Source organism: Nyctereutes procyonoides, unplaced genomic scaffold (genome assembly GCF_905146905.1).
Source record: "Nyctereutes procyonoides isolate TBG_1078 unplaced genomic scaffold, NYPRO_anot_genome, whole genome shotgun sequence".
NCBI classification, from domain to species: Eukaryota; Metazoa; Chordata; class Mammalia; order Carnivora; family Canidae; genus Nyctereutes; species Nyctereutes procyonoides.
Window position 1 is genome coordinate 12,811,870 of NW_026575155.1, and position 1,098,131 is coordinate 13,910,000.

At 42.6% G+C, this 1,098,131-nt stretch overlaps 4 protein-coding genes across 9 annotated transcripts; 3 read left to right on the forward strand and 1 right to left on the reverse strand.

Moving 5' to 3' along the window:
• Positions 1–30,644: 30,644 nt before the first annotated feature.
• Positions 30,645–32,384, forward strand: B3GALT5 (beta-1,3-galactosyltransferase 5). Its single transcript, XM_055313737.1, has 2 exons — positions 30,645–30,717; positions 31,449–32,384. The coding sequence occupies exons 1-2, from the start codon at positions 30,682–30,684 to the stop codon at positions 32,382–32,384; spliced, it is 972 nt and encodes a 323-aa protein (XP_055169712.1). The 5' UTR covers positions 30,645–30,681.
• Positions 32,385–97,938: 65,554 nt separating this feature from the next.
• On the forward strand, positions 97,939–142,280 carry IGSF5 (immunoglobulin superfamily member 5). 6 transcript variants are annotated; one of them, XM_055313329.1, is made up of 10 exons: positions 97,945–98,221; positions 98,863–98,916; positions 101,434–101,512; positions 107,958–108,275; positions 113,122–113,421; positions 124,163–124,303; positions 127,055–127,079; positions 130,782–130,882; positions 132,321–132,394; positions 141,465–142,280. In XM_055313329.1, the coding sequence occupies exons 3-10, from the start codon at positions 101,455–101,457 to the stop codon at positions 141,558–141,560; spliced, it is 1,113 nt and encodes a 370-aa protein (XP_055169304.1). In that variant the 5' UTR covers positions 97,945–98,221; positions 98,863–98,916; positions 101,434–101,454; the 3' UTR covers positions 141,561–142,280. The 6 variants fall into 6 exon arrangements, with proteins under 6 accessions (XP_055169307.1, XP_055169308.1, XP_055169306.1 ...); XM_055313330.1 differs by lacking the exon at positions 98,863–98,916 and having other exon boundaries at positions 97,945–98,114; XM_055313328.1 differs by lacking the exon at positions 98,863–98,916 and having other exon boundaries at positions 97,946–98,221.
• Positions 142,281–188,082: 45,802 nt separating this feature from the next.
• On the forward strand, positions 188,083–246,079 carry PCP4 (Purkinje cell protein 4). Its single transcript, XM_055313669.1, has 3 exons — positions 188,083–188,204; positions 218,320–218,371; positions 245,674–246,079. Exons 1-3 carry the CDS (start codon positions 188,196–188,198, stop codon positions 245,799–245,801), a joined length of 189 nt encoding a protein of 62 aa, XP_055169644.1. The 5' UTR covers positions 188,083–188,195; the 3' UTR covers positions 245,802–246,079.
• An 83,261-nt stretch (positions 246,080–329,340) lies between these two features.
• Positions 329,341–950,916, reverse strand: DSCAM (DS cell adhesion molecule). Its single transcript, XM_055313369.1, has 32 exons — positions 950,559–950,916; positions 931,839–931,985; positions 636,803–636,949; positions 628,560–628,838; positions 624,520–624,795; positions 616,657–616,953; positions 615,626–615,901; positions 594,058–594,336; positions 570,676–570,795; positions 548,372–548,545; positions 464,015–464,211; positions 462,916–463,012; positions 462,084–462,212; positions 452,839–453,006; positions 444,589–444,659; positions 428,760–429,000; positions 427,025–427,171; positions 419,975–420,130; positions 409,444–409,577; positions 391,548–391,701; positions 388,955–389,072; positions 387,492–387,655; positions 385,755–385,853; positions 382,025–382,213; positions 380,521–380,811; positions 376,918–377,094; positions 364,617–364,647; positions 357,415–357,530; positions 353,559–353,708; positions 345,190–345,387; positions 343,576–343,878; positions 329,341–330,242 (listed from the first exon to the last, which is right to left on the reverse strand). The coding sequence occupies exons 1-32, from the start codon at positions 950,914–950,916 to the stop codon at positions 329,890–329,892; spliced, it is 6,036 nt and encodes a 2,011-aa protein (XP_055169344.1). The 3' UTR covers positions 329,341–329,889.
• Between the last annotated feature and the right edge of the window lie 147,215 nt (positions 950,917–1,098,131).

Here is a 1,098,131-nt window from a genome sequence, read left to right on the forward strand (position 1 = left end):
TCAGCCCAGAGCCTGATCCTGGAGACCTGGGATCGAGTCCCATGTCAGGCTTCATGCAGGGAGCCTGCTTCTCCCTCTGCCTGTGTCTCTGCCTCTCTCTCTCTCTCTGTCTCTCATGAATAAATAAAATAAAAATCTTAAAAAAAAAAGAAACATCTTCCCCTTAAAATCAATAACTCCTTCTGAGGAACAAAGCCCAACTCCTAGCAGTCTGTGCAGGCATTTCCCTGCAGTGGGGTTTATGGAGCGCTGATAGGTGGGAGGTTGCAAAGGGTGTCTGTCTCTTCATGAAGAAGCCGTAGTAGTGGTTTTGGCCTTGTGGAGAGGACTAGAAGGATATCTCTTTAGGTCATTTCTAAGTGGAGAGAGATGCTGTAAGATTTTATAATGAGTCTTTCTCATAATATCTGTGTCAGTCATGTGCAGGCATGTGCACGCATGTGTGTGTGTCATGCAGGCTAAATGTGTGCAGTAAATATTGCATCTGACTTTTTTTTTAATCCTATTGGTTTTACCTTTTTTTTTTTTTTTTTCCTATTTTCCTATTTAGGTGTCTGACTTGGGGATTAATACAGCCTCCAAAAGAAACCCCTTTCCAAGTCTGCAGTAATCGGATGTCGTGAAGTTATTTTTCACCCTTCCTCTATGTTAGCATGACAAACTTACAAAAGTCCCTGTTATGTATTTGCCTGTTGTAAATATTAACATCACTGCAACCGCATCTCCCTCATTTGCTGTTTCTGCCCTTATTTCATGAGGTGCAGGAGGTGAATTAATGAAGATATGCATCTGGGGAGGTGTCATATTCCTGTGAGTGCTGGGGGTGGGGATGGCTGTAGACTATTTTATAGGTGGAAATTCCTAGAGTCACATTTGTGGGTAAATGTGTACTGAATCTGCTCATCTTTGCATGTAATAAAATATTTTAGTGAAGTTATGTAGTCTTGTATGTGCACATCTTTTATGATGCTTCTTAAACAGGTGCATGTAATATGCAAATTATTTCAGAGAAAGTATTTAATATCTTCCTCTTAGTGGAATGAATCAGAAAGAGAAAGACAAGTGCTCTCACTTGTATGTGGAATCTAAAAAAAAACCACCCCTAAACTGAACTCATAGAGGGAAGAGAATGTTCTGGTGGTTGCCAGAGGCAGGGTGAGAGCAGGTGGGGAAAATGGGTACAGGGCATCAAAAGGTACAAACTTCTGGTTATGAGATAAATAAGTCCTGCAGGTGTAATGTGCAGTAGGTAAAAAAAAAAAAAAAAAGGTATCTATCTCTTCTTTTAAGGAATGGCTGGCTGCATATGTTTTAAGACCTGTTTTCTGTCTTGCATTTTTCCCTTTTCTTTCTTTTTAAAATGGTTTTATTTATTTATTCATGAATGACAGAGAGAGAGACAGAGACAGAGACACAGGCAGAGGGAGAAGCAGACTCCTTGTGTGGAGCCTTATGTGGGACTTGATCCCAGGACCCCGGGATCACGACCTGAGCCAAAGGCAGATGCTCAACCACTGACCCACCCAGGCACCCCTTATTTTTCCCCTTTTCAATTCAACTCATCTTTTATAGTTCCTTTGTTAGGTTAATTAAAAAAGCAAACTTTTGTGGTCTCCTGACATTAAGCTTCTGCAAATGCAACTCAGATCATAACGGTATTTCACTAAGTTGTCATCTCAAAACATTGACAAGGACAGTGTTGTCTTCACAAAGTTCCTTCCAGAACATGGGTACCATTTCTTTTGTATTATTTCCAAGTAGGTACTTTGAAGAAACAAGGACTACTATTGATATCTGATTTTATGAGAGTCTCCACACCTGACCAAGCTTCCTCGAGCAGATGATAATCTTCATCCTTTCATCAGGGGACATCAGTGGGCAGCTCTCCTTCCTTGGGCTTGCCAGACAGGCACTCCAGCTGCAGATTGGGTCAGACCAATCCTGGAAGGGTTTCAGGGGCTCCATCGCTGCCTTCCTGAGCTTGGAGTTGGCCTTGGGGCTCTGGGGCCTCAGGGGAACCTTTTGCATCTCCAGGATGCCTTGTCCATTTAACAGGGCTTTGGATCAAGTTTCTACTTGGTTTTCTACCGGGATTAGATCCTGATCCTGAATCCTGGTTCCAGTGGCTGTGAAACCCTGCTTGGTCCTTGTCAGCCTCTCTCTGCAGAAGACCAGGATGCTGATGGGGATGTGAACCCAACACACCTTGAACTACCACATCCCTGTCCACAGGGATAACTGTCCACAGTCAGGAGCTTCCAGGAGCCTTGTTTCTGCTTCTCTCTCTTACTGATGCCCTTGAGGGACCCCAGGCTTGTGACCTCCTGTAATATTCTTCCCACCTTACCTTCTCCCCCCACCCCCGCTCCCGATTGCATGCTTCTGCTTTCCCTCTTTCTGTCCCTAGGAAAGCCCCTCAAAAGGGTGAGGGCTCTTCCCAGCACCCTTAATTCCCGGCTCTTCTCCTTTGCTGCTGGCCTGAGGACAGGGTTCCTTCAAGCTCTGTGACTGGTCTCCAGTGGTCCTCTTCTGATGACTTTTCTCTGCCTGAAGGCAGCGAGAGGTGTCTGAGTCTGTGTCTGAAGAGGCCAGGGGAAAGGATGGCCAAGATGGCTTATGGAGATCTTGGCAACCCACGTGGCCTTCAGCGGAAATCCAGGATCAGGAGATTTGGGTGTCAGGTAATGAGACTCATTTTGAAAAGAAATCAACCAGAATCTTCACCAGAAGTTATTTGGGACCGAGTTGAGAAAATAAAGTAGCTGATCATCCATTTACTCATTCAGTAAATACTCACGTAGAGATGAAGAGCTTGGGCTCCGAAGCCTGATGCCCAGGTTCACGGTCCCAGCTCTGCCAACCACTTGTTGTGTGACCCTGGGCATGTTCCTTAATTTTTCTGTGCCTCAGTTTCCTCCATTGAAATCCGAGCTAATAGTGCTTATTTCATAGTTGGGAGAGGTAGGAGGATTAAATGGCTCTATATGGATAAAGCTTTAGAGCAGTGCCGGGATGTAATTAAGAGCTACACAAGCAGCCATTATATTTTACTGTTATTGTTATTTGCTCATTTTGTGCTGAGCACTTTACCATGATGAATACGATTGTTTTGGGTCAAGAATGAGACATGAAGATAAAGCAACAAAATTAGTTTTCTTTTATTGAATTAAAAAAAAATAAACCTTGGTTTTAAAGAGAATTGCCAAAAAAATGTGCCCGAGCAGCTTTGTGAAACAGCAAAATTGCTGGAATACAATGACCAATGACAGGGGCACAGTATTTAATTTGTTGTCTAAATTTTGGTCCCTGACCCTTTTATTGAACTTCTGACTCTCTGCAATTATCTGAAGCCATTCCTGGGCTTTCTATTGAAGTTGACAGCTGTCTGCCCTGTTTCTTACTATTTTGTCCCTTATTTGTTTGTTTTGTTGTGGAGCTTTGGCTCTCCATATGGTTCCTGAGCTCTGCGGGTTCCTTTTTTACTCTTTTTTCCCATTGTCGTCTCATGCTTTTGTTCTTGTTTTGCTGATTTCATGTTCTTAATGTCTTATAGCCGCAGATCATTTATCGTAAAATTGTAAAAAGTTTTTTTTTTTTTCTTTTTGGTAGCTTAGACTGTGGTCAACGTTTTTAAAGCTTAAAGTGCATGGTATTACGCTGACAGGTTTTTAAAAAAAGATTCTTATTTTTTTAAATTTTTAAAATATTTTATTTATTTATTCACGAGAGAGAGAGAGGCAGAGACACAGGCAGAGGGAGAAGCAGGTTCCATGCAGGGAGCCCGACACAGGACTCCATCCTGGGTCTCCAGGATCACGACCTGGGCTGAAGGCAGCACTAAACCTCTGAGCCACCCGGGCTGCCCAAGATTTTTAAATTAATTTGAGACAGAGGGAGAGCGAAAGAACACAAGCAAGCAGTGGGGAGAGGCATAGGGATGGGGAGAAGCAGACTCCCCACTGAGCAGGGAGCCTGATGTGGGACTTGATCCCAGGACCCTGTGATCATGACCTGGGCCGAAGGCAGATGCCCAACCAGCTGAGCCACCCAGGCAGCCCATGTGCTGACAGCTTTTAAAATCATTGTTGATAGTACTAATCATTCCAGTTTCTAATGAAATATTCCAAATCAACCTCAAGGCCAAACATGTTCCATCTGGAAATGGAGCCAGGGATGGAGACATATCAACCCATCCAGGGATATTTCCCCGGCGTTCACTGAGTATCACCGGGACCCATGTGAGAACTTGTAACTCACTGCTGGGAATATATTTTTCTCTAGACTGGCTTCTTCTTTTGTCTTTCCCACATTTCCTTCCCTTTGCTGTCCTTTCTTTTCTGTGGTGTTATGCCTGTTTGCTGTTTCTCTTTACATCAATTATATTTAAGAAGGGCAGGTTCTGCTCTACCTTCGGATATAATGTGAATGAATTATCCTTGGTTGCTTTTCTCCTTATGTGAGAATTATTTGTTTTCTGCTTGGAGCTTTAATTTGTGTTCTGGATATCATGTTTTATCTGCTTTGCTGTTGCCTGAGGCGGATACAAAGGAGGCGGAGCTGGAATCGTGGCTAATTGTGATTGCTGGGTTTAGATTCTCTTTGTGCATCCTGTAATTGTATGAAGAGTTGCTTTCAGGGTACACTTGGGTTTTAGATTGCCTCCAAATTCAGAATGTAGCTTGAAAGCATTAAATTTTTTTCAAATTATGAAGTATTTCAAACATACAGCTGAGTTAGGATTTAAAATATATTAGGCGTGTAATTCAAGAAGTTAGACAAAAGACAAAATTAACCTTTAAAAGGCTAGAAAAGGAAAAATGAGGATACGAGTAGCAATGAATGAAATAGAGAATAAAGCAGACAGCAGTGTTTGCAGACTCAAAAATATTTGTTAGAAAAACCAGGGACATAAAGCCTAGCAAGATTTAACGAAAAAGAGAAAAGAACATAGATAAATTGTATTAAAAATAAATAAGGTGCACAACCATGGAGAGACAACACTTTTATTTTATTTTTAATTTTAATTCTTTTTTTTTGAGAGAGAGAGAGAGAGCAAGCATGAGCCAAGGAAGAAGGGGCAAAGGGAGAGGGATAGAGGATCTCAGACAGACCCCCTGCTGAGCATGAAGCCTGACATGACCCTGAGATCAGGACCTGAGTCGAAATCAAGAGTCGATGGTCAAATGACTGAGCCAGCCAGGTGCCCCGAGAAATGACAATTTTAAATCGTAATAGAATATTAAAAACAACTTAATGCTGTTACCTTTCAAAACATAGATCATTTTGTAAAAATAGCAAATAACAAAGTTCACTGAAGAAGAACTAGATCCTGAATAAAAAATAACAATGAAACACACTGAATTAATTAATCAATTAATTAATTTATCTATCTATTTATTTATTATTTAAAAAATTATTTTTTTATTCATGAGAGACAGAGAGAGAGAGAGAGAGAGAGAGAGAGAGAGAGGCAGAGACACAGGCAGTGGGAGAAGCAGGCTCCATGCAGGGAGCCGGACGTGGGACTCCATCTCGAGACTCCAGGGCCACGCCCTGGGCCAAAGGCAGGCACCAAACCGCTGAGCCACCCAGGCGTCCGAAACACACTGAATTTATAAACAGAATTATACCTGATCCCATCCTAAGAGACAATAACCCTAGAAAGATTTAGAGATGAACTTCACTAAATTTTAAGGGAACAACAAAAAGCAACCCTTTCATTGTGCAAGCTATTATAGCAAACAGAAAAATTCTCAACTTCAGATGGCTGCACTAAAAGAAAATAAAATTATTAATAGTGTTGCTTCTAGGGCAGCCCGGATGGCTCAGTGGTTTAGCACCACCTTTGGCCCCAGGTGTGATCCTGGAGACCCGGGATTGAGTCCCATCGGGCTCTCTGCATGGAGCCTGCTTCTCCCTCTGCCTGGGTCTCTGCCTCTCTCTCTCTCTCTCTCTCTCTCTTTCTCATGAATAAATAAATAAAATCTTAAAAAAATAGTGTTGCTTCTAAACACAAATGGAAAGTTCCTAAATAACACATTGGGTTTTTATTAATATATGACATCAGTAAATTAAAGGAGGGAAAAATACATGATTACCTCAAACGATGCAGCCCAAAATAAAAGAATCAATAAATTTCAGCACTAGTTCCTGACAAAGCAGGGAGCTTTCTTAATTTGTCAGAGACATTTATCGAAACGCCTACCTTCATATTAATGGTAAGACTTAAAATAATTCTTATTAAAGTCAAGAGCGAAACAAGGGTGTCATTATCAGTGCTTTATATTCAACATGGTACTTGAGCTTCTAGCCTGTGCAATAAGACCAGAAAAGAAACCAAGGTGTTCTTATTTGCAGACAATATTGTGTCAGATCAAATAGCCTAGATTATGCCATAGAAACAACCTGCAAATCTCAGATCTTAATGTTGTAAGTCTGTTTTCACATAGGCAAAGTCTATTGCCAATTCAAGCTACTTTTAGAGGCAGCTGTCCTTCATATACTGATTTATCATTTAACGCTGCTTGGATCGTATGGCATGTTTGTATCAATGTTTACTCACCCAAGCAGTGCAAAGAGAGCTAGAGCACCTGCAGTGAAGTCTCTCAGCCTTTAGCACTTCAGCTCCTATTGCACTGGCCTGAAAAAGTCAGATGGCTGAGTCTAACTTCGAAAGTTTAGGAAGTGAAACCCTCTCATATGCTGGGGAGACACAAATAACCAAAATGTCAAATACAGTTATCTACATGAAACATTAAAGAGAATCTGCTAATTTATTTATTCCCTAGTTCCCTACTTATTGAATAGAGTTTATCAGTTTCTTCATCAGATCATTATTATCATTTGTTTTTGGTTTGCTTGTGTTATTTTTTGAGAGGATGTGTGAAAATACAATTTATCTTTATAATACTGTCAGGTTTCGTTACATGTTTTGAGACTATGCTGCAACAAGTTTACATGTTTTTCAAGGATCTATATCATGAAATCACATGGTGAGCTGCTGTGTTGTATGGATGCTTTTGGCCTGAATTCTCTTCTGCTTCACGTGGCTGCACTAGGGCTTCCTCTGACCTTAATTCTTGCAGGTGTCTTTCCTGCTTGGCTTTGTATCTTTACTTAGGGTATGCCATTTGAATCTGCTCATGGACAGTTTTTTTTTTTTTTGTGGCAATCTGATAAATTCTGTTTTTGAATAAGTGAATTTAATCTATTTATGATTTCTGAAGTACTTGTACTTAATTTTATTATCTCCTGTGTTTTCTCTTTACTAAGTTTATTCTTCAGTTATCTTTATTTATTGTTTCCTGTTGAATAAGTAAACTTTGTTGGGTTCCCAGTCCCAACCCTGTGTTGGTTTTCAAGCTATAGACTGTATTTCCACTCTTTTAGTGGTTATCCTTAATTTTGAGTCATGTGTTTTAACCATAAATAATTTAAAGATTTTCAGTATTTTTATCAACCTCCCTGTCTTGACAAGGGTCTTAGTAAACTTTAATTGTCAAATGGTCTCTCTCCTTTATAAATGTTGCCTAGTGTTTGGTTTTAACTTTTTAAAAATGAAAATTAGTTATTGTTACAGACATAAATTAAATTTAACCACATATTTGGTCAATTTCTCATTGTTGTGTCCTGTATTCCTTGATATAGGCCTGGGTTTGTATAGCTTGCTGAAGTGCATCCATTAATAATTCTTTTAGTGAGGCTATATGGTGATAAAATTCCTATTTGTGTGTTTGAAAATGTTTTAATTATGACTTCACTCTTGCGTGTTATTTTAACTAGGTATAAAATTCGAGATGGGCAATTATTTCCCTCTGGTGTTTTGAAGGTAACACTGCATTATCTTCTGACTTATATTATCAGTCATGGGAGATTTCTGTGTATCTGATTGTCAGGCTTTTGTGGATAGTTTGTCTTTCTCTGGTAGCCTTTGAGACTTTCTACTTGCCTTTGATGTTCTGCAGTTTCACTAGGATGTGTTGAAGTATAGACTGACCTTTATCTATCATGATGGGTATTCAGGCTGCAGTTTTGATTTGAGGCCTCCCATCTTGCATTCTGAAAGATTCTCAGCTGATATTTCTTCTCATATTTCTTCTCAGCTATTCCCATTATTCTTTTCTTCAGGAACTCTTACAGTATTAAGTTGACCCTCTTAACCTGTCTGCTACATCTCCTTTGACTTTTGATAAGTCCTGGCTCTATTGGAGGAAATTATCTTTGGGGGTGGTAATAATTCTCCTTTCTGTTGGGCCTTTCTTCACCCTTTGGAAGTTGGAAAGGTAGCTGTAGAGATTTGACCTTATTTTACTCTAGAGGGCCATTTCCCTCATTTCCTTGAGGTTTCCTATTTATACCTCTGTTCACTTTTCTCTGGCTTGGGAAGGGAGCTGAATAAAAATAAGATGTTTATGAATTTCAGTTCCTTACCTTTCCACTAATTTTACCACCCCAGTTAAATGTACATGCAAATTCTGTGTGTGGTTTTTTTTTTTTTTTTTTTTTTTTTTTTTTTTTTTTACAGAATTAGTGTTTTTCCCCCGGCTACCACTTTCAAGGAATATGCCAAGAGTTGTGCTTTTCATTTGAATGTTGCTTGTCTATTTGTGGCCAGTTTGAACTTACTGTTTTATGTTAGTGTGGACAAAATAGAGAAACAAATGTCTTGATAGCCTATTACACATTTAAGCAATATTAGTTGATAATATTATTCAACCAATGAGCAGTAGGTCAGAGTGGGTGTTCAGTATCCTAGTTCTTATTCTTTTCAAAGATTTTATTTATTTGAGAGAGAGAGAGAGTGAGCAAGAGAGTACAAGCAGGGGGGCTTGCAGATGGTGAGACAGAAACAGGCTCCCTACTGAACAGGGAGCCGGATAAGGGGCTCAGTTCCAGGACTCTGGGATCATGACCTGAGCTGAAGGCAGATGCTTAACTGACTGAGCCACCCAGTGCCCCAGTTTTGTATGAAGCCTGGCACAGTGCCGAGGTGTTTGATAGCTTTGGAGAGAAACATGTGCCTATTATAGTTAGACATGGATTAAGGAACTGAGAAATTTGAAAGAAGCAAATAAATGGTAGAGGGCTAGCCTTACTAAGGTGGATGGAAGGATGGTGGTCAGCATGTCATAGGTACAGCCTGTCACCAGTGCTCCTTAGTGCACTCTCAGAGTTTCCTGGAGAACCCGTAAATAACTGAAATTGAAATTTTTTGATACTTATTTGGCTTTCTCAAGGACACAATGCCGAATTTCCCTCTTTGCTAGTTATTAACTAATCAGGTGACCCGCCAAAATGAGCAAGTAAGATTTATCATCTAGGACTGTAGTTTTTTCTTTCCATCCTGACTCTCTTGTGAATCATGGTTTTGTTTCTAAGAGTCACTTTGCCAGCTGACTCTCCCAAAGGAGAAAATAATTTATATGAAAAATAACTAAACTATATGCAAAGTGAGTAATCGCCTCCATTATTCTTTGACAGACTTATGCTTCCTGTAGCATAAGCTACATTGTAGCACTTATGTCTACAATGTCCATTGACTGATGGGCACTTTCTCCTGACTTCTAACACATGCTATTAACACTTGTCTCATTGAATCTCTTTTTTGGGTCATCTGTAGCACAGTGTGGCATGCCAAAGCAAGGTGGTTTGCACACATGATTCCATCAGGTAAGATGTGGAGGAGCTTTTTCAGGCTAATGAAAACTGATAATGCCAAGCATAATAGGGGAGGTTTAAATGGTTAGAGAAGCTGAATTATGAGGTTGGAATGGCAGTTTTTCAAAAAGATTTTATTTATTTATTCATGAGACACACACACACACACACACAGAGAGAGAGAGAGAGAGAGAGAGAGAGAGAGAGAGAGAGAGGCAGAGACACAGGCAGAGGGAGAAGCAAGCTCCTCACAGGGAGCCTGATGTGGGACTTGATTCCGGATCCCAGGACCATGACCTGAGCCGAAGGCAGGTACCCAACCCCTGAGCCACCCAGGCATCCCGGAAAGGCATTTTTCATGTGGCTGGTTCCTACTTACTCAGATTCATAGAGTCTATGGCTCTCACCTGCTGACCCACCTCTCCTGCTGTTGACCCAGCTATAACCCCACTTGGTCAATCTTTTATTTATCTGTTTGGTTTCTTCATTAGTCTGTGGGATGTGTTCCTCACAAACTGTTCTGAGATCAAAGAAATTTGGGCTACCTGCCTATGAAACTTCTTTTTGAAATTTACTCTGAACGTTAACTTCGTAAAGTTTCCAAAAAGTCCTGCAGTGAAGAAGACTAATTTTGTTTAATCCAGTGGTCCCCCAACTTGAAATCAACTTCTCTCCCACCCCTAAGCATTGCCCCCAAACACACACAGGTTCTCTTGGTGTCTGGTGGACACGGTTTGGGAAAACTTGCCCTACAGTGATAGAAAGGCCTCCATATCCCCTCTAGCTCTGATCTCAGTTTCCCTTCAACTTTGATTCTTTTTTTCCTTTTTCGAGATTTTATGAACAGTTTTTTACCAGAGTTCAATACCAATATAAATTTTACTCACAAAACTTGCAATTCAATGAACCCCTTGTTTTCTTTTTACTATGGTGGTAAAATATACATAAATTATGTTGGCCACATTAGTTACAATTCCATGACATTTAGTACATTTGCAATATTTTCCTACCATCCCTAATGTCTAGTTGCAGAACACCTTTATCATGCCAAAAGGAAACCCACAGTCCCCCTGGCCCTGGCGACCACCATTCTACTTTCTGATTCTATACATCTGACTATGCTAGGGACCTCTTATAAATGGAATCGTACAGTGTCTGTCCTTTTATGATGGGCTTATTTCATTTAGCGATGTGTCTTCAAGGTTCATCCATGTTTGTGGCAAGTATCAGAAAGTACTTCCTTTTAAGGCTGAGAACCATTCCACTGTCTGGATAGACCACATTTTCTTTATCCATTCATCTCCTAATGGACTTTTGGGTTGTTTTCACCTTCAGACTGTTGTGAATGCTGCTGTTCATGAACATGGGTGTACAAATAACTTTTTAAGTCCCTGCTTTCTTTTGTCTTTTTTTTTTTTAAATTTTTTCCCCTGCTTTCTTTTTTAGATGGTACCCAGAAGTGGGGTTACTGTACCTTATAGTAATTCCATGTTTCATTCTTTGAGGAATTGCCATACTGTTTCCCAGAGTCCTGCATCATTTTTACATTCCCACCAGCATTGCACAAGAGTGGGCTCCAGTTTCTCCACAAGCTTGCCAAACTTGTTAATTCTTTAAAATTTATTTTTGTGATAGCCATCCTAGCAGGTATGAAGTGGTATCTCATTGTGGTTTTGATTTGCATTTCCCTGATAATGAGTGATGTCTGAGCATCTTTTCATGCATCTGTTGTCCATCTGAATATCTTTTGTGGGGGACTGCCTATTCAAGTCCATTGCCTGATTTTTGATCAGTTTTTGTTGTTGTTGATGCTAAGTTTTGATAAGTTTTGTAGTTTTGATGATGTTAACAGATAAGACTCTCTTACTGTCCTAAACCTTACTTCTGGGAAAGATGTTGGCAGCATTAATTTCTTTTCTGCCGTGCTCTCTTTGCATTTCTCCATCAACCATCATTTATCACCATCTTGCTTGTCCTGTTTTCTGGTTGGACCAACTGGTTCCATTCCTTCCCATCCATGTTTTGGACCTTCATCTCTTTAGCTCTTGGCTTCTGGTATGGGTAGTTTTGTTTAAGCTCCCTTCCCCCATTGCCTTCCTTTTTTTCCTGAAGGATTGGCATTTGCTGCCTGATTTTAGCCACAGTTACTCCACTGAAGCTGCACTGTGGAAGTTTGGAAGCTTCTGACCCCACAGTCTTCTATAGGATTGACACTGATGATGGCCCTTCCTTCTTTAGATATCTTTGGTCCCTGGGGCACTCTCTCTGTGGCTCTGAGAAGGGGAGTGAGAAGCGATGTAGGACTGAGGACTGTGGGCCCTGGGGCACCTTAGCTTGGCTGTAGATGCTGACTTTGACCATTAACTCACTCCACAACCCAGGCTGGTGACTTCTATGGGTTTCCTCTCAAAAAGAACATTGGAGCCCATCTTGTAAATGTGTGGGGACAACTTGTGAGTAATCATATGAAAAGCACTCAGAACAGTTGCTGGCATGCAGGAGTTGTTCTTGTTAGCCAGTGTTGGGACATTAATGTGGTTTTTCTCCTATGTATCCAGTTGAACCCTTTCTACCTCCATTTCCCCCCTCCTGACTCATGTTTTCTAAATTCTCTTCTTTGCTCTTCATTATTCTGTTCCCAGACATTGTCTCACTCTTGCCATTTTAATCTTTGCTTTATGCAGTCAGATCTAAACAGGTCAGTTCTCTACATTTTAGTAGGAGGCTTCTTGCAGCACACAACTGTGCTGTAGGGACATATGTTTTGGAGGACATTTGACTCTTGTCAGGTCATTGCACATCAGCTGCCCCCTCACCAGCTCATTAACAACCATGTGGATTCGACTTCAAATGGAAGAATTTGTACTTTTACCAATTTCTATGAATTGCATTATTTTGAAGATCGAATTGCAAATGTCATCATGTACAGTGGACTACATCAAATGATTATATTCTGGGAAAAGTTAAGATGAGATTGTAGGGATTTATGAATCAAACAAACTAGCATCATATAAGCCTTAGGAATGATCTAGAGTGTTGCCTGAGTGCTTACTAGTTCTTGGGAACTGTGAAGTATTTACTCGCTTTTCACAAAAACTTTAGGAAGTAGTTAGCACTACTTTCTAATTTTACAAGTTTTGCATTTCTCATATATAGAGAAAATGGAGCCTTAATAAGGTAAATATCCTCAGAGTCTCATAACTAGCAAGTGGTTGACTTAAGATTTGACCAGTTCCCTGGGTTCCAAACATAGGACTCTCAACATCTTGATTATTTTCTCATTTTTCATTGTATTTTATCTGCCACCTTTCCCTTTATTGGATATACAAGGGCTTAGTCCATTTTAAAGAGAGGATATGTGCATATTTCTTAGTAATATTTTGTTTTAATATTTGAATTAATTCAATACTGCTTTTGGTTTTATCATCCCTGCTCTTTTCTGTAATTTTTGTTTTCTAAATTCTTTGAGAGCTTAGTTTTTTTTTTTAAGATTTTATTTATTTTTTCATGACAGAGAGAGAGAGAGAGAGAGAGAGAGGCAGAAACACAGGCAGAGGGAGAAGCAGGTTCCATGCAGGAAGCCTGACATGTGGGACTCGATCCTGAGTCTCCAGGATCACACCCCGGACTGAAGGCGGCGCTAAACCGCTGGGCCACTGGGGCTGCCCGAGAGCTTAGTTTTTAAAAATTTTCTTTTCCTTAATAATGAAAATGCTTAAGGCTATGCGTTTTCCTCTGAAAGTCAAATGTCCCCAAAGCAATGCAACTTTGAAGGAATGATATGTGGTGGTCTCGTTTGTTTCATTTTATAGTAATTTGTTATTACACATTTAATTTCTCCTTTGACCTCTTAGTCAATTTTCTTTATTTCTAAGTATAATCTTGATTAAACTTAATGTTAATTCCTTTATTGCTTTATGGTTAGGATGATAGCCTACTGTTTTCCTCTTAAGTCTGTATGCAGTTGCATTGCTATTCAGAAGTACATGTAGTTGTAATAATGGACATACTGGTTTAAAATGAAAATGAGTAGGATTTGAAAATCCTGTAATTCACTTATTTTATTCAAAGTTTGAGTTCCTGTTTCTCTAACTGATGTGTTTTGTTTCTCTTTATTATTAAAATAGAATATATATTCTCAATAAAACTCTTGGGGGCAGTTTTGGTTTTTTTATAGAAAAGTAGTCCCTACTCATTGTGTAACAACCAGCACCCAGAGCCAGATACCAGTGAAAAAATGAGGAGGTGTTGTTAAGTGGAACAGGACGACTCTCTAACAAACCCACCAATGTTTAACGATTCTAATGAACTTTAAAAAAGTGTCATATTTTCACTGTGAATCATTTCACATTAAAATCTGTGGTTTTCCTGCCAGAATTATCTTTAGGAAAAGCTATGTACTTTCAGCCAGATTTGGAGCACAGGGAATGTGAGCGAACTGGAAGCAGATCCCACAAGAAACTCAGGTGTCACAGGGGGGATTTCCTGAGCATCTGGGTCTTGGTTCTGTTAATATTCCCTGTGACAATCTTAGCCACGCTCCCCGACACACACACATGACAGTGACTCAGTCAGCAATTGAACATGGGTGATTTAGGTCAGTGAAATTTCTCTTTCACACATTTCTGGCCTCTCCTATTGATCCATGGCATCCATGCTGGGTTTTCAAGGAGAAGAATCAAAAGACACGAGGGGGTGAGTGGCATTTGACTAGAGATGATGTTTGCATGTTAGCATTTTCTTTTTCTGTCTCCAGGAACATGGTTTTCATAGATACACTGAAGAGCTGTGATTGCCTAGAGGGGGCCCGAGGAGGAAAGGGGGGGCCCAGGAGGCAGGATGAGGCACAAATACCAAAGGAAGGGCAGGACACAGCTGAATGGACGGAGCCCCCCCACCCCCCGAGCTGTTCTTGAGTCTTTTTTAATGTAATCATTTGTCTTTGATAACTATTCCTCCCTGTTGAATTTTCTCCAAACAGAAACAAAATCTAGTGGGGAAAAATTATGTGGAAAAAACCATTTTCCCTTTCAATGTCTTCACAGAGAGAGGAGGAACTCGCTGACAGGACTCCTTGCTCGTGGGCGGAACTCTGTCTAACACTGCTATTGTGTTTGCTGCTTGGCAAAGCACGCTAAAAGCACACTGCAGATATTCAGGTAATAATGGCTTTGAGTCATTTTATCCATTTATTCCTTAGTAAATGTGTAAGTGTCCTAGGGCTGCCTTAACAAGGTACCACAGGCTACAGGGCTTAAACAAGAGAGGTTTATTGCCTCACACTCTGGAGACCAGAAGTCCGAGGTCAAGTTGTGGAGGGTGGGGTCTGAGGGCCACAAGAGAGAATCTGCTCCAGGCCTCTCCACCAGTTTCTGGTGGTTTGATGTCAGTCCTTGATGTTCCTTGGCTTGGGAAGCATCACCCTGATCTCCGCCTTCATCTTACATGGTGTTCTCTCTCTCTCTCTCTCTCTCTCTCTGTGTGTGTGTGTGTGTGTGTGTGTGTGTGTGTGTGCGTGTGTGTCCATATTTCTTTTCAGAGGGGCACCAGTCATACTAGATTAAGGGCCTATCCTACCCTGGCATGGCTGCATTTTATTACATTTGCAATGACCCTACTTCTAAACAAGGTCATATTCTGAGGTCCTGGAGGTTAGGACTTCAGCATATGAATTTGGCAGAGAGAAACACAGTCCAACTCATGAGTAAATATTTACATGTTCAGTGAATATTTACTGAGAATCTATTATGTCAAAGGTGTGTTATGAGATATTGAGATTTAAATAAATGTGAAAAATTTTTTTCTTGTCTCAAATTGCTTAAAGTTGGAGAGAGCTATTTAAAAAAATAGCTGTGGTTGGCAGAGTTATTGTAAAGGTAGCTACAAGGAACTGTGGTGCTGAGAAGGGAATTGGTCAAGCCTCTTCACTGGGAAGTGATCAAGCTTCCTTCTCTGTAGGGGAAAAATTTGAGCTGGACGTGAAGGGATTCAAAGGACTTTATTAGATAGACTGTGTGAGACAAAATGGTACATTCACGGAACTTCGAGCCATTTTGTGGTAGAGGTGTAGGGTGCGCTGTGATGGATTGCCACTGAAAAGCAATGCTATTGGACTTTTGGTTTGGGGAATGTTCTTCTGATTGATAGCATGGAGTGTTAGAGTGCAGGTGGTTAAGTCTAGAGTCTGTGAGATAAAACTGTAAATGGCGATGGGTCTGGTGCTTGTGTTGCTGAGTGGATTCCAAGGCCCTTCAGTTTCAGAAGAGTGAAACTTGAGATGTCTGTGAGATGTCCAGTTGTAGTTGGATTTGGAGTTAGGCAAAAAGTGTGAAGGACAGTATGGCTTTGGGGATTATTTTGTGTATAGTCATGGGAGTAGATAAGCGGGGTTGTGTCAAACAAAAGAGAGGGTCAGGGGCACACCTGAATTTTAGGGGCAGGATGAAGGAAAGGAGTCAACAAAGGAGAGCCACAGAGAAAAATCAGGGAGGTTGGAGTAGAGATGATGGGTACCCCATAGAAGCCGAAGAGTATGGAAGTTACAAGAAGAAAAGCTTGGACAGAAGCACCTGACATCGCAGTAGGTCATGGAAGATAAAGCCAAAAAAGCCAATGTGCCCTGTGGCTCATTCTTGACATTATACTTTCAAAGTCTTTTCTGATATGTATGTATCACCAGTTTGATATCCAAAAGGCAATTTGAGCCTTTACTGAGATCTTTGAAAGGACACACCAAAGATGATTGTATTCACAATGCGTGGCAAAATTTTCAATTCTTGTTACTCCCACTCTGTATCTGTCACTTTCTGAGTTCCCTTGTTCCCTTCCTCTAAATTTTTGAAATGTTTCTCTGATCTAGCCCCTGCCGCTCCTTCTTTTACACTAGCACCTCTTATCCTCCATGTTGATTCTTTTTTTTTTAATTTTTATTTTTTCCATATTGATTCTTTTCTGTTCCTCTAGTCACTCTCTACTGTTTTGAGCATTTCTCAATTCTTCCCTCATCTTCTGCCCAAACTCTGTGTAAGGAACAGGCTGGTAAAGGCAATATTCTTGGTAGATCAGGGTAGAGAAATAGGTTATAAGTATCCCCAATCTAAGTCTTTCCTGACTCAAACCAGACTGTTGGTCATCTTTGCAGAGTGCTCTCAGATAAGCAGTGGGAGTGGAAGCAGGTTGCAGTGGATTGAAGATTAATTAATTAATTGGTGGATGAAGCAGTACAAGGGGTGAGTATAAACTGTTTATTTCTGAAGCTTGATTTGGAAGGGAAAGAAAACAAGAAGCTGACAGAAGATGTCTGGTGATTGAAATAAGGTTCTTTAAACATTTTTTTGGAGTGAATTTTTGTTTTATAGTCATACCTAGAGCAGAAGCCCACAGAGGCAGTGATTGTCATCTTAAGAGAAAAACCAACACCATTTGCATTGCTTTTTATTATTTATTGTCATTAGAAGTGATGAGGACAAAATTCATAGTTCCCCCAGACCTGAAGCCTGAATCCCAGAACACAGATGGGGATGGAGGTCTAAGTGTGGATACACTTGGAGAGATAGAAATGAGCTGAGCATTGGAGCTTATTGATCTAGTGAAAGAGGAGTCTTTTTGTTTTATGGTCACAGACACTGCCCAGGTAGTCACTTCAGATCATTTATTCACCAAATATTTGTATGCCTCCTACTATTTCTTAACCACTGCGTTAGGCCTTGAGGTACCTGGAGCTCTGGGGGGTGTAGCAGAGCAGCTCCATATTCCATCATTCCTGTTCCAAAGATTCCCAGTAGGATGTGACTATTGGGCTCTTTTATTAGAAGGCTGAGTGATTTAAGTCAGAGAGCAGGGCAGTGGTTGCCATGATTTGCCTTGAGCAGGAAACAGATGTAGACAAATGGCTCTGTGCATCACATGAGGGGCATGAGACTTTGCCTTGGCCAGCTGTCTTGCACCTTGGTCCCTTGGTAATAGGGAATCCTAAAAAGTAGGTGTGACTCAGCGTTACTTGTCACCACTGCAGTAAGGTTTTCTCAAGTTCACTATTTTGAGAAAAGGTCAGTTTTCAACTAGTGAAATAGTTATTTTGTATACTGACATTCACTTTCTCTGCTATGGAGATGTCTTGAATTGGTAAGAGTATTTGTAACCAGATGATATTTATATACAAATGGTAATTGTGAAATTTGTTTCTAGCATGTCAAGGAAAAATTTTGCTTTCTTAAGAAGACTACTAAGATATTTGTCCAATCTCCCTTCCATGTGCTATTTTCTCTCAAATAGCGACTGGTTTACCCTTCATGGCTCATATTTGTAAATGAAAGTCTGGGTTGAACAGTCCTGGAAGGTTGAGTGAAGTCTCTTGGTGACTGTGTAGGTGTCAGTGCTTGAATCATGAAAAGGGGGACTTCATCTTCCTTCATCTATGAGATTCTTTTCCAAGTGCCATGGCCTCAAAATATTGCCAGAGCCTAGGCAGAGGCATCTGCTTCAGGCCAGGCCAAGTAATCTTGAGCCCAGCAAACAAAGTCAGGAAGTTTTATCGTATTTCTATTAGAAAAACAAAATTCATTTCCTCATCGTGGGTTATCAGTGGAATCCTTCCAGAAGATAATCATCAAGTAAGATATGCTGGAGGAAGTTATCTGATCATTGTGTAGGAATAAAACGACAGGCCTAAGAACGTAGTTCATCACCTTGAGGTAGAAATTGCCCACCTGTTACAGAGCATCCACTGTAAAACCAGAATCTTTGGCTCCACCTCCTGCAGTGATATCAAAGGGCCATGGTCCAAAGGGCATCCTAGCAGAAGGCAAATGGTCACAGTGGCATTACCAATAATAGGAGCCTCAAGGGTGGGCCTGCCTGTCCTGACCCAACTGCTGATGCTTGGATTCAGCTTTTTGCTCGTTGATAGATCTTTGTTGTCTTCTTCTTCCCTGTCGTCTGTCAGGGTTGAGAGGTAGCCATGAGTGACAAAATCCATGGAAAGAAAGTTTTCCCATAATCAGAGGAAGTAGCAGGTTGAGGGTGACCTTCGTGTGCCTTGGAGATTGAAGGTGTTTGGGTCAGGAGGGTGTTCGGTGGAGGGTCAGTTGCATTGGAGAGTCCTTACTGCCATGTTGGCAAATTGTGGAATGCTCTTGACTTTTGTGTCTGGAGAGCCATGGTTTATTATTGTGTATATGCGCCGTTTTCTCAATGAAAATTATCTTGCATCCTCCTACGCATCTGACTACCTCCCAGGACCAGGAGGCAAATTAATGTGACAAATGTGCTATTAGTTCCCGTCTTTCTTCTCAGCACAGCTTTTGTTTCCTTCCATGAGAAAGCATGTGAAGTTATGTCTGAACCCCCTAACGACTCTCCACATGCTGCTGCTGGTGACCCCCTCAGCCTCCTCAGTGTGAGCAGTAGGGGGTGAAACTCTCAGTATTTCTTCTTCTGTTGAAGTAAGCCAGGTTCTATTTCTTCTGGGAAATAATTGAAGTCTTACAAAATGTACATAAAACAAAAATACCTAAGGCACTGAAATATTTGGTGAAAAAAATTTCATCCCAACGAGATGCCCTATAAAGTGAAGGTTTGTTTCCAGGTAAGAAAATGTCTCCATGTTGCAAAGAAGCATGATTTGGCTTTCGGAGACATGGGCGTCTTCTCACTGATTCATTCAGAACTTTCCTTTGGGGTCGTATGTGGCAAATATTGTGTGTTGGCAGGCGCTACAATGGTCAAAAATGTGGAAGATGGCTCTTACTCTGTGCTGGGGTTATCAAGCAGTGGGAATGCTAGCCAAAGTTTGCACAAAGAAATAATAAAGTATGACCCATTAATGAAATTGCTTAAATACCATATGGGGGTTCCATGAGTAGTAAATGAAGGAATGGCTTTGCTGAAGAATTGGTCAGGGTCAGGGGTGAGCTAGAGTTAGCTGAGCAGAAATGGCATGGCAGGGGTGGAGGTCGGGGGTCACAGGTGGAGAAAGCCAGAAAGCACAGCGGGAGAGCCATTTGCACAGAAGGGAAGAAACAGGTCTGTTCATGGGGCTGAAGGGAACAGGTGTGGCCTGAGGGTAGAGGCGTGGAGGTCGATTGGAACAGATTGTGCAGGCCATGGGCTGATTGATAAGTAGCTCTTTGAGTCCTCATCTGAAAGATCAGCTAAACATGTTGGTCGAGAAATGAAATTTTAAGCCATGAAGACACATTGCGTGCAGCTCAAGTCCAGCCCGAACACTGCCTGTTGCTTCCACTGCTTCTTGTTTGGGGCACTTCATGTAAACTGAAATCCGGGCAGGCCATATTTCCAGAATGGTCACACTCCCTGGTTTGAATTATTTTTCTTCCTTTTCCTGTTCTATGGATTGAGTGCCGAATTCCTGTCCCTCTAGAATTCTGGAGGAAGGGCCCTCAAGCAGCCTAGAGTCTATGGCTCTACCATTTGGGTCACAGGCGTGAGGAATAATTGGGGAGAAGCTGCTCCTTGAGAGAAGTCTCTTGTATTTGTTTTCAGAGTGTTTTATATGCTGTTAAAAAATGCTATCCTTCCTATATTTCATCAGACCCAGGCAATCAAAGAGCTTTTCCAAAATTTCCGGATTTTTTTGACGTAGTTGATTGCACAGAATAATCAGCAACGCCATTAATAATTCTGCTGTATCCTTTCTGCTATGTTATTAATTTGTTTTGTTTAGAAGAAAAGTCCCAGGTCTTAGCTTACTGAAATAATCCAAAGCTTGCTTATTTATTTGTTTAAAAAGCCCACTGTAGATTGGCCTTCCTAAATCTACGGTCACCATTTTGTTGTTGTTGTTCCTTCTGACACTGTGGATAAAACTGTCCTGTAAGATTGTTGAGTGTTATTTGGGCCATTGAGAAAAGAAAGCTGTGGAGGTTTAAAGAAATCTGGATTTTAAAAACCTTGAGTTGTGCTTACAGTTTTTGAAGGTTTGAGAGCTGCAAGTTAAGCATTTTTTTTCTTCATAGAGAAAGCTTCAGCAGGGGGTAGATTGCAGAGCAAGGGGATTGCAGGAGTGCCTCTGAACGACCCCCCCTTCCCCCAAAGCACATTTATGTCTCTACCTCTCTGTTTCAGAGTCCAAGTCACCAGGCCAGGTGCGGTTATCATGTCTGTGTTAGAAGAGAATGAGTCTAGAGGGTCTAGAAATGGCGCTTCCCACGGGGAAGCACAGCAGAAAGCCTGGGAGGCTAACCCTTGCCTCTGAGTAGTAAGTTCATGTAACTGAAGATGACCCGGGGAGTCGGAGGAGACCCCAGGACTACTCACAGTGACCAGCACCTGCCTTTCACATAGTGTAGGTGCTCAGTAAATGTTTGGAGATTATCCCTGCTATGGACTGAACCATACTTCCCTCCAGATTCAGATGTATGTGGTGGCATTTGGAGGTGAGGCTTTGGGGAGATAATTAAATTTAGATGAGGTCATGAGTGTGGGGCCTGTGTGGTGGGATTAGCGTGTTTGTAAAGAGGAGACCCAAAACACAAGAGAGCCCTTGTGCACATTCCCTCTCTCCTTCCCTCCCTCTTTTCATCCTCTTTCCTCCTCCCTCTGCCATGTGGGGACACAGTGAGAAATTGGCTTTTGTGAGCCAAGAGGGTGGCTCTCACCAGAACCCAACCATGCTGGCAGCCTGATCTCCGACTTCCGCCTCCAGAGCTTTGAGTGAGGAATGTCTGTTGTTCAAGCCACCCGGTCTGTGGTATTTGGTTGCCTAAAATGTCAATCCTGAAAATGCCTCCCTAAGACTCTAAATTCATCAACTCTGGGACCAGTGATCATTGCTATGAACCATGTGCTCTAGCTCCTCAGACTGGAGCAGCTATAATTGAAGTTAGTGGGAAGCTTCTCTGTCGTACTATGAATAGGAGAGGGAGGCTCCATTGGACCCCACACTCCTCAGTGAATAAGGCTAGTGAAGGACTATGGGCTCCGTGGCGTCCTCAGAAAAGGCCAGACCTGGAGCCCCCCCTACCTGGTCTCCAGCTGCCCTCCCAGTGTACATCATCCTGTTTCTGGAACCCACCAGGCCTTTCCAGATTCCCTGCCTCTGTCCAGCATCCCAACTCCTGCATACCTCTGTTCTCTCCTCTGCCCTGTCAGAGAAAAACCAGAGCTGTACAACAGATAAAGCAGCAAACCAGATTTCAGTCTGGAACTGTTGCAGTGGAGGAGAGACCCTGGGATAGAGCTGGCTTCAACTCCCAACAGAGCACAGACAAGTAGGAAGTACAGCTGAGGAGCAGAGCGATGGGGGTGGTGGTGGTGCTGGGGTGGGGGAAGCCCTTGAGAGATTCCTAGGAGGAAACATCAGGGGTCAGGTTCTGGCCAAACCAACCCAGCAGGATTCTAGCTAAAATTGGGCGGATGTCTGAAGGTTGAGATCTCACTGGGAAAGGAATAGGAGGACCCTGACGGGAGCCTGGTCAGGAGAGGGTTCCTCTCACACTGCTAGCTGTTGTTCTGCTCGTGCTGTGGGCCCTAAGGCCTTCCAGGTCTGTCTTCTTCGTGGAGCCTGGACCCCTACCTGCCACAGGGGAGCCTCTCGGGAGGCTGAGGCAGCAAAAGGGCCTGGGGTGGGGACACAGTGCTTACTCCCTTGTGACAGCCATGGGCTATGCCGAGAGTGCTTCCAACAGGATAGGGTCCTGTCTTCATTGATCAGCCTGGAAAGACAGGCACAGGATGCCCCCCGAGGCCATGCTGGCCCGCAGCCACTGCCCAGTGAGAGGCGGATGGTAAATGGGGTTTCTGTTCACAGCTTCTGGCTGGGCTCATGAGATGATGTGAAAGGCAGAGAGATACCGTTCTGCACTGGGGTGGGACACTTGAGTGCCCTTCTCACCAGAGAGGAGCCCTCTCTGAACACCTGCGTGTGCGGGCCTGGGCCACTGGGTCACAGATGCCCCACGGCGGGTGGGCAGCTGGTGGGAGAGTCCACGGCCACCGCCTCCTCCTGGTGGGCCTCTGCTGAGCCACTGCAGGAGCCAGGTAGGTGGTGAAACAGTTTGTAAATGGGAGCAGGGCTGAAATAGAGTTATGGTTCATTTTATTAAATAGGAAACAATTTTAACATTGTGAGCCACTATCACCATTTAGAAAATATAGTTAAAAAGTACACTTTATTCAAAAAAGTGGTGAAAGGGTGCAGCTCGCAGATGTTCCATACTGCTCGACCTCAGCCTGACCTCCTGGCCGTGGGACAGCTGTGGCTGTGCCAGATAGCAAGACCAGAGAGAAACAACCATGGGCATGAGAACCTTCTCAGAGTGACTGGTAATGTGGGGGCCGCCCATCTCCCCCAGTGCTTCCCACTTCCACTGTCCTGGCTTCCCTCCAGGTGCCACACTGCTGTAGTTCTGAGTGTGACTCTCCTCACTCGGGGGTGTGAGCCTGTCTGCCACGGGCTGCGTGGGACCCTGAGGATCAGAGAAGAACTAATTACCTGGGATCCAACATCTACGATGGGAAAAAACCCTACGTTCTTATTTTCACAAACCTCCAACTGAAATGTAGCACTTTCTTCCATCATGAATGTGGGCACCATATTGGTTTCCTGGGGCTGCCGTAACAGTGTACCCCAGGTGGGTGGCTTAAAACAATGGAAATGTATTGTCTCACAGCTCTGGAGGCTGGAAGTCTGAGATCAAGGTGTGGGCAGTGTTGGTTCCTTCTGAGGCTGTGAGGGAGAACCTGCTCCAGGCCCCTCTCCTGGCTTCTGGTGTGTGCCTGCCGTCTTGACTTTCCTAGGCTTGTAGAAGCATCACCCAATCTCTACCTACATCTTCCCATGACATTCTCCCTGTGTGTCTGTGTCTAAATACCCCCCCGCCTTTTTAAAAGAATGTTTTAAAAAATTTATTTATTAATGAGAGATACAGAGAGAGAGAGAGAGAGAGAGAGAGAGAGAGAGAGAGAGAGGCAGAGGGAGAAGCAGGCTCCATGCAGGGAGCCTGACGTGGGACTCGATCCTGGGTCTCCAGGATCAACCCTGGGCTGAAGGCAGGCACTAAACTGCTGAGCCACCGGGGCTGCCCAAAACCCCTTTTTTATAAGGACACCAGTCATAACGGGATTATGGCCCACCCTAATGACCTTATTGTAACTTGGTAAAGACCCTATCTCCAAATGGGGTCATATTCTGAGAGACTAGGGGTTAGGTCTCCAGGACACCAATTTGAGGGGGACACAAATCAGCCCATAACAGACACTGATCCACACACAGTAGAACCTGTGACTTTGTCTCTGAAAGAAATCACCAATATTTTCACATCACATGATAGGAGTTGTAGACATTTCCAAACAGGGGCACAGCTCTTGCTGTCTTCAAAATTAAGATAGTTGTCGGACCCGGAGCCAGAAGTTGTTGTGAGATGCAGTCATAAGGAGGGGCATATATTACTCTGGCACACTTTAAAAATGATTTTTGATAAATGTATTTCAACATCGTTGATGTCTTTGGTAATCCTATATGTTTGGGAGCAGCCAGCCAAGAGTAAGGCTCTTCAGGAACCTTCTAGACCACTCTGTCCACTCTTCTTTGGGTTTGGGTCACCCCGTGGACAGCATATGGGGTGTCTATGACCCACTTGTCTGTGACCAGGAACTGGGCCAAATACCTCTAGCAAGGTGGATCTTGAAGAGAAGAGTCGAATTATGAATCGATACTACCAAAAGGCACACTTTGATTAGAACCAGGACAGAAATAATTATTGCCCTGCATATAGTGCTTTCCAGCCACACTGTGAGGCAGACATTATGATCTCAATTGGAGGCAAAGACACAGGTCTGCTGCGCAGAAGTACCCTGGTGCCAATTTATACCACTATGTTGACGGAGCCAAATGTGAACAAGATCTTTTTCCAAATTCCCCCATCTTTCCATCCCAGCAGGCTACCAGAAGTTAACAAAAAGAGTCTTCTAAAATCTGCTCTGTAGCCTCTTGAGCTGACTTACAGCAGAAAGTGGGGTAGGTACTGATTTGACCATGAATGCAATATTGCAGAATCATCGTAGAAAACTCACACTTAGATCGGTGGTGGGGGCGGACTGTCTTCCTTATCTGGCCAACTGATAATGGTAAAGTAGACGTCAACATTTTAGAGTTTTCAGAAAAGCTAGTCCCAGACTTTGTTTCCCGGAGTCGTATTAATCCTGTTCTTAATTTTCTATATATTATGTTTCTTTTTTTTAAATTTTTTATTTATTTATTTATGATAGTCATACAGAGAGAGAGAGAGAGGCAGAGACACAGGCAGAGGGAGAAGCAGGCTCCATGCACCGGGAGCCTGACGTGGGATTCGATCCCGGGTCTCCAGGATCACGCCCTGGGCCAAAGGCAGGCGCCAAACCGCTGCGCCACCCAGGGATCCCTATATATTATGTTTCGACACCTTTTTTCAGTCTGGGGAGGGACTGCCCCTCCCAGGGTGAGCCCATTCTTAGAAATAAGAAAGGGCCCAGCTAGGACCTGGTGTTTAATATGCAAACGAACCCATCCAGAGCCACACTTCCTCTGGCCCTATTTCCTCAGGAGACGTGATTCCTCTGCCTTAATGGTCCCAGGGCCAGGTACCAGGTACCTAGGGGCCACATGACAGCCAGTTGCCAGAATTACTCAAACTAGCCTGTCCTCATCTGTTCACCTGCCATGTGTCACCTTTTCCATAAAAATACTCAATAAAAGCCATGACCTGGACCTGTCTGTTGCTCTTGTTTCTGTTTCCTGACCAAAACCCGTGACCCTCCTATGGCCCAGCATGACATGCCAGGTCTCTTGTTTCTAAGAGAACTATAAGTAACATTGATGTTTTCTTTCTTTTTTTAAAATTTAATTTATTTATTCATGAGACACACACACAGAGAGGCAGAGACACAGGCAGAGGGAGAGGTAGGCTCCCCATCGGGAGCCCTATGCAGGACTCAATCCCAGGATCCTGGGATCACGACCCGAGCCAAAGACAGACACTCAGCCACTGAGCACCCAGGTGCCCCAACATTGATGTTTTTTTTTCAATAACATTGACTTGTTTGGGTTGTTATTCAGTCATCATTCTAAATTAAGACCCAGACACAAAATGTTTTTGTGATGTGATACACTGGCCCATGAAATGCACTGTGAAAAAAATCAGACTTTGTGGTAAATAAATTCAGCCTATTTTACAGAAGATATCACATTTTCAGAGATTTATTTTTATTGGAAATTATTCAAAACTATTAATGTGGGCGATCCCTGGGTGGCTCAGGGGTTTAGTGCCTGCCTTCGGCCAAGGGTGTGGTCCTGGAGTCCCGGGATCGAGTCCCACGTCGGGCTCCTGGCATGGAGCCTGCTTCTCCCTCTGCCTGTGTCTCTGCGTCTCTCTCTCTCTCTTTCTGTGTCTCATGAATAAATAAATAAAATCTTTAAAAAAGAAACTATTAATGTGAATAACATACAGCAAAGTACACAAATCCTGGTAGTATGGCTCAATGAATTTTTACATATGTAACCACCATCCAGATCAAAAATAAAATATGGCCAACTCTCCAGAAGGGTAGTTGTGCCCTTTCCTGGTTAATAATCCCTCCACCAAAGCTAATTTCTATTCTGACTTCTATTACCATTGATACATTTTGCCAGTTTTGAACTTCTTATCAATGGAATCATGAAGAACATACTCTTTCATGTCTGGCCCCTTTCATTCAACATAACATCTGTCAAATTAATACATAGTGGGTATATCAAAAGTTTGTATTTTTTAATGGCTATGTAACATTTCATTGACCCATTCTACTATTGATGGAAATTTCTTGTTTACATTCATGTCATTTATTAATGTATTGCCTCTTGGCTCCGAAGTCACTCTTTTTTTTTTGACTAATCTTGAAAATGGCTCTGGGCCCATAGTGACTTCTCTCCTGTCACTGGACCAGACTGTGTCCTCGTCACAGAGGTCTGCATTTCTGGCCTGGATTTTGGGACTTTCCTTGAGTTTTCATCTTAAGCACCAGAGGCAGTGCTGCTCCTTATATCTGCTGTTCCTCTGTTCTTAGAGATCTCTTTGTTTATTGATAATTGGTCATCACTCAGATCCCTTGTTAGAGGAATGATTATTTTCTTAAATTTTATTTAAATTCAACTAAATAACATACAATGTATTAATGGTTTCAGAGGTAGAGTTCAGTGATTCATTAGTCTTATATAATACCCAGTGCTCATCCCATCCGGTGCCCTCCTTCATGCCCATCACTCAGTTACTCCAATACCCACTACCTCCCCTCCAGCAAATCTCAGTTTGTTTCCTATGATAAAGAGCCTCTTATGATTTGTCTCCCTCTTTGGTTTCATCTTGTCTCATTTTTCTCTCTTTTTCCCCATGATTCTGTTTTGTTTCTTAAATTCCACATGTGAATGAGATCATACGATAATTATCTTTCTCTGGTTGACTTATTTCACTTAGCATAATATCCTCTGGTTCTATCCACATCATTGCAAATGGCAAAGATTTCATTTTTTGATGGCTGAGTAGTAGTCCATTTTGTGTGTGTGTGTGTGTGTGTGTGTGTGTGTGTGTGTAATACCACATCTTCTTTATCCATTCATCTGTTGATGGGCATCTGGACTCTTTCCATACTTTGGTTACTGTGGAAATTGGTGCTATAAAGATTGGGTTGCAGGTCTCCCTTTGGATCACTAAGTTTATATATTTTGGGTAAATACCTAGTAGTGCAATTGCTGGGTCATAAGGTAGCTCTATTTTTAGGTTTGAGGAACTTCTATGCTGTTTTCCAGAGTGGCTGCACCAGCTTGCATTCCCACCAACAGTGTAAGAGGCTTCCTCTTTCTTTGCATCCTTGCCAACATCTGTCATTTCCTAACATGTTAATTTTAGCTGTTCTGACTTTCTGAAGTGGTATCTCATTGTGGTTTTGATTTGTATGTCCCTGATGCCAAGTGATGTTGAGCATTTTTTATGTGTCTATTGGCCATTTGTATGTCTTCTTTGGAGAATTACAACTCAGTTTTTAAGATTGTGGGTTTTTTTTTTTTGTTTTGTTTTTGTGCTTTCCTTGTTGATCTATAGAAGTTCTCAATGTATTCTGACTGATAGTCCTTTTTCAGATATATGTATGGCACATATGTTCTCCCTTTCTGTGGCTTGCTTTTGAAGTCTCCTGATGGTATTTTATGAGGTTACATTCATCATCCTTTTTTCAGATCCAGGATGTTCTCTCCTGTCCCTGCCACCGCCCCACCCCTTTCCCCCCAGCCTCATTAAACTTAACTTTGCAGACTGACTTTGGCTTTCTAGCCCTTGGGGATGTGGACTTCTAATCCCTTTGACTTTAGGCCCTGTAGCCTTAGGTCAGGAGTCCTACCCACCTGGCCTGGGAAGGGACCCTCTGTTTGATGGAGTTAAGACACTGACTTCCAGGCTCCCCACAGACAGCCCCTAGCTTTGTGCTATTCCACTGTAATTCTGAAGTGCCCAGTGTCTAATCTGTGCACAGCCTCGAGTATTAGGATGGCATGCTTCTGGCCCTCTGGGCACTCTGGCCCAGAAGGGGCACACAGTGACCCCAGCCTAGAACTGAAGTAACACCTGCACAGGATCCTGGGTAGGGCGGGGAAGCAGAGGAGAGATAAGAAGGGGCCTGCCACCTTCTGGCTTGCCTTGATCTATAATTCATGCACAGTACTTATCTACTCCAGTTCTGAGGCTCTGTGTCTGTGTCTATTGCCTGTAGATTGGAAGAGCAAAGCCTGGTATCCAGAATCTGCTAAATAAACTGTTGTTCCATTCCTTATTGAGTGGGTAGGCTACAGGCTGGCCAGGTGTGTTGTGAAGGTGGGGCTTCCATAGCAGAGATAGTTGCCTATTCATGGCTATGTCCATAGAGCTGCTTTATGCTAAGGGTTCCTGCCTCTTAGCCAAACTTTGAGGGACAGAACCTGGGGGATAAACACTTCCTTTTTTTTCTTTCTTTTTTTTTTTTAAAGATTTTATTTATATATTCATGAGAGACAGAGAAAGAGAGAGAGAAGGAGAGAGAGAGAGAGAGAGAGAGAGAGGCAGAGACACAGGCAGAGGGAGAAGCAGACCCCATGCGGGGAGCCTGATGTGGGGCTTGATCCTGGGACTCCAGGGTCACACCCTGGGCCAAAGGCAGGCACTAAACTGCTGAGCCACCCACGGATCCCCAATATTTCCTTTTCTAGAAATGTACTGTTCTACACTCCGTTCCTTATTGATGCTAGGTGCCCTTCCCAAAGCCCCTTCAGGGGGGCCTTGTAGCACAACATAGAGCCTCAATCAGGGGTGTAAATGGGGATATGAGGTATAACTTCTTGGTCACATCACTCAGGTAGGAAGTGTGTTCCAACTGCACATGAAAATAAATGACCCCAGGGAGCTTTGGCCAGTTGGGCCATGCCACTTGCTCTGTCTCATAGGTGCTGTTTGGTGTCTAGTGAGAGACCAATACAGTCAGTGAGCTGAGCATCCATCCCTGGGGATTGAGATCCATGTGAAGGATCCTGAGAAAAGGTGCCCTACGGGAATGAGATTTTAAGGTTTACTGGTGAGGTGATCTACTGAAGAAGAGCAAACTTATCTGAGAAAGGAAGCAAAATAGAGAAATATCATTATATTTCTCTTGACTTGATTTTTATGTTTCATTAAAAAATCTGTTGTGGTGGTAAATGCAATTTGATTCTCCTTACCCCTTCCTCAGCCAGAATAAACCACACATCCTAGCCCTGCAAATAACTATTCCCACAAATAAGAAAGAAGGAAATAGAATTCTCAGCAACCTGCAAGCCGTGGCTCAGACGCATTCTTGCCATCCATTTGCCTCCCACAGCGACTTCTCTGAAATAGGTGGGCTCCAGCTGGACAAGACCTTCTTGGGGCCATGAAGAACAGAGCCAGACTAAGTTGGCCTCCAGAGAGTTAGCTGGTCCTGGAAGTTTCCATCACTGTTCCACAACTTTTGTGGTGAATGTATTTGGAACAGAATTCTAACTGAATGAAATTTCAAGTTCCTATTTTGCCATCAGCTTTCTTTCTTCCACTTAGTTGTTTTTTTTCTCCTGATGGCCCCTCTGAGATCCTCCCAGGATGACATTTTGAAGACCGGGATGCTAAGTTGAGAACTGGTGCATCTCTTCCCTGTGTTAAATTCTGTAAGCGTTAGCCACAGACTGTTATGTAGGAAGGTCAATTATTGGCACAAGACATTTGATTGAGGCTGACCTATGATTCCGCCGGTTCCCCTTCCAGAGCTCTGGGTGCTGTCCTAGCACATCAGGCCTGACAGACTTCTCGAATATTTGCAAGCTGTTATTGTTGTTAACAGGTGCACCATGTGGTGGAATTGTCTTGATTGCACCCATTTTGCAGAAGAGAAAAGTGGGACTAGAGTGGGACCCAAATGCTCCTCAAGGTCACCTGGGTAGGTGGTGACATAGGTCTGCAACATGCTGGCAAAGCCAACGGTGAGGTGCTGCTGGTGAGGCATGGCTGATTTGAATGGCTCTGTTCTTTTTGTTTTTTTCCTTATAGTGACTCTTGAGAAAGGGAATCATCATTTTGGGTAAATGAAGTGAATCCAGAACTGGACAGTGTCCAGCGGCGTTTGCTGACAGCTCTTTGGCAAGTTTCCTCTTGGAATCTACCTTGTGGTTTAGCTTCCAAACTAGAGCCAGGAGAAAGTGAGTTATTTGCTTTCTTAATTTTATAACATTAACATGGTCCTGGATTTGCTGAGAATGACAGAGATGTGTGGGCGCATAATGGAAGAACCAGGAGATTTAAAGAAGCAACCCCTCAAATAAAATAAGCACCGCTAGCAGGGACAGTGTTCCACGGTATGGAATTCCCACCTTATCTGAAGCTTTGTGTTCTAAGGTTTCAGTCACCTGTGGTTAACCGCAGTCCAGAAGCAGATGGTCCCCATTCTGACCTATTGTCAGGTCAGGAGTAGCCTAACGCGACGTCTCACGCCTGCGTCACCCACCTCACTTCATCTCATCACATGGGCATTTTATCATCTGACGTCCTCACAACAAGGGTGAGTATAGTACAATAAGGAATTTTGAGAGAGAGAGAGAGAGAGAGAGAGAGAGAGAGAGAGAGAGACCACATTCGTGTGACTTTTATTACAGTTTATTGTTATAATTTAATTGTTCTATTTTATTATTAGTTATTGTCGTGAATCTCTTACTGGGCCCAACTTAAAAACTAAAAGTTCTCATAGGAATGTATGTATGGGAGAAAACAGTATATATAAGGTATATGCTTGACTTCAGGCATCTGCTGGGGATCTTGTAAGTGATTCCCACAAATAAGGGGGATGAGTGTACAGATCAGAACATTGGTCTTGCTTCTTCCTGGGTGTGATAAAATGGTGCTTGGTTTGATCAGAGAAGAATGCAGATGAACACAGGGCTTCCAGTCTTGCAATATCTCTAGCTTATGGAGTCAGGTTTGGGCAGAGCTGGAGGGACCTAGTGGGAGATCTGGCCCCATATTTCAGAGGAGTAATCTGAGACTCCCAAGGGTGAAGGGCAGGCTGGCCTGGAGCCCTGTGCTCTGATCTCATACTGTGGAGTGAATGACGCTGTCGGGCATCATGCTCACTGTTGAATCACAGCCCTCCACCCCTGTATGCAGTGAGACTGCAGAGTCTCTAGAATGTGGGCCATGAGACGCAGGTGTGTCCCCCCGTCTAGGCCTCCCAGGGCAAAGCTAAACATGCTCTCCCTCTTTTGAGGTCTGACCACTCCACTTTGTTCCTTTCAGATGGCTTACCTGAAGATGCGATTGATGTACATCTCGCTGGTGGTCCTGGGAGCCCTCTGTTTGTATTTTAGCATGTACGCTCTGATTCCCTTTAAAGGCCAGCCATTTGTTTTCAAGAAAGAAAGAGGCAGCTTCCTCCAGCTTCCAGATATCAACTGCAGGCAGGATCCCCCCTTCCTTGTCCTGCTGGTGACCTCATCCCACGAACAGGTGTTCGTTCGCACGGTCATCCGAAACACATGGGGAAAAGAAAAGAATGTGCATGGGAGGCCAATAAAAACCTTCTTCCTTCTGGGAGCCACAGCCAGTAAGGACCTGTCGAAAGTGGTGGCGCAGGAAAGCCAGCGGCATCGCGACATTATCCAGAAGGACTTTGTGGACGCTTACTTCAATTTGACCCTGAAGACCATGATGGGCATAGAGTGGATCCACCGCTTCTGTCCTCAGGCGACGTTTGTGATGAAAACGGACTCGGACATGTTTGTCAACGTCTACTACCTGACCGAGCTGCTTCTCAAGAAAAACAGAACCACTCGGTTTTTCACCGGCTTCTTAAAACTGAACGAGTTTCCCATTAGGGACAAGGCCAACAAGTGGTTTGTCAGTAAATACGAATACCCATGGGATAAGTACCCGCCCTTTTGCTCGGGCACCGGCTACGTGTTTTCCAGTGATGTTGCAAGTCAGGTGTACAATGTCTCTGACAGCGTCCCGTTCATCAAGCTCGAAGACGTCTTTGTGGGACTCTGCCTGGCCAAGCTGAAAATCAGGCTGGAGGAACTTCACTCCGAGCAGACGTTTTTCCCAAACGGGTTACCCTTCTCCACGTGTCGTTTTAAGAAGATTGTGGCCTGCCATTTCGTCAAGCCTCGCAACATGCTGAGCTACTGGCAGGCTCTGGAGAATTCTCTGGGAGAGGAGTGTCCAGCTGTCTGAGGAGAGCCCAGTGCCACATGTGGACACTCTGGAGACAACCCACAGTGATAGTTTTGGAAGATCTTCAGCTGAGGATCGTGGGGGGTGCAGGGAGAGAGCGAGGCGGGAGGAGGGGGAGTCAGTGAGGGTGATACCCTGTAGCGCTGCACGTCTGACCAACCATGTAGGCCTGAATGAAACCACGTGGTGCCCAAGCAATAACAGATGCCATCTCTTGAGTACCTACACTACTGTGCTAAGCGTTTGATGCACGCCTTCATTTTCCCATTTCCAGGATCAGTGTCCACAGGCAGTGGTGGGTGACGCCATCCCCATCTTACACACCAGGCCTCAGCAGCTTACAGAAAGGCAGGGCCTTGTCCCCAGGCCCCCCAGCCAACAAATGATGAGGCAGGGATGAAAATCCAGCGCTGTCAGAACCCAGGCGCAGCCCCTGACTCGGCCTGCCCCTCCATCGCACCTCCCTTGGCGGGGAGTAGAGTCCAGGAGGGTTCAGAGGGAAGCCTGACGGTGGCATCCTTCAATCCCTTTCCAAGAGTCCCTTCCACCTGAGCTCCCAGTCCTTGTACTTTTAGTGGTGTCACTGGGGTGAAGCAACATGCCCCCAGCTCCTTCACTCACTGCATGGATCTAGCAGGGATACTGAGTCCCTATGAGGAGCTCGGCACTCAGCTCATGGCAGAGCAAGCACAGCCCTGGCCAGCCCTGGCCATAGCCCCTAAGAAATGGCCATCTCTAGACAGAAACTCTTGTTTTTATAGATTCAGCTTAGAAATGGCTACAAAGCCTGACCTATTGAGCAGACTTCTTGGCCACACTGCTGACCTCCCTGAGGGCATGCCATCTCTTCTGAACCATCTGTTTACTCAAATACCCCTGCTCTGCAATTCAGGGGTCCAGGGTCACACTGGAGGGCAGCTGGGCACAAGGCTCGGCCTGTGAAAGATTCTGGGAGCTTTTCTGGGAACTCAGGTGGGTTTAAGAGAAGATGCCTTCAAGGAACCCCTCGGACACCGAGCACTGAAATGAGCTCTGGCCAAGGGGGGCTGTCTTCCTGTGCATGCTGCCCATGCCTGACCCAAACTCATCTTTGAATTTCTCAGGCGGCCAAGGAACAAGTGAGTTTGTGGAGTGGAGACTCACTTTCTATTTCCTTCTGCCTGGAGGCTTGTAGAAGCCTGTTCTGTAGGCTGTGGAAGCGAGGTCCTGCTTGGCAGGAGCCTTTACCCATTCGGCCGCTGTGGGATTTCATGCAAAGTTGCCCTGCTCCTGGTTGTGGGAATGGTTGGTTCTTACCTTTTACTTTACCTGACTTGACTTTACCAGCGCTCAGAGTGAAGGCCTCGCATGGCTGGGTAACCCGCCAGTGTTGGACTAAGCTCCTACCTGAGCCCAGGAGGACGTATTTGCCACAAAATGGCCATGGCAACATTAGCTTAAACAACATCCCTCATCATCTGCTGCTTCTCTGCAGATGTGTTACCTTATCCTGGCTGCTCTGAGCATGCTGAGCCATGTTCAGAAAACCCTCCTTCCCAGGGGGCAGAATCAGGGACTGTGCTCACTTTCTGAAATCTAGATTTTGTGGGACCCTTGGTCCTGTGGAAAGGCTGCCCCTGATTTGGAAGACAATGGTGGGTGGGTGTTGAGGATGAGGGAGCTCGTGGGACTGGCAGTGGGGCTGGGTCCACTGAGTGTCCATCCTGTCTGGTGTGTGTGTCCTGTGTGCACTGGGCTTGGTGGGCTCGGTGTGGTGGACTCAGGATCTGGCATTCTCTTCAGCCTGTAGTTCAGTCATAGGGGACCATGAGCATAGGCATGGCTCTGTGACCCCAGTCGGTACTTGGGCCAACGACGATAGAAATGAGGTGGGACCCAAAAGTCAATGGCACCAGCAGGGCTTTATTGGGGTGACAGCTTGAGCTGAAAGAGACCCAGCACCCACAGAGAGCCATTAGCCTTGCTCCCCTGGGCAGAGGGGGTCTTTGGGAACATTTCCACCACTGTTCCCGCTCCTGGCCCTTATGCTCCTAAGGGACATAAAAGTGCCTCGTCCTGATTGGCTGATATCGGCAGGCCACCCAGTAGCTCGTGTTTTTGGAACTGAGGTTTTTCAGGTTTGTGGAGCCTCTGTGTGTTCCCACCTCAACAGGAAATGGCCACGGCTGTTGTCTTAAGTCTGGCTCGTGTGGGGTCAGACCCTGGTTCTGCTCTGTAAGAAAAGCAGTTCAGGAAGTGCTCCCAGTGGTGCATGTGATGTTCATCTGGGGCATCATCTCTTGTCCCCCCTGAGAGATTTCATCCTCCTGATTTCTCAGGGGGAACATGGATGGAGGTCTCCTCTCCTATAGCTACATCATCAAGGGGTACTTGGGCCAGCGACGATAGATAGATGGTACTTGGGCCATCTGCTCATCAAGGGTGTAGACACTGCCTATCATTGGAGGTCATGGCAATGTCTTGCTATCAGATCTAATTCTGATGTGGGAACTCGGTTCCCAGTGGATATGGGTTGAATCCCCGTGTGAACATCAGCTGAATGTGGGGCTGTTGTAGTCCAGAGGACACGAATCCGACAAGTAAATTAAAGAAGCATGGCCCAAATAGAAACAGCAGTAAAACAGCCACTTGGGGCACAACGCAAGGCAAGAACCAGGTGACACTGGCAGGTACTCCTTAATGAAGTCCCAGATGGTTTGGGTGTGGGGTTCTTGAAATTATATAGCCAGGAGGCCTGTTGGAGGATGATGTTAGCCCATTGTTCCACCTCTCCAGAAACATGAACATAGAAACAAGATGGATTTCCAATGGTACCTACTTGTCCTTGCTCAGCCAGTAAATAGTGTAAGGCTAATTGGTGATCTAAAACCATGGAAACCAGAGTCTAATGATTTTATTTTATTTTGTTTATTTTTTAAAAATATTTTATTTATTTATTTGAGAGAGAGCACAGAGGGAGAGGGAGAAGCAGAGTCCACCCCCTGAGCAGGGAGCCCCATGCAAGGCTCAATCCCAGGACCCGGGATCATGACCTGAGCCGAAGGCAGGCACCTACCGACTGAGCCACCCAGGTGCCCCGAATCTGGTGATTTTAGATAAGTTTAAACTCCTGTCCAGTTTCAGCCATCACTGTGGACACAGTAGCTGTGACATTTTGTGTGATAGCATTGTTGTTATTTCCCTGGCTGGTCCCATCAAGGATCCGACCAAGGTGACGATTTTGGCTTTCAGCAGTCCTACAGCTCACCTGGACCTTTGTGGTGATAGCTGAGTGTTATAAGGGTTATTGGAGAATTTTTGAATACTTTCAAGGGGAGGTGCAACATGTCCCACAGCCTACTTGCCTCTAGTCTTATTGGTATCAAGACATTGAACTTGTGTCCCCTTCCCATCTGCCAGTCCTAAGAAGACTGTTCGTTAGCTAGACACAGGCCTTGGGGAGGGAGAGGTGGGAGCTGGGGGAGGTAAGTGGTTGTGGGGCATCTACAGGGAGTGCTTGTCATCATCCGGGTCTCCATCATCAGGAATGGGATCTTCCTATGGCCCTGTGTGATGGTCTGGGTGACTGTGCCACCACGGCCATATCTCCTGGATCTTATGTCATGTTGTGGGTGGTATGAAGGGGGCTTAACTACACATTTTGATGGCATTAAGTATGCAGGCTCTTTTGGCAGTTAGATGACAGGTGCAGGCCCCGGCAAGGATCACAAGAGGTGTCATGTGGGGGCAATCTGGGATCTACCTTGGTATACCAGGTGATGGCTGATGGATTAAAACATTTTGTTGGGTGGATGTGAACTGGGTTTGTGTGAGATTTATTGGCTCTGTAAATGAGTGGGTTTGGACTGCAGACCACTCTGTAGGGCAGCCCCACAAACATCTTTACGTGCCTCTCCATGGACTTGTTTATGACATGCCCAGCAGTCTGAGACAGTGGTTTTTGTAATTTGGAACAAAAGATTTTCCTCCCCATTTCCCACATTTTGCTTACACCATATTAAGAGATATCAGAGAAGACATATATGCACCAGGACTAGAAGGAACATGGTTATTTATTTATTTATTTTAAATAGATTATTTATTTATCTTTAAATTTTAACCTACCAAAGACGAAAGAGGTGTGAAAGGACAAGAGAACAGATCCAGAGCCACCCCAGGAAATGTTTAGACTAAACGGGACCCTTTACACAGCAGGGGCAAACCAGGTGTCTTCCAGGGAGTGGGGCAGCTCGAAGGAGCAAGTGTGTGGGAGACACAGATGCAAGACAGGGAGGTGATGGGGACCACGATCACCACATTCTCCACCTGTCTTTTGAACAGGTATTTCAAAGCTTCAGCTGGTTCACAGGTGTAGGTGTAGTTTGCCAGCAGGTCCTATAGAAATTCAGGGGGACAAACTTAATCCTAGTGAGACCGACCCAGTGGGGTAGTCCTTCCAGCCCTGAGGCGATGGGAATGACCAGGATTCCCCAGTAGGGTCCTTTCCTTTCCATTTGGGTTGGAGTTGGTCTCTTGTGACCCCTCTTTCCATGTTGTAAGCACCGCTTGTTCCTTGGGCCCGACCTTTGGGAGGACAGAGGGATCCGGGTGGGATCTGGCAAGATTTTATTGCCACATCCCTGGAAGGCCTGTGAAGTCTCACTTCTGTTACCCTGGCAGTGAAAGAGGCCCCACTGTCACTCTTGGGACGTGGGCAGTCCCAAATCTTGGGAAGATTTCTTTTAAAAGATATATGTACACCTCTGTAGCCTTTTCTATCCTCGAACAGAAAGCCTCTACTCAATCGGTAAAAATGTCTCTAGACACAAGAAGACATTTATAACGAGCCTTTGGAGGCATCTGAGTAAAATCAGTGCCGGAGCCCCCAGAGCTGGTCTGTTGGGGGATGCGGGTTCCAGCTCCGACTGTGTTCCTGTCGCCACTCGTCTGCTCGCGAGGGTAGGAAGCTCTGTGACGGTGTGAATTGGGAGGCAAAGTGATGCTTTTCCAATGACACTCAGCCTTAGCTTTGCACCAGAACCCCCTGGAGCCAGGCTGGTGGCTTCACTCTTGGGTGTCCAGGGACGAATGACTGATGGTGAACCCCATCTGCCAGGTGCTGTGATGAGTGCACGACATGCATTACATCCTTAAATGCTTGAAGCATCTCTACGGGGAAGGGCGCCAGCGATGGCCCCACTTTACAGATGAGGAAACCCCAGTGGCAAGAGGGCCAGAGCCACTCGCTTGAGGTTGCAGGCACAGCTGAGAGGTTGCACATTTAGGGTGCAACCCCCTCCCAGGCTGTCTGCCGGGCCTCTCTCTGTGTTGAGCGGGGTGCAGGTGCTCATTGCGTCATTGCGTGGGTGGCTCAGGCTGCCACTCCACACGCCCACCCACCAGGGTCTGAGCCCCAGCTCTGGGCCTTGCTCTGGGACTAGGCTCTGTGGCACCAGCCCTTCTGCGTTTGCACCTGATTCCAGCTCTTCCCAGCACCCGCACGGGCCCCCACTCTGCTGGGTCACCCCAGAAGCACACAAGCCTGCTGTCATTTCCACCTGAAAAAAACCCATCAACGACCTTTGCTTGACACCCCCTTTTCTCTGCAGCTACTGCTCCGTTTCCGTTCCCTTTGCAGTTCAGCCCCCCCCAAGGGAGTTCTATGTGTTGTCGTCTTAAATTTCTCCCCCCTGTTCTTTCTGAATGCCCCCCATCAGGTGTTGCTGCCCCCTCCACCAGCCGGTTCTTACCAAGCTCTCTGAGGACCCGCGTTGCTGGTCCGGGCTGGGTTCTTGCCCGACGGATGGCTGGTCTCTCTGGCTTCAGGCCGAGCTCCATCCCCAGCTTCCAGGATGCTTGGCGCTCTTGGTTCCCCTCCCACCTCCTGGCCGCTCCTTTGCCTTCTCCTTTGCTTGGGGCTCTACCCTCAGATTGTCTCCAGAAGCCGACCTCTTCCCACCACCTCACCGCTGCCACCTGCCCAAGCCCCTCACCTTGCACCTGCCTTCCTGTTCCTGTGGCGGCTCTTGGGTGCTGTCTCCAATCCCACCATGGTGCCCCTTGGGTCTCCCCACAAAACAGCATTCTTCAAAAATATGGATCAGAGTATCTCACTTGTCTGCTCAGAGCTCCCCATCTCTGAGTAAAAGCCACGTCTTTAATATCGTTATCTGCTTCTGTTTGTTAACCTTGTCCCTCTGTGCCCCCCCCTTCCTGCCACCCTCGCCTTCTTGCGCAGCACCACCCTTCTAGCTGCACTGGCTTCCTTGCCTTCCTGGAACAACCGAGACACGCTTCACCAACCGCAGGCCTTTGCACTGGTTGTTCCCTCTGCCAGGACTACTCTTTCCTCAGAGAGTCTCATGGCTCCCTCCTTTGGGTCCTTGAAGCTTTTGGTCAGACATCACCTTCTTGGTGAGGCTTACCTTGCCCCTCCCCACATCCCCTTACCTTACCCATTGCACTTACCAATTTCTAACAAAATATATGACACCTATTTATTATAATATATTTCATTTATTGTTTTATTTTGACCCACTAAAATGAGAGCTCTGTGCAGGCATGGATCTTTGTTTCCTTCACTGACACAGTAAATCTTTTTTTTTTTCTTTCTTTTTTTTAATCAAGTAGGCTTCATACCCAGCATGGAGCCGAACACAGGGCTTGAACTCATGACCCGGTGATCAAGAACTGAGCTGAGACCAAGAATCGCACACTTAACTGACCGAGCCATCCAGGCGCCCTAATTGCACCTCAAATCTTTAGCACAGGTCCTGGCACATAGTAGATCCTCAACAAATATTTGTTGAATGGAACTGAAATGGCCTTTATGGGAGGTGGTTTTAGAGGTGAACAGGAGAGCCTAGTCTGGAAAGCGGAGGATTCTTTTTTTTTTTTTTTATAAATTTATTTTTTATTGGTGTTCAATTTGCCAACATATAGAATAACACCCGGTGCTCATCCTGTCAAGTGCCCCCCTCAGTGCCTGTCACCCAGTCACCCCCACCCCCTGCCCACCTCCCCTTCCACCACCCCCAGTTAGCTTCAAAAGGGGAGGATTCTAAAACACAGCTAACACCACGGCTCCCAGCGAATCAGTAAATGAGGAGTGTGCTTTTCCTGCAAACTGTGACCTGAAAACCTAGAAGTGCTTTACAGCAGTGCTTCTTGACCTCACGCTCCCTCCTCTCTTGATAGTGGAAGACCTCAGACACTGGGAAGCAGGGGGGACCCTATATATAATACCCTCCATGTGCCGCCCTCCAGCTTCTACATGCCAACCAGTCTCACTTGACACCCCTTGACACCTCCCTTCCATCTCTTTTGATGCTTATAGAAATCTGCCTGTTTTCCTCAACTTCATCCAACTTTTATTTATTTCTTTTTTTTTAAAGATTTATTTATTTAGTTATGATAGACACAGAGAGAGAGAGAAAGAGAGAGAGAAGCAGAGACACAGGCAGAGGGAGAAGCAGGCCCCATGCCGGGAGCCTGATGCAGGACTGGATCCCGGGACTCCAGGATCGCGTCCTGGGCCAAACCGCTGAGCCACCCAGGGATCCCTATTTCTATTTTTTTAAGATTTTATTTATTTATTTGAGAGACAGAGAGAGAGAGGACGGAGGGGCAGAGGGAGAGGGAGAGAGAATCTCAAGCAGATTCCTCGCTGAGTGTGGAACCTGATGTGGGACTTGATTTCACGACCCTGAGATCCTGACCTGAGCTGAAATCAAGAATTGGACCCTAAACTGACTGAGCCACGCAGGCACCCCAACAGTGTCCAGCTTTTAGTCCCAGGAGAATGAAAACAGTAAGCCAAATTGCAGGAACCACAGAACCTAACGTGACTTTTCAGGCCTACTGTTTTCTGAATATAAATAACTGCATACATGGCATCTTCAAGACATGGCATCCATGCTCTGGATTGGGGGTTATTTTTCAAAACCAGAGCTACAAAGCAATGTCTGCTCTCTTGAGCTGGGTGGATGAATTCCGTCTGTGGGGCCCCCTGCCTGGTGTCCGGGGACCTGGCCAGCCCACGTCTGAGGAATGTGGACGGGCCACGGGCTACTCAGGAAGGGTGACACTGGACTCTTGCACCTCATGGGTCTGTTTTGACTCCACTGAAGGGACTTAGTTGCTGAAAGCCAGCCCTGGCTCAGGAGGCAGTTTCCCTGGTCAACAAACCTGTTGCACAGATTTCAAGGACCGTGTTTAGTAACGGAAGACTGCAGTTTAATTGAGTACGTGCTGGTTGAACTAAGAAGCTACATACGTGCTGTGCTGGGGAACACATCATTCTTTTTTTTTAAGATTTTATTTATTTATTCATAGCCACACACACACACACACACACACACACAGAGAGAGAGAGAGAGAGAGAGAGGCAGAGAGAGAAGCAGGCTCCATGCAGGGAGCCCGACGTGGGACTCCATCCCTGGTCTCCAGGATCACACCCCAGGCTGCAGGCGGCTCTAAACCGCTGCTCCACAGGGGCTGCCCGGAACACATCATTCTAATATGACAGCAACAGCAATTGTAGACCATCCTAATTTTACAAACTGCAATACCTGCCCTTTATTAAATTGCTGAAAATTGTTTCCCCTGCTCTCCTGTCTCAGAGAATCTGAGATGAATCACGTCAGTCTTTTGGGTGGGAATCCTGATGCCACCGACTCTGCAAAGACGGCACTTTTGTCCTCGCTCTCATGAACCTCTGGTCCCTCCTTCCTGTGGAGCATCGAACTCTTTCTTAGACACCTTTACCCACTTTCAACATCGTCCACACATCCCGTCTCATACAGGACGCAGACTCGGGCTGTTCTCACTTCCTGGCGTGCTCAGGGGTGACCATCTCCTCTGACAAGGTCACCTGTGTCTCAGATTCTTACCCTGGAAGCCCTATGATTCTCTAGGTTTTCTTTCCTGTTGTCAGGGCGCACATGGCCTGTGGGTTGAGGTCCTCACTTCTCCAGACAGTGACACCTGGAATAAAAGGTGAGAAAACCGTTTCAAATGCAAGAAGAATCTCTGTGCTTATGGACATAAAGAGGGTTTGGAACTCGGTCCCATTCCCCTCTGTTTATGCATGAAAACCAAGATTTGCAGTTGGTGCTTCAAGTCAGCACTTGGAGGGACCTCCTGATGCTCAGCCTGACACCATACCTACTGTGCCATACTGCTTCTCTCTCTCTCTCTCTCTCTTTTTTTTATAGTAAAAGTACTTATTTCCTACTTTTCTTAAGACACACCATTGGAGCCTCATAGCCCTCTGTGTAAAAAGAGAGGAAAGAAAAATCCAAACCAGCAACACCTGTCAGGCCTTCTCTCCCTGAGCGTTAGTCAGCAGACCCAGTAACATCTCTGGAGAACCGCCAAGGTGCACGCAATGCAGCACAGCTACAACCAGACTCCCAAGCCTGGTCTCCAAGATTGGAACTTCTTGGTCTCAGGAAAGGCTGCCACTACCCATATGTCCATTCAGTTCAGGCCACGGGTCACCCTTGCGACTTTCCTCTTGCTCACTTCACCCTGCATGTCTGATGGTTGCCACTTTCTGTGGACCTGGGCTCTTCTCTCCATGCCCACCACTGGAACCTCATTCCCGGCCACCCTCTTCATTCAAGTGGACTCATGCTGCGTCCTCCCCATTGGCCTCCTGGAGCCAATCATGCTGCCTTCCAACCCACTCTCCACTTCACATCTAGAGTAATTTTTTCAAAAAGCAGATCATAATTAGGGAACTCAGAGACCCAGGGGAGCTGAGTGATTGCGTCTGGGTACCTGCTTTCTTGTCCGTGAGCTGCAGGCCATTGCAGAGGTCAGACTAGTGACCCCCAACCCCAGGATGTCAGGAAGGAAGGTCAAGCCGAGGTTCTTGGCTGTGGGTTTTGCAAACAGCTTTAACTAGTTAGCGTAAATACACATGTCAAGAAGGTGATTGGGGCATCAGTTCTCTTGGCGAGTTAAAGAAGCAGCATTTGTTCAGCACCTTCTTTGTGGACAGATGTTGTGACCCATTTCCACAGAAGCTGTTCTGTCCTAGTGAACGCTCACAACAACGTTTTGGGGTCCCCATTGTTGTCAAGATTAACACCTTGGATGTTAGACAGACATGGCTGAAACCTGATCCCTTGGCTTTCAGTGTGTCACCCTTCTCCAGGGCATGATTGGTGAGTCCTCCTGTGGGGCATCCTAGGTTTTCCACAGTAACCCAGGGCTGGCCCCACCCAAAAGGTCTGCCATCTTGTCCCTCTGCCTGGGGACCACTTCTTTTCTGAGTGTTGACGCACATCTCCATCTGCTCCTTCCCGGTCTTTTTTTTTTTTTTAATAAATTAATTTTTATTGGTGTTCAATTTACCAACATACAGAATAACACCCAGTGCTCATCCCGTCAAGTGTCCCCTTCCCGGTCTTATTTGACCTTCTGGAACTTGGCCCTTTGTCATCTGTGGAATTCCCAAGAATCTCCTGTGTCACTGAGTCCTCTGACCTATTCTGTTCTAGTCCCTTAGGCTTCCCCCAAACAAGTGTCTGGTTCTAGACCACGAACCCTGCAGACCAGTCCAGCCTCCAGTTCACCTCTCTCACTACCTGAAGTCCTGGTGGAACAAGTCATCTATCAACATTCCAGACATGCTGCCTCTCCAATGTGTGTGTGTGTGTGTGTGTGTGTGTGCACACGCCGTGATCTGAGGCTCTAAGTAGAGGCACCACGCTCTGCGGCAGCTGGTTTCCATGTGCCATCTGCCCTCCCCAAGAGTCTGGAAAGGTCAATAAAAGAGCAACCTGATGTTGGCTTAGCTGGGATGTACAACAGCAGGTGTGCCCTGGTGTCCTCAGCATTGGGGCAGCAGCATGGAGCTTGAGAGGTTACTTGTCAACACTGTACAATCGGTCACATGCCTCTTACATACCATGTGCCATGTGCGTGCTGGTGTCTTGGCAACACAGACTGTGGGACGATCCACAGTCACATTGTTTAGAGGTTGTCCTGGACTCGACTTTCAGCAAAATGTTTAAAAAGAGTGAAATAACAGTGAAAGAGATGGAGCAGCCTAGTGACTTATGGATGTGTTTCTTATAAGCCAGAATGGCATGCAGTGCCATCCAGACTCCTCTGCCCTGATACACAAGCTGAAAGGGACAGCCTGGCCTTGTGAGGCTCGTGGGCTGGCCACACTAAGATCCTATGGCTCTGTGATAGGATAAATAATTAACAAGCCCATTTTACTATAACAGATGCTGTGCCTTCTAGTTTTAAAAATAGATGAGAAGATGCTTATCTTTTCTCCATGTCTTCCATTTGGAAATATTTGTTTTCTCATGATTTTTTAAAAAATAGCACATTATTTATTTATTTGAGAGAGAGAGAGAGAGAGAGAGAGAGAGAGAGGTGTCATAAGCAGTGGGGAGGGGCAGAAGGAGAAACTGATTCCCCACTGAGCAGGGAGCCCCATGAGACACTCGATCCCAGGACCCTGACATCATGACCCGAGCTGAAGGCAGATGCGTAACTGACTGAACCACCCAGACATCCTCATGATTTTTTTTAAAGAACTATTTTTTGGTAGTGTTCATATCAGGACTTATGTTTTTAGCTATTTCCCAGAGACTGTAAACTTCTTCAGGCTTATCTTTGCTCTGTCTAGGTCCCTGGCATGGTGCGTGGTAGAGAGGATATACTAATAATTACTTAATGGGTTTTTTAAAAAAGATTTATTTATTTATGATAGACATAGAAAGAGAGAGAGAGAGAGAGAGAGAGAGAGAGAGAGAGGCAGAGACACAGGAGGAGGGAGAAGCAGGGTCTATGCAGGGAGCCCGACGGGGGACTCGATCCCGGGACTCCAGGATCACACCCCGGGCTGAAGACGGCGCTAAACCGCTGAGCCACCCAGGGATCCCCACTTAATGGGTTTTAAGGCAATTTCCCAAAGGATATCCTCAGGCAGAGTGGTGAACTGGAGTAGAGGAATTTTTTTTTTTTTTTTTTTTTTTTGAGTAGAGGAATTAAGTGAATTGTCAGGTCCCTTCCAACACCAATTTTTGAAGTGTTTTTTTTTTTAATAGATTGTTATTGTCATTTATTTTTATTTCTGTTGGTTCTACAAGACTCAAAAATCTGGGGATCCCTGGGTGGCGCAGCGGTTTGGCGCCTGCCTTTGGCCCAGGGCGCGATCCTGGCGACCCGGGATCAAATCCCACATCGGGCTCCCGATGCATGAAGCCTGCTTCTCTCTCTCTCCTCTCTCTCTCTCTCTGTGACTATCATAAATAAATAAATAAAAATAAAAAGATTTAAAAAAAAAAGAAAGGAAAAATAATTTAAAAAAAAAAGACTCAAAAATCTGTATGTGAACACTAGGGAACTTTATCACAGGCTGAGATGCGTTTGAAATAAACTCTCAGTTATGTCTCTGGGATATGAAATGTGATCGTATTCTCTGTTTTGAATATAGCTGGAAAGATTTGTAGCTTGTGGCCTCTGGGAACTCAAAAGCATGAGCTCCTCTCAATTTTCCTTCTTTTCAAGTACTACCAGGAAAGGACCCCTTGCTCTCAGATTGGCCCTGAAACTGAGCAGTGAAGCTGCGCACCCCCAGTGTGGGGCCAAGAGCCATGAAGGGCTTGTGAGCACTTGAGAGGAGGAAGCAGGAATATGTCCTAGCATCTGCCAATTGCAATACTGACAAACAAAAAATCAGATTTTAATTAAAAAAAATTCCTTCTGTGTCAGACTTATCAACTTAAGATATAAGTAGACAAGTCACTTTCACAGCCAAATGTGGTTTTTGGGATCCCATTGTTTTGCATTGTCATTTATTCTACTATCTCCATTCTGTGGTTTAAGAGATGAGTGCCTGACACATGCAGAATGTGGATGGTCAGTGTGGCATCTCCACAGCCTAGCCCAGAGCTCCTGTCACGCACCTGCTCCTGGGTGGTCAATGCCAAGTCCATTGTCTCAGGGGATCTGTCCTTTAGGCCCCAAAGAGATAAAGCAAAGAAGCAGTGAGGCCCTTCATTAAATTCTGCTTTGGAAAATATCAGGTCGGGAGAGAATTTACTTATTTTACATTTGCTCATATGAATCGTCAAGGAAAATGCACCGTGACTGGAAGTTATTGATGTTAACCAAGGAGACTTGGTGGTCAAATTTCGCTTTTCCTAAAAGACAAGAAATAAAAGTGAATTTATATGTTACTGAATGATATTTGAAAATGTCTCTCTGTATTTTAGGGGGATTAGACTCATGTCATTTTTCGGGAGTGGGCATACATATTTATTTATGATTTATTAATATTTATCTTTAATATAAAAGTAAGATATTAAAATGACATATTGTACTTGGTTGTAGATTGATGTGATAAACTCTTTTTCGCATTGGTGTTTTCTATATTTTGTGCTTGGGAAAACAGTTTTAAAATTTGACTTGGATTTTAGAAAAATACTTTGGACAATGTTGACATACTTCTCTTCGTAAGAGTTGTGGATTTCTTCTTTTCCTGTATTTTGGAAGTAAAGAAACAGGGGTCTGACTCTTGGAGAGTTTTTAGGGGACCAGTGCCTGGGTGGGTGGTGAAGGGTGAACTATCCTGGGGGAACCATATGCCCAAGACATGAGGAGGTGGGAATCCTTCTAAATTTTCTTCCTCTCCAGTACATTTACATTTTTTGAAAGCTGTCGTTCAAGTTTAAGAAATCAGGCCTTGCGAATTAAGAGCTTGAGAATCTTCATGGTAACTTATCTCTGAGATATAGGTATAGATTGGATCCTTGATCTTTCAAAGTGTCATTTAATGGAAATAAAATACAATAGATGAGTTTTTCTTTGACTTCAGCATACATTTGCTACAATTCTTGTGGTACTGCACACCTGAAATCACTGTCTACCCCTGCTTCTTGCCGCCTGTCTCATGTACAAAGCAGAAGTTGGAGGGGCCAGGGAGGGGGTGCAAGGCTGTCCGGGAGCCTGGGGTGCTTGGTGGTGGGCAGAGAAGGGAATGTCTTCAAAGGATGCATGACTTGCTCTTCCCAATCTTTCAGCCAGGCTGCCTTCCTACCAGTGACAATGTGAGGTGTCTGTGGTCCCCTCAAAGGTCTGCCCTGCCTCACTTGTTGTTTCTGCTTCCCCTTACAGACCCCACTCACTACTTCATATCCCATCTGCAACTCTAGTTACTCCCTCCCTTCTAGAACATTCCCACAGCACACTAACATTCTCTCACTTCCCACTCAAAGACAACCTTTTAGACCTCCCTCTTTTTCTAGTACTGTTCCCTTTGTCTATTTTTCCTTAATTGGAAAATCTCTCCAAAGTGGAGCCTTCCCACCACCACTCCTCCCCAGCTCCCATTTCCCCTCTACTCTATGCAGCACTGAAAGAGTTCTGGTGGAAGCACCACCTCTCTCCTGGCTAGCCTACACCTGCACTGCTGGGCCCAGCCATCTTCTTCAGGCTCCCTCCTCTGGCTTCCAAGACCACACAGCCTGCAGTGTTTCCTCTCAGCTCACAACCTGGTCCCTCTTTCCTGTCTCCTTCCCTGGGTCAACCTCCTCTTCTCAACCTAGTCAACCAGCATTTGGAGCACTCCAGGGCCAAGACCTCAGACCTTTTCCCATCCTCCCCATTGACACTTGCTCTAAGTCAAATCACCTGTTTCCTGGTGTACTGGTCTGCTAGGGCTGCCATAACAAAAATATCAGACTGGGGGGCTTAACAATAGAAATTCATTTCTCACAGTGCTGGAGGCTGGAAGCCCAAGATCAAGGTGCCAGCAGATTTGGTTCCTGGTGAGGCATGCTTTCTCGTTATGCTTTTGTATGGGGGGGGGGGAGAGAGCGAGAGCTCACTTCTCTGGTGTCTCTTCTTATAAGAACACTGATCCTCTCATGAGGGCTCCTCTTTCATGACCTCGTATAAATTTAATTACACCCCCTCAAAAGGCCTACTTCCTGATACTATCAAAGTGGAGATTAGGGCTTCAGCATAATAATTTGGAGCAGAGCGGGAAGGTGGTAGGGTGATGGGTAAGGATGGACATAAACATTCAGTCCACACCAAAGTCATACAGTCAGAAACTAATCCTGGAGTCCTAACTCCAACCTCACTGCCTAAAGCTTAGAATTCAATCAGAGTTAAAGGTATGCATTTTCAAGGAGTTTTCCTATACTTTACTGAGTGACGATTACTACACATTCATGTATCAAATTTTTGTTGAGTATTTATTGTGTGCCAGAGTTCCTGCCCTCATGGAACTTATTTTCTATTAAAGAAAACGGTTGGTAGACAGGCTTTCACAGTACAGTGTGGTAAGGCTGTGATCAGTTCCATGCTAGATTCAGCGGGTGCACACAGAGAGGGCACTGAGTGTCTCTAGAGGGACCAATAAAGCTTTCCAGAAGGTGAAATCTAACCTGAAGCCTATTAAGATGTAGCCACTTGGGAGGAGCAGAAGGGCCCAGGGAGAAAAACCCAGGAAATGCTGAATGTGAGCAGGAATATTGTGAGCTGGGCACTTATCTGGCACCAGAAGCAGAGTCCAAAGGGGTAGGACCAAGAATAAGACTGTCTCAGTTCTTAGAGGTTTTCAAATATTTTGCCTCATACTTTCTCTTTCAATATTACTTAATCTATAGTTGAGTTTCCTCTTTAAAATTTATAATATGTCTGCTGCTTCATCAGCAGAAAAAAAAATAAACCGAGAAAAGTAAATACAATTAATAACTCATGGTAATGGATGTTCATGAAGCCCTATGTGGACAAAGGGAGGAATAAGTCTCTTGCTCTCTTTCTCTTTCACGGAGAAGGAACATTGATAAATACTGACCTAGTTTAGGCCATGGAATAAATGTTAACAAACACCAAAAGAATGATCATTATATGGACTACATTTTCTGACCATAGTGCAATATAAAAAAGAAATGAATGTAAAAAAAACCTTACCGCCTCAAAAAACCACTCTTCCTTCCTATTATGTATCTGGAAATGGAAAAACATGCCCCTAAAGAATTTGTGTGTCGAAGAGGCCAAAATGGATATCACACTGAATAATGAGACTGAATACAAATTTATTTAATCTATTAAAACTTCTGGATGTGACAAGGGCTAACAGTTTGCAGCTATGTACAAGGGGACCTGGGCAGGAGCTTGGGACACTAAAGCTTTATCATCAAGTGTGCCCCACAGTGCTGAATGGCATCTGCCCAGATGAAGGACAACTTTTCCTCTTCCAAACCAAAGCACCAGTAGCCAGGCTCTGCATCCAGAAAGTTGAGTCCACCCAAAGAAAGCAACTTTTGAAAGTTCTCACAAAGGGGCTAGTAGAGGCCTGGATGAGGTTGAAACAGGACTAAGAAGGAAAATTGCAACCCCAGAAGCATATATTTAAAAAGAGGGACTGAAAATGATCTAAACATTTGGTACAAAAATAACAATAGAATAATTGCAGAAAAGTAGTAATAATAAAATAATTATTAGAGCAGAAAGCAATAAAATTAAAATGATACAGATAAGTACAAAACACTCAGACATTTTGACATTTTGAAAATGCTTTTATAAAGAGGTATATCTTTTTGGTATAATGATTAAGAAAAAGAGAACAAAGCAGCAGACATATTAGAAACCTTAAAAAGGGGCAGCCCTGGTGGCCCAGTGGTTTAGCGCCGCCTTCGGCCTGGGGTGTGATCCTGGAGACCCAGGAACGAGTCCCACATCAGGGTCCCTGCAGGTAGCCTGCTTCTCCCTCTGCCTGTGTCTCTGCCTCTCTCTCTCTCTCTGTATGTCTCACATGAATAAATAAATAAAATCTTTAAAAAAATAAATGAAATCTTAAAGAGGAAATCCAACTATAGATTAAGTAGAAAATGTAATATTGAAAGAGAAAGGGTGAGCCAAAATGTTTGAAAACATTTAAGAAATGAGCCAATTTTCTAGGAAAATAATTACAAAAATTGACCTGGGGAGAAATGGAATTATGTCCATATGTAAACATCTGACTCAATTATAAAAATTATAAAAATCATAGGGCCACCTCATCAAGCACTTATGGGAAATAGTTTATCTTCCAAGAGTCAACAACTTTTCTGGTATAAATTATTCCAGAAAATAGAAAAAGGGGGACCCCATTTTCTAATGAGCATTAAGAAGCTAGTACAACCATGATACTAAAGCTTGACAGGCCCAGTAAAAGAAAGGAACATTATAGACCAATTTCACCTATAAAAATAGGTGTAAAAATAATTAAAAAAACCATTACTGAAATGAATTTGAAGTATATTAAAAATATAGAGTATTTAATGTTACAAAGTATGTTGGTAAAAAAAAAAGTATGTTGGTGTAATTTGCGTTGATGGGATGTAACTTTGACTCTTGGAACAGGAAGATCTAAAATATTAGCAACTTTAACAAGATAGAATTTTATGTCTCACATGGAACTCTAGGCAGATGGTCCAAAGCTGGTATGGTGGCTCATGATTAATAGTCACCCAAGCTCACTGGTTGCCTTGCCCCCTTCAACACATGGCTTCCATCTTGTCATCCAGATGGCTGCTCCAGCTGCTCCCTTCAAGATATATTCCAGCTAGCAGGAAGGGAAGAACGGTCAAGCAAAGAGCATGCCCCCATCCTCCCTCCCCATCCCTTGAAGGGCAAGACATGGAAATCACACACATTTCTTCAAATCACAGCTCATCAGCCAGAATGTAGTCACATGGCCACATCTCGCTGCAAGGGATTTTGAGAAAGTCATGAGTGGCAATGTGTCTCCTGTGATTTTATTGCTATCGAAGAAAAAGAACAGATAGTAGGGAAAAACTAGCTTCCTCTGCCTCAAAGGAAAAAAGAAAGATTCTCTCATTAAATGCAGATAAAGTATTCAATAAAATTAAATACCTTTGTATCAGTCACCATTCTCTAAAGGAACAGCATTCTCTCCAGGGTATATTTCTACTCAAATCTGTATATTGATAGAATACACACATGCACACACATACACAGGCTTATTTCAAGCAATTGGTTTACATGATTGTGCAGGCTGGCAAGTCTGAAATCTGCAGGGCAGGTTGCCAGGATGGAAACTCAGGCAGGAACTGATGTTGCAGTCATGAGGGAGAATTTCTTCTTCACCGGACACCTCGGTGTTTGCTCTTAAGGTCTTCAACTGATTGGGTGAGGCCAACCCACAATCATTGAGAGTAACCTACTTAAAGTCAACTGATTGAAAAAAAAAAGAAAAAAAAAGTCAACTGATTGTACGTGTTAGCTACATCTGAAAAATACCTCCACAGTAATATCTCAGTGCCTTTAAAAAATATTTTATTTACTTATTTTAGAGAGACAGAGAGAATGAGCTGGGGCAGGGGCAGAGGGAGAGGGAGAGGCAGACTGACTGCTGAGCAGGGAGCCCAATGTGGGGCTCAATCCTGGTTCCCCAGGATCGCAACCTGAGCTGAAGGCAGACACTTTAACCAACTGAGATGCTTAGGTGCCCCCAGTTAGTGTTTGATTGGATAACTGGGAGCTCTGGCCTAGTTAGGCTGACATATCAACCCTTGTAAACCTCATGTGAAACAGACAAAAAAAAAAAAAAAAAAGCAAATCAGGATTTGAAAAGTATTTCCTCAACCTGATAAAGGTAATTGTGTGCATATTGGTATCTTTTACTCAGTATTTGTGCACACTTTTAGGCTATCTAGCATCTGCATCCCCTTCCTACATTTAGGGAATCTCCTTTCTGTGAGCCTCAGTGAGAATCTAGTACCATATCCTACTCTAGAAGCTCCAAAGGCCAGATTCTGCCGATATTTCCCACCCTCACCCCAGCCCTGCCACCCTCTCTTAAGCCCAGCTGATTGGATGCACTACAGTGACCCTGATTGCAAATGGGTTTCACAAAGAAGCGGGTCTGGTGTGGGACTCTTTATGGTGGCAGGTGCAGAAGCATCTGGCCAGTACCCTCACTAGGCTGTTCTTGGAACATTCCCTGTGCCCTGGGTTTCCACATAATTTCCCTTGGTTTGCATCCATTCTCCATGTCTGGTTGTTGAGACTTCTCACTGATTATATTAGGAACCTGATGTCTCTTTGTTGTTGTTTCTTCTGTGATAAGTTTAGCTTGAGTCAATTTCTGTTATTTGTAATCATAAACCCCAATTGATACCTATAGAAAGCTTACAGCAAAAATCAAACTTAATGATGAAATGTTAGCAGTACTACCTTTAGGGCATGTTTCTGAACCAGAGGGAATATCGCTTTTCCAGGGACATTTGGCAATGCCTGGGGGTAGTTTTCATTGTCACAACCAGCAGGGGCAGGTGCTATGTGATGGCATCTAGCTTTTAGAGAGTAGAGGCCAAGGATTCTGCTAACCCTCCTATATACTGTCAATAGTTTTGAGATTGAGAAACCCTGCTTTAAAGTAAGAAATTAAAAAAAATTAAGTAAGAAATAGGACAAGGAGGTTTGCTTTTACTGTTTTTTTTTTTTTTTTTCCCCAGCATTATACTGCAGGATCTGGAGAGCACAATAAAACAAGTGAAAAAGAGATAAGGACTGAAATGGCAAAAATAAAATGTTTATTATTTGCAGGTAATATGATTGAATATCTGAAGAAAATATTCAGAAACACTAGTAAAATCATAAATATCTGATCGAGGTTGCTGGATATAGAGTCAATACACATAAGTCAGTAACATACCAACAACAAGCACTTAAAAAGTAATAATAACTCTCTGTGTTATTTTTGCAACTCCTTGTGAGTCTCTAACAATTCCAAAATAAAAAGGTCTTAAAAGATAATGATTTAAGAAAGTCCTTTAGCAACAAAATCCAGGCTAATTGAGTCTAATTTAATCAAAATATGTAAGAACTTTGTGAAGATTATTATACATCTTAATGGGAGAACAAAATAAAAACTAAGAATGGAAAGACATCACATATTCACGTTTAGAAAAACCCAATGTTGTAAGATGTCACTTGTCCTCAAATTTATTCATTACATTCAATGTAATAACCATAAATGTAGTGATCTAAAACAATGTAAATTTATTATGTTATGGGTTCTGTAGGTCAGAAGTCCAACATGGGTCTCCCTGGGCTAAGATCATGGTACCGGGAGGGCGGACTGCATTCCTCTCTGGAGGCTTTAGGAGAGAACCTATTTTCTTGCCTTTTCATCTTGTAGAAAATGCCTATGTTCCTAAGCTGTGGCCCCTTTCCTCCATCTTCAAATCATCAGGGGCAAGTGGAATCCTTCTCCTGCTGTTGTCTTTCTGGGTCTTACAAGCCAAGAAATGTTTTCTACTTTTAAGGACCCTTGTGGTGATAGTGGACCTACTGGCTTAGTCCAGGATGATTTCCCAATCTCAAGGTCAGCTGACTAGCAACCTCAATTCCATCTGCAACCTTAATTCTCCTTTGCTATGTAACCTACCATAGTCAGGGGTACCAGGAAGTAAGATGTAGACATCTTTGGGAGACCATTATTCTGCTTCCCATACAGTATATGTTAGACATTTTCCATAATAAAAAGTAAAGAAACAAAAAACATCTGAGAATAAATACCCCTTGTTGTATCTTTAGACTGTGTGTATAAGTCAGCAGCACAACCAGTTAGGTTGGGGACAAAAACAGAGCTTTCAGTTAAACATGGTCCCTATACGTGAGGATCCTTTTTTACCTAGTTTATTATACCGAGGAGGAAAATATAGATATTGTCATCTCATTATCGTGCGGATTGCATCGAAAGCATTACACAGAAAGAGGAAACATTAATGGTGATGCCACAGGCACAATTTGATTTGCCTAATCTATTGTCTTATTTTTCAAAGCAAAGCTGTAACATGGTGAGTTATATAAAAAGAAGCTAATTGGTAAATAAGCTAATTGGTAAAATAATAAATCAATTAAAAATCAATTAATCAAGAAATCAATCACCATTACAAAACACTTTCATACACAATCTCATTTAATTTCACAACAGCTTTTGGGTTGGGCCGAACAAGTATATTTTTTCCCTTTTGCATTTGAAGAAGTTAACTGAGACTCGGCAGGATCATGACTTGCTTTACTGTATGAAGTCAGTGACATTTCAGTTTATTTTGTTGATTCATCATAACATATCTCATCCTCATTAATTAGCTCTTCTAAGTGTATCAGTAAGAGCCGTGTGCTTGAGTCCATAGAAATCGGTAGCTCTGAAATTGGAATGTTGAGCATCATTTCTACTTTTAAATTTACATATACAGGCAGACTTTAAAAAATCAATTATTTTTTCAAAGTGATACATGTACACAGAGTAAAAAGGTTACTGGTGCTTTTTAAAGCTCTCCCCTCTGCAGACTTGATCCCTGCTGCTATGTCTTTGGGCATTTATGTCTACATTTCTAGATAATATGTTTATACCGCATGTCCTATGTTGCTTAGACGTTTTCTGCCGTCTTCTCATTACTGTGGATGACGATTTAGTCACCTCACACCTCCTACCACTGTTCACCTCCCTCATCCTCTCATTATATCACAATTTCTGATAAATATTTATTCACTACTACTACTTATTATTATTATTCTGTTTTTGGTTTTTAGTTTTATTTAAATTCAAGTTAGTTAACATGTAGTGTATTATTAATTTCAGGGTAGAATTCAGTGATTGATCAGTTGAATATAACACCCAGTGCTTATCCCATCACGCGACCTCATTAATGCCCATCACCCAGGGACCCTATCCCTCTAGGTAAGAGTCTTTTTGGTTTGTCTATGACCATGTAAGTATCATTAACTGCTAGGAAAAGTAGTGGGCCGTGGTTACATCTTTTTTTCTTATGTGAAAGTTCCTCATACCCACTGGAATGAATATTCATCCTTATTTTTTATTTGCTTAGTTTAAATATGTAGCCACCAAAAATTCTTCCTTTCTCATTCAACTGCCTGTCAATTCTATTTTCCGAATGGCCAAAGGTAGTGGATAATTTTCCTGTAACCTGTCCTGGAGCCTTCTCTTCTGGAACTCTTTTGACCTGGTTGGGCCTGGCTGACTGCTCCCCAGGCTTGCTACACAGCTGGCATCCTGGTCTTGTTTCCTGGAGTCAGTTTTCCTTCTGTTTGGTTTACCTTCTTCTGTTGATGGAGCACACCCTTCTGTAGCTTTCACAGGAAGGATGCATGGGAGGTCTATTTTTGCTGTCTTGCTATGTGGTATCATTGCCTTGATATTTTGCTCGGTTTCCTCACGTGGCTGTTGATAGTTTGATTGGATTTGGAAATGGAGCTGAAAACGATTTCCTTTCTAGTCTGTCTCTGGAAGCAGGCCCTGAAAACTGCTAAGAATGGTTGCCCTTCCACAGGAACATTGTGGATTTGGCATATAGAGGGCTGCCTTTTTCACTATATAACATTCTGTACTATTTGATTTTATAAAACCATTTGTAGATACTGCTTTATGAAACTCAAAGAAAAAGACTTTAGAAAACAGAGAACATGGCAAATGTGGAGAATTTAAGCTACCTCCAAATTCACCACGTATTACATTATATTTAATATCATTCAAGCCATGTGAGTGATGTGTTCAGTGAAATTTCAGCATTAAAGGGGGTTACTCTAGATTATGCTATTGTATAATCTCAAAAATAGTGACCATAATTGCATGATATAATGGAATCTCATAACCTTGCTATCACAGAGCTTTTTAAAAAAAAATTAGGGAAAAGTACATTTAAACCAAATCTTGGCCATCAAAGTTTGCACTAAATGTTTTTTTTTAGATTTATTTATTTATTTTAGAGGGTGTGTGTAAGCAGGGGGAGGGGAAGAAAGAGAGAGAGAGAGAGAGAGAATCCTCAGACTCCCCACTGAGCATGGAGCCTGATGCCGGGCTCGAACCCAGGACCCTGAGATCATGACCTGAGCAGAAATCAAGATTTGGATGCTTAACTGACTGAGCCACCCAGGTGCCCCAATAAATTGGTTTTTAAAGTCTTCCTACATCCTGAAGTTCTCACCATTCCCACTCTCAGCACCACCCAAAACCATCTCCACGTTAATCAGTGCGCTTTTACAGGGCTTTTCTTGGATTTTCACAGTTCAACTAAAAACAGCAACTATGTAGAAAACTAGGCCTCTCAATGCACAATGCAAAACCAGAAAGATGACGCTGGTTTGAGGCTTCACTGTAACACCCACAGTATACTACAGGAACCTCAAAGAAAAATGAGAATATGAGGGGGAAATGGTTGGATCTACATGTTTCGTGATAGATTTTTGCTTATAAAAAGTTCTTAGCCTTGACCTTTGGCATGAGAACACTTTTAATTATGCAAATATTAGTTGTTAATCTTTCCTGCTCTCCCCAGCAATTATGGAGAATTGACCAATGAGGAACCTCTACACACACACAAAATAATTTAAAGGATGTTGAAAAAGGTAAATCTTCATGATGACCTTCTTCCAGAGAGGAATCCTCAGCTTAGGCTGAACACTATAATTACCCAGGGAACTTCAGAAATATTGATGCTTGGGTCTCTCCTGAGAGATCCTGAATTAATTGGTCTGGCCACATCCTGGGCATTGGGAGTTTTAAAAGCTCCCCAGGTGATTGTCAGATGCAGTTAGGCCTGAGAACACCACAGCTCCAGGGCTGATGCCGACCTCCAAACACAGAAAGTGTAAGAGGCCCTTGTTTATCTCTGATGGAAAATTGATTTACTTCTTCAGACATTTAATTTTAATTTTTAAAAAGATTTTATTTATTTATTTGAGACAGACAGAGCATGAGTGGGAGGAGAGGCAGAGGGAGAGGGGCAAGCAGATTCCTCACTGGGAAGGGAGCCTGATGTGAGGCTTAATCCCAGGACCCTGAGATCATGACCTGAGTCAAAGTCAGACACTTACCCGACTGAGCCACCCAGGTGGCCCTAGATATTTATTTTATTTTATTATTTTTGTCTTCATATATTTTATTATCTATTCAATAAAGATTTTTCATTATATTTTTAAATTAAATAATGTATATTGGATTTTATTTTATTTTATTGGATTACAAAAGACATACATTCTAATTGTTCCCCAGGCTAAATTATTGTTAAAATTTTGGTGCTTGTGTTTTGTCTTTTATTTACTTTTTCACATTAGGAAAAAGTGAAATAGGCACAAAACGTGAAATGCATATAGAGTTAAATAAATATTTATAAGGTGAAGTCAGGAAATCATACTGGGTCAACTGGCATGCCGGTAGCTTCTGTTGTGCCCTTGCCTTAAGAGATAACTCTTGGGGTGCCTGGGTGGCTGAGTCAGTCAAGGTTCTGACTCTTGATTTTGGCTCAGGTCATGATCCCAGAGTTGTGAGACTGAACCCTGCATTTGGCTTCACGCTGGGCATGGAGCCTAAGATTCTCTCTCTCCCTCTGCCCCTCCCCTCACCACCAGCTGTACTGCCCATGTGCATTTTCTTAAACAATATAGTTGAGTTTATGAATTTATTCATTTTTTAGCTTTATAGCAGTAGTTTGATTATTTACGTTGCTGTAGTATACTCTACTGAGTGGATATACCACACTGACCCTCTACTGTTGATGGAAGTTTGGGATGTTTGCATCTATTGGCTACTAAGAACAAGGTACTCTGAACACCCTGGTTATGTCTCCTGGTGCCCATATATATTAATTTCTCTGAGTATACATGCTTAGTGTGGAGTTGCTGGCTCATCTTGTATACATATTTTCAATTTTAATAGAAAACAAAAAATTGATTTCCAGATTGGTTGTACTAATCTAGCCCTACAAGCAGATTGTGAGAGATCTCATTGCTCTAGATCCTCCATAGAACTGTTTGCCAGTATGGTGAGTAAGTATGTAATGGTATTTCCTTGAAGTTTTAATTTGCATTTCCTCAACTTATAATGAGACGAAGAATGTGTAGCCAGTGCTTCTGTTGAATCATGTTATATTTCCCTGGCTCATCTGCTACTTTCTTTGGGTGTTATCTGCTCTTCCTTTATTTACTGCTTGAGACTGTTTCCTAGCTCATTAGTTTTCAGCCTTTCTTCCTCTCTCGGAGAAGTAGTTATGGCAAGACGTTTCTTCCTAAAAATAGCAGATTATGAACCATATGTTCATTAGGTCATGCTTGTTATTCATGATAATCATTTCTACCAGGTTTTTCTTTGTTTTTGTCTGCTTATTCTATTGATTACTGACAGAGAAATGATAAAATCCTCCCACCATGATTGTGGATTTTGCTACAATATATTTTGAGTCCAAGTTATTGAATATGTAAAGATTAGCAATTGTTTATGGTCTGTGGAGCTTCACGTAATTTTAACTCAGGTAATGCTTTTTTGCTGTAGTGTCTTTAGTTGATCTAATAGCTACACTAGCTTTATCCTGATTGTGTTTCTGAGCGCTGTACTTCTCCAGCTGTTGATGCTCAGCTCCTGTGTATCCTTATATGTTAGGTGGATCTTTTGTGGATATTATAGAACTTGATTCTCTTTCTCCTAATCAGTTTTTTACATTTTAACTGAAACATTTAGTTTGTTTACATTTAATACAGTTACTGATATATTTGGATTTTTATGTTATTTTGAGCTTTTTATTTGTACGATCGTGTTTCCTTTTGTCTTCTATCTCAGTTTCTTTTGGGCTTGATGTTTTTCCTCTAGTGGTGTAAAAATTATGAATTCTGATCCTGTTGTTTTAGTCTTTATCCTAGAAACTGCACACAGAGACTTAATCAAAATCTGGAGTTAATCAGCATTGCTGCTTTTCTCTTGGATAAGACAGAGCCTAAACATGTTAATTATATTTTTTCCTTTCCTGACAGATGTTAATGTTGTCATGTATCTTAATTCTTTAATTTTAACCCTATTAGTTAGTTTATTTCATAGCCAGTGTTTACTGTTACCCATCTGAGACCACTTTCCTTCTGCCTTTAAAGTGTCACTAGAGAGAGGTTATGATGTTAACACGTGTTTTCTCTTAGTACATTGAAGGCTTCATTCCAGCCACCTTTTGGCTTCCACTGTTGTTGCTGAGAAGGCAGCTTTCAGTGTCATTTCTTTGCTTTCAGATTGTTTTCCTTGGCTGGTCTTCTGCACTTTTGCTACAGATATGGATTTATTTTTATCCATCCTCTTTGGGAATTGCTGGGCTTCTTGAGTTTGTGGAACTGTGTATTTCATCAGTTTTCAATCACTGGTAGCTAAGTTTTCATCCCTTCTCTCCTTCTTAAACTGACGTTCTACTATCTCATGCTACCTTCCTTTTACTGTATTTTCCTCTTTTTATCTCTGTGTAAAAAATCTGAATAATTTCTCCTAATATAGCTTCTAGATCACTAATTTTCTGTTCTGGTAGTTTAATAGGCTATCATCCATTTAGTTTCAATTTGGTTACTGTGTTTTCATTTTTTTTTCATAATTTGATGTGGTTCTTCTTATGCAGTGTGTTAATTCTACTGGGCCCCTATTTACAGTTTTCTGTTTGCTGGTGATATTTCTAAGGTGATGTCTTTTGTTATTTAAACTTACAAACATGACGCTTTATAATCTGTATCTGATAATCCCAGTGTCTGCAGTCCATGGTGCTCTGTTGCAGCCATCTGTTATGTTTGTTGTGTTACATTGTTGTGTTCTTATGTGGCTGACTTGCTTTGATTGTGTGCTGCTCATTGCTCTTAAAATTGTGGGATTCTCTGAGGCCTGGGATGAAAATACCTTTCTCCAGCAAGAGTTTAGGACATGGGTGCCCCACCGGTTCGGAGCACTTCTACTTCCTTGGACTGTCTCAAGTGGTAAGTTTGAGCTTCATATCTGCCACCCACCAGCTTGCTTTGGGACAGATTTTGTTCCTTTTCTTTCCTCTTCTTTTGTTTTCTTTTTCTGATCCACCAAGTCCCAAAGGCAACATTCTTCCCAGTCCTTTGTGGATGAGAGAAAAGGAGCAACTTCCCCTAACTCTAAGGATGTAATTAATAATACAATGAACTAAGTTTGCTTGTCATCCTGAGGCCACCCTCAACAAGACATAAGCCCTGTACTTAGTCTTGTCTAGAGAAATATATGTGTGCATGTGTGTTGTTAGTATATTTCCATATTATTCCATGGATAAAAATATTTATCTAGAGAAATAAAAAAATAAGCAAAGCCAGATACATATGGAGGAACTTTCCACCTGGCTGGCTGCCTCCGCTGCAGCTCATGCAGTGCAGGCAGCAGCTGGTGCGTGGAGGAGGATGATGGCATGTTCCACGTGAGAGTGTCCCCTCCTACTGCTTGTCTCACAGGGTCATGTTGCTTCCTGCAGTGAGAAGAAAACACCTAGGGGCTGGGGTTCTTATCTTACATTGTACCATTCGCCAGAACCTAGCTGTGACCTGATAAACCACACCTGCACAGTAAATATTTTCTGGCTAAAGTAATATTGGTAGCATTGTCTCATAATCATATAAAAAAAACAGAAACCGCACAGAATTATTATTTCTTCCAATATTCTAGAGGATAATATGCTTTCCAGTACAGCAGCTGTATTTGGCTGCCAGCACCTATCTCTCTGTTTCTCTGGTTACAAACTTTCACCCCTGCTGGAGGACAGAGAGGTCATGTGATCTAGTAATGACCAGTCAGAGAGCCTTCTCCCCTTCTTCCCTCAAATTGTTCATAGATGGGAATATTATGCATGCTAAGTTCACCAGAGTTCTTCTTTGAGAGTGTTTGTACCAGAACTCTGGAAGGCTCTCTGATGCTTCTGTCAGGGAGCTGAATGGACGAGTGCCAGGCTGCTTTCCCCCGTATTCTTTGCCATTTGGAGAAAGCCTTCCAGTGTAGGCAAGGACTCCAAGCAGAAACAAGAGGCAGGAGAGATGGAAGAGGGTTCCATGGTGGTGCTGACACCCCTTCCCTGTCTCTGGGGTCCCTGGAACCATCCTAATTCCTTAGCATTCCTTTAATTCTTTGAGCTATTGGGGTATCATTTGAATTATCATAAATTATCCTGAATTGGGTTTCTACTACTCACAACTGACACTTTCTATTCTCAATTGCATTTAAAGAGGGGGGTAGACATGGTCAGAGGAAAGACAATACACTCCAGCTTTGAAATAAAGTAGGGCAGTAAACACACTTTTACCCATTTTCTTTGAGTACGGTTCTTTTGCCCATTTGTCTCTTCCATAGTTTTTATGTTTTGGACATTATCCTCAGATTCAAATACCAAATGTACTTCTTATTATCTGAGATGAGCTGTGTGACTAATGGAAGAGAATACCAGCACAGTGAATCTTTAAACGGAACTTCAAGGGAACAAGAAATAATGTCATTCTGTAATGAGAAATCCCAAATTTAGTGTCATGCTGACATCAAAGGAGAGTCAACTTCACGGTGTCAAGCCTTTTTGGGTAACAGGGTGACACCGGGGTTATGCAACTGTCACCCCTCATTTTCTCCCATTCAATCTAACCATAACGTGGCCTTCTGGAGAGGATCTTGGGGTTGCACAGAGAGGAAGTGAGTATGGAAAACCAAGATTTTCATTTTCTTTTTCTTCCTTCAGTTGTTTCCTACCCCCCAGACTTATGCCTCCCCTTAGCCCCTCTGACTGCAAATTAAATGTTGTCTTCTTAATCTAAACATAAATCACATGAGTGGGATTCAGTAATCGACATGTTCATTAAAGACATGCACAAGTAAGTTCATGGCCTCACTATTCACTCTAGCCTCAAATGGGAAACAGTCCAAGAGGTATAATGGATGATTCCCGATGCACATGTATAGTGATTACTGCATGGCAAAGAAAACAACTGAACTAGTTCTACATGTGGATGAATCTCACAAACATGATAAGTAAAACTAGCCAGTGGTTATGGTTTCACTCATATGGAGAATGTAAGAAATAGTGAAAGGGATCATAGGGGAAAGGAGAGAAAATGAATGGGAAAAATCAGAGAGGGAGACAAAACACGAGAGACTCCTAACTCCGGGAAATGGACAAAGTGTTGCAGAATGGGAGGTCGGTGGGGGGTTGGGGTAACTGGGTGACAGGCACTGAGGAGGGCATTTGATGGAATGAGCACTGGGGGTCATACTATATGTTGGCAAATCGAACTTCAATACAAACAAAACCAAACCAAAACCAAACCAAACCAAACCAAAACATAACAAAAAACTAGTCAGCGGTGTTGAAGTGTGGGTAGAGGTGGCCTTTGGGAGGAAGAGGGTGAGAAGTAACTGGGAGGGTCCTGAGAGCAACCCCTGGGATACTTATATATATATATATATATATATATATATATATATATATATATATATATTTTTTTTTTTTTTTACACAGGTTTGATCACTTTGTAAGAATTCATCAATTTGTGTATTTACAGCTTGTGAGCTTTTCTACATGTGACTTACACAGACAAGAAAGCTTAAAATAAAACTCATACTCTTCAGGAAAAAAAAGAACAAGCCCACCAGCTTTGGAAAAGCTCCCCACGAACTGTTTAGATTTTTGCCAAGGTGTGATGAGGAAAACAGCTGTTTGGAGTTGGTGCCCTGGCATTTTACAGCAGGACAGCCCTGCTCACACCCAGAGTCTGGACATGTAGATAAGGGTCTGAGTTTAGGATTCCTGCCCCATGCTCCTGCTTTGCTTTTCCCAGGGCTGCTCCTCCTCCACCTCCTCCTTCTTTTTTTTTTTTTTTTAAACTATTTATTTATTTATTTATTTATTTGAGAGAGAGAGGAGAGTGAGCGCAGGCTCACACAAGCAGGGGGGAGCGGCAAAAGGAGAAGCAGATTCTCCGCTGAGCAGGGATCCCGATGCGGGACTGGATTCCAGGACCCTGGGATCATGACCTGAGCTGAAGGTAGATGCTTAACTCCCTGAGCCACCCAGGAGCCCCTCCTGGGTCACCTTCTGAAATAGAGCTGAGAAGTTAGTGATTTCTACCCCGACCACCTTCTAAGTAAGAGGTGCTTGTTACCCTTTTCTCCTTGTTCTGCTCTGGTGACTTGGCGTAGAGGATGGTCCTTTCCCCTGGCTCATTGTAATGCCGCACTTCCCGCCCCATCTCTGGGATGTGTAATAAGTCTTGTACCTTTACTCCTTTGTGTGGAGTGTTGAAACTGTACCTTCAGTCAAAATGCGCCTGTGGTTTTTATTTCCTCTGAATAGTACATATTTTCAAAATGATTCACATAAGCTAAGGAATTCAGAGCCAGCTGCACACTTAAGGAGCATGCTGACTTAACACTTAAGGAGCATGCTGACTACCCTGTCAGAACAGGGATACAGGAATGGGTTTGCAATTGTTCTGGAACCAAATGCCCTTTTGTAGTTATAACACAAAGTAGTGGTATTTGTTTGGACCTGAGCCACCAAGAAATATTTCAGACTCTTTATTGAGTCTTCCCCTCATTAAAGTGCAAAGTCAACAGATCCTGCAGGGGTGAGGATGGAAGGGACATTTTGTTTTGTTTTCTTTTTTGTTTTTGCCTTCTTTGCTCTGCAGGAGCTCCTTTGCCAAGCTTTGATGGAGACAAGACAACAGGAGGTGAATGTCTTGGCCCAATTTCCAGCATCCATCTCCCATTGAGTGTCCTTCTGGCCCTTTGACCTGCACTGCTTTTCCTCAAGCAGCTGCTTCTCCTCTTCCTCGGGTCCCATCTCAGGGCATCACCTTCTTCATAGTCATGGAATTGACCAGTGATGCATTTTTCAGCTCCTTCATCCTTTTCCCTCTTCCAGTTAGTCACTAAACTCTGGGGCTACCCACTCATCCCATCTCTGGAATAATGGTTCTCAACCTAAGAACACACTGAAATCTCTTGGAGAGCCCTGTGTCCTCACGCTGCCAAGTCCACAGGCCCACTCACCATCCATCACTTCCTGCACATGCCTGGCACCTGTTCAGATTCTCTTCTGTCAATGTCCATTTGGATCTCCGTACCTCTGGGAAACTGTCCTAGATCCTCCTATTATTTAATGAACGTCTTCCTTTTCCCCACAGTATATTGTTTATACCCAGAAAACACTCACAGAATCTGCCCTGTGTTGCACATAACTGTAGAGTTCTATTCCAATGAGACTGAGAGATCCTACAAGACAGAGTCCCCCCATTGTATGTAATGTGTGATATGGTCTCCTGTGCACCTAAAATGGTATGAGCAGTATTCCCTCTGAGGGAGGATAAAAATAGCCACTCAAATCGTTCTCTGTGCACTGCAGTTCAGAAGCCAGCAGAGAGAGACCTTTTTTGAAGCAGATGTTCTGGAAATGCAAACACATGAAATGATACACTCTGAATCTGAATTCCAGAAACAATGGGACCTGAATTGGTGTTGGAACACTCATTCCACACCCCTTTACCCCTTTCTTGCTTCTACTCTCTATTCTGGAGTTTACACAATAAATATATTTAATATCCAGGCTTCTTTGCAGCTAGGGTGGCTCTTTTTTTTTTTTTTAAGATTTTATTTATTTATTCATGAAAGACACACAGAGAGAGGCAGAGACACGGGCAGAAGGAGAAGCAGGCTCCCTGCGGGGAGGCTGATGCAGGACTTGATCCAGGACCCTGGGATCACAACCTGAGCCAAAGGTAGATGCTTAACCACGAGAGCGCCATGGTGCCCCTAGGGTGGCTCTTTATAGAACTCTGGCTTAGGAGATCTAGGCCGAAGCCCCTGGGGGTGGTTTCTCCTATGCTTCTCCTCTTCCATCTGCCTGAGATGCAGCCATAATGACTGGAGCTGCACCAGCCATCTTTTGACCGCTAGAGTTACACGGTTACGATGATGTTGCTTGGGGTTGGTCTCAGCCTATTCACAGGAATGCTATTGGGTAGGAGAGTTCCCACAGAACTTGGAGGAAGCTTTATTACTCACAGGTCTTGGATGGTACATGGAGTGCCCCATGCCTGGGATAAAATGATGCCTCAGCAATCCCAAGGTTGATGTCAGGTGCTTACATTTCAGACATCCTTGAGTGGTTGCATTGGCCTTGGACTGTTTACCACTAACGTTCATATTACATGAGAAAAACAAACCTCTTTACTTGCTTAAGCTATTCTTTGTCAAGTTTTCTGTTTTGGCAAAACAAAATAAATAAAAAAAGAGAGAAAGGGGACTGATATCTCTAATGTAAGGGCAGAAAAAATTGCCCTTCTTCCCTTCTAGGTTATTTGGCTGGCCTCATAATTAAATTAACATAAAAAATTAACAGGAGAAAATTTTAATTTCATATGTACGGGAGCCCCATAAAAATATGAGATCCAAAGGAGTGACCAAAGCAGAAAGCTTTAATACCTTTTAGGTGAAAAAACAATTAATTTGTGAAGAATTGACAAAGAGGTTTGGGCTTGGAGTAGTGAATTGGGGAAGAAGTAACAAGTTTTGTTTATACAGCTTTCCTGACCCTAAATTTCCTGTCTCTGAGGGTGATTAGAATGCCTTCCACCCTCCTGATAACAGAGAGCGATCATACCTTTCACAGGGAAATCTGTATCCTCCTCTCAGGGAGACAAAGGAGAGCAAGAGTGTACTTCTCCCTCTGGCTATTTCTCAAGTACCTCTAATTCAAAATTATCAATATGCCAAAGTGGGGTATTTTGGGGCAGCATACTCTGGTCCCCTTCACTAATCAGCATAAAATCCTCTCTCATACCCCTGGCTAATTAAGGGAGAGAGCTCTTAAACTAGCTGGCTTTAGGTGAATGTAATGTTAACCTTAAAAATAAAACTGTCAGTTCTTTGACCAGCAAAAATGGGTTTATCTGGATAGCAAAGAATTGCAACTCAGGACAAACAAGCAACCCTAGGGAAGTGTGGAGAACAAAGGCCAGGAGGCTCTGGTGGAGAGGAAAGAGGGTGGGCAGGGGCCCTTGCAAACAGAACGCCCATTGGTGTAAACTGGGAGCTGGAAGTAGTGGCTTCTCATTGGCTGGGCTGGTGACATCCTGATTATGCTCATCTAAAGTTAAAGCTTCATTAATTGGGCCTCATTAGCTAGGGATTTGTTATACCTCTAAGTGTCCCGTTCTTGTTTCCTGTTATACTCTGAAGGAACTGTTTGCCAAGCAAATTAACAGTGTAATCAAAATCCCAGAGAGGATGTTTAAGTGATTAAGAAGTCAAGGGTAAATTACAATGGGGTATAATTGAGTATTAAGTAAGTACCAGGGGGTCTTTTCCTAGAAACATCTTTAAGGCAGATAATCTCCTTTATTTTATACACTTAGAAATAATAAAATATGAATTTCTTTTTGCATTATTCTATAATCCAGATTGATGTGACTTCTCTCTGGATTATGGGAATTAGAGCTTCGAGTGTCCTTCCAGGAATCTTTACAGAAACACTTTTATATTCCAAAAGCATTCTATTAGTTTTAAGCTTTTTCTATATATATAATAAAAATAATAAATATATTATAATAAATATAGAATAAACAGTAAATAGAAATAATATATATTATAATTCATATAAAATAAAAATATATTTTTATTTTACTCATTTATTTGAGAGAGAGAGAGCACAAATGGGGGGAGAGGGAGAAGACAAGGGAGAGGGAGAGAGAATATTGAGCGGAATCAGTGCTGAGTGCAGAGCCCAATGCAGGGTTTATGGCTTGATCTCAGGACCCTGAGATCACGATCTGAGCCAAAATCAAGAGTTGGAGCTTAGCCGACTTAGCCATCCAGGTGCCTCTAGTTTTTAGCCTTAAACGAGATGTGTAATCTTTCCATGTGATTCTGACTTAAGGGGGATAGTTTGCTAATCAATTCACTTCTGTTGTTCAGTTTTCTCAAATTAAAAAATAGCATTTATCTGCCCACACAAAGACTTGGATATGACGTTATAGCTGCTTTTATTTAGAGTAGCCCAAACCAGAATACTCAAATGTCCATAAATAGGAAAAGGGATAAATACATTTTGGTATATTCATGCAATGCAACAATACTTAGAAATAAAAAGTGAACAAACTCCTGATACACTTGACATGGACAAATCTCAAAAACATGATCCTTAGCAAAATAGACCAGACATGAGAGTGTTAATAATACTATATGATTTTCTTGATGTGAAATCTGGAAAAGATGAATCTCACCTACCTGGCTGTAGAAAAGAGACCACATCTGGCACAACAGCTGTCTTCAGGCTTCTGTGTGGTTGCCCTGAGTGGCCAAGGGTTCAGGATGTGGACATCTCTGCCCTCAGACCCCCAAAGATTCATGTAAGTCCCCCATGTGCCATGAAGTCACCTTATCCCAAAGTCTCTGTTCTCAAGTCATTATAGCATCAACTCAAGTCCAAAACCCCATCTGTCTCATCAGATCATCTGAATCATTGAAGTCAGGTATGGGTGAGACTCTGGGTAGGTCCATCTAGGGGTAGAATGCTCCTCCATCTGTGGTCCTGTGAAGTTAAAGACTGAGTTGTCTGCTCCCAAAGTACTATAGTGGGCCAAGCATGACAGTTATAGACACTCCTATTCAAAAGGGGAGAAAATGAAAGGAAAAGAGAAACCACTTGTCCCAAGCAATTTAGGATCTACTGGGACAAAGTCCATTAGGTTACAAACTTAAGAGGCAGCCTCGGTGGCTCAAACCCATAGCTCTGCCTTTGGGGAGGGCCATCTTTTCTATCCCTAAGTTGGGATATCCCCTCCTATAAGATAACATAGTGACAGATTCTGGGTATTAAGACATAGACATCTTTGGGGGGGGGCACTGGTCAGCCTATTGCAGGTGGTTACACAAGCATATAAATCTTTCAAAGTGCATTAAAGTGTGCACTCAAAATGGGCGCATGTCATTGCATGTAAATTATACCTTGATAAAGCCAATTTTTTTTTTAAAGAAAGTTGATTCTTCCTTGCTATATTGTCACTAAGGATGTTTGCAGAATTAAGTGGCTTAAATGTCACGAAGATAATTGTCACGGAACATGTGGAACCAGTACTATAATCATTGTTATAATTTACTGTAATTGGAAATGAGATTATCCTTCCTATTTCAAACTGAACTTCATGTAGCTTATTTTTTTTTCATGTAGCTTATTAAAGCTGGTGAGCACCCATTTTTTGCATTCAAATGCAAAATGTAGTAAAGCAAGGAGAATACTCAGCTTCTTGGCACTTAAACAGGTCTGGGGGGCTCTACTTTGAGACTCTGAATTTGGTAGCATAACTAATGGGATCTTCAGCTTTGCTCAGGGTGGTGGTGTCTCTTCTATTATTCATGCACATATGATTCATGTGGCTCTCTATAGGGGAGTGAAGCACTTGCTTACAGAGCTATGTTCTAGAGGCTAAGTAATCAGAGAGCAGGACATGGAGGTCAGTATGGGAGTACTTAGCTCCAGTGAGCCACATGTCATTTTCTGTCAGGACTTCACAAACCAGCCCAGTGCTTCTCTGTGGGTTACCTGCATCAGAATCACCTTGGCTTGCACCACAAGTCCCCAGGACCTGTTGAAATGCACATTCCTTGTCCCTACTAGGATCGACTGCATTGCATTCTCCACATGGTGGACGCCAGGGTCCCACACTTCCTATGCTCTCCAGGTGATTCTGTGTTCACCAAAGTCTGAGAACCACTACACAAAAGAGATTGAGAAAAATTAGCAGAGAGGTGGAGGAACTGAGACGTTGTAGGTGCTGGAAATCAAGGAAGGGCTTTGGGAAGGAGATGGTTTCTTCCCTGCCATGGGATACTGGGAGACAGAACATAATGTTGGTGACCACCAGGTGGTCTCTGATGACTTCGGTAGGTGCTGCTTCAGTAGGGTGGGCAGAGGAGGGGTAGCCTATGACAGGTAGGCGGGACAAACATTTTATCCTGCAATGTCGTCTCTTGATGTCTACTTGATGTCACTTTGCATAGAGAGATATACAGTGAAGTTTCCATGAAGCTTTATTTTTCATGGAAAAAAAACAGGTTTTAAGTGTTCATGAATAGCAGAAGCCTAAACAAACCAGACATATCCATATGACGGAACTTGCTGTAGCATTTGCAAAGAATGAGGCGGACAGCCCTTGGGAGCAAGAAAATAGGTTGTAATAAAGTTTCATCTTTTCACAGGCGCCCAAAAGATTTATGTGAAAGCAAGGAAAATCTGAAGGAAATCAGACCACATGGTAGCAGTAATCCTTAAGAAAGCCCCTGGATTTGGGGAGGTCAATTCTTCTGTTAAGACATGACCTCTGGAACACCCTCACTGGGCTCAAATCCAGGCTTTGCTTTGTACTGGCTGTGTGACTTTGGGTGAGTTATCTACCTTCTCTGGGCCTCAAGTTCCTCATCTCAATATGATATAAATAGCAGTATCTATATGTTTTAAAACCACTGAGTGAAGTAGATGAACTTAGTAGGCGTAATAAGTCGCATAAAGGGCGCTGGCACATAGTAAAGATTCCACGCACATTAGCTATTATTGTGTTGGGGGTGGTGAGCAAAGGCAACTTTGGTGTTATCTGAAATGTCTGAATTTTCAATTGTGAGATTTCGACTGATGTGTTATTAGTATAATTAGTAATTTTATTAATTATAATTAATAATAACAGTTATAAAGAAAAAGTGGCAGAGGAAGTCAGAGAGGTAGAAATGAAGATGAGTTTCGAGAAGTTTTGGGATGAATGGAAGAGCAAGGCAGTTTGGAGAAAGTAAGTAAAAGCACTTCACATTTCTTCCTGAGTATGTGTTGTTTGTTTCAGTTCTGGGCTCACTATACAAATTATAGGCTGATGGAGCAAATCTAACCCTTAAAATGATTTTATTTTAAATTTGCAGATGTTGGAAGAGCAATTTATTGAGGCATAACTAGAAGGCAAATGAAGTCAATATGTTAGTTACCTTCCTAAATATTCTGCTAATGGGGAATGAGAGCACCCTACCAAAAAAGAAGAAGGCATAATTTTGGAGTGACTTTATAGTTTGCAGGTTTGGGCATTAGCACCCTAGACAGCAAGACAGGAGAAAAATTTTGTGGGCACTGAATTCATTACTGGCCAGCCATGGCTCTATGACATCGACAGACGTATCTATGAGAAACAAAGATGTGTTATGTGAGCTTCTGTTGTACTCGAGCCTCCAGCTCACATGCTCTTGGAGTGTCAACAAAGGATGCCATGTGGGAGGTGGGCTTCAGAGCTGACGCTGAAATGTGTGTCACTTTAAGACATAGATTGCCCAAATGGCCCAATATCACTCTTATTGCACATGCAGCATTATGGTGCATTTGCTTCAGTGTTCTAACATGGGAAAGGTCCCTTCCCACCTGGCCCATGGTACCTTCAGATGGAGGTCAAGAGTCTTAGAAAAGCAATGTAAATTTTGAGACCCCCCCCCCATGCATCCACGAAGAAATGTCAGTGGAGGTAAGCTGCATTAACAAAGCATCACTCAATCCAATGAGAGTCTTCAGTCCACGAATGTTGCTGATAATGTGCCTTGGGATGGATGCTCAGGGTGCAGGCCACACATCATGAGCCCCGGTTATTCCACCAGGCTGGCTGACTTCCTTCATTGTCTCTTTCGTCTCCACACCCTGGGAGAAGGAATGCTCTTTACCAATGAGAAATCTAAAACTAGGAGGTTAAAAAGCTTGACTGAAATCTCTCAGTGAACAGTGGAGCTCAAACTTAAATGTAGAACTGGCTTGAAAGCCTCATCTCTTAACCAGTGAAGCTGCCCTTGAGAATTTTATGGTTCAAACCATCAGTGACCAGAGAAAATGAAGACGCTTAAGGGTGATGCTGGCCAAGAACCAGGTAAGGCATCATATGTCTCAGTGGATACCAGCCCTGGTGAATGACACTTGAGCCCCAGGATCTCCCACTTATCCATGATGCTCTCGAAGACCCATGGAAACCAGATTCCACCCTGGGATGAGGGAGGAGGGAATGAAGCCCTGGTTGACTGAGTTTACCCAGACACAGCTGAGTTGACCCTAAATTACCAAGATTGAATATTCTTTTGGAGGGAATAGGGAAGACCTTGAGATAGAAATTAAATTCAGACATAACAAACATAAAAATAAGGAATGTTACATCCATTGTCCATTTGAGCTTTATGGATTGAGACACTGGCAGTTTGAGAATTCTAGCTCTATGCTAGGCAGTGTGCTAAGTAATTTACACCGAATGTACCATCTAATAATTACAACCGAGTGGGTTGTAGACCATTGTCACATCATTGTTTTAGATGAGAAGCTCTGAAAAGTCAAGCAACCTCCTCAAAGTTATAGAACCAGCAAACGGGGGAATCAGGTGTGTTGGGGTTTCTCGGATGCATTTCCCTTCTGAATTTTGAATACCTAAAAAACAAAAAGTTGAGTCAGATAGACATCGAACTATTAGTTCATGGCTGATATGGTTGAGAGAATGAGTCTTGGGGATGAGCCTAAAGTTAAAATTCTGGCTTGTAGACCTTGCAAGGCCAGGATTCCCAGGAGACAGACTTTGAGATGGAGACTTGTGTGCAGGTGGTGACAATAGGCTTTGGAAGGCATCTAAGGAGTACCTTGAATTAACACAAGGGAGCCAGGCCTTTATATCCCAGCATCCATGAGGCGCTAGATGCTGGCTGCCTCTAGAGAGGGGACAAATCTTGGGTAAGGTAGCTCCCTTCGACCAGGAACAAACTTGAAGAGCAAGTCAGCTCTGAGTCATGAGCAGGAAACATTTTCGTGTCCAAAGGCATGAGGGCTTTGAACTGAGGACAGGCGGTGGTCAGCACACCACAGTATCTGCGATAGTCCTGTTGCACCCCTTGGATCAAGTGGCACTAAAATAATAAGCTCTCTCTAGCTGGGAGAAGCTCCTCCAGGATTCTGGTTGGTCCCTCTCCGGAGAAACCTACATCAGGAAGTTTGTTGAGATAAAATTCTGTCCCCATGCCAAGGGGGGACATGATAATATTGGTTACCTCTTTCCCTCTACTATAGTCTTGATCCTCCTTCCTTACCTTCTGCTAGCACCTTTAGGTCTAGGCCAATGCGCTCTAGGATGATGGTGACAGACTCTCCACCCTGGAGGGTTTTAGCCCCTAGACACCACACTCTCCTTAATCCATGGCTGCTGCACCACTCCATTTACTATAAAAATTGGACAAGGGAGTACCAATAGACACCCCAGAGAGTTGTATGAGTGACAAAATGTTCTTCCTATTTTCTGAGTGTAACGGAAGCCTCTTTTTCATGATCAATGTCAGTTACTCCTGCCAGAATGGTGATGCCTTTCTTTGTCTACTGGTCATATGGCACAAAAAGCCTGAATTATCAGGGAGACTCTCGCTGTGTCCCTTAGGGGAAAGAGTCCCCTCTGGGAAGGAGGACCTCTTCCTGCAGAGTCCAGAATTGCAGTGACGGGAAGCACAATACCCTAAGGGAGTCATTGGAAGTGATGGTAAGTAGGGCCAATGCCACTCCTGCCTTTGATTCCCATGCTTATAGGTAATACCCACTGGAGGACACAGTATCGTGCTTTGTTGTTGATTTAAAGGGAATATGGAATCCTGGAGGGCATGCCCGCCCCCGCCCCCATCCCCCCTTGCAGTCTATTATTTCCAAGCTGATAATTGACCTGTGCCTCTAAAGGGTTGTTCCATTGTGCTATGGGGTCAGAAACTTCAGGATGGATTAATATGTGATAGGACCAGTAAATTCATGGTCATTCTCACTGTCAAGCTTGCTTTACTGTAAAGTGGGTTCCTGGGTCCAATGAAATATTTTGTAGGATTCGTATCGATGGATCAAATATCCTTTAAACCCTCAGCTAGTGATGATGCCTAAAGCCCTATGGACCGGAAAGGCCAACCCATATTAGTATATGAGTCAATGCCCATCAAGGTGAGTCATTCCTTTCCAGGATGGCTAATTGGTTTGTGAATGATGGTACCATATTGAGAGTTCAGGATTGGTCTCTGTTGCTTACAGGTTTGACATTCAGCAGTAGCTGTAGCTAGATTAGCCTGTGAGTTGGAGCCCATGCTGGTGCCTCATCTACAGGTTCCACTTCCATAATAAAAATCATTTTTTAAAAAGTTTTATTTATTTATTCATGAGAGACACACAGAGAGAGGCAGAGACACAGGCAGAGGGAGAAGCAGGCTCCCTGGGGGGAGCTGGATGTGGGAGTCGATCCCGGGACCCCAGGGTCATGCCCTGGGCTGAAGGCAGACGCTCAACCGCTGAGCCACCTAGGTGTCTCCAAGAATTATTTTTTAATTGATTGTCTGACCTTTTAAGTTTGTGGGTCCTGAGAGAACCCACGTTGTGGTGGGCAGTTGTGCCCATGGCCATGTCTTCAGTCTCTATTAGGATGTGACAGCAGGACAAAAGCTTTTCCTCACATAGCATATACTCTCTTCTGCAGTTGGCATGATCTCGCTCTAGGATGCTAAGGGTCTACACTGCAATTCTCCCACTGGGGCTCATCCTAAATGGTACATGGTGTGCTTTCTCACTGCAGATACATAGGCTTTACCAGGCATATGGGCACATTTTCACCACAGCTTGGACCTGCTCCTGCACCCTTTTCTTCTCTAGCTTTGCTGAAGGCTGGCACCTTCCCTGTCACATAGTAAATGTGTTGGGCAATATTCCGAAGTTTGGAATATGCTACATCCAGAACCCAGACAGGTCCACCAGGCCTGTGCTCCCTTCTCAGAGGTGGGAAGTATGAGATACAATAACTCATCTTTGAGCAAGCCCCAGACCACTGGACCCTTAAAAATTTACTGATGCCCTAAGGTCCCTCAATCTTCATAGAATTTCCTCCCACATTCTGGAACATGTGTGTCTCACAAAGAACTCCAACACACTTGCCACTTTTGTTCACTCAGTCTATTTAATGTGTCATCTATATAGTGGACCAGTGTGATGCTCTGAGGAATGTACAGATGGTCCAGGTCTTTTGGGATTATATTATGGCACAAGGCAGGAGAATTAATAGAGCCCCAGCGCTGAGCTAAAAATAAATACTACCCCATGTGAATCTATCCCATATGAATATAAACTGCTTCTAATCCTCCTTCCTGATAAAGATGGAAAATGACACATCCATCAAATCAGTGGCTGTGTATCACATCGATGCTAACTAGCTCTAGAAAAGAGACCACATCTGGCACAACAGCTGTCTTCAGGCTTCTAGGCTTCTGGGGGGGGGTGTGGGGAACTTGCGGTAGTTTACTTTTGCCTCCCCAAATCTCTATGATTTGGAAGGGGCCCAAACGGTGAATGAAATAGGCAAGATAGCAGAGTCCATCACCTCCGCAGGGTCTTTAAAGGTCATTTCTCCTGGGAAATACTGTTTTTGATATCTTGGCCTGAAGGCAATTTCATGTTTCCACCTGGCCTTCCCCACTGTAACAGCTCTTCCTCAAGGCCAAGGAATCCACACGTGATGCATCAATGCTTAGGGCTGCTATAACAAAGCACGGTGAGTCTGGTAACTTAAACGATGGCAAGGTGCTTTCTCACAGTTCTGGAGGTGAGAAGTCCACGATCAGGGGTACAGGTGGGGTTGGTTGATCTCGTCTTATCACCCTTGCAGGGTGGCACAGTGCATCTGGAATTAAACTATCCCAGGACGTTGAACTGTTCTAGGGGCTGTTGGCTCCACCTACCACCATGTGCAGGCCATAACACCAGTGGACCGTGGGTGGTCCAACTTCCTACTCCCCTTTTAGTCTGTTCCCTGTGTCCAGCACCGTCCGAACTGTCATCAGCCAAATGCAGAGATGGAGGGCTGTGTGCAGAGCTTCACTAGGTGCTGTCTGGACCTGCACTTGGCAGGGAGTGGGGAAGCGGGACCAGGTCCAGGGGGAAACTGAGAGCAATGTTGTCATAACAGAAGCCTCAGCCAACCTATGGCACCAAGAAGGTGGGATGGTCCTTCAGAGGTGTCCTGAATCAAGATGTAGGGCTGGACCTTTGTTCCCCCCGTACCTGTGGGTCATTAGATAAGGGCTGCCCCTGGAAGGGGAGTGAAGCTTTGGATGAGACAGCTGCCTCGGGCTGAGGGCCATTCCTGGGGACAAAACCAACTGTGACCCCCGCAGCAACACTCCTGGCAGCTGGGGGAGATCTGGGTAGCCCACTCCAGTGTCCACTACAAGCTGCCTTGGGAAAGAGGTGTGCAAGGCGACGTGCACCCAGCTGGTCTCAGTAAGGAGCCTGCTCTGCTTTATGTCCTGCCAGTTGGAAAGTCCAGAACCTACTCCCCAAGAGAGTTTAGAGGCCCCAGACCTGGCCTGAGCTGGATCTAGGTGAGCTCACCGCAGGGAAGACAGGAGTGTGTGGCGTCCGTAGGTGCCTGGGATCAGGCCAGCCTGAAAGTGTGTTCTGATGGAGCAGAGCCAAGCAGGTTGTGTTTCTCCCTCACTCTCTCTTTCCAGATCTCTCACCTTCTTTCAGGGAAGAATGTGTGAGAGGTGGACGTGCCTATGGAACGTTTCCAAGAGGCTGGGTTGTCTACTCTTCAGGTAGGCAGGCCTCTGGGGAGACAGACAGAGTGGTTTCCTCAATTCAGCACAGTGGTGTATTTGTTCATGTTCTGGCCGTCCAGGATCTGTTCGGACTTCTTAACAACACAGAATCCCTTTTGGAAAAATACTTCTCCTCCACGTGTGTGGCCTTGATGAGTTTGTCAGTTGAGGTGTCCTGCCAACTCCAGCGAGGGGGCAGGTACTCGGCCCAAACTTGGCCAAGCGGACTCCTCCTGGGACTTCCCTCTTGATGGGAGTCATTCACGGATGGAAAACAGTGGTGGAGCACATTCACTCCACGGCTGAGACCTGCATTAAGCACCAGGTTCTGGCCCTGCTTCCAAGCCCAGGTCTCAGATCTGTCCATTCTTGGAGCTGGCTGCTGCTCCCCCACATTTTGCTTGTGACCGAGAGTTAGACGCTGTTTGCAGCCAAAGAACCCGAGTTGGCAGGTAGGATGCAGCCCAATGGCCTCGCTCCTGGAGACGTGCTCTTGGCTCTGGGCTCCAGGCATGTGGGATAAGAAATCCTGGTTCCTCTGCAGGTTTGCCACGTGGACCTCTGCTGTGCTGAGCTTTCATTTACTGATTCCAGAGCGTTTGGGGGGAAAACTTATTTCTGAGAGGTGGGAAGATGGGGTGAGGCAAATATTCTTAAAAAGAGACAGATTCAGACAGAGGGAGCTTCATTATAACTAAGCAATCCTTTCTCATGAAGAACTTTCTGTTTTCATGATAAATCTAGATATTCATTTTAGCTGTAAATACTGTGTTTTAGGAATCAATACCAGATAGCACTGGTGTGAACCACGGACACTGAAGGTGATTCTTCTATCTACTTTCAATATCTTGGCCCCCACTGGGAAGTTATTGTGTCTATTCCTGTGATGCTGGTGTGATTCATTATGATCATGAATTTCTTTCCTACTAAAATAATACATATATTTGGTTATCCTGTGAAACTTTCTTTATGTTAAACTTTGAAAGGCAAATAGGGCTCAGTGTTTGGAAACGCTCCTTTTCTTCTTCTGTTTTGTCGATCATTTTGTGTGTGTGTGTGTGCCTTATTTATTAATAGAACCGAAAAATAAATTATTTAATGTTTTTCTTGATGCATTGGCCTGGAAAAAATACTTTTATTTTTGGCCAGTTTGTGGCTTGGTGCATGCTGTCTCCTGAGCACTAGATCTTAAAAATCTGCCTTGGTTGTGCTTTTTCTTCCACTGGAGGGAAAAATAAAACCCTTTATCTTCATATTGAGAATAGACTAAGCAGAAATAGAGCTGTTGAAAATGTGAACTCTTTATTCTAGTTGCCCTTTTTTTCTTCCTAAGAAGAGTATTTGATTTTCTCTTTTCACACACACGGTTGATAATCTCTGGTGCTGCAAAGACCTCTTTCTAAATGTAAATAAATATGTGCTTCTGTTTTAAATTGGGCTACGTCATTCCAACTTCTAGAAAGTTTCAGGCCAAGCTACAGAGGTTAGATTTACTTTCTTAATAATAACACCTGGCATGCATTCATGCATGCATGCATTCATTCATTCTTTGTTGAGAATTTATTCTATTCTGGTAGTGTTCTAGATAATAAAGACTCGTTGTAAACAAATAAGAAAAGAGATCCCTGCTTTTGTAGAGTGCAAAGAATGTTCTGGCTAATTTTAGCCTGAATTATGAAAGTAGAAACACGATCTCATTTTATTCAAGAAAAAAAAATATGGCTGGAGAATAATCATTCATAGATTTTTATAATTAGTATAATTTAGTCTTCTTTTTAAATGTTCCAATTTAAGGGTGAGCATTCATAGAATTACTGAGTCACCCAACCTCTCTGAACAAAATGAGTTGTCTGTGTGTGTGCTCGCGCCAGAGCCTGCGTGGGGAGGGGTGGCGGGGGAACCAACCCAGACCTAATTAAGGTAAAATTTTATGTCCAATTCCTGCTTTTTCGGCTCGTCACCCTGCAGTGCCATCTGGTGGTTGAAATGAAGGAAAAACGTTTCAGCCTACACAGTTGTGTAGACATTTGGTTTCTGTGCACCATCGCTTGACAGGCATTATTTCATAACTTCCACGCAGTAACTCTGAGAAGGGTAAGTTCAACTTTTTTTTTTGAGAGAGAGCGTGAGCAGGAGGACCTTAAACAGGCTCCACACCCCCACCATCAGCCCTCAGCCCGGTGTGGAGCTGTATCTTCCAACTCTGAGATCATGACCTGAGTCGAAATTAAGGGTCAGAGGCTTAACCAACTGCGTCACCCTGGAGCCCTGATAAGTTCAATTATTATCTTCACCTTATTGATGAAAACAGGGGGCTTTCAGGTTTTCCAGATAAAATATAGAACAACCAGTTAATTTCAGATAATCAGCGAATAATTATTTTTGAATAAATATGCCCCACATACTCAGGTAAGCAATGCATATATATATATTTTTTAGTATGAGTGTATCCCATGCAATATTTGAGACATATCTGTACTAAAATGATTTGTTGCTTATCTGGAACTCAAATGTAACTGGATGGTTGGCTGTTGTGGTTGCCTCTCTGGCAACCCGAGCCTGTAGAGGTTTAAGTAACTTACTCGGGGTGATGTAAGTAGCAAGGGCAGAGCTGGTTTTCGAGACCGGCTCTTGCCCAGAACGAAGCTCAGGCCTTCCCTGCCTAAGTACAATCTCCTCCTGACAAGGAAGCACACATGGGGGTGGGGGGAGGCAGAAACCCCACAATGTAATCATGCTGGGACTTCCGCCTCCATAGGCAGGCAGGTGGGGACGGTGTAGCACATGAAGGTTTGGCCCATAATCATTAACAGCAGAGTTTAATTTAGTAAACCTCATGAAATTTTAGTGCAAAAGTGCAGTAGGGCCACAGGAAGAACTAGATCCAGGCACCAGAAGGTGCTGGAAGGCTGGGGAAGATTTTCACATGGCCAACCAGAAAGAAATGCCAGCTTGGAGCTTCGGGCTTGGGGCAGCAGGAGTGAAGGCTGGAAGGGCACACATGGAGCTCAGTGGCATGATCATGGGGGTTGGGGGGACCTGAGATTTCTTTCTTCCTTTTTTATTTTTTTAAAAAAAGATTTTATTTATATATTTGACAGAGAGAGAGAGAGAGAGAGAGAGAGAGAGAGAGAGAGAAAGGGAGGAGCACAAGCAGGGGGAATGGCAGAGGGAGAAGCAGACTCCCCGATGAGTAGGGAGCCCTACTCGGGGCTTAATCCCAAGATCCTGGGATCATGACCTAAGCCCAGTGCAGGTGCTTAATGGACTGAGCCACCCAGATGCCCAAATCTGGGAATTCTTAAGAGACATTTTCATGCTCCTTTCCCAACAGAGGAGGGGCCCACACCAAGGCTCCCAGTGAGGGATGGCTCCTCTTTCCAACATCCATGGGCAGATAGCCCTGCCTGGAGGCAGCAGGTGGTTGTCAGTGCTGGGCTTAAGCCTTAGCCACCAACTTCTAGAATGTGTGTTTTGAGAAATCTCCTGGTTCACAAAGCCCTTTTATGAAACCTACTCTCCAACCCTCAGACGGGGTGCTGTTTTCGTACTTGGTAGCTGTCCCTCTGTCCACCCCAGCAGGTGGCAGTGGGGACAGCAGACCAGGGCCATGATCAGAGCCCATCCTCTGGGAACTTAGAATTGGGACCCAAGACATGAGTTAGTCTCTGGTGGCAAGGAGATAAAAATCTGGGAGCTGGAAGGGTCCAGACAGAAGAGATGGGGCAGGGAGGAAGGGGAGGGAGGATAGGGAGGAGGAGGAGGAGGAGGAGGAGGAGAGGAGGGAGAAGGAAAGAGAACCACAAAGAGAAGCAGGGCTCCTGTGGCCTCAGCTGCACCTGGGAGCCCAGGCCTGGGTTCCTGGTGACCTCCCAGCTCCCAATTCTGGAATCTTCTGTCCAAATGAACCTCCTGTTTCAGTTGTGGAAGCTCTCAAAACCTCCCTGTGCTCCCAGCAGCCCCTCGGCTTTCCTGTGCACACGGCGTGCCACTATCCGGACTGTCATCCTGCATGACGCCCATCACATGGTCCAAGAACCACAGTCCCCATCCACTGGGTCGCCCCTTCTCCACTTCAGTAAGGAGAAACACTGCATTTCACCATTTTACCCAGAAACAGGTTTCTTTGGAGACTCTCTCCCCAGGATGTCTCTCCTGTATCTTGGCCTCATGCTAAGTCAGCCCTCCTGGCTGAGCTGTAGGGCTCCTGCTCTTACCTCAGGCTCTCCCTCTCTTCCCCTTGCATGAACCCTTCCTTCCATCCATGAAGGGTCTGTTACATCCCTGCCTTGGGCACATGCCTGATGCTTCAGTCTTCCAGGTATCCTCTCTGAAGGGCTTAGGGGGTTGGGTGTCCCCAGGACAGTGCGCCTCTGTGCCTGCCCTGCGGGGTCTGTCGCCACCTAGTGGCCAGGTGTGGCCTATGGAGAAATGATGCCCAGAACAGAGGTGGCATTCTCCTGGGCCAGGTGAAGCGGCCCAAGATGGAGTCATTTATGTGAGGCCAACTCATAAAATTGGGGCATAAAACCTATCGTAATTGCAGTTTCAAACTCCCCCTGAAATATAAGTTTCAGCAGGCCGGTCAGGGACTTTCTGCTAAGCATCAGTGAGATCACCTGTCCCATGGGCTCTCTCCATCGGCTGAAGGAAGAGGAGGGAATCCACCTGGGACCCCTGCCCTTCTCCTTAAGGGAAATTGACCTTGCCCGAAACAATCCTTTTTCTTTTACAAATAACTTCCTTGCCCCACTGTCTTTCCTATAAAAACCATTTTGTACAACCCAGAGCCTCCCTCTACTTGCTAGATGGGATGCTACCCAATTTGTGAATCACCTAATAAAGCCAATTAGATCTTCACATTTACTCAGTGGAATTTTGTTTTTTTGTTTTTTTTTTTTTTTTAACACCGCGAACTTCCACCGCTTGCCACGGTTTGGACTATGTACTTGCTGTCGGATTTATTTTTATTGCACACCTTTCTCTTCCACCTGACCGTATGCACCATGAGGACAGAAATCATCTGTTTTACGCACCTGCAGCAGGAAAGCTGATCCTTGACACACGGTAAGTGCTCCACATGCGTTGAGAAAACAGTGGGTATCCCGACTCCCTGAATGCTAAATTACAAAATTCTGGAGGTGAATTCACCTTCTCCAGGCTTCACCTGGGTCAGTTCGGGCACAGAATGAATCCCAGGCCCTCTCTGCCAGTGCATTTGGCTTGGCTGAGGTCCAGGCTGGTCTAGTCTCTTTCAGATCATGGTCAGGATGACAACTGATGAGCATTAATTTATTAGGGGGGAGACCAAAGAAACAGACGGGAAGTATAATTCATGTATTTCCTGTGAATATAAATAGCTGCCAAGTTTGCTTCACACTGCCCTACAGAGTTATTGCCTAATGCCATTTGTCCCTAACATATTTTCCTACAAATATTATATGTAGAATAAATAAAACAATCCATGTGTTTTGGTATTATTGTGTATTTCTGCCCTAGCACGTGTTGGCCAGTGATAAGGGAAGAGCCCCCGAAGGCCTGATACACAAGGGATGCCATTTAAATTCCTTTCTAAGCCAGCACTGACTGTGTGTAAACTTTATTTAGATCAAAAGCTTGATTTATGGTGCCAAGCCTAGGTCATACGTAGCCTAAAGGAAAATCATCTGTCTTTAAGATATCGATCAATGCTCCTCCTGCTGCCTGCATTCCTTGACATTAAAGCTCATGGTTCCCGCCTGTATGTTAATCTATAATCTTTGGAGCTTTCCCAAGATGTGAAAACCATTCATTCTCTGGAGCGCTTTCTTCACTGTGAAGCCCTTGTTTCCCTGGGCAACTGTCTTAACTTGGGCTCAAAGGAAACTCCTTCTTTTAGAGATTCTGAAAGGCTTGTTCATTTTACATCAACACCAGCGAGAGGTAGTGAAGCTGATCTCTTCCATCAGGCACAGGTGACACCCAACATTGAGCATCACACTAACACAAAGCAATCTCTCGCCATTCGACTTGTGCAAATGGTATCGTGATGATTTAGCTTTCAACTTAATGTATTTTTGTCTTAGGCTTTTGAGTTTTCTTCTTATTTTTTAAAAAAGATTTTATTTATTTATTTGAGAGCAAGAATAAGCAGGAGGAGGGACAGAGGGAGAAGGAGAAGCAGCCTCCCCACTGAGCAGGGAGCCTGACATGGGGCTCCCAGGACCTTGGGATCATGACCTTAGCTGAAGGCAGACACTTATCATGACTGAGCCACCCAGGTGCCCCTGTCTTAGGCTTTTTTAAATAAACTTTTTATTTTGGAATGGTTTAGATTTACAGTAAAATTGTGAATATAGTAGAGTGGGTTTCTGTATTCTCCTATAATTAATATCTTACATCTGTATGGTGTCTGAAAAACATGAAACAAATCCCAGTTGAGGGATTATACAAATTATCTACTCAGTCCTCAAAACTGTCATCAAAACCGAGGAAAATCTAAGGAGACAAGGTGACTAAATGTCACACATGTGGTTTCCTGGACAGAATTCAGGAAAGGAAAAAGGACATTAGGGGAAAACAGGAAATCTGAATAAATGATGGACTTTGGTTCATATGAAGGCATCAATATGAGCCATTAATTGTGATAGGTGTATCATACTTGTGTAAGATTAATAATAAAGGAATCTAGAAACCCTGTGTACATCACTGTATTTTTTTCCTTAAATCTAAAAATTCTCTAAAATAAAAAAATTTACTTAACAAGGAATACCCACGTGAAATCTAGAAAATACAAAGGAACCCCCCCCCCCGAGCTCACAGATAAGAGATTGGTGGTTGGCATAGTTGGGATGTAGGTAAAGATGGTCAAAAGGTACCAACTTCCAGTTATAAAATAAGTGAGTCCCAGGGATGTAAGGCACAGCATGGTGACTAGAGTTAACGTACTGTTCTATATATTTGGAAGTTGCTAAGAGAGTAGATCTTCAAAATTCTCACCGCAAGAAACAAAGTTCTGTAACTATGTGATGTGAGGGATGTTAACTAGACTTATTCTGACCATCATTTAGCAATATATACAAATATGTTGTACACTCGAAACTAACAGAATATTTTATGTCAATTATATCTTAATTAAAAAAATCCAGGTACTACAAAATAAAACAAAACAAGGAACAATGACCCCAACAGGATCACAGTATAAAGGCGCTGAGGAGTTGAACTGTAGGTGGCAATAACTTAATCTGTAGGAATGGGCACGTGATATCACATCTTTCATTGTAAGGACGGTTTTCCAAATGGGAGGTTAGGTTAGTGAGGCATCTTATAAATTTATCATGAATAACCTAATGGAAAGACAGTGCAGTAGCATGGGAAGACCATGGGGAGTCCTTGGGGTCAGAAGGAGAGGCAAAGCTGGCTTCTGGATGGCGTGGCTCTTGGCAACATAATGAAATGTGGAGAGCCTCAGTTTTAGTCTCTGTAAAATGGGTATAATAATGCTCACCTCTCAAGACTGTTAAGCTGATGCATGAGACTGCTTTCCACAGGGAAAGCAGGCCCTCCACCTTCCACCAATGCTGAGCCCGCAAATGGGTATGAATCACAGACGTGACTTATTTCAAGGTGTAAATTGCTTGTAGAATGTATTTGATTCAGGAAGTTAGTTTTAATTCAAGTGCATAAACTATCTAAAGTGGGACACCGATTTGAAATTTTATTGCCTGTTGTAGGTAATTGGGATTTGCGTGCCGAAAATTGATTAAATTAAATCCTCTGAAAATTAAACCCCAGGATCTTATTTGCATTGTTCATTTGATTCAGAATAGTTTCAAATAATCAAAAATTTGATATTACCGTAAATTCTAAATTAAAGATGTTTAAATCCATGAGGTTGTAATTTACAGTTAAAATAACCAGGTGCTTAAAAAATGTAGTGTCCTTCCCCATATGGACCACATTCCTCTCTTGACAGCGTCAGATCCTGGATCTAATGAGGCAGCATTAAATATAAATAATGTGCTTCTCCCCCACTGCCAAACCAGATGACATACTCACCAGTGGGGAGCAGGGACATTTACTTTCAGAGCATTGCGGAAAGTGTCCTAAGGACAAACAGGGAATCAGAGTGAGGTAGTAAAACAAACAGACAAGCAGCCGGGCAGCCAGCCACAGTGGTTTAAAAAGAGCTTCCATATGCTGGGTCATAAAGTTTGCACTACTGGGTATTTACCCCAAAGATACAGATGTCAAAATGAAGGGGCACCTGCACCCCAATGTTCATAGCAGCAAGGTCCACAATAGCCAAATTGTGCAAAGAGCCCAGATGTCCTTTGACAGATGAATGGATAAAGAAGATGCAATATATGTATATAAAATACACACACACAATGGAATATTACTCAGCCATCAGAAAGAATGAAAACCTACCATTTTCATCGATGTGAATGGAACTGGAGGGTGTCATGCTGAGTGAAATAAGTCAATCATTCTCTGATCAATTATCATATGGTCTCACTCATATGTGGAATATAAGAAATAGTGCAGACGACCATAAGAGAAGGGGGGGAAATGGAATTGGAAAAAAATCAGAGAGGGAGACAAACCATGAGAGACTCTTAGCTCTGGGAAGCAAACAGAGGATTGCTGGAGGGGAGGTGGGAGGGGGGATGGGGTAACTTGGTGATGGTCCTTAAGGAAGGCACATGATGGGATGAGCACTGGGTGTTATATGCATCTGATGAATCACTGAACTCTACTTCTGAAACTAATAATATCCTACATGTTAATTAGTTAAATTTTAATTTAAAAAGAGCTTCTGATGTTTAGGTTTGGGGTGAGATGATACTTTAGATATTCAGATGTGTGCTGAGGGTGTCTCTAGGGGGCTGAGTGGATCTGCTATGAAGAACAACCTGGAAGGAGCCAGGTAGAGCCATATAAAGCTTCAGAATAATTTCAGAATACAAGGTTTTCAGTCTTGCCTTCTCAGATTGCAAAAGTAGTGTGTTCATTGTAGCAATCTTGGAATATTCAAATAAGGCTCCCCCACCCTAAATCTGAATAATTTGCTAGAGCTATTTGTAGAATTTGGAAAAACGGTTTACTTGCCAGATTATTGGTTTATTACAAGGGCTATTGATGGATATGAACGAGTAGCCATGTGAAGACATACACAGGGAGAGAGCCAGAAGGGTCTTGAGCATAGGAGCTTCTGCCCCTGTGATTTGGGGTGCACCACTCTCTTGGCACAAGGATGTGTTCTAGAAGCTCTCCAACCATCATCCTTTAGGGGTTTTATAGAGGCCTCATTTTGTAGGCACAACTGATTACATCATTGGCCTTTGGAGATTAATTCAACCTCCATCTTTTTTCCTTCTTCCAGATAGAGACAAAACATGGGGCTGAGAATTCCAACCTGCCAGTTCCAGGGTTGGTTACCCTGGCAACCAGCCTCCATCCTTAGGGACTTTCCAAAAGACACTTCAATAACATAAACTCAGGTGTGATTGAAAAGGGATTTTTAATGAATGACAAAAGGCATCTTTATGGAAATTCCAAGGGTTTTAGAAGCTCTGTGCTAGGAACAGGGCTGAAGGCCAAAAAATTATATTTCTATCAATCAATCAATCAATCAATCAATATCTATTCATTTACTTATATCAATGTGAATTCCTCCAGAGAAACAGAACCAGTAGCATATTATTTACATATATTTCTAGCAAAGCAAGGCTGAAATCCATAGGATAAGCCATCAGGAAGGGCAGGCTGGAAATCTTGGCATGAACTCAAGCTACCATCTGAAGGTGAAATTTCTCCTGAGAAACCTCAGTTCTGCTCTAAAAACCTTTAGATTGTTTGGATCAAGCCCACCCAGATTATCGAAAATATTCTCTTTTACTTTGAATCAATTGATTATAGACACGTCACATCTATAAAGTGCCTTCTCAGCAACACCTAGACCAGTGTTTAATTGAATAACCAGAGACTGTAACTTGTCCAATCCAGCTTAACACATGGAACTTACTCATCTGTTTATCTATTATCTATCATCTATCTATTATCTATCTATCTATCTATCTATCTATCTATCTATCTATCTATCTATCTATCTATCATCTTTATCATCTATGTATCCATCCAACTGTCATCTATCTACTGTGAGCACTTTCTTACTGTACATTCTTTTGTATAAACTATGATCACATTCCTTTTTTTTTTTTAGAAAGGGGAGTTACCAAATGAAAGATGACAACTTATTTTAAAGTTCTGAATTATATAGGTCAGAGGTCAGCAGACTTTATCTATAAAGGGCCAGATAGTAAATATTTTTGGCTTTGTGGCCCATACATCTCTGTCACAACGACTCAACTCTGCTGTTGCAAAGCAAAAGCAGCCACAGACAATGTATAAAAGGATGAGCATCGCTGTGTCCCAATAAAACTTTATTTACAAAGATAGGTGTTGGGCTGGACTTTGCCCCAGGATAGACTAATTGCAAAGGGATGTTTTTAGAAACAGTGGAAAAGGAAGCTAGCAAGAGAGGCTGCTGAGGGCAGAAGTGGGTGTGTGTGTGTATGCGGCGGGTGGGGGGAGAGGACAGGGCACTCAGTGCTCAGAGCAAGAGCGGAAGCACCATGGCTACTGTGTGAAAATCGTGACCATGGTTGAGTTCCATGTGAAGCCAGCAGTGCTGCTCTCCAAACGTGGGGTCTCCTTCCTTCCAAGTGCATGGACTTCGCTGCCCACTTGGATGTTAGGTGTTGATTTGGACAGTGAAGTATAAGCAGGAAGGGCATGTTGCTTAGGAAGGACACTTGAAGGGCTAGCATGTGATTTGTCACATTTCTGTCCCAATGCAGCAGTTTTCTGAGGGAGCCTCCCTCACCTGGCCAGCTGAGCGAGCGAGATGCCCCGGCCAACCCACATCGTGTGAGTGAGATGTAGACCTGGACTGTGTGAGGCCACCAAGATTTGAGGTTGTACGTTACTGCGACAGAGCCTAGCGCACCCTGAATGATAGACCTACCATCAACCACAGCCCTTACCTGAAAGAGTACCCCGTTACTACCTGTCTTTCGGACCCTACCTTTTGTCTTCATAACGCATACCACAATCCAGCATACACTTATCTGTTCATTTATGGATTGTCTCCCCCTCAAGCATACGAGCTTCCCCAAAGCGGAGACTTCTGCGGTGCTCATTGCTGTCAAAGTGTCGTATGTATTTATTATGCGAATTAATCAACATCACTGAAAGCCTTGACCATATAAAGAAGCACTTACTAAATACAGGGTATTGCATCCGGAGTGATATGCAGGATCTTAGTTCTCACAGAGCCCTGTGAAGCTGAATATTGTTATGCTTCTTTTTCTGTATAGGTGAATTATTCTCATTTTACTTTTTCTTTAAAAAAATGATTTTATTTATTTATTCATGAGAGACACAGAGAGAGGCAGAGACACAGGCAGAGGGAGAAGCAGGCTCTCTGCAGGGATCCGTATGTGGGACTCAATCCCAGGATCCCGGGGTCATGACCTGAGCCCAAGGCAGACGCTCAGCAGAAAAGGCAACAGTGAGCATCAGCTAGCAAGATGGAAGTTACAATCTTATGTGATTACAGAAGGGACATCCCATCACTTTTGCTCTGGTCCATTGGTTAGAAGCCACTCAGAAGTCTCACTAATGCTCAAAAGGAGGAATTTACACAAAAGCATGAATGCCAGGATGCAAGGGCTGTTGAGACTATCTGGGAGTTCAGACAGATGAAGTCACCTGCCCAGGGCCATGTGGCAGGTGCGCTGGTAAAGGCCTTGCTTCCCAGAACTTACCTCACGGAGATGGTATCAGAACTATAGGCGAGGGGCACCTGGGTGGCTCAGTTAAGTGTCTGACTCTTGATTTTGGCTCAGGTCGTGACCTCAGGGTCATGAGATCAAGCCCTGGGTTGGGCTCTGTGCTGACCATGGAGTCCGCTTGAGATTCTCTCTTTGCTCCCCTACTCCCCACTCCTGTGCACTCTCTCTGTCAAAAAAAAAAAAAAAAAAAGAACTCTAGGTGATTATGGATGAAAAAGTAATTTGTATTTCCTGAAGCATCATACAAATACTTTGTTCTCACTAGGGTCAGAATCTGGGCTCATTTCTTTTTTTTTAAGATTTCATTTATTTATTCATGAGAGACACACAGAGAGAGGCAGAGACACAGGCAGAGGGAGAAGCAGGCTCCGTGCAGGGAGCCCGATGTGGGATTCGATCCCAAGTCTCCAGGATCAGGCCCTGGACTGAAGGTGGTGCTAAACCGCTGAGCCACCCGGGCTGCCCGACTAATACATTTCTAATTTTTCCTTTTTTAAAATGTGAAATAGAAAATTTAGATTTACTTTCAGAAAGAAATCAACTTCTAATGGCCTGAGATGATGAAACAAATTTCTTGAACCTAAAAATACTTTGTGTCTTCTGGTAACCTAATAAGTTTATATCTCTACATTGGTAACAGAAGCCAGTGGAACTATTTCTGTTCACCTCCTCTTTGTCTTTTTATTTGGGCGAACAATGTGTCCAGCTAAAAGAGTACATTTCTCATCCTCTGCAGGAGGCGTGGACATCTGAGTGAAGTCTGGCCACTGTGTGATATGGGGCGCCCAGGCGGAGGCCTGGCAGCCGGGTGGCTCAGCCTGCCTGTACGTCCTCCTCTGCTTTCTTCTTTGCTGCTCCAGCCACCAGCTGGGCAGTGAGAGGATGCTGGGAATGACAGCTTCATGCTGAGGGCAGAGAGAAGAAAGCAGGAGAAAGCAGGACTCTGGGAACTGGTTCAGCCCTGCTTACCTCTGGGCTTCTTCTTCTATTTTTTTTTTTTAAGATTTTATTTATTTACTCATGAGAGACACAGAGAGAGAGGCAGAGACACAGGCAGAGGGAGAAGCAGGCTCCCTGCGGAGAGCCCGATGTGGGACTCGATCCCAGGACCCCAGGATCATGGCCTGAGCCGAAGGCAGATGCTCAACCACTGAGCCACCCTGGTGCTGCTTCTTCTTCTTTCTTCTTCTCCTTCTTCTTCTTTCTCCTTCTTCTTCTTCTTCTTCTTTCTTCTTCTTCTTCTTCTTCTTCTTCTTTTCTTTCTTCTTCTTCTTCTTCTTCCTCCTCCTTCTCCTCCTTCTTCTTCTTCCTTCTTCTTCTTCTTCTTCTTCTTCTTCTTCTTCTTCTTCTTCTTCTTCTTCTTCTTCTTCTTTTTCTTCCTCCTCCTCCTCCTCTTCCTTCCTTCCTTCCTCCTCCTCCTCCTCCTCCTCCTCCTCCTCCTCCTCCTCCTCCTCCTTCTTCTTCTTCTTCTTCTTCTTCTTCTTCTTCTTCTTCTTCTTCTTCTTCTTCTTCTTCTTCAGATTTTATTTATTTAAGAGAGTGAGAGAGAGAGAATGAGTCAGGGAGGAGGGACAGAGGGAGAGGGAGAAGCAGACTCTCCATTGAGCAGGGAGCCTGCCCAGACTTCTGACCTACAGAAATAAATGGGTGCTCCTTGAAGCCACCAAGTTTGTGGTGGTTTGTCACTCAATCACAGAAAACTCACCCAGTGATATTGTGCTGATTTCTTGGTCCAGGCTTTAAAAGACTAGCAGCCTTCAGTTTTTTGTATAATGGAACAACGGCTCTTGGGCTCCAACTGTAAGGAAGCCCAGCAGCTCCTAGGAGAGGCCCTTGTGGAGAACAGAGACTCTTTGTGCGGCCACAACCCTGCGCCCCGAAAATAGCCAGGACCACTCTCCAGCCCGTGACTGAGCCGCCTTGGCAGAGGAGTGGTGATGCACGGAGTGGGGAGGGGGTCCTCTAGCCGCGGTCGATCTGTCCCAGCTGACGCTGTGTGAGGTGGACAGGCTACTTCCGCTGAGCCCTGTCCAGATTGCAAGATAAATGATTGTCCTTGTTTTTAGCCATGGAGTTTTGGGGCGCTGTAAATACAGGGTGAATTTTCTGCTCTTTGCCCTTGAACCAAAATTGCTGATTATTTCACCCATGATGTGAACGATATTAAAAGGAACATAAAGCCATTAAAGACGTTTCTACCTGAGGGGGAGAAAACAGCCCTTGCGGCTGTTAAGGGCACATTATCCCAGCCGACTTCCCTCCTGGGATTTCGTGAATCATGGAGTGCCAGGGACAGAGAGCATCTTGCAAATTCCTAGTCACAAGAGTGGTTTATTAACTTTGCATTCCAGTTAACCACATTCACAAATATGACAGGTTCCCATGCTGCTGAGGGTGTGGTGAAACCAGTCATCTTCGATACTGCCTATGGGATCATAAGTTGGCATCATTCTGGAAACTCTTTTAACTTGATCGATCATTGTAAAGTGACTAATGTTTTTACATGATTGGAATGAAAAGAGCCTAATGTAGATACAGTACCAAATGCAAAATACACCCTAGCCCAACCCTGTCTATACAAACATACATTCATTTCAGTGTTATTTGAAATTGAAGAGATGGAAGCAACATGATGTTTAACCACATGGGTATTCTTATTGTCATTATGATACACACATAATGATGTTATATTACGTATCCTAATAGAGCATATTACCATGAAGCCATTGAGACAGTGTGCGCGAACGGTTTTTAATGATAGGGAACAATGCTTATGATATAGTGTTAAATTAAGAAGGATATAAAATCACATTCTACTATATAATACATGAAAGTTGGTTCTTCAAGTCAAAGATTTCTAGTAGCTAAAATATAGATGCAGCTTCATGTTTAATAATAAAGAATTCTTTATTGTATTTTTTGTTGTTTCTCCGGAATTCAAATTTGTTTGTTTTTATTGGAGTTCAATTTGCCAACATATAGCGTAACACCCAGTGCTCATCCCATCAAGTGCCCCCCTCAGTGACCCGTCACCCAGTCCCCCCCATACCCCTTGCCCACCTCCCCTTCCATCACCCCTTGTTCATTTCCCAGAGTTAGGAGTCTCTCATGTTCTGCCTCCCTTTTTGATATTTCCCACTCATTTTTTCTCCTTTCCCCTTTATTCCCTTTCACTATTTTTTATATTCCCCCAGTGAATAAGACCATATAATAATTGTCCTTCTCCGATTGACTTACTTCACTCAGCATAATACCCTCCAGTTCCATCCACGTCGAAGCAAATGGTGGGTATTTGTCATTTCTAATGGCTGAGGAATATTCCATTGTGTACAGAGACCACATCTTCTTTATCCATTCATCTTTCTTTCTTTTTTTTTTTTTAGGGACCATTCATCTTTCGATGGACACCGAGGCTCCTTCCACAGGGTGGCTATTGTGGACATTGCTGCTAGAAACATCAGGGTGCAGGTGTCCTGGCGTTTCACTGCATCTGTATCTTTGGGGTAAATCCCCAGCAGTGCAATTGCTGGGTCGTAGGGCAGGTCTATTTTTAACACTTTGAGGAACCTCCACACCGTTTTCCAGAGTGGCTGCACCAGTTCCCATTCCCACCAACAGTGCAGGAGGGTTCCCCTTTAAAGAATTCTTTAAATAACTGATGGTCCATCCATAAAACAATACTTTTTAGCCACTTAAAATTGTTTTGTAAGGAAACCTAAATTTATGGAAAGATACTGAGGCCATTTGGTTAAGTGGTTGTATTAGCTCCCTAGGCTACTGATGGAAGTGCCTTAAAATAAGACACATTTATTCTCTCTGTGTTCTAGAGGCTGGAAGTCTGACATCAGGGTGTTGGCAGGGCCTGGCTCCCTCTGAAGGCTTTTGGGGAGACCCCTTCTTTGCATCTTGTAGCTTCTGGGTGTTTCTTGTAGGCACATCAGGCCAATCTCCACCTGTGTTATCACTTGGTACGCTCCTTGTGTGTGTCTTCACGCAAGTGTCCTTCTGTGTATGTCTCTGTGTCCACGTTTCTTTCTTCTTATAAGGACACCAGTCATACTGGATTAGGGCTCTCTATGATCCAGTAGGATCTCACCTAATCTAACTAGCCACATCTGCCAAGACCCTATTTCCAAATAAGGTCATACTCTGAGGTTCTAGGGAGATAGGAATTTTGGGGAGACACTATTTAATTCAGTTTAGTGGGTGAGGTTAAAGAAGTCAGACTTTGTATATAAAATTATATATAATCCTTCACTAAAAAGTTAAAAATTATACTTGACATACACACATACACTCGCAGACATACAGATGCACATATGTACACTTTAAATATTGGAAGGCTTTATAAGAAATATTCCAGAGTGGGGGATCCCTGAGTGACTCAGTGGTTTAGCTCCTGCCTTCGGCCCAGGGCGTGATCCTGGAGTCCTGGGATCGAGTCCCATGTCAGGCTCCCGGCATGGAGCCTGCTTCTCCCTCTGCCTGTGTCTCTGCTTCTCTCTCTCTCTCTCTCTCTGTGTCTCTCATGAATAAATAAATATAATCTTTTGAAAAAAGAAGAAATATTCCAGAGTGGGTCTCTCTGGATCGCAAGGTTTTGGGCTCTGCTTTAATGATGTTATTATTTTTCCTGAGTTTTCCACATTTTCTATATTGACAACACATTTCTTTTATAGTGAAAACAATACTGAATTAATTTTTTTTTGCCAATTTGTCCAAAATTAAAATAGCTGATGGTGTGGATTGCATTGCACATTAGTTGCTACAGGCACTATATACCTTTCCTGGAGGGATTTTGCCAATCCAGGATATTTCAGACTTCTTGCAATGTGCGTGTCTTTAGTTGCAGCAATTGCATTAAAAAATAGACTTACTTTTATTTTTAAACTTTCATTTATTTATTTTTAAATTTAAATTCAATTTTATTAACATATACTGTTATTATTAGTTTTGGAGGTAGAATTTAGTGAGTCATCAGTTGTATACAATACCTAGAACTTATTACTTCAAGTTCCCCCCCTCCCTTAATGCCCATCTAGATTTTTTATTTTTTAGAGCAGTTTTGGGATCACAGCAACAGAGAGTTCCCTCCACACATGGATAGTCCCCCTCCACGGCTGCATCCCCAGGCCAGAGTGGTACATTTGTTGCAAATGATGGATCTACAACTGATAGTTATAGTCACATGAAGTCCACAGTTGACCTTAGAGTTATTAAATCTTGGTATTGGACGTGATATGGGTTTTGCTGAATGTGTAATGACACCTACCCACCTTATAGTACCATGCAGAGTATTTCCACTATCCTAAAAATCCTTTCTTCTCTGCCTATTTATTCCCCTACTTCCCAGCAATCACAGATCTTTTTATGGTCTCTATAATAGCAATCGCAGTCTGCTGAATGGATCCTAAGGAAATCATTAGGCGTAGCCTCCCTGATCCAACTGACACGGTGTTCATCACCTCGTGTGGTATGAAACCTGATAGAGTCAGTTTAGGTAAGTGATGCTACCTTCAGTTGATGGAATTATGCACAGTCACTAAAAATAATTTACAGTATTTACTGACTGGGGGCAGAGGTTTATAATATATTAAGTAAATAAAATCTGACTATTGAACAATAGGTCCCATATGAACATTTTCTTTTTTTTTCTTTTTTCTTTTTTTTAATTTTTATTTATTTATGATAGTAACACACAGAGAGAGAGAGGCAGAGACACAGGCAGAGGGAGAAGCAGGCTCCATGCACTGGGAGCCCGATGTGGGATTCGATCCTGGGTCTCCAGGATCGCGCCCTGGGCCAAAGGCAGGCGCCAAACCGCTGCGCCACCCAGGGATCCCCATATGAACATTTTCAAGCAGATACATGCCATGCTGTTAACAGGGCTTGTCTGCATGGTGTGCTTAGAAGCAATCTGTTTCAAACTTTTCTCCTTTTGGATCACCTGCATTTCCTAACTCTTTTTCATAGTAAATACATATTAATTTTTAAATAAGGAAAATAATAGGAGCCATTCATTAAAAATGGATAATGCTTATCCATGGGTGATGTTGAAATTACAGACGGTTTTTATTTTATTCTTTATTTTAGGTCGAGCCTAATATGAAATTGTTCTTTCTGTAGGAAAAAAAAAATGGTTACGTGTAGGCACTTTTATATTATTCTATTACTTTTAATATTTAAAAAAAAATTCTAGGGGGATCCTGTCACCTGTTCATTTAGGTTCCTCAAAGGGCTCCTGTAGAGGGGATTTAAGACTGTGGCTCTCATACAAATAAATCTAAAAAGGAACACATGTCTGAGATTTTATTTAACTCACTAATTAATGAGGAAACCAACTAGCAAGACATTACAACAGGTTCAATGGAGAATTCAAAGAACACACATGTACACGCTATCACGGATGCTGAAAAATTTCCAAACAGATGCAAAACTGGCCAATATCTGAAGAGCAAACATCAAGCGTATCTTCACCAACATTCACTTGCGTATCTATATATCCATAAACAGGAGTAATTAGCATTACTATCAGTTTCTTAGAGCTTTGTATTAGTCGGGTTCTCTAGAAATAGACCCAGTAGGTGTGTTGTGTGGTACGTGCTGCATGGCTGGTTTGTGCAAGCACACCCTGAACGTCCCTGTTAATCACTATCTTGAGACTATATGGATCTCATCCTCCCACTATATTCCCATCAAGCAAGAAATGTAGAAAAATGTGTTTGAGGTCAGGTGCTCAGGAGACAACCAACCTGGAACATAATGAGGGGTGTCCAGATGGCAGGTCTTCATGTCCTTGGAACGCTGGCCATGCAAGGAGGAAAGGTGACAGGTAGTTGCTAGGCTAGTTGCTACATTATAAAAGAAGCAGGTGGTTTTCCTGCTCATTGGGTTTTCCCAATGAGCTACTTCTGGACTCCCCTAATGTAAGCTCCCCCAATGAATCCCTATGTTGATTGCTGTCTCTGGGTCAATTCCTGAGTCTCGTGGGACGACCGCCCACCCTGGGCTTAGAGTCTGCTGGTGCGCAGCTGCACGATATGCATGTATATATATATGTATGGTGTATTATGAGAAGCTCACTCATGCAATTTGGGAGGGTGAGGAAGTGCAGACCTGGGAGACTTGGTGCTGTGGTTCTCATCAGAGTCTGAAGCCCTCAGTCCAAAGGCCTGAGGACCAGGAGCGCCAATATCCAAGAGCATTGGATATTGGAGAAGGTGGATTATTAATTGCTATTATTAATAAGCAGAGAGAGAAATTTCATTCTTTTTCACCCTTTTGTTCTATTTAGGCCCTCAGTGGATTAGATGAGTCTGCCTGCGTTCATTTGGGAGCCATATCTGCTTTACTCAGTCTCCGGATTCAAATGTTAACATCTTACCAGGATACCTTCACACACACACCCAGCAATCGTGTCTAACTGGCTGTCTGGGCACCTTGTGGCCCAGTCAAGTTGACGTATAAAATGAACCATCATACGCTTAGAGTTTTCAATAATGATCGAAGACGGCTCAGGTCCTCTTGCATCAGGTAACTCCATGTGGAGAGCAAGGTGGAGTCACTCATGTCAAGCAGTGACTCATATCAAACAGTGATGTAAGGAGCCAAAGGCATTGCAGCTAAGACCAGATATTGGCCGGTGACACCAGCACCCACCGATGACACCCCCAGACCCGACAGCCAGCAGAAGCACAGGAGGCCTGTAGGGGCCCCAGATGGGTGACATCCCTCAACAAGGGAGGATTTTTGCAGCAAACCATCAGCCTTGCCAGACACTGACCCCTCCATGTCTGACCACTTCAAAAACACAGCTGCTGCGGAAGGCCCTGCCCGAATGAGGCCCAGGAGCAACAGAGATCCTTCCCTGCTGGGACGTACGAGGCAGTGCGAGCCGGGAGCGGACCCGGACGGGCCAGAGGCCTTTTCTCCACTGCGCACCCACACACTCACTTCGCCTGGGATGGTTCACTTACAACGTCCTGTTCCACCTCATTTGTTGTGTGGCCTGTCTCCTGCCTTGTTTTGTGGGACGTGCAAGAAGCCAAGTTCAACACGCCGTGAAATGTCCCTGAATTTGAAATCCTGGACCTGCTTCATCATCACCTGAGCCTTGCTTGAGGACCGAATAAAGCCGGCCCTGGGGCAGACACACCTTACGTGTGCACCTTCATAGTGTGCTCACGACACCCCACGAACTTCTTTGCTCATTTCAAAGTTTTTCACTGCTTTTCCGGACATTTCTTTTTATATTTGAAGATAAAAACCCAATTCTTGACTGTACCCTTTGGTCTGGACCCTGGCTCTCCTCTGGACCAAAGGAAGACCTTCCTCTCCTCCAACCCTCATCCCTTTGCATTCAGGCCCCACTAGGCCCTCCGACTTCCTCGGGCTTGAGGACCTCCTGCCGCCCACCTGCTTCAGGGACGCCCCCCTTGCCTTGCTTCAAGAGGGGATCCTCCTCAACTTCACCCTCCTACCCAGCGATCTCTTGAGGCTCTCCTCTCAGGTGCCCACCCCCTCCTGAGCTCAAACTTTGTTTCCTCAAGGAAACCCCCTCCCAACCCCTGCACCTTCATCAAAGCTTTTTTTTAGAGACTTTGCCACAACTTGAATTTTAGTGTGGATATGTTCTATGTAAATCTGACTTTGTGATTTTCAAATAGCATAGGCTAAAAATCTTAGTAAACCTGTCTTTCTGCTTAGACTTGGAAATAATGCAAACCTTCTAAAGTACCCTTTCCCTCTTCCCCCTGCCCCCCCTCCCAAAAAAAGTCCCTCAGGACCGCAGAGCTTCAGAGCTGCGTTTCCAATGACCTGTAAACAGGGTTTCCACCCTGGGTGGCTGGTGGACAGAAGTGTCCGCATCCGGGGTCAGCAGCATAGACCTTGCACTTGCTGTGACACTTCTGTGGTGGTTACTGTTGTTCCACACGCAGGTCGTTATGGCACTTGCAGGGGACCAGAAGATGCCGGAATTATGGTAAGCTGAAGATAAGTGAGACACAGCAGACACCAGACGTGCCCTCCCCTCTCCTGCATGGGGACACTCTTATCACAATCTACGGAACAAACCTTCCTGACACAACCCTTTAGCCTCTCCCAAGCATTCACCTTTCCACGGCTCGCCACGCCTACAAGCCTACATTTCATTTCCTTTGTCCTGTCACTTCTCTCCAAATGTATTGTCCCAGGAAGACTCCTTTGGGTTACTCTGCGCTGAGTTTCCCCCACCTGTATGCATGCAGCCTGTATTAATAAACTCTCCTTATTCTCTTGTTTTCTCTTGTGTGTCTTTTGTCAGTTTGATTTTCAGGGCCCAAGCCACAACACCAATGAGCGTACAGGAAAATTTCTTTCCCCCTTCTCCTACACACTCACGGTTACCATAACTTAAAGTGTCTAGAAGCTCCGACAATATTCTCCAGTGGTAGTGCTGAGGATAAGACTCTTCTCTAAAGGCCAGTCCTCACGACTCCTGGTGCTGACACTCTAAACGGTAGGAAAAAAAATTTTTTTAAAAGATTTTATTTATTTATTCATGAGAGACATAGAGAGAGAGGCAGAGACACAGGCAGAGGGAGAGCGGGACTTGATCCTAGAACCTTAGGATCACACCCTGAACCCAAGGCAGACGCTCAACCACTGAGTCACCTGAACTGAGAAAAAATTTTAAGAAGAATACCAGGGGGGGGGGAAAAAAAAAAAGAAGAATACCAGGGAACAAAATCGGCCACACTGGCCTTGGGTGTTCATTTTTGTGGCTCATTTTTCTGGAATTATGAGTTTTGAATTATGCTTCGCTTTTAGGGACATAGCTCATAAATAAAATGCTACAATCTTGTGTGCATTTGGGAGATTATTTGACTCACGTGTTGATTTCTGGAATCTATCTGTTGTGTGCACCATTTTTTCTGACTGGCTCCTAGCACAGGGCCTTGTAGGGGAGGAGGAAAAAAAGTCTTTCCCTTCACCCTCTTAGGTGCTATGCCTGGAACCTGTGAATTAAACTAACAGAACACAGGGTAACAGGGTAAAGGTTTATTCTGCATGCATATGGGAACCCACGGAGGAAGCATCTGGCTCACCAGGTGATTAGAGTTAATGGCTTGTATACCTAATTTAGAAGGGGAAAGTGAAGAGGGAAAGAAAGTCTTCTTATAGGAAAAACAAATAGATTTTTTTTTTTGGAAGGACAAATAGATTTTCAGGAAAACAGACAGGAGATGGGAAAGTTTGTGATAATGTTTATCTACACAGGTATAAGTGGTCTTTAGATTTTATTCGGGGTCACAGACTCCCCCTGGAGAAGGGATCTGGAGTAGGCTTTGTGTTCTCCCTTCTGTGGGTAGATCCACCCCGAAGAGTTTACAGCAGCCTTATTTCCCAGTAGCTGCTGTTTTTAGCCAGAAAAGGGAAACTCTGAGAAGACTTAAAAAAAAAAAATCTGTTAAATGTCAAATATAATTTTCAGCGTAAAAGAATCTTTCTGCCAAACTGGCATCTTTTGGGGTGGTATATTCTGATCCCGTTCAACTGGAGAGAAACGTTTCCCCCTATTTATTTGTTTCGGGGTCTTACACTAAGTACAGGATCCACACCCTCGGTTGGTGTCTGTTCTGTTCTTGACCCCGAGTCCCCTGACAAGCTGAGAACGCAGTGCGGGGAGAGAATCCAGATGCTCGGAGAGAACCCCACGAGAGCACACAGTTCCGCACGGGGCTGCGCAGTCCCATTCTGGGCGGTGGTCTTTTCCAGAAACTGCCACAGCGCTCCGAGAGGCCAAGGTCCTCTGTTCATGGGAGCGGCCGGGTGTGGGCGTGGGAGGCCGAGGAAACCTCTCGGAGGTCATCCTACAAATGCTCCCCCCGGGGAAGTGAGGCTGCATTCCAGAGGGCTTCATCATCAGGGCTTCTTGCCTTTCAGGGAAGCACCTGCGCTTGGGGATGTGCAGGTGCCTGGCCCGGAGAAGGAACCGGCTGGGCCAGGCCCAGGCCTGCGCTGATGCCAGAGGGCGGCGAGGCTGTCCAGGCCTATGTCTGCAGCTGGGAAGGTCCCCCCCGCCCCCCGCCCCCCCCCCCCCCCCCCCCCCCGCTCGGCCAGACGACCACGGGCCAGGCCAGCGAGGCCCAGGCGGGGCTTGGCTCTGCGGGACCAGGCGAGAGGCCCAGAGGAGGAGCCAGGTGGAGGCTGGGGGAAGCGGTGGTGGCCCGGTGGCCCTGCCATTCTCAGCCCCACCGCCCTGCCCCGGCTGCTGTTTGGGCCTGGCTAATGATTAGCAGGAAAAAACCATCACTCCGGGCGCACACACCTTCCGGGAGCCAGGGGCCGGTGCAGGCAGAGGCCACCCCTGTGTTGATGGCCCGGCCTGTGACGTGCCACAGTCATTTCGCGAGGAACTTCCTGTTGACCGGTGACGTGGGTCGGGATTCTTGGGCGGCCACACAGGTTTGTGTCTGCGTCTGCGTGGGGCGAGACGGAGGACGGTGGGCCAGATGCCTCTGGGATCCCAGGACCTTCTCTGAAGCCCCGGGGTGGGGGCTGTCGTGCTGCAGGTGAGCCTGCTCGGGCCGCGGCCGGGCGTCTGTCCAGCGGGCTTGTCCCCAGGCACCTGTCTCGGGCGAGGGGCGGGCCGCCTGGCCGCAGGCCTCGAGCTGCTCTCCCAGGAGAAGCGGCTCGGGATCAGACACATACTCTTTGTTTCCCAACTCCCACAAAGTTAAACATTAAAAAAGGAGGCTGCTCTGGGAGTTGAGGAACTCAAGATGGTTTTTAGAGAGCCCCCTTTCACGGGGCGCTGCGCTCCAGGGTGCGGGGGAAGCCGAGACCCCGCTGGAGTTTGGGAGGTCAGGGTTGCAAGGCTGGAAAATCACCGTGGCCCCGTTGTTCATTCCGTGCACCTGCAAACGCCGTGTGTCCTCCCCTGTGGGAAGGAGAGCTGCTCCGAAGCCTCCGGAAGCCCTCCGAGGGCCCTGAGTCGGGCAGGCAGGGCAGCCCTTCTGGAGGTCGGGGTGCAGGGGCGGGTGTGTCCGAGGGGAGCTGTGCTGGTGCCCATTTATATCTGCGCACAGACGTTTGCAGGCAGCCCCTGGCATGGGTTTGGCTGCAGCTAATTCTCACCCACCCTGACACGCACTCGTCCTTCCTTTTGGGATTCGGCTTCGTGGTGCGGCCTGTAACAACGGGACGTTTGCAGGCGCCTTCGGATCTTAGGATATCACGCTATTTCCAGGAACCCAGAAATGTGCGTGTGAGTAATTAAGGGAGATGATCACATCAGCCATCTCCTTCCTGAGATCCCTCCTCCTGTTTTACCCTTGTAAGGAATTGGTTGGTGGTTAAATCCCATCTATTTAATACAATTTAATGAGGTGTAAGGTTTTAAGACTTTGCGGTTTTTGTACTAGAAGCAGGCACTTCCAGTCTCCAAGAACAAAATGAATGAGAAGTCAGTTCCATCTCAGGGATGGCCTCAGACCACTCTCCAGGGGTACTGACTTGCGAATTACCTGCCACAGGTCCTCATTTGATTAAAACAAAGGGTCTGATTTCAGTGAGAACCTGGAATCGGCTTTCTGACAGCTCTTTCCTGCGTGCACCCTTCACACCCGGCCCGGCACACGTGTGCGTTCGCAGCAATCCTGGCACGGGGCTCCTGTAGCTCTCGGGGTGCTCCTACCCCGTCCGCCCGGTGGGTTCCGCTGGGCTCTTTGGAAACCGAGTCCCTTCTCCTACGGAGAATAAGCCCGACGGCGGCACAACCGAGCCCGTCGTAAATGCGGCACTCTGGCCCCTGTCCCAGGCCTGACTCAGCTCGGTTAGCAGGATTCCCCAGGGGACCTCAAGCTATCCCCGCAGTTTCAATAGCGCTGGCTGCGCAATTGCCATTTATTGCTTTGGGGAGAAGGTGCAAGCTTCGGCTTCTCCTCCAGCCGCGGCCGGGGAGCAGCACGCTGGGCGCCCGGTGCAGGGCCTGGTCGGTCGAGCTGCTGAGTTGCGCTCGTCGAACCTTGAAATCAGTAAATGATTCATTCGGCGCTTCGTGGCTCGGGGTCTGGAACGGGGCTGGGAAGGAAGGCTGGGATTTCAGTTTGGTTCGTGTACGGCTGCTGAGGCCCGTTTGTGGGGGTCTCTGTGCCTGTTTTAGATTCCTGCAGGGCTGACCCCCCACCCTGCTGAAGACCCCCGCGCCGGGCAGGGGGATGCAGCACACATATTGTGAACCTTACCTTATGCACATGAGTGGCTACAGTTTTGCACACATGCTGCGTTTTGCTTTCCTGGCACATCAGAGAAACAAAGGGGTGGGAAGCCCGTGTTCCTCCTCACGAGCTCTGAACACCCAGTATCTCACCTGAATGGGAAACGGGCTACAGGCCCGAGCATTTTCCCGATGCTTCACACCGTCACTCAGTTTTATTCGGCCACCGGGATGCTGTGTGCTCCGCAGACCAGACCGAGGTGTGGCGGTTATTATCGGTGCCCGCTTCACGTCTTGTGTTTCCGCGTGTGTTGCCGTGGGGTCCGCCTCTTTCTGCCTGAACGAGGAGAAAGGAGAATGAAGCCCCGCGCAGGTGCCAGCTCGTTATAAAATCCCAGGGTGGGGGTGGGGGTGGGGGGCGGTCTCTGGTGGAACCGCGGCCCCACATCTTGGAGGGTCCGGGTGGCTCCCTCCCCACAGGCTGATGGGGCTGGGACATCTGTGCGGATGCCAAAGCCACAGAAAACCATCCCCTGGTTAGGGCGTGTGTTCCACACGGCGGTGGTGAAGCACATGTGAAAGAAAAAGAGCCTTTTTCTGAGGCTAAAGGGCTGTCATTTTCGTGGCCAGTTCCTGGCATGGCCAGTGGGTGACTTTCCGTGACGGCATCGCATAGGTCAGGCGCGGGGAGAAGGGGAAAATAAAGACAACATGCGGGGCTGGAAGGTGAGCAAGAGGCTTATCCAAGAACAAGGGATTGGCAGGAAGGGGCAAGACGTGTACAGGACAGGACCCCTGCCAGGGGGCCAGCAAGGCTTTACTGCATCTACCCTGACCTCCCCTAGCTCTGACCCGTGCTGCTCTCCCTCGCCCTGCCCTAGCTGCGGAGCCCTCTCAATCGCATTAGCACGGTCCCACCCCAGGGCCTTTGCACCTGCTGCTCCTCTGCAGATACCTATGCGGCTGCCCACCCCCCTCCTCCACTGTTCACAGAGCACCTTCTTAGGAGCCTCTCTCTGACTTCCCTAGAGGTAGTCATAGCCAGCCCACTCCACACGCACAACCACTTGCACATGCGCTTCTGTTCTACGTTCCTCCGTACATTTGGCAACTTCTAATAAGCTTATGTTCTAGTTCTTCATTTTATCGCCCGTTTTCCCTTTTGATCATGTGAACCTGTTGAGGGCAGGATTTATTTTTTTTCCTCTGATGAAAACACCACGTTTGAAAGGGTGAGCAGTAGGGTGAGGGCTTCCGCGGAAACATGCCATCTGCAGTCCATGATTTACGTATGGGCTTGGGAGTAAGATCATTTAATACAGCGATTCTCGATCTTGAGCACGTGCCAGAAGTGGCTCATTATTTTATTGCTTAGACAGATTTCTGGGCTCGTCCCTGGATTTTCTGATCCAGTGTTTGGGGGAGGGAGCCTGGTGCTGCTGACCCACGCTGAGCGGCTCTGACTAATCCATCCACAGGCACCCACGGGCTGGTAGGGGCCCCGCGTCCTCTGAACGGCGAATGCTCGTCATGATAGGCTGTTACCTGCCTGCTTTATTTTCCCAGGACTGAAGGAAACGTGTGGAGATGGACAGTAGCTGGAAAGGCATCCCGGCCGTGCTGGTCGTCCTGGCTGGGCTGGCAGGTAGGGCTCCCGCGAGCTTGGTGGAACGAGCCTGGGCATCTGCTTGAAGTGGGCAGAAGGGAGCCCAGCAAGGTGGCCTGGACATGTGGCTGCCAGAAGCTTCTTCCTCGGGCCCTTCTCACAGCGGAGTCTCCTCTACGGGGCCCATTTCCTGTTCTGCTGAGTGGTGGGGGTGGCCCTGCCTGTGCCCTTCATGTGCCTGTGGCCCACCATTCCTGTTCCTTGGTTTGTCCCTGTTGTGGGCATTTGCCGCCCCCCCCCATCTTTCCCTATAACTCATGGCTCTTGTTGAAATGTCCCAGCATCTGCCCAGTTTTCTCTTCTTCTGTTTATATCCGGCCTTCAAGGACGGCCCGATCCTGGCATCACTGCCTCCCTGAAGCCCTCCTGACCTGGCAGTTTTCAGGGTCATAATCCCAACTCCCATTTATTGACAGGGACAGGTCCACTGCCTGTGAGGCCTGCCATTCCTCCCATCAGCTTCTCCTTGTCCCTCATCTCCCCCCAGGGTGCCAGTCGGAATGGACTCCAGGGTGTCCAAGGCCAGGGTCTCCGGATCAGACTCTGCTTTGTAGGAGATGGAGCGAGCAGATGGCGGGGTCCTTGGGGCGGCCAGAGTTGGCTTCCCCAGATTACGTCTTGTCTACATTTCTTTGCTTCAGGTGTATTTATCTTGTTTTCCCAACTAGGCTTTATTTTTTTTTAATTTTTTATTTTTTAAAGATTTTATTTATTCACGAGAGACAGACAGAGAGAGAGAGAGAGAGAGAGGCACAAACACAGGCAGAGGGAGAAGCAGGCTCCATGTAGGGAGCCCGATGTGGGACTTGATCCCGGGTCTCCAGGATCACCCCCTGGGCCGAAGGCGGTGCTAAACCGCTGCGCCACCCGGGCTGCCCCCAACTAGGCTTTAAACCCTAGGGGGTACCCGTCCTGTATTCCTCATGCAGCAATTTTTAAGGCACTGCACTGAAGCATAACGAACATATAGAGAAGTGCACAAGTCATAGAGGTAGAGCTTGATGAATTTTCACAGACGGAACACCTTCGTGTATCAACAGTGAGACCAAACACCTTCTGCAAATGCCCCCTTTTGGTCACCCTGATATCCTCTCCCCCAATATTCAATATTTTTCGAGAAACTAAAAAGGCAAAACAAAAAAAAAATAGGATAGGGACTATCAGAGTGTGTTATGGGCTGTAAGGACTGTTCTGTAAGTTTTGGTTGGGGTACACATGGCCACAGTAAGCCCAGGGGCCCAGGCTGTGGTGTGAACATGTATTTTGGGGGCAAAGATATTCGAAAAGCCCGGCTTATGGCACGTGCAGCGAGAGGTGTTTAGCAGGTTGCTGCATAAACGTTTGTGTGCAGAGTGGACAGCGAAACACCGTCCCTGCTCGTGGAGCGTAAGGACTTGTCGTGGGGTTAGCAGGCCACGCTCAGCACACATTTTAGGGGCAAGGCTCCAACGCGGCTATTTCGGCCACAGTGGCAAAAAGTCTCCTATCAGCTCACTGGGAAAGGGATGTGCTGTGGGGCCTACCATTTTCCTGAGATGTTTTTCCTGAAGCTCTGTTTTGAATGAAGGGATGGCTCTGGTTGAGGCCTGGGGATGGCTGTTCCAGGAGGGGAGAGGGTTACGGGCTGCTTCCAATGCCCCCCCGGGAGATGGGGTCCATCACAAAAGCCTGGGCCCCTGAATGTTTCATCTTGGAAAGTCTTGGGGGCAGGGACTCCTTCATTTGTAGTCTTGGCTTTGAATTAGCTGTGAGCAACCTTCATGCGCATCCAAAGGGTCCCTGCCAGCTCTCTCCTCTCCACCTTGTCCCCAGGTAATGGTTTATTTAGAATCCAACACCCTTATTTATTTACTCAGTGAGTATTTCATGTAGGACCTATTATGTGCTATTTAGTTGCAGGCACTGGGATGTGGTGATGGGCAAAGCCAGGCATAGTCCCTACTAACAAAGAGCTTAGAGCCTAGCTGGGGAATCAAGTGTTAATTGAAAAATCAGTATAAAATCACTATTGTGACGATTGCTTCGATGCCTGAAAGCCTGTTATAGGATAATAGGATAATTCAACCTAAAGTGGAAGTCTGGGGAGGCTTCCTCGGGGAGGAGACAATAAGACTGGGAGCTGAGGAGGGAGACTGGCGTGCCAGGCTGATCACTGCCTGTGCAAAGGCCCTGGGGCCAGAAAGAGTTGATGAGTTGGGTAAATTTAGGAATAGCCTGGTAACTGGAGGGTGGAGTTTGGGGCAAAAGGAGGTTGATGCGATACTAAGTAGGGTTCTAAGATGTGATAATGTTAAGGGCTATCTGGTCTTTATCCCAAACGGATGTGTTTAAAATATTTAAACAAAGACTGAGTGTGGGGGTGGGAGGTATCTGCTCACACCGGTTTGCTGAGAAGGTCCCGCTGGCTGGCGGCCGTGTGGATCGCAGTTCCGGGTGGTGGTTGGCACAGGGGTGATGCTGGGGCCTCCTGCCATCATCAGTGGGACCTGCAGGGGCCTCAGGACCCCTCCCTCCCTTCTCAGTTTGCTTCTGATAGTCCCAACCCCTGACGTGTTCCGATTCCCGTTTTCTTCCTCAGAGTGGCCACACCAAACCATTTCTCTGCTGCCAAACCCATTGCACTTCCCTTTCTCCCTTCTGCTTTTCACGGTCTGCCTATTTCTTTCCTGTGCTAAGTGAGAGATGGGGGAAGGTGAGAGTTGCGCAGGTGCAGCGAGAGTGGCCGGAGGAGAGTGTCTAACCCCCTGCCAAGGGGGACAGCCAGCTGCTACTCCAGGGAGCTGAGAAAGAACCTCGGTAGAGGGGTGACAGGGTCTGCCTTTGGGATCAATTTATGGACGGCTCACAGGAGGCCCAGGAGCAGGCAGAGGAGCGACTATCTGAGTGATCCCCATTTTGCAGACGAGAGGGTGCAGCGAGTCGAAGAGATGCTTTTCAGTCCCAGCTGCAGCCAGTGGTTCACGGAGATGCCTGGCGGGCTGGGATCCTAGGCAGGGGAGGAAGCGAGAGGGTGGCGCGGGACCCTGAGTTGGGTGGCCACCACAGCCGGCCGCCGGGGGACACTGGGCGGGGCACGCTGATCTTTCCCGTGGCTCTGCCCCGATTGGCCTGTTTGCTCTGCAGAGTGAAAGGGGCAGCAGAGGGAAAGGGAGGATTTGTGTTTGATGAAAGGTCTTATTTACCATTTTCTCCTATTTGCTCTGTGCAGGGCAGGGTTGCACACACCGCAGCAGATAGGATTGAGGGAGAGGAAGGAGGCCCCGGGACCTCACACTATCAGGATACAGCTTCTGAGTCACGAGGCAGGGCTGAAGGCCAGTTGACTCATGGTGGGAGCCGAGACCGCAGGTGATGCTGTCAGGGGAGCAGAGGGCTCGGGACGGGGTGCCTCCCGTTTGATGCAGGGGTCAGCTTCAAATGCAAAGAGCTCCCACTTGGCCTCCCGCTGCCTCATCTCCCACCTGTAAGGTAGGGTGTGTGCTCTGCATGTCTTCTTGGTCACACGTGCAGTCTGCTGGCTTGGGGCAAACAGGGCCTGCAGCAAGAGGCTCTCCCCACCTTGCACCAGGGTTTTGGGTGGGTTTGCGTGTCCTGCAGGAACTGTCCAGATGGGGCTCCCGGCAGAGAAGCCTGGGTCTCAGCCATCCCGGCACTGGCCACATCCCCGCCGCTGGGCTCCGTCCACGGGACCCCCACCGAGCTGCACCCCGAGTGGAGGCAGAGCGCTCTCGGGACCCTGCCGTGGGGAGAGCCGTCTCTCCTCGGGGTGGAGATTTGGCTATTTCTCTTCTTTTGTCCTTCCTCATAAGATGCAATTTGGGGCTCGTGGAAAGAGCCAAGTTGGCACAGCGGCTGTGGCTTCCCTGGGGAATCATTTCTGACTTCCCTCCTCAGGCCTCTTTTTTTTTCTTTTTCTAAAATCCCAAATCAGAGGGATCCTTGGATCAGAAAGACTTGTCCAGGGATAAGGGAAGATTCCCAGTAGGAGCCTCACTGTCCCTCTTTTCCTGCCATGCCCAGACACAGGAGTAGTCTTAGCTGTTTCTGACTTTTCCCCAGTCCTGCCTCCTTGACCCAGGCCCTGGCTGCCTCTCCCCTGCTTCTGCTGCCTCCGGGGCACTGTCCAGGCAGCAGTTCCTCATTTCCCATCAGCCTGCCTCTGTGGCAGACAGTGCGTTCTGGGTACTCAGGTGGCGTGTTAGTGCGTGACCACGGTGTGGTCTCTCCCCAGAAAACTTTAGGGCTGTAATGAGATTCCTTTGGGACCTGTCTTACAAGTTGACCTCATAAGGTTGGAAGGAGAGGGGGCTGCGGTGATTTGGGGGCATCAGTGCATATGGCAGGCTACCTCCTGGTGACCTGTTGGAGTCATAAGGCTCCAGAAGGTAAGAGGAGCCTGTTGTAGTCTTATCAACACGGGAAGCAGGGCTGAGGAGAAACCATGGGATGTGGTCCACCAGGAGGTCTTTTTGCTATCAACTGAGTGAAATCAGAGGGGAAAGTAGGAAAAAGTGGGAAGGTCTGAGTTTGGGTCCCAGCTCACCACTGTGATCTCAGGTCCTGGGGCTCTTCTGCTTTTCATTTCTTCATCGTTAGACAAGAGGCGGTAAAAAATGAGCATAAGAGATTTTGAAGACCATCCTTTGCTGTGCAAGTTCTATTTTGGATCATTATTACAAATGTGGGAAGGTCTTGAAAACTTCGGCCGGCAATTGGCTCCTCTAAGATGACTAGAACATCAGTCCTACATGGCCAACAGATTCCTTGGGCTCTTCGGGTGTAGAGCATGCTCCACCTCAGGTGATCATGATCATGATCAGGTGAGTTCGCGTGAGCTGGAGAGGCCCTTGAGGTATATCATGTGGAAGACCAGTCAGAAGGTGTCACTCCAGTTAAAACCAGTGTCAGGGTGCATCTGGTGAGTGGAGGGTTGAAAAGTTGTGAGAAGTGTGAAGGAAACAGTTTTACTTAAGTCTGTGGCATTCTTGGCTTGTTTTATAAATCAACGGATCCCATCTTGCAGGTCAACACAATCCCTTCCTTTTTTTTAATGATTTATCAATTTACTGTTTTTATTTTTATTTATATATTTTTATAGAAGTTCAATTTGCCAACATATAGTATAACACCCAGTGCTCATCCCATTCTTCTCAAGTGCACATAGAATTTTCTCCAGAATAGACCACATACTGGGTCACAAGTCAGGTCTCAACCGATACCAAAAGATTGGGATTGTCCCCTGCGTATCTTCAGACAACAATGCTTTGAAACTAGAGCTCAATCACAAGAAGAAATTTGGAAGAAACTCAAAAACACAGTCCCTTCTTGCACATCACATAGTGGGGAATGTTTACTGCGTGCTTGAGGGTCATGTGAAGGGCTCTCTGTGGATTATCATATCTGGTTTTTGAAACAAATCGCGGTGGTACTAGAGTCCCTGTTTTGCAGCTGAGAGGAGTGGGGCATGGAGAAGTTGAGACAATGTGTCTAATGAGCCAGGAGCCTCACCTGAGAGTCCCTGGCCTTAGGCTTGTGAGCCACCTGCGTGTCTGCTGGAGCTTTAAACCCAGCACTAGATGTGGTGAGACTTGCACCAAGCTGCCTTCCAGAAGCATCACTTGATGGTTCTCATGAAGAGAGTCTGCTCTCCTACCTCCTTCTACCTGTTTTCCCCTCTCTTTATATCTCCCACTCATGTCCCTTCTTGTCCTTAAGAGGAGAGGCATGGGCTCAATGACAGTACAGTTCTCATGATACTTGGCAGCTGACTTTCCTATCACTCCATGACCGCGTACTCAGAATACAACTGTTGTCTCTCTCCAGCTGGATTCCTTCTCTCTCAACCTTGTTTATCCACCAGCCCCAGACATTGTCCTAAGTATTCCATTTGGGGGCTCTAACGGTGCAGGGGCGTGCGGTGGGCTGTGATCACTGTATGCTGGTATCCGTCCCCATTCTCTTTGTGAAGAGAAGCTACTTTCCACCTTTGCCTCTGAGCCTTGGGATTTCCGTACAGGTGGGAATCAAAGATCCTTCTCATTTTACTGGGAAAATAACTCTCATGTCATAGTGAGGGTGAAAAATTGCCTTAAATAACACAGCTGGGTTAGGGGAGTGCTCTCAGGGCCAGGCTGGGATCAAGTATTCAAGGTAACATTCTTCTGGAGATAGAAGAACAGCATTTTTTTTTTCTTTTGGCCCCCAATTTTGCCGGGAGTGCTGAGAACTGTGGAAGGAGGGATTGGACATGAGGGATGGGTGGCTTCCTGTCCACTGGGGATGCAAGGTGAGGGATTAAGAAGACATAGAGTCTGATCCCTGGCTATCCAGAGGTCACAGCTGGTGAACACAGAAGAGTTAAACTGTGTGGTTGACTCATGTAGGTCCATTCACTTACTGCCTTGAAAAACTGGTTGCCTTCCAGCTTCTGGATCCAGCTATCAAATCATAGAAGGTCCCAAGAATGCAACGGTGCTGAAGGGCTCGGAGGCTCGCTTCAACTGCACCGTCTCACAGGGCTGGAGGCTCATCATGTGGTCTCTGAATGGCACGGTGGTGCTGAGCATCACTCCCACGGAGCCCATCATCACCAACGACCGCTTTACCTCTGCCAGCTATGAAGAGGGCGGCAACTCCATCTCGGAGATGATAATCCATGACGTTCAGCTCGGTGACGCGGGGATTATTAAGTGCAGCCTCCAGAACAGTGACCGGGATGCCTCTGCTTTCCTTTCTGTCCAAGGTGGGTACACAGGTGCCTCTGAGGGGAGCAAGTGGAGTCCTCTGGGCAAGACCAGAGCAAAGGAAGGACCCTTCAGAGTTCATGTCATGTGTGACGATGGGTCTGCCCTCAACTGGAGCTATTAGAATTATTCCAAACCAACGAATATCTGCTGTTTTGCTATTTGTGACTTCTCACCCCCCTTCCTCATTGGTTCTCTTCCTACTTCCCTTCTTTCTGCTTCTCCTATCTCTCTTCCCCTTTCCCTTTTCTCTTTTTAAAATTTCTTTAAAAAAGATTTTATTTATTTATTTATTTATTTATTTATTTATTTATTTATTTATTTATTTATTAGAGACATACAGAGAGAGAGGCAGAGACACAGGCAGAGGGAGAAGCAGGCTCCATGCAGGGAGCCCGACTTGGGACTCGATCCCCAGTCTCCAGGATCAGGACCTGGACTGAAGGCAGCGCTAAACCTCTGAGCCACCCGGGCTGCCCTCTCACTAAAATTCTTCAAGACAGGTCTTACAACTTTCCCATCTGGTCCATGTCAGTACTGGTAGCTTTTGTGGCATATACTCCACATTCTCCCCTGGCCAGTTGCGGTCACTGCTCTTTGATTTAGGGAGAGTTGCCAATCTTTGCCTTTCCTCTGGTTTTTTTATACACTTGACCCTGTTTCTTTGCCTTACGTCATGTATGCACTTTGAATCATGCTTTACCCTTTACCTCTTTCCAGCTGAACTCCCTCAATCTTTTTTTTTCCTCTTCTGCCCTCAGCTGTTCTTAGAGTCAAAGATATGTGTTCACTAAATATACCACCTATTTTAGAGAAAAGAGTAAATGAAATTTGTCATAATGGGTAACTTATTTTTCATTATTAGAGGTAATTGTGAAGTGCTCCCAAAATGCTATATAGTGAAAAAAAATAAAAGGATGCTTTACAAGAATTCAGAATATCTTTATCAAAGTTTAATCACTTTGCATTCCTTATGTAATTATATGGTATTTATAGATGCATTGGAGCTGATTTCTATGGCAGCATTCCTTACAGCAGACCACGTCATGTTTTTGAAATTTTTCTTTTATCTATTTATTTGCTTGTCTAGGAGAAATTTCCAAACTTTTGATTTGTGTTAATGTTGCATCAAATCTAGCTTGATAACATTTGGTAGACATGCATATCTACTTACTTCTACTTTCTTCTTCTTCTTCTTCTTCTTCTTCTTCTTCTTCTTCTTCTTCTTCTTTTCTTAGCCAAATTGTTGTCATTTTACTCTTACGTGTCTTTAATTTTATGAGGTTTAATGATATTTTCTAAATAGTGATTTTATGAGACTTCCTGGATTATTGGCTTAGTTTGCATGACTAGATTCTTATTTTAATAATTTGTGGTATATGGGAAAGAACACAGGAAAAATAGAGTCAAAGACATGAGTTCTGGTTTTGCTTTCATCGGTTACCAACCTGGTGACACCCAAATTGTCTCAACGTCTTCATCTCTAAAATGGGGATAAGGGTCCCCTGCCCACCTCACGGGTTTTCTGTGAGGATCAGATGAAACAATAACTGAGGACAGTTTGAAGACTCCAAAGTCCTGTCTGTTTCAATTCATCACACATGCAATTGGGAGCCAGAGTGGTCTAGTGGTTCATGATGCAGGCTTGGGAGCCTGAATGCTAGGTTCAGATTCCGGCTTTATCACTTACTGTGTATGTGACCTTGGCCATGTTATTGAATGACCTCATGCCCTAGTTTCCTCTCAGAGGGTTACTGTGGGATCACATGAGTAGGTTCATGTAAAGCCTTTAAAACAGCACCTGGGTCCTAGCAGTCTCCATACAGCCAATTGCTATTATTTATTGCATTCCTAATAGAAGCACACCTTTGTGTCAGGCATCTGAAAGGGGGACTCAATGATGAATAGAATAAGACAGAGTCCTGTCCTCAAGAGCCTTACATGAAGAGTAGATAATGCATGAATGATGTTCATGCCTTAGAGAGACTGGCAAATACCCTGAGATGGAGACAAGCTCAGGTTTGACTTGGGAAGGGAGAAGGGACAATGAGAAAAGCCTTCATGGACAACTCCATGGTGAGATGCCCTTATGTGCTCTCAAGGTCTGGGAATGATAGGCAAAATGGAGAAACAAGAAAGGAAGAGGGACCCCTGGATCAAAGAAACAGATTCAAAGGCATGACTTACTGATATGTCTATAACATTTCAAATTCATAAACCCATGTGGTTTTATAGCAGCTTTTCTCAAAGCTATACATTTATAAAAATGTCTGAATATGCCTAAACATGCTTTTTAATATGTTAATAATTACTATAACTTTTGGTTTTAATATGGATGGAAGAATAAGCATCTAGAGATGTTAAATTCTTTCCCAAGGTCATGCAGAACGAACCCATAGGGCAGGGACTAAACTTGGTCATATTACCAGGTTGCAATGGTCTGAAGGGCACTTTGTTCCTAGAGGAACAAATGTTCTCTAAGCAGCAGGATCTCTTTCAAGGGAAAAGAATTTTGAAAAAAAGAGGAAACATTCATTTTATTTTTAAAGTGAATTATCCAAAGATTTATTTTTTCCTCCTGGTGTATCAGCAAGAAAAATAAAGACAGCTTACATAAGTCCCATAGTGAGTCATCCAAAATCTATGTGAATGTTCTAGTCATCACCCTTGTATAGAGTGTTTGTCGTGCTACTCAACAAGATTTGTGAAAGCCAATGTGAAAAGTTGAAGCATAAATATATATAGAGAAAGGAAATGCTTCAGACTGCTTCACTAGTCCATCCATCATCCAATCTACCAATGAATCACGTACCAAACTCTAGACCTCTTGTGTTTGTGGGCCACTAGACTTGAGTTCAAGATCATCCATTATTAATTGAGGCAATTCCATTACTTCCAGTTTCTATCATCTGAAAGCCCTGCACCAAAATGAAACAATGGATGGAGAAAAAGGAATAAGGACAAAACCCTTTAGCTTTGAGGGACAAATCCATTCCCCTCTCATTGTTGAGTTTACAATAATCCTTGCTTTAGCAAAGGTACTTTATTTATTCCAAGAGACTACTGAGGAAAGGAATAATTGAGAATGTAATATTTCAGAGAAAGAAGAGCTTTCAGAGCTGATCCAGTTCCATCTAGTTTGAGAACTCTTGGGCATCCCCTAGATCCTTTCAGAGTCTGTGAGGTCACAACTGTTCCCATAATAATACTAAGAAGTGAGTTGCCTTTCCTACTCTCATTTCAGTAGTGCACAGAGAGTCTTCTACTGTATATTAGGAAGGTCTGTGTAGCTTAGTGGACCTGCATTTCTTAAATGACCAATGTATGATGATACAAAGTCTTGCAAGAGTGAAAGATCAATCAAAGATAGAGTGATGGATTTTAATGTAAAAGAGAATGAAAATTCCTTTATATACTTTCAGTTTCCACAGTGCAACTAACCTATAAGAAACCACTACTTGCCCAGTTTGGGATATCAAAGAGTATCCTTGATTATCTGAAAAGCCTTCTCATTCTTCCACCTGCATACCCATGCGGGGTCAAATTTTTTTGTATACTCCAAATTGAAGCAATATATTGTAACAGATTGAATGCAGAAGCTGATATGAGAATCCAGCCAGGTATTAAAGAGATTTGCATAATTATAAAGCAATGATGTTTTTCTTGATAATTTATTTTGGTTTAAAAATATAGGTATTTTCTCATAAACATATGTTAACTTGTAGTGGGTTATCATTGTTATTATAAAATAAATATTTAAAAATAGACAAATACTTAATTCTAATTTCAAGTTTGGTAAGTATTGGTAGGTAGAATCCACATAAACAAAAGGTCTTTGGAGTCCTCATGATTTTTAAGATTGTAAAAGGTCTTGAAACCTAAACATTTGAAAACCCCAATTTAGTCAAATTGTTTCATTTGACCAATGAAAAACAGAGAGCCTGAAAATGTCAATGACTTGCTCCAGGTGATGGCAATTTTTGTAGGAAATCCAAGATTGAGAACAGAGTTTTTGATTCTTAGTCCAGTGTTCTTCCCATTATATTATGCAGCAGGGAGGATATTTTAACTTGGATGTTCCAACGTTTATATGTTTCACTAAGGCTATGTCTTTATTGGAGCCAATCCTCAGGTTATTTTATTAATATTAGCAGACACAAGCAGTATTTTCATATGGGTTTTTTACAATGTTCATACTGGCATATGCAGGTGGGTCCTTAATAAAAACTTTAAAATAATTTATCTGAGTATTCTATTCTGATACATGATTTAGGGCAAATATTTTTATAATTAGATTTTATTTTGATTTAATTTATAATTGGAAAAGCATTTTAAGGAAATATCATAGGAAGTTATGTTTAAAAATATGTGACCCACAAAATAAATAAAATGAATTGGACTGACCAAACGCCAGGAAAGACTTGCTTTCCAGAAGACCTTGAGATGTCTTCTTACAATGGAAAGAATGTAAAGGTTTTTCCCTTTTTGCTTTGGCTCCCAGAACAGCCCAGGACAACTTTGCAACTCCACTTCAGTGGTTGTGTAGCCTATTATGGCAGGCGCATTTACCCTCTCCTTCCCATATAATTTATACCTTCCTGGACCCTGATTTTTATTTATTCATTTTTTTTCTGGAACTATAGATTTTCTGGTGAGCAACCTCACCTTCTTTCAGGAAGCTGGCAGATAAAATAAATAATGACACAGATAAAACCTGAGTTAAGACTCGATATAGACATAGCCAGTTAGCACTCATGAAATGTGATTTGAAGGAAAAATTAAAGAAAATTTGGAACCAAGAGATGCATGGTCAGTCCTTCAGAACATTTCTCTTTTCTTCTTTAGTTATGGGGGAGTTGCTCATTCCCAGAGGCAACCTTGTAGTCACTGAAGATGAATCCTGTAATGTGACTTGCCATGCATTGGGCTGGATCCCACTCCCAAATATTTCCTGGGAGATTGGGGTTCTGGTGAGCCAGTCAAGCCATTATTCTGGTCCGGAGCCCAACAACCTGCAAAGTGCAGTGAGTGTCCTGACTCTTACGCCTCAGGGCAATGGGACTTTGACTTGTGTGGCTAACATGAAGGAGTTGCTTGCCCACAAGTCTGTAACTGTCAATCTTACTGTGGTTCAGCCTTCTATGGGTAAGTGAAGACATTTTGCTTTATATATATAAAAAAATATTGTTGCATGCTTATATTTTTTATGCGGTGCTCTTAATCAAGAATGCCTAGGAAAATTGTATGGTGACCTTTACTTTGGATGGGGATGGTAATGGAGACAAATTAGCATCTGTTTAATGACCCTGTGATTCCACTTTCTTTTACATTTCATCTTCAAGTGTCTTTCTTATCTACTTCCTTATGGAAACCATTAAGAACCTTGACAATTATTTATCTCAAAACACCATCAAGATCAGTGATAAATACCTGAAGTCAATGTTTCTCTGTAGCTTTTATCTGTTGTTCCAGTTTGATCCCATACCCTGGGCCAGTATGAGACAAGTTCTTCTAATATTTGAGGAAGGTATACAGGTGCTCTTGGATTTCTTCCAACCTTAGTAGAATTATAGTTTCATTTTTTTAATCTGGCAAATCCACAATGTATTTGAAAGTACCTAACTAAGTGACATAAATAATATGAAGTCGGAGAGGGAGATAAACCATAAGAGACTCTTAACTCTGGGAAACAGTCTGAAAGTTGCTGGAAGGTGGGGGAGGGGTAACTGGGTGATGGGCATTAAGGAGGGCACTTGATATGATGAGTACTGGGTGTTATATGAAACTGATGAATCACTGAACTCTATCTCTGAAACTAATAATACACTGTATGTCAATTAATTGATTTTAAATAAAAAAATAAAGTTTTGATCCCCAAGAGAACCTACTGTAGGGTCCTTGGCATATTCAAACCTCAAACTACACAACCTGCAGGGCTGCAGAGCCTACTTAAGCTCTGAGTCAGCCCAGGCCAATGAGAAAACATGGGGCCCAGAGCTAGAGATTGACTAACTCCTTAATTTTACAAACTAGGACAGAAAAGGAGGCCCAGAGAGGTGCTGTGCTCTATTCCAGGACATGCATCAGGTTGGGGTGGAACTGGGCCCAGAAGTCAAGAAATGATTCTCTCTTGAACAAAAATTTTCCCTTTATTCAAACAGCTTTATTTAAAGTTCAGAACAGGGGCACCTGGGTGGCCCAGCTGGTTAAGCACCTGCCTTCGACTCAGGTCATGATCCCAGGGCCCTGGTATTAAGCTCCAGGTTGGGCTCCCTGCTCAGTGAGGTGTCTGCTTCTCCCTCTTCCTCTGCCTCTCACTCTGCTTGTGCTCTGTCTCTGTCAAATAAATAAAAAGTCTTAAAAATAATAAATTTCAGAACAAAACTGCAGCCAGAGCAAGACTGATGAGGAGGAAGGAAGAGGTGGCAAAGGAGGAAGAGGAGAAAGCTGAAGGAGGAGGAGGGGGGAGGGAGATGGAGTAGAGGAAGAAACAGTGCTTCACAGAATTTGCCAAGTAAAGGGTCTATTTTAAGTGCTTCTCTGATATTAACCAAATTAATGTGCACAACAGGTCCCTGAGTGGATCCTCATCCAACTGGATGTCTGAGATCAAGATGTTGGTAGAGTTGGTTCCTTCAGAAGACTATAGGGGAAAAATCTCTAGGCCTCTCTCTTAGCTTCTGGTATTTGCTGGCAGTCTGGTGTTTCTCGGCTTGTAGAAGCATCAGCCTGAGCTCTGTTTTCATCTTCATATGGTGCTCTCTCTGCATGCTTGCCTGTATCCAAATTTCCCTATTTATTTATTTTAAAGATTTTATTTATTTGACAGAGTGAGAGAGCATGAGCAGGGGGAAGGACAGAAGGAGAGGGAGCAGGGAGCCCCATGTGGAACTCAATCCCAGAACCCTCAGATCATGACTTGAGCCGAAGGCAGACGCTTAACTGACTGAGCCACCCAGGCATCCCCAAATTTCCCTTTTTTTAAAACTAAGGACTCAGGTCATATTGGATTAGAGGGTCCATCCCATCCAGTGTAAACTCATTTTAATAAAATTATGTCTGCAATACTTTATTTCCAAATAAAGTCACATTCATTCTGGGAGTACTGGAGGTTAGTACTTTAATGTATGAATTTTAGGGGGGGGCAAAAGTCAACCCATGATAATGTCTCCACCAGCCTGTAAAAAGCCATTCAGAGTCTACCTTGTGGTCAGTACAATGATTCTGTGCTTTGCACTGTAGTGATTGGTCCTCAGTGCAGTTAGCACAAGCTTGCTCCCCTGTTGTTAGGATTTTGCCTCCTGTCTCTGACTCAGATGCCCCCAGAGAACAGGTGGACAACAGAAATGAAAGCATGAGTGAATACATGTGTCAGGTAGGAGGGGAGTGGAGGGGCCCATTGGGAGCCAGACATAATGCTCCATCCACATGGAACAGCCATACCAGCAACCAGCTGGTTGTTGCCAACAGGAAAGGGGATCCAGGACTGCCAGATCTTTGATGTGGATCTGGTGAATATCAATACTTTTGAGGGCGAAGGACACAGAAATCTGTATTTCTTTGGTTTTAAGTCAAGATCAATTTATTTCAACTAATTAAATTTGGAGGAATTCAGCTTATTCTCTATTAAGACTATATAAGAATAAAAAGCTAGAATTCAAACCCAGCTTACTTTTCTTGCCTCCAGTTTATTATTATTATTATTATTATCATTATTATTTAAAGATTTTATTTGAGAGAGAGAGAGAACACAAGCAGGGGGGAGCGGTGGAGGAGGAAGGAGAAGCAGACTCCCCACTGAGCAGGGAGCCCGATGTGGAGTTTGATCCCAGGACCCCAGGATCATGACCTGACCTGAAGTCAGACACTTAACCAGCTGAACCACAAAGGCACCCCTCCAGTTTATTATTTTTAACAACAAAAACCTTTAGAAAAGTTGCAAGACAAGTGCAATGAATATCCATGTACCTTTGCCTAGATACAACAAATATTAATATTTTGTCATGTTTGCCTCTTTCTCTCTCATTTTTTTTCTGAACCTTTTGAGAGTTTATGACACTTTATCCCTAAATATCTCCGATATGTATCATAAGAATGAAGGCATTCTATTTAACCACACCCAACGTAGTTGGCAGTCAGGAAACGTACTGCTGACACAAGACTGTTATATAATATACACTGCATATTCAAGTTTCACCAAGTATCCTTTATAGCGGTTTTCTTCTCCAAACCAGTATTCAGTCAAAGGCCATGCCTTGCCTTTGGCTGTCAGGCATTGTAGTCTCTTTCCCTTACTCTTGAATGGTTCCCTTACCTTTTCTGTCTTTGCTGATTATAAACATTTTTGAAGGGTCCAGGCCATTTTTGCAAGATGCTCTTCAATTTGGATTTGTCTGAGGTTTTCCAACATCCTTTGATTTGAGGCTGTCTATTCTAGGCAAGTCAAGGGTAATGTCACATGGGCTCATGATGTCAATTTTCTCTATCAATGGTAATAAGTTTGATCATCTGGTTAATGATTTCTCCATTGTAAAGGTCCCTTTCTCCATTATAATTAATATGTAATCAATGAATACTGTATGAATATCTTATTTCCCAGCGGGCTTTCACCTAATAGCTTTTGCGTTCATCAATAAGTCATTGCCTGAATCTGTTGTTTCTATGGCGGTTGTAAAAGAATGATTTTTCTGGCTCCATCATAATTTTATCTTTGTTAGTTGGTAGTCTTCTGTAAAGAAGAGCCTTCTTTCACTTTTTCTTTTTTTTAAAAACAATTCTAATATGAACTCACTTTTATTCAATACTATAATCTGCTCCTGTCATTATTCATTTTGCTGCTCCAGATTGCTCCAGGTTTGGCTAGTGGGAATCCCTTCCAGCTGGCTCTGGTGTCCTTTTGACATGGCCCTATTAATTTTTGAGCACTTGGCCCAATAAAATGTTCTGAACTCGCTTTGCATTTTCCTTATTCTATCCTGGAATCAGCCATTTCTCCAAGGAGCCAATCCAGCTGGCTTTGAAGCTATTTAAGTATGATAAAGGGGGATCCCTGGGTGGCTCAGCAGTTTAGCACCTGCCTTCGGCCCAGGGCGTGATCCTGGAGTCTTGGGATCAATTCCCACATCGGGCTCCCTGCATGGAGCTTGCTTCTCCCTCTGCCTGTGTCTCTGCCTCTCTCTCTGCGTGTCTCTCATGAATGAATAAATAAAATCTTAAAATAAATAAATAAATATGGTAAAGTATGGTCCAAGCTTTGAAATGGAAGATTTTTTTAAGAAGTCCTATTAGCACCAAATAGAATGAAATCGACTATTTAAAGCACACATCTTAACAAGGTAACAGTGCAACAAAGAGCTCTGGTCTGATTGATGATGCCCCATAGAAATGGATTTTAGAGATTCACTTGCCAGCAAAGTTTTTCTTTTGTAGGGTAAGGGCAAGGGGCACATAATTTCCCTTGATCGGGTTTAATTCCGTGGAGTGCTTCCCTCGTCAGCTAGGACTAGGGAAGTTAGCGGCCTTAATTATGGCAGCTGGAGTCCCTGCAGCCTCAAAGGGAAGCACAGTGGGTGCCTTGCAATGAGTCTTACTTTATTGGACTCATTTGGAAAAGGGTAATTTGTTCCTAAATTATTCATCAAGATTCAGAGCAGCTGGTGGCTGGCTGCATGTTGTGTATTTTATGCAAGTTTTAGTAGCTGAAGACCTCATTACAGCCCCGGCTGCTGGTGTCTGGGAGGCTTCTAGGAGCACAGCCAGGGGTGTGGAACACCCAGAATGCACCCTCCTGTGCGTTGTGCAGGCTTTTCCAGGAATCGATAAGCATCATCATGTCCCGCCAACCCATTTCCTCCTAAAAGTGCAAGGTGTCTCTGTTCATTGTGCTCATTTCTGGAGCAGTCCCTGTGAGTCGTTGCAGGAATGACAATGGCAGTTTAGGAAGGCTAATTAGTTCAAGCCAAACAATCATTGGTTCTTGAAAGAAAAGCAGGCTGAAAAGTGTACTGCTCATTTTTTTTTTTTTAAAGTTCAATGTTCTTTTTTTTAATTTTTTTAAAAATTTATTTATTTATGATAGTCACACAGAGAGAGAGAGAGAGAGAGAGGCAGAGACACAGGCAGAGGGAGAAGCAGGCTCCATGCACTGGGAGCCTGATATGGGATTCGATCCCGGGTCTCCAGGATCGCGCCCTGAGCCAAAGGCAGGCGCCAAACCGCTGCGCCACCCAGGGATCCCAAAAAGTTCAATGTTCTTGATTCCAGAAGCAACACAGCCTTCAAGCATTGCAGACAGGTGTTCAACTGGCAGGTGGAAGCACCTCTCACACACGCTTTGAGATAAGCACTGTCCACCCCCTGGGCATCCAGCTGCGTTGGTTTCTCTGTTTTCTCGTTCAAGTGTACAGACTGCGAAGCATTAGAGCAAAGTGACATTTTAGGACAGAAGAGCACCTGCTAGAGTGTAGTGACTCCAGGTTATAGCCTTAGTTTTGTGAGGAGTGGCAACTTTGAGCACAGACCGAGGGGGGGCAGTGACAGTCCTGGGTCACAGTGCTGGCTCTGGCTGTGAGTCTCTGGGCAAGTCACTGACCTCTTGGGCTCAGTTTTCTTGCTTATAAAACGAGAGAGAGAAGAATAGGACAGGATGTCTCTCTCCTGGGTGCCCGTTAGTCTCCAGGAGCTTTAACGCACAGGATGATGCTCAGGCCCCACGCCAGAGGTTCTGATTGAATTGGCCTGGAAATTTGACATTCTTAGGGAAGCTCCCAGATTCCTGGGCAGTCAGACCGGGGCCTACAGAAGAGGGAAATCCCGAAGAAGGCCTTGCCGCCTGACCCAGCCTCATCAGGGGCCACTATCCACACAGATTGCCTCTTCCTTGCTGTGTGGATTTGGGCAAGTTACTTAGCCTCTCTGTGTCTCAGTTTTCTCATCTGTAAAACTAAGATAATGATAATATCTACCTCACAGGCTTGTGGTTGGTGTGAGCAGGAAGCGGGTTACTATCTCTGAAGCACTCAGGACAGTCCCTGCTGCAAAGCCCACCGGGCAGGAGAGGGGGCAGTGGCTGTCACTTGTTTCACTGATTCAGAGGTCTCTTGTGTCCCATCCAGTCAGCACAGGAGCACACTTTGCACATGACGCTGGTGACATTTTGTTTCGAGAAATTCTATGTGGCCTTTTAAAATTCTGAGCATTTCTGCGAGAGCATCTGGGAAGTACTAGCTTCCTTTTCTGCACAGATGGGAGAAGGACAATCTGGAAGTTGTGATGAAAAGTTGTGCAGTAAACTTGGTAATGTGGTCCTGTGTGAGGGAGCGCAGGGAGGAAGGCCAGTGGGGTTGAGCTCGGAAATCCTCTTCCTGGGTCGCCTCATGCACAGACGAATCCCTTCCAGCAACTCTGCTGTTTGCCTTGAACCATTATGGCCACAGCCTTCGCTAGGGCCCAAGTCAGGGACCAAGGCCCAGCGGGACTCCCCATTTCCAGTAAGACCTGGGCTATATCTTCCCAGAAGATATTCCAGGTCGGACACACAACATGAGTTTGAAAGACGAGAGTCTCAGCCCTGGTTTTTTTTTTTTTTTTTTTTCCCTGTTCTGAGTGCCCTCGTCCAGTTCACTGAGCCTCTTTGTCCTGTGTCTTATCCACACAATGAAGTGGTTGGATTGTGGACAAGGTCATTTCAAGATTCTGGGCTTTCTGTCCACTGTCATGCTTTTTATCAGTATATGACCATTATTTACTTTTCTTTCAGTCCACTATAAATGTACTTATTTAAAGATTAGGGATGCCTGCATGGTGTGGTGGCTGAGTTGTCTGCCTTTGGCTCAGGTTGTGATCCCGGGGTCTTGGGACTGAGTCCCACATCGGGCTCCCTGCGGGGAGTCTGCTTCTCCCTCTGCCTGTGTCTCTGCTGCTCTCTCTGTGTCTCTCATGAATAAATAAATAAAAACCAAAAAAAAAAAAAGAAAAATAAACATTAGCATCACATTGAAGTGTTCATGATAAATACGCATGTGTGTTTTCATATATATGTCATGTGATAAATTAAAAATTATTATTAAAATAAGGAAGGTTCTTTTTTTTAAAAAAGATTTTATTTATTTATTCATGAGAGACGTAGAAAGAGGCAGAGACATAGGCGGAGGGAGAAGCAGGCGCCCTGCAGGGAGCCCGATATGGGACTCGATCCCAGGATCCTGGAATCACAACCGGAGCCAAAGGCAGATGCTCAACCACTGAGCCATGCAGGTGCCCCAAGGAAGGTTCTTCTGTGCAGCTCCAGTAGCAAATTACACCTCCTCATGGTGCATACACCATGCTATTTTGGGGAGCTCTACTGAAGTAGAGAGAGAACGTTAAGTCTTCCCCCGGTGTGGAACTCTGGGGAGATTTGACCCCCCAATGGACTGTGATCACAGCATATAGGAAGCAAAAGAAAGAGCCTTGTGGCTTCTGACAGCAGTTGCTGTTTTGATGAGAGTTTGGGGCTTTTAGGTGAGTGCAGGCATCAATTTGTTAAACTTGGTGGTTAAATTAAGAGACAAGAGAGTGAGTGAGGTCACAATGTCACCTGCTCTCTTCCTTGGTTTGGTCACCGAATCCGGTGAGGTAGCTGGTCCCATCCTTTAAAGAGCTCCTCCCTGAGGATAAGCAGTTGTTTCTGTGCTTCATCAGAGGAAAGGTTGTCACGTCAAGATTTGATTGACAGAAGCTTGGCACACTGAACATTTTCTTCAGCAGGGGAAGAAAATGCCCTGATAGAGAATGTTTGAGTCAACAATGTGTGTTGACTTTTTCTAGTACAAACTCCAAGCCCATCTCTTGAATCCTGAGTCAGACCTTAATGTTTAACCCCAGCTGTCTCCCCTATTAAGAAAGCTGCTAATATTTGCAAACTTCAATTTGTAAAAAGTTCATTGGACTGACTTAGGATGACGTCAGCAATCTTGAATGCGTGTGTTGTACCCTACGGTGTTCTCAGCACTTTCACATACATCCCGAGTCTCTGAACAGCTTAGGGGAGGGAACGGGGCAGGAATCCTTGCAGATGAGTGAGCCAGTGGCCAGAGGGAGCACAAGGAAAACAGTGCCCTTGAGCTTTCACTGGATCCATTGACATGAAGCCCAAAGCTTCTTGTCAGTCGCAAAGCTTCCGCATGGTGATCTGAGTTTAAACTCCAGATTGTGATTATCATAAATGTGGTTTTGGACTTAATTTTTTTTTATCACATCCGTAAGAGGAAGGTTATGGGAACATTCTGTAATGTGGCAGTTTGCTTAGGAAGTGTTTCCATTCTGGGCGTTCTCAATGTGTGGATCACCAACCACCTGCGTCAGGATCACCTGGGTGCCATTCCACACCCGCTGACTTGGCACCACTGGGGATGGGCTTGGGATCTGCATGTGTAACAGGCATTCCAGGTGATGCTGGGATTTTGCTCTCTGTGTAGCAGCGGATAACTTGTATTACTCTCTGGATGTGAAGACATTGGCTTGTTTTAAAGCTTGACTTCTGGGATCCCTGGGTGGCGCAGCGGTTTGGCGCCTGCCTTTGGCCCAGGGTGCGATTCTGGAGACCCGGGATCGAGTCCCACGTCGGGCTCCCAGTGCGTGGAGCCTGCCTATGTCCTTCTGCCTATGTCTCTGCTTCTCTCTCTCTCTCTCTCTCTCTCTCTCTCTGTGTGTGTGTGTGTGACTATCGTTAATAAATCAAAATTAAAAAAAAAAAAGCTTGACTTCTGGAGGTGCTAGAGTGGTTCAGTTAGTTAAGCATCCAACTCTTGGTTTTGGCTCAGGTCATGATCTCAGGGTTGTGAGATCCAACCCTACCCCAGACTCTGTGCTCAGCATGGAGTCTCCCCATCCCTCTCCCTCTGCTTCTTCCCCCATGCGTGTGTGCTCTCTTTCTCTTTCTCTCTCTTTCAAATTGATAAATAAATAAATAAAAAGAAAATCTTAAAACTCCAATTCTGGGGCCGAGGAGGGGTGTTATGGGGAGAGTAGAATCCTGTCCCCACCACCTCCACCTTTCCTGGAGAATTCTTTTCCTATTTCTGTCTGTCACAAATTATCTCAGAAAAATGGTGGGTGATGTGAAGCTCCATCCATCCTCCCTCCCTCCCTCCCTCCCTCCCTCCCTCCCTCCCTCCCTCCCTTCCTCCCTCTGTCCCTCCCTCCATTCATCTGATGTACCCAATATGTGCCAGGTGCTTGGAATATAAGAAAAATAAGACACAGTCCTTGACCTTGAGGGGATTAAGTTTAGTTTAGATAGTAGCAGATGTGTAAGAAGAACTGGAAGTGACAGCCACCAATTTCACAAACATTTAAGGTGGCAATGAACAGGAGATGTTTTTTTTTAAAAAAAGGAAATTAAAAAAAAAACATTGCAGGGAATGCAGAGAAGCTTTGCATGAAGAGCAGAAGACAAGTATCTTTTTATATTACGTAATTCTTCAAAGCACAGAGGTCTCTGAATTTTGGCACATGCTTTGAGATCAGTCCATGTATTATTTTTCAGTGTGATCCTTACTTGCCCATGAGTCAGAATCCAGGTGGTTGATGATTGTAGAAACTGGAGCATTAGTGATCATCTCTAACCATTCCTGCAAGGTACTCTGAACATTTAACTTTGACCCAGGATTATCAAATCATGATTTCAAGGTCAATTTTCATGGATGACTTTAAGGAATAACACCCAAGAACTGTTTTCCCACTATAACCTATGATTCCAAAAAGCTGGAAAGGCTGTTGTTTTATAAACTCTATCTTCCTTCATAGAAAGTCTACTGTTTCAGTATTTTCTGATGACTCTCATTTAATAAAATACCATTTGTTCACAATGAGAGTCCAACCAAGCACTCAGGATTGAGTGACAGATTTTATTGAGTAGCAATTCACATTTGAACAGATCAACTTAAATGTGGTTTGACCTCAGCCTTGTTCAGGAGGGGAAGTGCAATGGTGGGTAAGAGCTCCCTTCAAGACCTCCTGGTAGTTCCCACAAACCCTTGGCTGGGCAGTGCTGTCCAACAGGGCAATGCTGTGATGAGGGCAATGCTCTATGCCTGTGGGAATCAAGCACTTGAAACATGATCAGTGCAACTGAGTTGAGTATTTAATGGTATATAATTTTGGTTAATTTAATTTGAATTTAGATAATCGTGTAAAGTGTGCTGGACAGCTCTTCCTAAGACAGGATTGCCCTACATCAGTATAGCTTTCTCTTCTCCCTTTCACTCCCTGCTGGCACTTGCCTATCTGTTCTCTTTCCCAACTCCATGACTACTGGATACAACAAGAGGGCAAAGCGGATCCTAAGGCTGGTGGCTCTTGAAAACCATGGAAAGCAGCAATTATCAGATGAGAAATGAGTTCTGTGGGTGTGGTGTGAGTAGGCGTGACACTTCTTCAGTGTGTCCTCAGTTTTTCTGGACTCTGGACCCTTGATGGGTGGGAACACGGGAGGGAGAACCAAATGCTAGTCTTTGCAGTCTTGACCAGCAGTAGCTGCTCAGTAAGTATTCTTTGGCTCAATAAAGCATGTTAAGAGTGTGGTGATTTCTACTGCAACCAGGGAGCTGTTGCCCCTTGCTGTCTACTCCCCGTCTAGGAATGATAGAGGTGCTAACCAATGAATACTGGGGCTGTGTTGCTCAGTGGTATTTATTGGCAGCAGTAAGTATTGTAATGGAAGATCCTATAGAGTACTGGACATCTGTACATATTGAAGAGAAGTTGGCCTATGACACCCAGCTGTAATGGGTGGAATTGTTATAATATTATCAGAAAATAAAATTTAACTGAATTTTGATTACGTGCCCTACACAGTAGCAAGCACCACTAACTACAATTTTTTTTTCTTCTCTCAACCTTATAGGTAGCATTGATAAACCAGGTACATCATTGCCTACCTGGGTCATAGTTCTGCTTGCAGTATCATTGTCATTGCTTTTGATCCTGATAATTATTCTGATTATAATATTCTGTTGTTGTTGTGTCTCCGGGAAAGAGAAAAAAGGTAATTTTTTTTGTTCATATAGATTCATATATATTTTTGAACTTTTGGCACAAGCACTTGAATTTCATTAGTTCCTCAGCTCTTCCGTAAGGTGCATTGGCCTTCACAGTGTACTTTACCTGAAACTGGACATGTGAGCTTCAGAGAATGAAAGGACTTCCTAAAGAAGGGATACATTCCTTTTGGGGGCATACTGAGATCTTCACACTTTTGGGAAGGTGAAGAGACAGCACCTTTCTCAGCGAAGACACTGACTATTTGAGTTTTGTGCATATTTGTGAGGTTGTAAGGGCATTGTAATCTGCCATTCAGATGCTATGCTTTTTTTTTTAGAATATTGACTACCTGTCTGAGCACATTAAAACATTATTTCCTATTTTGTGTAATTCCAAATTGCCTTTTGTAGGCAAAATGCTGTAGAGGTAGGAAAAAAAGGTCTTCTGTCAGTAAAAATAGAATAGATAAATTAATAAAGATGATAACACATTTCTTCTGAATGATGTCTTTAGAGATACTCAAAAGCAGTGGCCTTGTTTGGGAGCCAGGCTAACATTGGGGTGGGCTTGCTGTAGAATTGAGCCGTTTGTGACTCTAAAAACCAAGGATCTTTGTCATGTAGTTGGCTCAGGACTTTCCAAGTGCTGAATGTGTGTCCAGCCTTACTTTTCTTTGTCTCATAAAACCTCACTTATGCCTATTTGAATATTTTCTACAGTTAAATAATTTTTCTTAAAATCAGACTTCTGATATTAGGCTACATGTCAGTTTAATTGCATTTAAAATTTTGTTAATACTAATTGCCCTTTGATGAGCACTTTTGTGGCTGTGCCAGGCACCGTGTTTATTATCCTACAGGGAATATCTCTCTTGGTGAGATATTCTGTGTAAAGTGCATAGTTAAGCCGTATCTAGGCTAATTGTCTAGCCTTAGCCCCTGCATGGATTTGGTTTGGGATTGGGAATTAATTCCATGATACAACTTTATTCCCTAGGCAACAGCACATGAAAAGTAGTAAGCTTCTGTTGGCCCATATTTGGTGGGAATTTGCTTTTACCTGGGAGTTACCCTATATGCCACAGATGGGTTACTCAAGCAAAATACACTGGATTTTAAATGAAAACTAGTGGATAATTTAAATTTTAATTTAGAAGTGACTAGGATTGTTCAGTGCCTTCAGATTAATTGTTTTCAATATTATCTGTTGTGGTGTCATTGGAGGACATTCTGATTATTTGGATTTCTGCTTCTCTAGCCTGGTAAGAAGGCTTGATGGTTGGTGGTCCATGTAAGATGTACACCAGAGTGACTCTGATTCTTAGCATCCTCATTTACAAGATGAGAATAAGTACCATCCTATAGATTGGTTGTGAGGATAAAATAATATTTTGTATTTAACATTGATATGTGAAACTTCCACCCTAGATTTTATCCTCTATTTAACTTTGAGATGAAAAGCTCATAAAAGAGTAAGCTGTTTTTATTGCCCTGGTTTGTAACAGGCCCAGGTAGGTGCTATGAGCAGGGCCTGTGACACCTCTCTCACAAATGCCACCCCATTAGGTGGAATTCACAATGGACAGTGCACTTCACCTTGACATAAATGTAAAGGATGCAGAGAGGTCCTAGATTTCCCCATGACAATTATTTCCATGCTTAAAAATAATACACATCAAGTTTCTTCAGAAATATTTTCTGGCACTTTGCTTTACTGGTGCCTGGAAAATTCTCAGTGCTCTGACTGGTTAACTGGGCACTGACCCCACTCAGTGTGGCCTGAGGGCCTTGGGATTGCTTGTGCTAATAGAACAGAGAAACCAAGCTCCCATCTCCTGGAGTCCATCTTTTATGGGAACACTAGTGATATACCAGACTTTCAATTCAAGTAAGATTGCTTCTGAGGTTCATTTGGGATGTGAATTGGCAGATGTTACTACAACTGAAAGTAAGTGAGAACATTATCTAAAGATAAGGAAGGTGAAAACCTTTTAGATCTCAGTAGAGTTGGATGAATAGGAGGTCTAGACAGGACAGCAGAGTTGCAAAGAACACTGGCTTTTGAGACAGATGATTGGAGACTGGTTTGTGGCTCTGTTACTATTTCAGGTTCTAAGTTCCCTTTAGTCTAAGAATCCACTGATTAAAAACATTAGTACTTTAATGACAGCTTCTGGGGGTGAATGCAACTCTGTGCATTGATACCATTGCTACATGTTGATTGAAAAGATATCTTAGAATTAAGGAAATGCAGTGCTTAAGTGATGTAATTCCTTATTTGTTAAAGTATAGTAATAAAATATAATAGTGTCTAGTTTGTTAAAAATATGATGACACTAACACCTACCTCTTGGGTGGTTGTAATGATTAAATGAAATAATATTTTGCACTGTGCTGGCACACAGTGAATACTGAGTGAATGGCAGTAGGGATTGGGAATGCAGAATGCCTCCTCCTGGTGAATGGAGTCTTTGTATCTCGCTAGTCAAATTCAATACTCATTAAATACTTATTAGGTACCTGCTATACTTCAGGTTTAGTAATGATATGATAGTTAATAGTGAATTCTACTTTCCTTATGCTTGAGAGTCATTTGGTAATTCAGTATGGGGGAATTTAATAATACTGAATGATCACAAATACTCAGCAATGTATTTAAAATCAGGGGTCTATAAAATTGATTAGATTTTATTTTCAGAATAATTATCCTGATTTTGCTAATGTGATTTTGTTCCCCTTCCCCCCCTTTTTTCCAGAATCTAGTTATCAAAGTCAAATAAGGTAAGTTTGAAATCACGTCAATTTTCTGAAAACAAAACCAAAAAACTGAAAAACAACCAAGCAACACCAACCCTACCACCATTAACACACACAACTGTGGGGTTTCAGAATTGTGTTAATCAAAATTAAGTACTGAAAATGGACAACTCTGAAAAACACGTATGCCAAATACAAAATCATATGGTAAAATCAATTGTTAAATAAAATAGGTGATGGAGCTCCTGTCTACATTTGACTTGCCCTGGCTCACTTAGGAAAGTAGATTTTCTGCTTGGTGTCTGGCATTTGCAACTCTTTCCACAAGAGGACAGTATGCACCGTGACTGTTGTCCCTCCTGTTTTCAGTCCATCTAGGGGACTTGAGGACCATTTTAAGAATAATAAAGAACCAGGCGGAGGTCCTGCTGGAATTTCTGGGGCAGTGGAGAGCAGTGAGGAAGCCAGCTGGATGGCTGCCGGCACATGAAAGCTGACCAGGCAGACAAATTAGGTAGCGTTTACTGCTTGTACCACTAATGGGGGAGGGGACAGAAAAATCCTTGCCATTCCCACAGCTGTCCAGAAGTAGCTGCAAGCAATTTTAAGGTAGCTACTATGTCAAGGACCTACAATAATACAATAACCAGCTGAAACGTCTGCAATATTTACACAAGTATAAATGAACTAAAGGGAGGGATTTTTAGACAGCAGTGATTTTGCTGGAGGTGTTATAACAAAACCATATCTAATTTTCAGTATTTTATTAGACAATTATAGTTTTTGAAATGCTGTGATTTTAAAATACCCTTTGGCTACACGTGGTGAATGAAGATGTGTGTCATCATTGTGTAACAGACACTAGCTATTTTCCCTTTGACCCCAATCGCTCAATGGTGATAATGTGGTGTTAGGAGAGGTGGCTGTGGTCTCTCTGAGGACACCATGAAGCAGCAGTCTGAAACTACAACTCCTTTGGGGCCTGACTTAGGGCAAGAGGAGAGGAAGGCAAATGGACTCCAGTAATTGTTCTGGCATTTCTCTTGATTGCTGTCATCAGAAGGAGGGCAGCTTGGATTCTTCTGTTCACCATTATTGACTTCACAACATCTTTTATTTCTATTTTCTAGGATCTTAGATGATTTCAAAACATAGTATAGTGGTCAACAGCTATTTGGGGTCAAGTAGAGAATAAGAGGAATAATGACAAGAGCAGCAATAATATGACAGTAGCGATGACAATAGCTAGTATCCGCTGGGTGCCGAACATACATTAGGCCTGGGAAGGAAAGACAGGGTGACTCACTGGGACCCCTGTACCCTACCTGCTTTCCCTGCACTGTGCTGGCTGTGCAAACTCCAGCTGCTCCCAGGTTTCTTCTGCAGTAAAATGACATACGTATGTCTTCCTATAGAATCAATGCATGTTTATTATAGAAAAAAAATTAAAAATATACTTTTAGGAAATGATTTTGAGGGACCTCTGGGTGGTAGAGTCAATTGTGTCCAACTCTTGATTTCTGCTCAAGTTGTGATCTTAGGGTCTTGAGTGAGCCCCAGATTGGGCTCTGTGCTCAGTGAGGAGTTTGCTTGATACTCTCTCTCCCTCTATCCCATCTTCCCTAAAAATAAGTGAATAAATCTTTAAGAAAAATAGAAATGATTTTGAAATCTCCCCTAATTCTATTGTTTAGAAGCAGGTATTATTGGGATCCCTGGGTGGCGCAGCGGTTTAGCGCCTGCCTTTGGCCCAGGGCGCGATCCTGGAGACCCGGGATCGAATCCCACATCGGGCTCCCGTTGCATGGAGCCTGCTTCTCCCTCTGCCTGTGTCTCTGCCTCTCTCTCTCTCTGTGACTATCATAAATAAATAAAAATTAAAAAAAAGAAGCAGGTATTATTATAGAAGTATGTGTCTTCTCACACACATATGCATTCACATAGATACACACACATGCATTTTGTGTCACATAGATACGCACACATGGATTTTGTGAAATTTGGATCATAGTAAATGTTATTTCACAGCTTGCTTTCTCATTTGGCACTATTCTGAAGATCATTTCTGTTAACAAATTTCTATAATAAATAAATTTCTGTTAATGAAACAAAATATTTGTTTCATTAGCTTAATAAAAATACCTTATTGAAGTATAATGTAAATCCAGAGAAGTACACAAATCATAGGTGTATAGCTTGGTTACTTTTCACAAAGCATATGGACCTTGAGTGGGGACATGCAGAACTAGAACATTCCTAGCACCCCAATCTCCCCATGCCTCTCAAATCCTGTCTGCCCCTTCCTTAGGGTCATGTCTTTTTAAAGTTTTTTTTTTATTATTGTTACTAAAAAATTTTTTTTAGAGGGAGAGTGAGAGAGAGGGACCAGGGAGGGGCAGAGAAAGAGGGAGAGAGAGACTCTTAAGCAGGCTCCTTGCCCAACACAGAGCCAAACTCAGGATCTCACAACCCTGAGCCCAAATCAGGAGTCGGATGCTTAAGTGACTGATCACCCAGGCATCCCAAAGGTTATATCTTCTGACCTCTGTCTCTCCCCACATCCCCAGAGATTAGATTTTAGATTCATACAAACTTTATATAAATGGAATCATATCATATATACTCATTCATTTTGGTTTTCTTAAGTGTCACACTGTGAGATTGGTCCATATTGTTCAATGAAGATGTAGATGGTTTATCGTATAATACCACACTCTGGGTATATATGCAACTTATTTTTCCCTTAAATGGGCATTTGGGATAGTTTTGGGGGTCATTATGAATTCTCTGGCACTAAGCAATTTGATATGTATCTTTGGTGACAAGTTCATAAGTACTCCTTCCTGTTTGTAGTAGGTTAGGTGTATATCTACCAGTGAGGTCTGCGTAGTAGAGTCAGAGTAGGTAGGGCAGACAGCATTGCCATACAGTTTTCTGAAGTGGGTGTGTTGGTTTATACTTTCACCAGCAGTGCATGAGAGCTCTCACCTGTAATAATTTTTACAGGTGGCATGGAATTTCATTTTGAAGATGTATTGTCATGTATTTCACTAGTCCTCAGTGGTGAGGCACTAGGTCGTTTGCAGTATTTGCTGTTATCAATAGCTCATGAATGAACATTCTTTCAAGTAAATCTTCACACATACCTTTGGTTATTTCCTTATAATAAGTTTTCAGTGGTCATACATGAATATTATTAAATCTTTGTATATCCATTGTCAAGTTTTCTTCTCCTGGGGTATTGCACACATTTTTATTGTATTTCAGAGATTGGCACACATTTTCTATAAAGGGCCAGATAGTAAATATTTTGCTTTTGCAAGCCACGCACTCTCTATCACAATGACTCAGTTCTGTTGATAGCTATAAATAAAATGGAAGTAGACAGGTGTGGCTGTGTTCCAATAAAACTATTTATAAAAATAGGTGGTGTATTTGCCATGTAGGTCTTAGTTTGCCAACCCTGTTTAATTTGGTCACTGGCTTCTGAGGATTGATTATTGACTGGGGAATGGAGTCCATGGGGCTATCATGATGAAGTTCCATCTCTCCCCACCTCAATGGGAGCATGAGAGACAGATCAATCACACAGTCGTGCTGGTGGCTCTGAGTGTCTTTCCTGATGCTGTGGTAAGTTCAGCAGGCACGAATGCTCTGGGTGGAGCAGTGTGAACTGAACGTCCACTGCTGATTAACATTTGGCTTTTTAAAATGGTCTAATTCCAGGAACTCTGCAAGTGTGAAGACAAAAAAAGAAACTTCTGAGATAAACTTAAAAGGCGGGAGTGAAAACAATGCCTATAGCCTAGATGAACCGAGGACAGCAAGTGAGTGGGCATGTGGGGCAGTCAGAAGACCTGGGCATGTGCAAGAGGGGCTGGCTGCACCATGCAGGGGACTCAGCCCTTGTGGGTCATTATTTTTTGAGTAACTTTCAGAAGAAGGAAAAATATCAGGACTATAAGTATTCTAGGAGCAGAGAAACAGTAAAAAACCCACCCATTTGTCCAAAGTTTAAAGTAAAGTGGGATGAAAATTTAAAGGCTTTTAAAATAAATTTTCTGGTTTCTTTTTTTTTTCATGCTTTCTCTTTTGTAAAAGCATTAAAATTAAAAGGCATTTTAATACATTGAGGGTCACTTGCCCCAAATGTCAAATAAAACTGAAACTCAAGGAGAAATCTGTTCCTACTGAGCTCTAGAGGGTGTGGGAGAAGCAAAAAAGGAAACCCAACTTTGAAAAGTCTTTGTAGCACCCGAACATCTTCCCTTTCGAGGACACAGTCCTCGTGAGGGCATCTTGGATGGCTTGGCCACCAGCAAGCGGCAGGGGTAGGATTTGATCTAAGATCCTTCTGGAAGGCAGATGAGAGAGGAAGGGAGTACACGTGGGTAGGAGAGGGAGACCCGGCCCTTACAAGTTGCCTGGCAAAACAAATTCCATGGAAAGGTGTTTCATTAGTTAGTTCTTGCTGAGAGGCTCTCCCTCAAATTGTTCTCACTAAGATTGGGGCTTCCCTCCATGGTCATCTCTCCTCTTTCACCATGGGCACCTTCCATGTCCATTCCAAATGGCTCACTTCATGGGGGATCCCTGGGTGGGGCAGCGGTTTGGCGCCTGCCTTTGGCCCAGGGCGCGATCCTGGAGACCCGGGATCGAGTCCCACTTTGGGCTCCCGGTGCATGGAGCCTGCTTCTCCCTCTGCCTGTGTCTCTGCCTCTCTCTCTCCTTCTCTCTGTGATGACTATCATAAATAAACAAAACAAAACAAAACAAAACAAAACAAAAACAAATGGCTCACTTCAGATTCCACAAAGCATGACCGTGTCCTTTCACATTCTGACCACAGCTTACAAAATATCCTATGGGCAAATGTTTATTTATTAGTGTTTCAAGCAATTAATCAAGTAGCTTGACCAGAATCATGGCCCAAACCAAACCTCTCTGTCTTTTTTATCCTCTTGTGTTCTATGTTTATTTTCCCTTTATTTATTAAAGCTACGGATTCACCTTGTCTCTGGATGAGGCTAATGAGTCAAGGAAGGACTTGACTGTGAGTTTGGCATATTTTTATTTCATTAGAAAGGTAAGATTTGAAAAGTATATGACCTCAAGGGAACGCTAAAAACAAATCTGTCTATGGTTAAGGATTACTTTATGCTAGGGCTACTACCTAAGAGCCAATGTATTTCTTTATAAATCAGAATTGCTTGGATGTTATTTGGGTTTTGTCACTCACACTCTAAAATCATTCTTCTCTTGCAGAGCTTGCTTCTCTCCCGCCAGAGTCCTCCGAATCCAGTGCTCTGGAACAACACAGAAACAGGCAACCACATCAGGTGATTGAGAGTATTTTCCTATTTGGAGATTTTTTTTTTTTTAGCCATTTAAAAATCCTTGTCTGTTGGTAGGTGATTATAAAATAGTACTTGCTTTATGTTCAGGTTGGAAGAATGAGGCCTTTGCTCACTGGTCAACCTGCTAGCATGGAGGACATGTAGTGCCTCTTGCACAGAAGTGTAGGTGAGAGCTTTTAGATCTTGGGGTATCACTTACACGCCCACATAGAGATGTTGAGTGGGCAGTTAGATGTGAAGTCTGGAGTTCCAGCTAAGGAACACTAGTTGTAGATATTTTTGGTTGTTAGGCAAACTCTGGTGGTTTCCATCCTTCCAAAGAACATGAAGAACACAGTCACCCAGGACCTATGAGGACACGGCATGTTACTTTTGTGACACAAAGAAGTGTTGGTTGCCACAGATGAGTGAACTGCAGTGCATACACAGAAAATATGATTCTTTATATCCACCATTGTATTAGGCAAAATATGTATTTTCTGACCTCCACAATGGTACCTTCTAATGAGAAGCACTTTGATATGACTCTGTGATGCTGTCCTGATGTTTATGGATATCTTCCTCTTTAGCTCTTGGAAAAGGCTCACTGGCAGATTGGGTTCCTGACAGGACATGAGATCTGTGGTCTTGGCTGTGTTCTGCCTATGAGTCCCTATTAGTCTGAGGTGCTGCTGTGGGGAGTGTCTTCACAGACCCATCATTCTTTCTTGGGGGTAGATATTGACTTGGGTTGCTGGGCAGCTCCAGGCCATAATATTACTCCCCACAGTTGGGATTGAGCTTAATCCATATATCTTGTCAGTGATGTGTGCCTCCCAGGCCTTTGTTGGGGAGGCGAGCTTTGATTGATGCTCAGCCATGTGTCGGGGGATCTAACTGATGCCATTAGTGGAAAACAAGTGGTAGCCAGATAGTAAGACATATGAGGGGTCTATGGCACAAGAGAACATTGGCATAAGTGACAAATTGTTGGGTTCCTGGTACAAATTCAGGCTATGTCCTTAGGCTGGGTGTCAGGAAAATGGAGAGGTAAATTTCTTTCCATCACGGCTGCTCTCTTTGGCACATAAATCTTCTGATGCATTCAATCTGGCCCAGGGAGAGATAGCTAGGGAGGTGTAACAGGTTCTCTTTCAAGGGGCCATCTCTTGAGTTAGGGGTGACTGGCTAAAGGGAGTAATCACCAGGCTGTGAAGGATGTTTCCTGTCAAACCTCCACAACTGGACCTGAGTGGGAGCTGTGGGCTGATGGAAGAGTTCTTTTCACCCAGAACGAAGCATGGTCACCCAAGAACACATTTCCTCCAGCCCTTATTTCTGCGACTTTTCTATAGTTACCTTTTACTGTCACCTGTCTTTCCACCAGACAAGCCAAAATGCTTATGTCTGGAATTGGGGGCATGAGGTAGGCAGGGAGGGAGTCAGAAAAGATTATGTCAAATGATCCCCCCACTGAAGTAGAAATGAAGACAAAGGGGAACTCTAGATGCATTTGGATACAGGAATGGAGAATGATGTTTTGGAGCTCAGAGTAGATGATTCTTAGGCTTGCAGTGTTTTGAAAATATGCAGGGAGAGAAACTTAAGAAGTTTCTGCTACTTAAATATGTAACCAACTAAATAATCTATTGGTGGAAAAAGAACAGTGGCCTGAAGGTGCTGGGCCCTGGGGGATGGTCACCTGTGTTTCTTGAAGTGTCTGTCAGGCTTCTAGGGGAGGGTGCATCTCAGCCCAGAGCATTAGGGTCCCTATGAAACCAAACAAAATGTAAGGAAGAGGAGCTGCTTTTGCCTGGGCTAGAAACTGGCAGAGGGTGTATTCTTCTACTTAGAATGTGAGAGCTTTAGTGCAAGGACAGTTTTGAAGAGTTCCATCTCCGATCGTTAACCAAAGAGTGCCTCTCAGGTATGGGCCTAGGCCGTGTCTGCAGGTTGCCAGACAATCTGGACTCAAGATGTGGTCTACGCTTTCCATGAGCATGTAGTGAAGGGAGGGAGCAAGACAGATGGCAGAGGGAGTGGTCTGGCCTCAGAGGATACAGGCCTGCATGTGGGCAACTGGCCACTTGAGAGCTGCCAAGTGGCCAAGCCACTTCTTATAGAAGCAGGTCAAGGTGACCTGTGGCACAGAAGTCCCTTTTAGAACTTCTCAATGCCAGCCCTGCAGCCCTGCCTGGTCCATGGGGCCATGTTCTTGATGTACAGGTGGAGGAGGACCTTCCTCAGAGCTTGTTAGGACTTGGGGCAGGAATACTTGAACCTGTGCTTTCTTTTGTCCTAGCCTTTCTCCATCCTGTAGTGAGCTTTGACTGTTAACGGCCCAGGAGAGGCAGCTGGGAGCTTCTCAGACCCTCTTCATCTGTCTTTCATCTGGGCCTCCTCCCCACAGGCCTCAGTATGACTCTAGCCCATGACAGAGCCACCCATGCTGTTATGGGGTGTTTCCATTCACAGGGGCTCCTCTAGGACTTCTGCCCAAAAAGCTGGCTTGTTGGGAGTTTAGGATTGTTAACTCCAGACTACACAATTGTGCAGAAAATCTGCACTAGCCTCGGGTCCTGAAAAATCCTTAGCTCCAGCTGAGAGATTTCCAGCTGGGAGTCAGCCTTCAGCAAAGGCTTTTCCCATTCCCCATCGCCACGGAGCTGGTGGGGGCAGATGCACATCTTATCCATGGAGGCATGGCATACACATCAGCAGCCAAGGCTCCCATTTTGTATTAATAGATCTCACAGTGGGGTGATCTTGGCTTTGCCGACAGCACAGCTACTGTTGAGTACATGCTCTTGTTCTCTCTTCATGCTGGCTTTCTCGTCTGCTCAACCCGCTGGTCTTATTTTCGCTCAGCATTTTCAGATCTTAACTAATGGGTGGCCATGGACCACATGCAGTCCAGCACAGCATTCCCAGGTGCTCATTAAAAGTTATTTGTTGAAGTGCAGAATGTCTTCCATGTCTCACATTCTGGTGTCACAAGCAAGGAGATACAAGGAATGTATGTACAGTAGAGATGGTCCCCACGTGGATAATCACAATCTGGTCATGACAAGCAATATTATTACACTGGTATAAATTAGTATGTTTGTAAAAATATTATGTTTTGAGTCATTGAAGAAAAGTGAATAATTCCATGTCAGATTGCCACTTTAATACTTTGCAGTCTTGGGCACTTTGGTTTTCAAGGGTATCCTGTTCAAACACCATCCAAAGAAGGGGAAGCCTGAAAGGCCAAGGGCTGCATATAGGAATTGTCAATGTGGCCTTTAGGATGACCAGATTTTTTGGTCCTATCTGTGGACCACTTGGCTCAGTGGACTTGGGGAGCAGCCTGAGTGCATCTGAGTTTTAAGACAACACGAGGTGGTTGTCTAGGTGGCCGGGTCTAAGGGCAATTAGCTACCTTATAGCAAGATGGAAATGGGTGGCTGCTGGAAGGGACAGTAGGACATTGCCACCAACCAACTTGCCTATCTGCAAGTTGTATCTGCAAACCACCCATGGTTATGATTTGCTAGTGTCCCAGAGCATTCATAATACTCATGTTAAGTACACTGGGTAGGGGTTGTACTGGACTCTTTTCAGGGGTGGAGGGTGCTGTGCCCTTATTGGAATCATGTGGATCCCCTGCAAGTAGAGGAGGGTCCAGCCCTGAACCTTGAGTGTGCATCTGGCTTAGGGACCAGTGAAGTGCTCTGAGGAGCAGGCATTGTGTCAGGGTCATTCATATCTTCACCTTCAAGATCACAACTTTCAGCCCCACCCAGAGTCCCATGTCTGATCTCCAGGTTGTGGTGAGCCTCCATGCATTGCATCCTCAACATGAAGCACCAGCCATGATTTTAATTACATCCTACACCCAACAGTTACTAAGACAGGAAGCTGGAATTTTAATACTTAGGATGTGCTACAAACCCTATTTATTGCTGTGTCAGCTTCCATAACTCTTGCTCCATCAATATCCTTCTTATTGAGGTCCAGAACACCAGAGACCCACTGGCCTTGGGGAAGATCAGCCTGAGATGTCTTGACAAGCCTCTTTTTCAGATCTCTTGTTATGTCCAGATACTTTCAGTACTGACAGCCCTGAGAAAGCTTTGGAGGGGGGAGGGCTCTGCTCAGGGACAGGCTGACATGAGTCTGGTGTGTTGGTAACTCTGGGCTGTAAACACAGGAAAAAGTACTTGCTGTCTGCCTGGAGCTCTCCCCCTTGCTCATCCCCACCTCTAAGCCCACTCCCCTATTAGGATCTCCCCTGAACATGGGAGTTTTCACTAGAGGCTGAGAGATGGGGGCAGTCCTTGTTCCTACCATCAACTGGCAGAAAGGAAGGATGTGCCCAGTATCCTGGATCCTAAGAAATGCTTGCTGAGGATGGAGGTTCATTTAGCACCTAGAAGTTCCTGCATCTTGGTACCTTGCTGCTCCCTTGGTAAATCTCAGTGGAGCAGTATACCAGAAGCTCTTTGGGTGTTTGTTAAAATGCCAAGTCCTGAGTCTCTTCCAGCCTTTCTTGATCAGAATTTCCAGGAGATAGGGTCAAAGAATGGGTGTTTTAACCATGTTCTTCAGGTGATCTGTTTCGAGGATGATATTTTAATGACTCAACATAAAAATGTAATGGACGTGTATAGTGCTGTTCCTAAGGGCAAGTCATCACGGAGTCCTGGGGTTTTCCTTACAATCATGCACTGGGAATGACTTCAACTTGCCAAAAAGCATGGAGAGGAATTTGGGGTGCTGTGTGATGCTGTGATGAGTGTCAGACGGAAGCGTCTCGATGCTGAGGTTCTTGACAATCGAAGTTCTTCACAATCATGGGGGAACACTTTTTAAACCTCCTGTAGTTTAGGTGGGTCCTAAAGCATACTGCATTCACTCTACATGAAAGAAAAACAAGATTTTAGGTTGTAGAGCCCCCAGAGCATGTATTAAATTGTAGGAAGGATCAGAAAGAAAAACAAGAAAGTGATGTTCAAAACTGACGTATACCAAAATGTGATGCTTCTCTCCACTGATGATCCCTATCCAGACTGGACTTAGAATTGGGATACATCATTCCGACTTTACTTTCTAGAAAGGAGTTTCTGTTGGTGAAGTACAGTAAACTCAGGCATAACTGCCCACAAAACATGTGAAGACAAAACTAATCAATAAAATTAGAAATTTTGACTAACAATTATAGCTAATGGGAAGGGTAAACACCATTTATTTATTTATTTATTTATTTATTATTTATTTATTTATTTATATTTTTTTACAATAAATTTATTTTTTATTGGTGTTCAATTTGCCAACATACCGAATAACACCCAGTGCTCATCCCGTCAAGTGCCCCCCTCAGTGCCCGTCACCCATTCACCCCCACCCCCCGCCCTCCTCCCCTTCCACCACCCCTAGTTCATTTCCCAGAGTTAGGAGTCTATGTTCTGTCTCCCTTTCTGACATTTCCCACACATTTCCTCCCCCTTCCCTTATATTCCCTTTCACTATTATTTATATTCCCCAAATGAATGAGAATATATAATGTCCTTCTCCGATTGACTTACTTCACTCAGCATAATACCCTCCAGTTCCATCCACGTTGAAACAAATGGTGGGTATTTGTCATTTCTAATGGCTGAGTAATATTCCATTGTATACATAGACCACATCTTCTTTATCCATTCATCTTTCGATGGACACCGAGGCTCCTTCCACAGTTTGGCTATTGTGGACATTGCTGCTAGAAACATCGGGGTGTAGGTGTCCCGGCGTTTCATCGCATCTGTATCTTTGGGGTAAATCCCCAGCAGTGCAATTGCTGGGTCGTAGGACAGGTCTATTTTTAACTCTTTGAGGAACATCCACACAGTTTTCCAGAGTGGCTGCACCAGTTCACATTCCCACCAACAGTGTAAGAGGGTTCCCTTTTCTCCACATCCTCTCCAACATTTGTGGTTTCCTGCTTTGTTAATTTTCCCCATTCTCACTGGTGTGAGGTGGGATCTCATTGTGGTTTTGATTTGTATTTCCCTGATGGCAAGTGATGTGGAGCATTTTCTCATGTGCATGTTGGCCATGTCTATGTCTTCCTCTGTGAGATTTCTCTTCATGTCTTTTGCCCATTTCATGATTGGATTGTTTGTTTCTTTGGTGTTGAGTTTAATAAGTTCTTTATAGATCTTGGAAACTAGCCCTTTATCTGATACGTCATTTGCAAATATCTTCTCCCATTCTGTAGGTTGTCTTTGAGTTTTGTTGACTGTATCCTTTGCTGTGCAAAAGCTTCTTATGTCTTGATGAAGTCCCAATAGTTCATTTTTGCTTTTGTTTCTTTTGCCTTCGTGGATGTATCTTGCAAGAAGTTACTAGCCAATAGGATCCAACAGTACATTAAGAAAATTATTCATCATGACCAAGTAGGATTTATCCCCGGGACACAAGGCTGGTTCAACACTCATAAAACAATCAATGTGATTCATCATATCAGCAAGAGAAAAACCAAGAACCATATGATCCTCTCATTAGATGCAGAGAAAGCATTTGACAAAATACAGCATCCATTCCTGATCAAAACTCTTCAGTGCAGGGATAGAGGGAATATTCCTCGGCATCTTTTTTTTTAAATTTTTTTATTTATTTATGATAGTCACACACACACACACACACACAGAGAGAGAGAGAGAGAGAGACATAGGCAGAAGCAGGCTCCATGCACCGGGAGCCCGACATGGGATTCGATCCCGGGTCTCCAGGATCGCACCCTGGGCCAAAGGCAGGTGCTAAACTGCTGCACCACCCAGGGATCCCCATTCCTCGGCATCTTAAAAGCCATCTACAAAAAGCCCACAGCAAATATCATTCTCAGTGGGGAAGCACTGGGAGCCTTTCCCCTAAGATCAGGAACAAGACAGGGATGTCCACTCTCACCACTGCTATTCAACATAGTACTGGAAGTCCTAGCCTCAGCAATCAGACAACAAAAAGACATTAAAGGCATTCAAATTGGGAAAGAAGAAGTCAAACTCTCCCTCTTCGCCGATGACATGATACTCTACATAGAAAACCCAAAGGCCTCCACCCCAAGATTGCTAGAACTCATACAGCAATTTGGCAGCGTGGCAGGATACAAAATCAATGCCCAGAAATCAGTGGCATTTCTATACACTAACAATGAGACTGAAGAAAGAGAAATTAAGGAGTCAATCCCATTTACAATTGCACCCAAAAGCATAAGATACCTAGGAATAAACCTAACCAAAGAGGTAAAGGATCTATATCCTAAAGACTATAGAACACTTCTGAAAGAAATTGAGGAAGACACAAAGAGATGGAAAAATATTCCATGCTCATGGATTGGCAGAATTAATATTGTGAAAATGTCAATGTTACCCAGGGCAATTTACACGTTTAATGCAATCCCTATCAAAATACCATGGACTTTCTTCAGAGAGTTAGAACAAATTATTTTAAGATTTGTGTGGAATCAGAAAAGACCCCAAATAGCCAGGGGAATTTTAAAAAAGAAAACCATAGCTGGGGGGCATCACAATGGCAGATTTCAGGTTGTACTACGAAGCTGTGGTCATCAAGACAGTGTGGTACTGGCACAAAAACAGACACATAGATCAATGGAACAGAATAGAGAACTCAGAAGTGGACCCTGAACTTTATGGTCAACTAATATTCGATAAAGGAGGAAAGATGATCCACTGGAAGAAAGACAGTCTCTTCAATAAATGGTGCTGGGAAAATTGGACATCCACGTGCAGAAGAATGAAACTAGACCACTCTCTTGCACCATACACAAAGATAAACTCAAAATGGATGAAAGATCTAAATGTGAGACAAGATTCCATCAAAATCCTAGAGGAGAACACAGTGCAACACCCTTTTTGAACTCAGCCACAGTAACTTCTTGCACCCTTTGTTTTTATATAAACTCATGGGCTTTGCAAATATTTTGCATCTTGATGAATAGTTAACACAAAGAGCCCTCCTTCTCATCTCCTCTTTCCAGGCCTCAACTCACTGCCAGTCCATTTTTCTGTTTATTTTGGGAAACTCTGTTTCTTTCTCTCTTGAGTCTGTCAGTTTTGAAGGGTGAGTGCATGAACGACTTGAAATGTGGATCAAGTCTTCCCCGCTAATCACCACCCTCCTGAGATAAACAGAAATACACTCTTGGTAAATTTAGAAAACGGCAATGCTTTTGTGCAGCCCAGCCGGGCAAACAAAAGGCAAACAACAACTGCAAAAATGTCAAGCATATTCACAGTGGAAGCCCAGTTCTTAAAGCTTGTTGCTGAGGTGGCTCCACCAGCTTCCTGTTCTCCCTGTAGGACTGGGAGTCACTAAGTTAAGACCATGTACCAGAGTGATTCTATCCTCAAGACTTACTAACATTCCATTGCAACTTAAATAATACATGGTGCCCAGTTACATTATTTAGGGTGTGCAATGCAGCTGCAGTGCCCTGGAATCTGAGCCGACACTCTCAGGATTGGCAGGAAAACATATTGCATGTTTTGCAATATGGCAATACTCTTCAGCAGGCATTGGCCCCTCTGGAGGAGTATATGATTTGCTTGGGATCACATTTCCCAATGAGAATGGCAAAGACTACATTTCTGAGAGGAGGCATGGCTGTCTGAGGGGACAGTGGAGTAACCTGTACAGGGGGTTGTTCAAATTTGTCCCTTGCCTTTAGAAGGAAAGTATGGTTTTAAAGACGGTTAGAAATATTTTATATTTTCATGCAGAAGTTAGAATTTCTATAGGAAGAGTTAAAAAAAAGAAAACAAATTGGAACAATGCATCTTTGTTATTAATTTGCCTTCATACAAACAAATATTGGATTCTTTGACCTGCATTGCTCATTAGGCCCTGAACTCAGAAACTTCTAGAGTGTGTGGTCATTGAAAATAATGAAATAAAGGAAGGACGTGTGTTGACATTTTGGTTCCTCTCTGGGCCCTCACATTTCATCTTATCTGATGAGTGGAGCTCTCTGCTCAAGTGTGCCTTTTACATTCATCTCCATTGATTAAATCCATCTTCTCTTTGTCACCAGGGACGTGACCATCAGTGGCCAGGCCCGGTAGGTCGCCCACAGGTTTCCTTCATCATGACCAGTCCTAGGACTGTCAGGAACGTGACTTTGGTCTAGTGAAGATGTCCCTTCAGTTCCATTTTGCACGAGGCTGATGACCTGCATCACACAAATATAGTCCTTCCTCTCTGCCCCAAGTGTGGGGTCCTGCTCTGCCAGTGGTACGAGGAAACAGTGAAGCTGGAATAATCTGAATGGACACTTCGTAGTGAGAGAAGGAGTCTATTTCCTCATCTTCCAAAGTAGAATTTGGCTTTCAAAAATGTTTCAAGATTTTAGTGAATTCCACCAAGTAAATAAGTAAAAGCTGCAAATTCATCATCTTAATTTACTTATCACTCAACACTCCTTGCTAATCCAATAAATGGCAGATAAGCCTATATCCTACCATGACTTTTTAAATATTTTTTTATTTTAAATCATATAAAGATGATATTTATGTATGTTTAATATATGGGGCATTATTGTATATTATCCATGAAAAAAGAGCATACACATTAGGATCAAACAGAAATCTAGGATTGCCTGGAAAATCAGAATTTATGGGTTAGGAGTAAGATTAAAATCAAAGCCGATATGCATATTGTGAAATATTTCATCATTGGATATTTATATGAAGACATTCACTTTTATCTGCTCCTTATCATTCTTGCTCTCGTGTTGTCCAATGGGTTAGATGTGGATTACACCTTGTGGGGGATGTACCTTACATGTCACAAATGCTGTGAAAAAACTGGAAATGGATAACATGTTCTTTAAGAAATAAAAGAGAAAACACTAAGCGGTATGTATTGCCTTTCTTAATTCCTTACTATTCAGGTAATAGTAAATAAAATAAATAAAATAAAGTAAATAAAATCATATCTTCACGTTAGTCTTTGATTACATTTGCCTCATAAAGTTAATATGAACGTAGTTATGACGGATAAAATTACTGCATTTTCTACATATTTATTTTGTGTGTAGATATTGTCAGTGCATCTCCTGCCCATCTCTTCATGTTTACCCCAGAGGCAGGACTATTATTTACTTGGCTGAGTGCTATGCCAGTTGGTACAGATTTCTATGATGCTTAGTAATTAGAGACCGTAATTAACAACACGCCCAACTATGGTCCTGCTAACGTGGAATGTGACTTTTAAAATGTGTTGAGATTTTAGTGTTGCTTTATTTATTTATTTATTTATTTATTTATTTATTTATTTATTTATTTAATTTTTTTTTTTAGTGCTGCTTTAGAGTTAGTAAGTATTGATGACAAGAGCTAGTATATGCTGGGTGCTGAACAAACATTAGGTCTGGGGAGGAAAGGCAGGGTGGCTCATCAGGACCCACACACCCTACCTGCTTTCCCTGCGCTGTGCTGGCTCTACAAAAACTCCAGCTGCTCCCAGGCTCCTTCTACAGTAAAATAATATACATATTTCCTTCTTTAGAATCAATGTTGTTTATTATAAAAAATTAAAAACACAGTTTTAAAAAATGGTTTTGAAATCACCCCTAATTCTATTGTTCAGAATTAGGTGTTGTTAGGTAAGTATGTGTCTGTTCACACACACGTGTTTGCATAGTTGCATACACATGTGCATTTCGTGAGATTTGGATCATCATAAACCTTATTTCATAGCTTGCTCTTCTCTTTTGACGTGATCCTGAAGATTTAGAATTGCCTATGACATTTTAGCTTTATTTGCTTAATAAAAATGTCTGATTGAAGTAGAAGTCCAGAAAAGCACACAAATTGTAGGTAATATAGCCTGGTTACTTTTCACAAAGTATATGAGCCTTGAGTGGGGACATGCAGAACTAGAGCCCCTTAGCACCCCGGCCTCCCCATGCCCCTCAAATCACTATCTGCCCCTTCCTCAAAGGTCACCTTTTACCTCAAGATGTGTTAAGATTTTAGTGATTCCTTAAATGATGTGAATTCATCAGGGTGATGTTTCTTATCGCTTAACACTCCTGCTTGCTAATCCACTCAATGATTAACAAAACCATGTACCACCATGATTTAGAAAATATTTTTATGATCTTAAACATGCTGCCTCTACCCTGAGCCCCCTCTTGGAATTGGTTATTACTAATTCCAGGGCTAATTGCAGGCGCAAATGGGGCTGTGGCAGGTATCTCTTCTGACCCACTGGTGCTCATACAGTATCTGAGTGGCTATTGTTCATGCTGTACTGGTTGTCAAATATTTTGAGTATCACCACTGCTTGGAGAATCCTGAAAAAAATGTCATCTCTTCTAGGACTATGTCCCTAAAGTGAGGGGATTGGCTGCCTATTTTCTCTGAAGTAGAGCTAAAATACAAAATTTCTAAAACCCGTGATTATTGCTGAGTCACTTTCTTAAGGTAATTTATATGGAAAAAATTGCTAATTCACTTGCTTAAGAATGAGTCTCTTGCTTAATATAGCTTCTTCTTTACTCTTTTGTCTCCCACCAGTATCCTGAATGGGTACAAGTCATGAGGAAAGGCAAGGGTCCTGAGACCCTTTGGACAGAGCTGTTCAATGAGTGAACACCATACTTTTCACTTCATGGTTTGCTCTCCTTAAACCACCCAGAGCCTGGATCCCAAGACAAGGCAAATATCATGTCATCCATGACTTTTGTAACCTTTACAGAAGCTAGCATTCTGTAGGCATTTCGTAAATATTCAGATCAAACAGGTCAATATTGAGAAAGACAGTATATCGAAATGTAACGAATATTCGCCATCTGCCTGCTATAAGAATCATATTTCTGTGGTTATTTTAGGAGTCAGCAGGAGTCGCATGTAGAATATGCTTGAACTTTAAGTTCTGAACTCTGCAGACCGGTGCCAAATGAGTTTCATGGAATTGTCTCCGACTTGGTTTGTGTGTGTTGAATCACTCTCAAAATATTTATCAGACTCTGGGAAGTTTTTCTGTGTTTTTCTACTTTCCTACAGTAGCTTGTTCTGGAAGTAGGGCTTCTCAAAGGAATCCCCAGCCAGTGCTTACTGCACAAGGGGTGGCAAGTTATTTGAACAGAGCTATCTGTAGCTGCGCTGTCCAAAACCTTAGCATGTGTGGTTATTTACATTTAAGTTATTTGAAAGTAAATAAAAGACAAGATCCATTTTCTTGCCACAGGTGAAGTACTCAGTCGCCATGCATGGCCAGTGGCTACTGGGTTGGACAGTGTAGGTAGAAGGTTTCACTGCTGCAGAAAATTCTATAGGACTGTGCTGACCTGGAGCTAGCTACTTAGAAATGACCTTGATGGGCCAAGGGTGGCCTCTTTTACACAAAACACTCAATCGGTGTTTTCTGTTAGTGTTATGTCTGTATACTTGCCAGCTTCTATTTAGGAACCCTGTAAACCCCAAGGCAGCTCTCAACTGAAAATGGTATTTTGCTGATGTGGTAAATTCATCTCTTACTTCTGCACTGCTGAGAGCTGAAGCAAGCTCAGGGGGATGAGGTGAGAGGGGTCAGTCACAGCAAAATGTCACAGCCAAGGGTGTTCCTCAGAAAGGCAGATGGGGTGACTGCTAAGGGGTGGCTATGAGGTGCAGGTTTACTTTAACTAGTATCTCTCACAGGTGTGCGTCATAAATCCTAGCAGTACAAAAACACTGTCCGTCCTTCCAGGCATCTTTGACCTTGGTCCCTCTGTCAGATTCCAAGCCTGCCCCTGAACTCAGGGACCTTCCACAGTTTACTTAAAGTAGGGCCTAAGTGGTAACATCAACACAGCAGAGATGAAAGGGATAGGGGGGACAGGATGGTAGGAAGGGTCAGGGGTCAGTAGAATGGGATAGACAGGGTGTCAAGCAGGACTGGAGACAGAACATGAGAGACTCCTAGCTCTGGGAAACGAACAAGGGGTGGTGGAAAGGGAGGTGGGTGGGGGGTGGAGGTGACTGGGTGATGGGCACTGAGGGGGGCACTTGATGGGATGAGCACTGGGTGTTATGCTGTATGTCGGCAAATTGAACTCCAGTAAAAAAAAAAAAAAAAAAAAAAAAAGGACTGGGGCAGGACCTGAGGAGCTGTTATTATCCACGGGGCTGACAGGACAGGGAGAGGTGGCTAGACTGGTCCAGAGAAGGCCTCTGCCAGTTGCTGGGCCTTAGGTACAGGTTTGCTGCCAAGTAGGAAACCTGGCAGTGGAGAGTGAGGTGACCAAGACTCCTTCTCCTCACTCTCCTGCTCATGCCTCCCATTGACCAAGCACAACCAGAGCCAGAGGTCCATGGGGTCAGCTGATGTCATCCATACAGGATGGAGAAGGGCAGGAAATGAATGTGGATGGCGGGCAGGTAGGAGATACCCTGCCTGGAGCATCTGGCAACATTTATGAAACAGAGATCAAGGAATGGAGAACGTGTTTGTAGAGTCATGGGCAAAGACGCACGGCTGAGCAGCATTCCACTTTTTCCTTTCCGTAACACTGAATCCACTTACCAAGAGAGGACACCACTGGGGGGAAAGAGAGGAATTTGGCTGCACTGAACCTGAGAGGGTCACGGCTTTGATGACGCATCAGTAGAACAAAGGGATTGATGGGCTCCTGAAGTCTCTTCCTGGTGCTTACCTTCAGAGAGGTGCTCACACACGCATGCACACACACGCACATACACACCTGCCCCGTCCTCACCTGACATGGCCCAGCTGTTGGGACCAAAGCTCCTCTCACGTGAGTGTGTGCAGACATCCCCCGTCCCTGCTGCCCGGGGAGAGAGCTGTGCTCATCTGCAGATGGTAAGTATTTAACTCTCACCCAGTTCAGCCTGTAAATCACACCATGGGCCATGGCCTTGGGTGAGGCACACCCTCCAACATTTATGAAGCGGGCGCTCCAGTGTCTCCTCGGACCTGGGCGAAATGCAGAGTGGGAAGCGGCAGGCTGGGTCCTGGGCTGCAAGCCACCTCACATTTGCCTTCCCTCCTTCGTTGGTGGAGGCATGTTATTTCTAGCAACACAATGGGATTTGGAACCCACGGACTGGTGGGAGGATTTGTGAGAATTACTGCCCAGCCAATGGCTTCAGACTGAGAGATTCATGACCGGCGTCTAATCCTACTGGGCTGACAGAGCAGAAAATGAGTGATTCCAGTAAAGCCTGGGGGGAGAAATACAGCGTAGAATGTATTGATTATATTTATGTTCAGGAACCTTAAGAAAGTATGGTATTTTGTAGGGTAACTTAATTTGAGAACAATTGGTAATATTATGCTTCAATTTCACGGCTAATAAAGTCTGAGGTAGTTCAAATAATAGCAAATTATTGTCTAAGTCAAAAACTGATTCTAAACATTATAGTTGGTCTAGTTTTTTCTCCTTGGAAAATGCAAATAGAGTGGGAATAGGTGAAATGTGGTTAGCCTGAAGGCTTGTGTCCTGGCAGTAGCAGGTGTTGGAAGAATGTGCCCATCCCTTCTGCATCTTCACAGTTGTGTGGTACGTGTGTGTGATGTACATGCATGTGTGTGTGCTATGGTTGTGTTTGCATCTCTCTCTCTGTGTGGTATGTGTATGTGGCGTGCATGGGTGGGTATGCAGTGTGGATGTGTGTGTATGCATGTATGTGGTGTGCACGCATGTGTATGCTTTGTGTGTGTTTGCAGCTCTGTGTGTGTGGTATGTGTGTGTGTGTTGTGCATATGCATGTGTGTGTATGCATATATGTGCTGTGTCTGTGTGTTTCCGCAGGTGCCTGTGTCATGGGGGTTAGGAGAGCTGAGAGAAAGGCAGGGGTCCCAGTTTTTCTTCGCAGGTCCAAGTTTGCATCCCTGTGGTCCCAACCCTTCCTGCTGATGGCAATGACTACAGGCCCATCCTGGATGCAGAGGCAGGAGCTTGCCATGGACTCCTCGTGGGCTTCGCTTCATAGTCCCTGGTTAGTGACTCTCCTGATCCTCTCACCTTCCCCTTCTGGGCCTTTACTTCCCCAGCATCTCCTATGATTGGGTGAAGTTGAGTCCCTATAATGAATCCCTTACTCTGTGTTATTCAGAGTGTTGTGCTTCCCTGATGCAACTCTAACAAACCTACTCCCTGTTGGGTTGATGCCTGGACTGTGTTAACACATCACCTTAGATGTCTTCATTGTGCTACCTGGTGACATAATTGTTTGTATAACGATTTGCTGAATGCCTCCTTTCGCATTAGATTCTGTGAGGGTGGGCAGCTCCACGTCTGCCTTGCTCCCTTGTGGCCCGGGCACTACTTCCACCAGGGCAGGCACATTCCATGGGGGTCCATAAATACCTGCCGAATGAATGATTTATTCCAAAAGCAGTGAGGGCACATGAACCTTGATTTTGTTTTTAGGCAATTGTTCACATGTTTTTGAAATCCCTAGGCTGTCAAGGTCCATGAACTGATGCACGTTAGCAGCCACTTTCCACTCATTGTCTCACCTGATGCCACAAATGAAGGAGGCACAAGCATCCACCTACTGCTAGAGACACACACTGTTAAGGTAATCACCATGAGTTTTCTTGGTCAGAGGGTCATTGTTGAGTTGGATTTTCTCTTTTGGAGGCCTGGAGGCTCCTAGCAGCACGATACAGGTGAAACAGCTAGAGAGAAGCAACTGGGCTTGCTGCGCAGGTGACCTTGGGAATGTCACCTGACTCGTGTGAGCTAAATCCCATTGGTAAAAAGTGTGAACGTGGTTGAGTGCTTGAAGTTCTTAATGATTGACAGGGGCCAGTGGCTTCCAGTTGAGGGCAGGTTTCTTTAAAATGATAGTGATAGATCTGTTTATATGAGCTTATGTTTCGCTGTAAATGTGTCACAAGAAGTAAAAGCATAGAATGTGTTTGTTGTGCATCTAAGGAACCACATTTTCCACAAATGCAATGACCTTGGAAAGACTGTGGTTGGCTTTGCGAGGAGCTTCATCCAGGGCGGTTTGCCATTTTGGCAAACTGCATCACCAGCAGCACCACCACCTGCAGTATCTGAGCTGCTGTCATGAGACCCAGCAATCGCTCTAGAGTTATAGCTGCCGCATTCTGGTGATTCGCAGTGTGGAGGCAGGGATTTGACTGTTTCTTGTGTCCTACATGGAGTTCCACTGAGCATTGCATTTTGCTGTCTTATAAACAGCTTCCCTGTTAAACCTCTTTTATACCATATACAGGGCGTTATGTTGGAGTTTTATTTAATCTTGAAATTTAGGTATACAGGTAAGTTATCTATGAATTTAATTTCAGAACGGTAAAACAGGCATTGCAGAATAATTGTTATCAAACTGGTGTTGCATTCGAAAGGGCAAGAGCTTTTCCACTATCTGTCAATGTCCTTCTAGCTTCACGGTATCTCTGCATCTCCCCCATTCCCATAGCATCACATTTGACTTCCGGAGGAGGTTTGGCAAAAGCCAAGAAGAGGAAGCCTCCAAGTTAGCATGTTCAGGTATGGATTTCTTCTCTTTCCAGTTGTGTTCCTTTTACCTGGATGTTTACACATTTCTTGAAAATGTTTTGAGCATTGGAGAATTATCAGTGACATCAGAGCTTCACGGGAGACCTTTATAGCACTGCGCTTGACATTGTCTATTTGCAACTTCTGGTGCTGAATTCAGTATTTACATGCAGCAAACTGGCTGCTTAACATTGGAGAGGGGCTCTACTTTTGCCAGGGGTGTAGACAGCTGGAAAGAATGTCACTCGGACTTCAGTGAGAACATGCTAGAGAAAGTACCAAATTGTAGCTTTCTCTGGAGCCATCAGAAGTCAGAGAGCTAAGATCACAGGGCAACTGAGTAGCCTGAAGCCCAAAGAGACAGAGCCCTTCCCCCCTAGCAAAGGCAGGACATAGCAGTTGGCAGAGTATAGGAGGAAGCCCCCTCTACTAGAGAAGTGTTTCAAAGAAATCAGCTAAAATTTTAAGTAACTACACCTGGCCCCAGGATGGACTCCAGCGTGTCAGCACAGAGACCCTGGGAGCAGCAGATGCAAGAGGATTCACAAGCACTCATAGACTCTGTTCCTTGTACCTCCATCAGGAACTCTCCAGAAAGACCAGGGTGGGAGGCTGGAGAGACCTTGAGTGGCCACTTTCTCCTTGCATCCTCACATGGTTGTGCCTCTGTGCATATGCATTCTTGGTGTCTCTTTCTCTTCTTATAAGGACACCAGTCAGATTGGATTAGAGTACACTCCTTATGACCTCATTTTACCCTCATCATTTCTGTAAAGGTCGGGTCACCAAATACAGTCACATTCTGAAGTGCTGGGGTAGGGCTTCAACACATATAACTCTTGGGGGGAAATAATTCAGTCCATAATGATACCAAGAACTAAAACAACCCAAACCCAGTTCCATCTTAACTAGATTTACTCAAGCCTCCTCACTTAAAAAAAAAAATCACCTCTCATCCTATTATAAGTGTTTCCCCATTGCTGCAGTCACTATGGTTGCCATGGTTAAAGATTACATAATAATTCTTAGAGTGGATTTGTCATTCTTATGTCTTTTCCTGCTGTTGCACATTTTAGGTTAGTTCCCCCATTTTTTTTTTTGCAAGGAAGATTTTTTTATGCATGTATTTTTGATAGTTGAGAACAGGACATTAGGATAGATTCTAAAAAGAGAAATTAGTGCATGGAAGGGGATGACCTTTTTCACGTGCCGAATTGTATTTCCTGCAAATTCATGTATTGAAGCCCTAATTCCCATTACAATGGCATTTGGAGGTGGGGATTTGGGGAGATAATTAGGGTTAAACAGGGCCATGAGGGTGGGCCCTTAACCCTACAGTGTTCTTCTAGGAGGAGAAGAAGGCACCAGGTCCCTCTCCCCACCCTCATCCCCAGCGTGTGCCCACAGAAAGGCCATGTGAGCACACAGCCAGAGCAGACCACTACAACCCCTTTTACACATTACACAGGCATTAATTATCCATAAATGCTCTTGCCCGTAATGAAGTCACCTACATTTTCTTCTGGCCATTTACACAAACTTCTCTGTATGACCCCCTCTGAATGACTTTTCTGTCATCTATAAACAAGATATTCAAATGCACTCCTTCATGTAGATAATTTATGCAGATATATGTCTGGTTTTAGCACTGATATCCTACAATTAAAATTCATGATTTTTGTATCTTTAAGCTTATCAATAACAAAGCAGTAACCGAATTCAGACATTTCCTTCTTTTTTCTTTTAGATCAGCCCTTTCATGTACATATGACCACATGACTAAAACCAAACTGAAACCCAAGAAAGCCCAAAACCCTTCAAACTAAAAAACCCCTGGAGTTATAAGAATTCGTGACTAAACCCTATAAATATTTTAGCAGACATTTTCCCAAAGTATATTTTTCTGTGTCTTTAATACAGAAGGAGTATTCTCTGAATACTTATTGCTTTCACTAGATTTGCATTAGTTTAAAACACAGAGAGAAAAACCTCAATGCAACACTTTTCTGTCATGTGTGTTGGAAAATATGAGGAGTGAAAATTATGTAAAAATTAAAAATGAATAGCCAAGGAGAGATTGGCTATCATTAGATGATCTGACTTTGAAGACGAACCCTTGGTTCCCCCTGCGATATGGCTGCTCTGAGACCACGGGAGTATCACTTGGATGGAGGATCAGATTTTGCTTCAGAGCCTTTGTTGCTGTCTTCAATCGAAGCTACAGTCAGCCAATGAACATTTATTGATTTTCCAAGGTTTCTTAGGATGCAAAGAATAAGGTACTGTCTGCATGGACTTTTTGAATCATTGGTTTTGTCAAAGTGCTGTTCTAAGGCTGACTACTGCTCATGATGGCACCCTAGGGACTTGCCCCTGGGTTCTCACATGAGTCATATCATCTGAAAGAGAAATACATCTTCTCTGCTTCTCAGGTTTGTCAATATTTCCTCAAAGACTGGCTATATTGCAGTCAATGTACAGATCAGGACTTTTAGAGGGAATAGGGAAATTTTCAGATGATCCAAAATTGTCACTTAATGTTAAATTGGCTCATGAATCCAGTTACCTCCTTGCCCAATTTCCTGACATATGCACACAGCAAAATTGATGGGGGGGGGGTTAGTTCACCTCTAAAGAAGGTGATTTCAGGAAGCAGGAGTTAGGGAGTAGGGAAGTGAGGTAGGGAGGGGGAAAGTAGAGGGTATGGATGTTATCCATAATACACACAAGCCAATAGGACTTGCAATTGTGACGTGAGGGCTCAGGCCCAGGCTGCTCCTGCAAGGAGCATGGGTACCCCCAGAAAGATTCACCTGAAGGACAGCAGGTTTATTCATGTGCTCCATTCCCACTGACCGGGGACATTAATGTCTTCCTCCCTTCCTCCCAGCTGCCAAGAAAATGCTGGGGTACAAATAGGGGAGGCTCAGGTGGCTGCCTGAGATGGGGTGCTGCACAGTGCAGGATGAGTTTGAGTGCACTGGGAACTCTTCACTACATCTGTGACACTGCATCAGGGAGACAAGACTTGCAGTACCAGGAGCATTGGCCTCAAGTGACTTTGTCTCCCCCTTCCTTTTCCTACCCGACTCCATAGCCAAACAAGCCAAGATCAGAAGAGAGTAGAGGGAGGACTCAAGCTTCTGATCTCAAGACTCCCATAGTCTAAGTCTTGCTTTTTTTTTTTTTTTTTTTGTAAACTGTTGAGAAAGTGTGCAGTCCTTGCAGCTGCACTTAGATCATGATAATTATAAGGAAACAAATTAATGAAGAAGCCTGGGGGTATTGACGAGCATTCTTCCATTGTCATGGCTATGCAAGCGATTCTCTTAAAGACCTATAGGACTAACTAGACTTAAAAATTAATGAGGGTGACATGTTTTAACTCATATGTCTTTTCAGAGAAAACAAGGGCAGGTGCAACCGCAACCTGAAAAATGCAAAATTTAGATCCATTCTCTGAAAAATGCACAATTCTGAGTTTCAAAGAGCAATGGCCAATTGTGGTGGAGGGCATCTGCATGGCTACTGTTGGTCATGGCTTAGGATAGCACCAACATACCCTTGATTTTTTATTTCATCATCAATATAAAAATAGTAACATCTGTCTGAATGTGATACTACATAATATAAAGCTATGATATGTGGCTTCTTAAAAGCTTACATATAGAAGACACTACTGAGGGGAGAGGTTAAGTAATGTTGAGTCAACCAGGAAAACAGTTAAATGAATGTTTAAAAGAGTGAGCTATTAGTGTCATTACCAAGTGGTAAGGTTGTGAGTGTGGTTATGAATTCATGTTTAGGGGAGGGTGGCTGGGAGATTTTGCTGTTGTTTTCCTGTAATGGTGAATTCCTTGGGAGAAACGGGTTTCAAGTACTGCTTACCTTTAGGAAGAGATGATGATAAGAGAGAGCATCTATGGCTAGAGTGGGACTCCAGAGATGACTTGGACATGGAACCATGGCCAACGCTATGCTGAATATGTTTTCTAGAGAAGAACACACATTTTAGGCAGCTTGAAAGATTTGTTGTTGGAAGGCAGGATTTTAGCCATGTTGGAGGAATGGATAAAGAGACATAGTGTGTGATGTGCATAAGCAGAAGGGAAGGATGGAAGACAACAGCAAAGTGGTGGGTTTGTACTGATTTACTGTGCAAGAGAGGAAGGGCACCATGGGAAAGGAGTCACTGGAAGAGGAAGTAACATTCCCAGGGGTCAGAGGACAGTCCAAGAGAAGTCTAAGCATCAGACAGTGGACCAGTGAGGAGCAGGGTAGAACCCAGAGTGGGGAAGGTGGGAAACATTAGGAAGGACCTACCCTTGGCTGGTCCTTCCATAATTAGTGTGTGATGGTTCCTGAGGATCTTCTGAGGGAGGCTTTCTGAATGGCCAGATCCTCTTTGGAGAACTTTGACCATGAATCATCTTCCATTATGTAATCAAAGTGCTGAGTTTCGTTCGCCTTTCATTCTCCTGGTGGTTAAAAGCAGGTTGCTGGTGACTTGGACTGAGTCTGATGGAAACAGGCCACCTGGTAGGAGCCCCTCAGTCCTGGCCAAGTGCTCAGCCAGCGATTTCTGCAAGTGACACTACATGTCTCTGCCACACATCTCATTGCAGCAATTAAGGGGGAGGGGTGCACAGGGCGTGGCAATCCTAGCAAGACCTCCCCTCCCCCAGCCTCCCTGCTTGAGATGAAATGAGAGCTGGTTTACCAAATTTCTCCTAAAAGACCAACAGAAACAATCTTATCACTCAGTATGCATATCTCTCTTTAGGTCATTCTCCACCAGAGCCCCAAGACTTTTAGTGGCCTTTTCCCATCCTGATTTGTGCCTCACAAGATTCTTTATATCTTTTAAGAGGACTCAGTCTCTCACCCCTTCCCTACCACTCAAAACCCCCTTACTGTGTCCTCTGAAATGTGATCTGGTACCAGCAAAATTTCCTGGATCTTCAAGCTCTCAGAAAGTTTCCTTCTTTCTCAGAATGAGATCTGCTCTCCCCCGGGGACACTGTAGTCCTCTTGAGTGTTGGCTATTTCTTCCCTCATTCTCCGTGAAGCACAGGACTGGGAGGAGGGTGCTCCTGTGTCTCATGGCCTCTTCCCTACCATTTTCTTCCTACTTTCCTCAAAAATTCTGGCCTCATCAGATAGCTTCCATTACCATACGTATTAGGCTGGGTTTTCCAGAGAAAGAGAACCAACCTCCTCTAGTAGAAAATATTATAATGTCATATTAGAAAAAAATATGTGATATATTGTCTACATATTTGCAGTAAGGAACTGGCTCACATGATTATGGAGGAGTCTAAAATCTGTAATGGGCCAGTGAAGACGCAGGAGAGCTAAGGGTGTTCTAGTTCTAGTCTGAGTTCAAAGACTTGAGAACTAGGAGAGCAAATTTGTGTAAAATCCTGTCTGAATCGGAGACTGAAGTCAGGAGAAGACAAACGTCTCAGCTCAAAGACCACGAGGCAGAGAGAAAAGATTCTTTCTTATTCTGTCTTTCGTTCTATCTGAACCCTCAAGGATTGGATGCAGCCTCCTCTAATGGGAGATGGCATTCTGTTTTACTCAGCCTACTGATCCAGATGTTAATCTCATCCAGAAACCCCCTTACAGACATACCTAGAAGAAAGTTTAACCAAATTTTGGGGTGCCCTGTAACATGTACAGCCAGTCATCACACCATACTGTCCTGTCACAGTCCTCCACTCGTCTTCTGGTCACTTCTTTTTCATGGAAAGTTGGACACTCCATCGTTATTATTATCTGGGGAACTGTAGAGAAAATATTTTTATGTTTCTGCACAGTTAGAGCATTCTGAGCAAATTTTATTAAATTTGAGGCCTGGGCTAAAAGAACAAGCCTTGGAAGTTGAAGTGTGATTAGACAAGGAGTCCGGAGAGATTTGCCTCCCTGGAAGTGTATGTTTACAGTTCAAGGTGGGGATGAGACCCAGGGCCATCCATGGGTTCTGAAGCCGGAGACACTAATCTCTTCCTCTTGGAATCATTTATTTACATTCCACAGGGTAAGAACTCAGGATCCTTTCCAAGGAGAATTTATTTACACTAGGGAGTGACAAAGATTCTTTGCTTGACCAAACGTTAGTCAGGCTCCTGAACCTTCTCCTAGACCAGTCTGTATACTTCCTTGTAAAATCTAGTTTTAGCAAGAACCCTGCCAAGTCAGTTTAACCACAGCACCCACCCTGGATGTCTCCAGGTTCCTCATCCTCACCTCCCACCCCAGGTGGGGTCTGATCACCTGGCCTGCTTTCAGCAAGAATCCTGTCAGGTCAGTTTTGCCCGAATCTGCTTTAGCCCTGAAAATTTTTTATCTACTCTGCTTAGACATGTTTTATCCACTGCCTCACAACCTGCTCCTTGACTATAATTTCCACTTGTCTATGCTGTATCAGAGTTAAGCCTGGTGTATAGTAAAGTATTTTTCCCCCATCTTAATAGTTCTGAATAAAATCTGCTTTTACTACTATAACTACTGTCCAACTCTGGTTTTTCTTAGGCAGGAAATAAATTTTATTTTCCTTTTTCAGAACAGGAGGAGGACTGGGACACAAGCCATTCTATGTAGCCACTCAGATTTATATTTTTATTTGTGGACCACAGTGTGTGTGTGGGGACATCTGATGTAGCTCTAATTGCATCTCATTGTATTACTGCAGGGGCAATTGGGGGATGTGAGGAAGGAGGGTGGTTATTAGAAGTAATAATTAGTCTGTCTTTGTTCTGGAAACTCACATCAACTTCAACTGAATGTGAGCAGCCATGGATTCTGAACACAGAACATTGTCTTCAACACTGCTCCAGTTCTTGGTGATTGAACACTCCTGTCAAACCACCACACTCAGGCTTCTTGGGTCCTTCATTTCCTCACTGTGCATACACATTTCTTCTCTACTCTACTCCCTACCCATTGCTTTGATCATTTCTTAGACCTCCAAAATTTAAACTCTGAACATATTCTGCTCAGACTCCCCACTTCTTTCTTTCTCTTTCTCTCTTTTCTTTCTTTTCTTTTCTTTCTTTTCTTTCTTTTCTTTCCTTTTTTTTTTAGAAGGAGGGGCAGAAGGGGAGGGGCAGAGAGAATCTCAAGCAGACTGCCTGCTGAACAGGGAGTCTGACATGGGGCTTGATCTTATGACCCTAAAATCATTACCTGAGCTGAAACCAAGAATTGGATGCTTAACCGACTGAGCCACCCAGGCTCCCCTCTTATCTTCACTTATTGTAGTCCTTCTGCTCCCATGATCCTTAGTCTTCTTTGGGACCACCAATGTACTAGCAGTCCTTCTTCACTCCTCATGACTCCTTTTTTTCACCCAGTTTAGAGTTCATGGACCTTAAATATAACCATTCCCTTACACACACCCTCAGCTCCTTGCCCTTCCTGACATTGCTCGGCAAAACTCCAGCCTTCACTACAGTAGATTTTCTGAGTATTTCACACTCACTTCCATTGGCAGCATGTGGTGCTAATTGTTCCTGTTTTGAATTCATCACACAACCTCACATAGCTCTTCAGCACTGCCCAGCTATCCTGCTACTTTCTCTTGTCATTTTTCCCCTCACCTATACAGAGATAATTATTTCTTACTTTTTCTTCTCTCCTTAAAAATTGCTCATACCCTATGTATTAGTCAGTTTTTGCTCTGTAACAAACAAGTACAAAATCCCAGTGGCTAGGAATTTGTGACCATACTTACAGGTCTGTGGATCAGCCAGGCTGCTTGTTCCATGTGTCCCTCCAGGTGTCCTACCATTATCCTGGTAGTAATTGGTGGCCAGGGGCCACATTCTTCTCATGGCAATAGCAGAAGCAAAGGGGCCAAGACCAGGTGGACTAGGTCATTTTGTTTCTCTGTTCACATCACATTCATTCTCATTCCATTCGCCAAATTAAGTCACAAAGCCAAGCCCCCCCCTCTCTATGATGGGAAAGTCTACTCCTCAGATGGAGATATTGGGGGAAGGGAATGATTATTGTTGAACAATAATTGCCCCCAGGAGATGATATTGTTTTATTTCACTGAGTAATGAAAGGAGGACCACCTTATGTTTTCCCTGCCAAATTGTCAGCCCAACATCAGCCTTGGTCTGACTCATGCACCCTACTTCTCTTGTGGTAAAAAGCCTACTTTCGCTGTGCCCACTGCTCCAGTGTGCCTTGGATCCTGTCTTCTTTGGCCATGCCAGTTGGCTTCCCTGCATGGTTGGCTTTTCCTTCTCTCCTGAATCATTCTCATTAGCTAGCACACTCTATTGCCTGCACTGAAGCATCATCCTTGTTTGTTTGACCCTCTAGTCACTAACCCCATCTGCTATTCTCTATAGCAAAACTCTTCACAAGAGTTGCTCCAAATCACAGTTCCCACTATCCCATTTCCCAATTCCAATCAAGATTTTGTCCTCCACATTGAGATCATGCCAGTCAAGGCCACCATTGACTACCATCTTGTCCAACCCAGTGGACCCTTGGCACTCTCCATCATGCTTGACCCATTGGTGGCATTTGACACGGTTGATTGCTTCCTCCTTGAAATCTCCATGGTTTCCCTGAAGCTCCATTCTCCCCTTCTACCGTATTAACTTCTTCTATGTTTTTTTTTTGTTCGTTCTTTGGGATTCTCCTCTTCTTGTGATGTCTAAATCTTGATTCATTCTGAACTGAGTTTTAGATTCTCAAGGTACAGTCTCTTTCTAGATGGCTTCACATTTCACATTTCATTAATCTCATGACTGATAGTTCCACATTTTATATTTATCCTTGACCTCCCCCTGAATGCCAGACTTGTTATCCAATTTACTATGTGGCATCTCACTGGGATGTTGACCACATCAAATCTGCATATCAATACTAGATTTCTCTCTGACCTCAATGCTCCACATGTCAGAAATGATACAACCTATTGTCTGGGCACATGGCTTTGGTTCTCTTCTTCACATCTTTCATCCAGTGTCTTATTGGAAATATCCTTTAGACACATCTGGAATTCACTTGTCACCACTTCTATGTTAGGCAGAATAGTGACCCCCCCAAAGATGTCAATTATGTAATCTCCAGAACCTATGAATGTCACTTTACATGGGAACAGGGGCTAAGCAGATGGGACTTGATCACAGAGTGTGAGGGGGAGATTATCCTAGATTATCTGGGTCACACAAGTCCTTAAAATGGAAGAGGAAAGCAGAAAGATGGGTCAGAGAGATATGATGTGGGTATGAGTCAAATGTTGCTGTTGGCTTTGAATATGAAGAAAAGGAGGCCATGAGCCTAGGAATGTGGCACCTTCTGGAACTGGGACAGCCCTCACTTCACAGCCTACAAGGACACAGAATCCTTTGCTCTATAGCCACAAGGAACTGAGTTCTGACATCTCAAATGAACAGGAAACAGTTTCTTCCCTGGAGCCTCCAGAGAGGAATGCCACCCTGCCAACACTTTGATTTTAGCATCGTGAAACTCTTCTGGACTACTGACCTACAGAGTTGTAAGCTAATAAAGTAATGTTTCAAAGCACTAAGTTTGAGGTAACTTGTCACAGCAGCAGTGGGAAACTAAAATACACCCTCTGTTACTATCACCTTGTGGAAGGCGCTATCATCACTCATTGGCAATAGTTTCCTATTTATTTCTACTCCACAAGATAACCAAAGTGATATTTTATTTTTTAAAGATTTACTTATTTATTTTAGATGGGGGGGAGGGGAGAGAGCAAGAGTGTGCAAGTAAGAGGAGGGGCAGAGAGAGAGGGAGAGAGAATCCTCAAGCAGACTCCTCACTGACATGGAGTTTGATTCCAGAACCTTGAGATCATGACCTGAGCTGAAATCAAGAGTCGGATGCTCAACAAATTGAGCCACCCAGTCACTGCCTAAAGTGATATTTTAATATATAAATCAGATCATGTCATTCTTCTGTTCCTCTAAAAGCCTCTCAACACATTTTGAAAAAAGTCAATTTTTAAAAAAAATCTGGGTCCTCACATCTCTTCATGCCTAATGCCTGTGTAACTTTATGATCTTGAATTCTTCCAGGCTTGCTCCTTCCTTCTCATTTTGCTCCAACCACACTTTCTAAATTGCTCCATTGCAATTTCTAAAATACACCAAGCTCATCCCTGTATCAGAGCTTTATCCTCGCAGTGCTCTTTTTCTTGAATCCACTTTTCTCCCAGATATTCACCAGGTTATCTCCCTGATTTCGTCAGGTCATGCTAACATGGTATCCCTAGGGGCAGGACCTCTCTGTCAGCCATATTTATAATTGGCCCCTGTCCTACTCCTACCTTTATTCCTTTGCCGCTGTATTATTCTTGGTAGTATTATTACTAGAACTTGAAATGAGTATTATAGACTCATTCCTTTGCTGGTTTGCTGTTTGTCTCTGCCACTGGACAATAAACTTCTTGAGGGCCCCTAAAAGTATATCTTGTATATTACTGTTTTGTGTGTTGCTGGTTAGAATAGATTCTGGTATATACTAAGGTTCAATATATTTTTGTTGAATGAATAAGTGAGGGACAGTATCTGAGTCTTTGATTTGATAAATCCATTTCTTCTATACCTTAAGCACTAGGAGAAGGAGTGGAGAGAGATATTCTCAATTTTCTGTGTAATTAATTCTTTACCAGATGGAGTAACATGTCATCAGGCTCCCTGGGTGAAGGGTCTTTGTAGGGCCATGGAAGGCAATGGCGCTGGATTGGGCTGGCATGTTGCACATCTCCCAACACAGCAGAATCAGAGCCCAAGGGGCAGATCAAACAGGGGAGCATTTGATGGAGCTAGTCAGCTGCTGCCTCAGGGTGCTGGGGCTCAGAGGGGCAAGAGGTCACAGCATTTTGCTTGCTCCTTTGGTTTTCTGCTGAACTTACAGAGTTTTTGAGGATAATGATGGCTGGAAGAGGGTTCTCTCCTCCTCCTGTGTACAAAATGAGCTGGTACCATGCTGTCACGCCTACAGGAAAGGTCACTGAGCATGACCTTCCAATTAAGTAACATATCTAGCATCTTTCATTTCTGATGACATCACTGAAGTGCTGAGACATCAGGGCATGAAATGTTTAAAAAAAATCCCAACTTATTCATGGAACAACTCCTTCACATGGGGAGGAAATTCTGGCAGGCATGTCCTTGGGTCTACGTGACCAGCAGAACTCCTATATGTCACCATCCACTTCCTTCCATCTATGCTTTGGGACCCAGTGGCACAGCAGGGCTCAAGCTTCTGTAGCCTTCTTTGTGTACATCCTGAGTTTTCCTATAGTTTTGGCCATTTTAAAATTACAGTTGCAAAATAGAAATTTACCTGTATTTATCTATTAAAAATAGTTATTTTGTCCTGGTCACGTTACTCTGCTATTTACTCTTTTTCCTGGATGAAGTAGCAATTTGGCATGAGTGTTGATTTTCATATTTCTATCAGTAGCAATCTACAACTTCGGAGTCACATGGGGCTGCACAGGAGACATGCCTTATAATGGATAATGATATGTGATGACATTTAGTAGAGCTTACGATGTGCCAGGCTCTGTAGTAAGAGCTGCACTTTATATGTATAGTCCCTCATGTTCTATTCTTCTCACTTCAATCCAGCTTCTATCCCTAGGACAGCAAGGAATCAGTTCATGTCAAGGTCATCAATGACCGCCATCTTGTTAAGACCCAAGAGAGCCACACCAGTTCTCTCACTGGTGCCTCTTGGCAGCATTTGAACCCACTGACCACTTTCTTCTTCTGAAACATTTTTCTCTTTGTCTTGCATGTTGTTTCATTCTCTTGATTTTCTTTCTCCTTTAATTGCTTTCTTTATTGTTTGTTATTACCAGGTTTCATGTTGGAGAAGCCTGGTCCATGGTCTTTTTTCTTCTGCTGCTTACATTTTCTCTTTAGGTGGTTTATCATGGTTCTGCGCCTTTACGCGCCATCTATATCCTGATGATTTATACATTTATCTTCATCCCTGACTTCTTCCCTGAGCTCTAGTTTCATATACACAACTGTCCCCTTGGCATCTCTGTTTAGATGTCTATTATGCCTCTCAAACCCAAAAGACCCAAATAGAACTTTTAGTGATCCTCGCCATAAAATGAAAAAAAATCTAGAAGCAATTCTTGATGCATCTCTTTGCATTATTGTAACATCTGAATACATTAGCAGGTCCTGCCATCTCTATCTCCATAATATACTTCCCCAACTCGTCCACTTGGCCCATGCTTATGGCTGTCACCATGGCCCAAGCCACTATTACCTCTTGTCTAGCCCTAGCCTCTTACTGGTTTCCTTACATAAATAAGGAAGAAGTGAGCCCAATATCATTTTTGGCAATAGCAGCAGAGCCCAGTAACAGAACAACTAGATGCTGAATAAAATGAAGAGTGAGTCTGTGAAATTTGCTATGCAGGCAAGAATAAGACCTTACATCATTATCCACAGATTACAAGATCAGGACTGCAAAGTTAACCTGTTCTCCCCAGCTAGGAAGGTATTGTGTGTTTCCTAAGGGCATAATATGGACGTGAGAACCTAACACGTACTTGTATATGTGGTTAGCACGTACACTTGATTTAACAACTTAGCAAATACCCTCAACCATTTGTCACAGTGTGATTGTGATTCTCAAGTAATTCCTTTAATTTAACATCACCATTAAAATAATCCCAGTGGGTATTGGCTGAAGTAGAAATACTTGAAACTGGTGAACAACATTGTCACAGGACTGGAACCAGAAAAGACAATGGGACTAATAATAGAAAGAGTGAGTGTATCAGCTCTTCCATTAGGTTGCTTAGATGTTCCTTTTGGGTGATCTCTACCTCAACCTTCTTGGGAGAGAGAAAGACAGAAGATCCTTATGAGGTGGCCCAAGAAAGAGGTTTCTTATATAAATGCACTCAGATATCAGCATAATCTTTTAGAGCATGTACTGAGTTTAATAGCTTCCTCCCTGAACTTATGTCCATCTAGAACCTGTGTATGGGACTTGATTTGGAAGTAGGGTCTTTGCAGATATAACCAAGTTAAGATGAAGTCATTAGGATGGGCCGTAAGTCTGCAATAACTAATGTCTTTACAAAGGTAGGAATTGAACACAGAGATGCAGATGCACAGGGAAAACGGTCAGTGAAGACAAGCAGAGACAAGAGTAATGGAGCTAAAAGCCAAGCTACTCCAAGGACTGCCAGCAACAACCAGAACTGGAAGAGACAAGTAAGGACTTTCTGCTAGTGTCTGCAGAGGAATCATGGCCCTGTTGATGCTTTGACCTCAGACGTCTGGTCTCCAGAACTGTGAGAGAATACATCTCTGTTTTTATAAACCATCTACTTTGTGGGTACTTGTTAATGGTAGCCCCAGGAAATGAATACAGAGCATCTGAATTAGTCACTTTCAGATGCTCAAAATAAGTAAAAATTCCCCATAAAACAGCTTATTTTTATTTTGAAAGTGGTTTCTAAAGATCTACATGGAGAGACAGTATATTCACATGGTGCTCAAATGAAAAATCAATCTGAGAATGTGTGAAAAGCACCCCTTCCTTCCTCTGCTCCCACTTCCCCTCTTCATAGGCAACAATTTTTATTAGTTTCTTGGGTATTTCTCCAGGACAATTTTGTGCATATACAAGCAATTCAAGGACACATTTTCCCCCTATTTAAAAAAACAAATCATAGCATACTATACACTCTGCTTTGCACCTTGCTTTTTTTTCACTCAATTATTTATCTTGGAAAACTTTCCATATGAATATATAAAGAGCATCTTGATCCATTTTTGTAGTTGCAAAATTTTCCATTGTGTGCTTGGAATGATAATTTACTTAGCTGCTCCTCTCATGATTGCCTTCCAATATTTTACCTCCCCTTCTCCAGACTCTGGAAACCACCACTGTATTTCCATCTCTATGAATTTGACCACTCTAAGGGCCTCATATAAGTAGATTCATATAATACTGTATATTTGTGTCTGGTGTATTTCATGAGCATGAACTCTTCAAGGTTTTTCCATTTTGGAGCAGGTGTCAGAATTTTCTTCCTTTTTAAGATTGAAGAATATCTCACATGTATGCACAGACCACATTTTGTTTATCCATACGTCCGTGAATAGATGTTTGGGCTGTTTCCAGCTTTTGGTTCTTGTGGATAAAGCTAGTATGAACATGGGGGTACAAATATGTGTTGAAATCTCTTATTACAGTTCTTTTGGGTAGATAATCAGAAAGGAAATTGGTGGATCATTTGGTAATTCCATGTTTGATTTTTTTTTTGAGAAACCTCTCACAGTGGCTGTGCCATGTTACATGCCCACCTATAGTGCACCAGTGTTCTAATTTCCCTACATTGCCACCAATACTTATTTTCTTATTTTTTGATATCAGTCATCTTAATGGATATGAAGTAGTATCTCATTATGATTTTGATTTATTTTTCTCTAATGGTTAGTGATATTGAGCATAGTTTCATGTGCTTATTGGCCATTTATATACCATCTTTGGAGAAATATCTATTCAAGCTCTTTGCTCATTTTTAAACTGGGTTCTTTTGGTTGCTGTTAAGTTCCCCATAATTGCTTTTTATATATTTAAACACCACCATACTTTGTGCTGTTTTTGATAAAAAATGTATAACAGGCAGTAGTTACAACATAACTACTTTTCTGCTTCACATTGAACAGAATTTATCTTTTCCTTTCCAACTCAGAGATGTCTTGCCTCAGTGACTCCATTGGTTGCAGTACAGGGAAAACTGGAGGTGTCAGCCATGATACAAACTTCCAGATTGTAGAGCCAAAACTTCTGACTTCTTGGTGTAAGATTTTCAATTCACATATTTAACATTTAATAAGGACTTGCTATAGTGAGCACTGTTCTTGCAGTGGACAAAACAAAAACGAACTAGAAATTATCACTGTCTTTGCAGAACTTGCAGATAAATAAACACATGATTGTAAGAGAGGGTGGAAGAGCTGTAAATCTTGGGCATCTAATTAGGAATGTCTTTGGCTCTATCTATCTATGAGTCAGAAGACTAAGAGGACTGTTACTTTATCAGATAATCATAAATTTGAACCAAAGTCTCTTTGCAATGTCTCCATCTGAAACTCATCATATTCCCATAGGCTCTTCAACTACAAAATGGGACAAAGGTAGGGCATAAATTCAGAAAGTGAATGTTATGAGAGTAGAGGCTAGTTGATCTAATTAAATTTTTCTTGAGCACCTACTGGATGCCAATATTGTACAAAGGCAGGGTCAGAAAATACTTCTCTGATCTTCTTCATGTCAGCCCTGTAGTAAGTCCATCTCCTAGGGTGAGACTGACAAAAATATGGCATATGGCCGTTATGGCAGACATCACTAATTGTGGGTTTTTTCTCACTTAGCCCAGTGGTAGCTTCCCAACCCATGCCCACCAGTCAATAGGGTCTCCATTTGAGTCTCCCAAATTTAGGGGTCTGTATTAATGTCTGCTCCTTAGAGGAGAGGAAACTTTGGTGCTTCAGGGAATGAAGCCAGAGAGGCTGCTCCCCTCTGGGCCTAGATCCTGGTGAGTCAAGGTTGCTACCTCTTTTTTCCTCTTTAGTTTATAATTTCTCTTAAAAAATATTGTGTTTAAGAGAAAAAGCTGAAATGTGCTGGTCCCTGAAAAGAAACAGTCATTGTAGGCTTTCATTTGACTGATGTGCTCACACATTTGTTTGCATCCTGTTCGTTTGTGTATCCTTGGCTCCTGCTGTAGCACTTGGGACATGATGGGGCTCAGAGAACATTAGCTGGATGGATGACTGAATTTACAAGAAGCCAAAGTCTTGAACCTACCCAATTGGTCAAATAAGAGTACAGGTAGTCTATAGGACCATACCAAGTTACTGCTTCCCAGGTAAGCAGGAAAGCCCTCAGATAGTAGTCCTATCTGAGGGCTATAGGATTACTATTTGGGAGCCATGTATTCAGGTATTCACTCATGCATTTGTTCACTGTGTATGTGTTCGCCTCGGGTACTTGGGAGAGACCAGGAGCATGATCTCCAACCTCATGGGACACCCAGTCTGGTTGAGGTGACACACTTTAGACAAATAGAGAACTAGAAACTGATAAATACTAGGAGAGAGAATGCAGGAAAGATGTAGTTTAGATGGGGTATAAGAGTCGGCTGGTGAGGAGGGGGGATAGAGCTTGGCACTCAGTCTTTCACCTGGAGGTCTTCTGAGACTTGACATATACCCCCAGTATGAAGGACCAAGAGGCACGGTGATCTGCTGCTCTTGTTGCATCAGGGGCACCCGGTTCTTAGAGCAAACTATTCTCCTCCATAAGTACACAGTCTGTTATCTAACATGCTCTACTGGCGGTGGGATCCGAGTGTGCTTTCCAACATCATTAAAATTTTAGCTTCTCAGACTTTGATTCCAAAGAAGCAATAAACTAAATATTTAAGAGGCCCAGGATTAAAGTAGACAGACAACCCCCCAAAAGTATCCTACTTTGTAATTATAAAAATTAGCATAGTTTCCACTTCATAAAAATGTGCTCTTGCAGAGTTTATTGGTTTTCACTTTATGGTGGCTTAACTAAATCTGAGCCCTCAGAGCTTGGATTTTTATAAATATTCCATTAAAATAGAGACTTTATTCTGTTCTATTTAAAGCTTTAATTTCTTTTCTCTATTTTATGAAACAATTTTAATTTTATGTCAGATTTCAAATCCTGGTAAGACTTTGGAATGCTTATTCTATTTGATGGCTTCATTCCTGCCTCCCTTCTTCCCTCCTCTCTCTCTCTCTCCTCTCTCTCTTCCTATCTTTCTTCTTTCTTCTCTCCTTCCTTCCTCCAATCCTTCCTTCCTTTGTGTTCTCTCTCTATCTTTGAAAAATATAGAATTTGAACTTAAAGCCCCCCCCCTAAAATTAAGCCTTAAAAAAGGTTAAAACCCATCTTCTCTTTATTAATACATTCTACAAAGTTTTCTAGTTATCTCTAGGGTAAGATAAAGGAGAGCATTTTAGAAACCTCTCTACCAATAAGGATATTATAAGAAACAAAATCTTTAAAGATTAATTGTTAATAATGCTCTCTTCATGTGACCGTATTCAGGGATTTTTCCATTTGCTTGTGTATAATCAAGTCTTCCCACTATCTATTTTTCCTCCCTGGTGTCTGATGTTTGGGGCCACTCTCTACTTCCTTGGCTGGCATAGTGCTTCCTGAATGTCCCTGTAGCAGTGATCTTTGTAGCAGAGGGACAAGATGCATGTCCCTGGGGTTTTGGGGATAGCCCAAGATGGCTTGCCAAAGGCACAAGGCTTTTGTGTGATCTCATATTTTGTTTTGTATTTTCCCTACATTTGCATTTTTGTTATATTCCTACTTGTTTTAAAAATGTTTATCTCTCCAAACCTTCAAGTAACTTTGATGCTTTTGGATGCTGTCTCAAGCATATGTGCCCTACAGCTGTGTGTCTGAGGAATAAGGGCTACTTGGCCCGGATGAGCTTCACGGTGTCTGGGTATGGGACTCATCACAAGGTTTGTTGAATGCTCCAGGCAGTGGATGAAGACCGAACCTGGCCTTCTCATGTTGCCCCAGAAACCAGCAACCTGCAGTCCTGACTAGTTCTGCTCCCACATCTCCCCTATGTGGCTTCTGGAGTGTGTCCACATGAGCCAGCAGGAAACTGGAGAGAGCAGGACCATCTACTCCTGGCCTAGACAGGGCACAATTTGCATTTTTAGAGAATATCTCTTTCCTGATAGAAGGCACCAAATGCAGCTTTTTCAATATCCTTCCATGTCTCCAAAGGCCATCTCCTGCCTGAGGCTTCCTTCATTACCCCAGCTAGAGTTGGGATCCTCTCCTTCAAATTCACATAGCAAAAGCAAAGTGGAACAAAACAAAAGGAGGAGAAAGAGTTAAAGGGAAAGTGATGAAATTAGAGAATCATTATTTTGTCATTGTCATTAATTGAGTTAGGTGAAAACCATGGGAAGAAAAGTTGGGGAACAGGGACCTCACACTGCCTCAGAGTAGCACTCTGCAGGCTATTCATTAATCACAAGGGGAAACTTCCCTGTCCAGCCCAGCCACCTGTCAGCATCAGGGTCACAGGAGAAGCTGACATCATGGGCTCTTGCTCTGATGCAGGGAGAAGGGCACGACATCAAATATTTAGCATTCCAGTCCAACACGTCAAACCTGAATCTAATAATGAGGACATACTCAGACAAAATCAGACTGTTAACATTCTACAAAACAACTGGCCTGGACTCTTAAAACATATGTTGCGAATAAGTCATAAAAATAAAAACAGAGGATCTATCTGTTCTAGGTAAAAGGAAACAAAAGAGGCATGAAGATTAAATACATTGGTCCCTGTTAGGGTCTTGGATGACTGGGATATTTGTGTACAGACTGTATATTTGATAATATTATTTATCAATATTAAATTTCTCAGGTGTGACAATGGTATTCAAGTCATGTAGGAAAAATATATATTTTTTTAGAAGAAATGTTTGGGGATGAAACTTGAATTCACTTCCAAATAAATAGATAAAGATAGAGAGGGGGTGGGTGGGCAAGCTAATGTTGGAGGGATATTCATAGTTGGTGAATTGGGGTCAAAGGTATGGGAACATTGTTTGTATTCTTTGGTAGGTTTGAAGTTTTTAAAACTTTTGCAGGGAAAAAAAATCCACGTAGAAGCATACCTACCTACAAGTCTCATTTGGCAAATTTTATTTTATTTATTTTTAAATTTATTTATTTGGGAGAGAGCAAGAACACAAGCAGGAGGAGGAGCAGAGGGAGAAGGAGAGAGAATCTTAAGTGGTCTCCATGCTGAGAATAGAGCCTTGATCCCAGGACACTGAGATCATGACCTGAGCTGAAACCAAGAGTCAGGTGCTTAATGAACTGAGTCACCCAAATGTTCTTCATGTGGCAAATTTTAAATTTTGTGCTCCAGTTGTTTGTGGGTATTCTACCCTCCTGATGAGATGTTGACTCTTCTCTATCCTACATTCCATGGCACTAATGGGGATAATTTATGGCTTTACACACAATACATGTTAAAAAAATACATGTTCAATATGTTCAATAAACATCACTTGCATGAATGCTGTGTATTAATACTTTGAATGAATGAATGAGCTTCTCTCCTCTACTCAGCCTGGGGCAATGAAAGTGCTCAGTCTCTGTTGCAAAAGGTAGAGAATTTTCACCTTTGTGAGTCATGAGGATTTTGTGTGTCCTTCCAGCGTGCAAGTCCCAGGTTCAAGATGCTGGACTTCATGACCTTGAAGGCCTCACCTTCATCTATAGAAGATGATGGGAGATTTTGTGCGTAGTGGCTTGTATGTGGGAGCTATCCAAATAACCTGAAAGTAATGTAATAATAAGGCTTTTATAATAGAGGAGAGATGAGGCACCAAGTTTCAGATGATAAAGTTCTTATGAAGTTATGTTTTAAGGTTAGAAGCATGGATAATAGAAAGAAAAAGCACATTTAAGTCAGAGCAGTCAATTTTTTTCAGAATAATATATTTATTCAAGGTTCAGGAACCTTGTATTTTTTTTCTTATTCTCACGTGCCTAGGGAAGCATTGGTTCATTTTATAAAGGGGTTCAGTGATAGTGAGGAGGGGCTCTCAACCTTCACATCAGATCTCAACAAGTCTTGGGACTTTCATAATATTTTTCTTGAGTACTCCATAGTTTGTCGCTTTTCTGAACCCATCCTGGATGGAGATGGAAGCAAAGAGCTTCTTTACTGAAGAGTCAGGTTGATAGTGGGGGACTACTTCTCTGCTCTTAGGAAGAAGGGGTTTTCTCCAGTGGGGTCCCCATTGAGTCTTGAATTCTGAGCACCTCCAGGTTAGGATCGATACTAATGGGGAGACTCTTACTGCTGCCGAGGCTCCAGGTCAGCATTATTCCTGGGGTGCACAAGAAAGCAGATGCCCATCAATAGTTCAGCCCTATTATCAGTCAGAGGGCCAGCTGACGGCCTTCCTAGCTCACTGGCAACGCTGGCACACCTCGCCAAAGTAAGTGCTATTTCATCTTGGAGACAACACAGTTGGTCTCACCCAACAAGAGGGATGTTGCTCCTATTACATGACCTCGTTGTTGCCTCCTTGCAAAGCAGTAAACCCTGGCATCACTGTGCCCAGGAGTGTTTGGCTTCTTCCCAGGACCAGCTTCCATTACAAGAGCCTCCTTGCTGGCTATGAGTGGATTTGTCTTTGTCTGTAGGGAGGAGGACACTATTCTAATGAGATTGTTTTGCCTCCAAATCTTTCCCAATGATTGAAACAGTGGCAGTGGTTCCCAATTCACAGGCTTGTAAGTTATTGGGGATATAGTAAAATGAGACCATAACTTCACACTAAATCCTATATATCATGCTTTATTTTTATTATTGTTTTTGATTCCATATGAATTTTTTGATTCTAGTCTGGGACATGGAGAGATTCCCCGCTTATCTCCCAGTTTCACGGACCAGTGGAGGAGATGTGCTGGTGGGTGTATTCACAGGGCACACTGTTGTCTCTTTTATCCTGGGTCCCCTTGTGTCCCAATGATTGACCTATTTGAATGTTTGCATTTTACCTCATATTAATTTTTTGAATAGGAAATACATTTGAGGGATGCCTGGGTGGCTCAGCAGTTGAGCGTCTGCCTTTGGCTCAGGGCATGATCCTGGGATCCTGGATCAAGTCCCACATCAGGCTCCTTGCATGGAGCCTGCTTCTCCCTCTGCCTGTGTCTCTGCCTCTCTCTCTGTGTGTGTCTCATGAATAAATAAATAAAATCTTTTTAAAAAGGGAATACATTTGCAAGGCTTGAAGTTCAAAGCAATGTGAAAAGTGCACACAGAGATGTTTCCATCCATCCCATCTCCCACCCACCTGGAGCTGTGATTCTTCACTTGCCCTCAATGTCCCTTCTATGCTCTCTTCTCCCCACTGAACCCAGAAACTGCCCTATGAAGTGCACTGATTAAGCTTCTTGGCCATCAGCCAGGGGGAAACGTTGACAGGGGGTCGTGCAGAGAGCTGGAAGGAGCCTGGGAGGCATATGCATATAAAGTATTAGTCCCCTTCTTAGAAAAAAGGCAGCACACTTTTCACTGGACGGCATATCCTGGAGGTACAGTATATCAGTGCATAAAGAGACTCCTTCATCTGTTCTCCCTCCTTCTTTTTCTTTTCCTTCCCTCCCCCTCTCTCTCCTTTTTCGCTTTCTTTCCTGCTCCAGTCCTGCCTGAATTAATGAAGTTTTTGTTCACACCTGCTGTGTGTGTGTTGGGGTGGGGATTGGGGAAGGTGTGTTGGGGCGGGGGGTAGGGGGTGGGGAAAGGGTGCATATCCCATGGTGTGGTCCCATTGAGTGGGAGAGGGAATCTGTAGTTGGGTTTCAGTGTCACCAAATCCACCTTCAGCACCAGGCTATTTGAGAGCCAGAAAGAAAAAGAAGATTGGGGGGGGGGTGGGGGGAAACGCCTGGGTGGCTCAGTGGTTGAGCATCTGCCTTTGACTCAGGGTGTGATCATAGGGTCCTGGGATCGAGTCCTCCATCAGGCTTCCTGAGGGGAGCCTGCTTCTCCCTCTGCCTATATCTCTGCCTCCCTCTGTGTCTCATGAATAAAGAAATAAAAATCTTAAAAAAACAAAAAAAGAAAAGGAGAAAGATTGAGGGAATTTCAGGGGAGGCTAAAAGTTGGAGGGCAGGAAGGGTAAAGTGTCTTTGACCACAGTGGGTCAGCACTTCTGCTTCACCTTTGCAAATCTTCCTCCTTAGCCCTTTGCTCTATAAGGTGTGAACCCTGGGGAGTCCTCAGTTCTGTGACCTCAATAGGTGCTTGTGGTCCAAAGGAGGAGCTAAAAAGCAACCTGCATTAGGGTCTATCAGATGAAAAAATGTTTTAGCTATATTTGACTCAGGTTTTAATTTATTCATGGGGCTGAAGGCCTCCCAGCATGTTGCCCATCTGGCATCACTATCTGGGAGCACTATTTAATCTGAGGAGCTGAAAGCCTTTGACCTCTTTCTATTTTCCATTCCCAGTGGCTGACTTACTTACTCTTATCAAGTAAGCGTTACCAGTTCAATTTCCCTTCCAAGGAAGGAAGGAAAGAAAATGGCCATCCTGGAAAAAAGTGGGAGGCTATCCTAGAAGAAGGTTTTGGAGAAGAAGTCACAAACAACTCAACAAGAGCAGTGGAAAAGCATTATATTTCACAGGGAAGCTCTTCCAACACAAGAACTGTAAGGTCACGAGAGAGGAGAACCCCCTTGTTTTCCCACCTGGGAATGTTTTTCTTTCAGCCTTTTGAGTGTTCAGAAAATCCATCTTGACTTGGAAACGAGCAGCACAGCCATTCCTCTCTGCTTTTGGAGAGCGAGGCTCTGTCAGGGACAAAGCAGACACCAGCTTTAGGGAAAAACAGTATAGAAGGGGTTCTTGGGCAGGATCCAACTCCCCAAGGTGACCAGCTAGCTTGCTAGCAGCTTCCTTTTCCCCTGGGGTTAGGTGCCTTTCCTCCTGAAGTTATTTGGAATGAAGGCCCCTAAATCTAGAGCCCTGGCAAACAGGTGTTGGGAATGGCTGCCCTTGCACCAAGTGTCTTGAAACCAGAAAAGAAGAGTGGAGGCAGAGGTATACTTTTATCATCATCCTTTCTAAACTGCAAGAAATAATTATCGAGGCCTTTTTTAAACACATTAATTCCCTTGTCTGAATAGAGATTGAAATTTGTTAACTGATAATTAATGTCTTTTTTACCTTTTAATTAAAAGTTAACTGCCAGTGGAAAGTGCCAAGGAAAATTCTTGTGCTGTACCCAGTCAGTTAATGCTTCTGTGCTTTCCTGACCCGTGGCCAGTTGGAGGGCCAGAGGGTGGCATCTGTTTGCAAGTGACAGGTTAGGGACTTGGGGAGCTTGAAATTAAAGTTATTTCTTTTATGCAAAATTATACAAAAGGTAAGGCTGAAATAATTAAAAATGAAAGGCATGTCCAAGTCCATAACCCCTTGAGCTACCAATCCCAGCCTGGCTTCCTGCTTGCTGGAGAGGAGAGGAAAGCTTTGTTTTGTCTTCCTGAGGATGACTGATGAGTCATCGTGGATAATAGCTTTCTCCAGTACCTTCTGTAAGTGGAGGACAGTTGGCCACCATACTCTGAGTCTCCATTGGGATGATAGCTCCTTTTTGCCCTTCCAATTGTCATGAGCTGTCACAGATGGTGTTTAAAATTTCCCCAAAGTGTACTTTCTTTCCACCATTGTTTATACCTTAGTTAATGGCACGTGTTATGTTCTGTCCAAGGTCTGGGGTGGGGGTGGGGGCACAATGTTCTTATCTAGAAGTTATTATTCTTACTGTATTTTGCACGATCCAAGCTTAACTTACATCCTTGTAGGGTTCATATTTACCATTTTTATTGGCTCTTGTTATGTGACCATCACCATGCTAATGTCCTGAAATGTTGGTTCGAACCCTGTGAAATTGCAGATATTGAAGTTTTTGATCTATAAAACTGGGCATTTCCTATATGGTTCCACCAAATACTTGATTTCATCTAATCTTCACAATCAGTCTAAGGGGGAGGTATCATTTAATTCATCTTTTGGATGGTGAAGAACCCCTGCTTGAGGGAGGTTATGGTATTTGCTTCAGGCCATGTGGCTAGTAGGCTGGCAGAGCCAGCTGTCTTATTCTAAATAGCTTGTGCTGTTTTCACCTTGCTCTGGGCCTTGGGACCCACACCTGTGTGTTTCAGAAAGATTGGATGAAGATTCAAGGCTTTTCAGCAAGATGCAGTGCTATTCTCTGAAGAGACATTTAAAGGGGGCTGGTTTTGTGTTGCAATGATTGGAGAGGGGGCCCTTTTGGCATTTACTGGGTAGAACAAGGGTACTAAGTATCCTCCAAAGTGTGGGAGGTCCTGAATAATGATCAGTCATTCTGCTCCAATGCCAATTGCTTTCTTTTTAGAAACATGGCCCAAATGAATGCCAGGTTTCTTCAGAAAATAGAATCTGAGCCTTCAAAGCTGAGAATTTCTGTGCGTAGCTGATAGACTGGCTATCTGACCAGTCCCTTTCTGAGGATGTGCCGGGTCTGCCAGTGTCAGGGCTAGCCCCTGGGGCCATGTTTCTCTCATGTGTCCATTTTTTCCAGGCATAGTCAAGCCATCCAGGGGTGGGCACTCAGCCAAGCAAGGCTAATTTCTGGGAAATATGACCACATGTACACAAAGAAATCCTATGTGGCAGGAACCACACATGTGAACTTTGGCTTGTGGGGGGTCATTTCTAGTCATATGTGACCTTGAGTAGCTGGGAAGGTCACTTTGTGAAGAAAGAGGGTAGAAGCCAATCATCAGAACCTCCTGGATCCCTAGGGGCCTCCAGGTCCTGGGTCCAGCCTTCCTTGTTGATCACCTGCCTTCTTGTCCTTGGGTCCTAGGAAGGAGGCTGCTTCCCTACAATCAGTCATTTTCTTTGGCTTAAGCCAGTTGGAAATGTCTGCTAGTTTTGAAACTAAGATAAGCCTAAGCCAGAGAATGGTATCTGCCCTACCTTTGCACACACATGATTGGATGTGTAAGATGAGCCATGCTGCAGACTCCCTCTTTAGAAAATAAAGTCATACTTCATGCAAATGAGAAGATGCTCATCTTAATTTGACTCTACAGGAGGTTAATATTTTTGTAGTAGAAAAACTTAGCTTTCATTGTTCAAGGTGAATTTTCCATAATGAAAAAGGCAAATTACCTGTGAAACTGGCAGCTGTTATTAATTAAACAATTTCCAAAGGAAAATTTCCTGGTTTCCCTACTTAAAAACATTTTTTCCCTTGAAATCCTTCTTTGAAATTGGTCTCTCTATTTGTCTGGAAATTTATCCAATATTCAGGTATTTATCGTGTAGCTAATTTTCATCAAATGGAAATGCATTATAATAATTGAACTTCATTTCAAAGTGAGAACATGGGTACTTGCCACATCAAATAACTATTGCCTATAAATTTTGTTCTGTGGGGGTTTTGTGGGCAATAAGAACAGCTATATTGCTTGTGTTCAGATCATCACTGCTTAAACATTCCAGCTTAATTATCTTGAAAGTTTTATCTTCATCAAAGTCACTGAGCTACTTGGAAATAATAGTTCCAACATTGGCTAATAGAATTATGTGTGAAAAAATCCCATCTTTAGATGTTGAAAGGAACCATGACAGCAGTAGACATCTATACTGCTCTTTTATGTTTATAATTACAAGTGTTAGATCCCATCATTATGGAAAAATAATATACTTCATTTTATTAAAAAAAAAAAAGGAATGTTCCTGTTATACAATAGAAGTGATTTTCAGCTCCCCAGGCTTGGGGAAATTCTTTATCTGAGAATTTCCTGGATTTCTTTTCTTTCACTGGAGTCCACTGTCCAGGTGACTCATCAGGGTTCTAGCTAATTTCTAATATTTTGGACTATAGTCCAACTCCTGAAAATCCCCTGGATGCACCCCAGGCTTCAGTTTGGATTATTTGTGTTTGAACCCACTTCACTCATGTATCTTTGTTCACGTCTTAGGGGGTGAGAGGGCAACCTGTTGAGTAACGTCAGAATTTCTCATGGCCCAAAGGTTCATGATGGCAGTGTGTGTGTGTGTGTGTGTGTGTGTGTGTGTGTGTGTGTGTGTAAAAGAAAGAGAGAGAAAAAGAGGGACAGAGAGAGAGTTCAACAGAATAATGACTTCTGCAAGTGTGTCTGTGTCTTAATTACTAGGACATGTGAATATGTTACCTTGCATGGCAAAGGGACTTTGCAGATGTAAGTTAAAGATTTTGAGGTGGGAAGATTTTCCTGGATTATCTCCATGGGCCCAACGTGATCACAAGAGTCCTCCAGGATCTCACTAAGACAATTCATGGAGAAGATGGTGACACTCATGGAGAAGACCATGTGGCTCATGGAGAAGATGGTGAGACTCTGGAGATGATGGTATAACTTGTGGAGAAGATGGTGAGGCTCATGGAGATGGTGAGACTCATGGAGAAGATAATGCAGTTCACTGAGAAGACTATGTGGCTTAGGGAGAGGGTGGCGAGGCTCATGGAGAAGATGGTGCAGCGTGACAAAGGTGGTCTCCGTGATCAAACTCTAGTTAGGCCCTCTGAGCCCTCTTTTCAACTAAGCCTCAATATTGACTAAAAAAAACTACAGACTTTCAGCACAGATGATTTCACTTCCCACCCCACACTAAGAGACTTAAACAAACACTAACATAGTATCTAACAGCTCAAGGCTATGTCCCTAGGTTGGATTAAGTGTCCCTCGGATGATGACTGCACTCTCTTCAGTCCTGTCCAGGAAAACTCAAGGCTGCCAAAACCTAGTGATAGGCAAATAGGCCTCTGTACTACTCATAGAGCTGTTACTTTAGAAAGCTTGCCATTATAAATTCTTCCCCTGCCCCTTTGAGATATAAATCTTCTATCACACTGAGCTATCTTCTCAAGGGCCCCAAAACTGTCCTGGAGCAATGTTCAAGGGATAACTCTTTGCTTGCTCTTATTCCCAGTTCCTGTGAGAAGGTAAAGGCCTAACTTTAGTGGATACCATGCCCTAACGTGTACCAAGGCCCTCAGTCCCAAAGACATGTGAAATTTGTTTCTCTGTGAATAAGCACCAATGGAAAAATCCAAATGGCCTAGTCACATGAACCAACCCCACTTACTACTCTTCCTTTTAGCATATCCAGGCCTTTAAAAAGTCTCCTGATTTTTGTCTTGGTGAAGTTAAGTTCAGTTCTTGCTAGACTCTCTTCTCTGTTGCAATAGTTATTACTGAATAAAACCTATCCTTACCACTTCTAGTGTCTAGCTTGTGTACCTCTGACAAGCACATGGCAAAGACAGTGCAGTTCTTTTTACAGCCCTCAGGCCTCTAGACCATCAGAGATCCATTGCACCAGAGGGACAGATTCACACCACTTTTCCATCCAGCTACCATCTTTCCTCAGTCCCTCCTCATTGCATGAAGTATGAAGCCAGAGCCCCTTCACAGATGGATAAGTTGAACAAATTTAGCCACTGTTGAAGGAAGGCAGTGATGAATGCAACCAGGCAAAACCTCTTTGTTGCCCATGCCTCTGGGTCCAGACTTAGAGAAATACTCCTTGTCTTCTCTGGGAACTGTACTCTGGTTTTCCTGACTTCTTGAGGTGAATGACCCCCTGACGTCCTGGTCCAATACAATAAGCACACTGTGCATTCACCAGGAAAGGCACAATGGCCAGTAACAGAAGGTGCATTCCTGGCAGATGTCCCTTGGGTTAGCTCTCAGTCAGCCAGTACTACTACCCACGGATTCCCTCCCAGTTAACCTACCTGTTAGTTCAGCTCAGTTTCCATCTGTAAGAATTCTCCACATGTAACAAGTCAACCAGGGTCTCATAAGATGCAGCTCTTCCATGCCAGCCAATGTCCAGAATTACCTCCCTTCTGTACCTCGAGATGCAGCCTGGCCTCCTGGCTCCATGATGCTGACCCAGCTGGCCCTGAGTACCTCCACTCACTTGAAACGTGATTCACTTATTCATCATCTCAGGCCATTTTGATTCCCTGACTCTGGACCTCTCTGTCTCCTACACTCGGCGATTCTTTGGGAGACCTTCAGGAGAACTTCCACTGGGCCCTCCCTTCCTGTGTCTTGACTCCATTCTCTCCTGTGTCCTCTGGTCTTTGGTCCTCCCATGCCAAACTGCATGTGGTGAGTGTCACTAGCCTGCCACGGAGCCACTATCCCTCCCCACTGTTGGGCCCCTCCCTTCTCCCAGGGGTAAAGCCCCTTGCTGCAGCTATTCACCTATTCCCTGTATCTCTACTCCCCTAGGCTGGTATTCTTACATGTTTCTGGCTGTTCTTCCAATAGTTCAAATGCCTTATGTAGTTCTAGGTATCTTTCTATGGCACCAGAGATCAAAGGATACACAGGACCCTGAAGAATTACTTGTCTCCAAGGATCTTATTAAAGGTATTACTGGGATACTTGGGTGGCTCAGTGGTTGAGTGTCTGCCTTTGGCTCAGGGCATGACCCCGGGGTCCTGGGATCAAGTCCCACATCAGGGTCCCCACAGAGAGCCTGGTTCTCCCACTGCCTGTGTCTCTGCCTTTCTCTGTGTCTCTCATGAGTAAATAAATAAACATTTTTTAAAATGCATTACTATTATAGTTAAGGGGTATGTGTTCATGCAGGGGTGGGCAGTGAGCTTGTCCATACTACAATGTTTTGCGTAAAGATGTTACTGTAGATGACATTCTGGCTCTTAAACTGTTCAGGCGAAAATTGGGCCACTGAATGGGATGTTATCACCCAAAATGTTTTTGACTTGTAGATACATGGTTGCAGAAGCTATATTATTTTATTATTATTATTTTTAGAGAGAGAGAAGTAGGGGAGGGCCAGAGGGAGAGAGAGAATCTCAAGCAGAGTTCCCACTGAGTTGGAGCCTCACACAGGGCTTGATCTCAAGACCCTGAGATCATGACTGGAGCCGAAATCAAGAGTCAGACACTTAACCGACTGAGCCACCCAGGTGCCTCTGTAGAAGCTGTAAAGGCTCTTTCTGGTTAATTTCTCAATATGATGAAAATGGCCTTGTTTTTTGAGATCCTAGTATATGATGGCATTTATGCATTTTTAAACTTCATTCGCCACAATTTTGCTATTGTCAAAATATCTCATTATGAGGCTAGTAAGTCAGGCTGCTCTGGTGCAACATTGTGCTTGCTGCCCCCACCCCTCAGCTGCTTAATTAGGGAATTAAATTTTTCTAAAGACTTTTAGTTCCCTGAATTTAATTGACTGAGATTTTTCCTAATTTTACAATATTGGTAATAAGTTTTTCAGCATGATTTAGCATTTGGAATTATTTAAAGCAAGCACTCATATTAAATGGAATGAACTTATCACTTTCTATGCTAATGTTTCATAGCCTTGAAAGAACCAAAATGACATGAAGGTTTTGCAGATTAATTTTGGACATCATTTTTGCTTTCGTTTGGAAAGATATTAGCACAATTTCCCAGCACGCTATTGACACATGCATTAGGTCCAGATAGCAGTGACATTATATAAATTTTTTCTTTGTGACTCATTTAAATGCTGTACAATTTAGTGCAGCAGAGGGTGCCACTGGGAATATATTGTGGCTGTTTACTTTCTGTCTAGCCCTCTCCCTAGCTTCCACCTGACACACACACACACACACACACACACACACACACACACACTCCGTATCTTGGTCCTATTTGTGCGGCATAACTCCTAGCACAGGGAAGACTAATGAAAAGCAAGAAGAAGAAGAGTGACATCTACTGTGTTAGAACACCCAAAAAGAAACAGTGGGATGAAATTTTATTTTATTTTATTATTTTTAAATTTTTTAAAGATCTTATTTACTTATTCACAAGAGACAGAGAGAGAGGCAGAGACACAAGCAGAGGGAGAAGCAGGCTCCCTGTGGGAGCCCGAGGTGGGACTCGATCCCAGGACCCTGGGATCATGCCCTGAGCCAAAGGCAGATGCTCAACCGCTGAGCCACCCAGGTGCCTCACCAGGATCAAATTTTAAAGTTTGATCACCATACAAACTATTTTTATTAAGGGAAAAGAGTTGGGACTGTCTGAATTCAGGGAACTGGAAGTCATTACTGTGGGTAACAATAGCTACATTACCCATTTCTCTGGTATTTTAATTTCCAGATCACTTGGAGATTCTCACATTGACAGTGAGATGCGAGACTCATTTCCTTCAATAGGACCCACGTAGCCTTTTCTGGGACACTCATGAGATCACGGACTGACACTGATCTTTATCAACGCTACTAGTCCCTCTATAGTCTCTGAATGGACAGTTCCTTTGATATCAGTGAGTCCAAGCATATTATCAGACATGCTGCCATGCAGTCAAGCACACAAATTTTGCAGCCAGACTGCTTCTTTCTAAAAATAAGACTTCACAGTTACTAGCGGTGGGACTTGGGGCAAATTACTAACTTCTCTGAACTGCATGTTCTTTGAAAAAACAAGATTAATAAAATTGCCTATCTTGTTCAATTTTGTGAGAATGAAATGTAATAAGGCACCTACATCAGGGTCTAGGGAGGTAGGGTCATTAGGAGGCAGAAACCACACTGGTTTTTGTCCAGATGAGAGTTCATAGAACAGTTAATAATGAGCTATAAAACTGCTAAATGGCTGACCAAAGGGGCAAAAAGAGGTGTCACAGAAGTGGCAGTTGAAGGCGGCTATCCCCCTCCCCCCCAGGGCCTGGGGAACAAAGGGAAAAATTGGAGATTATTAAAATTCAGAAGCTTAAAGGAAGGACCTCTGGGAGCTGAAGTTCAGACCTCTGGTGTGTCTGTGGGGAGTGTGGTGAGGCTGATCCTGCAAATTTTGGGAAAACCATAAACTAGATCCAGTCTGGACGAAGTGCCCCTCTCGAGGTAAGAAGCACTGCCACCAGTGGGAATAGGGATCAAACAGGAAGGAACAGGGAGAAAACAGGAAGGAACACACTGGTCCTTCCTCCTCCTTCCTCCTCCAGCCTTGCAGAATCCTGACCTACCCTGCTCTCTCTTGGCTGGTCCAGAAGGGAATGGCTGGCCAACGTGAAATATGGTTTGCAGAATCCTGAATACAGAATCATAGACTGGAGATTTATCAAAGAGACACTACCAACTCCATCATCTCTGCATTTAGTTTACATGAAATGAACAGATCGTATTTTCCTGCTTTTTTGGATGCCTGGCAATTTTTGGATGCCCAACATTATGAATGCCATATTGTGGGGCGCTAGATTTCACCGTATTCTTTTAAAGAGTGTTGGACTGTTTTCCTGGCCTGTAATTAAGTAAACGGTGGGTCACTTTGAGTCTTTTGAGGCTTGGTGTTATGCTCTGCTGTGGCGAGCCAAGAGCAGCCTTCATTCTGGGACTAACTGTGCTCTGTTCCTAAGACAAGGCTTCAATCGAACACCTGTATATTTTAAAGGTGGCTCCAGGAATGATCCCGACAGGAATGATCGCCAATTCCGTGGGATCTCCGTGGGAATTGTCCAGGGGCCCTTTCCCCAGCATTGAGAAGTTTCCTCCACTTTGGCTTCAGAGAGTATCTTTTGCACAGATCAGTATTCAAAGGCACAGGGGAACCCTCTGGAGCGCTCTCACTGCAGTAACCTCTCTTCCTGCAGGTCTTGCAAACCTTAGTCTCCCTGGCGCCCCCTGGTTGAAAGCGATGCCCTCCTTGTGCTTTTCTGACTTCCAAGGTCTATCCACTCCAGGCCTTTATCAAACCTTGGCTGGCATGAGATAGGACTCTGTTCAAGGTGATGTTATGCAATATTCTGTGTCAGTGGATCAAGTGCTTTTTAAGCCTCCGGAGAGTGGTGCTGGAACTGGATAGACAGAGGCCCCCGGGCAGCAAAGGAAACTTATACTAGAATATATGTTTATTCCGGTGTAGGTGAATGACTGTCCCTTCCAGGGTAGAAGGGGTCTAAAGATGTCAGCTTGCAACCGAAGAGCTGGCCGATCTCCTTAAAGGGTGATGTCATACCAGAGGCTTGCACCTTCTGATCCTCCTTCATAATAAAGAAGGAAGAGGACACGTTTGCCAGATCAATGACCACATACCATCAACCTGAGGCTACATTAATCTCCTCTGGTAGAGATATCATGTCTGGCACAATAGTTGCAACCTGAGCTCTTAGCTGGTTGGGATTGTGCAACTCTACTGACATCTTCCAGGGTCTGTCTGGCTTCTGTAGTGACCAGACTGGTGAACTAAATAAAGATAAATTGGAAGCCACTAACATGGCGCCCTTTCACTCTTTAAGGGTGGCACTGACCTCTGCTATTCCATCGGAATGTGATATTGTCTTCTATGATCATCTTGGCTGAGGTGGGAATAGCATCAGAGCTTTTACTTGGCTTTCCCCACAAAGGAAGCTCTTGTGCCACAGGCCATGGATCTGTTGTGGCAATTCTGCCCAATATGTCTATTTCTGGTGGACCCACTCTGGGTTGCATCTACGCCAGGATCCATGTACACTCAGCTTCCTTATACTCCCACTCAGGCAGAGAGGCTGGTGCTTTGAGTTCCTAGTTTCCACTTGCACCTGTATTTGATAGTCCTTAAAATTTTGGGAGATTCTCTTTTTCATAGTACAGTCACTCAAGAAAATGGCCATGGACCCTTCTGAAGAATAACTGGGATGACTAGCACTACACCCTATGGCTATGATGTTGGTGGGTCCTTTTCTCGGGAGACCTGGCCACCTTTTCACGTGATTGCTTCTGAGCCTGAAGGCTGGTTCAGATTGAAAACTGGGCAAGGAATCCTGACTTTTTTATTGGGATGTCTGCCCTCAGCCTCATGATTATTCACCTTCAGTTTCTCGTGCAGAATTGTGTAGATCCTCATTTAGATGTGTTTATATAGATTCAGGTTTCTCATCCTCAGCACATTTTCTCCCAGGTGATTCTTTGTTGCAGGAGACTGTTCATAATATTGTAGGAAATTTAGCAACAACTCTGGTCTCTGTATACTAGGTGTTGTAAGACTATCCCTGACCCAATCACAAATATTTCCTCCCAGCTGTGATATCCTGAAATGTCTGCAGACATTGCCAGTGTTCCTTGGGTGTGGGGGGTGCCCTTACCCCCCTTTGAGAACCACTAGTATAGACTGAGCAAGGCCCTCCCTTTTGATGCCCCTCTATGGATATGTGTTCTATTAATATCAACACAGTGCTCTGTGAGTCAAGCCCACTGGCTGCCCTCAGACTTTTCCATTCATTTTGATTATTGCACCCACATGCTTTCAATGATTGAGTGTTGCCACTTGTTATCTATTATTTCTGGATCCCTGTTGCTATCAGGAAGCCTGATTCTGTATTGGCTTTCCCTGCCACCAGTCCTGGCTTGAGAAGGATAGATACCACTGAGCCACTCAGTGATGCTGTCGTCCCTCTCATCAGCACATTCCTTGTTGCTTTGGTGAAGGCAATGTCCTCATTGCGTGTTTGTTCAGAATTACATGGTATATCCACTCTAGCATGGCCTCATCTCTGAGCCTTTTGATCCCCTCTTCCACTTTTTTACCATAGCAATTCTGGCATTTCTACTTCAATCTGTGAACCACCACTTTCTGCAAGGTTCCAAAGCAATCCTAGCAGCTTATTGGAACCATCTCTTGGGGTCTTGCCTGGAAAGTGTTATGGCATAGGTAGGTTTCCCATTATCAACAAACTTTCTCTTGTCCAACTTTATTTTCTGCCCCCCACCTGTGGCTATCGTCCTGGATCCAACACTCGGAACCCAGCCACATGGTTGGGCTGGGTTCTGCCAGTACACGTTGGCCAAGCCCTGTAGCTCCTTTGGGTTCTTCCCTTACCAGGCTTGACGCTTGTGCCAGCTTTTGCAATGATTCAAACGTAGGTATGAATCTGACAATCAGGAGGGGAGGTGGGCAGATCTGGGATAGGCATGCAGTGTCCTGCAAGATGGAAGTCTCCGTATCATCTTCAAGTACCAAGAGCATCCAGCCTTTAGCAGGTAGGAGGAGGTCAGTTCTGTAGGCTTGGAATGATCCGAGGGATCTGGGACTTCAAGATATTCATGTGCATCTACCATGACTTAGGATCTTTTCCCTTCCCAACCAGACCCTGGCTTTGGCATCGATTAGGAGAAATTGCCTTCTCTGGGATTTGGCAACATATGGTCAGTCTTGGGTCTGTTCTTCAGCTTTTTCTGCTGCAGGCATAAGACATGAAAATTTCTGCATGTTGCTCAAGAGGGCCTGGGTTTCACACTTAGTCTTTAGTTCCTGATCACTCTCAGCCTTGCCTTATTTTCCTCCAGCAACAGCTCAAGTAATGGAAGCCAAAGACATTCCATTGTCCTTATAATTGTTTTTTCCTGGGCTGGTTTCCTCTGGGCCTCTCTCCTTGGCTTGTAGATGCTGCTTACTCCCCGTATCCTCACATGGCTTTTTCTCTTGGACGTGTATCCCTAGTGTGTCCTCTTTTTATAAAAGTACCAGCCCTATTGGAGTAGGGTCCCACCCTTAGGGCCTCATTGAACTTCAATAACTTCATTAAAGGCCCCATCCCCCATATGGTCACACTGGGGGTTTAGCACTTTGAGGTGTGAATTTGGAGAGACCCTATCAGCCTGTAATACCAGACCAGTGGTCTGGCTTTGCAGAATCATTGATTTGAAATTTTGGGAGGAGTTGCTGAAGAGTGAATTGGAGTTCACCTGTGTAGGGAGTAAGCATAGGGGAAATAATTAAAATCTCAATAAAGCAAAATTCTGAGAGCTATCATGGCTGCTGAGAGCGGAGAGCCCTTCAGCGATGGGTCTGGAATTGAGGCGTCCGAGACTCTGAATGCAAACACTGCTGACCTTTTCATCAAAAGGGGAGCTGCAGAGGGTGACACGTGGCTCTGGGAGCTCTCTAGGCAGACCTTATCCCCAGGACAGCCGTGGACCTTTAATTGAGCTAAAAGGGACTGCAGATTCTAAGATGACCTTTCCATCCATAAACAGGGAGTAATTTAAACCTGCAGAACAGTAGCAGCTTCTGGTGAGACTGTAGTATTTGACGTTGGAAGATGAGACGAGACAGGAGCCCAGAACCACGGCAGAGAGATTGGACCTGCCTGTGTCCATCTCCCACAGCATTCTCTCTCCTCTTCTAGTGCCTGGTGAGTTTTTAAAGAAAAGGTGACCTCACAGAGTGCCAAGATGGGATGGAGATTGCACGCTGTTTTAGGAGAGTGTGAGACATGGAGGGGGAGGAGAGAGAGCACTCGAGAAAAACGAATTTTCAATACCTCTGAGAAATAATAAAACGTACACATCTGTTATGCAGAGTACCCAGTTAAGGGTGACGGAAGAAACGGGGGAAACACGTGTGTGGGATGGGAATGAAGAGGCGGCCGCAGAACAGCAGCTGTATAATCTTATTTGCTAAAACCCTGGGAGGCCATAGCCTAATATTTCTGTTAATCTATTTTCTCCTTAAAAAAGTCAACAAAACACAGTCATCTAGGTTTAAAATAGGTCTATTTTCCCCAAATTTTTAAAAGTTCTTTTAAAAAGCTGGTTTAAAATCCGACAACCTGGAGATTGTTGAAATATCCTCTTTTCTCATTTTTAAAAGAGAAAATTCTTCTATGTTGGCTTTTTTTTTTTTATAGAAAAAAGACAGAGTTTTCCTTATACAGCAGCCTCCACACTCGGTGGCTGGTAGAAAACTTTCTTGTTTGGAAGTGGTTTTGAGAGCTAACGTGGTGCCCACGTAGGAGATGGGGGAGAGAACAGGATGGGATGGCCTCACCCTCTTTCACGAGCCTTAAAGTCCAAGAGGGGAGAGGCAAGCCTTGTGCAAGCCAGCTCACACCTGAATCAGTCATTGGAATAAACAGATGCTACTGGGAGAGGTCTCTAGAATCATGTCACATTTCTACATCTGTGGAGTGGCTTCCTGGCTCTGGGCCACGTGGCATCCAGAGGTTGTCAGAGAGCTAGAATCTGTAAAGGGGATTAAAATTAATTAATTAAAGGCAGTAGGAAGCAGGGTGGGGGATCAGAGGCAGGAAATTATTGGGTCCACCCTTTAGGGTGAGGAATGCTGAGCCTTTGGGGGTAGGGCTGCCCAGGGACTTCAGGGGTCTTCTGAAGGGCGACACTGAAGGCAGAAGGGAGGCAGGGTCTAGCCACTGATGTTGGGCCATGAAGACTCCATCCTGGGAGAAGGACCACATCCTCCCTTGGGCCAAACCTTCAAAGTTCAGGGATGAGGCCTGAGCTGTGCATGCACATGGCAGCTCATGAAGCATTAGAGAAGCAAAGATGGGAAAATGCAGCAGGAGGTGAATTTTTAAAAAGCCTCCACATCCCCTGAAATTATAGGTAAATGATGCATTTGGTATAAAAGTCTGATGAAAAGCCTCAGGTCATCAATATATAGTGGCCCTATAAATAACCCTAAAGGAGGATTTTGAAAGATTGCTTGGCTCATGTCTGCACCTTTGGGCAGGATCACATTCCCAAGAAGTTGAAAATAATCTATCCACATTACATATATTTTTTTCATAAATTATAGAACCCCATGTCTGTATTTTAATTCAGCAAGGTTGAAGTATTCCCCAGCATCTAATATATGAAGCTATAGATCTAATTCTCCTGAAGTTCTTTCAAAATTTATTTCTCAGCTCAATATATTTGTTGTGTATATTCTTGCTTAGGCTGGCAGATGCAAGATTTTACTATTTCTATATCACCAGCAGAGGAGATGAGATACTGAGGAATGGAAAGGCTTTGCCAAGGTCACATGGAAAACCATAGTTCATATCAAGGACTCAAGTCCTAAGCTTCTGGTTCATGACTCCATCTACCATATAATAGAGTGTTTGAGTACTATGAGTCATATGAGAGGGCCACACGGATTCTAAAAGGAGCTAGAGAAAGGAGAATCAGCAGGAGTCAGGAGGAGTCCTGGAAAGCTTGGAAGGAGTGAGTGAGGTGTGTATGTGTGTGTGCGTTTTATCGCTGTTCAAGCAACGACTCTCAAACTTGACTGCTTATCAGAACCAACTGAGAAGGTTTACCATCTTTGTCCACTTATCATCCTTGTCCCTTGGGATCCCAAGATGAGGGTCAGGGAGTCTTTGCAATCCTTGACCCGATGACTGGTCTTGTGGGGGCACCACTCCCCCAAGATGAGGGATGGGGCTGGGAGCTGTGTACCACAGGCCCACCTTCTGAGAAATGATGGGAGTAACACCCAGTACCCTGGTGTCCATGCAGCTGGCTCCCAAGCAGATATGGAACCAGAACTATGTGGCATGCACCCCCAGATGCATCCCGTGTAACCCAAGGGTACTGAGTTCCCATGGCTGCTCAGTTCTCTCTCTGGCCATGCTCACCTTTGCTTTGTGTTTGAGGCAGATAGCTCCCGGACTCATTAATAGCAGATAATGGTGTTATAAAAAGTATCCTGGGGAAATTAACGGGGTTAGTTGCATGCCACATGGCAGATACTGATCACATTTGCTTTAAGATCTTTCTATGCTTCCCCTAAAAGTCTTCTTTGGCACTTGCTATGGCACCTGTATTAGTTTGCTGGGGTCACCATAATTAAGTGCCTCATGCCAGGTGGTTCAAACAATGGAAATTAATTCTCTCACAGTTCTGGAGGCTGGAAGCTGGAAGATCAAGGTTTGGTTTCTTCCGAGGCCTCTCTCCTTGGCTTGTAGATGGCCATCCTCTCCCTGTGTCTTCACAGGGTCGTCCTTCTGTCATAGGTCTGTGTGCTAATCTATTAATCTGTGCCAGTCCTATTGGATTAGGGTCCACCCATACGATCTCATTTTAGCTTATGTACCTCTTTGAAGACCCCATCTCTAAAAGCAGTTGTGTGCTCAACTGGATGCTCAAAATCCCCAACTAGGCAGGCTTTTGCTGAGAAAGGAGTCGTTTTGCTCTTCACACAGAGAAGTGAACCCTGCTCCCCTTCCTCTGGTCTGAATAATAAATACATACATATATATATATATATATATATATTCAATTCAATATATTCAATATATATATTCAATTTCTGTTTTTCTGTGAAATATTGTAACGAATACATCTATCCTTCCATTGAGAGGGATATTTCTCTAGAGACATTCCCATGTAAAGTGGCTATAAATTAGGAAGATTGGTTCCCACAAGTCTTAGGAGTCTTGTGCTTCTGGCTGCCTCGTGTTGGTGCTTGCTCATGTGTGCAAGCAGAGACCAGGGGCCCCTCCATGGGCAGCCTGTACTCGCTGGTACCAATTTGGGGATGTATGGCTTTCCACTCATGAGGTGGACCCAAGAAGGGAGTTGAAAGGAGAAGCCACCATAGCAGTGGCTGGATAGAAGCCAACGGAAGGAATGAGAGTTGCGTCTGAGCTTAGCGTTGGTTTGTCACACAGCTGTTGACTGAGTCTCCCCACGTGGAGTCATGGGTGAGGCCCCCCAGGGGGGCATCTGAGTAGCAACTACCCACTTTCTCATGTGTTTATCCATGTGAGTTATTTGGTAGCTGTCACTTGGAGACATGTTTATATCTCCGGTAGGTCCTTTGAGGAGTTGTCAGTCATCGTTTGCAGTATCTGCCAGGATGGGGCCTCACTGTTCTCCAGCGGAGGCTCCTGCTTGAACCTGGCACCGAGCTGAAGCTGGTGAGATGTAGAAGGGTGTCCTGACCATCCTTGGGCCAAGCAGATGGGCTGTGACATGTACCTCATTCTCCGCATCGATCACGATCCCGGCTGTGAAAGTCAAGGCTTCACTTGGCTGCTGGGAAAACCCTTCAGGGTCTCCTTAGTCCAGGTGAAAGGACAGGACTTCTTTACAGAGAGACGGCACTGGCCGCAGCAATGAAACCACTGGCAGGTTCCAGGGTCCAGCCCACATCCTCTTCCTGCTGCTGGTGAGGTTGTGACATCACGGATAGGGCTGGGGCCCTTCTGTCTCATTACAGTGGGGCTCTCCAAGCCCATGTCCCAGACCTCCAATGACCTCCTGCCAAGGGAGGAAGTTCCTGGGGTACAAGCAGCCTAGCAGATTTGGGGGCAGGGTGGGGGACAGTGGAAAAATGTTCCCCTGAAAGCCTGAGATTTGTGCCATAAAGAACAGGGGAGGAGGCTGCAGCTCTTGGGAAAACCAGCCGGGAGGAGAGCTCGGGCTGCTGCTCCCAGAACTGGCCTTGCTTCGAAAAAACAAACCTTCTTTCCATTGATATGGAACACGTATTTACCCCGAATCTAAATCCTGTGCCCTTGAACTAATAAACAATGGCCAACCCGTGGGGGATCTCTGTACCTCTGACTTTGACCTTTTAAAAAAAAAATTAAAAAGAAAGATATCTAGCCTTTCAGTCTCTGTCCCTGGTGGAATCTGGAGCAGAGAGCCAGCCAGCTTCCTGCTGCCTTCCGCTAGGTGGCACCTCGTGCTCTCAGATGCCCGCGCGGCGTGCGGACAGGTGAATGAATCTCATTGGCTTACGGGAGGCATGATGCCACCGGGCAGCCCTTTTTAAGAGAAAAGCCAGGACCGGTGGAAGAGCCACCCCTGAGCAGCGGTTTGGGTGCTGAGCACGGTGCCGAGCACAGGGATCCCGGAGCTGCAGTGTCAGAGCAACATGAGTGAGGTGAGTGGCGCTGCTGCTTGCAGACGGACACTTGGGGTGAGAAGGGACCTGGCCACAGTTGGGCTTGGGAAAAAAAAAATGTGAAGGGTTTCCGAGTGGTGATGAAGAGCAGATCAGCCCCGTAACTATTTTCTCTGAGGGCTGACACTCTCGACAGCTTGGCTGGCACAGCAGGTGCAGACACCTGACAGGTTAAGTCTGCAACTTTTAGAAATCTGCCTTAGAAAGAGAAAGGGGATTAACCGTCTGCTTCCGACGTCATTGTGACTTTGGAAAGTGCTCTGGGTTTGAGACCTCTGGAGAGAAACCCATTGTCTTAGTGTCTTGGGAGGTTTGCACTGCTTCCCGCTTGTCCTCACGTGTCTGCTTGGGGGGCCCTGGCAGCATGTTGGCAGGCAGGCCCGCTGGTGACAGTCAGCCCTGGGAGAGAAGCGGGGGCAGGATCTCGCGGCCCAAACTCTACCTGCAGTTCATCAGGGCACTGGCGAAAGGGGCAAATCGTGCGAACCGTGCCAGCCCTGTGTGCGCGGCTCGGCCTGGAAGACGCTTGGACAGGAGAGCAGCGACAATGCTCGGTGGCAAGTCCCTTCTCTGAATATGTTCATACAGAAGATACCTTGCTGGGGCAAACTGGGAGCTCATTTTATTTTAAGACAATCGTGTTCTCTTGCTTTCTTTTAAATGAAGCAGGTTTGGGGTTGGTGTATAAACCACCCCCTAACTCAGCTCAGTAATTGGGACAAATCCATTTTCATGTCTTTTTTGGTCGGCACGTAAATAATGACTTTTAAAGACCTTTTATCTTCTCTGTCTTTTTTTTTTTTTTTGACAGATGGGGGATCCTTTGTTTTTGGAAGTCTAGAGTAAAATTAACTTCAGAAATAAGATGTGCCTTCACTGCGTTTCTCTCTCTCTGATGGGTGACTTTTGACATACACAGGACAGGAAGGAGGGGGCCAAGAATGTAGGGTTTAGGGATGGGGCTTGGGATGGAGCCAGGGGTTCGAGTGAGGGCGAGGGAGTGCGGGAGGAAGATGGGAGGGCTGGAAGCCTCCCCGCCAGCCACCGAGAAGGCTGGGGGCTCCAGTAACACCCCGAGCTTGCCTGTTCTTGGCCCTCAGCTCTGCGGCCCCGCGCTCCACTTGTGTTGTCTCATTTGCCTTCCCAAGTCCTGTGAGGTAGGTGCTAGTGTTATTCCCAGTTGACAGATGGGGAAACTGAGGCACACTGAAGTTCAAGGTGAACTGGTTCCATGTGGGCGGCTGGTGAAGGGCAGGACTCAGGCTGTGGGGCTGGCTTTCTGCTGGAGCCCACGAGACTTCGGGGGCCTCTACCCTGTGGCAGCTCACCCTGTTCACCACGAGAAGCGCAGGCTTTGGGGTTGGAGGTCTGTAAATATACAAATTAAGTCTCATACTGAGTCAGGACACAGTAGAGCCCCCGGGGCCCTTCTTCCACACTTAGCTACCCTGGGGTTTTTCTGGAGTGGTGGGGCTCCTGCTGGCTCCCCTCGGGCTGTCACCCCATCTCCAGCCGGGGCGGTGGCCGGCATCACACACGTGAGCTCTCCAGAATGCCTCACCTCCGCGGTGTTCACCTAACTGTGGGTCCCCAGGGAGAGAGCAAACGTCCCAGAGCTCAGCCCATGATTAGGGTCACAACCTCGTTTCTGCCAAACGTGAAATTAGGGCAGCTGTGCAGCTGCGCCCTGCCCCCATCTCCCCCCCCCCATTCCCTCAGACCCTAGCAGGCCACTGCAAGGGCTTCCTGTGGTGCTGAGAACATCCTGCAGGATGCACATCTGGCTCCTTTGCCGCCCTGTGCTCCCACCACACCGCTTCCAGCTCCCTCCTCCACCTTTGCCCCTCCTGTCCCTCCTGCACCCAGGCCCCCCTCAATCAATCACTTTCAGTGCCACTCTTCTGGCCACCAGCTGGGTGACCAGCTCTCTGGCTGGTCCCCAAGTTTCTGGTTGTGTGTCCCTCAGAGGGTGGGAATTTGTCCTTTCACTAAAACTTAAATCTGCTTAAAACATTTAATAAAGTTGAACAGAAGCTCCTTTCTGGGTAGAGAACTGAACCTCTCCCCACCCCAAAGCCTTTCCTTAGTTGGATAAATTACATGTGGCTTCTTGTTTTAATAGCTCTCAGGCAGGGATGGATTTCAGATGATCGTTTACTTACTCATGTAACTAATGACTGCAGAGGGCCGAAGCAATGGATTTTGTCAGGCTTTCCTCTGACTTCGGGATTTGTTTGAGTCTAGTGGGCAAACAGGGCCTGCTCCAGCTGGCAGGGTTTAGGGCTCGCTGAGCTTACAGCTGCTCCCTTGGGCTGTGCTGGAGCTGGATGAACTCCCAAAGGGCCATGTGCTCCCCAGGTGGGCACAGCTCCTCCAGGTCTTTGAGCCTTAGGGGGAAGGCGGTGAGGGGGTACAGCCCCGGGGACTGAGCTGGCTTTCAACTGGATGACGCCACAGCACAGTATCTTCTCCATCCCCTGTGACAATGCTTTTGGTGGAGGGGGCATAAGGTGATTGAAAAGAGCAGCTCAAGTAAAGCAAGGAAAGTCAAGTCCAATTTTAGGCCACCGAGAGAGTGGAGGTGGTTTGTGGGGGTGTCTCATTTACATTTCAGGATTAGAGTATGTCAGATGGGCCTGGAGATAATTTAATAGGAATCTAAGTGCAGGGTAAGGTGTATTAGCTGCCTTAGAAATCCTAGCCACCAAGGCTGAAGTGTACAAAGTCATTCCCTTCTCTCTTCAACTGGACTCCCACACAGGAGAAGAAAAAGACCTCTTTTGAGCCACCATACAGGAGTCCGATGAACAACAACAGTCAATCCCATTTTCCCCATGCAGGTGTGCATTTTTAAGTTGCTCTTCAAAAGAACTTATTTAGGAGGGCCAGGAGCAAGATTTTAATGCCATTAAGGCAAACATTTGGAGAAGCAATTTAAAAAATGATACACACCATCACCCTATTTGCAGGGGGTGGGGAGAGCTCCCGTTGCATAATGCATCAGTTGACAGTTATTAATTAGACCTGAGACCCCTTTGAGAAGGCATCCTCCCGTCTCCACTCTTTTCTTGCATAAGCTTGGATGGGATGTTGCAACTTGGCACCAGAGCTATGAGCCTTTTTTTCCATCCAGACACTGCCGACAAAAGGATCATGCCTCTCAGAGGCATGGTGGGAGCACACTGAGGACATTTAAGGGCAAATCTTTAGACCCACATGCCTGTCCTTAGCACAGAATCAGAAGCTACTGGCTCTGCAGCAAATCTCTAAAGAAGGAAGAGGACAGTGAAGAACATTGTCTGGAGAGAGATTTGCAAGGGGAGGGTAAGCTCACTTAAATCTTGAGGTGGGTCATAGAAAGGACGGGATTTTTTTTTTTTTTTTTTCAAAAGTAGCTGTTGGTTAAAAAATATCATAGGACACTTGCTTGGGACTTACCTGGTCAGCCATCAGGGTAACCCAGTGCTGAGACAAACAGTAGGAAACAGAACTGGAATGAGATTTATCATAGTCGTGTGCCTCATATGACGTCATGGTGAACTACAGCAAATGCTCACGGACAGATGATCGGGTTTGCAGAGAACTGTGTGGTTTAAACCAGTTAAGCACAGATGCTGGGGGTACTTGCATAAAATGGATTTTAAAACTGGCCCCGGAGGCCTGGCAACAGAAGGCCAAATGGCAATTCAGTTTTTTTCTGTAATGTTAACCTCATTTGAGGGGGGGGGGGGGGGGAAACAGCAGCAGGGACACAGAAAGATCCAGAAAGATCCACATGGTTTTCCTGGATCACAGCAGGATAGGCACTCTTTCTCTCCTCTCACTGGGGATATTAGGTCTAGAAAGACACCAGTTTCAACTTGGGCTCTAAGTTCAAGTTTTCTGGAGTGGGAAGAGGTTACAGTTCAGCCTGGAAATGTGTTTGCTGGACTGATGATTGTAATGGATTGTCATAAAACTCATTCCCCCGATCCCGCATTTCATTAACAAACGACGTGCGATTAAGAAGCCTCACTGTTTTCCTCTTTAGAATTCTAAGAATGACAGAATGCAAGATGTATTTTTTTTTTTCAGAAAGAAAAATTGAAGAAATGACTCACACTCGGTTTTATTAAGGGTTCAGTTGAATAGTGTGATCAAGATGAAAAGGAAATACGATCTTCTGTCAGGGGAAGTGCCTTGAATTTAGATGAATACGTTGTTTGCATTATTATTTTTTTAAATTATAATTTTTACCTCGGTTTTTCGTTAGAGGTGTTGTCACAGGAGGAAGGTGTTCACCATTTGTCTTTGGTCCTCTGTCTTCGGTGTACTGGGTGCATCATGCTACTTGAACACCTGAATAATATCATGAGCTCAAGCCCGGGGCTTTTCACTAATTTAGAATGGCTAGGGGCAGAAAGAAGGACTTTAATTTGCACTGATTTATGTTATATTTGGCTGATGGTTTTCTAAGACACAGCATCAAAGCTCATGCTCTTGTCTTCATCTGTTTGGGCTACTGTAAGAAAGTGCCACAGATTGCGTGCGTGCCTTATAAACCTTGGAAATTTATTGCTCACGGCTCTGAAGGCTGTAAATCTGAGATCAGGGAGCTGGGTTGGTCGGGTGAGAACCTTCCTCCTGGTTCATAGACACCTGTCTCCCGAGTCCTCACATGGTGGAAGAAGGGACAGGGATCTCTGGGGTCTCTTCCCTTGGGGTCTCTTATGCAAGGTCACAAGTCCCATTCATGGAGCACCCCCCCATCATGACCTAATCGCTTCCCAAAGGCTCCACCTCTCAATGCCTTCAGCTTGCGGGTTAGGATCTCAGCACATGAATTTTGAAGAAACACAAATGTCCAGACCCTAACAAGTACTACGGGTTGCATTTTATTTATTGGGATTATCCCACCTGGACCATAAGCTTCCTGAGGATAGGAACAACTTTACACTGTCCCCAGGACCTGGCTCCTGGTCTGGCACTTGGTAATGCCCCCTTACTGGATGAATAAATGGATTTCGGGGTGTGAGTTTATCGGTTAAAGTGACCAACAGACCTGACACCCTCTTTTCTAAATGTTGAGATTTGTGGTCCAGACAGGTTTGGAGAAGTAAAGTTCTATCTTTTGTTTGTTTGTTTGTTTGTTTTTTTACTCTGGGTTTGAAATCTGGGTTTGTCATTTGAATCTTTTAAGTTGGAAAGGATACATTTATATGCTTTCAAGACAGGCAAAGAAATAAGAGAAACTGGAGAGAACCTGGACAGAAAGAACTCTTGACATTTGGAAAAATGTCAAGGAAACCAGGGGAGCAGAAGGAGGGACAGAGAATTCTAATATCCTATAGTTCGGGGGTAGTCTCCACTGGGACTATTTCACTTCAGATAAGCTCTATGAAATTCAAACAAAAGGAGCCGTAGCCAGAGAGGCAGAGCCCGTGAATGCCCTACAAAACGGTTTGCTATATTGAAATAGAAAACCAACTTGACTGTGCTTAGGGGGGGATCAGAGAGAGCCTGAGCAGATCTTTAGTGAGATAACTTCTGGTGCATATTGTTGGAGGCAGAATGGATCTTGCACACAGGAAGCGAAATTGCATATATTCAAATATTTTAATTCATATCGAAAAGTTAGCCATTGATGTTTATAGTAATTAACCAAGTGTTGTAACTTCTAGTTGCATATTTAAATATTTTCAGTTAATTGGTATTTAAAATAGGAATATACGACAATTCATACACAGAAAGATGCATTTGCCTGTGTTCTCCTGGGAAGTCAGACACTGAATTGTGTGACCGTGCCCCCATGCAGCCCAGCAGGCTCTGACTCTATATTCGTAACACCCCCAGGTATCCACTGTTTGCCATTCTTCATCCGATCCTTGGAACAAAATGAGGTCTAAGTAATGAGGAGGAAATATTTTCCATTCTGTTTGGTACAGGTGCCTTTCGAGCATGGATATGAGAATGTTCTACAGATCATTGTTTTGTGCCATTAAGCCAAGCAAGCTTGCCACACCTGCCAGTGGCCCAAACCTATAAATCCTACATCCATTTCTGGGCTGTTTTACATGAACAATTCAGCGTAAGGTACACATTCCAGGCATCAATCTGCTTGAATATTGTTAGTGCCTTGCAAATAGCCCGAAATTTATGCTTCGGAATCTCACTGAATTACTTCTCATTCCATTCCTGAAAGGGAAACGCTTGGCCATATTTATAACGTTGCCGGTGGAAAAATCAATCACCCACTAAATGCCATTATTTTACATTTTACTCTTAAACTGCCACCTTATAAATAAAAGGAAGACAAATTAGAATCATAAAGCAGGAAGGTAATCACCCACAAATTGAAAAAACTCCTCTGCAGAACATCTAAGGGAAAAGAAGCCAAAAAGTGTGAATTGATAAGAAGTATTGAAATGAGGCAATTTTCATATCACAATGGAACTAGAATAGAGAACAGGAGAATCCTTTTCCCTGGAAGGTCTCTGCTCCCAGTCTGAGGAGAGTCATGGGCTTTGCCAAGACGGAAGTATCTCAAGTCCTCCGTATTTTGATCCTTCACCCAATGGTCTAGAGTGTCATTTGAATGTTAGTTTTTAAATATTTGTTTCTGACTATTTGAAAGCTGTTTGATAGCTGAGGTTGTAGCTGGATTGGCTTGAGATTATGCTTTCCCCACTATCACAATCCCAAACTGTGGAGGAGCAGCAGGACGAAGGAAATGGTCATCTGTCCTCATAACCCCACACCTGTGGCTTGGCCGAGGTTCTAACAAAGTGATCGGTTATTTTAATTTTATACAGTGCCTGAAAAGAGGACCCCGGGGGTTGACAATACTCATTAACGTTTGTCTTAACCAAGCAAGACAGTAAAATGGAACAAGGAAATGTCTTTATCCTCAAGATTTTTAATTTTTTTTTTTGCCAGTATACTTTTATGTCCGTCAGGTACTAAGTCCGACTATTTAAAAATTAATTAAGATATTACATCTGTTTTTATCTTATTTTATTATTATTATTTTAATCCTTAAGCAATCTGTCTGCCCGACAGGGAGCTTGAATCACAACCCTGAGATCAGGAATCAGTCACACGCTCCGCCGACTGAGCCCGCCAGGGTCCCCATACCTGTCTTTACATGGAAGATTCTTTTTTTTTTTTTTTTTTCCAATGGAAGATTCTAACATATATAATTTCCTTATTAAGTAACATCCCTCTTTCATCAGGGATTATTAGGGAAGCATCACTTTTCTTTTCCCGAGCTTGGCAAAATGACACAGTGTACCTGTGCTTTTCTTTTTCACATTTCCGGACAGTTGTTTTTGATCTGCAGAGAAATCCCCGATGCCATGAATTGGTCCAGCAGGTTCGGTAGCTGCGCTTCTCCAGCCTAATCCGATGGCCGTGGGTTCGAAGCTCACATGGGTGCTCGTGAAGATACTCTCGCGGTCGCAGGGGTGGTTGGTGCCCTCCGTGCTTCCTTGTTACTTTTGCTGACGGCGTTAGCATTCTTTTCAATCTGTGAAATTGTATGCACAATGTTCAAAAATTGGGGTAAAACACATATCATCAAATTTGCCATCTAACCCATTTTTAAGTATATAACTCAGCAATATTCAGTTCTTTTACCTTATTATGAAATAGCCCTCCAGAACTGTTTCATCTTGTCAAACTGGAATTCTAAAACAAAACAAAACAAAACAAAGACAAAAAACTGGAATTCTATACTTATTAAACAACAAGTGCCCTCCCCCTTCCCCTCGCCTGGTGACCGCTTTTCAACTTGTTGTCCCTATGCATCTGACTACTCCAGGGACCTCGTATATGTGCACTCAGACAGTATTTGTCCTTTTGTGCCTGGCTGAGTATAGTCAGGATATCCTCAAGGTTCCCCCATGTTGTGGCAGGTCACTATGTAAGACAAGCTCACCTAAAGGTAGATCCATAAATCGATAAATGGATTTATGGATCATCGATGATCCATAAATCGCCCTCCCAGAGCTCAAGCAACTGCTGCACAGCACACGGTGATATTCTGAGAGCAAGTCAAGAGTCGTGGGATTCCCATTCTTTCCCACTCACCCAGATGACAATGTCGGTATCAATCCTGTTATTAGCTACTGATAAAACCTTATTCTGTTCCTATTGATCTCAGAAAGACATAAAAAGAAATTGTAATGTTTCCTTCCCTGTGCGTGGTTATGACAGTGAAGCACCTTACATTCCCAGAGATGCCATTCTTTTCCATAGTCTATATCACTGGTGATCCCTAGGGTTGTGCTGTGTGCAACCTGTGCAGCTGAACGTGGTGGCCCTGCCCTTTCCTGGAGTGTAGTCACCCTGCTCAAAGACCGCTGACCTAGAGAAAGACTGTCATTTCCATGGTCCTACTTAGAATTCAGAGAATTGAAGCAGACCACTGTTGTCATTTTGTTCGAAGTAGTCATTTTAAAATAGGGAGCTGAGTGCCCGAAGGCAAATCTTGCTCAGAATCACAGAGCTTCTTGAGGAAAATCCAGTGTTGGTTTCCCTTACACATTTCCTATTCTATTAAATTTCTCATTTTCTGTCATATCCTAGATACAACCCAGTTTCTTTTACACCTGCCCCAATTCCGCTTAGGACTTGAATGTGAAATACGTGAAAAACAATATTGTCCTGGATTTTTTTTTTTTTTATTAGCCTGAGTAAGAAAAAAAAAAAAAAGCAGCAACAGAAATCTTGACAAAGTCATTCCTTCCTCCCCCAGGTCTTCCACTTTGATTCTAGAGGTTCAGGTGTGCACTCTGAGCCTCACCCCCATCCCAATAACACAAGGAGTGATTGGTGAGGTGAGCGTCAGCGCACGGCTGCCGTGAAGTTTCAGTTGGATCACAGTTGACAAAGTCTTTGCCTCACCTGGCGGTTTCCTTGACTTTGACTTTACACCAATCCACCTTCATTTCTTGCCTTACTCCCCAACCCCTGGCTCTGTTTGAGTAAGAAGAGCATTCTGGACTCCTCAAATAAAACTTTTTTTATTTTTTTAAACCTTTGCTCAGGAAATGGCAGCACTTTGAGTGGCCAGATCCACTGCGTGTATAATCAGTAATCACATATTTTGTTGGCCATGTTTCCTTCTGCCTTCTAGATTAGGGAACTTTGAAAGAAGGAGACTGGGTCTTTTAGGTCCTCTACACTGGCACATGCCCTTCAATGCACATTGATGGGGAATCCATTGCATGCTGTACGTTGTACTAGGTGAAGGAATAAGACGTGGTCCCCACCCCTCCAAGAGTTTAGAGGCTAGCTGGGGAGACAGAGTCATGTAAAATAAACCTGACTTAAGGTCTATTCACTATACAAACTGATGGAAGCACTTGACAAATGTCATTGTTGCAGGCCTGGCAAGGAGAAGAAGGGTGTTCTCAGGGAACCTTCCTCATGGAGTCAATGCTTCCAGAAGTAGGGTCTCAGGGGATCTCTGGGTGGCTCAGCGGTTTGGCGCCTGCCTTTGGCCCAGGGCGCGATCCTGGAGTCCCGGGATCGAGTCCCGCATCGGGCTCCCGGCATGGAGCCTGCTTCTCCCTCCTTCTGTGTCTCTGTCTCTCTCTCTAAATATATCTATCTATCTATCTATCTATCTATCTATCTATCATAAATAAATAAATAAATAAATAAATAAATAAATCTTTAAAAAAAAAGAAAAAGAGGTAGTGTCTCAGTACACACTGAGGAATATCGACCATGACTAATGGATATTCAGTCTAAAAAATCATGAATTCCAGAACCACATGACAATTTAGCAATCTTCATGTCCAAGGGACATATACATATCTATGATGATACTACAGTTGATTTCTGCCCCTCGCTTAGTGATAGAGATTGCTTCAAATGTGTCAGACAGCTTCCCATCCTTATCAATGAATATTTGGGTTCTATTAAATTATCATGTCTTCTCTAAAAGTGCCAAGTGAATAAAGTCTCTTTAGTACATTGGAAGCTGATTACATGAGTAGGGTCATAAGACTTTTGGAATTGTGCAGATTGTCTCATTTTGAAAGTTCCACGTTCTACTTGTGAGAAATGCCTAAGTGAACTCAGATATGCCCGTAGCCGTCCTTCCCTGCGAGTATTAGCATTTGTCCAGGATGAGCCATCCCTGCTCATGTTGTGTCCCAGAGCCCCGGGTGGCTTCCTCACCACTGTTGGTAATTTCTTCTCTTTGGAGTTTGTTCAAGGCATGGGCTCATCCCTGTATTTATAACTCTGTTCTCACATATGCATAAATCCTGTCAAAATACAGAGATAACACAGCGCCACATCGCAAATATTATTTCTGGCAATGTTCTATACCTCAGAAATGTGGGCTATTTTACCTATTCTGGAAGATGACTTCTTAAAATAGATGTAGCAATGTGTCAAGTCCCTCCACCAAGTACCTCATGCGAGTTTACTGTTGTCTTTTCATCTAGATTTAATCCATCCCATCTTCAAAGCAGATTCATTCTGGGGGCACTTTTTAGTGAATTTCCATGCCTTTGGTTTTTGGTTTTTGGTTTTTGGGTTTTTTTTTTTTTTGCCTAATTCTTGCTGAGAGCCAGATTTGGCTGAAATTCAGGTGAGAGCTCCCTGATAATTGAACGTTGGATGAAGATTTTGAATTCTCACAAGACGAACGCATAAAGGCAGCGTCGTGTAACTGTAGCGCTACAAGCAGTGCCCTCAGGGGACCCCACTCTTGCTCTTGTGTCCCTTTCCATATTTCAACAAGGAAGCAAGAGGGGGACTGAAGAGACAAGCAGATCTCCATCAGAAATGAGGCGGTTCCAAGACAAGCAGCAGCTCTGTAATTGTTGGCTCCTGCCAGCCTCTGCACGAAATGTCTTTTAAGGTGATGGTTGCTCACATGGAGCTGGAAAGTCCTGGGAAAGCCCATGTTTGGATGGTGGGGCAGGACATGTGTGGGGCCCAGTGAAAAACAGGCATGTGGGGCTCCGTGGAAAACATTATTAAGAATTTCAAGACTGTGATGACAAAGCATTAAACCAAACTTGGGGCTTTTCTGAGCCAGAGGCCCCTGTGTGACTGCGTGGGTCATGTGGCCATGAGGCTGGTCCTGCATGGAGCTGGAAGTGGCCTGATTGCTTTTTAGTAGAGAGAAACAGAGAGAGAGAGAGAGAGAGCGCAACAGTGCCACTGGCTGACCCTGCAGGGCTGCTGTGAGGTTGGGGTGACAAAATTGATTAAAAAGCACTTGGAAAGCATACATTTTTTAAAGGCCATATACATGCTAACTTGTGACCCCAATGTGACAAATTCCCCTCATTCTGATTCAAAACGACCTTACCCAGTGTGGGCTGTTGATTCAGATGAGCATTGCAGGCAGCCTGCTGGCACCGAGGTACCTCCTACACTCTCCTGTTCTTCCCTGGAGGGCACCATACCAAGGGACAGGGAGAGCAGGTGTATGAGGCTTGTTCAATCAGCCTGGGTGGCTCAGTGGTTTAAGCGCCTTCCTTCATCCCAGGGCATGATCCTGGAATCCTGGGATCGAGTCCCACATCGGGCTCCCTACATGGGGCCTGCTTCTCCCTCTGCCTGTGTCTCTGCCTCTCTCTCCCTCTCTCTGTGTCTATCATGAATAAATAAATAAATACAATCTTAAAAAAAAATAAAGAAAGAAACATTTCCTGCTTGGGAAGTACAGGGTTCTCATCAGAGCAGGAACCAGGGTCAGTATGGACAGGTACAAGGCTGGCATGAGTGTCAGCCCTTTGGATCAACCCTGACCCAGGAAGGCGACCTTGACCGACGTTACAGCTGGGTTTGTTTTCCAGCAGATTACATGGGTCTGGATCTTGGAGGGATTTGAAAATAAGATAGAGAACGAATGAATATCCTCCGTGAAGGAGGCAGAGCGTGAGACGGAGCTGGTAGCGGGTGCTGGTGCTGGTGGTGGGCATGCGTGCATTTTGTTTGCAGTGGGGAGACTGCTGGAGTTTACACCTCCCCAGGGTGCAGCTGATCAGATGGCCCGTGCAGCTTCATCTGGTCTTCTAATCTGTCTCAATTCACCCCTTCAGCCGTGACAGCTGATTTATGACAAAGCAGTCAGTCCCCTTGCTTCCAGAAGTATACAACCTCAGACTTCTACGTGTTCCGAAGCTATTTTCGTTTTAGTCGAGTGGGGGAGAAAAGCTGGCTGCTTCCTTATTACCAAAAAAGAAAGTCTCCAGCTTCTGAAGCCTCGGAACACCCCCTTGGGGAGAAGCACTCTGAGCAGCGCGGTGCCAGGTTAACATCTGAGCTTTATCACAAGGAGCCAGCACACGAGCACGGAGCTTCAGCTTCCCTAGGAGGGGCGCACGCAGAAGAGCCCACAAAACTAGTTTAACGTGTGAAAAATAAATCGGGACACTCAGATGGAGGGGATTATCGAGCAAGATCCCCACTCTGGTACCAGATGGGTCGAGGCATAAAATATCTGTGCGGTCGATGGCAGAGGAGTCATTAAAACCATCAAAGACAGGTCTTCTGTCTTCCAAAGCCAATACCTTCCCCTCTAGACAGGCACGATGAGGTGGCGGGTGTGCAGACTTCCAAACCAGTCTGCCGACCTTCAAACGCCAATCCCTTCCACTTAGCAGCTGTGAATCCTTGGGCAAGTCACTCAGTCTCTACCCCAGTGTCTCAAATTTTATATCCATCAAATGAGGGTGATTGTCCTATCCGCTTCACAGGACGGTTGGTTGCTACAGACGTGTTACCCTGTCGCTTTGCAGGGACGGAGCCTGCTGCCTTGGTGCAGGGAAAGGAAGCCCTTGCCAAACTTGGAAGCAAGATCATTCACTCGGCCCTAAATGTGGCTTCTCTTGGGGAACAGTGGATTTGGCTGATGTTCTTTCCTCTCCTGCACACTGTCTTGTTCACTTGATGAGGAAGTTGAGCGCGGCAGTAGATCATGATCGGCTCAACCATTAGAGGAGCCGTGTGGCCGTGGTGAGCGACCATTCAGTGCCCAAGATGGGTGGCTGTGTAAGGCCCAGCAGGGCAAAATTCCCTCAGCTATGGGGGCATTTTCATTCTGTGGTTTTTGGCCACCCTTTGCCTTTCACTTGATGACACCTGGCACTGCATTTTATTAGCCATACTGGGGAAGGGATGGGGGAATGAAATGCCGGTGTTAGTGCGGAAAACAAAGCAAAGAGGTCTTTTCCTGTGGCCTCTGTAATCTGGGGGAACGGGGACCTTCTGGCCTCACATCAGCTTCTCTGGCCTTTGAAATATAAAAGTGCCCTAAAAATAACATGACTATAGGAGGGACGGGCAGGCCTGGTGTTTTCACAGTGATACCAGTATAGGTCTCATTTCGTTCCAGAAAACTGGCCATGCCTGTTGGTTTATCCACCTCATCATCTGTACAAGGTCGATTTGTCCTTTAATGAGTTAGTTTATAGGCTCATCTCAGTGTCTGCCTCTACATTTATCTTTTATGGACGCTTTTCCACTTCCCTTCTTTGTCGTGGCTTTGGGTTGACTGGCTGTAGCTCCCGGGATGGGGAGCAGAGCAAATCTCTGTGGTCCCTTTCTGCTCTGCGTGGCTCTGGCATCTTCTGTTACACTGAGAAATAATACACGTTTGGGTCTCTGAGTCTTTGTCTGAGAGCCTACTGTTGTCTGGTCACGGCAGCTGTCGGAGAAAGCATCTGCTCTTTATGCCGACAACCTTTATTCTGAGGATATTCTAAGGAACCTACAGAACTTTAGGAGGGCAGAGAAGAAAGCGGGGCAGACGGAGAAGCATTTCTTTGGGTGCAGTTCGGATGTGGAGGGTGGATGATGACATCTGCATTCAGGGGTCGTGCTGGCACCTTACAGATCCATGGGGCTTCTAAGGACTGCTCAAGGCAGGCTTGTTCTACTCTTGCTGGGGTCCAGGGAGGGGGGGCGTGTATTGACTCAGGCTTCTTTTTCATCTTCAGCTGTGCAGGGTCTCTGCAGATGGGTCAGCTGGACGCACACTGCCCCAGGGCCACTCCGGTATCCCCTCTTCCTTCCCCACTCTTCCCTTGGTCACCATTCTATCCTCTTCCTCTGTCTTCTCTCTCTGGAAAAAAATACAGGCTGTCATTTGTATCGACACACAAAATAATCCACCTTGGGATGAGAGGCCCAACTGAAATTCGTAGTAACTAACAGGTAGAGACTACCTACTTTGTGAAAAAAATAATCACAAATCCCAATATTCTCTCTTTAGATTCTCATAATAGCCACGTGAGCTATAGGTTTAATTTAATTTAATTTAATAATTTAATTTAATTTAATTTATTTTAATCCTTCATGGAGAAGAAACTGAACAGCAGAAGAAGCCAAACTCTGAGGACTGAAATCACTTATTTGGGGTCATTTTGCTGCATGTCAGAGCTGGGGTTTCTCCTGGTCCCCAAGCTGCTGAGCACAATGTGCTTTCAGTATCTTAACTTGCTGCAAATCGAACGCAATGGAAGCAAGACAGGCAGACCTCTTTTGAAGCCTGGTTTCCCATTACTTTGCCGTCTGGTTCCTTTTAGGGACCAGATCTGTGCACTGAGACTGTTTTCATCATGTGTAATTCTCACAGCCTGATGAAGCAGGTGCCTTGTCCTAGCTTTACAGAAGCAGAAACTGAGTCCCCAGAGAAGCCAAGTGACCTGTGCAGGGTCACACAGCTGCTAAGTGGCAGGGCTGGGAGGGTCTGGACAGTCTGAACCCAGGATTGCAGGAGACTGTCCTTACTTTTCTTTTTTTTTTCTTTCTTTCTTTTTTTCTTTCTTCTTTCTTTCTTGGTCATATTTATAAAGGTATAATTTGCGTATAGTAAAAGTTACCTTGCTTAGTTGTATAGTTGATGAGTTTTGACATGATCAGTCTTATAATTGAGACATAGACTATTCAATCACTGCATAAAATTCTTTGTGTGCCTTTAGTGTCAGCTCTTTCCTCTGCACTTAGCTCCAGAGCCTACATTCTTTGCCATCACATCCTAAATTAAAATAATCCCAATTTATTTTTTTTAAAGATTTATTTATTTATTCATGATAGATGTAGAGAGAGAAAGAGAGAGGCAGAGATGCAGGAGGACGGAGAAGCAGGCTCCACACCAGGAGCCCGATGCGGGACTCGATCCCAGGACTCCAGGATCACGCCCTGGGCCAAAGGCAGGTGCCAAACCGCTGAGCCTCCCAGGGATCCCCCAATAATCCCAATTTATGATGTAAGCTATTCACACTGCCTTGAGAATACCGTGATCACCGAGGCCTGCACAGGTGCTTCGTAACTGACAACTGAAGCATTAGAAATGTAGGAAAACAATCAGGAGAGTGAGGACAGTTCTGGTCCTCGTATAAATCACTCCCAAGTCTCAAACTGCAGAAGGGACGTTCAGTGATGGGGGCTCCTTTGCTTCTTCTTCTTCTTTTTTTTTGGCTTAAACAACAAGCATTTATTCCTCACAGTTCTGAAGGCAAGGAAGACGCAGATTCAGTGTCTGGTGAGAACTCACTCCCGAGTTCATAGATAGCCATTTTCTTGCTGTGTCCTCACATGGTGAAAGGAACCAGAAAGCACTGTGGGGTCTCCTTTATAAAAGCACTAATCCCATTCATGAGAGGTTCACTCTCATTACCTAATCCCCTCCCAAAGGCCCTACTTCCTAATACTATCACATTGGAAGTTAGGATTTCAACATATGAATTTGGGAGTCGGGGGAACACAACTCTTCAGTCCATAACAGAGGCGTACAACATCAAATCATCCCATGATTAATTATTTGATTGTCAGGTTTAGGCGGTGACCTCCAGCTATCATTAAGGTACAGTTATGCTATATGTTGGCAAATTGAACTCCAATAAAAAAATTAATTAATTAATTAATTAAAACGAAAAACAAAACAACCCAAAAGACCATGGGAGACAACTTGAAGAGAACCCTCTGGTCAAATTTGGAAGAACTTGAGCATCAAAACAAGAATGATTATAATTGTTTATAACACATCGATTTCTTAAAAATCCATGAGCCCATTGTGATATCTATATCACATATATATCTCTCATTTATCTAGCTACCTCTCATCATCAGTTGTAATCTATATTTATATAAAGGAATAGCAGAGAAAAGAAAAGCTCTTCTTCATAGTAGAATGTCAAAGAATGATAGAGATATCACTATTTTATAACAGTTGATGTAATAGTTGCTGACTAGGTCAGGCAGCAATCAACGGTGTATTTTAAAAACATCAGATAAAAGGTTGTTAGGAAAAAGGCGTATTCATATGGTGCTGAAGAATCACTCCACAGTTTACTTAGTAATTGCAAAAGGAAAACTGTACCTTTGCTTCTTTTATTTTTTTTTTATTATAAATTAATTTTTATTGGTGTTAAATTTACCAACATACAGAATAACACCCAGTGCTCATCCCGTCAAGTGTCCCCCTCAGTGCCCGTCACCCATTCACCCCCACCCCCCACCCTCCTCCCCCTCCACCACCCCTAGTTCATTTCCCAGAGTTAGAAGTCTTTATGTTCTGTCTCCCTTTCTGATATTTCTCACACATTTCTTCTCCCTTCCCTTATATTCCCTTTCGCTATTATTCATATTCCCCAAATGAATGAGAACATACACTGTTTGTCCTTCTCCGGTTACTGTGGCCAAGTTCAAAAAGGGTGTTGCCTGAGTTCTTCTCTGGGATTTTGATGGAATCTTGTCTCACATTTAGATCTTTCATCCATTTTGAGTTTATCTTTGTGTATGGTGCATGAGAGTGGTCCAGTTTCATTCTTCTGCATGTGGATGTCCAATTTTCCCAGCACCATTTATTGAAGAGACTGTCTTTCTTCTAGTGGATCGTCTTTCCTCCTTTATCGTATATTAGTTGACCTTTGCTTCTTTTAAATGGGTTTCTGTTCTGCTCCCTAAATGGACACCCCACCACCTGCTCACGGGGACTCTTCAAGCCTATCAGGGAGAGAGGGCAGGGAGGCTTGCCACCTAGCAAAGAAGTGAGTGCCTCCGGGCCAACACGGGTCCCTATTGCAGTCCCGTGATCTGCTCTGCATCTCTTCCCCCCACCCCATCCTTGCTGGTGGCTGGGAAACCCATGGCTCTGGGCTGGACACGTGGTTTAAAGAGGACACTTATCTTCCCTCTGGCCCAGGGATAGCATCCTGCCTCTGCACATTGAGGTTCAGGAGGGAATTCAGCCCATACCCATAGAATCAGATGCCCCATGGAGAGCAGCTACCCCAAGTGGTGTGGAAGGAGGACACCCTCCTGTGTGCTCTCAGCAGCAGAGGCTGGGGGTGCCGGCGTTTTGCTCTGAGACCAGAGTTGGGGGGCATCCTGGATGAGGCCAGCGGCAGAGCTTGCTCTGTGTGCATCTAGGTTTCGGCCCAAGTGCAGAAACCTGTGCTTTCACATATTGCTGTTGGCATCACTGGTGTTCCAGAGCTGCCCTAACAAGTCAACATGGTCCAGTTGGCTTAAACAACAGAAATATATTGTTCCACAGTTCTGGAAGCTGCAAGTCCAAGGTCAAGGCATCAGTAGGCTGGTTCCTTCGGAGGCTGTGCATGAGAATCTGCTCCAGGCTCTCTCCTTCACTTACAGATGACCGTCTTCTCCTTAAAATCTTTCCCTCCGTGCATGTCTGCATCCACTTTTCCCCTTTAATAAGGCCTTCAGTCTTATCGAATCAAGGTCCGTCCTAAGGACCTCATTTGAACTTGATTACCTCTGTCCAGACCTAGTGTCCTAATAAGGTCACTTTCTGAAGTACACTCAATTGCAGGAGCACGTGGTTCAACAAGTAACACTGCAAATGTTGTGGTGAATTCCCTCCGATTTGAAGAACCATCCAGAACCTTCCCTGCCACCCATTTTTAAGGAGAACTGACATTAACTCACATCTTATCATGACTCCTTTTTTTTTTTTAAGATTTTATTTATTTATTCATGAGAAATACTCAGAGAGAGGCAGAGACACAGGCAGAGGGAGAAGCAGGCTCCCTGGGGGGAGCCCGACATGGGACACGATCCCAGGACCCCGGGATCACGACCTGAGCCAAAGGCAGATATTCAACCACTGAGCCACCCAGGTGTCCCTCTGACTCCTTTTTGAGCTGAGTTGAATAAACAAAGCAAAGTGATTTTCTTGACATACTTGAGATATGTGGATTTGAAAATTTAGAGGTATTTTCTGTAGATAAATTTAATAGGACATGAACTCGTCCTATTTTGAACTCATAAGATAAAGCAAATCTATAAACTTAGAGGATCCACACAAGAGCCGTTAAAGTGTTCTTACATTTCTAGCATATACCAGTTACGGAATTGTATGTGTGGCATGAGGCGATTTTTGTGAAACAGAGACTATATGCATCTCCACACAGAAAAATGATGTGAAAGAAATATTCTAGACTATTTCATGAAATATTAACAAAGTTTAACCCTGATTAGTTGGAGTATGTGTAGTTTCATGCTTCCCTCCTTGTACATGTATTTTCTGAAATTTTCATAATGACCATATCCTAGTTTTATAAATAAAAAAAAGTGTTATTTTAAAAAATAAATTGGCACAGGCAAGGTTTTTAAGGGTGAAAAATACTAATTAAAAATATGGCTGTAGGGGCGCCTGGGTGGCTCAATCGGTTAAGCATCTGCCTTTGGATTAGGTCGTGATCTCAGGGTCCTGGGATTGAGCCCCATGTCAGGCTCTCTGCTCAGTGGGGAGCCCGCTTCTCTCTTTCCCTCTGCCTCTCCTTCTGCTCATGCTCTTTCTCACTCTCTCTCTCTCCCTCTAATGAATAAATAAAATCTTAAAAAAATATAGGCGTAGGACAAAGCATAACGGGAATTTCGGTAAGACAAAGCACTCATGGATCCCTAAAAATGAGGGTCCTTTTATAAATGGTCTGCCCTAAGCACAGCAATGCTAATTATTTCTATTACCATAAAGGTCAGGATAACAAGGGTAGGGGAAGAACTTAGCCTCTAGGGTGGGATTTGGGCCTTTGGGTCTTTCTGGGGTGAGGGCAAGCACAAGGAGGGGAATGAGGATGAGTTTCAAAGGTTAGTGCCCTTGTCTGTGAAGATCCCACCACTTTTTCATTTAACCAACTTTTTTTTTTTTAAACCCTTCCAGCTGAAGTTCTCTTTGACGTTAGTTTCTACACCTTTAGGGATTAAATTAGCAGCGTTTTTAATGCTCCATTTTCGGAATGGAGAATTATAGGTGATTTAAAGTATCAGTGGCATGAAATTAAATCTATTCTATCCTTATTACACAATGTTGGCATGAAAGTCTCTTCCGCTCTTCAAATTCAGGAACTTTGATTTGGAAGAGGCTTTTAATGATGTACCTTTGATGTTCCCAAGAAGCCACCTGTTCAGTTGATCTTGGTGGCCCCAAGCAATCATCAACTGCCTGCTGGCTCACCCAGCCCCCCAGCCCACTGCACCATGCGGTGGCTGTGGTTTTGCTCCACTGTACATTTTAAGTCTGGTATTTCGGGTCGTCTGGCTGGCTCAGTGGTTGAGCATCTGCCTTCAGCTCAGGTCGTGATCCTGGGGTTCTGGGATCAAGTCCCACAAGGGGTCCCCACAGGGAGCCTGCTTCTCCCTCTCCCTACGTCTCTGCCTCTCTCTCTCTGTGTGTCTCTCATGAATAAATAAATAAATAAAATATTTAAAAAAATGAAGTCTGATATTTCATCCAAGAGACTTGCGAAACTCTGTCAATAAAGTGTTAAATACCATGGAAACACACATTTGTTTCTTTATAAACACGGTAAACAAAAGAAAACACAGAAAAGGTGCTGGGTGGGAAGGTGAGATCTTTGGGGACAACCCTCATCTTGACATCTCTCCTGTGCAAGGCACTGATTCTGGGAGGAATCTGCAATATTCGAAACGTCATGGTCCCTGAGCGCAGCCCACACCACAGACAGGCAGATTCGTGTTTTTCCGCTCATTTAGGACCCATCTGAGAAACTGCTCATCACGATGCTACCATTTCAGGCAAGCTGGAAGCCCTGAAACCATTGGAAATATGAATATCAAGAACACTACAAAAGGAAGATAGCACCAAAGAGAAAAATTGCTTAGGAGCAAGTGTATCACCAGGGGATAGACGGCGTTAAGTAGCACTTGCTAGCAAGAGATTCCAAGCCATTATGGGAATAAGATGGATTTTTCTATCCTTCTTTTGCCAGATCTCTGCAACTACTTGGTAGACAGAATCCAAGAGAGGCTAGATGTTGGAAACAGAGAGCAAAGTGCTTTAAAAAAAAAAAAATGAAAAAACCACAACACCTTGAAACAAGTACTTTCCCTTCTTTTTTTTTTTTTTATAAATTAATTTTTATTGGTGTTCAATTTACCAACATACAGAATAACACCCAGTGCTCATCCCGTCAAGTGTACCCCTCAGTGCCCGTCACCCATTCACCCCCACCCCCCGCCCTCCTCCCCCTCCACCACCCCTAGTTCATTTCCCAGAGTTAGAAGTCTTTATGTTCTGTCTCCCTTTCTGATATTTCTCACACATTTCTTCTCCCTTCCCTTATATTCCCTTTCACTATTATTCATATTCCCCAAATGAATGAGAACATACACTGTTTGTCCTTCTCCGGTTACTGTGGCCAAGTTCAAAAAGGGTGTTGCCTGAGTTCTCCTCTGGGATTTTGATGGAATCTTGTCTCACATTTAGATCTTTCATCTATTTTGAGTTTATCTTTGTGTATGGTGCATGAGAGTGGTCCAGTTTCATTCTTCTGCATGTGGATGTCCAATTTTCCCAGCACCATTTATTGAAGAGACTGTCTTTCTTCTAGTGGATCGTCTTTCCTCCTTTATCGTATATTAGTTGAGCATAAAGTTCAGGGTCCACTTCTGGGTTCTCTGTTCTGTTCCATTGATCTATATGTCTGTTTTTGTGCCAGTACCACACTGTCTTGATGAACACAGCTTTGTAGTACAACCTGAAATCTGGCATTGTGATGCCCCCAGATATGGTTTTCTTTTTTTAAAATTCCCCTGGCTGTTTGGGGTCTTTTCTGATTCCACACAAATCTTAAAATAATTTGTTCTAAGTCTCTGAAGAAAGTCCATGGTATTTTGATAGGGATTGCATTATACGTGTAAATTGCCCTGGGTAACATTGACATTTTCACAATATTAATTCTGCCAATCCATGAGCATGGAATATTTTTCCAACTCTTTGTGTCTTCCTCAATTTCTTTCAGAAGTGTTCTGTAGTTTTTAGGGTATATTTTGAGAACCATTTGAATGGTAAATGGTTCTCCAACCTTTTATTTTCAGGTTGTAGGTGTCCTTCTGTCTAAAATGAGTCTCTTGTAGACAGCAAATAGATGGGTCCTGTTTTTTTATCCAGTCTGAAACTCTGCGCCTTTTGATGGGGTCATTAAGCCCATTCACGTTCAGAGTTACTTGAACTTCTTCTTAAAGGGGAGTTTTAAGAGTCCCCCTTAAAATTTCTTGCAGAGCTGGTTTGGAGGTCACATATTCTTTCAGTTCCTGCCTGTCTTGGAAGCTCTTTATCTCTCCTTCCATTTTGAATGAGAGCCTTGCTGGATAAAGTATTCTTGGTTGCATGTTCTTCTCATTTAGGACCCTGAATATATCCTGCCAGCCCTTTCTGGCCTGCCAGGTCTCTGTGGAGAGGTCTGCTGTTACCCTAATATTCCTCCCCATGAAAGTCAGGGACTTCTTGTCTCTTGCTGCTTTAAGGATCTTCTCTTTATCTTTGGAATTTGCAAGCTTCACTATTAGATGTCGAGGTGTTGAACGGTTTTTATTGATTTTCGGGGGGGATCTCTCTATTTCCTGGATCTGAATGCCTGTTTCCCTTCCCAGATTGGGAAAGTTTTCAGCTAGGATTTGTTCAAATACATATTCTGGCCCTCTGTCCCTTTCGGCGCCCTCGGGAACCCCAATTAAACGTAGGTTTTTCTTCCTTAGAGTGTCATTTATTTGCCTTAATCTGTCTTCATGGTCCCTTAATTGATTGTCTCTTTTTTCCTCAGTTTCCCTCTTTGCCATTAACTTGTCTTCTATGTCACTCACTCGTTCTTCCACCTCGTTAACCTTCGTCGTTAGGACTTCTAGTTTGGATTGCATCTCATTCAATTGATTTTTAATTTCTGCCTGATTGGATCTAAATTCTGCAGTCATGAAGTCTCGTGAGGCCTTAATGCTTTTTTCTAGAGCCACCAGTAGCTGTAGAATAGTGCTTCTGAATTGGCTTTCTGACATTGAAGTGTAATCCAGATTTTGTAACTCTGTGGGAGAGAGGGCTGTTTCTGATTCTTTCTTTTGAAGTGAGGTTTTCCTTCTAGTCATTTTGCTCAGTGCAGAGTGGCCAAAAACAAGTTGTATTGGAACACGGGGGAGTATCACTGGTCCGTCCAGCTGGTCTTCTGGGGGAGGGGCCTGCTGTGCTGATTCTCAGGTGTTAGCACTTGGGGGAGCTGCTCTGCCCCTGCCTGCTGCAGGGCTCAGCGGGGGTTGTTTACCCCGTGGGGCACCAGGAGGAACAGTTGCAGTTGCTATGGCAACTCTGGAAGCCTGGATTCAGCCTCCGCAGGAACTACGGGGCTCGGGGCTCTCGGCTCTCCGTCCGCAGGGCCTGGAGGCTCCGGGGCGGGGCCGCTGATCTGCTCAGCTCGGGGCAGGAGCGTCCTCGCTGTCCTGGGCCCTCCCGGCCTCTGCCTGTCCCGGGGGAGGCCGGATCCTGGGCTGTGTCCCGGCGCCCTGTGCTCCGGGGCCTGCGCTGTGGGATTCGCGCTCCCGCCCCGCAGCCCCCTCCGCGGAGCCGCCGCCCGAGCCCCTCCGAGCTGCTCCGGTGGGTCCCCGCCGTGCGCGCTGCAGCCCTTAGGGAGCTCGGCGCACTCCCCCGGGGCGCAGGTGTCTGTTAGTGTCCCCGGGAGCCCGAGGGCATCCCCGCTCTCCTGGGTCCTGCTCCAACTCCCTGCGAGCCCCTTTCCGCCCGCCCGGGAAGGTTGGTGCAGCTCCTGCTCCTCCGGGACGGGGGTCTCCTGTCCTGGGGACACTCGCCCCGGCCTCAGCCCGGCTCCTCGCGGGGCCCCTCCCCCTCGGAGGCCTTTTGTTTCTTTATTTCTTTTTCCCCGTCTTCCTACCTTGATAGAAGCGCAAACTCTTCTCACTGTAGCGTTCCAGCTGGTCTCTCTTTACATCTCAGGCCGAATTCGTAAATTTTCAGGATGGTTTGAAGGTTATCTAGGTAATTTAGTGGGGACAGGTGATGTGAGGACCCTGCTCTTCCGCCATCTTGCCCCTCCCCCCCTTTCCCTTCTTTTGATATAGAAATGCCAACCACTTGATATCGCCGGGTAGCATGGTCTCTGGACTACATGGTAGTTGTTGGGCAGGAGAAGCACGCTGACCCCCTGCCAGGTCCCAACGTGTGGCCAGCAGGAACCACAGGTTATGATCTTTCCTTCTCAGAGGCGGGAACAGAGACTCCAGGAAGGGCTGTCCCCAGTGACGCAAGGCTGGTGGGGGGCGCTGTGACTTGCACTGATCCGCATGTGGAATAGCCTCCTTGATTCCCAGTCACTCCGGTGTGAGTCCTGGTCCCTAACCTGTGCCCCCGATCTTAGTCATCATCGGGGAAGCTCTTAACCAGCTCGTAGAGATGATCAGGTCGTGAGCCAAATAAAGTCAGAGAATGTGTCCTTCTCCCAGGGACCCTCAGGGCCCAGCCCAGTGCCTGGCTCACTGGAGAAAGTGAACAGTCCAGCAAGGAGTCTCTCCCCGAGGCTGAGTGGTGGCCTCTGACCCTCAAACCATAGCCTTCACTGCAGATGGTCTTGCACATTGGTGAATGTGCCTAATTTTGACAGTCTGTTTTTGTAAAGAATCTTTTATTTCTTAGCCTGGGAGAGATCAACATTCTTTAAGTAGAGTATTTTCCTCCTACAGCAGCAGTGAGAGGCTGATGCCAGGACAGTGAATCTCTTGTTTCCCTTCCTCCTGGATGGTTCGATAACAGGACTGAGAAGCTTATGCCTTTCTGAGCCAGAGGCTTCTGCGGAGCCCCTCTGTCCTTTGTCCCCCATGGACCTAGCTCCATGAGGCTTATTGACTTTTCTCCAGTGTTGCCAAAGCAAATGCATTGGCATGGAAATCTTTCCATTATTTGGTGGCAAAATGGATGATGCTTTTTGGGAGACTGGGGAAGAAGGGGTGGAGAGTGGATAGGACTCTGGGGACTCTGGGGACGGCCTGGGACATTTACTTGAGGAGGCTCTTTGTTCCCCAAGTGGTGACCCTCTAGTCAAATCATATGTCACTAAATTAAGTATCAAGCCAGTACAGATGTAATACAGATTTATACATTTATTTTTATTCATTCATTCATTAACTTCTAGTTTCAGGGGTAGAATTTAGTGATTCATCAGTTGCATATAACACCTCATTACATCAAGTGTCCTCCTTAATGCTCATTGTTGTTACCCCCTCCCTCCATCCTCCTCCCTTCCAGCAACCCTCAGTTTGTTTCCTAGAGTTCAACGTCTCTTAGGGTTTGCTCCCTTCTCAATTTTCATCTTACTCTATCTTTCCTTCCCTTCCCCTGTGTTCATCTATTTTGTTTCTTAAATTCCATATATGAGTGAGATCTTATGATATTTGTCTTTCCTTGACTGACTTGTTTCGCTCAGCATAATACCCTCTAGTTCCATTCACATTGTGGCAAATGGCAAGATTTCCTTCTTTTTGATGGCTGAGTAATATTCCATTTAAATGCTACAGGCGTAGCTTCAGAAAATATTCTCGGACTGTCACTCAGACCTTAAATTCAACCTGCTCAAATTCATTTCACTTTCCATTTTCTTCAAACTTCTGAAGTGAAGAGTAAATATCTTATAATGGGAACCTGTGTCTTATCCTGAAGATGAAACTCTGTGCACTGACTGAACCATTCTCAAAGGAGACATAATCTGTCTGGTGTTCTGAGTTTGCACTGATGAGGAAGGACATTTTGGTAATTCAGTTTTATCTACAACATATGATTAACATAGTCAACTTTATAGGTATTGATGGCAAAGTATGAAAGACAAGCCCCCCCCCCCACTGCAGTACTCTGGAAGTCGCATAATAAGAACTAATAGAATGATAGCCCAAACTCATAACTTATAGTCATGGCCCATGAAAAAGCTGCAAATGGAAGTTGTCAAAGACTTTATTAAAATAATTTTCCAAATCCTTGAAATTACTTAATTTCTTGAATCTTTCACTTACTTTGGAGGAACGCCAGACCGGTGCCTGGTGGAGCCTCATGGAGCCTGAGGCAAAAGGAAATGTCAGTAATACTGGTCGATTTTGTCTTTGTGGACCATGTTGACATCTTGTTTATCATGACTTTTTACAGTAATTTGATTTTCTAAAATATTGCCTTAAAACATTTTTTTAGTTGTATTGAGGTATGATTGACAAAATTGTAACATACTTACAGTGGACAATATGATGGTTTGATATATGTGCACATCGTCAAGGATCCCCATCATTGGGTTAATTTCCACATCCCTCACCTCACATACTTACCTTTGTTTTTTGGTGGGAGCACGTTAGTTCTACTCTCTTAGCAAATTTCAGTTATATAACATAGTGTTACTAATACAGTCATCATGTTGTACATTAGATCCTTGGACTTTATTCATGTCACAGCTGAAAGTCTGTACCTTTTTGCCAACCTCTCCCTAATCCCCCACCCTGCGCCTCGCAGTCACCATTCTACTGTTTCTATGAGTTTGTCTCCGCTTCTCCAGCTTTCCCTCCCTCCCTTCCTTTCTCTCCCTCTCTCCCTTTTGCTTGCTTTCTTTCAGATCCCACATATAAGTGATCCCATGCAGTGCTGGTCTTAATCAATGACTTTTTTGGTGCCCGCTTAAGTTTTGTGTCTGAGGTGAATGCCTCACTCACATTACCCAATGGTGGCTACTTCAAGAACACCAAGATTCTGTAGTAGATCGCATGAGGAAGCCTAGAGGACTGAGGAGTAATGTCGCCGCTCATTCTCAGAGAAAGAGTGAATTTTGCAATGAGCATGCAGTAAGGTGGTTTCTGAGGACTGGGACAGCACCACCTATTCTATTTAGCTGGCACTCTGAGGACATAGGTACTGGTGATATGTGCACCCCCCTAGATGTAGCATACAGATAGCCAGGCATATCTTAATCTCCATGCTGAGCTCAAAGTGTAGGAAGAAATGGATCCAAAGTCACTTATTTACCAGAAAGTAGGTATGACCTATTCTATCGTGGAGTATCTAATATGAACAGGTTGCCCCTGATTGTGCAACTTGGTTGAAAGAGTCACCCAGACAAATTGATGTGCTGAGTCAGATACCTTTTCAGATGTCACTTTAGACTCTCTCAGTGAGGACCCCGTGGGTGGCCAGCTTTGCGTGGGCTCCACAGGCTTCAGGCAGGTATGGATTGACAGCATGCACCTCCTGGCCACACCACGTGTCTCCACCTCTGAATCTCCTGCCCTGACACTTCCTGGTAGATGCCAGCTGTGAGACATTGCCCAGTCTGGAGGCATCAGGAACTGGACTGGTGAGCGACAGCAGCTGGTGGCTTATCGCTGATCTTTTCCCATGGGGGTCCACTGGGTTGCACCCCTCCTGGAGGGGGCGAGGTCAGTGTCACCTGGTAAGCCGACTTGGCGATGAGTCCCTTTTTTCTCTTTCATCCCTCATCCCAGGCGCCCTCTCTAACAAGGTTGTAGCACAAACAGCATTTGCCTCTGTGTTCTGGGAAACCAAATGAAGACATATTCTTTATTTTCCTGTAGCCCTTGGTGCCGTGGGACTGTCAGAAAATTACTTCAAAATTTATACCTTTAAATACGAATCCTGCCTTTTTATGGATACATGGCATGTACTAGATTTTCAGAAAGAACTGTATATACCACTCTTTATTTGGGCTCATTTTATTTGGAAGCTTATTAAATTCTGGAATGCTGCCTTTTTATTACTTAACATCACCGGGGAAGGACGCCTCCCTTCTGAGACCCATGTGAGTTGCTTGGCAAGTGTTCAGGGGTTGAGGACAGTCCTCTCTGGCAGCCGTTCTACCTTGTTCCCTCCTATGTCCTCCCTGCTTGTCTGCAGCCTCCACAGCAGGTGGGCTCACCACCAGCTCATGCTGGAAGAGGCTCCTTCAGGGCTGCAATCAGAACTTCTCGTGTTGCATCCTTGGATGGCTATTTAGCATTTCCTAATGGCAAATGAGGACAATATAGAAAGATGATTTTCAAGAAAATGCATCCATGTTCTAAAAAGCTGAGTAGCTTTTGTATTTGTGATCGTAAAGGTAAATAGAGCAGAATGCGCTTTCCCACACGAGACCGTCTGCCCCCTGAAGAGGTCTTGGGGATGGTGACAGGGATGCTGTCTTGACATGTTGGAAGAGAGAATGCCATTGTGCCCGAGGAGGATGGACACAGAGCTGGCTTGAGCAGCAGGATGCTGTTTTCAGATGGCTGAAGAAGGAAGGGACTGTTATTCCTCCAGACACTTAGGAAAGCTTGGGAGAAGGACTGGGTCTGTAGTGGGATGAGGTGTAGTGGAGGGTCCCAAACAGGAGTGTCATATGAACGTGAAGCTGTTCAGGTGGGGCTGGAGCTGACCAGGAGAGGACCTGACTGGAACATCTGCAAAGGGCCTTGACAAAGGCAGATGGCAAGAATCATGGTGATGAAACAATCAGGTGTGATGACCACTACAGACCCCCAGAACAGGGACACTCTCTCTCCCACTGCACTCAGACTTCCCTTAAAAATGCTGCAAGATCTCAGAGAAGTTTGAAATGGGAGACTCACAGTGAATAGTTCTTTTTTGCCAGGATCATTTTTTCTGATCTGAGACGCCGTCTCCTTGTGACATCTCTCAGTGTTATTTTGCCTCCCTCAAATAAGACCTGACACAAAAACCCTGTCTTAGAAATTCTGAAAAAATGAGCTCCTTTTCCCCTCTGTGCACATTTCATGTTGGATTTCCTCGGGTTTCTAAAATGTGATATTTTACGGAACGAGGTATTCATGACATTTGAAAGGTGTCACTGTTTAAGGTTGTTAAAGACAGTGAAGGTTGAATGCGCTCCTATTTTGCATTTGTATTCCACTTAATTTTGACTTTATTCAACTCTACAACCCTGTCCTTTTAATCTCTGAAATTCGCTTTCTTCCTCTGACCCGTCTGTGGATTATGTGGGGGAAGGATGGAGGGTGTAAACGCTGGAGTGTCTAACAGCTGCCATGCAGCTGGCTGGATCCTCTGTCATGCTGGTCTGATTCTCTTCAGTGCAGCCCACTTAACCAGCCCTACAGTGGAAGAGGGAGACTCAAAACAAGCACGAGAAGAGAAGGGTGTTTCACTTGCAAATCTACTATATTTAAGAAATGTGCAATTTATTTAAATGGAGATGATGTGTATTCCTGGTTGACTGCTTAGGTAATGATGCCATGACACGGGATCTAAATGAAGTTTGTAGAGCAGTTGATGTCTGGCTAAGAACTGCAGATGCTCTCTGTGGGAACACATGGGCAGATCTAGTGCTCCAAAAATTCAGATGTTCCAAATTAGATATGAAGAAAGGGCCCACATTCATACAATCTTTCTAAGTGGCCTCTCCTTCCACTTCCACTAGCCCACAGAGAACTGGGTTATCCTCCCAGAACAGGACAGAGCACCCCTGGATTGGGTGGGCATTTGCACTTCATATTGACTGGGATGGGGTGTGTGGTGGAGTTGGAGAGCACCGGGACACTTGGCTTTGTCACATTTTCTTGAGTTATCATCTGCACAAGGCAACAAGAGTACACGGGGATCATTAACTTGGTTAACATGAGTCTTTATCATTCGCTCTATTTATTCATACTAATCAGAACCTGAATTTCTCATGATAAAACCGAACACTAATGGGAACTGATAATTAACTGATACTGTTTTAGGCTGCAGTCCCGGACACAAATTAAATTTTGAGGACATCTTTAACCCTTCCTGAGAGTCACCTATAGTGATTCCCTCCTTGTTCAGAGCTCTGCCTCTCTTCCCAGGATCCTATTCAAATAGTTAGGTGACCAAGACAATCCCTGCAAGTCACTAACCTCTGGACACAGAAGTCCTGTGAGGACTAGAGGTCTAGTCTTGACTGTGCCACCAACTAGTTCCTGACCCTGGACAAATCAGACTCACTCCCTGGCTGCATTTTCTTCACCTGGAAGTTAGATACTTCATAATCTCTTCAATCTTTTTCAACAGGAAGCATATTTTCAATAACAACCAGAAAGTTGGATTGACAATAATACTTCTATCTCCATGAACTAGAACCTTTCTGAGCATCATATTGTTTTTGTTTTTTGTTTGTTTTTGTTTTGTTTTGAGCATCATGTTATCTTAAAGATAGTAGTTGGATAAGCTTTGAGGAAACATGCTTGTATGTTGACATGTATAATGTGTTTCACATAGCTCCCCAGACCTCACAGCCAGAGAATCTTGCCCAGTGATCCAAGATGAACCATAAAATTCTCATATTTTGGTCAATCTGGTGAAATGAAAATGTACAGCATAGGCTTACACAGTGACAGACAGATGACTCAATAATAGGAGGAACTCTGACTACAACATAATATTTTTTTAGTTGATTAAAATGATTTTAATCTGAACATTGTGAATGGCATGAGAATATAATGGTATAGAGGCCATCATTGTCAAAAGTGACAATTCTCATCTTCCCACTGAAAACTATGACTGTTTTCCTCATATTTCAGATGGGGTTTTGGTCTGTCAACAATAGCTTCCCATCTGGTGTTCCTTGGATGTGGGTGAGGGGGGCAGTCTGTGCAACTTGAATGGATCCTTTCTGGGGTTGACCCTTCTTCCTTGGCCTCATGAGCACCATGCTTTTGCCATCTGAGCTTAAGTAACATGATATAATGAAACATGATATAATGCAACAGATACTTAAAACACTAGAAGAGTTAAAAATAATCCTGAATATATCTGATAACAATTTCTTTCCTTTTTTTTTTTTTATGTGTTTAGCGACAAGGTGCTGGGGCAACCAATGGAAAAGACAAGACATCTGGCGAAAATGGTAAGATGATACGAGCAGTCCAGATATTTACTTGTATCATGTCTACAGCCTCGCACATGTGGCAGGCGTGGGTAACGCCTTCTGTGCAAACCTGCTTACTATACGTGTTTATGCTTCGGGTTAGAGTGGATTTGAGCAATTCACAGTGAGCACCATGGTCTGGTGTTACAAAGAAAACCAAGCTCACTAAATGCAGTGATAAGAACAGTTTCCTTCCCAAAGGAGGACTCCCATTTTGGGCAACACGATAATTACAATGCAAATATAGTTCTGTGCTTTCTTCATTAGGGTTGGTGAGAATCGTCAGAGTTGTTGTGAGGATATAATGAGATCAAATGAGATAAGCGCTTGGAAAGCTGTGAAGTGCTCAACTCCTGATGGGAGGCTCTACAGTCTGCTTCAGCCCTCCCGAGGACAGGACCCAGAGCACAGCACTGGAGGTCTGGATCAGGGAGTGTTGACAGCGTGGTTGCCCGCGAAAATGTGGTAGAGGCCAGAGTGTGGGCATCCTGGGCAGCAGTCTCCACACTGACCTTGAATTGTAGGAGCTTCATCATCATGGTCTTTGTGGATGGGGCCTGAGGCTCAGAGAGGGGCTGCTGGCTGTGACCATGAATGGGAAGAGGGTGGACTTGCGGGGAGGCCCAGCTAGGTGTAAGCCTGGCCCCCCAACTTTAGCAGCACAAAGGGGAGGATGCAGATTAATGAGGAGTAAAATATGCTCCTGGGGAAGTTCAATTCTCAGCCTTCTTACTTTTTTGTTGATTATGAAAGAACTCACTTTTGTGGGAAACGGGTCCTATGTCCTCCTGGGTGGGGTTCCGGCTGTGCCTTCTCCTCCCATCGTGGGTAATTCCACTGCAAAAAAACCCTGTGGAGGCCTTCAGGGTGCTCTGCTGGGTCTGTGCTGGGGCCTGAGCAAGACTCAGGTCCTGGAATGTTCCTCGGTGCCATACTCCTCGGGAGCCTGGTGACTCATCCACCTGTTTTGGGGCATCCTATTGGGCAGAGTCATTGTGCGAATGAGCAGAGTGTGTCCTGATCAGAGCTGGGGGCTCTTCCCATCTTCTCCATGTGAGTCGGGGGTGGGCTGTTAGCAGGGAGATAGGGTGGGGACAGGCAACAGGAAGCTGAGCAAGCACAGTGGAGTGGAGGGCCCCCCAGCAGCTTGCCCATCTCCCTGGTTCGTGGCTTCATAGCCATCTCCTTCCTGGCACCTTCTGCTAGCCTCACAGCCTTAGGATCCCAGGGTTTTACAGTCAAAAGACTTCTCAGCGACCCACCAGCACCCAAGCACAGCCGTTGTGCTTTTGTTCTCACAGCTACTTTCCATTTGTAAAAATTCTCCAAGACCCCAAAGAGCTTTGTTTTTGTTAGTTAGGTCTGTGGTTGGTTCCCATAGAAGAAATTAAAAAAGAGGAATTATTATTATTTTTTTTAATTTTACCTATTTGTTCATGAGAGACAGAGAGAGAGAGGCAGAGACACAGGCAGAGGGAGAAGCAGGATCCCTGCAGGGAGCCCGATGTGGCACTCGATCCCGGGACCCCAGGATCATGACCTGAGCCAAAGGCAGACGCTCAACCACTGAGCCACCCAGGTGTCCCTAACGGGAGGAATTCTTAAAAATGTTTACGTATCAATTCATTAAACTTAAAGCAATAAACCCATGACTGTTCATGTAAGTAACATTTTCAAATGCAAAGTAATTACATTTTCCAAAACAGAAAAAAAATATACTATTTAGCAAAAGAATAGCAATGTCCTACATTTTGGTAAATCTCTTTAATGTCTGGGTTTAATAGAAGGCAGTGAGCTGCCTCTGCATTCCATCCTGTGGCATCACATGTCGTCTCGGCTCAGGGATATTCCACTGCGAGCTCCTGAGGGAACGAGATTTAAAAAAGCAAGTCATAACCTAGTACTACAAAAAATAATTCTGATCTGAGTGCTTTCTCAGAGGAGGGCTGCACCCCCCACCCCGAGTACCTGGTCCACACTCTGAGCACTGCTGCTCCTCTGTGACTCCCCGTGTCATGCGTGAGGAGCCTGGACTCTGAAGATAAGGCGGTCATTGCCCAGACAGGCCCAGGTGCCTCGTGTTCACTGCCCCTGCCCGTTGGCTTTCCCCCGGCCTCCGTCCCATCCATCCTCTGAAGCATGTCTACACCCTCTTTGCACCAAAGAGCTGATGCTGAAGACATAACTTTCTGCCATTCGGAGGCACGAAATTTCTTTCAGCCAAAACCCGATTTCTTCTAGTGAAAACCAAATGTGTCTTTACTGGAGGTATGGAAGTCAATGGAAAGAAAAATTCAAGATGCTATGGATAAAGCTTTCCTTTCCATAATTCTAGATATTAGAGGATAGTCACTTCTGAGTAGAAAAAGGGATGTTTAGAATTAGAGATCATTCAATAATCGTAGAACAAAGGTGCTGTATAAATTTAAATCATTAACATGCTGCACTTTGATTTCAGACAAAACGGCTCACACATGCTACATGTCCATGACATTGTATTATAATTTGAGTTTGTGCTTTGCCTCTAAAAATGAACAAAGACAAAAGTCAGTAACATGCCAACAATGATTGGGGTAAAGACTTGGTCTAAAAGATGTTTTCCTAAAAGTCTAAGCCACTTAATTCCTTGTTCTTAAATTTGTCATACGAGAATATCATCTTGGAATTTGTTTTAACCTATTATTACATCCCATTGAAATTCAAATTATTTTACTCTGTCATCACAGGTGTCTCGAGAGATCTTTTATCTGAATGTGTATTTCCTGTTACCACAAATGAAGCTGCCCACATGTGTTGAAGGAATAGGGACCCATGGGAATGGATGTGTGGGGCAAAGGGCATCAAACTGTTAGGAGCGTTAGATAGTAGTCAATTAATCATGAAATGATCATTCCCAAATTTCATTAGATGTCTACAAGTCGAAGGTGTTCTTATTTCAAATATTATAAATTTACTTTAGGTCTCTAACATTTAAAGCAATGAGGACTGTGGCGGTGAGTTATGAGTCCTTCCAAATTCTAATTCGGATCATAGAAGACACATCTCGGATACATTAAGACTCCAGAGGGATCTAAATCGTTAGCTCTGCTGGAATTTTGTTGCGTTAAAAATTATCTCTAGAGGGCCATTGATAGAGAATCCGGATTCTTGTTATTCCAAGATTATTTTTACTGACAGTGTTGTTGCTGTGGTATTTATGGATATGAAATATGATATTTATCCACTCCACACCCAGAATGCCCCTGAAATCTTCCTCAGTCACTGGGATGCCAACCTCTGGTTATACATCCCAGCAAACCCACATCTGTAGTATGGAGACAGATTTTTTTTTTTTTTTTTTGGAGACAGATTTTTTTCAGAAATTTTAAGGTTATTATTATTTTTTTCATCAAAGAATGAATTCATTGGGATCTTGTTAGTTCAGACATTTTCCTTCTTATAGGAACCAAGTACCTTTGTTGTTTGATTGGTTTAGGCCAAGAACTTCATTTGTTTCCCTCCTTGAGTGAAACAATGGTTCATAGCTCCAGTTACAACTCATCTATTGTGTTAAACTCAGACAGGGTTTTTCGCCTCCAATCACCAGTATGGACACAAACAAAAGGTGTTTTGTTTTTTTTTCAAGATAGTAATTTTCCTCGATGTCTTGATCTGTATCTTGATACTTGTCATCAAGAGAGTCTCCAAGAGTCAAAATTTTTAGTGACATAGAAAGTAGGAAAATACTGGAAGGAGAGTGGCCACTGGGAGGCTTCCAACATGAAGGAAAGATTTACGAATAATAAACCTCTGGCAGAGCTTACTTTCAGAGCCTGGAGGCTTACCCGAGCTAAACTGAATTTCCAAAACTGGAATGGATTTCTCTTGATTTAGTGAGCTGTGATACATTTGTTTCCAGAAAGCTCTGTCTTTGGAGGTGGAGGGCATGGATACACTTGATCTAAGAAGAAGATCCTCTCCCGTCTAGGTTGTGGGTAAATGCCCAGAAGGGAGGTATTATCCTCCACCACCTGTGGAGCTCACTGCAGTTGTAATTTCTGAGCAAGAACTCGGCATCATGCTTGACTATGTGTGCCCTTCTTTGGGAAAGAGTTTGTGGCTTGAGAAACTTCTAGTAGGTGTGGGGATATGCTAGGATCAATAATGTTCAGTTTGCGTTGATACGATTATATGATTGCTAACAATGAATAAGATAAGACATTGTCTTGGGTGTTCTCCTCTCCTTGTTTCAAAGAAAACCTAGACCAGGGCAATTTATCTCTCCTTTGGATTTGAGAACACACACACACACACACACACACACACACACACACACTGAAATTTTGTTTTTTCTGCTATCAAGTAGGTGGAGAGGGAGATTGAGAAGGATTTGTGCTCATAGATAGACTTACAGACTACCATTAATCTGCATGTGATTGTTCAAATAAGACATGAAATTCAAATATTTATCCCCAAAGCAGCCCCCTGTCAGCTCCAGATCACTTAGTAGAGAGCAGCATTTTTCCTTTTGGTGTTCTTGGGATATGATCATCCTTCAGTACCTATAAATAGACATGGGCAGGTGTTGCCTGGGACACATCTAACTTGCCAGCTCTCCTGGTTTGAGGAGATGTGTAGAGTGAGGCCTGGTGTTCGAGGGGGGATGGTGAACCAGGAATAGGATGGGTCCAGGAACAAAGATGACCCAGTACTCAGTAGAGAAAAGGTCAGTTTGGCAGGAGGTGCTGCCCGGCGGGTCCTGCTTTTGTGCAACAGGACTTTTGGACAGAAGGCAAGATGAAGAAATGCAATTTCTAGAAAGGCTGCAGAGACATCGCACCATGCAGCCCCTAAAGCAGGGAAGTGACCTGGTTCTTCTTCAGATGCAGAGTACAATAGAGCAGAGTTCAGGGCCGACAAGGAGAGGGCCCCAGCCCACAGCCTTCGAGATTTGCCGTGTTCCCATAGGGTGGTGTGCGCAAGCATTTGGAAGCCGGGGAATTGTGAAGCTCCGCTCCGCACGGAGATCTAATATGCCAACTCTGCATAAATCTCAATGGGAGTTTAGGTGGGAACTTGCCATCCTCTGCAAAACCTCTTTGAAAAGGGGAAAAAGAGAATTTAGAATGCTGAGCAGCAACATGTATCAGAAATACACTGCTTAAAAATTTTATAGCCCGCACCTGGCTGTGGGAAAAGCACCTCCCCAAAGTTATCAATCTCTAAGGTGTGCAACGATTACCAGGCCAGAAAGCTCTAAATCTGTCTCCGCTAGTGTAATCAAGCCTCGAGCTGCATGAAGCCCAGAATTCGCCTGTGCTGACATACTGCGAGCGCTGCCATGAGCACCACAGACACATGAAGCTTTCAAGGCGAAAAATCAAATGCCTCTGGTCTCCATCTGGGGCCTCTTGGCCCTTTCTCTTTCTTTTTCCATACTCGGAGCAACCAGGGGAGGAAAAAAAATCAAATCACGGGTGATAAAACACTAACACGGGTTTCAAATATTATAGCAGGATATGCCCTTCTTTGCTGTCAGTGTGCAACACTCTGAAGATCTATATTCCAGGAGGAAGGTAATGGGCACACAAGGTTGCTTCTGATATCGATCCAGAAGGAGAAAGAATGAAATTGGAATTGCTGATTAAGCCAGGCCTTTCGACCGCCAGAGTTTTCACACAAACCTGGTCAGTGGGTAATATTGTTCAACAAGTGAGTTGATTCTGTGTGAAGGTTATTTCAGGGATTAATGCTGACGGGAAATTTATTACTGCTAATCTTAGCTATACCCTTGATTTTTATTTATTTATTTATTTATTTTATTTTATTTTTGGCCTTCAGATTGAGCATTACAATGACTTCAGTGTACAGGTCCTACCTTGGATGGATAACGGTGCTTCAAATCCACTATCTTTGGAGTAAACATACTTGAAGGGTCGTCAATGGGAGAGGAGATTTATATCTGTGCCCAGTCTCTTCATCCATATGCATTTGCATCGCTTAAAATGCTCTCATGCATGACCTTCTGTTCAATTCCCTGGCAGCCTTGGGAGGTGGGTGGGGAGGCTGTGTCAGGCGAAGCTCCCTGTGTTGGTGATTTGTCCAAGGTCACATGAATCACAAGAGGAAAGTTTTGGTCCTCTGGCCAGCAGCTCAGACACGTCGGATTGTCTGCATGGACACTCGGTCCTGGGAAGCCTCTGTAGCCGGGATCTTCGTGTAAACTGGCAACGAGGGTTGGGCTGTGGTCTGAGACCATGGAACAGAATGAGGCTGACAGGCTTACGTCTTGGCCAAGCCAGAAACCAGAGTGTGAAGGGTACCACCGCCTCACCGGCTTAGTGAACCAGCCTCTGGAAAATGTGTGTGATGTCAGACTCATTACGTGGACAGCCACATTAATTTTTAAAATTAATACATTGAGGCAATATGCTAATTTACCTCTTCCTTCCTTCTTTCCTTGTGAGATTGAACATTGGATAACTTTAGACCAGCCGAAGATAGAATTCTGTTTCATATCATATGGAGAAGGCCCATATGCCTCAGTGGAAACCTGAGGGTATAAATAAGGTTGAAAGAATTGCCATTTAAGATCTTTTGAAGCCCACGAAGCAGCTCGGACCAGGAAAATTGGCGATCCTTCTTTTCTTGGGAATCCTGCCTTAACCAGGACACAGGAACGCCTCCCGTTCTGCTAATCAATTATTCGTATGGAAATAACATTTCTCAAGTGCTTGAAAACATTTTGCTCTTTTAAGCATGTGAAACACTCCTAATTTTACTTATAGAATTAATTTGCACAGCAAGCAGCTTTTCGGAAGAGAGAACCGACTTGAATCTCAGCCTGGGCTCTCTGATAAGATGGTTTAAATTTGTAGGTTTCGTATTAGTGAGTTTGTCTGTGATTACAGATGCATGTGGCAACGCTAATGTTCCTGCTTGAGAAAGGGTGTTCTTGGTAGATAGTGGGCTGAACTGTCTTCAGAAACTGAACTCCCGCTCAGGCTGGCCCAGCCCTTCCAGCCACAGGAAGAGGAAGCCAGGTGTCCCCTGTACCGGTCTCCCTGCACCGGGCATCCTTACAGCCAACCCAGATCTTGCTTCAGACCCAAGGGCAGACATCGCCCTGGATCTCCCAAGAAAGCCTTCTGCCACGGGTTCTAGAACACAGCTCTGGGGAGAGCCCCTGGGGCCTGTTGTGAGCTCATGTAAATTCTACTCAACACTATTGATGGTTTCTTCCAGCATTCTTCATCAGTAACGAGTGGGAGTTTCTGATCAATACTAATTAATTGCGATGATTTGGTCTAATTTGGGCCATTCAATCAAGAAACAGCACTATTTTGTTCCACGTATGATTTTTATTCGCTCCTTAGTGGGCTTCTCCTTGTTTTCAGAAACTGACCGGTTTTCATGAAGTTAGGCAAGCTGAGAACAGATTTGGCTCTGAATGCTCTTTTTAAGAGTTACTTCAAAATGTGATAATGGTTTTTCTGTTTTGCTTTGTTTTTGGCTTTGTTTTTTTTTTTTTTTTTTTTTGTGGTCCTCCACTAAAATTTAGGATAGCAGACTGGTCAAGCACTAAGGTAGAGGGCAGGTGGCTTTGCCCTTGCTTTTTTGAGCAGTCAGAGCAAATGTGACCAGCTGCTGCACACCAGTTCATCGGCCACCCGGCTCTGGAAGACAAGACCTAGCAATCTCTTTCCTGATTGTTTTATGATTGACACCTCCTTGCCTTTTTCTCATTCTCTGTGAAGGATGGGGCCGCCACTCTCAGGGTCTAGGGAAAAATGAAAACATGGCCTCCTTGTTAAAAAATTATTAAGCAGAACATAAATCACCCTGCTGAGTGTGGGGCCTTACGCATGTTGCCTGGCTGTGAAACCAGCCTCTAAAGGTGCCGGATGCAAACCTTTTTTCTTTAAAAGTATTAAATATATACCATTCACTTTATAACACATTTTCTATCTGACACTTTCTAAACTGCTGTCCTGGCTGAAGCACAGCAGATAGATAATTGGAAACTTTTTAGGGTGTGAAAAATTAATTTGAATTTATAAGGAGCACAAAACATCCCTGCTCTTTATACTTTCCTTACTGTTTAATGGACTTGGCGAATGAATCCTCCTGGATCACTTTGTATGCCGGTTGTAATCTTGTATGAGTTCTGGTTTTGCATCCTATTTTGTAGAGGAGTACAGATAACTCCAAGGTCTTTGGCCCATGGAGAAGGAGTTCTAAGCCCCCTTCTCTAACACCGGGGCAAGTGCGACTTCTCAGACCAGCGACACACAGCAGAGGGGGTGCGTGGGACTTCTGGGCCCAGACCTAAAGGAACCTGCAGCTTCCACTTTTTCTCTCTGGGAACGCTTGCTGTGGGAAAATCCCATTGCCCCAATGAGAAATCTGATACCCTGTACCCATCCTGTTGTGAGGAAGCCCGAGCTAGCGTGTGGAGCAGCGGCCCCACTGCCAGATGTGCGGTGAAGATCCCCTGGGTGACTCCAGCTCCAGGACCATCTGGCTGCCACACAGGGAAGGCTCCATGCAAGAAGTGCCTGACTGAGCTCATCCACCTGTAGGACCAGTAGGCAAAATAACCACTTCCTGCGTTGAGGCTATTACATTTTGGGACAACAGTTACCTGTTACATACCTAAACCTCTCGTCTTTATTAACCTGTCGGTCGGTTCCCTTCTCACTCCATCCCTCCTTCAAGTGCATCCTGGAACATCCTGAACATTCTGTTCTTGCTGGTAGGAATGTAATCTTTAGGTTCTTAAAAACCAGGAAAGGGATGTTACGAAACAGTATCAACTCTAGCATTTTTTGCTCTTTCATTTAAAAAGTATTTGCTCAGCTCCGACTCTGTGCTAGGGATTGTAATCAGAATGGAGAGTGGGGCCGGATGTCCTCAGTGACAAATATGTGGGCCATGGTCCTGGGAGGGATTGGAGGGCACACCCCATCCCTGAATAACTTGAAGAGTTAACTACAATGGGACTGTTCGCAAAGATGTGTATAGGGCTCAGGGAAGCCCACGTAGAACAGCAAGGCACCTCAGACTAGTGATGGCAGGGCCTGATGGGAGGCACCAGAACCCACAGAGGATGCTGTCTGGAGAGATAGCCCGATGGGGGCTGTATTCTTTGTTGATGGACATACCCGAGCTGCAGCAACTGTGCAGACTTGCAGGGTTGTCAGATTTAGGAAATAAAAAATACAGTTCAGTTAAATTTCAGCATCAGATAAGCAATAATAATAATAATAATAATAATTTAAAAGTATAAATATGTCCCATGCAATATTTGGGACATAATTATAGGAACTGTTTTTCTCATTGTTTTTCTGAATTTGAATTTATGGGCAGTTGTATTTTATCTGCAACCCTAGCAGAGAAGGCAAGGGAATCAATACCCGGATCTCTCTCATTCTGTTTTCTGATTGCCTGTGCTACCATCCATTGGAGGAACCAACCAAAGCCACAGAACAATGGTTAGGAGAAGCAGGAAAGACGTGGACAGCAAATCTGAGCAGCAAAGATTGAGAAATTGCATTGTGTCTTGCCCCTGCACTTTCCTCACCGAACCTTGGGGCCAGGTCATCCACTACCCCTCTCAATCTTCCCTGATTAAAAAATGTAGCTTATTGTACTGTAAGCGATTGCAGCTTTACACAGACAAAGCCGGCAGGATTTTTGCATCCAAATTCTGGATTGGTTTCAGAAAAAAGCACAAGAGAAAGAAAGAAAGAAATGCCATTTATGAATATTATCCTGTTCTTTTACCTGTGTAGTGTCTTTGGTTGGCTTCATATTTTTAAAGGAAGGAAACCTGTCAGATCTACTTTTGAAAGAGCAATTAGGCTGTCCGTGAAGGTTTGTGTGTCTCCCAGGCAGTCAGTTTAAGGCCCCCAGACACTCTTGGGTGTCATTCAGGAGCAAAGGGAGGTGGGCGAAGGCTGGGGAGGGGTATTTAATAGGAATGCAGCCAGGCTGGTGTGTGTGTATATGTCTGTGTGCGTGCACGCGTGTACATGCAGAGTGGTGCACATCTCAACCTGGTCTTTAGGGAAACCCTGATGGACATACCCGAGCTGCAGGCTAACTGGGAAATGGGTGTGTGTGTGTCTGTGTGTGTGTGTGTGCAGAGTGGGCACCGTCACCCCCTTCCAAAGTCAGGTTTGTCAGGGCAGGAGGGAGGGCCTGCAGTCTCAGCCTCCAGGGATTTGGGGTTACCAGAGACCAAACAGAGCTGGGGCATGGTGGTCCGGCACCCTCTAGTGATCTGGGTCTGGAAGCCACCAACTGAAGGCTTCCAGAAAAGCTGCCTTCTGGTGGCCCACTGCACTTGTGGACGATGCACCCAGCTGTCCTGAGCCACAGGAAGAGTGAGGAGAATGGGGGCTACCAGTGACCCCATGTGATGCCCTGGAGGGCTGCCAGCCTAGGGCTTAGGGGTCTGTCTGGGAGAGATACAGCACTGGACTCTCCCCGGACAGCATTTCAGACAGGAGATGCTGAAATTTGCCTTCACGGTCCTGGAGAGGGATTAGGTTGTAGATTGGAGTCCTTCGTTTCAGAACCTTGAATTAAACTTCAAACTTGTGACTGCAAGATCAGCTGCTTAAGACATACGAGAAACAACCATCTCTTTCTTTTCATGAAGTGCAAACCAGAACCAAAATCTCCGTCCCTCTCCTTCCCTACACAGCCAGGGGAATTGTTCATGTGGGCATGTTGGGGAAGATAATTTCCCACAGAAATGAGGGAAAGTTCAAGAGGAAAGAAGGATAACCATAACCAATATTAGGGGATCACTGAATTTGCAGCATAATTATTTGTAGACTTAGCTTTTTCCAAAATTAATTTGAAGGTGTATTTATTATTATTTTTTAAAGATTTATTTATTTGATAGAGATAGAGTGCATACAAGCAGGGGGAGCTGCAGGCAGAGGGAGAGGGAGAAATAGGCTCTCCGCTGAGCAGGGAGCTTGACTTGGGACTTGATCCTAGGATCCTGGGTTCATGACCTGAGCTGAAGGCAGACAGTCCACCAGCTGAGCCACCCAGGTGCCCATATTTTTAACAGAAATTGTTGCTTGTCATGATTGAGAAGACTAATTATTTGCATATCACTAGATTTAATTTACTGAGACATTTAAAAACAAATTCGAGAAAAAAAAACAACCAAAAAAAAAAAAAAACCAAATTCAATTTCCCTTGAACGTTCGTTACCTGCCTCTGCCAGAAAACTAACTGGCTGGTAGAAGCTCCAAATCTGGGATTCCTCTGAGTTCTTGACAGAGTCCTCTTGTGCCAGGTGCCACTTTCCTTTTTCCTGTTGGGATCCTGGAATTGAGTAGACCAGTGATTGGCTGAAAGATGTATTGATTTCATAGACCCAGCCGGTGGAGGGGAGGGTGGAGGTGGGAAGTGGGAAGTTAGAGACACGGCCTCCTTCACGTTTATGAGGATACTCCTTCCTGTAATTTACGATTACTCGAAATGGACGCTTGCTGCCATTTTCGTTTTTGGCAAGTGGCCTCTTCAATATTTCTAAAATGCATTCTTCTTCTTTTGCACCGTCCCAGACCCTGAAGATAATTGAAAATTGAACTGTGCTCCAGCATTCATTTAGAAAGCAAAGTGTCCTTGGATGTCAGAGAGAAGCTTTCCTGGCTAGGTGCTGATGTGAGCAAAAGTAATTTCCACTTTAGACTCCTCTTCCCATCATAATTAGCTCCCAGGCCTAAGTGCAACAGGATCGACCTTTGAACATTACCCGCAGCACAGAATTGCTAATTGCGCTGATAACAATGGAAACCCTGCGTCTTCTTGCCTCTGACCTTTCTTAGGTCTGGAGTTGCAATGCAAACGTAAACCTTTTGGCAGTTTGAATTGATATGCACTCACCCAAATTCAATTTCCCACTGGTCCATAAAGCAAGCATTTTTACAGCGTGCATTGCAAATGGGCTGGGTCCTCAGAAACAGCCCAGGAAAACGTGCGTTGTAGATTATAATGCATTTTCTGGCCATAAAAAAGTTCTCCAAATGTTCCTCCCAGGTAGTGGCTCTCCGTAATTATTTCATAGGAGTTTCAGAAGAAATTTTTTTTTTTAAATGTTTAGCATCGAATTTTTGCTGGGTTCATTCACAGCAATAATTTCCCACAGAAATGAGAACTTGAGGCCCTTTAACATAAACCATACTTCGAAAGTTCAAGAGGAAAGAAGGATAACCAATATTATGGGATCATTGAATTTGCAAGGTAATTATTTGTAGATTTAGCTCTTTCCAAAATTAATTTGAAGGTGTATTTATTATTATTTTTAAAGACTTTATTTATTTATTTGATAGAGGAGTGAAATAGCTGCCACCTACATTGCCACCTCTGCAGTTATTTTGACATTTTTAGCTAGTTGTTTTAGGATTTTCTTTGCTTTTCGGCTGTTGCCCTGATTGCAGTACTACTGAACCTGCTCGGCTGGCTGTATGGTCTGGCAAGAAAACCACGTCTGAGTCTCTGTTTGCTCATGAAGAGGCAGGCGAAGAGTAGATCCTGTTTCTCATCCCTGCCCTTAGTGGCTTGGCCATTGGCTGCTCATTCACCTGTGGTCAATCATTTCCTGTCTTTGGGACCCCATTCCTCACCACGGAGCAATGTCCCATCTCGGCTTTTGCTGAATTTTGATGCTTTATGATCCCGTGGCTGTCTCTTTCTGGCACACTATAGGATGTTTGACTTCTTTGGATTCAATCTTCTGCACCTATCGAGGGAATATTGCCTGTGAGTCTGAAGGAGAAATATGATGCTATTTCTTGGTGGAGGGAATGGAGGGGAAAGAAAGTACAACTTGTAGAATCTGAAAAGGATTGTCACCGGCTGTGTTAACAGATATAACCATTTCAACAAATTGGAAAATTTGTTCCTTTAGTTGGATGGACTGCATTTCCCGTAGCTGCCTGCAGAACACCGGCAGGGGCTTACTGCCCTGGGCTTTCCATGGTATGCATTCGGGTGTGTAGCAGGGCTTCCTGACCAGTGACTGGCCTCCTGGTGTGGACAGGTGTCGGCAACAGCAGTCCACTCATCACAGGAACACAAAAGATGTGGGCAGCTTGGTAGGGCTGAAATGTGCACACCTGCGCACATAAAGAGGCTGTTGTCAGCCCTCCTGCTACCCTGAAATTAAGTTGTTACTGCAATTTTGCAGCCAGAAAATATCCCAATTTTCTTTTCTTTTCTTTTTTTTATATCCCAATTTTCTTTTGAAAATTTGTAGCCGTGGGTTTGGGCAATGCTGCCCCTGGGGTGCCATGCTCTCCTGGAATCATGCAAGGGGTTGCCAACAAGGGCCCCTCCAGATCCTGGCAATTGAATCCTGAGTTATAGCTACTTGTTGAAAAATGTCTCGCTTGCATTTTTTTTATAGACCCAGCCCATGGGCACTTTAGATTATGGAAATATGTGGGGGAGTTGAACTATAATTTTGAAATTATGAGCCAGATTAGTTGGTGGAAGGTTCGAACAGGGCCTTAAAAGACTCAGTGAGCTACCTGCAGATAAAATGAGCAGTCTTACTCTGTTCACACATCTCAGAGTCGAACAAAACCGTGACATCCTGCCAATTACATATCTGGGATGGAGGTAGACTGTTAGGTCACCCCGGCCGTCTGCAGCTGGCAAAATATATCCCTGGTGTGCATTTCCTCAGTTGAGCTTAAAATGGTTTTAGTGAAAGGTCGGATGCCACAGCTCCGGGGAACACTTCCATTCTCTAACAGAGCGATGTTAGACATTTTCCCCTAACGTCCTACCTAAATTGGTTTTTCATATCAGTTTCTTAATATCAGCCTCTATTCATGTTCCCTTGAGCTCCTGCAACCAAAAATGGATATTTTATCACTGCTTAAATTTTTGATCTAGACGGAAATGCTTCTATTACGTCTGTTGATCATCATAATGCTTCAAGGGATGCTATTTCAATGCTGGTCCTTTGAAAAATGATTTTTTTTTTTTTAAAAAAAGCTATTTAGAAACAGAATACATTTGGATCATGTTGCCTGACACTGGAAATTTCTCTGTTTTTAGAATTCTTAAGATAAAAATACGCTGCTTTATTTTTGATCTGTAAGGACTTCTGTGTGTGTGTCGGTGGGTGGGGTGGGGGACAGGGCTTTGATGGCTCTCCTGTCAAAGTGTCAGATAAAAAGCCTAGCTTAAACAGTGGGATGGCTCTTCAGACCAAGCACAGTTCACATCTCAGTTTTTCCCAGGCGCTGGCCCACCTAAACCAGTAGGACAGACGTCTGAAGACTCAGAACTTCATCACTACCTGGGAAAGTACTTCTTACTCCATTTCTTCTTGAGATTAGTTGTGGAAATTTATTACTAAGTAGTGATTTAAACTAAAACAGAAGCTCTACCATTGGCTAGTCCTTCTGGGTCTAGGTACTAGATGTGGTTCACCTACCGAGTCCAGAAACCCCATAACCTCATTCCTTCCCGAGCATTTTATTTTAGACCCTTTTTACAAATACGTGAACCCATCTTCCTGGTAAGTAGGATAACTATTCCAAAGCTTAAAATGACTCCCCTTTAGGAAGCTATTTCTAACAAATTGGTGCGTACTTGACCATGAGCTCTTAAGACAGTGTCATTTTAAAAAAGCAAATGGAAGCGATGTGCCAAACATGGGCAGAGAAACGTGGAAGCAGAGGCTTGTGGGGTCAGGACAGCAGCCTGCATGGAATTTAAACCCACGGCTGGCAGTTCCTGGAACCTAATGCATCTCTTTGTTTACACGTTTACAACAGAGGCACACACCTGTGTGCAAAGGTCCTCCCTGTCCTTGGGATATTCCAACATGGAACACATGGTCACGTTCAGGAGGTTTGAAGGGTATTTAAAATACCGGGAAGTCGTGGACACGAGCAGTCTCTCTACTTCTGCTTCTCTTTTTCTTCTTGCTGCGAATGAGAGGTGCAGGTGCAGAGGGTGAACGGAGGCACCTGATGCGTGACCAGGTTTGGTGGCAGCGTCACTTTTGGGATTTTAAGCGGCAGCAGTGCTCATCAGCCCGACTGCAGCTGGACCTGGCACGCACCTGACTCTGGCTTCGCTTCACAGACCCCCTTTCCAGGTGTCACCCAGAGCGTGACCCCCAAAGTCAAATTCTGTATACACAATGGATGCATCTGCCCAATAGCCCTGCGCATCTAAGGAAGCTTGTAATCCCTGAAAATCCACATAGGAAAATGCCTGTCCGCCGGGATTAGAGGCGCGGGGCAGAGAGCCAGGGTGGGAATGTGTCGGTAAGATAGTGCAGCCCACCCCCCCCCCTGCCCCCGCTGGGCCGCAGGGGTCCAGGAGGAACACAGAAACGTCTGCCAGGGCAGATGGCACAGGGCTGGGGGAAGGCGTCCCTCGCCAGGCAGCGCCACAGAGCAGAGGGAAGGAGAAGAGGTCTGCAGCCCAAGGTCTGAACACAGCCTCAGTCCCTTTCTGGTGCACACGTAATGCTTTTTCTATCCACACTGCTGCTTCCCCCCAGCCCGGGGATCCTCTGGTCTGTAGGCCTAGGAGCCTATCCCTTCCTCCCCCATGGAGTGTGGAAGGCAGTGCACTTGCCTCTGCTCCTCCATCCCTCCTAAAGGCAAGTTTTCTGGAATGATGAGTGAGGGGAGCTACGACCCTCCTTGGGCTCAAGTCAAGTTTCTGTATTAATGACTCGAGCTTGTGCTCCTCGGAGGCTCCTTGAAGATGGCCTGTCATTATGATCGCATTTTCTTTCACTTTAAAACTGGAGAACTTTACAAAATTCTCCACGGTGCTGAAGTCTTCCGAGTTTAATCCTTCAGACCTTTGAAGGTTGGCAGCTAGGGGCAAGTAAGTCCGGGAAGATTTCACCCTTCTGAAACGGTAAAACCAGGTAAAGCATAAGAGGAAGGGAAAACCGCTAATATCCCAAAGCTCTGAAAGAAGAGAAAACGAACGAAGGGCAGAATGAAGGGAGGATGCTGAGCCCTGATTAAAGAGAACTCACATTCCTTTCCTGTATTTTCAAGCATTTCAAGCTTCAGACTTTCAAAAGCTCGAAGGGTAAGGCTGTGGGGGCAGAAACCCCAGTAGGGAAGCTGGAGAGAAATGCTTGGCAAAGGTTACCGAATATACAGGAGATATTTCTATCAAAAACCTGAGGTTTTAAAAGTATTAAGTGCTATAAACAAACGGCCATCGATATCAGATGTACATATCAGAAGAAATGTGTGGGAAATATCAGAAAAGGAGACAGAACATGAAGACTCCTAACTCTGGGAAACGAACTAGGGGTGGTGGAAGGGGAGGAGGGCGGGGGGTGGGGGTGAGTGGGTGACGGGCACTGAGGGGGGCACTTGATGGGATGAGGACTGGCTGTTATTCTGTATGTTGGCAAATTGAACACCAATAAAAAATAAATTTATTATATAAAAAAAAGAAAAAAGCCCATGTAGTTAAGGGAGGAAAATATAGCCATGCCCTGTACCATGATAGATGTTTGAATTTATGTTATCAGGCTGATATGAATTCAAATGAATTATATGCTTATTGTAATTTATGTGTAAATAGATGAGGTTCATCTACAAGAAGCTGAAAACTTTAAAAAAAACAAAGCTTAAACAATAAAGTTATTTCTTTCTCATATAAAAAGTAGGTCATTGAGGGCAGTTAGGATAGTGCTAAGGAGCATCTGGCATCCGTATTCCTTTGTGCCCCCCACAGCATAAGACTCTTAACTTAAGGCCCAAACCGGCTGCCTGAGCACGAGCCATTGCATCTGCATTCTGACTAGCAGGAAGCAGATAGGAATAAGGAAAAAAGGACAGAGTGCCAGCTTACTTTTAAGGAGATTTCTTTTAAGGAGATTTCTTTGATCCTACCCACGTCATAGAACCTAGTTGTGTAACCACACCCAACAGCAAGGAGGCTGGAAACCTAATTCTGGGTTTGTAACTAAGGAAAAGAGACCAGGAGCAGATGCGGCCACCATCCATTTCTGCTCATGGAGTTTCTCGAGCGCTTACGTACCTGGCTGGCTTGCGTGGAGAGGGCTGGTCGAAGGTGATGGATGACTCCTTTGTTCTCTGTCCTCCTCACCAGCCTGAAGTCGTTTTTCTTTGTCAGCACGTGAGGGAAGGCAAACTGTGGCTTTTCTGAGGGGTGTGCTGCTAGGGAAGTTAGCTGCTGATTTGGGGTGGGCTTCGAAGAGGGAAAGAAACCTTTGGTGTATTATCCTCACCTCTGAAAGGGTTCTCCTTTGTCTACTTTTATTCACTCTGTTCTCCACTAAGTACGAAAGAATTCTCTATGCACGTAAAGTGAAAGCCTGCTCTCTGATCCCCAGACACACGGGGGGGGGCGGGGGGGATGACCCCCTTTCCTTACATAACAGCCCCGTCCCTCCCCTGCTCCCCTCCCATATAAGCTAGGCGTGCCTGCAGCTGATGGGGGCACAGACAACACAATCCACGCTTGCTGGATTCCGGAAGGGAGTTATTATAGGGTTATCCGCGCCTTACAGAATCTCTGAGAGGCAGAGAGCCCAGCCTGGACCATGCACAGCCGGGATCAACGCATCCAGAATCACCTGACCACGCACAGGTTGTTCTAGCAGAAGCCCCACTGCTGCTGCTGCTGCTGCTGTGTGGCTGTAGCACCAGGCAAGACCAGTCCATGTCCCTACAGCTGCCCCGGAGAAACCCGATGCCTCGGCCCCTGTGCTTTTGCCAGAGACGGAGTCTTCCTGTGTTTGCTGGCCACCCCCAGGGCTCACTTCTGCTTCCTCAGGTCCTGCCACGTTGCACCTGCCTGGCTGGCCCTAAACCTGAGAAGCAGGATCCTCCTTCCAGGACATCTGGGAAAGGGGTTTCCTCCAGCCTGTCAGCAGCGTGATGGAGTGAGCTGGTGGAAGGAGAGGCCATGGGGTGAGCAGGTCTGCGTGCCCCCGTCTCGGGTAGCATGCATTTGTAATCGCTCTGGATGCGCCTCAGAGCCGGCTGGCGCACACTCTCTCCTCGGCCCTCTAAAGTTCTTGAGAGGCAAACGAGTATCGATTCCTTAGCATCCCCCATTTCAAACACAGGGGAGCATTTGAACCTCAGAGAAGCAAATCTGACCACATTCAATCAGTTGGAACTTGAATTTGAGCTTTCCCTAGTGAAGCTTCTTCTTCATGCCTCATAGCCCTGTCTTCATTTTTTTTTTTCCTCTAAAAGGAAAAAAGGCATTTCCTCAAAATGTAGGCATTTTGGCTAGTGCTATGGGCTGAATTGTATCCCTCAACCCAACATTTGTATGTTGAGGCCCCAAAGTACTTCAAAATGGGACCGTATTTGGAGACATAGTCTTCAAAGAAATGATTGAGGTCAAATGAGGTCATTAATGTGGGCCCTAATCCAAGACGGCTGGTGTTCTTACAATATTTAGAGGAGATCAGGACCCAGATGTGTACAGAGGGATGACCGTGGGAGGACACAGGGAGAGGAGGGTGTCTGCATGCCCAGGAGACGGGCCTCAGAGGAACCAACATGCCAGCACCTTGATCTCAGACTTCGGCCTCCAGACTGTGAGCAAATACATTTCTGTCATTTAAGCACCCTGCTGGTGGTACTTTGTTACCAGCCTTTGCTGACTAATATAACTGCGAACAATTTTGCCTTTCCAATAGAAAAATTAGTTTTTTCTTTTTTCTTTCTTTCTTTCTCTCTCTCTCTCTCTCTCTCTGTTTTTAAAGATTTTATTATTTATTCATTAGAGACACAGAGAGAAAGAGGAGCAGAGACACAGGCAGAGGGAGAAACAGGCTCCCCATGGGGAGCCAGATGCAGGACTCGATCCCAGGACCCCAGGATTGCAACCTGAGCCAAAGGCAGGTGCTCAACCCCTGAGCTACCCAGAAGCCCCCCAAAATTGTTTTTTTCAATGATATTTATATCTTCTTGTTAACATGGTCTCTTCCTGTGCTTAATGAATTTGGGGGAAAATATGATCTCAGCAGCATGTATGTGCACCCATTTGATTTCCTAAACGGCCCAGCCCAGTAGTCTTTTTTATATGAGCAGGGTGCATGTAGAGAGGGGCCAGAGCAGCAGCATAATGGAAGCAGAGGACTCAGGAGCTGCAAGTAAGCCGTTGCTTTCGGGAGACCAAATTAGGCCTGGCATTAACAACAGCCCATTTTGAACAATGGAGACTGGGGGTTCAGAACGCCTCTATTTTATGACAACAGAGAATTTCTCTCTCTTTGGAAAAGCTGTAAGAACCAGAAAGGTGCAAACTTGGTGTGTGTGTGTGGAAGTTAGAAGAAGTGGGAAATCTGTGTTTTTCTACTCTGAGGACACAGGAGAGGCAGAAAGGCCCCTCGCCTGTTGCCGCTAATGCCCGGCCTTGCTCATTAATCTCCACCCGCCGCTTAGCCAAGACCTGGAAAATTGCAATTCTCCGCACCAGCAGCCCCCATTCAATAAACCCCGAGCCAGTGGGCAGGAACGAGAAACCGGTTGGAGCTCAGAGCTCGGAGGCCAGCTTGTTGGAATTCCACACTCCTGCCCAACCTCGGGGGAATGCTCTAACTCACCACCAACTGGGCTTTCCCAGGCTTTTTATTTTTATTTTATTTCATTTAAAAAATTTTTTTTATTGGAGTTCAATTTGCCAACATATAGCATAAACCCCAGTGCTCATCCCGTCAAGTGCCCCCCTCAGTGCCTGTCACCCAGTCACCCTGTCCCCAAGCCGACCTCCCCTTCCACTACCCCTTGTTCATTTCCCAGAGTTAGGAGTCTCTTATGTTTTGTCACTCTCACTGATATTTTCACTCATTTTCTTTCCTTTCCCTTTATTCCTTTCACTAATTTTTATACTCCTCAAATGAATGAGACCCCAGCTTTTTAAAGAACGGGCAGTCATTGCTTTTCTAATTAGCATTTCATAAGATAGATGCTTGATGCCAGCATTTTTTTGGAACAAGGCATACAAATTTATCTTCATTATTTCTAGGGTGAGGGGAGCGGCAGGGGAAGGACACGACCTCATCCCTAACACTAGGTGCCTTGTTCTCTGGGTATATTTTGATTCAGTTTGAGGCTTAAGAAATAAAAATTCCAATCTTTGCTTGTTTTTCTTGCTTGTCTCTTTGCTTTCCCTGCCTCAAGGGTCTGGGTTTGGGTCCTTATGAAGAAAGCCACGCGGGCTGGCCTTGACCAATAGGTGGCCCTGGTGCACGAGAGGGCGGAGAGCCAGCAACGAGGCTCCTGGGAGCCCCAGGTTGCCCTGTAGCAATTAGCTTAAGTATATCAAGGGCAACACGATGGACAGATGTTAATTTTTTCCAAGCTAGTATTATACTCTGAAGGCAGGTCGGGCATTCTAAGGACTTCAGTATTATAATACCCCATTTGCAAGGCATACTTAAGTTAAATGATTGCTATTTCTTTATGGTGTGCTAAAATTTAGGTCTTTATGGTAGGCTCTGTGCTGTGCCTCCGAATCAAGGCAAACTCCTACTCAGGACAATTATATCCCAATTTACTGCTTATGCACAAATTTCTGATCTACAGGATTAGGACTTAGGAGGTAATTTTGTTTCTATAAAATAACTCTTTAACGTATGGAGAGTTGTAAGTATGTAAAGGGTGTGTGTGTGTGCATGTGCATGAGTGTGCACATGTGTGTGTGTGTGTGTGTGTGTGTGTGCAAGCCCCTATATTCATGACTTATTGCCAGTACCTCTAGGCCATGACCCTATATCATCATAAAAGCAAATATATCTAAGAGTTCCTTCCATCAGGCATGGGGGTTAATATGATGTATTTTTGAATGATGCTGAGTCTCAAACTTTTTATCAGATCTTGGGCTTCACAGGCTCCAGGAATAGCTCTGTTATGCTCTGGATGACTACATGTCTGTTAATTTCTAAAGGATTTATGCTAATTATTTGAAGTCTGCTACTTAGATTGTGAATGCACGGATGGAGAATAGTTTCTCAAAACGTGTTGTTTCTCAGCAGCGGAAGGCCCCTGTGTCCTTCTCCCCCGGGCAGATGGGTCTTAAGCTGGTTTTGGGGATAGGGCCTCCTCTCCTGACCCTGTCTCCTTCCCAGAGCCCTTACCTGACTTCATAACACACACACACACACACACACACACACACACACACACACACACACACTTTATTTTGGGAACTTATGAAATTCCATTACTTATTTGCATTTGCTTATTTATTTATTTATTTTCCCTGGAGAGAGGGGGGCTTTGGGCTTGTTCTTCGCTCTCTCTCAGCCTCTAGGACAGAGATGGATCCGTACTAGGCATTCTTGACCGTTTGCTGAATGATCGCATTTGGTGGAGGTTCTCCTGGACTGCCCAGTAGACCAGCAGATTTTGCAAGCTGGTCGACTGTCTCATGTGTTTAATTTGGGCCATTTAAGATTTTCTTTTCCCCTAAGCAACATTAATCGGTCCATAGGAAAAACTGTCATTTCGGCCTCTAAGGATCTGGAAACAACCCAACACTGCTGATTAAAATCCAGATTTGGAGCAAAGCTGGGCTTCCGACTCAGCCCGTGGCCAGCGCTCACCAGATGATCTCAAGCAAGGCATATCATGGTGCCTGTGCCTTTGTAAAATGGGAACAGTGGGCATTTCCTGCCGCTCTCGAGAATGCAGAAGCCAGACAAGGGACAGAATACAAAGCTACTTTGAAACCTATAGAGCCCAAAGTTAGTTTAGGTTGAATTGTGTCCCTCCAAATTCATATACTGAGGCCCTGATCCCCAGTGTCTCAGAATGAGGCTATATTTGAAGATAAGGACTTTAATGAGGTGACTGAGTTAAATCGAGGTTTTTTTGCGGTGTCTGACCAGTGTCCTTATAAGAAAAGGAAGAGGCACCAGACCATGTGAGGACACAGTGGGGAGGCGGCTGTCTGCAAGCCAAGGAGAGAGGTCTCAGAACAAAAACCAAACCTGCTGCTCTGTTGGTCTTGAACTTCCAGCTTCCAGAACTGAGGGAGAACAAGTGTCTGTCATCCAAGCTGTCTGGCCGGGGTACTTTGTAATGGCAGCCCTGCAGATCCACACAGGGGCCCAGTAAGAACCTGCTGATGGGCTGTGTAGCCCTGATTTGATGACCACCACTCTGGCTCCAGCTCCGTGTTTGTCAGAATAGATACACGCAGACAGTATTCTAATATGTCAAGCCATTTTCCTATACGATAGATTTTCATGAAAGCATCAGAGACTTGCAATATTCACCTGGGATTAGCCTGAGCTGGTGGTAGTAGCTCCTTCCTTTCATATTTATGATTCTCTATTTTACATTTGCCATCAAATGATCTGTAAAAGAAAATCCACTTAAATCTACGAGGGAGGACCTATTTAATGCTCAGTGAAGGGTGGCTCTTATTACAATGACATCTTTAAGAACGGCTACCTGAACATCTCTCTTATGGCGTAATAAAATCCAAAGCAGCAGGGCTACTTCCCATCTCAGTGTCTGCAAGGCAAGGGCAATATTTCAGGAAAGCAGCACAAGAGATGTCTACAGGAGCTCAGAGTATAAATCTGAATCGCACCGGGTTCCTTCCTGGGGGGCAGGTCACGGCAGCACTGAATCACCAGCCTCCCGAGCCTAGGGGAGCGTCGTGGCTCCCGTGCTGCTGGCCCGCAGCGCAGCTCTGGGTTGTGTCTCGGTTGTCTGATGGAGTTTCTGCCTGGGGAGAAAAGTCTAATTGCTTGGGACTGTTTTGCGGCTGTCCTGCTGGTTCTGAGAGTGAAGTGGGGGAGAGAGGATAGGATTGGGGGGGGGCAAATAGAAGGGCAGCTGGATGATGTAGTAGCTGGTAATGGCTCAGACTGCCCTGTGCCTTCGAGAGCAGGCCTGCTAGGTAAGGGACCCACAAAGCTGGGTGCCATCTGAGGGACTCGTGGGGGCTCCCAGCCGACTCGGGCTCCTTGGACATTGCAGTTATGGGGGTGCCCCTCACACCTCCGGAGCTACACAGTCGGGAAGCCGGGCTCCTTCCCGTTCTCCAGGGGACTTGGCAATCGCTAGTTTTTTATGACTTTTTTATAATTGGTATGAATAACATCTTGACAGTTGTCCTGGTCAGCTGCAGAATTTCTTCACAGAGGGGTGCTCAGAAATGATCAAATTCCTGTGCTCCAGAGAGATGTGAATAATAACAACGGCCGTGCAGCAACGGGCAGGTTATAAAGTGCTCGCTCTGGCTGGTGGAACCAGGTCTCTATGCCCTTTGGCTCCTGGGATCCAGGATACAAATGTCAGGTAGAGAGCCCACCCCGCCCGGCTGCAGGCCCGCACGCACCTTTATGAAGTGACAAGTAGAAGAATCTGGGGAACGGCTAGGCGGGGTCTGGAAGTGAGAACAGCTCATGTTTTCCTTCTGCTCATTTAGTTCTACTGTCCCTCCTGAGACAGAAGCCACCTGGACACAAGGCCCCAGGCGCCTTCAGTGCCTCCTAGCGACCGTGACAGGGGACCACCTGGTTTATTTTCACAGGACCTGTGAGGCCTCGGCCGCACCTGTCTTTGGGTGTAGCCTCTGAGCCTTGTGCTGCTGAGCAAAGATGTGAAGTCACAAGCCCAGCAAATGCCACCTGCCATCCCAAAGGCTGGGGAGGGCCTGACCCCTCAGCGCTGCTGATGGCCGTGTCGCTGGCCCTGCTGGAAAGCAGTCATTTCCTTCCCCTACACAGCAGGCCCCAAGCACCTGAGAGTCCGAGCAGGTGCAGGGCCCGGGGGCTGGGGAGCCATGGGACTGCTCACACCCCCTTCCACCTGCTTTGCCGCTCTGGCGTGTCTTGCTCAACACCACGGGGCCAGTGGTTCCATTTACAGCACGGCCTAGAGCTGCACATCACACTGGTATCTAGGTGGAACCGGCTTTTGAAAATGATTTTGCCTCTCCATTTGTGAGATGAGCACACTGAGACCCAGAGACGCTCCGAACCTTCAGGAGAGTCACAGAGCAGTAGAACACTCCCCCAAATCACTGTACCTGGTCTCACAACCCCTGCTTCTGCCAGCTGCCTCACTGGGACCAGGAAGGAGTCAGCCTTAGCCCCGAGAAGGCTGGAGGATGCTTGCCTGCCGGATGTGAGGCTGCCTTTCCTTTATTCCTGGCCACGTGCTGATGCCAGGCACTGTTCTAGGCACAGAAGGGCTTAAAAGCCCACCCAGAGCTCACCATCAGGAGCTGTGTATCTGAAGGTGCCCACCTTTGGACGCCTGTGAGTCCTTCCTCTCTACCCAGGCCCTGACCATTCCCTGTGGCACGCCCCCCTCCCCATTAAATGATGCTTCCTTATGTCACTCCAACGTGGCCACATTTTGCATTATGTTCACCAAGTTGTCTGTGGACAGTGCCCCTCGGCTGGCCCCACGAGGCTTTGCCATGACCTCCAGCCTCCTCCTGCTGAGTCTGGGGTGCCTCGAGCCCTGCTTTCCTACTCTCAGGACCACACCCCAAGCCATCTGCAGACCCTTGCATCATTTGCGGTGAACCCTGTGCCACCAATTTGTTTGTTTTTTTTTGAAACATATATATATATATTTTTATTGGAGTTCAATTTGCCAACATATAGCTATGCCACCAATTTGAATAGTTGTCTCTTCTCTACCACATTCCGGGTCCCTCTCCTCTGCTTTACAAATCCCAGTGGGAGGAATCACAGGGTCAGATCTTCCCCATGCAATGCTGGACTCTGCCAAGTAAACAGAAGGTAATGATTCCTGAACTATTAGTGCATTCTTTTTTGAACATTGTAATATTTTTTCAACGAGGGAGGAATGTAGAAATCACTTTTGTCTGGAGATATTAGTTCCAAATATGATTGTAAGATTTATTTTTATGACCCATCCTTACAATCTTACATATTTCCCAAATCTACATAATTTTCTAAGCCCTCTTGAATCATTTGTCAAAAAATAATATTGCTGTTTATTTATTATTATTAAGGGGAAAGATGAATCAGGCCATTGAAAGCCTTCAGGTTGCAGCAATATTTTACATCTAAGAGAAGTTTTCTGTGTCTCCTTGAATGACAGATGGCCTCCCCTTTTGCAATCGGACGCAGCTGGGCCTAGCTCAGGCTTGCTAGACACTGTCCCATCCCTGTCTCGTGCAATAATGCTAATGAAACGTGTTTGAGGTCCTGACCCGGGAGTGTCCAGGAGCTCCTGCCCCACCCAGTGGCCTTATTCCTTATTAATTCCCTGCAGTGCCATGTAAAATGTGAATGGCTACCGGTTGCAGTACGAGACAAAACCAATGTGTTCTCCATATCACCTGGGCTCTCAAGGGTTAGGAAAAGATGCCCCCAAATATTCCCCAGACATTGGAACATTTAAACTTCACTATTCTTATGGGCATCCACAGCTCATATCCAGGATAGAGGAAAATAGTTCTACTGATTTAGGTCACAGACGCGTCAGTCTGGCAAGGCTTGCCGAGCCAGTGTCCTCTCCTCCCAGATGGAGGTGTGTTTGGAGGGATCTAGGTGGAACCAGCTTAGTCTCTGGGAAAATTGATAGGAGCCTCCTTAAGGGTCTGCAAAGGGAATGCCATGCCAGCAGATGCACCTGAAGGAAGGGGCAACTCATATATATTTATATTCTTATCTCTGCATCATCTCTCTATGTATCTATCAGCATTTATATGTATCTATTTGCTGATCATCTATCAATCTACTATCATCTATCAATCAATCAATCAATCATCTATCAATCTATCATCTAATATCTGTCTCTATCTATCTATCATCTATCTATCTAAGAAAGAACAGAGAAGGCAGGAGAGAACAAGCCTGCCTCACTTGAAAGTGATCCCATGGTCTCCACCTTCTTTGTGAGGGTTGCTGCTGAACATTATCACCCAAAGTCTCTGAGAGAGGAAGTGAGTGAGTGACGAACTCAGGCTGCTTGGTGACAAAGTCAGGTGTAGAGCCCTGTCCCTGCCTCAAATGTCCCTGACATTCCCATCCTGGGCTCAATGTGCCTTGCACACTTCTGGGCTCCAGGGCACACTGCTGGGCTCCAGGTTCAAGTCTGGGTTGCAGTGAGGCAGTGAGGTCTCAGCCCAAGTGCTCCAGGGTGGGTCCTGTTCCCAGTTGTGCTTTGAGCTAACTCTAGGGTCTTATTTGGTGCTTTATCCATAGACAAAGTAGCTGAGTCTCAACTCTGGCTGCATCTTGGCATCATCTGAAAGCCTTTTATGAAAACAGGGCTGTCTGGTGCTCCCCCCAGGGCTGCTGATTCGTCTGACCTGCTCTTGCTACCAGGAGCCCTTCCCAGGGCAGCCCCAAGCCTGGATTGGGGCCCTGGGCCTGTATGTTTTTTTAAAAAGATGCTTCAGTGATTATGAGGATTAGCGTTCACTGGACTGAAGGAGCTGTAAAGATGCTTCCCTTTTAAGACTAGAGGATTTTACTTATTTATTCATTTTAATATTTGTTTTTTTTTTTCATTTTAATATTTGACTAGAAGTCAGCTGATGCTCAGTGAAGAGGGACACTGAGCACGTGCTTTCACTTTGGCTTGTATTCTATTTTCTATAATCGTTACAGTGTGAATTAGTTAAATCCTTCCAGTTTAGCAAACATATTGCTAAGCCTCCCTCATCGGAACAGACGTGTGGAAGTTCAGCCAAATTGTGAAGGTCAAATGGGGTCATCCATTGGTGACAATGATAAACAGAAGCCCTGATCCAATCAGCAATCTCGCTGGCAATAATACATGGAAACCCAGTGACTTTTCCCCGAGCTCTTGTGAATATCAGTCCCCCATTGGGTCAATATCTGTAGCACTATTTAAATTGTATCTCTATGAGGAAAAAGTCAAAGCACAGCTAGTATTTTTTTTTAAATTGGAGTTCAATTTGCCAACATATAGCATAACACCCAGTGCTCATCCCATCAAGTGCCCCCTCCCAGTGCCTGTCACAGCTAGTATTTTTAATACCACATGATACATGACCGTGAGACATAGAAAATTATGTACGGAAAGTATCTGAGTGGTTGGGGCTATGTCCTTGAGTTTCATGGTCTCTTGCAAGTGTACAGTTTAGGCAGCCAGAGAACAACCCATTCTGGGCTCTCGTGGGGGTCAGGACACGCTCTACTCTGCACACCAGGTCCTGTGCTGGGGGTGGTGAGTGCGCACTGCCTGGAGGACTGGCGGCTGTCTGTGTTTTTGCTCTCAGCTCAGTGACAGCTTCATGGGTGTGTTTTTCTTTTGTTACAGATGGGCAGAAGAAAGTTCAAGAAGAATTCGACATTGACATGGATGCGCCAGAGACAGAACGCGCAGCCGTGGCCATTCAGTCTCAGTTCAGAAAATTCCAGAAGAAAAAGGCTGGGTCCCAGTCCTAGCGGGCGAGCCCCTTCATAGTCTTCCAGGAGACACCGGATTCAACCATCATCTGTCAAGAAATGAAAAGAACAACACCCTAGAGAGAATTCATTTGCACATGATACACACATGCACACCTGTCCTGCAATGCATGTACAGAGACCCATGATATTTATTCCCTGCTAGGAAGGTGTAGACACTGCAACTGTGGGTGGCTTAATCTCTGTTTATCTCTAGTATCATTCCTCCTGCAACTATTTTCCTTGATGTTGTAATAAAATGGAGTTACGATGCGTGATTCAAGCGTCTGCTTTGTCTCTCCCTTTAGATTAACCTGGGAAGTGACCAGTGTCAGAGATGACTGCAGGGCAGGTGTCTTTTTTCTCCTTCCCTTAAGAGTTAGAGCTGAAACATGGTGCTTCTATGAGAAGCCTTTCTGCTACGAATATGAATGAGAGGCTACTCCTTGCCATGCGTGTCTCATTTGAAGAGTATTAACTGCCAACAGGCAATGCATTTTTCTCTTATGATGGGAGTAGAGCCCTGTATCCTGGGATGTCAAAGGACCAGAAGCTTCCCAGGGGAATTATGACTCACTCAGGAGAACAAGAAGAGGGAGGGTGGTGCATGGATGTTTGGCACATGTCACTCAGCTGTGCTCAGCAAGTGCATTTCATGACTCCAGGGGGACGCCCCCACCGCTGAGGCCATTCTCTGCACCTGTATGGCTCTAGTGGGAAGTTAGCTCTATGGTCCTTCCCCTCCCACCTCCCTGAGCTCCTCACACTATGATTTGCTACTTGCTAAGATCATTCACCACAACCTGCAATTTGAAGAAGCTGTTTGGCTTACCTTTCACCTTAAAGGTATGTGGTTTCACAGACTCCGAAGGGGCTCCACAGACTGGGAGGAGAGACTGCCATGTGGAAAGGATGCCTCACTGAGTAAGGGGCAGGGGGATTGGGAGCTTGCCTTGGGACCCCAGGTGGCAGGAGCCCCGAACCACTAAATCTTGCTGGTTTTGAGCTTTGCCACTTGAGAAGCTGATATGGAAGTTACATCTTGTCTTCAACATCCCGAGGTGCTCTGTGACAGCACAATGGTCCACTGAGGGGTACTTGATTTCTTTCCTTAGCTAAATATTGAGGTGGAGCATGAAGAATGGTGGAAGGAGGAGAGACAGGGCTCTCTGTGTGTGTGCTCACACCTGTGCTTGGGAGTGCAGGTATAAAGTAAGGTGGAAGTGGGCCAGCCAGATGGCTGGGGTGGAGCTCACGGTGCTCCTCTGGTGGGGGCCCAATGTGGTGCCATAAGGGTACGGACCAAGAAAGATTGGCATCCTTGGAAAGATTAACTGTTTCAAAAAGTCCATCTTAAAATGTGTCTAATGTGTTTTGTGGGGAAATCCTTCCTACTGAATAATTCTCAGGGGATGGGCTCTGGGGCTCCTCTAAAGGGTTTCTAATCAGAGAAGTACTCAATAGGATCGCTTCAGTACCAGCAAACAGCCAGGGCTTCCTAGGGGTCCTGGCATCCGTGGACCACTACAAACAGGACAGCAGGTTGAGGGGACACTCCAGAGCAGGCTTCCTGAGAGAGTAGAGCAAATGCCACTAAAGTCAGATGGGCTGCTCTGTAGTCTCTTCATGGAGGTAAAGAGAGTTGGGAACATCATTCAGATGAATTCCCTCTACATCTGATCCTTTTGGTGACTCCTTTGTCCCTTCATTCTCTGAATATTGTCACATAGAGGTAGTGGCCTCCTTACCGAATGTGTCTGGCCTTGATGGCCTGTGTGTAGGTCTCCTCCAGCTCCGACTCACCTGAAAGCAAATCTGGTTTTACAGTGAGGATTCTCCCCTTACCAAGGACTCTACATGCAAAGCAGGAGGATCTGGGGAATGTTCTTCCCCAGTGTTCCAAAGGGATGGGAAGCCATCCTCAGGAATAATGCCTATTGATGCAGAAGGAGGAGAGGGGGCTGAGGGCTGTCATGTTTGGAGAGGTCCCTCAACAGTTCTGATATACCTCCCTCATCCTGATCACAAGACAAGGGTATGTCTGGCCTCCTTTGAGCCACAGAAATAAATTTAACTTTTTGTTTCCCAGGTAGAGTCATAAGAATGTCAAACTCTAGGTAACAGCAAGGGAAAGACTCTAAATGTGCCTCCCTTTGGATGGGAATTGGGTATGTTGAATTTATGACCTCATGGAGACAGAGGAATGAGAAGGGGCTTATGACTCCAGGCTTTCTCTTTTTTGTGGCCTGCAGTGTTCATCCCAGAGGGTAGGAGGGAACTCCCCCAAGGTGTGCCCAAGCAGGGATGCATAGAGTGTCAGCAAGCTGGACCATCATTAATTCAATTCCATTTCACACATATTTATTGAACTACTATGTGTATGTACCAGTGCTCTGGCCATCCCTTGTCAACGTGCTGGCAGGCTGGTGGAGAAGAGGCTCAGATAAACAGAAGATAAGATGGAGAGATTTGTGCTGGGGTGCAGTTTATCCAGGTTTGGAGAATCACTCAAATCTCCCTGAGGAACTGCCACCCCAGCAATGATGGGAAAGATGATGGGAGTCACTAGTTATATAAGATGGGTGGTTGGGGTTGGTTGGTTAAGAAGGGTCTGGGTGAGGCACAGGATGCACCTACCCTGTGTTAGCACATCCCAGCCTAGGGCACGTGGTTTGTCACCCACGCTTGGGCAAGCCAGGAGGCAGGACTCAATGCTTGAGACTTGGAATTGGATTTATCTTTGACTGCAGAGAAGTTACCTACTGGAGCAGCAGTTTTTCTTACCATCAAGGTGATGAGAAGGTGTACTTAGGTGGATGGGAAAATGTTAGTAACTTAAAATGAGGTAAAATACTTGAGTGTCTTGCTCAGTGTAGGTATCCAATACATGAGAGGCAAGAATTGCAGACCCGTGTGGCAAAGAAGCTGTCATTACTTCCAGCAGCAACAACCTTTTTTCCTGACTCAACCCAATGCAGAGTTCCATGGGACTCTGCTTCTCTTGGTGACAGCCAGTTGGGCCAGTGGTGGGCACCTGGCCCAAGGGGTGGGCCCAACTAATCAGAATCCTTCTCTCATGAGTCTAGATTAATGGTCATGGCTACTGAGCTAGTTAATGGGAAAGAGATGTTGAGCTGGGATCAAGGCTGGTATTGTGGCAGATAAATCTGCAAAAAAGCTCTTCACAAAAAAAGCAACCCCCCTCCTTTATTTATTTTTTTAAAAAGATTATTTATTTATTCAGGGGAGACACAGAGGCAGACACATAGGTGGAGGGAGAAGCAGATTCCCTGTGGGGAGCCCAATGCAGGACTCAAGCCCAGGACCCTGGGGTTATGACCTGAGCCAAAGGCAGATGCCCAACCACTGAGTCACTCAGGTGCCCCCCACCCCCACCTCCTTTTTTTAAAAAATAAGTAGCAAAAACTCATTTGGAAAGAGCTGTAGGGGGGTGCCAAGAGGATTTGAGAGCCAAGATATATGGGCCCAGAAGAGACAAAGGGTAGCTTAGGTTGAGTTAGTCATTTTGTTGCAATGAGCAGAAATCCATTCACATGAACTAAAAACAGAATTATTCAGGTCTCACAGACATCTAAGAACAGAACATATAAGACATCTGACAAAAGAATAGAATCCCATAGGCAGATAGAATTACATTAAATTTATAAATAAACAGGGGATGTGGTGGAGGAAGAATTGACATCTTCATATTACTAACTTTATAGCATTTTATGACTTTCAGTGAAGTTTTATAGTTTTCTTCATAAACGTCTTCTTGTTCTATTTCTAGGTATTTCCTGGTTATTTTTGTTCTTCTAAATAGAATCTTTCACCAAAGATTTTCTGGTTGGTTTTGCTATTATCTAGGAAAACTGATATCTGTGTATTTAAGCTTGCAACTACTCATCTTACTGAACTAGATAACATCTGATGGTTTTTCAGTGGATTCTTCCGAACTTCCCCGTAGACAGTCCTATCATCTGCAAAGAACAATAATTTTTCTCTTCCCCCCCCCCCATTTTTAGCTCCTTTCTTTTTCCTTGCCTTCCTGATACTTCATCCTTGCACTTTGGGGGAGCTTCGGGGGTTGCATCAGCCTTGGGTTACAGTGACAGACCATCTCTAGAGGTGTTTTCCTCACAGCTCATCTATTTTGGGTTGACAGAATTGAACATCAGAGGGTCATGTATTCTCAAGTCCTGCAGTCTTCTTGTCATACCTCTGAGGGAAGAAATTTTGTACACTCTGAAGATTAGCTTGGATAATTTAGCAGAATTGTAAGGGAAGAGTGAAGAGGAGAAAGAATTTAGGCTTGGAACTTATATAGGGTTTGTGTTTAAGGTGAGGATTCACATGGAAGGCATGTTTAGGAGATTTCACTTGATTCTGATTCAAAGCACATAGATCATTGAGGTGGGGTCCTTTGGTCAGTCTGCAACATCCAGTCTTAGTCCACTCGGGCTTCTGTAACAAAATACCACAGACTGGGTCGGGGTACAACAGACATTTATTTCTCACAGTTCTGGAGTAGGGAAATCCATTATCAAGGTGTTGGCTAATTCCTGGTGAGAGCCCTCTCTCTGGTTTGTAGGTGGTCTCCTTTTTGCTGACTCTTCATATGGTGTAAGAGAAAGAGAGCTGTGATGTCTCTTCTTCTTCTAAGGGCACCAAGCCCACCATAAGGATCTACCCTCATGACCTCACCTAAACCCAATTATCTCTCAAAGGGCCCATCTCCTAATACCATCATATTAGGAGTTAGGACTTCACCATATGAATTCTTTTTTTTTAAAAAAAGATTTTATTTATTTATTCATGAGAGACAAAGAGAGAGAGAGAGAGAGAGCGCCAGAGACATAGGGAAAGGGAGAAGCAGGCTCCCTGTGGGGAGCCCAATGCAGGACTCCATCCCAGGATCTGGGGATCATGCCCTGAGCTGAAGGCAGATGCTCAACCACTGAGCCACCCAGGTGTCCCCACAATATGAATTCTGGGGGGACACAGATATCCAGTCCATGACATCTGCCTTGCAGGAGTAGGAATGGTCGTTGACATGGATGTCATTGACTGTAGTGTGATCAGACTGACTTAAACACTGGACTTTATTCACAGACCTACTGATTTACTGCAGGGCTGGGATTTGTAGCCACTGCCTGATTCTGTGTTGGCTCTCTTTCCCTGATGGCTGTGACAGTGGACTCTGTTCAGTGCCACATTGCCCTTTCGGAAGTAGTTTGTTCTTTTGCTAACAGATGCTTAATTGAATAAGAAGTAAGGCTGAGTGAGATGCTGCTATGTTTTCTGTGACCTCCCCGGGAGGTAGGGGTCCATAGGGCAGGGATAATGATGGATTTGGCAGGGCCCTACCAGGCTTCCTGAATAAAACAATCAGAGGATTGTCAAAAAGCAGAACCACTAAACTTGTTCTCTCTCTGCTCTTTGCCCTGTAAAGCTGATCTGAATATGGAGATTTTGACCGCCTCCCCTTCCTTGAAGCTAATCATTCTCATTATTTCTGCATGCCTCTGCCATGGGGCCTCTGCCACCTGAGTGTTTTAAAAGCTGTCATCACATGAGTCATGATAGTTCACAAAGGATGGAGAAGTGCTTCTCTGTTAGAGGTTCTTGAGCTTTGGTTGTGGGTCTTCTTCCAGCCCCCACAACTCAAGACCCATTTCCTAGCCCACCTGCAAGACATAGAAGACTTTCAATTAGATGATTGTCTTGTCCAAAGCCAGGCCGAGTCCTTGACTAGTGAGATGGATTCCTGCACAGAAACACCCAGCACAGGTGAGACCACCATGCAGTGCTCCATGAGACTAGGAGGGGCCTTAACTTCCCTGCTGGGTTTCTCATGCATGACTGCATGTTTCCCTCTGGTGCAGCCACAGCCACCTGTGTCCCGGGCCTTTAACCAATTACTGTGGTTACAGCTGTCACAGGGCATGCATCTAGCCTGAGAGAGGACAGCTTTGGCTGATTGTTAAGTGGTGACTGGTGGATAGAGCTAATTGTAGGGAGAGCCGGTGTCTTTCCACACCAGGATCATTTCAGCAGTCACTCATCTGATTTCTCTACTCTGTACCCACTTTCTTCTTTCTAGTGCATTCCTCTGTGTTAGTCGATCATTTAAGAATGCAAATTGAATCATGTCATCTTTTCCATGTCTTCCCACCTCCAAACTTAAAAATCCTTTGAGGATTTCACTGTGTCTCAAGAGAAAGCCAACCAATTTCCTTGACATGCATGGCCTGTGATGACCTGCGTGGTTCCCTGTCCCCTCACTTTCTCAACCTTGAGCCTGCTCCTCTGTCTTTGCATCTTCTAGTTCTGAGCTGGTATGCTACTTCCTGGCGCAGCTGAGATAAAACTACCTACCAGGAAAATCTCTAAATTCTGGAGGCTGCACCCCATAAATTTTATTACTCACAGCCCAGCTTGATGCATGTGTTCTCAGTCATGGCCATTCTCCACGTGGAAGATGGCATTAAAGGTTTGTAATGACCTAGACCTAGAGGTGACCTAGGTCAATTACACTGGCCAAAATGCAGGCACACATGAGGTCCTGTTCTTGATGGCACTTATTACAGCTTTAATCTCACATGTGATTATGTGATTCTTTGGTTAAGGCTGGCTTTCTCCACTCAGCTCCATGAGGTCAGTAACAATCATTTTATAGGCAATTTAGTTGCCCAGGAAATACTCAACTTGAGCATTAATGAATACACATGTGTCCAAGTTTTGTTGCATGTGCTTTACAGAAAATGTCTCCCCCAACATATTTGAGGGCAGAGGGACATAGAGAAATCCTGTACTTTCATTTAGTGAACAGCCAAGAAAGATCATGATTTGGTCAGAGTTCAAAGTCAGCTTGTAGTCTTTGGCTTTACATTTTGCTTTTGAAAGAGGGTCTCAGATAGCCAGCCTGTCATGGATTTTCTTGTCACCCCAGTTTATGATGGATAGACACACAATGGAGTCCAGCACAGATGGACACTGAGACATAGGTATGTTTCTATCTTATAGAAAAAAACAAACTATTCCCCAAGCTTGTGATGGCCTCAAGGGCAACAGCGTTCTGAATACTGCAAATCCAGGATCCTATTTATCATGTACATATTTTTCATGTCATTCCTTCCATATGGAACATAGCCCTTCCTTTCCACTTACCCTTCCTAGGAGAGGAGATGTCCTTGGACTATGGTCAGTGGAGCCAGGCTTTGGCCTGGACCCAGTCACTATTGGTGTTATACTGTAAGCACTATAACTTCATCCTGCCTCAGTCTACCCTTCCATAAAGTGAGTATAATAATCCCCCAGTGTTCTAGGGAAGGAATGGAGTCTTTTCCATGTGTCAGCCTGAAGCAAGATACTGAGCACTTTATGTGTATTAATTTATGTAATCTTAGCAATGTTAGAAAGTAGGTACTTTATACCCATTTTACAGACAAAGATATTGAGTCTAGGAGAGGATAAGGAAATGCTCAAGGTTGTGCAGATAGTGAGGGGTGAAATGGAATTTCTTATCCAGGTCTGACTTGAAAGCCTGTGGTCTTTGACACCTACATCACTCAATGTGAGGCACTGAATACCAACGTACCTTGTAACTAATGATATTTCTTATCCACATAGGGCATCATTCAAGTTCTATAGTCCTCAGTGATGCTCATGGTGTCTTCCTCATCCATTATATTCTTAGGGGTCCTCTTGATTCTGAATTCTGACAGTGGTGGCAGCAGGTAGAACAATGGCCCCCAGAGGTACCCACGGTCTAGTCCCTGGGACCTGTGACTACATTACCTTATATATATAGTGAGTTAAGTCAAGGATTTTGAGATGGGGAGGAAGGTTATTCTGCTTGTCTGGGTGGGCCAATGCCATCATGGAGTCCTTATAACAGGAAGACAGGAAGGTTGTATCAGAAAACATAAGGCTACCAAGCTACATTGGAGAGATGGCCTTAGAAGGTGGGAGGAGGGGGTGGGAGCCAAGGAATGTGGTGGCTTCTAGAAGCTAGAAAAAAGTAAGGAAGCAGATCCTCCCTCAGGCCTCCAGAAAGAACTCAGCCCAGCCAAAACTTTGACTTTACTCCATAAAACTCATTATGGACTTCTGACTTCCACAACAGTTACCATAAATTTGTGTTGTGTAAGCTACAAGATTTTGGTAATTTGTTACGGCCACAATAGGAAACTAATATGGTGGTATTTTCTTATACCTTAACACTTGGTATGATCTTGTAAATTTAACCATTATCCATGTGTTAATTATTATCACCCTAGCTGTGAAACTAGGACAGGGGAGACCATCCTCTCTGTAAGGATAGTACAGACACAAAAGAGGGCTTGTGAAAAAATTTGTTGGGTCCCAAACCAAGGCCCAGTGGTGAGGCCATTGAGAAGGTCAGCAGATCACTGTGTCTGGGGTGGAAACTGTACAACTTCATCACCCCATGGTCTCTGTAGGACCCCCTCAGACAGGGATGTGTTGATGGTTGAAGGGAGGCAGCAGTATTATGGGGTCTGCAACTGCCAGGACCAGACCACTGTGGCTGAACTCAACACATGGTGGTGTCCTGCTTTGGAGGTGGACCAGTGTTGGCTGTCACTAACAGTTCAGTTCATGTATAGCTCAGGATCTTCTGTGTGATTTGTTTGCAACCAAGCCAGCAGCCTCTGCAGCACCAGGTCCCCAAGCCAAGCTGATGAACATAGTGGCCACAGAATGGCTTTGCTACTGCAGTGCTTTGAGCAGAGATGGAGCAATGCAGGCTCTGCACCACTTGTAATATTCCTCTGGTGTTCCATCCTCCCACAGCAGTGAAGCTCTGAGCAAAGGAAGATGTATATCTCCACCGTCCTCCTGGTGTAGGTTAACAGCAGAGTGATCAACTTTATTAATTTGATAACCTCCTAGGTGGGCATTCAGTAGTGAGGGACCTCCATGGAGCTGTTCATGAGGGGTTGGGTTTGGCTTTTATGATTGTCTGGGGCTAAATGAACAAAGGCATTCTCCAGCTCTCTAGAGGATCACTGGGCTCTCAATCTACCTCTTACTTATTCACGGCAGCCCCTTATGTGCTTTGTGCTCATAAATCAAAGAGCGCCCAGTGCTGCAAATCACTATAGGGATGTCATCCACCCTGAATTTTATAAACAAATAAAGCAAAGCTCGGATAAATGGAGTGTCTTGTCTATGGCCACATTGCCAGGCCCTGGCCCAGAGTCCTTCAGGGATGGTGTGTCATCTCCTGGAAAGCATAGACCACAAACAGAGCTGATGCAGCCCTTACCACCTTCCCATCAAACACGGAAAGCTGCACTTGTCCATATCCTGGCCATTAGAATCTCCTTGCTGGCCAGGTTACACAATCTTCTGCTAGCATTCCCTGGGAATGGAAGTGGGGGGAAGATCAGAAGCAAGCAAATAGTAGGCTACCCCACAGCTATTTTAGTGCAAACCCTGGAAGAGTGGTGAGGAGGAAGTGTGGCCTGTCAGGATAAGCCCGCTGCTTTCACTAACACCTCAAATAATAATCGCTCCAACAAGAGCGTTGTCTCACCTGAGATAGTCTTCATTAAGCATTCCAAGGCTGTGTAGGCACCTTCTGGTATCAGGAGCAATGTTTCTACCAACTTGCTCTTCCACCATCCTCAGGTCCTACCCTTTCCCCCCTGGTCACTCTGGGTCCACATTCCAGTTCTAGGAAGGAGATATGGAGACGGATACCTGGGAGGATGGATATAGAAGGACAGCACATGGTCTGTGCCACATGGGTCATCTTGTGGCCTAGACTATGGAGATGGATATGTATATGCCCCAAGTTCTTCAGACAGTTGGCATCTGTCCACTTCTCTTGGCAAGTGTGTGACTGGGGATGTGTGACTGATATGGTTGGTGTACCAGATGTTCTTAGTGCCTGCCCAGTGCTCCCCAATTAATGTGACAGCCTCCTTTTCTGAACCTCTGTGACTCCCCTAGGGCTTCTCCCAGCCTGCATGCAGGGCAACTAGGGGAGACAGGGTGTCATTGCCACTCAGTGCAGTCCCCAGCCAATGCCTGATAAGGGCTGGAGGACAACCATTATGGTTCTCTCGCTCCTTGGGCGAGCTCACTCCAGCACTGTTCCCTGCACATAGAGCAACCTGCTTGACGCTGCACTCTTGGTTAGCTTTGCTCCCTCCTATGTCATGTCCTCACTTCCCTCTCCATGCCCCCTCAGATAACCTCCCAGATAAACCACTTGCATTTCAGTCCTTGCCTCAAAGTTTACTTCTGGGGGAAGCCAACCCTAGACATATGGTGAGGGAGATGTGTGGGCATTTTTAGCTAAAACTCCAGGTTTAAGGATTCTGGACCATATGTTTTGTTTACATCCTATTTTTCATAATCTCTTTTTATTAAGAAATCAGCCTCTTTGGATTAAAGTGGGCAAGAATTGGCTTAGTGTTTATACATCAAGAGTTGTTTTGTTCCTTTCCTTGAAGAAAAAAACCTGTCGGGGAGAAGGAAGGTGGAATGGGATGGTGTAACCAATCTGCTTTGTGTTGGGCTCTGGATGAATCCCATAGATACAAAAATGAAGGATACGTGGCCTCTCCATCTCCCACAAGTCTTCCTCCAGTAGAAGATTGAAGATGTAAGAATGTGAGGAAGCAAGTAAGGCAGAGCATACAAACATGTCACGTGGAGCTCATGTTTATGAGAGAGAGAGTGTGTGTCCTCGAGCAATGGAGAGGTCTCCATGGCCAGGTTCAGAGGCAGAAACTTCTCGAACTGGAGAGATAGAAATGGGAGAGAGGATGTCTGTGATAAGACCACATGTTCTTGCATCCACTTCACCTATTTGATCACATGAACTTCAGCCAGGAAAATCTCCCTCTGTTCCTTGGGAATTGCAGATTAACTTACTCTTGGCTTTTCCAGATTAACTGAATATGCATTTCAGGTCATATCAAGGATGCTTCTTTCTTCAATGATTCATTATGACTTGGTGCTTACATCTCTGGGATATGCTGACATCTTGGGTCTGCTTCTGCATCACAGGTTCAAAAAGGGATGATGTTCTCTACTTGTGTACCCCCATCCCTTCCCCTAGTGTTGTTATCCACTGCCCACTCTCTCTGTTCTTCCCAGATGTTCTCTCACTTGTTCTTTGTCAAAGCTCCCTTGACCCCCTTACCCTCTGGACCATTTTCAAGAAGGTCCTTGCTCCCCCAAGAATAACTCCTTGTGTTTGGTCCCATCTTAGTTTCCTCAAGGCTCTCTGCCTGAGGGATAATTGCTTCCCAGGAGGATCCCTGATGCCTCTTGACATCACTTCTCTGATGGACACAAACTCTTAGTGGTCCTGGCTGCAGAGAAGCTTGAGTTGGTAGCCTGCAGAGAGCTGAGCCTCTCTCCTGGTACCAATGCTATTCTAGAACTATGAAAAGCTACTCTAGTTAAAATCAGTTCAGTTTGGGATGAGACTGATTGCACTGTGGTCCCTCAAGATTTTCTGAGTCCTGTCTTTTCACTTTTTTCTGTTATTTCTAAGCACCAGGCTATGGTCTTCCAGTTTTCTTAATGGGAAAACTAACACAATTGTCTTCCAGACAGATTGTATCATCCCTATCTTGCTTTAAACTACATGCCTGACCTGGATTGAATCAGTCCTATATACATCTTTTGGCTTCCCCTGGCCTGGGACCACACTGATTCCCTATGTGAGAGCTCCCTAGGAAATCATGTCAGTGTCTCTATGTGGGGTTTTTGCACTTTAAAACATGGCCTTCTATTAAGTGGTCTGACTTGGTTCTCTGAGTTCAAAGTGACTCTAGTAGGTTTTAGGAATAAGGTGGGACTAGCGTGGAGTTGTGTGCATTTCTATTGTGTCAGTCATTCTATCCTGGGCCCATATACACACGAAAGATCCATAACTCAATATACCATCATGGATGAGGATGTGGACTGCCTCTTTCCTCTTCTTCTCACTGTTCCTGCTATCCAGGTTGCTCTTCTTTGCTGTCTCATCTAGATTTCCACTTTAGATCCCTTAATAATAATAGCTATTACTTAGGATAATTAATGCTAGCTGCTGTAATGAACAACCCCACATCTCAATGATTTATTGCACAAGAGGTGAGTATCTCCCTCCTATGAAGTCTGATGAGCACTGTGTAGCTCTTTGGGGCAGTTCTCCACCCAGGGGGGTGACTCAGGGACTCAGGATCCATCTCTTGGGTGACTGCTGTCTTGGGTCATTTGTTTCTGAGAGAAAGAGCTTAGGGGATTATATGGTATATTGATTTTCTAGGCCTTCCATAGCAAATTGCTGCAAACTGGGGGCAGATAACAATAGAAGTTAATTGTCCACAGTTTTGGAGGCCAGAATCCAAAATCAAGGTATTGACAAGGTTGGTTTCTTCTGGAGATATTGTGGGAGAATCTGTCCTATGCCTCTCTCCTAGTGTCTTGTGCTTCTGGAAACCCTTGAGTTTCCTTGGCTTGTAGACATACAACTTCAATCTCTGCCTTAACTTGTACCTCTTCTGTGTGTATCCCTCTCCCTATCTCTGTCCCCTCTTATAAGGACACCTGTAATTTAATAAGGTCACCTTCACAGGTTCCAGGGGGTAGGATTTGGATGTATCTTTTGGATGACCACTACTCAACCTAGCACACACAGTTTGTTTTATTCTCAGTCATAGAAAGGCAGACAAATCTACCCACATTCCACTGGCCAGAGCTAATCACACAGTACAGCCCTAGTTGTGGGGGAGGCTGGGAAAGATAGTCTTCTAGTGTGTCCAGAGAAAAGAAATGGAGGATGTAGGCACTTGGCCAGTCTCTGACATTGGCTAACACTCAAGGGGCACTTACTCTGTGTCAGATGTCCTGCTAAGGACTTTGCAAGGATAATTGCATTTTATTCATTTTCATCCTCACAAGAAACCTTTGAGGTAAATACTCTCAAGTCAGTAAACAGAGGCAGAGAGTCCTTTGAATGATTTCTCAAGGGTATTTGTAGGTGGTGGAAGCACTGTTTTTGTCTAAGCAGACTGTTTTCAAAGCCTGTCCCTTTGGCTCCTGCATGAGATGGCCCCTAACTACACTGACCCGTGGCTATTTGTCCCTGTGGGACACAATTGTTATCCTTCCTTACATGTCCTCAAGCTTGTTCTCTGACTTTCCTTTACTCATCACTGGGAAACCACCTGGCTGGAGCCAAGTGCTTTTTTTGGGTGCTGCCTTTCCTAGGAAATGCTCATCCCTTCACCCTTAGAAGTCTTTCAGCTTTCTTTCCCTCACAGTGACTTGCTCAAGGACACCTCAATGGACACCAATGAAGCAGCCAAAGTAGTCACCTGCCAGCCCAGTAACCGGATGGAACCTACTGGCAGGAAGGACAATGCAGATGTCCCAGATTGATTGAAGTAAATGCTGACAAGTTCATCTGCCAAAGAAGAGGAACTGGCAATTAGAGCCTGATGAGTGGCCCACAAGCACAATTATTGACTTTTGAGCTAGAGGATACTGCACATTTATTTCTGTTTTGGCCGCCCACAGGACTGCATTTCGGCAGCTCTAGCATAACCTACATCAAGCTACAAAACATCAGTTGGCTGCTTGTTTGAAGTGGATCCAAACTACCTTGTCTGAATAGAGAACACAGCATATTTGTAAGCAAGAAGGCCTTGGATTCATGGCGTGTGAGGAGGAGGAGATCAGGGTTACTTTCCTTCTCCTGCTGCCCCTTCTGTTCTGGAAAATTTTCTGCTGGCTCTCAGAAGTCCAAGAAGAAAAAGATGCTTGTGTAATTTTGGATTTCATTACTGATTTTTGATCCAGATATGGGTGGTACACACAGTAGAAAACAATATTTTTGTGAAGAAATGAAGTCCAGGAGAGGACTGAGGTTGGTGGAGGGGTAAGACAAAGGAAGAAAGGGATCAAGAAAAGGGAGAGGAGCAGGAAGGGGGAAAAAAGGAACAAATAAGCAGGAGGAAAGATTTCCCTCTAGCATGGTTTTGAGGTAAGAGAAAATGTTTCTCACCATGCCCCTGGCAAGTGCATAGTCAGGGTATATACATGCCCGCTAAAAGTTCTGTGAATTCTCTGTCTGCAGATGCAGTAGGCTTCATAATGGGAGCTGGAGACCCGTGTCCAGGCCGTGGATGTGGGGAGCACCTGAGAGCATGATCTGGTACCAGTTTGCACTTTGCACTTGCTGTGTAAAAGGCATTGTATCAATTCCGCAGGGACACAGAGTGAACCACGCAATTAGTTCTCACAGTTTGCTTTGGTTAGGCACAATGTTAAGACATGACCATATGTCTGCAAGGAGCTTGCTTTTTAATGGAGGTGATAGACATACTCACAAATAAGATAAAATGTCAAGCTTTTTGGCAGATAGATAGATGAAGAATGGAAGGGAGTTAGATCAATTTCAACAAGAGAACGGTTCATGGAGAAGTACAAATCTTGAAAAAAGCATAGAGCTTAAACATGTGGGGATAGGGAAAGGGACATTCCTGGAAGGTCAGATACAGAGGCAAGAAAACACTTGTTTGGGAGAATAGTAGCTGTTACAATTTGGGAAAAGCACAGGATCTTGGAGTGGTATGGTGGAACCAAAACTTAGAGAGATAGGTTAAGGCCAGGCCAGATAACAGATGGCCACTGTGGCAGAGATGGCTAGTAGTATACCAGCCTGTCTCCGGCTTGTCTTGGAAACACAGCTATTTTACACTTCTCAGCTTTTTTCACAGTTATATGTGACCATGTGACATGTGAACCCCAACCAATGAAACAGGGACAGAAGCCATTTACCAGAAAAGATGAGTAGACACCATGGGTGGGTGGAGGGTGAATCTGTTCAACTGCACCCCCACTTCTTACCATTCCAGTTGCCACCACCACCACCATAACTATTACTACCACCACCACCACTACCATTACCATCACCACCATTAATACAACCATCAAACCCACCACTAACACCACTACCAATACCACTTCTACTATCATCATTACCGCCACTGCCACCATCACCACTACCACTACCTCCACCACTATCACCACCACTGCCACCGTCAATGCCACCATGACCATCACTATCACCGCCACCACCACTGCCAGATCCACCATTACCACCACTATCATCATAATGCCACTATTGCCATTACTGCTGACAGGAGAATCAAGTACACATGCTTAGGCCAGGTGTTGTTCTAAATATTCCCACATCTTATCTATCTCATTTAACCTTGACATTGACCCTATGAAGGGGTCATTATGATAAACTCCATTTTGAATATATCTTTTAAACCACTGCTTGTGTTCTAAATTTCAAGAATTTGAGCCCATCTATGCTTTTGATTTTTTTTTTTTTGAAATCACTTCTTAAATCATAGTGTTTAGGTCACACATGGTTTAGGCTTTGTTTTCTTAATCATGCTCACTATGAGTCTTATAGTCTTTTAGTTAATTTTGAATAGTAGAACAGGGTTTTTAAATACAAGCACATTCAGTGGCAGATGGAAGAGTTTCCAGCAAAGTACTACAGCATATAAACGTTTAGTGTTATATTACTCCTTAAAAATTGGGTAGCAACAGCCATTGCCTTAATAACTGTCCTTCACTCTTATTACTCTTGCTCTGTTGATGAAATTATATAAGATAAATAAAATTAGGTGTTTAGAAACTTAACCTACAGTGGAACAGAAAAGCTATGAAGATGGGTTTTGAAACAAAATGTCCTGATCTGAATGCTTAATCCCTCTGCTACGTCCATTGATTCCTTCCCCCTCTCTACAGCTGCCATTATTTACTGATTTTGCTCTTTATCCATGTTATCACCCATGCTTCTAATTGCTCTACTTTCCTTCCAGCCACCTCCATCTCACGTTTATTTTCTTTTTAGCCTCCACCTGGATTTCAGCCATTTCTCAGGGTACACGTTCCCTCCTCTCCTGATGTGTTGCCTGTGGTTTTTAGTTAAATTTTACCTTTAAAAACATTGCATAGTCTTACAGTCGTTTTTTTTTAAAGATTTTATTTATTTATTCATGAGAGACACAGAGAGAGGCAGAGACATAGGGAGAGGGAGAAGCAGGCTCCATGCAGAGAGCCTGATGTAGGACTCGATCCCAGACTACAGGAACATGCCCTGGGCAGGTGCTAAACCACTGAGCCACCCAGGCATCCCAGTTCTACAAGTCTTATAACAAAAGCAGCAATGCTCTACTTTACCCTTCCTATCTCCATGTTCTATTTCCCAAAGGAAACTCTTTCAACTTCTTCAGATGTTTCTTTGAGGATTTACCTCTGTATTTCTAAAACATGCTTAACACAACTCCTACTATTTCAGTTTCAGATGTTATATGTGACTTCCTAAATCAAATACAAGGATTTACCACCGTCTCAATCTTCCCCTTCTTTTCTTCCAATAGAATTATGTTTAAATCAGGTTTGGTATTGTCATTATTATGTCTATGCTAATATAATCTTAGCTGAATCATTTAATGTACCCTCCACTGAATTTTCTTTCCCCAGAGTTAATAATTGTCGTTTTTTCTGCTTAGGTTTTAAGTTCTTACTCCTATCTTAATCTCAAGTTTTCCACCCTCAATGTATCTGTCCCCAATACATTCAAATACTTCAAGTAATCTGTAGTTTCCTTCATTCTTGACATATTCCTCCATCCTCTTGCTTCACTAGGACTGCAGCACAGCTTTCATACTGGAGTGTGACACTGGAGTGTCTTTCTGTCTATCCCTCAGGCAGTCACTTAATCTGTCTCCCGAGTTAAAGTTCTGAACTTCTGACTCTCATATGGCCCTGTTTCTTGGCTAACTCCTTCATGTTGATGGAACATATCTTTGGGTTATAAGAAAGAGTATCTGGAAGGTGTTTTTTTGAGATTGTGCATTTTTGAAGATGTGTTTTTCTTAACATTTGCAATTGAGTGACAGTTTGGCTAGGTATAAAAATGTAGGTTGTGAATAATTATTTTCAGATTTCTTATACTGCATTTCCCCCAGCTTTACTGATGCAGAATTTACAGATAAAATTTATTTCTGTAAAGTGTATATTTTTTATAATTTTGGTAATATATATAATTGTGTAGCCACAACCACAATCAAGATTTGGATAGTTCTATCATTCTAAAAAGTTATCCTTCTACAGTCAGTCCTCAGACAACTACTTCCCTGTTTTGTGTCACTATAGTTTTATCTTTCCAAAATTTCATATAAATAGTATCATACAGTTTACAGACTTTTGTGTTTCTCATTTTTCACTTAGCATGATGTTTTTGAGACTATGTTGCATTAATATTTTATTCATTTTTTTATGGCTGAGATGTATCCTACAGTATATATGTACTGCAATTTGTCCCTTCACTATTTGGTTTGTATCAGTTTTAGGAATTTATTTATTTATTTATTTATTTATTTATTTATTTATTCATTCATTCATTCATTTATATTTTTAAAGATTTATTTATTCATGACAGACACACACACAGAGGTGGGGGGGCAGAGACACAGGCAGAGGGAGAAGCAGGATACTTGCAGGGAGCCTGATGTGGGACTTGATCCTGGATCCTGGGATCATGCCCTGAGCCAGAGGCAGATGCTCAACTGCTGAGCCACCCAGGCGTCCTTGGTTTTAGGATTTTATTAATCATCCTACAACAAACATTTGCATGTAAGTCTTTGTGTGTACATATATTTCTATTTCATTTCTTTCTCTCTGATTTGGTGAGATTTCTGGGTCACATGGTAGGTTTGTGTTTTGATTGTTAAGCAATGGCCGAACTGTTTTCCAAAGTGGTTGTGCTACTTTACATTCCCACCAGCAATGTATGGGAGTTAGACTAATCTCATCTTTGTAAATGCCTGGTATTGTTTCCTAAGGTTTTTAAGGGGGATTTTTATTATGTACCATCTCCACTGTGGCTGAAGAGAAATTACATATCATTTGGATGTTCAATCTTTTTTTTTTTTTTGATCAATCTTTTATCTGTGCCTTAATTTTTTGGTAATATATTAAGCTTTTATTCTGATTCCAGTATAGTTAACGTACAGTGTTATATTAGTTTCAGGTGCACCGTATAGTGATTCGACACTTCCATACAACACCTGGTGTGCATCACAACAAATGCCCCCCTGACTCCCCATCACCTATTTCCTCCATCCCTCATCCACATGACCTCTGCTGACCATCAGTTTTTTGTTAAGAGTCTTTTTCTTTCTCTCTTCCCTTTTTTTATTTGTTTTGTTTCTTATATTCCACAAATGAGTTAAATAATATGGAATTTGTCTTTCTCTGACTGACTTATTTTGCTCAGAATAATACTCTCTAGCTTCATCCATGTAATAGGTAAGATTTGCTCTGGAAACGTCAAGGTTCTTCTTGGCATCCCAGTTTTCTAAAAATTTACGGTGATGTGCTTTGAGATAAGTGTCTTTCATTATTCTGTACTGATTATTTGAAGCAGACTTTCCAACTAGAGCCTCATGTCTTTTAGTTCTTGGAAATTTTCCTAAATTTTTTTTTTTTGTAATTTATTCCCTTCTATTTTTCTCTGAACACAGTTTTTAAAATCTCTATTGTTTGGATGTTGGCTTTCAAGATCAAATCCTTCCATTTTATTTACTTTTCTTTCCTACTTTCCATTTCTCTATCATTTTATCTTACTAGCTAGAAGACTTTTTTTCAATTCTGTCTTTCAATACTTCTATTGTGCTTTCCATTTTGATCTCATACTTTAAGTTTCCAAGATTTAATTTTGTTGCTTGAATGTAATTTTTTTAAATCATACTCTAGGGATCCCTGGGTGGCGCAGCGGCTTAGCGCCTGCCTTTGGCCCAGGACGCGATCCTGGAGACCCGGGATCGAATCCCACATCGGGCTCCTGGTGCATGGAGCCTGCTTCTCCCTCTGCCTGTGTCTCTGCCTCTCTCTCTCTCTCTGTGACTATCATAAATAAATAAAAAAATATATTAAAAAAATAAATCATACTCTATTGTTGATTTATTAAAACACTACCTACCCATATCTATCAGGATATTAATTGTAGTTTCTCCCCCTAAAGATAGATTACTATATTTGCTTCATACTTGCTTCCGTTTCTCTATTTGTTTTGGAATTTGTTTTTCTTTTCCTGTTAGATCATGATTCTCGACAGGGCAGGTGTGGGCAGAGGAGAATGTGAAGAGGCAGGAGAGGGAGGTGAAAAAGGAGGAGGATGATTTTACTTTCAGGACATATTTGGCAATATCTGAAGATATTTTTGGTTGTCACAGCTAGGGTGGGGGAACCACCCCTTCTAGTGAGTAGAAGCCAGGGATGTTGCTAAGCATTTTACAGTGCACAGGATGCCCACCTTCTTCTCTGTGACAAACAATTATCCAGCCCCAAATGTCAATGACACAGAGATTGAGATCCCCTGTGCTACTGAATGCTTTTGCCAAATATCTGCTGGTCCTTGGCTGTCAGTCAGTTCATATTTAAAGTGCAATGCAATAAAAAGTATCTATTGGCAGAGCTTGTTGACTGATGGATCCAACATAGAGAAAAGTGGCTGGGCCTTTTCATTGTGTGTAGATCATTGGCAGAGTTGAAGAGAAATCCTTAACTCTCCCAGTATGAATGTGTAGGAGGCAGAGTAAGGAAGGCAGTCCATGTGCTCCCCACTGAGGAGGGAGAGGGGCCCAAGGGTCTCAGCACTATGTGTGTGAACTTATTTAGAATTAAATAATTATCATGTTTCTATTTATTCCTTGACCCCAGCTCTGTACACCCTACCTCTGTCTCAGTCTCTCCAGAGAATAAACCTCAGCCTTCTGCTGGGTCCAGGAGGATCACTTGGGACTCACACAGACTTTTGAACCATGTTTTGCTTTAGGTGACACCTGGAGACTCTCATTGCTTCCCTGAGCTCTACCCTTGGTCCAGCCTCCCTTGGGCTCATTTGCTCTGAAAGCAGAGTTGCCACCTGCTGCTTTTCCATAGCAGCTGCCCTATATCCTGAGAGCTCTGCATAAATGCCCACCCTACTGCCAGCTGTTCCCTGAATTCTTAGTGGATAATCCCACTCCTCACCTGACTTCTCAAACTGAAACTGTTCTGATGTTAACCCTTGATTCCATGCCCCTTATGGACAACATTTCTAAGTTTCACCATGTCTCTTCCTTCTGTTTAGAAGAAATATGTATTTCCTTGAAAAGATCCACCATTGTCCCTGGGTGGAATCATCCCCTTCTGGTCCTTGGGAAAGACGCCCCACACTTCCATTCTTCCTTGAATCCTTAGTTTCTCCCTCATCATAGCCTCCCTTTTCTCTGAGATAATATGGTTAGGAGTATAAAAATGAAATCACCCCATGACCCTGGTATTTCCTAAGACTCCTATCCTTCCCTCCACAACCAAATTTATTTTTACAAGTTGTCTACACTTCTTGAAAACACTTAGTCAACTGGCATGTGTGGACTGGACCTGACTTCCATCCCTCCACATCCCTGGTGATAGTCTTGCCTTGTACCCTCTGAGATAACCCCATGTTTCTCCTTCCTCTTGCCATTGCTCCTTCTTTTTGCTGGATTCTTCTATCCTCTCTACTGGGTCTTCTTCTTGCACTAGCACTAACCAACATGTATGGTAACACTAAGAGTAACCCTAGGGCAATCTTATTTGTACCCATGGCTTCTGTTAGTTGGCTTTCAGATCTCCATCACCAGCTCAGACTCTATATAAAGTACATTCAAGGGACGCCTGGGTGCCTCAGTGGTTGAGCGTCTGCCTTTGGCTCAGGGCGTGATCTCGCAATTCCGGGATCGAGTCTCGCATCGGCCTCCCTGCATGGAGCCTGCTTCTCCCTCTGCCTGTGTCTTTGCCTCTTTGTGTGTGTCTCTCATGAATAAATAAATAAAATCCTTTTTTTTAAAGGGCACATTTGAGAGAAATAACCCTTTTGTTCTACATTATCTTGGGGGAGGAAAGATGGTAGCCAAAATATTGCTGTAATAGCTCTATACATCTGGGCAGAGGACAGCAGGCCATCAACCTGCTGGGCTCACTCCAACATGGGTGGAAGTGGCCTCCCACCTCAGCTAAAAAGTCAGTATTTCTGCTCTTCTTCCACATTAAATCCTTACTTATCCTGCCTTAACTTGGGACCATTTTAACACCTAAACTATTCATACTTCTGTTTTCCAAATTATCCTGAAATGACTTTTTGTAGTACCTTCTGTAGCTAGACCAAAGAACTATGGTCTTTCATTCTTTTTAAGTTCAAAATGAAAGTATAATTTTGTTTATTCTGTGACTTGGATCAGAAAGGAGTAAGGCGAACCACCTCTGAAACCTACACTCACTCACACACTCATTATGCTGACCCTGGATTGAGTCTTGCGGTTTAGGTTCTTGGCCCTGGCTCACACTGTAATCGCCTGGGGAGCTTGTGAAGAATGCCATTGTTCAAGCTCTACCCTAGACCAATTATGGGCCTCAGGCATCAGTACTTTTACAAAGCTTTTCATGTGATTCATATGTGCTGCCAGAGCTGGGAGCCACACTTTTGGTTGTTTTTTTGTTTGTTTGTTTGTTTTGTTTTTTTTTTGCCCAGCTTTTATTCTCTTTTGGCCAACACTCAAATCTTACTTCTGTGGCTCTCAAACTTTAGTGGATGTTAGAATCACCTGGAGTGCTTCATAAGCCAGATTTAAAAAAAATATTTTATTTATTTATTCATGAGAGACACAAAGAGAGGCAGAGAGAGAAGCAGGTTACCTGCAGGGAACCCAGTGAGGGACTCGATCCTGGGACCCTGGGATTATGATCTGAGCCGAAGGCAGACACTCAACCACTGAGCCACCAGATGCCCCTAAGCCAGATTTATGAGGCTTACCCTCAGAGTTTCTGATTCAGTAGGTCTGGCTGGGGCTCAATAATTTGCATTTCTAACAAATTCCCAGGTGATCATAGTGCTGATCTGAGGACCACACTTTGAGAACTACTTCCTTACTCTGCCTAAGAGCATTAGTCTTTTAGAGTCTGTTTCTCAGAGTTAGGGTAACCTGTAGTCTCCATGTTGGCACTAAAAGTCCCACATCATGGGAAGAGCCTCTGTCCCAGTTTTCCAAAAAGATATGTCCCCATCCTAACCCCCAGAACCTGTAAATGTGATCTTATTTTGGGGGGGAAACATGATCTTTTTTAAAAAAGATTTTCAAAATTTATTTATTCAAGAGAGACATGGGGAGAGAGGCAGAGACATAGGCAGAAGGAGAAGCAGGCTCCCTGCAAAGACCCCAATGCAGGACCTATCCCTGGACTCTGCAATCATGACCTGAGCCAGAGGCAGATGCTCAACTACTGTGTCACCCAGGCATCCTGAAAAAGGGTCTTTATAGATGTAATTAAGAAGAATCTTGAGATGAAGAGATAATACTGGAACATCTGGTTGGGCCCCAAAGCCAATAACAAGTTTCTTTAAAATAATGAGATGGAGGAAGATTACAGACTGAAGAGAAGACCATGTGGCCACAGCAACAGAGACTGGAGCAATTGGCCACGAGCTAAGGAATGTCTGGGGCTACTGGAAGCTGGAAGAAACAAGGAATAGATTCTTCCCTAGAACTTTCTCTAGAAGGACTGAGTGTGAACCTGTTAATTCCTTAATTTTGGACTTTTCTGGAACTGTGAGAGAATACATTTCTCTTGTTCTTAAGCTACCAAGTTTGTGGTAAATTATTACAGTATCCACAGGAAATTGATAGAGTGGCCCTAGCCACTGCTCTTCTACTGGGAGGTGTTTCTTGTCACTTGTGCTTATGAAAAGTGAGCTATTCTGAAAAATAGATTGCCTCCACAAAGACTGGCTGATTGACTAATGAGTCTGTAAAAATGCTTCCCAGAAAGAATAGGCTAGAAGCCAGTGGATTGCAGCTAATCTGATATATTAAAAAGTTCTGAAGATTATCTATAGTAGGTCATTAAGCAGCAAATGATGTAAATAGAAAATCTATTAATATTAAATGTGCCACTTTGTTATGCAAGATATGGCAGCCCAACATTGTAGGCGTCCTGTCAGAAATGTTCTGGAGCAATTGTGCCTGGGAACAAAAAAGAGAGCACGTGGAGAGACCTGGAGAGTGCCAGCATGTCCTCAGCCAGTGGGAAAGTACTTCAAGCCCAGTCAGAGACAGAAGGGTTTTCTGTGTTTGGGAAGGTATTGGCACCTTTATATCATTAGGCCACACAGAGACAGAGCCCAGGTGAGAGATCTAGGCCACTCCCAGGTCATATCTTGTCAACTCCAGGTCACTTCTGGGGCTTTGTCCAAAATGCTTGGAAGAGGAAGGCTAAGATATATCTAGAAAGCTCCAGGAATGGCAGGTTTTCTTGCAACCATCTTTGCATCCCATGCCCTGGGCTGGTTCTTCCTGGGAAACCAAGTGTGGATCTGTGTGGGGCCCCCTGGCTGGTCTACTCTGTTTTCTTCATTTCTTCTAGGTGTCCACTGGCTGCTTCTGAGGGGTATTTGGCTCCTACATCCTTGCTAAGGTCTGCGACATGGTTTTCCTGATATTTGACTTCTGGACTATTCTGTGAACCTACCACTCTATGAACTACCTTGTCTGGGTTGCCCATACTAGTGTATGTCAAGCATATACATACTTTTTCTTGATTTTTTAAAGATGTCCATCAGTTGTCTCATGTATACTCTTTTGCACGCTGTGATTACTAATTATTTAAGAACAATCAGGCCATCTGCTTTTACTTACTTTTGAAGCACCCAGATTTGGCACCATCACACAGTGGGATCTTACCTGACATAGATGCATTCATAGTCCCTGCTATTTTAAAATTATTATTACTGAATCTGGCTCAGCTGTGAAATAAATGGGGGCCCCTGGGATGGGCCTCAAATGTGGCTAAATGATCTAAAACACAGGGAGAAAGGATCAACACAGCAGGCGGGGGAGAGGATGATGGAGCTAGGGACACAGCTTAACGCCCAGCATCTTTGCAAACATTCAGTGACTATTTATTGAATGAATGCAGCCTGAGGGAATTAACAGTGTCTAACATATTGTAACAGAATACTTTGTGGGTGTTTTTTCATCAAGAGAGAATCTGTTTGGAAACTGCAATGCCTGTTCTTACGGGACTGACTTATTTTCTAAGACCGCAGAGGAGAAACTCTGTTATATTTAGCGTCATGTTCAGCCCAAGACATAACCAGCCCAAAGGCCCAAAGTCTGTTTGAAAGCTGGTATTCTAGCCTAAAAATTCACAGGAACATCCATTCTAGTCTCCAGTGTTTGCATTGTAAATTGCACACTGAGGAATATAACCCATCTCTAAGGAAGATGTGTCCTGTGTTACTTCATTTCCAGCTCCTTCTGAATCCTGAGGTTTAGGGTCCTCCCGCACCAACCCTCAAATATAACTGGCCCAGGACACAACTGTAAGGAATTGTGCTAAAATAGTGATTTTATTTTTTTAAAGCTTTTATTTATTCATGAGAGACACACAGAGAGAGAGGCAGAGACACAGGCAGAAGGAGAAGCAGGCTCCATGCAGGGAGCCTGATGTGCTACTCAATCCTGGGATTCCAGGATCACGCTCTGGGCCAAAGACAGGTGCTAAACCACTGAGCCACCCAGGGATCCCTAAAATAGTGATTTTAAAGAGGAAGTGATTAACCCAGTTTGTAACATGGAAAGAGGTAAGATCCAATACTTAGCTCTCCCAGCCAACTCTACAGCTAGTTTTGCAGCATGAGCTCACAGAAAACATAAAGTGCTTCTTGCTAAAAATAGAAGCAATTTGTCCAGATACAATAGGCTAGTATGACAGGCTTTGCAACCTTTCTTCCTTTTTTAACAACAACAAAAAATTGTTAGTAAGCTACAAGACTGTGGGTTTTTAATTTGTAGGTTTGCTATTGAAGTTTTTAATTTGGGAAGGCTGACATAAAAAAAATGCTTGGCTTGCAAAGCTTTCAGAAATTTAGGTGATGTTTTCTTTGGGATTTATTTACTGATTTCATTGAAAGTTTGGAGTACAGGGAAGTGAGGGTAACTGGTTTAGAGAGTGGTTGAAGTTATACTACACAAAGGCTCTAAACTGGAGAAATAGAACAAATTATCTCCTGTCAATGGGAAGATAATTATTTCAAATACTAACAATCTTGTATTAGTCGCTTTGGGAAAAAGTTAGAACAATTTTTATGTCAGTTCCTTGTAAGTTTTAACTGGAATTGTTATGGGACTTTACCACTAGATCCCAAATCCAAAGTGAATTTTGTAAAATGAACTTCTTATGCTAAAAAAGAAAAAAAAATGTATCCAAGGGTAGTCAGGCTTCCTGCTGATGAACACTGGCCATGTTCTCTTAGCTATTGTTCTGTACTTCTGAGCTACTTCTATAAGCTTACTAATGTCTTTGAAACTTGGAAGCACAAACCAATGTCATGTAAATGAAATTCACCCCAGGAAAAAGTTTCATTCTGGTCTGAGCACTCTCCATAAACACTGAAAAAATGGATTTTTAAAAATAAGTTCTGACCTTGAGGAGTTATGGTATGTGGTAGGATAAAACCAAACAGAAACAGTATCTAAAAATTATGTGATCCTGCTAACTCTGTTCTGGGTTTCAACACACAGCATGTTTAACCATCAAGTCCAGGTCAAGGGATGCCTTGACACAAGTACCTCTTTTGCATTTTCTAAGTCACCCTTTCTCCAAGTCATCCCCCCAAACTTGCTTCTATCAGTGCTGTTGTTTTACGGATAAGCTGAGCTGTCAAGTTATGTTGGATGTTCTTACTTGCTTCTTTTTTTGAAACATGCTGACCTGATGTTTTCCACCTTGAATTTCAAGAGCCAGGTGGATTTTTTTTGGGGGGGGGGAGTTCAAATTCTGTAAGTGTGTATGTTATCTTTAGCTGGGGCTCAAAAAGAAAATAGGAAAGCATTTATAAAAGGGAGACTTTTCAAAGAGTATTATTTCTATACTTTTATTTTTAACAGTTTGAGTAGACATTTAAAAGGACTGTTTCATGTCAGCAAGGAAGCTTACAGAATAAAACTTTTCTTAAAAATCAGAACTTTGCCAAAAATCCTGGAAAAAAAAAAAAACAACAAACCAAAACCCATTTTCACTTAGGGCAGGAAATGGAGGAGTGGAGATGAAGTATGGGAGAAAGGGATTTGATCCGACTGGGTTCTTTCTTCAGATCTAGAGAAATCAAGTAATTTTTGGCTTTTATTTTCAACCTTTTTGTTGACTGTTTCTTTGGCTGTGCAGAAGCTTTTTATCTTGATGAAGTCCCAATAGTTCATTTTTGCTTTTGTTTCCCTTGCCTTCATAGATGTAATCTTGCAAGAAGCTGCTGTAGCCAAGTTCAAAAAGGGTGTTGCCTGTGTTCTCCTCTAGGATTTTGATGGATTCTTGTCTCACCTTTAGATCTTTCATCCACTTTGAGTTTATCTTTGTGTATAGTGTAAGATAATGGTCTAGTTTCGCTCTTCTGCATGTGGCTGTCCAATTTTCCCAACACCATTAATTGAAGAGACTGTCCTTTTTCCAGTGGATAGTCTTTCCTGCTTTGTTGAATATTAGTTGACCATGGAGTTGAGGGCCCATTTCTGGGTTCTCTATTTTGTTCCATTGATCTATGTGTCTGTTTTTGTGCCAGAACCATACTGTCTTGATGATCACAGCTTTGTAATACAGTTTGAAATCTGGTATTGTGATGTCCCCGGCATTGGTTTTCTTATTCAATATTCCTCTGGCTGTTCAGGATCTTTTCTGATTCCATACAAATCGTAAGATTATTTGTCCCAACTTTCTGAAGAAAGTCCATGGTATTTTGATAGGGATTGCATTGAATGTGTAAAGTGCTCTGGGTGGCATTGACATCTTCACTATATATATTCTTCCAATCCATGAGCATGGAATGTTTTTCCATCTCTTTATGTCTTTCTCAATTTCTTTCAGAAGTGTTTTGTAGTGTTTAGGGTATAGATCCTTTACCTCTTTGGTTAGGTTTATTCCTAGGTATTTTATGGTTTTGGGTGCAATTATAAATGGGGCTGATTCCTTAATTTCTCTTTCTTCAGTCTCATTGTTAGTGTACAGAAATGCCACTGATTTCTGTGCATTGATTTTGTATCTGGCCACATTGTTGAATTGCTGTATGAGTTCTAGCAATCTTGGGGTGGAGTCTTTTGAGTTTTCTATATACATTATCATGTCATCTGCGAAGAGGGAGAGTTTGACTTCTTCTTTGCTAATTTGAATGCCTTTTATTTCTTTTTGTTGTCTGATTGCTGAGGCCAGGACTTCTAGACTATGTTGAATAGCAGTGGTGAGAGTGGACATCCCTGTTGTGTTCCTGATCTTAGGGGAAAGGCTCCCAGTGTTTTCCCATTGAGAATGATATTTGCTGTGGGCTTTTCACAGATGGCTTTTAAGATGCTGAGGAATGTTCCCTCTATCCCTATACTTTGAAGGGTTTTAATCAGGAATGGATGCTGTATTTTGTCAAATGCTTTCTTTGCATCTATTGAGAGGATCATATGGTTCTTGTTTTTTCTCTTATTGATATGATCTATCACGTTGATTGTGATTTTCAACCTTTTTAACATTAGCAATTTTTATTTTCATTTCAGAAACTGTCACTCATGGATCTCCTTCTGGATCTTACAACCTTAAGAGGGCAAATTCGTCACCATGGCTACAACCTTTGGTCTTTCCCACTGCTCCCCTTGGAATGTTCTTTTTCTACCAAACCAGTAGTCCTGTAACTAGCAGACTGCTTTTTCCCCAGCCATCTCTCACCAAGTTCTCCCTGTTGGTCTGGGTTAGATGACCAAACATTCCAACTGTTCTTTCACTAGCATTGTCAGTTTCAGTATCTGCTTGAATTTCCTCATCACTTATGTAATTTTTGCTTAACATTGATCAAATTCTTGCGTGTATGTATGTGTCTCTATGAGCATGTGCAGGTGTGTGTGTGTGCCTGTGAACATGCACGTGTTTTTATAGCCTTGATGTTATAATTTCAGATGCTACTGGAGAAAGATACTCATTATTGTCACTACAAAATTGTTTTATATAACCCCAACTGAAGCCTTCTGGCTACTTGATATTTCTTATCATTTATCTATTTTATTTTTTCAAAGATTTATTTATTTTTAATTTAATTTTTTGAAGCTTATTTATTTATTTGAGAGAGAAAGAGAGGAAGAGAGACTGTGTGTATGTGTGTATGTGTATAAGTGGGGTGGAGGAGAGGCAGAGGGAGAAGCAGATTCCCAGCTGAACAGGGAGCTGGATATGGGCCTGGATTCCAGGACCCCAAGATCATGACCTGAGGTGAAGGCAGATGCTTAAGTGACTGAGTTACCCAGGCACCCCTTGTTTATTTTTTTTAGAGAGATCGAGAGAGATCGAGAGAGAGAGAGAGAGAGAGAGAGAAGAGCACATGTGTGAGTTGGGGGGTGGAGAGAGAGAATCTTAAGCTGATTCTCTGCTGAGAGTGGAGCCCTATATGGGGCTTGGTTTCCCAACCCTGAGATCATGACCTGAGCCAAAACCAAGAGTCGCTTAGCTGACTATGCCACCCAGGCACCCCTTATCATTTTTTTTTGGGTTAATTCCCTAGAGAATTGCTCACAGTGGCTAATCTATCTCTTTTCTATCATATTATTCAAGTCTCAAACTTATTCCTTAAAATTCATTCTCTGATGGTGAATATGTCCTGCCCTTCTAAGAAGGTAAGGTTGTTCAGTCACTCTTGGCTTCTCACACCTGGATATCAGAGTTATTTCACCTTCTACTGCCTTCTCTTCTGCTAATATTCCAGAAGATGAAATAAATCTCCTCTTTTTTCACTACTAGAAAATTCTTAGCCATTGTCACTTTGATAATGACTTCTGCTTACTTCCCCTCTTCCTTCTCCTCTTGGGGACACAAGCACAGGAATGGTGGGATTTCTGAGAGTATCCCATGTGTCATTTAGCTTCCTGACTGTTTTTCCCACAATTTTTTTTCTTTCCAAATTTGGGTGGATTCTACTAGCTCTTTTTCCAATGTGCTGATGCTATGCTCTGTGTGTCCAGGCTGCCATTAAACCTGTCCACCATTATCCCAACCTCAGATATTATACTTTTTTCAATTTTAGATGCTCATCTGTTAATTGATGAACTTAAGGTCGTCTGCAAAATTCTCCACCTCTGGTCTATATTATGATTATTTTCTTCATTTAAAGGAAGATATTAATCAAATTAAATCCTTTTTTCTATCTCTAATATGTAGCTTATCTGTTTCTATTTCTATTGAATACTTTTTCTACTGATTATTGGTCATTCAGTCTCCCCTCTTTGCATATCTAACTTTTAAATTCATACCATATATAAAAACCAGTAGATACTACAGTTGATGCTATCTTCCACCAAAAAGACTTGTTCTTTCTTTTCTTGGGCAGAGAGAATAAGAGACTGATCACCTTTTACAGTCAGGATTGAATGAATTGTTTATTAAGTGGAAATTGTAGCAAGACTCAATTTACATCTGATTTATCACTGTTTCAGGCTTTGATTGAGAGCCTACTTGGTCTTTATCACAGCCTTGAAAGATAAGAAAGTTCAGTTTTGCCCTTCAGAGATTTTTTCAATTTAGCTTTTTAACCTCACATATATATTAGTTATCTCTTTCTGCAAAACACATCACCTCAAACATAGGAGCTTAAAACAACAGACATTGTTATCTGAGTTTCTACGAGTCAAGAATTTGAGAGCAGCTTAGCTAGGCAGTTTGGCTGAGGATTTCTCATGAAGTTGCAGTCAAAATGTTGGCTGGGGCTGCCATTGGGACAAAGACTGAACTGGGGCTGGAAGATTCTCTTGCAAGCTTAGTTACTTGGCTGCTGTGTCCTTTCCTCCTTTCTGGCTGTTGACCAAAAGCTTCATTTCCTTACCGTGTGGCCTCTCTCTGGGGCACTTGTGTGTCATTATGACACTGCAAGTGGTTTCCCCCAGAATGAGTGATTCAACAGAAAGAACAAGTTGGAAGTCACATGTCTTTATGATCTGGGCACAAAAGCCATTCTCCATCACATCTACCTCATTCCATTGCTTAGAAGTGAGTCATAAGTGGATCCCACACTCAAGGAGAGGGAATTAGCTCCTGAAAGGGAGGGTATGAAACCATTTGTGAACATATTTTAAACCACTACACCTCCACATGCATCTTTCAAAATCTGGCACATGTCTTGAGGGAAGATCTGCCTTGTGTTTGAGGTAGACTCTGAAACTCCTTGCTTTTTAAACATCAAGAGAATGCAAGAGAATTCATTTTGTTGTCTAGAGTTTGTGCCCTGCTTCCACAGTCTCCCACAGGGTCCAGAACTCAGATGATGTCCCGAGGCCCCTCTCTGTTCCTGTTTGTCATTACCACAGACTTGTGTGCTGCTAGAAGCTCTGCTGTTTCTCTTTCTCCTGATGGAAGCCCCCTCTGTGGGTCCTGACCCTCAGCGGCCCCCAGGAATGAGGAGTCCCCCGGGGGGAATAATGGACATCACTGTCACATCATCTCAGAGTGGCTCCCCTGTGTTTAGAATCTTAGTTCATTAGTCTATCATATTGCTTCCACGGTTCTCTGATGCTTTCAAAACATAATTTTGTAATTTATTCACTTTTTTTTTGTGGTTGTTGTATTAGAAGCATTGGCCTGCTGTGACTGCTACATCCTACCCTAAGGCAGAAGCTGATCTCTTTCTTTAAAAGAAAATGTCTCCATTTGTTTTCTTGTTTCCTCTGGGGTCCTGCTCCATCAAGTGCATGTTCTTTCCCTGGAATCTTTCTTTGCTCCTGTTGTTTGCCAACAAGCATCTTTATGTCTTTGCTCTCTTGAATAAGTCTAGTGTTTTCAACACTGGTACCTCTTCGAAAACAGCCTCCTGTTCTCCTTCCACTCCAGCGTTGGAGTCACCTTCTTCTGGTCTCCTACTTGGGTCCTTATTCTCTGGTTTCTGAAAATCCCCTGTAAGGTCCTGTAGTGACTGGCCTAGTGACCTTGTGACAAAGCCCAGAGGCTTCTTCTCAGTTGGCCCTGTACCCAAACATGCAGCAGCTTCTGTTTAAACCTCTGTTATTCTTTAGCAATTCCATTGAGGCACCCTGTTTTGGTACATGTGTTGCCACTTGCTGTGCTCTTTTCTCTCATTACTAGATGTTTCCTCTTAATTACACTAAAACCCAGGGCTTTACCTTCCATTTCTATTTGAGTGATCCCCAAATTTTCTTCTGTAATCTCTTACCTTTCCCTTGGGCAACAAGCCAGTTTTCAAGTGCTTATTGAACATCTCCTCATGAATGGACCATTATTACCCTAAAAACAGTATTTTGACTTGAAATTTTGTTTTCATAATCTCTGTTTATTCTCCAAGATTCAGATCACACTGCCCATCTGCCTGCATCTGCCTGTGATCCCATAGGCTGCATGATGGTGTGAGATGGGATGGGTTTCTCTGTGCTCCCCGTGAGTCTCTGGCATGGCATTTACACTGCACCACATCAACTTCTAGCTGTCTCTATTGCCTCCCTAGAGCACTGGTTCTCAACTGGGATGGGGGGCTCATGCTATTCCCCCAACCTCAAAGAAATTTGACAATGTCTGGAGATGTTTCATGTTGTGACTATTCAGACACTGCTACTGGCATCTAATGAGTAAAGGCCAGGGATGCTGCTGAGCATCTTATAATGCTTAGGCCAGCCCCACAGCAAAGAAATCCACTGTCTAGTACTGAGCAGCTGCATGACACTTTCAGCCTTTCAGAAAATAGTGACGGGTTTTCCTCCCTGTGAACCTACAGTGCTCAATGCACTGTGTGTGCTGAATAAATGTCTATTAAATGTCTGAAAGAAAACAAACTCATTTAATACACTCTGCTGCCTTATCTTCTTTTCTATTGGGTATTCTCCTTTTGTTTACTAAAATCTTTTTTTTTCTACTAAAATCTTATACGTGATTCAGCTCAGATACTAGGAGCATTCCACAGGGTCTGCCCCAGCCCCCTTGAGAGCTTCTCTCTCTCTCTCTCTCTCTCTCTCTCTCTCTCTCTCATTCTCTCTCTCTCTCATGTGCACCCACAGCAATGCACCTGCGGCATTCATCCCTCTTCTGGAGAAGTACATTTATTTGCTTTCATTGTCACCTCCCTCAGTGATTCCTAAGTCTCCTGGGAATATGATTGGCTAACTGCTCTTTGTAGAATGCTCCCAGGGTCCAGCACTGTGGTCTGGAGAATGGGGCTGTGTTTCATCGTGAATAAATTGACTCGTGCTGCCAAATGGCCCTCAGACTCTCCCAATCCAGATCCTTCTGGTGTACCAAGTTGCATCCCCTAAAATGATGCAGAAACCAATGGATTATTTGAATCTCCTCTGTTTTCTGTTAATAAATGCCTAATTGGGAACTGATAGGCTGATGATGCCTGATAGTATTTATTAAATAAATTCCAACAAAAGGACTCCCCATAACATCTTAACAATAGCATCATTGGAATTATTCTATAATGATGGACAATTTTCATTTTAGTATATGAATATCAGTATGTTTGCAAAAAAAATAATCAAGCAAATCACTAAACAGTCATACCTGGCTTACAGCACTGAAGGGTAGCAGAATATTGCCACCCCAAAATATGTTACTTTGGTGTAAGAATTATTTTGAACTGAGGACAGAACAGATATAAGAAAAGCTCTCTGACCTTGCCCAGTTGCCTAAAAGCAGGGTATACATTTGTAAAGATGTCTCCTTCTGCACTTGCTACGAGGAAGGACAGAAGTTAATTCCTGAGATAGCTCTGGACCTTTACTGGCCCTGAGACAGCCTCAGAGGAATCTATGTAGCAAGTTTTACAAGCTAGCCCTATTGTCCTTTGGTTTCTCAGTATGTTTACTGTCCCAGAATTTTCCACCTCCAGAAGCTCAAGTCTTTTTCCTGTGTCTTATCACTTCTCTGAGAATGTGCTGTTCTTTTGTTAAGATGCCATATACACCCAAGTTCTAACGATCCCATCAACTTACTCATCACTGGGCACCCCATGTGTATATATGTGGCACATGTTAATAAGCTTCTGTCTCTTTCTCTCCTGTTAATCCGTTTTTTCTTTTTTTTGTCAGTCTAATTTACAGAATTCCAGCCAAGGAACCAGAGGAAAAGGTGCCCCTATGGTACCTCCAAACCTTCATGCACAAGTTTGGAAGTATGGCCATTTATTCAATAAGCTCTATGGGCTGGCACTAGGCACAGAGTAGTGAGCAACATGCTTTTTCAAAGACAGACTCATCCTTCTCACTATTGCCAAATTCTCACTCTTTGATGGTGGGTTTGAATTTCTGAAATTGTCTGAAATCATTCAGAATTGAGAATGAAGAGCAAAGAGGGGTATCCCTGTGCCCTCTCTAACTTGCCTTTCAAGTTAGAAACAGGGCTTAGATAAAACATTGAAACCTGTATTTCTGAAAATCACTTATAAACAAGTTCAGAAAGTTCCAGAGACACCAGGTGGCTACTCAGAGGGGCTCAAACTCATGTCGACATACAAATTCTGTCATGGTCTCATTATCTGTTAATCATATCTTGTTTTGAAACTGTGTTTAAAGACCTCGTGAAGAGACAATGGGTCCTACACTATTAGAAAAGACTAGGATATTCAGAAGGTTGGGGGAAAAATAACATTCAACATCCTTCTTGTGAATGATTCCTTGAAGTACTCTTATAACTTTAAATCATGTTGTCTCTGTTCCGCCGTTGGCTAGGAAACTTCCAGAAATCTTAGATTAGGTTTTCTGTGCTTCCAACAGAAGCATATCATTGGGGAGCTAAATTACATTTAGAAGCTGTGTTTTTATTTTGATGATATATAGTTGATTGACTTTGCACTCAATTTAATAGAGTAATCATCTCGCTCCCGAGTGGCTATGACATGCTCAGTGCCCGAGGCCACAAGCCAGAATTTAGATCTGTTATAAGAAAGTCATCAAACTCTTTAATAGAGAAAAGAAAGAGAATAGATTCTCTGCTCCACACCCTCCAGCCCCACCAGCTGTTTTGAGCTCATTTTCACTGGGATTCCAAAATGTTTTTTGAAAGATTTTATTTATTTATTCATGAGACACACACACACACAGAGAGAGAGAGAGAGAGAGAGAGAGAGAGAGGCAGAGACACAGGCAGAGGGAGAAGCAGGCTCCATGCAGGGAGCCTGATGTGGGACTTAATCCTGGGACTCTAGGATCACGCCCTAGGCCAAAGGCAGGCGCTAAACCATTGAGCCACCCAGGGATCCCCTAGGATTCCAAAATTAATGAATTGTCTTTTCTAAAACAGTAATACCAGTTTGTACAAACTGATGTGTCCTGAGTGGACAAAATAGGTGTGCATTTGTTTTGAAGTGGGCAAGGTAGAGCCTGTAATGTTGCATACTTGGTTTCATCTTCCTTTTCACAATACACATACACATATAAGACAAATTACAATGAAAAATTCTGGAACATCGAATTCCACAGTGCTAGGATTGGATTACAGCGGACATTATGGTTCTGTCTGGACTCATCATTTACAACCCACATCTTGCATTTTATTTAATTTTCAAACCAATCACCAAAGAGGAAGTAACTCACCAGAAATGAGAATGTGGCAGGCTGGGCTTGAGAACCAGTCTTTGAGTCAGGTCTTCCACCTGCTTCATTATGAGACTGTTGCTCAAACTCGAGTATTGGACTGACCCTTGTACATATCATTGTGTAATTGTGAGGACTAGCAAGTCTGAAATCTCTAGGTCAGGCCAATGGACTAGACATTCAGGTGAGTTGATGTTACAGTCCTGAGTTCAAGTCAAATAGGGCAGCAGGCTGAAGTCTCAGGCAGGATGCCTATGCTACAGTCTCAAATTTGATTTCCTTCCTCTCTGGGACGGCCCAACATTTGCTTAGAAAGCATTCAACTGATTATATGAGACCCACCCACATTATATCTACTTTATTCAAAGTCTACTATTTAAATGTTATTCATATCTACAAAATATTTTCACAGCAGCATCTAGGCTAGTGTTTAACCACAGAACTAGGCACCACGGTCCAGTCAAGTTCATACAAAACATTAATTGTCACACCACTCCCTGCATGACTTGGCTCCATAGGGCAGGCCACCCTGAGTCTGGAGTGTCTTTTCAGGACACCTACTGACTTCTAATTATCAGGCATCCTTTCTTGCGTTCCTTTACTCCAGTCTGGGAAGATTTAAAAATTCTCTCATGGGAAAAACTATGACAGGAAAAACTGGCTCTCACTTTATCCTATGTTCTTCCAAATCTATTGTCTATGGTATAAAATGTGTTTCCTTGGGTCCTTCAGGATTTCGGTTTCTGATAGTCAAATGGCTTTTTGTGTCAACTCTAGTTTCTTCAGTGAGTTGCAAAGGTTGTTTTTAGACTCAAAAGCTGAGCTGACGCCCTGGTTCTGCTGTGTCATCACAGCAGGAAGGGGTCGCATAGCAAAGGACTCTGATATCCCAGCTGCCACCTGACCCAGGTAGCAACACAGGACAGGAACAGAGTCTCAGGGGTGGGAATGCTAAAGCCAGACCATCAACACGTCGGCAGCTGCATTTCTACCACATTGCCTGACAGACCATGTATGTTGATGAGATCATGTTTATGTTACGTGCACCCAGACCAGAACCTTCTTGGTGGCCACCTCTGCAGGTCATTCATCCCACACCTACCCTGGAGTTGAATGGAATGGAAAGAAGCTTCCAATTTTTTCTTGTACCCGATGACTATCTGAGACAGGCCAGGGAGCTGAACAAGTTTAGGTTTCTTTAAAAGAGAACTGGGATCTCTTCATCCTCTCTGGCTGGTGCTATTCTTTAAAGTTGTTGAACGTTTCCACAACCACTGAGACCTAGGGCTTCATGAATTTGTGCCTCCTGCGGTTAGATTACAAGGCCAAGCCCATCTGTTTTGTCACTTTGGTCAATTATTATAATTGCGTTTTGGAAAGTAAGACTTTTGAAGAGCAGACATACAAGGAAGATCTAACCACATCATTTATAGCTAGTCCTCTGTGTCCTTGAATGTGTTTCTAGTTTGTCGCAGAAAAAGCTGGCTCTGTGAAATATGGCATATCTTTTAAGTGCTGATTAAGACCTACATAAATCTAAGGCTATATTTCTCTGTTCAAAGGCATACTACCTTATATAACTAGCACAGAGGAGGCTCTCAGTATTATTTGTGGAACAAACAAATACATGTTAGTAATATGGATGTTCATATAGAATGTAAACTAATCATTGAGTCACAGGAGGGACACCTGTCCACGGACTTGAGCTGCCCGACATTGTTGGCCAAGGTATTACCAGGTCCATTTCCCATTTTGAGGGCCATTATGTCAGTGAGTTAATTGTCAAGACCTCTAGGGTGAACCAGGGAGGAATTCACTGGAAGTTTTCAGAACTGAAGGGGGAAAAAAAAAAAACCGAACTGAAGGGAAGCCTGGAGAATCTGGCTCAGAAAAGGGCAGTGTTGGAGTCCAGAGGTCTCCAGTCTGGATGTTAATGATGATGCTGTCACCACTCCTAGATATCTAATGTCAGACCTGACATGGCCCAGGGGCAGAGGCTGTGCTGGACATCTGTCTCTGCGTGGCAGGCACCATGAGCAATTTTTCCTCCATCCCAGCATCTTTGGGTCACCCTCCTCAGGGAGGAGCTTCTTGTTGGTTGAGTGGAAGTCACAAACCCACTTGGTAGAACTCAGGGTGGCATGCCTGGCCCTGCCATCTACCAAGATTAATGCAATGTGGGAATTTCCCCCAAAGAGGATTGTGTTCAAAAGCCTGGTGGGCAAATCCCCCAATGATGTTCATTGCTGTGTTGCAATGACTCTTGAGCAAATGTAGTTTTACAGGAATGAAATCAGCTTAATACCAAGGAAAGCAACATTATGTTTGTATGGAGCCACTTAGCAGAGAGGTGGGCTCATGACAGACATGATTATTAAAAATAGGGATTTGCTTATATTTTTAAAATAGTAGGTAATAACCATCCGTGAAATTGTGTAGCAGGGGAATTTTGTCTCAGATACCCCCAACTCCCTGCATTTTCGACTCTCTCCCATCCATCTCCTTTCCATCCCCACTGTCTTTCTGTGCTGCTTGATTCTCTTTCCCTATGCCACAGTGTCGTCTTCGTTGCTGGTGGTCAACTAATTTTTTTTGAAGATTTATTTATTTATTCTTGAGATACACACAGAAAGATCAGAGACATAGGCAGAGGGAGAAGCAGGCTCTTCGCAGGAGCCCAGTGCAGGATTCAATCCTGGATCCTGGGATCACAACCTGAACCGAAGGCAGCTGCCCAACCGCTGAGCCACCCAGGTGTCCCAACAAATGTTTGTTAAAGTAGTTTACACTGAGAAGGGCTTAAATGCAGGACTATTTATATTTATACCATGAGCTTGTGAAGATCTTAAAGTTTTCAAGGCCCAGTGAATGAATCTTTAATGGTGACACTTACTGCCGTTCAATAAAGTAAGCACACATTACAGGAGTACATGTTGAGCGCAGACCAAAATGCTTTGAATGGACTATCTCCTCTATGCATGTCACAGTCTTTGAGACAGCTATTACTGTTATTATCCTCCTGATTTTCAAGTGGGAAAACCAAGGTTCAGAGTCAACCAACCCACAGCTCATGCTGGGGGCTATGGCTATAACTACTGCACCTTCCATCTAATAGCACATTCTTCCAGTGCTGGTTCTTGAGACTCCTGCCCACTCAATGATAAGGAAAATAACTTAAAGACTGTCGAGGAGTACTGTGTTAATCAAGATTCTCCAGGGAAACAGAACTATTAGGATGTGTATATGATTGGCTTATGTCACTATGGAGGCTGACAAGTCCAAGATCTATAGTCCGCAGGCTGAGCACCCAGGAGAGTTGATGGTATTGTTCTACTCCGAGTTCAAGTGTGAAGACAGAAGACTAGTGTCCCAGGTGCAGTCAGGCAGACAGAGATGTTCTCTCTAATGTAGTCTTTTTGTTCTATGTAGGCCTTTAACTGGCTGGAGCAGACCCACCCACATGGGCAAGGACAATGGGTGATACTCGGTCTACCAATTCAAGTGTTGATCTCATCTAGGGGCATCCTCACAGATACACCCAAAATAATGTTTGACCAAATGTTGGGTACTCGTGCCCCAGTCAAGTTGACCCACAAAATTAACCATCAGAAATCCTAATCTTCTAAAGTGTTTTGAGTTCCATGAGGCCAAGAACTGTTTTTATTTTTTTATTTTTTATTTTATTTTATTTTTTTTACCTGTGACTATTCAGTGCCCAACTAATTAAGCTGAACTGAATAAATCTTTACAAGACCTTAGTTTCAGTGCATGGTGGGAGGGACAATCCGAGGGGTTATAGTAAGGATTGAGTGCCCAGTAAGCACAAGGTGTAGGAGACAGAAGAGCCTGATTTCAAGTCTTGCGTCTGCAAATAAGCAAGTGATTCAAGGTCTACAAGTCTGCAAATGGGAGATCACAACATCTGCTTCCTGGCACTGCTGTGAAGATTGGAGAGAAGGCAGGGGACGTGCCAGGCACATAGTGGGCCCACCATACACAAGTGCCATTGTATTAATAGTGGAAGAAAACAAAATCAATTGTCTTGGCAAGGATCAAAGATGGCAGCTATCTACTGGCTGTGCCCAGTAGATAAGAAGGTTTGGAAGAAAGAAGTTTCAAGTTTCGGGAGATGATCCTCCCCAAGCCAGCATCCATCAACTGGCCATTTAAAGATTTTCTCACAATCTCTCCTGAATTGCTTCATTTAAAAGACACCCAGCATGCCTCCTTTTAAAAGATAAATCACTGAAAATGTGACCTTTGCGTTCTAAAGCAGCTTTTATCTGGTGCAAACAAAATCTCTGAAATGCCGAGAAAGCCTTTTAAGTGAAGACATTTGTTGAAGACTGGCATCATCAGGGTAGATGACCTTTTAATTGATGGTTTAATGAGCCCTCAGAAATCAAGTTCAAAGTTAATTTGTCGAACACTGTTTCTTTAAGGAACTGAGAGCCATGACTTCTTTCTTTCTAATGACACAGCATAGGGGTTTTATTTTTTTAGCAAAGTATTTGCTCCCTTTTTTAACATCTACCCTCTTCCCCCAGCATCTCTGGGGCTTGGACATAGAAGTTAATTCTCAGTGGGTTAGGGCCTCTGTTGAGATAATTCAGAGGAAAGGAGTAGCCTCCAAGACTCCACAAAGACTTAGGAAGAGTTCCCAAAGAACTAGAAGGATAAATGTTGGGTCTGATGTTGCAGGTTATTTTGGAATTATGGTGCTGTTGAGACTGCTGATTCTGCTGAATTCCCTTTTGGTGTCTTCATGGAATGAAACAGTAAGTTATGGCTGTTAGTGGAAATGCTTGCCCCTGGGGGGAGTGGGTCTAGGTACCTTCTTGGACTTGAAATAGCCTTTAACTCTCTTACATTATTTGGTCAAGCCATCCCTTTCAACCTGATATTCTTTCATTTTGCCCTTTCCCCTTTGGACATCCTGGGTGCCATGGCTCCTCTCAGCCATGCCTGTGAGCTGATTCACAAGTATCTCTCCTGATGGGGTAATTTCTATTCCTTTCCATCACCAATATCTTTGCAAAGATTCAAATTTGCTTAGTTATGTAGCCTGTGCTTAAAAAAAAAAATCCAACATTAGTTTGGATGTGTGGATTTCTAGAATGTTCTATGTACTCATGAGTTTGTTATCTACTCCCACTTTCTGGGAGTCCTCATTTGCCTCAAATACATCAAAGTCGTGAGGACAGCTGGCTTGAGGTTTGGCCAGCAACCTCATGTCTGTCCAAAGGGTAAATCCTAAAATGTTTGCCATTCAGGGCTACCTATATAGCCTGGAGCCACACCTTTGATAAACCCCAGACCACATCCATCTCTCTGAGGAGAGGGTCAGCTTCTCTTCAGCCCTGTATCTCCCTCCCTTTGGGCTGACCCACTGAGTCAGGAAACACAAATGCTCTTGCCTTTGTACCTCCCCCGCCTCCCCACTAAATGCTCCTGACCAGAAAGCCATTCCTGAGGGTTCCACCACCATTTGAAAACATGCACAGTCAACCTCAGGCAGAAGGAAACTGCTGCAACCTAGCATACTTTCAGCTCAGGGTAGCTAAGAGCCGTGGAATGCTGATTTATTTTTCATTTTTTGCCAGCAGCATGTAACTGCCTCTTTAAATTATTTCAGCTAACTTCCATTGATGGTCTATGGATAAACAAAAGTGCCAGTTGCACTGAATTTGTGGGGTGGTTGATTTCACATAAAAGAGGCATGTCCTAAGTGGGAGATCTGTGCTCTAGAGCATCTAATTAGGAAAACCCAACAACAGCCTCAGTAAATGTCTCCCAGGGAGCTCGCATCTGGGCTCGGTGCATCAATTGCAAATTAAAGATTCATAGATTTTGTGAATCATTAAAAACTATGTAACAATCATAAGGCACATTCAGTTCTTGGGGAAAATTGAAGGCACCATCATGGATTTAAAAGTCATTTTTCATCTCATGTATGTGTATATGAGTGTGTGTGTGTGACGCAAACATGTCCAGTGGGTGACCTTCGTTTCATATGCCTCCTGTCTTGGCCTCCACCAGGCCCCTGGCCTCCACCCTGTACTCTGTATTTCTCCTACAGGCACTTATATGGGATTTCATGTCTATGAGTTATTATTTTGCTGGCTGTCATGTTGGAAGACTAATATCCACTAAGCTTTTTAGCATCTTAAGCAATTTTTAAAATATGTAGCTTCTGAAAACTGAAAAACTTTCAAAACACACAAGGACTCATGTCAAGTAATGGCATGTAGGTTTCCTGAAGAGTAGACGGAAAGATGGTTGTGGTCAGAGGTGTCTTCTTGTCGCCCCATCTGCTAGTGTCCTGGGGCTGCTGTAACAAAGGATCTCCAGCTGGGTGGTTTACACCTGCAGCACTGTATCCTCTTGGTTCTGGGGAAGAAGTCCAAAGTCAAGGTGTCAGCACAGCCATACTCCCTCTGAGGCTGTAGGGGAGGATCCTTCCATACCTTCTCCGGCTCCCAGTGGCCTCAGTGTTCCTTGGCTTGTGGCCATGTACCACCAGTTTCTGTCTTTATGGCCACATAGAGTCACATTCATTTTATTGGTCCACACATTGGCCGTAAAAGATGGGGCAAATTCTTCATACTGGGCCAGAGGGGAAAGTTCATCATGGTTAACCCATGCTTATGCTCTAACTGCCTCAGAGACCCCTTCCCTTGGTCTTTTTCCCTACCTTCCCTGGACAGGATCTTCCTGGAATAAGGTAGCCAGATGGCATCTGACAAAAGGAATATGACAAGAAATCAGTGGTGATGACATGACAACCCACTTAGGAAATCTGTGTATTTTCTCCAAGGGTTTCTGAGTTTCATGTTTCTTATTCAATCTTTCTATGTTCTGAACTTGCTGACATGCAGTGACTTTCCTTTGAGACCGCCGCAGCATGGAGCTTCTCTGGGCAAAAGTCATCTTTTGGAGCTATAAAAATCTCGGCAGAATCCAAGAAACTCACTGGTGGTCCCAGTGCATCTCTAGGTGATTGCTCTACTGAGTTATAGGAAACAAACAATTTGGTCCAAGCTCCACTGACTGCTATTACGGAGTTGGGATATTATAGAGTTCAGAAGTCTAAAGACCCTGGGAAATCAGGGAGAAAGAGTAAATTCCCAGATCTTCAACATAACAACTCCAGTAAATGGATACAATCCTGCCTCTTATTGTGAGCTCAAAAGACTAACTTCAGAGATCTAGAAGTTTCTGTTGTTGATGCTACTTAAAAGTGGCTGGTTCCAAAATCCTCAAGTGCTCTGTTTGTAGAACAAATGAAGTTTTAATGGCCTGCAGTGCCATTTGAATATTCATGCTAATAGGTATTTTCCATTTAGGAAATAAGTAGAGTAACCAAGAATTAATTTCAACGGCTGGCAGTTGTTAAAGGCAACTAATTTAGGCTGATTCTTGACTAGAGGAAGCAAATTGCCGCATCCATTAAGGACATTAAAGAAGGCTATTCTTTTTTCTTTCACCTGCACCAGCCTGAGGGCACCCTACGTATGCCCAGCATCCAAATGTCTCCCAAATGTGTTTACCACTTTTATTCCAACCTTAAGTGCTCTGTTTTCTATTTACTGCTATTCAGTTAACAACAGAGGAACCCAATATGAAATCCTAGGCTAGATTAGAAGAGTCAATAACTTATAGCACATTAGGTCCTTTAGATAAGAAGCCCTGCAGGTGGCCAGAAAATCTTGTAGGTCATGGTTCTTCGGATCAGAACTGTGGATGCTGCTTCCAGTGAAATATGTAGATTTCAAAATGTATAGAACTGATGGGGTGAAAGCGCTTAGATGTTCTCCTTTGCATAATCAGACCAGCTAAAAAGAAAGTGTTCTCAAGAAAGGACAGGATGGTCTATTTATTTTCCAGTCTTCAGTCAGGACTGTAAGGGTCATTCTTGATCTACCAGCCTTCTCTCAAAATCAACATGATAGATGTCAGAGCCTCTGCTTATATATACAGCTTGTCTGAAAATAGTGATTTTTCTTTCTTTGGAGAAGCATTCCTTGAGTGTTCCCTACTTTCTGTTTTTCTTGTCTTTCTTTCTTTCTTTCTTTCTTTCTTTCTTTCTTTCTTTCTTTCTTTCTTTCAAGATTTTATTTGTTTATTCATGAGACACACACACACACCACAGAGAGAGAGACAGACACAGGCAGAGGGAGAAGCAGTCTCCATGCAGGGAGCCCGATGTGGGACTCGATCCCAGGACTCCAGATCACACCCTGGGCTAAAGGCAGGTGCTAAACCATTGAGCCACCCAGGGATCCCCTGTTTTTCTTTTCAACCAAGACTTAGAGTCTTAACTAAGACATCCTGGACTGAGAATCAGCCTATCTGGCTCTTAGATCTGGTTCTGCCTCTAACTAGTTGGTGAACTGCTGAAAGTCCTCTAATTATGCTGAGCCACAGTGTCCTCATATCTGTGGTACAGACATTAAACCAGATCGTTTTCAGGGTGTGTTTCTAGTTATTTATTTATTTTAAAGTATTTATTTATTTGTTTATTTATTTGAGAGAGTGAGCGAGAAAGCGAGCGAGCGAGAGCACAGATGGAGGTGAGGGGCAGAGGGAGAGGGAGAGAGAATCCCAAGCAGACTCCTCCCTGAGCATAGTGCCTGATGCCAGGCTCAATCCCACAACCCTGAGATCACAATTTGAGCTGAAACCAAGAATTGGATGCCTAGCTGACTGAGCCACTCAGGCGCCCCCGTCTGTTTCTATTTAATACTCATTTAGACCATGGAATTCCCCACTAGTGGAAGCTCATACCACACCAAGCTCAAAAAGACCCTTTGAGTACCCTAATAAAAGAAAACCAAAAAAGAGCAAGGTTCTAGGATCTTAAAGGGGAACTGAAATATCCTAGACATAGAAGTATACTTTACACACTTTAGCACAGAAAATTTCCCCCAGGGGTCTTCCCTATGTAAAGTTCTGTTATATGGAGAGCCACCTCTGCCCACTTTGCCTATAAATGCACAACTTTGGGATAGATGCACATGAATTGCTCCAAAATGTTTGAACTGTTTTTACTCACTGCACTCTGACACCAAATCTGTGGGGGTCTTCCACACCATGCAATTCTTCAGTCTTCTGAGAAAACCAGCCAGGTGTCCTAAATTCAATTCAGTTCTGGCACTAACTATCCAGAGTTAGGGTTAAACCCTAAAGCTAAGAGTTCAGCACCACAAGAATGCCTCTATTTCAGACTTTGGTTCCAAGTCCAGGCCACTGGTACTTCTTACTGACCAGCTGTAAATCAGGGGTTCCTTTGACTCCTGAATTAGATCTGTCATTTGCTAGAAGGGCTCACAGAACTCAGGAAAACATTTCACTTCCATTTACTAGTTTATTATAAAGGATACAGTTCAGGAACAGCCAAATGGAAGCATGCACAGGGCTAGGTATGGGAAGTTTGTGTGAAGCTTCCAAGCCTTCTCCGGTTTTGCCACTCCCTAAGCAGCTCCATGTGGATTGTACTCACCTACTCAGATGCTCATCACCTCATTCATGAGTTCTTACAGAACTTAATGTCCAACGCTTCAATCCCTTTCCCAGAAATCTATGTATGGAACTATAAGTTCCAACCCTCGAATCACTTTCTGGTGACAAGCCCCTCACAGGCTATTGAGGGTGCCCGACATAAGTCACCCCTTTAGCATAAATTCTGCTGTGATCAAAAGGTCAGAATTTTTTTTTATGAATGAAAAAAGATTCTTTTCGCTCAGGAAATTCCAAGTGTTTGGGGACCCCTGTGCCAAGAATAGGGGCAAAGACCAAGTATATTTCTTATTATGCTGTATCTATACTTCTTGGCTACAAAGTTGAGGGTTCCTATAATTCCCTGTCCCTTTCCAGTTCAATGATTTGCTAGAACGAGTCACAGAACTCAGGAAAACACTTTTCTTACAATTAATAATTTATTATAGAGGATACCACTCAGAAATAGTCAAATTAAAGAGATACATAGAGCAAGATATGAGGAGTGGGGTGTGTGAAGCTTCTATGTCCTCTCTGGGCATCTTACCTTTCTAACACCGAGATGTGTTCCTCAACTTGGAAGTTCTCTGAGCCCCATTGTTTAGAGGCTTTTATGAAGGTTTTCTTACATAAGCATGATTGATTATGTCATAGGCTATTGGTGATCGAACTCAACCTCCAGACCCTTTCCCTTCTCTTAATGTAGGAGTGGGATGGGGCTGAAAGTTGCAACCCTCTAATCATGTCTTGGTCTTTCTGCTGCACAGACCTGGAGCTGTTGTGGGTCCTCCAACCACCAGTCATCTCCATAGCACACAAAAGACACTCTTATCACTTGGGAGATTGCAAAGTTTCAGGAGCTGTGTTCCTGGAACTGGGGACAGAGACCAAATATTTATGTTTTATTACATCACAGTGCTCTCATATTATTTATGAGAAGACATCTTCATATTGCATAGATCATGATCAGTGAGATGATTAGTCACGTTTAGGTTCTATTTCATAAATGTATCTTCTCTCTAAAATACATGTGTTTGGTGTATAACCATTGTTCACTGCTATATTGTTACTGCCTGCATGTGGCAGGTAGTGAACAAATATTTATTGAATGTGTAAGTAAATGAATGAATATGGTTTTCCTGTATGCCATGTACTGTTGGGCACAAAATATTTAAGAGTAGTGCCCTAATCTGCCATTCCTGGGGAGGGGGATTAAGATGATTCTGACATTGTGACACAGAAATATGTACATTTTCATCTTACACCATAGAAGTAAGTAACTCTTTCAACTGAAGAGTGTTTACAGAATGACCTCCAGTGCCACCAAGGATAATGATGCCAATTCCAGTGGATGCCTTCAAAGATACCATTCCATTGGAGAGCTTTGTTTTCACACATTGTTCCCATTCCCTAGAAATATAAGCAGGTTGGATTTTGTGCATGAAGAAAAGCATTTCATAAGATTTGGTTGATGAGACTTAGATCATTCTTCCATTTAATAGATCTTTTTAAAAATGTGTCTATGGGGCATCCCCGATGGCTCAGCGGTTTAGTGCCACCTTCAGCCCAGGGCCTGATCCTGGAGACCCGGGATCGAGTCCCACGTCGGGCTCCCTGCATGGAGCCTGCTTCTCCCTCTGCCTGTGTCTCTGCCTCTCTCTCTCTCTCTCTCTCTCTCTCTCTGTGCCTCTCATGAGTAAATTAAAAAAAATCTTATAAAAAATGTGTCTATGTGTCAGGGACTACCACTGTACTCTGGGGGTGAAAACATGATTAAGACAGGTTCCTGTTCTCAAGATGGGAGGAGGCCACCCATTACACACCCTGTTTAGAGTGTCATGACACAACTGTCCAGCTATATTGTGGGAGTTTATCCTCAACTTCAGATTGAGATTTGGGGCCTAAGTCTTCTTTTTTTCTTAGTCATCAATATCTGATTTTTAATACCACATGCTCTGTGCCAGTGGTGATGCAGTAGATCTGCCAAGAGTGATCAGCAACTGTTTCCAGGTTTTCTGCGAGTTTTAATGCTATGCTTACCAGGATGGGTCATGGAAAAATTTCTAACTAACAATGGTACTTCCATCACCAAATGATCCTTAACAAGTTTATTGGATAAAACATCAAAGAGAAAGAAGAGGGCATTACTTTGGAAATTCCCTATTTTCCTCATAGGACCACACAGAAGAACTAGGACAACAAAACCAAAAGCCCATGGACATCAGCTACCATGGAACTTGGTGACAAGATAGTCCTACAAATTCCAGCATCTAAGTAAGTCTGAAGTCCACGTCAACAGGTACAATCACCCCACTCCTTCTGCATCATGTGCTCTTCATGACTTGTCATGATCTTTGTATTCCTTCTCCCCTCCAGCCCTCCCGTCCTTCCTTCCTTCCTTCCGCTTTGTTTCTGAAACTGAAATCAAAAAGAGAGAAGAGAAGCTAATATGTATTGGACTACTACTCTCTGCCCACCAGGGGTACACACTGGAATCTTCCCAAATCTCCCCAAACACACATGTTATTTTCCAGAATCCTTATGTTTTCACATAATTTTGTTCATTTCAATAAAGTCAATTTGCTAAATATACATGACTAAATGCTATTTTTGTATGCTTGTAAAACTTCTCATAAATAAATTCATAAATCATAAAAATTCTTGTTTCTAAATGCGTGCCATGATTTTGCTTTGGGAAATACAATTTTTAGAGATGACACAAAGGGACAAATTTAAATTGAACAGCTGGGGAAACAAGCTAGAAAAAAATTTCAGCCTCTAAGTAAGACAGAAGGATATTATGGTGAAATGCAGTTCAATGAAAGTTGAAATAACTGCATATGAGATTTCATCATGTTGATTTGTGTTCCTGAGACATGATCCAACTATGGTTAAAATTTACTGTGTGCGATGCACACACAATGCTATTGGGTGCTGCTTCTGTGTTTGCTGGCCCCTTCTTTGATGGCCCCACTTGCCTGTGGAATACACACTTTCTTCCAGGTTCCTGCCACAGCCTGCTGTACTTCCTTCTCCCTCCCATTCCTGGGGGATGTCTTTAGTGCTCACAATTTGTGCAATTCTGGGCACTCCCAAGTGCTCTTCTCCAGTCCTGGACTAGCCTCTGGAATTCAGAATAGAATTTTTCAGCCTGGATCCATAGGTATTTATGGATCCATAGGAGTCCAGGGATGATGACAGGATGTCTGTGTGCACTTTTCTGAGAAGAAAGTATGCAGATTTTATCAGATTTTCAAAGTGGTCCCCAGTGCCCCCTTCTGTCATCACAGCTAATGTTTAGTGAGTGCTTACCTTGTGCCTGGCATTGTTGCAAGTACTTTGCTTGAATTATTGCTCATCATTATTGCAGTGGTCTGCTGAGGTGGGATGTGTTAACATCTCCCATTTCTGAGTGCAAGAACTGGAATAGTAGTGAGGTTGGTAAGTAGCCAAGCTTATATCTAACGGATGTCAGAGATGAGGTCCAAATCCTGACACCCCCATCCTCTGCCCACCAAAGGTAAGAATTCTAAGCCTAAAACCATGTTCTCCACTGGACATGGTTTCCTATCACTATCACCTACCTAGTCCTCTAGACTCCCCTCTCTTTCACCTTTTACCAGGCCTGGATTTCGTTGTTGTGTTTTTGTTTTCTTGTAATCTGTCTCCCAGATGTCTCTTATAGCACCTACATGATGCTATGAGATGTATCAGGCCCCAAACATGATGTCTGAGTTAAGGCACTCCCCATCAAAGATGGGATTATCATCCCCTTGACCTTCATCCCTCCCCCTTCCACCCATCCACCACCTGCTGCCCTCATTGTTCTCAGAACTATTGATTGGCTTGATAGGATCACATTCATCTGCTCAGATATGTTTGTGGCCCCCTAAGATACAATCCAGCTTTTTAGCAGGAAGTCATGATACTTCATGATCATGGTCACTCTGACCTTTTCAGTTACAGCCCTGACTGGTTCCTACACAAAGTACTTACACACACACACACACAAACACACACACACACACACCCCATGAAGACATACGCATTACACATACACATCATACACATTACACCACACAGACACACACCCAGACACACACCCTACACTGTGCAGACACAAAACATCACACCACATAGATACACACACCACATAGACACATACATCCCACAGGTAGATGCAGACTTCATATGCCTCATACCACACAGACACATGCCCACTCATACACCCCACACCATGCACACACATGACACCACAAACACATATAGACATCCCATGTGTAGATATGCACATCACACACATCATACCACACAGACACACATACCACACATGCTGCATCTGACCCAGGCCCTTGAATGGCCTTTCCACTTGGAATGTGACCTTTTTTTAGATGGCCAAATCTTTTAAGTGATTTAAAAGATTGGTTGCTGGGGTGGGTGGGAAAGGAGTGCTGAGGAGGATTTGTGCTGATAGAAAGTTTGGGAACTCTGTCTGAGAAAGCAGAAACTCTACTACTCCTGTCAGGTCCACTGAGGGAGGAAAGCATTAGAAAGAGGAGGGAGGGAGCTGGGCAGCCCCATTCATGAACCACCCCATGTGGAATGTGGCACCCTCATCTTCCTTGCCCTCAGAACCAGGCAGTGACTGGCTCCATCCACCCCTTGAATGCTAGCCCAGGAAGCATGTGGTGGTAACCCGACCACCTGTGCTGGGTCTCAGCACATCTGAGACTCTCACAGACAAGCAGGAGAAAATTACCACCTGGTCTTGCTTTTTGGTGACAGTGGGTAATGGAGATGTTGCCTCTCTTGCTCCTCCATGCCCCAGGGAGACCTGGGCACACCTGACTGTGTCCCTTTGCCATCTTGTACTCCACTTTATGTCAATTCCCCCTTCTGTTGTTTACTGCACTGCCGTTTGTTTCTGAGAGGCATTTTCCCTAGATGGGCTCCAGGGAAGCAGGTATGAGGCAGAGGGAATGGTGGACCTATGTGATCTGCAGGGAGCCATAGGGCCTGGGGTAGTACTCAACTTGACAACCTGAGGCAGGGAATCTGGGCCTTAACAACACCCTGCAGTGACCTATCATTGGATGTTAACTGTCCCTGGGGAGGTACAGAACAGCCAATGAGAGGGTACTCATCAGCTAGATGCTTTTGAGATCTTCAGCCACCAACACTCAGCAGCTGGGGGAAAGAAATCCTCTGTCCTGAAGAGGGTTCTGGGCAACCCATAGGTCATCCACCACACCTTTATATTTAAAACCCTTTGATATTCCAAATACAAGAATCTCACAGCATCAGTAAGGAAATGAGAGACTCCCTAGTCCAAATGCCTTACTTCATATGTCAGAAAAAAAGAGGTACAAGGAGAGGTAAAATGTCTACCCAAGTCTGTGGTGACATAGCTCCTCAGTGGCTTAGCTAGGACTGGAACCCACTGAATCTGCTTGTGAGTCCAGTACCCTATCTATGTGTAACAGTGAACTTCCCTGTTCTCCTTCTCCGAATGGACACCTCATTTGCTTCTGGATGATGGGGAGTATGCTCACATTGACCAACCACTGGCAGCCAGCTTGCAAGTTCCTTGCTATGTCTCTGCAAAGGCAACCATAGGAAAGACTACAGAATGTCCCTGCAAGAAATGCCAGGCAGGCCAGAAGTGTTTGTGGGATGAGCAGAAGAATTTTGAGCTACCTCCTAACCTCTGACAGTGCTGCCCAATGGCCTATAAAGTCCTGGAGGACAAGATCCCCTCGCCTCATCATGGGTCCCCCTAACTCAGTACCTAGCACAGACTTGGCACACAGCAGGGAACACCACGGGCTCTCTGAACCAATAAGCCACTTTACAATGGTTCACTTGCTCATCCAACCTGCTGAGATAGTTTTCCTTCTCCAAAACTTCCTCAGAAATTAGCATTATCTTCTCAATTCTTATCTATACCTGGTCTTTTGAAAAAAAATCTCTAAAATGAATGTTATGATCCCATTGTAACCCAATTTGCCAATCTGCTGTCTTCCCACTGGGAATATCATGATTTAGCATCTAAGGAATTCCTTGGCAAGCAGGTCTAATGGAGACTGTGCAGGAGACTCCCTGGGGTGTGTCCTGGGGAGCGGCACCTGCAAGGGAGTGGGGCAGCAGGCTTGGGCAGAGGGAGATGATGAGCTGAAGTGAAGTTGCAAGAGGCCTCAGCCAGACTCACAGGGGGCTCCTGAATGAGGCTGCCTTCAGAGTCCTCCCGAGTGAAGGCTAAAGGACCTTGACTTGGATGCCAGCACGGACCAGTCCTTGGATGCCAGCCGGCGAGAGAAGGGGTGTCATCACAGGCCAGGCAGCTCCTGCCCCAACTACGGCCAATCCTGGAGAGTATCTCAGCTGTGAGCCATGGCTTTAGTTCTCAAGGGGGATCGGTGGCACACAAAGTGTCCTTTGCATTCTATAGTTGGTTAATCTCTCTAGATATGGCAGATAGACTCACCATGGTCCCAGCAGCCATCAGACAAAAGACTGATATTCCCAGCCTGTGTTGGGAGTTGTGGTGCGGCCCGTTCTATGAATGTCCTGTGCTGCCTCTGCTCTCAGCCCACCCTCAATCTTTCCCTCATTCTCTTGGATATTTTCCAAGGTTCTGTTTGAAAGGTCAAGACTCCTGGATCTTTAAAAAAAATCCCTTTCCTGATGTCCATCACTCTGTAGCAAATTTCTCTCCCTCTCATCTCATCCAAATTCCCTTCAGCAGTAACCTGTGTTTCTTGATGCCACTGCAGCACAGACTCTCCCTTTAACCATGAGAAGAGCCATAGGATGAAGAGGACTAGGTGGGAGGGGCCTCTTACCCCAGGTCACAGTAGAAACTCAGAGCCATAACAAGTTGCCAAATCATCTATGGAAATTTTGAAACATGGGTCAGGATCCAATTTCATGTTATTTTCTCCCCAAAAATGACATAGTTTTCATTGAGATAGGAAGTGCACACCTAGCATACCTGCAGTATTGGGGTCACATCATACCTGTGTCTCAGCCCACTGCCATCTGGCTTCTTGGTCTTCCATCAACTGAGTCAGGTTCTCCAGTGGTCCCTGGGGTGCTGTACCCCATGGATAGTCCCTTCCATTTCCTCTCAGTCCATTTGCTGGAATCTTCTTGCTCCTATGGAAGCTCCCCATAGCTATTGGAGGCTAGACTTTGGTTCTCCTCATACCTCATCTACCATTCTGTCGTTTGCCCTCGGATCCCTCTTTTCTGGTTGCCTATGAAAAGATTACTTCAAAAAAAAAAAAAAGAAAAAAAAAAGAAAACATTACTTCTTCCTTCCTCACTTCATGTTTTTCTTCAGGATGGTTCCATGCACCCCTATGGCTTCAAATGCTATCTCCACATTGTTGAGGCTCAAACTCCTTAGCCTGGATTTCTTAGCTCCAAACCCTGGATCTGGAGGCATGTGGGGCCTCAGACAAATATGCCCAAATGCAAACATTCTGTTGATAAAAATCAGCTCCATCCTTTGACCAGTGCTCTAATCTAGGGCATCGACATGTGTAGCTCTTGCATATGGACAAGGGCCCAGCCTGTGAGGAGCTGCACAAACACTCAACTGGGAATTGCCAAGGCTCATGTCACTGTGCTCTGGCACAGGCTGCAGAACTGGCCTCACACTGCTATCCTCACACCCTCACAAGCTTATGCACACTCTCAAGGGCATGCAGTCCTGATGTGGCAAGTGTGGAAGATCAGCGTGTTTGCTGAAGGCTTCTTGGGAGGACAAGAAGGACGCATGTCACACATCACCCAGCACAACTTCCTTCATGTTCTCTTTAAATGCCTCCTTCTCTTCCTCACTGGCTCCTCTCCTGGGACACCCCACATCCCTTTCCTCCTCCTTGTTGGTCTCTCTCGTCCTTGTTCTTCCAGCCTCTTTCAGGTGTTCTCCATTTTTGCCAGGTAGAGACATCTGGTCTTTTCTTGTCTCCTGAATTTCTCCTCTATCACCTCCTTCAGGGACACAGCACGAGTGAGAAAAGCAAAGAACTGCTCCTGTTTAGTAAATGCATTTGCTTCCTGGGGCTGCTGTCACAGAGTCTCACAGAAGTACCATCTCACAGTCCTGGAAGCCAGAGTCTGAAATTGGAATGTCTGCAGGTCAGCTCCCTCTGAGGGCTGTGGAGAAAAATCAGCTCCAGGCCTCTCCCATAGCTTCTGGAGGTTTGCAGGTAGCCTTTGGCACTCCTGGGCTTGTAGAAGCATCACCTGGACCTCTTACTTCATCTTCACATGGTGGTGTCCCTGTGTATCTGTCAATGTCCAAATTCTCCCTTTTATAAGGACACCAGTCATATAGGATTGGGGTCATTTTACTCTGGTGTGACCTCATTTTAACTAATTATATCCTCAATGACCCTATTTCCAAATAAGGTCGCATTGTGAGGTTCTAGGGGGCTAGCCCTTCAACATAGGAACACAACTCAACCCATAGCAAGTAGAGAGGGGAAAAGGGATTGTAAATATTGTCATATTTACAATTTCATATATTTTCTTCCATTTCTTGCTCGAGTAAGTCTTAGAATCCTCACTGGCCCTGTATATAAGTGATGTAAGAGGGTAGAGGTTCTTGGTGGTGGCCTCATGGTCCCTGGGCCAAAACGGGCTTTCCAGCTTCTGTAATGAAATAAGTCCTGGAAACTTCTTTAAAGGGCAGAACTCTGTGAAGCAGACAGAGGTTGGTCCCTTGGTCTCTGGAGGAGTGTCTGCTTTTTCAGTAGAGCATGTGATGGCCTGAAGGTCAAAGGCTGGCGAGGGGCACCTGTAGCTGTGGCAGCTGATACATTTTATCATTCTTTATTATTAGTAATCAGTCATCATAATATCGATTCTAGCATTTATTGCACTTTCCTACGTGCCAGGCGCTAAGCCAAGCATTTAACATGTATTATTTCATTTTTGTTAGTTGAGGAAAGCAAGGCTCAGAGAGGTTAGGACATGTGCCCCAGCGGTGCAGCCAGTAAATGCACTGAGCATCAGTTGAACAGTAGCAAGAGGGGGTTTCCAGAAAGACCAGGCTCGCCATGTGTGTGGAGGGGCTGCCTGCAGAGAAGCAAAAAATGGAATCTGTCTCTATTCTATGCACACTGCCCTTGGGTGTCTTCACAGGTGTCCTTGACCTGCTCCCAAGGGGACACCACTCCCATTTCCTCCCTCTGCCACTACTATCCAAACCAGTGGTTCTCAAGGCGTTATGAACATGGAGTGCATGGGTAAGCAGTTTCCACATCAGCTCTTGTTAGCAATGCAGGGTCTCGGGGCCTACCCTAGATATTCTGAACCAGTTGCTCTGGACTCAGAAATGTGTGTGTGTGTGTGTGTGTGTGTGTGTGTGTGTGTGTGTGTGTGTGTTTAAACCCTCCAGGTGATTCTGATCTACTAAGTCTGAGAATCACTGAACTTGACCATTTTTAAGGGTTTATAAACCCTCTACCAAATGTCAGTTGAGAGGAGTTGGGTTTTTGATGGGAACGGACTTCACCTTGAGCAGAGACCATCTGCTTTGCCCCATGGCCACAGACACTCCTGGGGAGGGGCAGCCCTGACCTGGGGCCCCACACCCCATCCAAACCCTCTCTGCCCTCTTGTCTCACTTCTCCTGTAGTCCTTGCTTCCACAATCTTACAGCCTGCCTGTTCAACAAACAGTTTTACTTTCCATCTGCAACCACATTTTAATTTTAGCAGTGAAATTAATTTTAATGAATGGAAACCCCCGAACGCCTTGCTATATGCGCGCTCATGTTCCCAGATAAGTGTCAAGTAGGAATGCTTATGGTGAGTCAGTTAACATTTCACAGTTAATCCAGGAAGCCCAGATTCTAAACCCCTGACTCCCCAGGGTGCTGAACACATCCCTTTCCGTAATTTATCTAGAGGGAAGGGAAAATAATTTCGACGTGTGTATTTTATTTTGCCACATGAGGAGCACCTCCCCAGCCTGGAGAGTGGCCTCAACCAGCTGCAGCCCACTGGGGAGCCCCAGACCACCCGAGCAGGTAAGAGGTGGCATTCAGGGGTGAGCACTGGCAGGGGGTGCAGCCCGGTTCTGCATCCCAACAGAAGCTGTTTCTAGTTCTCAGCTCACTCTGTAGTTTGTTGAGTAGGAAGGGAGAGAGCCAGGGTGTCAAGCTCCTGCCCTACTGTGACGTTGCCAGCCCACTATGCTGGGGAAAAGGGTCAAAGTTAAGGGCTGCCCAGTGTTGGATACTGGTGGCAATAATTTCATTTTGAAACTAGATGCAGTCAATTTAACTGCACTATTTGATTGGATTAAATGCACTTTTGCTCAGCGCGGGGGGGGGGGGGGGAGGGGGGCTTTTGTTTGAGTGACATGAGGTCTTATATTTCCCCAAACCCTCAAGCTGAATGTCGGAACCTGTGCCGGGCAGGACTAGAGCCATCAGACGGTGGTGTGTCGATTGCCAGAAGGAGGGGAGTTTAGGACAGGCAGGGTCACATATTGGTCAAGGGCATTGACGCTGGCCCCGCTCTTGTGTGTACATGCCGTGTCCTTGTCCCTGGGCGCGCTCCTTCCCCCTTTACGATTTGGTTTCCTCATTCACACACTACAGGTGATGACAGTGATCCTGCCTCACAGAGGAGTCCTGGGGAATGCATGGCTTAATTTTCATAAAGTGTTTAGAACAGTGCCGGGTAGAACAAGCCTTATGGGTAAAAATAAAGAGTGGATCAAGGCTACTGATGTGCTTTCATATACATTTTCCCCCTAAAAACATAAGATGGAAAAATCATTCTGGTTAATAGAAGCATTGGAGGGTTTTGGAGATGACCATTTATATCAGCTTCCTGGGGCCACTGTAGCAAGGTACCACCAACTTTTCTGGTCTCACAATTTGAGGGGGCCAGGAGGCTGTGAGGGGGGATCTGCTCCAGGCTTCACGCCTTGGCTTGCAGATGGCTTTTTGTCACATCCTCTTTCCTCTATGAGTCTCTGTGTCCAAATGTCCCCTTCTGCAAGGACACCATCAGATTGGATTAGGGTTACCATAGTGGCCTCATTTTAACTCAATTTTCTCTCTGCAGACCCAATCTCCTAGTAAGGTTCATCCTGAGGTACTGGGGACTAGGACTCACACATGTCATTTGGGGAGAGCCCACAATTCAACACATAACAACATTTAACTGTTGTTCTGGTTTCTGTGCTCATCTCAGATGATTTGGAATTAGCCCAAAAGGGCCTTCCTTAAGCCAGCTCTTCCTTCTCCAATGTGGGCCATTTACATTCACGTCTGTGCTTGGAACCCCTTTGGCCTCCTGTGATTGGGAATCCTAATTGCAATCAGCTGCTGCTCACTGGTTTTTACAGGACAGCTGTACTTTGAGTTTTGAGGTCATCTCAGAGTGGTTGTGCTTTATTTGCTTTATTTTCGCTTGTCTGGCCAGAGTGCTACAAGTGCTTGGCCTTCTGGATGAGGTTTTGGGATGCTCAGATGTACGCAGCAGGCCAGGATCTGGCCCGTGTGCAGGATGTTACAGGTTTGGAGATCAAGCCTGTCTATTAATAACAATTATCACAGGGTGACTGCTCAGAGTCAATGTCATCTCCAGAATCGTTATTCTCTTCAGCATCTGTTCGCTTGAAATACAGGCGTGGGATTTTAAAAAACCAAATATTCAGAATATGCTTCTCTTCTCCCGGTTCTGAGGAACTCAAGTTATTATTATTTTCTAGATGTAATGTGACTGACTCCTTGCTTCTCATGTGATTTCATGATAATGTGGTAATCTGATGTACTGGGAAATCAGGTGTAGGTATATTGGGGCTCTGGGGGCCTGGATCGGCTGGTTCATGGGCAGATGCTCTGCAGAGCAGTGACGATCCAGAAAGAGGGATGCCAACATTTCTGATTCTTGGCCCTGTGTTCCAAGTTTTAGCCCTACTCTGTCTAGGTTGACCAAATTTGGAGACACCTGTCACTGCAATTTCAGCGTGTGCGTGTTTTCTCTGATGCCTGTCTTGCATGAGGCCTTCAAGGAATTTCACTTGGTGTGCTTTATATTATCCATTGCTGCCCTGAGTGCACACACACTGGGTTTTCAAAACCTTGACATTTTGGGGTGGCCCTGCTGTTGAACAAGTTGATTCCAGGGATGCCTTGTATCCAAGATCTAGATGTGCAGCGGGCATGGTGGGTCTGGAGGCCCTTTCTCATTCCAGATAAGACCCACTGTAGCCTTGAACTAAAGAAGACAAGACATGGAGCTGCTGGGAGAGGCTCATGGGATCGCGGTTTTCCTACTTATGAGCTTCTGCAAGTGAGACACAGATATGACAGTGAGGTCTGCAAACCTCTTAAATATGTGCTTTTTAATGAGCAAAATTTAAAAAAATGAACAGAAAATAACCTAGAACCTACATAATGCTGTGTTAGTTTCCTTGGGCTGCTGACACAATGTACTACAAGCTGGGTGGTTTAAACAACAGATAGTGATTCTGCCCCAGTTCTGGAGGCTGGAAGCTTGAGATCAAGGTCCTAAAGGGGCTCTTCTCCTTCTGAGACTCTCAGGGCAGGGATGGGCCACTCCTTTTGCCTCTTCCTAGCTCCTGATGCTGGTCGTTGCTCTTTGGCATTGCTTGGTTTGTACCTGTGTCACTCCCCGTCTCTGCCTCTGTCATTATATGGTGCTCTCCCCGTGTTTAAATTCTGCTTTCCTTGTAAGGACACCAGTCATTGCCCACCCGCCCCCCCCGCCCCCCCCATCCAGTATGACCTCATGTTGCCTTGATTACATCTGCAGAGACCCTATGTCCAAATGAGGTCACCTTCACAGGTGTGGGGGTTGTGACCTCAATGTCTCTTTTTGGAAGTAGCCATTCAACCCAGGCCATGCTCTCACATGCTCATCTGTCTGCTTGGTTTTCAGAAACTTTATCCGAAGAATGTTAAGTTCTAGGATATATTGAAAATGATCCAACCTTGGGATGCTGAAGTTAGGTTTGTAGTGACCACTTGTCTTCATTGATACGGGGATAAGAAAATAAAATTTGCAACAATCTTTGGTTTTTAGGGATCAAGCTAGCTGCCCAAAAGACACCTTCAAGCTGATTTATCTTACTGTTGCCATCAGATCTGGTAACGCTAACTTCCTTGGTCCAGACCCACTTAGATCCATGGCCATGTTTTATGGCAGTGGTGTAAACAGATTCCCTGTGCTTCTGTGTGTGATGAGAGAGCATGGGCAGGACCAGTACTCAAGTTAAACAGTCAAGCAAAAAGCACTGATGTTTCGTTACCAACATACTTTAGCTTTAATTGGGAGTTGGGAAATTTTATACAGAAAAAACAGAATAACTTGCATGGTGCTTCACATCTACCACTTTCAGGAAGTGACTATCTATTGTCCAGAGTCACAGCCTAAGGCCAGGCTGCAGAGTTTCTCTATGCTCTTTACATTGGAGAAGTAAGGGTGATGGCCCCTCATGACCTCACTGTGTTAAGAAGTCCTCCGTGTGGCTGCTAACCTGGCAAGACCACCAAGAACATATCCATTTCATCCTTTGAAGTACCTGCTTTGTGACCTTGGGCAAAGCAATTGGACTCCCTCTGATTTGCTTCCCTTGTTGTGAAGGGGAGCTCACACATGAGAAGGAAACTCACACAAGAAAGGCTTCGCTGAAACAAAACAAAACAAAACAAAACAAAACAAAAAAAGAAAGGCTTCGCTGTATGTCAAAAATAAACAACAGGACCTTAGAGCAGCTTATTGGGGTCTAATGTGAATGACACTATAGGTACTTCTCACAGTGAACCTTTGAGCATACTCATTAATGTTTTCAGGGTGCCAAGGCATTATGGAGTAAATTGCAACTTAGTCATAAAAAAATGAAATATAACCAAAAAAATTATATAGATCATCACGTTTTTTTTTTTTTGGTGAAATTTTTTTTTCTACAGGTAATTGGGACTTTCTGAATATGTGGGCCATAATGATTCCCCCATTCAAGTAATTCTCCCATGATTAAAGTACCTAAAATGGCAAGTCCTGAAACCTGCCTTGTAGCTAGTGGTTGAGTTTAGAGAATTCTTATTTATATAAATACAGCTTTTTGCACATATATTTAATGTGTTTGTAAGGTTAAAGCCATGTTCACCAAAACGACCATTGTTTGAGAATTTTCTCTCAACTGAAATTGAGGTTGCTGTGAATGAAAGAAAATTACCTTTTTGGGTCATTTTAGACCCGATCAGGCACATTCAGGGTGGTATGGCTGTAGACTTGGGTCATTTTAGAACTTAGAGACACAACAGGGGAAGGGGAAGAAAATAGCATTATGAATTATGTATCTTAGGCTCTTATTATCAAGCCAGTGATTCATTACTTGTTCTGTCTTATTCCATGATAAGACCCACCTGTGATAATATTGACTAAGTTTGAACCATAGGTTTATCTACAAATTCAAAATTCTAACTTTCTGAAATCTGAACACATCCATTTGCTCACATTAGCAGTGGAATTGGCCTCTTGTGAAGTGTCAGTGTGTTGGGATGATGAACAGGAAACCTGTAGTTTTATTTTTCCCATTAGGCACCTTCTGAACTCTCCTTTTCTCCAAGCACAGCTCCCCGAATACAATTTGCACGTTTGTGTCAGCCCCTTTGGTTCTTAGAACAGTCTCAAGGCTCAGTGTTGTTCCTTTGCAGACATCGCTCTCAAGATGTATTTATGCCTCTCTTCTCCCCACAAAGCAGGTCACACCTCCTCCTCACCTTCCTCCCCTTCATCTTCCTCCTCCTCCCTCTTTCACCTCTAGGCACCGAATTCTCTGAGGATGGGCAAGAGGTTGGGAGAAAAAGGCAAATTTCTCCTGGTTAAAGTAGGTGAAAGGGCAGTCTGTTCTGCCGGCTATTGTTGCCTCTCTGGCTGACACTGATGACCTTTTGTGTTCTTCTTCATCTGAGAATCCAAACGCTTGGACTCTCATGGGGTAGACACTCAGGTGGTTCTTTGGAGGACCCTATGGATCTCTCTCTCTCTTCAGCCCCTACTTCAGGAAGTTTCATCCTCAGACTGTCACTGCTCCAGGGACAGATCCTCTCTTGATTAGGTCTCCACAAGTCATTATAATGTTGAGGTGTTTGCTCAACCCTCTGGGAACTCCTGGATTCTTGCAACATCAGATGGTATAGGTTCAGACTGCTCCAAGTGCCCCATCTTGAACAGTCCTCCATGGTCATCATAGAGGAATGGTGATGTTCTGCTTGAGTTGGGAAGAGTGAGAGGAGGTGACACAGTAGCTGTGCTCATGAAAGAGCTCATGGACTCATCTCCTCACCCTGAGGAAAGCCTGTGAGGGAGCAGTGGGTAGAGTTGGGATGGTGAAGCCAGCAGGCTGCTCAAGAAAGAGATGGAGGCTTCCAGGTGAATCTCCTGACTGGTTGCGGATGGTCATTCTCATGTGAACTACATGGTTTTTGTGTCCATCATCAGCCTTGAATAGAAATATGCTGTCTACCTAAAATTGCTTCTCACAGATATCCCAATAAGACTGAGAGGGTTGATGTCCTCAAGGTAAAGATGAGAGAACATCCCACACATTTGTGTATCTTTACACACTTTCTACCTGTCCTCCTACTGAGACAGAAATAACAACCTCTTGAAACTTCCCATGATTAGCCTGACCTTTATGGTCTTTCCTCCTGGATACTTAATTTGGCACCTGGTTTAATCTGTTTTCATCCTATTTTATCTATCAAGTATATTTGTCTTTTTTCCCTCACAAGATGGTGAATTATTTGAAGATGAGAATCACATCTTCTAAGACTTACACTCTCTTTTTAATTGACTAAAAAATGCTAGACGTTTAGTAGGTACCTTAAAAATATTTCTTGATTGACCCAAAAAGGCAGCCTGCACTAGTTTTGGAAGCTTGGATTACTCACATAATTCCTTTAACTCCTTTTTATGGACAACTCTAATGGCCTTGAAGAGACCCATGATGGATGGATCCTCCCATCTCCTTCTTTTCATTCTATTGATAAATGAATGACCTTTGTCAGATTGAACCAAAGTGAGGCCCCATTCAAATGCATAAAAGGAGATTCCCTGACCCATGCATTCTGAGATCCAGAACCTGCAAATCATAGCTGGGTGTTTTGTTCTACAACTCCTTAATCTCCCTGGAAAAGGCTCTCTCAGTGCCTTATAGAGAAATCCAAGGGTATGGTTGAGAGGAACCAACAGCAAATATATGGAAAATGTATACATAATTTAATAAGCAGGAAATGTCAGCTCTGATATGTGTATAAAACCCTATGTATTCATAAGAACAATCCCTTTCTTGTTACTAAGCACAAACGTATTCTCCCCTAAGCATTAGGGGAACGTGAGTGACTTCACCTCCATCCCATTCTTGCTGCTACTTCCCTACATTCAGCTCTGTGGTGACCCTGCTCCTCTTTCTGGCCCTTCACTGAACTACATTGGATGGGCAAATACTTGTAGTCTGGCTGATATAAAAATGGCAGCAAGGCCTTCATCTAGCCAGGAATTATGGCTTAAGATACTGACTTTAAAATATAGAGTTTTCATGAATTAAACGCCCACCACCATTTGTGCTAAGGTAGAGGTCCCTTGAAGAAACTGGAAAAGGCATAATTCCCCCCAAGTTCCTCACAAGGAACTCCTTCCCAGGAATGGCTCTAGTTTTCTCCTCATGATTGAAGTGGCTGAGTTCTATAATCCACTCCGGTTTTGAGACAGACAAAAGCAAAAATTGGGATCAGCTAGACATGGATTTCCCATCTCTATGATTGCTTATGAATGGTGGGTCAAGTCATCTTTGGCCATCTCATCTGATCTCACAATGTCTTCATACAATTTCTGCCATTGATCCCTTTGCATACATGCAGAGGGGATACGGGTGCTGGGGTGCTTACTTATCAAAGGTTCCCCAGCCTGCAGCAGCCCAAGAGTGGGTGAGGGGACAAAGACTGCTGTTGTTTATGTTTTGTGCCCTCTTATGGTGACTCACATTTGCACAACAAATCAAAAAGTTGTGTTGCTCCATCTGATGCACACATCAAAATATTGATGCTGATGATAAGAAAACCTGACTAAACGAACAAACAAACAAACAAACAAAACCCTGGCATTTGTATGCACAATATTTTCCCATGTATCATTACTTGGATTCTTTTTTATTATTGCTGAGTTTTTCTGAGCGTGTTTCAAAATGTTTCCACAAAAGCATTCTTATTGACATTTATGAACTTAAACTTACTCCTCACTTGAGTTTGTAGGGAGACAGGAATGTAGTATCCCCGTGACCTCTCATTGTACTCCAGATGCCATGAGCCCTGCCTTTGTGGTGAATCTGGTGTGGAGACTAATTGCGGTGCCTTGAATGCAGAGCACAGAGAGTGCCCAGTAGTTAGAAAAGGAAACTGAAGGCACGCCAGCTGTTAGAAGAGCTTAATCCATCCAAGACCCAAGGTAAAAAGGGGGGAAAAAAGTAAAACCGTTTAAAAAGAACTCATTAAACCGGAGGCATTTAAACAGAGAAAATCTTAATCTTTCACAAATTGCTCATTTGAGTCTCAACTTAAGTGCATCCTTTGGCTGAAAATATCAACTTGAATAGTTACTTGAAAGTCATGAAACATTAGCAGAGAAACTTTAATTAAAAATAGCCATTGCTTACTGCTTTGAGAGAATTTTCCTCTTAGGGGAGGGTCTTTAAACTGCTTGCAGTGTCAAATTTGCTTTCATTCTAATGATAAGCCTTGACAACTGAGAACAATAGCCACGTGAAATACTTTACTGACATGCAGGGCTGTGCCCACAGAATAATCTCTTCTGCAAAGGGGACCTGTCACCCCAAGAAGCACAGCATCTCTGCAAAGTGAGGAGCGGGGTGGCATCTCTGTAGTGCATCAGCCCCGTTTCTGTGAAATCTTTGATCATATATTCCACCCTCAGTAAAACGGGTATGAATATCCTTTTGATTAACTGTGCACTGCTCTTCCTTGTGCATTAAGTTATTGACCCTCTTCAAGGTTGAAGAGACCCCCATGAGTTCATAAACAGACTTAAGTCTTGCAGGCTAATTTCTATCACTCAAATCCTGAAAATGATCCCTCGGTAAATAACACCCTGCTGTCTTCAAAGAGCCTTTGAGGAGCTTGTTTTAGGTGAGTTAACCCTGACTTTGCAATGGATCTTATTGCCTAGCTCCCCATCTGGAGCAGGTCCTGGCAGCCTGCTCCAGCCCCTGCATGTCAGCTCAGCAACTGGTATCGCGGCCAGAATCCAAGCTGTGCAGTCACACCTCCTGCCCTCTGCCACTTGTCAGCGGTGTTAGAGAAGTTGCAGCAACTTTCCACACCTCTGTTTCAATATCTGTAAATCAACGATTCCTGTCTCATAGGGTTGTCATGAGGATCACAGGAAGTAATGCCTAGGAAGGCTTTCTAGGTGCCTGGCACACAAGAGGGACTCAATCCACAATAACTGTTTTATTGTTATTTTTATTCCACAAATCTTTGCTGAGATCCTACTATGCTTCAGGTGCCGGTCTAGGCCACTTGGGATATCAAGAGGAAATGATGAGTCCCTTGGTCCTAGAAGCTCACAGTCTGAAAGGAGTAGACAAATATGTGTACCATGAGAGTTCAGGGTGATCCCGACCTTGATGGAGGATTCCTGGGATATTTGGGAGCATCTGCCCAGATGTGGGCTCTGACAGAGACACCTGCAGGGAATTCTGAAGGCTGGGTGAGAGGTGGACATAACAAAATGTTTCCCTTGACAGGGAGAGCTTGAGCAGAGACCCTGAGGTTTGGAGGGGCATGGAGGGGTCTGGAGTCACCGACGCTAGGTAGGCAGTGAATGTGCCCAATCAGAGGGACCTCAGAGATGGTGTGGGACAATGGGAAGTCACCAAAAAATGTAAGGAGAGGAACTATTTTGATGATATTTTTGTCTCAGGAGATAGGTTTTCCACAAATATGAGGAAAAGACTGGCTTCCATTGGGAATTTGGGAGGAACATCCCATGGAGAGAGGGAGAACCTCTTGTTTTTGTGAAAAATGGGCTCCCACGGGGAGGTGGGGGCTGGGCACGTAGGAAGAGACCACAGTGATAGGAGGTTGGTGTGGACAGCGCTAGCAGCACTGAAGGTGGGGGTGGAGGTGTCCAGAGGAGAGAAGGGGGAGGACAGGAACATTGGAATTGGTGGGCATGGGCACTCTCATTGTGCAGCATGGAGTGAAGCCCTCCACCTGTAATCCTGGTTAGGAGAAAGAACAACTCTGAGGGGGCGAGGTGTCTGGCTGCCTGAAATCCCACCTTCCACTCTTTATAGTCTCTGATCTTGAGCAAGTGACTATCTGCAAGCCTTGGTTTTCTCACACCGAACTGGGACTAGTAGCACCTTCCCCTGGGCCATGTGGGCATCTAACAAGGGAATGAGTTTGCAGAACAAGGCACCAGGAGCCTGAGGTTTGGTCAGGTGGCCCAGACTCAACCAGTGGCAAGGGTCATCAGAATAGTGTGAGGCCATGTAAATCAGGAGGGGTCCTATTTGAGGTTTTGCCATTTGTAGTTCTGGGTCCTATGAAAAGAGATACTGGGCTTTGCAGCCAGGAAGAGGATTTGAATAGATCCTAAGGGCATTCTGATCCTATCCAAGCTGCAGAACTAGTTGCTATGAAAGTCACCCAGATAAATCTCAGTCCCTTGGCTCAGGGAGCTGGGAACTGGGGAAGGAGCCCAGGGTAGAATCAGAGAAGTCTGGCTACAACACTCACCCTGTTGCTCCTTCCTATGTCACCACCTTAGGCAAGTTTCTCACCTTCCCTGAATTGTGTTTGCTCACCTACAAAATGGGGATGATGATGCTTGCTTTCTGGGGCACTAGAGGAGGTTTAGGGGTGACACATGGCAAGAGATTGCAGGCAGTGGCTTAATTATCATCAGGGGAGGTGCAAAATAATTTCAAATAGTTGTGTAGCACAGAATCAGGAGCACTACTGGGGAAGGATAAGGTGTTAAGAATAAGGTTCCCAGGAGGAAGGGATCATTTTCAGCTGAGATAATTAGGAGAGCCTTCCCCCGTAGGACATGGGACTTGCTCTGGTGCTGGGGGAAAGGCGGGGATTGTATGGTGGCTTCACCACTTTGACATGGCCAAGTGGCAGCTGTTTCCCAGGATCCAGCTCCATGTGTACAGTTGAGTTAAACTGGGCCATGGGGCATTTCCATGAAATTTTGAAGGTAGAGAAGAAGCAACAACCATGTTATTTCAGCCTTTGGGAGGTCAGTAAAGTGTCCAGGCACCACTTGTTTACGTTGTCCTTATCTGCTGGCTTAGCTGAGGTGGCTTCCACTGAATGTCCACTCTGCTTCTCCAGCTCCTAGATGGGGGTGGGCTTGGCTCCATCACAAAAAGTGCCACCTTCTTCTGCAGGATACCCTGCCACCTGTTACAGATAGGGACAGGGCCTCTCACCCCTGGGAAAACACAGGAGGGCCTCCAATGGTGTAACTGCAAACCTGCTTCCCCACTGTGCTCCTGTGGATAAAGTCCCCTAGCTAAACCACTCTCCTTATCACAGGGACCAGGCAGAGAGCTTGCTCATTGCTGGCAGCAGGCTTTAGTTCCCTGCCAGCCTGCAGAATTACTCAAACAAGCCAACCATGTCCTCCTGATCCTACAAAGCCTGCTCACACAGCCCTGGTTGTTCACTCTGTTCTTGAGTGTAACCCTCACGTGGCCCTGCATGGTGTGTCGTGTCATCCTCCCCTGGCTGTGAGGGTGTGTGACCAACAAGCTGCTGCCGGTCTTACCTGTCTAGTGTCAGGTGCTATGTGTTTGATCATCCCATAACCCTGCGGTTGTATTCCTCCCCTCACCAGTGAGGTAAAGAAGCCGTGTTCAAAACAGATCCACACAGGTTCCCATGTTCTCATGGATTCAGGTTCCAGCATGTGGGTTCCACTTGTCCTTGCTCTCTCTCATCTGATACCAATCCTTCCTTCCCCACTCACTGTCTTCTTCCTTGTGGATGTTAAGGACCAGCATCAGACCAAAACCCATAGCTTTTCAGGGATCAGTTTCCAGAACAGTGTGGATCAATGCATGGGTCATATAACTTACTTTTTCTCCCTGGAGGCCCTTTTCTGCAAGTAGCAAAAACATAATCTCCCTAATTCACAGTAAACACAGTGAATATTCAGGTTCCTTTCCTCTCCAGTCAATCAGGAGTGGGGGTTCTGTGAGCTGACCCTGTGCTCTTAGGCTCAGCATTCCATGCAGATGGGCCCCCACGTCTCCTCTACTCTCTGATCCCCATCACATCAGAGGCTACCTTCTCCCCTTGGGTCTAGTTCTGGGGTGGGTTCATGGCTCCTTCTCAGACATCTTGTACACATCTAATTATCTTCCTTTCCCATCTCTTTTCTGGTTTAAAGACTACTTTTCTCTCAGGAAAAGCAAGTATTTTAAAAATCACTTCGTTTTCTCCTGGAGCTATTGCTTAAAAAAAAAAAAATCACTCTCAGATGTTAAGAACTTGACATCTTTCTTATTTCTTTCCGAATGACCTGTGACTTTGTTTTGAAGCAATGGCATCCTCTAGTTCCAACTGCAGACGGCTATGGGGCCAGTGGGGGAGGAGGGCACACATCACATTCTAAAATCCCAGATGGAGGACAAAAGAGATGCAGAACCTAGTGTTATGAACTAAATATCTGTGTGTCCTCAAATCCATATGTCAAATCCCTAAGTTCCAATATGACGATATTTGGAGACGGGGTTTTGGGAAGATAATTAGGTTTAGATGAGATCATGAGGGTGGAAACCCATGGTGGGATTAGCACCCTTATCAGAAGAAGAATGGAAACCAGAGGTCCTCATGCCTGTGTCTACTCACTGAGGAAAGGCCATGTGAGGACACAGCAAGAAGGAAGCCAGGAAAGGAGGCCTCACCAAGTATCCAATCTGTGGGCCCCTTGGTCTGGGACTTTCTGCCTCCAGAACTGTGAGAAACAAGTGTCATTTAAGCCCCTCCATCTGTGGCATTTGCATGGCAGCCCAAACATACCAAGACAACAGGTGAACCATGGGTGAGAGCTGATTCCAAAGGAGAGTCAGGGACAGGTGCTCCTCTCCAGGTGGTCAGGAAGGCTGGGCCTTGGGAAGGCCATTTGATGCCACACTCAGGGATATTTCCTGACCTTCAAGAGAGTGTTTTGGGGAGGATGTAGAAAGAAAACAAGATTGTAAAGGGCTGGGAAGTAAGCAAGGATCGTGAATATGGGAGTGCTGAGTGTCGGCCACCTACGAGATCTTACTAGATAGAAGTGGGGAAGATGACAGAAGCTTTAGGGCCTACAGGGGACATTCAGAATTTAGCAGCAGGAGGGAAAGATATGTTTAGGCCAGGGAAACTTGAGCGTTTTGGAACACAGAGGAGAAAGAGCCAAATAAAGGGAGAGATCTCCACACTCAGAAATGAGAAACCTATTTTGGAATATTGGCTATACTTTTTGGTAACATGGTGATCTTGGACAAGATACCAAATCTCTCTGAGCTTCATTTTCTTCATTGTGTAACTTCTGAGAATGATAAGTGTATCTCGCAGGCTTGCTTTGAAAAGTTTTACTATTATTAATTTAAAAGGGCTTTGCATGATATACAGCTACTTCTGTAAGTAGGGACACATATATGGTACTTACTGTTTGTCAGGTCTTACTCTCCACTTAAATGCATATTAACTTACTGAGGTGCATGTACTAAATGTCTTTCAACTTAATTCTCAAAGCAACACTGTGAGGTAATTAGTTTTATTATTTTCGTTTTACAAATGAGGCACAGAGATGCTAATAACTCACCCAAGAACACAGAGCTAACAGTTGGCTGGGAGACTGGCTCCTAATCACCATGCAACCCTGTCCAATGCCAAGTGAGTTTTCAGGATTAAAATTGATTATGTGGTTGACTGATTAGGTGCACAGAGAAAAAAGAAAGGATAATTACTGGAAGTCAATAGTAAAGAAGGAACGAAAGGATGGGATCAATAGCCCAAGTGGAAAGGCTGACCTTTGAAGGATGAGGGACAAGAGGAGAAAAAGACAAAGTTGCAAGGTGATACTAAGGGTTTGAGAACCTGTACTCAGGCTCTCCTAAAGCTGATCGGATCCATTCTCCAAATCTTGACTTGAGCTAACGAATCTTTTTCTCACTTAAATCAGGATATGTTTGTTGCATGTTCACTTACTTGAATCTGAAGGATGATAACTGAACATTCATGGAATTTGGAGTCTGCTGGTGGAGAAGAGAGGTGGAGCAGGCTGTCACTGTGTGGTAGTGACCAGACCCTGTCTAGTTGTCTCTATTGGTGTCCTCAGGTTGCCCTAATAAGTTGCACCAACTGGGTGGCTTACATCAACAGAAATTTATTCTCTCAAAGTTCTGGAGGCAAGAAGTCTGAAATCAAGGTGTTGGTAGGGCCATGTTCCCTCTGAAGGCTCTGAGGGAGAATCTATTGCTTGCTCTTGATGATGCTGGTAATCCTTGGTGTTCTGTGGCTTGTAGATGCAGCACCCCAATCTTCCTCCAGCATCACATGGTTGTTTCTCTGTGTGTCAGTGTCTAAGGAGAACAATCGTATTACACTAGGGCCCACTCTAGTGGATTATGACTTCAATTAAATTTGAGTCTGTTTTGAAATAAGGTCACATTTAGGTACCAGAGTTAGGACTTCAACATATATATATATATTTTTACTTCAACATATTTTGAGGGGGACATAATCTTCCCACTCTACACTTACACATGGTCATATGTGGCATAATATGATTATCTTGATATTGTCCTCTCCATTCCTCCTGTCTTTCCACAAGTGTTCAGGCAACTTTATGTCTCTCAGATTTCAAGGGAGGAGGTGACGCTGTCTAGCATAAAGGCCAAATTTTTTACTTGGAGTTTCAAAAGTGGTTCTTGAAATTCACTGTAAAGATAATAATCTTTACAAACCAAGGGATTTTTGATATGTAAGAGTTGGGCTTTGTTGAAAAACAAAAGGATTTGTGAGTTTGGGCAGGAAAGCTTGGAGGACCGAGTACAGAGAGAATAAAATAAGCCTGATTTCTGCAGAAGACAACAGAATGTAATGCAAAGGCCACTCCTTGCAAAAGAAAGTAAGCATTCAACAAGCAAGGTGCTTTGGAGGCAACGAGATTAGAACAGAGCTGTTTGTAGCTGTCTGAGAAGACTCCTGTAGGCAATTTTAAACTCTAAAGAGGCAAGAATCATGCACAGAGGTTTGAGGATCCCGATAAGAACAATCTGGAAACACTGCGAACAGATCCTAAATAGATGACCTAAGGTTGATGCAGGTATTTAGCGAGATAGGTCCCAAGACAATCTCAAGGTCCCGCACATTCCAGGGAGGGGCAGGCCCCCAGGGGGGCCAGAGTGCCCACCAAGTCAGGCCAGGGGAACATAGTGGCTGTGGCAGGGACCACGGGCCTTAGCACTCACTGGCTGTCAGCATAGAACACCGAAAGACCATGAGGGTCAGCTTCACCGAGATCTAGGTTGTAGCAGGGCCTGGAAGCCAACCCTCACCCCCCGCTAGCCTGTCCTGAACTTCCTCTCCCAGAACTTAGGTCACCACAAAAACACAAAGAAGGGGCAGGAAGGAGTCCATCATTTGGATAACTACTTACCCCCAACAGGCTGAGTCCTAAATTGGAAGTGGCTAATTTCCTTGGAATGAGTTTTAATGTTTTAAAGATTTTATTTATTTATTTATTTATTTATTTATTTATTTATTTATTTATTTATTTGAGAGGGAGAGAGAGAGAGAAGCAGACTCCCCACCGAGCAGAGAGCACAACATGGGGCTCGATCCCAGGACCCTGGGATCATGACCTGAGCCAAAGGCAGATGCTTAACTGACTGAGCACCCCAGGCACCCCCAGTTTTAATTTTTAATCACCAATTTAAATGGAAGCTGAGCTCAGTTATGGAGGAACAAGATAGTTACATCTGTACATAGCTGAGGCTTCTTAATATGTGTATTAGTTACCTCTCACTGTGTAACTTAAGCGGCTGGGGACAATGCAGAGTCATAGTCTCATGGTTTTTGTTAGTGAGAGTTTGGGGTGGGAGGTAGCTGGGTTCCCAGCTTCAGGGTCTCACCAAACTGCAATGAAGGGACTGACAGGACCTAAGATCTCATACAAATGCTCTTTGGGAGAAGAAAGCATTTCCAAGTTTGCTCAAGTTTTTGGCAGAACACATTTCCTTGTACCTACAAGACTGAGGACCAACTGTTGGCCGGAGGCTGCCCTCAGCTTGCAGGGATCTCCCCACAGTCCCCTGGCAAGTAGTCTTCCCCATGGGTAGTTCACAGCATGGCATCTACCTCCTAAAGGCTGACAGGAAAGTGAAAGCGAGGTGGTGAGGTGGCGAGCAAGGTCAAGTCTTACATGACCTAATCATGGGAGTGACCAATGACCACCTTTGCCACATTCTGTTGGTAGAAAGAACATCACAGGTGCTGGCTACACTCAGAGGAAGGGGATTGCACAAAGGCATAATAAATAGCAGAAGGCAGGGGTCAAGGGGGTGGGGCACCTAAGGGTCTGTCTGTGACTATATGCAAATCTTTAAATTTGCTATACATGCACCATTGGCTGCATACAGCTTTCGTTCTAGTGTATGAGGTCAGTAACCACTGACCAATGACGTCAGTGAAGTCTTGCCAGTTTTGTAAAGTTCTTTTAAAGGTTATAGGAGTTAGAGAAGCTCTCTGTGGAACTTCACATGGAAGCGCCGTAAATCCTACCTCACTGCTGAAAGATGGGAAAGGAAGCAGGACTCTGAGGAGGCTGCAAGAAGGAACGAGTTCCAAGTGGGTGTGCTGTGACCGTTTCATATGCCGCCAGGGTCCAAATGGATGCTTATATGTGTTTAGTCAAGCATTACTCAATATAATTTGGCTATTAAAGGAAAGATATAACATTTGAGAAACAAGAACTTGTTTTTGCTACTTTTATTAAGAGCGATAAATAAGAAAATACAGGAGAACACGTAGCTACATGACATTAATGACTACTTAAAATTTTTAAGCATGCTTCTTTTAGAGTGATAGTGGAACAGTTTCTTTTGAAGTTTAACCCCATAAATGCTGTCATTTATACATTTTTGGTAGACAACCTTTAAGAAGTGGCTTTAATTAGCTTCTCTTTGTATCCCTCTCCAGCCCCTCTCCAGCCTTCTCCCCTCCTCCTTCTTCCTTAATATATGTTGATATAATTAGTTTTATGAACCAAACGGGCTCACATCACCAGAAGACATGATAAAAAATTGAAAAGGCACTGCATAATTAAACATTTAAACATGATTAAGCACACTTACATATATGCTCTTGGGCTAGGAACTGATTTCAGTACCATGGACATTCACCAAATAGAAAGCTCCTGGGAGTGTTTGCCTTATGCTGATACACACACACACACACACACACACACACACACACACACACACAAATATAACAAAATGACCCTTCTCAGTCCAAATGTTGAAACAGTGTTTGGAAGTGAGTGGGATGCTTGTTGGGACATTCTCCATTGACAGATGTTACTCGGCATCCATGGTCTTATATACGTGGGTCAAAGGAATAATTAACCACGACTGTAAACACTTATTAATCACCTATACATACCAAACACTTGTTCTGAGCCTTTTAGATGTGTTAAATCTTTCCATACTCCAACATCCCTGAAAGAAGTTGGTATTATTTTCCATGCTTTACATATAATGAAATTGAAACATGGGAAGCAACTGCCCAAAGGTTACAAGCTTATCCATGGTAGAGTCCAGAATCAAATCCAGTAATATGACTGGCTAATCTCATACCATTAATCACTATGTTTTAAGATTCCAGGAGGTTTAGTGCACATGTGCAAGTCAGTGCAAACTCAGTCTTTGAAATGACCTAAAGAAAAGTAAGACCTCTTTGAGCTATTTCATTAAGTCTCAAGATTAACTGCTTGATGTAAAGACCCTGGTGTGCTGTGTGCTCAAGCTTTAGTGGTTTCCATATGTATAATGGGGCAGGTTCTAATGAAGCCCATTTTCCTATATTTACTATTTTTGGCCCAAAGCCTAGCTCATGATAACATTGTGTGAAGTGGCATCTTTTTTTGGCCCTTTTTAAAAATATTGTGCTCAACTCAAGTCAACAATCTCTTGCCCCATGTGTTAGCAATATTGAGTTTCTCTTAGCAGGGAGCTGGAAGGATGAATCAGCCACAAAGTGGGGTATTACAAAAGAAGCCTTAAAAAAAACCAAAGTCAGATTTCTGGAAATCATGTTAAAGGTTCCACATGTATTGCAAGACCTATAAATATCTCATCTTCTGTATTTGAAAACCTTTACTGTTGGTCCAAATGTTAGTCCTCATTAGGTTATAAACCTGGAAAGGATTTTGTTGTCAAAGATAAAAGACAAACTATAAAACTGGATGCTTCCTAGCTGAGTCCAACCCTGCTGAAGAAACCAATGACTTGTCCTTGACTTTAAAGCCCTGTTCGATTTACCTATTCCTCAAGCCTGTCAATCCAAATGAAAATGTCCTTTGTGGAGTTTCTGCTTTAGCAGTGTCTTGTCAGTTCTTCATCTGTGAGAAGGCCTGGGCCAGGGTGTTGGGGGTGTGGTGAGGGGTGGTGGTGGTGGTGGTGGCAATTTAATGCACAACAAGCTTCCACCTAACTTTCTATTAGAGACAACATCATTGGGCTCTCGCACTGGTTACCATTTGCCTTCCCCAGGCTCTCAGGTCAGCTTCGGAGCAGATTCTCCAAAGCTAACTTCTGTCACCTTAAGAATGCAGAAGGGCATTTTACATTTCAAACAGAGAGTAAATATGGTGGCTATTAGGGAGTGAAGGGGAGGCTTTAAGATTGATGACCTTTGGGCAGCCTGGGTGGCTCAGCGGTTTAGCGCCCTCTTCAGCCCAGAGCCTGTTCCTGAAGACCCAGGATTGAGTCCTACGTCGGGCTCCCTGCATGGAGCTGCTTCTCCCTCTGCCTGTGTCTCTGCCTCTCTCTCTCTGTGTCTCTCATGAATGAATAAATAAAATCATTGAGTATTGAGTATACTTGAGTATACTATACCATTGAGTATTTTTGACTCCCTTGTCAAATATTATTATTATTATTTAAAAGATTTTATTTATTTATTTATTCATGACACACACACACACACACAGAGAGAGAGAGAGAGAGAGGCAGAGACACAGGCAGAGGGAGAAGCAGGCTCTATGCAGGGAGCCCAATGCAGGACTCGATCCCGGGACTCCAGGATTGCTCCCTGGGCCGAAGGCAGGCACTAAACCACTGAGCCACCCAGGGATCCCCCCAAAATATTATTGAACATGTAATACATACTAGGCACTAGGATAGGTACGGGGGTAGAACGAAATATGAGACCCGGCATTAGGTATGCCTTCCTAGCAATAGAACTTGGGATGTAAATTTATATGCAAAAAATTTATTACAATGCTACCAGGAGAAAGCAAAACAGGAGTGGGGGAGGGAAGTTGGAAGAAGAAACAGTGATATCTGGCAAAGTCCCAATTTAGATGGTTTCATAGAGTTTTGGAGCATAAACTGCAGTTTGGATTTTGCTTCATATGGAGGCAAGGGAGCTGGACTTCCATAGTCTTGTGCTTGTTGATCACTGGCTAAATTCTTTCTTGGAAATGTTAATTTGATTGTAGACATGTTGATTCTCTGTGCTTGTAGGAAAGGTAATCCCAGTAGCTCAAGAGCAGTGCACTGATAGAAGTTGTAGGGGCTGTCTCTAGGAGAGCAGCCCACCAAAGCTGATGTGTGGGCACTTGGAAAGATTAAGATATTTGAGGAGTCTAGGTGAAGCTCCAACATGTCCATATAGTCCAGCCCATATTCTGTCTAGATTTACTTCCTTCTCATATTACATTCCCTCCAGCCTATCATGGCTTCTTCAAGATTGGGACTGAGTTCAATTTCTGTGGGAAACCCTTTAAGAAGAGAGTTAGTGGGACAAAATGTAGCCCCTGCTGCTGTAACTGATCCCAAAGCAGTATCTGATGTTTGTTATCTATTCCCTCTGGCATCCATTCTAGATAACCTTTGCCATTGGCTATCACTTCTGCTGGACTGGGTGGTTTGTTTAGCGAAGTCACCAAGACACTCATCCCTGAGGATGGAGCCTCTGGTGACTATTGCTAACTGCCCAAGCACAGTTAAAAATGGGCACGGGAGCTCCAAGAGGTGCCCTAGTGAATCAACTACATGGTGAATACATCCCTTTCTGCACTCGGGACATGAAAACCCTGCCTCCTTATGATGATCAAAGTCAAGTACTGCTGATCTGCTGTTAGAGAGAACCTCAAATGACTAGGTAGCAGCTATGGCTTTAAGTTTAACATGGCTTTTACTATGTCTCCTGTTGGAAAGAGCTCTCCTCTGGTAAGTGGCCTCTAGATCTGTAGAACCTAAAGTTTTGGGGATAAAATCACAAATTCCCTTGTGAGTTGCTGGAGGTGATGGTCAGTAAGGTCATTCCTTCCAAATTTTGGTTTCTGGATCCATGTCTTTTACCACTGGGATCTTAGTACCATATAATGACTGTTGGTTTAAGATATATACTACATCCTGGAGGACCACAGTACCCCCAACTTCATAGGGTGTTGTCTCCATTCTAGCATCTTGGCCACATCTTCAAAATACCATTATCATGCTCTATTATTACTTATACACATTGTAGGACCAGTAGACCCATCATCATGCGCCCAGTGTCACACTTTCTTTGCCATTAGTGGTCCCTTTTTTCTATATGTTTATTTTTTTAAGATTTTATTTATTTATTTATTTATTTATTTATTTATTTATTTAAGAGAGAGAGAGAGAGAGAGAGAGAGAGAGAGAGAGAATGAATGAACATAAGTAGGGGGAGCAGCAGGCAGAGGGAGAAGCAGGCTCCCCTCTGAGCAAGGAGCCCAATGTGAGGCTCAATCCCAGGACCCCAGGACCATGACTTAGGCTGAAGGCAGACGCTTAACAAACTGAGCCACCCCGGCACCTCAGTAGTCCCTTTGTTCTAGACAATATTTTGTTATGTGGAACCCCATGTTGGTACATTTGTTACTCCAGCTCTCTGATGTGTGGACCTCAGCATTGGGGCAGGAAGAGCAAAATGATGTATGTGAATCTTGATCATGATTCACTGCCCTTTCTAAGCTAGAAAAGAATAAGGAAGATGTCAAACACATTATACTTCAAAGTCCTGGGCTCAGACTTTCATCTCAGAGAGAAATGAAGGGTAAGGTATAGCTTAGCAGGGTAGTTGTCCTGCTCATAGGCAAGGCACCTTAGATTCCACACCCTATGCCAGTCAATCACTGGTAAGGTCTCTTCATCCCAGGACATAAACTCCCAGGCACCTCTTGCTCTCTTCACTTGTATGTAAAAAGTGGCTCCAGCAACTAAAGAGAGTTCTTCCAAAATGAGTCACATGTACAGTAATTTGAAGCCAGAAGATGGGCAGAGGACTTGAGTAAAAGAGATGTGAGGAGTTCTAGATGAAGTGTAGACAGTGTTTGCTCATGGCTGAGAAGAGACACAAACCCTAAGCAAACTGTTATAATTCAGAGTGGTAAGTGCCATAACAGAGGCAAAGGCAGGCAATTCCAGGGTCAGTGAGCCTGTCTCTTCCTTGGCCTCAAGAGTGTGAGAAGAAAAAGGAATAATTATGTACCAGGAGGTAACCTCTGAGTTGAGCTGAGCTCATAAAGATGGGCAAGGATTAGAATAGACAAATGGAAAAGGGGATATGATGTTCCAGGTAGACAAACAGGCATGTGTAAAATCATGAGGATGAGAGACTCAGTTCAAGTATTTAAGAAATTGAAAGAAAAGTGTGTGTGTGTGTGTGTGTGTGTGTGTACGCGTAGGTGTAGAGTATGGTGGGAGATAAAGGGGTGTTGATAGAGATGAAAGAGTAGTCTAGTTTAGGCGGACTACAGTAGATGAGAACCAGATGATGAATGGTCTTAAATGCCATACTGAAGAGTTTGGATATTTTATTCAAGGCAATAGAAAATAATTTAAAAATATTAAGCAGGAGATCCCTGGGTGGCGCAATGGTTTGGCGCCTGCCTTTGGCCCAGGGCGTGATGCTGGAGACCCGGGATTGAATCCCACGTCGGGCTCCCGGTGTATGGAGCCGGCTTCTCCTTCTGCCTGTGTCTCTGCCTCTCTCTTACTGTGTGTGTGACTATCATAAATAAATAAAAATAAAAAAAATAAGCAATAAATTTCTCAATGAAAATTGCATGCTAAGAAGGCTAGTATGGCACTGGTATAGAGGATGAGATCTGATAGTGTATAATATTGGAGATACTAAAACCTATTCCAGGAAGTCATCGCGATAATCCATGTGAAGAAGAACAGAGCAGTTGTGGAGAGATTAAGAAGCAAGGGGGAAGTATGAGAGGATAAGAGACATGGTTAGTGGCTGTGGAGGCGAAGGAGAGTCCTGGATTGGATGGTAAAGCTGTAACTGGGATGGGGACTCAGGATGAGTGGAGCCAGGAGGAGTGAGGTCATACATAGTCATCAGCATTGAGCAGACTGATTTTGAGTTTTGCATGGAACGTCTAAATGGAGATGTCCAGGAAGCTGCTGGATGTGCACTGACAACTCAGTGCAGAAGTTCAGGCTGGAGAAATAAATTAGGAATCAGTAGAATGCAGATGATAATTAAAGCTATGATTGCAGATGGGATACTAAAATTGTCAAGGGTAAAAAAATAAAATAAAATAGTCAAGGGTGAGAAATAAATGCACAAGGGTGAGGGTAGACATCTGGGAAAATACACTTTTGAAAGGAGCTTTGGAAAATGAGAACCTCATCAATAAAATTGAGAAGACTTATCCCAAAGAGCAGAAGAACCAGAAATCAGGAAGAAATTTCTCCAGTGCTGTGGAGGAGGTTGACCAAACTGAGGGGCCATGGGACCAGGGCTCAAGGAAGTCTTCTATGTTTTTGAGGAAGTCAACTTCAGGGGATGAAAATAGGTGGTGAGGGTGCGTGACGTTGGTGCACACTTCAAGGTGCTTCATTGACAAGGAGAATGGGGACCGGCAGTGCCTGTAGTGAGTGGAGAATTGAAGGAGAGATTTTTTTTTTCTTGATGTGAAAGAATATTTCATCACATTTGAATATTTTTACATATGAAGATGAGAGGAGATAGGACTGAACAGGGGAGTGTGGGTCTTAAAAAGGTGGGAGAGTTTGAGATCCAGACTACAGATGGATAGATGAGCTGCAGGTAGGCGCGGGACACTTTTCCTACTGCCCTAGGAAGGCAAGAGTAAGGGTGGGTGTAGGCTCAGAAGAGTTTGGCAGTGTGTGTAGGAAAAGGAAGCTTTTTCTTGGTTGCTGTCTGCTAGAAGTGAGGGCAGGAGATGGGATAGGGGTTCGGAGAAGGTCCTGATGGTTTGACCTGACCCAGGTGGAACTGGGGTAGCATCAGAAGTGCTGGCCTTCTAGGAGCCTCAGTTACAGAACACTGGTGTACATTTCCAAGAGTGAGAAATATGATGTCCTGGCAAATATGAGTCACTGGGGCTGTACCCACCAAGGACAGACAGACACCAGCCTTGTTACCAATGGTGGCAACAGCAAAAGTCAATTTTCTGTGACTCTCACAAAAGGGTTATCAGCACAAACTTAGAAATCTGCTAAATGTAAAAATAAACTTATTTAGAAGGACCTGAGGGAAGGTCAATCTCTTCAACATCAGTATGTGAGATTTTATGGAACATGCAGTGAAGTCGCTGTTACCTGAAAACTTCAGAAGTGGAAGTTTTGATGAAACAGTCATATTCTCTTGTCACGTGGCCAGGAAGTCAGAATCAGGTTTCTTTACTTTCCCCTCCCCTCAGGATAAAGAGCACACACACAATAATTAGCTGAATTTAGGAGTTTATTAAAAAGGTTAAAATCTGCCTTATACCCTGGGCTTACGCATATTTAGAGCACCCTTTTTGAATTTTACAGAACATCTGCACATCTACATTCACTTCATAAACATCATTTAAAAACATTTACCGGTTTTGGCTGATGCCTGGGCTGGATGTAGGAGTTAAAAAATAAATAAATAAATAAATAAAAAGAATGTAATGCAGTCCTCACCTCTCACATACAGTTCCAAGGAGCTCAGATATTTACCCAATGAGATTGACACCAAGAAGGATCATCTCCTTGTTGAGCTGGAAGGGCCCTGGAGAGCTGATCCAATCAGGTCTGTTTGCAGATGTCTAAACCAGATGGCCAAGCATGAGATCTCACGGTGAGTTCCCGGACTTGTTGGTGCTACAGCTGAGTCTCTCTGCACAATGTTCTTGCTATTATACCATGTGCCTTGCCAGCCCCAAATCCTCCTATGACGCAATACCATTAGACATACAAAATTTTCATATTCAGCAGAATGGACACATAGGGAGGCAAAGAGACAAAGGCATCTTGAGAACAATTTTTGGCTAGAATGGATGCTGGAGGGTTTCCAGTTAGCTCTATAGCCGCTGGAATGTCCCCTTGCTGCTTGCTCTGATAACCCTTGTTGGAAGCATCTTCATTATGCTTGGTTTGACACAAAAAACTCTTAACTACTCTTAAAGGAAACATCATCTCCTTGATGTTGAAGGTTAGTTCTTGCCACATGATTGGGCTGACTGTCTTCACCAAGGTCCACCATGCTGAAGATTATGAGAAAAGTTAAGTGGAAATTTCAATGGAACAGGAATGTTCTTTTGCCATGTGGCCAAGCAGTTCAGAAAAATAGGTAGTGTTGGCCTAACAGTATGTCTTTACTTAACTTGTGCTTTGCTCTGCATGTGCAGAGTGCATCTGTTTGGACTGTCAGCAGATTCCTTTCCTGGTCAATGGCAGGGCAACTTCCCACCTTGATGGGAACATAGATGTTGGAGTTTGCTGACATGGTGTGTGTGACATGTTTTATCTGTGTGTTATTGGGTGTGGGCACAGTGGTTGCATGGAAGATTGTGCTCTCGCTCAGGTCAAGGGTTGAATGCTAGATCAGCATGCTGGCACCATTATTGCTCCATCTCAGAAGCTGAACTTTATAAGACACTTAAAATTTTGGATCTGGAAATAAGAAGTGTCTTTTTGATAGATTGTTAAATATTTCTTCCTGGTGTGGCAAAAGGAGGTCCCATCTTTTTACTAAGGCATTCAGCCCTTAGGGAAACCTCAGAGAATGACAAATTAAGACAAATACTGAATTAATAATTCTTTGAGAACCTAACTTTGTGCCCACATACAGCATGAATGGAAATGCTGCCTTCCCTCTGATTGTGACCCTCTGAGGCCCAGGTGGTCTTGGTAACCCCTCTGTAGTAGCATAGCCTTGGGCCCTGTCATCTCAAGGACATTTCTGAGCACCTTCCCTTTATTACACACAGGATTGTATAGCTCAGTTGTTTCTCTCTCTGTGGTAGGGTTTTCTTTGAAGCAGAACACAACCCTCTCTGGGGAGGCACAATGCCAGCGACAATAAACATTGCCTTTTCTTCTTACAGTTGGCTTGAAGTTTCTGGAACACAAAGAGCTTTCCAGCTTTGCCAAGCTTGTCTTGGGAGATGAAACAGGCACTCCTTGCCATGTGCTCAAAGTTACTTTACCCTAGCTTTCCCCCTTTCTGAAAGTGAGAGATTGAGAAAAGCAAAACAACAATAACAACAACATTCTCATCAAATTGCAAAAAAAAATTTGTGACTGAGTGGATCACACCCAGAAGCCTAAGCTGCAGGAATTCTGTTAGGGAGTAGAGGAGGCTGGCACTCTCCATGTCTAGTTTGCCATTGTCAGGGAAGTGTAGAGGGTACCATACTCAAAAACTAACAGGTTGGCTTGCCACAGTTCCATGGATGCTGGAAGAGGACATGAGTTTCCTGTCAGAGACCCAATGTAGTATTACAGCACAGTGATTGGCAAGAGTGCCACACTCTCATCAGTTCCCTTGTGCCCTCAAGGCCCACAGGGTAACGCAGAGGTGCTAGGTAGACTCTGTGCACACAGTAAGTTTGTGTCACAGTTGATGAACCATGAAGTTGAGAAAAATTGAGCATCTTTTCCATTTCAACAAATATTTGTAGGGTGCCTAACTGTGGACCAGGTGCTGATCTAGGAATGGAGGACACAATGAGAAAAATGGAGTTCTGTCCTTGTGCAGCTGACTGTTTTTTTTAAGATTTTATTTATTTATTTGAAAAATCTAAGGACTTCTTGGATTTGGATGAGAGATCCAAGGATTTGGATTTGGATCCATTTAGATTTGGAGAGAGAGAGAGAGAGTGAGATAGAGAGAGAGGGAGAGAGAGAGAGAGAGAGAGAGAGAGAGAGAGAGAGAGAATAAGCAGGGAGAGCAGAAGGCAGAGGGAGAGGGAGAAGCAGACGTCCTGCTGAGCAAGGAGCCCTAGGATCATGTCTTGAGCTGAAGGCAGATACTTAACTGACTGAGCCACCCAGGCACCTCTGTAGTTAAACTTCTTGTTGGAAAAGACAGATAGTGAAAAAGAACCATTATAAATAAGTAAATTACATAGTAAATCAGAAGATGAGAAGGGTATGGACTGAGGGCTACAGAAGATGTGGGAGCAGGAATGCTGGGAGGGGACTGGATGCAGTATAAATAGGGTGTTCAGGGAGGGCTTCGCTGAGAAGATGAAATTGGAGTGAAGATGGAAGAACATGAAGGAACCTGCCTGAGGCTATGCAGACGGTCAGGGAAGCTTGAGGATGTGAATGCCTATGTTTAATGCCCAGGAAACTTCAAACTTAAGAAAGAATTTGCTGGCAAACCTGTCAAATTTTGCCTTGGAGGGAGACATTGTTTTTATTATCTCGGTCAGCAAACAGATCTGCCTTTTGCCCAGCAGGGAGATATAGCTCTATCTTCTGAAGCTATCCTTTATGCAGACATCCTTGAAAAGATACTACAGAACAGAATCTATTAATACCTCTACTCAGAAGACATGCACAAATGCAAGAGAATCATGAAAGTTTGTTTCTCAGCAATTATTCTCCACTCTCATGCTTGATGATACTTGAGTGACCCAGCTAACTAACTGAGGTCCCTCCAATCCTCAGTCCCAGTTTGTAGAGGGGAGAGGGGCTCAGTCAGGACCCCGTCCTTAGTTACTATCTAACTCCATCCTAGCCCTGGCTGGCAGGCTCAGAAATTCCTGCTGAGAACTCAAGAGCTCTACTATCACAAATCTTCTCCTCAAATAACATACAAGAGCAAACAGACACAGTTCTACATAAACCTGAAGATGCCTTGACTCATACCCTAGTTAAGATTGCAACAGCCTGATTTCCAAGAGCTGAAGAAGACTTTTGTTTCACTCCAGCTTCATTCCTCTGACTCTGCTGTTTGACAGGTCACTTTGAACCAATGGGTGGAATAGCATCGTGGGGCTCAAGGACCTTGGGATATTAAATTGTTGATAATCTTCCCAAGCAACCTTTGGAGAGCTGATGATACCCTCCAGACCACATTCTTTAGGTAACTGAGAAAGGCTTTTGAACATAAACATACCATCAACATCCATCAAACTTTCCAGGGCAGGTGAGTATAATCAGCTAGTCCTTGGATTTCCAATCCTAGTCCTTGAAGGCTGTCCACCTTTGCTAGAAATAGATTTATAGAGTTCACATTTTTTTTTGGAAGGCTTCAGTCATTTCCTTAAAAATCACATGAAGCTTCTGGCTTATGGAGAATCAAGGTCCCAGATCAGAGAGAGCTTAAGTGAGTGTGATCTCCTGCTTAAGAACAATTGAAGCAACCATATGTTTTTTATGTCTTTAAGTATTATCAAGATTCTCTGTGGTATGTGTACAATGATGATGGGATGAGAGCTTATCCAGTCTGACCTGTGATAAGCTTTGTATCATTTTACTCCTCCATCTTTCCCCACCTCTGTTTCTCCACTTCCTTCTCCTCATGAGTGGTCATGGCAGATGTGGATACAAGAAAGTGAGCTGACATACATGTGAACTGAATGGAAGAACCAGGGTTTCTGTAGATGTATGAGTACTGAGGGCTGTGTGATTTACTGGGAATTTATTACAAAAAGGCCTTGCTTGCTTTAGGAAAGTGGGCGTTTTTCAGACTGTTAGCTGAGGGATGCCTTAGAGGAAACTCAGCCCATTGACCCAATAGTATTGTTCATTGACTCTGTACCTATTCTCCATCAGCCTGCCAGCTATCATGCATTGACCCCATAGCTATTCTCCATTGACCCCAATGGCTATTGTTCATTGACCCTCTAGTTATTGGCAGAGGATAAAGAACTTATCAGAGTTCCAGTGCTCTAAGATACCGCAGTCTGGTTTCAGACTTAGCCTAATAAAATGACCTCTCAGAGACATTTTAAATCAGGTTAGAGACAGGCAAAGGTCCAGAGGAAAATTAATCATTATCACTCAATAATGGTTGTTTTACTACACAGTGCCCCCTTTAATCTATAAATCTGGATCTCTTTGTGGTCATCAATACTGGACCTCTTCCTGAGAGGTAGGGAATTGGACTTTTTGATACAAGGCTTGTGTGTCGAACTCATTTTAATGAACATCACCAAAGCAGAGTTATTGAAAGTAATCCATTACAGAGGCAAGCATTATGTAGAATTTTTATTTTTGCACAGCTTGAGAAAAAAAGAAAATATGGTAAACTTCTAAGTTTGGGAAATATAGGAGTTTTAAACTGATGAAAGATAGTTTTAATTTTTCCCAGAAAGTAGCATTTAATTTCTTTTGCATACAAAAGCAGTCTGTGAGGATCTGTGAGGGTGCAGACAATAAGCTGTCGACATGTTTCAAATTCTGAAACCATGGCAAGAAAACACACACACACACACACACACACACACTTCAGAAGCATAGAGTCATCTAATATTCATGCCAGCAGGTGGTCTTGACAGAGTCCTGGCCCTGTTCTGCAGGTGCTCAGTATCACTGCATCTATGTAGGCAAATATGCCTGCCTGGAAAACAAATGGAAAGAAGCAGTGATAGGAAAGAGGGAGGTAGGAGGGAAGCAGGCAGGGAGAGAGGAGGGGAGAACAGGAAATACGTTTCTGAACATGTTCCCATATGGTAATAACTGGCACCCGTCTATGCTGGTGACTTAAATGGGAGCCTGTAGAGAATATTAAGAGAGAGGAAAGTACTCGGGTAGTCTGTTACCTGGGCCACTGAGCTGCTATGGGCATTTGATCAAATTTTCTGGTGAATTTCAAACTTCTGTGGTGGAGACCTAAGAAAGTCTGCAATGGGGTGCAGGTGCCATGGGAGGATGATGTGGTCTTTCTAAAACACACTGTGTAAAGGTCATGGGGCAGAAGAATGCAGTCCAGGGTACTTAAGAGAACGTTCTCTGTTAGGATAAGCCACATGGTAAATAATTTAAACTTGGAAGAAGAAGAAGAAAAATTTAGATTTCAGAGGAACATCACTTACTGTTGGCTGGTTTCCCTCCTGGTACAGAGAAGTGAACCAGAGGCAACATATACTAAGACGGTCTAGTGCAAATTTAGATACCAGTCATGGCAGTGACAGGACAGGTCTTGGAGGGTAGGAGGCATGGAATTCCCTGGTCCTCTCTTCCTTTCTCCAGAAAGCTGATGTGAGACTCTAGAGTAGGGGTCTGCAAACTTTTTCTGTATCGGGCCAGATGGTAAATATTTTCTGCTTTGCAGGCCATACCATTTCAGTTGTAACTATTCAACTCTGTTGTCATAGCACGGAATAGCCATAGGCAAAATGCAAATGGTGCACATGGCTGTTTTCCAATAAAATATTATTTATAAAAGCAGCGAGTGGGCTGGATTTGGCTCATGGGCCATGGTTTGCTGACCCCTGGTCTAGCTAGAGAGTGAGGTGCTGTGGAGAGGCAAGGAAGGAGCAGAACATCTGGGAGGCTTCGAGTACCTGGCCAGCCCCTGGTTATGGTCACGACCAGCTGCATCATCTGTGCTCTTCCCAGCCATTCCTGAGGAGCTTGGAGTGTTGGTGTCCTCTCTGGTTTATTCAACTGGGCTCTGGGTTCAGCCCTCGTGTTTGCAAACACAAGCATCAAGAGGAAGGAGGACCCAGCAATCAGTGGGAGACGAGAGAGGTAGACATCGAAATAAAGGCAGACCACCTTTTCTTTTTTATTTCGCTTAGACAAAATGCAAAGAGTGTCTCATTAAATTAAAAAATAAACAGAAAAGAAAATCAAATTGATTCCCCCCCCACCCCTTCACTGACGGCACTCATCCTAATTCACAACAGAAGGAGGTCAAATTGAGGACCCAGTTTCTAATGGGAAAGAAAGGTGTGCAAACATGACTAAAGTCTCCCCCCTGCCCCCAAATCAATGTTCCTTTTAAATTCACAAAGAGGGTAATTTTTTCCCCATTTTCGTTCTTAAATCTTGTGTGATAGAACTTCCAGTCAGAAGGTTTAGTTAGTCCCCCATGCACTTTGTAGAAAATCAGTAAAAATGCAATAACCTGTGAAGATCATAAAACTGGACTTCTTTCCCAAAAAATCAGATGCCCAGGCAGATGGAGCTCACACTCAGACAGAAAAAAAGCAGGAGAGTCTTTGCACTGTCTGTGGTTTCAGTATTTTCTCTTTTTTTTTAATATATTTTGGCAATTTTCTTTAATTATAAATATTGGAATTCCGTAAAAAAAAGGTAGCTTTGATTGAATTTTTTAAATTGTATTTACAACTGCTGTCCAGTCATGCTGTTTGTTATACCAGGGTGTAGGATTTTGCGTAGGGATTGTTTCCTTTCAAATGGCCCCGAGAGTCGAGCAGGGATTCTTGGGAGCTGCTCATCTTAGCTGCCTGTCCCAGCTCTGCTCCCTCTCGCTGAGGTAATGTGGCCACAGTCCCTTGCTGCCACTGCTGTCCCTCTCTTGTGGAGGACGTGGAGGAGGAAGCCTCCATGGGGATTGGCTCAAGGACCGTGGGGCGCTTCAGGGTCCGACTTTTCTGAGGTTCCAAGCACGCTTGCCCTAAACTCAGGTCCCTGCTGGTGCCTGCACCGCTTCGGTTTAACAAAAAGTCCATTCTAAGGTATGGAGGCAAATGTATGAGGTCACCTGCAAAGAAACACAGAGCAGTTAGTTGGCTTCCTCACTCTCTCAGCAGGTGCCGAGTGCCCTTTGGGGTTCAGAGCTGGAGATGTCACTGTACCTGGCCGTGTTTTGTGAGACCCCTTGTCAGAGCTCACCACAAAGGCAGGTGGAACCCTCCTCACACCCGTCCCACCAGGCATAAGATGAGCTGGCTTTCCTACGGCACATTAACTTAGGCTTTTAAGGGTCATACTTCAGCCAGAGAAAGAGCGGTAACAAGATCCTTCAAAAACTCACAATGGCAAGAAAAGCATACATCAAAGGCAACAGTGCACCCCCATGTATAAAGGAAGGTGCAAAGGAAGTGCACCCCCGTATGTGATCGGAAGTGCTCAGGGGAGCATAGGGCTCGAGGAGGAAGGCAGAGATGCCAAGGAAGCAAGGGTCAAGCTCATTGGCTAGCTCAGTGCTTCCAGTCTTCTCCACCCCAAGACACATGCAGACAAGGGAGCGTTTGTGTTAGCAGCAAGCTGGGTGAATGCAGGGGGCTCTTCCCAGCCATCTGGGGATTGAGGAACTCACAATTTTGGCTCACTTGTAACTCCTGGGTGGACAGCTCTGGCTAAGAAATGGGCTGCGGGTGTGCCGTCCTCAAGCCAAGAGACCAGGAAGGAGGATGTGCAGGTTGGGGGAGGCATGGTGATGGCCTGAGCTCAGAAGACATCCACAGAATGTCAGAGGGAATGTAATGGTGAGGCCTAAAAAGGGGCCCAAGGATCATGGTTTCTGATTGGAGGATAGTGGGAGGGTGACAGGGAAGGATGTGTGGATTTTTATATATCCAGGTTCCTAAAAGTGATGACCTGACCTTATTCTAAAAACTTAAATAAGCAAATTATATTAATTTGCTCTTTTATTTACTCACATGGCTATTAGTCTTTTATTGTTTTTTTTTCTTTTTCACATACCTGAGAAAACGTGGAATTCATTTACCTCTAAGGTTATTTTAAAATGTAGGTCAAGAGTGCCTCATGCTGTTTCTGAGACCCAACTAAATCTTGAAACTTGACATATTTGTAATGTGTTGTAACAGATTTGGGAATGAGTCTCTATCCCAGCAACTCCCCACTGAATGAGCAGGGCTTATTAAGCCTTCAAAAAACTATAGCCTTTTGGTCCCAGCTGGATTACAGGATGCTCAGGTCCTAGATTAGGAGGAACAAATGTGTTTGAAATCAAAAGACAAAACCCATGATAGCTGCCCTCTGCCTGCAGGGGCTCTCACATTAGATTTAGAGATCAGGAGGGTGAGGGTAGCTGAGAAAGGTGGGTGAAAATGGAAAATCCTTAATAATGGAAACAGTCCGGCGCCCACATCTTCATATAGCAGGGCTACTTGCACTTGCGTATTGCAGGTCTGCCAACTATCTCTGAATATCCAATGTCTCCGGGCGATCAGTTTTTCAGGCAAAGCTGAATTAAGTTGCATGATGCTCTAATTAGCCCTTTTGACAGTGCAAATGCTGCAAATGTGTCCTCTTAATAATTCATGCACTTATGTGGAAGAAAGCACCAGAGTAATCGGTGGTGAACTTGGTTTATTAAAGGCACTTTATGTCCATTAAAATCCCAGCCCATGTGTTGATCCAAGTACTACTTGGGAAACTGGGCTGTCTAAACATCCATGCATTTTCTATGTTCTTCAGATGCCTACATATCCAAGGCAACTTGTGTGCTTATTACTCCAGTGAGAGAAAAGAGGAATGGAAACCGTGGTGACAGTCTGGATATTGGCACACCTGCTTTTCTCAGCCTCCCGCCTTCCATCTGCCTATTCCCACGGAGAACCTAAACAAGGATTCTACTGGTGGGGATTAGGAGTAGAGGTCTGGAAGGCATTGCCTGCATTTAATCTAGGCTCAATCTCCTCACTCATAAAAATGGAAATAATACTAGAATCTACCACATAGAGTTGTGGTGAGGATTTAATTAGGTAATGCATGTGAAAGGTTTACTGTCAGACACCTCCCTTCTCAGAAGGTCCGTTGTTACGAGCTGGACCAGCCAGGGGAATGAGCCGGGAACTCTTCTTTCTACATTGGTTTCTATCTTCGGTGGGTTGATTACAGTCCACCCCTTCCAAAAGATATGTCTGTGTCTCAACCCTCAGGACCTGTGAACATGACCTTAATTGGAGAGATAATTAAGGATCTCGAGACAAAATCATTAGGACTCAAGGTAGCAGGTGTCCTTATAAGAAAAGACAGAAGGAGGCTGGAGACAGAGCAGAGGGGAGAAGCCATGTGAGGATGGAGAGATGCAGCCACAAGCCACAAAATGCATCCACAAGAGGATGGAGCTGGAGGAGGCATGGAAGGGATTGTTTCCTAGAGTTCCTGGAAGGACCACAGCCCTGTTGACACTGGATTTTGGAATTCTTCCCTTAGAACTGTGAGAATAAATTCGTGTTGTTTTGAGCACCCAGTTTGAGGTACTTTGTTATGCCAGCCACAGGACACTCACACAGATGTCCTTTCTTCTTGGCTGGGATGCCCTGGGTACTTCATGTGAAGCCTCTCTGAATACCCCTACTGTCGGGAACAGTGTCTGCTTATACCAATTACAAGAAAGGAGGGAATTTCTCTTTAGAGACCAGTACAGCAGCCGACGTAGTTGTGGTTTGCGGTGTTCCCACCCTGTGCTCTGACACGTCACCCACCTTTCCTCCTTACAGAGACCAAGGCAACACCTCTTCCCCCAGTTCCCCTGCTCTCTGGGGAAGCACACACCTGTCCAGCTGGCCCTCAAAGCCCCCCTCAGGGAGGCTGGCTTTCCTGGGGTCTCCCTCACAAGGGAGCAGAAGCCTCTGTGAAAGCATCTGATTCCACAGGGAGCAGGTCTCTTGGTTCCTCACAGTACAGCCCTCCCCAGCTGACCCACCCCTGGCCATCTAACCCTCTCCATGCTCTGTGGAGCAACATGCCCTGAAGCTAATCCACCAGGACCCCCTGGAGTTATCCCATGTGTGCGAAAGTAGCAGTGATCCACGAGTCGTTCAAGGATCTTTTTCGCTTTGAGCTCTACGGTCACCTCTGTCGGCACACATGGCCTTGGTCTCCTTGTGTGTAAACCCACCATTGCCACAAATATGGGCAGAGCCAAAGCCTGGCCTTAGTGCATTTCCAGTAAAACCAGTTACAGTGGAGTTCACCTCCAATTCCAGCAAGGATTTAATCATTTAGGTTCCCTCTTTTTGCTTTACTCTGCATTACCTCTGCCCTTTCTGTCTTTCTCCTTGTTTTGTTTTACTTCTGCTGACGCTCTCCTCTGTGGAATACAAGGTGGAGGAAAGGGATGAAACAGACAGTGTGGGTTGGAGAGGGGGTAAGGGATGACAGGCAGCAACCAGAGCATGATGTCAAGGAGAGTGGGGTATGTGTGTGTGCGAGTATATTCATATGTCCATGTGTATGTGTATTTGTTCATGTGTGTATGTGTGTCTGTGTGCATGTGTGCACATGTATTTGTGCATATGTGCATGTAAATGTTTACCTATGTGTGTGCACGTATATTTATATTTGTTCATGTGTGTATATGTGTGTGTGTATGTGCACACGTGTTTATGTGTATGTGTGTACATTTATGTGTGTGTGTGTGTGTGTGTGTGTGACACAAAGACAGATGGAAGGAAAACCCACAGGTTGGAGGAGAAGCAGACCCCACAAGGAGAAGACAAGGTGCGCAGGAGAAAGGCACAGGTGGCAGGAGGACCTGGGCTCACATTCGGATGCTGGAAGGGAAAGGATCTGGGGACTCCAACGCCCCCTTCCATGCCTTCCTTTTGCTCTGCTTACCTTATTGCTCACATTTCTAGCACCTTCCTAGTTAGCTAAACCCATTAGCTACTTTCCCAAACCCAGCATGAGTGAAACGTGGTGACAAGGGGCTAAGAGTCCTGACAGGCCCTAGGGGCACACTCCACTTGCTGATTCCTGTGGTGCTTATTCACACAATTGTGTGTCACGAACAGTCACCCACTGTGCTCTGCCCCTGATGCCTTGAGTCAGAAACATGGGGTGAGGGCGAGGGTGGAGGGGCTGAGACACCCACAGGAAGAAGGGGCTCTGAGAAGCTGAGCTTAGGGGCTGAGGTGCTGGACTAAACTGGAGACAGAGGGGCTGAGATGGGTGGTCAGGGAGGGGCGAGTGGGAATGGGGCTGATAAGGGCAGAGAGATGGACAGGGAGACAAGAGAGATTACAGAGACAGAGAGAGACACAGAGAGACAGAGAAAGAGACGACAGAGACAGAGATGGGGACAGATGGAAAGACATAGAGAGATGGAGAGACAGAGAGACAGAGAAAGAGATAAAGACAGAGACTGAAAGAGACAGGTGTGAGACATACACAAAGACAGAAATGGGAGAGACAGAGACAGAGATGAGAGAGATGGAGGGAGACAGAGACAAAGAGATGAGAGAGAGAAACGGAGAGAGAGAAATGAGAGACAGATCTTAGAGACACTGAAAGAGACAGAGATGAGACAGAGAGAGACAGAGTATGATGGAGAGACAGAAACAGAGGGGAGATGAGAGAGATGGAAACACCTACACAGGGAAGCAGAGGGAAGCAACACAAGACATAGGACTGGGGGTGGGGTTGAAAGAGGGAGGAAATCTCCCATGAAAATGGGGAACAAAGAGTCATAAAGAGAGAAAAGCAGATAGGACTCGGCAGAGGAGTGTGGGGAGGACACTGCCACGGGACCCCCAGGATGTGGATCATGAGTGAGGATATGGCCCTGTCCCCTCACCTGGCCACCCCCCCATGGTCTCTGAGTCCTGAGTATTTCTCCCTCTTTCGTCCTCAGCCTGCAGCCCCCAGATCACAGGCTGGCCCTCCCCTGTGACTCCCACCTGGAGGGACCATGAAGGCTCATTATTCAATATTATTGAAGTCACGGCCCATTCCTTATTTTCCTGTCACCACCCCTGGGAATTTGGTGCCCCTGGTATCCCTGAAAGTTCACACTAAACAAGAGTCATCAGTTTCTCCATCTGTCCCTAACCACCTTGCTCACTGGTGCCCTCACAATTCCTCGCCCCCAGACTCTCTGATGGTCATACATCCACCAGCAGGTGGGTGCTCAAAGCTTGCCATCCTCACCAACAGGGACCTGCAAGCCATGGTTGGCCCAACCGTGTCAAAACTGCTCTAGTAAGAGCACCTCCTGCAGGAGATGCACCTTCCTATTAGGAAAGCAAAGTTTCCCGAGCTTTCTCAGTATACTCAGAAGCACACAAAGTTTGAATGCACTTTAGGTTCGAAGAAGGATGGCAAAAATCGATATTAAAGAAGAGCAAGAATGCATCCATTCAGAAAATCTATAATAGATGTGCATCCATGAATCTATTCTCAGACGATGCTTCCTGCCATTTGGTGTGCACACACTTGGGGAGGAAGCATCTAAAGTTTAGCAGTGGTTCTCAGCAAAGAGTGATTCTGCCCCCAGGAGGCATGTGTCAATGTCTAAAGACTATTCAGGTGTTACAGTTGGAGGGTAGCTGCTCAGTAGCCACCAGTAGCCTTTACTGGACACAGGCTAGGGATGCTGCCCAACATCCTATAAAACACAGAACCCCACAGACCCTCCTCCCCTGCCTCCAATCCTTCAATACTCATTGTGCTGCTACTGAGAAACCATAGCTTAAAGGGGCCAACGTTCACTATTCCACGTGGGCCTTTATTCTACTTTAAGGAACAAGAAACTATTGCCCAGCTTCTTCTAGTCCACCAGGAGTTATGACCTCAGATCCTGGGAGAATGTGAAAGATGGATCCCATGGGGCAGTGGTCATAAGGTCTTCTTCCAAGTTGGTCTGATGAGGTGGGAGCTTAGGATGGGGTAAGAGCATGAGTTAGAGACTTCTAGGCTTCCTGAAAAAATTCTGCTTTTACCTCTAAATGGTTCTGTGACCCCTTCAAATTTTGCATCTTATCTTTATCAAGTGAACGGGGCAAGGTTATTTCTAAGGGCATCTTCAAGTCTGAAAGAGTCTTTCTTATGCTCTTTACCATCTCAACTGTGAAAACTGGGGGAGCACAATGTGTTAGGAATTTGAGGATAAGTATGAAACAAACGAATGCATTTTTAGGAGCCTAAAATTCTGAGGCATATTGCAATAGCCTTTTTCCCCTTCTTATGTAATACTTCATTAGCACCTGTGAAACCATGCATATGCTTTCACAACAAAGTCCTGGAGAGAAAGCTAATCAGAGTCCCTGGGGATTAGCTCTCCTCTGGGGCCATATAAAAAGGAACTTTCATCAATTTCTAATAAGGCTTCACATCTATGCTTGGATGGAGCTGGGTATTGATGCAAAGGTAAGAAGCAAAGGATGCTTACCTTGACTTCTAGCAATTTCAATAAGAACCACACAGATCAGACTTGTAATGATGGTTACAGCATCAAAGAGCTAGTTACAAAGTGAGAGTATAGAGTCTGCCCGTTCTGGAGGCAAACGAGATCTAACAATTTTTTAGTTTAATATTAATGCTGAAGCAAGGTAATGAAACCTTGTAAATGAACCTCTTTTGGTAAATGAATCTTCACTCCCAAATGGCCACCAGGAAAACCCCTAAATAAATAATGTGAGATTGATACCAGAGGTCTGTGTATGCGGATTCTATTACCATTCTTGGCTTGTACTTAGGAGGCTTCATGCATTTTTAAGAGCACATCAATATTGTCATCCTCCTACTCACTGGTGAACTTTAGCAACTACACTGAGGTATGAAGTGGGGCTCTGAGTTTGTTGCTGCTCACAATTCTTCTGAAATAAAATAGTTCTGTGTGAGAAACAGGATTGGAAAACCCAGCACTTAGGCCAGGGTGGAATCACTTGGCAAGGCATTTGGAGCACTCAGTGAGGAAAGGTCCATGAGGCTCAAAGAACCTCCAGCTCCCACATAAGACTGACAAGGACACACACACTGGGGACCACCGGGGAGGAAGTGTGGTTGGGTGCCTGTACCTGTTCCATTGTGGGGCTGGCAGACCTTTCTCAACAACCCTGTACATCTTGACTCATCTCATAGAAGGACTTAGTTAATCTGGAAACGAGAGGATTCTAGGCAGAAGGAATATACATTTGTGGACTTTAGGAGCCCAGAGAGCAAGGGTCATGACCAGTAAGGAGACAGGGCTGGCTTATTGAAGCCCTGTGTGTCTCTATCCTGAGCAGTGGGCATCTTCACAAGGGATTTCAACATGAGAGCGTCAACCACATCACTTGAATTTAAAGTTTGTTGGTTCCCAGTTTGGGATATAGGATGCATTAGAAGTTGGTGCCAGCTGTGTCCACACAGGATCCCATTGAAATATGATGGTCTTTGCTGTCTTTTTACCTTTTTGTATATTCCTAGCACCGTCGGGTTGGTCCTGGCTTCATGACATCTTACTGGGGTTTGTGTGTGTGTTGGGGAGGCCTCTGTCTTCCAGAAGCTGGATTTTTTTTTTGCCTTGTTTCCTGGATTTTCTCATTTATCTGTCTTGCGTCTTTAGTGCCATTTATGATACTACATGGTATTCTGATGAATTAAGGGGCCTGTGGGAAGTGTTGGTTTAATATATTAACAGTTTTAAGTCTTAGGATAATACCTGGTATTTTTTTTTTTTACAGAGAAGATATTCAATAACTATGGGTTGAATAAGTGAGTGCAATAGATTTGTGTTTTCACAGGGTCTTTCTGGAGATGCAGTGAACTTTCACTATGATGAGTCTTTTTGCTCATCACCCTTGGCACTGGAATCTAGAAACTTCCTTCTGGCCACTCAAAAGGACACAGGTGGGCTTCCTACCGCTCCCTTACAAGTTATCAGGCACAGACCTCTTCCCTACCTTGTACCACCCATGAGCTCCCCAGCAACTAAAGCTGAAGTCCAATAAGCCAACCAAGGAAAACAGTGAGTTAAGGGGATAGGAGTCAGAGAAAAGGCAGTCAGAGCAAAAGAATGCACTTAGGAATTGGGGGACACACATAACAGCAGCATCTTTGAAAAATCCTTAAGAACACTTAGAAAGGTAAGAAGACTCAGGCACCTGGAATCAATGACAGAAAGTCACTGTCAGACAGTGACAGAAAGGGGAGGAAGTTGGTGCAAAAGTCAAGTGGGCTTTGAGTTCCGAGTCTGGGACTCTTTGTAATAAGTCCTACCATCCACTTCATGTGTCCTAGAGAGATCAGATAAAATAACAAGACAGTCTTTAAGAAGATGAAATCACAAATGTACATCAAAGAGATCAGTTTCCGAGCAGTGAGCCAGGACAAGCATGGTGAAATCTTTAGGTTTACTCAGGGCAGGTGCATAGCAATATGTGGAGGTGCTGTTAATGGCCTCTGGGTCCTTCAAACTTTATTTATTGATTTTTTTTCCGAAGATTTCATTCGTTTATTTGAGAGAGAGAGAGAGAGAGAGCAAGTGTTAAGGAGTGGGCAGGGGTGAGGCAGAGGGAGAGGGAAGAGCAGACTCCTCACTGAGCAGGGAATCTAACACAGGGCTCCATCCCAGGACCCTGGGATCATGACCTGAGCTGAAAGCAGATGCTTAATCCACTGAGCCACCCAGGCGCCTCTCTAACTTTAAATACTATGGGAATATTTGAAAGTTAGTCAGCTCAGAGTGAGCTCTTGCTCCATGTGGTGAATGTGAAGCTGATTCCAATCTCCTGACTTTGCTCTCCCCTCTGCCCACACCACTGTGTCTTTAGGATGTCTACCAGGCTTTCTGCCCCATCCACCACTTAGATCTCAGCCCACATCTCATTGCTTCAAGAGGCTTTCCTTGACCATTCTCCCCAACTCCCAATCTCTGCTAGACTTGATCACCTTCTCCAATTACTTCTCTTCCCAGCACTTACCATAATCTGAAACTGTGTTATTTGCTTATTTTCTCCCACCAGGAATATAAACTCCCTTAAGCTGGGGTCTTTGTGGGTCTCATCTACCATTGTATCTCTAGCTCTGAGATACAATGGGAGTGGGATCTCAAAAAAGACATGCTGATGTTAGAAAGCAAGCTGGGAGTCTGGGGGTCTGGGAGGCTGGGAGGGAAGAATCAGGAGCATCTCTAGAAGGATGGAGGCCAGAGCAACTCAGTGTGTGTGTGTGTGTGTGTGCGTGTGCATGGTGTACACATGTTCTTGTGCATATGGAAGTATCAAAGATACTTGCAATTCAAAGGAGACACTTTCTATAGCTCTTAGAATAACACTCATGATAGAAATTTCAAAATCTAATTGTAATGAGTGCAAAAAAGAGGAGAAGGATGCAAACCTGAGGCATGCGGTCCCCATCACCGACCCAAAGAAGTGAGGGGAGGAAGGACACAGAACTGCTTGAGAGGAACCAAGTGTGGTGCCTTGGGTCAGGAGGAGAGAGTCTATGTCAGGTGACCTACTGGGAACAGAACTCATGTCCTCAGGTGGTGAGGGAGATGCAAGTAGAACACAGCTGTGGAGGGGGATTCTGGACAGTGAAAACCTCCAGAGTCTAATTCTGATTCAAGAGCCAGCATGAAAACCACATGGGCATCAGGGGAAGCAGTATGTTCAGAGTAACAGCTGAGAACAGGAAGAACAGACTTCATTGGAGTGCACCACCAGAGCAGAGGTCAGCCAATCCTTCAGGTAAGTACCTCTCACTTCATGCTCTTCCCTTTGGTTAAATGCGCACATCCAGGAGGGCATGAGGGATGGCATGAATGGATCCGAAAGCCAAAAACTGCTTTATGTAGCTGATTGTTCAGAGAACCAACAAGTTGACAGTAGGCAGTGACCTTTGCCAGCTGGAAAACTTCAAGTGTGTTCACGAGAGGGGCTGATGTGTGTGTATTTAAGGCTGGTGTCCCAGAGTGTGAGTGCAGGAATCTAAAGGGGCTGACCCTTCTACTCTTCATGGGGCCAGGATGCACTAGGCTGCATATGTGAAGTTTTAAGTAGCTTTGTGCAAAAGCATTTCTTGATTGCATAGGATAAACTCATGAATAAAGGAGGAGCAACAATCCGAAAAGATGAAAAATCAGTTCAGAATGCTACCTGAATCCAAGAACATGTATTGTAATCAAAGTATTGGAAATTGCTTTGACCAAGAGGGAAATCTTGTTAAATCTTCCCTCTATTTCTCAGAGGAAGATAGAGTTTTATTTGTTTGGTTTGTCATTTGTTTCTAAAGATGGAAATAACCATCCCTTATTGGAGAAAACAAAACCATAGCACAACTGGCATTTTATTTAAAATCAAAAAGCCCTAAAAATTCATTACATTCAAAAGTCAAGTATTATTAAACATCTAAAGCGAGATTCTGATGTTTGCCTTATGTACGAGCCATTACAGTTCATGAGGAACTCCCCTTTATCTGTGGAAGAGATTGCTTTTTGATTTGTTAAGAGCAAGAATAGAAAATGAATCACTGCTGGAAGATGGGGTAGACTTAAGTGTTCTCTTATGTTTTGCTGACAAATTCTAATAATAGTAATATTTTAACCAATTGGCCAGTCTTATCATTATCACAGCTATGATATGTACATTCATTCAATATATTTATTAAGCACCTACTATATGTGTCAGACACAATGGTAGGAGCATATATTCATTCACTAAGTCATTTAAAATATTTCTTGAGCACTTACTGTGCTGCCAGTTATCTGTTAGATACTAGGAGAGAAGTATGAAGGCAATGAAGACATATTTTCTATCTTCCTGGAGCCAGGATCTGGCCTAGTTGATTTCACTGGATCCTGACTTTATCTATGGAGTGTTTAAAAGATTTGGATCACAAGTGGAGGAAAAGACCATCAAACAAGAAGACCCAATAGTGAGGAGAAATATGTACAGAAACTCGGAAGACTTCATGGAGACACACACTGATTGACCGACGCCGTCTAGAGCTACGCGACACAGGTAAGAATGAGGTTTGAAAGCACAGCCCCAGGAACTGATGATTTTGACACAGCCTCCAGTCAGCAAAATACTAAATTGTCACCTTGGTTTTTGTGCCTGGTCTTGAATTTAGTTTCATTATAAAGGGACAAGAGAAAGGTTTTCCTAAAAGCATATCAAATAATCAATAATAATAATGTGGTCATCCAGGGTGGACAAAACAAGGTTTATATGCATTAGGACTTGTGTTGATTTAAAAAGTTACTCATAACTAAAGTCATAAAATCATTTTAGTCTTTTTTAAAATCATTTTAGTCTTAATAGCGTTTTAAGACTATACTACTTCACTTAGTTGTGATCTTTCAGTTGTTCTGATGGATGCAGGCAATGATGTCATAACAAAAGTTCAAACTTTTTTTTTTTAATATGAGCCTAACAATAGGAACAACAAGACATCAAAAAGAAACTCAAGCCTTTAATTAATTCAAAGCTTGCATAAATAGGACCATTACTTCACCAGGAACTCCTGTATGCAAGTGAAGATGGTTGCCAATGGAAGCATGGCTTACTTAACTAGGTGATATGCAAAGAGGCAGATGCTTCCTGGCGGGGGGGGGGGGGGGTCCATGGCCACTGAAGGGAAATAAAAGAGGGAAGGAGAGGAGCCAGCGTTCATCTGGAGACCACATTGGAGTCACTATGAGAATCCCAACAACAGCGTCAACAAGGCAACAACAGAAGCAACTGCTAATCACTTCAACCAAATTATGCTACACACGTCTTATACCAATGTCATGTCCATTTTAAAGATGGGGCACCTGAAGGCCAGCAAGGTTAAACAACATGCCCAGAGGCACATTTTCTCCTCTCCTATCTTCCTCCCTCTCAGGCTTAACAGCCACAAAGAGCTTATGTTTTGATCCTATGTTTTTCTGCATTCGCTTTGCAAATAAATGCCAACAAGAAATGCTTGAAATAAAAACACCCACAAATAACAGCTCATCTTCTCCCTGAGGAGGTAGACAGAATGAAAATAAATGAAGCCATCATTCTTTATTGTATGCTGGCATGAGTCTTGACTCAGTTTGGAAGATTAGTTGCTGGATAGACAATTCTTATTTTATATATTTTTATGCATTTATAAGGCTCATTTCAGCTGGGCTATACGCCATAAAACCCAAGGGAATTGCAGTAATTTAACAGTGAAGATAAATTTTTGAAATAGGGCTAGTATAGTGGTTTGGAAAATGGGAAAAAAGGAAATAAAACTGGATTCGACAAGAATGGAGGGGCTGGTCCGCAAAGGAAAGTCTACAGGCAGCTATTTAAGGGTGAAGAAGAAGAAGAAGAAGAAGAAGTGATTCTTCACATGAGAAGTACCATTCGTCGCCATGGCTGGATTCAGTATATAGAGTGTTTGTTTGCCCTGTACAATGGTTTGCAAATATCTGACCCAACACTTGAAAACTGTGAGTCTTCATAGAAAACCAAGATTTCTGGCTTCTCTTGAAAGTCGCTCATACTGGCCCCCCATTTCCACTTGGGATTAGTTGGTGGGAACATGCTGGTGTCTCTCCCTTCTAGATAGTCTTTGAACCCTTAAATTGTTCATCCTACATCATCTCCCTGCTCTGCAACCTCTTCACTAATGCACGCCATCTGCCAGGCCCCGAGACCTTAAAACCCAGAGCTGCCATCCACACACCCAGTCCACTCTCACATGCTCAAGGCAAAGCCCAAACCAGTGGATGACCAAACCCAAGCCAGTCATTGTCACTTTGGGTAGCTCAATGAAACCAAGGCCCAAGCACTGGCCCACTGGTAAGACCTCTCTCCTTCGGAAAACCCTCAGTACAGCAGCTTTAAAACAGAAGCCCCCTGTGTTTGAGCCTCCTCTCCTCATGTGTTGGGGTCTCCATCTCCAATCTGAGCTCCTTGGGCTCTTTGACGATTGCACAACAGAATAGAAGCAATGTGTCACTTTCCAGGCCCACTCTTAATAGACCAGATATTTCTGTTTGCCTGTCGGGAAGCTTGCTTAGAACCAAACTGCCATGATATGAAGAAGCCCAAGAACCTGGTGGAGAAACCCACCCCAGGGAAGGACATGGCCAGTGCCAAGCTGCCAGGTGAGGGAGCCATCTGGGAAGGGCTCCTCCAGACCTAAGGGAGCCTCCTCAGCTGACCCAGCTGGAACAGAGAGGAGCTGTCCTCACTAAGCCTTGACTAGATTTCAGATTTGTAAATAAGTTGAGTGATTGTCACTGTTGGAAACCAGTAAGCTCCAGAGTGGTTCATTACACAGCAACCTGTAAACAGAGCACCGAGTCCAAACACCAGGATGGGCTTTCTTAGGGTATGGGTGTGCATCAGGAAGACGAGTCTCCTAAACAGTGGCCCAAGCATTGCTTTCCTCACCTGGCCGGTGTGCCTTTGGAACCGCCATGTTCATCACTCGACCTCCATCCTGAGGTTTGGGGGGAGATGCAGTGAACCTGCAGATCCCCGATTCTGAAGGGGTGCTGGAGGTCAGACTGTCTGTGTACTCGTTTGTCCCTGCCGTCAACTGTTCAGATGATGTGTCTGATATGAAGCACTCTGTGATGGTGAACTTGGCGTGCCTCAGCTGCTCTTCCATCTTGGCGTGCTCGTAGGCCCTGGCCAGTTCTTCGTAAGTGGAGGAGGCACTTTCTGTGGAGACCATGCTGCTTCGCGCTCGATCTGCAGCATGAAAGAGAACAAGATGGATAAATGATTGCCTTGTGCGTGCACCTAGAGAATGGCCATCTCTGGCTTGTGGCTGTCTCTCCCAGATCCTTATGCAACCCGTCAGGGGTCCTGGGTCTTTGACTGAGAACTGCCTTTGTCACTGTGGGGTCCTATTTCTGCACCTCTGTAAGGTGGGCTCAGGGAACTTTGTTTCAGCTGAATTGTTCCCAGCCTGGGACACTTTGGTAAATCAGCAGTGCTGAAGAAGTCAGTGTTTAGTTAAAATGATCGGGAACACAGTGAAAATGGACAGCAGTGTCTACCCCCTGCTCTGACTTGTCAGTCAGTCTGTTCCGTAGAGACTCTAATTGGCACGAATGATTTGAGCTCTGCATTCAGCTCCTCCAGCCCTAGCTTGGCAATGAGGTTGTGACAGCGGCTGGAAATGAAGCTGCAACGTTGCATGAAATTGGCCAGTAGGAAGAATGGCCCCTGGTCCCTCGGACTCATCTTTTTGTGACTGCCATCCTTTATGGGTCCCAGAAAGTGGCCAGGACAAAAGGAGAAGCATCTTGGTCAGAGGAATCTCTATTTTACACACTAAAAAGTTTTGAATCACCTCTGTGGAACTCTGAGACTCTTCTAAGAGAAATAACAGCCATAAAAATAAATGTACAGGGTAACACTCCACCTTTAGAACACTATTTTTAAAGTATATCATCCAGAACAAAAGAAAATGAGTATTAAAATTTCCTACAGCTATTAGATTCAGATATAATTTCTTTTCAAAAGTTAAGGTGGGGGGATGGGGCAACCTGGTGCTATTCATAGGCCCTGTCTTCTCTCAGAAATGAAATCTAAGTGGTTGATGGCACAGACTAGATGACTTACCTTATAATCAACTCCTGTTTAATTGTCAAAAGGATCAGCCTATGCTCCCTATAGAGGGTGCTATGACCTTGTCATGAAATTTCAAGTGTAGCATTTTAAACCCAGGGATGATAGTGGGTCATGTGCCCTCAGAGTATAATCAGGAACTACTGCAATCGTGTGGGTAAAAATTTTGAAGTATCTGTGTTTCTCTCAGTGGGGTAGGAACTAAAACAAGAGAGGAGCATGAGTCTGAGATTCAGGACACCTGCAAAATAGATGCCTTTCAGTTCTGCTTTACAAAAATCACTGGGCCCTGGATATCATCAGTGCTGTTAGATAAATGCCTGAAAATTTGAAAGTGACCTTGAAGGAGGATGAGTAGAAGCCTCTGAGGCCTATCTGTGGGCCGCGCTTGTCCCCAGGGTTGAGGAGGAGGCGTGCAGACCCTACCTGTGTCTTGTGAAGGGCTGACACTGTAGCTGTCACTCTCCTTGTCCATTGATCCTGCAGCCCTGGGCGTTGGCAGCCTCCAGTCTGTGGTGAGGGTGTGTGCTGAAATGGTGGGGTGGGGTCTGTTGAGGGTCCACTGGCTGGCATACCGATTTCTTGCTGTGGGTCCTGCCTTTGCGTTCCTCCTGGTGGTAGGATCTGTGAAGAGCCAAGAATAATGTTTGTCTTAGTCTCTAGGAGTATGGCTAGTTATGATCAAAGTGTTGAGAGTGGTTCTCTCCACCCAGTCCTAAGACTCCCTCCTGCAGGACTCATACTTCCAGGAAGCCTTCCCAGACTGCCCCTATCCATTCATTTCCTTCCTCTTATGGCCTGAGACATTTATGTGATACTTAAGCATTTTAAAAAGTCCCGTGGGAGAAAGAACATTAGATTTGGACTCAGGGATTATGGACTCAAACCTTGCCGTTGGCCCTTAAATATTTCTGTGGATCAACACATATCACTTAAGCTTCCAGAGAATAACCACCATCTTCCATGCTTGGCCAAATACACTCTAACATGGCCTCTTTTTTATAGTTCTTCTATCTTAAGGTGTTATTATGGGTTGAATCAAGTCCCTTCCGAAGATATGTCCACATCCTAACCCCGAGTACCTCAGAATGTGACCTTACTTGGAAATAGGGTCACAGCAAATGTCGTTAGTTATGATAAAGTCAGATGGGAGTAGGGTGGCCTTCAATCTAACGTGACTAGTGTTCTTATAAGAACAGGAGACAGACACACAGAGGGAAGACAGCCCTGGACCAATGGAGGTAGAGATTGAGGTGCTGCAGGTGTAAGCCCAGGAATGTCAAAGATCGTCAGCAGCAACCACCAGAAACTAGGAAGAAGCGAGGAGGGATCCTTCTCTACAGGTTTCAGAAAGAATGTGACCCTGCTCATATCTTGAATTTGGACTTCTGGGTCCCAGAACTGTGAGACAATAAATTTCTGTTCTGTTAGGCCACTGTAGTTTGTGGTATGTTGTTATAGCAGCTGTAGGAAACAATAAGTGTTATGGTGGTTTTGTATTTACTCATTTCCTTGAGTATGACTGTTTTACTCATCAACTAAATTGTATGTTCTTAGACCAGAAGGATGATTTTTTTTTTTGTCTAAAGACTCTCTTAGTCCTTTGCATATAGTAACATATCTTTTCAGTAGGATTGTCTGAACTTTGTCAAAGACACAGGTCATTCAATGTGGAGCATACACAGTTAATGATATCTGGATTTTATATGTCTGCTGTCCTCAAGAATACAGAAATTTACATACATAGAGGCTGGTGCCAGGTGGGTTTCATTTTTTCCTAAATCTGGAACCAAAGGCAGCAGGTCAATGGGGTAGACAGAGTTCTTGGTTTAGCTCTTTGGCTGGACACTGGAGTGAATCACAAAACTGTCTTTTCTGGAATTCTGTGGAATAGGGGAGAGGCTCAGTGACCTGGAGTGATTTTTCTCGGGCTCCAACCTGAAGGCAACACAAGGTCCTAGATGGGCCTCATCCACCATTGAATTCTCTGCTTCTCAAAAAGGAATTTTAGGCAGTTATATTTCAAAGTGGCCTGGCCCTTTCTAAACACTGCAGTCTATATTTATGGCTCAGGACTAATGAAGCGGTATTAAAAGATCAACACTGAGAGGGCCAATCCTTGGCATTGTGACAATGACTTACTTATGTGCTTCTGTAGGCCTGGAAGTCTCTCTAGGGAAAGGGTAAGGGTAAGGGCAAGAGTGTTCATCCTTGGGTCTACAATAATTTCTGGTACACATAGTCCCCTGGATGAATACTCATAGCCCAGGGTCACTTCATGGATGAAGCAATGGAAACCCAGAGAGGAGAAGTGGTAAAAATGGAGCCCAAGACTCCATGGATTTTTTTCAGAGATTGCCCAGCCACTTGACCACCCTGGATATCTAAGTATCTAATACAGTGTCCCCACGACACTGACTCCTTTTTAATGCCACGTTGGATCATTTGAAAGTGGCAAAATGAGTTTCTTTTTAAATGGAGGATTTTCCTCTTTGCAAATTCTAGTTATTGGACTTTGAGCCTAATCCATCATTCTACAATGCTGGAGAGAAGCATTAAGATGGCAACCAAATCGATATGTTTTAAGATTTCCTGGGTCATCAAAATGCTTCATCTTGGTGCATATTCTTTGGGGCATTGATTTTTAAGACACATTTTATTCCTACTTGCAAATTCCACAGCAGGCTTTGTTGGAAGATATATTTTTTTGGCCTTGATTGGAATGTAAATGTGTTATGCTCGAGTGCCAACCCCTCTGGACAGCAAGGTGTGAATGATAATTGTGTTTCTCCACTGAAATGCTAGGAGAGAGGTCCTCAAAGAGATAGAAAACTATTCTCACAGGTAGGAGGCTAAATATCTTCCAGGTATGATAGACTTCCTAAATAGAGCTTCAATAAATGGAGCTTGTTATTATTTTTTTTGGAGCTTGTTATTTAAATGCTAATGAACCTTTCCCTCCAAAAATGACCTTGTCCCTTACATAAGATTTGAGGGTTCTTATTTAAAAAAAATTCTTCAAGGTTCTCATTTTTATTCTTTATGTTTCTTGCAACTACAACTATGGATCAGATTTACTCCTGGCATGGATGCTTGGGCAGGGGTGGAGGGTGGGTATCAGTTTGATCTTCCCACTTCTAGGATCACAATTTCTTCAAATCTCCAACTGCTCCCCTGTGTTTCCTCCCACTGACTTGCCCACCCACAGTGGGGCAAAGCCGTAGCCCCTTTCTCACTGAGATCACCCTATGTGGAAAATTTCATGGTCACGTCGTGCATGTCAGCCTCTATTCAAAGCCAGAACTCTTTTCAAGTTAATTTTGTTCATTATCCTTTTTTTCTAGATGAGGACAGTTTTACCAGTGGCCTGATAATGTTAGAAATATAGGTCATGATATTACTTTCCTTGAACCACATCCTGCAATTCTGTTCTGCTCTAAGCAAGCATCCTAGAGGCGAAATTATCTCGGTAGGTAGAATATTGAGGTGGTTGACACATTTTTTTAATAATCAGGTTTTGGGGGCTGTTTTGTACCTGAGTTGAACTCTTCTGTATGATAGCTCCTAAGATGGCAGCTAAAATAAAAATTTGACTTGGATTCCACTTGGTAGCCTCCTTGGTATCCTTACCAGGCAATCTACTAAGGAAATAAATGTTGAGATTTACTGCCCCTGCATGGAAAGCATTTTATTTGACTCTCCAACATTCTAATATATATATACAACTGAGTGATGAGCCATCACACTTGCTAAACAGCTAACAAATTACAAGGTAAGTGATACAAATAACTCTTTTGGCCTTTCAACACCGGGTCTGAACCTAAATTAAGCTTTTCTGCCCATTGAATCAAATTATTTTAATCATCCTGAACTCAGAATAAGAGAGGATTTTTGTGGCTAATAGGGTTATAAACCATGTCATGTGCACTGTGATCTGGGTATTAATCTATTTTTATTCTCTGGCATTCGATGTCCTATCTTGTAGGTGCTGTGGCCTTAGCTTCATGTGGTGATGATGCTGTGGGGCCTGAACATTCCCATCACATAAGGAGCAAACATTTATCAAGGGCTCATTGTACACAGGACACTCCTTGCCTCCATCAGGTATTTTCCTGCAGTGTGATGTCAAATACAATTCTGGGTGATGGAATGTGAATTTGTTTTCAAAGTCCCAACAAAAAAAAAGTCAGTACATGTTATAAACTTTTCAGTCCATGTTATGAACTTTATATATATATAAAGTCTGCTCCGTCCCTAGATGTCCTCTAAGAAGCATCATCTCCGCTTGACAGCAACATGGAGTGCTTGAGTTACGTTGCCTGCCTTTGACCCAGTTCCACTACTTGCTGGCTGTGAGCTCACCAGACGTGTCCATTTCCCTCATTTCTGAGAGTGGGGTTATCACCTCACCCACCCGTATGGTTGTTGTGACATGTTGGGGGGCTCAATAGATTTCAGGGCCTGGCCTGTAATTCCTGAGTGACAAACACCTGGCAAGAGTTGGAACACATTGTGCTTATTGGAAAGAGGATTGTGGAGATTTAGTAGATTGATCAGGAAGGTTAGAAAGTTAGACAATTTGTCAGAAAAAAAATACCGTAAAACAAATACCATTTGGTATTTTTTAAATACCAAAAAAATACCATTAAATATCATAAAACTGGATCCAGGAGAGTTCCCAGACTGCAGAAAAGAGCTGAAGAATTGAGCTGGTAAGGATAGGTGTGCATCGTATTCATGCCCAGTCTAGCCTGCTGTGCATCAAGGGCTCTTGTAATGCTCTTGGCCCAGGTGGGTGGATGGTGACAAAGGAATGGCCTCCAGGTAAATATAACCCAAGAACCCAGGTCAAGTCTAACATTGTTTGCTTCATGTGTCCTCATACCTTTGTACAAGAAATTTGATTTAAGTTCTCCTGTGACAATCTCATTGGTACGTCTCCAAAAAGTGTCCTGGGGAGAGACTGTGTACATACTTACAAACCTCTAATCAGCTGGCATCCTGACACCCAGCCTATGAGATGTCGCAGGAAATGCAGAACAAGGAGAGGTGCCAAGTGGACTGCCCAAGTCGTGTCCAAAATGCTAAACATTCTTTCTTTTCCACTCCTTTTACTGTGATTTCAGAACTTGACATGGATTGATATTTAAGTGTATTTACTGAGTGCTACTGTGTGTCAGACCCTGTGGCTAGAGCCAGGGGTTAGGGAATACAGACACAGGCACCAACAGAGGCCCCAATTTCAAGTGTACCCTAATCTCAGGAGAGACAGGGAAGCAAACAGAGCTGCAGACACAACCAAGGCATCTGTTTCCTCTGGTTGAAGAGCTAAATAGCCAATTACTAGTATTTCTCCCATCCTCATAATGAATCTTTGCTGCAACTCTGGAAAATTAAACAAAGAAAAATGCCTAGAAACATAGCTTCTGTGATGCAGCCATGATAGTGTGCAAACAACATATCATAGATGCTCTTCTTAAAACTGAAGGGCCCCCACACTGAGGACATAGTCCTAGCATCATTAGGACAGAGTAGCAATGCCATTTGCAGTTGAGGAAACAGACTGTCTCTGCAGATGCACCATGCTACACTGTGGAGAACCCACCACATGGGCCTGAGATGACACAGGTGCCCCATGTGTGCACCAATGATAAACTCTGGGGTGCAGGACCCAAGCAGAGAGTTGGGCTTTGGAAAGTTCCCAGCTTCAGACTTCTGTGGGGGGTCATCTGCTGGGGTAGGGGGCAGATGTTCATTGTTTCTACTTCTAAATGAAAAACAAGATTTCTTAGTCCCTCATAATGTGGTTCTAGAAGGAATATTTAATGAAAAAATTATCCCAAAGATCTTTTACTAATAGAGAATGTTGTGCAGATGATAAATGAATAGCTCTCTCTCTCTCTCTCTCTTTTTTTGAACTAGAGACTGATGCATGTATTTGAGTAGATTTGCCTAATGTTTGTAAACAGCTGTTGGATGAAGTTCATCACAAATGAAAGAAGCTGCGTTCTGGAAGCCGTGGTTGCTTCAGTGTGATGTGATCATCAGGCTGAACCCTGGTGGAGCATCCCAACATTCTCAGGATGAAGTGCAAACTCATGAGGCTGGCCCAGGAGGTTGGCCAGCTCTTTCTCTGGCTCTCCCCCTCCCCCTTTCCCTGTCACCCACTGCATTCCGTGATGCTTCTGTCCCAACAGGCCTTAGGAGGTTTTCCTTCCTCTTTCCTCTGCCTGGCAGGCCAGCTCCTGACCACAACTCAGGTTTTCTCCTCAATTGTGGTCTCCCCAGACTCGCATCTGAAGTGGTCCCTCCCATCATCCCTCTCAGACCCCTGACTCACCATCTCATCACTGTGTCCTATTTTTCCCTAGTTTTTTTAGATAACGAAAAATGCTTGAGTTCTTTGTTTGCTGTATGATTCCTGCACTAAGATGAAATGAAAGTCTTTTTGCATCTTAGGATGTACCCCCATCACTGGGCCATATGTAAAGCAAAATCTTAGTAAATATTTCTGAGTCTGAGCGCACGAATCCTTAAATCTCCCCAGTTATGCTTCCAGTATTCCAGGTGTGAGAGACATGGACCTGCTGCTCCACTTGCCTCTTGCTGGTTCTAGTTTATGCTTGTGACGGACATTCACATCTCTGCTGATATTCTGAATGTCATTGAATCAATGCTTCCATGAGTCGGGGGGTGATCATGCAGTTGGGAGGTTCCCAGGGCTTTGGTCTAACTATTCCCTCTCCCCTATTTAAAGCTGGCCTCTTTGCATTTCTCTGCCAGTTGAACATTGAAAAGGAGGTAGGAATGCTTGCTTGTTTTACTTGGCAGAAAGAAGTTATGTGCTGTGAGTGTGGCAAGGTTGAGAGGTCCTGTCCCACTGCACTAAAGGGCAAGGACATACAAACCTAACAACTGGGGAAGTATTTGTCAGTGAGGGTTCCAGACAATCAGCATCAGAATTCCCCAGAATGTTTGTTTACAGTGCAGGTTCCTGGGGTTCTTCCATAGGCCAAGTGAATCAGAACCTCTGGGGATGGAGCCCTAGATGGGTGTTTTTTTTTTTTTTTAATAAATTAATTTTTATTGGTGTTCAATTTACCAACATACAGAATAACACCCAGTGCTCATCCCATCAAGTGTCCCCCTCAGTGCCCGTCACCCATTCACCCCCACCCCCCGCCCTCCTCCCCCTCCACCACCCCTAGTTCATTTCCCAGAGTTAGGAGTCTTCATGTTCTGTCTCCCTTTCTGATATTTCCCACACATTTCTTCTCCCTTCCCTTATATTTAGATGGGTGTTTTGAACAGACATCCTGAGTGATCCTGATGCACATGAAAGTCTGCGAACCACTACCTGGACATCTGTTCTGTTTCCTCTGCCTCTTTCCTATTTTACTGCTAATGTTTCCATCAGCTTCCATGCTGCCTGGGGATGGGAGAAACTCTGAGGTCAAGGATCCATCCATTTCAGTCCTCCTGGGTCTACAGTCTTTTCCTCACTGAATAGCAATCAGTGGTTTAGAAACCCATCAATACAGTGTCCTGAAGTATCCAGAAGCTCGACCAGGCAGATGATGATGGGGAAACCAGTAGCTGGAGAGAATGTCAAGGACCATGAAGCAGTTTCTAAGAGCAAGGCTCTTGCTCCAACACCCTTGTGCAAAGTTAACTCTCACTCATGGCCCGTTTGTATCTTCAGTGTATGCTAATGTCATCAAGGAAGGAAGGGGTTGAGGTTACACAAAAGCGAGAATAAAAGATTTCTTTAGTATGCTCTTGAGCACATTTTTTTTCAAATGAATTTCAGTAACACTTGAAATTATTTTCCCTCAAATGACAATGTTATTAGGAATCAACTGGTTTGCTTCATGACGCTCGGTGCATTTCACAAATGCCTTTTGAGTCAGAACTTATGAAAAACAGCTCCTAACGTTGTAATATTTTTCTAATTATAACACTCCGAGAATGTAAATTTTTGCAAAGCGATTAGAGATTTAAAAGCTAGACATCAAAGCTTCCAAAAAGATAATAATCAGGACATCAATTTCTCAGTCTTTAAAGAGATTTAGAAACCATTTCAATTATGAAGAAATGAGAATATCTAATTAATAAGCTCTAGATACATATTAGGGGATTTAATTTCATTGCAGTAATTAATTCCCATATATTATGGATGCAGATATTAATAACCAAATCACACATAATCCCCAGATTAGCCAGGACTACAATTTTTCTCAAACAGCGTGTGCAGGAGAAAAGGATAAGCTCCAAGGATGAACAGATCTATGACTAAATCTTGGCTTCACTACACATTGTGTGTGCGACTTTGTGCTGTTTACTTAACTTCTCTGAGAACCCTTTTTTTTTTTTTAAACCTGTAGAGGCTATCATATTTTTTCAAACCTATTATAAGTAGGTATCTGGCAGGGTTGCCTTAGAGATAACATACATGACGTAACCTTTGTATCCTAATCCTGGCACAGAGTAGATACTCACTAAAGTCAATTACCTTCCTCTTTTCCTGAGTCATCCAAATAAAAAAAAAAATACCTTGACCTGAAATTTCTAGCCCTTTCATAGCGAATCAATACCAAGGGCTTCAACTGACACAGTTTTAATACCAGCTTAGATCAAACACTTAAAACTCAATGTCCCAATGAAAGATACTATCATATGAATTTGTTTCTTAGGCACGGGGCCAATGAGCCCCACTTCTGTTTGACGGGGACAGAGCATCAGTGTTTTGTCAGCGTTGATAACAGCCACACAGTTTGTGTTGTTTGACTACTTACTTGTTCCCGGTCGAGCGTCCGAAACATCTACTAGGGGGCCGGTGGCCTGTGACACCGACTGGTAGTGTACCGTGTGTGTCACCGTCAGGGACTTCTGTTTTGCTGCCTCCCCAAAGTCAGCATCCGTTAACAGGACCGTGGAGCGATCATCTGCAGAACAGTAGGAACACAGGCAACCAGACACGTTTACCCCCTTTCAATGGCTCCCTTGCCTTCTCTCCCCTAGGTCCCTGTGTTATTGTTGATTACAACAATTACGACTTCATCTAAAGCAGCAAGAACAACTAGAAAGTCAAGCACTGTGTTAGAACCACTGCAGGATGCTGAAAGTAGATTATCTTTAATGGTTGGCTTTCAGAGCGTGAATGAAAGAGAGTGACCACAGAGAGAGGTCTTCTCAAGAAGCAAATGCTGGGATGCCTGGGTGGCTCAGTGGTTGAGCGTCTGCCTTCGGCTCAGGGCATGATCCTGGGGTCCCTTGCATCGGGCTCCCTGCATGGAGCCTGCTTCTCCCTCTGCCTGTGTCTCTGTCTTTATCCCTGTGTCTTTCATGAATAAATAAATAAAAATTAAAAAACCCCCAAATTCATAAAAAAGAAGCAAATGCTGATTTGGGGAGACTTGTTGCAGCTACCTGTTTATAATAGAGTTTGGGAATTCTGTGTTTGTCAAAAGCTCACCTGAGATGTCACCAGAGACGCCAGCATCACTCAGCGATGGGACTAGAAAAGCACCGCCACAGCTGTCTACACTTGAGTGGCTCTCATGCTGAACTTGGCAAATGTTTGGGGTTGGGGTGAAGGGAGGGGAAGAGGGAGCTGGTCTTCAGAGTTTATTGATTCCTCTATTTTAAAGGTTCTGAGGTACATTCCTTTTCTTCCCACCTCTTCTGAGCTTTAATTACTCTAGAACATCCTTTAATTGATTTTTCAAAATGACTCACTTGTCAGATTTCCAAGCCCAGTTGGCGTTTGAAGATTGGAGAAGCAGGAGCCTGGGTTCAGATGAATTTAGAGCATTTTAGTGCTTGGAAAGGAAGCACTTGGTTGAGCTGTGTGTCATTATTTGGTTGTCTCAAGATTTTCATTACTTTGTTGTGATACTTTTCACACTTCCTTAAGAGCTTTTTTACTCCAAGGGAAACTTCCGTTAGGATATATGGATAGATTCATACATTTACAAGCACCGCAGCCCAGGATGCTGTTCATATGAGTTTATCAGTCAGCCGGGACCACGTTACAGCGTGCCTTGACACGGAACGGTGATGTGAAAGTCATAAACAACACAGCTAGACTTCTGTGCCCAAAAAAGGCTCTGAACAGAATGAACCTTACAAAATCCAATTACTCAGGCTCTGGCAGGAGAGGAAAGCCTCTTGAAGTTAGAATAAAATTTCTTGGCAGAGAAATAGAGGAAAGACTGCCAAGGTGTCTGCTGGCATCCCAGCGTGTGATGCAGTGCGGGTTGCTACCGCAGCAGGAGCTGGGGTTCGGCCTGGGGGTCAGTCGCAGCCTTCGCTGGCCCCCAGGTTGGGCGGCCTTTATGCAGAAACAGATTCTTACAATTGGACCTGGCATCCGAAGCCTGACGCTGACGTGTTGTGCTTTCTAACACGTAGCCCCGCTGAGAGCACTCCAGATTATCTTTGGGGCTATGCTACGATCTGTGGGGCTAGGTTACAAATTTTTAATGGGAAATTTCAGGTGCCCATCAGTTTGTGAGCTTAATCATTCATTCCGGCTAGAAACTAATGGCACTCTCATATTGCATTGTTTTAAAGCATCACATTTCTACTTCCCCCAAATTAGAAAATGCCATCGACCAGCTGTCAGGCATCACCAGGAGGTAAACGATTCCTGGTGATAGATGATCCTGTGTAGAATAAGATGCACCTCTGGCTAAGGGCAGTGACTATGGACAGAGGATGGGCAGACCTTTCTCTGGTGTTAGGTCAACACCGACTACCTATCAATTTTAACCACTGGAGGTACAATGATGAACCAGCCTGATGAGGAATGTTTACTAAATGTTGAAACTATATTATAAGGGCAAAGCAATTATGTTTTTATTTTTGAAGTAGTATTTCAAAGGAAGTTTTGGTTTTAATGCCCAACCTATTGAGTTTAATAAAAGAGATGCCAGCTATACTACTGAAAGATAATGATAATTAAAAATGAAGCATGGTGCTTTTGTCCTGATGTGAGCCAGCTAATAAAATCTTGTGTATTTTAGGAGTGAGCCCTCGGACAACACGGGTAGTATTTAACCGATTTTGGTTGATCGAGAGCCACACTGGGCTTGACCAACCTTCTCCAAGTGCTATTACGCTTGGACCAAACTTGAATCCAGCAAGACCATCCCAGGCCTTAGGACTTTGAAGCCTTTAAGTCAAGATGTCTCTGCTGTTCTATTAGAACATAATCATGCAGGGTGGGGGCAAGGAGCAATGCAGATGTTTTGCCAATTTGGCCATTTACCACTTTTTTTTTTCTGGCAGGAGGTTTCTAGTTGCCAGTGTCATTGCCAGAAGCTGGGTAGTTTTAGCCAAACCACAGGATAGGGTTGCCCTGGGACCAAGTGCCAGCAAACACCTTCCAGAACAAATGCAGAGCAAAGTTTGTAAAGGGCCAAATTGGCAACCTGCCTCAGATTCTGTTTCCATGGATACTGGAAAGCTGAGTGATATTTCTAAGGTGAGGGCTTCTGGGAAGTAGCTTATTGATACGGAAGCAGGTGGTGACAGTTACAGGAAACTAAGCTGGCGGCTGGGTGGGGGCCCTACCTTGGTTCTGCTCTAGTCTATGTGACCTGCAAGCTATGTAACTTCTCAATGCCCCAGTTACAAAGTAGTATCTTTTTCCTATGTTGCTTGGGTGGGTTGAACGAAATGATGCACATAACGTGCTTTAAAAAGTAGGTGACATTAAAGAGCCCTCAGTAAACATTAGCTATTCTTCTGATCATTATCGCAATGGAAATATAAAGTATCTGATTCTGGAATAAATAGACCCGTGTCAGAAGGCATTGTGGAATGGTGGATTTTGAATGGAAAGGGCTGGAAGGAATCGAGACAATGGGATTCTGGATAAGCCAGCCCAAAAAGCTCTCTGGGTAGAACAGGGATCTTGGTGTTTCCCAAAGCACTGCCAAGGAACCCATTCCAGGGTGTCTATAGGATGCTGGGGGATGCAGAAAAGGCAGCCTGTGCAAAGACACTTGTTTGTTAACTACTAGGTAGAGTTTAAATATTTTTTTAAGTTTTTTATTTATTTATGATAGTCACAGAGAGAGAGAGAGAGAGAGAGAGAGAGAGAGAGAGAGAGGCAGAGACACAGGCAGAGGGAGAAGCAGGCTCCATGCACCGGGAGCCCGATGTGGGATTCGATCCCGGGTCTCCAGGATCGCGCCCTGGGCCAAAGGCAGGCGCCAAACCGCTGCACCACCCAGGGATCCCCTAGGTAGAGTTTAAATGTTTGCTTTAATGAAGGCCTTTCTGGAGCTGAAGAAGAAAGCACTGAGTGGATTTCCAAGATGGGGCTTTAGTGTATGGCCCTTCTAGGTTTATTTGATTACAGGCATTTGTTCTTTGGAGAGGCACCAATAATCTCCCCAGAAAAGATCCAGCATGGATCAAAGTTGGGGAACTCCTGTCTCAGGTGACCTTGGAGGTACATATAATTTCATTCTCCCCCCCACCCCACATTTGCTGGTATTCATTATTCTCCTCAATAACAATTATCTACTTTCTACCTTTGCTTGTGTAGCACTCAGGATGTTCCCATGTCCAAAGGGGTTTGGGCTGAGAGGACATGGCTGTAGCAGCCACATTGTGTGAAGCCATAACAGGGTACCTTACCTATGGTCTCCATTGTGTCTCTCTCTTCAATCAAAAGCTGAGCCCTGGGTATGTCAATGTGCATTCTCAAGGTTTGTTGTTGCTTGCTCAAGGTATCCGAAGTCCGAGTATTCTTACTGGGAATAAAATAGAGGGGATGCATGAGCAAATGCAGTTCAGAGTCACATTATGCCAACACGTGCGTGTATATCAACTGGGTTTAGTACCTAATTATTTGAATGCCTTGTGAGCAGGCAAGGAGGAAAAAGCAAGGAAGGAAAAGGGGAAAAGGAGAAGAAAAAATATTTTTCCTTCATTCAAATGATATTTACTAATATTAGGTTTCAGCAGTAAGTTGTGAGGTTCACAGAAAGAAAACTGTAGATAGACATTGGTTCCATATTGATAGAACCTTTGGAATTTCCCCTTTTCTGTGTAAAGCTAAGTAAAACAAAAAAAAAGTGGTTTCTAAACCCAACAACACTTTTGTTTGTCAGATATGAGATATTCCAGTGATGGCAAGGGAGGAAGCATGTGTGCTGGCTGCTAAATGGGTGGGGTTTCTACTAATGGATTTGTATTTATATCTGGTGTCATTTTATTTTTGTTCTGGTAACAAATCATAAACCTTGTTAACTTCCTTGACACTAGTTTATCCTGATATCACATTTTAGAATTAAAAGAAAAACCCAACTACTGTAAGAATTTGTGTACCAGAAAATTACTCTTAGAGCAAGCTGTCTTCTAGAAGTAAATGAAAATAGGTAGTAAAACGGCATGGGATCATCAAATTCAGTTACAGCTGATAGCAAATAAAAAAATCTGCGTGTTTCACAATAACTCAAAAAAAAAGTCAATAAAGGCTTTAATTAGAAATCCACATTGCAGAAGTGATTGTTCAGTCTTTGCACAGCTGTAAGAACTTAGATGATTTCAAAATATGTACAGTTGACCCTTGAACATCAAGGGTTTGAACTGTATGGGTCCACTTACATGTGGATTTTCCTTGATAAATACAGTCTAGTACTGTAATATTTTCCCTTCCATATGATCTTCTTTTGTTTTCCCGTATGATCTTCTTAATAAGGTTTTCTTTTCTCTAGCTTGTTATATTGTAAGAATGCAGCATATAAATCATAGAATATGCAAAGTATGTGTTCATTGATTGTTTATGTTAAGGGTCAGGCTTCTGGGCAGCAGTATACTATTAGCAGTTGAATTTTGGGGAAATCAAAAGTTGCATGTGGATTTTCGACTGTATGTAGAGCTCAATATCCTTAATGATTACATTGTTCAATGTAAGTTCTATTGTTCAAAGGTCAGCTTTATATGAAAATAACTTCTAATGAGCAACAAAGATTCAGAAAATACATCAGTGTGATAAATTATGGCATCCATAAATCCAGCTCAATAATTGACAAAATCTACTTTGAGAAAGATTTCTGGAGCCTACTTCACTCAATGATTTTCCTCTGTGTTTGTTACTTTTAGTAGAGAACAACAAAGAGGGTATCTATTCTGGATCTTAAATATTTTTCTTCCCAACTAAGCATTCACTAGGAGTCCTAGATCCTTTCTTGTTGATGAGGATTCATCTACTCTTGAACCCTGTAGCTGACAGAATGTTAATAATCTGAAGGTCAAGTTCACTCAAGAACCCCTGTAGATATTTGCATGTTGAAGTCTGTGTTAATATTCTGAATATTTTGTAATTGCCCTTCCTTCATTTGAGTATAAACAAAACAACCTACAAAAACAACAGCTTCTGAAAGGTGCACCATTCCTACTTAGGACTTGATCTTGAACCAGATTTCTTGCTCTGCAGATGAGTAACTGGGTTATGTAGCTAGATCATGCTAATTATGCAGAGCCCAAATTCAAACGTTTGGCCTGAATTTTTCACATGAACTACATACTTTTAAAAATTATTTACTTATCTATGTTTTCACTTTATTTGTGTGTGTGTTTTAAAGCAAAAATTCAAATACTTGTATAAAATGAAGAACATTTTGGTGACTTGGGGGCTGCAGTTATGTCATGTTTAGACAGGCTCTATTTCCACAAAAACAGATGGGGAACTACTCCTCTGTGAGTATCCGAAAGGTCTGTTTAGAAACTCCACTAGGGACTTGAGCTTGTCCTTGCACCAAAAATAGAAATGTGAGCTAGTTCCTTCTGCTCATCATGAATAGTTATGAGGCAGTCAGCGGCTGCTCTATTAAACACTATGAACCCAAGTGCAAACTATACTTAACAATAAGGGGTCCACTGTCAAACTGACACAGGAAGCATGCTAAATAGCTACTGTGCACCACTGCCATTGGCACGAGGACTTAGAATATGATGGAACTTCATTAACAAAGACAATGAAAGCTGGAGGTAAAACTTTACTTCCTCCTTGAAGGATTGCATGCTGTCAAGCCCTACAGTGGGAAGGCGAGAATGTGGCCCAACAAACCTTGAGATTCAGGAGCTAATTGTTCCCTTCTCCCTTGGCACTTGCTGTTCTCTTTGCTTGGAAGAAATGTTCCCTAGGCCTATCCCAGTGGCCATGTGACTGACTCCCTCCCTGGCTTCAGGGCTTGATGCAGGTGGAGTCTTTTCAATGGAGCCAGGTTGGCCCAGCTATGGGCACTGCTGATGTTCCCCTCCCCATCCTCTGGTGAATTTTGTTTCCTCAGCACTTAATACTCAAGCATATGTTTAATGGACTTATCTTGTTTGTGATCGGTCTCTTCCACTGGAATAGGAATTATATAAGGAATAGTCCCTTCTGTTTTGTACCCTCTATATATCTGGAATTAGAGCAGTATGTGACTGAAGTAGGAGCTAAATAAATATTTGTTAAAGCTTGTTGAATAAATCGTGTTGTTTTGGGGGTACAGTGGTAGTGAGTGACATGTCCCAGAGGCACTAATACTCTTCTCATTTTAAAAGATTACTAGGTCTTAACTTTCTTAATGAGGCTGCCATATTCTATAATCTATTGTTATAGGAAGGCTGATTCTCTAAAATTATAACAATTGGTCATTAAAGCAGCAGCTAACCTTCAAAAAAAAAAAAACTAGTTGAAGAAACCTCTTTTGTGAAAAGGTTCTGTATATTTTCACCATACAAAATTGCATCTTTTATATGATATGGGAGCATGTTAAATATGTTAGTTATTATTGAAATATAATCTACCGCCATCCATTTGCCATCTGGTTGTCTGATTATAATGACAGGGAGCTGACCCTCATTCACAGAGGATGGTATTTCCCAGCTTAGTCAATAAATTACTTGCAGTTGTTAAAACTCCTTAAAGTCTTAGTATTTCCTTAAGCTTTGTGGGGAGAAAAAACTAATGAAAAAGTGTGTACACTATCTACCTTCTGAAATGTGCTATAAAGCATTCTATAAGTTCAGAATAATTGTAGGGTTATCAGGACCATATTTCATTATAATAGCTGAGTGGGTTTTTTTTTCTATATGTCTAAAGATATGAACATCAAAAAAAGCTAAACTTATCTAAATTCTCAATTTGACCCTTCTTCATCCTTTTCCACTTAAAGCTAGCTCTAAATAATATTGGTCTTTGGATATTAACCATACATTGGCTAGTGCCTTAAAGCAGGCTAGTCTTACTCTTATATAGCTGGTATATTTTTAAAAATTATTTTCACCTAATCATAAAAAAGGAAAATCCTTTCTATCTGGTCATGGTGTGTGAAGTCTCTTTTCTCTCTCTCTCTCTCTCTCTGGGGGGTGATTTGCTTGGGTAAAATAGATGAGTGGGCAGAAGCACGAAGCCCAGCGAAGGGAGATGACACCATGTGGGGGTACCCTGGCACCAGCTTATCTGTGTTTGTCCTACAGTAGCATTTGCCTTTCTGGCCCTAGAACAGCTAATCCCAGTAAAGTATGGAGATATTTTTTTGTGGAATGTGGTTGGAAAATAACGTTACCTTCACCAAGATCACAGAATGATAAAGCTAGGAACAATTTCAAATTATTATTTTTTAAATGAGAAAAGTAGGGGAGTGCTTGGGTGGTTTAGCTGCTTAAGCACCTGACTCTTGATAGCAGCTCCGGTCGTGATCTCAGGATTCTGAGATCAAGCCCCCATCAGTCTCTGTACTTAGCATGGAGTCTGCTTAAGACACTCTCTCCTCCCTTGGCCCCTCATCCCACTCAGGCTCGAGAGCGTGCACTCTCTCTTTCAAAAATAAGTAAATAAATCTAAAAAAAAAAAAATGAGAAAAGTAGGGCATACAGAGGGAAAATGACTTGCCCAAGATCACAAAACCAGCTGGGGGCAACTTGAAGCCTACAACATAGACTTGCAGTTCTCTGTGCTCTTACTGCACCAGGCTTCTAAGTCCTCAACTTCCCTTGCAAGCAGCAGCGAAGGTGAGAGATAGTAGTTCTGTAGCCTTCTCTGTACCAGTGGATATGACTTGCCTAGGTTTTCCAAGCCACATTTGAAATATGGTTGGCTCTTAAATCTCCAGGAAGGTGACGGAGTCTTTGGTTGTTAGGCTCTGTTAACCAAACTCAGATTGAACTGGCCCTTCATGATTAAAAGCATTGCTTTTATTTCTAAATTAATCCATAAAAATCCACCTATTTGAGAAGAAGCTTGGAAATTCTCTTCCTTTTCAATCACTGTATCCTCTGGAGGAAAACCACCTCAACTACCTTAAGTGGGAGTAATTACTAGCTTTAATGTTCCTAATTTCATGTTGGCAACTGTTAGGCTCAAATACCACTATTAATGCCTGCTTTCCTCAACAGGTGGTCCTTCAAGCACAGTGATTGGCCTATTAATGTAGAAGATAGTTTTGATGTCTCGCTTGGGGCTAATGAGAAGGGGGAGGGATGCATTCTAGGACATCAGAGAAGCTAATACGAACTCATCCTAACCGAACAAATGTTGAATATGTCAGAAAACACAGATTCCAGTGTCACGAGCTTTGAGCAGAGGCATAATCTCTGAAGGAAGTAGCCAGAAGATCTCTGAGATGGCTGTGGGACCCAGGCTGGGTACAAACCAGTGAAGCAGACTGGAGTGGGGATGGGGATGGTGACTTTTTATACAGAGCAAAAAAAAACCTACCATTTACTTTGATGTGGATGGAACTGGAGGGTATTATGCTGAGTGAAATAAGTCAGTCAGAGAAAGACAATTATCATATGGTTTCACTCATATGCGGAATATAAGAAAGAGTGTAGAGGACCATAAAGAGGGAGAGGAAACTGAATGGGAAAAAATCAGAGAAGGAGCCAAACCATGAGAGACTCTTAATTCTGGAGTTGCTGAAGGAGCGATGGGTGGGGAGATGGGGTAACTGGGTGATGACATTAAGGAGGGCATGTGATGGGATGAGCACTGGGTGTTCATCACACAACTGTGAATTATTGAAAACTACATCTGAAACTAATGATGTATTATATATCGGTTAAATGAATTTAAATTAAAAAAAATTCACACCCAGTCTAAAGGGAGCACTTCATGTAGCTCCAGACAGCCATAATCTCTAGACTGTGCCCAGTACGGCCAGAGCATTTTCAAGAGAAGAAAGAAAGCCACAATTTTATATGAAATCTCTTGATTTCATGAATCATATGAATTCATATTTTTAAGGCAACATTAGAAAATTCATTTTGTTTCGAAGTTATTATAAATTGAAAGACTCTGGTTTGTTTTTTGTTTTCCAAATATTTGCCAGATTTGCTCTGCACAGGTGCACATGTGTCTGGATACCTTCCATGTGACCACAGAAATGTCCTAATACTTGCTTAGCAAATAAGTACAGATTTGCATTAGAGCATGGATTCAATCTTCTATAAAAATATAGATTTTTATATTCTTCTCATGCAAGTTTGACCTAGAAGGATGTGGCTAAGTTCCTATTATGGAAGATATATTTTACAGGCCATTTGCATTTCTGAGTTCTCTCTTGGCTCTAGATTCCTGCTACCAGCTATTCGACACTTGGAAAGCATCCCAAATTCAACATGACCCATACAAGTCTTTTCATTTCCATCAACATTCCCTTTTCCCTGTCCTCCAAATAAATAAATAAATAAATAAATAAATAAATAAATAAATAAATGTCTGTACCCTGCATCTATCCTCCTAATTCCTAATCCTAGCAAATGACACTTATGTTTACTTAATTGCTCACTCCAAATTTTTTAGAGTAATCTTGAGTTCTCCATATCCATTACCTATAGTACACATAGTTTTAAAACATACTATTGCAACCAAAGATGTCTGTGGAAAATGTAATTCATGGGCCAATGGCAATTGATCTCTGTCTTAGGTCTTCAAAGATACTGGTCATATGGGTTATGGGCTCTTTGTGAATAATAAATGAGCACCAATTTTATATGCAAAGATGGGGAAGGAAGTTAAATCCAACTGTGGTGGGGTGGGGAGTAGGCCCCATACCCATCTTCTTTTTCCCCTACAGTAAATATCCTAAAATGGCAATACTGTCAGGATTCTTGACATTTATCTTAATCTGATTTCCAGACTCTGATTATCCTTTTTCACTTCTCGTTTAATCATTACAATATAAAAGGCTTAAACTGCAAAAACTGAGGTGTCTTCTACAGCCCTGAAAATTCACTTACTTATTCAACTACCACAACTTACTTATTCATCTACTATAGTTCTGGTATTTTTAACATGAGGACAACATATCAGGCTATGACCTCTAAGACCAGACAATGAATAGATAATTGTAGCAGAAATTGGTGAGTGCTCTAGGGGAGGGGTGCTCAGGATGCCATGGCTGCTGAGGACAAGGGGAATCTTTCTTGATCATCCCATCTCTTTGGAAGAGCACAGTGCACAGTGCATTTCCTTTTCTGATTTTCTTTTCACTTGCCTAACTCTGCTAAAGTGGAAGTCTCAACCTCAAAAGTGGTATACTTGGGTGGAAACAAAACCAAAGCTATTTACTTATAATGTGCTTTTGTATTCCCAGCTTTATGGGAAACATTCCACCGGTTGAGTCTGATCGACAAGAAAACAATCTATGGCATGTACAGAAGTATATTATTTGCTATCTATATATCCTATTAGGCATAACATGGATATTTGGTACACAGAATGGAATTTATGTGTCAAAAATAAAATGTGCTATCAATTTCAGACAATCATTTAAAAAACATCAAAGCAAGTTGGAAATTATCCTTTTAAACATGATATATAAGACAGTAGGTTTTGTTCTTACCTCATGAGCATTTCAGCTAAACTCTTTGCATCTGTGGAAAAAAGTTAATATTAGTATATGTTAAACAACTCATTAACATTCACTTAGGCATTTATGACAAATATTCTACAGAGTCAGATGACAATAACCACTTTAAAATGTAATTATCATTCCACATATCACTATTAATAACCAAAAGTTTAGTGGATTCCTTATTTCTTCTACACATATGTATGTGATATTCATTCAATAATGTATATATGCAATCATATGTCATATATATATATATATGGTGTGTGTGTGTGTGTATATATATATTACAAAAAGAGCATAACTCTCTGGGACCATAACATTTATCAGACATCTGTTAAAGTCTTCTTACAGTGTATTTATTTGCCAATTTTTGAAAACCCAATTTTATTTTCAGTAGTCAGAAAATTAACATTTTGAAAGTAGTTTATTTATGTAGTATACATTCTACTTGTTTTGTTATCAAAATATCAAGATTTAAAAACTTATGACACATAGATGACTTTAAGAAAGCATTATTACAGAGCTCTGAGTCCCCTAGGTTGATCAAAGAATTGTATAAATGACATATCATTGTGTCTCGAAACTCAGATGCTTGTTTCAAACCCCAAAGTAAAACTTTTCTTTATATATATATATATTTTGTCTCTGAAAACACTGTTTATCAAGTCTTGGTTACCACTCCTGACAAAAGAAATCCTGCCTAAAAATGATGTAGAAAAGAAGTCTACATTTTTGGTGACATTGCTTTGAAATTCCCATCTCCCTTAAAACATAATTTGTTTTTCTTTTTACACATTTTGTCCTGGCAAAAAAAAAAAAAATGAATGTTTTCTTTCTTAGAATACAGAAGCCTTCTTCTTGCTTCCCCCCCCCCCACTGCTTTCTAAAAAATCTAGATGTTAAATGTAGTATTCAATGAACAGAACTTTCTGGAAATGGATTCAGCTACGTGGCTGGCTCTATAGTGGAGAAAAGAGTATGTTGGAGCATTTTCATCTCATCTTTCATCTTTTAGAGGCTGACATTTAAGTGCAATCATTGTCAAGCCGGGGAGCAGCATGGTATTACTGAGGTGCTTGGGCAGTCACAGGGATAACCACCCATGGGCTGGCATCTCTGTAAGCCGAAGTTCTGTTATTCAAATCAGCCATGCCAGCTCCTACTGGTAACCTCACACATTCTGTGCACAGATGGGTTCAGTCTGGGAAATGAAAACAGCTCCTTTCTACCCCACTCATATGGTGAAGCAAAGAAAGCAAAACAACATTTAACTTCCTAGTTCATGTCTTTCTCTCCAAAGACCAAGCAGATGTGAATTTCTTCTCTTCCTGAATGATTTAACACTTGCAAAGTAAATATATATATAAAGTCAAAAGCGTGGGATTAATTAGCTCTCTGTAACAGCCAAGCAGTGGCTAACTCAACGGTCTAAAAAAGAGGGGGAAATTTAAGGAGTACACACTGTACTTCAGCTCATGATTGGAAGGTAACTCAGTCCCCAGTGTCTTCAGAATGGACCTGGTTTCCTCGTTTTGCTCATTATCATCACACTTTTTCTGTTCCTGAAGTCAGCACAGTTTTCTGTTCTGTGATTTTTTTTTCATATCCATGTGCTAAGGAATTGTGGCATCCAACAAGTGAGAACAGAGCTCCCCTCAAATATCGGCATGCTCTAACAGCAAGTTCTACAATTAGCAGGCATCTTCGCTGTGGTTAAGCTGGTCTACAGCTGTGGGCACCCCGAGCCATTTTGGTCCACACTTCCCTATGCTTATCATCTTACAATAGATCCTTTTTTCTTTCTATCTAGTTACTATGTCCCCCTCCTGATGTCGTCTGAAATTGTGAGAAAAATGATATTAATTGAAATTCACTTCTGTGAATTCTCCTTTGAGAATCGCTGGTGGAGTTTTACAGCACAAGTGGCACCAGGGACTGTGTGTGAATGTCTTCTGGGAGCAGACACGAGGTGGGCTGCAGTCACAATGGAACATGTACTAGGAATCTGGATTGTGCCAGTCTCTACCTGGGAATTATTATGCCTTCTTTCAGAAATCAGGAAATTGGGATTCAGATATGTTCAGTAATTTCTTACGGCTGAGCAGGAATTCATAACCAATGTCTGTTGGTTCAAACTTCTTTTCCATTACTACTTTTAAGGTTCTGTATACATAGAGTGGGATTTGTGTCATATCTTCAGGGACATAGGGGTACAGACACCTGGTACCTGCTGACTGAGGGAGATGATCCCAGGATCACCTGTTTCAGGCCGAGTCAATCTGGAAATATCCAAGAATGCCCTCACCTTAAAAGGAGCATGGGACTTGGGGAGCATAGACTCCAATGGTAAGAGAGCTCCATGACACAAAATTAGTGTGTCCTGTAATTTGAGCTCCTTTAGGAAGTATAGAGTAGGTCAGTTTGACTGGAGAGAGGTTTCCAGGGAAGGTTGTGAATTAGGGTTGGTCAAGGCATACAGAGCTAAGAAAGTGTGACTTTGGTTTATTGGCCATAATACGGACCAAGAGGAGAGGAGGAGGGCAGAGGTAGTGGTGGGTGGGTGTAGGTGCTGTGTACTAGCATCAATCCATCCAGAGTACATGGAATGGGGGCTGGGGACAAGGACTTGGTGGTGAAAGTGAGAGGCTGGGATGGTTGGCTGCAGTGAACAGGGGGACAGAGAGTGTTTGATGCTATAACAGATTGATGGTATCTGCAAGAATCAGGACCCACTGGGTATGGAGGGGACCAGCAGAGGGGCTGCAGGGAGTCCAGAAAAATGGCAAGATTTAGGATATTAAGGGCTGGGTATGGTAACACAAATGACAAACACAGGAGTCTGGAAGGACACGGAAGCAGCAATGTGGGTGGAGCCAAGGTGCTTGGCTTCAAACCTACTGCGGTACTCCACCATATTAATATAGGCTGGGGGACATGAGGTGAGGCTGTTCAAGGCAGATTTGGAATCAAGTTTAAGAGAGATGTCAGGACTGAGATGGGGTCCAGGGTCTTCTTCATATTCATGTAGGGACAGTGAAAAGAGATGACAAAATCTCGGATACACTTTTGTTTAGTGGTGAGAAGAGAATCTGGGGCAAGTGAAGAACATTTTTAAAATCATGAAATCATAGAATCTTAAGAGCATTAAAGACTCTTCAAATCATCCCTGCAGTAAATGTTTGTCTCCATGCTACAGTGTCTTGGGCAGATGTTCAAATGAGCTGGGCTCCTTAGCACTCTGGGGAGGGGGGTCCATGCTGTCGCTACCACATAGCACCTCTCCCTCTCAGGTCTGATTCGATGTCAAGTCTGTTTATACGTCACCTCAACACGTCCCCATGGGACCTTTCCTTTTTTCTTTCTCCTCAGTTCGAATCAAATTACCAGTCAGCAGCCCCCTCCCTGGCCTCCCCACCTCCAATGTGTCAGTCCTGTAAGTGACATCCACCTGCGGGAAGGGTGATGGATCTGAAACACACCCCTCACTGTGTCACAACTGTGCTTTGAAACTCTCGGAGGGACCTCCCTGCCAACAGGACTCAGCACAGAGCAAGAGCCTGCTCATGCTGGTCCCAAGCTGTCTTTCCAGCCCTCCTGCCCCTCATGTCTTGCCTCCAGCCCTCTCTGAGGTTCTTGCTATTGCATTCTCTGTAGACCCCATGATATGGCTCCTTTGTCGCTTCAGCGTACGCAGATGCGACTTGCCCTGTGCACTCTCCCAAGCCCCGCCAGGTGAAGTTGGTGCTTTGGTTCTCTGGACTTCGCACACCTCTGCACAGCATCCAGCATAGCCTTTCCCACTTCCCATGGTGGTTTCCTGTCCCCATGTCCTCTCTCCACTGGCCTGAGCCATCTGCCTCCCCAGCTTCAGCCCAATCTCTGCTCCATATGGAGGTCACACAAGCTTTTCTTGGGGATACATTTAATTGTGGGAAACATCTCTCTGCTCTTGTGCTGAAATCCCTTGCTGTAATTTCTACCTGGACATAACGAGGACACCTGGAGTCATTCATAGGCCATGAGAATATCTCCATGCAGCTGCCTGCCACCTGTTTCTTTTCCAAGTTGAAGTTTCTAATTTTCTCAATCCCTCCTCAGATGGCATAATTTCTAGGTAATTCTCTATCTGGGACTCTTCTATGAAAGACCTGTGATTTCTTATTGTCCTTTATTAAATGAGGCCAACCACAGAAACTGGTCATTTTTTGATATTCTCTTTCTTGCACACCTGTGAGGACACAATGCTCATTATGTGTGTTGCAAATGAATTTTTACAACTTATATAGAAGATCTTACAATTATCCCTATTACATTTTATCTCTTTGGTTCCAGCCTTTCAAAAACTCTTCAAATTTGGATTCTTCCCACTAATACATTAGCTTTCATCCTTGGAGTTGTGCCACTTCCAAAATGGCTCAGCCTGCTCTGACTTCAGCCTCAGCCTGGTATCCCATAATCAGTCAGCCCTGTCCAAAGGGAAGTGCGATTTGTCTGGGCCTTTGCTCATCCCTATAATTTCCCGATTGCTGACAAAGCATCCTTTCTATAACCTAAACTACTTTATCTCAATCTGTAACTTCTAGAATTTATTGTTTTTGAAAATGGGAATGGAGTGTAACTATTTTCCTATACCTTTAATTTGATTGTTCAAAGATTATCCACAAAGATTTTTGGGATTATATCCAGAACATCTTTGTCCAGAATCCTAAGACATCATCATTTGGGGTCTAGGAACCAGTACCATGTGATAGCCTTCCTAATATTTCCTGTGGGGGGAAACAAAATCTTCCCCTTTAGTGTATTATCGTAGCATTTATTGGTGCCCATAGTATGGTGCTTATCGTTTAGAATTTGTGTAATAGTTAGTTGTAAATATGCCTTCCTCCTCACTAGCAAGAGATCAGAACTATTATTTTATGCAACATCCCATCTTTTGCTCCCATAATGACTGGAACATAGTAGGCTTTGAAAGAATAAGTAAATTTAAATGATCAAGGGCTCTGGTTATTTTCTTAAGCTCCTTCCTTCCTTCCTTCCTTCCTTCCTTCCTTCCTTCCTTCCTTCCTTCCTTCCTTCCTTCTATCCTTCCTCCCTCCTTTCCTTCTCTCCCTTTCCCTCCCTCTCTCCCCTCTCCTATCCTCCTTCCTGCTCCCTCTCTGTCCTTTCCTTCCTTTTTTATAATTCTTGTTCCACATTTTATGATTTGTATAGCACTTCTCCTGGTGCACATCAAAGCAAAGCAGACATTGAGTCGTTCTTTCTACCTGCCATCTGTTAATATGAGAACATCATCTCAAGGCTTGTTCTTGCTAAACAGCCTCTTGTGTTGCCTGTCACATTTTTTCCCCACAAATTTCAGCTCAATCTGAGATTTAGACTTTGTGACACCTTTCCTAAAGCCCTTTGCTACTCCTACATATACATCCCTGGCTCTGTGTTTCCCCGTTAATCTTGGGAGTGATAGAGAAATAGTGCCAGGATATTTGGAAGGAAGGGGCTTCAAAAAATAACATTTGCTAACACACTGAATTGCAAAGTGTCCTAGAAAATGGTAGCTGGAAGGAGAATTTGGTGATCAGAAGGTAACTGGTCATCTGCCTTCAGGAGAGCATTTGGTGGGTGGGGGTGGAAGTGAGACTGTGAGGATTCGGGAGCTGGTGAGAACTGATGCAGCTGAGTATGGAAGAGTCTTTCAATAATCCAGTGAGGAGAAGCAGTAGAGAAAAGGGCGGTAGGTAGAAAACATGCAAACAAGAAAGAATCTATATTTTTTAATATTATGGGGAAGGTAGAGATATCAAATATAGAGATAAAAATGAATAAACCAAACATTTTCCATTGGAAAAAATAAAATTATGAAGTAGTTATTGATTCTGTGTTAATATATTCTTCTGACTCCATGCTTCATTGACAACCCTTTCAAAGCCAACAATATTGATGGGATGTCCTGTTTCTTTATATGGGAGTCCCAAGTCTTAGGCAGTTTCATGGAAAGAGAACAGGGTATGGCAGCAGTGATCAGAGCTCTTTCTCTAGCCTTGTCTTGATATGTGATTTTTGGATAAGTTCCCTTCAGTTTTCATGTCAGCAAAGTAGGGGATAATATATATATCAAGTTTATAATCTACCTGTTTGCATGGCCATGGAGAGACTAACATGGCCATGGAGAGCATAAAGTATCATGAAAGAGGAGGGCAGTGCAAAAGTAGAAGATATGAATCCTCTGTTGATTACTGCATGATATAGTGGGCTCTTGGGAAGAGGCACCGCTGTTGGGTAACTAATATTATAGCGTGGTCTCGCCCAGTTCCCATGTTCTTTTTGTGGACCACTCTTCCCATCCTGGAAGAGTCTCATCCACCAGGCAGTGCTATCACGGTGTGTCAGGGGAGCACAAGGCAAATCTCAAGAACAGCTGCTGTGCCAACTGACAATCTGAGCTGCTTCCCATTTTGCGTGCCCAAATGTTTCATTAAAAAAGAGAAATCTCATTCATAGCCACATGACTACACTTTCATTTCTGAAGTTTCTAGTTAGGTAAAGTGGAATATGTTTAGGTTAATACTTTTGTTGGGCAGCTACCTGCACATACCCACAAAAACAAAAGAACGAACAATCAAACAAACAAAAAAACAGTTTGGGAGTAGCAGATTTTGCCTAGCTTTACTATCTATCAAGTGTTCTTTGCAAGCTACCTCACAAAAATCCCTGCTTTTCTGTGGAATTGAAATGGGACTCGTAAAGTAGCTATTTTTGTGAGGGTTATGAGCCTGCATTTATATTTTTACCAGATGACAAATAGGACTTCCAATCATCAGCATGCTATGAAACCTGATCTGAAAACTATGACTAAATAAATAGTCAAAAAAGAAAATCATATATACTTGCAATCTGAGAAAACTGCAAGTACAAATATGGACCAAGTAGAACACCCAGGCAGGGCAAAGCACCAGGGCTGACGCCAACTCTCTCCCTCCGGACTCGCTGTCCTCACTCTTTGTCCTTTGCTCCACTGGCTGCCCTTGGCTTGGCCCTGCCACCATCCTAATGTTCCTTTGCTCTCCACTCTTTGATATGGAGGCTGCTTTTACTCAATTCTTCCATTGCAAATTTGGAATTTTGAAAGAATAGTTTTATTAAGAAATTAAGGTTTGAAAAAGAAAAAAAAAGAAAGGAGGGAAGGAAAGAGGAAGGGAAAGAAGGAAAGAAAGAAGGAAGGAAACAAAGTATAGAAATAAGGAGCCTCGGTGCCCATCGAAAGATGAATGGATAAAGAAGATGTGGTTTATGTATACAATGGAATATTACTCAGCCATTAGAAACGACAAATACCCACCATTTGCTTCAACGTGGATGGAACTGGAGGGTATTATGCTGAGTGAAGTAAGTCAATCGGAGAAGGACAAACAGTGTATGTTCTCACTCATTTGGGGAATATGAATAATAGTGAAGGGGAATATAAGGGAAGGGAGAAGAAATGTGTGGGAGATATCAGAAAGGGACACAGAACATAAAGACTTCTAACTCTGGGAAATGAACTAGGGGTGGTGGAAGGGGAGGAGGGCGGGGGTTGGGGGTGAATGGGTGACGGGCACGGAGGGGGACACTTGACGGGATGAGCACTGGGTGTTATTCTGTATGTTGGTAAATTGAACACCAATAAAAATTAATTTATAAAAAAAAAAAAGAAAGAAGGTTTCAGAGCATATGCTTATGATTTCCAATAAACCACAATTTGGGCATTTATTAGCTTGATTAAGAAGTCTCTACACTATTCTTCCTTTAGATTATTAAAGACCAAGCTAATATTTAGTCCTACAAATAAGGAAAGCTTTTAGCTCATTTGCAGAAGAGATGAATGGGATGTTAGAGCTCAGTAGATGATGATCATCCCTCATAGCCTGCCCCTTCTTCTGTGCCCTTGTAGAACCATGAGGCCACATGCTCTCTGGGAATGGCCTTCTGTAACTGATTTGTTTTTATATATTAACACATTTCAAAGCATGCTTAAAATAACCTTGCTTCTGTTCACGGGAAGAAAGGCATTTTGCCACAGAAGCATGGTCAAATTTTATATCATCCATTGATTTTTATCTTTAGCTTATTTGAAGTGCCAGAAGTAGCTTTTAGGCTTGGCATGCCAGTTGACCCAACTGGCTGGTGCCAACATTGCACCTTCTTGGGTAGACTCACACTAAAGAAGGAAGTTTTTTAGTGATACTGGCATTGATCACTTGACATGGGAATCACATTTTGTGGTTTTTATAAGGTTGGGGCTCCTGAGATCATGGACCCAGCCAGGGATTTGTTCTGTAACCTTGCACTTTAAAGGATTTAGAAGTGGAGAAAAATCAGGGCATGATTACAAGCAAAATGTGACTTCTGGACTCCTGGATAAGGTTATAGATTTTTTTAAAAACATACCACTTGCAGACAATTTAGACTTTAGGAGGTCGCTATGCTCTAAAATTAGTAAAGTTCTCAGGAAGGAAGAAATATAAGTTGCTAAATTGCTTGAGTCTCATATTCTTTCCTTCCTTCTTTTCTTCCTTCCTCCCTCCCTCCTTCCCTCCCTCCTTTTTCCTTCTTTTCTTAATTTTTACATAAAAGAATGTTATGTTATATTCACTTAACTAGATTGCTTGTCTACATGGTAAAACATATCTTGCTTATAAACATTTAGTAGTTTCTAGCAATCAAACAAGGTCAACAATACGAAATTGACCTTAAATAGCAACTCTAACAGTGTCCATTAGAACCCCCACAATGTTTTTCTATAATCCAAATTTTATTTCCAGTTTTGATCCTCATCGGTGGTTGTTAAGCAACATTGACATATTATTAGAAAGGTCCTTATTTGGGGCAATAAAAATATTGTATGAAGCAACTCTTCTTGTTGAATCTGTAAATATATTTGAACTCATTTAATCCAGGCACAGGATCTGTATCTTATGTGGGTCAGGTTGTAACTAGGTGATTCTACTATTGAGTTCTGTTTAATAGGTAGGCACCTACTACATTAAGCTCTGGCTACAGTTTTCCTCTATGAGTGAGTTGTAAACATTTTTTTTGTCATTAATTAACATTTTGGGGGCTCTGCTGGACTACAAGAGAAAGACGTTTTTGGGGCAAGATCTGGCCTTGTGTGGAGGTTCCTCAAAGAGTTAAAACTAGACCTGCCCTACAACCCAGCAACTGCATTGCTGGGGATTTACCCCAAAGGTACAGATGCAGTGAAACAGCAGGACACCTGCACCCCAATGTTTATAGCAGCAAAGTCCACAATAGCCAAACTGTGGAAGGAGCCTCGGTGTCCTTTTACAGATGACAGATGACTGGATAAAGAAGATGTGGTCTATGTATACAGTGGAATATTCCTCAGCCATTAGAAATGACAAATACCCACCATTTGCTTCGACATGGATAGAACTGGAGGGTATTATGCTGAGTGAAGTAAGTCAGTCATAGAAGGACAAACATTATATGGTCTCATTCATTTGGGGAATATAAAAATAGTGAAAGGGATTATAGGGGAAAGGAGAGAAAATGAGTGGGAAATATCATAGAGGGAGACAGAACATGAGAGACTCCTAACTCTGGGAAATGAATGAGGGGTAGTGGAAGGGGAGGTGGGCAGGAGGATGGGGTGACTGAGTGATGGGCACTGAGGGGGCACTTGATGGGATGAGCACTGGGTGTTATGCTATATGTTGGCAAATTGAACTCCAATAAAAAATATATATTAAAAAAACTGTTATACCCAGCACATGACAGGTGATCAACAATGGCTTGTTGAATTAAATTTACTTCTGTGATCCATCCACATTAAAACTTGCTGTTAGAAAGAGAGCGGAATTGGGTTCATGGTCCTTTGCATTCTTGCTGCATTTGTCCAACCTTTACAAAGCACATACAAAATGCAAGACTGCAGACACTACTGTACTCCGGCAAGGTACTTCCCTGGAACTCTTTGCTCCCTGGCATCTTGCATAAATATGCCCCCTTTCTCACGGTACTTGTTTTCTTCCTCTTGAAACCTTTGTGCCAGATCTGTCTTTCCTCATGCACCAAGAAAACAAAACCGTTCCTGGGGAGGGAAAGGTCCTGCTCTCTGATGTGATATATTGCTTTCTTTATCAAGATCCACCCTGAAATACTGGTGACTAGGAGTAGAGATGCCCACAGTGATAATGCCAGTCCCAGGATATTTTCTGGCCAGAGCCCTTGCAAAGCAACCACTGAAACACCCGGCATTGTTAAGAACGACAAGAAAGGGTCCATGGGCCTGCCATTGGTCCAGCGCATTATGTTGGTAAGAACAGCATCTTTAGCATCTTTAGAGGCTGAGGTGCTTAAGTTATAAGTAGAGTAGGGAAAATCAAACAATAGCTGGGAAGGAAGGAGTAAGCAATAGGGCCAGGGTGAGGGGAGGAACTGTGAATTTGGCAGAAGGTAGTAGAATGCTAGGAAGGAGTGCCTTCATGTTTAATGCATTTGCTGCCAAACCTTTGTGATCAAATGGAAATGATTAATAAAAAATTACTGTTGATTTTATACGATGTTTTATGAACAATGGATAGCCTTTGAAATGCAGCTAGTTAGATCTGGCGGTCTAAACGCAATAAGGACAGCCCCTTGCTGGGTCCATCAGTTATTGGCTCCTCAATAATATTGCCCCTTGCCCCTAAAGACCTGGATGTGGGATTTTGTTGTCCCTGAAAGAGTTATAAGGACATCCTTTGGTCCTTATAGTGATGAGCACTTGTGGATGTAATCCAACACAATTCACTTTATGTTGGATTTCTCAACTTATTAAGCAATATGTTGCTTTTTCATAGCTCTTAGATGGCCTCCCTTTCTCTCCCCAGTTTGGATTAATTGCTCCCTCCTTTGTGCTTATGTAGGATTTGTTTGAAGCCCTATTTTAGCATTCATGACATTTTTGTTCTTTTCCTGGTAGATGCTCATGTGTCTGCCTCCTACACTAAACCTAAAGTTCAGAAGGTTCTTTCTCTTCATTTTGATACATCAAGCACTAGGCATAATGCTTAGAATATATAGGATTTACTAAGGTAAGTCTGCAAAACTAAATAAGTGGTTAATGTGATTTAGGAAGGATATTTCAATGAGATCGATGGCTCATCTGAATTATGGGGCTGCAGGAGATTTGAATGGAAGGGCTATTAACATGTACAGATGGAGCATGATGTACTTCAAATATTTTAATTTGTCAGCGAAGTGGAAGCAAATTGATAGGGAAATGTGTTAGGGCCACATAAAGAGAAATGCTTCCCATAAGTGCAGACAGGAGAAAGTATCACCATGTTCTGCTGCTCTAATCAGATTATAGCCAACTGAAGTGTTTGCAGAAGATGCCAATGTTTCAATATCCCCACAATGTCTGGGGTATATCACAGATAAGTACTGGGGACAGGGCTTTCAAACTTGTTCCTAAGATGTAACTCTGAGGAATATGCAGGATGCTGCATGACATTACTCCACACTGGACTGATTAAATGCGAAAATTGTGTTCATGCATTTTATCAAAAATGTGGCTTGGTTAAATATCCTGGCAGTGAAAAGCAAAAGACTTAAAAATACTCTTCCTGCGTTGAGTTTCATGTTGGAAAGAGCTCATTTTCCTCACACTGCAGGGCAAGGGCAAAGGCAAGGAAAGGCTCTAGCCAGAAGCTGGAAATAGCTTTGTCACCAGGACCTCACAGAGCTGGACATTATAATAATGGTGTCTGCTCACAATGGCTCTCGTCTGGCCTAGGCTCTTGTCTTCCATGGTTTTTTTTATGGTTTGAGTGAAACTCTTACACTGGGCTTCAGCTCAAATTTCTAATTTGGGAAAGTGTGTGTTTTCTGTCTCACAATGCTTTACCATAAGCCCTCAATTTCCGCTTCCCGGCAATAAAATAGTTCTCATGGCCACAGCAAATGTGATAGACCTTTTTAAAGGCAGTCGTAATTGATGGCATTGCTGGAATGGTTAGAATTAAAGTGAGGGGGGTTGAAAAACCCATGAGAAAATAATTTTCTTTGCTTACGATTTAGGAGACCTGTGTGAGGTTGACCCTCACTCAATTTCTGATGGTGTTGAGTAGTAGCATCTGTGTGACTCTTCCCCTAAGGCTCTGTGACCCTGATGAAGGCACAGCATGGAGTCAGGCAGCTGGGAGACCTGGCCTGGAGAGTAAAAGCCCTTCTCTTGGGGGTTAGCTCCCACCAGGCTGGCTGTCCAGCAACGGTGGCATGAGAAGTTGACTGTGGGGCCACCACTCACCTCTCAGCCTCTTCAGTCTCTGCTCCCGCCTCCTCCTCCGTACCACGAGCAGGAGCACAAACAGCAGCAAGACCCCCACCAGGATGCAGGAGATGGTCACCAGCATCTTGAGCCCTTCGTTGGTTGTCAGCCCTTCTTCACTTTGGACAACTGACTTAATGAGTGGAGGGATTGTACCTGAAAGCAGGGCCATGGTGTTAGATGACTATTAATGAAGACAGCATGGTGGAGGTTTTAGGGATGACGGTTACAAGAGGCGCATTGTGTGATCCAAGGGTGTCCAGGGTGATGAGAAATGAGAGGAGTTCTTTATCTAGGTCCTTGCTAATTTATTTATTTTCTCACACCCCTCCTCTGCCCAACTTGCAACTTACTTGACAGCACATCAAATCACGATCTGCACAAAGGGTGAAGCCCATTTCTTTGAAAGGGACTCATTTTGCAATGTACTGCTGGGTGCAGGCACTTGAAAGCACAATGTCCAGGCTAGTGCTTAAAAAAGCCACATGCTGGAATTGTCACCTATAGTACAACTTATAGAGGCTACTTGAAAAACCTGCACATCAAAGAAGGAACAGTAGGTCTGGCAAGTGGACAGGAGTCTGCAGGGAGACTGTTCCAGATACACTGGTTTAAAGAAGCCTAACGTCCCTTTCTGTTTGGTTATTCACTTGCTTTTTATCTAATTTAGAAACTCTCATTTTAGGGTGTAAAGACTGAAGATAAATTTTCGAAAAGGAAACATCTAGGTCTCCAAAGCACACTCCTTAACGATCAAGCATGATTATACAGTGTTATGAAATTCAGATTATTTAGAATCATAAGGAAACACCTAAGTAGACTGGACTCTGAGCTATATTTGAAGCTGTCGTCTATGCAGAGGCTGAATATAATGGGCACAGAGATTCAAACATGCATCCACACTTTTATAGGGCACGCATATTGGCACCTTCCATTATGTAAGAAGCTCCATCTCACTATATTTTTCATGTAAAACAAGGGCCAGGAAGTCAGTGGTTTAGGAAAAATAATGCAAAAATAATCCAATTTCCCCCCTGAGCAAAAACGGTCTTTATCCTGCAGTTAGTAAGTAGAGCAGGGATAATAGAATCCCAGTGCCCTATGTTATCTGCCCAGGCCAAGAAAAGTGTTCTTTGAACTGTGCAGTGTTTTCAGCTGGAAACCATGTCTGTGGTTGCTCAGAACCCACATAAGGGGATGCAGGTGAAGCTGGTCTGCAAAACCAAGGCAGCACAAGGATGCATGCAAACATTTTGCCAAGGAAATGGCAGAAGAAAGAGTCAAATGAAGACACAGAAGAATCTGAGACCTGACTGGTATAGGTGTGAGGCTGTCAATGTTTGTTTCTCCCAAAATGAAAGAAAAATCTTGAGTCAGATATGACAAAAGAGATATTAAAGCTATATATCTATGAGATCAGTTCCAAGAAATCCACAATCCTTTTCAATGAAAATGCAAATATGTATTTTTATATCCTAGTATAATAAAATTATTTCAGATTTCAGAAATTTAAATGTAGCTCACAAAACTTTTGCATGATTATAACCTAAGATCCAGGATAAAATGAGAGCATCATTTTTTTTCTTTTCTTTTTTTTTTTTTTAGAAGACAAGCACTTAAATTCTGCAGAGTGCTTTGTAAGTTTGCATTACAGTTTCAAATTTTGCCTGTGCGTGATTTCTCATTAAAAGATTAGCATGACCATATCATCAATATGCACAGTGAAGCCCGGTGCTCTGGCACCTACACAGATTATAGAGAAGCTACATGCCAGCATGTGATTATTGTAAATCAATTAATGTAAGCCAATAAGCTAAAGTAAGAAATATGCTTTCTGCACGAATATGTACCTGCTAGCAGAGGACTTTGGGGGAACTCTTAAATGCAAAGTAAAGTTTGGTAAATCAAAGTCCTTTATTTCATAAGATCAAAGAATTAAACCATGTTGGAGGAGAAAGCCACGGGGAAGGGCTGCTCTGACTATGGCTGGTACTTCAGGATGGGACACCCTTGAATGACATTACTTGCAACTGAGGGCTAGAAAGTTAGAGGTGGCCCATGAAGAGCATCAGCTCTTGAGCAGAAGGGTTACAGTCCAGTTGCTGAGCTAGCCATTCCAGAGCCATGGCACAGAGTACACTGCAGTTGCAGAACCCCAGGCTGGAGTAACCAATACCAGGAAGGCTTCTTCTACCTAAGGCTCTTCATACTTTCAAGTGCCCCAGACCTGAAATGCTGGAGGCCAGATAGGGTGTTGGCTGGGGAAGAATTTGTGGTGACATGGCCCTGGGTAGGAAACTTGGGGGTGGGTTTCCATTGTGCCAGAGCAGAAAGAACTCATTCTGGGTCATCCATGACAATCTAGGAGAAAATGACCAAATGAGGATCCCAGTCAACATCACCTGGTTAGCTTCCTTTGGTTGTTTATGAGAGTTCTTGGGTTCATGGATATTCTTGTTAGGATTGTAAAACCTGTGCTCCAAGGAGGTTCTTGCTGGAGCTTTAATTAAGCAAGATCCCAAATACACACAGGCAGAAGAGGGAAGACCCTTTAGTCTGCCTACTGATGATGAATAAAGTATGGGTGGTGTTTGCTCAGGTACACACTTCCTGGGCTAAGCCATCCAACACTGTGGTCTGACCTGATCAGTGGCATTGGCCAGAAGACTTGGAGGGGTGGGGTGATGCTAAGCCAGGAGCTCCTGATATCCTGATGAACTGTAGCGGGTCTTACCTTGTGTTTGAGCAGATAACTCAATCACTGCTTTTCCCTGAGTCAAAGTCACTGCAAAGCTGTAGAAATCAGCACCAACATGCTGCTATTTGAGACTTTCTAAAGTTCCCTAACTGCATAACCATCAATGACCCACTATCTTTCACCTTCACTGGGCTGGACATTTGTTCAGATATCAATAAATAGCCTTTGATACAAGTTGTAGAAAAAAAAAGGATAAAAATTTGTATCATTTACTTTTGGTTCACTAACCATCACAAGATACCTTGCCTGGTTTTCAGAAAGTCCATGCAAATTGCATGTGCGTGTGTGCGTGGGGTGGGACACATGCTAATATCCTATGATATACCGCTTTCATCAGTGCCTGCATTCCTGCTTAGGGACTGCCATAAGCTCCTTTACCATGAAGACTGTTTTGGCACATGCAGTCTAAGGGCTAAATGAGAGCAAAGGCGGAGTTATGTGGGTTGGGATGGGGTGGGGAATGGGTAGGGAGACAACAAAAGCAGTGTTAGCACATAGTCATTGACAAATGCACAGAAGCACATGTTTGGTAAGTGAAGGTAAAGAATCCTTCAGCCCAAAGAGAAACCACTTCTGCACCAAGATTCCCTAAGGAGATTCCCATTAGCCCTCAGTTCTGTATTTCTGGAACAGAGCCATGGTCTCGGGAATGCAGTGAACTAGGGAGCCCCACAGGGAGCCGACTGAATGGCCCTGAAGCCTAAAGAGATCTGTGGGCACTGGTCACTCTGTGCCAAGGATGAATGTTGCATGGGAAAGGGACAGTAAGCACATGCACATGTCCTGTGACACAAAGAGGAGGGCCATAAAGCCAGCCAGCTTACTGCCATCGTAGTTCAGTGTGGCGAAGTTGGCCTGCTTCTCTGCACAGCCGGCACTGTTGCACACCCTCATCTGTAGCTCATACCACGTGGCTTCTTGCAGGTCGTACAAAATGTACGACTTGGAAAGAGAGGTCCGCTGAGCTGTGGTCCAGACTGTGGTCCCAAAGGGTCTGTACTCCAGTGTGAAGGATGTGATGGGACAGCCGCCATCATTCCAGCCAATGAGGTTCAGCCTCACGCGCGTGGTGTTGATGCTGGCAAAGAGTTCTTGCTCCTTTGAAAATTGGGGCTCTGCAGGAGAATGCACAGTGGAGGTCAGCTCATGGGATATGCAAATGAAGGCCATCTGCATAGTCACACATTTCCCCTTTGGCTGCTTTCCCCACCTGGGTAAGGAGCTCAGTCCAAGTCTTGGTCATAGACAACTCCCAATTTGTCCACTATTTATTGGGACCTATAAACCAATGGGCAATCTCCAACTATCTCCCTACGTAGGTACTAGATGGAAAACTGGGTGGGTAGAGGCTATCTTTGTGTACGTCAGAGCTCTTGAAGAACAGTGCTACTTTCATGTATGCATTTCCTTGAGTGGTTCTGAAGGAACCAGTGCTGTGTGCTGAGCTGACCTGTTTCCACTCTGGGGTGGATGGACCTGACTCAAGAATAGTCTAGTTGGATTTGGGAAGTACCAACGGGTGTCCCTTGCTTTCTAAGCAATTCCTACTGGAACCCAGGGATCTAGTGGACATATTTCTGCATAAATCCCTCATCCTCTGAAGCCTTGCTGCATCTTATCCAAAACTCAGGTGCCAGGTCCAAGTAGCACCTTTGCCTTCCCATCTCTCTCTCTTTTGCTGCTATCTAGTGTGGCTCCAGGCACTCGATAAGAGTCAGATGTGAGGGGAAGTTCCAAAAACCCTCTCTTCACTGCCTCACTCACTCTTCTGTGCCACTGTACTCCTCCCCTTACTGGTGTCCTCAGACTACAATTTCACTGCTGAGCACCGATCCCTCCATCCCCAGGGGTTCATCCCCTCAAAGATTCATGTTTCAGATTAAAAACCAATTCACATTAAAAGCCAACAGTCTAATTCAGTCACTTCTCACCTGAAAAGTGGGGCCTTGGAGGCAAAATGCAAGTTATGGATAGAGGGGGCATCGGGCGATGGAGAGGGGAAAGATCACAGTAGAAGAAGGTAAGGGGTAAATGTCATATTTCATGGTGACCCAGCTGGGGCACTTTATGTTGGCTCTGAAACCCTTGATTTGCAAATGACACTTGTCTTTTTCACGGCAGGTGAGATAATGAAGGAAGGGAATCAGGATATTCTGTGAAGACGGGCCATTCCTCTCATTGCACCGCAACACTTCCAAACCCGTTTTGGGAATAACAAAGTTCAAACTCACAAACAAACATGCAAATATAATGACGTCTTCTGTGGTTCCAGTCCCCAAATTAAATCTGGAAAGTAGAGGAAATGTAGACACCAGGAAGCACACATACCTTTCCCCAATGTTTTCGCTTCTATGATTTCACTTATGCGTCCCGGTCCCACTCCATTTTGGGCAGTAAGAGTGAACTTATACCAAGTACCACACTTCAGATTTTCCAAGCGGTAAGAACGTTCACTTGGGCTGATTGGAAAACTTCCCCACTGTTCACTGTTATCCTCAGAGTACTGCAATATGTATCCTACAGAGCACAAGACATATTCGAAAGAGTCTTATTTCCTTTCTACTAGAAGTTGGTGGACGTTTGTATTTTGCAGGGGATGAGAGTTCTCAGCACTCATGCATCTTTGGAAGAGTACAGTTGAAGTCTCCCTGATGCCAGGAAATTGAACCCAGGCTGGGAGGAGGGCTATGATGATGTTTTGATTAGTATTTAGGACACATCAGACATTACTATGGTGTATTGCTAATTGGTGTGGTGAAAATAAAACCACTTTCTCCCCATTTCCTTTTAAAAGGTGTAGCAAGCAGCAGGGAATGGACACTAGGTCTCTAGATATTGGCCCTCAGGGAACACATGCCTGAATCCTTGGGTATCAGCATGCTCTGAAGCTGACTTATATGTAAGAGAATTAAAGCTCGGGAAAAGGGGTATGTTATCAAGGGGATAGGAATCTCCTCAACAACCCCCCACCCAGGCCATAATCACCAAGGGAACTGGCTCTAAATCCTGTATCCATCCCAACATTTCCATGGTGACCTGGCTTCTCCTTCGTCTGAAAAATCCCTCCAAAAATTCATTTCTGTACATGACCACTACCACCTGTACTTCCACTAGCATGAACATTAACTGTCCATTTCCTGAGTGTTCACCATGTGCCAAGCACCGTCCTCAGCCCACTAGGTTCATTACTTTGCATAACCCTAGAAGATAGTGATTTTTATCCCCACAGCACAGAGCAAGACACTGAGGTCCAGACAGGTTAGGTGACCATTTGAGGGCCCCCTAAAGTAAGTGAGATTCAAACCCCACCTTCAGAAACTGAAGCCAGCACTCTTGGCCCTTGTGATCATTGAGACATTCCTCCTTGTTATGGCCATCATCCCTGTTACCCCAGTCACTTCCTGGGGGGCAAACAGGTCCTGTTTTCTCCGTCCCTGCCTCCTCCACATTCACACCCAGGCAATCAAGGACCAGCCTGCCTGGTACATGGTGTCCTCAACCCGCCCCCCTCCCCCTGCCCCTGAGTGGACTGCTATCCTCCGGGCTCCATTTTTGACATGGGCAAAGCACTGCAGAGACTCCCAAGCCCACACAGGCAGCATCAAGTGTTTTGCGGACCTCTCACATGGAGGTCATCTGTGACCTCCTCTGTGATTCCTCTGTGGTCAGGGTCCACATCTTCCCTACTCTTTACTCCTTCCCTCCCCTCTGAGCCTCTGCTGCCTTGGGGTCCCTCCTCTTTTCCGAGACTCATTTTCTCTTTGAGCATTCCTGATCTGCACCTCTCAAAGCTCCTACAGCACCTGACAGATGGGTGACAGATCTGTGTTCTCCATGCTCCCATGTCATCGCCTGGCTTCAACTCCAGCTCTGCCCAAACCACCTCCCTGCTGCTCTGAATGTCATGGGGAAGAACCCTTTCCTTCTAATTTCCTCCACCCAAATCACATCCGGGAAGCTCCTCTAACCCTTGGCAATAGGAGACCCCATGCCAACAGCTTTGGCTACCATTGTGTTTCAGGGACAATCAGGGGATTGTCTTTGCTTAGAAACCCTTCATTACTAAAATTGCTTCACCTTCATGACCTTCTGCTCTGACACTTCCTGTACCACCTCTCCCAGGCTCTCACACTTACAGAACCAAAACTTTATTTCATTTGAGCCTAGAGTCCCTCTAACTCTCCCCTCAATGCCCCATTTTTTTTTTCCCATAACGATGTTCTCTAACCAGCCTAGAACCTTCTGTAAACCATTTCCACCAGGAGCCTATTTTCACTCACTCCTCTGACTTTGGCCACACTTATTCTTCCAGTCACCGGCTCTGGTAGCCTGCGATTCACTTTTTCTTCCAGGTGTCTGGCACTACTTGAAAAAGTCATTAAACGGTGAAAACTATGACCACAATTTGGGCAATTTATATGCAGCTGGGGCCTCGCTCCCTCTTGGCAATGACTTTGTTGCTCTATTAATGACTCCCTGTGCATTTCACATGGTAGCTGTCACAAATCTTCCCCATATTCCTCAAAACTACAAGCATAATTTCACCTCAAGTCAGCCAATTATTTAAAAAAAATAATCTCGCCTTTTTCTCTCCCCCTTCCCAAAAAAGGAACATCCTCCCATTTACTCAGTGAAGGGTAATAAATATTCAGCAACTGATTGTTAAAAAAAAAAAAAAACATAGAGAGGTGGCTGGGTGGCTTAGTTAGTTGTCTGCCTTCAGGTCAGGTCATGATCTCAGGGTTCTGGGATTGAATCCTCCATTGGGCTCCCTGCTCAGAGGGGAGTCTGCTTCTCCCTTTTCCTCTGCTCCTCCTCCCTGCTTTCTCTCTCTCTCCCTCTTAAATAAATAAATAAATAAACAAACAAACAAATAAATAAATAAACAAACAAATAAATAAATAAATAAAATCTTAAATAAAATAGAGCCCTGACCAGTAGCATTTCTGATTTTTGGTGTGTGTGTGACAATCCACAGCCTGGGTGCAGTCACTGAGTTTAAGGCGGGGAAGAGATAGGACAGTTTGCTCTCATGAACTGGAAGGAGCTGGCTGCAGAACACTGCTGGCTTCACCCTGAAATGGCTCGCTATTTCTGGTTGTCTATCACCCTCCTCACTCAGAAGAAGGAATGTCTTCTCTCTTTGGAATTCCCCGCCCATGCTCTAGGACTAAGCCCCCATCTCCAACTCTTTTTTTAAAAAAAATTATTTTATGTTTTTAAATTGGAGTTCAATTTGCCAACATATAGCATAACACCCAGTGCTCATCCTGCCCAGTGCTCCCCTCAGTGTCCATCACCCAGTCACCCCAACCCCCCGCCCATTCCCCTTCCATTACCCCTTGCTCATTTCCCAGAGTTAGGTGTCTCTCATGCTTTGTCACCCTTGCTGATATTTTCACTCATTTTCTCTCCTTTCCCTTTATTTCCTTTCACTAATTTTTATATTCCCCAAATGAATGAGACCATATAATGTGCATCTTTTGTCTGTTCCTCTGGATTCTCTCCCTTTCCTGTGGCCATAGCTTGCTCCAACTCTATGCAGAATTATCATGCTATCTCATTCCTCAGAACAGACTTCCTTTATTCTTTTCTGCCATGGACTACTTTCAAAAGCTTTGTGCAAATGGATCATTTCTCACCTAAACTCTAGGTTCTCCATCTTTTTGTGCTTTAAAAATAACAGTAACTGTTTAATTACTAATTAAATTAGTAATTATTAATTATTCAAATGAGTGAGTACAGGAGTGAATGAATGATGGAGTGTTGACAACATGGGGAAGAAGAATCTGGGGGGGGGGAGGTTACCAAATTCTTTCTTTCCTGCCTTCATTAATCTTCCTCTCGGATTGGATGCACAATGGTAATTTTGTGAATGGGATGCCTTGGATGAATGATGGGTTTCGGTAAATACCATAAATATAGACGCGTGGCTTGCTGTTTAGCTGGTGGGACCATTAATTATAATTGACACATAACAATTACTTGATGGAGATGTGTCACTTCTCAGCCTGAGGATAGTGACAATCAACTACTGTGGGCACCTATTACTCATTACCTCTGATAGAACTGCCCCCGTTGTCTCCAGGGAGCCACGAGAGCGTGATGGAAGAAGATGTTGTTTTGGACACTGTAAGCCGAGGCTGATCGGGTGGAACTAGATAGGAAACAGTTTTTAGAAAACAAGAATTAGTTTTTCACATCTTTAATCTGCCTTAACAGCCATTTACCAAATCATTTTTAACAGCCATTTATTAAATAAGTGTTTTAGGTTGCCAAAATATGCAATTCACTTCTGTCAAAATGTCTATTTAGTTGAGGTCCTTGGTTAAAGAGACAGAGCAGAGTGAGTCTATTATTTAATGAAAATTCAACTGCATTTCTCCTTGGATTTATGTCTAACTCATTTCCTCACTGATTCCTTGAATTTCTGAGTCGTTCATCACTGATTGAAATCTTCTTTACGCTTACTAAGGATGTGTGCATTGCTCTGAATTTCAGCCATGATCCAAGGGAAAAAGATAAATGGCATCCACTTAGCTGTTCTGTTCCCAGGGATGTGAAGGGGGAGGAGAGAGAGAGAGTCGGGGAGGGAAGACTGGGTGAGGGAAATTTAAGGGAGGGGGAGTGGGGGAGGGCACAGTGGCTAGTGGGAAAAAGAATAGCGAAAATTTTCACTTTTTAAGCTACTCCCCCAAGATGCAACACATACACACACACACCTACACACAGCTCTGAAAATCAAAGGTGTGCCATTGGGTGTCTGCACGTGAACTTGCACACTCATATGAGGTTTTGAAGAATACATACTTCTAACTAATGGGGCTCAATGTTATTTTGGGTCAGCACCGAGGACAGAAACATTGAAGGATTTCAGAATCAGGTTATCCAAATTGTATAGAAACTTCCCATAAAATGCTCATCTCTTTTCCTCTGAGAAAGGCCCGTATATATTAACCCAAAGGTGGGAAAACCTGACCTGTCTATTAGAGTCACAATATCATGCCAATTTTCTGAAGCACAATGGAATTCCCTTGACTCCAATTTACTTGGAATTTCAGAATAATATTGCCTTATTTTTAAAAAAATACGGTTGTTCTCCTCCTCTTCCCTCCCAATACCAATTTTATTTTTACTCTCTGTGATTTATTAATGTGACAACACTTAAGTCCAAAGAAGCATACATAACCTTTGATTTTTCTACTAATATAATATGGCTGTGCACCCAAACATGAACCCGCTCAATGGCCATTTGGGATTTTAGGTACGATTTTAATTTAATTATCTTGAATTTGTCACGTGCTTTTTGTGTTTGATACCAAGAAAAAACCACATATGCTGTATTAAAGATTCAACTAATTGTTATAGCAATATGCTTAGATTTTCATCTGATGACCTCTTAATGTACATTACATATAAAAGTTTAGTTACTCAGCAGATAACAGACTTCAATTCAGACTAATTTTTTTTTTGTGTGTGTGTTTTCTGGGTTCTACTGACACATATGTAGACTAAACCGTGCAATTAGTGGAAATTTTCAAGGACTTAGCGATGCACACATAAAGAAAAATGAGACTAGGCTCTCTATGCACAAAAATATGAATAGTGTTATCTTTGGGATTATGAATGTTTTTTGATTTGCTGCATTACATTTTCTGAAATGAACTTTTTTTTGTAATATGAAAATAGCAATTAGCTCTTTAGAAAGGCTGATTTTGAAATTTGTTCAATTTTACTCTTTGCATATAGGCATGCATGTAAAAATATCATTAAGAAGAGTCCCCAATTATTGTACCTTGTACTTGTAAATTTAAAATAATTTCATCTGATCCCCAGTTGTTATTGGCAATGCAGCTATAATAGCCAGAATCTTCCGCCTTCACTGTACGGATAATGAAGCTCCCGTTGCTGAAGATGCTCCTCCGCCCATCAATCGTTACTAGGCTGGGTGTCCCGTTACTACCTCACAGGAAGAAAAGGGCACAGATGAAAGAAATTACAATCCAAATTAGCTGAGGCTGGGGAAAAGCATAAAGACTCTCTCTGAGGTAAACAACACATTTGGAACTAAATTGTGATTACATGACAAAAACAATAAAATAGCTGAATTTCATTCATTGTAAAACACGCCATGTGGAGGGTAGATTTGTGCCAGGGGCTTGGATTCTGGCTCTCACATATGGCAATGTTCGTCACATGCTGAATGGGCCTCTCCCTCCTCCACCATATAGGTACCAGCCACTCCCTCTTGGGAATTCCTTCTGGACAGAAGTGCCATTTTGACACAATCACATAGGGACAACTAAATGTGGGAGTCTCCTGTAGACTTGCTTAGATCTACAGTTGTTAATGATTTTGACCCCATGAACCATGGTCTCTCAAGAGGGTGATGAGTTGGTTCTAGAATAAAAAGAGTTCCCTCGCCATTGTAACTGCAGCTATGGTGGCGACTGTCCAGCCATCCCCACATTAGGCAGGATGCCTGACCTTGGGAGCTTATTTATTTCTTTGGATAAACTGATTTTAAAAGAGGAGAAAAGTAGTCCCTGGACCAAGACTGTTATTTCAATAGTTTATGTCCTTTAAGGGCTTTTGTTTAAAATAGGCACTCCTCTGAATCCTTTTTATATCAAATCTCCATGCTCATTAGTGAATTGTCAGCCCTTAATTTATATCCTAATTTCTTCCTCTGAACATAGAGAAAGCACTTAGAAAAGTTATAGGACAGAATACATCTCACCCACTTTCTGCCTCCTATCTTGGCTGCGATTATTCTAATAATTACTATTGAGCATGGAAAACCAGATTTTATGTTAGCCAAGTCCTAATGCATTCCATTTCTTGAAGTTATTTCTCAGAGCATTTGAGGTAGGGTTGGTTGAACCGTTATCTTAGAAGGAGAAAGATAGTTGTCAGGTCTCAGGTGACATTGGGCTTGTTTATCTCAGTTATATGGGAAATTCACATGATAAAGTACAGAGATGATTGGATTGGTCAGACTATTTTCCTTGCAAGCGTTCTGTTGAACTTAAAGGCTCTGAATTTATGGAAGATTGACACAAAATGCCAGACCCTTTTAGTGCTAAAGTCAAGATCCTACTCCATGTCCATACCTCCTCTCCCATCTCAGAAGATTTGGTGTTTCCTGGAATTTTCATGAGTGTCAATGGATAGAAAATTAGACCACTAGACCCAACTTGGTATGTCTGATGTAATCTCTAGAGTTTCACTAAAGGCATACATTAGGTTACTGGTTACCTGTCTTTCATCCACTTTACTGCAGGAGAAGGGTCCCCAACAGCTTTACAAGGCAAGGCGATGTCCTTCATCCATGGAGTAGTCACTGTGCCACTGAAGGTCAGGATTCGTGCAGGAGCTGGGGCACCAAACACAGCAGAAGCCCGATTATGCCACAGCCTCATCTATACAAAAGCCAGAATGACCTTCCCCTATATAGTAACTCTCCCAAAAAGGGTGAATGCAGCATAGCCAAATAATGATATATGTAAAAGAGATTTTTTTGTTAAGAACATACAAATAGCTGAAAATTTCTATTGTGGCATTTCCCCCCTCTTTTGACTAAACTTGAGGAGCCCAAATTAAATATTTGGGTTTTCATAAGCCTAGCAGCCCCAAGCTGTGTTTTCTATGAGCCCAATTATTTGTCAGAACACTTTATTAAGCAATTTATCTTAACTCCAAAAATCACACATTAAAATATACTTTTAATATCTGAGAGAATAGACAACACAAAGTATAAAGCCCCAAAAGATGGAGAAGTAAAACTGGAACAGCTTCTATTTATCAATTTTGTGGAACTTTCCTGACTTTATTGAATTAACTTGATCTTCAGCACAAATGTTAAGAAAAAATGAATGTTTTCCGAGCAGCTTCTCCTGAAGCAACTGTTTGCTTGGGATAGTGATTCAGATGCTCCAACAGGAGCATTGGCCTGAGACATGTGACATCAGCACAGTCCCAAAGTAGCAGGAGCAGAGAGGAAAAAGCCCAGGTGGACCTTTGTCAGCAGGGGCCTCCTTGAAGACTGAGAGGCCTGGAACTGACAGGTTCTTAGCGCTACCTTCTTAAGGAAGACATAAAAGCTGACACCAAGACACAAGTCCTCCAGAGGCAAAGGAATGTGCCCCACCTTTGTCATACATTGGGATACTGTCTTCTGGGACACTCCCTCTGGAAGCGTAGCCAGGCCAGATGCAGTCATAGACATCACATTCCAAGATTGCAATTTTACCTCTAAGAGATCTTGATAACATGCTTATTAATGTGATAATTAAGAAAAGGTCAGAATACAATAGTGAGGGGGAAAAAGAGAATGCTGTCACAGTTTTAAACACAATTGCAGATAAAAAGTAAATATGTTGTTGGCAAGGAAAATAAATTCACGGCTCTTTTTTTGTTTATTGGACTCTTTGATTATGATAGCCAGCCACCCCGAACACACACTCTCACATTTAGAAAGCAGTGATTATCAGTGAGCATAAGGATTGTATCATGGGATCAAAGCAAACCAGCAACATGTGCTTCTCCCTCCCCAGAGCAAGCTGATACTCTGCGGAACTACTCATGGACTTGACTCTATTTCCCAGGTGGGTTCCTCCCAGATGGGTATCTGGGTGCTGACCCCTCTCCATATCTGACTCCTGCTGGAGGTCTCTTGAGAAAAATGACTTTCCCAACTGCCTGCCTGACACTGAACACACAGAAGTAGAGACGACGTAAAGCTATTGCCTAACCCTGCATCTCATGTTGCTGGTTTGCTTTGATCCCATGATACAATCCTTATGCTCATTGATAATCACTGCTTTCTAAATGTGAGAGTGTGTGTTCAGGGTGGCTGGATATCATAATCAAAGAGTCCCAATAAACAACAACAACAAAAAAATCCATGAATTTGTTTTCCTTGCCAACAACATATTTACTTTTTATCTGCAATTTTGTTAAAAAAAATGTGACAGCATTCTCTTTTTCCCCCTCACTATTGTATTCTGACCTTTTCTTAATTATCACATTAATAAGCATGTTATCAAGATCTCTTAGAGGTAAAATTGCAATCTTGGAATGTTCTCTTTTCTCTTTTAGGCACCTAGCAGCCTGGTTAGTAACAAATTGCCAATGTGGTGTATTCCAAAATCAGGAGGCATCTCCTGCTGGCCTGGAATTATGATGTTAGTACATTTACTAGTGAAAACTGGTAATTTAGTGGTACCCTAAACACTGGGTGGTAGCAATTAACAGGAGTAGAATAAGAATATTCTGTGCCTATATATGCTTTTTAGGACCAGTATAACATTTCAGTGTGCTGATTCTACATTAATTTTTGGGAACTTTTATTCTTTGGTGACTTTGACTTCCCACTGTTAATTAAGGTCTTTTTTTATAGCATTCCATCAATGGAAGAAGAGCCAAAGATTTTCTTATATTCACAAATTTCCAAATTCCACAGACCCTAAAATAAGCATTTCTCTTTAAGAAGTATGATGCTTGCTTTTGATGAAAGTAGAATTTCCTTGGGAAGTTGGTAGGTAGTGATTTTCACCCACCCAAGGGGTGAGTGGAGGCTCTTTTTCCTCACTTTCCTTAAGACACTTTGAGTTGTAAAGCCACTCACTCTCAGTGCTATGTTCACTTCTAGAAGGATTCTTTTCTGATTTGCATAAAAGCCCAGTGTTAACTAACAGCAACCTTATTTCTTAAGCTGAAATGTGATAACACGTGATGTTCTGATTTTCTAGTGATTTTTAGGGCATTGTAAGCTTTATTTCTGGTAGAATAGGGATTTAAACACAGTCCAATTAGAGTGGGAAATGAGGTCTTTACTACAGTGGCACACCTTTAGCTAACGGCTCCACCATGATGATTTCACTGCTGTTGCCTCTCCCAGCCGAAGTCACAGCTACCACCCAGACGCTGTACTGACGGTTCCGACTCAGGTTGGGAATTCTGTAGGAAAATGAGTCAGGAGAGGCTTCAAACTCGCTGATCACCTGTGAGAGGAGACATAAATGTTCCCACATTCAAGGAGGTAAATGGCACACATGGATTTCCTAAAGGCACAGTTATTAACATATTATCTACCATAAGAAACAAAAGACACAGCTAATCTTTTTCCAAAATGCAGGAATATATCGATATCGATATCGACATCTCATATATAGAGATGTCATATGTAGAGAGTTTATATTTCTCTGTGCAGCAGCTTTGACAGCTACCATGAAGTAGCTTAATCTTTTTAATTATGGGTCATGGTACATCTGTTTTCTGTTGAAATAGAGTCACAAAAACAAATTTACCCTCCTACCCAAAATGACCTAAGAACACACGGAGTATATGAAACCACAGTCTCAAAGGCATTGTACATCAGGTTATGAAGTACGAAGCCCTCTGAAATATGGGAGACAAATGAAATAAGCTTATTATTGCAGGGCTTTTACATTTTTTTGTGAGAGTCTCCAGGCCCTGGCACAGAGAGCCCAGGAGGAGGCCAGCAGCTTCCCTGAGTTGAGGATTCACACCTGAGAGACTGGGAAGAAGCTGGAGCTCATAGGACAGAGTTGAGAATTCACACCCGAGAGACTGGAAAGAAGCTGGAGCTCGTAGGACAGAGCTACACACAGAGAGAATGCTGGGGATCTGAAGAGCATCTCACATGGGTATTTAGCCAAGCAGATCTGTGCACGCATGGTGGGAAGCTAACAGAAACTAGAGAAAGAACTAACTGAATGGATAGGAAGTCACAGTGCCCAACATTTACACAGGGCTGGGGCTACCAACCAGACTGGAAGACCTCAGGATTCATGGAGCATTGGATACAGTACATCAGGGTCTTACCTTGGTGGTGGGGAATAATTAGGCCTAGATTGAACACCACAGTGGTATTGCCTAACAAATATTAAAAGCAAAATTCATATAGATGAAATTTTCACTAAGTAGCTGCACCCCAGAACAGAAGTCAGAATATTTTACAGGAGTAAAAATATCCAGTACTCAATAAGGTAAAGTTCATAATGTTCAACATCCAATAAAAATTTCCCAGGTAATCACAACCCAAATATCCATCAACTGGTGAATGGATAAACAAAATGTGTTGTATCCATACCAGAGAGTATTATTCAACAATAGAAAGAAATGAAATATAATACATTTTTAACTTGGATAAATCTTGGAAGTATTTTACTAAGTGAAAGAAGCCAATCATAAAAGATTACATACTTATTCCCTTTTCATGAAATTTCCAGAATAGGCAAATCCAGAGTCAGAAAGTAGACTAGTGTTTCCAGGGGCAGGGTAGGGTTGGGACAGAATGGATAATGACTGCAATGGGGTATAAGGATTTTTTGGCTGATGATGATGAATGTTCTAAAATTAGATAATGGTGGTGGTTGTGTAACTCTATGAATATACTAAAAGCCATTGAATTGCACACATTAAAAGCATGAATTTTATCGTATGTAAATTAAACGTCAAAAAAACTGTTAGAAAAAAAAATTTCAAGAATGCAAAAAAAAAAAGCCCAGAGAAGTATTTCTTTCATAAAGAAAATATAATTCAATCAATCCTATTTGACCTATAATTGACACAGATATTAAATTTAGCAGAAATGGGCATTGTAATAGTTATTATAATTGTATTATAGCTGTTTATAACTATAGATCTTCAAGAATTTAAATAGATACATGAATGATATAAAAAGACCCAAGTCAAACTTGAGGTGAAATTACAATATGTGAAATGAAATATACACTGGATTAGATTAGTAGTAGACTAGATTTTCAGAAATAAAAGGTCAGTGAAGGCAGCCTGGGTGGCTCAGTGGTTTAGCGCTGCCTTCCAGTCCAGGGCGTGATCCTGGAGGCCTGGGATTGAGTCCCATGTCGGGCTCCCTGCATGGAGCCTGCTTCTCCCTCTGCCTGTGTCTCTGCCTCTCTCTCTGTGTGTGTCTCTCATAAATAAATAAATAAATGAATAAATAAATAAATAAATCTTTAAAAAAATAAATAAAAGATCAGTGAACTTGAAGATATATTAATAAATGAATCACAGGGAGAAAAGAGACTACAAAATTTAACAAAACTTTAGTGAGCTAAAGGACAACATGGAGCAGCCTTGTACACATGTAATTAGAATTGCTAGAAGAGGGAAAGGAGGCACAATAGAAAAAGTTTTGATGAAATAGTGGCTGAAATTTTTCCAAATTTAATGAAAACTATAAACACAGAGAACCAAGAATCTTAATGAATTTGAGCCACAAAAATATGAAGAAAACCATACTAAAGCATATCATAATCAAATTGCTCAAAACCAGTGATAGAAAATCTTAAAAGTAGTCAGAGAAAGGACATGTTATATGTGGAGAAACAAAAGAAAGGATGTTAGCAGACTTCTTGTTAAAAACAATCCAAATGCTAATGAATGTTTCACCATAATTTGTACACTGAAACCTAATCCCCAAGGTGATAGTATTAGGAGGTGGGGCCTTTGGGAGGTGATTAGGTCATGGAATTAGTGTTCTTATAAAAGAGACCCCAGAGAGCTCTCTTGCCCCCTTCCACCATGTGAGGACACAATGAGAAATCTGCAGCCCAGAAGAGGTCTCTCACCATAACCCCACCATTATGGCACCAATGTCTCAGATTTCCAGCATCTAGAACTGTGAGAAATACATCTCTGTTATTTATGAGCTACCGAATCTATGGTACTTTTGTTATTGCAGCCTAAGCTAAGATACCAAGTAAGAAGAGAGTGCAACAGCATATTTAAAGCATTGAAAGAAAAAAAAAGTCAACCTAGATTTCTACACTCAACAAACAAATATTTCAAAACTAAGAAATAAAGACTTTTTCAAAATATAAACAACTGAAAGAATTAATCATCAGCAGAGCCACATGTGCTATAAGAAATGTTAAGAAAAGTCCTTCAGTCAGAAGGGAAATGATACCAGATAGAAATATAAATGTCCATAGAGGGATGTAAAGTACCAGAATTGGTAACTACATAGGTAAATATATGGTTTCTTCTTCTTATCTAAATCCCATCAAATTATCCCATTGATAATCAAAAGATAATGACGTAGTGTGAGATTTGTAACATATAAAAGTATATTACAAAAGTATAAAATGTATGACAATAATTGCACAAATATTGAGAAGGGAAAAAAACAGGCATACTATTATAAGGTCCTTATACTATATGCACAGTAAAAAATATCACTAGAAAAAGTGGAAAGTGGTAAGTTAGATATATATGCTTTTAATCCTAAAGAAATCACTGAAATTATAAAATAAGGAGTAAAATGAATCTAATGGGCCAGCCAAACAAATAAAATGGAATTATTGGAAAAAATGTTCAATTAATCCAAAAGAGGCAAAAAAAAAAAAAATAGAAAGGAAACAAATAGGACAATAAAAAACCAAGTAGCAAGATTACAGATTTAAACCTGTATCAATATATCAGTAACTATAATAAGTGTAAATGACCTAAAATCCTCATTAACAGCATAGATTGTAAGAATGAATATAAAAGCAATACACAGCTATATGCTGCCTATTGTAAATCTTTTTCAAATATAAAAATACAAGTAGGTTAGAAATAAAAGGACAGAAAAGCTATCCCACACTAACATTAATCACAAGGAAGCTCGAGTGGCTATATTCATATCAGACAAAATAGATTTTTGAGGAAAGAATATTGTCAGTGATAAAGAAGGTAATTTCATAATGATAAAAGATCAATTCATTGTGAGGACATAACACTCCTAAACATTTATGAGCTTAGTAACAAAACTCCAAAATACATGAAGCAAGAACTGTGGAACTTCAGGAGATGTAGATTCAGACAGGTCACACCTCTTAAGGAAGCCATATGATATAGATAGGCTGGTATCAGATCCATTTTACAAATGAGGAGTATTATGGGTTGAATATTTGTTCCCCAAAACTTCATATGTTGAAGTACTAACCCCTAGTGTAATGGTATTTGGAAGTGGAGTCTTTAGGGGATTAGATTAGGTCATGAGGGTAGGGTTCTCATGATAGAATTAATGCCATTTCTTATTAAGAAAAAAAAAAAGGAAGAGACACAAGAGCTTTCCCTCTCTACCATGTGAAGACACAGCAAGAAGGTGGCCATCTGTAAGCCAGGAAGACAACAGACACTGGATCTATTGGACCTTGATCTTGTACTTCCGGCCTTCTGATCTATGAGAAATAAGTGTCAATTATTTAAGCCAACCAGTGTGGTATTTCATTACAGCAACCTGAGCAGACAAATACAAAACTTAGTACTGAGAAGTAGGGTGTTGCTGTAACAAGCACCATACATGTGGAAGTGGCTTTGAACTGGGTATAGGTAGGAAGAGTTTTGAAGTTGACCCCCAAAAAGTTGAGATCCCATGAAAGAACTGTTACAGGTGATTCTGATGAGGGCTCAGGAAGTAGGGGAGAGCTGGAGGAAAAGCCTCCCTCTCCTGAAGAAAACATATAAATGACTACTTATAGAATGTCACTAGAAATATAGGTGGTAAGAGCCATTTTAGTGAGGCCTCAGATGGAAATTGGGAACATGGCATTGGATAATGGGAAAAGGCAATCCATGCCAGAAGGTGGCAAAGAGCTTGCTTGAACTGTCTTTATGTTCTAGTGTTTTGTGGAAAGTAGAATATGCAAGCGATGAAATTGAACATTTTAGCTAAGATTTCTAAGTGAAGTATAAGAGTGGCACTGTGGTTCCTCCTGACTGCCTACGGTAAAATGCAAAAAGAGAGAAGTAAATTGAAGAAGGAATCGTTAAACAAAGAGAAACCAGAACTTGAAGATTTGGGAAATTCTCAGCCTGTTCATTGCAAAAACAGGAGAAAGTGTGTTCCGGATGAAAACATTAAGGGTGTGGCCCTGCAGTCATGTGGTAAGGAGATTGGCACAGGTGTGAGCCATGAACTGAATCAGCCACAACAGCAGGAGCATTGCCAGTTTGCACTAAAGGACACTGAGATGGGATAGAGTTGAATGGGGTTCTCCGAGTCCTTAGATTCTATAGGACAGGATGACTGAGCTCTTTGGCCCTGAACTCGTGCTGTTCTTCAAGAAAAGGGAAGAATGGCTCTGAAGGATATTGAGATCATCAGAGTCACCACCACCAGGGTTTCAACAGGTCAGACAGCCTCCACTTCAAGCCCTGAGGGTAGGACCTCCGGAAGCTGAGTCATGGAGACCCCTGCTTGGTAGAGCCCTGGGGATTCTACTCTGTCCTTCACAGTTGCAAAATGGACAAAGCCTCTGTAGAGAGCTGTGGGGTGGGCTGACTCAGTAGTCTGGAATACACTGCAATCCCGAGAGGTCTTGAGGGCAGAGCATTGAACCAAAGAGGATTATTCCTGTGCCTTAAGATCCAGTGGGATTTGTCTTGCTACCTTTTGGATTTACACGGGAGCCATCAATCCTTCCTTCTTTTCTATTTCTTCCCTTTGGAATGGGAATGTCTCTCCTATTTGTGTCCCACCCTTGTATTTTGGAAACATAACTTTTGTGGGTTCACAGCTGGAGAGGATTTTGCCTCTGGATGAATGTACCTGGAGTCTCACCCATACCTAATTCAGCTGGTACATAGATAAGACTTTGGGCTTTGGAGTAGCTGGCACAATGAGTTAACACTTATGGGGCTATTGGGATGGAGTGAATGTATTTTGCACTTCAGAAGAAAATGGATCTTGTGGGGCTAGGGAACAGAATGGACTGAATGTCTGTGCCCCCCCAATGAATGCATATGTTGAAATCCTAACCTCTAATGTGATGACATTAGGAGATAATTGGGTCATGAGGGTGGAGCCCTCATGAATGGGATTTGTGCCCTTATAGGGGGATGAAAAGACCGGAGGTCTCTCTCTCTCTGCCATATGAGGATACAATGAAAATCCAGGAAAAGGGTCCCCACCAGCCACTGGGTCTGAGGATGCCTTGATCTTGGACCCCCTAATTTCCTGAACTATTAGAAATAAAGATCTGTTGTTTAAGCCACCCAGTGTGGTATTTTGTTATACAAGTGGACCCACACAAGGAAACTAAGGTATAGACTATGTGACTCACTGGGGTCAGAGTGGCAGGCAGGTGAGTAGAGGCTCAAGCTCAGTGCCTCTGGTTGGAGTCCAGCACTGCTCCCTCACACTTCATGCTGCCAGTTACAAGCAACCAAATGCACAAAAGGCTTACTTTTACCCTTCCAAGCTGTTAAATAAACCTTGTGTAGGTCAGTAGGCTGCATGGGCTGCAACACCAGCTCTACAATTAATCAGGGGGTGCAAATGTAAACTATATCCCTTTGTTGTCACAGATCCCATACTCCCTAAATAAAAAATAAAATCAGACATCTGATTTTACACTGTGTATACACAGTGTCAGATGATTAAAGGGAGACCATAGGGCCCTTGCACAGATTCCCCAGGTGTGCATATATGCTTTAGAGTTCATGAGCTCTTGTCACCGTACTGCCCCTTTACCACCTCCACCCTCACTCATACCAGTCCTGTCTTGTGTTCAGAAAATCATGGGAAAATCTAATCCTTCTAGAATTTCAGAGGGAATTTGGCTTGCTTCCTAGCAATCTGAGGAGACAATCCCAAGACTGTGTATATTTGTATTCTGTAATGTTCCAAGGCTGTGTTGTTGCCAAATTAATTTTACAAAGCTTAATGATGTGCAAATTATAACAATTGCTCCTATTGAACATTAAGCATCAACAGAGCATTAAAATATATTTACAAACTAAGGATTTTCTGTGAAGAGTACATAGCTTTTTGTTAAAACTTAATAAGCATCCTGTCTATGAGGTACAATTGGTCTTTGACTACCTCCAAAATAAGCATTTTATGTAATTTTTACCTGCCACCCAAGGCATGGCTAAAATCAATGATAAAAATATAATTTCTTCTGCAGCAACATTTGTTTCACTGTTTATATACAAGATCAACCAAAAGCCAAAGGAAAAAGGTTTGTTTATAGAAACTTATTCTTTTTGGAATGACATTTCTCTATAGATTAGGATGAGAAATAATAGTCAAGCTGTCTAGGGGTTCCTGTTGGTTATTTGGGAAATTTAGCTGCCCTGGTGTTATCACCCTCTGATGCCACTCTAGTCCCCTGATGACTGCCATAATTAGGCACCACTTTTTGGCTCTTGGAAGTGTAATCAGAAGGTTGCCAACCAAACAACTTAAACAATAGAAGAGTTTATTTGTTCTCTTCATAATATATGTAACTGGATATTAAATGTGACTTTTTTGTCTTAAAGTTTTGGCAATGGGTTTAATAAGTGAGAATAGTCCCAATGATGCTGGTACCTTCCTTCCTAATAAAAAATGTGAGACCACCTATGCAGGGCTTTCTCATGTTTTGTCCATCATCCATCTCTGGGCCCCATAAGAGGCTAAGTCAGGAATAGGATATTCTTGTTGAGAGCAGTCTGTGTGCATTTCCACATAGGGATGCCAGGGAGTTCTGAGCTCTAAGAAAACCACTGGAAGAGCCTGAAGTCTGGAAGAACATAGTGAGTCATGGAGTTGGTGAGGAAGCCAAAGGCTCTGCAGAGTGGCAAAGGCTAGCCCTCCTCCCAGCAGGAGAGCAGGCTGTGTTGGGGCTGGCTGTCACTTCTAGTGTGGTAGGTCAGGAAAGCTTACACGTAGGTGCTACAGAGGAGGGCATGATTGGATGTCTCCAGAGGTGTGAGATGCCTCCTACAGAGGCGTGTACTGTGAATCCCATAATCACTTATCCATAGATGGTGCCTAATTCAAACATTATTAACAAGTTCAAGAGGTGGAAATGGTAAGAGAAAAAGAGATAAATGGGAAAAAAGATAATCAGAAGTTCATGCGAGGTAGTGAAGCAAATCCATTTCTTTAAAGCCTTCCCCTTAATGCTCAGCCAAAAATGCTTGTTCTCAGAAAGGATGAATATTGTTTCCTTATGAAACATTTTCCTCAATATTTTATATGAGCTACAATAACTGACTATATTTACTTTTCATCAATTGTCAATTGCCTATTTATTGGATACCAGATTCTCCAATACGATGATCTAATCCTGTTTGAGCTGACTTGCTAATTTCTATGTGCACCCTATTATGTGTCACTCCCTCCCAAACCCTGGTCAGGGAGAAGGGATCAATTTTATTTCCAGGTTTATCCTGATACTTCAGCTGCACTGGTGCATCAGAGTCTCAGAAACGTTGAGAATATGTAGAAAAGAACAGGAAAATTCCTCCTTAAAGGGCAGCAAGACAGAAAATGATAGTCTGAGGAAAAACTCACTCCAAATGTGGTTTCCTAGGATGAATGAATCCTAGGGAAAGTGGCGAAAGGAGACATTGGTAGGGAGGAGAGAGAGACACTTTTCTCAATATTTAAATATTTAAATCTCTAAATATTTAATTTTCTGCGGGCAGATCTATAACTCTGTCGTCTCATCTTCAAAGTTAAGACAGGGATATTAGCCACTCAAGAAGATTTGATTATGCCTACGACGTGAATTAATCTTGAATGGATGGCTATAACTAGGCTGATAAGGGATGGCCAGAGGAAGAGGGCATGTGGGGACAGCCATATAATCTCATTGGACTACAGATTTCTCCTTTGGGTCTTGCAAAGAAAATGTATGCAAGGGCTCTTAGCACCATGCCTGTAATGAGAAACAGTCATAAATAGTTGCTGTGTTTGAATTCATAGGCATTTACTGAGTTCCAGTCCAGTGCGTAGACCATAAGGTAAGGTCCTGCCCCCAAGGGAACAAGAAATGATCATAGCTTGGCAGAGGATTAATTAAATGAGGCAGAGTAAAATTCTGACAAGTTCTGCTAAAATCTAGAAATAAAAATCATTTGAATTCCGTTTCTAAAACGACTCCAGTTGTAGTTGAGGACATGATTAATATTTACAAGATGCCTAGGAAAATAAATAAAGACTTCATGTATTTCATTTAAAAAATACTTATAGCAAGTTTCTTTTATAAAACTTCAGACATGTTGGCTTCCTGAAAATTGTACCAAGAGTAGAAAATATAGCTCATGATATAAACCCTGCAATACTCAGACCAGAGAGCTCACATTCACCTCTTCTGCCTTTCTTACTAGTGCTTTAGGTCTGGTGGGTGGCATCACGGATTTCTGAGGAAGTCAACAGTATACTCCTCAAAAGAATGTAGAGGTTGCTGGAAGGTTGGCTTTCTCTTGGTGCTTCAGTGTCACCCCCAAAAAGCCTGAGAACAGGGTCTGCTAGATCTACTTTCACCACACAACTATTTTTCCTTGTGGTTTTGATGCAATCATCTTCCTTTCATGTTTAAGACACTTTGTAAGAGTAAATAAGATAAAATTAATCACAATGAATTACCTTCAATGCTCTTTAATGATTTCTATAAAACTGGATTTTCCCCATTATTTTCTGGATTCGTTTCCAAACCCCTCATCCTATGGGTGACTTGCAAAGCCTTGTAGCCTTCTCTCAGCCCTTCCCCGTTGGGTGCCACATCTGCCCTTGGTTTACAGTCCTGATCTTTATCCCCCTTTGGATTACGGTTTTGCATGTCCTTACCACCTCTCCCATGCTGGATGGAGTTCAGGCTCTCTAAGGGCTTCCCTCTCTGATTCCCCCAGGGATCTTAGGTCCCAGCATTACAGAGTCAGGACCCAATCGCCACTAACCAGAACACCTGTTGCATTAAGTTGACTAATGACCTAGAAATTATTTGAATACAATCGAGAATAACTATGTAGAGAATGACTATGGATTCACAGGCTGCTCAGATCAAATTATTCAGTGTATCTCATGGTTATAAAAAGAATTCCACTTAAAAAATTTCAATTAACTTTTTAATGAAAAACTAATTCTGTTAAAGAGGTATCATGCTTTAAAAAGCTCTAATATCTAATTATTTAAAAAAAAGACTCGAATGTTCTGATTTTATAGATAGCATGTTCACAGCAGTGATTTAAAAAACCTCCCCCAGAGCAGAATAAGCAAAATAGGCAGTTCTTTTAATTATGGGATAACGACACTTTGAGGACATATAAAACCTTTCTGTTTAGTGGCAGAGAAATGACCTGGATTACGTTAAGAATAAGGAGTTAGCTGGATCAATTTAAGATTTGTCTTTGTTCTTTAAATTCTTACTTATAATACATTATGATCTGGTTTTCATTTTATTTCACTGTTTTCACTTCTAAAAGAAGATAATGGGGCAGCCTTGGTGGCGGTTTAGCACCACCTTCGGCCCAGGGCGTGATCCTGGAGTCCCGGGATCGAGTCTCACGTCGGGCTCCCTGCATGGAGCCTGCTTCTCCCTCTGCCTGTGTCTCTGCCTCTCTCTCTCTCTCTCTCTCTCTCTCTCTCTCTCTGTGTGTGTCTCTCATGAATAAATGAGTAAAATCTTTAAAGAAAAATAAAAGAAGATAATGGATGGCGAAGATCACCCTACAGGGATAGACTGGGATGGTCAGCGTCCTGAGTGGGAGGAGCATATTCAATCTACTTGTTTTATCCAAGTCAATTTTGGTGGTTTCCTTTGTACTTTACTGAGATGACTGTAACTGCTGTTGTATTTATGCCTGTTGGCTACTTTTAAAAAAGTCTTCCAAACAAAATATTTTGGCCTTCCAAATATAAAAATTATTATTTTGCAAGCACATTTAAGTTGATATCCAGAAAAGGCACAGAAAAAGCTAGTGTCTCCATATTACTGTTTAGAATCAGCACTGTCCAGTTAGCCAGACTGGCATCACAGGGTCGGTCCTTACTTTTCCCAACCTTTTTTTTTTTTTTAACAAAATTGTCTCTATTCACTACAATTTTGCCTCATTTCTTCTCTGCTTTCATCCATCTGCTGTGCAAATGATCTATCTGTAAAAGTGCTTTATTAATCTGACTGATTGCTATCACTTATTTGATGATGAACAAGTAATTCATTGTACATGTGTAAATGGAACAAGCCCATGCATTCTTAGCCAACTTTTGGCTGCTCCATAATTTCTAGCTTTGCCATCACAGTAAAGAGAGATCCACCATCAGATCTTTTAGATGGAACTATGGGAGGATGATTTCCATGTGAGTGATTTAAAAGCACAGGCATTTTATCTAATTCCTTGTGAGATCAAAAGCATCCCCAAGTATATAAGATACTTTCCTGCCTCATGAACCAGAAATTTCATTATACAGTTTAACCTCTATTGGATGACTCACAGCCACTATCCATAAAATTTAATTTAGACAACATTTGCTTGAACATCCACTATTTCAGCATAATACCAGGCTTTCTAAAGTCTGAACAGTGACTAACTGGGTGGCCAGCACTTAAGCTGACAAGCCACCATGGGGGCCCAACTATGTCCTCATCTGACAATAATGCAAGAGGTTGTAGTTATGCCAAAGCAAGGCTTAAAACCAGTTCTGGGACCTTTGAGATGAGATGGGAGCCAACTTCCCAGGAAAGACTGCAAGATGTCAGGGTGAAAGGCTTGGGCTCTGAGCTCAGACAAATGGGATGCAGCCCCTGCTTTTACCTTGCAAACTGCATGGTCCTTGTCAGACAGCACATGCTGCTCCATTTCAGTACCACTACTGTGAGGTCATAATAACCCCACCTGCATACGGTAATCAAGAGGATTAACTGATAAAAGCCAGTATTTTTAAAGTGGTGCGTCATAGAAGCAATTTTGTGAGTTATGACAATCATTTACAAAATAAAATGGAAGAGAAAAAAACTAACAGAACGGGAAATATCAGAGTGCATCATGTGGAACAAGTGTAAATGTTATGAAGCTTTTATTGTGTGGGTCTTGGATTATGATTATAAGATATATTCCCTATTGTGAGTCATGAAGAAAGAACTTTGGAAACCATAGGCATAAAATGTTTAACAAATGGTGGCTAGAATTTGGCCAATGTTCAAAAATGGTGGAATAAACAATAGAACATTTAAGTTGAACCTTTAGAATGAAGACTTTAAGTGGGAAGAGGATGAGAGAGAAAAGGCAAGGAGGACCCAGACACACGAGACGTGATATGGTTAAAGAGCTGGCTGGGTAGGGTAATAGAACAGGAGATAGGAGACTGGACAGGAGTTGGAGCTGGATGGTGGAGCTGCTTAGGTCATCTTGAGGATTTTGAACTTTGTTTCAGGTTAAAAAGGGAGAAGTCATCCAAGAATTTGCCCAAGTGAGTGATATGGTCAAATCTAGAATGTGAAAGAATGATTATGACAGCAATGCAGACACTGGACTGGCCCTTAAGACTGGCAGTGGGAAGGCTTCTGACCTAGTTTGTTCCCCAGCTGAAGACCTGAACCAATGCAGTGGTGGCGGCTGTGAAAAGAAGGGAGAATGTTAAAAAGATATTGTGGAGATAGAATTCTCATGACACAATGTCACTTCACAGACGCTGTTTCCTCTGGTCATAAAAACCCTCGTGTCCAGTAAAACTTCTCCACCTATAAGGCAGGGCTATGTGTACATCCCAAGAAATGGTCTCTGACCCTCTGTTTGAGTGACACCCCCTTGCCTATGCTCCATGTCATTCTGTACTCTACATGCCCCAGCTGTGTCCCTCGCCCATCACAAGAACAATGACAATCTCTGGTATTTTCTTCCCTCCCTAGAACCAGGAACTTCTCAAAGAAAGGCAGACCCTCTATCCTTTATCACTGCAGTCCTGTGGTGGCCAGGAGAGCTCTTCCCCAAGCTGCTCTGGTTTTCCTGTCTACCAGGTATGTGTTGGAATTCTGCTTTCTGGTTCCCCTGTGGTTGGGGGAGGCCGGGTTATGGCTGTGTCACACCCTCCGGAGAAGCACAGAGGGTATTATTAGATCATTAGCTTGGCTGGGAAACAGGGAGAGAAGAGGAACAGGAATGAATCTGGTTCTGGATACGCGAGATGCAGTGGAGTCTCCATGGACATGGATGGAAGAAGTTGGAAATACGGGTCTGATTGGTCCTCTAAGATGGTTGGGGTTGGAGAAACACATTTGACCTTTGTAGCCTCAGGTATACTTAAATTATAAAAACAGATTCAATGATTCATGGAGATAATAAAGAACAGGAAAAGAGGATGCAGGGAGAGTGTTGAGGAAGGCGTACATTTAAGGGTGGGTGTCGAGCTGGAGGAGACGACAGAAGAGAAAGACTAAAGAGAAGGGGGGTTGAGACAGAAAGAATATTAATGCAGATAGCAGTATGACAGCATGCTACGTGGCAGCAGAACCAGGGAGAGTGCTGCTTCCCTCGGAGGCCATGGCCTTGTACATCCAGGGGGTCCACGGTGGCTTCAGAGACAGGAGCCGAGGCCAGTGAGATGGACAGCATTATAAATATGGATGTTCAGGTTGACCACACTTGATGATTCCATCACAGCACCATTGTTTGACCTGAGACTATACTCAACACTTCTGGATTTCTGAAGCCGCTCTCCCTCGTCCTCAGGCCCGTGATTTATTGAGTACAGGCCCCCGGGTCAGGTGGGTGGATATGGGGCAAACGCACACCTGCTACCTTGGCTTGGAAGTTACCCAGACCTGGCCAAGGTTACTTTCCTTGTTTCTCTGAAGACTTGCTTACTTCTAAATTGTGGGCTACACTGTGGGGAGTCTAGTTGCTGAAAGTCACCTTCCGGAGAAGAAGAGTACTGGAACATTCTCATTTGCTCATTCAGCACCATCGACCGAATACCTGTCACATGCAGGGACTGGATCACAGTATCATCTGAAACTGGGATGTTTGATGTGGGTCATAGCTCATCGATACAATTATTGTAGGCCTTCTGATTTTGCTCCTAATTGCTGAGAAGTCCGTGCTGTCTTAATTTCACATTTCTGAGTCCTGTCTCAATCAGCTTAGCGCTGGAAAAGGGACACACGTTCCTTCTCCATCCTCGTGCTTCCTTAACATATGGCATTTCCCACGGGGCTGGGCTGTGTTCACAAAGGGAGGAGCGCTAGAGAGGAGATCCAGCCTTGCTCCTTTCTCCCTGGGACCTTACAAGTGTGTGAATTGATTGTTCAAATCATCACATGTGAAAATTAATCGCCACGGCCCAAACATTATATGGATGAGCTCCTGAATCAAATGGTTTTTAAGATTTTGCTGTTAGAATCTCTGTCTGGGGAGGTTGACGTCTCAGGGCATCTGCTGGACCCTTACGGGGAGACTCTTGTTTATCCAGCACCACCAGACTTTAGATGAACTTGCAGTTTCTTGTCTGGCCCAACATGTGAAATTTCCAATCCTAATATCTTTGACTAAGCTAACTCAAGAGAACACAATGAAATCAGTACCTATTATTAGAAAATGGGCTTTACCCATTAGAGGGAAGAGCCTGGGGCTTATAACAGGTCCTTTCATGGGGGTCTAAGGGGAAATTTATATCAGCGAGGAAGTCAGCCAAGGGACTCCCATACAGAGCAACAAATTACAGAGTGTATTGTGTCCTCATTTATCCTCCTATGTTCTACATTCAACTATGAAATCATTTCATAGAAAAGAAAAAGTTAGATAGCGGAGCAGGAAAAATATACAGAGCTTGCACTGCCCTCTGGTGTTATTCGGCCGCATAGGCAGAAATGTAAAAGCCTCTCAAAAGGGGACAGTCTCCAGTCTTGGGACTTTACGTCAAATTACAGAAAATCGAGATGGAAACAAAGTTCCTCTTTCCAGTAATTTGTACTCCCTTACTAATTCCATGTGAAAAAAAACCCAAAATAATAGGTGGTATTTTCAAGTGTTTCCCTCCAAAGGGAAATATATTAATTAGTCCTTTCTGATCTTTACCTAAAATGGTAGTATTTTATTTAAAAAAAAAATAGCCCTTGTATGGGAAATCTCTGTACCTCCCACTCCGCTTTCTGTCACCCTAAAACTGCTTTTAAAATAAAGTCTATTAAAAATCTCTTAAGTGATGTTTGAAGTAGATGAGCAGCAAGGTGGCTCTAGAGATGGAACAAGCCTAATTCTGGTTCACTTCACTTTATTGAGGACAGCTCTGAGATTCTGGACCTTCCTTGCAAAACTCCCATGGTGCTGCCCTGTAGACCACTGGCACCTTGTAATGATCATATTTCTGGATCTATATGCTTTTCAATATAGTCAAAGGCAGCACAGAGACACCCAGGTAGTGGCAGTCAGACAGTAAGTAGGTGAAAATTTTGGTTGTTAATTCCCATCTTTTCTGGTTAGTTTGATAACAGGATTGTCATTTTTGGAAGGGTCTTGTTGGGGAGGTACTAGGTGGTCAAACCTCATTGTCCTGTGCATGGAGACGCCGTGGAAATCCCTGGGCAAATCTTCTCCATCCTGCAGATGGTTTGATCACAAGTTCAGGATTGTAACTCCCTCTGTTCTATTGTGTGTAATTCATGGGCTGGGAGGACGGGAACCATCCTGGCCCACAGCATCCACAAGTGGGGCTGCCTTACTCAAGTATGGATCTGTTAGGACCAATTGCAAATAAATAATCCAGGCTGGTGTTTGTGGGGTTTTTTGTTTTGTTTTTGTTTTAGCTTAGAGACAAAGAGCAGATTGAGGGGGAGCTGCTGGCGTTCTGGGTACCCTGCTAGTCTCCTCCTAGGTTGCTGCATTCAGAACAGCAAATGTGAGTCCTCCAGCAGATAGATGGATGAATGAGTGAGTAAAAACAAAGAAACATTTCAAATCCCAGTGGAACACAGATATTTTTTACTTTAGCGGTGATTTTGTCTCTCTTTGGAGGACTGGCTATATGTTGGGGCTAATGAGAGGATCAGGGGCCGCACAGGGGTCCTCCGTGAATCCCCTCTCTGAGTAGCAGAATATGATTGTCTAGAGCATCATCCCGGCACTGTGTAGCATGTCTACACTTCGGCGGTAGGATTTGGCAGGTGAGACTTAACAGCATGGGTGATGGGCACTGAGGGGGGCACTTGACGGGATGAGCACTGGGTGTTATTCTGAATGTTGGCAAATTGAACACAGATAAAAAATAAATTTATTATTATTAAAAAAAAAAGACTTAACAGCATGTTTGAAACCAAAGAAGGAACCCACAAGAAAGTTCTGGAGCTCGACTCTGACCGTTTACACGTAAATCTTCACTTCAGCTCCAGAGGGGCGGCTGTTGACATTCTCCAGCAGGGAGGCAGACCTCCGTGAGCTGAACACGTGCTCTCTCCTGTCTCTCCACCTGCCACCGTTAATCATGCTCACTGCCTGGTGCACTATAAGGCCTGGGGGTTCCCTACAGACTCTAGACTTTGGAAAATGTATCACTTTAGTTAGAGAATTAATTAATAAATAGTTGGAGACATTCTTCAGCCTTAAAAAGGAAGGAAGTCAGGCAGCCCAAGTGGTTCAGTGGTTTAGCGCCGCCTTCAGCCCAAGGTGTGATCCTGGAGTCCTAGTATCGAGTCCCATGTTGGGCTCCCTGCATGGAGCCTGCTTCTCCCTCTGCCTGTGTCTCTGCCTCTCTGTCTCTGTCTCTCATGAATAAATAAATAAAATCTTTAAAAAAAACCAGGAAGGAAATCCTGACACCTGCTACAACATGATGACCCTTGAGGACGTTATGCTCAGTGAAGTAAGCCACATGCAGAACAACAGAATGATGTATGATTCCACTTATAAGAGGTCCCTAGAGCAAGTCAGATCCACAGAGGCAGACGGAAGAATGGTGGCTGACAGTGCTGGAAGGATGGGGAATGGGAAGTTTCAGTTTGGGAAGATGAGAATGTTCTGGAGGTGGCCGGTGGGGATGGTTGCAGGACAGTGTGAATGTACTTAATGCCAGTGATCTGGACACTTAGAAATGATTAAGATGGTAAATTTTATGTGAAGGTATTTTACTACGATAAAAACCAACATTAGTCCATGTACTCATGTCACAGATACTTCCAGAATGACTGTGCATGACTATGCATGTCTAGTTCTATGCCCAGCTGGGGCACAGAAAGAGGCCCACGACACGGTGCCAACCTCAGAAAATGCCTTATATGTTCCTGTGAAGATATCACGAATTTTGCTGTACCACTTTGGCTTTCTTTTCTCTCACATTTCCCTTCTGGATCTGCTTTTGTATCTGGTCTAAGGAACAGTGTAGCTCTATAATTATGACTTGGTAGTAATAATATTAATGAAAATAAATACAGCATTTGGAAGTATTAATTACCCTAACTTTTAATTTTGTCACAATGAACAAGGCGGACCACGTAATTGTCAGGGTCACAGATCCTCAGTAGAAGTCCTCGTGTCTGGCCCCACAGGGGCTTGCCTCCTCTCCCTCAGTGGCGGATGGGCCTGGCAGGAAGAAGTGGTGGGAAGTAGGAGCATAGGAGGGAGGGCGGAGGGAAGGGGGGAGGCAGGGAGGGACTGGGGTGCACACAATGACGCGTCCAACAGCAAAATCAATAGGTGTTGTCCACTGACTATCAATTAAGGCACAATTAAGAGCTCTGGGTTTTGGTTTTGAGAAGGCTGCTGGCAGTTTTGTGGGAAGTCACCCCATAAACAATAATTCTAGACAATTGTGTACCTTACAATGACTTAGATGGGTACTTTCAAATGAGGTATAAATGAGGATGTAGCTTTGTGGCAGAGACAACAGAAGAAAAATAAAGCCACTGGAAAGACCCAAGTAGGTGGGAAACAAAGGAACAAAACTGTCCCAAATGAGCACTCGCAGCTCATTTCTCGAAGGTGCTTGAAAGGCACTTGGTTATTTACCAACTTACTGTGGGGTAGGGGTGGGAGCAGAATACGGTGTACTTTCGGATGATGCCGTTCAGCTTGAGAGGGGGAAGCCAGGAGACGAAGACCATGGAGGCTGAGGCCGCAGCTGCCTTCACTCCTGCAGGAGGACCTGGAACTAGAAGAGCCGTGCATTTAGTCACAGAGACGGGGCTTCCGACCAGGCGTGTAGGCCCACGCTGAGCAACATAACACAGCCCCTCTCCCCCCTGAGCTGGGGCCGGCCACTGTCTTGGGTCCGTTCCTCAAGTATTGGGGCTGACTGGAGATAGGGCTCACCTGAGTCCCCTCAGAATCTGCATGTTGAAGCCCCAACCCCCAGAAGCTCAGATTGTGACCTTGTTTGGAGAAGGGGTCTCTATAGAGATGACCGAGTTAAGCTGTGGTCATTTTTGGCTGGCATCCTTATGAAACAAGGAGCAATGTGGACACAGAGAAGTGCTTAGAGAGAAGACAATGTGTGGACACGGGGAGCAGGTGGCTGTCTATAAGCCAAGAACAGAAGTCTGGAACAGACTCTCCCTCACAGCCCTCAGAGTGAACCAACTTGGCCCACACCTTGATTTTGGACGTCTGGCCACCAAACCATGAGGCGATGCATTTCTGTTCTTGGAGCCCGCCCCCGTCTGTGGTACCCTGTTGCAGTAGCCCTAGGAACTGACAGAGTGACAGAGTCTGTCTTGGACGAGTGACCTGCGAACCCCACCAGCCCTGTCCTCAGGCATGTCCTCTAAGGGCCCAATTTTAGCAAGAATCCTACTAAGTCAGTTCAGCCAGAGTCGCCTCAATAATTAGTCACCCTTCATACATAATCAATGTCTTCATTCTCTACCATACCCCACGTAATATCCGATCATCCTAGTGTGCCTTTAGCAAAAGTCTTGTTCGATTGATTGAGTCAGAGTGCCCCTCATCCCTGATGTCTCCTTTTCAAAATTTTCCACCCAAGGACCCCACTCCGTTCCCTCCACTCCTTGGCTATACATTCCCACTTTCATTTGTTGTATTTGAAGTGGAGCCCAGTCTCTCTCCCTTACCGCAACCCCCCACTGAGGTGGTCCCCACACATACACCTCACAGCAGGCCCCCTGAATAAAGTCTGCTTTGCTGCTCTTTAATGAGTGCCATGAATAACCGTTTCTGCAACAGAACTCATACATTCAGTTCAAGTCCCTGTCTTCCTGGGAGCCTTCCCTACCCATTTCTGTCCCTCGTGATTTCCTGCCTCTGAACAGTTGGAGAATTGAGCTTCTTGTGCTGCTCTAGTAGTGTCTGGCTTTGAACAGGCTGGGGATGTACATCTCGCCTTGGAAGAATGAGAGCAAACTTCCACAGCCTTCAGGGACCACTCTTCCTTGCCTGCAACACTTTGTAATGGCACCCTTTTTGGCTGAGGGGAGGTAGAGACACACTTTTTATGAGAATAGGTTTTTGTGTTAATGATTCACAGCTCGTGTGGACAAAAACACTAGGAAGGCAGGAAATGCTAACAGCATTAAGCCTAATTTGGGAGTGAGACTGCATGTACTCTCTCCCTGTCTTTCTGATTTCCAGGTTGAAGAGGGAGGATGCAGTGAGGTAGAAAGACTACACGGAGAAGGGAAAAGAGCATTAATGTTGCTACTCAATAAGCTTTGAGGATCTTGTTTTGTTTCTCTTTGCTCTGACTGTCCACGTGGAGGATGGTTCCCACCTTGATAGAGGTCTTCAAATTCTAACCAACATTAAATCCCTTGTGAGCCCCCTGGAGGTATCTTTGAGTGTCTTCTGGTTCCAATAACAACAGAACCGCTCAGTAAATATTTTTGGAGTTGAATGTGTGTCTCACAATTGCCATCTGAACTCTTCTAGGTCAAAACGACAGAGCCAGCAGCCACAGCGCGAGCTAACGTGGGTTGGACATCATCAGCACTTGAAAATATGAAATCTTGGGATCAGTTTTTGGCAAGTCCCCCTGACAGCAGAGGGTCTAGAGAAGGGGGCACACGTAAGCGATGACACCTGAATTTCTAAGTCCTTAGGAACAAGGCACTGTTGTCCCAAGCATGGAGGGCATTTGTTTCCCATCGGTGAGGGTTTCAGTCAAGACATTCACTGACCTGCAACCTGGTTCAGACCCGTAAGGGTTCCTCCTGAACACCAAGGGTTGAGTGGACATTTGCTTAACCTTTACATCCTAACGGATGCTCCACATTTGCCAACACTTTCCATTCTTTCTGTAAGGCAACCACCTGGCTGGTGTTCACCACGCCCAATACTCCCTCTGGACAGCTTCCTTCTAGAAGCCCAAGTGCTTGGGCAGCAACTACCCGAGTGGCTGCTTAGCAAAAGTCAGTCATGCTTGTTTCTACTTTGTTTGTGATAATTATACTTGTCATGGTAATACGATTTAATTCATTATGTAAACCATTCAACTATGAGTGCCAAAGAAAGCTGTTTCCATGACAGTTAATGGGACCTCTTTGGCAAAACTTTCTCAAAGGTAAGTTAAAAAAAAAAAAAGTTTGGCTAGGTTCAGGCCAAAACCATAGAGAAAAATGATACACATGGGGAAAAATCAAGACAAATAGATTTTAAAAAATCTAGCAAAGAGATTATCAGCAAATGGCAACAGGCTTTACCCCACTATCAGGAAATGAAAGCTGGAAATGGCAGAGGATCCACAGTTCATGGAACCGATGACATAGAGATCTCTTCATCCAAGACTTAAAGAAATGAGAGTATATTATTTACTTAAAGAATGAATAGAGAATCAATCTCTATTTGTAAATTTTAACTTAAAATGCAATATTTAAGGTACATCTGTTGGTCACTATAAACCTTAGTGACTCCTTGCTTTATTTGGTTATTTCCATTAATTTGTCTTTTTTTTTTTAAGATTTGATTTTTTTTTATTCATGAGAGACATACAGAGAGAGGCAGAGACACAGGCAGAAGGAGAAGCAGGCTCCCTGCAGGAAGGGGAACCTGATGCAGGACTCGATTCCAGGCCCCCGAGGTCATGACCTGAGCCGGAGGCAGACGCTCAACCACTGAGCCACCCAGGGGCCCCTCATTAACTTGACTTGATTATATCAGATCAAAGGGCTTTCACTGCTTTTACTGTGTAAATTCCCATCTGACTCCTCACACACTGATGTATGATCTATCTTGTGCAGTCTTTTCTTCTAAATTGGGATTTTGTACAACAAAGGAGTAAGTACACAGAAATTTTGAGGAACAAAACATTCTGGAAAAGTTCTCAATCACTGAGCCGTACCTTAAGATTAGAATTTAAGGATGAGCACTGGGTGTTATTCTGTATGTTGGTAAATTGAACACCAATAAAAAATAAATTTATTATAAAAGAAAAAGGAAACACAAAATGCAGTGATGGAAACACTGTGAAAATACAGATTTCCTTAACTTGTGTTTAAAAAAAAAATTATAGTGGTTTGGATTATACCCCAGTGGTGGAAGGTGTGAGCCCTGCAGTCCCACTGAGGGCTTTTGTTTAGCTCTACCACTTAGTTCTCTGTCCCGGGCAAATTCATTACCTTCTCCAACAAATCTTAGTCTCCTCATCTATGAAGCTGGAACAATAATTGTACCTGTTGATGGCTTTGTTGCTAGGATTATGAGTGATAATTCATCTAAAGAATATATATGGAGTTTTGCATACAGCAGGCATCAAATAAATTCTAGCTATCATTTTTAAGGACAATCTTCATTTTCTTACATTTCACATCACTCAGGGATCCTAGCCTTTCCTTGGTGACCCAGCGTTGAACTATAAACACCAGATGTTGAGAGTTGGAGAAAACAGATGGCATAGGATGGTCTGTCTAGAACATATTTTCTTAAAACATTCTTAGTCATCAGATTACATTTTGGTAATCTGATTCTGTTTTTTTTTTTTTTTTAATGAAAATACAGGCAAGTTTAGGCTATTTTCATGAATTCCTACCAATGTTGAGTGAATTTCTGACTTCAGATCTGATCGGTTGAAGTAAAGAACACAGCATAGAATCATCTCTTCTACGGTTCCAATTTGCCCACACCTCCTTACTGTATTGCAGAAGCTCTTAGAGATCACATATCCAATTGTCGCTGAGATCTCCACTCAGATTCATGGGTGCCTTAGACCAACCATGTCCCAAACTGGGATCATCATCTTCCCTTCCAAACTTCCCCATCCTCCTGTACCCAAAGGGACAGCTATGGTCTTGGTTGCAAAAGCCAGAACCTAGAATTCTCTCCCTGCAGCTACCACCCCACAGGGGATGTGTAAGGTTAGTGAGCCTTTTAGACCTCCACATAGACACAGTTAGTAGTTGGCCTCTCCCTCTAGCTTAGTGTTGTTCTATAACATCAGACCATTTTTTAGGTCTCTGGAAATGGCATGCTTGTCCCACCCCAGGACCTTGACATAGGATGACCTACGGTCCTTAGGTTCCTTCTGTTTGAATTTTTTCCTACTCTCCTTCTTTTTGTTGGCAACTCTTACTCATCTATCAGGTTCTATTAAATATCACTGAGGGGGGCACTTGACGGGATAAGCACTGGGTGTTATTCTGTATGTTGGCAAATTGAACACCAATAAAAAATAAATTTATTATTTAAAAAATATCACTCCTTGAGAAAATCTTCCCTGACCACTAGCCTAGATTAAGTCAGGGCTCCCATGTTCTCTTTTAAGACCCTTCTCCTTCATGGCAGGATCCACTCAAATATCTGTCTTCTCCATCAGCCTACAAGCCTCACCAGGCCCATCCTGTTCTCTACTGTATCTACAGTGGCTGGAGCAGTATCTGGAACATACTAATCCTCAATGCAGATTTTCTAAGTGCATAGGAAAATGAGTTTATCTGCTATCGTGTAGTAGGAAGAATTCTAAGATGGTGCCCAAGATTCTCATCTTTTGGTATACATACCTGTATAACTCCTTCCCATTGAATACAGGTGGTAACTGTCACTATAGATGGATAGATTATTCCCATGATCAGGTTATGTTATGTGACAAAGGTAAAGGGATTTTGCAGATATAATTAATGTTCTAATCAGTTGACTTTAAGTTAACCATCAGTTAGGGGCAGCCCAGGTGGCTCAGCGGTTTAGCACCGCCTTCAGCCCAGGGTGTGATCCTGGAGACCCGGGATCTCGTCCCACGTCAGGCTCCCTGCATGGAGCCTGCTTCTCCCTCTGCCTGTGTCTGTGCCTCTCTCTGTGTCTCTCATGAATAAATAAATAAAATCTTAAAAAAAAAAGAAGTTAACCAAGAGAGGATTATTCTGGTTGGGCCTGACCTAAACAGAGGAGCCCTTTAACAAGAGGGTCTAGGAGGGTCAGAGAGGCAATAAGTCAGAGAGATTTGAAGCAGTAGAGATGCTCTCCCATTGGTCTTGAAGAAGCAAACCATCTTGCTGCTATAGAGAGGCTATATGGCAGGGAATGGCAGGTGGCCTCTGGGAACTGAGGAGATGGTCACCAGTCCTACACACACAAGGAGCCCAACCCTGCTGACAACCAGTGAGTTTAGGAGAGGACCTCAAATGAGCCCGCTGCCACAGCCAACACCTTGATTTCAGCCTGTGAGACCCCCAGCAGAGGGCCCAATTGACCTAGACCTGGACCTCCAAACCATGGAGATGGTGAGAGAATAAATTTTTGTTAATTTAAGGTGCTAAGTTTGAGGTGATTTGTCATGTAGCATAGAAAATGAGTCCATACAGTTGAGGCCTCTAATGATATAACTTTTTTTTCAATCTAATGATATATCTTAATGTAAAACATCAAAGTCAGTGCTTTGAAAAAACACTGCTTTTGTTTGAATTATAAGCCTGACCAGGCACACACACAGATACTTCATCCAACTACACTATTGTCATGATCATTTCTCTGGTCTTCGGTGATGAGGTATAGGCAGGGGTGTGCATGTGTGTGCATGCGTGTGCGTGCGAGCCTGTGTCTATGTGATCCGCCATGGTAGCCAGACCTACCTGAGCCTAATGCTGCCCCGAGGCCCCCCTAAGACATGTGCAGACCGCATGGTGTTAGAAGGAACCGTCCACAACTGTCATCACGTTCATACAAAGCACACGTCTTCCCCATTTCCACAAGATGCTGATACATCTGGCCTTTGCTCTTACAAGAGAGGTATTTTTTAGACATTCTTTAAAGTAGACAATTCACTATGGCATCATGCCAGTGAGCCAACAGATGAGCACAAGGGGATGTGGAGTGGCTCCTCTTGAAGTCCAGTGGGCAGTGTGGAGCCCCCCACGAGGCACCTCTGGGGCCCTGCCTGAGAATCACTGCAGGGGAGGGAGCCCTGACATCCTCATGGTGGGAGGCCTTCTGGGATACTCCCGTCTGTGTGCCGTTGGTGTACCTGCTACCACACAGAGCCCAGCACCACCATGTGCTCAGTACCTGTTGGGCTGAGGAGGCTGAGGAGGCTAACAACCACTTTTGGTGGTTAGGCAAATAGACATGCACATGGAGTCCATTGCTTTTAAGGCACACTGAGGTGTGGTCACACAACCATCTGAGAACAGGTGATCTGTGCCTTCAAGAGAATGTATGGCTCAAGATTTGGAGGGTCTGAGGGTTCAGAGACAGCCTGATGTCTGTTCACTGTTCCCTTGCTCTTAGCTCTGCTTTGACGCACATCCCCCTCCCCACAAAGACAGTGCTAATCACGGGGCAGGTGGAGCAAAGTTCATACCCTGCACCTCCCACCTGGCCTTCTTCCCATATAAAATGATTTACAGAGTTATGTGCCTTAGTAATGCACTCAGCAAATATTTGAACTTAAACACAACCAACTCTATTTATACATATACAATGTTGACTTTTGCAGAAAAGGGCCAGGGTTGTAACTACGCTAGGCCTGCAGAATATAAATAACAATCGGAAAATTAATAGATTGTGTTTTGTTTGTGTTCTCTTTCCCCCACGGCGGCCTTGCTCAGGTTACAGTCTCAGCAAATAAAATGGCATTAGGATCTCACAAACCTTTTCGAATTCAGAATTAGTTGTCTTGTGTTCAAGAACAGAAAGCCAGATCAGCAAATAATCTTTTGCGTTCTTGCCGAGTAACAAAGGTACACGTTCTGATTGACGGAGCAGTCCTGGGAAGAGAATCTGAAGCCTGAGCAATTCTTGAGGACCCCAAGAATATGTCCACGGACCTGGGACGATGTCTGCGGGTCCAACATTCTGTAGTTTATGGGCCCAAGACTGTCTACGGATTTAAGAATCTTTCTCCTGGCCCAAGATTCTTTACGGAGGCTGAGAAACTGCTGAAAGGTACAGAAAACTTGTTCTCTGAGCAAACATTTCAATTGCAAATTATCCCTGGCAGAAGTAAACTTCTACAAAATATCTTAACTTTTGATTTGATGATGTATTTATCATATTCATTTCTAGTTACTATTTTATTCTATTGTTGTGTGTTTTATTAGCAGCTGATACATTTTCCCTTCTTAAGATGACCAGTGACCTAACAACACTACTTAAACTCTAGGCCTCCTGACACTGGGGGTTTTAGGATCTTGTTTAAGAAATGTACTGGGCGGGGCATTGGGTGGCTCAGTGGGTTAAGTGTCTGCCTTCAGCTCAGGTCATGATCTCAGGGTCCTGGAAATGAGCCCCTGTCTGGCATCCTGCTCAGGGGAGAGTCTCCTTCTCTCTCTGCCCAGTCTCTACTCATGCTTTTTCTCTCTTTCTCTCTCAAATATAAAATCTTAAAAAAAAGTAATATATTGGGCATGAGGACCAGATTGAATGCTTGGTGTCAATGCACTAATTAATATTTCTTTCCCCATGAGAATATCAATAAACTCTGAAACTGCAATCTGTGCCTAGACTAGTGCTTTCCTGAGGAAGAATTTAGTGAATGTTGGCAATTAGTATTTTACTTGAATTTCATCCACAACCTTACATCATTTAATTGACTCTGGCAAGTTAATCCAAACTTGCAAACCATAAGATTTTGCAGCAGAAGTTCAAACAGGATCTATATTCTCAATTTGAGTAAGCACTCGTTCTATGATAATTAGCCTTGCCCTTTCTTCCAATTAGACACAAACTTGCATTCAGTTCTCTAAACTGTTCAAATGCCTATTTGTATTTGGTATTGAGTTTAGAAAGGTGGCTAGCACAATTCTTCACTGTCTCATATTAGTGAATTTTTCATGTGGATCTGGGAGATAAGCTCATTATTATACCAGTTTTTCTCTACTTCCCCCTAATCTCCACTCTGCTTCTTTTTGAAAATGCTGATGATTTATCCCAACTAAATACTGACATTCGGTTCTGCACCGCTCTTTGTGATGCACGCCAGCATAAGTGGGATTCTCCACCTCCTTCCCAGGGGAACTGTTAAGACCTAAGGCAGGGTCATTCACCATCAGTGGCATCTCCATATATCATCAGCATTGGATAGGAAAGCAGAGAATAATTGATTGACAAATTAGACTTTAGGCCTCAGGGTCAAGTTTTGAGGGAGAACCCCAGGATTTCTAAAAGTGGAGGATTAAATAAAAATTGATCCCAAATCACCAGTCAATAAGCTGTGGAGAGCCTTCCCTTCTTAATGGATTTCTGTACATTCATCTGAAAACTGCAGGTGTCAAAATTTATGTTGCTGATCAATTTTCTCTTTAAATAATAATTCCACTGACATTTGTGTTATTGCTTAGCAATGCAAAAGAATGTGCCACCCCCACTCTGAAGGAGTGGAGATCAAATAATCAAATATCTAGTGTCAGGAACCAACCCACTATGTGTCAAGTTAGGTGTTTGCACACATCACTTGACTTTTTATATCTTAACTCTGTGCAGTCTGATTATGATGGCACTTTTGTACGTGAGTTCAGTTCAGAGGTTAGGTAAGGTGCCCAAAGTACCCTGGGCAGCAAGTAATAGAGCCAGCATCTCGACATGGCTCGTTGTCTATGGCATTTTTAGAAACTAAATTATGACCACCTTCACTTAGGACATAAATTTGTAGGTCTCTCCATACTTTTTAATGGCATTTCATTTTGCCTTTAGATTTCCCTAAATAGCCTAATTTCTTTGATCAGAATGGGCCGATACCTGCACATTCCTGGGAAGAATTAATTATCTGTGTGTTCTGGAAAAGCTAAAGCCAATGAGGATGAATTTGTGTGCACCCCCAATGAAGCAAGAAGGGCTCCAGAGACAAGGAGAATAATGTGTAAGAGTCGATGGAAGAGACCGGTTGGGGGAGGAGGGAGAGCTGGGTCTGCAGAGGTGAGGGCAGAGAGTAAGATGGGACATAGTATGCTGTGGGTGTCAGAGAAGCTTTGTCAGGGGTCAGATCTCTGAGCCTGGGTCCCCAGCTTTGCTTCCACAGGATGGATATGGGTGGAACCATAGTGTGTTTGGTACTCTGTGTAGTGAAGGAGGTTGCATAAGCAATGGGAGGTCATAAGAATGGGTAGCACTTCCCCCCACTGTGCTCTGCCCAGCTTCCTGGGAGCAGAATCCTAGAAAGAAGACAGAAGGTGTGGAGCCAAAATCTGCACAGAATTTAGGGGCACTGTTATCTCGTCTCTACCCAATTTTGTATAATTCTGTGCTCTGACTTGGAGAGTCCCACATGGGTATCATTTAATACCAGTTGTTTAAGGTGGAGACGGCTTTTCTCACTTTGCTATATTTATCAGAACTTAAACTACTTTCTAAACAGGTTCAGGGAGGCAGGTGGGGGCATGGGGTGACTGGGTGATGGGCATTGAGGAGCACTGGGTGTGATACTATATGTTGGCAAATTGAACTTCAATAAAAATATATATATATAAAAAGTAAAAAAAAATAACAGACTCAGATATGGCACCTCAGAGTTTCTCTTAGAATAATACAACACCCCCCCCCAACACTTGCCGTATAGTTTTTGTAGGTTTGGGAAATAGTCGTACAACCAAGTCTAAATGATATGGCACAGCAAAAATTAATGGTCTGAACCAAAGTGAGCTGCAATTTAAAATGTTACTATGTTGTTATGAATTCCTCTAAGAAATTTTAAAAAATCAACATGAAGCCGTCAAACTAAGGATTTATTCTAAGGCGATTCTAAAGCTGGCGTAGAATAACACAACTTAGACCTTTAGGTAATTTTACAGTGGAGGATGGAACTACTCTGAGCCTATATACTGACAGCTGGAGTCACTGGGATTATTCTGATGGTAGGACGTGTGTTACACCTCTGCCATAAAAGGCATTTTCATTTAAATAATACTCTGCCAAAAAATTTTTAAAAAGAAGAAAAATTCTGGGAGGGAGGATGGATGATGGATACATCGAGCAAAAGTGACACGGGGTGGATGGTCTCAGTTGTGCTGGAATATTTTGGGAGGGCAGCAGATGGTTTGCCCGGAGCGAAGTCAAGGTCAGGCTGATGAAGGGACATGAGGCCCTAGGACCCGGCCCTCCCAACAATAGCTTCTGCCCCTCGGTGGGGCCCTGCATGTCCCCTGGCATCTGCCCCACACTTGCCCCGTCCCTCACCATCCTCTTTGGTCCGAGTGAAGATCTGCTCACTCCTGACGCCGTCCCCGGCGCGGGTGAAGGCCAGCACCTGGATGCTGTAGTTGGTGTACTTCTCCAGCCCGTCCAGCTCTAGAGAAGGCTGCGTCGTGGTGACATTTTTAATCTCGCCCAGTTCTGGAGGGAGGACAAGAGAACACGATCTGGTGACTGACTGTGAGCACCCTGTGCCCGCTGTGATGTCAGAGAAGCTTTGTCAGGGGTCAGATCTCTGAGCCTGGGTCCCCAGCTTTGCTTCCACAGGATGGATATGGGTGGAACCATAGTGTGTTTGGTACTCTGTGTAGTGAAGGAGGTTGCATAAGCAATGGGAGGTCATAAGAATGGGTAGCATTCCCATCCCTGAGGCTCGCTCTCCAGCCTCCACACCCTGAAGTCCCTCAAAGGGACTCATTCACACTGAATGGCCACAGGACACCGGGCAGAAGGTCGGTCTGAAAAGCAGAGCAATTCACTCCAAGTAGGTGTGAAAACCCAACACCAACTACTGGGACCCAAGTCCCCCAGCCGCCAATCCAGCGTGCCCCCCACCACACACACCGCTGCTGGACCCGGGGAGCTTGGGACTGCAGGGCTCACTCTGCAGTGCATTTCTTTCTTTCTTTCTTTCTTTCTTTCTTTCTTTCTTTCTTTCTTTCTTTCTTTCTTTTTTTTAAAGGTTTTATTTATTTATTCATGAGAGACACACAGAGAGAGGCAGAGACACAGGCAGAGGGAGAAGCAGGGTCCTTGTGGGGAGCCGGATGCAGGACTTGATCCCATGACCCCGGGGTCACACTTTGAGCCAAAGGCAGATGCTCCGCCACTGAGCCAGCCAGGCATCCCTGCAGGTGTATCTCTAATTGCTCATCAAGAAATGACTGGAAGGAGCCGAGATGCCCATCAGCAGATGAATGGATAAAGAGGATGTGGTCTATATATGAAATATTATTACTCAGCCATCAGAAAGGATGAATACCCACCATTTACACCAATGTGGATGGGACTGGAGGGTATTATGCTGAGTGAAATAAGTCAATTGGAGAAAGACAATTATCATATGGTTTCACTCATATGGGGACTATAAGAAATAGTGAAAGGGGTTATAAGGGAAAGGAGGGGAACTGAGTGGGGAAAATTAGAGGGAGACGAAACATGAGAGATGCCTAACTCTAGGAAACAAACAAAGGGTTGCAGAAGGGGAGGTGGGTGGGGGGATGAGGTGACTGGGTGACTGGCACTGAGGGGGGCACTTGATGGGATGAGCACTGGGTGTTATAACCAACTGATGAATAACTGAAGACTACATCTGAAACTAATGATGTAGTATTTGTTGGCTAGTTGAATTTAAATTAAAAAAAATGAAACTTCTGCAAGTTGACTTTTGTTTTTCTGTTAAAAATAACAAACCCTAATGTCCGTGTATTTCTAAAGTACCTAGCCTCTTGGGTATCTGAACTGAGATGAGGTGGCTCAGTAAACTGCTCCTTTTACCTGGAGTGAACCTCCCCCCCCCCCCCCCCCGGCATCCTTGCTGAAGTGACATGCTGATGTGTCAGAAACTTGGCATTAGCTAAAAATGCTTCAATTTCTGGAGTGGGATCAGCTAATAATATTCAAAGACGGAATGTTATGCTCTCCCATCTTAGGCATATGAGGCAGGGCAATTTGAGAAAACTTACAGTGAGGTGTTAAATGCCTCCATGGGTGTTCTGGATTTTGAAATGAGCCACCTACAGAGCAGCTGGAGCAGGAGAGAGAGGCGTGAGGACTGCTCACCCCCGGGCACAACTATCCGCAGAGGGTTGATTGACACTGCCTGCAAGCCTGTGTGCCCAGTTACTAAGGGGACTGACAGGGAGCAGGTCCAGGAGGGATTCCTCATTGGGTGGCTGGCTATAGTGAAGGCCACCTGTGCATACAGTTAGCGAGAGGTAGGGCTGTCTGTCAGCTTCTCTCCCTCTTGCCTTGGTACAGACAGCCACTTGCATGCTCACTTAAGGGTCAGCATCGTTCTGGGCTCAAATGCTAACTTATTTAATCAGCACACCAAGCCTACAGGCTTCGGGCAAGGAAGGTGGTCCCCAGAAGGTGCCTTTGGCCTGGGGTCAAAGGGTGAAGAATTTTTGGGGCCACAATTTGGAAGCCTCAAGAGATGGCTTTCGAAAGTAAAAACACATTTGCTCATGTGTGGGGTTGCTGCACGTTTAGAAGGTGGACAGTCGTCAGGCCTGATGGGTTAGGAAGTCTCCCCTCTGAAGTGGGGGGGGGGTCCCACCACTGACCACCAGGGCTCTTTGCATTATATTATCTGCTTATGACGTTCATTTTCCTGAATAGATGTAATATGGCTCAAGTGGATTAGGATAAAAAACTCAAGTGAAAATAGAAGAAATTTAAGTACAGATCTCAGCAAGATCTTCTCATATTTATGAATTTCTACATTGGGTCAAAGATCACACACACACACACACACACACACACACACACCAGGGAAAACGGTTCCACAGGGCTGTGTGCCAGCAGCTAGTTATGACACTTTGTCTAAATCATTTGACCTCTGGGGACTCTGGGTTTTTGCTTTTGTTTATAAGTATTTATCTTTAAGAAGGGCCCAGGGATCTCTCCCTCCAGGAGAAAGTAGGCGCCAGTCCTTTGCTGCAGGAGGAAATGGTGCTGATTCATCAGGGAAGTTCTTGGATAAGACACAGTGATGAGGAAGAGGGTGGCTACAAGGGACAAAGGGAAGTGGACCATCCCCTCTGTTTAAAGAAAACAACAATCAATGCAGAAGAATTCCATCTACTCATGAAGCCCGATACGGATCAGAATGAACACCTGGATGTTTACTCATCTTGGGGTTCATATTGCTTTGATGTGCTGATTTATTCATGAACCAGGAATACGACTGGAGTCAGAAGCCCCACTCAAGATTACCCCCCAGAGCTTCCTGACGGTCCAGGCAGCTCTTGTGCACTCTGCTCTCACTGACGGAGGGGCATTTTCCTGGCTGGCAGATACTTGATGCTTAGCAGATATGGAAAAAATAGAAAAGAAAATAGAAAAATTATGACAAAAAGCCCAATCAAAACATCATGCTTCATTTGCCATTCTTTAGAGCTTTTTTTTTTTTTTTTTTTGTATGGCTTAAGCAGGATTTCTATCATCTACCTTTAACAGCCTCCATGGGGTTATAAAAAAAAAAAAAACAGGAACTAAAGAATGATGTTCAGTTGAAACCATGAATAAAATAATGTGAAATGAATATAAAAAGTAAATTTAGACATATTACTTCTACTACAAAATTTTTTAACTTTCTGTTTTGAAACAAATTATTTTACGTATTCATACCTTCCCTCATTCTCAAAGGGTCTCAAGGCAAAAAAGAGGGGTGCAAATGACATTTCTAAAGTACTGCCAACTGGCCCACCACCAAAGCAAACATCCGGTTGGCACTAACTGCTGACTCGCTTCAGAGGCACCGCGTCATCTTGGGGAAACACAGAAGAAATGACGAATAGTTCAGATTCAGATGGAGATGTGTCTTCAAAGTAGACAATAGTCTAGCAATCACGGATGAATGACTTTGTCAGGCCTTGAAAAGTATTGACCTTTCAGATTATGATAAAATGCTCAGAAATTTCATCAAGATATAGTATGGTTAGCCTGCCCTATTGGCCACTTTTATAGACCACATTAATAATGACAAAACGCTTTGCTATATATGTATTTGAGGCAATTGCTAATCATAGTGGTAGTAACAATCTGTGTCTCTCAGGCTGTGAGTGTGTGCCTGTGAAAGTGAGTGGATGTGCGTGTAAGGTTGTGTGTGACTCTGTGAGTGTGTGTGCCTATGAGTGTGCATGAGCAGATGTATGTGTGAGTCTGAGCATGTGTGTCTGTGAGAGTGACTGTATGCATGTGTGAGGGTTGTATGTGAATCTGGATGTGTGTGCCTATGAGTGTGTACCTATGAGCATGAGAGGATGCATGTGTGAGGATTGTGTATAAGTCTGTGAGCCTGAGGGGATGTATGTGTCAAGGCTGTGTGTAAGTGTGAGCATGAGGGGATGCATGTGCGAGGGTTGTGTGTAAGTCTGTGAGCAATGTCCACAATAGCCAAACTGTGGAAGGAGCCTCGGTGTCCATCGAAAGATGATGGATACAGAAGATGTGGTCTATGTATACGATGGAATATTCCTCAGCCATTAGAAACGACAAATACCCACCATTTGCTTTGAGGTTGATGGACCTGGAGGGTATTATGCTGAGTGAAATAAGTCAATCGGAGAAGGACAAACATTGTATGTCTCATTCATTTGGGGAATATAAAAAATAGTGAAAGGGAATAAAGGGGAAAGGAGAAAAAATGAGTGGGAAATATCAGAAAGGGAGACAGAACATGAGAGACTCCTAACTCTGGGAAACGAACTAGGGGTGGTGGAAGGGGAGGAGGGCGGGGGGTGGGGGTGAATGGGTGACGGGCACTGAGGGGGACACTTGACGGGATGAGCACTGGGTGTTATTCTGTATGTTGGCAAATTGAACACCAACAAAAAATAAGTTTATTATTAAAAAAAAGTCTGTGAGCATGAGGGAATGCATGTGTGAGGGTTGTGTGTGGGTCTGTGAGCCTGAGGGGATGTATGTGTAAAGGTTGTGTGTAAGTGTGAGCATGAGGGGATGCATATGTGAAGGTTCTGTGTGGGTCTGTGAGCGTGAGGGGATGCATGTGTGAGGGTTGTGTGTGAGTCTGTGTGTGTGTGTGTCCTTGAATGCGTGTCTGAATGTGTGTGTGTGTGTCAGTGTGAGAGTGTGTGTGTGGTATTTTCTCGGGATCAGTGGGTCCAGTCCTTTACACAGTCACATGTTTTCCGTCGGTGGGAACCTCGGGGTGGCAGCCTGTGGAGTCTCCGTGGAAGCTTCCAGTAATCCCATGGAATTACCTGCTAATTCATACCTGCCACTTTTTATAAGTAGCAGGTGAGGCGAGAGCGTTCATGGCAGGCTTATGTCTCCACGGGTTTCTTTCTCACCGTTTGGAGACTGCGTGTAGGACTCCTGCACCAGGCATTAAGCACCTCCCTCGGATCTTCCTACAGTGAGCAGAAGGATCTTTAGGAACTGTATGCGTTTCTGAGCAGCCTTATGTGAAGACTTCCGTGTTTTTGAATATTCAAGTTTTTAAAGCTTTGGAAGCATCAAGTCTGAAGAACTGCATTAACCACGTTACCCTCCGTACAGCTCAGGTGTTAGTAGGCAGCATTAGCAAGTATGAGTGATGTGTGAGGTACGGATGACACAGATGAGGAGCCGCCACTGGATTCGGGAAATATTTCCAACAAGAACAACAGAACAATTTCAGTGTCACGTTGCCTCTAGGTGAGTGAGCTAAGGTGTTTGGTTTCACCTCATTCAAGACGAGGAGGAGAAACCAGAATAAAGCACACACGGTGATAGAGCCTATCTGGTATCGGGTCAATAAGAGGGACACTTTTACCAATTTTCATTGCTGTAGTCTTTACGTCTATGGGGTGTGTACAGGCTTTTTGGGGGCACAAGAGGGTGGAGCTGCCAAAGAATCGTCTAGGTAGGTCTGTCCCTCTCTGGGGCTGGCTGTGCGTTATTGGGTTTGCGGCTCTACATTCACGATTGTCCCTCGCTCACTGGTCTCAAACACCCAAGAGGGCAGACGCTGCATCCTCTGTGTCCAGCATAAGCCCAGCACAGGGTAGGTGCTCAGTTAATGTGTCTGCCTCGGGTCAAGCCAGTGAATCTTTACAGAACGGCTCTAGTTGCTGGGTGCTGGGTGAGGTGCTACACTCAGCATCAAGAGGAACCAGGTCTGGTCCTCAGCCTTGAGAAGCAGGTGGAAGCCTCCAAAAACTGCTCTTTGTTTAGCAGATGAAGCTTATTTAGCTAAGTGTCTTTCTTCCTTTGTTCTGGCCATTATTAGAGCCCTATGTGTTCTGTTTACCTGGGTGGGGACAGCCACCTGCTTGGAGAGCAGACTCAAGTGGCCCGAACAGGGGTGGGACATACCTGGGCCTCTGGCTATGTTTGCCCAAACTCAGAAGTGAGCATGCACCAGGAGGCCACATACAGTTAGAGGGGTTGAAAGAAGGCCCAGGCGGGAGGTGAGGCACGGCCCCCAGAGCAGGGGTGCAGGAGGTACCTGGGGACAGGAAAGGGGGTGTGGGCTACGCAGGTGTTGGGATGCAGGCAGTGACCTGACATTCACAGCTTCCCTGTGCAGGCCGCAGTATGGGGGTGTGCCTCTCCTGCTCACAGAAGGGGGCTCAGTCTGGTTCAGGAGCACCCACCACCTGAAAGGCATCATCACCCTCAGACATACTCTCCCTGAGAAACTTCTGGCCCCAATCTCCCCACGAACTGAGAGGGTGACACTCTCACTCATTCTTGCCCAAACAGAAAGATTTTGTCCTATAACTTGAAACAAACAAACAAACAGAGAAGCAAGAAGAAGGAAGGAAGAGAAACAGAAAGAGAGGACGGAGGAGAACAAGACAGGAGGAGACAAAACAGAGGGTGTGGGATTGAATGGCTCCTCTCGAGGAATAACAATACTCCTGGCGAGGTGCTCCTGAACCCTCTCATGGGTCAACTCCAGGGACTGAGCAAGTTTCCCTGCTGAGTTTTATCAGGAAATCGGAAGAGGTCAACCTTTTAGGATACACATCACATAGAACTTTCTAGATCTTGGTGTGGCCTGCAGAGGCTCTGCATAGATACTTCTCTAGGAAAGCACATCTATGCCTACATATCTCAAATGCCACCCCTCTCTGATGCCTCAAATTGCTTTTTGAGGATACATGATGCTTCAAGCAGCTGAATACACCTGTGAGCACATAACATGACAGGTAAGAAGAGAGCGACGTGGGGAGAGTGGGCAATTGTCCATTGATAAAGATGTGCCCTCCACACCCTGAAACCCACATTAGGAGTGGGGCTCTGCTATCCCACCAGGCATCCTTTGGGGCAAACTCACATGCCTTGTTTTCATCCTCTTACCTCCATCCATCAGGTTGGCCCAGTAAATGACTCTGAACCCCTGGAGAATTCCATTCAAGGCTTCCTTGGAAAGCGTGGACCAGGATATGGATATGCTCTCTGGTGATGTTGCTATGGCTTGAACATTTTCAGGGGGGTAACTCGGCACTGAAATTAAATAATTAGAGTCTGTAATAACTGCGGGTGGTTTAAGTGGCAAAGCGATACCGAATAGGCAATATTAGTTTAACACGTCGATATGCAAGCAAAAGAAAAAAGTCATACTCAATCCACAAAATTAGGGGGAAAAGGTGAGTTCCACTTCCCTATACAAATAGTATGATAACTCTATAAGGTAACGTGAGTTTGCGCATCTGTCCCAGTCTCTCTTTCCAGTTTAACTGGCTCACGTTGAAGAAGGCTGTCCCGGGACTGAGAGGAGAGCACTTCTGATCTCAGGGCAGGCGTAAAAGGCCTTTACCACTCTTGTGACTGTTGGAAGTTACATTTGCTTTATACAGGACTATGCCCTCTGTATTTCGTGCTATCCAGCACACAAATCGGAAGCCTGGCTAGTGAAAGGTGTTGAAAAGCAGACACGAAGTCGTAGCTTACTCACCACCCCCACCCCGGTCAGCCCCTCTTGCAAAACCGTCACCCTCTGCCGGAGGAAAGAGAGCGAGTGGGCACAATGGGGGCTGCTTGTTTTCCACATCGAGTTTATGCAGATCTTGAATGCTGGGACTCGGAGAAGGGACCAAATAACAGCAGAACCACACACACCAATGAAGAATGAGCACTGAGGTGAAAACCAAGGCAGATGCGATCATGATGGCAGAGATCATGATGCTGGATAGAAAACCCAGTCTTCAGGTTTCTGGTTTTCTAAGGCTTCTCTCCCTGTAAAAATGGTCACAGATTATGGAGGCAAGTCACCCTGTGCCCCCTCAAACCTATGATCACCTGGCTAACTGCACACGAGGTCGTTGTGGTGCATACTGGCTGCCTTAAAATCTACACGCAGTGCTGCAATGAAGCAGGTATCTTATATCTGCCCCTAATGTGGGGTCTCTGGACACAGGGCTCTCCTTTGCTTTTCAAGCACAGGATCCTGCAAGTCACGGGAGAAGGTGAATTAATTCCTCGTGGTCACTAGGCGGCGCTCGGTCACTGTGAGATTTGCTCCAGGAAACCTGCTCATTCCTTGCTCTTGTCCAGAGTGCTTGAAAATAGAAAGCATTGGAAAGGAAGGAAGGAAGGAAGGAAGGAAGGAAGGAAGGAAGGAAGGAAGGAAGGAAGGAAGGAAGGAAGGAAGGAAGGAAGGAAGGGAGGGAGGGAGGGAGGGAGGGAGGGAGGGAGGGAGGGAGGGAGGGAGGAAGGAAGGGTTGGTTCTCCTCCTTAACATGATTTGGAGAAATTCTTAGAAAATCGAATTTCCACATTCTGGTTAGGCTTCTGCAGTCCTAGGGAGAGACTTGGATGCACTCGGAGAAAAGCTCAAATCTCGTGCTTGGAATAAATGAGATGCTGCAGCGGGAACGGACTTGGGCTTTGTAATCAAGCTCTGTCAAAGGCGAGGCCCAATCTGTGCAGCCGGCGAGGGAATTAAGACACACTTTCCTGGAACCCCCATCCCCCAGGCCTGGCACTTTTGTCACTGTGCAGCCAGCACGAGCCAGGCTGTGGGGGGCCAGAGGGACAATCAGAGCAAACCTCTGAGGAAGGAGAGGCACGAGCGGCGGCCACCAGAACCTACCATCCTCGAGGGTGGTGGTGATGATTTCCTGAGAAGAAGGTCCCGTCCCGGCCCGGTTGCAGGCCTGCACCACCAGGCCGTACTGGGTGAACTTATTGAGGTTGTCGAGGGTGTAGATCTCACTGTCCCCAGTGGTGTCAATACTGATAATGTTGAATTGGAAGTTGCCCCCAGTGCTGTACTCGCGGTAACCTATTTGGTAGCCACGGATAATCCCATTTTGCAAATGTTTCTTGGGAGCCTAAGGAGGAAAAGAAAAGCAGACAGTAAGGAATTCTCGAGCAACACCAGGACGGGAGGCAGCACCCACTGCCTCTCGGGGAAGCAGAATAAAGTGAGATGGTCATGGAAATAGTAGCAGGAGGTGTCCTAGTGGGCGTAGAGTCAGGGCTGCTAGCCGTGAACCCAGGCACAGCTTGCTGTTGGCCAGGTGCTCTCCCTTGGGAAGACTGAAACACCAGGGGCATTCATGTTGCCTCAGGGACACCGACCATCACCCAGGGACACTGCTCTTCACACCTCACCAGCAGAATCTCCTGAGTTAGAGCTACTCTGCCAGCTTGTTTGAGGTGAGGGGGGAGCAGGAATGATTTTTTACAAAAGGGTCCCTGTCCTTGTGGAGCTTACACTCTAATGGAACGTTCCAGAATAGAGTTGTTTCCAGTTGAAAGCAGCATGTGGAAGGAGTCCGCCACGGACATGAAGGCATAAATCATTTTGGAATCATTTCATGGTGATCTAAATGGGGCAGGGGTGAGGCTATAGTCAGCTGCTCTCTGCTAAGGACAAAGGGTCTTCGCAGTCAAAGACAGAGTACTTTAGCTGGTATCTTGGACTTTTAAAAGAAACTTTTCAAGTAGAACACATCAGCAATGCTCTAAAGTTAATAAATGTTTTATAGACTTTCAGGCAGTCAAGAGGTATGTGTGTGCGCAAGTGTGAATGCATGAGTGTGTTATGGCTGTGTGCGAGTGCATGCGTGTATGTATGTGTGTGAGCAAGTGTGTTGTGTCTGTGCATTTGTGAGTACATGTGCAGATGTGTATGTATGTGTGTGTGTTATGTCTGTGAGTACGTGTGTATGTCTGTGTGTGAGCAAGTGTGTATGTGTGTTCTGTCTCTGTGTGCATGTGTGTGAGTACATATATATGTATGTGTGTAATGTGTTATGTCTGTGTGTGCATTTGTGAGTACATGTGCATATGTATACGAGTGTGTGAGCATGTGTATATGTGTGTCGTATCTGTGTGCATGTGTGTATGTGAGTGTGTGATCATGTGTATGTGTGTTGTGTCTGTGTGTGCATGTGAGTACATCTGTGAGCAAGTGTGTGCATGTGTGAGTACATGCATGTATGAGCACGTGTATATGTGTGTTGCGTCTGTGTGTTTGTGACTGTGAGCAAGTGTGCATGTGTGAGTATGTGTGTGTATGAGCACGTGTATATGTGTGCTGTCTGTGTGTGCATGTGTGTAAGTACGTGAGTGGGTGAGCAAGTGTGCATAGGTCTTATGTCTGTGTGTGGATGTGTGAGTACATGAGTGTACGTATGCAAGTGTGCATGTGTTACGTCTGTGTGTGCATGTGAGTACGTGAGTGAGCAAGTGTGCATGTGTTACATCTGTGTGTGTGCATGTATGTGAGTACATGAGTGTACTATGCAAGTGTGCATGTGTGTTACATCTGTGTGTGCATGTGTGTGAGCATGTGAGTGTACGTATGCAAGTGTGCACGTGTGTTACGTCTGTGTGCATGTGTGCGAGTATGTGAGTGTATGTATGCAAGTGTGCATGTGTGTTACGTCTGTGTGTGCACGTGGGTGAGCACATGTGTGTATGCACGCGTGTGTCTGTGTTTCACCGCAAACTATGGATTTGGATCTCTCAGAGCCATGAAAGGCTTCCTCTGCCCCTCTTCCTCTGCCAGGCGCCCATCTGGAGAGGGGGTTAACCCCTAGGAAACCACAGAGAGTCTCGAGTGTGCAAGTGTCCGGCTCCGGGCAGTGAAGGCGCGGACAGCCAGGCAGCGGCAAACTCAGCGGTTGGAAGAGGCTGCCCCGTGGGCTTGGAAGGGTGGCCAGGGCCGGCGACTGGGAGGTGAGCAGGGCGCGGGGGGCCTGCAGAAGCAGCGGGGAGAGGCAGGGCGGCGGGGGGAGTGGAGGGTGCCCGGCACACAGCCCTGAGGATCGGGAGCGGCTAACAGACAGGGCAGGGCTGCCGGGTGGGCACGATTCGAGCCAGAGGGTCCACACAGGGGGGCAGCAGAAGGAGGCTCCAGGCAGCACTAATGAATTTCAGCCAATATTTATGCATTGCCTAATATGCCCCCCCCCAGGGGGATCAGATGGCGCCCGCTGTGTTTGGGTGTTTGTTGGTCCGAGCTGTACAGGAGCAGGAAACTCACATTCTTAAAAGCAAACTTCCTCATTTCTGGTTTTCTTGGATTGGAACTGCTTTCAACAACCAGTCCGATTTCACGCATGTACACGGTTCCAGTGGGGATCCATGAAACAGTCCCGTAAATCATTACTTTCTGCGTCAAGTTGGCACTGTTACACCCTGACGTGATGGCTTTTCTCTTTTTTACAAGCAAATCTCTATGCAATCTTGTTTTTCCAGTGATGAGCTATGACTTTTCACTTTGTATGAAATCAGATCTGAAGATCTTAGATTTGGGGGGCACCCGAGTAGCTCAGTGGTTGAGCACCTGCCTTGGGCCCAGGGCGTGGTCCTGGAGTCCTGGGATCAAGTTCCACATCGGGCTCCCCGCAGGGAGCCTGCTTCTCCTTCTGCCTGTGTCTCTGCCTCTCTCTGTGTCTCTTATGATTAAATAAATAAAATCTTAAAAAATTAACAAAAAAATTTCAAAAAAAGATCTCAGATTTTGAAAATTTGAATTCCATGGAAATTGTTTTACCACAACCACTGAATTTGTATTTATGCCATATAATTAATAAAATTTATTTCCCCGCAAGACTTATCTATAAGTCAAATTTAAAACAGATATTTTTATGTATTTAGTTTTAAGGATTTTCTTTATTTATTCGTGAGACACAGAGAGAGAGAGGCAGAGACACAAGTAGAGGGAGAAGCAGGCTCCCTGTGGGGAGGGGAACCTGATGCGGGACTCCATCCCAGGACCCTGGGATCACGACCTGAGCCAAGGGCAGATGCTCAACCACTAAGTCACCTGGGTATCCTGACATTTTTCTTATTTCACATAGTTTTTAAATTTTAAATACAGTGACCCAAATATAAATGATATATATTTTTTAAGATTAGTTTATGCTCATTAAATATTCTAGTCTTTCAACTGGCTCCCTGTATAGGTTAAGATCCTAAGTCAGGATCACAGTGTGGTGGTTATGGCATCAGGTCAAGAAGCAAGTGAAGGGGGTAGATGCAAATGCCCATCAGAAAATGTTCACATAAAAAAAAATTAAAAAAAAAAGTTCACATAGAGCAGCAACCAATGTCGTTAAATCTTCCACAAGGAGAGGGACTGCTTGCTGACTCCTAGCATCTTGGGTTTGGGGGATTAATGATTTGATCTGGTTGCACACGTAGGGTGGAGAAGACTTCTTTTTTCCCCTCCCACGGGTGAGAATGCATTCTAACAAGCTTAATTATGATAGACATTTTTAACCAAAGAAACATTTAACAAATCACATGAAGAGAAAGTATTGTTTTCGTGCACAAAAACAAGTCAAAATTCTAACTATGTCAGGCAAAGTTTAAGTTTTATTATTATTTTGTCGGCTGGACAGTCAGATTTCTACTTAGGGATGTGTTTACATTAAAGAAATCCTTGAGAACATACTGAAAACTCAGATCTCTTTTTAAAAGTCCATAAATAGAGGAGTTTTATACATTCAGTATAGGGAATTTTAGGGACTGTGGCACAAATTGCAAAGGGTTTTGAGAGTGACACTGGAGACTGTCTCTGACTTGAATGGACAACAAACCAGCGGTGACAGGGTGTATGGAATAGTCTGGCAATGGGTCTCATGTCATCCCTTGGATATCTTTTACTTAAAACGGCTTTTAGATGATGCTTTAAACATCTGTGCCTTGGAGTATGCACTTACCTGGGATAAAGGTAGGTGTGTGTAAGGGAGAAATCCTAGTGGGGAAGACAGTTTTAGAATACAATTCTCTAGCCGCTAAACAGCATCAAATTGTGACTGACACAGTGGGTCAGAAATAATTATTTGTTTCATGAAACTAAATGAATGAAATTAATAGTGGAGTAGGAAGAAAAGAAAAAGAAGAAATCTGGTAGAGATCTTGAAGATACTTTGAATCTGGGTTGCAGATACCGGAGAAGGCTAATGTCCTAAGAAACCACCTCAATCACGCCCCCTTCTCCCCACATCTCAGCAGTAACCATTGTGAGATTTAAGTCTGGCCGCAGTCTTTCCAGGGAAATGTCCCTTGGATGTTCCCTGGTGACCTAGGATTCTCTCTGGCTGCTTCAATAAGCATGGAAGTCCCAACTTTCTTGTGTTTTCCCATCTCATGAAAGGCCTCATCAGAGACTGCCTTTCTTCCTTCTCTATCAAAGCCCAACTCATTCTTCATAGCCAGCTCAACTTCCAGCTCATCTGCTTCCTTCAACTGTCTGCGTCCAAGGAGTTCTCTATCCTCCAGCCTCCACCTGCACACACTGCTTCACCATCACCAGCTCAGCAAGAACTGACCGCTTCCATCCCTTCAGCACAGTGGGCATTCTCAGAAAATGTTACTGTAGATGCAGAAGAGAATGGTTTTGAGCATATATGGGGCACAAAAATAGTGATGGGTAGAAATGACGTCAGTTGCAGGTTTATAATCTGGGTACAGGGCTAATGAGAACAGTTTGAAGATAGAAGAGATGCCCAGCCTCCAGGCCCATGATGTAGCTGTTGGTCAGAGGCCTGGACTAGCCAATACAGAAGGATCTCTCAGGGGCACTGTGCAACTCAGACCCAAATTGAGAGCTGGCTTCCATGTGGTCCCTCAGTATGGCAGCTCATGCGTCAGGATGAGAGACACAGGCCCGACTTAGAGGGGTCAGGCTTCACTTCTCAGACCCCATCAAGGAAAGAAAAATAGCACCTGGAGAGCCAACTTACTTGGACAATGTCATCCTTTTTCTTTTCCTTTTTCAAACAGTGATTCTAGAGAGTTTGTTCACTTGTTCCGGGCAGCTCATGGGTTACATGTTTTTTAGAATAAGGATCATTTAAGCCAGACTCACAGATTGACAGCAAATCTCACTTGGCAACCAGTCCTCTTAATACATAATAAAGGAAGACTTTGGAGGGTAAGTGAATGGAAAAAAGAAAAAAGAAAAAAAGAAGGAAAGTCTAAAGTTCACTGTGTGTCACTGAATTCAACAATCTGAGGCCCTTTCTTTGCTGGAAGATGGTGTCATTCACAGACCACTCTGATTCACGCGTGTTCTGTTTCTATCTTCTCTCAAGCCTCTTCGAGGGGACTACAGTTCTGAGAAAAACCCTTCTCTATCCACTATTGTGTTTCCCATGTAGGGGTTAATTATTTTTCTGTGTTGAATACTACTCTTCCTTTCATTTACCTTTGGATCCAGTAATGAGCCTGGTTTCTTTCCATTTGTCTCATTGATCTGCCATCTGGGGTGCTCTCTCCCCTGTCTAGCCCTGGCATTTTTTTTTTCCTCCCGTAGTCTCTCTAAACAGCCTTCTTTCATCCCTTCCAAATGTCCTTCCACCAGCCTCTGCCCCCCACCCCCAACTCCCACTCCCTTTAAGAAACTGTCTCTTTTGATCTCCATGACAACAGCAGCACCGCATCAGTGTATGTGCGTGGTGTGCCATTGCCTGCATTGCATGTGTCCATCCAAATGAGCCTTGGAGCTGCCTGTGGCGGATACAGAGGTCTTTAAAAAGTCGGTAAAAACAGGGGTGTGGGAATGCTCACAGCACCATCAAGGATGTGAGTGATTAGAACGGGCCATCTCTTCTTTAGGAAGCCACCGGCCAGGTCCTGTTTCTGGCACACTTCCCCACCCCCACCCCCTGCCCAGCACAGGTGAATGGACTGTGCACAATGTAGGATTCGCCCGCTGACCAACCGGGAGAGCACAAACCTCGACTGCAGGTTCCTGCACTCCAAGAACACCCACCATATTACTCGGTCATGTTGAGTAACTCAGGTGAAAAATGAATTGAACATTTTCCTCTTAGGTTCCTCCAAATTCACTTAAAATGTAACCTGTCCTCATTCCCCTTTTATTACAGGGGGTTGTGGACTGTCTTTCTTATCTCCGTGTACTCCCTCCACCCCTGTCCCTGTTCTCCAACATAAATAGCAGCTATTTGGTAAGCCGGCTCAGGGAACGGGATGCGTTCAAGTGAGCAGTCTGCACAGGTGCCTGTCCTCTGCAAGGGGAGGCCTGCAAGTGAACCTGTGATGAAAGTAGAGCACGGCGCTTGCAGGGCGGAGGGCTGGCACAGGGTAGCATGGAAGGGGAAAGGGGCAGGTGCCTTTTCTGCTTGTGGCAGAAAGATTCCCAGAGAAGGGGCACTTCATCTGAGCCTCTAGGAAGAGCAGCCGTTGCTGCGGAGGGACAGCCTCACAGGCATGCAATCAGCCTGCCCCACGGCACTCGGGAGAGATAACTGGAGATGCCACTAGAAGGAACAGCTCCGAGTGAGCCTTCAGAAGGTTTCAGCGGTGACTGTAGGGCTGTGGGGGTGGGCATGGCAGGAGTGTGCAGGAAGCCAGGGAAACCGTTTTGAATGAAGGGAGGGCAGGAGCCGGTGATCTGTGTTGACAAAGCCCCCCCGCCCTCCCGGGATTCTGGTGCACGCTCATGCTCAAGTCTGAGAACCATGGTTGCTGTCTTGGGGCATCGTTACAAGGCCGAGTATCTGCCTCGCTTAGGATGGATGACGTAGTCCAAAGCAACAATTGCGCATTTCCAATTTTTCAGGTCACTAATAACACGTCTTCCTGGTCTTTTTTGCAGAACAAAAAGAAACAAATGCAACGACTATCAGACCTTCATGGTCCTGTGAGTGGCACAGCAGTGAAGGGGCTGTGCTACGGGGGGGCCTGGTTGGGGGAGGAACAGCTGCCTTGCTGGATGGAGCCCTGGTGGAGCAGCTGCTGCAGCTGCACGGACGGTGGGTTCTGAGGAAGCGGCGCCGGAGTGGAGGGTGCTCCCATCATTGTGCCGGAGCATGTTTGCACTCCCGGATCTGCCCTTCGGGCTGCACTAAATACAAAGGCCACGCCATAGGTCTCCTCCAAGGGGCATGCACGGCGACTGTCCACTGAGCGGGCAGGACAGAGTGAGGGGCCACATGTTATGAAATAGAAAGTGGACACAATGATCTGACCATGAGACGTGCTCAGAACACAGCGGCTACTGAGTCCAGGTCTGAGAAATTAAGGAGGAATGATGGAGCTTTGAAAGATGCACACTAGTGAGAGGCCAAGAAGTTGACTCAAAGCTGGTAGTCACTGTGTTCTAGTCAGATCTGGCAGCTGGGGAGGAGGCGGCGGCCAAGCATGTGCTTGGAAAACACATGTAGAATTATAGAAACAGGCTCTCACAATTTTATGGGATGAAATTGAGGTTAACTATTGCATAACAGGACTTTATTTAATTTCTAAAGTGTGGGGTGGCTCTCACATCATTCATTCATTCATTCATTCATTCATTCATTCTTTCATCCAACCAACCAACCAGCCAACCAACCAACACGTGGAAGAGCTACTCTTGCTAGGCATCCTCTTGTTTCTGAATTTCTCTGTTCTTTGCATCCCACACTGTCTGGTAACCACACACAGCATTTCTCAGCAGCCTTAAAGCCTTATCCAGTGGTTTCTGCCAAAGACCTAATGAATTCATAGCACATACATAGGCCCTACCTGGTGTTATATGTAGCGGCTCTGAGAGCTGGTCTCCTGAATATCTCATATTTAATGTTCAGAGACTCTAGATGTCTCGATGTTTCTGAGAGACAGAGTTGGCCAGAAGGGTGATGGCACATAGTGTTCCAGAGTCTGGGGGTGGAGTACGATGGAGAGAAGTAATGCAGAGAGTGGAGGTGCCCAGGTTCGGGGCAAGGAAAGAGCAGGGAGACAGTGGGAAGGGGCTGCAGGAAGACCTTTCCACAGGCCAACAAGAGGTGTAGGCAGGGCCCAGCCAGGAAAGAATGCACCTGGAGACTGTGAGGTTTTGGGAGACGGTCTCACTTGTATGTCTAGACACTGTGCAGGCAATAGGGATGTGGAGGGAAAGCGGTTTGGGTTAGGATGCCAAGAAGGATGTATACTAGTCTGTGAGCATAAGGCTGGGATCCCAACTGTTTAGTGGTAGCTGAGTGATCTGAAAAGACTTGGTGCCTCCTATGAAGACTGAAGGACACAACCTACAGTAGCTGTTACTACGTGGAAGTCCCTGGGGATGGCAGGGTGGCCACGGAGATCTGGGGGGCACAGCTGGTCCAGATCTGCTAACCAAGCGCAAAAGGCAGTGTTTTCAAAAGTATTAGAGTCTTTGTAAAGGAATGGCCTGCCTCAGTGGTACGAAGAGTTGCTGCTGTCATTGTCTTTGTAATTTCAGAAGGGTAAGGTCTGTCCTGAAGGACCAAAGAAGATCCGAAGTTCAGAAGGAACTGCTGAATGAAAGGAAGGCTTTAACTTCATGCCTGGAAAGAGTCCCTTGGTGCTTTAACTCTCTGTTCAAAGAGCCAAGTAACAGGAAGCTCTTTGTGACGTATTCCAATTGTCCGTGGCCGCTTCCCGGGTGTTGTCGTGTTCAGTAAAGCATGGTTGACAAACTTATGGTCCCAGGGCCAAGTCTATTTGGCCATGTCTTCTATATGGCCCTTAGCTAAGGATGTAGGACACAGTGTTGTAGACTGAATCAACGAGTAGGGTGCAGGGTAGAAATTCGTGGGGCGGGCTGGGGTTGGAGGTGGGGTGGGTGAGAGGTCAGCAAAGGTGGAAGGCGAGGCACCTCCATGAGCGCAGAGTCAGACGGAGGCCAGGGTTTGGGCTGGGTGCTTGATGGCTGTAGTGCGATTCTTGCTGGGATGGCAAAGTTCTAACCCCTGTTCTATCGGAAGAAGACCAGCAAGGCCTGCATCAACGGCAGACTTTTGGTCATGGATTTACTATCTACCACGTACACTTTATGTCATGATTGAAGCCGAGAGTGGCATTGTTTCCATGGAGCTATTTACCTTTGTCTCTTATCTGTGCTTGGGTAATGAAAAGCATTAGCCCCAACTGAAGGATTTCAGGCGTGAACACTCATGAATGGATAATGGAGGAGAAGAGCATTGAGGGAATGTCCAATAAGATAGGTTCTTCTGTCAGAAACATGCTATCCTGGACATGAGATATATATATATATCCCCATAAGATTACATAGCAAAAATTATGCACAGTGTACTTAATAGACAAGTACTTTTCAATATTATTCAATCATGAGCAATTTTTATCCTGATGTCCTAACTTTAGGATGTAATTCACTTGTAAAATGTGATGTTGATGTATCAGACAAAGACAGACCCATGGCTGGTTACCAGTAAATGTCCAGAATGCTCTTTTAGTTATGACCTCACAATTCTTACGCATTGTTCTTATTTGCATTTTGACAATATGTTCTCTGTCAAGGCAAAAATACCATTCATGCCTCCTTGACTCATTGTAACCTAGCAGTTTAGAATCTAACAGCCCTGAAACAGAATCACGGAAGTGCCTGCTCTCTGACGTCTTGCATTGTCAGCTTCATCCAGGCTCAGTGTGAAGCTTTCAGAATAAACCATCTGAAAGGACTTCCAGCTGATGGATAGAGATGGCCTGGGTCCTAGTCCTTAGTCCAAGCCCAATTTGTGTCCTGTCAGGGTCAATTAGCTGGAGCGCTACACTGGGATGTGCCTCCTATGCTGAGTCCAAGCCAACCTCTCCAGCATGCCTGGTGTCAGACCTGGACCCACACTCCTGGCGGCTGAGCAGCCTTTGGAAAGGTGGCCAGCATCCTTTTTCTGTCCTCAGGGGTTGGGAACCAAGAGAATTGCCTGCTTAGGTTGAGAGGTCAGCCAGGACCCTTTGGGCAGGCTGGCTCTGCTCTGGGAGAGATAACTAGGGTCACTGGTGAAAGCCAGTCACATGGCTAAACCAGGAGGGCTAATCCAAGGGATAGATGGAGAGAGGTGAGGAATATATGCCAAAAGAGGCAAATAAGCAATGAATGATTTTATTAAAGGGATTTGTATATTTTATACATGCACAAAAAAGATGGGAATAGAATCCAAGGGTTTCCAAAAGAAAAGGTAGCCCCTCTTGATATGAATATTTTAACATGAATGTAAACAAAATAAATACCTCGTATCTTCATTTAACAAATATTTAAATATACTTCTGGGGATATAGTGACCAAACAAAAACAAAACAAACAAAATAAAAATATGCCCTCTACTCTCATAGAGCTAGAGGAAGAACTCCTCAGGAGTTGAGAGAGAATACTCCTCAGATATGTGGATGACCAAGAGGTTTTGAAATCAGTTTGAATTTTTCTTCTCTTGTTAGAGGGGAAAGAGGCTGCCTTGTTAATATGAGAAGGGCTGACGGTTCCTTAAATATTTGTAAGACATGTTGGTCACTGGGATTTTTTAATAAAGCTGCTGTAAATCCAGCCCTAGAACAAATTGATTAAGAAATGTAAATTTTGTAATTTTTCCTAGCCTGAGGATTAAAGTGAGAGTCAAGGAATGAAATAAAATTAATTTCAAGCCAACCCTTTTGAGTTTCAACGGCTGTTGGAAAAAGGGATGTTGACCTACTACTCCAGCTATGCCAAGGTTAAGTTTACATTTGGAAAGAAAGAGAGAGGAGGGAAAAATTACATTTTTTCCTATTTTCTCTAATATTAAAGTTGAGTAAAATTTATAACATGAAGTTAGAAGGAACAGGACAAGAAACTAATATTGGTTGAACTTACTAAGCACAAGCCACAATCTTGGCACATCATGTACCTTAGCTTATCGGTTGCTTAGAAACCGGTGGGAAAACCTCGGTGAGGGTCCTCAGTCTGACAGTCCGAAGCCCCCAGATTTCAGGCAAATCCCTCCAATGTCAGGAGTTTGTACAAAACCCGGTATACCCAGTGCACAGATCTAATGGCATAATGTATGCAAAGTTGAGTACCATGCCTGGCTGGGGGCAAAAACTCAGAAAGACTGCTTTCCCAGGGATCCCAGCCAGGAAATACTATTCTAGAAGACAGTCCTCTTCCAATGTGGCATGCCATTTCCTGGGTAGAAGGATTTATTTATTTATTTTTATTTATTTATTTTTATTTTTATTTATTTATTTTTTGGGGGTAGAGGGATTTAGATGCAGGAGTCAAGAGGAGCCTGCAGTTTATTAAATCATTATGATGAAGGTCACTGGCAATAACGCAGTTCTGTTTTTAAATGACAAGCTAAGCCACTTTCCCACTGTAAGAGCTCATCTGGGAAACATAACATATTGCAATGATGCCTCAATTAGCTGGAATTACTGGGGATTGCGCAGATGTGGTGTTTTAGTTAAAAGTAGTCTTTGGATTACTTAAATTTAATTAAATTCCTAAATATGCAATGTTCAAATTTTATGGAAATAGGTATCCTTTGGCAACATTGCTCATTTTAAATAAAATCCAGCCAGACGGTTTGATATAGAGCGGCCAGAAAGTGGCAAAATCATTTTCAGGACTTTCTCCGGAGTCATCAGTCGGACAACCATTTTTAGCACTGGAATATTTAAACAGTTGAGAATTTCATAGTTTTGGGATAGTGTATGGCTCTAAAAAAGACTCCTCATCTAAAACGAAAGGAAATATTTACATCAATAGGAAAAAAATCTCTGCCTTAAATTGCATCCTCTTTAGAAATGTTTTGAGATATTTAGTAATATTAAATATTTCGGATACTTAAGGTTTTATGTTATGACCACATGCAAAGAGCGGGCAATCAAACTGTCCTTCATTTGTAATAAAATGGGATACATTGATTCTGAGACTGAGCAGAAGAGAAAGTGGCAGACACTGTTCAAAAGAGGCTTGTTCTATCAATATTTTGACACTTAAGGAAATAGACCATAATTTTCTGAAAAATCAAAGAATTCTCCTTTAGTTTTACAATTTACATGTATGTAAACAGATATATCATCAATAATCAGTAACTTTAAGTATTGTTGCTGATTTTTTAAGATTTTCTTCATTTATTTGAGATGAGAAGCGGGGAGCAGAGGGAAAGGGAGAGCAGACTCTCCACTGAGCGCCAAGCCCAACACGGGGCTCGATCTCACAACCCTGAGATCATGACTTCAGATGAAATCAGGAGTCAGACACTTAACTGACTGAGCCACCCAGGCACCCCCATATTCTTTCTGATTCTGAATAATCTCTACAAAAACGACAAGAAATTGTATTTGCTTATGCAAACCCTTCTATTTTTCAAAGAGGAGGAACAAGAGCTAGAACGTGAATCTTTATTATCATTTACTTCCTTTTTATTTATTTAGAACCACTGATGTTATCTCTCAAGTTCCCGTCAAGGCACTGTTCAGCATTTTTATTTCACTCCAAAGGCATAAAGGTATTAAAAGCCCAATTTAATATGGCACTGGATCTTGGACGTCCTCCTGAAGGCTGACATTTGATGTGACATGCAGAGGGCCATTTCCTCTGACACTTATCACAAATTTTTTGAACCATTACTGTCATTTATTTTTCAATAAATTACAGTAGAAAGCCATATGTAAAGTGGTTCATCTGTGTGCTCGCCTGAGTGGTGATCACAGCTTTGGGCTCCCACCAGAGTAGGCTCCGGGGAACTTCACTGGAGGATGAGGGAATATTACAGCCTGGGGTTCAGAGTTCCTCAAAGCTGGGTACCTTCTCTACAGCCGTGTCTGAAAGACCTAATGCTTCAGAGGCTACTGTGATTTGGAACACTTGTGCTGTGGACCTCATCATTCTCAACTCGCAGATGTCCTCACCCGATCATTTGTTCCCTCGTTCATTCATTCTTTCATTTATACCAACATGCCAGTCATTGGGGGCCAGAGATGAACAAGACTCCCTGATCTTAAGCAGCTCACAGAACAACAGAAGAGGTGCAGGCAAACAGAAGATAGAACCCATGTGATGGGGGCCTCACTGAGCTGTCCCCAAGACTGAGGATCCCACAGAGGCTCAGACAATTACTTACATTTTGGAGATGCAGCACACATCTTCACAGTCTCATGCAGCACAGGACAAGGGGGGAGTGTTACCAATGGTGTTGGCAATGACAGCAAAGAAGGAGGGGGACGCCAGCTGTGGGCACGTGAATGGCCTGTTGTAACAGGGGCAAGGTGGGGGTGACAGCCTGCAGCCAATACTGAATGGCCTCATGAGACCTATAGCTCTTGGTCTACATTCAGTGGGCCACAGGGAACCTTCACCAGACTTGAAACTTTAAAAATTTGAATCTTTTCGATGGTGAAAGGTATGGCTAACATAAAAAGGTAAAGTTGTGTTGTTTATTTTATTCAACAGAAGGGGTATGTCACAGACGTGTTGCTTATACAATAGTTAGACAAACAATATCCAGGTCCAGTAGGTCACCAACATGCCCCAGAACTTTAAGAGTTTGAGAGTCTAAAACGGCTGTCTTGCCACCAAAGCCCCAGCACTGTTCTCCCCACTGTCTCCTCTCCCCACTTAGTGCATATTTTACTTCTGTCAGTTGTCCTGTGACCCTGAATGCGTTTCCAGCTCCGTCCTCCCACAGGTCCCGTATTTCTATCCTGCTGACGGGGTGCGGGGCTCCCTCTCTGGGTTAATGTGATTTCTCTTTCTTTCTTTACTTCCTTCTCTCTTGCCCTTTCTGGTCAGTCTCCTTACACAAAATGTAAATCTGGGACTTTAACACCATAAAATCAAGACATATTTCATGCAACATATTGTCCTTTGCAGATCCTTTGGGTTGTAGATAAAAGCATACAGTTTAGTTGAATCAGTGACGCACTTCCATTACATAATCAGGCCAATGTGAAATGATGAGCCAGCAAACGGCGGTCCTTACCTCATTCAGTCTGTTAAATCACCTGTACACCTGTCTGCACACTGACAGGCCACACAACATCTGCCCGCTGCTCCGAGAAAAACCACTGCTCCATGAACCATGCATTACAATTGGCTCATGATCTAATGGAAGCAAGGCTTTCTTTTAATAGCCCACAACATGTTCATTCTTTTGGCAGTAAGAAGAGATTTAACTGCAATTTACTGACTTTTGCTTTTTTTTTTTCCCCCTCTGGAGACAGAAAGGACGTCATGCCTCTAAAGTCTGGAAAGTTTCCATTTTGAGTTGTAAGGCCTCTGTGAATAGATACCTTTCTCATGCAGAACCCAGAAAGCTTTAGGAGCCACCGGCATAGCTGGCCTTTTTCAGTGGCAACATGTGAGACTGTGCAGAGCCAGTGGATAAAGCTCACAGGGCCTTTAATTTGAGACAGAGTGAGTCAGCATTCCGTCTGTAGAGTGGCCGGGATACGTGCAGGGTTATGGCTTGCTGCGTGCCTTTTATGATACAGTGTGTGATGCTCTCAGCTGGTGGATGTGCTCACAAAGGCGAACGCCACCCCTCCCACACTGCTTGGCCTGCACCGTCTGTGCGGCTAAACAGTCCCGGCCTGCTGTCCGCCGCAGCCGCCGCACCGGCTGGGGTATAGGAGTGCACACGTAGGGGCTAAGGCATTGAAGATGGTAGCCACCCCGACAACGAGGATCCTTTTTTTGTTACAGACGCAGCTCACTTTACAATAGAGCTGGAACCCGAAGAAAAGCACCAGTAACGGGTGCGATGAGTTAGGTCTCTAATGGCTTTACAGGCAGGCCACTTGAGGACCCCACAGAGGTTGTTGACTTCTCCTCTGAGTAAGAATGCAGGGAAAGGGTGAGAAGAGAGGAGAGGGAAACCCAGAACTGGAAGAGCCAGTGCAACGTGCACAAGTTTGGACCCAAGAAGAGCATTCTAGGTAAAAGGGATTGGGCCTCCTATCATCAACTGCAAGAGCACATCCAAGGATGACTAATTCTCAAGACAGTTTCCGCCACCGGGTTAGTGACTTCAAGATCCCTGGGACGATGCACCTAACATGCTGCTTGTGACCAGCTTGCTCCAGCACGTAAACCAACAGTGCTTCCCTCACCAATGGCTTTGCTAGGAAAAACATGGCAGCTGGAAGAAGCTGTGCTGTGTAGTTGCCCTGTAGCTCAAGGGGTCTCTCCCAGTGACTGGCAGCAAGCCCTTGGCTGACCAGCGGCCAGTCCATATTTGTGGCCACATGCGAGCACCACTGCCTGGGACGGTAGCTGGCTCCAAAGGCCACCTCACTGAGAAGGAAATGAAGGGCGTTCTCCAGGACACCGCTGGCTGGTGGCACAGGGAGGGCGACAGTCCTTTCTGGCGGCTCAGTGCACTATCTGCCATACTCAGACTTGCAGTTAGAAAAAGCTTCAAATGTGCCCGGTGCGTCTGTTTCCACTATTTGTACAAAAACCAGCTCTCAGGACTCAATCAAATGCAAAGAATGAAAACAAGACCTAACAACTTCGCTCTCTGTGCATATCGAATTTGCTGTCAACGGATTCACAATGTGGACACATATTCCGGATTTTAAGAAAGGGGCTTTTAATCTAATTTTGCAAAACAAAAGCTTCACCAGGTGTTAGTGCCTTGGCATCATGACTCTTAACCTGAGTGACGTGCTCACCCCACGAGAAAAGCGCCAGGAATACAAGCGTTGGTTTGGTTTACCTTCCAGGTGACTCTGATGCTCTGAGATGAGAGGGGCTCCAGGTGGACTTCCTGAGGTGGGCCGTCAGGAGCTGTGAAGACCAAAACCCACAGGCCGGTTAGCACCGAGTTCCAGAGCAGACTGAAGTCTACACAACACACAGGCCCAGAAGGCAGCCCCCCAGCAGTGCAGAGAAGCGTGTTAGCGGCCTCAGGGAACAGACCATGTTGGCCGCATTGCTGTGGACTGAATTTACCCTGTGCTTACTCCCTCCTGGTAAATATGAACCTTGAGGACCTGTCCTTGTGTTCTTCTTCACCATCCCTTTGACAACGTGATTAACAAAGTTCAAGTCTCAGCAACTTCATAGGTAAAGTGGGAAGGAGGAAGACAACATTTCTTTTGTGAAACCCTGCGATGGTTGTCAAAGACCCTTCCCTTTTCCTTGGAAGTCATGCTTAGTGACCTGGCATTAGGGTCACTCAGGTTGCTCGGGGCTATTGGGGCAAAAAAAAAAATCAGGATTCCTCTGCTTTTGAGTTCCTTTGATGGCTTTGGGTTTTCACACTTTCTGATGTAAAACTCTCATTACCCAGGGGCTATAGCCGCAGAAGGCAGAAGCAAAGAAGAGTCAAAGCATACAACTCACATCACCCTATCTCCAATGCTTGTAGAGATTCCAATTATGTTCCAGTCCCAGTTGCTGGCCCTAGACATGCAGTGTAAAAGTGGGGGGAAAATGTTTCTGCCCACCCAGAGTGCACGCGTTCACCAGAACAGCACAATGCACACGCCGGGAGAAAGACCAGCCTAACCGCGTTGCGGTTACTCAAACATCTTCTGAGAAGTGGAAGCACCTGGGAACTCAGGATTAGAAGGAGAGACCCCTCTGGGTGAAAACATGCTGTGAGATTGACACTTGTGCGACACCCATTTCTGTGGAAGTGGAGATGCCAGCTGCAGAAGGGGGAGGGGCACAAGGCAGATGAGAAAGCAGAAGTGGTGAACGTGAACTGGTTTGAAGGGTCTGGAAGTCAATGGAAAGGTAAATAAAGCTAAAGGTCAGATTAGGGGAAGAGGCAAGGTCAAGGGAAACGTTTTCTCCTCGGTTCAGGAGAAGAAGTTTTGAGCAATACATGTTGATGGTGTGGCTAAGTTGATGGGTGTTTCAGTCTTTCTGCCTGAGTTCAAAATTCTGGCTCTCTCACTTAGCAAGCTGTGTGGTTAACTTCATTTCTCTGGGTCTCAGTTTTTTATATAACAGGACAATAAAATGCATGCCATAGGATTGTAATGAAAATAATATACTTGGTAAACACAAGTAATAACAATTATTATCATTGGGTGTTTGATGTAAGGGGAGGCAAAAGAGGAAATTCATACAATGACAAGAAAAGGTACCCTTGAAATAACGATGTCTGAGCACAGATGCAAGGGCACTAATAGGAACAGAGGTGGTGGAGACCAGGGGCATCCGAGCAACCATCTCTGGGGAGGGAGGAGGGAGGAAATGATGGGGGAGTTTCTGGTGGACTTGCTGGTTGAGGAAAGCAGGCTCAAACCTGTTTGTGTTTTCTTAGCAAAATAATAAGAGGCAAGGTCAGGGGCACCAGGGTGGCTCACTCAGTGAAGTGTCTGCCTTCAGCTCAGGTCATGATCCTGGGGTCCTGGGATGGAGCCCCGTGTCGGGCTCCCCGCTCAGCAGGGTTCTGCTTCTCCCTCTCCCACTGCCCTACTCCTCCTCATGTGTGCTCTCTCTCTTAAATAAATAAAATCTTAAATTAAAAAAATAAGAGGCAAAGTCAGGAAGTCAGAATGGGAGAAGGAAGGAGGGCCATGGCTTTAGGAACACAAGGGCTTGGGGAATGGCAGTGGCCTATGGAAAAGTGTGCCTCGCCCAGCAGAGAGGAGCAGGGAGCCCCGGCTTGGCATGTGAACACAACATGGGGAGAGGCCCGCGTGTGGGCCTTCATGAAGGCACCGACTGGTGTAGGCAGAGTACGCAGGGGGACTGGGGTGAGCATTGGTGCTGGGCAGGAAGAAGCAGGTGCCCAACTTCTACTGGAGGAGGGGCAATGGGATCCCCTGGTTCCCTACATGAGGAAGAAGGCAGGGATGGGGGTGTGGGGCTGACTCCAGAGGCCAGGGCTCGCGGGACCAGGGGAGAATGAGAATGCTAAGAGAGGAAGCCGAATTGCCGGGAAACATGGTTCATTATGTTTTACGAATATGAACTCGAAGGGACTCGATATTGGAGCTGGAAATGTTTACAAGGGCCGGGAGAGCAAGAGGAGAGTCGAGTGTGCAGTCTGCTCCCTTCTCCACGCCTCGTTCCATCCTGCTAACACCGGCCCTGACATCTAGTCTGCAAGTCCCGTGCTTGGCCTGCCGCTGTGCCCACCGAGGCTCTCAGCCTCCCCCGACAGCCTGCTCCAGCCCCGCATCAGTGGCTCATGCAGGTTTTCATTTGGTTCCTAAACACTGATTCTGGTCTCCACTTTACCCCTCTTAAAGGGGACATGGGCCCAGAGCACCTTTCAAACTGCTCACTTATCATACTGACTCCCCCGTGTTCAGTGTTTTGTGTCCCGCCTCCCTCTGTACGCTTCTGTTCTGCATCCCAACCCCCCATGCACCCCCTGCCCCAGCCGCGGCCAACATCTCAGTGGAACCCAAGCACACGTGCCCTGGGCAGATCTGACCTTTTCCCTCCATCGGCATTGCCTACCTCCACCGTCTACCCGTCGGTAGCATGGAGACCGTGGGGACCCCGACAATCACAGTGGTGCTGGGCACTTGCGCAGAGCCACCTTTGCACCGGGCTGTCTTCCTCCAGCTGACCCTGAGCTGCATGGCCTCCCAATCTGGGTCTGGAGCAAGTGCCCACTTTGAAGGGTAAAGCAATGTGCCGACTGAAACGTAGAGCACACCGCTCTCAGCCCGGCAGGTCTGGGGACAGCTGGCTTGCTGTGGGTGCTGCAGCCTCTTGCACCCATCCATGGTTCCCCACGTGAAAAGGCTTGTCAGCACTGAAGCCGTCTCCAGAGCAGGGACCAGGGGAGGGGCTGGCATCCAGCTACCTGCTGTAATGGACTTAGATCTCTGTACCTAATTTCTGCTCACAGGATCGTGCCCTTAATGCGGGGGCCTTTTGATACAAGCTCCAGTGAAAACCCATGTGGCAGACTTCTCTCACTCTGATAATTCTGTGGTCATCAAGAAGTATGTGGTTCATCCATGAAAATCCATCTTGAAAAAATGATTCTGTGGTCTGACGGCTACATTGGTCCTTGATTATTTTAATTGTGATAAATGAAAGATCCTGTGTGTGAGGAACGGGAGGCAATGTGGGGGCAGGACCTCACCCTGCATCCTCTGGGTGTGTCTGGGCTGTGGCCTTTGGTGCTGCCTTCTGGGCAGGGGGGAAGGCAAGCTATAAGTATAGCTTTCGCATCCTTGGTGAGATATAGTCAGGATTGAAAACAAAGATATGAAGATAGTGTTTACACGATGGCCTTGATTCTATCAGAAAACATGAAACCAATGATGTAGTCATGAATTGCGGAGAATTTGTTTTTCCCATCCCGTCTGGTATTTCTTTTTTCTTTCTTTTTTTTTTTTGAATTTTTATTTATTTACGATAGGCACACAGTGAGAGAGAGAGGCAGAGACACAGGCAGAGGGAGAAGCAGGCTCCACGCACCGGGAGCCCGACGTGGGATTCGATCCCAGGTCTCCAGGATCGCGCCCTGGGCCAAAGGCAGGCGCCAAACCGCTGCGCCACCCAGGGGTCCCCCGTCTGGTATTTCTTGAAGGCCGCCAGTCCCTGTCTCCAGGACAGACCTGACCATGTTTACACATATGGCACTTTCTTTTTTTTTTTTTTAAGATTTTATTTATTTATTCATGAGAGACACACAGAGAGAGGCAGAGACACAGGCAGAGGGAGAAGCAGGCTCCCTGGGGGGAGCATTATGTGGGACTCAATCCCAGGACCCTGGGATCACGACCTGAACTGAAGGCAGATGCTCAATGGCTGAGCCACCCAGGTGCCCCAACACGCCACCTTTTTTACTAGGCCTATCAATACTTCAGTAGTTTGCTAGTAATTAATTAATTTATTGGTCTGCATATTCTCTGGAGTGGATTCAGATCTCTCTCTTAAGAATAAAGTGATAGAAACAATGTCAAAGACAAATGCCAAAAGAATATAATCTATGTTCACACGCGAGAGTCATGCCCAATAGAATTAGGAAGTGTTTTTGTTTGGGCACTGAATTTTCCACTCTAAATTTTCTAATGCATTATAGGAAGAACTTTTTAAAACTATGTATCTGAAAAAAAAAGAGTCTGCTTTCACAGCTATCATGCTTCCCATAAAAAGCTCCTGAGCCATAATTATTCCATAGGTCCTCATATCATAGCAAACAGACAATTTCTGTAAAATTTAACCTAAGGCAGACTGAATTCTCAAGAGCTGAAAGTCTTCAAGATCAACCATTAAGTACTCATTTATTTAACTAATTTTGAAAATTGTGTTGACACTTGACATTTAAGAATATATTTACATGCTCTTGAACTAAAGCTATACTACACATAGAAAGCATAGTTTCTTCTTCCATTTTTAAACCAGAATATTTTGCTTTTTCTTTTTTTTTAAATTTTTTTATTTTTATTTATTTATTTATGATAGTTACACACAGAGAGAGAGAGAGAGAGGCAGAGACACAGGCAGAGGGAGAAGCAGGCCCCATGCACCGGGAGCCCGACGTGGGATTTGATCTTGGGTCTCCAGGATCGTGCCCTGGGCCAAAGGCAAACGCTAAACCATTGCGCCACCCAGGGATCCCTATTTTGCTTTTTCTTGCAAGAGGAGAAGGCTAGGAGGTAAGGATTGATAACGAATGTGATTTTCTGAAATAAATAATCTCTGCGTTTCTCCAGAAGCCAAAACTGTTCAATCTGCAAAACAGTAGTAGTTGAAGATGATATTTACAGTTCCTAATATTCTTCCTAATTCTGTTTGGCTCAAGACACAGTGATCCTAACTGCCAAATGTGCAGACCTCTGCTCTTGCTTTTTTCTTCTGGGCACCAGGGCTGGCTCTGCATCCCTACCTCCTAAGCTGGCTCCTCTCCTGCTCCCTGCTTCCCTGACAGTCACTGTCAATGGATGGTCTCTATGGATGGCCCTCTCTCTCACTTCCAATAGATGAACACAAGACTCCAGCCTCAGCACTTCCCTCTGTGCTCGCGAAATATCCTCTCCTCCAGGAAGCCATCTCCTGGCTTTATGCCACAGCATCACCCAGGACACCGGGGTCCATGGAGAAAGGAGGCCATGCCTCAAAGGCAATTGTCTTAGTGCTACTTAGTGCTGGGGTAGAGGCACTAATGTCATCCGTGGAGATAGGAAACTTGGGAGGGTCTTCCAGACACAAGAAGCAGTTGTCTTAGTGCTACTTAGTGCTGGGGTAGAGGCACTAATGTCATCCGTGAAGATAGGAAACTTGGGAGGGTCTTCCAGACACAGGAAGCACACATGCAGCACACATGCAGAGGACTGGGGCCAGGGAAGGGCTGTAGGAAGTCAAGTGTAGCTTCAAGTGGAGAGGGTGGGAGAAGATCCAGACCTAATCATTCCAGAGACACATTTCCAGTTGAGTGCTGAGAGATGTTCCCTGATGCTCGAGATCTGGACACTGTATTATACCCATAAAAGTGAATGGGTCTACACCTTCCAGAAGCTTCCATCTGAGAGAGATGGCCTGCTTGAGAGTTAGTGTCTTTTTTCCTTAGGCTAAGTGGCCAATAAGGATGGAAAAAGGTCACCTTGAGATGATAGCAGTTCTCAAAAGACATGCCTTTGGGTATCCCTGCTGGGAAGCGGCAGTGGCAATCCAAGGCCACTGTAGGCAATTCTAACGAGAGGATCTTTGGTCAGGACAGTCGCTCTTCATTCTACATGAGTCACGTTGTAAGAAAACCTGATTTTTTTCATTGCAGCCACAAAACCTATGCACCAGGGCAAAGACAAATTCTGTTTTGGAGCTTCACTTGTCTTGTTCCCTTCCTTGCATTTTCCCCTAGCTCCTCTGAATAGTAAATCAGAGAGGCGCTGTGGGGCCGCCAGCAGCCAACATGCAGGTAAAATCCAGGGGGCCAGCCCCAGCAGCCCAGAAGGTGGCTTCTGCATCAGACTGTCTGCAGAGATGCCAGGGAGCGGCACTGCAGGCCAGGGACCGGGAGTGGCTGTTCACCTGGCCTCCTGGCTGGGAGAGAGACGCTGCCATGGCAACTGCCAGCTGCAGCAGAGGCCACAGAAAGCCAAAGAAATAGCAACAGCAGCAGGACTCATTGTGACAGTCGGGAAAGCAGCCACCAAATGCACCACCAGAAAATACAGTGGTCCTGAGAAGGATGTGTGGATGGGGCACAGTTAGAGCAAGGGTTAAGAAGGAGGAGAAGTTTGAGTAGCGCGTCAAAGATTATATTTTGGGGGCAGCGTATCCTCCCTGAATATACAACGTAATGAAATTCCAGGAAGTTAGTGGGTTGTTTAAATATTTAAATAAGATTCTATTTCTGCAGGAGCATGTTGACACTCATTTCTCACTTGTTTCTGAGAAATACAAAGTACTTTTAGAGCTTGCATTTTTTCCCCTCAATTATCCAATATGTTTGTGGCAAGGAGGGGAAAGGCATCCTTATGTCCATTTTGCAGATGAGAAATCACGTCATTTCTAAGCAACAGAAATGGCTCATCCTCAGACATTTAAGCATATCCTATCACCTGTCCTTAAAAATAATTTTCAAGAGCCGTTGTGTTCCCGGGTGGAGAATTAAGTGCTCATCCCCAGTGCAGGAAGGATTGTCGGTTTCATCCCATTTCCTTCTGGTCAGTATTGACTATACACATATCAGAAGAGTTAAGTGTTTGTATTTGTTTTGCTCTAGCAATCTTACTGCTTGGAATTTAACCCAAGAGAACAATCCAAAGTGGCAAAAGATAGGCCACAAAGGATACTCATCACCGTGGCATTTATAGTAATAAAAAATGGAAAACCACAGACATGTCTAATAGATTGTGGATTTGTTAAATAGATTGTGGAAGGTATCATTATGAATCACAGACAAGTACTTAGGGGGTATATAAGAGTGATGTGTTTTTGGAATGCCGTTCATGAGGGTCGAAGAGAGGTGGGTGGAGGGAAGGAAGTCAACAACAACTCTAATTCCTTAGCTGAAAGCTGAAACAAACCTCCTGTGGACTCTCACTCATTTGGGGATGATCACCTTTAAGCCTGGTTGAAGAAGGGATCTGAGACTAAGTTCCCAATTTCACCTTTGCAGTAGATAAATGGCTGATTAGCTCTGATTTCTGGCAGGGAAAGAAAAGCTGGGTTTGGAGCAGGACACTCCTCCTCCCAAGAGATGAGCCAGGCTGCTGCCTTCCTTCTCTCCTGCCAGGAGGTGGATTGACAGCCAGCCTTCCCTGGCACTGCCTAGGCTCAGACCTCTACAAACCAGTCAATTCACCCCCAATAACCATGCGTGCATGTGTGTGTGCATGGGTGCATGTGCATGTGCATGCATGTGTGTGTGTGTGTGTGTGTGTGTGTTCCTGCGTGATGAATGATTCAGTAGGTGATATCACTGTGCCCACAGGTAGCTCCAGGTGGTGGGATTATGGAAACAGTTTTGCCTTTTGCCTTCTTCAAAATGCTTATCTCTATCTTCTAAATTTTCGACTGAATGTGAAACTCTTTGTAATAGGAAGGGGAACAATAAAGTTTACTATAGAAATATTGACATTTCTAGTCAATAAAATATCCTTGCCCATTGTCCCCCCAGCTCCTCACACAGAATATTCTTGACATTTCCTAGCATCGCTTGATGCTCAACTGGACTGCTTAGGGCTTGGGCAAGACCTACACTAGTGGTTTTCCTGTCCATGTGGATTCCATGCATCCAAACAAAGGAATTGAAAAAATGGCCCAGCTCCTTCAATATCACCAGATTGGTAGTTTCCTAGGTCTACCTTTTAATTCTTATATATGAGAACCCTAAATGAAGTCCTATTTGAATAACAGTGCCCTAAGTAGGAGGCGGAGTGCTGTCTGCATCCCTAACAGGGCATGGCACCGTGGAAGGTGCTCTTCAAACAGCCTCCACCAGGTGCAGGCAATGGCCTGATTCTACGTTAGCCATCTGAGCCCTGAGGGCCAGCTCCGGGAATCTGGGACGTGGGCCTCGCCCGCTCACACGCACCTGCCTCATCCGCGGTGATGGAGAGCTCGTTGCTGGGCTCGCTCTTGCCAATCCGGTTCTTGGCGTACATGCGGATGCTGTAGGTGGAGGAAGGGTGGATATCAATGATGGTGGCCGAGTTCAGCTGAGGGGAAACATCTTTGGTTCTCTGAGCGGAATCCCAGGAGTCTTTTGGGTTTTGTTTTTCAAAAAAGAAGAGATAGAGACGTGAGTTTTTTTTCTCTGCCTCTGAAAGTTCACAAGTAGGAATTAAACACACACACATACACACACACAGAGGAAGGAAGAGGAAATAAAAGAATAGTTATGACTCAAAGTGAATTCTCAGGGCGGTGCTCCCAGTGTGCCAGTGGGCTGGCTATCAGAGGGGGACATCACACACTCATTACCCATGCTGAGGGGGATGAGGGCTGCATACAGTTGAGGTCCAAGGGGACATCTGAGGCTATGCAATGGGTGCACTGATGGACGTGTCACCGAAGGACATCGTGTCAGTGAGGTGTGAAACAGCCACATCGAGGCACTCATTGTACGAGATAGTTAAAGGAATTTTGCTTTGGACACTCCCCCCACCCCCTACAACCACCTCTGATTCTAAAAGGTACTTGAAGACCAGCTGAACCTCTAGCTATGTCCGATCCTTCCTTCTCCAGGATCATATTGATAAACATACTTACATAAAACCATTTAGTCTCAAATGTTTTATTGTAGGAATTATCTTCAACCACAGCTACTTAACAAGAGCACATGCCTCATATGAAGAGATATCATTGAGTATGTGACAATGTATACCGGCCGAGTTTAGAGCGTCAATCGATGAGGAATAAGTGGTTCTTATTTCAGAAAGAGGGTGGGTGGTGGCTAATCAGGGGTGAGGGGCCAAGAGATGATGTCAGTTGTGGGAGCACAAGAAACTAAGGTGGTGGACAGAGATGATGTTTCTACACTCCCACCATCCCCCATGTCCTCATAGGTGGCATTCACCACGCCTGTAGGAATCTCACTGAGATTCTGTGTTCCTTGCTAGATTCTGAGCTCTATGACAGCAGACAGCATGCTTGCAAGTGCCTCGTGTGTAGCAGACAACACATAAGAAATGCATGTTTAACATATGAATACACAAATGGCAAATACACAGGCCTCTGAGGCCTGGGAAGGGTTCCCTTCCTTTTCCACATTAACCATGAACATGGAAGCTTAGAGGGCTGGTCTGCCTAAAAGTAACTGTAAATATAAAAGGTCTTCAGGACTTGTACAAAAATATCTCTTCAAAGCTGCCTTGGAATGCTGTGACTGATCAGGGAACAGGGCATAATAAAGACTGACAATGAATATTCCATCAAAAAGGAAAAGTATCCCTTGAATCAAGAAGATTAAAGGTTGAAGAACACTGACATAGAAAGAGATGATGCTGGGACGCCGGGTGCCTCAGCGGTTGAGCATCCGCCTTCAGCCCAGGGCGTGATCCTAGAGTTCAGGGATCGAGTCCTATATCGGGTTCCCCACAGGAAGCTTGCTTCTCCCTCTGCCTGTGTCTCTGCCTCTCTCTCTGTGTCTCTCATGAATAAATAAATAAAATCTTAAAAAAAAAAGAAAGAGAAGATGCTGCAAAATCACATGGTGGATGAGGAGAAGAATGGGGTCAAAAGCAGTGGGGATTTAGTACCAATTGACTGACACATAAATATGGACCCTGTCCCACAGGAGAAGGCCAAGCCTTCTGGAGAAGACGTCTAGGACAAGAGAGGAATCCTGCGGCACTGCAAGGTGCAGAGAAAGTGGTTAACCGGTCCCAGGTGGAAGCAGGTACTTGTAGTGGTTGATAGCTCTGCCCAGCGCCATGGGGAGGCTTCTGGAACTGCCAGGTCCATGAAGACGTAGCCATCTTCATTGAGAATGTGTCTGGGAGGCAGTAAAGGGGCCCAAGGAGACATATTAATATCCACTGACCAGCTCTTCCTCCTGCCAATCAACTCAGGACTAGCCCATGGGGGCCTGGCCAAGGCAGGGGTGTGGCCAAGGTGGGGGTGGGGGTGGGGGAGAGGGGTTGGGGGGAACAGTCAGGAAGCACAAGGTACTCCAAGAAGGAGCCGTGTTTTTAGCTTCTTTCCTACAGTTATCACACTTTGATAGAAAAAGATGATGTCAATGATCATGATTATTAGAATAAGGTTCAAAACAACACAGGATGGATTTTGAGCTAAAGGTCAAGAAGATGAGAAAGAATGTTTTATCCCGGAGGATTTGAAAGTAACTGAACGGAGAAGAAAGTCGAGTTAAATCCCCAGACACCCTCTGGCAAATGATAGAGCATCAAAGGAGGAATAAAAACAAGGAGGTGACTACCCAGGAGAGAAGAGTCGGGACAGGAATTGGAAATACTGCTTCTGATCTCAGATGCTGATGTGCGGGCAGACAGGTAGGACATGGATTATTAGCAAAATGTGCTGGAAAATATAACACCGGGCATTATGTGCGAACAATTACAGAGCGATCCTGACACTTGAGAGGATGCAAATGCAGATTGAAACGCAAGTACGCCGAGGAAGGGCATACCACAGACAAAATAAAGAAACTTAGGCCTATGTACCAAACAGAAATGCATGTTTGGGAATCCAAGGGCTGGAGCACACATGGAGAGTGCTGCAAAGGGGGAAGAAATGAAGTTGTTGGGGAATTTATCACAGGTCCCCTTGCCCCATGTTGGAGGGAGAGGGTGCTTTCCAGATGCAGAGAACGAATGAAGTGTCAAGGGGGGTTTGTAAGTCACACCTGGAAGATCCTTCACAAGGGGACTATTTACTGAGGTGTGGGCTGGGTTAGAGGAACTTGCAGGGGATGCTGAGGCTCTGGGCATCTAGCAAGAGTGGGGAGCTGCTCCCTCTGGGGTCAGCAGGGCTGAAGGGAAGGGACAGTGTTGCCAGAGTCCAGACAGGGCTGGGACCTCAGAAGAGGAGCCCCTGACAAGGCCGCACACACAGAACCCAGCCGCTGCCAGGATCCTTGTCTGATTCATTTTGCACGTCTGCTGCTGGGCGAGCCCAAGGGGAGGTCAAACGGGGAAAAAAAGTCTGCGTGTTGCAGGAGATGTCAGAAGCGGAGTTCAGCCTCCCAGAGAAGGGCAGACCATGGATGGGTTTGCGGGGTAGGTCAAGGCAGCAGCCGGAGAAAACCCCGCAGCAGAGGGAACTCACGCTTGTGGAGTGGCATCTGCTCACCCGGCGCCGTGCTAGGCATTTTGCAAGCACGACCCCTGCAGTCCCCAAATGTGTGGGCACATTAGAAACACCCCGGAGCTTTTTGATAACTGCATTTTCGGACCTACGGAATCAGAATCACTGTGTACTGGGGCCCAGAAACCGGCGCTTTTAAAAAGCCTCTCTCTGGGTCATTCTGATGCACAGCTAGAGTTTGGAGCGCTTTATCTGACTGAATTATCACAACATCCTGGCGAGGTAGGGATTTTTATTATCATCGCGAAGGTCAAGAAACTCAGGCATGTTACCTGGCCGGCGTGGAGTGGGGCTGGGGTCTCACCTCACCTGTGTTGTCCTGGAGTTCCAGGTCATTCTCCTGTAGCATGTGACCTCTACATAGTCTCCGCAGGACACCTAATGAGACTGGATTTCCCTTTTCCAGACATCTCACATGTTCAGATGCAGACTTTCAGACAAGTGCTTGACTCGGCTTACCGACCAGGAGTTTAGCCAAGTGCAAGGGAGGGGAACTCTGGCCAAGAATGATTGTAACGCCTATGAGCATGTAGGAACGGAAGTGGGGAGAGCTGTGCATGCTCAGGCTTGGACCCTGGTTTAGAAAGGAGATGTCAGAAGCATTCCCTGAAACAGTTGGCAGGGTTCTCCAACGTGCCCCAGAGCGACAAAGGTGGTGGAAGAGGATGGAAAAGTTCAGACTCTCATTCCTGCCTCTGAAATGACAAATAACCTCGTGGGAAAGGACTGAGGGAGCTGTTGGGGGCCAGGGTGCTTGTAGTGGGAGCCTTGCTTGGGAGTCTGACACCCCAAGTCAAGGGGAGGGCAGATCGCCAAGCACAAACATGAAATTTTGATCTGAATTTGATCTGAAGAAGCAGTTAGATGCCAAAGACCAGGAAGAGCGAGGGTGACCAGACGGGTGTCCTGGAGGCAAAATGACTCTAAAAGTTTAAAAACTAAGAGGCAGCTCAGAGAAGGACCAGTTTTTACGGCACTGGCTACTAGAAGGGAGACAGAAGGGCACAGGGAAAGCCCCTTCTGCTCTGTGTGCTCCATGGAGGAGATGGCGAAGGGAGGCTGGGGAAAGAAGGCTCTGGAAGACAGCACCCACCTGCATAAGAGAGGCTGTGCTTCCTGGCTGGATGGTTACGTTCCGGGACTAGAGGGTGTGCCGAGGCCCTGGAGCCCACTCGGCGATCTGTGGGGTCCTAAGGAGGAGACAGGTGCCCGGGAGGGGGACGTGGGCACGAGGCCGGCTGTCCTCCAGAGAGGGGAAGGAGGCGGATGAAGCAAAGTGCGTGATGGAGCCAGCGGCACAGACAGGGTGGGATGTGGAATAGGATGGCAAAGGGGGTTTTGTGTCCATCTGGAGGAGAAGCAGTGGCCGCCAGGAACAAAGCAACACGGCAGCCAGAGCAGCCCGTGGAGCCATGGGCCACACGAAGGGAAGTCGATGACACTGGCAGGGCCAGGTCGAGAGGGCCAGGGGGTGGGCGTAGGAGATACAAATAAAGGGACTTGGGGTGCCATATATTTCCTGGAAAACAGGGAGCCAGGAGAGTCCTCTGGCTTCAAATCCTGGAAGGAGGGTCATAGGACCAAAGGTCTTGGGGGTGGGGAAGGGGGCCACCGGATTCAGGAAGGTCTGTTTCAGGGCGAGAAACGTTGAGACCTTGTGACAGTCATGGTCGGCCCAGGGCAGAGTTGTGGTTTCCTGGGGCTAGTGAGTTTGCATCGCCGGGATAGTTCAAGCACGGACCGATGACCCCTTGCCGGGACCCCGTCGGTTAAGAACGCCAAGTACAGCAACACCTTACGCTCTGGGCAAACGAACAAAGAGTAGATGGGTGTGTCTTTGGGGCACGATTTTGTGGCTTAACAAGTTCACAGTTGTGCATTACAAGTGTCCTGTGTGTGCTGCTTACTGGGGGATGCAGGGTCATTGCATAGGGCTCCTCAGGCACGGTCCCTGCCCCGAGGGGTCACTAGAGCTTCCCAGTAGGGGAGACAGATATTGACCTTCTTCCCAGTAGAGGATCCGGGTTATTGAATAAGCAGTCACAAGCCCACCGAATGTTCCAGGGAGGGGCAGGATGCCAGACGCATAGAGGAAGGGGCACGCCCTAAAAAGGGTGGTCAGGGAAGGCTTCCTGGAGGAAGTGACATTTAAGCTGTGATTTCAAGGATCGGTCTTCTGTGTGCCCAGCCTATACGCTGCACTAGCTTATATTATAGTTGTCTTTTTACCCACCCAAAACTTATTGAGGAAGCAGCTCAATAACATGAACAGACCGACCCAATTTTTACGGCAGTGAATATGATGACTGCCTGCTAGCATAGCTCCTGCTGCCCAGGCCTCCCAAACCAAAAGCTGTGGAGGGGCTGGAGGGCCCTGCTGGAGACCTGAGGTCATGGACTCAGGCCCGCCTGTCCCATGGGTTCTTCCCCAGTGACTCTCCTGGAACTCATTCTAACTCCAACTGGGTTGGACTTGCGGGTCGTGCAGAGCCCGATCAATTTAGAGTTAGGCAATGCTCTGGAGATGATTCTTAGGTTATTTTTTTTTCTTTTTGATTCTTAGGTTTGGATCGCAGCTACATTCAATCCCACAAGTAGTTAGCAGGGTGCTCCTAATTCGGCAGGCACTGTGCTAGGTGCTGGGATCCAGGGCCACACGACAGCAGAGTTCCTGCCTTTGGGGAGCCCACAGGCAGTGCTGGGGGGTACTGAGGATTCTCCAGTGGGGGATGCAGATGGTTTTCGAAGCATTTTATTTATAAGCACTGTGTGCACACCAGAGTGATCCTCAGAGCTGTCATTTAGTAGATCTTTGCCCCAGACCCTGGGGGAAGCGCTTCAAAGCAACTCTCTTGTTAAAGAGTACCCACCAAGCGCACATTGTGTGCCCACAGTGTGCTGGGTGCTATGCTGGGTGCTATGCTGGGTGCTGGGGGTTGGGGAAAAGTAGACCTGATAACACAGGAACGTTCCACCCAGTGGAGACGACGCGTCAATCAGAAGTGACAAGCGCCGTGGCCCTATTTTCCCCCAAACGGTCACATTCTCTGGAGCCAGGGCTTAGAAACTTCAACGTACCTTCCCGGTGGACACAATTCAACCCACGACAACGTCACAAAGATGCCAGCTCTCCCTAAGTTCATTAACAAATTTGACGCAATCCCAATAATAAAAAAAAAAAACCAAGAGTGTTTTTATGGAGTTAGACCAGTCGCTCCTAAGGATCGCGTGTGGAAAGCTACAGAAATACGGAAAGGAAAAGTGGGAAGGGCAGACGAGCCCTACAGGAAGCTGGAACATGATGAGTGCAGGCTGGTGCTGAGGCGGTCACAGACAAAACGATGGAATAGACTGGAACGTCCAGAAATAGAGGAGCACCTGGGAAGCTGGTCGGTGATAGAGGTGGCATCTGACACCCCTGGGGAAAGGTGGACTTTTTTAATGAGTCACATGAGGGCAGCAGGATTTCCATCTGGGAAAAGATCGGACTGGATCCCTACCTCCCAGCACACACGAGAATCAAGTCCAAATGGATCAGAGATCTAAAGGCAAGAGCGAGATCGAAATACAAGTAGAAAGCAGGGGGATTCCTTTACAGCCTGGCGGCAGGAACAGCTTTCCTAACTTGACTCAAAATCCAGATGCGATAAAAGAAAATGTTGATAGTTTTGGAAAGAAAAAAAAAAAACCCAATCACAAGCACAGAAGTAGCTCTACGATCGCCCGTGACGGTCCAGCCGGGAAGAAAGGGAGGTGATGCTGTAGGAGCACGTGACGGGAGGCCTGGCCTCGGGTGTGGGCCAGGAATATGATGACAGGAGAGGTGACATCTAAGGACCAGGTGGCGGTAAGCACAGGAACCCGGTGGCCCAGGGAAAGGGGGGCTTCTCCAGTCTACGGGCAGATTGTGGCCTTTGAGGGACTCCTGTCACAGGGAGATGCTATGGTACCCCATTTCACAGAGGGGAATGCTGAGGGCGGGGGGCCAGGGAGGGCACACGGCTAGTTAGAGCAGGGCCAGCACAGGGTCGGGACGGGTTGTGCAACCAATGGATCATCACCAGCACCCGGAAACGATCGATGGCCCCTGAAGACAGGGAGGCACTGAACTGCTCCCCTGAGAGGCCCCCCGACCACCCACCCCCGTGGGCACAGAAGCCCACGGTCCTGCAGTCCGTGCTCAGCCAGGGACGGTCAGGGCCACCATCCTGAGGACTCTGGGGACTGTCCCCATGATGCGCGTCTGCATTTCTCTGGGGTTCTCCTGGTCACCATCGGTTCCCGGGCCATTCCCGGCCAGCACGTGCTTGCCTCGCCTAAGAAGCACTTCCTCCACTTCATGTTCTCCGAACTTGGAATTCTTTGGCTCCTTCCCCACCTACGTCTTTAGAACAAAGGCAGGTGTCCTCTCTTCCCTTTGGCCCTGGGGAAGCCCATCTGTCCTAGTTCCCAAAAGAGCCCTGTTTGGGCCCGCACTATCTTCAGCTTGTCACGGTGCACCCCGCCCCCAGGCTGCCCAGCTGTCCCATCCCCTGGTGGCCTTGCCACTGGCAGCCACTGCACTCCTGGTTCCAAGCCCCGGGCCCTGGGCACGCATCCTCGCCTCACTGCTGGGTCTGTCCTGACTCTGGGCGAACCAGCCTCTCTTACGTGCATTCCCAGTGCAGCTGCGTATTACAAGTCTCACATCTTTCTTTCTTTCTTTCTTTCTTTCTTTCTTTCTTTCTTTCTTTCTTTCTTTCTTTCCTTTCTTTCTTTCTTTCTTTTTTTTTAAGATTTTATTTATTTATTCATGAGAGACACAGAGAGAGAAGCATAGACACAGGCAGAGGGAGAAGCAGGCTCCATGCAGGGAGCCTGATGCAGGACTCGATCCCAGGACCCCAGGGTCACAATGCCCTGGGCTGAAAGCAGCTAAACCGCTGAGCCACCTGGGCTGCCCATCACATGCTATTTCTAAAGCCACCATTCTGGGTGTGAAGCATCTTCCTTTTAGAGTTCACGCGATGCTCCTGGGACTCCACCCTCCACAGTCCCGTCCAGCTCCTGCCCCTCTCTTGTCCTGCCCTTTGCACACTTGTCCCGACCCATGCCCTCACTCAGGGCCTGCCTCCAGCTGCCTAGAGCTTCGTTGTCACTACGGCCTCAGCTCAAATATCCTGAATAGGTTACCACTGTGTAACCTGAGTAAAAAAAGTATGGTGCCCAGGAGGTGAAAAATAAGGCTACACTCATGGTCCCTACACATTCTGGTGCTGCTCTGATTCCTCATCTCTTTTATGAGACACAGTCTGAGTCCCGACCAGAGGCCACAGGGGTGGCTTTCTACCCTCTGCCCGACGGATCCTAAAGTTCCAAGCAATGCTGGCGTTGCCACCTTAAGGGGACAAACAGACACACCTGCCGTGATCCTGACTCCTGGGTCTATTTATGGTGCCTCTGCTGACCTGGCCACCTGTGGGCCCCGGGGAAACAGGTGATGCTCTGAGCAGGAGCAATTGCCTCTGGCTCGGCCCTGTGGCACTTCCAGGACTTCGCTAAAGGGTCAGTGCCCGTTTCCACAAGGAGCAGCTCTCCCGTCTCTGCACAAACTCGCCCTACAGACTCTGAACACAGCTGAAGTCCAGGCTTTAGATGGAAGTCCCTGTCTAGAGCAGCCACCTGGCTGGGGAAATGGGACACGAAGGACAGGGTGGGGGGCAGAAAGCATAACACCGCTGGCCAGGTGCTGCCAGGAGCTGCCCACCTGCTGCTTGGTGGCAAGAAGACCAGGGTGGCGGGTGGACAGCAAGCCTGGGGGCTGGAGGAAAAGGAAGGAGGGCTGAGGCAGAGACAGACCCCACCCCACAAAGGACCCGTGCTCTGAGCAAGAAAGGAGAAGCTGGTAGAAAGAGCCCCCTCTGAGTCTCGGGGAGCCCAGGTTTACTCTTACAGGTAGTCATGAATAACAGAGGAAAACAATGAAAGGGCGTTTTGAAGTGAGAATAAAGCTGGGGGAAATAAAAGACTTACCTGATTTATTTTTGCATTCAATATCGTAGCCCGTGATGGGGCTGTTGCCGTCAAACCCCATGGTCCACCTGAGGGTGATTGTGCGTGCTTTCACGTCTTTGATCTCAATTTCGGGAGGGTCTGGGGGCTCTGCACAATCGACAGGAAAACCCGGGCTTAGTTCAAACACGGCTCAAACAGAAAACGCGGGTGGAAATGCTGAGTATGGCTCAGAAGAGCTTTGTCAGCCTTCAATGGTGGCGGACGCGTTTGCCGGGAAGCATTTTTTTAAAAAAATTTATTATTCTTTTTTTTCATTTTTTTTCCTAATGGCATTTCGGGGAGTAGAAATTGCACTTTCCCAAACTGCAGGTGTTTACAGCAGGGGCATATGACAGGATTTTGTTGTGGGGCTGGGCCAAAGAGGGATATGGATTAAATGTCACTCTTCTGGTTTGGAATCCATAACTCCAAAACTATTTTGGCTTCAGAGGTTAAATTTCTCTTCTCATTGGGATGGACCGGCATAAGGATTCCTACCATTCAGCTAAATAAGCAGGTGCACTCCTCCATGTGGTACATTCTCTGGGCCTGTAGGGTCTTCTGACCCTGTTCCCTTCAGGACTCTGTTGCCTGTGTGGTGGGGCTGCCCAGTGACACAATCGTGCACACTGCAAAATGCAGTTTTTTTTTTCGTAAAATACAGTTTTAACACCAACTTTGAACATATTCAAAGTTTTCTGGGCATCGGGAGGTGTTACATAGCAAGCTGAGCGCACACAGAGGTCCGAGCCTGGGCATACACTTACTGTCCTAAAAGCCGTGTTTTCCCCCAGTTTGGTCTCCTTCCTACCTTGCACTGTGAGCTGAATTATTCCACGGTCCTCCCCATAAGAATTGATAGCATGACAGGAGAAGAAGCCAGAATCTTCTCTAACAGTTGGCAAAATCTATGTGCAAAGCAGAAAGAAATCCATCTTATCCAGTAGCATGGAGCAAGAATAACTAAAAGGGCTTTTGTCTGTAAACACATCTCTCCACTCCCACCGTTCCTACACCCCCAGCGCGTGTGCACACACACACCCCTGAGAGCAAATTATTTCAGTGCGATTGTAAGGGTGTGGATGGACAGGTTCGATGTACGTTATCACTGTCAGCTGCCAGGTCATTAAGTTGGATGTGTAATTTATGTAGGATGCCATGGTCAGGTTGATGTATATTCCGCATACACATTTTTTTTTTCTCATGGTGTGCCCTTAGAGCATCCAAAGCAACCCTGCCCAAAGAAGATCTATAAATCCTGCTGTAAACGCTTGGTCCTGCAGGACCCTCATTAGAGCTCTCTCTAGAAGGACCCCAGGATTGGACCTGCATGTGAATCAATATCGGTGTTTCAAACACAGGGACTGTTTTTCCATGTGTGCTGCAGCATCATTTCTCCCCACTAAAAACACCGCTCAGTTAACTACCAATAGTACTAAAAAAATATGGGGCTAAAATAATTTTTTTTCTAGCTTTTGTGATCCTATATGAAGGACAAAAGCTTTTATGTTGGTTGGATTTTTCAAAAAAAAAAAAAAAGCCAGACATTTTTCCTTCTAAAGCCCATCTAATTTTTCTTTCTGCAGGATGTTAAAACAGGTGCATGGCATAGGATGTCATTCCTCCAGGATTAACTGTCATTAAGACATTCGATTCCTCCCATTTTTTTTTCTATTAGAGTTGTGTTCCCTAGCATGTTCATCATCGTTAATAACACTTAAGATCAAGCACTATTTTTGCAGGCTACTCAATAATATTGTTGTAAAGAGCCAGAGAGAAATGGTTGTTCATAAATAAGTTCTGAAACATTATTTGCTGTTTATCACCCACATGCACCCACTTAGGTGAAAGGATAGGGTTATGCTGCCAATGAAGTTAGATTCTGATCTGCTGTGTTCACCGCGTTTTACCTGCAGAGTAGAGATCACCTCCTCTCCCACCTCCTTGGTGGACACGAGGTAACGGGCCATCTCGGGGTTAATGATCCGGTCCTCCTTCTCCCAGCGGACTATGATGGGCTTCTCGCCATGGGCTGCACAGCTCATTTCTTTCTTCTGACCCTGAGTGGCCAGGGTTGTGTTTGGATAGGACGTGATCATCGCAGGAACTGAAAACCCAAGAGGGACACGACTTATTTGGCAAAGCAGCATTCTTGACTTCCCCGCCATAATGCTTAAAGAGGTGTTTCTCTGAAATAAAATGTTTTCAAGGGACCGCTGAGTGGGAATCATGAACAGAGTAGAGGGAAGGTGGCAGAAAAGTGAAACCTGATGCAATGAGCCCTCATCTCACTCACTCAGAAGTTGCTGCAGGATTTCATATCTGGGGTGTGTGTGTGTGTGTGTGTGTGAGTGTGAGTGTTTATGTGTTCCCAGCCCACTGCAGGCACACGTGGGTCATGGAGCATAGCCCATGTCCCCCAGGACACACAGGAAAATGATTTTTCTTCTGGATAGACCGGAGAGGGAGCTCCCATTAAATGACAGTTTCTAACTATCATTTTCAATTGTGGGGCTCTGAAACCTTACTAATCAACTTAGGTTGGGGCTCTGATCTCTGCTGATGACTCTTTGAGGTGACTTCGAGATATGCCCATCTTCCACAGTTGTTACAAACTATCACAGTCAAATGAAGGCCTCAGACCCACCCTTCTCCCATAACGTATGGCAAGGAACCTCAACCCCAATTTACCAAGAAAACAGAAAGCTTTATTTGTGAACTTCTCAAGTTCCTGCTCTTCCACTTCAAAATTAATTCAAAGACTTCCATTCTTGAAACTATGCTGGATGACATAAGGCCCTGCTCCATTCCACACACCACCTAGAAATGCAGGGCACACAAAATGAGCATCTTTTTAAATGCATACTGAGCTTACAAGAAAGTGAGGGAAATCCCAGGAGCCAGAAACAGAAGTGGATGTTCAAAGACCAGAGGTATTAGGATGTTGGTGCCCTGACTACCTGAGAGGCAGGGAGTTAAAAGTGGGTCCTTCAAACCAGGCTCCTCAAAAAGCTCCATCTCCAGAGCAAGTACTTGCAACAATTACAACAAAATCCACACTGGCAAAGGGAGAAGCAAACTGCCTTGACTTGTGTTATGAGTGAAGAAGAAAAGGTCTCCCCGAGAATCCATAGCTGGGCTGACTCTACATAGATTTGGACTTGGTGTCCTGCTAAAGGGTCAAGATGCTGGTGATCCTACTTTGGCCACAGGCCCGAAGATCCTAGCAAAACAAACACAAACACGCTCCGGAGAGAGGCAAACTCCATCCAGGCCCATTGGAATTCTCCAAGATAAACGTCTGCTGAACATGAGCTAACAAACCAAAAGTGTAAAACACATGAGAAGACAACCCGCTGTGACTGGGAATCAGCCCAAGCACTTCAAATGCTAGAATCATCAGACAGAGACCATAAAATAATTATGGGCAAAATGTTTAAAGAGTTTCAAAAAACACGAGAAGAGAATAAGATGCTCTCAAAAAGGACCGAGGGGATTTGAAAAATAACCGGAATCAATCTGTATGGTTTACCTGTTTTATGCCTCATGTCCACCATCATGGGAAGAAAGGCCCTGCCTGATTTCTAAATCGAGCTCACACTTGTGTGCTCTCCACTGCTCCTTGGGCAGGTGATCAGAGAAACACCATGAAATCTTTTAAGACTGGCATGCACTGGATCCTGTCTTCCCCTACAGAGGAGTGGAATGGTTTGAAACATGCCATAATGAGTAAAAACATCTCCTAGCTCTGTAGCCTGGACGCCCACAGGAGAACCCACACTGTCAGCAGGTCTGTGGCAGAGAGGAGGAGGCACAGAGAGAACAAACTGGGGGAAAGCAGAACTGTGAGTCCCGTGTTTGATCTACAGCTGTGGTATGATTCCTCTTCCAGAACAACTGAGAGGCAGCCAGGCTGGCACCAGTGAGACCAGTGAGCCCCAGCCTTTGGTCCTGATGACTCACTTCCTCTAGCTGCTTCGAGAAAAAAGTTTAATTTTGATCAACAGCTTTATTGAGGTCTCGTTTACATACCATAAAATTCACCTGTTTTAAGTACATAGAGCTGAATGGATTTTAATATTGTGTTAGTTTCCTAGGGCGGTCATAACAGACCAGGGTAAGCTGGGTGGCTTTCAACAACAGAAATCTGTTCTCTCACACTCCTGGAGGCCAGTCCAAAATCAAGATGATGGCAGGGCTGTGCTCCCTCTGAAGTTCTAGGGAAGAATCTTTCCTTGCCTCCTCTGGCTTTTGGTGGCTCTGCTGCTGCTCCTTGGCTTGTGGCTGCATCAATCCCATCCCTGCCCCTACTTCATATCATGTTCTTCCATGAGGGTTTTACTGTCTTCATATGGATTTCTTATAAGGATACTAGTCATTGGACTTAGAACCTACCCTCATGCATTATGACTTCATGTTAACTAATTATATCTGCAAATAACTTATTTCTGCATGAAGTCATGTTCTGAGGTTCAGGTGGGCATGAATTGGGGGGGCAACACAAGCATATTTACATTATCCAACACACACGCATGCATACACACACTATTACAACCCAGCCCAAGTGTATAGAGTTGTATGATTACCACCACATCAGGTTTTAGAGCATTTACATTACCCCAAAAGGATTCCCCTGCCCCTTCATAGTCCTTTCCCACTCCTGTCCCAGGCAACCACTGATGGACATTCTCTCCTTTTTGATTGGCATTTTCTAGACATTTTCTATAAATGGGATCCTGCAGTAGGTATTCTTTTGTGTCTAACTGTCTGGCTTTTTCTCACTGAGTGTATTTTCCAGGTTCATCCATACTGCAGTGTGTATCAGCTCATTGTTTTGTTGCTGAGTCATGGGATTTCCACGTTTTGCTTACTCATCCATCAGTTGGTGCACACTGCTATTGTTTCTGTTTTGGGGATATTATGGATAATACTGCTAGCAATATCTGGGTGCAGGTTCTTGCGAGGACCTATGGTTTCACTTTCTCCAGGTAGATCCCTAGGGGAGGAACTGCTGTGTCACATGGAGATTTTATGTTTCACATTTTGAGAAACTACCACACGGTCTTCCCGAGTGGCTTCACCATTTTTACGATCTCTGTGTCAGAAGACTGAGCACAGAAGAGGAAGGGGGAGGAGTGGTTAGGATTCAGAGTTTATGGTGCGGGAGAGGAAAGTTCCCCTTCAACCACATGTAGGGTAAAGCTGTGAGGTGGGCACCAGCTTGATACCCCATGAAGTAGAAACCCCATGGCCACCACAGTGCTGCCCCTGCAGAGGAGCAGAGTGGTGGTGAGGAAGGTTCCAGGAGAGGTTGACACGTGTCATCTTAGAGGATTAAGCAAACACAGGGGCTGATGCCCTTCCTTCTCTGAGATTGAACAGAAGGCTTCTTGTGGCAACTGAGGAGCAGCACAAGAAGGGTCCATTGAGCTGTGAGCCTGGGATGTCAGATGGGGACTTTTGCAATGTATTCTAATCCCCCACCCCACCGGGGGAAGGGACTAAAGCCCAAGGAGTTCAAGAGCCCCATTAGCTGCTCCTGATAGTCACCCAGAGAGAAGGCTGAACAGGCACTCCATTGGGAGGGGCCAAAGGGAGACATGGTGTCCCTCTCCAAGGGCACCCTTTGTAGGAGAGGAGGCTGGGGAGTCTCCGAGGGAGCAGGGAGCAGAGTAGACCACTCCCCCTCATCTGATACCCTCACCTGCAACTTTGCACCATCCACCATCAAAGGGTTCTAAATGCTGCTGAAAACCTTTGAACAGGAGGTGTGGGGTGTGAACATCCCATGTGTGGAAGGGACAGCTGAAAGAGAAAGCTCACACCTTGACCAAAGGGGAAGTGGACAGGAGCACTGAATACTTGTGCCCTGGGGCAGCGGTGGAACATTTGCTTTCTTGCATGGAGCCTTGTGTGTCATCCCACCCTGTCCATTTCACTGTGATGCACACTCATTATGGCCCTGGGAACCACATCCCTGAACACAGTTATGGGGAGAGGCCAGACCAGCCTGTGAGGCTCTTCTGATACATCTCCTTATCACTTTCCCTTTAAACATAAAGTGAAAGTTTTCTTTAGAGTGGCATTTCTTTCCTGAGTAACCTCAACTGCAGGAAATATAATTATGGGAATTTCTCTCTGGGAAAGATGAAGCAATCATAAACTATGTCTAAGAAATCCAAAAGAGCCCTAAAATATCTACTAAATGCAAACATTTTAGCAGTAGGAGAAAGCTTTAGATGCTCTCTCAAAGTCGCTTCCTGTTTATATGCAGGACAGATGAATATGGTTAAATTGCTTTCCCGCCTATAGCAGATTAAAACCTACCCTGGAGAGAGCAGCAGGCTGCCACAGTGGAGCCACCAAGAAAAGCAGAAATGCCAGAGAGCCCAACGTGGGAGAAGATGAGGGAACAAAACACATCTCAAGATCATAGTGGCCAGGACCGCTTGGGGCTGGCAAACACAGAGTCCCTCTTCCCCTCACCCTGCACTCATCATTCTCCACACCCAGAAGACCATCATCATGAGTTTTCAAATGATGATCCTCAACCACTGAGAAAATATTAAACTGTCCTGGTGTGGTTTGTTTAATAAGAGATAGAACTATTTCAAGTACTTGAGAAGATCTCTTTCCAAAATGGCTAACAGAAAAAAAAAAAACATTTTATGTGTCCAAGAGGGTAAGAGAAGTTGGTTGTGTGGACATTTTATTCATGTGAAGGTGTGTGATGAACTCACATCTCTCCGTTGTCTTCTCTTAAAAAATATCCAAGTAAGGAAGGTGGTAGCGCCGCTTTCCCCCAAGAGATTTGGAGAAAGAATCAGGGGCACCTGTTGAATCCTGGCAGGGCTAGCAGTACATGGACTCTTGGCATGATGTCCTCAGTGGTGGGGTACTGGCTACTTAGAATGTATTCAGGTATGCTCAGTGCATGAAGTTCATCGAAAGGCAATTAAAGTCTTTTATGAGAAGGAATTGGCTCTATGGAATTGACGATGCTGAGTATATTTTATTATTATTTGTACATTTTTTTGGAGATCTGGTGGTTAAACATTTCCTAGCATATGGTAGGATGTATCCAGAAAAACCTGCAGACCAGAAATTAAAACAAAACAAAACAAAACAAAAACAAAAAAAACCAGGAACATCATTTAAAAAAAAAGTGAGGTCCTAGCAGTCAAAATGGGCAGGTGATTTTGGTAGGAAATGCCCTCTGCTTCTTATGCTTCCATGTGGGGGAATCTTCTATTAAAGCAACATTCCTGACCCCTCTCTTGAATGGAGGGGCAGTGGCTAGTCTTATTTGGGAGTTAGGGAGATGCTGATAAGTGTGACAAGTCCCTCCCAGTTATCTGTTGGCCAAGGGCACATATTCTGATCTATAAACTTCCTGTAGTGGAAGAGGATACCCCCAAGCAAGAGATGTGTGTGTCTCCAACTCTGGCAGAGACTGGGTGGCTAAGCCTCCTTGAATATAGAGTATAGCATCTGCAAACACACAGTCTCCAGAAAGCTAAGATCAAACCATCCTTCTCCTATGTCTATCTCTTGCTTGATTCTGAATTCATGGTTATTATTTATTGGACTCTCTGAAATGCAGACAGTAGGTATGGATTGTTGTCTGAGCAGAAATTTCCAGTTGCCTCTGGAAGCCCATTTTCCATTTTTCCCCAGTTTTTAAGAAGAGAAATTATTAAAAATATACCTGAATAAAGGAATGTGTTTTCCTAGTTTTTCTTATAGTTGACTATTGACAGCAAGGCAATAATGCATCTAGGTCTCCTGGGAGGCAAGCTCTGCTGGTTGGAATCCCTTTGGGCTTTCTCTAAATTCCTCCTGTGCCAGCCTGACATCAGGATCTAATACCTGAGTGCTAGCTGTCATCTCCGAATATGAGATGACTCTGGAGATGGGAGTCTGAGTCCTTGATGACACCACAAAGCTATCATGTACAAGCTGGCCTGCCTCACTCCAGAAAACATTTATGTGAGAAGGAAGTAAACTATTATGTTTCTTTATTATTATCTTTGCCTTTTCTATACTAGGAGAGTAAGAATTGTTTTGAGCTGACCTAAATCATAGGTCTTGGCTCTTTGGGAGAATATGGCAGATGGTCTATATTGGAAAAAAAAAAAAAGATTTCTACTGGATGGCTTTGCAGAAAAAGATATAATGTACAGCACATATAGTTTCCAGAGTGATCCCCAGTTGCAAAATTGTTGTTGTAGGTTGGGTTATCATCAGCCTATATAACATGCTAGTTGCCTGAGTGTGAATCTTAGACATGCTGCTTGCTCACTATGTGACCCTAGTCACTTAACCACTCTGTGCCTCCATTTTGTTCTTTGTCACAGGGAGATAATGATTGTTGAGAGATTAACGAAGCCAGCCGACAGCACAGAGTCAGTGCCGTTAAGCATATACTGATGGCGTCTCCATATCTCTGATGGCAGGGACTTATCTCTTCATGCCCTGAAGGTAGGTGGCATCTTCAGATGAGGAACAAATGTGGACTTTAGTTTGGGGTCTGTGGTCTGCTCAGGATTTGGGGCACATCTCCTTCATAAAGCTTCTTTACTAAAAACTTTTTCAGTTTGGGCTCAAATCCATTAACCAAGTTTTTTTTTTTTTTCTCACAAGAGCCAAGTACTAAATCATGATAATTAAAGATCCCACAGCCACCAAACGTGACCTTGCAAAACAGAATAAATCTGTTGTGGGTCCAAGAAGAAAAATATACTTACTTCTCATTTGTCCTCAGAGCTTGGGAACATGAGTTAGAAACTGTGAAACTCACATATAATTGAGCTTTGAAACATGACCCCCCTGTTCCCATCAGTTAGGAGCCTGATTCCTGCTGCCTCCTGAGAAGAACACAGAATGGAGGAACTCTGTGGCAGAGATGGGTTCTAGAAACCAGTTCATGCTAGCAAATCATAGTGTCTTGGGGGTATAAGGGCAACAATGGGGAGGGTTTGCACCCAGGCAGGAAAAAGAAGTTGGTAAATTGGCAGAGAATGAAAACAGAGAAGGAAACAGTCGACAAATCTAAAAGGCAACCTACAAAATGGGAGAAGAAATTCGCAAATGACATGTCAGATAAAGGGCTAGTATTCAAGATCTATAAAGAACTTATCAAACTCAACACCCAAAAAACAAATAATCTAGTCAAGAAATGGGCAGAAGACAAGAAGAGACATTTCTCCAAAGAAGACCTATAAATGGCCAATAGATACATGGAAAAGTGCTCTATATCACTTGTCTCCAGGGAAAATCAAATCAAAACCACAATGAGATACCAATTTACACTAGTGAGAATGGTTAAAATTAATGAGTCAGGAAACAACAGATGTTGGTGAGGATGCAGAGAAAGAGGAACCCTCTTGCACTGTGGGTGGGAATGCAAACTGGTGCAGCCACTGTGGAAAACAGTGGAGGTTCCTCAAGAAGTTAAAAATAGACCTGCCCTACAACCCTGTAATTGCACTACTGGGTCTTTACACCAAAGATACAGATGTAGTGAAACGAACGAGCACCTGCACCCGAATGTTTGTACCAGCAATGTCCATAATAGCCAAACTGTGGAAGGAGCTGAGATGTCCTTTGACAGATGAATGGATAAAGAAGATGTGGTCTATATATACAATGGAACATTACTCAGTCATCAGAAAGGATGAATACTCACCATTTGCACTGATGTGGATGGAATTGGAGGGTATTATGCTGAGTGAAATAAGTCAATCAGAGAAAGACAATAATCATATGGTTTCACTCATATATGAAATATAAAGAATAGTGAAAGGGACCATAAGGAAAGGATGGGAAAACTAAATGCGAAAAAATCAGAGAAGGGGACAAACCATGAGAGACTTTTAACTCTTGGAAACAAACTGAGGGTCACTGGAGAGGAGGTAGGTGGGGGGGGTAACTGGGTGACAGGCGTGAAGGAGGGCACGTGATGAGATGGGCACTGGGTGTTATACACAGTGACGAATTATTGAAAACTACATCTGAAACTAATGGTGTACTATATATTGGCTAATTGAACTTAAATAAAAAAAATAAAACAGAGAAATTTCCTATGAGGACTTGGCAAGTCCATGGTATTTTATCATTTCTTCTTCTGAGAGTGAACCCGTTCTGAAATAATGGGTTTTTCCCTACCTTATACTACGTGAGGGAGCAAATCACTATGTACTATGAAGGCTGCTGTTGGCCCAGAGGTAACTTCCTACTGCTTTGAAAACAATCCACTGGAAGAACATGTTATTGCTCCCTAAGAAAAATGCAGTGTTACTCTGAGGACTTTTTTTCTGTTCTTTCCTTTTCCTCATAAGGAAAAGCTTAACTGCATTCCATATGGGAACCATGCCTTGATGAAATAGCCTCTGGCTTGTCCGAGGTTTGCCCATCTTACACTGCAAAAGATGCTTCTCTTCCTACTCACATTTCTCCTTTGGAAGAGTGTCCCACCAAAATAGGTCTGGTGAAAAAATTCAGCATTTGGTCAGAAATGTGCTGACCAGCCCTTGTTCTCCTATCCCACCCAAATCTTTTCAGCCCTGTAAGGAAATGGTCGAAAAGGCTTTTTAAAAATGGATCATTATCATGGCTCCTTGCAATGTTAATGTTTGACGGTATGACCTTTCCACTTGTCATGGTCATGGGTGCTGAGAGATGACATGTCAGCGAGCAGGGCTTTTTGCAAGGATTTTGGAAGTATAACAAATGGATGGGGTAATTTAACAGGGATTGGTACCATGCAGAGGCTGTGGGCAAACCCTGCTGGTGGGGGCAAAGGAAATCTAGACCAAGAGAGCTTTGTTCAGAGACTGTGTGCTGTGTGCTCCCCCTGCAAAATTACCCGCTAAGGAAGTTGCCATTTTATATCACGATAACATTGGTTTGTAAATTTCCTTCATAAACCATGATTATCATTTAACAGTATCTCAATATTCAGGAAATCTGCGTTCTTATGGCTCAAGGGAACATCACCTGACCTACTTTCTGCAAAGTAGAAAGATGCAGGGGTGTAGTGCAGCCACTGCCACAGGCCAGGGAAAGCTATGAACACTGCAGCTCAACACACACTCATGAGATGTGACCTATTTAGCGTGAAATTGGCAACTGTGGAAGGATTTACACCATAGACATTGGCAAACACTGCAAGTCAGGGCTCTCTTCCCTTTCTCCACCCCCAACAGGTTTTGCTGTTTAACACTGATCAGAAGACAGCATAGGGGAGTGTGTCACCATATTGATGCTTTTAAGGGGTGTTCTCATAATACAGGGACACTGAGGAGGTGGTGAGTTCACCTGAGAGCCATAACCTATGCATAACAGTAAACTCTATGAGTGTGAACAGCACATCACTGTGTGTTTCGGTAGGTGATATGGTGAAGAGGGGATGCATATGTTGCTTTCTCAACTCAGGGATATTGGAGGTTGGACATTTATATTAACCACTGATATTCAAGATTAGTTCCAAATATTACTCTTGTCTTTTAATGGCACAAAACCAATTCTAATACATTTTTTTCTTTTTTTAAAAAAATTATTCATGAGAGACACAGAGAGAGGCAGAGACAGAAGCAGAGGGAGAAGCAAGCTCTCTGTGGGGAGCCCATTGCGGGACTTGATCCTGGGACTCAATCCCGGGACTCTGGGATCACTACTTGAGCCAAAGGCAGGAGCTCAACCACCGAGCCACCTAGGGGCCCTTATTTTTTTTATTTCTTTTTTCCCTCCCCAGCTGTGCTGAACTAGCATAGAAAAAGAAGCAAAACAAAATACCAAGCGGCCTGGATAATCTCTAACTAGACAACCTGCCCATCATGATCACCTGGTTCAATTCCTTCATTTTAAGAAGAGAAAACCCAAATAGAGAAGTGGGTGTCAAAGCCCTGGAAAGGAGTCAACCAGGATCTGACTTAGATTTGAATCCTATCCTAAAACCACCATTACCATCATCAATATTGATCCCAATAGAGAATGGCTAACCTTCCCGATGACCTAGGACTTCCCATGTTTGAGCAGGCAAGCCCTGCCTCCTGGGGAAGGGGGAGTCCCTCAGTCTTTCACTCTGTCCAAACAGAGGCAGCAGAAGAGGGTGTGGTCCGAGGATAAAGCAACAAGGTTGCCCCAAGGCCCAAGCTGGAAAACAGAGGCAGGGGCGAAGGGCTTATGGTTAGGAGGGCCAGGGAGGTAGATGTTCTCAGACATGAACACATGTTTCAAACCCACTTTTTCAAATATTTCTTTTTTCTTTTCTTTTTTTTTTTTTGAGAGAGAGATGGGGAAAGGGCAGAGGGAGAGAGAATCTTAAGCTGATTCAGTGCTAGAGGTGGAACTGCCTATTGTGGGGCTCAATCCCCAAACCCTGAGATCATAACCTGAGCCTAAATCAAGAGTTGGATGCTCAACCGACTGAGCCACCCAGGTACTATTTTCAAGTACTTTTTCCTACAACTCGCCCCCTACATTTGACTGGAAAAAAATTCAAGCATATGGAAAATTGAACAGCCATATACCCACTGCCTGGATTCCACAATGAATATTTCATGCACAGATTTGAGTCTAAAATTATTTCAGTGTTTCTCATCAGCCAATCAAAATGTACTGAATGCAGAATTTTCATTATTTTATCTTAAAATAGACTGGCTGAAAACATGAATCAGTGAGCATCCCAAAGATCTCTAAGACACTAAGGCACTAAGATGGCAGCCCTCTTCCTGAATTCCACTGCTTGGGGTGGAGACCCACTGCACGTGCTTTCCTCTGGACTCTGCGGATACAACTTGGGGTCTGGTGCCACTCTCACACATATCATATCAGAGGGCGACATGTGAGGGGGACTCAGAGCAAGGAGCCTGGACCCCAACCTCACACCATCCAGGACATGCTATGAGTGGGAAGAACCGCTGACGGCCCTGGGCCTCTGTTGTCTTTCCTGACTCCCTAGAGGGGGCTGAATGGGACCAGACACTCTCAACCTGGGCTGTATCTCAGGAGTAGGAATCACTTGAGTAGTTTTAAAAATAGACTAGTGCCCAGGTCCTACCCCAGACCAACTGAGTCAGAGTCTCTGGGGGCTGGGGTTCAGGAATTGGTTTATTTGAAGCTGTCCAAGTGATCCTAATATACAGCCTGGGCTGCAACAATTCTGTGGGGTCAGCTCTCGAGCCTTTGAGAGCTCTCATGCTCCTCTGCATTTCCTGTCTCTTTCCTTCCCATTCTGCCCCATTATTCCCCTTCCCACCTTCCTTCCTTAATTTTCTCACCTTCTTTTCTCTCTCTCTTTCTCTAACAACAACAACAACAACAACAACAACAACAACAACAGCTAACTTGTGTGAGTGCTGACCTTGTGCCGGAAACTTTCTCATAAGCACCACGTGTATTTAACCCATGTAACAACCTGATGGGATAGACATTCTGGCCATAGAAATGACCCAAGATCTATTTGTAAGTTTCTTTTTAAGTAGATTCTAAATTTTGCTATAAATATGTGTGAGAGATGTAGAAATAATATTTTTAGCAGGTTCATTGGATTTAGATTTATATTAACAGATGCCCATGCAGATGATCCAAGAGAACCATACACAAATACCTATCTTGAAGTGGGAGAAAATAAAGTGGAAGCAAATGCTAAGATTCATTTAATATCTAGCATCTTCTTCCCTTTATATTTATAAGCAAGGACACAGAGAACCAGAGGGTTTAAGGCTGATTACATTGGAACACATGCCCTTTGCACTCCTTTCCTACCCATAATCCAATGATCTATTTCATCTTGTAGGATTTTTTTTTCTTAGAAAGCATCTTTAAATTTTTTTATTTAAACTCAATTTAGTTAACATACATGCACCCCGATGTTTATAGCAGCAATGTCCACATCTTGTAAGATTTTTAAAACATCAGTTTCACCATGAAAGTAATGCAGCAAAGTTATCTTCTTTAATATCTAGCATAAACAGTTTTCCCCACCCTGCCCTCCCTGGAATTCTTAATTCCATTTACCCATACTAAAAGAGGATTGGGCAAGGGACGTAATAAGCCTAGAGCCATGCAACTAGGAAGTAAATGGGAAATCCAAAAGGGGACCCTAGATCTCCTGAATCCAAGTGCAAGGTCTCTTTGTCCAGCCATAGTGGAGAACCAGAGGCTGGCCCTCTTCAGAACACAAGGTATGAGGCAGCCAGAGCATCCTTGGAAGCCCCTGGATCTGGGAGATCCAGATTGGGGGAGATTCATTTGGGGGAGACTCTCCATGATATCTTTGATGGTTCCAGTTCCTCAGCTGCAAAATAACATCCCTCCGGTAAGCCTACTGTATTTTTGAGACTGCTTGGCAGGACTGGCCACATGATTTCTGGACTCAGAGCAAAATGAAAATGTGGGGCCCTTTGTTCAAAAAGCAGGAAAAAGGTGGCATTCAAGTTCTAAAATATAAAGCTTTTTTTCATTCTTGTGTGGTCTCTCTCTCCCCACATGTCATAATGGTTTACATTTTCTATTTAATGTTGTGTTCCCTTGGGCTTGGGGCTGGCCGAGTCCCGGCCTTCCCAGGCATCTGGATAAAGCCTGGGACTTGGCATACATATGTGTGCACCAGACCAGCTGCCAGGTCCACCTTCCACCAGAATGACCATCATACTTGGATCTTGGAAGCGTGATCCTGACGGTATTCTGAGTCACCTTCTGAAAGCTCCTGGTGTTGCCACCTCCAGGCAGGGAGGGAATGGAGATGCTCTAAGGAGCCTGACCTTGATCTTCCAACACACCCTAAGGTCTCGGGTGAGGAGGACATTGGGGATTGTTGATGGGTGATTGTAGGAAGGGATAGCCTGAGGCTCAGAGAATGGGAGAACCAGGAGATAGGTGGCAGTGGGAGGTGGATGATCCTGGAGCTGAGGTTCTAAGTCCCCAGTTCAAGCTCCAGTGTTCCATCAGACTTCACATACAAACACAAATGTAAAGACAAAGTATTAAGAATCTCAAGAGGGCAGCTGAAGAACATTAAACCCCAAGTATAGGGCCCTTGAGAGCTCAGGGGCTCATGCCACTGAACTTATCACGTACCCAAGATACTGACCCTGCAAGCTGATGTGTACTCAGCCTTTTAGGCAGCCGCTGCTGTTCTCTAGTCACCTGATGGGAGAAAAGAAGCTGAAAGGAGGCAGTCTCTTGGGCAAGATTTGGGCATAACCAGCCACAGTTTGGAAGATGTGCAGCCAGCGGCCTTCTTTTTTCTCTATTGCTATGATGAAGGGCATGCACGCAGGGCAAAGCCTAATGAGAAAAGTGGTTAATCCCTTCTGATACAATACAACCTGACAACATTATCTTTCACTGTAATTTGTGTAATTATGGTTCCTGTCCTGGCATCACCTGGAGCCAACAAGGAGCCCACAGTCACACTTTCCAGCCACAGCAAGCACATGTCCTCCCAGCACACCTAACATCAAAGTTACCATCTCTCTCTCTCTCTCTCTCTTTTTTTTTTTTTTAAAGATTTTATTATTTATTCATGAAAGATACAGAAAGAAAGGCAGAGACACAGGCAGAGGGAGAAGCAGGCTCCCTGTGGGGAGCCCAATGTGGGACTTGATCCCAGAACTCCAGGGTCACGACCTGAGTCAAAGGCAGACGTTCAACCACTGGGCCACCCAGGTCCCCTAAAGTTACCATCTTAACCACTTCTAAGTGTACAGGTCAGTGAGGTTAAGTACACTCACAGTGTTGTGCAACCATCACCAACGCCTGTCTCCAGAACTCTTCCATCTTCCCGAACTAAAAGTGGGTCCCCTTTAAAAACTAACTCCTATTCCCTCCTTTACAGTCCCTGGCACCCACCATTCTCCTTTCCATATCCATGGATCTGACTCCTGAAGGGACCTCACAGAAGTGGAATCCTGCAGTATTTGTCCTTCTGTGACTGACTTATTTCATTTAGCATAATGTGATCATGGTTCATCCATGTCATAGCGTGTGTCAGAATGTCCTTCCTTTTATAGTCTGAGTAACATCCTATTGTGTGTTTATGCCACATTTTGTTTATCCGTTCATCCATCCATGGACCCTTGCACAGCTTTCACCTTTTGGCCATTGCGAATAATGCTTCTATGGTCATTATTCTTGAAAACACCTACAGCACTTTGCAAGAGAAAATGGTTTCCAATTCTGTGCCCGCTTCTTCTCAAGGCTTTCAAAGGCTGAGTGGCTTTTTCTCTGTCTGGGGTCCCTGCCTCTCAGCTTCATCTCCATTTCTTCATCTGTAAGAACAATGAGACCTCCAGCCTCCTGAGGCTGTGATCAGGATTAATGAGATTATGTTAGTGGAACCCACTGAGTGTGTCAGAAGAAAGGCCCCGCAGAAACACAAAGTGCTATTATCACTGCTGCAGAATCAAAAATTCCTCCTGTCCAAATACTTATTGTTCATAAAAGTTTTAGCAAGTAAGGCTACCTACTGGGCAGCTCTAATCCCCATAAAGAAAATGATTTCTCCAGCCAGGAATTAATAAGTTCTTAGCACATACTAAAATATCTTCTTGGCTGGGTTATTACGCTTACATAATGAAGTTACTTTGATTATAACCATTAATCAAATCCGTGTTTCCAAGCTACAGTGGGCTGTATTTGATGTTAAACTTTAACAAGAGTGGCAACAGCTCTACTTCCTGGCAGCTTGGCCAGGGCCTCATGACATGATTAAATGTGTCAGGGCAAAGATAGAAAACATTTAGGATTCATATTATAGTCACTCTGAACTTGTTTCAAGTGACATTATTAGAAGAAAGTTGATTTACTTTGCATGACAAGTGTGAATATTAACCAAAAGATATTAAAAACAGTATTCCTCCCCCCACACACACCAATTCACAGAGAGATAGGCAGGACATTTCTTCCCCTTTTTTCCCTCCCTGTCTGGCCATGTACACAGATGTTACATTCTACCTAACAAAACTTCCTAGTAATTAGGTAGGAAGAAGGACAATAGTAAATCGACTTTGATTTCCTGCTGACAGTGACGGTATAAAGTAAATCTAAAAACGTAAGAAAATAGGTTGTGTTGCCATGCAAAATGGGATGAGGTCTAGAATATTCATGAGAAAAAAAAATCAGTGGTGTTGGGCATCCGCCAAGGTGATTCCCAGGGATCCCCACATTCTTGAATAGTCCTTCCCATATTTTACCAGGGTCCTTGGTCCATGTGAGCAGTGGTATCTGGCAGTAGGACTGGTAAATAACTCAGATTAGATTATAGATGGAAGCTTCCATCTTGGGCACTGGAGCACCTGTGTGTGTGTGTGTGTGTGTGTGTGTGTGTGTGATCACTTGCTCCAGGGAAGCTTGCCGTCACATCACCAGGACACACAGGTGGCTGCAGAGGACCATGAGGAATGGAAGTTTCTGGCCAACAGCCTGCAGAGATCCTAGGCCGGTCAGCAACCTGGGTGGGAGCTGGCAAACAGATTCTCCACCACTCAAGCCTTTCCTCTTCTTACATATTTGGACACAGTTCTTGGAAGGCAAGATGTCTCCATGGAAACAGAACCAGCTGCTTCCGGTGGCTTGGAGATGGATACACAGAATAGTTGGGTCCAAAGCCATGTTCTAACTTTTGAACAAATGTTTTATGTTCAGCTGTTTTTCATGGAGACGGAGAGGCACAGAGAGAGAAGATAAGCCATTATTCCCACCAACACTCTTGGTGGTGGCCTCAGCCACATTCTGCCGCTATCAGCTGCAACAGCATATTGCCTTGTAGCTCCCTGGAGTGCTGGCCAGTGTCTCCTGGCAGTGGAGATCACACCTCCTCCCTCTCGAGGGCACCCCAGGGGCTTCTTTCACCTAAAGATTCTTGTCTGAGACAGGCCAATGCCCAGGACCTCAGTCTTGCCGTTGACCCTGCAATCCCCACCCTGTTTTCAATTTGTGATGTTTTGCCTTTTCCATGAAGCCATTTTCTTTTGTTTTTCTTTTTAAAGATTTTATTTATTTATTCATGAGAGACAGAGAGAGAGAGAGAGAGAGAGAGGCAGAGACACAGGCAGAGGGAGAAGCAGGCTCTGTGAGGAGCCCGATGTAGGGCTTGATCCCAGGACCTGGGGATCATGACCTGAGCCCAAGGCAGATGCTCAACCACTGAACCATCCAAGTGACCCCCTTGAAGCCATTTTGACCACTTGCTCTTCATCCTGTGTCAATATCCATTCCCACAGAGCCCTCTTAATTGGCTCCTAATGTATGTTTTCATTTGCTTGCACAAATAGATATGTGTTTTTGTTAACTTGGTTATCTGGATTTGGTTATAACATTTTTTTTTCCTTTGGTTATACTTTTTTTCCCCTGTGTGTCTTTTTCACTTGTCGTGCTAGTATCAAGGACATAAAATGCCCTTTGAAAAACATCTGGTGTAATAAAGATGATGATAATTATAGCTAACATATATTAAGCCCTATGTTGAGAATTTTATCTGTTTTTCACTTTTACTGCAACCCTAGGAGGTAGGTGCTATTTTTACCCTGATTTTTACATGCGCAGAAACTGAGGCAAAGACAGGCTGAATGACTCATTCAAGGCCACACAGGTAGTAAGCAGTGGAACTAGAATTACAACACAGGCAGCTTAGACTATTCCCACCTGGTTATGTATCCAGGAACAACTGAATTAATCTTGCTTGTTCTTGAATTGTCTATACAATAGGATCACACCATCTGTACTGTTTTGTGTCTCCCTTCTTTTATTCTGTGTTAGTTTATCTGGTATCTACAACATATAGAGAGAGCCTGCAGGTGTTTTCATTACTGTATAATATTTCTTTGTATGAATATTCTATGGTTTATTTATTTCAGAAATTTCAGATTCTACATGACTATGAACATTTCTGTATATGAACCCTGGAAACCTATGCCTGAATTTCTTTAGGGAATGTATACAGAAAGCTAAGGTATGCGTATTTCTCTAGGTTTATGAGACAATACAAAAATAGCTATACAAATTTGCAGTCTCACTATCAATCTTTGTGATTAATTTGTCGACAACGGTGGTTCTTCAAGAGTGACTCCTGAACCGGCTGCAAGAACAGCACCTGGGAACTTTCTAGAAATGCAACCCTAGGGCTGGCAGCCTGAACAACTGTCCATGAGATCTGGCTGCATGCCAGAGTGTGAGAACCATGACTTTAGAGCTGTCCTTGGCATGGCCCCTGAACCTCCATCACCCAGAGCCTTACTGTAAGGTCTTGTGAGAGTGTCGTGCAGAAATAGCACAGGATTTGGAATCAGAAGAGCTGACTGAGTTCTGGCTCCTCCAATTTGTGAACTATAAACTTCCGTGCATGTTTATACTCTGAGCCTGATTCCTCAGTGGGTACCATGGTGATGCCTCCTCCGTACAGAGGAGCTGCAGAGATCAAACACACGGGAAGTCCTTTGTAGATTGTAAGGGCTTATAATGTTAGTTATTTTTTCTCTAGCTAATATTTGCATCCGTGACTCATTTTCCTGCCTAGATTTACATTCCACCAAGGCTGAAGAGCAGTTCATATATACGTATATAGGCAAGGACAAGAAGGAAAAGCAAAGCAAAACAAATCACCATTAGGGTGCTGGGATTATAGAGATTTTAAAGAGCCAGCCATATCAACGTGGTTTTCGTAATGTCTGAGCAATAAATGAAACATGTTTAAAAATAAATTTCACTTGTATAGGTTCTAAATGAAATATTAATGGATTTGGTAAATAATATCATGGCTGTGTCCATCGCATTATCTAGAAATTTGACAGTGTAGGTTAAAAAAAAAAGGAAAAAGAAAATGTTTTCTAAGTGCTAAATTCTGATCCCTTGATAGGAAGAGAATGGGATTGATGGCTTGCTTACTTTCCAAGAAGAAGGTTTTGAGTGTTATTCTCAAAGGGATTACTGCCATAGGTGGCTAGAAGGGTCTATATTTGGGTATATGTGTGCATTCACGTGTACTTGAGTGTGCCTGTGTGATTATGTGCATGTGTGTGCATTCTTCTACAGGTGCACAGTGTGCATACATGTGTACGCACACGCATGTGTATATGCACACCTGTACATGTGTGTGTTGGAGGCACGCAGGGCAATTCCTCAGCCAGCATAGAATTTGAATTACCTTAACATTCTTTCTCCCAAATTTTCTAATTTTTTAAAACTTTTTATTTATTTATGATAGTCACACAAAGAGAGAGAGAGAGAGAGAGAGAGAGAGAGAGATACAGGCAGAGGGAGAAGCAGGCTCCATGCACCGGGAGCCCGACGTGGGATTCGATCCCGGGTCTCCAGGATCGCGCCCTGGGCCAAAGGCAGGCGCCAAACCGCTGTGCCACCCAGGGATCCCTCTCCCAAATTTTCTATGAGAGCCAAACTCACAAGCATTTTTCATAATGTTGATTAGAAAATAAATATGCCATTATATAGTCCTCTCTTAAGAGATGTCTCTTTCAAAAAGAAAAAAAAATAAAGGGCTCAGATGGTCTCTTGCCCTCTTTCTATAGGTTTGCTAAAGCAATGTCTGCTTGGAAAAAAGCAGAATAGCACCAATGACTTTGCAGACAGAAAAAAACACCTTTTCTGAAGGAACCAGCAGCAGCGCTAAACACGGCCTTGCGGGGACCTGCACCCGCCGCCTTTCTTTCTTTCCTTCGCTCAAGGCAAGGAAAATTCTCTCCACGTACTGAACTATAGGGTCGATGATGCTGAAGGGTGGAGGTCACGTCCTAGCTCACGAGCCAATTCCAGGATACGCGAGTGCACACGCACACACACGCACATACACAGCTCACATCAGTGCTTTTCCTTGTTCTCTTGCTGTGGACTTGGGAGTCCGATCCAGGCACAAAATCAGCCAGCCCTCACCTGGCTCGCGGCTCGCGGGGGGGATATTTTCAGTGTCACTGCTGGCAGGCGGCACCTCTTGGTGTCTTCTGTTTATGGCAGTTGATAAATCTTACAAAGGAAGAAACGGAAAGGAGCAAGGGATGCTTGGCAAACAGCACTGTTAATCAGGAGATATTTTATGACCGAGCAGCTCTCAGGGGGTTTTTAGATTTCAGAGGCCTGTGAAGTGAAATGTGTAACCGTCCCTCCCAGGGCCGGCGAGCAGGCTCTAATTGAGGTATTGACGGCTCTAAATGAAGCAGAAACCCGCTAGGAAGGCTCAGCTCCAGCGAAATGAGTGCTGCCAGCGGTGCAGGCCAGGACGTGAGCGGTTTTCACTCACTGCTCGTTCATGCAAGCAAGTGTGCGCTGCGGCCCGCAGACCGGTCTCTAGCAGCCCCCACCCTGGGCTCCAAGGCCTCAAGGTCACCAAGGTGCTAACAAACCTCTCCTTTAGGGTTTCCCCAATGTGCTGTCCTTACAGAAGGATATTTATACGTGCATTTCCCCCAATTCATGTAGAAAACAGGTACAGGAAACATTTCAGCCCGTCACAAGATACCCAGGCATGTTCAAGAGCATTTGATAGCTCCCCATGAAGGAAGAGTGTAGCGGCATTCTCTGCATCCCATCCCGCGGGGAGAGCATTCCCGCGACAGGTGCAGAGGGTTACCTCATTTGACTTCTTATATTTAACACGGGAGCATGATGTCTGCAGACGCTTCTTGGTGTTGGCAGAGGCACCTGCTTCCTTCTCCATCCAGAGAGCCCTGGATGCCCCAGGAGGAGGGATTGTGGGTTTTGGCTCAACATTCAACCTTGTGTCTTTCTGAAATCCGCTCAGAGTAAGTAATGTCAGTGCACGTAGGTAACGAGCGCTTTCAAACATGTGTGTGTTTGTATGTGCATATGTCAATAGCAAATGAGCCACAAGGAAAAGCCCTCATTCAAGTGGATGTGTCCCTAATGTCAGGGATAGAACTGGAAGGTTTTAAACCACTGGGTGCTGCCCGGGAATGCACATGAAGTCCCAGGGCGGCTCTGTCTGCAGCAGCTAGAGCAGCGGTGTTCAGGCTGGAACCTGCTTCTCAGTCAATGGCAGGTGTGTAGAAGCACAGATGACCTGGCCTCGCTGAGTGTCTGATCCTGCAGGTGTAGAGAGGGACCCCAGAGACTGCATGTCCCACACGTTCCCAGTGACCCCATGTGGGGATCCACTGGCCCAGAGGAATGGGTGACTCTAGCACCAAACAAATCCTACGCACTTTGGCATGGCTAACTGGACGTGCTACATCAAAAAGTATAAATACTGTTGTTGTTTTTTAATTCCAAATAATGGTGTAGCAAACATCCTTAACCCCTCCATTCCCCTTGATATTTACTGAGAAGAAATTTAGGTGAATTTTTTGAGAAGAAGAAGAAAAACATGTGGGCATGATATCCAAGCCAGAAACTGTGCCAGTACAGCTTAGTAGATCCCAGGACACAACGATTTACGAATTCTTTCTACTGATAAGCAAGCAAACCACTGAGCAAAACAAAATGAAAGGAAAAACGGCAAATGGGAAGAGATACCGTAGCATATACCAGAGAAAGGATCCTCTCTTGATAAATATCGAGACACAGAACATTGGAAAAAAGTGAAAATCATTTACAAAGAGAAATCACTTACAAGGTAGAAATGAAAATTTCAGTAAGCAGATATCCAGATACTCAACTTCTTTTGTTATGAAATTAAATGATTGCTTTTGCCGACAGATGCAGAGCAGGTTAGAGACTCGAAGTGTCTGGTTGACTAGGAGGTAGGGGCGCTAGTACTTAAACCCTGCAAACGGAGATGCCGGTTGGCGTTGCCTTTTGGGAATCCAGTCTGGCCACGTGTGGTACAATTTCACAAGAACACATCTTTTGACCCTGCAACTCCACTTCTCATATTTTACCCTGTAAAATGATTTGATATATGTATACGTACACGGATGTTTCTTGCGACCTTGCTTATAATAAAAGCCTTCAGGCACAATGTAAATATTCATGATTGTTTAAATAAGAGGTTACATAGCCATAGAACAGAATACGATCCAGCCCTTAAAACAGTGAACAGATGCCTCTAGTAGTTTGTTCGGGCTGCCACGACAGTATACCACAGACTGCGTGACTTAAATCACAAAAATGACTTTCTCACAGTTCTAGAGGCCAGAAGTCCAAGACCAAGGTGCCTGCAGGTTTGGTTGCTCCTTGGCTTGCCAATGGCCACCTTCTTGCTGTGTCTTCACAAGACCTCTGTGCTACATCCCATGGGCCTCTCCCTTTTCTTAAAATAACACCAGCCCTACTGGATTAGAGCCTCACTCTTTATGACATCGTTTAACCTTAGTTACCTTTTATTTTTTTAATTTTTATTTATCTATGATAGAGAGAGAGAGAGAGAGAGAGAGAGAGAGAGAGAGAGGCAGAGACATAGGCAGAGGGAGAAGCAGGCTCCATGCACCGGGAGCCCGACGTGGGACTCAATCCCGGGTCTCCAGGATCGCGCTCTGGGCCAAAGGCAGGCGCCAAACTGCTGCGCCACCCAGGGATCCCTTAGTTACCTTTTTAAAGGTCTTATGCCAAATGCAGTCACATTGCCCGGGGGGTGGGGGTTAGGACTTCAAAATAAGAATTTTTTTTGGAGGGGTGTACAATTCAGTCCATAACAATACATTATCTATTGAATAAAAAAGCCTATAAGCCATAACTACTTTTGTTCTTAAAAATGTATTTAGGGGCACCTGGGTAGCTCAATTGGTTAAGCATCTGATTTTGGCTCAGGTCGTGATCTCAGGGCCATGAGATTGAGCCCCGTGTCAGGCTCCGTGCTCAGAGGGGAGTCTGCTTGAGATTCTTTCTCTCCCCCTTCCCCTGCCCCTCACCCCACTTGCATACTCTCTCTCTCTCTCTCTAAAATAAGTAAATACATAAAATCTTTTAAAACTGTATTTAAGAACCTCTCTCTCTTTCTCACTCTCTCCTCTCCCCTCTTTGTATGCAAACAAATCTATATATAGGAATAAAAAGTTAAAAGTCCTAAAACATTGTAAATATATTAATGGGAGGAATGTTAGGTATATTCCCTATATTTATTTCTTTATTATCTCATTATTAATATATTTCTTTGTCCAAATCTTTTCTAATAAACATATTTACTTTTATGAGCAGAAAACATTTTACTTTTTATATTATGAGCTTAGTTGCTTGAGTTTAAGGTCCCATTAAAATATCCCAGATTCAAATGTGGGCAGCACAGAGATCATCTGGAAAAAAAAAAAGTGCATCAAAATGTCTTTAAGCCCTGGCTGAAGACTCTTCCAGAGGCAGCACTGCTGGGCTGAATCAGGCCACATCCATTGTCACACAAATGGCAGAAAATCTCAAGAGGTCTCTGGGTGGACACACAGACTCTCCCACTGAGCTCGTGCCTTGTGCCTTTTTTCCAAGGAGCTCAAACATGCCCTCATGTTCCTAAAAGGTCAGGGGTTCTCCAGCTGGGAAAAAGGAGCAATGTTTCCTTTCCATCTTGCATGTGAAGGAGCATTTTGAGCATGGTGAGAACATGTAGAAAGTTATCCTGAGATGACCACTCTCTATAGGCAGGTCCAATTTAGCACCAGCTGAAATTCTCTTGGGTCACACAGCCCAGATATAGGGAGGCAGCTGCAGCCTCCCATTTGGAAACTTTCCTATGTGTCCCCATCCTCCTTCCTCTTCTCACCCTCTTATTAAAAACCAAACAGCAACATAAAACGGGCTGCCCTGATCCTCTAGGGAGACCTGAGAAATGTTTGCTAGTGATGGGAAGCATCCCTCCACCTCCAATGAAGGAAAAAGCCCTCAAAACAAACAGCCCCCAAAACAAGGTCTGAGTTATTGTGATTTCTTTCTGGAAGCTCTAAGTGCAAGGGAGCTGGCAGCTAAATGAGGGGGTACGATTCTGAGAACTTGCAATCAGGATTAATTGTGGAGACGAGGTTCTGTGGGTTTAGAGAGGCTGCCTGTAGCCACTTGGACAAAGAGCGATTTTCCCCTCGTGTCTGGCATCAGGGATGCGCAGGGCTGGTTGCTATGGCTGATGAAATGCACCTGACAACAGCCTGTGGCAGGAGCTTGTTAAGGAAGTGGTGGGGGCGAGTGAGCGGGTTATTCAGGGGATGCAGCCAAGCCTGGACCTGTCTAGGATGATGGCAGGCTTTGAACAAAATGACAGAAGAAGAAGTGAAGAAGGGTTTATTTATTTTCTAGACTCTGTAGGGGGATGTCTGCAGTGCAGGGGCTTCCAGCCCTCTCTCCTACGCTGTCCCCTCTCCTGTCCAGGCTCACCCTTGCAGATCCCACCTGCGTGGGCTCTTGCGATGGGTTATTCTGAAGCAGTGACGCACCTGTTTTCAGCTTCCATCTCACAACTCTGAAGTCAGCCAGACATTTGCAAATGGATGGCACGGTACCCCCTCCACACGGACAAAACAAAATGTGGCAACTCTCCCCCCAGATTCCCTCCCTCTCTCTGTTCCTGCATCCCAGGCTCAACCTTGGACTGGCTTTAGGTCCCCACGCTCATCGGTGACCTGATTCTGTGTGGCGAATGTTCACAGCATCTTTCACACCAGATGTGTCCTTGGTGGTCTCCCAACTGCCACCTTGGTCCAAGCCTTAATCTGGAAGGCTGCGCTGGGCTGTGGCAAGTGTCCTAGTCCCTTTGCCTGCCCTTCTCTATCTCACCCCACTCCGATCTACTCCAAACCTCTGCCCGGTTCAGCTCTGCAAATGCCACTTCTAGTATGACAGTGATTTCTCACTATCTGCTGTTTCCACAGCTTCAAGTCTAAGACATTTGGAATCTTGCTGAAGCCTGTGTTTCCACCTACCAGTTAATTCCCCCTTTAACCAAACATCCTGCTTTTGCACTCAAATTCACTTATGCGTTCCTCTACCTCTCTGACCCCATATGGGAACATCCTTTCCCTTCTTCCAGCACAGCTGGCTGGCACTGCTCTGCCTTTCCCCAAGTCACCTCCATGTCTCCATCCTGACTGCCACCCATCCTCCCTCGTTAACTCACATTCCATCTCCCACCCCAAAACCTGCCCTGACCTCACTTCCCCGAGAAGATCCGTCTTCTCTGAACATCGTCACATCTATATCCCATATATTCCACACATTCACCTTCTGTCTTTCTGTATTTGGTATTATGTATTGAGGGGTATTACTTATCAAAAACTACTAATTCTGAGATACAGACTCACAGAGATTTGTAAAAATGGTATTGAGTCTTATGTGCCCTTCACCCAGCTTCCACCAATGTTGAGATTTTACGTACTATCAAACCCAGAAAACTGGCACTGGAACATTTCTGTTCACCAAAATATATACCTTATTTGTTTTTCACCATTGTTAAACCCACGTGAGTGTGTGTGTGTGTTTGTGTGTGTGTATAGGTCTATGTAACTTTATCTAACAAGAGATCCACGTACTTATCACCGCAGTCAGGACAAGATACAGAATGGTTCCCTCACCACAAAAGAAGTCCCTGTTGCTACCTTTTTGTATTTCTATCTGGTCACACCCCAACCTATTTCCCTGTCCCCTAATAAATTATTCTCTATCTCTGTAGTTTCATTCTTTGGGAATGTTATGTAGATAGAATCTTTGAAGACCAACTATTTTCACTAAGCTTAATTAAACTTACCTACTTCTTTTCCCCTACTTATCCTATGGTACAGAAGGACGTCCAGTGGAAGTGCTCTATCAGACTTTAATGTGTCTGAATGCTAGCAGTTGATGTAGCAGGTCAAAGTGACCTCCTGCTATTCTGATTATCAGTGAGGTCAGCTCAGTTCTTGGTATACCAGATGTCCATCTGTAAGCTCGCAGCTTTCCTACAGACCAGGTAGGCTTCCTCCCTCTGACTTGTTATGGTGGGAATGTGAATGATCATATTTTCCAGTAATAGCACAAACACTCAATTTTTTATATTGAATGCTGTTATATGTACTCTTATAATTTATTAGGAAATACTTCATTCCAACAAAGAGAAACAGAGAATAATGAATGAATTTCTGTATGCCTTCATGGATAAACATTGCCATCACGTGGCCCCAGGTCACTGCTCATCTCTACTCTCCTGACCCTCGGTTCCTACTGGGACATCAGGGCCATTCAGTCTGGAGGCTATCCAGTGACAGGCAACCGCAAAATTTATTTATTATTGTAATATTGTCATATGCTAAGTTTTAAAAAGAGATTTTATTTTTTAGAGCGGTTTTAGGTTTACAATATAATTGAGATCAAGGTACAGAGATTTCCCACATACCTCTTGCCCTAAATTGCCTAGTCTCCCCCATTATCAACATTACTCACCAGAATGGTACATTTTTTTTTAGCAAGGGGGAACCTGCATTGGCACATTGTAATCACCCAAAGTCCATAGTTTACCTACGGGTTTACTCTTGGTGTCGATGAGTTTGAACTAATGTGTCATGACATCCATTCATCATTATAACGTCACACAGAACATTTTTTCTGCCCCCCAAATCCTCCGTGTTCTCTCTGTTCATCTCTTGCCCTGCCCACCCCTGGCAACCTCTAAATTTTTTACTGTCTCCAGTAGTTTTGCCTTTTCCAGAATGTCATAGAGTTGGAATCATATAGTATGAAGTCTTCTCATATTGGCTTCATTCACTTTTAAGGTTTTTCCATGTCTCTTCAGAGCTTGATAGCTCATTTCTTTGCAGCACTGAATCATATTCCCTTGTCTGGTTGCACCATAGTGCATCTATCCGTTCACCTACTGAAAGACATCTGGGTTGCCTCCAAGTTTCGGCAATTATGAATAAAGCTTCCCTACACATCCAGGTACAGTTTTGTGTGAACATAAAATTTTCAGCTCCCATGGGTAAATACAAAGGAGAGATATTGCTGGGTGGCATGGTTAAGGATATTTTTAGTTTTGTATGAACATCTCATATAATATATGGATGTTTCTGTTCCTCCACATCCCTGTCAGCATTTGGTATTGTCAGTTTTCTGGATTTTGTCCATTCTAATAGGTGTGTAGTAAGTAGTATCTCATTTTAACCTGATGACACATGATGTAGAACATCTTTCTATGGGTTTTATTACCATGCGTAGATATTCTTTGGTGAAGTATCTGGTAAGATATTTGGCCCATTTTCAAATTGGGTTGTTTGTTTTCTCATTTTTAGGTTTTAAAAATTCTTTGTAGGGGCACCTGGGTAGCTCAGTCAGTTAAGCATCCGACTCTCAGTTTCAGCTCTGGTCATGATCTCACAGTGGTGGGATCAAGTTCCATATCAGGCTCTGAGCTTAGTGTAGAGTCTGTTTCAGATTCTCCCTCTCCCTCCTGCTTACACTCTCTATCAAATAAATAAATAAATAAATAAATAAATAAATAAATAAATAAAATCTTTTACAAATTATTCTTTGTATATTTTGGATAACAGTTCTTTATCAAACGTTACTTTTGCAAATACTTTCTTGTGGCTTGTCTTTTAATCCTATTTATATTGTTTATAACAAGTTTTTAACTTTAATGAAGTCTAGCTTATTAATTAATCACTTCCATGGATCATGTCCTTGCTGTTGTATCGAAAATGTCATCACCATACCCAAGATCATGTAGGTCTTCCTCTATGTTATCTTCTAGAATTTTATAGCTTTGCATTTAACATTTAGTTCTATGACTCATTTTGAGGTAATTTTTGTGAAGGGTATAAGATTTGTGTCTAGATTCATTTTTTATACATGTTATACCTCCAGTTGTTGTAGCACCATTTGTTAAAGAGGCTATCTTTGCTCCCTTGTATTGCCTTTGCTCCTTTGTCAAAGATTAGTTGGCTGTATTCATGTGGATCTATTTCTGTGTTCTCTATTCTGTTCCAGTGATCTATTTGTCTGTTCTTTTGCCAATATTACACTGTCTTGATTACTGTAACTTTATAGTAAGCTTTGAAGCCAGGGAGCATTAGTCCTGCAACTTTCTTCTTCTATAATCTTATGTTAACTATTCTGGGTCTTTTGCCTCTCCATATAAATTTTGGAATCAGTTTGTTAATATCCATAAAATGACTTGTTGAGATTTATATTGGATTGCACTGAATCTGTAAATCAACCTGAGAAGAACTGACATTGCATTTTCCTATCCATGAACATAAAATATCTCTCCATTTATCTAATTATTTGATTTTGCTCATCAGAGTTTTATAATTTTCCTCATTATACATGTTGTATATATTTTGGGATATTTATATCTAAGTATTTCATTTTTTGCATGGTAATGTTAATGGCATGTTTTTAATTATAAATTCTGGTTGTTAATTATTTGTATATGGGAAGGTAATGACTGTTCTATAATGACCTAGTATTTTGAAGCCCTGCTTTAAACACTTATTAGCTTCATTAATCTTTTTGTCCGTTCTTGGAGATTTTCTACAGAGATGAACATGACACCTGCAAACAAGGACAAATTTGTTTTTCTTCCTAATCTATATTCCCTTTATTTCCTTTTCTTACCTTATTGCATTATCAAGGACTTCCAGGACAGTGTTGAAAAGGAGTAGTGAGAAAGGGCATCCTTACCTTGTTCCTGATCTTAGGAGGAAAGCTTCATGTTTCTCACCATTAAGTATGTTGTTAGCTGAAAGCTTGTTTTATAGTCTTTATCAAGTTGAAAACATTCTCCTCTGTTCCTAGTTTACTGATTTACTGAGAATGTTATCATTACTTCATGTTGAATTTTGTCAATTTTTTTCTCTGCATCTGTTCATATGATCATGTGATTTTTCTTTTGTAGCCTGCTGAAATGATGGATTACATTAATTAATCTTCAAATGTTGAACCAGGGATAAATTTCATTTGGTCATGGGGTATAATTATTTTCTTTTAAACTTTTTAAGATTCAATTTGCTAATATTTTGTTGATGACTTTTGTATGTATTTCACGAGACATATTGCTCTCAGTTTTCTTTCCCTGGGATATCTTTATCTGATTTTGATATTAGGGTAATGCTGGCCTCATAGAATGAGTTAAGAATTAGTCTCTCTGCTTCTAGTCTCTGAAAGATATTGTAGAGAACTGGTATAATTTACTCTTTAAACGTTTGATGTAATTCGCCAGTGAATCCCTCTGGGCCTGGTACTTTCTGTTTTGGAAGGTTATTATTGATTCAATGTCTTTAATAGACACAGTCCTATTCAGATCGTCTATTTCTTCTTGAGTGAGTTTTGACAGATTGTGTCTTTTAAGAAAATAGTCCATTCCATCTGGCTTGTCCAGAGAAAGCTAAACTAGAGTGGGCAGGAGCAGAGAGAACTGATCTTACTTTATGGCATATGCTCAAATCTCATGGCCAGTCTACATGATGAACATGTATTGCACACTGATGGTGAGTACAGTTAGGAAGTGTCTATACTTATCCATTTAGAACTCTGTGAAAGGTTCATGTTTCCACAATGTTCTTTCCTAAAATTATACCTAGGTCTTGCACTATCATCTCGAAAAAAGAATTTAAGCTTCCTTTCTTCTATCTCCACACTTAAAAGTAAACTGTACAGAAATAAGTTTATTAAATGTAATTTATTTTAATTTATATATCTAACAATCAAAGGGGAACTACCGTTTATAGTTCTTCAGCTTTGTCTACTTGTAGAGGGAGTATATAGGGCCAAACATAAAAGGTCCCAAGAACCAAGGAGATAAGGCACTTGTACCAGTCTGTGCTGGCCTAGAGCAGAAATACTTATAGTAGGAATTCTTAGTCAGGGTTCCATGGGTCCTTAGGGGATCATAAATGGAACTCCAGTTTGTATATACATATGTGATTTTTCTATGACAAGAAGCCAGAGCTATCTTCTGATGTTTAAAGAGGTCCACGATTCCCAAATTTCCAAATGTTTGCTTTAAAGGCAAAGATTACTACCCAGAGCAGCAAGATTTGGCTATGACCTAACTATACCTATAAGGAAATCTAGAGAAAGAAGATGTCAATATGAGGGTGTTGACAGCTATGGAGGCAAAGAAAAAAGAGCAAATGGAAGCAGGGAAGGGGCTTTCTATGTTCCTTCTAGAACAGAGGAAGGAACAGAGGAAAGCTTGACCCCAAAACGTCAAGCATTAGGGTTGGATTCGCAGAGCACCCACAGTGGAAGGCAATGGAGAGCAGCTCTGCTGGCCAGCAGTATATTTCTGGGATGTCTGGGTGGCTCAGTGGTTGAGCATCTGCCTTCAGGGTGTGATCCCAGGGTCCTGGGATCATGTCTCATGTCAGGTTCCCCACAGGAAGCCTACTTCTCCCTCTTCCTATGTCTTTGACTCTCTCTGTGTGTCTCTCGTGAATAAATAAAATTTGAAAAAAATAAATATATGTTTCTGTTTCTAGTGTCCCCTATTTTGATTCTAGTCATGCCAAGCCCTTTCTGGCAATCCTTTGGCTTCTCATGTGGCTCCATCTACTGGAAGGGGGGACAGCTCCAGTTCTAATTAGTCTCGTGTATTTGGCTGATTTGAGGACAAACCCACTATAAATGTCCAAATGCAGTTCCAAGCTGAGTAGCAAGTACCATGGCAATCTCACCAGGGCATTGGATGATGCCCTGTGGGATTTCTTGTAAGGAGACACTATCTACAGTACTTGGATCACTGTGGAGTGAGCACCTTTTCTAGAAACTTCAGTGACTCTGTAACAGCCATGGGTGCTATATGGTGATGGTAATCTATTACTGTTCATAGACCTGACATTCACAGGGATCTTGTAATACATGACAATGTATTTCTGGAGATCAGAAACAGAGATGCCACCATAAATGCACTGCAAGCCCTTCTGTCATGCTCTCCCAACAGTATCCTAAAGGCAAATCAATCCTGCTCCTTTTTCCAATGAACCTAATGCAGTTAAATTGCTCAGACAGTCATCACGATGCTGGAAGGGAATAGATAGTGAACTAGGAAATAAGGCTTGAAAATATCCCCCTCGTTCCAGCATTCTGAGTTGGGTTTTTAGGATGCCATCCTTGCTGGGAAATGCTTTTAGAATGGCTACTGTTGCTTTTCTTCATAAGCCATGCGAATGTGTATCACTCATGGTAATGAGATAACGCATTACTCTGCACATCCCAAGCTGCTTCTCTGGTTTCCCACCGTTCTCACACACCTGCTTTGTGAGTCCTCCCTTGGATACTGTGACACTGAGGCATTTATACATGCTTGGCAATAAAACAATTCTTCTGGAGGGTCAGTATTTTCCATTTTAATTTTCATCCTTGCAGTGGGTTGAGTTGTGAGCCCCAAAATATATGTCTATATCCTCAACCCTGGATTCCCCGAATATGGTTTTATTTGGTATAAGGGTTTTTGCAAATGTAAATAAGGTATGGCTCTCCAGATGAGAGCATCTGGGATTAAGGTAGGTCCTAAATCCAATGAAGAGTGTCTTCATAAGAGACAGAAGAGGAAAAAGACACAGCGATGCAGGAAAGAAAGCCACACATGGTCAGAGACATACTGAAGTGATGCGTCTATGGGCCAAAGACCACCAAGGATTGCCAGCAGATGCCAGAAGCTAGGAGAGAGGTAAAGATGAATTCTCCTTTGGACACTCCAGAAGAAACCAACTCTGGTGACATCTGGGTTTCAGACTTCTGAATGGGAAGTCTGAATAAATATATTGGAGACTATATACAGAGAATAAATACATCTCTGTTTTTTTAAGCCACCCACTTGTGGGAATTTGTTCTGGCAGCCCTATGGGATGAATGCAATCCCTAAATATAAATAACACATGAAATTTCATGTCATGAAAGCTTTACTTACTTTTTCATGTTTTTTTATTTCATATTATATATATTTATTTTGTGTATCAAGGTTTCTGAGATATAGTTTTCTCAACCTAAGATCATGAGCATAAACAGATGGACTAAATAGTGTACCCTGAGCCAGCAATGAAGTGAAGAGACCTACTGCTTCTTCACGGCGTCTGCTTCCCCGTGTACTTCCCCAGGTTAGAGTCAGGCGTTGCTGTTAGTTGGCTAATGAAGGTGCATGAACAAGGAAGCTTTAGAAACAGCTTTTAAGTTGCCACCAAAATACATCTTAAGATGTTTGTTTCCGCCCTACATTTCTACTCATGTACATATCTATCTACCATCCATTATCTATCTATCTCTATATAGATACATGCTATGTACAGACATATCTAGCTAGCTAGCTAGCTGTATCTTAGCTAGTATCTAGGAGGCATCTTACAAGGCCATTACAAATCATTTCTAGAAGCTAAGAGATACTGATAGGTTGCCAGAGACAGAGGGGAGGAGAAGGTAGGGCAGAACCAGTTAAAGAAGAAATGGAAGGATAGACTCCTTGTCCTGAACATATGCTGAGACAAAGGATGGGCATAAGGAGGCCATCTCCAGGAATGGTGCAGGGTTTCTCCCCTGAAGGGATAACCCCTGGGTCCCTACCTTTCAGCTTCTGTTCTCTAGGGGCACCTCAGGGCCTTCACCTGGTCATTAGGGGTCATTCCAACCTGCAGCTAAGGGAGGGCAGTGTGGAAGACAAAGTCTCCTTAGCAAACTCTGACACTGCAAGCACCCAGCCCCAGCAACTCCAGCCTTCAACAATAGGGCACAATGATCTTTCTTTTCCACTTTCTTTCCAGAACTTTCCTTTAGGCAGAGATAGATGGAGGGGACAGAGGGAAGCACCCCATGCTTCCAATCCTTTCTTCCTGTGACTCACCACACATGAGCCAGGAGGGTTTGGACACTGGGCTTGCTTTTGACTTTAGTCTGAGTTTCTTAGTCCTTTATCTACTTTGCCCCAACAGTCCAGCTACAACGTTCATCCCAATCCTGATGCGGGACTCATCTTCCTCTTACTTTTCTCATAATTAGCACTGATGGGCAGGGTAGTCCCTCCACAAACTTCCTTTGAGACTGGACTTCAGATATGCAGATGTCATATGGGCCAAAAAGATATTCTTGTCTCCATTAAGCCACTATTGATAAACATTGTTTTATTTTAATAGCTACCAAACCTGTGTCCTAGTTTTTGTGCTACTGCCTGTCTTCATCTTGGTTTTGGCCCAGTTTTTCCGGGGTAAGAGCAGAGAAGCTTCTCCTCTGAATACCTTGCCCCTGCCTCTGGGGGCCTCCTGCATGTGTCTTTCCCTTATAATGAGCTCTGACCCTGCTCTTCACACTGCCCCCTGTAGACGTTCTAGTTTTTTGATTTTGGTTTGGGTTCAAATGCTTCTCTGGGCAGCAGCTTGCCCTCCGCCAGCATGCATGTGCTGGTGTGCATGGGCTCACTACTGGTCATGCCCTCCCTCATTTTTAGCTAGTTAACTCAAACACCTAGTTCCTCATTCACTCACTCATTCATTCCTTCAATTTTACAAATATTTATCAAGTGCCCACTGTGTCAGGCACTCTACCAGGTGTTGGCACCAGGGCAGTGATCAAGATCATCAGAGTTGATCTCTCTACAGCTTCCCTCTCTAGACAGATGATATAACAACCAACACACACACAGGGTAAGGTGTAGAGCAGTCAGTGATACCTGGGTTTCGAAAACAAAGCCTCCCTTCCTCTCCTGCTCATAATGCTTTTCAGATAGTTTTCTGCCCAACCCACTTTGGCTGAATAAACACTGCCTTCTCTCTAGCTAGTCACAACCATCAGCCAGCCTGGCCACCTCACAGCCATCTCCCTGCAGGGACTCCTAATTTAAATACTTTTAGCACCGTCTTTTGCTATAGATTTTTATTTTATTTTTTTTAAAGCATTTTATTTTATTTTTTAAATTTTTATTTATTTATGATAGTCACACACACACACAGAGAGAGAGAGAGAGAGAGAGAGGCAGAGACACAGGCAGAGGGAGAAGCAGGATCCATGCACCGGGAGCCCGATGTGGGACTCGATCCCGGGTCTCCAGGATCGCGCCCTGGGCCAAAGGCAGGTGCTAAACCGCTGCGCCACCCAGGGATCCCTGCTATATTTATTTATTTATTTATTTATTTATTTATTTATTTATTTATTTAATTTATTTATTTATTTTATTTATGATAGTTACACACACACACACAGAGAGAGAGAGAAGCAGAGACACAGGCAGAGGGAGAAGCAGGCTCCACGCACCGGGAGCCCGATGTGGGATTCGATCCTGGGTCTCCAGGATTGCGCCCTGAGCCAAAGGCAGGCGCCAAACCGCTGCGCCACCCAGGGATCCCCCTGCTATAGATTTTTAAATAGACCATAAACCACACTTCATATCTTATCTACATATCCACTCTTTTAAGTCTTGTCTTTTGGCAAGACTTTTGGAGCAAGAGCATCCTCAGAACCATGAGTAAACTCATTTAAATAGTTTATCAGAGGATCACAGAATTTTGTGACAGGCAGAGAGGGCTTGGCTTATGGCACATTATGGATGATGCCCAGCAGTGCAGCCAGGGGGCCATTCGTCCAGATGACCAGAACAGCCCCAGCCTGTGGACGAGAAGGCGGCATGATGCCTGATGTCTCACCTGGAGCTGCTGCCCTGCACCTCGGCAGGGCTAAATGACAAATGACTCTTCCTGGCTGAGAATTTAATGTCATTTGCCTTATTCTTTAAAAGTCAGTTTCCGTTAGTGGAAAACAAAGATCACTGGATCTGAAAAATTGAACAGAACTAATGACCCCCCTTTGTGTGGAGAAAGGCCCAGTGGATAGATTTTTCTCATCTGACTATAAAAAGCACGCTGACTTTCTACAAAAGAAAATTTCTTCTCCATTTCTCAAAAATTTTATGACAAAAATTTTTATCATTTTATAATTTCAAGATTATTTCATTTCCAATGATCCAGAGGACAATGCATATTTCATAATATTTTATTACATTTCTTGATTAATTTTCCCTGATGGCCGACTAGAAGCTTGATTTATAAAATCTGGAAAATGCAGAAAAATATAAAGAAGTATGGCCTACTTTGGTTTGCCATAAAAACAATACCATAGGCTGGGTATTTTAAACATCAGAAAATTATCTCTTATAGTTCTGGAGGCTGGAAGTCTGAGATCAGGGGCCAGCAGGGTTGAGTTCTGGTGAGGACTCCTTTGACTTGCAGAGGGCCACCTTCTCATCACAACCCCCCCTGGCAGACAGGGGGAGCTTTGGTCTCTTCCTCATCTTATAGACCCGATATTCTATTGTGGGTATCCCACCCTCCTGACCTCCTCTAAACCTAATTACCTCCCACAGGCCTCACTTCCACATACCATCAGGCAGAGCTTCAACACATGAATTTAGGGTGGCACATTCAGCACAAAAATATATCATCCATAGTTGTGATCCATAGAAATGACCATTTTTTTAAATTTTTTTTTTATTTACGATAGTCATACAGAGAGAGAGAGAGAGGCAGAGACACAGGCAGAGGGAGAAGCAGGCTCCATGCACCGGGAGCCTGAACGTGGGATTCGATCCCGGGTCTCCAGGATCGCGCCCTGGGCCAAAGGCAGGCGCCAAACCGCTGCGCCACCCAGGGATCCCTAGAAATGACCATTTTTAACACTGGCATTTCCTGCTCATCTTTCTCCTGTACTTTTCCTCCCACTGTCAAGATTATACAGTTTATACATTCTAGATCCTGCTTTTTAATAATTTAGCGGTATCATATGACTTTCCCCTACATTAAGGAACCTTTTAGAAGCATCATGTAAAATTATCACATACTATTCAATTAGGTTGAGGCACTATAAAATTCACACATGCATTCACTTAATTGGCTATGCAAAGAGAAGTTTTCTATTATATTATTATAAGGGGCGATGTTGACTCATTTTGCATAAATCTTTGCGCACTTTATTTCTTTGGTATGGATAATTAAAGTTGAAATTAGTGGATCAAGAGAGATGAAAGTTTTTATGGCTTTTGATATATGTTGTCAAATGTCTTAGAGAGTTTGCTACCAAATGGCATATGAGAATGCACATCTTTGTTCATCTCTGCCAGCATTCTGTTTCACCAATTTTTTGTTTCCCTACATGTTTAGTAATAAAGCCAATGCTCAATAAGTTGTGAAGTAAAATTCATTTTAGATAGTACTCAACTTTTTAGATAGTATTCAACTTCATAAACAATTCATCTTTTGAGAATTAATATGTATCAATATGTTTAAATCTGCCATTTGTTTTATTTTGTTATATATACCAAATAATATTATTTTGGATATGCTGGATACAAATCAGACATAAATTTTCTTTCTCTCCATAAAAGATCTGAATAGTTCTGGGGAAATTAGCTTTAAGCATCTATGAAACAAAAATCTCTTATAAAATCACTATAGCATTAATGCATTATGATCTCAGTTATGGGTAGCAATGAGACAGAGCAAATTAGAATCACCTGAATCTAAGGAGTTAATGAACTTTTCTAACATCTATAAACTGTTTACGTTTGGCAGGTTTAGATTCTGTCTTCATCATCATCTTCTTCTTTTTTTTTTAACTCTCGCATGAAAGAGTGAGCACATTAATTTGCCTTTCAGTTTTGCATCATTTCTTCAGTCCCACCCACTGGACTCCTGTGGGCAGGTACTGGAAAATGTGGACATCATGTGTTTAAGCAAGGGTGGACTAGTGTTTCTGTGCAGCCAGCTATCTTCTTTCTCTGTAACTAACCCCGGGTGGCTATTTTCCAAACATAGCCAAGAATCAGAGAAGTTTACAGTGAATTTAATTTAAATTTATCTAATTTTAAAAATGTAAAATAAAGATGCTGAATTGAGTGCAAAATAAAATGTGAACTCAAATCATCATTTTCTCTTCTCTAAAAGCATTGTGTATTTGTAAGCACGGTCTTAGCCTGAGTTTTGAGGTTAAGGTGTTTGGTATTCAAGAGAGAAATTAGGGATCCCTGGGTGGTGCAGCGGTTTAGCGCCTGCCTTTGGCTCAGGGTGCGATCCTGGAGACCCGGGATTGAATCCCATGTCGGGCTCCCAGTGCATGGAACCTGCTTCTCCCTCTGCCTGTGTCTCAGTCTCTCTCTCTCTCTCTCTCTCTCTCTCTCTCTGTGTGACTATCATAAAATAAAAAAAAATTTAAAAAAAGTTTTTTTTTAAAGAGAGAAATTAGCTAGTTCTACCTGTTAATTAAGATTGTTTTTTCCATGATATTTAAATTGAATTATAAAGGAACTTGATGCCTTGCAAGCTCTCCTGTGATAAACTCTAATACTTCAGAATCCTATTTATGAAAAATCTCCATAATCTTGGTGTCATGCAATGGTGAGAAGGTATGACACTATCCCCAAGGAAAGAGGTGAAGCACCCAATTCCTCATTCACACACCAAAGTTGACAGGGGTGTTTGTGCATAGACCGAAAGCTGAAGAAAATGGAGCAGCCCTTACTTATGGGCCTGCCCCATCATCTAACTAAAAAGTGACCATCTGCCTGTGTTCCTTTCTGGGCTCACTGGACCATGGGGCTAGAGAAGACAACTTTTATAATATGTCTTCTGAAGACTCTCCATCAGAGGATTTTCTATCTCATTCATCTTCAAACAGTCCTAGGAGTTAACTATATTATCTCCATTCCACAGATACAGAAACTGAAAGGTCCAGACACATGCTACATACAAATCACACAGCTGGTAAGAAGCCAAATCAGGATTTCAATGCATTTTTGTTTGATTCCAAAGCCTCTATTCATTATTATGCAAAAGGATGCAGTATCATTAGTGTCAAGAATAATAGATAGATCCTTTCAGCACTACACTACCTGCCTATGGCTCCCCCACCCTATACCCTGCAGGGAAACCTGAAATCTAATCTGGTTGGAATACTCAGATTTGAGATCTGTATAAACTGAAAAAATATTTAAAAAATATATATAGGATGCCTGGGTGGCTTAGTAGGTTGGGCATCTGCCTCTGGCTCAGGTTGTGATCCCAGGGTCCTGGGATGGAGCCCCAGGTTGGGCTCTCTACATGGTGGGGAGCCTGCTTCTCCCTCTCCCTCTGCCTCCCACTTCCCTTGCTTGTGCTCTCTCTCTCTGTCAAATAAACAAATAAAATCTTTTAAAAAATTAAAAATTTTGTCTCTATAAACACACACACATAAAGTAATCATAGGATTACTATTACTATCAATTGTTCTCAGATGACTTTGGGTATACTCAGCACATACTGGGCATCCCCAAGAATCTTTCAGGGGACTTGTGAGATTAAAAGCTATTTTCATAATAATACTAGACAGTATTTATTAAAATGGACAGTGGTTTCTTCAACATGGATGGAACTGGAGGGTATTATGTTGAGTGAAATAAGTCAGAGAAGAACAATCATCCTATGGTTTCACTTGTGTGTGGACTATAAGAAATAGTGAAAGGGATTATAAGGAAAAGGAAGAAACATGTGCATACATGTGGGTGATCAAGAGAAAGTACTGTTGTGTGACTCGTTAGCTGCTTTCTTCATGCAACACCATTTTTACTGAAAAAAAAAACTGATAAGTCATTTCTGTTTGGTTATTTGACAAACATTTTCTCGAAATGAATGAAGTGAGCCGTCACTTCAAGGAAAAACAGTGATGTGTTTGTTGCCAATGAGAAAATCTGAGCTCTCACGTCAAAATTTGATTCTGAAAAACTAGTACTCTCTATCATGCACATAATACAACTTCCTGATACTTAAAAGACTTTTGGATGATTTTAGTGGTGATATTAAAAACTGTGCTTTAAAAAATATTGTGTGATGAAATAGATCAATGTCTGGAATACCCACACAACTAAATCAATGTTTTTCAAAAGCTCAGTGCTGGGTGTTGCAAAACCATGCATGTGCAAAAGATCCATTCAACATGAAAAATAGCCAACAGATTTTAATGTAACAATATAAATAAGGCCATTGTTACGGTTTCTGAATCAGTGCAATTAACCGTTAAAAACTGCCTCCTGTCAAATTTTGGTGTAGTATTAGGAGGAGAAGCCACAACCATCTTACGAGGCAATTATTGCCCCTTCCTTTTCCAGCTACATCTTGCTGTGCAGCTGTTTTCTCTTAACATACATAACATAAATCCAATCAAAATAACATGTCACAGCAAATTGGATTCAGAAGCATCTATGCTGCCTAGCTGTAAGCAAGATATTTAAAGAGATTTCCAAAAATGTAAAATAATACCTCCCTTCTCATTAAATTTGTTTCGTTTTGGACAATATAAGATTTTTCTTCTTTAGTGATTTCTTTCTTTTTTTTTTTTAATTTTTTAGAGAGAGTGTGTTCATGAGCAGGGGTGGTGGGGGAGGAGCACAGGAAGAGGGAGAGAGAATCCCAAGCAGGCTCCACATCCAGTGCACAGAGCCCACGCCGGGCTCGATCTCATGATTGTGAGATCAGGACCTGAGATGAAACCAAAAGTCCATTGCTTAACTGACTGAACCACCTAGGTGCTCTTTTAGACAATCTAGTTAGTTTTCATTAAAAAGTGGAATTTATAGTAACATGTCTGTTTATTACTGTCATTTAAGGGTTTTAAAAAATTCCTAGTTGAATTTCTACTACAATAAATATAGATAGATATTTATATATGATAGATAAAACTCACATAAATAAAAGCACTTGGGGTGGGGTCCTCAGCAATTTTTAAAAGTATAAAGCCATCCTGAGACCAAAACATTTGAGAAGTGCCCTTCTATATAATTGAGAAAGTTTAAAAATTCAAAGTCTGTTTTGATGTGCTTCCAGGGCTTAAAGTCTGGTGGATGTTTTTCCAACTCAGCTTTAATCCCTGGGAATGTTCTTTGTTCTCTCCAAGCAGGCCACGTCCCCTCCCCTGTCTCCAGGTCCCCACCCCCTGTAGCTTTGTTAGTCATGTTCTCCATGCTTTGCGTGTTAGCTGCAACCTCTCTGCTAGGGCCTCCAAGTCTTTCTCATGCCTCCCCAGTGTCCCTAACTCTGGCTAAGAGTCCAGGGCCATACAGCTTGTCCCTGTTCCCCAGGTAGCACCTGGGTATTGTCCTTTATCCTGAGGCCCAGAGCCCTGCCCATCATCGAGGCCTGATAACCTCCTGAAGGCTGCCCTTAGCCATACCACGCCCGCTACCACCACCAGTTTCCAGCCAGCTGCTCCTATTGGAACTGCTATTTTCAGCTCTTAGAGACTTTTCCACCTTTCTTGCCTTGTGACATCTTGGTTTCACAGAAACAGGTCAAAAACTCAAATCAGCAAGGACATGTAAGCTCAGACCAGAAGGACATTTTAAAAAAAAAGCTTCAACCAACATCCAAATCACCTATATTATTGTCACATCACACTTGCATGTTATAATCAGAAACGCATTTGCAGATACATCCATACATCTATTAGCATGGATTGTATTCCTATCTTTGACACCCTCAAGAGTGGTTGTCAGCGTGACTTAATAAAGTGCCTAGGCAAAGTCTTTTAACAGGAAATTTTAAAAAGTGACATTAGGAAAAGGTTACTCTCATGTGTGAAGATCAGAAGGGTTTCTGGCTATGAACATGACAATGGGTGAACACAAAGAGAGACCTCTCTGCAACAGGTGAGCCTCAGAAAAGCCACACTTCCCACCTGTTCAGAACAGCTGTGGGAATGAAAGATGGTAAGTTTCAAGATGAACCTCCCGCAACACACACACACACACACACACACACACACACACACGATGCTGGGGATCCCTGTGCATTTCCTAGATTTCAGGTTAAAGAAGAAAGAATGACATCAGGAGGAAGCATTCATGGACCTTTTTATATTATATTATATTATATTATATTATATTATATTATATTATATATCATATCATATCATATTATATTATATTATATATACTGTGGGTCACTTAAATATTTGATCTCAAGCATAGTTGAACATGTACTCTTGATAACATAAATCGGATTGACTCAAAGCTGCAGGGTACATGCTATCATGTGCTGGTATGTGACACACATGTATCATACATACATGACACACTCAGTTGGCTTATTGATAAATGATGAGAACTCCCAGCCCAAGGGGGTCTGGACAGGCCAACTGCATGAAAGACACTGCCCATTCTCTGACTCAGATCTTCCTTCACATGCTGCCCATAAGAAACCTAACTGCCTATGTGTACATATATGTTTTTCTCTTTTATTTACTGTCTTTGGTCCTGTTTGTTTGGTCCCTGACTACCTGGCCTTCATCACCACTCGGTGGACCTTTGGGTTAAGCCAGAGAAGCCTTTGTTGGTTTGGTATCTCATCTCCATTCAAACCTCTTCCCTCCAGTCACCCCTAGGCAAAGTCCCTCAACATCTCGCAGCCACTCCCAGTGTTACTCCCCAACACCTCACAAGTCCTCATTTTCCTACCTTCCACTTTCTCACCCACACACCACCTTCTCATATCTTCAAAATGCCAAAGACCTACCACATGGGAGAGAAGCTGTGGCACCTTCTTTCCTGCCGTTGTTTGTGTGTGAGCTTGAGAGCCACCTCCCACGTCCCTCAATTAAGAGACCACACATCAGCTCTGATAAAGTGCAGAACTTGGGGGCAAAATCTCTGCTGCTCAGGAGGCAAGCTGCTTCTTCCTCCCCCATCCTTATGCTGGTGGGGTCCTCCTCATCTTCACTTGGACAATGGAGAGAGACAGAGATAGTGGACCCTTTCATCGACCTCCAGAGGCTCTACCTGTGCCAACACCTTTTTTTGGAATCAGAGATGAGCTGGTGCCACTCCATCAGCCATGAAACCTCAGCCCCATTTCATCATATTGATGTATTCCAAATTTGAATGATGCTCATCTCAACATGAAAGCACATCCCTTCTTACATGGGTGTGACAATAACCTCTCACATGTCAGTAGAACCTATCTGCTAAGTGCTTCATGTATATTTTCTCTCGCACATCCACCCATCAATCCAATGAGGAAGGTTCTCACTATTCCCGTTGTAGAGTAGAGGGAACTGAGGCAGGAAAAGTTAATACATAATAGACGTGGGATCTGGAACCCAGGCACTTTGGTTCCTAGAATCTGTTCCCTTGGCCATTATCTCAAAATGATGGTTACCTGTGAAATTAGGCATGCAGGTAAGATGTACAGAGAATTGGGGAACAGAATATCAATAAAAATGTGGAATACGTTATTTTGCTTACTATTTGGTAAATAATCCTTTGTAATTTAGTGGGTTGTCCATACTTTCTTGGGCTGAAACAGAAATTTCTGTATTGAATACTGACTTTACAATAGCTCAGTCTACTGTCTCACATTTCTTTAGGGAGCCATATTTCACTGCTGAGAGAGGTAATAAGCAGCAAAAAAGATGTGATATTAAAATGGTACTGATTATTACACTTTGCTATAAAATGAAAGAAAAACAGCTGCATGCTGAGTGTAGGAAGCCTGCAGGCAACAAAATGTTCCAAACCCATGCAGCCATCCACAAAGATCCAACTGTGCCAAGTTGTAACACATGAACCCAAATCATACTCAATTGTTGGGAAGCTTCTGTGAAATGCAGAATATATTTTAAAAGGTGGATTTGGTATTTTTCATGTTTATGTAATCTCTCAGGCTTTTTGGAAGGGAAGAAATCACTTAGGAATCAAGGACTCATGTTTACATGAGTCGGGGGTAATGAGCAGAGGCTCCATCCCTGAAGACTCAGTACTCAAGTGAGTGGGGGCTTCCAAGCTTTCAGAGAAGACTGACAACCACAGTGCACAGTCCCCAATTCCCGCTTTCCTGAAGACAGTGGAAGGCATCTCAGAACGTTTCAACCAGGTCTTTGGCAAAGGGTCATCTTTGTGGCTCCTCAGAAACCTGAAGTTTATAGGAGGGGCTGCTTTATAATACTAGACACATCTAGGGCAAACTTTTCCTAAATGCCCAATATTTGTGCCCAGGTCATTCTGTCATTCTCTCAGAATCTGAAATGCCCCAGCTCTATCCTGAGATCAGAGAGATGTTTTAAAAACAGTAGTTAAAAGCACTTCGGTTCTCCCCACTCCTACCTGCCTCATCCACTTGGGGACAATTCTTCCTCTTTACTGACTTTTTTTTTTTAGGTAGGCTCCATGCCTAGCATAGAACTCAACATGGGGCTTGAACTCATAACTATGAGATCAAGATCTGAGCCAAGATTAAGAGACAGACATTCAACCAACTAAGCCACTAAAGTGCCCCTTTGTGCTGGCTTTTTAAAAAATAAGGGTGTCTGGGTGGCTCAGTGGTTTAGTATCTTCCTAACATAACAGGGAATGATCCTGGGATCCTGGGATCGAGTCCCGCATCGAGCTACCCTCAGGGAGCCTGCTTCTCCCTCTGCCTGGGTCTCTGCCTCTCTCTGTGTGTCTCTCATGAATAATAAAATCTTAAAAAAATAAACTTTACATTTTAGAATGTACTTAGATTTACAGACAAGTCGTGAAGATAATACATGCAATTGCTCATATACATAGCACCCAGCTTTTCCTGTTATGTACATCTTACATTATTTAATGATTAAATGGCTCTTGACACATGGTTAATTAATGTTCATATTTTATTCAGATTTCCTTAATTTTAATTCACCTTTTCTGTTTCAATATCTCATCCATGAGCCACATTATATCTAGTCATCCTGTCTCCTTGTGCTCCTCTTGGTTGTTAACAGTTTCTCAGATTTTCCTTGTTTTTAATCACTAACAATTTTAAAGAGTGCTGGTCAAGTATTTTGTAGAATGTCCCTCAGTTGGGGTTTGTCTAATGTTTTTCTCATTATCAGACTGGGATTCTGAGGTTTCGGAGTAGGAGGCAGCAGAGGCACAGTGCCATTGTCACCACTGCATGTCACGTGTCCATACTATCAATGTAATTCATCACTCTTGGTGTTGACCTTGGTCACCTGGCTGAGGTCATATGGGTTGGGTTTGCCAGCTGTGAAGTTACTGTGCCCACTCCATTTCCCATCTTGTGCACTTTGGAAGAACTCACCATGCACAGAACACACCTAGAGTGAGAATCATGCAATGTCTTTGAGGCGGTGTGTCTACATAAATTATCCGGAATTCTTCTGCCAAAGAAACTTGTTTATTGCCTTATTTATCCATTCAATAATTTATTTACATCAGTGTGGACTCACAGATATTTATTTTACACTTTGGATTATAATCCAACACAACTTTATTTCCTTGCTCAAATTGTTCCAGAGTTAGCCACTGAGCACTCTCTAGGTTGACTCCTATGTCCCTCTAACATACTAACATTATTATCTTCCCTTTGTCCTTTATCTTTTCTCTCCTTCCTTCCTTTGATGGTTTATGATAGCACATGTTTATAGAATTATTGAATTTCCCCTCTTTGTATCTGCAACCTATACACTGGGAGTCAGACAAAGTCATGCACTATGCACTAGACACTGAATTATACTTAAGACACTAAAGACAGAAGGTATATGAAAATAATTCAAATGTAACAATAGAGTCAAAAATGCATTTGTTGAATCAAATCAAGTTAGCAACCTAAGGAGTAGAGACCTAAGGAGTAGAGCCATGGAGTCAGACAATGAGTTACATGACTTTAGGGAGCACGGAGTATGGCAAATCCCATTTGAGAAGCCATGATACAGCAACCATAGAACAAAGTGAGATTTAGTTTCAAAACTAGAACCAGCCACTGTCTTTACAAGGGGCTTCCCTGTTTAAGAAAGTTTAGTCCACAGGGGCACCTAGTTGGCACAGTCGATTGAATATCCAACTCTTGATTTTGGCCCAGGTCATGATCTCGGGGTTGTGAGATTGAGCCTCAGGTCAAAGTCTGCCTGAGATTCTTTCTCTCTCTCCCTCTTTCTCTCCCTTCCCCTTGCTCATGATATCTCTCTTTCTCAAATAAATAAATAAATATTAAAAAAGAGAAAGTTTAGTCCACTGAGATAATATGTGTGAAGATGCTCAAGAAGCTGCCCTCTCAAATTTTTGACATGTTTCCTCAGCAGATAAATATCTCTGGCTCCAGAAAGATTTAGAATACAGTAATGTTTTAGAGAAGAAAATGCAAATATTATTATTTTTACAATATAAGTGCAGTTTAAATGTTTATGAGATGTATTAGTGTTCCATATCAGATTTGTAATTCTGATTATAATGTATAATGGAGTAATTGATTTAGATAGTTAATAGTAGGTGTAACTAACTCCTACTGAGGTTGGATATAATAACATTTAAGCAATTATAAGAATAACTAAATTTACTTGTAAGTTTAATATACTTGATTTATAAAAGTTATTTATTAAATACTTTTGTTAGATAATTGGAGTACTTAAAAGGAAATCAAGTGTATTTAATTTATAAATATAGTTTAGTCCACAAAGATGAAAAACGAACTAAGTTTATACATGGAACACACATAACATTAATCAAAAGTCGCTTAAAAGTACTTGTTCAAATTTGCTAGATATATACACAGCAAGATTTTTCAGTTGAACTAAAAGTTAAAGGAAGATAGAGAGGTTTTGCATTTATAACTTTAATAAATGGCCACATTAATTATTAAAGGCAAAGTAATAATTTAAATGTTTTTTTTTTCTTCATTCAAGCTCCCAGGCGAGACACACCTGTAGTCCATAATCATGTAGTACCTGAAGACTGTCTAACATATGGTTTCACTCATAGGTAGAATTTAAGAAACAAAACAGAGGATCATAGAGGAAGGAAGGGAAAAATAAAAAAATTTAAATCGGAGAGGGAGACAAACTCTAAGAGACTCTGAACTCTAGGAAAACAAATTGAGGGTGGCTGGAGGGATGGGGGCAGGGGATGGGGTACCTGGGTGATGGGAATTAAGAGGGCACTTGATGTGGTGAGCACTGGGTGTTGTATACAACTGATGAATCACTGAAACAGTTGTTTCCTGTGTTATTAATATTAGCTGTTGGTGGGAATGCAGACTGGTACAGCCACTCTTGAAAATAGTCTGGAGGTTCCTCAAAAAGTTAAAACTAGAACTACCGTACAACTCAGCAATTGTACTACTAGGTTATTTACCCAAAGGATAAAAAAATACAGATTCAAAGGGATACATGCACCTGAATGTTTATAGCAGCAATGTCCACAGTAGCCAAACTATGGAAAAAGTCCAAATGTCCATCAACAGATGAATGGATAAAGAAGATGTAGTCTATACACACAATAGAATATTACTCAGTCATCAGAAAGAATAAAATCTTGCCATTTGCAACAACATGAATAGAACTAGAGAGTATTATGCTAAGCCAAACAAATCACTCAGAGAAAGACAAATACCATATTATTTCACTCATATTTGGAATATAAGAAACACAAAAGATAAAGATAGGGGAAAGAAAAAAAGAGGAAAACCAAAAGAGACTCTTTAACCATAGAGAACAAACTGAGGGCTGATGGAGGGAGGTGGGTGTGCTGGGGAGGATGAGCTAAATGGGAGATGGGCATTAAGCAGGGCATCTGTTGTGATGAGCACTGGCTGTCGTATGTACGTGATGAATCACTAAATGTACACCTGAAATTAATATTCTGTTATATGTTAACTAACTGGATTTTAAATAAAAACTAAATAAACTAAACTAAAATTCAGTCACCTTGAAACATTACTGTCAAAGTTTGGGGGATCATACTTTTACAGCCCTCTTTATATATATATATATATATATATATATATATATATATATATATAGGCACACATGTGCACACACACATTTATAGAACTTGTATAACATACAAGTTGTGCCTTGTTTGCTGTTTATCTAATGATGGGCATTTCATTTCTCTCTCTCTCTTCCACAGGGACACTCTCTCACCTCTGCCCTCAGGAGACTCCGTTATGACTTCAAGTGCATCCTTCCATATTTTTCCCTGTATTCGTACAATCCTCCCGCCAAACACATTCACAACACATATGTGCACAGTGCATAGATTTTTGGTCATAGTTCATTTGATAAAAGGGTATCTACTATACATATTTCTCTGCATATTACTTTTCTTACACAGCCATAGCCCCTGGTGATTCCACTTAGCCTGGTACAGTTCTGATTCCCTTTTATTCACTGCTGTGTAATATCTCTTACAGGTTAAGATGCCTCCAAATGGGCCAACAACTGACAGCCTCAGGGAAAGACTGCAGGCTCCTCTCTACCTCACCCTGGATGCTGTATGACCTACTCTTGCCTGTCCACCTCTTCATGCCTCCTGTCTCAGGTCTCAAGCAAAACATACCCAAACTCCATAACCAGAAGGCCCATCCTTAAATATCCAGAAGCACAAAACAGCCCTTGCACAAAGTCAGCCTGCAGAGCTGGGGAGACCTAAATGTGGCTGTCCTCCCATAGCCTCATATTTGTCTCATGATCTCGATTTTTGTTTATTTTTCCATTTTAGGCATAAAGTAAATTTTGTTGTTGTTGTTGACTTAAGTGTTAGGGGTCAGGGAAAATGAGGTTATCCTGCTGATTGGAATCCAGTCAAGTTAAGTTGTCCAGGTGAGTGGTATAGAGGGTAGGCTTTGGTGTCAAATCCAGTCTGCAGCACAGAACAGCTCCATGGCTTTGGTCAGCTTGCTCATCATCTCTGAACCAGTTTCTTCATCCATAAAACGGAGGTCATGGGCACATCCCACCTCAGAGGCTGATGGAAGGATGCACAGGTTAGATGAGCAGAGCAGTTCCCACTGGGCCCAGCTCTTAGTGGACAATTAGTAAATCAAGCTATTATGTGCTTTTCCATTCTTGGTAATTTTGGTGTAACATGTGTTTGGTTTTTGAATTTTTATAAAATAAGGTAGATGAACAATTCTATGGCTATCTTTAACTCCTGTTTGTTGTGGCCTTATTCCTTCTTTTCCTGCTTCCTTTCTTTGTTCCTTGCTATTCCATGATATTTTCCATGATCTGGCTCCCTGCCACACTTTTCTCTCAATTTTCTTTTTTTTTTTTTAAGATTTTATTTATTTATTCATGAGAGACACAGAAAAAGAGGCAGAGACACAGGCAGAGGGAGAAGCAGGCTCTATGCAGGGAGCCTGATGTGGGACTTGATCCCAGGACTCCAGGATCATGCCCTAGACTGAGGGCAGGCTCTAAATCGCTGAGCCACCCAGGGATCCCTTCTCTCAATTTCCTGCAATGTCATGGTCCCTGTCATCTTCCCGGCACTTTTAAAAGCATTCAACTGGCAATTCTTCAAGTACATTTGTGTTTCTATTTTTATGTGACACTACCTCTTATATCCTGAACCACACCCCTGAGTTGTTTTTTCCTAAAATGCAATGAGAATAAGGTGTCTCCATAAAGCCCAGGATTGGAGGCAGGTTGCTAACCCCAAATGCAGGTCTTCTCCTCCTGTCTCAAACAACAGGCTTCAATCTGCTCAACTTCGCAGTCCCCTTCCAGCTCCAAACCTTTATATGGACACCAGGGATATGATGACTTCATTGTCTTAAGTCTACAACAATGGTAAACTTTGTTAATATAATCACCATCACCTGCCCATAGTCATATGAAACTGGCTTTTTCAGAAATGTGGTAGTGTTAGGGGTAATTTACATGCCTGTGTGGCTGGAGAACCTCTGACAGACTACGCACAGCAGGTTGGGTATTTTCATATTGCTCTGTGGCAGGGGTGACCCATTACTATGCAACTGTTCCCCTTCTGCAGGACACATTTGGAAGCCAACAGTGGCCACAGAACCAAGACATACATGAAATCCCATCTGTAAGAGCCACCACAAAGAAATGCATTCACTTATGATGCAGGAAGACACAAGAGAGAAAAGTGGCAGGTTTGAAAAAATATGATGTATTTTCTCTCATATTTAATTTGGACAATGTTACAGAAATGCCAATAATTATGACTGAAAGAGCTACCACTTAAAACTATGTAAGGAACCTTCTGATCTCTTCGTTCAACTTTCCATTTCAGCAAGAGAGCTCAGTCAATGAGATGGGAAATAGAATTCAAACTGGAGGGAGGAAATATTACCACCTCCAAGAGGGTCCACCACTGTCTTCCCTTAAATATCTTTTCTTCCCCTGCTTACAGACCCCCTCATCTGTCATTTCTTCAAATATGTTCATTCACAAGCAAATGTAGTTTCATTCTGGATAACAGTGCAACAAAAAAACTAATGATAATGCATCAGGCTTGCATTTCTTTTCAGGAAAACAAAAATCAGATTTACACCACCCTAGAGGCCATCACTATTATATATAAGAGCTCTATCACTTTAGATAGTCTAAATGAATGTTTGTATCATGAATGGAACTAAAAAAAAAAAGGTCATCATTGCATGGGTAATTTTTCCATTACTCAAAAGGAAGGTTGTTTTGCTCAAATAAAAATTAACAAAGCTCTGGGTAATGAAGTACCATGGGGGCTTTATTACCAAGCACAATACTGGGAATGAAACAGCGCTGTTCCTCTGTACATCTACTCTGATCTGCACACCAAGGTAGAAAATGACTTGTTTCTTCCTACACAACTGCATATGTTACAAGGAGATTCTAAGCCTTGATCTTGGCTGCCATGTTTCCTGCCCACATTCTAGAAACAGCTTCCTCTTCTCTAGGTATTGTATGCATAGAGCCCAGGGGTTGGCTCAAGTGGAGACTCAACCAATATCTGATAAGTGGATAAATCAAAATGTGCTTCCCCAAGTGTCTATTCTGAAGAGCACCAGAGCATCTGGCATCTTTCCATCATGTTATAAGATCACCTTAGCTAATGGCTTTCTGGCCCTTTTCTATTCTGATGATTATCTGTGGGTGTAGGGTAGTTTATCATTCCACACTTTTGCAGAACTCCCAATTATGTAGGGTATTATTCCAGTGGGACAAAGATGGGGAGTAAGAACCTAGATCTCTCAGTCCCTGTGGTTCAAGGAAGGAAATGCCTGAGGCTAGCAGGGACGTAGCAAGTGAGGGTTCAGACTGAGACCCCCGAGAATGTGCTGCTCAGACATGCATCCTGGATCTGCTTCATACAAGCCTAGTGGTCTTAGGTAAGTTCTCTGGGTCTCAGTTTCCTCATTTTTAAAGTGGGAGTTAATTGTAACTACAACATCATGATGGAATAGTGATTCAACAAGTTATATTGTTAAAGGGTTTGAGAGAATGGTACACAGGAGGCATCAAATAAGTGTCCACTGAATTATTCTCAGATCAGTGAGTCACAGATGCTCCATCTTAGCAATGTCTGAAAGGAGACAATGGCCACCAATGCCACTGGGCTAGGCATCTGGGAGACCTGGATGGGAAGCCATGGGGCAGCTTTATTGTAGCAGTGCCATCAAATATCTCACAACAACTGAATGTCCAACCCCCCTCTCAACACCTGGAGCCAGGAACCCCAATCCCTGTCATTCACTCCCAGAGCTTGCATATTGTCTGTTGCATGAAGATATTCATTGGGCTTTGCTAGAAATAGTGTTGCAAAAGTGCTACAGGGTTGTATTAGTTTTTTACTGTTGTTGTGACGTTATCACAAACAGTGACTTTTTTTTTTATAAATTAATTTTTATTGGTGTTCAATTTACCAACATACAGAATAACACCCAGTGCTCATCCCGTCAAGTGTCCCCCTCAGTGCCCGTCACCCATTCACCCCCACCCCCCACCCTCCTCCCCCTCCACCACCCCTAGTTCATTTCCCAGAGTTAGAAGTCTTTATGTTCTGTCTCCCTTTCTGATATTTCTCACACATTTCTTCTCCCTTCCCTTATATTCCCTTTCACTATTATTCATATTCCTCAAATGAATGAGAACATACACTGTTTGTCCTTCTCTGGTTACTGTGGCCAAGTTCAAAAAGGGTGTTGCCTGAGTTCTCCTCTGGGATTTTGATGGAATCTTGTCTCACATTTAGATCTTTCATCTATTTTGAGTTTATCTTTGTGTATGGTGCAAGAGAGTGGTCCAGTTTCATTCTTCTGCATGTGGATGTCCAATTTTCCCAGCACCATTTATTGAAGAGACTGTCTTTCTTCCAGTGGATCGTCTTTCCTCCTTTATCGTATATTAGTTGACCATAAAGTTCAGGGTCCACTTCTGGGTTCTCTGTTCTGTTCCATTGATCTATGTGTCTGTTTTTGTGCCAGTACCACACTGTCTTGATGAACACAGCTTTGAGGTATAACCTGAAATCTGGCATTGTGATGCCCCCAGATATGGTTTTCTTTTTTTAAAATTCCCCTGGCTGTTTGGGGTCTTTTCTGATTCCACACAAATCTTAAAATAATTTGTTCTAAGTCTCTGAAGAAAGTCCATGGTATTTTGATAGGGATTGCATTATACGTGTAAATTGCCCTGGGTAACATTGACATTTTCACAATATTAATTCTGCCAATCCATGAGCATGGAATATTTTTCCATCTCTTTGTGTCTTCCTCAATTTCTTTCAGAAGTGTTCTGTAGTTTTTAGGGTATATTTTGAGAACCATTTGAATGGTAAATGGTTCTCCAACCTTTTATTTTCAGGTTGTAGGTGTCCTTCTGTCTAAAATGAGTCTCTTGTAGACAGCAAATAGATGGGTCCTGTTTTTTTATCCAGTCTGAAACTCTGCGCCTTTTGATGGGGTCATTAAGCCCATTCACGTTCAGAGTTACTATTGACAGATATGAGTTTAGTGTCATCATGATATCTATTTAGTCCTTGTTTTTGTGGATTGTTCCACTGAACTTCTTCTTAAAGGGGAGTTTTAAGAGTCCCCCTTAAAATTTCTTGCAGAGCTGGTTTGGAGGTCACATATTCTTTCAATTCCTGCCTGTCTTGGAAGCTCTTTATCTCTCCTTCCATTTTGAATGAGAGCCTTGCTGGATAAAGTATTCTTGGTTGCATGTTCTTCTCATTTAGGACCCTGAATATATCCTGCCAGCCCTTTCTGGCCTGCCACGTCTCTGTGGAGAGGTCTGCTGTTACCCTAATATTCCTCCCCATGAAAGTCAGGGACTTCTTGTCTCTTGCTGCTTTAAGGATCTTCTCTTTATCTTTGGAATTTGCAAGCTTCACTATTAGATGTCGAGGTGTTGAACGGTTTTTATTGATTTTAGGGGGGGATCTCTCTATTTCCTGGATCTGAATGCCTGTTTCCCTTCCCAGATTGGGAAAGTTTTCAGCTAGGATTTGTTCAAATACATATTCTGGCCCTCTGTCCCTTTCGGCGCCCTCGGGAACCCCAATTAAACGTAGGTTTTTCTTCCTTAGAGTGTCATTTATTTGCCTTAATCTGTCTTCATGGTTTTTTAATTGTTTATCTCTTTTTTCCTCAGTTTCCCTCTTTGCCATTAACTTGTCTTCTATGTCACTCACTCGTTCTTCCACCTCGTTAACCCTCGTCGTTAGGACTTCTAGTTTGGATTGCATCTCATTCAATTGATTTTTAATTTCTGCCTGATTGGATCTAAATTCTGCAGTCATGAAGTCTCGTGAGGCCTTAATGCTTTTTTCTAGAGCCACCAGTAGCTGTAGAATAGTGCTTCTGAATTGGCTTTCTGACATTGAAGTGTAATCCAGATTTTGTAACTCTGTGGGAGAGAGGGCTGTTTCTGATTCTTTCTTTTGAGTTGAGGTTTTCCTTCTAGTCATTTTGCTTAGTGCAGAGTGGCCAAAAACAAGTTGTATTGGAACACGGGGGAGTATCACTGGTCCGTCCAGCTGGTCTTCTGGGGGAGGGGCCTGCTGTGCTGATTCTCAGGTGTTAGCACTTGGGGGAGCTGCTCTGCCCCTGCCTGCTGCAGGGCTCAGCGGGGGTTGTTTACCCCGTGGGGCCCCAGGAGGAACAGCAGCAGTTGCTATGGCAACTCTGGAAGCCTGGATTCAGCCTCCGCAGGAACTACGGGCTCGGGGCTCTCGGTTCTCCGTCTGCAGGGCCTGGAGGCTCCGGGGCGGGGCCGCTGATCTGCTCAGCTCGGGGCAGGAGCGTCCTCGCTGTCCTGGGCCCTCCCGGCCTCTGCCTGTCCCGGGGGAGGCCGGATCCTGGGCTGTGTCCCGGCGCCCTGTGCTCCGGGGCCTGCGCTGGTGGATTCGCGCTCCCGCCCTGCAGCTCCCTCCCTGGAGCCGCTCCCGAGCCCCTCCGAGCTGCTCCGGTCGGTCCCGCCGTGCGCGCTGCAGCCCTTAGGGAGCTCGGAGCACTCTCCCGGGGCGCAGGTGTCTGTTAGTGTCCCCGGGAGCCCGAGGGCATCCCCGCCCTCCTGGGTCCTGCTCCAACTCCCTGCGAGCCCCTTTCCGCCCGCCCGGGAAGGTTGGTGCAGCTCCTGCTCCTCCGGGACGGGGCTCTCCTGTCCTGGGGACACTCGCCCCGGCCTCAGCCCTGGTCCTCGCGGGGCCCCTCCCCCTCGGAGGCCTTTTGTTTCTTTATTTCTCTTTCCCCGTCTTCCTACCTTGATAGAAGCGCGGACTCTTCTCACTGTAGCATTCCAGCTGGTCTCTCTTTACATCTCAGGCCGAATTCGTAAATTTTCAGGATGGTTTGAAGGTTATCTAGGTAATTTGGTGGGGACAGGTGACTTGGGGACCCTGCTCTTCCGCCATCTTGCCCCTCCCCCTCCACAAACAGTGACTTAAATCAAATGTATTCTCTTACAGTTCTGGGGGTACAAAGTCTAAAATCAGGATGTCAGCAGGGCTGTGTTCATTCTGGACATTCTAAGGGAAAATCTGTGTCCTTGTTTCTTCCAGGTTCTAGAGGCACCTGCATTCCTTGGGTCATGACCCCTCCTCCACCTTCAAAATCCCCAACTCCAAATTTGCTTCCATTGTAACATCTCTTTCTTTGACTTTGATCCTTCTACCTCTCTCTTATAAACATCCCTGTGATGGGACGCCTGAGTGGCTCAGCGGTTAAAGCGTCTGCCTTTGTCTCAGGGCATGATCCTGGAGTCCTGGGATCGAGTCCCACATTGGGCTCCCTGCATGGAGCCTACTTCTCCCTCTGCCTGTGTTTCTGCCTCTCTCTCTCTCTCTCTCTCTCTCTCTCTCTGTCTCTCATGAATAAATAAATAAATCTTTAATAAAAAAAGACCCCTGTGACTACATTGGGCCCCCCAGATAATCCTGGGATTTCTCCATATCAAGACCCTTAACTTAATCACAGTCTTGCGAGGTGACATATTCATAGGTTCCATGGATAAGAGCATAGACATCTTTGTGCAGGTCATTACTCTGTCTACAACAGAGGTTTTGGAAGTTTGAGAGAAAAAAATCAATTCAGATGTGGGTCTCTGTGTGAGTAAGCAATGGAAAGACGAGGTTTTGGGACAGAACTAACTCAGAGTTGAGTGGTCATACAGAAAAAGCACCAATTATTGGTGCATCTGCAGGTAAAGTCACATGGGCACAAGACTCCTTGATTAACTCAAAGTCAATATGATGACTGAGAGCCAAGGTCCAGACTTCTTCCCTAGGAACAGAGGAGTTGAAAGATTAGACAAAATGAAGGAACTAGGGTCAAATTAGTAAAAACTGGCAGTGACCTCAAGGGTCAGGTTCAATAAAGAAGCCAAATAATGAGAAGAAAGGAGTGAGAAGGAGCACCCAGGAGACATTCATGACTGTTTGAGCAATATATATCTGTACACCTTTCATTAACCCAATCCAGGTATGTATGGTCAGCAGTCCCTGGAATTTCTCTTATGGTATTAAATAATTTGGTAACTTGCTGTATTTTGTATGTTGTAAATGTGGCAGGCACATCCTAGAAGGGAGGTCACAGCTCCTCACTGTAGCAAACCAGGAGATTAATGGGAAAGAAATGGATCAGGAGCTTGGCACAGCGCAGTATAGTGGGTGGGGAGCCCATATGTCAAACCATACTTTTGTTCAAGCATAATTATTAAGAATTGGGGTCAAGACCTCAAAGGAATACTAAATTGATTCAAATACATAGCTTCTCCTCTAGGAACAAGAGGACCTTGAGCAGTTGATAGGATGATCATCATGGAATCACCGTCAACAAACCTGGCCTGGAAATCTGAGTTTGTTTTTATTTTTATTTATTTATTTATTTTTTGGAAATCTGACTTTGCCTCGTGGACTGAGTGACTGGGAAAATCACATCATCTCTCTGAGACCTGGTTTCAGAAGTAATGCACTCAAGATAAGCCTTATCATATAATTTCTGTGGGTTATTTTAAAATATATATATGAGGATAAAATGCCATCAGTTTATAAAGCCTTATCTTAAAGATCCATTGGGAAGTGACAACTGCTCCTTTCCTGTGTTTTATGTTCATTTGACCTTAGGGATACCTCAGTGGTTTGGAGCTGTAGGCCTCTCACTGCCATCATCTTCTAGAGACTGACCCTCAGGGGATCCTCCTCCTTAAGTGGTACCCCACAGTCCCTGCCTCTGGGGTTTAGAATCAGGTCGGTGGGAGAGCTGGATAGCTTCTGGGGACATTGGGTCTAACACTGAGCAGGCAAGAGGGTAAAGGTGTTTAACCCCCAAACTCCACCTGCAGCTGGGTGAGCCTGGCCTGGTTGGCCCCTAGGAAGAAGAATGAATGAAGTGCTCCAAGTGGGTAAATTTTAGTTGTTTCTCCTCCACTCCATGGGGTGCTTTTGTGGCAGCAGGAAGACAGGAAAATCAACTAATTTTTCTATTGTCTAAATTAACAATGACATGGGTAGCATGTCCTTCCTTTTCCATGCCCTAACTAAATATAACCTGTGGCTTTGCGTGTACTTAATGGAGAGCTATTGTTCTTTTTTATGAGGGCCACCAGAGGTGACAGTACAGTGTCTGGGAAGAAATGGAAGCACTTCCATGATTTTCTAGAACCTTACCCCATTCTTTCTTTTATTTTTCTCTTCTCTTCTCTTCTCTTCTCTTCTCTTCTCTTCTCTTCTCTCTCTTCTCTTCTTTTTCTCTTCTCTCTTTTCTTTCCTTTTCTTTTTTCTTTTCTTTTTGAGCATAGTTGACACACAATGGTACATTGGTTTCAGGTGTCCATCAGCAATATGAAAAGTCTATATATCATGCAACACTCACCACAAGTGCAACTGCTCTCTATCACCATACATGCTATTACAATACCATAGACTATATCCCCAATGCCAGACCTTTCATCCCTGGGACTTAAGCATTCCATAATCGGAAGCCTGTATCTCCATCACTCATCATCAGGGAAATGCAAATCAAAACCACAATGGGCTATCACTTCACACCTGTCAGAATGGCTAAAATAAAGAAAACAAGAAATAACAAGTGTTGATGAAGATGTGGGGTAAAAAGGAACCCTCATGAACTTTTGGTGGGAATGCAAACTGGCGCAGCCACTGTGGAAAACAGTATGGAGGTTCCTCAAAAAATTAAATGTAGAATTATCATATGATATAGTAATTCCACTCCTGGGTATTTACCCAAAGAAATAGAACTATACCACTTTCAAGTGGGGGGAATGACTGTCATTCTCACCTGAGCCTCTGGCAGTGATTTAAGCCCCCATACTAGGTGATTTACCCACTTCCCTTGATGTGAGAGGAGCATCCATACATTTTCCAAAAAAGAGTGAGTTTTAATAGGCTCATTACATGTGCCATTCACTGTCTAACTTATAATCCTTTAAATTTCCCCTAAGCATGACCTCAGATGTGGAGAACAGTTGTGTGTCCAGAGGGCAGTCAAGCAAGTATGATGGGTTTTCACTGATTTCTACATCTCTAGAAGGTCTGTTTCAAACGTCTTATCTGGAGAAGAATTACAACCTTTCAAGAAGTCAAAATCCTAAATGCTAATAAGATAGTTAAGATACTGAAAGATCATTTTGGCTCTAGTAGAGGAGAGAGAAATTAGCCTTTTTCCCAAAGTGAGGAGAAATAACAACAGTATATATTGGAAACAGAATTTTTGACATCACAAATCTCTCAGGAAGAGAGCCATTGGCTTTTGCTTTAGATCAAAAGGTGAAGAAGGGAGCCTGTTTCATATGAGTATTTTTGAGGTACACTTTCTTAAATATGACTTAGTCAACTTTTGTGCAGGATGAAACCAGCAAATAGCAAATCTGAACTAATGGACACCAGCTAAGTTTTTAAAGGAAATAAACTATGGAGAAGAAACAAAATGTAATGCTTTTTTTCAGCCTCAGGTGGATTGTATTGTTTAGATTAGGTAGCTGTCCTCTGCTGGTAAGAAGTTACATAACTGAGCATAAGTGCCTAAATTCTTACAGGAAACTTCCAAAGGCACTTAATTTGGGGCAATATGACTGCTTCCCTTGGAAGGGGCATAGTCAACGAGGGTATTAGGTAATCCAGCTCTGAGAGAGTCCACAAGCATCTAAAAGTTGGTAATTGCAAATGGAGAAGGACTTAGATACTTGAGATATTTTAATAGTGACCTTGAGTGCTCTTATACTGGCCACTTTTTATGTGTTTAGTACTTGCCTAATCTCTGTCAATTTCAGGGGCCCATCTGCAGGGCTCTGGTTGTACTTCCCCAGGTTGATTGTATTAGGGCTCTCTGGAGCTAAGGAAGGTTAAATGCAGTCATAAAGGTGGGCTCCAAATTGATAGCACGGTGGCCCTATATGAAGAGGAAGAGGAAGAGAGATCTCTTTCTCTGCACACATGTACACACAAACATGCACAGAAAGCCATGTGAGGACAAAGTAAGAAGATAGCTATGTGTGAACCCAAAAGAAAGCCCTTACCAGGAATTGAATTGGCCAATGCCTTGATCTTGGACTTCTAGCCTCCAGAACTAAGAGAAATAAATGCCTATAGTTTAAACCCTGTCTACGGTATTTTGTTCTGACGGACTCAGCACACTAACACACCCTAGCTTCCCAGACTTCGATGCACGCACAAATTGCCCAGGGACCTTGAGAGAGCACAAACTCCTGAGCTCCACTCCAGGATAATTTGCAGAGCCCAGTGACACTGATGCTGTGGATCCTCAGGCCACATCAGGATTAAGGCTCAACCTGAAGAGGTAAAAGTTAGCCACCTCCTATCTTGTGGGATGTGCCTATACCACAGGGACCTCTACCTCCCCAAGGTCTGTATCTCCATTAACACCCCTACCTCCAGGGAGACGTTTATCTCCTGTGATGGTTAGTCAACTTGGACCAGATTAAACATCACCCAGATTAAACATTATTTCTGAGTGTACCAAGGAAGTTTTTTTCCAAATGAGATTAGCATTCGAATCAGTGGATTTAAGAAACTAGATTGTTTTCCCCAAAGTAGGGGGCATCATGCAATCCAGTGAGGGCCTAAAGAGAACAAAAAGTTGGAGGAAGAAGGAATCTGCTCCTTTTGCCTCTCAGACTGGAATTGGGTTTCTTGTGTCTCTGGCTTGCAGATGTCAGATAGTGGGACTTCTCAGGCTCCATTATGTGAAACAACTTTGCATTATCTATCATCTATCTATCTATCTATCTATCTATCTATCTATCTATCTATCTATTGATACAGATATCCTATAGCTATTCCATATATCTACATCTACATCTAAATATCCTAGTGATTCTGTTTCTTGGGAACTCAGACTAAACATGCAGGTGATCACCTTCTAATGATTGCTGTGTTTTGTGAAGTTCCACATTACCTGTAACTCCTCCCTCTTTCTTTTTTTTTCTATTTCTTTCCTTCCTCTCTTTTTTTTATTTTTTATTTTTTATTTATGATAGTCACACACACACAGAGAGAGAGAGAGGCAGAGACACAGGCAGAGGGAGAAGCAGGCTCCATGTACCGGGAGCCCGACGTGGGATTCGATCCCGGGTCTCCAGGATCGCGCCCTGGGCCAAAGGCAGGCGCTAAACCGCTGCGCCACCCAGGGATCCCTTCCCTCCCTCTTTCTAAAATTGAATAGGCCAGTTGGTGCTTAGAGTCTGGCCCCAGGCCAGATCTAGAGCTGCCCTCCATGGGTGCTACCTATTTCCCTTCCCCCCTTCTTGACTGATCACTCTCATTCCTGTTGACCTCCCCTCCTGAAAGCTCTTTTTACAGCTAAAATAGCTTGTTTTCTAGCATCTACATTTTTGTTCAAGCTACTCCCAAAGTTAGAAATGCCTTCCCCATCCTCCTTATCTCTGCTTATTGCAACTGCATACATTCTTAATATGCAGCTTTGATGCCACTTCTATGAAGCACCCACTGATGTCACAAAGAAAATATATTGGCTTCCTCCTCTCAACTCCCATAACAAATTGCCTTCATGATAGACATGACATTTGTGACACACGTCATGGCTCTCCTTCTCACAAAGTATGTGTGGCTCCCCCAACAAACGTGAACTCTGGGTACAGAGATTCTGATGATTCCATCAAGGTTTAGCATGACATCCTACACACAGAAAAATACTTTGTTAGAGGGACTCCTGGAGTTGGGGATGGAGGGAATAGGAGGATGGAGGGAGGGATGGAGGGATGGAAAGATGGACAGAGTAATGGATGGAGACATGGTCAAAACAAGCAAGTAAAAAAGTTATACTTTAGGCTTTGCAGGGGTCATGAATGCTGTTCACCACAGGCCTCAGGTTTTCTATCTTCTGAGCACCTAGAAGATATGCTTTTCTTGGTCCCTTGTGGTTGGCAGTGGCAGAAGGAGATTAGTAGGTGACTAGATGTGGCCAATGAGTTGTGAGCAAAAGTAACATGTATGGCTTCCAGGTGGGACTATCTACTTGCTAGGATGAAACCACTGAGAACACATTTGCCCAATGACATTGTGAGAGGCAACTCTGAGACAGTGCCTGCTTCATTGTCTGGGAGCTTGAGAAACCCCCACTACAATAGCAGGCCCCCATATCCTCCCTACTGTGTGTATGAGAAATCAAGAATTCTGTGGTAAGCTGCTGAGAATTGCAGGCTGCTTACTAGGGCATAACCCCTCTATACTCACTGGTATGGGCCCCCAGGCCTCTCATCCACCCTGCTTGTTTCTATCTCTTGGTTAACCCTTCCAGCCATAAGCACGTCCCTTTCTTCCATCTCTTACCTTGTTGATGATCCCTCATCACCATTCTAGCTTTGTAACCTAACAGCACTGTCCCGTGTCTAAAGCTTTACATCTTATTTTCTGTTTACAGCTAATGACCTCTGGGCCCACAGCTCACAGCTGGGTAATCTGTGGGCCCCAACTCTGGGATTACCTCTAATTTGAATGTGCTACATATGGCTAATGTTCTCAAATGTTCATGCCAACTTTGGAACACTGGAGCTCAGGAGGAAAGGTCTTCCTGCAAGAGTCCTTGCTACATTTTATAGTTTAGAAGTAAAGCAAATGAACAAATCATAGAGAAAGAGAAAAAAAGTAATGGAGTGTTTTTTTTTTCAGAAAGGAAAATAAATCTTTGGAGGAAGAGATTTTGAGGGGTGGAGGACACTGGGTTAGTTGGCTCATTTTGTTCTAGTAAAGAAGACCCAAGGCTTCTTCTTTTTTTTTTCTTTTTCTTTTTTAACTAGTGAAAGGTAGTGAAGGAAGAAAGAAATGAATATCTTTAAAAATGCTACTTTCATATCTGTTAGTTATAAATGTGAAATTTACAGGGCTCAATGCAAAATGAAAATGTGGACTCCCTTTTTCAAAAATTACTAAGAATGTCCAAACAGTCTTTTTGATGGCTAAGTAATATTCCATTATATATGTATATATTATATATATAATATATATCCCAATATAAACCAATTGGTGTGTGTGTGTGTATATATATATATATATATATATATATATATATATCCCCCAATATTATATATATAAATATCCCACATCTTTATTCATTCATCTGTCAATGGACATGGACATCTGGGTTCTTTTCATATTTTGGCTATGGTGGACTTGCCATTTGCAACAACATGGATGGGACTAGAGGGTATTATTGCTAAGTGAAATTTAGTCAGAGAAAGACAAATACCATATGATTTTACACAAATGTGAAATTTAAGAAACAAAACAGATAGAATTTAAGAAATAAAACATAGGCAGGAAAAATAAAACAAGATAAAAACAGAGAAGGAGGCAAACCGTGAGGTGCTGAAGTCTAGGAAACAAACTGAGGGTTGCTGGAGGAGAGGGGGGTGGGGGATGGGGTAACTGGGGGACAGGCATGAAGGAGGGTATGTGATATAATGAGCACTGGATGTTATATGCAACTAATGAATCACTAAATTCTACCTCTGAAACCAATAATACATTATATGTTAGCTAAATTGATTTAACTAAAAAAATAAAATAAAACATAAAAAGATAAAAGCCTTAGACCTATTCTGTACAATATAGTAAATACCACTAGCCACTTGAGGCTCCTAAGCAATTTAAATACAGCTACTTCAAATGAAGATGTGCCGTAAGTATAAAATACATGTCAAATTTTAAAGAATTAGGACCTCCAAAATATAAAATATCTCTGAAATAATGTTATTTCCGATTGCATATTTAAAAGACAGTATTTGGAATATATTGAGTTAAATGATATATATTTTTGCCTATTTACTTTTTTTTTTATATCACTACTGGAAGTGTTTAAATTACATACGTGATTCACTTTGTGTTTCTTTTGGATAGCGTTGCCCTAGAACATGAATGATATTATGGAGTCACTGCACGACTCTTACTTGTGAGAAAACATAGATCTTTATTAAGTTGCTGTCAGATTATCAGTTTCTTGCAACCAAAAGCATTCCTGGCATTATACAAGAATCCTGAAAGTGGAGTTTCAGGATGGGTGTATATTTAAGAACTCCGTTTAACTCTGGGGGAGCCAAGAACAGAGATCTCAAAGTCGAGTGTATGCTGAGGGGGTGTAGAAGCTCCTGACAGCCTCATGGAGTAGCAATCATAGAGAAAAGAAAAACATCTACATATGTGACCCTGGATCTCCATGGTCCCCAGATTGCTATTGCTATGCAAGAGTATCCAAAACCTTCCCAGAGCCCAAATGGTGCTCAAACGTAAGCTGAGAGAGGAAAGGAACTTCCTGGGCTATAAGATCATCCTTCAGCCCAGACAAAAAAAATGACTACAATGAAAGATCTGACACGGACCTGCTGTACTCCAGGAGTGTTGAGGATGAGGCCCCATCTCTAAAGAGGGGAAACTAGCTGGAGTCAAGTCAGGGCCTTAAGGCCAGCGTGTAGGCAGGGAGACCTCTGATGTAGAATGTCATGCACAAGATGAAAAAGTGGACATCCCCTTTGCACTGCTGCCAAAGTGGCATTTACACAAGCTTCAGCTAAATTCATTTAAAAAGCAGGTCATTAGACTGATGTGACTTTAAAGCCATGATGTACCTACAGAAGCAAACCAGAATCTGAGCCTGAAAATGTGCCAAGGTTACAAAATCAAAATGCTAAGGGCAATCAAACACAAACAGCCATCCGGACTTTAAGCTGCGGTCAAATGACTTCCTTTCTTTGCTTCTGCACCTTCTCTATATATGGCTTTCCCCTGGTTCCTTGTGCACAGAGCACTCCTAACCACTTCTGGTTTGGCACTGCCCCCATTGGAATCAATTTTTGCTCAAATAAACTCTTAAAATGTTTTTTAAAATTAATTTCATTTAATTAAAAAAAAAAAAGAGGGATCCCTGGGTGGCGCAGTGGTTTGGCACCTGCCTTTGGCCCAGGGCGCGATCCTGGAGACCCGGGATCAAATCCCACATCGGGCTCCCGGTGCATGGAGCCTGCTTCTCCCTCTGCCTGTGTCTCTGCCTCTCTCTCTCTCTCACTGTGTGCCTATCATAAATAAATAAAAATTTAAAAAATATATTTAAAAAAAAAAGAATTTCCAAACAGTGACAGCAAAGCTTTGACTCAAGCACGAGACCTTTCAGGGCTCTGGGCACTTCCCTTGCATTTAAACACCAGCCCTGCCTATAACAGAGAAGCCTTGCAAGACTCTAGAATACCTCTGACTCTCGCACACTTTGTTCCTGTATTATAGTCCATAACCACGGAGAGTGTGGAGTAGACCAGCATCTCTGGAGGAGAAAGGGATGCTGCAAAGAAAATGAGGAATCCTCCAGCCCATCAGCCACCATTCCTTGTCATCCCATTCATGCCTTGCAGTGTCACAGAGAAGGCCTGCAGTGACAGGCGTCCACGCAGGCAGCAGAGGGAGGGACCTCTCAGGGGTCCACCTCGCAGTTCCCATCTGGGACATGCATTGCAACCCTGTCTACCCCAGAACACACAGCTAAAGGAAAGCAGGAAATAAATGTACCTCTGTGCCCAAATGGATTCTCCTTTCCATGCTGAGACAACACGGTGGGGGATTGGGTGGGGAGGCCATTCCTATACGGTACGCAGCCGTAGTGCTCTAATACCCCGCATCTTTTATCACATGGGCAGCAGCCGAATAGCTGTAATAATTCACAACCGTGCTGCCATTGGCTATTCTCTGCTTAATCATTTTCTTAAGACCTTGTGCCTGTTTTGCATCTCATTTTTCATGATGCAGACCCAAGAGGTCTCAGAGATAAATTCCAAAGGGATGGGGGGGGGGCTGCAGGAAAGCTGCTGGAGGTGTGCTCTGTCAAAGCTCGACAAGCAGGAGCCTGGGCTACCAAGGAGCACCTGGAGGTAGGTGCCTTGCTCAGGTGGGGGTGCCCTTAGGTGGGAAAAGCCAGGCAGGGAAGCCCCATAGTCAGCAGACATGTGGTTTGTAACAAGCCTCATTTTCCCCCAGCAGCCGGCAGTGGGGTGGATGAAGGCAGGGTCATAAAAAGCAAGAAAGCTCAGCGCTGTCATAATTTGCATGCAGAAGTGCTTGAAATTCTGTCCTGGCAATTATTTAACAAAACAGTGCTCATTTCTGCTAATTGCTAGCTTGACCTCCCGAGAGTGCAGCCCAGAGGAAGGAAGAGAGAAAGAGGGCTACTTCTTTCCATGGGCTCCCTTGAACCCACTCCCTTCCCGCCGCTGCAAAAGGCACTGTGTTGTCTTGACAATGGCCGAGCTGCATGGAATAGCTGAGAGAAAATCAACAAAGGGTTGCTCCAGCGACTTTCAGCGCGATTTATTGGCGCCGTGTCTTGCGGCTGCTGCCGCCTGTCGGGCTAATGACACATGATGGGTGATTAAAGTGCACGTCCTTGAATCAAAGCTGTGCCGTTGGTCAGAAAAGGCAGCAAACAGCCCTGGGAGTTTGCTCACCCCTCTGAGTGGGGGGACCATTAGGAAAAAAAAAAAAAAAAAGGCCTGCTATCCTAACAAGAGCGAGTCCTGTACCTGGAAACCTTCTCGGGTTTGCAGATTTACCTGAGCTCCTGGCCTGTGCATGAGAGAAAGGGAGGAGAGTCAGCCACAGCTTGCTGGGCATTAGCATGGCTTTGCAGACCCCCTCCTTTGCCTCCCCACCCCCGCAGAGAGGCCCCCAGGGGAGAGGGGACACAGGACAGGAGCAGGTAGGGAAATTTCCTGGGGGCCCGGCCGAAGCAGTGGCTGAAGCAGTGAAAGCAGTGTCCCCTTCTCTGTTTCCCTCCCTTTCAGGTTGGTGCTGCCAGGGAGGGTGGCTTGAACAGGTGGAGCTCATCACATCCCCTTTCCCTTCATTCCAGGGGTCAGTGAGTGAGGAAGTCATCTTCTGTAGGTCCCTCCGAGCCAGGTTAGGGAGCATCTAGTGAGCTGCAGGCTCTAAGCTTTGTGGTATTCTAAAACTGGACCAACCACTGAGGCTTTTTGCTGCCATGCTGGTGTAGCCAGGGGGAGGGACCAGGGCAGCGGGGGAAGGACAGTCTCCAGGTTCCTGATCCTTAAAGTCTCATCAAGAAGCATGTCCAGGGGGCTTGAGTGAGCATGAGCAAGGATCCCTGACCACTTCCCAAATGCCTAGCAAAGACAGGGATGGCCAAAACAGTGGCCCCAGCAGAACAGGACTCTGCAGTGGGTGACATGTCCTACTCAGGATGGAGCGGCAATGGAGTCAGCACAGAGGGAAAGCAGAACAGTGAGCAAGACAGTAAAGAACAGAATTAGAACGGGCCATACATTCATGGTATGTGGCCTGGACGAGCAAAGGTTCACATCTCAGCTCCTGAACTTCCTCTTGTGAGGAATCCCCAGGATGCTAGATTTTTCACACTAAAACTGAGAGTCCCAGGCAAACCAGGACGGTTACCCTAAATGTGACCTTGAGTCCATCTTTAACCTTGATGGACACCAGTTATATATCACCTGAATCATGGCAAATGCAGTGACCCAAAGTGCAGTGTTGTTGTGTATTAGCCTGTAAGTGTATTGTAAGTGTCTGGTGTGTTTCCTAGAGCAACACATGGGTTCAGTAATAGTATTATAAAAATAGTATTCATGATACTTCAATTAGAATAAGATGCCTCTAAAAGTAGTAAGCTCTCTGTCTGTCAATAGACACATACAAGCCAAGGCCAGATGAGACCCTTCCCGTGTTGCTGAAGGGAGTTGAAGCCTCATGTCGGACCAGGGGACCAGCTGAGGTCCCTTCCCTCTGGAGAGTCCAGGACTTCCAGGCAGGAAGTTCTGCAGTACTATGAACAAGGATATGTATGAATATTCCAAAAGGTTCAAGGATGTTGTTGGTGGTGGCAGCTGTTGCTCTGAAGTATGAGATGAGCAAGGTTTCCAGGCACAGGGTTAGATGGAAACACTCTTTGTAGCCTGGATGCTGGGGTTTAAGTTTAGGGAAGCACGGACTTGAGGTGATCATGACCCCTGACATGGGGAAACCAGTGGTTGTGTGAAGCCAGGAAAGAACAGAACCATCTCCTCCACAATGCATGTTGGAGATGGGATGGGGGCAAGCAGCTCCAGGAAATGGGGGGCCTTGAGGTCTATTGTCTGCTGTGGTGAGTGAGCCCCAGGATGGTCTTGGCTGGTGCTCAAGAGATTCCTATACCTCTGGAGGCTGCATCCAGGGACTGTCCTCTGGGAGACAGACTGTGCTGGACCAGGCCACTTGAGTGAGAGGCCCTCATGCCAAACTGGGTCTCAGTTGGGAAGAAAGGTTTTGAATAAATGCCATTGACTTTTAAGCCCAGTACATCATCATCATCATCGCCTTGTGCTGTTTTTGAAGAGGTTCTGCTCACAGTGACCTTGACTTCACAACCTTTGAATTTAAATCCAAGAGTGTTCATGTACTTGGCTGGGTCCTGCAGTTCCAGAGTTCGGGTGGATAGAACCCGTAGAAGCCTGGGGATTCATGGGCCCCGTGGCAAGCTTAATCCATGCAGCACCTTATAATATCTGCAAAATATTCCTGCAAGAGTAAGGAGTTTTACAGAGAAGTCAGGGGCATGGGTCAGGTGAGTGGGGAAAGGGGACAAAGGTGATTACATTGGAAGATGTCAGGGGGAGGGATGGGTAGGAATATGGTGCTGTGTGGTGAGCTGGGTACTGAAATTTTAGGTTAACTTGATGCATCTTCTGTTGTTTGCTTGAAATTATTTTATTTTTTTGTTTTTTTTTTGAAATTGTTTTAATATCCCATGTTCACAGTGGACATACGTGATGCTGTGTACACATGCCTGCTAACATAGTGCAAAATGCAGCTATTTTCCATTTCCTCCAGAAGGCTCAACCCTGAATTCCTGAATCCCCGGACAGCCTCGCTGCAGCCTCCTTTTATCTCCGTGGCTAATCAGTAAAAGGGCAACACTCACGTGAAGACACTGCTGAAGTGCCCTCGCCGGCCTGGTGACGGCCACCGTGCTGCGCTGGGTGCGGCTGACGTGCCCAGCCTCACTGCTAATGAGACTATTTGAAAGATTACTGACATGCCGTGTCCACAGAGGCTGCCAGAAGTTATTAGGTGCTGCTTCAATGAAGGGTTACAAGAGTACATCTAAGACCTAAATGGTGAAAGGGTGAGGGTGGGGCCATGGGCGCTGTTATCTGCCCCAATGTCTCTGAGACCTTCTCCTTCCAGGCACCCTTCCCTGCCCATCATGCCAGTTCCAGGGGCTGCCGGGGCCACTGAGCACCAGCTCGCTCTCCATCTCATGACATCCTGAAAGGCAGTACATTCTGGGCTCCCATGTCCTTGTTCTGGAGTGTGTGATCAGTGGAATATGTGCAGGCTGCCACGTTGTTGAGGCGGCTTGGAAATGGTATGAAGCCAAAACCAAACTGGCTGCCAAACACAGGTCCAAATAGACACAGGGCTAACATGTGATGGAGAGTGGACACGACTATGAACCGCATATCAGAAGAATGCTGAATGGCAGAAAAAAAATGATGGCCTCCAGTGACCCTGCCTCTAGTTAAGTCTGTGCATCACTACATGAGGAATAAGGTGTCCATAAAACAAAGAACTTTTAAATGCCCAAACAGTAACAAATAAATAGCTTTTCTTGCTGAACTTACATAACTTACAGTAATAGACTCCATCCAGTAAAATGCAACTGACTCGGGTTTTTTCGCATGCAAATCCTGCAGGTGGCAATTTTTCAGACTGCTTTGCTATGAAGAGCTATGTTGCCTGCATAAAACCTCAATGGAGAAGGATTTGCATTCAGTGCCTGTCAGCTGATGTTCATATCAAAGAAGTGAGAAACAGGATTTGACAGTGAAGAATGCCCTAAACTGACAACCACTGGCCAGCATTCCTATTGGAAGCATTTCTTTCTCATGATCCCTTTTCAATACCCCCATGGAATCCCTCCCTCTTGAGCATGGGCAGGGCCTGCTACTCTAACCAACAGAGCATGGCAAATGTCATGGGATGTTGCTTCTGTGCGTAGGTTACATGAGACTCTAACTTCCATCTTGTGACTCTCTTGCATGTTCTGGTAAAGCAAGCAGCCATGATGGAGACATCTTCATTGCAAGGAATGGAGGGCAGGCTCTGGCCAATAGCCAAGAAGGAACTGAGGTCCTCAGTCCAATATCTGGGGAGGAATGAATCCTGACACCAACTACATGAAGTTGGAAGTGGGGCCTTCCCTAGGTGAGCCTTCAGATGAGACCTCAGCCATGTCTCACATCTTGATTCCAGCCTTGAGAGACAAGACTCAGGTAAGCTGTGCCTGGACTCCTGACCCATGGACACTGGGAGATGATAAATGTGTATTGTTTCAAGTTGCTAAGTCTGGGATAATTTGTCACAAAGCCATAGAAATGAATATACACTTCTGTGCTGTAAGGTACGCATGGTGGGTCTCTGCTTTGGTGAGGCACAAAAGCTGTCAGGAGTCTACTCTTGCTTAGGACTGCCTGGGTGAGTCTATTGAACTCCTGGCTCAAGTTAGGAAGTTCATTTGCCCCCAGATGTAAACATCCCTGTCTCAAATCAGTTTCATCAGCAATGAATGATATGCTAGTATTTGATTCCTTTTCTTTTTCACATTTTTCAGATCTTAGGCAGGAAAAAGAGAAATACTTCTAAAGGGCCTCCTTTAAAACACTCTATTTGAATGTTGGGATCAGGGAAGATTTTTCTACCTTTTTTCTTATCATGCAAATTTCAAAAGATATGGGAACATATGTAATCATTATAATCAGAATTTTTTTTTTTTTTTACCTAAAGGGCCAGCTAGGTTGCCAAGAAAGAACAAGTGGGTGCTGAGAAGGACTTTTGCTATTACCTCAGATTTCATTTCTACGACTCAAGGTTGAGGATTAAGATGTCCTGTCCTTCAATTTTCAAAAGAATACCAGGACCAGATTCCCACTAAGGATTTACTAAACTTTGCTACTTACAACCATTACGTCAGGCCCCATTCTTTCCTACTGCAGAAAATAAAGTTGGGGGAGAGAGAGAAGAGAAAACTGTCCTAAGTTATGAGAGAGTGCTATGGCTTGTATCACTTGCCCCCCTGCTCCGAATCCAATGGAAGGAACCTACAAGAGAGACTCAGAGGCTGGGAGTGCCAAACCAGTGGGAGAAGGCAATTCATACTCCCCAGGTGCTCCTTTCTTCCCCATTCTGCCATATGTGAGTTTATGCTAATGAGGTGACCCCTGGTGAGCTCTCAGGTAGCTTGAGGTAGAGACTGGCCATGCCAGAAGGACAGAGTGTAATTAGAGGGTTCAAACTCTCACCCCCTGACTCCCAAGGAAGAGAGGGCTGGAGATTGAGTTCCATCATGCTCTGACCAATCATGCCTCAGCAATGGAACTTATTTAAAAATCCTTAACAGCAAGGCTTGGAGAACTTCCTGGTTTTGAACACCTCAATGTACTGGGATGGTGATGTGCCTCAGCTCTACAGGGAGAGAAGCTCCTGCACTTAGGACTCCTCAATCTTGTCTATGTACTCATTCACCTGGCTGTTCATTCCCATCCTTTTCAATAAAACAGTAATTTTTAAGCACAGCGCTTTTGTGAGTTCTGTGAGTCATTCCAGAGAACTCCTGAAATGGAGCAGGTTAGTCATAGGAAACCCCTAATTTGTAGCTGGCCATGCAAAAGTATGTGGCCTGGGGACTACACTTAGTGCTGGTATCTGAAGCTAGGACAGTGAAGGACTGAGTCCTTTAATTTCTGGGATCAGACACTAACTGTGGGTAGTTAGCATTAGAATAGAATTATAGGACACCCAATTGGTGTCAGAGAAAGGTATTGGAATGTAGGCTACAGACTTTGATGGTCACCAGTCTAGATGTGGCTGTGAAGGTATTTCTTAGATGTGACTGACATTGAAATCCATGGTCTTTGAGTGAGTCAGATTTTCCTCCATAATGTGGGTGGGCCTCACCCAGTCAGTTAAAAACCTTCAGAGGGAAAAGATTGGGTTTTCTGCAGGAAGAAAGGATATTGCCCCGGGGAACCTTCAAACTTGAGCTACAACATCGACTCTCCCCTGGACCTCCAACCTGCCCTGCAGATTTTGGACTTGCCAGTCCCCATGATTGAGTGAGCCTGCTCCTAAGGTAAATCTCTCTATCCATGTATCTATTCCATTGGTTCTGTTTCCCTGGAGGCCCCTGACTGATACAGACTTTGAAGCAGGTGGCCTGGATGCTCAGGAAGGATTGTATTTCCACACACATGCCTTGCAGTGCTTACAACCTAAACATCTCCCCCCCACACACACAAAATCATGTATCTTAATGTGCCACGGAAACTCCATATTGTTTACTACGAGTTGGAACTGAGAATGTTCTCTCTATGAATACTCAGGGTCTGCTGCCTTTTAATTTGACAATACCCAGTTTTAAAAATTCAAGTCAGAAATATCTACTGGATACCTACCGTCTTTGTTCTCTCTGGCCACCATAACAAATTACCAAAAACTAGACTGGGGTTGGATCACACAATGGGGCACCACTGCCCAGCCAAGTTGACATGTAACATTAATTATCAAAGTCCACCCCTTGTCAATGGCACTCACACACATTCCTTAAACCATACTTCATCCCCAAATAAAGGTGACAGCAAGGTCATACTTTCATCTAACATGGTGCAACTATCCTGTGTAAGAACAAGAACACTAGTCTCTCCTCTAAAAGATAATGCCAAGACCCTGGAGGATGTTCACTCTTCTCTTTGCTATCCCATAGATGACACACTATGATATCAACTCAATGCATCATATGTCGTATGATGAGGAAGAGAGGGAAGAAAACAAAGGTAATTGCTGTGTGTAGACGAGTAGAAATGTGTATATATGTGCTCTGTGTGTGCATGTGCACATGTACCAAACCCACTGCCTGGCCCCTGCCTCTCCTGGGGAGATGAGCCTGCATGAACCAAAGGAACTCATTAGATAACACTTAACACAGTAACACCCATACCCTGTGAGGTAATTATTACAGCAGTTTTTATAGCTGTAGGCATGTGGGAGAGGCAGGTTCATAGGAAGTGTCAGGAAGTAATCCTGGGAACATTCAGGAAGCATAAATTTTCTTAATGGTCATATATGTCCCCAACATGGCTAAGGCAACATGGCATTGGTGGCATGGTGTGATGATGGTGACAACAAGGGGGTACTTACTAAAGCATTTTAAAGTCAGAGAATGCCTCATTCTCCTCTTTCTCTTCACAGAGGGATGAGTCCACCTCTTAGAGCTGATCAGTAGGCTTTACCTCAAAGTGCCTTCCCTCCCCTCTCCTGCTCAGAATGAAAGGCTACAGACTCAGAATGCAAGTCACTTTCTGGAGACTCTGTTTCCATTTCCCAGCAAGGGCCTTTTCTGTATCATATCTATAAATGAGCCACAGAAGATGAGGCATTTGTGCTGCATGTCTGGGGGAAATACTGTTCTCTAGTAGCACTCAACAGTATGCAAAATGTGCAGAAAACCTGAAAACACATATTCTGAAACTCCCCCCAAGGGTCTTCCAAGCTCTGGCTTCAGCTCCCCTGCTCCCTCTCTCCTGCACCCTTCCTGCTGCAAGGAGTGGTGAGAACCTACCACCTAGGGCCTGGAGTAGGTAATTCTCAAAGGACCTGAACCCATGAAGTTGTTTCCATGCTGAATGTCCGCTAAGAGATAAATTGAGCCACACAGTGAATCAGGACGCACCATTAGAAGGAATAAACAGGAGCTATGTGTAGTTATCTAGAAAGACAACTGGGATATGTTATTGACTTAAAAAATTGAATCAACCAACATATGTTGTATGCTTTAATTTTTTTTCAAAGAGGAAGCTGACACATACAGATGCACCCACTAGAAGAAAGAGCAGAAGAGGCTGTGCCACTAACCCAGACTGCAATGTCATATCCTTGATGCTCTGTTGTAAGGGCTTTGTCCCCTCTCTGCTGAACTCTGTTCTTTCCACCAGCAGCATCACTGAAAGGACACACCAAGTTCTCTCCCACCTCAGGGCCTTTGCACTGGCTGTGCCTTTTTCCCAGAATATACACAACTTCTTCCCTACTCACTAAAGACACCACTCTGAGCAAATACAGAAGCTAAGTAATAAAAAGCAGGAAGCACGATGTGGACTTCTCAGCACAGACCAGATCCCACAGCACTGCCCAGCAATGAGAATCAGGGTGCCTCTGGCTCCTAAGCTAAGGGTTCTCTCTATTTCCTTAAGGATAAGACTCAAATTAGAATTAGATGAATACTATTTACCTTAGAGTTCTCTTTGGAGAGAATAAGAGTACAGAGACAGCTATTCTCAACCAATGCATCTGAGTCTGCACGTGTATAAGTTACTTACGGTCCTTTGGTGTATAACCTACAACACTGATAATTACAGTCATGCTCTGGGGCCCAGAATGAGCTAAAAATCAGGTGACCTTTTCTGATGAGGTGATTCCTTTTGACCTGTGTGTATATGGGCTGTACTCCTCCAAAATGGGCCTTAATGTCAGTAGGCAGATGCACACACGTGGATACCTAACTTGCAGTGTTAGAAACAATCGGCTAGGCATGTGGGAATTTAAATGAATAGGTGGGGGAAATAGTATATTCAAAGACCCACTGCCAACCTGGCTCCATATTGCTGCTGCAGCCCTAGCTGGAACTACAAAGAGCAGATGGCTGGTCACTGCCCTTGTGGTCATGGGCATCCTGCCATGACATACCATTGCATTACAAGCATTCATCAGCAAACTCTTCTCTAGGGCTGTTGTCTTTGGATGCGTCCTAACATGAGTAGTTCAGATTGCCCCTGCAGAGAGTCAAACCTGGAGTCCTCAAGAGAAAAGTGAGCATCACAGCCCAGACACCATACTCCACGTAGAATAAATTATCAGAGGGAAGTCTTCAAGCCTCACCTTTCTGCAAGCTCATTTCCATGCACCTGTTCACAAGGTCCATGGCAGATCAGATGATTCCTGAGCTCGTTGCAGCTGAGCTTGCAAAAAAAAACTGGCCCGTGGCTCTTGAGGACATTTATCTGTAGCTGCTTTCCTTTAGGTGTACTTAAACAAAGCTACCCATTACCTTCTGAGTCCTTTTTGAGATTAATTACATTAAAACCAATGAAGTGATAGCAATGAGGAAGAAAAATGAGGAAGAGAAAAGCAGCCCCTGATGTCCAGGAGCTGGCTAGGAACTCCCAGGTGGGCCTTAGTGTTCTCTTCTTAAGAGTAACAATTTCACAAAATATTGACATCAGACCAAACCACTCTGTGGCTGAGGTGGATCAAGCTAAACCACACCCACTCTATTGTGTCTGAACACAGTCGATAGCATGAATTATGTAGAAATAAACCAAGACATGGCTAAACATCCACTACCCTGATGAATATGAGTGGCTGCTACATCTTTACTAAGCTTTGGCCTGGTTTCATCCCTCCCCCACTTAGAGATAAGATTCATTAAAATATCTAATCATAGAACTACCCCTACTGCCCACAGCAACCAGTCTAGAGCCAAACTCTGCTTCCCTGACCCTTTGCCCAAATCACCTAACAGAGACCCAGACATATGATACATCCTTTCTGGTACTTTCTTTCTTATGGAGACACCCCACTGGTGCCCTCTGCTGTGCATCCTCCCTTATGTCAAGAATAAACCCAACATGTTCCACTACCTGTGGCTGGTTGGCTATGGCTGCAGGGCATTGATAGAAAGGAGGTGGGAGTGCAGAGGTTTGGGAATCTAGATCAGATGCTTGACCGATTCCCTAGCACCTGGCAGGAACTCAGCAAATGTTTGCTAAATGAATGAAAGCAATGACTTTAACTATACAAATAATAGGGGAAGGCTAAATAGTGCTTTAAATAAGCAATAGCTTTAACTCTACAAATAATAGGGGAAGGATATATCTATCATATGGACTTCAAAATTTTGTGGGTAAAAATATTAAAGTATGTCTTGGTCCCAAATGGAAAAAAAATTGTGCACCTCCAGTAAGGGACCTACAACCAGAGAGAAGGAAGGGAAGTTTCATATTTCTTTCTTGGGAGGCCTCAACATTAAACAGATGTGGGTTCCCCACCCCACGGAAGAATGCACATGAGAGCAGAACAAAGACAATTTCAAGTAATGGCAAAGGGAGAGAGCTGCAGGTGGAGGGGTCAGAGAGAAACAGGGCTTGTGCTGTCACACATTTAAAATATTATTAAGATACAATTATGTAACCATACAACGTGGATATGGGCATAAAAAAAAACAGAGCTACAGGTGCCTGGGTAGTGCAGTCAGTTGAGCATTTGACTCTTGGTTTGGCTCAGGTCATGATCTCAGGGTCCTTAGATTGAACCCCCTGTTGGGCTCTGGGCTCAGTGTGGATTCTGCTTGAGATTTTCTCTCCCTCTGACCTTCCCACTCATGAACTCTTTCTTTAAAAAAAATAGATAAATCTTTATTTAAAACAACCACAAAAATCTATGTACACATATCAAACCATACATTTTAAAACATGAATTTCATGTATGTGAATTATACCTCAATAAAGGTATAATTTTAAAAAAAATGCCAGAATATCTAGCAACTTCTAATGGGCTGCTTAACAGTTGTTAAGAGTCTGGGTTTTGAACTTAGGCAAATTAGAAATTCAGCAAAGAAACAGAATATATGAAGAAAGGAGCTAAATAAAATCCTAGAACTGAAGAGTGCAGTAACTAGAATAAGGACTTCAGGGCATGGGCTTAATATGCACTGTAGAGAGCTGGAGAAGGGATCAGTAATGAAAAAAAAAAAAGATTTAAAAATAGGCACTCTGGGGGCACCTGCAGGGCTCAGTCAGTTAAGCACCCAACTCTTAGTTTCTTCTCAGGTTGTGGTCTCAGGGTCATGAAATCAAGCCCCGTGACGGGCTCAGCACAGAGTCTGCTTAAGATTCTCTCTCACCCTCTGTGCCTCCTCATCCTCCCTCACAATAAATAAATAAATCTTTTTTTTTAAATAAGCAATCTGGGGGATCCCTGGGTGGCTCAGCAGTTTGGCACCTGCTTTCAGCCCAGGGCATGATCCTGGAGTCCCGGGATCAAGTCCCACATTGGGCTCCCAGCATGGAGCCTGCTTCTCCCTCTGCCTGTGTCTCTGCCTCTCTCTCTGTATGTCTCTTAGAAATAAATAAATGAAATCTTTTAAAAAATAGGCAATCTGATGACAGAGGGAAAAGAATGAAGAAAAATTGTCTAAGTATCAGAAACCTTAGTGCTGGGGCAATATCAAGTAGACTAACATATGTGTCCTGGAATGGCAGCCAAGAGAGAACAAAACAACAACAAAAAATCACATGAAGAAGTAATAGTTGAAGACTTTTCAAAGATCCAAACAACTTCTCAATTCAAATCAACATAAATACAAAAGAAACAACATATAGGTGCATCACAGTCAAACTCTGAAATCCCAAGAGAAAGAAAAACTTAAAAGCATCCAGAGAAAAGGGACCCATCAAGTGTAGAGATGATAACCCTGGATGGACACTGATTCTTGGAAAACCAAAACACTACCCTGGTTCTCCAGTCAGGGGCTTCTATAAGTCAGGGGACAATGCATATTGGCTCAGGTCACGTTTACAGAGGACCTGGTGAGTCTTCAAATCCATTCTGTGGTTATTCCCGCAGTTCCAGAATGTGGCACTTGGTAACTGGTAAAATGGCCACATGGTTCTCAAGCCGTTGAGTGAGGGCTGTGATGACAGGAAAGGCCAAGTGGAAGCCAGGAGAACTGCCCCCAAAACAAAGCCACATTTCTGGAAGGACTGCAGAGATCAGTGCTTTGGGGAAATGGATGGTGGTGGAGGTGGAGACGGAGCACAGTAGGGAGCTAGTCACTGAGGAGGGTCCCATCAAGGAGCCCTGGGCTTCACCAGTTCAACATGGGGGCTGGAGGGATCCTTTCTAAGAGGCAGCCTTTCTAACCGCAGACCATGAGAAGCAGAATCCAAGTAAATCCTGGAGCCACAGGGGCAGATGCAATCCCCCCAGTCTCCTGGGACTGCCCCAAGACTGCCACCTGCTCTGCTGGCCGGCTCTCCTGCCTCCCTGAGCACCTCCCAATAAGTCAGATGTAATAGAAAGTTTGGAGTGTGTCAGAATTAGACAATACTCTTGTTTACAGCAAATTGCAGCTATCACTGTCCTAACACTTTTCCTCTACTCAAAATCCTCCAATGGTGTCCCATCGTAACTGAAATAAAGTTCAAAGGTTGACCATGGATCTAGCCCCTGCCTAGGTCTCTTGGCTTCATTGCGCACCTTGCGCTTCAAGCACATGGCCTCCTTGGGGCTCCTCAAACGTAATCGGTTTCTACCTGGAGCCTTTGCACTTGCTATTCCGTTTGCCTGGAATTCTCTCTCCAAGCATATGTTCACCTTATTTCCTCCCTTCATTCTGTTCTCTGCTGGGCATTATATTATATACCGATGCGCCTGCCGTTCTCTCTTTGGAAATGCATGATCCATGACAGTTAACCAATTCTGTCTTGTTCAATCAATACATTGTGTCTAGAACTATCCTGGATGCTAGCGGACTTCAGTGGATACTGCTGACTGGTGAGTGGACAGATACCACAATGGTAGCCTGAGGACTAAAGCGGGGGCCTCTAGGCAGTGGCCCCACAGACAGGAACCAGATAGGAATGCAAGCATCTCAGTAAGTGCCAGCGTGGAGGGTGACAGCTAACCAGACTCAGAACACTGATGCCAACACCCACAGAAGGCCGTGGGGGAGGAAGGTTCTTAAATCAACGGAGAAACCCTGAAATAGCTGAGATTACCCCTAAAAAGCAAAAAATAACTTTTCAGCTGCTGGGTAGAAGGGAGCCTTCAAGCAGAAGGAGGAGAAAGAAGAATCAAATAAGCAAAAGAAAAAAATACACTTTCTTTTTCTTGGAGGAGTGCCAACCATCCCAAGAAACATTTAAAAAAATTTTTTTAAATTTAAATTTAATTTGTCAACATATAGGATAATATCCAGTGCTCACCACATCATGGGCCCTCCTTAATGTCCATCATTCAGTTACTCCATATGCTATCTCCTCCCCTTCTGAAACCCTGTATTTGCTCCCCAGAGTCAGAAGTCTCACAGGGTTTTCTTCTCTAATTTTTCCCCACTCAGTTTCCCCCCCTTCTCTTATGGTCATCTGCACTATTTCTTATATTCCACATATGAGTGAAACCATATGATAATTGTCTTTCTTTGAATTATTTTAAAACTCATTCAAAACTTATTTCAAACTCAATAGCCTCCCATTCCATCCATGTCAATGCAAATGGTGGGTATTCACCCTTTCTGATGGCTGAGTAATATCCCATGGTATACATAGACCACATCTTCTTTATCCATTTATCTGTCAAAGGACATCTTCGCTCTTTCCACAGTTTGGCTATTGTGGACATTGCTGCAATGAACATTAGGGTGCAGGTGCCCCTTCCTTTCACTACATCTGTATCTTTGGGGTAAATACTCAGTAGCACAATTGCTGGGTCATAGGGTAGATCTATTTTTAACTTCTTGAAGAACCTCCATACTGTTTTCCAGAGTAGCTGCACCAGCTTGCATTCCCACCAACAGTGCATGAGGGTCCTTCTTTCTCCACATCCTCACCAACATTTGTTGTTTATTGCCTTGTTAATTTTAGCCGTTCTCACTGGTGTAAAGGAACATTTTTAAAAAATGCTGTTTGAATCTGTCATCCTTCCTCCACCAATCACTCCCTGCTCTGGGACACCAGACATTCCCCAGGCCTGCACATTGTCATTGACTCTCAAATGCCCTTCCTCTCACAGACCTGTACTACCCCCAGCCTAAAGCATCATGCTTTATGAATCTCTATAAGGGATGAAGGAGATTCTAATGGCTGAGTAATATTCCATTGTATACATATACCATATCTTCTTTATCCATTCACCATGGATGGAACTGGAGGGTATTATGCTGAGTGAAATAAGTCAATTGGAGAAGGACAAACATTATATGGTCTCATTCATTTGGGGAATATAAAAAATAGTGAAAGGGAATAAAGAGGAAAGGAGAAAAAATGAGTGGGAAATATCAGAAAGGGAGGCAGAACATGAGAGACTCCTAACTTTGGGAAATGAACAAGGGATGGTAGAAAGGGAGGTGGGCGGGAGGTAGGGGCGACTGGGTGATGGGCACTGAGGGGGGCACTTGATGGGATGAGCACTGGGTGTTATGCTATATGTTGGCAAATGGAACTCCAATAAAAAAAAGACTTAAATAAAAAGAAAAAGAGAGAGATGAAGGAGATTGAAACCGGAGTTGGCAACAAATTACAGCTGCTCAATTCATCTTCCCATTTTACAAATTCCTTATTAAACTCAAAGAATCTTCAGCTCATAGAACTTCAGGTTCATTTATTATTTTTTTCAGGTTCATTTAAGAAGTAAAATGCAAATGTTTATGTGGAATACAAGATGCTCTACCTGGAAGGAGCCACCATCCACCATCAGAATTATAGCCATGGAGGGTCTTCCATTGGCTAACAGTTGCCCCCCCACACCATGTTTCCATTTTTACATTCCCATTATTCTTCCCATCCTCTGCTTTTGCACCCAGACATTCCCATGAAAACTGTAGATATGTTTGACAGCTGGACTCCAGAGGTGAAGAGTGGGGGATATAAGTGTGGTCATATGTGTTAGAATAAATTGGAGTGGAGGCTGGTATATGCTAAAGCCATGAAAATGTGTCATCTGGGTGTTTTTGAATCAGGGACACCTCATATTCTATCACAGACACTAATTTGTCTTGTTTGGGGTTAGTCATAGACTGTAACTCAGAAATGATGATGATGATTGTAACAACAGTACTGACATCAACTACAACAGGGGCCACCATTGCTCTACATCAACCGGATGTCAGGAATTTTGCTGAGCACATCAGTGATGGCTCATGTTAGCCTAATAGCAACCTCATGAGTGAGGTATTTTCACTGTCTCTAGTCTACAGAGGCCTGGTGAGAGGATAAGTTGCTTGCTCTGGGTAACACAGCCGGGAAGGGATAGAGCCCAGGCATTGTGAGTCTGGAGCCTGACTGCGACCTGAGTTACATCATTTTCACTCATTTATGTCACATGTGGCATAGGACTGTAGTAAGAGTGCGATCATGAAGGGAAGGTAGTGCAATATCAAAACCTAGTCTTCAACAGAGCCCAGTCTGCTGCCTGATTTATGGTTATTTACCACTCCTTATCCCCTTGTATCCTCTCATTTCGTGCCTGATTTCTTCCAGTCCAGTGCTCTGGTGGGTGGGGCAGGTGGGTTACAAGGAAAACACAACAAGGACATCCAGGGTGTGATTTTCCAGAACAGTAGTTCTTGGCCTTCTTTGCATCATAGATCCCTTTGAGGATATCATGATGGCCAGTATTTTCTCTCAGAGAAAAAATATATTTTTGCACATGATATCAAGAACTCTCATGGGATAGCCACAGCCTACAGGAGCCCATGAGTCAAAGCTTGATCCAGAAGCTCCTGAATTAAAATATCAGGGAAAATAGCATTGGTGTAAGACTCACTCCATTATCTTGGTAGTTTAGGAAATAAAACAATTTCAGTTTAGTAATGCTCATATTCAAACTCTCCTTCCCCCTCTGTGTAAGAGCAAAACAGACAAAACCAACCTTCATCTTGTTCTTAGAGGAAAGGGTATCCTGTAAGAGGGACCATGAGGAGACCAAAAAGCCTCTGTGGGTCTGATTAAGGCCATCAAAGCTTCATGGAGCAGCAGCATGGGTCTGTGCTCCTTCCTTCTAGGTGTCTCACAGAACAGCCACCAGGACTAGAGGAGATTTTTATTGAGATAACTAGGTGTGGAGTAAAGGTTTGTGGGTCTCAGGAGCAGAGTATGAAGGCAGGAAGTCCTGACGGTTGAATTGAATATCTAGGGGTAGATTCTCAAAGGTGGTGGTAGATTGACAGATGCCATCTCCAACATATTCTCCCTGGAAATGGCAAGACTTGAGTGGCCTGAGATTCCATCCCATCACCAACAACTGTCCAGAAATGGCCAAGGTCCTGGGGCCTGACCAAAGCTGACAAGGCCTGTGTGCCTGAATCCTGGCTGCAAAGAGAGGTGGGCCTGGCACCCAGGGACCTGCCCAGGATGAGCCTGACTGAGGGAGGCCCGGAGACCACGGCCCCACTGGATCCTGTGGGTTGGTTCTGGGAGGCAGGGGTGTTCACTGGATTCTGAGAGTACCACCTCTCCAGGGACATTCCTACTCCTGTTTGATAAGGGGTGCTCTTTTCATACTGTATGCAGTGACAGAAGAGGAGCTGCCTATGCACTGGGGCCTCTGATCCATTTGGAATTCAGTGTTCCTGGGAGCACACAGGCCTGGAGGCAGAAGGCTGTGAGGGGAGGGTGTAATTTTGGCACCTGGGAGAAACATTAGGGATGACAGCTCATCGTTTGAGAGACCTAGCGGTTAAGGGCAGCTCTTTTCTTATCACAATGACCAGATGCCCCAGAACCCCCATGGTCTGGGTATGGAGGGAAGAGGCTCTGTAGCCCCTGGTGGCCCTGGGGAGGGGGCTGCAGTGTTGTCCCAGAGGCCAAATAAGATAAAAAATAGAGCTTGGTCTCTGTCTTTTCTGCCAAAGTCTTTAACAACCTCTGAGGTTTTGAGTCTCTATTCCAGGGATGAGTTTTGGTAAAAGCTAAACTACAATTGAGATAATATTCATATATGAGTGAAATCATATGGTAATTGTCTTTCTCTGATTGATTTATTTCACTTAGCATAACACTCTCCAGTTCCATCCATGTCAATGCAAATGGTAGGTATTCATCCTTTCTGATGGCTGAGGAATATTCTATCATATGAAGAATCAGAAGCAGCAAGACCAACAAAATCAAAAGGATTTGCTCTGGTTATTTTCCTATCCCACTGATTGCTGCCCCTGATCACTCATCCCAACTTGATTGCCTCAGTCTGCCCACAGACTCCTCACATCTGATTTTGAAGAGGTGTGTGTGTGTGTGTGTGTGTGTGTGTGTTGGGAGACTTCACTGTCCAATCGCTCTACTATTGCAAGAGGCTCAGCCCACAATAGATGGTTCCCTGCATCTCCAGTGAGCCCCCAACAGCATGCCCAGTTGAGAGAGTTCAGGTCTTTAAAATGTGTATAAAACCCAGCACCAGCCATCCTGGGAATCCAGATCCCTCACCTGAGAACCTGCATTCATTTCCTGACATCACTTAATCAGGCAAAGTTCTCTCCTATTAAATTCAGAAATATTTGCTGCCCACTTTTTTATATGACTTACAGAAATGAGAGAATTATCATATTTTTATTTAAAGCCACGAAATTTCCTTTCTATCAAAATATTTTTCTTTCAGTTTGAAATATCTATCTATCTATCTATCTATCTATCTATCTATCTATCTATCTATCTATCATGGATTTGTAAACAAGTGGAGTTAGGAAAAAGATGCTGGCTGTCTGAGTTTCCGAAGGCGCCACTCCCATGGATCAATATCACATGGACAGTGAAACTACTTCCCCCTGGATCTTGGAAGTCATATTTCCTCTTCTTTCTTCTGACCCTACAAACTTTTTAATTTTCTCCTTCAGAGTGATTTTTTGGAAATACTCCAGCACACACCACCATCAGCACCTTTGATTTCTTTTTCTCTCCAAACAACGGGATCACCTATTATTTGTATGTACTGGAATAGACACATATACAGAGTGCTTTCCGTTTTATGGTGAATCTTCACAGATTTTGTCCCATTTAATTTTCTTCCCCCGAGGAAGGTGTGATTCTTCCTATTTTGCAGGTTCAGAGAAGTAAAGCATTTTGTCCCAGATCGCTAATGAGAAGTGGAAAACCAGAAGAACCAGGCTGCTGTGGGGTGCAACCCCAGGAGTCTTTTCACCAAACCCTGGGCTCCCTGTTGATTATACTGTGCTTCATTCTTTACCCCCATGTCCATCTCACATAGGCTTTGATGAATTTACTATTTTTGACCCAGAACTTAGGGTTCCCTGCTTTTCCCCAATGGGGTTTTCAGTTAGGGGCTACTGCGTGAGGGTAGTCAAAATAGTGATTACCACCTCAAAGTAGACTTGCTACCAGTTTTATGTAATAAATTCCAACAATACTGAGAAATTCTTTAGTGTTTGAAAGATTGTAATCAACTGTTTGGGGAAAAGGGGGGAGGAAACTTTGTCTTTTATTTAGTGATCCCATGCAATGGTTTTCCCGGGGGTTGGCCAGTGGTGTCCCTTGGAATAGATAGTTTTAGTTCATTTGGGATGATTTTTCCATGTTTATAGAGAATTCTGTGTGTGTGTGTGTGTTCATGAGTGTGGGTATATGCCATATTTAGGGCCTTATTAAGAGATTAAAATAAAGGGTGCCTGCGTGGCTCATTGGTTAAGCATCTAACTCTTGATTTTGGCTCAGGTCATGATTTCAGGGTCGTGGGATCCAGCCCCTGCATCAGGCTCCATGCTGGGTGTGGACCCTACTTAAGATTCTCTCTCTCCCTCTCCCTCTCCCTCTGCTGTCACTCATTCTCTCTCTCTCTCAAAAAAAAAAAAAAGGAAGAGAGAGAGAGAAGAGAGATTGATTAAAATACAAGATAATGGGATGATGGTTCTTCCACTTCTTCTACCTGAAAGGCATCTGGGTTTGGTGTGTACACACTGTAAATTGACATGAGCATGTGGATGTGTGTCTGTGTTTTAGTGCGCCCCTTCTCTCATCTATAGACGTAACAATAAAACACTAAAGAAAGTGCCTGATGAAAGTCTGGTTACTGTCAGATGAGAAGAGCCCAGAACCTGCCTTGCTGTGGTACCAGGTATAATCTTGCTCCCATTCAGAGGGGCATTAAATCATCCGGGTATGCTCTATGCTTTAACTTCCTTCCTATTTTCTTAGTAAAATAGCTGTACACCAAGTAGGAGATCTCCCATTACTATTTGTGCTGCCTCCATGCATCCACTTTAACCCATTTAATGGTCTGGTCGAACAAATACAGGCAAAAAAGCAAAGTCATTCCCCTGTTTACTGCTATTGTTTGAATGGTATCATTTGAGAGATAGACCTATTTACCATATATCTCCTGTCTTTGTGCTTCTATATCTCTGTCTCAAATCTTTTTTTTTCCCCAGAATTTAAATATTATGATTTTTTAAAAGGCTAAAAATACCAGGGATTTGACACTGAACTAATTGTAAAAGTACCAAGGGTTATTAAAAATTGGTAAAATTGACTCTTCTATAAATGCCCATCTCTGCTAATAGATGGTATGGTTTGAGGGAATCTAAAATTGGCCAACTCTAAGAACCATTTCCCTTTGATGTGTGCTCACTTTAACCATTTCCCTATCTAACTTCCTCCTCCATGTATGAGGTACAACATTCAGACAAAATTACCAACAGGTAAACAGCCTTGGAAGTTTTATTTTTATGTATGTAGGTACGTAGCTATTTTAAGTAGGGTCCATGCACAGAGTGGAGCCCAATACAGGGCTTGAACTCATGACCCTGAGATCAAGACCTAAGCTGAGAGAGTCAGATGCTTCACTGGTTGCACATCCACGTGCCCTGCCTTTTATTTTGGTTTCTTCTATCTGCTCTCTGTTCCCTCTCCCTCATGCTCCTGTATTTACCCTCAGGGACTGTACCTATTGAAATCCACTGTATCCTCTAGGACTGTGTTTTCACTCTTCAGTCTCTGCTCTTATACACAAACATAAATCACACATTTGTCTGTGCACCTTAGTGTTCTGTACTTTTTTCTAGTGGATTCTACTAGATAGGAGTTGTACACACTCATTCCTGATCATCCCACAAGAAAGGAAGTTCACTAAGGGCAGAGAGACATCTTTGTGGTCCCCCTCCATGCTCTACTAGTAGCACTAAGAGTGTGGGGAGAGGAAATATAGGGAAAGTCAGCTTCTGCACTTTTTTAAATTCCACCCACTTGTAAAGGATTTTTTCCCATGAAGCTTTCCTTAATCCCTTCAAAATGACAGTTCTATCTTCCTCTGAAAGGCACATCTATGGCACATATTATATTATTTTCCATTTTGCATTAATATTAGTAAGCTCTATATTCTTCCTTCTTATCTCCTCTTCCAAAACCTAAGCTCTTTCATTCATGAGGGTAAAGCCCATGGATGATGTTTTTACATCCTTTATAGGGCCTTGAATCTATTAGAGCACACCAAGGTACTTATGGAATGGAAGGATTTTTATAATTTTAAAATATATCAAAGTTACAAAAATATAATCAAATTTATAAATCAAATAAATTGGATTAAATATAATCAAATTAAAAAATAGATTTACTGGGGGAAAGATGGATCAATATTGGTTACCATTGGCTCTCACCTCTTGATTTCCCTTAATATTTCATTAATTTGTTATTCTTTAAATTACTATTTCAACTCTGGACTTAAATAGTATGATAATTTGTCTTTAGATTCTTGCAAATCAGTTCCTCCAGACTATAAAATTTAGAAGTCAAATTTATGAGCTGGATATCTATGAAACATATTTTAAACCAACCCTATTTCAGAACTATGATTTTTTTCATGATGTAAAAGTATAGCAGATAAATAGCTTGATGTTTTCATTGTTATGTTGGAAATAATGGATTAACTAGAATAAATCCTTAGTAAAATAGAATAGATACTAATCTTTGTGCAGCCAGCTTAAATCTCTCTCTCTCTCTCTCTCTCTTTCACACACACACACACACACACACACACACACACCTATACACACTGAGTTTCACTTTTAAATTCAATACCCCTAAAAAGTGAAATGGTAGAGGTCCTTTCCAGCCTATCAATAATACAATTAAAATAAAAAAGAGAAAGGTTGATCAAAGCCTTGTCAGGAAGAAATCACAATTTTTCCAACAAAATTATATACATGGACAAAGACAAGTCATTCACTGTAAACTAGATGCACAGCCATTTGCTAAAAAGCAGTACTCAGTAAAAGTTGGCCCACTCTATGTCCTTTCTTTGGTGGTTCAGTTCCCAACGTATAAAAATAATTTCATTATATGTTGCCCTCTCCTACAAAATGGGTAACATGGACCCTAGGTATAGAGTTACATATTTCTGTTTTATTGTAGTTATGTTTCTTTGGTAATAAGGTTTCCGGTTGCTTGATTTCATAAGGATCTTTAAAAGGAAACCTACGGACAAGCCAGCTTGCAAATAATAAAATGCATGGAAACAGACCTTGGGAAAGAGCACATTTGAGAACACATGTTAGGCTTTTCCACAATAAAAACAGAGCAGGAATACGGGTGCTAAAGGCAGAGGCCCACTCACCTGCTAGGTTGCCCAGAGCCTGTACCTGACCATAGGAACCAAAAGAGGAGGAGCACGTGGCCCCAGATATTGGGACACAAGGTCAGGCTATTGCAACTGGCTGGATTTTTGCCCTCACCTTCAGCTGTGTTCCTGGGAGAGCAAAACCTCAAACCTCAGCTATAGCGAACCAATGTTTTGTTTTGTTTTTAAACAAGTGTGTATGGAGACAATTGCAAGTTTAAGCACAAAAAGACCTATTTAGGTAAAACAAAGCATTCTTCTTCCTTACTTTTCACCGTGAGGTACATGGACTTGCTGACGTCCGCGCCCACATCGTTGCTGACCTTGCACAGGTAGTAGCCGCTGTCTTCCTCCACGACATGCTTGATCAACAAGGACCCGTTGCTCAGGACCTGAATTCGGCCATTGAGGGCAATTGGTTGGAACTGGGGAACCCCAGCACCTGGAGTACAATAGAAAGGAGGGAGAATTATGCAATGTGAGCAAATATGGGGAGACGGTGAGGTCAAGTTCACCAGACTAGTAAAGAGAAAGGAGGGGTATTTAGCAAACAGAGGGTTATCATGAGATCCACCAATTTTTTTTCCAATGTGGAAATTCCTGTTTACAGAGAAATACATTTACTTCAAATGTACTATTTCAAACCTGAGAGAAAGAGTAAGAGACCTTATAGGTAGTTTCTACATAAAAAGCCAAGTGTGATGAGTGTTAAGTAGCTGATAAATTATTCAAAGGCATCGCTGTGGAATGAGCACAGAAGCAGATGTCTCTCCTGAGACTAAATAGAAGCCTTGTGTCCTCAGGGAATTAATATGAATGTAAACAAGGAGTGCTCCAGGGACACAGCATTTGAAGACTTCACTTGCTGCACACACCTGAGTCTACAGGAGAATATAAGTATTGCAGGTTTCTCTTCTAAGCACAGGCATATATTTCAGTCTAGAAACGCATGCATGTTAATATCATTTAGAGTTATTTAAATAAATAAGTCAGGTCAGGCCATTAAGATAGCACAGATTTTAAACATCACTTTCCTCTGAGTATTGCACTCAAGGTGATAATTCTGTGGTCATACATGTGACATGACTCATAGGGGAGATTCTTATGAAACTAAATCTTTTAGAAATAATGAAAAGTAGGACTATGGTCTGGGAAGAGTTCAGGGAAGATGATGGTTTCAATTTACTTATTATGTTGCTTGCCCCTGTGTGAGGGGCATTGGGTGGTACTAGGAGGACATGATCCAAGCCTTGAAGAGCTCACAGAACCTCTCTATTTTGTGACCTGAGTGTGAGGATTTGGGGAGAGGGTGCAGGTCTGGGGACCAATTCTATCTTCCTGGAGAAAACCCATAACATGAGCCAGGCATGTACTCTAGAAATGGCATGCTGGTCTCTATGGCCCCAGATCCTGCATGGAAGCTAAGCACGTGCCTTATCACCATATTCCTCATGCAGGAAACTTAAGACTTCACATCTGGGGACAGAAGAAGGAGACACTTCCTCCTGCTGTCTCTACACCAAACTGACCACTTACCTATTGGTATGTCTCAGTTCACAGTGGCAGAGACTATGGCTGTGACTTCCTTTCCCTCATTTCTACACCAGGAACCCCAGCCCCAACAAAGAGTCAGGGGAATTTATAATGTATCAAGGGGACATTTTTTTTCACTAAATAAGGACAAGTAGAATCCCTATGACAGGTGGTTTCTATTAAAACAGAACTGCTACAGAGGACATATGAAAACTTGAATTAAAAAAAAAAAGAGTTCCACTACTGCTAAGTATAGAGAAAGACACAAAAGAATGTCACGTCCATTCTAACAACAAAGAAGAGAGCCTTTAATCTACAAAATCATTCTTTGAAGAACACAGAAAATTGAAGTCACTGGTGACTAGGTCAACTCAACTCTTGCAAAGAGTTAAAAGCCCTGCAAGGAGATGTGGAGTACATAAAAAATTCCATCTTTGGCATAAAACAGACAAGAAGTAAAGAACTGAAAATAAACATAACCTGCCACAATCTCTACTTTTCTTTCATGCACCAGTGCCAGAATTCAATAAAATATTAAGAGACACACAAAAAAAAAGCAAGAAAGAAGGACCAGAGAAAAAAGTATCAACAGAACTTTGGCATGGAGCTCTCAGGCAGGGACTTTATAATATAATAATTATGATTAACATCCATAAACAGGTGAAGGTTCAGAAAGAATCTTAAAACTATAAAAGAGGCAGAGTGATAAAAACAAACAAACAAAAAAACCCCACAATATTAGATGTGAAGAAATGCTTAAACAAGCTAATTGGGAAAAAATAATGAATTTGAAGCTAGGTGGATGGAAAACATACAAAGTTCAAGAAAAAGTGCAAAAGGGTGAAAAATACAAAATGGATTGTCCTGCAGTTCTGAAAGTATATCAAATGCTCTAACATTGAGAATTATAGTTTCAAAAAGAGAAGAAAGGAGCAAAAGAAAGAAAACTTGAAATACAGAGGACTTGAATACCACTATTAATCGATTTGACTTGACCGACATTTACAGAACTCTGCATCCCACAACAGCGTAATGCATACTGGTTTTGAGGGGACATTTGACACTTATCAAAATAGATGATATTGTTAGTCATAATACAAATCTCAGTAGATGTTATGAGATAAAAATAAAACATGTTATGTTCTACTTTCATAGCAAAACTAAAATTGAAACCAATAACAAATATATATGGAAAAAAAACAAATATTTGAAAATCAAACAACACATTTGTAAATAACTCATGAGTCAAAGAAGAAATTACCAAGTAATTAGAAAAATACATATATTTTGAGTTGAAAAATTATAAAAATACCATAACAAAATTTGTGGTATGTAGCTAAAAGCAATACTTAGATGGAAGATGTAGTATTAAATTATTGTATTAGAAAAGGAAGGAGATCACAAATCAACTATCTAAGCATCCACCTTACGTTATTCTGAGAAGGGCAAGGAAAACCCAAAGTGAGGAGGAAGAAAATAGTAAAGAGGAAAATTGAAATTGGTGAAATACAAAACAGAAAAACAATAGAGAAAATCAATAAAACCAAAAGTCAGTTCTTTGAAAAAAAAATAATAAGTGAGCTTCCAGCTGGACAACTGATGAAGCAAAGACACAAGTTACAAATAACCATAATGAAAGAGGCCATCACTACAGCACCTACTTGAATTAAAAGGATGATAGTAGCATATCAGAAATAACTTTGTGCTGGTGAATTTGATAAATTAAACAGATACATTTCTTGAAAGACACAAACTATCAAAGAGCACTCAATAAAAAGTGGGTAAAGTTAATAGTTCTATATCTACAAATAAATTTAACTTATAGTTAAAAGCCTTCCACAAATAACACCCAAAGTCCTGGCAGCTTTGCTAGTAAATATTACCTAACACTTAGAGAAGAAATACAACCAATTTTACACAAACTCTTACAGAAAATATAAAATCACTTTACAACTGACTTTATGAGGCAAGCATCCTCTTGGTACCAAAGTCAGACAAAAACCTTATGAGAAAAGAGAACTACAGACCAATATTCCTAATGAGCACAGACATAAATATCCTTAGCCAACCATTACCAAATCAGATATATCAACATACACACAATAATGTATCAACCAAATGAGATTTACTACAGGAATGTAAGGTTGGTTTAAATTCAGAAATTAGTAGAAGTTGAGGAAGACACAAAGAGATGGAAAAATATTCCATGCTCATGGATTAGCAGAATTAATATTGTGAAAATGTCAATGTTACCCAGGGCAATTTACACGTTTAATGCAATCCCTATCAAAATACCATGGACTTTCTTCAGAGACTTAGAACAAATTATTTTAAGATTTGTGTGGAATCAGAAAAGACCCCGAATAGCCAGGGGAATTTTTAAAAAGAAAACCAGAGCATTTTTTCATGTGCATGTTGGCCATGTCTATGTCTTCCTCTGTGAGATTTCTCTTCATGTCCTTTGCCCATTTCATGATTGGATTGTTTGTTTCTTTGCTGTTGAGTTTAATAAGTTCTTTATAGATTTTGGAAACTAGCCCTTTATCTGATATGTTATTTGCAAATATCTTCTCCCATTCTGTGAAGAGAAATCTCACAGAGGAAGACATAGACATGGCCAACATGCACATGAGAAAATGCTCTGCATCACTTGCCATCAGGGAAATACAAATCAAAACCACAATGAGATACCACCTCACACCAGTGAGAATGAGGAAAATTAACAAGGCAGGAAACAACAAATGTTGGAGAGGATGCAGAGAAAAGGGAACCCTCTTACACTGTTGGTGGGAATGTGAACTGGTGCAGCCACTCTGGAAAACTGTGTGGAGGTTCCTCAAAGAGTTAAAAATAGACCTGCCCTACGACCCAGCAATTGCACTGTTGGGAATTTACCCCAGAGATTCAGATGCAATGAAATGCCGGGACACCTGCACCCCGATGTTTCTAGCAGCCATGTCCACAATAGCCAAACTGTGGAAGGAGCCTCGGTGTCCATCGAAAGATGAATGGATAAAGAAGATGTGGTCTATGTATACAGTGGAATATTCCTCAGCCATTAGAAACGACAAATACCCACCATTTGCTTCGACGTGGATGGAACTGGAGGGTATTGTGCTGAGTGAAGTAAGTCAATTGGAGAAGGACAAACAGTATATGTTCTCATTCATTTGGGGAATATGAATAATAGTGAAAGGGAATATAAGGGAAGGGAGAAGAAATGTGTGGGAAATATCAGAAAGGGAGACAGAACATGAGGACTCCTAACTCTGGGAAACGAACTAGGGGTGGTGGAGGGGGAGGAGGGCGGGGGGTGGGGGTGAATGGGTAACGGGCACTGAGGGGGACACTTGACGGGATGGGCACTGGGTGTTATTCTGTATGTTGGTAAATTGAACACCAATAAAAATTAATTAAAAAAAAAGAAAACCATATCTGGGGGCATCAAAATGCTAGATTTCAGGTTGTACTACAAAGCTGTGGTCATCAAGACAGTGTGGTACTGGCACAAAAGCAGACACATAGATCAATGTAACAGAATAGAGAACCCAGAAGTGGACCCTCAACTTTATGGTCAACTAATATTCGATAAAGGAGGAAAGACTATCCACTGGAAGAAAGACAGTCTCTTCAATAGATGGTGCTGGGAAAATTGGACATCCACATGCAGAAGAATGAAACTAGACCACTCTCTTGCACCATACACAAAGATAAACTCAAAATGGATGAAAGATCTAAATGTGAGACAAGACTCCATCAAAATCCTAGAGGAGAACACAGGCAACACCCTTTTTGAACTCAGCCACAGTAACTTCTTGCAAGATACATCCACGAAGGCAAGAGAAACAAAAGCAAAAATGAACTATTGGGACTTCATCAAGATAAGAAGCTTTTGCACAGCAAAGGATACGGTCAACAAAACTCAAAGACAACCTACAGAATGGGAGAAGATATTTGCAAATGACCTATCAGATAAAGGGCTAGTTTCCAAGATCTGTAAAGAACTTATTAAACTCAACAGCAAAGAAACAAACAATCCAATCATGAAAAGGGCAAAAGACATGAAGAGAAATCTCACAGAGGAAGACATAGACATGGCCAACATGCACATGAGAAAATGCTCTGCATCACTTGCCATCAGGGAAATACAATTTAAAACCACAGTGAGATACCACCTCACACCAGTGAGAATGGGGAAAATTAACAAGGCAGGAAACCACAAATATTGGAGAGGATGCGGAGAAAGGGGAACACTCCTGCACTGTTGGTGGGAATGTGAACTGGTGGAGCCACTCTGGAAAACTTGTGGAGGTTCCTCAAAGAGTTAAAAATAGACCTGCCCTACGACCCAGCAATTGCACTGTTGGGGATTTACCCCAAAGATTCAGATGCAATGAAACACCAGGACACCTGCACCCCGATGTTTCTAGCAGCAATGTCCACAATAGCCAAACTGTGGAAGGAGCCTCGGTGTCCATCAAAAGATGAATGGATAAAGAAGATGTGGTCTATGTATACAATGGAATATTCCTCAGCCATTAGAAACGACAAATACCCACCATTTGCTTCAACGTGGATGGACCTGGAGGGTATTGCGCTGAGTGAAGTAAGTCAATCAGAGAAGGACAAACAGTGTATGTTCTCATTCATTTGGGGAATATAAATAATAGTGAAAGGGAATATAAGGGAAGGGAGAAAAAATGAGTGGGAAATATCAGAAAGGGAGACAGAACATGAAGACTCCTAACTCTGGGAAACGAACTAGGGGTGATGGAAGGGGAGGAGGGCGGGGGGTGGGGGTGAATGGGTGACGGGCACTGAGGGGGGCACTTGACGGGATGAGCAGTGGGTGTTATTCTGTATGTTGGCAAATTGAACACCAATAAAAAATAAATTTATTATTAAAAAAAGAAATTAATCAATGAAACTCACTATATCAACAGATCAAAAAAGATATACAATGTCACCAATTGAATACATAAAATTGTTTTTTACAGAATTCAACATCATAATAAAATCTCATAGCAAACTAGAAAGAGGATGAATTAACCTGATAAAAAGTTTCTACAGAAAACTTGTAATGAAATCATCCATAATCTAAAAGAACCTACAAATAATTGCTAGAATCATAGTGAGCTTAGCAAAGTCATGGGATATATCAATATACACAATTCAAAATTAATTTTATTTATACTTATATTAGTAACAAGCAGTCGGAAACTGAAATAAAAAATAATACATTTGCATAAAAGATTAAGTGTTTAGAGATTCATTTGAAATGGTATGTATAAGACTGGCCCACTAAGGATTACAAATGTTCTTGCCAACAGTATATTTTTTAAAGATTTTATTTATTCATTTATGAGAGACACACAGAGAGAGGCAGAGACACAGGCAAAGAGAGAAGCAGGCTCCATCAAGGAGCCTGATGTGGGACTGGAATCCTGGGAATCCAGGATCATGCCCTGAGTCATAGGCAGCTCAACAGCTGAGCCATCCAGGCATCCCATTGCCAACAATATTTTTAATTTAAATTCAAATAGACAACATAGAGTACATCATTCATTTCAGATGTAGTGTTCAATAATTTTCTCAGTTGCCTATAATACCCAGTGCTCATCCCATCACATGCCCTCCTTCATGCCCGTCACCCAGTTCCCCATCCCCCCACCCACCTCCCCTCCAGCAACCCTCAGTTTGTTTCCTAGGCTAAGAGTCTCTCATGTTTTTTCTCCCTCTCTGATGACTTCCCATTCAGTTTTCCCTCTCTCCCCTTATGATCCTCTGCACTGTTTCTTATATTCCAAGTATGAGGGAAACCATTTGACAATTGTCTTTCTCTGATTGACTTATTTTGCTCAACATAATACCCTCCAGTTCCATCCACATTGTTGCAAAGGGCAAGATTTCATGCCATTTCAGCCATTTTTTTAATGGCTGAGTAGCATTCCATTGTATAAATATATATATACCACATCTTCTTTATCCATTCTTCTATTGATGGACATCTGGACTCTTTTCATACTTTGTCTTGTGGATATTGCTGTTATAAACATTGGGGTGCAGGTGACCCTTCAGATCAATACATTTGTATCTTTGTACATCTGTACAATTATCCAGCGGTGTAATTGCTGATCATTGGGTAGATCTATTTTTAACTTCTTGAGGAACCTCTCTACTGTTTTCGAGAATGGAAAGTAATGAAGACCCAATCAATGAAGCATGACACCATGCTCATGGATAAAAATTCTCAATATAAACAATAGGAGCAAATCTTTTTCCATAAAGGGCCAAATAGTAAATATTTTAGGCTTTATAGGCCACACTACTACAATTACATACTTCTGCCACTAGAATACAAGAGTAGCTGCAGAAAATATACAAACAAAATAGTGTAATTGGGCTCCAATAACATCTATTTAGAAAGACTGCTTGTGGGCAGGATTTGACTCATACCCCTTATCGAGCTGACATGTGGTTTCAACGTATGTAAGGAACACACAGCTGTAAGATAATTGTAAAGTTGGAAGGTGGAACATATAAAAATAATATATATATGGCTTAGTTTTGTATCACATATCTGATGTATGAAATATCATAACAAACATAACTTAAGTGGAAAAAAATTTAAATTTATATTGCTCTTAAAGAATTCAAAATCAGGGATGAGAAGTTCTAAAGACATAATAGTATTTTTCTTTTATAATTCCAACATGTTGCTTTCCACAGTATCAGCTACTGAATATTTTCTGAAGTGAGACAAAATGAACAAAACCAATCTTAATCCATTCACCCTTTGGGAATGGAGAAGTTGTCAAAATGTAGAAAATGTAAACTTAGAAACATGTATAAGATGTATCCTTTAAAAATAATTCACATAAAAGTCACAGAAGATTTTAACAAATATTTCATGAATTATGAACATGTCAGTAAACCAATGACTGATTTTGAAAAAAAAAATTAATTAAAGCTACCTGCCAGCTTACCTAGTATGGTATAAAACATGAGAATCCCATATTAGGGATCTGAGAATTTTTGGTCAAAAATTCAAACAGTAAAAAGTAAATGTCCTCTTTTACTCCTCATGTCCTCAATCTCATAATTTTTCTTTCCTAGCATTTAGTAAGCCCATATAAAAATATGCTATGTTTTTACATAAATAGGATTTATTGTTCAATTACTGAGCACCTTCTGTGGAGCAGATACTGCGTGTAGCTATTCTCACAAAAGACTGTTTCCTCTATTTCAATCCTTCTTTCTCTCTGAGGTTAGTGGCCTCACTTTGGGGAATGTGAGCTACCCTATGGAGAGAGTCCAATAGGGGTGTCCTCTAACCAACAGTCTTAGAGGACCTGAATCCTGCCACACAGAACAACAACCACATGAGTGGGCTTAGGGGGAGACTCTTCCCAGGTTGAACTTTGACATGACTGCCTCCCTGACCAATTAATTGCAGTGGTGGGAGAGACCTTGAACCAGAGGACTCAGTTAAGTCATACACAGATTCCAGATCCACAGAACATACAGAGAGAATAAATGTGCTTTATTTCAAGCCACTAATTTTGGGGGTAATTCGTTATAGAGCAACAGATCATCAATACACTGAGAAACTAGATAATAAGGTAAACTTTTGGTTGCTCAGTGTTCTCACCCGTAGAAGTGGAGATAATACAGAAACTCCTTCAAGGACCCTTTCTACTTATCAGTCAATCCACCAATAGAATGGTAGGTGATCTCTTGGGTTAAGGCCTGGAGTGGAAACATGCTTGTTTATGGTTGAAATACATGGCTAAGGTACTTACTGAAAGATACATCAGCTTCATTTCCATCAGTGCTGGCTGAAGGTTCATTTTTTCCTCATGCATGTACATGATTGATCTTTTTGATCTTCATCAATAAAGTATATATCTCATTTTAATTTGCACATTTTGACTATCTTTAATATTTTTCTTTGTTTTTGAACACCTTTTCATGAATGTATTGGCAATTTGTACTTTTTTTTTTTTTTGTGAATAGTCCATCCAGAGTCTTGGCCTAGGTATCTACTGGACTTTCTTTTTCTTCTTTATTTGCCAAAGCACTTTGGATCTTAAAAAGTGTTTCTATATTCCTATTTTACATAAATTTATTGTTGTTCTTTTTAAAATCAGAATTGGATGTCAAATATTATCAACTATCTTTTATCATCTATTGAAATGATCATGTGCTTTTTCTCCAATAATAGTTGATTGTATGTTTTAAAAATTTGGTTTTATAAATTGTAAAATTCCTTCTTATGGATAGCATCTTCTTTAGGGTCAGGATAAAAGGATATATTAGAACTTAGAATCAAAGAAAAAGCCTGTAATTTTTATTTAAGAACTTAAATTTGGTCCACATTTTGAAAATCTGTAATGGCTATTGATGCCTTTCCCAAAGTTAACTGCAAGAAGAGAGCTAGATCTAGTTCAAAACATGTAGCCTAAAAATTCAGCCAAATGTAGGATTTAAAGAATATATCCATAAGACAGAAAACCAGGAAATCTGAAGATGCAATGGGATTTGTAAATTATGTAAAAATATGTACAAGACCCTAAAAAATCTAATGAAATGCTGATAGAGAGTATGAGCTGGTTATAGGATTATTCATGTAAAAAACGTTAGTTTTCCTTTCCTTGAAGAATTTTCAACGGAAAAATACTTGTTATATTTGACACATTTATACCAAAGAATTACAATATAGGATTTAACTATGTTGCTAAGATGTCTAAATTAAATAGCGGACAAGGATTATCTATCAATTCCTATCTAGACTGAGAGAAGCCCCTTCATTACTAAAAGGTCTTAACAAAGACAGAAATAAAATTTAAATGCATTTGGAAAAACATTAAATGTTTTTTTCATGAGGAAATGAACCTCACTTGAAGGGTCACACAATTTATAAATCTGATCATACTTACTAAACAGAATAATAGCGAACTAATTCATCTATCATAAGTACAGCAGTCCAAGGGTTAGTATTTGTTTAATTTGAGGGAAGTAGACTTTGTCACAGTTTGATACAATTATTGGTCATCCACTTTAGGTTTATCATTATTTTATAAAGAGCAAAATTTTACATGGTGCATACAATTTTCAAAATTCTGTAATCTTGTTGGCATGAGGCAAGCACTCTGGATAATTAGCTAGAAGATACACTATAGCAGCCAGAAGTCATTAATTAAAAAGCTGTCAATTTTCTGTGGATAGCTGGGGTCAAGTGGGGACAATTTTAATGCTCTATTACACGAAAGGAAAATGTTAAAGCATTATGTAAGGCACATACTGAATTACTGGGGGTGTTAATGCTGTGTGACCTTACTTATTTATGGAAAGATATGCTTAGCAGTGTTTCCAAGGACTGAGGGAGTGGGCACAGGGTGAAGAGAACAGCCAGGTGTCACCAAGGGAACCCACTTTGAAGGCAACAGTGAAGATGGTGATTGAATCACCTTTTCTTCCACTCTTGAGTTGTTGCTGGTCTGTAACAAGAGCACTTGACTAAGAGTCAAAAGAACTGGAAATTTACAAACAGTGCCCCTGAGGAAGTAGCTTACTCTTTCTGCACCCTTAATTTCATCTCATATGAAACGAAGAACAATGCATTTCCATGCTCTAAAGATTGTTGTTCACCAAAGGAGGCAAGGGTCTATGAATGTGAATATAAATACCCACACAAGAACCGAAGAAGTTCGTCAAAGACCACATGCAGAGAGTCTCTCCAGAAGGGCCGAATAACATTGATTTGAAGTCAAACCGAACCATGGATGGAAGGAGATCTCTCTACTTTCCCTGGTCTGTAAGGCTAGGAGCACAGCCCTCTCTACACCAGGGAATCAAAAACATAATCTCTTTTATCCTTATGGAGAGGATGGTGTTTCCCGGAGGAATGAGTTTGCTTTGCTTGCACAGGGAGGAGGTTTTCCTTGTCTGGGAAGAGTTGGTGGGTTGCAGGAGTGAGTAGCTATGAAGACAGATGTGGCGATGGGAGGGGGAAGGGGAAGTAGCAACAGCAGCAGCATCATACCTGCTCCAGGGTGAGCAGCTGCAAAAGGAACCACTGCTCAGTGACTGGGTGCTGAGTTCTGGTGTCTTGTTCTGGAGAAGCCCCCAGAAGTGGGCAGAGGCAAAATCCAGAGGCACTGCTCCAAGGTTCTGGCTGGAGAGCTATTACCAAGCCCAGAGAAAGAAGCTTCTGGGCTGTACAGTGTAGGCATGTGACATTTTGCCCACATGCTTGTCTCTATGTCCATATCAGATACTGTCTTTCTACCCTCAGCCTCCTGGTCCCCTTCTCATCAGGGACTGGAAGCCAGAAAAAACCATTTCCTGCTGAATTGTCACCAGGCTCTGGTTTCTGTTTCACCAGTGAGAGACACTGGAATACAGTTTGGAAGGTGCAGGGAAGGAAAAAAAAAAACCCACCATCCTCCTTCAGAAGCAATAAGCTGGGGCACAGGTGGATACCGAACGTCACTTCCGGGAGAACCTATCACTGCTCACCTGCCAGAGGTGGCTCTAGGCACAGATGGGAGCAGCTTCTCACAATCCCCACATTTCTCAAGTTCCTGAAAGGTAGTTGGGTTTATCCCACACTTCCCAAAATTTTGCATGAATCTGACTCCTGGTATTAAATCCTTTCTTGATAAAGCACCTGAAGTGGGACAACATTAAGGTTACCTGTTTTGTAGATCTGCATATAATTGTGCTCACTGTGCAGTTCAGTCCCCTTCCCTTCATCCCTTTATGTCTGTACTGAAGGCGGCTCTCTACTGGAGGGGAAACCACCTCACTTAGGTGGACTAGCTTCGTACCTGCCCAGGTCTTAACAAGACCCACTAGCTTGGCATGCCAACTGCATGACCTTAACTCTATACCTAACTGGCAAGGATTCCATCACTAAGATGGAGCACCTGGCCTCTCATGTGCATATTAAAAAGTAGAACCATGAACTGACATGAGTCAGCACTTGCTGACAGGATGTGTGACCCTGCCTGGAGTTTAAATGGCTGCATGATGCTGATGCCACCATCCATGGCTTTGCATTGGAATTGTGGGCTGGCAGGAGCCCCTGAAGCTGCATCGAGCACACAAGGCCTTCAGCTACCTCTTTCCTGGAGCAAGAGCTCCCCAGACACTTGCTCCTGGTGTGGCTGCCTTCATTGATAGGAGCAACGAGGAAGAGGGCAGAGGAAGGAACAGAGAGAAAGAAGGGAAGGGAGGGCAAGATGGGCCTGGAGCCTGTTGTCCTGGTGACCCTACTATGTCTCAGGAAAATTGCAGCTTCTGTGGGTTGGGGTGGGGAGCAGTACATATCTTAGAGCACCTCTCAGGGCCCTGAGGCTCCACTCATTTTTGCACAGACGAAGGCAGAAGATTTTCATCCCCGGTGAGTTTTACACTACCATCAAAGGAAGAAAACAAAACAGTATGTTGAGTACTGAACCCCTCTCTTCTACACACAATTCTTTTCCAAGAACTCACTATGCTCAGTGAGACTCATTGTCCCCATGTGGGGACCATATAAGTGGGGCTGCTTTTTCCTCATACAGGGAGCCCTATATTAGGCCTTGAAGCTGTGGGTTTATTTTCACCACTATGTCCTGGGGAGAGGCTGTCTTCTTCTTAGATGCTTTGAGCTCTTTCCCTGTATTAATTTCAGATTCTTGTCACATATTTATGGGCTAGTAGGAACAGGAACTCTGGCTAGCAGTTGGGCCTGGCTGTGCCTAATCCACAAGCTTGAAGTAGATATTACTGGAAAGACATAGGAAGTTTGCTGTTGGTCCAGCAAATCAAAGGCAGAGGAGAGGTTGAACCCATGGGGTTAGAGACTCGGGGGCACTCTGCCCACACAAAGAGCAGGATAAGTGGTGAGCCCAGGAGCACGTGAGGGACTTGTCCCACGCTGCATGTTCTTCATGTCACCCTGAGACACAGGCCTTGGGGGGCTGTGAATGGCCCTGGGATGTCACCTCGACCTTGGGAGGGAAGGGGTGAGCAGAACCAAGGGGAGGCGTCCGGGGACAAGCCCCTGAAGTAGGAGGGGGCTTCATAGAGGTCACTTGAGCAATTTGACCAAATACTAAGCATAGCATTTGTTTCTCAGTCCGGAATTGAGCAGAGTGAATGGCAACACCCAGAGAACTGTTCCAAGTGTCAGCTTTTATTTCTATGGATTTAAAAAATTAACTTATTTTATTTAAATTTAATTAGTTAACATATAGTGTATTATTAGTTTCAGAGGTGATTTATCAGTCTCATATAATACCTAGTTAAGTGCCCCCCTTAAATGCCCATCGCCTAGTTACCCAATCCCCACCGCCACTCCCCTCCAGCAATCCTCAGTTTGTTTCCTAGAGTTAAAAGTATCTTGTGGTTCCCCCTCCCTCTGATTTCATCTTATTTTATTTTTCCTCCCTTCCCTTATGATCGTCTCTTTTGTTTCTTGAAATTCCACAGATGAGTGAGATTGTGTGATGATTGTCTTTTTCCAATTGATTTATTTCGCTCAGCATTTCTGTGGATTTCTAACCATAGAGTCAAGTCCCTGTTGGCCTCTATAAAGAGTCTACAACAAGAGAGGAGGGTTAGGGCAGGGGGTTTGACATCAAGCAGAAATGGACACTCCTGGGACCTTGGTGGTGAGGGACAGCCAGGCCCTCTGACAGATGGCACCTGTGAATGGCTCTCTGGGTACAGTGGCGATGACTGGACACAAGCAAAACTGCCTTGCACCAAGCAGTGGTGGATGCTCTGAAGTCTCCAGGGAAAACTGCTGCTGGGGAAGCTTCGCTCCCATGTGAATGTGCCTTTGCTGAGGGGGAAAAGGACACAGGTAGAGGTGGAGAGAGAAGCAATCTGAGAGTGACGGGCAAGTCAAGCAGGGCCCCACCCCAACTGCAGGCTTCTGTGTGCCCTAGAGAGTGGAAGAAAATAGGAAATCTTCCAAATTAGGGGCAACCTCTCCTTCCCTGGGAGAAGAGACATGGGTGGCCCAGATGCCACCCAGAAAACTGAAAAGGACCAAGGACACTTTTTGACAGAAGCTTACAAAGACTCACTGCCAGAGGCACACAGAGAGAAAGCAATTACATTACAATGGACATTTTAAAAAATATTTAAATAACTAGTGTCCATGATATTGGCTGGGAAGTCTAGATATTTCAATGAGGCCCTTCTTCTCCACATAAACTTTTAAGTTCACTACAATCTCCCAAAGTTTTCAGAATAACTTTTTCTGGAACTTGATAAGATTATCCTAACATTCATCTAGAAGAAATAAAAAAAACAAAACAAAACTTCATGTGAGAAACACAGAACATTTTTAGAAAGCAAATGAGGAGAGTATCATTGTACTGGATGATAAAACGTATTTGGAAGAGATAACCCTCTAAGACACATGGTCCTGATGCCAGAATGGACAGAGTAAAAGAAAGAATCAAAAACAGATGTCAGTGGAGACATTTTTTCCCCCATAGGCTACAAAGCAGTTCATGTTAGTGGGGGAAAGGTTGGGCTATTCAATATATGGTTTTAGGACAACTGGCTACCCATGTGAGCTGAGGATGATGACAGATGATGTTATTGACTAATTGCTATGTGCCAGGCAGCAGCATAAATGCTTTCTATGAATCATCTTACTAAATCATTGCATTAATCCCCTTATTTCATCTGCCAGACACAACGAGGAAGCCATGGTTCACGCAGGTTAAGTAATTTTCCTGCAGTGACACAGCCAGACTGTGTTGTGTCTGAAGGGGTCTGAACTCAGGTGAGTCTCTTAACTGATGAGTTCTTAACCGCTTCTCCCAGATTCCCACTTCACTGATTTTTCTAAAAGAAAGCCCAAATTTAATACAGCTTAGAATATAAACAATAGGGTTTAGGGTTTACAGAAGGCAGCATAAAACAAGCATTTCCTCTCTTCCTGGAAATCATACAAGCACAAGTAGGAGAAAGAGGGATGGAAAATCTCAACCACAAAGTAGGTAAATGGTCAACCAAAAGTGTACCTCGAGCAGAGCTGTGTGCAGAAAGGCAAGGACAGGGGCACCCAGGTGTATTCAGGGGTTGAAAGTCTGCCTTTGGCCCGGGTCGTGATTCTGGGGTCCCGGGATCAAGTTCTACATTGGGCTCCCCATAGGGAGCCTGTTTCTCCCTCTGCCTATGTCTCTGCCTCCCTCCATGTTTCTCGTGAATAAATAAATAAAATCTAAAAAAAAAAAAAAAGGACAGGGACAGAGGGCCATGGCTGTGAATCTGAGCAAGCATCAGCAAAGGATGTGTTGTCAGAGTTGGGGACACCTCTGGGGGGCACTCCGGGCACCAGGGACTACAGTGTGCCCAGGCTGGGTGGGGCAGGAGCTTCCCTGCACCTGCTGTGGCTCTTAGAATCAGAGAGGCAGAATTAAACGAGGAACCAGATATTTGCACAAAGCAATCTCTTTCTGGGGGATATGAGTATTTCTCAAATGGGAGTTCTCAAAAGGAAGCCAGGATCTAGCAAAGATACTACGATAGAGAAAGGTGGGGGTGGGGGGGAAAGTCAGGTAATGAGATCGCACCAGAAAAATGTTGCCAGGAGTTAGATGAAAGCTGTGAACAAAACAGCCGTTTGTTTTGTTCAGAAGCAAGAGCTCAAGCAAGTATGAACCAGCAGGAGTGCAGGAAGGAGGAGGGAACATCAAATCACAAACGTGAAGGAAAAATTGGAGAGAGTGCAAAGAAGAACAGACTTGGCTGGGGTAAGAGGCGTGGAGAATAAACATTAAAATATCAAATTCGAGTCAATGGCTAAAAAAAAAAAAAAAATCAGAGAAAATGGCCCCTCTAGCAGATAGATGAAGGGAGCCGTATGATGCCACAGTGGGGACCCTGCAGAAGAAAATGAAAGGCAGGGGAGAGAACAAATATTTACAGATGTAATTTAAGAATTGTTTTCTTAAATAAAAGATGCTTAGCATCTACGTATTGAATAGCACACCACAGATGTGGGAAAACTGACCCCAAATGAACAACATCAAGGCACCAACTTATACATTGGCCAGACTCCAAAGTCAGCTCTTTGGTACATGCAGTAAAGTGATTCAGTCCCCTCCACCAGGAAGTCGGGCAGCCTCTGTTCCCTCCCGGAAAATAACGTGAGCCACCAGTCTCCTACCGGCCAAACTGGCTTTATGTGTGAGAAAGGAGCAGACACGCCATTGTGAACAAAGCGGAGCGTGGAATAGCGCTCACTGGAAAAAATAGTCCTCACTGGTGGCTGAGGACTAGTGATGGCACAGGGTCAATGTCACAGAACGGAAGCAAATCTAAAGTTGGGCCAACGGCGGTAGACCAGAAGGTGGAAGGTACGAGCTCCGACAGTGGAGAAAGCATTAATAAAAAAAAAAAATGTTTTTTTTTGAGTCTTCTTGTAAGATTCCTCATTGCTTATTCTGGGACTTGAGGGCTATGTCTACAGAAAGAGGGGCACACACTGACCACAGCCCGCTGGGAGTGCTCCAGCTCTTCTCAAAGACGCCTCCCCTTTGCTCATTCCCACGGCCAGCCCATCAGCCTAGCGGGTTTTGAACTGCTGCCCCTCCTGCACTGCTGTCACCCCAATCCAATCCATGTCACAGCTTGGGCCTCCTCACAGGCTCCAGCGGCAAATCCTGCCTCCATATAGTCTGTGTTCAACACACAGAGCCGATGCACGGACCCCACCACCCCTCCTGGATTGTTCCAACAGCCTCCTAGCTCTGGGGTCAGCATGGCAGTGGAAGAAAGGGGAGAGCGTCATCATCACTATACTGACCCCCACTCATCCCCACCTCGATGGATGGGAGATCTGACCTCCTGGAACCTCTCTAGGATCTTCTTTCACTCTGCCTCAGATTTAGAGGCTTGCTCAGTGTTTCCAGAACATTCCAGGCATAAACACACTTCTGCCCCTGGCTTTGGTACCAGTTGCCCCCTTGACCTTTGGTGATTTCCCTGTTGATGTGCACAAAGCTCATCTCCTGCTTCTTTCAGGTTTTGCTAATATTACCTTTTCCTGGGCCTTCCCTGTTAACCTTATTGGAAATGCAAACTTCTCCCCATTTCTCCCTGACCCTGACACACCTAGGCATGTGTCTCTGACACTTGCCCTCGAACGTTTCCATGACGAAGCTTCCCTGGAGGTCAGAAGTAGCCCTGTCCATGGGCAGACATGGAGCAAAGGTCACCACAGCAGGCCATGGGCCAGAGCACTGGCTGTTTCTTACCATGGCAGGCCCTCCTTGGGGATGGTCCCCAGGACAGCAACTGAAACCCGTTCCTGCCTCTATACATCTCTGGGAGCACAGATGAGGCCCACTATGATATTCAGCCCTGATTTTAAAAATTCTCTTTAGATGAGAGGCCTTGTTTGTGCATATCAAAGGACAAAAAAATCAGGAGACAGAATTGGATGTTTTAGACTTGGCGCAAGACTCAAGGTCAAAGATGTAAGGATGTTATTGTCCCACAAAGATTGTTTCCTTCCAACACCAGCTACCTTTAAGCCACTGCATTTACTCTGGAATTCTTCAGCCTCAGGATTAAACTAAACAACCCAAGTCTATTTTGTTTATATCTTTTTTTGTCACATGTAAGGAAGGTGCCCTTATGCCCCTAGTGAATATTTGATTACTGGAAGCATGCTCCATAAACAAGCCTACATTTTTCTTAAGAAATGACTTTATTAGTTGTATAATTAAAATAATACTCTACAATCTCCCCCATTTTCTCTTGGAAGATATTTAAAAATAAGCATTGGGGCGCCTGAGTGGCTCAGTTGGTTACACGGCCAACTCTTGATTTCAACTCAGGTCATGATCTCAGGGTCGTGGGTTTGAACCCCACATTGGGCTTGGTGTTCAGCATAGATTTGATTTGAGAATTCTCTCTCTCTTCCCCTGTCCATCCCCCAACTCATGTGCTGTCCCTTCCCTCACCTTTCAAATCTTTAAAAATAAAGTAGCAGACCACTTATTTAAAAAAAATAATAAAAATAAGCATAACACCTGGCATTATTTTCATTGTGAGAAACAGACAAGACTGTAAACTCTGGAAGGTTGTAAACAGGAATACAATTCTGGCTGGTGGCCAAGGCACATTGAAAGCTATAGAAATTGCTTACTCTGAGCCAGCAATTCTACTCATAGAAATTTATCCCTGGAAAAAATGGACACGCACAAGGATCGATGAGATAGAATCACTGGGACCTTTTTATGATAGTGAGAACTCAGGAAAAAGCTAACATACACCGTCTAACAATAGTGTTGGACACACCTAAGTGCTAAGTGTCCCTTCTTCGTGAAATAGCCCAAGTTGTAGGATGGCGGCTGTGCACGTAGCTACGAAGCATCTAGCAGACCCCTATGGGGTTTCTGTTTGCTTGTTTGTTTTGATACTTATTACTCAATTTATTAGAGGCATCTCTCTTCACAGTAAAAAGAAGGAAGCGCAGTGGGGATGGGGAGCAGGGGTGGGGCTGCATATGTTACTCGGGACCAGTGGTGGCCACACAGTTAAACAGGTGCCCACGCTCTGGGTTTGACCAAGACAGAGTTCTGTGCCAGGTGAAGCTGTTCTTGGGATTATCACAAACCAGACGAAGGGGGCTGAGCGCAGAGAACCTCTGGAGAGAATTAAGACACACATGGTTTACAGTTTCATTGTTTTGGGATCAGTTTGACCATAAAAATGAGTTTGGAGTGGGGGAACTAAGGATGCGACAGAGCCAGCAGAGAAAAGGCCAGGTGGTGGTGGTGGTGGGGGTGGGGTGACCCAGGGTACAGACCAGCAGAACTGATTTATGCATATTCTGGAGAGGTCCTTGTGGGCAGATGACTCAGGTCCAGGAGAACTCTCTCCCTTTGCTCTTCCTCTTCCATGGAAAAGTAGAAGTGGCCATAGAGCTCAGTGGTGGGAGCTGTTTGCCAACAAGGGCAGAACAAAGGTATGAGCAGTTTGGGTTCCTGATACCCTAGAGGAAAAAACAAACTGGTCCTGCACTATCTGCCCAGACTCCTCACAGGAGAAGGAGTAAACCCTGTAGCTTTAAGGCACTGAGCCCAATCCTAACAAAGGCAAAGAGATAGTTAGATGGACATAAGGGAGTATTAATGTGAACTCTAGACAGGTATTCAAAAGTCATAGTGAACACCCATGTTTATTGACATGGAGAGACATTCCCAGCATATTGGTAACTAAAGAAAGGAGATTATAAGTCAGAAAGAATCATATGATCAATTTACAAAGCTCACAAAATTACACACATAACTGCGGATATATATATTTTCTGGGGGACAGGCCTGAAAGGCTAGCCAAACACACTGAGAATAGTTATCTTTGTTTATCTCTGAATGATGCTATTTGGGGGGAATGTAACTTTATAAAAATTTGTTGCAATTTCTATTTGTTTCTTTGATGATTTCATATCGCACATAAAACTTAAAAATAAAAGGCTACTGTGACTTAATTCGCACATTAGTGATGGGAAGGAATAAAATGTCTATCAGATCCATGACAGATGAAACACAATTTCATTTATGAAAAACACTCTTACAAATAAATAAGACATGGAGAGAAGCATGTAAAATAACATGAATAAGAAATTTCCCTTGGGGGCAGCTCAGCAGTTCGGCGCCTGGCTTCAGCCCAGGGCATGATCCTGGAGACTCAGGATCGAGTCCCACGTCAGGCTCCCTGCACGGAGCCTGCTTCTGCCTCTGCCTGTGTCTCTGCCTCTCTCTCTGTGTCTCTCATGAATAAATAAATAAAAATCTTAAAAAAAAAAAGAAATTTTCCCAAAAGGGAAGAAGTGGTCAGTAACCATAGGACAATTGAATTTAAATTAAAAAAAAATGGGGGATCCTTGGGTGGCGCAGTGGTTTAGCACCTGCCTTTGGCCCAGGGCATGATCCTGGAGACCCGGGATCGAATCCCACATCAGGCTCCCGGTGCATGGAGCCTGCTTCTCCCTCTGCCTATGTCTCTGCCTCTCTCTCTCTCTCTCTCTCTCTCTCTCTCTCTCTGTGACTATCATAAGTAAATAAAAATTTAAAAAAAGAAGTTTAACATTGTTAGTAATCCAAGTATACAAATTAAAACAGAAAGCCATTTCAACCATCACATTTTAAAGATTAAGAATAAAAAGATCCTTTTGAATTGGTGACGATGCAGGGACCCACACAACCTCAAACTGCTCATAGGCATGCAAATTGCTGCAATATTTTCCAAAGGACCTTGGGCTAGTACAGACCAAAAGCCTTAAATGTGATCATGCTACTAAGCCTGGGTGGCTCAGTTGGTTAAGTGCCTGCATTTGGCTCAGGTCATGCAGGGTCCTGGGATAGAGCCCAAGTCAGCCTCTCTGTTCAGCAGGGAGGCCGCTTCTCCTTTGCCCTCTGTGCCTCCCCACTGTTCACACTCTCTCTCGCTCTCTCTCTAAATAAATAAAATCTTTTTTTTTTTTTTTAAGAATTGACCTGAAGAAAACAATCACACATATGCACATTGCATCCAAGGATGTTCACCCTGAGGAGTTTATATTAGTGAGAAACTGAAAACGATCTCAAGGAGAAAGAGGGAGCCTTGCACAATGCCAAATACAAGAAATAATTTTGAAGAAGGCAAGTGTTGTGGAAAATGTTCATAATATCATATATGAACATGTATATAAACTAAGTTAAATGCGTGCTATTTGTTTTCATGTAATACAACACGAGGCTTCAAATACAGCCTAAAGTAAAAAGTAAAAAAAATAAAATAAAATAAAGTAAAAAGGCATGTGGGCAGATACTCTGAATAACAGGCTTTAGCTTTCTGAATAATGTGCTTTCACATGGACAATGTTTGCGGCAGGCTACAGGGGAGTAGCCTCAGGGAATTCTTCAAAATTTAATTGAGTCCCTCCTGCAGTGAAGTGGTTTCTCAAACCCTCTTCCCCCCCTCTTCTCTCCCCCCCCAAGGAAATATAGCAGGAAAGAGGGGGAAGTGACCCATTTGTTTTTGCTCTTCTTGCACTGTTATTTTCATAATAAGAAAATGCAACATGTTACTTTAAAAAGCAACATCTGGAATACAAATCGTAATAGAGCAAACAAATAATACACTGAGAACAATTAAGCACACGTAGTAGGCCTTAGATTATTAGGAAAAGAGACAATGATTTATTTGTTTGTTTATCCCACCCACATGCTTTTGACCTTCAACCATTTAATAAATAAATTACTGAGGGAAAATGAAGGAAAGAGAAAAGAGAAAGAACTCCAACATGTTGACAAGCACAGTTAAGAAACCTTCCCTAGAGAAGATGATAAGATGGACAAAATGATCTTTATGGTGTCTAGAATATTCCCAAAGACATGTTTCTATTCCTGCAAGGTTTGCAGCGTTACTTTAAAACTGAGGAAGCTGCTTCACCTTTGCAGAGAAAGCATGATTAGGAGTGAAGACAAAGAACACTGGATGCTCAAAATAAGGCATGGATGTATTTGCTTTTAAAAGAATACACCAGGCGGATGATATGGAATTTGTGTATTCTAAGATAACCAGGTATATAAATCCATCAAAAAATTTTATTTTTTTAACCTTCTAAACCCACTTAATGTCATATGTACAAATCCTAGGGAAATGCTCTTCAAACAATTAGCAATTCTGACAATTAGTTCTTGTGCCTGCACATGTAGGGATGTGCCATGCTCTCCAAGAGGATCACGGTTATGCCTACACAGGTAGGAGATGCAGAGCTTTCCTGGTGCTGAAATAAATTCCATCGAATCACCTGCCTCATTCATGATCTTTCCCAGATAATGCTCTACAGGACCAGTTTCCTGGTCCAAATAAAAACACTTAGGTTGGGCCAGAAGGTGAGAGGACAGACTTGGTGTAGGTGGGAACATATCTACTTGCCAGAAACATGTCTGGAAGGACTCAAAATGCTCATCTAATTCTTTCGATTACAACATGTTTGGCAGACAACAAGCAAACCAAGTAACTTCATACCTTTAGAGAATTTCCACACTATGGTGGGTACAGGATAGCCCTCAGCTGAGCAATTGAGGATGACAGCCTTGCCATAAATCCCATCCTGGTCCCGTGGCTGAACCACAAACTTGGGAGGAACTGAAAAGAGAGAAAGATCACCCTTAATTAACACAAGAACACAACTTATTTTAATACCTTTAGGTATGATTTTAAGGATTCCAAGAATTTTAATGAACATGGAAATATAAAAAAAACATGTGACATATATGGAAAATTGAAACACAGTATTTGTGTGAGCTGGAACACATTAGGAAAGCGACCTCAGTGTGTAAGAAATTTTTCTTATTTAGACCAATGAGATTCTGCACACTGAAGTTACTCTGCCCTGGGGAAAAACTGAGCTCATGTGTGGGAGTTTGAATTACCCAAACGAATATGACATTCTGGTTTTTTTGTTTTGTTTTGTTTTATTTTTTGTTTTTGTTTTGTTTTGTTTTTTTTGTTGTTTTGTTTTGTTTTGGTTATGGAAGATCTTCAGCAATCCACTCCATGGAAAACAGAATCAGGACCACAATTTAACAAAGAGTAATTATTAAGAGTAACTATTCCCCTTGGGTGTGCACTGCCCAAAGCAGTTGGTATCTATTCTTCTTCTTCTAACAGGAGATGAAGGGAAAATTAATAGACATCCCCTAAAGGCAATAAAGAACACAGCATGATATTGAACTTTTCCCAAAAATCTGACGAAGACACATAGACCATTATTCCTGATGTTAGCACTCTTCTGAGCCAATGGGACACAACGGAGGCTAACTGAAGTCAGGTACCATGATGGCTTTATAGTGTGCCTATTAAAAAATAGATTAACTGAGTTTTTGGTGAGTTTTGTGAGATGCTGAAAAAATGCATCTTTACTTGAAACATACATGCATTGTGTTTAGAACATATCTGCCAAGAGAAAGCAAATGCTTTGAGTTAAGTTATTGTGATTCTAGGAGTATTTGAGTCTTCTCATATTTATTTTTTATTATTTTTTGATATATTTTTATTGGAGTTCAATTAGCCAACATATAGCATATCACCCAGTGCTCATCCCGCCAAGTGCCCCCTCAGTGCCTGTCATCCAGTCACCCCATCCCCCTGCCCACCACCCTTTCCACTACCCCTTGTTCATTTCCCAGAGTTAGGAGTCTCTCATGTTCTGTCTCGCTCTCTGATATCTCCCACTAATTTTCTCTCCTTTCTCCTATAATCCCTTTCACTATTTTTTTATATTCCCCAAATGAATGAGACCATATAATGTTTGTCCTTCTATGACTGACTTACTTCACTCAGCCTATTACCCTCCCGTTCCATCCATGTTGAAGCAAATGGTGGGTATTCGTTGTTTTAAAATTTTTATCTATTTATGATAGAGAGAGAGAGAGAGAGAGAGAGAGAGAGAGAAAGAGAGAGAGGCAGAGACACAGGCAGAGGGAGAAGCAGGCTCCATGCACCGGGAGCCCGACGTGGGACTCGATCCCGGGTCTCCAGGATCACGCCCCGGGCCAAAGGCAGGCGCTAAACCGCTGCGCCACCCAGGGATCCCCTATTCATTGTTTTTAATGGCTAATATTCCACTGTATACATAGACCACAGCTTCTCTATCCATCATCTTTTGATGGACACCGAGGCTCCTTCCACAGTTTGGCTACTGTGGACATTGCTGCTATAAACATCGGGGTGCAGGTGTCCTGCTGTTTCACTGCATCTGTATCTTTGGGGTAAATCCCCAGCAGTGCAATTGCTGGGTCATAGGGCAGATCTATTTTTAACTCTTTGAGAAACCTCCACACAGTTTTCCAGAGTGGCTGCACCAGTTCACATTCCCACCAACAGTGCAGGAGGGCTTCCCTTTCTCCACATTGTCTCCAATATTTGCGGTTTCCTGCCTTGTTAATTTTCCCCATTCTCACTGGTGTGAGGTGGGATCTTATTGTGGTTTTGATTTGTATTTCCCTGATGGCAAGTGATGCGGAGCATTTTCTCATGTGCATGTTGGCCATGTCTATGTCTTCCTCTGTGAGATTTCTCTTCATGTCTTTTGCCCATTTCATGATTGGATTGTTTGTTTCTTTGCTGTTGAGTTTAAGAAGTTCTTTATAGATCTTGGATACTAGCCCTTTATCTGATAGGTCATTTGCAAATATCTTCTCCCATTCTGTAGGTTGTCTTTGAGTTTTGTTGACTGTATCCTTTGCTGTGCAAAAGCTTCTTATCTTGATGAAGTCCCAGTAGTTCATTTTTGCTTTTGTTTCTCTTGCCTTCGTGGATGTATCTTGCAAGAAGTTGCTGTGGCCAAGTTCAAAAAGGGTGTTGCCTGTGTTCTCCTCTAGGATTTTGCTGGATTCTTGTCTCACATTTAGGTCTTTCATCCATTTTAACTTTATCTTTGTGTATGGTGTAAGAGAATGGTCTAGTTTCATTCTTCTGCACATGGCTGTCCAATTTTCCTACCACCATTTGTTGAAGAGACTGTCCTTTTTCCAGTGGATAGTCTTTCCTGCTTTGTCGAATATTAGTTGACCGTAGAGTTGAGGGCTCATTTCTGGGTTCTCTATTCTGCTCCATTGATCTATGTGTCTGTTTTTGTGCCAGTACCACACTGTCTTGGTGATCACAGCTTTGTAGTACAACCTGAAATCTGGCAATGTGATGTCCCCAGCTCTGGTTTCTTTATCAATATTCCCCTGGCTATTTGGGGTCTTTTCTGAGTCCACACAAATCTTAAGATTATTTGTTCCAACTCTCTGAAGAAAATCCATGGTATTTTGGTAGGGATTGCATTAAATGTGTAGCATTGACATTGTCAGAATGTTAATTCTTCCAATCCATGAGCATGGAACATTTTTCCATCTCTTTATGTCTTCCTCAATTTCTTTCAGAAGTGTTCTGTAGTTTTTAAGGTATAGATGCTTTACCTCTTTGGTTAGGTTTATTCCAAGGTATCTTATGCTTTTGGGTGCCATTGTAAATGGGATTGACTCCTTAATTTCTCTTTCTTCAGTCTCATTGTTAGTGTATAGAAATACCACTGATTTCTGGGCATTGATTTTTGTATCCTGCCACATTGCCGAACTGCTGTATGAGTTCTAGCAATCTTGGGGTGGAGTCTTTTGGGTTTTCTATGTACAGTATCACGTCATCTGCAAAGAGGGAGAGTTTGACTTCTTCTTTGCCAATTTGAATGCTTTTTATTTCTTTTTGTTGCCTGATTGCTGAGACTAGGACTTCTAGTACTATGTTGAATAGCAGGGGTGAGAGTGGACATTCTTGTCGTGTTCCTGATCTTAGGGGAAAGGCTCCCAGTGTTTCCCCATTGAGAATGATATTTGATGTGGGCTTTTTGTAGATGGCTTTTAAGATGCCGAGGAATGTTCCCTCTATCCCTACACTCTGAAGAGTTTTGATCAGGAATGGGTGCTGTATTTTGTCAAATGCTTTCTCTGCATCTATGGAGAGGACCATATGGTTCTTTTTTCTTAAAGATTATTTATTTATTTATTCATAGAGACAGACAGAGCGAAAGAGAGAGAGAGAGAGAGAGAGAGAGAGAGAGGCAGAGACACAGGCAGAGGGAGAAGTAGGCTCCATGCTGGGAGCCCGGCGTGGGACTCAATCCAGGGTCTCCAGGATCACGCCCTAGGCTTCAGGCGGCTCTAAACCACTGCGCCACCGGGGCTGCCCGGATCATATGGTTCTTGTTTTTTCTCTTGTTGATATGATCTATCACATTGATTGCTTTACGAGTGTTGAACCTGCCTTGCATCCTGGGGATAAATCCCACTTGGTCATGATGAATAATCTTCTTAATGTACTCTTCAATCCTATTGACTAGTATCTTGTTGAGAATTTTTGCATCTGTGTTCATCAGAGATATTGGTCTTTACTTCTCCTTTTGGTGGGGTATTTGTCTGGTTCTGGAATTAAGGTGATGCTGGCCTCATAGAACAAGTTTGGGAGTATTCCATCCCTTTCTATCTTTCAGGAAAGCTTTAGTAGAATAGGTATTGTTTCTTCTTTAGATATTTGATAGAATTCCCCTGGAAAGCCATCTGGCTCTGGACTTTTGTGTCTTGGGAGGTTTTTGATGACTGTTTCAATTTCTTGCCTGGTTATTGGCCTGTTCAGGTTTTCTATTTCTTCCTGTTCCAATTTTGGTAGTTTGTGGTTTTCCAGAAATGCGTCCATTTCTTTTAGATTACCTAATTTATTGGCATATAGCTGCTCATAATATGTTTTTAAAATCGTTTGTATTTTCTTGGTATTGGTTGTGATCTCTCCTTTTTCATTCATGATTTTATTAATTAGAGTCTTTTCTCTCTTCTTTTTAAAAAGGCTGGCTAATGGTTTATCTATCTTATTAATTCTTTCAAAGAACCAACTCCTGGTTTTGTTGATCTGTTCTACAGTTCTTTGGGTCTCTATTTCATTGAATTCTGCTCAATTCTTTATTAAATCTCTTCTTCTGCTGGGTGTAGGTTTTATTTGCTGTTCTTTCTCCAGTTCCTTTAGGTGCAAGGTTAGCTTGTGTATTTGAGTTTTTTTCCAGTTTTTTGAGGGATGCTTGTATTGCTATGTATTTCCCTCTCAGGACTGTTTTTGCTGTATCCCAAAGATTTTGAACGGTTGTATCTTCATTCTTATTAGTTTCCATGAATCTTTTTAATTCTTCTCTAATTTCCTGGTTGACCCTTTCATCTCTTAGCAGGATGGTATTTAACCTCCATGTGTTTGAGTTTCTTTCACATTTCTTCTTGTGGTTGAGTTCTAGTTTCAAAGCATTATGGTCTGAAAATATGCAGGGGACAATCCCAATCTTTTGCTATCAGTTAAGACCTGATTTGTGACCCAGTATGTGGTTTATTCTGAAGAAAATTCCATGTACACTTGATAATAATGTGTATTCAGGTGCATTTGGACGTAAAGTTCTGTAAATATCTGTGAAATCCATCTGGTCCAGTGTATCATTTAAAGCTCTTGTTTCTTTGGAGATGTTGTGCTTAGAATATCTGTCATTTTCAGAAAGCGCTGTGTTGAGGTCTCCCAGTATAAATGTATTATTATTTAAGTATGTCTTTACTTTGGTTATTAATTGATATACTTGGCAGCTCCCACATTAGGGGCATAAATATTCATGATTGTTAGGTCCTCTTGTTGGATAGATCTTTTAAGTATGATATAGTGTCCCTCTTCATCTCTTACTACAGTCTTTGGGATAAACTTTAATTTATCTGATATGAGGATTGGTACCCTTGCTTTCTTTTGAGGACCATCTGAATGGTAAATTGTTCTCCAACCTTTTATTTTCAGGCTGTAGGTGTCCTTATGTCTAAAATGAGTCTTTTGTAGACAGCAAATAGATGGGTCTTGCTTTTTTATCCAGTCTGAAACCCTGCGTCTTTTGATAGGATCATTAAGCCCATTTGCGTTCAGAGTTACTATTGAAAGATATGAATTTAGTGTCATCATAATACCTATTCAGTCCCTGTTTGTGTGGATTATTTCTTTGGACTTCCTCTTTCTTTTACAGAGTCCCCCTTAACATTTCTTGCAGAGCTGGTTTGGAGGTCACATATTCTTTCAGCTTCTGCCTATCTTGGAAGTTTTTTATCTCTCCTTCTATTCTGAATGAGAGCCTTGCTGGATAGGGTATTCTTGGCTGCATGTTCTTCTCATTTAGGACCCTGAATATATCCTGCCAGCCCTTTCTGGCCTGCCAGGTCTCTGTGGAGAGGTCTACTGTTAATCTAATATTTCTCCACATATAAGTTAGGGATCTCTTGTCTCTTGCTGCTTTAAGGATTTTCTCTTTATCTCTGGAATTTGCAAGTTTCACTATTAAATATCGAGGTGTTGAATGGTTTTTATTGATTTTAGGGGGGATCTCTCTATCTCCTGCCTGTTTCCCTCCCCAAGTTAGGGAAATTCTCAGCTATTATTTGTTCAAATATACTTTCTGGTCCTCTGTCTCTTTTGGCGCCCTCTGGAACCCCAATTAAACGTAGATTTTTTTTCTTCTGAGTCTGTCATTCACTTCCCCTAACGATTCCTCATGATTTTTTCATTGTTTTTCTCTTTTTTCCTCAGCTTCCTTCCTTGCCATCAACTTGTCTTCTATGTCATTCACTCTTTCTTCTACATCATTAACCCTCATCGTTAGGACCTCCAGTTTGGATTGCATCTCATTTAATTGATTTTTAATTTCGGCCTGATTAGATCTAAATTCTGCAGTCATGAAGTCTCTTGAATCCTTTATGCTTTTTTTTTTCCAGAGCCACCAATAGCTTTATAATTGTGCTTCTGAATTGGCTTTCTGACACTGAATTGTAATCCAAATTCTGTAACTCTTTGGCAGAGAGTACTGTTTCTGATTCTTTCTTTTGTGGTAAGTTCTTCTTTCTAGTCATTTTGCTCAGTGCAGAGTGGCTAAAAACAAGTTGTACATGCTATAAGTGCAAACTCTTCTCTCTGTAGCATTCCAGCTGTTCTCTCTTTAAATCTCAGGCCGAATTCATAGGTTTTCAGGATGATTTGAAAATTATCTAGGTAAGTTGGTGGGGACAGGTGACTTGGGGACCCTACTCTTCCACTATCTTGCCCTGCCCCCCTTGAGTCTTCTCTTAAAGAGAAGATACAGATACTTCTAGGAAAGGCAGCATTGGAAGGTTTTAGAATCTCAGAAAGTCTTCCATAAAAGTCAATGATTAATTATGGGATGAACTTCCAAAAAGACAGTCACAGGATTATGTGAGAGGAGATGGACTGTGTCCATGCTATGTTACACATCTAGCAAATGTGAGCATTCTTCCCCTCCTTCCCATAGTTCCTGGTTGAGCGACTCTTGTCTGACTTGCAATTTTCAGAATTATTATTTTGAGACAGAAACATGGGTCTATGTGGTACAGATCAATAGAGATTATAGCCATCACATGAATGGACTGGGAGTAAGATCAAAGTCTAGGTTAGCTAGAAGCTTAGAAGCATGTTGAAATGATTTGAACCATAGTGGATATTGTTTTTGTCATAAACAGCCAAAGAGGAGGGAATGACAGCAAGACACAAGAAGCAGCTAGAGATGGAACTCACTGCTATGTTTCTGAAAGAGACAAGTGATGGCTAGGAGTACAGAGCCAAGGACTAAACACCAGGGTTTGAGCTACAGCCCTGCTTCTTCCAGTTGGATGATCTGATGCAAGTTATCAAATGACTCTTGGCTTCAATTTCCTTATCTGTAAATTAGGGATAATTACAGCACTCGTTTTATAGGATTGGTATCGGGATCAAATGAATTAAGATTACAGATGTTCTCAGAACAGTGCCTGGAGGATATTAACTGTCCTAGGAGTACTGGTTAATTTAATAAATGTAGGCATGTCCAGCTTTAACATATCCTTAACAAACACAATTCCCAACTTGCAAATTAAATAATTTATACAGCCAATGGGTCTGTTCAGTATTGCTTAACCAGTAAGCAATTTTACTTCATTTAGATGGTGTTCTGAGACATACATATTCAATAAAATGTAAATATATTTAAAATTAGGTGATAAAGGAAGACTATATCATGCCAAGAAAAGTATTTCTAGGAAAAATGCTGGAGATCATATAGAGCAAAGTTTTCTGGTAAAAGTAATCAACATTGAGGATAGATTGCAAAGTTTAAGACACCATGCCAAAATCACTCTTGTCAGGTGGAAGGTAAATATGCAGTCATCTATAGTCTATGCTCTATTTGGCTAAAATCTGCTAAGAGAAGGAAACCCCTTGCCAAATGAACGGGGTAACTAATCTCTTGTATTTCCTCTGGAAGTACATCTAATTATAATTGATCTATGACCCCTCCCCTCAATTTGATTCTAATCCAAAGGGACATTACTTAAAAACTTATCAAAGAGGTTTACATGGGAAATAACCATTGACATATTGCAAGTGTAAGGTAATTACAGATGGAAATGGCCCATAAAACTGAGAATCATCTTTCATATCTTCCTCTTTCAACTACTTGTATCAGGTACTGATGGTTCTTCCTTGAAAATCTATCACATGTCCTCAAATTATCTTCATCTTCACTGCCAGACTCTAGTCACGATGGGTAGATAGGGTGTGTGGTAAAATGCCATGTATCTCCTATCCATATGGTTTCAGCACACCAATGGCTGGACACTTCCATGTACTTGCCAGGATATGACACCAAGAGCATGATGAGTCTCTCTTTGCTGTCTCAGAACCTTCTCCAGAGTCACAAGTGCTTACTCACTTTCACTGGTGCAACCCAGAAATGTGGGAAGCAAACATATAACAATGAAAGATGGTGGAGGGAGCATCCCCCTCCTCTCCATTCTCCAATCCCTTGGAATGGTTCTGAGGCACATTCCGTGTCTGTGTTTCTCAAATATTAAAGGGCATTAGAATCACCTGACTAAAACACAAGTTCTGAACCCTATCTTGCAAAGTTTTAACTCAGTAGATCTGAGAAGGGATCCAAGACACTGTGTTTCTTGAAATAAGAAAGCTACCAATGATGCTGAGGCTGCTGGTCCAAAGACAACACTTTGAGAATCATTGTTTTGTGTGATTCCTCAGAGGATTCCCAGTACAAATGAGCCCCAACTGCCTACAGCATCAACAACCCCACTAAAGCAACTTTAATTGATTTTTCCTCCCTTTCTGATCTCATTCTCCTCTTCCCCATTTCTCAGTCTGGAATCCAGGAATCACATCTCAAACAAGTGACTGGCAGCCAATCATATACCTCAAACTCTGCTTTCAGAGGAACTCCCCTTGAGACTAGGCCAGTAGTGTTCTTGGCTGGCTTCTCAAGTAGCATCCTCACTGGTCTACCTGGAACCTACTGCCCAACTTGAATCTGTTCTCCACTCAGTGGCTTGAAGAATGCAAGACACTAATTGCATGAGGTGACTTCCTACTTAAAATCACCAGTGCATTCCCATTATCCCTTGATAAAGTCCAGACTCTATTTTGAAGGATTTTTATGAAGGTTCCTGGTCTCTAGCTTCATCTCTCAACATTCCCCTCTTGCAGGCTTTTCTCTAGTGTGCTCAAACTCTATTATCCAGCTCCTAAGATTGCTCTTGCTTCTGGGTTTTCACACGAACTTCTGAATTTCTTTAACAGTTTTTCTCTTATTATTATTATTTACATCTCAGCTCAAAGCCCATTTTGTCTGAAATACTCTTTCTGATCCTATTGATGAGATTAAGTATCCCCACAGAACCATGTTACCCTGCTATTGCCTTTATCAAGCATGTCTGGTATTGCTGGTTTCATTGCCCGTGTCCTCCATCATGCTTTACACCATATGAGAATAAGAACCATTCCTTTCCCACAGACCATTGTATCCCCAGCAGGCAGCACAGCAATGGAATACAGAAAGTACTCTGAAAATATCTGTTGAACAAACAACTAATAGGCATTATTATTACAGTTTTATGGAATAGGAAAATAGACTTTGTCCAAAGTAGCATGGCTAAGTTAATACAACACATCAGAGTGACCTCAATGCCCAAAGGCTTTGAGTAGGATAGACCTACTTTCTTCTCAGGGAAGAGAGTATTAAGAATTATAGGAGGATTCTGGCCAAGGAGATACAGACTAGAGGTAGAACTGTTCCAATTTTAGATAAAACTTACGATACGACCCAAAGACTTAATACTCAGTATTGTCTGGCATATAATTACCCTAAATTGTTTGTTTGTTTATTTATTTATTTATTTATTTATTTATTTATTTATTTATTTATTTATTTTTAAAGATTTTATTTATTTATTCATGAGACACACACACACACACACACACACACACACACACACAGAGGCAGAGACAGGTAGAGGGAAAAGCAGTTTCCATGCAGGGAACCTGATGTGGGACTCGATCCCAGGACTCCAGGATCATGCCCTGAGCCAAAGGCAGATGCTCAACTTCTGATCCACCCAGGTGTCCCTGTTTCCTTTTTTTAAAATTATATTTTGGGGGTATCTGAGTGGCTTAGTTAGTTAAATGGCCAACTCTTGGTCTTGGCTGTGGTCACAATCTTGAGGTTGTGAGATCAAGCCTCATGTCCCTCTCTGTGCTTAGCATAAAATCTACTTCAGATTATCTTTCCCTCTTCTTCTGCACTCTGGCCCTCCCTCCAGCTTATGCTCTCTCTCTCTCAAATAAATAAATAAATAAATAAATAAATAAATAAATAAATAAAATATTTGAAAACATAAAATTATATTTTGGTTTCCTTTTATTTGTGTAAGACTTTATGTTGTAGTGAGCATGTTTGCTGATATAGTTGGTTTTCCAATAGAAAGGCTTTTCAGTGGGGAGAAGGGTGATTAAGAAAATGAAAAGGATAGACTCAAGCAAATAACTATGTCACATCCCCTAAAGGCAACATAAACCATTCTTACCATTCACTTGTGTGAATGATAACTGCATGAACATTACCTCTATCCCCCCAAAAAGAGTAATTTGAGATACATATCTCCCAAAATACCCAAATCATGTCATAGGACCCATGGGGTCTGACAGTATCTGAAGACCCCAGGGATTCCTTGGAGGGTGCTTTCTGCTCACCTTGTCTAAAATGGGGGCCGTTCCAAATAGTGATCTTTGGCTTGGTCTGGTTTTTTTTTGTTTTGTTTTTTACAAGGAAGAAATATTTTGTAGCTTTTAAGAGAAGAATAGTAGTATGCTTATAATAGGACAGGTCTTTTTCAACCTTAGATATAGTCCTTTTTTCTTATGTTTGGACTTCATGGCCTCCAGGAAACTATATATTTCCAAAGAATGGATGTAAGCTTCTCTAAGCTGTCAAAATGGACAGGGATTCAGTTTTACTGAAGGTAAAACTGGGAGTTACTTGGTGGGGGGGGAGGAAGGGGAGACATGCTCATAAATCTTGCCATTCTCTACTGGATGGCATTTAGTCAAGATGGTAATTGGTCAAAGTCTAGGTAAGACTTAATTTATGACAGTGGAAACTAAAATCCAATGGCTTCCTGTCACAGCCAGAAAGATGGCCTGGCCCTTGCCCTCCATCCTTTCCCTCCTCCCTTAGGCAACACGGAGCCCGCTGGCCTCTTTGCTGCTCTTTGAACACACAAAGTACACTCCGATCTGGGGTCTTCATGCTTGGTCCTTCTGCCTGGAGCTCCCTGAGACTTGTTCTCTCATCTTAGTCATGTCTGCTCAAAAGTCTTCAGAAAGGCTTTCCCTGTCCATCCGACCTGACATACCTTTCCTATCCCTATCACTCTCAATCCTCCTATGGAGTTTTGATTTCATAGTACATACAGATACCTAACATTGCTTGTTTATTGTCTCTGTCTTTCATTGGAATATAAGTTTTATGGGGCAAGAACTTGGTATCTCTGCTTTGATCACCACTCTACCCCAACACTCAGAATATCTGAATAAAACACATGCTTAATAAATCTTTGTTGGAAGCATCAATGGATGACGTAAAAGGATAGTACATATATGGTATCAAAAATTGGGTCACTGAACATAGCAATAAGATAGTGGCCTCATATAACTTATTTTCCTTGCTAAATAAAGGCTAACTAGATGTCTTTTGTGTAGCATTTATTTTCCATGTGGCAGCTCATCATTAAGAGCCAGAAACAACAGATACATCATTGGACATAAACAAGTGTGAGAACACTGACCTCCTTTAGAATCACAGAAAACCATTGGATCGGCGGCTTTCCTCTTGGTGATGCAGAGTCAATAACAGGAAGCAAAGGGCAGGTATGTTCTGTCATTAAGTCTAGTGCTTTTCCTCCAAATGGCTTCATTAATGCCAAGGTCACTCGACTGAGCATGACATTGGGGAGATCATTGGTCCACAGCCAGTGTAAGCCATGGGGCACACACCTAAGAGCTAAGGATTGTTTTGTTTTCTTTTTTATTTTAATTTCCCCTATGATAACAGCTAATGTATTTTACATTAAGTCTCTATAAATCTTGCCAATGACCCAGACAATCAAAAACTGAGCTAAGCTCTATAATGACCTTAGGTCATAGGACTGTAATAGAAGGAATAACTAGGAATCAGCCTCCAAACTCCATTGCTGTCAGACCCATTTATTTTACACCTCAGCTGAATTATCTTTGTTGTCACCTTTACCTCTTGAATGCAATTTACCCCAACTGCTGTGGTTTCTTCAAAAATATATTCTACTTTTCCCTTAGACTATATTCCCAATGCCTTCATTCTAATTAATTGCCTAATGCTTGGATTTCTCCATAGCCTCTTCTATGTAGTGTGTCCTCAATCATGTTCCAAAACTGTGTGGATATGAATGGCAGGAAGGGACAGACAGAGGGACAAGGGTAGAGGGGTATCATCACCCACCGAGTGCTTATTCTATGCCAAGCATTGTGATAAACACACTATTTTATTTAACCCTAGAAATCTCAATTAGAAAAAAAAAGAAATCTCAATTAGATATTATTCCATTTCATGAGTAAGAGAATGGAGGTAAAGAGAGGCTAAGGAATTTTTAAAAAACTTACACAACTGACAGGTGTCCAGGGCTGAAAACAAGAAAAGAAGAAAGAAGGGAGGCAGAGGAGAGGTCTGGGGAGGTAGGCTTGCAGGCCAAGCAGCCTTGGCTCTCCTGTCCACAAAGCACAGCCAATCAACTGTTACCAGACTGGTCTTCCTTTCTTAAGGCAATCCATTCAAGGACATTTGTAGTTCCCCATCACTTCTTCCATCAAGTACATACTTGTTGATAACAATAGGCAGATGGGCAAACTCTATGGCACAGCCTCTATGTCTTGGCTGGTGCTATCTCTCCCTGACCTCAGAACATATGCCTGGATAACTGTGTCCCCTCTACTTATCCATGGAAAGTAATCCGAGAGCTCTGCTGCCAGCCAGGTGCCAAGGTCATACCAATTGTTATCTAGTTAAATTATCTCAGCAACTCCAAGAGGTAAGTCTCATTGTTCCTATTTTACATATTAGGAAATTGAAGATCAGAAAGATTCAATCACATTCTCAAAGTCACATAGAAAATGCACAAGTAGAAATGTGGACCTTGATTTTCTTACAGAGAAACCAACTGTTGCATTTTTTTTTTACCCAAGCTGAATTTTCTTTTATTATTTATGGGTTCTATGATACAGAGAGAAGGGGTATTTGGTGGAGAAGCAAGACTCCTTTATAACATTTTAGTGAATTATTTAGATGAAAGATGCTAATGATAAAGTTGTATGGGAGCCAGACAGACAGTAGCTCAGATTGTTGCTTTTTATTCTCCATCTAACTCCTACTCACATCAAGGCTGATGGAGCTCACTCCTTCCATGAAGCCTTCTTTGAACATATCAAGCACTGGTCTTTCCCTTATTAGAGTTCATTTTGCTCTTGTAATTAATAGTCTATCACTCAAAGGCTCCCAAACCACCCTTGCTGTGACAAGGCAATTTCAAGGTCTCTAAGCTTCTCAATTCTATTTCTGTTTTCTAAGCTACATCTCAGACCTAAAACTTAAAGCCATCAAGAGAAAAACATTTCTTAACTCAAAGATTTAACTAAAGACCTATATAATTATCCTCTAATACTTTTTGCTATTTTCACGTGGGTTGTTTCCCCAACTATACCTCTGCATTTTTTTCATGAACCAACTGTGTTCCAAAGTTAATCGGGAAGTCCACACTTTGCAATGTGAATGCTCTTTCATTCTAAATGGCAATAAAATGATAAGATTTTTCATCTTCATCTTACCTAAAATGTCTATTTAGCTGATTCAGAATATGATCCAGCTGAAGTGATGATGAACTTCAACTACTTGGCCATTCAAATTAAAGGCTGAAATTTGAGCAGTTGCCTAATTTCTAGCAATCTAAGGCAAGAGGCTGTCACTCACAGCAGGCATTAGCCACCCACAGAGAAAGTTCCATGTCCCAATTATTCTGTATTGTGGGCAGATATAGAATGGAGGAAACAATGAGATATCCCAAGTTCCACTCTAACACCCACCATAGTCCTTGGACAGGTACTCTTGGGGAGAACGTCTGTCATCAAGGCTTCTCAAACATTTTTCTCAACGATTGGCCACCAATTCCTACAAAGTATCTTCTGAACTAACCCCACCTTTGCCATCCCTGCTACTATCACCTTAGCTCCAACCATCACCACTTTTCATGTGGACCATGGAGGCCTCCCCTCTGGGCTTCTGACCTCCTGGTCTCACTTTATTCTGTATGACTCCTTTTTTTTTTTTTTTTTTTTTTAGATCATTAGCTCTGAGTTTCATCCTTCATCGTATTGCTCTCCAGCCACACCATTCTACCACACTAGGGAAATAAGCACATCTGCTGTCTCAAGCCACCCTGCCATTGCAGATGACTGACCTTCTTCCAGGAACATATTGCCTTCCTTTCTTTTGTAACTCCCTGCTGTATTTTTTAACGCCTCAGGATCCCTCCCATCCTCCGGAAACCTGCCTCACATGTCTCCTAACCTAAATTTTGTAACTTTCCTCTTCTTTCATAGTTGTTCTGCAGCTTGTTACATCACCATGTGAGGATGTCACCTGTCTCTCTCCCACTAGATGGGGGCTCTCACTGGGAAGAAATGAGCATTCATCATCCTAGTGACTATTCTAGAGCCTAGCAATTACAAGTATCTGCTGAATACACTGCTGTTTCATGATGAAATAAGAGAAGGATGAAGGGGGGTGCCTGGGTGGCTCAGTAGTTGAGCCTCTGCCTTTGGCTCAGGGTGTGATCCCAGAGTTCCAGGATGGAGTCCCACATCTGGCTCCCTGCAGGGAGCCTGCTTCTCATCCTTCTGCTATGTCTCTGCCTCTGTGTGTGTGTGTGTCTCTCTCATGAATAAATAAATAAAATCTTTAAAAGAAAAAAAATAGGAGCACCAGGTAGCTCATTCAGTTAAGCATCTGCCTTCAGCTCAGGTCACGATCCCAGAGTCCTGGGATGAAGCCCTATGTCAGGCTCCCCACTCAGCAGAGAGTGCTTCTCCCTCTCCCTCTGCCCCTTCCCCAGCTTGTGCTTTCTCTCCCTCTCTCTCAAATAATAAAATCTTTTTAAAAAGAATTAACAAAAATAGATTTACTAAAAGTCATGTTGAAGCTAGATTATTTTCTACATGTGTTATAAAAGATGATACAGCCTGTGAGGAAGAGAATGCTTAAATAATAGCCTTTCATTTTAAATCATTGAGCACTAGAGCCAGAAGGGAAGCTCTATTTATTGAGGACAGTCACTAACTTGTGACATCTATTTCTATTATGCAGTTCCTTTCAAAACACAATCCCATTTTTAACAAACCTCTCTTGGTAGGAAAGTTGTTATTTTAGAAAGTAAGTTAGTTATTTCATTTTCAAAGAATTTTGAACCTTAGGAATATTATCTTTTAATATTTTAAAAATTGAAGTGCAATTTATATATAAACAGCTTTAAAGTGTACAGTTTGATAGGTTTTGACAAATGCATAAATCCACAAAACCCATACCCCATAAAGATTTAGAATATCTCCATTGCCTCCCAAAAGTTTCCTCATATCCATTCCTTGTCAGTTCCAAATTTTTCTTCCCAGTGGCAACCATTCTAATTTTTACCTCTGTTGATTAGTTTTCTATGCTGGAGTGTCTTATAAATGGATACAAATAGAATATGTTACGATATGTTAAGTGTAGAATATGTTACTCTTTTTACCTGTCTGGCTTCTTTTACTCAGCATATTGTTCTTCAGAGTCATCTATGTTTTATGGGTATCAGTAGTCTATTCTATTTACATTTAAAGTAATTATTGATAGGGAAGGACTGACTTGTTATGGACATTTACAATTACATTTACATTTGTCTTGTTTTTTTTGTCTCTTACTTCCTCTGTTACAGTCTTCCTTTGTGTTTCATTGTGTTTTAATATTGATGTACTTTGACTCCTTTCTCTTATTCTTTTGTGTATTGGTATATTTGTTAACATTTTTCTGTACACAGCCATGTCATCAGCACATGTAGGTACATTTGTGCCTTTTATCACAAATGCTATACCTTGTATTTCTTTTTCTTGTCTAAGCTCAAAGGCTATAACCACTAAAGTACAGATAGAAATGTTGAGAGTAGACATACTTATCTCTTTTTTAATCATAAGGATAAAAAGTACGAAACATTATGGATTTTTCATAGGTACCTTTTATTCTAGTGAGACAGTTACTATTGTTTGTTAATTGAGAGTGTTTTTTAAAAATCTAGAATGGATATTGAATTGCAGTAAGTTCCTTTCATCTATTTTATTTATATCTGTGATTTTTCCTTTTTATTTTGTTAATATGGTAAATTCAATGGATTAGTTTTTGAATATTAAACCAAGCTTTTATTCCTGTGATAAAGCCCACTTTGTCATAATATGCTATCCTTTCTTTACATTACTGTAATTCTTTTGCACCTATATTTACGATCAATAACAGTTTGTAAAATTTTTTTGTGTGCAATGTCTTTATTAACTTTTATCTTAGGGTTATGCTGTGTCTAAAAATTTGGGAACTCTTCCCTTTTCCTGGATTATCTGAAGGAGTTTGCATATAGGTGCTATTATTTCTTTCTTTAATTCTTGCTAAAATTTACAAATTAGGCTCTCTCAGCCTTCAGTTTTTGTGAGAAAGTTTTCTTATAATAAATTCAAATCTTTAACAGACCTGGGGCTAATCAAATTTTCTTTTTTGAAATTGGATAGTTTATGTCTTTGAAATCATTGATCATTTGATCTAAATTGTCAAATATACTGATATAAAATTATCCAAAACATGTATTATCCTTTTAATTAATGTCTGCAGGAACTATAGTGATGTTTGTCTTTGCATTAGTTTTCTATAGCTTCTGCAATAAATCACAACAAACTTAATAGCTTTAAACAACAAAATTTACATTCTTATGTTCAGGTGATCAGAATTCTAGAATGTGTATTCTGTAGTTGTTGGATATAATTCATAAATATCAATTAGGTTATATGGGTTGATAGTGTAGTTTAAATCTCTATTCTTACTGATTTTTTTTCCTGCTGATCTTAATAATTATTGAGAAAGGAGAGCTGAAATTCCTAATTGTCATTATTAATTTGTCTGTTATTCCTTTCAGTTTTCTTTTGTAATCATGTGTTTGGATTTCTGTTATTAGGTGCATCTGTATTTCAGATTTATATGTCTTATGGATGAACTAACCATTTTATTATTTTAACATGTCCTTATTTGCTTATAGTAATATTCCTTATCCTGAGATTTAATTTAATATTAATATATCCAATCATGCTTTTTATGATTGGTCTTTTATACCATTTTATATTTCACTATTTATGTTTTTATATTTACCATGGCATAGCATGTACTTGAATCTTGCTTTTTAATTAAGATTGATAATCTTTGCTTTTTAACTGACATGTTTAGTCCATTTATACCCAATAAAGTATTGTTATAGTTGTATTAAAGTTTTCCATCTATTTTCCATCTGTTCTTTTTATTTTGTCTCTCTTTTCCTACCTTTTTCCCATAGCTAATTGGGGATATTTTAATGTTCTTTTACCTATTCTGTTGGATTAATATCTATACTTATTTGTTTCATTCTTGATAATTGCTCAAGAGTTTTCATTGGACATATTTAACTAGCAGCATCTATGTTCAAATCATATAACACTTCATGTATAACAGAATGAATTTTACAGCAGTACAATTCCACTTTCCTTCTTCCTGTTCTTTGTGATATTATTGTATATTTTATTTTTGCATGTTATAAATTATTACTGTTTAAACCTCTAAATATTTTTAAAGGAAATGAACTCTGGGAATCGAACTAGGGGTGGTGGAAGGGGAGGTGGGTGGGGGGTGGGGTGACTGTGTGACGGGCACTTGATGGGATGAGCATTGGGTGTTATTCTCTATGTTGGCAAATTGAACACCAATAAAAATAAATTTATAAAAAAAATATAAAAAAAAACAAAACAAAACAAAAAAGAAATGAAAATGATAATAAGGTGTATGTTATCTTTAGCCATAAATTTATCATACCAAGCAATCCTGATTCCTCTTATAGATCAGTTTACACGGAATTCTTTCCTTTTAGTTCAAAGAGCATTCTTTAATATTTATTGCAGTAAATATGTAGTTAGTGATTAATTCTTTAAACCTTTATTTGTCTAAAAATATATTTATTTCACCTCCATTTTTGAAGAATATGCTTTGCAAGTTATAGAATCCTAGACTGATAAATGTTCCTCCTCTACCCCTCCTTTCAGCACTTTAAAGATATTGTTTCATTCTGTTCTGGCTTGAATTGTTTCTGATGAGTAGTCTATAGTTTTATTACTGGCCATTTTGATGTAACAAGTCAAATTTCTCTGGTTATTTTTAGTATTTTATTATTATTTTTTAATAATTTAATTAGAATGTGCCATGGCATGGTTTTTCTTTGTGCTTATTTTTTGAGGGTTTCTTTGGTCATTTTGATGTGTAGATTTATATTTTTCTTAATATTTGGAAAATTTCCAATCATTATTCAAATATATTTTTCCCTCCACCTCTTTCTGAGATTCTAACTATGCATATATCAGAGTGTTTGATATTTTCCCAAATTCAGTGAGTGTTTACTGTTTTTTCCTTCTTTTACCTCTCCGTGAAAATATCTGAATAATTTCTCTTACCCTCTTTTCAAGTTCAATAATCCTCTATTCTGCAGTATCTAGTATCTTATATATAAATGAATCCAGTGAATTTCTCATTTCAGATATGTCTTTCAGATCTAGAATTTCTTTCTAGTTCTTAAAAAAATGTTTTACAAAAAAAAAAAGTTTTACATCTCCCTTATTTCATTCCCTATGTAGTCACTTATTGCACATATCTTTTCATTTGAATCATTGAAATAAGATGATAGCTGCTTGAAAAATTTCCTGCTAATTCCAACCTCTGCATGTCCATTAGTCTGGCTTTTTAATTGTTTTTCCTTCTGTTTTTGGCTCACATTTTCCTCCTTCACATATCTAGTAACTACGTGTAACACATTGTGAATATGTGATTGAGCGTATGCATTTTGTTTACTTCCTTTTAAGAGTGTTGAATGTTATTATTGCAGACATTTAATTTACTGGTGAAGTTTTATTTTGTCAAGGCCTCTCTCAAGGCCTTTTTAGGCCTTTGTATAGAGTAGTCCTTCTTTTAGAGATAGATTAGCCCTCCTCTTATTGGCCTCTTTGAGATTTTACCTGAATTCCCATGTGTTCTCTACTCTGGCTATTCAGAACTCCAATATATCCCAGCACTGTGTAACCTCTGAAGTCTTTATTCATTTCATATCTACCTGGTAGCTGTTTTCTAGCAGACTTCATGAAGTCTCATCTATGCATGTGAAGTGTAGTATTCAGCTGAAGACTCAAAAGGAAATTTTTAGAAATCTCTGAACAGCTCACCACTCCCCAGTATTCTGTCCTGAAAAATCCCACACCTCAATAGTTATAAATTTCTATCTGTATTCTCTACCCAGCAAGATCACTGTTATCTGCTTGAGCTCTGTATCCCTCTGCCATGGTTTGGAATGTGCCCCATGCAGAAATTTGGGGTAAATTGGGGTAAATTTTGGAGCTCAATTAATATACTTCCATTTTTTCAAGGATCACGACCCTCTGCCTCCTGTTCCACTGCCTGGAAATGGTTGTTTTATAAAAATTTCCCCCAGTTTTATAGATTATTTTTAATGGTAGGAGGACAGATCCATTACCTGTTACTCTTTGATGGCCCCATTCAATAGATTTTCTAATTTGTGTTTCACGGTACATGAACAAAAATCTGCCTCCCTGAAATTTCCAACCATTTCAGTTGATTCTATCTTTTGGAATACCACCACAATAGTTCTTACTATACTGCTTTTAACATATTCTATTGGTGCAAAGAATCCAATCTCCATTCACTAACTCAAGGATTTGATCCTATAATTATCTCTTTATCTTTGCCACATACTTTTTTCCTCTCTACTAATTCCCATTAGCATGTGAGCTTTTCTTGTCTCATGTCCTCTTCAATTTCTTCTCCATTTTTCTGCTTTCCATGATAGCAATGTTTCTGCAAATATTAAAATAATCATATTTTCTTGAATTTCCACACATTTATTCACCTCCCTTTGTGTTCATTAGCCCTACTAATCAGACATTCACTGCAACCACACCATTCTTCATGGTCATAAACAAGTCCATCTGTCTATGCCCAGTGGCCAATCCCCCCACCCCTGCCCATGACCAATTCTTGGATATCCTTTTTCTATTTCCAGTGGGATTTTATATACATTATTACCTGTGTTTCTTGATATACTTCCTAATTTGTTTCCAGGGCCCACAGTCTGCTGGACTTCTCCTTTTCCTTTTCTGTTTCCTTTGCTGATTCCTAGAATCTCAAATGCTGGAATGCCTTTGGTCTGGACCCTCTTGCTTCTCCCATGTCGTTGTTCCCTATGTTACACTGCTATTCTTTGTTGCTTCCCCACTTCTGTTAAAGAGTTCTATTTACCTTATTAAACAATACATGTGCTTCCTCTCATTCACAACATTCACTTTATAAACATGTTTTGTTTGCTTTGTCTTCAAAATGTATTGCAAATTCAACTGCTTCTCATTACTATTACCACCTTCGTTCAGGGCACTTTTCATCTTACCTAAACTTCCAAAATAGACTCTTAACTACTACCCTTACTTCCTGGACCCGTCCATTCTTCAAACAACTGCTAGTGTTATAATTAAAAAGATAAATCAGGCCATGTCACTGACCTGGTTAAAGTCACTAATGACATCTCTTCACATTTATAAAAAAGTCCAGGCTTCTAAAATAGTTCCATATTCAACACTTGATCTTAGCCAAAAGGCCAAGAAGTGATTAAATTAGCTCCATATTTAAATTACCTGGGGTGCTAGGACTTGACTTTGCTGTATACTAAGTCAGTTTGGGGATTTTACAAATTACTGATCCCTGGGCCCCACCTCCAAAGATGGCTATTTAATTAGTATGGGCTGCAACTTAGACATCAGGACTTTTAAAGCTCCTCATATAATTCTAATGTGTGACAAAATGTTAAGAACCACCAACAGGTGATTTTTTTTTTGGGGGGGGGGGAAGGAGGAAGGAATACCCCAGAAGTATGAAAGGTGGATCTACTCTTAAAGATTATTCTTTAATTGGGATTAATTGGGACCAGAAAATAGTTATCGGCATTTTCTTAAGACTCTTAAGAGATTCTATGGTTAAGTCTAGACTGAGGATTACTGTCCCACATCATCTTGTCCTTGGCTACTTCCCCAACCACTGACCTGCTTGTGAAGCACATTCCCTTTTTCAGAACTATCTTCACGCATTGGTGATGTACAGAAGCTTATTTGACATATTTGAAGAACAACCACATGAAGCCACTAATCAGATTGTGATATAATAAAAATAAAAAATGTGGGGTTGGTTATTAGTTAATGTTATTATGTGAGATGACTTGGAAATAATTTATGGTAAATTAAAGGGTAGGGAAGAGTTATATAAATGAAAGGAATGTAAATTTGTTGATTACAATTGAATTTTAAAAGGTATTGATTACATTAATATGTAGTTTTGATGTTTATGAATGTTGTTAGGAGTGGGGGGAAATGAAATTTGTATTTATGTGTATTGGTTATATGTGTTGTTTTATGGGGTTTGGGTGTAGTATGGGAAGAAAATGGGGGGTGGGGATGAATTTTTTGTGTTTATTGTGAGTGAAGGAAGTGGAGGTGTAGATTTTATATTTGTTTTTTTTGGGATAGGGTGGGGGTGGGTGATTAGGGTTTTGTGTGGGGAGGTAGATTTTAAGGGGGGTATTGTATTGGGGAGGGTGTGTTTAGAGTTGTGAGGATGGGGAGGGGGGGATTGAATATGTTGTATGGTAGATGAAAAATTGTTGATGTGTATTGGGATATTTTGGTTTTTTTATTGTTGTGTGATATTTTTTGTGAGATTTGTGTGTGAGTGTTTGGTGTGTGTGTTTGTTTTTTGGGGGTGTTTGGTAATTGGGTGGTTGGGGGTGTGTTTGGATTATGGGTTGGGGGGGGGGGGTGGTTGGGGGGGGTTTTTGTTGGTTAGTGTTTTGTGTATGTTTTATGGTGGTTGTGGTTGTGTATTGGGTGTTTGTTATGGGTATGTGTATTTGATGGGGGTGGTTTGGTTGTTTGGGGTTTTGGGTAGTTTTTATGGGGTTTGTTGTAATTGTAGGTATGGTGTTGATGATTGGAAAGGGTATTGGGGGGTGATGTATTAGTATCATAAAGTGGGGTTGGGAGTTTGTGGATGTATAAATAGGGGGGTTGGGTGTTTGGGGGTGTAAGAAGTTTGGGTTGTGTGGGAAGTTGGAGGTAGTATTGTATGTATTTTTATTGTGGGAGTTTTAGGTTTTATTTAAGGATTGTGGAGTTTTAGTTTTTTTTTTTCTATATTGCTTGAGTAGTGGGAGTTGTGGGATATTGGGTAGGATGTTTAATATATTTGTTTAATATATATAGTGCTTAGGTGGTTTTTTGAATCATCAGAAAAAGTGTGATTTGAGGGGCACCTAAGTGGCTCAGTTGGTTAAGTATATGCCTTTGGCTCAGATCATGATCCTCGGGTTCTGGGATTCAGCCCAGCGTTGGGCTCCCTGCTCAGCACAGAGTCTGCTTCGCCTTCCACCCATCCCCCTGCTCATGCTTGCTCTCTCAAATAAGTAAATTTTAATTAAAAACAAAGAAAAATTGTGATCTGACAAAAAATATTTGACAAACATTTGTAAAACCATCAATCTAAATAATAATATTATAAAAAGTGCTAAATAGAGTAAATATAATACAGTAGGAGCTCATGGAATTTATGGGCTAATGTAGGGAAAGCCTAGTTATTAATTAAGTCCTACTCCACTTCTAGCACACATTTCTTAGGTGCTAATTATTTGAGGCTTCAAGTTTTAGGTAAATAAAACCTTGGTTTTGGTGTTAATGGAGTTTGTAGTTGGTTTCTACAGTTGTGGGGTTTATTTTAATGGGATTTCAGCAAATTCTATGAATTCTAATTATTTTCAAAAAAATTTTAAAAAGATTTTATTTATTTATTCATGAGACACACACACACACACAGAAAGAGAGAGAGAGAGAGAGAGGCAGAGGGAGAAGCAGGCTCCATGCAGGGAGCCTGATGTGGGACTCCAGGATCAGGCCCTGGGCTTAAGGCAGCGCTAAACGGCTGAGCCACCCAGGCTGCCCTATTTTCAAATTTTTTCAAGTGAACACTCTCTGTGAGCATTGTTGAATTTAACCACATCAATGCCACGCATCCTGTGTCCCTCTCCTTACCTCTCACAATCAGCTGGCTTTGGTGCTCCACAGCCGCTGCCTCATTCCGGGCTATGCAGGTATAATTCCCATTGTGCATGAGGGAGAGATTGGAAATCCGTAAGGAGCTCGTGAAGTCAATGTTGTCGATGGTCACCCCAAGGCTTGCTGGGATTGGCCGGCCATCCTTCTGCCAGGTGATTGTGATGGGTAAGTCCCCTGAGACCACAACACATGGGATAAAGACACGCTGTCCAATGGAGAATCTTGGAAACTCAAAAGGCTGGATAAAAGGTGGAACTGAAAGAAAGAAGAGAAAACATAATAAAGATGGCAACAAACTGCCCACATGTTTTACATTATCTTTTCCTTCAGACCTCATGCATGACCTTGAAAGGGGAATACAGTCACTGCTATAGCATGTAAATATATGAACTAGAAGATTTGAAATTGCACTATCCTGTTACTTGATTTTTCTCATCATTCTAAATGAAAATCATGGCTTAATTTGTACTTCAGCAAACATGCTTAATTTATTTCGATAGACTTTTTAAAAATAATCATTTTTGAATGAAAATATTTCAGGCTCTGCACTCTTCATGTAAATACTGTAAAAGAGACATTTGGATTTGATTTTCCCTTAGATGCTTTTGAAAATGATGTATAAAAAAAGATTTCTTTTCTGCTCTGCTAATACTAGCACAATAATTTCCATTCCCCCTTTAATGCATTCCATGGCTTGCTAATAGGCATACTTTAAGCCTGTTCAAAAAAGAGATTCTAGTTTCAGCATTAAACATTTTTTTGTAGGACTAACATCCAACTAATTGCAAATGTTAATGGAAAAAGACTTATTTTATGTTAGGATAATCACGTCTTTACTCTGTACCCCCCAATTTTACACAGTCCATGTGCATGACCTTAAGTTATGAACTGATCCATGGCCAGTTTTCTGAGTTGCTGAGATGTGTTGCAAATGAGGACAAGGTCACAGCCTTCAACTTGGCCAGCCATGGACACAGCCAAGCTCAGTCTGGAAAGCTCTTTTCTGATTTAATTTCCCTGATAAACTCCTGTTTACCTTCTTACCTCAGGACCACTCTTCCTCAATAACTTCCTAGATGTTCTCACAGGTTTTCAGAGTCATAAACTGTTAAATTGGAGCCAGAGAAGCCAACTTTGAATCCTACCTTTGTTACTTATTGGTTGTGGGGTCATGGGCCAACTTTGAATCCTACCTTTGTTACTTATTGGTTGTGGCATCATGTGTGGGTCAAGAGTATCAATATGCTCTTCCTATCAGGGTTATTATGCACAGTGTCACTTTGCAGATGGAGAAAGTAATTCTCAAAGATATTACTTTGCCTTTGGCCATAAAACTAGTCCACTAAAGAGTGAGAGCTCAGACCTTCCCAATTTTATTTCATAGACTTGGAAATGTGCAAGGTTGTAAACTGAGATTATTAACCACGCAATAACTTAATATGAACCAATTATTATACCAGCTGATTTTATAGAAGGAAATTATTAAATAGAAGGATATCTACAGAATTTGTTCACTGTATCAATTGTAAGTACATTTCAATTATCAACTTGGGGGAGATGTAAGTGATCGACCTGAGATCTGAATGGAAACCATTCATTGAGCTCCTGGTATGATCTTGATGACACTGTGTGTGCTAGGCACACAGCAATGAACATAATATATCAGTCTATGCCCAGTGGAGCTTTCATACACAGTCATAGGCAGCAGCAGATGTCAACAGAGCAGAGCTGTGGCTATTCTGCTATTTAATATTATTATTACTACTACTATATGCTTTCAAAAGCCTAGGAGCTAGGACACAGAATTGCGAATACAGCCAGATAGAAGGACTAGTGAATAGATGGCTCAAGTCAGGTCTTACCAAAGAAACCAACAAGCCAACCAACAAAAAAAAAGTTTAAGGTGCCAGTGCATTCAATGTCAAAACTGCTGACAGCAATTCTCCATGTAAACTTAGAGCTTTGAATCTGCAGTGCATTGATCTGACAATGGGAGAAAAAGATCTTGGGTTGTGGTGCTACCCGGTGCTGGTAGAAAAGATCAGGTTGGATTAGGCCGTGGTTATTCATAGTTGATATTAGGCAGGGAAAGTGACAATTTGTAGCAAAGTGCTTGGGTTTCTCTAAATGTTGCCCCAAATGGCATAAATGTTTACTACTGGTATACATATTATTAACACTGAATAAACTATCCTTTTAAAAATAAAAAAGTAACTAAATTTCTTCTTGTTTGGTTCCTTACTTATCAAAACTTATTGTCAGTCTCCTCAGACAAACCTAGGAACTTACTGGCTATCTGAATTGTAAATCATATTTCTTTTAAGATAAGAACTTCAGATCCAGACTACCTGGGTTAAGTCCAGCTATGCTACTAACTAAAGTCTTTAACTCCCCTCTGTGCCTCCATTTCCTTATTGGTAGAGGAAAGGGGTTTCTGTGAGGTGTGAACGAGTTAGCAGGGAGTTCAGGAACTTCCAAGGACACTTGCAAGCAACGAATCCATTGCTTAGTGTTGGCTTTATTTTATGAGCCTTTAAGGTGAGGAAAAAACAAAACAGTTAAGTTGAAAGATGAATTGGCAAGGGAAAGGACTCCATTTCTACCAGTTATAATAGGTAGAAGACAAATATAAGGACATACTTTCTATTTCCCAGCTCAAGAAAGAAAGACATAGCATATTCTAAATCTATTTAATAAGAACACGATATGTAGGATGTAGACTGATTATTAATTATAAAACTGTCTACTTTTAGAGTGAAATAAAGTTCTAGAATAGGGAGATCAGGTGCATGTTACTTTCAAGAACAGAAACAAGAAGTAGCTACCAAGGATTGATTGATTGATTGATTGATTATTTATTTATTTATTTAGTGGGTGCACGTAAATTATGGGAAGGGGAAGAGAGAGAATCTTAAGCAGGCTCCATAGCTGAGTCAGTTAAGCATCTGCCTTTGGCTCAGGTCATGATCTCAAGGTCCTGGGATCCAGCCCCATGTTGCATCTGGCTCCCTACTCAACTTTTCCCTCTCCTTTTGCTGCTCCCTTGCTTTTGTTCTCTCTCTCTCATAAATAAATAAATAAATAAATAAATAAATAAATAAATAAATAAATAAAATCTTTTTTAAAAAAAGTTAATAGAAGAAAATGCAGCCAGTCAAGAATGCTGCACCCAGCAAAACTGTAATTCAAAAATTAAGAAGAGACAGATTTTCATAGAAAAACAAAACAGAGGGAGTTCACCACTGGAGCTGCCCTATAAGAGATGCTAAAGGAACTATTTCAAGTTGAAATGAAAGGACACTAGGCTATAACACAAGGCCATGTGAAAGTATGCGGTTCTCTGGTGAGAGTAAATATATGAGCAAATATAGAATACTATATTATTGCAATTTTCATGTGTAAATCCACTTTTAATTCCAGTGTGGAATTTCTCTTATTTAATTTCAACTAGGCAACATATAGTACATCATTCATGTCAAATGTAGTGTTTAATAATTTCTTAGTTGCATGTAACACCTAGTGCTCATTGCATCAACTGTCCTCCTTCACGACCATCACCCAGTGACCCCATCTCCCCACCCACCTCCCCTCCACCAATCGTCAGTTTGTTTCCTAGAGTTAAGAGTCTCATGGTTTTTCTCCTTCTCTGATGACTTCCCATTCAGTGTTCCTTCCCTTCCCCTACGGTCCTCTGCCCAGTTTCTTTTATTCCACATATGACCATAAAATCTATGAAACTCTTTTAATGGCTATATATCATGCAGAAATGTAATTTAATATTAGTAACATAAAACATTGAGGGGTGTCACTATAAAGGAAAAATAATAAAATATTTTAAAATATATTTAAGGAAAAAAAACCTATCCAAAATAATTAAAGATTTCCATGATTAAAAAAAGAGGATTCAGTTAGAAGGAAAAGTCATTTTTCCCAGGATAATGTCAGAATCAAGTTTGTTATTTGTTGTTTTTCTTGCCACATTACATCAGGATGCGCCTTTTAAAATGGAGATTAAACCATCAGACAGATTTGTGGATTATATCACTTTTCATCTCACTATCTATCCAGCACTTTAGCCATAAACACATGTCTGGTGTATACATTGATTATATTTTCTTTTTTAAAATATTTAATTAATTAGTTTATTTGAGAGGGACAGAGAGCAGGAGCAAGAGGGAAGGGCAGAGGGAGACTCCCTGCTGAGCAAGAAACCCTATATGGGGGTGGAACCCAGAACCTTGAGATCATGACCTGAGCGGAAGGCAGATGCTTAAACCACTGAGCCACCCTACGTGCCCCTTAAATTTTCTTAAAGGTCCCCAAATTGTATATTTTACATTCATAACTTCTAGAATTGAAGGCAAAAAGTAGACCAAGTGATTCAAAAAACGCTTGTAAAAACTTTGGTAAAGTCACACTGCTCGCTTTATATGGTTCATTAGTACACCTCTTAAGGTAAATCCTCTGAATCTTGTTGACAGTGAAGGCTTGTAATATCACAGGAGCAGAAATCTGGAATGTGACCTACAACAGGTTGGGACTTAACCTTCCTACATGAAGCATGTAAATATCTGCTAAATGTCACTAATGACCAGGTTCGCTGATTTCATTTCCCTTTGCCTGTGGGGCTCCTCTCTCCTAGGCAGTTGGGAACTATGAATGCAGCCAAACGTTAGTTTCTACTGTATCTCTTTCTAAACCCTTAACAAGAATGTTAACTCAGGGTAATACATTTCTATGCGTTGTCTCTCAAGAATTAATTGTATATTCTTCTTCACAGGGGAAAAAAAAGGAGCTTCTTTTCTTCCCAGGGGGAAGTATGACATAGAAAAGAAACATGGGTTGGGTGTCAGCCAAACTTGGGTAATTTGCAGTGTTTACCTCATCCACTTTCTCTAAGTCCGCAATTTGATTTCTTCCTGCATAAGGTGATGACAAGGAATATAATTAATGAGCGTTGGTGGGGGCTTCACATAACACTCAGGCATAGGGCCTAGGGGTGCACAGAAGATGCTCAGTTTGCATTGCTCTCTTTCCTCTTTCTACCCCCCCCCCCTTTTTTTTGTTCCAGGGCCCACTGGGAAAAGTCAAATACATTACATGGATGTTGACACACACAAATACATTACATGAATGTTGGCTGTGTTTGTACCACCATATATAATTTCATTAACTCCACATTTGTCATCTCTTCTCTGATAGTATTTCAATGCCTTGGGGCTCCACACAGTCCTCAGGTTGATAGCTCCTGATCTCAGACTGCTCAAGGAGCCGGCCTCAAGCCAGTCTTCTGGGTTACAGCAATGGGTATTCTCATCTTCCCAATTCCCCTTCCCCATTCCATCCAACAAGCTCTCTCTTTTTATCCTTCAAGAAGTTTTCCTGTTTTATATCTTGCCTGCTTCCCAAAGTCTCCAAAAATTGCATCTGTAAATACTATCCATTATGAGAATGAAAATCCCATGGCTGATTTCTCAGAGTTCAGTTCCAATTACACATGCATCTTCGGTGCCTGTCCTCCGCTAGATATACCCAGGACCCTCACAGGCTTACAGCCCTATTCTGTCCACTGAAATGGAAGCTGTGCTCTAAAATCATCAGGCTGATGAGCATGTGTGGCTTGTGAGTTGAGCACATCATTCATCTGTCTCTCCACCCATAAGACCAGTTATTTGTCCAATTCTGCTACTTTGCAACATGCTTTAGATTCCAACATTGTCAATTACTAGCCCTATGCTGTATAGTTCTCTACTCTGTTATCACATGATTAAACTCTCTTCTACCCATTTCAAGAGACTGCTGTTCAAGATTGTACAGTGGAAAGTATCACAGGATGGATGGCATGTGGGTATGAGTATAGCAGTCTGTGCACATGCCTATTTCCTTACATAGAGTGACCAAAGAGGCAGAAGATGTATTGAGTCTACCTATACTTCCCACAATTAGTGGAAAGAATAGTGCCTTGTACATCTTAACCGCATAACAGGTTTTGAAAATACCTTTTAGAGGTGACAATGAACTTGTGTTTATACTCTGAACATTAGACAAGCCTCAATTTGTGAGTAGAAAGGGAAATATATCCAGGACATAATAATAACAAGATGATAAGGACAAAGGTGAGGCTCTGTTTCATAGTCTGATTAGTGTAAGAGCTCAGGACTTCTAACTTGAAGTCCCACTGAGCCATCTCTCCTCCTACTGGCAGGGTGAGTTGGGTAGATAAAGTTAGACCTAGCCTTGCTTATTTAGGCATGGCCATCTGGGCCAGTTGAGAACTGCTATGTGAGCTTGATCTTCTTAGCCAGAGCAGCTCCTGAATCACCATGAATTACGTTGCTGGTCCTAATCCTGTGTCTGCTGGAGAAGGACAAGCATGAGGCAAGAGAGACAGATACATCTGTATAGAATTAGAATTAGGTTTATTCAATTATTGGTATGGTAAATATAATTTGAAATTATTTTTAAGCTAATTAAATGAACCAGTAATATATCCTCAGGAATAATAAATGTTGCCACAACCTCTGCCTCTTATGGGTGTTTATAAACAGATGAGTGTTTTATAAAAGTTTATGAGTTCACAGATCCCACGGCAAAATGATGTGAGGGTGGGTGCCTCATTCATTGGAAAAATTCATACAACAAACCAGAAAGGAGGTTAAAAACCTGAAGTAAGTAGTTCAGCCATGTGCCCCCTACTGATTCTATGCTGGTAGAAACCTCATTTCTTGATGCCCCATCCTGGCCTTTGTTCCTATTTTCCTGATGACTACCTACCCCTCCACTCCGATGTCAGCTCCATGCCACTGATTCCCCAATCTACCAATCAACCAAAAACTCCTTCTCAAGCTTCATGCCTGCTTGTTTAGTTGTCTGCTACTCTCTTCATCTTGATGTCCTGTAAGCATCTCAAATCCCCAACCAAACATACCCGGTTTTCCATTAATCTAAGCTTCATCTTTCACATTCTCTTTCTGTCTAAAAACCTCCTCGCTGCAAGAAGCTCAGAAAAAATAAAAGCCTTGCTAGTCGTGCATTTGTCTTCTCTCCAGCCACTAGCAGTGGGCTGCTATGTCTCTTCTACTTCATTTCTCAATATCTCCTGCTCTGGCTCCTTTTCTTCCAAACACACAACCACCACCTTTTATTAAAACTTTTTCAATTGCACCTAATGAAGCTTCCTATTTTTTTCATCTTTCTGCATTCCAATCCATCTTATGTACGTACTTCAACAAGATTAATGTCTTGAAACACAGCTGTATGTCCCTCTGCTCACGTCCCTCTGATTCCATTATTTCACCACTTCAGGTGGTGAAAGCAAGCAGAGGTAACAAACACCGCAAGATCTGAAGCCTGTCTCTATACTGACTCATCCTGCTTGCCTCCGCTGGGGATTCTTTGTTTCAGTCTTATTGACTCTGAATGTAAGGAACTCTACCCTTCCCCTATTACTGCCTCTTCCCCATCTGGACCTCATTCCCACCCCTACCATCTTGTGGCGTGAACACTCAACTCATAGGTTAGCTACTTTGTAGACCTCTTCAGGCTCTTTTGAGACTCAACTCAGTTTCTCTTGAAAAAGGAAACTGTTTCTTGACTCCAGACTTCCCATCCCACCTCACTAGCAGAATGGTAGATGTCATCATCTCTATTTCTAAAAGATCTCATGCACACATATTTCTTTGATGGTATTATGTTGAAATCAGTGCTTTCCTTATTCATCTACCCACTGCTCTCTCACAGTGAGCTGAAATATTTCTCATCCTGTGCTGCTTCCTTTTCAAGACATCTACTACCTGCTGCTATGAAGTAGTTATTTATCTGTAAGTTCTCCTACTAATTCCAGCCCATTAACAGTAAATGCACAGATATTACCTGAATAAATTAATCACAGGAATCAAAGAACTAAAGAGGTTCTCTGGCTTACAAATCGTTTTGATGACAAAAGTCTACTTCAGTTAGGTGACCATCATACACTGTGATCCTTTTCATTTCTCTATTTAAAAAAGATTTTACTAATTTACTTATAGAGAGAGTGAGAGCATGGAGGGAAGGGCAGAGGGAGAGGAAGAAGATGGCTCCCCACTGAGCAGAGAGCCAGACACATGACTAGATCCCAGAACCCAAGATCATGACCTGAGCTGAAGGCAGACAGATGTCCATCCAACTGAGCCACCCAGGTGCCCCTCTTTCCATTTCTTATTTGAAATATTGAATTAATGTCATTATAGAAAGTGGGAGCAATTTAAGGAAAAAAAATTTAGGGAAAGTGTTTAAGATGCATATCTCTAGCTGTTTGGCATCTATGTAAGTGGTAGGAGTTGATGCATATGGAGACATGTAGCTCAGATTCTTTTTCAAGAAAAGATGTGTGCCCCAGAGTCTGGGAATGATGTCAGGTAGTACCCTTCAGTTATCACCCACTCTGAAGACTGTTCCAGCTGCAGAGATCCACTTCACGAGGGACATGTTCTTTCTGGGTTGACCTACCTCCAATGACTGATCAAGGAGGGCAATTCTGTCCCAACGCAACAGCTCTGAAGGACTCTTCTTTCTCTAGAGCTCCCTGCAGGGATGCTAAGTCTGTCACCAGTCTGTACCACAGCTCATCTCCTCCCTGTGCCCAGTCCCTCTTCTTTGCTTTCCTTCCACAGCATTGATTGTTGGAGTACTCCTTGATAAACACCTTATACACTAAACTCTCTCTTAGAGAGAGAGAGTTTGCTTCCTGGAGAACAAAACCTACAAGAATTTGCTTCACCGAAAGTGAAAATTGATCTACTGTCAATAACAAAACCAAATCTATTTGTAAAACTGCCCATATATACTCCATCCAACCATCCATCTCTCCAACCAAGCAACCATCCATCCATCCATCCGTCCACCCACCCATCCATGTTGTTTTTACTAATTTCAGATTATGACCAGAGGATAATCATTGTGTGTGCTGGATTCTCCTTTATTAAGACCCTTATGCATTTGATTGACAATATCTTCCTATTCTCCTACAGAATAGAAATATTGTCATTGATAGAAGCAAGGAAAAAATTGTTTGAAAGTATAATTTTAAGATTCTGGGGCATCTGAGTGGCTCAGTCAGTTGAGCACCCAACTCTTGGTTTCAGCTCAAGTCGTGATCTCAGGGGTTGTGAGAATGAGCCCCACATTGGGCTCCATGGCCAGCGGGGAATCTGCTTCTCTCTCTTTCTTTCTCTCTCTCTCTCTTGCTCTGTTTCTCCTTGCTCATGCTCTCTCTCTCTCTAAAATAAATAATTAAATCTTAAAAAAATTTACTGCTCATTACCTTTAAAAAGTCTGTGTTTATTTGTTGGTTGGTTGGTTAGTTTGTACTTATTTAGGTGTCCCATGTTCAGCCAGTGTCCAGAACTGAAATTTTGTCTTTCATACGGGGTTATGCATATTCATAAGCTCACTAATATACATCAAACAGAACTAAAGGAGTAAGAATTCAGTGCTAATATTGGAGTCAGAGCTCAAGGACTCCCAAAAGGCTCAATTCAGAAATACAAGAGAGCATGACAAATATAAATAATAACACACATATGCACGAGTGACAAGCATATACACACCCTGCTTGCACCAGAGAAAGGGTTCCTAGCAGGTGGAGGCCTAAAGTATAAGGTCCCTAAGCTGAATACTAGCCAACAGAGTAACTCAATTGACATAAAACATGGTGTAACTTTGGAATAAATCAGAGACAATAGTAACTATCTCTTCTATAGTGATTTTTGAAACAAAGTGTTTTGGATGATCAGATTGTGAGATCCATAGAGCCATAAATATGACAACATAAGTAGATAGGTAAGAAAAATAACTTTTTCTCTCCAAATTGTTTAAAATTACAAATTAAGCCCATGGGAGAAAATACAATTAAAGCATTCTTAGGAAGAAAAAAATCCTAAGGCACAATGTAGAATTATAATGAAGAGAAAAAGGAACTGTTGTTCCCATCAGCTGGAAAGTTACAAATTGCACATAAAGAAGAGGAAAGACAAGTTGCTTAGAATTTGTGGGGGTAAAACACTAAAACTAACTCTGATAAGGTGACAGCATTTCCTTCAAAAGCAGTTTCAAAAAGCACGGGTCACTTCTGCTATTGTCAACCAATGGTTGTCAACCAGTGCTGTGGTGTAAGGACCTGGATGGTTTCCAGAAGAGATTCTCCTCCCTAGTCATGAGAGATGTTTCTTCATGGAAGGTATTCATGGCCATAGCCATATCATGCTGAAATGAATCACTTCTTTAACATTTAATGAATGATAAACAACTTGAGAATTCATGAGAATTTCTGCATTTAACAATTAGAGTCACCTTGGACTGAGGAGGATGCCAGGTTACTTTCCCCTTTCCCCCACGCAATAATGTGTTTATACAGAACACTTAGTATAAAACCGAGCCATCTTCTGACATATCCAAACTAACTGGCATCTCTAATATTTAAAAGAAAAGCTATTTAAATCATCATGGCATCAAGAAAATGCAACCTACAATATCATAGAGGGAGACAAACCATAAGAGACTCTTAAATCTAGGAAACAAACTGAGGATTGATCGAGGGGAGAGGGGTAGGGGGAGGAAGTAACTGGGTGATGGGCATTAAGGAGGGCACGTGATGGATTGACACTGGGTGTTATATGCAACGATGAGTTATTGAACTCTACATCTGAGACTAATGATATACTATATACCGGTTAATTGAATTTAAATAAAATGAGTAAAAAAAAAAAAAGAAAATGAAACATAGCTCAGGTCTTGCTAATCCAGGTGGAGAAAAGACTCATCCAAATGGGCTTCAATTACTTTGTGTTTATAGCGATGGAAGCAAAGCCATGTGACTCTAACCAGCGGGGATGACAGTGAAGCTACATGACAGGGATAAGAAAGATTCGTAAAAGCACTGGCATTCATTTTAAAACTTAGCTCATTTTTCCAAGTAGCTTTTTTTACAAGGATTGTCAGTAATAGCATGTTATTTACTTGAGAAGTATTTTCCATGACACTGACTCAGAAAAGGTCACCCTTCTTTAAAAGCTTGGTTATTATAACTGACTTCAAGTTGTTGCATTTCTTGAGCAAAATGCTGAAATACAGGGTGCCTAGGTGGCTCAGTCAGTTAAATATCTGACTCTTGATTTTGGCTCAGGTCATGATCTCAGGGTTTGCGAGATGGAGTCCCAACCACGCCAGCCTCTGCACTGAGCATGGAGCCTGCTTGGGATTCTCTCTCCCTCCCTCTAAAAAAAAAATACTGAAATACGTCATAGTGAAACAAAGGTATAAAAAGGCAGTTACACTATTTTAATTAAGCCCTAGGTCAATTAAGTTAGTTTGATAAATTTCAGGGCACTGAATTAGCGATGTAATGAAGGAGCAATATCATTAATTGCCCAAAATAGACAAATAGTATTTGTCCCTCTGTATTCCATCCACACAATATTCACATCAGTATAAATTTGCAGAACTGATTACATAGACTGCTGTCCGTGCAGTCAGGCCAGCTATGCAACTGTGCACTCTCTGCAACTTTTTCAATTTCTTCATGGTGAGGATTCAGACTAGATGAGTTTCAGCACTATCATGTTCTGAGTCTTTGAGTGAATGATGCGGAGTGAAATCTTCCAGGTGTTGTTATCATTCCTAGACACCTTGAAAAACTCAGGTCTGTAGAACCAGGATATTTTGTCCCCATGCTTAGATTAATACACATAACAAGCAACTAGATCTTTCTTGAATAAATTAACAAATTCTGTGACTGAATTGAATAATTAGGACAAAGAACCTCATGTGTGTGGAAATATGATAAGAAATATATTGATGACCATTTAGTATAAACACATATTGTAAACCTAACTATTAGTCCTTGAATGAGTCTATCTGGTACAGAAGAAAGGTGGGGAACAGGAAATAGAGAATAAATGGAAACTATGGGACTATCGATATAACTAATATCTAAAATAACTTTTGACATAAGATTAATTAAAATAAACACACAGGTGTTAGACATGCTTCAAAAGTCATACACATACACTAATAAAAATTGGATTCATTCAGCATTGTAAAACAAAAGGCTACAGAAAACCAAGAGTTGAAGAAATGGGGAAAAAAATCTACCATGCACCATTAGGTATTTATCCAAAGGATACAAACATAGTGATTCGAAGGAACATACACCCCAATGTTCACAGCAGCAAAGTCCACGATAGCCCAACTGTGGAAAGAGCCCAGATGTCCCTTGACAGATGAATGGATAAAGATGATGTTGTATATTTATATAATGTAATATTACTCAGCCATCAGAAAGAATGAAATCAGGGATCCTTGGGTGGTGCAGCGGTTTGGCGCCTGCCTTTGGCCCAGGGCGCGATCCTGGAGACCCGGGATCGAATCCCATGTCGGGCTCCCGGTGCATGGAGCCTGCTTCTCCCTCTGCCTGTGTCTCTGCCTCTCTCTCTCTCTGTGTGAGTATCATAAATAAATAAAAGAAAATTTAAAAAAAAAGAAAGAATGAAATCTTTCCATTTGCAAAGATGTGGGAAGAAATAGAGGGTATCATGCTGAGGGAAATAAGTCAATAAGAGGAAGACAATTATCATATGACTTCACACAGATGCAGAATTTAAGAAACAAAACAGATGAACATAGGGGATGAAAAGGAAAAATAAAATAAGATGAAAACAGAGAGGGAGGCAAACCATAAGAGACTCTGAACTCTAGGTAATAAACTGAGGGCCACTGGATAGGAGTGTGGTGGGGAGATGGGGTAACTGGGTGCTGGGCATGAAGGAAGGCACTTGATTCAATAACATGCAACTGATGAATAACTAAGCTCTACCTCTGAAATAATAATACACTATATGTTAATTAAAATGAATTTAAGTAAAAATTAAAAAAAAAGAAAAAAAATGTCTTGAAAGATGGGTTTCTCTGAAAGGAGACAGACACACCTGTCTTCTCTCCCAGGGATGTGAGAGATGATTAGCTGGAAAGCAATGACTCACTGTTCTACTCCTTTGGGAGCTTAATGGAAAAAGAGGAGAGTTGAACAGTGCTGCCCTGGAGGGAGTAATGTGACCAGGGAGAAAGGGGATAGCTAGAGAAGGCAGATTTGCATCCAACAAGAGGAAGAACTGTGTGGTGATCATGAATCAGGATGGGCTCAGAGCTTGGAGTGGGATATGCACAGACTGTGTGCAGACAGAGTCTAGAAAAAATCAGGTACAGTCTAGGGCAAGGCAAGTATTACATGGTAGTCTCATGTACGTGAACTCTACATTCATTTATTCCCTCTGGCTCTATCTTTGTACCGTCTATTCATGCTATGTTGCATCTCTCATATATTCATTTATGTCTATCTATATATGAATATAATACACATAAATATTTATTTACACATGACTTTAAACCATGCATGTATTTTACAGTTACATGTAAGTAAAATACACAAATAGCATTTATGTCATATATCACATGTGCACAAACATGTATAGTTGTGTTATATGCCAATCTACATAAAAGATCCTACTGTATGATTTTGGATCATTGAAAAAAGGTTTTTTTTTTCTAACTTAGAATATCATCAGAACATTATTGCTTAAGCACTCCCTGAGGGTATTTATCTATGCGTGTGTGCATGGGTGTGTGCACAAGTGTGCATATTTGCAAAGAGATTGATTATGGGTCAGGCAGCAGAAGTGCAATATGCAATAATTTTTGTCATTCTTTTTTTCTCATCTCTACTTAATTATTTCCCTCTTTGAGTTCCCATGTTTAACAAGCACAAGTATTGCAAAATGTGATTTCTCCTACTATCTTAATTTTAATTGAATAAAAACCAGCATTCTTTCACTTCAAAACAAATCCAATACACAATCTTCTTTTCCTCTACCTAGAGAAAAATAATGTGGGGTATTTTTTTCTAAAAAAAAAAAATTAATGAAGGGTTTCCTTGAAGAAAGGTACCAGCTTAATTTTCCAGAATTAGAGGGGAATTACAAGGCCTTCTACCTCCAGGACAAACCCATCTGAAGAAGACACTCAAGTGGATGTCGGAGCTCAATTCTGACATCCTAATGAAAGCAAAGCAGTTCTCTCTTGCAGGAACTTGAGAGCAAGAGTATGAATCCTCAGCCAGGGGAGTAAATGCAGCCATTGGGCCCATCAATCAGCAAGGAAGGGTGGTAGTTCAGCAAGCAAGGGTGGTGCAAGTCCTCCATCTCATCAGCCTTCCTCTGTCACATTGGGATAGCAAATTAAATATTTAAATATTTAATATTTAAATATTTAAATATTAAATTAACCTAGAGACTCTAAATTCCCAGTTGAAATCATAAAGTCCCACAAAAGGATTACACATTTAACGTCTTCCCCTACATTCCTTTACTAGATCTGTTTCCTGCCATATTATTCATAATAGGAACGATACCTTCCCTACGTAGTTGCTGAAAGTCAATACAAACATTTTGTGAGTGACTACAGTTCATGGCCACACAAGACCCAGCAAACAGGACCCTAAGTTAAACACCGCTCAACTTTAAGGTGGCACTTGAAAGAGAAAACTAGCTTGAAACGCCACGTTTTCTACAAACAGTACTATCAGTGACTGCAGGAACAGGTGTAAGGGACCAAGAGAGAGGAACATCATCCCCGTCAGAGGGAGGTTCTGGGCCTGGTTGGAACAGCGGGGAGGCTGGTGGTGCTCTAGCTGGTACAGCAAAGGAGCAAGAGTCGGCAACGGGAAGGGGGATTGGGTGGCGCTGCCAGAGTTGTCTCTGTGCACAGAGCTCTGTCTCTGCCCAGGCCAAGCGACATCGGCTGTCAGGAACTCCTGAAGAATGGTATCGTTAGCAGGCAATGCTCCTGGCCGCTCACTGAGAGAAGGGCGCGGAGCCCTATTTTTAATTCAGCGTTCACCTCCCCAGCTGCAGCCACGGCCACACTGCCAGGCCGCCACAGTCACAGAGCAGGTGCAGCGTTCGATAAAGAGCCACACTGGAGGCAGGATCTGCATGTCAGATTGTGCAGAGGCTCATCCCTGTCAGGCAGCAGAACACAAAGGGTCCCTACGGTTTAGTCGGAAATGCTGCCAATGACACCTAATTCTTCCCTCGGTTTGGGATCAGGCATGAGAAAGCTGCATGTTAAATCAGGAAGGGAAAACACTACAAGTACTGTGCTGAAATGAAATATGAAGGAGCTAATGTTTGTGATCGCTCTTGCTGTGTTTCGAGCATCATCATCTCATCTCATTACTGGCAAACATTTATTTAAAAAACTCATGAAAAATAATTCCGAAAGCTTGATGCTTCTCAGACACTCTTGACTACCTATAGTGTCGACTGCCTCTCTCTACTAATGTGATCCCTCCAAGTCTGTATTTCAGAGTTTTCATGGTCTGGATCCAGAACGCTGGTCCTGATGTTTTCAACCAAACCCTACCTTCCATACACCTTATCCAAGCCACTAACACCGTAGGTTCCCTGTCTCAGGCTCTCCGTCACCCAGACCAGGACTTCTGAAGTGGTCCTGGGTCCTCCCCGACCCTCATTTTCCAAATCCATTTCCCCTTTTACTTCTCATCAGTGTCACTAGGTCTCATTCCCTTTCTTAAATGAAGCTCTCAGTAGCCTCACACCCTTTCTTTTTACATAATCCTTTTTTCTTGACTTTTTAAGCAGCCTGCTTCCTGTGTTCTTTGCCTTAATTTCTCCTGACTTCCCTCCTGGCTTCCCACTGCAATGCAGACTGCTTTTCTAAAACACACTACAGGGTGGTATTGGGATCCAAAGATGTGTATTTGAATCCTGAATACGTTACTGGACATCTCTGAGCAAGCCTCCTGCTTGCTCTTAATTCTGTTTTCCTGTTTATCCTTTATCTACATTGCAGAGTCACTGTGAGCATTAATTAAGGTCACACATATGAAAGTGTTTGTAAACTATAAAGTTTTATATAAATATAAATAGAAGGTGACATTTTTATGTAGCAGCCAATTAACTTTCCTGGCAGTGCTGGTCCCTAGCAATTAAAACACTCAATTAGGCACCACTCAAGTTCAATATGGCACCTAAAATGAGGGGAAAAATGCTCTGAAATGTGTTAAATATAACCCTGCTTGTTAAATTGAAATGAAGTAAAAAAAAAAAAAAAGGATTTTGACTTTCATTTCTCTCAACTGGTTTGAAAGCAGCACAATTGTGCTTCTGATTGGTTAATATAACTCAGAACTGCTTAAGGTTTAGGCATTATCAATAATTAACAGGGTATTTAAATCGATCTTTGAAGGTTTTTTTTTTTTTTCAAATTTCCTAAGTCAATGCTACAAAATAAGCAAAGGGCCAAGACTATTAGCAAAAAAGACACAACTGGAAAATAGAATTGTTTCCAAATATAGTCTAATATATACACACTCACACACACTTACATATAAACTCACACACAAACGGTGCAGCATTTAGTGTTAACAGAGAACCCCCTGGTCACGAGATGAAAAGGGTGTCCCCCCGCCCTTTGTGCCATTACTGACGTAAACGAGTGAGTCCACTTTCCAAGGAAGCCAACTTATGAGCCATCGTATTTACTCTTCTGAAATTATCTAAATAAAATATTCACTGCACAGTCTCACAAGAAAAGTAATCGAGCTCTATTTATATAAATATTAAAAAAAATAAAATAAATATTATAAGAACAGACTGCCTTCCCACCCTGATTCGCAGAGAAAGGAAAAAAAAAATCCATCTTCTCCTCTAATTCAGTTGATTTCTTATCTCTTCCCTTATCATAATCTTTATCATAATTGAAGTCAGTAAGGGTTATTAATTTTTTAAAAGCATGGATAGACTACAATCCCGACCACCGGAGTGTGGCTTAATTTGCATATTTCATCTCAAAACATTTTAAGATTCAAGTGTATATGTTCAGAAGTCATTCTGGTTACAACCTTTCTAACGACATCTGAGTAAAGGCTAAAATTATTCATGGTGTATAAGTTAAAAGTTAAAAGTCATCTTAAGCAAGAAATGGAAGTGGTATCTTAAGCTGAATTACTCGATTATCTTTGCTAGGGGGCAAAGCTGGGAACTATGACCGATGAATCAGTAAATAAAAAGGTGATGTCAGGTGATATACAGGAACCCAGACTGTAATTTTATCACCTGGGAAGTCCCACACATGCTAACACAGGGTTAATGCTGCCCATTTAGCCTGCAATTTCCTCTTTAGGTGTCTACAGTTTCATCTGTCAACACAGAAAAGATGAAATTAAATAAATGTAAGATAGAATACTCTGGAGTACTGAGAGCCAACAACTGTATTTAGTTTAGAAAATGTTCCTTTAAAAAAAAAGATGATTTATTTATTCATGAGAGACACAGAGAGAGAGGCAGAGACACAGGCAGAGGGAGAAGCAGGCTCTCTGTGGGGAGCCCGATGTGGGACTCAATCCCAGGACTCCGGGATCATGCCCTGAGCCAAAGGCAGATGCTCAACCTCTGAGCCACCCAGGAACTCCTAGAAAATGCTCCTTTTAAAACATTTTTTGAAGCAAAGATTTTCCAAAAGGATATGCTCTCTCCTCTGCCCAGATATCTGCAGAAAAAAATTATAGACATCTCATCAACACCAACTGAACACAGTTTTTAGCAAGTTCAGAATTCCAGGCTTCTTGGCAAACCCACCGTTAAAGTCTTTCCAATCAAATTTTTGTTATTGTGTGGTATTCCCATAAGGTGGGCTCCATGGAAAGATGTAACCTGTCACCTAGAAGGCTACTGCTAGAGACTTCCAGGGATGTCTCTAGCTTTGCTCCTTTGGTCATTGTAGGTTTCATAGGGATCTGCTCGGTTTCAATGTCATCTTGCATTTAGAGGGCTTTCTACTTGTCTGTCTGATTTGGTTGATTCACCTGACATCCTCCTTCCATCTGGCCCTTTCCTTCACATTTTCTTTCTTTTTTTTTTCCTTTAGAGATTTTATTTATTTGAGACAGAAAGAGAACACAAGTGGTGAGGAGGGGCAGAAGGAGAGGGAGATGCAGATGCCCCGCTGAGCAGGGAGCCTGATGCAGGGCTTGATCCCAGGACCCTGAGATCATGACCTGAGCCAAGGGCAGATGCTTCACCAAGTGAGCTCCCCAGGCCACCTCCCTCACACTTTCTATCAGTGGTCTCTGCTTGGCTTCCACAGTCTAACATGAGTCTTCTCATCCCTGGATTTGGTTTATTTGGATAGAATTTATTTTCTGAGATGCTGATCGGCTTGGGGGCCTTTCTTTATTGAGTACATTTTACTATGTAAAATGAATACACATTTAGAAGTTTTGAAAACAAAACTATCTGATTAAATTGTTCCCTAAAATGATGGATACTTTGGTTATAAGAGCCAATAAATTCTCCTTTTGGGTGTAAGCTAGTTGGAGTTGGTTTCTGCCACTTAAAATCAAAAGGATCAAGGTTAATACACTGATTTATGCCGGTCTAGAAGATTTTTAAAATAAAAGTGAATAATTCAAATGATTTTTGTTTGAATTCATTTTTTAATAAAATTTAAAATATTTGTATCCATTTACCTAACAATCATAACTTCTGGCAACTTTTCCTGAAAGAAATCATCTTACAAGTAGATAAAGAGAAATGCATGGAGAAATTCATTTGACACATCATCCAAAATTGTTAAACCTTAGAAATAATAGAAATGTTTAGCTCTGGAATAGATATTTTCTAAATGTAGTCTGAGACCCTTAAGAGCTTGTGAAAATATTTTCAGGGGTTTGTAAGAAGATAACCATTTTCATTGTAACACTGAGATATTATTTACTTTCTCATGGGCTTGACATCTGGATAGATACACAAAAATAACAATGGGTAAAACTGCTGGGGCCTTAGCAGAAATCATGGCTGTGATACCAAAATGTGCAAGTCATCACCGTGTTTTTTTACCATCACACAATTCTAATTTTTTTTAAAAAACAGTTTCATTTAAAAACACTTGATGAAGCCATAAAAATAATAATTTTAAATAAAACTTAAACTCTGAGTTCACATCATTTTCAGTGTTCTATGCTCTGTGTAACAAAATGGGAATATCGCCCAAAGCACTTCTGTTTGCTGTCTTGAAGCAAAATACCTGTGTACTTGTTTGAGTTACAAGCTTAACTAGCCACTCTTTTCATGGAATTCTCTTGTATCTTGAAACAATGGCTACCTAAAAACGATAGGTATTCAGGCTTGTGCAGCTGGCAGACATCATCCTAGGAGGGAAAAAAAAGGTACAAACCTTCCTCTCCTATGATCACAACTGTGTTTGTTGCAAATTATGAAATTCAAACTTTCAAGCACAAAAGTAGAATTTTGTAAAACTTGTATCTGTTGTTATGAGCCTCTCAGCTTCCCAATGCTTAAAGACTTTTCTGATGAGACTATGGTGATACTTTGATTTTACTCAATAAATTCTGTCAATGTTTTAAAGATCCACGTAACTCAGCAAACCAGTAATTTCCAAATGATCAGCTTATCCTGTTACAAAACAAGGTATGGATATGACATTCATTCTAAGGGCATTATAGACTGATGAATTTTAAGGTATCAGAGTAACAAACATTTTTTTAATACAGCTTCTAATTTTCCAGTGCAGCTAATCTTTAAGATACCACCATGTTTTAAATCTTTGCATAGTACTAAATAGTAGAAAATATTTTCTGATTTATTCACTTGTTTTGTTTGTTTACTGTTTGTCTCTCTTGATTGGAAGGAGAGCTCCACAGGGAAAGGAGCTTGTCTACCTTCTTCATCCTTTTTCCTCAATGCCTAGAGTAAAACCTAGCATCAAACAGATGCTTCATAAATGGTACAGAAATAAATACAACCACAAAATGAACTTTTATATAGCTATTATGATCTGATTTACCTAGAAATTCTAATGATTTGAGAAAATTCTTAAGATATGTAACTGTTTTTAAAAGATTCAAAAATATTTATGTGCAAGTGTATCTAATACATTATACATGTTATATGACATATAATACATATTACATAGATTGTATGTATGCATGCATGTGTGTGTGTGCATGCATGTGTGTGTGTCTTTATATGCATCCTAAAAAGGTAAACTAAAGAAGTTTGTGGGGAGAAAAAGGTTGGGGAAGACCGTGGAAAACCTATGCAACTTTGCACACATGACATTAAAAGACAATTATTGGTATGTAGGGACAGCCCAGACAGCTTAGCATGCAGAAGGCTATTGCTACATAATTTTGAAATTGTTTCATAATATTTTAGAATTATTTTCATGACCTGCTTCATGTAGATTACCTACATAATTGAAAATTTTCATTTTATATTCAGCTCAAGAAACTGACTTGGGGGACAGAAGAGATACCTTCTCATAAGGGTCTTCCACTACAAAGCTGTGTGTCCTGGGGTGGATCTTGTCATATTACTAGTTTTTACTGATAAGGAAATTGTGGTTGAGCTGCATGACCCCTAAAGTTCATCCTGATGGTTAGATTCCATGATGTAAAGAATCACTTAAAAGTCAAGAAATTTTTCTGTGGGTTCCTTTAATCATACAATTCCTATATTGTTTTGACCTATTCAACTATTCAAGATGAGAAGATTGTTTGAAGCCCTTATCCATTACAGAAAATCTCTTCTGGTTGGATTCTAAAGGAACTTACTTTAGGGGTTTTTAGGGAAAGAAAGATTCAGATGGTGCCCAAATTAGAATGCATTAGCTTCTATTTTTTCCACTTCATGATGGTGTGGAAGATGTGTGCACTCTGTAGAAACTGTACTTTGGATTTTAGATCTTGCTTTTCCCCCAGAACTGATGATATGCAGTAAATACTCTGTCAGGATGCCGGGCAGCAACAGCGAATGAACCACAGCTCCCAGTCAGCCAGTGGTCAGAAAGGTAAACACTCAAAAATGACAACAATTCTTAACCCATACAACCTCCCTGTTCTTCATTTTCAGTACAGTATTCAATAAATTACATGATCTACTCAACACTTTGTTATACAGTTGGATTTTCATTGGATGGTTTTGCCCAACTGTAGACTAATGTTAAATATTCTGAGCATATTTCAGGTACGCTAGACTAAGCTACGATGTTTGTTAAGGGAGATATATTACATTTTTGACTTACTGTATATATAACTTACAGTGAGTTTATTGGGACATTTCCCCATCACAAGTGGAAGAACATCTGTATGTGTTTTAAAATGATGTGCCCGACAACTAGGTAACCAAGCCAGTGATGTCTATTTTTTCTATGGTGATACTGACAACGCATATCCTCTGGAGAACCAAACCAGATATGCATATGAAGAGAAAATTACATCAATCACAGGTCTTGTGCAGATGCAGGAGTAAAGGGGTCAGAACACCTGACGTGCTCTATCATTCTTGTCTTTGTAGCTGTCCTACTGAAGATATGCAGCTTCTTAGGTCCCCCCCCCCTCCCTCCTATATGTGGCTCTGGTGAAAGAGCTGAGTAATGGCAAGCTGCCTGAGGATAGGAAGAGCAGCCTTACCTTTGACTGTCACGTGGACACTCTGGCTGGTGGAGAGCTGTGGTTGAACCAGCACATTGCACGTGTACTCGCCCTCATCCACTTCCTTTTGCACATCCGAGAGTTTTAGAGTGCCATTGTTCTCAAATGCCACTTGGCGATGGTTGAAAGGAAGCAGATTAGAGTTCTTGTACCATTTGATGGAGTAATACGGATAGCCAATCACACGACAGTGGATGTACGTGTCCCGTCCTGCTATTGCTGTGATATTTTTCATTGGTCGAATGCTTGCAGGCCCTAGAGAGACACAAAGAAACTCTTGAAAATAATTTAACGGTACATCTCATGTGTGGAAATGGGTACACTTTTCCTTGAGTTAAAAAAAAATGTAGATTATTTTCATGTAAAAACATCATTTTCAATTAAACAATTTTTTCTGCATTTGGATTTTTCTACTAAGACGTTCTTTTTTTTCTTTTAGCTTCATTACTTTCAAATGAATTGAATGAGTGTTTTAAATACTTTCATTACCAACTACTTCTATTAGAACATTTTGAATTACAAGATAAGAGGCAATTTAATCAACAAAAAGTAACTAGTCTGCACTGAACCATCATGCTGTTTTTGGGAAAAACAGTGGTAGCAATTCAGTTTTTAAACTCTCTGTAAAATAGGTTATGAAGATGGAGGTTATGCCATGTTGCACTATGAATGTAAGTTAAAATACCATGTACATGAAGGCTTACCATGAATGTGGAAGAACAGAAGAAGAGGAGGAAGGAGAGAGCATGCAGAGCATAAACCGGGAAAGGACAGATCAAGTGGACAAATCTCAGAGTGACAAGGAGAACAAGCTGACTAAAGAAACCAAAATGCCATTTTTCACATTAACCCAATCAGGGCCATTCTGGAGTCAGAAGGAAAGGGCAGGGAATGGGAAGCAACAGTTAATCTGTTTTGGCATTCCAAGACTCAGCTCGGTGCATGCAGAAACCTTCTTCTCCACTACATGAGTTATGTGTGTTTTTTTGAGGAGCTGATTTGACAAGCACCTCTTACGTTTATTCGAGCCTGGTACAGGACGACTCCCGCCGAGTTGTTGGCAGTACAGCGGTAGACTCCCCCATCCCGGACCTGAGAGCTGGAGATGTTCAGGTAGCTGACCACGTTTCCCTCTGACGTGATCATCTGGCTGATGCGGTGACTGCCACCCTTGAGGATCGGGTCATCGTCCAGGGTCCACGTGATGGTGGGTAATGGAGTTCCCTTCACATTGCACATGAGGGAAACTGGTTCTGCTGGACTCACCACTTTTTCACTAAAGGCAGAAATAATTTTGGGAGTTCCATCTGCGGGAAGACAAATTATGGAAGGAAGTGGCACATACAAATAATTAAACAACTTCCAAGTCCATTATTTAACGATTAGGAGGTAGATGTGGTGGTGATTAAACTGTACAAAGAAAGTCTGGTTTTAGTGGTAAAGCTAAATTCCAAGCAGAACAAGATTTTATTTTCAAAATAGGCAAATACAGCATTAGCAAGCTTTAATAAATTACTTATATATTTCCTGGTTGGCATAAGAAGAACAATCATGCAACCCAGATGCTCATGTTATACAACATCAGCTACCAACAAGTCTATAATCCGGGACTGTCATGTCCCCACCAGAAGTTATAGACACAGAGGAAATTCACCCTTCTAAATGGTCACATTGGCTTTCCACTTCTGAGATAATTAGGGCTTGCTCACCAGGGAATAAAGGAAAGACTCAGGGATTGATTATCTCACCTTATTCATTTTCTCCTAAGAAATCATCCTTTAATTATTGAACTCTACATCTGAAACTAATGATGTACTGTATACTGGCTAATCGAATTTAAATAAAAAAAGAAATCATCCTTTATAGTTTTAGTGATAAATGGTAAGTCCAGGTAAATGTCCATGAAAGCTCTGAGAATGGGTAAAAGCCAAACAAAGTTTGACCCCTCCAGTGTGTATTAAGTATCTTTGCAAATATCTTAAGTTGGTGGCTGTATAATTTATCATCCAACCTGCGACACTTTTGAGAATGAAACAGATACTAGGAGTAATTATGCTAGGAGACAGGCGCAACCTCAGACTGTCCCAGGCAAAGTAGGATCTAGGTAAGACCTAGGTCTTAGGGAATTTTCCATAGGAACTTCCAATATTTTCAATAAAGATAAAATTTTTATACTCCATTGTTTTTCTATCACATATATGGACCATTTCCCTCATACTGTATGGTAGTAATCACAAATGCATTGCTGACAAATTGGAAAGCAAAACAAATGGAGGGAGTACACCTGAAGCTAGCTTGCAGTGCCATCACAGAAAGATAACTGTTAACACTTCCAAGTAGTCCTGAATAATTTCTCATCCTCAACAGCCTACTGGAAAACCTGGAAGCCTACTTCTGTAGCCAACGAGGCCAGCCGTGTAGGGTTCTCCTGATGGGGGTGCTGCGCCGAACCCTCTATCATCCTTCCTCTTGCAAATTCCTGAGTGTCAACTCCATTCCAACTCCTGGGTGACTGGAGTTCCCCCCCACCACAATCATAAGTGACATATCCCAGTGTTCATGGATTGCAAGCATCTTGCTTTAATATGAAAGATGAAAAAAAAAGGACTTCATAATATTGAAGTGAAAAACCTGTGCCTTTGTGCTTAGGACCCTGCAGACACTGCTTCAATGTGCTCTGCCTTTATTTCCAAAGAAGTTGGACATCATAGTGATTGTTATTCTTTGTACATAATTGGCTGTCGATGCTTAGGGATGTTATTTTATTTAATCTTATGATTCACCTTTTATTCAGGATGTGCTGAGCTCTGTAAATTTCTTTGCACTGATTTTTACACTACACATTGAAAATTTGTCTTTTTAAAAATCGATTTCAGAAAGTTTTCCTCAGTTATACCTTTTTTTTTTTAAATTTATTTATGATAGTCACAGAGAGAGAAAGAGAGGCAGAGACACAGGCAGAGGGAGAAGCAGGCTCCATGCACCAGGAGCCCGACGTGGGATTCGATCCCGGATCTCCAGGATCGCGCCCTGGGCCAAAGGCAGGCACCAAACCGCTGCGCCACCCAGGGATCCCAGTTATACCTTTTTTTGTAGGTAAAATTTACATACAGTGAAATGTACAGATCTTAAGTGTACTAACAGAATGAGTTTGTTAAATATGTACACTGCATAATCACTCAAGTGAGCACGATGTAAGGCATGTCATTACCCTGCAACATTCCTAGGGCTCCTTTCAATCAATCCTCTCCCATCAGAGGCAGTCACTTTCCTGATTTCCTTTACCATGACCTAGTTTGCCAGTTATTGAGCTTCAAAAGCATGTAGTCATAGAATGTGTGCTCTCTATACCACCATCGCCTTAACACAGTCAGGGAAATTAAGAAATGTAACATGGGAACAGTACCATCACCTAAGCTGAAGTCCATATTGGAAGTCTGCCAGCTGATTGATCCTGTCCCTCACAGCTATTTCCCCCAGCCCAACCAGTATCACACATCCCATTTACATGTCATGTTTCTTTAGTTTCCTTCAATCTGGATCATTCTTTCAAGTCTTTTGTATTTCCTGACTTTGACATCTCGAATAATTATTCCATAGCTAGTTGCTCAAACTGGTTTTTTCCTTCTATTTCCACATAATTAGATGCAAATTATGGATTTTTGGCAGGAGTATCACAGAAGTAATGTCTTTATGTGCTTATTGGCCGTTTGTGTATCTCCTTTTATGAAATATCTACTCAAATCTTTTGTCCATTGTTATGTTAGACTACCTTTTAATTGACTTGTAGGAGTTCTGTATGCTGATATAAGCATTTACCAGATCCAGCTATTTTCTAATGGCCAAATATATTTTTCAGGTATATTAAGTACATATAATGTGTGTTAGACATATATATATATATATATATATATATATATATATATATATATATATAGCACGTAGTATAGCTGTGTGTGTTTGAATGTGTAAAATGATTTCTTTTAGTTTGTAGTTGCCTTTTAGTTTCTTAATGATGTATTTGCCTTTGACTTTTAGTGCTTTCTATATCCTAAGAAAGCTTTGCCTACCCTCCAAATGATGAATTCTTCTATGTGTCCTTTTAGAGACTTCATAGTTTTGGATTTTTATAGCCCAGTCTATAATTTATGCAAATAAAATATTCATAAGGTATAAGGTATGAGGTAGGAGTTGATATTAATTTTTGTGTGTTCCATTCATTAAGTAGTTTCAGTGTTGTTTGTCAAAAAAGACTTTCTTTTAGCTTTGGAATATTATGGACTCTCTTGCAAATCCATATATCATAAATGTGTGGACATATCTCTAGACCATCCAGTATGTTCTATTGAGCTATGTATCGATCTCATTGAATGTAGCTAGTATATGATTTGTCCAACTTTATTCTCTTTTTTTTAATATTATTTCCACAACTACCAGTCCTTTACTTTCCCATACATGTTTTAAAAATCAACTTAGACTATAGGACTTAAACATTTATACATAAATTTAAAAATCATTCTATAAAAGCTGTTGAGATTTTCATTGAGATTACATTGATCATGTTACAGAAAATTGTCACCTTAAGAATATTTAGTTTTTTGGTCCTTGTGTATGGCATATTTTCCAGTATTTTACATTAGAAATTTATAGTTGTACAGTTTTACATGTTGAAATCTTTCACATCTGTTGTTATATTTATTTCTGTGTCTTTTGCTTAATGCTAATGTAAATGGAATTTTAAAATATTATTTTCCAATTTTTGGTTCCTACTATATAAAAGTAAAACAAATTTTATGTTTTTATATCCTACTAGTTTCTAAAACCACTTATGCATCTAGAAATTATTTTATAGATTTCTTGAGATTTTCTAGGTAAACAACAAAGTCTCTGTTTAAAGACAGCTGAAATCTTTTCTTTCCAAAATTTATGTATTTTATTTCTTATTCATGCCTGCCTATGACTTATAGTATAGTGTTAAACAGAAGTAGTGATTGTGAACATCCTTGCCTTGGTCCAAATAGTAAATGAAAAATATTTAGGGTTCAACCATTAAACATGGTTTTCACTATAGAATATTCATAAATGCTATTTATTGGGTCAAGGAAGTATATTTCTAGTTTGCTGAGAATATTTTATTTTGAGTGGATGTTGAATTTTGTCAAATAGTATTTTTCTGGATATCCTGAAGTAATCAGTTGGCTTTTCTCCTATATTCTATTAATATGATGCCTTACACGCACATAGATAAATTTTGTTTTTAATGTTTTGCCAATATTATGTGTATGGGACAAACTCCAACTAAGTTTTACATTGATATAGATACAGTTGGATAGAGCAACATATACATATTTATATAGATATACATAAACATATAAATATTCATGTGTATATCAATACTGACATATATTTGTGCATGTGAATATTATGCTACTTCGCGTGAAATGTAAAATCCCTGGTACAAATAATTTCAAGTAATTTAATTTATATTCTCCTTTGTGTTATTACATCTGTTTATGTCCAAACTCTATAATACAGTGTCAAAATTTTATAATTGTCTATTATTATCTAAAGATATTAAAAGAAAAAAATTTTGCTAAATGTTTATTAATGTATTTCCTGCCTTTCCACATGGCTTTTATGTCTATAGATCTGAATTTCCATTTTAGGTCATTTCCCTTCACCTTCAATGATTTCATGTGTCATTTCTTCTGGTGTCACTTTCATCTTTTGTTTACTGGAAATATCTTTACTCTTGGTGATTTTAAAGACCATTTTTTACTAGATATGGTAGCCTAGGTGGACAGGGATTTTTTTTAATCCTTTTTAACATTTTAAAGATGTTGCTACATTGTCTTCTGCCCTCCAAAATATCTGATGAGAAGTCATCCATCACCCAAATTGATATCTCCATTCACTTAATATTTCTCCTCCCTCAGAATTACAAGACTTTTTATTTATCTTTGGTTTTCAGCAACGGGACTCTAATGTGCCTACAAGTGATTTTCTTTGTATTTATTCTCTTGGGGTCTACTGCTTCTTCGCTCTGTAACTTTATTTTTTATAACAAAACTGTAGCTATTATTTCTTCAAATATTTTTTCTTCCCCAGTGCCAGTCTCCTATTTTTCTGGGCCTCTAATTATATGTGGATCTGGCCATCTGATGAATGTCCCAAGTCACTGAGGCTCTAGTCTTTTCCTCTGTAGTCTTCTTTCTCTCTGTGCTTCAAATGAGATAATTGATTTTAATTTATCTTTAGGTTCACTGATCCTTTCTTTCTTCTCCAATCTCCTGTTAAAGCCAATACACTGAATTTTTATATTCCTCCAGGTTCCTTTTTAAAGTTCTCATTTTCTCTTCTGATCTTTCCCAGATATCTATTCATTATGATCTTATTTTCCTTTAAGGTATTGAATATATTTTAAATAAAAGCTTTTAAACTTTTTTGTCTGCTCATTCATCTGGGTTCTCTCAAGGTCTATTTCTATTGCCTACTTTGTCTTTTGACTTCAGCTAGCAGTATCCAATTTTTTTTTTTTTGTATGTCTACCTGGGTTTTTCTTTAATTCAATCAATTAGACTTATTTGTTTTATTTTTTTTAATTTTTATTGGATTCTCCTCCACATTTTCCAGTTCAGGTGTCAAATAAGTTTTTTAAGGATGTTTATTTTTAGAGTTTAGTACTCTCCACTGTTAGGGATTTAGGATAACTTTCCTTCCTGTAATTTCAATGCATCTCCCTCAACTGCAGGTGATTCAACAGTATGGACTTCTGTTCTATACTTCAATCCCATAAGACTATAGCTTTCTGTTTTTTTTTCTAGTATTCTAGTCCCCCCCACCCCCCGCATCTCACAAAGACTGGAGAATGTCCTCAAGGGAAAAGCGTTATCATGACATCTATAACCCAAACCCTTCCTCTTCTTTTCTTCCTGCTTTTGAGTGTCTCTCCCAAGTTTTGTTTTTCCTCAAGTTCATAATTTTTATCTGCTTATACTTTAGTCTGATACATGCTATTCTATCATTTCCCAAAATAGGACATGTTCTTATTCTTTTCTATTATTCCATTTTCTGGTTACTGTGGTTTGATCTTGAACCTATAATCATTAGATTTCAGTTTCCTTAGACTTCTATTCCAGTTTCTTTGGCCTCACAGAAAATATTCCCAGAATCTGCACTATATCAATGGCAATTCTTAGCTCATAGTATTGTGAGTTTTTATAATTTACATCAATCTAAAGCCATTTAAATGGGAATAATAGGAGCCTATATCCAAGGCTACTAGTTAGACACCATTTTAAGGCAAATACTAGATATGCATTTATAATTACACTTCTGCTCTCTTTTGCTACATTAGCACTGTCATCTCTCAGAACAGAAAAAAATAAAGTGAAGCTTCTTGTCCTGAATGGAAACTGACATGCAACAAATAAATCGGTGAGTATGCTCAGTATGCTCCTCTGCCCCCCTTTTTTATTCAAGTGACAGGCTTTTTTGGAGATGAAAGCAGACATTATTTTCCCAGTGAGACCTGAATGTCTTTGAAATCTTTCTTACTGTCACTCTCTGATAACCTGAAATCTTTCGACATCATTATGGATTATCAATATGCTCTTTAGGTTTTCTTAGTCACATGAGATAGTTGCCAAGGTAACTAGGCCTAGACAGGTATTCTCTCCCTCTTCCACAAAGAATCTAAAAATAGTGATGTGTAAGGACTATAGTGCAGCAGCAGCAAACCGACTCTGTACAAATTGATTACTTTCTGCACTTAATTATTATGGGGATCGCAGTGTCAGGCATTTAATATGGGTTCCATGCCTTCAGCTAATTTCATATCTGCTTTAAGAAAGGAAATGCTTGAATCAAAATAAGACCCTCATTGCTAAGCCTCCTTCTTCCTAAACATTAGCTAATGTTAAAAAAATTAATAGAAATATCCTCTAAGAGCATCAAGACATATTTCAACTTATTTTCATATGTAAATATTTATTTCTGTCTTTAGACTATATGAAAGTCATGTAATTATTTTAATCAATTTATACCAAGTGAATTTTAAATTATATGTTAAGACACAATTTCCAACAAGATGCACAAATATACAGATAAAAGCCAGTTCAATTGTCTGGTGATAAACATATGTCTCTCTTGAATGTTACCTTGATAGTTTTTGTTCCCTGGCTGATGAATAAGCTTGAAAATGTAAGCAGGCCACTAAGAAAAGAAAACATACCTATGACCTATTGTGACAACCTGAGGTCATTACTCACAAATCCCACTCACCTAAATTTATGAATATCTGGACCCAACCAGGGACAACTATACAAATCAAATGCCACTTTTTCCTTTCCACTGAGGATCATATTGGAATTTTGCCCTACATTTTGCCTGTCAAATTGTATTTCTCAGCTGGAGTCTATTACCCCCACCAGGAAATTCGGCAATATCTGGAGGTATTTTTGGTCATCACAATTTGGAGAGGGAGCGCTGGGCAGAGGCCAGAGATGCTGTTAAACACCCATAGCACATAAATTGGCCCTTCACACAAAGCATCACTGAGAAAATCCAGTCTACCAAACTTGAAGTTTCAAGTTTCTGAGGTCTGTATCTTGATAAGTCACTAAACACATGGGTGGGGAACATTTATATTACTTAACTTTATGTGAAATTAGTTTTGTTATTTCTACCACTTACAATTTTGCCAGCACTTGTTCTTTCATTAGCCCGATTTTTCCTGAAAAATTAGGGCAGAGTTATTAGCTAATCAGATAGAAATCATAACACTGGGAGTTATCAGCACTGCTTCATTATCCTTCTGAGTGCTCTGGGTTTGGGTTCTTTTGCAGCTGAACCCTATAACGAGGCCCACTGACCTTCAAGGACCACCTGCACATAGTCTTGAGCGGACAGCTTATCCTTGCGCACAAAGCACTGGTATGCGCCCCCGTCACTTTTGACCATGTGATCCATTATAAGGTTTTCGTGGTTGATCCCTGTGATCCTCACATTTTTTCCAGGGTTGAGGATTTCACCGTTTCGGTACCAGGAGAGTTCCTGGTCCTCACTGCCTGTCACGCTGCAGGACAAGGAAACCTGGCTACCCACGCTGCTTTTAACTTTCCTGGGACTGATGGTAGCTTTCAGTGGCTCTGGAAATATTGGTAAGAGAAAAAAAAAAAAGAAGAAGGTAAAAACATCACATAGGTAGACATCATTTCAACAACACGCTAAGCTTTCGACAAGGCACACGCATCATAGTAAGCATACTCTATATAGTTCTCATGTTCAGCATTATGTCATAGTGCACCATTTTGTTCAGGAGCACCATCTTCACTGTCTTTCCTGGCCTTCTTTCTCTGTGTAGTGGCCTTGGTCAAGCTGCTTTCTCACAGAGTAAGTGTGAGGATTAACCCACTGACAATAAGAAATGCCCTGTTCTGGTTACCAGTAAGAACAGAGGTATTTGAATATGTAAAACCCATCTGCTTGTCCCAAGGTAGCACTGATGGGTTTCTCTGGGACATTCTCACACACTCATACACTTGTTCACACACCCTGTGTGGTTTAATCAGGGCCCGTAACACACAGCTGTAAGAAAACATGTTGATGTTTGAATTTGTGGCCATGAAACAGGGTTGTTATTTAACATGAGGCTAACTGATTTGTACATGGCTGGAACTCTCCTATTTGACATTCAACATTTTAATTCAATAAATCCAATTTGATGTAGCAAGTTCATTTATTGAGCATTTACTCAATGCCAAAAGTGGGGTTAAACTTACAAGTAAGACAAAGATGAATTAAAATTGTGGCATAATTGGCATGGCCATACAATTACTGAATGTCTTTTGTACATTATTTAAGTCAGTTTTCCCACAGTCCTGCATGTTTTATCATATCCATTTTACAGAAGAGGAAGTGCTTATTCAGAGAGATTAATTAGTTTAACCAAATCCACTCAACAGGCAAATGGCAAAATACATTTTTTTGTTTTGTTTTGCTTACCCCCAAGTATTCCTGACATCTCATGCTACCACACCAGGGAGTTCAGTCTTTTTGTGAATGAGACAAATATGAGAGTAGATGTAGTAGCCAAGTAGTAGTACATGGTTCATCAGAGACATATAAACGTGGAAAGGGATCCATAAATCCCTTTCCAACGATCAGGAAAGTCCTTAGATATCAAGGATGGATAGAACTGAGCCCAGCTGGAATGAAGGAACATTTTGGGAATTAGGGCATAAAGCAAGGCCACATCACAGGAAGAGCGTGTCTGCTCAGTTTGGATGAAACACAGCATCTCTGTAGGAAATTTATGGATTTTCCTTTGTAAATTACAAAGGCAATCTGGAACAAAATTGCAAAAGGCTTCAAGATTTTGGAATTAAATCAGAGGGGACTAAAGGAAGCATACAAAAATTTTTAGCAAGTGATAATATAGTCAAACACATTTTTAGGAGAATTGATTGTGTTGTATTGGAAAACTTAGAGTAGGGTAATTAGTCAGTAAGGGTACATTGCAAATGTCTAGTTGAGGTACAATTAAGATTCAGTCTAGGATAGGATGGGTTTGGGGAGTGTGGCTGAGAAACACTATGAGTTACAATCTCTAAAACTAGGCAGGATTTGGACTCAGAAAGAAAAGACCTAAGGAATATCTAAAATGTAAAGCCTGACTTTGGGGGGCTCAAGGTGGGAAGACATCTCGAATAAGAAAAGCCATTGACAAGGTAGAAATGGTGTAGAGTTTGGTTTGCAATACTGTTGTTTTGAAGTGCCAGAAAAACATCTGATCTAAAATTGGGAGATAGACTCATCTAACTCTCAAGATGGAAGCTGAGGCTAAGCATGCAGATCTAGGGCTTGTTCTCAGAGGAGAAGAATCTGGAGCCATACAAATAAAAAAAGCACCAGGAGGGAAGAGATGGATAAGAATTGGGTTTTGGATTTGGAACCCAAGAGAATGGTTTCTATCTAGAGAGGAAAGACAAAAATGAAGTCAGAGGGAGGTGGGAAACATTCAAGAGGCATTTGAGGACTTGTCCAGACATGGCAGAAGAACACAGTAATGAAAATAAGCACAGTCAGAATTAAAATTTTTCCACAAATAACTTTTAAAATGTAGATAGTGACAAATGCCTTTACAGAGAAAGCAATAAATTAAACCCTGAGAGCTTAGCATGAGATGCTTAGGGGTGGGGATGTTTCTGGGGAGGGCACTGCACCGAGCTTTGAAAGATGGGAAGTGTTAGACTTTCAAGTATTTGAAAACCATCTTCCATGCGGAGGGGGCAGCATGGCCTGTGATCAGGATAGGGATGGACTTGTACAGGGACTAGGAAGAAATTAGATTTCATGAGAATAGCTTTTTCTTTGAAGCAAAACTATGGGCAATAGGACCAGGCAGGCTTATTTGGAATGATTTTCATACCATCCTAAAATATAAACTCATTCAGCAGGAAATGTGAAGCCATGAAAGGTGTTTTAACATAGAGATTTTTGAGCTTGTGGGGATATTTTTTACTTGCTGTCCGGTGCTGCATCATTGCATCTAGAAGGTCCTTTGGCTACAGATATAGAGCTGTGCAGACCTTATCTTCCATTTCTCCCTAAGCCCAGCCTAAGCATGTTTGCATGATATTTGCAGGACCCACCCTGGGCTAGCTGGTTCTAGGCAGTACCGGGGATATCTACTGTAATGCGTTTTGTTGGGATGGTATTGTGCTAGAACAGTCCACACTCAAGATGACATGGAAATGACAGTTCCACAAACAGTGTGAGATTGGAAACACACACACACACAAACACACACACACACATTATAAGAAGAGAATGCCTCCCCCTTTTTTTTAAGATTTTATTTATTATTTATTTATTCATTCATTCATTTGAGACACACAGAGAGAGGCAGAGCCATAGGCAGAAGGAGAAGCAGGCTCCCTGTGGGGAGCCCGATGCAGGACTCGATCCCAGGACCCCAGGATCATGACCTGAGCCAAAGGTAGGCGCTCAACCACTGAGCCACCCAGGTGCCCAGAGAATGCCTCCCCTTTCAATGTTCACTCTTGTAATTTAGCTTGTTCAGTCATGTACCATCAAATTTTAAAAATGCATATTTTATCTCATGTAATATGTAATAATATTATATATGATGAAAAGAACGTTTCATTCACTTCTAATAGCCACCTATTTTGACTGAAATTCTGTCAGTCAATCATGGCCATGTGCTCTTGTTTAACTCACTTTAATTTGGTTTCTACATGAGTAAAATTGAGGGTGTCTGACTAAAGTGTTTCCCACTGCAGTCACATCTCTCCCTCCTCTGCAGTTGGCTTCAGCATCCTCCTCAACACCTTCCTCAAGACAGTCACTACAAATAAATTGGAGGTGAAATATACCCACCATATTTGAACTAAATGATATGTAATAATGAGTCCAAGCCCAATATTTTGATAATTTAGAGCCCTATATTTATCCTGGTAAGAGCCCATTCAAGAACATAAAGTAGTACCTGAAAGCCAGCAAAGGACACCCACCGTGATCTGACTACCGTCACTTGTGCTGACATCACAAGCCTGGCCCTCTTCCTCTGTCAGCATTCAGACAAGGTGGCCATTATTAATTTAACAGCTAGCTGATGTGATCTCAGATATGTATCTTGTAGCCTAATGGAAATCTTGGAGGTTCAGACAGACCTGAATTCAAACCCTAAGTCCCAAACTCCTCAGCTGTGTAATCTTGAGCAACCCACCAGGGCGTTCATTTCCTCATCTGCAAAATGGGGTAATACTGGTCTCAGAAGGACTGTTGTGAGGATTAATAAAAGGCTATAATGAGAGCCTGGAAGTCATCTTGTAACAGGAGGTCCACCAATGATGGTCAACATCACCATTCCAAGCTACCGCCAACTTACGTTTCACGTACAGGCGGCCTATCACCTTAGCAGTGCCGTATCTGTTGGAAACTTCACACACATAGCTGCCTGAGTCTGAAGGACGAGTGTTCTCGATGAGCAGCCCTGTCACGGTCTTCTGGAATCTTCCAGAAAGTTCCAGCGGCATATTGTCCTTCAGCCAGCGATAATCTGGCTCAGGATGTCCAAGCGCTTTGCAAGGCAACTCCACACGTTGCCCTGCCATGGCTTTGCGATGATCAAACCCATCCAGTATGGATGGGGCTGAGTTCGCTGGGTCTGAGGAAGAAAAAAAAAAAACTCTTAGACATGGTGAATGAGTTGAAGTGGTAATTTAGAATCATAGGACCTCATATACAGGTTAAATTCTATATACATTATGCTAACTATTGACAATAGATCTTTAAGACTTTATTAATGAACAGAAAGAAAAACCCTACTGGTAGAGATTTCTTCTGCTCAGAATTTTCCAAAGGCTGAAGCAGAACAGGTTCTGCTTTTCATTTCCCACTAAATAACTAATAGCTCCAGAATCAGCATGCTTCTGCAGGAGTTTCCAGCCTAGGACAAGAACTGGATTGTCTTGTGACCAGAGAATGTCAGACTTCCCCTTTAAAAAGAACAACAGTAGTGGAGATAGTTGTTTGAGATTAGTAAAATTTATTTCATACACTCGAAGAGTCTTATAGTCACTGAATTTGAAAGTATTTTATTTATTTATTTCACAATATTGTTTGAGCCTCACGTCCAAGGACAGAATACAGTCAGGAATTGGAGACACAGTGGCCAATGAGACAGGAAATGATGAGGCCCTCATGGAACTTACATCCAATTGCACGAGTGGGGGTGGTGGGCAATGTGCAAATACAGAAATACATAAAGACGGTGTGGCTTGAAGTAGGTGCAATGAAGAACAGAAAAGCCTGACACAATAGAGTGTGTGCAAGTGGTTGTGTTGGATGATGAGGGGGACTTAAGGGCAATCTTCATGGATGTCCTTCACAATCGCTGAGGACAGATGAAGAAACGAAGACAATCAAGGTGTGGCAAAAATAAAATGGTTATTACTTACCACACAGCCTTGCTTTTAAAATGCAACGGCGTATAATTCACCTGTTCTCTCAGATGATGTTTAGCTGTTATTATTTTCTCAAGCCCAATGAGGAAAAGAACCAAATGCTCTCAAGATCTGGGTCAGTGGAAACCATTCGGCTCAATGATCAAGCTTGCTTTGAGGAATCAGTGTTCTCAGGGAATATTATGAAGAATGTAAAAATAGAGGTCCCCTTCTGGATGTCCAACATAAAAGTCAGTGACCTTCCCTTACCCTCTCTTATACTCTTTCTATTTAGAACTTGCACTAACCACATACATGAGCTGTCACACTGGTCTCCACACAGATATACAGAACAGATATGGGCTCCTGGCTCCTGAACTCTATTTTTGCCTTAGTTAGAAAAGCACCATAGCTGTTGCGATCTGCCTGCAGTAAACTCAAAGCAAAGGACTGGATATCTTCTATCCTATTAAAGAACTCTCTGGAATGACTTTTTAAAGTGAGGTGATTCCTCAGTCAGCCACTGGGGGCAGTCAGTAGACCCGAGTGAAAGTGGCAAACCCCTTGAGCAGAAGCAGCTGCTTATGCCAGGGCTTTCCTTTGCGACCATTGGAGATAAAATCCATGACAAACTCGCTGCTCTTCTCGCCTCCCTGGTGCTTTATGAGAACAATGTGAATCTTCTCATGGGATATGATGAATGAACTTAATAATCTCTTGAAGAATATGTAACCGACCGAGTTTCTTTGACTCTTCTGCAGGTCTATCATCCACTGTAATGAAAGAATTCCATAGCCCATAATTATGCTCACTCACATGTCTGGGTGGGGGACTCCAGAGGGATTACAGACAATAGGCTCACAAAAGCAGGTGCATAGCCCTTGCTAGCAGAGTCCTCATTGCTTCAATCTCCTCCTGAAGGAAGTTAGACAGACCTTGGAAAGTGTTGAAGAGCAAGTGATTTCCTTATGGACTACGTAGTTACAAGATATGTTGCTTTGCTTAGAGTAGGAATTAGGGTTGGTGCTGGAGAAGGTGACACAATGAAGGTATCACTCCTTTGTTGAGTGTGGTTAAATTTTATTTTATTTTTTGGAAAACAAGTCCACAACCCAGGAAACAAAAGGGGCCCACTTCTAACAGCAGTCACGGAAAGCAATACCTGATGATTGCACTTAAATTTTTGTTCTGCAACTAATTGTTAATAGAAATTTCTCAAATATCCTTATTCTGTGTAATTCTGACATTTTTAAAAAGTAGGGATGAGGTAACTGGATATCCATATCAAAAAAAGAATTTTGAAACCTCACCTCACACCACCTGCAAAAAATTAAAAATGGATCATAGATATAAATGTATGAGTTAAACCCTTAAGACTTTTAGATGAAAAGGTAGGAAAATGATCTTTATGACCTTGGGTCTGGAAGAGTTCTAAGACAGGACACCAAAAACCTAAGTGGCAAAAATTCAATATGTTATGCTTCATGACAATTAAAATAGTTTACACTTTCCAAGATATCATTAAGGAAAAAAAATAAGGAGCAACCTACTGGGAGGACATATTTGCAAATAATATTTCTGGTAAAGGACTTCTCTTCAAAAAATATAAAGAACCTGGACATCTCTATGATAAGAAAGAAAATTTAAAAATGGACAAAAGATCTGAATAGATATATCACCAAAGAAGATATAAATGACTAATAAGCATATAGGAAGATTCTCAGTGTCATTAGCCACTAGGGAAACGCCAATTAAAACTACAATGAGATACTACTTCACACCTGCTAGGATGGTTATAATAAAAAACATGAATATGAACAAGTACTCATGAAGAAGTGAAGAAATTAGAACTCCCATTCACTCGTGATAAAAAGTAAAATGGTACAACCACTCTGAAAAACAGTTTGGCAGTTTCTCAAAATGCTCAACTTCAATTTTCCATAGGGTCTACTCCTAGGGATCTATCCTAGACAAATGAAGCCATGTTTATTCAAAGACTTGTATACAGATGTTCCTGGCAGGAGTTTCCATAACAGCTAATAAGCAGAAAACACCCAAAAGTCCCCCAGTTAGTAAAAGGATAAGTGAGATGTGTATGCACATGCAATGGAATGTTATTCAGCAAAGAGTGAACTCAACTGATACACCTTACAACATGGATGAACCACAAAAGATTATGCTAAATAAAAGAAGCCTGATACAAAGCCATATGTTATGAGTATGGTTTATAGAAAATATTCAGAAAGCGCACATCTGTAGAAATAGGCAGTGGATTAGTGGTTGGGGCTGGAGCTGGGAATTAGAATTGACTTCAGATAGGTCACAGGGAGTTTTCTGGGTGGTGGAAATGTTCTAAAATTGGATGACACTCATGTTGCACCACTTTCTATATTTACTAAAATCACTGGCTTGGATACTTAATATCAGTGAGGTTTATGGATGGTAAATTAAACCTCAATAAAACCACTTTACAAAGAAGGAGTGTAGCACATTTCTTCGATAGTTTAAGCACACAATTTAAGCAATGCTTGAGACAGGCTCTCTGGGTGATATTTGGTCACGTATAAGATTAGTACAACCAAAGAGCACTGTATTTAATGTTTATCCTCTCATCTTTCATCTGTTTATCTACATTTAAATTTTTTTTACCAGAAGAACTTGCAAACTCTCACAAGAGTAGAAAAAATAATATAATGCATCTCATATATTCATCACCTAAATGCAAGAGGCATCAAAAATTTTTATCATCTGTTTATTTTTTGTAGTCTTTGTTTTTGGTGCTATCATATTGAGTCAAATCATAGAACCAGTCATCTTACCACTCTATCATAAGTATGTTTTTCTAATAAGAATAAAACTTTTCTTATAAAACCTCAATGTCAGTAACATACAAGAGTCATAATAACCTGGTCGTACCATCTAGTATCTATTCCATAATCACTTTCTCCTGATGAACTAAAATCACATCATTATTATTTACAATTGTGCTAATTAAATCAGCATTATTCTATAATTAACAGCTGTCTTTTGATTTTCTTTTAAGCCAAAGCAGGCTCCTCCTTCTTTTCTCTCTCATGTCTTTGACTTGTCAAAGAAGCCAGGTGAATTGTTTTGTAAGGAACCCCATGGTCTGAATTTCTTTCTTGATGGTGACATTTAACATGTTCCTCTGGACATTTTTCTTATAAACTAGAATCTATTTCTCATGAGCAGATTAAATCAAATTCAACCTTTTTCCTTTCTCTCTGTGTGCATTTAACATGCAGCTTTCCCATACTCAGGCTGAATTGATCAGCAAGTTCAGGTTATCAAGTTTGTCTGAATTAGTTATTTTATTAAGGGTTTAAATGATTTTCTAATTGTCATAGCACCTTCACATTCAGTAGATGTAACTATTCCACAAATAAGAACTTTCCTTCTTGAACTAGGATTTTTTGGTTATTTTGAAATACAGTAGTCATAGGAAAGACAGGGGGAGGAGAATTGTGATTCTTTTTAATTTCCAAGTATCAAAATCAAGAATTGGTGCCCTAGTTTCCTCTACATAGACCAATGAGATTCTTACTATGGCTTTGGTTATTATTAAATAGGTATTTGTGTGTGTATCTAAGTATATAGGAACGTAAGTATATGTGTGTGTGTGAGTATAATGAACTCAAAGTTTTTAAATGTTTAATGGTTAATAATCAAATGCAATCATTATTTTTGAAATTCAACTCCTTACACTCTCAGCCAACAAGAGCCTCTTCAGAAGTTGTCCCCGGTATCATTTTGACAAGACCCCATTAATGTTTCAGGCTCATCTTCTGCATTCCTATCCCAGACACTATAATCCACCATCCTTCCAAGGAGCCATGGTCCCCTTTAGGAGAATATTTAAAAGACACTAGGATTTAGATATCAGAGGTCATTGTTGTCCATTGCCTATCGCTTCTGGGCCTTTTCAGTGTAAAGACCTTGGGGACACATTCATAAGAATATAGCAAGTGTGTACTGATAGCTTCTATTGGACATTTCAAGGATTTTATATTTTTATCTTTTCTTACACTGAAAATCTTGGTCCCAAATAAAAGTAGCATAAGCATAATTAACCTCTCCCCATCCCCCACTTTGTTACACATTACAGTATTTTACAGGACGGCATTCCTCTAGGGCCTCCCACGCCACCTGAGCTTCCCCTATCACCCTTAGTAATGCGGAGTCACTCTGAGCCACTCTGACTCAAGCTGACTCCTAAAGCTAGCAGTTCTGTTGGGGTAACTCCGCTCTTCTGAAAGGAGTGTTTGATGGATACTTGTGAGATCTTTGAGGAGCCAGGCCACCACTGAGCAACATGGTCCTCACTGACTGCTCTCATGGCCATTTGCACTCATCAACTCATCACTCATTCAACTCCAAACTCAGGCAGGTCTCTCTAAGTGTGGATAATACTCCCAGACACTTTTCCCCAGGATCCATGCAAGAGTTGATCATCTGTTTTGGAGAATTTGCTGACTATTTTGCTGTTCTGTGACTGACTCTGCGGAGTCCCCCTGTTGTGCCCCTTTGCTGCCCACCACTTCCGCGACACTGCTGCCATTCCGGCATGCCGCCACTGCTGTCAGCACTCTGTACACACCAACCCACGTTCAAGTTCCACAGGGAGCTGCTGAAGGCCTTATCCATGTGCTTTTTCTTCTGTCATTATACTGGGTCTGTTTTAGTTTCAGGAGGAGTTTAAGATCAGTAAAAACTTGGTCATTAACATGCTCCACATGACCCAAGCCCATGTGTTTATTTTTAAAGACATTTAAATCTAAAGTAAATGAATTTTTCTTTTTCTTACAAAGCTTAGACTTCTAGAATAGTCATCTGCACTCAGTGTTCATGGTCTCATTTTCTAGCATTAACAATTTCCTCCCTAAACTATGTTATTAACATTTCTGTGACAAAAAGTCCCAATAATTATGTGCTACATCCAGAGACTCTCTCAAGAGCCTTTCCATGACACTTGACTCTATTGAGCCTAGAGCTCCCCCTCTAACCCCAAGCACTCAATGTCTCTAATGTGAGACATTCCTTCATGAGACTGTGCCGTGAGGCTCCTAACTTCCCATCACAAATGCTCACTAGGTGACCTCATGGACCCCACTCACTTCCACGGTGACCAAGTGCTCATGGGTTCTGCTGTCAATGTTTCAAACATTAGTAAAACTTTCTATAAAAACAAAACAACAACAACAAAAAAACTTGGAATTGAGAAAAGTAAATTTGCCTCTCCAATCCAAAGAGTTAAATTTGAAAATAAAAAATAATTTAGAGTAGAGATAAAGAAGTCCACATTTCAGGATTCTCTCTCTTTTTTTTCCTCAGTCTTCTTTTCAGATTTTCTTTTTAGGTTTCTCTTTCAAGAAAGATGGGCTTTCAAGATGAATGGATAAAGAAGATGTGGTTTATGTATACAATGGAATATTCCTCAGCCATTAGAAATGACAAATACCCACCATTTGCTTCAACGTGGATGGAACTGGAGGGTATTATGCTGAGTGAAGTAAGTCAATCGGAGAAGGACAAACAGTGTATGTTCTCATTCATTTGGGGAATATAAATAATAGTGAAAGGGAATATAAGGGAAGGGAGAAGAAATGTGTGGGAAATATCAGAAAGGGAGACAGAACATAAAGACTCCTAACTCTTGGAAACGAACTAGGGGTGGTGGAGGGGGACGGGCACTGAGGGGGGCACTTGACGGGATGAGCACTGGGTGTTATTCTGTATGTTGGTAAATTGAACACCAATAAAAAATAAATTTATTAAAAAAATAAAAAACAAAGATGGGCTTTCGGGTTACCATCCCTTAATTCACTTTTTTTGGGATGGAGAAATGCTTATTGCTTCTTTTGCTAAGATTCAATTTAATCTTGGATCCAGATCCACTTTCCAATCCTTCCCTCTTCTTGTCCCAATGCTGTTATGGCATTCCTCTTGACTGCACACAAGACCCTTTCTAGGATATGCTGAGCAAGTGGAATACTGTTCTGTCATTAAAGTCACCATGGACTAAGATCATAGATGTCATTCACTTTATCATTTGTATTTCTCCAATCTTTTTTTTTAATGGAGTATAATTTTACTGTACTGATTGTTCTTGCCCTCAACAGAAGCAACAATGAGGAGCTAAAAACAAAGCATAAAGTAAATTGACATGAAAAAGAAGAGGTAAAGAAAAATATTTTTGTGTGCAAAGGAGAAATCACTTAATTCTGACACCCTTGGCAACACAGGTGGGCTCAAGCTGTTTTAGGGACACGAATGCGAAAGAGGAACCCAGATAGAGCGAAAGGGCAATCAGTGAGTGTTGAGTGTTGGGGCACAATGTTTTTAATTACCCCAATGGTCAAGAGCTTTCCAACACTTCTCCCTCACAAAGCATCACTACAAATAAGATAAAGATATTCACAACACGGAGCAGTTTTACCTTCTAAAGCTGAAAGGGCAAAGGTCAGATATTTTGCACTAGATTTCTAGGACCGAGATGGACATCTCACATTCTAATTGGCTCTGTGAAGAGCTAGCACATCGCAGTGTGAGCGGATTGCTTACTTATTTGACAGATGGACCAGTAACAAGCCAGTTGTGAAGATTATGCAAAAGGTTGGTATTCTCTCGAAGTATAAATGCCACAGAGGAAGGCACAAAACTGATATATTTACAGCAGAAAGGAATCAACTGCCTTCAGGCTTTCTTCCCTTGAGAATGATCCTGGAAGGAGGTGGGAGGGAGTGACTAGCCCTTTAACTTTAGAAGTGGGTGATTTCCCTAATATTGTTAGACACCAATGGGGAGCAAGAGGTGTGTTCTCTGTGCTCTTGCCCTTCTCCATTGGAGTTATGCATCACAGGAAGCCTCATGGTGCTGGTGGACAGAACACAAATACACTGGGCAAGAAGGCCTTATCTTCCAAACAGAAGCCATACTGGTTCAAGGGAATGTGCAATTTTATAAAACCTGAAATGACTTCACTTGGAATATCTATATTTGTAGCATATAGTATTAGTATTTTTTTAAAGAAACTTTAGTTGCTAAAATATTTTTTGGGGGAAAAAAGAAGTCTTTATCTAAATCATGAATTCTACAAGTCTGGTTGACTCAGGACACTAACATATGAATAACAGAAATGATAAACACAGTCTTGATGGGTTTTTACCTGATACAAAAAGTCTAGCGCTGTTACTGTGCCTGCTTTCCCCAGTATATCTGTGCCGCGTGATACAGCGGTAGTTATACAATCCATCTTCATTCTGTACATCTTTAATATACAAGGCTCCCGTGGATGTGATGAGAAATCTAGATCCTGAAATAGAAGAAAATGATTTCCTGATTAAAATAGAACAAAAGCAACTCAAATCACATAAACAAAGACATTGAATATTTTTCTTCCCACTTGAAGGAAGCTTAGGCAAAGGCCAATGATAGGAGTGTGTTGGTTACTTTTGGGGTCCAGGCTATTTTAATTTTCAATTACCCTAAATTAGGAGTTTCAAGTAAGTACACTACACAATAAATACATACTTAGAAAATCTAGTCTCACGAATTAAGTTTTCAGGTCACGTATTTATCTTTAGAGCAACAGAATTGGCATATAACGCCAATGTGCAGCTAATTTAGCAGATTTTCTCTGATGACTGTTTCTCTCTTACTTAGCATGTGACAAATCAAGGGAGTATTAACTTTCTTTAGTGAATTTCTACCTTACAGGACCATGAACTTTTGCTTCAGCCTGAAGTGTTTCAAACCCACAAATGTTAAGCCATAAAGTGATAAAATATCTACAAACTTCCCAGGAAGGACTGTCTTACCTCCTCATAATAATAACCAGCACTTAACACTCGATTCTAAGACTAAGATCAATTCCCCTGTCATCACTGTTCTGGAGGACTCTGCGGGTTCTTAATCACTACTCCAACAATTGTCAATCACCACTTTCCCTCCTGGGGTGTGTGCCTGTACAGAACTGTTCGCATTAAAAGAGCAAATGTCGGGGCTGCTTTAAGAAGTGTAAAGACAATTTTTCCTTTGAAAATGTAAATGTCTGAAGATAATTTTTACTGTTCAGTTATAATTTGATGATAAAGCAAATGAAGGCAAAGGAACAAACCCCAAAGCCAGCTGTGGCGCTCCTATGGTGAATAACCCAGGACACCACTCTCTGACACTGTTAGACTCTCTTACAGTGAGAGAATTCTAGTAGCAGGATAATGCGATTTTCTCTCTTTAGGGAAAGACTAAAATGCCAATAATTTACCTTTTTTATTGTTTGTTGTCCTTAGGTTCATTTGAAATTTTTCTTAAAGATTTATTTATTTATTAATGAGACACACACACACAGAGAGAGGGGGGGGGTGGGCAGAGGCATACATAAGCAGAGGGAGAAGCAGGCTCTTCTCAGGAGCCCGATGAGGGACTCGATCCCAGATCTTGGGATCACGACCTGAGCCAAAGGCAGCCACCCAACTGCTGAGCCACCCAGGCATCCCTCATTTGGAACTTCCTTTGGTTTATTTGAACCAGAACTTACCAGGAATTTTAGCTCTCAAATATTTAAGTTATAAACCCAATTCCTATAGCCCTTGATTATTTCTTGTAAAGACCATACTTTATTCATGTCAGTTGTTCACATAAAATAAAAATGGCTAATGATTTCTTATGCAAATAAGAGCAATTCAAAAGGGCATGAATAAGTAAAAAAAAAAAATCACAAAACAGACGAATCTAGAATAAGCTTTTTAAAAGAATGCCAATTAACAAAAAAAAAAAAAGCACAAAAATCTTGAAGGCAAAAATTCACTTTTTAAACTGTTTCAGTTACTTATTCAAAAAATATATTATAAATATGCTAAATATTAGAACAGCCAGAAAAGCAAGTTATGTATATTTCTAGATATTCTCTCCCAAAGAGAGACCAACTAAAAATACCTTTTACCACTTGTCATATGTCATCACACACCAGCATTTCCTACCGATAAATACTGTGGATACTCAAAATATTTTTTTTTCTTTCAACGTATTTTGCATACTTACATAATGTTTTAATAACCAGCTCCTTTAAAGGACTGAATAGTAGAAAAGAGGAACAAAAAGATAATGTATGTAATTCCTGTCACCTTTCTAACACAGAGCAGTTTCATTAGAATTGACAGGCCATCAGCAGTGGTGAAATGTAAGTGGAAAGCACTCTGTGTACCGCTGTTCAGAAGTGTTGGGAAATGCACGAGGATGGGGCAGCCGTGTGCATTCATTAGGCTGCCGATTCCTGAGAGGGCTCTATTCTCCAGGCACATTTAATTTAATCACTCATTTGCTCCTGTAATATCTCACTTTTTTTTTGTTACTCACTTAGCATGCCAAATAAAACCCTTAAGACACGTTGTTTCAGAAGAACTTGAACCTTATTTGTTTTAAACATTCCTGAGATGATCACAGGACGAAGGGATTGACCCAATTACTGCACCTCATTTAAACCAGCTCCGTCTAGTCCCTCATTTCCCAGAAACCCATTTCGAAATCGATCAACATTTTAAAACAAAATAAAGATGAAGAACAGAAGCCCTCAACTAAGAGATGACCTTGGAGACCCACGATCCTGGGGTTCAGTCTGAACTCCCAAGATGTGTGGAATTTTCAGGGGCAACGAGGGCATACAGAGTCTTTAGAGCTCCAGATGTCTTGTCTCCATGGTGATAAGAAATCATCTCAACTGCTCCCTAACTTGCCACCGCATGCCACTTCCTGACTTCCTGCCTTACACCATCGGAGCCTCTTGTATCATATAGAATAAATGGTTTGTTCACATCCTGAAATGGGATTAGAGAATGTACTTCTGTTAAAATAAGCAAACATGAAGAAACAAAATGTTGATATCAATAAACTGCACACACACACACACACACACACACACACCCCTTTGCTACTCACTCCTGTCTGGTAACATACAACTGTGCAAAAAGCCAAAATTTTATAAGTGACTTTATTTCCCTTGGAAAACACAGTGCATACGTTGTGACATGTTAAGCACATTGCACATCAGTCAACTGAACAACAGTGAATGATTGTGGGGTTCATCGTGGACATCATTTACTGAGCTACACTGCTGAGTTATTAGAGGGGTGTCTCAGAGCCTATCTTGGCTTCTCAACACGCACTAAATGGCTCCCAGATGTTTAAGCCCCAGTTCTGTTTTTAATAATGTATCTGCTCCTTCCTTTGCTACCAGGCAAACCAAGAATGATTACTTCTCTCTGCCCTCCCGCATCCCCATCAATACATTCACAAGGTGATGCATTCGGTCTGCAGAGAGGCAGAAACTAGAGATACCACAGCTGTTAGAGCTCTCCATAAACTAAGAGTTAGTGAGGCACGAGTAAGTGCCAGTGTGGTTCTCCAACATTATGGACGTGAACTTGTATGTCAGCGCCACTAACAAACCCACAGTTTGGTACCAGATCAGGCAGCTCAGCCCAGAAACTAGAGGGATATTTCCATCTAGAGACATAAAACCAGCAAATCTGCAAAATTGGGAGTATTATAGGAACACTCAGAGTAGAAGTCCTACAGCCACACTCCTGCTGCTGCTGCCATGCTGAGCAGTGGAGAAGGCCCAGAGAGCACCGGCTCCTGAGGCTCAGACCTAGTGCTTTTGCAAGTTTTCTGTGCAATAGCATCAGGGGCAGAAATTAAAACAGCAAAGGTTCTAGACACCCATTTGCCCAGTTACGTATAGCTGATGATCTGAGCTGCAGAAATCAGGCATCAGAGACCTCCAGAAGCAAGCACATGAATATTGATTCTAGGAAAACCAGAGTCGAATGGTAGGCCATTCACTGGGCCAGCACTCTCCTGGGCTCTGGGGATCCAGAAAGGAATGCGACACAATCTCTGTCTTCAGGGAGCTTATGATCTAAACAGCTTTAAGTGTTAGGGTTGGAGACATGGCATCAATGTGAGAAAACAGGATGGGGGGGAAAAACTGGGGTGCAATCAGGAAACCTCATCTCACCTGGATGGAGGTAACTATTGCTACCCAGAGAGGAAAGCTGTATTATTACCAAACCTGCCTATACCCTTGCAGATTGCTCTGACATAAATAATTAACTTTATAAGTTTTTTTTTAAGATTTTACTTATTTATTCATGAGAGACACACAGAAAGAGGCAGAGACACAGGCAGAGGGAGAAGCAGGCTCCTTGCAGGGAGCCCGATGTGGGACTTGATCCCAGGACTCCGGGATCACGACCTGAGCCGAAGGCAGATGCTCAGCCACTGAGCCACCCAGGCATCCCTTAATTTCATATGTTAAAACTTCCTTTATCAATCATCTTGTTCAATCTACTCAGCGAATTTTTTTTTCTCATTCTTTGAAAGAATCAAGCTAAAAAGATCTTTTCCTTGGTACCAGATAGAACAAGCTCACCCACCTGGAAAGATTTCTCATTGCGGAAGAGAAGCGCTGGGTTTTGGAATCCGGTGGCTCCGAATTCCAAACCTGTCAAAGTCACTTTCCAGCTGTGTGACCTCAGACAAGACATTCAGCCTCTTTAAACTTTTGCATGTTCATCTATGAAAGACAGATGGTGAATAGCATCCTCTTTGTTCAGGTGCTGAAGCTTAGACTGATGCCTGGACATCATCGCACAGATAGTCCTGCATTACGTAGGATATCTATAAAAGCAAGCGTCATGTTTGCTATCCTGCTGTTCTGATGGGATAGATCGGTCATCAGTCTACCTACAGGATGTACACAAAGCTGCCCAGGGCCATTAGCCTGCCCGAGCCAGGCAGGGAAGAGCCCAGGTACACGGACTTAATATGTGATTATTCATTTACTTGCTAACTTCTGTGAAGCCAGCCTCAAGATCAGAAAAAGCACCAAAGTGGAAATAACATGGCTAAATTTTGTATCCCACTCCTGCCACGTGGAGCTGTGTCGCCACAGACAAACTACTTCCCGAATCCTGGTGAGCCAGGATCACACGACAGGGTACTTAGTACCAGGGTGCAGGGACACAGAACAAGGCCCACGGAGTTGCTTCCTACATCCAGTGTGGCGCTGTGGGGCAGCAGAGGGCTGTACAGACATCCTGGGAAAACCTTCCTGCCACAAACGGGGACATTCCCGTTTGGAAACTCAAGGTCTTCCTCTGTCATCGTTAACATGTGATTGGGATGAGAATCCCAATTTCTGGCACGAGTCATGGCAATTCTCTGGCATGTTTGTCAGTATCTAAACGTAAGATATGTACTCTGAAGTTTTCCAGATTAACCATTCCTTACCCCTCATATCTCAGCCAACACAAGGTCCTTCTGTTCCTTCTTCTAAAATATATCCAGAATGGTCCATTTCCCCGTCTCTGTAACACACTCAGATCTGGGAGGGCCCAGTCTTCTCTCAGTCTGTTTCCAGTCCTGCTCCTCATCACCCATGGTCATTCAGCACAGTACATCAGGCAGGTCATTACTGTCAGTTGGGTCCCACTAGACCGACTTGTTCATGGTGGCCTACGATGGTTCAGGCTTTGATGGTATTTCCAAAAGCCATTCATCCCCTCTCTCCCTCTGCCACCAGGACCCAGTCACCCTGGCCTCTTACTGGCTCTACCTGCAAGACTTTGTGTAATGAAACCTGGCTGGCTCCTTCTTATCTTTCTGGCCTCAGGTCCTAAATCAACTTCCCACATTAACTTATCCATGGTCACTCCTGCTCACAAGAGCTTGATTACATCGATGTGAGGCTGCCTTGTGTGTGCTTAAGATGGCCTTAACATTTCTCTCCTCTAACCAGAACAGCAGAAACATGATTTGTCTTGCTCAGTTTTTCATCTCCATTACACAGAGCAGCGCCTAGCTATGCTATCTGGAAATATTTGTTCAAGAGATGGGCGGATGAAACAGTCTATCATTGCTTGTATACAAAACGTCTCCTCTTAAGTCTGGGTAAAAAAGAAAGCAAGCTGAAATACCTCTTTTTAGGTTTCAGCATGAAACTTCCTCATGCATAATACATAAAAACAGTATTTTTCCCCTCTAGGAGTGACTATAACATATTCTTATATGAAAATGAGCATATTTTAAGATTTTGATGTTAATTATTCTTTCATTATGCTCTCTGGCTTTTTCCTGTGCAGCTGAGCTGTTAGATCTTCAATTAGGACAATACTATTTTCAGGAAGATTTCAAAAGCATATTTGATTTTTCACTTAGTCAGAAATATATCTTAGGGTCTTCTTTTTTTTTTTTTTTTTTGCTACTGCAATCTGAACTGAGTTAATAGTAATTAAAAGAACAGATGGTTCTTCTAATAAGATGCCAAATGGTAGCATAACACAATGAAACTTTTATCAGCTGTGCCTGCCACCTCCAATTGACAGCCAACTGTATAATAAAACTGAGCTTTGTCCCGGGCAGTTTCCATAACAGCCTCTGATAAATAAGAGGAAGACTGAAATCTGAGTTTGAAGTATATGGCAGTAGAAACAAGAGGAGCCTCCAAAGGAATATCTTAACTTTTTTTTAGTTTGAAAGTTGAATTAGCATTAACTAAAATAGAAGTGGAACCAGAAAACGGATATAGATAGATATAGATAGTATATTTATATAATCTATGATAATCTTAAAGTTATGACCTTCCTTAATTGAGATGTAGACGAGAATAGAATTGAACTCTTCACTTGGTTCTGAGGTAGGTCTGTTGTGTGATGTGATGGGTGGGTGCCGAGCCATAATTAGATGCAGGTGTGAAGGAGCTGCAGCCATTTCTTGGGCAACTGAGTGGCCTGGTAAAAATGATCATTCAAAGAAAATTATGCTGAAAGCTACCTATAAGGGAAAGTAGTAGCCCCTTAAGGTGAGATTTTTAATCTGGTATCATAGGTTGAAGTGTGTCCCCTCCAAAATTTAGAAGTTAAGGCCTAACCCCCAAGACCTCAGAATATGGCCTTATTCGGAAACAGGCTCATTACAGATGTAATTCGTTAAGACGAGGTCATGTTGGAGCAGAGCGCACCCCTAATGGAATGTGATAGTTGTCATAAAAAGTAGAAATTTGGACCCAGAGACACCTGGATGTTGATACCAACCCTAATCATAGCCAGCAGGTATTGCATGCTTAGTATGAACATCCTATGTTCTCACAATGACCCCCACGAGGCTGGTGCTATTATTATTCCCACTTGACAGATGAGAAAAGTAAGGAACGGAGATTTAGTGACTTGCCCGTGTTCATACAACTTGTGGTATCCCTGCCTGCGTGATGCCCTGGAATTGTGGCCGGAAGCCCACACCCTCAGCCACCACACTCCCTGGCTCTGGGTTGTGGCCCTGGTGGGACAGCAGAGCGCAGGAACAGGGTAGTGGAACAGAAGTGACACACCCAGAATTATTTAAACTAAGGAATCAACAGAACAGGGATGCATGAGTATCTACCTTTGGCTTAGGGAGTGATCCTGAGGTCCTGGGATCGAATCCTGTATCAGCCTCCCCTCAGGGTTTCTGCTTCTCCCTCTGTCTGTGTCTCTGCCCCTCTCTCTGTATATCTCATGAATAAATAAATAAAATCTTAAAAAAAAAAAAGAATCAACAGAATTGATTAGGACAAAAAGTGCCCCAAATGCTCAGTCTGAGAGACCCATAGGATGATGGTGATATTGGCAGGTGGAGAAGCCAGGCAGGGTGTCTATTTTTATAGGGAAGACATGCTGGGTCACTTAGGGTGTGTGATGAGAGTCAAGCCAGAGGCAGAGCTTTAGGATCAAGCTCCACACACCGTGAAGCCCTTTATGTGAGCTCATGCCCAGGAACACCCCCCACCCTGGGTCAGGAGTAGACGAATAGGGCCAGGAAGACATGGCAAGAGAAAGGAGGGACAGAAATCCAGAAGGATGTGGGATTATGAAACCGGGGGTGGGGGAACTTCTAAAAAGGATGGTGCAGACGTCAGCTCTGTGTCTCCCTGTTAGCATAAACTAGAATACACATGTACTCTGAAAGAGCCTCCATGTCCTCTTCTGTACAATGAGGCAATACAACCCCCAGAATATTGTGATGTTCAATGAAAATGTCCATGTAAGTGCCTGCTGGAGAAAGGTGCTCTAAAGTCATTGTAATCTGCAGTAAAATATCATGATAAAGTATCCCACTTGGCTGGATCAATAAAAATATTAAATATCTACCTGTAAACAGCTAGTCATACACACGATGACCTTAAAGAATACTGCAAATCATTACCGAAGAGCTTATCAGAATAAGACTTGGGTAAATGGAGAGGTGTGAATCCCAGGATTAGACAGCTTGATACTGCAAAAATGTCAATCTTCCACAAATGAAATTAATTGCATGTTGATTGATTTCGGAACAGAATTTATCTAGAACTTGACAAAATCAATGCAGATTAAAACAAGATGTGATTTTTTTTGAAAAAAAAAGATTTTTATTTATTTATTCATGAGGGACACACATACACACACACACACACACACAGAGGCAGAGACACAGGCAGAGGGAGAAGCAGGCTCCACACAGGGAGCCCGACGTGGGACTCGATCCCGGGACTCCAGGATTATGCCCTGGGCTGCAGGCGGTGCTAAACCGCAAGCCAGCAGGGCTGCCCAAGATGTGATTCTTCATCGGGAGAATAGAAAAAGAAACTTAAAATATTTGATAATATGTAGTCCTTGCGGGGCATGGGGGAAGGCACACCTACAGGTAGGAGTGTAAATTGGTGAAGTCTCGTTTTTTGGTGGGCACTCCGGTAACCTATTTCAAATGTAAGAACTGCATGCACTTCACTGCAGCTTGACCCTTCTAAGGGCCTGCCCTATGGAAACCCCCATACACATGCACACACTGATGCACGCATAAAAGGTGCACTGTAGCATGGCTTAGAAATGGGGCAAACCTAAATGCCAATCAAAGGGTGAATAAATGACGTGAGGGTGTATCCACGCTATGCAGCCCTTTAAAAGACTGTAGGGTAAACGTATGCAGACAGCATGTGAAGATCTGCAAGACATCAAATGAGTATAGAACAATACCGAATGTTCCGTACGAAAGGCAAGGGATGTGTGCCTATCCGTGTGGATTTGTGTATGTAAGTGTACAGAGAGGAAGGTGTCAGAAGATGCACCAAAATGTTAGCTGTAGCGGCCTCTGAAGTCACCACTGGATTAGGGGAAGGCAAGGGGGAATTATAGGTTCTACTTCGTAGTCTCATGTATTCGAATATCTTAAAAGAAGACTCTATTAGTAGACTACTTGCGCCGTTGAAATTTATTTTGAAGAAGGTGTCAGTGGGTGGTGAGCATATGGACGCAGCAGGCGTAGACCAAACTCATTTGAGCAGCACGGCAGAGGGGAAGAAGAGAAACCCAGGATAATATTTATGTTGGGAGTAAATGTGTCAAAAGATGGCCTTTTGTTTAGGTTGGTTTTCAATCTGATTGCACCGACGCATACGTGAAAGCATAAGGGGGGGCTTTCAATATTTACCCTGGTCTTTGTAATCCTCCCCCTCCAAACACCCAACCCCAGCGTCTCAGCCAGCAGGTAGCGGATCTCCTAATCCTCGGCCCTACTCGGTAACACGGGACTTCACCCCCTAATTGCATCCCATCTAGTCTGTTTGCGTGGCTAGTCCTGCCTCCCCCAGTGACAGCAGCCTCTCCGGGGCAGGCTAATCCTCCTGTTTGCCTTACTTACTGCTGTTTGCCTCTACCTCGCACAGTGTTGAATTAAATGCTCATTGGAATACTGATGACATACTTATTTTGGATTTTTCCTGGAAAAACAGGCTCTGTACAGAGGGCATCATAGCTGTCAGGATCTGCAATGCTTACAAAAGTATCACCAAGATATTCAAAGGAATCGCGAAGCACCAACGTGGACCTTGCGCCACCTGGAAGAAATCGCTTGGGCAGAAAGGCTGAAATGACCCCTACAACACAGGGCGTGAAGAAGAAACTAGCAATCCTGGGCTGGATTTGAGGAGTGAGGAGCGATTTGGAATATATATGTTTAAATTCTCTCGGAGCAGTCGAAGACATTTTTCTTATGTAAATAAAATTCTCTTGGTGAAATTCTCCTGCAGTTAAATGAGGCTCAATTATACACTACTAATTTCAGCCTGCACACAGCATTCCAACTGTATACCTAATTACCCTATTTAGTCTGTTAATGATCAGATCTTCGTTCTTGAGCAGATAGCTCGGTCTGCCATTAATCTTTCCTCTAGTTAGATTCCTAGTTATTTAAAAGAATAAATCCTTGGAAAGAATAGAATTTGATTTTTAAAGGAATTATTTTAAGTATTTTTTTTTGAAGAGCCAAAGAAGCTTATAAAACTTGAATTGTAGGTCTTCGTTTATATGATGAACAAAAAATGCATTGGGGTCCTGACATCTAGGAACAAGTATTTCGGCTTTCAGGGGGGGGGGTGGCGGAGGGGAGAATCAAAGCAAGTAAATAGACAAAGAAAATAATTACAAAATGTGATAAGCACTCTTAAGAGAATGAAGGCACAGCATTTGAATCCATGTAAAAAGAACTGTTGTTTAGACAGAGCTGGGGAGGAAGGGTTTCTGTGCAGGGTGCTTTTCAGAGGAGGCATGTGGATGGGAGAGTAGGGCCAAGAAGGAAGTAGGAAAGCATGTTCAAGAGTCCTGGAGCGCGGAAATGGTGGCATGTTCAAGGAGCCTTTGAAATAAGATATGCTTTGAAAATAGAATTGACTGGACACAGATTTGGCCTAGAGGCTCGGGTGAGGTCAAAAGCATTTGTAGTTTTGGGGAGGGGTTCTAGATGCCTGGAGAGGAAAGCCTCTGCTGGAAAGGTGAAACCTGGAGACATGGTGCTGCTTGTCCATGGGTGACTTATTTTGAACTTCTGGGCTTTAACAGATTATGGGAAAGGTTAAGAAAAAGAAAACCATGAGGTGTGCTTGCTGTCTCATGGTAACTCGCGTTTGGAAAGATGCATCAACAGTATTCCCTGTCCTGCCCGATTTCTGACTCTGAGGCTCAAAGAGAATACATATTTCATGGTGATCACCTGTTCCAGGCTGCATGCTATGGTTATCATTTTTTTAAAGATTTTATTTATTTATTCATCAGAGACACAGAGAGAGGCAGAGACATGGGCAGAGGGAGAAGCAGGCTCCATGCAGGGAGCTCGATGCGGGACTCGATCCCAGAACCCCAGGATTACACCCTGAGCCGAAGGCAGATGTTCAACCACTGAGCCACCCAGGCATCCTGATATGGTGCACATTAAAAAGCAACATGTTCAGAAAGGAAAAGAAACAGAAAGAAGAACAAAGCACGAAGCTTGGGTCTGCAATGATTGCACTTATGTGGTCTCACCACGTCGTGGACTCAAGAGGAACAGAAGTGCCTGTGCTTATGGGTGAGACACAGTGAAAATTAATCATAAAGTTAGTCTGCCTCATGCATATGACATATGGTTACGGGGAGGAATTTAGGAAAATAGGAACCGTTAGGCCCGAAAATAGACACAGTGGCCACTTAATATTACAGGGTAATGGCTCTTCCCACGGTGGGCAGTGACCTATTAATGGGCTGTGAAATCAATTTCATGGACTGTAACTTTGTTTTTTAAAAAATAAAATAGAGGAGCTAGAATGAATTGGCATGCATCACAAATAGGAGGGGTATTTTATGAAAGCTTTGTCTGAGTTCACAGGTGCCCATAGAGGATTGCCGACGTGTCAACTTCTGTGCACACGTGTGTCCATCTAGACAGACGTGCGCCCTGGGTTCCGATGCAAAATGTCTTTCTCACTGTGTGTTTCTTGCTGTGAGTCGAGTAAAAAGTGTTTGAAGGGCACAGCTCAGCACCTGGAGATCGGGCTGGTTTTTTTTGTCACTAGGTCTCCCACCTCCAGGCAAGTCACCGCTGAGGTTGTGAATGGTCTACGCTAGGGCTTCCCGGAGGTCCAGGCAATGGTGCCAGGAGAGTGGCAGATGCTTTCAGATTGCAAGGCAAGAGGTAAACCCAAATGAAGCCGACGTCAAATTGTGGTTGAAGAGGGAGCAGGGCCCGGGAGATGTAAAGGATGTTGTCAAAGCCAGGCAGTGGGACAGAGTGGACGGCTCAGCTTCACGACCAGGGGTCACTGGTCCAGAAGGGACTCATCCTTTAAAGGAGGCTCTGGCCTCACAGTGACCTATTTCTTCTGACTCGCCCTCCTCCTGTGTCCTCAACCCCTCACCCTCTTCCCATTTCCCACATAATTGTACAAGCCACCCGCAGACACAAAATGCTCATCTGTGTGCCCATCACTCAGAATTGACCACTGTTAACACTATTATGAGCTTCTCTTTATTTTAATGACAGAAATGACACTTTACAGAAAAAAGGTAAATTCCTTTCTTTGTTCCCTCCCCTGTCCTATCTTTTTCTCCTAAAAAGCCATTGTTATCAGGAGTTGATCACATGTATTCTGTTCAGCTTTTATTCCATCACACACACCTATATGCATCCATGAAGTGGACATCTATTGTTCTGTATTTTCTTTTTTTTTTTAATTTACATAAATAGCTTACTGTTTATCATGGAAAATTTTGCTTTTTCCACCCAATGTTATGCTTTTTAAGCTCTCTCTATGTGGATACAGGGAAATCTAATTCATTCTTTTTAATATAAATATAGCATCATATTGTATAAATGTAAGTCATGCAAACCACTGTAATGGAGCTCACTGGAGGCATGTGTGTTTTGGGTTTTGTTTTTTTTCGTTGCTGTTGTCTCAGCACCTAGAGCAATGCAACACACAGACACACACACACAGTAGTTGATCACTAAGTATATGTCCAAAAATGAATGGATCCTTTTATTCCATTAATCATGGACTTTGGGATGTCAATAGTCCAGTCTTCCAAAGAGTCTCCTCAGACAAGTTTAACAAGATTTCTCTGGAACACATTGAATGTCCCACTGACATATCTTCCTACATATGCAATTATTGGGTCGAGAGGTTGTGTTTTCAATTTTCCTGGATCCTCTGCAGTGCTGTGTGACTCCTGAAAGGCCTGACATTTCATACTGTGGGGCACTGCTCTGGCTGAGGAGACTGGTGTTTGTGAACACTCCGAGGGCAGAGTCAGAGTGCACGCTGCTGGTGTTGCAATGCGTCTTTCTCCCCAGTATACATTTTTAAATTGATCAATCTTGAGGGCCCCTGGGTGGTTCAATCAGTTAAACATCTGACTCTTGGTTCTGGCTAAGGTCATGATCTCAGGGTTGTGAGATGGAGCCCCGCATCAGGCTCCATACTCAGTGCGGAGTCTGCTTGAAACTCACTCTCTCCCTCTCCCTCGGCATCTCCCCATCCCAAGTGTTCTCTTTGTCTTTAAAATGAACCTTTAAAAATCGATAAACCTTTACGAGAAAGGAGAGGTGGAATTATTCCAAGTAATGAAATAATCCTAAATATAAAATAAGTGGGTATAATGATTCACAGCCAGGGACAGGGATCCTCTTTGGGCCAATGGAGTATTGTTGTCAATATAGCCTTAAAGCAGGATCTCTGTTTAACCAGGGTTGTCAGTGGTAACAACAAGCTCAGGGTGGAACTAGCCCTTACCATCATGCTAGGAGTGCACTGGATAAACGTTAATGCACATCACCGTGTAAAAGCAATATCATGCTCCATTAATTACACCCGTGGCCATGTACTAGCCTTGAAGATCCTAACACGCTACTTTTATTTCCTTTTTCCTTAGGCCACTTCCCAGGCAAATATAAATGAAATAAGGCTTTTGAAAAGGAAGGAACACTTGAATAAAACATACTGATTTTTCGCAGCAAAACAACTCTTAATGAGCTTTGTAACCTCTTTGGAGCAATTAAAAGGAAAACATATACAAGATCCTAAGTCTCTGCAAAGATTTTCAAATTCTGAGCCTTCAGTCGAAGGCAATTGTGGAAGTACAAGGCTTTTGCCAAGACTTGTTTTGAGCATGCATGGGTGTCATTTGCTGCACAGGGACTGGTGTGGTGTGGAGTCTCCTTGGCCAAGCATCTGAGCTGCTGCCCAAGCCCCGCCGCTAGGTGGAGAGGACCTAGCACTCCTGCTGGCCTATCTGGGGCCCACAGGCTCACCCTGGGGACAGGATTGAACCCATATGTGGTAGGAAATACAGTGTGAGAAACACTCTCAGAAACAAAATAGCAAATTCCTTTGGATTTGCATGACCTCGATACTTCCTTATAATAACCGATTTCTACTTTATTAATCTCTAACCAATTCGTCTTCGTTCCCTCTTGGGCTCTGATAGAAACTAGTGGTCAGCAGAATTCTATTTTTTAATGGTACCCTGTCAGATTACTTTTCAGTTTAAAGCATGAGCAATCATGATTCTCAATTCCACATATATTTCTTAACTATTGTTGTTATTATTTTAGGCTAGTCAAGCGAAACAGTGGGAGTGGAGAAGGAGCAAAGAAATCTGTAACTGGATGTGATCAATTAATTGTAAACACCACTGCGCTCAGATCAGCCTCTTAATCATTACTTTTAATTTCATTTTTGCTATACAACCATCTAATGAATTTTCCTTTAGAATATTTAGGTAACATTCCTCCTTGGGTTCCTTTTGGTCATTTATGTCATGAAAATATGGCATATTGTTTAGAATATTATCTTCCTGTTTTTCTTTCAAATAGTTTAATACGGTCAACAAGTCAAATGTGAGTTATAGCAACGTTCATTTCTGACAACGTAAAAGATAATTATTATGAAATGCTTGTGTAGAAGAAACTAGAGATGGTGGGTCAATATAATAAACATCCATTTAAATGAGCAGCAGAGCTGTAAGGTAAGGAAAACTCTCAGGGATCTATAAGTGAGGAATAAACCGAACACTCTAGAGCAAAGAAAAGAGAAGGCTTTAGTCCTACACAAGGTGAGGAAGCCTCTGCAGAAAGTCAAAACCTCCTCCAAGGGGCAGACCAGAAAAGAACAATTCTCAGTGAGCACTCTTGCTTGTTCCTGCCTGAGCTTTGGGTAGGAAACACGTCTCACCACAACACGAGGCTTGCTCAGGTTTAGGGTTTAGATTTACACTATCTGCAGGCCCCTAAGAAGCTTTATGCCAAGAAATTAGCATAGAGTGACCTAGTTTCCATGAGCAAGGGACAGAAACAAAGGTCAGTCTTCCCTGGAGAACTAAGCTACCAGGGTTGCTTAAGCCTCACTCCTTCGTTCTAATCCTGAGTTCCCAATCCAAAACCATAGAACGTATCAAAGAACAAATTACTTTAAGAAAAGCCAGAAGAAACAACAGAGACCCCAGATAATGGAATAACTGGGTACAGATTACTCATTAGTATTTTTGAAATGTTTGCAGAAATATAAAATTGAATCAAGGATAAGAAAAAGAGGGATGTCTGGGTGCCTCAGCAGTTGAGCATCTGCTTTCAGCTCAGGGCATGATCCCGGGGTCCTGAGATCAAGTCCTACATAGGGTTCCCCGCAGGGAGCCTGCTTCTCCCTCTGCCTATGTCTCTGCCTCTTTCTTTGTGTCTCTCATGAATAAATAAAATCTTAAAAAAAAGAATAAGGAAAAGAAAGCACGAAAAAAGATAAGTTAGATAAAACAGAATGATTAAAAATAAAAAGTAATCTTTGATATAAATACTTAGCTAAGACACAGAGAGATTCATGTAGAGTAAAATAAATCTAAAGCAATTACCCAAAATATCACTTAAAGAGAAAAAGAAACATAAATATGAATGAGAGGTTAAGACACTTGGAAGAAAGGTGTCAATGTCGAAGTCCAGGAAGGAGAAGTAGAAAACACGGCAGACAAGCAACATTTGGAGAAAAGGACCAGACAACGTCCTAGAATTTATAAGAACAGAAGGAGCTTGCCAGTAATTCATACTCTCCTGGGATTCCAGGATGAGCTCCCAGGAAAGCCAGGTACTCAAAGAGGGAGGGCCCGAGGGAGTGATGAGCAAAGGCACTGCTATGAATGGGTAACTCTAAACAAATAATGCCTGTATAAAGTGATCATCATAACAACTTAAAAGATAGATGAAAAACCAAGATTCACCTAAAACACTGGAGGGAACTCCATATTGGAGTGTTCATATCGGCTTATATGATCATTTCTCACAGTAACATTTCTCACATTTCCAACCTAAGATGGAAGGGATGTCACAGGAGTCAGGGTGTTCAGAAATCCTGTGTTCCTCAGCATGAGGTAGGCCAGTGGCATTACATCTACAACCAGAGGGAAGCAATCCCTGTAGGATGATACCGATCCACAAATGCCATTCCACTCATATCTTCACCTGGCAGGCATCTACTGACTATTTGAGAAACCCAACCACGTGCTTTGCAGTTTACAAAGAAGTTTTATTAGTCATTACAATATTGAATCTTCATAACAAAACCATGAAAATAAAAGCCATTTTAAGACACAAACCCCTATTCTCCATTGATTACTCAGACTGTGTTCTTTGAAAATATTTGATACAATTCTAAGATATGCCAACATTACATTTTGAGAAGTGTGTCCAATCTTACTAAAGCCTATTAGAATGCATTCCAATGCAAATGGGGTATGGTTACATGAATTCGTTGCCCTTGGGTAAGCAAATCTTTCTTTTTCTTTTTTCTTAAATTCCCTACATTTTCTCCCCTAGTAATTCCTTACAAATTCCACGTGGAACACGTTCATTTCATATTGGCTTATATGAACATTTCTCACAGTAAATACAGTGTACAGTGTAACCATCCTGTATCATTCAAACACTGGTGGAGTACAACATGATAAATTTACCCTCTCCTTCAATCTAATTCAACATGTATTTAATCAGAGCTGGGTAATCCTCTATGAAGGATGAATAAAAATTCCTTGCATTTTAAGATGATTTGCTCTCTTCTTGAGAGAGAGTACAAAGGGCTTTTTCCAACATACATTTTACTCATTTTGATACCTTCTGATAAATTATTCCCATGTCATGCTGAGAAAACTTCAACTTGTCATTTGAGCGAGGATATAATAAAGTCGTTATAAATGTCTAGCATTGAAGCCATCTTTCTTTCATTTCTTGATATTAAATTTTAATTACAGAATATCCCCTTAAATAACTAATATTTTACAGAGAGAAACAGCATAAATGAAGACCATGAGGAAGAAGCTAGTGCTATAAAAAAGACATCTGACTGGAGGGTACTACTTCTTTCCTGACTCATTCTAAAGTTATCTACTGTATATAACAATACCACAAAGGATTATCCAAAAACAGAGATGAAATTCCATCACAGGTATATTAACAGTAATTCTTTCTAGGCATATTTACTATCTTCTTTGTTAAATTCCCCATTTTTTTTAACCATATGAATCACGTTGACAAGGGTCTTACCATCAAAACCATAGGTAACATGTTACCTTTATAAAATGAAATTTTTGAATGAATAAAATAAAAATATTGATTTCACTTAAAAAAAAACAGAACAAAAACAGGAGCTAAAGTGCAACAAAAATCTGGATTCAGTTGATGTGGATTAATGAAAGGGATTAGAAAAGAGTATCCTTAACTCTTGATCTAAGAAGAAAATAGAACATGTTACGATCATTGGATGGATAAGCACTCCCCAGAAAATCGCCTTCATGTACCCTCACCAACTTTTTTGCCAGATTTCCTACTCAAGTGCCACCCTACACCTTATGGCACACAGGGTTCACTCATTGTGTACAGGAAAACTTGAGAGCGAATTTTTGTAAGAACGTGGAAGTGATAGGACATGTATGCAGTGGAGGGGGGAATAAATGAGAGAAAATGTACCTTTCAAGGAAGGCAGATTATGTGGTCAGAGACATGAGCCTGGGAGTTCACCATCTTGAGGATCACTGTTATGTATTATTGAGAATAAATCCCAATTGTTGCCTGTTCATCAGCTGGCTCTATCTTCTGTCCCTGTGGAAACCTCTTGGGGAGGGGAGTTGCAAGCAGATGTGGGAGGGAGAACCTGATGGTATCTCTGGTTGCTTAACCATATTTCTTCTGATGTCTCTCGCCTAGTATCCAATTCAGAGTTTCTCAGGAAGCAAGTGAGCCTAATTTAAATACTCAGTCAAAGCTCAATTTTTGTTCATTTTTTTCTCTGCTGCATGGAAGCACAGAACATGGAGTCTATCAGTCATCTGTTAGCAACAATTTTAGAAGGATCTGTAATAGCCAACCAAGAGATGACAATCTTCGTTTTCAAACTGACAGGTGCAAAAAGGAGATCTGAATAATTCATGGCAGGAAGACGGAAGCCTTTGATGGTTGTTTGTCAGAGCAACTTGTTTTGTGTCTTGCCTTTGGCTTCATCTTTCAATATGGCATCTGTGTTAGTTTCTTTGGGCAGCCATAACAAAGTACCACCAACTGTGTGGTTTAAACCACACAGATCTCTTCTCTCACATTTCTGGAGACCAAGAGTATGAATTCAAGTTGCCGGCAGGACCATACTCCCCCAAAGCCTCTAGACTGGGATGCTTCTCTACCTCCACCTGGTTCTGATAGCTCTGCGCATTGCTTGGCTTGTGTCCATATAATTCCAGTCTCTACCTCTGTGCTCACCTGACCATCTTCCCTATGTCTGTGCCCTGTTTTCCCCCTTCTTACAAGGACACCAGCCATGTTGGATCAAGGGCCACACAACTTCAGTCTGACCTCTTCTTAACGGATTACATCTTAAATGATCTATTTTCAAATACAGTCACATTCTGGGCTACTGGCAGGTGAGGGCTTCAACTTATAATTTTGGAGGACACAATTTAACCTATAGTGGCATCTCAGAGCAGCTCACCTCTGTCTATCTCATGTAGAACAAGGTTAAAACGGGGGAAAAAACTATACCCATAGTTTTTTGCAAGGGAAGGAAGGAGGAGAGAGAGTTTCTCCTAAGAGAATAGCTTTACCATGGAAAACAATTTCAAGTTATATAACAATTCCTATCAGATGGATCAAGTTGCATGAAATCTCTGTAGTCTTGAACACATTACATGGAGCTTGGGTCACCTCAGCAGTAACTGCCATATGATAAGTGTGTGTACACACAGGCGCTCTTACCCTAGAATGAGCATCAATGTTTATTTACTCATTCCAGTGAGTTTTAGACAAAAAGCCAAAGCTATATTAAAAAGTCTGTGGGTGCATAAACACAAAACACAGAAAGCTTGACGGATGCTGAATTTTAGACAACGTGCCCACTTCCTCTGTGAGAAAAGAACACTGTAGTTCTTAAGACAAATTAAAGGCAAGAAGTGCAGAACATCAAAGAACCCCTGGCTCAGTTTAATCAAATGAAATAATGTACCCGCGAGTGATTTCAAAGTACAGCTACAAAGTATTCTAATTTTCTTTCTTTGGGGAGGAATACTTAATTTTGTCAGCTCATACTGAGATTTAGCCCTCTCTTCAATGTTCATGCTCACCATGGAGTTTTTCTCTAGGCAAGTGTGAGAGTGAGTGCAATGTCAATGCAGGGCATCCCCAGAATGCATGCTCCTTATAGAACTGGTGCAAGCTGATATCCCTCCCAGTACCTCACAGAGGATGGCACATGTTCATTCAATAAATACTTGCTTATCAACAGTGTTTAGAGAAGTGTATCATTCCATTGATTTTACTGGAAGTTCTTATCACAAAAAAAAAAAAAAAGGAAGAATTGCTAACTCCATAATACTTGGGTGGAGTATGTTAGGGTTTGCATATACTAGGACTCAGAATGTGCCCTGAGTCATCTCAGATGAAAGGAATTATAGCCAGTCCCTTCCTTCTTCCCCTCTGAGGGGTGGCAGATGTTCACAGAAGGGAGTCTGGGCTGTGGGAACCTATACTTAGCAAACCACCGCCGGAGGATGAAAACCCACTTCTTCATCACTCCTTTCTAAAGTACTTTCTAATTACCCTCTTCTCCATGATTATTCTACATTCTGTCTCAAACAATCCATACATTTTTCAAATCTCATATTTGAATAGGGAATAATGAATAAGAATTCCTGATAACTAGTGCCCTATGCTTCCCAAACATGTAATCCTATTAATCCAATAATTCTATTGATGCCATAAAATGCCATAAGTAGTAAATAGTTACATATATTTATCAAATCCTAAGAATTATTTATTATCCCAGTGAGGGTTAAAGAGAAATGGGATTTGGTAAGTATTCAAAAAGCACAAACACCTATGAAACAACCCTAAATGACTAGATCAGAGTCATCTACTGGCCATAACCTTCCTAAAATGAAATACATTTAAAATAGTTACAAGATGAGAATGGATTAGAAAGTAATAGTCCTATACAGTAGATGCTTGAACTATTTTTCTAAGAAATGATCCCAAGAAGACTTAGAAAGGAATAATCCCATGAATTTATCCCTCTAAGTCATAGAAGAAAATAGCATACAAGTTCCTGTAACACCCCCAATTCTAGGATGGAGAATGTGTTCTGCATCATGACTCAAGGGAAAGGAGCAGGCATGTGTGGGTCGGAGAAACCTCTGAGTCTACACCAAACACAGAGATTCTTCCCTTGGCTCTCACCATACTCCATGAAATGCAGCTGTAGAGATGCTTCCCACAAAGGACCAAACAGCAACCTCACAGCGATCAGAATCTCAGAAGCAATGGTTCTGACTCCGTCAGATTCTTAAAAACGTGTCACAGGTGAAAAGCAAAGTAAGTACACACACAATGAGCACTGCCAGAAGCTTCTACTCCTTCGAGAGTATCAACGTTAGGTGAGCCACCAGGTCAATTTCTAATAATGAAAAATATATTTTAAAAGTAAGATGCTGAAGTCTAGGAAACAAACTGAGGGTTGCTGAAAGGGAGGTGGGTGGGTGGGACAGGGTAACTGGGTGACCAGCATTAAGGAGGGCACATAATATAATGAGCGCTGGGTGTTATATGCAACTAATGAATCACTGAATTTTACCCCTGAAATTAATAATACAGTTACTATATAGTTTACTGTGTATTAAATAAATTGAATTTAAATCAAGAATTACAAAAAAGTACATTCAAAAGATAATAAAATCTGCCACCCCAAAACCAAGTATTACAAAGAGCCAGGAGATGGTAAAAATGTACAGAAATGAACTTTAGTGCATCAGTTAGGTACACATCACTCAAACTCTGCTTCCTTTAGGTCAAAAGTAAGACCATATTTAAAGCATTCAATGTGCGGTTCTCTAATACCGACTTCAGACTGTGACCATTAAAGTCTTCTTGGATGAAAGGTTTAGAATGGCCTAGAATCAAGTTCAAAATCAGAGAACTACAATGTAGTGAATAAACTGACTTGTCAAATTCACCCACTACTGGAAGTCACACCCAAAAGACCCCCTCACATCTAAGAATTTCTCAGGACACAAGCACACAGCATCTGGCAGAGTGGCAGTCCATAAATACGAGTTGCAAGAAAAGTGAAAAATGAATGAATTTCCCCCAAGAAGTGAGCTGGGATTTCAGCATAAAATGACATATTCCCAGCCCTTGGGAATTTATATTTTATAGGCGAAAACACAAAGAAAATTCTAGCTTGAGATAAACTATCAAATTTATATGCTTATCGCCCTGTATTTAAAAACCAAGGTTTATAGAAGTCCATTTCTTCATGTTTATAAGGTTTTTAAATTACATTTTTTTCTGATTACAAATAGAAGTACACTGTGAAAAATCTGAAAAATAAAGAAACATTAGGGAATAAAATATAAATCCCTCACAATTCCATTACCAACTGGCCACTACAGCAGACCAAGAGCTCACTGCTATCAACATTTTTGCATATTCCTTCTATATATTTTCTACATATATGTGTATGTATATTCAGATAATTGAGATCATATTGTTATTTAAATAGCTTTGCCTTCAGTTTATTTAATTGATATTTTTATCACAATATGTACGAATGTTACAAAATGGATGGATATTGTATGAATGTTACAAAATAATGATTTCCTGTCACTGAAAGGTTTTAATACATCATTTTAATACTGTGTACTAATCCACTGGGTGGATATACAATAATTTAATTAACCTATCTACTCTTGGGTGCTTCTAATATTTCACCGTTATAATTAAAATAAAATAAAACTCTCCACACAGATCTTTATCTGTATTTCTAATTATTTCCTTAATTAGCTCCTCAAAGTAAAGTTTCCAGGGCCAAACCTATACTTTTTTTTATAGAAAGACATTAAATTGGTGAAGTTTTAGAAGAGTTAATGAAAAAAATTCTACCATACAATTGTTGAGTGGTTCAACACAAGGGCCTTAACCCAGGTCTTCCTAACTCTCAGTGCCACTTTCTTTCCACTACACCAAACCAGATGGCTTTCATGCAGTTAAGGTGAAAAAATGATGGAACATGGACCCGCCTCACTCCCTATGCCTCTGACAGTATCCTAACCCCTCCCAGAGCCCTGGAAACAAAGGTACTGAGGAAGGTTGCTTTTTGCTTTCCTGAGTCTCACCCCAGCTGACAAACCAGAAGGAGGTGGGAATGCATGCTGAGCAATCCAAGCCCTTGTTCAGACAGAAATATTTACAGAAGGGAGAGCACAGAGGATGGCAAAGCCATCTCTTTCCTTTGGGAGGACAGATTGGGAAAGCCTCTGTCTTGTGCTGAAAGTTTTGAGAAGATGGATGAATTTCACTCAAAGGACAACGAGAGGAGGATTTTCAACACAGAATTGTAGGACCAAAGGCACGTGTGGGAACAAATTTTGCCACCCCAAGCTTTGCTTCTTTGGCATATTGATTATTTTAAGCTGGTTGTTTTTGAGAAACTGCAAACATAAGGGGCACCTGGGTAGCTCAGTCCATTAAGCAACCAAGTCTTGATTTTGGATCAGGTCGTGATCTGGGGGTTGTGAGATCTTGCCCCATGTCTGGAACTGCACTCAGCAGGGAGTCTGCTTGGGATTCTCTACCATCCCCTGCCATGCCCTCTCTCTCTATTCTCTCCAATGAATAGATGAACCTTTAAAAAAATAGAAAAGAAAGAAACTGCAGACACAAGAGAAGCTCTGAAAACTGAGTAAAAGTTACCCTTTTGTAAGAGACATTTACATGTATAAGGTAAATCTCTGCATATAAGGTATCTCCCTCCCAGTGTCAGGAAAAGGGGAATAACTAAATCTCTAGAAACTGTTATCAGTAGAGTCAGCAGAGACTCAAATCTGCATAACAACCTTACTAACCTTTTCACTGTACTTTTCCTGGTCAGTTCCCATAACTGACCTCCCCATTCTCCGAATCTTTTGTCTTTAGTTGAAGATGGAATATAAGGCGATGGCCTCAGCCATCCAGCAAATCTTACTCAGTTTTCCTGGGTTTCTCCCATCTAACCAGGAGGAATGCATGCTATCAAACTTCTGTTTGATTTTCTCCTGTTAGTCCGTCTCATGTCAATTTGATTATTAGACCAGCCAAAGAACCTGGAAGGGTAGAGGGAAATTTTCCCATGCCAGCCCACACAAGTTCACACTTGGGGGTTTTGTGTGTAATTGGGGAACAATAAGAGAGATTATGATAGAGAGATAGGCAGTCCTAAGTGGGAGTGGGCTTTAAAAATCAGTGAACTCCACATCTTTAATATGTGTTACTTATTTCCCAAGGGCACTATAAGACAGATTTAAAAGAAAGGAAAGATAGAATTAGATGTCATGGATAAACTGGGAATGAGGGGTCAAGGGATCCTTATTACTACAGGTGATACATCTATACTTGAGTCCAGGTAGTTTCATTTGCCAAAAAACTTGCAAGATTTTTATGAAAACTAACTCCCATATGAAATGGAAATACATTATATTCGAACTTCCTCCTCCTTTTCCTTTCTTGGCTGGTTCCAAAAATAATGTAATGCGGCTCCATACTTTTAACTTAACAAGAGGCTATTCTGGGACATTCTTTTTTATTTTATGTTTATTTTTATTTTTACTGGAAAAAAATGAAAGTCATTTTTGAAGGCAAGAAATTTCTTCAAAGGTCAGGTCTATTTTTACTTCCAGATTTTTTTTTTTTTTGATCAAAAATTCAGTCTCTTTGGTATCCAGCTTTAAGATGAAGCAAGGTTTTTTTTTTTTTTTTTTTTTTTTTTTTTTTTAACCTGGAGATTGTAACATTTGCCTCTATTTTAGGTTGGAAGGGTTGAGAGCAATTTTTAAGTTCATATTTTAGTATCACTAAATTAGTGACAATTGGTTTAATGATACAATTTGGAGACTTCTGTGTAAATGCCATAGTTGTCTTTGCAAGGAATTTTTCTTAAATCATAAAACTTAAAAAAAAAACACAGAAATACCGAGACCTTGCTATTAGTTTTATCTCCAATAAACACAAAGAAACTGGACAATAAAGCAGTTTTATGAAAGAATCATTCTCTGTAAACAAAATTCTATTAAAGATTCTTTGTGTTTGTGGCTCATTTTTACTCTATTTTACTATTTTTATTTTATTTTAAATTAATTTTATTTTTGCTCAGGGGCCACTTTAAGAAATAGATGGGGGGGGTATTGGCTTTTGCTGTATGATTGACTGTGTGTCCTGTCATTTGCCAAGTCTTATTAAAAGTCCCTGAGATCACTCAGTACCTTGGCCCTTACACTCCATCATCCATCAATTCAGAATGTCAAACCTGATTACCAGGACTCTCTCTGAAGCCCCTTCTAAGCCATTAGTGAGGGAAAGCTGTGTCTTGGTGCCTGCATGATGTAAATGCACCTCATCAAGGCTTCCAACTCCAGGGCAACTCATTATGCTTCAGAATAGCATTGACAATGTTAACCTCCTAAACCAAGGGGACATTTGCAATTTTAAATTTGAACTTATTAGGGGGATTTTGTCTTCATTGTTTATTTTTGTCTTATTTTTGTCTTCATTGTTCCCACATCTTACCAAAAGGCAACTTCAATTCAAATTCTAAATTATATACTTAGTTCACAAAAACAGGTTAAAGGATGTTTAAACAGCAAACAATAATGTAACTGAATCTCAATGAAAATCACTCATAACAGAAACTACATAAAAGGGATTCTTCACAATTTGCCTACTTTCCAAAAAAATTCTAACCTTGGGAATTAGCTAAATTTAGTTACATCAGATTCAGTTCTCACTAATCCACTGTAATAAGGATGACTTGCAAATGCAAGGATGGTGTTGATTGGTTTTGGTAGTTTCATTGAGTGATGAGGGGGATTACAGGTGAAAATACACTGCTTAGGAGCAACTGTGTCCATTGATATGTTCCAGAATTGAGTGTGTACTATCAGTAAAATACCTAACTTGAAATGGCTGTGGCTCTTCATGTGAAGAAAATATGGTAAATAAAGTTACTTAAATCCCACTACTACCCCTTACAAGCCCCTTTAGATCTGCTACTTCCATAGCAACAGTAGCAGCATTAGCAATGCAATATATCTTTAAAAAATTCAGTTTACTGTGATGTCATTTACAACACCTACTGAGGATATTTGTACTCAGTTGGCTATTACTGAAAACACCTACCTAAATTCCCTGGTACAGGGCCACAGGCAGCCTATAGAATCCTTGACCTCCGGGCACTTTCATGCTCTTTGGGGACCTGCCACTTTCATTCAGATATTTTTAAAAAGTGACCAGTTTTAATGGTCCTTCAGTGCTTCTGAGCAAAGTGCAAATGGTTGTCCTGAAAGTTCAAGATCACATTAAACTTGACCTTATCTCAAATCCTAACCTTTTGCAGCTGACTCCAAATGGCTCCCCAACATACTCTGAACTTTTTTTGCCCTAAGCTAAAACTTTCATTCTCATTACTCATTTCCTTTTCCTGAAAAGTCAGAAGCTACCAATTCCCCATCTTGTGTTTAAATGATAAATAAGTTGCTCCTGGTAGCCAGGCTAAGAAATCCTTAGAGCTGGACTTTAGTACGTCTCTCTAGGGCTCTACAGTTGCAACCTCCATGCTCTGTCTGCCACGTTCATTTTAGACATATGCATGCATATTGAAATCTGCACTATGAGGTCAGGACTTTCTTTCAAGAAAAGGCAGTGTTCTGTTTTGTTTTGTATCACCCATAGTAAACATTAATTGTTGGAGAAGTGAATGACTCAGTCAGATTGGAAGCCAAAGATCCCACAGCCAGTAGGTGTTTCACACTGCTTTAGGGGGTAGGGGTGGAGAGCTCTATTGGAAGCTGAGTTTCTTTTAGTTTCTAAACAGAATTAGGGCTCTGGGAGGACCAGCCTACTTAAATTGGACAGTCAGGGTTGCTAATTCCTTATGTGCCTGGTAGTTGATCAACGTAGCCTTTTATGCTCTTTATATGTCACCATGTTTATAAGAGAATACCTGTTGGAACTCAAACATCTAAAGATGTTCTCCCTCAACGTTCCTGGCTTGGACAAACTTCCTGAATCCCAGGGTTCAAGAGTGAACCTAGTTACCTTCCTAGTGATATGACTGGCAAATATGTCATCACTTGATGTTAGAAGCTGTTTATTTATTAATTCATTTTTATTCAACAAATATATAAATTTAGTAGTGTCATGTTCTAAATGCATCACCAACACTAACTCACATAAACTTCGTGCTGCCCTTAGAAGTATTTGAAATAATTACTCATTCTTTTGGTTAGACATACAAGTAAAATTAAGTGATGATTTTTTTTCTGTCTCGGACTTCTTTGTTCCAGAGAATATATTTCTAAATTTTACATAGATGTGTTATGGGTTCTACCAGTGGGGTTTTACATAAAATCCCAGATGAAAAACGGTCACTAGTGAATCTGCTGATTGAAGCAGGGATTGTGGGCCAAGGTTGCTCTGATTTCAGAGGCACCTTCCTCTGATACCTAAGGACCATGTCTAAGAAGCATGTCTAAGGATCTCTTTTTAGACTCTTACAAATTACTGAGGACCTCAAAGAGCCTTTGATTATGTGATTTGTCAATATTTAGTGGGGCAGAAATCTTTAAAGTTGGAGAATATTTGTTAACTCTTTAAAAACATGAATAGTAATCCATTACATGTTAATATAAATAAACATTCTTTTAATGAAAATAACTATATTTTCTAAAATTAAAAAATGGGGGAAACAGTGACATTGTTCCATTTTTGTAAGTCTTTGTAATGTTTCTCTTAATAGAAGACTGCAATTCTCATATCTGCTTCTGCATTCACTCTCTCCTGCAGTAAGTTGGTTTGGCGGAAGTCTATCCAGATGAACCAGCCTCACACATGGGTAGCTGGAAAAGAAAGGACTGCGTTCATAGCATATACAGATCCCTGTGGATATTCTTTGGTAGTTTCTGAAAGGTTAGTTGCGATGGTCTTCTCATGTTCTATTAAAATTCATCGCTCAAAGTTCTGCTTCAAATCTGAGTGGATCTACTATGGATGCATGACTCCTATCATCTTGCGTTAGTCACTGATAGAGTATCATTCACCGAATTATGCAGATCTTCTAGATGTTGACAGACTTCAGTATACAATATCAAAAAGTCATATTTGTGAATATCATCACCAATCTTATCAGAAAAGTCTTTCTGATATTGGGAGACTGTCAAGCACACAGTAGGGGATAAAGGTTTTTCAAAATTTTAATTTTTTTTTGAAAGGTCAAATTTTACCGCTGGACCAAATTCTGTCAGTTATCTTCCTTGAAGTGACAGGCTTACCTTGATTCGTTTTTAAGAAAACATCTGCTAAATATCTATAGTCTCAATAATCAGTTTTACTATTCATTGCCCTTTAAAGTAAAAGTAGTGTTCCATTAAAAACAAACACAAAATAAAACCCAATAATTCAGCTTACAACTCAACTGCACAGTGCTCTTCCTTGACACACTCATCCTATTTGTGAATGCTCCCAAATTATTTTGTGTGAACTTCCCATTTCTTCACCTAGAGTATTAAGAAGACATGTGTTTAAGGATGGAGATTTAATAAAATTAATAGTCTTATGGCTGCATAAGGGACATTCTCAAGTTGCTTTTTCCTATGAGTGTGTGGCAGTGGAGAATACATTATAACACTTGTGCAATATGAGTGTGACTGGGTCCCAGGTCCCTATTTGTGCTAAGGCACCAGTAGTTTACCCATCATTGCAAATGTCAAAGTAGTGAAACAGGCAAAGAACATGTTAGTATTATTGTGAAAATACTTTTGACATTGCATGTCCCTACAAGAATCTGGGAGACCCTCAGGGGTCTCGGGCTACATGTTGAGAATGGTTACTCTTTGGCATTAAGATTCAAAGTTTGTTATGGGTTCACATCATGTTAGAAGACAAGAGAAGGTTAGACATAATGGTTCCATCAGGGTCGCGTGCAGAGAGCAAAGTCCAGAACTTCCAAAGCTCTGCCTTCCAGACCCACCCCATCTCCATCTCTGGTGACCCACCAAGCACCAGTCTTGCTAATTCTCCTAAGTCTTTTTACAGAGGACCATCTAACTGACCTTGCTGTCAGCATCTCACACAAAGTACAAGACTGCTGGAAAAGAAACAAATGGTTCACCTTTTTAAAACTCCCAGTGTATGGGACTCCTGGGTGGCTCAGTGTTTGAGCATCTGCCTCCGGCTCAGGGCGTAATCGTGGGGTCCTGGGATGGAGTCCCACATCAGGCTCTCAGAAGGGAGCCTACTTCTCCTTCTGTTTCTCTCTCTGCTCCTCATCCCACCTGTGCTCACTCACTGTCATGCTCTCTCTCTCAAATAAATAAATAAATAAATAAATAAATAAGATCTTAAAAAAAAAAAAAAAAAAACCTCCCAGTGTGGGTGACAGGAAACCATCTAACTTCTAAGTGGTCATGTGAGTTTTATTCTTTTTTTGGATAGACGACATTTGGTTCCGAACAAGTAATTTTAGCTATCTCAGATTATTATAAAAAGTACCTGCTTAGTGAAAAAGAAAACGTCTGGAGAATTTAAATATGAAATAGTTTCTAAATGGAGAAAAGACTATTTTTCCTAAGAGAGTAAAACATCTGTGTATTTCCAAAGCATACTGGTTTTCTTTACCTGAGGTTAGGCAACTATGGCTCCCTGCAGGCAAACAAGATAAACGATGGAACTATTTCAACATTACCATTAGATTTGTCCATTTATGTTTAATAACTATTTCTTAAGGGAAAAGTTCTAAGTTCAATTGATTCAAATATACGCATATATTTGCATTTTGATTTTAGGAAAACAGGTCCTCACTATATTAACTTTTCTTTTTACCTTCTCAAATACAAAAATATAAGCCTTGATTTTAATAAAATGCTAAAACTCAGCAACATAATAGCAAGTAATAAATCTTCTCTTCATATCACCTGAGAGTCATAAGTTGAGGAAAAGATGAATTAACAAATTGGAGAAAATTTGGAGAATATATTATGCCTCTGTCTCCCTATCATGGCCCATTTAATTATCTGTCTATCTCCTCCACCAGCCACTGAAACAAGGCATATCCTATAACGTGCCCACCACTGTGTCATTTCCATCAAGCACACACCTGACACGTGGTGGGTAGATATGTAGCTGACAAAGTACTCAGTGATGCAGAATCATCAGAATGGACATAATTTTATGTCTGTATATATAAAATGACATATAAAATCACCATTACATATTAGCAACGATCCTTTAAAATACCACAAAGGAAAATGTATCAATAAACTAGCATGCTCTAAGGGAACATGCACATGCATGTATACAGCATACAACAACAGATAATCATTTTAAAAGTACAAGTGATTAGTAAATATCTTTCCCAAAAGAACAAATTAAAGACAATGCTCACTGGAATTAGATAGCTTAAAAATTAGACCTGTACTTATTCATTTGGGGAATATAAATAATAGTGAAAGGGAATAGAAGGGAAGGGAGAAGAAATGGGCAGGAAATATCAGAAAGGGAGACAGAACATGAGAGACTTCTAACTCTGGGAAACGAACTAGGGGTGGTGAAAAGGGAGGAGGGTGAGGGGTGGGGGTGAATGGGTGACGGGCACTGAGGGGGACACTTGACGGGATGAGCACTGGGTGTTATTCTATATGTTGGCAAATTGAACACCAATAAAAAATAAATTTGTTATTAAAAAAATAAAAAAAAACTTAGACATGTAGTTTACCAACACGTCCTATACAGTCCTGTTCTTACATAGATGGTTTGCCAGTCTGATGTTAATACACTGGCAGCTTTAGATAGAAGACATTTGCCTGAAAGACAACAGGGAGAGGCACTCCAGGTATGACCTGCCTTCCACAGCGACATCCACTCATTGCTGTGACACCGACATCATTCTTATCATCAATGTACACACAGACACACACACACAGCATACACACATGTACACATATACTTCTTTCTCCTACCAGGATCCCACATTTTGTCATGACAGCACCAATCACAAATCAAGTAGAATCCACTAGAGCCTAAAATGTTGAGAGGGGACCCTAGATCTGATGGTTGATAAACATATTAAGCTTCTTACCAAAGCTTGAGAATCGGATATTCTCTTAAATATTTCTCAAGGGAACAGCAGTTACAGTTTTAAATGCTCAGGAAATTTTACTAAGAAAATATTTTAGAAGATAATATGAAATTCAGGCATTTTTGTTTTATAACAGTAACCATCATCATCGTCATCATGGCCACAATTTATTGAACTACATGATAAGCTCTGTGCTGAGTAATGCTCATAGATGATCTAATTTAATTCACCTATGTCTCAGTCTATTCAGGCTGCTGTGACAAAACTCTCATTCACTAGCTGGCTCATAAACAACATTAATTTATTTCTCACAGTTCTGGAGGCTGAAAGTCCAAGATCAAGGCATCTACAGACTGTGTCTGGTGAGGACCTGCTTCCTGGTTCATAGATGGCCATCTTCTCACTGTGTCCTCATGAGGCAGGGGGATTAGGGAAATTTCTGGGGTTTCTTTTATAAGGGCTATGATCCCATTCATGAGAGTTCCCCCTCGTCATCCAGTTGTCTCCCAAAGGCTCCACCTTCAAAGACTATCATACTGAGGGTTAGGTTCTAGTATATGAATATGAGAGGCCACAAACATTTGGTGTGCAATATCTCACCACCCTAAATGAAAAAGCTCAGAGATGGATTTCAGTTTCTCATGTTGACTCTCTTATATCGACCTCGATCTGACACCTCTCTTGTCTTCTGTGTATACAAGTTCCTTACACGTCACTTGACAACTGTCTCACTGAGGGTTAATTTCAAAGGGATTAATCTGTGACATAAACAAAATGCTGCTGCAAAAACACTTCACGTTTGCATAATGTTCTGGAAAATGTACATGAATAGCAGAAGGGTAAGGATTTAGATACCCATACTCACCTTCGTCTTTCAGATTCTGTTAACAAAGAAAAGGTTGCAGATCTGTTAAATAAAAGGCTTTAGAGGAAGTTTGTGACATTGGGTAAAATTTTGCAAATGAGCACCTCAGACCCAGTCTCTCAACTAGAGACTATTGTGTGCTCATGTGGCCTCTCAAGACTGGAGGCCAAAGGTTGAGCACAAGGCTAAGAGTGTTTCCTTGGAAACAAGATGCTTCTTCAATACAGCATCCCCTTTGGATGTCACATGTTTTCCAAGTGCCTGCTGTGTGTCTAGAAATCTGCTCTATGAATTGTACTTCATTTAAACAAATAAACATGGGGAAGAATTCAACTTTTAGATACTCTCTTTAGAAAGTTCTAAGATTGCTTAACCTCCATTTTACAACCAGGGTCCCCCTCATCCACCAGGCTCTACACCAGCAACTGGGAATAGGATGAGCAGAAGAGGGTGTGGTCTCTTCTCGACTAGAGGTTATCACGTTGTCACTGTCTAGGAAAGGCTCTTCAGCTGGTACTCCTGACATTGTTTTGTATTCATTTCCATTTTGATTCAATGAATGGGTCCTCTTCCCTTGAATGACTGATATTTATGAGGTCGGCAGGCATACCTAGCACATATTATCATGCTTATTTTATATGGAAGAATAAAATGATTGAATGAAATTCTATTTCAGCTTCGACTGTCACTTAGACCAAGGGAAGCCTTGTAAGAACCTTCTGAGTCATAAGAGACAAGCCGCATTCTATGCAATATGGGGAATACAGAACAGAATCTTATCTGTGTTTAAAATATTATTTTTAGGGGCACTTGGGTGGCTCAGTCAGGTAAGCATCTGCCTTCAGTTCAGGTCATAATCTCAGGGCCCTGGGATCAAGCCCAGCATCAGGGTCTCTGCTCAGTGGGAAGTCTGCTTCTTCCCCCATGATTTCTCTCTCACTCTCCCTCAAATAAATAAATAAAATCCTTAAAAAAATAAAACATTATTTTTCATTCAAGTCTTAGATTACTAGACGTAAGATCTAAGATATATGAAAAATAACCTAATCTGGGGACAATAAGGATTTTAATTTAGTTCCATGCCAAATACATATTATTTAAGTACAGTCATTTTTCATCCAGCCAACAAGTAGTTCCTATATAAAGAGTGTCTTGCCAACTTCTGGAGAGTCAAAGGAGAATAGGACATTGCCCATGGCCCCCGGAACTGAGTCTAGTGGAGGAGACAGTCAAGTAAAAAGACAATTCTCTGACCGAATGATACTGATATTCTGGGGGCACTAAGCACAAGGCACTCTGGGAAAATGTAACAGGGCCCTCTGCCCACTTAAGTGGGACCAGAGAAGCTATCTGATCATCTTATCCTTCTGAGACCATACGTGTATAATAGTTACATTTAAATTTAGAAGTTGTGCTATTTATTGTGACCTAGAATTATAATCACTGGTGCAGTCTTGGGGATAAGCTTTCATGATACATGTTCAAAATGGTCCCCAATAAATCAGGCTTCTGTGTCAACACTCCCTCTGTGATGTGTCTATGCCTTGAATCCCAGATTCAAGGGGGAAGTCTATGCCCACCCCCCATCCCCTGAATCTGGGATGGTCTTGTAACTTCCTTTGACTAAAATAGTGCCACATGGATGACATAATGGGAGTTTCAAGGCCTTCCATTTTGAGATCTTACAGCTTTCTCTTTGTCCAGGTAGAACCTAGCAGCCATATGAAGGAGTCGAAGCTACTCTGATGGAAAGAGGCCACATGGAAGGGAGACCCTGTAGAACAAGCCACCCATATAAAGAGAAAGTTCGCATGAAAGGAAAGCAGGTGAGCCAGAAGTTTGAGCCATGTAAGCTAAGGCTTAGGCAGGTGGGAAGGCTGCCTTTGAAACCCCAGCCTGAATCTAGCAGACACCACAAGGTGCAGAGAACGTGTCCTGCTCAGTTCCCTATCCCAAAAAATCCTGAGCCATTGAATAATGTTTTTCTTAGGCACTAAGTTTCAGGGTAATTAGTAAGCCTCTATTAATAACTCGCATGACCCTTCTGTACATTAACCAGATCCAAATGAGCCACTTGACAGTACAATGCTGTCTTTCAAGGATCCGATTTAAGGAACCCTGCTCTTTATAAGGGCCCTTTGACTACTTGGTGGGTTCGTGCCCACCGAGTTATTAACAACATAGACAAAAGAGTTTGCACATCATGCTTGGCAGTAAGCTTGTACTGGTACAAGGGACATGGAACATTTTGAGCACTGGGCCATTTTACTGCCCCAAAATAGAGTATAAATAATAAAAACAAAACAAAACAAAAAGTAAGGAAATTTTAATAAGGAATATATTAGATGAGAGAAATAATAAAGAACACTAAGACTGGACTCTAGGCTAGCACTAGTGATTCTCATCAGTGGTATAGCTGAGGACAAGGAAGGAATGGTCCATGATGGGTGGGTGTCCAGCACACTGAAAACAAGTTGGAATTTAAGGTCACTTAGCAAGACAGATGGGACTCAGGAGTAAAAGAAGTGATAAAATGGGAATTGCAAGGTTTCAGAGATTGCAAAGGATTTACAAATAATACAAAGGAAAATGCTAGTTATGCAATATATAACAGAAAATGCTCTGGGACTCAGAGTGAAGGAGGACAGAAGGTCACTCCTGGGCATCACATCCAAGTTTTGAAGACATGTATAATGAGAGACACTGGCAATCTGGATGCTGAATATTTTGTAGTTCTAACTTAACAGCAGATTTTCAATGATTTTAAAGTAGTATCAGCTCTTTTTGGACATTTCTTTTATACTAAGGTTCAGCTAAACAATTTATTAAAAGGGGTATTTAGTAGGTTTTGCTTTTGCTTGTCAGATTGCTCTGTGTTTTCCTTTCCTAGGTCTATTTACTCACACAGGAAGATTTTTATGGGACTGGCTCTGTAACACATGCAGACTGAGGACCAATAGATGTGCTCACTCATGCGTACAGCACAGTACGCCAGGTGCCCCATGATGGCACTCATCATCTTCAATGACATTCCTGGTGTGCTTAGGCTGATGTCATTTTGATTAATGAAGTATTTGTTCTCTATCAGATAGCAACTTAAAATAGTGCATTTTCTGTGACTTATGAATGGGATTTGAATATTACCTGTCTAGGTGTTTAGGTGATTTGTGGCTATTTTTTTTCCCTAAGAAATCACTTAATATTTCTTTAAATAGCGTTATGGCCCAATATTAATGCTTATGGAAGAAAAGAAAACATGGCAACCATAAATGGAATTTAAATACTTTACTAAATACTATTAAATACTATTTCCAGATGTCCATTTTAGAGTAGATACTGACAATACTTTCAATTCTTGGATATTGAGAACTTTAGAATTAAAAATTTTATTAGATAGCTATTTGGATATTAAGTGCTAAAGTGTATAATAATCACTTCCACATTCAGCCACGACTGAGTAACAAATTCCATATTTACCCTCTCATCTTAAACAATCTTAATCAATGGACAAGATCTAGGAAATAATGGTTTACAGGGATGAAAAGCAAGCAGCACAGTGCAGTGAGCCCCTGGAGAAGGAAATCCAATGAAGTCATCTCTATGACTGCCATGGCCTGCTGACCAAAAAGAGGTCCCTAGCCACAATGCACAACCTGATGGATTCTCCCCTAAGTTGCAATAATATAGTTCCAAGTTAGAAGAGGGCAAGACTGCTAGAATTTATAGGGAAAACACCAGAGGAGGACCCTGTAGTGATGTAGTGTAAGTACCTAACAATTAGCTTTTCTGATTGCAATATAAGTGCCTGACATTGAGCTTTTAATTGCCAAAGCATCCACTTCAAAGACACACTAGTGAATAAGCATATTTCCAGCTCACAACTAGATAAAGAACCAGGCCACCCCGCCCACAAATTTTTCCTTTTAGAGAGCTATGGATGACCTAGATAGCTGGCCTCTTGAGTGGACTGGACCTGCTTTTCTCTTCTTGTGCTTTAATCCCTGCTGTTATGTTTTAAATTTAAAAATGAACCCCAAGCCCCTATGTACCTTATCCAACCCCAATAAAGGCTGAACCCCAAGTCTCCACTGTCTCTGTCTCTCTCCCCAGGATCTTGCTTTATGGACCAGGCATGCTGTGTATCTTCCAGGTTTGTGAGTAATAAACCTTGTTCTTCAAAGTCCTCTGATGGTTGTTGCTGAGGTGTATCTTGCAATCATAAGAAGCAGAAGAGCCAGTCCAGCCATAGCACTGGTTCTGGGTAGGGAAATGTTTATGGAAACTCACCATGAGGACAGGTGCAAGGGAGTATTCCTGGGCATTTCTAGTTCATAGCATCACTCTATCGGCTCTAGACTGAAGTCATGCAAAGATGACTTAAAAATCAAGGTTTAATGAGAGCATAGTGATGCCAAGTAACCCAATTGCATTCCAGGAAACTGTCCAACAATATTGAAAGAAAACAAAAGTATCTAAACATAAAGTTTAAGATGTCTGGCATCCAATGAAAAATGTCTGAACATGCCGAAAATAGAAATTTTAACAGCCCAGGAAGTGACACGTATGACAGAATTAACAGATGAAGAAATTAAAACAATTACAAATGTATACCATTTATTCAAGAAGGTAAAGGAAAGAGGAGGAGAGAAATGGTATATATAATTGAGACTCACATGAGATTTCAGGAAATATAATTTTTGAAATAAAAAAATGATTACTGGATGAGCTTAAGAGAATATTGGACAATGTCAAAGAAACCATCAATGTACTTGAAAACATAGCAGTAGAAACTATCTAAAGTGAATTATGAACAGAAAAAAAAAGACTGAAAAATAAATGAACAAAGCCTCAATGACCTGTGGGACAATATCAAGCAGTATAGAATATGCACAACTGAAGATCCAGAAAGTGAGGAAAACCAGAAACAGAACAGAAAAAAATATATATAGTTGAAGAAAATAGAAAAAGGAAAGAAATAGATCCAAATTTCACAAAATTAGATAACCATAACTTCAAAACACTCAATGAATCTTAAGCCAAGGACCCATGAAGAAAATAAGATTAGAACACAACCCTATCAAATTGCTGAAATCCAGTGATAAAAAGTACAAGAGTCAGAGTTTGCAGTATACTCAGGTGACTGTAAGGATGACAACAGGCTTACCACACAAGCCAGAGACAATGGAGTCACATCTGTAAAGTTCTGAAAGAAAAACTGTCAGTGTAGAATTCTCTACCCATAAAAAAAAATCTCAGAAAAGATAAAATAAAGATTTATTAATACCAACAAAAGGGGAGATAACTCACTGCCAGCAGACCTACAGAATTAAGACTCTTTCTGGCACAAGGAAAAGGGAACCAGATGAAGACTTGAATCTACATGAATGAATGAAGTGCACCAGAAATGAAAAATATGAGGTTAAATATAAAATCTTTTTTTCTCAGTTTTAAAATTTCTTTCAAAGATACATGGCCATTTAAAATAGAAACCAGAAGATATTGTGGAGTTTATACCATATATAGAAATAAAATGCAGAGCAACAATAATGAAGAAGCTCAGGAGGGAAAAAAAAACTGAACTTATTTTTTTGTCATTATATTCTTTAAAAAATTTTAAATTTATTTATTTGAGAGAGAGAGAGAGAGAGCACATGAGTGGAGGGGAGGGGCAGAGGGAAAGAGAGAAGCAGAACCCCCTGCTGGGTAGGGAGGCCTTACTGGGCTCAATCCCAGGACCCTGGGATCATGACCTTAGCCAAAAGCTTAACTGACTGAACTACCCCAGGTGCCCCTGTCATATTCTAACATATATGACAAGGTATAATATTAATCGAAGATACATTGTGGTCTGTTCAACAGATATATTTAGATCATAGAGAAAACACAAAATAACAAAATAATAAAAACAAATAAACAACAACAAAACAGAATAAGCTTAAAGTAAAGATAATATAAAACATTATGTAGTTAATAAATATATATACACCTAATCCAAAATATTGTAATAAAAGAGAAAAGCACAAAGAATAAATGGGACAAACGGAAACAAATAGCAAAATGATAGATTTAAACCTAACATTGTCAATAGTCACGTTAAATATAGATGATGTAAATGTTTCAATTAAAAGGCAGATATTGTGAGATTGCACAAAAAAAAAAAACAAGACCCAGCTATATGCTGCATAAAAGAAATGTACTTTAAATCTTAAGTCACACAGAGATTGGAAGTAAAGAGATAGTCTAAAAATAAGCATGTAAATAGTACTCATCAGAAAGCTAGCCTGGCCCCAAACATTGATATACAACTAATATAAAATAAAATTAATAAACTTATTGCAAGATTGACAAAGTGATTAATAGAGGAGACACAAATTATTCAATATCAGAAATAAAAAGGGCTATATTGCTCAGACCTAGATATCATTAGGATAGTAAAGGAGTAATATGGACATTATCATGCACATAAATTCATGAACTTAAATGAGTCACTTTCTCAAAGAGCTAGAAACTAATATTTACCTGCAAAATCCTATAACTATTAAAGTACTTGAATTTACAATTAAAAACTTTTCCTCAAAATCCCTAGGCAATGATGGTTTAACTGGCAAATTCTATGAAACCTTTCAGAAAGACATAACACAATGCTATTTCATATCTTCCAGAAAACAGAAGAGGAGGAAACATCTCTGAACTCATTTTATGAGTCCGATATTAATTTTATTCCCAAACCAAAAACATTACAGGGGGAAAAGTCCCCCAACAAAATATTAGCAGGTTGAATCCAATGATATATGTACCAAGATAATACACCGTAGCCAAGTGATATTTATCTTGGTTAGGGAAAAATTGGTTTAACATGTGAAAATCAACCGGTGTAATTTGCCAGATTTGCAGAGTCTGACAGAATTAGTGATGAGACATGCCAGTCTGATATCTTTCCAAGAGAATCTACTGTGGGTGATGCAGTTCACTGACTGCCACCACCTGAGATGACTTCAGATAACATTATAGCAGTAATGCTGAAGCCACACTGTACTCAGGCTGCTCCCAGCAAAGAAATAGGGGTGGGGGCACTAAATGTGTCATTTCTGCTAGATGTAGGACACTTCTGCCAAGCAATGTTTGTTCTGGGGATCCTCATCAGCCTGGCCGAGAATTTCCCAGATATGCACAGCCATCTGCAGCTCTTTCTACTCCATCTATCCATTCACAGGTGTCAGACTTGCACTGTGGTTTTGAAAGCCTCCCCTCCTCCTCCTGTTAATGATGCCCTATTTCTTTAACAAGCCTTTCCCCCAATACATTTTTTTTTTTGCGACTTGCTTCTGTTTTGGCAGCCTCTTAGGAGACCCCAGATGACACACATTCTGAAGAAGAAAAACCATATGATCATCTCAACACAATGCAAAAAAAAAAAAAAAAAGCTGAATGTATTTCCCCTGAGATCAGGAGCAACAAGGATGTCTGCTGTCAGCACTTCCATTCAACATTGTAATAGAGGTCTTAGCTAGTGCAGTAAGACAAAGCAAAGAAATAAAATGCATGCAGATAGGCAAGCAAGAAATAAAACTATATATTCATAGGTGACATAATGGTCAACCTAAAAACTTAAGTAATATGCCTGAGGAAATACCAGAACTACCAAGTGAGAATCAATATACCAATATACCAGAAAGTAAAAATGTATTTCTGTGTACTAGCAATGAACATCCAAACAAGACCATTTATAATAGGATGAATAATATGACATAAAAAATTTAAGTACACAAGTTCTATGCACTAAAATCTATACATTATTTATGAGAGAAATGAAAATAAACTTAAATAAATGGAGGGAGAAATCACAATCATGGGTAAGAAGACACAATATTATTAAGGTGTCAATTCTTCCTAAATTTATCCTTAGATTCAACACAATTCCAATCATAATCTTGGAAGACAAATGAATTCTAAAATTTGTAAAGACATTCAAAATATAGAGAATAGCTAAAATGACTTTTAGTAAGAATACAGTTGAAAGACTTGGACTAGCTGGATACAGACTATTTTAGAATTGCACAATCAAGACAGTATATTATTGCCATTAAAGTAAACATATAGGCCGGTGGAACTGAATAAAAGCCAGGAGATCTGATATACATGGTCTGTTGATTTTTGACTGATTTCATAGGCAAATCAATGGGGAAAGAAAAGATGTGCTCAGAAAAACAGTGCTAAAAGATCTAGGTATGGATATGCAAAATAAGTTAGATGTCCATATGCCAAAAATGGGCCTAAATATTTACTTCAAACCATACGTAGAACTAACTTGAAGTGGATCACAAACCTAAAAGGAAGAGCTGAAACTGTAGCACTTCTAGAAGAAGACATTGAAGACAACTGAAATGACCTTGGGCTAACAGATGTTTCGTTACGGACACGAAATAATTATAAAAGAACAAATATTGATGAAACAAATTTCCTCACAATTTCCAAATCCACTCTTCAAAATCACTATTTAAAAAATGAGAAGTCCAACCACAGATTAAAAGAAAATCTTTGCAAAGCATCTCTCTGGTAAAGGACTTGAATCTACAATAATAGAGAATTCTTAGAATCAACAGTAGGAAGGCAAATATTTCAATTAAACCTGCAGTGTGAAATATATGGATCCAGTGAGCAATATAGGCATGTGTTGAAAATCACAGGTTACTATAAATAATCACAGTGCAGGGAAGATCTCAAACAAGTTACTCACCTGCTAACACAAACCTGCCCGAGGCTACAAAGTGTTCGGATAAGGTACCAGGTAAATGGCAAGGCCTCAAAGCTAAAGAGATTTATCAAGGCATAGGAGAAAGGAAGGAAGAAATATTTAATACTCAGCATATAGATATTCTTGAGTAACTGAGAGAAAATTTCCTCATGCTCAATAAAATATATATCCACAATTACATATAGCAGGATTTGTGATATACACCTGAAACTTTTCCAGGATCATGTCTATAGACACAACATATGACTAGTGGAAGGAAATGAAGAAGTTACTCAGGAGAAAGAGAAAAATACCTAGAATTTGATTTGGACATGTTTTGCCCATGTTAGGCACTCAAAAATAATTTATTAAACTAATACTAAAGATTGTTATTAAAAAATTGATTTTTTCTTTTTGTTCCTTTTTTTTAAAATTTTTATTTATTTATGATAGTCACAGAGAGAGAGAGAGGCAGAGACACAGGCAGAGGGAGAAGCAGGCTCCATGCACCGGGAGCCCGACGTGGGATTCAATCCTGGGTCTCCAGGATCGCACCCTGGGCCAAGGAAGGCCAGCGCCAAACCGCTGCGCCACCCAGGGATCCCAAAAATTGATTTTTTTCCAATCAAATCCTTTTTATAATTAAAACTAAATGAGAGTCATGATTTTTAATAATTATTATAAGAAAGATGACAACTCACATTCTAGTACAAAATAGCAGTGCAAATGGCTGAATGTCAAAGGATATTTTCATCTATGGTCTCCTACTAGAGCTCTCTCCAAGAGGTGGTAGCCCCACTATTTCTGTTTACACTGTAGATGAAGTTGCTATATGGAATTTCTAGACCTATCTGAAGAGGAAGTGGAGAAGAGGTGAAGCAATCGAAGAACTTCCCGGGGATGGAAGACTACTTGCAGGATGCTGGGGAGACAGACCAGATGTTTGCAAGGAGCACAGTGTGTTAGAGTGTGTTGATTAGGAGACTGTGTGGAATACCAGAACAAAGGTCTAGGGTCCTGGGGGGACAAGAAAATTGGCCCACACCTGGAAGGGAAGTTGTCCAGAGGCCAGAAAAAGAAATGAGCTCTGATCTGCACCACAGCACATATCCTTGTAATCACTAAGAGGTACCCTACATAGATGTTCTCTAGCAGGCACCTGAGATACACTTGGGAGGTCTTCTCACACTCAACAGGCCACTTCCTCTCTCTAGGCTCTCCTCACCCTCACCATCATCCCTACACACACCTCCACCCTACCTCAACCCCAGGAGGGCACAACCATGTCATGCAACCCTGTCATGATGTCCACTTCCTGCCATCATCAACTTTATTGAGGTTTAAGCAAGGAATAAAATTGTATATATATTTAAGTTATATAGGACCATTCAGTTTTATTAGTGACATGTGTCTGTTAATAGCTTGGATTTTTTTTTTTTAGGTGGAAAAAAGTTACAACCTTATGGCACAAAGGATTGTATTCAAACTCCTAAAGCTGACATGAGATGCCGTTCATAATCCACACATCATCAGACTGGGCGGGCAAACATTTCCTTTCAATGAGATGACCTGCACACTCTATTTCACTTATAGGCTGAAAAGCCCTGCATTGCCTGAATATTAGGATCATTCTTTTTCTGTATTGTGCTTCTTTGATGTAACTTTTTTGATTCCTACCTGTTGTTCTAAGGTGGGTTCCCTCTTCTCTATATTTTCTGTGGTATCTTCCTAACCTCCCTACAGTGCTAGCTTCTTCCCCATCCCCAATCCCTGGTTCCCCTCTTCTGTGCCAATCTCTTAACTTGACTCACTTAGCCCAAGATCATGTCTTTATTCATCTCCATGTGCTTTACCAACCAAGGAGAAGCCTTGTAATTGTTTGTAGACACAACCAGTAGGCAATGCCTTGTGCATGGTAGGTTCTTAGGGATTAATGGATGCCGGTTGAATTTACATCTCTTAAACAAAAGAGACATCCCTCTGATCATTTCTTGTGTAAATATTGTTTTGCTAAAATAAGTAGGCAAATAGTATGGGGGCAGGACCAAAACATAAACTTTCTATTTCAAGACAAAGAGAGATCAAAATGAAAGATAACAATTTGGCAAACTCTTTCAGGATTTTTTTTTGGGGGGAGGGGCAGGATATTTTCAGCTATTTGCAAAGAAAATCATGGGGACTGATATCAAGGTTAACTTAATTTGAATTTGTAAAATAAAATAAGGAAGATACTATATTGAAGAATTAAAATAGTATTTGATGACTGACAGTGTCTAGGTATTACAGTACTCTCTAGTGGTCGGATTTAGAGCAAGACACTTGCAGAACAAATGTAGGATTTTTTAGAAAGGCAAAGAGAGTAAGGGTACATAACATTCAAAATATCAATAATGAACATTCGTGAAAATGCTGTATGATTTGAAAACTTGAGAACTTCTTATATAACTAATACTACTGTATGTGAAAATCAAAGGACGCTGCAATGCTTAATGTTCCTTCAGGATTTTTTGATCCAATACTCTGTCATCTGAAAAGGTGACATTGGTCAGACATGGTTGAGGCATCTGATTATATGTAATGCTGGTGTCCATATTTTCTTCCCTATATAACCATTCCTAATTAAGTAGAAAATTTCCTAAAATTACCTTTTTAATAGCATTATAGAGTTGTAAGAACTGAGTGGATATCTATACGTGTTTCATGCTTGCTTTTATTTTTATTGATCATATATATTTCACACAGATTTTGTTCCTTTGGTTTAAAAGCCATTTTTAATACATAAGACATAAGTAATTTCTAAATGATATTTTGCAAAGAAATATTAAATTTGAGTACAGGAGAAAACATACTAGAATTCATTTCAGAAATATGACAAGTTAATTATTGCATCTAATATCGGATTTGATATTTGATAAAGACAATAGAAATAAAGAGATATACAGAGCCATATATTATGTCCATATCAGACAGTAATAAACTCAAATTTTATCTTACTGTTGTAGAGTGAAATTTAGCTACAATCAGCACTCAGAGATTTTTGGTACAGTTCTAAGATATGAGGCATTTAGTTCTGTGTAACTCAGTAAATACTAATCACTGTGCTTAATAAATGTTAGTCACAAGAATATAAAAATTTTTTTATATAAATTAATTTTTATTGGTGTTCAATTTACCAACATACAGAATAACACCCAGTGCTCATCCCGTCAAGTGTCCCCCTCAGTGCCCGTCACCCATTCACCCCCACCTCCCGCCCTCCTCCCCCTCCACCACCCCTAGTTCATTTCCCAGAGTTAGAAGTCTTTATGTTCTGTCTCCCTTTCTGATATTTCTCACACATTTCTTCTCCCTTCCCTTATATTCCCTTTCACTATTATTCATATTCCCCAAATGAATGAGAACATACACTGTTTGTCCTTCTCCGGTTACTGTGGCCAAGTTCAAAAAGGGTGTTGCCTGAGTTCTCCTCTGGGATTTTGATGGAATCTTGTCTCACATTTAGATCTTTCATCTATTTTGAGTTTATCTTTGTGTATGGTGCAAGAGAGTGGTCCAGTTTCATTCTTCTGCATGTGGATGACCAATTTCCCCAGCACCACTTATTGAAGAGACTGTCTTTCTTCCAGTGGATAGTCTTTCCTCCTTTATCGTATATTAGTTGAGCATAAAGTTCAGGGTCCACTTCTGGGTTCTCTGTTCTGTTCCATTGATCTATGTGTCTGTTTTTGTGCCAGTACCACACTGTCTTGATGAACACAGCTTTGTAGTACAACCTGAAATCTGGCATTGTGATGCCCCCAGATATGGTTTTCTTTTTTAAAATTCCCCTGGCTGTTCGGGGTCTTTTCTGATTCCACACAAATCTTAAAATAACTTGTTCTAAGTCTCTGAAGAAAGTCCATGGTATTTTGATAGGGATTGCATTAAATGTGTAAATTGCCCTGGGTAACATTGACATTTTCACAATATTAATTCTGCCAATCCATGAGCATGGAATATTTTTCCATCTCTTTGTGTCTTCCTCAATTTCTTTCAGAAGTGTTCTGTAGTTTTTAGGGTATATTTTGAGAACCATTTGAATGGTAAATGGTTCTCCAAACTTTTATTTTCAGGTTGTAGGTGTCTTTCTGTCTAAAATGAGTCTCTTGTAGACAGCAAATAGATGGGTCCTGTTTTTTTTATCCAGTCTGTGAACTTCTTCTTAAAGGGGAATTTTAAGAGTCCCCCTTAAAATTTCTTGCAGAGCTGGTTTGGAGGTCACATATTCTTTCAGTTCCTGCCTGTCTCGGAAGCTCTTTATCTCTCCTTCCATTTTGAATGAGAGCCTTGCTGGATAAAGTATTCTTGGTTGCATGTTCTTCTCATTTAGGACCCTGAATATATCCTGCCAGCCCTTTCTGGCCTGCCACGTCTCTGTGGAGAGGTCTGCTGTTACCCTAATATTCCTCCCCATGAAAGTCAGGGACTTCTTGTCTCTTGCTGCTTTAAGGATCTTCTCTTTATCTTTGGAATTTGCAAGCTTCACTATTAGATGTCGAGGTGTTGAACGGTTTTTATTGATTTTAGGGGGGGATCTCTCTATTTCCTGGATCTGAATGCCTGTTTCCCTTCCCAGATTGGGAAAGTTTTCAGCTAGGATTTGTTCAAATACATATTCTGGCCCTCTGGCCCTTTCGGCGCCCTCGGGAACCCCAATTAAACGTAGGTTTTTCTTCCTTAGGTTGTCATTTATTTCCCTTAATCTGTCTTCATGGTCCCTTAATTGTTTATCTCTTTTTTCCTCAGTTTCCCTCTTTGCCATTAACTTGTCTTCTATGTCACTCACTCGTTCTTCCACCTCGTTAACCCTCGTCGTTAGGACTTCTAGTTTGGATTGCATCTCATTCAATTGATTTTTAATTTCTGCCTGATTGGATCTAAATTCTGCAGTCATGAAGTCTCGTGAGGCCTTAATGCTTTTTTCTAGAGCCACCAGTAGCTGTATAATGGTGCTTCTGAATTGGCTTTCTGACATTGAAGTGTAATCCAGATTTTGTAGCTCTGTGGGAGCAAGGGCTGTTTCTGATTCTTTCTTTTGAGGTGAGGTTTTCCTTCTAGTCATTTTGCTCAGGGCAGAGTGGCCAAAAACAAGTTGTATTGGAACACGGGGGAGTATCACTGGTCCCTCCAGCTGGTCTTCTGGGGGAGGGGCCTGCTGTGCTGATTTTCAGGTGTTAGCACTTGGGGGAGCTGCTCTGCCCCTGCCTGCTGCAGGGCTCAGCGGGGGTTGTTTACCCCGTGGGGCCCCAGGAGGATCAGCCGCAGTTGCTATGGCAACTCTGGAAGCCTGGATTCAGCCTCCGCAGGAACTACGGGGCTCGGGGCTCTCGGTTCTCCGTCTGCGGGGCCTGGAGGCTCCGGGGCGGGGCCGCTGATCTGCTCAGCTCGGGGCAGGAGCGTCCTCGCTGTCCTGGGCCCTCCCGGCCTCTGCCTGTCCCGGGGGAGGCCGGATCCTGGGCTGTGTCCCGGCGCCCTGTGCTCCGGGGCCTGCGCTGTTGGATTCGCGCTCCCGCCCCGCAGCCCCCTCCCTGGAGCCGCTCCCGAGCCCCTCCGAGCTGCTCCGGTCGGTCCCTCCGTGCGTGCTGCAGCCCTTAGGGAGCTCGGCGCACTCTCCCGGGGCGCAGGTGTCTGTTAGTGTCCCCGGGAGCCCGAGGGCATCCCCGCCCTCCTGGGTCCTGCTCCACCTCCCTGCGGGCCCCTTTCCGCCCGCCGGGGAAGGTTGGTGCAGCTCCTGCTCCTCCGGGACGGGGCTCTCCTGTCCTGGGGACACTCGCCCCGGCCTCAGCCCGGCTCCTCGCGGGGCCCCTCCCCCTCGGAGGCCTTTTGTTCCTTTATTTCTTTTTCCCCGTCTTCCTACCTTGATAGAAGCGCGGACTCTTCTCACTGTAGCGTTCCAGCTGGTCTCTCTTTACATCTCAGGCCGAATTCGTAAATTTTCAGGATGGTTTGAAGGTTATCTAGGTAATTTGGTGGGGACAGGTGATTTGGGGACCCTGCTCTTGCGCCATCTTGCCCCTCCCTAAGCCGCTTTTATTTTTATTGATCATATATATTTCACACAGATTTTGTTCCTTTGGTTTAAAAGCCATTTTTTAATGCATAAGACATAAGTAATTTCTAAATGATATTTTGCAAAGAAATATTAAATTTGAGTACAGGAGAAAACATACTAGAATTCATTTCAGAAATATGACAAGTTAATTATTGCATCTAATATCGGATTTGATATTTGATAAAGACAATAGAAATAAAGAGATATACAGAGCCATATATTATGTCCATATCAGACAGTAATAAACTCAAATTTTATCTTACTGTTGTAGAGTGAAATTTAGCTACAATCAGCACTCAGAGATTTTTGGTACAGTTCTAAGATATGAGGCATTTAATTCTGTGTAACTCAGTAAATACTAATCACTGTGCTTAATAAATGTTAGTCACAAGAATATAAAAATTTTTGAAGAAAAATCCCAGTCAGACAATAAGTCACCCTAGGTAATGGACAAGGATGATCAGAATATTAAAAGATAAACTTTGTCACATATGTCATTTATTCTTAAGAAAAATTCTTGTTCTCCATTATGATCCCTACATACAAATGAAGTAAAAGGCTCCAAATGAGAAAATCTCTTGCCTAAAGTCACTCAGTGAATCTATGGCTCATACACACTGAAAACTAGATGTTTTGCTTGACTATGTGCTTTTTCCACACAAATGTTTCTCAATAAAAGATGAGAAAACTCCCTTGGGAGTAGCCCCTGATGGAACAGTATCTTTGCTATCACCTCCATGAACACACAGAGGTTAAATGAGACCAGACAATCAAGTGTGTTGGGCAGATTTTACATTGTTTACCTCACATCCTGGCAAATTGTCCGGTTGCAAAGACAGGGACGTAAGTTGGTCAGAGCAAAAGATTCCATGAAATTCAACTTTTGCATGCTACCTAGTAAAACATCTTGTATAAAAATAGCTCATGTTTAATCCACCAGTAAGGTTTGATTATAGCTCAGAGTCAAGATGAAGAGGCTCAAATAAACAAGCTCTGTGAATCCAATTCTTATAGTTCCATAGCTGGGCATAGAATTTTGTACCATCCCAGGGAAGGTCAAGTGGGATTCTGGCCACAAGAAAATGGGATTTTTTTTTCAGTGAAGACAAGCTCTATCTTGATAAGGACTGCCAGGACTAGGCAGCAAAGTATGAATGTTTTAGGAGAAAGTACACATGGAACACAGCTTTAGAAAATGTGTTACTAGTCCCAATATAAATAAAAAAGGCATTGCATATACAAAACTAGAACAATCTGCTAAAATAAAAGGACAAGCTGGGATAAAAGCAAATTGATTTGGTGGGGATGAAAAAAAAATGTTTCCTGAATTAAACACCATATAAAGAAGATGAGATATTGTATAAAATGGAATTGGTGGGGTAAAGGAAGAAAACTAAATTCCACTGACAATAAAGAATGAAAAATTAAAACACTGATGTAATTTAAAAACTAAGAAAATGGTTTAAAAAGCTATTCAGGACCTGACAAAATCCTACACTTTCAGATAGAAAGAGCTCATGAATTATCAGGCAAGTGTATCAAAAATAGAAGATTTTTAAACATACTTTGAAGACATTTTTTGAAAAATAAGGGAATAGAAAGTCTTCTAACTACTCAGGCAGATAAAACTCATTATCTTTAAGCGGAGCAGAATGTACAGCTCTGCAAGCAAACTTCTATACCCAGCCGTATTGTCTTCCATCATCTGCATTCAGGATCACATTAGCTACACCACTTATGTCCTTCTCCCGGAAAAATCACTATCATATTCTAGCTTATCAAAAGATGGAAGAAAGAACTCAATAGCATATGGCATGACTTACAATAATTCAGTTAAATATAAACTAGGTCCAAATATGTGTTACTGATACTCTCGTAAAACAATAAAATGGCAACAATCAATTCTGTTGCTCTCACTATCAACATGATAGGAAGTTTCAGACTGTTACTATTGAAATAAAACCCTGGCTTAAAAGTATACTAAATTACTCACCTAATACTCAAGAGGCACACAGACACTTAAAAATTTTTTGGGCATTTATAACTAGAAAGATATGTTTGAATGACTCTATATAAAATTTGTGAGTAATAATTAATAAACTAAATACTGAATGCATGCCTTTCAAATTTCTAGAGAAAAGCCATATATAGAAAAGGGGGGGGGGGAGGGACAAATGACAGAGATGGAAACAGAATATAATGAAATGTTCAGCAGAACTTGCAGAAGCCACACTTTTCATGTTTTCCAAACAAAGCAGCTACAAAACCAAAATCTCATTGCTGCAGGTTTTTCCAATAGTTAAAGGTGTTGCAGGAAAAGCAACCTTTCAAATATGCTATCAAAATTATATGTAATAAACCTCAATAAAACATTCATCTATCGACATAGACTACTGCTGTCTAATAAGGTCTTTTACTAAGTAATTATAATGACACAATTTTATCAGTAAAGGTTAAGTATATTTATCTGAGCAGAATACGATGAAATTAGTCCTGATGTAATAAGTACCATTTGTCACTATTAGAGCAAGAGCTGTTGACAGGACTTGGGTGTCTCCGTGGCAACCCCAGTGTTCCATTTCTTTTTTTCTGTAACCTTAGACACTAACAAGGCATACAAGTCCAGAGGGCATAGAAGGTATTTCCTGGGTAATTTATTTACCCTTTTCTGACTTTGCAAGGCAGTGGCATATACGAGATTCTGGAGGCATTTTATATCAAGTGGGTATCTATTCTCAATATTGATTCTGTTGATGAATATTTTGAATAGAAATACTGTATGCTAGTTTTCATTAACAAGACAAATCACTAATTTTTAATTGATTCATCATCCATAAGGCATAAGAGACAGAGAGAGAAAAAAAGAAAACACATATGTAAACAATATAGATTTCTCTATTTCAGAAACTTACAAGAATCAATATCCCTAAGCAATGCTACATGTTCTACTATAATTAAGCAATTTTATTGAAGTGCTAGGTACAGCTCGTGTCTCAAATAACTACATTTTTGGAATAGAGCATCCCAAAGGGTCATATTTACAGCTACGCTTGAAATGGCAGGAATTTGCTATAAGACCAGAGCTAGTACAAAGGCACTGGGCTCTTGTATTACAGAAAACCCCTCCCCTTCAGCTTCAAAATCAGTTGGAGACTCTGTTTCCATCCAGAGTCATACCTGAAAACATGCACACACAATTTGACAGACTGCATTTGGGCCAAACTGGATAGTAAAATAAAATTAATAAAAACACTTTATAAATGTTCCTACTATCAATCTTATGGGTAAAAATCTAAGAGTGGAGGTGGGATGTTGGGATGAAAATTTAGAGTAATACTATAAACAAAATTTCATATTTCATTTTTTTTCCAGTGTTCTTTATCTTCTTAGAAATAGCAAACACATTTTTTTCCACTTTAAAAAATCAAATAACATGAAAAATAATAATTTGTTTTTAAAAATGTAAAATTAAAAGTGTAATTAGTCTATTTTTCAAATTTGTAGACATAGATAACCAGACTTGGAATCTTGTTCATGTGCAGATATTAGCAACATGACATTTCTTTTAAAATATATTTCTCTTGGGACACCTGGGTGGCTCAGTTGTTGAACTTCTATCTTCCTTCAGCTCAGGGAGTGGTCCCGGGGTCCTAAGATCAAGTCCTGCACTGGGCTCCCCACAGGGAGCCTGCTTCTACCTCTGCCTATGTCTCTGCCTCTTTCTATCTGTCTCTCATGAATAAATAAATAAAATCTTTAAAAAAGATTATATATATTTTTTTATCTTATTTTTTCCATTTAGAATTTTTGTTATGGGTTAAATTGTGTTCCTCCCTCCAAAAATATATTGAAGTGCTAACACCAGAACCTTAGAATGTAACCTACTGGGAGGCAAGAGTCTTTATTGTGGTTATTAAGTAGAGGTGTAGCTCTAATCCATAGGACTGAAGTTTTTATAAAAAGGGGAAACTTGGACCCAGAGACAGACACACAGGGATGCCAAGACAGAGGAAGAAGCCTGTCACATGATCAGAGGGCCCAATCTTCAAGGCAAGGATTGCTGAGAGCTACTGGCAACACCAGGCACCGAAGAGGCAGGAAGGACCCCCTCCCTGCCCCAGAGCAATGAGGGGAGTGGCCCTGCAGACACCTAGATTTCAGACTTCTGGACTCCAGAAGACAGAGAATAAATTCCTGCTGTTTTAAAACATGCAGGTTTTGGTAACTTGTTTTGGCAGCCACAGGATGCTAATACAATTTACCGTGAATTAAAGATAAAATACCTATTTCCAGAATATAATGCCAGTTAAGGCTTCAACAACGATGCCATCCTACCATGTAGGATCTGACAGTGGATCACTTAAATGAATATTAGGGTCACAAAGTTAATGTTGTAGCTGAGATTAAAGTTCTCTTTCCCAAAGTTTCTTGTTCAATCATAAACTTAGTTGGAGTACAACATCTTTTTTTTACTAAATTCTAAGATATGTATTTACTTTAAATTTTATAGTTCCTGGGGATCCCTGAGTGGCTCAGTGGTTTAGCGCCTGCCTTCCACCCAGGGTGTGATCCTGGAGACCACGGATCGAGTCCCACATCAGGCTCCCTGCATAGGCCTGCTTCTCCCTCTGCCTGTGTCTCTGCCTCTCTCTCTCTCTCTCTCCATGTGTCTCTCATGAATAAATAAATACAATCTTAAAAAATAAATAAATAAATTTTATAGTTCCTAATCAACCTTGTGTGTGTATATATATAGACACACACACAAACACACACATAGATGCATACATAGGAACAGTATGTCTATATAGCGTGTGTATAGTGTATATGTATATATGTTAAGCATATATTTGTTATATATCAGATATATTATGTATGTGTACATATGTATACACATATTATATACATATAAATATATGCATGCCACATACGGACGTAGTTTTCAGCAAAAGAAAGGATAAAAAAGGTTAAATTTTTCAAATAATTTGAAGTCTTCAGAAAGATCACTTCGCCTGCTGGTAAAAAAAAAACAGCTTCTCTGAACCTTACGGTTGATTTTTACATTTGTTGGCAGTTGTGGGCCTGAGTGCAGGAATGGGGCAAGGCCAGTTTTACACTGTTGGCACACTGAAGGAATGCACAGCCTAAGAGTGCATCTAGCAAAGCTGGTGCAGAGACTGGGGCTCGTGGCTGGGGGCTGGTCCTCAGGAGCCAGAGTTGCAGTCATGGTTTCTACAAGCTGAACACATTTGCATACAAAATTCACATGTGTTCCTACCTCATAAGACCAATGGGCAGTTTTCTAGGAAACCTTTGACCCTTCCTTTTCTCTATTCATCCTCGCAGTGATCACTCACTATGTGGCCAGGTAGTTCCTGAGGGGACTTTCCCAGATGGAAACTGCATATGGTAGAAATGAGAGCATGAGAGCGTTACTCCTTGTTACTACTTGCTAAAATATTTAGGGACTCAGCATCTTCTAATGTATTGTAAATATTTAAAGAATAATAATGTAAATAGCATCATTGACATTGTCAAGGACCATGTTTCACAATCTAGTTTTTAAATGTGGATACCATTAAAGGTCATTGTTTTTTTTTAAGATTTTTTATTTGTTTATTCATGAAAGACACAGAGAGAGAGGCAGAGACACAGGCAGAGGGAAAAGCAGGCCCCCTGCGGGGAGCCAGATGCAAGACTCGATCCCAGGATCACATCTTGAGCCAAAGGTAGATGCTCAACTACTGAGCTACCCAGGCGTCCCCATAAAGAACATTGTTGTAGAGAATACCATGACATGAGTGATCATGTGGAGAATCAGATACACTCCCACAGGCATGAACTCAAAGGGCTGGCCTCGAGAAGACACCCAGAGCTTTCCTCTCTGCTTCCTGGGAACACTAGCTCATCACCACCATCAACGTGACACCCAAAATGGCACCAGTGTGGGAGTCCAAAGGAGTGCACAGTTGTTTCCTTAGGCAAACACAAACTGCCGTCTTAGCTCACATTGGTCTTCCTTCACCAGGGCTTGGTTAACCATTTGAAAGAAATCCATTATGCAAGGTCATAGTTATATTTGGTGGGAAAAAAAAATCACCAAGTCGTCCCTGGGTGTGGTCGTAGAACCTGGGGTCATCAACCCTTTGAGAGAACAAGCAGGCTCACCGAGCAGCCTTCTGGCCAGGCGTCTTCCATGCCATGAGCCTCTCTGAAGAGCACAAGTGGGCTTCTCTGTCTCACCTGACCCCTAGCCTCGGACCCAGCCATTCATTCACTGGTGTGCTGGAGGACTCAGAGCTCCTATCAGCTTTGCTAATGTGAGGTAAAATTCCCAAATCTCTTCAAACCTGGGCAGTATCAGGAAGGCTTCCCTGATCCTCCAAGCGGGAGAGCAAGGCCTCAGGTATGAGAGGTTTGCCAAATGTGCCAGGACCCTCCAGTCCTCCCTATGGGGACTGAGACCACTGCCTCCTCAGAATATCCTGTTCCAAATCTCTGCAGTGCAGGAGACACAGGCAAAGGAGGGAGGAGAACATCAACAACCACATATCTGCTCCATCCCTGAAAGAATGTCACAGATTCTTGTTCCAATGCATCAGAATAAACAAGACTAAAGCCCACAAAGCTAGCCACAATTTTTGTCTGCTGTCTGCTGCCCTAACTGCTGTTATTTTTCTGTGATATTTGATTGGTGATGTAATTAAGTCTACTAAGCTACTGTGTCCAGGCAAATATCAGTGCTCTGGACAGGAAGCCCCATTCTTCCATGGGAATTCTCCAAATGATACTGTTGGATCTTCTCAGTCTTGCTTCTAAATGGTTCTAGTCTTCTACCAGTGATGCCTCAAACCATACTTTCTCGTCCATGCAGAGAGAAGCATCTGCCTCAATCTGACGGATTGATTTCTGGTTCAATCTGATTCATTATGAAGGCACATTAGCCTCCTCAATTCCTGAAATTCCACCTGAATTTCACTCTCCAGAGAGCGGGCTTGGTGTGCTCCTCCCGTCTTACTCCCCAAATACATATCTGCCCACAGATTTACTTATTCTCTGTTCTCTCTACTGCTGGGCCAACAAAGAGCACAAATATTACCTTTTGATCTATTATTAGGGGTGGGTGAGTCTTTATAGAGAATCTAAGACAACTCAGAACTGAACAGGAAGACCAAACTATTTCCAAATGTGATATGCAAATGTAAATTCTCTTTAGAGCAAATACCCCTATTTTGCTGTTAGGAATATTATGACACTTCCCTTTTTGTTCAATGGCCCAATACACACACAGACACACAACCCCCCACACACACACATATACATGTGCACATGCACAGAGACATAATCTGTACCATGTGAATCCTTTCATTAGAAAGATAAAATATAAACCAGAAATTGCCTCAGTGTGTTTGAAAACTTTTTCTTAGGCACTTTCACAAATATTGTTGGAATCCCTTGTAACATGATGATTTTTACGGCCAACACACATTTATTGAGCAGATACTATATACTGGGTTCTAGGCTTACTAGATAAACCAGTTAACCAGACAAAATCTTTACTCCCATGGAGCTTGCTGTTGTACCCAAACTTAATATATGGCATCAGAGGAGAATTATTTCATTGCAAACAAAACGATAGCTTTGCAAATTTTTGCATTTGCATAGTATCATGTAAAGTGCTCTATTTATAGACTTTAGAAAGGTGATGTTGTATCCAGTTTAAAAGTGCAAACTGTGGATGCAGGCAGCCTGGGCTCCCATCCCAAGCCTGCCACCTGCAATCTGAAGAGTAACTAACTCCCTCTCCCCCAGTACCTGGCCCGTCATGATGTTGACTGAAGGATCAGTGAGTTAATACAAGCACTGCACCTGGTCTCCTGGCTGGCACACAGTAAGGGCTCAGCTGGCTACCCTGAAGTACCACAAGGTATGTTACCTATTTTAGTTATTTGATAAACACTTTCTGGGCTTTTCCATGCTGGGCACTGCTCTGGATGCTGAAATACAGAAGACAGTGAGGCATGGGCTCTGCCCCTAATGGAACTTCACCCTGTAAGAATTAAATCCACAAATACCTAGCTAAGAATTGATAAACTCGAACCAAAGTCATTAAGTACCTGTGCAAAAAACCACAAATGAACAAAAATTAATGTTTCCATAATGCTTAGAGTTTAAAGAATGCTTTCCTATGCTTGGGGGAATGGCTCCTGAAGCCCCACCTGTTACCCAAATTAGAGCCAACACAATGAAACAACTCCATGCACATGTATTTGATGGGGAACTGGCCTTTTTCACTCAGCCTAGCTCAGAGCTTCTAGGGACACTTCCAGCCAGCCCACATTGTTTGGAATGGATGTTGAGGCAGCTTGGAATGGTTTCCAGGGCTCAAGCTCATCTTCATTCCCAGGAGCATTAGTGCCTGCTTGGCCCCCGTGGACCTCAGTTTTGGAATCTGTAAATAGGTTCAGAACAGCTTCCTCCTCAAGAGGTTGCTGCAGGGTTAAGTGAGATGAAGCATGTGACATGCTTAGGCTGAGCTCAAGGCAAGTACACGCTCCCTGTTATTACTACTTATTACCCAGTTGTGCATCCATCGGAGATGATAGGGTGGGATGGTGGTAAGTAGAGGCAGGCCTGACACGGTAGGGGAAGAACTACTTCTTCCAAGGCAGAACCACCAGCCAAAATGCAAAACAACCCGAACGTCTCTCTGTCACACAGAATCCGTGCAGAGGGAAATAGAACAGAAGTAGCTACCCTGCTATGCCTTCATCATTGTTTATTTGAAAAGGCTAATATTATGCAATAACTTTCAGAAAAACCTCCATCCCTACTAACTGAAATCAGATGAAATAGGGTGTATTAGTTTTCTCTTGCTGCTGTAACAAATCACCACATAAAGGCTTGAAACAATACCAATTCATTCTCTTTCAGTTCTGAAGAATGGAAGCCTAAAGTTAAGGTGTCGGCAGGGCTGGTTCCTGCTAGATGCCAGGGGAGAAGCTGCCCCTGGCCTCTTCCCCCTGGGAGGCTACGGCATTTCTTGGCTCCTTGGCCATCATCCATCTCTGTTTCCCTCCTGCAAACACTTTCTCTCTCACTGATCCTCCCCCGCCCCACTCCCATAATCCAAGACCAACTTCTCACACCTCAAGATCCTTAACTTAAACATATCTACAACATTTCCTTTGCCATACAAGGTAATATTTCACAGATTCCTGGAATTTAAGACCTGGACATATTCTGGGAGCCATTACTCAGCCTCCGAGGTTGGGCAGAGCTAGTCATCTCACCCTGAAGCGGAATGCTTTTGTTCACCACAAAGCCAGAAAATGAGCCTTCAGTAGGTTAAAATAAATAAATAAATAAATAAATAAATAAATAAATAAATAAATAAATAATAAATAAATGCAGGCATGCATGCATGTATGTAAGCAAATAACTTCCATTTGCCGCATGTCCACTCAAAGCAACCCCATGGTCTAGGTGTGGTCATCTCTGTCATTTAGGTGAAAAACCAACACCCAGATGACTAAGTCATTTGCCCCGGTTCCAGGGCTGCTGGGCTGGGTTTTGCACCCAGGTCACATGAGTGCGAAGCTTATTCTCATAACCAGGACCACAAGCTGCCCCTCTTGTTTATTCTTCGTTCTGGATTGTGAAAAGCATATAATTTCTGCCATAACTGCTACACATTTTTGATTTGTCTCAAGTCACCAGCACCTTACAGGTACAACAAAAACCACCTTTCTCCTTCGTTAATGCATCCATCAAAAACTAAATGAGCACCTATGGCATACAAGGCAGTGGCCTCTCAAGGTGCTGTGTGGGACTGACAAAGCTTGGCACCTGCTGGCTCACCTGCTGCTCCTGCTTGGACTGTCCATTATCCCTGCACGAAATTTTTATTTTCTTGGGAAAACTATTTTCCTAAAATCTAATGATCAGTGAAAGAAAATAAAAGCTGGTTGTTAATGCTGCCAGCTGGTGGAAGAACCAGGACTCATCTTTCTTACTTTCCTCAGTCTAGGCTAATGGTTAGTGAAGACTGGACAGTATCACCCAAGTCAAAGCCGCACAGTTCCAGAGAGGCCAGTGACATCAGGGCATATCTGGAGTGTCTTTCTGCTTCCTGACTGGGCCTGTTTGTTCCAGCCTTCCCTTGGGTTCCTGTCCTAGCTACTATGTTAATCAGCCCATGCAATTCCAAAACATTCCAACCACTTCATCATTATTTTCCTTCTTAAGAGTGTTTACACACGCAGAATTTAGAGACACGACACACCTATCCTCAAACACCAATGCTGCACAAAATCCACCAGGAGATAATATATTTACAGTCACAGTGATGAACAAGTACAGGAAGAAGTAACCCTTGCAGCTCTTTTGTCCAGAGCACATGTGAACAAACAACTTGAAGGCAGGGAGAATGTCAACACATCCAACACTGGGATGCAAAAGATGGGAACCCATCAGCAAATGCAAAATAGTGGATCAGCTTCCCAGTGTCTGGGGCTTCAAAATACCTAGTTTGAAAACCAGAGTATTTAGGGCAGCCTGAGTGGCTCAGCAGTTTAGTGCTGCCTTCAGCCCAGGGTGTGATCCTGGAAGCCCTGGGATCAAGACCCACATTGGGCTCCCTGCATGGAGCCTGCTTCTCCCTCTGCCTGTGTCCCTGCCTCTCTCTCTCTCTCTCTCTCTCTCTCTCTCATGAATAAATAAAATCTTAAAAAAAAAAGAAAACCCGAATATTTGAATTGAGAGTCTTGAAATCAAGTGATTGAACTCAAAAATCCTTCGGAATACTGGCAACGCCGAGCTCACTTTGGGATGGTTGCTCAGCTGGGGGTTTGGGACACAGGCTCTTCAGTAATTTCTCCTCATAATGGCGCATTATGCAAGGAAAACAGTGTGAGCAATTTTGCTAATCAGGCCATCAAGTGGAAATAATTAAACAAACTAACGTGGCGGCACCCCAATTATAATTACAAAAAGCAATTGTAATATACCCCGCGTATGGAGACGTGAAAGGATTTTTGGATTTGTGTAATTAGTTATTATTCTCAATAAACTTATATTGATCATCAGCAATACACCGAGTCTCACAAGGAACACCTGACTAGATGCCATATCAAAATCTTCTGGGGAGGATAATCATAAAAACTATCTGCAAGTCCCATTCTGGCTATCAATCACTGGTTTATTTTTTCTCATAATGTTGAAAAGAAGCCACAATTCTGTTCACTTGCAGATTGGAGCTAGTAGGAGATTTAAAAAAAGGGGGTCTGACCCTAGGATTACCTGTCTCTAAAGACTCACATTTTCCCCCATAATGTTCTAGAAAGCCTTCCAATAATGGGATGGATCAGCAATAATAGAATATCAAGGGCACAGGGAACTTTCCATTAGGCAGGAGATGGAGCGAGACTACTCCAGAATCCGTATTCTCCAGTTCTTAAATTTAGTGGCTGAGGAACAAGGTGACATGACGTACTGGTGGCCTTGCTTTACAGATGCCAAGCTCAAACCCTGGCGGACAGAAGGTCCCCTAAGCCCACAGCTCCTTGTTTGTAACTGCTGGGGTCACATTAAAAGCTCCTTGCTATATAATTTGTAAAGTTTGCTCAGGCTGTCAAATTCCACATTTTTGTTTGATTTAGTTGGGGATATGCATTTGTGCTGTATAGTTAAGCCTATGACCCAGTTTGGGGTAATTTTTGTATAAGGTTAGGATGTATGAGGTTTAGGTTAAGGTCAATTTTTTTCCTATAGATGTCTAATTGCTCTAGGAACATTTTTTTGAAAAAAAGACAATCTTTCCTCCATAGAGCTGGTTTTGCAACCTTTGTCAGAAGTCAGTTGGGCACATATGTTTGGGTCTGTTTCCAGGTTCTGTTCCGCTGATCTGTATGTACATCCAGCCCTCCATCAGCTTGTAGAAAATTTAAACTTACCTTTGTGCCAATTTAAAGTGTTTCTATATCAATTACAGACAATGTATTTCTTCATCTAAAAATAGTATTATAACTCAGCAACTACGTAAAGATGAATTTGGGGAACAGCCCCCTTAAAGTGCTTAGCTTATAAGTCATATTTTCCTGGTTTAAGTGACCAGTTATTGTCCTTTGGGGAAGAACCTGAACTTTGGTTATCAAAACAAGGTTAAGCTAAATCCTATCCAGCAAAGCATTCAGTACCTCAGCTGGCATGCAGGCATTTAGTGGCATGTGCATATATGTTTTAGATTTGGAAATCTGGTGTGTATTTTTAACAATCAAGGTAGAGCCCTGGCTCTTCATTGAGTTTTTCTCCCACTGTCCCAGATGACAGGGAAGCAATATGTACCTTGGGACCAGACTGAGGCAGTGCCCCCAAAGAGAGGCAGGCACTGAGGGTCTCACCAGAGACAATTTGGAAGAATGCCATCTCTTTGGAATATGAATGAGGATGTCAAGAAGAGCTGCTTAACTTGCAAGATTCTGTGGAAAATAAAAATGAATATCTCCTTGTTTAAAATTACTGAGAAAATAAAATAAGATGAAAATTGAGAGGGAGGCAAACCATAAGAGATGCTGAACTCTAGGAAACAAACTGAAGACTGCTGGGGTGAGGGTGCAGTGGAACATGGGGTAACTGGATGACAGGCATTAAGGAGGGAATGTAATGTGATGAGCACTGGATATTATATGCAACTTATGAATCACTAAATTCTACCTCTGAAACTAATAAAAAAATTACTAAGAATTTCAAGATGACAACAACAGAGCATTAAGTCAAGCACTGGATCCTTTTAGGAGCATGGTCCATGTGGCTGTATAAGTCACATGCCTACTGGAGCTGACCCTGAGGTGTTCTGTGCTCATATAAGCTGTAGAATTCAGCTTTTGTAACCTTAGTACTTTGCAGAGTTTTTAATAAGCTGTCATAATTTTTATTTCCAGGAAGGGCTGCGCTGTTTTTCAGATGGATTTGGTTATGTATGTGTGCATGTGTGTGTTGTCACTGTATTTTGGGAAACCTGCATCACAATTGTTATAGATGCAGCCTGTACCTGATAAGATATCATACCTAAAAGATACAGAAAGTGGATTACATTTGACTAAAAATGTAGGAATTTATTTTCAGAATTCCTGAAAATGGTCAAAATCAAGAATATAGACTGAAATAATTATTTTCATGAATGCTCTTCAAATAGAGGTCTCTGGCATGGCCACCAGTCAGTTCATATTTAGGATGTTTTTTTTTTTTTAAAGATTTTATTTATTTACTCATAGAGATTTTATTTATTTACTCATAGAGACACACACACACAGACACACACACACACAGAGCGAGAGAGAGAGAGAGAGAGAGAGAGAGAGAGAGAGAGAGAGAGAGAGGCAGAGACATAGGCAGAGGGAGAAGCAGTCTCCATGCAGGGAGCCTGACATGGGACTCGATCCCAGGTCTCCAGGATCAGGCCCTGAGCTGCAGGCAGCGTCAAACCACTGGGGCTGCCCTAGGATGGGTTTCAAACAAGGGCAGGTCTATGGGGGGAAACTTCTGCCCTGAGAATCCCCAGAAGGAAGACCTTAAGCTCTAGACCATGTGATGATGTTCATATAATCACAGGAGTGATAATAATAATAATGGCCAAAATTTATCAAGTTCTAGCCATGGGACAGGCATACAGCTTCCCAGAAACAATCTCAAAATCTGGGCAAGAATCGTGCAGCAAGCTCTATCATCACTCCTCCTTCACAAGTGAGGAACTGAAGCACAGAGAGGCTAAGTAACCTTCCCAAGTTCAACACCTAGGAAGAAAGGCCCAGACAGTCTGGCTCCCAAGCCCAGGACCTGATTAAAGTCAAATCTTTGGCAGTAGTAACAAGCCCAAGACCAGGAGCCTGAGAACACAGGGTCTGATCTGGGTTCTGTCTCGGACTAACTCTGTGACCCTAAGGAAGCCACTCTATTACTGAGTTTAAAATGAGGATGGCAGGGGCTCCTGGATGGCTCAGTCGGTTAGGTGTCCAACTTCTGATTTTGGCTCAGGTTGTAATCTCAAGGTTGCAAGATTCTGCTTGGGATTCTCTCTCTCCCTCTTCCTCTTCTCCTCCCCCCACTTGTGCATATGTGTGTGTGTGCACGCGCGCGTGCACTCCCTCATTCTCTTTCTCCCTCAAATAAATAAAATATTTTTTAAAAATGAGGATAAAATAGTATCTCCAGTCTTTTTCAACTCTAAAATAATTGAACACAATAAGATATAGCTTATGATTGTATCCAAAGCAAAATAAATCTAGAATATACATTTCCTGAGGGTAAAGATCATGTCTTGTGTGTTTCCTGGTATCTTGACAGTTTAGAACAGTGTCTGACACACAGTAGGTTCTCAACCATTTATGAGTTGGATGAATGAATGGTAAGTTAAATGAGAGAATTCCATAATCCAACACAGAGCAAATGAACATTACATATTTTTAGAAGCCTCACAAATCATGACACCTAATAGAATCCTGCAATTTTACTTGACTTGGTCAACTTCAATGTCAAAAGTCCTACCAGCCTTCAGTCATTGGACATATCGCTGGTCACAGGAACTCATGATCAGGATTCACACAGTGTCTCTGAGGTGAAAGCTTTCACGTCAGTCTAAGGGAAAGCTTCTCTTGGCCTTCATTTGGTGTCAACAATCTAAGAAGTTGGGACTGAGTGAGATGACATATTTTGGTTTTCAAAAATCAGTGTATCTTCAGGCACCTTTTGATAACATGCAGACCTTTGCTCTCTCATGAGGCACATAATGTGTACGGGGCCAGTGGAGTTAAACTTCATAACTCTAACCCCTATGCACTGAGGATATTGACCTCCTAATACACGTTTTTAAAACCTTTTTTTTCTGGAAGATAGTGGAAGTGCAGTAGGTTCTAATAAAATCAGTATATTCTGATAACTCTGCATCTGATGAAAGGAAGATCTCATGAAGAAGAAATACCTTTGTACATGTGGGTCCCCCAAAAGAATTACCCCTGAGTTCCCTGGCAATCCATCCTGAGCTTCCATTCACCACCCATCCCCACTCTGCCCGTGTTCTCTCTCATTGTGCGCTCATTATTTTGCTTCATAACATTTACCACCGCTTGTAATTATGCACTATTTGTTTACTCATCAGCGAATGTCTTTTCCTTGAGACTGCAGGTCCAGAAGATAGCGATTATGAACACAGCTGAATAGTCTCACCAGGTAGGGGGGCATACTGAAAGGGACCAAAAAATATTTGCAGAAAGAGTGAATCGATAAACAAGTATATTCATTAAAAGGAGTTCATAATATATTGTTGAGTAAGCGCATTATAAAAGTGCATTAGGGGATCCCTGGGTGGCGCAGCGGTTTAGCGCCTGCCTTTGGCCCAGGGCGCGATCCTGGAGACCCGGGATCGAGTCCCATGTCAGGCTCCCGGTGCATGGAGCCTGCTTCTCCCTCTGCCTGTGTCTCTGCCTCTCTCTCTCTATCTCTCTCTGTGACTATCATAAAAAAATAAGAAAACTTATAAAAGTGCATTAGATACTATGTGATCCCTCTTAAAAGATATTTGTAAGATACCCACATGTAGAATTTTACAGGCAGTTATATACACATGTGAAAAAAAAAACAAGTCTAGATGTAGAAACCGAGATGCTCACATTATTCATCTTAGTTTGCTGGCATGGAGTGATTTTATTTTTTAAATTTACTAATCTGTACCTCTTCATTTTTCAGTAATGGATATGTACTACTTAAGTTTAATATTTTTTAAAGAACATAATGCAATTTAAAATCCCCGAGTTACTTAAGTTTATGATTAATGTCTAGACTCCTCAAATGGAATATATATTTTTTAATGAAAGAAACCACACATGATACATCTATGAACCCCTCCACTTCCCCCCATGTATGTGCATAAGCATGAAACAAAAGCTCATAAAACAGCAGGGATAGCTCATAAGTCCTATTGTAAGCCAGGAGATGGGGAAATGCTCAGACATATAAATCAGGGCTACAGACTTCTCATTTCCTACTTTGTGTCTGCTTACACATGTGTGGGTCAAAGTGCTATCGAAGACAGGAATCATACGAGGAACAGGAAGACTGTGTGGCTCTTCTGAGCATTGGCTAATTTATGTACTTTATTTAATCAACTTCTTATGCTGCTATAAAATGCTAACTCATTCCAAAATAAAAATTTTAAACAAGGTTTTAATTAAAACTTGTATTGCTATGGGCATAAATCCACACGATGTTCCTTTCTTGGTCAATGGATTTATACTGTACTAGATTGGTAAAGCTGTTGAGAATCCTTTATTTTGGTAATATTTCATATCTGGCAATACCTTAACATCATCTGATTAACATGAATTTTCATACAACCTCAATGTAGAGAGTCAAAGCCACCGGTGGATTATAGGACTCCACACACTCGGGGTCTGTGTTTGCATCTGTGTCCCTGCGGGGGGAGCCAGCTCCCATGGCTCCACTCCCCCCATCATGAGGCTACTTCATTATCACAATAAAATCCAGCTTTATGTCACCACCTGCATGTCCAAATGCAGTCCAACATTATCTCGATAAAGTAAAATCACATTGGCAAACTATGACTTTTTCTTTGGGTCAACATAATTCCACTGACAGAATCAAGAATAAGGAAATGCAATACCCTCATCAGAAATACTGGTGGAGGAAATGTGGGTACTGTTTTCTCTGGCCTTTTATCACTCCTACTGTTGTAGCCATTATGGGTGACAACAGCATGAAATACTTTAACATTTTAATAATTCTGCTGGAATTACAGTGGCTCCACATCATGCTTATATTCCTAGTCACTTTACAAAGTTGATAAACAGGCATTTGTGTCAAGCTCTCTGTTAACCCAATATTTTTATTGAGAATTTATTTTTTTTAAGATTTTATTTATTGAGAGAGAGAGAGAGAATGAGCAGGAGAGAGTAGGAGAAGAGGCTCCCTGCTGAGCTGGGAGCCTGACAAAGCGCTCCATCCTGGGATCATGACCTGAGCTGAAGGCCAACACTTAACTGACTAAGCCACCCAGGGGCTCAGAATTGAGAATTTAAAAGTAGGTGAAGGGAAAACACGTAAATACGTGACTTTGTGTAGACTGAAGATTTCTTTCAGAGAAGAGATCATGTACAGTACTAGAAAAAAAATGTTTTTCCCCCTCTTGCCTTTATTATATCAACAGAAGCTACTCTTTCTTTCTCAACTTTAAAATATGCCAAAACATGCTCATGGGTGGATAAATAGCTAAACTGGGAGAGTCAGGATACTAGATTGTGGTTGATCCTTTATTGTTCCCTTCAATGGCCAGCCTCATGTGGGAGGAAGCATTTCTTAGTGCCTCTAGAGGTAGGCGTGGATATGTGACTTACAGCCAAGATCATGTCAGCAAAGTGTCTGGAACAGAGGCTCTTGATGTGTTTGCATGGTTTGCCATGCTTCTGATGCTACTGTGACCTGCCCTGAGCAAAACAAATCCCACAATCCTGTTGGTCCAGAGAGGAACAGAATCAAGTGGAGCGGACCTGGCCCCATCTGGTACCTTGGAGACAATCCCATTCCAGCCTGACCTAGCTCAGGTCAGCCAATACCCAGCCAACTAGGAATTCAAGGGAAAAAGAGATAAATGGTTTTAGATTCAGGGGGACTATTTGTTATACTGCATTATTCCAGAAGTAGCTGACTAATACACAATCTGTTAAAAACAGAGTTGTAGCATAATATGTTCAACGACTGAACAGGAACTAAAGGGATCATCTGGACCTGCTCCTCTCTTTTGGTAGATGAGGACACTGAGGCTCAAAACTTGTAACTTGCTCCAAAGTATAGAAGAGAGTAGGAACCAGGTCTCCTGATACTCCGTGCTTTTCCCCAACTGAGCATGCCAGATTCCAGACTGGCATGGATTTTTGTTATGAGCCCTGGATTATACTGTCTACCTCCCTGCTTCAAGTGTGCCTCATTCTTGTCTGCCCACTCTCTCCCCCTTCCCTTCCATCTTGGATTGATCTATACTTGTCCTCAGAGTTTGCTATGATATCCACTTGGCAACCCCATAAGCCTCTGCTGTATGCTGGACTCTGGGCTGACTCGGGTGACTCAGCTCACTCTGGGATAACACAAAGATGTGTCTGTTTCAGGGCTACGACTTAATTGGACATCTCTTTCCATCACATTCTTTTTCATTTGTTTGTTGTTATCCTATATAACTTTCCAGATCTCAGAGTTAATTTTTAGAATTACAGGATCTCACAGTTCCATGGAGTCTTGAGGGTACATCATCCCACACCTTCCCCATTATTTTAAGGGAGAGGGAGAGAAAGAGAGTTCTTAACATATCTGAGGCCCGAGTCAAAATGTCTAGAAGTTGGTAAAAATCCAACACAAATAGATTTTTCTTTTGTAACTATAGTGGTAGTGATACTATTCACACCAGAACCACTTCTCTCTCCATTGCTTTGAAAGCTCAGTCCATTGAACATTTTTCTATCTCCTGAACAGCTTCTCTTTGATCACCTCATTACTCTCTCTAGGGCTGAAGCTTATAGTTCAAGACCTTCAAGAATCTCCTCAGTGGGCTCCCCAAAATAAGTATTACTTCTCTTTAAAAATGTACTCAGTGCCGCCAAAGTTTTACTCTGCACGTGGTGCCCCTGCTCATAAAATGCCTTGTGAAAGCTCCTCTGACCTGTGCATGAACAAAGCCACACAATCCGTTGCATCTCTCAGGTCAGCTCACGTCCCTTGAGTTGACCGACCCAGGTAGGCTGACCCCCCAACAGATTCACCCAGTGATCTCATCAGTGAAGGATTCCACATTAGTTCCTAACCCGTTTCTCCAACTTTGTTCTGCACATGGATCTTTTTCCCTTTCTTGGTTTAATGAGTGTGTCCACTACCACTTTCAACTCGAAGCAGTCCCCACGCAAAAGAGAAACAACAGCACACACTGTCTTCCTTCCTTCCGACCTAAACACTTGTTTTACTACATTTATTTTTTTCATCAGCAGCCTTCAGATTTACCCATGTTGAGGGTTCCCAAGTATGAAAAGCAGCCAGACAGAGAGGGCAGGAAGTCTAGTCTTTCCCTCTCCTGTAACAGCAATACAATCTGGAGAAATTTATTTAACATTAGTTTCCTCCCAGTAACTGGATAGATGTCTGACAGTATTCCTGGAGAATTATCAGATATATGAGATTGCACATGACAGCCCCTAAGCAGTGCTGTATTTATGAGAGTGATTACGATGTCAAATCCTCACAATTGTTCAAAATAAATGTCTTTCTTGTACAGTCTCCCCACCTATGTTGAGCAGTCTTAGGAAGCACCCAGACCAGGTAGCCTCCTTGTGATGCCAGTCGCTAGTGGGCACTCTTCTCCCCTGGAAGTTGGCAACCAGAAGCTCATGGTCCATACTGAAACACTCAGCACCAGCTTCCTTCCTTCTGTCCCCAGCATCCGGGGTTGGTCCACTCCGCTGTGCCTCACTTCTCTGAAATACTATAAGGTTAAAAGACTGCCTAATTTCACATTTTTGCCTTTCTAAATGCAAATTCCCTTCTATCTTCTTCTTCTGGAAATCCTTCTCCAAGTTATCTGATTTGCCACTGGCCTCCACATTATTTAAAAGGCAAAAAGGAACACCTTCTTTGATAAGCAATTAATAGCACTGGCAGGAAGTCTTTGTTAAACCCTTTGGGGTATGTAAGCTGCAAAGCCTGGAACCAGTCATTGTATACAGCATTACTAGACAGCTGAATTTATATTTTGGGTTGAATCTACAGTTTATTACAAAAGTCTTTTCTGAAACAGGTGCCTCCCCTCATTTCCTCAACTCATTTCTAGTAGAAAAGAGAGAACAACACTCAAGTATGTAGGTCTGGCACACAAGGTCATATACAAAATCTGCTGTCCCTGAGCGTCCTCCAGAAATCCAGTTAGGATTTAGAACTGTGATGGGCTGCTTTCTAGATGGCAGTTAACTTAACCTTTACTTTGAAGAATCTGTATCTCCTCCACATAACCTTCACCACACAATAACTACGATACTTTGCAACTAAGAATATATCAAACACGCTCAATTTTCTTGGAAAGGGAAATGTAGTCATGTTTTCTCTAATGATTCAGGTTGTGCAGTTCATGCTGAATGGATATCACCAGGATCTATTATTAACTTTCTTTTTCTCTCTTTTTTTTTTCGATTGAGGTATCATTAACATACAGTGTTGTGTTAGTTTCAGATGCACATTATAATGATGCAGCAATTCTATACATGACTCAGTGATCACCATGGTACATGTAGTCACTATCTGTTCCCAGGCAACATTATTACCATCTTATTGAATATATTCCCTATGCTTTACTTTTCGTCTCTGTGACTTACTTACTTTGTAAGCACAAAGTGATATCACCTTATACCTGTAAGAATGGCTGGAATCTAATACACAAAAAATAACAAATTTTGGCAAGGACATGGAGAAAAAGGAACCCTCATATGCTTTTGGTGGGGATGTAAGATGTTGCAACCATTGTGGAAAACAGGATGGAAGTGCCTTAAAAAACAGAATTACCATATGATGCAGGAATAGCACTACTGGGTATTTGCCCAAATAAAACAAAAATGCTAATTTGAAAAGATACATGCAAAATTGGAAAAGATATATGCCCCAATATTTATTGCAGCATTATTTATAATAGCTAAGAAATTAGAGCAACTGAAGTGTCCATTGATAGATAAATGTGGATAAAAATGACGTGATACATATATTTCAGCCAAATGCTCTTGCCAGATTCTATTACTTTAAGTGCAAAGATGTCCAATTAGTCTAAGAAATTGATTTCTGTATTAGAGAAAAGATATAAAAACATATTAAATATATATGATATATTCATATATGTTAAGATTAATACATTACTTAATGAAGAATCAACTTGCCTGTATATTAATGTCTCAGCAAAACATCTTTAGCCCTGGAAAGAAAGGTTAAACAGAACAGTTAGCTTTGTATTCCTGTCTGGGATCTTATCACCCAACAGGCACAGAGAAGTGACACCAAGTATACTTCCAAGCTGAATACAGCTTTTTGCAATCCTCCTGAAAGATTATTCAAACGTTCAAATAATAGATCCTGATATTAAAAAATAAGGAGTTTATCAGGGTTCGTTAGTATCATTTATGTGAATATTTTGAGGTCCAGCCCTTTAGCTTCCTTACACACTACATTAATTATGACAGTCTTTTTAATCTTTAGTAGAAGATTTTAAAAATCTTCATGTTCTTGCAAATGGCAAGATTTCATTCTTTCTGATGGCTGAGTAGTATTCCACTGTGTATATACACCACATCTTTATTCATTCATCAGTCAATGGACATCTGGGCTCTGCATACTTTGGCTATTGTGGACATTGCTGCTATAAACATTGGGGTGCATGGGCTTCTTCGAATCACTATGTTTGTAACCTTTTGATAAATATCTAGTAGTGCAATTGCTGGGTTGTAGGGTAGTTCTATTTTTATATGCAACTGATGAACCACTAAATTCTATGCCCAAAACTAATAATACATTATGTTAACTAAATTAAATTTAAATTAAAAGTTTTAAAATGTTTTCATGTCTTGGTTCTATGTGAACTTTTCTCAAGAAAATGTATAGTATACTATTCTTATGTGGGGAAGGCAGAACTTACTTAAAGACTCCTGCGGGGGAGGGGGGGAATGGCCAAGGAGCAAGGCTGGAAGCTCCTGCAAATGTGGACTGCTCAGACACCACCACTTTGGGGTCCTCTGGAAGGGGCTCAGTACCAAGGAGCCACAAGAGTGTGTTTAGAGAGCTGATTTCACCCCATATCTTACATGTATCAAGCACTGTGACAAATAACAACAAGCATTTGCTTCTTCAATTTTATACCTGACTCTCCACCAGCCTTTGCCTTTTGTCTCTTAACAAACCCCATGTCCTATATGATGTTAAGAGTCTATTAATTTACTGGAGGAAAGGAAAAGACCATGGATTTAGAAGAAGAGCCTAAGTACGCTGGTGCCTGCAGGACCCCTCTGTTTACCTGTGTGTCTCCCCAGGTAGATGCCAGCTCTCTGAGCAACAGGATCCTTGGCAGATAAGGTCAGCACAGCCATTCAGGCACATGCTGAGCTATTGGAAAAAAGGGGGATAGACGTGGCTCTGCCTTCATGGAGTGTAGCATCTAATCAGAAAATCATAATGTAAACATGCACTCATGTAAATCACTACATAATTAAAGGTCATGATACTGGCAAGAGGAAAATGCTGGGCTCCAGCTGTCAGGGAAGACCTTTCTCTTTGAGACCTCCAGGCTGAGTGGAACAGTCAGTTAGACAAAGGTCTTGGAAGGAAAGAGGTGGGGGCACACTTTTGGAGACTAAGTCAAGGAAGAGGCTGGTGATTTGGAGACTCAAGAGTCACTGAGGGAGGTTGGAGAGAGGCTGCAGACACAGCCAGGGCCAAATCAGGGGACTGATGGATTCAGTTAGGATAAACTAGATATACTGGGTAAATTCTAGTTTACCCCTCAACAGGGGAGGTGCCTATACCATCTTCTTTTGGTCAAAGACAAATGAATAATGAGAAAATGAGTGACCCTGGCAATATGCCAAGGAGTCAAATCAATTGGAGAAAATGGAACACCAGCAACAGCTGGGAATCTCCCTCCATCCAGACCACTGCTGACACCCACTCCTGGAGCACCTGTCCTCCCACCAACCTTGTTGGGGGCCATCTCTCCCCACTCTATCTTTTCAGTAGGCCATCTAGAAATGGTGGTAAAAGATACTGGGACTTCTGTGCATTATGTGATTTACTTAGTCACAGAAAGGGTGGTCAAAGTCACTGGCTTATACAAATTAGGGAACTCAAGTCTACTTCAGAGAGCCATGCCTTGTTGACAGCTCACACTGCAATGACATGCCTGCCTTTCTGCCCTACTTCATTGTCGGTCAGGGCAACACTGGACTCTGTGAAGGCCATGGCATGGGATCTGATGGGAGGCTCAATTCTAAGGGCACCAGGTCAGGGAATGTTGGTGGGTCTCGGATGTTTCAGAGGAAATCTTTCCTACACACAGTGCTTCACTGGTTCTCATACACAACCCAGCATCCTCCTGGTTATCCTTCATTAAGCATCCTGGGCCCCTGTGCAACATAGTGCTCAGCTGCGTTAAAAAGGAGTCATTCCTAGTCAGCATGCTGCTTAGAAACAGCCAAATCACAAATCACTCAGTATGTGGTTTCCAATGGCCAGAATGGACTCTGACCAAGTTGCAAAGTGAATCTCATTTAAGAATCATTCTTAGCCACTCATGGATATGGCTTTTCCCCAAAGGAAATAATTCTGCTGACTACCTCACAATGAATAATGTTTAGTTCCAACCAATGAGGCAGAGTAGTTTCCACCTAAGACACCTGGAATTCTCATTTTGGAAATAGTATTTGAGAATGAAAATTTAAATCCTTATTATGCTGAAGGTGCTGTTAGGAAATTCTGGTGACAGTAGTAGCTCTGCATGGTACTGCACATCAGCACATGGCAAGGACTCAATGCTGCAGAAGACCTGGTGTCTTGTCCTCTGCCAACTAGAAAGCCCATCCGTCAGGAATGCCCTCCTTTCATGTCATCTCCTGTGTTCCTATGTTACACTGGCTTCTTCATGCTCTGGCAGGGCTGGTGCAGAATGCTCATGGGATCTCTTCCCAGAACGCTTACCACTCACTATACGGAACCCCTAATGACATTTCTTCCTTGGAATGGAGGATTACTCATCATGTTAAGGTTGGGTAGGTGGGTGAATGAAGTACTATCCCTTCAATGACCAGAGCTCTCACACCCAAGTGGGGGTCTCATTGTGGAAAGCATAGTAGGCCTTTGTATTACCAACACAGAACCAAAGATCCACAATTTCCTTCTAAAATCCCTAGTTCCATTTTGGTTCTAAATGGTCTAGAACAAAGTAAAGACCAAGAACAACTAAAAATACATAGTTTTTTTTCCCCACAGACCAGTGAAACATTTGTTTTTTCCTTACTTGGAACTGATACTTCTCCATGTACTTTATGGTTTAAAAACCATTAACAACTTCTGTGTAGAGTAGAAGTGAGTAAGAAGTAACCCATGATTAGGAAAACACTGCTCAAATTGGGAAAAAAAATATTTGAGACATTCCTAGAACCTGCACAGCCAAATTCCATGGCCAACTGTCCCCTCTTTGCTTTCCAAACAAGTCCATACTCTTCATACAACACATCAATGTGTTCATTGTACACTCGGAATATATGTGTACTTCCAGGGGCAATAATCATCCTTGAAAGAATAACCACATTTATGTCGGTATTAAAATATTTTTATCCTTAACTAAACAACTTATTTATGAACAAGTATTTTCTCACATAAGATATTGCACAAAGTACAGCTGCTTCTTAACAAGCGTGTGATACACGTATCAACCAACCTCAACCTACTTGAAATTTTTAAAGGAAAAAAAAACCCTCAACACTGAAATTTTATGCGATTGCTCTACTCTTAAAAACCTATCTGCTTTACCTGAGAAAATTCCTGATCACGCAGACTTTCATTCCTCTGGTTGCTGGAATATTGGCCTAATAAAACAAATATTTCTTGTGTCTCTCAGACAAAAGACATATGAAGGTTGAGTTCCTTCATTCTCTCAACATGGAAGTAATTGTGCTATGGTCTATTTACTCTGCAAACATAAAACCTGTTCCTCTCATTCTAAGGGGCTATATTGCCCCACCCCACCCCCATAAAAACTTTAAAATATAGCTCTTAGAGTTTTATTTTAGGGTTGAGGGAGAGAATGCTAAATCTTACTCACATCAGTATAGATTTCCTGTTGCTTCTGTAACTCATTACCACATACTTATTGGCTTAAAACAGCACAAGTTCATTATCTTACTCTTGTAGAACTTAGAAATTGGACATGAGTCTTACTGAGTTAAAACTGAAGTGGGTGGGCCTGTGTCCATTCTGGGGGTTTTGGAGGGAGACTACATTTTTTGCCTTTTCCAGCTTTTGGGGATGACTTGAACTTCTTGGCTGTGGTCTCTTCTTGAATTTCCAAGTTCAGTCCCATTTCGTTTCTCTGACCCTTCTGTGGTCACATCTTCCTCTGACCACACCTGGGAGAGGTCTTCTGCTTGTAAGGTCTTGTGTGATTAGATTGGGCCCATCTGGATAATCAATCTAAAATAATCTCTCCATCTCAAGGTTATTTAATTGCATCTGTAACCCCTTATGCCATGTAATGTTCCATATTCATAAGTTTAGGGGATGTAGGTGCCTTTGGGAGGTCATTTTTCTGCCTACCACAGTATCTTTATATATATAATTACTTTTCTGAAATAATACCCCACCTATAAAAACTGTATCCCACAATGCCAAATATAATCTCATTATACCAATCTGTATTCTCACAGTCTCAGAAGTCAGAGATGGGAAAGAAGACATCATCAAATCATTTTTTAGGAATCAAAACAAAGTTTCACCTGCCACAGATTTTCATGTGTAGCAATAATAACTGATTTCATAAGTCATCTATGGCATATTCTTTAATGCTATATTCTAAATAGTAATTGAGCAGATTTTTAAAAAGGAATTATTACTGGAGAAGATATTTACAAATGACATATATGATAAAGGGTTAGTATTCAAAATATATGAAGAACTTATAAAACTCAATACCAAAAATTGAATAATCCGATTAAAAATGGGCAGAAGACATGAATAGATATTTTTCCAAAGAAGACATCCAGATGGCCAACAGACACATGAAAAGGTGTTCAACAACACTCATCATCAGGAAGATATAAATGAAAACCACAATAATATAACACCTTGCACCAATCAGCCACCAATTGTGGCTAAGATCAACAACACAAGAAACAAGTGTTGGTGAGGATGTGGAGAATGCTCATGCACTGTTGGTGGGAACGCAAACTAATGCAACCACTTTGGAAAACAGTATGGAGGTTACTCAAAAAGTTTGAATTACCCTGCCATTCAGCAACTCCACTACTAGGTATTTACCCAAAGAACACAAAAACACTAATTCAAAGGATACATGCACTCCAATGCTTATAGCAGCATTATCAACAATAGCCAAGCTCTGGAAACAGGCCAACTGTCCAACCACTGATGAATGGGTAAAGAAGCTGTGGTATATATACACAATGGAATATTACTCAATCATAAAAAGGAATGAAATCTTGCATTTGCAATGACATAGACGGCGCTAGAGGATATTGTGCTAGGCAAAATAAGTCAGTCAGAGAAAGATAAATACCATGTGATCTCATTCATATGTGGAATTTAAGAAACAAAACAAATGAGCAAAAAAAAAGAGAGAGAGACAAATCAAGAAACAGACTCTTAAATATAGAGTACAAAAGTACAAAGGGATGGTCACTGGAGAGGATGTGGGTAAGAGAATGGGAGACATATTGGGGATTAAGGAGGGCACTTGTAGTGATGAGCATCAGGTATTGTATGGAAGTGATGAATCACTATATTGTACACCTGAAACTAATATCACATTGTATGTTAACTAATGGGAATTTAAATAAAAACTTAAATAAATAAAAGGAAGAAACGGTAAAAAAAAAAGGTACTATTTACTGACTCACATAAGCTTATGTCCATATTCTTCTGCTGGCATTTTTCATTGGAGAAACAAAGACATGAAAGGCTTTGAGTTAAAATAATCAGTGTAGCTAAAAATCTAATGACTTCTTTACTGCCCAAAGTTCCCAGATAAAAGGAACCTTGATTTTTAATAAAGGTTAGGCTTCTGGAGCACCTGGGTGGCTCAGTTGGTTAAGCATCAGATTCAAGGCGTGATCTCAGGATCAGGGGATCAAGCCCTGTACTGGGCTGTGCTGGGGTTTCTCTCTCCTTCTCCCTTAGCCCCTTCCCCCACTTGTGTTCTCTTTCTCTCTCAGAAAAAAATAAATAAAGGTTGGGCTTTCCTTTCCTAGTGAGACTTCTCACTATTAGATATTTGACTTAAGCCTATTTTTATTAACCCTGTAAATCAACACAGTTTTAAATAACATGGCTACATCTACAGTATCTACAGCAATTAGAATCATCCTGAAAAAAGAAATAGAATAAAATATTTTGTTTGAGTTTTTCCTCTGTTTGTTTAAGAAAGCTCTGATTGAGATATACAGAATAACAAGTCCATGAAATGGTTAATGACATTTCTAAATGGACATCAACATAAATGTCAGTAAATATGAGAAAGTTTTAGAATGCTCTACAGGAACTGGTTAACAAGTTACTTTGACAGTCTTCCTTGGATTTTTTTTTTCTTGGTACACATGGGACTCAGCACCTTTATAAACCAAGCCAAACCACATAACATATATGTGTGGGGATTTCTCCTTGCCTTGAATACTGGGAAAGCCAGAACAAACCAGATGTGCTTTGCTAAAGACTGTGTAGAATCTGAAACTTTTGGCTGTCCTGAACCCAGGCAAGCACTTGAAAATGGACTCCAGGGTGCCTGGGTGGCTCAGCAGTCGAGCGTCTGCCTTCGGCTCAGGTCGTGATCCCAGAATCCTGGGATCGAGTTCTGCATCAGGCTCCCCGTGGGAAGCCTACTTCTCCCTCTGCCTAAGTCTCTGCCTCTCTCTGTGTGTCTTAAACAAACAAATAAATAATAAATAAATAAATAAATAAATAAATAATAAATGATTCTTTAAAAAAAGAAAGAAAATGGACCCCAACTGTCTTTGATACACTACTGTCTGTTTCATATTCTAGCCAAAATCTCATTTATTCACTCACAGCTATATGAAGATACTCAGTATCTTGCTTTTGGTAATACAATAAATGTCATTTTCCATAACATTGTTATTTACCATAAAGGCAAGCCTAATGACCTTGAGAAAGAGTATATTCAAGGATACAGCTCTGGGTTTAACATTCCATGTGGTTTTTCACCCATAATGACTTCCAAATATTTGATTAATTGCCCATATTTTTATCTAGGTTTTAATTCAAGAATGAAGCTTATTTTAAAAAGAAAATGATATAAGAAATGAAGTTTATTTGTAAAGTTTTGAGCTTCTGTCTTTCACATGCATTAGCTTTATCAAAGGTATCAGGACTTGCAAGTTCAGGTCATTCACAGTTTTTATGAAGCATATTGAGACTTGACAGATGGTATGTTTTATTGCTGACATCATTTGAGCTTTGAAAAAAGGTGTTTAGGAGACTGCTTATTCATATAGGGTTCATATGGAAATTTCTGGCAACAACTGGACTATAGTTGTATTTCTATATCTATCTGTTGATTGATCTTTCATGTTTGGGTTTGGGTTTTGTTTTTGTTTTTTTTTTTTTTGCACCTTAGGATTTCAGTTATTTTTTTGTAAATCTGTTAATCTCTTATAGTTCACTTGCCTCCTGCTAAAGATTTTGTCCTGTTGGTGGGTGTTCTAACCAGTTGGCTGAGTTGGGCCATTCCAGGATATACCAAAGTCTGTATGCCTTGCTCTCAAGGCCAGGTCTATAAATAATCCTTCAGTTTTCACATAGCACAGTGAATATGGTGAAGGAGGCAGGAAGGTGGAAGATTTCTGAGATGTTCAGCAAGCCATCCTTGGGCATTCAGCCTCATCTAAAAACTTCCCCCATTGGAATCTGGGCCTCCCATTGAGTAGTTGAGGTTAAACTGTTGAGACTCCTAGTCATGGTGAAAGAGAAGGCCGGGTTCCAGGGTTTGTAAAAGGAACCAGATGTTATTTTAATGAAAGGAGAGAATTATAGTCCAGCTCCCCGTGATGGTTTCTACTAGCCTTGATATCCTTTCTTGTTGAAAGAAATGGAAATCTTCAGAACAGATTAGGAGAGCTGCTTCAGTGGTATATCAAAGCAGCAGATTTGGGGCAGTGAAGGAATTTCCACACCAAATGCATGAGACACTGAGTGTTTCTTGGTCCATGTCCATATCCATGTGGTATATTCATAAGAATCATGTGTGAGTGTGCATGCTTGCCTTGAATCATATGAAGTCTGTACCCAGTATATACAGTTGTCAGAATAAATTAAAATTGCTTTCTCAATTGCATCAAACATCAACGTGGTAAAACACAATAATGATAGCAATTTAGCCACAAATGTTTCCAGCAGACCACATGCTGGACTTCTTTCAAGTGTACAAATAAATCAAATCACTACAGTTATAGTTTAGGGATAGCTACACTATTTGTGTGTACCAGAAACTATTTGGAAGATTATTACAATGTGATATTTAACAAAGGATTACTCCTTTACTGTGGATACTGGTTAGGACAGCCAGGTTCCTCCATAGTTAGTGTTGCTGCTGAAAGATACCAATTATATTACCTCCTAAGATGTTGATGTACCAAGAGGGTCCTCAACTTGGAAAACTTCAAAACTAAAATTTATTCATGTTTCTTGCCCATTTAACTGGATTATTTGTTTCTTGTGTGTTGAGTTGTATCAGTTCTTTATATATTTTGGATATTAACCTTTTATCAGATATGTCATTTGCAAATATCTCCTCCCATTCCATAGGTTGCCTTTTAGTTTTGTTGATTATTTCCTTCTCTGTCCAGAAGCTTTTTAATTTTGATGAAGTCCCAACAGTTTGTTTTTGCTTTTATTTCTCCTACCTGAGGAGATGTATCTAAAAAAAAATGTTGCTATGGCCAATGTCACAGACGTCATTGCTGATGCTCTCTTCTAGAGTTTTTATGGTTTCGGGTCTCACATTTAGGTTCTTAATCCATTTTTAGATTATTTTTGTGTATGGTGAAAAAAAGTGGTCCAGTTTCATTCTTTCCTACATAGCTGTCCTGTTCCCAACATTTGTTGAAAAGACTGTCTTTTTCCCATCATATATATTCTTTACTCCTTTGTTGAAGATTAATTGACCATATAATTGTGGGTTTATTTCTGGGTCTTCTATCCTGTTCCATTGATCCACGTACCTATTTTTGTGTCAGTACCATACTGCTTTCATTACTACAGCTTTGTAACATAACTTGAAATCTGGAATTGTAACACTTTCAGTTTTGTTTTTCAAGATTGCTTTGGCTAGTTAGGGTATTTTGTGGTTTAATACAAGTTTGAGAATTATTTGTTCAAAATATTCAGATGGCCAAAAGACACATGAAAAGATGCTCAACATCACTCAACAGCAGGGAAATGTAATAATAAAAATGAGATATCACCTCACATTTCTCAGAATGGCTAAAATCAACAATATCAGAAACATCAGGTGTTGGTAAAGTTGTGGAGAAAGGGGAATTCTCTTCAAAGCTAGTGGAAATGCAAACTGATGCAGCCACTCTGGAGGACAGTATGGAGGTTCCTCAAAAGGTTAAAAATAGAACTATCCTACAATCCAACAATCACACTACTGGGTATTTACCCAAAAAATACAAAAACACCAATTCAGTGGTGCACTGAATATATGCACTCCAATGTTTATTGCAGTATTATTTATAATAGCCAAACTATGGAAGCAGTCCTAGTATCTATTCATAGATGTATGGATAAAGAAGATGTGGCATATGTATACATATATGTATATATATAATATACACACACATGTATGTATATATATACACACACATATATATACACACACATTTATAATTATTCCATTATACAATTGAATATTTCATTATATATGTATATAATATCATCGTATGCACATTATACATATATGAATATTATCCAGCCAAAGAAAGAAAAGAAATCATGCTATTTGCAACAACATTAATGGAACTAGTGTATATTATCCTAAGTGAAATAAGTCAGTCAGAGAAAGACAAACACCTTATGATCTCACTCATGTGGAATTTAAGAAACAACACAAATGAGGAAAGCAAAAAAGAGAGAGGCAAATCAAGAAACAGACTCTTAACTATTGAGAACACACTGATGGGCACCAGAGGGGAAGTGGGTAGGGGTATGGGTGAAATAGGTAACAGGGATAAAGGAGAGCACCGGTTGTGTTGAGCACTGGGTGTTGTATGGAAGTGTTGGATCATTATATTGTACATCTGAAACTAATATTACACTGTATGTTAACTAACTGGAATTAAGATTTTAAGACTTAATGAAATAAAAATAAATAAAATGTATCTATCTACACAAAATCAAGATGATTAAAATAACAGAGAAAAATGCATGAGAGATGTAGATACAGAGCACTAAATAAATATGCCAAGAAAAGGTTATTCTGGAAAATACCCTGTAAATGCATCAATCTAACTTGTGAAGTAAATTTAATATTCAAAATGGATTTGAGCACAATTATTATCTTATACTAGCTGGTTTCAGAGATGTGTGTACATAGACATGAATACATTTAAGATATTTTAGTGATGTTAAAATATGAAATGAATAAAATTGAATAAAGAGCAATATCACTTGTAGTCCTTGTTTTACCGTGTAAATATACTTTATGTTAAAAAGTGACTTCAATAGTTATTCTAACAACCTATTACTATGATCCAAAGTATGAAATATATTTTCTGATTTTGGTAAGAGCAAGACCATATTTTGTTGACATAAAGCCCACAACATGGCATTCAAGGCTCAGGTAAGCAGTGGGATACTACTAGGTTATGGGGTATCATTGTGTATGAGAGCTCTCTACCAGCAGAAAAGAAGAAACTGGATCTGTCAGGACATTTTTTCTGAGGCATGATGCAAATAATTCTCTATCAAGCCTAATATTTAGTTATGCAGCTGCAGAGAAGGTCTGATCTAGGATTTGTGCCAAATGTTATATTCTATATAGGAAAATGGGACAAATCTGCAAAATTCTAGCTGGGGCTGAAATTAGTAATTTATTTCTCAATTATTCAATTAGATTTAATTTGATAATTCCTATTAAATTCAGAATGACATTTAAAAAGAGTTTTGGTACTTCCAATCTTTTTTTTTTTTTTTCTAATGTGAGGCAGAAAGATGGCTGCCTATGTTTCTGAACTTGATGGACTTGATGGACACAAGTACCATCACACACTCATGCATAGAACTGCATAAAATAAAGTTTAATGAACATGTACTTTCCCTCTGTTTCATGAGCTCATGGGGTTGATATGGGATGAATATGTGCCTTTTCTCTTTCAGTAGATATTCCTTCTTGAGAGGATAAGGAGAATGGGGAGACTTACTGAAAGAGTAATGCACAGTCTTCTGTTGTAATATCTTTGTGTGACATAAAACCCCATGGCATGTGACACTAGAAAAGGTCATGATGACAAGCTGATTGCTGCAGTTCTGGAGGATTCTGTATTATGACTGTGAATGACTCTACCTTCTCACTGCACAAAATGCCTGCAACAACAAAATGTATGTGTTCCTTTGCATTTTCAGAAACACTTCAGAAAAGTTTCACTTGCCCCCAAACTTCTTTCAGCCATTCCTGGGGACCATTGCTCATTTCTTGATTGAGTACATTTGAACAAGTACCATCCATCTGAGCACTGGTTAGTACAACATCAATAATTATGCATTATTGATAATGATGAAAGATAAATAAAAGTAAAACACTAAAAGTGCCACAGCTCTTTCCTTCAGAATAGATAACATTCAATTACAAAACATTTATACAGCAGTTAAAATGCTTAAAGCACTGAGGCATATCAAAAGCAAACAGATGTTGCCCTCCTGTAGAGTTATCTTAATGGAAAAGATCAGGGGACAACTGATCACTCACCAATACGACTGAAAGAGAAGTAAAAGCCTTGGCCCCTGGATTAGCAAAGGTACTCATTGTGTCTAAGCACAGAAAGGAGGAGTCCTTGGCTGGGACTTTTCGTGTCACACAAAAGCCAATGCACTTTCCAAGGGGGCCCTGGTCCGGAAACAAGGTCCATAAGTGCCCTCGGATCCCTGCCCAGTGGGGATGGAGAGGATTGCATACTAATGAGTGGAATCATATACTGAAATGGAAAGATATAGATGAGCCAATTAGACAGTCTGTCACCATGGCAAAGCCTGCTCGTGATAAATAAGGGCAATTTTCTATTTTCTCTAATCTATCTCAAATGTCAAAGCTCTCACCAAGTTCTGAGGGCTGTTTCTTGTGTTTGTGTTCAGTTCACGGCTTAGAGGGGTGGTGTGCTGAAATGAAGAGGGCTATCTGAAGCTCACTCTGCTATGTATTAGCGGTGTGACATTGGCCATGGCATGTGCTTTATCAGAGGTTCTTCTGTTCACCTATAAAATGAGGACGGCTATGCCCACTTTGAAGGATGGTTGAAAAGATGAAAGCAAACTATATATGTAGAAGTTTTATGTCATGACTACTCTAAAGGAAATACCTAGTTTTCAATTATCCAAATTTCCTGCCTTTAAAAATGCAGAAATAAAACCGAAAAGGCAGTACAAAAACTTTAAAGACACTACATAGAACGGAGGAGCTCTACCAAGAAGTGGAAGAATGGCATGTACATATTTCTAGCAAGGAGGAGCATTTCCAAATGGAAGAAATTCACTAAAAGGTTGTTTCCACATACAATTTGTCTTCAAAAAAAACCAAAGATATTTCTATTAACTCAAATGACCTTCTAAAAGCAGGAGAAAGAGAGGAAACTATGAGAAGTGATCACAAAAAAAAGTTATCTGTAGCAATTCAGGCAGAGCCAACAAAGCATCCTTCTCAAAGTGTGGGAATTATACTATAGGAATATCTAATGGCTTAATTAATCACAAACTTCAGTAATGTGATGGCGGGCTGCTAATGGGAGCTTCTCCAGAGCTTATCTGGCATGTTGGAACAACAAGAGAGGTAGGGCTGGGTAATTTCTATCCCCATCTCCAAAGGATATTCAGCATTAGGAGCAGCCCAGGATCTGACTTCTGTTGGCTGGAGAAAAGTGAAGACAAAATAACTCACACATGAAAATAAGCCCATGTCAAAGTTGCTTCACTATGAAGTGGAAATAATTCTTGCTAATCTGGTTATGGTTTCACTCCTGAATAAACCTTTTTACAAGTACCTGATCTAGAAAGGTCTTCCATCAAAGGGTACGACATAAATCAAAAAGTTCCCAGCATGGAACTGTTTATATAATTATAACACAAGACAAGGTTATGGAAAACATTGGAAAAACAAGTGAAACATCAACACTTAACCAGAAAAGGTAGTTACTGAGCCAAAGAATCATTTAAACAAAATACACAACAATGAATGAAAAATAATGAAAGGAAACATGTAGAGAACTTCGAGCAGGTAATGGCTCAGTGCAGACAAAGAGATGGAATACAAGCTATTTAAAAGCAAAGAAAAGGAAGGGATATATATATTTTTTTTAATCACAAACTGTCATGTCGTAAATAGCACAAGGGAAGTAGACATTGTCCTTAAGATGTAGGACTAGATTAGGAAAATAGTCTAAGTAAGTAGGTAGGTAGGTAGATAGATAGATAGACAGACAGACAGATAGATAATTAAAAAGGACTCAGAGCAGATAAGGAAGAAAAGAGGAAGATCCAAAATCCACATAACTGGTGTGCCTGAGTAAGAAAAACATATGCATGAACTAAAAAGTATTAAATATGTTATTTAGGAAGTAATGCAGAAATATCAGGATAAGAAGACTTGAATATACACATTAAAATGGTTATATTGTACCAAGAATATTTGAGAGAAAAGTCAAACAAGAACTTTATTAAGATTTATTTTACACAACTTTTGAAGATAAATATTTTTTCTTTGTAATTGGGTGAAAAAAAGGAATAACAGAAAGTCAGTTAAAAGAGGAAAGTAAATCACAATTATACTCATCTTCATTTCACAATGACATCCCACATTTGAAGATAGTGGGACAATATAAAATATTCATGGAAATAAAATGTTATACCCAAGCAAAAATAGCATTCAATTATAAAGACTTCAGAGCACATTTTCAAATGGAAACATAGTCAGAAATTACAGTTGCTGTGAAATTGTTCTGACAATTAGGAAAAAAATAGCTAATGGAAAAACTGAATGAAGACTATTAATATTGAACTCTACTTAATGATGTGTTGGCTGAACTGCCTAAGAATCTACTGAAACCTGCAAATTATTCTGAAATGCATCAAGAAATAAGATGGATAGATGGTAGAGGAATCGCTAAAGGGAGAGTCAGATGATTAAGCATAGATAGCAAATATCAATTGTAGAATCTAGATAGTGGTTAAAATGTGTTCACTATACAACTATTTTAATTTTTCTATATGTTTAAAAATGTTCATAATAAAATGATGGGAAGATGAATCAAGAAACTGAGGGAAAAGCATTGGCTTGGTATTAGTTCATTTATGGGATTAAGAGTAAAGCTGGGAATCATAGAAATCAATATTCTACATCATGGCAATTTAAAATTGCTATAACAAAAATTAATAGGAGATAGGAAGTAGAGTGATGTTTATAATCAGGGATCAAATACAGATCCTTTAATGGTGATATATTAATCAGGATATAAATGTAAACACTCGAGGAACCAGGATAAATATAATCAAGTAAAATTGATGGATGGAATTCTTAAGATACTTCATAATTTCTTCACAAGTCATTGTGGAGGGGTGATACTGTCTTTAGACAAAAAAAAAAGACCAAGTATATCTCATAAATGTATAATTACAGAGTTAGCCATTGTAAGAACTAAAAACAGTTCATCAGGATTCTGTAACTAAAAAGAACTAAACACACACCAAAAACAAAGGGGGAAGGGGGATAAAAGAAACCATATAAAGAAAAGCCTAACATGAAATATGATAGAATACAAAATGTAGATTTGCTAACCTTACTCCCATATTGGATAACAAATTTAATCATGTACTATTTTGGTGAATTTTAAAGTGATTGAAAGTACTGAATATTAAAAATATGGAAAGGCATATCAGGCAAATGCAAAAAAGGGCAAATAACTGGTCATATTCTCAAGTAACAGACAAAATAGGGTAGTGAGCATTACTGTGACAAAGAATGGCCCTTTATGATGGCAAAGGATATAATCTGCAACAAACATATAGAGGTATGAATATCAATACATCGTGTAAATATCACAGTCAAATTCATGTGAGGAAAAAATAGACAGCAGTGTTAGTAGCAGATTTTAATTTACCTTTCTCAGCCCATGATTGATCAAATATACATAAAATGATAATGAAGTTTCACACAACACAGTGAATAAGTTAGATCTTATTCACTTAGAATAAGTATGTAATTTATTGAATCCCATAACCTGAAGACAGATAATCTGTCCTCCTCTCCATCATCCACAGAAAAACACTGCCAATCTTGAAGACACATCAGACATTAAATTTCCGCAAGTAGAAATGGTATAGAAGAGAGTAGTCTCAGAACTTGGTACAGAACTGCAACTAAATAGGATTTCCCACTTGGAATTTGCCCCTAAGTTACCACAGAAACCAAAGCAGACATTGGAGAACATCCAAAAAACAAGGGCACCTGTGATAAGCCCTGGGTGTCAGATATAAGGGATGAATAACTGAATTCTACGCTTGAAACCAAAGTTACCGTATTGGTTAACTAACTCAAATTTAAATAAAAACTTGAAATAAAACAGAAACCCAAAGAGTTAAGAAAAAGTAATGGTAATGGGTATCGTTCATTTTGGAACCTATGTGATATACCAAAAACACTTGGAAGAAATTTTAAAACCTTGCACACTTAAATCAATAACAAGAAAGAAAGGAAATAAATGAGTTAAGAATCCAATGAAAAAGTCAGAAAAAAAAGGATGAATAAAATACATACAGGTAAAGCAAAAAAGAGGAAGCTAGCGAAAAATAAATACTCAAGAATCAATGTATTCAAAGCACACTGATGTTAGGACTATTGCACAGGTCTAAAGTTTTAAAATAATTAATAAAATAGAAAAAGTGGCTCAGCTAATCGGGAAAAGAAGGACAAGACACACAAAATTGACAATGGCAGTGGGGAATGAGCTACAGAGAGTGGCAAGATCGAATGTGTCCAATGTGATGAGAGAAGGACATTAGAACAACGTCTACTAAAATGGAGAAGGGGCTTAGCATTGCCCGCACCCAGTATAACTGCACAACTGAAAAATCCATGAGAATCAATTGAAAAACCATTACAAACGGTAAAGATAACTCTGTGGAGTTAAAAAAAAAAAAGGGGGTGGGGGTGCGGTGACAGGGTGACAGGAGGCTGCCTAAATACATACAACCACTCCTCTGAAGCCAGGATCCTATTCACATTCACGACAGGGACTAGAACAAAGGTAACGGATATGTATGAACCCCCAAAGACATACTGAATTGCTTCTCAGATATTCAAGAGGACATTTGGATAAGTAGAATGGCAGGCCCTAGTTTAGATGAGAACACAATATCCCAAGAGGGGCAATTCTTGAATGAATCTATACATTGCAGACCACACTAACGAAATACCAAACACATTTTTTTCCAGATAGATAGAAGATCTAATTTTAAAGCAATCATGCAAAAACAGTCAGGAAAAAATCTTCAAAAAATGAGTAAATAAGGCAGAAATAAATCTGCCAGATATACAAATGCATTTCAAGGGTGTAGCAGGGTCTGTGAATAAAGAGAAACACGGAACAAAAAGGGGAGGCCAGGAAGAAAAATATATATAAATAAATTTTGTAACGTGATAAAAATGGTGCTGTCATTAGAAAGAAAAAAATCAGTCAATAAATGGTGTTGAAGCCCCATTTATTTTCCATACAAAAAATGGAAACCATATCCCTACCTTAATTCATCGAATCAAAACAAGTTTCGGAGATTTAAACACCACAAATAACATAATTATTAGAGGAAAAATAAGACATTTTTTGTCTTATATTACCTAAGATAGGAAACAGTTTTTTTTTTTTTTTTTTTTTTTATGATAGGCACACAGTGAGAGAGAGAGAGGCAGAGACACAGGCAGAGGGAGAAGCGGGCTCCATGCACCGGGAGCCCGACGTGGGACTCGATCCCGGGTCTCCAGGATCGCTCCCTGGGCCAAAGGCAGGCGCTAAACCGCTGCGCCACCCAGGGATCCCCAGGAAACAGTTTTCTAAGTATAATACAAAACTGTAATGTTATAAACAATACATAAATGCAACCACATAAAAATCAAATATTTCTGTGAGGCAAAAATGAAAAGCAAACTGAGAAAAAATTTTGTAGTTTCTATCATGGAAAAAAAAAAAAGATAGTTCCTAAACTGTGATGAAATTCTATCAATCCATAAGGAACAAAATCCAAGATTCAAAAGAAATGTGGATGAGAGACATAAATTGATGGTTAATTGGGAAAATAATAGGACTGCAAAGGAATATATGAAAAGATGCTAGACTCACTCATAATGAGTGATGTTAATTAATGCATGGTAGTGTTTTCACCTGTCACTGTGAAATAAAGATCCTTCATGACATGAGCCAGCAGGGAATGTGTGGACACACACACACACTGTGTTGGTGTGAATGAAAATGGAGAAGAGATCTCGAGACCCTCGAATTTTTAAAGCACGTTATTACCTTTGATTCAGAAGATTCACTTCCAGGATATAACAGATACACGGACCATGTGCGAACTGGTTCATTTATAAGAATATTAGTTACAGCCCTGTTCCTAATTGCAGAGAACGGAACAACACTCCATGTTCATCAATAAAGGACTGGCTGAGTAAATTGAAGTACATTCATAAAATAGAAACTATATGGCTGCTCAAAGAGTGAGGGAGGTGATGTTAACTGAATTAGTATTCAGAAAAGTGCATTACAGTCTACTACTTGCACAGATAAATTAGATATTTGCCTATGTTTGTACCTGCAGACAACATCTCTGAAAGGTTGCCCCAAGAACTAGTAATAGTATTTGTCTACAAATTCTGGGTGACTGTAGTTCACTGTAAAATTCTTAATAAAAATGATGATGATGATGATGATTTAAAAAAATAAAAGAATAGCTAAGGTTTCTAACATCCCTTTGCCAGCATCACATATTTATCTCTACCTGCCTGCCACCTATCTAATTAAAATATCCACATATTCACCAGTGTCTCAATATTGGGAGGTAAGCACTTTAATTCTTTGATATCCAGAAATTTAGAGAAGTTCAATATCCCGCCCTGGGTCACCCCACCCAGCTTTGAAGCCATAGAGCTGGTTTAATGGTTTAACACTAAAGCTGCCTCTGGAGTCAGGCAATCCAGAGGTCAGGGGTGGCAACAGAATAATGGTCTCCAAAGGTGTTCACATTCCAATCCCCAGAACCTGTGAATCAATCAGCTGATCTTTTTTTTTTTAATTTATTTATTCATGAGAGACACAGAGAGAGAGGTAGAGACACAGGCAGAAGGAGAAGCAGGTTCCCTCCCAGGAGCCTGTTGTGGGACTAGATCCCAGGACCCCAGGATCAGGACCTGAGCCAAAGACAGAGGCTCAACCACGGGGCCACCCAGGCATGCTCAGTCAGCTGATCTTAAAGGAGGAAGATTATTCTGAGTTATCCAAGTTTACCCAGTGCAATCACAAGTGGTCTCCAAAGTGGAAGTGAAGAGGGAGAAGTCGATGTCAGAATGATGCAATGTCAGAAAGACTTTACCAGCATTGCTGGATTTGAAGATAGAGGGGGAGGTGAGTCAAGGAATGCAGGTGGTCTATGGGAGCTGCAAAAGGCAAGGACATCAATACTTTGGGGACTCCAGAAGGAAGCACAGCTCTGCCAACCCCTTGATGCTGGCCCATTTGAGACTCATTTAGCCCACATCCAGACCTGTAAGATAATAACTTTGTGTTGTCTTAAGCTACTGAGATCTATGCTAATTTGTTAAAGCAGCAATAAATTAATACAGTGGATAAGAAGAATGACCACAGGAACATAGGAAGGCGGTAGGGGGCAGATAGGATTTAAACCCACTTCTCTCCTCTAGGAAGTCCCTTCCTGCAAGTTGCTCTAAGATTTCATGCAGGGCATATATGAGCTTCTGGCCAGACCACCTGCAAGCAGACACATGTGCTTCTATCAGCTCAGCATGGTAGCTGGTGTGGTCCCCAGACCAGCAGTGGCAGGGTCACCCCAGAACTGGTTACAAAAGCAACTTCTTGGATCCCTCATCAGATGTCTCCAATCAGATATTCTAAAAGTGGAAGCCAATAATCTGGGTTAACAAGCCCTTGGGGTAATATGGATGTGATGAATGTTGGAGAACCACTTGCTTAAGGTGGTTAAGGTTGGTTTAGGCTGAGCCCTGACTCCCAAACTTTACAGGACATTGGAATCGCTTTGGGCTTTCGATGAATTCTCAATGGCCTGGTTCCCCTTCAGACCAACTGAATTAGAACGACTCAATTCCTAAGGTAGGTATCCGCAAAATAAGCCATTCGAATTGATATAGATTAACTTTAGAAACCGCGTCCAATTAAAATAACTCATGGAGTTCACTCATCCCCCTTCTAGAGAATGAAATTATGTTCTCTCTTCAAAGGGCATTACGGCTAACTCTTGAGATAGTTAAGGAAGGAACAATGACCCCTCGCTGTAACAACTTGTTGGATTACAAACACAGTTGGTGAAAAATATTTTCTGCAAGCTTGTCAAATTCTAAGGTCTGTTTGTTTTTGAAAGCATAAAAATAAAAGAGGAGCATATCCTTGCTGTTTTGGGTGACAAAATCATGCCTACAAGGATCTCAAAAAGACTGTGAAATATGCAGATGTGGTCACAAGGAGTGCAGTATAATTGGAACTGTTGCTCAGAAAGGAATGCCAGCATCCCACAGACATATGCATGATCCCATCTGTGATTCTAAATTCATGGCTCCTGAACAGCTAGAGAGTTCCCAGAGATCAGGAGTGATCTGTGCTGGTTACCCTTTCAGAAATAAGGCAACACATAGCCTAGATACATCTACTCTCCTGGAACTGGAGACAAACGACATTCACCCCTGCTGAGACCCACTTCATGCACTAATACTGCCTTGCATTCCTGAAACTCCCATAAACAGAAAGCCTCCGATGCCTTCAGCTGCTCCCACATGGCTATTGATTATTAACCCACGTAGGACCAGGGTCGGAGAGTCAGAAAGGATCACAGAGCCCAGGACAATCCCTGAAAGCCTGAATCCCTGCAAGGCCCCTCTGACAAGCAGGTCTCCATCCTCTGCTTGAATGCTCACAGTCATGGGGAACTCGCTACTTTCCCAAGGCAGCCCATTCCCAGTTTTTTGAAATATTCTTTTTCATAGTAAGTTGTTCCTTATAGGGACCTGAAACTGTTACCTCCCACCCAGCTTCTACTTCCGTCTTCACTGGCCAGGTGAGGAGAGGAGTCACATGGCAAATATGGCCCCTGTGACCATGGCGATAACTAACACAATTCCTCTTTACTGCAGCTTACATACCTTACTTCTTTCAAGGCCAATCAGTAGCAATTTCTTGGGCCCATCTCAAGGCTTCTGAACTGCTGTGAGTAGACAGCAAGGCCCCAAGGACATTGGGGCTCCTCTGTGACCCAACATAGAATTGGGTTCCAGTTCCATTGGCTTCCAGGAGTAGTCATAAGAACTTGGTTGAACTCAGCTGATCACCCCCTTTAAAAGTCATATTTTTTTCCTAGTGCAGTTATACTCAAAAGTTTGTAAAGCTTTAGTTAGTTTTGTTCATTTTTTAAATTTATTTCTACATTTTCAGGAATTTTAAAATAACTAGATCTCATGAACCTAGAATTTAAGCCTAAGGATGAATGAAGATGTTTAGTCTGAATCTAAATGTATTTTCACCACCAACCACCACCAGAGGGCTCCCATATTTTGGTCATCAGTACTTCGCCTATATTTAAAGAATTAAGAAAATAAAGGCGATTTGTGGAAATAGTCATCAAACTGAAACAAGCTGTTACACAAAGAGACCTCAAAAAATTTTTAAATGATTTGTCTTTGTTTCCTATCCTCAACACACTGTGTCCTTACATCTATGAACACACACAGAGATTTAATCCAAAAAGGGACAGAATAGTTAATTGCTCCTTATCCATACATTTATTTAAGATTATATGATATGTGGTCTATATCTGTAGAAACTGCCATGCGACTATTTTATGTGAAAGAGTGAATGCTCTATTTTCAGAAACATGTACCTACGTGGAGGCATATTCAGCAGTACAAGTGATGACAATTCGATGAAATTAATTTACCTATCAAACAAAGATGACAAAAGAGGAGCTAGTGCTCTTTCTTCCATTTGGGAAGAGAAGAGCAAAGTGAATGCTCTTGTATATACCGGCTATACGCAAAATTCATATATTATAAGAAAGTAGTTTTAAAAATTCAAGTTTGCAATTCCTTGGGGAGGGTGGGAGAGCCACAGAAGGATGAGGAGATGAAGAAGAGGAAGGGAGGGCATCCCATTGCAGAGACATTGAGTCCTGCAGAGCTAGAGTGAAATGTCCACACACACTGGCTCCACTCTCCAGGGCCAGGGGTAGATGGAAGAGCAGCAGGTGTGTACATGGAAGGATGGGGGAGGAAGGCTATCTGGGGACACCCTTTCCTTGCACACACAGAACCTTGGAACACCTCAGGAACTGGAGACACCAGATCCTTCTGAGATGTGGAGTGAGTAGGGGCTGAACAGAAGATGCTGCCTGAAAATGCCCGGGTCCTCCTCCCCTACCCTATATCCTGTGACCGCCCCTGTCTCACCCACTCTGAAGCCTAAAGGTTTGTTCTCTGGCTAATAAGCAGAAACAGAATTTGGGGGTGATTAGAAGCTAAGTGGATTTTTTTTAACTTAATATAACAACAAGAAGAAAAAAAGTTGGGAGAAATTTGTAGGATCTCCAACAACAAGGATGATAAAATCTGGACAACAAAAGAATAAAGACTTAAGACATCATCATCTCCATCCAGGAGGTCTAACACCTGAATGGCAGGAGTCCCAGTGTGGCAGAAGGTGGACTGAGTGGGGAGGGAAACACCCAAGAAGCCACGTAAGGCAGTCACCCCACCGTGAAGGACAGGAGTGTGTCTGCGAGAGCCTGCTCAAAGATTAGCACCGTGAGTGAAACAAGGGAGCAGCCAAACACATCCTCATAACATTACAGGAATCTCAGGGATTAAGAGAAGGGCCTAGTTGGTTCCAAAGAGAAAACAGAAAGCAAATTTATACCCAAAGGTCAGGAATCAGAATAGCAACTACCCTGGAAGCCAAAAGACAATGGGGAAATGATTTCGTATAAAATTATTTTACATTTCTGAAAGACAAAGTATCCTGGAACTTAAATTCTTTTTGCAAACATACATTCTTACAAATGCACTTCTCATGCAGCCTTTCTCGGAAATGACTGGCTGGAGGCTGTGTCCCACTGAAAGGAGAGAGAAAGAGGATTCAGACGAAGATGCAGGACTTAGGAAATCAGGAAGTAGGTTCTGGAGAGGTGGGGAGAACACAGGCAGACAAAGCCGGGCCTGCCCAGGGAGAGAGGCTCAGCCTGGAAGCCAGTGGGGGTGCCAGGAGACCCCTCTGCTGCGAAAACAAGTGGGGACCGACCACCCACCTGCCAGACCTGACCAGGTACAAAACAGAGCTATGCTCTGGAGTGTGGGAGGCATCACCGTGCAAAGAAAGCATGGTGCTCTACCTGCCTCAATCATTAATAACATTTCGATGGTTATAATGGATTGGCTGTAGGAGCAGTCAAAGTGGTTGCCTCTATGGACAAAAATGGGGGGGAAGCTGTATACAAGCTCTTTATAATGAGGTGACCCTGCAATTATTTACATGTGGTGTCTGATTCAGAATATACCAGTGAGGGGAGCCTGGGTGGTTCAGTTGGTTGACAATTTGACTCAATTTCAGCCTTGGTCATGATCTCAGGGTCATGAGACAGAGCCCCACATTGGGCTCCACACTCAGCAGGAAGTCTGCTTGGGGTTCTCTTTCTCCCTCTGCCCCCCAGAGAGTTGTACATTAAATGAATGAATGAATGGATGGATGGATGGATGGATGGATAAATAAATAAATAAATAAATAAATAAATAAATAAATAAATAAATAAATAAAATCTCTTTGAATAAATAAAAATCTTAAAAAAAGAAAAGACAGAAAATGCCAGTGAGGCATATGTACTCTATGGAAAAGTGTTTAATAGGTCCTGTAGGAAAAGTAAAAGTTGTAAAATGACATAATTTCACATATTAACTTAGGAAGAAAGCTGGATAAATCTACTCCAACATGTTTGAAAATGTTCATTTCTGGGGCACAGGATGACAGGGGTCCCTCATTTTTTAACAGTCATTCCTGTTTCTAAATATTTTGCAGTACATCTTTGTTTTTTTTTCCCCTAAAAGTGATAGAATTAATATAAGTGTTACTGAATAAAAATAATAAAACCGATATATTTTATTTATCTCAGATTTGGTTGCAGAAGGAAAATGCAGTACAGAGAGCTTTCCAACCAATGAGAGTTTAGTAAATATGACAAACATCAGGGACTCTACTAGGCAATGAGTCCCTTGTTTCTACCTCATAAAACACACACACACACACACACACACACACACACACGGATGCTGAATATCCACGAGCCTTGAACTCTACAATTTATGCCAGGGATAGGCTTACAATAATGTCCCACCAAAGAGATCAGCACTGTTCGGTGCTTCCTGCCACAGACAAGGTTTGCTCACTAAATGAAGGTGGCTCTTGGGATTCCAGAGCTTTCTGCACCTGGACTCCAACGGGGTCAACTGTGAAGTAACACAGAACATCAGTGTTCCATTGGCCCTTCCTAGGGGTCCCACATTTTAAGCCCAGCACTACGGTTACTCCGAGTCATGAAGCCTGAAGAGTTTTGGTTTTCTTTTAATTGACAGGATTAATTCAAGGCTAACAAAGAGCTCATAATCTTAAACTAGCAGCCTCAGAAAGCCGCATACATAAGAAAAATCATTGTGAATTATTTTGGTTTTGTTTAGCAACTTTACTCTCATTATGGACATTTCATGGTTTTCCTTCCCTAGACTCCGGTTGTCATATTCAATTTTAGTTAGCCGTTTCATTTTTGGTATTTTTTCCTTTTAACGCATCAGAGGGGGTAAAATGTAATTGGTAAAGCTCTATAAATGGCAACTTTCTTTCCCAAGGTTTAGCTGAATCAACATGAACTCTGACCAATTAGTGGCAAATTATCCCAGCAATTTATGCTCCTTGCTGAAATTCTGACCTCACGCACACAAAAAAGCGTTTTGTTCGTGTGCCAGAACCGAGCTCACGTCAACACTGCCAAGCCACTTTACTCTGCAGGAGGAGACCAGTTGACTTAATGGGGTCAAGGCCACGAACCGCTCCCTGTGACACAGCTGGGGAGAATCTGCCCTCTTGCCATCAGCTGCTCGGTGGCAGATCTCAGCTACCGTGATTTTTAACCCACTGCTTGTAGAACAACAACCACGGCAACTGTGTTGGAGTGGCACCAGGGTCCTAATCCTGATGTAGGTGTTTCACGGGGATTAAATAATTCAATCCTCCACAGCAAGCTGATGAGCTGGGGACTGCTTTTTTTTCTTGCTTTTTGGATGGAGAAACTGAGAATGTGCACACCACCTGCCCAAGGCCGCAAAGCTTCACTTCTAGGTCGTCCAGCTGCACAGCCCACGAAGCTACTATCACATCAGATCCTGGGCTTCGAGGGACAAACGTCCTGCTCCATCATTTTCCCAAGAGGGAAAGCCCAGAGGAGCAGAGATGGCCCAAGTACCCAATTACCCATGGCCCAGAGATAAAGCTGGACGACAACTTGCTTTTCTGACCCTTACTCTCCGAGGCAGCTTTTAGTGCTGTGATGTCACCTAGATGTGTCAAGGAAAGGAGTGCTTCTGTGCATAAGTACGGGGAATGCGGACGCTTCACCCTTCACTTCTTAGATTTAGAACACAGGCTTACACTGCATTTCAAAACGTATGTTCCTGAGGAGAAGGCTGTGAAGTTTTTTTTTTTTTTTTTTCACATTGAATCATATTTTACATTCACGGAGAGCTATTTAAAGCAATCCTGAAGTAAATCACTTTTTCAACTAAAGAAAACTTTTGGGAAATAATCATCTTCTAAGCTATCCGTGTATCTGTTCTAATTTTCATAAATGTGTCTTAGCTAACTGGAGACACGCACGCATCTTGTTGTATTGGGCATATTGTTCCTGAAACAGAAAAACAAAAGAATGGTAAAACTTCATTTTGGAATAATTTTCTCTCAGATTTTGAAATGCGGGGTCTGCGGGAATTTGAGGGCAGTTCCAAATCAAACACAAGAATGGTTGATTAGGTTTGACTCATTTGTCTGTTTGTTCTGGAAGGGGTGGCTTCTTTGAGGGGATGGTTAATTTTTGTGTGTTAATGTTTTTTTGAAATTTTTTCCCTTATTTTTATATCTTTTATATTTAAATGCAAATTGCCAAAATATAGTACAACACCCAGTGTTTTTGAATTTAAGACCAAGAGCCCCGAGTACTCATTTCTCAAGACAATTACATGTTGCGCCTCCTATCCTGTCCCCATCTAGAACACGAACTGTCCCTGAATGTGTGCACGATACAGAAGTTGTGTGCAGGCTAACGTACACCCCCGGGAAGGGACATGAGAAGGGAGCACACACAGCTTCCCACTGCTTGTCAGCACAAACACGGCAGGACCTTGGTGTTTTTGTTGCAAAGGTCATACCGGTCAGCCCTCACAGTGGGCTATGAACCTATTTCCCAGCAAACAACACAGCCCATAGGGGGCACTAATATTGTTGAGCAGAAGTATCAACGTTGTTCTAGGAGAACAAAGAGGCAGGTCACCAAACTGGCAGAGACCTTGCTTAAAAAGCAGCCAGTCACTCAGTTTACCCGCTGGCAAGAACCACCAGCTGACTTCAGTTCATGGACAGAACCTGTCAGACAGACTGACTCAGAAACACAGAACGACCGACCTGCACTTGTGGCAGAGAGGCGCGCTCTTTTGGGCCTACAGGTGATGAAGGTTATATCAAATGCACAGTTTTAATATAATGAGACAAATATTGGGATTTGCTGTGAAACTTAGGATCTCCCACCGAAATATGCAGTAACTGAATGAAGGTGAGGATGAGTAAGAAGTCATCAGACAACAAAGCAGGCCGACGAAGGCAGCCAGGCTGTCTGACACACTGGAATCAATAGAATGTGACCAAAAAGAGGACTCTGAAATGGGGTGGAGGCCACCCACAGGCAGATCCCATAGACTCTGTGATCACAAAACCCATAGACAACTTTTTCAGACAATGGGCTGAATCTCCCCCAAAATCAAATGTTGAAGTCCTAATTCTCAGTACCTCGGAGTATTTGGAGATGGGGTCCCTTTTTTTTTTCTTTACAATTTTATTTACTTATTCATGACAGAGGCAGAGACACAGGCAGAGGGAGAAGCAGGTTCCCTGTGGGGAGCCCGAAGCGGGACTCGATCCCAGGACTCCAGAATCACACAACCCAAGCCAAAGGCAGATATGCTCAATCACTGAGTCACCCAGGTGTTCCTGGGGATGGGGTCTTTAAAGAGGTACTAAAAACAAGGATTGAGGTGTGGGCCTCAATCCAATGGCCAGTGACCTTCTAAGAATAGGACATCAGGACACAGACATACACAGAGGGACGACCATGTGAGGACACAGGGAGAAATGGTGTCTACCAGCCAAGCAGAGAAGTCTCTTGAGAAACCAACCCTGCAGACCCCTTGACTATGGACTTCTGGCCTCCAGAACTGTGAGAAAATAAACTTCTGTTGTTTGAGCCCCAGCCTGTGGTCCTTTGTCATGGGGACCCAAGCAAACAAATATAGATGATCTCAAAACAGACACACACCCACAAAGGTCTAGAAGATTCTAGAGAACAGTCCAAGCATTCCCTCGGGATGTTTCTTTGCAGCGTAATGTAATATTCCATGCCATTGTCTCCTTTTTTATTTTTGTAGAGAGTGCTTACTTTTCTTCATCCAAAATATTAACAAACAGTTATAAACAAATAAACACATAAAATTGCTAAACATGGAGCAGCAGCCAGGGGAGCCTCCACCCCCCACCCCTTCTACCGGGAGCCAGTGCACGCCCTGGGGCTCCAGCAGAGCAGTGCTTGAAAAATGCTGCTCCCATTCTGGTGCCTCACAAAGATCTAATATGTCAGCAAATTACCTCAGGTTTGCACATTATCATTAATCACAGTTGTCACGGGGGACAGTAGCATTCCCTCAGACATAATAAATAATGATGACCTCAAGGCTTGTGCAGCCAGAATGACGTGTGTGTGTGTGTGTGTGTGTGTGTGTGCACACGCATGTGTGGGAAGGGGGGTCTGAGTCCATAGAGACAGAAGGAGAAGTTGCTCTTGACGTGTCCGCTGAGGGTCCCTGCAGGGAGACCCCTCTCTCCCACGCAGGAAGCCTGCCCTGCAAACACCCAGCGGAGGTAGATGAACAATCCCGAGCCCTGCAACCTCCAGCTTCGCTCTGCAGACTCTCAAGGGCATCTGCAGCTCTGCATCACCACGGGGAAAGATGCCCATCACCCCACCCATAACAAGGCTTGCGGCTCCCTCACCTGCCCTGGATTCTGAAGAGCACCTGGAAGTTTCAGAAGCTCCTCCAGCAGTGAGGCGCTCTGCATCCCTCCTCCAGCCAGCCATGCACAATTAATGACACACTTTCATTTCTTAGGGCATTAGCACTTCAGTCGGCTCTCCTGGGATGCTCCTGAGTTTACTCTGTGTTTAAACCCTCCAGCTCGGCTTTGATTTAGGTCTTAACATTCAGACCGGTGTCCTTCAGAAGGACAGTAGGGCAGCGCATTGCATCTTTGAGGGCTAACTGGCCCTGCAAGATTCCTCCCCTTGTAAAGCTCTTAATTCGATGTGGCAGGGAAAGCTCCTCTCAGAATAGGACTGGGGCCTTTCTTGTGATTGCAGGCTAGAGTCAGGGGCTCCTTCCGTCGCCCTCCTGCTGGTCCACTTAGTATATTTGGAGCAGGTTACCCTCAGTTGCATTATCGATGTGTTCATTCGTGAACGTGCTCACCTTCACGAACAAAATGGTCCTACCCGTTCAATCTGGGCCGTTCAAAGGTTCCTTGGTTTTTCATTTTCATCCCCTTCTTGATTTTGTAGCATCATCGCATTATTCGTTGTTGATTGATTATCCAATACTACAGGCTGCTGTAGTCTATATTATGTTTTATCTTTGGGTCAATGCTGCTTCACTCCACAGCTGGACTAGGACCATCAGGGGAGAAGGAACAGTCTCTGATACTTCTTTTTATTTCTGTTGAAGTGTCCCCATTAGAAGGGACTTAGTTAAGATACACTGATAAATTGGAGAAAAACAAGATCATATGGGGAAAGCACAGTCAGCTCTGAGTGTGAATGTCCAGCTAAGCTATTCATTACTGATGTGAAGTTGGACCATTTCTTAACTTTAAGTCCCCTATGACTTAGTTTCCTTCTCTGTTAGATGGGGCTAATAACACCCATTGGGTTGTCACAATATAATTAATGTATTAATTATATTTTTAAAGTCATTTTTTTTTGTTATAAGCACTGGAGTGTGTGAGATCCAAAAACAGAACTTCTCAGACTATAAGCACATATCCATATATGTACTCATACAACAATAAAATAATTTCATTTGTGTATTAAGTCAGCAAGTGAGTATCTGATATATACAGAAATTGCTTTTCTTTTATCAGTTGATATATGTATCAACATATATATGTTTATATATATATCAACATTTATAAATATTTATACATATATATGTAAAAAAACAAATGGAACGTTTTCTTTTTAGAGCTATTTTATATTTAGATAATGGAAGCAAAATGCACAGCTAAATACCTAGCACAGAGTAATTAATTTATAATGATAATATTGGTGAAGATAGTAATAATGATGACTGCAAACATTTAATAAAATGTGGGTTTAAACAGAGTTTGCTCACAACTTTGTCAGTTAAAGTATGTGGGGCCTGGGACATCTCGGTGGCTCAGTTGGTAGAGCATCTGCCTTCAGCTCAGGTCAGGATCATAGGGTCTTGGGATCAAGCCCCATGTCAGGCTCCCTGCTCAGTGGGGAGTCTGCTTCTCCCTTTCCCTCTGCCTCTCCTCCTGCTTGTGCTCTCTCTCACTCTCTCTGTCTCTCTCAAATAAATAAATAAAATATTTTTAAAAATAAAATAAAATAAAGTGTGTGTGGCCTAAACAACTAAATAGTTTTTGAGTGTTTATGAAGGTCAAATCTATATGATCAAGGCAATTAACCATGAACTGGGAAGTAAACTTGACAGGAAGTTCAGAGGGGGCAGTGAGAAAGTTTATTCCATCTCCTTCATCCAGAGACTACTGTTTTGACAAACCTAGACCTCATAAAAAATATTTCTAATTTTATCTGACCTATTTTTAAGTTCAAACCATATTTATTTCTAATTTTATCTAACTTATCTTTAAGTTCAAATCAAAAAGCAATCACTTTCATTGCATGAAATTGAGATATGTGGAAAACTCCAAAGACCAAAAGTTCTAGATCTTCTTAAAAAGTTTGTGTGTTTATATTTTTTATGCATTGTTGGCACAAAAGCTAATGTTACATTAGCTTCAAGTGTACAATCTAATTAATCTACTGATTTGACAAACTTATACATTATTCTGTGCTTTCCACAAGTGGGTTAAAAAGTATTTTAATGAGGACTAAAGCCATCCTACATGCATTCAGGATCTCAATGTAGAAAAATATGAGATGTAATGCAATTTATAAGTAAATTTTCAAAATATATTTGTTCAAACCTCATTGACACATACTCCCAAATTAAAAGGAACATGAAAATAATTCCTTTTGACTTAACAGTCTAGAAAAACAAAAATGACTATCTGCCTGGAAAGCTCCAACCTGATGTAATGAAAGATAAGAACCAGAAAAGGGAATGGGGGAGAAAGGAGATCCCATACAAGGAGAGGAGGGGGTGAAAAAGAAGAAAAGAAGGAGGAAAGGGAGGAAGAAGAAGAGGAAGAGGAGGGAGAGGAGAAGAAGAAAGTTAAAAAAACAAAACAAAACATGATAATGGCTAAAACAGTATCGATCTGCTCGTCTTCTCTACAGTAGAACTTTGTATTCTTCTGGTATTCAACACTGGAATTACAAAGGAATGTTTGATTTCCATTAATGCTTATGAATGGCCTACAATTATTTCCAACACATGTATTTACATCCTCTCCAACAAACCTACCCACTAGAATGTTTCACTTCTCTCTGTTTTGGAAGGAAGTGATAACCCACCATACTTGGTGTGCTCTGTTAAGGATAGTGTCTATCAAAATTGAGAGGCATGCTTTTAATTTGAGCACGAATTTATAACTATTTAGAATTTTATCAAAATTATATAATTAACTTAAAACCCAAATACACATTTCCATTTAAACTGTTAAAACCATATTCAGTAATTCAAAAAAAAATTTTTTTAGTAGGCTCCATGCTGGGCATGGAGCCCAATGTGGGGTTTGAGCTCATGAACCTGAGATCAAGACCTGAGGTGAGATCAAGAGTCAGACACAACCAACTGAGCCATTCTGGTACCCCTGTATTCAGTATTTTAAAAAAAATACAAATGATCTAGTTTCTGTATTGATATTTTTCTGCATTATTTTTTTAAACTTGCTAGTAAAGTGTAATATACTTAAAAAAGAGTACATTTATTTTAAATGAATAGTTCATTGAATTTTCCCCAACTGACCTCAGCAGTAAGAAATGCTTAGGTCAAGAAACAATAAATGACCAGCATTCCTGAGGACCCCCTCCCCCAGCCGAATGCCTTTGTGGTGATCACCCTCCAAGGTCACCATTTCCTGACTTCTAACAACATTAGGTTGGTTTTGCCTGGTTTTGAACTTTATATAAATAGAAACACATAGTACATATCCTTTTTTGTCTGGTTCCCTTCACTCAATATTGCCTTTGTAAGATTCATCCACATGAGTGTAGCTGGTGGCCATTCATCCTTGTTTCTTTGTTAAGTATTACGTATTGTGTGAAAGTATCTTGATTTCTCTCCATTTAGCTTTTTGGGGAATTTAGGTGGCTTCCTGTTTGGGGCTCTTACGAAGAATGCTGCTAAGAACATTCTAGACCATGCGCATTGTAAGCAAAAGTGAGTACTTCCATTAGAGACAGATTTGGGTTTGGAATGGCTTTGTCATAGGGCAGCATATGATTAGCTTTATAAGATATTGATAGTTTTGCATAGTTGTATCTGTTTTACTTTTTATCTGCCAACTAAATGAGTAAATTATAAAAATATTATGTTATACTAAAATTATGGCCGTTTCTTTGTTACATATACTCTTAAAAATACAAAAAAAAAAAAAAAATACAGAATATCCTGGGACTCCTGAGTGGCTCAGCAGTTGAGTGTCCGTCTTCAGTTCAGGGCGTGATCCCGGGGGTCCAGGATCAAGTCCCACATCAGGCTTCTCATGGGGAGCCTGCTTCTCTCTCTGCCTCTGTCTCTGCCTCTTTCTGTGTGTCTCATGAATAAATAAGTGAAATCTTTAATTATATATATAATATATATAATATTAATAACATCCTAATTATATATAATATATAATATCCTAAGATTTATATATAACATATATCAATATAACATATGTAATATCCTAAGATATTATATATAACATATATTAATATTATTACTATAATATTAATAATATCCGAATTAATTACATATAATATCCTAAGATATTATAATATTAATATTAATAATATCCTAATTTTATATATATATATATATATATGTATGTATATATATATAAAAGTATCCTAAGAAGTCAATTCTTGGCAATAAGTAAGATTTGCAATTTCAGGTGTTAAACTGAGATTTTGAACAAAAATTTATAAATTTAACAACAATGATTATTACTATTTTACCACTACTTCCACAAAACACAACTAATTACAATGCTTACGACATAACAAACAGTAATGGAACCCCTTCCAGGCATCAAGTCTCCATGCTCCCTACCTTACTGCAATAATGTGTTTTTCCTCTCAATAAGTATGTAGGTTCTACTATTATCCCCAGTTGTCCATGATGAAACTAGACATGTACCGTGACTAACTTGCCCAGGGTCCAGAAGCTCCCCACACAGACCTGCTGGGCTCCAGATCCAGCTCTAACTGCCCTCTGAAGCCAAGGTTCCTGTTGCATCTCCGGGAAGCACAAGGTTGTGACCATCCTACTGACGGAGGCAAGGGTAACATACCGCTCTTCTGGATTTCCTGATGTGGTTATTTCACTGGTCTTTCTAGAAATATCTTGCATGGGATTCTCTACACGGGCTGCCAAAAATAACCTTTATAACTGTAAAACTTTGTATTCTGGCACTAAAGAGAAGTAGGTTGCAAATATTTTAGATGTTATTCTCATACACACACAGACCTATTGGTCTTTTGCATCAGATAAATGATAGAAACACGTGTCAGCTCTAACAATGAATGATTGAATGAATGAGCAAGCCTTTCTTTACCATCCTGTGTATTTAACTCAGCAAAATTCTGCAATGGAATTCTCCCCCTGAGCTCAGTGAACTGAGGCAGAAATGGCCTCCTTCCTCAGTAGGAAGGAGGAACGTGGAACATGGAAACTCAGGAGCCATTTCTTTATGAGTTCGTGTTTAGATGCCTCATAGCCCTGACATATCTTCTTGCACCCTGGCCTAGGCTCCTGTGTAGAAAACGGATGGTCTCTTTATGGACATGTAGCATCATCCGTTAAAGTTAAGGAATTATTAAAGCATGAGACAAAGCATTTCACAAAGCCTTTGGGGTATAGATCTTCTCCTCTTTGTGTGTCTCCCTTCCACATCTAAATGAATAAGTAGCATGTCAAAGACTGATATAGCTTGTTTGTAGGCTCGTATATACATTCCGTCAAATTCTACACAAAGCAAATGAGAGCTATACTTTTAGAAACATGATAGATTTTGTTTTCTACACACCTGAGACATAGTCAAGATGAATTTTAGGGAAATGCAAATCAAAACTACAGTGAGATACGACTTTGCATCTATCCAAATGGCTAGTATCAAAACGACAAGAAATGACATGTGCTGGCGAGGATATGAAGAAAAGGAAACCCTTGTATGTTGTTGGTGGGAATGCAAATTGGTGGAAACATTGTGGAAAGCAGTATGGAGATTCCTCAAAAAAATAATAATAGTTATACTGTATTACTCAGTAATTCCACTTCTGGGTAATTTCCTGAGGAAATCAAAAAGACTGATTTGAAAACATATAGACACCCCTGTGTTTACTGCAGCATTAGTTAAATCAGCTAAGATATGGAAGCAGTCCAATAAATATCCACTGACAGATGAATGGATAAAGAAGATGTGGTATATATAGTGGAATATTACTCAGCCATAAAAATAATGAGATCTTGCCATTTGCAACAATGTGGATGGACCCAGAGGACATAATGTTAAGTGAAATAAGTCAGACAAAAACAGATACCATGATTTCACTTATATGTGGAATATAAAAAAATAAATAAACAAAAAACTGAAACAGTTCATAAATACACACAACAAACTGGTGGTTGCCAGAGGGGTGGGAGGTGGGGGACAAAATAGGTGAAGAGGATTAAGAAGTATGAGCTTCCAGTTTTAAAATAAATAAGTCATGGGGATGAAAAGTACAGTATAGGGGATAGAGTCAATAGCACTATAATATTGTATAGTGATGGATGGTGACAACACGTACCATGGTGAGTGTAGCGCAATGTACAGACTTGCCAAATCACTAGATTATACACCCGAAACTAATATAACATTGTATGTCAACTATATTGCAATAAAAATGTTTTAAGATGATGCATTTTAGCCATTATAGAAAATCCTTATCTCTCGCATACATCCTGTATTAAAACATGTCTAGTTGTTTTTTTTTTTTTAAGATTTTATTTATTTATGAGAAATAGAGAGAGAGGCAGAGATGCAGGCAGAGGGAGAAGCAGGCTCCATGCAGGGAGCCTGACTTGGGACTCGATCCTGGGTCTCCAGGATCATGCCCTGGGCTGAAGGTGGTGCTAAACTGCTGAGCCACCCGGGCTGCTCTCTAGTTATGTTTTGATAGCAGAAATACATACAGCTTTGATGGCAGAAATTTGGTACTGTTGTTGCTGAAAGCCAGTAAATTGGGGCCAATGCTAGACTGTTCTTATCACAGAACAATGTGCCATACAGTTTGAGTGCAGAAATTTACAGCAACACATACAGAAGTGTGTACTGTAGGAAGGCCACCAGTAATCCCTAGCAAAACTTTGATTAATTGGACCTTGAAGATTATATTGGTTCAAGGACAGAGGACATTCCAGATATTAATATTCGTATATATTTTCTCTAATGTAATTGGAAAACATTTTAGTCAACCTACCATATACATTGATTTGGAAAAGAGATAACAATGTCTATTCATCAAGTGGGAATAAAAACTATGTTAAAGCTATTAAATTCTCTTTTAACAAGAGCCTTGCTCAGGAGTATTGAGATATACTCAAATATCCAACATTATTCAGTATTGGTGACAATGACCAAAATAATTCAACAAAACTACAAGAGTATGATTTCCTTCCATTTTTAAAAAGGTACAATAAAACCAGAACCCCGCTCTGTGGTGCAAAGAGCAAATTATGACAAGCAGCAGCACTGTCTGAATTCACATGCAATGCCCAGTCACTTTGTTAGAATTTGGGCATGGGGCCACCATAACTGACTACTCCAAGAGGCCAACAGGATGGGTCTCAGGTTCCCTTGGAGGGAGGCAGCTGAGTGATGGATGAGAAATTTCATTAAGCCGCAAACAAATGAATGACAGACAAGAACTGGGAGCCACTGCACTGGCTACTGATCCAAAAAGCTGGGCTCTCACCCCAGCAGGTCCATTCCTGGTCCCCAGTCGAGCAGGAAACAAGAACTCTCCAAAGTTGCTGAAGTCACTCTAATTATTATTAGAGCAACACAACTCCCATGGGAAGAACCAGAGTGCTCTCTCTCATGCCTGTGGGCTACTGCTCATTTATTCATACATGGAAATGGCTCACCACCACCACCACCCCTCTATGGCCACACTTTCATATAAGTGAAGATCATTCCTGGCCTCTTCATTCACATACGTAAATTTCTTCCTATTACCTCAGAATTTCTTAATGTGGCCATTTTAACCAATATTCTAAACATCACTACTGTATACATATCTACTCTACTCTACAAAGCACCTTTTCTAATAGATTCTGAATTTTATGTATTTAGAGCTATAGCGGAGCACAATTAAATTGGGCCTGTTTTCTTTGAACACATTTAAAGCACACTTAACCCCCAAATAATAAAACTACCAATTGCTTCTGTCACGTGTAGATGTTTCACACTGCCCTTTCCTCCCTATCTTCTCCAGGCTCAATAGTTTTTTTCTTTTCTTTTCTTTTTTAATTTTAAAGTAGAGAATTGCTCAGAATTGTTTCTCACTACAGCTCCAGCATCGTGTGAAAGAATTTCATGTTTTTGAAATTGGACTAAAGGAAAACTTCATTGGTTCTGAGCAAGACCAGAGAAATCACTACATTTCCCCATTTTCTGAAGCCATGTCAGAAAGAATTAGTGCAAAAGGTAGCCCGCAGTCCCTGAGGTTGGGCCTGACAGGAGGGCAATCCATCCTCTGATCCTAGAATTTTTGATTCCCTTTGTTTATATCCTGTGTAAGGCTCCTGTGTTTTTTCCCAAAGCATTTTAGCAAGACAATTTGTAAGTCTCAGCACTGCCACGCACTTCACAGAAGTGTGAAGTAGAGAAGAATAAAGTGTGTGGGGTGGCTTGCCTCCAACAGATGTGTGCTTGAAAATGAGGTGATGATATGCGGGATGCTATCAGGGAGACTAATGACATGCAGCCAGCCTAATTGTGAAAATATAATTAAAGTAGTGCTGCTGTCCTGTGGATGGGATTATTTTCAAAAATATATCTGACTGGCTTGTTATATATTGATCGACTCTGCCAGTGAAAGACATCTCATAAAATTTGACAATGAATTAGTTGTGACTAATTAAAAAAAAAACATGACTCTTCTTTGTTTCTAGATTAGAAACATAATGAAATATAGTTTTGTGGAAAAGCAAACACACATAAGGAAGAATTCCACAAGATTTTGCGTAACATAAAAAAATAACAATTATCTATCTAAACATTTCCAAAAGTGTTTCAGCATTCTAAGATTATATTTTAATTGCATTTTCATTCTATTTGCAAAGCAAGGAAGGCAGAACAAACATTTACAAGAAACCTGTTACACATAAGCATGGTCTTAGTCATTTAAAAAATTATCATTTTTTTAAGAGAAAATCAAGCTAAATGGGTGGCACTGATTTAAGAGTTAAGTTGGTTTGGTTTTAATGTCATTGACCTAAGCCTTTGGCCAAAAATTACAATGGGAATTATATCTTTATCAGCTAATTTTCATAAAAATTTTATTGTGTGGATTGACAAGACATGATGACTTCATCAAATTAAGTAGCTATGAAAAATTTAATCTTAATAGCATGTTATTTTCCTACATAATAGAGGGATATTATAATCAAACATATACAGTTAAGACTGCTTAAGCTGTTTATCAGACACATTTTTATATAGTTCATTTAGCAACTATGAATATCTGTGAATAAACGTGGATTGCTATTTTTCCATTGAAAGTCTCATCTCCAGGTTGGGTATGAAAGCTTGCCTGCTTTCCTTATTATTTTAATAATAGAGCTGAAACATGCCTCAGTCACTCTGCGGTAGACTTCTCTTGAGTACTGGTAAGCTTCCCTGAAAAGGAGTTCATGACTGTGTTTCTTTTAAAATTTGAATGGGAAGTTCAAACGTTAGGTATTTAAGCATGCATTCCTTTCCCTATCATGGCCCCAAGCAAGGACTTTATTTTTCCAGGGATCAGGCTATTTTAATCTCAATATTTCCAAAATTGCCCAATATTAATAGATTATTAATTCTATGGAGTAGGAAGGGTCCTGATGGATGGAAGACTGGGCATGGTTCTTGCTTTCAAGAATGTCCCAACCCTACAATGTCTTCTGATCGTCAGCAGGCATCCTACCTGTAGACAGACCAAATCTAAGGACTGTGAGTGGTCAGATCCAATATTTCACCACCTCAAATATGTTGTCAGGAAACACTGTGAAGGATTAAAATGGGCAAGAAATGATTAAGTGGCCTTTGGGTGTCTTACCTCGTTCATCCACCTTGGCTGTCTGTACCTTTGTTTGCTTGTGATTGGGCTTTTACAACTCCACAAAGGAAGACGTTAATAGAAGACAGGTTACAATATGAACATTTCTGTCTGTTCAGGGAGGTGCAGGAGAGTTTTCCTGCAGATAATACAAACCTGGTGGGTCAAATCCTCAACTGAACCAGTTTACACCTTACCAGTTCGCTCATTAGTAAATACATACGTTAAATAAAAATCTTTGACTCACAATATGTTTGTGTGAGTGCCATGATTTTAACTCCTAAAAAGAAAAATCCTTTAATGGAGTTTGTGAGTAGCTTTTTGCTCTCGTTTCCTGCTGGCTATGTCATCTTTGTAGCTGCTGACCTTTCCCCATCTGGTATGACACCAAGCGTGACGCACAAATTTCCCAAAACACTACTGACAGAAGGCTACTGTGGTTACCTGGTTTTATTTTGGGGCCTGGGGTCGTAGAATAAAAAGGGGCCCACACTGTGCTAGATGATATTTTAAAGTTTATGTTTTCGCCTTGAAATGCATACAGTCTTGTGCTCTGGCCCATAATACAGCAGTGTTTTAGCATTACAATGAACGCTTGCATTTCCATGGAGTAAACCAGGTATACCAGGAGACCAGGCAATACTTCCTTTCCAGCTCCTTTTTTTTTTTTTTTTAAGATTTTATTTATTTATTTGAGAGAGAGAGAGAGAGAACAGGGGGAGCAGCAGAGGGAGAGGAAGAAGCAGACTCTGCTGAATAGGGATCCTTAGACAGGGCTCGATCCCAGGACTGTGACATCATGACCTGAGCCAAAGGCAGATGCTTCATCAACTGAACCATGCAGGCACCCCCTCTGGCATCTCATATCTCCTGAGCTGCACAAGCCTGCAGTCCTTGTGCTCAGTAGCAGTCATCAAACAGCACTTGCAATAAGCTAACATCACAGCACACACTTGCACACTTGTGGAGCAGCTGCACTCCCGTGAGCTCCTCTGAGCCCCTGCTCTGCTCCTTATTGGGTTTCTACTCCTTCTGAGGCACCTGCCCCTGGCTTGGTGGCACTGGCACCAGCTTTAGCTCATTTTCTGTTCCTGGGGGGGGGGGGGCGGCAGCACCAGGAGGCGAGGAGGTAACAGCCACATGCAGCATGATATGATAAAGTGGACCATTTTCTGGATAATGTCAGGGTGAGGAAGATCTCTGTGTCTCCCCCTTTTTCTTTCTCTCCCTCCTTTCCTCAATTTATCTTGCTCGCTTGCTCACTTTCTGTCTACAGGTGCAAGGTAAGCTTGCCAGGTAGCCATAAGACTTACCTGGTAAAGTGCCTTACTGTCTAACTCAGGTAGGTGTGGGTGTTTGAGGTGTTGCGTGAGGCAAGGCTGGAGGGGAATGACATCCCTTGGATCTTGGAAGCCACCCAGGCAATGTGGAGTTTCTTTGAGAGCAATGGGAAGGCAATTCAAGCTCTTTCAGCAGAGCTTGAACAGATCTGAATTTTAGCAAAATCAGCATGACTGCAGAGTGGGGGAATCCACTGGTAGGGAGCCAGAGTGGAGGCAAAAAAAAAACAAAAACCAAAACAAAACAACAACTATGCAAAGGTTAGTTATCTGTGCCAGGGAACCAAAGTAGTGGCTGTGAGGCTGGGCAGCTTCTGGAGATCCTCTGGAGGGACCCTGCAGAGTAGCAGTGAGGGAGGCGACAGTGGTTTTTAGAGAACCACCCAGGCTCTGGGGACTGGGATAAAGGGATGCTTTTCATGGCAAGAGAAACAGGGCTGTTTGGGGGATCAGGGCTGTGGCAAGCAGAGGGGCTGCTGCAGCAAATGTGGTCAAAGCCCGAAGTTCTAGCTTCTGTGCACACTGGACCAGCACTTCTCAACCCCCGGCCAATGCACACTCGAATCCCCTGCTCATCTTATTAAACACAGACTCTGATTCAGGATGTCTGGAAGTTTCTGCCTCTTGAACTAGCTCCCAGGTGATGCCTATGCTGTTGGTCCAGGGACCAGATTTGTATTAAGGCTCCAGAATCATCCAAACCTTCCTCTTGTTAGGCACCAGTCCTCAACAAACCTATCCTGTACCCCATGAGAGCGTTTGCGCTCCATGCCTCACACCTGGAACAGTAATGGTGGCCTGCAGTAGATACACATAACTTTGTTGAGAAAACCAGCACCCAGAGCAAAGCCCTCCCCTCCCTGTGCTCCCATTTCCAAAGATAGGGATGTTGCTGCTGCTGCTGCAGAGCCAATGGGTCTGAGAGGGTCCATGGAGACCATGGCTCTTCCCCATCCTGGGGACCAGGGGGAAACGGCTTTGGCCTCTGTTAACTACTATTTGGATACTCAGTCATGTCCGAGGTTCTCTGTCAGTTTGGGGAAAAAAAAAAAAAAACACTTGGCTCTCAGGTTTGACTCTGTTACATAGGAGGAGGAGGGATAAGCTTTTTAATCCTTTTCTGGCTTCATAGACACTGAACAACAGGTGCACATCATAAAGAAAAGACAGCCTTCCAGCCAAAGAAGAGAGGAAAGGTAAATTATCCCACAACCGACACCATTCTGATGAGAGTTTTCTTCAAAGATTATTGGCAAAAACCTCTAACCTGGAAGGGAGGGAGAATTATCCCGATTGTAGCTTCAGCAGAGAAAAGGAAAACCCTAATTTTATTATTCTCTGCTCCAACTCTCACGCACATCCAAGGATTAATAAAATGGTTTGTTTTCCCTTGGTTTCATTTCCAGAATCATCCTCAGCAAACACAATTTAAATTCTAGATACCTCCCCACCGAAAGGCAACAAAGACGTGTTCAGGAGAGTTCACGGAGATTTGAAAGAAAATTTGCAGAGATCCTCCAGCTATGTGCAAAGAATATTATATGAGTTTCTACCACACTGTGCTATATTCATATGTAACTGGATAGGCAAAAACCATGGGCCACTCTTCTCTAGAAGTATGCTTTGAAAAAAAATAATGCTATAAAATATGCATAAAGAAAAAAATCTTCTATCTCCTAAATTTTGGAAATGTAAATAAAGATAAAAGATATAGTGTTTCAACCAGGATATATTGGGAGATTCTGTGAGTGTGTCTGATTTGCTAAGAGCAGTGTTGTGCATGATAAATGTAGCTTGTTTTTTTTTTAAATCTAGATCTATAATTGGAAACCAGATATTTTTATTTTTTACTTAATCAAATCCACAAGCATGCTTCCATTACATGGATCTCAATACCATGACTTCCCACTTTGGGGCCAATGGTGCACCACCTGTCTCCTGATCAGGGCGTACCAGGAACAATGAGTAAGGAGGGAGGAAGGGAAGGGCAGGGGTGTCCTTAGGGCCCCTCTTCCCTCTTCCCCCACTCACACTTTACTGCCCCCACATTGGTAAGAAAAGATCTGAGCTCTGCCTGGAATTCCTCGTATCCAGACTAGAGTAATAACCCCATGTGGATGTCCCAGAGGAACTGGACAGGTGAACTAGTATTGGCGAAGTCGCTGGCATGCAGCATGACTTGGATCTGCCATTAATCTCCTTTCTTTGCTCTCCTTTTGGCCCCAAACTCTTGGCCACACTGCCCTGGGATTATGTACATTTCAAATGTAATTCTCTTCACAAGAATAAATATTTTCTAGTGAAAAATCTGTTTTTCTACTTGACTGTAAATGATCCAAAGCACTGGGGAGTCATTGTTAATTGAGCTCTTTTTCTCACATCTCGTATCCAGGTCATCAGCAAATCCCATTCATTCGAAGTACACCAGAGTGTGATCCCTTCTGCCCACCTCATTGCTGTCACTGCCATGCTGTCTTTTACTGCCAGGACTCCTGCTCATGGTCTCCTGTTTCTAGTCTTGACCATGCCCATCCCTACCACTGTCTTTTTCAACTCAGTTGCCACAGTAGTTTCTAAAACAGATATCAACCCTCTGCTCAAATTCCCAGTGGCTCCCCATGCTGCAAAGGTCCTGGACACCTAGAACAGTGATTAGTGTTTAATATGCACTCAATAATCTCTTTTGAATAAATCAAGTTTTTTTTTTCATTATTTTAAGGGGAAAAATGTTATTCCAGGCTCCAGAGTCATTGGTAAATTCCATTTAAAGGATACATAAATTATTAGGTATATATTACACATAATGAAGATCAGTTCCATTTAAATTAAAAACTTGGTTTGCTTTGTATCTGAGTGCCTTGAAGAGTCATGCAGGTCAGGGAAGGACAATTACATAAAAATAAGAACGGGGAAATAATTGAGCATAAGGCTCACTTCCCACGCCCAGAACAGAGGGCTCCCGCCTGCTCTGACCCCCTCACCTTTGCTTGCATGTCTTTCAGTGGCAGGCTGTATCTTTCCTTCAAGCTCTGCCATCAGACATCAGTGAGGATCTGCCTTGACACCCACACAGGATATAGAAGCTCAAACAGGCACAGCACAGAGTGCCCAAGTCAGCTGGTTTTAGATCAAAACTGTGGGGCATACAGCGTCCAGAAGATAATAGTAATGTTCCAATTAGAAGGCAATCATTCTCTTTACATGGGAGCACATTTGAATGGTGTACTTCTAACTCGTCTTTCTGCAGCAAGCATTTAACTAATTTACTCTTCATGACTGAATAAACACAAACAATTCAAACCACGCTTTCAAAATTTGCTACAGTTAGCACTTATTATATATGTCACTCTTCTCTCTCTCAACAAAAATTCAACATTGCACACTTGTGCTCCAAGGAACTCCAATCTAACGTTAATTAGGATATTTGCTCTCCATAAAAATCAGGTATATACATTTGCCTTTGCACAGCTCTATGTCACTAAAGAGCAGCTTATTTCTAACATAGATCTCCAACTAATGTTGGGAAATGCCACCATGCTCTGTTGAAGAGCAATTTTCAAACTACTGCAATTGTGAAATATGAATAGAATTTCAAGGAGAGAATCCTTGGTGTGTCATCCGATGTACTCATAAAAGATGAGCACAGGGTAGGACACATAACATAGGGTCAAGAACATGTGCAGGGGCAGCCTGGGTTTAGCACCACCTTTAGCCCAGGGTATGATCCTGGAGACCCAGGATTAAGTCCCACGTCAGGCTCCCTGCATGGAGCCTGCTTCTCCCTCTGCCTGTGTCTCTACCTCTCTTTCTCTCTCTGTGTGTCTCTCATAAATAAATAAATAAATAAATAAATAAATAAATAAATAAATAAATAAATAAATAAATAAAATCTTAAAAAAAAAAAAGAGCTGAATGTAGTGAACGGCCATGGTAGAGGGTTCAGGTCTTGACTTCCCTTCCCTTTACACAAGGCTTTTTTGGACATAATTTCTGTAGGACCAGAGGAAAATTGGTAGAAATTAATTGATATGATCAAGAAACAGCTGTCTACCATTGTTCAGAATTTATAAGATCTCTAAGAAATTATATTTTAAGATTATGCATACCTATATCATAATACAAAATATTTTATTTGTGTATCCATCACCAGTATTGAGAAAAGATAACAAATATTAAAAGGAGAATAAATAAACACTATAGAAATTCTCAAATAGAATTTAAGAATCCACACAATGCCCAAGGCCATCTTAAGAGGGGAGATTAATTAGAACATTAAGAGAGATTCTCATTACAACAATATGATACACCGCCCATCCTGTACCAAGTAAGAGAGCTGGGGCTCTCCACAGAACATCATTAAGATGGGTAATAGTTTCAGGAAAAATTAGCTGGGAATAAAACAGATCAACTCAGTTAAATGAGATCAACTAAATTTACCTAAGCTAGAAAACAGACTACACTGAAATTCATGTATAGATACTTGCAAACTATGAAAGATTGAGAAGAAACTCTTATATCTGTTTATGTAATCATATGGCATGAGAGAGGAAAACACAATATGGCAGATATGGAGAAAGCTGCCGAGGAATCCCGACCCAACAATGCAGCAATTCTAGCCCACAAATTTATCAGGGCTGAAGAATTGTGACAAGACCAATCAATCTCTTCACTGATTGCTAGGACTCTTGCCCTTTCGACCACCTTGCTTGAATACTCAAAGTAAAACCAAATGAAACCAAACAAACTCCTAGAACTCTCCTACATGTATGAACGATAGTAGCTAGAATTTGGGCCAGCCTCTAAATAAAAGATCCCTGCTCTTAATTAAGAATCCGCCCACTGGCCTGGTGTGTCTTTTCTACTGTGTGGGATCAGCCATGCTTCAATATGTCTGTGAATTCACTGAGAAAGTTTAGAGAAATAATTAGGGGATTTAGCTATTTCTCTGCTGCTTTTCTCCCAACCACATTTGAGACAATTGGGTCAAAGGAATAGAAATGCAATTAAAATTAACAAATATTTCTTGAAAACCTACTAGGTTCATTGAAAAGTGTCATCCAAGTTCTGAGTCAGAAGTGAAGTCATTAGCACCCTTTTTGGGGAATAGAACTCAGTAGCACAGTGAAGGACAGGCAGGAAGGAGGGGCTGTAGGAAAGAATGGTACAAGACAAGATGTGACTTGCCTGTTAGTTTTTCCTTTTCATTTACTAAACATTTTGATTTCTGGATTTTCTGAAGAAATCCTCTTAAAAACACAGGTTCTATAAATACAGGATTTATGATCTTGTTCTATGAAGGACATGGCATTCTAGTGATAAATTGCTTTTTTTCCCACAGAGCTTTTTTCTTCTTCTTCTCCCCTCTGCCCCCCGCCCCTGCTGATTAAGGTTCCCATTTCTATTCATTCCTCCAGAACTTTTTAGGAGCAGATATCCATTTTATAATGGAGATTAAGTGCCCACCAGGACCTCACCATCTGAATGGCACGCCAAAATGCTAACTCTGCTGTTTTCTTCCCAAATCTTTGTTTTTTTTTTTTTCTTTCTAATTCATGCTTCCATGATCACAGATCATACACTTGACCTTGGATATCTATTGAACAGCCTATACTGTGTTAAGGTTCCAGTAGAGAAGAGATGGCACCCTAGGCTCAGTAGTTTGAGGGGAATCTACAAAGGGACACTTTACAAAGTTAGTGCAGTGCCCAGGGGCTGAGAGCAACTCAAAGCTGTTACCTGCCCTGGGACTGAAGAGTGAATGGGAGCTGAGCAGGAGTCTCAACAACCTGGCAGGGAGGGAGCTGGTGGAAATAAAATAAATACGCTGTCAGCACTGTTCTCCCCATCTCCTTCTGGTGCCTCCCATTAGCTGAGCCCAATGGGAACCCAGTGACCAGGGAGCCCATTGATGTACACAGTCACTTGGGACCCAAAGCAAGACAGAGGCAGGTGATATAGTGGACCTGGAGAGGCATAGGGAAGGTGTGCAGCCAAGGATGCACTTCCTAAGCCAGAACAAGGTCAAAAAGATTGGTGGTTGCAAGGAGTCCCAACACAACCTCTTGCTACTACTGCAGCAATGATTCTTCATAGTCTAGAGATAATGAATCAATAGCCTCTTCTTTGTAGGATTGCCAGAGTTAGCTAAAAAAAAAAATGCAGGACACCAGTTAAATCTGAATTTCTGAGAACGTGTAATTTTGAGGGTATTTGATATTTGCTTACACTCACGTTACTTACTATTTGTCAGAAACTCAAATTTAACTGAGTATCCCATATTTAATCTGAGAACCCTATGCCTTTGTAGAAAGTTATGACTTCTGTCCCAGAGGACGAGGGCAAATGATGAATTTCCATCAAGTGTGTTATATTTAGTATTAATCTTGTGAGTTTCATATTTTTGCTTCCCTTTCCAATTTAATTCTCGGATTCTCCCTTTTAAAAAATTATGCTCTCTATTTTTACTCATTGTGATATATAAAGACTATCTCCATTGAGAATGTACCAATTTTATTCTCATTGAGGTCATCCGTGAATTGCTTCTTTTCTCATGAGAATACATTTTTTAAAAAAGGCATTAAACTTAGTGTTCTCCTGCATGGTAGTGAAGTTTTGTTACATGTCCTCTGTGTGCAAGTGGGAAATACGGATTTTAAAAATGAGTCCTCATTCAGGGATCTTCAGTATGCTTCCAGAGATAAGAAACATATGAATCTATAGAAACTCATACAAGAGCAGGCAAGACAGTGATCCACAGCTCCAAAGGCTTCCAGCGGTTTAGTAAAGGAAAGACCATCTTCAGGAGGGATTAGAGCTTGACTGTTCTAGAAACTTTATTTTCATGGTGCCAACATTGCTTCTCACTTGTCCACGAAGATGCTGAGGGAGAAGAGGAGACCCCATGGCCAAGGCTGGGTGAAGAGGGAGAAGCCAGTAAGTGGAAGGACACACAGAAGGTGTCTCCTTCTCCCCCCATTTACCTCTCGATAGCTCCCCAGTTGAATTCCATCTCTCTAGTAAAGCCCTAAGTCCTCACAGGACTTCTCATGACTTGGCCCTGTATCCTCATACCTCAACTCTTCTGTCTTCATTTTCCTACCTGTTCTCCTTCAGCCACACTGATCTTCTAAGGGGTCCTGAATTTTATAGGTACACAACCATGACAGGGCTCCTGACCTGCTGTTTTTTATTCCCTGCTCCCTCATTTTGACAGGATCCATTTCCTTGCTCCCTCATTTTTATGGCCTTCCCTGATCAGCCCCTTTAAAATGGCACCACTTCCACTATTCTCTGACCCTTTAGCTGTTTTATTTTTCTTCTAGACATAGACCATCACCTCCCTGTGAGGTGATCATTTGTCTATCTTCCTCTCTATAGAATATAAGCTTCATGAGACCAGGTACTTTTGTCTTCTTTTTAAATCTACTGCTATATAGCTAGTGTCTCCTCACAGCACATGGAGATCCCAACAAATTGGTGTAAGGTCTCCATCCTGAGAGATATCACACTACATACTTACTCAAAAGATATAAACTGTAAGCTGTGTTCACCTTCTGGCTTTGCAAGTATCCATCACTTGAAGAGTGCACCTCCAGATAACCAATAGAACCATACCACCTGCCCTCTTTCTTTTTCTTTTCTTTTTCTTTTTTTGGTTTTTAATAATCATTAAAATCAAAATGAATTGGAATTGGGTGCCAACATCATCAAAGTCTGGTATCTAACCATGCAGACAAGTAATCAGTTCATCCAATATTTTTGTTGTTCATTTAATTTCACCTTTAACATAGAGTATTACCCCATTTGAGTTTTGTTAATGGTCTTGCTGGTACTTCGACAATACAAACTCACTGTCTTCTTCAGAAGACACCACCCAATATTAAAAAGTGTATTTAATATCTGTTGACCCTTTTACCAATAGGTCTCTAAACTTCTTAAGTCTTAGAGTCACTCTTATTTTCCCTGAAAATGTTTACATTAATTGAAGCCTTGAGATGCTTGTTCTCAGTGTCTCATCCTCCTTGGTTAAGATCATCATAGACTAAACGGCCTTGAGCACAAGGTGTATTAGCCCTGCTGGCAACCCCATTCATGCCTTTTGGGTCTATTTAAAAATGCACAAAATTCCTGACAGCCATGCAGCCCTTTCAAATTTATAAAAAGGACTGGATATATATCATTGTATTTAGTTTTCACAGTAGACCCAAAATGAATTGTTTCCCCAATTTCATAGATGAGGAAACTTGCCAAGTTGAGAGGGGTTTCAGCAGAGCCCATTGCAATGCCCAGCTCCATGGGGAGCTCCTCCCTTCCTGTGAGTGTGAGGCTGTGCGTGATGACTCTGGTTTTAAGTGATTTGATCACAAATTACTTCTGTGGAAAAGGCAATGGCATATGATTACTGAATCTAATTTGAGGCATTTTTCCCAACTGTCCTAATTTCCTATACACAAAATGAACAGATTCCTTAAGCAATTTGCCATGATCAAAGTGCCTTACTGGGGAGCCACCCAGCAGAAACATACTTAGGCACATACTTTTTACATGAGCCAGTGAAATAGTTTCAATGAGCGGTATTTTAATTTTATATTAATTCATTCTGAAAGTGTGTATTTTGGGATCCACAAAGACAAAGATGGACTCATCTGGAGGCCTCACACACAGAGATATAATCTGATATTTAATGATGCAAGCCATATATGAACAGTCCCTGGAGTCCAGGGTTTTAGGGCTAGAAGGACCACAGATAGCATAGACCCACTGTTCCCAAACAGAGGTCCCAATAACTGAGACATGTGATAGTGTGTAAAGGAATATGAATCTCGGGTATAAGCACAGTTCATAACACTAATGCTTCAATGATAAGCAATTTCAAATATCACTTAATATTAAACCAAACACATATAATGTGGAAAAGAATTAAATCCACACAAATCTTCAAGACTTAATACAGTTTTCACAGATGGTTTAAGCTGGTAGTGGGCTACTTTGGGCAAATCCCAAACTCTCTGGGGTTTTATGTTATATCGCCCTCAGGGCAGGCAAATGGGAGGATTTCAGAAAAACTAAGCCTCCTCAATTAACAGATGAATAAAACTTGAGCCCTAGACAAATTAAATGATTAATAAAGATGTTAAAATTAGCTATTGCATGAGATGCCATGCCTTTCCTGTCTTTTTTTTATGGGATAATGTGCCTAGTGTCTGAACTGCTTGTACACGTGTGGGTTAAATTTGGCTGGAGTGTGCTGAAAGGGTTGATATTGGTTTTCTAAAGATGTCACAACTAACTACTGTAAATGAAGTAGCCTAACCCTAGCTCTGGAGGCTAGAAGTCAGAGATCAAGGTGTCACAGGGCCATGCTTCCTCTGAAGACTCCAAGGAAGGATCTGTTCCAGGCTCCTCTCCTAAGTTGTGGTAGTTCCTTGGCTTGTGGCAGCGTAACTCATCTTGACATGACTTTCTCTGTGTGTACATGTGTGTTCATATTTCCCCTTTTATCAGGACGTGAGTCATTCTAGATTAGGGGCCCACCCTACCCCCGATATGCCCCATCTTAATTTAGTTAATTACATTTACAGTGACCCTACTTCCAAATAAGTTCACATTCTCAGGTGCTGGGGATCAGGACTTGGATAACTGAATTCGGTGCAGGGATAGGACTCAACCCATACCATAGATCAAGTCCATTATGGCCCAGACTTAATGAACCACGTGGTTCTAAAAAATGGTAGCCAAGCTCAAAGGTCAAGATGAGCCTTTTTAGTGCCTACCACTTAGGCTTTCTTTCTTTTTTAATTTTTTATTTTTTTTAATTTATGATAGCCACACACACACACACACACACAGAGAGAGAGAGAGAGAGAGAGAGAGAGAGGCAGAGACATAGGCAGAGGGAGAAGCAGGCTCCATGCACCGGGAGCCCGAGGTGGGATTCGATCCTGGGTCTCCAGGATCGCACCCTAGGCCAAAGGCAGGCGCCAAACCACTGTGCCACCCAGGGATCCCCCCACTTAGGCTTTCTTAAACTCAAAATAAAAAATTATCCTCATTTCCAGAATTCACTGCAACCACACAGTCTAAGATTTTCAACTTGGTACCTTATGTGTGCAGCACCAAAGATAATGTAATTGTTGAACTTTTGCTGATCTTAGGTCAAGATACACAGGAAGGAAAGCAATGAAAGTTTGAGTCAGCTGCCTTTGAGAAAGCAGAAATCTACCTGCTGGCACTATGCTATCAAGGAAGGCCTCTTTGAGATCCCCAAATATTCATTAAGTGATAATCAAGAGATGGAAACATCTGTCACTTTTGAGTTAATTCATCTTTTATTTTAGTGGTCAATATTTAGATTTATTCTCCTGTCAGTGTACACAATTTCTGCATTCTTGTTGATGGGTCAGGTAAATCATGATTGAATACTTATGCCCTGGTCTGGGGGAAGCATTCAGAGATATGCTCCGTGTTCTAGCTTCACTGATGTTTCATCTTCTGCTCATCTTTGTGTGTGTAAATGACACTTGGTTACGCTCCGTGCCCCCCCCCCTTTTTTTTAGATTTTATTTATTTATTTGAGAGAGAGAAAAAGAGCATGTGCATGAGGAGTGCCAGGGGCAGAGGGAGATGCAGACCCTCTGCTGAGGAGGGAGCCTGACCTGGGGCTCAATCCCAGGATTCCGAGATCATGACCTGAGCCATAGGCAGATGCTTAACTAACTGAGCCAGTCAGGTGGCCCACCCCCATAGCCCACCTTGACTATTTTCCAGCCCCAAAGTAATGGAGGTCATCTAACAATTATTACTTGTGAATCTTTCATGAAACTTTTCTCCTTTTATTGAAAGGGCAACTGATTAGCAACCTTAATTCCAATTGCAACCTTCAACCCCCCTTGCCATGTAACTTAGCATACTCACAGGTAGGTCCTGGAGTAGAACCTAGGCATCTTTGGGAGTCATGATTCTGTGTATGTGTGTGTATGTATATATGTACACACACAAACTTGATAAATGACTTCCTTTATAACACTATGGAGTTTGTTTTATGCACTTAGAACACTATCCTGAGGAGGGTTCTACAGGCTTCGTCAGACCTCCGAGGAGCTCCATGACACCAAAATGTTAAGAACACTTGAACCTACAGACAGTGAAGCTGACAACTCTGACCACCACTTCCTCTAATGAAGCATCTGCTCAAAGGCACTTTCACGTATTCTCTTTAATGCCTACCTCCCAGCAACTTTCCACAATTAGTTGCTTTATTAAGTATTTTTTTTAGCTGAGGAAACTAGGGTGGCAGAGAGCAATTTGCTCCTGGCCACATTGCTGATGAGTTGCAGAGCTGAATTCAAAGCGCTCTGCTATCCCATGAGCTGAGAATTCTCCTTTAAGTCTTTTTACATCGTAATATATCCACTTATCAACTAAGACTGATTAGTATTGATATCAGCGACTGGTGTTTTCCCCCCTCTTCCTAATTTATCTGACCAGCGTTGAAAAAAATATTTGAAAAACAAATGCCAATCACTTCTGTCGCTAGCTTTCTCGCATATCAAAGAAGAACTTAGTAACATGAATTTATGACAAGGCAGTACTGTCTCCCTAGCTAAGTGCCTCACCAAAAAATACACGCTGAGATCTGGAGCCCAACTTTTTGTCACTGATGACTGGTCTCTTTAATTGGAATATTTCATCAGGATTCTATTTCCTCTAGATTGTTCAAGCCACAGAGATTAAGATCTGACTCTGTGCTGCCTTAATGCTGGAGAGCATCTTCACCATGTCACTTAGAACCTGGTGGATACACTGAGACTCCGCTCTGAGTTCACCATTGACTTATTGCCATTGTGGACTGATTATCATTCAGTTACCACTGCTGTTGATCATCACCCTTGGGTCATCGACTAGTAGAACTTCTGTTTGAGGCTGACCCCCCCCCCAAAAAAAAGGTGTTATTGCATAATAGCTCAAACTTCTCAGTAACAGCTCTGATGAGTGTTGGAAGAACCAGGCTTGGGACACAAACATCTCGTGCTCACTGTCTCCTCTAGCTAGTTTTAGAGGCTCACATACTGCATGCCTAGAACAGGGAAGGAAGGAAAAAGAAGAGGTGAGGATAGAACAGAAGAGGAATGGGGATAGAGGAGGGAGGGAGGAGAGGAATTTCTTTATAGTTTTTAACGTTCCAAAGGACACATGTATTATTTTGTAATCAAACAAAAATTATTTAAGTTATTTTTTAAAGAAATACAAAGATGAAAAAAAAAAGATCCTATTATATATAAAAAAAGAAAAAGACATAGTGGAAGATGTATGCTATACCAGCTCTCACTTTCTCCTCTGCAAAACAGGAGATGAGGCTCTGTTCATGATTTGGCTTTGGGGTTGCAACCGTGCCCCACAACCTGCTTCCCTTTACATGGGTGGTGGATACACTGCAAAGGCTTTGAGACACCTGGAGAAGAAAGTGTTTGAGGATCAGTGGAAACAGATTTAGCCTATCATGCATGAAGTACAGGGAGACCCAATCCATCCGGGCAGGTGAATCCAGAGTCTGTCAGAATTTCAGCCCCATTATAAAACTGTAATGCTGAGCCACTCTACCTCGCAAAGGCAGACAGCGGGGATAGAGCTATTTCTGTGTAGGCAGGTATTCTCACATGCTAAAACTTTCTTCCAGTCATTTTTAACAGATTTATTTGCTATTTGATTAGAATAGGGAAGTCTAGAGATCTTGTAGTATTCATTCATACCATTCTGAGAAAAAGTCGGACAAATTCTAAGAAAGATTCTATTTTTCAGACCTTTCTCAATTGCTTTACAACTTCAACTCTCCCTTACAGATCTCAGAGAACACCTGAAGTGGCACATGCTATCGTGAGTTTTCTCCACTTCATGAACACTGGAGTCCCTTAATCTCTCCAACTGTTTACAGGAATACCCATATTACTGAGAGACTAGTCTGTTGCTAAGGTAGAAGGTAGCCGTCAGAACTTTCTAGCTCGAGCTATGCTGATTAAATTGCTCTTTGGGGATCTCAGCTCATCACATAAAGTCACACAGGGAGTTGTTTAATGATTGTGATATGCAGCATTCCTCTCGTGAAATCCCACCACACTTCGCAGATCCAGTCCCTCTGTGTGTGATGGTAACAGCATCCTTGACTTTTAGCACTTCGCCAATAACTATTAATCTAAGTGTGTATCTTTGAAATGAGCAAAGTAGCTATATTCGGCTCTTTTTCATTCAGGAAGATGCTTAAAATGATGCAAAGAACCATTAAAAAAAAGAGACAAATTGCCAACTGTAGAGTAAAAATTGAATATAGTACTCTTGAACCAACTTGTACTTCCTTTGAGATTCTTAAAGGCTTACCACAGAAGCTTTGTTGCTAATGCACTGTATGTTTGCATTTCAAAAATATGTAACCCATTTTATAAGCTACCCTGTTAATCTCAAAGACAAATGAGCATTGTCAAGGCTTTCTCACCACGGATCTCGACTGTCAAGCTTGCATGCCTGGACAGCAGCGAAGCCTATGGCATCTGGTTTTCAGATACAGAATAAAAAATGTGTATTCCAATGAGAGACTCCTAACTCTGGGAAAGGAACAAAGGGTTGCAGAAGGGGAGGTGGGTGAGTGGTTGGGGTAACTGAGTGAAGGGCACTGAGAAGGGCACTTGACAGGATGAGCACTGGAGATTATACTATATGTTGGCAAAACGAACTTCAATAAAAACAAACAAACAAACAAAGGATGAGTATCCCAGCAAATCAGATCCTCCATTTGAAGGTTTGATACCATTTCCCGGAACCCACAACTGCCCATGGCTTCCCTGATACACACAGAAAATGCCAATGGGAACTTCTGACCCACTAACCTCACAGAGAAAAGATGAAAGAAACTGAGGTTGTTGGACCACCTATTTGCTAATCTTGCTTAATTAGAAAAACCACATGGTTCAAAATCTGCTTAATTCAAATATGAAGCAATAAACCATATTTGAAAAACAATCACTAACTGAAGACAGCAAATTTGGGAGAATTAGTAGCCCTTTCTACACTTCTGACACCATGCTTACTCACCAAAATGTCATGTCCATATATATGGCCAAAGGAAAGGGTGACTTTCTAGGAGGAAAAATACATTTTTGATCTTATTGTATCAGCAAAATATTAACCCCAAGAATAACATAGAAGGTACTGATCTGGTCATAGTCAAAACAGGGGAAGAAAACATATTTTGCCCCGCTGTCACTAAAACATTAACAACAAATATAAAGCATTAGAGAAGCTACACTTTAATTTGATAATAGACTTTCCTTGTTAAAATGCCATCAATCTTTATTAAATACCAGGGTCTGATTTTAGACAATAGTCTTATCATTCTTCTATTTGACTTATGGATGACAAACACCACGTTCACATATTTACATATACTCTGCTGTTTTTACGTAGCAAAATCATGCATTTCTAATGTGTGCTTCCCATTGATTAAAATATCTTGCATTTACAGGAGCTGGTCAGGACTGTTCCATGACTCCTTATAGAACTGCTGTACAAAAGCACTAATCTTTAGATCTTCGTGGCCAGGATTCCACAGATATTTACTAAAGGTAGTTGTGGAAAATGGGCAAAGGGGCACCTGGGTGGCTCAGTCTGTTAAGCATCTGCCTTCAGCTCAGGTCATGATCCCGAGGTTCTGGAATCAAGCCCCATGGAGCCTGCTTCTCTCTCTCCCTCTGCCCCTCCCTCTACTCATGCGCACACTTGCTCATGTGCACGCTCTTTCTCTCTCTCTCAAATAAATAAATAAAATCTTTTTAAAGAAATGGGCAGGGATGAATGTGTTGCTTATTTTTTTTTCCCTAAAGTGGAACAACCTTCAACTGAGAAGGCATATTTAATCTGGATATAGGGAAGTGTGTGTTGGGATCGCACTACCAGAAATGGAAGGAGAGTCTTAACTTTGGGTATTCACTATTCCGAATTGTTTGACTGGGAAAGCAAAGGGACATTCACTTTTGTAACTTTTAGAAAATAAATAAATAAATAATGGAATGGATAGAATGGAATATGTTGAGATTCATACTTTATCCACACTTTATATGGGAATTCACACTTTAAATGCTATTTATGACCCAACGGAGAAAGTAAAAGATCCAAAGAGCTGGTTTTGATTATCAGAATAACTTATTTATAATCGTTAAAATGGAAACTAGTAACGGTAAAAGGATACCAAGCATAGATAAATTTAAATCAAATTTAAAATATGCTAACTAAATCACTTGGCGTATAAACATACAGGAAAACAACCGTCCAATAGAAGGAATAATGGCAGAATGATGCATTTCAGACATAAACGTTTGGTTGCTGAGTAGTAAGAATCTGGTAAAAAACATTTTCAGTGGGAGTTGTGTGTTACACAGGAAAGGGAAAGGCTTTTTTGTTCAGCCCTCTGTTTCCAAGAGCACAGCCATCTGTAGCCATAGAAGCCAAGAAAATAAACCATTAAGTAGAATTTAAAAGGAGTATGGACAGTGAGCCCAGACGCCCGAGATGATGTCAAACCTTGCCACCATTCCCCAGTAACCTACTGATTAGCAGAGGGTCTTCTTCTAAGACTGCTTCTCTTTTACACTTAAGCATGAAGAAATAGCTGGCAGATCCCTGCCAACATTCAATGGCCTAGAGATTTGATTTTCTGTTCTTCACTGGAGGGCATTGAGGAAGGAAAGATGTCTCCCCTTTGTTCATTTCACTAAAAGCCAGGGGGCTGTCTCTGATTTCCCAGGGGCATTTCACATGCTCACCCCAAGGGCAAATGTCAACATGCAGTGGGTGCAGATTGACAAGGAGATCAGACATGGACAAGGACCTGGTCAATACGTAGAGCTTTACACATACAGCAGCTGGCCAGTGAAAATTCTGTTAAACAGTCATAGAGAATCACACTCAAAAGCAGGAATAATAGCTCCAGCACAATGACTTCACACTTTGTGAAGTTAAAAAAATTGCATATGTGCATTTTGAAGAAAAACAAAAAACCCCAACTAAACCAGAAAGTGAATTCGATAAGAAATGCTCGAAAGTTGTTTTTTTTTTCCTGAAGGACTCCAAAATTAACCCCTGAACATAACAGAAAATAAAAACCAAAAATTCACTGTGAAATCACTAAAGGGTATGGCTAAATCTATTACAGAAACAAACTCTGGATGGGCTATACTTCAATGACAGGCAATCAAATTTAGAGGGATATTTATTAATTTCAGTGGAGCTAGTGCTTTTATCACTAATATTCCAGCTGTATAGACAGACATGACTAGGTATTGCCTTATAATTAATCTCTCTTGTCTGAACTAAGAAATAGCTTAATTTTTAAATAGTAAGTTGTTCAGGAATTAGTACCATGCTTATTTACATATTAGAATAGAAGCAAGAAATTTTTTAAAAAGATTTTATTTATTTTTTCATGAGAGTCACAGAGAGAGGCAGAGACACAGGCAAAGGGAGAAGCAGGCTCCAGGCAGAGAGCCTGATATGGAACTCTATCCTGGGACTCTGGGATCCCACCTGAGCCACCCAGGTGTTCCTAGAAATTTTTGTTTGCGAAAAATCACATCATGTTTGTTCTACAGTCCAAAAACTCCATAAAATCCTCATTAAAAAAATTTATCAGAATAATTTTGTATTGTGCACACATCTGTTAATATTGCAGATTGGATTTATTTGGTGGATAGTAAAATGCTATTAATTTCTGTGATTCTGTATGTGGTATATTGCTTTATAGTTTATAAAGTGTATTCACCGGTTCTCAGTTATTCTTAAGAAAGGAGAACAGAATAGAACAAATATTCCTGTATCCATTTTACAGATAAAGAAATTGATATTTTCTAACAGCTCCCAAGAAAACACAGCTGTTAAGAACCAATGTTAAAAATATATTCATATAAATACAACTAAGAATAAAAGGAATTAAGCTTTATATAAGTTATGACATGAATTTCTTTATCAGAGTAACATGAGAGTTCCCTTTGAAAAAGAAGTACCGTAAATTCAGTGCATGTTACTTAACAAAAATAACTGAACATGATCTTGGTTGGGCAACTTTAGCTCTTCTTCAAAAAGAAAGCCTTCTTCAACTACAAAAGAAGTGAAAAGGATTGACCCCAAATCAAATCATTAATGTCCCATTCAGCTCAAACATCCCATGAGTCTATGAACTTTGTACTCTCATGAATAAAGTCAGGGTCCTGAGCTTCCACCAAAGCCAGCCCCTTCCACCTTTGGCTGAACATCAGCCGCCATTTTGTCACCTAGCAGGTATCAGATTGAGGTCTTTGTTTCCATAGAAATGACCTGTGCACAGATAGAAGTTGAACAGAGTGAGAACAGAGAGGGAGACAGGCCACACGGTTTTGCAATAAGAGGGTGAGTGTGTTTGAATCAATCTAACAATGATCTCCTTCTACCTGAACTCCATTCGGTGTCTGCCAAGGAGAAGAAAGGCATTTGTCCATCCTACCCTGAATGAGCCCTGTTCTTTCCCACTCACAAAAATAATGGAGTCTATTTTCTTTCTTATCTATCCGTTCACAAATGTTAATTTAACATTTACTCGTGGTGGTCCCCCTGCTGCCCTTTGGGGATACAACGGCAAATAGACAGGCATTCTCATTGTCCTTCCCAATCTCACATCTATTACTTCCAGCTGTTGGAAATATGGGCCTCTTGTGATGTTCTGGAGTCTAAATTGTCAGAGACAGTAAAATTCAATAGTAGTCAAAGCTTGTAAAAGAAGGGGCAGAGGAGAGCGTGCGAGGCTTCCTTCACACCACATTATTCCATGCCATCGATCGCCAGGAACGAGTAGATCTCAGAAGGGTTCCTGTAACCGGACAGTGTTTGGGAAGCATCAGCTTTGGACTACCTGGTTATCAGTAATGGAAATAGACCTCCATTTGCACCCTTGCACATAATATTTAAATCTCACTGCATATTTTACCTTTTTGTAGTGAATTTATATCATTTCATCCTTATAGGCCTTGGGAGTAGTAGTCTCTAGCCTCTTCTGTTCACACCTGGACAGCCCCCCTCCATTAGCACTGTTAACAGCACCACTGTGTCCTTGGTGGCTGCCCTTTAGACCTGCAGAGAGGGGACAGCAGATCTGTCTGGTTTTCAGTAATTCCTCCAAAACTTCTCTCTGACCACAGGGCTCAGATGGGCATCATGTTCCTCTCCCCTACCTTTTTCTTATTATTTCTTTTTTTTTTTCCTCACTTGTACTTGTCTGTCTTCTTGCATCCTCCTATCTTTTGTTACCTATTCTACTTCACTCAACCTGCCTTCTCTTCCTGTCTTTTCCTCATTGCCATGAATACCACTGAGTCTCACCCTGTGCAGAGAGGTAATTCTCAACCACAGGGAATACACATCATAGCAGGAGACAGTGATGATTCCTCACTCAGGTCATGCATCATCTCTAAGGAGATGTAATTTGCCCCTGGAAGGAAAGAGGTGGGCGATTCAGGGCATCTTGCCAAGACAGGATGGAAATTACCACCCCAAAACATATGTGCACACTATTTACATCAGTGTGCAGGAGCCACGGTGGTTGAAAGAATAAACTCCATCTTGGGAACAAACAAAAATCTAAGAGCAAAAACACGCATATGGGTGTTGAATAAATGGAGAGATTACAAGAAAAATAACATTTTTAGAAGGAGACTTTAAAAGCTGGAAAATGTATGTAACAATGAAGAAAACATAAGTTCAGTTGAAAATAGTCAAACTATTTTCTGGAAACCAGATCATAGATTGGATGAGGAAACAGAAAGGCACTTCATAAACGGTTGACACTCTAGTCTCAGGACTGCTAGGTAAACGATGTGGTGATAGATGGTGTACAGAACCCACATGGAAAAATCCAAGGCTGCTTGTGCAAGCGGGGGCAGGCATCAGCTGGGCAGGAACTAGCAGGCATACATTTGTTTTCAAAAATTTGCCTTTGCCTCCTGAGTGCCTCAGTCTGTTAAGCATCTGCCTTCAGCTCAGGTGGTGATCTCAGGGTCCTGGGATCAAGCCCCACCTCGGGCTCCCAAAAAGCAGGGACTCTGCTTCTCCCTCTTCCTCTGCCCAGCCTCCTGCTTGTTCTCTCTCTCTCTCTGATAAATAAAATTAAACACACACACACACACACACACACACGCAAAATTTGCCTTTCAAAAAATGAAAGCAACCTTCTGAAATAATTTAAGAAAAGCAGGGCATGTACAAAGAAAATCTGACAAATACGGGCAAACCATACTCCTTGTTCCTAAAGAATTACAGGAAAGCTCTTGCCTCAGTCCTCTGTGCTCCATTTACAATTCCAGAATCACCTTTTCTCTCACTATATGTTGCCACTGGGCCAGGAAGTCATGCAGTGCTTCATCATCCCAGGGAACATGAACAAGGTTCCCTGATTAATTTGAGTGATACATACTTATTCCTCTTAAAATGTAGTTCATCGCTAAAACTCTGGATTATTAAGAAAACGTCCTAAGCTCCAGCTCAATACATCAAAATATAAGAGACTGTCTCCTTACTCAAAATGAACCACGGAACCCCTGGACCTTTATTTTTCCTCTTAATGTTGCATAAAACCAATAAGAATTTTTCAAAAACAATAGTCAGACAACACAGGCTGCACCAGTGTACATCCTAATGCTCTGTGGCCATACCCAGTGGTAAGATGAAAAATGCCAACGTGCGTTTAGATGTTAAAGTTTTTTTTTTTTTAATTTATGGAGCATGGTGATAGGATACAAAAATGGACTCTGCAGAAGAATTTGCTTTTGTTCCTTGTTTTCTATCTCATACTAGTAAATATAATATGTAATGTTGTGACATAAATATGTAAATATGTGTTGGGGCACCTGCATGGCTCAGTCGGTTGAGCATCTGACTCTTGATCTCAGCTCAGGTCTTGACCTTAGGGTTATGGGTTCAATCCCTGCATTGGGCTCCATGCTGGGCATAGAGACTATTTAAAAACTAAATTAATTAAAAAATTTTAGAAAATACGTAATGTGTTAAATAATAGTAGTTGTTAAACCATGACTAAAACAGGTTTATCAACAGAGCTTGTGAAATCCCAGGCATTTTTTTCCAAAGGGCATTCTGAAGGGAATAACCCAACTTAGATATGAAAGTGCTGAGTGAATCATCTGATCGTTTGATCCTAAAACACTGGAAAGGGTGAGGTCAGGGACTGCATGGGAGAAGAGATGGTGAAATTTCGTTTCCAAGAAGAGGCAGTGTGCCGAAGCGATTTCAACTTTTCCTTAAAGAGCGAGCTCCCAGTATTAAAATCTAGAACATTAATACTTACAAGTTCATCACTTCTACGGTTTTCAGAACACAGCAGAAACTACCCCGCTGTTCCTCCGAAATAGGAAAAAAGCTTTTGCTGAATGCATCCCATTTTCTGAGGTAGCACCATTTCCAAAGCAATGGTTTCTTAAACTTTGTTTCTGAAAATTTGAGAAAGGTCACTTCATCAAAAGCTATATACTCCATTGGTTTTCAACTTATAATTTTGAAAACTTACAAAGGGTCAGATACTAAAAAACCGTAGGGCGACCTGAAGCATCCCTTTCACTAATCTGGCCACTCAGTGACAATTTGCCACCTGCTGCCACCACTGTCACTTTTTTAAAGAGAGACAATGACCACTGTTGCCACTGAACAATTTACAAACATGTTGCAAGGGTGTCTGAGTGGCTCAGTCAGTTAAGTGTCTGCCTTCGGCTCAGGTCATGATCCCAGGGTCCTGGGATCAAGCCCCAGGTCAGGCTCCGTGCTCAGCAGGGAGTCTGCTTGTCCCTCTACCCCTCCACACCACCCCTCTGCTCATGCTGTCTCTGTCTCTCAAGTAAATAAATAAAATATTTAAAAGAAAAATAAAAAAAAAATAAAAGTATGTTGCATACCTGATGCCCTTTTACCTCAAACACTTCAACATTATCTTCCAAGAGTAAAGACAGGCTTTTATATAAGCATAGAATAATGAACAATTTCAGGAAATTAAGATTTTACTGTGAATGTCTTTGGTCTTAAGTGGTAGAGTCATTGAACTCCAATCAAAAGTAAAAATACTTTTCCTTCATTATAAACCAGTACTTTTCTGACTCCTCATGCCAAGGAACTAAGCAGAGTAGAAATTCCTGAGGGCAATGATTTGCCTTCCTTATTCTTCCCAAGTGTCGAGAAGCCCCCAGGGAACATGCAAAGACAGTATTTGCTGACTGCCTGACATTGTGTGATGCCTGTTGAGTACCTTGTGTGCCTAGAACAGACATGGGAGCTGATTCTCCACTATGCTTATGTTTCAACGTTGATATAACTCATCATTTGGGAAATTACTTGCTTTTTCAAAGGATGATCACAAAACATTCTTTTCCTACAGATAACCTGCAAACATGACCAGAAGTCTTGAGTCTTGATTTATTTTTTTTAAAGTATGCTGGGCCTGTGTGCCATTGGTTTGGATGTTTAATATCCAGTGAAAGTTGCCACTGGTAATAACTATCCCATTGTTACCACTGGTAATGCTGGGGGGTGGGTAGAGAAGGGGAGTTATTAGTTTAGGTTGATCATGGGATTATGAAATCCTGTTATCCTCTTACTCCCTCCCCCCACTGTCATTCATTCATAAACAAAAGAATAAATCTAGCCTTCAAAGGAAAAGCAAGACTCTCCAAACTGACTTCTATAAAAATTAATTTTTTAATAACTGCTTGGTTTTATCACTACTTCCCCGAATGCTAATTAATTCTAACTCTAAGCTATGTAATTATAATACTTCTGCTGAAATACTAAGTATCTGGTGCCCCTGGGGTGAGGCAGGGAGAAGGTATCTCACGTTCCACCCAGCTCCTCCCAGAGCGGAAACAGTGGAGCAGCCCCCGCGCCCTGCACCTGCTGGTGCACCTGCAAGCCCTGCCCCTCATCTCCAGCTGGGGGGGGGGGTTGCTGACAGCTGGCTCCCCTCTCCGTGGGGCTGGGAGGAACCGAGGCATACCGAGTTATTTTTGGCCAGAACCTTCAGGAGCCTTCACTGAGTCCGTAGCCTAAGTGGCTGCGATATACCTGCAGAATGTGAATTGACGTTGCCATGGAAATAGGACAACTCTTCCTGGTTCTGTCAAAATCCATCTCTCTCTGCGACCAGGCAGGGGTCAGAAAGGGAAAAAATGGAGCAGGGGAGGCCTCGGCGGTGCCCTGCACTCGGCAGGGTCTCACAATCCGGTCTGCTTTCTAGGTGGAGACATGCACATTCACACACAGGGCCATTGGGGGCCAAATCTCTCCCTCTCCTCCCTCCTCTCCTCTCCCTCTTGCCTGCTTTCTCTTCCCCTCTCTTCTCCCCTCTCTCTCTCTCTCCTCTCTCCTCCTCCCTCCTCTCTGCATTCTCTCTCTCTCTCCTCCTATCTCTTCCCCTCTCTTCTCCTTTTCTTTCTCTCCTCTCTCCCTCCGTCTCTCCCACCCTCTCTCCCTCTCCTCTCTCTTCCCCTCTCTTCTCTCTTCTCCCCCTTCCTCTCTCTCTCTCTCCTTCTCCTCCCTCCTCTCTGCATTCTCTCTCCCCCACTCTTCCCCTCTCTTCTCTCCCTCTCTCCCTCTTTCTCTCCTCTCTCTCCTCCCTCTCCCTCTTCTCTATCTTCCCCTCTCTTTCCTTCTCCTCCTTCCTCTCTGCATTCTCTCTCCTCCCCCTTCCCCTCTCTCCTCTCTCTCTCCTCCCTCTTCTCTCTCCCTCTCCTCCTTCCTTTCCTCTCTCCTTTCTCTCTCTGTCCTCTCTCTTCCCTCCCTTTCTCTCTCTCCTCTCTTTCTCTCTCTTCTCCCCGCTCCTTTCTTTCCTCCCTCTCTTTCTCTTTTCTTTCTAGACAGTAGTGAATTCAAGCATTTTCCACCCTGGATCCTAAAACCAGCCTTTGCTGGCCTGCTACCTAACATCTTCAGGGTTCTGTTTCCCTTGCTGTCACTTGAGGAAGGTGACCCAGGTGATCACTAAATCATCCCCGTTGAAGATTTCCGTGAAGCTATTTAACATTCTGCTTTCAGTGTTAACAGGTATTAGCCCATTCTGCCCGGACCTAAACTGAAATGTCATGATTTAAGTCCATGGAAACAGGGCCATGGATGTAAGAATAGCAAACCAGAAGAAGGTGACTCCCTCTTCCTTTCCCCTGCTTTCGGGCTGTAATGTGGTACTGGTGCTTTGGCCTGTGGCCCTTAGCTCCTGAGACAACAGCAGGAAGGCCCACCATGGGCTGGCCAGGCAATAGGGCCTTCCATTCCCCTGCCTGTGGGAACCAGGAGGGGCAGTCTGCTGCTATATTCCTGGATCCAGCCCTCTGCTCTCACCTTGAATCACTGCTTTGGCATAGCAGCTGGGCCTGACCCTCAGCTACTCTGGTTTGCAGAGATACCCATACTTAATGCAGAGGGAGGGCATACCCAGGATCTGGTGGTGCAGGTGTGTATGTACATGTACACACACAGAGAGAGATCCTATTGGTTCTATTTCTCTAGAGAACCCTCATACGATAGATTTTTGCCTAATGTTTGAACAATGAAACCCAAACAACACCACCACACAGGCCCTTTTGAAGCTCACATCACTCACCTGGGTAGTTCAGATCACAAAACAGGTGCCTTACCATCTTGCATCCTCTGTACTGCAACCCCTGACTCCTAATATCAGTGAACACTCCCATTATTTCAGACATCTCATCTATTAGAAGACACTTAACTACTCTGATCCAATATGTTGCCTGAGAGGCCTTAGTCATTGGCCCTACATGAGGCATGAATGTAGGGATATATTTCCATTGGAAGAAACTCTATGAGCCATAGACCTATATAAGTTGAATTTCAGGGGTACTGGGAAATGCCCACACATTATATGTCAGGTTTGCATGTCAGTAGGCCTGCCTTACTTTTTAATACCCTCCTTCTTTTAGAAGAAGTGAATCTCTATAAGCGTAGCAAGTCAAATGGGGGTCGAGGTTAAATGCAATGCTACCATATTCCAGCAAATATGTTTCCCATGAAAGTGTTTCAAAATCAAAGATTGCCATCAAAGATCTAAGTGTCTTAAGCGTGTTTATACTTGTATAAGTTCTTAAGGGCACAAAACAAACATACCCCACTAAGACTGGATAAAGAAATACATAGCGTGTATATATCAAACATCCCAAATGATTAAATTCGAGTTAGCACCTGATAGCTAAATTGAAACAGTCCTTATCTGCAAAGCTTCTAACAGATTTAATAAAATAAGATTGCAAGAAACTCCTGAAACACCTTCTCTCTCTGGGGTCTTACAATAATCCTACAACCCCTACTCTACCTACAACGTTGGTTCTCAACTGGGAGCCACTTTGAACTCCAGAGGATACTTGGGTGAATATCTGGAGATACTTTTGGTCATAACTGGGAGTGGGAGGATGGGTGATACTGACATCTAGTGGGTAGAAGCCAGGGATGCTGCTCACTATCTTAAAATGCCCAGGATAGCTGGCTCCCCTTCCCCTAGAGCAAAGAATCATCTGGCCCAGAATGTCAACAGTGCTGAGGTTGACAAGCACTCTAGAACAAAATTCAGCATAAAGTATGTGCTTCCCACTGGCATGTGTTATAATTAAACTGAAGAGGGAGACAGAACTCTAGATTAAATTGAGGGCAGCAAGTACCAGGCAGTTAGTAGATCAAAAACTGGTATAAACTCCAAGCGCAAAATGCATGCAGTTGTCCTGAGGAAGGGAGCTAAGCAAACAAAGACCATTTCAGCTCGGTTATCATGTGTTAGCTCAGATCCACAAGAAGGGATAATAGCAATGCGATTTGTTCCACTTGATTATAGTTCATTTTGCTCAACAGGGAAGTCAGATTTGATGTTCATGATCATCAAGCACAAATCCTACAAAATGTATTTAATAAGAATGCGATGTAGTTTCCAATGCCTTCATTAATTTGATTTTTCCCCCTTTCAAAACAATAAATATTGATAACTAAATCAAGGTCACGTTATCTCTTTGGTTTTCAACTCCTCAGTTTTGAAACGGGAGAGTTCTACTTGGTGAGTCTTTTTGAACCGGAGTGCACAAAATTCACAGCCGGTGTCTATAGTCGGTCATGAGCAAAACAAAATTCATTTTAGGAAGCTATTAAATCTCTATATCTACAGGGGGCTGTTTGAAAAAAATATATATGCACCCCTGTGTTTATTGCAGCATATTTACAGAAGCCAAGATATGGAAGCAGCCCAAGTGCCCATCAATAGATGGATGGATAAAGAAGATGAGGGATATTTATGTACAATGGAATATCCTCAGCTATAAAAAAGAATGAAATCTTGCCATTTGTGACAACATGGATAGACCTAGAGGGTATTATAAAATAAGTTAGAGAATGACAAATATATCATTTTGCTTAATGCATGGAATATAAAGACCAAACCAACCAAACAACAAACAAAAAACAGAAACAGACTCATAAGTACAAAGAACAAGCAGAGGGGATGGGCAAAATAGGTGATGGAGATAAAGAGGCACAAACTTCCAATTATAAAATAAATAAATCATAGGGATAAAAAATACAGCATAGGGAATAGAGTCCAATGATATGCAGACGGTCTCAAGAACTTGAATAAATATGAGAGGCTGATGAAAAGAATTCGTTTTTTTTAATGCCATTTCTACCTTTAAAAATAAACCGGTAGCAGCAGTTTTGATACCTAAGAAAATTTAGATCATAAGCAACTTAAAAGCTAGAATTTTCATCAACAAACTCTCCCAAATTAAGCTTTTTAAAAAATTTGGTATTTTCCAACATGATTTATCCAAAAAATATAAAATTTGGAAAAGTAAAAACAGATATTCAGAAATCCATATCATTAGTGTGGTTATGGGAGAGTACACACATGAGAATTGTCTTTATCCTTTCCTTTTCCGTGTCTTTATTTTTAAACTTTTCCACCAGTTTTACAAGTACAAAGATGCTAAATGCACAGAAGTAACATAATAACTATTTGTAAAGTCTTTCCCTCCTTTTGTTGCTCGTGATTGATAAAAATTCAACATATTAGATTTTTAAAATTGTACATAATTATAAAAATTTTATTACATAAATAACACATATACATATACATTTTAATTAGCTTCTCTTAATATAAAAATCCTAATTCTATGTAAAATGTTTATAGGTATACATATATAAATATAAACAATAAAAAATATATAAATATCTTATGTAGATTTAAGCTTTTCCAGCATTTTTGTGGGTGTGTTGCCATGAATTAACAATCAGTACAAACTCTTAGTATACAATATGTCAGCTATACACGTTATTTGGGCTAGCAAAACTAATTCATTTTTTTCCTTAAGTTTTCTGGTGAAAGGTGCCTTATTTGGCTCAGGGGAGAAAAACTCATAGATATTTGTAAAATTCAAGTACATTTTACATGATAGTGATACCAGTCACATGCTAGAGAGACCTTAGAAAAGTTTATCATTACTTCACAAATAAGCATGCTCAACTCATATGATTTGTGTTTATAGATACTATTCCCAAAGTGGATCTTTATTTGTAGTGTATTTATCTCATGCAAGTATATACAAATCATAGGGCATCAAATAAATATACTCGGGGATGCAAAACTAAAGATTGACGCCAGGCCAGCAGACATGAACAGACATATCTCCAAAGAAGACCTACACATGGCCAACATGCACATGAAAAAATGCTCCACATCACTTGCCATCAGGGAAATACAAATCAAAACCACAATGGGATCCCACCTCACACCAGTGATCATGGCAAAAATTAACAAGACAGGAAACAACAAATATTGGAGAGGATGCAGAGAAGGGGAACTCTCTTACACTGTTGGTGGGAACGCAAGCTGGTGCAGCCACTCTGGAAAACAGTGTAGAGGTTCCTCAAGAAGTCAAAAACAGAGCTACCCTATAAGCCATCAATTGCACTACTGGGGATTTACCCCAAAGATATAGATGTAGTGAAAGGAAGGAGCACCGATGTTCATAGCAGCAACGTCCACAACAGCCAAACTGTGGAAGGAGCCATGATGTCCTTCGACGGATGGATAAAGAAGATGTGGTCTATATACACAATGGAACATTACTCAGCCATAAGAAAGGATGAATACCTATGATCTGCTTCCACATGGATGGAATTAGAGGGTATTATGCTGAGTGAAAGAAGCCAATCGGAGAAGGACAATAATCATATGGTTTCACTCATATGTGGAATATAAGAAATAGTGAAAGGGAATACAAGGGAAAAGGGGAAACTGAGTGGGGAAAAATTAAAGAGAGAGACAAACCATGAGAGACTCCTAACTCTGGGAAACAAATAAAGGGTTGCAGAAGGGGAGATGGGTGGGGGGATGGAGTGACTGGGTGACGGACACTGAGGAGGGCACTTGATGGATGAGCAATGGGTGTTATACTATATGTTGGCAAATTGAATTTAAGTGAAAAAAAAAAGTTATATAAAAGAAAAAAAGAGTGACGCCGTGCCTCCAGATTTTGGAGGAGCAGTGTCCCTGTTTTTGTCTAGCAGTGGGCAGGGGTGCAGTTAGAAAAGATCAGAATAGATCATCACAGAATGTGGGGCTTCATGCTCTAGGCCTCAGACTGACATGAAACAAACATGGTTTGGGTAAGAACAATTACATATTGCGGATAAACCCTTCTCTGAATGTATCAGTGGTTTGCTAAGATATTAAAACAGTCACTTTTCAGAATGAGTTTGGTTTTCATCACCAAGCCTTCTGCACACCCAGGGACTCCCATGGATCCCTAACCACAGGCGTATCATTAATTCTTCTCTTCTACTCTTTTCTGGCTTGCTGACTTGCTCTCCATTTCCACAACATCAGTTCTTCCATCCTTAGGGCCCTCAGCCCTGCCAGCCTCTCTGTCCAGCAGGGAAGGATTACAGAGTGGATTCCTAGCACACTCGGTTGCTCTGGTCTTTTCTTCCCCTTTGGGGACATTGCATTCTGTGGATGGAATGGTGCCTAGTGCAGTAAGAAAGAGCAAGGACTTTAAAGTCAGACTTCGTTCCTGGCTGTGTGGCCTCATGAAGTTCGCTTAATGCTTTGAGGCACCCATGTTCCAGTTCCAGCCCAGAGGGGTCCCACTACACAGCTGCACCCTATACCTCAGAGCCTTCTCTAGCCAGCAAGCAGGACAGGCAGTGCTGGGGGCCAAAGTCCCCAGGAACAGCCCTCAACCATAGATAAGGCAGGTTCGTTGTACCTCAGGTGTGATCCTTCCTTAAGGAAGGACCAGGTCTCTCAGCATCCCAGGTGGGGCTGAGCCACCAATCTCAGATGTCCAGTAACCCACTGGACAACAATCGCTTTACTGTCTTCTTTCTTTTCTTGTCCTAATTCCTTAGGATATTTCCAGGCATTGCCTCTGAAATAAACTGCTCACACTCAATTTCTTGTCTTGGGGTTTCAGGGAGGCTGCATCAGCTCTTTAAATGGAAAATGACCCCAGATGCAGAACTATGATGTCCCTAGAGCTAGGTGGTACTCACCTTTAGATGCCCCTGAGCAGTTGGCAGGGGTTAGATTTTTTTGAGAGAGCCCTGAGTATAGAGGAGAGGACGAGATATTGTTCTTGCCGTATGTGACTTAGCATAAGGTCAAGCCTTCCAGGAAAGCTCAAATTACCTTTACCCTTTTTTTGGCTTGTTCAGGCTAGGGAGATGGGGGCTTCTCAGGGAGTCCTGGCCTTATGGATGCTGGTCCTGTGATGAGAATATTAAGCAGAATTGTTCTATTGTGCTCTTCTTTTTGGCTATGTAGATACAAGGCCTCTTTCAGGAAAGAGTTGGGCTGAGGGTCGGCATGGCCGGTGGGTGGGACTTGGGGGTACTGAAGACAATGAAAGCAGTCTAAGCACCTGCCAGAGAGCCAGGAACTTTGCTGACCAGACACTGAGACAGTTTGGAGAGAACCACATGCAGGGACATTGCATGTGACATCAACCTATATAATGAGGAAGAAGTTACTGTGTGCCGTCACCCAGCTAGGGCGTTAGGAGACCTTAAACACTCTCTCTCTCCCTGAACTCTGCTGAGATGCCCCATGGACAAGCCCAGGTTAGGCCGCTGCTAACAAGAGGCAATCGGCTCCGTTCCTCCCATCACCCAGATGCACAGCTGGCCAACCCCAACCCAAAAGCAGAGCCATCTTCCCGACAAGAAGCTGTCACAGACTCATGCCCAAGCCCAGCTGAGCCTAGCCCAAACTGCCAACTTAGAGCAGCATGAACTAAATAAATAGCTCTTATCTGAAGACACTGAGTTCTGAGGTGGTTTATTTCACAGCGATGGATAACTGAAATATCCTGGGACAAATCCAGCAGCGTCTTTTTTTGGCTGTCACAGCTACTGGTTCAAAGGAAACCTGAAGCCACTCTCGCCTCCCAAGGAGGAATCTTGGGTGGAAGTCTGAGACAGGAGCCCTGCACCCTGCTCCCCCTCCTCTCTGAAGAATGCATTCCTCAGAGGGATGAGAACACGGGAGCAAGCCTCTCATCCGGACTTCCCTGAGATTTCCATGGTGTAAAGTGACACGAGTGGGCAACCCTCTTTGTGTCCCAAAATATCAGGGCCCCATTTCAAAACTCTAAGCCAAAAAAGCAATCCTTCAGCACTGGGGTGAAGTATTCCTTGAAGTGCTCAGGATGACTTGATAAATTACCACTGATTTCACTTCCCAGAGATCTCCATGATGTGGACACGGCCACAGCCACAAGTCCTGGGACACAGTGAATGGTGAATTCCAGAATTCCATTCCATTCCTGCATGGGGCTCAAATAAGACATAAGAGACACAAGGCAAGACTCATCACACTGATTTTAGGAATAAAGTCTAAAAACATCGTGGAATCATTCTGCTATATTAACTCCTGGCCTCTGATATTTTATTATACACATTTAGGAAGTGTAAAAAATAAAAACTTTTTTTTTACAAGCAGAATATGCATCAGCATTTGCTCTGGATTTTCTAGGACAGCCCTGATTTAAAATATCCCTTCCCAATATATACTGGATAATGTTCTTCCTTGAACTAAAAGAAAGAATTGTTTTATAATCTTCGTGTTCGGACATTGTCGGCACCACTGTCTCACATTACTGATAAATTGTGTGTGACTGTGCCTCATCTTTCTCATTAAATGCTCGGTTTCTTAAGGCCACAGGCTTGAGAAATACCCTCTTATGTCTCTCCTCCCCTGCTGAGGGACACTGATTGTGTTTTTTGTCTTTGCTGAGTTGGTGTCAATAAATCACCTTGTAAAGCAATGTCTTTGATTTCAGAATCCCCGAAGATAGAGGGTGAGTAGTAGTCAGAGAATCGTCATGGGTGTGATTAAAGACATAGTTTGTCCTTAGCAATGTCAAGGCTTTCCATTTTTGGCCTCTTCTCTTTCTCAAAGCTTGCCATGGCACTTACCTTCGGGAAGGTTCTTGAGTGAGTCACCAGAAAGCATTCATCACACCCTTCAGTGCTAAAAGGCACTGACATACATCTATCATGAGTTTTGCATGTTTCTATCACAGAACACGGTGGGGTTTCTTGGTGACTGTTAAAATAGTTTTTTTCTCTTGAATAGGAATATGTTTGCAGAGATTTCACTCCAAGCTCTAATATTTGCTTGTGTTGATTAGGAGTAACCTTATCTTAAAAGTCTTGGATCCTTTCAAAGCCTTTCAAAGCCACATAGATCTCCTTAATACTAAGTATCTAGCCAATCAAAGGTCCACATCCTGATCCTCAGAGACTGGTGGTCATTTCTGTCTGTCAGTGGATATCTTACAGTCATCTCTCTCACATCAGCTCCTATCCGACCCTAATCTGGTGGGATGAGAAACATTCGACGTAAATTCCTAAGCTTCTTAGCCATTTAGGTATAAAAGAGCTTTAAGAATGTTGCAGATATGTCTTTGGGTTTGGAATAATGTTCATAACCGCCTTGGAAATCTACCTTACTTCTTAGAGGAATTTTTTTTCACTATAAAATATCAGGATTAGAAGAACCCTTGGGCAGCTCTCCCTTTGGCCATCTCTCCTCTTTCTTAATGCAGAAAAAAAAAACTAAGAATCTTTATTTACCTAGAAAGCACAGTTATGGGAGACAATAAAGTTTATGGAAACAGGTTTGATATCTTTTTTATTTCCCACTGCCTCCAGAAATACTTTGAAGAGACAATTTATGTATTGGGGATGTACTGTCTTAACTCTGAGGGTACTATTTCCAAGGGGTACCTTACTGCAAAGATGAAATAACACACACGAAACCTTTCACAATTGTCCCAGGTCCACTTCTCAGCTCCACACTGCCCTTGAAAGAGGCTGGATCAAACAAAATGCACTAGAACGTGGAAATTGTGAGATACAAATTCAGTTCTAAGAAAAAAAGCACCATCAGTTCTCCCAATAAGTTTTTTTCCCCCCCAAATAGCTTATGCTGGGCTTGATCCTCCTCTTCTGCTCTTCAGAGACACATACAGACTTGACCAGCTGTTTTCTCCATCTTAGCCTTGTTGGAAAAATAGAGTGTGGGCCAGAACATACTTTCATATCATCAAGAAGAGAAAAAATTCCCATCACTTTAGTTGACCAGTTGTCTACGATTTATTCGTTAGGAGCTTTGATTTCAGGTGGTAGTTCTTTTGCACTGAAAGTAAATCCTCTGCCCCATTTTATGTCACATTAGGAAATTTCTGAATTATCTCACAACCACCCTATGAAAGGACTCAAGTTCCTGATTTATAACAGCAAATAGACTATTTTCCTAAAGAAGATATGCTTTCTCATATACAGTCTCCTCTCTATGGAGGAATCCTGGAGAAACTTCAAAATCAAACCCTCCGATAACCAAACTCCTCTGTCTCCACCCAAAGCCCACACTTCACCTGGTTCCCTCCATGTGAGTCAAACTTTCCACCACTCACCCTGTACCTAAGTAAGGAGGTCACTTCACTTGCCCTCTTTTTTTCTCCCTGTCATTATCCACCATGTCACCAAGTCCATTCCACTCCATGCCACGTCATCCCTCAGCTCGGCCAGAGTCCTATCCTCTGAGTCAAGCTCTCCCTAACTCTCACCTGGATTATGACCCAAGCATGCCCCACATCTGGAGCAGGTCAGCCCCTTTCCCCAACCACCTGCTATACTGCAGGCAGAGTGAACATTTATATTGCAAAGGCGATTGCACCTCCTCGGCAATGAAGTCTCTGTGTCTTCTCAACACTAACAGGACCATTACCATGGTTCACAGGACATCATCACAGGGTAAGTGCCTGCTTGCATCTGCAGCCTCACCTCCTGCACCTGATCAGTCCCCTTGCCCAGGCCTTTCCCCACCTCCAGCACACCACACACTCTCTCTCCTCCAGGTCCCCTCTGTCTGACACATTGCCTCTGCCACCACATTTGTCTCGCTTCAAATCTTCCCCTGTGTGCTTGCCTTTTCCTACAGGTGACATGCTCATGAGTCCTGACCATTTCTTCTCCTGGCACCAGCACATCTGTCTCACTGGAGCCTTGTGGGTGTCACCCCCTGCACCACAGACGGAGGAGAAGGGCAATGTTGGTGTCTCCTACCCTTGGGCCCCATGCCTGGCAATTTCTGGCTCACAGGGGGGCTGCTCAGTAAGCCCGGGGCAAGCAAAGGACAAGGTGGATTCCTCCAGGGAATTCCAACCCAAAATTCCAGGGAGGCCACAGAAGCAAATAGAGTTGTCCACCCTGATCCCTGAGCCTCCTCCACCAGAGGTGGAGGGAACAGGGCTCTGGCCATCAGAACCCAAGCCACATGGTAGACAATGCTGGTCCTGCCCCTTCCCTGCCTTCATTTCAGACAGAAATTCAATGAAACTGATGAACCAACAACAAGGAAATGCACTTCAACACCCTACTTTTGGTCCTCTGCACCAGTGACTGATGTGGGTGTCACTTGAAGGTGGGCCACTGGGCTGGAGAAGGACAAATGTGGAGTCCAGGACAATGGGCCACCAGGAGGCAGAGCTGGGGTCTGACCACCCTGGACGCCAAAGCCTAGCAACTGAAAAATCTGTAATATAATTCAAGGTGAACATTCCCAAATACTCAAGAGTTTTTACTTTATGTTTTAGTAAATTATTTTATACTGTCATTACTGCCTTTTTTTTTAAGGTCATATAAATCAAGTGGCTCCAAATCAACATTGTTATTTAAAAGAGGTCGTTGTAAATACATAAAGAAATTCCTTCAGAATTCACATTGGTGGGCAACATGGAGAATGAACAATGAAGCTGAAATACTAATAAATCTCAGATAAGACAGCTTCAGGTTCTAGTAAAGCTAATGGTTAATCGTACCTCACCCCCACTCCCAAATCCCATCAACTGTTATGAGGCTGTATTCCAGGGACTGGGGATATGTCACTGAATGGGCAGGTGACATGCATGCCCTGGATGAGAGGGACACAGGCACTAAACAATATAAAGGACTGTGTGGGGCAGCATGAATGCCTGGTAGAGAGAAAGAGAAACAGAAGTGAGAAGAAATGTCCTATTCACCCATGATTGTAAATACAGTGGTCAGATGGGTTACATGGAGGGGCCAAGGAGGCTCTGGACCAAAAAAGAATCAGGGAAGGGAGACTGAGGATTGAGGGTGGTGGGTGTGCAGTGATATGAGATGGTCAGGGCCATAAGGTGACCCAGGGCACAGACTCAAAGGGAGGGAGGGAGGGAGGGAGAGAGACAGAGATAGAGATAGAGATAGATAGATGATAGATAGATAGAGAGAGAGATAGATAGATAGATAGATAGATAGATAGATAGATAGATAGATAGAAACAGTGGTCATCTGGGGAGAGAGCATCCCTGGCAGAAACACTTACAAATAGAAGGACACTGAGGCAGATGTGTACACAGAGTGTTTGGAAACATCTAAAAGATGTTGTGGAGTGAGTCAAGAAGACAGGAACAGAAGGCAAAGTCCAAGGGCAAAAGGACATTTCACAGTGCCCTAGGGAGCACTGAGAAAGCCTGAGTTAATGATGTGATGATGGTTGGACCTAAGCCTGGATGTGTGTATGTGTTAACAGAAAGAATACCAGTCGATTTGACTGACTTTACCAGTAGGACAGAAAAATATCCCACTTGTAACTGGTCGGCAAGGGCAGGGAAGCTGAGTAAAAAATAAAAAAATGATTTTAAGGATCCCTAGATTGTTTCAGGATACTTTGAACACAATACTATTTAATTACCGAAGCTTATGAATGATCAAAACTGCCCTTACCTCCTGCCTGCAAGTGTGATTATATCTATGCATGTGTAAATGCACGTGAAAATCATTTCTTTGTAGTGAGCTATAAATATACAGGCATATGACATTTTAAACATCCCAAACCTATCTAAAAATTGCTCTCTTTCTCCACTTTCCTAACTAGAGAAAGAAGCACAACGTTTAACCAATGTATAAGCATTATTCAAATAAACGAATCCACCTATCTATTCATTTCACTCATCCACGTACCCTCCCAACCTTCCATTCATCCACCCATCCAACCACCCACTCACCCATCTACATCCATTCACCCACCACCCACCTATCCATCTACCCATATACCCGTCTACACATCCATGATTCAAAGCATTGAGTCATTATTTTAAAATTTACTTGAGTGATTTGTTTTGACTTTATTCCTATAGAAGATCAGAAGCTTATAAAATAGCTGATAAACTCTTATCACCAATGCTCTATATTAAAAGAAAAAATGTAAATAGGCAACAATATGCTTTTTTAATCCATCAAAATTAAGATATTCCCAAGTTATTGTATATGAATTTTTTTTATGAAAACTGACTTTGGTAACGAGAATAGAAAATTTCACCCCAGGTGGCAAAATCAATCCAGATTCTTTTTGACATTTTCTAACCTTCGGATTTCTCTAGAAGCAAAGTAGTTGTATAAAGATTATATTCTTGGATATTAATTATTTTGAGTGGTTTCCGCAGGGAAAAAAGTAAATGTCATTTGTGACAGTTCAGAAGAAAGTCAAGGTTTTACTTTCTCTCGTTTATAAGAAAAAGGAAAAAGAGGAAGATCAACGAGAAAACACATGCATCTCAACTGTAGCCGAAGGGGCCTCTGGCATCTTGACAGTATTCACCTGCATCGAGCGCATAGGCCCTGCTTGCAGATGCCAACCTGAACTCCGCAGGCATGGACCTGCTTTGCCCTCTCACTTGCAGGCCAATGGAATTCAGTGCCAAAAGCTTGCTTTCACAGACATATTTCTTGACCAACATTATTTTCATTTGAAGAGTAGTTAATAAACAATATTATCCAAAACAATTATTTAGGAGTGGTGTTTTTTAATTTATTCATCATTTTACTCAATATTTTTTCTATAGGATATTTAGCCCATATAATTTTCTGTATTATTTTAGCTATTTTTTATTACCCTCTGATTTGGAAATAATGTATAGAATGGTATCAAATAATGGGTGGCCACAATGATCTCTGCCAGTGTTACCTCTACAGCCATAATAGCATTATAATCAAGTCTCTGAACTTATGTGGAGTCATCTAATATAGGTCAAGAAAAATAGAATATTCTAGTTTGGGGGAAGCAGATGGACTTCTATGACAGACATGCCTGGGTTAGACCTGGTTCCCTAAGATGTGGTCAGGGTTAAGAGTGTGACCTTTGATACCATGACACTGGAGTTTGTTCATGATCCACCATTTATTCTAGTCTAATTTGCATCTGTACTTATATCCTCTGTGCCTAAATTGGCCTTATTTGTAAGGTGAATGCAATGATACTCCTATCCTAAAGGTTTGGGAGAGAATTACATGAGATAACACAGGTCAGAAGGTTTAGAAGTGTGCCTCCTGTAAACACTAAAAAGAAATGTTTACTCTTATTTTAACATGTAGGAACGTGGGCAAATAATGTCCCCTAGACTCCTGTCCTCATCCATCATCAGGCAAAACCAGAACCAGAGTTAGGGAGAGGATCAGCTGTAATAGCTCATGATTTGTTTCCAGCAAACACCTGCCAATCCTAGTTCCATCTCCATCAGCGTTAGCTTCCCTTATAACCTTCCTCTGCATTTGCTAATTAGGACATGATATTTATGATATGCGATAGGGCCAAAAAATAAATTATTACCATCATAAATTCCATGGAAATTCAATGACTTTAGATAGGAGAATATATTTTTAAAAACTATATTTGTCTCAATTCTTAACACACATTAATTGAACATATACTATGTACTTGACACTGAGTATGTGGATTTTTAAGAGCCGGTTTCTGTTCTTGAGAAGTTTGAAGTCTAATAGGAATGACTGGCAGATAAATATGTAATGCACCTGGAGCCTGTGGGTGTGAGCTGGATAAGTTAGTGGATCACATGGGTGTTGGATAGGACACCTCGATTAGGGCAAAGCACAAATGCTCATCTGCTTCACATATCCTTCGCAGGTTTATTTGGAACAGAATCCCACTTTGGCAGACCTGGACACAACCCATTTGTTTGTGTGGCAACGGAAAAAGAATTAAAATTGGATTTTTTTTGAGAATATAACTGAAATTTTAATGGACCTTACACTAATTCCTAAAACTCTTCCTGATGTCAAAGTTCAAAAAGGTCATAAGATTTTATAAAAGACATCGAAATTGTCTTCCAAACATCCTAACTCCCTCATACTATTCTGACTGGGGAGACTTTTTAAAAAATTATTTGGACATGGTTTTAAAGAGATTTATCAGAAAGAGGAATTATGGCCAGAAAGGAGGCAGCTTTGAGCAAGAGAACAATAATTGAAGTTGGACCACTTGGTATTTATTTCGGCCACCTTCTAGTGATATGATTTGGGGCAAAAATCTGAGCCTCCAATTCCATGTTATTAAAAAGAAGGTTTATTTTCCCAATGGGATTGCTTTGAGGATCAAGAGGATAATACATGCTATTTAGATCTTTCACATTGGAAAATATAATGATAAGAGGGACCTCTGTGCAGGCAGTGTCATCTGTTGCCATAAAGCATATTGTTATCTGGGGTGGGGTAGCGGGGAGAGCCATAGGGGACTTAGGAGCTCTGGCGTCTCCATAGTTGTCTTTGGCAACAAAGTCCCCTGGTGCAAGCCTGAACTTAGAACAATGCTCTTAGGCACCAACGTTTAAACCAGACATTATATGATCATTGCATTGCCTTTGGTTTTTTTTAATGCAGCTTTTTAGAATTCTGATCATAAAAGCAATTCATGTTCATCAGAGAAAACTTCAGAAGAAACAGAAAGGGAATAAAGATGTGAAAATTTATGAAGTTGGCTGTTTTCACCTAACACAAGCAGTGACTTAGAACTTCACAATTTCTGCTACTGAACCCTCTTGATGACCCAAGGGGCTGGTACACCTGGTGTCTCCATTTTTCAGATGGAGAAACCGAAGCCCAGAGAAATCAGTATGCCCATCACACAGGTGAGAGAAATATGCTCTGCAAGGTAGGATGACCTGGGTAAAATCCTCTCTGTGCAACCCATCTCACAAAGGGTGGTCATGGTCCACCTGGTGTTGACCTGTGTCCCTCTAGCTTCCAAGTCCTAGGTCCACTCACTGACACAGCAGCTACTTTTGAGAAAGTGCTCACCCAGGGCAGGCACTGCCCCATATACTAGGGCCAGAGCAGCCAACCGACCAGTGGACAGAACAGTCCACCTGCTGGGTGGGGAGGCAGGAAGGGAGAAGAAGGTGTGGAGTCACACAGTGTTAGGGTTATGGGGAGTCAGAGGTGAGGGACAGAGCTGAGGAAGAACTTTCTAGAACTTTGACTTCTCTCATGAAACAGAACGTCATCAGAGGGTGTGAGCAGAGAGTATGCCCTAGCTTTTATTTTCATAAAATCATTCCATCCACCATCCATCAGTTCTGCTGGAGGAGATACCTAGGAGAAGGAGGAGGGGGAGGGAATCATTCTCAACATGTGAATTTGGGGACTACAGTTTAATCTTTCTCTTCATTAATTTCTGCTTGTAACATTAGATCTGCCCCAAGGAAAAGAACAATTTTGGTTTTCTCATAGTATTTTTTTTTTTGAAAGTACTGCCCATTTCTGGAAATGTTTGCAAGGACAGAGGCAATAATCACCCATTCATAAGTCAGTCCCCCTCTCTCTTCTCCCCTCCTTCTCTCACCATCCACTTCCCCTTTTCAAACCCCTAATGACCAAATCATGTTGAGCAAACATGCTATTTCTAATCTCTAGTACTTCAGACCATGATTTGGAAATAGGAGTGCTGATAGGATCGCCAAAAATATCATCAGACACGATATCCTCTGGATTAGGGTGGACCCTACCTCCTGTGAGGATGCTGGCAGAGATGGGGTGGTGTGGCTACAAGCCAAGGAACACTAAAGAATACACCAGAAGCCAGGGGAGTGGATGCTCCCTCTCCGCCCTCAGGAGGAATCAGCCCTCCCGCACCTTGATCTTGGACTTCTGGTCTCCAGAACCGTGACACAAGACATTTGTTGTGTAAGCCATCAGTGTGTGGGACTTTGTCACAGCTGCCTTAGCAAACTGATGCACTTCCCAAGCACTTTTGCATGATATAAAGTACCCGTCTTTCTTCTGTAGGGCTTTAGAGGTCCTTGGAGAGGAGCTCAGGGGTATTCAACTTTGGGCCTCAGAGAGAGTGTTGAGTCAATGCTGACTACTAGGTGAACGAGCTGATGAGGCAGGGAATGGCTCCAGGGACAGATGCGGGGCTGAGCTAACATTGGAGCAGATCAGGGGCTACTCCACTGGGTAAAGAAAAGTCTGCCTGCCCATTAAATAATGAAGGTAACCCCTCCACCCTCAGGTCACTTACCCGAGAACCCTCTGCTTTCTGCACAGAGAAGCCACAGTTTTGATAGCGAGCAGCATTTTAGTGTCCCTCCTTTTCTAGCCCAGAGGGACAATGGAATCCTTACTGAACGCAAAGCAAATCACAAGGAATGATGGAAGAGAGGAGTATAAATGCCATCGGACCCCTTGCATCCATCCAGTGCTGTAGTATGGGAATGGGAGCTGGTGCCTACGACACAATATGCAAGCTCCTCATGCACGATACTTATTATCACAGCTCCAGACTAAAATACTCACGTTTTAAATCATTCTTGGGAAAAAAATTCCACCTTAATAAAAGATTCTGATTTCTCCCTTGTGGTGACAAGTAGATTTTGGGTCAAACCTAAAAGGGAACAATCCCTAAGTATGAAATGAAAATTCATTTTGATAACTTTGCTTCCTCTCTTTGCCATCCTATGAACCCCCAGTGATGGATCTTATTTTTTTTTATTTTTCTGTTTTTTTTTTTTCTCCTAAGTAATCTCTGGACCACCTGCTATTAAAATCACCAGGGATGTTGTTTTCAAATCAGATCTATGGCCTCTCAGCCAGACTTGCTCAGTAAGACTGGGAAGCAGGGCATACAGAGGGAGAAACAGGATAGCACCTTGCATTCCAATGAACTATTCAAGTGGTTCTACACAATAAAGATTGAGATCTGTTTCTCTGGGTTCCATCTTTCTTACACAGGCAAAGGGGGTGGAGGGTAAAGATAGCATTAAGGTAAATTAACTCATATACGGAAGATAAACACTTGCCCTGTATGGGATAAAAAGAAATCCAGACACAGACTTATAGATCAGGATTTAGTGCTAGGGAGGAACCTCATGATTGTAGTCTAGAGGCTATTTGGGGAGCCCCACACACCAGGAGCCCCCAGGGGAAGAACAGGTGGGGGTGGGGTGAGGGTAGGGGGCAGTGGCTGAGCAGAGTGGACTCTGGATCTCTAGATGTTCACAAGGCTCAACCAGAGCATCAGCTAGAGATTGTCTGTTAGAAATACTGAGATTTTGTCCTTCTCCGATTGACTTACTTCACTCAGCATAATACCCTCCAGTTCCAAACAGTGTATGTTCTCATTCATTTGGGGAATATGAATAATAGTGAAGGGGAATATAAGGGAAGGGAGAAGAAATGTGTGGGAGATATCAGAAAGGGAGACAGAACATAAAGACTTCTAACTCTGGGAAATGAACTAGGGGTGGTGGAAGGGGAGGAGGGCGGGGGGTGGGGGTGAATGGGTGACGGGCACAGAGGGGGACACTTGACGGGATGAGCACTGGGTGTTATTCTGTATGTTGGTAAATTGAACACCAATAAAAATTAATTTATTAAAAAAAAAGAAATACTGAGATTTTATGTGAGAACAAGACTTCATTGCTTAATGACAAGTTTGCAATCCTATCACCATTTGCAAATTAAATAAATAGAATCACAGCAAGATGGAATATAACTAAAATCACCTAGAATTAGTGGCCAAGCTGAAGCAAGAACTCTGTTTTCTTTCCTGTGTATATGCTTTTCACAGGATGAGAAACATTATTGTAATAGGTAAATTTATAAAAATCAATTTGGAAGTTTTTGAAAAATGGAGACATGGCATAGGTATCTTCATTTAGATTAAGGCATATTCTCTGTATGTGGACATAATCCAGAGCATTCCTGGTGTGTCTCACTTTACCTAAGGTCTTTATTAGTATTTATTTTTTCTTCATGCTGAGGGAAAAATATGATAAAGAAGACACCGTCTTTAGGCTCAAGGTAACTAACTATAATTTTAGTATGGATAACTTTTCGCAAATATTTTTAACACTGAGTTGCATTATTCATTTAAGGATGCCTTATTTTCATGTATGACCCATCCTCAACATCCTTATTAGAATTCATGAATTCTTAACAAATATTGACTAATTATCAGCTGTCAGGCTTATGTGCTGTTCCTTCTACATCTGAAGCCTGCTCACCTCCCCTTTCCATGAACAACCAAAACACAGAAAAACAAAGCACTCTCTATTCATTAATTCATTCACTAAACATTAATTAAGGCATATTTAGATTCTCGAGAAGGTAGAGATCAAACAGCAATTCTTCTAAGAAGCCTCCATTGATTGCCCAGATAGAACCAATCTCTCTCTCTCTCTCTCTCTCTCTCTCTCTCTCTCTCTCTCTCTCTCTCTCCCCCTGCTCCCCTGGGACTCAGAGATTCCACTCTAACACAAGATACAATCTGCTTCCTGTCGATCTTCATTACCAAGTCTGTCCTTCCCACTGTCCCACATGGGACTGAGCTGGAGTACTAGAACCATGGTTTATTTTCTTTGTGTGTTCCGCTCTCATTAAATATGGCCTTCATTCTTCCAAATTGTAAGAAGCTTGGTAAAGGAGCCAACAAGTACAGTTTTCTAGGATACAAAAACTGAAAAATGTTAGTCAGAAAAAGACTGATAACAAACAAGTACTTATAAAAAGAAACCATCTACCCTTTTGTCTATCCCTCCCCTTGGAGTTCCTCCTCTTCATGCCATAATGTCCTAAAAGGGTCCTGCTCCTTTTCTGCTTCCTTGGATGTACTCCTGTCTGGTTTCAGCCATATTAACTCCACCAACAAGTAATACTGAGAGAACCACTGAACCACTGAGAGAACATACTCTATTAAAAGAAATCATAAATATATGTTAAAAATTAAACATGAATGTTCTGGAAGAAAATGCAGTTGCATGTCAATATCATCTTGGCAGGGAGAGGCCTTTCTATACATCGAAATATTAACAAGTGTCATTATTTTTACAGGCCACCGTTATGTTTTATTTTTGTTTATCTATGTCTTCTATACATTACAGGAAAAACACATACAAACCTTCGCTAAGAGAAAATCAATTCACATTACTATAGTCTAACAAATTCGGAAGTTTCTGCAGCGAAGTCCATTTCAGCATCTACTCCATGCTTTCAACATCCCAGGTGGAGGGTGAACTTATAAATAGTATAAGGCATGTAAAGTAAGCATCAGATAATAAATGTTCTAAATACACAAGAATAAACAGGAAAGCTCAAATGCAAGGATTTTAAGAGAGGAATCTTAACAATCTCTTCACAAACCATTGTTTTTGCCATTCTTTTGGTCCACTTTCTTCATAAATTAAAGGTTGCTTTCTTGCTAACTAAATGAATAGAGGTATTTTCCAGAGCTGAACTTTTAAACACACTCGCTAAAAATTTTTGAAATGAGTACTTATCATTATTAGGCAGTGGGTTTATGTAATTTATAGGGATGGATTTTCCTTTCTGATAGGGTCTTAAGTCTGAGGCACGCCACATATATGAATTTTGAAAAGTATTGAAAAAAGAATACAGGGAGCCAGAAATAATAAAGAAAATCAAGACATAGTTAAGAAGAAACATACTTGGGGCTAACATCTACAGTCCTGTGGGTTTTCAGATATAGGTATGCATAGATATATGTATGCACAGAGATATATGCGTTATAAGACCTACGACCAACTTTTTGAAAGTTGTAGTATTATTAAATCTATCAAAATGAACTTTAACAAGTAAAACAGTAGGACTATTCTTAACAAAGAACCATCTGTCCAACATATTGATGTCCAGAAAGACTCTGGAAAAATGCATCCAAATTCTGCAACATTTACTGCCCTGAACAGAGTAGAATATAGAATAGGCATTTGGGGTAAATCTAAAGTTATATTTGCTTTGGACCTGGGAGATATCACAATGAACAGCAACTGTGTTTGGTTATGCAAGCCTCTTAAAACAAAAGAAGTCAGTTTGAGTAACATGGTAACCCTGATGCTCAAGAAGAATTCCAACTTCATAGGTCAGGAGCTAGAAACAAAGAAAGAGCAGAGTAAAGCGCACAAAGAAGAAGGTGGAGAAAAAGTCACAGTGGCTCAAAGGTTTAACGAGGGAAACCGCTTTTCTAAAAAACACGTTTCATTTCTACTTCCCTTCTTTCTCACTGAGGTCACCTTTCTTGTGTTCTCTGACTAATTGATTTTGGAAGAGGTGCTTGATTATTCAGCATCTATAGAACCGTTCAAAAATAAATATTTAATCTCGAAAGATGAAAGCTAAAATGATATTTGTAGACATGGGTAGAAGTGCTCTATTCACTGTGAATTTGAACCTGAGAATTTGTAATAAAAGAAAATGTTTAGGCATAAGCATGTCACAAGGAACACATCTGCTGGCCTGGTGCCTTCTCTCACACAACACAAAAGTTGTACCGATGGTTTCCAAATTGTGCTCCCAGGAGTCTCAGAAAAATGAGGAGGGTCTCTGAATGTGGGGACTGTGTCAGGGAAAGTTCACTATGATTCAGCCAGAGCAGCTCTTGTACTTTTTATATGGCATGCACGTGGGAAGAACAGAAAGCTTCAAATAGCTTTTGGTTTGTGGGTTTTTATTCCTTTGGTTGGAGGCTTTTCATTTTTCTTTAAACTGATTAATTTTTTAAAAAGATCGTTATTTTTAAAGATTTTATTCATTTATTCAGGAGACACACACACACACAGAGAGAGAGAGAGAGAGAGAGAGAGAGGCAGACACACAGGCAGAGGGAGAAGAAGGCTCCATGCAAGGAGCCCGACGTGGGACTCGATCCCAGGACCCTGGGGTCATGGCCAAAGGCAGGCACCAAACCGCTGAGCCACCCAGGGATCCCCTAAAAAAGATCTTTATGAGAAATAAAGACACAGAGAGACACAGACAAGAGGGCCAGGTGATGACAGAGGAGACATGGTGCAACACGTCTCCAAGCCAAAGAATGATGATGATTCTGCAGACATTAGAACTTGCACAGGGCAGAAAGGATCCTCCCCTCGAGCTTTTACAGGGAGCCTGGCACCTTGATTTTGGATTCTGGACTTCACAATTGTGAGAGAACACATTTCTGCTCTTTTAAGCGACCAGTTCATGCTAATGTGTTAGGGAAACTAACATGGGAAACTCATATAGTGGCCATTACCGTCATGGCTGTTGACGGATCAGTTGAACCTTTCCAGATGAAAATTATCTCTCTATGTGCATTGATAGTCAAAGTGCACTTGGGAGGCAGGTGTCTTTTTTTTTCCCCCAAATAAGGAAAGTAAGACATGTGTTCATTATCCTTTAATTAAAAGCATGCAAAGCAAAGTGGACAAGGGGTCAGCATTCCAAACTGAAGGACCAACCCAATGATTATCCATCTTCACAGATCGGGAAAAATATTTCTTCCCTGAGATCCTTCGCTGGAGATACCAGGCCCTGTGATTTCTCAAATTTGCCTCTAGCAAACAAAAAAGCCTTGGTTGCAACTCCCACCTGTTCCACCAAGACTTTACAAAAGACAGAAAACGCCATTTGCAGCCAGAGAGGCTGCAGAGCAGTGGCCAGAAGCATGGTCTGTGCACCTGCCACCCACTCCAGGGAGCCTGGGGCTCCTTAGCCGGGAGGGCCTTGCTGGGGATGTGAGCAAGTGTGACACAATGTGCAGGTGCACGGCCCGCCCAGCATGGCAGGCAGGGCTTCAGAGTTGGGGGAGCGACCTCAGGCATCAGCTAGCCACAGTTACTGCTTGCAGGGTCAGAGAGCTGACTCAGTCCGTAACTTCCCAAATGACACCAGAAGCAATTTGGAGGCAGGACATGTGTCTCTAGCCATCCGTGCCATTTCTGAATGTTGTCCCCATTTGTCCACTGCAGTGGCCTCAGATCCCCCAACCCCTCATGTGGCAGGGTGAGCCTGTTATGGAGGAAAGCAAACCTATGGCCTCGGTGGCAAGCCAATGGCTTTAGGGGCAGAGAGTTGGCTCCAGTCTGGGCCTCCCCTGTGGGCACATGACCTTGGGAGGTTTTCCTAGCCTTGCTAAGCCTTCACCCCTTCTCTGCTAATGAAGATCATGATAATACCCAATAAGAGGGGTTATCTTCAAACTTAAATGAGGTGATACAGTGCGGAGGGCCTGTATGGTAATGAGTACTCACTTCCATCTTCCCTTCCAACACTCCCTGCATAAAACTCAGACTGGAGCTTTATGGATCCCCTTCCTCAGTCTAGTCACAGGCCTCAAATAACCTTCAGTGAGTATGTTAATTTTATTCCTTTGAGATCCTCCTTTTTCTAAGACACAGGCATTTTAAGAGGGCTAGTGTGGAGAAAGAGGCCATGTCCTGGGTAAAATGAATTTCATTGTCTACAGGGCAGAGATTTAGGGTAAGAAATCATGGAGGGGTACAGGGTGTAGCTTCCAGGAGGCCACACTTCACTGGGTCAAGGAGGATTTCTGGTGCAAGGCCCCCGCCAAGTTAGCAATGTCACTATCGTAAGCTGGGCAAGCTCTGGCCAAAAGGGAAATGAACGCAGCCAAGGGACTATGGGTTCTGGGTGGAACAGATCTGGCTTTGATTGACAGCCACCTCCCAGCCTCTTGACCTTGGACAAGTCGCTGAGACTTCTCTGGGCCTCAGTTTGCACAAGCAGATATGGGATGATAACACCTACACCACAGGGCCCGCTCCTCATAAGCACAGCTCCCGGCTGAGGGAGGACAATAAATCAATGGGGTCCCCTTCCCCAATCTATTCACAGGCCTCAAACGGCCTTCAGTGTGTATGTTAGTTTTATTCCTTTGAGATGCAGCCTATTGACTTAAAAAATAAGTTCAATTTTTTTAAGTCTATAGGTGACATTTCCTAATGTTGGGTTTGTGACTCATGTAATATTTATTGGGATCAAGTCACTGCCAGCCTCGCCCCAAAACCCATCTAGAAAAAAAGAAAAATGTGAGTCTTTCTAAGGAAAGTCACATATTGTACTCTCCCAAAGTACCTTTTCAGGAGAACACTAGTGAGTCGGTGGCTTTGCTCCGGTGGCTGGGGCTAGGGTGGGGTCTGGAGGATATTTTATGAAGACTGACACCTAGTTATGGGGGAGAAGCATCACTGGTGAACATTTCTTCTCGAGCCTAACATAGCCCCTGCTACAAACTTCCAAAAGGCCATGCAGAACCACCAAAATGGTGCCCAAGAACAGCCAGCTCTTGGTCAGAGAGGAGTCTTACCATCTGCTTCTCCGAGGACCCCCATCCATCCCCAGGAAGATATGACCTCACTGTCCCCAGGGTGAAGAGCCAGTGGGGCAGGAAGGTGGCCTCTGCTGTCTCCTGTGTGACTTTGCCCCTCACACGCCCACCCTACAGCTCCCTTCCCCTTCTCAAGCGTCTGCTGTTAGAAAGGTCTGATCTGGGTGATAGAAGGAAGCATGAAAAGGCAGCTTCAAATCGAATCAAGCCCAGAAACCACCGTGCACCCAAACCTATCACCTGCAGGGACCTGAAAGGGAATTCCTCAAAAGCCAAATGCACTCATCTCCCTTTCAAAGCCCTGGGATCCAGCTGTCAGGCCGCATAAAAACCATTCTCCTCAAGGTTAAAATTTTAATGCACTGTTTACACATCGAAGCAAAGGAGGTTTGCATAATTAATAGAGCACAGAAAATTGAGAGCCAATGCACAAAAATATGTTTTAGAGAAAGACCGTCTGTGAAGGAGAAAAGACGCCCTCCTGACGTGTCCTGCACAGCTGCAAAGAAACCACGGGAATCAGAGTCAGGTGCCTCTTGCTTCTAACGGTCAAAATGCTGCCACCCTCAGTGGCGCAGGGAGCCTGGCAGGTTTAAGAGTAAAGCTTGGGGATTCCCGGGTGGCTCAGCAGTTTGGCACCTGCCTTTGGCCCAGGGCATGATCCTGAGGTCCTGGGATCGAGTCCTGCATCGGGCTCCCTGCATGGAGCCTGCTTCTCCCTCTGCCTGTGTCTCTGCCTCTCTCTCTCTCTCTCTCTCTCTCTCTCTCTCATAAATAAATGAAATCTTTAAAAAAAGTAAAGCTTTCTGGTCCTTCAAATGTGCACCAGATGGGTTAAGCAAACTCCCCAGGTTCCCCACCACATTCCGGGGAACAATAGGCCTTCCTCAGATAAGGCAGGGAGGGAAGGGGGCGCAGGGGCAGACTTTGCCAGGGGCTCCCAGGGCACCCTGAGCCGGGGAGGAATCCCTCCACATGTCGTCAGAAGGGGCGCCCGGCAGAGGCAGCCTGGCATATGGCATCTCCAATTTTTTAGTGACAAGTGGCACGCTATCAGAGCCGTGGAGGAAGAGGCAGAGAGCCGGTTGGCTAATCACTCCCCGTTGCCTGCACCCTCAGGCACAATCATATTGCTTTATGCAGATGAGCTCATAACAGTTTCTTCAATTTGGCTTTTATATAAAAAAGTGCCAGCTCCTCACACTGTGTCAACAGCCACCCGAGGGCCTACCACTTTACAACGCAAGTGTATTACTATTTAAAGACAAGCTTTTAGCTGAACATCAGTGCTGCCTTCAGAGTTTAATTACCGCCCTCCCCATGGGGCCCAATGAGCCAGCGACTCTTCCCAAGGGGTTTCTGCTTGGTGATGATCTTTAACTAAGTAAGTAAATGCCAAACCAGCTTGGCTTAAAGCGCCTGCGTCTGATTTCCGGCTCTGCTGCAAGATTGTAGGTGACTGGTAATGAGCCATGAGCAATTTAGAATCCTGGGGTAATTAATTTCCAATTGAAAAAAAAAAGAACTAGTACAATGTGTGTATATATGTATGTGTGTGTATATGTACATATATATATATAAAGTACACTAGTAGAATATATGTCACTTTAAAAATATATATTATTTATGATCTATGTTAAAATATGTATTATATTTTTATTTTCTCTTCTGAAGTACCAAGAAAAGAGCTCAATAGCAGAAGCTAGCTCCTGAAACCACTTCCAAAGTTATTAGGGCAGTCATTTGATTCCGATGCCAAAAAGGAGGTTCTTCTCCTCTTAAAATCCTTTCTCAATTTACTGAGTCGAATGAAGAGGGTTTGAAAGGGTGAGGTCAGGGCTCCTTCACTTCCCCTACAGTGATCATTAAATTAAGTCCTTTCTTCCAAATACCATTAAATAGGCACAACTTTGACATACACGATTGTCTTTTATCAGGTAAATTAACATGTCAAGAGTAGTACACATTGAAATTTCATCTGAAAGTGGTCCAGGGAATTAAAAACCAAATGCATTTTCCAAAAGCCATCTAAGAGTTGAAATAAGGCAAACCAGAAAGAACTGCTTTTATCTTGTTTTGAGAAAATACAAAAAAAAAAATTGATAATGAATCAAGGCACAAACTCAATTTTTCACTAAACCAAGCTTGATAAAACATTCCCAAGGGATTGACTGAGCTCCAAACAGGTCAAGGTATTAAGTGTTCATTCTAGAAAATTCCAGCAGTTTCTTCAGTCCCCTACTTGGAGATCACAAAATGCACACAAGGTTGGGAAGCTGTGCTGATGAACAGACAGCAGCTGAGAAGGATAACAGTGGTCCTTATGGGACTCTCTCTCTAAATAAAATAAAGCTCCTCACAAGGAATGTTTGTGGTGCCAAGTAAAATAAGCCACACATTTATTCTGATGGGATTGAGGTGCTGTGGCATCATGAGGGGGCTCACCCCTGGGATGGGAAGACCCAGGTGCCAGCCCCGCCCCTTCCATAGGTAAGGTGTGAAATTTGGCGATGAGTCACATGGACGGTCCCCCTTACTTAACAAAGAGACTGTATCTGTCATATGGAGGTTCTGACCCTCCAGCCACACCAGTGGAGACAAGAGTGGGCTGACGTGGGGGATGAGAGACAAAGCACCAGGTGGTGTGCTGCACAAGACACTGCTGACAGATACCGAACTCCAGGCTGACAAAGGTACCCACTAAGTCAAGACGTGACTACATCCTCCATGTTCCACCACACACACAAGTTAATGAACAAAGTGTTGAGGTGGATGAAATGATAAGTTAAGAGCCTGGCTTTATGGGATGTCTAGGAAGTACCAAGCACCCTGCTTGGTTTTTTGTTCTTCTCATTGACTTGAAGCTAATGAGGCTGGTCCTCTGTTGTTCATCTCATTGGCCTGTGAACACAACCCCATCAGAGTGCCCACCCTGTGGCCAGGAAATGTCCACCATCAACCGCGTGGTAATTGGACATTTGGACTCCCGCTCCAGACCAACTTGTAAGCCCAAGCTTGACACTCAGCTTGACTCCATACCCTTTCTCAGAGCTGTCCTCCCTGTGACTTCTACCTCTTAAACACTGCATTAAAAAATATTTTACTAAAAAAAAAATATTTTACTGAGACGCTTAATAAAAGTTCGCACAGCGTTTGTAAATCCCTTTGCATGTAAAAATCGCTTTTTCATAAAGATCCCTGCTAAGTAACACTAGACACCTTCTACTCCCCCTTCTTCCCCTTGGAGGAGACCTTCCCACCAAACACACCACTCTCTTTGGGGAGCACTTTTGTAGAGTACTACTTTCCAGGATGCTTGGCCACTGCAGCTACACCTCAAAGATGCACTGGGAGGATTCTTCTAAGCCAGCAGGTCCTGGGCCTGAGGTTCATGAGAAAGGGTCCTGCAAGGTGATGGATGACAGACTGGCTGGGACGGGTGGGCAAGGCCGCACTGCAGCCTCATACTTGGCCACCCCTGCCATCACCTGGACCTCAGATTTCTTACTCAGGCTTTCGTTGATGAGAGGGGAAATAGCTGAAGCTCCCCCGCCAATCAGGACCACCCCAGAGTGTTCATCAGAGTCTACACTTCTGAAACAGAGGGTGTTTCCAAAGATACTCGTGTGCAGGGTGCCTGGGTGACTCAGCTGATTAGGTGTCTGCCCTTGGCTCAGGTCATGATTTCAGGGTCCTGGGACTGAGCTCCGTGTCAGGCTCCCTGCTCAGCAAGGCATCTGCTTCTCCCTCTGCCTCTGCCCTCCCCCCACCCCACTTAAGCACTCTCTCTCTCTCTAATAAATAAAATCTTTAATAAAACAAAAATATGCATCCTTTGACAGGAGGGCCAGCCACTCAAGGGGAATTGGAAGTCAGCTGACTGGGAGAAGAATGTGCTCCTTGGGCTCACAGCACATAGGTTGTTTCCTTACTACCTTATAGGGGTTTGCTTGTAGACTGCTCACCCCAAACACCTGTCCATTCCCCTGACTTTCTCTGGGATGGCTGCATTTGTCATCGGACTATGAAAACATATGCATGGGGTGGCAGCTGAGGGAGTGAGATCCAGAAGTATCAAAGCCCCTCTCTTCAAAAGGGAGCTGGGGTGGTCACCGTGAGGTTTTGTAGCCCTGCTTCCTGGCCACTTCATGTAGACTCAATAAGACAGTGAAGAGTGTATCGGTGAGGGTCAAGTCAGGACCATGAAAACCCCTTCTGTTATCCCCATGGGAAGACTTTAACACAATGAACTGTTAACTAGGTTCTAGAGAGCAGAAAGGCATGGAGGAGGCCTTGCAGCTTCAGAGAGTTGGTGACTTCAGGGCCTAAAGAACAGACATGAACAGCTGGAGTTACTAGAAGGTGGAGGCCTGGGGAAAGGCCCCCCAGAACTGGACTCCAGCCTCCAAGGGATTCATGAGTTAACCTCTTGGTGGCTGGCAGATGATCGAACCTTAGGAACTCAGAAGAGGGACCTTGTAAATTCAGACCTGGAAGTAAATGATGCTACCTGCTGGCATCTGCATCTCAGAGGGAGTGCCATAAGGTGCAGAAATGATAACCCTGCAAACTGAAACTGAATGTGACCCCCAGGAGCCCAGTGCCATTGCTAGATCAAGTTCAGCTGCTACTGAGATAAACAGCAGTCAGTAGGCGGGAACTCACCCTCCCCTCTCTGCCAGCCTCCCGACACCCAGGGGTCCCGACTGGCAGAGCTGGGAAGCACAGCTGGTGAAGAAGAAGATAGATTTGCAAAATCCCAGCCTTGGGACCAGCACATAGAGTAGAGAGGGTCGGTCAGAGCCAAAATTCTTAATTCAAGATATGAAATGGTCCCATTGACTAGACTTGTGGCTGTGTGTTAGTGTTCTCTTGTGGCGGACAAAGCCCCATGTGCTCAGCAGCTTACAATAATGACCACTTATTGGTTCACAGTTGTGCACAAGAGATGCTCGCTGGGGCATGGCTGGCTGGGTTGTCTGTTCAGGATGTCACAAGCCTGAAATCAAGGTGTGAGCCAGGTGAGGTTTTCATCAGGAGGCTCTGGGGAAAAAAATCTACTTCCAAGATCATTCTTGTTTTCAGAATTCAGTCAGTCCCTTGTGGTTTGGGGACAGAGAACCCTGTTTTCTTGCTGGCTGCCCCCTGGAGGCTGGCGATTCTCAGCTCCTATTGAGGGGAGGACCTCAATTTCCTCTCATGCTCTGACCTCTGACTCAGACTCAAAGGGATCATGTGTTTAGGCCAGGCCCACCCTGATAATCTCCCTAGCTTGAGGTCAGCTTACGTGGGACTTTAATCACATCCACAAAATCCCTTTTGCCACAGAATATAACATCATCACCTGTAAGTTTCCCGACTTCCAATGGGAAGAAGTTCTGCAAGGGCAAGGGTCTTTGGAGGTCATCAAGAACTCTGCCTACCACAACCAGCATGTAGGAAATTCCTTCCGTTCTTTTAAGGAATCTTGAGAATTCCCAGGGAATTTTGTCAGACTTGCAAGAAAGGCCCAAGCTAAGTCTTGATAAAACTAAATTCTTAGAAGAATCACACTCAGATCAAACTTCAACCTCTTGGAATATTTTGAAGACAAAATTAAATTGTGGGCCTATATCATGGCTCCCCAGTAACCCCAGCAGAGTCCGTGATGTATAAGCCTGATCCATGTGTGCAAGAGGCAAGAGCTGAGCGGACCACATCTGCTTCCTCTCTACATGTGAAAACTGCACTGTGCAAGCTGATCTCAGACCAGGTTCTAAAGCATGATTCTTCTTGTTTAGCTGGATCGAGAGGCAAAGCTGAATAGATGAGGACCAGCAAACACAGCTCTAGAAGCAAGCTGTCACATCCTGTCTTCAGAGAGGCACCAGGGCTCCCAAAGTGGAAAGAGAAACAACCAAAACAAAAGTGGAAGTTCCAAGTGAGAAAAGCAGAAAAAATCACCGGGCCCACCCCCACATCCATCCCATCTTAAGATCCCTGATCAGAATTGGGTTGGGTGGGCTTCTGCGCATTATATTTCTCAACTCCAACTCAACCTGAAACTCATATCTCTGTGAAACGAAAGTTCACTGAGAAGCCTATGTGTATCTACCCACTGCTCCCAGCTTGGGCAGCACTGAGAACCCGCCACCTTGTCCTGCCATCCTCTGTGTTAAGAATGTTTCCATCTTCCTCAACCACCTGGTAATCAAATCTCAGCAGTCACACCAGCATGTTTCTGCCAAAGATCAACTGCTCCATCCATGTTCCATTGGACCCAAGAGCTCAACCTACATTTAAATCTATTCTGGTGAGGATTCCTGGGTGGCTCAGTGGTTAAGCACCTGCCTTCAGCCCAGGGCGTGATCCTGGAGTCCCAGGATCGAGTCCCACGTCGGGCTCCATGCATGGAGCCTTCTTCTCCCTCTGCCTGTGTCTCTGCCTCTCTCTCTCTCTTTCTCTGTGTTTCTCATGAATAAATACATAAAATCTTTTAAAAAAATCTATTCTCGCTGACCAGATTTGCATGGAAAATTCTTTCACTCCTTCTTATCTAGAGAAATTGGCACTTGCACACCCTGGATGCGTCTTCACATTTTTACCTACGTCGTGAACTAATTTCGTGATGATTTATGCCGCATGGTGCTGAGACTGTGATCATATCAGTGTTCTTTTCATCCAACACCTTATGGGCATTATTTCCCATGCTCAAGGACTTCTGAAGCTAATGTTGCAAAAGAACATTACAGATCATCTGGAAACAGTTTTCTAATTTTTTTTAGTCTAGGATTAGGATGTAAATCCAACCCGGAAATTGAACCATCCCTAAACCGCATCGTTGTTTATCTGATTACTGCTCGAAACCATCTGCACTTAATTGCAATACAACAAATCGTGTAACCATCAGCAAGGATTAAAGGACAAACCCTCTTAGCAATAGCCTCTATTGGTGGAACTTAAAAATTAAAAAAAAAAAAAGAGCACATAACCCAACATTTCTTTACTGATTTTAAAACTCCATTGAGGCTTTTTGTTGCTATATTCGAGTGGTATTTTTATTAAAAGTACTGAAGGGCTTATCTTTTATATCTCAGAAAGGGCATGTGCACGGTCTACAATCGACTCCTCCCTTCTGAGAATTTCCAGTGAATTCCAGAGACCCGGGTGATAACAGCATCTCTTTTGATCAGCATTTCACGTGGAACGGCTCATGGAGATGAGCCACTCCACCAGGGCTCCTACGAGATCATTCTATGTGAAAGGGCCTCCTGGTGCTGAATGAGTGGGGAGCCCCTGCATTATAACACCTAACAGAGGAACATGCAAGTATTTCTTTTTCTTAAAGTTTTGCAAACAGATAAGATATATTTTTGTTATTCCTAAACCAAACCCACATTCACCTCTTCTCTAACCAGTCCCTCCTCTCTCAAGCAAGACGTGCTAATATATGGAAACCCTTCTCATTCTTAATTCTCAAGATGGCATGCCAATGTGAACCCAAAAGTATACTGCACACATGTGCCAGAGATTCTTACTGCAATTTTCAAATCCAGTTTCACCTGTAATTTTTTTCTTAGGAGTTATTTCTTTTTAGCATTGTAAGGCAGAGTCATAGTATTACTAAAACATGACTTAGCAGTGGAAGTTTCCCAGGAGAATGACTTAGTTCATTTCCTCTTCTAACATATGATAAAACTGAGTCCCAAGAGGTTACTTGAGTTGTCTGGGTCTCAGCAAGTAGCAGAGTCAAGTTGAGAGGAAACCAAAAAAATCCCAAATCCCACAGTAGGGTGCTTGCATCTTCACATGTGTAGAACTTAAGTTTATGGTAATATTTCTTTTTTCTTATTTATTTATGATAGACATAGAGAGAGAGAGAGAGAGAGAGAGAGAGAGAGAGAGAGAGAGAGAGAGGCAGAGACACAGGCAGAGGGAGAAGCAGGCTCCATGCAGGGAGACCGATGTGAGACTCGATCCCTGGTCTCCAGGATCAGGCCCCGGGCTGATGGCGGTGCTAAACTACTGAGCCACCTGGGCTGTCCCTATGGTAATGTTTCTTAATGTGATTGTTTTTGTTTTTTTTAATTATACTTCAAAATGTTATATTGAACTAATTTAAGAAGTTCTAGAACATAACTGCAAGCTGAACAAAATTGGATCATTTTCTGCTGAAGTCTTATTTAGGTGGAAGACCCAAGGTAGCTATCACTCTTACATAAGTGAAAACAAGATGGCTTAAAGCACCTTGGAAATGTCTGTTTCCAGCTACAGGAATTTTTGCTGCCAGTGGGTTCCCTGGAGGATGCTGCTGTGTGATCCCAGCCACTCAGGCCCCTGGAGTATCTCACCATGTGGGAAATGTTGGGGAAATCAGACAAATTTTGAGTCACTTGACCAGTGGTAAATGGGATTCCACTGTGTCCTGAATGTGGTATTGAGTTAAGAATATGAATTGTAATCTCCATTCAGAAAATTATAGAGAGATAGTTATTCTACTCACATATGTGCTCTTATCCTAGGGTGTATTCCACTGAACTGTTTTTAATAATTGCTCAACTTATTCCTATTTTTGTGTATTCTTAAAAGATGGCAGACTCAACTATATGTGAGGTATGAAATGTATTTTTGTAAACTTCTGTAGGACACCAAGCGTGATTCCCCTACTCCTATGATATATCACGGCTTTTCCATAACTGCTGACACAATGTATTGGAATTATCACTGAGCACATTGTGTTGGGATTGTGTATTACTTCCCCGTCCCTTCCATGATACTCAAAGCTTTTTTACAGACAACATCTTATTTGTTTTTTAGTACCTAAAAGCAAGCCCAGATCCTAGCACACAGAAGGCATTCAATAAATGGTTGACATATGAATGAATCAAAGAATCCATTAATGAATCCATGAATGAATGTGAATGAAATGATAAATATCTTATATTCTAAAACACTATAAATTATTGACATACATATTTTAAAATTCAATATTCAGACCTTGCTATCTCCATTTTTCAGACAGGTGATGAAGTTGAGTCACTAGCTCAGATTTGTACAGGCTCCACATGAGAAAACCAAAGCTGGAATCCAGGTAACACTCCATCTGCTCAGGGAACCCCACAAACATAAAAAGTACACATGATCTTGAGTGTTTAAAATACAGATGCCTTTGCTCAAGCTTGTATTTTGTAAATGTACAGAAAAACGTTTTGATGGCAAAATCCAAAAAGCAAAGGTCTTTGCTCCACTTACTAGAGACCTATCACACCTCATCTCTACAGTACTGAGTTACCAAAGGCAGTATTTAATTGGAAATCTGCTTAAAAATCAAGATCTAGTCATACTAATTAATACTTTACTGACAACAAAATCAGAATAAAAATTTGATCATCAACCCCTGAAATATTTTAAGTTACAGAAGATAAAATATTAATTTAAGTTTCTTATATAAAATGATTATTCTAAATGTGAATGCAGGACACTTTAACCGATTTTATACCAAGTTTTGTCCTGATAGTAGAAAATTAGTTGGGTGAAAGAGGTACCAATTGGATAATACTGTTAGATACTGAAGAAACAATTCTGTCAGTAAGAAAAAAAAAAAGAATATATAAAACAAAAGGTGATATATAATACTTGCTTCAAATATTTGCTTCAAGGCACCCCAAATGGCTCAGCGGTTTAGCACCACCTTCAGCCCAGTGCGTGATCCTGGAGACCCAGGATCGAGTCCCACATCAGGCTCCCTGCATGGAGCCTGTTTCTCCCTCTGCCTGTGTCTCTGCCTCTCTCTCTGTGTCTCTCGTGAATAAATAAAATCTTTAAAAAAAAATGTTTGCTTCAAAACTTCACTTTTTCTGCCTCCAAATAAAGATCACTACCACCTTTAAGGAAAGAAGATTGTTTGATGTTAGTGATGATATAACATTCAGGACATAAGACTATATACACATGGACAGCTCACTGGAATGTGTCTGAAAGATCCAACATGGGTCAATATACTTTGACTACAAGTATTAGGGGTACCTGCTTTGTGATCTGACAATATTTTGATTTATAGCTGCATTTAATATATATGCTGTGGGGCTTATACTCAAGGACAATGTTTAAAAAAAATCTTGTGTCTTTGTATAGATGAGTCTACCTAAATTAAATGACTAGTATCCAAGGATCATTAGATAAATGAATGTCTAGCCCTTTCTTCAGCCTCAGAGACTTTCCACTGTACATTTATATCAATAAAGAAATGATGTCAGCACCTGGTTGTACCTTTATCATTTGTCACTAAAATGATCTCAGTTAATTATATTGAAAAAGTCTTGATTCCTATCCAGGAAGGCAACCTGCAGGAGGAGATGGTGACTGTGTTCGCAAGCACAGAGAAGCCAGATCACAAGCTGACGACCAAGTGGTCCAGGTCCCACCAGACAAACCTCACTGCCTGACAGAAACACTGATGGTTCTCTTTGTAGCTTCATTTAGATAAAAATTAATATTGGAACATTTCATAGCTACCTTCTGAAAGAGCTGGTCTTTCTCACTCTATATTGTGAGGCACTTAATGCTACTTTTTATCAAGTTTCCATCCCTTTTCACAAACCATCTTGGTTATTTTATCACCTCCAAAAATGATTTTAAACCTTGATTATTCTTGGCAGCACATGGAGAAATGTCCTTCACTAGGGACACCAGGATGAAGTGAATTTATGAGCCCATACATAGATCTGATAAGCTGGCAGAAATCATTTTTATTATGTACATAAAACAGTACCCGATTAAAGGACAGCCACATTGTCCCCTGACAACCTGTCCTATGTCACTCTAGGAAATAGGCTTTCTTTCTTAAGGTAACCTTATAAGAAACTTAAAGTTTAAAATGGAAATCCTTGAAGGGCACCTGAGTGTCTCAGTGGTTGAGTATCTGCCTTTGGGTCAGGTCATGATCCTGGGGTCCTAGGATCGAGTCCCACATCAGGCTTTCCTCAGGGAACCTGCTTTTCCCTTTGCCTGTGTCTCTGCCTCTCTTTCTTTGTCTCTCGTGAATAAATAAATAAATAAAATCTTAAAAAAATAAAACATAAAAAATAAAATGGAAATCCTTGAAACATCAAGAGATGCAATTAAGCAAAGCCATGAACACACCAATGGGAATATTTGGAGAATAAACCTGCCAGGTTAAGGACAGTACAAGAGCAGACAAATGATTATAAGCAGAATAAGAAACTGAGAGAAACATCCTGTCATATTCTGAGTACCTTATGGGGTCCACAATCTTGTCAATTCGTAAGAGTGACTCCATACTCTCCCGAGTTAAACCAAATGTCAGTAGATCTGGAATCCAAAGTCATATTCAGAATTTGAGGCTTATCATAAACAAATACCTAAAAAAGTAAGACCATACCCTACTAGAGTAGGCCAAGGTGAGTGTCTCCCTCAGTACTTTCTATGTGGGAGGGGGAAAAAAAGAGAGAAAGAGAACACATATTACATTGTATTTCATTTCTTTTAGGAATTAAGAAAACCTATTAATAGAAAAATCTATGTTAAAACCAACAATTAACAAGAAAAAGGAAAAACTACAGCATTTAGAGGACTACATAGCACAAGAATATGAGTGAGAAGAAATGATTTACTCAGTAATGGCAACTGTGTGAATAAATGCATTGCATGTTTTTGGTTATATTTTTAAAAATCAGGTAGAGCTATTTTACTGCATGAATGCTCTCCAAATCCTATACATGCATCTTTTAAAAAGACGTATGTGTATGTATATGAATGCACATAAATATACATGTGAGTTAATTTTTTAAATGCTCAATGAGATGACATGAGAAAAAAGAAATCAAGTCCTAACCAGCAGGCAGGATCAAGGGCAGAGTCTCAAAGTTTCAGTGGGGAGCCCAAATCCATATTCCTAGTCCTTTCCTAAGATTGATTCTGTGTGTGTGCGTTATATGTATGTGTGTGCATGTGTGAATGTGATGGGAGAGCAGACCTAGGCATCTGCATTTCTAGAGTTCTCTAAATTATTGTTACTCACTTTGAAAAATCAATGTTTCAAAGATGTCCACAGCTCAGCCTGAACTTTGCCAAGACCCTCACACCCAGCAACTTTTCACTTTAGAAAAGCACCAAGTTCCCCACCTCAGGCAGGTCAGGTCACCTCACAGTAATGGGAGCTCCATTCCAGGCAGCCCTACAAATGTCCTCCTGTTTCCAGTGAGAATAATGCATCATCAGACCATGAATTCCTGGCAATGTAATTCCTGCAAGTGACATTGGGAAGGGTTGCCTACATGGACAAGTGAAAGTTAGCTGCCCCCTGAGCAGACATGAGCTTGGGGATGTCAGCTACAGAGCACCGTCTGCTCAGAGCTTAGTGATGCCTCCTGATGTCCTCTTCAGCTCTTCTGGGGCCCAGAATATAAAAGGCACCTGGTTTCTGAATTGCCCAGCAGCCATTCTGAGAATTCCCAGTATGATTTTTTTCTCGGGGCGGGGCGGGGGGGGGGCGGTTCCCAGTGGGAACATAAACTGGGTATCATAGAAAGCCTCCCTCTTGTCTTCTCTTTCTGCCAATTAATTAAGGCAAATCAAATATTAGAATGGGTTGTATTTTCTTTGACATAAAGGCAACAACAAGCAATTTGTTACCCTTTATCTCCTGGATATCAGCATATGGTCAAGAAGAGATTATTATTTATTGTCTACCTGACACAGCCAAAACAAATTAGAATTGCTTTGAACTACCAGTTTTGAGAACTCATACTAAAATATTGTTTTTAGTTATTATTTTTTCTTTGTTTCTTCTGGGGCACATTTGACAAATTAGTTCATTGCTAACAGAATGAATGTGGTGCATGTGTGTATAAAATAATTCATCATTGAAATTGTCTTGTTTTTTCCATTTTGCACTAAAATGTAGGTGGCATTGTAAGCTGATACCTTTTTCTTTATGGGCATCAGTAGGAAGTAGAAAGGAAATGATGAGTTTCCCCCACGTGTGTAGAAACAGAACTCATTAGAAGTTCATTAGAAGCTCATGTTGTAGTTCTGGAGCCTGATGGTCTCATTAACATAGCAGACAAAAATCTGCAAGCATAAAATATGATTCAGGACATACAAGTCATGCAAAAGTCATTATGAAATCTATTGAAATGGAGCAGTACAACGATATATAAGTACTTTGTTGACTACTTAATTAAGGTCTTTTGTGCTTTCAAAATTTTCTGTGTTTTAAACTCAACAACTGTCATCCTCCACTGCTGTTAGAAGAGTAAGATGAAAAGATGTCAGAGTCGAGTAGCAGAATTCCCAGGGTGTCCTCCCATGTTGTCCCAATACAAGGAAGGACTGTCTGTCACTCAATGGAATGAGTCCCTCGTGTAGTAAGATGTGCCTAGAAGATCTCAGAGCATGCGTAGAAGACAGTGAAGGAGACAAATGGTCCTTGGGGAGACTCATGCGTTGGGCAGCGATTTGGAAGACATGACCTAGAAATTCCTGGCCAGCTCCAGATTCTTGACGCTGTGTTCCTGAGACTATCCACAACCGCCTTGACGCTGACATCTAGTGAACACTGAACCAGGTGAGGACAAGAGTGTCAACCCATTGTTAATATTATACTAAGGCCTCCTTGTTGATGGGAACCACACTCGGGGTCATGAGTTAATGAACATTAAGGGGTTAGCTTTTGGATTGATGAGCAGCTGGGCCAGATCCTGGGTGGTGTCATCTCCATCCCCACACCTGTCCACTGACCTGGGCTAAAGGTGGTAACCAATCTCCAATGGAAATCCAGTGAGGAATGATGCACACAGTCAGTGCCCCCCTGGTGGCAACATATCCCACATGCACTGGACCTCTTCAGGGGAACATAAGTCCTGTGAAAGTATAACTGACAAGAATATGTCCAGGTGTGTGTTTTGCATACATGTTGTTCCACCATTTTCTCGTGGGCATAGTGTCTTAGGAAGAACCTAAACCACCTTGTTTTCATCTAAGTCTGTTTCTGCTAACTCCGTTCCCACAGTGACAGATCACTGCTTTCTGGGCTGCCATTTGAGACAATTTACATGGTCACCCTTCAGCTTTTGTTTTGTGGGATGACACCTCACTTCCTCTCTTTTCCTCTGACTTCTCTTCAAATTGTTTATTTACATCGTAATGAAATAGGGGCTTTGTCATAATGAGAAGTTTTTCTCTTCTCTCTCTCTCTCTCTCTCTCTCTCTTTCATTTGTTTTTTGGTTTCAATATTAGCTCATAAACAAATCCTCCAACAATCATGATATCCTTTTATGAAACACAATAATGACAAAAGCAACTAGACAAAGTAGTTGTTTTTATTTTTGGAGATGGGGAGGCATGTATAGGGAGTTTCCAATATTGCTTAGGGGGAAGCAGAACCAGTGGCAATAGCATGAAGTGAGCCCGGATTTGGAGGTCCTTTGTGTACACTTCAATTTTTATCACATCCAGGCATAGCTCACTTTTGATATTTCAATTCACATATTTTTTCATTATTAAACTTCAATCATAATTGCCAAAACTTGGTAGCAAACAAGATGTCCTTTAGTGCTGAATGGAGAGATAAACTGGTACACCAGACAGTGGGATAGAATTTTGCACCAACAAGAAATAAACAACTAAGCTAGGAAGAGACATGAAGGAATCTTACACACATACTGTTAGGCAAAAGAAGCCAATGAGAAGTGTCCATACTGTATGATTTCAACTATATGACATTCAGGAAAAGACAAAATTATGGAACAGTAAAAAGATCAGTGATGGCCAACATTTGGAGTAGAGGGATGTAAAGAGAGATTACAGAGGACATTTAAGGCAATGAAACTACTCAGTGTGATACTATAATTGTGAATACTGGTCATTACTCCTTTCTCCAAACCCATAGAATGCACAACACCAAGAATGAACTTGATGTAAACTATGGACTCATGGTGATGATGATATATCAGTGCACTTTCATCACTGGTAAGAAATGTACCTTCTGGTGGGTTTGATAGTGGGGGAGGCTGGGTACAGGTAGGGGCAGGGAGATATAAGAAATTTCTACATCTTTCCCTTAATTTTGGTAGGAACCTAAAACTGCTCTAAAAAACTAAAGTCTTAAAAAGAACAATGACTTTGCTGACTTTTTCAAAGACTGAACAAACCCAGCCATCTGTCCATTTTTCTAACTTTCCCCACATATTAGCCTCTCTTTGTAAACGATGCTCAGCTCCTATATAATCTGTGCTTTTCAATGTCCTCCAACATTATGCAGCCTGCCCCTCCCCGGTCGCAGCCCTTGCTCAGAGAAAACACATTCCCCTTTACCAGTCCCTTCTCACATCATCCTCTCCTCCTGAACTGATTTTTCTACTACCTCTGAAAATAACAGCTTATTAGAAAGTGATCAGAGAGCGAGTGAGCAATTGAATACAATCACACAAAAGTATACAGACCTTCAACCAGGTGCTCAGCTCTGTCTCTGAGTGTGGGAAGCTGAAGCACTGTATTCTCCAACCCAGTGCTATTGGAGGTCACCTTGGTGGCCTTTAAAGGGAAAAAGGGAAATGCTCCCTCGCTGCAATACACACAGAACCTCATTTTTTACTGCACACTGCCCTAGAAAAGGGACCATCAGAGGTCCCAGTAGTGGGACTTCTGCAGCCCACATGCTGAAAATCAACAGACGGGAGAGAGTTGTTAAAATAAAGCATGTCAAGAATCTGGCATATGGAGGCAGTGGCCAGTGGATGTCAAGCAGGCTGACTTCTCCCTAAGAAAAGCTTACATGGAAGTGGAAGAGAATCTCACGTCAGTGGCGGGGGAAGAAGGGGCACGATGTCTTAAAATGACAAAATTTCCAGGATACTCTTGCTCACTGACCCCATTTTTAGTGTGACCAACTGTCCAGGTTTTCCCAGAATTGTTCAAGTTTTTGCACTAAAAGGCATGCACCCTGGTTATCCCCTTTGTCCCTGCTTAACCAGGATGGCAAGTCATCCTGTTTAAAGTCACTTGAGACCATGAGACTGAGGGACACATGCTAGAAAAGCAATAGGGACCATTCCAGGAATTGGCAAATTTCCACTAGATCAATGATATTCCCTAAATTGGGGAGGGGGGGGACAGGAATATAACAAAGATGTATTATAAAATTTCTTAGTGGACACCTCCAGCTGTTTTAGTAACTCAAGGTTTTCAGTTGCATGCTTAGAAGCAGACCTATAAAAATGGGGAAACCAAACAAACAAAAGCCTCCAATTAAAGTGCATCCCAATGGAGAAGCCAGAAGTTGGAATGAAAAGCTGAAGCTATGACTTCAAGGCCCAGACATAGCATGAGGCAATGAATGGCTAGACTTCCCTGATTCTCAGCCTTCCATCTACCAAAATCCGTCCTCCTGTTTTTAAATACCAAGCATTTAATGATTACCACAATAAATATATTTGATTAGGCTTCCCAAAGATGGAAAAAGAAATCACCCTAAAACATCTTTGATGGTGTTGCCCCCTTGAAAACTTGTGTCACTGTTGACCATTATCAGAGCCTAGATTCTAACTCTATGGGGCTTACAAACATGAGTATTTTGTACCTAGTTCTAATTTGTCATGAATTTTTCAAGAATGTGATCCCTGTGTAAACTAAAGGAAGTATGTTTTTCAGTTCAGAACTTTCTAAAGGGTCTTTCGACCTTTTAAATACACCAGTGGCACTTTTAAAAAGTAATAAATAATATTACCTTCTTACTCATGTAATGTTTAAACACTTGCAAAAACTTGTATACAAGTGTTCATAGGATCGTCATTTATAACTTGTGAAGGAATAACTGAAATGTAATATATCCACACAGTGTAATAATATTTTTATAATAAAAAAGAACAAAGTATTGATAGCTCCTCAAAAACATTATGGAAAGTGAAAAATAAGACATAAAAGACCTCAGGTATGATATGATTCCATTTGCGTGAAAAGTTCAAAGAAGACAAATCTATGGGATAAGAAGTAGATCAGTGGTTGCCTAAGGCTGGACATGGAATGGGGAGAAATGGTTAATGCATAAGGAATTTCTTTTTGGGTTGATGGGAATCTTCTAAAATTATATTCTGGTATGGTTTCATAAATCTGTAAATATAAACACTATTGACTTGAACATGTAGAAGGAAGTGAAATGATAGGAAAATCATACCTAAATAAAACCATTAAAAACTCAATATAATGAATTAATTATAATCTAAAGAGAAGATAAAATAAATATTATTTATTATTATATATTAAATATTAAATATTTATAAATATTTATTAAATATTATTATTTATTATTTATTTTAGGTATGTTTCACTATGCAGGTGCTCAGACACAAGAGGCCAGAGGTTTGCCCCCCTCATCGAATGCCTATTCATGTGAGGTCTACGAACGCAGACCTGATATGTGGGTAGGTAGATAATATTACAAATTTCTTGCCAGGAAGTAAAGTGTTATTCTAAAATATTTGTCATCAAAAGGGAAGTTGGACTTGATGGTGTTAGGAGCCACTGGTGGTGTTAGGTCTTTTAATCATCACACACATTCTGGCCTATGATACTGCCTCTTAGATATAACCTCAGAGAGGTTGAATAAACTACCCAAGCTCATGCCCATGGTGCAAGGCAGACATGGATCCATTCCTGGATTATCTGCCTCTAAGGAGAGACTCAGCTTCCCACGTCACCCCACTCAAGGACACATCTTAAAGCTCGCATGCTTCCTAAAGCATGGAACTTTCCTGGTTTTCTTGTGGGACAAAGGTACTTGGCCCTCAAGGTTTATTCAAGGGTGAGATTCACAGCCTATGTTAGCAGGTGGAAGTAGGAATGATGCTAAAAACAGCACATAGCACAGAGAGAGAAATAGCCCCTGACAGGGGACAAGGAGGGAACTGGGTGGAATCCAAAGCCATAGCAGTCAAACTATGCAGTGGAGCTTATAGCTCCTTGGCCCCAACAGAGAAATTCAGAAAGGCTCCCTATCTCCTCAGGCTCCAGCATTTCCTTCGAGAAGGTCAGACCTTGCGCTATGGGACTCAGCTCCTTGGCCGTGGCTGTTTGGACCCGAGACAAGCCAGTGGGGAGGGCTGTGCCCTGTGTGGCATGTTGAATAGCAGACCCTCTGCCCGGGGAGGCTAAGTGGATGACCTACAAAGACTATCAGCAGACATGGATGAGGTAGGAGCTGAAAGGCAGCCAGATAGAGGCCTGAGGTAGTAGAAGCCCTGACAGGAGAGGAAAGGAGAAAGCTGGCTCTGGCAGGAAGGGAAGAGAGAGGCATAAGGAGTGTGAAGCACCACGATGGCCTCAAACAGTTCCCACACAAGGATGGGAACTGCCAAAGACAGAGCCTCCAGTGTCTTATCATGGGTACCAAATTTCTTGAAGTTTGGTGTCTTGACTTAAAAATCCAGGAGCCCACATTTTGTGCATAATACATGCAAGCTTACTGTGACACAGAATTGGGGTGAGAAATGATGTGGTATGAAGATGTGCCATGTTGATTCTGTTCATTCCCAGGCCTCCAGGATGGGTACCTGGAAACTGGAAGTGAAGGAGGCAGGGGTGTGGCAAGCAAGGGCAGAGTACAAGGTGAATGCTGCTTCCCTAAAGCATGTTACAGTAGAGTAGCCCCTTTCCATTAATACTTAAGGTCATATGTTGTTAAGACTACGACATGAGGACACAAGATGGGAGACAAGGAATGTAGCCTTTGTACCTGCTTAGCTCCTGCCAGCCAAGGTATGGGCTTCTCTTCTTGTGACACCTGTTCTCATGTCCCAGGGCTGCTAGGCATCTATGGCTGAATGACCGGTGTACCCAATGAGGTTTATATCACCTGACAGTTTAGCAGTCATCTGAGGCAATTAGATGAGAAGACACACCACTTGGAGAAGAGAACAAAGGAGAAGAGGGCCTATTCTCAAAGGAAGGAGAAGACACCATTTGTAAGCTCTGTAATAATAAACTCTTGGTGGTGGGTGGGGGGTGACCATGGGTCTTTGAACTGACTCTACACTATCCTAGTTACCAGTCACCTGGCTGATGACAATTCCCACAAACGAATGCTAAGATGCTAATATGTTCATAGAGAAACCTTGTGATACTTGCCATAGAGATAAGTATCACATAAGGAACATTCTGGGAGAAGGAACATACCCGATTTAAATTGGAATTTATTTCCACGAAGCTCAACTGCTGTCCCTACCTTGTAAACGGCTTCTGAATTACCATCAACAGCCATATGTTTGCAATCAGTGCCTTGGGGTCTCTAAGATGTATAAAAACACCAGCCAGATTTCCTTGTCTGTGGAAGGGCTCATGGTACCTTCACACTGTTATTTAACGTTATATAAAAAGGCAAGATTTAACTTTAAGAAAGGGAAAATACATTCTAATGAATCACTTTCATCCACATTTAGGTCTTCCTCCAAACCTTCAGGCTCCGACCTAGAAAATTGGACTATTTATAACCCCTGTCAACTCCACACATGCATGTGCCCACCCCCAGCGTACACACCTACAACATGTGTCCTTGTAGATAAACTTGACACACCAGCTAATAGAAGCTTCCGGGGAGGGGCGGGGGGAAGGCACATAAATAAAGCAAAAATGTGAATTCTCAAAACACAATGGTAGACATCGAAGTCCAGATTTAAACCCCATTCCATTTCCTCCCTTGAATGGGTCCTTTAGCTTTCATTGTGTTCCCATCCTGTTTCATTTTGCATGTTATTATCATCCTGAATATCATGGCTCAGGGTTTTCTAATAAGCCTGTCATAAGCATGTGCTTCTGGCACAGAAGCATGGGTTGCTGTTGGAGCCAGGAGAGCGCGGTGTCGGGGAGGACCTCCTAAGATGGTGGCAGGGCACCATAGCCTAACACCGAGGAGGAAAGAAGATCCATAGTAATACAATGAAATCTTAATAACACAACCATGGCAAGTCCATGTAACCTGGTCTAAGTGAAAAGACAGAAATGACTCAACTTTTGACCCTCAATGGCTCCTAAATTGTTTAAAATTATCTAGGTACTTACTGGTCTAGGCACTGACTGGTCAGGCTTGGGTGCATCAAAATTTGGCTTTCGGCACAGCTGCTCACCATTCATTCTTCACTGCTCAAAAGTAATTTGAATTTATCATGGACTGGATTTAGTAAATTTATTTTGAACTGAGTTCCAAATGATTTCTTTCTCCTTTTAGTTCAAGGCAGTATGCATTATGTGGCACAGAAGGCTTTTAAAATCACGTCATTGTCCAAAACATTCAGTGAGTGGGTGCTACATTCCTCCAAAAAAAAAGTCAGCTAAGGAAAAAAAGAAGTACCATCACCCCCGCCACCAACCCTGGCATTGCAATTTTCACTCACATTCACATTCATGCATTAATTCACATACTTATTCATTCACTCATTGATTTATGCATTCATTCATCCATCCAAGCATTTATTCATTCACTCATTCATTTATTCATCCAAGCATTCATTCATCTGTTTACTCACCCATTTATTTTTAATTTTTAAATATTTTTTAAAAAATATTTATTTGAGAGAGACAGTGTAAGCATGAGTGGGAGAAGACGCAGAGGGAAAGAATCTCAAGCAGACTCACTCCCCACTGAGCATGGAGCCCAATGAGGGGCTCGAACATGATTTGAGCTGAAATGAAGAGTCAGACACTCAGCCGACTGAGCCACCCAGGCACCCCCTCACCTGTTTAACAGATAGACTTCACAGGACTACCTAGTGCTGGGCAGTATGCACTGTGACTATGTTGGTTGGCCTCATTGCTCCTCTGTAGACATCCTTCTATGTCACACAAGGAAGGTGGGCATGGGCATGGGTTGAAGATGACCCCATTCCATACACATAAGCATCTTTTATTCAGTGTAAAGAAGAAATGCCAAACAGCAACAAAACAGAAGGAAGAAGTGTTGGCCATCAAACTATGAAAGACATGGGGTTCTGGGCCATGCCATATTAGGACATTCATGGGTCCTTCTTCCATAAAAAGTTGTTAGAAGATTACATTTTATGACTGCATCAGTATAAAGACAAACAAGATCTTGGGGGAATGGTTTATGTTCAACCTTTCTTGCTGGTTTTAAAAGAGATTAAGATATTTTCATTGACTCTTAAAATTACCAGGGCCCTAGATGCTGTGCATACTGTGCTTGGGAATAAGTAGGCTCTGACTTTGCGGTCACTCACACCTGCATCTCAGTCTTCCAACACCATTCACCGTAATGCCCTTGCACACAACAGCTCACTTCTTTGCACCTCCTGTCTCTACTACTGAGTTATAAAATGGCAATGAAACCATGTATCTTAGTGCCTGGGACATAGCTAAGACTCTGTGCCTGCTTCTCCTTGCCCCGCCAATAACCACAAAAATAATAATTAACCCTGGAAGCTACCAAATACTAAGGGTGGCAAGGTCACAGAGGTCTCTCCTTTGGAGCTCAGGAGACATGAGAGCATTGAGATTGAGTAAATCCTATGAGAGTGGAGTTGTTTTCATCAGTCACCCACTGTTCGGTACACAAACCACCAGGACTACATTCAAGGAATTTAGTAAATAGGATCTTTATTCCCCCCCGCCCTGAAATAATTATCATTTTACACCAAACCTCACACCTCCCCAGCTTTTATCATCCTTATTTCTTTAAAAATATTTTATGACCAACTTGTTCATTCTGTTCATCATCTGTCTCTCCTCACTGGTGCATTAGCTCTGTAAGGGCAAGTGTTGGTATATTTTGTTTACTGTTATATTATTATTCCTGATCAGTGTCAGTCACAACATACACATTCAGTGAATACCACCTGTTAAAATGAATTTATTTGAAAATTATCAGAAGCACTAGTTTCAAAAGCATTAAAATCCAGCCTTTAGAATATTTTTGTTACTTTCTATGAAAATTTCTTCTCTACAAACTATAATTCTTGATAAAGTAATTCTAATAATGTAGGATATTTTTTCTGTCTATTCCTCTTTCCATATCTCATATATAAACTATTTTTGACTGAAAAGTTCAGCAAAGGGGTGGCTCAGCCAGTTAAGTGTTTGCCTTCAGCAAAGGGCATGATCTCTGGGTCATGGGATTGAGCCCCACATCAGGCTTTCTGCTCATTAGGGAGTCTGCTTCTCTCTGTCAGTCTCTCTCTCTCTCTCTGTCTCTCTACCCCTTCCCATTACTTGTTCTCTCTCAAAAAAATAAAATCTTTAAAAAAAATGTTCAGCAAAGGATGCAGAATGCATGTATACCACTCCCTTCTTCCCCTGCCAAATTCTTTTTTATGTGCTAGAATTTCTTATTGAAACATTATGATAATTTGACAGTTTTCCATAGAGCAAGAAGGACAAAGAGATCATATCAGCAAAATTAATAGGGTTAACTTATTAAAGCACAAGGTATTTGAGAATATGGTTCAAATATATATTTTTATCCTTTTAGAACTGCTGCTCTACTTGAAAAAAAAAAGACTAACTTCGGATTAATTATTTCTAATATCCTGAGCACAGAAACTGCCCCATTTCCCACATAGGGGATTCTCTCAAGGTTTAGGATATCCTTTGTCATCTGCATGAGCCACTGCTACCACAAGGCATTGTACATTCAAATGTTGCTTATGGTAATTATTGGTGGAGACTTACAGAAAAAGAAAAATATTAAGAATCCCATTTTCTTCCTTATAGAATGCAAACTCATTTCCTTGTTTATTCAAAATGTTAATAGTTGTATTTACTTAACTATAAAATTAAAATATTCACACTGTAAAAACTTTATTAAACATGGAAAGGTAGAAAAATGACCCATTATCACATAATGACATCTTGAAAAAACAAAATGCCTTCTGTTAACATTTTGATGTACACCCCATCGACTGGGTGCAATGAGCAGAATGATCTGAGGTGGCCCTGGGAGTTCACTTGGGCTAACCTGGATGGTAAGCCAACTGGAAACAGGAACGCCCTTTCTGCTGCCATAGAGGCTGCATCTGAACGAGACTTCTTTTCTCCTGACAGAAGGGATAGCACCTTCCCTTGGGCCTCTGAGTCTCTAGGTGCTAGGCAGCTGGCTCTCCCAGACAACTCCAGTAGCAGCTGATGCTTAAACCCAGATGGTATGCCTGTCCCCCTGTTTACTAGGATTTCTCTCAGGTTCATAAAAAGGAGAATCAGAGGGTATAGAGGGGCCCCTCAACTGAACATAGACCAACCCACTGTCCAGGATACCCAGCCCCAGCATACCTCCCTTGGGATGATGACTGAATTAAGAAACCTTTCATTTTCTTGCTTACATTTATTTTCTTCCTTAAAAATTATTGTTTAGCACGTGCTGTACCATATTGTGCAATATGCCTTTAACCACCATAATAAGTCGATTTCATGAATCAATGTATAACTAGGTGGTAGCACCAAGTTGTTTAGTCAAAGGCTAATCTAGATATTGCTGTGGAGGTACTCTGCAGATATGGTTAACATCAACAACCAATCTTATGTAAAGGAGATGACCTTGGATAATCTGAGTTGACATTATCTAATCAGTTGTAGGGCCTTAAGAATAGAACCAGCATTTCCCTGCAGAAGAGGAAATTCTACATGTGAACCACAATGTGGTCTCTGGAGTTTTGAGTCAGTCCTTGGCCTTCACTACAGATTTCAAGCTTGTTCATCTCAACTCTATTTTTTTTTCCATGAGCCAATACCTTGAAATCCACCCATCTATCTATCTGTTCTATTCTGTTCCTCTGGAAGACCTTGATTGGTACACCTGCTTTGCATCAAAGCTATATAATATTTTTCATAAGCTTAAGTTCTATATAAATGATACATGACCTCTTTGGATAAAGTTTATGAAACTTTTCTCCTATCCACCCACCACACATTCATTTGCTTCTTTGTTATTTTATGTCCCCCTTTCCAATTTGGATTTAGGATATCAACATAGCAAGGTATCATAAATTGAAAATATAAAAATAACACATGGAATCTTTATTAATAATTTAAAAATATCAAAAATAAGTTTATAGTAAGAAAGCAAAAAGGCAAGAATACATTTAACAAACAAAACAAATGCCAAAAGCTGGGAGAAGGGCTGAGGGGACAGAGATAAATCCTGCAAAGATCCCTGTACACATACCAAGTATGCTGAAGTGGCTCTGTAAAGACTGAGGACAGGGCTACAAGGGAAAAAGAGATGCCTTCATATGCACAAAGCTAGGAATGGATCTAGAGAGTAAAGAGAAAGCTCCAGAAACTCAAAAAGCTGGCAGGTAGGCTATAAAGCAGAAAGAGAATTCCCATAGTTTAGAAAGCTGGTGCTGGCCCTGCAAAGCATGAAAAGATCTAAAGAATCTGGCTGGTGTTCAGATCCCAGACCCTTCTGAAGGCAGTGTTTCAGCCCCACCTTCACAACAGGTGAACTGCATCACCTAAAGACTCTAACTCTGCTGCAGAGTCCAGGAGCAGCTCAGCTACTGTTGTTCTGGCTCAGTCTAACACCATCAGCCTGACAGAGCAGCAAGTCTTTCTCAGGAGGTAACTAAACCTTATCCCCCAAACAATGGTCAACATAAAATAAAAATCACAAGATACACAAAGTGAGAAAATGGGGTCTGAATTTAAGAGGAACAGTACATAGTAGCAAATGTGGCAATAGCCCAGATGTCTAAATTACAATTCAGGGATTTTAAAGTAATTTTGATGAAGGATCTAGAGGAAAATGTTAACAAGTGTGAACAATGTAAGGAATTCCAGCACAGAAGGGGAAACAGAAAAGACAAAGATCAAATGGAACTATTAAAGTGAAATAATATAATACCAGAGAGGAAGAGATGGATTTACTAGAAGACTGGGTACAGTAGAGGAAAGAACAGTGAAATCAAAGGTGGGCCAACAGACACCATGTAAACTGAAACAAAAGGAGAATAAAAAATGAAAAAATAAACAAAGCATCCAGGCCTGTAATATACTATCAAGCAATATAAATAATTGGAATATAAAATGGAGAGGAGAGAGATATAGAAGGAAAAATATTTTCAGAAACAATTGTTTAATAATTTTTAAATTGATGAAATACACCAGCATACATATCCAAGAAGCTCAGGAAACCATAAATACAATTCTTTTAAAAATATTCTTAAAATTACACCTAGTACATCAGAGGCAAATTGGAAAATGGAAAGGAACTCTTAATAGTAGCCCCCAAAACAACCCATGTCATCTGCAGAGGAAGCATGAAAAGAACGATGGTTGAATTTCTCACCATGGAATGGAATTTGCAAAGTGCCAAAAGAAAAAAAATGCTGCCAATATAGAATTCTATATATAGCCAAAGTATGCATCAAACACAAGAGCTAAATAAAGACTCAGATTTTTACAGCAAGAAGACCTGTGCTACAAAAGTACTAAAGAACTAAAGAATTTCTTCAGGGTGAAGGGATGTGATACCAGACAGAAGCACTATTCTGTAGGATAAAAAAATGAAAATATAGGAAATGCAATACATGGGTAAAAATAAAGGACCCATTTATTATTTCTAAAATGTGTGTTTGTATGTATACATATGCATATTTATATATATGTTCATAGAACACAGAGGAATAAAAGCACAGAGGTAAGAGGGAGGAATGGAATTATACAACCATGAGGTTTCTACTTTTTAAAAAGAGTTTAATATAATTGGAAATTAGATGATGCTAAGTTAAAGATATGTATTGTAATTTCTACAAACATCTAATAACAAAATAATGAATATTTTAAAATATACCAATCTCTAGCTGATTTGACACAAAATAATGATATCTACAAATATAACACATGATTCATACATGATTCATGTCACTATAAGGACATTAGCAAAAATTGAGTATTTAAAATGAGTTGCTGCACAAGGAAATCTTGAAATGCCCTGAAATGTGATGGCTCAGTTATGAAAAAAAACTGATAGAATTTATGTCACATTTGATCACCATTCTAACCACTCACTTGAAATTACATTAATTTAATTGTAAATTGAAACTTTTTCTGATATCTTCAGTAGGAAAAACAACAATTTTTTGATCAATTACTCTAAAACAACAACCCCCAAAAGTAAATAGAGTTAAATAATTTCTTGCTCATTCAAAATAAGGCAGGAAATGAAACATATACCAAAGTGAAAGACTTAAACACAATTGAATTGATAGTTACATTAAGTATAAATGGACTAACACCAGTTAAAGGTTAGACAAAAAAGCCAAACCCAAATTTATGCCTCTTATAAGAAATACACTTAGAACACACACACACACAATGATTGAAAATAAAATGTTGAAAAACAACCGACTACTCAATCACTATGCTTCATAAATCTAGATGGCTATGTTTATGTAAGACATAAGATAACTTAAGAAAACAGTAATAGATATAAAAAAAATATTTCTTATTGCCAGGAGTCACTCTGTCAAGAATAAATAACAACCCTAAATTTGGATGCACCTAACAAAAGAGCTTCAAAACATACAATGCAATAATCAACAGAACTAAGAAAAGGACTGCTTTTTAAGCTTATTTTCATAGTGGGAGAAATTAACATGTCTCTCCTTATGCCTAATGAAACAAGTAGACCAAAAATTCAAAAAATGTAGAAATATATATAAATCATATTATTTTTATTAAACATTTTATTTTCAAAACTCTCAAATTATAGTAATCCAAAGTATGTTCTCCGACAACAAAGCCTTAAAATTAAAATCAATAATAATAATAAAATAGCTCTAGAAATATTTGTAAGATAAGCATTTCTAAATGAGTGATGACTAATGGAAAACCACAGGGATACAATGGAATATTACTCAGCCATTAGAAATGACAAATACCCACCATTTGCTTCGACGTGGATAGAACTGGAGGGTATTATGCTGAGTGAAGTAAGAAAATCAGAGAAGGACAAACATTATATGGTCTCATTCATCTGGGGAATATAAAAAATAGTGAAAGGGAATAAAGGGAAAAGGAGAGAAAATGAGTGAAAATATCTGAGAGGGAAACAGAACATGAGAGACTCCTAACTCTGGGAAATGAACAAGGGGTAGTGGCAAGGAAGGTGGGAGGGGGCTTGGGGTGACTGGGTGATGGGCACTGAGGGGGGCACTTGACGGGATGAACACTGGGTGTTATGCTATATGTTGGCAAATTGAACTCCAATAAAAAATGAATAAAAAAAAGGAAAACCACAGGGAAAAGCAGAAATATTTTAAATTGAATGATAATAAATACAATATATCAAAATATATGGAACGTAATGAAAGCAGTGCTTAGAGGGAGATATACAGTTTTAATCACCTATTCAAATACGAAAAACGTGTTATAAAATAAAAAGCTTAGGCTGCTAGCTTAACAAGCAACAACAAAAAAATAAAGCGGAGGTTAGAGAATGATAAAAGCAATAGGGTAGATATTAAAATAAAAATACATTACAAACAAAAAAGAAAATCAACAATATGGAAAGTTGGTTTTCTGAAAAGATTAATAAAACTGATATGACTAGCAAAACTGTTCAAGGAAAAAAAGAAAGAAAATGCAAATTATCCATATTAGGAATAAAAGAGATACACATCTCTCTAGCTCCTACAGGTATTTAATAATACAAAGATACTATAAACAACTTATACCAATAAATTCCACACTTATATTTGTGGATGAGTACCTTGAGAAACACATAACAACTGATACAAGAATTAAAAAAAAAAACCTAAGTAGTTCAATACCTGCTAAAGAAATGAAACTTGCAATTAGAAGGAAGGAATGACACCAACCCTTCACAAATTTCTTTTAGACATTAGAGGAAGAAAGAGCATTTCCCAAATAATTTTCTGAGGCTGCATAAGTTTTTCATTAAAAACTAATGAAGACAGTATAAGATAAAAAATAATAAGCAATATCCATCATGAACATATATCCAAAAATTAAAATATTAGCAATTACATGCTATAAACATAAAAAAATATAATACATCTTGACCAAGCAGAGTTTATCCGAAAAATACAAAATTGGCTTAACTTTTAAAAACCAATAAAAATAATTGATTATAACAGAATAAAGAAGAATTTCATATACAGAAAAATCATAGGACAAAATTTAACCCCATTCATGAGAAAACCCTCAGAAAACCAAGAACAGAAAACAACTTCCACAATCTGATAAAGCATATCTACAGAAAATATATAAATAACTTTGTATCTAATGCTGAAATAATATTGAATACTTTCAACCTTTAGGATTGGAAAGTGCAAAGGAATCCATCCTTATTAGTTTTAGTCATTTCTAATCAACATTTAACATTGTACTAGAAATCCTAGCTAGTGTAATACATCAAGAAAATAAAATTCAAAAAGCCAAAATAATCTCAAAAATATCACTTATAGCACCTGATTTTTATGATTGCAATTATTATCATCTTTAGCAATCAAGAGAGTATAGGCAAAACCACCTCCAAAAAATTGCATGGCTTGATTTTTTAGACTAACCATATATAATTAAAACTGTGGAATTGGCATGAATATTAACAAAGTGATCAGTGAAAAAGAATAAAGATACATTACATATATGATTAATTGATTTTTTAAAGCAAGGTGCAAAATCAATCAAATGGGAGTGGGGGGTGGGAAGAAAGTCTTTTTCACAAATATTGTTGTAAGAATAAGATAAACAGATAGAAAAAGAAATGATCCTGGAGACCTACCTCTCTCTTTATGTAAAAATTAATTGAAAAGAAAAAAATAATAATAAAAATAATTTAAAAATTAATTGAAAAGAAATCTTAAGATTTAAATGTAAAAGTTGGAACTACATGTTTATAAAAGGAGGCCTTGGAGAATATCTTTACAACTTTGGAATAAGAAAATACTTTTTTTAGGCAGTAACCATAAAAACATTATAAATTCAACTTTATCAAGTTTTCTTAATTTGTTCATTGAAAAGCACCATTGATAAAATGCATATACTACAAAAAAACAAAATATTATACCACACAAATGATTCATATCCTAAATATATGAAGAAAATCCTACAACTCAATTATAAAAGAAGATCTATGATGGCAAATGAGCACTTGAAACAGTTATCATTAAATGATCAGGTAAATGTGAATTAAAACCATAATAAAATATTATTTCATATAATTGAAAGTATTAAATTATAAATAGCGTCATAACAAAATTTGGGGAAAATGTAAAGCAATGAGAACTATCATACATTTCTAGCAGTACTTTAAATGGTGCCTTTTGGAAGTTTCTTATAAAGTTAAAAACACACAACACCACTCCAACTATTACCCCCTCCCCAAAATACTAAAATATGTCCACAAAAAGACTGTTACAAAAATTTTCAGCCAGTCTTTCTCATATTAGTCAAGGACTAGAAATAGAACAAAAGTCTAGCAACAGAAGAATGAAAACAATGTATTTTAATAAAGGAACAAACTTCTGAAACAGAAACAATATCTGTGAATTTCCTAATTATTATGCTGAGAAAAAGAAGCCTAGTATCAAAGAATGCATACAACTTGATTCTATTTATATAAAGTCCAGGAATAGGTAAAACTACCCTGTTGGCAGAAACCAAAGAGGGGTTGCATTTGGAGACTTGATTGGTAATGGAAACAAGCAAACTTTCCATGATGATACTTAATTGAAATGTTCTACATCTTCTTTTGTTTGCATGGTGATAATGAATATAAGTTCATTCAAATGAGAAAACACATTAAGCTGAAAAATTGTCATTAGTGCATTTGATTGTACATAGATTACAACACAAAAATAAACTAAGAAAAAGTATGGGTATCTGTTTAATGCAGGGGGACATGGACAAAGTTAAAACAGTAACAAAATGAAAGAAGATATTTTCAGCATCTAAAGTCAACAAAACCTAATGCTTAAATATACATAGAACTCCTGAAAATCAAAAAGAAAAAGACACTCCACTGGTAACATAGGATGTGAATGGGCAATTTTTTGAAAAGAAAACCCATAAGGCTCAAATGAATGTTTTTTTAAAATCCTAAAATTAATTAGTAATCAGAAAAAAATAAAAATTAAAATTAGATATTATTTTAAAGCTTTTTCAGCTATCAAAAATTAGAAAACCAAATATATCCAAGAGTTGGCAAGAATAGGGGAACATGGGAACTCTCATGCCTTGCAAGAAAGAATGCAGACTAATAACGTAGCCATGGCACAGAGCAATCTGGTGATATTCAGTTAAATCGTCCTGTGTATATCTCCCCAAGGAACTCTGGCCACGGTCCAGAAGGAAGAAATAAAAGGATATTCAATGTAGTAAAATTTGTGGTGGGGAGGCTTGAAGATATATTGGGTATCCATGTCTGCGGAAATAGATAAATAAAATGTGGTGGTTACCAAACCACAGAATGCAATGCATCTGTAAGGTGCAAGAAATTCAATTTATACATAGCAACATGGAATGATTCCAAACTTGTAGCAATGATGGAAATTAAAAGATGTATTACACTTTCAGGGGGCACCTGAGTGGTTCAGTAAGTTAAGTGTCTGATTCGTGATTTCAGATCAAGTCATGATTTCATAGGTCATGAGATTGAGCCTACATCTGACTCCATGCTCAGTCAGGAGTCTACTTGATGATTCTGTCCTTCTGCCCCTTCCACCATTCTCTCTTTTTCTCAAATAAATACATCTTTAAGAAACTCTTTGTAAAAATAAAAAAAAGATGTATTATATCTTTTGATTACACAATCTAAAACCAACATTTGCACACAATAACCTTGCACAGTGTACAGAAATACATACAAAAAGATGCATCTTAAGAATATTAGCACATTTCAAATGAGGGGGGAGCCTAGAAGGAAGTGGGTGATGGGAATAAATAAAAGGAAATAAACAGTAGAAGGGATGAGACTCTCATTGAGGCCAGACCACGGTGTGCCACAGAACGACAGCAGAGTAGCTGAGTCCTCACAAACCAAATCCAAACAGACAAAATTAAACAAAACTTAACAAAAACATAGAAGAGGGGACAATAGAGAAAAAAGGTATGATAAAATCGCCCAGTGTACAACTCATAGAGGTACAGATTGAACACTGTGAAAGAGGAGCTAAATTGGAAAAGAGTAACAAATTCTAAAGCATCTTTAATAGGAATCTTGGAAGAATACAAGAGGAGGGACAATATTCCTGAAGGAAATTCCACAAATCTTCAAATTCCAGAAATATTACAAGCCAAGCAGAACAAATATTTTTATGAGTTTTTTATTTAAATTCAATTAATTAACATATAGTGTATTATTAGTTTCAGGGGTAGAGCTCAGTGATTCATCAGTTGCATATAACACCCAGTGCTCATGACATCACATGCTGTCCTCAATGCCCATCACTCAGTTACTCCAATCCCCATTCCTTCCCCTTCAGCAACCTCAGTTTGTTTCCTATGATTAAGAGTCTTTTATGGTTTGTCTCTCTCTCTTTGATTTTGTCATATTTTATTTATCCCTACCTTTCTCAATGATCCTGTTTTGTTTATTAAATTCCACATATGAGTGAAATGATTTAATTGTCTTTCTCTGACTGACTTATTTCACTCAGCATAACACTCTCTAGTTCCAGCTACATCATTGCAAATGGTAAGATTTCATTCTTTTTGATGGCTGAGTAATATTCCATTGTACATATACATAATAAATGTGTATACACACACATACACACACACCACATCTTCTCTTTTTAAGAGTTTATTTATTCATGAGAGACAGAGAGAGAGGCAGAGAAACAGGCAGAGGGAGAAGGAGGCTTCCTGTGGGGACCCCAATGGGGGACTCAAACCTAGGAATCCAGGATCATGCCCTGAGCCAAAGGCAGGTGTTCAACCCACCACATCTTCTTTATTCATTAATCTGCCAATGGACATCTGGGCCCTTTCCATATTGGCTGTTCTGGAATAACTTTTTTTTCTAAATCCCTTTCTTAACTATATGAAACTATATATCATCACAGAGCCAGGTAAAAATATTAAATCCCATCAGAGAGGAAAATATTACCAGCAAATTAAGGACAGATACACTGACAACAGACTGCTTATCAGCAATAAAATAGGTAAGAAAATCATGAGAAGATATCACAAAAATTCTGAAGGAAAGTAGATGCCAATATAAAATTCAATACCCAGATATATTATCAGCCCAAAATGAAGCAAAACAAAAATCTTTTGAGACATAAAAGAATGCCAGAACTTCTTACTCTCAGATTGTCACTGAAGAAACTATTGAAGATTATACCTCACCAAGAAGGAAATGATTCCTGCAGCAACAGGGGGGTTTTCTGGGGGCAGCTCCAATGGCTTAGCAGTTTAGTGCCGCCTTCAGCTCAGGGTATGATCCTGGAGGTCCAGGATCGAGTCCCACGTCGGGCTCCCTACATGGAGCCTGCTTCTCCCTCTGCCTGTGTCTCTGCCTCTCTCTCTCTCTCTCTCTCTCTCTCTCTCTCTCCCCCCCTTTTTCTCTGTTTCTATTAACTAAACTCTATCCCCCAACATGGGACTTGAACTCATGACTCCGGGATCAAGAGTTGTGTGCTCTACTGACTGAGCCAGCCAGGCACCCTCTCTCTGTTTCTGATAAATAAATAAAATATTTTAAAAAAAGAAACACCATATCTTTGGGGCAGCCCCAGTGGCCCAGGGGTTTAGCACCACCTTCAGCCCAGGCTGTGATCCTGGAGACCCAGGATCCAGTCCCACATTGGGCTCCCTGCATGGGGCCCGCTCCTCCCTCTGCCTCTCTCTCTCTCTCTCTGTGTGTCTTTCATGAATAAATAAATAAAATCTTAAAAGGGGGGGGGGAGTTCTGCAACTATGCCCAACCTACTGATCCATGCCTGCTCTGACTGGTCAGGCCTCTATCCCAACTGGCTAGACAACATGCTAGAGATCTCAACTATTCAGATCATCCCACCAGAAGCAATGATGAATAAAGAACTCCATGAATATGATGGTGAATTTAAATAAGGATTCACTTTTAAAAAGACAAATGGGTGTTGCTCTGTATGTTGGCAAATAGAACAGCAATAAAAAATAAATTTATTATTTAAAAAAAAAGAAAAATGAGCATGTTAAAAATAAGGTAGAATTATAATTCTAGACAAAACAACATGGAAAGTAGGAGAAAGAGATCAGAATGAACAAAGTCAAGTTCAGGAGAAAAATATGCTCATTGACTGCAAGCTTTGTAAGTGAGATATAGATGTCAAAGTCACTAGACCAATAAATACTAGACATGGACTTACAACTTTCATACCTATAGAAGAAATAGGAAGAATGCTAGCAACCTAACAGCAACAGGAAAGTTCCAGAAGGTAGGAGGAGAATCAAGAACAATACAAATCAAAACCACAATGAGATACCACCTCACACCAGTGAGAATGGGGAAAATTAATAAGGCAGGAAACAACAAATGTTGGAGAGGATGCGGAGAAAAGGGAACCCTCTTACACTGTTGGTGGGAATGTGAACTGGTGCAGCCACTCTGGAAAACTGTGTGGAGGTTCCTCAAAGAATTAAAAATAGACCTGCCCTACGACCCAGCAATTGCACTGTTAGGGATTTACCCCGAAGATTCAGATGCAATGAAACGCCAGGACACCTGCACCCCGATGTTTCTAGCAGCCATGTCCACAATAGCCAAACTGTGGAAGGAGCCTCGGTGCCCATCGAAAGATGAATGGATAAAGAAGATGTGGTTTATGTATACAATGGAATATTACTCAGCCATTAGAAACAACAAATACCCACCATTTGCTTCAACGTGGATGGAACTGGAGGGTATTATGCTGAGTGAAGTAAGTCAATCGGAGAAGGACAAACAGTGTATGTTCTCACTCATTTGGGGAATATGAATAATAGTGAAGGGGAATATAAGGGAAGGGAGAAGAAATGTGTGGGAGATATCAGAAAGGGACACAGAACATAAAGACTTCTAACTCTGGGAAATGAACTAGGGGTGGTGGAAGGGGAGGAGGGCGGGGGGTGGGGGTGAATGGGTGACGGGCACGGAGGGGGACACCTGACGGGATGAGCACTGGGTGTTATTCTGCATGTTGGTAAATTGAACACCAATAAAAATTAATTTATATATAAAAAAAAAAGAATCAAGAACAAAGTGTGATACATGGAAAATGCCAAGTGTATCATAAATTCAAGGAAATATAAATGTACTTAAGGAGGTCTACTAAAAACAACATATTAAAAAAAATCTTGTGAAGTGCCGCTGTAGTGTTCATTGGAGAAATTTATATCTTTATGTATTTCTTTTTAAAAGAAAGGCGAGAAACAAATTAGCTAAGTATTCATTCTATAAGCTAGAAAAAATAAGGAAAATCCAAAGAAATTAGAAGGAAGATACAAAACACAAAATGAGATATTAAACTAAAACAAAAGTTATGTTTTTAAAGAGATTAATAATAGAGAAAACTATTTCAACAAGGCACAAGTAATAAACAGGGATGAAGAAGGAGACTGGGTCAACCAGGTCCTTTTCAATCATAAGCAAATAATTCAAAGGAAAAGATTACTCTTTGGTCCTCTCTTAAAATTCAGTGCATGCCCTGCAGTGCCAGGAAGTACGGTTTTCTTCCTAATGCACAGGAGCACCTTTTGCCATTGATGAGCACTGCTACTACTTGAACACTGCTCCAGTATCTGGGCTCTGTATCTAGTAATGAGGCTCTGTAATACTGAGCCAGAAGTGTCCACTCATCACCTTTTTAAATCTTCAGCAGCAATGAGGTCAGCACTGTCACCCCTGTTTTGCAGGTGAGGACACAGGGGCCTTTGGACAGAGATAACACATCCATACTTGCTCAGCTAGTTAGCGAAGAAGCCAGGTTCCAAACTCAGGATTGTCTCATTATAATTTCTACAAACCTCTAAAGAATGACAAATTAATTAATATTAAAAATATACCAATTTCTAGCTGATTTAACACAAAATGATATCCACAAACATAACACACAACTCTCACTATAAGCACATTAGCAAAAAAAGAGTATTTAAAATTAGCTGTTGCACAAGAAAATCTTAAAATGCTCTGAAATGTGATGGCTCAGTTATGAAAGAAAAAAAAACTTGATAGAATTTATGGTCAAATTTGATTACCACCCTGTCTCATAATCCTAAAACTACAACACTTTTCACAGTTTCTCCCAGAGGTAAGTGTAGGGAAGCTGGGATAGGGAGAGAAACAGGGAGGAAACATAAGGTCATGCTTTAAATTTTCCTTCACTTTTGATAAAATGTGACCTTCCGGTGTTGTCAGCCTGTAGCAGGATATTTTCCCACTGTTAGGTGGGCCCACACACATCCAAGCCCTTCCAAGATTCACTAGAATCCAAAGCTGGTAATATATAGCTAATGAATGTAGTCTGTCTTTTAAAGCTTAATAATGACACCTTCGTATTAGTAGAATTCGTTTATTTTTAGTCTTTAAAAAATTATAAACAAATAACTCAGTCAAATATATTTTCACTTCCGGAGTCTCACAGTATTCTCTAAGGAAGCTGTAAAATGTAATTTATTTCCTCTGCGTCATATTTTTAATTCCCTGGTCCCATATGCTGGTGAGAAGAGCAAAATCATAGTGAACTGTGGTTGAGTCATAGGTAATTATTTTAGATAAATGTCATTCTGTGGTTTAGGATTCTGGTCCTTAGTCCAGTTTTTAACGATGTCCGATTCAGACCTCCTTGGATTGGCCATATAGTCCCGGAGGCTGAATGTAACAAAACCCAACAAAATGACTCATTCATCAGTCAGTTCTGATGCATCATCTATCCCAGGGGATGATTTCATATCTAAATCCAAACATTTATGTCAGACACCAGCAAGAGCAGAACCAGTAGACACAGTTGCATTTAAGTAATGAGAATGCATACTTGAAAGGCATATATCAAAATGCACCTGAATCAAATATTGTCACTTTGACTTTTGGTTTGTAGGTCTTCAAAGCCAAAATGGGACAAAACACACAAGGAAACACACACTCTCATAACACACACTCCAGATTCAGAAAGCAAGATAACATCCCTAACAAAGAGCAAAAAAGAAAACATTGCTGGGTTATATGCTCTAAACATATATACGGTAAATACAGCCTTGGTGACAATTCTCACAGAGTATTTTTAAAATGCGCCAGTAAGCAGAGGAAAAGAGACAGCAATTTGGAGGAACAGATACAGACACACAGAATAAATATTTCAGGGATTTCCAGTCATTGGGATTCTGTATATAGCCCAGGCACATGAAGATAAAATTCAGAGAAATTGAAACTCTGGTTAACACGTGGCCTTACTCATAAATCCTTACTAGAAGTTAAAATGGTGTCCTGAATATGGCCTAACTAAGAACAAAATGCCAGTGTTTAGGTCAAAGTATTCCAGGTTCAGAAGGAAGCATAAGTGAGAGGAACCTGTACCCTGTACCCTGTTCTACGACAGGTAGAACAAATAAAAGACCATCCATAAATCAGCAAAGGTATTATCTTCATAGAGACTACACATGGACCGTCAAGCAATAGGAAAGTAATGCAATATTTGGAACACACTGTCAAAGTCATGACTAGATAAGAGAACTGAATTATATGTACCACAAAACTGTAGAAAGCAATTAAAAAAAAAGACCAAGGACAACTGACTGCATATAAACTATTGAAGAAAGACCACTTAAGACCTCGGAAAAATACAAGATGGAATCATAAAAAGATGTTTATAAAACCAGTCCTGTATATTTCAAGAAACCCATTTCATAAACAGAAAGCAGTGGTAGGTAATGTGCCCTACCCCAAATAGAGGGCTATTTGAGGCAAACACACATTATATCACCCAAAACAGTTGCTGGGTTTCCAGGTTGGAGACAGATCATATTAACAATTCCAGGCTGGATTTGATTTCCTTCGACTTAATGTTTGATCACTCAACATCCAGAGAGTCACATTTGTGGCATATCAGTTTTCAGAACTCAAGGCCACAAATGAACCCACAGACACAAATGTACTTGTGGGTATGAATGGCAAAGGGAATGTGAGCTCCCCTTCTGTCCTCCTTTCTTCCCTCACACCCCAACACCTGCCTCAGCTGACATTACCCCAACTCTGGGTGCAGGGGAATGAGTAGGAGAAAACAGAAATGTGCAAAGAGCAAGAAAATATCCAGGTTAAAAAAATGTAAATTTCCTTTTGCCTGGCCAACTATCTCCATAGGAAATCCTCGAGTCTTTCCAAAACTTTCAATGAAGCCAATGTAATAATCAGTCTCAGAAGTACATTGAAGAACTGTGCTCTTGTGTCTGCATCATGAATGAGTTCTCCTATAGACCCTGGAGAGCAGAATGCAGAACATTCTGGTTGTGAGCGTCCTCTTGTATTATAGATGATGGAGTTAAATCCTGGAAGTATTGGCTGACTCGGGCATGATTTTCTTAGTGTGTTGTTGCATAGCCCACGAGCATGGTCAGTGATGAAGGAAATCTTTCTTTTATATGGAAGAAAATCACGCCCTTTTAAAAAGGAAAATCACGAACTTAAAAAATTCCCCAGTATTCTCATCACTTCATGGTCTCAACTCCATTCCGTTCTTGAAGACATCTAGTGGCCCAGGGAGCCTGGGAACAATGCACTCTCAATAGTGAGGTAATGTTTGGGGCTCACATCAGCAAGGTCAGTCAGTTCATTGAGTTTGTGGATTCATGTTCAAAGTGAATGTTCAAAGTCCCAAGTTTGACCACTGGACATCACTCAGAGCATGGTAGATAGATAGATTAGATAGATAGATAGATAGATAGATAGATAGATAGATAGATGTAGTAAGGATCAAAAGGAGTAAAATTCAGTGATGAAGGGTCTTTCTGTGTTTTGAAGGGCATGACTATTATGCATTAAGGAATGAAGCAAAATTGCTGGTGTGGATGGAATTTTGCCTCAAGAAAACTAAAAGGGAAAATAATTCTGTATCAATCAGCGGAAGACTCATAACTTGATATCCACTGCCCACGTGTGTCATGGAGAAATCTGTAAGAAAAACACCACAGGAAATGTGATATGACTCCCATAAGCCTTCTGTGGGCTCCTTTCCTTGATGTCCTGTTGGGGTTTTAGCACAGCTCAACAGAAGATCCAATGGTCCTAGCTTCTAAGTCCTGGGTGTGAGTTCCCTGGTGGTAGACATCAGTGGGTCAGGGCTGAGGGATAAATTAATTACATATATTTTTGCAAATTCATCTGCAGTCAGATGAAAGACGATTTGGGATTGGCTCAAGGCACAAAGCCGGAGTGTTATAACGACAAGGACTGAAGTTAACTGCCGTCTCGCACGTGTCAGCAATGGGTACGGGAGGTACTGGGAAGAGCGGAGACCTATGAACTTGGCTAGAGATGCAGAATGGCAGGAAAAAGCAAAGGGTACCTGTGCCAATGGGAGGAAGCACAGGCAGTTTGTGAAGCGCTCTCACGGTCATCACCGTAACTGGTATTCACTCTGCACTCATCACTCCAAGAAGAAATGGGGGCTCCACAAGTCAGGTCAGTAGGCTCCCAACAGGGCCGACCACCAGAAACCCCTGCAGAAGTTTGCCACAACTACCAGTGTCTGGGCCTCTGTGTAGCTCTGGGGGTGTAGACTGTGAAACTGGAATGGTCAAATCCTATCCTGGTGATTCTGAAGATCCATAGATAGAAGAACACAAAAAAAGGGTCAGAGAGATGGGACTTACCAGAGCCCATTAGATCCATGAGCAAAGTCCATTATATGTTTTTTAAAATGCTAAAAAAAGACCTATATTAAAAGTTATATTTTAAAAGACCTAAATATTAATATGTCTATAAGGTTATTTTTCTTTTCAGTGTATCAATGCAACAGCAAGAAACAGGTGATTTTGGGAATAGTTTATTTTCCCCCTATTTAGTGCTAAAAGGAGAATAACCTCACGCACGTCCAATCAGTGGAGGCCAATGAAATGAGAGGGTTGGGTTGGATTGTTCAGTGTCCCAGAGCAGACCTGATTAAGAATGGAAAACTGCACAGTAGGAGGGAGCATTCAGAAAAGCCCAGCCCAAGGTTAACTCGAAAGACAAGGACATCTTAGCCCCGTGCTTCTCAGACTCCAGTGTCTGAGAATCACCTGAGGATTTGCTAACATGCACATCCAGGTTCAGGAGCTCTGGGGCAGGGCCTGATACTTTGCATTTCTGACCGGCTTCTGGGTGATGCTGACAACCCCAGACACCCTTTCAGGGAGTGAGATGTTTCTGGCAGCACAGCAGCAAATACCTGCAAAGAAGGCAGGAGGAGTGTGGACAAAACCAGTGGGCAAAAATCCATGAACTACTGCAGAAAGGGGTGCTGATTCCTCAATGTGTATGCAACCCTCAATTCATTTCCAAAGCAAATTTCTGTGCTACTAATACACTTCCAAATTCCAATCATGAAAGCATAAAATTGAACCATAAGGCTAGACCCCAAATGGCAGCAAAGATGACATCTGGGGCCACATTACATGGCATTCAGAAAAAAAGAGCAAGGCACTAATTCCTTCATGCAAAACTAAAAAGTAGGTGATTCAAAGGGTTCACAGAGGATACAATCTTTTCCAAAAATTAAAAAGAAATTTAATAATTTTACTTAAAAAATATACCAAATACTAACAAAACATACAAAAAGGAGAATGATTGCTTTTGTGAGCAAATTAGTAATAGTAACATGAGTGATAACCCCGTCCACATCAGACTGCAGACTTCCAACTGTAAATTACCTTGAAATCATGGAATTTTTGATAACCCATATTTTTTTCTGACCAGAAAACTAGGGCCATGGCTGGGGCTAGAGCTTATGATTCTAATGACAAAATTTGGGCTATAGCTCACCTAACTACATATTTTTACCAACATAAATGCTAGTCTACTTACATCCTGATTTTTTAATGAGACACTCACAATTTTAAGTTCACCACAACACGTATTCACGTCAGAAAACGTTTGCTATGTTTATTAAGTTTTATACAATATTCATTAGCATCAGTTAATTAAAGGAAAAAGATAATGTGTAGTCCATAACTGGCTGCATTACCAGAAGAATGAGAATGTTTGGTCTTTATCACAAAAGGTTAAATTTGCCATATGGTAAACACTTCCTTTCCAAATTTTAATAAAACCAGAAATAACATTATCTCTACTTTATAAATATCTACCATTGAAATAGTATTAAAAGAATGTTCAGCTCCATAACAACTAAAACAAATTTTTAAGGATTCCACAATTTCCATTTTAATTTATTCAAGTTGGAACATGTTGTAAAAAAGTCAACATTTTCTGATTTACAAACCAGGGTGTTCTTTTCATGCACTTGCAAAGCCTTTGGGCAAGAGGTTGAGTTGAAAGTTAAACATCTATTTGCATTTGGTTTAGGAAATCCTTGTCACTTTCCCATGAAATTTCAGCTGTCTCAGTGGATTTGGGGAAGATCAAAGCCCCCATGCTCAGGGAGCCTCGGTTTTAATCCCTGCCAACAGCCAATCATTTGATTCTTGAGTACAAAGAGCTCCTCCTGGCGCAGTGCTGCCCACACGGTTATGACTTCATACAGCCCTGTTTCCACCTGCCTGGGAGGTGTTAGGTTCCAGGTATTTCAGGGATTTTGCAAAATTGATACAAGGGAATCTAAAATGCAGACCCGTGCTCAAAATTCAGTGATAGAAAATACTGACGAAAGCCTTCCCCTCTCGTCCTGCCTGGTGAGCAAGTGACATGATGTGGAGCTGTTAGGGGTGGGCTCACAACATGGCTGAGCCATGGACCTTGGGTTTCTACTTGGCCTCTCCAGGAAGAAGTGGGGTCCATCAGATCTCAGAGTCCACTTTCTTTCAACCACATTGTGTAACCTCGTGATATTATAGATGCTCTGGAAAAACTACTCTGTGACTACCACTTGGTTAATATCAATATTGGTCAGGACATGTTTATTTTTTTATAAATTTATTTTTTATTGGTGTTCAATTTGCCAACATATAGAATAACACCCAGTGCTCATCCCATCAAGTGTCCCCCTCAGTGCCCGTCATCCAGTCCCTCCCACCCCCCGCCCACCTCCCCTTCCACCACCCCTAGTTCGTTTCCCAGAGTTAGGAGTCTCTCATGTTCTGTCTCCCTTTCTGATATTTCCCACTCATTTTTCTCCTTTCCCCTTTATTCCCTTCCACTATTATTTATATTCCCCAAATGAATGAGACCATATAATGTTTGTCCTTCTCTGATTGACTTACTTCACTCAGCATAATACCCTCCAGTTCCATCCACGTTGAAGCAAATGGTGGGTATTTGTCGTTTCTAATGGCTGAGGAATATTCCATTGTATACATAAACCACATCTTCTTTATCCATTCATCTTTCGATGGACACCGAGGCTCCTTCCACAGTTTGGCTATTGTGGACATTGCTGCTAGAAACATCCGGGTGCAGGTGTCCCGGCGTTTCACTGCATCTGTATCTTTGGGGTAAATCCCCAGCAGTGCAATTGCTGGGTCGTAGGGCAGGTCTATTTTTAACTCTTTGAGGAACCTCCACACAGTTTTCCAGAGTGGCTGCACCAGTTCACATTCCCACCAACAGTGCAGGAGGGTTCCCCTTTCTCCACATCCTCTCCAACATTTGTTGTTTCCTGCCTTGTTAATTTCCCCCATTCTCACTGGGGTGAGGTGGTATCTCATTGTGGTTTTGATTTGTATTTCCCTGATGGCAAGTGATGCAGAGCATTTTCTCATGTGCTTGTTGTCCATGTCTATGTCTTTCAGGACTTGTTTAAATAGGAGGATATACTTATAATTAATCTCAGATGGGGACCAGGATGGTAAAAGATTTTGTAAGCATCAATGGATGCCATAAGTTTCAGATAGTGGTGGCAGGGGAAACTATATTGAAATTGTCATTTTCAGAGCAATGGACTCTCCTTGTTGAAATCACAGAGGCCGAATCTTTGTTTTATGACAAATGCATTATAAATGATTGATAAAAATGATTGATTACACAAGTTATAAATAATGATCATTTAATATATATAATTATAGTATTACATGTTCATAAATATTCTAGTCTTTCACTCTCCCATGACTTAGACAAAAGAAAATAAAAGGATTTTCTTTTTCTGGGTGTTCTATTCAGTTGGTGCTATTCCACATGTGGAAAAATGTTTAACAAGGAAAATAACTGAATAAGAACAAAGGAAATTATTTTGACTGAGAAAAAAGGAAGAAAATTTTCATTCTCATAAAAAAGAAAGTGAAGCAATCGATGTGAAGAAAAAGAAATCGCAGTCAATTATCATTATTCTATAGTAGTTGTATTTTCAAGAGCCGAATTTTCCATCTTACTAATTAGGAACTCAGGACTATATTTGTGTGGAAAAAAGAAGACCCAGGCAAGTGATACCATGTGACCCATCACAGCTCTGCTAAGTGCAGCCCTTTCTACTCTTCTGCATTGTTTCTCAAAGACCATGAAAGAAACAATTATTCACAACAGAATTGCAATCTATCAACAAGTCACTTTTTCCATAGAAATAATCAGTGAAGAAACAGCAACAGGGCCTGCAGCTCTTGCCTCCAAAATACAATTTATAAACTTTGGATTAATGTTTTATTCATGCTTCCTCGCCAAACAAAAAAAAAAAAGAAAGAAAGAGAAAAAAAACAGAAATGAATTACCATTCTTTTAAGATAGAGGTATTTCACATAAGTAAAAAAAAAAAAAAGAAACTTGTAATTTTTGAAATCATCTTTAGCAGTGAGTATGACATCAAATGTGTACCAATGATGGAAGTACGGAGCTTGCAACCTAGCGCCTATAATCACCACAAACCATTCTCATCACTAAACTTCTGAATACAAGCTATTTTTAAAAATAATAGATACATTGTATTCATTCACCTCTGGTGGCTGATGTCTGGATAATGCAGCCAAAAATTCTATACAAATGAATTGGCTTCTCCTTTAATCTATTATTATAAATTAGCCCCTTTCCCTTCACTGGCCAGGGCCAGGTTTTTTTAAGGATGCAAAAAATAAATCTAAAGAGATAACTCCTCTTCCCCAGAACTGAATTAATAGAGGCTGACAGGTGGTTTCTGACAACTCATAAGGGAGTTCACACACTTGAACTGAAGCTTCGGTATACTAAGAAATAGACCCAAAAGGAAACAGTATTCATACCCAAAGCCTGCAGTCAAAACTCTAGCTTCATATGCGTAGTCTTCAGCTTACTCAGAAGTATGTAAATTAGAATATAAACATAATGTAGGAAAACTCACAATTTGAAAAATGGGAGTTTCTAATATCCCTATTTAGTGCTCTACCATTATGTTCACTTTTTTTTTTTCACCCAGGCACAGGCATGTCCACCATTCATGCAGGCCCTATAGGGCTTCCACCCAATGCACTGAGACCTAGCATCAAATCCCACTTTGCAAACTGTGTGAACACTAAGGAGTTAACTAAACCCTCAGACTTCAGATTTCTCATAGATACAAGGGGGGGGGGAGCGGACAGCCTACTGCTAGCAATAGCAATAATATCACTTAATGTTACCTTGCGAAATATGTTCCAAAGTCAAAAATACTGAAACACTAGCAAGAGACTATCTCTGGCGTCTTCCTTTGTAAATAGGAGTCTTTGGATGATTTTTCACTAGTAAAAGTCCTGTGCAATACTGTCAGCCTCACTTCTCAGACCAGAAATAACCTTAGAGGTTCACATCTTGCCTCTGAGCAGTGTGTTCAGGGCATCCTTTCACAAAGAGGTGGTGATGAGGTGAATCCCTCACCTAGCCTTCATGCATCTGACATAACTGAGTGCGTGCTCTATCCAACCGCTCTCCTGGGAGTTAGGGACACCGTGGTGCACTAAGCGTAGCACATCTCCACCCTTGGGGAGCTTCCCTTCTAGAGAGGATAAATAAATACACACAGAGATGTGGGGTGTCCCACTCAGTAGTGATCACTCTGCAGAGTGGCAAAATGAAGAATGGTGGGGTGCTGGCAGCCAGGACAGTGAGTAGGGGGCTTCCAGGAGGAGGCAACCAATGACAGAGGGAGATGGGAATAAAGCAATGGCTTTGCCCCGTGTGATGGAAAAGCGTGGGGAAATTTTTCAGGTGTTTTTCTTTTTTCAGTATCCTCTTATACACACAGAGTTTTCTAACTTCATCGGTTCTTAAACACCATCTTCAATTTGGAAAGTGTGATGCGAAGAAACAGAATCTCAGGGTTGACAAGCAGTACTATCATTTGGGAAGAAAAATGACGTGGCCACCTTCCAGCCATGGTGACTTCACACATAGAGAAGTTGAGTCACTGCACATCTGCTGGGGCCCAAACACACCTGGGCCTGGATGCAGGGGTCAGGGCTCAAGTCAGCTGCACTTTCCTTTCTCATCCGGTACATTCTACATCTTGTCCCATTAAGGTCACGGTTTTCTCACCCACTGAAACCTCACAAAGGCAAGAAAAGAAGACATTTGTGACATGTGGATTTCTCACACCCCAGGGGGGAACCTGCTGAAAGCCTGGGTTTCAACAAACAGGATTTTCACAGGAAAGGAAAACACAACTATAAATATTAAAGAAGGCAAATGTCTTTTTTTTTTATAAATTAATTTTTATTGGTGTTCAATTTACCAACATACAGAATAACACCCAGTGCTCATCCCGTCAAGTGTCCCCCTCCGTGCCCGTCACCCATTCACCCCCACCCCCCGCCCTCCTCCCCTTCCACCACCCCTAGTTCATTTCCCAGAGTTAGGAGTCTTTATGTTCTGTGTCCCTTTCTGATATCTCCCACACATTTCTTCTCCCAAATGTCAACAGGGTCAGGACTTTAGCTGACTGAATTCATATGCATTAGATCCTAATTAGGGGAAGTTCCTTACCAACTTTACTAAGTTTTGAAAGCTTTCCATCAGGTAGCCCTGGTAAAGGGGGACAGAAAAGAAATCACAGATCTTCCATAGTAAAAATCTGTATTTCTGGTGTCCATGAATAAGCAATGGCCATTGCCATTGTCTGAGGAAGAACAGAACCACCACAAGCCACCTAGACACAAAACTATTTGTGTATAATGCCATTTGATAGAAGCCCCCTTGTCATTTGGGGCTATACATTTAATTTGGGTAAAGTTGGAAAATATTATTTAGCTTGGATTCTGTGACAGTATTACAGACACTTGAGACTCCTGGGGGTCGAAGGGATGTACCAGGAGTGAGAAGCCAAGTGACCACCAGGTGAAGAGTCCTGGGGTAATTCTTGTTCAGATGAGTTTTGAAAGAACCAGGCTGGCTAAAAGAGTGTGAACATACATAAACTCGAGAGTCATTCTGTGGAGGTGTTCATAGCTACGGCAGTAGGGACATATTGAGCTCTGATTTAATAATTTCCATCTCAATCCCTTAATCATATACCACGTACGTGTTGACAATATGAATGGTCCAGGATATCTGGAGAAGATGCCTTGGATTTGTATGTCATTTAACAGCTTGCCCATCATTTCCCCATGTATCAGATTGCAGTAAATCCGTGAACCAGATCTTAGCCCCACTGTACAAATGAAGGAATCACATGGCAGAGAAATTACATGATCTGCCCAAGAAAAACACAGGAAGCAGCAGGACTTACTAAGACCTCACTCAGTTGGGGACATTCATCACAGCCTAGCTGCCCAGCAGTATTCAGAATTGCTACAAGTGCCACATTCAAGAAGATCTACGCCTTCCAGGAAGGGGATGATAGATATCCCAGGAGAGTGTTAGCAAAAAAATGTGATTTTAAAAAAATCTGACTAAAAGTGTACATTGATGTTATATTTTTCAGGCAAAGAATCACCCTTAAAATATGATTGTTCCCCAAGGAATTCTGACGTTTCTCCTAAGTCAATGTACTGATAAGGATATTTCAAAATCTAGAAAACACCCTCTGGACAGGAAAAGAAACTCCGTTAGCGGAAGGTCTATCCAATATCACCCGGTTGCATGGTCTTGTGTATCTCAACAACATTTGTAATAAGCTGAAGAGACTCCCATTGTCAATGGAGGGGCAAACTGTTACCTGGTTTTGGTCAACGGCTTCCTGGTGTGATTACAATAAGGTGTGAATGCCCCAGTTCAACCCACAAAGCTCAGTTTGATCTCACCCCCAAGGTCTCTCACACTTCACCTTAAACCATCCTCCTGCTCAACTGGCCTTTCCAAAACAAATATTCTCTCTGTCTTCCAAGACACCCAGCCTCTCCCTGCTTCTGTGCACTTGCTGATGCTGTTCCTTTTGCCTGGCTGGAAAGAAATATCCCTTCCATTCGGGTCTTGATGAAGGTGCCACTTGCTCAGGGAACCCTTAGAGAATTCTTGGTGACCGTCCCTTCTATCAGGCCACCCCAGGTCCTCCCTAGCCCCACACTCTGGGTCTTCTCCTACAGTACAATGTTGGCATCCCCTCTGATGGTATATTAACGCCATTCTCACAGAACGGAAGCCTGATGAAGCCCCATGAAGGCACATGTTCTTTTTTTTAAAATATTTTTTAAAGGATTTTATTTATTTATTCATGAGACAGAGAGAGAGAGAGAGAGGAAGAGAGAGGCAGAGACACAGGCAGAGGGAGAAGCAGGCTCCATGCAGGGAGCCTGATGTGGGACTCGATCCCGGGTCTCCAGGATCACGTCCTGGGCCGAAGGCGGGCACTAAACCGCTGAGCCACCCAGGGATCTCCCGCACACCTTGTTCTAATACACTGCTGTCCATAACCCCTAGAAGAGTTCACAGGAACTCATCACAAGCACTCAATATTTGTTGCATCAACAGACCATGGATACTTCATTAGCAGTTTAGCTGAAATAAGAAAATATGCGAAACAAAACACGTTTGACTAATTTAAACGTGTGAGGAACCACAACAGGTCCTGAATTGTTTTTTAGAATTAGAACAAAAAAATATTCTCTGCTCACAGTTGAAGTTTAGAACTGCCTTGGGATCCCTGGGTGGCGCAACGGTTTGGCGCCTGCCTTTGGCCCAGGGCGCGATCCTGGAGACCTGGGATCGAATCCCATATCGGGCTCCCGGTGCATGGAACCTGCTTCTCCCTCTGCCTATGTCTCTGCCTCTCTCTCTCTCTCTATCTCTCTGTGGGACTATCATAAATAAATAAAAATTAAAAAAAATTTAAAAAAAGAACTGCCTTAAAACCTTTTAGTTAACTTAAAACCACACTGGATAATTATGAGGTAAAGTATATGTTTTATATATTAGAACTTCATAAAGTTACTTGTTATTTTAAGTCTTATTAATAACTTTTTTAAAAGATTTTATTTATTAGTCATTAGAGACACACTGAGAGACGCAGAAACACAGGCAGAGGGAGAAGCAGGCTCCCTGCGGGGAGCCCAATGCGGGACTCGATCCCAGGACCCCGGGGTCATGCCCTGAGCCAAAGACAGATGCTCAACTGCTGAGCCACCCAGGCGCCCCCTTATTAATAACTTTAGAAACTACTGAGCCAATGGAATAAAGTTTGAACTCCTAGACTTACGTCATGATTTGGCAAGCTCACCTGTTGGCCTCCAATCTCCACCTTTGCATGAGATGCTTCAATATTAGAAAACTATTTGAAATGACCTGAAAACATCATTCAGTGCCATGCCTCTAGGAGAGCTCCAACTGATTAACATCGAGGGCTATGTTTTATTCAAGATCACCGATTAGTGGACGTAGAGCCGGGAGGACAACCCTAGTCTGGCGTGACCACACAAAGCAGGAATGCCCACTCTCCAGGGTTTCACTGGAGCGTCATGCAATGCCGGGGAGGAAGCCAGTGACCACGAAAGGAGGGCTCACAGGCATTCCAAAAAATGAAAATGATGATTCAGAATTGCTGTCACCTGCAGGCTCTGCCAGGGAAGATGTGTGAAAACTGAGGGGAAGGAGCAATAATGGGGTTAGCGCAGCAAGCTGTTCACATGTTTCATATGAAGGGAGAGAAAGGGGCGCAGGTGAGGCACGTGGCTCCTGGGCTGTTCCGGCTGCCCTGGGAACTTCGAGCAGGTGAGGTCCTGCACTCACTCAACTTGCTCAGCTTGCCTCAATACTGCACGTGCACATGGGGGTTAATAATTGTCATTGAACTATTCTGAGCTAGAACCCCTGGGTAGAGCAATCTGAGCCCGTTCAGCACCTCTGAACAGCTGACCAGGAAGGCTGAATTTCCAAGTGACCCTTTTCTGACGTTCAATGGGAAGCTAGACGTAGATCTCGTCGCTGCTAACATCCAGTAGCTAAGCTGCAATGTTTTCCACTGTAACTGACGTTCCAAAACAGAATCCTAAATCCGCTCTGTGAACACGAGTTAAACAGTATGATATTATTTCTTGTTTTGTTTTTAGAAAAGTGCTTCAGTTCTTGTGTACATAACACAACATTTTTTTTTAATTTTTATTTATTTATGATAGTCAGAGAGAGAGAGACAGGCAGAGACATAGGCAGAGGGAGAAGCAGGCTCCATGCACCGGGAGCCCGACGTGGGATTCGATCCCGGGTCTCCAGGATCGCGCCCTGGGCCAAAGGCAGGTGCTAAACCGCTGCACCACCCAGGGATCTCCATAACACAACATTTGATACAAAACTGTCACTTCTCACAAGTCCCCTTTCAGTTGAACACAGGTGCTATGGCACTGAAATTTGCACAGTTTGTTTCACATGTAAAGCCTACAGGAAAATGCTCCCCCCTGGCAACCCCTCCGCCCCGTTACATTACTGGAATAAGGATAATAAGGGGTTATGTGCTGAAAGGTAAACCAGGAAAATAGGAACCAATACTAGATTTAAAACAATCTGCACTACGCAATGGAGTTTGGAAATGTGTTGCTGGCAGAGATTCTGCAGAGCCAGGAGTCCCTGGAAGGTGACCAGGACGTGCACGAGCTGTACAGAGGGGCATAGATTAATGGGACATCGTGATAGGTGGAACCTGGGATTGGAGTCAGCTCACATGGGTGTTGTTCCCAGTTCTGTCCTATCCAGAGTATGAACATAGGCAAGACACTTAAGTCTGGGAGACTCACTTCTTATCGTCTGAAAAAGAAAAACACTAGTGATGGTCTCTTAAGGTTGTTAGGAGCATTAGGTGAAATGCCATTTTGTAAGGCTGTGGGCACAATATTTGGCACTGGATGGGGGGGTGTGAATGCATGCTAGCTTCTCTGTCCATACTGGGGAAGAGACTGTGAAGAGGCCGGTGGAACACAGCTAGTCGCCACCAAGGAGTGCCACCTGTCATAACCCGGCTGTCCGCCATACAAAGATGTGGTCTCTCTGCTGGGCGCCGCAATGGAAACCAAGGAGTGAGAAGAAATCATGTGACGGTGGTGCTTTTGGGAGCTGATGTCAAGAAGGCAACCACAGCCCTTCTGCAGGGGTCTACGTAGGCTCAAGGATACCACTGAAGAATGCTTCACACTCTTGGTTCTAACTCTGTGCCCTCTCTGCTGAGACTGGGTTAGGTGAGGTGGTCTGCGTTCACTTGCACCTTCTCACCGGGCCCCTGATGGACTTGTCCTGGTCCCAGGCAGCACCGATCATGCCTTGTTTGGTGCCACCACGTATCTCTGTGTTCACCTCTTACTTTACCATCTCCCCCTCCTTATTTATTTCTTCCCATAACCACTCATCCACCTTGTAGGTGTCAGAAATTGCTTCTCTTTAAAATTTAATCTGAAACAACACCTAGGCTACGATAGGTATGTCACAACAGATGAATGGATAATTATATATACCTTCTCTGCATTCTTCCTGGGAAGGGAACATACTGAGGTTTTTTTTTTTTTTTTAAGATTTTATTTATTTATTTATTTATTTATTTATTTATTTATTTATTTATTTATTTAATGAGAGAGAGAGAGAAGCAGAGACATAGGCAGAGGGAGAAGCAGGCTCCGTGCAGGGAGTCCGACGTGGGACTTGATCCTGGGTCTCCAGGAACACACCCTGGGCTGAAGGTGGTGCTAAACCGCTGAACCACCAGGGCTGCCCCATACTGAGGTTCTAAAGAACCATCTCCATTCAAAGGTGTGTTGCAAGCTCACACTTGCAAGGTGCCCTGCAGCACAGAGCTAGGAAGTTCTGCTTGGCTAAGGAATATGAATGTGCCCTTCTTACTCAAAAGTCAATAAATTCTTCAGAAACACCACACATAATTAACTCTTCCTGAAAATCTATTTCTTTTTACCATAAATGAGAGCTAGTTTTTAAAAAATCTCTCAGAATTCAGCATAAACTTTTTTTAGGGGGGGGGATGTGTAACCCAAATATGTTGATGAACATCTGTGAAACTGCTGCCAAAGATCCCTGTCTTTAACTCAATTTCCTTTCAAAATAATGGCACAGTGTTACTTTGATATATTGGGAAATAGATTGAGTTGTTGAAAAGATCAAAACTACACAGATGCACACCCTGATGTGTGCATGTATTTATTTACATAGCATACACTCTAGCAGCATACACTTGCTAGAAAACCTTTCTGACCCAGAAAAAAAACATTGATTTGTTCACTTCCATTTAATCTACACCGACTGTAAATTTGATAGGCGCATCTTAAGTGGAATGACTCCTTTCTTTGAGGGAAAAGCTTTCAATATTTGGCTTATCGGATCAGCTAATGTTTAATTCATGGCTTCTGGCAATTCAATCGAAAGAAGGAATGTTTATCAACAGAAAAGAAAAGGCAAAAGTCAACCCCCTTAGGGTTCCAGTTTATAAGGATTTGGACCAGATCCAAATTCTGTTTAATGTTACACTGAAAGGAATGTTTGACTACACAACATGGAAGGAAGGAAGGAAGGAAGGAAGGAAGGAAGGAAGGAAGGAAGGAAGGAAGGAAGGAAGGAAGGAAGTCCCACACTTTTAATGGTCCTAGGACATAAACAACACTAATGATAAATTCTTCCAGCAAAGTAAAATTTATGAGCTTGAGTGTCCTAGCCTGTAATGTCACCCCTACTGCTAATAGGATATAGGTTGCAGCAAAGTGTGGCTTCTTTGTTCCGGGTGTGTGTGCATCTGGTCTTATGCTTATATCCCAGCTCCCCTCTGGTTTTATTTTTGGACAAAGACTAACAAGGCAGGGCACTCTGAGAAACTCATTTCCCTGCAGTGGTTCACTGAGCATAAGCACTAGCACAGGCCTTAAAAATGGTGGAGTGTAGAGCTAGAAACCCCCTAATATTGCCATATGAACACAGCTGACTCACTTGTTCTATGAGAATACATACCCACTACCTATAAAAGTGGATGTTTTAGAAAAATGACCAAAATAACTCTATATCCACAGGACTGGTTACAATATCAAACTTTCAGAAATTTTCAAATACAAAAATGCTGTCCCTGGGGATGCCTGGGTGGCTCAGTGGTTGAGCGTCTGCCTTTGGCTCAGGTCCTGGGATCGAGTCCCATATCAGGATCCCCACAGGGAGCCTGCTTCTCCCTCTGCCTGTGTCTCTGCCTCTCTCTGTGTCTCTTACAAATAAATAAAATCTGAAAAAAAAAACGCTCCCCCCGAATGATAACCTTTTAAGGATGTACTGCTTTAAAAGCACAGCAGAGCCAACACTGATTATTCATTGAAGGTGGGAGCTGGAGACTCAGAAGCCCTTGATGCTCATTCTTTGTTCAAGAGTTTCCTGAAATTTTCCACCATTTTTTTTTTTGGTTTGGATAAAAAGAAGAAATCTCTATTGTATGTCAGAACTCTACAACACAAGGAAACTGAGTCTTTACTAGAGAGGTGGGAAGACCAAACATGCTGTGTGCTTGGCAGGTAGGTATCTCAGGAAGAAAGATGACCACACAAGAAAACAGAGTATATAATTGTGGTAATTCCTCACCACAAGAAAACATTCTCCAACATCCGCCCTCCAAAACAATCTGGGTGATACTAAAAGTACACACTCAGAAAAATGGCTGAACTCTATTCACATCATTTTTAAGGGAAATATAATGCTTTTACTGTGACTTACGGCCTGGCTCCCATGACAGTTTCATAGCTAAAAATCACTCTTGAGGGAAAATGAAATAGCTCATATATGCCTCATTTCTTGAATATATCATATGAATATAAGTTATATGTATAAATATATATAAATATGAATATATACATATGCTCATGTTGGTCCATGTTCCAGAATCCATCACAATAGGTAAGTCAATGTGAGGCTACATTAAAAATAAAATAGATGTGCCTGGGTGGCTCAGTTGGTTAAGCCTCTGAGTCCTGATTTTGGCTCAGGTCATGGTCTCGGGGATCGTGGGATCAAGTCCCGCATGGGCTCCATGGTCAGCGCTGAATCTGCTTGATATCCTCTCTCTCCCTCTGCCCCCCCCTCACTCTGTCTCTCTCTAAAATAAATAAATACATTTTTAATTAATTGATTGATTGAACAACATTGTCTTCTGGATTTGTCCTTGTACTGAAAACATTTTACAATTTTCTTTGCACTGAAGGTTCTGTGGAGGGGTTTTTTTTCATGTTTTTACTAGTTTTTTTTTTTTTAACCAATCTAAATATTTTAACATATTTTAAGAATCCACAGTCAAATAACACAATGCTCCTTTAATAAATTGTAAGCACTTATAACACATAGAATGTATTTATGCTCTCATGTCTAAGCCAGTTTGGCTGTTGCTGGCTTAAACTAGCTTCTGCCTGTTAAGATATCACCATTAGGTGTCAAGTGCAAATAGCATATATGGCAAATCAAAATAACCTACTTTCCCAAAGTACGAATGACTTTGTATATATTTTTTTTTCTAAATTTTTTTAAATTTTTTATTTATTAATGATAGTCACAGAGAGAGAGAGAGGCAGAGACACAGGCAGAGGGAGAAGCAGGCTCCATGCACCGGGAGCCCGATGCGGGATTCGATCCCGGGTCTCCAGGATCGCGCCCTGGGCCAAAGGCAGGCGCCAAACCGCTGCACCACCCAGGGTTCCCTGACTTTGTATATTTTATTTTATTTTATTTTTTATTTTTTATTTTTTTGACTTTGTATATTTTACACTGAAGTTTGATCTCGTGGAAAAATGTCTTCTTCAAACAAATTAAAGATCTCCTCTGTGGGTGTGATTACAGGAATGGGTACCAAGCATCTCACTGAGTTTTAGGACAGAAAGGTTCATGGCTCCAGACAAAGACTGGCAAATTTTTTTTCCACTTTTCTTTTGAGAATTAGATTTCATTTTTTCAGAACAGTTGTAAATTTATAGAAAAATTGAGCAGATAGCACAGAGAGTTTCCATATACTGCTCCCCATATAAGATTCCCCTCTTGTTAAAATCTTGAATCAGTGTGGCGATTCGTTATAATGGAAGAAGCTCTACTGATATACTATTAACTGCAGAACATAGTTTATATTAAACTTCACTCTGTCTTTTACACTTGATAGGTTTTTAAAAATACATAACGCCATGTATTCACCATTATGGTATCACACAGAATAGTTTTACTGCCCTAAAGATCCTCCATACTTCACCTATTTATCTTTCTATGGCCCATACTCTGAAACCCCTGATCTTTTCTACTGTCTCTATAGCTTGAATTTTCCAGATTATCATTGGAATCATACAGTATATAACCTTTCCAGACAGAGTATCTTCATTTAGCAATATGCATTTAAGGTTCCTCCAAGTCTTTTCATAGTTTGATAGCTCATTTCTTTTTATTGCTATATAGTATTCCATTGTCTAGATACACCGCGGGATGCTTATCCTTTCCATTTTTTTTTTAACCTTTCCATTTTGAAGGACATTTTGGTTTCTGCCAGTTTTGGGGCAATTATAAATAAAGTTTCTATAAATATTGTTTGCAGATTTTTGTTTAGACATAAGTTTTCCACTCGTTGAGTAGATACCTAGGAACGTGATTAATGGATCGTGTAGTAAGATTTCATGTAGTTTGAAAGAAACTGACAGCCTATCTTTGAAAGTAGCTCTACCGTTTCAGATTTCTACCAGAGATGAAAGAAAGTTTCCTATCGCTCCATCTCCTCATCAGCATTTGGTATCATCAGGATTTTGGATTCTAGCCATTTTAACAGACACATACCAGTACCTCACTGTTGTTTTAATTTGCAATTCCTTGATGATGTATGATGATGAGTATCTTTTCATACGCTTATTCACTATCTATGCATATCGTCTTTAGTGAAGTGTCTATTCATACCTTTTGTCCTTTTTAAAACTGGATTGTTGGGCATCTAGGTGGCTCAGTAGTTGAGTGCCTGCCTATGGCTCAGGTCGTGATCCCAGGATCCTGGGGTTGAGTCCTGCATTAGCTCCCCGCAGGGAGCCTGCTTCTGTCTCTGCCTCTCTCTGCACCTCTCATGAATAAATAAATAAAAATAAAAATAGATAAACAAAACTGGATTGTTTTTCTTATTGCTGAATTTTAAAGGTTCTTTACATATTTTGGATACAAGTCTTTTTCAGATGTATGTTTTGCAAAGGTATTCTCCCAGTTGATGGCTTGTCCTTTGATGCTCATAACAGTGTCTTTTGCAGAGCAGGACTTTTTAATTTTAATAAAGCCTGACAGTTTTTTTTTTCCTTTCATGGACTGTGCCTCTGTGCTTGTATCTAAGAAGTCATAGCCAAATCCAAAGTCATTTAGATTTTCTTCTGCATTCCAGACATTATATAGTTTTGCATTTTATATTTAATTTTATAATCCACTTTGAGTTAATTTTTATGAAAACAAACTCTCTAATATTATTGTAAAAGTTTATGTCTAGTTTTTGGTTTTGGGGTTTGTTGTTGTTGTTATTGTTGCATATGGATAGATGTCCATTGTGTTCAGCACCATTGGTTGTAAAGACTGTATTTTCCCATTGAATTGCCTTTGCTCATTTGTCAGAACTCAGTTGAATGTATTTGTGTGGATCTACTTCTTAGCTCCTCATTCTGTTCCATTAATGTATTTGACTATCCCTCTGCCAACAGCATGCTGTCATGATCAAGGAAGTCTTAAAGTCAAGTAGTCGTAGTGCTCTAACTCTATTCTTCTATGAGTCTTTGGCTCTCCAAATAAGCTTCAGAGTCAATTAGCTGATATGCAAAAATTGACTTGCTAAGATTTTAATTGGGATTGCACTGAATCTATAGGTCAAGTTGGGAGGAAATGACATCTTTGCAATATTGAATCTTCCCATTCATGAACATGGAATATCTTTCCATTTATGAGACCTTAGATTTCTTTCATTGGAGTTTTACAGTTTTCATCAGATAGATCTTGCAGTTTGCATCAGATAGATCCTATTAGATTAATATCTAAGTTTTTTATTTTAATTTGGCTGCTCTAAGGCAAATGATCTGTTCTTAATTTCAAATTTCAATTGCTTATTGCTGATACAAAGTAAAGGAGTTGACTTTGTATATTAGTCTTATACCCTGAAACCTTGTCATAACTGCTTATTACTTTCAGGAGTTTCATTATTGATTTTTTTGAGTTTTCAATTATGTTATCTGTGAACAAAGATAGTGTTATTTCTTCTTGCCTATTATATATACCTTTTATTTCCTCTGCTTTTTGTTTTAGGAAAAGATTGTAGAGAATTGGTATTATTTCTTCTGTAAATGGTTGGGAAAATTCACCAGTGAAACCATCTGGACCTGCTACTGTCTTTTTTGGAAGGTTCTTAATTACTGATTCAATTTCTTTAATATATATAACCCCATTAAGATCTATTTTTCCTTCCATGAATTTTGATAGTTTGTGTCTCCAGGAAATTAGGGTTTGTTTGTTTGTTTGTTTTTTCATTTAAGTTATCAAATTTGTGGGCATTGTTTTTTTTTTAATTTTTTTATTTATTTATGATAGTCACACAGAATGAGAGAGAGAGGCAGAGACACAGGCAGAGGGAGAAGCAGGCTCCATGCACCGGGAGCCTGACGTGGGATTCGATCCTGGGTCTCCAGGATCGCGCCCTGGGCCAAAGGCAGGCGCTAAACCGCTGTGCCACCCAGGGATCCCCATGGGCATTGGGTTTTTCATAATACTCCTTTATTACCATTTTAAGGTTCATGGAATCATGAGTGATGACCTCTCTTTCATTTCTAATATTAGTTATTTGCATCTTGGCAATGTAGCTGGAGCCAATTTTATTGATCTTTTCAAAGAACTAGATTTTAGTTTTGTTGATTTTTCTTACTGGCTTCCCACTTTCAATGTAATTGATTTCTTCTCTGATTTTTTCATTATTTTTTTTTTCTTGTGCTAGCTTTAGGCTTATATTGTACTTCCTTCTCTAGCTTCCAAAGTTGGAAGTTTATATGATTGACTTCAGATATTCCTTCTTTTCTAATATACACATTAAATGCTGTAAGTTTTTGTTGAGCAATGCTCTCATTGAATCCCACACAATCCAAAGTTGTATTTTCATTTTTATTTAGTTCAAAATGTTTTTAAATTTCCCTTGCAACTTCTCCTTTGACTCATGTGTTATTTAGAAGTGTTTTAACTCTCCAAATATTCAGAGATTTTTTTCTACGTTTCTGCTATTGAATTAAATATAATTCCCTTGTAGTTTAATTCTGTTGTAGTGTGAGACCGTATTTTGTGTGATTCAATGATCTTAAATTTATTGAAGTGTGCTTTATGGCCCAGAATGTGAACTAGGTGAATATTCCACTTGAAAAGAATGTGTATTCTGCTGCTAATGAAGTAGTCTATAAATGTCAATTAGATTCAGTTGTTTGATGGTAGTGTTCAGGTCAACTATATCCTTACTCATTTTCTGCCTGCTAGCTCTGTCAATTACTGATAGTGTTAACGTCTGTATAATAGTGGATTTGTCCATTATTTTCTTGCAAATTTTATTTTACTATCATTTATTCCATCTGTGATGTGCCTCTTTTCTGTATATAGATCTGAGTTTCTGACTAGTTATTTTCCTTCTCTCTGAAGAATATCTTTTAACATTTCTTACAAGGCGGGTCTACTGTTGGCAAATCCTCAGTCTTTATTTGTCTAAGAAAACATTTCACTTTTGAAGAATAATTATATTGGATATAGAATTTTATGTTCACGGCTTTTGTTTTTTCTCTCAACACATTACATATTTCTTTCCATTCTCTTGCTTGTGTTGTTGGTAGCAAAAAGGTCAATATAGTTCTTGTCCTAGTTCCTTTACAGGTAAGATGCTCCCCCTACCCCACCCCACCCCCAAGGACTTTTAATATTTTATCTCTTTCTTTGGTTTCTGCTGTTTGGATATAATATGCTTAAAGTGTAGAATTTGGGGGTATTTATCACACTTGGTGTTCTCTGAGCTTCTTGGATCTCTGATTTTAAGTCCATCAATTTCAGACAATTCTCAGCTATCATTTCTTGAGATGTTTCTTCTGAACCTTTCTTTTCCTCTGGCATTCACATTATGCATATGTTATATCTTTTGTAATTAATTTTCCCACAATTCTTAGATATTCTGTTCCTTTTTATTTTTTTCTTTGCATTTCAGTTTGAGACATTTCTAAGGACATATCTTCAGGCTTTCTGTTCTTTCTTGATTGTGCCCAGTCTAGCAGTGAGCCCATTAAAGGCATTCTTCATTTCTGTTACACTGTTTTTTATTTTAGCATTTCTTTTGATTCTTCTTTAGAGTTTTCATCTCTCTGTTTATCTTACCTATCTACTCTTGCATGTTGCCTACCTTTTCCACCAGATGCCTCAGCATATTAATCAAAGCTATTTTACATTCCAAGTCTGATCATTCTAACATCTGTGCCATACCTGACTCTCGTTCTGAGGCTTACTTTGTCTCTTCATATATGTCTTTTCTTGTATTTCATTCCGTGTAAAATTTTTATTGAAAGACTGACATGATCTATCGAGTTATAGGAACTGAGCTAATTAGGATTTTATTGTGACATTTTATGTGAATCTGGGCAGCAGTTGGACTATATTTAATACTGATATAGCTATGGGGACCAGCTTCAGCTCCCTCTAGCTTTCTTATTTTACTTTATTTTCTCTTCTGTTCTCTGTGTCTGTAGGAACTCTTTGGAGTGTGTCTTACGGCTCTCTCAGTTGTAATATACTGCTATTATGTTGGACCCCTGTTGACATGGTGAAAAGGGGCTGAGAAGGGGAAGCTTTCTATAATCTTGGGATTAAATCTCAGTTTTTAGTAACCCTGAGTCCCTGGATTGTAACTTCCAGGTTTTGTTTGTTTGTTTAATTTTTTCTCGCTTTATGTGAGATAAGAAAGCTAGAGGGGGCTGCTGTTGGCTAAGTGCTCTTCCCTAGGCTGGGTAAGGTATGAGCAAAATAATTTTCCTCAGAAAACAGGGCTTCATTATAGAGAATGCACTGGGCTTATTTCAAATGGTTGGTTTTTCCACTCCCCATGTTCAAAACAAAAAGGGGGTTTTCTCTGATGTCCATGTGAGAACTTGATGAGGCTCCTGGAGGTAAAATGAAGGAAAGTATATGGGAGCCTCCAAGAAATGTTACCTCTTTAGGTATCCACACTTGCTGTCAGCAATTTGTCAAAATTACCATTTAAATGTTCCAACCAGGGGATCCCTGGGTGGCGCAGCGGTTTGGCGCCTGCCTTTGGCCCAGGGCGCGATCCTGGAGACCCGGGATCGAATCCCACGTCGGGCTCCCGGTGCATGGAGCCTGCTTCTCCCTCTGCCTGTGTCTCTGCCTCTCTCTCTCTCTCTCTCTCTCTGTGACTATCATAAATAAATAAAAATTTAAAAAAATTAAATCTTCCAACCAGCTCTGCTCCCAGTAAACTGACCTTAGATCCCATTCTCTGTTTTGGGCAGTCCCTCCAGATTTTAGAATGGCTGTTTGCCCTATGACTTCAATTCTCTGGTGGATCTAAGAAAAGCCATCAATTTTAAGTTTGTTCAGCTTTCTTCTTGTTGTAAGAAGTTGAGTGATGACTCCCAATTTCTATACATGTCAGAGCTGAAGTTTCAAAACAAAAAGTCATCAAGCTTTTTCTATAAAGGGTCAAATAATAAATGTTTTTGGCTTTGTCAAATATATAGTCTTTATTGTGGGTACTCAAGTCTGTAACTAGAATGTGAAAGCAATCATAGACAATATGCAAATGAATAAGTATATCATGTCCCAATAAAACTTTATTTACAAAAACAGGTGAAAGAAGACCACAGTTTACCAACCTCAGCTTTAGACTAAAGGCCACAAACTGAAATGTCATCTGGGTCCAAGATGGTAGCAAACCTGAACAAAGTTATATGGGTTATCAACAAAAAATACTATACACTTTGTTTATATATTAAATACATACTCTTTATTTATACAAAGTAATAGGGCAGGGCAGCCTGGGTGGCTCAGTGGTTTAGCGCCACCTTCAGCCCAGGGTGTGATCCTGGAGACCTGGGATGGAGCCCCACATCCGGCTCCCTGCATGGAGCCTGCTTCTCCCTCTGCCTGTGTCTCTGCCTCTCTCTCTCTCTCTCTCTCTGTTTCTCATGAATAAATAAATAAAAATTTAAAAAAGTAATAGGGTATATCTATTTTTTCTTGAAAAAATATTTTATTTTGGATAGAAATGTGGGTACCACCCATCATTTAATAATTCTAAAAGACTATAAGCAAACAGCACACATTGTGAATATAATTGGCAACTAGCAGTTTGTCTCAGTTCCAGGGACACCGGAGGTGGTGGGGACTTTTCTGAACTGGGAAGCAGGACACTGCAGCCACAGACAGCTCTTGACCCATAGAAATATGAGTCTGTAATGTCAGACTTAGTTTTTCAAGAGGAGCTGGAAATCTGGATTTTACAGCACCCTTACCATTTTAAATGTTGCCAATTATTCAAAATAAACTTTCAAGTATCATACAGGCCAACAGTGTGTACACAAAATACAAATATTCTAGTTGGTTGAAGTTGGCTCTGGGTTGAATTTGTCCTCCCATCTAGAACAACTCCAAGTTTTGCCAAAGGGCAGTCTAAGACCCAAGAACTTTCCCAATGTCATCCAGCCTTGAGATGGCCGGGTGTGATATGTGCTTTAGCTGCTGAGTAGACCACATCTCTGAGTCTGTTCATATGTCACATTAAATACACCTTTAGCCTCCACAGGATTAACATCCCCTCCTCTGTTTTTGGTCTGGCCACTGTGTCACTTTCTTCCACTCACAATATCAATAATCTCCATGCTTACATTCCTAAGTAGCTTTTTAAATTAACCAACTGCATATTTTTTTTTCATTTTTTTTCAGAGTACAATTATATTTCACTTAAATCAGCAAAGAACAACAATCACAATTATGTTTGTGCTGTGAAATCACAGCAAGATAAATGATTCCAATCAGTTACAGGAAGTCTGCAAAGAACATCTTACTCAAAAAATGTATTTCAATTTATTCATATCTTAATTCCCCGTGCAACAGAGTCTTGCTTATTTCTGAACTGCTCTAAAAAACTTTCATCTTTCTATGGATTTCAAGGGCAAAACGAGAACAGAAGAATGGTTAGAATGTCCCCACCCACTGCGCACTACCCCAGATGGAGTAGGAAGTTGGCCCAAAGTCGTAGGGACAACATGGCTTCATGGAGGCTGACAGTGGTGGGTGGACAGACAGGGAAGAGGGTAGAGGGTAGAGCTTTCACAGGAGGACTTACAGACAGCCCAGGCTTGCATTCCTTGTTGCCCTCTACTTAGAGCCTTAGATTGGGAGTTTTTCAAAAGAGAGAAGTATCAACTCTAAAAGGCACTACAACTGGTAGAAATTGACTGATTATGACATACAAACAATCATTATGAGCTCAATGGAAAGATTTTCGTATCAAAAGCAGAAAAATAATTATCCTAAAAATCTGCTGACATCATATTCTGTTTCATTACTATAATTTTGGATTGCCATAAAATAGCTTTTAATGGGGTTAGGTATAAGGACTGGATATTTAAAAATATATTTTTAAGCTAGAAAAAAACAAGAAAATATTGTAATCCAATGCATTCAATAAAATTAGAAATAGCTTGGCCTACTGCAGAATAACAAAAAAGAGACCAGCCCATCACACGCACCCATGTGTGCATCCACTCATGTGTGCGCACGTGCACACACACACATACCCCATCACTGTGTGTTTTAGCATTTCCCAAATTGGTATTCTAAGGAAAAATAAGAGATGTGGCTCAAAACAAATTGTTTTGTGCCCAAACAGGTTGTGAAAATGCAGTTAGATAAAGTTAAGCATAAAAATAAAAGTTTTATTACAAAATCTCTTATCACTTTTACTATGTTTGATGCATTGCACCCGCAACAAGAGAATTCTGCTATGAAGTATTTTTCAAATCTGTTGACCATCAAAGCCTGTAGTCAAGTGCACAAAGTATAAATTCTCCCAAAGAAGTATTTAATAGAACATCATAATTTGGGAAATGCTGATTTATTTTATTTGTTGGCAAACTGAAATAACAACTTCATATACGAAGAATTTAAATTTGCCATTTTCTTAAATTATGCAGCCATTTTGATTATAACAGCACCAGGCCACCTTTTCTTCCCTCCTTCCTTAAATAGAAGGTACCAGTTCTAGGAGCCACCACTGATTTTATACCTGGTCAAATTCTCATGTTCTTTTTGTGTAAAATATTTTGAATGTGATAAACTGCTTTGTATTTCCAAATCAGTGTTTTATTTGCAGGTGGGTCTAGAAAGAGTTAAAATGTGCACCTCATATGGAATTTTCAATGCCAGAAGAAGCAATTAACACAAAATTGTTGTCATAAAATTTATACTGAAGCGAGATAGAACACCTGGTTAGTTATCAATTAATACCTTTTTATGTTTTGTTCTTGCCTTCTTCATTCTTATGTGAGATGATACTTGGGTGAAGGTTATTTATGATTTATAGGAACAATGGCAATTAAGATTTATGCTTATAGGAAATGCTTTGCATCTCCGCTCCAAGTAGAATAACACAGTGCAATGTTCCTTTTAATCACACAGTGGGGAGGAAAGCTGAACCTCCACAAGAACAAGAAAAATGAAAAAGAAAAATCTTGGAAAAGTAGATGAAAATGACATTGGAAAGGCTGATTAAAGAGGAGAGCTCTAAAGGGGAAATATTTTATTGAAATTGGGTGGAAATGGGAGGTCAGTACTGGCTCTGGCAAAGGGCCCTTACTAGAAAAGGCTAATCCCAGGATGGGCAGAAAGGGGTGAGATTGTCAAGACTGTCTCAAGCTCTGGTTAGAATTCTTCTCACTCTTTGCTCTTACATCAAGATCATTCTAGTAACAGCCCATCAAAGAGTGTCATGGTGCTCTGGGGATTAATTTCTAAGATGCTTCCTTATGGGGAGATGGATGGTTTCCCAGGTTCAGAGAGCTGCAGGACACAATTGCATGAGGCCTAAATACCTTTAAAACAAAAACGAGGCACAGGACACAGTTCAAGTGGCAATCTTGAGGATTCTGTGTCGAGAAATGGCACATTTACATCTCTTGTCCCTCCCATCAAGATCAAAATGTATGTAGAATGCCCAGTGAGAAAATATCCATCATTGATGGTTGAATAAAATGCCCACATTTCTGGCAGCCAGTTCAAGGAAATTGCAGGACAATATGGCACTTTGACCATGACACAGTCTACATCTATTCTCTCTCCACCCCATCCCTTGGACACACCTCTCCATACACATTGTATGTCAGAAATAGTATGCTACATCTTGAGTTTGCCTCTTCGGCAAACTAAAACAAACTAGGTAAACAAAGTAAACTAAAAAAAAAAAATGGCCCAGAATTCTGCCAAGAGCCCAGTGTGGGCTATTCAGAACTCTGAGGCTGAGGAGGCTCTGTCTGTCCAAGTGAACATGACTTCCAGCACCCAGGGAAACGGTCATTTTATGTGACTTTATGTGAGATATTTTGTGATTCTGAGAGAGTCCCTAAATCTGGCTTTCTCTTGAACATCCCCCCATTCCACCTCCTACCACAAATGAGGAGGCACACAGTAGTAGACTCGGCTTCTAATTTTTGTAATGAGAGTCAGTATTATATGAACCACATCCATGACTCTAGAATCAGGCATTCTGGTAACAGGTACCTAACCATGTTTCCCAAAGTGTGTTTCATGGAAGATAAATATACAGGGTGCTAAAAAGAATGGATCCCATGCATGGTCAAATCACTTCCAAAAACATTGGCCTAAAGTAAACAGGTGTCTCCTTGCAGGACTTCTCAGCACCTTTGATACATTCATTATAAACCTTCTAAAAGAGAAGACTTCCTGTAGCATTAATTCTAGCATATTTTACCAAAGAACCTTCTGTCTAGGGCAGAGTTGTTCAATGGAAATATAACATGACCCCCAAATGACAGCCATGCATGTGATTTTAGATTTTAAGGAAGTAAAAATATAAAAAGCAGGTGGAATTAATTTTAATATACTTCATTAACCCAGTATATCAAAATTATTAGTTTCAACATGTAGTCTGTATAAAATATTATTAATGAGAACATTTACATTCTTTTTTTGTGGAATGCAATATGTAGTTCAATCTTTCAACACTCTCAGTTCATACCAGCCACATGTCTGGGATCTAGCACAGCATCAAGTACGGCCATGGCTACCTCACTGGACGGTGAAGGTCCATAATATCTTAGGAGACAATTGTTTCATGAAATTGGTGTGATTTGGTGTAAGTACATGTTAGCACTACCTCTGGATTTAGGCTCATAGGATGTTGACTCAATAAATATTTATTAGATGCATACTTTGTGCAAGACACTGGGCTAGCTGCTATAGAAATAGCATGGAACAGCATTAAAACCCCCCTCGCTTAATGAGGCTTTCATTCCAGTGATGTATGCAAGCACTGGATGACACAATTAACATTCAATACTGAGTGCTAAGAAAGGACACAGCAGAGCCATCTGACTGCACCCAGGAGTCAATGAAAGCTTCCCCAACCACGTGACAGTTAAGCCGATGCTGGAAGATACTTGGGCTTTGCCAGACAACATACAAAGAGAACATGAGGTGGGAAAAATCACTGTAGTTCAAGGAAATGGAGGAAAGTTGAGTTATTAAAATGGAGAGAGCAGAGCCTGGGAGAGCCATGGTTAGATGGCTAGTCCACAGAAACACTCAGGATGCTCCAAACCAATACCAGATTTTATCTGAAAAGCACTGGGAAGCCTTGGGGGGTTTTAAGCTAGACTGGGAAGATCCATCATGTTCTTGTGAAGAATTAAAAATGGATGCAAATTCTTTACTACAGTTCTCATCAAGAGTTGGAGTCTAATTCCTCTCTTTAAATCCACGTTGACCTTAATGATCTGCTTAGCCAAGAGAATTTGGTGGATGTCACGTTCTGGGATTTCCAAGACCAAGTTATAAGAAGCCTTGCAGCCTCAGCCTAGTCACTGGGCTCACTCTCCCTAGGAGCCCTGAACCACCATATAAGAAGCCTAACTACTGCAAGAGAACCAAATCAAGAGCCATACCATGGGGAAAGGACTGAAGGCAATGAACTAAAGAAAGAGAGGTCATCCTGTGCATGAGAAAAGTCTCTGTTACTCTCCAAATCAGCCTTGCCCCAAGGAAAGAACAGATTTCCATCCTGCTGGTCATTCATGCCATCACAGCTGAGGTCCATGCATCCCAGAGGAGAGGCGAACCGTTCTACTGAGCCCTGCTCAAAATCTCCTGCCCATGAACAAAGCAAATGGTAGTTATTTTAAGCTACCAAGTTTGGAAATGTTTGTTTCACAGCAATGGATATCTTGAATGGTTTCTGATAATCTTTTGGCTGCAGTGTGGAGGTGGCTGACAAGGGAACAGGGCATGTGGAAAATAGTCACTGAGCCAGAGCTTTGCAGTAGATAAGGAGGGAAGTGGTCAGCAACATACGTTATTGTCTTCATTTTAGCTTTCTCATTTGTAATTTTTTTCCTAAAGAATTATTTATTTAATTTGAGGAACAAAGGGAGAGAGAATCTTAAGCAGACTCCTCACTGAGCATAGAGCCTGATGTGGGGCTCAGTGCCAGGACCCTGCTGAGATCATGACCTGAGCTGAAATCAAGAGTCCGATGCTTAATGGACTGAGTCACCCAGGCTCCCCTCATCCATAATCTTACTTACAGCATTGGAGAACAAAGATAAGGATCGTTAATTTTAATCTCCTTTCTTTTGCTACCTTTCTCATATGTTTTTGGGGGGCTCAAGAGTGTCTGTATCCACGCAGCTATAAAAATAACTTAGATGTCACAATGGATAAGATGCCTGTCAATTCATCCTTGGAAAGAGGATGCTTGGATTTACTGGAAACTGTGCTTCCACGGTCAGGTGGCTTAAGAAATAATAAAATTTATCTAAGAAAAAATTGAAAACATCCACCTTCATCCCACCCTAATCAAAAACCATTACAGTGTCTCTAGGAAATAAGTATTACTAGTGGTCAAGTTGCAAGAAGAACAAGTTCCAGTAACTGGCATCCCATTGGTTAAGTTTGCCGGGGGTTGGTGCACCAATGCAACACCCCCTCCTAGCAACATTTTGGGAAAAAAATGTAGTGGAGTCTTGTTTAATTGGGTCATTTAACAGGTATATTTTCATTTGCATTTATCTATAGTAGTTTTATGGTCTCAATTCTTTTTTTTATAATTTTTTAAAATTTATTTATGATAGTCACAGAGAGAGAGAGAGAGACAGAGACATAGGCAGAGGGAGAAGCAGTCTCCAGGAGCCCGACGTGGGATTCAATCCCGGGTCTCCAGGATCGCACCCTGGGCCAAAGGCAGGCGCTAAACCGCTGCGCCACCCAGGGATCCCTATACTCTCAATTCTTAAAGCAGTTTTTTTTTTAATTGTGAAATCTAAGGCTAATGTAAACAAGAGATTTCTCAGAAGTCTCTAAGAAAGCCTTCTGTGCATCAATGAAGGCCACAGTTTTTAATTCATCAGTGTATTGCAAATTAATTGCGATCACATTTTTAAAGGGAAATTGTTAGAATAGACATTGGGATGTATAACTTGCCCTAGCATGCACACCGCTGAGAAGAGATATTACGGCCCACTTTTCCACTTCACATTTGGGGGATCCATAGCTATTATTTCTTATTTAGGAAGTAAAATTGGCTGCACCTGGGCATATTATTAGCTGTTCACCACAGGGAACCTCATGCTGATGGGCTATAATTTAGCAGAGAAGAAAAAAGAAAGCAAGCCAATTAAAATGAAGCACATCACTTGGTGCCCATTCACTGATTGTTTGTCAGAATTTATTATCTTATATTGAACAAATAAGGGATAATTAGAAAAGGAATAAGTGTGACATAATCAAAATCTGGAGAACAAATTACTTCTTCTTCACATGAAGAAAATGTCTCTGTGAGTCCTGAAAATCAGTCCTGCCCAGGGAGAAAAGCATACCAACCAAGATGGCCCCAGAGATTCAGTGATAAATTGAGAGGTGCCCCATAAACCAGAACCCAACCCCAGCTCCAGGCTCTGGCCCTGTAGACCCTGCCTGTGGTGGAGCCCACACCTGGCCTACTCGGTGCCCATAGAACCAAAGCTTCCAGCAGGAGTAACTGGGCCCTGGTCGCGAAAGTCTGGGAAGTCAGGTGATCATGTATGCCAATTGCTTCTTTAGGGTCAAGAAACTATTTTGTTTACTTCTTCACATTATTTGGTAAATTTGAACAGGCTGACATCTTGGTTAAAAGAGAAAACAATGAAGTTCATTTAAAGGCTTTCTGGCAGTTCCTTACTGGTCAAAATTATTTTACATTTAATTATAATGGGGAGTCACTTCACACCAAGTATACATATACACACATGAGCTTAATCACCAAAAATCGGTAAATTTATGAGAAAACAGGCCCTCTGTGAAATTTGGAACAACTTCTATGCAGGAGAACTGACTGTAAGTTTTAATTGGAAAAATGTGCATATCCTTTCATTCAGAAATCCCACCAGTAAGAACATAACCTTGAGGGAAAGTCATATGTGCACTGAGATTTGATGGTAGATTGTCATCACAGCATGACATACGACATAAAACATGGAAATAGCTGTATGTCTAATACCAGAACTTCTAACTATGGCACAGCTCATGAGGCCAGGTAACATTCTTCAACAATTTGGATGAAAATGTAATGTTGATATAGTTAGCATCAATAAGACAAATGAAAAGCAGGTCATAGAAGGACATCAACAGGATCCAAATGATATAAATTATATGTAAGTTATGACTCTATGGGTGCATATTCCTAGGCATACGTGTGTGTACATACATACACACACACACTACACACATATCATCCCCATCTATATGCCTTCAAAGTAGATGGGACAATTATACACCAAAATCTTAGCAGGTCTCTGAATAATAGAATTATGAGTTATTTTTATGATCCACTTCATACCTTCCTGTGTTTTTATACTTTTAATAATAATTCTGAATTACTTTTATAATCTGAAAAGAAGAGGGGAAAAGTATCTTAAGAGTAGTTTCCTCATCCTCTTCAATGTCTTAGGAAGAGAGAGAGAAGAGAATCTTGTGGGAGAAAATTGGACAAATATACCCCAACCATGGTCTAACATCTCAGACTGCATTTTGTCATTATTGAGAGTGGGAATATTGCTTTCCTCAGAGATTATGATCTGCACTATACACATACATTCAGTACGCACATAAGAAAAGCAGGATGCCTCAGACCACAGCAATGGCGGACCCCTGGAGTAGTCTGGGACATGCACAGACACCCAGACACAAGTGCTAAAGGCGCCCTGAGGCACAGAGCTGCACATCATCAAAGGTCTAAATGTGATATGGGCAATGCCTGTGCAGGTCTGCTGGATCTAGTCTATTTTTAAAAAGAGAGGAAAAAAAAAGAGAAAATATTGGGCACCTGGGGGGCTCGGTTGGTTAAGCATCCTACTCTTGGTTTTGGCTCAAGTCATGATCTCAGGGTCATGAGATCGAGCCCCACATCAGGCTCTGTGCTCAGTGGGGAGGCTGCTTGAGATTCTCTCTCCCTCAACCCCTCACTCCTGTGTGTGTTCTTTCTCTCTCTCTCTCTCTCTAAAAAAAGGGGGGAATCAGAAAGGATGAATACCCATGATTTGCTTTGACATGGATGGAACTGGAGGGTATTATGCTGAGTGAAATAAGTTAATCAGAGAAGAACAAACATCATATGGTTTCACTTATACGTGGAATATAAGAAATAGTGAAAGAGACTATAAGGGAAAGGAAGGGAACTGAGTGGGGAAAATTAGAGAGGAAGACTAACCATGTGTGACTCCTAACTCTGAGAAATGAACAAAGAGTTGTGGAAGGGGAGGAGGCTGGGGCGATAGGGTGATTGGGGGACAGGCACTAAGGTGGGCATATGAAGAGATGAACACTGGGTGTTATACTATATGTTGGCAAATTGAATTTAAATAATTTTTAAATAAAAAAATTTTTAAACGTATTTTATTTATTTTTTAAAAAGGTAATTTAAATACAAATTTTTAAGAGCCACAAGGTCGTCAGTGGAATTCCCTATTAAACTCTCTCCATTGACTCATGTATGGTCTCCAGTGGAGCCTTCAAAGAGCTCACCTTTGATGGAAAAGATAAAGATATCAGTTTGAAATAACACACAATCGATGCAAAGCCCAAAAGTGACCTTGGTTGTTATTTTTGTATGACATCGCATATGTGCCAGCGCCTGCTTGTTGGATGCAAGCACCAGGAACCAAACCTGTCTGATTTAAACACAGGGGCTTGATAGAAAGGAGCTGATGACTCCAATGTGTGGGAAACAAAAGGTGATGCCACTCATCTCCTGAGTTTCGGGGGCCTGCTTGCATAACTGACCATGGCCTTAGACCTTGGAATCTTCCCTATGCTGCTCATTAATAAGGCTGTTTTGTACACCAGGGGCCAGAAATATGCTGTACTAGCTTACCTGGCCCGCCTGTACCATGAGTGTGATCAATGGTGTTCACCAGCTTGCCTCTGGTTGCGTGCCTATGTGACCACACCTCCAAAAAGCTGTGGCCTCTGAAACTCAAGTGGGCTGCCCTGGCCTTGGAACCCTGCGCATGGGTCACACAGATCATGGCTGAGTGGGATAAGTGTGTCCTGAGTAATTACATGGGGAGGACTCTGGAAGCTGGTGCCTGGTGTCCTCCGGATTTTTCCTGGTCTTCTTTCTTCAGTGACTGGGCTGGATATATTTCCAATGTAACAAATTGCCTCTGAGTCCTAAGCCCTTCCCATGAGTCCCTACATTTGAGGGATGTCATAGGATGCCAGACACAGAAGAAGGAGGCCCAACAGAAGTCAAGGACCAGGGCAGAGTGGACACCACTGCCAGTATCCCTGGACACCAGAGGCCACAGCCTGCTCCCTCCAGTCCCAACTACCACCAGAACCAGGCCCTGGAGACCCCTGTGGCCCTGATTCCATGACTGCCTTGGATGCCCAATGATCTACTGTCACAATGGACCTGAGATCCCCTACTTCTTGACTTCACTGGCTCCCAGGTACTACAGGGTTTCTTAATCTCAGCACTGTAGACGTGGAGGGCCACATAGCTCTTTGTTGTGGGGACATTCTGAACATCGTAAGGTGTCAACAGCCCTCCTGTCCTCTACACACTAGATATGCCAGTAGCTCCCTCCAGATCGTGACCATCGAGTGTCTGCTGACACTGTCAAATCACCTCTGGTTGGGAACTACTGACTTAGAAGAAGCTAAGTCAGGGGGCCAGTGGTAGCTACAAGCACATCTGGAAACAGACTCTGCTGACTCAGCCTCTACTATTTCCTCTCTCCACCAAAACTCCTATGGTTTGGGCAGACAAATCCTCAGCCAGAGGAAGTGTATTCAGATGGGCGGCATCGTCCACCCTGAAACCCCCTCAGGGTCTTCATCGGTGTGGCTGCCTTTGTTGCAGCCAACAGGTGAAAGCAATAGAAATGTTATGTCTGCTTTGCAAAGGGTATTTTCCTTACTTTCTGCCTGCTGAATTCAGAGCTGTATGGCACTGATTAAAATATGGTTTGCCTTAAGAAATTAAAGCATCGTGTTTCAATAAACATCTTTGATAAGAAGAAAATTGCTAGTTAGTGCACGTAAAATCAATAAGCTTCTCAATGCCTCTCAAAATGTGTGCTCCTTTTTCATAAAATCTAAACGGAGAGTGAATAAATGCATTTTAAAATGTTGCCTCATGAGGGAGGAGGGCAGGGGGTGGGGGTGAATGGGTGACGGGCACTGAGGGGGGCACTTGACGGGATGAGCACTGGGTGGTATTCTGTATGTTGGCAAATTGAACAGCAATAAAAAATAAATTTATTATTAAAAAAATGTTGCCTCACGAAATCCACAGATGAACTCTGTGGTCTCTGCCCTTAAAACTGCGCACTGGACGTGGTCTAAGGAAGGATGGAAGGAGCATGGCAGGTTGGCAGCAGCCGTCCTATAGCAGGATGAAGACGGGCTGTACCTTAAAGCTCTCCTCCCAGCACGTACCACCCCTACCTTCACATTGGTGGCCTGGGAAGGGGCAGTGGGGGAGGACCATAAATCCACCCTCTGAACGTCTGGGTTTATTCTGCCGAAGGCTTTGCTGCACACGTAGGCCCTGTCACATATAATCTACGTGGCACTTAATTCTGGATGACTTAATTTGAATATTACAGATGAGTAAGTTACATTGGATCAAGAACATCCCTCCAGGTGGACAGACTCAAAAAAAAAAATCAATATCTTAGGGTAATACTATTTCAACAAAATACAATTCACTCTAATCTTAATGTTATGCAGCCCACATTTCTCCATTTTGTTCACAAGTCTGAAATACAATGTTATATCTATGAAATTATTTTAATATACAATTTAATTAACTCATCAGAAAGGAAGGAAATCAGGTCCCTCTGGCATAATTCATTTTTAGGGAAGGCTTCTGTTGATTACGACTTTATTTAATATCTACTCCTAAAGGATCTACAAAATAATCTGTCCTAGAAGTTTGCTTTCCCATCGCGTCCGCGGGCCTTGTAAATACGCCAATCCGTAGTTGCTAGACTCGATGCATTTTTGTTTTGTGAAAGATAAAATTTGAATGGGAAAACTCTTTTTGGAAAAGCCCAGTCAGAAGGTTTGAATAGATGCTTCCATAAAGAAAATATACAAATAGTAAGTAAGCAAAGGGGCAGGGTTGGGGGGGAAGCTCCAATGTATTAGTTTCGAGGAAATGCCATTTAAATCATGTGAGACAATACTACGCGTCCACAAAGATGGCAAAGATTGAAGGAAGGGAGGCCAGGGAGGAGGGAGGGAAGATAATCTGACAGTTTCGAGTACTGGTGAAGATATGAAGACAGGGGAGCAAGTGGGATTCTCATCTGCTGCTGGTGGGAATTCAAAATGAATTAGCCGTTCTGGAAAACATTTGACAGTTTTTTACAAAGTTAAACATTCACCGACACTACAACTCAGAAATGCTGCTCCCAGGTATTCACCCAAGTGAAATAACAACCTATGTTCACATAAAAGCCTGTAAATGAATGTTCATAACGGCTCTATTCATAATCCCCCATAATTAAAAAACAAAACAAAAACAAAACCCAAATGTCCTTCCACAGATGAGATAATAAAAAGCCTGTATATCCCTACAATGGACTACCTCTCAGCAATGTATAATTCTATTCAGCATGCACTGATGTATGCAGTAATGAGGACAAACCTCAGGTGAAAGAAGCCAGGCTCAGAGGCCACCAGAGTTGGCACCTGAGGGGACAGGACGGGGGTGCAGAAATGAGTACTGACTATGAGGTGGCCCCAGACGACTTGGATCTGACGTCAGTGCTCCCTCTCTGATTGTGGCCGTGGTTTTATGACTCGATGCATTTGTCAAAACCTGCAGAAGTGTACATTTGAAAGGATGAAATTTTTTATAACGTAATTATATCTTTATAAAAAGAAAAAGGAAAACTAGCCCGTGTGCAATCACAAAACCAGCAATTTCGAGGTGAGTTGAGCTTAGGAATAGTGACGTGGGGTGTTCTCCTCACGCCAGATGTTCTTCTGGACCTCCTGTCCCACATTTCAGCCTTTGGGGGATCACAACAGGACTCCCAAGGAGCCTGTCATAAACCCGTCATGGAGGTCACGTCAACATTCTACTGCCTGGGGTGATATTTCATTTGGGCCCCACAAGAAAAGAGCAAGAAAATGAACATCTCAGGAGAGTGTATCAGTGGGACACCTGGGTGGCCCAGTGGTTGAGCATTTGCCTTCAGCTCAGATCACGATCCCGGGATCCTGGGATCGATTCCCACATCAGGCTCCCCGTAGGGAGCCTGCTTCTCCCTCTGCCTGTGTCTCTGCCTCTCTCTGTGTCTTTCATAAATAAATAAATAAAATCTTAAAAAAAAAAAGGGGGAAGTGTATCATCCCCACAACACAGCTGGGAGAGGCATGAGGAACCCTGAACCAGAAGCTCTAATATACAGAATAATGATCCCTGGATCCCTGACCAGCAGGTGCCAGGCCTTGGCTACTGAGCGCTCTTTGTATCTTTTAAGCTGCTGGGGAGGGATGGCGATTTTGCACCAAGGGTATCTGGTAAATCTAACTGCAGGCAGGGCATAGAGATGGCCCCGGATGCCCATCCAGCTGTAAGACTAGGGACTGCTTTTACGAAACGTCGGCCTCACAGAGAAGGATCAGAGTGTGAGTGAGGGCAGGTACTGAGTCATGGACCAGCCGCATGAACAGTACAAGAGGCAGGAGTGAGGAAGGGGAGAGCCACCCTAAAAAAAAAATCCTCTAAGAGACAAAAGATGTTTAAATACCAAGTTGATGATGGGCAGCCCTGGTGGCTCAGTGGTTTAGCGCCACCTTTGGCGCAGGGCGTAATCCTAGAGACCCAGGATGGAGTCCCGCGTCGGGCTCCCTGCATGGAGCCTGCTTCTCCCTCTGCCTGTGTCTCTGCCTCTCTCTCTCTCTCTCTGTTTCCCATGAATAAATAAATAGAATCTTTTAAAAAAATACCAAGTTGATGGGCTTCTAATTTTAGACTGAATTTCTTCTGCTCCCCACATTATCACCTTCCTGCTCTCTTCTTACTCCTTGACCTTCAGCGAGTGCTCCTGAGTCAAGAGCTTTCCTAGTTTTCTTTTTTTTTTTTTAAAGATTTTATTTATTTATTTATTCATGAGACACACACACACACACACACACAGAGAGAGAGGCAAAGATCCAGGGAGAAGCAGGCTCCATGAAGGGAGCCCGATGTGGGACTTGATCCCAGATCTCCAAGATCATGCCCTGGATCGAAGGCAGGCACTAAACTGTTGAGCCACCCGGGCGTCCCCACTTTCCTAGTTTTCTAAGCCAAATAAAGGATTTGAATATCAGCCAGTTCTTCGGAGGTGCAGCAAGGGAAATAAAAAAATAATAATAATTAAAAAAAAAGCCAAACCTGTGCTTAATGAAAAGCTGCAAAATGTGCGGAGTATTCTGGGCCTTCATTACCTTTGAGCTATTTCACAATTCTGTAGTTTTGGCGGTAACTGATGGACACAAATTCTGTCTCAACTGGTGGGGGTCGAAGTGACTCCCGCTCCCCCGCCCCGGCCATCCCGGCACCCCCACCCCATGGAAAAGGCACACTCATCCCAATATTCCCGAGGTCTGTTAGAACCAGTCAGGACATCTTCTCTGCTCCCTTATTAAATAAATTACATAAAATCTTTAACACGTGTTCACTTCTATACCTGCAGGAGGGGTCTTTCACGGACAGGTGTGTGGCAGCCGCCTACCCTAAGCTGCCACCTGGGCCTGCCTCTGTTTGGAGGACTCGAGAGGTTCCTGGTGCTGTAAGCCTCCTTTTCTATAAACCTCGGGGACTGGACCAAACCCCGCTCTGCCCTCCTAGTAGTGCTCGTCCCTGAGCTGGCTCCCAAGGCTGCCCTCAGGAAATATTTGTTTTGAATTAAAAGCACTTAATACAGATTGGTGTGTACCCCTGACAAAAAAAAAAAAAGTGATACTGTGCTCACCGCTGATCATATAATTGGACCTAATAAAGAAACATCACATGAGTTACCTAAATAAATTTCAATTTATTACTGAATTAACAGCTGTCCTCACATACATCAAATATTGTCAACACTTTCCTGGAAGCTGGTGCCACCCACAAATGTAACCAATTAAATAATTAATTGAAGTGAAATGACTCTTGTCCAACAGAAGGGACATGAAATGCGTTTCCTTGCTCTCTGAAATTCCTCTTTCTCTACGTGGCACCATTTTCTGAGAAGCAGGTCGGAGGGTGGACTCTGGTTTCACCAAAGACCACATGAAATATCCTGAAGTGACTCAGAAGGACCGCATTAAAAACAACTTTTGTACTGGAGGTTAAGTGGCAGGAGTCTTTACAGAGACAAGTCCCTCTGTGTTGTAAGCTACTTCCTGAGTGCAGTGAACTTATTAAACACTTTGATGTAGCAAAAATTGTGATGTGCATATGTACAAATGATCCAAACATAGCAAAAAGCAGCTAAAAAAAAATCAATCAATAAAGCAGCTTTTTAACAACTGCATTCCGAACTGGATCAAAGGGATAGCCTTGCAGCTACATGCTACTGATCTAACGTTCTTTACATTTTCATTTCAAGGAGACATCTTTGGCAACAGAAAGGTGAAGTCTATCTGTAATGAGCTTCTTCTGAGGCAAGAGGAAAGCTTCTTTTCAAATAAGGGACTAAATTAATATAGGGCCCATTGAGGCTCTGCAAACACAAGGCTGCAGAGGGCTCACCCTGGAAAAACAGGCCTTTTGAAAGAACTGCAGGTTCTGAGGGCAGCTCTGTAATCATTTGCTGCTTTCTTCCTCCCCTAGGATAGACTCGTCCATGTGAATATGGATGTGGTCCAGAGAACACACTGGCCAAGGCACAGAGGGTGTTTGGGTTTTGCGTTGTTGTTGTTGTTGAAGGTTTGATGACACTGCAACTTTGTCTGCGAAGAACCCACCTCCAACTGGTTTGATCACGACCTTCACCACTCACCAGTAGTCCTACAGCCCAAGGGATGGGCTCCTCTTGGAATATTTAAGGCATAGGATTTTTTCAATGAGTTCACTCTTAGAGGGTTGGTTTGTTTCCAGTATTCGTGTGGGGCTAGACCTTGACACTGATTTGGGGCCATGTTCTGAACACATCCACACACCCATCCCAAGTCACGTCACCCGGGGGTGCCCACCTACCCCGGCAGCACAGCACGTCAACAGAATGCGGGACTCGCTGGCCCTCCGTCCAGACCCTGCTTTGGCCCTCAGCCTCCCTACTCATTGTCTGCCTCGCTATGGACAGACATGGAAACTTGCCTTTTGCTTCCACCATTGCGCTCATGTGGAATAAAACAGAACTGGCTCTCAATTAGCTTCCAGTAATACAAGTTAGAAGTAGGTGAATAAAGCACAGAGATCCAGAATCGTTTTTCAGCTCTGTCTTATGTGAGCACCTATCTAGAATAATATGTTCCCAGCATTGCTGGGAAGTAATCAAATTTTTTAAAAACCCACAAGGTTTTTCATTTCCTCCCCCAGATCCTTAGAATGGAGGCCAAGGTTTACAGAAAGTAGGCAAATAAAGCAGCCTCGTCTCCAGATGAGGTGATGGGCATCTGAACAGCATGGTGTGGCATCTTATAGATACACAGAGCAGGGTCTGCAGCACACACTTCCAGAGAAAGGAGAGAAGCACAGAGGAAGATGATCATCAATGCTGGTGCCTCTTGTGTTCTTAAACATTGGCTTTTATTGACTCTAACAGATATTTATTTATTCCAAGGAAATGTCAGAGGAGATCTTGGTGCATGCAGACACACACAGACACACACACACACACACATATGCATGTCATCTTTACAGGCAAATCCAAATTATAAAATATTTCAAATATAGTTTGAAAAAAAATGTGACAGTATAATTAACGGAACAATTTTCCAAATGGCTTGTTCATTGCACTCATTGCTTAAGCAACATAAAGGAAAACAACCTTTGTTTATACAAATTGAAATGAGCTTTCATAATCTAAGAGTATGTTTATTACAGTAGTTGTTCATGTTTTGATATATATTGTTCAAATATTATAAAAGATGCAAATAAAATATACATCTTGAAGTCGGGTAAAGTTCTATGTTAAATCTTTATTTTGGGGGTGTCCCAATTAGGCTAAATGAACATTTATGCAATGTCTGAAAGAGAAATGAGTGACCTGGAAAAATGAGAGGCATTTATGAAATTCAACAGATACAAAACCCAAAATGCAATTAACCCAGGAGTGGGGACACCAGTGAGATAAACATGGAGACCAATTTGTCCAGGTTCTCTGAAGGAAAATAAAAAATCTTGGGGGAATAAGAGAAGGATTTTACATAAAGATGCACTATAATGCATAATCCAGTTACATTTAAATCCTCCCGAAACCAGCTGTCCCAGAGCGTTCCTCATCTGAAGCAGTCGCTCAACAGGGGTCTACAACCCTGTGTCTAGCAGGCTTCTTTCCATCTCCCTGAGACAGGATTTTCAGTTTCTCATCTCTGCCTTCTCTCCTAAAAGCTCTCCCAAGGCCTTTCCCCACCCTTTCTCTGAACAGAAACCTCATCTTAAACTTCCTCAGTTAGAATCTCCCTCAACTCTGTACTCATCTCCAGTTTATCCCAAGCCAGATCCCCCTGCTGGAGCTCTGAAAAGCCCCCACCTTGTGGGTTTCTTGAGGACCTCAGTCCTGTGTTCTTCCTTTGTTTCTCAGTATCCTCATCTCTATGGGATTACTGTGCTTGTTATGCAAACATGCTTGCTATTTGTTTTAAGAAAAACACATAAACAAGTAACAACAATAAAATCAAATTCCCTTTACTAGACTTTCTCCTTTACTCTCTACTACCCCCCCCTTTTCTTTTGCTCCTCATACACAACCATGTTTTTCAAAGGAGTAGATCAAACATTCATCTTCGCATCATCTCTGGCCATTTACCTTCAACTTCTTCAATATAGCTTCTGCCCTCCAAGATGCTCTTGTCTAGGACTCTGATGATTTTGATGGAGCTAAATTGAGTGAATACTTCACGGACCTCATCTTGACCTCTCAGCAGCATCTAATACAGCCAAAGCCTCCGTATCATTATTCTATTGATTGATGTCTATGATATCCCACATTCTCACATTTCATCCCAATCCATTGGGTGCTCCACTGAGGTCTCTTCCCTCTTTGTCTGATCTCTAATTGTTAGCGTTCTTCAGGAATTCATCATGGGCTCTCTTTTCTCCCCTCATAGAGCATCACATTCATCCAATGACTTTAGATACAATTATATAGCTGAAGACTCACAGATTTATGTGGTCACATAATCAACATATCCAACTGCCAACTTGGCTCTTCTACATGAGTGTCATTTATATTTAAAACATGATCTGGGGATGCCTGGGTGGCTCAGTGGTTGAGCGCCTGCCGTCGGCTCAGGGTGTGATCCTGGGGTCTGTGGATTGAGTCCCATATCGGGATCCCTGCATGGATCCTGCTCTCCCTCTGCCTGTGTCTCTGCCTCTCTCTCTCTGTCTCTCATGAATAAATAAAAAAAATATTTTCAAAAAACATAATCGGTTTAAAAGCATTCTTAATTTTCCCCCTCCAACCTCTCTCACATTTCTTCTTCTTAGGGAAATGGACCACCATTCACCCAAACCTTCAGCCCAGGAATCATTCTTGATTTCACCATCTTCCTGCCTTTGTGTTTCTTCCTTCCTCTCATCCTACCTCAACATCTCCTATAACAGATATGATTCTTTCCATTTCCAAAATAAATTTCGGATCTCAGTCCATGTGCCTCTACTTCCAGTTCAGGTCATCACCCTCTCTTAGGTCGACATTTGCAATAGCTCCCTAACTAGTCTGTCTGCATTCACACTTTCTCTTCTATAATTTATTTCTCCTTATTTTCATTAGTGAGAGTAACCTCTTTAACCCAACATCAAATCACGTCATGCTCTTTGTCAAAATCCTTCACTGACTTCCCATTGAACTTAAAATAAAATCAAAACTTTTCCCATTGCCTCCCAGCCTCTGGTAACCCAAGCACCTAGCTCTCTGTGAGCTTGTCTCCTTTCTGGTCTCACTCAATTCCAGCCACAATGTCTCCTTGCATCCCTCATTGATGCCACCCTCTGCTCTTCAAGTGGCCAGTCATTTCCCATTCTTCAGAACATAGAGGACCCTTCCTGTCAACTCACTCAAAATAGATGCTCTCCCACCCTGTGCCACTATTCTATCTCTCTTCCATGTTTGTTTTCCTTGGGAACATTTATAAAAATCCCTAATTATTTCAATTATTTTCCTGAAATAGCTTTTCTGACTGCGAAGTAATGCCTTTCACCTTTGTATTTGGAAAATTGTATGATTTCTATTTAGTCTTCCTTAGCTACGATGACCCTCGGGGTAATCCCCTTGCCTTGCCTTCTCTCTCTCTCCTCCAACTCATCCTGCACATTGATGGCATTATTTTCATTTATTATATGTTTCAGTTATTGGATTCCCCCCATTTTTGTTATTGGACTATAAGCTTCTTGAAGGCAGTAGTTCATGATGAGAACTTGCCATTGGTTTCCCAGAGTGACCAGGTGCTAAATAAGTATTTGCTGCTGAAACGATACGGAATTTGGAGACTAGTGGAAATAAAACTTCTCAGTGAGGTCGTAACAGGTAATACAAAGCCAATCTTATCAAACTCAAAAACTTTATTCATAAAAAAATACCTTGAGTTCTTAGATTCTTGCTTTATATACCAGGAAAATAATAACAAAAATAAATTGGATCCTCAGTAAAACAGGAAAGTAGCTGTTGTGCAAGTTTTTCCAATTTTCACTGGGGGGAGAGAGAGGTACTGAGGATAGGAGACACATCTATTTCATATTTCACTGCCTTTGCTTTCTCAGCAGCTAGCAGGTTGCCTAACCTGTAGCAGTCAACTTCGTACTTGTTGAATGAATGAACAAACAAAAGTAACCTCTCGTAAATAAAGGTAACCCGATAACCCCTCATAAATAGAGGTAAATACAAAGAACCAGGTAGTGATAGAAGAATCAGTGACAGACATACTTGGAGATCATAATAACAACTGAGCAAGCCAAGTCTTAAAAGTTACGTAGTACCAGAACAAGCAGAAAATGTAAAGAAAGCTGTCCACACAAGAGAATCCACAGGAGTGAAGCTGACAGCTTCCAACCATTACTTAAAAGAAAATATGCTCTAGAGATCCTGAACATTCTGATTCTTCCAGAAAATCGCTTGAGATTTAGAGTTCATTGTCTTCCTTAAACAAATATGAGCAATTCAAACTTAAATGACTCTCAATTGCACTCAGTACTTGTTTGAAGCCTTCCCTCTACAAATGTGATCAACCCAGAAATACAACAAAAGTAAAACTGTACCATGAAGGCAACCAAGGTGGTGAGGATTCCTTACATGTCTGTGGAGTGTTCTAACTCACCCAACACTTGCATTTACCTACACTCCTCAATTATTCATAGCATATCTATAGGTAAATATCTTAGCTCCATTTTTCAGAAAAGAAAACTTCAGTTATTGAAGTACCAGGCTTTGTGCATGACCCCACCACAGAAACTACTAATGGCCACTCACATTCAGCGCCTCCAACCTCAACTGCTTCCCACACCGACTCTTCCTCACTCCTGGATGGAGTTCTTCTGTGGTGGTTTTGCCTTTCATTCCACCCTTGTGGAGAGGCACCACAAAGAAACCTGAAGGTCCCCTCAGCTGTGTGTACGTGAATGGTGGAAAACACTCAGATGGCACATTGCTACCACTTTGTATATTTTCCAGTTTTGTGCCTAGTGTGCTTGTGTTAACCAGGGCATGCAACCCCAGCATGAGGGAAGCTTGAATAACTTGTGTCTTTGTGTAGATAGCAAGAGGATCATCCATAAAAAAGACCAAACTATTAAATACCTGGGAAACCAAGTCCTCTTTCTCTGATCTACTCTTCAACGGCCTATCTGAACACACCAGAGCAATATCACAGAGAAGCTGTGTGTCCCAATGGTCAGGAACATGGGTCATTGCCAGGCAACCTTATCTAAACCTGCTCCCCCCAACTTACTAGCTGGGTGACCTCTTATAAGCTACTGTACCTCTATGAGCCTCAGTTTCTTTTTCTACAAAATGAGAATAACAATGAGGTGGTTATAAGGAAAAAATAAGCAAATACAGGGGTGGACAAATGACCACTCAGGAGTCAAACCAGCTCACTGTCTGCTTTTGTGAACAAATTTGTATTGGAACACAGCCATGCTCATCTGTTTACAGAGCATTCATAGTTGCTTTTGCTCTATGATGGCAGAGTTATGTAGTTAAGACATAGATCTCATGGCCCCAAAGACTAAAATAAAATATTTAGTATCTGTCCCTTCACAGAAAAAGTGTGTTAACTCTTGAGTTAATATATGTTTAGCACTTAGAACAGTCACTGGCATCTCATAAGCATCTATGTATCTATGTGTCTATCCATCTATCTATTTATCTATCTATCCATTTACTTCTCATCTTTTATCTATTATCTATCTGCCTGCCTGTCTATCTTTGTGTGTGTGTGTGTGTGAGTGTGTGTGTGTGTGTGTGTGTGTGTGTGATAGTTGTCAGTCTATGGGAAGTTCTAGGGTATATGCAGAACTGCTTGCTTTCTGATATTATTCAGTCCCTGCCCACTGACAGAGGCCCAGAGTTTGGGAACTGTGGGTCAAACAGTCCTGGAATTGGATGACATTATCTTAATAAATTTCCTCGAGCACTCTGATTTGGGAAATGAAAATTACAATGAAATTGACTTCTTCAGGGGAACCAGGGTGGCTCAGCTGGTTGAGCACCTGACTTCAGCTCAGGTCATGATCCCAGGATCGTGAGAATGAGTCCTGTATCAGGTACCTTGCTCAGCCAGAAGCCTGCTTCTCCCTCTCCCCCTGCCACTTCCCTACTTGTGCATGTGCTCTCTCTCTCTCTCTCTCCATTAAATAAATATTTTTTTTAAAAAAATTGACTTCTTCAAAAAGATTAAGTCTCACGAAAATATATAATTATGAGTCTTTTATATGCAGACTCTATATCGAGCTCAATGACTTCCAGTTAAACTCCTTTGAGGAAAGTTACATATCTGCTGACATCAGGACTGGCCAGGCCATATGACTTGGTTTGCCCAATGCCGTGTTATCCCAAAGTGGACAGATAATCACAACATAATTTGATGTTTAACCAGGGCTCTTGAAGACATTCAATTGAGAAATATGGAGGACATAATCCTTGGTCTCCAACCAACTGGTGGAAGAGGAGGAGGAGGAGCTTATGGGCCTGGGGGAGGCAGGATACCCAGAAAGTCAGACAAGAGTAGCTTTTTTGAGTTTTTGAGGCTGCCCAGGGAAAGAAGCCCCCACAGAGAACTCAGGTCAAGCAGCTGACCAAGGAAAAATCCTGGAAGTAGGAACATCTTTTTTTTTTTTTTTTTTATGATAGTCACAGAGAGAGAGAGAGAGGCAGAGGCAGAGACACAGGCAGAGGGAGAAGCAGGCTCCATGCAGGGAGCCCGATGTGGGATTCGATCCTGGGTCTCCAGGATCGTGCCCTGGGCCAAAGGCAGGCGCCAAACCACTGCACCACCCAGGGATCCCAGTAGGAACATCTTTGTAATAAATCTGAAAAGTGAAAGGACTATCATTTTCTAAAATTAGATAACATAACTTTTTCCCCATGCTTTTAAGCAGTTATAAACCATTAAATATGCTGCATTATTAAGTAGAAATTTTGTGTGTCAGTATTGAATTGAACCCTACCCTCTGCACTTACATATTTGTGCCAAGTCACCTGGAATTATTTTATAGGCATAGCTTTCTAGGGGCACCCCACATGGCTCAGAATGCTCTCACCCTCACTTTCATGGGTCTGCAGGTCAGCTCAACCATGCCACACTTCCTGCACTCCCTCATTTGTCTTCTTGGTTCTTAAGTGACTCTTCTTGGCAAACTAATATTTAAACCAGTTACTTACCTGCTCTACTAGCTCACCTTCCCTTCCCCAGCTTTCAGATCGGTTCTAGTAAATTGTTCCTTCCCACATCTAACTCATCGACCATGTGTCATTTATTCTAAAGAAAAAATTTCAGTTTCCCTGGGCATGGCTTTTGGGTGGGATTCTGGGCTCAAGTGATGGTCAGAGTGCTCATACACAGTTTTCCTCTGACTCTGCACCTTTGTGACCCCAAAATAACTTTGCAGGATCGTTTCTTTCTTTGTCCCCTCTCACACCCCATAATAAAGGCAATGATGAGAAGGAGCTGAGACACTGGAATCTGTCAAGTAAAGAGATAATCTCTGTTCACTTGGGAACAACACAGGTGGTTTTCCATATTGCCCAAATGAAATGATGATAGACTCTTAGAGCTAGGAGAGCCAGGGAAGTCTCGATGATTGTCTCTGTTCTAAACTAGGGATTTATGATAACATGTGATCATTCAGTCTCTGTGAACCTCACTGTCCATGAGGCTTCCCAGTGTAACATGAGATACAGGCTTATAGTGCAGAAGGAGGAAAAGAACTAATAGTAACAGGAGCCCTGGGCTGGAAACCAGGATATGACACCAGCCTGGGAACTGTGAGCAGGTGCCTCAAACTCTCTCATCTCAAGGCTTTGCTTATAAAATAGAAACAGTGGCAATGCCTGCCTCCCTGCACACTGGAAGGTTCTATAAGTTTGGGCTTTTGGAAGCATGTGTTCATGCAGTGGAAGCAGGCGTCCCTTTACAGTTTTGAGTCTGCAAGAGCAGCTCCAGCCGTGCGTGAGGCCTCCAAGGAGCTGTGCCAGCTTCTAGAACTGCTGATCCCAGTGCTTATGGAAGCACTCTTGGGTGAGGCCCTGTGACTGCAATAACCAGGTTTCAGAGGCCTTTTGGATATAGGAGGGGCAGAAGTAATAATTGAAATTACCCCCAAACGAGTCCAGCTACCATAGCCCACTGTAGAATTTGGCTATGCCTGGTTGTATTAGATACTAATATATAAATGAAGATATAGAGAAAGCAGTTTACCACAAGATCAAAAGCAAGTCAGGGCTGGGGAGAGAGAGAGATTGGAAGGAAGGCAGAAAGGAGGAAGAGGGAGAAAGGGATGGAAAGAAAGAGAGAGGCTGCCAGTGGGAGTGGCACCCCAGATGTCAGGGCTCCCTCAAGGAGGTTGTACAAGAAGGGGAGGAAAGCCAGAAGCAGCTAAGTAGGCAGACTTAGCAAGGAACCCATCAAAGGGCATGATTCAGATGTCTGGGAATGGTATGTCTTCCCATACTTGGGAACATGTGAAGCTCATGCCCAAGGCCCACCCAGGGATCAGCTTCTCCTCTCAGTGCTCAGAGAGGGCTTCATTTATTAGCACCCCCCACAGCAGCCATCCGCTGGCCCAGAAGAAAGGCACTCTGGGTCACCTAACTGAGTCAGCACATCTGGGTGTCCCTGTGGGCACCTCCTCACCTGAGAGGAGATCCTTCTCCCACTGCAGCTGCTCCCTGTCCACTTGTGGCCATCCTGAGCCACTTGAGAGCACCGATGGACACCTCAGTGGCACTTTGGTCCACTAGGCTCTCCTTGATTTGTCCCTGGCTAAAAAACTTGGCTGCTTTGCCTCAAAGCTGGAAGCTTCTTGATGACCTTTGTTTTTCTTTCAGTAGCGCTTATTAGGCGGTCTATTCACCACATCGCTTTTATCAATCTCAGTGCACCCCATTGCAGGCATGGCAGCAAAGAGGGGCCCGGCCTGGCTTTCTACATTCCTGTGTAGCAAGGTCTCCACTAAGTGTTCCCTCACTCTCTGCGCCACTGCTAACCTTGTGACAAAGAAACGGAAAGAAAAAAGGTGTGCAACAGTGCTGCTGCTGGTCTGAACAAAAAACTGAAGTTGGTGTTCTCTTCCAAAAGAGCACACTTTGATACACTTCAGAGATTTCTAAATACCCCAGCCCTAACTCAGATATATATACTTTAAACAAACATATTTAAATATTAAATTAGTAGTTTATATAAAAACCAAGAAGCATACATAAAGGTAAATGCTCCTACAACGTCTGAGATTCAATACGCTTGAATCAAAATGCTTTTTAGAAGCACATTGGTTAAAGCAAATTCTGATGTGACTTGTGAAAATGAATAAAGGGAAACCTCACTAAAATGGAGTTAGAGGCCAGAAGGGGAGCCCAGAGGGAAAGCTTCACCACTCCACATCAATTACAGGAAGGGCTGTCAATTACAGACTCAACAGAAGAATCCTCAAAAGGAAAGAATCATCCATTACGGGCCCCAACCAGGAACCACATCTCCTACAAGCAGTCAGCTACCCCTGCAACTCAGCCAACAAGAAACCACCATCGCCCTGAACACTTACTTTTCTCCAAACGAGTATCGCTCAAAACATCTTCCTTCTTCTTCTCCACAAAACAACACTCCTCTCCTCTATCTGTTGGACTTGTTTATGGTTTTGTCATAGTTTGCATGTACCAAATTACAATTCTCTGCTATTCCTGCATAAACTCATTTTGCTGGTAAGATAACGGGCTGTTTTATTTTTTAAGGTTAACAGAACTAATACTTCATTCGACAGACAAGCAGCGTCAGGGTCTGGAGGTGAATGAATAAGGCAAAGTTCTAACAGAATTCATTTATACTAAAAATGTCAAGTTGTGATGAGAATGGAACCCAGAAAGTGAGGCAGAGCAAGACTGTTACAAAGTTGTGGCAAAGAACAAAGATGTCAGAATCTGGGAGCAGGATTGTGGCAGAGATAAAAGGCCCATAGTAATATAGCATTTTTCCCTCTCCTTTTTAGCTTATTTTATTTAAACTCAATTAGTTAACATATAATGTATCAATAGTTTCAAATGTAGAGTTCAGTTATTCATCCATTGCATATAATACCCAGTGCTCACATGTTCCCTTAATACCCATCATCTAGTTATCCTATCCCTCCACCAACCTCCCCTCCACCAACCCCATAGTATTTTCTGATACCTTCCCTGTCTCCTCATGGGAATGGGAGTGTGTCATCTCAAATCCCCTAGTGGTTTACTGTCCTCCCCTACCATACAATTGACTTTGTGCTTTATTTTATAGTTAGTGGGTTCATCTGTTTTCCTATCTACCTAATTCTGATCTCCTTGAAGATAGCGATTTAGTTGTGTTTGACTTTGTTATAGCAGTGACAAATGGCCATGTTCACAGGACCAGTGCATTCATCACTGTGTGGCTGGAAGCCATTTATTTATCTCTTAAACAGTAAGATCTGGACCCTGGCACAGACTGTCATGTAACAGGCATTCAGTAAATGTTTACCCAGAGACACTGAATAGAATATGTAAGGACAGAAGAGTTTACAGCTGTTTGTGGTTGAGTCAAAAAAATCACATTAAACATAGTATCTTTTAAATCTTATTTGGTTTACTGACTTTATCACAAAAACATGATGAGTACTAGACTGAGGACTGGAACTATTAACCGAAGGATAGTCCTGAATCTCTTTCAGGAAGTAAATAAAGGCCATCCTCGAGGTCCTGACCTGGGGCACAGTACACGAGGCTGAGTGGCTGGAGGAAGTGGAAACATGGCTCTTCTTTCTATCTCTTCATCAGGACCATCTTGGGAATGCTTCTCAGCATTGATTAGAGAGATGGCCACATTTAATCAGATACCTATAAAGTATAATTGAAGAGAAAAATCTACCCACTTACATAGTGGCCCATCAGAGTTGCCCACAGAGAGTGATGAAGTATGGCCCCTACAGGCTAGGAATCCCTGATGGTCCCACAAGTGGGCCCCCCAGCAAGTGGAGTTCCCATCTGTAAAATGGGAAGAGTAACAGTGGCTATTTAGCATGATCACTTCACATATACACACAGACTCCCTTACATGCATGTACACATATGCATGCATGTACACACATATGTACATACATGCATGCAAACATAAGTGCACACATATGTGCATATATACATAACACTGGGTGATTATATATGTACACACATAGAAAACACGTGTACTATAGATACACACACATAGTAGAGTTGTCTTATATACACACATATATCAAGGGTTGTTTCACACACACAAATACATAAAGATGCAAGACATATAAACTGTCTAATAGTCCCTGTGAGTGCACTACAAACATGGGATAATCTAACCGCCCTTAGTGTATCAAATTCCAAGTCCCAAATGAAATCAGGCGCTGTGCCTATTGGGAGGACACGATCATATTACAGCATTGAAACTGCTCGCGTGGAATATGCAAGTGCTTTCACTCTCACTCACTCTTTATTTCTAAACCTATTGTTTTTATTCAACATTGACTTTGGACAGTGGTTTTAGAAAGAAGGAGCACAACACTGAACTGGACCAACACCAAGTCCAGCAGCTTTGGAATTTAAAACAAGAATGTGACCAAGTGTGAACCCCCTTCAAGGAGGTGTGAATTCCATTTACACACTCTGCTCCATTTGTACCTCAATGATTCAGATCATTTGAGGTACAAATACTTACATCATTTGCTTAAGGTTTTCACCTGCATCATTTTTCCCTTTTATTTGTCCTAAGAGAATTTATTCCCAGGGATTTTGTAAACTAGCACGTACGTGAGTTAATTATCCATTTCCTAGTATCGCCTACATTCATTGTTCCACATTGATTTGTTATTCAAAACAGCCTTTTAAATTGTTTATTGGTATCTTTCCAGTCTGTGGTTCTCCCTTATTTAATATATCGTCACTAGAGAATTTTTAAAAAATATTGAACGACAATTACTTTAATAGATTGCGCTTCTGAATGTGATACTTGGTTTTGGAAGGAAAGAGCAACAGCCTGAAATGATTTTTTTGATAGCATCCCTCACGGGGTCATGGAGGAATGCACAGCCCTCACCATCAAATGGTGGTCGCCCTGGGGGTGGGGGACACACAATGACTCCACAAGATGAGACAGCCACACCTCCCTTCACATCACTGCTGTGAGCATGGAGACCCACAGCTCAGATGCAACAGGGTAACCATGATTTCAAACATGTCACTCATTATTCACTATCAGTAGTTTCTGGAAATAAAATAGCATTTAAATAAATTACATAAGCCCTCAATAAAATAAAAGATGCATAAGTCAAATCAATAAATCCAAAATAATTCTTTTGAAAATCCCAGTGGCAAGTAATGTGTTCATTTCACTCTATTAGGTTGAAATCTTTATGTCCATCTTTATGTACTTAGCAAGTACTCATACAGATTCTTCCATTTGGGCCAATAAGGGAATGGGAAGAAAAGGAGACTAAACAGAAATTGTGGATATGATCATTGCCCATAAAGGGCCTCAGTTAGGATTTTGGTTAAGAACAATTTAATGGGGACACGTAGAGAAAAACCATGAGGGCTGAGTGAGTTGTGGGAGGGAATGTCCAACAGCAGGAGACCTTTGCACATGTGTACCTTGGAGGGAATCACATACAGAAAATACAAGCTTACATTCTCCAGAGAAAGGACATGATGGATTTGCCTTCTCCTTGACTCAGGAACATAGACTAATTTCTTTAAAAAGAAAAATTCAGCAACCATTTCTTCTCTATTACTTCGGGACATGTTCCTTTAAAAAAGTCTCAAAGATACAAAATGTAAGGTTCTCTATTTAAAGATGACTGAGGGGGATCCCTGGGTGGCGCGGCGGTTTGGCACCTGCCTTTGGCCCAGGGCGCGATCCTGGAGACCCGGGATTGAATCCCACGTCGGGCTCCCGGTGCATGGGGCCTGCTTCTCCCTCTGCCTGTGTCTCTGCCTCTCTCTCTCTCTCTCTCTCTGTGACTATAATAAATAAATGAATTAAAAAAATTAAAAAAAAAAGATGACTGAGGAATGGTTGTCCTCTTGGTCCAGACACCAGCTAAGGTGCTAGCACTTCGCACTGTGCACAGAGCTGTCCCCCATCTCTCTCCATGTGTGCAGTGGGACCTTGTGACTCCAGTGCGATGCTCTCCCGGTCTTTGCTCTACAGACTCAGGGCCCTCTGTAGCCACAGAGAATGCTCGAGAATGTAACAGCACTAATTATCCACTTTCTGCCTGCCTGGGAGGCTCTTTCTCCAAATACACTCCCATCCTTTCCCCTCATGTCTGTCTAGACACCTGCCTCTCCAAGAGGCTTCACCCTCCATCCTATACTGCAGGTGTTAGTCAACACCTCTGATCATGCTCCCTCAGTTTGCTTCTATAGCCCTTCTCAGCAAGCATGCCGTGGTCTATGCGGTCTTCCTCATGGTGCTGGGGCTTCTTCCCTCCCTGGAAGGCAAGCGCCTGGAGGACAGGAACTTCCTCCTTGTGGTTCTCTATTCTATGGAATAGAGAGATGCGGCCCTATTGCATCTGAGCTGTGGGTCTCTGTGCTCACAGCAGTGATGTGAAGGGAAGTGTGGCTGTCTCATCTTGCAGACCTTGGAACGGCCCCTGGCACATGCAAGGGGCTCCATGCACATTTGAGGAATGAAAGAATGAGTGCACTGGGGATGGTGTCTACAAAAGTCAGAGTTTGATGAGGATGGGACACAGATGGGGGCACCCAGGGCTGGAGAATGGAGAGGAACTCCATCAAAGAAAGGGGCAATAGGGAAAATCAAGAGAGAGGATGGGGGTGAGCTGGGACGGGAAGGGTCTTGGAAGGAGAAGGTGAGACAGCAAACAAGGCCAATGGCCTGAGTGAGGTCCGGCAGTGCAGCCACGACCCAATGATACAACTAAGCAGGGATTAGCGACCTTCAAGAGAGTAGTTTGGGCACAATGAGCCAACCAGACTGCAAATTGCTAAGAAGTTAAAGAAAAGATTTAGAAAATGGTCTTATTTAATAAAAATAATCTGAGAAAGAGCTAGGGGGGAGCAGGCTGGCCAGCAGTCTTAGCAGCCCAGAATCTAGAAAGAAGGTTTATTGTGCTCAGAGTTGTATGTTGGTGTGTGTGTCTGCCTGTCTGCTTCGCTGTGTGTATCTGCCAACGTGTGTGCATCTGTATGTCTTGAGTGAGCATGCGTATCTGAGCGAGTGTGTGTCAGTGTGTATGCACGGGTGTGTGCATCTGAGTGTGTGTTTCGGTGAGGGGGCAGGTGCCTGTGTGTTTGTGTGTCTGACCAACAGGATGGTGGACAATCCGGGAGTAGTCCTTTCAATTCCAGAAGAACTAACCTCACCACGCGTTCCTTTAAGGAAATGGGAGAAATTAACCGTTGACACGGTGAATTTTGGTTTCTCTATTTCAATTCTAGGAGATAACATATCATAGTGTCCACACTTCAATTTATTTAGAACCTTTTTAGATAATAATTTTAAGATAGCTCAGAACTAAGTCTCCAGGTCAAAAGAATTGACCTACATGCGCTGGCGACTCAAACAAAGAATAGTAGGAACAAAGGAAAAAAAAATACCCTGCATAAAAAATCAAAACAAATGAAAAAGCCCTATAGGACCAAAGACAGAGGCAAAATGAATTCTCTGAAGAGGCAAATACACTTTGTTCTAATATTCTCTTAATAGATTTTTTTTAAAACATGATAAGAAGATGGAAAGAAAGCTGAGAAACTCTGATAGATTATGCAAATACTTATTTCATTTCTCTGCTTTCGGGTGAAGTATCAGCACCATTTTAAAGCTGTAAACCCCCAACATTCCCTATCTCTGCTCCCCAGCTGGCGAGCACAACCAAAGGATTATGCGTAATGCACTCCCGATCCAGCAGCAAAGACGTTTATGCGGAGCTCAGAAGGATCTGGATACTGCAGGTCTCGGGGGCTTAGAATGAAGATTGTTAAAATACAGTTCCATGATTTTCACCAGCTTATCTCAACCAAGAGGTTAAATAGTCTCTCTCTTCTGCAGAAAGAGGTGGAGGCTGGGGGGTGGGGTGGGGGGGTGGGATTTGCTGCTCCTGCAGCCAGGAATGGAAATGACTTTGATTCTTTGATTTTAGGTTTTCTAATAACCACTAAGGCCCTTCCTCATCTTCCCTCCCTCTGAAAGTATGAGGTTTACACCAGGGAATATTCCACACCAAATTTTACCCTAGCTGTTCTTTTCTTTTTTTTTTTTTTTCAGCTTTGTATCTCTAACACAGAAAAATATGCTCCGCTATCGTACTAGACTAAGGGGAATGAAATGAACACAATGTGCTAGATTTCCATTGTCTCTTCCCCTGTAACTCGAATGACCTGCTGAGACAAGAAATACCACTCGAGTCTGAAGATTTTCGTCTAGGAATCTCATGGCTCCTTTGCATAGCATCTCATTCAACAAACACCCCATGGCTTGAGACTCTGCCCCTCAAATAAATGTTCCTGTCATCCCTGTTCTCAGAATTGCACTGCAAGTCAGCTCTCATTAAGAAGGCCCCAAGACCCCAGTGATCAATATAGATGGAGCCTATCTTCATCACTCAAACACTGTCTTTGTCCGAACGGAACAACGGTGATGTGCGGACCGAAAGAGGGACCCGGGTAGACTGAACCCAGAAAAATCCACTCTTGCTACAACTGTCACAGGCAAAGGTATCTACAGACTTCCCTTTTCTGATGAGAACATAATTGAGCTTAGTCTTTCATTATGTGTCCCTCAGAGATAAGACAATGTATGAGAAGAATAAATAAATCGCAGCGATGTTTGCCTTCGTGCTCCAATATGTACTAAAACAGAAATGATCAAGGAAGAGTCTTCCTTTCTGTATGTGCCCCGCTATGTAATCTGTACTGTCAGGTGTTACCACCCACGTGTAATCCTGAACTTCCAAACGGAATTTCCTCAATAACACGATGTGCTTATAACCCCATAACATAAATAAACTGTATAACTGTAACATTTACGAAGCAAAGGGGGAAGTCGGCTTGGATCATTTCTAGCGACAATAACCTCATGAGTTTGTCCCTGGAAATGGATTCAAGACGATTGGCCAAAAATAAATTGTAATTTGAAACAGAACGACAAGCACTGCGGTTGAATATTTGGGTGGCAAAGGAAACGGGAGTTTATCAAATTCAAATTAAACTGACAGTCACAATGCTATGCAAGCGCTCAGGGTTAATTCAGGTCGTTTTCTCGGCTCTTGTGTTCCCTGATTTGAAGCTCGGCAAAGCTGGGGTGTAATTAGGGAATGGGTAGTACTCACTGTACACCAGTTGGGTGTAAGCTTTAAACTAATAACTCAGCAATTACGAGAAAAATGAGCAGTAATTACACCCATTTTACTCGCGGCTAGACAGATGGAACATTCTCTCCTCGTTATTGGCAAACTGTCACCACATTTATTTCATTTTTACTGTTTACTATTTGTTGTGCTTTGATTAAGAGTAATTACAGCCTAGAAAAATATGAAAAATATGAATGTTGGGTATTTTTTAAAAATAGAAGGAGGCCCTTCCTTCCGATCTATATGGATAGAAATCTCATTTTAGATCCTATTGAAACGATGTGAGTCTTCTTAAAATACTTTGAGGCAGTTTTCATTTCCGTGCCGGCTCTTCAGAAGGGGATTTTTGTGGGTACTAATTATTTGGGTCATCACGGGCGCCACCTCCCGCAAGCACCCTTCTTGTGTATCCAGTGAACAAGTAAAGCAGAAATTCACCTGTGTCTGCAGCAAAGCAAGTAATGCAAAGTTCACCATGGCTATTGTTTTCATGGATTTTAGGGCTCAAAGTCTACTTCCCTCCCATCCTTGTAAAATAACTTAATAGACATTGTCCAGTAAACAATAATATGGAGTTCCTTACTCAAATCACTCTCTAAAGCCCTTCGGCATAGGCGACATCAATTTTAAGATCCTATGATATTTCCATTGTAGTTCCTGACAAAGCATCAGCAGTATTGATTACACCAGTGGGGAAATCCACTTGAATTCATTTTCAGCAACCTTGTTTCTAGCTGGTATTATTAATTTATGTGGGCTAAAAAAAAAATCATACTATTTTAAAAGAAATGTTAATGACAGAAGGGCCCAGGCTGAACTATCACTCCTTGAGCGCAGATTTTAGCTAATCTTAAACATGGTACCTCTTTCAGAATAAGTCCCCCTGTGTAAAATAACGTGCTCTCCATTTGTACAGTTTTTGTGTGCACATGGGATGCTTTAAAGACATTTTGTGGCTCATGACTACCGAGGGTGCAACTCCAAATTCCAAGGCCTGGATGATCCAGTCCCAAGAGAAATAAAAGCCATCATGGCCCTCGACTGGCCCCCACAAAAGCATGATTTTGCAAGAAAAAAAAAACAATGCTTTCCCCTTCCTACAAGGCCTACTTGAAAACACCTGAAAAGTTGTTTCTGGCATCAGTTTTTCTTAATGGGAGAAAAAACACACCCACGGCTTGTTGTACATGGGCTCCATATTGATTCATGGCCATGCCATGTGTTAATGCACCGACTTGCTAATGGCTCTGCCTGTGTGGTGATCTGCTGTGCTAGGGTACTGCACGGAATTGATTAGTTCCCTTAATGAGCCTCCGATTGTGCTGTTACCAATATGCAGAATGTAAAGCAGGGCTAAGTGTGCGACTGGAGGAAGCCTGCCTCGAAGCAGCCATCAGGAGGGAAGCCGAGAAATGCAAGTGGCAGAAAAATGTGGGAGGCGTGGAACCGAGAGCCAAGCTGGAAGCAGAGGCGCCTTTTCTCTTTTAGGAGCTGTTGCAGCTTTGTTAGAGCCCGGGCTTCCTCCCCAGATGATAGGAGGATGGGGCAGGGCGACACGGAGACCCAGTAGCCAGCATGAGCGGTCCCAAACCAGCTGGGATCAGATCAGATCCGGAGTCCATCCCCTATACATATCACACCCTCCTCATACCACACACACTTCTTCTAGAAGAAGAGATGTGGGATAAGCTGCTAAAAAATTCTACACCCCATTTGTGTAACCCTAAGCCTCCCCTCCCGATGCACAGCTTCCCACAAAGGAGGGAGAGGGGGAAATGATGCAGCCATCCCCGTCTTCACTGTGCGTAAAGTGCATCACCCAGTGTTTGCTAGAAATGTGCTCGAGGAGGTAAATCACACGAAGCCATTGAGAGAGTGAGTTCGGTTCCCGGGGAGCCAGTGATGATGCACAAGTGGGAGGGATGGGGCTGGGTCTCCAGGAGGCCAGCCGTTAAGGCAAAGGGGAGCACAGGAAAGAAGGAAGAGGAGGTGTGGGTGCAGGAGACTGGGGAGACCCCTGGGCCTGGAAGGACCTGATCTGCCCTCAGTCGTTGGTAGACGTATCCAGAAAGTGATCCAGAGAAAGGAAGGAGGCAGAAAAAGAATGGATCGGAGAGCTCCCCCTTTACTCTGGGCCTGCTTCCCCTGCCTTTGCCACCACAAAACACACCACACACACACCGCACACGCAAATACACAAGTACACACACTCACAAAAGCCACACACACATCACAAACACCGCACCACACTAAGCACCACACACACATGCCACACACACATCGCACACACCACACATGCCATGCAAACAAATACACACACAAATCACATGCAAAAAACCCATACATACTATACACACCAGGTATACATACACCATACACACAACACACACAAAAAACCATATGCACTACGCATACCGCAAACATACCAAACCACACACATCTCACACTCTGCACACACAACATACACAAAAACACATACATAACGTACCACACACATACACGCCGTACATACCACATAGAAAACACACATACTGCACACACACAAATATACATACATCACACACATCTTACCACACTATATGCACATCACACGTTACACACAACACACACAACGCAAAAAATACACACCACACACACGTCACCCAACACATAAACACAAAGAGCACATACACATCACAATACTACACACATATAACTCACACAACCACACACATCTCTCACATTGCATCCCCTATACATATCACACCCTCCTCATACCACACACACACTCTAGAAGAAGAGATGTTGGATAAGCTGCTAAAAAATTCTATAATGTTTTCAAACAGTATGTGAAAGCAATTTAGGAAAACATTTCCACTTTCTGAAAGAAATATAAACAGGCACTGTTACCCACTGCACTGTGTTCAGGTCGGAAGAGCACAAGTGTGGGAAGCCCTATGGCTTGTGGAGGAGAAATCTCATCCTCACCTCAAACACTTGCTCCCTATGATACATAAGGGGACACATGGCATAAAGTTTTATATGTGTAAGTTAGTGTTTATTTATCTTCTTGCCTTTATTAAACATGAAAGGGTCTTCCTAATGAGATGAATGGAGTGTGTGGCCTGTGGATAAGATGCATCCAGGAAGCCACATTATGGTCTTGGTGGTGTGGTCTGTGTACGTCACCACAATGCCCCTAGTGCTGAACACGGAAAAGCAAAGACAGGAAAGACACAGGAGCTACTGGTAGGAAAAGGCATCTTGATTAAGTATTCAAATATGCCTCCTCTTCCTCTAGATGCTCAAAAGGGGTTCATGTATCATGCATTAACGCCCATCGGACAGGTCATATTTAAGTCAAGGAGATGGTCGTCACTCAATGGAAACATCCAGAATGCTTCTCTCATTTTAGGAGTTTCATTTTAGTCATTAGAGGCCAATGGCTTCCCTTCCCTTCTTTTAAATATGTATCACAAAAAACGTAATACAAGATCTAGAAGTGAAGTTCTAGAATAATCTTAAAACTTCGGATAAGAATTTATTTGGTTCCAGGGTGCCTGAATGGGAGGTTCAGTGACCAACTCTTGATTTCAGCTCATGATCTCAGGGTCATGAGATTGAGCCCCACATGGGTCTCTGCACTCAGCATAGAGTCTGCTGGGGATTCTTTCCCCCTCTCCTCCTCCCTCCCCCTCCGCTCCTCCCTCCATTTGCACTCTCTCTCTAAAATAAGTAAATAAATTGTTTTCTAAAAAATTATTTATGTCCAATTCAGCAGATTTTTCTTTTCTGAAACAGCTACTTACAGATTGCTAAAAGCCCAGATAATATTTGTTTTGAAGCAGAAGATAATAAAATAGTTGAATCACTACTATGGCCATTGACAATTATACATGATGGTATCATTTTTCAGAGCATACCCCTATATTATATGGCATCAAGTGATAAAGGATGTTGTACAAAGTTAAACTGGAGAGAGGTGAGCACAACCTCAGAGATGTACATTCCCAATGCTAGCGCTCATGTCAGACTCATTACTGTTTCCTTTCAGGGTGAGTCCCTTTGATAGTATACACTAAACATCTATAATGTGCCAAATGCTTTGCCAGACACTGTAAGAACAAAATCAAGTGCAAAGTTGTTCCTCTGAATGAAGCTATAATATACTAGGAGTAAAAAAGACCAGCATTTTGTAGGGTTTTTTTTAATGGTTCCCCTTCTTTCCAATTCCTTTTTTATTAATTTTTGTAATTGTTGTTCTAATTCTTTTGACCCAGAGAATAACAAAAGGCAGCAAAACCCAATGCTGGCACAAACCACGGGAGGATGTACCATTTCCTGTGGGCCTACTATGTGCCAATATTGCACAGGATGATTGACAGATGTCCTCTCATTTATCCTTATGGTGTCTTTACAATGTAACTATCATTATTCACACTTGGGCTCTTGGATACAAAAGTGGAGGTTCAGAGACCTAAAGTAATTTGCCCAGGGTCACTTAATCTTGGAATGACACAGCTGAGCCCTGGCTGTTGAACTCCACAACCCAGAAGGAACTCAGAGATGAAAATCTCTATATTGACTTTAGCCCCTAAGTGGGCTTCACAGTAGAAGAGAGGCCACTGCTGGTCTACGGGATGAAGAGATGCCCAGGGGAAGAGCACTGCAGTGGAGGTAGAAGTCAGGAAGGACTGCCCCAGGCCATGGTGGGAAAAGCTCCTGTTAAAAGCCATGAGAGTTGAAATTGCAGACATTCACATTTAGAAACAGTCTCTTTTCTCACTCATAGGAGACGCTTGTTCTGGAGAAAAATGCTGAGTCCCAGAGGAAGCCTTTTTACAAGCTCTCCTGTGATCATGGTACACCTGCCATGAGCCTAGGGATCATGATGCCAGAAGCCCCCCCCGGAGAGCCATGAGGGGGGTTGTATTTGCTCTGATAAGAGCATGGAACCTGGACTCTGGGCTCTGTAAGTGCATAGATTAGGGCTTTGTGTTTCTAGCATGTAGCAAAATCTGGCAAATTATTGAAAACTACATCTGAAACTAATGATGTGTTATATGTTGGCAAATTGAATTTAAATAAATAAAAGAAAATCTGGAGTAGAAGAAAATGCTTTCAAGTGGATGGTGAGTAGGTGGATGGTAGGTGAAGGACACGTAGGGATGAATATAATACAATTCTTAAATGCAGCTCATATCTACAGAAGTTGGATGTGCCTGATGGCTACTGTGTATGAAGAGATACTTAATATTTTTCAATATCTTAAATTAAGTAAAACTAGTTGCTCTTCTCACCCCTGACTCACACCTGGGTGGCCTCCAGTCAGAGGCCTTCTTGTTTTATTTTCTCTAACTCAGAGAGACAACCTATCTTCCAAGTGATCAATGTGTTATCAATAGCAAGTTTGCAAACACTGGAGCCTGGTGATCCAATAGCTTGAGATACTCTGTGTTCAATTTAGTTTTACAAGCCTCCCTGGGAGGAACTCTGAGAGCCTTAACATCTCAGTGTCCTGCTCTGCTTTGCTCCAAAGAGCAGACTGGAACACCAGCTAGGAACAAGGGCAATTCAGCCAAGGGCAGATGCTTCTGCCCTGCCGTGGGCTGACCTGCCTCCACAATCCCCCATTCACACATTGACATCCTGACCCCAGCACTACAGAATGTGATCATAGGCAGAGACGGGGTCTTCAAAGAATTTAGATAAAACGAGGCCTTAGAGCTCATCCTAATACAATCTGACCATGTCCTTGTGAGAGGTAATTTGAGCACACGGATGCCAGGGGTGTGCACACAGAGGAAGAGGCATCAGGAAGGTAGCCGTCTACAAGCCAAGGAGAGAGCCCTCAGGAAGAACCAGCCCAGCCAACAACCTGATCTTGAACCTCCAGCCTTGAGACCATGAGACAATACACCTCAGTTGTTTAAGTCACCAAGTCTGTGCAATTTGGTGTGACGGCCCAAGCAAACTCCAACACGCTCCCTTTGGTCCACCTCTACTTCACTGAGACTGTTAGGCTCACTGTGCACATGAATCATTGTGGGGGTGAGGAAAGGGAGAACTGGAGGGAGGTGGTCCACAGGTACAAACTTACGGTTATGACGTAAATAATGTGCTGGGGACACAACACACAACGTCATGACTAGACTGCGGCTAACACTGCTGCAGAACACACAAGAAAGTCATGGAGACAGCCGAAGAGTTCCCATCACAAGGCAACATCTTTCTTTTCTTTTTATTGTATCTGTGTGAGGTGATGGATGTTCACTAAACCTATTTTGGTGATCACTTCACAATATATGTAATCAAACCAACACGCGGTCCACCTGAAACCAATACAAAGATGTATGTCAATGATTGCTTAATCAAAGTAGAAAAAATATTGAGTAAAAAAATAAAATCATTGTGGACTTTGGACTTTGTTCAACTCCCAATTTCCCAAGGCTCAGCCCGGATGCCTGGAGGTTCTGATTCAGCTGGTCCAAGACAGAGAACATGGGTGGTTTCAGAGCTGTGCTGAGATCTCACAGCCTGACAGTGAGAACACCACAGAGGACATGCTCTGTGAATACTTCCAGGATGAATGAACGAATGAACGCTTTCTGATAAGAGTACAAAGCCAAACTCATATTTCATGGTATTTCTCACCGCGGCAATTAGTGGGTAAGCTAAGACTGAGGTAACCTGTGTGTAGTGAAGACCCTCACGAGCACATGGACAAACATGAAAATCTTGGAACGAAGGGATGGGATACACAACCTACAATCTGAGAGGGTCTAGGATATTTTTTTACTTAGAAATAGATTTTCTTAAAGCTTCAAGATTTATAAAATTGTTTTCAAAGTAACTAAAAGCCAAGCACTCACATTGTTTTATTACATTTTACATATAGGGATACACGGGGGGTGGGGGGAGCTTCATTTTATTCCAGGTTTGGCCACAGAAACACATGGGGAGGGGGGAGCTGTCAAACCAATGACATTTTCCTGGTGTAACAGTATAATGGAGTCTTTCTTTTTTTTTTTTATTTATGATAGTCACAGAGAGAGAGAGAGAGAGAGAGAGAGAGAGAGGCAGAGGGAGAAGCAGGCTCCATGCACCGGGAGCCTGACATGGGATTGGATCCCAGGTCTCCAGGATCGCGCCCTGGGCCAAAGGCAGGTGCCAAACCACTGTGCCACCCAGGGATCCCAATGGAGCCTTTCATGAAGAATTTATATGCTCTCTTTCTACAACTTTCCCTCTAATATCTCCCCCTTTCTTCCTTCTCCACTGGTGGTTTGATGTCCTAGAAGCTACAGCAATTAAGGAAACCATGGAGCATGGTACTCACAATCCACATGGTTTCTCGTGGTTTTGGTGACTTAATATGCTACACAGGCATTCAGAGGCACAAAGACACAGTAACTGAACACGGAGTCCCTGATAAGGAGCCATGTAAACCAACACCAAGAGCAAAAGATTTTATTACTGATGATGACACACAAAGATGAAATTCGGCTGCAGTGTAGAAGACTGTCAGCTGGATGATGAGAAACAGCGAAGATGGAAGCAGATCCATATTTATGAAATCCTGTGATGCCTCGATGCCGTCCTATCCTGGGGCACTCACTCGTTAGTTTACGTCCACCAAGTGAGAACAAGCAGGGAGAAGGAGCCCCCATAGCCCCACAGTCATTCGGCAAGACCACAGAGTGCCCCCTCTTCTTCTTTTGTGTGATCTGGGCAAAATAGGGTCATGTGTGGTGGTATTGGGTCAAGGGCCTAAACACCATGTAGTTATTACACAGGTCATTTATCCCACTCACTTTTACATCCGACTCAATGAAAGAAAGAAAGAAAAAAAAAGAAAGGAAAGAAAGAAAAGAAAAGAAAAAAGAAAGGAAAGGAAAGGAAAGGAAAGGAAAGGAAAGGAAAGGAAAGAAGGAAAGAAGGAAAGAAGGAAAGAAGGAAAGAAGGAAAGAAGGAAAGAAGGAAAGGAAAGGAAAGGAAAGGAAAGGAAAGGAAAGGAAAGGAAAGGAAAGGAAGGAAGGGGAACCATTTAAGAAGAGTGTATTTATCATAGTTTCTTGGTAAACTAAAGGCAAGTCATGGGCAAGGAGGAGGGTGGAAGGAGGAAGGAAAGCAAATGCCACTTCAGTTGAAAGAAAAGTGTGTCGTTTGGTACAAGGGCTATTCCAAAGCAATGGATTGTTTGAGCAGCCTTGTGACACTGAAGATCTATCCTCCATAGAGGGTAACAGGGAGGATAACATGGAATAAAAACTACACATCTGCTATAACCCTGTATGATCTGGGCCATGAAACTCACTGTGTCCACCACGGCAAGACCCTTGTCAGGGAGGAGGCCAGGGATTGAGTGCCTCCTAGGCGTCCCAGCCACGGAAGGAAGTCATGACCAAAGAGAGAGACATGTGGCTAGAGCATAAAGCCAGACCTTAACTACCTTGCAAATCGCTGAAAGAAGCACGTGTTCACATGATAACCCTGATTTCTTGTTCCCAAAGAGAAATACTGAGTCATGGGCTTGGTCCAGAGTCGGTGCTGCGCCCACTGAACTTCCTCCCAACAACACTTCCCTCCTTTGAGTTCATCTTAGCTTTCTCTCTTGGATGAAATATTTAGACATGACAGCAGTCGTGACCTCAAACATAAAATATCTATGAGAAAAGATGAGCAAAGAGAAAGGATGATGGGGAGAAGGAAACATGGAATAAGCACAGTACGTGAAGAGCTGGCAGGGGGTTGGATCTCAGGGGGCTACTGTGCTCACTCCGAAGGGCAGGGAAGTCTCCAGGAAGAACTGAGCTGTCCCCTAGGTGCCCCCAGAGCTTCTGAGTGGCTCAGTGCCCCCTTCCCTCCACCCCAGCGTGTGCAGGCACCCCTCCAGGCGTGTGCAACAGATAGGAAGCTGCACTCCCGCCCAGTCCCCGGGTCTTCTTCCAAAGCTTCTCTTTGCTCTTAGCCATGTGCATTCTCCCTGAGAATCTATAACCCTTGAAACACACAAAGTTGCTTAAATTTTACTCTGGCTTTTTCAGGGAGGAAAAGTTCAGGCCATGAATATTCACTTGGGCGATGCTAATTTATCATTGTGAAGGTAAGTTTTCAAATCCTATAATTATCACTTTATTGGTTTCTGCACTGTAGGAGTTGTTAAAATTCACAAGACTCACATCAGCCAAATGTTACTGTAAAGACCTATACACTATAATTATAGCTTGGAAAGGCCAATCAGTTTGCTCCTAAATTATAAATGCAACGATCTTTCCCTTAGCCCCTATGCGTATGCGTACTGTTTCTGATAATCATACCCTCACTTCTGCAAAGTGATCTTGAATCTTCTTTGTCTATCAGACATATTTAAGAAAATAGCTATAAGTAGCCCATCAAATGTTTCCAGTCCTAAGCGTTCAAAAAAAAAATCGGATCAAACATCAATTTTAGGTTAATAATACAAAAGTGACATTTGATGGATTATGGTGAATTCTATGTAAGTTTTTGTTACCACTAAATAAATTTGACTACCCTCCAAGAAATCCCATCCCATTATCCAAAGGCTGGTTTCCTTACCTAAAATGGTAAAATCGTGAGGGACAAGACAAAGAATTAACAGCACCTGCCTAGTTATAAGACAGTACCTTTGGTATAGTTAGAATGTAAACTATATGTCACTTAGCAAATCATGCCCATTGGAAATATTCCTTCTGAAACTTTTTATCTTTGAAACTCAGCAGATTACGCTAAGTGACAGTTATTTTTCATTTCATGACTCAGAAACCCCAGGATTTGGGACCCCTGGGTGGCTCAGCGGTTGAGAGTGCCTGCCTTTGGCCCGGGGAGTGATCCTGGAGTCCTGGGATCGAGTCCCACATCAGGCTCCCTACATGAAGCCTGCTTCTCTCTCTGCCTCTTTCTCTGTGTCTCTCATGAATAAATAAATAAAATCTTAAAAAAATAACAAACAGGACTTTCAACACATCCAAAAATGTGGCTGGTTTATACAGTATCACACATCTGCATGAAAAAAAGATAAGGACAATCATTATATGGTCTCACTTGTACGGGGAATATAAGAAATAGTGAAAGGGATTATAGGGGAAAGGAGGGGAACTGAGTGGGGAAAATTAGAGAGGGAGATAAAACATGAGAGATGCCTGACTCTGGGAAATGAACAAAGGTTTGCGGAAGGGGGGGGATGGAATGACGGGGTGACAGGCACTGAGGAGGGCACTTGATGGGATGAGCACTGGGTGTTATACTATATGTTGGCAAATCGAACTTCAATAAAAAATAACATAACAACGACAAAAGACACTGAGTATCATCCAGGAGTATGTAAAGGTCCAGATGCTCTGGACTGTTGGACCCATGTGTCTTGCACATTGAAAGGTGCCAAATAGTGATGGTGAGTGAGCACCAACATCCTACATAAGGGGAGGAAAAGACGTCAATGTTCCAAGAGAAATAAGGTGAGTTAGGTTGGCACATGCAAGAGAGCATGTACAGACTGAGACAAAAAACAAATGGAAAAACAAAAATGTCAAAAGTGGCATATTTTGCATTCTTGCAACAATTTATTTTTCTTATTTTTTTAAGATTTTATTTATTTATTTATCAGAGAGAGAGAGAGGCAGAGACACAGGCAGAGGGAGAAGCAGGCTCCATGCAGGGAGCCCGACGTGGGACTCCATCCCGGATCTCCAGGATCACTCCCTGGGCCAAAGGTGGTGCTTAAACCACTGAGCCACCCAGGCTGCCCTTCTCGCGACAATTTAAAAAAATAGGATTTTGAAATAGTAGAGGAGAAGAGTAACTACCACACCGCACATATTCCCATGAGTAGTAGTAACATATCCAACCACCTGTACGATTACATAAATCATTAGTTAAGTGACATCATTAAACATTTTCCTCCACCTTTTTTTTCCTGACTTTGTATGTCTGCACACCCTGGCACGCACACTACAACCACTCAGCAAGTGACCGAAGCTGTAGCACCAACTGTTTACCAAATGATTCTGATACTTCTGATTTTGGAAATTGCTGGTGTGATAGTTTGTTCGCTGCCTCTGCCCCAGCTGACTGATGAGCCGGGATTTGGCACCAGACACTGTCATGACCTCCCCTGGTTGCAGGCGAGGTATCTGGGTGGGATGTGCCCTGGGTGCCAGCAGTTTCCACGTGGCCTGGGCCAGTCTCTTGACCCCAATTCCAGTTCCCCTCCACTGCCTTCAGCCCCTCACCCGTTCACTGTCTCCACCTTCTCGGGTGGCAAGGGCATCACATGTCCCCCTGCCTCTAACCTCCATCTCTGTCCACATCTAAAACATCCCCAACTCCCACGTCCTCACCACCTCCATGGCCCCCACAGGGCAATGCCACTAGATCCCTAGTAGTCTTAATAAGTGGACAATTTCTGTTTACCAAATGGTACAGAATAATTTTTAAAAATATATTTAGGGGTGTCTGGGTGGCTCAGTTGGTTAAGCATCCGACTTTTGATCTCAGCTCAGGTTTCGATCTCAGGATCGTGAAACCAAATTCTTCATTGGGCTCCACACTGGGCATGGAGCCTGCTTTAAAAAAAAAAAAAGTAAATAAAACAAATTTTAAAAGTTAAATATAGGGCAACCTGGGTGGCTCAGCGGTTTAGCGCCGCCTTCAGCCCAGGGAGTGATCCTGGAGTCCTGGGACGGAGTCCCACGTCAGGCTCTCTGCGTGGAGCTTGCTTCTCCCTCTGCCTGTGTCTCTGCCTCCCTCACTCTCTCTGTGTCTCTCATGAATAAATAAATAAAATCTTTTTAAAAAGTTAAATATAAATATATGTATTTAACAACAGATAATGTCACGTGGTTGTGTATCAGCTATATGCCTACTCTGAATATATGGTCCCTTTGGCCCTGGCAATGAAACCCCAATAGAACCACCTGGAAATGAGAATGATGGCATGCAAACAATGCTCAGTAGTGTAGAAAAACTTGTGGCCCGGAAGCTGCATGAGAGAGGTGGTCACCAAAGAGAGATGCTGTTGCGCCTAGAGCACCGCAGGCCAGGCCGGATGTTCTCGGGATGAGCAGGCACCAGTGTCACTTTGCGCTTCACGATGCCTCACCTGCTCTGCCTTGTGGCACTGCCTCCCGGAGAGAGACCCGGAGAGGGAGATGGCGCTGGCTCCAGGTGCACACCCGGGGACCACAGAGGTGGGCTTTTCCACTTCCAGGCTCCAACGGTAGGGACAAGCAGCCCAGAGGAGAAAGAACACAACTCACCGGGGCCTCAGAGAAGGGGAGGGGTAAAGTAGCATTTTATGTGGTGCCACTGAATCATGGCTGGGGACTTGTTCTTCTTCCACCTGGAACTGCTTCCAGAGGTAAAATGTTGAAAACAAGCCTTTGGTTTGGGGGAGACCATATTGTCATGCAAACATCTCTGAGCACTTACTGCCCACCTGTCTCGTTTTGCATTATGCTAGACGCAACGTTTCCTCTCCTCATTACCCAAGTGCTTTGGCTACGTGCGTGGGGAGGCTTATCACATTGTTGGGGTGAAGGTGCTCAGGCAACAACTACCTATGCCGTCATGCCCTGCCCCCCAAGGAGGAAGCCCTGAATATGCCAGAAAGACTCGGGTCACACATAAAGAGATGGTAGTTCTTCGACCCAGTCACCAATACAATAATCCTAAGGTTGGTGAAGATCTTTTCGTTTTTCCTTACAAATTGCGTAGGCTATCCGGAGACAAACACCAGACATTCAAGACAAAGCCCCCGTTAACAGCTGCAAAAGACACAGGTTTCTAGATGGAAATGTTTCCAGCAGTTTCTAAATGGATGCCTTTCCAGCATTCGTGCAGGGTTGGGGGCATGGCTTCGCTCCCGGCATGCGTCCCAGGTCATGCGCAGCAAGGGATCCATTCCATTTTGGTTGCTTACTGTGTTTATCAGTTTCCTATGGTGCAACAAATTATTACAAACTTGGTGGCTGACAACACCACAGATTTATTACCTTATGGAATTACAGATCAGATGCGTAAATGGGTCTCGGTGGCTAACATCAGGTGTTGGCCAGGTTGCTCCTTCTGGAAGCTCCTAGGGAAAGCCTGCTCCCTGCCTTTCCCAGCCTCAAGAGGCTGTCCACATTCCCTGGCTCGTGGCCCTTTCCTCCACCGGAGCTAGCAATGGTGAGCAGAGTCTTTCTCACCTTGGATCCCTTGAGTCTGACCCTCCCGCCTCCTCTTTCCCTGGACTCTAGTGATTCCATGGGACCCACTGAGATAATCCAGGGTGCGCTCCCCATCTCACAGGAGTCTTTTTTTTTAAATAATAAATTTATTTTTTATTGGTGTTCAATTTACCAACATACAGAATAACACCCAGTGCTCATCCCGTCAAGTGCCCCCCTCAGTGCCCGTCACCCAGTCACCCCCAACCTCCTCCCTCCTCCCCTTCCACCACCCCTAGTTCGTTTCCCAGAGTTAGGAGTCTTCCATGTTCTGTCTCCCTTTCTGATATTTCCTACCCATTTCTTCTCCCTTCCCTTATATTCCCTTTCACTATTATTTATATTCCCCAAATGAATGAGAACATACAATGCCCTTCTCCGATTGACTTACTTCACTCAGCATAATACCCTCCAGTTCCATCCACGTTGAAGCAAATGGTGGGTATTTGTCGTTTCTAATGGCTGAGGAATATTCCATTGTATACATAAACCACATCTTCTTTATCCAATCATCTTTCGATGGACACCGAGGCTCCTTGCACAGTTTGGCTATTGTGGACATTGCTGCTAGAAACATCGGGGTGCAGGTGTCCCGGCGTTTCATTGCATCTGTATCTTTGGGGTAAATCCCCAACAGTGCAATTGCTGGGTCGTAGGGCAGGTCTATTTTTAACTCTTTGAGGAACCTCCACACAGTTTTCCAGAGTGGCTGCACCAGTTCACATTCCCACCAACAGTGCAGGAGGGTTCCCCTTTCTCCACATCCTCTCCAACATTTATGGTTTCCTCCCTTGTTAATTTTCCCCATTCTCACTGGTGTGAGGTGGTATCTCATTGTGGTTTTGATTTGTATTTCCCTGATGGCAAGTGATGCAGAGCATTTTCTCAAGAAACAAAAACAAAAATGAACTATTGGGACTTCATCAAGATAAGAAGCTTTTGCACAGCAAAGGATACAGTCAACAAAACTCAAAGACAACCTACAGAACGGGAGAAGATATTTGCAAATGACGTATCAGATAAAGGGCTAGTTTCCAAGATCTATAAAGAACTTCTTAAACTCAACACCGAAGAAACAAACAATCCAATCATGAAATGGGCAAAAGACATGAAGAGAAATCTCACAGAGGAAGACATAGACATGGCCAACATGCTCACATTAGTCTTAATCACATCTGCAAAGTCCTTTTCACTGTGTAAGCTAACACTGTCCCAGGTCCTGGAAATGAGGACGTGGGCATCTCTGGGACCAATTACTCTGCTGACCACATTAAGTAAGTATGAGAATCTGGTCCAGGGGTTAAAACACGACCTTACGAATGAAATCATCATCTCTGCCATCAAGGTGCTCAGTCCAGACAGGGACATAACCAAGGAAATACGTGCTTGTACTATGGAATCACTGGTTTATTCAGGCTCTGAGGCAGCCAGAGGAGGACAGACTCTGTCTCTCCCATTTATGCAGGACACAGTCCCAGACAGGCCACACGCACGTCGACATCCTGCCAGAAACTGGACGCTTAAGGATTATGCCTCTCGCTCGTTCCCTTCATCAGGAAGCTAAAATATCACTCTCATTTCACTTGTCCTCTTTACCCCCTTTTAAAGGTTACAGTCAATCCTTTTTTTTTTTAGAGTTTCTATTTTATTTTCATGCATAAATGCTAATGACTTCCAGGTTCCTCCCAAGTCCCTCCTAGATCCTAACGCGAAAAAATTTCATCTGTCTTTGCAAAACTCACAGCCAAGCCCTGTTGTGCCTGAGCTAAAGCTCTTGTCACTTGCTCCATGAGAGGCTGCACGGTCAAATGGTTTCTCTGTGTTATTTCTTCGCTTGGGCCTCAAGTTGACAGGGGAAGCTGGAACGCACCGCTAGATGCTTCCATACAAAGAGTGTTTGTCGGCACAAGCCTGAAATGGAACAGGATGGATCATTTTGTGCGATATCACTGCCACAATTCTGCACCACTTTCATTGTGGCTTCCACCTCAAGACAATGAATTGCAATAATATAATTTTTCTTCCTAGCTGTCTTTGCTGTTGGCAATTTAAAGGCTGGAGTTTAATTACAGATGACATAGGGACAAAACAGCCAGGCCTGGTCACTCCACACCCATGGTGAGGAAAGCAAGCAATAGAAACCAACAGGATCCTTTCAGCTCATTTTACACAAGGGTGAGAGGCTGGGATGTCCCTTATTTTATCTTGTCCATCCATCCATCTGTCTGTCTGTCTATCTATCTATCTATGTATTTTATTGGAGTTCAATTTGCCGACATAGCATAACACCCAGTGCTCGTCCCATCAAGTGCCCCACTCAGTGCCTGTCACCCAGTCACCCCTACCCCCCGCCCACCTCCCTTTCCACCACCCCTTGTTCGTTTCCCAGAGTTAGGAGTCTCTTTTCTTAACTAATGTAGATCTGAGTTGAAAAGACTACGTGCCAGCTGCATAGAAAGTGCTGTTTTATGTACCCTCTTAATGTAAGGGTACTAATTGCCCCCCAAACTTTATATCTATCAAAAAAATAGAAGCAACTATTTTTTAAAATTAAATAAATAGGTACACCTGGGTGGCTGAGTGGTTGAGCATCTGCCTTTGGCTTAGGTTGTGATCCTGGGGTCCTGGATCGAGTCCCGCATCAGGCTCCCCACAGGAAGCCTGCTTCTCCCTCTGCCTGTGTCTCTGCCTGTCTGTGTGTCTCTAATGAATAAATAAATAAAATATTTTTAAAAATTACATAAATAAAAATTCAATAAAATCTTATGAATAAAAATTTGTATTGTTTAATAAAACATTTTAAGGCTTTCAAATACCTCTGTTTTAGCCAAATCTTGCCTTAAAGGAAGTTTTGGGCAGGAGTGAGTTGATTTGCTGTCTACACGCACCACATGGTTGGTGGCCATCTTTCTAAACCACAGTGGAAAGTATAAACCACCTTTGCATGATCCTGGATGGACCAAAGCTTACAGAGTTATGAGAAGTGTTTGTTCGTGGGCAGGAATGCTCCATCTAATTTCCCATCCCCAGAGGTAAGTGTAGGGCTGACATGAGGAATACATCAATAATTAGCCCTTAAGATGCAATTCTCTGTTGGCCTAATTACTCGGGCCATTTTCGCAGACAATAAAAGCAAATAAACTGGAGTACAACTCTTTTCAAAATGTAAAAGATGTTAAAAGCAACATCAGGGGGCTACTTCAAGTGCCTTTCAAACTGCAAGGAAAAAAAAAGTGAAATGGATGAAGTCCAGGGTTTTATTTGCAGCTGATAACAGGAGAGCCACAAAGCAGCAGCTGAGGACTCGTGCTGAAACAACACAGCCAGTACACTTCCTGGAGATCCTCCATGGGGCATCAGAAATACGCCTTCCAGAATGTGGCAGTTAGATTTGGGAGTGCTCCACTGGAAGGCCAATCCCATGCCCATAGGTGGGACAAAGCAATACATTTTCATTTGTTTATATATGCACGGAGAATTTCTGGAAGGACAGGAAACAAGCGAATGGGCACGACAATAGGTACCTCCGTGAGGGTAGGGGATGCATACCTGGGAGTTACCCTGAGGCTCTGCCTTGGGACTTGAATTCCCTCTATATTTGTTTTTATTTTTTTTATTTTTATTTATTTATGATAGTCACACAGAGACAAAGAGGCAGAGACATAGGCAGAGGGAGAAGCAGGCTCCATGCACCGGGAGCCCGACGTGGGATTCGATCCCAGATCTCCAGGGTCGCGCCCTGGGCCAAAGGCAGGCGCCAAACCGCTGCGCCACCCAGGGATCCCTATATTTGTTTTTAAATAACTTTTTTGAGTTTTGGATTATGAACAGTATCACCTATTTACAGAGTAAATAGACTACCCAGAGCAAGCCAACAGTGATCTCCAATTCAGAAGATGCTCCTTGGGGGAGGGGGAACGAATTGGCCGGATGATGCTTCCCTGTCCAGAGCTGTCACCAAACAGCCATCCTTGAGGAAGAAGCTCATTTCAGACACAGAGAAGTCGGCTCATTTCTTAGATTTTGCAGGGACACATCCAGTCACAGCAGAAGGAAACGTCACACAAGCCATTCCACAAAGGTCACCTCTTCCGAGGTCCATAACATTAGCATTTAATATCTGAGTATCCCCAGATCTGTGAAGACACTGACCTTCTCTGGTTTTTATGTGTGTGTGTGTGTTTTTTTGTTTGTTTGTTTTTTTGTTTGTTTGTTTGTTTGTTTTTTTCTTTTGGTCAAGCCCTCTGAACAAACGTGCCTCTCAGGCTGCTTCTGCCAAGATTTAAAAATGATCTGATATGTGATGTGCCCTTCCTAGGAGCAAACATCAGGCTGCAACTGAGCCAAACTGACACTCTAATAGGGCACAGTGAGCTGAGAAGGAATTTTATTGCAAATCCTCACCATGGGGCATCGTGGGAATTCTACAAGAATCTTCATATTCATGAAGCTTAATTATAGCAAAATTGCCAATCTGTAAAATACGGCTGCATTTGAATACTACTTTCAAGTCTGAAACGTGAACAAGGAGACGCCGGTCCCCTTGAGACCCCCCGGCAGTGTGTGCAGAGAAGCACAAGTGAAAGGGAACTCGGGCGGCGGGGGGGGGGGGGGGGGTGGGTGGGGAAGATAACTAAAAACATATCAAGAGGCACTCTACTTACCCAGAAAAATGAAAGCGCCAATCACAGAAAGGGTCTTATTATGTACTTGTAATCAACCATAACATTCAAATTGGTGAATAAAGAAGCAAATAAAATCACACATTTAAGACATTAGTCCTAAAGATAATACAGATTTTAGTTACAGAGATGACTACGAAGTCGCCAAGGCTGCACGCACATCCCATCTGTTCAATAATAGGGCCAAATGAGGTTCTGTCTTTAAGCCCCTGCGATAACCAACTTGAAATCCTAAGTGCTCCTCCAGAGAGGAAGGGAAGCATCTTGAAAGAACAGAGACTGGGGAGACTTGAGCAACAGAGCTTTCGGCAGCAGCGCCGTGCCTGCAGAGATGTGCCAACGTGTCCTCCAGGATCAAAACTGCATGCGTGTGTCTAACCATTTGATAAAAATGGAGGTAATTTACTCTGGTGGGCTGTGATTTCCAAGCAAAGAAACAACCTCCAGCAATATGAATTATTCCTTTTCCCCTTTTAGAAAGATTCTCCAGTGTGCTCTGGTTCATAGTAAATATAGAATCCCGGAGTATGTCCTGGCATCTCCTGTTCCCAACCGCTGGAGGTTCAGATGAATATCTACTCATCTATCCATCCACCCATCATCCACTTATCATCCATCTCTATCTTTCTATCTACTATCTCTCTCCTACCTACCTCTCTATCTATCCATCTATCCACTCAACCACCCACTCATCAATTATCCCATACTCATTTATTATTTATCCATATCTATCTACTATCTATCGACCTACTTATCTATCCATCTATCCACTCAACCACCCACTCATCAATTATTCCATCACTTATTTTTTATCCATATCTATCTATCCATCCATCCACCCACTCATCAATTATTTATTATTCCATGACTTATCATTTATCCATATCTATCTATATATCTATAGATCCATCCATCCATTCATCTATAATGCACAGGTTGTAGCAGCTGTACATCCTTACGTGGACAGGCATGGCTATTTGCAATAGACCCTCACATAACATTTAAATCTAAGGCTGATGAAGATAACCATTATGGATAATATTTTCATATAATATTTTCAGAATAACTTACATGTCAGCAAAAAACAAAATCATTTCACAATAAAAAGAAAAAACTAAATGTGAGCAAACTCATTGCTTAGAAGAGCAAATGTGGAGTGATGCTGCATAGCATGATAACTACAGTCGTTATTCACTGAGCACTAGCTATACGCTAGGAACTGTTTTAAGTATTTTCACACCCATCACCTTGTGTCTTCACAGAATCCACAAGGAGGTAGATGCAATGGTTATCTCAGGAAACAAGTCCCAGGAGTTACATGGAACAGTGTTCATATAGGCAATGAGTAGCAGAAACAGAATCGGACCACAGATCTGTGATTTTAAAACCCGGGTCCTTAAAGACCATACGTGCTGCTGCCTGTCTCCAAATCTTGATGAAATAACCAGAGAAGGAAGGAAGGAAGGATGGAAGGAAGGGAGGGAGGAAGGGAGGAAGGAAGGGAGGGAGGGAGGGAAGGAGATAGATGGGAGGGAAGGAGAATCTGAGTCCGTGCCAGAAATCAGGGCATGATGCCATCAACTGGCCAGAAAGTGTGTGAATTTATAATGAAATAATCATAATTACAATCACAAACATCTCCAATCTCTTATCTGCAATCCTACAATGGAAAGATACCTGAAAACTGAGAAAGAATGTTCATGATTCACCTGTCAGCAAAACCTGGCCTGAAATGACAAGAGACTCCACTTGGTCCTTGTTTATCCCACTCAGAATGAAAACTCCAAAGTCCTGCTGCAGAGAAATATTGGAGTGGTCTTGCCCATGCTCCACCGGTGAGTGTAGGAAACACCCAGGGTGTGCACAATGTCAGCTGCCTGAAATCCAAGAAATTCTGAGACACATTTAGCCTCCAAGGTTTGGACAGGGGCTGAGAACACGTAGCATCCAGTGACCCAAAGCACCCCCTGCCATGAAATGTCCTTCACAATCAAAGCAACAAGCAAATGACTTCTGGTCAAAGCCAAATCAGCAATGACAGAAACTTAATGACAAAAGGAACATACATCTCAATAACTGATGGATGGGGGTGGGGTGAGGGGGAAAGAAAAAAGGCAGCCTTCTCTGTTGCCAGGAGGACTCATGAAAATGTTATCACATTAGGATCTGACATCATCCTTTCTCCCCTCCAGGCTAATTTCATAACCCAGTTTAGTTTGAGCCCAAGGACAGCCACTTCTGGACCCTGATTACATTGTGTCCCTCAGGCTCACCAACCCTCTACTGGGAAGCACAATATTTTGGTGCACAGTTTCTGTGCAAAAATAGAGAGGTTTCAGAGAAATGATTTATAAGAAACCTAAGGGTGAATCTTGATGTGTGTGTGTGTGTGTGTGTGTGTGTGTGTTAGCAATTCTACACATTTTCAAACCCAACAAGTAATAGCGACTGTGGTTGACGGAGTCATAAATATATTGTGAGGTATCAAAATACGCATAAAAATATCAGTGGGACCCTACTTCTCACATTATTATTTATGAGAAGAATGAACAAAATGTGACATAGTAGGAACCTCTGTCTCTGTGTTGGGCTGAAACACCTGCTTCTATCATTCTCTTTTTCTGTTTAGTTGGAATGCATTTGTTTTCATTCAGCATTTGTCTCAACAAAAATCATCCTCACTGAATGCCAGCCCTGTGCCAGACACGGAGCAGATTGAGGGAGAAAACAGACAAAAATCCCTATTTGAAAGGTTTTACAGTTCATAAGAAAAAAATATATGAATTGACTGTGTCTTCTTAGGTCTAGAAAACAAAGTCACTTTTCTCAGCATAGATGGGAACGATGCTGATTTGCTTATTTGTTTTGAGTAGAGTGTAGACTGATAAAATAATTAATGATAATAGATTTCCCTTACAAAATGGACATATCTTCAAACTGACCAGAAATGTCAGGGGCTACCAGGCAGGGAGGGTGGGAGGGAAGGAGGGACAGGCAAGGTGGGCACTTCTGCTGTGAGCAGGATCTCCGCTATGGGTGTCCTCAAAGGGACACAGTGCAGCATAAAAACAGACCATGTCCAATTCCATTTTCCAAAACTGGGCCAATTCTCTGAACAAAAGTTCTTGCGTGGTAAATAAGTGTAAACAATATAGGAAGTACTTAGAATATTCCTATGGAGATAAACTTACTTTTTCAAAGTACTTATACACACAGGATTAGAGTGTAAAACCAGATAGTCACTCTCTTGGGAGCCCCTGGGAATTAGTGTTTGGTCAGTGTTATGGAGATATTCTAAAAATGTAAAACTGATGGCATTAAGTTGCAAAAAAAAAAAAAAAAGAAGCTTGTAAAGAAACAAAAGTAGGCATTAGAAATGACAAATACCCACCATTTGCTTCAACGTGGATGGAACTGGAGGGTATTATGCTGAGTGAAATAAGTCAATCAGAGAAGGACAAACATTATATGGTCTCATTCATTTGGGGAATATAAATAACAGTGAAAGGGAATAGAGGGGAATAGAGAAGAAATGGGTAGGAAATATCAGAAAGGGAGACAGAACATGAGAGACTCCTAACTCTGGGAAACGAACTAGGGGTGGTGCAAGGGGAGGAGGGCGGGGGGTGGGGGTGACTGGGTGACGGGCACTGAGCGGACACTTGATGGGAGGAGCACTGGGTGTTATTCTGTATGTTGGTAAATTGAACACCAATAAAAAAATAAATTTATTATTAAAAAAAAAAAAGCAGGGTTGCCTGAGTGGCTCAGTCGGCTGAGGTCCCAGGATCCTGGAATTGAGTCTTACATCAGGCTCCCTGCTCAGTGCTCAGCATGGAGTCTGCTTCTCCCTCTCCCTCTGCTCCTCCCCCTGCTCCTGTGCTCTCTCGCTCTCTCTCTCTCAAATAGTCTTTTTTCTTTTAAAGAGACAAAAGCATTAGAATTTATGAGCATCTATAATTTTATAAGAAACTAACATCCAAAGGAAGTTCACTGCTATTTCTTCTTAAAAGCTATAATCTTGGCTATCTTTTTTTTTTTAAGATTTTATTTATTTATTTGACAGAGTGAAAGAGAGAGAGAAAGAGAGAGAGAATCTTACCTCCAAAGGTGTACCTGGAGAACGGGGATCAGGTACAGCCCTCCCCAAGTTTTGCTTTACCCCAAAAGATACCACTGGGATTGGCTTAGCTCCCTTTCAAGGCACTTAATAAAAGAATAGGAAAAGAAACAGAAGCAGCAGAGTGCCAAGGTGCTCATCAGACATCCAACTTTAGAGGTTCAGAACACACAGGGGCTTGCTTTGGTCGTCAGTGATGGGGGGGCAGGTCAGTACGAGTGCCCAGGGCCACCTGGCCATGCATGGGCCATCCCACACATCATGGCACCATCCACATGGCCAACACTCTTCTCCTGACCCTTAAACATTGGTTCATGGGCATTTTTAATTTTTGTTCAAGGCATCCACCTCCCCCTCTCAAGGTAAGAGCACCTGGATCTTATGAGGTGCCCTCCATCACTGATATGGGACCAATGTCACCACCGTGACATCCCTATACATAGGGAGTAGTTCATAGATGGGCACGTGACATGAGTCTATCTCAGGGACTGGAGAAAGAGGACTTTGTCTCTCCTCAGGTGCCGAGCTGCTGCTGGTAACGAGTGTCCTTCACCAGCCTGCCAAGGGGCCAGTCAAACCCAGAGGAAATCCAAGCACAGTGAGGCCAACAGCAAGAGGCTCCCATCAGTGTTGCTTGAACACCTTGATCCAGCTGGACCAGAAGGTGGTTACTGTTGGACTTTTTCAGCTGTGTGAGCCCATAACATCCTTTTGGGTTCTTATTTGTCATCTGTGATCAAAACAGCCCTAATACAAATGATTGCCCAGATCCTGAACTCCATTTATTGCTGCAAAAACAAATACTTTTGAAGAATAAGCTCATATCATGCTGTAAAAATGTATTCAGATGTCAACCTGCCCAAATATTGTCCGACTACAACACATGCTCAAATTATATATTCGGATTTACAAAGCCAGTGTTCCTCTTCTTTGGAAGTCTGGCTCTGTCTGCCAATGACCTTTTGGCCACAGCCTGGGATAAGAGAAGTGGATTCTTCTAAAGGGCTGAGAAATGCCTCCCAATGCCACCCAGCATACATAGAACCAGCTGTGAAGAATATAGAAGAATCTGTACTTTCATGGAAGGAGGGAGTAGAGAGTGGGGTCCTTCCACCAGGACTGACAGGATTTCTCATCATATTAGTGGATATCATCATCAAGACTGGAGTATGCTTCCCTGCATCATTAAAATCACTAGTGAAGAAGGTTGCCAGGTTTCCCCATGGATGGAAGTGTGGATTATGGGGACTGCAATTCTGCTTCTGAAAAATTGACGAAAACCATGAGTTTGGGTCTGGTGGGAACAGAGCAACAGACTCCTTGAGAGAAGGGGACCCTCTTCCTGACAACGGTGTCCTCTGGAGAGACCTTCTTCTCATGGTAAGCTGGCCAAGGGCCCACCATGCCAGGAGGAAGGCACACCTGGTTGTGAACACCTGAGGGTTATAAATGTGCTCTAAGAGAAACACGGATTGCAAGCAGGCTGAGAGAGCAAGCCTCACCCTCTCTTCCCTATTGCTTGGCAGGCTCAAGGTCCCCAAAGAAGTGACCTGGACCAGCCAAGCAGCCACAGTGAGTCAGCCATGCCCAGAACTTCAATGCAAACTCACTCCGTGTATTTGCCCTATGAGTGGAGGCATGTTGCATAAACAGTGAGTGCCTCCTGTGTGCCAGGTACTGTTTTATTTTATTTTTTATTTTTTTTAGTAGTAATGTGAAGGAAACTTTATTTGAAGGATAAGTTTATTGCTTAATTATTTTGTGAAGCATATACACCATAAACATTCCACTTGATATCAAAGGATAGTTTTGCTAGACCATAGTAGTATAGTAAACACAATGCAAAATAAAAGAATCAGTGTGGATTTTTTTCAACATTTTTATAGCTGTCGAACGTCAAGTAAAGCATATCTGTTGTAAAAAATTTAAACAACATAGAAATATTAAGAGTGAAAAATAAAAGTCCTTCTTCAATTCCCTCTCAACTCAAATATTGACTTCCTTCCTGAGATGTATCTAAAATATAGACATTTTATTCTTACATACAGGCATTGTTTTAAACACCAGGAAGAGCACCAGACATGACAAAGGGCCTACTCCCAGGGGCTTTCATTTAGAAGAGGATCAAGCAAAGAAATAAGTGAACAACAGAACTTCCCAGGGTAGTAACTTCTATGAAGAAGAGACGGTGAGTGGCTGGGTGGTGGGAAGTGGCAGGTGTACAATGAAAGTGTGTTCCCCACTATGAGTTGAAGGGCAAGAAGGGACCAAACAGACCCTGTGACTATCTGGGGACAGAATGTCCTGGTGGTAGACTGCATGAGAAAAAAATCCCAAAGCAGGACCAAGGAGACAAGACTGGACTCAGTGACCAGGGAACGGCTGTCCCCTCCTCCTTTAAACCTCCTACCTCAGGGGCCCCACACATGCCATTCCCTGCCCAAATGCTCCCTTCCCACCTTGCCTCCTACCCAGCTAAATGACTACTTGCCACTATCTATGGGGCACATCCCTCATGTCCCACAGGAATAACTGGAGAGCCATTTGCATGATGGTTTGAGGCCTCCCTCACTGTTCCACCCTGTGCACCACCCATGCAACACCTGACTTGTGGCCACACCCAATGAACACTCCTCCAATGAGTCGCTGACTGAGCTTTAACTAATATGCTCAGCCCTGTCTCTAAAAGATAGAGAATTCTTGTGGCCATGACATTGGATGGAAAGATGTCAGGACAGTGGTCAGACCTGTTGCCCTGCACCCCTGAATGTCTCTTGTCCACTGTCCCCTTGGCTCGAAGATGAGTCGGATGCAGTGTCTGCTTTCCCCCAGCTTGCACTTGGCAAGCTTCTCTCCTGCTTCTCACCTGCCCAAGGGCCAGCCCAGGCCAGCAGGTGCTGGTGTCTTTGGCTGCCTCTTCCCCGTAGGGACCTTCTGTCATCAAAGATGACCTGAAGGGACCAACCACACCTCAAACCTACTAAGTAAGGGAGCAAGAAACTTTTCTCCATCCCCATCCCTGCACCCACATCCTGGCGGCGGATGAGCTTGGTAGGTAGAGCACTCTAACCATGAGGATGATGATGGCCATGCACATCATGCGTCCCAAGCCCTGACGGTACTTTCCACAGTATCCCACTGAATCCATAAAACAACCCTAAAAGAAGAGTGGTAGCAGCATCCTCATGTTGTGGAGGAGGAAACCAAGGTGCAGAGGTGCTGAGTAACTTGCCCAGGATCACGAGAGGGGAAGTGGCACAGCCCGGATCCTGGGTGGCCGGACGGCAGATCACAGCTGCCCTCCCTGAGGATGCCGCCTTGCCTGGACCGGGTTTCCATGCATTCTCACCTGCTCATCCTCTCCCTGCACGGACAGGGGCCCCTTCTGTCCTCCGTCACGACAGCCAGCCTTCCCTTTGGGATGGTCCATTCTGATGAGTATGGGATGTCCCCGGCGGCTATCTTCCTGTCCCTGTGGTCCTTGAAGTGGTGAAGCCATCAGCACTCATGGCCCGGCCCTGCTGCCTCGGTCTGCAGAGCCACTCACTGAGAGACACAAAGCCCAGGCTCCAGGCACCCGAGCAAGGCCTCCACGGACTGGCTCAAAGTGAGGTGCAGTAAGGCGTTTCGAAAATTGCCAAAAGCCACCGTGGTCAGTGAATTCTCTGTTTAACATCATGTTCTCCTGTTAGCCGGCTTCCTCGGTCGGCCTCATGCTGTAACCCTTGCAGGAAAGAACAGCAGGTGTTTTGCGAGACGGACACTGCAAAGCTTCCTGGAGTGGCCTTCCTGTCTGTAGGGGCCACCTGCTGGGGTCACCCTCAAAGCCACACAGGCCGTGCAGGCCTGCTGAGGAAAATGTTCCTTTTTTTTAATATTTTATTTATTTATTTGTTCATGAGAGACACACAGAGAGAGGCAGAGACACAGGCAGAGGGAGAAGCAGGCTCCATGCAGGGAGCCCGATATGGGACTCAATCCCGGGACTCCGGGATTATGACCTGAGCAGAAGGCAGGCGCTCAACCGCTGAGCCACCCAGGTGCCCCAGGAAAACGTTTCCTAACAGGTACATGAGGAGCATAGTCAGGAAGGTAAAACCACACGGAAGCTACTCCCTGTGTGGATCTGAGAACGCAATAAAAGTAGTATCTCAGGAAAAAGCCAGAAAGTGCTTTCTGCTCAGATGCAAAAACACATGTCCCCGCCCCCACCCTGCACTTGAGGTCATGCTTCTTGAGACAGTGTCATGTCTGAGAAGCAAATGGAGGGTACCTGAAAAGTAGTCCTTAGCAAGAGAAACTTATTTTTACCCAGAAGCAACTTTTTGAGGCTTGGTTTCTACTTTTATTTAAACATGCTACCAAGAAAGAATTGCTTGTTTATATTGCTGAGTGTTTGTTGAAATGACGCGCCCAGAGTGTCTGTCTGTCCCCCTGACTTCAGTGCCTGGCAAGCTACTGTGGTGGATTTATGCCTCTCCATTCTGTACTGTTGATCTTCATTTCATTTATTTCCTGTTTTATTTTATCTATAATCTATCCACCCATCCATCATCCACCCATCTATTCATCATTCATCTGCCACAGATATAAACTTATTTTTCCACCACTTTCTTTCCAGTTTCCCTCCCAACTTTTATCCAGAGCTCAAGACCTCCTTCTTCCTCCATGAAGTCAGGGCCCGGAGCACCAGACCACAGTCATGGGATCAAGTCACTCACCAGTTGTCTACAATGTCTGAAAATGATCACTCACTTGCCCAGCAAACATATTCCTATACACTAGTCCCTGTGCCGGCAGCTGGCTTATGATAATTCCCCCACCTTCCTCAGACCACAGGCGACATTGGTCTATACCAGGTCTCATCAGTGGATTCGGTTACACAGGGTGACGGCCAAGTGGCAGCTGGGCTTGTCCATGGCAGTGGTCTTCAGGGCTGGCAGTTCATTCAAGTTACCTGGCGAGCTTTTAAAATAACGGGTGCTAGGGCCCTGCACCTTAAGGTGAGTCTGTAAGCACAGGGCATCAGTATTTATAAAAATCCACCCGGGTGGTTCTAATGTGCAGGTAGGGCTGAGACCTACAGTTTTGCCGCTCACAGTGTGGCCCCGGGGCTAGCCGAGTCAGCAGCACCCGGGAGCTCGTTAGAAAATCACAGTCCCAGACCCTGCCCTGAACACCTGAATGAGAATCCATGTTAACAAGATGTCCCGGTGATCCACATGCACATAACAGTTTAAGAAACATGGTTCTAGGATGGTACCTTAGAGAAAACTTTACCGAATTAATAGATCGCCCTACAGGAGGCCGCCTGTCATATCCTTGTCAGAAACGAACAACCATATAACAACATGTAAGATGTAGGTCACTCCAGACCACACAGAGATGATGCAGGCCCCTACTCTCTCTCTTGAGGGATGCTCCCACCAAAAGACTGTAATTAGGGGAAAAAATCAAGTACAAATATTGGTGGTAACATGAGGCAGTATAGGAGAACCTCAGAAAGTAGTTATATCCCCCTCCACACACACATCAGATCACACATTCCTTGTCTCTTTATTCACAGTGACATTTGCAAAGCCACACATGGGGCTTACACACGATAGGTGCTCACTAAACATGGTTTGTCTGATTTAGTGTCATGAGCAGAGGGTGCCTCTGTTACTCATCTATTATGAGATAATGGAAAAATCTCTCTGCCCCTCTGCTTTTCAGTGTTTTCATCTATACAATCTGCTTAAATTACTTACCGTGAGATATAAGATACTTAGCAACTAAATGCTCACTGGTAAGTAATTACATGCTGGATGCAAGGAAGGCTCCTCATCTCTGAAGTTCTGTACGACTGGTTGAGGAACCTACTATTTTTATACCACACACTCAAGTGGCAACTAGTACACAGATCCCCCAAGCACACTCGTTGAACAAATACTCACTGAGTTTGTACCCTGTGCCAGCTACCGTTCTATACATTAACAAAACAGATCAAAATCCCTGCTTTCTTGCAGCTTATAACCCAGTTATATACCATTCAGATAACCATAGGGTTAAAGACAATAAAATTACGACCATATTTTTCAATTGTTATTATAATTTTGAAGCCTAACATTTACTTTTTTTATCGTTTTCTAAGGGCATTTTCCAATATACAGCTATAATTTTTTTTAAGAATCTAAATTCAACATCATCAACCACATTCTTTTATAAAATACTAGGACAAAATAATTCTTATGATGGTTTTTGAAGTAGTTTGTAAAATAGTGTTACACATACAATCCTATTTAGTCACCTAGGTCTTATCTATGAACAAAATCAGTTTTCCCATTTTTCCATGCAATTATTTAAAAGGGGGAGATTCAATAATTTGATTTTTAAATTTTTTAATTGTGGTCAAATATGTATAATATAAAATTTGCTATCTTAACCATTTTTAAGAGTACAGTTCAGTAGTGTCAAATACATTTTTGTTATTGTGCAATCATCACCACTATCCATCTCCAGGGCTTTTTCATCTTGAAAACCTGAAGCTCTATCCCCTTTAAACAACAGCTCCCCACTTCCCCCCATTCCCCAGTCTTTGGCACCCCCATTCTACTATCTGTGTCTATGAGAATTTGACTTCTCTAGGGAGCACACATAAGTGGAATCATACAGTCTTTGTCATGTTGTAACTGCCCTATTCCATTCAAAAGCATGTCCTCAACACCTATCCATGCTGTACCATGGGTCAGAATTGTTTTTTTTTATTTTCTCCCAGGCTCAATAATATTCTCTTGTATGTATCACATTCCATTTCCCCAATCATCTGTCAGTGGGCACTTAGGCTGTTCCCACTGTTTGGCTGTTGTGAACAGTGCTGCTATGAACATGGGTTGCAAGTATCCTCCACAATTTATTTTTAAAAACCAGTCTCCAATTGCTTTTGCACAAGTGACAGCATTTCTCCTTAAACCACCATCAGTTAGAACAAAGGGAAGACAAGTCAAATGTGTGTTTTTCATGTAACTTGTACCAGAGAAAATGCTTGGCGTTCACCAAGTAACTCTGCTATCCCGTTAGGAAGGAGCACACCCTGGTATTTTTTTAAGATTTTATTTACTCATAAGAGACACACAGAGAGAGGGAGAGACATAGGCAGAGGGAGAAGCAGAGTCCCTAAGGGGAGCCCGAGGTGGGACTCGATCCCAGGACCCCAAGATCTTGACCTGAGCCAAAGGCAGACACTCAACCACTTAGCCACCCAGGTGCCCCCAAGCTCACCCCAATTTAAAGCAGAAGCTGAGAAGGTCTCATGCAGGACAAGACACGAAACAAGTTGAAAGGACATGATTTAGATCCATGTTCTAATTAGAAGCATGACCCCATAAAGTTTCTGCAAAGAAACTCCATGATAGCCTTTCACCACATTTACTTTCTTTTTTTTTTTTTATTAATTTTTATTGGTGTTCAATTTACCAACATACAGAATAACACCCAGTGCTCATCCCGTCAAGTGTCCCCCTCCGTGCCCGTCACCCATTCATCCCCACCCCCCGCCCTCCTCCCCCTCCACCACCCCTAGTTCATTTCCCAGAGTTAGAAGTCTTTATGTTCTGTCTCCCTTTCTGATATTTCTCACACATTTCTTCTCCCTTCCCTTATATTCCCTTTCACTATTATTCATATTCCCCAAATGAATGAGAACATACACTGTTTGTCCTTCTCCGGTTACTGTGGCCAAGTTCAAAAAGGGTGTTGCCTGAGTTCTCCTCTGGGATTTTGATGGAATCTTGTCTCACATTTAGATCTTTCATCTATTTTGAGTTTATCTTTGTGTATGGTGCAAGAGAGTGGTCCAGTTTCATTCTTCTGCATGTGGATGACCAATTTTCCCAGCACCATTTATTGAAGAGAGTGTCTTCCAGTGGATCGTCTTTCCTCCTTTATCATATATTAGTTGACCATAAAGTTCAGGGTCCACTTCTGGGTTCTCTGTTCTGTTCCATTGATCTATGTGTCTGTTTTTGTGCCAGTACCACACTGTCTTGATGAACACAGCTTTGTAGTACAACCTGAAATCTGGCATTGTGATGCCCCCAGATATGGTTTTCTTTTTTAAAATTCCCCTGGCTGTTTGGGGTCTTTTCTGATTCCACACAAATCTTAAAATAATTTGTTCTAAGTCTCTGAAGAAAGTCCATGGTATTTTGATAGGGATTGCATTATACGTGTAAATTGCCCTGGGTAACATTGACATTTTCACAATATTAATTCTGCCAATCCATGAGCATGGAATATTTTTCCATCTCTTTGTGTCTTCCTCAATTTCTTTCAGAAGTGTTCTATAGTTTTTAGGGTATATTTTGAGAACCATTTGAATGGTAAATGGTTCTCCAACCTTTTATTCCAAAGATAAAGAGAAGATTCTTAAAGCAGCAAGAGACAAGAAGTCCCTGACTTTCATGGGGAGGAATATTAGGGTAACAGCAGACCTCTCCACAGAGACGTGGCAGGCCAGAAAGGGCTGGCAGGATATATTCAGGGTCCTAAATGAGAAGAACATGCAACCAAGAATACTTTATCCAGCAAGGCTCTCATTCAAAATGGAAGGAGAGATAAAGAGCTTCCAAGATAGGCAGGAACTGAAAGAATATGTGACCTCCAAACCAGCTCTGCAAGAAATTTTAAGGGGGACTCTTAAAACTCCCCTTTAAGAAGAAGTTCAGTGGAACAATCCACAAAAACAAGGACTGAATAGATACCATGATGACACTAAACTCATATCTGTCAATAGTAACTCTGAACGTGAATGGGCTTAATGACCCCATCAAAAGGCGCAGGGTTTCAGACTGGATAAAAAAGCAGGACCCATCTATTTGCTGTCTACAAGAGACTCATTTTAGACAGAAGGACACATTTACTTTCTTACAAAGATATAAAACTTCATTTTCCTCTCCGCATAAGTCTAGAAGAAAATTTATACACTGTTCTTAACGAAGTAATATTCAGAGGAAGATCACAGGCATTGAAGAAAATGATCCGAAGTTTGGAAATTGTAAAACTTAGAAGAGGTTAAAAGAATGTCTCCTAAAGAAGATAAGCTAATACAGTAGCCTGGGGAATAAAACAAACAAAAAAAGTCTGCACATACTAAACAAGAATAGAGAAGCAGATGACTATGGACAAAGCAGAAAAATAGTTTGAAATTGTGAAGATGAATCAGGGCTAGATGATGTGGAAGCTCCATGGAAGCTGAGCACAGTGAGCAAGGGGACATAGCACAGCTCTTCCCTGAGAAACCACATCCTCAGTCACACCGAAGAGCAGAAGGTACCTGTGGTGTTTTTACTTTGAGCTCAAATCTATGTAGTGAAATTAAACAGTGAGTGATCACCACCGTGAGTGCTCGGCTGTCGTCCCCGGGGTCTGGAGAAGGGCAGCTGAGAAGAGAAGCCCATCACCTCCCTTCTTATCTCAGATGCCTGAACTGTCCACTGGCCTTTATTTGGACCAACCTGAATCAGTCAAGAACAGGGCGAAGTCAGTGGTGGGATGGAGGCTCCAGAAGTCAGGTGAAGCCTACAGTGACACGGAATAAAGACCACAAGATGATCGAAACAAAGAAGCAGGAGAACCATGTCCTGAGCCAGCTTCCCATAGGTATTTTTGGTGATCATACAGGGCTTACAGGCCTTCTCTCCCACCCCCCACAAGAAGAGCATCCCTAAGGGGCTTTCCCTATTACTCAAGCTGACCAATTTCTTTTTAAAGATTTTTTTAATTTATTCATTTGAGAGAGAGAGAGTGATTGAGTGAGAGCATGAGCAGTAGGGAGGGTCAGAGTGAAAGAAAAGTAGGCTCCCTGCTGAGCAGGGAGCCGGATGCGGGGCTCAGACCCAGAACCCCAGGATCATGACCTGAGCCAAAGGCAGATGCTTAACCAACTAGGCCATCCTGGTGCCCCGAAAGCTGATCGATTTCTGACTAATGAAATTAAATAATAAGGTTTCCCCCACTTGTTCACAGTACTACCATCTGCTAAATTCCCTACACCAACAACCTGAGTCGTCCTCGAGGACTTTCCTCTGTCACCTGTCACACCCACTCTATCAGCCAACATCCCAAATTTTCCCCAAACATCTCCCAGATCTGTTCTCTTCTCTCTGTCCCCATGTCTGCTGATCTGGTCAAGTCTCCAACATGCCTCGTACTCACTCATCCAGTGATCCGTTCGCTCCCCACGCCCCACTGTTGTCCATATAGCAGCCACAGGCACATCATAACCCTACCCACATTATAACCGTTTTGCCTTCATCCCTACAAAAAAATCCAAACTCCTTGACTGGGCAAAGAAGACTGTTCATGCATTGGGCCTGCCCACCTCCCAGCCTCACTTCCCACAACTTGTCCCTCTTGGGTGCCTTTGCCTCACTTGAGGAACCCATATTGCTGGTGCCCTCTTGCTATTCCAGCTCAGCATAAACACATACCCCTTCCCTCTCCATACCGGACTGTTCTGGAGCTAGCCATGATGGTGTCTTGGTTTACAGTACAAAGGAGAAAAATGATGTCTAGAGAGGTACAAAATAGAACCCAAATCTGATAAAATCTGAGACACCTCTATGTTAGGCTCTAGAAAAACAGAATTTTCAGATTTGTTCTACCCATAGGTGGTATTTGGTCCTATGACATCATCTGGACCATAATTAACCATTAATCATCATTAATCATTTAAACCTAAGGTTTAAAGGAACACCTTTTTTTTTTTTTTTTTTTTTTTACAAATTAGCTTTAGTGACCTTAAGTTCTAACACACCACTTCCCAAATTGTAGCCTCAGAATATCATGGATGGTCTTGGAAGATAAAAGTAAATAAAAATAAAAATTGCCATGATCACTAGGATTTGTGGTGCTGGCCCAATTAAACAATAGGAACTGTGTTCCTGTATGTGGTGTCCAGTCCTATTAAACAGAGTTCCTATTGTTTAATATATACTTTCCTAATTCTTTAAAGCCCAGAATCCACATGAACATTTTCTAGCCTCTTAACCTTTCCATGGACACAGCTGAGAAAATGCTGGTTGAAAATATCTCATTAACTGAGAAGGAACACTAACAATTTGGAGAAGCATCACTAATTTTAAAGGACATTTTTTTTTATGGTTCTAGTGTTGTCCCAGAATTTCAGAGCTCATAACCAGCAGGAATACAACACTTCACTTAATGTATCATTAATTTTTAAAATATGACATTCATAATCTGCCTATTTCTGGCTTGATGATGTGCCAATTGTTCATGTTTAACCATGTACTCGGAAGGTTCAAATATAAAGTATTATGGTTTGTTATCCAGGTTTTTTTTTCCTTCAACTTCTCATTATAGGTATTTCAACATACACAAAAGATAAATATGATCATAATGAGCATCCACGTACCCGCCACTCATTTCAGCAATGGTCCCCTCCTGCCACACCCAGCCTCAACTACCCCACATACCTGGATTAATTTGAAATAAATCCTAGGTATTAAAAAGGTATTTTTTAAGAACTAAATCTTGGCTAATGTTTGTTACTAAGGGTGAGAAAGCCACAGCTCTTGCTCTATCATACAGCCACACATAAGTGCACATATAAATACACACACACTTTGCACATTTACTACGACAAGTAGTTCCAGCTGCTTCCAATTGTAAGCTGCTGTCTCTGAATTCACGACATGGCACAGGAAGGTGTGTTAATGGACCTCTCTCTTACTGCTGATGAGGTATGAAATATTTGTCCCAGACCACAGGGACTAATCCAGTAGCACAGTTTGGACTGTCAGGTCGGTTTGATGCACACAAACCTGTCAACAAAGCAGGTCAGCAGGCTAGTGCAGAGAAGAAAAAAATCAATAAGCCTTTGAATGAATCACACAGCCTTCGGGGAGAATATGGGGGCGCAGGAGGAGACCCATACAGACGGCTAACTTGCCTCCCCAGCTCTTCCCTCATTTCAGCCTGGTGTGCACACCCTCGCAGGGACACCCACTCCAATAACTGAGTGCAGTTCACTGTCCCTAATTTATAGTTTCTATCCCACCTGATTCTTTTAGGAAAGGATTTGAGCCTGGAGACAAATGAGCCAAATTTAAATGAAAGGAAAAAGTGCACCATCCTAAATTGCTTTACATTCTGGTCACATATGATATAGTTGATAACAAGCAAACAGACTTCCCTGTAAAATGGGATTTACATCTCATGTAATAACCTTATGTACACAAAGAACTTTACTGAAACTTTACATAGGTTCAAAGCCCCCTCACCCTAAACATCCTGCTCTTACATGTGGGGTTTAGGAGCATTGACACTCATGCTATCACAATTTAACAATCTGGGGATCCCTGGGTGGTGCAGCAGTTTGGCACCTGCCTTTGGCCCAGGGCCTGATCCTGGAGACCCGGGATCGAATCCCACGTCGGGCTCCCGGTGCATGGAGCCTGCTTCTCCCTCTGCCTATGTTTCTGCCTCTCTCTCTCTCTGTGTGTGACTATCATAAATAAATAAAAATTTAAAAAAAAAACAATTTAACAATCCTCCAAAACAGACATACCCTAAATCACAATCCCTAGGCCTTCTGATCCTACTTCTAAATAACTATCTCCCAGAGGTACGTATCAAAGACCTATAAAAACATTAACCACTATTAGTTAAGAAGTAATTCAATCTTAGATTCTAAATTTAAAACTGAGGCAACTATAAATATATTTTTGCCACGTACAGCAAACAGGTATAAAATTAGAGATTATCAGTGATGAATGCACAGTACGTGTATGTTTTAAGTACCTAGAACGGCTTGTCCTGCTTCATTACTTTTCCTTGAAAGATAATAATTGGGCATCCCCTTGCCATCTACACAGGATTTCTTTTTGAAACCTCAACATAAAATTAAAGACAATTAAAATAAACGTTCTGGTAATTTTGATAATGGAAGAGAGGAGCATATATGCATTCATCTTTTGTGGTAACAAATCAAATCCAGTAAACAAAGAGCCAAAGATTCAGGAAAATTCACCTGGGTTCACATGTTCAGGACCGCAAATATATTATGCAAGGGAGCCCATGAAAATCACTCATCACTAAGGAAATCAGAGGCTCTGTGCATCTCGCATATAAAATCGACTTTGGAGCTCTGTGGAAACCTTTTGCTGGAGAGCCGCTGAGCACATGGCCAGTGATGGTGTGTTCAGGCTTCCTTCATTTGCTGATGGGATGACACACAATTCTGCAGAAGAGGAAGTGGGTGAAACATGCGCTGGTATATCTCCTCACTAAATGGCAGGAGATAAAGAGGAAGTCAGCAGAAGAAGGACATAGTTGGGACATGGATGGGACAAGTGTGACAGGAAATGGTGACAAAGCAAAGTGTATAGGCCCTGAATAAATTTTGTGGATCATTTAAAGGCTCTCTGCAAGGCTGAGATACTGTTTTCCTTCAACATTTGATTATTTGCGATGGGAATCTGCAATATAGACTTTTTTTTTTTAAATCCAGAATCCAGTAATTTTTTTTTTAAAGACTATATTACTTGAAACTCAGAACCCAGAGCCACAAACACGTGTCACGTGCACCCAGATGGTGTGTTGCTTTGGCTTTCTGCAGAGGGCTCAAGTCTGGCGGCATTCCCTTTTGGGAAATGGCCCTCCTCAATTTCAAGTTCATTTGGCTTTTTCAATAATAGGGTTTCAATTCAAATGGATAACAATGCCAAGAACTAAAAATTTCACCATCTAATTAGGGAGGGGGGAAACTCAGTACAGCCCTTCTTTCCTAATATCATCTGTAGTTTGAAAATGACTTGATGAAGGCTTTTTATAAAAGCCCCTCACTTTTCCCTGCACAAGAACAATTGCAGTGAAAGCTACTGGTACAATGAAGTAGGCACAGCAGTGGAGGAAATGTATGCATAACAAAGGGAACAGAAGGAGCAGGGACAAATAAAAGATCAGAAAAAGGATGAGGCTGAAGATTTCAAGGTCAAACTTATTAAAAGAAAGAAAAGAAAAGAAAGAAAGAAAAGAAAAGAAAAGAAAGTTGTACTTTTATTCTCACAAAAGAAAAGAAAAGAAGAAAAGAAAAGAAGAGAAGAAAAGAAAAGAAAGAAAAAGAAAAGAAAAGAGAAAAGAAAAAAAGAAAAGAAAAGAAAAGAAAAAAAGAAAGGAAAGGAAAGGAAAGGAAAAGAAGAGAAGAAAAGAAAAACACACCACCTGACGTGTCTATCAGAGGGTTTCACCTGGGATAAATACCCAGTTAGTCTGAGTGAGGACAGGTAAGGACGGTGTTGGGAGAGTTAGACCGGTTGCAAATCTGAAGAGAAGCAAAGAGGTTTCAGAATTCATGCAGGTTTGGGTGCTTATGTGCTACCTGGGGATCCACTGTCCTATAGTTTGCATTACTTCCTCAGCTGGTCCCTGATCCAAAAAAAAAAAAAAAAAGTCTAGAAACATCTATCTAAGGACACTTCTGCCTCAAAAGGAATATATTTATATTTTAGAAGCTACCAGCACACATTCCAAGCTCTGCAACATCTTGTTTGCATCAAAATGCATTTGAGATATTTGATATTGAAATAAAACTCAGAAGCTCAGGATTGTAAGTCTATTTCAAAATGACTTATGTTGAAAAGCACTATTTTCAATGAGCTTCTTTTAAATCAACAGTTCCAAGTGGGAAGTAGTGAGGGCAGCTCCTTCAACTACTGTAAGCTCATTGACTTGAAATAAGCCCTGATCGCGTACTTTTATCTCGCCTGTGCATCTTTTACAAGAGTCATATAATCACAAATGGCGACTTTGAAAACAACGCCTTGGGGTGCCTGGGTGGCTCAGTCAGTTAAGTATCTGCCTTTGGCTCAGGTCATGATCTCAGGGTCCTGGGATAGAGCCCTGAGCAGGCTCCCCACTCCCCACCTGCTTGTGCTCTCTCCTTCCTTCTCTAATAAATAAATGAAGTCTTAAAAAAATAAATACAATGCCTTATGTAAGTAATAAAAGATCTTTAAGTTACTAGGGCAAAACAATCACACACACACAAAAAAAAATCCCAGGTTTGAGTCTCCGCTTTGCCATCCACTCCCCAGATGACTCCTTTTTGCATTAAATAATTTTTCAACACAAATCTGATCCTGTGATAGAGATAAACGATGCTCTAGGCAACATTACCATCATCACCTGGACTCACACAGGTGAGCCCACCAGCTAGACAGCCACTATTCCTGCTGCTGGTCATGTGACCTTTCTAAGGCTCCCTCATCCATGTCAGAAAGATCTTCTGACCCTCCTCCACACAGAAATTCTAAAGTTTTCATATGTAGCATCAGAAATTGGTGAAGCATGCTGATCCACGTTTGAAACAGGCACTCCTCCCACAAAAGCCAGACAGAAGAGTTGACTGGGTTTACTGAGGGATGATGTGTGTGTACCTCCCTTTAGAGAAATGAGTAAAATCAAACATGAGGAATGATGGCTTGGCGGTGGACTTCGTGCATTAGGAAATGCTCTAAAAGGCCCCTAAATGTCTTGGCATGTAAGAATCTCCTTTGTCTTGTACACTCACCCATCAATGCTATATTTTAATAAATGTCACAGCATGGAACTGTAAGTTCACAAAAATAATTTCATGAAAATAATGGGGGACAGATTTTGCTTTGGGAATAATAAATATTGGGGATTTGGGAATATCTGTTTCCCTTAAAACATCATCATTTTGTGAAAGTCTGCTGTGAAACCAGGTTGCATGAGATTTGGCCTGCCCAGACATTTCTTCATACTGGGAGAAGAAGCTGATGTGAAACTGAGCTTCAGAGTAGTAAATATATATATGTGAAAGTAAAAGCTCTTCTTAAAGCATTAAGAATAATTTGAAAGAAAATACCATAATTTTAAGGGAACAGTTGCTCATTGAACATTCAATTTGATAAATATTTATCAAGCTACTATTATATGCCAGGTATCCTAATGTTATACTTGAGGACGAAGGGACGATTTTATTTTATTTTATTTTATTTTATTTTATTTTATTTTATTTTATTTTATTATTTTATTTTATTTTATTTTAAGATTTTATATATTTATTCATGAGAGACACAGAGAGAGAGGCAGAGACACAGGCAGAAGGAGAAGCAGGCTTCCCGCGGGGAGCCCAATGTGAGACTTGATCCCGGGACTCTGGGAACGTACCCTGAGCCGAAGGCAGACGCTCAACTGCTGAACACCCCCAGGCAGCCCAAGGAAGGAACAATTTTAAATTGAAATTAAGAAAATTATTTTTATCCTAGACAGTTTCTCTATTTGGATTTTTCTCTAGTTGCAGAATATTGTTTTAAAAAACATTAAGCATATTGTCTCCAAACCACATGAAATGTCCTAGATATGTCAACTATCCAGAATCATACCATATTGGAAAATGTTTTTCTTGTTTAAATAAGTCCCTGTTCTCAAGTTATAGCTATTAGAAGTTGTTTGTCATTCAACTGACAACCTTTGTTGACTCACACACACTTGGGTGCTATAGAAAACCAAAAGACTTTTCAAAAGACAAAATATCTACTTTCTAGAGAAGGAGAACTACAAGGTAAGGGTCTGGGTGTGGCTCAGTATTCTTATCTGAGAAGTGGGGTTGCTGAGAATAACCATCTATGGGGCAATTAGAAATTGTTCAATAGAACCTGACATATATCATCAGCCATTTATTAACCCAAAAGTGTTGCAAGTGTTTTAAGTAAGCTCAAACCTTTCCTCAAACAGGTCTTCTAATTTCTCTCTGAGGGTAAGGCAAAAAGTAAAGAGCCTCTCATTCTAGTTCATTGCTCATTTTACATTACCTGATTTCTGTTTAAGAAAAGTAAACATTTAAAAAAGCAAGTGTTGTTATTTTGATAAAACCCAATAGATTATTAGTTCAGTAGCATTCTAATGCCTTCATGTTGAAACTGCAGGATTTCAGATCATTTGGCATACCTGGCATTTTAATAATTCCTCTTAAATAGAATTATGTCTGCTTTTGGTCCATAATAAGCTCACACAAGCAGTTTCTTATTGTTTGGAAACCACGTAGTCCTGAGCACCTGCTTTCTGGAGCAGGAATACTTTAGACAGAAGATAAATAACAACAACAACATTTATGTCAAACACTGCTCTAAGCACTATACGTAAAGTAACTCATTTAATCATTACAACCATCTGATGATATAGTTATTGCTGTTGCTGTCGTTTTCCAATTGAGGAAACTGAGGCATAGAAAATTATGTGATTAGCCCAAGGCCACAGTGTGGGCTGTGGTGGATTGGGAATGTGGACCTATACATCAGCTTTAGAGACCATCCTCATGCCTTCCGACTAGATAGACAAATGCATAGCTAGAGACCAGGAATTGGCTAGGTATTTATAATTCATAGAGCACCTCCCTTGGCATTTCTCATCTGTATCAAAACACTGTCCAATTCCACGGAGAGGTAATTAATTGTTGAAGCTCTCACAGCTGTGAAGTTGGGACCCAAAGCCAGGTCTCTCTAAGTTCAAACCCAAGATGTCACACAGACTGTTGGTAAAATGAAAGGTGAGCAGGAGCCTGAAGCTTTCCCTGGAAGAGTATTTTAAAAACAGTCTTTATTTGTTTATTTACTGTATCTGCTTATTAGCTTCTCCACAAAGAACATCTTGACTGTGCTCACACAGAGCAGCTGGAAATTTTCAATTCTTTAAACAGGCCCAATTCTGGATAGTTAATAGTATGCATCATCACTATGTTTCCAGAAACTAAACAGACAAAAATATTCTCTAAAAATCCCCTTTTTTAAAGTAATCTCCGTGCTCATTGTGGGGCTTGAAGTCATGACCCTGAGATCAAGAATCACATGTTCTATTAACTGAGCCAGTCAAGGATTTATGTAAATATTCTCATTAGTTCCCCACACATGGACACAGCAAGGTCAGTACAAATCAAACTTAGTTGTAGATGTTTCAATCCTAAATGATTATTTATCCAATAGAAATAGTTATTTTGGGATTGACTTGAATTTGGGTACTTTGGGGGAAATTTTTATTTTTTTTATTTGAATATAGTTGACAACAAGGTTACATTGGTTTTAGGTGTACAATAAATACCATATGATTTTACTCGCATGGGAAATTTGGTATTGCATATAAGTTTTCAGATGACTAGCCATTTGGGAAATTTATTATTCATTTTTCCATTAATAAATGTCCCCTTTTCCCTTAGGGGAGGGAAGCGTAGAACTGTAAATTACAAAAATATCCACTGCACTTGAAAATAGAATCATTTATCAAAAGCATGAGAGCTCACTTTATCATCAGATTGTTTCATATGTTATTTACTAATGTTCAGTGTTATCCAGAAAACCAGGTGGGGGAGCAATGTTAACATGCAGAGTTCCAAAGTGGCAGAAGTAGACTGAGAAAGTGAATGTATATGCATATTATCTACATGAGTCGGCTCAGGCTGCCATAACAAAGTACCATAGACTTTAAGCCATAGACTGGTTTAAACAACAGGAATGTACTTTTCACAGTTCTGGAGGCTGGGAATCAGAGATTAGGGTGCTGTTAGGGCGAGTTTCTGGTAAGAGCCCTTTTTCCTTCTCACTTTGTGTTCACAAGTCTCTTTCCCTCTTTTTCTAAGGCCATAGTCCTACTGGATTAGAGCTCAATCCTGAAAACCTCATTTACTCTTAATTACCATTTAAAGACCCTATCTCCAAATATCAGGGGTTAGGGCTTATGAATGTGGGGACACAATTCAGTCCATAGAATGATCTGAAAATACAAGTCAAGCAGTTTGCTTATAGTCCCTGGTGTCTTGCCATGGAACATCTTGATTCTGTCCCCATACTGGCTCCAGCCCAGTCTGACACAAGGGCAGGCTACACACAGCTGAGGGAGAAGCAGCTGATGGTGTGTCTGCCAGCTGGCATTCTAACACAGCTGAGCCAGGGCAAAGGAGCCAGCACAGGAACGGTCATTCAGGTATGGGCACTTCACACTGAAACTCTCTGTTCTTTGTTTCCTTCCTTTTGAGATTGTTTTTATTTCAAGATCTTACCTGATACACATTTGTTAGCTGTCAAGCAGGTGATAGCAAGATGTAAAATAGGTGTGAGAGAGGGTCAAAAGAAACCAGAAGGATTTATTAACACACAGGGTTGCAGAGCATCCTCCCCAAATCCATGTCCTTCCTGGAACCTCAAAGTATGACCTCATTTGGAAAGATGGTCATCATGAATGTGCTTAGTTAAGAGGAGATCATACCAGAGTAGGGTGTGCCCTTAATCCAACCTGACTGGTGTACTCATAAGAAGGGAAGAGACACAGGGACATACCCAGGACAAAGGCTAGGTGACAAAAGAGGCAGACAGTGCAGTGATGCAAAGATCTGTAAGCTGAGGAATGCCAAGGACCGGCTGAACTGCCAGAAGAAATGCATAGAATGGATTGTTCCCTAGAGACTTCAGAGAGACCATGGCTCTGCTGATAGTTTGATCTTGCACTTCTAGCCTCCAGAACCATGATAGTATACACTTCTTTCGTTTTAAGGTGTGTTATTTATCACCTAGTTTGTGAAACTTTGGAAGCGAATAGTTAAAATCCAGGGGGATAAAAAAGAAAGGAGTAATTCAAAGACAAATTCATTAGTGGTTAGAATGAATGCTGAATTCTGCTTTGGTTATGCTCTGTTGGAGGGGGCAAGAAGGGAGCAAGAGGGGAGCAGACAGTTGGGAATAAGCAAGCCCAGGAGAGAAGACAGGCCCAAAGTTAGGATCATCTACATAGACATGATGGATAAAGCCCTGGGGGAAAAATGATTGATAAGGTGAATATTGGAAGGAGCTGGGAGTGAAGGTTGAATTTGGGGGTCTGTTCACATTTCTGAGCAGAGGAAAAGATAAGTTAGGAAATAGTTCAGAAATAATCAGAGAGGAGAAAGTCAACCAGGACATCGCAGTACAGTTCACCAATCAAAGGAGGGCAACCAATCGAAGAGGAGGGTCAACAGTGTAGATTCTTCAAGGAAGTCAGAGAGAACTTGCCATTGGGATTTGACATTAGGAAGTCATGGATGACCTTGAAAATCTAAGTTTCAACAGCATGCAAGTGGTAGATCCCAGACCACACAAGATTAGGAAGAGTAGTGAGTTCAGCCTCTCCTTTCAACAAATTTTCCAGAAAAAAAAAATAATAACACACATGGAAAGTTGAGAAAGGGAAAGATTTCTTTAAAATTGGAGAACCTAAACATCTGTGTCATAAGAAATATGATAATCACTAAAGAGATGACGGCAAAAGCCCCAGAGGAGAGCACTGGTAAAAACAGGTCCGAGACAAGCAGGAGGTGTCATGACCACAGCATGTGATCAAGGAACAGACCACAAGGAAGGAGGATCATCTGTGACCGGAAACATGAAGACAACATCTGGGATAGGAGGAGCTGTCTGAGAGAGCGGGGTTCAGACTCCAGAAACAGAAAGAGACTACCTCTTGAGGACTGGGGAACGGATCCATGAGTGATTGTGAGTGTCAATTTTCAGATACCTGAGGAAAGGCTTGGGAAATCCACCAGCAGCAACACAAGAGCAATCAACAGAAACCTCCAAAGATCTGGGAACTGGAAAAGGACCAGTGAAAACTAACTGTTGTGAATGGCCAGTGTACCTGGGCTCTCATGATGCCCAGAAGGCCTGAGGCGAGAAAACAAAACGGTGGCAACCATGTGCGCTGGGGATTCTCCTGGTCATGCAGCTACTGAGGACAGAGGAAGTCTAGGTTGCTGGGAGCTTTGCGGTCCTGTCTTATCTGCCCAGAACTGAAGCCACAATGGGCTGACAGGCCCTGTGACACCACCTGGTGGTTTTCTGGGGCCCCTGCCACCTGTCCACCTAGGGAGGGACTCTCCTCCACTTGGGCTGGCCCAGCACAAGGGAAACAGCACCAAAAGCCCCATATGATACAGTCCACGCTTAACTCAGGTCTTCACCTTGAATTCATGTTGATCTCTTATTCTGAGTCAAAAATGATGCCTATAAATCTTGAATCCTGCTTTATTACACTGTCATACACATCTAAACATACTTTGATGCATGACATCTGATTTCAGCTGGACGATAGTAATATTAATGACCGTATGATTGTCTTCATTGCCTTCAACGTTCCTGAAATAAAATCTCACAGATGAACAAGAGACCAGAAAGTGCACTTGGGTCCAAATCATAACTGACTGACATGGCTGACCATCTGTGTCTTATGTCTAGAGAGAACCAAACCCCATAGAGAGAGCAGACAGGAGGTCCCTAAGAGCCAGAGACCAAATAAAACTTTACATTTAGGTAGAGAGAGGAAGACTCTGGATCTATATGTTTGGGGATATTAAAAAAAATGGGAGTGAGAGCAACCTAAAGACTTGGAGAGACATGGATATGATGAGGCGACAAAACCCTTATAGACAATGTTACTCATGTGCTTTCTCCAGCATTTGGTGCTGGGCACATCCAAAAAGTGACTGTTGAATGCGTGACGAGCAATGAGCCACCATCACTGAGAAAACTGCCCTGTGCAGAAAGGAGTTAACATGATAGGTCTGGAATTGCTTTTCCCTAACAGACCTGTTTGCAAGGCTGACCCTGGGCTGGTGTCCAGGAATTGGAATTTCAGGAGGGTTCCCACCACCTCACTGTGTCTAAACTATACAAACGATATGGTTTCTTGAACACCTGAACACCTGCTTTCCTCCTGGGACTCTGGAATTTTGGTACCTGCCAGGCAGAGGGTGCCCACGTGACCTGCCTCCAGTAAAATCCTTGGATGCTGATTCTCTAATGAGTTCCCTAGTAGATAGTATTTCATGTTCGTTGTCATTGTTCCCTGCTATGGGGATTAAGTGTGTCCTATGTGACTCCTGGAAGCCTGTGCCTGGTTTCCTTCAGACAACTCTCCAAGCGCCTTTTCCCTTTGCTGATTTTGCTCTGTATCCTCTTCCTGTAATAAATCACAGAGGTGAGTAAAAATATATGCTGCATCCTGGGAGTCCTCCTAGGAAACCACTGAACCTCCAACACATGCATAAAATAAATATTCTGTGAGGTTCAATCTAAGATGGAAAAAAATAGTTGACTTGAGAAATGAAACATTCAATTTGGATTTTTAATAATCTGTTATTTTATTAGGAGGAGGACCAGGAAAACCATCTTTTCTCCACATAAGGGAGCTGAGGCAGGGAAAAAAAAAAAAAACGCTCGCTCCCTAGTCACCAGCTAGTCTGTGGGAGCTGCAATCAGCAGCCCTAGTCCCCTGGGGGTTCTTGGTGGGAAACCAAGCAGTGTTAGGCTGACCTAACAACCTAATACTTTCCTGGAAGAAGGGGTGTTTCTCACACACACACACACACACACACACACACACACACACACACATCCTGAGATGCTCTGGGATAAATTTGCTACCACCCTTGCCTTTGTTTTGTTTTCTTTCTTTCTTTCTTCTTTCTTTCAATATTATGTTAACATGTCTTTAGCCATGTGTCTACTTGTCCCAGAAGTCAAAAACTTTTTTTTGTTTTGTTTTGAGCTATAATCTACAATACATTTCCAATTTTGAGAACGGGAATGCATCTTCTCTCTGAAGGCTGACACTTAGTAGACCTTCTGTTCACTCTGGGCCTTCCAGGATCTCACCAGTGGTTTATTTCTGGACTGCCAGACCTGAGCCACTCATCTAACATGACCTTCGTTCCCAGGGTCAGGAGGGTTTCCTCTGCACCGCAAAGTTTTTAATTACTTTCAGGTGGCAGTGGAGTAACATGCAAAGACTAATTTAGTGAAAATAGACTTAAGTGGAGAAATGACAGTCAATTAATGGCTGTAAAAAAGAAAGAGACCAGGTACCTCCCTTCCTGTGCACTTTCCCAAAATACAGCACAGTGAAAATATTACACCTCTGCATCTTCTGAATTCTAGTCTGCTGCATCCTGTGCTAATATCCAGTGTTTGTAATGAGGCTCCTACTTGCTGGAAATCAAGATAGATAGATAGATAGATAGATAGATAGATAGATAGATAGATAGATAAGAAAAGAAAGAAAGAAAGAAAGAAAGAAAGAAAGAAAGAAAGAAAAGAAAGAAAGAGAAAGGAAAGAAAGAAAGAAAGAAAAGAAAAGAAAGAAAGAGAAAGGAAAGAAAGAAAGAAGATAGATACATTGATAGATGTTAGATATTGGTGCATGGATGAATGAATGGGAGGAAGGAAGGCAGGATGAAAGGATGGAAGGAAGGAAGAAAAGAAAGAAAAGAAAAAGGAAAGGAAAAGAAAGAAAGAAAAGAGAAGAGAAAAGAAAAGAAGAAAAAGAAAGTTCCTTTAACAGCTTCCATTTGGACCTACAAATTTCTTTTTCAGCAAACGAGAAAGCAATCTTTCTTTGTTCCTGCAACTCCCTGGTACTTTTATTTTTATTTTTTTCTTTTATTTTTATTTATCTAAATTAAATTAGCCAACAAAGTCCACGTCATTAGTTTCAGATGTAGACTTCAGTAATTCCTCAGTTGCATACAACACCCAGTGCTCATCACATCCCTGGTACCTTTAAAATCAAAGACCGGGCTTTCAGGCCACGAGAGGCCTGTCCCCTTAATCATTCTGATCTCATTCCCTTCACTCAGAAGCACCTTGAGGGCAGAACTGGGTCTTATCACCATGGCAACTTGAGCAGCTTTGTCTCAGATTGTCTTGAAAATGCTCAGTGGCTAGTAAAGGGAAAATCCAAGTGCCTTAGAAGGCAGGCGAGATCACGCATGGTCTTATGGTCGCAGGAGCACGACCACAGAGACACCCGGCCACATGACAGCCGTCCTTGCCCCCGCCAGCTGTGTCCCCGCCCCACTCCAGAAGACAACAGAACAAACACATCAAACCTGCTCTTCGTTTACATTTGCTGAAACCTGAAAACCTTGCCTAACTGGGGTGACTGGATCTATGATGTAGTTAGTCTCCGCATCCTAAAATGCACACCAACATTTTCTTGAAAGGACCACCACTTCTGTGAAACCTTCCGTACCTCCCCAGGCAAAAACGCTGAAGGTGTGTGTCTCCCTGCCTGTCACCAAGCTCACACCACACTCAACTGGGTAATCTCGTCCCTCAGCTCCCTGAGAGCAGAAGCCACCCCCCGGGGGAGGGTGGGGGGCAGATCCTGCCTTATCTACTCTGACCAGACCCAAATACTGCATCCATAAACCGCAGCGAGGGTTTCATGTCAAGTGCTGGGCTAATGTCCTCTGATATTTAATGTGGGCAGAAAATTGCTCACTTTTGCCCAAAACACAGGAAAAAGATCATCATCCGTGGACTTGAACTCATTGATCCTAAGAGATAAAATTCTCCTTGAGTCATCGCTAATAAAGGTGTTCAGATGGGAAATAGCGCAGCAGAAAATGGGGCCAGTGCTAAAGAGGGAGGCTAGTCTCAGGGAATAGTAATATGTTCACTGTTTCCATTTTCCAAATCCGGTTACCCTTGGGCTGTGTCTTTGATGTTAATGTAGCTAAACCCCCAGTGAGACGCTCAGAATTTTATCAGAGGAAACAGACACAGAATGCTGGGCTCTCTCGTCGCCAGCCTCCCTAATCGGTTAGAAACTCACAACAGGCCACTGAGCGAAAACCCAAATATGAAGCTGTCGATATTGTTCTTTGCCGAGCTGGGCTCTTAGGTATCTCCCCATCAGCACTACCTCCCAAGGCACATCGCTATCCAAGCTACTACATTTTTATTGGGCTGCATTAATATTCTGAAATTTAAAAGTCTCTCATTTGTGCTTAGAGAAAGAGAAGCGATAAGGACGTTTGAAAATGCACATGGACATCACTGCCCTTGCTTCTCCTGGCTCTTTTGTTAGGTAAGAAGGCGGTACCTCAGGATCCATCCTGTTCATTGAGGACATTCGATGCACAGTGTGCACCCATCCCTGAGGTGCGTTCCCTCCATACAGTCGCCAGCTCCTATCATCCATTGGCCAGAGGATGAGTGTGAAGGTTGACCATGTGCTACCCTGTGGCCAGGTGAAGAGCCCAGGGAGATAGCAAAGCAGAGGGCACAGCAGTACCATTATGTGATACTCATAATGTGCCTCTCCTTCCCCTGGGGGAATTATAGGATTGTTACTTTCAGCTCCGGCTACTATTTTGTATATATATTTACATATAGATAAAATATAAATATTTTATATATAATATATTCATATATGAATATATTATATATAAAATATAAATGTGTTTATATTTTAAATATAAATAATAAATATTTAAAATATTATATATAAAATATAAATATATATTTATATATATATAAATTCATATACACACACACACCCCCCACAGACTGGGTGGCTTCAACAAGAAGCATTTGTTTTTTAAATTTTTTTTTTATTTATTCATGAGAGACAGAGAGAGAGAGAGGCAGAGAGAAGCAGGCCTCCTGCAAGAAGCCCCATGCGGGACTCCATCCCGGATACCGGGATCATACCCTTAGCCAAAGGCAGATACTCAACTGCTGAGCCACCCAGGCATCCCAACAAGAAGCATTTATTTTGTACAGTTCTGGGGGCTGGGAGTCCAAGATCAGGCTGCCTGAAAGGTCGGGTTGTGGGAAGAGCCCTCTTCTGAGATTCAGATGGCCACTTGCTCACTGTCCTCGTACGGTGGACAGGGAGAGCCCTAGTGTCTCTTCTTTTAAGGACACTAATCCCATGGGGAGGGCCCCACCCTCATGACCTCCTCAAACCCTAATCCCCTCCAAAGGCTCCACCTCCGAATACCATCACAGTGGAGGTTGGGACCTCAACATATGGATTTTAAGGAGACATGAACATTCAGTCCATAACAAGACCATTGGAGGATTCTTTCCAAAGATCGTTTAAAAGAAGTGAACTCATTTAGGTGCTTAATACAGTGATCTAATGACCTTATCTGACAAAGAGGCACAGCTTGATTCCTGAGTCTAGAGCCAGGCCAACCGAAAACTCCCCAGAAAGAAATCAGTGCATGACTTCATGTGTAAGAAGCTAATGAACACAACTATCAGAACAGCTGATGAATCCATGCAGCTCACGTTGAAGCCCAGACAGACATGACTGGTGCTTCTCACTCCGGCAAGAACATAGCCCAGCCATTGATTTGCTCAACCAAGGTAAAGGGCAAAAATTAGTGAGACGTACCCAGAGAAGCCATTCCTTTCTTTTTATAAGAATACACTGATATTTAATTTTTTTTCATTGGTAGGATTTCCTAGGTGATAGATACCCACTTACCTTAGCCTAGATTCCAAAGAGCCCTGGCTTAGAAGGTCTGCAGAAGCCATATGCTCACCGACCAAGAGCAAGCCTTTCCGCTCTGGCCTTCCCCTGGGGTGCCCTAGACCCAAGAGGCTGAGTGGTGGGACCCATGCTGGTGGGACAAGAGTGGACCCCCAGAGGGCAGGCCTCTCCCTGTGCAGGCAACTTTCTGCCGCAAGCCCCAGGCATGCAGGGACACTGGCCAAGGCCTTGTGCGGCCTGTGGGAGCTCTGGCTTTCTTGGATCAGCCCCGCTCCCAGTCTTCTCTTCCCACTCTACCCACTGCGGTGGGATATTCACACAGCCTCGTCTCCATGGTGGATTTAGTTCCTGCCCTTCCTCCATTGAAGGAAGCGACATGTGTAGAGCAGGCATGTTTCCTGGGAGCTTTCCCAGCCAGATTCACTGTCGGCTGAGCTGTCCTGGAATCCCAGAAAGACTGACCTGGGGTGATGGCCCTGCCAACCGCCAAATCTAAACCAGTTCAGCAAGGAGGCACCGGGGTCATGAGTTTATTTACAAATCTCAGACAAATTAAACTTTTGCAGACCACCTGCCATGCATACGCTGGGGATATCTTTGCTGGAGTTGAGCACTAACTCAGAAAAGCTGCTAGGTCCCTGGGACCTCTGCACTGTGCCAGGCTGCCCCTACTGCTGATAATCCCTGGCACTCCCTCACCACTTAGCGCCTGCTGCCTACAGGAGGGAGGCCCCAGGCTCATCCTCTGAACCTCCCTGTCTCCTTTATGTGGTTATCTGTGCCCTGCCCCACTCAGGGCTCTGGCCACCTGGGAGAAATGTAATCCTACTCCACCAAAACCATCCAAAACTAGTTTATTAATTAAGATCCCCCCCCATGTTTTAAACCATATTACCACCTCTGGTGGCATCATAACCTCCTTCCCTGGGCATTTTTTTGGCAGCTCCGATGGGTTGAGCTCAGGCGCTGGAAACAGGGTCCAACAGTAAGCTACGGCAAGTTGCATTACAGGGTTAATTTCCAGACTAGGTTCCTACTTACAGATCATAATGCTGCACCGGGGCCCTGTTCTCAGTTTGAACTCCCTGAGAATGAAAACAGCTCTGACTCACTCTCTTTCTGCATGTGTCTCAGTCTCTCTCTCTCTCTCTCTCTCTCTCTACACACACACACACACACACATACACAGACACACACATGTGCACACAGACACCATCGGAGCCACGTGGAGGATCGTGGGACTACCTTGTGTTTGATTAAACGGCTTCCTGAAAAACAAACAAAAACTTGCTACTGAAGTATTCCTTAATGAGATAAAAAGCCTATACGATATTGGTTTTCTGGACATTTTGTGAGAAAAAAGAAAAGCCAAGTGCTCATCCATTGTACACACATCGTTTTCTAAATTTTTGCCAAAGGGTAAAGCATGATTGAGGAGATGTGGGTATCCTCAGAACCTATCAGCAAGACACCAACTCTGCATTTGCATATCAGCACCCTCTCCCCACTCACCAGATATACAATTCCTTTTATTTTATTTAATTAGGTTCATGTTTGAAGAAAAATTGTCTTCATATCCATTGCACCAGGATGAAACCTGCAGAGCTATAAAACTAATTAAAGATGCCAACGAAACATAAGGATGCACATAGAACATTTTATAAATATAACCTATATTAAGAACATATAAAACATATCTATAGATATGGATAGCCACATCGATAGGCATATAAAGCCTTCGGTAGATATTTCTAGTTCTCACCCAGATCTCCAGCTGTTCTCTCCTTCCAGGCACATCTCACTGAAGTCGGATATGCCATGTGACTTGCTTGGGCCAATCAAATATTAACAGAAATGGCATATGTGTCCTCAATTAAAAGCACAGGGAGGCAATTTATAACCCTCCCTCCTGACACTCCCTCCACAGCAAATCCTGGAGGCTGTGATGGCTGTGCTGTGATGGTCCAGCCTCCATCAGCCCAGATTCTGGAGTGTGGGAGATCACAAATACTGTCCCACATCCCGCCCCTCGGCACACCCACAAGCCCTCACTATGTGAGTGGGAGTACCCTTCACTCTGAGCCTGGGCTCAGCCAGAGGGACTTGTCATCGAATCTCTCCACCTGCTATTAAAAAACTAAAATGACCTCAAAAGAGAAGCCATTAAGACCATTAATCAAAAACAACAAATACGGGCATCTGGCTGCCTCAGTCAGGAGAACACGACGCTTGGTCATGAGTTCAAACCCCATGTTTGGTTTAGCAATTACCAAAAATAAATAAATAAAATTTTAAAAAACCACACAACAACTACAAGTGTACAGGTGAGTCTATTATGATTATTTGCAATCACATTGCAGCCATTAAGCTCAGTATTTTCTCAATACTTTAAGTTAAATTATGATGATTAATCAACACAACAGCAAGGCATGTATTCGGTGAAGTTCAAGGGACTCTGACTTGACAGTGTTGAGTAAAACCTGCAAACATCTGTTACATGCTAGTTTGCTGGATATACCTTAAAGTCCAAAGATTTAATTTTTTCTCATGGTTTAATGATTGTTTTAATGGTCCTTGTATGCTAACCGACACTGTCTAGAAAATCAATAAGCTGAAAAACAGAAGTGCTAAGTCACTGTGAGAGTTTAGTTCCAATCTCTTATTCTATAAATGGGCAAAATTTTGGTGGCATTTAAGAACTGCATGAAAGCAGCATGTGCGCACTTGCACACACATTCACACAGACATGTAAAGAAAAGCCAGCATTTATAACCTCTTACAACACATCAGATGCTCATCACCACTGTTCTCCAAAAACCAGCCCACAGTCACTTATGACCCAAAGATGAGCAAAACAGGAGCACTGAACCCTGCCTACAAGGCCTTTCCAGATCAATAGCCAAGGAGGCCAGAAATCAACTCAAACACCATAAGAAAAGAACCATAACATCTTAGAAGCAAAATTTCAGTTGCATCATTTCCACGTTCTGAAAATAAACCAATAAATCACACAGATCTATATCTATATCTATATATATATCTGTGCTGAATACATATTCTGAATTGAATCTTCAATAAGTTAAAGACATCACATAGATCTTAAGATATCTGAAAGGGTCACAATAGTCGAAACCAGAGCTTCTTTTTTCAGATTATAGTTTCAGGATATTAGCCATAAGCATATCACTGAGGAGTCTCACAGGTGCAAAAACCCTACTGCCCTATTTTCAGGAGAAATAAGCCAAGGTTGTCTCAGAGAAGTAACATGATGGCTAGATGTACGGTAACTAATTTCCACCCATCAGTCAATTCACTGGAGAATATCTAACTCATGCCACAAAGCCAATATAAAGCACTGATGGCACACAATCATCAGACAGCCACCAACCATCCATACGCTGATTCACAGTTAGGATGGACACATAGCTAGAGACCCAGTTCAATACCTGAAACAGCCTCTAAGAAGGTCAGCCCCGCACTCTGCATCCCGGACACGCCCCACCTACCTGAGATGAGTGACACGGTGTCTTTCTCCCAGGAGACGACGGTGACGTACGCCTCCACCGAGGAGGGGATAATGCACTTGAAGACCGCAACATTGCCTCTCATGGTTTTCTGGTCCTCCACACGGACTGTATAGGGCTCCCGTAAAACTGGAAGGCAAGGAGAGGACCCTTGGTAAGACACCTTGGGGGGGGCTCATTTTGGGAGAACCTCATTCAAATATATGCACTGTAGCTCACATAGAGTAATTGCACCAAATACAGTTATTGGGGGGGGGGATTGAAGAAACCTGCTGTTCGTGTCTTAAAAATTTTCATCCCATTCACAAACTACACCGTTCTCTCTCTCTTTTTTTTTAAAGCTTTTTATTTATTTATTTATGATAGTTACACACACAGAGAGAGAGAGAGAGGCAGAGACACAGGCAGAGGGAGAAGCAGACTCCATGCACCGGGAGCCCAACGTGGGATTCGATCCCGGGTCTCCAGGATCGCGCCCTGGGCCAAAGGCAGGCGCCAAACCGCTGTGCCACCCAGGGATCCCTCTCTCTCTTTTTTTTAATTGAAATTCGATTTGCCAACATATAGTATAACACCCAGTGCTGGGATCCCTGGGTGGCGCAGCGGTTTAGCGCCTGCCTTTGGCCCAGGGCGTGATCCTGGAGACCCGGGATCGAATCCCACGTCGGGCTCCCGGTACATGGAGCCTGCTTCTCCCTCTGCCTGTGTCTCTGCCTCTCTCTCTCACTGTGTGCCTATCATAAATAAATAAAACTAAAAAAAAAAAAAAAAAAAAAACACCCAGTGCTCATCCCGTCAAGTGCCCTCCTCAGTGCCTGTCACACTGGTTTCTAAAGAGCAAGAGCATGCCTAAAATCGGCTCATCTGCTCCCTAAATGCACCTGGCAGTGGAAAGTAGGAGCTTCTTAATGAAGTTCTGATCATATGGGACACTGCTCCCCCGTCCTCTGAGGACAAAGGAAGAATTTTTGGACTATAAAGAAAAAGAATTCAAAAAATCAAGAGAGGTTGGGACGCCTGGGTGGCTCAGCAGTTGAGCGCCTGCCTGCCTTCGGCCCAGAGCGTGATCCTGGAGTCCTGGGATCAAGTGCTACATTGGGCTCCCAGCATGGAGCCTGCTTCTTTCTTTGCCTGTGTCTCTGCCTCTCTCTCTGTGTCTCTCATGAAGAAATAAATAAAATCTTAAAAAAAAAAAAAAAAAAACAAGAGAGGCAACCTCTCCCGGGAATTCTTAAAAACTATCTGACAATTAAAGCAACTCTGCATAGGTAATTTTTTTTGACAGTTGGACTCTTGGAAGCAACTATTTCCCTCATCCCAACTCATTAAGTATGGGTGCATGCCTCATTTCTCCCGAGCTTTATTTTCCTCAAACTTAAAGTGAGGCAGTTGGGACAGGAAGATTCTCAGAGTCTGAGTTTTAGAAATCTCTGTGGTTTTCTAAGAGAGCTGCAGACACTACCTCTCTCATCATCTATTCAGCTGTCTTAATGTTCCAGTCATTTACTGGACCAATATGTGTCAAGAAAACTGGCCATGGGACTACTTCTTCATGAAATTGGCATACCAACAAAAAATGGGAATGAATTTCTAAAGGGAAATCTCTTAATAGGCAGTGTTGAACGCTCTAGAAGAATCATTATTGAGATTGGCAGTAGTGGGATGCCTGGGTGGCTCAGTGGTTGAGTGACTGCCTTCAGCTCAGGTCCTGATCCTGGGGTCGAGTCCCACATCAGGTTCCCTGCAGGGAGCCTGCTTCTCTCTCTGCCTAAATCTCTGCCTCTCTCTCTCTCTCTCTCTCTCTCTCTCTCTCCCTCTCTCTCTGTGTGTCTCTCATGAATAAATAAAATCTTAAAAAAAAAAGATCGGCGCTAGTTCTATGATATGCTGAGTATTTTAGTATTAGAGTATGTCATTTTATTCAGAGTATTGCTCCCCAAGCCCCCCACTTTTAACGTCAGTATTTAATATTTTCCCAACTTGGAGAATTTTTTCATTCCTGTCTCCAACCAGAGAGATTTTCAGAAGTTTGGGACTCTTCTGAGACCCCCATCCCTGCATGCCATAGCGGTCCAATGCAATGTGCCAGGTGGCAATTCCACATCACTTGTCAAAAAGTCCCCAGGGCAAAGGTTCAGGGTGCCCAAGAGCCTGGCCTCAGAAACATAATCATCATACACAGGAGCAGGAACCTTTGTACAGGAAATTCCCTGATCTGTAAAACTGGGGAGAGTAGGGGTCCACAGTCATAGGTCAGAAAGGTACAACAAAGAAGTAAAAGTAACCAAACTCATTAATAAATGAGAATTTGAGTGTGGTGGAGGGAAGAAGACAGATGAGAGGAAGGGGTCAAGAAGAGAAGATGAAGGGATTAGACAAGGCGGCCTAGGGCCAAAGGGTCTGTTAGCACAAGGATAGGGTCAGCAGAGCAGGTGCAGGAGACTAATGTAAGTCTGTGTGTTTGTGCGATGCTGGCTGTAAACTATAAAGTCACTTCATGTCCCCAAACTTCCAGTGAACTCCACTTCACACACAAATGGCTCAGGTCAAGGAATTTCTAATGGAAACCAACAGCAGGGAGCCTATTTCTCTGTCCTGACCAGGGAAGAGCAGGGACAAGAGAAGATGCCCATAAGGAGCAGAGGAAGTGCTTTCCCAGCGGGCATGCAGTCATGTGCCAGGCCTGGTCTCCGGAGCCACATAGAGGGACCCAGTAGGGGATTTCCTCTGTTTGCACCCAAAGTCTGCACCCTCAGAACTCCTCAGGCCTGGCCTGTCACACATATACCATGGGGTACCCTCTCCCCTTCAGCACTGCAGCCCTCAGTATAAAACCTCTATGACTTTTGCTCCCTCTAGGCCCCAAGTCAGCCCCAAAGAGCCCAGAACATTCTAGAAGCAGGAACATAACCTGGGTGCACCACACTCCACTCAGCGCAGAATGAATGGGACATGGAAAGAAATGCTCCACTCCCTCATTAGGTTCTTCTTTGGACAAAGATTGACTACACATGGAGCCTTTAAAAAAAGAAATTACCATGGGACTTTCTAACAATGCTTGGCACACAGTAGGTGCTCAATAAATGCTTAGAGAATGAATGAATAAAAAATCACAGAGCTTCCCTGTTGCAGGTACTTCTAACCCTGTTGCAGAACATAATCATCGTCGATTGTTTTAAAAAGCAACTTGGGTTTTCGTTACCGATCTCCACCCCATCAATGAAAATGTTTCCTCCTGAGCCCCCCACCACCCTAACTTGAGAAGCCAACACTGCTCTCTATGGGAATATACCTCTCCCAGTACAAGTCTCCCAGGATCACGGTGAGCTTCCCTAAGATACCTGGGGACCTCTAGCCCCTACTACCACTACTCAGGGGAACAGAGACCGAGCTACAAACGTAAGATGCAGGCAAAAACTAAATGTTATTTTAAATGCGATTGGCATTTGCATTACAGGAGGTGTGACCCTTGCACCGTGTGTCCTAAGCTGGGCTCTCCCTAGAAGCAGGTCAGAGCTGAGGAACTGGGTGAGAGTGACTGATTGAAGACTTGATCCTAGGAGAACCAGGGATCCCATGAGGACCAAGGAGGGAGAGGCTGGGGAAGCCTTGCAGAGCAGGGCCAGCAGCAAAGCCAGGGTGTGATTTCAGGGCAGTCCCAGCCTCCACTGATCCCAAGGGGAGCTGTGAATAAGAGTCACACCTCAGAGCTCCTCTCACTCCTTGCCTGGAGCTGGAACTTTATCCTTAGGGCATTCTGGCCCTGGCTTGGGGCTGGTCCCAGGGACTTCCCACTGTGTGTGTGTGTGTGTGTGTGTGTGTGTGTGTGTGTGTGTGCGCAATGATCCGCTGAAGGCTCTCCGTGCGGGTTCTTAGCAACCAGCCTGCAGAGCCAGGGGATCTGACTCAAGGAGCTGCCAACAGTGGCCATGACAGTCAACTTCGTCCTCCTTAGTCAAATTTACAAGCTTTGAAGCCTTTCCGTAAGACCGAGTATGGTTAAGAGGATCAGAAGTGAGAATCCACAGGGATGTGGCTTTGGGGGGGAAGTCAGGTGTGTAGACTGAGTGGGGATCACACAGCTGCTATGTGTTTGCAGAGCCCACCCCTCTCTTAGACTTCATCCTTCCAAATGGAAAGACCCTTGAACATGTTAAATAGTAGTAAATGAGGAATAGTTTCATTTCATATTCTACTATGAAAATGAATTTAACTGAGAGAGGCCAAGCACGTAACTCATGGGGCTCGGAGCAAAGTGAAAATCCAGGACCCCTTATTTACAAAGGAGGGGGGAGTGCCATGAAGATAATAAAAATATTTTTTCTTCTGTGGTCTTTCTCTCAACCTGTCATAACATTTTTCATTTTTTGCTCACTGTCACAGTCACTGGGACACAGGGCAATCACAGAACAGGTGCAGGCCCTCACGGGCACTCTGGACCACACTCCACTGGGCACGCACAGTGCACCAGCTACAGGTGGTGGCTCCTGCCAGTGTCTGGGCTCATGCATCATGCTCCAGCTGGGAATGGGGAAGGCAATCTCCTTCCCCCTTTACCCCTCCCACGGGGCACAGGTGACCTCTAAGGAACTACAGCCTCCAATTACAGCTCCCTTGGGGGAGGGGTTGCTTCTGCCATGCCCCGTGTCAGAGTGTGTGTGCACCCACTCGTGCCCACACTCCTGCCCCAGCCCTGTGGTTGCTGAACAGGGGCAGGGAAGAGAGGCCAGGCAGGGCCAGAGCACCCGGGATGGGAGAGGCAACAGTGGTCATATTGGGGTTAGGGAGGTAGAAGCTAAGTGGAGCTCTGGGCATTCAGAAACTAGAGAGGACCACTGAGAACCCACTGAGGAAGGTGGCATGAGGCAGGACTGCAAGAGCTGAGGTACCAAGTGTCCAGAGCATGTTCCATTGTCCCACTGCACTTCACTTATAAAACACAAATGGAAAGATAAAAGCATTATAATGTTTCAAGATGGCAACAGGAGAGCATGCAGCCTGAACTCTGGGACCTTCTTGACGCTGGGCCTTATGTGATGGCTCCCATCCTGTGAGGTCGGTCCTGATTCAAACTCTGTCCATGCAGCAATCAGATGATGGACAGAAGTCAGGGGAAAGTCTGAAGAATTGGGCACCGCAGGGGATGAGGATCTGGGTGGCCCCCTCTCCTGATGGGTTGGATTTGGATTATTCCCACCCCTTTTATTCTTACATCTAAAGTGATAAAACATAAGCAAATGCTCTTGTGCTGGATTTCTCCAGAACATCAGAGGACTTAGGGCTGGGAAGAGGGTTGATGCTTGTCTTTCCTGTTTAGGAAATGGTAATCTGAGGCACTGGGTGACCTCAAGGCACATTAGGTTTGTAGAAGTTGGTTTTTGTTCCATTATATTTTGTAGCAGATTGCTTAATCAATTGAGATGTGCCTTAAAGAATTAATTACATTTTGAACACATCCTCATGTCAAGCACGATCTCAGGGACTATGGATATCCTTAGACTTATGAAAGATGAGCTAAAGCAAGAAAATTCAGATAGCAGAACAACTAGAAGAAAACAATCAAAGATTGATGGGCACAGGTGAGAGTCACCACAGGTAATAAAAATCTATGGAAGGGGGCACATTGGGTGGCTCAGTCGGTTGAATGTCTGCCTTCAGCTCAGGTCATGATCTCAGGGTCCTGAGATTGAGCCCCGCATTGGGCTCCCTACTTAGTGGGAAACCTGATTCTCCTCTCCCTGCCCTCTGCTTATGCTCACTCTCTCTCATTCTAATAAATAAATAAAATCTTAAAAAATAAAAAAAGAATCTAGGGAAAGACAGAACCAGTGAGCCTGGTGAGTGGTGAGTAGCTGGTGGGGAAGGAGGCACTTGAGCTGGCCCAAAACACAGGAGGACCTAGACATGGAGGGGGAAGAGGGAGAAAGCTGAGGGTCACATGAGCAGGGAATATCCAAGAGACTATGAGACACTGAACCAGCACCTTTTAGCTAAACGGGCTTCCAACCACAACTCCTATGAACAGGCAACAAGAGGCTCACAGCAACCTCCCTTCCTTCATCTGAAAATGAAAATAAGATCTACCTCGCATGGTTGTGCAGATCGAAACAGAGAACACCTTAAAGTACTTTGCACAATGTCCAGCCCATAACTGCTTTATTCACAGTCTCTCTGATTGCTGGCAAGAGGAGCTGATCTGAGCTACCTGAAGCTGAAAGTGGAGCATCTCTGAAGACACGATTGCTTTGCAACCACAATTGGGCCCTGGGAAGGGCCCCACAACCTCTTTCTCTTTGATTCTGATTTCACCCTTCTCTTTTTCCACGGGCAGGCTTCCTCTGTGTTTCTGGTCCATGTGCTCAACCCACACAGTTCCCAAGCATCCAGAGAATAGATAGACACTCTCTCAAGATTTCCATTTCAAAACCAGAAAGCAGGGGCAGCCCGGGTGGCTCAGCGGTTTAGTGCCACCTTTGGCCCGGGGCGTGATCCTGGAGACCCGGGATCGAGTCCTGCGTTGGGCTCCCGGGATGGAGCCTGCTTCTCCCTCTGCCTGTGTCTCTGCCTCTCTGTGTCTCTCATGAATAAATAAAATCTTAAAAAAAGAAAACAGAAAGCAGAGAAACCGATGGAGTGGCCTGGTTAGCTGCTCTTCCTCAGTAGGATCACCTATGACCAGAGGTTCCCAACTATTTTGTGTGATATGTATGCAAGAGACAGCTCGGGAGCTGACTGTGCACTGCAGAGAGGCATAGAGACACACAGCTACTAATAGCTACTAATACTCTATGAACATCAAGACAACTCCTAAGTAAATAGGTCAGCCAAGTATTATTACTTGCTTTTTCTTAAAACAACTTGATCAAGATACAATTGACATACACTAGAACGTGTTTACTGGTAAGTTCTGACATATGTACACACCCATGAGGTCACCGCCACAATCAAGATAATGACCAGACCCATCACCTGAAAAGTGAACTTGTCCTTTGTGAGCTGTCCTTTCCACCCCCTTTCACAGGCAACTGCTGATGCCCTTTCCATAATTACAGATTAATTCACACATTTTAGTCTTATGTAAATGGAATCACACAGTACAAACATTTTTATCTGGCTTTTTTCACTAAGTATAGTTATTTTGAGACTTCTCCCTCCTACTGTATTTATCAATACAGTACTCCCTCCTTATCTTTCTTTTTCGTGGTTTCAGTTACCTGTGGTCAACCCACAGTCTGGAAGCACATGATCCTGTTTCTGACATATCATCAGAAGCGCAATGGTAGTCTCACGCCACATCACAATGTGTATATCATTCATCTCACTTCGTCTCATCACAGAGGCATTTTAACATCTCACATCATCACAAGAAGGGTGAGTCCAGCACAATAAGATATCTTGAGACAGAGCACATTCACATAACTTTTATTATAGCACATTGTTTTAATTGGCCGATTTTAGGATTGTTGTTGCTAATGTCTTACTGTGCCTAATCTATACGTTAAACTGTATAGGAAAACACATGGTATACATAGACCTTGTTACTATCTATCCATGGTTTCAGGCATGCACTGGGCACCTTGGAACACATCCCCAGTGCATAGGGAGCGTGGGAGGCTCTGTAATCAATTCCTTTACTTCAATTTTATGGATAAACCACAATTTGTTTACTCGTTCATCTGTTGATTGACCTTGACCCATTTCTGGCTATTACATATAAAGCTGCTATGAACATCCCTATAAGAGTCTTTGTATGGGCATATGCTTTGGTTAAATATCTAAGACTGAAACGATTGGAATATATGGCAGGTTTTAATATTCATCTTTTAAAGAAAATGCCAAAATATTTTCCAAAGAGGCTGTACCATCTTACATGATCACCAGAAGTGCATGAGGGTCCCAGTCAATGCATCTCCTCACTAACACTGGGTCCGGCCATTGTGTTTACTTTTAGATTTGTAGAGATATCTACCTCACCGCAGTTGTAATCTGCATTTCCTCGAAGGTTGATGATGTTAAACATCTTTTCATGAGCCTATTAGCCATTGCATATTGCCTCTGTTGCCGTGTCTCTCCAGAACTTTTAACTCATTTTTAAATAGGTCGTTTGTTTTCAAATGATGGAGTTTTTAGATTTCATTGTATTTCTGGATAAAGGCCCTTTAACAGATATATGTTTTGGAAGTATTTCCTGCTAGGCTGTGACCTACCTTTTTATCCTCCAGGCAATGATTTTAGAGGACCAAAAGTTTTAAATTTTGATAAAATCCAAAATAGCAATTTGTTCTTTTATGGATTGTGCTTTGGGTGCCCTATCTAAGAAAGTTTTGTATAACACAAGATGGCAAAGATTTTTCTCCCATTTTCTTCAAAAAGTTGATAGGTTTATATTTGGATCTACGATCCACGTCAGGTTTTGTATTTGATGCAAAGTATGGATTGAAACTCACAATATTTATTTATTTATTTATTTTGCAAATGGATATACAGTTTTTCCAGCATCATTTGTTGAAACTATTCTTCTTTCACTGAACTGATTTGCACTTTTGTCAGATTTAAGGTGTCCATACATGTACTGGTCAATTTCTGTACTCTTTTATATTATTTAGGTTTATAGTAAGTCTTAAAAGTCAAGTAGTGTTAGCCTTCTTAAGTTACTATTCTCTTTTCAGGGTTCTTTTGGCTAGTCTAGGTCCCTTGTATTTCTACATAAATTTTAGAATAAACTCATCAGTTTCTGTTTGTTTGTTTGTTTTTAAAGGCTGCTGGGGTTTTCATTTAGATTGTATTGAATCTGTAGACCATTTGAGGGAGAACTAATATCTTAGTAATACTGAATCCTCCACATCATGAAAATGATATTTTTTCTCCTTTTACTTACCTCTTCTTTAATTTCTCTTAGCAATGCTTTACAGTTTTCAGTGTAAAGGTTTTTCACATTTGAGGTCAGATATACACATAAGTATTTCTTATTTTTGATGATATTTTAAATAGCATTTTAAAAATTATCGACCAATTGTGTGTGTGTTAATCTTACTGCTGTTTTGATAAACTCACTTATTAGTTCTAGTAGCTTTTTTTGTAGATTCCATCAGATTTTCTTACATATATATGATTGTCATCTACAAATAAAGATAGGTGAACTTGTTTCTTTGCAATCACAATGCTTTTTACTTCTTGTTCTTGCCATATTGCAGTGGCCACCACTTCCAGTACAATGTTGATAAGTGGTGAAAGCACACAGCACACATCCTTGTATTTTTCATCTTTCGAGGAAAAGCAATCTTTTGTCATTAAGATGTTAGCTATAGTAGGATTCCTATAAGTGCTTTTTATTAGCATGAGGAAGTTCACCTCTACTCCCAATTTTCTGAGAATTTTTATAAGTGAATGCTGTATCTTGTCAGTGCTTTTTTGCATTGATTGAAATGATCACATGGGTTTTTTTTTTAACTATGTTAATAGGGTAAATTACCTGGATTTATTTTCAAATGTGAAACTAACCTTACATTCTGGAGGTAAGGCCTACATAATCAGGATGCACATCCTTTTTCTTTGTTGTTGAATTCACTTTGCTAAAATTTTGTTTTGATTTTTTACATCTATACTCATGAGAGATATTTATGCTTTTATTTTCCTCTTGTAATGCCTTTATGCTGTTTTATTAGCAAGGTAGCACTGATCTCATAAACTGATTTCAAAAGTATTTTCTCCTTGTCAGTTTTCTGGAAGAGTTTGTGTACGATTTTTATTATTTCCTCCCTGTGTTTGGTAGAATTCAATAGTAAATCCATTTGAGCTTAGAATATCATTGTAGAAAAATTTTTTATTATAAATTTGAATTCTTTAAAAGATACAGGACTTTTCACTTTATTTCTTCTTGAAAAAGTTTTGGTATTTTATGTCTTTTTTTTGTCTTTTTATTTTATTTATTTTTTTAATAATAAATTTATTTTTTATTGGTGTTCAATTTGCCAACATACAGAATAACACCCAAGCAGAGAAGGACAAACATTATATGTTCTCATTCATTTGGGAAATATAAATAATAGTGAAAGGGAATAGAAGGGAAGGGAGAAGAAATGAGTAGGAAATATCAGAAAGGGAGACAGAACATAAAGACTCCTAACTCTGGGAAACGAACTAGGGGTGATGGAAAGGGAGAAGGGCAGGGGGTGTGGGTGAATGGGTGACGGGCACTGAGGGGTATTTTATGTCTTTCAAGGAGTTTCTCATTTCATCTAAGTTGCTGAACTTATTGACATACACCTGTCCTTAATAGTTTATTATAATCTTAATATCTGTAGAATATGTATTGATATAATCTTTCTCATTCTTGACATTGGTCATTTGTCTGCTTTATTTTCCTTTATAGCCGGGCCAGAAGTTTCTCAACTTGCTGATTTTTTTCCCAGAAAACTAAGTTTTGGTTTCACAAACTTTATATGTTTGATAATTCACTGATTTTGGCTCTGAATTTTATTCTTTCCTTTCTGTCTATATTGGTTTTAATTTGTTTTTCTTTCCTAGTTTTAAGATGGAAGCTGAGACCAGTATTTCAGACCATTTTTTTTATTTCTAATCAGGGTTTTTAAAACTATAAATGTTTCCCCAAGCACTGTTTTAGTGCCATCCCCAAAATTCTTTCTTAGATATTCTGTTTTCATTTTCATTCCATTCAAAATAACTTCTGATTTTCCTTCTGCTTTTTCTTTTGCACAGACTATTTAGAAGTGTGTTATTTTGTATCCTAATATTTGGGGATTTCCTGGAGTTGGTGATTGCTATTTTATAAAGCAGGTAAAGAACATATTTTATATAATTAAGGTAAAGAACAGGTAAAGAACATATTTTATATAATTTTATTTTTGAAAAACTCATCCGAGACTCTCTTCATTCATATAATATGGTTTATATCGGTAAATTTCTGTGTGACCTTGAAAATAATGTGTATTGTGCTATTATTGGATTCAGTGTTCTCTATTTAAATGTTGATATTATCAAATATATAATAGTGTTGTTCAAATAGTCTTTATCCTTGTCAATTCTGCCTACTGCTAATTAATAAAGAGGGGTGTTGAAATCTCTAATGATAAATTTTGATTTGTCTGCTTCTCCTTGAAGTTCTAACTGTTTTTACTTCACATATTTTGAAGTGCTGTTATTGAGGGCTTAAACATTCGGAATAGTCATATCTTCTGAATTAAATGACTCCTTTATTTATGAAATGAACTTTAGCCCCAGTAATATTCTTTGCTGTGAAATATACTTTGATAGTAATGTACTTACTCCAAGTTTTAAATACTTTTTGATTAGATTTATTTGATTTGATGAGCATAGTACATATTTTCCCATCCTATTACCTTTACCATATCTGTATCTTTATATTTAAAGTACATTTCTTTTAAGCAGTATTTGAAACTAATCTAGCAATTTCTGTCTTTTAAATCAGATAATTGGAGCATTTATATTTAATGTGAATATTGGTATGGTTAAGTTTAAGTCCATCATCTTGGGTTATTTCTATTTTTGCCATTTATTCTTTCTCTCCTTTTTCCTATTTTTTATTCTATGTTTAGAATTGAGGATTTTCTTGATGATTCCATTTTTTTCTCTCCTTTATGATAAAGCTTATTAGCTATAACTCTGTTTTGCTATAGTGATTGCTTTACATTTTATAGCATACCTCTGTAACTTATCATAATCTATATTTAGATAATATTATATAAGCTCACATATAAGACAAACCTTATGATATTAAACTTCACATCTTTACTCCAGGCCTTAATGCTATTATTGTCATACACTTTACTTATACATACATTGCAAACCCCACAAAACATTACAATTACTTTTGTTTAAATAGTCAATTGTCTTCTAAAAGATTTTAAATACCAAAAAATTATGATATAATGCAATGTAGAGATTTGATGTGAACCCAGCAAAATACCAATGGCATTTTTCACAGAACTCATGACATTTTTTACACAACCCTAAACTTTTTGTGGAACCACAAAAGACCATGAATTGCCAAAGCAATCTGGAGAAAGACAAAGCCAGAGGTTATCATGCTCCCTGATTTCAAACTATACTACAAAGCTATAGTAATCCAAAAAGTATGGCACTGACACAAAAACAGACACCTAGATCAATGAAAAAAGAAAAGGAGCCCAGAAATAAACTCATTCATATGTGGTCAATTAATCTATGACAAAGAAGGCAAGAATATACAATGGGGGAAAAGACAGTCTCTTCAATAAATGGAACTGGGAAAACTGGACAGCCACATGCAAAAGAATGAAATTGGACCACTTTTTTACAGCATATCAACACACTAGTTCAACTCAAAATGGGTTAAAGCCTTAAATGTATGACCTGAAACCATAAAACTCCTAGAAGAAAACATAGACAGTACTCCTAGAGAAAAACATAGGCAGTAAGCTCTTTGACATTTGTCTTAGCAGTATTTTTTAGACCAGTCTCCTCATACAAGGAAGAAAAAAACTAAACAAATGGAACTCCTTTGAGGTTTTCACACAAAGAAACCATTAACGAAATTAAAAAGCAACCCACTGAATGCGAGAAGGTATTTGCAAATCAAACATCTTAAAAAGGTTAATATTCAAAACATATAAAGAACTCACACAACTTAATACCACAACCATAACAACAAACACAAAAACATAATCTGTTATAGATTGGGCAAAGGACTGGAACATACATTTTTCCAAAGACATCCAGATGACCAACAGGTACATGAAAGGATCATTAATAACATTGATCATCAGGGAAATGAGGTTTCACCTCACACTGCTCAGATTTCCTATTGTCCAAAAGACAAGAAATAACAAGTGCTGATGAGGATGTAGAGAAAAGGGAGCCCTTGTGCACTGTTGGTGGGAATGTAAAGTGGAAAACAGTATGGAGCTTCCTCAAAAAATTCAAAATAGAACTATCCTAGAATCCAGCACTTCTACTTCTGGGTATTTATCTGAAACAGAAACAAAAACACCAATTCAAAGAGATACGTGTACCCCATGTGTCCTGTGGTGATATTTACAATAGCCAAGATATGGAAATAACCTAAGTGTCCATAGATAAGTGGATGAAGAATATATGGTGTGTGTGTGTGTGTGTGTGTGTGTGTGTGTAAAACAGAATATTACTCAAATATAAGAAAATGAAATGTTGCCATTTGTGACAACATGGATGGACCTATAGGGTGTTATGCTAAGTGAAATAAGTCAAAGAAAGACAGACACTGTATGATTTCACTCATATGTAGAATCTAAAAAAAAAAAAAAAAAAAAACAGAGTAAACGAGCAAAAAAATAAAATAGGAGTAGACTCAGAGATACAGAGGACAAACTGTTGGTTACCAGAGCAGGGCAGAGAACTAGGTGAAGGGGATTCAGAGGTACAAACTTTTAGTCATAAAATAAATATGTTATGGGGTTGTACATTACATCATATAGCATAGGGAATTAGGCAATAATGTTATAATAACGCTTTATGGTGACAGATGGTAACTACACTTACCAGGAGGATAATTTTTTTAATATATAAAAATATTAAATCACTATGATGCACACCTGAAAGTAATAGAATATTGTACATCAGTTCACTTTTAGGAAAATCTAATTTACCCACATTGGTTACTTTTTCACTGTTCTTTTTTTTTTTAAACAACACACATTTATTATCTCATAATTTCTGTGGATCAGGAATCCTTTTTCTTTTAAGATTTTATTTAGGGGATCCCTGGGTGGTGCAGCGGTTTAGCGCCTTTGGCCCAGGGCACGATCCTGGAGACCTGGGATCGAATCCCATGTCGGGCTCCCGGTGCATGGAGCCTGCTTCTCCCTCTGCCTGTGTCTCTGCCTCTCTCTCTCTCTCATTCTCTGACTATCATAAATAAATAAAAATTTAAAAAAAGATTTTATTTATTTATTCATGAGACGCAGAGAGAGAGAGAGGGGCAGAGACACAGGCAGGGGAAGAAGCAGGCCCCATGCAGGAAGCCTGACACGGGACTTGATCCCGGGTCTCCAGGATCACACCCTGGGCTGAAGGCGGCGCTAAACCCTGAGCCACCTGGGCTGCCCCTATTTTCACTGTTCTTCCTTCTAAGTAGATCTAAGTAGATCTGAGATCCCACTGTCATTTGTCTTCTGACTGGAGGATTTCTTTTTTTTTTTTTTTTTTTTGGAGGATTTCCTTTAAGATTTCTACTGGTGCAGGTCAGCTGCTGATAAATTCTTTCAGCTTTTGTGTGCCCAATAAAAAGTCTTTATTTTGAAATAAAAATATTCTCCTAGATATAGATCTAGATTTCTCGATTTACAAATTATATTTCCTTTCAATACTTTTTTTAAAAACATTTTATTTATTTACTCATGAGAGACAGAGAGAGAGAAGTAGAGTCACAGGCAGAGGGAGAAGCAGGCTCCCTGAGGGGAGCCCGATGCGGGACTTGATCCCAGGACCCCGGGATCATGCCCTGAGCCAAAGGCAGATGCTCAACCACTGAGCCACCCAGGGACCCTCCTTCCAGTACTTTAAAGATATTGCTTCTCTGTTCTTTTACGTGGATTCTGAAGGGTAATCTGTTGTCATCCTTGTTTTTGTTCCACTAACATATTTTCCCTCCTGGTTGTTTTTAACATTTTATCTTTAGACTGGTCCTGAGAAATCTGATTATCATACACTTTGGTGTATTTTTCTTCTGATATCTTGTACCTGGGGTTTGTAGAGCTCCTTGGATCTGTAAGTTTATAGTTTCCATCAAATGTGAAAAAATTTGACCAGTATTTCAACTATGTATTTGTTTTGCTCATTTCTCTCACCATCCATTCCTTTGGGGACTCTATTTGTGTATCAAACTACGTGAAATATTTTTTTTTCCAATTTTCTTTGGGATAGATTTTATTTTTTAGGGTGGTTTTAGGTTTACTGAAAATTTTCAAAGTACAGAAAGTACAGAGCGTTCCCATACACTGCCTTTACCCACCCAGGTCAGTCTCTCTAGTCTCTCTCATTATTAGCAGGTTGCATTAATGTTACACTTCTGTTACATTCATGAACCAGTATTAATAATATTAATAATGTTATTATTAAGTAAAGCCCATAGTTTACATGAAGCTTCCTTCTGTGCTGTGCAATTCTATGAAGAATGTCCTGGATCCACCACTAAGTTATCATCCAGAAGTTTCCTTGCTTAAAAATGTCCTGTGATCTACTTACTCATCCCTCTTCTCCTGCCTGGCAGCCCCTGGAAATCACTGATCTTTTCACTGTCTCTATAGTTTTGCCCTTCCCAGAACGTCATATACTTGGAACCATAAATTTCATAGCCTTTTCAGATTGGCTTCTTTCACTTAGTAATATGCATCTATGGTTCCTCCTATCTTTTTCATGGCTGCATGGCTTGTTTCTTTACCTTGCTAAGTGATGCTCCATTGTATGGATTTACCATAGTTTGTTTATTGTTAAAGAAAAAAATATTCTGATGCTTGTTAAAATGTGACGGAGGACTTTAAGGCTATTGCAGTAGGACTCATGACTACTCCAATAAGGGAGAGAGATTTTTCTCACCTCCAAATAGAGCAAGGACAAGTGGGGATTTCCAGCCAAATGGCAGTGGCAGTGAGGGGATCAGTTCATAGATTACCCAGAGGAGACCTAAAAGCTAAAGGCAAGACTGACTCACACATCAAAGTAAGATGAGGAGCTTGATCAGATATCAGAGTAGCTGGATGTCAAAGGGAGGGGATGACTGAGAAGGAGTCTTCCTAAAACTAGGCTGGGGGAGGACAGAGGTTCAAGGTCAAAGACTAGTCAAGAAGAGGGCTCACATGCAGCTTGACTCCAGCTTAGGCAAGGAGAGTGCCTTTGTTATTACCCACTCGCATACTGAAGGACTTCTTTGTTGCTTCCAAGTGTCGGCAATTACTCATAAAGCTGCTATAAAAATTCGTGTGTAGGTTTTGTGTCCTCCATCTGGAAACTCAAGGCAGTGCACGGGGACACTCAAAGGGCTCACCTGCTTCTTACAGCTTCCCAAGGATCACTTTCCTCTATTGCCCGGTGGCCAGTCTTGACAACTGTGGCTCTCTCCGTCTTGTCTGCATGTTATTATTTCAGAGAAAAGGGTAAATTCGACCCCTGCCATTCTATCCTGGCCAGGAGCAGAAGTCCCAGTCAGATTCTATTAATCACAGTAAATGAAAGAGGAAACAATCACTAGAATTTTTTTTTTTTATTTGCCAAGGTCATACTGCTTATTACTATTTGCTAGGGGCCAGGGGCGGTACTGCTTCAAGAGGTCTGTCTGCATTCCAGTCCTTGCAACAAAAAGCGGAAGAAGGTATTTGAGTGCTGATGTGCGTGTGCATGCAAGGTGACCTAGCTTTGCGAATTCCTAAGACGTGACAGATGAAAAATCCCACTTTTGCAGACACCCAGGCCTGAGTCAAAGTCGCTGAAAACTGTGAAGAATGAAAATGTCCTGTCCTGCCAAAGGACAGCTTCTGAGGCCATTTCCCCTAATGGGTTATTCCAGGAAAACCCCAACACCAATCGAGAGGGACACTGAGATGCTTAGGCACACCTGATGCGTAGGTGCCACCCTGTGAGCCAGTTGTCACTCTGCTCAGATCTTGCACTACAGCCGGCACTGGGTAGCATAGACAGGACACCCCCCCACACGCACACCTGCCCTTCTGCACAGCCATCCAGTTCTATAGTAGCATCTACATAAAAATGGTGAAGCCAGATTTTCAGGCGTCCAATAAAAAACTCTAAAAGATTGTTGCAGTCATAAACATCTCCACAACAAGAAGTCCAATTAAATGCAAAAAAGAGATTCCATGCGGGCAAACATGAGTGTCCATCTTGTAAGCTCATGCTGATGCAGCAATCATGTGTTTGTTGGACAGGTACTCAGGAGGCCCCAGGTGTCGGGAATGCCAGCACCAGGCCAGGAACGCACTTAGGCGGGAATGGAGAGGGGCACGGCCGCCAGACCAGGTGATGCCATTTCCACCCCCCCAAAAACACATTCAGTGGCGCGCAAAAGTAATCAATTCCAGGACAGGTTTCAAAAATGGCAGGTAAAACAGGAGGAAGCATTTAATTCCTTGATCTGACAGGAAACCCAAGAAAGAGAGAGCAGATTCACACGTACAAGCAGAGCTGTCTGAAGTTCCAGGTTTTTCGATAAGTGGCACTTTGTAGATTACAAATATGTTTCTATAACGCATCATTAACATTTTCCGCCTGCCAAGTAAAAGGCGCTCGCTCTCTCCTCCTGCTTGTCAGGTGTAGAGGTCTCTGTGCAAATTTCATTTGCTTTATTTTAATTATTTGGGGTACCGACTTTTCATATCTCTTGATTAAAGGCAATCTTTTTCTTGCTCTCCTAAGCATGCTCTTGCTCAGGTGCTGGAATTCACGAGCATGTCACGGAGATCAAAATACAGTCGGGAAGACGACTAGCTAGCAGAAGGAACCGTAGTCTAATGTTTGATTGCTTACATCAAAGAGATCATATGCAGGAATTCAGAAACATTTCATAATTTGCTCATGCGGTGCAGTCTTCCAGCAGCACCTCCTTGCTTGCTGTGGAAATTATTACAAAGCTCCCCCAGCTACCTGGTGCGTAAGACAACAATCAAAGTCACCTTCTCTTTGCCCCGACATTACATCGTGTCGTTGTGCCGTAGTATTTGTGAGGCGAAGTTTTTTTTTTTTTTTTTGAGGCGAAGTTTAAAAAAAGTTAAAACACTGCTTGCTAACTAGAGTCTAGCTGTGAGTCTGTTTCTGGGGGCCTCTGTTAAATCTATAACGTGACATGCACGATATGCTCTGTTATGTACACCTTTTTCATGTCTGTGAATCTCAGACTGTATTCCCAGGTTGACATATAAGAATGTCATTTTTTAAGGTATATATTGTTAAAAGGGACACAACCAACTCAGGATTTATTCACCGGCAACATCCTGGCAACATGTGACCCAGGCAAAAAAGAAAAAAAAACTGGGTGTTATTCTGTATGTTGGTAAATTGAACACCAATAAAAAATTAATTTATTAAAAAAATAAAAAATAAAAAAAAATAAAAAAGGTACTAAAATTAAAAAACAAAACAAAACAAAACAAAAAACGTGGAAAAGGATCTGTTTTTTGTGTGTTTTTTTTTTTTAATTTCACAGGGAATACAAAGATATTTGGTTCTGTTGCAGTTATAGGATAGGTTTTACTGGACTCACAACTGTGTGTCCTCCCTCCGTCCTCCCCACTCCCCGACTGCCCGCCTCTAGGCCTCTAGGCCCCGGTATGGGGAGGGAGGATGGGGAGTCGAAGCTGGACGCAGACACACTGGGTTTGAGACCCTGAGAGTCTGAGTCAGAGCATCCATCAGCCAAAGTACAATACAATTTGGGTTACACTTTACACCTGCCCCACTGCCATCACGAATTTCACGTCTTAGTTCCAGGAACACAGAGCATTTGGAAACTCAGTCAAAGGATGCTTGAACATATTAAAGAAGAAGTCACGGGCAGTGTCAGAATGAACAGAGGACAGGGTTTTCACTTTAGGTTTTCTCAGCTGATGGCACCTTACCGTTCGTCACACACACACACCCCACCACCACCGCCACCACCTCCCCAAGCACAGAAGGAAAACACAGAGGAACCGTACTCACCAGCCTTGATGTGGACATCCTGACTTCTAATTTTCCCTGAAGGATTTTCAGCTGTGCAATAATAAGTATTATCATGGATTAAGGTACTAAAGCTTGAAGGAGGGAAGGGAAAAATTTGGAGAGTGCCGTTGGGGTGGACGTGGCGGATCCCGGGGACATCGTAGATCTCCTCGCCCGTCGCTAGGTACCATCTGAGAGACACAGGAGGGACGCCTGCAGCGGGACAGGGCACCAGGGTCCCCGTGGTGCTCGCGAACACTACCTCTTGCAGAGATGCATTGACAAAGTAGAGGCTGGAGTGAAGGTCCTCACTGAAAACTACAAAAAGACAACACAAGAATCGGTCAGTCGGGCGCATGTTCCGAACTTGGCCTTCAAGTCAGCCTGGCCTCAGGAGGTTGTTCTGGGAAACAATCGCCAGGCTTGGCTAAAATGAAACACTTCAAAATGGGCAGAGGGGCTGGTAACTAAAGAGCTACTGTCCTCACTCCATACCTTGTACATAAGCTGATAGGTTATCCTGGATTGTAACCTTTTTTTAATATTTTCATTTATTTATTCACGAGTGACACAGAGAGGCAGGCACACGGGCAGAGGGAGAAGGAGGCTCTCTGTTGGGAGCCCAATGTGGGACTCGATCCCAGGACCCCGGGATCATGACCTGAGCCAAAGGCAGACGCTCAACCACTGAGCCACTCAGGGGCCCCTGGATTGTTGGCTTTTAATAGATCATTTACCAGCCCGTTCCCGACACCCTGCTCGGCCTCCACAGTACTGTCTGGCTGCTACTGGGATTCATGCTATGGATTTTGTATTCACTACTGCTGGTCTCTACCTCTAGAACATGAGCCCCATGAGAACGATGTCACCATTTGTTCATGCTCTTCCCCAGAGGGCACAGCCTAACACCCAAGAGGTGCTGGATGAACAGAAGCTAAAAGGATGAATGATGAGGTCCAGTCTCTCCGACCAGATTGCTCTGGTTGGGAGGTACATGGAGAGATACTCTTGAATGAAATCAGTCACACTTTTTTAAAAATTAAAATCTATATTTACAGGTAAAACATTTTAAAAAGCACAACTGGTTTCCTAAAAATAGTGTCCAATCAACGATGCCCTTTTCTTTTTTATTGAAAAGGTGCAGCAATAATATAAAGAACTTTGACCGAAGCATCAGTCAATTCCACCAGCCTGTGACAATTTCTATTTTGATTTTCATATTTCCTCTTCAGGTCCATCGGCCTACATGGTGTGCCTACATGATTACTCTGCGTAATAATGTGTATACATAAAATAATGCACTTGTGGTAGGCTATGCTTCATTCTCTTACTGTTATTTCATATACAAAAATTCCATACTTCTTATACAGTCCTTACAAGTAAATAGTGGATGTACGTTTTATCTAATTGGATTTTCTAAACTATCTTCCTGGTCTTAGTTATTTAAATTATTTCTGTGTTCATTGCTACAAACAAAATGTCTACAAACCAGTTCACACATATTTGGCTTTTTAATTCATTTACTAGGGCTTATGTTGCACTCGGGAACAAACAGTCACACAGTGTCATTTACGTGAACAGAGGAAACAACTTCTAGAATTCAAAAATTAACCGGAAGATTTTAAAATGCCACGAAGACCCACTTCTCAGATGTTTGTGCTTATATATGACTTCCCAGAAACAAATGCACACCTTGGCACATATTCACAAGAGAGAAAAGAAGCCCTTGATACTTGGAATTAATCTCACTGAGCAGAGGTGCGAATATGAGTTATGGAGCACCTGTACTGTATCAGACGGTGTTACGATACTCAAGGTGTAATTCTAGTCTTGTGAATAGCATCTGTGCCAGATGAGTGTAGCCTCCACTCTGCAGAAGAAGATGTGGAGATTCAGAAGGGTTGTCGCTTGACCAAAGATTCGGGGCTAGGAGGTCACAGACGCAGGATTCAGTCTTTCTGATGAAGATTTAATCTCATTATATGGCTGCCTTTATTCTATAAAGCCAACTAATTCCCAGGGAAGCTGTGCCTATGAGACTCAGCATCCTCTGGACATCTCACCTGAACATCCACCCACTTCCCCTTCATCTCTCTCCCGGGCAGGGCCCACCAGCTTGCCCACTGGGCCCAGTGCTGACTGTCTCTGAACAGACAAACAGAGGGAATGCCATGTATCAAAAGATGGCAGGGGGAAAAATCCACTTTGTAAAAGCGATAGATTTACTCAAAAAGAAGACAGCCAGGGGTGTTCATCAAGTAGTAACTGTTTGATGGCTTTCTCTCCCAACCATAACTAAAGACTTTAGCAGTGCTCCATAAATCAGAATATGAAAATTATTGCCAACTAAGAAATTGGCTCGGATCGGAAGCACAGTTAATAGTTAAACATTACAGCTTTCAACTCAAATAAAAATGCTGATAGTGGCACTGTGATTTTACATTTGAGCTTTCTAGGAAACTGACATCACCCCAAACACAGTGTTAGGAGTGAGGTAACTGTCACTCTTCGATCTAATTAATTCCACCCAGATTCCTTTTTGTTCCCTCCCCACATGACTCTTCTGTCAACTGGATTTGGGTAATTTGAACTAAATAAAATTTAGTCATATCTGAATTCATTCTCGTGTCTCATAAAAGTAGCCTTGTTAAGAATAGCAGGTCTTTGAAAACGTGAATGTATGTAAGAAATATTTCATACATAAATGCGAAATTATTTAAATGACTGTGAGAAAAACGCAAAATAAATGTTTAATCCTAGCAGTTAAGGAGATAAGTGACCCACAGGGGATTACTGTCACTTCTCCTTACATTTTTTAAAGGTATTTTGCATTAGTCTCTCTATTTCACACCACCGGGTTTAATAATGTAACATAAACTCATTCTCTAAGATACACATCATATGGCCACAGGCAAGAGAAAACCCAAACTACATTCCAGCAGCTTCTGTTTCTTCCATCTAAGGGGCCATCCATCTGCTTAAATAATAGTACTTCATTTTATGGCATGCTGCATGCACTTTGAATACAGCAACATTTGCTCCCTCCAGTAAGGGCATGGGCAATCTCGCTGTGAATTACGTGTGTGTGAAATTTCCCTGAAACTAACTGCAGTTTAATAACAGAAAGCTAAACAAAACATTTGGCATAATCTTGCTGCAAAATTAAGGCATATAAAATCCTGGGGTATGGACACTAAGGACGCTGAAGGAAGGGGCTTTGGAGGATTGTTCTTTCATCTGCAGATTTCTTCACACTTTATATCATTATAACAGATGGTATAAGCAGGGCTCCAGTGACAACATAAAGAAGAACGTTACGCTAAAAAGAAAAATAAGTCTACATTGCTTTCCTTAAAACCCAGATCTGGCGAGGTGAAGACACATGAAATAAATGTTATAGGAAGCAATGACACGAATGCTCCTGCTTGCAGTGGTATTTATGGAGCACCTGCCCTGTTCCAGGCTTCATGCAAGGGCCCAGGAATGCAAATTCACGTGAGTCAGGGTACAGATGCAAGGATTTGTTTGGTCTAGAGGGGGCCCTGGTCAGTAAAGAGGTTGGTGCTAATTCTTCGCTGAGTACTGTGGAGGAATTATTCACGAAATGATACAGGAGCAGAAATAAGAGCTACTACCCCAAACTGAGGAAGATGAGGCAAACTGTCCAGAAGAAAAGAGGAAAGTAGATTTTAGGCAGAGGACGTAAAAATGTTAGGACACTGAGTCATCCCAGATGGGAGAGAAATGAGAAGATATAGGATAACAGGAACTTCAGGGCTGAACCAACAGTGATGTAGAATTTGGGAGAGAGAGCCTGGGAGTCTTTATATTCACTTATGCTGTACATACGTGCTCATCACCTGCTAACGACCTGGCGCTGTGCTAAGGCCTGGGGACACCCTACCAACCAAAGCTCGGGAAGTTTCCATTTCAGATGCTTATTATAAAGTCTGGGTCATAAGTGGTATCCGATCTCATGCCAAAAAGCATGTGCTTACTTCTGTGGGCAACAGGAAGTCCCATCCGAGGGTATATAGCCAAGAGAAATGAATACACATGTCCATGCAAAGACCTGTCCTCAAGTGTTAAAAGGAGCATCATTTCCAATAGCCAAATGTAGGAACAATTGCAGCGTCCATCAACTGAAGAAGAGATAAATAATAGCTGGTGTGTCCATCCAGTGGAATTGTATTCAGCAGCGATGAGAAAGGAAATACTGACGCATGCGACAGGTGTGGATGATCCTTGATAATATCACGCTAAATGAAAAAGCCAATCACAAAAGGCCACACACTGTATGAGGACATTCCCATGAAACATTCAGAAGAGACAACTCTACAGGGATGGAGAGGAGTGGTTTCCTTAGAGCTGTGGGTGAGGGCGAGAGGGGGAGAGCATGGTAGCTAAGGGATGCAGAGTTCCTTTGTGAGGTGATGAAAATGGTCTAAACTTGACCGCAGTGAAAGTCACACATACCTGTAAACTTATGAAAAATTACTGAATTGTACACACGGATTTTATTCTTTGTAACTGATACCTCGATATGGCTGTCTAAAAAAAAAATCATAGAGAATCTGAAAGTTCTGAGGCAGAACAAGCACTTTCCCTAATTGTAGTTTTAGAAAGTAAAAACTCAGTTTACAAGGAGTGGAGACTAGAGGGAGGAAGTCCGATTAGGCTGCTGTGGGGGCAGCCAAGACCTGCCCATTCACTGGTGGGATCAAGAGAGAGGGAATTCTAAACTATATGAACACATCTGATGTGAACCTGCCAGAATTTGTGGGCAGGGCCTTGGGGGGAATGAGCGGGAGGAAGAAGAAAAAGTCATTATGGTCAAATTCAATAGTTTGCATACTTGGCCACATCATTGCACTGTGAACAAAAATAGGCAACATATAAGGCAGAGCTAGTTGGGTAGAGCAAACAATGACATCAGACTCATTCAGGTTAGGGCGGCACTGCCTTTGGACCACTCACTAGTGAGGTGGGTATAGGGGTCTAAGATCCCAGAGAGAGATGCCACAATCAGAGAAACTGAGCCCACCATTGGGTGAGGAGTACCAAGGAGAGTGTAAAGAACCAGAAGACACAAAAGTCAGAAATGAGGTGGGGTGGGGGAGCTGGGTGAAATAGGTGAAGTGGATTAAGAGCATACTTATCTTTTTTTAAAGATTTTATTTATTTCTTCATGAGAGACAGAGAGAAAGAGGCAGAGACACAGGCAGAGGGAGAAGCAGGCTCCCTGCAGGGAGCTTGACATGGGACCTGATCCCAGAACCCCGGGATCATGACCTGAGCCAAAGGCAGATGCTCAACCACTGAGCCACCCAGGTGTCCCGTGGAGTACACTTATCTTGATGAGAAATAACATATTGTGATATCACTACATTGCATATCTGAAATTAGTATAATACTGTACATTGACTATGCTGGAATTAAAAATTTAAAAATAAAAGTTAAAAAAAACAGAGATGGATCCTCAGGGATACTTAATATATAAAAGGTGAGCAAAGGCTATCTAACCTAGGACTGGCATGCAAAATCCATAACTAACTCCTACAAATCAATAAGAAAAAGAGAATCTGATAAAAAATGTACAAAACCCTTAGTCAATTCACAAAAGCCATTTTACAAATAGCCACTACCCAAATGAAAAACTACTGAATGTAACTAGTTATCAGAAAAGTAAAATTAAAAGCATGGAGAGCAGCACCTGGGTGGCTCAGTGAAGCGTCTACCTTCAGCTCATGTCATGATCCCAGGGTCCTGGGGTCAAGTCCTGTGTCGGGCTCCCTGCTCAATGGGGGGTCTGCTTCTCCCTCTCCCTCTGCCTCTGCCTCCCCCCACCCAGTTTGTGCTCATGCTCCCTTGCAAATAGATAAAATATTCTTTATTTAAAAAAAAGCATAAGGAATAACCACTATACTGCCTTCTGAATGATTAAAGTTGAAAAGATAGGATATACTGAGTGTCAAGAATAAGGAGCAAAAAGAATCACAGATGCCACAGGTGAGAGTATAATCTGATAAAATCAGTGTGTAAAACTGCTCACTGATATCTACTAAAGCAGAACATATGCATATCCTATGACTCAACAATTCACCTGCAAGGTATTTATCCAACTGAAATGTATGCATACACTCACCAAAAAAGGTATATATATCTCACATATATATATATCTCACATATATATATACACACACACATACATACAGGAATACTCAAGGCAGTGCTATTTGTAAAAGCCCCAAACTGGAAATAACTCAAATATCCATCAATAGTGAATAGTATGATGTATTTGTACACTGAATTACTATATAACAGTAGGAATAAATAATCTATAATTACAAAAAATATAAATCTCACAGCTATAATGTTGAACCAAAGCAAATAGACACAAGAGTAAATAATGTATTATTCCATTTATACCAAGCGTAAAAACAGAAAACACTAATCTTTGATGTTAAGAATCACAGGTTGGTCTGGGTATAGAGAATAAAAAGACATAGGGGCATCCAGGCTGCTGGTTGTGTTCATTTCCTGGATCTGGGTACTGGGTACACTGATGTGCTAAACTAATGAAAATTTCACTGAGCTATTCACTATGATATGTACACTTTCATGTATATATTCTATACTTAAGTTAAATATTTTAAAGAAATTGAAAAATAAAAATCCATCATGATGATTAAGAAGAAATTATGAAATTAGGAGCCCAAATCCCAGAGAGTGATACCTTAGAAAGAAAAGGATAGCATTTTGGGAGGTCATCCCATGGTTTCCAACAGTGTCAACTGCTTCAGAGTGATCAGAAAACATGAGAACCAAAACAGAGCATTCAATTTGCAAATTGGGTATATTCATTTTGAATGGAAATGCCATTTAGGACTAAAATACTTGTATTGATTTTATAGGAATATGTGAGCAGATGTGCTTAGTAAAATGAACTACTTCTGTAAAGGTCTTACAAAATGAAAAGGGATATAACTTAGCCTTAGGTAAATATTATCTAGAAAGCAGAACCCTTCACTGGTTCAGACTCCAAAATGTTTTTATGTTTGAATAACCGCTTTGAAATTTAGTGTCATTTTGATCAGACGATCTGGAAGCAGATAAAGGAATGGTCTCATAATGACTTGGAAAGCATTCCAAACTTCTATAAAATAATTCCACGGCAAGCTATAAAAGTATTCTCATATGTTATGCATTTAACTCTAATATATTTCAATTATTCTATCTATTCCCCAGCACTAAAGCAATGGTGCAACTGTTCTCCTGAATAAGAAGTGGATACAACTTCACAATGGCATAAAACACTGAAATATGAAATTCCATTTCTGTCCACAATAAAATAAAACAAACAAAAAGCCAGGAACTGGATTTACCCTCCAACAAGTAAACATTTCAGGGAATATGGAACTGTAAACCATGAAAAAGAGGAGACAAATGTACTGGGCCCTACAAGTTCCCAGCTTACTGCCTGGAGAGAGTTCCCAAATCCTTTCAAAAAGAGGAAACCTAAGTAGATGTTGGTGGAATTTCTGAGCTGAGGAGACCAAACCTGAGGTGTGGGGAAGTCAAGACTGCTAAATTTACAGCCAGAGAGAAGGAAATTGCATAGATGGGGAGTTCTGGAGACCCAAAGAAGGGTCCCTTCAATGAGTCTTTAGCTATTTGCATGTATGTGAGGAAATTATGGATAAGGAACACCAGAAAGGAACAAGTGGAAAATCCCTGAAGCTCATGTGGAGGAGAAACAGGTTCATATTCTAGCTGGCCAGAGTGGAAAGAACTAATACATGGGGTATCAGATAAAGAACTCAGAAGTGTATCAGCACAACATTGAATGTATCTCAGAAAGAATTAAATTGATTCCAAGTAACTTCACTGCCAGAAAACATATTTCAATACTAGTTCATAGAAAGGAACAAAATCTGGTAATCAATAATGTAACATTTTCAATGCCTGGCATTCAATTAAAAAAGTGGACCCAAGCAGGAAAATATGATCTATTATCAAGAATAGATTCATTCAATAGAAACAGACACAAAAAAGAGAAATGATACAACTAGCAGTCATGGACATGGACTATAAAGTAGCTGTTATAAATAATCTCCCAATACCTCCAAAATAGCAGAGAAAAGCAAAGTCATACTGATGAAAGAAATGGAAACCATACAAATAGCTAAGATAGAATTTCTTGAGATTAAAAATACAATATATGAAATGAAAACATGCAAATGAAATTAACAGATTAGATCTTGCAGAAGAAAATGTCAGTGAACGAAGATGGAACAGTTGAAACTATACAAATCAAAAAGCAAAGAAAAAAGGTCTAAAGACAACAAACAAAAAAAAAAGTAGTGAGGGGTGCCTGGGTGGCTCAGTCAGTTAAGCATCTGACTTGGGATTTTGGCTCAAGTCCTGAACTCAGTGACATGGGAGTGATCCCCACATTGGGCTCCATGCTCAGCGGGGAGTCTGCTTGAGATCCTCTCTCCCTTTTCCCCTCCCCCCCAACTCATACACATGTGCAAACTCTCTTGCTTCCCCTCTCTAAAATAAATAAATCTTAAAAACATTTAGTGAGATGAGGGGCTAACTCACATGGCCCAATATATGTAAAATTGGAGTTCCAGAAGGAAAAAGTAATATAGAAAAATTTTAACATCCAACATTTTCAACATTTAATGAGTACTGGAACTCCAAATACCCCATAAATTCAATGAACACCAAACAGAAGAAACATGAAAAAAAAATCACACCATGAAACATCATCATTATATTTCTGAAGGCCAAAGATGAAGAGAAAAATCTTAAAGGCAGCCAGATAGTTAAGTAAAATACACACTCTAGACAGAAAAATAAAATAAGAATGATGGCTGACTTCTCAGAAACAATGCAAACCAGAAGACAGTGGAGGAAAAAAATTATAGCATTATTTAAAAAGAATAGAGAAAAAAACCCTGCCAATCTAAAAATCTATACACAGCTTAAAATACTTTCATAAATGAAGGTGAAATAATTATGACTTTTCAGGGACACCTGGGTGGCTCAGTGGTTAAGCATCTGCCTTCAGCTCAGGGTGTGATCCCAGAATCCAGGATTGAGTCCTGCATCGGGCTCCCTGCGATGAGTCTTCTTCTCCCTCTGCCTAGGTCTCTGCCTCTCTCTCTCTCTCTCTGTCTGTCTCTCATGAATAAATAAGTAAATCTTTAAAAAAAATAATGACTTTTCACATATCCATAAGCTAAGAGAACTCAGGGACAGTGGTCACAAATATAAGAAATGTTAAAGGAAGTCTTTGGGGCAGAAGGAAAATACCAGATAAATATTATGATCTCCCGAAAGAAATGAAGTGTGCCAAAAGATGATATGTATGTAACTAAATATTTAAGAAATGTATTTCCTCACTTAAAAACCTCATCAAAAGAACAATTTACTGTTTACAGCAAAAATGATAGTAATGTATTAGGTGTTTACAACATATATGGAGATAAAATGAATGACAGTATTAGGACAAAGGCAAGTGGGAGGAGGGAAATGACAATCTACTGCTATAAGTTTCTCCCACTACACATTAAATGCTATAATATCACTTGGAAGTAGGCCATGTTAATTTAAAGATATATATTACAAACTCTAAAGCAACCACTTAAAGAAACAAAAAAGTAAAGCAAAACAAAACTTAGATATTAATCCATTAGCTAGATGAAATTGATCATTAAAAAAATACTCCACTAATCCAAAAGGAGACAAGAAAAAAGAACAGAAAATAGATAAATAGGAAGCAAGTATCAAGATGGTAGATTTCAACCTAAACTGATGTTCACATTACATATAAATCGCTGAACATTACAAGTAAAAGGCAGAAACTGTCAGATTGGATGAAAAAACTCAAGACCTAACTATATATTATCTAGGAGAAATTCATTTTAAAATACAAAGAAATAAGTAAATTAAAAGTAAAAGGATAAAAATATCTCATGCTAATACTACTTAAAAAAAAAAAAACTGGAACAACAGGCGTTGGCAAGGATATGGAGAAAGGGGAACCCTTGTGTACTGTTGGTAGGAATGCAAACTGGTGCAGCCACTCTGGAAAACAGTATGGAGAATCCTCAGAAAGTTAAAAATAGAGGTGCCTGGCTGGCTCAGTCAGCAGAGCATATGACTCTTGATCTTGGGGTCATAGGTTGGAGCCCCAGGTTGGGGGTAGATTTATTCTAAAAACTAAAATTTTTTAAAAAGTTAAAAGAAAAAAAAAAGTAAACACTAGAGCTACTCTACAACCCAGCAATCACACTACTGGGTATTTACCCAAAGAACAAAAAAAGTGCTAATGCAAAGGGAGATGCATGCACCCCAATGTTTATAGTGGCATTATATTTTGAAACATCTCTGTTTGAAACATCTCTCTGCACCAGGCTGGACTAATTTCCACACTGGGCTTCCCAGTGCCTTGGGTCCCCAATCTTCTTCCCACATCAGGGTCTCACAGATCCTGCGCCCTTTGCTGGAATACTTCACCATCCTTTGCTCCAAGAGATACTACTCATTCTTTGAATCTCAGCTTACCCATCGATTTCTTAGAAATGTACTCCTGGTCTTCCACCTCCCAGACTAGACTCTGTGTCCTAGCTTCCTGCATGATTCATTAATAACTCTTTTCTTTGTTGTTTGGTGTGGACCTCCCACAAAAACTGTAATCTACAAGAGGGGCACTGCATAAAGATGACACAACTGTATTCCTGGTACTTGGTACCCTGGCTCATACCTAATGGAGGCTCTCAAATTCCTAGTGAATAAATGCACAAAAAATATTATGATTTTCATAGTGTACATGGCCAAAAAATATCCTTTTAAGGAACAATATTTAATCTGTATTTCATATGCATCATCTATTATAATCAAAATTCCATTATATAGATGTCAAGGGACAGTAACAGAGAAAAAGAATTTCTCAGATATTATAAGAAGAACACATTTATGAGATTTAGCTACCGTGTGTAAAAAATGTTCTTTTCATCCAATATTTGTACTGATTTTTCAACAAAGGGGAAAAAAGCTCAATTTTGCTATGTGTTTTACAAATCTCTGGAGGAAAAAAATAAGAAAAATGTTAATGTTTTTGCTCAGAAAATGTCTAAGTATTGTTTGCAATATCCTTCAAGAGAATTATTTCCATATGCGTACAGGGAATTCATTTTAGAGATAAAGTCTCACTGTCCCTTTGGATGGATGAAAGTCACTCACAGTAACACTGCTGGTGGTTAGGTGTATATTTTTAGAGAATACAGACACTATAATGAATAATATGTATGTCCTTTGCTATGTTCCAACATTTACATTTTAGGCTCAAAGCTTTCCAATGGCATGAAAGTATCTAGTGATTTGGAAAGAGCAAAAAGCACTCTGGAAATTATGACCATAAGCAATGAAGCATATGAATAAACCAAAATTATGTCAATGACTCCTTAGCATTTGGCAGCATTTGGGAAGAAATCTGGGAACAAAAATAGGATAAATTAATGAAAAAAGCATGACTGCAGATGCACACGAGGAAGTATAAATTTAAAAAAAATCACTTGACGGGATGAGCACTGGGTGTTATTCTGTATGTTGGCAAATTGAACACCAATAAAAAATAAATTTATTATTTAAAAAAATCATAGGAAAGGAGAGTGGGAAATAAAGCTAACATCATAACAATGTTGACAAAATTGTTTCCTAAAGATGAAAAGCCTTGGGAAGAGAGAAAATATTATGTCCAAAAACATAGCACTGTGAACCAGAAACAAACAGAAAAGCGAAGCAATAAAATGAGACTATTGAAGCGAGGAATGGAATGAAATTAACTGAAGCCAACTGAATCACCTGTCCTATGATTAAAGAACAAAATAAATTAAAGCCAGAGATTGCAATGAGACCTCAACAGAAAGATGTAAAATCTAATTCAGAAGTGAAATTGTGGCTCTAGTGTTAAGTGAAAGCACTGAAGTATAATGATTAAAAAACAAAAACAAAAACACATACTTCTTGATCTCATTGTACAGCATCATTCTCATTTGCTAGAACTCAGAAGTACTCAATTTTCCATTTTGCTCTGGCCTAAGGACTTCCATAAGCCTCCTTTTTAAAGTAATTTATTTTTCCAGGTAATGCACAGATTTACCTTTGTGTTTCAGTAACAAAATGAATGACCATTCGGATAACTGCAAGGGTGCCTAAGTGGTAAGTAACAACAAACTTTTCAACTAGAAAGACTCTCAGAGGATTGACTCTAGTCTCAGCTGGCTCCTTTGGTTCACCAGCCTGAGTTAGAGACCTGCTCTTGGGCTTTCTCTTGTGTCACTTTCTTCAGCTTTCTCCAGTATGTTCAATCATGGGCAACTCATCTAGCACCATTGCCAACTCATGGCTGCCACCACCTTAACCTCCCATCTTCTTTGTCCTTAGGATCACATATAAATGCCTTTATTACCATTTGAATGGAGTTTCAGGGACAGAATGAATGAACAATGACAGAGTCTAGATGTTGGGCTGTCTTGTCTTACCAGCAAGGCCTACTATCTCCAAAGCAGTGACATGAAGAACCTGTGTCTGGGTTCCAGGTATGATATACCCCTCCATCTTCCCATGGAACACTGGGGAGCATTGCACAGAACTCACCCGCGTCCACCATCATCTGAACTTTCACACCAGCTGATCTAGCCATTCACTTTTTTGCCCTTGTTTCATCAAGACAAGGTTCATTTATGTGGCTTCATTCATTGATCAAACATTTGTACCATGGATGCAGCACAGGGACATTACACCCTTGCACGTCATCTGCTTGCACAGGACTGAGTACATAGGTAATGCAGTGGACACTTAAATAGAACTCAAGCCAGGTCTCCATTGATGGAGAAAGGCATTTCTTTGGACAAAAGGTGCCATCTTCCTTGGGGCTCTCCATAGTTCAAACCTGCTGTCTGACATACAACAGTAGGAAGGCCAAAGACCTGATCTTTCACCTCTGAACCCCAATTATAAAAGTCATGGGACCGACCTAGAATTCTATACCCACAGTATCGAGCAAGCAAAGACATTTGTAAATAATGCAAACCCCAAAATGTTACCTCTCATGGACCCTATTCAGAAAGCTACTGGAATGTATAAAAAAGATGGCAAACCAAGGGAGAGGAGTTTATGACATAGAGAGGAGATAGAGACTCAGATGCAGGTAAGGAGTTACACAAAAGGAATTTCCAGAGTCCTGAAAGGTTCCAAGAAAGCAGCTGTAGAGTGGAAATCAGTCCAGCCTGGTGCAGAGAGAGGGCTCTCAGAGATATTTCAAAAAAATAAAAATAAAAAAAACATTTGAAGATCCTGATGTATCTGAATGTATTAAAAAGGAGTACTTAGTCCTGTCAGAGAATTTGGGGGATGACTTAGTTACACATGCAGTGAAGACTAAGTAAACAAAAAAGTCAGTGATTATTAATCCCAGGGAAAACACAAAGCTGTAATAGAAAAGAAAAGCATTCATAATGTGCTAGGTGGCTCAGCAGCAGCTAATATTTACATGGTTATAATAATGTAAACCCTAAATATTGATTTAACCCAAAATGGTAATATCATTGTATGAAAAAAAGTAGAAGATAAGGAGGGCCGGCATTCAGAGTCCATAAAATTAAGTAGATATCTAACCCTCAAAAATGAAGTACTTCAGTGTAAACAGAGAATTTGAAAATACAGAGGTGAATCCTAGGAGAAAAACTTAAAAAGGAAAAAAGATATAGAAAGCAAAGTCAGTAGGTGAATGTGTTGCTAGAGAGCGCTCCATTCCAATCATGCTAAGCAGCCCTAAGCAACCCTTACGTACAACAATGCCTCCCATGTGTATGAATCACAGGGTGACTGGTGCTCACCCCTCATCAGCCAGCACGGGGCCTAATGGCACCCCACAGGCTCTGGAAGGTGGACCATAGGATGTAGAAATCCCACCTACACAGCCTTATTTGAGAATCTCAAACATTTAATACTTTAAGGGGAAAAATTGGTTGATTGCAACCCTGGTAAACTGTTGCTCTTGTTTCCTGCCCCCCCACCACCACCACCACCATTACACCCATTTTCTGGGATCCAACATTGTGAACATATTCACATTCATGAATTTCTTTTACCTTCCTGCTCTCTTCCATGTGATTCTTTCGCATATTTATTAATATTTCAGAAGATCAATTACATCCACACAAGTTACATACAAAAATATTCTATCCGTGAAATATCCATTTTTGAACAGAAGAGCTAAAGGCCATCTGTTCTTACAGTCGCTCAGTCCAAAAACTTGGGGTCCCCCTTGACACCCCTCTTTTTCTCATCCCTTACACTCACTGCATGAGGGGGTCCATTGGCTACACCTCCAAAATATGATGAGAATCAGCTACCTGCCATCTCTTCTACCATTTCTCTCGTCCAAAGCACCACCTCTCTCCCCTGGATTGTCACAGTGATGTCCCATGGCTCTCTGGCACCCACTTGTACACGTGCACTAATCCACCAGCCAGTGCCATCCAGGCAAACGTGTCAGGTTGTCTCTCCCCACTGCTGAGAACCCTCCAGGGCCCCTATTCTCTGGCATAAAAGACACCATTTTCCTAGGGGGACCAATGCTCCCTGTTCCTTGTCTGCTGTCACCTTCTACTCCTTCCCTTTGCTCCTTCCCCTCCAGCCAGGAGACCTTCTGGAAGTGCCTACAGCATCCCACAGGCTTATCCCTCTGCCTGGAATGCTCCTCTTCCAGAAAGTATGTGGCCGGTTCCCCCACCTTCTCTAGTCTTTGCTGAGTGCCCTCCTTCTCCACGAGGCTTACTCTCACCCCTCCATCCACCACTGTGCGTACTCCCGATTGCCCTCATCCAATGTCTCCACAATGGCAATCACTTTTTGGCATACTGTATAATTTGCTTTTTTTATTATCTATCTCTCTCGCTCCTAAAAATTTGTGTTCCTAAACGATAGACATTTGATTGGTTGAACTCTCTGACAGGTCGCCAATCCCTCCAACAGTTTCTAGCATGCAATAGAATTCCAAGAAATGCTTCTTAAATACATGGCTGCTTGACCAAAGTCAACCAAATACAAATAAATAAATCTCAGTGAATTAAAATAAAGCATTCTAAAATTAGCTTTCATGAGAAATGATTAATTATTCCACCTATACATTGATAGACCATTTTATCCTATACCAATGCATTTCCTTCCAGCCCTGCTCCCTTAAATCACCAGAGAGTTTATTGGTATACACTGTACAAGATCAGAAGACAAAGGCCACAGAGAAGGAAGAGGGTTAGTTATCCCCAGATCTCACATTTGTGTCCTGGGCAGTACAAAGATGAGTGTGTCCCCTTCACTTAGTGGCTGAATCCATGTATGACATTACTGTCATCTCAACTTTGGTGGCTTGCTGGCCTCATTTCTACCAAGACAGTAACGCCAAGTACATATAACTAAACTTTAAATTTAAATATTCCATTACTACTTTCATTTTTGGGTGTAGTTGAATGACTATTTATTCAAATTGTTATTACATTCAGTATTTTAACATAAAACAAACCCTTAAGGGTGCCCAGGTGGCTCAGTCAGTTAAGCATCTGCCTTTGGCTCAGGCCATGATTTCCAGATCCTGGGATTGAGCCCCACATTGGGCTCCCTGTTCAGTAGGGAGCCTGCTTGTCCCTCTGCCTCTCCCCCTACTCATGCTCTGTCTCTCTCTCAAATAAAATCCTAAAAAAAAAATCCTCAAAACCAATCTTACAGGCAGCTTTCGTTTCTATTTTCATGTTAGAGATGAGAAACCTTATGAAGTTTGAACTCCACAGACGTGGGATTCGTTCTCAGGAGTCATCTCAGTGGGGACTGTGTTTGGACCCAGGCTCCTCCAAGAATGAGGGGCACATGCTGAGTGTGCTCTCAGAAGGGGGGCAAAAGCACCCACCAGTCTGTGTTCAGCCCCTTAAAAGGACACCTTTTTAAACCCCTAAGTTGGACACCTTTGATCTAAATATCACTGCAGAATAATGATATAAAATTCTCACAATCAAGTGGAGCTCACTCCAAAGCCTTGCCACCCTCGTCTGGGTCACCCACCATCTGTGTAGGCCCTTACCTTCAGCAATGACAGCCTTAACCTGGAGCTGCACAAAAACCCAAACAAACAAATCTTGGCCATTGAAATGTCTTTGTCAGTAGCTCTTCGTCCTTTTCTTTCAGTTCTAGAAAATTTGGATTATCTACCTCAGTGTACTTCTCCCCCGAATTTTTTTTTTTTTAATTTATGATAGTCACAGAGAGAGAGAGAGAGAGAGGCAGAGACACAGGCAGAGGGAGAAGCAGGCTCCATGCACCGGGAGCCTGACGTGGGACTCAATCCCGGGTCTCCAGGATCGCGCCCTGGGCCAAAGGCAGGCGCCAAACCGCTGCGCCACCCAGGGATCCCTCTCCCCCGAATTTAAACTATGATTAAGGTTGAAACAACCAAACCAGAAAACACAATTTTCAGAGTGCTTTCCTCTAAAGACATCCACTAGGCCTGAATCCGTGGTGAAAATGCAGCATGTTCAAAATACGTGGGGGCATTAATGCTAATTTACAACCACAACAGGTTTCTCCCTGTAGGGACCAAATCTCAGTTGGCACTCATTAATTTTGGCAGTTTGCCTATCGCACTAGAATGGGCTTGCTGAGTCACAGAAACTTCCCTAAAAAGAGAAGAATCACATTCTCCTTGCTATTAAGTATTCATAACAGAATGGAATTTGAGCATTCTCGGGGAAATCAGGCACACCGTTAATAACCCCAGAACCTGTGAAATGTGGCTTGGGCTTCACCAAGTAAAGAGCCCACAGCCACTCAAGTCCCTCTGCTAATATACCTAATATATACCAACCAGCTGTGTAATGGGCCCAAGGACCCCCTGGGGCACAGAAGAAAGTCATAAAATAGAGTCCATTATCCTGCACTGAAAATTTGACTTGATTTGGATTTGACACTTCATTTAGAGAAATGTCCTGGAGGCATATCTTTTCTAGAAGGTTGGGGTTGGACTAGGTGGCTGGCTATTGCCACATTAATTCTGCAGAGCATTTTTAAACTTAAAGGAGTAAGACTTTTAAAATATTCCCTTCATGATGACTTCAGAAAATCAAATTGAGTTGTAACGTCTGAAAGTTATTACTGGAACATTTTAAATTAAACCAACCCAGCCTCATTCATTTCCAAGAGGGAGCATGAGGACAGTGCCAGTCATAGCATTTCCTAGTGTTGGATAAAAATCAAATCTTATGTGTAAAGACAAAATAGTTCTAACCTCAGATGGTATACTTCTGAGTATATATTTTCTTCCTTAAGAAAGGAAGAAATAGTACCCATACAGCCTATCAAAGGATACCCAAGGACCACAGGCCTGGCATGCTCATGATCCTATTACGTCTGTCTCCACATGAGAATAAACTGATGCGAGATGCAAGGTTTCCAAAGCAATGCAAAGTGCAAGAGAGGAGGAGAGATGGAGGTAGAAAGAACCCAGACTCTGGCTTCTAAGTCAGTAATGTCTTCGTTTATGTATTTGGGCATGGCTATGGTATATTAACAACATGGTGCAAGTAACTCATTCATGGTTATCGAAGCCCAATGTGGATACCATTGGGAAATATTATAATGTGAGACTATTACTATTAGGAAAATTTAAGCCAATGGAAAGTAAGCCCATGATCTGAAGTAACCATCACAAGAATAATTTTCATGTTTGTACATTTGGGCCAATGCCACACACTTAAAAACAAAATAATTTAAATGTTGCTAATCACTTCTTTAAAACATAAGAGTCCAGTAAACTGGGAAAACATCAGAGGCCATGAACCTAAATTTCAATCAGGAATGTATGGAAACAAGGATGGCAATTGAAAGTATAAATATCTGAGGAAGTATTTAGGAATGGGTCAAAGTCAACCTTGCAGAAATTCTGAAGTATCATGGCATTTAGATTTGACCTATCCACGTCTTATTTAATATTTTTATTACTTAAGCAAATATAATGTAACGATATAACAATAGGAATGATCATGTTAACAAGAAGTAACATTCATCCAATACTGTGCCAGATGCTGTTCATTATCTCCAGTAATCTCCCGCCAGCCCCAGGGGGAAGGTGCTATTGCTTCCTTTGTTACACAGAGAGAAGGGGAGACAGGACACTAACAGGTCACACCCACAGGGAGAGTCAGGGGTAGAGCGTGTATAAGTAAGCTCCAGCAGCCATAACAAGATACAGACTTGGTGGCTTAAATAACACACATCTATTCTCTCAGAATCTGGAGATCCAAGATGAAGGCACCAGCAGGCTTGTTTTCTCTGAGGCCTCTCTCTGTGGCTGACACATGGCCAGCTTCTCCATGTCCTCACATGGCCTTCCCCCCGTGCATGCACATCCCCAACATCCCTCTGTAGGTCCAAATTTCCTCTTCTTACAAGGACACCAGTCAGATTGGATTAAGGCGTCATGTTAACTTAATCGCCTCTTCCAAGACTGTATGTCCAACATAGCCACACTCTGAGAAGTGAGTGTGAATGGGGGCAGGAGACACAATTCATCCCATAATAGCTGGAGGCACGAGGAGAGACAATTTGGGACAATGTGACAAAAGAATCCTGAGCATTTTGCAACCCTTGCAAAACAAGAGCATGAGATGTTCTCTGTGGCCCCAGGACCCTCCAGAAGGAAGTCCAAGGCAGGCAGAGTTTGTCTCCATGTAAGTAGAATGTTCTGACAATTAGAGGACTGCCTACTACTGAGGCTAGTGTTGCAATATTTTGGAGGCAGGGTGGGAGGCAGTGGGCAGGATTTATTGGTGCAGTGGGGTGCCCTGAATGTTGATTAGACAATGATTAGTTATTTCACACCTTCTGTTAAGATGCATGAAATAACTAAAGAGATGCATATCTCTCTGCCTTGTAAAAGAGATGTTGATTCTATAACTTTGTCCCTGTGGAAAAGAAAATCACAGCCCCAAAATGCAGTCACTTAGGCCAAGTCACCATACCAGGGCTTCATCCCTAACCTAACTGCAGTTCCAACATCCCCCAGGAACGTAGTCATAACCGGCCAGTGAGGAATCTTCGGTGGGGACCAAAGAGATCACCTGTCCCCATGGGTCCTCCTCCCTCCCCCAAAGGAGGAAGAGGGAATCTGCAGGATCAAACCCCTGCTCCTCCCTCTGAAGGAAGGTGACCTTCCCTGAAACAATCCTTTCCTTTGCTAATAACTTCCTCCTCACCCCCCTTCCTATAAAAACCTTCCATACTATACATCTCTGAGCACCCCTTGTACATGCTGGATGGGAGGGCTGCCCATTTCATGGATCGATGAATAAAACCAGTTAGATCTTCAAATTTACTCAGTTGATTTTTGTTATTTTAATCTCTCAGAAGCTCCCTTTCTGAGTGATGTGAACAAGAGTCCTGCAATTAATTACATATTAGCCCTCATTCCTAAAATAGTTCATAGAATCATTGAGACAATTTTCAAGTGAACATGCTTTGCAAAGTAAGTTGTTTTTTTGCCCCCAAACTAGTCCTAATTAGCTACATGTATCATATAACTAGAAGATTATAGCTTGAATCCAAGATAAAAGCATAAGAATGATGAATAAAAAACACTTTTTTGAGAGGAATCACATGTGAGGAAGGTAATCTATGTGACTATTATCACTATTTAATGGTACACTGTGCCAGCGAGGACTGGGCTTGGAGCCAGCACCACGGATATGACTTGCTATTCTTTCCACTGTTTCAAGAGTCTCTGCTTTTTGTGCTGGGTAAGATCCGCATATCTGGCAGGTCAGATGAATGCATAAAATGATTAGGAGGAATAACACTGACAGCTAAGTATTTATATGGGAAAATGTTCACATCCATTTTTCTTCCAATAGCTGAAAAACATTCTCTAAAATCAATACCACCATCCACACAAGGCCACATGATACCAAGGGCTATGGGGGCCCTGGGAGGGTATAGAGATGCATGAAAGCCCTCGAGGGACACAAAGCGGGGTTGCTGCTGTCTTTGCAATAATCCACAGGTGACAGTAATTACAAGGGGGAGATGTAGAAATGGGAGGGAAGAGGCATACTCAGGGAGCTTGGATGGAACAGAAGAGGCAGTGGATCCTGCCTGTTGGGATTGGGAGGAGTCCTGGGGAGGATACTTCTGCTTTTTCCTCCATTTGGAAGGAAAAAGAGTCCCTATATTGGAGGAGCACTTCTCCACTGAGGCAATTTTGCCCCCAGAGAACATTGGCCAATGCCAGGAGACACCAATGATCATCACAGCAGGGAGCAGCGAGGTGTTAAGGTATCTAGACAGTAGAGGCCGGGGTGCTGCTGAACATCCCACAATGCACAGAACAGACCCCCACAACAGTTATGCAGCTCCAAATATCAGTGGTCCACAGTTGAAGAAGCCTGCACTCAAGTGTAATATCCATGCACTTTCGGACGCTCCCTCCCTCAGACAAGAGGTGAGTTTGGGAAAAGGAAAGAGCACATCCCCTTTTCTTACTTCACCCACTGGCACCCATCTCCCTGCAGGAAGCACCTCCTCTGGTCTGCCCTCACTCATGTGGTAAACTGAGTGGGGTCCAGCTCAGTCTGGTTCTGGGGTTCACACCGAAGTCGATCATAGGAAAATGCTATTTTGATCTCCATCTGACCCCTATTCCCTCCACCCACCCCACCATCTCTCCAAATGGTTCCAGATGTGTGGGGAGAGAACCAGGATGTCTCACTGGCTTCCTTTGAGCACCGGCCATTATACACAACGATGAATTATTAAAAACTACATCTGAAACTAATGATCTACTATATGTTGGCTAACTGAATTTAAATTAAAATTTAAGAAAAAATCTATCAGTGACCCTCGAATAAAAAAATGTAGGGAGGGCCCTTGATGTAATGAGCATTGGGTATTATATGCAACCGATGAATCACTAAATTCTACCCCTGAAATTAATACAGTGTATGTTAATAAAATTGAATTTAAATAAAGCATTTTTTAAAATAATAAATAAAATAAGATAAATAAGAGTATGTCAGTCCTCAACTAAATTCTCCAAAGGTCAGTGTTTAATGGATGATGAATAGATGAAGCCCAGGAAGTACTGCATTAGACGTTCACTGATTTGGGGTCATCAAGAGATCTATATCAGCCTCAGGAATTCGTAAGGAGGCCTGAAGATGAAATAAAAGACCTCAAATCCAAGGAAATCCTGAGGAGAGGCTCTTGGTTTTCACAGCCACTGAAGAAATCGAACCTTATGACTCCTCTAGAAACATCTTTAAAATATTGTATAACTCAAAAAAAAAAGGTAACCAATGTATAGGGATGATATCCACCAAACTTACTGCCATGATCATTTCACAATATACACAAATATCAAATCATTATATTGTAAACCTGGACCTCACACAATGTTACATGTCAATCATATCTCAATAAAAAAGCTAAATTAAATAGAAATTTTAAAACTATAGTTTTAAGTGATCAGTAACCATGCTAGAAAAGGCCACTTTAGGGGACGCCTGGGGGGTTCAGTGGTTGAGCGTCTGCCTTCAGCTCAGGGCGTGATCCCGGGGTCCTGGGATCGAGTCCCGCATTGGGCTCCCTGCATGGAGCCTGCTTCTCCCTCTTCCTCTGTCTCTGCCCCTCTCTCTGTGTCTCTCATGAATAAATAAATAAAATATTTAAAAAGAAAAGGCCACTTTAGGAGATGATGGCCCAAGCCCGGTGTCAAACTATGAACAAGTACAAAAGCACCCTGCCTAAAAAAAAAAAAAAAAAAAAAAAGCACCCTGCCTCCCTGCCTCCCTGCCTCCCTGCCTCCCTGCCTCTGAGGATGGCACTCATGTAAATCACTGCACTTCCCTTCCGCCCACAGAAGCAAGCATCTGATCTGCCTCTCTCAGTGTAAATGGAACTGTTCACAAAATAGGAAAATAATGTATGGCAGCCTTGGCTCTAAAAATTCAATGAAGTCCTTCATTCCACTTGTTTCGATACGAGTGGTTCACTCTTAATTTTCCAGGGCTTTCTTTTCAGTGAATATCCCCTTTCCTCGTGAACGTCATGTGAAAATGCAGACCACAGAGGTGGCTTTTCTGCTTGCTTCACCTATGCAGCCTCCCCTGTCCCTGCAGCTTCAGCAGCTCCACCTCCCAGGCCGTGAGGCATTACCACGTGTCTAGGGAGGAGGAAGAGAACAAGCAGACAAAGTATGAGGATCTGGGGTACGGACTCCTCATCTTCGTTTGCATCCATGAGGCAAAAGAGAAATGCTCGTTGGTTTGAAATGTAAACTGATCAACTCTTCACAAATCAATTTTAAAATCTAGGATGGCCCCCAGAAGTAAATCAGCAAGGGAATGATGCTCTGTCACCCTACATGCCCGCTATTGTGTGGCTGGCACTACTGATTCCTGGGCTCGTCTTCCTCCCCCAAGAGACTGATCAGTCCAGAGAGGCAAGGACGATATGCCATTCACCCCTGCATTACCAACATGTAGCCAAGTGCCAACACAGATACTCCAATATTGTTTACTAGGAATTAAATTCAAGTCAAAGGATGGAGGAACAGACAAATCACAGAAGAGGAAATACAACTACTTCAGGGACATAGAGAATTTCTAGCGATTAAAGAAATACCACATAGAGCCATGGCAATTTAAAAATGGATCTGCACTCATTTGAGATGGAAGTGGGTGCACATTCTAGAAAGCAGTTTGGTAATAGGGATCAATATCTTGAAATTTTTCCAATATTTCTGCTTTCAGGAATCTTTTATAATACTATTTCACCACTGGTGAAGGACCTTGCTACAACCGTGATGAGATTCTTCAAATGTCTTTCATCCTCAAAAGGCGATGACCACAACAACCTCATGGGTAGGCAGTAGTCCCATCTGAAGAATGAGAAAGCAGAGGTTCTCAGACATTAGCTACAATACAGAAGGCAGGCCCTGACAGCCATGTGGCTGGAGAGGCAGAGCCATGATTCAAAACCAGATCTGTGGGCATTTTCTTCTATATTGAATTCCAACGTTATAATATTAAATAACATATTTTCTAAGATTTTATTTATTTATTTGAATGAGAGAGACAGAGAGCAGGGGGAGGGGCAGAGACAAGTAGGTTCCCCATTGCAGGGAGCCTGACATGGGGCTCGATCCCAGGACCCTGGGATCTTGACCTGAACCAAAGGCAGACACAACCGACTGAACCACCCAGATGCCCCTAACATATATATTTTCTTCACCAGCTTATTCATTTCAATCTTATTTAAAATTCTACAAAGTTGGAAATTATCTAAATAAACCACAGAAGAAAAACAATTAATTGTGGAACATTAGTTTAATGGAATATGATGGGTCAAAACTTCTATTTTAAAAAGACCACAAAACACCATAGAAAAAATATGTGAGATACCATGCTAAGCAGAAAGCAAAATTGTGATTGCACTGTGATTTCAGTTCGAAAAATAAGTTTGTTTGTAGAAAAAGGACTGTAAGGAACATTCCAGAATTATGAGAATTAAGACGATAAAAGATTTCCCCTTATTCCAATGTCTTGTTTTCACTAATGGATTTCTTGAATCTTGACTGTTATAAAGGCAGGCTTTGATTTCATTGTAAGGCAGAAATGATGCATATTATAGGATTATAGGATGCTTGTGAAAAAGAGAGACAGAGCTTGATAAGGAAATACCACTTTGCCCCTGTTATTGGAGATGTTTGCACCTAAAACTCAGCAGTCTCTGAGCGGCAGTTGATTCGTATGTCGTGGATCAACACCTAATTATAGGGTATGGCAATAAGCTATAAGGAGGGAGGAACCATCCCTGCTCAATCCTGCCTCAGCATCACCTTGGTCTCCCCTTCTGATGAATCATAGGCCAGGACTTACCAGGAAGAGAGAGAGCCTGAGGCAGCTGCTTCCCAACTGTATGTTTGCCTCAGGGGACAAGCATGGCCCTCGCCAAACTTCTTGCTAGAGTTGTTTTTGGACCATTCTATTTTTTTTGGCGGGGGGGGGGGGGGGCAGCTCTGTAAGATCTGTTTAGCCTAACAGCCATGGGACTGTAGGGCAGATTAATTTATCCAAGCCTCAATTTATTTTTCACTAAAATGGGACTCATTGTAACTGGCTTATATTTATTTTAGGCACTTAGTGTTATTTATGGCTAATAAATGTTTAATGAAGGGTAGTCACTATTATTAGCACTAACTCAGTGGCTGTGATAGAGAACCCAATGCTGATAATACCGCCACCTGATTAAAAATTAGTACATTTCAGGGGGCCCAGGTCTACTGATGGATGTTGTTTACCAGCAGGAGTCGGCTTCCAGCTCTTTGTCCCTCCCTCCCTTTGTTTGGAAAGCGGGGCATCTTTCCACCCATCTGCTCCTACCTTTGGCCACCCAAACACACACTCACTGACACATCTGATTCCTCCTATAAGATCTCAGACAGGTGGTTAGGAACACTCCAGAATTAGACTACTTAGCATCTTGCTCTCCTACGTTCCAAACATATGACTTCCTGCAACTTAAAGATCTTTCAGCTGCCTCCCTTTCCGTGTCTTGGGGACTGAGACAACAGCAGAGCTGACTTTGCGATCAGTAAAGCGGGTTGCACGGGGGAGCGTTCGGCATTGGCAGGCGGCACGTGGTGACCCAGGGCTCTCCTTTGTTTTCTGTCAAGATGCTGATTGTTTATAACAGGGAGACAGGCTGCAGCTATGAGAGAGGTGTCACTTAATCACCTTGACAACAAAAAAGGGAACAGAAATAAAAAGAATACAAGGAGCTTGAGAGGACTCATTTTCCATGTCAACTTGGCTGGGCCACAGTACACATATTTGGTTAGGCATTATTCTAGATGTTTCTGTTCCGATAAGGGTCTTTTTTTTTTTTTTTTTTTTTTTTTTTGATGAGGTTAACATTTGAGTCTGTGGACTCTGAGTCAAGCAGATCACCGTCCCTAATGTGAATGGGCCTCATCCAATCAGTTGAAGGATTTAATCAACCAAAAAGGCTACCCCACCATAAGCAAGAGGGAATTCCATCAGCAAATGACCTTTGGACTGGAGCCACAACTCTCCTCTGACCTCCAGCCTACCCTGCAGATGGCCTGAGCAAGCCTCCACCATCACATGAACCAATTCCTTAGAACAAACCCTTCTCTGTGTGCACACACATCACATACACACATGCTGCTGGTTCTGTTTCTCTGCATACATCTAATACAAACTCAAAACCAGCATGGCTTACAAAGGACAGGTGGGTTCTTGTCTGGTCCTGGCATGCAGACTCTGGGCTCACAGACTCACCATCCTACACCTTGTCTCAGGAGAACAATCCTCAAGGATTAGCACCTTGAAGGCAGCAACAGTGTCTCACTCTCTTCAGGCTCTCTAGAATTTTCCTGGTGTTTCCTCATTCCTTAAGACATCGGTTCTCAAACTAGGGGATGATCAGAATCTCCGGGGGGAGGGGGCTTGATAAGAGACTGCTGAGCCCCACCTAAGAGCATCTGATTCAGTGGATCTGGAGCAGGCACTGAGCCCCCGAGTGATGCTGATGCAGCTGGCCGGGAAACAGTGCTGTGAGTCCAGCCAGTGGAGAAGCAACAGAGCACAGAGAAATACTCCTACTTCACTGAGGTTCAGGAGTGACTTCAATTTGGTTCGCAGGGGCTAGTCACAGGGACCCCCAGCCCCACCCCAAGGGACAGTGCCAAGTCCATCAGATGGCAGGGGTCCTGGGGGGTAGGGGGTCACCTCTGCCAGGGGCTGGTCTGTCTTCACAGAACTAGTGTCCTTGTTATGAATCCTTCCAGAAAGCTGTGCTCCCTTTCTCCAGATCTTAAATAAACGGTGATTGCTTTGCACACTGAGGCTGAAGAGGGCATTCCCTCTGGTCACTTTCCCTTATCTGATCCACTGACAAAGGGAAAGAAGGGGGGCACCAAATCCAGGCAGGTGGCAGAGGGAGGGCCATGGTCTACAGGAACAACGGGAAGGGAAGACTCATGGTCTGGCCACAGAGGACCCTGACAGAGAAACTCCACTTGCAGGCAGGACAGTAACTGGCAGAAGCAGGCATGGGAAGGGCTGTGTTCACTAGCAATTTCTCCTTCTCTTGCATTAATTACATCTGGGGTTATTGGTTTGTTGGGCTGCCATGACAAACCCTAAAGCTGTGTGTTTCTTCCCTGCCAGAGTTGTGGGGGCAGCCCAGGAAAGAAGGTCAGGAAACTGCCCACGGCATTTTCTGTCCACAGACGTCCCCCTCTCCAATATTTTCCCCATCCCTAAGAGTCATTACAACTCCCCTTCAAAATTCAAGATGTCCATGGAGCATCAAGCCTCACTTACATCAGAGTGTAAACTACTTTAACCATATAATCTTTTGCATTAGTTGAATACAACTATGTGTTTCAAAATCAGAAAATTTCATTTTGGATAAAGGGGATGGGAGGAAGTTTTGGGTCCATCTGGATGAAGTCAAGGTCTTTGACCCAAGCAAGGCAGGCTGAGGGCCACAGACTTCTGGGTGGTAGGGACACTGGGGTAAGAGGAGGGCTTAGAGGGACAGCAAGGACAGCCAGCAAGGAGTGACCCCCTTGAAATTTCACCTGGAGGCTTTGGAAATAAGTGGCTCAGCCCCGAAAACTGTAATGTACAAGGTCCTAGTCTAAACACCTGAGGTTGAGAACGATGCAAAGGTGAGCAAATCTCAGGTTGGTCTCACTTTCCAAGTTTGCATTGGTCAGCATACAACCTTTCAGTTCAAGTTAATCCAAGACATCTTAGCTAGGGATGCACTTACTGCCATGCAGGGAGGACCAACGCTCTTCCCCTTACATGGAAGTTAGCAGGGAAATTGGGTAAGAGCTCCAATGGCCCTGTCACACCAGCCACCCAAAGTCAGAGCAGGGACAGTGATCAGGAAGGGAGAGAAGTGAACACAAGATAGTGGAAGTGGCCTCTAGTTTCCCAGGGGGCGTGACTTCAGGACACACTGAAAAATCAAGCATGGCTTAAGCAAAACCATTCACCTCCTTAGTTTTTTAATTTGTCAGCTAAAAGACAAAATTAAAAAAAAAATACCAAAGATTAAAAATGCCTACCTCAACAGGGTGTTGGATAGAAGGAATGATATTATTTTAAATTCACGGAGTAGGTGCTCAATACATCTTACATCTGCATAAACCACACACACACAAACACACACATTTTCAGGTTGATGGCGCCAACTCTTTTGCTTCTGTGCATACCGAAGGGACTTACCTTCTCAACTGCCTTCCAAAGCAGTGAGGCTCAAAGTGTAGTTCCACCGACCATCTGCATCAGCCTTACCCACAGGCCTGTCGGAAACCTTTATCTCAGCCCCTCACACCAGAAAACTGTGTCCCAACTAGCTCCCCAGTAGTTCTAATTCACACTAACATTTAGAGAACCACAATGCCAGACAGATGGTTAGCTACCTGGCTGCACAGCAGATTCACCTGGGATCTTTTTAAAATGAGTTGTAATACCAAGGCCCCACCCAGACCAAATAAATCAGAATCTCTGTGAAAAGGAACGAGGTCCAGAACTTTCTGTTTAAGATCTCCCTCAGGTTAATCTAATGTGCAGCCAATGCTGAGAAACCATTGTTCTGGGCACATCGTGGATGAGGAGTTTCTTGGTGGCTCTCACACTGAAAACCCACCTGTTCATTTCTTTGTTTCCCTAAATATGAATGCCTACTCTATGCCCAGCACTATAGTAGGTAGTGGGGTTACAAGACAGACACAGACCAGATGTTTCTGGAGATTAGGGTCTGCTGGGCATCACAAAAAGCCCACCATTTACAACTACACAAGTTGTACACTGCACAACTCTAGTGGGAACCCCTCACATCTTTATATACAACCTGTCAGGCCACACACACTATCCAAGATCAAAGCCCAAGGTAATCTTGGCACCATAAGATGTAGGATATGTAAATTCAAACCAGGTTTGCCCTCAACTCTTGGCATCGCTGAAGTCTTCACAGGAATCCCCATGGGGACCAAAGCCAGTGAATTGATTTCTTATCACTCTGCGGTGTAGAACTCCTATATTTACTAGTGGATGAGGGATACTGTGTGAAATATGACTTTGCTGAGCATGATAGTTTTATTTTGTAGTAAACTGGCACCAATATGAAGTGTTTTCATTTTGAATTTACTTTATTCTTACTGTGGTAGACTAAATAGTGGCCCCCCAAAGGTATCTAGGCCTTAATCCCTGGAACTGGTAAACATTTTCTTATATGATGATAAGCCTTCATAGACGTGATTAAGTTAAAGGCTGAAATGGGGAAATTATTGGGCAGACCATAAATGTAATCACACATGTCCTTGTAAGAGAGAGACAGAGGTATATTTGATACAGAAGAATAAAGCAACGTCATCACTGAAACAAGATGCTACACTGGAGGACAGAGCTGGGAGCCAAAGAACAGACTCTAGAGCAAGCAAAGACAAAGCAATGGATTCTCTTCCTACAGCCTCTGGAGAGAACATGGTGTTCCCAACAAACCAATTCCAGCCCAGTGAATCTGATTTCAGACCTCTTACCTCCAGACTGCAAGAAAAACAAATATATGTTGCTTTAAGTAATCAAATGTATAATTATTTGATATAGCAGCAATAGAAAACTGATATATTTCTATGTACCCAAATAAAGAAAATCCAGAAGAACAGAACAGAAAGCTTGGAAAGAAGTTCAGAGCAGCTGAAATTTAATGTATCACCTTTAGTGGGCCAGGCTCTGTGCTGGTTATTTTACATGGATTAGGTCTCAAGCTCACAAGAGCCACGAGAAAGGTGATATTATCACCATTACTGTCATCAACTCCATCTTCATTATCACCATCATCTTCATCACCATCTTCATCTTATCACTACCACCATCATAACCGTCACTATCATCATCACCATCCTCATCATCATTATTGTCTTCATCTTCATCACCACCATCTTCATCATCATCACCATCATTAATATTTATCAATACTTTTATTTTTTTATTTTATATTTTTGCATTGAGCTATAAGATTCTACACCAATTAGAACACATCAGGGAACCAATTCATGGTCTTTATGGCCTGAAAGCAAAGTGAAGCAACTTTTGAAGAGCAACAGAGTAGGTTTTATGGTAGAAACCTGCAAAGAACAGCACACAGATATACATGATGGGTGGTCCCACCGACACTGTTCATACAGAAATTAACATGTTAAAATGCTATTAATAACTCCCCATTCAGTACCACCCTGCCTAAAAGAAATTGTTTCTGCATCACCAACTCCTGGCAGCAACTTTGCTATACTTGAGTTGCCATTTCTCACAATAATGTCCTTTTATCCCACTCGGGACCTGTCACCTGGAACAAATAAGGTCTTTACGAGTCCCAGAAAATGAGAGAATTTTCTTCACAAACTATATTTTTCTGTACTTGTTCCCTACCCTGACATAATACAAGAGGTTAACCTACTAGAGAGATTGAATTTCACATCCTCCAAAAAAGAAATTTGCTCATATCAGTAGGGAAAAATCCAACGTATACAAAAAAAGTAAGATATGGGATTCATTTTAAAATAAATAAGTCTCTATGAATTTTATTTCAGGATTTATGCTTTCATAAATAAGTGTTCTTCATGACATAGATGGATACTCAGATACGATGTTTCTATCTGGAAAAAAGTTCTCAAGATCTCTCACAAGTCCTGGATCCAATGAGTCCTCCCAGTCACTCCTCAACATTTGTATTTGTCTTTGTGATATAAAGAGGTCAGAGTTCCCTAAATGGATCAATAGGTTAAAAATAAGTCCAAATAAAATAGCAACAATTATGACACCTTACACTTATTTAGCAATTCCCATATACCAGGCAATATTCCAGGGCTTCACAGATGGCAACTCTTTACTCTTCCCATTATGAGGAAATATTTCTATCATCTCTGTTCTGCAGATGATGGATCTGAAGCACAGAGCCACTAAGTGGTAGAATTCTATGCTAAGGATTTTGACTCCAGAGTCTTCTAAAACACAATATTTTAATGTCTCAACAAAGTTCTAAAAGGAATTTCAGAGAAGTATGGATATCTTAATTCACAATTTACACAAAAGCCTAAAGAGCCAAGAGAAGCAGACTACTCATAAAGCTGGGGTCATGGAGCCAGTGTGGTGCTGATGCAGGGCCACATCAGCGGGCCTCTAGAACAAACAGGAGACGCCAGTAAAGACTTGAACATATGTGGAAACCCACACGCATGAGGGAGGTGTGTGGCACAATAGGAAGAAATGCCCACTGAACAATTCTGGGACTGTTTGTTCTCTTGATGGGGGCAAATGAAATCCAATCTCTGTCTCTCACCATACAAAAATTGACCCCATTAAGTACTTACAGAAATGAAAGCCAACACAAACTATTCTAGAAAAAAAATAGGAAAACTTATGGTAGGAAGCCATATTTTTTTTTAAGGCATGAAACACTAACAAAAGATTGTGAAATGAATCTAAGATCACCGTTTCATCAAAGAAAGAACCAAGAAGGTGAAATAAAAACCACAAATGGAAAAATGAAGCACTTATAACCATGTAACTAACAGAGGATTAGCATAAACAATATATAATTAACTCCAAAAACAAAAAGAGAGAGAGGAAGAAAGTAAACCCTCCATTAACAATAACAAATGAGCAGAAGGCACCATCTCACAGAACTGGCAACATGTAAGGTCCATACACATGAAAAGATACTCAGCCTCATTAGTTAAAAGAGAAATGTAGATTTCATGTGAAATTGGTAAAAATTAGGAAGTCTGACAATACCAAGTGCTGGCCAGGACCTGGAGTAACGGAAAAGAAAATATGCTTATGTTGCTAGTATATATTTGCACAAAAACCCAAAATTGATGGGATATCCAAAAGCCTGTCAACAGCAGAATATAATTACCAATTATCTACTCGTGAGCCAGCTAGCTATCCACCCAGCTATCCATCCATCAATTATCTACCTAACTAGGGATACTATATAGAGCAATTTTTCCTTTTCTTTTTTAAATAACCAAATTCCCCTTCTCTGCTAGGTCATTCCTAAGTGCATATACACACGTGAAGTATTGTTATTCCTCCACTTTTCCCTCCAGCCTCCTATTCTCCCACTCTGAGTGGATTTTTGTCCCCACCACTCGACCAGCACTGTTATAGAAGTCACCAGTGACCACATGTCACCCTAGCAGGGGTATTGGGCACTGCCGATGATGCCTGGTTCACGTTCCTTTCCTGACTCAGAACTTGAGTGTCCCAGCACTCACCTGGGGACCTTTCTCCGCCCTCTGTACACCTGCTCCCCTGATGCTTACACACACTCTCAGGGTTTCAGTAGTGTCTCTAGATTGGTGACTCCTACATATTCATTTCTAGCCCGGACCTCTCCTGTGAAGCCCCTTCCATGCTGCCCCCACCTCCACCGGGCATGTGGAATTCACATCACAAGCCAAACAGGCTCCCAGCTGAGCCCTGGTCTTTCCCTCCTCCCTCCACCCGCTCCTCTCTCTGTGCTCCTCCGCTCAGCACCTGCCCCTCTGCCATCCTATTGCTCAGCCTTCAGCAATCAGAAGTGGGAATAGAATTAAGTTGCTTTCTCTGTCAGCCCAAATCCGACCATCAGAGCAAGCCAGCACATGGCCTTTATATGCATACACCAACAAGGTGACCCCCTTTCACGGGGTTGTGCCATCTCTCATTAGTGGTAAGGGACTCCTACCTGGGGGCTGGCTCCATGTCCTCCCATGTCTCTTCTCGCAGCAACCACAGACATGGTGTCAAAACCCCAATCCGCAACATCACACAATGTCACTGCTCACACCCTTCTGGTGGTACCCATTTCCCACTTCCTCTCTGTCCTCACCTCCTCCCCCTGCACCCCCGCAACTTACCCTGCTCCCCTTTACAGCACTTCAAACTCCAGACACAAGACTGCTGCAGGGCTTTGCCACTTGCCGTTTTGCTCCACCTGGCGTGCTCTCCCCAGCATATCTAACCTCTCTCCCTTGCCCGCTCCAGATTTTCACTCAGAAGTCCCCCTCTTAGCCTCCCTTCCTGAGACACAGACACCACATCTCCCCTAAAATGACTCTTCTTCACGGCTTCAGTTTTCTCCCTATACCAACCAAGTGCTACAAATTCTATTTATCTTGTGGACTGGCCCCTTGTTCCCTTAGAATGAAGCTATGTTAGGACATGGGGTTTGCCTATTTTGTTCACTCTGTTTCCCCAGCACCTAGAGTCAATGTGCAGCACTTGTTAATTGCCCAGAAAATTATTTGTTAAATGGATGGACAAATGACACACATTATCCTGGGTAAATCTCAAAGCAAGAACGGAGAGAACAAAGCCAGTCCCAGAAGAACACCCCCTCTGTCACTGTAATGGCATCAAGAGCATACACATAATAGCAAGATACCACTTAGGGCTGTAAGTACGTGTGGAGAGAAAGGCAGGGGTGAACTAACACTGAATTCAGGAGGGGTTTCCTCCTTGGGAAGGGATGTGGTTGGAGAGGGGCACACAGGGGCTTTTCAAGGACACTCCTATTTCTTAACACAGGCAGGTTCTCTGCATGTTTATATTGTTAGCACAATGAATTTTTAAGTTGCATTTTAAAAAGACGGGAAAAGTCATTTAGAGCACATCCAACCACATCACTTCTTTGGAACCCGACATTCATAATACAAATGGCCCCGCCACCGATCTGTGCTCTGCTCTGTTTATGTGGCTGTATCACCAACTCACTGTGCAGCCGAACCTGGCTACCTGTACTTAGTCCCATAGTCCAACAGGATGGCAAAAACCCATCCCAGATGACTGACCTCCAAGAACAGCCAAGGTAAAAAAATGAAGGCTGCCTCTCATTTTGAATCCTCTGACAACACTTTGTACGTGGCAATGATAAAAAACAGTGTCTAATGATTAATTATACAAACCACAGATTTGACTTAGTAGCATGAGGGTTTGTACCCGGAAAGGAGAATGGGTTCCCAAAGACTTTGTCAAGAGTGGGTACTTCCTTTCTTCTGTATCCCCCACTTTTTCTCAAAAGCCAGCTCAACTTCCTCTTGCCTGAGAGCAGCTGGGCCCCTCTCCCACACATATTCACATAGCCAAAAACTGGTTCCTGAGGCAGAGACTCCCTCAATATCCTTCCTTAGGAAAATGACCTGTAACTCCACTAATATCTGACAATTCAGCATGAAGACCAAGAAGTTTAGAGGCAATATGTGAGCAAACATGCAGTGATTATTAAAATACTATTGTGACACTGAATAAGAACCCAGACGTTCAAATAAATCCCAGTGAATAAAGCTCAAGGAAATAAACAAATGATAGATGATAGCTGATCAATAGATAGACACATAACTGATAGATAAATGATAGATGAAAGCTAGACAGGGAATAAATAGATGGATAAATGATGGATGGATGGATGGATGGATGGATGGATGATGGTTGGATGGATGGATGGATGATGAATGGATAGATGATGGATGATAGATGATAAATAGATGATAGATAGATAGATAGATAGATAGATAGATAGATAGATAGATAGATAATAGATGAAATGGAGTCTGTTTTGGTCACTAGTGTATCCCCAGCCAATTATGAAATAATAGACACTCTAGAAATATCTATCAAATGAATGAATGAAATAATGGATGTTGAACAACATGATAAAATATGGTCCAAAATCTCTAACATCTTGTTATCCTACACATGTATTTATACAGATGGCCCTTCAGTTTCCACTATGTGGCAAAGCTCAGGTGAACATGCATTTTGCATCTGCCTCCTAAATGCTGGGCCTATTCTTTTCTGGAAGCCAGCCTATCTGTGCTCCTGCTCCGAGGCAGGTGCTTGAGAAACAATGTTTTACTTAATCAATATATGTTTTGGGAGAGTGTCTAGAGAGATCTATCTGGATCCAGAAAATGACCACATTGCATGGAAGACCTAGCTGTCCCTGGTGAGTCCAAAATGGTGATGCTAAGACCGGTATCTCTGGACTACAAAGAGTGTGAGTTGGTCAAAACCTTCCATAGCTCAGCCACAACAGTTCTCGGTCCTCCAGAACTGTGCTCTCTGATATGGCAACCATTGGCCATGTATGATCATTAAATTCAAAATCACTGAAATTAAACGAAATTAATAATGCCACTCCTCACTCGTTCTATCCACATTTCCAGTGCTCCATCATCAAATCTGCCTAATGGCTACCAGGCAGTATATGGCTTAATGTTCTAGAACATTTCTATCATCACAGAAAGTTGCATTGGATGGCACTGGGTTATTAGCACGTGATTTGATACTAACAGTATCACCTTCTCCTGGGACCACTGAGAATAAGCCAGCTAGAAAACCTTAAAACTACAGAAAGGGCTAAAATGATTTAATAAGGATCAAGGAATAAATACATGAACTGGAGTTTAGGAAGCAAAAATATAAAGGAGTTAACACTCAGTGGGAGAGGGGACGAGTAAATCCTCTACCTGAAAATGAAACAATACATCTATACAAAGGATAAACAGATAAAACTGACCCTCTTTAGACCTATATTGTACTGAATTTAGGCAAATGCATTGGTCAAGAAACAGACTAATCCATTTACAAACTAATTGGATTGTTAGGTGCACATTCCTATCAGAGTAGCCTGAGGTAGTACTTCCCACTAATGGTAGTAATTGCTTTTAAATAACCTTAAGATGAGTACAGTCATCTCAAATGTCCCATTAACTCCCTTTTCCATTGTAGAAATTATGCTATAGATCAACCCAATGGGAGACACACACCTAATATGAATACAAAGGACAACTGGAAGAGCCAAGAAGTGAAAAGTAAAAAAAAAAAAAAAAAAAAAAAAAAAAAAAAAAAAAAAAAAAACTGAAGCTCTGTAGAATGAATTAAGACAAGCAAAAATCTGAACTGCCCTTGAAGCAAAGCTGGCCCTAGTCACCATTTTATGGTTCATGGTTCTGCAGCTTGCTAGCCTTATGACCTTGAGCTTGCCACTCCGTCTCCCCACACTTCAAATATCTACCTGCAAATCGAAAGGAATTGTGGGAGTGTGTGACATTTCTTTCCATTGCTATGGGTAGCACATGCATGAACATGGCAGGGACAAGAATGGAAAGAACAGCGGCCAAGACTTTCTTGACATCAGGCCAGCTCCACCCTGCCATGCTCAGCTCCACTGGAGGGACCAACATGCTCCCAATCACCTCACTTGACTCCTAAGACTCATGTCCCATCCTCCTGCTGCCCTGCCAATATCCTGTCCTCCTGATGTCATGACCACCCCCTGGGACACACAGGACCAGCAGAACCACAAAGCCTCCTCTTCATCACTTCACCCTCCACTGTGCTAACAGGTGCTACTGCTGTGAGAGAAACACATCTGACATGTTATATTGTTTTACCTCTGGGTCTCCTCAGAAGACCCTGAGACAGGGATTCAAGTGAAAGCAGTCTTTAGGAGGTGTCTTCAGGAATCACAGGCACTGAATGGGGCAAGGGTGTCAGAAGACAGAAGATGGCCAGTGAAGGGTGAGTTTGCAAACAAGTCACCACTATGAGCAACTGTAACTTAATCTTTGGGACGCTGTGAGACCCAGTGTAGAACCTAGGCTCTTGACTTTGTTTCTTTCTTTTTTTTTTTATTTATGATAGTCACACAGAGAGAGAGAGAGAGGCAAAGACACAGGCAGAGGGAGAAGCAGGCTCCATGCACCGGGAGCCCGACGTGGGATTCTATCCTGGGTCTCCAGGATCGCACCCTGGGCCAAGGGCAGGTGCCAAACCGCTGTGCCACCCAGGGATCCCTTGATTTTGTTTCTTGAATGAGAGAAAAGAGTTTGAAATCCAGGCTTTATGGAACAACTTAGAGGGAAAAAAGAATCTTCTAAATCCTAAAATTTTCATCCTAAATTAAGGGCAAGCAGAGTTTGGAGGTCTGGTGATGGAGTCCAGCTATTGGACATGGTATAGAGAAGATCAAAGATATGCCCTCAGAATGGAGATCCTGCATCCTGAAGAGAGGTGAGGATGACAGTATGCAGGATGCAGAGAGATGTGGGAGGATAAAATGAAGTTCTTGGGAGGGAGCTTAGCCCTGGGGGGGGGACAGTTTGAGATTGGGACAACCCAAAGGAAAGGGAAGCTCCCCCCTCCCCTGAGAGGCCACAACAGGGTGGAAATGGTGAATGGAAGGACACAGCAGAGCAGGGTCGAGGTAGCCCCATGATTTGCCATGGCCTGCGTGTGGTGTATAGGGGATCCCCCAACACATATGCATGTGCACACATGCGCACACACTCATGCACCATACACACATAAAGTGGCATGTGAGTCCAAGAGCGAAATCAAATAGTAATTAAAACAAATAGCATCTGTGCAATAGCTGCAATATGCTAGATACTGTGATAAACGCCTCCCATATTTTCACTCATTTGATCCTTACCAACCACATCCCTAGGAAGGAAGTATTACCACTTCCATTTGGCAGATAAAGAAACTGAGGCACAGAAAGTCGATCAAAGGCCATACAGTCTGTGTGTTTTGGAGCCAGAATTACAACCCAGGCGATGTAGCTCACAAGCTTGTGCAACTAATTTCTAGAATATTCTAGAGTTCTGTAAGAAAAGTTACCAAGAGCTGATATAAACATTATTTTTACGCCACTACAAATACATAAGATCATGTCACTCAACTTCCGTGATAGATTACTTGTGAAAAATGGCTGTAGTAAATTCTCCCATTGCGCTGTGGACGTCCAATGCCATATGACTTTTTTGGTTCCATTCCTTGAATCTGGGCTTGGCTATGTGACTTGCTTTAACCAATGGGACACTGACAAGTCTAACAGGGGAAAGGTCTGAAAAATCCACGTGTGCTGACGCTTGCTGGAGACGTGGGATGGCCACCATGTGGACAAGCTATGCTAGCCTCTGGGGGATAGGAAAGACATGGAGAGGCCCAGTGGTCCCAGCCACCCCCGCTGAAGCCCAGACATGCAATGAGTCCAAGTCCCCAGCAGAACCTGCCGTGACTGCAAGGACTGCCTGGCCACCCCACAAAACCATGAAATCATGATGATGGCTGCCTTAAGTCACTAAGTCCTGGCATGGTTTGTTCCCAACCATGAATATCTGATACATCTCTTTGAAACTTTTCAGTGACCACTGCCCCCTCTGCCTTAACCTCCCTCTATGGCCTCAGCCTGGCTTTCAAGACCCTGCACAGATCAGCTCTACTTTTCTGCTTTGTCTCCCCCTCCCTCCCTCCTCATGCTCTACCCACTGGACATAGCTTCACCGCTGCTTCCCAAATATACCTTGTGCTTCCAGCCTTCTCTCCTGGCTCAGGCTGATCTCCAAGCCTAGAAATCTCCTTTGCCTAAACAACCCTACCCACCTGTGGCTGGAAGAATAATGGTTCCCCTAAAGATGCCCATGCCTGAATTTATAGGACCTGGGAATATGTGACCTGGCACAGCCAAAAGGACCTTGCAGGTGTGATTCAGTTAAGCATTTTGAGGTGGAAGATCATCCTGGATTGTGCAGGTGGGTCCTTTTAAGAGGGAAGCAGGAAGGTCAGCACTGGAGGAGGAGCTGTGACAGCAGAAGCAGAGGCCAGACTGGAATGATTACCAGGAGGCCACCGGCTAGGGGATGCAGGCGGCCTGCAGAGGCTGGAAAAGGCCAGGGACACATTCTCTCCAGAGTGCCTCCAGGCCTTGCCTAAACCCTGGTTCTGACCCAATGCAACCTATGTTCAGATGTCTGACCTCCAGAACTGCAGGATGGTACATTTGGGTTGTTTCCAGTTCTAAGTACAAGAAACAGATGTACCACCTGCCCATGAAGCCCCCTCTGGTTCCGGGGATGGGAACCCACAGCTCTCGCTTTGCACTCACCCCGTACCCTGATTACACTTCAGCTTGATTACCTTGATTCAGGTGAGGAATATTCTTGTCACTTCTTTCTATCCAGTATCTCCTTGGTAAGGTCTTACTCGTGCTTGTATCTGCTCACCCCACCCTGCTACAAAACTACTCCAAACACACATACACAACACACACACGAATCTGAGCCCTCTCCACCAGCCCCACAGCCCTGAGTGCTGGGATCTCCTGTCCACAGACAGGAAACCCATCGTGCCTTAGTGACAGAGAGCACTCATGATCCCTTTATTTGAATAAAGTGGATCAAGAATGACCTGTGACATTTGCTTTCTATTGCCTGGCCTTTTGGGTGGATTCATGCAGTCCTCCCTATGTGCCTGGCACTGGTGTGTGTGAAGGACTCAGTAGACACGGCACTGGGGGGAGAACGGGGTCCCCCAACAAGGTTTAAACAAGTCCCAATCTCAATCCCTATGAACACGTCCTTACACAGAATGAGGGTCTTTGCAGATGTAATCCCAGATCCAGAGATGTGGGAACGGAGACACCAGGAGGACCCCCTGTGATAACAGAGGCACAGACTGGAGTGAGGTGGCCACAAGCTACGGGCGGCCGTCAACCACAGGAGCTGGGACATGGGGAGCAGATTCTCCCTTGGATGCTCCAGAAGGAACCAACCCTGCCAACACCTCAACTCGGACTTCTGGCCACCAGAACTGTGAGACCATCAATTTATTTTGTGCTAAGCCACTCTGCGGTACTCTGTGACAGCCCCAGGACATTAATACATACATCTAGGCTGGACAAAAAGAAAAACACAGAGGAACCAAAATGGAGACACTGAAAGTAGAAAACCAGTAACTTCTGGCATGAAATGGATGAATTATCTTGGTCACACCTATGCTTCTTTGGGGCCGACTCTGCCTTTGCATCAGCTGCTTGTTTAGATGACTAGAAGTGCCAGCTTGGTGACCTTGGGAGAACAAGGTGCTAATCTAGCTTCTAAAAGATGCTTTACCCCAAGCCCGTACATCCCAAGTTGTCTTGTCTTCCTTCCAGGCAAGACACATCTGGCAGAAATTCAGGAGAAACAGGCTTCTTTCACAGGTCCTGCCTGGGATGCTCCCCTGCCCCAGCAGGTGACGGTGAGGAAAACTTTTGCTCTGTAGCTCTTCACCTGGCTCGCTTCCAAATGCTTATCCTAGTGGATAAACTACCCATGAAGAACCTGAATGTGCACTTGGGACATTCCTCAGAGGAGAGAGGTCTAGGCCACATAGGGCTGCCAAAGCAGTGTTGGGTATGGGTGGGAGATAGAGCCCTGTAGGGGAGAGAAGGGAGCAAGACAAAGGAACAGAGAGAGGGATGGGCAGAGGAAGATATGGCTTCTCTCGGTCCTACATCCTACATGTTTAGTCTTCCCAGAAGGAAACAAAAACCAAAAATCCGAAAGGGAGCATAGGCGGACCTCAGGCTCAATATCACACTCCTCAGGCTTTCAAACTCTTCCATGCCCTCACCCCATCCTCTATGTCCCACCTCAGCCCCACCACTATCTAAAACCCCATCAATCAGGTATCCCTACTGCTCCTAAGTCCTACAACATCATGGCAGCCCAGGAGCCAACTCTACTCTGGCTTCCTCTTCATCCTTTCAAGTCTCTATGGATTGGATTACATTTTCTTTTTTTGAAATCTGAGTAAAATAACCAGCAGGACAACCTGTAGAGCCCCCTTTATTACATTTTTTATTTAAATTAGATTTGCTGGGCAGCCCTGGAGGCTCAGTGGTTTAGCACCGCCATCAGCCCAGGGCGTGATCCTGGAGACCCAGGATCGAGTCTCAGGTTGGGGTCCCCGCATGGAGCCTGCTTCTCCCTCTGCCTGTGTCTCTGCCTCTCTGTGTGTCTCTCTCTCTGTGTGTCTCATGAATAAATAAATAAAATCTTTAAATAAATAAATAAATAAATAAATTAGATTTGCCAATATATAACACCCAGTGCTCATCCCATCAAGTGCCCTCCTCAGTGCCCGTCATCCAGTTACCCCAACCTGCCACCCACCGCCCTCCCCTTCTGCAACCCTTTGTTTCTCAGAGTTGAGAATCTCTCATGATTTGTCTCCCTCTACAATTTTTCCCACTCAGTCCCCCTCTTTCCCCTTATAATCCTTTTCACTATATTCTTTAGAGCCCTTTAAACTGTGAGTCTCCTCTCTGCCCTGCCAGTGGCTGGCAAATGCCCATGTTCTTGAGAGCAGCCCCCTGGCCAACCTGTCTCATCCTCTTCCTCCTCTAGTCAAAAGACACCAGGGGACACAGAGTCTTCTTTAAAAAAAAAAAAGATTTTGTTTATTTATTTGAGCAAGTGAGAGAGAGCATGAGCAGGGGGAGGGGCAGAGGCAGAGGGAGAAGCAGCCTCCCCACTGAGCAGGGAGCCTGATGCAGGGCTCGATCCCAGGACCCTAAGATCATGACCCGAGCGGAAGGCAGATGCTTCACTGACTGAGCACCCCAGGACCCCAGCACAGACCCTTCTATGCTGCCTTCACACAGACCCAGTCCTAGTCTCAGATTGCTGGGCTGGTTGGTGGGGCTGAGGACCCCAGACCACTTGGTAAATGAGCATGACAACCAGCTAAGCCTGCCTCAAATACTAGCAGCCCAAACTAGCCCACTCCCTTTCCCCGGCATCTCTGTGAGCCCGCTCCCTGGTGGAGGTCAGCCAGGTGCCCGGGGTGGCAACCCCACCTTCAGCACCGCCCTTCCCACCAACCCCCCAACCCATCCTCCATCTCAGCATCACTACCCCAGCCACCGCCCTCTGCACCCACAGGAGGGACATGCCGGAAAGTCACATCCGCCTCTGAGAACCCCGCAGAAAATCAGGCGTCGCATTTGGTAAGTTCACACCCATCCATCCTGTTGGTCCTTGCCGCAGTCCTGCTCTAAACATTACAGGAACATTCCCAATTCTCAGATAGGAAAACTGAGGCCGAGGGGGGTGCTGACCTTGCAGGAAGTCCGCAGATCACTTAGAGCAGAATTTGGAGATGCTCCAGATGTTCAGCGTCACCTGCTGCACAGAGGCTTTGCCACGGCGGGGCAGGGAACTGCCGGGAAGCCCTTGCAGCTGTGGTGCACATGCCTCGCCCCGCTGTCCTCTGTCCCTGGGAAGCTGGATGTGACTCTCTCAGGGGCCTCTGGGAACAGAGCGCCCTGGCCCTCCTGCACCTCTACCTGCCTGCCTGACCCCAAAGTGCCCTTCCATCCATCCCTACCTCCTCCCAGCTGGAGCTCCCGCATAATTAGAACAGGGCTCCCCAAGTCACCGCTGCAAGTCAACCCACTCACGCCCCACGGTGGGCATATGTGTGCATATGGTGTGTGTGTGTGTGTGTGTGTGTGTGTGTGTGTGTGTGTACACGGGCTGTGCTCCAAAAGGGAAGCTTTTGGCTTAGGACTCAGAATCTCGAGATTCCTGCATCGTCGCTCAGCGTGCACCTCTTCTCCTAGCTCCTCGTGCCTCACAGGACTCACTGCCGAGCCTCCCCCTGCCCCTGGGGTGCCTCCATCCTGTCGGCGACCCACTAACTTCCTATGGAACAAGGAGACCTGGAATCTGAATTGGATGGAACTGGGGAGGGGGGGGCTTGAATGTTGCTAGTGAGGGTCCCTAAGCCGAGCCCTCAGCACTGTCCTTGCTTTTCCAGAATAGCAGACATCACCACCTTTCCTCGCAGCCCCCCAGCTCGGTACCTGCAGTAGCTTCCCATTGCTGTTGTAACCACAAACTCAGTGGCTTAAAACAACACAGATGTATCACCTTACAGTTCTCGAGGTCAGAAACCCAATGGGTTGGCAGGGCTCTGTTCCTTCCAAAGGCTACAGAGAAGCAGCTGTTTTCAGGTCTTTGCGGGCTTGTAAAGCCACCTGCAGTGCCGGGCTGTGGCCCCTCCCTCCACCTTCTCTCTCCTTCCTCTCTTCGCCTCCATCCCTCTCTCCCTTCTGCTTTCCTCTTGCAGGGACCCAGATGATCTCCCCATCCCAAGATTCTTAACTTAGCTGCACCTGCAAAGTCCTCATTGTCCTCCTGTAAGGTGGCATTATGCACAGGTCCCAGGATCAGGACCTTTTGGGGTCCATTACTCGGCCTACAATAGTCTCCACCTGTGCCATGACCCAGGCCCCATGGAGAGCTGGGCAGACTCACGGGGTAGGAGCTAGGGCTCCTGACCTGTTATATCTTGAAAGGCCTTCCTTGTGCTTCTGGCCTCTTGACATGCAGTTCTTGGATAAATGAATGGACGGTGTAGTGTCCCTTCAAAATTCATATATATTGAAACCCTAACCCCCACTGACTCAGAATGTGACCTTATTTGGAGACCACCATCTTTACAAAAGTAATCACATAAAATAAGGTCATAGGGTGTGTTGTCACCCAAAAAGACTGGTGTCCTTTGGGCATAAAAAGGGGGCATTTGGACCCAGAAACACACACAGGGAGAGAGCCATGTGAAGATGAAGATGGCCATTGACGAGTCAAGGGGAGAGGCCCGGACCATATTCTTCCCTTGCAGCCCAGAGCGAACTGACACCGGGAACATTCGCTACTGAAGGTGGCTGGTTCGTGGGGCCCTGTTGCAACAGTCCCAGCAAACTAATACAGAGAGTGAATCTCCTAATTAAAGAGTGTCCTGGTACACTGAAAATAAGATATTTTTTGAAGATTTTATCTACCTATCATCATCCTCATTATTATTATCATCATCATTGTTATCTATCATCATTACTATTATCATTATTATTATCTATCTGAATGAGAGAGCATAAGTCGCCATCATCATCATCATCATTATATCATTATTATTATCTATCTGAATTAGAAAGAGAGCATGAGCCAGGGAGGAACAGAGGGAGAGGGACAAGCAGACTCTGCACCTAGCACCGAGCCGACACCAGGCTCCAACCCATGACCCTGAGATCACAACCTGGGCCGAAATCAAGAGTCAGACGCTCAACCAGCTGAGCCACCCAGGAGCCCTGCAAATAAGATGTAAACAAAATAAACTTGTCAGGAGGTTCTGTGCCAGCAAAAACGTTTTGGTCCTTGGAGAGGCAGAGACAGAGGGGCAGGTGGCGTGGGAGTGCTCCGGGTGCCACTTCCCACCAGCGTCCTGGCCACGTCTCAGTGCACGGAGATGGAAGCGAAGACTGACCGTCTGGCCGTGAGGTGTCTGGCACCTGCAGAGGACGCTGCCCTTAGGACGGCGCAGCTCCTCCCTGCACAGAGCACAGCCAGGGGCAAACTTTGAAGGGACAGCCCGGCCCCTTCCTTGTCCCTGGTCTGTCCCTGGTCCCCATCATGTCCCACATGACACCTTTATTATGAGAAGCATATTGTCCAGGGTGTCTGTGGTCACATGCGATACCTCCAATTAAGAGCAACTATGAAAATGTCCCCCGAGAAAGAAATTGGAGGCACTGGAGAGGCGGGCGTGGGGAGAGGACTTGAGTGCATCAGGACACTGCAGGTAAGATATAGCCCTTTACAACACTGCCCTTGACATCTTGTGAGACTTGCAAGAAAGCATTTTCTCCAAGAAAAAAATAATAATAATAATTTAGGGCCATTTTGCTAGAAATGTCTAGCCAAGTGTCTGCTGGAAGCCCCCCATGAGCTAGGTGTTTATGTGTTTTGAGGTCCACCCCCAAAGCTGACCCCTCTCACTGCCCCACCAGCGTATTTTACTAAAGGCAGCCAAGGGTCTTAATCTCTGGCTCTGCAATCTCTTCTCCAGATGCCACTCATCTCTCGTCTTACACACCACTGGTCAATTGTGGGGGGTTGGGGGGGGGGAAATAATTAGCTTCCCTCTACCCAGTGCTAATTATGGAAAGCATCATTTACCCAGGCCCGCGCCCGCGCTCAGGGCAGCCTACCTCCACCCTGCTTCCCAGGCCGCGGGGAGGCAGACAGCGAGCGCGTTCCGGTGACAGCTGGCAAGCCAGCCTCTGGGAATAAAACATTTTAGCACTTCATAAATTTCTAACAAGGTTTCAAATTGCTGCCGCTTCCCTCCTCTCAGCTCTGTCAACTAGCAAAAGGGAGGGGGAGGAAAAAAAAAAGACTAATTAAATCTACGATGGGAAAGTACTGTGGATAAGATCGCTACTTATTAAAAATAATGAACTGGCAGGGCCAAATCGCAAAGTCAGGTGAAATTCTCCCCATTTCTCCCCCCACCCCCCGCCCTGTATATCAAAATACAAAATATACTCTTCCCACTTTATATGTGTTTGGCATTTCTGGATATGTATCAAAGAACTCAAAATGTAGCCGAACAGGGTGTACGTGCGGTTCGACATCCTTACACTCGACGGAAGGTGAGGCGGTAGGTAGCAACACTGAATATGAACATGAAGCCTTGATCTCATTGATAAAGTAGGTCATCTCGAATTCTTTTCCCATATGATTTTTACTGCAAGTAAATGATTGCTGGTGAGGCATCAAATGGAGAGAACCATAACCTTGGAAACCTCTCGGAAATGACAATTTCCGAGTTTTAATCACCATGGCTCATTAAAAAAAATATATATATAATATATACATATATATATATGTCAACAACAATAAAAGCCTCTTAATTCTCTTGCAGGCTGTTTTCAAAACACAGATGCTCAATAGAGAAGATAAGACTTACAGGAAGGGATGCTGGAGAGAGGGGAGAGCCATCGGAATTCACAGCGGGTTTCACTGTCACCTCGAACCCAGCCCCAGCCCGATGGGAGGGATGGAGTCAGGCAAAACTAGGGTGCTGCTAGTAACTCGGGGCTCAAATCCCTTGGAGCCAGCTCACAGCCAGGCACAAAGTGGCTGCTGGACACTCAGCAGCGGCCGGGCATAGAGGGGGCTCCCTGCACCCACCGAGGCCCGCCTGACACTCGCCTGCCTCACCTGATGGCCTATTTTCTTTCTCCACCCGGAAAGGTTGACCTTTAGGATGACATATATACCGAAGCTTCTGCAGCAAGGACAATGCACAGAAGGGCATGTGCCCTCTCAACGTCTGGGATTATAAACACTCTCTCAAGGGTCAGCCCAGCCCGTGTTGGGAACCGTGACCCCAGGACTGGCTATCTCCCGATGGCTCCCGACCACATTTCAAATGCAAATGATCGCTTGGTAATTAATTCCAACCTTGCTACTATTTGGTCCTGGACATCACAAGTAATTGACGGGATGAACCGCCAGTTGTGCTGCCGGTGGCCCCCATGGGACATTTGGGATCTTATGAGTGATACACTCTACGGTGACTTAACGTTGCTGGTTTGCCTATTAGGATCCTCGGTACGTTGCTCACCGTTGTCTCTCCCTCTCTCCCTCTCTCCCCAACCCCCTGCTCTCTCTTGCTCGCTCTCTCTCTCTCTCTCTCTCTAGTTTCACCAAGAGATATACCCAATTTTATGTTTCCTACATATGCAGAGGTTTGGTGACAGGGAGAAAATGAAAAAAAAAAAAAACCCACAAGAATAACAAAGAATGTGGCTAAGGGGAAACGACTTATAAAACACTCTGATGTTGACTAATAATGGTAGGCCACAGAAAGGTGGATTTCAGAAATTCATCCAGGCTTTTTGCATGTAGGCTGTGACACCACTAAAGGAAACAAGGTCACCCCGGGTCTACTCTGGACCCCAGATGGAAGCTCTGAGCCGCTAGACAGGACGTGTCCACCTGCCCCATCAGTTTATGGCATCTTGATATATATTTGTCCTGCATTTATATGGAAGTTTCCCCATGATTTTATGGCATTGTCTGATCCAACACTGGTCACCGTGGCATCATGGAGCGGAAATGATTGCTCTCCATCCCTCCCAGCAATTCCTGAGGCGCAAACCCGATGGGGACAAGACCAGTGGCCAGCCAATATCTTGGGCTTAATAAACAAACCCGACCGGAGTGTATTCTTGTCATACAACAGTTTCCACCTCCAGGTGTTTGCCAGGTTCAGTGAACATCACGGGACGGCCTTTCCCTGGTAAATTTAGAAATCCATCTGCTGCTAGCAGCTCCCATGCACTTTGATCGCCCAGTCTGGAAGTGCTTCAAGGTAAAAGCAGGCTTCCCGAGGAACGAGGAACCATGCTAATTGTAATGAGAGTGAAGCCAGCAGCTTCCAGGGACAGCAGTTGAGCACAGCCTGGGGATGGAGGAGGGTTGGTTAATGGCGAAGAAGAATAAAACTGCTTTTCTTTGGAAGGGAAGGTTGGAGCTTCATGGGATATGTCTGAAGTTTCTCCAAATGGGCAGGTTTATCAGAGGGACTGATATTAAATATGGAAGTTAGAGACCTCTTTCAATGTCAGGGTGATGTATTTGGGGGCTAAAACAATTAGACCCATCTCCAGAGGGCAGCTGGGGGATGTTTGCTTATATTAACGCACTGGAGTCAACATCTTAGAATCTTTGGGGTCCTGCCTCCGTCCTCTGCAATCTCCTCCGAGGCTCTGAGTGGCCCTTTGGTGTCAGATCCCTCCCCTTCCCCAGGAACATTCCAGACACAGAGGGATATTTACACCTCTGTGATATACTGCTTGTTGCCCTGTAGATATTCTTAGTAGTTTAGATTTTTCTGAGCAGCCTTCTAGAAAAGACAGTGTAGCACCTTATATGTTGGGAAGCATGGGGGGTCCTGACCAGAGACTTAAAGATGACCTCAGGAACTGAGACTGGCCCATTGTGCTGTATCCACAGGGCAAAGGAGGTGAGCATCACCCACCCACCCCTCACCGCCAACACCCACCCCAGCACAGGGTGAGCGTTACCAGCAGTGATGTCATCATTGCAAGAGCCCCGCAGAGAGCCCCGAATCCCAGGCCAGCTCCCCTTCAAGCACAGCCGGGCATCCTGTGTTCAGTTCCAGAGAACCCTGAGCTCTTCCCCAAGTCAAACCAAGGAACATCTTCTAATTACATCCTCCTAAAAATAAAAAGGAAGTATTACATAACCGGTCTTCATTATCCCCGGGATACAAGAAGTCACCTTTCATATTTTTTTAAAGGAATCTTTTCCCTCAATTGTTTCGGTGTCACCTCACATTCACTGACGTATGAAAACCAAATCTGGAATCAGTTCCGAACACTTTTCAACACGTTTTCCTCTACTGGCACGTGACAGTCAGTGTCAGGGTAGCATGTCGGGGCTCACAACTCAGAGCCCAAGGGACTGGTGAAGTCACCTGCAAGCATCCCACCTGCGTCCAGGACCCAGGAATACAGGAGAGGTTGTGCATCAACACAGAGCCTTGCCCATAAGTAGTCCTTCCTTGAGTTTTCTCCATGAAACCAGAGTATAAGACAGTCAGAGTCACTGGTGTGGCCAATTGAGGTTGTGCAGCCCTCTGCATCGTCTCAGAGGAGAAACAAGGACAGAATTCACCACCTACAATTGGCCAGGCACCACTGTAAACCTTTTTATAGGGCACAAACCTACAGCAATCCTACGGGAGGCAGATGTTCTTACCAACCCCCACTTTCCAGATGAGAAAACAGAGGCACAAAACAGGTAAGCTGCCAGAGCCATAGAGTTGGCATGAGGAGGAATGGAGCTTCCGACCCTGAGATATTTATAGCCCAATGAGGAAACCTTTTAGCAGTTCCTAAGCAAAAGCAAAAGCATGTTGAGGACATAAACAGAGTGTGAAAAATGAAAGAAGAGGTCAAAAGTTGCCAAGGTGAGGAGCACATGAGGATCTAGGGAGTCTTTTCTTCTGCAAACTCGCAAAAAGATTCAGGACGTCTAGAAAGAAAAAAAAAGGCAGATATGGAAGATGAGGGCATAGGTTGAAAAGTGTCGAGGGGCATAAGGCAGCTTGGGAGCAAGCATGGACGTGAACATGACATACAGTCATGGGCAGCCTCAGATGCACCTGCTGGGGGGTGGGGGCTGCAGAGCATCAGTGGTAAGTAGGGCTGGACAGACATCAAGGTTTAGCTAAGCTCCACGTGGGAAGAAAAGAGCTGGCTTGGTGCACTGAACGCAGGAGGGACAGACGGACTGTGTAAGGAAAAGAGCCTTCAGGACAAGGACCACGCAGCCCATGCCACCAGGCATCCTCTTTGAGTGGGCACCAGGCTGGGTGTCCTCCACTGGCTTCGGTCATGCTCAGGCTGCTGAGATGGAGGGAACCGGATGCAGGGAGGTAGGACCAGGAGTGGAAAACCATGAAAGTCATCTCAAAGAGCACTGTGCCTTTGGAAGCTTTTTTTAAATGCCACATTTTGAAAGCAGAACTCCTTGAAAACATGGACTGCGTGTGCCACTCCCTAGGACTGTGAGCACATTATCTCTTGACACCTGCACCAGATGAGACAGGGCAGTCCCTCGACCCCATCTCCGCGCGGCGCACTTGCGTGGTGAATGCAAGCCAAGGCCAGAACCTGCTCAGTCTACCTTCTCTGTCTCTGAGAGTGGGGCTCGTTACCACCCAAACCGCCACCCCTAAGCAAATCAGGTGCAGTGAAAGGAAGTATGAAGGTATAATGGGGAACCCTGAGCAATGCCTTCATTACTCTCAATTACTGTAGGCAAAACGTTGGAGCCAATCTGTTTGATCTGTGATGCTGTTGTTACTGCCTCAAGAACCATTTTTGATTTGGAAAGGCAGCCCGAGTGGGTACACTGGAGATGCCACCTAAAATTGTCAGGTAATTTAATTTTACATGCATGTTTTATGTGCAGGGAAAACACACATGTTGCACACAGTGGAGAAGAGAAAAAAAAATTGGAGACCAGCGTTTACGATGCCATCTTTTTGGGAGCGTTCTTGGTTATTGTGTAAAATGTGACCCCGTTCATGGGAAAGAAGCCATGAAAAATGGTCACTTCTGCTGCACGTGCTGATAACGGTAAAATAAGATGGACAGGAATTGACACAGAATTTTTGTAATAAAGACTGATGCAATGTCCTGGTGCATCAACGCAAATCCAATTCCTAAGTTTTTGTTATTAAATGTCTTGTGAGTAACAGATGAAGAAGCAATTTGGTGATCACAGCCTCTATCTCTCTCTCTCCTTTGTGCTAATGGTGTTTCAGACCCCAGCCCCCAGCTGCTCCTGCCTCTGCAGGTTGCTCAGGCAGTTTTAGGAGATGCCCCAGCCCTGCCCCCCGCAGGAGCCCCATCCACCTCCATGTCTCCCTCTAGGCTCTTGAGCCTCTGCAACCACACTCCTGGCACCTGGTACCTCTCCATAGCAGGTGACGTCCCCCTCCCAACTACAGACAGCAGGAAGAATGGGGGGCACCTGCTGTGCTGTGCAACACGGTATCCTTTGGGGGTATCTCCTGCCAGGCAAAGTGATTGCCACTTGTCACACATCAGGATTTAGATAAATAATTATTGGCATGATCGAAGCAGTGGTAACCAGGCACAGAGCCCACGTAGCCATCTTCCGGCTGAGTGTTAGCAGCTAAGACCTCAACTTCACCTAGACTCCCCTCACCCCAGAGAAGTGTCTCCACCAAATGAGAACCAGCACCTCCCACACCTCTCTGGCAGCCCACGGTCCATATCTGGCTGACCTAGGTAGGGTTCAAGGGGTTGGCCCAATTGCCACAGCTGAACAAATGCTGCGGACACTTTGTGCTTCCAGGGCACCCCGGCAAGGTCAGGCTGAGTCCAGCTGGAACCCCACTCCTGGCTCACCTGGCTCCTCGTGCTGCCCGTCCTCCACCAATCCCTCAGTATCCTGCCCAAGGAGCTCCTGCTCAGTTTCTGCTTCTTGGAAACCCTGCAGCAGCCGTAACAAATCCCCACAAACAGAGTGGCTTAAAACATCCAGAATTTATTCTCTCTCAGTTCTGGAGGCCAGAAGTCTGAAACTGAGTATAGGTGGAGTTGGGATTTGGAAGACGCTGAGGAAGGGACCATCCCATGCCTCTCCTAGCTTCTGGTTCTGTCAGCAATCCTGAGCAAACCCTGGCCTGCAGATACGTCATTCCAATCGCTGCCCCCACCTTCACACGGCCTTCTCCCTGTATCTCTGTCTAAATCCCCCTCCACTTTCTCTTATAAGGACACCAGTTATTGAATTTAGAGGCCCACCCCTAAATCCACCTGATTCCCTTTCTCAATCATCACTCGATCTGGAGACCTTATTTCCAGTAAAGTCACATCCTGAGATTCCAAGTGAACACAAAATTTTGGGGAGGGAGGACAATTTTTAACCCATTACAGCAAACTAAGACAACTGAGCAAAGTACCTACAAGCTAGGGTCAGCCAGAGGAGGCAGAGGTCCTCTGATCTCTGCTCTGACCCCACGGCAAGTTACACAGGGCCAAACCCCATGATGGACAGGCAGCATGGCCGTGGCTTTCAGGGGCCTTCCCCTCCACTACACTGCTCTCCTTCACAAGAATGACAAGTATGACAGCAATCTTGTGAGCAAGGGAAAAGTCAGGCTACTGGGGCACAGGAGTGTGGGTTTAGATGCCTGCTGTTTGCAGCAGTTGTTTGGGAAGGTTGGATACCCAGCATGTAGGAGCCCAGGGGGGCTGCAGGAAGCTGGGTTCAGGTGCACCCTCAGGAGGCAGGAAGCCACTGGTCCCATGGGAAGCTGAAATTGGTTTGAGCCCCCCATTACTGGCAATAAGGGAAAACAGCAGTAGAGACACCATCCAGAACAAGGGAGGGAGCACCCAGAGCTCCTTCAGACAGCTATGCTTTTTGTACCACTTCCTACAAGGACGGTCAGTCTGGGACCTGCTTACTGTGACCACTTTGCCATAAGACCCATCTTTTCATTCTGAAAGTCTCATATAAAATACAGAGGCATGAACTAGGGGAGGTGGGAGGGGGGTGGGGGTGACTGGGTGACAGGCACTGAGGTGGGCACTTGACGGGATGAGCACTGGGTGTTATTCTGTATGTTGGCAAATTGAACACCAATAAAAAATAAATTTATATAAAAAAATACAGAGGCAAAGAGCACCAAAACGATAAAGGAGGAGAACATGCAGACTCCACAGCGGGCAGTGAAATAAAAGACACAGCAGGTAAAAGCAGCTATGCCCAGAGCCTGACCAAAGTTAATGGTGGGAACCTGAGGGAAGACCCATGAGTTGCACATGGAGGGTCAAGGAAACAACATGGTCTCCAGAGTTGTTGGGGAACCTCAGTCCCCTTCCAGTTCTGGAAGGTCCACCTGGGCAACTGTTCCTTTTCCTCTTTGATACCTGGTCAGGTAGCTGAGGCTCCTAGCATCCTCACATCCAAATGCCTCCTTTACAACCAACTTCCATTACTTGCCATTGATCTGAGTCCGGCATGCACCAGGGCGTTATAAGGAACCGACAGAGAACCCCACAAAGCTATGAGGATCTGTGACACTATATTAAGAAACTTAGATATAAATAAAGCATCTTTACATTGGAAGCCACATGGATCATTACTTGGTCTCACTTGTTTTTTCAGATGAGTCTAAGATTCTTGAAACATCTTGCCATGATCACAATCAATGGTCATGAGTGATGAGCTACATCTCTTATGTAGCCCCAAGAACAGGCTGAGATAGACCATCCAAAGTCCCTCATTGCTATTACTCATCTACATTCCTTCATGTGTTTGCTCACTTGACAGAGACTGGAGAAGAGGCTGGTAAGCAAAGTCAGATATGATTACTCTCCTTACAGCGCTGAGAGTAAGACAGGTTTGATCAAATGATCATTGAAACAGAAGTGGAATTACACTTCTGAGAAGTGCCATGAAGGATAAATGATGCTATGAGGCTGTTTACAAGGGTGATTTTATTTATTTGGGGGCTATGGTGGAAAGAGTCAGGGGCTGAGAGGGCCCGAGGGAGAAGGCTCTTCAGACAGAGGGAATGGGATGTGTGCAGATCCCTGAGATGCCACAGGAAGCAAAAACAGCACTGGCATCAAGACAGAGTGTGATTTAAGAGAAGGCTGAGGGACACCTGGGTGGCTCAGTGGCTGAACGTCTACCTTTGGCTCAGGTTGTGATCTTGGGGTCCCAGGATTGGGTCCCACATCGGGCTCCCTGAATGGAGCCTGCTTCTCTCTCTGCCTGTGTCTCTGCCTCTCTCTCTCTCTCTGTCTCTCATTAATGGATAAATAAAATATTTTTAAAAAATAAGGTAAGACTGAAAATCCATGTGGGGAGAAAGTGACCAAGAACCTTGGAGACCAAAGCAAGCATCCTGGTCTTTGTTCTCTGGGTAACTAGCATGCTTCCAGCAAGAGGTTAATGTGATGAGAATGCTCTTTCAAAAACAAGCAGACTGGGCAGTGCTTCATGGAGGAGTTAGGTGATTCTTTAACCGTAGGTGTCACTATTCTATATGCACATATAGGATTCCAAGGTGACATTTAAACATAGAGAAACAGAAAACATAAATCCTAAACATGCAGAGAAAGAAAGAAAGGAAAAAAATCATCACACAAAGAAAGACAGGAGAAAGTCTGAATACAACAAAGTGGAAAAAAAGTAAGGTAGGAAAAGGAAGTTCAATATGTCATCATGACAATGAATGGATATGGACAAAGTTAGAGTTTGTGCAGTCCTCTCTAGAAGGGCCCAGGAGAAATGGGACAGCAAACCAATGGTTTCCAGCCCACCAGACTTTACCTTTTTAACCAGGATCGTTTTTATCAAAACAAAACAAAAAATGTTTTAAAGGGGAATAAAATATTCTTGGCTTAAGTATGAGAAAAGAGAATGGAGGGACCCAGGCTGGATATCAGAATGTCATTACAGCAGCCTATGTGGGTGATGACTAATACACTTAGAGTCACCTTTTCCAGGACATCCTCAACTGTGTCCACAGAACAAATTCTGAGGAAGAAAAATTGAGGTCAAAGAGTTTCTCATTTTCAGTAGGAATTGCTCAAGGTTCTCTCCTGGAAGTCGGCCCCCTTCAGTGCTTTCACATTATTTATAAATAGTCTTGTTAAATTCTTATTGCATTTGAACCAAGTGCAGGCACTGTTCTAGATCACAAGAGGGAATGACACAGACAAAAGCCACATCCTTGCGGATCTACCATTCCACGCCAGGAGGGGAGGAAGGCAAACCACACGAAAACTACATCAAGAAATAATCATTTCAGGGGCAGCCCGGGTGGCTCAGTGGTTTAGCGCCGCCTTCAGCCCAGGGCGTGATCCTGGAGACCCCGGATCGAGTCCCGCATCGGGCTCCTAGCATGGAGCCTGCTTCTCCCTCCTCCTGTGTCTCTGCCTCTCTCTCTCTCTCTCTCTCTCTCTCTCTCTCTCTCTCATGAATAAATAAATAAAATATTTTTTTAAAAAAGAAATAATCATTTCAGACAACAAAATGTTATGGGAAGATAAAATGGTTGCGCTGATGAGCTGGGACTTCAAGGTCTGAGTCAATGAAGGTCTCCTGAGCCAGGACTTGAGTGACCGGGAGGAAGAGCCTCCCTGGCAGAGGGATGGCAGTGGGTAGGCTGTGAAGCAGAATTCCCAGAGCACAGCTCCAGGAAAGAAGTGTCCATGTGGCCGGTGTATGATGACTGACAGGTTGAGTGGGCTCCTTGCAATGAGATGACCAAGATTCACATACACACCCATGTCTATGGGGAAGGGCAGGGGGCAAGAAAGATACTGATGAGCATGTCAAACCCTAATTGTGTCTTCCTTCCCAAGAGTCAGGGATCTTGATGGGATGAGCACTGGGTGTTATACTATATGTTGGCAAATCGAACTCCAAAAAATATATATATATACCAAAAAAATGGGTCAGGGATCTCAACTTGAGTGTTATTATGTGCTCTTGGAGTTCATATACAACATCTCTTCAATCATGACAACAAACAGCAGACGCAGACAACATCACCTCCATTGTCATGTTAGGAAGCAGAATATGAACAAGACAAGTCACACAGCTTCCAAGAAGCAGAGTCTAGCTTTAAACCCACATTGCACTGACTTCCAAAGTTCATGTTCTTGCTACCGTGAGCCAAGGAACACCGGCTTGTACACTGACATTGGGATGAGGCTTTAGAAACCAACGAGCAATGCCTCAAGCAAGCTTGTAAAACTCATAAAGGGGACATGGTTTTCATGACTTCGTTAACCACAGGATTTGAGGAGTCACCTACTTCCAAATGATATGTATATTATGATCATACATCTGACATATCAACAAAAAATAATTGTTAGGAGAAAATGAGAGAGCAAGGAAAATGTCATATGGGGGCACCTGGGGGGCTCAGGGGTTGAGTATCTGCCTTCAGCTCAGGGTGTGATCCTGGGGTCCTGGGATTGAGTCCCGCATGGGGGTCCTGGGATCGAGTCCCACATGGGGCTCCCCACAGGGAACCTGCTTCTCCCTCTGCCTATGTCTCTGCCTCTCTCTCCCTCTCTCTCTCTCTCTCTCCCTCTCTTTCATGAATAAATAGAATATTTTAAAAAAGAAAAGAAAATTTCGTATGGCAGCATCCTATGGTGAAGTAGCCATTGCAGGTAAGAATTCCATTTTAATTAATTAATTGCTGCTACGTCTATGCTCACACTAGAAATGGTTGTTTCTGACAGTCTTGCTACCCCTTGTAATAATAAACTCTGATTCTACTAATTACCAACTCCTCTTTAAATCCAGAATGATAATATTTGTCATGACTATTTCACAGTAAGTTTTTAAGGAGGAAATGAGGCTTATAAAAGCACTTCGGGGGTCTGTCCTGGATACACAAGCCAAAAGTGGGTGGCTGCAATGGCTTTCGAACATTTTCAAATGAACTGGAAAGAAGGAATCGAACAGTGACCACTGGTGCATGGGAGTCTGAAGGATCCCAGAGGTCATAAAAGACACAGAGGCCTTTTGAAAAGAAAACTTGAGAAAATATTTGAAAGGAAACTCCAACCAGCGATGGTTATGCGATGTCAGGCAGTGCAAGGGTTTCCGTTTTGAATGCCGGGTTGACTACATTGGGAGATCACATTAAAGGAATAATGTTTGCATAATTAAGCAGAGGAAAAAGTTCAACAAAGATCTGGGCCCATCATTCCCTAGAATTAGCAAATTTCAGTGAAAAGAAATCTCCTGAGCCTTTGTCTTTGGCTGTAGGAGATGGATTTGAATTTTAGACTCTGCAGGATCACAGAAGCACAGCTGGAGATTATTCTGGGCAGACGAGCAGAGGTAGAGCCTTTTTTTTTATATAAATTTATTTTTTATTGGTGTTCAATTTACCAACATACAGAATAACACCCAGTGCTCATCCCGTCAAGTGCCCCCATCTTTACCTCAAAGATACAGAGGTAGAGCCTTGATGGGACACATACTGCCTTTCCCCTTCCCTATCAGCACCAGGACGTACTCCCCAGAAGCTACTCCAGAGTCAGGATCACCCTCAACATGCACAGATGAACTCAAAACGTCTTACTAGCAGCCATTAAAATGGCTTCATTCATGTTTTTGAAGTTATGATTTGCTTTTTTTTAAAAAAGATTTTATTTATTTATTCATGAGAATACACAGAGAGGAGAGAGAGAGAGGCAGAGACACAGGCAGAGGGAGAAGCAGGCTCCACGCAGGGAGCCGGACGTGGGACTCGATCCAGGATCACACCCTGGGCTGCAGGCGGCACTAAACCTCTGAGCCACCGGGGCTGCCCATGATTTGCTTTTTTAACGTCCACGATAAAACATGTTTTAAAGTGCAGAAAGATATAAATTAGGAGCAAAAAGTTACCTTTACAATTCCCAACCTCAAGTACGAAAGGAGAAAACCATAGGTAACATTTTCCTATGAATTCTTTCAGAAGTATGTATGTATGTTAAAAGTACATAATCTGTATGTACTTTTGAAATACACAAATAAGATAAAAATATGCATGCTACTGTAACGGCACCCCATTTTTGTTATTTGATAATCTACTGTTTTGGTCAGTGCACATGGATCTACCTCATTCCATTAATTTTAATGGAAGTTTATTTTACTTTACTGTATCGCTGCTTCCTATTTTTATTGCTACCAGTACTGCTGCATGGATAATGTTGTATACATCTCTTGTGTGATGAGAATATCACAGAGTATTCCAAGCAGAGAGCATGCTGGGTGCTTCCATACAACACTGCAGGGCCTGTCCCCATATCCATGCTAATGCAATGGCAAATTTCCATTTTTACCCATCTGGCTAATAAAAGAAGGCATGGTGCTGATTTAATTTGCAATTCTTTAACCATGAGAGTTGGTCCATTTTCATGTCTGTACTGGACATTCCCATTTCATTTGGGGCTGTCTGCCCATTCATATGCTTTGCTCATTTTTCTATCATCGCTTTATTCATTTGAAGCATTCTTGATAAGAGAAGAAAGTTAGTTCTTTGTTACATCTCTTTCTTGTCACTATTACAAGTATTTTTTCAGAACTGCCACTGCTCCTCCATTCCTGAGTCCCATTCTTGGATTCTAGCTTGGTTGACTGGATTTCACCATCAGTCTGATTCTCTCCAGATTTGGTGGGGATGTGTCTACTCTTGAGGTTTTTCAGAAAACATTGTCCATTCTCCTTTCCTGGCCCTTCTGCCCACAGCAGTGAAGGCTGCAGTCAAGAGTTACTTCCAGAGATTGCCTGCTTTCCCTTACCTGGAGAGGACCCACCTGAAGGTCAGACCGTCACCCCCTGTCCCATTGTTAGCTTCTGCATGCATACACTTTGCTATTCTTTATATAGTGTGTTAAAGTTTAGGGGCAAGATGTTCTATGACTCAGCCTCACATCTTATGCTGATCTACTCTCCGGTTCAACTACCCTGTTAGTGAACTTTAATAAGCATAAGTGTGCACACACAGAGTTGGAACTGAGCTCTGGCTTTATTCTTCTAATGTGTTTCGAAAAGTCTTCCTTTAAAAAAATTATTTAATTAAATTAAATTTTTAAAAAGTCTTCCCAGCTGTGTTCATCCAGACAAGGGATAAAGATGCCAGTCCCCTACGTGCACAGACAGTGACAAAGATTCATTAGTTGTACGGTATAAAATCCCAAAAGGTGATCCTCACAAGTCAGGAAACATTGACAGAAATTATTCTTTCTTGGAGGCCTTGTCACACATTACCTATATGAGGACTAGAATGTTCTGGAAATTCTGGGCATCAAGGTGAGGCATGACGCCAACAGACAACGGTAATAGTGGCCAATATTTATGTATTTCTTACTATGTGCCAGGTACCATTCTAAGTGTTTTATATATTCACTCATTCGATAATCACAAGCAGCCCTTTAGAGGAGTATTATTACTATCATTAACTTCCTTTTGCAGATGGGGTCCTGAGGCAGAGAGACTCAGTAACATGCCCAGGGTCATCTAGTTCCTCAGCAACCCAGCCAAGATTTGAAGCCAGGGGCCCTGCTCTCTACCCCTATGCTGTAATGCCTCCTGAGTAATTTTGGGGGGTGGCACATTACAAGAATGACCTCAGCTGCATTCTGCAGCTGCCACTGTCATCCACCTCAAGTCCGAAGTGTGCCCATCCATTGAGTGATTATGGAATACTGTCTCATTTGCCACAGGATCAGACTGGGAAGACTTCCAAGTGTCTTCCGTCACCCATCTGCATTTCTTATGTAAAAATCAGAGGCCTCGGTTTAAATTTGCATCATGCATTATTTATACCAAATGTCCACATTAACCCAATAGAGCTGGAGAAGAGCAAAGTGGGGGGAGATCAAATCACCAAATTTGCTACCATCTCCCTGTGCACAGGCAAGGGATTTATCTTTCCTCTGACACCACTCGGGCTGCTTGGAAGAAAAAGGCACCAAAGATTAGAGTATATTCTATTTTATAATCTTTTGGATAGATGGCTTCCCTTACTTGGAAAGACTGAGCTCAGAAAATGTTCTTTAGCCTTGCAAAAAATGAAACACTGGTTTCTATCTTCAAATGTTAATATTGCAGGCTGAAACGAGAGATGCACAGTCATTTTTTTTTCTCTCTTTAAAGGGAGATTAAGGAGCAGAGCAGAGTGGAGGAAGAATGGAGAAAGGGGGGAATCTAAATGCATGGCTTGAGTTTATAACAATCCGGTTTTCCTATGCATTTGCTCTCCGCTATGGAACCAGCTTCCCAGGGGTAACAACAAGGAGAGAGGCGGTGGTAATCAATCACAACCGAACGGCTATGTCTGAAGCAGCCTGGAGATGGATGACTGGGGCTGGGATCTCTGATTGAACGGCAAGCTGGGTAAACTATTTCTAGCTTCAGGTGGCCCTTTAAGAGTTCCACCAGAAGAGGAAATCACAATCAAAAAGTCAAGGGATGGGGCACCTGGGGTGCTCGAAGGTTGAGCATCTGCCTGTGGCTCAGGGCATGATCCCGGGGTCCTGGAATCGAGTCCTACATCAGGCTCCACACAGGGACCCTGCCTCCCCCCTGCCTATGTCTCTGCTTTCTCTCTGTGTCTCTCATGAATAAATAAATAAAATAATTTTTAAAAATCAAGGGATTATTTCCATGATCCCAAAGATGGAGCAACCATGTCACCTTAAAGTACAGAATGAATCTCAGATGCCCATCTTTGGACGATGACCTTCACAGAGAAAACTCTTCCCTGAGATGACTACTGTGAATTTGATAGCCACAGCCCAAGCCAACAGGAGGCAAGGTCCACCACTCCAACTGCTCCTTCATAGCCACAGACTCTTCTTCTGCCTTAACATTTCAAGCAATGGAAAGCCATGTGTGTGCAGTGTCATGGACTGATCTGTGTCCTCCCAAAATGTCTATGTTGAAGTCTTGACCCTCAGGGCCTTTGGTTTTAACTGTATTTGTAGATCTGGCCTTGAAAGAGGCAATTAAGGTGAAAGGAAGTCACTAGACACCTTGACCTCAGACTTCCAGCCTCTAGTACTATGAGGAAATAAATGCTGACAAAGCCCCCCAAACCCCCTGCCGTGGTACTTTGTCATGGCAGCCAAGCAAATTAATCCATGGAGCACTTAAATATATATCAATGCAATATTGAATATTGAAATATTCTGAGGCCATGTATGGTGATTTATTGAATTAAATCCTACAAAAAGAAAATGGGATGTTAAAAAAAATGGGATGTTAAACATTTATCTCTTGAATTATCATCAGTTGTTTTTAAAATAACTCATCAGTAACATTTTCCACTTATTTTCGTATGGTGTTCTTTAGTTGAGGCTGACTACAACAGCCATCCAATCCCTGCCTCCATGGCATATGTGTGAATGGTTCAGACCATGGATCTCACACCTTGAACCTATCAGAAAGGCACCCAGTGTATTTACTGGTATTGTGCTTCATCCTCCAGACAAACCAAATTACTTGGAGAGAAGAGGGAGGAGACGATAAAGATGGGACTGAGAGAAAGCCCAATCAAATCGCAATATTCTTGTGAAGGAGTCAGAATTTGCTCAGGTGTACACCTAGTTCTCTCTCCAGGAGGCAACTCCCTGAAGCCCAGGGTCAATTCGCAGCATAAGAGGAGGGGTTGCCAGCCCTTCCCCTATTGACCAGCAGCAACACGTGTCACTGCTCGGATGACCTGATGTGTTTATTGGTCATTTCCAAGCTGTACTCACGCATTTGTAAAGAAATGGGTGGGGTGTGACTGGCTACTGTACATGTATGTAGCTTTAAACCGACCACTGTGTGTGTGTGTGTGTGTGTGTGTGTGTGTGTGTGTGTAAAACAGCAAACCACAAGAAGTCCTCAATTCTGCTCTTAGAGACGGGCATTCTTTGAGGGAACTTCAAATGGAAAAGCAATTCTCCAGTGTTGGAAACAAAGGAGGGACATTCATAGAGTCACATGGAACACAAAAAACAAACTGCCAAAAATCTCTGCAATTGTCATACAGCAAGCCGGAGCAATGGACTGCCGTGTATGACTAGTACGACACAACTCCTTGATGGCATTTTTAACTCGCCACACTTATTCTTGCCTAAAACTGTCTGTTCTGTGTCCCTGAGCACAAAACTGTTAAGAGCAAATGATCATTACACTTTGACAATACCTACTTTGAAGAGCCTATTGCATTCCGCACACATCTGTTTGGGGTCACATCCCAAAGTAGCTGCCAAAACTGATTTCCTTCTTTCTTCTTACATATGCCTTTAAAATATTAGAAAAGTCAAATTTGATTCTGTATATAATCTAATGAACATGCAGTGTTTGGGGAGGTAAGGAAAATTTTGTCTTAAGGCAAGTGTTTTGTTTTTTTTTCTCTTAAAACTCAAGTGCTGCATTTTATTAGAGAATATACAAAACATCTTCAGATTCATTTCTAGAAATAAGTCAATATTCATTAGCATCAGTTTTGTGTAAACATATTCATTCTAGACATACCATGGCATATTTTATTAACGTGGTGCTTTTGGTTACCCGCTTAAAATACACCAACTAATACTCTAGCTCACAAAGTCTTGAAACCGTTTCCAAATAAACTGATTCCACAGGAAAGTTTTTTTTAGAAGTAAAGACCAATACAATCAAAACAGAAATAAATTTACATGTGGGCAAAGCCATTTATTTTGAACTACAACATTAACTATTTCTGGTGAGGTTCAAAGCTGTACACAGGAACCAGCACATGTGTCCAGACAAATCTGTGGGACACCTCAACTCCATGACTTTTCCAAATGAGCATTTATTTACTGCTCTCCTCTATGTGTGTGATGCCAAGAGAAGCTGTAAGCACTGGGGACACAGTGGTGAGAAAATCAACACGTACCTCTCCACAGGGAGCTTAGTGGAAAGGCGAGACAGTCACATCATCCACGCCTCGCCTAAACCATAGACCAGGTGTATCTCTCCTCTGTGCGCATTCCTCAGTGTCTTCCACTGAGATGACACTCTGTCCCTACTGCCTATATAGGATTATTTCATCTAAAAAAAACCACTAAGATGAAAACTGCAAAGACACAGTTACAACTCCTTGTTCCTGTGCAATTATAATAAGAATGAAAACTAATATTCATACAGTACTTACTATAGGCTATGTTCTAGATATAGCTATAAATAGGAATATATACAGAGAATTCTATTACTCTTCAGAGGAACCTAAAAATTAGGTGTTATTGTTCTCGTTGTTCAAATTAGAAATCTGAAGGTCAGAGAGGCTGAGTAATTTTCTCAAGATGACACAACCAGCAAATCACCAACTAGGATTAGAACCTAGCCCCACCTGATTCTAAAGCCCAAAGGCCCAATTAGAAACTTGTGGCTGTTTATATTCAATCACTAATTTTCTCCCAACATGGATGTAGTTGTTTTCTATTTTATCAAAATCATATAGGACTAGTCCATAAAACACAGTTTGGGAAGCTCTTTCTCAGAAACAAGATCTTCCATAGTGCATCAGACCTATACTCCAGAGGCAGAAGGCCCCAGCAGTGTGAAGCCAGGGTACCACCAAATGTGATGTCAATTTTAAATGTGACACTTACTTCCCAGCCATTCAGTGGGTCACAAAACAATTTAAGGGTTTCCTCCAGGCCCAGCACACTGGTTACATCTTGTTCAATTATCTCTGTTTTTATGGGCATGCCACTATCATATACGATGTAAAGACTGTATGAGGCCTAATCAAGACACACAGCACAGCCTTCTGTGACCTCCTTCCATTGTCCCTAAATAGCTGGTACAGACGGAGCCACCACGTGCTCATATCATGCTTGGGATTTCCACCCCACACCTTTTCTCAAGTACAGATTCACTGCTCTTAACGTCGAAATTCTTGGGTTTTCTCGGATTGTTTAAACTTGAATTTAGAATCCACACAGTCATGGTATTTTCATATGCCTTCACTGTTATCCACCCATCCTGAACCTATCCGCTGAGTCCCAACTAAGTGCCAAGAAACCGTCCACTGTCACATGAAGCTCTTCACATTTATAATTACGATCTTCCCAAACCAAAATTAATGTGACCCAGCCATGGCAGTCATTCAAGCATATTCTAATACAACATTCTATCCATGGCCAGCCTGAGGGAGTGGAAGGATCAGAATTCAAGGTCAGACTCAGAAGATATGGGAGAAAACAGGCTATGGATTTTCATCTTCTCCACTGTACCACCAATTTTCTAGTGAGGAAATCAGTAATAAATGATCATTAACAGCCAACCCCAAGTAGGAAAAGAAGTCGCAGAAATATGGACACTACTGCGTGAACAGGAATGAAGATTCCCTCCGCCAGCTGGCAAAGTTGACCCAGAGTGAAGGATTTGGTTTGCTGTAGAGAAAGCTGACTGTCCATCTGTGTGTAACACCAAAGTGACACCAGAATCAGAAATGCCTTCTACTTCCCTCACCTCTCTTCCAAGAATTCCTAAGATATTCACAATAAGCTAATAAGTTTAACTCTCACATGAATATAGGCTCTGTCCTCGCAAATGTCATTCCATAAGTTGATCTTAATTTTTTTCTACATCTGTATTTCTGTGTTCTGAATAAAATTAAATGTGTAACCGGCACACATTTCTTTTTCACCCAAAAGAACATTATGAAAATTCAGGCAATAGGGGCGTGACACTGCCTATCTGATGTGTTTGTAAATAAAATTGGTTCCCCTTTGGGGAGAAGTGTAACTTTAGGGTAGAGGACAAAGAACTTTCTTTTTTTTTTTTTTTTTTTTTTTTATAAATTAATTTTTATTGGTGTTCAATTTACCAACATACAGAATAACACCCAGTGCTCATCCCGTCAAGTGTCCCCCTCCGTGCCCGTCACCCATTCACCCCCACCCCCCGCCCTCCTCCCCTTCCACCACCCCTAGTTCATTTCCCAGAGTTAGAAGTCTTTATGTTCTGTGTCCCTTTCTGATATCTCCCACACATTTCTTCTCCCTTCCCTTATATTCCCCTTCACTATTATTCATATTCCCCAAATAAGTGAGAACATACACTGTTTGTCCTTCTCCGATTGACTTACTTCACTCAGCATAATACCCTCCAGTTCCATCCACGTTGAAGCAAATGGTGGGTATTTGTTGTTTCTAATGGCTGAGTAATATTCCATTGTATACATAAACCACATCTTCTTTATCCATTCATCTTTCGATGGGCACCGAGGCTCCTTCCACAGTTTGGCTATTGTGGACATGGCTGCTAGAAACATGGGGGTGCAGGTGCCCCGGCGTTTCATTGCATCTGAATCTTCGGGGTAAATCCCTAACAGTGCAATTGCTGGGTCGTAGGGCAGGTCTATTTTTAATTCTTTGAGGAACCTCCACAAAGAACTTTCATTTCATGGCTTTGCTGGAGAACATACTGTAGCTCGGCAGTCCCCAGCAAGACAGAAGCGTAAGCATGGCCTCGTAAACCTAGCACATCTCTCATCCACGTCAGTCCACTTCTGCTTCATTTTGAATTGAGATCACTGGTTCTGGTCTCCAACTTCCCTGCCCCAGAGCTCATCACATCAAGTGATTTCTGGCAATGGCTATTTTTAACAGCTTTCTCCAAACTCCAGTGTCCTATAAATTCAGTGATTTGGACACAATATAGTATACCTAAGTCCCTAAAGAAGATCACATGTGGATTTTGTTTTAATACCAGAATCCTTTACTGTAAAGACATGTGGAGGGGAATCTATGATGATTTAAATCTAAATCCATAATCCAACTTTTATTTTAAAGTAGATTATTGAGGAAGGCATGAGTCATCAATCAAAAAGATTAATTTAGCATTGTATCTTCTTTACACTGTTTCATGGTGCGATGTAACAATACCACAGCCCCATCATTTTAGATTTTCCCTTTAAGAAGGGAGAAGAAATGTGTGGGAAATATCAGAAAGGGAGACAGAACATAAAGACTCCTAACTCTGGGAAACGAACTAGGGGTGGTGGAAGGGGAGGAGGGCGGGAGGTGGGGGTGAATGGGTACTGAGGGGGGCACTTGACGGGATGAGCACTGGGTGTTATTCTGTATGTTGGCAAATTGAACACCAATAAAAAATAAATTTATTATTAAAAATTAAAAATTTTTAAAAAATAAAATTTGGAAAAAAAATTTTCCCTTTAAAAGGATTGTTTTCTACTCAGCAATCAGAATCTAGGTCTAGAATTTCTAACAGCAAAATATTAATACTTTTAGGTCACTGCTTGGCACACAGTTGCACTCATTATATTTGAAACAACAATATATTGCGAAGAACCCACAAAAAGCATTTTACTATAAATGCTTCATCTTATCCTTGGCAATCATTAGGGAATAGTGCACACCCACACCTGACTAAGTATACTGACAGAGGAGCTGAGGTTGCAGATACTTCCAGAGGACAGAATGATACCAGAGAAGCATCGAGACAACCCAGAACATGAGGGAAGATAACCGATAGCAGGAGAAGATGCTTGAGATAAAAATGAATCACACTTTTAGAGAATAAGTCAAATCTTAATCCTTTGACTCCAAAAAAAAAAAAAATCAAGGGAATAATTATCTGAGTTGGACAATAAATCAGGCTTAACACCTACTCAGAACCCAACATGCTAGATGTGACAACAGCGACATTTAAGTGGCTGTGTTGCTTTGTAAATAATTGGGACAAAATTCCATAATCATAGCAGCTGCTTCATTATGTCCTGATAAGCTGCCTAGGTAATTAAAATGTCACACATGATGCAGAAGAGTAGATTGATTTTTTCTGCTCTACTTCTTAAAGTCAGACATTCCTTCCCAGCCTCTGTGCTGGGAGCCTGGACCGTCCACACGCCATCTGCATGGCTCTGATGGGCGCTTCAGCCAACCTGGCATCCGTGGCACCTGTCTGTGCCTCCCAACTGGAGCTGAGCCTTTGCTTTTAAGGCTTGGTACCAGGATGCATGATTCATATTTTTTCCCAATATCAGAGGTTCTCAAGTCACTGTCCAGAACTCACAGGACCTTCAAACATTTCCATTAAAAAGTTCCCCCATAATGTGAATGTTTACCTCAATAAAGGCTGTTGTAAGTAACCTTGCCCAGAGGCTCTGATTAAAATTATTTTTTTTTAATTTTTAATTTTTTTATTAAAATTAAATTTATCTCAAGTGTGAAAAAACCTGTACTGGTCCTAACAACTTGTTTTGCCCTTTTTCACAATTCTTCACCCTTCCAAATGCTTGAAATTTAAAGAACATTACACTGAATAAATTTATGTAAGTGATTTCCATCATGGCCTTTTGAGGCTCATATTTTCATCACCCCGTTATATGAAATCACTTGAATAGACCATTGGGGTTGATTGACTCTTGAAGAAAATTGTGTGTGTGCACACACGTGTGCATGTGTGCATGCACACATGTGAGTATGTTGATTCTAGTGTAAAAAAGCACTGAAGATATTTGAGATGCTATAGGATGGAGTATAACAGGGGCACTTGGGTGGTTCAGTTGGTTAAGCACCTGCTTTTGGCTCATGTCATGATCTCAGGGCCCCGGAGTCAGGCCCTGCATTGGGTTCCCTGCTCAGTGGGGAGCCTGCTTCTTCCTACCCCTCCCTGACCCGTTCATGTTCTCTCTCTCTCACTCACTCTCCCCTCAAATAAATAAATAAATAAAATCGTTTTATTAAAAAAAGGTAGAGTATAACAAATAAATGAGAATTTGTAAATTTTCTAGCATCATATAACAAATAAATAGCCAATATTCCACTTATACTTGTCATTAGCCCAGAATGCACACTTGATGCTCCATGTAATGGCAAAAATATCTTTATGGAAATATCTTTAGCACCGACTGGCTGATGGAAGCAGAGCCTTTATGTGCACTCACATAGATGGATGGAGGGTGGGATGCATTTATCTTCTAAGAGGCCTGAATAAATCAAGGAGGAAAACAGATAGCTTGCAGGACTGTGACAATACCCTCTTAAGTAGTCATAGTCTTGCTGGTTATTTGTATAATAAATAGAATAATAAAGTATCGACAGATGCCATTTTCATTCTTAGAGTCGGGATCCAGTGAGACGGTTTCTCATCCTGTTCCTAAGGGACTACATAACTATTTGAACTACAAAGAGATATGCTTCTGCTCATGTTGTCTTAATCCCAAGCTCAGGAATCATGGTCACGAAGCCCAAAACTGCGGGCATCTCCTCAAGCACGCAAAGTGATCCAGGCATGCTTCCCAAGTGTGTCCTGCCCCTTCTCTCCTCACACTGCTCAGCAAAGAAACTGAATAATGCATCTTTCAAGAACACAAATCAGAAAGGAAAAAGAAATGCTCATTATTTTGCTGGAGCTCTATTAGATCTTCTTTCATAGTATAGAAAATCGTCATTTGATAGTTGTTAGGTACATAGCTTAGCTTGTGCTGTGGGTTGAATTATGCCCCCAAAAAACATTATGTTGAAGTCCTGACCCCCAGGACTTCAAAATATGACCTTGTTTGGAAATATAATTATTGCAAACATAATTAGTCTGGAGCAGGGTGGGCCCCTAACCCAAAATGACTGGTGTCCCTACGAAAAGTGGAAATTTGGACATGGACACATGAAAACAGGGAGAAAGACATGAAATGATAAGCCAATGATCCCAGAAATTGCCAACAAACCACCAAAAGTTAGAGAGAGGGGTTTGAAACAGATTGTCCCTCCCAGCCTAAAAAAGAACCAGCCCCACTGGCACCTGGATCTCAGACTTCTGGCCTCCAGGACTGGGAGACAGTGTCTGAGGTGTAGGCTCCAGCCTGTGGTGCTTTGCTAGGGCAACCCTGGCAAAATCACATGACACTATAAGCCAAAAACATTTTAACTTTATATATAGGTGCTTAAAAACACATATGTATGTATGTGTGTATATATGTGTATGCATTTACACGTATACATAGATACACATGTAGATCCTGCTAAGACACCATCACCCATGACATTAGGTAAAGAAATACCAAAAAACATTTTAGGCTGACTTAACTATGTGGGGTATTGAATATCCATGTAAATGGATTTGTTCAGCCATTAACATTAATGAGCATTTAAATGCAACAGATATAATTTCAGGTGACTTAACATGAATGAATTAAAGTCAGTCTATTTGGGGAAAAAAAATCAGAAAGAAAAAAAAATCACACCAGGCTGACAAGCTAAGACAATTTGAGTAAAATTAAAGTGTTAAGAAATGTCTGGGAGCAAGCCAAAGGGCAACTGTGCTCATTATGCAAAGTCAAAAAGACTTAGAGTCTTCATTCTCCCCAGCAGAGACACACACACATACACACATGCACACACAGACACTCATGTACACACATACACATGTCTGTGCACACACAGGCACACACACACACACGCACATAGGCTGACCTGCCAGATTACTCTCCCATCACCTTCAAGCTCCTCAAATACAAGGTCTCTAACTGGGCCACAGTCTCTAACTGGACCCCTCTGTTTCACACTCCCTTTCCTACAGGGATTCTCCTCAACCAACGGCTCTCTGCCCTCCCCACTGTAAAACACCTGAGTTGTCTGGAGTCTCTAACTTTTGCTTCACTTGCCCATGGCTCCCTAAGAAGCTACAATCTCCTGTCCAACACAGATGTCTCCTCAGCAGGTGGGGTGGAGGAGGACAGGGGTACAGAGAAAGAGTGCAACCAATTTTAACGCCCTATCTTTTCCTCTGATGTCACCAAAGATCAAAGTAAAATGATATCACTCTTTTTTAAAAAATCCAGTTTCTTGCAAGAAGCCCCGAGGTCTTTTGGACTTTCCATTGAGTCCCTGCTTGCTCTGGAATCAAGGTGGTTCTTTAGGCCCTCAGAGAAAGAGAGAAACATAAAGAGTTCTGAGGGGTTCCCTGGGGGCAGAGCGTCCTGACATGGGCGCCGTCTCAGCCCTGGGCAGAGATTATTGCAGTTCTACCCATACTTTGAGGAGTACTTCGAGGAGAGGTGTCTTGGCTTGATCCAATGAACAGAGCAGGTGGCTTCAACAGTTCGAGGGCCTAGACATCCAAGATGGAGGTGCCAGCAGGTTTGGTTCCCACCATTCTGACTGGTGTGAAGTGACTCCTCATCATGGTTTTGATGTGTATTTCCCTGAAGATTAGTGATGTTGAGAATCTTTTCATGTGTCTGTTGACCATCTGTGTTTTCTTTGTAAAAATGTCTATTTGGGTCCTCTGCCCATTTTTTAATCAGATTAATTTTTTGACACCAAGTTTTATGAGTTCTTTATATATTTCGGATGTTAACCCCTTACTTAATATACCATTTGTGAATAATTTCTCCCATTCAATGGGTTGCCCTTCAGTTTGGATGATGGTTTCCTTCACTGTGCAAAAGCCTTTCCATTTGATGTAGTCCTATGTGTTTATTTTTTCCTTATACTGCCCTTGCCAAAAAAAAAAAAAAATCAGTAAAACCAATGTCAAATAGTTTACTGCCTATAGTATTCTCCTAGACTTTTTACTGTTTCTGGTCTTACATTTAAGTCTTTAATCCATTTTGATTATGATATTATACAACTTGTATATAGTATAAGAAAGTGGTCCAATTTCATTCTTTGGCACAGAGCTGTCCAGTATTCCCAGCACCATTTATTGAAAAGACAGTCTTTTCCCTTTGTACATTCTTGCCTCCTTTGTCATAGATTAAATGACCATATAAGTGTGAGTTTATTTCTGGGTTCTCTATTCTGTTCCACAGACCCACGTGTCTATTTCATGCCAGCACTATACTGCTTTGACTACTATAGCTTTGTAGTATAGTTTAAAATCTGGAGGCCTGATACCTCCAGCTTTATTCTTTCTCAAGATTACTTTGGATATTTGGGTGTCTTTGTGGTCCCATACAAATTTTAGAATTATTTGTTCTAGTTCTGTGAAAAAACTGCCACTGATACTTTGACAGAAATTGCACTGAATCTGTAGATTTCTTTGGGTAGTATGAACATTCAACATTATTTTTTCCAATCCATGAGAATAGTAATATCTTTCCACTTATTCAGAGGCCATCTTCAATTACTTTCATCAAGGTCTCATAATTTCCAGAGTACAGGTCTTTCACCACCACCCCAGTTAAATTTATGCCTAAGTGTTTTATTCTTTTTGATGCAATTATAAATGGGATTGCTTTAATTTCTCTCTAATAGTTCATTATTAGTGTATAGAAATGCACCTATTTTTCCATGTTCATTTTTTATCTTGTGATTTTCTGAATTCATTTATCAGTTCTAATAGTTTTTTTTAGTGGAGGTTTTAGAGTTTTCTAGATGCAAAGAGTAATAGTTTTACTTGTTTCTTTTCAATTTAGACACATTTTATTTCTTTGTCTTGCCTAATTGCTATGGCTAGGACTCCTAATATGATGTTGAGTGAAAATGGCAATAGTGGGCATCTTTGTTCTTATTCCTACTCTTAGGGGGAAAAATGGCTTTCAATTTTTACCATTAAGTACAATGTTAGCTGTGGGTTTGTCATATATGGCCTTTATTATGTTAAATTACATTTCCACTATACCCATTTTGTTGATAATTTTTATCACAAATGTTGAATTTTGTCAAATGCTTTTTCTGCATCTATTGAGATGATAATGTGATTTTTATCCATTGTTTTGTTGATGGAGTGCATCATGTTGATTAATCTGTGGATACTAAACCATCCTTGGAAAAAATCCCACTTGATGATGGTGTATTATCACTTTAAGGTATTGTTGAGCATATTGTTCAAATATTTTGCTAATATTGAGGATTTTCCAGGATTTTTGCATCACTGTTCATCAAGGATATTGGCCTGTAATTTTCTTTCTTTCTTTGTAGTATCTTTGGTTTAGTTATCAGAGTAATGCTGGCCTCACGGAATGAGCTTGGAAGCATGCCTTCCTCTTCAAATTTTTGGAATATTTTGAGAGGAATAGGTATTAACTTCTTTAAATGTTTGATAGAATTCACTTTTGAAGCTGATTGGTGCTAGGCTTTTGTCTATGTGGAGTTTTGTTTCATTTTGTTTGGAGGGATTTAATTATTGATTCAACTTCATTACTAGCAATTGAACTGTTCAGATTTTCTATTTATTCCTGATTCCATTTTGGAAAATTGTATGATTTTGAAAATTTATCCACTTTTTTCTAGATTGTCCAATTTGTTGGCATATAAAGATTTATAACAGTCCTTTATGATCCTTCACATTTCTGTGGTATTAATTGTAACTTCTCCTCTTCCATTTCTGATTTGAGTCTTCTTTTTTCCTTGGCAAGTCTTACTGAAGGTTCATTGTGTTTATCTTTTCAAAGAAGCAGCTCTTGGTTTCACTGATCATTTCTGATTTTTTTCTCTTCTATTTCATTTATTTCCATTCTTATTCTTTATTATTTTCTTCCTCCTCCTAACTTTGAGTGTTGTTTGTTCATCTTTTTCTAGTTCCTTTAGGTGTAAGGTTAGATTATTTGAGATTTTTCTTGTTACTTCAGGTTGGTCTGTATCATTATGAACTTCCCTCTTAGGACCTCTTTCACTGTGTCTCAAAGATTTCGGAATATTTGTTTTCATGTTCATTTGTCTCCATGTCTTTTTTTATTTCCTCTTTGAATTCTTTGTTGACCCATTGCTTGTTTAGTAGCATGTTGTTTAGTCTTCATGTGTTTTTGGTTTTTTTTTTTCCAGTTTTCTTCCTGAAATGGATCTAGTTTCATACCATTGTAGCTGGAAAGGATGCCTGATATGATTTCAATCTTCTTAAATTTATCAAGATTTGTTTTGTGGGCCAGCATCTGATCCATCCTGGAGACTTCACATGCACTTGAGAAGAATGTACATTCTGCTGTTTTTTGATGGAATGCTATCTATCTGTTAAGTTATCTAGTCTAATATGCAATTTAAGGCCAATGTTTCCATATTGATTTTCTGTCTGGATGGCATATCCATTGATGTAACTAGGGTGTTAATGTATTCTACTACTGTTGTATTACTTTAAATTTCTACCTTTAGGTATGTTAATATTTGCTTTACATGTTTAGCTGCTCCTATGTTGACAGCCTAAATATTTATAAGTGTTATACCTTTTTGTTGGATTGGTCCTTTTATTATTATGCAATGCCCTTCTTTTTCTCTCATCACAGGCTTTTGGTTCTTTTGTTTTAGTTTTGTGTGTTCTTTTTTGTTGTTATTTTGCTTTTGCTGTTTCTTGGGGTTTTGTTTCTTTGCTTTCTTTTTTCAAATTTTTATTTAAATTCTAGTTAGTTAGCATATAGTGTAATATTGGTTTCAGGAGTAGAATTTAGTGATTCATCAGTTACATATAACACCCCATGCTCAACACAAGTGCCTTCATTAATACTCATTACCCATTTAAAGCATCCCCCACCCATCTTCCTTCATCAACTCTCAGTTTGTTCTCTATCATTAAGGGTGTCTTTTTTTTTCCTCTTCCCATATATCTATTTTGTTTCTTAAATTCCTCATTTGAGTGAAATCATATATTTGTCTTTCTCTGACTTATTTCACTTAGCATAATACACTCTAGCTCAATCCACATCATTATAAATGGGAAGATTTCATTCCCTTTGATGGCTGAATAATATATATTACATACACACGTATATTTGTCTTTACCAGTGAGTTTTTCCCTCTTTCTTCATGTATTTTCTCATTTCCAGTTATAGTCTTTTCTTTATTACTAAAAGAAGCCCCTTTAATATTTCTTGTAATGCTGGTTTAGTGGTGATGAACTCCTTTGTTTGTCTGAGGATGCTTTACCTCTCCTTCAATTCTAAATAATAACTTTTCTGGGTAAGAGTATTCTTAGTTGTGTCTTCCTTTTAGCACTCTGAATACATCATCATGTCCTTCTGTCCTGCAAAGTTTCTGGAGGGAAAATCCATTCATAGTCTTACAAGCATTCCCTTATATGTAATTAATTGCTTTTATCTTGCTACTTTTAAGATTCATTGTTTATTTTTAAATTTTGGCATTTCAATTATAATGTTTCTTGCTGTGGTTCTCTTTGGGTTGACCTTATTTGGGATTCTCTGTGCTTCCTGGACCTGGATATCTGTTTCCTTCCCCAGATTTGGGAAGTTTTCAACTATTATTTCTTCAAATAAGTTTTCTACCTTTTCTCTCTCCCTTCTCCTTCGGTGACCACTATAATGTCAATATTAGTAGCTTGATTTTCTCACAGAGGTCCCTCACATTATCATTGTAAAAAATTCTCCTTCCTTTTTACTGCTTAGTTTGAGTGATTTCCATTACCCTATCTTCCAGAGCACTGATTTTTTTTTCTGTATCACCTAATCTGCTGTTTATTCCCTCTAGTGTATTTTTCATTTCTGTTCTTGTATTCTTCAACTCTGGCTAGTACTTTCTTATTTTTTTCTATCCCTTTGATACATTTCTGTGTTCATCCAGTCTTCACACAAGTTCAATAAGCATCTATATGACTATTACTTTGAACCCTTTATAATGTAGATTGCTTATATGTGTTTAATTTGGTTCTTTTTCTGAGATGTTGTCTTCTTCTTTCATTTGGGACATAATCCTCTTTCTCTTTATTGTGTTTAACTCTGTTTGCTTCTATGTACTGGTAGTTCAGCTATATCTCCCAGTCCTGAAGGAGTGGTCTTATGTAGGAGATGTCTTGTGGGATCCAGAAGCACAATCTCCCCTGACCACCATGGCCAGGTGCTTGAGAGGTGTCCCCCGTGTGGCTGTATGTGTCTCCTGTTGTGGCAGGGCATGACTCCTGTGGTCAGCTGTGAAGCCCAGCTGAGGTGCAGAGTTGTGCTGGGCTCTCAATGAGAAACACTCCCTGGCATGAACATCCTAGAGGGAGGATTCCAAAATGGTGTCCACCAGCTTCAAGACCAGCTGGCAGAAAGAAGTGGCAAAAATGGCTGCTACCAGTCTTAGTCCCCAGAGGCCTGGATGCCTCCTACTTCTCTGGCAGGCACTCCAAGAGTAGGTCTCCTTAACCTATGGTCTATGCACTTTTTGTTCTGGTGTTTTGTGCTGGTTTCCAGTTTGACTGAGTCTGCACTGAGTCCTCTAAAAGTGTGTTTTCCTTTCTCTATAGTTGTATACTTGGATGTATTCCTTGTTGACTTCCAAAGCCAGGTGTTCTGGGGCTCATCCCTCCAACACAGGATCTATGGATTGGGGTGCCTAGGGTAGAGGTCAAATCTCTTGCTCCTCAGTGAAAATTTCCATACCTTTGAGATCCCTCCCAACCATAGGATGCCATGCCCGGAGTGTACTTTTTCCCTTAGTAGGACTGTATCTCTGACTCTTTTTATCTGTTTCATTGCTGTCCCCTGTCATAATGGCTCTGTTCATCCAGTTCCTACACTCCCTTCAGAGATAATTACTCCACATGTAGTTGTAGATTTGTTGGGCCCATGGAAGGAGGTGAGTTCAGGATCTTCTTACACTGCCATCTTCGACTTTCTGGCAACTTTCAAAATCAGTTGAAAACTGTCTGGACTAGCACTGGTGACCCAGTGGGTGTTCATTTGTTTTGTGTTTATTTTGTCAGGTAATGATTATTCCATTTCCTATGGGATGAGGAGTGGAGGGGAAGATGATTCTTAGCACATATTTAGTTCCCTCAGATGTATATGTAGGTACAAAAGGTAAAGTACATATATCATTTAATTGCCTTAAAAATTTACTGCTAGTCTTTACTGTCCATATATGAAAAGGACTCATTTCTACAGGCTGAACTAAAACATAAGGCAATAGATGTTTGTACATAGTTAACAAATCAGACAAATTGTTAATATTCCAGACAAATATTATCAAATTTAGATCCTCAGACAGATGGCAGGTAGGTTTTATGTCACACGCCTACTCTGATCAACTAAAAGTAACTGCCTTGAATCTTGTGATGGTAAGGATTCTGAGGTTTGGATCAAACATACAAAAGATACTGCTCTCATCAATTAACCATATCTATCAGGGATGGTGGAAGGAGAGCTTTGCAGCACCAGAACATGGAAGCATAGAGATCAAACCAACTTTCTAGGATATTCTCATCTTGAAAACGACCCAGTATGGCTTCAGTCAGACAAATCCCTAACTTTGCTGGTGCAACAAATGAAAGCATGCTCTGCTGTGCTTTATGAAACCAACAAACACAGAGAGAGAATGAATTGTTTCCTTGGGCATAGAAGAAAATTAAGATCATGTGTAATATAAGTAGTACATGCCTTCTATGATGTTAATATGAAAACCAAAGAAACAAATGTTTATTGGTTTTGTTGTGAGGTTGGTGCTTAGAATTTTGTAGTTTTTGTTTTTCTTTTTTAAATCTCTGTAATAAGCTTATTGATTTTTTTCCTCTTAAAATAAGCAATATTCTGTGGGGAAAAATCCAACCTTTCTTGGCACTACCTCTTTTTTCTGGAGATTATTAATTTCTTTTTAATAGACCTCATACTGAAAATCAAATTTTTATATCACAAAAGGATTTGCATTTATCTTGAGCTGCACACTCTTCATCGTCTATCAAACTGGGTTTAAGTTTCTAATTGAAATAATTTTTCAAGTGTTGAGCAATAAAGAGGCAATAAGTGATATATTTAAATTATTTATTCATCTTATTTATAATTAATTCGGTTTTGTTCCTTGCTGCACAGTGAGCCTAACCCAATGCCTTTGATTTTCAATCTTCTCTATCATTAGGGCAACAATAGAAGTGGCTGCTTTTCCCACCCCGCTTGTGTTTCATTGGTCTCTGGAGACTCAGGCAACATCAATTAAAATCACAGTTAAATTTAACACATTAACTTTGTTTTGCAACATGCTGCTCCAAAAACAGAGAGTCACAAATACAGGGTGCCTATTATTCTTAGTCAAACTGGGAGAAAAAATTACCCACCTGGTAAGATGAGTCATTGCATTAACAAAGATCTTACCCTTCAGCATTAAGTACTACATATGCTTTGGGCTACACTCTTCCTTCTATACATTGAGGTTGAGAGAGAGAGCATGAGCATGCAGAGGGGCAAAAGGAGAAGCAGACTCCCTGCTGAGCAAGGAGCCTGTCACAGGGCTCAGTCCCAGGAACCTGGGATCATGACCTGAACCAAAGACGCTTAACTGACTGAGCCACCCAAGTGCCCCACAATTCCTCTTTCTGACTATGATTGTTACTACCAAAAACTCAGCAATTGCAGAGCCAGGATTCATGCTCAGGGCCTATACAGTTATCCCCCTATGGATCCTAAACCTACTTTAGTGGGGTTCTCTGTCCAGCAAAGTGGAATGAACATACTATTCAGTGTGGTCTGTCTGCAACAACAGACATAAACTATACCTGGGAGTTGGGCAAAAAATGTAGGATCTTAACCTCTCACTCCAGAATCTGCATTGTAACAAAATCCTCAGGTGATGTATGTTAACACTAAAGTATACAAAGTGCTAGCTTAATACACCCGCATGACTGTCATATTTCATGAAAGGGCAAGATCAAAGGGCTACAAATTGGAAATGAAAAGGCAGAAGCATCACCTTATTTCACTCTCCAATTAGAGATCAAGGAGGAGGGATCTGTGCAGTAACTACCATGGCAGCACTCAAATACAGTCTGGTACTTGCTCCAGCCACCAAATAATGCTCTTTGATGGAGCAGCTCACACCTCACGGCTGGCTATGCTGACCTCTTATTCACAACTCAATGGCTTGTTTACTGAACAAATAAACATGAGGGCCTATTAGTCCTCATTAGGGACTGTTAGCATGTGAAAAAAAAGATACATTGTGCTTATCTTACTCTCCTGTTCCAAAATCTCATTATTGGTTTATCACTCTTTTGATGAGTGACATTGACCACTAACCATAACAGTACACACCATAGCTTCCCAAGCACAAGTTATTATAATAATCAGAAGAGGAATATACTCCTTACCAGGTGCTACACAGCTGAAAATTCAGCCATGATCTCTTCTCCACACGTCCTAAAATCCAGTGGCAGTGAGCCAGAACATCCAAGTGGTAATGGAAATGAGTAATGATCTTTCAAGATGGCGGATGACAGAGGCAGAACAAGTACCCATGCATCTAAGACAGGTTCTCCCCAGTGAAAGCTAAGGGTTTTGACAGGCTGGTTTATGAATAAATTCATGACATGAGACATTTCCAAAATGTCTGTTAAGAACCGTTTCAAAATGAAGTCATCAAAATTACTGCAAAATGTATACTTTAAATTCAAACAGCCGGGGGAAAGAGTGTGCTTGTTATGTAGAATTCATTATCAGTATTTCAGAGTGCAGCCTCTATAAACATTTGTTTAGGATTGCTTTTATGCAATTGTTTGGAACATAAGCAGAGAAAGAGCTGAATGGGAAATTCCAGAAGCCCAGAGCTTATTCAGCTTGGGTTTTTTTTTTCCTGCCTTGTTAGAAAGAAATCATTTCTTTTTCTTCAAATTTTAAATGCAATTGGAAGGATCTGATTTTTTTTTCTAATTTATCAGTTTATGTTGTTTAGAGTAGGGACATCACTTTAATGTGGAAAATAGAAGCCATATACTAGGTATTTTCTCTTTCATTATCATCTTGGGGGAAAAAGGCTCTTAACTGGATGCAAATTACTTTTCATAGGTATTTAACTCACAATATAAATATAAGTATGTGCACATTCAGACTCACATAATACTGATTCCTGTATATTCTGAACTCAGCCTGGAGCTGCTAAGGGATGAGATTACATGGTCAAGCAATCAAATTAGCCAACAGAGGAAATTAAGAGTCAAAATATGCTAAAGGAAAAAAAAAAGCTATTTTTAACATTGAACTAAGTGGTTGGTTAAGGGTTAGAAACATCACTGATCTACCATGAAGAAGGAAAGTTGCATTTGCTCTAAAAGGAAAAGCTAGTTAAGATCTGGCATGCCATTGTAACTGAAGAAAATCAGTCTGTAAATAATAGAGAATAGAAATTATTACAGACATGCCCAAAAAGGAAAAGCCAAATAGTTTAGAGTATATAAAAATTCAAGACGTATATGTCCAAAAAAAGATCACTATAAACAAAATTAAAATGCAAATGATGACCTTCAAAATTGTACATTTTTGTTTAAAACATTAATAACCCTAACATACAACAACAAAAAGCTTGCAAATCTATTTTTTGAATAACATACCAAAAAAGAAATGGGCAATGCACATGAACAGGCAGCACTAAAACTGGAGGGACAACATAAATGCACATTAGGGGGTGCATGTAAACTGGCTAAGTAAACTGTGAAAGATATACATCATAAAATGAGATGCTGCTATTATAAAACCACACTACAAAAGAATATATATTGACATGGGGAAATATTCAGGGAGCAGAACAATCAGACAAGCACCTGATTATTAGTATCTGACAAAAGTATCTTACAGGTTAACAGTATCTATCTCCACATTGTAGAACTACAAGTGTTTTCTGCCTTTTTGGCTTCCATTCAAGTGTTTCACAAATTTTACCCATTCAGTATATATTGGTTTTCAGTTAGAAAAAAAATAATAAGCATCAAAAAATCAAAAGAATTTAAAATGGAAGCAAATTAAACATTTTAGCATAAAAATTCTTCCCAATCCTATCAAATTATCTAAACCATTGATATATCTTACTTGTAAGCATACACTGGCATATTTTGAACAAATATCATTCACCCATATGGACATTTTTAGATATTAGAAGCTATATTGAGGACAATGCTGAGTCACATGCCACGGGACCCCAAGGTAAGGTATCTCCAAGATAAAGGGATATCTTGGACCAAAAGGAAATCCATTACCTAAATTCAGTGTCTGTGTTTGCAAAATGACTCTCCTGCCAGGATACCTGCTGCATCCTGGAGTGTGCTGGGTTGACAGGATCAGACTGCTGGTGTTTTATGTTGGAGGTGCCTCCTCACTACTTCTGCATCTACATCTACAGGGGCTGCCAATAGGTTAAGACAGGAACTGTCACATCAACCCGAGTTCGCTGCTTCCATCACTTCCTCTGATCCAGGAAAACCAATCATGTAAATTCACCAGGGTAACTGATGGGTGAAACAAAAGGGGGAAAAAAACTCAAAATGAATCATTCTAGAGTATTATTTTGTTGCCAGTGTGATACACCAACACACATTTGGTGGCTTCAAAGAGCACAATTTTATTCTGTTATAGTTCTGGAGGCCAGACGTCCAAGATCAGTTTCACAGGGCTTAAGAGAGGGTTATCAGCAGACCTGTACCTCTCTGGAGGCTCCAGGGGAGAATATGTTTCCTTGACCTCTCCAGTACCTTGAGACCACCTTTATACCTTGGTTAGCAACCCCTACTCACATCCCTCCACCCTTTTATTCCACCATCACATCTCCCCCTGTCCCTCCGATTACCTGCCTCCCTCCTAGAAGGATCCTTGTGAATATATCAAGCCTTCCTGATTATCTAATCCAGCATACTCTCCCCATGTCCCGAACCTGAATTTAAATTCTCTCGTAAAATCTCTTTGGCCGAGTAATATCCACAGGATCCAGGGGTTAACACATGGCCATCCTGGGGGATGTGACCACATAATTCAGGCCACACCTGCCAGTCAGCTAGGCAAGGCCCAAACTACAGAATCCCTCTTCTTGGTACCACTTTGTCGATATGCTAGAATTACGACAAACCAGGATTCTCTTCAGAAGCACTACATTGAAGGTAGGTCACGTGAGTGGGTTTCTAGGAGGGAAAAGAATACTCATTCTTAAATTCCTTGCTCTTTCCCCAAGTCTCTGCTGAGCGCTGCACAGCTGAAAACTCGGGTTTTAAAAACAATTACGGCACGTGTGCCATATGGCAGATACAGATGTGAGCAGCGGCTTTTGCTTCACAAATGCAAATGATGCTTTTGACTTTCTGATGGCCTCTCCGCTGAGAAGGCAGGGAGACGATAAGAACACACTCTGCCATGTGAACACATGCGTGCCACCCCTGGCACCCACCCCGGACCTGAGAAAACAAGGCCAACAACAGCAATCAATGAAGGAAGCTCAAAGTCCAGTAAAGAAGAATAGAAAATGTTTAGGTTCTTTGCTGTGGTGGGGCCACCATGCAGAGGACGTCCACTCATGAGATACTTGCGCCTTCACAACACTCCCCCGTAAACCAACCTCAGGCCTCTGCTTTTCCCTTATCTTTCTCCTGGTGAGCTCATGTGTCTCTATGCTCACCAAATCTCTGAGTTGTTTGGTGAGTTGGTAATCACTACTGAACTCCCCTTTGGACAGCATAGGAAGGAACAAAGGGAGAGAGAACGGGGAAAAGCCACTCTCTTGCCTGTTTCTGGACCCTGAATGTTGCTGGAGAAAATCACACAGTTGGAAAAACTTGTGTCATAACAAACATGTGGTCACTAACCTACACAGGCCCCTCCCTCTGTGTCCCCAAGGAGAGGTCTCTCTCCCACTCTCCAAAATGGCCCCTTTACCTTCCATAACCTCTCAAGCCTCAAATTCCTTATTCTCAGGAGCCAGTCTTCCCTCCCTCTTTAAAGAGAAAAGTGGGAAATAGTTTTTAAAAAAATCCCTTTCACTGCCTCGCCACACCCTCCCCTACAGATGCTGCAGGGTCTCATCCACTCTTCCCTCACTAGGGTTGGAATGGACATGCTGACCTGGCCAGTACAAGTCACCCTCTCTCCACGGTGTCCATAGGGAGATGGGTGACTGGGTCCCACAGTTCTGAGAGTGGGCGTGGCCTTGCTGATGCTGGGTTTGGTTCAGAATTGGGAGAGCCCCAAGTGTAGAAGTGTAGAAGCTGTGTTCCAGAGGGTGAGGAAGCCTGGAAATGGAAGCTCTGCAGCGTGGTAAGGCTATGGCGTTAGTGTCTCCCTTTCTCTCGAACTTTCTGGCTCCTCCTGGATCCTTGCCTCTCCATCGTCACTGGCTCTCTGCTCACTCATGTCACCATCTAGTATGCTCAGGTCCTCTCACAGAGTAGAGCTCTCCCTCTGCCCCCACCACCCTCCACAACTAACTGCCCATGATTGCTCTCACTCCCATTCCTGGCAAACATTCCCTGGGAAGATGCAAACATCCCAGGCTCCATGTCTTCATTTCTCTGACACTCCACCACCCAGCCTGACACCCCACCCATCCCAGGCCTCAATTTTCTGCCATCCACAGACGCTGCCTCTCAGTCTTCTTTACTGGGTCACCTTTCTCTGCCCAATCCCCAAATGTTGGTATTCTCAGGCATTCTAACCTGGGACCTCTTCTCAGTTCACCCTACATTTGCTTTTTAGAGACCTCGGGCACACCCAGTGCCTCAATTACCATCTACAGGTCAACTCTCCACTCAGGCCATACCCATCCTGCACCTCCAGCTGCTACTGGACAGTCCACTTGCATGAACCTGTAGGCATGTCAACTGACCAGGACCACACTGGAACTCATGTGCTCTCCTTCCTCACTCCCCAAACTGCTCCGGCTCCAATGTTCCCTGCATCAGTGACAGACACATCCACCCAGCTGCCCAAACTAGACTCCCCTAAATGCATTTCAAATTGACTCACTTCTCCCCAGCCACATGACTCAGCTAGTCCAAGACCCCACTGTCTCTCCTAATGAGCTGTAATCACCTCCTAAATGGCCTTCCAGAATCCATTCTTGCATCTTACAAATCTATCCTCTACTCTGCTACTTCATTATCTTCCTGTAATACCTGGTCACAATACTCCCTTGCTTAAATGCTTGAATAACTACCTGAGAGCCTTTGACTGACACTTAACCTTTAACATGAGCCAACCATCTCTTTATAGTTTGGCCACTGTCCTTGCCTCCATTCCAATCTGTGTCTCTCTCCCTCCTGGGAAGATCCCTTTCTGTTTGTTCATCCACTTCTCCTCCTCACCTGGTCCTCTGACCAGTACTGACTACATCAATGAGCTGCCCATGCCATCTGGCTTTTGGTGGACTCAGGGTGGCAGAAGCCCTCACAGGAGATCAGAGGTGAGTAGGAGAGTGGAGTCACTTATTAACTCCCTGATGAGTCTCCTTAGCTTGTTGCACCCATCAACCAAAGGTCACACATCCTGTCAAAGTAGTCCTCTCCTTCCAGGTTTTAGAAACCAGTCCATCATGTTCTGACCCCACCAGGTATACAGACAGTGACAAGATGGCCATCACAGGACCTGAGCCACTGCAACACCCTTTGTGCTTTCCTGACACCCAGCCTACACCTTCACAAACGGTTCCTTTATTAGACATTCCTGGTGCTTTCTCATCTTCAAGCGCCATCACTTTCCTGTAGGAATCTTGTCTGGTATACCTTCATAGTCTGCTCTCCAACCCTGATGACCTTTCCTCAGATCCACCAGCATGCCATGTTTTATATCCCTGGAGGCCATGTCACAACCAAGGCTGGGCTTTCTGCCCTGCCTGATCCACAAGGTAAATTAAGTCCCCCACTACATGCTCCCAATGTGTGGTCTACTTTGGTGCTGATGTCGTCTGAAATGCTGCCAAAGTAGCTCTTTAGCATTATGCCCACAAGGGCAGGGACCATTTGGGTAGCACCCAATTCCCTCAGCACCTGGTGCCCTGTAGGAACTCAATAAATAGTGTTGCCCAACAATATCATCTCTCTAAGTTTACAGTCTCCTGGTGAATATCTGATACTATTTAAAGTTCCATTCTAGCTCTTGTATAATATATGTAGCAATGCTACATAAATAGCTTTGGGTAGCCTGAGGTAAAAAGTGACATTGTTTACTTCTAAATCCTAGAGGTATTCAAAATTCATCCTTCATTTTGGATTCAGTCATGAGGTCCAAAAAACTTATGAATGCTACAATATGTACAGACACATTTAAGGGCTGGATCCCATTTGTTTCATCATCCTAAGAAATTAGTTTTGCATAGCAGACTCCAGGTAATATACAATGAAATGCAACATAAATATATGATGTGTGGTTCACTATTATTGAACTCGGTTGCTGGCTGACCACCGGTGCCCCTTGGCTTCATGTCCACTGAGCGGAGGGGCTTTGGCTGTTTTTATCTGTAGCGGATGCTGTAACCTGCTGCAGATTCCCACTTCCAGTTTGGGGTACTCAGCTCCTACTTCCCAGGCATGTTGCCTGCTGACAGCTCACAGCAGAGTCCTTTCAGGGAATTGACCTCAACCAGAAGAAGACATCACTTATCTGATGATTGGTCAAAGGCAGTGCGGGAGACTAACCCAATCCCGGACAACGCTAAGGGTCACATCAGCTATAGGGTTACTGACAGCATCAGCTCAGGCTTCTCTTTTGCCCAATATTTGTGGCTTAATTTCATCACAGGTGTGGCTCCTGATAACATTTCCCCAAAATTTACTGCATGCAGATCTTCCCATGATCTGTCTCCCTGGATCTGATCTAAAACATAAACACTCCCTAGTAAAATATTGAAGCAATGGAGGCTTCATCCTTATTGTCCTTTAATTACCAGGCCTCAGGGAGACCAGCAGGCCCAAAAATGCCCACTAAAGCTGATCTTTGACCTGGGGAATCATAGCAGACCTGCCCTTTATACAAGAACTCTTATAATATTAGAGTTGAAGAAGACTTTGGGGGTCCCACATTCACCAGTTGTTCAGTGTGGGTTGGAATCAAGCCCAGAGCACGTGCCATCCACAGATGGCTGGCCCTCTGACTTGTATAGTGGTATTACCCACCTAAACCATCAAATTCACCCTCCTCAAGCTTTGTCTAGCCTCTTTCATCCCAGAGACTGCTCTACACCCCCTCCACCAACCATTCCCCATGCCACCTGGCCATCCCTGAACAATATCTGATGTTTCTTTTCTCACTGGATGAGAGCCCTGCCCCACCCTAACAGTCAGTTTGCATCCACTAACTCAGGTTATTTGGGATCCATACCAAAATGCTCAGGGTGTCCCAGGACAACACAACTGCTATCACAGCAGAGGCAAGAGGAAGCATTTGCCACCCTATCCGAGGGCAGGACCAGCAGCCCATAATTCTAGACAAGGGTCAATGTTGGTATGGGTTCTCCAGAGGCAGATCCTAATTCAAGAGTTCAAGCGCAGCATATCTACTGTCTCTGTTCCCCAGGGAGGGTACATTGTCAAGTCTTCAGTCAGGCTGCACCTGGAGCTTCATCCTGCAGGAAAGCTCTGAGAAAATAGTACAAAACATACACCCCATAATTCTTACTTGTGGTTGGAGTCAGGTTATTTATAGACCCACTGCCATGGACTGGATATTTGTGCTGCCCCTCCCCCCAACTCATATGTTGAAACCCTAAACCCCATTGTGATGGTATTAGGAGGTAGGGACTTTGGGAGGTGATTAGGTCATAAAGGTAGGACTCTCATGAATGGGATCAGTGCCCTAATGCAAGAGACCCCCAGAGAGCTGTCTCTCCCTCTTTTTCTGCCATGTGAGAACCTGACCATCCTGATCTTAGACTTCCAACCTCCAGAACTGTGAGAAATACCTTCTTCCTGTTGGTAAGTCACTATGTGAATACTTCCTTGTTATAGAAACCTGAACTAAGACCTACCACCAATCATTGGTTGTTGGTTAAGAGCTGATATGAGGGTCTTCATTCTCTGAAACTTCCAGCCTGCCCTATATGGACAGACCAACCTTGTGGGCAAGGTGCCATGGGCAGGAGCAGGCAGATGCTGACAGTTGGAAATCTTCAGACAACACTGACGCAGTAAGATCTGGATACCTAGGTGGTTGTCAGTCCAGCATCTGCTAGGGCCGGTAGCATGTTAGATGACCAGCACACTCCATATCCTCTCCACTGTCTCCCCACTCCTGCCATGATATAGACTGATGAAGTCTGCCACCCTGCTGTGGTTGTTGAAGTGGATTATGGATTTCAACAACAAGATGGATTATGATGGATTTCAACAACAAGAAAGAATAAGCCAGAATGTAGGGCAAGTCGTATTGGTGGTACTTTCTACATCTGACCACCTACGCCTGGGGACTTCTACATTGCTCAACTTTCTCCACACTTTCCTTAAAAAAAAAGCAACAGAAAACAATGAGCAAATGGTTTGAGTGGACATTTCACCTAAAATGTACACACAAACAGCCAGTAAGCATATGAAAAGATGCTTCATGTTATGCCTTTAGGGAAATGTAAAATAACACCACCATGAGATACCACTTCACACCCAGGAAAATGGCACAATAAAAAAAGATAAACAAAACCAGAGCTGACAAAGAGGTGGAGAAGCTTGAACCCTCACATGGTGCTGGTGGGAATGTAGAGTGGTGCACCCATTTAGGAAAAAACAGCTTGGTAGTTTCTTAAAAAGTTCAACAGAAGTTTACCACATGACCCAGATATCCTGCTCCCAGTATACACCCGAGAGAAACGAAGACATATGTCCATACAAAAGCTGCCACATGAATTTTCATAGCACCACATTCTTCATAGTAGCCAAAAAGCACAAACAACCCAAATGTCCATCAACTGGAGAATGGATAAACAAAATGTGGTCCATCCATATGATAGAATATTATTTGGCGATAAAAAGGAACAAAGCACTGATAACGTGCTACAACATGGATGAATCTCAAAAACATGATGGTAAGTGAAAGATGCCAGTCAGCAGACTGTAGATTACATGATTCCACTGAGACGAAATGTGCAGAAAAAGCCAGTCTATACAGAAGATGGAGTAGAGATTGTTGCCCGACGCTAGGGGTAAGGGTGGGAATGGCAAATGCCTGCAAATTGGCATGAAATGTATTTTTGGGTGATGCAGGAATATTTTGGGGTGATTCTAAAATTAGATTGTGGTGCTATCTGTACAACCCTGTAAACTTACTAAAAGTCAGTGAATCATACACCAAAAACAAGCACATCATACGCCATGTAAGTTATACCTCAGTAAAAATGTTAAAAATATAAAAATAAAATTAGGAAGTAGGTAAGTAGTAAATAAACTGAGCCTGTGATCACCCAGCACAGACCCCACCCCACCTCGGCCTAGAGTTGGTATGTGTCTGTGTCCCCAGTGAGATTTTAGGCTTCTTGTCAACTGGCATTTCATCTTTGTTATATTCAGAGCAGAGTTCCTTGCCTATAGCGATCATTCAACAATTATTTGTTCAACTGAACCCTAGTAGAGGGGAGAAAGATGTTTTTCTTCTGGACATAAGAATAATGCTTTTTTTAAAAAAGGCTTCAGAAACCCTTTCCCCAAATGACCCCTTGTAAGTGACTCGCTGTGTCGAGGAAAAGTGCAATGATGTGGGTGTGAGAAGCAGACATGACATTTAGCTAAAAGACCCAGCAAATCAGTCTTTGGGGGGAGGGTGGGGACAAACAACCATCAGCAGTGAATATGGTGTTGTGTCCTGATTTCAGGCCAGCTGACAGTGGCGCTCCAGAAGGGGCAGCCATCCGGCCGCTGCTGCACAATGCCAGGGGCTGCTGGCTCCTCTGCTGAAACCATCAGATTACAGCCCATGTGGCTGAACTTGTGGACAGGAAACACAGCTGAAGCTGTTTTGCATTTTTGTCTAAAGCTTGCTGTGCATGTCCTTGCAGACAACAATGATGCATGGGAGCCTCTATCCGGGTGAAATCTGTCAATGGACCCCACACACACACACACACACACACACACCCGCACCCCCTGCAGAAGCTCTGCATCCTGGAAACTGCACATGGCAGGGATGGTGCAAAAATATTCTGAGGGGAGTTCTCCCGGGGGAATGTAAGTTGTTGGTTTTCTCTGCAAAGGGACTTATATCAAAAGACGATTAAAATAAAATAAAATAAAATAAAATAAAATAAAATATTTATATTTATATATTAAAAGAGACAGGGACTTATATCAAGAGAGGATTAAAATAAAATAAAATGTTTATATTTATATATTAAAAGAGAGAGAGAGAGAGAGGACTCATTTGGGAGCTCTCTGTGGCCAGGAGGCCCAGTCTACTCCTGATGGGGAATTTCTGAGCCAGGAATGTAGGTGGGTGGGTACAGTGTCCAGGCTGTGGGGTCTGAGACCTGGGCTCGGGTCCCAGCCCCGTCAGTTACTAGCTGCCTACCTGTAGCCTGCCTGGACCTCTTTTCCCCCTCATGCACAAGGTCATTACTGGTTTGCAAGGAGCATACCATGACACAATGATGGCATCATGTGGGAAAAACTCAGCTAGGTGCTGGGAGCCCCCACAGAAAAGCAAGTCATTACATTAAATGAATGAGACACTGGTGCAGCCAGTCATCGAAGGTGTGTCCTTGGTTGGGGTTTCAAACGACCTTTCCAGGGTGCGTCTGCCAGAGAGGAGAGAGTCTGATTCATCCTCTTTGCATGCTTGAACACGCAGACTCAGAAAGGAAGAAAAAGAGCCTCGTGTATGATATTGGAACTCAGACTGACTTTTTGAGGTAATTGTGTTTTAGCCAGAACCCCAGTATCAGTATCGGCGGCTCTGTGTTTTAGAGAACCATCACTTCGAGTGAGTATGTCTTCTTCAAACTTTTACCCTCCAAGAATAAATCCTGACTTCACTTGGCCAAGTGTTTGATATCTTCCAAATGCTCAGTACTGCTCATTGAATTTTAATTGACTTAATTATTCCCACAAGTTCACCAACATGAATCATAAAGAGGAAACTGTATTATAAAAAGATTATGTCACCCAAAAGATAGGCTTAAAACAAGGATAGGTTCTTTCCACCAGGCACTAGAAAAGGAGCCCTGGGACTACAGAACCGGTGGCCCAGGCTCAAGAAGTAGATAAAGAAAATCTTCAGACAGGGGATGAATCCAACACTCCAGGAGAAACAGGGTAAAACACTGTGAGCCTGGAGACCAGTTCTGGGTCACTTTTTGGGTCTGGCCTTACTTTCTTATTTTGAGAAATCCACCCTTGAGATATCTGTATCTCCTGCTTAACCTCCCTTTGGGTTGAGCCAAGCAGAGTAGATTTCTCGAAGACTCATGTGGAATCTCACATAGGACAGGTACCTGGATCATCACAAGTCCAGCTTGGTTTTGGTTCTGGCCTTTCTCACTTCTTACCCCCTTTGGACTGTGATTCACAATCACTATGTTCTCCGTCTGAGGCACTGGTGCTCCAGTGTAAAGATAATATTCCTTCTCTATCCTCTAACCTCCTGGTACTGGGGAGCAGAGGGATGGCTTATAAGGACGGGTAAAAATTTAGATGGGGAAAACAACCAAGGAGGGGCAGAACCAGAGTAATATAACAAATAGATGGTAGCCAGAATCCCTAGCATTTGACCCACAATCTCCTCATCCTAAACAGCTTCTTGTAATAAGAAACCAACCTTTTTACTTGCACTGTAGTGTCTCAGGGCAAACACCATCATACCAGAGCACCCCAGGCTTCCCAGGTAACCTTCTCGTACCCAAGTCGTCAGCTCAGAAGCCCACGTGCTACACCTGGAACTGTCCCCTAACACCCAAACAACCATCCCTACCACCACGGCGCTCAAAGACAATCCCTCCTGGAGCTCCCAAGGCACCTGACTTCCCACCCATGTCCTATGCTCTCTTTATAGATACACCTGAATCATCTTTACCCATATCTTATGGCTATTTGTGGGTGGGGGTCAGAGAGAAGAAACAGTATTTGGCTGGGACTATTGACGACTTGCTTTAGAAATGACTCTGAATTCAAGGGGACATGTCTTGACAACTGAGCATACAGGTCTGAGAGTCAGAGGAAAGCAGGAAACAGTAAGTGGTGGGCATGCATTTCATCATCCACGAAAAAGAGGAGAGGATAAAGACAGAAGGGTAGAGTGAGGTGAGGGTGGGGGGCTAATGCCAAAAGGCCAGGCATGAGCTGGCAAAGATGACTGGAGAGATAAGAGAAAGCAAGACAGTGAAGGAGTCTGGGAACCAAGGAAGAGGTTGTCCCAGTGAGGAAGAGCGACTTGCCCATGCTGAAAAGGACTGTGAGGACAGCATGTGAACCGGCCACCGAATCTGGCAAGATGGAAGTCCCTGCTGACCTGGGAGCAGTCTGTCTTCATGGAGGGAAAGGGCTGTATGGGGCTGACAGATGGGATGTTGGATGGGATGTTGAATGAGTACAACATGGGGGCAGTGAGTATAGACGTGTTTAGAGAAATTCCACTTCTAGTACACCAAGAGGGCAGTAGCAAGTGGAGTAAACAACAAAGAGCAAATTTGCAGGAAAATGCAGCCAAATATACACTAAAGAGTATAAGAAGTATGGTTTCCATTCCACAAGAGGCTAAGGGATGAGCTGATAGAATTTGAAGCCACGTTGCTTTGACAGAAAGACCGCGGTTGAGCAAAAGAATGGAAGCCGATGAGACCAAACATATGGTTATTAATCTGAATAACTGAAATATGAAGCAGGCCTGATTCACTAGCTCTTCTGGTCACTTGCGATTTTTCAGTGGTCACATAGACACAGCTGAAATTCAGTGCTCCAGCCCAGCGACCACAGAATACCCAAGAGGAAACGGAAAGCAGAGACACTAATAAGCATATGTGACCAGAATGCAACTGGAACATTCTGAAAAACAGCTTTTCTTGTGCCCCAAACAAGGGGCTGGGTGTGCCAACTGCACAGTTTTCCTGCACATGGAGAGCCACAGAACCATGACGCCTCTCCAGCTGCATCCATGGCCAGGTGCACCTCTCAGAGCCCCTTTAGAAAACGTGTTCAGTGTTCAACCTGAAGCTACCATGCTTGAAGCTTTATCCATGTTATTGCTGAAATCTTAAGAATGATCCATGTGGGAGCCCCGCCTCCTAGCGTAGTAGAAAAAGGATGAAAGTTAAAAGTGCTGGAATCTCCCGTGAAAAGACTCGCTGTGAAAAGAAATACTGCTTTTGCTCAGTTACATCTAAGAGCTATTTTAAAAGCTCACACAAAGATGTGCACTGATGAGCAAGGGCACTGTTTATCTCTACTGTGTTGGTGCTGAAGGCTTAGCAGCAACACTGACAAACAGCCCACTGACGTCAGGAGATTTTAGTTAGTTTTAGGGTAGAGGGAGAAAAGGATATAATGGAAGAACAAGATGAAATGTTGACTGGAGACAGATTGACTTGGAGACACAGCCTTGCTGTCAAACAGGCAGACATAAAAATACTAGGACCATGCACAAGAAGCAACTAGGCCACCCAGTGAACAGGAGGTAGACCAGATAACTGAATCGCCCAGGCGCTTCATACATTGACCTTCAGCCATATAATGGCACAACGAAGCACTGTGAGGGCCTATTTATCTCGTATTTTTAGGAGTAGAATACACCAATGGCAATGTTTAAAAACATGATTGCAATTTACAAGTTTAAAATAAGCACAAGTTAAAAACCAGCCCTTGAGAAGAGCCACATATCAAATCCTCAAAATATGAACCAACCTGTCCCTGCAGGAAAAGCTCAAATGCTACCCCAGTGTGAGGGGACAGGAGGTTAGAGCTGAATGGAGGAAAGAGGCCAACGGTCACCAATTTCGACCTTCCTACTGCTGCCATGTTATTTCTAGTTGCCAAGACAAAAAGAAGTCCACATCTTAAAAAGCAATCTCCATCTGAACCATTTGTACACCGTGAGGGGACCATCGCTTGGTGCTTGGTGACTTCCTCGGGACAAACAGGAATGCACAGACTACCACAAGATAAAGCTCTCCCCTCCCACTTTGACAAACAAAGCTCACTGATTTCAGCCCGCATCTCCACTCCTGGAGCCCACAACCCGGGATGACACAGATAAGGCCTCCAAGGCAAGCCGCTGCCTCGCTGAGACTCAAGAATGTATTCAGTGAATATGAGCAAATGGAGGTCCCTTTATCTCCCAGGATAATGCTGGCACCAACCTCTGCTGGAAAAATTAAAAGACAACATTTTCCAACACTAATCAATTCTCTTCCACTTAATGAGCACCAATGTCTTCCAGGGCAGCTGCGATTGTGTCTGCTTCACAGATGAGAAAGTAGTAATAAGAACAGCGTGACAGACGCCAGGATAACATCTTTTTTCAGGGTATTTTCACATGCATTATGACCATTTGGTTTGAGGCTTACAATGACTTCGTGCGGTACACGCGAAAGGCAGAATGAGCCACAACTTCTGGAGGGGGTTAATAACACTGGTCCTGAGTTGGGAGATCTGGGTTCAACCTGACCTTGAACAACTTTCTCAACCTTCCTGAGATTCAGTTTGCTTGCCGTAAAGAGCAGAGAGCTAGGAAAGAAAGGGCTGCCAGTGAGAGGTAAACGTGAGCATCCTAGTGCAGTGCCTGGCATTGAGCGAGTGCTCGGCAAACCGTCGCTCTCAATACTATATCTGTCATTGATGTTATTGCCACGGATGAGGAAACTTGCTGAGATCCCACTAGATCCCAGAGACAAAGACTCAACCAGAAACAGAAGAAGCCCAAAGTTAGAGACACAACCATGGCTCCTACACCCAGTCTAGCACCTCTTCTGATCTACCATGGAAACAACTTTAAAAAAAAAAAAAGTCTTATTAAAGGGTGGGGGCTTGTGTTACATGTGTATTTAAATAAATAGAAGTCAAAGTCCCATAGAAAGAGAAGTATGGTTTGAAGCTTGGGCAAAGGCTAAAAAACATGGTAGTGGTTTGTGCTTAGCTCTGTCCCCTGTGTCAGGATGAAGTCAAGATTCTGCGGTGCAGGAAGCCTTCCAGCCTCCCTAGTGGAAAGGGGGGGCTGATGACCTGCATCAAGAGGTGAGTAACAGGAGAGAACACGGTCGCCCTCTGCATCAGAGACCGTCAGCACCTCCACAGAAACCAAAGTCCCAGGGGGGCACATTTTACAATTTTTTTAAAGATTTTATTTATTCACTCATGAGAGACACAGACAGAGAGGCAGAGACACAGGCAGAAGGAGAAGCTCCCTGCGGGGAGCCCGATGTGGGACTCGATCCCAGGACCCCAGGATCATGCCCAGAGCCGAAGGCAGACGCTCAACCGCTGAGCCACCCGGGTACCCCACATTTTACAATTTTTAAAGCAACATAAGAGGGTTGCCTTCATAACAAACCTATTTTCTTGAGAATATACACCTTGACTCTTGGGAATATGGACCCCTACTTGTATTATTTTTCCGATATTCAAATAACATTGCAGAGAGCTTGAATGCACTAAAATTCTCGCAGGATACAACTAGAACGCTTCCAGGAGAAGAAAACCCAGAACCCAAATCTGCACACACTTTCCAGCTCTGCTCTCTCTCTCTCTCTCAGTGCATCTGTGACATCGGATGCTTAGCGTCGGAGGCGCACTAAACAGCCTGTAAGTCATGCCCTTTGCCTATGCAATGGGTGAGGCTTGAAATCTCACACGGCCAAGGAACGGGTTCCCCTTATTTAAAGATATGCAGTAAATTAGATTTTTTTCACAGTGCCAACAATTAGGAATACATACTTCCCGTTTCTAAGCAATTTGAGGTTTAATTAGGATTCTCTAAGCCCCATTTGTCTTAACAATGTGACAGCTCCCTTCCCCTTGCACACCCACCCTCTCCCTTCTTTTACAATTCTTCCCGTTTGTAGCATTTTATTCCGAAGAAATGCCAGGAGGGAAAAGGGAAGCAAGCATAAGTGCAAATGAGAGCACTTGTTTCCTCTCTGAACACACCACTTTCAAGGCACCTTTGATAAAAGGTTATTTTCCCCTGACTGACAATTATCTCTAAGCTAATTATTAAAGTGTCTTATTAAAATGGGCATGTTTGAGGGGCTTCCATGGGAGGCATCGATGAAACCCCCTGGAAGGAGAATATGACATCACAGGAATAATGTGAAGGAGAGCGCCCTGTTTGTCCATTTAAATTAGTTTCATCATCCATAACAAGTGTTTAAAAAGCAGAAAAGCAAGGGCGATGCATAATGCATTGTGTCATGATGCATAATAATTAGGCCTGCTCCCAGCCACCCCAGCTCCCAATACTTAAAAATCTCTCTGAGTAAGCATTTTGTTCTAAAGGCTTTGACAAAAATGCCATTTAGGGACTTTCAATTTTACAGGGAGGCAATTTGTCATCATTTATAGGAAAAGGAAGAAGGTAAGAAGAGTATAATGCCACACACCTCATCACTTCACAAACCTCCTGGTGACGAAAGCTCCCCAGGCCTCAAATTGGAAGAGGCAACAGCCAGCCGGTCCCCACAGGCTCGCAGGCCCATGGACCTCCCCAGGCCACGCGTGGCTCTTCTGCTAACAAAACGACAGAGCCACAGCAGGCGTTTCCTCCGGGCTCACACAGGAGCAGAATGATTTGCTCTTGGAAGAGCCAAAGTCAACTCAAAGTTTAGAGATCCCTGACATCCTATTTGCTTTTCCAGTTCTCCACAAAGATGGGCTGAGGATGGAACAGCATTGAAAAGATCCTTTATTCTAAAACTTCGTTTTTAGAAGATATGATAATCCCTAAAAGAAGGCCAAATTCATGTAACAACTCAACTTCCTTGGAAACAAGAGATGGATGCACAAAAAAAGAAAACAGATGTTTTGGGGTTTTGTGTTTCTTTGGAATGAGACATTGTTCCTTTAAAATGACCGATTATTTCATAAGAAAGAGCTTCTTCTAGATTTAAAATAAAACTTGGATCTGAAGTGCACCTGTGATATTTTCCCACTGAAGTAGGAAAAGAAACCAGAATGTGGGATCTGATACACTGCACGCGGCATATTTTTGCTTCCACCCATTCGCTCGACACTGAGCACCTCAATGTGTGGGGGGATTCTTTTCCACGGCCCAGGGTTACTTGTCCACAAAGCCTGAGTGAGAAGCACAGAACAGTAAGCCTCCCGGTTATTTTCAGACTGCTGAGAAAGAGTTAATGTAAATGATTTAATGAGCAACAAAATAATGAAGTCCAAAACTCAACTCAAGTAACCAGAAAATTTCTCTTTCAGCTAATTTAATGTCTTCCCGGAACTGAACCCAGATCTCCTTGAGCCACAGCGCTGTGCGGGGCCTCACCCAGAGATGGACACCTTGCGTCCCCATGTTAATTCCTCCCACACAACGGGGGGAGTGTCCCTGTCACTAGAACAACTTTCTGGACTTTGACAAAAGACACTCAGTCCTGGAGGAAAAATGCAGGGACCAAACCACGTACCGGCTGTGGATGTTTCCAACCATAACCATATTTAGCATTAGGCCACGAATTTAGGAACACAGGGCTGACGCCATGTAACTACTAATCCTGACAAACTTCTGGTATAGAGAAACCATCTCAGCCGACCAAGGAGAGCATCATGAGCCAAGCTGTTAGGAGACATCAGGCGCACATATTGATCCACCCTCGCCTCTGTGTGACTTTCCAGTTTCTTCTAATATCTGTCCCCTTCATGCATTCAGCATGATGAAAATTATCTGCAAATGGGAGGCAGCTCAGTCGGGGGAGTCCTAGCTCTGTCCAAATCATAATGTGTCTTATGAAAGAAGTCTGCTACGTTTGGTCCCCTCCCCTCTGGCCTCTCAAACAGAAGTTCGAGAGCCGGCCGCCAGGGTCCCTTCCACCTCCCATTGTCCATGGCTCTAAGGACTTTGAGGTGTTACGCCTCAAAAAGTAGGGTGCCAGGGCACCTGGGCGACTCAGTTGGTTAAGCATCTGCTTTCAGCTTGGGTCATGATCACAGGGTCCTGGGATCAGCCAGGAGTCTGCTTCTCTCTCTCCCTCTTGCCCCACCTCCGCTTGCACACTCGTTCTCTCTCTCTCTCTCTCAAATGAATAAATAAAATCATTAAAAAAAAAAAGTAGGGTGTTGCTGTCAGGAACGTGATGAAGTGGGAAGGTGAAGATCTGCTGGGGAAGACCCTGTGCATTGGGTCATATATGAAGGAAGGCTTTCTGCAGGTGAGCAGCAAGGTAAAAAGATGACCTGGGTAAAAGGTGAGAGCCACATGTGTATATTGAGGAAAAAAACAAAACAAAACAATACCTTAAAGTTGAAGTCCACAGGCACGAAAAAGATCATGGAAAGACAGACAAGGGGGAGGGTCTTCGGATGAGGAGCCCAGCTTAACATGAGGGACCTCACGGGTTTGGTGTGCAAATTAATATTCATTCCCTCATGAAAGCAGTCACTTCTCTAAAGCATAATAACAAGCCATAATCTATGTCTTTCACGTAGTGAATGGCTTTAAACTCCACCATCCGTAATCAGGGAAGTACCTTGACCCCAGCGTGGCACACACATTTACTTTCTCAAAACATCTCTGCATTTTGATTTTGCCAAGCGGTCATTGTTTTTACTCTTCCCACCCTAGAAGTCAGGGCGTTGTCAATGTCATCCTGCGACCTCCCTCCAGGGCTTGCCCCTAACCCGGGATCCCCACTTTTCATGCCCAGCTCCCTGTCCCCTTCAAGGCTCCCCAAGCTCTGCCGCTCCTGTGTATCACTTGTGGGATGTCCTTCCAAGGACACCATTCAATGAGTCACTGAAGTAGAAATTTAGAGAATAGAATCACTCTTTCTGGACTTTGACAAAAGACAAAGACAAAAGTCTTTGACAAAATTTTTTCCTGGAGGAAAAAATACCTATTCCTCCTTGTAAAAAATGTAAGTCTGTCTTTAGGAAGGGCATCTAAATACAGGAAAAATATAGCAAACGAGCTGGACACTCAGACATGCTGATGGGGAAGGTAGGGGACACCATGAACAAAAAGAGAGTCGGAGAAGTAAAATATAAATCCAATTTATGTCTGAAAAGCTGAAGGAGAAGGTCTCAAATAAGACTAAATTTGACTAGGTTATAATCTGGATGAATAATTAAACATCAATTTTTCCCCCCTAACACTCCTCAAGCAGGGTGATAGAGACCCTCTTCTGGGCAAATCCTCTCAGCACAGACTTTGCCTTTACTCGTTCTGTCTACTGTGTAAACCCTCTGTGTGTACAGACATCAAGAGAAGATATTTTAGTTAATTACAGGATCATAAAACCTGGCTGATGTTAGCATACGGAGAGGTCATAAATTTTACCTTTTGTAAAGCTCTTCATTTGTAAGTGACGGGGAATTCACTACATCTTCTTATTTTATTTTATTTTATTTTATTTTATTTTATTTTATTTTATTTATTTCCTCCATTCATCTTCTCCTGCCTTAAACTAAAACCCTTTCCTTTCCACGTTGTAAAAGCTTGGTGCCAATTCTGGGGATTTTTGAAAGAGCTGCAGTCATTGCTACCTTCATACCATGGCTGTTTGCCACAAGTCTGGGTCCAGTGCATGTGCTTCTGACCCTCTCTAAGTGCCTTGAATCTTGCTTCTCAGCCTGCTGCAAAACCATGGATCAGTCTCCTGATTTATAATGCTCAGCCCTGTTTTCAAGCCTATAAGCTGCACGTACACACGCTCATGCATACACTTGTGTTCACAAATACACAAATGTACACACACACTGTTGCTGCTAATGCTCAGCCCATTCTCAAATTGCTGTTCCAGCCCTGATCCAAACCCCATAGGATTCTGCTGAAGCTGTTCTTTCATGAAGCCTTTCCTGACTTCACCTTGCAAAGCTTGCTTCCTCATCTTTTTTCTTAAGTTTACTGTCTTATCTGAACCATCAACAAATCATTTTTCAATGTAACTAAATTAGATAACCCAGTTGATCTTATCAGTTTATACCATAGTTTTAAAAAGATCTTCCTTCAATATAAGGGAAGGGAGAAGAAATGTGTGGGAAATATCAGAAAGGGAGACAGAACATAAAGACTTCTAACTCTGGGAAATGAACTAGGGGTGGTGGAGGGGGAGGAGGGCGGGGGGTGGGGGTGAATGGGTGACGGGCACTGAGGGGGGGCACTTGACGGGATGAGCACTGGGTGTTATTCTGTATGTTGGTAAATTGAACACCAATAAAAATCAATTTATTAAAAAAAAGATCTTCCTTCAAAAAACAAAAATAAATAAATAAAATAAAATAAGATCTTGTTTCCTTGTACTTACATTATGTCATGATTTCCCAATGAAATGGCCAATTCTTTAAGGACAGAAATCTCTACTGTTCTTCTCTTATTCCATATTCCCAATGGGCATAAAATATGCACAGTAAATATTTTCTGGTTAATTAAGAAATCCTCTCCTAAGAAAACCCATTGGTGAGTTTATGTTGGTTCCATGATCAGCCATTAGTGCTACCAATGATCGGTCCCTTGAGATCATCACAATTTATCACAATCTGTATCATGAATCAAATACACGTATGATTTTCAGTTTTGAAAACTTGAGTTTTTCAATTTTCGGCTTTGAAAACACAACTCTTTTTCTTTAATTTTTATTTATTTATGATAGTCACACACACAGAGAGAGAGAGAGGCAGAGACACAGGCAGAGGGAGAAGCAGGCTCCATGCACCGGGAGCCCGACGTGGGATTCGATCCCGGGTCTCCAGGATCGCGCCCCGGGCCAAAGGCAGGCGCCAAACTGCTGCGCCACCCAGGGATCCCAACTCCTTGCTTTTGTAGTTACTGATAAAGAGTTGTGTTTTCAGGGATCCCTGGGTGGCACAGCAGTTTGGCGCCTGCCTTTGGCCCGGGGCGCGATCTTGGAGACCCGGGATCGAATCCCACGTCGGGCTCCCGGTGCATGGAGCCTGCTTCTCCCTCTGCCTCTCTCTCTCTCTCTCTCTCTCTCTCTCTCTCTCTCTCTCTCTCTCGCTGTGACTATCATAAATAAAAAAAAAATAAAAAAAAACAAAAGCAAGGAGTTTCTGATAAATGCATTATAAGAAATAATGCTTACTCTGAGGACACATAGGGTGTGAGTGTGAATACGTGTAGAAGGCAAGGAGAGAAAGGAAAGAGGAAAGAAGTTGATGAAAGAGATAAATCATAAAAGACACTCTGTAAGTCTCAAAACAAGAAATGAGACCACAAATGCAAATTATAAACTTAGCCGCAAATTATTTTGAGGTTGAAGCTATACTAAGTTGAATTCTGTTGGATCTAAATTTGAGTTAAGAATGGAGAGATTTGGGATGCCTGGGTGGCTCAGTGACTGAGCATCTGCCTTTGGCTCAGGTCGTGATCCTGGGGACCTGGGATCCAGTCCCACATTGGGCTCCCCACAGGAAGCCTGCTTCTCCCTCTGCCTGTGTCTCTGCCTCTCTCTCTGTCTCATGAATAAATAAATAAAATCTTTTAAAAATAAAAAAAATGGAGAGATTTCAGGAAACTCACAATATGGAATAAAGTTTTTAACTTCACAATTTTTTAACCATACCATAGATTTCTGTGGAGCACAGTTTACAAATCAGAGAAAATGGATGTTTGGGTGCCGACATCACAAACTGGTGCCTCTTAAGATTCATCTAGTTACAGTCCATGACAGAAATTCTAAATCTTCATGCCTCTGCCTGACCCTTCATCTTCTGGTGTCTACAGAACCCAAACAGGTTCACATGAAAAGAAACCAAAATATTGCTCAATTACCAGCAAATAATAGATGGTGGTTGCCATCCACCATTACCGTGGAACTGTAATCCAAACTCAGTCAATATTATACTTTTGTATGCTTTAATTTCAAGAGAAATAGGAAAACTAAAAGAAATGAAGATTGCTGGTTTCCCATTGGTTCGAATGCGTTAGTTCATCACTCAGGCTGTGTTCCTGACCTGTACAATCTGCTGTCCAGTTTCCAGCCTCTCTCAGGTTATGCTGGGATAACCAAATCATGGAATGGCTCTCACCGGGCATTGTAAAACCCCGTCAGTGGCATACAGTGTTCAGGTGGGCTGATTCCATATAGTCTCAAAAAAAAAAAATCAAGACGAGGAGTCTGGGCAGTAATGCCTGTACAAGGCTGCAAACCTATCCATTTATTCACATCTTTAGTTTACCAGCAACTCTACATAGTGAGATGGTCCACGGGGATCATATAGACCCCGCTTCACCAGGAGTCAGGCTTAGATTCTCACCATTACTTCCCTCTTGGTCAGCACCCAGCCACCCACCACCATCCCAATGCAGGCTCTCCCCTTCCTGCACAGCAACCTAGCACCGCTTGGCCACACTTCCACCAATGTCCTCAACTCTGCTTTGCTCTGCACCCCAGGCAAGATACAACACCGATCACTCATATGACCTAGACTATGATTCTAACACAAAAACCTTAGATACAAATTGAATTTGAATTCGAATTTGAATTCCCCGTATTCTGCTCCCTGTCCCATGTTAGATGTATCTCCCTCTCTGACACTGCATAGTCCCCCTCTGACGTTTCACAGAAGCTGAATGGAGCTACTGCCTCCCCCTCCACATCTGGGACTTCCCTGCTTTTTCCCTCTGCTCCCACCATCTCTTTAGTGTGCATCTTATCCAGTGAAAATCTGCACATACTTAAAAGCCAAGTCTTAAAACCACCTTCTCCTTGAAGCACTTTTTAAACAGTCTAATCAGAAGTTGCTTCTGCCTCCACAAACACTGCAGAACCTTCCCTGTGTGTCCAACATGGTGATCATTACCGCCGGCAGCACCTTCTACAGTCGTGAGTCTGTCCTCTCTTCCCTGGACTTTGCCATGACCTATAGAAGACCTACAAAAATGGTCTTCTTTCTCACACTGTCCTCAGTCTGGTGACCAAAATTGTTTTAATTAAGGTATTTTTTACTGTTATGCCTCTGAGAATGGGTCAGATTGAAAATTGCAGGGCATGATGCTTGCTGACCTTCCTATCAATATGCATGTCCCAATCTTCCATAAAAAGAAGCTTCTGGTATGCAGAGAGATATTATCACTCCATGGGGAAAAGAGATAATAGAATTAAAGACAGCAATGACATCAAGCCCCTAAGAGTTATATCCCTGGAAAGAGCATTCATTGACTTAATCATCCAATCAGCAAATACTTACGGGCACCTGCAGTGTTCAGTATCATGTATCAAGAAGAACATGATTAAGGGAGACCTCTCTTAGGGGATCGTATCAGGGCAGAGAACTGAATGAAAAAGCAGACAGTGGGAAGATCCAGGATAGAGCATCCCAGGAAGAAAAAGGAGTGGGTGGAAAGTTGAGTCACCGAGCGTGCCCAAGTTCAGCACATTGGAGGAACATCCAGAAGTCTAGCATGGCTGAAGAGGAGGCAGCGTGGTGTGGCCAACCTGAGCCAGATCCTGGAGGGCCCTCAGGTTATAGTAAGGAATGTCGGGCTTATTTTAGGGCTGATGGGAGACATTCCTACCAGCTTTAAGCAGACGGGTGATATGGTCAGATTTACAACTTAAGCAGGTCCATGTGGCCACTGTATGGAAATCCAACTGGGAGGTGAGAGTGTCCACAGACAGACTAGTTGGTCAGTTACTGCAGAGCCTGCTAAGAGACAATAGCATCAAGTGACATGGAAGTGGAAGAAATGGTCATGTTCTGAAAGTAGAGTCACTAGACCTGCTGATGGTTTGCATGAATCAGGAAGGAAGGAGGAAGTCAGTGATTCCAAGGCTCTGTCCTGAGCAGTGAATGAGCAGGGGACCTGGGACAGGAGCAGATGGTGAGAAACATCCAGGAGCTCTGTGTTGGGTCAAAGTCTGAGATGCCCACAGGATTTCTAAGGGGAGATGTTGAGTAGGCAATGGGTTGGAAGGTCTGAGTGGAAACCCAGAGGGAAGCCGTGGACAGAGATCCAAATGTGGACATCACTGGCATACAGATATTTCACGCCACAGCCTAAGTTAAATCACAGAAAGGAGAGATGGGGAGGTGAGGGGAGCCCTGGAGTACTGCAATCCTTCATATTTGACTGGAGAGGAGACCAGCAAAGACAATAGGAAGGAGAAATCAGAGAGGCAGTAGACAAACCCAAAGAGGGTAATACCCATAATGCCGGGGCAAGTGGTTCAAGATGGAAAGTGACCTGCTGCATCAAAAGTTGCTGAGGATCTTGCAAGATGAAGATGGGAAATGTGGTGGTCATTGGTGACCCTAACAAAGCACCGACAGTGGAGCTGGGCAGCAGACACGGATGGGAATGTGTCTGAGAGACTGAGACACATGGGGTTGTAAGGAGTGTGTAGACAGCCCTCGGTGTGCAAAGGCCAACAGCTCGTCTCTCATCTGCAGTGAGGGGAAGACGAACACGGAGGGGCATGGTCCAGGAGAGTGGATCCATGGCCTCCGTTCTTGGCCCCTGGGGTTCAGGTGCTTCAGGGACCGTGGGGCTCATGTGCAGGTGCCAGGCATGTCCTGCAGGCCTCACGTGGATCAGCAGTGCTGATGTCGAAACCCAAATCCTCAGCTCCACTGTGCCAGAAGTATTGCCATGTGCAACTCTGCTGGGTAGGTTTGTTCTAAACCATGTCAGAGAAAGGAGGCAGGTGAGGGTGGTGCTGGGAGGAACAGGTTCAGCTGGTAGTGTGTTCTGCATATCAGTATGTTGTGTTACTGTGTTCTGCATGTCAGTGTCCTTCATGTTAGCATGTTCGACATTTTAGTGTGTTCTGCATGTTTAGTGCAGAACATGTTAGTTTAGGATATTCGTGTTTTACCCGCTGGTATGGTCTACCTGTTAGTGTATTTACACATTAGTGTGTTCTGAAAGTTAGCAGGCTCTGCACACTAGTGCATTCCACATGTTAGCATCTTACATGCTCATATGTTCCACATGTTAGTGCATTCTACATGCCAGTGTGTTGATGGGAGAGATAACGTCGTGTGGTATGTCACCCGGAAGACAGGGAAACCAGGACATGTCTGAGAGTGGGAACACAGACGTGAGGCCAAAGTCCCTGAGTGGATGGAAAGCAGTGAAATTCTGGATATGGATGGAGGCCTCAGCCTTTGAGAGGTTCAAGGCAGTTGCTTCCACTGTCAGGGGCAGAAGGCAGGGTACATGGGTGTTGGGGCGCAGGACCTGAAATGAATGTTGAGTGTTAAGCTCTGCCTCCACACCTGGTAAAATCGGAAGGGCTGGGCCACCTGTCCTCCTCTGCTCCCACAGACAGAACCACAGCCAATAAGCCTCCTTGTCAGGGGACAGGGCACAGCCCCTGCTCACCCCCGAGCAGCAGGTGTCAGCTCCCTGCCAGCCAGTGTACCCACAGAGTCATTACAACAAGCCAACCATGTCCTCCATGTGAACCAGGGTGCACTCACCCTCCACACTGCAAAGCCTCCTCTGTGGCCCACTCTGTCCCCTGGTGCCACCGCCACCTTGCACCATGCGGATATCTTCATCCCATGGGCCGTGAGCACACATGGCTAAAAACTGGCTGTGGACCTCATGTGCTCAGGTGCCTAGTCATCCCTCTAACTGAATCCCTCCTTCACTAATGAGCTGAAGGGAAACCATCACACCAGGCACAGACACGACGCCATGATAAACTGAGGTGAGGAGGAGGGAGTATTCCAAGTAGTTAACTGGCTTCATCTAGGTTCTTGGTAAAAGAATTGAGATCATCAACTGCAAGTAGAAAAGGAAGGAGAGTTTGAGGTTTGTGGAAGAAGGAAAAGGTGGAAAATAGTCTTCCCACAGAAACAGGAAGTGACAGGCAGTCAAATGAGGCCGAGGGTAGATCTAAGGCCCCACCGGAGGATGCGGCCGTAACTGAAGACCTATCAGAAAATGGCAGTGTGTTCTGGAATTCAGGGTAGGCCTGAACCTCCAAGTGAAAGGGATCAGAAGAAGAGGTGTTAGAGAGAAAACATCAAGGCCAACTGTCAGGTGATGCACCAGATAAGGCTTTGGGCACCATCTGCTGAAATCTGCAGGGTTTAATTTTTTTCCATAAACCATAGGAATAGATAATGGAAAGATATGGGACACATGCTACAGGCTGGGAAGTGTTGGAGACTGGTCCTTGACAGCATGGGACAGGCAGTGTGTGCTTGGTGCTACTTCACCAACTGAGCATCCTAACTTGACAAAGAGCTGAGATCCTAGATATGTTACGATTGAAACAAACCCCGAAAGTCCCATACGGTACCCACGTTGCCACATTTTTCCAGCATCTTCCTCCAAGAAAACTTAAGAAAGCGATGCTTACTCTCTGGCCCATCCCAACTCTCTGGCATAAGCCATATTTCCACCTCCCCAGATAAGTATCGCCACTTCAACTGGGGTGTGTGCTCAGGAGCCAGCCCAAATATCCAGAACTCATTCACAGACAAGTATAGGCAGATAGTCAACGTAGGCATTCTGGAACTAGACTGCCCGGGTTCAAAACTTGCCTTCACCACTAGCTTGATATGTGACTTTCAGAAAGCCTCTTCACTTTTACAAGTTTTACAACACTTTTATGACCTTGATTCCCCCCAAGGATAATATGAGTAAATATCTCAAAGACTTGACTGAAGATTCAATGAGATGATACAATCAAGCACTTAGCACAGCCCATGGTCAGTGGCCCATGGTCAGTGTTCTGTAAATATTAGCAATTATTATAAATAGGTTTGGTCAGCACGCCACACCACAGTGACTCTACAGGCATACTCATACCACAAACTTCAGGTTGCTTGGCCCATACAGAGGACGCCCAATATCTTCTCACCTCTCTGTGGTCGGGTCCTCTGTGAGACCAGTACTCAAGGTGTGAGAAGTGGCTGAGTGGATAGAAATAAAGGCAAACCTTGAGACAGGAGTCCACCTGGGGGATCCAGGCCTTGACTCCATGAGCACCTCCTACCGATGAACTCCAAGTGGTGGGTGTAGTGCCAAGAGGCCACCCAGGCAATAAACAGCTACAGCTAAGGGAAGCATGGGCCATTCAAGCTTTGAGCACAGACAAGGTTGGGCTATTGTCATCACATCAGAGCACTGGTGTTTCCTACACTCCATGGAAGGCAAATATGTCCTGTGTGAGAAACTGGTTCAAACGTTATACAAGCATCAAGTAACAAGAATGTGGCCCTGGCATGGCAGGTGTACGCACATGCATTATCCTTACTTACCACGAACCTGAACGTCTAGGTAGTATTTGCTCCACTCTTCAGGATACATGTCTCATGGACAAGCTGGTAAAATAATTCAGCTGTGCTGGTAAGATTCAGACTTGTGTGCCCAGAACTAATTTGTGTCTTTCTTCCTAACAGCCCAGTTGATGCTAAGTTCACACTTGATTACCAGTCTTCATAACCCAATTCACAAACTGGTTTTATTCTAACATTTTGACCTGAGAGAACGGACGGTCTGTCGAGAACAAACATAATGTATTTAAAAAGATACACGATTGGGATCCCCGGGTGGCGCAGCGGTTTGGCGCCTACCTTTGGCCCAGGGCGCGATCCTGGAGACCCGGGATCGAATCTCACGTCGGGTTCCCAGTGCATGGAGCCTGCTTCTCCCTCTGCCTGTGTCTCTGCCTCTCTCTCTCTCTCTCTCTCTCTCTCTCTCTGTGTGACTATCATAAATAAATAAAAAATAAAAAAAAATAAAAATAAAAAAAATAAAAAGATACACGATTTAAACTGGGGGGCTGGGGAAGGTCCCACCACGTAACATGAACAGAATATAAATGTCACTCTTAAGCACACTGACAATAGAGCATGGTGCCATGAAACAGCTCCACCACCGAAGTGGATAAAAATTAATTAACCTGTCCCTTACTTGCCTAACTTAGCGCAAGTGCATAAACCACGGCTGACAAGGAAAAGTAAATGAATTTTCCCCATTTATACACTCATTCTTCAGAGATCATATTTCACTTTCTCAAAACAACTTTTTATTGCTCAACTTTTAAAGCAAGCTTAATGTCATCATTTTCAAAGTTTAGGGAAAAAAAGTCAAAGGAGTAAAGATGGCTTTGTTTGGAGGATCCCAGGGATGCTCACAATGCAGGATAACGGGGACCTCAAATCAACAGGCCCTAACTGACCACAGCCCACATCCAACATCTGCAAACCCTGAGCTCTTATTCTGCAAAACTGACACTGGGAGTACTTTCTCACTGGACTGTGTGAGGATGCGTGGAGGCTGTAGACCCCACCTTAGGGTGGTAATGTTGATATTTTTTTTAAGATTTTATTTATTTATTCATGAGAGACTCAGAGAGAGAGGCAGAGACACAGGCAGAGGGAGGAGCAGGCTCCCTTCGGGGAACTCGATGAGGGACTCGATCTCTGGACCTCGGGATCATGCCTTGAGCCAAAGGCAGATGCTCAACCACTGAGCCTCCCAGGCACCCCCGTAATGTGGTATTAATGCCTACCTCCCAGCTTCGGGCATTACAGGCACTACCATAAACTCTTAAAGTCATACCTCACATCTTATCAGTAAGTAATGCCAGTGACTGCCAACGACATCATCATCACTCCTATCACTAAGAAGCACAAGTGCACATAAGATAGTAAGCACACTTCAGATGCCCAGCAAATGAGAGTTTCCTCTCAGTTTCATTTTTTGTGTGAAGAATAACAAGTAGAGCTTCTTCTTCAAAGAAAATCAAAAGATGGCGATCTCTTATAAATGCCATTGCACACGGGGCGCCCGTGTGGCTCAGTCCATCAAGTGTCGACTCTTTTTTTTTTTGTATATTTTTTTATTGGAGTTTGATTTATCAACATATAGTATAACAGCGCTCATCCCGTCAAGTGCCCCCATCAATGCCCATCCCCCAGTCACCCCATCCCCCACCCACCTGCCTTCCACCACCCCTTGTTCCACTCTTAATTTCAGCTCAGGTCATGCTCTCAAGGTCAGGTGATGGAGCCCTGCATTGGGTTCCACATTCACCAATGAGTCTGCTTGAGATTCTCCCTCTCTCTCTCTGCCCCTACCCACACCCATGCTCTCTTTACACAAATAAATAAAATCCTTTTAAAAATGATACTTCACACTTCTCAGAGTAGGGGAGATATGAAAATCTTAGCAGGTATTTAGTCCCTATATTGTCATTGATTCTGTGGTCCCAGTGGTCCTCAAGACAAGAGATGTGGGACTGATGACTTATGTCTCATCTTCCAGCCTGGTCTTAAATGCAAATGCTAAGTAAGTTCCAGGCAGATCCAAACACACATGCATTCTGATAGAAAAAAAGAATACATATCCTAAATACTGATGTTTCTAGTAACCAGACGACCCCCACTGCATAAATGTAAAGGGAGAAAATAGGGACAGTGTGTAAACAAAAACCCCACCACTGTCAAGCTCCTGAAACCACAAAATGAGCCACGCAACCTCCCGTCCTGGAGGCGAAATCTATTTACAGCGGAACTGCCATCAGTACTTTCCACGCATGCTCTTCCCAACTCATCTCAGGTTTCTCCTATCAGGGGGCATGTCACAGGCCTCATTCAACACACCTGAGAGGCACCTAGACGAAAGCTCAGGCGTAGACAAGACGTCACTACCTAGAAACAGTGAACACCAATGCTTTAAGCTGCACTATTAAACACCCAAACACACCAACACAAAATGGTGGAACACTTTTTTCAGGAAAAACACACTTGAAATAAACACAGAGAACATGCCTCTAGGCCCAGCATGCGCTAAAGCAGCTCCCCCCCCCCCCCAATGATGACCCCCAGCCCTGGGAGGAAGGTGGCAGGGAAGGTGTCTCCTAGAGCCAAAGGCCCAGCTGGTGGTCTTGGAGGTGGGGCCCAGAGCCTCCTTTGGGTGGGGGCGCTCCCTGCCCTTGCAGCACCTCTCTGCATCTCACGTCTCCAAATATTTGGTGCTTCCTAGCTAGGGTTTCCACATTTCCCAGAGGCCTCCGCAGTCCAGCCTCTGCCTGGGAGAACAGGTTACAGAAATATCCCCTCTCCCTTGTACCACACAACAAAGGATTTGCAGTGCCTTGAAAACAGAAATCCACATCTTCAGGAAGAGCAAGCCTCCGTCGGCCAGAACAGGGTGCTCCGGGCACAAGGTAACCAGGCGAGAGAAATGCATTCTGAGCGCTGTGCACGCAGGATTAATCGAATTATAATTTAATCATCTGATCAAACACTAATTAGCATAATCACTTGAGGGGGAAAAAGGGCTAGAGGAACAACACCTCGATGCTCCTGCTCTTACTGATTCGGCCAAAAAGGGGATACAGATTTGGTTTTCTTCTTTTTTACTCGTGACAAAAAATCAGCAGTGAATAGTAAATAAAGCTTCATCAACCACAAGCATTACCAGCTTGGAGTCTGGTAGCCAAGGAATCAGAACTGAGATTCAGAACATCTTCCCTCTTACTGTCTCTCCGGGGCCACTGTGGCATCTGCAGAAAAGCGCAGACCTGATATTCTATTGTAGGAACTAGGCCTTAAAATGATTTAACTCAGGGTTGCTCAACCTCTGCACTGCTGACATTTTGTATCAGAAAATCATTTTTTGGGTGGGTGGGGGGGGGTTAGGGGTCGGGTCTGTCCTGTACATTGTGGGGTGTTGAGCAACATCTCTGGCCTCCACCCGCTAGATGCCAGTGGCATCCCCTCCCCCATGAGAATGGTGACAACTGAAAATGTTCCCAGATATCGCTCATTATCACTTGGGGGGTGAGACTGCCCCTGGTTAGAACCACTGATTTAGTTGAAGACCACATTTTGTCAAGATCATACCACTTTTTTAAATGATCAGATCACAAAAGGGTGGGGAAGGGTGGAAGGGTGTCTTTTATTTCCAGCTGCCAAAAATAATGAGCCTAAAATAATAGCTCCACAGAGTTTACTTTGTGTCTCATGGTTCGTTCAGAGCTTCACAATAACCGAGAATGCCGATGCCTGGACGCTTCAGAAGAATATTTAAATATCAGTTTCCCACCCTCGCAAAGATCTCCAGACTTCCACGGGCACTCCTGAGTGGGTCACCCATCTGCTGAAAGGACACTGTCCCTTGCCCCCAGACTTCATCTGAGGGACCCCCCCCCCAGGTCCTTCCAGCTGCCTGAGCCAGCGGAGGCCTTAGATCCTGGGGCCATACAGCTCTTTTCTCTCTCTCATGTGTGCACCTAAGTTCTAATATTTGCTCCAGTTTCCAAGGAGAGAGAGAGAAGGTGAAAATAATGACAAGGGACTAAGTGCAGAAAGCCCCTCCGGTCCCCGCAAATCCATCTCCATTGCAGGAGGCTCAGTGCACGGCCCTAAGCCCCTCGGCCCTGAGACACACGGGCCCTGAGGATGCTCATGCCTGCTGCTTGCAGAGGGACGCAGATGCTACCAACCGAAGGGGAAAACGCTCAACACCTACTACGGCATGTAATAAATATCTTCTATGGGTTAAGGTGATTGGCTCTAAAAATAAATCTGAGTCACACAACCTCTCATTTGTATTTTTTCTAAGGAAAGTGTTTAACCATTTACAATGACTCGTGAGTCCCTTGCAGGTCATTAAACTTGATGATGGAAATATTTATACCCTTCCCACAGGGGAGAGATCAAAAGACAGTGACCTACGCCGGTACGAAATTTTGAAGAGAACAGTCTGTACAGACCGTGGAGGTTTCGAAAGCTCTAGATCAGAGACGGGTTGGGAGCTATTTTAGACCAGATCTTCCATGAACTCTCTCGGTAGAGCTGCTGACTTCCTAGCACAATGCCCCCTTTTTAGAGGAACGTAGGAGTAGGAGACTATTGTTGCAAAGAAACGGGGTCTCCCCTAATTCCTGTAGTTCTGAGTAAGCAGAAATCACATTTCTTCAGCCCGCGATACCTTTCATACCGTTTTTCTTCTAAAGCTAAGTATCAAAACAGCCGCTCTGAAAGATTATCTCTGGAGTGAATCACAATAAAATCGCCAAAGCATTATAACATCAAACTTGTTTAAGATGCCTAGGAGGGAAAGTTATTTTTAATATTATCTAAAATAAGATCTCAGGACACAAAAGGATATTTTTTAAGGCTCCGAATTTAGGCCTCTCTCCAGCACACGTTCAAGTCTATTTTAGTTCAAAAATCAAGGACACGGTGTTTTGAAAGGATGATTCTGACACTAGTAATTGTCCTCAATTTTATCATACATGTGACAAGGTCTAAAAATGCATATATGTCCTTATATGCCATTTTCTCTTTGTATGAAGACTTGACATGACGGCACATGCTCCCTTTGATAAATATAGTCAATTTGGGGTGATCTGCCTCAAAGAAGGAGGAAGAGACCAAGAAAACCCAAAAGAGTAAACCATCCCCAAGTCGTTTATATCTGGCTTTGGAAGGAGCTTGAGCACCGATATTTGAATGAAGGCATATGCCGCGTTCCCGGGTTGGCACCGAAGCAAAACCTCAAGCTGCAAATAGATTCATTCTCCTGTCCTGTCTCAATCTGCCCTTGATCATCACTCAAAATTGCTCGCTACAGTCACCTGCTCGGATTCGCACTATGGGCTTCCTGCTTGGAGCAATGGGGCCACATGTAGGTTTCCAAGGGCTTCTCTTCTCAGATTCCAGCTGCTAGCAAGGAAGGGGTCAGTGCAAAAAATGCAAAGGGAACCAAGCCCATAAGCAAAGCACATGCTAGCAATAAACCTGAACATCCAACAAACTCAAACAATAAGAAAAAAAAATGGCCCACATGCCCACATATATATGCTTAGATGCTAAGGTATATAGATATCAGAGAGACCCATAAATGATTCCTGAGCATCCAAATTAGAAGTGCCCCTGATGGGATCACACCATCCCCCACTCAGGGTCTTCCCTGTTTCCAGCTTTTACTGTCATCTCTCCCGAAACCCACCCAAGTCTGTATGGTAGTCAATGACTACCTAACCCCACACGTGTTCAGCCCTGCCGATAGATCACTACTCAATACAGAGTTCCCCAAGAATTGAGGTCCACTTGAAACATCCTTGGGTTGACTTTTAGCCAGTGTCTGGCCCTCATGTCAAACAGGGGCCAACAAGTCCCTTGCCAAGTGTGTGTTACTCCAGAGGGAAATTATGGGCCACCGGGATCAGAAAAATAAGGCCATTTCCTAAACCATGCACATCCCAGAGCTGCAGAACAAGACTTTCTGGTCATGAGAGCCAGGAAACTATACAAACTATTAGCTGAGTCTTCTGCACAAAGTTGAGAACCTACAGGGATGGAGAAAAAGTTGGCAAAGGTACGTGTTGGAAGGAGACCTGCGGAACTTTCCAACTATAGCCCACTCCCACTCCACCACTTCTGGTGCTGGCATCAGAATCTCCAAGACTCATAAGGGGAAAATCTCTCTGGGAATTTTCCTTAACTTCTTCCTCCCTGCCCCAGCCCCCAGGGGGAATGAGAACCAGTGGCCTTGATCCACAGCTAAGAAGGTCCAGAAGGAGGCACATTAACTAGAACAGGGCCCAAGGTGTCAAGAGACTATGGCCTGGAGGCACCTCGCTTCCTCCTTCCTCCCCTGTCTGTTCCATGGTCATGACATGGGGGCTGGTGCAGCCCCTTTCTCCATATCCTTGGTCTTCCCATACCTTTACTCCCACTGCCTCCAAGCACCTGATGCCAGCGAAGCCTACAGCGTACTGTCCCACTCCCATCATCAGCGAGGGCCAAGAGGGAGAACGAGGGGGTCTCTTGTGACCATAAATCACAAGGCGGGTAATGTGAGATGCCGCAGACACAAATGAACCACTAATCAAAGTAGCTGCCCAAGACAAAGACCAACATCACATGTAGGTCAAATTTTGTCTTCCCAGTTTTCTATGTAAATATCCATCAAGTCTATTGTAAAACGGTAGCCACCAAAGATTTCATAGGTATTGATTCGGGGGAGTCATAATACGCATGCGCATGTCTGGTAAGTAACCATCCCACTTGCCTTCTGCTCTCACGTCAAGGTGCCAGACAGGAAGTGCTAACTTGGGTTTCCCCAACCTGAATAATTTATGAAAGAATAATTCTTTTCCTTAGAGAGCATTTCACATTTGTTACACATTTCTTGTTCCCTGGCCACCAGAGAGGCAAACGACTACCCTTTGCAGGAACCACGATGACTGGGTCCAGTACGTGTGACAAGTTAACCATGGCGCCCTCTCCATGGTGTCAAGTTGCCCAAGTTGGAGTTGGGGGGGGGGGGGGTCTTTGTCTCACCCCCGAAGTCTCACATGTAATATTACAAAGCATTGTTATTTCTACCCTGGCAGCTACAAATCAGTTATTAAAACTGCTCTACAGCCAATATTAAGAAATAAACACTGTAATTAAGCAGGCTGGGATTTGGGGTTTCTAGTGTCCTGCGGGAACCCAAGATCAAATCAGGCCGCAGTGGAGAGAAGAAATGAATCTCGGGTCTCTCTAATGAGAAAATATGTTTACTCAAAAGTTTCCACAGCATAAGTCAGGTCCTTTATGCAGAAAAAAAAGGGGGGTAGGGGAATAAAATATAAAAACACACAGAACTGCAGTGGTTCTAATTATCTTCGGACTTTGTTTTTTGTCTTATGACATGATCACAGAAATCTTGCCATCGCCCTGAAGTTCATTCAGCGGGTGAGGGAAGCAGAGATTTCGTGAGGGACGTCTATGCTTTATTCAGTATTAAGAAAAGGTGTGAGTGGTGAGGGTCTCCACGGCCATCGGCTATTTCACACGGCCCAGCTCCTCAGTGTGCGTGATGCAGGCCACCTCGGCAAGCATCCTGCCTGCTGGGGGTTCTAGGCCTAGCCTTACGTGCTCTCACGGAGGTCCCCAGAGGACACACAGGGCACCTGGGGACCCTGAGGGCATCAGGATCTTCCCTGGGAGTGCCATCACTCCTGTAGTTTTGCAGAAGCATCCACGAACTTGAGAGTTCAGGTATCTAGAGAAGAGAACTATAAACATTCACTGTATTTGCACACAGCGGACAAGAAGAATTGTTTAAATTCTATGTAAAATGAGGCTTAAAACTATTTCCTGGTTCCTCATTTCTTTTTTTTTAATTTTTTTTTGATTTTTATTTATTTATGATAGTCACACATAGAGAGAGAGAGAGAGAGAGAGAGGCAGAGACACAGGCAGAGGGAGAAGCAGGCTCCATGCACCAGGAGCCCGACGTGGGATTCGATCCCGGGTCTCCAGGATCGCGCCCTGGGCCAAAGGCAGGCGCTAAACCACTGCGCCACCCAGGGATCCCCCTCATTTCAATATTAAAAGAGGCAAGGCTCTCACACCTCTCAAAATCGGTAATTAGAGAGTTCACATCTCCTTCCAACCACCTCCGCAGACAGGCCCATTCCACAGTCCGGAGAGGCCGACCACAAAATGGCCCATTGTATACAGATGCTTCCTCCCGGGACAAGAGGCAAATGCTTTTCACAGCATCGTGCCCAGGGGTGGGCCAGGACGTGGCCGTGGCTTTTGTTCACATTTCCAACCTGTAAACCAGCAGTATTTCCAAATTCAAGAGTTCTACTCTTAATAGGAAATAAGGCCCACTTGAGACCAGTAAAACCAAACTGTTCCAAGGAGCAGACACAGTCCTAGGAAGGAAGAAGATTTTCATTTTTAAGAGCAGGTGTGTTCTTTTTCCTTTGTCCTGTGACATTTATGCCAAGCAAGCAGCTTATGGGGACTTGGCCTGCCCATCTGGACTGACCATTTTGAGGAGCGAATAGCACAATTTAAATCTCCAGAATTTAGTTAAGTGATTAACACAGAGGGTCCTGTGATCATTGAGGGAGCCTAAACCTGAACCCCTCTCTCAGTCATTGCTCTGCTACAAACATGCATGCAGATTCGGCCCTCCCACACTCCTTGTGGCCGACCATCTGCGAGAGAGGCAATGCGCGCTGCCCAGGGAGCACCTGTGGCCACATGGCACACTCTGCGCCCACCCTGTGCTGTGCTGCCCTGTCCACACCTACCCAGGCCCCGTTTCCAAACCATATATACACTGGCTCCCCACCCCTCCCCCAAGTCAGACACAGACTTCAACCCTGGGAGTTCTAGAACATTCTGCAGCATCTAAAAGCAATTTCTGAATACTCCCGCCAGGGCTGGTATGCCCTTTTGGTCTCCTCCAAAACTCCTGTCCCGTGCCAGGAAGTTAGGAGAAGCTGCCGTTCAGCACAAAGGTGATCTCTGGCGTTTTCAATTCTTTCACTGTCTCAACCACTGCATTTAAAAACGGCTTTCTATAAATAGGACTGCTTGCTCACTCTTAAATCTTACTCACTGTTGTCTGCGTAAAAATAACTTAAATAGGGATGCAGGCAAGATTTATTAATCTCTGTCATTCTTCCTCTCTGTGCAGAAGCCTCTTCCTTCCTCTTATCCTGACAAACACCTTGCTGACCCCATTCCTCCCCTCTCTGCTAAACCAGGATACATATGATTTACATATTCCACAGGACTTAAAGACCAAAACTTCACCCAGTCAAATGACTTTTTTTAAAATACCGTAAGTTTTTTTTAAAGATTTTATTTATTTATTCATGAGAGACAGAGAGAGGGAGAGAGAGGCGGAGACACGGGCAGAGGGAGAAGCAGGCTCCCTGTGGGGACCCCAATGCAGGACTCGATCCCAGGACCCTGGGGTCACACCCTAAGCTGAAGGCAGGTGCCAAACTGCTGAACCACCCTGGTGCCCCTAAAAATACCATAATTATTGATCAACACAGAACAAATACAGACCTCCAAATATCAAAAGATAGCCAGCATTGCAAACTATGACACCTAATCTGATTCTTGTATTTAAACAAAAGTCAAAACTTCAATAATGAATAAAACGCATTCCTCTCATGTAACTTTGAGGAAGGGACTAACTTTTACATTTGGTTCTGCTGCAAAACGAAGGGAAAAAAGAGAGAATGCTGAGAAAGTCCTAAATTAACGGGAGACTTAAGAAAATCATAATATGATGTTTGTAAGACAACTAAGGCCTAAGAAACTGAGCTTTGTTTTGATGCCCTGGGTGGCTCTTTGATGAAGAAATGAATTCCCAAGAATCCCGAGGGAAACCTCTGTGTCCGTTTCATGCTTCTGACTGGTTTTCAGAACGCGACCGGGCGGTAGACATCATATGGGATTTCTAAATCATGCACTTAGCAGCCTATGCTTGCAAACGAGGCAATTGGTGCACGTATGGACTTACTTTCTGTGACATTGGACCCAATCCTCATCAAGAAGAGCACCAAAAGCAACCACATCGCTATAATGTCCTTGTGATGGAGTCCTGGAGCATATTCCAAAGGCAAATCCATTTCGGAAAAGAGAGGGAAATGCCCCAGAAGCATTTCTAGCGAATAAATGCCTCTAGAGCCATCGGGTCTGTGCATCAGATGGAGATGGCAGGAGCCAAGGAATCCACACAGTTGCTTAGTACCTTTCGCACCATGGTTTAGGGCCTGGGGCCCAGAAGGAGCCAAGGAAGGGTGAAGAGGATGGGAGACAGGTGGGTCGAAGGGAAAAGGGAAGGGCACGGCAGGGAGAAGGGCTCTCTCATCTGTCCCTTCGTTCACTCAGTCAGCCAACATCTATTTCCACCTGCTCTGTGCATGTGCTCCGCACGGTGGGACTAAACGGTGGACCTTACCCTCTAGAGAGCGAGACACAAGCCACCAGCCAAATTAGCACCAAAGAAATAAACAGTATGGACTGCCCTTGATCCTGTTGAGGGAATGGCCAAGGCTCCATGAAAGAGGATGAGGCAGGGACCAACCCTGGGGGAGCAGGTCTCTGAATCCAGCCCTGCCCAACACCCTGGCCTCCCAGCCAGAAACCGGTCATCTATTTGCCCCGTGGTACTTCCCTCCTGACCCCTCGACGGACAGTGTCACCTGCCGAAGGCGCCCTGCGTGCTACACCCTGGGAGTCCAGAACCAGTACATGTGAGGTTGCAGGAATCTTCCATTCCCACTGTCTTATCTCAATTAACCCATAAATTCAGGGAGGGAAATGCCACTCTGAGTTTTCTCCTATTTTCAAAACATGAACAAGAACACAAATATGGGGGGAGGGAGATGGATGATGAGGATTTCTGGGCCCAGGTCTCTGGGAGGTGAAGAGTTAACAGCGGCCCAGGTGAACAGGTGCTGCCCGGCCTGCCTGGGGAGCAGCAGGGAGGGGGCTCCTGGCCACCGTCCCCCCCAGCCCTGCCCCCCAGGGCAGTGAGACAGTCAGACTGCAGAGGCACAGGAGCAGCAGCATCACCCCTGTCACCAGCAGCAGGAGGGGAAGCCAGCAGCGCCTCCTGGAATGACATTGGAAGGTCAGCCAATCAGGCGCGGGGCTGCTCCGGAGCTGCCACCTCCAAGAGGCACGCAAGCCTGGGCCCCCCACCCCACCACCACCCCACCGCCGCCGCCACTTTGGAAGGGGCTATGCAAATGCACCTTCCTCGCTAGGCACCTTCTAGGTTTCACAACAGGGCTGCGAGCGCAGTGGCCCTTTATACGATCAGAAACAAAGACGGCCGGACTCGGCCTCCGTGCCACAGCCCTCGCACTGCTCCCGGGACAAGTGCACCGAGCCAAGGGCGACAGGGCCCAGGAACAGGAGGAGAGATCGGCGGGGAGGGGAGCCTCCGATGGCCCGGCGGCCGCGCACGACACTGCTTCCCCGGAGGCGGCGGGTCTGCCCGCTTTGCTGAAGGCTGGCTGCACCAGTCTTGCGAGGTTTGCCGCCCACTAGTGTCCTATGGCAGGGACACAATTGACATGCAGGTAGCACCACCTCTCCATCTCCTAGGCCGGCCGCTGGAGCCGGTCACCAAGAGCGGGCAGGCACTTCCGCCCAGCAGCCAAGAAAATGCCCAGAGTCGGCGGCCCCTGCCTGGTGTGCCCGCTGCACCCAACACACATGCAAACCCAGGGAACGCTCCTGGACGCCCCGCCGGAGCTAATCCGGAATGTATCATCTTCACTGCCTATTAATTATTGATGAGGCACGATCATAATCTCACCCGGAGAAGTCAGCTAATTTTGTGAAATTTTGGATGCCATTGATTTTGTAAATGCATCCCCTGAGATACCCATCCTTTAATTTTCCAAACATTAAGTAGCTAGTCTCCTGCAGTGTTGATAGGTCTCTCCTTATAAAATGACCTTCTCCATCTCCCTCTCTCTCTCTCTCTCTCTTTCTCTCTCTCAGTCCTTCTACATCAAGTTTCAATGTACACTGCATGAGTCTCTTCAGGAAATCCTCGCTGCATCTCATCTCAGACCCATCAGTGATAAAACACTTTGATAGCTATGCGGAGGTCCACGAATTAGGGATTCGGATGGGCCTTTTTTTTTTTTTTTTGACAAAATTATTTCCCCTACCAGCGTGCTGTATGCCGTACCAGTGGGTCCCTGATTCCCCGAGGCAGCAATGAACTGTGGTCACGCCAAAGTGGCATCCAGGAGGGAGTCAAGAAGTAGAGAAGGATGGGCTGGCATTTATTAAAGGTCTGTATGGCATTTTGTTTTCCTACCGAGGGCATCTGGTGGGGGCTCACAGCTTAAGGGACCGAGCAATTTCAGGTGAGCTCTGAAATTCTGAGATAGAATTCGAATCCGTTTAATAAAAACACGGGAGGCAGAGGAGGGCCAGGAGGCCCTGAAATTTTTCACCTAATGACATCGTTTACTTGTGTGTATTTACATGAGCAAAATAAAAGTCACTTTAAAAGCCCCCAAGGCGCATTTGTGCTCACAAAGGTCTACTCCTACATTTAAATACAGTGTCCAGTCTGCAGTCTGTGATACCCTGTTGGAGATGAACTCGGGGGGCTGACACCCTACCTCTGCTCTGAAGAGCACCTGTCTCTCTCCCACCACCCACCATCCCTAATCTCCACGAGCCCCAAGAAAAGAGCAAAACGGCAAAGGTCAAGCTTCCACGGCCCAAGAAAAGATGTCAGGGACACGTGGGTCCATCAAAACAGAGGCAAAGATACTGGCAAAAATGTATTATATGGAATGAATATGCTTATTGTTCATCATTCTGCTTATCCGGAGGCCTTCTATGTCTTTAATGAGAATCTTAAACTAGAGTGTGGCTCAGTGGGGTTAAAACCACGAGAAATTGTGCTCAAACACAATGCAGCATGATCCTGTCCTGAAGAGGCAGCCGGGGACGTGTGTGTGTGGATGTGTGTCTGCACATACGTGGACCTCGATTCCTTCACTATAACCGAAGGTCTCCCGTGAGTATTTCCAGAACACTGCAGAACAAGTTGACTGCTTTAAACATGATGACAGCACCTGATCAGGTGAGGTAATTCATTCAAGGGTTTAACCCATGAAGGGACTGCTCTCTCATTTCTGTCACCCAAAACACTGTCGGCAGCCTGTCCAGCCACCGTGCTTTTATTAAGAAATAAATGTACATCCCATTACCTCAGTGGGGAAAAAAAAATGCTGTTGCCTATTGTGAAAATGCAGATGCCTTGCGCGGTTCTTATTTTGTTAGCACCCAAAATATCAAACTGCATAATCTGTTACAAATAGATTTTTTTGAAATCATGTCAGACATTTTGCTGTTTGAGGCCTAGCGGTAATCAGCTTGGGTATTAGAATTCATAGATCTTTTATCACCCACGTTCAGGAATTTTTCAAAATTCAGGGAGACCAAGCTATGATAGTTGTTGAAATTTTTTTTTGAAAATTTTTTTCTTTCTTTTTTTTTTTTTTCCAAGTCTCATTCAGATAGGTAAGAACCATTTGATTTCACATTTTTGAAATGTGGTCCTATGAACAGGCAAGCATTCCAAATTGGACCTTTATTCTATTTTCACATGACCATGTATTTTATGATCCTTTGCACAGTGTGCATTGAACATCATTCATTGAGAAACTCTTTAAAGCTAATTCCTCCACCACCACCACCACCACCACCACCCCTCCAAAAAAAAAAAAAAAAAATGAAAGAGCCCAAAGCTCTACAGTCAGGCCTTTCTTTTTTTAATTTTTTTTTTTTAATGCTTGGTCATATAAAGAGAGGGCCATTTTTAAATAAGAGAGTCCCACAGCCTTTTCCACAGCCTTCTAACAGATAGCATCAGGCCACATAATACGGCCATGTAAAATATTCATTTACATGTACAAGCTTATATTGTGAAATCTACCTGTGTTCATCACAATCCCAATAATGGGGATTATCAATCAACTTTAAAGGTCTCGAAAAAGGTGTAAGAAGATAATGGACATACATATGCACATGCATATCCTTTGCATTTATTTTCCATATAGACTATTGGAGGTTTTACACAATTGTCTCCCTATATAGGAGTCTCTCGTGATGATTTTAGTAGGAAAATTAATTTTTTTTAAGTCACGCACATTCACAGCATCCCTGAACCAGATATTCGCCCATACTATTTTTGTCACCTCTGTGAAACTGTAAAACACTAATTGACTGCCACTCAGAAGCACAAAGTCTTCCGTCATCCTGAAACACACACTTCCCAACAGGATGCAGATTTTTTCTCATCCTATGATCCCAGCCTTTCCTAGGAGTCCGGAGACGTACACCCTGACAGGTGAGACAGGCCGTCAAGGCTCGGAGGCACCGGCCGACGTATGTGATTTTTCCATTTTCTCTGAGTTCACATTAGCAGAGCAGCATCAAGGGCCGACTTTCCTGATGCATCACCACACATTAGCTACAGCAGATCTCTCCCCCAAGGTAAATTCCCACGAGGCTGCACAAGAGGTAGAGTGCCCTCTGGGAAAGATGGGGTCATGTCAGAACTTGTTGCGATTCTCTCCTGCTGGGAAACCTCCAAATGAAAGTTTTGAACACTTGGCTTTAGGTTATATTAGAGAGCAAAGCCTCGTTTCCATGTTAATTCCAGGAGCGCCTTGGTTCAGCTCTACCTTTTCTTAGTCATCATTTTTTTTTTTAATTTTACAAAGTTTATGCGTCTCCTCTGGCCTGTCAGTGTGATGATTGCTAGGATGCTATCTAGAGAGGCAAAGAAAATGCACCCCTATGCAGCTAACACTCAGAGCTTCCCTATGCATCTTCCAAGAAAATCTTAGAGCCTCCCTTTGGCTTCTGGCATTTTCTCACCAGGGCGAGATTTCCTGCCTCCCACCCCCACCCCCTTGCTCTCTCTCTCTCTCTCTCTCTCTTGCTCTCCCTCTCGCTCTCTCTCTCTCTCCTGGGTAGGGGATTCGGCTTAATGGTTTAATTTTAACTGTCAGCAAGCCATACATTTTATGCAGATTTGTGTTCCAAAATTTGAAATGGGAATTTAGGCTGTAGCTAGCTACTCCCAGGCAATGCCAAATGATGACAATTTCCCCCAGTTCCCAAATGAGAGGAAGCCATTCATACATGTAAGTTCATATTTACGCGGTGACAGGCAACCTAAGGTGCAATCACACTTACTAATTGGGTCTGACTCAGGCAAGAGCAATAGCTTTCCAAATCCCCAGGAAGAAAGCATTTCAAAATGCAATATTGCTGGGCGCGAGGAAAGGAATGCTTATTTACGATATTCACTGATGTCATTTGTACCACTGTACAGGTGTTTCTGAAAAATTTGTCAACATCTCAGATGATGTCATGCTTATGAGTGCATATTTTTACATAGATGACTGTGAGGAATATGTAGTACCCAGAAGGTTGGAGGTGGGGGGTGGGGGGAGTGGAAGGACAGATCTTTCTTAAAGGCTTCATTGCTGCCGGAGAGAGACGAATTGCAGCTGATTTAAAGCACACCTTTTAAAAGCTGAAAACGCTTTGAATGCGAAAGCAAGTGTTCTTAATTGACCCTCCTCCTGCCCACACTTGGAATGCCGTGTCCCTTTGAGGTTGTAACGTGTCAAAGTGGCGACGGATCTCCGCCAGTCTCTCCTCCTGTCGCCAAACCTGGTTTATTCTGAAATGAGCTAGCTATCTAGTACTGGAGTTAGCTCGGAGCTGTCACTTTGCTAGGTAAGCTCCTTTAAATGATTACAGAGCAATTTTTTTCCAACCCCCCCCCCCCCACATACACACACACACCTCCCGGCCTCCCTACATTGCCTCCTCTCCTCCCAAAAGAAATAAAAATAATTTTTGTTTTAAAAAAAAGAAAGAAATGCATGATCATTTAAGCACAGATTGGGGTGAGGGGGGAGGAGAAGGAGGGAAAGACTTCACCCATGCACCCATGCACCCATGCACCCATGCACCTATGCACCCATGCACCTATGCACCCATGCACCCAGTGCCTCCCCGCACCCCGTCTCCACGCTCCGGTCCGTACAAGCCCTGAGATTCGCCACAAACCGAAAGGCTCACCATTCGCGAAGCTCTGGAACAAGGAGAGAGCCAGTATCCACATGCCCCTGCTGCTCCCCGGCCTCCCGCGAGCGACGCGCCGGCCTCGCCCCCCGCGCTCCGCCCGGCTCCGCTCGCTCGCCACCTGCCCGGGGGCCGCCGCCCGCCCGCCGCCGCCGCCGCTGCTGCTGCCGCCGAGCCGCCCGGGCACGCGGCGCGGCCGGGCTCCGGGGCGAGGGCTGCGCTCCCCGCGCGCTGCGCTCCTGCACACCTGCTCCCGGGCGCCGCGCCCAACGCTGCGGCCAGAGCGGGCCGGCGGGGCTGCAGCCCAGGTGCGCCGTCAGCTCAGGGGGCCGCCGGCAGGTCTGCAGGTGGAGGTGGACAGAGCCGCAGACGCGGGCGTGAGCTCATCCCGGGCACCCGGCGCCCCCGATGCGCAGCAAGCGGCCTCCCGTGCGCCAGCCCTCAGCCTCCACATCCAGGCAGCAGGCGGGCGGGCAGGCTCATCTTTCCTCTCCCGCGGCCCGAATCGCAGTGCTCCCTCCTAACCTTCCCTGCCTGGGAGGCGGGCGGGCGGGCGCGGAGCGAGCGGGCGGCGCGGAGGCGAGCGGGGACCCCCCTCCCCTGCCTCTGGCCGCTGGGGCGCTCTGCAGTCTTAAAGCAGCAGCGGAGAAGTGGAGCCGGACTGGAGGCAGGATGGAGGAGAGCGCGCAGCCACCGCGGAGTCACGCACCGTCATCTATCAGGATGCATTTCTCAGAGGCTTCAGGAATCGTTTCAAGCGGCCGATTATTTTTGGTTATTCCCTTGCAGGTTGCTAATAAGACGCGGCCAGGGGTGACTCTTCCGGAAGGCTGCCAGCCAAGCAGAGGTGACCATGAAATGTTAAGCAGTTTTCATAAAATGTGCAGCTGGATTCGGATTTCATGTTTACCCTCATATAAAAGTCCAGCTCGTGTGCCTGCCTGGAGGGGGGAGAAGCTGCCTCCGGATCCTTCCTGCTCCTGTAAAGATCTCTATGGCTTCACGGGCTAATTTTTAATTATCTCAAAATACACTGTCGAACACAAACAGGCAGTCCTGATTTTGCTCTCTGAAGGGTGCAAAAAAAAAAAAAAAAGAAACTGATTAAAATTGCTGATAATCTGAGTTAATTCCAAACATAGGACCCCTTCCACATTACTGTGAAAAGCCAGCATGATTGTATTTCCTGAACGTTCTGTATGGTTCTTGAAGTCATGAGCATATTAAAATCAAAGCTTTAACAAGGGCATGCATCCATATTTTATCACTTTGCAAAAAAAAAAAAAAAAAAAAAAAAAAAGCTGGCATGCACCCCCATCTAGGATCCAAGGTAGAAAGCTCAGAGATGGGGCAATCAAGACCAGGAGAGGTGGCTGGGGCCAAGGAGGGTGGTCTCGTGGGAAAGGAGCGGGCCTCCCGGGCACTGGGCGTGTGGCCCAGGCCCCACGTTTCCCTCTATCCGCAAAAAGGGGGGAATAAGCACACCTAAAGCAGCTCGCAAAATAACAGGAAAAGCAAATGGTGAGGCAGAAACAAAATGGTGCTTTACCAGAGCTGGGCACAAGATGGCCAGGCCCCGTGTGGGAGGAAGGGCCAGCCAGCCGGTGAGGCTGAGCTCGCCACCGCTCTGCAGCTGCAGGGGGTCACGTGGCGCCGCCCACTCAGGACCGCAGGCCCGGCCCTGCCCGACCACACGCCCCGTGTCCTCTGGCTTTGCACGCCTGGGGCTGGCTCCCCGGGCTTCCCCAAAGGCAGTCCAGGAGGACAGGTGATGGCCTGACTGCAGCCCCCCGCATCCCGCTCCTGCACCTGCACCTGCACCTGTTCCTTCAGGTCTCAGAATCTCAACGCCCTGCCACGCCTGGGTGCGGCTCCCCGCAGCCTCGGGGGTCAGGTGCCCCGGGGTCAGACAACCCTGACCCGGAGCACAGTCTGGCCACCTACCTGATGTGCAGCCGGCGCCTCGTTAACTTCCTAGAGCGAAAAGGACCGCGGTTCCTCGCCCACGTGCTGGTGGAGATGCGACGGCCTATCCCTAGCACGTGTGGTCACTGTAGTAAGTCGCCCGGTGGCTATTGCTGGGTTGGGGAGCGGGGCTGGCGGCAGGATCCCCTGCAGAATGAAAATGGGGAGCTCCTTTCTCAAAAAGGAAAAAAAGGGAAAAAGTGCTATCAAAGCTACTAAAATACCAAACGTTCCCCTTTCTTTCTCCGTCTCTCTCAACTCGTCATGGTGTTTTTCCTTCCCTACTGAATGCCAGGCTCCCTTGGGCATGGGAACAGTCCCTGGCCAGCGGCTGTGACTCAGGGCAGCACCAAAAGCTCATATCTACCACCTCAACCCCCACTGTGCCCCCCGCAGGGCTCTCCCTTCCCCACAGACCACTGCCCCATGCACAGTGCACAGGAGATCCTCAAGGGGCTTCCGTCTCCAAGCTGGGAAGTACTTGTACCTGGATCAGAGGCAGTGACAGTCCAGCCCCGGGCAAGTCGCTAGTGGAATAGCTCACGGCAAGGGCAGCCTAGAGTAGGGACAGTGGCAACCAGCACACGGTGGTGCATGCCCTATCTCAACACTCCCAGAGTGCACACCCGGGCCCCCACCAGGCAGACTGGATGGTGATAGCAGAATCTGGGCCTCCTCTTCCAACATTACCCAGATGCCACCCCATGGCAGAGCAGCAGTGATTGCAGGATGGGGTCGGGAGGAGCCTGGTCAAGACCCCGGGGGCACCATGGAGGGAGGGAATGGGCAGGCAAGAAGCCCTCCAGAGAGGGCGGCAGGAGGCAGGAAAGTGCAGGAGCCAGAAACGCAGGAAAGATTTTTCTAGGTAATAAAAGCGATTTTTTAAAGTAATAAATTTTTAAATGTCTAAAAGTAATAAGAATTTTCAAGACAGCAATGGCAGAGCTTCGGAGCCCAAATGCAGGCCCTTCCAGGATGCAGGATCCCAGTGCCGATACACTGGTCCCACACCCCGTGAAGCCAATGGTCTTTGGGGTCTACCAAATGCATCTGCCCCAGACTGACTAAGTTAATAGTGATCTCGAATAGGCCTAACACAGCACCCTTGTCACAAAAACTTTTAGAACCTATTTCAATATAAAACCACACGTAGCTGCAGAGAACTGCATCTCCATCTTGCCCTCCAGAACCCTAAAAGTTGATACAGAGGTCTTAAAGAGATTCAGTTCCGGGTACCCTCCAGATGGTCTCAAGTGCACCTTACTCTCTCAAGGTTGTATCCTTGAAGTGGCTTCTGGGGGTGCAGGAGGGGGGACAGGACCCTAGGCCCAGCTCTCCATCTACCAGAGGTCGTGTCCTCTCCATGACTTCTTCCAACAATTCTCCTTTTCTTGTATTCCAACTTAATGGCCAGAAAGCATCTCATAAGGAATCTTCCCCCCACTGCTCCCCAGACTCTATCCTCCTACCAAGCAGAAGAGAGGCAAAGTCCAGGACGCTACTTTTCACCCACCTGAATCATGCTAAATAAAAAGCAACAGACACTGGGAGAGCACCAGCACCCGAATTTTGCCGTCTACTCCTCCATGTTCTCTTGCAGGATCAAGAAGAGCATCTCTGGAGTGGTGGCATTTGAGCCATGTCCTAAAGGAGGGATTGGGTTTGCACATAGACGTGATGGCTGAGTTGGCACTTTGGGTGGAAATGTCAACGGTGTCCACAGTGGGAAGGCTCGCTCCTTTTTGACCAGGAGGACAAGGAGTTGCCCAAATGGGATGTGTGGCCATGTCCTCAGGCTGCTAAAATGAGTACCACAAACCGGATGACTTAAAACCACAGAAATTTCCTACCTCATAGTCCTGGAGGACAGAAGTCCAAAGTTATGGTGTTGGTTGGGCTATCTTTTGACATGTAGGAGAACCCTAACTGCCTCTCTCAGCTTCTAGTGGTAAGCAGCACGCAGTGTTCCTTGGTTTGTAGATGCCCCACTCCATCTAGTCCGTAGCTTCACGTGGCCTCCTCCCACTCGTGTGTCTGTGTCTCTCCTGATCTTCTTATAAGGACAGCAGCCATATTTGATGAGGGACTCACCCGAATCCAGCATGGCCTCATCTTATTACATCCGCAACTTGTAATGACCTTGCTTCTTAACATGGCCGCACTCTGAGATACTGGACGTTAGGGTTTCAATATATGCTTTGGGGGAGACACAACTGACCCCATAATAGGACCCAAGAAGCCTGAAATCAAAAAGCAAGAGGTATGAGAAGGTTGTCCCCACAGAAATGGCCAATGGGCCTCGCACCTCTTGCTTGCACCAGATGCCCCTTTGTGGTGCACGTGCCCAGGAGTTCAGACTATCTGGAGTCTCAGTGCCTTCCCTTGGAAGATGAAATAACCATACCTGCTCTTCTTACCCTACATATTGTTGAGATGATGAAATGAGGTATGGGAGCTGACTTGATGAGAGTTACACAGGGAACCACCATCTGCAGGGACTACTTACTGTCTGCAGCCAGGCCTGTGGAAACATTTTGAATACATTTATTATCGCAGCGACTGGTACTTTGATGAAATTGAAATCAGGCATTATTATACCTCTGGTCTGAGAACTGCAAAGGACAGAGATGGTCAAGAGTGTCAGTGGGCCATCCCTTTCTTCCTCCAGTGAACTGATGGAGACCTTCCACAAATACTCAGAGCATGTCTGGTACCCACAGTGGCTCTCATGGTCCCCAGGCAGCTTAAAGATGAGGAAGTATGGACCAGGCGGTGGAGGGCCTTTGGGAGCCTCTGGGCTGCTTGACATGCTCTCTCTGTCTGGATCTGGGTGAAAGTCACAAGGATACATACACATATAAAAATTCATCAAGATACACACTGAAGATTAGTGCACTCACACACTCGACGGTGTATTAAAAAAAAAAAAACAGTGGCTGGACAGTCCCCGCTAACCTCACAATTCAGAAGGGATTCAAATAATGGCTGTGATAATTTGATGAAATAAACTCTATCATTGGGGGAGTGGCACATCTAAATCAGCTAGTGCGTGTGTGTGTGTGTGTGTGTGTGTGTGTGTGTGTGTGTGTGTGTGTGTGTGTGCTGGGAGTACGTGTGCAGAACACGGGACAGAAACACAAGAATGGGTGCAGCAGGTGTTTGGACTTCATCATGAAGGTGAGAGGAAGCTACTGACATATGTTAAGTAGGAAGTGATATGATCAGATTTATGTTTTGGAAACATTCTGTGCTACGGACCCAGTGGAGAATGGCCTGGGGATTTGAGGAGGTCACAAGGACACTGTCAGAAAATTAGCCTGGGTCCAATGGAAAACGATTGAGACCCGATGAAAGCCATGGTACAGGGATGAAGACTTTTGCATCTTATAATGTCGGGAGACAGTAGGAAGGTGAGACCATGGGAACTTAGAAGTACTGGTAATGGTGATGACAGCCGCTGTCGCCGTCAATGCGGTGGTCCTTCAGCTCGGCACTGGCGTTTATTCAGCACTGGCATGTCCAGCTCCATGCTGAGTGCGTGGATCCTTACCAAATTCAATTCTCGTCAGTGAGATAAGTGCTATTACTGTCATCCCCATTCTTCGGATGGGGAGCCTCAGCTCAGAAAGGTCCAGAAACTGCCGTGTAGCAGTGAGCCAGTTAGGTAGCAACAGAGCCTGAACCCAAGTACAACCCTCATAGGTCCGGTAAGGATCAGTCTCCTCTGAACAGGGAAGAGATGGCAGGAAGTGGTAAGAGAGAGATAAGGAGGAAGTGGTGAGGGAGAGGAGGAAGAGGTGAGAGAGAGGGAGAGGAAGGGGTGAGAGAGTGGGAGGAGGTATGAGAGAGAAAGGGAGGAAGTGGTGAGAGAGAGGGAGGAAGTGAGGAAGAGAAGGGAAGAAGTAGTGAGGGAGAGGGAGGATGTGGTGAGAGAGGAAGATGTGAGAGTGAGAGGAAGTAGTGAGAGGGAGAAAGGGAGGAAGTGGTGAGAGAGGGAGGAAGTGGGGAGAGAGCAAGGAAGTGGGGAGGGAGAAGGAATAAGTGTTGAGAGATGGAGGAAGTGGTGAGGGAGAGGGAGGAAGTGGGGAGAGAGGGAGGAAGTGGGGAGGGAGAACACCAAATTCCCGGAGGTGGGAGACGTTGGAGGCAGCGGGGTTTGAACCTCATTTTGGGCAGTGTCTCGGTTCTGGACGGGGACAAGAGATCACATGTGGGTTAGCCCGTGGCTTTGGCATCGTGTGACCTGGTGTGGTCCTAGGGTGACTGTAGGGGAAGCAGCGCAGGCCATAGGGCGACGCCTGCATCCCCAGCCACAGCTCAGCCCCATGGCTTCAGCACCCGGATGCCACCGAACAGACGCTGAGGAGGGCCCAGGGGCCACTGTCATTACTGGAGGGACAGGACAGGGAGGAGCAGGGGCCAATCACAAGTAGGAAGGGCAGGGGGGACCAGCTTGGCTTCCTGTGGCGTGTGTGGCACAGCAGTTAGGATGGGGACTGTGGGGCTGGGCCCCGTGCAGTGCCACTGAGTGTGGGGCCCTAGGTGGTGGCCTCCCGATGCCACGGGGCTGCCGTGACCACGCAGTGAGTTAACACCTGCAGAGCGCCGAGAACGGTGCCTGGCGTGCAGAGAGCGAGTCCAGTAAATGTAAGTAAGCACTAGTGATATTGCTGCGGTTGCTGGTGTCCTGAGTGAGGTTTTATGGCTTAAGGCAAAAATAGAAGAGCAGAAAAAACAGTAAGTGCCACCAGCAGTGGGACAGAGCAGGAACATGGAGAAGACACGGTAAAGGGAGAATCAGAAAGCATAAGTGGGTGAAGAAGAAAACATTCCAGAGGTTTCCTTTCAATTTACATGAACCAAAGCTGAATGTCTTTTTTTTTTTTTTTAAGATTTATTGATTTCTTTGAGAGGGAGAGAGTAAGGGGAGGGTCAGGCGGAGAGGGAGAGAGAGAGGACTTCAAGCACACTCATCACTGAGCAGGGAGCCTGACACAGGCCCCATCCCAGGACCCCGGGATGGTGACCTGAGCTGAAATAAGAGTCACTCAACCGACTGAGGACCCCCGGTGCCCCAAAATTGAATGTCTTTAGAGAAGTCAAACAGAATACAATAAAAGTAGACCTTTACCTTGTTTCAGGCATATTTAAATGCTTGGTTTAAAAAGGAAACAAAGGGGCCTCTGGGTGGCTCAGTGGTTGAGTGTCTGCCTTTGGCTCAGGTCATGGTCCCAGGGTCCTGGGATCATGTCCCCAGATTGGGATCCCCACAGGGAGCCTGATTCTCCCTCTGCCTGTGTCTCTGCCTCTCTCTCTCTCTCTCTCTGTGTGTGTGTGTGTGTGTGTGTCTCACAAATAAATAAATAAAATCTTAATAAATAAAATGATATTAAAAATCCCCACATTTGAAAGATTTTTTAAAAAAAATGATTTTTGAACCAAGCAATTCAGATAGTAGACTGTCCTGGAGAATGTGCAATCCAGGGGCCCGGGAGACACCTGTAAGCACGATAGAAAGCCCAGAAAATAAAATAAAAGACCATGGAGTACAAACCTTTGTGGAACAGCAAAATATAGCAACACAGCGGGGAGGACAGATGCAGGGTGGGCGGGGGTTGGGGGCACGGTGACCACCTGCAGGGTAGCCAATGCCCTGACATCAACTGTGGAGGATCATTTAAAGGACGGTAACAAAAGGACCATCAAGCCAATAGAAAAATGGGCACAGGATTTGAATAGGACCCTTCACCGAAGAAAACAACACAGCCAGTAAACCTGAGGAGATGCTCAACCACACTAATAGCCACAAAATGTAAATTCAAATAACAATTTGATATTGCTTCTCACCACAAAACGAGAAAGAAAACAGGGGGGGGATTGTAATGTTGGCAGGATGCAGGGAGGAAGGGCGCTTTCAGATGTTGCTGGTGGCGGTGTGATGTGTTCATAGCTTTCTTTACTGTTAACAGATTCTGGCGATTTCTATTAAAAAAAAAAAAAAAAAACAAAACAAAAATACACTTACCTTCAACTTAGCAATCCTACTCTTGGGAATCGCCCCCACTGAGGTGAAAAATAACCGGTACTTAAAGCTATTTGTACAATGCTATCCGCTGCAGTGTTGTTTGCTGAGACAATAGACAGAAAAAAAGAAAGAAAAACAAAAAAGAAAAAAAAAAAACATCATCTGAGTGTCCATCAAGGAGGGATGCTGAATACATTTTGGAGCATGCAAACATTGGAACGTCACAGTCAAAAACTAAAATGAATCAGTGATGTGAGGACATTTCGACCACATTTAATCGAGAAAAGGAAGATGCCGAGGAATACATAATATATTTCATTTCAGGGGCGTCTGGGTGGCTCAGTTGGTTCAGAGACTGCCTTCGGCTCAGGTCATGATCTTGGGGTCCTGGGATCAAGCCCTGCATCAGGCTCCCTGCTCAGCAAGGCGTCCGCATCTCTCTTGGCGTCTCCCCTCACTCCTTCTCCCTCTGTCTCTCTCAAATAAATAAAAATCTTTTTTAAAAAATTTAAAAAAAATTTTTAAATAAAATATCTCATTTTTGTAAATCAAACAACAGAAACCCCATATCTGTGTAAGTGTATGTGTTATGTGTGAACAAACACCTTCCTAAGGGTGGGGAAATGTTGCACACCACGTATAAATATTTGTTATGGGATGGGGCAGAGGACGGGGAGGGGGCAGGGAGAGAGAAAGAAGAAACTTATGGAAAAAATAAGGAAAGGTTGATTTAGCACTTATAACAATATATAAACTGAGCACTTTTATGTGAAATATGTCACAATGAAAATATTAATGGTGGTAATCCATGTAGTGGGAGATCCACATTTTACTGGTTTTATTACCTTTCCTGGGTTGTTTGATCCTTTTTATTTTCTTGATAAGAACATCCAAGGGGCACCTGGGTGACTCGGTCAGTTAAGCAACGACTCCTGGTTTCAGGTCAGGTCATCATCTCAGGGTCCTGGGATCGAGCCCTGTGTTGTACTCCCAGCTCAGTGGGGGATCTGCTTGGCTCTCTCCCTCCCTCTCTGTTCCTCTCCCACTCTCTCTCTCTCTCTCTCTCAAATAAATAATTTTTTAAAAAAGAATATCTAAAATAAGGGACGCCTAGGAGGCTCAGCGGTTGAGTGTCTGCCTTTGGCCCAGGGTGTGATCCCGGAGTCCTAGGATCATGTCCCACATTGGGCTCCCTGCATGGAGCCTGCTTCTCCCTCTGCCTCTCTCTCTCTCTCTTTCTCTCTCTCTGGAATAAATAAATAAAATCTTAAAAAAAAAAGAATATCTGAAATGAAAAAACAATAATAAAAGAAAAAAAGTCATCCAGGAAGCTTGATGGGGTCTGTGTGCTGTAACACCAGGGTGCATGCAGAGTACATGTGCTGACCCAAAGGGTCCATCTTCACTGGTCTCCTTTTCTCCTGACCTTTCTGGTCCTGCCTCCCTGAAACTGAAATGTGGAGTCAAGAGCCTCTTCTCTCTGTATCGTGTAGTCCTTCTCCTTCTTGTCATCGCGGCCTCCAAGGGCCCCGCTGGACTCCAGCCTATGCTTCACTCTGCCACTCCCAGGACACTGAAGATGAGTCAGATGGGAGCTCATTCTGCTTTTCTCTCATTATAAAAATCCCCAAGGGAAGTTCACTTCCCCACTCCCCACAGAGGACTAAACCACGAGGTAGAGGAGGGGTCAGAAGCCAACCCTCAGAGGAGGTGACAGGAGGAAAGCAGGCCTGTCCCCAGGGCTGACCTGGCACAAGCCCCTGAATAGGTGAGCGGCTCCAGGGAAAGGGAGAGGGGAGCTTAGATTATTATGGCAGAAAGGGCAAGAGTGTTCGTGGAGCACAGTGGTAGGAAAAGCTGGAAAGGAGAAGCCTGATCTTGGAAATCATGCCCATGATCAACCAGGCAACCTCGGCTTCCCCTTCTGTGCCACGCTCCCACCCACTGTCTTGCAGAAATGTGGCCTGCGCTGCAGTGGCAGCTGGCAGGGCCCTTTCAGCCCAAGAAGACCCAAAGGAGCAGCCCAACAGAACTCCTACTCCATAAAATGGACCATGACATCTTTACCCAATCCAATTTCCAGAGGAACTTTACAAAATTTTAAGCAAACTTTTGAAAAGCAACTCTCCATATTTCATCTTCTTTATTCCTATTTCTCTAGGAACTGTGGGGATGTTATTTCAAGAATGGGTAGGAAGCAATTAAAAAATAAATAATATTTGATTGCCAGAGCTATTGATAGCATTTGCTCTTTATGACAAAGGGAACCCATCCAATCTTCAGCCGATGTCTTCCAAGGGAGGCGAAAGACCTCAGAGTATGATGTACAACTGGAGCATCTCCTCATCCATTTGACAAAGATTTGCTGAGCTTGTGCTGTGGCTAGGACTGTGGGCACAAGCGAACAAAATAGGCACCCGCTACTTCTCTCATCCACCGAATCAGTAAGACAGCATGACAACGTGACAGCCATCATTTGCTCACTCTGGTTTATTTCAGAGAGCAACACAAGGATGATCATTTATTTTTTTTTATAATAAATTTATTTTTTATTGGTGTTCAATTTGCCAACATACAGAACAACACCCAGTGCTCATCTATTGAATCCTAACTGATTTGTATTCTGGTGTTGTCTGAGAGACTCTACTTCTTATGCAATTCGCTATCATAGAAAAGAGCAGCCATACATGCAAAAATATAAGTGGATGGATAGTCATTAAATTGATATTTGCAATAGCAACAGGAAGTAAAGATAGATAGATAGATAGATAGATAGATAGATAGATAGATAGATAGAGATAGAGATATTTCTCCACCATTGGGGCCAGTTAAATATGGTGCAACTAGCAAATCTGGAATACTATGCGGTCATCAAAAAGATGAGGCAGCTTTACAGCCCATACACCAAGATTAGAATGTCTTGAAGTAAGAGAAATAGGGCGGGGAAAAGAGCAGATACTGTATGTTCTCACTTACATAATGAAATGTATGTACATTTACATATTTATACATGCATAGACAAGTTGGGGACAGAGATAAAAGAAGCTATTATCAATAGTTTCATCTCAGGGGAGACTGGAGGGAAACAGAATACATAATTTCACTAAATCATCTTTTTTTATCAAATAGATGTTTTCTTGTTAATCTTCTGTCATTTTGGCATGCGTATTTGTACTTTTCCAATTAGAAGTCATTAGCCAAAAAAAAGATAATGAGCATTAGGAAGCTATGGCCTATAGCTCTGTCCAATACATCAGAATCAATATCTCAGCCACTGGCCACATGAGGTTATTTATATTTAAAGGTGAATTAATTAAAATAAAATGAAATTTTAGTTTCTCAGTTGCAGTGCCTGCGTTTCAAGTGCTCAGTGGTCATGTGTGCCTAGTGGCTAGCACATTGATGGTGAATATTTAGAACACTTCCACTATTGCAGACAGTTATATTGGACAGCACTGGATACTCTTCACAGACCTAGAGCCAGAGAATTTTTCTTGAAATATCTCAACCTTCGCCCTTCCTAGTAGAATGCATGGAAAAGAGAAATATGGAACACATTTTGCCTTATAGAAAAAGACAGGCATTGATGTACATCTCTCCCTCTCTCTCTCACCCCTTGTTAATGAGCCTGAACATGAGAAACTCATCCCTTCCACTTTTTATGGTGTCACAACTTATAGCTCTAAAATATTTTGCATATATTGTAAGTATTACAAAGTCTGGGTACTTTTGTCCGCTGGCAACCTAAATTCATCAATATTTGTGAATGCTTTTTGCAAGCATAAAGTAATAAAAATAAGTGACAGCCCAGAATCATCCTATTTTTTTCATTACTGTATAAATACTAAAACTTTCTCCCTTTTTTAGATCTCTCAAGCTCTAACTTGTTTAGGCTGATGAGGACTCTCCCAAATCTGAGAAGCCACAAATACAATCCCAGCTAAGAATTCAGCTTGAGTCATGAGGGATCCCTAAATGTTGTTAGCAAATCTGGTTCAACAAACTACAAAGAACCAACAAATCAGTCAAGGATTGCCCACCTATGTCTACTCTGAAAACTGCATTTGTATTTCTTAATCTTTAAATATTTTCCAGTCATTCACACTGAAGTCTTGGTCAGTCAAATGCCAAGAAAGCAACCTCTAAGTCTCCTTCTTCCGGTTAGTGAAAAGATAAATGCAGAATCAGTTCTTATCCTTGCCCTTCAGAGAGAGCATAGCTTATTCTAAAATTTTCTCCTCCGTTCATAGAGCTGCTTTAGTCCCAGACAATAAAGTATCAGAGCATCAGCTGGCTGGAGAGCTGGCCTCCTAGGACTCTCTGCAGAGGACACGTGCATATCATCCGTTAATAATAGTATCTTCAACACAGCCCCACACCCAACCATCTGTTAGGTTGGGGGTTTCCATAATCAACCGCTAGAGAAAGAAGTGGGGATGAATACAAAAATGCTCTTTCACTCAGTTTCCTTTTTCTATTCTTGGACTTCCTAGAAGAAACTTCGATGACCTGTCTCAGAGGACAGAACTTGGAAGCTGCAGAGAAAGCACAAAGCTGTGGACTTACCTGCCGGCAGGTATCCAGAATGAGCTTCTTGCTACCAGGAGAAGAATGCAAATCTCCCAATGCTGCAAGCTCTCCTTTTTTCTTTCTTTTTTTAAAGATTTTATTTATTTATTCATGAGAAACAGGGAGAGAGAGAGAGAGGCAGAGACACAGGCAGAGGGAGAAGCAGGCTCCATGCAGGAAGCCCAATGTGGGACACGATCCTGGGACTCCGGGATCACACCCTGAGCCAAAAGCAGGATGCTCAACGGCTGAGCCACCCAGGAGACCCAAGCTCTCCTTTTTTTCTTATTCAAAGACTTTCCTGAGAGAGGCTTATCATAGCAAACTGACCTGAACTCGCCATGCAGACAGTGAGAAAAAAGTGGGGCTAGCCCCGCTGACACAGGGCAATCTGTGCCAGGCCAGGCACTTCACGGGGATAGCCTCAAACAGGCCAGCAGAGGGAAGATGTGGTAAAAGAGCATTCTTCTGCTGCTCAGTGTTACTCAGACTGTGAAAATACAGCAAATACATCCCCAGTGTGGATCTGCTGCAATTTAGAAGCTGCAAAGGAGTGAAACATGATAGTTCTGTTCTTCTATTTATCCACCAAAGTGCTCTGATTATAAATTAAGTATTAAAAATTTCACATTTGTCAACCATTACCCAATCCATCCTATGGATAATTTTTAAGTAAACATAACAGTGGTTCATTAACACAGTGCTGATAAGTCACAACATGTTCTTCATGAATTAATTTTCTCTCTTTTTTAAAAGATTTTATTTATTTATTTATGAGAGACACACAGGAAGAGGCAGAGACACAGGCAGAGGGTGAAGCAGGCTGCCTGTGGGGAGCCCAATGTGGGACTCGATCCCAGGACCCAGGATCACGCCCTGAGCTCAACCACTGAGCCACTCAGGTGCCCCAATACATTACTTTTCTTAACAAATGTGTCTTTTATGTCAACAAAAGGAACTTCTTCAAATAAAAATCAATATCAGCAACCTTAGAGTCATACAGATGAGGGCTACTCATCCCTCCAGTTACTAGTAAAAGGACTTCAAGCAGCGCAGGCCATCTCTCAAGGCCTCAGCTACCTCATCTGCAAAACGGGGATATCAATGGAACATAATCTGTAAGGCTCTTGTGAGGTTTAAATGAAGCATCCTCTCTGCTCAGAGGTATGCCTAGAATGTCAGAAATGCTCTACACGGCAGGGCTGGTGATGGTGATTTGTTCTGTCCTGACTTCTTAAGGAACCCATATGATGCTATAATATTTTTCCTGATGACTTAAACCCATCATTATGAGCCTCACAATGAAGGTATAGGTCCCTGTACTTAGTGATCCTGTGGCATTTGGGGAACTCTATGCGGTTTGGTGTTTGGGACCAGTTTTTAGTAAATCTCCCCTTCCATATTGGTTTATTTCAATCTGCTATGAGACAGGAATCCAGGTGACCAAATAAGTTACTATTCTGCTTAAGACCTCCAGTCGGTGATTCTCATGTTAGAATCACCCAAGGAGATTGGTCTGGAAGGGGATCGGGGCTCCAGAAACTGCAACAGTAGTTGGCCCAGATGAGTCCAGGGGGCCAGTGGAGCCACCCCGTCAGGAAGAGTCAATTCCCTCATTCTCATTCTCTGCTGGCAGCCCAGGAGGTACAATAGGTGACCCACCAGCAGTAAGTGGTGTTGGAGGGCAGCTCAGGACATCCTATCCAACAGATGGCCCAAGAATCACAGACTGTTTTCTAAATCCAAAGCCAACCCAGCCTCCCAAGGGAAGCTGAAAGGTAAAACAAAGGCAAAGGTGGTCCTTCATCTAGTGCTAACCAAGGTCATCAGGTGCTGGTGGACACTGGGGCATATTAGTGAATAGGACAGATATTGCCTCAATCCCCTGAATGCAAGAGACCCATGTGGAGCAAATAAAACCAATAACTGCACACACACAAAAAATGAAGTAATTGAATAATTAAATAATTGTACTGAGACCAGTACTTTGGTGAAAAAGTGTAAGCTAGAGATATACCCCAAAGGGTTCCTTAACCAAGGCTGGGAGAGCAGACCAGGCATCACTGAGGAGGGCCAGAGGGTAATGTGTCACTCTGCTAGGACTAGTGTAAGAACCTACCACAGACTGGGAAGCCCAGACAACAGAAATGTGTGCTCTTTCCCAGTTCTGGAGACCAGAAGTCAACGATCAAGGTGTCAACAGGGTTGGTTCCCTCTGAGGGCCATGAAGAAGACTCTGTTCTAGGCCTCTCTCCCAGCTTCTGGTAGTTTGCAGGCAATCCTCCATGTTCCTTGTCTTGTAGAAGCATCACCCAAATTCTTGCCTTTGTGTTCACATGGTGCTTTCTCTGTATGCATCCCTGTTTCTGTCCAGATTTCCCCCATTTTATTGGATTAGGGCCACTCTAATGATCTCATCTTAACATGATCATCTGCAAAGTCCTTATTTCCAATTAAGTCATATTCACAGATGCTGAGGGTTAGGACTTCAGTATCTTCCGGGGTGGGGGTGGGGGCACATTTCAACCCATTACATGCGGCAAGGAATTTGGCTAGTTGAAGCAGGATGCAGAAGAAAGCATCACTAGAGAGGAAGCTTGTGCCAAAGCTACCAGCCAAGAGGCTGCTATAGTCATGGAACAGCTGGAAGCCCCTGGTGCAGGCTTGGGGTAAGCAAGGGGAAGAAGTGCAGGGGCGCAGGCAGCAGCCCAATCCCGTAAGGCTCTGGCAGGCTTTATACAGAATGTGGGAGCCAAAATGGGGAGTCGGAAACCAGGGTCATGGAGGGTGAGGTGTAGCACAGCCAGCAAGATGGACAATCATCCCCACTGTGTTGGCCTCTATTGTTGCTGATAATCAGCTGTTAATATTGTTGGGGTTCCTTCATATGTGATAAATTGTTTTCTCTTGCTATTTTCAAGATTTATCTTTGTCTTTGGAACTCAAACTCTTCTCTATAACAGATATGGGTTTGGATCTCTTGCATTTATCTGACTTGCAGTTCATTGAACTTCTGAAATATGTAGATTAAAGATTTTCATCAAGTTTGAGCAGTTTTCAACCATTGTTTTTGAATATCTTTTGTGTTTCTTTCTCTTCTTCTAATGCACTCATTACCCTTATATTGGTGTGCTTAATAATTTTCCATACTTACTGAGACTCTGTTTATTTTTCTCATTCTTTTTTCTCTGTTCTTCAGATTGTTTGATCTCTATTGACCTATGTTTAAGCTCATTGATACTTTCTTCTGCCAACTCATACATACTCTTGAACATCTCTAGTGAGTTTTTTGATTATTATACTTTTCAACTCCAGAATTCTCAGTTGGTTTGTTTCTATGATTTATCTCTCTTTGTTAATATTCTCTATTTGATGAGACACTGTTATCATACCATCATTTAATCCTTTAAGCTTGGCATCCTTTAACTCTTTGAACATATTTACAACATATGCTTTGAAGTTATTATCTGCTAAATCCAAAATCTGGATGGGAAGTGAGATTATCGTGTTTTGGAGTGTACCTGCTTGAAGTTGACCTTCTGTCACACTGAGGTGGGAGTGGAATGTGGACTGAGCAAATCATGGCAGAGATGCTACAGACATTTACTGTTTTAACCAAGATGTAGTAGATTTTCTTAAATAAATGTTTCTTTCATATATGTTGGCTGTAGTCCTTTAGGACAATTTCCAAAGACTAGTTTAAAAAAAAATAAGTGAAATAACCTTAATTGATCAATTCATATTCAATACTTAATTTGCCTTAATTGGCCAATTAAGGTTATTTCACTGGGGAGAGAGTATATGTAGCTCCACATGTCACCATTCCAGGAAGTGTCACTCTATATGTTATTTGTCTATTTTTCTTTAGATTTTTAGATATTCAATTTTTTTCTCAGACTTGTACTAAATTTGAAGAGTCATATTGTTTACAGGGTTTACTAAAACTCAACTGTTTTTAACTTACTTAAAAAGTTATCTCCTTGTTTAGAAGTAGCATGCTTATACAGAATCTTTAAATAATATTCCAGTTTAATTTACCCAAAGGATACAAACATAGTGATCCAAAGGGACTCTTGCACCCCAGTGTTTATAGCAGCAGTGTCCACAATAGCCAAAATATGGAAAGAGCCCAGATGTGCATGGACAGATGAATGGGTAAAGAAGATGTAGTCCATTTTTAAACATTTTTTTCCTTAGAATTCTTTAGAATGAACATTCATTTGGGTCTTTTGTTTGCTTGGTCTCCAATGTGCTTACTTCCAAACCTTCCATTTGTCTAATTCTCCTCTCAGTGGATTCAAACACCCAGATGTTCTACTTGCTTCATCTCTCTGAAGATGTCTCTCCAAGAGCCTCTTATCAGACACTATCGGGCCTCCTTGCCCTCTAGGGTTGTGTTATGGCTGCTTCCTAGGGTTCTCACTATCATCCTAGAGACTGCCTGTATCTCTGTCTTGTTTTAGACCTTGTTTCTTTCCTGTATGTCATGTCTTCTCTCTTGGTTTCCAATTTCAGTTTAGTGGGTCTCATCCGTCAGTATCTCCTTGATAAAGGGTGTAGGGGAAGTATATTTTTTTCAAATGTTGTATTACGAAAATGTGTTGGTGCCAGTTATTAACAGTTGGTTTACCTGGACTTGGGATTCTAGGTTGGAAATAACTTTGTCTGTGACTTTATTTATTTATTCATGAAAGACACAGAAAGAGAGGCAGAGATATAGCTGGAAGGTTGTCAGTCAGGACAAAACAAAAATAAAGTCTAACTACATGGTATCTACAGAGGACACATTTTAAGTGCAAATATATAAACAGGTTGAAAGTAAGAGGGTAGAAAAGATATACAACAACCGTAAAAGAATGGGAGCATATATATATATATATATGAAATAGACTTTAAAATTTAAAAAAAGGAGCACCTACATAACTTGGTTACTTATTTGCCTTTGGCTCAGGTCATGATCTCAGGATCCTGAGACTGAGTCCCATGTAGGGCTCTGCACTCAGCAGGGAGTCTGCTTGAAGATTCTCTCTCCCTTTTCCTGTGCCCCTCACCCTACTCATGTTCTTTTCCTCTCTCTAAAACAAATAAATAGATCTTTAAAAAAAATAAAAGAGATGTCATCAAAACTATAGTTAATGGATAAATGCAAGTTCCACAGAATTTCAAAAGAAAAAAGAAGAAGAATGATCTCAAATTAGTCCTAAATCTCTGTGTCCCAAGATGCTAGAATTAAAAAAAAAAAGCTAAGCATAAAGCAAGCAGATGGATTAGAGAGAAATTAATGAAACAGAAAATAGAAAAAACAATAGAGAAAGTCAATAAAATAAAAAGTTCCCTGAAAAGATAAAAAAGTGACATGCCTTTTTAAATCCTTTTGATTTTTTTTTTAAATTTAAGTAATCTCTACACCCAGTATGGGGCTTGAACTCACAATCCTGAGATCGAATCATATGCTCTACCTATGAGCCAGCCTGATGCTCCAACATGCTTTTTTTGAAATTAACTAAGAAAAAAAAAGACTTAATTTACTAAAATTAGGAAATAAATGGGAAATTATTGATCTGCTATAAAGTATTATGATGGAATAAGTGAACAAATACATACCAATAGATTATATAACTTATACCAAGTGAAAAAATTTCTAGAAAAACAAATTCCTGACACTACTCAAAAATAAATGGAAAATATGAATAGACCCATAACAAGTAAATAGATTGAATTAATAACCAAAAACCCACAAAAAAATGCTCAGATTCAGATGGCTTCACTGGTTAATTCTACCAAACACTTAAAGAATAAATAATACTAACTCTTCATAAACTCTTCTAAAAATTAGAAGAGAGATTCCCAACTCATATTACCCCAATATACAATTGATGCTAAAACCAGCCAATATTACAAGATCTTGTAATATTTAACAAGAAAACTACAGATCAATATCAGTTGTGAATATAGACTGTAAAAAGATGCCACCAATGCCACACACTGAATCCAGCAATATGTAAAAAGAACTGTACACCATAACCAAATAGCATTTATGCTAGGAATGCAAGGTTGGTTTAACATCTGAAAATCAGCTAATATAATACATGTCAATAGAATAGAGGACAAAAACCACAGGATCACCTCAACAGATGAGAGAAAGCATTTGTCAAAATTCAATACCCTTCCATGATGAAAGCACTTAGCAAACTAGGAACAAAAGTGAATTTTCTTAGTCTGATAAAGGACATATACAAAAACCACAGCTTCACATCATAATTAAAGGTGAAATAATTAATGCTTTTCCCCCAAGATCAATAACATGGCAAGGATAATATACCTCTGCTAGTCAAGAAAATTTTCTCCACAAAGTTGGGCAAGAAAATAAGTAAAAGGCATCCAGACAACAAAGGAAAAAAAAACACTATCTCTATTTGCAATTTACATAAACTTGTATAGAGAAAATCCTAAGGAATCTACTTAAAAAACTATTAAAACAAGTAAACAACTTGAGCAAGTTTGTAGGATATGAGGTCAATTTACAAAAACCCACCGTAGTTCTATACAGTTTCAACAAAACCCTGAACGTGAAATAAGAAAACAATTCTATTTACAATAGCATCAAAAAGAATAAAATACTTGGTAATATACTTAATGCTGGAGTGTCTGGCTGGATCAGTCAGTGGAGGATGAGACTTTTGACTTTGAGGTTCTGAGTTCAAGTTCCACATTGGCATAGAGTTTACTTTTTTAAAAAGTAAAAAATAAAATGACATTTAAAAAAGAAATGTAGGGACACCTGGGTGGCTCAGCAGTTTAGCGCCTGCCTTCAGCCCAGGATCGAGTCCCACATCAGGCTCCCTGCATGGAGCCTTCTTCTCCCTCTTCCTGTGTCTCTGCCTCTCTTTCTCTCTCTGTATCTCATAAATAAATAAATAAAATCTTTAAAAAATAAAAATTAAAAATAAAAAAGAAATATAAAACATTCACTCTGAAGACTATAAAACGTTATTGAAAAATTAAAGAAGAAAAACATCCCATGTTCATAGAAAAGTAGACAATATCATTAAGATGATGATGTTCCCCAAATTTATCTATGGATTCAATGTATTCCCTATCAGTGTACTAGCTGGCTTTCTTGCAGAAATTAGCAAATTAAATTTATAAATAAATTAATAGTCAAAACAATTTTACAAGGAAGAATAAAGTTGGAGGATTCACACTTTCATTCAAAACTTATTACAAAAAGAGTAGATCTTAAAAGTTCTTATCATAAGGGGGAAAACATTGTAACTATGTAAAGTGACAGAGGTTAACTAAACTTATTGAGGTAATCATTTTTATAATATATATATATTTCATATCATTATTTTGCACACCTTAACTTTAACAATGTTATATGTCAATTATATCTCAATAAAATTGGAAGGAAGTGCTTACGACAAAGCTTCAGTTATGAAGACAGTATGCTCTGGAAATCAATGGAACAGAATTGAGAGTCCAGAAGTAAATCCTTTCATTTTCACAAGAATGCTAAGACAATTCAAGGGGGGAAAGAATAATCTTTTCAGCAACTGATGTGAGTCAATTTGATATCCCCATGCAAAAGAATGATACTGGACCCCTACCTCACACTCTGCATAAAAATTAACTCAAAATGATCACAGACCAAAATAACTCTAAGAGCTACAATTATAAAACATAGGCGTAAATCTTAGTGACCTCGCATTAGGCAAAACCTTATTAGGTAGACCACCAAAAGCACAAGGGACAAAAGAAAAATGCATGAATCAGACCGTACCAAAAATAAAAGTTTTTGTGCTGCAAATAATACCATCAAAAAACTTAATACACAACCCCTGGAATAGGAGAATATTTCCAAATCATATGGATGATAAGGTATTTATAGCCAAACTAGATTTTTTTAAAAAAAAACTCTTACCTCACAATAATTTAAATTAATTAAATTAAAAATAAATAATCCAATTAAATATGAGATCTTAGATATTCTTTCAAATACGATACTCAAATGGACAATAACACATGAAAATACACTCAACATCATTAATTATCAGGAAAATACAAATCAAAGCCTCAATGAGAAGACATTTCACTAAGTATCAGAAAGAGATAATAACAAATGTTCACTAAGAAACTGAAACCCTCATTCGCTGTTGGTAGAAATATAAAATGATACAGCCACTTTGGAAAACAGTTTGTGAGTTCCCTAAAAAAATAAATAAATAAACAAAGAGTTACCATATGACCTAGAAATTCCACTCCTAGGTATCTATTCAAGAGAAATGAAAACTTATGGCCACGCAAAAACTTGTACATAAATATTTTAGAGATAATACTCATAATCATTCATAATTATCATGATGACTAGATAAAATATGATATATCCATATGATGAAATATTCAAAAATAAAAAGGCGTGAAGCTCTGATGCATGTTACGACATGGATTAAAAAAACCACTGTGCTAAGTGAGAGAGAAGCCTGTCACAAAGGACCATGTACTGTATGATTCCATTTATAGCGAGTGTCCAGAAGTTGCAAATTCATAGAGAGAGAGAATAGATTAATGGTTGCCTTGGGCTGGGGAGGTGCAATAAGGGGAGGGGAATTGACTGGTAATGGGTAAATGGTTTCTTTTGGGGGTCGCAAAAATGTCCTGAAATTGGATTTGTTATGTAATGGATGTACGTTTCTGTGAATAGTATAAAAGCCATTGAGTTGTACACCTGAAGTGAGTAAATTGCATAGTATGTGATTTATATCTCATGATGGTTTAAAAAACAACATAGGCAAGAGGCAGATAGAATGTTGCAGACTGTATTTACTAAAATTTCTCGGTGAGCATAGATAATCTTTGTTTATTACGTGTTTTTTTTTTCACCCCAAAACCAGGATATTCTTCATGTGAGATCAAGTATTTCATAGCGATGGCTCATTTTCTCTTAAATATACAAGTTTAACAGGGCTGTCTGGCTGGCTCAGTCAGAAGAGCATGTGACTCGATCTTGGGGTCACGACTTTAAGCTTCACGTTGGGTGTTGAGATTACTAGATAATAAATAAATAAATAAATAAATAAATAAATAAATAAATAAACAAACAAACAAACTTTAAAGAAATCATGGGGCACCTGGCTGGCTCAGTTGGTAGAGCATGCAACACTTGATCTCAGGGCTATAGGTTCAAGCCTATAGCTTGGATGTTCAGATTGGTCAAAAAAAAAAAAAACTCAAAAAAATACAAGTCTAGAAATATAAATAAAATGTAAGTTTAGCTCATTTTTATTTATAACTTTAAGAATACAGTGAGGATGCAGATCTGATGACTTATATTGCAGGTATTGCGTATGCTGGTTGATCTCCACTTACCCCTCCACCTTTTCTGGCATCTGTGCCTCAAGCGTCTGACCTCCATGGACTGCACCATTCAGGCTCCACCAGCTTAACCAGTAGAGAAGGGAGGTGATCAGAGGACAGGAAAAGACAGGTCTGATTCAGTATCCCTCCTCCTCCCTGCCACACCATGGTTTGTCAACAGCTGAGTTCCTTGTGACCACAACCTCTGTCCCCCACCATCCTGTCCTCCACAGTTCTGTCTCGGGGTCCTATACTACCTTCCAGCTCTCCTGGCCCCTTTATTCTTAGAGGTGCAAAAGCTTTCCACTGGGACCATGCCTTGGTCACTTCATCATCTCCCACTGGCGCGCCACCTCAGTACCCTGTCCTTCACTGTATCCCCCATCTGTTTCTTATTGGGGACTCCATGAAGAACAGGACATTTCACATGAGTTCCTTCCTCAACATGAACCCCCTGAGGTCAAAGGAAGAATTAGTTCCACCATTCAGACTCATCACATCACATCTGGCCTTGGGCATCTGCATCCCTGCAAACCCCAAGTAGCCCCTGGCCGTGCAGATTCACGTTGGCAGGCCAGGATGTGGTATAACGGGGTCTACCTGGTGGCCTTTCCTTCTAGCTTGTCAGGAGATGATCTTACAAGTGACAGAGTTGTATTTAGAAGCCCAATTCTTCCTCCCAAATAGATTAACTGTAAATGTGGTCTGTGTGCCTCTTTTCCTTCCGGTTGTAATATATCAGATGTCATCATTAACATGCTGGCTGGAGATGTATTTATTTATTTTTATTTTTTTTAAATTTTTATTTATTTATGACAATCACACAGATAGATAGAGAGAGGCAGAGACACAGGCAGAGGGAGAAGCAGGCTCCATGCACCGGGAGCCCGACGTGGGATTCGATCCCGGGTCTCCAGGATCGCGCCCTGGGCCAAAGGCAGGCGCTAAACCGCTGCGCCACCCAGGGATCCCTGGAGATGTATTTAGAAGCTTTTTCTCTATAGCAACCAAAAGGCTATCAAGAAATATTTTTGGTGTTTCATTTATCATGAGCCTACCTCGTTGTGACCTCCACAAAGGGCAACTTCAAAAGAAATCAGTCACGGGGATGGTGTGATTGAAGGACCTCCAGGCAGAGTCCTTGGATGAGAAGAGCAACCCCTCCCCTGGACACTCTGCTCTGAAAGGGTCATTCCCTTAATCAGGGGTTTCTCTAAATGTGTGTCTACATGTGTATGAGTGTGGAGAAAGACACCGGCCAGCTGTCTACCTTTGTCACCTCAGGGGATGGAACCAGGCAGGCAGGGACTTGGCAGGAGATAGACTATTAACATTTTATACGGCATCATTTTACTTATTGCATCAGTATGTACTACTTAGGTAGTTTGCTGTAAGAAACTTAATACCAAGCATTTAAAGGTAAAAAGCGGTCCTGTAGAATTAGTGTTCCAGGAACATATTTTGGGAATTCTACTTTAAACCTGTTTCCCACTGATAAAATTCAGCCTCCTTCCTATAACATAGAAGGCTCTTGGATCGCTCATCCCAACCTGGACACTCAGCCCCCCGCCCCCCGACGTCACTCGTGTGCAGGGACGCTCAGGGCCAGCATCACCAGATATCCAGAACTCCCCAAATTCACCAAATACATCATGCTGGTTTCTCTTGCCAGAAGTTTCCTCCTTTCTTCTGCCTGGGGAGAGCCTACCCTGAGCCCTTCTGGACTCAGTCAAATGTCACCTCCTGTCACCCAGACCAAGATCTAGCCCCCTCCGTGGTCCCCCACATCTTCCACACAGCTGGCTGCTCACCCACCACACATCCATGGGCCATCGAGTACTCACAGGCTTGAATCACATTCAAGAATATCAGCTCTTTACTGAGCACTCTTTGTCCCGCCCATTGAAGCTGTTTACAAGTGTCTTCCTCGTACCCTAGGAGGGAAAGAGAACTCCTTCCCCCATTGTACTGACCAGGAAGCCAAAATGCGGAAAAGTCACAGAACTTTCCCCAAGTTACATGGTGGGGGGCCACTGGAGCCAAGATGCTCACTCTGCTAGGCCAGCTCTGGGTGCCCACACTCATCCTGGGAGGCCGACATTAAATCATGTGCTTCTCCCGAGGCTGGCAGTATGAGTCTCTTATCTGTGTACCCCCCAGGGAGCTGGCAGGGCTGCTACTTAGTTTAATAAAGCTTAATCCCTTACCAGGTTACCTGATATAGCCTCTGTTATCAACCACATAGCAGGTTGACCAGATGTCAACTTCCTAACAGAGTGCCAGAAACTCAGTAGACTCACACATGCCTTCCTTCTTCCCAAAGTCGGAAGGATGGGGGTTGGATGTGTGAGGTTCAAGTGGGTCAGGGTGTGCCAAGAGGACACTGATGCAGGGACTTTGAGGGTAAGCCTCACCCCTCCACCACTTTGGTTAGCCCCAGGCTGTGCACATTATTAACATCACAGAAAATGCCCAGTCCAGCTTCCATGGGGCACAGCCATGTTTGGCTTTAGAGTGAACAAACTGCCTTCCTGGGCACTGCCTCCACAGAGATCCTCAGCAAGCCAGCTCTGGTTGGTAGGTGCAAATAATCAGAACCAACCAGGGTTCGCTCAGGATGAGGACGAGTGGCGATGGGTGAAGATCAGACCGAGGTGTCCCAACCCAGTATGCATCCCCAGCTCTCCACAACACACAGCACCTCCTCTCTGGATGGGAGGCCCATGGCCAGACATGGGTAATGAACGGAGACATGGTCTAACTTTGCTTGTCTCTTTATAGCTCCAGCCCTCCGTCAGCTATGAGCTGGGGAAGGGGTTCTCCAGGCTCGGAAATGGGGCAGGGCCAGGAGACTCCACAGGGAGATATTTTACCCAGGAGCGCCGGTCTCAGTGTTCTCTCCAATGTTCCATTTGATTTTTAGGAGCCTGAATGCATATATAAACTGAGGACTAGGATTAGAGAGGGGATTTGAAATATAAAGCAATCTCCAGGCATGTGTCATTGGCCATAGGATGGGGAATAAAAAGTCACCTCTTTGCTTTAAAATGATGCATCCTGGTATGATAAAGCAGGGGAGTGGTGCCCTGGATTTTAGGCTCACCTCAGCAAATTCAGTTGACATAAATCACTTAATCTCTCCAGCTATATTAAGCACCTGTCAAATGGGAATAATATTGCTCATGCTATTTTTCTCATATATTTTTAAAATTAAAAAAATAGAATACTTAAACATTATTAAGTTTCTATGAAAGCCTATAGGGATATCAGATTACTGTTATTAACTCCCTACTTTTATTACTATGAATTAAGAAATAGAAAGCAGGGATTATGTTTGGCATATTAATGTTTAAATTCTAAAGATTTATGTTTTCTTCAAATACTAAAGCAGTCTTTTATCCCATGGCATTCCAGCAGCAGTTGTTTGTTTCCTCATTGAACCAAATTAAGGGACAAATAGCATGGATTGATTATTACCCATTCGTTCATGCAAACACAGATTAATATTTTACTCAGGAAAGAATGGTGACAATTTTTCAGATCTGTACTCCTGTGTCAATAAATCCACAGAACACCTCTCAGGTTCCAAAAGGGCAATTTTTTTTTGTTCCTTCCTTTTCAGGAGGAGTATTTTTTTCCCAGGCCCTAAATCACTTACAGTGGTGTCCTTCCTTCCCCCTTATTCTTGCTCCTTTCTCCTCATTTCTCAGGAATGTGTGTATAGGAAAGAACATAGTATACATAGGACTAGGTACTATCTGCAGTTTCTGTCAGATAAGGGGGAACAGATCCCTGCAGATAACAGGAGGGGGGACTCCTGTACATGAGATATGCCCAGGTGATTATGACCCACAGAGCTGATATTTTATATAACAGCATTATTGAAAGATAATTCACAGCTTACACTTGACCTATTTAAGCTATACAATACAGTAATTTGGTATGTATACAGAGTTGTGCAAACATCATCAAATCTAAATTTAGAAGATATTCATCATCCCTAGAAAGGAACCTTGTACCCATGAGCCACCTCTCCCCATCCCCCGCGCCCACCCCCCACCCCACCCCCCCGCCATAGACAAGCCCCATTCTACTTGCTTTCTCTGTGGATTTGCCTATATGGGCATGCCATATAAATGGAACCATACAGTATGTGCCCTTTTGTGACTGACTTCTTTCACTTAGCACAAGGTTTTCAAGGTCCCTCCGAGGGACACCTGGGTGGTTCAGTGGTTGAGCATCTGCCTTTGACTCAGGTCATGATCATGGGGTCCTGGGATTGAGTCCTGCAGGGAGCCTGCTTCTCCCTCTGCCTATGTCTCTGCCTCTCTCTGAATAAATACATAAATAATCTTTAAAAAAAAAAAAAGATCCCTCCGTCCCTCCGTGCTGTAGTAGTGCCAATACTTCATTCCTTTTTATGGCTCCATAATAACCACTGCATTATATTCCACATTTGTTTATCAGTTGATGGACATTGGAGTTGTTCGCACTTTGGGATGCTCTAAAGAATGCTGCTCTGAATATTCACGTATAGGGGTTTGTGTGGAGCCTCCTTTTCATTGCTCTTGGGCAGATACCTAGGAATGGAAGCGCCGGGTCATACGGTAACACGATTTCTAACTTTGTCAGGAACTCCGACAACTTCTGACACCATTGACTACACTGTTGTGCATTTCCACCAGCAGTGTATGAAGGTCAGGGCTGATTTTTGGAGAGCCTCTCTCTTAGATTATGTATGTTGTGAACCTACTGCTGTGTGACTTTGGGCCAGTTACCTGCCAACAATGGCACTGGACCTGCACCGTGGGGAGAACAGTGTCTGCCTACTTAGGTCCATGTGTGGATCAACCAAGCTGATACCTACAGGGTAGCAGCCCAGGGCTGAGAGTATACAGCAGGTGCTCAGGCAGTGCTGCAGACCTGCCATGTGCCTGCTCATCAGTAGGAAGACAACCAAAGTAACCAAAACACATGAATTACAGAACACTCATCATTATTGTGCCCTAAAAAGGGCAGGTCCACTACAGGAGTATCGGTAAGTTAGGGCAGACAGAGAGGAACCAGCTTTTGGATGAGAAGCTACTTCTCTTCTCTGCCCTGAGCGCATGCAGGGAACAGCATGAGTCAGTGAGGAATAGCAAGTTTGGTCACAGATACTAGTGAGGGAAAGAGCATTGAGAAGACTGTCCACAGAGGACAACCACACCAGGTATGGGACCAAAGTGAGAGTACTCGGCCAGACCTTGAAACACCTGGGTCATCAGGACGCCTTTCCCGGACATTGCTTTAGGACAGCAAGGAACCCAAACCTGCAGCATCCTGGGTTCCATAAAAACACCAACCTTAGTGGAGAATGGCCAGAAATAGCCCGTTTCACTTCCTGTCCTGTCCGGGGAATGACTCAGCACTGATGCATGCTCTCAGGCCACCCAAAAAGCAAAAACTAAAAAGTGAGTTAAATTCAGCGATGGGTGGTGGTAGCCCTAACATAAGCCCAAGTGGAGTAAAAACATCACCATGTGGCCCCTCGCTGGATTTTTTTTACCCCGAGTGTTTTCAACAGCATATGATGGAGTGCTTCTACTGAGCACAACCCCAGAATCGGTCCCTATCGAGCCAGCGCGAGGAGGAACCTGGCAGGAAATTGAGGCTGTCCTGCAATATGAGAAAAGGGAGGGGACAGGAGCACTGAGAAAATCAAAGGGCCATTCACTGAAAGTTTAGATGGGCTGCTGCGGCTTTGCTAGCGCATCCAGCGTGAAAGGGGACACCGTGGTTTGCAGGGGATGAGCCGTCACACAAAAGAGGGCAAATCACTGAAACCTGTTTAGAAGGAGCGGCCTCTGGTGTGTCAGCCCTCAGCCTCCACATCCAGGCAGCAGGCGGGCGGGCAGGCTCATCTCTCCTCTCCTGGGGCCCAAATCACAGCGCTCCCTCGCTAACCTTCCCTGCCTGGGAGGTGACGGGCCCGGGACCCCCTGCTCTGCCTCTCTGGCCACGAGGGCACTCTGCAGCCTTAAAGCAACAGCGGAGAACCCAGGGCGCCAGGGAGGCTGGAACAGCAGGGAGGGAGGATGCTCAATCCAGCAAAAAAAATTTTTTTAAGATTTTATTTATTCATTCATGAGATACAGAGAGGCAGAGACACAGGCAGAGGGAGAAGCAGGCTCCATGCAGGGGGCCCGACATGGGACTCGATCCTGGGTCTCCTGGATCATGCTCTGGGCTGAAGGCGGCGCTTAACCGCTGAGCCACCCAGGCTGCCCCAAAATTTAAAAGTACACCCGTCTGCCCCTAGGTATAGTCCGGGTCGTGTATCCAAATCTAGCCTGACATCATTGTTCCTAGCACCCATTTTTCCAAAAGGCTAAAGAAATACTGCGTTGCTCTCATAAATGTGCCATCTCTGACGGGTGATCAAAATAGGCTTGCTTATAGTGAAACACGTCTGACTTTCCAGAGAGCATTAGCATTCCTGGTAGCTCCTCGTACCCCCACCCCCCGCCCGCCCCCTGCCTTGGAGTAGCTGAATGATGCAGATATTAGTAGATTAGACTCATTTTCCAGAGGATAAAACAAATTTAGAGAAATGCGACCTGTTCACGAGTAAGCAAGTGGTTGACGAGCCAAGTTCAGT

What these genes read in the sequence shown, in the direction of transcription:
- B3GALT5 (XM_055313737.1), top strand. Translation starts at nt 30,682, where the DNA reads ATGGGCATTTTATCATCTGACGTCCTCACAACAAGG. An exon ending in CTGACGTCCTCACAACAAGG is followed by an intron (nt 30,718 to 31,448) that starts GTGAGTATAGTA and finishes TGTTCCTTTCAG; the next exon opens with ATGGCTTACCTGAAGATGCG.
- IGSF5 (XM_055313329.1), top strand. Translation starts at nt 101,455, where the DNA reads ATGGACAGTAGCTGGAAAGGCATCCCGGCCGTGCTGGTCGTCCTGGCT. An exon ending in TGTGGTTCAGCCTTCTATGG is followed by an intron (nt 113,422 to 124,162) that starts GTAAGTGAAGAC and finishes TCAACCTTATAG; the next exon opens with GTAGCATTGATAAACCAGGT. An exon ending in GAAACAGGCAACCACATCAG is followed by an intron (nt 132,395 to 141,464) that starts GTGATTGAGAGT and finishes CTTTGTCACCAG; the next exon opens with GGACGTGACCATCAGTGGCC.
- PCP4 (XM_055313669.1), top strand. An exon ending in CAAGACATCTGGCGAAAATG is followed by an intron (nt 218,372 to 245,673) that starts GTAAGATGATAC and finishes CTTTTGTTACAG; the next exon opens with ATGGGCAGAAGAAAGTTCAA.
- DSCAM (XM_055313369.1), bottom strand. Translation starts at nt 950,916, where the DNA reads ATGCGCCCGACTGACCGATTCTTGTGTTGTCTTTTTGTAGTTTTCAGT. An exon ending in GGACGCTCGACCGGGAACAA is followed by an intron (nt 345,388 to 353,558) that starts GTAAGTAGTCAA and finishes GGCTCTTCACAG; the next exon opens with ATCCTACCACCAGGAGGAAC. An exon ending in TCCAAAGGCACACCGGCCAG is followed by an intron (nt 330,243 to 343,575) that starts GTGAGGAAAGCA and finishes GTTTCTTTGCAG; the next exon opens with GTGACCTCATACATTTGCCT.